Here is a 1146545-nt window from a genome sequence, read left to right on the forward strand (position 1 = left end):
CCAACAAGATATATGGTATTGGTTCCTTGAAATAATTGTACAGGATTTTCTGTCTTCTGGGCTGATCAAACGGATTTGTCAGCTTTAGTAATGCATCTGTCTGCTCAAAGGAATAGCTGCTGCCGCTGCTGCTTACTTGGGCTTTGTATGTTTAGAAACGTGCACAGCTCAACAAAATACTGAACTGAAAGAAATGTTTGCTTATTCTGAAGTGAAATTATTTGCAAGTGAATTAATTTAAGACTGTAAACTTCATCAAAACTAACAGCCTTGGAATCCTCTGCTTACTTGAGGACTTGTAAATTGCAGTTATGTGCTTTATAAAAATGAATTACGTTTCGCCTTGTGCTTGCTGAGAGGCAATGCAATTTGCACATATGCTTTTGCCTCATATTAGATAGCCCATCAAAACCTGTACTGAACTGTATGATATAACAGCTAAAACAGGAGGCCCCTAGGACTGCAATAGCTCCATCGATTTTTGGTGTAGAAGATCCTGATTCCTAGTGATGTGTATGATGGTGTGTGGTCACGATACATTCTCCACTGAAATTATTTCCCACCATGCCGTCTACTGGGGTGTCAGAGAAATCTGTAATGGTTTCAGATGAGTTTGGATTTATCTGAATCTGACTTGCGGATTCCGCACCTCAGCTTTTCCAGAATCACATTGATTCTGTGGAGTTGTGGACTGGTTTTTCAATTTGGGGTGGGTGAGAAGTGCTCTAATTCACATGCATGCATGTGCGCTTGCAAGAATGTGCTAATCCACATGATTGCAAGTGTGAATTAGTGCGAATGTGCATTAATACTAATGCACATTAGCACTAGAATGAAATTCTGGTAAAAAAAACCAAAAACATGATTCTGTCAATGAGTAGATGATGGAACAAAAAAAAACCCCATGGCAATCCACAAAACACAGACGGAATGGTTTTACTAAAATCCGCACTTCCCTACTTTCTCCTACTCTACACTTCCTCCAAATTAAGCGGGCTGGCAAAATTAGGAAAAAGCTGCCTCAGCCCAGACCTCGTTTTACCACACCATCCTCAATCTAGGCCATCGCTAAGGACTTGCCATGAAAGGTACTGTGAGGCTTGAACTCTTGTTTGCTGCGGCTTGTATTTCTTTGTTTGTTCTCAGCTCAGTGTACCGGCAGGCTTTCCAGGAGGGAGGGGGGAGGATCTCACAATATGGTGATCACGGGATCCTCTCCCTCTGTCTACACATGGCACGTGAGGTCCCGGGAGGATGGAGGATGTCGCACCCGCCATTTTTCTTTATTGCAAATGAGCGCAAGAGTGCTCCTGTGCAAAAGTATGTGGTTGTGTTTTTTTTTTAAAAAAACCGTTCCACCCCACCCCACCCCCGATGGGCACGGAGCTGCTGAGGCATTGTTCTTGAAAACATATTGAGTTATGAAGACACAGTAACTGTTTCTGTTTTTATAACAATATCTTTGTTCTTTCTTCAACTCCATGTGTATTGTCAGGGACCATATCCCATGATGCAGCAAAATGTAAGGACACACAGGAGCCTTTAAATAATGACAATATTATTTTCTCTAGAAATGACCTACAAAGGACAGAAACCTGATTTAAAGGCTCAAGAACTGAATTGATTTTCCCCAAAGGGGCTCCTTTCCCCCTTGATGAGAAGCAATTAAATTGAGGGGAGTCACTATATATCTTATCTTCATCTTATAGCTTTGCATCCCTGGGAAACTGACTGGGTAACAACATCAGGAGTTCAAGGCTATCAGCCCTAAGTTTTTATTTTTACCATTTGTAACAGTTTCTTAATCGAATGTCTTGGATGCTGTTATCTTTCCTGTCATTTCATAAAGCAAATGGATCACTATTTTGCAATAGAAACTGCAGGTAACCCACCATCTGGATTGGGTTCATAGCAGGGGGTAAGGGGCCAAAGCCCCCTGCATCTACTCTAGAGGAAAATGCGTTTGGGGGGGGGAGAAAGAAGACATAGCTATGTGTTTTTGGCCTTTAGACTTACCTCTTTGTCTACTTCCTTCCTACACCCATTTTGGCTCAGCTTTCAACCTTCAACCCACCCCCACAACTTTCATTGTATTCTATTTAAAAGAATGTAACTAGAAGAGGTTTGGAGTTTTCTTTTTGCTGTTATAATTCCTAGAAGATTCCCTGTGAGAATTTCATGAGAAGAGTCATGTCAAAGTGGAATGCTAAGCAAAGCATATGACTTTGTTCTTTACCCCAAAACATTTTCTTGACTGACTTTGGAAATGTGGCCATCATTTGGTATTACCATCCAATAGTTTACCATCATAAGGAGATAACATTTCACTTTGTTTGTTTAGAATTGGAATTTTACCTATTTTCTGACACACAGTCCTATTATACCTTTGGATTTCAACCTCAAATTATTAGAAATTTATACTTGAGAATGGATTTCTCATTTCCATTAGACGATTGCATTATTATAACCATCAGTTTTCTTTCTTGGGTGAGTACTATTGTGTTACCTGTTGCCTATAGTTCTAAAAGGTATTTTCCACCCTTGATATATGAAAAGAAGCATTAGGAAGAAACAAAAGTAGAGCAAGCAAATAAGTGCTATACAAAACCTGAAGAAAAATCAGAAAAGCTAAATCTCTCATTCCACAGATGATATGGCTGTTTGACATTTTCTGTTAGGAACTGGACTGAGACCAAGGAGGACAGATGTTTAACTAAGGCTGAGAAAGAAACACATTCTTCATATCTCTCAGGTCTTTTTATTCAGAATTGCTGTCATCTATGCCTTTGGGAAAACCTAAGGAGTGGCTGTAGTCAGATTATGAACATACATCAAAACTGCTTAAATGAAGAATCCTGGAGAAATATAAACCAGTTGTACATTTACATAAATCTCTTTACATTCTTGATTTTGCATATTAAATCTATGCCACAGCTTGAAGACGTTTTGAAAGGTTCATGTAGCCACATATCTTCCCATTACCATGGCTACATATCTGATGAGATCCAGATGAATAAATTATCAAAGGTCAGTTGTGTAACAGCATACAGACTTCATATTGAGTTTATATTCATCTAGGGAAAGGGGACCCTTGTTGAGTCTCCCTCTCGTTTTATTACATTTATTATGATGCCAGCCATCTTAATGCTTGTGGCCATTAAAGAATCATGTTGCCTGGAAGTAACATCTTTTATTTTAAATGTAGTAATATCTTCCCTTGAACTGATGGCAACCTGCTTAGCATCTCTCAGTGCCTAAGTCAGAATTTAATTAAGCTACTGTGCCATATTTAATGTTGGTTTTCTTATATTTTATTTATTTACTGAATTTCTCTCCTGCCTTTCTTCCAAGAACCTAAGGGCAGCTCTCCCTCATCCATCTTATCCTCACAAGAATGCTGGAATATAGACTGAGAGATAATTATTAGCCCAAGGTCAACCAGTGAACTTCATGGCTGAATGGGAATTTGACTCTGGGGACTCCCTGGTCAGATTCCGACTACAAAACACACACAGACACGCAGACTTACAAAAGAAATGAAAGCTGTTAAACCTATGTACACTTATTTGAGTGTCATGTTGAATGCACTGGAGCTTACATCTAAGTAGACATTATTATTATTATTATTATTATTATTATTATTATTATCAACAACATTTCTATACTGCTTCTTATTTCACAAATCCCAAAGTGGTTTACAAAAGAATACAATCAATACAATACAATAAATAGGGGAGATCATTCCACAGAGCAGAAGCCATCACAGAGAAGGCCCATCATTATCTCTGTGTCACCACCAAGCAGAAATCCGTAGGATTTATACATATACAGGATTGCACTGTTTTTCATCTTTTACTATACAACTTTTTATTGGATAAGTATTTCTGATTTTGCCCTGGGATTATTCCACAATATTGACTGAGAAATTGGAAAGCCAAGAAGCCCTGGATTTTTTTTCCAGGTCTTGATGCTGTCATATCCTGGAGACCTCCTCCTTTGACATTGATTCAGATGTTGCAAAACCCAAAGACCTTCTGGGACAGGTGAGCCCAAATTCCAGCATTACTTGGACCAACACTGGGTTGCAGAGCAAGACCTGGATAGACTTGTGGTAGAAGTCCCCAACTTCTCTCCTTCTGATGTCTCCCCTGTGGAATTAGCCTCAGAAAGTGCTGACACCGGTATGTAGAGGCACAGGCCAAGCACATGCCTCAAGGCCCAAAGCAACTAGACTCCTCACGAGTAAAAGACTACTCAAGAGTAAGGGACTCTTCTGGAACAAGGAGACTCTGAAGACAGGACTAACTGTGCATAGCTGGCCCGGGGTTTGCTCTGGAAATGAGGCAAGAACATAAATTCTTGGAAGAGAGCTACTACTTGTGAACAGCTTCTTCTAGCTCCTAGACTCCTGTAACTTAGTTTTCCTGATCCTGCTTCTTATCATCTGTGCTGATGCCTGCTAGAACCTGCTAGGGACTGTGCTTGTTTGGGATGGTTCACCTGTGCTTGACCTTAGTTTTACCCTGGTTTTGGACTGACCTTCTTCCTGACTGATAACACTGTGTTTCTTATCTCTGCCTGCTTTTGACTTTGTTGTAGATAATTGCTCCATAGACTGCCCCAGGACTGAGCCCGAGCCAGCAATAGTAGGATCAATATTCTGGTTTCATTATCCAGGAATTTTACCTATCCGGTTATAAAATGTGGCATCGTGGTCTGGATTTTCCAAAAGATATTTGGCATCTTATTTCTTTCTGAAGTGCTAATGTAGCCCCATGACAGAATTGCCACATGGGAAGATAATTGCCCCCAATGAGCAGGAAAGAGGCAGTGTCTGAGGTAAATAATGTCCAAAGCTATTTAGGGTTTCTGGGTCAAAACCAGTGCCTTAGGTTGTGCCCAAAAGGTAACAGAGAACAAATGCAGTTATTGGGATACTGATGAAATATATTCTCAGAGGCCAAATTCCACTTCTCTCTGTGTGTGTGTATTTATATGTGGGTAGGTAGATATAATACTTACTCACCAGTTACTTTATTATTATTATTATTATTTATTTATTTATTTATTTATTTATATAGCACCATCAATGTACATGGTGCTGTACAGAGTAAAACAGTAAATAGCAATTTTGAATTCAGTATATGATGATAAAATAATTTTTATTGATATATTAATATATTCATTGGTTTTGGAAGGTTTCTACCAACAATCATATTGAAGAATAATTAATTGTACAGTATATTTAGGATGCTTGTTTACAACAGGTGTTTAATAATAATAATAATAATAATAATAATAATAATAATAATAATTTATTTCTTACCCGCCTCTCCCTTTGGATCGAGGCGGGGAACAACATTAGAACAGGAATCAATACATCTTAAAAATTCTTGATTTTACATTGATCTGGATAGGCCTGCCGAAAAAGGCTAGTCTTTAAAGCTGCCTTAAAATCACACAGAGAGTTAATTTTACGAATCTCCTCCGGCAGGCCATTCCACAATCTGGGGGCGACAGAAGAAAAGGTCCTCTGGGAAACTGATGTCAGCCTAGTTTTAGCTGACTGAAGTAAGTTCACCCCAGAGGACCTGAGTGTGCGGGGCAGACTATATGGGAGAAGGCAATCCCGCAGGTAACCTGGACCCAAACCATTTAGGGCTTTAAAGGTAATGACCAACACTTTGTACTTTGCCCGGAAACTAATTGGCAGCCAGTGGAGTGATTTTAATGTTGAGGAGACACACTATCCTTAGCTGATGCTGTTGTCGAAGGCATAGAGAAATATATTTGGGTGTCATCAGCATACTGATAGCACCCCGCCCCATGCCTCTGGATGATCTCTCCCAGCGGTTTCATGTAGATGTTAAACAGCATTGGGGATAGGATGGCACCTTGTGGTACGCCATACAACAGCTCCTTTTTTGAGGAGCAACTATCCCCAAGCATCACCATCTGAAGTCTACCTGAGGTGTGTTTGAAGAGAATTATTTAGCCTTCTTCCTTTGACATTTTTCAATACAAAAAACTAAGCATGTTCATTTTTTTATGATGCTATTAGGCCACTGATGAAGACTTTGGCTGTTGCTAGAAGATGGGTTAGCCCGGTGCAAGCCCTGGGCTCGCCCCAGTGCATTCAGATGATGCACAGGGGATCCCGGGCTCAGGCAGGGGTAACCCTCCCTTGGCCCGGGATAACCGGCACCGCTTGTGGCCCGGTATTTCCCGTGGCCCGGTATTTCTCAGCTGAGCCCGAGACCGTGGGCATGTAGACCAGTCTGCCGCTTTTCCCGGCTACCGCAATTACTCACGACTAGCTGGGGAAAGCGGCGGACAGGGCGCAGTGCTCTGCAGGAGCGCTGGGCCCATCGGGGCAGGGAGAGAGATTGAGGGTGGGGATATCGCGGGGGGAACTGGAGATGGGGGGAAATTGGAGATCACGGGGGGGAACAGAGATTGGGGAATCGCGGCCGGGGTGGGGGAGCAATCGGAGCCGGGGGGGAGTGGGGAACCTTTTTTTAAAAAAAAAACAACAACAACCACATACTGGTCGATGGTGCACTCCTGCACACCCGGGCCTTTAAAAATAAAGAAAAATGGTGGACGTGATGGGTCCTTCCTGCAGCCTGTCACATCTGACGTGTAGACTGGGGCTGTCCCCTCCTCCCACATGGATTATCAGGTAGGTCTAGCAAGGCCCTGTGTGTTGAAACATGTTTGGTTTATCTTGTCATACAGGTTATGGAACCAGACCTATTAGGGGTTTTATTATTTGTATGTTATATGTTATTACTAGATTTTGCAATAAAGGATCCTGTCCATATATATATTCTCCTGGTGTGCTGTGTCTTTTATATAATTTGTTAGCCACCCTGGGCTCATTGTGAGGAAGGCCGTGATATTAATCAAATATATAAATAAAATGCTGAAGTAAAGATTGTTGAGCAAGGCCACAAATACACTCTCAGTGCCTTACCCTGAACACCAAATATGGCTTTAGAAAGCTGCTAGTATCCATGTGTCTCTGAAGCTAGCAGGTGTCTGTTTACTAAATGGAAGGTTGAAAACAGTCTTGTTGGCTGAGGAAACTGTATCAGGTTTGTTGCTTTGAACAGGGTCCAAACAACTGCAATTTTCGGGCCATCTGGCCTCCTGCCTTTCTTAATGATTCATTAATAACCCCAGCCAGGAAAGGACTCAGCTTTTCCCAGCTACTTTTCACTAGCCAGGATTGGCATAGGTCCAGCTCACAAGTGGTTGCCCTCCAAGCACAATCTTTGCATCAACAAGTGGGACGGGTCGAAGTCAAATGGTAAAGAAGTGCTGATAGCTCAAACTGTGACTTTGCCTGTAAAGTAGCAGCTGCAAGTCAAGCTAAAGCTGCATCGATGTCTCTAGAAAGTAATTGGGCATAAGTAGATCCAATCTCTGGGCAATGAATGCCTTGATTTTTCAGACTGCTCATCACACAGGACAGCACTAATGTAAAGCATCCTGCAGTGGAGAATGTATTGCCATCTCTTGCTTATTAAAAACAAACAAACAACAGGGCTGATTCAATCAAAGCTCTTAGAATCTACACCTGTTCTAATTAATGAATTATTACCCCATCAATCACAGATGAACCTCAAGGGTAGTCCAGTAGCCCAGGTTGTTAGCATAAGCCCTCTTCTCACGTTCCTATCTGTGTAAGAGGGGAGTGAGACAGCAGTTGCAAGCCCTGTCCCACCACCATATACTCCTTCATAGGCTTGTATATGCAGTTGGTGGAAAGGAAACTTGCAACAGAAAGCATTTTCGCTCTCCACCTCTGTGCAGCCCCACTCCCAGATCTGCTCTGGAGGATTGGGGGATGCTCCAGAGCAGATTTTGGATGCATGTGGCAGGGGGGACTGCAGTGGGGAGGAGAAGACGGGGAAGTCTTGTTGCACAAGTGGGCTTCTGCCTGCCTGCCTGTTGCATCCTACTGTCTGTAGAGTCCCTGGCCACATGACTATATTTCCACACATAGACACACTACAGACATGCAGATGACTGTGTATTGCCACCATGATTAAATTTCCCTCTACAGTTATTAGATAATGAGAAGAGGGCTATTGCATCCATTAGGGTCAGTAGATACTTCCCCCAGAGAGCTCAGGAACCCTGTTGGTGGACCAAACTCAGTAGACCAGTCACAGATGGGCCTCCTAATACTGTAATTTTAAAACTCCCATTTACTGGAACATGTATTTCTAGGTCAGCGCCAAACATTAAGTTGAAAGCCCATTATGTTCAACTTGAAATTAATGAGGGTGAGGTGAGGTTAACAATGGCTGAATGGCATAGTCAAAGCATTGGAAATAGAAGTCCCCACTTGCCTTATTTTTATAAGCAGTTCATATCATGATTTTACAACAACATATCACTGAAATGCCTCAGGGTGTGAAGTACGAGTAGCTTGATAGCACGGTGTAAGGTGATGCTGTTTCCTGTGTCAGCAGATCTGTCGTTGAGTTAGTGAACTCAGCAATTGCTAGGTGATCCAGCAATGTGTGTATTGATGTGGCCATGAATCAGTGTTGCTGCTGTTGGTGGTGATATGTGAGTGCGTGGAAGGCTATCTAAGTGTGAGAGGTTTCACATGGTAAATCTGTGGTGTAAGGATGCATTTAGATCAGAACATCTAAGAGATGGAAGATGTCTCACTTTAGCTCAGAGAATGATGGTGGTACAGAGGTGGGTACAAGAGAATGTATTGGTATAAATATATTTATTTATTTATTATTGCATTTATATCCCACCTTTTTTCCTCCAAGGAACCCAAGGTGGCATACATAATCCTCATCCTCCTCTCCATTTTATCCTCACAGCAACAACCCTGTGAGGTGGGTTGGGCTGAGAGTCTGTGACTGGCCCAAAGTCACCCAGTGGGTTTCCATGGCCGAATGGGGACTAGAACCTGGATCTCCCGACTCCCAGTCCAACACTTTAGCCACATCCTAATTTAAGGTCTGCCTGCAGTACCCTTTAATGGTTAGGAAGAATATTGAATGTTCTATGATTGCTATGATGTTTGTAGTGGCCCATTGGTGTGGTTCTGTGGCTATTGGAGAGAGCTCATTTCAGGCTAGTGCTCAGACAGGTATGAACAAAGACAAATTCTGCATTGCTTGCTTTAAAAACTTCCCACTGGAGGCCATTATCTTACGGGACTACTGAAAAGACACAGGAAGGCTAGGTTAAAAGGTAAATTACATTTGCAATTTTAAAGCATTCTTTGTGTGCCATTTTATCCTTTAGTCCTACCTATTCACAGTTTTCATAGTTATGTAATGATTGTCTTGATAAAGTTAGAAGTGCATCTACTCAAGTGTATCCAACCATCCAAAGATATACCTGTTGTGGTTAGGTTTTTACCCACAGAAGGAAAAGGACTCTAAAGAGTTAAAAAGATGTCCTTGGCCAGATTGTTTCTGCCAGGAGAAGTCCAGTATGAAGCAGATTCTTCCCTGGCCTACGTGCGGTACGAGATGTACAAGATGAAGAGACTATTGGTTAATTGGGCCAAGGAGAAAAGTGTATTTAAGAAGTCCATGTTGTATGGCTTCTTACTGCTGGAACTTACTGCTGGAACTTACTGCTGGAACTTACTGCTGATGTTATACTGCTACGTTGTGTTGCTGTACTGTTGGTGAAAGGACTGTATATATGACCATTTATTCTGTAAGTAATTTATTTAGTGTCAGTAAAGCTTCTTACTGACCAAAGACCGTGAGTGCTTCTTTTGTTCCTAAATTCAAGCTGAAACCATTTCCAGACTCTACGCTGCTGCTATTTCGCACTCTGCTATATTTTTGGGTAAGCAATTACCCCGATAGGTTATGCGCCCAGAGAAAGTCTGGAAGGCATAATTTTTGGTTGCTGGAAAGCTTGAGAGCAAAGGAACGCTGGAGGGAAAGACGGAGTCGAGCTCAGGCAGTTCATCGAGCTCAGACGGGTCTGTATCCAGTGTGAGTCGCGCTCCAGCCCAGCCGGTGAGGATGGCCCAGGTTCAGATGGCATCCAGTATTCCGGTGGAACGGCTGAATGAGAGAAATTACTTAACGTGGTCATTCAAGATGGAAATGTTTTTGAAGCGGGACAGATGTTGGAACGTCGTGAGTGTCCCGAGGCCGGTTGGTCAGACTGCTCAAGAAGCACAAGTGTGGGAAGAGCAGAATGAAAGGGCCAAAGCAAACATTGTCTTGAGTATGGAGGACTCGCAAATTGTCCATATCAACAGAGATGAGACGGCAAGAGACAGCTGGAATGCGCTGAGACAGATTTATGTGCGTGCGTCGGCAAGCACACGGCTGAGCCTCACCAGAGAGCTGTATCGGTTAAAGTTGGAGGAGGATGGAAGTTTGGCAAATCATCTCCAACAGGTGAGATCTCTATTTGTCCAGTTGCAGGAGGTCGGAATCGTTTTTACGGAAGAGCATAAGTGCTACCTGATTTTGGGGTCGTTGCCTCAAAGCTGGGACATTCTGACAACCAGTCTGGAAAGTATGAAGACTGATGAACTCACTCTTCATTATTTGACGGGTCGTTTGCTCCAAGAAGAGAAACGGCGTCTTTCCAGGAAGGAGGAAAACTGCCAGGAAAGGGTTAAGCAGTCAGCCCTTGGCAGCGGAGAAAGAATGCAGAAAGATAAGTGTTTCCAAGACAACAGTGTGGAGAGAGCCGCAGTTGCAGTAAGAAAGTGTTATTTTTGCAAACAGCCGGGTCATATCAAACGCTTCTGTAAAAAAAGGAAGAAGGGAGTTACACAGGCTGGAGAGAAGAAGGAATGCTCGAATGCATTTGTCTCAGCCACAGTGAGGTGTAACGAGGCCCAAGAGGTTTGGCTGATTGATTCTGCGTCGTCCAGAACAATTTCTAATAATCCAGAGGCGTTTCGGAAGTTGGAACCAAGCAAGGTGAAGTCAATCACGCTTGCAGATGGACGAACGTCGAGGGTGGAAGGAATTGGCTGTTGCTACGTTCCATGTCTGCAAAAGGAGTGTGAACAGGTTCTGTATGTTCCAGATTTAGATTTTTGTCTCCTTTCTGTTAGTGCTCTAACGTCTGAAGGATACGTTGTTACGTTTCAGAAGGATGAGTGCCAAGTGATTAAGGATGGACAAAAAGTGGCACTGGGACATGTTAAAAATGGACTGTTTTACATGGGTGCATGTAAAGAAAGGGTGGCACAAACTGGTAACGTGCCAGACCATAAAAATTGTGTTCATGAGTTGCACAGGCGTTTAGGTCATGCAAGTTTTAAAGTGTTAAGTCACATGCCTCAAGTGTGTACAGGGTTAAGCTTGCGAAACTGTAAAAATTTCTTGGATTGTTCAATCTGTCATCAGACCAAATCCCGGGTGCAGAACATCTGCAGGAAAAGTGACAGGGTGTCACAAAAGCCTTTTGAATTGGTGTTTATTGACTTGGTAGGGCCATTCACGCCTACACAAGGGGGATCCAGTTACGTGCTTGTAATTCTGGATGATTACACACGCTTTAGTTGGTGTTATTTACTGAAGCGAAAATCAGAAGCTTTTGAAACTTTTAGGGATTGGAAAACTTGGGCGGAAAAGTTCTTTAACAAGCCCATTATTTCTGTGCAGTCGGACCGTGGGGGTGAGTTTGTTTCTGGAAGGTTCTGTGAGTGGTTTAGGAAAACAGGAATCACACACAGGTTAATAGATCCCCAAACTCCTTTTCAAAATGGGTCAATTGAGAGAAGAATTGGAGTACTTCAAATGAAGAAAGATTCTCTAATGGCTGATGCAAACGCTGAGCAAGATTTGTGGGGAGAAGCATTTTTAACCGCAAACTATTTGTGTAATAGAACCTGGAGCAGGGTTACAGGCAGTTCGCCTTACTGTTTACTTTTTGGTTCAAAGCCAGATTTGTCTCACTTGAGAACATGGGGGTCTTGGGCATACGTGCATATCCCAAAGTCCAAAAGGTCTAAAGGTGAAACCAAGTCTGTGAAATTACGTTTTGTGGGTTATTCTGGCATGCAATCCAAATCTTGGCGTTTTTCCCTAAGTCATGGGAAGGTGGTTGTTTCTAGGTCTGCTACTTTTCAGGAGGCAGGTTGGGACAGGATACAAGGTTCCCAAGTTCTGTTAGAAACCGTGAACAACCAGGAGAAAACAGTAACTCAGGGGTTAACTTCTCAGAGCCCTCACATCTCTGAGAAGAGTGTTTCCACTCCCAAAAGTGGAAGGGAGGAGGGAAATGAAAGGGAGGAAGAAATTTCCAGTGTACCTCGTCGTTCACAAAGAAAAAACAAAGGAATTCCACCTTTAAAGTATTCAGATGAATTCAGTGTTTGTTGTGTGAAGTCTGAACCTGAGAGTTACAGTGATGTGTTGAAATTGTCTGAACAAGAGCAAGAAAAGTGTTTTCAGGCAGCGAAAACTGAAAGGGGGTGTTTTCAAACACACGTGTCTGTATGCAAAGGGGCAAGCAAAAGAGTACATGATTGTGGAGCTAGTGGTTCGTCTACTGGTGGCAGGGAGTTCCCAAGACCACATTCAAGAAAACTCAGCCCAAAGCTGCAGGAAGGGTTGAAACTGAAGTCTCTGGGGAAAGTTAGGTGTTACCTTGGTGTAGAGGTAGAAAAGTTTCCAAAGGAAATTACCTAAAAAGCCAGAAGCAGAAAGTTTTAAAATTGCTGAAAGTTTGCAAGTTGGAAGATTGCAAAGTAGTTCAACGCCCCAAAGCACAAAGTTTTTCAACAGTGCTTGGAAGAAGAAGAAAAGAAAAGCTTACATATAAATAAGTCTCTGGGAAATGTAACACACAGAGAAATGTACACAATGTTGGGATTGTTGTAAACATGTAAAGTTGATTTCTTACAGGTAAAATGTAATGAAATGTAAATTGTATTTTTTCTGTAGTTAAAAATGAAAGGGTGTTGTGGTTAGGTTTTTACCCACAGAAGGAAAAGGACTCTAAAGAGTTAAAAAGATGTCCTTGGCCAGATTGTCTCTGCCAGGAGAAGTCCAGTATGAAGCAGATTCTTCCCTGGCCTACGTGCGGTACGAGATGTACAAGATGAAGAGACTATTGGTTAATTGGGCCAAGGAGAAAAGTGTATTTAAGAAGTCCATGTTGTATGGCTTCTTACTGCTGGAACTTACTGCTGGAACTTACTGCTGGAACTTACTGCTGATGTTATACTGCTACGTTGTGTTGCTGTACTGTTGGTGAAAGGACTGTATATATGACCATTTATTCTGTAAGTAATTTATTTAGTGTCAGTAAAGCTTCTTACTGACCAAAGACCGTGAGTGCTTCTTTTGTTCCTAAATTCAAGCTGAAACCATTTCCAGACTCTACGCTGCTGCTATTTCGCACTCTGCTATATTTTTGGGTAAGCAATTACCCCGATAATACCTAGCAGATTTTTTTTAACCATGTGGTCCTTTAAAAATTAAAATATAATACCTGCATTGTAGTACTTTGTTCAATGAATCTAGGGGTTTTTAAGCAATCACCCCTTCCAAATATATGTGTATTATAAAACATATAGATCAGCTACCCACTGGTAATACCAGGACAAAAAACAAATTAAGGGCAAATTTTCACCCTTGTTGCAAAGCAAACACTTTGTACGCAAGTGCCAGCCTGTCTGTAAAAACAAAAAGTAATACAAGAGTAAATAAGCAAGCCTTCAACTAATTCTTGCATGCTCTCTTGTTTCATTTCACTTGAGAATGCATTTTACCACTTTCTTCTGTTATTTCCTATATTTACAGCTTAAGAACTGTATAATGAATCTGCAAGAACCCTTGTCACTTTACAAAGTAAAAAAGGAGAATCTACTTTCAGTCTATTTATTTGTGGTATTGCACAAGGGCTTCCCTTTTTTTTCCTTTTTTAATCTTTGTTTCTCTTTAAAATGAATTTCTTCTTTAAGGGAAGCACATTTACATGTAAAGAAAAGAAAACTCAATTTGGCAGAAGGATGACCAGGACTAGAACAGCAGGGGATACTGCCAGTCAAGAAATTAGCTAAATTAGAATTGTTCTATGAATATGCCTGCAAAATCTCTGATCACATAGACTTCGCCAATGTTTGTTGGCACTAAATGTGCATTAAATTCACTGAATCAGAGACACAAAACAAAATACTTTGTACAACATGCTTGTGAGCAATCTATGCACAGAAGCTGTCCAGTCAAGAACTTTCAGTGTAGTCATATTTTAATTTGGAACAATATTTCTGAAGAGTACAGAATGCTTTATAACCCTGGACAAATATTAATGCATATCTACACGTTATGTTGATCTTTGGATCTGATCAAGTGTGAGGTATAGGAAACAGAGGGGAATGACCATGAACTTCTCTTTGAGTATTCATCCATCACCTTCAGTGCGATCATTCCTATATTCTCTGTTAAAACTCCCTGTACAAAATAGTAATGTGAGAAATACATATTGAGTCCATACAGCCAGACAACCAACTGCACTGCACTTTTTCACTCCAGCCGGTTAAGTGGCCAACAAGCCTTTTATTACATTTCAGAGGCAGACTTGTGGTAGAATGTCCATTTGCCTTGCCCAGAGCCTTGTACCGAACATTGATTATATTAAGACAAAATATATTTTGTAAATTATTAATTTAGTGAAGTTTGTGATGATTATCCATTGATAACAAGCAGCCAATGGCTTGGGGTATTTCCAAGATGGTTGTGCAACTGCACCGCCTCAAACATGAAATTTTACAGGGGAGGCGGTATGGGCGTCATCATCTTTCACTCATAACACCCCCCCCCATTTTTCTCACTGCCGCTGCTGTCTTTTTTTCTTACCATAGAAAATCTTTTAAAGAGAAAGAAATTTTCCTTGCGACCGCTTTTCTCCCCCACCCTAAATCAAGGTACATATTTTAATCCTGAACATGCTCCCATATTTGGGTCCTGTATATATCATTCAGCCCAGTTTCTCATCTGAAAACAGACATCCTTTTTTGTTGGGTTTCCTACATGGGACTTAGGAGCAAAGCTTCTCTACGCTTCCTCCAGTCTTTGAAACCTCCTCCAATTCTTAGATATCAATCTTCTGGAAGACAAACATCTTATTTAGACAGGCCTTTCAGATATCCTTTTAATTATTTACTATGTTTTAATTGTTGTTCTTTATTTGGCTTTTTAGCTGTATTTAGTTTTTTACAATGCTTGTTAGTATTTGTAAGCTGCCTTGATTTTAATTCTGCAAAAGAGAGGATAAAGTTCATGGAAGTAAGCGAATGTTGCCTCTTCATTGGATACAGAAGGTTTTTGGATTGGTATTTTAATCTCCCTGCCAAATAATATCCTTTAGTCCTCCCAGTGGCCTGGCCTATGACATATATATATATACACCAGGGCTGGTTCCAGGCTTGAGAGACACTGGCAACATTATATATATATATATATATATATATATATATATATATATATATCAACCATACTTACCTAGCAAGGGAGACACCATGATCACGAAGGTGGTTTTCCCAGGGTGAGGCTCATCCATTGCATTCCGGGTGTGCTGACCCCTTCGATTACCCCAAATGTGGGAAACTCGACTGCATAATTTGTGGTAGTGGGGGACTGTGTTTCCACTTTCCCCTCAAAAAATTATATATATATTATATATGCCTGGGTCCAGCTCCAGCTGAGAGCCCCCTCCCTCCTGCTACCAACTGTCTCTGCAGAGGCCACCAGTGAGTGAGGAAGCAGCAACCAGGCACCTCTCCACCGTGCCTGGGTCCAGCTCCAGCTGAGAGCCCCCTCCCTCCTGCTACCGACTGTCTCTGCAGAGGCCGCCAGTGAGGGAGGAAGCAGCAGCCAGGCACCTCTCCACCGTGCCTGGGTCCAGCTCCAGCTGAGAGCCCCCTCCCTCCTGCTACCGACTGTCTCTGCAGAGGCCACCAGTGAAGGAGGAAGCAGCAGCCAGGCACCTCTCCACCGTGCCTGGGTCCAGCTCCAGCTGAGAGCCCCCTCCCTCCTGCTACCGACTGTCTCTGCAGAGGCCACCAGTGAGGGAGGAAGCAGCAGCCAGGCACTTCTCCACCGAGCCTGGGTCCAGCTCCAGCTGAGAGCCCCCTCCCTCCTGCTACCGACTGTCTCTGCAGAGGCCACCAGTGAGGGAGGAAGCAGCAGCCAGGCACCTCTCCACCGTGCCTGGGTCCAGCTCCAGCTGAGAGCCCCCTCCCTCCTGCTGTCAACTGTAACTGCTGAACTTTGCAACTAAGATTGTAGTGCCTGAATTTGCTTTCCTTTTCCCCCTCCTCCTCCTCCCTCCCAATCCCTTTTCCTTTTGTGTCATGTCTTTTAGATTGTAAGCCTGTGGGCAGGGACTGTCAAGAAATCCTTTTGTAAGCCGCCGTGAGAGCCTTTTTTGGCTAAATGGCGGCATAAAAATCCTTAAATAAATAAAATAAAATAAATATCCAACCTGTAAAATACATTATATCACATAACCAGGCATCACAGGGTGGACCACGCCTTTCTCTCTCTCTCTCTCTCTCTGTCCCCTGCTATCTTTTTTCTCTCATTGCTCCCTGTTTTTCTTTCTCCTCTCTGCTACCTTTCTCGTACCTAGGGGCTAATTGCAGGATACCTCTAGGCTGCCCACCACCTTTCCAAGGTAGGGCCCAGCCTTTGTTAGCACTGCCCCTGCCATTGACAAATGAAAATATGTAATTAGCATCAAAATAAGAACCAGGCAGCAGCTTATGTATCTCTTTCGGTCTCCTCCTCCTCCTCAAGGGACCATAGAATTTCAGAATGGGAGATGCTGGGGACTGAGCCTGGGACCTTTTGCATTAGGAAAATATTGCGGGCAGGACATAAGGAAAGGGATTTTAACATGTCCAGTGGCTGAAAGAGCTGTATTTGTGTTTTCTGGTGAGGCAGGGATAGAAAGACAAGGCTTTTTACATGAACATTACATTACATGGAAAATACTAGGGCTTCTGCACTCATCCCTTTTGTTCTTTTCATCTGGTGCCACGAGGAGACTGGAAGCTTTCGCTTTCATTTTTAATTAACCATAGTTTAGTCTTATGTCTGAGCCCCAAAGTGTGCTTAAATTTAACTATGATTTATTGAAACAAGCCAGCTTTGTAAACCATAGTTTGTTAGCTTGTTTCTCTAAACCATAGTTAAGAGCTCTAAACCATTTCTTCAGGTTTGGACAAAGTGCTAAACTATTTAGTCAAAAAAAGTAATGAAAGCTTCTGATCTCACAAGCATGCTGGATGAGGGGAAGTGGAGCATGTGACCCCAGGGCGCACCCAGGCTCATTCACAGAACTATCGTTATGGCTAAGTGCAGACAGTTTCTGTTATTAAAGGCTTGCTTTGCAGAGCTGGGTTGGATGACAAAGAACATTCAGCTAGGTATTTTTCTTCTATGTCCCTTTATGAAGCTTTGCAATGAAATTCACTAGTAGTTGCTGTGGAAATATAATAGCTATATGAATCGTGCATTGTCACAGTATAAAACAGAACAAACACTGTTCTGCTTTGAAGCTGACATTAGAGATGGGTTCTATTGTTGGTTAATAATTATTATATGATACCTAAATAATAGACATGGGGAGCTATCCAGAGAAGGTAACCAATAGCCAATTTTGCCTGACAAGTATGTGTAACTATGTGTTAATACAAATGTGCACATGAAAAAGACCCAGACATTGTGTGATTTATAAAACATTGGCACTCCAACCCTGTCTAAGGGTGTCAGACAGGCATTTTTTCGTGTGAGCATCATGTTTTGGTCACTGGTTTCCCCGCGAGCTTTATACGATGCTGCTGCCATGCAGTTGTTGTCTCATGTCTTCCTCCCTTTTTGTGTGTTATTTTGCTGTGGGGAAAATATGGTATTTTGGGGAGGTCATGTGATGAAACTGCCATCGTTTCCCTGTGTAATCCTTCCATTGTGCTGTGTCCTCGTTTCTGTGGGAAGTACAGCGTTGACGTCAGTACTGATGAGGATCAGTTGGGAGTGTCTCCTCCTGTGCCTCTGTGCCTCCACCCCTGCTTGGCTCCGTATTTCAGGAATGCCTAAGCAGATGCGCAATGGGGAGGGAATAGTGGTTGCAATGGATGTGAGCAGATGCGACACGTTTCCATTTAATCCCTCTATTCAAATGAGAAAAGTGTTAATGTTGCTTAAAGAGCATCATCAGACTAGCGTTTTATTGCACACTCATTACTGGGCACTCACGGATTTTCACGGGTCCTATTTACAATGTCATTTGCCTCCCATGTGTCTCCTGCCCCTTCTGGCATTCTTCCCGCAACAGAGAAAGACCCCGGTAAGTCCGAATTATTTTTAGAGATTGAACTTGCTACTATCTCCTGCTATATGCAAGAGAAGCAGTGCGATAGAAACAGCGCACTGAATGGGCCACGTGCATGTTGTTTACTTCCCCTTTCCTCTCTCTGAGAAAGAAGTAGTATTGAGCAACAAAAGTGAGTGTCATGTCTAGCTCTGCTCTTCTTGGGTTGGAAAAAGGAGTTTCACGTGATCAATCAGAATCAGACTCTGAAGTAGAAGAATCGGCACCAGACACAGGCCAGCCTGTATCAGTGGGGGAGAAAGCTCTCAAGGACTCTTCACCAGCTGGTGGTGAACTTTCTCCAGAGCTTATCTCATCAAAGACAAATAATACACAGTCAGTGGGAAGCCAACATACTTCCGAAGGAGAGAGCATGGACAGGTTAGCCGATCCTAGAATATGCCGCAGACTAAAACGGGCGGAGCGAAAAGGCGGCGAGAGAAAGTTGGCCCAGCTTGCATCGTGTCAGAAGCCGCCTCAGAACTAGTCTCTCTGAAATTCACGTCTTAAAAAAAAGCTTTTCATTCTTCTTAAAAAGACAATTCTCTCTCTTACTTTGTATATTTTTGCCTAAGAGAAAGTTCCAAGAAATTAGAGAGCTGTTTATTGCTTAAATAAAGCTTTGTAAATTACTTAGCAGGCCTCGTTATTGTCTCCCAAGAAGGCAGGAGGATTTTAAAAAACACGACAGTGAGATTGGAGAAGCGATGGTAGGGAAGAGTGATTTCCCCCTGTCTGATGGAGCTCTTAGAGTCTTTTCAGATGGGAGGGAAATCACATGGCTGGGAAGAATGGTCATAGCTCCACAGACACTCTTACAGGGACAATACTGATTTGCATGTGGGCTTGGGGGAGGCGGACCTCTGAAGATGCAGACTTCTGAACTTGTGAAGAATCAGTACTTGGCAATGGGATCCTCTGCATGTTTCTCCCACAAAACATTTAGCTCTTTCTATTCAATTCCCACGTGTGCACACACAGGAGAGAAGTGTAACCCCCTTCAACACAATACCTCTCCCGGTGTATACACAAATGAGAAAAATGTTACTGTTGCTTTTACAGAGACATACTTGCATGGGTTGTGGGGGTGGGGTGGGCAGTTCTCCAATGATGCAGACTTCTGAACTTGTGAGGAAGTGTTTCATTTCATGGCAAGATAGGGGAGGGCTAAGCCAGAAGGGTGGACAACCGATAACATCCTGCAAGGTTCCACCCACCCTTGTAAATGGCATATAGCATTATGCATAAAAAGAAAAGCTGGCTGTATAAAGACCATGTTTAAATCCTGAAAAGAATCCAGAACAGGAAGAAGTGGTAGATCACAGGAGAAAATACCCTGTCTGAAGACGTCCTAAATGCAACCCTGTCTGAATACATTTTAAACCCTGATCTTATACTATACTGTGAGTGCTGTGCAGAGCTTGGGAATCAGGCTTTTATCTCTGAACAGTATTCTGTTCATACATGTTATTAAACCAGACTGAAAATGGGACAATACAGGTCACATTCCAGGAAGAAAACATGCACGCACGCACGCGCGCACACACACACAATAGCTACAATATTTATTAATCAGGATTGGAGCAAAATGAGTAGTAGCCATTAGCTGTGGAAGCAAAGGGCATAACAGGAATAATAAACCATTTCCTGTATTTTTCTTTTTGCTCTTTAATTCATATCCTGCCATAGACAACATCTTCAGTTGTGATCAATGAAACATGCTGCTGTGGTATATCATTCCTGGGGGCCTCGCTTTTCATATGCAGCCTGTTCAGACTCAGTAAAATAGTAATTTGAATTTCAATCCAAATCTGAAATGTATTTTTAAGAGACTTGCTCAAGTCTGACTCCTCCTATAGAATTCTACTGCGAGCCAAACAGTACATTACAGTAATTGTGTAGCATGCAGTGGAGGGTTAGCTTTTTGTTTACTCTAGTGTAAACATGCGGCCCCAATCAGGACCACCATGCAAGGGGAGGGGAGAATTAAACCTCCCCTTCCCCGCTGTTTCCTGAAATTCTCCCCCCTCCATGGGAAGGGGGTTAAAATGCCTCCATTGATACCAATGAGGGATTTTTGTATTGTTTAATTCTCTCTGGGCCCCCTTCTTTACGGCGCCGCTTTGGCACCACGAGGCGCCTTGGTCTTGCACTTGTGTTCCTTCCCAGCATCTACATGGGAAGGAACGCAAGTGCGAACTTTCCCCTCTTTAAAAGAAAAAAAGGGGGGAGGGAGGAGAGGAATGGGGCTGTTCCTCCCCACCTTTTTCATTTATATTATTATTATCTGTATCTTTGCAGCTGCGGAGATACAGATAATAAAAATAAGAAAATAGGGGGAAGGAATGAGGCAGCCAGAGGAGGACGCAAAGAGGGGGCAGGGACTCAGGGCGAACCACCTCTACTCCCTCTGGCTGCCCTTCCTTCCCCTCATTTATTTTTATTTTTATTATGTGTATTTGCACATCTGCACATCTGCACATATTTTTTTAAAAAGGGGGAGGAACAGCCCTGTCCCTCTCCTCCCCCATTTTTATTTTTATTTTATTTTTACAGGCACGGGGCCACCAATGGAGACCAATCAGGGGGCACTATGGGCTCCGCTGCCAAAAAAGTCGGGGTAAGTGCCCGACTTTTTTGGAGTGGTGTTTCCGGGTTTGCCCCTAGATGGCTTCACAATGGCGGCTGTGGCATGTAGATGAGGTGCTGCTACTGTGAAGCCACCCCAAGGCAAACCCTTCACGTAGACAACCCTGTTGGTGGGTGGGAATTCTTGGGGGGAAATGGTGTAGCTGTGGAAGGTTTAGCCCTTTCCTCCTGTTGTATAGTGGTTCTGATCTGATAGGGTAAATGTGCACTTACACTAGAGTAAATAAGCTAACTCTTCACTACATGCCATGCAATTAGTGTAACAAGTTATGATGTACACAATGGTACCAGACAGTAGCAGAATAGGAATAGTGCACTTTTGGAAATTATCCTTGTAAGATTACTTTTACTACAGAATAAAATCATTTATTTACATGAGATTAAAATGTTCAAAAGAAAATGAGAGCAATCCTGCTATTCATTTTTCATGGATAAATCTCATCAACTTTCTTGGGGTGTTTGCATTTATTCTTCTTATCATCATCATCATCAATATTTATATACCGCTCCATATGTAAAATAGATTCTGGAGCAGTGCACATGGGAATGAAGCAGAAGAAAAGAAAGACGATTAAAAACAGCAAATTAAAATTGTTCAATTTAAAACAAAGCACCAGTAAAAACAGTGGCTGGTCAGTTGAGGAATGCTTCCTGGAAGAGTTGTTTTCAGGAGGTGCCGGAAGCATCATCATATTGGCACCTGCTTGCCCTCCAGGGGCAGGGAGTTCCAAAGAGAAGGAACCACCACACTAAAGGCTCTTCTCCTGGTGGACTCCAATTGGATCAAAGGTCCATGTGGAACCACCAGCAGCATGCCCTCCAATGACCTCAGTGACCAGGCAGGTTGGTAAGGCATAGGATTGCTGTATTTCAATAGTTTTATGGGTTTCTTTCCTCACTATTTTTTCATCCTTGAAAATAAGTGGTAAAATTAATAGAAAACTGCATTAAAACAAACATCCAAATTGCACTACGTACCACAAAATAACGAGACAGCTTATTTTTTCCAAACAAAGCTATATTAAAATAAGTATTTTCTCTCTCCATAGATCATTTCATAATGTTTATAGATGGCTTTGATTTTACATTCAATTACAAATTACCTATACATATTACAAGAGTGTTCCCATAATGGGGTTTTAGATTTCTTTTATTACTGTGATGAGTAGAAAAGGGTCCATCATAAACTGTTTATGTTTTATATTTATTGTCCACTATCTGGTTTATTTTCTTTTACTTTTCTGCAAAATTGTCAGCAAGTATGCTAATGGTTTGACTGTGTACCATAAACTCCTCATATGCCAGTATGTGGATGTTTAAACATATCAAATCTGTAATAAGGATACTGTGTTTTTATGCTTTTTATGTTTTTAAACTTTGTATATTTGTTTTAATGTTTACTGTTTTTAACTTTTGTAAACTGCCCAGAGAGCTTTGGCTATGGGGCAGTATATAAATCCAATAAATAAATAAATAAAATAATGTAATAATGGATGAGGGTTACTTACCTTAGCATTTATGATTATTCTATTGTATTGATCAGATTTGTATCATATGCTTTTTCTATGGAGGTTAGAATGGCCTACATTAAATTTAAATGATCCTCACAACAGCCTTATGAGGTAGATTAGGCTGAATATTTATTAACTAAAGGATATTCTAGGTACCCGAAAAGGATTTCAGGTATAGATCTCTCTTGATAGAAGTTTAATATTCCATTAACAAATGCATTTCCACTTCTGCAATGCAGCCCAGACGAATTCTTCCAGTTCCTGGGTTCTGCACCACAACTTCATCCCATTGAATGCTATTCCAGAGAGAGGGCCCCTTAACACTAAGAGACAGCCTTGGGTATGTGTGTGCAGGGAGCTGTAATAGGGGGCGAGTCAGGAAATCCCTGTTGTGTAAGCGGAGTTTTCATTTTCTATCTCTTGATTCATCTACTGCAAACAGAAGGGCTCCTTCTACCCAGAGAAGGCTTTTGATCCAGTGGAGGGATCCTGCTGGTGGAAGTGGCTCATATGGAGGATCTAATGGCCGTTTATGCTGCTGTTCTTTCAGCCATCTCTGCTGCTTTGGCTATGAATCTATTTAAAATCTTGACTGATTTTTGCAAAACCAATTGAGAAATAAGATTAGGAAAAGTGGTTCAAGAAGAACTGGTTCGACAAAGAGTGCAAAGAGGCCAAAAACCATCTGAAGAGAATTTGTTGCAAATATAGGGACTCTAACTCAGGCCTTTTGACCAATGAGTATGCTTCCCTTAGGCAAAAGTATAAACTTCTGACTGATAAGGAACAAAAACCCAGCAAGCTGAAAAACACAGCTGGCAAATTTTAATAAAGACCTCCCATGACAGGCACATTTGCCTCTTCTGGCGCACAATATGCTAAGAATCCAGGCGGTGTGCTATGCAGTTTTTATTCATCTGAAAGCTGCATTTGACTCTCGAACAAAACTCAGGGCCAAATTAAATTCCTCAACTATAGATAAAACACTTTTTAAAATTAAATATTTATATAATAATACTTGGCTGAAGGTGTGATGCTCTACAGATGAACACCAGTGCTACCTCCTGTGCTGTTGCAGAGGGGCCCCTAACCTACCAGGGCAGACTTCAATGGGCGCAAGGGGCTACATGGTGAAGTGGGAAGTGTCAACAGTTGCCTTCTTTCTACCTGCAGGAACATTCCAGAAGCGGAACTCCATTCAGGGAATGTTTCTGGAAGTGGGAGCAATTGTTTAGAATATTATCTGTTCTCATCTCTTTTTGTATACTATTTCACATATTTCTAATATTCATATTTTATTTCAGAATTGTAAAAGACCCCCATTTTCAATACCTAGATATTTTACAAAGTTGTTGGAAGGCCAAATTATGTTGTATGATGTGCTTTTATTTTTGAAAATACATAGTTTCCAGTTGTTCAATATTTGTTGTGCTGAGCATTGATGGTGAAACCATCCCTCCCTTCCTAGAAATAAATAAGTTATCATTTCCCAGGTCACTTTCTGTGGAGATCTTCTCTAGCATACATATGTTCTTGCATATATTCAGCACCGCTTATCTGCTGTGGAAGAGCTGGGTTTTTAAAATACATTAACACTTGATTGAGCATTGGATGGGAGCCAAACAAATCCTGGATTTAAAAGAATATGCTGCCTCAGCTTCTTGAAGAGTATAATGGATAGGCAACCTCTCCAAGCACTCATTAAAAGGGCTTCTGGTAAGTGATGTCTAGCAAAATTAGACAAGAAATAAATCAGTAAACGACTAGGCATATATTTGAACATACAGAACACTTTATAGAACCAGGACTGAAGTGAAATGTAACACATACCTCAAGGGTGTTGCAGTGTTTGATGTAGTAATTACAGTGTCAATTTAGAACTATAGGTATATTGCTGAGTGATATGTATATTATTGGGACTGATGTTCTAAACCACACTCTTGGAAACTAGGTGAAAATACTCATGGAGTAATGATATGGAGCAGGGTTTGAGAGAAGGTAGAGATCTGCATCTACTGAAAAATCTCCCAGCAGATCTCAGGAAGATATTCCATTAGAGCTAGCATACTATCAGCAAGGATTTCTGATGCCAAATTTATTTATTTTACAACAGCAGCATAAAATGAAAGAAAGAGAAACAAACGCACACACAAAAAAGAGCTCTCCCCTTTCTAATTTGTTTATTTGGTTGTGCAAGGAGTAAACAGGCTGTTTAGAGCAGTGTGCAGCTTATTCACATTGTGGTTTATTTAGCCAGGATTACTAACTTACTACTATGTGTACATGCTCCCATTACGAATCTTGTGTGGGGAAGAGTGGAGGAAGTTTTATAAACATTTCTTTTACTTCCAAGTTAAAACCCTTCTTTGGATACATTGCAATTTGAAGCATGTGGGCTTTTCTGTGAAACTGTGGAAAAAGAATGTCATAGCATTTCTCTGCTCAGACAGGATATTCCTTGATTTTAATCAACCTTTAGTGGCTAGACAGTACTGTCACTCTTCTTTCCACATTCATTTTATCACCTGTGCTTTCCTGCATACACCGGAGGCCAGATATCTATGATAACAATAGTAGCTAGAGTTGAATTTCATGTTGCTTTGCTTCAGACCCACATATTAGTTGTAATTGGCATCAAAACCCACCCATGACATAGAAAGACTGTGTGGCAGTTTATTCTTCATTTCTTGATAGCTTTAGAAACTCTAAACTCTATTGTTTGCTGTTCTGTGTGGGCAGCCTAATAATTTTGCTTCTTCTAGCTTAGTACAAGCTGAGGTTGTACTGCAGCAGTTTAATAGAACATTCTACTTAATACCAGCAGGGTAGAGCTGGACAGCTACACCTACTAGGCCAGATCTACACCAAGCAGAATATAACACTTTAAAAATGGTATATGTAGTGTGTTCTGGGCCTGAACAGTTGTCAAAACTGTTATAAACCATTATAAAGCAGTAGTGTAGATCCTGCCCTAGCTAGCCCCCAAAAGCAAGGTTGCTCTTCTACTAGGAGCTGTGAGCTCAGGGCAGGATCTACACTACTGCTTTAAAAAGTTTTATAACAGAGGCCCGGGACACATTCTATATACTGTTTTCAAAGCATCATATCCTGCTTAGTGTAGATCTGGCCCATTTCTTAGAATGGTGAGCAAAGAGCCAATGCATGCCTTCCCCCCCATCTGCCCTCTTCTCAGCATTATAAATCTCATTGTGTTACACTCCTGTACCACATAAATGCTGAATATAATGCTCGCTCGCTCTGTGTGTGTGTATGTGGTGGTGATGCGTGCAGTGGTTGTAACACTAGCCCCAGCTGTATTTTAGGACACTATTTTCCTCTTTTCGATCCTAAGAGCTGCAACATGGAGAGGGTGAATTGCTATTGTTGTCATTTATGATATTTCAACCTATTTTATTAATGTCCACTATTTTTTTATTTATTTATTTATTTATTTATTTATTTATTTATTTATTTATTTATTACATTTTTATACCGCCCAATAGCCGAAGCTCTCTGGGCGGTTCACAAAAATTAAAATGATGAAGAGCATAAAAACAACCAACAAATTTGAAACACGAATACAAAATACAAAATACAAAGCACAACCAGAATAAAACCACACAGCAAAAATTAATATAGGTTAAAATATGAGATTAAAACAGCAAAGTTTAAATTTAAGTTAAATTAGGTGTTAAAATACTGAGAAAATAAAAAGGTCTTCAGCTGGCGACGGAAAGAAAACAATGTAGGTGCCAAGCGAACCTCTCTGGGGAGCTCATTCCACAACCGGAGTGCCACAGCAGAGAAATCCAAAAGCATAAAGGGTAAAATGAGGTATAAATTTATTTAATAAATAATAAAGAGGGGGAAAATAGGGTTCACAAAGTATCCTCCTTTCTAGCATGAACTGATTTAGTGGGTCTAGCTGGAATCCTAAACTAGGAACATAACTTTTTCTCTTTCAAGAGTGAATAAAATATTTCATAAGTGAATAGAAATGCATGTGTCAAATTAATCTGGGTTACTGAGCTCAGACATTAGATATACATGATTGACAGTGCAATCTTGTTCATATCTACTCAGCACTAAGGTCTAAGAATCATTTAATTCAATGGGGCTCCCCCCAGTAAGTGTTTATAGGATTACAGTCCAAATTGGCTCCATTCAGGCACCTTTCATCTTAATACTTTTGTGCTTCTGGAAACTGATTTGTAGCTATATCCAAGCACAGCCTGTAAGGGATTATGTAAATTAATATTCTAATATTTTCACCTAAGTGCATAAAAATATTCTCCAACATCTTTCTCTTTCCTCTCCCTGAAACTTTTGGTCTCTGAATAAAGCATTGAATTCTGAGTTCACATTTAGTTTGGCTTCTGTAGGAAATTCTATTAAGGATGTGAGCTACTTCAAAAAATGCAAGTGATTTCCATGTTTGACATTTCAAGAAAGAAAGTATTCAGAATGTGAAATATTACATCCAAGGAAAAGGGTCACTTAACAGTTCTAGAAGGAACTATAACAGATAGTTAGATTTGGCTTTATTCAAGCCTCCCTGATAACTTCACTTTATAGAAAAATTCATCACTAACTTAACATACTTAAATCACATTTGTAATAACAAATCACTCACAAGCCAGTATTCTGACATCTCTAATGACTATATGCAACACGCAACAGTAAAAAGCCTAATTTTTCTTCATTTGCATTAGTAATAATGTGTTGCATTGATTTCAGTCTCACAATATATATAAATATATGTACATAAAAACGGAAATATAATAATATAATTTGAACAAACTACTCTAGTTATCTCAACATAATTACAATTATAGCTCTGTTCATTTATTGCAGTGCTATAACACAATATATGCATAGAGATGCAGAATGAATACATAACAGAAGTTACTGTTTCTTTATTTTCATTACCATTCTATTATTATAAAGCAAGAAATCCTGTATTTATATACAGGCTGTTTGTGCTTTCATAGAAACTCTGAACGTGATGTAAAACATACTTAAATTTACACAGTTGCTCATAAGTTGGCAGGATCACATAAAAGCAAATGAAGTTCGATCGGCTTAATTGCATGCATGTTATCTTTAGATCTATGTAACTTATTGAAGCCTGCAGTTTTTTTAGGTTATGAACTATGAAGTTCTATTAATTAGGAGGATTTAGATTTTTGATCTTTTATAGCTATATTTTATACCTTGTCTCCCTAAATGGCTGCCACTAAACACACACACACACACACACACTTACCTCCAATTAGATGTGGAACTACAACAAGCCAACATTCTGCTCTATGCCAAGTGGTGGCCAAGGATTCAAAGAAGAAAAAACTATTTTTTTCTTTCTTTTTAGTAATTAGGGTTTATTGGAATTAATGGCTACCAAACTCTAGCTTACTATATGTTGTGAAAATACCTTCGCAGTATTGGTTTCTCATCCTACACCATATTAGTGAGGGATCAGCAATTTTAACCAATACCTCTTTATAACATAAGACAATAACACAGACATAATTCTAACCTCATTAAAGATTGAACTAAATATGATGTTAAACACATCGTGAGATTCTCCTTATCTTTTAAAATAATAGCAGCAGTTGGGAGCTAACCAGTGCTTTTTAAAATATTTTTTCACTGGTGGGGTATGAATTCTCAAAAGTGCACTTTTAACCATCCAAAGAGGCACTTTTCAGCTTTTGTAAAAAAATACAAATTCCATAATAAAGCAATACTATTAGAAATATATTTGAACATTAAATGTAATTTAAAGACATGCAGCGCTTACAAAAGAGGTGGTGGCTACTAAGAAGAGGGCCTTTTCTATTGTGGCACCCCAGCTGTGAAATGATTCACCTGCTGCCTACGTTGTAGTCTTTTCAGAACCAGGTGAAGATCTTTTTCTTTTCTCAGGCATTTTAGTCATTCCATTATGTTAAATCTGTTAGTGTATTTTAAATATCTGCACTTCTGATAGATTTTTATTTTATACTGTAGTTTTACCATGTTGTGTTATATGGTTTTAACTCTTGTGAACTGCCGAGAGAGCTTTAGCTGTTGGGTGGCAAAGAATGTAATAAAATAATAAATAGTCCCATTCCTTTTTTCTCTTTTCCCCCTCTCTGTCAGGGGTGCAGAAGTGTTTGGGGTGGAGGGCTTGATTGCCTCCTGCTCTGTGAACCAGATCATGTTAGGGAGCATGCCCCACCCCTAATATTGGTGGTGGTGGGGGCTCTCCTGTGTGCGGGGATGAGCAGTTGCACTGCCCCCTGTATGGGTGAGTTCCAGCTCATGCTGCCTCTCATCGGAAATCAGGGATGAGGGGAGGTAGGACTAATTCATGCAGAGGAAAGAGCATCCGCTCTTCCCTATGTGGAAGTAAGTCCTAACCCCACTGGCAGGCATCCCCACTGCTCTCTACCATCTGAGATCACAGATAACAGTGAGGGTTCTGCTGCTGACTCATGTCCGCAGGGGATGCCTTCTGAGGGGCTTCCTCCAGGGGGTGGGTCTTGGAGCCTAGGCCCTGCCCCTTAGAAGAACCTCAAGAGACAGCATGGGCCAGATTGGGGTGCCCTCGGGGTGGAGGTTCTGCACCTGTGCTCTACATATTCTTGACACACTTTACAGGCAACATCCACACCTCCCCCTTCCCTTTCTTAACAACCTCAAACAATTCTGACAGTGAAATTAAAAAAACCCCACACCTCACATCAAACCTTATGCCTTGATAATTGCTGACTCCCTTTAAAATGAGACAGGCTAAAGGGCTACCCCAAATGCACTTTTCATTTCAGAATGTATAGAAAGGTAGACATATAACATAGTCGTTCCATAAGAACATAAGAGGAGCCAAAGTGAATCAGACCAAAAGTCCATCTAGTCCAGCGTTCCATTCACACAGTGGCCAACCAGCTGCCCATGGGAAACCCACAAGCAGGACAGGAATGTAACAGCATCTTGCCACCCATGTCTCCCAGCAACTGCTGCACATAGGCATATTGTCTGTGAGACTGGAGCTAGCATATAGCAAACATACTAATTTGTCTAACTCCCGCCCAGGATATTGTTGTCTGTCTCCTGCATAACCAGGATATTGTTATTTGTCACCTCCAAGTTAGATTACTGCAATGTGGTATACATGGGCTGCCTTTGAAGATGGTTCAGAAGTTGCAGCTCGTGCAAAATGTGGCGTCCAGATTGATAATGCAGACCAGAGGGTCCAAACATCTAAGACCAACTCTGGCCCACTTGCATTAGTTGCCTGTATGTTTCTGAGCCTACTTCAAGGTGCTGGTTTTAACCTTTAAAGCCTTATCCATCTCGGGACGGTAATATCTGATGGAACACCTTCCCCAGCTTGAACATATCTGTACACTACACTCAACATCTAAGGTCCTCCTCTGGGTGCCTACTATGAGATAGGCCCGGAAAACAGCAACCTTGGCCTCCCAGTTATGGAATGATCTTGTCCATGAGGCCTGCCTGGCATCAACATTGCTATCTCTTTGACACCACGGACTTTTTTTCGCTCCCCAGGCATTTGGTAACACACGATGAGTTTCAATTGATCCTGGATTTGTTTGCTGTTTGGCTCATTGCTGAAGCTGCTTTAGATATATGTTGTCTCTGTGTGATATTGTCTGTCTGTGGGTTTTTTATGCTTTTAAATTTTTCATATTGTATTTTTAACGTGTATAACTACCCAGAGAGCATCAGCTATGGTGCAGTATAGAAATGTTGTTGTTGTCGTCATTGCTGTTATCATCCCTACATTTCAACTGCATGCCACTTACTGACCTAGTTCGCATGATTGCTATGGCTTAAACAAGCTGCAGTGGCTTGTTTAAGCCCCAGCACATCTGGGGCGCAATTTACCTAATCACTTGGGGGAACATCTACACGGGCGCTTTACCCAGGGTAGCTTCGGAGTGGCGGCAGGTGAGTTACATGACGCAGCCGCCACTCCGAAGGGATCCAGGGACAAAGCCCCAAAGCTACACGCTAAAAAAGTCAGAGACTTACCAAGAAATCTCTCTCTCCCCATGTCACAAAAGATATTTCTGGAACAACCAACTTGAGAAAGTTCAGTGTATGTCAATCAACATGCACAACCAGAAAATTGCCTTACAATATATAAACAATATCTGTGTAACTGTAAAGTTTGCTCCATTGTAAAAAAATGTTACTCTGGATAAAAAGTATTTTATTGATCTTGTAAGTTTTATTAGAATGGGCCAACATGACTGATTGATTTTTAGATGTATATAATGATTCTCAAAATTGAAAGGGCATGATTCTTCATGCTCACGCACTTGTTTAGTACTTGTGAGTGCTTTATTTTTTTTCCTCAGTTCTGTTTTGTGTATGTGTGTGTGTGTGTGTGAGGGGGGCCTTCAGTATAGAACGTAACAAACACATTTTTGCTCCAATGCTAAATAGCGCTCACTACTGTTGAAAAACTCACCTTTCAACATTACATTGCAGCAGCATTGTCTTAACTGGTAAAAAAAAATGTTAGCAAAAGATTTATCTTTTTTTTTATCCCTCAATAAAGATTTCAATAAATAAATAAACTGGAATAAATGTTGGGTATGGTCTGAAATTTCCCTCCCTCCTTTTTGGCTTGAGCACAGATTGCTTAATGTGGTATGAAATGAAAAACTGGGGTTGAGCTCATTTATATCTGAATACATAATCTTAACTTAATGGAGTCACTGGTTTCGCATCACTCTTTAACAGCAGATAGTTATTCAGTGGACTCAATTGCATTTTATTTGGAACAATTAACAAACTGCTCAGAAGTACAAGATTAAAGAATTCTCTGCAACCCCTGCAGAATGTATAAGCTCAAACAATATTTTTAAACTAGGCAATTCACTGGAAAATAATGTTTTATATATGGAACTATTAGGAGAGGTCTAAAGCACCAGGACTACATGCTGAGACGTTTTTAGGGACACTACAAAAATGAAACTGGAACTAAACTTGTGAACCCTCCATCTGCCACTTGGAGTATTTTCAGACGGGGTGGGGGGAATCACGTTTCCCTACCGTCACTTTACCTCCTGCTTCTCTCCCAAAATAGGGACGAGTAGCTCCCTCTTTCTTCACATGGGCAAGTAGCGACCATGTGGGCCATTCAGTGGGCACTTTTATAGCGCAGCTTCTCCTGCATACCACAGGAAATGGCGCCAATTATCGTCAAGCCAAGAAGAATCAGATTTTATGGGTCTTATTTTGTAGTGCAATCCCCCCCACCCCCCAGAAGCTGGAGACAAGCAGGAGGATCGCTGCATTGTCAAAATGGCCCATGAAGATCCATGAATGGCCAGTCACGAGTGTGTGATAAAACGCTTGTCTGAAGATGCTCTTGGTGGACAACTTTTTTACCAAGTTCAAGAAATCTTACACTGCAATTTTAAGCATGTACTTAGAATTAACTCCCATTTAATTCAATTGAGCTCACTCCTTGGTAAGTGGGTATAGCCTCAGGCAAATGGCAAGCTTACAGTGCAATCCTATGCATATCTATTCAGAAATAAGTCCTATTAAGCTACGGTGACCATATGAAAAGGAGGACAGGGCTCCTGTATCTTTAACAGTTGTATTGAAAAGGGAATTTCAGCAGGTATCATTTGTATATAGGGAGCACCTGGTGAAATTTCTTTTTCATCACAATAAAGCTGCAGGTGCCCTGCCCTCTTTTAAATCTGGTCACTCTAGTATAGCTCCTGCAGCTTTAATTGTTGTGATGAAGAGGGAATTTCACCAGGTTCTCCATATATACAAATGACACCTGCTGAAATTCCCTTTTCTATGCAACTGTTAAAGATACAGGAGCCCTGTCCTCCTTTTCATATGGTCACCCTAATTAAGTACAGTGAGATTTACTTCCACATAAGTGTGTATAGAATTACAACCTTAATCAGCAGATTTCATCAATCATTCAAAATGCAGCGGAAACACTTCTGCATTGTCTTTTATGATCCCCCTCCCCCAAGGAGATGTAAGGCCCAGGACTGAGAGTCTCACTTACCACTCAGCTTCTGCTCTTACAGCCCATAGCTCCATCACAGCGGGGGTTAACACGCTCCCTACCGTTGCTTCTCTGCCCGTGTTTTCCTTCCTCTTTCAATAGAGGAAGTACACAACAAGCATAAAGCCAATTGAGTATGCTGGTCTAATGGCGCTGCTTCTCCTGCACACAGCAGGAGAAAGCAGCAATTCCGTGTTTAAAAATACATCAGACTTAACGAGGTTTTTTGTCGTGAAAGGAAGGCCAGAAGGGGCGGAAGGCATGTGGGAGGCAGATGACACCATGCGAGGAACCTGAGCAAACTCTGTGAGTGCCCAGTAATGAGCGTGCAATAAAATGCTTGTCAGATGGCGCTTCCACTTGAAGAGGAGGGCAAATGATGTTAATTGCCCTTCTCTCACTCTTGCTATCCTGTTGTAAGCTGCTTCTGGTCCACGACAGGGAGCAGAGTGGAGAAATTCCCTTGTTGGTGGCCAGGCTCTCATGTAAGGCAGGTAGCTGATTGCCTGCCTTCCAAAGCTATTAGAGCATGGGTGCCAATGAGGGGCATTTCCCTGCTCTTCTCCAAGCCCAGGAGGGAAACAGAATCACAGGATGTTGGGTTCAAACAGTCACCAAGCTGCAAACATTTGTTAGGGAAAAGCTGTCTCACACTCTCCCCCACTGGCTAAAGGCAAAAATCCTCTCTGCCTGCCTCACTCACTGACACCATTGCTGGGGCATTGGGCAACCAAACAGCTCCACCTCCTCTGACTCTTCTTCGGTCACCCACCTTATGACAGGAGGAAGTGGAAGTGATGACAGGAACCACAATTGCTGACAGCAATAGGGCAGAGTGAAGGCTTGCCCTTGGGAGCTCCATACTTATGTAGCCTGGATTCCACCGCACAGCAACATGAGTCCAGTATGCATGCACAGTCTTTCCTCTACCTTTTGTGAGGGACATGTTCAGCCTTCTGAGGAGTAATCTCTTGTACTTCTGCATACCTTGGGTTTTCTCAGGTATGGAGCAACCACTTCCTTGTTTGCTGATGGCCCTACTTTGTCTTCAGAGCAATTGACATGGGGTCACCTGACTTCAGTATTAGAAGAATTATATCTATTGAGACTTTTACTTACAGGAAGGTTTGCAGAAAGAGTATGCTGTAGGTGCATGCTTGGTCTCTCTTTAATCTCTCCAGAGACAAGATGGTATAGGAACAGCCGTTTTCTTATGAGGCAGACATTTTGTGCGAAAAATCAAAACAAGTTATCCTTTTGAGAGCGTTAGGTCCGGAACAGCTTGCCTCAGATTGATAAACAATGCAAAGGTGGAAACAATTTTCTATACATTCAGGCAATTTTTATTCTATAGTCTTGTTTGATTCACAGATTTCAGTTAGAGAGCAAGAAGATCTGGATTTGAACTCTTGTTCTGAACAGGAACGCTATATAGATATGAGATAACTTTTTCTTGTGATTAATTGTAATTTATTTTCATTATTGTGATTTGGATTATAGGAATGGTTGAACAAAGTTCATCTCTTCCCGCCTGAATCAGCTTTCATCAATCCAGCAGCTTGTATACAGGTTACTATGGACTCTAGATCAGGAATACTAATTTTTATATAGATCACACCAAGGCAGCAACACTTCCAGAAACAGGAACAGAAAGATCCAATTTCCAGTCTCCATTCATCTGTATCAAGAGTACACAGCCTTTTTTGGCCCTGAGAATCACAAGAGATGAGGGGTAATAGTCTGGAGGCTGCACTTCCCCCACCCATCCCAGCATTCCTTCTCAAGATTTGTTGGGTATAGAAAAGGCTGCTTCAGCATCGCTGAATGCGAGGGGGGGGGAAAGGAGGCTGCCTCCCCCCCACCCTGTGAGCCCAGTAGGGATTGCTTTCCCCACCACCACCATTAGCTAAAGCTTCCTCTTTCCTTCAGCAACCCCTGATTGGAATCATTGTCCCAGAGCTTCTAATAGCATTTATTTATTTATTGCATCTCTATACCACCCAATAGCCGAAGCTCTCTGGGCGGTTTACAAAATTAAGACAATTCAAAACAAAACAGTATAAAACCATAACATAAAATACAATATAACAGCACAAACAATATAAAAACAGCAGCAATGCAAAAATACAATTTTTAAATACGAATTTAAAACAGCAAGGTTAAAATTAATTTATAGATCATTAAAATACTGGGAGAATAAAAAGGTCTTCACCTGGCGTCTAAAAGAATATAATGTAGGTGCCAAGCAAACTCCTTGGGAGCTTATTCCACAGCAAAGAAGGCCCTCCTCCTGGTAGCCACCTGCCTCACTTCCTTTGGCAGGGGCTTGCGGAGAAGGACCCCTGAGGTTGACCTTAGGTACATATGGGAGGAGCTGTTCCTTCAGATAGCCTGGCCCCAAGCCGTTTAGGGCTTTGAATGTTAATACCAGCACTTTGAATCAGGCCTGGACTGGCAGCCAATGAAGCTGGAAGAGGACTGGCGTGATGTGGTCTCATCATCCAGTCCCTGTTAGTAACTGTGCATTGCCAGAATAGCTTTGCCAGCATTGCCAGAATAGCAGTCTTTTGCCCTGGTCTGCTGGGCTGTGCGGCTCCCTCTAGCCACACAGAGCAGCCAAGGGCCACATGTGGCTTGTGTATTCCTGATCTTCTCCCTACTGAATGTAGGGTTGGTGGGTGAGCACTACTGACTCCAACTAGGCTAGCATGTGCACAATGCCAAGTGGGAGTGGGTGTTTTTTTAAGCCAGTGGAAAGACTGTCAGTTATTTCATTAAAGGTGATCAAGGGGGAAGGGATTGCAAACATGAACTTGTTCTGTGTTCAGCAACTGAAAGTTGCCTGCACTAAATTTTTATGGAGTGACCCAATATATGCAAGGCCCAAATAGTGATACACGATTGCAAACATAAGATGGTTTACAAACGGCCAGGAAATCCTCAATTGAAGATCCTGGGGGATGAGGAGGGTGGGGGGCAGGAGACAGAGAAAAGATGGGAAGCTGTTTGAAAGCAAATACTTCTCTATTATGGAGAACTTTGAAATGTCAAAAGAAATCCATGGGACAACTTTTATCATGGTGGGAAAATCTGCTGGATAAGCAATTAATGTCAGAACTGAATGTGTAAATATCCTCCGCTGTCTGTGTTTGTTGTGAATATATTCTACAAACTCTGGGAATAAGCAGAAGCTTAGTAGTGTCCAAAAGTGTGGAGCTCATAAAAGCATTGTACCTGTTTCCTTGTATAATGTACTAGAAGAATAGTGGAAATGTCCTTAAGGTTGACAATTTGGGTGTGGTAAAGCTATTGCATGTTTAACATCTTCGTGAAAGATAGGCATTAAAAAGTTGAAGCCTCTCTTGGTATGAAGAGTAATTGGGGAAAACACCTGTTGAATGAAGCTGTTAAAGGTGCATGAGCCATACCAAGAAAAAAACGTGGCAGCTGTAAAGGACTCAGACAAGTCACCCAAACTACGCTGCTGATATTTTCCCTCCTGCACTGTTTTAAATTTTGTTTCAGTGAGTCACAGCGCTTGCAAAATATTTCGGGAAAAGCTCCCAGTCTTGGCTTTGTTTTTATGTTTTTGTTTCATAAGTTCAGGAACTTGTTTTCTCTCTTGTGGAAAAGATGACCAGCCCTTTTGTTGTTCTGTGCGCTTTCCTAGCAGACCAAATGCTTCTGCTCCGCTCGTGTCAGAGTAAAAGTGATGCAATGGAGCAATGCGCGGCGCCTTTAAGGGGGCTCCTCGGTTGCTGCACATGCTCAGCTCTTCTTTGTGTGGTAGTTTTTCTCTAGAGCTGCCCTGCAAAGCTGTAGAGAAGGCTGAAGCAGCAAGCAAGCAAGCAAGCAAGCAAGCGCAACGCTGCTGCTAGTCCCCTTTTCTTCTTCCTTTCAGAAGGCGGAGGGGAGACATTCCTGTCGATCTCTAGGCCGTCCGTGCCAAAGGACTCGTTCTGGGGCGTCTGGGACAGGAACTTTCTGGGGCTCGGCGGGCGTGAAGGAAACAAGCCGCTGGCCTCTGCGCGCCTGCCCTTTCCCTCCAGCTGTGGCCAGAGGTGGCAGGGTCCTTCTCAGTGCAGCTGCTCCAGCAACGAGTGTCCTGAAGCGGCGATTGAGTCGTTTGCGTCTGCCTGGCTGCGGGGATCCCTTCAGAGAGGGGAGGAGGAGGAGCCGCCGCCGCCGTTCACGCTGGCTGAGGCGGGGCCTGCCTGGCAGTAAAAAAAAAAAAAAAAAAGAGAGAGGGACGGATCGAAATAGACCCGGCGGAGCGGGAGGGCGAAGAAGGAAGAGGAGGGATTCGGCCCCAGCCAGCCGCCCGCCTCTGAAAGCAGATTACAATTAGCCTTTTAAAAATGGCTGCTTTCAAACTGTCAGCTGGGACAGAAGGGGGCTTTTAACTCTCGCCCTCCCCTTCGTTCCTTCACCCTCCTTTTGGTGGACAGGAAAGAAAGAGGAGCTGCCTTCTCTCTCTCTCTCTCCTCACACCTGGTTTGGGATGCTGAAAAGGCTCTGAGGCGGTTCGGAAGCTTCTCTCTTTCTCTCAAGAGCCCGCCCGCCTGCTTTGAAGAGGAAGCATCTCCTCCACTGCCGTCCTTAACCCCGCTCCCGCTGCTGCTGGTTAAAGAGGACGAGCTATACAAAAAAAGGGGGTATTGCGGGCTAGTGGGTGGCGAGGGCTACATTATCCTGTGTGTGTGTGTGGGGGGGGTATGTTGTGAGGGGAAGCGGCAAGGTCAGGAGAGAGCCCGCTGTTCATGGAAGACGGGGGCAATGAGCCCTGAGGACGAAGAGGAAGAGGAGGCGGGAAAGCTGCCGTTGGCGTTTTACCTGCGGGATAAACAGGAGGTGTTGTGAGAACCGAAGGAAGGAAGGAAAGGAGAGAAAAGCGGGATCTGGGGGCTTGCCCTTTTTTGCCCTCCCCTCCCTCCAAGCCTTAACTCCTTCTTTTCAGGACACATCATCTCAGCCTGTGTGTGTTTCTGGAAGACCTGTTCTGTTTCTTCAGCATCCCTGCTAAACTCGCTCTCTTCCCTGTCCTGGGTGATGTGCGCCGAGTGGGGCGGATTGCTTTCATCCTGGTTAGATCTGCGTAAGGAACTGGGTTAATCTCTCTTCCCACCCACCCCGGCTCTTCGGACAGCCGGTTGCGGATGTGCTCTGTGGCAAAGATGCTGGATCCTTTGGGCAAAGTCCTGCGCAGGATGGGAGGCCCTCCCATGATTCTTGGAGCCTGGAGACCCTTTTCGTATTCCTCCTGCTGCTTCTCCACCTTCTTGGATATGAATAACTGGCTGCTCTTCTATGGATTACTGTACCTGGTGCTGTATGCTCAAGTCTCCCAGTCTAAGCCTTGTGAAAGAACCTCCTGTTTCTCGGGTCGATGTGTCAATTCTACCTGCCTTTGTGACCAAGGCTGGGTAGGAGATCAGTGCCAGCACTGCCAAGGCAGGTTCAAGTAAGTCTCAACAGCTTCTGATGATGTTCTCCCCCCCCCCCCTTTATGGTTTTATATCCAAAGTGTTAATAGAAGTTGAAGCCAAAACAAAAACAAAAAACTGTCTTCCAAGAATCTCTAGATCACAGTGTGCTTGACTTTAATGAGAAGACTAGTAAAAATCAAATAGATCTCATCCCTCTGGGATGATCATGACAGTAACAGTTTTATGTTCATAATATTATTGCACTGAACATTTGTTTTTGAAAATTACATTGATGGTCTTTCCTTTAAAGCAAATGGTTTAATTTTCTTTTATGTTCCACTCACGCAGCCCTATTCACCCAACTCCTCTAGCAAGGGCCACACTAGTAATCTACACTGGCCTTATTTATTTATATATACTTATTTGTCACATTTATATACCGCCCCATAGCTGAAGCTCTCTGGGTGGTTTACAAAGGTTCACCAACCTGGTGTCCTCCAGATATATTGGACTACAACTCCCATAATCTGTGATTGACCATACTGCATGGGAAAGATGTGCATCTGGAGGTCACTAAGTCAGGGAAGGCCAATCTATATCTACCTATACTCATAAATGTGTTTTCACTAATTATCTGTTAGCCTTTTAAAGAATTGTTTATAGTAAACTTCAGCAATAATTTGAGAAATCTGTGTCCTAAAACTGAATGGGTGAGTCATAGATAATACTAAAAGAGGATTGAGGACAGTGGTTGGGACAAGAGTGGCTGCTTATATTGATGGAGCCTTGTGCAACATAAGTGTATGTTGTAGCATCTTGTTTATTTCTACTAAACATGCTTATGAAGAAACCTGTATGGATTAGTGATTAGAATTATGGGATCAAGGTTAGGAATGTAGGGATTTGCTCCCATTTCTGCTATTGATCTGAAGTGTGACCTTGTACAAGATAACTTGCTCCGTGATTTCTTGTTTAGCAACTTGTAAAGCAGGAAAATAATATGTACTTTTGCAAACAGAATTGCTATCTAAAAGTTAAGTGAGTTTAACAGCTAGGTGTTAATAAGATAGCAACACTGCATTTCCCAGCTACTTTGGGGCAGCTGGGAAAAACAGACATTAAAGGTTGTATTTTTGGTTTGGTAAGTGAACTATATAGAAGCTTATTTTACAGAAATAGGATTTCTGTACAATTCTAGTTTTTATTGATCCCATTCCCTACAAATGGTGAACCACTTGTTTTCTTGAGAAAGTAATGAAGTTTTTTCCTTAGAAAATGAAAAATTTGCTTGACAACTTAAATGGTGTGTGTGGGAATGAAAGTGATGCCTTTAGCAATCATGTTTTTGCACATCTCATAACAATGCACTAAATGAACTCTCCTTACTGTGTACCACTTGGGAGATCTGCCTGTAGACTGTAATGTGATTCCTTGAAGATGGTTACTTTATCTGAGTGTCAGTTGCATTCTATTTTCTACCTTGGTTTCACTCCAATAATTTCCTGTTACTGCACGTATAATCTTCAGATAATAGTGTATATCATACCTTGTAGTTAATGACTACAATAATCAATATCTCCTGTGATGAAACTAGAGTACTATTATGCATCTCTTAGAGAGATTTCCTTGATTACTTAGTATTAAAGGATTTATTCTTCGCCACACACAATATTTGCATCAGTAAAGTGAAACTGACATAGGGGATGTTACATTAAGTTTACTTGTAGAACAAATGTCAATGTCTTTCTTCTCTAAGCATTAGGAAGATTAGGCTGCATGTAGGTGTTTTAAAACAGTATTTTAAAGAAGCACATTTTAGGGTTTCTGGTAAAGTAAAAAATGCACTTGCCGTTAGTTTTATCCCTATGTCACTAATCTCATTATCATTTGAAATTTGAGAAATTGGTTTGGAGATCTTCTATAACAGTCTTTCTGTAAGGTTATTCACATGGGGTAGTGTAAAGTTTATCTGAAGTAAACTTATCACATTCTTTATTATCGTATTTTGTTGATGTGAATAATAGTTCTGACCACATCGGTCTCTGTATTTGGAGTACACTAGAGCAAACTTCATTCCTTATGAAAGATCTTTAAAACTTGATCTTCAGTTATGTGCTGAATATCAAGAGGGTTAATTTAATATAAAATAACTGAATGAATGCTGAGCAATTGATTTAACTCAAGGAGTTTATGATTTAAGGAAGAGTTATAATGGAAATAGCTCATCTGAACTATGCAGCAGAACCATGCAAGCCATCGCTGGATTTTGTAGCAGTGGCAAACTTCTTTGTGACTATGCCAGCAACTGATGCTGCTGTCATTGAGAAATACTGTAACAGATGTTTTAGAATATCAGCATTTCTATTAATCTATTGGACTAATTTAAATGCAGTAACATTTAAACGTATATCAACAAAATCACATGTGTACTTCATATGACTGGCAGCCTGATCCATAACCCATTTAAGCCGAAATCTTTAAACATCATCTAATTGTAGTTCCACTGAGGTAAGTAGGACTGATCCCTCATTGCCAAGTGTCTGTCAGGGTGAGTTGACTTATAGTCTGGGAGGAGAGATCAAATCTGAAAGATGATTTAAATTGTACTTCAGATATTCTACAAATTGATCCACATGATTTAATCTACATTTTATTAGATGTGTAGGCTTGGTTTTTTTCACATTTGTATTGCAGTGGTGTTTCATTTCAAAACAGGCTTTAAAAAGTTTATTAATATACAATTTAAACTCCTTGAAGAGATTGTTTTGAAGTGTAGTTTAGACATCATTTAAAAATCATGTTTAAAATCTTTTAAATTGACTTTAGGTCTCTTCTGTGACCTGTCAAATAATTCAGTAAAATTAGACTCTTGTTTTTTCTACCATAAAGTTTTCTTCATATAAGAGTATTTAGCTAATTTAGGGTACAATCCCATTCATGTTTAGACAGAAAAAGTCTGAATACAGGCTGGGTTATGCTGGGAGTTATAGGATTTTTCCCCCCTATCTAAACATGCTTACGATTGCAGCCTTTGACTGTTGTGGAATGTGCAATTGGCATTAGCAAACACTACTGGCACTGACACTAGCAAAGTATCAGTCTAGGGAATTTGGTTGTTATTAATTCTCATGTGAATTTTTTCCTTAGCTGAAAAACAGTAACTTAGTAGACAGACATCAGAAATGATTGATCAATCTTGGTAAACATGTGTCAAAGTTAAGCATGTGTCAGAGTTAATTGACTGATTCCATGGTAACCTAGCATTTCCTCTATAGGGAATTTGTTAAAATTGTAAGTTTGTTCTTTTCTTTAAATGTTGTTTTGGTTTAAGATAAACAGTAAGTAAGAAACAAATGAGATTCAAGATAGTAAGAGTTTTTCTACTTGTTTGTTCTGTACAAATGAGCAATTTTATTATAATTTTATGCTTCCAGCCGTTCCATTTTGCCCTCAAATATCAAATTGAGAGCACTTTCCCATAACTGAATGAACAGATTAGCACGTAACACAAACCAGAGTTTAAAAAAAGGAAAAAGCTCTCAACATGGATTTGAAATGTATATAGGGGATATATGCTGTGTACAAGTATCCCCCACTTGAATGGTGTCAAGTTTAGAGATGTGAAGGCCTGAAAAAAACAACCAGAAGAATGGAAAAACACACACATTTTTTAAGCATTTTTCCCTAAAAAAATAATAATTATTTTTTGAAGAAAAATGGATTATGGAATGTTTTATTTTAACATGATGAATGAAATGTTTAAGACAAGGTGTTCATATATTTACTTCTCCAAATGATGTCTAAAAACTATCTATAGTATCAGATTATTACAATTTTTGTGCACTGAGGACAAGCAAGTCCTAGATTGCAAACTGAGACTACAACTCTCAAATGCAAGAGAAAGATGCATTCTGCCTCTATGGGGCACTGCCATTGAAGTAGAGAATGAAACTGATAGTGATACCTGTAGCTCGGAAAATGTCTAATTAAATTTCATTCATATTCATTGAATCTTGGTCCCCCTCCCATTCTTTTTATGGGAATGGGTGCTTTATGTCTGCTTGACACTATGGAGACATAAATAATTTTATTTGTTACTAAGGTTGATGGTTTTTTTTAAATTGTTTTTTGCCTGCGCCTCATAAACTGGCAAAAACAAAGAGGTTCCTTACAGTTCAGAAGCTTGTTCCATTTGTTACAAAAAAAGTAAAACATTTAAAAAGTAATTTCAATTTGTAATAATTGTTTGAATACACTGTACTTTTAATATACCAAATGTGATAATTTTATGCCAAACCAGCTTGTACATAATTACATTTTATGTTCCTGAAGTAACAAAGTGACTTTCAATCTGTAAAAAGTGCTAATATTGCTTAAAAAAAAAATTGTTCTGAAAATTTACGTTTCCCCCCAAAAACCGTTGGAAATGAAACCAGTTTTTTTCCATGGCTTCAAAATTTTACATCTCTAGTGAAGTTTCAGAGTATCTAGTTTTTACCTAGTATTCCATTTCCTTAGCGGGAGGTCACTGGAAGCTTACAGTAGTTTTGTGATATAAGGAGCATAAGATGGCTGTTCATAGCATTAGTACACTAACAGTTTCCTACTGTTACTGTTTGCATGTAACAACAAACTAATGGGTTTTCATGCCTCTTCACAACCTGGATAAGCTCCTTTGTAAGCTGTGGGACATGATGTGCAAATCTGGACTGCTGGGTTGTCAATCCAACAACAACCCACGAAACTATGAGTTAACTACTGCATTGTTGAGTCCCTAAACCACCCAAGCAGTCCAGGTTTGCATATCATGCTCCACAACCAATGAAGGAGCTGATTGTAAGCTGTGAGGCAAAAGTGGAAGAGATGGGTTCACTGCAGGCAGTGTATTTGCTCATGTACAACAACCCATTGTTTTTTAAACCAATGGGTTTTCGTTATGTGTGAACCAAGTCAATGTCCATCAGATGTATAGGGGAATCCATAGTGCCATAAGATTTCCAGCAGGGAGTAAAGCCAGTTCTCGGCCCCCTTTGCATACCCAGTACCAGCACAGACTGAGTGTTACACAGACATTGTTCTTATCCCAGACTCAACTAGCACATTCTTTGGTGCAGGGTGGGGGAGAGAGAAAGGCAAACCTCCTTAAATAATAGTTTAAGCAGGCAGGGAAGAAAAGATGGATCATCTCCACCCATCACCTTCTTGACCCTTCCCAGCTCCCACTGAATCACTTCAGTAGAATGTTATCTGCTGCCTAGGTATTGTCAGGTCTTTGAGAGGTGTTGCCTCTAGGCCTCTGTACTTCCTGAAGTCTTAGGATCAAGGATTACAGAATTGGAAGGAATCCTGAATCTGTTAGCAATCAGAGGCACTGGACTATGAGGGATCCCATAAAAGTCATTCAGATCAACCCCAAATGCATAACAATATCTATGTGCATGTGAGTTATTATTTGATTTATATCTCACTCTTCCTCACAAGAAGGAAAGGGTAGCCAACAATATATAAAAACAATATAGCACATAAATGCCATTAAAATCATAACCCTAAAATAAATATATAATATAATCACAAATATATAATAAAATTCCAAAATCAAACTCCAAGTACCCTACCACACAGATGGAGCACTTGTCTTTGCCTCCCAAAATTGGACCAATAAAAATGTCTTTAATTGGAGCCTAAATGCCAGCAGTATGGGGGACAGTTGAGTCTCTACCACAAGGGAGTTCCAGAGGTAGGGTGCCACCACCAAGAAGGCCCTGCCATGTATGGTAGCCTTATGGGACACATTTCTCAAGGATACCACAACCAGAGCCTCCCTAGCCTATCCAGACTCTGATATTAAGTAATATTCCACTTCCCTACTTTTGTTTGTTTATTTATATCAACAATTCTCCCTGTGTGAAGCAAGGATAGTCACAACAGCATGTGTAGTGGTCAGTGAGGACTCTCCTGTTTTACTCCTCCCAGTGATTCTTGGGATTAGAAATAGAATACATGTCTTGTCAGTTCACCTCACAATGTTTTGTGTTCAGTATGCTGAAATCTGGTGCCAGACAACATTTTTCTTCTTTTCATATTTGCTTCCTCAGGCACTCTGCCCAAGGACCCATGTAGCTGTCCTTCCCTTTTCTATTATTATCAGCTTGCCCCCAGGACATTGCTCTTTAAATACTGTTGAAGATGCAAGAATTTTGGAGACGAGTTATTTCAAATTCTTGAAGAATAGCCGTATTAGCAACATGAAAACAAACGCTGTCTAGAATCCCAAGGAACTGACAGCTTTATATTGTATCTATTTTAAATATTTCTTAATATCACTTCATTGAAAATATTCAAGGGGCGTATACAAAAGTATTGATAAAACTAAATAAAAATTTATAATAGAATATTTTGTTGGTAACAGCCTTCTCAAATGCTTTCTTATCAAGTGAACTGGAAAAGTGGTAGAGTAGGTATAATAGAAGCTAAACCAAATGAAACTAGAAATATTGGTGAATACTCTGATGATTGCATAGCAGTACTGAGGTATAGGTTTTCATTGACTGGGTTGGGGTGACACAATAACCCAAATAAACCACAATGGAATTTTTTTAACCCACGTTGGCTTATTGGCTCAAATTAAACAACTTTGATAAACCATGGTCTGCAGTAAGTTTTATTTAACACACCATGGGTTATTGTGTCACCTGTCAGGCATACTGGGTTAATCTTATTGTGTATAGAGTTGTGCAAGAACATTTCAGATCGCTGTTCTCATTCTACCCCTCGCTGGCATTCTCTGTATAATGGAAACAGCACTCCTGCGCTATTGGGAACACTTAAAAATGGCTACTGTGCACTTGGGTGGGAGGCTTAAACAGGCTTAAACATCGCAAGGGAAAATGCGGTACCAGGATACTCAGGTGGGAGGACTGCAGTGGGACAGGATGGTAGCATAAGTAATTACATACAGTAGTTTAATAAGCTACCAACACTAGCTTATTAGCCAATTCGTGTGGTGGAGCATTGTGGACTATTTTTTTTAAAAAATAAGCTACTGTTCATCATTTATTAATCCATCATGGACTAAATCTATTTATTTACTGCATTTCTATTTATTTAGTGCATTAGCCAAAGCTCTCTGGGTGGTTCACAAAAATTAAATGGACATCCGAACCCACCCATGTAACACATTCTTTATTTATCAGACTCACTCTGAGGGTGATGGAGAGAGCAATCATATAGTCTCTGAGCGAGTGTCCCAGGCACCGTAGGATAGTTCTGATTCTCCCCTCCAAAGTTGGATGCATTACCCCTCCACTACCACTCTCCTGACCCCTCACAGCTGGTGCAGAGTTAACAAATTATTGTAACTGATTGGCACTTGTCTTGGTTTATATAGTGCATTGCTGTAATGATGTTGTACCAAGTCAGCCTGAATTGAACTGTTGCAGGTTTACTTTTATATGTAGGATTGGAGAGTAAAGCTGCACTTAAAAATTCATAAGTATGAAAAGCATACAGAAAAGCAGAAAGTTGAAAAGAATCCAGCTTCCAATAAGAATGCCAATAAGACTTTTCTGTGGCAACATAACTGCTACACAATTTTTGGATATAGTTGTAATAGCTTTAATCAATATTTGTTTAAAATATTTTTTTGAATAGTTCAGTATCTTAATGCTTTTAATATAAACTTATTTTTTATCTGAATGTTTGCACGGTAAACTGGTATTTTCCATTAGGGATGGGCATCGGATTCAACCAATGCATGAGCTGAATCTGGCTCATTCAGACTAGTTCTGGTGCGTAACAAGGCAAAGCAGATTTCCCTCTGAAGCAACCAGTAGCTGGACCCTGCATGTGGTTTCATTCAGTTTTGGGAAGGCAGATAGTATGTCCCCCAAAATGGCCAGTCAAGGTATACTGCTACAGGCCTATATCGGGGGGGGGGGGGGGGATGAAGTATTGCACTATTTAAAATATATTATGAAGCATACCTGCTCCGACATCTGATCTCTTTTCTTTTAGAAGATAGCAACCTACATTGGGCACAAATAGATACAACTGTTTTAGGTGTAGAGCCTTCTGAAAGCATCCCATTTATAAAATGATTATTACAACAAGTAGCCAGGAGCCCGGTATCCACTCTTATGGGACCACTTAATGTTTGTAGATGGCTGGATAAGTTAATGCCAAATCTCTCTCCATTACTCCTATTATATTATCACCCAGAATTTATTAGTAATACAAGGCAAATCAGAGTACAAGCATTTATGAGAGCAGGGCTGTATAGAATGTGGGATTTCTATCAAGATAATACCCCTCTCTCTAGGGATTTGTGGAGAACTCATTTGAAGGACTTCAATATTACATGGACAGAGTGGTATTCATACGTCAACCACATGTAAAGGAACGCATCACACATCCTCCTACACAGTTTGAATTCTTAATTAAGTTTTCTACAGGTACTGACTCAGGTCTGGTGTCTTGACTATATTCCATTCTTAATGCTGAGATGGGTAATTCTGAGGGTCTAAAAAAAATATGAGAGTTGGATTGGTTGATTAATATAGGATACAGGTTGGTCAAATTTGTTGGGCCAATTCCCAATCAGATCTGTCTCAATGTCCACAAAAGAAACAATGTTAAAGATCTTGCAAAAATGGTATTTAACCCCAGTAAGGTTGGCATGATTAAATCAATTTCACAATATTGCTGGAGAGGCTGTGGAGATGTAGGCTCCTTTTTAGCATATGTGGTGGCATTGTGCTAAAATAAAAGTTTTTTTGGGGACTTAATATTTAAAGAAACTACAAAGGTAACCGTGCAGGGGAGAAGCTGTTTAAATGGTACATTCTCAGATGATTGTGCCATATTTTATTCTGTCATGAAAAAAATAATGAATAGAATTAGTATGATGGGTTCACAATAAGAATCAGGAAAATATTAATTCCTTACTTTGAAAACTTGCTTATTAATTTTAAGAAGTTAACCCAAGGTCAATCCCTATTTGGGGTTTTAGTTCAGAAAATCTTTTGCACTTGACAGTAACAGAAGAATTTCAGTATGAAGACACTTTCTTCCCTGAAGTAGGAACTGTTCATTCTTAGACATAGTCTAAATATAGCACCTTAAGTGGACTTCTGAGGAGCTCTTAGTCTGTTTCTCTTTTGTTATGCATTGTAGGTGGTTTTCCCCCTTCCAGGTCCAATAAAACTGGCATGCTTCCCATCTTTCAAAGTAAAATATAATTGCTATCTTGGCCCCATAATGGTGATTTTTTTTGTCTCAAGCAGCAATCTTGTACCCACTTAATGAGGCTTAAATCTGAGAATGCATAGGATTGCACTCTGAATCTTCTGCCTATGTATAAAGATTATGTGGCACGTTATGCCTTTTTTTAGTCTATTGGAATACAAACTCTTGTGACTAGTACAGACAAACATTGCTGAGCCATGCTTACAAATGCTTCTAAACCAATTTCCTAAATTATTTTTTGATTTCACTCTTGCTTGTGAGGGAATTTATGGCACATCTAATGATGTGCCACTTTTTGAGCCATTTTGGTCATGTGGACAAGCTGGAGGAAACAGGAAGTGACTTTTCCTCCACCTCATGCTTTTTCACTCATGTTGGGAGGCTTAGTCTCCAATTTTCTATATTCAGCCCCAGATGAATTATAGGCCTTAAAAAAAGGTTCTCTCCATTTAAACTTTTTAAATTTGCGTATGTGGCTTCAAATGATTTGACTTTCTCCCCTATGGCTGTTTTTATAGGATAGAATGCATATGGTCCTCCTTTCCTTAAATTCCCTTCCTTGAGGATTCTGTACAACTTCAGAAAGATATTATGTACCACACACCACAAAACCTTCATTTTGCTAAATAACAAGCTAGGCAGCAATAGGATATCTGTTGCTCCCTTACAAGGAGGGATATTTGCAATGAGACATATACAGCAAGCATAAAGAGACAGGCACTGATAAAATGCAGTGTGTCTATGAGCATGGTTAGTATGTGAAGATCAGTAAAAACATTGTCTGTGCTTCTAGCTCATCAGCTGATTGAATGGTGGAGGGGAAATAGTAGGTTGCAGTTGATGAAAAATGCATGGTAATCTCCTAACTACATATCAATATATTCTATATATGCTGTGAGTTTCAAGGGACAGTAGAGCAGCCTTTCCAAATCTGGTGCCCTCCAGATGTTTTGGACTTCAATTTCCATCAGTCCCAGTCAACATGGCCAATGGTCAGGAATTGTTGGAGTTGTCCAAATCATCTGGAGGGCACCAGGTTGGGGAAGGCTGGAGTAGAGGGAAGCTAAAGTTTGTTGTTTCCTTAGTCACAGCATTTTCTTTCTTTCTTAGGCTACAGTCCTATGCACTGTTCTCTGCTCAAGCCAAAATTAGAAATATATTTTAAGGTACTTTAATTATAATTCTGGAATCTTCCTCTACTTTAACTAACGCACATTGCCCTTGTTCCTGAGCTATGCACCGGTTGATTAAAAAATCGCCACACCTCCCTTCAGCTAGTGAGGGTGAAGATACTCTACCACTTGCCTATCTCAGATGCAGCTGCCCTGTACTTAGGCCTCAGTGCAATCCTACAATTACAGGTACCTTTCTAAATAACCCCATCCCCATTTGACACTGACAGTGTTGGAGAAAGTCTTGTCAATTTCTTTCCTAAAAACAAACAAAAAACAAACCTGTGCACATGAGTATTCTTTTTGGTGGGAGAAAATATTCCCACAGTGGCAGGCAAAAGGGTTGACCAGGCTAATTTTGTTATGTATCTGCAAATTATGAAGACTTTCCCCTGTCCTTCTGAATGGGGAACAAAATCTGCTTCCATAAGACTAAGAAGGAGTACACACTTCTGTACAGGGAATAACGGTTAGAAAGTGTGGTTATGAGAGAGAGCTGGTTGCTTTCAAGTTTTCTTATTGCTTGTATATGACAGTAAGTAATGGTTACCCAAGATCTTAAATTATGAAGGTATATGCTGGTTTTGGGATGCAATTTTTTTTGACATTAGGTTTCTAAAATGAGAGGTGCTGCATTCAAAAAATGGCCAAATCCAGAGCCATAGTTACTAAGTGAAGAAAAACACCCCAGCTTCAGATATTTCAGGACTGAGCTCTGGCACTGAAAACATCCAGCTTAGTCTTAGCTTAAATAAATCCTGTTTCATGTTGGCAAGAATGATACCTGTTCAGCTTTGCCTTTATAGGAAGTGCTTAATTATCAAAATGAAAGGTGCTGGGGTCTAAGCCTGTTTGGAAATGATGCTTCCTTTGAATCCGTTCTTATTCCAAATACATGGTTGTTATTAATAATGATGGTGTGTGTGTGTGTGTGTGTGTGTGTGTGTGTTGGGGGGACTCAGCTGATGGCTGCTAGTGCTGGGGATGACATCATGCATACAGCCTCCAAATGCACTGACTGGAGGTTGTTTATAGAAACAGGAAGTGGCTTGCGGGAGGCATGTATCCCTGCAAATTGTGGGTTAAATAACTCATGATTTTCCACCATGACATATGAACATGGTAAAAGATTATGGGTTGTATCCAATGTTAGTCTAACTTAAGTCCCATTGATTTCAATTGGTCTGTTCTTAGTAGGACTTGATTAACCCATTGTTAATTTCATAACAGGATATTTGAGAAAAGGAAGGGTGTCTGCTCAGGCTTAGCTAAGTCCAGGATGTAAGAGATTTCCCAAGCAGGCTGCCACTCTTCAAAACTATGACACACTTTCTTGCTTTGTAACATTTTCTATCTGTTCTACTTGTCAGATAGGCAAGGCTGCCAGTGAGTGAGAAGGGAGCTTTGTTGGGGTTGTTGGGTTATAATTAAAGATTTGGAAGCTGCTTGAAACTACACTGAAATCACTATTTTGCAGCCTGATCTATGCATGTGTACTTGGAAGCAAGCTTCACTGCTCATTGGAGCTTACTCCCAGGTAAGTATGAATAGATTCATAGCAGACTCATTAATTACTAGTTCATTTTTATTGCAATTGCACAACTGTAATTAATAAAATAAACAAGTAATTAAGAGCCTGCCCACCAGGGAATAGGAAATTACCAATTAAAGATATGATTTCAGTAATGCCTAGAGCTGAAGGCATTATAAGATATGATATAAAGGAAATGGTGAAGAGGGCAACCAATTTACTGCTGGACTAGATCCCCTCAAATGTGGGTGCTTTGTCTAAGTCAAGACTAGAACTATTCCTCTCTCCCTGCAGAGTTTAGTTATGGCTAGAGCCCATTCATTCATTTCCAAACATCTCAATACGCTTTGCCAATTTACACTGCAAAGGTTGCTGCTGCGATTTATTGCAAAGAAAGGGACAGAAAGAAGCAAGCAAAAAAGCCACAAATTAGGTTCCAAAATGAAAATAATAATGGGAAGACCGTACAGAAAATGCTGGAACATAATGATTTGGCAATGATGTTTGGATTCTCTCAGAATAGAACAGGGCCATTTCTTTGGGGGTGGGGACACCAACAGTGCAGGTGCCTTGGGCACCAAATTCCAGGGAAAGCAAATGACCCTCTGAAGGTGGTAACACCAGTGCTGGCCTTTTGGTGGTGGCATCTAGTGGCAACACTCTGGGTCCTCCTACCCAGAGGTGGGAGCCAGAGCCACAAGACTCTCTGCTGTGCATGAAGTGGCAGGCCAATGCCTAGCTCTGAGGGGTGCATAGTGCTCCGGAGAGCCACACCAAGCCATCCCCTGTTGGAGAGTGCCCAGCACAACTCTCTGGAGTGCCACCTGCCTGATGCCTAATTCTGAGAACTCTTCATAACTAGGCATGGGGTGGAATATATTCTCCATGAAGCACTGCTGGCTGCTTCCCTACTCCAAAGAAACCACCTGGCAGTGGCCTTCTATATTATTATTATTATTATTATTATTATTATTATTATTATTATTATCATCATCCTGCCTTTTGCCCAATACTGAGGCATTTTGGGTAGATGGCCTTCGAGTTGACCTGTGCTGCTATAGTACAGTCAACCTCCAGGGCGACTTCACCCAGAATGCCTTAGTAGCAAGGACCCTTCACAGCGAGCAAAGCAGTCAGGTGGTAGACAGAAGAGTGAATGATGGTGGTGGTCAGGGTATTGGGAGACGGGATAGCGAAGAGAGAAACAAGAGATGGCGGTGAGCAAGGGTGATACATGGGGAAGGGAAAGAGAAGAGGAGGTGAGCAGAAGGCAGTGGCAGCCATAGTGGATGGGGAAGTCAAAGAAAAGAGAAGGAGGCAGCAGCACTACCAGGAGTGAGGTGGGTAATGCTGGTACAGTGGTGGTGGGCTGGGTGAGGAGGAGGGGGCTCATAGCAGCTGCTACCAGGGTTGGCAAGTGAGAAGAGAGGTTGGCAACGGTTCTTCCTGTGGGATGCCAAAATATCACCTTGCCTAGTGTGCCAATATAGATCGAGATGTAAAAAGTGAATAAACAAAAGGATGGCAATTCTATAGAAAAGGACTATTTGGAAATGATTCTTTTATCAGATAGGGCAAGCTGAAAGCAATAGATAAAATGACTAGCCTTTAAAAAGAAAGAGGAAAATGCATGTAAGAGTCATAATTGGTTATTACACTATATAAATCAATCATATATAAGTTGCATATGCATGGGATTGTATCCAGCAGTGTCTGCCCACTAGCAGCATGAACACTGCTAGTGGAATGGATTTCTCTTCCCCACTGCAGCCTTCTGTGCCTCCCAGATCTTCTCCAGAGAACATTCCCAAAGCCTCCAGAGCAGATCTAAGGAGCTGCAGGGGGATAGAGAGGAAGGCAAAGTCCTGTTGCACAAGCTTATGCATGTTTATTGTATACTAGTCTTATTTGTCTGTTATTAAAGCTATTTACCTGAACACAGTGTATGCACGTACTGTTTGCAGACATCCATGAGATGTGCACATCCAATTCTCAATATTAAGGGGGGACTCCAATCACAAAACCACTCTCCAATCTTGTTCCATAAGTAGTTTTAGTAATGCTTGAAATGGCCAACATTTATATTAAAAGTATTATTTTAGATCTCATCTCTAAATTAAATTGAAACATATAATCTATTTCCATTTTTTTTAAAAAATGTATTTGTTACATTTATATCCTGCCTTTCCTCCAAGGAGCCTATGATCCTCCTCCATTTTATTCTCACTACAATCCTGTGCGGTAGGTTATGTTGAGAGTCAGTAACTGGCTCAAAGTCACGCAGTGAGTTTCATGGCAGAGAGGGGACTAGAATTCAGTCTCACCAATTCTAGTCCCAACAGTCTTACCACTAGAATCCTAAACGTACTTACCTAGGAGTAAGAACCATTGAACTCAACGAGGCTTACTTCTTAGTGGAGATGTATATATATAGATTTGCACTCTAATGTAATTAAATAATATTAAAATACATTTCTTATAATATGCAATATTACCTTTCTCTTATAATGCCCTGTTTTATCCATTAATATCCTGTGTCATATATTTCTTTTCTATTCCTCTAATGTTGAGTAAATATGTCTTTCCAATTTTGAGTTACCAACAAATGGGCTGCAATAAACATACTACCATGCCAATTATTTTATGGCTTTAAATTGGCGTCACACTGTCAACAGTAGAGTCAATTTTCATCCTATAATTTTGTTTATACTGTTAAGTACACTTGTACATATTTCCTTGCAGCATCACTAGATATGTCTGAAAATTGCTCAGTTTAGTTTTCACCTCCAACACAAATCCATAGGAAGCTGATACTTTTGCTTTTACACTCTACACTTCTCTATGCCAGTTGTTATTTTTGTAATTAGATTATGTGGTGACTTCCACTATAATTTATGGGGTCATGTTATAACACTGACAATTATTGGCCTTTTAAAAAGACTCTAAATGGCTTGAAACTGGATACTGACACATCCCTCAGTAACACCATGTAAAAGTGTGCTTTCACTTTGAAGATTTGGAGAAGAAACTTTATTGATGTTTTAGGGAATATACTACTATCTTCCAAATGTTAGAGTGCCTTGTATTTTAAAATGACTGCAAATCCCTGAAGTAAACAGAGTAGACAATTGACCTGTCATGCCTATTATATGAAGATTCCAGTCATGCCGTTATAGATGCTATAATGCTCAAGTGAGCTTAAAATTAATCAAATATTTATGCCTTAGTTCAGTTCTAGACACATGTAATTATGCATGGCTAGTTGCAACAGGATGAAGATGCACGTTCAAAACTACCTCAGAGAGCCAAACCACACATTACTTAAAAGTAGTGAGCAGCTACATTTCCCCCTCTTTTTCTACTCAAAAAGTAAGTGCGAGGGGCCTGATCCAGTTCAGGAGCATAGAATGGGAATTAAGGTGGCTTTGGCCACATGCCCCAACACTCTGGTCTGGATCAGGGTCCCTACCCCTATACTTACATTGTGCCCCCTCCCAAAAAAAGATCCATTGGAAAAAATGGACCACTTTTTGGCAATTTAAATTGCAGGCACAGATCCCCTGACCAAGCCTGCAGCAGGAGTCAAAAAGTCAAAGCCTCTTTAATCTCCATGCTACGCCCAGACTATGAGCAGCAGCAGCTAGCTATGTCGTCAAAGCAATGTGTAGTTTGACTATAAAGTAATGTGTAGTTTGAAAGTAACGCAGTATATGGTGGTCAGCAGTTGCATTTGTATATTGCATCTTTAGACCTTCAGTTTCAGATCCAGCAAATAATAGGTATTTATTTATTTATTACATTTTTATACCACCCAATAGCCAAAGCTCTCTGGGCTGTTCACAAAAATTTAAACCATGTAGAGCATAAAAACAACCAACAAATTTGAAACACGAATACAAAATACAATATAAAAAGCACAACCAAAATAAAACCACACAGCAAAAATTAATATAGGTTAAAATATGAGATTAAAACAGCAAAGTTTAAATGTAAGTTAAATTAGGTGTTAAAATACTGAGAAAATAAAAAAGTCTTCAGCTGGCGACGGAAAGAAAACAATGTAGGTGCCAAGCGAACCTCTCTGGGGAGCTCGTTCCACAACTGGGGTGCCACAGCAGAGAAAGCCCTCCTCCTAGTAAAAGCCTGCTTCCTTAAGTGGATCTCTGTATCTGTATTGGATGTTCAGCTTCTTAGCTAGATTAGAGGTAACGTGAAAGAATGGTGGTGATTTGTGTTAGCAATAATGCCTATAGTTTTGGCAATAATACTTAAATATTAGTGTTTGCTGAAGCTGTGCCTGATTTGTCAAATCCATACTTCCTTGAACTGTTTAGGTTTCAGATTTGGATCCCTGAAACAACTTATTAAAATATTTTGACGGATTTTAGAGACTTTCCAACCTCTGCATTATGCTGCCCTTGATTGTTGCTGTGGTGTTTCCTGCCTGAATACATCAAACTGTTTTTAAAGAGGACAACTCATACATGTGTACTACAAGAATTTAAATTGACCACTGTTAAAGAAATAAGCATGGCCCAAAACCAGAATCCCATGTTTTATGCATTGTCACAGTGCTTTTAGCTCCTGACAACTTATCTTGTTTCCAGCTGGTTTTAATAAAGAGAGAAAATAACTTATCTATCAGATGAGAGTAATTGTGCCCTATACTGCTGTCTGGTTAGTATTTTTTCTTATAGAAAAGTGTAGGAAACTGCTGCCACATATTTCTCCAAATCTCTGATTGTCTGCCAAAATGACTACAGAGATGAGTATATTGTAAGGGTTTAATAAGATTGGTAATGCTTATGGAGATGATAATATTTACTAAGTAGTTCAATAATTTATCTCAGTGTCTGGTATTTGTTTAGCTGTCATTTTCATTTGGTAATAGTCTGTTAAAATTTCAAATGCAGATTTACAAGGGATTTATACAATGAATTATGATTGAATTTTAAAACTAAAACAGAGAATACTGGGAGAGTCATGAAGAACATTAAAACTTACATCCTTTGTGAGTGACTTGTTTAAATTTTGACCTAATTCTGAAGGAGCATGCAGTGACCTACTTCTACCCTCACTGCAAACCCCAGTAAAGTATATGTCGAGTACACTTATGCTAGATGCTGATTGTTTGTGACATGGTGAACAAACAAGAGTAAGTGGGGAAACATTCAAGTGTAAAAGTTCTACTACTTTTAAATAAACTCTCTATGGGACAGGATTAGATAGCCAGGCTAACAGAAGGCAGATAACGTATTGGATTACTAATTAAAACTAACCCAAACATTATGGGTAGTATCCAGTGTTGGCATAGTGCTAGTGCTAATGGCATTGCACTAGCATAAACCAATACTTGTGCAACATGGGTATCATGATGCTTCAATTTCATGACATGCTTATCACAAATATGATTGTTTAAAGTCCATGTTTCCTTTGTCTGAGCTGATATAATACTTTAAATATTAAGAGTGAATTTATATGTTCAATTTTATGCATTTCTTTCCATTGGTTTCTTTACTTTTTACATAGGTATATGGAAAAAAATGTCCCTAAGCTGTGCGTATGATACAAATTCTTGGAATCACTTAATTAGTCTCTTCTAGCCAGGAAGTACTTTAATTTTGAGGAACTTGAAGTGCAAAGAGGCAAGTGACCGACTAGGATGAATCGGTACACTGTTCTTAAGTTACTTATAAAAATACAACACAATAATTGTGAATTACTTGTTGATGCTTATGGCACTTTGATTCTCAAGTTTGGTGGGTTTATTTGCAGGATAGAATGACCAGAGAGGAGGCAAACAAGCAGATATCACTTTATTTATCACTTTAATACAAGTTCAAATGCAAGATTTGATTCCCTTATCCTTTGCAGTTGTAGGCAGGTGCCTACTTCAGTCATTCCTGTGCGTGTGTGCGCGCACGCATGCGCAAAAAAGTGGAGAGGAATCGCTTTCCAATATCTTTTATTTGGAGGAGTTAAATGCAACATAGTTTTGTGAGAGGGAAAGGTTTTCCCGTTGGTTCTAAACTATGGTAATATTAGTCAGATGTGTTTAAGTTACAGTTTGACAATCTGGGTAGAAGAGAGAGAAATATATTATAAACTTTGGTACCCTGAAATTACTTTGTGGCCTTAGGATGGCTGTGCTCTGTAAATAAGACTTGTGGAGTGATCCTAAGGCTTTCCTAAGGCATTTTGCTGCCTGAGGACAAGAAGAAGATGGTGTTCTACATATAGGAGCTGCCTGGAGTGGCAAGACAGTGTGTATTTATTTATTTATTACATTTCTATACCGCCCAATAGCTGGAGCTCTCCTAAGGTGAGGGTTGAGTGTGTAACATATATTCAAATCTTAAGCATTTTTCTCATCATTACTAGAATGCACGTATTCCAGAAAGGAAGAATATAAAGGGTTGTTTGGGGATCACAGATTGAACTTATACCCTGCACCCAAACCTTATGGGGTCATTAACCCAAGCATTACTTTCCTGGCTGGGAATTATACTTGTTATCTCTGTATTGAATTCTTACTCACAGTTACTGGTGCCCCTTCTGTGTCTTTCTGTCACTAAACTAAAAGTCCTGCATGCAGCATTCCTAAACTGTAATGCCAAGCTGAAACAGTTGAACAGTTCGGGGGATGAAAATAGGTCAGTTAGCGTTCTTGAAAAAATGTCTCCCATCATGCTTCATACAATAGAAATGTAGATGACATTTATGTGATATTTGGCCCAGGGGTATCAGAATTATATTTCTAATTTGTCTTAAATGCCAGTACCAGATGGAAAAACCAATGACTTAAAGGTTTACAGTGTTTAAGTAATTCCTGGCTTGGTTCTGGGTTGTGTAAGTTGATCTGTGATGTAGGAGAGGGGGGAAATCTGGGAATTCAAGGTGTTGGACTAGGTGGGATGCTCCATCCTGCCCCCTTCCAACTTTATGGTTCTTTATTTTGCTTACTTTGGGTTGGTTTGCACATCTTGATAAGTCATCCTGAAAACAAGCCATGGTAGGTTGGTTGTTCACTTGCTAACCTCTGTTACTCCTGACAGATGATCAGGTGCTCTCTGACTTGCCAGGGTTTGTTTCCCTTAGTCCTCCTGCCTGCTCCAAGCATGTATCCTGGAGGCCTTCACAGCTTTGCTATGTCAGCAGCCGTTTTACTATTGGCATGCTTTGTGTGTTGGCCGTGTTTTGCCTTTGCCTGCTTTGGAGGGAAACTTTTCTGCCCCCTCCCTTCCTTCAGTCAGATTGCTCCCTGCAAAGACTATTGTGAGAAATAAACTAAGCATGTTTTTGTTAAAGCCTTTTGCTGCACCTGCCAGAGAAATGGCTTTCATTCACCTCCTCCTTCTCCGCCACCTGCAAAGATTTTTTTTCTGAGCAATAATAGAAAAAGTCTCTCTGCCACCCCCAATCATGTGATTTTCTTTCTTTCTTTCTTTCTTTCTTTCTTTCTTTCTTTCTTTCTTTTTTTCTTAAGCTTTTGGCTACCCTTCAATTCTTAGAAAACCTCACATCTGGGGATGACCGATCTTCGTCTTCCTGGTAGAGCTATATGTGTATGTGTGATTGACAACTCTGGGTAAATGCATGTTACACCAATTTAGTACCATGATGATTCAGAAGGGGTGATTCAGACAGGGCAATTTCCCCATCTGTTTTCATGGTGACATCCCCCTGCCCCTAATGAAGGGTGATTAAAAACTCTCCTCCTGAGATTCCCCCCTTTTTAACCATTTTCCCACTGGGGGGGGGATTTCAGCATGAAAACCCCCCAGCCCCACCTGGTTCACAAGTAACAACAACCTATGGTGTGACCCTGCTACAACTTGAATATTTAAAATGGTGGCTGTCACCACAATGAGAAGCCCCACAGAGAAATTAACCCACAGTTGAGTCTTATATGAACCAAGTCGGCTAATATTTATTTATTTATTTATTTAATTACATTTATATACCGTCCCACAGCCAAAGCTCTCTGGGCAGTTTACAACAAGGTGAAGGGAAGCTGGTCACTGTCCAAGGAAGTGTTGAACTGGAGGAATAGGACACTGATAGGGAGGAAGGAAGGAACTGGCAGTTGCACACACTCTTGCCAGGCAACTCTGTAACCCTTTTGAGCAAACCACACTGAAACCATCCTGCAGTGTTTGGATAGCACAGCAAGCCATTTATTTATTACATTTCTATACTGCCCAATAGCCGAAGCTCTCTGGGCAGTTCACAAAAATTAAAACCATAGTAAGACAACCAACAGGTTAAAAGCACAAATACAAAATAGAATATAAAAAGCACAACCAGAATAAAAACCACACAGCAAAATTGATATAAAATTAAAATACAGAGTTAAAACAGTAAAATTTAAATTTAAGTTAAAATTAAGTGTTAAAATACTGAGAGAATAAAAAGGTCTTCAACTGGCGACGAAAGGAGTACAGTGTAGGTGCCAGGCGAACCTCTCTGGGGAGCTCATTCCACAACCGGGGTACCACAGCAGAGAAAGCCCTCCTCCTAGTAGCCACCTGCCTCACTTCCTTTGGCAGGGGCTCACGGAGAAGGGCCCCTGTAGATGATCTTAAGGTCCGGGCAGGTACATATGGGAGGAGGCGTTCCTTCAAATAACCTGGCTTTAAATAATAACCGTTTAGGGCTTTAAATGTCAATACAAGCACTTTGAATCGCGCCCGGACCTGGACTGGCAGCCAGTGAAGTTGTAAAAGGACTGGCGTAATATGATCTTGCTGGCCAGTCCCTGTTAGTAAACGGGCTGCCCTGTTTTGTACCAGCTGAAGCTTCCGGACTGTTTTCAAAGGCAGCCCCACGTATAACGCATTGCAGTAATCCAAATGAGACGTTATCAGAGCATGGATAACTGTAGCTAGGCTATCTCTGTCCAGATAAGGGCGTAGTTGGTATATCAACCTAAGCTGATAAAAGGTGCTCTTTGCCACTGAGTTCACCTGTGCCTCAAGTGACAGTTCTGGATCCAAGAGCACCCCCAAGCTACGAACCCAATCCTTTAGGGAGAGTGCAACCCCGTCCAGGACAGGGCAAACATCACCTCGCCGGACAGATGAACCACCCGCTAACAGTACCTCCATCTTGTTTGGGTTGAGTCTCGGTTTGTTAGCCCTCATCCAGTCCATTACCGTGCTCAGGCACTGGTTCAGAACAGTCACTGCCTCACCTGGGTTTGATGAAAAGGAAAGGTAGAGCTGGGTATCATCTGCATATTGATGACATCCCAGTCCACATCTCCGGATAACCTCCCCCAGTGGCTTCATGTATATGTTAAACAGCATAGGGGATAAGCCCTGCGGAACCCCATGGCACAGAGCAATAATCCCCCCAGCACCACCTTCTGGAATCGGCCATCCAAGTAGGAGCAGAACCGCTGCAACACAGTACCTCCAACTCCCAGCTCAGACAGCCTATCCAGAAGGATACCATGGTCGATGGTATCGAATGCTGCTGAGAGGTCCAGGAGAACCAACAGAGTCGCACTCCCCCTGTCTCTCTCCCGACAGAGGTCATCCCACAGGGCGACCAAGGCAGTTTCCGTTCCAAAACCAGGCCTGAAACCCAATTGAAATGGATCTAGATAATCTGTTTCATTCAAGAGTGCCTGGAGTTGTCCTGCAACCACCTGCTCAAGCACCTTGCCCAGGAAAGGGATATTAGCCACCGGCCTGTAGTTGTTAACGTCCTCCGGGTCCAGATTAGGCTTCTTCAGGAGTGGTCTAATTACCGCCTCTTTTAAAGAGGCCGGCACCACTCCCTCTCTCAAGGAGGCATTTACAACATCCTGGACCCAGCCGGCGATCCCCTCCTTATTTGATGTAATGAGCCATGAGGGGCAAGGGGCAAGCACACAGGTGGTCGACCGGACTTGGCCAAGCACCTTGTCCACATCCTCAGTCCTCACTAACTGAAACTCATCCAATAAAACTGAACCGGACGGCGCTCTGAACGCCTCTACTAGTGGAGCTGCATTAAGTGTGGTGTCCAATTCATGATGAATCTGAGCAACTTTATCTTCAGAGTGCCGTGCAAACTCATCACAGCATGCTACCGAGGGTTCAACTATCTCATGCCCTGGCCCAGAGTGTAACAGGCCATGAACCACTCGGAAAAGCTCCGCCGGACGACACTGAGAAGATGCAATGCTGGTGGAAAAGAACTGCCTCTTTGCCACCCTCACCGCCACAGAGTAGGCTCGATAGTGAGCTCTAACCCATGTTCGATCAGACCCAGCACGAGTTTTCCTCCACCTGCGTTCTAGCCGTCTCCCCTCTTGCTTCATTGCCCTCAGCTCAGGTGTATACCAAGGAGCTGACCGGGCTCTGCTCAGAGGGAGAGGGCGCTTGGGCGCGATCGTGTCAACTGCCCGAGTCATCTCTGCATTCCACAGAGCGACCTGGGCTTCGACAGGAGCACCGGCCATATCAGCAGGAAAATCCCCCAGAGCCCTCTGGAATCCATCGGAGTCCATTAGCCTCCTGAAAACAAGCCATCTAAACATTTCAACATGCCATGGGTTTTCAGTGTGGCTTCTCTGTGTGTAAAACAAACCATACTGAAGCCACCCTGCCAGATTCAGACATAACAATAAGCCACACTGAAACATGTCTCACAACCCAGAGTTGCTTATTGTGCCATGAGAACCTAGTCTGATCTGGTTCACATGTACTGATAACCACCGTGGCTGAGTTTCCCTGTGGACTTCTCATTGCGGCAGTGACCATTTTGAATATCGGGGATGTACTGTAGCTTGTCATTATGTATGAACCCAGTGAGGGTGAATTGATGGGTGGTAACAAGCCACCTGTAACCCTAAAACAAACCATGGTTTCTGGGCAGTTTGTCAACCACTGCAACAACCCACTCTCATTGGCTTCACACATAATGGCAAGTTATGGCATGCTTCTGCTGTGGGGAAATTCACCCATAGTGGCTTCTCATTACATGCAAACTGTGTCTCTGTGTCTTCTTCTAAATGGCTCATGTGACTATAAACATCCTGCACAAAGGGAAGAAGCAACATATAAATACATGTTAAGCAGTTAGCATATTTCCCACATATATGCAATCCTTAGATCTAGGCTATTTTTCTACTCTAAAACCACTGAAGATGGAAACTGACAGTGTAGAGCCAGCCCATCTCTTCTTATAGATCTTGAGGAAAGTAGGGTTCAGTTCTCATTGACGATTAATCAGGAACTAATAATGCACTATAGCACTGTGCAGAGAGAAATGTGGTGTGAAACTGACCAAGGACTTGGCCTATAAGAGTTCAATATAGTACTGGTCAATTATGCTTTTTCCCTAGAAGCCAAAAACATAGTGGCTACATTTCAACCAATTTCACAGCCCATTTCCCTTCTTCCTGTTCCAGATGTTTAAAGGTCTAAATGGAGGGCAGCTATAAAAGATACAGATACAGGAACCAGAACCTGTGGCAGATCCAGATGCCAGCACTGTCCCCATGTGTGTTCTGACAACACTATTACAGGACCCAATACTGTCATCCACAACATGAGGGTTTCATACACTCGCTTATCTTTCAGTGTGATATATGTTATCAGTTGCCAGCAATGCCCTTATGCATTCTCCATAGGACGAACAGGCCAATTCTTACACAAAATAATAAATGGATGCACATCTGACATCAGTAACAACAATAATAAAAAACCAGTGGGGGAACATTTCAACCCCACACGACATATCACTGACCTTATATTTCAGTGTGATGCAGCTGAACAACAATTCATCAATAAGTTCAACTCTGTCTCCTGTGAACAGGGACAATTTTGAAAATTACACCAGATGTATTAACAATGTGTTTATCGCCCAACAACTATGTTATGAATGGTCACTGTTAATAAGGTAATAAGCACAACCTGTACTTTTTGTATTACAAGTGAACTCTACTCTACAAAAGCATATGCCATAATAAATGTGTTAGTCTTTAATGTACCACAAAATTCCTTACCATAAAAAGATGAAGCCTCTGTTGAAACTGCTTTTACTGCTTGGCTCTCATATATTGTTGGACCTTCTACAAAATGTTGCAGTGTGGAGTGATTTCAATCCCTCCCATCCCTCCATCCCTACCCACCGTCAGTTAGTATGCCGTGACTCCCTGAGTGTGGTCAGTTCTCATTGGACTATTTGGGGTGCCTTTCAAACTTTTCTAAAAAACGTTTGGATGTCTGAAAACCTTGAATTTCCTCTCCAGGCCTCTTGTTACATCTCTGTTGCATGGGTGGTGCCAATTTGGTTACTTAAGGGACAGCACTCCTAGCCTGAAAATAGAGTGATCGCCAAACCATGTTCTTACTTTTGTGTTGTAAATACCACATAAAATAGCTTCCCTGGGTTTCTGCACCCTGAATTTATTTCTTGCGGTCTCTGTGGAGTCCCACATTTGGTACATTCTGTGGATAGATTGCATATCTCAAAAGGGTGATTTTTCCTGCATATTTCTGCCTTGCTGAAGGAGGCATAGACAATTCAGTATTACCCCACTTTTGAGAGCCAAACACTTTTTTTTTAACGTTTTAGGGCTTTTGTCCTTACACTTTCTTTTCTTGGTTCTTATTTTCCCTTAGAGAATTCTGCATATGTACTGTGTGCTTGTGGTGCAGCATGATATCCAGCTGGTTGGTATAAAAGAACACCTGTAACTGATATTTGACTTGTATGTGTATGTGTGTACTTATTTTGGACTTCTTAAAATGCAATGTGTCCCAAAATTTGCACCAGAACTATAAATGGTTCAATATCATTAATGGATGCTTTATGAGTGTGTAGTTGAGAGAACTGTTACTCTGCTCACGCCTTTAATCTCCAAGATGTTTTGCAAGTTATGCACTAAGACCAGTCATTCTGATTTCTCCCATGTGATCAGATCATCCCTTCATGTATCATCCTCATTTTTCATGGGAGCATTGTTTTTTACTGGCAGTTATGATGTTGCAGTTGAATTCTTATGTTCTTCCTTCTACCTGAACACTTGGAATTCATTATAATTCCATCCCAGCAACTTTGTAGAATACCAGGAAGCTCTTTACTAGATGTTCTTGTGTAGCTTATGGCAACACTTTCCCTCATATACCAGGAAAAGGGGAAAACGCACATCATCTGTCCTGACCATTTTGCACTTAAATGCTTCTTTTTCTGAAGGTTCAAGGTTTTCTGCACTCTTCACTTAAAGTACCAATGTTCATGATCCCTCCATATCATTTTCCGATTTGTGCAGTGATAGGTCTTCCATACAGAAGCTAAACCCAAGGATTTGAATAACCTGTATTGTATATCTGACCCTCTCCCATGACAATAATAATAATAATAATAATAATAATAATAATAATAATAATAATAATGTCACACTTGTACTGCTTAAATAGATGAGCAAGTATAATTACCTACTCTCTGAGGCTTTCATATTAAAATCATGATAGCCATTACTGTGCACTATATTCTATGATATTCTTTATGTAAAACCTCATAAGGATAAGACACTTTTCAGTCAAGGGCAAAGTTATATTATTATTTATTTTAATTCTCTTCATGGTCATCCTAGTCATGAACTTGCCCACCCTTCTGGCCATAGTACTTCAGTTGTATTTGTCTTCACTCTTACTAGAAATCTTGTGTTGGTCATAGAGGAACTGAGTAGGATAGTCTCCACCCTACTTCTTAGTGTAAGCATGTACAATGTTTTCACTGAGTGAGAGTATGGTAATCTGTGAAATTTGTGTATCATATGTGCATAGTCACTATGTGTGACTGCTCAGTGTCTACAGCATTGGGTTAGATGGACCAGCATAAGGCAGCTTACTATGCTCTTCTGTACCAGTGAGACACTCCTTATTGTCATGGGATTGGGTCAGAGATATAGTGGGCAAGTTTGCATGTCACACTAAGCCACGTTCAGAGTAAGCCATGGTTAGTGGGTGGCTTATCCCTTACTCCTGACAGATGGCCTCCTAGCCAGTGGCTTGCTGTGGTCTTTTCTCCCTTAGCTCCTCTTAATCATCCCAGCTGCTGCCAGCACATATTGCAGGGGCATTTCTGGAAGATACCTTCATTTTCTCATTCCCTGCATCAACACACTTTCTGTGGGGTTGCTGGCTCCCAAGGTAAACTTTCCCCCACTCTCCAAAGGAATGTAAGTTTCTGAGCTCTTATGAATATTGGAATGTATTTGCAATGTTTTTTCTGGGATCTTGCACAGGTCTGCCTGTTTGCTAATGAGCCCGACATACCAATCTTCCCCTCTTGTCAATGTCCTTGTCAATTCCATTCTCCACTTTGGAGCTTCCCTGGCTAGTGAACACTTTTTTTTTTTTTTAAAGAAGGCTGCTTCACCTTCTACTGAAGTCAGAACACCACCCCCTAAATCTCCTTCTCTTCTACAGTCGCCAGCAGCTTTCAGCCCACCCCACCCTTCATGCTTGTCACTTCCCTCCACTTGCTTCAGTTCCTAGCTATTACATATGCATATGGATTACAGAACACTGATTGGGATCGTTAAATATATGCAAATATCATGGCAAAGCAGTAAAACAGAGGGGAAAATTGCACTCATTTTAAGACAGAAGACTAAAACTGAGGGGAACATTGCACCAATACCATGACAAATCAGTAAAATGGAGAGGGAAATTGCACAAATTTCAAGGCAGACCAGTAAAATTGAGGCGAAAATTAAGCAAAATTTTCCTAGCAGCGGACATTCACTCCTGTGCATTTTTAGGAACACAGGGTGGAGGGTACTGAGAAGGGATGAGGGAGGATGGCAGCAGCACTAGCAAAATTGTGAGAAGCCGCAGGGATTTCGTTGCTCTTGCCATCCGTTCTCTAGCCATTCCTGACAACCCACGATAAAATTGCTCTGCCATAGTCTGCCACATTAAAATAATTGTAGAATATCCTGTTTTGATTCTATAAAAGGCCCCCCACAATGTGGTTTACAGCAAAAATTGCTTGTGTGTTCATTGCTGGTTCGCACGTGTGGCATAATTTCAATTCCTGCTCTCAGAGGTAACATGAATCTTGATGTGCTTCCTTCTTCCTGCTTGCTGCTTCTGAGTGACAGCAGCTGGAGGCTGCAGACACAGCCAAAGGGCGTGTAGCTAAATAAACCAATAGCTAAATTCAATTTGATGTCATTTTATCCTGAGACACAGAATGGAATACAATTTGAATGACATTGTTTTTTATTTGGGATAAGTTGTCTGTGTTTGTAAAATAGCATTGATAGTCTTACATGCAGATCAAAGGATGCTAAGATAGTCTAGGTTAATCTGATTGAGTCTTCTAAATATTACATACATGATAGTACATCTTAGTATCCTTTTAAGAATGAGTGCATAAAGACAGATAGTATTTTAATAATACATGTTGATGCATTATTTTCTATCTTAAAAGTCTTATTTAAACATTCATGCAGTCTATAATTGTTTAAAACATACTCGAAAATGCTGCAATAAATTAAGCTTTCTTTCAGCATCTGAACAATGCCAATAACAACGTTGTTTCAGTAAATAGATGTCAGTGCTGACCTTTCTTTCACTTCTCCAACCAGCTAAAACCCACTTATTTAAGGCTCTCATTAATAGTCATATCTAAGGTTTATAGTCTCCCCCCTGCTTTTTGAGCATATTACTAACAACATCAAGGCCAACAATAAAGAATTAATAATATCAGAAACAGGAAATCAGCTAGGAAGGCAGTTGGACTATTGGATGACAATGGTATTAAAGGAGTACTAAATTAGGATAAGGAGACTGCAGAGAAGCTAGATTCTTTTTATCAGTCTTCATGGCAGAAGATAAAGTACAGATGCCTGTGTATGAACTGATGTTTTCAGAGACTCTGAATTACTGAGGCAATTACCGGTGACAAAGATGACGTTCTCAACCTTATTGACAAATTGAAAGTTAAAAAATCATGCCCAGATGGTGTCCCTTCTAGGGTTCTTAAACTCAAATGTGAAATTACATGTCTTCTAACAAATATGTAGCATGCCCCTAAGGTCAGCCTCTGTACCAGAAGACTTGACGATGGCCAATGTAACACTGATTTTAAAAAATGCATCTGGGAGAATTCAGGAAATTACAGTCGCATTAACTTAATGTTTGTTCTGGATAAATTGGTTGAAAGCATTATTAAAGATAATATTGACAGAAATATGGGACAAGCCCTGCTGAAAAAGAATCAGCATGGCTTCTGCAAAGGGAAGACATGTCTCACTGTCCTTTTAGAGTTTTTTGAGAGTGTCAGTGAACATCTGGACAGGGGTAATCCAGTAGACATTGTTTATTTGGACTTCCAAAAGGCTTTTGACAAAGTCCCTCACCAAAGATTCCTCTTATAGTTCAGTAACTGGTTAAAGAACAGGAAGCAGCGAATAGGAACAAATGGTAAATTCTTCCAATGGACAAATATAAACAGTGGGGGTCTCAGAGTGATCTCTATTGGGATCAATGATTTTCAACTTGTTCATAAATGACCTGGAATTAGGAGTAAGCAGTGATGTGGCATGTTTGCTGATGACACCAAATTATATAGGGTGTTTAAAACAAAAAAGGATTGCAAAGAGCTCCAAAAGTATCTCTTCAAACTGTGATGGGATCTGAGCTAGCAGTGACAAACCAAGAAACAGAATTTGGGGTTGTGGTTGACAGTTCAATAAAAATGTCAACCCAGTGTATAGCTACTGTGAGAAAGTCAAATTTCATGTTAGGCATAATTAGGAAAGGAATTGAAAATAAAACTGTGAAGGTCATTTTCTCCTTACACAAATCAATGGTGTGACCTGTGGCGTTATACCCCACAAGTCAGTTCCCAAAGGTATGTCTGCAGTGTGTAAGTCTGTGGTTTTTAGAATGTTGGCCTGAGTGGGCGGAGTTAGAATGTCTTGGGAGGGGGGAGGAGTGATATACAAGGGAATGACTGAGGGGATTGTGAGTCTTGTTCTGTTCTGTTCTTTTCTTTCCAGGGAGACTTGTTAGGGACTCTTAGAGTCTGTAGTGCTCTCTGTATTTATGGTACTTAAGTTTTGGGAAATTTGAGAGTCAGTGTAGTGAGTGGTGTCTTTAGAGTGTAGTGTGCACGTAGTGGAAGTATATAATTCAATACTGATAATAAAGAAAGTTCAAGAGTGATTGTGTGAGTGAAAGGAAAGCGTGAATGTAAGAGTGACAGGATTGTATGGAAGGTTTCAAAAAGGTTTTTAAATGTTATTTGAAACAAAGCTTATGAACTTTTAAAAATAAATTTTGATTGGTTTATTTTAAAAACTACCACAAAAATCCCACGTGTCTGTTTGGCATTTATCATCTTAAGTTTACACATTCAGCACCCACTCTGACAATAATTCACCTCAACAGATATAACTCACAGCGCATTATTATATATATATTAAATCCTTCTCCATTTTAAACCCCTTTCTCCACATAGTTTGAAGGAAGGTGGGCTTTATCCCTTGCCTCAGGCATATCAAGTGGTGGTGCTTGGCTTGAGCAGGGAGTAGCCTCGGCCGGGTCTGTTGTTCAGAGCCTGTGTTGCCCCATAATAAGTGGTGGCAGACGTGAGGTCTGGTGTTCAGAGCCTGTGTCGTGGCAGACCACCCTTGGAATACTGTGTATGGTTCTGGGCACCACACTTAAAAAAGAATATTGTAGAGTTGGAAAAAAAAGTGCAGAAAAGGGCAACAAAAATGATCAAGGGGCTGGAGCAACTTGCTTATGAGGAATGCTGGGACTGTTTAGTTTAGAAGAAAGATTAGTAAGGGTTAACATGATAAAAGTGTACAAAATTATGCATGATGTGGGGAAGTGGATAGGGAGACATTCTCTCTCTCTCTCTCTCATATAATACTAGAATCTGGGGTCATCCCATGGATTAATCTCTCAGGCAGATAAAAGGAAGTACTTCCTCATATGGTGCATAGTTAAACTGTGGAGTTCGCTTCCATAAAATGTAGTCATGGCCACAAATTTGGATGTCTTAAAGAGGGGATTGAACAAATTCATAGAGGATAGGGCTATCAATGGTTACTAGCCATGATGGCTATATGCTGCCTTCAGTATCAGAGATAGTATAGCTATGTGCACCAGTTTCTGGGGAACATGTATGGAAGGGTGCTGTTGCACTCATCTCCCGCTTGTAGTTTTCCATAGACTAGATGGTCCTTAGTCTGATCTGGAATGGGTCATCTTATGGTTCATCTTATGTAGTAGAATACAGAGCTCTTAGGATTTATGTTGCAATTTAATTTAATTCTAATCTAGTTTGTTTGGAAGGCAAAGTAAATAAAATTCTTGTTTTGCCATCAATTTCCAGGCTGTATGCTAGTGTTTGTCAAGATACATGATAAAAAATAGTATTCACTGTGGTGTACTTGAGTACATATGTACTTCTTTAAGTCTCTACAGTATAATCTTTGGCACACTTCATGAAATAATTGTGTGCTGATGTAGAAACATCTGGAGTGATTACAGAGTTTCATTAATGAGTTCAAAAGGGAGTGGCTTTGATTTGTTTAGGTTTGGAACACAGCTTTCTCTTTCTTTCTCTCTCATACACATTCACATTCAAAAAGGTGTGTTTCTTGCCAATCAAGGACCCCTTTCCTAATTATTATTATTATTATTATTTATTTATATAGCACCATCAATGTACATGGTGCTGTACAGATAACACAGTACATAGCAAGACCCTGCCGCATAGGCTTACAATCTAATAAGTTGTAGTAAACAATAAAGAGGGAAGGAGAATGCAAACAGGCACAGGGAAGTGTAAACAGGCACCGGGTAGGGTAAAGCTAACAGTATAGAGTCAGAACAAACTCAATATTTGAAGGCTATAGGGAAAAGAAAAGTTTTTAGCTGAGTTTTAAAAGCAGTGATTGAGTTTGTAGTTCTCAAGTGTTCTGGAAGAGCATTCCAGGCGTAAGGGGCAGCAGAAGAAAAAGGACGAAGCCGAGTAAGGGAAGTGGAGGTCCTTGGGCAGGCGAGAAGCATGGCATCAGAGGAGCGGAGAGCACGAGCGGGGCGATAGTGTGAGATGAGAGAGGAGAGATAGGCAGGAGCTAGACCGTGAAGAGCATTGAAGGTCAGCAGGAGAAGTTTATATTGGATTCTGGAGTGAATTGGAAGCCAATGAAGAGATTTCAGAAGTGGAGTGACATGGTCAGAGCGGCGGGCCAGGAAGATGATCTTAGCGGCAGAGTGGTGGACAGAGACCAGCGGACTGATGTGAGACGAAGGAAGGCCAGAGAGAAGAAGGTTGCAGTAGTCCAGCCGAGAGATAACCAGTGCGTGAACGAGAGTCTTGGCAGAAGAGACAGACAAAAATGGTCGAATCCTGGCAATATTATATAGGAAGAAACGACAGGATTTAGCTACTGCCTCGATGTGAGGAGTAAAGGAGAGCGAGGGGTCAAATATAAAGCCAAGACTACGAGCTTCCTTGACCGGAGTAAGCGTGACATCGTTGACAGTAAGAGAGAATGAGAGGTGAGGAGAAGGTTTAGGAGGAAAAACAAGCAATTCAGTCTTTGCCATGTTAAGTTTCAAACGACGATGAAGCAGCCAGGCTGAGATATCTGAAAGACATGCCGAGATACGATCATGAACATCTGGAGAAAGTTCCGGAGATGAAAGATATAATTGTGTATCATCGGCATACAGGTGATATTGGAGGCCGTGAGATTGAATAAGCTTGCCCAAGGGCAGCATGTATAGAGAGAACAACAACGGGCCAAGCACCGAGCCTTGAGGAACCCCAACTAAAAGGGGAAAAGTGGAGGACGAGCTGCCGTTAGCTGACACGCTGAAAGAGCGACCCTCTAGATAGGAGGCAAACCAGTTATAGACAGAGCCACAGAGTCCAAGGTCATGGAGGGAATCTAAGAGAAGATCGTGATCAACCGTGTCAAAGGCTGCGGTTAGATCAAGGAGAATAAGAATGGAATAATGGCCTTTAGACTTGGCAGTAAGAAGATCATTGGTGATCTTGGTAAGGGCTGTTTCAGTGGAATGCAAAGGACGGAAGCCAGATTGAAAGGGATCCAGAGCAGAGTTATTAGAGAGAAAGTCAAGACAACGAGAGTAGACCAGACGTTCCAGGATCTTTGAGACAAAGGGCAGGAGGGAGACAGGTCGGTAGTTAGACAGTGATAGTCGATCAAGAGTGGGTTTTTTGAGAATGGGAGAGACTGTAGCATGTTTAAAAGCAGAAGGAAATGAGCCAGAGGACAGAGAAGAATTAATGATGTGAAGCAAGGACGGGAGGATAGCGGGGATAAGATTAATAAAGACGCGAGAGGGAATCGGATCACGGGAACAAGTGGAAGGCTTCGATGAGCGCAGTCTCTGGAAGCAAACATCTGCTTTGGATAAATCTGTCTTGCTGTAAATGTATAGCTTGTGACGGAACAATCCATACAGTAACTGAAATGTATTTTCAATATATAACATTTGGAGGAGGGATAGAGCTTGATTTAGGGAATGAAACCAAGGTCTCATTTTTAATTATTCTGGGTTGTTTTGCTTTGTTCTCATTCCAGAGGAGTATTTAAAATTGTGTAAATATTGGCTTAGAAGTAATTCCTTAAATGTATTGCAAGATGGTTACGAAAGGACAAACTATTCAGGAAAAAATGGAGCTTTCCAGATTGATCAATACATATCCCCACCAAATGTTATTTATTGCTCAGTATTGCTTCATGTCAGTAGTAGTGCTGTCTTTACTTTGCTTGTTATCTAGGTCACATAGATGGAAGGGGGAAAATAATGTTTAAGGGGGGGGTAGAGAGAAAAGAGTAGACTTGCTTCAGAGGGACATCTTTGCTGTTTTTCTCTCCCATTGTTTTATTTTAAAGAAGATTGTAGGTCAGCTTTCCCCAACCTGGTGCTCTCCAGATGTGTTGGACCACAGTTTCCAGCATGTCTGTGATGGGATCTGTAGCCCAAAATATGTCAAGGACACTAGGTTGGGGAAGGTGGCTGTAGAGTATATGTTACATTGCAGGAGAGGGGGACGAAGTCAGAAGAGGAAAAGGCCACCGTTTCAACTTGGCCAACCCCAAGAATGAGAATTCAGACTGATAACATATCCTGTATTCTATTTGAAAAATAGTTTTCTCCACTTTTTATCACGTATGCCACATACATTTTAAAAAAATATCCTTTATTGAATCCATTTGCCAAAACAATTAGAATCCCAAACATATCTTTGAAAAGTTGAGGATAAAATAAATGGGATTACCTGTTTAACATTTCATTTTGATTTATCTGCCTCTCTTTAAATTTATCACTGATTATTTCAAGTAGTTACTTTGCCTTTTTAATATTTTGAATAACAGTCTTTATGTATTAACACATTCGAACTAAAAAATAATTCTTCACCTGAAACGATTTCTTTTAAAACACAATGCCAAAAAATTCAGTTCTGTTCTTTGTTTCAAGATTCGTGGCTTTATGTCAGCCAAAATTACAATTTACTTACCTCCTAGGTTTAAAGGGGTACGAGACCATATTTTTTTCTGGACCAACTTTGACTCTATACCTTATAGAGTCAGCCCCCAATTTACTTGTATTGAATTTCTAGTCTCCTGTGGCTATCTGGTGAGTCTTTAAAGGCTGCTTTAGATCCTGTTTAAGCTCCTTATGTTTCTGACAGCCTGAATGATATTTACAAGCAGACATGGTAGTATGGCATGTAGTTCAACATGAGTGACAAATGTCCTTTTAGACACTATTCTCTTAGAAATATTCTCAGTAGTTCTATACACTTTGAAGACCAGAGGCCTTTAAACTCTAATGGCAACACTGGCTCCCATTGTCCTGAATCTTAATTCCTTCTATAATTTTGATGGTTGACTTTCCTTGCTGCTGCTGGTTGAATGTCACACCCTATTGGATCCTTTTGCCTGTGCATAGGATATGCCTACAGAAACTAAGGAACTCTGTGTTTCTGAGAGAGCATGTCACAAAGGAAATGGTGTAGTGAAGCAGGTCAACCAAAGATTGATTAGCAGGGATGCTGACATCAATTGACACCTCTTTCAGAATTCCTTATTTCCTCTGAGTTTAGCTGAAGTCCTCATAGTAGCTGGTGGTGGCGGGGGAGGGGGAGATAAATTTTATCAGAACAATATATAGTTGTGAGAGGTCTGAACTTGAATGGGCTATTAAGACCCAATAGTTTTATAAAAGTCATCTTCCTGGTGAAAACTACTAGAACTGGTTTGTTGGTGTGGATCACTAGGGATGTACAGATTTTTTAAAAAAATCCTTTCTCTTTGTTTCAGGGATTGTCAGGCATTATCTGCTCATTGACAGAATTAAGACCAGACTTTTGTTCAATTTATGTTAATTTGCATTAATGCCAATGCACACTTACGCCAATGTGCACTTGCACCAATGTGCAAATATACTATTCCACATTAGGGAACGCAAATTAGTGCTAATGCATATCAATTAATGTGGATTAGCTCAAAGAATTAGTGCAATCCCCCCCAAATGAAAAAAAACTGTCTGCAATTCTGCAGAATCCGTGTGACTCGGTTAAAGACAGTCAGTTGTGGAATCTGCATGTTGGATTCATAGAAATTCAAACTCATTTGAATTCCTTGTGGGTTTCTCCAGCATCCCTAGAATCGAAACAGCTGTATGCATTTTGGGCTCTCCTTGGAGATGTGGCTGTGGGTACTGTCATGATGAGCACCTGAATTTCAAAATTTACCATTGCACAAAGAAGATACATAACTTAAGTCCTAGAGATTCCCCTACAAGGATTCTCCCCCTCTTCTCCCCCCAACCCCTCTGTTCTAGAGGAGAGCCTAAGAAAGAAGTAAAATCCAAAAAACTGGCCCAACTCTCTACAGATCAAGCCAGGTGCCACAGCAAGAACTAAAACAAAATCTGGTGGGGGGAGGGGAGCTTAGGGAAACTGGTTGAACCTCACGCCCAAACAAATTTATTCAAGATCCCTAGTTATGTGCCCTCTGGCAAATGTCATCCTTGAGAGGAGGGCCTTGCTCCCAAGGAGTCCTTTGTCCTTGATGTGTCTTCCTTGTAATTGAGCATTCCTTCTCAAAAGAGCTCTACTAGCCTGCCTTTTGAAGCAACAATGCTCTCCGGGGCTAGGTGTTTGCCCAGTCTCTGCTTCAGAGGCAGAACTCCCCTCTTCCTGTGGCTCTCCCAGATAAGACATGGGTGGCTCCTTGCCATTGTCTGTTTCTGGAGCTCTAGCTCCTCCTTCAGAAGAGGATTCCTTCAGTGAGGGTATGGCAATATGCCAATTGTTGGAGAACATGAGTGAGCGTGGGTGGGTAGATTTCCTATAGGCATTTAGTTGGCCATTGTGGGAACAGAGTGCTGGACTAGGTAGACATTAGGTCTGATCTAGGATAGCTCTTGCCATGTTTTTATGGACCCTAGGTCCAGGTAAAAAGTCATCTTCCCTTCTCCTATGCTTGGATTCTGAATAAAGCTACATTGGTTTTCAAAGATGTGATAGTTCATGGAGCAACTGTCCAGTTCAGCTCCCAGAAAGCCTAGCGCTCCTCCCCCAACCCACTTCCATTGTGAACCCTGGAAGCATAAATTTGGATTACAAAACAAATAAAGTTAATATATTTTTAAATGATCTGTCATATTACACTATAAGATATCTTTAGAGGCAGATTCACAATTTAAAAGATGTTTATTTCAAAATCAAAATGTATGCTAGAGAAACTTGCTAGAATTTGCCTTTTGCCTTTTCTATGGGGAGGAAGAAATGTTCATGTACATGCAAATGCTGATGTTAAGAAAACAAGCAGATGTTTACCAGTGCCTGTTTGTAATCTCGCTTTAATATTCAAGAGACTCCAAACCTCTTATTAAGGCAAATCTGTGGAACATTGTATATCCAGATCAACAGACCAAGTCCAAATTATCTAGCCAGTTTTGTTGCGCTCAATACCCCAATTATGGTTCATTTGGAACGTTTTAAGTTCGCACTTCTTAGTTTGAGCATTGCATCCTCAATGTTTTAATGTAATTTTTGTTTAATTTTAGAGATAATTTTATATTTATGAAGCCTGTTGAGAAGAAGACTTTTCTATATAATAATAATAATAATAATAATAATAATAATAATAATAATTATTTATTTCTTACCCACCTCTCCACTTGGATCGAGGCGAGGAGAAACAATGAATATAAAACATTAAAAAATGATTAAAAACATATCATACATGATTAAAACATCCTTAAAATATCCTAAAAACAATCTAAAATTTCACTGGATAGGCCTGCCGGAATAGATCAGTCTTTATTGCTTTTTTAAATTCTAAAAGACTGTCAAGTTGCCGAATCTCCTTCGGCAGGCCATTCCACAGTCTGGGAGCAGCAGAAGAGAAGGTCCTCTGGGTAATACCCGTCAGCCTAGTTTTGGTTGACTGAAGTAGATTCTTCCCAGAGGACCTGAGTCTCTGGGACGGATTATATGGGAGAAGGCGATCCTGCAGGTAGCCTGGACCCAAACTATGTAGGGCTTTATTGATGTAACATATGTTTGTTACACCAAGGTGTTTGTTTTACAAAGTTTTATTACATATTGAAGAGGATTCTTCTTCTTTTAAAGCAGTTTCATTGGCTCTGCTTCATTTATTTTAATTCCCAATTGATAACTTTACAATAGATGAAACAAGTGCATAAAATATGAAAGGCTAGCCTCTCAGTGTTGTCTAAGGTCAAGTCAGAGAGCCTTTTGGCCAACTTACACCCCCGGATCCCCCACCCCCACCCACCCCCACCCCTTGCCCCCCTCCCACCTTTTGCTGCTTTTATGATAAGAGCCTTGGAAGTCGCACTGGATATGCGCAACCTCCTTTGTATACCTAATTGAGTTCTTGAGACTGCAAAGTACCTACATTTGGCTTCAGATTGGCAGGCAAAACATTTTATTTTATTTTTTTGCGGTGGCCATGGCACATGGTTGGATCGCCAGTAATCTCGCAGAAAAACTCAATGTGATTATCATTCACCAGACTTTATTTTATGGAGAGAATATTTTTACAGTCTCTGAAATATTAGGACTGAGGAATTGCTGATAGGTTTTGTTTGTTTGTTTTGTTTTGTTTGCTATAGTAGGATTTTTCTCTAACATTAGAGCTTTGTTGTTGGTTGACTGTGTAATGAAGTTATGAACCTGGGTTTCACATGGGGTCTGTTGCTATGAAACCGATCATTATTTCACAAGTAGAACACTGACATCCTTTCACAAATTGAGTTCGTCTTATTAAATTCTGAAGTAGAAAAAAATAGTTTTGCTGATTAGTTAATACCAAAAGTAAGGTGGGGAAATGAAAGAAAGAATTATGTTTTCATTTTGCTTTTTGATAGCAAAATAGAACATATAAGTGGACCTCCTGTACATTAATGGATCAGATAAATAATTTATTGGTTCCAGCATTTCCTATATGATCTATTTTAACAATTTGTGCCTCTATGAAGAGGTAATAATGTTACTTTTATTGTTGTGTATAAAATTGCAGTTGAAGATGCCACAGTATAAACTGACAGCTTTGCAGCCCAGAGTGGCTAATCACTTTGTCCATGGAGGATTTTATATACACATATTCCACCTATGTATAGTATTAGTTCCTGGTGAGTCTGATGATCTGTTCTCACGCACTGTTGTTATATTATTTTGCTATATAATAGTCCCTTTGGGTAGTAGTGACTGTTGCTGAAATGAATAGCTTAGCTAACAAGGTGATTATTATGGTCAGATATGCCATCTTGCCTCTGACTAGTTGCTAGGGCAACTTACGAAATGCACAAGGTTTGACTCCCTGACTTCCACTAATTTTAGCCAAAAAATCCCCCTGTATGCTTCTTAAAACCAAAACCAAAAAAAAGTAGCTAAGGAGCCCATCATAAAAGATAAGCAGGTTGTGACTGCTCAGTACCTTGCCTGTAATTCAAGGTCTGATTTTCCGCTTCAGCCTTCTTTCCCTGAATATCTGTTGGTATGGCGCAATGCATCAGTTACAGTTTTAACTTGAGTCCATTTATGCAGTTTCTCGCTTCTAAAATCATTTTACCTGTCACTCTGTTCTGAGGCAATACTTAATTTTTTTTTAAAATAATATCACTGAGTTCCATGCTGGGAAAGAGGACTGAAAAGGATGAGTATGTATTCATTAAATTCTATTCTCTATTGCAATTTGCAATAATGTGGCAAATGACTTGGAAACTTTGCCCATTCTCTCTGAAGTAAATTCAGTGTTCATGCCATTACTATACTATTTGAATGGATTTATAATACTGGCTTGCTACATATTACCTAGAAATAATTATATGCTTCATGTAAATGAAACAAATGGTTTTTCTGCAGTTTCCATTTTTATAAAAGTCAATAAGTGTAAGAAAATATGTCCCCAGTGTTCCTTTTATGTTGACTCCTGTGTTGCGTTTTCCTAACACATCGCTATGTTTGGACGTACAAGTCACAAATAACAATTTAACATTGTATCTGTTGTGAAATAGATCTAAATTTCATTCTCCTTTTTGGTATGGTAATTTATAGCTACCATTTACATCTATAATTTTGTGATATCTAAATTATAGCCTTTGGTTCTGCCAGATACTTGGCTTCATTGTAAAGCAAAATAAATCAAAACCTGAGATTTCACTGATTTATGGAACAAGTACATCTTGCTAAACAGGCAAAATTAAATTTGCAGTTATTTCAAATGTTATTTCAAATTTGGAGAAAAATGTCTTACTAAAATCCAAGGATTCTTTAAAACAAATACTCCTCACCCCATCATTCAGTACCTGAGTTGTGACTGGATTGGGTACATATATTTCCTAATGGATTATTGGCTTCCTCAGTTGTCAAATGATGTGTATAGTCCAAATTAGAGAAGTAAAATTTCCGGAAATTTTGAAGCCATGGAAAAAACCCATTTTTTCAGGGGGGGGGGTTTTCAGAAAAAATGAAAATTTTCAGAAAAAAATTGCAAGATTAGCACTTTTTACAGATTGAAAGTCACATTGTTACTTTAGGAACATAAAATGTAATTATGTCCAAGGTTGTTTGGCATAAAATTATTACATTTGGTAAATTAAAAGTACAGTGAATTCAAACAATTATTACAAATTGAATTTACTTTTTAAAATTTTTACTTATTTGGTAACAAATGGAGCAACAAGCTCCTGAACTATAAGGAGCACCTGAACTGTAAGGAACCTCATTGGTTTTGTCAGTTTATGAAAAGCAGGCAAAAAACAATAAAAAAAAAACCCAGAAGAAACCATCAACATTCGTAACAAAGAAAATTATTTATGTCTCTGCTAGTCCTCCACAGTGTCAAGTAGACATAAAGTACCCATTCTCATAAAAAGAACTGAGAAAAAAGATGGATCAAGATTCAATGAATATGCATGAAATTTAATCAGACTCATTTTCCGAGCTATAGCTATCACTCAGTGGCAGTGCCCCCTAGAGGCAGAAATGCATCTTGCTTTTGCATTTGAGAGGTGTAGTCTCAATTTGCAATTTAGGACTTGCTTGTCCTTAGTGCACAGAAATTGTAATAATCTGATATAATCTTCTCATTTGGAGATATATATATATATATATATATATATATATATGAGAATACCTTGTCTTAAACATTTTATTCATCATGCTAAAATAAAAACCTTTGTAAACTGCCCTGAGAGCTTTGGCTATGGGGCGGTATATAAATGTAATAAATAGTAAATAAATAAATATTCCATAATCCATTTTTCTTCATTTTTTCTGAAAATAAATTTAAAAAGGCTTTGGAAAAAACTGGGGGGGGGGGAAACAGTTCCCCCCCAATTTTTTCTGGTTTTTTTTTCAGGGCCTTCACATCTCTAGTTCAAATTCAGTCTCCCTAGTCTTGAACAAGTGATTGGCATAATTAAAGCCTATAATACCAATTATTTTTTAAAATATTGTACATTGTCTTGAGGGCTATTGGTTGAAAGGTTGTATAAATAATCTGCTAGGTGAGGGTTGAGTGTAGCGTGTGCACACACAGAACTAATTTTTAGTTGTATTTTCATAAGTACGGTGTCATAAAATGGAGTGTGAATGGAGTTCTGCTCATGCAATGGGAGTTCCTTATATTGCATACTAGCTGATATGCCCAGTATTGCTCAGGTCTGTGAATAGTGTTTATAACATAAAGCAATTTTCAATAACTCCTGCTGAAGTAATTTTATTTATGGAATGACCTGAAAGAATAATAGCAATTTGTACTGGTCATGGCCATGAGTCATAGTTTGGTGGCAAGAGAAGACTCATGGGAGTTCCACCCAAGGCATTCTGGGAGTTGTAGGCATAAGCCTTGTTTTTTTTTCTATTAAATTCTTTAAAAATTCTTAAACTCCAAAATTTAATGTTGTTAGATTTTTCTGGTACATTGTACAGGCAGATCTATCAGTGTGCCAAATTTCAAGTTTCTACTTGGGCCCCCAAAGATATATGTCCTTGAGGTGTCATAAAGTAGGCCAGCTAGGCCTGTGAGTTAATCTTTAAACAAATTGAATTCATTTCCCTCCTCTCACCGTCACAACAACCCTGCAAGATAGGCCAGTCCTAGGCCTGTGAGGTAACTTTAAAGCAAATTAAATTAGTTTCCTCCCCCACCCCTACGCCTGCCTCTCTCTCTCTCTCTCTCTCTCTCTCTGAGGAAGCTGGCTGACAGACTCATGGGTAGCTTGGTTGTTACCATTGGTGATGGTCCCAGAGCTACGATCTCCTTCCCTTTTGCTCCAGCTGGCCCCAAGCGTTGTCCTTTCAGGCCCAGGATGGCGAGCTACTTCCAGATGATGGCCACCAAAGCCTGATCTCTTATCTCACGCCTAAGGCATGCTGAGAGTTGTAGATGCAAACCTAGCTCCCTGAACAACATGTTAATCTTTGAACACATCTGAGGTGTGGGCCTTCTTAGTTGTAGCATTCTGCTTAAGGATTTCTTTTTTCCAGGCAGGCTTCTGTAGTAACTTCATTAATGGCTTTTAAGTGCCAAGTGATTTTTTTTAAAAATAAATAAATTCCTTGATAAGATTTTTTTATGCTGCAGTTTCCCCCTGTTATAACTAAGCCACAACATTCCAAGAATTACTGAATAAAGTTTATGATTTTTATGTAAAAGCCTGACTTTACTATTGAAACAGAAGAGTGAATGAAAGAATGACTGATAGCTGAGGCTAGAATGGAATGGTGGGTGGGGTGAGTGGCAGTTGGGGAAAGTCAGTTAAAAGGAGAACAAAGATAGTTAGCCAGAGGTCAGGAAGGTGGGGGATGAGTTAGGACTGAGAGATAGTGACATGCCAGTACTACCCCTCCCAGCATGCCTTTGGCTGACCTCAGGTGACCTTGTCCTCCGCTCTTAGTGGATGCCCACAACTCTGCCCAAGTCCTGCTGGGACTGCCTCAGCCCGCACTTCTTACCCACAAAGTACTATCAGGAGCCTGTACTGAAGGTCTGGGACTGGGCCAGGCACTTGCCCCCTTCGTCAAGCTTGTTTCTGAGCATGCACAGAGTGCTTCCCTTTCTTCCCTCCCTCTCTCTTAAGGGTGAAGGCTGTGTGTGTGCTTCCCTTAGTTTCTGAGAAAACAGTGATATCAGGACGGGGTGCCTTTGAGCATGTCCAGAGTTCAGCATCTCAAAGACACGCTGTTATATCTCATTATGATTTTAAAACCACACATGGCAGGTGGGAGGAGGCAGCGCAAATGATGCAGTCCATTTATGTGGGTTGTTTCCTTTTATGTGGAATAGGGTTGACTGACTTTAGGAATCACAATGGCTGCCAAAGGGCAGTAAGTCTGGCCTCCCACCCAAGGCATGCTGGGAGTTGTAGCTGTAATCCTAAGTTTTTATTAAATTCTTTAAAAATACTTTAAACCTCAAAACTCATGTCAAGGCTGTTCTGCATCCTTGGAGTTTGCCGGGATTTGGCTGCCTATACAGGTGCTAGTGGATTGTATATATGAGCATATTTCAGCAGGGCTATAGATTACACCTGATACATTTGTAACAATTTGATTTTGTTGATAGGTTTTTCCAAAGTGCTTTACCCAGCCTTCTCTTATTATTTATTTATTTATTTATTACATTTCTATACTGCCCAATAGCCAGAGCTCTCTCTTAAATACATTACATAATCTCCCCCACCCCCCCGCCGCAAAGCTCTGGTTTATGAATAAACAAAAAAGAATCTGGAGGTCATTAGTTTGTCCCATTTCAATCCCTGATGCTGCCAAAGCATTTTTGAAAATAAAGATCAGATACCTTCTCAGATCTCTCTAAAAAAAAGTTCTTTTGCACTCAGTTCTGGTATTTGCAAGAACCATGAGCAAATTACAGGCACTTTTTGTTCTCCATGTGCTTGACATTTTATTGTTAGCTACCAGTGCTACTCTAGAAATAAATGCATTGTGTTTTTGCAAAGCAACTAAATTGTTGGTAAATATCCTAATATCAGACCTAGAAAGAGAATTTGCGAATTACTACTAATAAGATTTAAATGATGCAATTGCAAGGCACCACACCTAAATGCACAATAATATTACAATGCAAATGCACAGTATTAAGTTGGCTTGGGGAGCTCAAGTCTTAAAGCTGTTCTTTGATGTAGTATTACAAATTAGGCATGTATTGTGCAAAGGACAGTGCTTTAGAACTGTATTAAATAATGCAGTCTACTACATCTTATTTCTTCTACTTGCGTTTTGGTTGCTGAATTTTTATTAATATTTACTATTAAATGTACCTTATGCTTGTAGGAATCTTATGCTGGTTTAGCAAGACCATTTCCACTTCATGTTGATGGGGTGCTCATTCCTTTTCTTCAGCAAATGCTTTCTTCCTGATAGCTGTTTCATCTTTAGTAGTATATATGGGAAGAGGAAGTAGAAGGGAGATGAAATGAATAGTTAATATGTTTGTTTCTTTTGAAAGAAAATCTGGAAGTAAAACGTTTGCTTTTCTACGATTTTTTTAAAAAAGTACAGAACAATTTATTTATTTATAAATAAACAATTATAAATAAAGGTCTCTGGAGAGGCCACCAGTGAGGGAGGAAGCAGCAGCCAGGCACCTCTCCACCGTACCTGGGTCCAGCTCCAGCTGAGAGCCCCCTCCCTCCTGCTACCAACTGTCTCTGCAGAGGCCACCAGTGAGGGAGGAAGCAGCAGCCAGGCACCTCTCCACCGTTCCTGGGTCCAGCTCCAGCTGAGAGCCCCCTCCCTCCTGCTACCAACTGTAACTGCTGAACTTTGCAACTAAGATTGTAGTGCCTGAATTTGCTTTCCTTTTCCCCCTCCTCCTCCTCCCTCCCAATCCCCTTTCCTTTTGTGTCATGTCTTTTAGATTGTAAGCCTGTGGGCAGGGACTGTCAAGAAATACTTTTGTAAGCCGCCGTGAGAGCCTTTTTTGGCTGAATGGTGGCATAAAAATCCTTAAATAAATAAATAAATAAATAAACAATTGAATTTAAATTGAACACATATCTCCCCTAAAACCATTGTAAACCATTTCTACCTTACAGTGTTTTTTAATGGAATTTTGAATCAAGTATTACATTGAAAAATTCAAAGAAGTGTACAGTTCAAAGGATAACTAGTTTGTCTAATTTGTCCTCATTTAAAGCCATCCAAGTTACTGGCCATCACTACATCTTTTGTAGCAAATTTCATAGTCTAACTATGCATTTTGTGAAGAAGTACTTTTATCTGCCCTGAATTTCCCACCATTTAGCTTCATGGGATGATCCCGGGTTTTAATATTATGTGAGGGGAATATCTTCTCCCTATCCCTTATCACCATAGCATACAGATTTTTACACCTCTATCATGCAATGGTGGCTGGTGGAGCAGAGAGCTGGGCAACTAAGCATAGGCTCAAAAAGGAGGTTGACTCCACAAAGGGCAAATGGAGGCATTCAAGTTAACTTCAAAGACATGGGTTCAAAGAAAAGGCTTCAGCAACAAAATAAAGCACTTGTATAAACTCATACTTTTTCTGTTCCATCAGCAACCTGCCACCGATGGTTTGTTGTTGGATTAACTCTGGGTTGGATTAACATGGGCTGAAGGGTGCTGTTGATAGCTGGTCAGCCACTGCATGAACAGAATGCTGGACTAGATGGACTCTTGGTCTGATCCAGCATGGCTCTTTTTATCCTGATGGGATATGAGGGGGTGGTAAACTTTCTCATTCTTTGCTTTAATCTGCTGGTTGCAATGTCTTTTTAGAAAGTATGTCCTTGCACACATATACACCCCTTCAGAAAAAGGAAAACAACTACGCATCTGTCTTTTCATTACAATTTGAGATTTCCCTGATGCTGTCTCAGGTCATATCTCTGAATGACAAGAAGTTATCTGACTTAGAATTTCCCTAGGGCTTTTTTGTGCAGTGATTTTCTTACAAACAGAAGGAAATTAGTTTGGGGAGAATGGGGCAGACAAAGGACAATAGGAATCTCCGTAAATGGGAGAACAGCAAGAACCACAGGGTAGCATTTAGATATAGCCAATTTCTTTAAATTCAAAATTATATTAGATCTATTTTCCTTTGAACAAAATTGTAGGAGAGCAATGTGTTCTGCATATTTTCAGCACTGAAAGAACTTGTTTCTACCTGCAGATGATGCATAATTTTACAGGTGTGTGTTGCTTTTAGTTTTAGTTTTAATTTAGCTTAACAGATAGTATTCTTCAGAAGCCTCATTACTGATTTATGCTGGAAGACACTCCTTGATTTACTTCCTGTCCTGGAAAAAGCAGCACTAGTGTGGTGTAGTCTTGGATTTAAATTGAGAAGGCTTGGTTTGAATTCCCCCTTGAGTCATGGAGCTCACAGGATAACCAGTCATTCTCTCTGTGTCACCTACCTCATAGGGTTATTGTGAGAGGAAATCTAGGGGTGGGCCTAACCCCATCTATGTATACCACCCAACAGTCCTTGGTGGGAGGCTGGGATATAAATGTAAGGAATATTTGTTAAATGTATAGTAGGATATTTTGCACCTTTTAATGCATATGTTCACAAAAGAAGTGTTCTAGATATGAATTAATTTATCCAAATCATGATTGGTGGGGACTTACTGCAGTCAAGTTGCTGGGAATTGTGAAAGAGCAGGTGGGACTGATGTGAACTCTGTTAGTTTGGAAACTGCATGCTGTCTTCTGTAATAGTATAGAGGACAGAAGAGCTGGGAATCAGACAGAAGGATAGGAAGCATTTCTCCTTTTCTTGAATGTAGCCTAATCTCAATGTCCTTTACTTGCCTGTATTCCTTAGTGGGACAGGAAGTGGAGAAAGAACAGAGCACTACAGCCAGATGTCAGATTCAGATGTGCTCAGACTTGCATATCTCCCTTTTAGGTTAAAACTAAATAATAATAATAATAATAATAATAATAATAATAATAATAATAATAATTGTTACCCACCTCTCCCTCTGGATCGAGGCGGGGTACAACGTAAGAACATGGTAGGATGTAAAGGAGAGTGTTCCCTTCTTCCTTTATCCCTGCTATATCTCTACAATTCCTCTTGGGTCTCTGAAGAATAGTCTCTCAAGGAAACAGTAATTCTTTCAAACAGCTTGTTGATTTCATAGTTGCAACTAATGCCACTAAACCAGGCCTGCACAGATCCACCAAGCCAAATGCAGTCCCAACCATATAAGGAAGCAGTCTAAGAGGTCAAACGCACTAGTATTTTCTTGCATGTGTTGGACTGCAAGTGTGTGTGTGAGTGTGTATGTAAAGACTTTGATCAATGTCCCTGTACCCACATATGAAATCATATGTCCTAAGATTTGCATGTGTCCAAGGGATTTCCCCCCATTACTATACCACATATTGCTTTTAAAAGTGCCCACTTGCAGGGACAAGAAATTTGTTGACTGAGAAACCAAAATCTATTTAAGTATCAGAAACTATTAATATGATGCTTTTGAATTGTGTTATAATACTCCCGAATAAATTATGGGATGCCCTATTATGTATTCCAAGATGTTAATGAGTAACATTATAGCTTTATCTCCTACTTACCCTTATACAATCTTAGTTGATGAAAATGGCTATTGCTCCATTGGGGGGTTTGAAGATATTTTTTATTTATATATTATAGCAGAATGCTATATAAATATAACTCCAAGTTAGTGTAACTATTTTTGGCTTTATAAATTAGGAACTTAATCATATTTTAAACTTTGGGTTGGATCCAATAGGACCCTTGTCTTCATCTCCTGAAAAGCTGTTGCTTCCAAAAAGGGGCATTTCCACCCTTTTTGGTACTTGGCCATTGTGGCTGTATGTGCACTGCTGGCAGCAGACCTAGGCCCATGAAATAGTGCTCTTAATCTGCTTATTAAGGTGTTCCTGGAAACATTGCTTTAAATATAGAGGCTGAGAATACCAGATTTTGCAAACATGTTTTAAACAAAGTAAAAGCTTAGTTTGAATATAAGGAGACAGAATCCTGTTAATAAATGTGTCACAAAAAGGTATATGATTACTTTAGAGCTTTGAATAATATAAAAACCCGTTTGATACAGAAATTGTAATGACATTTATAGAAACCTTCTGAATAATTTTCTTGCTCTTTCTTTGTTTCTTTCTTTTTACAGATATAATTAAGGTTATTCAATACAGTACTTTAGGATTCAGTACTTCAGGACAGTACCTGAAATGCTTTCATTCTCAGCCTCTATTTAAAGGAAAGTTCCTTGAAAAAGCCTGTTCAATACTAAACTCTAGCATGATAGAAACAAAAGCTACCCTGTAATTATTTTGGTTAGAACAGAATATTTTAATGTGGTATATTGGTATATTTCCCTTTTTAAAAAATCTTTGGAGGTAAATGATAAAATAATATTTCATGCCTCAGCTGGGTGCTATGCAGCATTTGACCAAATATATCTATAGAAAAATCTGTTTCAAAATTTAGACATTTAAATATTCTTCTTAGTGACCAATTAGTGAGGTAAATTTTCAAGTAGAATCCTCCTGTAGGGTGGAGCCTGTTTTCCTTGCCCTTGCCCTAGTCTAAGTAAATTTGCCCCAGTACAGTTCAAGGATAATACCATAAGCAATTTCATTTCCAGGCAAAATAGCTGGATGCAGGTAGTAGTAGTGGATGCTTCTGGAAAGCTTTTAGCAGATAATCATGTGCTGCAGTTCATGTTGTGACTTCTCTTGATTGTCCCTGGTTTTGGCATTTCTTAAGACTTTGCTAGACACCGATGCACAGAAGAGTGTCATATAAACAAAGAGACAAAGAGTCCACCTCATCAAAAGCTTATGCCTTAATAAATTTGTTAGTCTTTAAAGTGCACAAGACTCCTTGTTTTTGGTGCCATAGACTAACTTGGCTATCTGCCCAGAAATAATATATCTGTGTTTTTGCACCACTACCGCAATAAAACATACAATTGCAATATCACACATGCAGTATCTATCTAGCTATCTGAAAAGCAATAGCCAATAGCAAGCAAATAATTAGTGCCATTATTTACCAGCCAATAGTAGGTAAATAATTAGTCCTGTGTAAACAGGGAGGTCTTTACAAGATGGCAAAAGGGCATCCAATTGGGTGCTAGAGAAGACTCCCTAGGATTTCCAGACTGTGGGTGCAGCCACTGGTAAAGACCTCTATCATGTTCTTGCCAAAGAGACTTCAGGAAACATAAGGACCTCTCCTAAAGATTTTAATATATGGGCAGGTTCTGAAGAATGTGGTCCTTCAGGTTACCCAGTCCTATGCCTTTTAGGCCTTTAAATATCATAACCAGCACTTTGAATTAGGACTAGAAAACAAACTTGAAGTCAGTGCAATCATTTTAGTGAAGGGGTTGCATATGATGTCAAGACACCAGTCTGACCATAACATTCAAAACCTCATGTACTTCCAACACACTGTTTAAAGCCAGCCCCAGTGGAGCATTTTATAGTAATCCAGTCAAGATGAAACTAAGGGATGAATCACTGTGGCCAGATCTGACATCTCAAGGACAGGCACAGTTGTGCAAAAGTGCTCCTAGAGATCTAGACTCAACAGGGTCTGGGATCGCTTCCCAGCTGCTCACCAGAGTTTTCAGGGGGAGTGCTGTGCCCTCCAAGATGAATCCTTTTCCTGGGTTTTTCTGACCAGGACAAGCACCTCTCTTGTGTATGTATCAAGCTTCAACTAGTTTGCCCTCATCCAGTTCATTACTGATGCCAAGCATCAAGTCACATGCATGTAATCTTTTCCTATATGGTATTCTGTGACAGATGTTGGCAAGCTGACATATACTAGCAGAATGCAATAATGATTAAACCAAACAAACGCTTTGTAGTTCTCGTGAACTACAGCTCCATTCTAGCTGTAGTATCTAAGGTTAGATCATTATGTTTGATGCCTTGTGCAGTGTGTTGGAATGTAAAATGTTTCTGTAAAGAGTTCAAATGTTAATAGTAAGTGTAAATGACATAGTCTTTAGTAGGCTTGAATATAGACTAAGCATAAAAATAACAAAACAAATGTAGGGTGCAATCCTATACCAGCTATAATGGCTGTGGTATTCTGGGAGTTGTAGGACTTTTTTCATTCTAAACGTATATAGGATTGCACCCTTAAACACATGTTAGTTGTAAGTTAATTGTGTCTATTGTAATTGGGATCAAATTGAAGGTAAAGGAAGCCTACTCACATTGGTATATCATATCGTAATTAAATAAAAGGGAGAAATTCTTCTCCTCAATTGAGGCTGGTCTAAGTAGAGCTTTAAGTAAGGATCAAAACATACGTCTTAATGGTGCTGCTAGAGTCGAGGGGCCCTGAGCAAGATGCTCTCAGGGCAGGGGCACTTCGGTGCATTTCCCTGCTGGTTTCACTCCCCTGTACTTTTTCTTGCTATGATCTTTCCCTCCAACTCTTTCTGCCTCTCTGCTCTTTCTCTCCCCCCACCTGACCTCACTTTCTTCTCATCCAAGTCCTCTTTCTCTTTCCCCTTCCCCTTGCGTCCTGATGCCACTCTGCTTGCTCTCTTCTCAACCCCCTTGCTTGCTCTTTCCACCATCCGCTTACCAGGCAGCAACACTTCTAACTTTTTCTTTGTTTTAACTTTAGAAGAGTTATTCCACTAGCATGCCTGAATGCCATGTGGCCATCTAAAAGCTATGTGGAGAAACATAGATGCCAGGCGACTGCAGCTCCTTCAGAAGTGTGACTCAACTCTTCAAACCTAAAAGAAAGAAAAAAGAGAGAAAGAAATAACAAAAGAGAAAATGTGCCACTTCTGGGGAGGGGGGAGTAAGCAGAAGAGAGGGAATGTTGGGGAGGGGGGCAGAGCCACGAGCTCTGCCCACTGATCCAGCACCATTGGTTATAATCTGTGCCGATTAATTTGAACTAAGATCTCAACATCTAGTGTTGTGTAATGTGTGTTGTTAGAAGTACACTCTCATTGTTTCTCAGAGAGAACTTCAAGTATCATAATGCTGTGATATAGCATGTCCCTAGGTTTAGAATACTGGATATAGTTCTACTTATCCCATATAAATTATGTTAGAACTGGAAAAGTTACAAGAGAGGCAATGAAAGTTTTCAAAGGATTAGTACATGCTCTCACAACTGGGAAAGATGTGTAATTTGAAAATATGTGTAATTTGAAAAAATGATTAATTGCTCTTAAAAAACAGAAAACACTGCAATTTCAGTTGGTTTTTTTTTTTTTTTTTACAAAGAAATAATTTTCTTCGCACATTAAAACTTACATTACTCCAGTGAAATTGATTGGCAGTAGGTTATGCAAAGTACTAGTTTGCACTGGCCGTAATTTAATCTTTATTATTATTTATTTATTTATTTATTTATTTATATAGCACCATCTATGCACATGGTGCTGTACAGAGTAAAACAGTAAATCTTGATAGGCTGGAGTGCTGGGCTGAAAACAACAGAATGAAATTTAATAGGGATAAATGCCAAGTTCTACATTTAGGGAATAGAAACCAAATGCACAGTTACAAGATGGGGGACACTTGGCTCAGCAATACTACAAACGAGAAAGATCTTGGAATTGTTGTAGATCACAAGCTGAATATGAGCCAACAGTGCAATATGGCTGCAAGAAAGGCAAATGCTATTTTGGGCTGCATTAATAGAAGTATAGCTTCCAAATCACGTGAGGTACTGGTTCCTCTCTATTCGGCCCTGGTTAGGCCTCATCTAGAGTATTGCGTCCAGTTCTGGGCTCCACAATTCAAGAAGGATGCAGACAAGCTGGAGCGTGTTCAGAAGAGGGCAACCAGGATGATCAGAGGTCTAGAAACAAAGCCCTATGAAGAGAGACTGAAAGAACTGGGCATGTTTAGCCTGGAGAAGAGAAGATTGAGGGGAGACATGATAGCAGTCTTCAAATACTTAAAAGGTTGTCACACAGAGGAGGGCCAGGATCTCTTCTCGATCCTCCCAGAGTGCAGGACACGGAATAACGGGCTCAAGTTAAAGGAAGCCAGATTCCGGCTGGACATCAGGAAAAACTTCCTGACTGTTAGAGCAGTGCGACAATGGAATCAGCTACCTAGGGAGGTTGTGGGCTCTCCCACACTAGAGGCCTTCAAGAGGCAGGTGGACAACCATCTGTCAGGGATGCTTTAGGGTGGATTCCTGCATTGAGCAGGGGGTTGGACTCGATGGCCTTGTAGGCCCCTTCCAACTCTGCTATTCTATGATTCTATGATTCTATGAAATCGCAAGACCCTGCCGCATAGGTTTACAATCTAATAAAATCATAGTAAAGCAATAAGGAGGGGAAGAGAATGCAAATAGGCACTGGGTAGGGTAAACAGGCACAAGGTAGGATAAAACTAACAGTGTAAAGTCCAAACAACATCAAGTTTTAAAAGCTTTAGGAAAAAGAAAAGTTTTTAGCTGAGCTTTAGAGAGAGGGAGCCCCATGCACCACTAGAGAGAGGGAGCCTCATGCACCACTAGAGAGAGGGAGCCCCATGCACCACTAGAGAGAGGGAGCCCCATGCACCACTAGAGAGAGGGAGCCTCATACACCACTAGAGAGAGGGAGCCCCATGCACCACTAGAGAGAGGGAGCCCCGTGCACCACTAGAGAGAGGGAGCCCCATGCACCACTAGAGAGAGGGAGCCCCGTGCACCACTAGAGAGAGGGAGCCCCGTGCATCACTAGAAAGAGGGAGCCCCATACACCACTAGAGAGAGGGAGCCCCATACACCACTAGAGAGGGGGAGCCCCGTACACCACTAGAGAGGGGGAGCCCCGTACACCACTAGAGAGAGGGATCCCCAAACACCACTAGAGAGAGGGAGCCCCATACACCACTAGAGAGGGGGAGCCCCGTACACCACTAGAGAGAGGGAGCCTCATACACCACTAGAGAGAGGGAGCCTCATACACCACTAGAGAGAGGGAGCCCCATACACCACTTGAGAGAGGGAGCCCCATACACCACTAGAGAGAGGGAGCCCCATACACCACTAGAGAGAGGGAGCCCCATACACCACTACAGAGAGGAAGCCCCATGCACAACTAGAGAGAGGGCGCCTCATACACCACTAGAGAGAGGGAGCCCCATGCACCACTAGAGAGAGGGCGCCTCATACACCACTAGAGAGAGTAATTGCTTTTGGGTAATTGCTTACCCAAAAATATAGCAGAGTGCGAAATAGCAGCAGCGTAGAGTCTGGAAATGGTTTCAGCTTGAATTTAGGAACAAAAAGAAGCACTCACAGTCTTTGGTCAGTAAGAAGCTTTACTGACACTAAATAAATTACTTACAGAATAAATGGTCATATATACAGTCCTTTCACAGTACAGCAACAACGTAGCAGTATAACATCAGCAGTAAGTTCCAGCAGTAAGTTCCAGCAGTAAGTTCCAGCAGTAAGAAGCCATACAACATGGACTTCTTAAATACACTTTTCTCCTTGGCCCAATTAACCAATAGTCTCTTCATCTTGTACATCTCGTACCGCACGTAGGCCAGGGAAGAATCTGCTTCATACTGGACTTCTCCTGGCAGAGACAATCTGGCCAAGGACATCTTTTTAACTCTTTAGAGTCCTTTTCCTTCTGTGGGTAAAAACCTAACCACAACACCCTTTCATTTTTAACTACAGAAAAAATACAATTTACATTTCATTACATTTCACCTGTAAGAAATCAACTTTACATGTTTACAACAATTCCAACATTGTGTACATTTCTCTGTGTGTTACATTTCCCAGAGACTTATTTATATGTAAGTTTTTTTCTTTTCTTCTTCTTCCAAGCACTGTTGAAAAAACTTTGTGCTTTGGGGCGTTGAACTACTTTGCAATCTTCCAACTTGCAAACTTTCAGCAATTTTAAAACTTTCTGCTTCTGGCTTTTTAGGTAATTTCCTTTGGAAACTTTTCTACCTCTACACCAAGGTAACACCTAACTTTCCCCAGAGACTTCAGTTTCAACCCTTCCTGCAGCTTTGGGCTGAGTTTTCTTGAATGTGGTCTTGGGAACTCCCTGCCACCAGTAGACGAACCACTAGCTCCACAATCATGTACTCTTTTGCTTGCCCCTTTGCATACAGACACGTGTGTTTGAAAACACCCCCTTTCAGTTTTCGCTGCCTGAAAACACTTTTCTTGCTCTTGTTCAGACAATTTCAACACATCACTGTAACTCTCAGGTTCAGACTTCACACAACACACACTGAATTCATCTGAATACTTTAAAGGTGGAATTCCTTTGTTTTTTCTTTGTGAACGACGAGGTACACTGGAAATTTCTTCCTCCCTTTCATTTCCCTCCTCCCTTCCACTTTTGGGAGTGGAAACACTCTTCTCAGAGATGTGAGGGCTCTGAGAAGTTAACCCCTGAGTTACTGTTTTTTTCTGGTTGTTCACGGTTTCTAACAGAACTTGGGAACCTTGAATCCTGTCCCAACCTGCCTCCTGAAAAGTAGCAGACCTAGAAACAACCACCTTCCCATGACTTAGGGAAAAACGCCAAGATTTGGATTGCATGCCAGAATAACCCACAAAACGTAATTTCACAGACTTGGTTTCACCTTTAGACCTTTTGGACTTTGGGATATGTACGTATGCCCAAGACCCCCATGTTCTCAAGTGAGACAAATCTGGCTTTGAACCAAAAAGTAAACAGTAAGGCGAACTGCCTGTAACCCTGCTCCAGGTTCTATTACACAAATAGTTTGCGGTTAAAAATGCTTCTCCCCACAAATCTTGCTCAGCGTTTGCATCAGCCATGAGAGAATCTTTCTTCATTTGAAGTACTCCAATTCTTCTCTCAATTGACCCATTTTGAAAAGGAGTTTGGGGATCTATTAACCTGTGTGTGATTCCTGTTTTCCTAAACCACTCACAGAACCTTCCAGAAACAAACTCACCCCCACGGTCCGACTGCACAGAAATAATGGGCTTGTTAAAGAACTTTTCCGCCCAAGTTTTCCAATCCCTAAAAGTTTCAAAAGCTTCTGATTTTCGCTTTAGTAAATAACACCAACTAAAGCGTGTGTAATCATCCAGAATTACAAGCACGTAACTGGATCCCCCTTGTGTAGGCGTGAATGGCCCTACCAAGTCAATAAACACCAGTTCAAAAGGCTTTTGTGACACCCTGTCACTTTTCCTGCAGATGTTCTGCACCCGGGATTTGGTCTGATGACAGATTGAACAATCCAAGAAATTTTTACAGTTTCGCAAGCTTAACCCTGTACACACTTGAGGCATGTGACTTAACACTTTAAAACTTGCATGACCTAAACGCCTGTGCAACTCATGAACACAATTTTTATGGTCTGGCACGTTACCAGTTTGTGCCACCCTTTCTTTACCTGCACCCATGTAAAACAGTCCATTTTTAACATGTCCCAGTGCCACATTTTGTCCATCCTTAATCACTTGGCACTCATCCTTCTGAAACGTAACAACGTATCCTTCAGACGTTAGAGTACTAACAGAAAGGAGACAAAAATCTAAATCTGGAACATACAGAACCTGTTCACACTCCTTTTGCAGACATGGAACGTAGCAACAGCCAATTCCTTCCACCCTCGACGTTCGTCCATCTGCAAGCGTGATTGACTTCACCTTGCTTGGTTCCAACTTCCGAAACGCCTCTGGATTATTAGAAATTGTTCTGGACGACGCAGAATCAATCAGCCAAACCTCTTGGGCCTCGTTACACCTCACTGTGGCTGAAACAAATGCATTCGAGCATTCCTTCTTCTCTCCAGCCTGTGTAACTCCCTTCTTCCTCTTTTTACAGAAGCGTTTGATATGACCCGGCTGTTTGCAAAAATAACACTTTCTTATTGCAACTGCGGTTCTCTCCACACTGTTGCCTTGGAAACACTTATCTTTCTGCATTCTTTCTCTGCTGCCAAGGGCTGACTGCTTAACCCTTTCCTGGCAGTTTTCCTCCTTCCTGGAAAGACGCCGTTTCTCTTCTTGGAGCAAACGACCCGTCAAATAATGAAGAGTGAGTTCATCAGTCTTCATACTTTCCAGACTGGTTGTCAGAATGTCCCAGCTTTGAGGCAACGACCCCAAAATCAGGTAGCACTTATGCTCTTCCGTAAAAACGATTCCGACCTCCTGCAACTGGACAAATAGAGATCTCACCTGTTGGAGATGATTTGCCAAACTTCCAGCCTCCTCCAACTTTAACCGATACAGCTCTCTGGTGAGGCTCAGCCGTGTGCTTGCCGACGCACGCACATAAATCTGTCTCAGCGCATTCCAGCTGTCTCTTGCCGTCTCATCTCTGTTGATATGGACAATTTGCGAGTCCTCCATACTCAAGACAATGTTTGCTTTGGCCCTTTCATTCTGCTCTTCCCACACTTGTGCTTCTTGAGCAGTCTGACCAACCGGCCTCGGGACACTCACGACGTTCCAACATCTGTCCCGCTTCAAAAACATTTCCATCTTGAATGACCACGTTAAGTAATTTCTCTCATTCAGCCGTTCCACCGGAATACTGGATGCCATCTGAACCTGGGCCATCCTCACCGGCTGGGCTGGAGCGCGACTCACACTGGATACAGACCCGTCTGAGCTCGATGAACTGCCTGAGCTCGACTCCGTCTTTCCCTCCAGCGTTCCTTTGCTCTCAAGCTTTCCAGCAACCAAAAATTATGCCTTCCAGACTTTCTCTGGGCGCATAACCTATCGGGGTAATTGCTTACCCAAAAATATAGCAGAGTGCGAAATAGCAGCAGCGTAGAGTCTGGAAATGGTTTCAGCTTGAATTTAGGAACAAAAAGAAGCACTCACGGTCTTTGGTCAGTAAGAAGCTTTACTGACACTAAATAAATTACTTACAGAATAAATGGTCATATATACAGTCCTTTCACAGTACAGCAACAACGTAGCAGTATAACATCAGCAGTAAGTTCCAGCAGTAAGTTCCAGCAGTAAGTTCCAGCAGTAAGAAGCCATACAACATGGACTTCTTAAATACACTTTTCTCCTTGGCCCAATTAACCAATAGTCTCTTCATCTTGTACATCTCGTACCGCACGTAGGCCAGGGAAGAATCTGCTTCATACTGGACTTCTCCTGGCAGAGACAATCTGGCCAAGGACATCTTTTTAACTCTTTAGAGTCCTTTTCCTTCTGTGGGTAAAAACCTAACCACAACACCCCGTGCACCACTAGAGAGAGGGAGCCCCGTGCATCACTAGAAAGAGGGAGCCCCATACACCACTAGAGAGAGGGAGCCCCATACACCACTAGAGAGGGGGAGCCCCGTACACCACTAGAGAGGGGGAGCCCCGTACACCACTAGAGAGAGGGATCCCCAAACACCACTAGAGAGAGGGAGCCCCATACACCACTAGAGAGGGGGAGCCCCGTACACCACTAGAGAGAGGGAGCCTCATACACCACTAGAGAGAGGGAGCCTCATACACCACTAGAGAGAGGGAGCCCCATACACCACTTGAGAGAGGGAGCCCCATACACCACTAGAGAGAGGGAGCCCCATACACCACTAGAGAGAGGGAGCCCCATACACCACTACAGAGAGGAAGCCCCATGCACAACTAGAGAGAGGGCGCCTCATACACCACTAGAGAGAGGGAGCCCCATGCACCACTAGAGAGAGGGCGCCTCATACACCACTAGAGAGAGGGAGCCCCATGCACCACTAGAGAGAGGGAGCCTCATACACCACTAGAGAGAGGGAGCCCCATGCACCACTAGAGAGAAGGAGCCTTATACACCACTGGAGAGAGGGAGCCCCATGCACCACTAGAGAGAGGGAGCCCCGTGCATCACTAGAAAGAGAGAGCCCCGTACACCACTAGAGAGGGGGAGCCCCATACACCACTAGAGAGAAGGAGCCCCATAAACCACTAGAGAGAGGGAGCCCCAAAAACCACTAGAGAGAAGGAGCCCCATACACCACTGGAGAGAGGGAGCCCCATGCACCACTAGAGAGAGGGAGCCTCATACACCACTAGAGAGAGGGCGCCCCAAACAACACTAGAGAGAGGGAGCCTCATACACCACTAGAGAGAGGGAGCCCCATACACCACTAGATCTGCATACGGCCCATACCTTTGCTCAGCACTGGCATCCTGACTGTCATGCTGCAGCAGGTGGTAGCTATATCTGTTAAATTGCTGTTAGATTTGGTGAGGCCTCTGCTAGATGGCTCTTTTAAATAAATGGGCAAATTTGTGATGCGTGGGTCTGTCAGTGGCTTGTAGCCTTGATGGCTGAAAATAGAATCTGCATAATCAGTATCACCAGTTCACTGCACGCTAGGTTCAAACTACAAGAGGACAGTTATTGCCACCGTGCCCTCGTGTGTGAACTCCCTAGGGCTATCTGCTGGCTATTTGGGGAAATGGTGCAGATCTAGCAAAATTAATCTTCTTTCGCTCCCCCCTTTTTTCTTGATTGTATTCATCTGATGGCTAATTTGTAGCAATGTCACCCCTTGATGTATATTTTGAATCTCTATCATGAGAAATTCATCACCTTGGATTTATATATGTGAGTCAGCCTTCAGTACTTCGCTGCATTAATTCTGCTTGTAAGTCTTTGCTTGTACTTGGTTTTACTGTTTATAATCTGATGTCTCACACTGAAAGTAGCAAAATTACTTTTGTTGACACTTTCAAAGAGGATAAAGGCTTTATAACTGTGTCACAGCCAGGTTTCAAAGCTTCATTTTTAAGATAATAAAATAAAAGCTGCCTTCTTAGCTACAGCTTTCTCTGAATTGAAGCAGAACTCTATGGGTACATCTAATAACATACCATTTTTTTCAATGCTAATGAAATTCCATGAAATTGTTTAGGAGATATTGACAAATTCTGAAATGCAGCATCTTAAAAACAGAACGTTAAGACCATCACTCATTGAAATCTAGTCTGATTAATGGCTTGTATGTTTTTTAAAAAAGCTCCTGATTTTGATATTGCATCAGCACAGATTCATTCCTGAATAGGATCGTATACCATAGAACATTGAAATGTTCTACCACATGTTTGGCACCAGTAAAAATTAGATGAGCAGTAAAGTCATTAGAATATGTCATGATATTTAGTAAGCTAAGGCTTAAGGAAGCTAGCCAATTAAATACTATGTTCCATCAATAAGCTGAGAAAATGCAATAGGGCACTGTTGTGGAACTTTTGCACTCCCTTTACTGGCTTTTAAATCCGGTAAAGCCTGAAGGTTCTCAATACTATGGAATTCAAACAAGGAAATCAAAATAGTGTATTTCACTTATTTACCTCCTTTCTTTCATGGTGGACCTCAAGGTAACATATGTAGGATTCCAAGGGTGGTATCCAGGCTCTGGCCAGTCTTACAGACCTACATAAGTGTTTGCTGGAATGGTGCTTCTGCACACAATTCTTCAAGTTTGGATCAAGTGACAAAATGTAGGTATGGGATTCACTCAGCATTTCCCCTTGCAGCCCATACAATATTAAAAAGCAGTCAGTTGATTTATTTATTTCGGACAGAATGCCACAAAGAATTTCATCTCAAAGTAAGAAATTAAATGTTCATAAATAAGAGTTGTAATGAAAATTTACATTTTAAAGTATTTTGTCAGTTTTTAAATTATAGTAAAAATAGGTAGAGTAAAAATGGGTCAGGTTCTTACAACTAAAAATAAAAGCAACAAAAGGTGGAGCACAATATACCCCCCCTCTCAGTCTATATTTGTATATTTATATCCTTATCTTAAATCTTGGTATGAAAGTAGAAGCACTGATGTAGAAAATGTGTGTGATATTCTTTATAAACAAAGCCTTTAAAAAAGGTCTCTACAGTACAAATTCCTGCCAAGTTAAGTACGTAAAATATAATATGCTGCTAAATAATCCTATCTTCAAAAAACGCTTTGCAGTCTAATTACATGTATGGTTTTAAACATTCAGTTCCTCAGGATATTTAAGCATTTAAAATGGAGATTAAAAGCCTGTATTCCTGGTGAATTTCATAGCACAAAATCAACATTTGCAGCAGCTTTTAGAAGTAAAGTGTTATTCATCTCTTCTGTCTTTTAAAATTTTATTTAAATCCTCTAGTTGTTTAATTTGTAGTGTTAAGTGCTTTCCCCCCCTTTTACCAAAGTAAAATATTACTAAAGTTTCCAACTTGTATGACCCTAGTTTTTTAGTCAGGAAGCTAAGTGATGTGGCTACATGTCTTGGTATGTGACTTATTGGTAGAATTCAACTAAAGTCCTACTTAGAGTAGACCCATTGAAATGAATGGATTAAGTTAGTGGGACTAATTTAAATCCCATTCATTTCAATGGGTCCATGCTAAGTTCTTTAGCTGGATTCTATCCTATGTTCCCTGACTGAGTTTTGCAGCTGCTGTGAGTAAAATGGACTAATGGCTTGTTGCAGTCACTCCTCACTAAGACCTCTTTGCTTTTTTCAACTTCTGGTTTATCAATGAGAAACTATTACAGTGCTAGACAAGGATCTTTCCCTTGTTTTATCAAAATATCTCCTGAATTTATACTGTTTCAGTGTGCAGGGAACAGAAATCCCTATCAGAGAGTGTAATGCTCAGCCCAAAGAAAACTCAGAAATAGAATCATAGAATAGTACAGTTGGAAGGGTCCTATAAGGCCATCTAGTCCAACCCCCTGCTCAATGCAGGAATCCACCTTAAAGCATACCTGACAGATGGCTGTGCAGCTGCCTCTTGGATGCCTCTTGTGTGGGAGAGCCCACAGTAGATCTCCCTAAGTAATTGGTTCCATTGTTGTACTGTTCTTACAGTCGGGAAGTTTTTTCTGATGTCCAGCCAGAATCTGGCTTCCTGTAACTTAAACCCATTATTCTGTGTCCTGCCCTCTAGGATGAGGAGATCCTTGCCCTCCTTTGTGTGACAACCTTTCAAGTATTTGAAGAGTGCTACATTGTCGCCCCCCAGCCTTCTCTTCTCAAGGCTAAACATGCCCAATTCTTTCAGTCTACTCAGAAGTCCCATTGACTGCAATAGGGCCTGCAATCCTAAAGTATTAACATAAACATAATTACAAACACAAACACAAAACAGGGTCATTGACAAAGGAGGAGGGACGTTGATAGGTTGCTGAGGTTTCTGCAATTGAAGAGCAAGTTGTCAGTCACACACAAGATGAACATAGTTTGCAAAGATAATCCATGCGGATAATGTTTGAACAAAGCCCAGAAGGCATTCAGTGTATGTATTGTGTGATACAGGCAATGCAACACAGAGCTTCAGCTATCAGATGGTAAAGAAATTATATAAATCAATGAATAACGGGAATCTGTCCTTCCAAGCAGGATGTGTCCAGTCAGGAGTCCACTGGACACATAACCACTTCAGTTCCTCTAAAGTAACACTTTCATTTGTCCCTTTGTAAACACTTTAATTGCACTTCAACTTCTACCTATCAGCACTTCTGAACATATAAATAAATCTAATGAAAGTAAATGCTACGTAGAGAGAATTCACCCAGAATAGTACAAAAAGTAGATTCCCAGAAGAACCACTTTTTCAATATACTTAATTTAAAAATGGGTGTCCCCACCCCAACTTTCACACATGCACCTTTTATTCCAGTTTATCCCGGCTACTCCTGAAAGCAAAACTCCTTGGTGATTTAGGAGTAAGCACAATTTTGTTATCGAAAAGGATAATATATATTTTAATTAAAATTTAAAAATAAGCACCTGTGACCATGTACAGAGTTTCCCATAGAAAACCTGTCTGATTCAGTGTTGTGATTATTTGACTGCTACTGAAATACAGTTATACGGGACTGAAGGAGAGGCACTCTGCTTATGTTTAGGAACATTAACCATGATTAAATGTCCCATAACATGCTATTTTTGCAGTACCTTCAATGATATCCCCTACTCCTTCCTTTTCTCCACCCCCTCTACTTTTTCAGGCTGTAGTTTTATGTATATTTACCTCAGAGTAAGTCCTGTTCAACTCAGAGGGACTTACTTCTGTGTAGGCAAATTTAGATTGTGCTGTAACTCTGTTTTTAAGGTGAGTCAAGACACAGAACCTTCCTAGGATAAAGGGAAAAGAGGAGAACAATCAGGGAAGGGAATAATGTTGCTCAGAAATACCCCCCAAGAATAAAGTAACTCTGTGTGTGTGTGTGTGTGTGTGAGAGAGAGAGAGAGAGAGAGAGAGAGAGAAAGAGAGAGAGGGGGGGATCTGTGGGGGGAATGGAAAAGAAGTGGGATCGCCTGCCAGACTTCCTGGGAGAACCAGCAGTACATGTCTGGCTCTGGCCAGGGCAGTGCTGCTTTGCATCAAACTTGCACTTTGCAAGCCCCTCCCTATGCCCGTTCCTTTACCTGGGAGTAAATCCAGTGTAAAGTCTCCAGGGATGCATCTTTGCTTCCTTCTCTAGCACCTTTGTGAGGCTGCTGATGAGGGAGGTGAGAGAAGGGGCAGCGAAGAGGAAAAGGCCAGGAGTTGCAGCCCGGGCAGTGACAGCTGGCTATCGCAGGGCAGCAGCTCCTTTCCCGTTTGTCAGCCCTGGCACACGTGAGGAACAGGAGGCAGGCGATGATGACAGCCTTGAGCGCAGGGAACTGCCGCAGCAGAGTTGAGACCATGAGACGGGGGACTTCTGGGAGGAGTCTCACAAGACGGGGGACTTCCAGGACAGGCGAGGAAGCCACCAAGTGACGCAACTGCCTAGTGCTGTGTCCTGGCTCTGGGAACCAGGGAAGCCAGCAAGCGAGCCACAGTGGCTTCCCCACCTCTCCTGGAAGTCCCGCAAGATGGGGGACTTCTGGGATAAGGAGACATATCAGACACCTCATCCCGTAAGTCTCATGAGACGTGAGATTTCTGGTAAAGCTGGGATGTCAGTTTTAGAAAATATTTAAAGCCCCTCCCCTCACAGATCTCCCAGGAGGGAGAAAAAACCCAGGCAAATCTGACAAAACAGGGCATATGGTCACCCTATTCCAAGTAAACATGCATAGGTCTATGGTGCTTTCCAGTAAAGTGGGTTCCAGAATATGTATGTGGTTCACAAATGCTTTAAATTCTTAACCACACAACAGCTCTTGGTTCATTTCCTCCTTTCAATGCTACTTTATATTTCCTTTACAGCTAAAAAGATCAGCCAAATGGTTACTCCTATTTAATGTTCAGCCTCTTCTCTTTGCCTAGGGCCTCTCATTCTGAATTCTCCGCAGAAATTAATTTTTTCACATTGAAAAGCATGTACCGATATTTCCTCTGGCCATCTGTGCTCCTATTAGTAGCTGAATGAACTAAGAAAAATATGATTATTCCAAATGAGTAAGGAGGAGAAGTATATTACTATAAATTTGCAAAAGCAGCTAGAAACAAGAATTTAAACCTAGAAGATGGAGCAAACTTCAACTGTAATTAACAATATGGATGACAGCCACCTGTTAAAGTCCTCTGAGTACTTTTTTCATTTCCGGTTATGACAATGGCCTTCAGTTATATGTACACAGTTCATTTTATTATTTGTAATTTGTAGCATACATTTTTCGATCTGTATCTTTTTATTTTGGTTTATTTCTCTGAATCATTGCAGCAGACACCTGAAAAGCTCACATCAAGTTTGCTAATAGAAGCCACAACTGGGATAGTTCTCTTTAGCTCCTAGCAAACTCAAAGGCAGAGCAGCAGTAAGTCTGTTTTGTTGTGACTCTAATGCCTAATCTATTCAATGGAATTGGAAGGACTGTTTCGACTGATTTTATTTTTAAAAAGCAAAGGTTATTTTATAGTCAGCTGTTCTGCTCTGTATAGTTGCGATATTATTGAATATTGATTTAAAAATTTGAGCTGTTGCGATCAGATAGGGTGACCATATGACCAGATTTTCCCGGATTTGTCCTGGTTTTTGATGACAAATCCGGGAGGGGGAGGGGAAATACAGATTTTTTTCGATCTTCTCCAGCCAAAGAGCAGCTCTAATGGGAATTAACAAAAAAATGCTTATAACTTAAAGATAAAGACATGAAACTTGGCACAATGGTAGCTCTTAGGTAGGGCTTTAGTCATACCAAATTTGAAACAGATCCGTTCATTCATTGATTTTTTAGGATTTTTTTTAAAAAATTGAGGTTTTAAAATTATTATTTTTAAAATCCTCATTTTTAAAGATAAAGAGATGAAACTTGGCACCATGATTGCTCTTAACAAGGACTTTAGCTATGCCAAGTTTGAAACAGATCTGTTCATCCATTGAGTTTTAGGATTTTTTTAAAGTTTGAGGTTTTAAAATTATTTTTTAAAAATGAACTTTTTAAAGATAAAGGGCTGAAAGTTGGCCCCATGATAGCTCTTAAAGAGAGATTTAGCCATGCCAAGTTTGAATCAGATCTGTTCATCCATTGTTTTTTTAAGGATTTTTTTAAAAGTTCAAAGTTTTAAAATTATTGTGTTTTAAAACTGCTGGAGCCATATCCTTCAAACTCAGGTTGCCAAACCTCCTCTTTGGGGTGTTGCACATTGAGGAGTTTCAGCACTTGGCATTAAGGGGATCTCCAGTCTTTAGGTAAGAAGTCCTGGGCAAGCAGGGCACATTTCCTGTTGTAGATTTGGTGTGCAGTCGGGTACCTGGAGCTCAGCAGAGGCAAGGCATCCACAAATCAAAATGTGGGAAAGGAGAGGTCAGTCAAAGCCACCCACAAGGCAAAACAGAATGGGCAAGAGGCCTTTTTCTCAAATTTCCACATCATGGGCGATGAGGGTCATCTTTAGAGAAAACTCTCACGACCAACAGTAAGGTGCCAGTCAAGAGAGAGGCTCTCTTCTTTGCGTATGCCCTGTTGCTGCGAATGTTGAAACCTGGCATATCATTGCTTTGCTTCGCTACCACTTCCCTTCCATTTCACTTGTGAGCTAGGCTCTGACTGCACTGCTGGGATGCAATGCAGAACATTTGAAGTGCATACCAGAGAAAAATAGATAGATTTGTGGCTTTGGCTGGCTGGCATATCTCTTAGAGACAGAGTTAGACTGAAGACATAACTCAGAGATGGCTGTAGCTGAGCCCTGAGAGGCTGCTGTACCACACAGAGCCTTTTTAAGAGTGTCTCAGAGTCCAGTTTTGGTGCAGGCAGAGGCGGCTGGTGGTGGAGTTTTTTTAAAAAAAACAAGAGTCACCGGATGCAACCAAGCTATAAGCTGTTGCCCTACCCCCAGCCACAGGGTACAAGTGCACAGCCTGGCTGGACCACTGGGAGACTTTGGCAGAGAGGGAGGGGGGGATTATTTGAGGCTGGAAATGTTGGCAGGCTGGCATAAGGCAGAGAGAGGCTGAAGGCAACCCAGATGCACTTGTAGCTTGGCCCTGAGGCTGGTTTGCCACGCAGAGTGTTTTAAGAGTGCATCAAAGTTGTGCAGGAGGAGATGAGGTGGAGGCGGCTGGTGGCAGAGGTTTTTAAAGTATTGGGCAAAAGGCGGGATATAATAATAATAATAATAATAATAATAATAATAATAATAATAATAATAGAGTCACCAGACATGACCAACCAATAACCTGCAATAAGCAATATCCCAAGCCACAAGTGTGCAGCCTAGCTGGACCATTGGGAGACTTTGGGGGCGGGAAGAGAGAGAGAGAGATTGTTTGAGGCTGGAGGCTTTGGTTTGTCTGCAATGACTTAGAGTGAGAGACAACAGAGGCTGCACAGACAACCCAGAGACATCTATTGTAACTTAGTCCCACGGTGCTGGCATGCAACGCAGGGCATTAGGAAGAGGGTCTAAGAGTCACATGTTTGTGCAGGATGTAGACAGGAGTTCAAAGTCTGGATGTGTGAAGTAGTGCCAACACACAAGCCTTGAGAAGCTAATGTAGATACGTGAGAAGTGTGAATGGGCAAAGTAGTGTTCACTGCCACAACACCCACACTAATGTTGTGACACTTGTGACATTTATACACAAGCTTTTTTAAAAAATTGAAATTAAAAAAAGCGAGCCATCTGGCCGGCCAGTAGCAAGCCCTGTTAACAACAACAGCAGCTTGCAATGAGTGAAGATACAGTCAGAAAAGATATTTGAGGGAAGGGGAGAATGTAACACAGAGAGTATAGCAAAAGCTTCAAAGTACAGCAAAACCTACAAAAGTAGGAATGAGTGAAGTTAATTTCAGATACATTGAATCTCTCACTTGTTCTTTATTTCAGTGATTTTAACATTAAGATGTTATGTAGAACAAATTTGTCTTAAATGTGTGCTGTAAAATCAGACATGTGACCTATGTTTGGGTGGGCACACCCCCTTGGTGCTGGACACGCCCCTTTGGGGGCCGACCATGTTGTCCTCCTTTTTTGTTTCCAAAATATGGTCATCCTAAGAGAAAGAATCCTTAAAAGATGATATATCCCATATTTTAAATAAGGGCATTCCTATGTCGGGTATAGGATTAACAGTGTGATGTTAATCCTCGGTTGAAGAAAATAGTGGACTGGAACTACTATGCATTTGATGATATTATGCATTTTCTTATTTGTTCTAAAATTAATAAGGCTGAATTAGCTAAACCAAACTACATGTCAATTGCAAATGTATATGCTATGAATAATAAATAAATGGACCATTTAGATGAGGAAAAGCTGATTCCAGTAAGAGCAATTAGGAAGTAGGCTTTCCTTCCTTGCTATTTTCCTGCTCAAAGTCTCCCCTGATAGCTTTTCTTCCACAGTGTTTTAAATTTAAATTTTTGGTGCAATCCTATATATGTTTAGACAGGAAACATATATAGGATTGTGCCCTTAAAGATGTTTTGGGGTGGTTTGAAGTAGGGACATTATAAGCAGGGAAAGAGTAAAATGCCCCTTCTTCCCATTTCTGATTCTAATCCCTACCTTTTAGCAGTTTTTCCTCCTGAATGGGCTGTTACTTGCATTTGCATGCAATCCATAGTTTTGTCCTTAGGGGGCGGGGGAATTAACATCCCTTTCAACTTGCATTTCACCCAGATACTGAGTAATTTCTATGGTTTTTGCTCCTCTTCTTTTTCTGCCCCTCCCCCATTAAAGCATGAGGGAAAGGAAAACCTGTTTCCTTTTAGCTTATGAAATCCATAAGGTGAGTGTTGGTTCAGATTCATTTTCTATTCTGTCAGGAGTTATGGTAAAGTACAATTAAAGCTGACAGCGCATATGAATAATTTAAGTTAAAATACTAGGATGTATAAATTATCACAGCTCTTGCCACTACAACCTTGGATGGCACTAAAAAAATGTCCAGAAATGTTACAATTACAGAAACAAAGTCAGGAGTAGGAAAGCTGAGAGAAGCCTTTAAAGCAGTGGGGTAATTTATGGCTCTATAGATGTTGCTGGACTGAAACTTCTACTAACCCTTGCCAGCATACCAGCATTACCTCCTTCCCTTTCAGGGATTCCCTTCTTTCATTATTTCACTTTACTGCCTTGCTTCATCTGTCCTTTCTTTCCTCTTATATTCCTTTGAACCCCTACTCCGTTTTGTGACAGAATTTACTGGATTTCAATAATAATAATAATAATAATAATAATAATAATAATAATAATAATAATATATTTATTTGTTACCCACCTCTCCCTCCAGATCGAGAGGGGTACAACACAAATGCAATCGCCATAAAATACTGTACATATAATTAAAAATTCAAATCTAATACAACATTAAAAGCAGCACATTATTAAAAGGCATCTTAGTATCTTATATAGTCCAAGAGAAGAGTCCTCTATTTGTGAACTATGTGGGCTCTTGTTTAAATAACCCAGCTTCATAGCTTAAAACACACACACACACACACACACACATACACACATACACACACACACACCAAACTTCAGTTTTGTAGTCCTCACTGTTGCAGATACACTTCAGAGTGTTACAGCAAACATTTCTGTTTATTTGCTGAACAGCCTTCTGTAAAATAACATTCTAGTAATTCAGCCTAAACCCATAGGGATATTCTTCTATGTATTCTCTTGGGGAAAGTAAGGAAAAAAATGAGTCCAGGTTTGTTTGCTGTTCTTACAATGTTCATTAACCATACAGCAACCCTAAATATATTTCTGAGTAAATGTCTTCCACTGAATTCTATAGTGAGTTTATTTAGGATTGCATCCTCATTGTTGATAGCTAAAACAAGGATGGTACTTAAAGTTAGCCTTTACTCTAAATTTGAGACCTTCTCAGCTGATTTCTTACCACTTTATATTTGGTTGAATGTATGTTAACTTAAACTATTTTAACTCTATGTCTGAAATAAGCATGGGACTAGAATTACTATCCCCCCCTTTTAACACTCCCCAGGTTTCTTTAAATCGACATCCGGAATTCTTTCCTGATTTAGATTATATTCTGACACAGGGAAGAAATTCGTCCCTCTTTGTATTCATCCCTCCCAGTTTCTACTTGCTTAGGCACTAGGAACAGAGCAAGGAGGGGAAGGACCTACCTGTTTCCAGGGAAAGGAACATGGGGAGAGTTCTTTTGTGGCAGCAATTGCTGCAGCAACCCTTGGAAGGTTGGGTGCTCATGGAAGTGTTGGGATTTGGACCAATTTATGCTCTTAAAATTGTCATCGGAAGCAAGACAGGGTAAAAAAAGAGCTTGTAATTGCACATGGAAATAAGCAAGTTCTTTTTATGAAGCTCTAGTTCTGTAAATTGAGCCAGATTCTTAATCAAGCCCTTCAACCATCACTAGTCAATATGATAATGTTCAAAATGTTTACAAAAACAAAAACAAAATTGGAATAAACAATTACATAGTAACAATCCTTTGTTTTCAATCACAACACTTTTTTTAAAAAAAGGTGTAAGTACACAGCCTTTTTATTTGTGTCTCAAAGGATTTATTCATAAAATGCTTAAATATGTCTGGAAATAGTAGTTGTGTTAGTCTTTTACAGCAAGGGAGAATTTGGGGGCCCTTGAAAATGAAGAGTTTTATTGTGGCATAAACTATTGTGCATGACAGCCCACTTTTTCAATCTCTTAGTCTTCTACATGCCATGTGCACGTATGAGTTTTAAGACATATTAACTGGTTGTTATGTGTGCATCAGTATATAACTTCCAAAATGAGAGGTGCTCCATGGACATGTAGCCTGGGGACTTAAACGTTCTTCTCCTTAATCCTAGATGTGTTGGAACTAGATTTGGCTCTATAGTGGTTAGAAAAATGGACTTACGCACATGGTTATAGGAAGCCTTTTAAAAATTGCATATTGCAGGATTGAGCCTTGGCATTCCTATATAAATTCTGAGGCTTTTCCTTGGTAATTTTAGGAACAAATTAAGCCCTGTTTTCCACATTAGCATCTTCTTAGTTGGCATTTGGATTTTTTTTTTTTAATAAAAACTTTAAATAGTATGGTTTCCCATAACAATTTGTAAAGTAGTATGCAACTAATGGATTTTGTTTGGCTTGTCTCTTCCATAATATTTGATAAATAGGTGGGTATACCAAATGAATCATATCCAGCTCAAATTGATTGCAGCAAGATGCAATTTCTTTTGCTAAGCAAACCGTGCCCCAGAAAGCACACTCAGCCATCATGATCTGCCATCATGTGGCTAGGAAGGTAGGTAGAAATCCTGTGTCCTCTTGGGGATATTTGTTTAGAAGCTTGCAATCAAAAATAGAAAATGAGAAAGTTGGAATCTAGGTGACACACAGCATTAGGGAGGTTTAGCTGGCTACCTCAGGAGGCTTATGTTAAAACCATGAACTAGGTCACAAGTGACTGAGTTTACAGTGATACATATATTAACCATAAGTTGCCAATGTATTTCCCTTCTGTTTGGTATACAGAATATACTGCCTTTTTCATTTAACATATAAATGAATAAGAATGTCTAGAGGAAGGGAAATGCTCCACTCTCCATGACAAACTAGTCTGTGTGAATACAAATGCTCTGTCTGTCTTAACATGGTTCACATGTTACAGCAGCAATTCCTAGCCTGTTCAACCCAGAAATTGCAGTGACAGGTGGAGTACATGAACCATTTCTGTTTTCAATTAACAACCCAGGAATGGCTGTTGCTGGGTTTTTTCATGACAGGCGAACCTGGAACTTCTCGGTTGATTTTGGGTTAAATAATGCAGAGTTAACCCAATAATTGCTCATGGTTTGTTGTTGGGTTAACTCTGGATTGTTTAACCTATAAACAACCTGAAGTTCCAAGGTTCCGAAGTCACGAAACAACCTAGGAATGAGGCATCCCTGGGTTATTAATTAAAAGTGGAAATGGCTTGTATGTGGCTTGCATGCTCCTTTCATCCCCACAGTTCCTGGGTTAAACAACTCAGGAATTGCTGCCATGACATGTAAATCGGGTCTCTCTCACTATCTCATGTGACGATCAGGGACATCTGGTAAAATTTGGTCCTTATCTCATGAAAATAGTCTACATATGCAGGTTTTTTAACAGGTTCAAATAAACGTAATGAAGTTTAAGGAGCAGGTTGAGCAGATAAGATACCACTCTCCTCACTCTACATATTCATACCCATAGTTATGCTATTTGGATAAGGCTTATATGGTGCTTAGAAAAATGTGTAAAGGGAAAGCAAAATATCCACATGAGATTTTTAGGACTTCTTTTGAACATCTGCCTCAGTATTTGTGGTATAAGTCCTGTTTTTATTATGTCTGTTCATATAGTGATTAGTCTGAATATTTTAGGTTTTATAATACAAGTTTAGCATGCTTCAGAGCAGTAGCTTGCTGTGTAAGGACTTCTCAGTAAAGGCTCTGCTTCTTTTTGCTAGTAACATTTGTGGCATAAAAGATTGCAAATTCTTACTGTGCAGATTGCTATTGTAAATATCAGGCAATTGTTTGTATTTGACTGTGAATCTTAAGAATATTTTTAAACAATATGGCTTAATCCTAATATTTAAAAATATGGAAATTTAATTAAGTCAGTTATTATTTTTCTTCTTGTTTTTCAGCTAGGAAAAAAAAGTTGAAGTAGCAGTGGTTATTAGATTAACCCAGGAAGATGTGTCTTCTAATTCCTAGAAAATGACTTTTGATAAAATAATGCAATTGTGAAATAATTATTAATACTTCTACATTATCAAATCGTGGAATCTTTCTAAACTTATTAGATCTGTGTTCTCCCCATTCATTCCTCTCCCAGCCTAGAAACTTGATTGGGCGTACCTGCCCTGTTCATATACTCACTGTGCTGATGCTTCTAGACCCCCTCTGTGGTGCTGCTCCTCCCGCCCCCCTCATACACACAGTTCCTTGCTACTTGGCACCTACACCGCCCCTCTCCTTATATCTCTTTAACCAGAAGTAACAGAATCTGCAACAGTCAGGGATTTGTAACTCTGCTCCTCTCCTTTCCTGCAGTCTTTGCAACATAATATAACATCTCACTCTAATTTCAATTGGTTAGAATAGACTTTCATAATGAAAATAAAGAGATTAAAGTTAAAATTACTTGCTTTTGAATTTGCTGTTACTACAAGCCAATAAGACCTTGACCTTCATTATACACTTACTGAGCCTGATAAGTCTAACTTTGGTAGGTGTGGTGAGTGTGTTAGTGGCATTTCTGCTGCACAAAGAGAGTTTGGCCTAGTAACAGATATTCTGTACCTGTTCTGAGTCTAGAATTACCAGGTCTCCTGCTGGTCAGATATTGAGACTTGAGGGGTGGAACAGTTTTTTCCAACCTTCAGAAAGAGTCTACACGAGTACTCCTATTATGTGCCTAGGTTCTGTATTTACAATCAGGAACCTCACTCCTACTGCTCTCCTCCACATGCCCATTCTACACAGAATTGTTTTGTGAAGAGAGTTATTGACAAGAAGGCAAAAACGTCAGAATGAACCTTGAAAGGTGGCAACCCAATCTGTGTGACACAGTTTAAGAATGAGGCATGGTACAACCATGGTATATCAGTCTGATTTTAATTTATTAATATGATTTTAGAGCTGTTCATGAATGCTTCATGCATGAAAAGTCCTGAGTTCTCCATTTCAGAATATACAGAGAGGTACACGTGATGCATGCGCTCTTTAGTGATTGAGGGTGAATATATCAAAAAGCCTCTTTTGCACCATTTTCATACTTAACTGCCAGTGAAGAATATTAAATGATGCTTTGTTATGGGACTAATCTACTTGGCATTTAGCATATACAACCAGAATTCAAGGATGCTTTCAAGAGAGATGGCTAAACTATTTTTGATTTCCTTATGTATGTGGGATGCCATCATACCAATTTTTTGTGCTTGTTGAAATCATGCTCAAAGATGGGAAATGCTATACAACCAGAAGGAAAACCCAAAGAATAGTGGAAATGGTGTCTTGAAATTATCCACCATATTTGTGTGCAAGGAAATGGTGGTGGTGGTGAATTTTACATAGAACTTCTCCAGTGGGAGTTTTTCCCAACAGTTTTTTCAGGGCTGGGGCTAATCATTAACACTGGCAGCAGCAGGAACTATATCAGCTGCCTGCCACCATTTTTATCGTCCACCATACTCCAGACCTAGCACTGTTTGGGGGCATTGTGTGTGTGTGTGTGTGTGTGTGTGTGTGTGTGTGTGTGGGCATTAACCCCCCCCCCCCCAAAAAAAGTGGGGGAGAATATTATGAGAAAATTCTGCAACATCAACTCCTTTTTCTGAAGAGCACAGTCAGAGAAAAAGGAAGTGCCGTAGCTCAGTGGAAGAGCATCACCTTTGCATGCAGAAGGTCCTAGGTTCGACCCCCAGCATCTCTGGGTAGGCCAGGAAAAACTCCTGCCTGAAACCCCAGAGAGCTGCTGCCAGGCAACATTGATATTACAAGAGCTAAATGGACTTATGGTCTGACTCAGTAGACATTCCTAAAAATGTCTTCTGAGAAATTTTGGCTCAGCTCGACACTACAGAAGAGCTTCAAGGTCACAGTATCTGTGGGAGATTTACACTTAGAATATTGTTGCTGCCTAGGCATCACCAGCACATCAGCAGCTTTGTGCATCTGCTAAGAACAGTTTAGATGTTACTGTAGATGTTACTTTAAAGAGATCTTGGGGTTGTGGTGGACAGCTCAATGAAAATGTCCCTCAGTGTGCAGCTGTTGCAAAAAGACAAACTCCATGTTAGGCATAATTAGAAAAGGAATTAAGAATAAAACTGTCAATATCATACTGCCTTTATACAAATCTTTGGTGAAACCTCCAGCTCTGGTCACCATACTTATATTTATTATAGAGCTGGAAAATAAGTGGAGAAGGGCTACTACAATGATCAAAGGGCTGGAGCATCTCCCCTATGAGGGAAGGTTACAGCAGCTGGGATTGTTTAGCTTGGAAAAAGGGAGGCTAAGGGGAGACATGATAGAGGTGTACAAAATTAGGCATGATGTGGAGAATGTGGCTAGGGAGACATTTTTCTCCCTCTCTCAAAATGCTAGAACCTGGGGTCATCCCATGAAGATAATTAGTGGGAGATTCAGGGCAGATGTCCTTCTTCACACAGCGTATAAGTTAAAGTATGGAATTTGGTACCACAAGTTGTAGTGATGGCCACAAATTTGGATGGCTTTAAAAGTGGGTAACTCTTAGTCCTGATAGCAATGTGCCGCCTCCAATAGCAGAGGCAATAAATCTTTGTAATCCAATTCCTGGGGTGTATGTGTGTGTGCTGTTGCACATGTGGGTTCCTGGTCAACAGCTGGTTGGCTACTATGTGAACATAATGCTGGATTCGATAGATCCCATGTCTAATCCAGCATGGCTCTTCTTATGTTCTCCTCACATGCACTGTGACCACCAGTAAGCACTTTTCTCAATTTGTACTTATAGGAACATTACAAAAAAAGCTAAAATATTATTGAGATAAACCAGCTGAGGTACAGGGAAATCCTCTGTCTCCATGGTTGAACTGACTTTCTGCAGGATTATCATGTCTGTTAAGTGAAGGGCGATGGCTGAAATATTTTCTTATCTAATTTTCTTTAATGAAATGTTCCTATAACTGTCGGATAGGGTTTTTTTTATTGCCATTGTTTTCTTGGTCCTGAAGATGTTATAAATACACTTTATTCACTCCTATCAGTCTTGCAAGGTACCTTCATCTTTGTCACCTACAGAATGTTGTTCTCTTAAATAATGCATACAAAGCAGGGCACAGTGTAGTTTGAGTTGAGTTTCTACTGACTTGTTTGAGATACAGCAGAATACTATTAGATTTTCATTGATTTCTCCTGGAGATAAATTATTTAAGAAATGGAGAAGTGTGCTTGGATACTGTCAGCACTTCATTTAGCCCATATATCAGGTGGTGAAACTTGACCTATTTTGTTATATGAACCTTCAGCTATGCAGTGCTTGGCTTTTATAATAGTTATAATGGTTATATTCTGCAAATATTGAATTTTTTTGTCCTTTATATGTTTTAGAAAGCTTGATGTTCTAGTTTACCTGCTTCATTGCTACAGTTGCAAGCATGTACTTACTGTATATTGTGAAGAGTTACTTCATGAATTTTGGAACATGTGCAGTTAAAAAGAATGTATATTAACATTCTTTGCATAAAAACATCTATCCACTGCCCTGATCATAACTGTATTTACTGGGGAGCAAGGATCAGTTCACAGGCTGCATCCTTCAGCATATTCTTCCATTGTCAGTGACGGTACTCTGAATACTGGTTGCTGGGGAACAGCAGGTGAAGCATATTGCCGTTGTGCCCTCTTCCCAAAGGCATCTGGTTGGCTGCTGTGGGAATAGAATGATGTACTAGATAGGCCTACCCATATAAAAGCATATTTAAATCCAAAAATGTTAGTATGAACCAGGCTTGGAAAGAGCTGGTAGCCATTTTGTTATCACCAGAGTTATTCAATTTTTGACCAGCCCTGCAGCCAAGCCAAAAAACGTAGTCACCAGGAAAGCTCTTGGTGGATTTGGCAAGTGGATTTGTTGAAACTTGGTTATGACAAATGCACAATTTCAGGCTGCCACAATCGACCCAAAGCTGCAGTCCCAATCATGTTTCCCATCTCACAGGAATACATGTGGCCAAGGAAGGGCAGTGGCTGCTTGCATGTAAGAGACTGACTGTGTGAATTGGTCCTAAGTTTCATTGGTTTCAGTTCATAGTGTTGCAACCTTACGTATTTCTCATATGACTCATAATCAGAATTGACCCTTATATATGGCATTCATTGACCTGAATAAGGTGAACCGAACTGCTCTTTGGACCATTTTCCTGAAAATTGGATTCCCTGATAAATTTGTGAATATCCTGTGACTTCTCCATGTCAATATGGTGGTGACAATACTGGACAATAGTGGCTTTTGGATGATGAATTCAGAGTCAGATCAGGTGTAAAAGAAGGTGGTGTCATCGCTCCAACCTTATTCATCATTTTCATAGCCATGATTCTACACCTTATTGAGGAGAAACTTCTCACTGGTGTGGAAATCATATATTGAACCGATGGAAAGCTCTTCAATCCCAACAGACTAAAAGCAAAAAGTAAGGTCACCACAAACTCCATTGTAGAACTTCAATATGCTGATGATAACGTAGTCTCTGCACACTCAGAGGAAGATCTTCAAACCATCCTAAATGTTTTTGCGGAAGCATATGAAAAGCTTGCCCTCTCACTTAACATCAGAAAACCCGAAGAGTTCCACCAACCTGTATGAACTGATCCTTCCACAGCACCATCAATCCAACTTAATGGCATGACTTTGGAAAATGTTGACCACTTTCCTTACCTTGGCAGCCATCTCAGACAGTGCTGAATTCAGAGTCAATGTCAGCTTTTGTAAGTTGTCAACAAGAATGCCTTTTATTTATTTTATTTGTTAATTTGATTTATTTAAAATTATGTTTAGGCCACCTTTAAATGAAAAACCCTCTGCCTTGCCCTGATAGGCCACCAAAAGCTGGGTTCCTCTTCTAAAAAGTCAAGAGGCCTTGTGTGGAGTGTCATATAAGCCTTTTGGAGTTCTTCATGATTGGAGAAAGAGGAGGGAAATATAATGCATGCTATTGAGAAAGTTCAACTCGTAAACAGCAAAAGCCATGTATTCCTTACTAATCAAGTTTGCACATGTGTTGATCCCATATAAATAGGAAAAGCTATGACTGTACAATGCAGAATGCCAGGCACATACGAAAAGGAGCAATGCTTAACAGGGTTCTGAGTTACTTTGTTTCTCACCTCTGCCCCACTTCAATGAGTTGATAGTATGCACTGGTGAGAATTAAAGGGAAATCTCTTTGTGCTTGAGAGTGATGCAAGACATGTGTATTCTAAAATGTAATATAGACAACCATGGCAGAAGAGATTGTGGATGTAGCCATTCAAACAAATGAATGATCCTCATACACCAAGTAGGAAGCACTAGATTTGGGTTTGTGTGTGTTGATGTTGGTATTTTTCTTTGTATCTGATTCCCATGTTCAGCAGTTTGTTAACATAAAGGTTATGTTTAAAGCAAACCCTAATTAATAACGTTAATGTCCCTGCTTAATTTATGAAACTTCAGCAAGTTTGTTAAAATTGGGCAGAGATTTTGGCTAATTTATGAAATTTGCAACTCCTTATTTACTTTATTAACATTAACTTTTACAATGATGAAATCTTGTGCATATTAAATGAATTAGGCAGAGATTGCCTTCAGTTCTGCAATTATCTGAATTAGTCAGAGGTTTTGCCAGTTTCATGAATTAGGCAGATGATCTTCTTGTTTAATGAATGAGACAACATGCTTAATTCACAAATTAGGCAGGTGCTTTGGATCGTTCATCACTGTGGTAATATTTTCCTTACCTGAACAAATGTTTTTTATCAGTTGAGCACAATCTAAAAATCCAGGAAGCCCTTTTCCAAATACTGGTGGAATCTTCATTGATTATAGAGGTACACAGTTTTCCCTTTTTATACCATGTAAAGAAGGATAAGTAGACTGTCAATGCAGCGTTCTATTAAGACAGCTGCACTCAGAAAGCATGAATAATGACAGATAAGTGAATATTTTTGACTGAAGTTTTGAATTGCTAGAGAATGACTAATGAAGGGGGAAAACCATTTAAACAGAAGACTATTACAAAGTATCAAAACAGAATAACTCCTTAAAGGAAGCTTGTAATTAATTTCTAACCTGTCTCTGAGGCCTCATTGTGAGGACCAATGTGCTAACCAGCTCAGTAAAACAAAAAATAAAAATGATTCATCAAAATATAGAAATCTGTTAAGATTTCCAGAGTTAGGCACATATTAAAAGCCAGCTAGATTATAGGAGCATGATGTTTGTTTTTTATTAAGCTCTATTTCACACCATTGTGTAATTTAGGGATAATGTAACAACAGGTGGGGGGAGCAGGATCTATGAGAGGCTGAAGGAGGGTGGGCTGGATAAGCATGGCTATTTCCACACAGTGATTGATAGAAAATGTATATAACCATGTCACAATCACCTTGTGGAAAATGTTAAACAAAATATGTTGCTCAATCTGGAGCTGTATTATTAGGCTGACCATATTTTGGAAATCAAAAAGGAGGACAACATCGCCGCCCCCCAAGGGGGCATGTCTATGAACATGTCCAGCCCCCGAGGGGGTGTGCCCACCCAAATATGGCCTTGGTCACATGTTTGATTTCACAGCACATAATTAAACAAACCTGTTCTAGATAACATCTTAATGTTAAAATCACAGAAATAAAGAACAAGTGAGACATTCAATATATCTGAAATTAACTTCACTCCTACTTTTGTAACTTTTCTTGTACTTTGAAGCTTTTGTTATACTCTGTGTGATACAGTCTCCCCTTCCCTCAAATAACTTTTCTGACTGCAAATCCTTCACTGGATGGCCATAGTCTCACCTTTCCTAACATTTGACATTCTTTTCCCATCAGCTTTCTCATATCCATAATTCAGCATACAAAACGGACTAAAGGCTTGTTGCAGTCACTTCTCACTAACATTAACTTGTTTCAACTTCTGGTTTATCAATAAGAAACTAATCTAAAAATGTGTCATTATACCTCTGGTTCATTAGCCATGTAAACAAGACCATGGTTAGTAGCAATCCAAAGAAAGGCCAGAATGGATGCCCATTATCATAATGCTAGACAAGGATCTTTCCCTCCTTTTATCCAAATATCTCCTGAATTTACACTGCCTCAGTGTGCAGAGAACAGAAATCCCATTCAGAAATCTCAAAGAAAACTGCCCATAGAAATCTCAGAAACAACTCCTATTGATTTCAATAAAGCTTACTCCCAGATAAATGAATATAGCATCACAGCCTCTTCACATCTGTTCACCTTACTCTAGCAAGTTCAAGCCCTTTCTGTCAAGGAGAACTATGCATACTTCAGAACCTGGCCTCATGGATCATGCAACCAGCAGGTGCTCTCCAGAAATATGCTTTCAGAGCCTGGGAGATCCAGACACCCTCAGACAAGTCAAGACAAGTCACGCTATGCTCTCACATATTACTTTACTTGGACAGAACAATTCTGGACAAGACAATATTTTGCAATTGACAAGACATAACAGTCATAAACCAAAAAGTAAAACATCCCTACCTCATTGACTTAGCAATACCGAATAACAAAAATGTTACATTAAAGGAAGAGGAAAGAGAGAAAAATATACACCATTGGCTATGGAAGTTAAAGAAATATGCAACAAGAAAAAGTTAGAATTATTCCATTAGTCACATCAGTCACCAGCACCACATCAACTGTGCCTATATGGTGCTATTAAAAATGATGGTTTGGGAAAGCACCATGAATCTGCATCAAGATGGATAAATGCATTGATTTAACTTATATCATGATAGGCAGAGATAAATGAGGCTTAAGCATTGATACCCCCTCCCCACATTTTAGATATTTTACCTCTGAATGTATGGAGAGAAAGAAAGAAGTCTAGGGTGTCTCTGGGTGGTCTTGGGCTCGGCCTCAATTTTCTCTCTGTGAAATGGGTTGAATAGTGACTTGATGACTGTGAAGTAAGGATTTGTGGTTATATATCCTGAGTGTTAAGGTTGGATTGATGTATCTGTGTCGGGGGGCATATTGGGTAGAAACATTTAAAAAGCGTGTGTCTGCCAAACATGATAGCCTAAAAAGTGTGTTGAAAACCAGCAGACTTTTCTTTCTTTCATGCAAACTATATTAGGTAAAGTATGCAGAGGTGGGAGAAATGAAGAAATAATAACCCCCTTCCAATTTATCCATCTTACGGTGGGGGGTGGGGTGTTAGCCTATTATTCTCTGTTGTGTCCTGTTTGAGAGAATGCAGCAGATGGGGCATTTTGTTGCCCCCAAATCACTAGGCAACACCATTAGAGACCAGTGCTCCAGGAGTGTGTGCAACTTCATAGCAGATGCTGGGATACACTACTTCACAGAAGATATTAAAAAATATTGTTGCCCTAAGTTTGAATTGCTTGTGCATAATAGCTGTCAGTATGGATTGTTATGGATGGTAGCTTGAACTGGGAATGGATGGTAGCAAATGCACAATGTACCCACAATATGTGGCAATGGACCATAGATTGGTAGTAGAGCACATGCTTAGCCTGTAGAAGGCCCCAGGTTTAATCCCTGGCATTCCCCAGTTAAAATGATTGGGCAGCTAGTGATGGGCAAGAGCTACTTGAGACCTCTTGAGTAAATCTCCACCCGGAGCCCCAGTTCTGAAGCCCAGAACTGGGTCAAATCAGGTTTTTTCAGATGGGTTGGTCAGCCTATGTATTATGGAAGGGCAGAACATTCATTCCATGTTTTCTGAGATCATTGCTGATTTTCCCTGGAATGAGTACATGTAGATTGGTGGTTGAGATGGGAAAAAACTAATGTGGAGTGTTCCTAGTTGGAAGTTCAATCAGTGAATCCATGGCAGAGAACTTAAAACCTGTGCAAAGCACCTCATTCAAGGAATTGATCCAACATAGCTTCAGATTACAGATTGTCACAATGGGTGCATTCTACGCATGTAATTTCCTGTTGTTTTTCTTTTTTTCTTTTCATGATTTGTTTTCTGTTTTGTTTTGTTAAATTCACAATAAAACGGAAAAAGATTATTATTATTATTATTAATAATAATAATAATAATTAAAACAACAATGGGTGAGTTTGACAATAAACCACCATGGGTTAGGGCTGAAGTGGGCATCTGGCAGGACTCAAGGAAGAAAATTGCAGCCCCTTCCCTCCCCCCCCAAACCAGTCCATGGATCCTTGTGCTTGCCCGACTCAATGCACACCAATCAGGCAAGCATGGAGCCACACAATCCCCCAGACAGGCTCCATTTTGCATTAAAATGATGGCTCACCTTTTTCATAAATGGACCTTTCATAAAGGTGCATTTGCACAAATGGTGGCCATAAGGGGGCCATTTGCACAAGATTACAGACGTAAGTAGTGCATTTACGGCTGTAATCTTGCATAAATAATTGCTTTACAGCTGCCATTTTGCACAAATGGGCCTTTACAAAAATATCTGAGCCACCATTCTTACACAAAATGGCAGCTCGGCGAGGGATCAGGCGGTTATGCACCATTCACCAGTGCAATCAGACGAAGCACGGCAGGCGGCTGGTGATTAGCGCATGACCCAGACTAGAGTAAGTTCTCCCACTGCTGCTGTGGACTGGTTGTTTGCTCCCTAACTCAGGTTACTCCTGACAGACAATCCGGCGGTTTGCCATGGCTTGTTTCCCCTTTAGTTCTCCCTCCCACTCCTGGGACATATCCTAGAGGCCTTTGTGGCATACCACCTCATTTTGCAGCTGCTGCTTCTCAGCCCCCACCTGATATCCACCTCACCCTTTCTTATTTCTTGAAATGACTCTTGAGAATTACTTCCTTCGCTTTGGTGCTTCCCCTGATAGCAACCTCCTTTTAAAACTATTATTATTTTCCCCTACAGCATTTGCAGAAGTCTGCAGTTTTGAACAACCAATCCAGTGCATATTTTTCTTTGTTGTGCATATTGAGTTATCAGTGTCAAGAAGTGTGCAACTTATCCACTGACAGTTCAGGAAAAGGAGACCGAATTGGCCACTTAGCAACCTAATCCTCAGGGTTTGAACTGACACTTGAGGGTACCCACACTTGTCGAGTTTCAAGCAGGTTCTTTTAAAAACAGATGTAGCTTTCACCCCAGCTCCCATTTTCAGTAACCGCAGCAGCACTTCCCAAGCAAAGGGGTGTGTGGAATTGACACACCCCTTTGCTTGTTTGACAAGTAGGGGATATGGTTCTGCTGGACTAAATGAAATGTGTGAAGAGAATGAAACTGACAAGGATATTGACATATGTAAACTGCCCAGAGAGCTTCAGCTATGGGGAGGTATATAAATGCAATACTAATAATAATGTGGGGATTATGTCTCTGTGGGGCTACATAGTGGACAAACTTACCTATAATTGTGTGCATTTGCTCAAGAGCGGCAATATATATTTTTTAAAATACGACATTTCCACATATTTGCATGCAAAGGGCAGAACCAGGGGAGGAATGCACAGTTTCCCCCCAGAATCTGACCCCCCCCCGATGCAGTCCACCCCCGATTACCAGACCAGAAACACTGTGGAACTCCATTGGATTAAGCAGAATGGATTTCCCAGCATTGCACATCCCAGTGACGTACTAACAAGGGAGAAGGCAGGAGCAAGGTGGTGCAGCACTAGCGAGATCACAAGGGTGGTAGGATTTTCACTGCTCTTGCCAGGTGGCTCTGTAGCCCTTGCAAACAAGCTACTCTGCTGGGTTTGAACTACACGCTGAGAGCAAACAACTGTAAAAAAAAAGCCTTGGATTCTCTATTATTAGCGGTTAATAAATCGTACTGGTGCCACAGCGCCAGATTTGCAGTAGGTGACAAGTATGGTTCACAAACCATGGCTTATCATATCATGCGAACTAGGTCATTGTGTATTTTATGTTCAAGGTAGTGAGCTCCTAGAAAATACTTATTCTCATCACACTTTCCCCTGCCCCCACTCACACATAGTCTTAATGGTATGCACGTCAACTGAGCCTTGATGCTCTACTGTTGGTTTTCTGAAGTTCTGTATGCTTTGGTTTTTGCAATAATAATAATAATAATAATAATTAATAATAATAATAATAATAATATTTCTTGCCTGCCTCTCCATTTTGATCGAGGCGGGGAACAACAATAAATGATAAAGCCCATCTGCCAGTTTAAATAGCTTGTTTCTGCACTACTGTTGCATATGGCAAGTGACTGAAGTGTGCACCTCATTGATTTCACATGCAGGAGCGACTCCCTTTGTATGTGGGTGGTAGGGAAATGATTGATAAACATGTGGACAATTTCTGTGAAATTACTTGCCATAACTATTTATTTATTTATTTATTTATTACATTTCTATACCGACCAATAGCTGGAGCTCTCTGGGCAGTTCACAAAAATTAAAAACATTCAAAGTATAAAACAACAGTATAAAACCATAATATAAAATACAATATAAAAGCTCAACCAGATAAAAACAGCAGCAATGCAAAATTATAAATTTAAAACACCGAGTTAAAATTTATTTATAGACTGTTAAAATGCTGGGAGAATAAAAAAAGTCAGGTTTAATTACAAGTGATACATGACATTGTATTTTCCACTTATGCATTGGCAACCATCTTGGATTGATTGTTGCAACATGCTCTATGCTTTTGAACATTTATGGAAACATCAACTACTTTGGAATGCTGCTGGCTACCTCAAAGTGTGTGTGTGTGTGTGTGTGTGTGTGTGTGAGAGAGAGAGAGAGAGAGAGAGAGAGGATATAAGTTTAGTGGTCTTGAATTTGCATGGGTTTCCTGTTGTATTTCAGGCATGGGTCTTATTATTCATTGAAATCTTCAGAGGAGGCTTTATTCTGAGTTCTATATATGTTCCAAATTATGCTGATGAGGAATTGGGGTTAGGTTTTATTCTGTGGTGCCTCTCCAACTCTGAAATTTCCTTTGACAACAGATACTCAGTTCCTCCTTATATGTATTCCTCAGGAAGTCATGATGCTTTACACTGCTTAGTTGGATAATTTTATCTCTTTATTTTATGGTTTGTTTTATTAATTTTATCAAATGGTGTTCATCAGTCAGTGGAATGGATGCTTGTCCCTTACATCACCAAACTGCCCTGCAAAGTTGCAATCGTTCCAGAGCCAGTTTGTGTGTGTGTGTGTGTGTGTGTGTGTGTGTGTGTACACTTGCATAGGGGAATGAAAGCAAGGGAAACTCCTATTGCACAAATGGATGTCTGCTCAAGTGATGTTCAATGAAGCCTCATGGTTTTCTCATTACATTGCAAGCCACTTTCATCATGCAGTGTGCAATGTTAAAATGGGGAGGGGTCATAGCTCAGTGGTTCAATTCCAGCATCTCCAAGTAGGGCAGGACTCCTGTCTGAAATCTTGGGGAGCTGCTGCCAGTCAGTGTTGACAGTACTGAGCTAGGTGGACCAATGGCCTGACTTAGTATAATGCAGCTTTCTATGTTCCTGTGTTAACAAGCAATAAGAGATAGGAGATATACATACTTAACTGGCAGAATAATAATAATAATAATAATAATAATAATAATAATAATAATAATAATTCTTATGCCAGTTAAGTATGTGTTTTTGAAACCAACTTGCTTTTCTTCTTAGGCTTAATTTCAGTGTGCAGCCTTTTTTAAAGGTAATTCTACTTCTGAAGAAAAAATGTTTTGTAAGGCTAATTATTCCTGATTTAATCTTTTGTAGGTTAACTGAACCTTCTGGATATTTAACAGATGGACCAATAAATTATAAATACAAAACTAAATGTACATGGTTAATTGAAGGATAGTAAGTATATATTTTGCAATAATGTGTTGTGTAAATTGTAGCTGTTAAAATGTTTAGACCATAGTTTTATGCAAATAATATCATTGATCTTATGTAACAAACCTGGCCAATAGCATGGTGAATTTTAAAACAACCTCCTTCATATTCCAGCTAAATTTTAGAACAAGGGGTTGGCATGTTCAGCATTGAGAGTTTAATCAGAAATGCATTTGATGTCAGGAGGACTGTCCAGATCCATGTGGCTATCAGTGGTCTCATTTGGTGTGATCTTTCCTGGCAGCAGTAACTGAATCTGGGAAGCTATCTGATATATATGATTGATTGGGCACTCTGGAACAGTTTGAGAAATTTCAACCTCATATGTGTTTTCTCAGTCATAACTGTGGTTTTCACATAAATGGGAAGGGCCAACAGGTGTCAGTGCCGTTGGGCCCAGAGTCCTTGGGCCCTAGCAGGGCCCAGGAGTACCAGGTGCAAAATCAACCATGTGTGTATTCTTAATTTGCAAATTTATTTTTATTTATTTGGTTGCTTCCAAACCACAGCTAATAAGTTACTCTTAAAAACTTAGATATTCTTAAACTGGTTTGCTCAAAGGTTAAAATAATGCCTCTTTCAATAACTGACTACTCCTTTTTGATACTTCCCAAGCTATACTGAATTTTTCTTTCCCATTTCAGATGTAGTAATCCTGCTTTGATCCTGGACTTTCTCCAAGTTATGGTTCATAACCAATTTTGGGGGGTCCCCTTGAATCACAGTTTCTAAGTTATTTAAGTAATTAATAGCGCAATCCTATATATAATTGCTCAGAAGTAAGTGTCACTATATTGAATGGGCTTACTCCTACATACTTATGCATAGGATTGTAGTCAAAGATAGCTTTGCTAAAGCCATGTGCATGAGGGGGAAAGGGAATGGGGGGTGCAAGGAGGGTGCATGTGGGCACACAGCTTATTCGCTGGCCAATAAACCATGGTACATTGCTGTGCCTGAACCAAGCCAATGTCTTCTGAATTTTCTGAATGGAAGTTTTCAGATGACTTATGGTTATAAATGAGATAGTGTTGTCTCTTCGTAATTGCACTTATATATTTCATGGGGGAAAGAACTACTGCTTTCATACAAAACTCTAAGCAATGAAGTTTACAGTTGTGTTTGAAAATAACCCTTGCCTTTAATAATACTATATTGGTATTCTTATATTGATGTAAGATATGCTATTTCTGAACAGGCTATTGCTAATGTTTTTGCTTTTTTCCTCTTCTCTTCTAGTCCTAATTCAGTTTTAAGATTAAGATTTAATCACTTTGCCACGGAATGTAGTTGGGACCATATGTATGTTTACGATGGAGATTCAATATATGCACCTTTAATAGCTGTATTTAGGTGAGTACTTCAGTTTAATAGCTTTTATTACAATTTTATGAAAATACGTGAGTGTTGAATGGAAGTTTAGCATTTACTATCCTTTTTACGGTTCTTCTCCAGCCCTATTTTCTGCGTTTCTATTTAAAATCTTTCTTTGTCGCTCTTTTGCATGTTTGGTTTTAAGCCATTTCTTCCCTTAACCTATAGTTTTTCCAAGCTTACCAGGTTTGACTTTCCTGTGTATCCTATCCTGCCCGCTCATTATAAGTAGAATTAAGAATGCTACTTCTTTTTATTGGGACCATGGCCAGATCTACACCATGCAGAATATGACATTTCGAAAATGGTTTGAAAACTGTATATGGAGTGTGTCACGGGTCCAAACAGTTGTCAATACCATTATAAACCATTTTATAGCAGTAGTGTAGATCCTGACCAAGTCAATTAAATGAACAGATAGGAAAAAAACAAAACCCTCTGAGTAGGAAAATTCTAAATATCTTGGAGGGTGTCAAGTATGATTCCTGTTTCACAAATTAGTCTTAACAATACTTTCTGTGTTGGTGGGTAAGTTCCTGTTTGATAACAATAATCAAGCTCCTATTCTTAGGATGCAACTTTATTCCTTCCTGTCATTTCAGTTTGTTCCTATTCATACGAGTCTCTCTCTTCCACCACACTCTATGGAATATATCCTGATTGTCACAAAGTAACCTAGCTTGTTCTGGAAATTGTAACAGAGACTACTCACCTTGGATTTTTCTTTACTGACTATTGCACCAATCCAGTAACTTGCGGGTGAGGGGTCCTTTCCTGGCTTTAAGGATTGTCCATCGTTTGGACTGGGCCTAACATAGAGATTTTTCATTGCACCTGCTTTTCCCCACTGCTCCCTCTTCATTGCATAAGAGCTAGGTCTACATCTGTATACATATGAAGCAGAGCATAGATAGACAGATACCGCTTTTCTGCATAATGAAATTTACTGTGCATTATTTTCATATTACGCATTATTTTTAGAAATGTTTTGAGTTCTAATATTTAAATTGCATTGCATAGAAATCTGAGACATCTTTTGAAATTTAAAAACATTTAGAAAATCCTGTCTCATTCAGTATGCATGAGTTTCTGTACCATTTACGCTTTGCTTCAGTCAGTGCAATGGAATGAAATTCTGGAATGTTTCCAAATTGTGCTGAGCACTCACCTGATTTATTCAAATCCCTAACTTTTTATTACTGATGTTACTGGTAATATGAATCTTTCATGTTTAATCTTTTGCAGTGGTCTTATAGTTCCTGAAGTACATGGTAACGAAACTGTACCTGAAGTAGTTACTACATCGGGCTATGCGTTGCTACACTTTTTTAGTGATGCTGCTTATAATCTAACAGGATTTAGTATTTTTTACTCGTAAGTACTTTTATCAGCCGTGTTTCTATTTATTTATCACCAGAGAAGTAGCTCTTTAGAAAAAAAAAAGGTTTGAGGTTTAAAAATATGTGAAGTAATTTTATGCAAATTGGAATTTTGTCAGAATTCACACAAAGAGTGAAAATGATGCACTAAATGCAGCTAAACAGAAAAAATGCAGCTAAACAGATAAAGAGTTATTTTGGAAACAATAATTAGCATGAATGTATGTTTCTTCCAAAACTGAGTTGTTGGTATGTGAGGCTGTAAAATAATTCATTGTGGGATCTCTCTCAGATCAGACGGAGCCAAAAGATTGAATAAGTTATGAACCAATTAGGTCAACCCAATGTCTATCGAATATGTTTGTAGACTTTGGGTAGATACAGACCACTTAAGATGAAGGATAAGAGGACACTCACTAGACTGGAGTGGCTCTTAAGAGTGGGGCTGCTGCCTAGGGCTGTGAAGATAGGCTACACCCAGCAATAGTTGATGTGGGTGACCACTTCACATCTGTCTGCAAGAGAGAGGGATTGCCACCATCAGGTAGAGCTCAGATTTGATCTGAAGTGCTGCTAGGGGAATATCAAGGCATCCTTTTAGATAAGCCTTTTCCAACTTGGTACCCATAATTATGGGAGTTGCAGTCCAACACACCTGAGGATGCCAGGTTGGGAAAGGCTATTTTAGATTGTAAGCCTGAGGGAAGGGAATGTCTTATTGATGTTTGTAAGCTACTCTGCGAGCCTTTTTGGCTGATGAGTGGGGTAAAAATGCTTCAAATAAACTAATGATGATGCTAGCCATGCAGTCTCCCTGAGCATCTTGTAAGGACCGGTTAAAACTACCCTTTCCACATTGGTCTTAGCTGATGCTATGTACCAAGAGTGAATACTTGGCAAGGCAGTTATCTGTAACATCCTGCCTAGTTTTCAGTATTACCTCCCTACCTTTGCAGATTTCTGATAATTTGTTTGAGTAATGCTCCCTCAGGACTTGGTAGGATCCAGTTTAGCAAGTAGTTATATGCATACATATAACTACATATAACCTGGTAGTCAACCAGTTTAGCAAGTAGTTATATGCATACATAAGCTGTCAATTGGTATATAGTCCCTGTTGGGGCTCATTGTGACCAGGTTTTATGTAATACAGATCTGAGACCTAGGTGAGTTTATTTATTTATTACATTTATATACCGCCCCATAGCCGAAGCTCTCTGGGCGGTTTACAAAAGTTAAAAACAGTGAATATTAAAAAGTATACAAAATTTAAAACCATCAAAAATATAAAAACAACAGTATAAAACAGTATCCATTTAAACAACAACAGTTCTGGGGTCCATTAAAAAACAAACAAACTTACCATATGTTGTTAAATGCTGTTAAATGCCACCGGCCTATAGTTTGCCACTGGCCTATAGTTGCTAAGATTTTCTCGGTCCAAGGAAGGTTTCTTCAGGAGTGGTCTCACTGCTGTCTCTTTCAGACGGTCCGGGACCACTCCCTCTCACAGGGAGGCATTAATCACTTCCTTGGCCCAGCTAGCTGTTTGATCCCTCCTAGCTTTTATTAGCCAAGAGGGGCAAGGATCTAATATGGAGGTGGTTGCATGAACCTGTCCAAGTACCTTGTTAACATCCTCGAGCTGTACCAACTGAAACTCATCCAAAGAAACTGGACAAGGCTGTGCTCTGGATACCTCACTAGATTCTCCTGCTTTATTTATTTATTTATTTATTTATTTATTACATTTCTATACCACCCAATAGCCAAAGCTCTCTGGGCGGTTCACAAAAATTAAAATCATAGTAAGACAATCAACAGGTTAAAAGCACAAATACACAATACCATGTAAAAAGCACAACCAGAATAAAAACCACGCAGCAAAATTGATATAAAATTAAAATACAGAGTTAAAACAATAAAATTTAAATTTAAGTTAAAATTAAGTGTTAAAATACTGGGAGAATAAAAAGGTCTTCAGCTGGCAACGAAAGGAGTACAGTGTAGGCACCAGGCGGACCTCTCTGGGGAGCTCATTCCACAACCGGGGTGCCACAGCGGAGAAAGCCCTCCTCCTAGTAGCCACCTGCCTCACTTCCTTCAGCAGTGGCTCACAGAGAAGGGCCCCTGTAGATGATCTTAAGGTCTGGGCAGGTACATATGGGAGGAGGCGTTCCTTCAAATAACCTGGCCCCAAACCTTTTAGGGCTTTAAATGTCAATACCAGCACTTTGAATCGGGCCCGGACCTGGACTGGCAGCCAATGAAGTTGTAAAAGGACTGGTGTAATACGATCTCGCCGGCCAGTCCCTGTTAGTAAACAGGCTGCCCTGTTTTGTACCAGCTGAAGCTTCTGGACTGTTTTCAAAGGCAGCCCCACGTATAACGCATTGCAATAATCCAAACGAGACGTTATCAGAGCATGGATAACTGTAGCTAGGTTATCTCTGTCCAGATAAGGGCGTAGTTGGTATATCAACCTAAGCTGATAAAAGGTGCTCTTTGCCACTGAGTTCACCTGTGCCTCAAGTGACAGTTCTGGATCAAAATAACACTGGAGTTTTAAGTTCTGGCGAATGCAAAAGATTTTATTTTGGAAATGCCTAGCAAATTCATTACAGCGGGCCAGTGGCAAGTATATCCTTTAAGCCAGGCAGGAATAGAATTTCAGAGCAGACAAGAGCAGGGAATTTGCACATCGGTGTGTGTGTGTGTGTGTGTGTGCATTTTTGCAAGTGTGAATTTGTGTAAGGACAAATTTGTGAAAATTCAGGAAATTGGGGAAAATCCGATTCTTCCAATGAGTGGAAGAAGGAAAAAAGGCACCTGACAATCTGCAAAATGCTGATAGAGTGGAGTTTACAAAATATGTACATCCCTAATGGGCGGTCATGAAAAGCTATTCGACATGTATTTGTTTTGCTCACAGTGAATAGGAGCATCAAAACTTAGCAAAACTAGAGCCATCTTTGAGCTTTAACATAACTCAAAAGCACCCACAGATGTCTTATCTTGCCTATTGCCTACTCACTGCTGTCCATCAAGTTCTAATTTTATAGCAGTGGAATAAGATACAATGGCAGAAATGTAAAAGCGTAATCTGTGAATAACTCCATGTTATTCTGCTTATCATAGTGTAACTGGTTTCTTATTTTGCTTTTTAAATATCTTAGATAGCTATATTTGACTGGAATAAGTAGTTTAATGGTTGCTGCTCTTAAGAAATTATTTCTTTATCCCATTTCATGAAATGAAAAATGTTTAATTATATTCAAATAAAGAGAAGTTTGACAATCTGCATGCCATTACTATGTTTCCTGTTCTTTCTTATTATAGAATTAATTCATGTCCCAATAATTGCTCAGGGCATGGGAAGTGCACAACTAGTAGCTCAATTCCAAGCCAAGTTTATTGTGAATGTGACAAGTATTGGAAGGGAGAAGCCTGTGATATTCCTTATTGCAAAGCTAACTGTGGAAGTCCTGATCATGGCTACTGTGACTTGACAGGAGAAAAACTCTGTGTGTGTAATGACAGCTGGCAAGGTGAGTTGACAAAATCTTTTCCCAAAGCTGCTTCCCTACTGTTGGTTATTGAGAAATGTTATGAACTTGATTATATTGCTCCCTGTCCCTGAGTTTCAAGATGGGTCAGGCTGAAAAATAAAATAAAAATAAAATCCCTGCAGCAAATCTGCTTCTTTTAATTATAGAGTTATTTAATAGCGCCTATGTAATATGTTAAATACCTCTGTTCTGTTTGTATTCTCTCCTCATAGTAATAACCATCCTAATGAATCTTAAGGTATTTTTCACCCTGCGTAATTTCAAATCGTTGCTTCTTCAGCATATTTCTACAAAAGTTCTAATTTAGGATGCTTCTTAAGTAACAGATAACTTCAAAGTATATTACATGGACATTCCCTAGTTGCTTTCTCTTGGCCCCTGTTATATTGCTTCTTAATGGTTGAAACCACTGCTTTTGAGTAACTGTGAAAGAAATCAGGGAACATTATGGTATTGCAATCCCTGTTCGCAACAGCTAAGGAGCAATAGCTGCGTTGAACTGGGGAATGCCAAGCATAGGGGTGGGGGGAAGAGCATACTTTACTGGGAATATTTTACCAGTCATTACACCAGTCCCCCACATGGCTATTGGACTTGGAAAAGGCTGCAGGCTTTTTGTTTAAGCCCTGAGCTGTGGATTACCAGTAAAATCATGGATGGGGAAGAAAGTATTTTTATGGGGGAGGGTCCTAATAAAAATTAGACCTCTGCAACTGGGTTGAATGTATGGGACATAATTATACTAATTCATGTGTGAAAAAAACACAATGTTTAGTTTGACTTACATTTGTGCTTGTGCAGTTAAACGAGGATTTGTAGTTTGAGAGACAGAGAGTTTTTTTGCTTCCCTGTATTTGACATGAGTGAAGTGTCTGTCCCAGAGTTCATGAATTTGTAAAAGGACTGTAAAAATACAGCTTTAAAGGGAGTTGGTCCATTTATTAATTCGTTGTAGCTCCATTGGTCTATTTAGAAAGGATTTAAAAAACCCCAACAAGATAATACTTTTATTAGTACCAACAAAAAAATCCAAAATAGTCAGCAAGCTTTGTAGTAATCTTCTACAGGCTGGATGTTATCTTATAAACATAGTCAAAAATGGTGGATGATGTTGTGGAGTAGGAAAGCCTCAGTGAGGGCCATGGTGTAATTTCAGAAAGTTAGAAAATGTAATTTCAGAATTAAAATAGCAACTGTTCTTTCATGACTCATAAGATTATATGTATGTGATAGGTTTGTGGTATGTGTGTGAGAGTGGACCCATGTTGCAAATTTGTATTGGGCCCTTGAAAATTATGATTGGGCCCTGAATGCCTGTACCTACTTACCTTTGCGTGTTAGGGACTGGAATGCTGATGTTCGATGACATGACAACAGAGGTAATGGAGAGTTTGTGGATGGCAAAGTAACTGCTACTTAATTTTGTTTAAGTTTTCATACTGAATTTGCTACATATGTTATCCATGCATTGTCAGTCATTGAGTCATCATCTCTAGGTATAAGTTTCTCTTGATTACAAAGGCATTAGGATCCTGAAAATCTGAATTTTAATTCATTTACAAGACACGTCTAACTTTTCTAGTGATTGAGAAACTTTGAAAATGTGACCAAACTGTATTGGGGCGCAATCTTATGTATGTTTAGACATAAAAGAAGTCCTACATCTCTCAGCAGGAATGTTGTAAATTGTTGGACTTTTACATATCTAAACATGCATGGGATTTCACCCTTAGTGTGTGTGTGTGTGTGTTTTAATGCAGCCAATTCATCCTCCAAGTATTTGTCTTTTGCAATTAGTCTATAAAACTAAGTGAGGTCTTGTAATGTGTGCGAGAGAGATTCATGAAGTGTGTGGTCTGTTATGGAGAGGAAACTGCCTTTTGTGGATAGAAATTGGTTCCATTTATTAAGCATGTTCTTAGAGGGCCAGAGGTAGGTTTTGGAAAGGACATTAAGAGGTGAAACAAGCAATGGAAGTGGGGCAGGATAGTGGAACAGTAAGATGGGTCATTAGGGCTAAGGAGTGAGTAGAGTATTGGCAGGGCTAAAACAGCTGAAAAGGGGCTTAATACAGGACAATTGCAGTCTGAATTAGGAACTGAAGACAGATTGCAGATATATATATTATAACAACAAATTGGCTCTGTCTATGAATATACAGCTGCTATGGCTAAGGTGATAGTGAAAATAGGTTGCACTATCTTGGTAAGTAGTTGGGTGCTCTAGGAATGGATTGTTTTTGTTGGATCAGTTTAATATTTAATTCTGTTTACATGGTTGTGTTAAGAAAAGCTTTATCATGCTACCACATTATTTGCAAAAAGAAAAAAATGTATTCATTGAACACTTTTCAGTTTTCTCGGCTTCTACAATGAAAAAGTAGCATGACATAAAAATTAAACAGTCCAGACGTTATTTCCATTAACTCCTATGCTAGAAGAAGTTGTTAATCGTTACCCAGACCCTTTTAGTTCAGGGTATAAAGATAATATTCAGTACTATACTGAGTCTTTCTGAGCAATTGTGACATCTGGTGGGTACTTTGGAAAGAACATCTAGAATAGTAATCAAGGTTATGAGAGAAAATGAAATGATTTTCCAAGGTCCTTATAAAAAGCCCTGTCGAGAACAAAACTATTTCTGATCTGATAGCTGAGTCTTGGTTGTAAGGCTCTCCATTATAGATTGTTGTGGAAATATTTAGTAATCCCTAGTTTACTATCTCTAACATGGATTAGAATTTCTACCCCATACATAGGGATACACACTGAAGGAGTGGGGTGAAATGCAGCCTATTGGTGCTCAGCCATACTGATATAATCACTTACAAAATTCTCTGACAGTAGAAAGGCATTAGACCATTCAGGGTATTCTTATTATAAAGGAGCTTTGTTCCATTGGAGTTATGATTTGGAATACACCAAGAGGTACCAAGAAAAGTGTTACTTTGGGTGGCTACTTTCAGGGAAGTATAGGAGAAAAAAATCTCTGGAACATTCCTTTCTCTTAACACAGTCAAGAATTACACATTTCCTATCTGAGGAGCAGTATTGATCTTAAGATAATGTGAAATGATTTAAGGTGTTTAGAGCTTTTAAACAAGATTCAGATGGTGAGCTGTGCTAATCTGTTGTAGCAAAAACAACCGTCTTGTGTCATCTTAAAGATGAATAAACATATTTTGGCATAAACTTTTGTGGATGCCATCCATTTCATCAGCTGCACCTGACACAGGACTCGGAGTTGTTTTTAAATAAGATGACATAGTGACTTGCCTAAACACACACAGAATCCATGAATACTTGCTTCTAGTTCTTTGTTGTAGTCTGAGTGCATCCCCTATTTAGGGGTGCCATTTATAGCTTCATCCCATGTACCTGCTTCCCTCGGATTATCCCCATAGCGCTAAGCTTTCGCAGTTGTTGTTGTTTTTGCTACTGGGCGACAGCGATTCTTTGCATACTAGGAAGTGAGTTTAAGGGGGGAGGAAATGTAAAAAAATCATAAAAAATCAACGGGTGACCCAATTCAATTCAAATTTGGTATGCTTAAAGCTCTCCCTAATATCTATTACTGTGCCAATTTTGGTGACTTTATCTTTAAAGCTTACGCCTTTGTAAGCATTTCTTTAAAATCCTGCTCCTGCGTCTCAGCGGCCACTCGGAAGATACGCTCAAAAAATAGGGGCTAAATACGCCGAATCTTTTTGCTTTATTGCACAATGGGAGTACTTCACAATCAAAGTAGATTATAAGGTGGAAAACTTCTGAGTCCTTTGCATGCAATGCACAGTGATTGCACAGTATAACGCTGGTGTGATAAAGCTCTTAGTGCCAATAGACCACATATTTCAAACTACGTGATTATTTCCTTGGGTCACACTAGATGTGACAGTAGACCTATGTATTACAATTGGGTTACTGCTGAATCCTTATAAAGGAGATCCATAGGGCAATACTGATGTGTCTAGTGCATTTGATGAATACTCATTCCTGACACCTCTAAATCCCAAATAGGAAGAGGGCTCTGCAATGGGAGCCAGCAATAATGCTGAAGAAGAAAAATTTTATAGATTCCAGATTCGCAATCTGGAATCTATAAAAAGAAAAATTGGTGCTAGACATCTATGTATTTTCAGTGCTTTCCTATTCTTTCTCTGAATTTCAGAGCTCAAATGTCAAATACATCCTCAGATACAGGAGATTTATCATGGTAATATGACATGTAAAGAACAGCTAGGTGGTTTACAAAACAAGACAATTTTTCTGTCCATAGGCATGTAAGGTATGAGATTGCTGCCTGTAGTTCCCCTCTTTGGGTCACAGTTTCATGATAGGCATACAGAATTAATCTCTGCCTGCTACTGCTTAGATTGCAGGTATAGGAAGTACTGTGACCTGGAGTACTAACATTTGACTGAAATATGCAAGTCTTTAAAAATGGACTATGGCTATGTAGGAAACAATGTGGTGATAGATGGCACAATACAAGCAGCATTTTAGTTGGTTCTTGCAGTCCCTGTGTTTTCTTAATGTAAAAGGTGTGGCTTAAAATAGCTCAGGAGATCTTATATTCAACTCACTGTTCTTTTCTCTGCTTATGGAAGTAAGGAGCTGTCCAGAGTACTAGAGTAAGTAAATTACACAGTAAACGAATGCACATATACACCTTTGTAACGGATGGTAATTGGCATGGCTTCTTAATTCATATCAACTGATGTTAGGTATGAAAATGGGGCAACTAGTTCCTTTTTATTTCTAATTCTTTATATTTCCTTGGTTTTCCTATAAATATTGGTTGTTTTAAGATTAGCAACGGGAGGTAATTTTAGAAAGTTGAGACAAAAAGGAAAGAACTATAATTTGTATAGGAGGGTTTGTTAATTGACTTTCTGTATAAGAAACTGGCACTTATAAGCCTGTATGCAAGGATTCCATATCTAATTCTAAACCAAAGATTAATCCCCATCATTTGGGCTTAAATAGAGATAATGGTTTCCTACCTCACTTCAGATATTAATTTCCTTATCTTTGCTAAATATTGTCAACAGTGCTGTTGATACTTTGTATACATTGAAGTTTTGATTGAATTATCGCAGACTGTTCTTCTGTATTTGTTTACCATTTTAACATACCTTTTTACAATTCCTCCCTGGAAGGTGTGGCTTGAAATAGCTCAGGAGATTACTGCCAACTAAGAATAACACTTCATGCATCTGATAAATTGAATTCTACTCCAGAAAGATTATTCCATAATAAATTTAATCCAAAATTCACAGTTGAGAAATACCTTTATTAGGACCAATCAAAATGCCATGAAAGAGTATTTATGCTTTCAAGTTTTACAGAACTCTTCATAAGATTAGCTAGTATAAAAAGCACAGAATAGGGGAAAAACAAACAAGTATTTTTTTATTTAATTTTTTAAATGTTATTGTGAATATCAACAAACAAAACAGAAAATACATTGAGAAAATGGGGGGAAACCCCCATAGATTGTGTATATAGAATTATCAGCTTTTCCATCATATAAACTGGAATAAAGGGAGAGAGTTATACAAAAGTTTCAAGAAAAGCAGGCCAAATATCTGTATATTTATCCTCTTGCAAGTTGCGACTATATAACACTCATTCAAAAGTTGATAATGTTATTAGGTCCTCGATCCATTGCATTATAGGAGGTGTAAATTTGTCCTTCCAATGTGATAATATAAGTCTTTTGGCTGTCATAAGGGCTCTGAATATCCATCTGCACTGACCATGCATTAACTTCCAGGAAACTGGTAGGTAATTTAAAAGGACATGCACGTTCTTCCATATTATAGATTGTTTCAGCACAAAGATCATCCTTATTATAACCTCCTCCCAAAAGGGGCCAACTACTGGGCATTGCCAAAACATATGACTTAAAGAAGCATTAGATGATTACATCTCCAACAATTATGCAAGTTAGGCAAACCCTTATTGAAAAGGCGTTGTGGAGTCTAATAAACCCAAAACAAAACTTTTTGCTAAATAAGTAGTCTAAGATCCATAGAAGCTTCAGAAACAGATGCTAAAGCAACCGTCCATTGGTTAGGCAAGATAGGACACTCCAATTCCCTATTCCAATCTAGTCTTAAACTATGAGTTTCATATTTACTTGCTGCTATTAGATATTTGTATATGTGAGTTGTGGATCTAAGTGTCAGTTCAGCTGCTGAAAGTGTTTCTAACAATGCTGGAGGCTCTGAAGCTGTAAAAGAAGCTGGGCCAAACCTAGATTCCAGCAAGTGTTGCAATTGCAAGTATTGCCATTGAGCTGTAGCAGGCAGATTGTATTTAACACACAAATCTGAAAAGGACAAAAACTCGTCATCTGGGCCAATTAATTGATCCAAAGTAAAAATAATCTTATCCATCCATGTCCTCCACAGAAATGTTTTCTTTCCGATTTTTAAATATGGCTTTCCCCATATAAGCAATTTAGCATGAGAGAATGGATTAAACTGTAATTGACGTGATATTATACGCCATGTCTCTCTAGCAGCCAAAATTGTAGGAGGAGGGTTACTTAATCTAATTTGGTGAGAACTGAGTGCTGTCCATTTGGAAAGAGTTTCTAACCATAAGGCTTCCAGAACTGACCATGGTGGCATTTCTGAGGGAACAGAAGATAACCAGAACTTTAGTACAAAACACTAAGTAGGCCCGATGGTAACTCCTGGTACAGTTGTACTGATGGGTAACTAGCAAAGTGAATTACAAGAGCAATTTCATGTCTAAAAGCACCTGCTGCACTATTCTATGTCTTCTTTTGAATGCAGCATAAGCAATAATTTGACCCCGGATAAAGGCTTTGCTGGCCTCCCATTTCATAGCACAAGAACTTGCAGTACCCTCATTTATATAAAAATGTTTAGACAATTGAGCAATAATCTGAGATTTGAACTTCTCATCATTTAAAAGAAAAACATTAAAACGCTAAAGTCCAGAAGGTCTTGGCAAATCTGAAAATTGGAGCTCCAGGCATACTGGAGCAGGCGTGGTCTGAAATTACCAATGTATCAATCCTGCAAACCTTTACATACTGCAATAAAAGAGTAGAAACCAAGAAATAATCTAAGCAAAAACAATTATGATGTACTGATGAAATGGAAGTATACTCGCTAACATCAGGATGCAACAGTCTTCAAACGTCAATCAAACCTAAATCACTCATATAGGACTGAAGAGACTGTCTCACTACTGTTTGGGTCTTAGGGGTGGGTGTATTTCTATCCAAAGAAGTATAAAGATTACATCAAATGCTGTGGCCAATGAGGTCTTAAACACAATGACTGAGTTTGGACGGCATGCCTCAGTTCATCATGGGTTATTTAACCCACAATAAGCCATAGTGCATATGCAACCCCTGCTTAGGGGTTGTTGTGTTATGTGAACATGGTGAGCATGGGTTATGGGAGAGTTAAACAACCCTTGCCTAACCCTAAAACAGACCATGGGTTATGTGAGGGTTGTTTAACCCTCACATAACCCATGCTGACCAGGTTCACATGACACAACAACATCTGAGTGGGGTTTTTCATATTCAAAATGGTGGCATATGTCCTGCATGTGCCACAGCCTCTCCGTGGGTTAAATACATAAGCAACAGTGGGATGTCATGTTGTATGAATAGCCTCAGTCTCAAGATGTAAATTGCAGACTGAATGAACTAGATTTTGCAGATATTCGATCATACCTAACATCCGATCATACCCCCTTCCCCCATTTATGAAAATATAAAGGCTGTCTGTAGCTCAAATCTGTCTCTTGCCTAGGGAAATACATAGGTGCAGAGAGCAGAGGTAAAGAGTAACATGACAGTTTGTTAGTTTTGAAGGTTTAAGAAAACAAAGTCCTGACTCCGAACTGGTCTCCTGAACAGAGTTCATATTTACAGAATAGGGCTTTCCTACCTACCTCTTCCCTGCCTCCTCCCAAAATCAAACTCTGGAAGTTGGGGACTCTTGGGAATGGTATTGGATATAATACAAAAGGATTCTGATTATGTAGCATTTGAACACTTGAAGTAAAAATATTACTGGTTGTTTTGACAGTTCACAAGATTCAAAATAAACAGAAACTAGGTTTTTATTTAGTGCCCCTGTGATTATAAAGAAGTTAGTTTACAAAGTTCAAGTTTGCAAAATATTGCTCTGGTTTATAAAGCTATCATGATAACATAAGGGAGGGAAACAAAATATTATAATACTATTGAAATAACAGAACTTTGTAGAATACTCCTGAACTTTGACCCAAGGATTTTTATTTAATATAGATTCTAAGTTGGGCTCTGGAACTGCCTTCCATTGACAGAAGGGCTCCCTCACGGAAGGTGCTTCAACCCAATTTTTGTGGATCACCCTTCCCTCGCATCATAGCTGACCCCATTCGGCTTGGTCCTCTAACCCTGTCTGTAGCATTTCCTGTCATGGAGAGGAGGGGACAGGGAAATTTGCTTCCACCAGCCCAAGTGCATGGATCCATAAATTTGGATTCAACCCAATATCTGGTATATAGAAATACTACAGTCTATTAATGTATTGGTACCATGTGCATGAAAAACCAATTGTACAGTACAGGCATATTGACTTCATACTATTTCCTTTTGCCTTTAATTGAACATGAAATGAAATTCTGAAAACTATAACATTTTATAGAAGTACCTTTTCTTGAAACTAGGCTATAAAACATATGATTAGTATACTAATAATGATCTTAGATTTATATTTAGATAACAACTCAGGTTCCTTCCTGTTGTTGCAAATGCACTACTGAGATATCAAATGAAAGTTTTCTAAAGACAAATAAACAAACATTGCAGGGAAAAGCATGGAATCAAAATGCTTAATATTTTTCAAGAAAACTTAATAAGTAAGAAACCACAATCCTAGCATCTCCTTCAATGTGTGATGGAGCAGAAGGCCAGCTTGTAAAAGTCAGGTTGCCTGCTTTTTAAGGAAAGCAGATGTGTTTCTCTCAGATAAAAGTACTCAAATTCTGAAGGTAAGTGACATTTGTGGAAAGGGGAACAGCATTCATGCTTTCTCCTTCCTCTTTTATCCTTCAGTTTTTACTTGTCCCCTTATTGTTTCCTCTGGGCTATGATAGTTTCCTTGCATTGTTGCTGTAATAATACTTGTTGAACTGAAATTGCTTCATCAAGAATGTTTTAAATTATCTAGAAAGGTGTCAGGAATATATATATACATACACACATACACACATACACACATACACACATACACACACACACACTATATATATATATATATATATATATATATATATATATATATATCAGCAGCTTCATTTAGTTATCTTTGTTCAAGTACATGTCAGTTGATCTAGATTCTCAAATGCCTTCTAGACAATCACAGCAAGATGTCCAACTAATGTAACAGTTCACTACATACAAAAGCCTGCTCATTTTTGTAGTTAAGATCAGCAAACACACTTGAAGAGAAAACAAGTCCTGGGATCCAAACTAGTCTTGGGTGCACCTGGGGCCAGTTTTGACTTTGCGAAAGTAGTTGCACATTGTTTGGATCTCAGTTCAGCTTTTACAAGCACTAATACACAACAAAAGAGCAGCTTTCAGGATTGTAGCCAATCTGAGTATGTATGGTAGAGCCACTCAGGAGCTCATCCTGTTAACTGATAATCCACAACATAAATCTGTGTGTTGTTCTGATGATGTCAGCCACCAAGAGAGATACTAGCCACATAGTCACCCAGGGAAGAAAACTGCAGCATGCTTACTTAGAGCAAAATAAATCCTGTTATAGATACAAGTGCAATCAGCTGCATCACATAGATTCAGAAAACCTAAGAGCCATTCTGTTTATGAGTGATTGGTACATATGCCAGTTAATGATACTGTTACTCTGGCACAACCAAGAGATTTGCTGGCAGTACCAGATGTCACATGCTTAGTACAGAAATCATTTTTTGAAATGGCCAAAAATGAAAGTACATACAAGCTGCAAAAGATTTGGCAATTCGGCTGCCAAGATACACATTAGAATAGGCCAAAAACATTATAGAGCCATTCAGATACACAGTTTGTATCTGGGCAGTTTCCACAAATGAACTCTGCTAATTTTGGCTCTATGGTGTACACCTTGTGAGGCTACAGACACTACTGAGAAAAAGCACATCCCCCAAATTGATGGGACAATGGGGAACTTATTCAGAGTGCATCAAGCTGTCAGCTGGGCTATTAGTTACACTGCACACAATTCTCATACAGCAAATGAAGTTGTTCATTCTGAGTAGGTAGAATAAAAATTATCAAGTTTTATGCTCTGCATATTTTTATTTGTCGCATATTTTAGTGATGTTTTCTCAAGCAAAAGATGACTTAGTTTTCTATTAGTTTTCTCTTTGTTCCATGTTATTTTCCATAGTTACCATAAGTGGTTTATGCTGTGTCAGAGTATAAAATGTCAAAGCATCTTACTTGAATATTTTTATGAACTGAAATTACCACATTTTAAATAAGGAGTTTTTCACTGAAATATGTTCTCTTTCTTTTTGTGTTTCAGGGTTAGAGGTCTTGTAAATAATTTACCACTTGGTGTCACTGTTCTTCACAAAATAACCCCCATACTGAAAACAGTACTAAAACATATATTTCACGTGCCTCCAGAATTTGATATTAAACAAAAAAAAGGACAAGTGTCAATTTTCCAATTTCAGAAATCAGCATATCATTTAAAAACAAAAGGATGGAGTTTGCCTGTTTCGAAGGATTATTGCTGAGTTGATTCCTTTAACTGTTAGTTGTGTATACAAACACATTTGTTTGTGTTGGCTTCTTTCATGTGGGCTAGTATTTTGGGGTTTTAGCACGATTGTATCTTTAATATAATTTTGAAGAAATGCTCATAGTGTTGCAAGTCTATTCAGATAGGGCCAGCTAGTCATACAAATATTTAGACTAATTTTAAAGTCATTTTTATTGTCATTGTCAATGATATAATCAAAATGCTTCTTATGCAAGTTTCAGTAATAACCCTCTGACACATGAGTACTGTTTAAGAAAAAGTCACAGCTGTTTCTTTGTTGCATGTATAGAAAGTCTAGAGCATAGTCCTGAGAAGAGTATTGGAGCTCCCTGTTAGCAAGAACTTTACTTGCTGTAAAACAGGGCAACTGTCATATTACATCCCTTTGAGCCTCCCCTGGAGAAAGCCCACTTTAACTATGTATGGGACTATTTGACACCAGATGCCAACATTTTGGGAGTTTGTGAAAACATATATTTATATGCATAAATATCTGAGGCAAGTCTAGTATGCTCAAACTGTACAATTAAGGGAATTGGTACTGAAATTCTGAGTTCCTACTGCTCAAACTGCTACTATTTCTTGCTGTTCCATAGTGAAATCAGCTCAAATACATTTATACAAAAAAAATCTTCTATCAGATCATTAGTAGGTTCCAGAGTTGCATATTCCTGATAGGAAAGGGATAGTCACAGGCTGCTAAGGCCAAACATGAGACTGGCTTTGTTTCCCACACTTGAACATTGAAACTCCTGCAAGGGAGAAGTTTGATGTTTGTTTGGACCATTCAAGTATCTTTACTTCCACCCTAAGCCACCAGTGTGTCCTAGTTATCAAGGGAGAAATGCTTATATTGTGTGCCAGAATAGGATAACACAAGTCAGTATCTGCTTCTTTGAAAACTGAGGGAGTCATGTCTTAATGCTGCAGTCCTTCTGCTTGGGATCATGGGGATAGAAATACAACCCCCATCATCCCTAGCCATTAGAATCCCCCCCCCCCCCCAGTATAATGTAGTTGTAGTTCAACCCCAGTTATTTCAGGCAGAAGATGATGCACCAGCAATATGCTGTGAGCAGTTTTCAAACAAGCATAGTGAAGAGAAGAAGAAGAAGAAGAAGAAGAAGAAGAAGAAGAAGAAGAAGAAGAAGAAGAAGAAGAAGAAGAAGAAGAAGAAGAAGAAGAAGAAGAAGAAGAAGAGGTCTGAGAGGGGGCTCTCCCACTGAAGTAGCTGTGGATGGAAACTGGGAGCCCAGAGCCCCAAAGTAAGCTTCTTGCTTTGTGGACCAGAATGGGCTTCCAGGTGTGTGGGTGTGCCCCTGTGTTTAAGCAGAGATGCACAAGCCTGCTTGAAGTGGGTTTTGCTGTCCAACTATTAGCTTGCGTTCACCTGTGTGAGCGCCCCTACTTGGTTTCTCGTGATAGCTCTAGCCTCAGATTCTTTTCTTCATGGTATCTGTGGAGGCCCAAGTGCCTTTGCACAGCATACCCCAGGAACTTCTAGAGCAGCTGCAAGAATGACATTCTTTCTGCTCTGCTACCCTCAACAAGCTTTCACCTACAATCTTGAAAATCTATATATTTGAAATGAAAATAAATAATTACATTATTTTAAAATTTTGATTATGTAAATATTTTTGTACTCATACCCAGCTTGATCCTGGGGAAAATGCCCCAACACCCCAACCTATTTAGTAGTTAATCTACTGCCTGTGGTTATAAGTTGTAATTTTATGAACTGGGAAATGACTTCAAAATATTTATTTAAACACAAGGGGCAGAATACGCTTCTGCTCATTTCATTGTGTAAGTAGGACCCCCAGGTAGTGCAATGGGAAGTTAACGCTGCCTAAAGCAAGCCTAGAAGTGTTGGTGAACTTTGGGTGAATTCCACTGATTGGCCCCGTTCTGGAGGCAAACATTTCTGGCTAATATAAGAACCCCGTTGCACTTGTGGTGAAAGCATTGCCCAATGTCAAAGAACAGTGAGGTATAGGGTTGTTTTTTTAATGAATCCCTTTTGGATGTCATTAAGAAGAGAAAGTATTGTGGTTATGCTAAGAGTGAACCTATTGAAATCAATGGGACAAGTTACTCCTGTCACAATTTCAATGGGTCTACTCTAAGCATCACTAAAGCTGTATACAGCCCATTGTTTGTTGGGTGTTTCCCCCCCCAACAGACTAATGACTTTTAATTTACAGACAAATCTTCTAAAGGGTGTACAGGTTTTCTTTAAGAGCACAGATCATCTTGAGAGAAATGTTTTGCTTTTTAAAAAATTAAGTGGGATTGTCTTTCTTTCTTTTTCTTTTTTGCCTGCTTAGGCATCACACCTTAAAGCAGGGATGGGCAATGTGTGTCCCTCCAGATATTGTTGGACTGCAATTCCAATCATACTGCACCATTGTCTATGCTGGCTAGGGCTGATGGGAGTCGCAGTCAAACAGCATCTGGAGGGTGATAAGCTCCTCACCCCTGCCTTAAGGTTACTAAAAATCATGTAAGCATAACACTCTTGTGTTCACAAGAATCTGATTCTTTGGGGAGTAGTACATCTTTATTTAACCATCACATAGGTTTCTGCAATGATTGTCCACTTAGCTTTTTAGGTTCCTGTCCTGCCCCCTTCGCTAGCTCGGCACTAACAATGTTTTGCAGTCCTTTATTTCTGTATGAAATGATCTTCTATACAGGTCTGAGGAGTGGTTTCTAAAATAATAATAATAATAATAATAATAATTATTATTATTATTATTATTATTATTATTTCAATTTATACCCTGCCTATCTACAAAATATCCTAGGTGAAACATTATTTTTGTCAGTAGTTCAGCTTTTCTTGCTAACCATCCACTTATTTTTAAATAATTTATCTAGTAGAGTATGCTGCTCAGGTGTAACCCTCCGCTCTCTTTTTAAACAGGTCCTGATTGTTCGTTGAATGTTCCTTCCATGGAATCATATTGGATTCTACCTAATGTGAAACCATTTAGTCCCTCTGTGAGCCGGGCTTCCCATAAGGCAGTTCTACATGGAAAGTTTATGTGGGTGATTGGTGGATATGCATTTAATTATAGTACATTCCAAATGGTATTAAAGTAAGTAATTTCCTTTGTCTTTCGATTTATTTTTATGTGAATTTGTTATCTGATAAATAGCATTCCTCTGTCATACATCTGCCTCATGGAAGTTTATGGAAAGAGAGAGATGGTGGAGGGGATAGACAGATGTGGTTGAAAGTGAAGCGCTTTGGGGTGCTTCAGCTCACTCTGGATTAGCCCTATGCTGTTCCCTAGTTCCCCCATCCTTCAACAGAATATTTTTGAAGGACACAGGGCACTCCTGTGGAAGAAGGAGATGTGAGATCTTTTATCAAATTCCTTTATCATCTGGACTCACTTTAGGCAAAGCCATTGTAATAGTTCCTTTCATGGTAATCAGACATCAAACGCTTAGCAGTATTCAGTTGAAAATGTTTGATCTATACATCCAAATAATAAAGAGTACATTTGTAAGATAAAATGTGGTTTTAAATGGGTTTTTTTTCTGGCAAGAAGGAGTCAGCAAAATTTGTAAACACGCAATTAGCTGTGGAATTAAAACTTTAAATACTAAAAAAGTTACAGTCCTAAGAGCTTGTAATGCATACAGCAAATAAACAAAAAGTGACAAGTTTATTTCAAAAAATGAATAAATCCAGAATACTTTCTCACCTGACAAACCTTTAATTTTACCTTTTTAGCTATAATTTGGAAAGCAACATCTGGAATGTAGTACCTGTATCAAAAGGACCTCTTCAGCGATATGGACACACCATTGCTTTATATCAGGTTTGGCTCATTTAGGCAAATATTTGACTTCACAAACTTCTCTATGTTTCTGCTGTATCATACAGTGAAATCATGACAGCCAGACTTTCACAGCTCTTCCTTTAAACTGGTTTCGATCATTATACTTTTGATTTGATTCACTTCATTCCCAGCAGCCTCCTCAGTTCATTCTTTGAATATGTTATTCCTACAGTAGATGCTAACTCCATTTCTAAGTTTCCCATACTTCAGAATTCTGAGTAAAAATATTTTGTCTCATTTGGTATTAAATCACCATGCCATAAAACAATAATGTAGTTAAGACAGGCTTCTGTAATTTGAGTTTGCAAGCCTATATGCACTTATTTTGGAGAAAAACTTATTGAACTCAATGGGATGTACTTATGAGTAATGTATAGAATTGCAGTGTCGATCTATTAATCTGAATTCTAAAAGTGTATTTATTTTCCATGGAAATGGAATAGAGTATTGACTATTACTGAGAGTAGCCCCAGTCTTGCATACTTGAGAGACAGTTTCCTTCCCTGTCTCATTGCTATTCCTCAACATCAATCCAAAATGTTTTGATTAGCCTATTTGTACAATGAGTTATCTAGAAAGGCATTACAGAAGACGCTCTTCAAATATCTAACTTTCTATTTCTAGTTGTCCCCAAGGACTGAAATGATAGTACTTTGGATGTATTGTAAAAACATCCTATTTGGTCTAACTTTATTTTGGCTGCTTAGGTTAAGCATTTTTGTGTTATGTGAAATTTAGCTGAACATTTCCCCAATGCTTTATAGCTTTCTATGAATCGGTCCTTTCTTGTAAGCTTATAGCAAGCCAGACTCCTCAATAAAAAACTTTAAAAAATGTAAGTATGGACTACAAATAGCTGGCCATTGAAACATGGATGATTTTATTTTAAGAATATTTATTGTGAGATGGAGGTCAGTAAATCCACACAGACGACACACAGAACTTTGGGTTTAAACAGGGCCACATTTCTTAAAGATCTGCAAAGGGGGAACCTAAAGGGGTATCCACTCTGGTCTGGTTTTCAGACCTTTCTGAGTAGGGCGAGCTACTCATGGCCTGTGGGTTGGCACTGAACAATTTGCCCTCCCACAGGCCACCCCTTTTGGGGTAGGGAGACCTTCTAGTGTCACCCCCCAACCCAGGCCTCAAGGCTGAAGGTGGGTGAGAAAGGTTGGCCTCAGAGATAACCCTTATCTCCCAGCCCGGCCACGGGGCTCAACGCTGGGAGCCCTCAGGAATTACCCATCACCGCAACACTGCCTGTGAATGCTCACCATTACAAAATCCCTCTGGATGCTCATTCCTTCCTGCCTATCATAAAATGTGACCGAATTAACAAGCAATGCCAAATCAACTTATTTATACTCCCAGGCTGTCTTACAGTGTGGAGTAGGTGAAAAAACCCACGAACAATTTAGAATATGAGCAAAAGAAATCCTACTAGGCCCCAAATGGTGACCAGAGAACTCACACTGCCTACAGGGAGGGAGGGAGCCGCTCGAACTCGAATGGAAGCTGGGAGGGGTAAGTGCCTCTTTATAGGCCCATATTTTACCCCTCCCCACCTCTTGGTGGCACCACTTGCTCACAACCAATAGCAGCAGGGCACGTCTCCATTCTGCCCCCGCTCACAAGTGAAGAGCTGAAGACAATTAAAAAACAAAACACAAAGGCAAGACCATACTTTCTGGTTCACAGTACAATATCCACTTTGATATAGATCTGTTTATACTGCAGAATTATGTACATTGCTGCATGATAGGAACTCCATATCTGAAAAGATGTTTGACACTCAGTTTTGACAGTTTTAATCACCTGCTGGAAGGGAAGGATACGAAGGAATCCTAGAATCAATTTACCAACCCTTGCAGCAGGTGAATTAGTGCTGTTGAAATGACAGCACCAACCTTCTGTATTGTGTGCGTAGGGTGAAGGGGTGTGATGCACATGCCGCAGGGTTCAGTTTTGTAATTTCAGGATCTCTTTGTGAACGTCGATCATTGTTCTGTCTCTGATCCATGCATGGATCGGGATATGGATAGATTTTTACACCCTCACACACAATATCTCTTCTTACATAAAACACATCATTATTGTTGTTGCTGTTGTTGTTGTTATATCAAATTTGATTTAGAAATCGTCTTCAGATAAATTTGAAATATTGTACTATTGTCCAGAAGAATAAATTATCAGTTGTCTCAAGTGCTTAATATCCTTAACTGTGTTCATTTAGGAATAAGTCCCATTAAATGATGCTTTCAGGTGAGTGTGTTTAGTATCTGAACTCATTGGGGCTTATTTTTGTTTAATGCTTTTGTAAAAGAGAGGAGAAAATGAAATAAACAGTTGCCTGCAGCTCTACATGGATTGTGACATCAGGGTGTTTTAGAGCTTGCTTCTGTGATTGTGTTGATTAAAGCCACACTACTTGATTCTAAAATATATTTTAATGTTTCAATAAAGGAGAAGTTATCTGCTCAATATATGTATTTTTGCTTTGCAGCATAGTGGTTTAGGTTGTACAGGGTTTCTCTGTTAAGAGACTCAGAGCTGAACTAGGTCCTTTCTTTGAATATCAGACAAAACATTCTAGAAAATAGGAAGAATAATCACAAGGCAGGATAAGGAAGATAAGTGAGATGATTAGCAGATTTAAACTTGTTGTTCCAGCCTGCAGAGCTTCAATGTCATTGCTTTGATTTAGGTTGTAATGATATGCAAGAATAACTGATCTTCTTAAGTGACAGTTCGTTTAAAACATTTTAGGCTGTGATCCTAAACTACTGTTGCAGCAAAAACAACATTTATTTCAATGAGAGTTGCCTGTTTAGTGCTTTGAGATTCAGGGTATTACTTCTAGTCATCTGCTATTCATCAGCACAAGGTCTACTGAACACAGTGTAAGGAAGAGAAAATTATCTAATTGATAATTTTATCTCCCTGTATTAATTTGGTGTCTCTATGGAGTTTCCATACAATGATTCTGAGACTCACTGACATTCTGAAAAAACTCATGCTGTTATTCCTAAATCTTTCCCATTGTTGAAGGAAAGCAAATCATAGTGAAGCATCATTTCTTCAGATGCTCTTAGCCTTATATCATTTATACATATTTAGGTATTTTACTCGCTGATAATTTAAAAAAGGGAATGCAAATTTGAAGCGCTTTCAGTTGTAATCCAAACAAGATGTATAAACAATAAGATATGGTATCCTGAGGAGGACTTGTCAGGTAAGGGGAATGCAGCCGAGACAGTTAATGGCTGTGCCGTGTTCCAGTCCTCCCCACAACCGCAGGTCTGTTGGTTGCCCTATCAGCCAGCCCTCAGGCCTCCAGATGCTGCTTTTAAATGCTAGATTTGTGCATAATAAGACTTCCCTCATCCATGACTTAATTGTGAATGAGGCAGCCAATCTGGCATGTATAACTGAGGCCGGGTGGGTGAGCAGGGAGGAGTCAGTCTCACCCAGCTATCCCCACCAGGGTACTTGGTTCAGCATCAGGGTAGACCTGAGGACTTGGGAGGGGGTTCCTGCAGTCTCCATCTCCCTCTTCCCCTGTCCATGTGACTACTGCTCTGGAATGTTTGCACCTTGTGTTGGGTCAGTGGGGCAGATTAGGGATTCTGTTGGTGTACCACCCACCCCGCTGCTCAACAGACTCGCTAGGTGTGTTGACGGAGTTGGTCTCGGGTATACTGCTGAGATCCCCCAGACTGTTGGTTCTGGGGGATGTCAACCTTCACGCCAAGGGCACCTTATCCAGGGCAGCTCAGGATTTCATGGTCTCCATGACAACCATGGGACTGTCCCAACATGCCATCGGCCCAACGCATGTAGCAGTACATACTCTAGACCTGCTTTTACCAAATGGACATGGAGATGGCGATCTGAAAGTGGGGGACCTCACATCAGTTCCTTTGTCATGCTCAGATCACTGCTTGCTGAGGTTTGGACTTACAGCAGCTTTTCCCTCTGCAAGAGTTGGGGGACCTATTAAGATAGTCCATCCCCGGAGACTAATGGATCCGGATGGTTTCCAAAGGGCTCTGAGGAGTTTTCCAGCTGATAGGGCTGGCACTCTTATTGAACCCCTGGTTGATCTGTGGAATGCAGAAATGCCCCGGATGGTTGACATGATTGCTCCTGAGTGCCCTCTCCTGAGTAGAGCTCATATAGCTCCATGGTATACCCCAGAGGTGAGAGTGGTGAAACAAAATAGGAGATGGCTTGATGGCAAATGGAGATGAACTCCGTGGAGGCAATCAAACACTGGTAAGTGCCCCTAGTAAGGTATATTCAGGGGCAGTGAGGGCAACAAAAAAACAATACCTGCTACCACTTTCAAATCATCAATCTGCCACCCAGCAGAGCTTTTTGGAGTTGTCCAGGGGCTATTACATGCCAGCCAGAAGGACATGGTAGAACCATATGAGGCCCACTGTAAAGAATTTGCTAAGCACATCCAGAATAAAAGCTTTCGCATCTGCCAGGACTTAGTGTTAGATGAATCAAGCAAGGTAACCAGAGCACAGCCTTGTCCTGTTTTCTTGGATGATGTTCAGTTGGTACAGCTTGAGAATATTGACAAGGTGCTTAGACAGATTCATGCAACCACCTCTGTATTGAATCCTTGCCCCTCTTGGCTAATAAAAGCTAGCAGGGATCAAACAGACAGCTGGGCCAGGGAAGTGATTAATGCCTCTATGCGATAGGGAGTGGTCCTGGGCTGTCTGAAAGAGGTGGTAGTAAGACTAGTCCTAAAGAAATATTCCCTGGTCCTGGAAAATCTTAATAACTATAGGCCAGTGGCAAATGTTCCATTCCTTGAGCAAGTGGTTGTGGGCTAGCTCCAGACACTCTTGGATGAGACTCATTATCTGGATCCATTTCAGTCGGTTTTCAGGCCTGGTTTTGGCACTTGGTCACCCTGTATGATGACTTATGCCAGGAGAAAGACTCTGTTGATTCTCCTTCATCTCTCAGCAGCTTTCGATACCATCGACCATGGTATCCTTCTGAGACAACCAGCTGAGTTCTGAGTGGGAGGCACTGCATTGCAGTGGTTCTGTTCCTACTTGGTGGATTGGCTCCAGAAGGTGGTACTTGGGGAACATTGCTCGGCCCTGTAGATTCTCCAATATGGGGTTCCGCAGGGGTCAATCTTTACCCCCATGCTGTTCAACATCTACCTGAAGCCATTGGGTGTGGTCATTCATAGTTTTGCAGTGTGTTGTCATCACACAGCTCTATTTCTCCTCCTCATCTTCATCAGGTGAGGCTTTGGATGTGCTGAACCAGTGCTTGGCTGTGACAATGGACTGGATGAGGGCTAATAAACTGAAACTCAATCCAGACAAGACTGAGATGCTGATTCTTTTGACTGGATAGACAGTGTTCAATCTGTTTTGGATGGGGTTGCACTCCCCCTGACGGAGCAGGTTCATAGCTTGGCGGTTCTCTTAGAACCATCTCTGTCTGGACAGGGATAATCTGGCTTTAGTTATCTATGCTGTGGTAACATCCAAGTTAGATTACTACAACACACTTTAAGTGGGGCTGCCTTTGAAGGTGGTTTGGAAGCTGAAGCTTGTGCAAAATGCAGCGGCCACATTGATATCAGGAACCAGAAGGTTCAAACATATAAGACCAACTCTGGCCCGCTTGCATTGGCTGCTTGTCTCCAAGTCCGGTTCAAGGTGCTGGTTTTAACTTATAAAGCCTTACATGGCTTGGGACCACAATACCTGATGGAATCCCTCTCCCAACAAGAACCCACCCATACACTATGCTCAACATCTAAGGTTCTCCTCTGAGTGCCTACTCTGAGGGAAGCTCAGGGGATGGCAACAAGGGAGAGGGCCTTTTCAGTGGTGCCCCCGCCCAACTATGGAGCAATCTCTCCAACAAGGCTTGCCTGGCACCAACATTGTTATCTTTTCAGCGCCAGGTCAAGACTTTTCTCTTCTACCAGGCATTTAACAGCATATGTTGAGTTTTTAAAATGACCCCTGGATAGTTGGTATGTAGTCTGTTTTTATGGTTTTAAATTTTGTATATTGGTTTTTAATTGTTCAATGCTTTTAATCTTTATAAACTGCCCCGAGAGCTTCGGTTATGGCATGGTATGCAAATGTAATAAATAAATAAAATAAAATAAATGGTCAAATTTGTAAACGTAATCAAGATGGAGGTTGTTCAGTGGGGAGTAGGGAGAAACTACTTTAAAAGAATGCAATGGGAAGAAAATTTATATAGTAATCTATTGTCATTAGTGAGTGGTGGTGCAATCTGTATTGTAATGCATAAAGGGACTTGGTTAGATCTACACTAATGCTTTATTGTGGTACTGAAGCGTACTATTAACTGTTGGGGCCCATTACACATTCCATTTACCACTTTCTTAGTATAATTTCCTGCTTTTTATTCCTCATAATCCAAAATATGTTGAGATTGGTACATTTGAGTTGACAGCAAATAAATACCAAGAACAATTCCTGTGAAGGCTGCACTAGTGCTCCTTTGTAATCGGTGGTTCTATGTAATCTGTGTAAAGGTCTGAAGCACAACAATGTCTTCCTTCAGTGCACTGTGTAAAAATCTAATTTCTCTATGCTATCTATTCCCCATCTTTCCATACCCCCCTCTCCTGCACATTCTTAATCTCCAATGCTGCCTTTCTGCCCCAGATACCAGTTCCCCCAAATATTTTAACCCCAACCCCATTCACCCTCTCTCGCTCCTAACCACCATCACAATAATCTCCATTGAATTTAATCTCTGCTCTCTCCCTTTTCATCTCTGTCATTCCCCCTTTCTCTTCTCTCCCTCCACACGTGCACTTCTTGCTCCATCTCCCCTCAAAGTGTGCAATACAGGATTGGATCCTCCACAAGAGTAAATAGTAAAGCACTGATGCTTTTGAATTTACACATCACTTGTAAGCTTCTAGGCTAGAATGGAATCAGATCCCTGGAATTTGTGGCCTATAAAGAACTAAATATGTGCCTGACCCAATATTTTAGAGTTCTTTTTCCAGAATGTTCATTCAGATTACTTTCTGTGTGTACTGTCGGCTCACTGTATGGTTTTAGGTGAATATGGGGGTGGTATCAAATTTGTTTCAATCACATCCAACAAGAATGAAACAGGAATGAAGTTAAGAGAATAGATCAAATTGATTCTTCCAGGGAGGGTGCTGTTGTATGCTTCTTGTTTCAAATATAGCCATTAACTTTCCATGTAGATATACTTGTCAGTTTTTTCAGCAGCTTTTCTCTCTCTGTAGATATACTTGTCAGATAATATAATGCTTGCTAATCACTCCTTACTAATCAAAGTGAAAGCCAGGTTAAACTAAAAGATCAGGATATCTTTCATGATCCTTTTCTATTTGTATTCAAACTCCCAATAATTCTATTGAGATCAGCCAACACAATCCTTCTAATAGTTGTATTCCTTTGTTTTCCTACCCAAATTGTTTGCACCATAGTTATACAGCCTTATTTGATCAATTAAAACAAAAATAAATAAATATTTAGTTTTTCTTTATTGGTTGTGATAGCCATTTTTTGAATTTTCATCTTCTTTATGCAGCCTCAGAAAACTGCTGCAGAGAAACCAAGGCAGAATAATAATAATAATAATAATAATAATAATAATAATAATAATAATAACTTTTACTGAAAGGAATAGCACTTCATTCTACTCCCAGTTTCAGGACTTTAACAATTTGTGTTTTGACAAATAGCCCAACAGCATAATCCTATACTTGCTCCTCTAAAGTAAGTTGAGTTGAGGTCATTGGAGCTTAGTCCCACGCAAGTGGCTGTAGCATTTCAGCTCAGTTATGTGTTTATGTCATATTGGAATGTATCATTGATGTGATATATACGTTTTTCCTTATGAAGAAACATATAATTAAGTTCCCCCTGCAATCAGCAGCGACTGGGGAGAGTCTGCTTCCAGAATTTAGCTACTGCTGCAAGTAAAGCTCACTTTGGATATTAGAAGAGCTGGTATAGGCAAAACTAATCTCAGTGTTCAGTTTCTATTAATTAGAGAACTACTTAACCAATAGGGCAATCTTGGCTGCCCAAACATTTTAGTTTAAATATATTTAGAGGGCATTTGTTAGGAATTGGTTTACAAAAAGAAGAAAACTCATATGAGAATAAGAAATAGAATTTGGCAGGTGTGGACATCATGAACGGTTCTGGAGTCCAACAAAACATATATAAGAAAGGATCATAGTTCATTGGTCAAGTAAAATGACAGATGCTTGTGTGGATAGAGATGGAGTAATTTTTCAGCACTTGAAGAAAGGACTGAAAAATGCTTTGTTCTGATGAAAGATATGATTTTATTGAGGGTCGTTTCTTATTTGTTAGCTGCACTGAGAAAGAATGGGTAGGGATAACATCACTTCAATTGATATTAACATTGGAAGAAAAGTGATAATGGCTCTAACTATTTATTTATTTATTTCATTTTTATGCCACCCAATAGCCGAAGCTCTCTGGTCGGTTCACACTAGGAGTTGTGGGGAAAATTGGGTTAAATGTACTGTGGGTATAAGATCTCATTTAGATGCTTAAATGTAGTATAAATTAAAAATAATCTTTAAGCCAGTTTCACTTCCATTTGGTAAAGGATAATAACATCACAATTGTAGTTTATCATACTTTTTGCTTTTTACTGTATTTGAAGTTTACACTCATCTCATGTTTGTTTTCCCCCCTTTAAAACAGGATGACATTTACATGTATGGAGGCAAAATTGAAACAAGTACCGGGAATGTCACTGATGAATTATGGATTTTCAACATACCTAGTCAAACATGGAGTACCAGAATTCCAACTCTTCATGGCCAGCAATATGCGGTTGAGGGTCACTCTGCACACATAGTGGAGCTGGATAGCAGGGATGTTGTCATGGTCGTGATTTTTGGTTACTCTGTAATATATGGTTACACAAGCAGTGTACAAGAGTATTATATCAGTAAGTTTTTATTAATTCATCCCATGTGTTCTCATTAATTGGTATAAAATATTCTGATGCAAATGGGAGTAGGGGAGATTGAAAGAGAGGGTAAGGGGAAATAGCCAAAGAACATGAATCTGTATTATTGGCCTAATCACTTCTCTTCCATTCCCTTAGTGCTGTGCTAAAGGAATTAACTCTTACTAAGCTCACATTAGTGGGAAGTAGTGAAGGAGGAAGTATGCATGAGTTTGTGTTCCTTTCCTTCAGAAGCGGAAAGAGAAGAAGGCAAAAGTCATTCATGCTTCCTCTTTTTGCCATTCTGGAGGAAGGGAAGGGGGATGTTGCATATCTCCTAATAGGCATGAATTGCCCATTATCTTCCTGAAATGGATATGCAGCTCTTAATTTTAAAAAATATGTGAAGAGGATCTGACTTAATGATGTAAGCTGAGGAAGATTGTCATATAGTTGTTTAGCAGATCACCAAGTAATGCAGAGAGAGAAGTGGGAGTAAGTTGCATTCATTGGGTAATGTTCTAATAGGGAACTTGTACCCTAGCCCCCCTTGTCTCTTACCCACGGGAAATGGCTCCTGAAATAGGATCCCTACCCCAAAGGCTCATTCCATAAAGGCCGTTATTAATCCCAAATCCACCCCTCCTCTCCTCTGAAGTGCATACCCACCACATCTGACATTAAAATACTTCCCTTAAACCTAAAAACGTCACCTCATTGGTGGTAGCTGATATGAACGGTCAGGTGCTGCTGTTGAGGTTTCCAAATCACTGATGAAAATATTAGGCTTAACAACAGGGTGAGACCTGGTTCCCATCCCCTCTTCTTCTGAAAGTAATTCAGCATTTACCATGCAGGAATTTAATGTCATTGCCATTTAGTGTCAGGTTTATAATTGGCCATACTATAAACAATTACAATCCCCAGGGACAGCTCCAGATCTGACTTGTCGCCACCCTCCCCACCAGACTTAGTTATATTTAGGTTTCAACCTGTCTTTTTGTAACATCTTGCCTGCTAAGAAAACTGGGTATCACAAAAGCTGGCACAATTTTGTGGTATTTTGGTTGGCCTAATAAAGGCATTACACGAATATGGATTTTAAAATCACCCTGTAATTTTGAACTCTGCAGTTTTACTCAAGTCCAGCAGGATGCACTCCTGTACCACCTTGTTCACGTATAAGTACAAAGAAAAATAATGCTCCACAACTAAGTGTTTCTTTCTGCACAAAGATTTCTTTTTAAAGTTGCCATAACATGTTGAAGTGCGTTGTTTTGTAGTTGAAACATGAACAATATAGCTATTAATTAATGAGGTCACATTCATTAAATAGCAACAGGGATGTGAAGAATTTTTTTTCTATTGTTCTGAAGTATACATCTGATTATTATTTTTAAAGAAATGAATTGTGCATAGGGTTCTTTAATAACCTTTAATTGGTGCCTGCAGTATTTATACCAATGAATTATAAATTGTTCAATTTTAAGTAATAACGTCAGGACTACAGTCAATAAAGATAGCCAGGCTGCAGTCTTTCTTGGTACTTATTATTGCAACTTCAGTTACGTGATGTTTGAAGTAATGTAATAGGCTAGGAGGTGCCTGATTATAAGCAGGTGCTCGATTTTCCCATTCCTAGAGATTTTCCCATTCCTAGAGTTGCTGCAGTATTTATGAATGTTAGAAATACTAATAGTGAATGCATCAATTAGAATCGTGAGCTATGCAGTTTCTAGTTAAGATTGGGAAAACCTTAGGTGAAATCCAATGAGGGACGTGAGTTGTATAGGAAACGAGCATAAGAAGGATCCTGCAGGATCAGGAGAATTTCCATACAGTCTAACATCTAGTTTCTCTTAGTGGCAAACACGAGATCTCTCCTGGTGTGTCCTAAAGATATTTTTCTTCTGTTCTTGCTCCACAGCAATGGATATTCCTTAATGTATTGCTATTGAACATGGGGGTTCAGTCTAGGCATCATAAATAAGATCTGATGTTTACCTATTTTTCACAAAATTGTAATCCTTTTTTTAAAGAAATCAAACTACATGTTAAAGACATAGCTAGTCTCTCTCTCTCTCTCTCTCTCTCTCTCTCTCTCAATGGGGTGGGGGAAGGAGAGGGAAAGGGAAATAATACTTTTAATTTAATACCAACACAAAGTAAGGACCAATTTATATTGGATATACTGTGAAAGCCTTAGAACATAAAAACCACTTTGGTTTTGAACTGGTTGGTAGTGCATACATCATTCCTATGAATGATATACAGGAATATAAAGTCTGCTACACCAGCCTTGCTTAATATTGAAGATGGAACACAGTTGTAGACACCATACATGTAGAGTCTCCCATGCTACTAACATCAAATACAGTTTTCTTGAGCACAGGTCTAGCATTTGAAAATCTCTACTGAAATTCTGCACCTGAAGAAAGACCTGACAACCAACACTGGAGCCATTAATTCCCCTATGGTCTTTCTAAGCCAGACAAGAATTGAACAGTAGTACAAAATATGAAAGAAAAATGTCTTCTGTATAGTTTACTATACAGACACTATAATATAAATGAAGAAACAAAATGAGAAACATATCATAATAACTTCTGAGTGTGTGACTGCATTGTTCATTAATAGTTAACACAGTGAAAATTATATTTCTACGTATTAAGTACTTGGAGGAATTCCAAGCAACAGTGTATGTAAGATATATGGATGGCTAGATTAAAGAGAGGGCTTCTGCTTCGCTTAACAACTGAAATGAAAATTTCACCGTTCATTGAATAGTTTATTACTGAGGCTGCAGTTGAAGTGTAGGACTTGTTTCCATTTTATGACTTCCCTTAAAATGTTAAAAATATATTAGTAGAGGATTTGTAAAACCGATTCTACTCCAAAGCACATTTTAATAAACTTCAGTTCATGGCTTTAAACTGTGAGTGGTGGCAAAATAAATTTTGCACAGTTAGCAGTTGTTATGATTTAGAATTAATCTCAACTTCGTGTGTTTCTGTACAATGATAATAGATTGTGTACATCAAATATTAATGAGAAATTTATAATGGAGAGCACATTTTGTTATTACAAGAGTTGTAGCCAGGGATTTTTTTTATTACAAATGCCATTGGGTATTTGTGTAAGCACAGATTTGTTTTACAAAGCTTTAGTTTGCAGGATCTGGTCTCTACTATATAGTTCATTTTCTGAAGCTGATAATCCTTATGTTTCATTTCAACTCCACACCTTCTCTCAACTAAAGCTGAATACTTTTTGTAATAAACTTTCCTGAATTCCCAGGCAGCATTTATATACAGACCTGCAGCTGTAGGATCATTTTTAAACTATAAAATTCCAGATGGTTATTCAAACTCAATACTGTCTGTTTTTTGGAACTCAGCAACCGAGAAAGCAGATCGGAAAACCCAGAATAGTGATAGATATTGTTACTGTAAAAGCACAGTTTGATCCTATTGAGAAAAATACATTCTTTAAAAGGAAAAATGTTCCTTTTTATCTCAGTTCCCACTATTATTGTACTGCGTTTTAGCATGACCACAATCTGGGATATAGATAACAGGCTAAATCTTGTTCCTTATTTTAGTGGTGTTTCCACAAATGCCTATTTACTTCTTCCATAGAAGTGAGTGGTTGCAATTCACTTCTGCATAAAAGGTAAAACACTACACATGTGGCTATTCTTGCAGTGACAACAAAATCATTGGGTGCCCTAGACCCACTGACACAAATACTGCTGGGTCAGAGTGCAGAGATTCCCTTAACATGTCTGCTGGGGCTTCTAGATATCTATATCTATCATCTATCTATGTCTTTTGTATACACACACGTGCTTCCATTCATAATGACAGGCTTTTTGCTAGCATATTAAACAATTATGGAGCAAACCTAATCTTGATTCCACTTGATACTGCAATCATAAAGTGGTGAACATGGCATACATATATGAAACATTTCTGATTTGTGGCCTGACCTTTATTGTAGCAACTTAACAGTCATATGGTTTAGTCTGTCTACTCACCTTTGATATATGTGAAATTTGATTGTGGCAGTGGCTGCGATTGCGCAACGACGGGGTAAAAGAAGCCACCATGTCTTCTATCCCCACCCCTATGCATGCGGTGTGCCCACCTCTTGCTTACATAATTATCCGCATTGCAGCCATGCATAATTACCCCTGTCATCCAAATCCAGCACGTAGCAGGGGTGACTTTGTACCCACCCTACAACTATTACGTGCGGTAGGGATTGTAGGGTGAGTACTAAGCCACACACAGCAGCACAAATGTTCGTCAGAGATTACAGTTATATTTTGGTGATCCTTTCTTTTCAAATGACCTGTACTTTAAATAGATATATTTCAATTAGGGTTTTAAAAAGGCTATATTTATAGTAAAATTATCACCTTGACATTTTCTCTCTACTACAATGTAAAAGCCTTTGGGGAGGAGTTGTTGGGAAGGAGAGGATTGCCAAAAGGAACTTCTAAGTCTAATTATCATTACATTTCACTTAGATATTTCACCCTAGAGCTTTTTGGCAAAATCTCAGTGGGAGAGCAAAGGAAACACACATGTCTCTCTCTCTCTCTCTCTCTCTCTCTCTCTCTCTCTCTCTCTCTCTCTCTCTCTCTCTCTCTCCCCCTCTCTCTGAAAAAAGAACAGCTCTGCTTAGAGCCAAAAATGCTCTTAGTTTTTTTTTCTTTGGTTAAAGAAGCTTCAGTTGGCTCTGAGAGCAGACGCCAGTCTGCTACTAATCCAAACAAGTCAGTCCAGTAGAGACTTTATTCAGAAATGTTCTAAGATATCTTGCTTGAGCTAAAACAAAGCAATAATATTATATTCTCCTTGAGACTCACATTGAGATTCTTAGAGAGTTTATGAGGTATTGCTAACCTAAAGCAAAATAAATTTCCCTGTGGACTAACCCAGAAAAGCTTTATGGTCCACGTTAGTAAAAGCATCCACACAATTCCCTCCTGAGATTTATAGATTCCCCACCAAAGCCATAATTTTCACAGCAGCAAGAAAGGGCAAAAGGATGCTCCTTTGCTCTAGTATGAGACCCAGAGGTGGTGATAATGCCTCAAGAACATAAACACAGTTCTGGACTTCCACATAGCAGAAATCTAATTGTAAAAATTGATCAACTTCTATGGAATGCTTATTTTGTTTGAAAAAGAAATTAGCTTTTTAGACTAATTGCAACAGAGGAAAGAGAGGTGTCACTAATAGTTGTTTATTACAGTAAGCACCTAAATAGAGAGGGCAACCCCACAATAAAAAAGGAAATGAGAGTTCATAATATAGATGCCCAGCTTATTTACATTGACTTTGAACCACAGAGGTTTTCAATTAAAAGTGCATACCAGGCACATTCACTTAAAATTGTGTAACCCCACCCTCCATTTTTTCACTATCTTCCAGGGGTGCCTTGCTCTGTTTTTCCCCCTTCATGAAGTAGGGCCCAGAGCAATCTGTGGCCATGAGCTGCCCCAGTCCTCCAAGGGTCTTTCATTTGGCAAATCGGCCTACAAGTCATGCTCCTGCTCAGCTCTTTTGCTTCTCATTCCCCTATTGCATTACAGCTGCCTCTCTACCCTCACCCCCTTCTGGCTGTATGGGAAGGTCCCCTTTTACACCTGCTCTGCTCATCATCCTCAAGCCTTCCTTCTTTCTCCTACTAGGGATCTACTCAACTTCCTCCTCCCATGTCCTCTAGAAAAGAAGAAGGGATGGAGGTTTCAAAAGGGAAACACAGCAGACTAACCCTATAGGTTTTGGCCCCCCAACAGAAGCCACTAGAGAGGGAAAGCAGTGAAGGTCTCAACTTAGCCTGTTATGTTGTGGCCCCTCACTAGCTACTCTTGCCTGTTGGCCCCAGATGTGTGTAGTGAGGTAGATGGAGCTATTCAGGATTTTGCCTCTATGGGCTAGTTGGCCAAGTACAGATCTGTTTTGTTGGTCCAGGTTGTTCTTAAATCATGCAATATGGAGTTCAGTTCAGTTCGGCAAGGTTCTATGTCCTTTCCGGAGGAAAAAAAGCAACTTTTTTTTTTAGAGTTGTGCTTTGCATGAGTGAAATTTCTCCCATGCACTTACTGACTGTGGATAGACTTTCCCATCTGTAAAATAGGTTAACAGTTTTCCCAGAATGCCTGGATGCTTAACTCTTTAATAATTTCCTGCTTATATGTGTTTCTACATGCTACATAATATGTAAACTGCAACTGTGATCAACTAGCTTTGTTATGCACTTAGAATGGGGGAATGTAAGATTTTGGAAAAGCAATACTCCTTAATATAGGTTATTGTTTAACATGCCATCCTGCCTCCTGTGTGCATGGGCTCTACCTCATTACCATTGGGCTCTGTCCCCAAGCGAGATCCATGTTTCAGGATGGGTTTCTAGGCGGGTACTGGCTCTTGACAAATTGAAGACCACACTTCTAGAGGAAAGTCAGATTAGTCATCAGTGCAATATCCCAGATGTTTATAAATGCTGTAGGTGAATTCTGTCTTTAAAAAAAAAGTCTTAAATTTTGTGCTTGTTTGTTTTTATCAGTGTTCATTGATAAAACAAAAAGTGCTGTTAGTTTGTGATAGTTATATTTTGTCATAGAGCCTTAAGCACTGTTTTGTTTTAGAGAAACAGAATTAACACATTTTTTAAAAAAAATGAATGAATAAAGATATTTTGTACTGGTGGGTTCATCCTTCCATATCCTAGTCTGATTTCAGGTTCAGACACCAAAAGGGTGCAGGTTTTTGGTTTACTTGCCTGATGTGGATCAAGAGGCAGCTGGACAACCATCTGTCAGGGATGCTTTAGGGTGGATTCCTGCATTGAGCAGGGGGTTGGACTCTATGGCCTTGTAGGCCCCTTCCAACTCTGCTATTCTATGATTCTATGAGGATCGTTCTGTGTTTGGAGCACATTTGCAAGAAAAAAATGGCATAAGTGAGGAGGTATTTAAGACTTTATTCATTCTTCTTTGCAAATTGTCTCTCTCACTTCACAGCATTTTTCTAGTTTCCTGCCAGCTGTCCTCTGAAACCGTATATGATCCCAGCTGAGGGGGAAACAGCCTTTGGGAAGCATTTTAGGCAAGAATTGGGCACTGGTAGGAGTAGGTGCTCCTCTTTTTTGGCTGTTGATCATGGCCTGAAAGTAGCCTTCCCTTCATTTCCCAACAAACCACAGTTAATCAAATCTGGAAGCAAAAACATCTGCTCTCTTCCCCACAGCCACACTGGAAGAGCAGAGGGGAATCACAGGTGAGGGGGTAGATTTGTCTGAATAGAGTTCAGCTAGACATAGGGAGCTGTCCAGCAAATAGACATAGAGCTGCCCATTCCCAGCCCAAGAAAAAAGAAGCACAAGGTACTGAAATTGTTGTGATATTGCAACAGCAAGAGGCATGGTTGTTGTTTTTTGCCTAGCTGATAAAGGCCTTTTTTTTACCCATTATCTTTGTGAACATGGTGAACTACCCTCTACAACTACTCATACTTCTTCATTGGTCTTGCTTCCCTTGGAGAAGTTTCACACAGCTTGCTATTAACGGCATCTTCTGAAGAAAGTGTTCACCTGAGTGTTTGTTTCTGGAAGTATTGTAGAGCAGAAATGGGAGAAGAGCAACCCTCAAGACATGCTAGCAATTATTTTATTCTGACTAGCCTAACATATTTCAGGTAGAATCACAGACTTGTGAAGGGAGGTTGACAATATTCTAGGAGATAAGCACCATATGGCCAGACTACACATATAAAGTAAACTTAAAATGGATTTACTGTGCTGGCACCAGATCCAAATGGTTATGTGAGTCAACTTCAACCTAAGTAAGAGTAATTAAAGATTCATTCTGGGAATGGCTATCTTTCAGATTACATATAGCAACTGGAATACAGTGTACAGTAAAAATATAACAACGAAGACTCGTTAAACTGGGGTTGGACAGAAAGTAGATCTCCAGATGTTTTGGACTTCAACTCCCAACATTCCTGCCACTGGCTATGCAGTCAGGGATTTCTGGGAGTCAAAGTCCCAAATACCTAAATATGTATCTTCTGCCTACTCCTGCCTTAAGGAATTTCTTTAAGTTGTAAGCATTTTTACAATAATAGTACATATTCCATGTTTTCCAAATACAACTAACATTCACCTTGTTGTGGATTGGCCAATACTGTTGTATTGATTGGTGTATGTGTCCTATTCCCTCCAATTTATCTGCTTCTGTTCTTATGTTTGCCTGGCTTCAATGCTGGGTTCTGGATTTCTTCACTGGACCACCCTCAGATGATGAGCATATTTGTTTCTGGTTTAACTAGTCTACATTCTAACCCAGACCAAACTTTTTGTTAGGGTTCTGATGCAGCTAAATTATTTATCTAAAGTTTATAATTGTCAAACTTTTCCTGTCATACTAAACTGACAATGAGCCAACCATACTTATGAGTTTCTTTAATGAATGCAACATTCCACCAAATGCTGGATATGCAATGCCTGATACTATTTGACAGGGATGATTAGGAATGGGGCAGCACATGACCTTTTGTTTTGCATTTAGTACTTGACAGAACTAATTACCTTAATAATACTTCTGTTAAGCACTTACAAAGTGCAGCTTTGTAGAACTTTTGGAAAACTATCAAAACCTTTGAGGAATAGTATAATTTCTTTTAAAAATATTTTATTTTAAGAAATGTAATAAATACTGAAAAATATACACCCTTATAAGACAAACATACAATCTATAATATTTTTCCATTAAAAAAACCCTAGAAATGCACTGATTTTAGATTTCAACAAAAAGAAAAATACAATCATACCATGTAAGGGTGTTAAATATTAGATGAGAGCCAATAACAATATATACATATATATATAAATGCACACAGGCAAAGTATCTCTAGTTTTGAGCAACCAAAATCCTAGTAGCAGTCAGTATATTCCAACTAGAATCTACCTGCACGTACATAACCAAACAAAACTGCCAAAGGATCACATGATATAGACAAATGTAATTATACATACTGCATGTACAAAATAATCCCCAAAATAATTACAGAGCAATCCTATCTAATATGTGTAAAATTATCTTTAGTTGACAAGTAGTATAACATACCTTTCAAGATTTAAATTTTTGGACACTGCTTTATGACAAAAAAGCCTTGTGTTGCGCAGAGCAGTAAAGCAGCAGTTTCTGTAGCTGAAACTCTCCTCACGGCCTGAGTTGGATCCCAGCGGAAGCTGGTTTCAGGCAGCCGGCTCAGATCGACTCAGCCTTCCATCCTCCCGAGGTTGGTAAAATGAGTACCCAGCTAGCTGGGGGAAAGGTAATAACGGCCGGGGAAGGCAACGGCAAACCACCCCGCTATAAGGCCTGCCAAGAAAACGTCAGCGAAAGCTGGCGTCCCTCCAAGAGTCAGTAATGACCCAGTGCTTGCACGAGAGGTTCCTTTCCTTTCCTTATGACAAAGGGAATTATTTTTCTAATACGATGTTAATTTTGAAATTTTTTCTTAGAGAGCATCCCAGGGACCATAGGATTTTTCAGTTTCCCCCTCCCAAAGCCATAGACAGTACTTCTATCCAATCCCCACCCCTTGCAACCGCTGCAGAAAGAACTACAGTCCCTGTTTACCAAGGTCATAAGAGTAGGCTCATATGACTTTATGAGGTCAAAAAGGGGGTTGTGGTGTTCTGCTGGGCAGGTTGGGGAGAAGAGAGGCTGGGATACAGAAAATCCTATGGCTTCTCAAGACATGCCCCTGTCTGTGGCAGCACAAATCCTCTAGACAGGCTCAGAGGTCCACCTAGAATGAATATATATATATATATATATATATATATATATATATATATATATATATATGGTGACAGAGGGGCAAAATCACCTGTCATTCCTCCCATCCTGCCAGGCATAAGAATCTCAAATGTCTTTGAGATTAAAAGCTTCTGTTTAGCAGGCGGTAATCAGATTGGGTTGCACCCACAAACACTTTAGAAACAGGCTTGTCTATTTCTGTGTATCTCATTGTGCCTATTTAGGCAGGAGACTGAGTTTGAGTTACACTGAGTCAATCCTCAGGCTAGTTGGATGTCCTGTCTTGTTCTGTTTGTGAAGATGTCACTGACTAATGGCTGAGTGGTTTCTCAAAATGCAAATGGTTGGGAAAGGGGAACTAGCCTACTAGGGTGCCTGGGCAAATAGAATAGCTTATGTCTCTGTGAATTTATAAGACAAGAGGAAAGCCAGCAAAAGATAGTGTGTCTCCTCTGAATGAATGCTTGGAGGCGGTAATGGGACTGGATGAGGAAAAACAAACTGAAGCTGAATCCAGACAAGACAGAGGTGTTTGCTGTCAAAGCCCCCAACCTGGGTTTGGAGGTGTGTCAACCAGTTCTGGATGGGGTAACGCTCCCCCTGAAAGACTATGTTCAGAGCTTGGGGGGTGCTCCTGAATCCGTTGCTCCAAATGATAGATGCGACGGCCAGGAGTGCCTACTATCAGCTTTGGCTGATATGCCAGCTGCACCCCTTCCTTTAGTTGGAAGACCTAAAGATGGTAGTGCATGTACTGGTAACTTCGAGGCTCTACTTCTGCAATGCACACTACATAGGGCTTCCTTTGTGCCTAGTCTGGAAACTGCAAGTAGTGGCAGCCAGGTTGGTCACTGGTACAGCTAGGGATGACCATATTACACCAGCTTTAAAATCACTTCACTGGCTGCCAATTAATTTCTGGGCAAAGTATAAAGTGTTGGTTATTACCTTTAAAGCTGAAATGATCCGAGGCGTGGGCAGCCAGATTCGAGGGCTGGGTGGCCGGGACCCAGGAAAGCTAAAGAGTAACAGAGCCCCACACACGTCTGAGAAGGCCTTCCTTTAATAATACTAGCCAGGGGTGGCAGGGCCAGAGGTGAGAGCAAAGTCCCAGAATGAGCAAGGCTCAGAGTCCTGGAGTACGCGAAGTCCAAGCAGGGCCAGAGTCAAAGGCAGAGTCCAGGAATAGCGGGGTTCAGAGTCCAAAGGCAAACCTGAGTCCGAGCAGTGGCGGAAGCCAGAGACGTGGTCCGGGGGCAAGTAGGGGTCCAAGTCCAAGAGCAGCAGTGTTCCAGCAGGGCCAGAGGCAAGAGATGTGGTCTGGGGGCAAGCAGGGGTCTGAGTCCAAGAGCAGCAGGGTCAGAGGCAAGAGACATGGTCATGACAAAACAGAGGTTCAGGCACGGCAAGGTCCGGCATCTCAAGGAGTAGGAACAAGCTACAGCAGATCCAAGAGCTGCGTTGCTGAGGCAAAGGCTAGAGTGGGAGTGCTGGTCTTATATAGCCCTTTTCCCAGCTGCTCCCAGCTGGTCTACATCAGCCCATCCAGGAATGCTGCTGGCAGTGGGCCTGAGTCCCACAAATACTTCGCAGCAAGCCAGCTCCCAACACTGGGCCTGGGTCCTGAAAATCCTCTGCAGCACTGGGCCCGGGTCCTTCAAATCCTCTGCAGCAGGACAGATCCTGACAAAAGCTCTACATGGTTTGGGTCCAAGTTTCCTGCGGGATCGCTTTCTTCCGTACAAACTGCCCTGCATGCTCAGGTCCTCTGGGAAGAATTTACTCCAGTCAACAAAAGCAAGGCTGAAAACCATTACCCAGAGGACCTTTTCTTCTGCCTCTCCCAGATTGTAGAATGGCCTGCCGGGAGAGATTCATCAACTTAAGAGTCTTCCGGAATTTAAGAAAGCCATAAAGACTGATCCCTTTTGGCAGGCCTATCCAGTCGAATTTTAAGATGCCTTTTAATAATGTGCTGCTTTTTAATAATGTATTAGTTTTATATGTTTTAATCAATTATATGTATTTTATGGTGTTTTGCATTTGTGTTGTACCCTGCCTCGACCCATAGGGAGAGGCGGGTAATAAATAGATGATGATGATGATGATGATGATTTGTATGATTTCTTAGCCATGGACTCTGCACTACCCTATAATATAAGTGGACAGGCTAATGTAGCCATACTACATGTTACCTAAATATAAGCATGGAAAACAGAAAAAAGCAGGATGCCTCATTATACGTATGCAGTGTTGCACATCTAGGTGATGTGAAATGTTTGGCTCTGCTATAGAGATCTAAACTATTAATAGGTGAACTCCCTTTGGCTTGATTCAGATTTGGCTCAATCATTATAAGTTTTTTTTTTTTTTGGCAAGCATTCGGAAAACAAAAACTTCCCAAGAGTTATGTTATGATTTGTACTGTTGCCACATGTGCATGTCTCCTGATAACTGTAGTTTCCAGTGCCAACCATATGGGGAGTCACTTGGAAATTTAATTGCTATCCTTTCCAAAGCACACACCTGGAAACAGAAAAAAGCTGTAGATCTAACTTCAGGACAACAAGCACAAGACACCTACAGGGGAAAAAAATCAAGATAATTGATCCAAATTGATACTCTCTCACCAAATAAAATGCTGCTTATTTGGGGGGACTGGTCACATAGTTCAGAGCAATCAGTGAGAGGGTCAGTAAGAATAAAGGGTTAAACTTTAAATAACTTTTGCACATGGTTCTACAAAGCAACTGGCTTTAGATGCCCTGGTCTGCTAAATGTTGTCTGCATGTAAATAGAATTTGATTTTCTTTCTGAGATGAACTAGAACATCGGGAAGAAATGCTGGTCAGTTCTGTACAGACAATTATTATGAGCTGGACAAATTCATTTTCCTAATCCAATAATTATAAGGTTTGGTGACATCATTTGTCTAAACAGGATTGTAACAAAACTCATATAATGTTTTTTTTGTTTTGTTTTTTATTAAACTGTGCATTGTGGTGTTATGGAAGAATAACTGATTTCCTACTCCTCCCTTTGCCCATCTCTTCTCTCCCGTCCTTCTTCCAAGACCCCTCATTTCCCTTTCCCAAAATGCCACCCTTGGGTGATTTCTAAGTGATTTAGACGAGTAGAATAGACCCTCTACTCCCAGGTAGGAGAGAAAAGTCCCATTTACCTATTTGGGTAAGGTCGCTTACTGATGTGTAAAGGATGAGCCCTAGCCGCTAGTTAAATGGCCAGGTGCTTGCTTCTGCAGCTGGCATACACACAGACCTCTTATTTTCTTTTCCCACAGCTCAGTGGGAAACCAGGGAGAGAAATAAGAGGTGGGAAGCATCGAAAGGACTGTCAGGTGCCATCTTGAGGGCTGGGGGCTTCTTCTTCATCTTCCTTTCCACATGCTCCAGCGGGAATTTGGGAAGGGAAGGTTTCTGCCACTTAGGCAAGGTGGGACAGGAATGTCCCAGGGGACATTGCGAAGGGGGGGGGGGAACCAGGGAGGGAGTGGTGGACAGGGATTAGTTAAAGACAATGGAATATGTGGCAGGAGTGTCCCAGGATTCATTACTAAAGGAATCATGTGATAATGGAGTTTTGCAAGGTCAACAGGGTCTCTCCCCATCTGGGCATATCAGAAAACAGGGAGGAGAATGAGGTGTGACGATTTGAGCTGGCAACCAATTATTTGTGTACAATGTTTCCCCCTGTATAAAATGAAACGTAAACTTCTGTTCTGGGCCTCTTCCTTTACACTGGCAAGGGAAAGGGACCTTTGTACAAAGAGATTTTTGGTACCTGAGGTGGAAAATAAACTTTCCTTTTGAAACTGCATCTGGATGCCTTTTTATTTGATTTAATTGGGTTGTAATCCACAATTTTTCTAACAGTGTTTTGTAATGTGTAGTGTAGGAATGTATTGTTGAAAGCTTATGATTTTTTAATGAGATTTATTAATTGACTTTAATATTGATAAGTTATGCATTTTGTGTTAGCCTTATTAATTGAATTATATAATCTTTTAATGTTATTTATGTATATTTATTGTTAGATAAAAATCATACTGTTTGGATTATTATTTTGATATTGTATACATTTTTCTAGTATTTGTACATCTGGTAAAGACATTTGTTGAGAGCACATCCTACTTTAATTGCTAACCACCACCCCACCTTACTGCCATTGATTTCACATATAGATGCATTAATATGAATTTATGTGAAGCTGCAGTACTTAGAAAAAAATAAATATAATTTAGTTTGCATAGATTAAAACTTGAGAGTTATTAGGATCAGATTTTATAATTACTTTTTAACAATTACTAATTTGAGGGAAGGACTCTTCCTTTGGAATGTTAAGGTAGCAATGTATTTGATTTCCTTCAATTTCCTTTTCACTATATCCCATTTTTTAAAGGGTCAAATTCTTGGTTCATACCAGAAACGAAAGGAGCAATTGTACAAGGTGGATATGGCCATACCAGTGTCTATGATGATACAACAAAATCCATTTATGTTCATGGTGGATACAAAGCATTGCCTGGTAATAAATATGGATTGGTTGATGATCTTTACAGATATGAAGTTAACATAAAGACATGGTAAGATTTTTTTTTTTAAAAAAAAGCTGAAGATAAATATATGTATATTTGAGCTTATATGCTATGGATTCTCTTTAAGATCAGTTTTACAGTAAAGTAAGACCCTAAGTTCCTGTAAAAGTGTGAATGTGGTCATACATTTTGCTCAAAAACTGTGTGCGCTTGAAGTATTTGAGTACACAGGCTGTGCTAGCTCATGCTTTGCTATTACAGGTTAGAGTACCCAGTAGTAAGAAGCTGCTATGTTACCAAGTTCTGGCACTAGGATTCAGCCTCCCTTGTCTTCCGCTGAAGTAGCAGATGTAATTGCTACTGTTCTGGAAACTGAAAAACCACTAAATGGAATAGACACATACAGTACAGTTTTTGGGTTGCTCATGTCCTTGTTGATAGGAAATATAGAAGAGTGTAAAAAAGAGGGTTTTGACAGACGTGATCAAGATGCTTGTCACCTTTTCTTTAGAGGCCAGTGCATGGGATGAATAATTTTGCTAACTTGCATCACAAGGTAGCATGGGTTCATTATTTAAACAATGGAATCCAAAGTTAAGCAGGATCTAAAATTAAGCATGCATAACAGAACTGATGGAAGCGGACTTCTCTGCTTTCTCAGCCCACTTACAGAAGATGCCTCAGCCTGATTTTTTTTTGGGGGGGGTGGGATTCCCCATGCCACAGCCCACCCCAGTCAGCAGGTAATCACTGATTGTTACCATCAACATGCATGTCTGAATTGGCTCTATATCTAATATTATCAAACTCTAGTAGTAGATAGTTTCCATTGTTCACTTTAAGATTTATTTTGTTTTTGGTATGTCATCTGTAAAAGGATGATCCTTCACCCCACTTGCACTGGAATGTCTCTGAAATAAGCTGAGCATTTTCTGGGGCCTGTTTGGGGCCTTGGCCCAAAAAGAACAGGGAACAGAGACTTTCTTCCCGTTCTCTCTCTCCCCCCTCCCCAAGATTAAAGGAAAGGCATTTGGTATAATTGGTGGGAAAGGGGAGGGGGATGGAGGCTGGCTGGGTTTGAGGAGGATTTCTTCTCTGGCTCAGATTAAAATCTAAAACCCAGAGAAGAAGTTGGGGAATCATAATACTTATAACTGAGATGAGTATTACTTGTCAGCTGACACTGTGAGCTCAGCAACATCAATTATATGTTTGTAGCGGTGTAAAAATTTAAATAAAACTAAACCAAAATCTAGGAGGGAGGCACAGAAACAAAGAAGAATGCAAAAGGAGAAACTAATCAGATTTATTACAATACAACAAGTTTTGGAAGGCTTGGTTCCTATTTATTTATTTATTTATTAAATTTATATACCGCCCCATAGCCGAAGCTCTCTGGGTGGTTTACAAAAGTTAAAAACAGTGAACATTAAAAAGTATAAAAGATTAAAAACATCAAAAACATAAAAACAACAGTATAAAACAACAGTATCCATTTAAACTTAAACTTTCACATGCTGTTTGCACAAATACTAGTCTATCAGGTACCTCTGCATGGTGCCAAATAGACAGGTCCTCTCATGGTTCTAATGGTGTCAGATAGATAGCATTTAGTTGTAATAAATCTTAGCAATTGGCTCTTTTGGGAACAGGTGCCTCCTTCTGTGATCCTTTTTGTTAAAATTAGAATGAAAACAAAATTGATTATAAAATAGTGCCACTAAATGACAAAAAGGAGACATTTAAGTGTCATTTAGTCCCAGTGCACCACCCTGAAAAATAAAAGGATGTACAGGCAACAAGGGAGAGGGCCTTTTCAGTGGTGGCCTCCCCCAATTATGGAATGACCTCCCCGATGAGGCTCGCCTGGCACCAACACTGTTATCTTTTTGGCTCAAGGTCAAGACTTTTCTCTTCTCCCAGGCATTTAACAGCATTTAACAAGGCTAAGTTTGTTTTTTGTTTTCTAACGGACCCCAGAACTGTTGTTTTAAAATGGATACCGTTGTTTTTATATTGTTGTTTTTATGTTTTGATGGTTTTAAATTTTGTATACTTTTTAGTGTTCACTGTTTTTAATTTTTGTAAACTGTCCAGAGAGCTTTGGCTATGGGGCGGTATATAAATGTAATAAATAAATATAAATATAAATTAGAAATACAAAAAAGGCAATTCACATTTCAGAGCTAGTCTAAAGTCTAAACACAGAAAAATATGAAAAGAATTTGATTTTATTCAAATACACACACACTTTATTATTATTATCATTTATTTATTTATATAGCACCATCAATGTACATGGTGCTGTACAGAGTAAAACAATAAAATAGCAAAACCCTGCCGCATAGGCTTACATTCTAATAAAATCATAATAAAACAATAAGAAGGGGAAGAGAATACACCAAACAGGCACAGGGTAGAGTAAAACTAACAGTATAAAAGTCAGAACAAAATCAAGTTTTAAAAGCTTTAGAAAAAAGAAAAGTTTTTAGCTGAGCTTTAAAAGCTGCGATTGAACTTGTAGTTCTCAAATGTGCTGGAAGAGCGTTCCAGGTGTAAGGGGCAGCGGAAGAAAATGGATGAAGCCGAGCAAGGGAAGTAGAGACCCTTGGGCAAGTGAGAAACATGGCATCAGAGGAGCGAAGAACACGAGCGGGGCAATAGTGTGAGATGAGAGAGGAGAGATAGGAAGGAGCTAGACAGTGAAAAGCTTTGTAGGTCAACAGGAGAAGTTTATATTGGAGTGAATTGGAAGCCAATGAAGAGTTATATGGGTCTTACTTCCAGGTAAGTGAGAATAGGATTGCATCCATATTGTAGCCTTTCACAACTTCGTGGCCTCAAGATGTTTCAGCCCCAGCCAACATGCAAATGGTCAGGAATTTTGGGAGCTGTAATCCAAAACATCTGGGGGCCACCAGGTTCAGGAGGGCTGCATTACTGTATTTCTATCATGTTTTGAAGAATATATGTCAATATATTGAGCGCTAAATTTTAAAATAACTCTCTTATATATTTATTTAATAGATTCATATCTTTGTAAATATACATCATCTATTAATCAGTTAATACTGTGGTGATTATCATTGCTCCTTTCTTACATGAAGGAACTCTTTTAGTGCCTGAGTTGAAAAAATGGTTTGTTTTCTTCCCCAAGTTTCAGTGCAGGCAAGTGAGCTCTTAAGATGCCTCCTTCCATCTTCTATTAAGGCTGCTGTGGCTGGTTAGAGTCATCACAATAGTACACATTCAGATATTAGTAGTCTGGAGAGCTCCCAGTCTTGGACGAACTAGTCAGAAACAGCACTACTGCTATGGTGTGCAGGATCCTGGCTTCCATAAATATCTGAAGGTTGCCAGGACCCAGCTTCCTGCATGATTCCTACAGGGTAGGTAGGTGCAGCTATTTCAGGGTCACACTGAAATAACCTGAGATATTTAAAGGCTTCTATTAAAAAGCTGGCAAAAGATTTCACTTCCTTAAAAATGAAAGTAAAAGCAATGGATTTCCAAGAAAATTATAAAGATGTAGGCTAAGATATAGTGTATATTTCCAATTTTTTTAAAAAAAAAATCACAAGAATAACAGGGAATTTAAAGAAAAGGTTGAATTAAGGGCTTTTTAAAGAATGGCCAAAGCTCTTATAATTTCCCTCCAATGAAAAACCTCACACAACACAGATTTCAATATGTTGAAATATCTGTTATGTTTTAAATGCATTTGCTTTCTTGGTGTACTAAACATTTTTAATTATTGTAGTCTCTCTCTTTCTCTTTCTCTCTCCCCTTCTTTTTTTAAATAGGACCATTTTGAAAGAGAGCGGTTTTGCAAGATACCTCCATTCAGCTGTCCTGGTCAGTGGAGCTATGCTAATTTTTGGTGGAAACACTCATAATGATACTTCTCTAAGCAATGGTGCAAAGTGCTTTTCTGCTGATTTCCTGGCCTATGACATTGGTAAGTGCCATATGTAAGAATTAATGTCTGGAACTAAAGAACAATATATAAACACAGTTTCTGTGCTCATGCAGTACCCCTTTCTAACGAGGTTCCTTGCTATGTAAAAATGAAATTTTAAGGGTTGTTTTTTTTTGGTAATAAATTTTATATGATTTATATCATTTTATATGATTATTTGTACAATATCTGATTAGAGAAATATTACATTGTAATGTTTTGGGGGACAAAACTAATTTGCTTTTTATGTGGGATTATGATTGTCATATTTTCCTGAAAACTCACAAAGGGGGTCCTGCTATGAAGTTTCAGAGAAGGGCCATAGCTCTATGGAAAGAGCTATGGCCCTTCAGAAGGTCCCAGTACAGTAAGAAGCATTTCCACGTAGGGCAGAAAACACTACAAGTCAATGCTGACAATACTGAACTAGATGGGCCAATCGTCTGACTCAGTTTAAGGCAGCTTCCTGTGTTCCTATGATGGCTTTATTTCATTTGTTGTAGTCTTATCGATTGTTAGCAGGACTTTATTAGACAGCGACATAATTCTTCCGTTCATTGTGACAGGAAGAAGGCATTTGTAAAAAATTGCTGGTGCTGTAAAGGTTTCCAGCTATGTATGCCAGTGCTGGTTTATAGAATTGGTTTCTGAAGTGAAAATATCACCAATGTACATCAGGAAATAACTACTTTCTTTCAGTTCTCCTGAGCCAATGAAACTAAGACACACCATTACACTGTAGTTGTAAGTTCTCTAAGTCAGCAATACATGACATTCCATTGAGTTGTTTCTTCTTCTGACTGCATGAGTTATCGATATTTCAAATATCTTTGAATTTGATTACAGCTTTAATACAAAGAGTTCTCTGTTAATTTGATCTAGGATGAAGTGCCAAATTGTTTAAAAGGTATAATTTTTATTTGTAGCACTGAATTAAAATGTGTAGGCCCCATGAGTCTTTTCAATTGATTATCTCTAATGGTTATATTTTCTTGTCACATAATATATAAACAGTAATCAACTGTGTGTGTTCTGGGACATTCATGAATGTAACAATAGACATTTTGCATAACTCTTCTTCATTTTTTAAACATTAAAATTTACAATATGTTTTATTTCTAAAACTGTTATGCTACATTATTTTGGCTCTTAGATAATTAAAACACTTAACATATTATCTGTAATTTTTACCAGTCTCATTTTCTAAGCGTTATTAATCTGATATAATACAAATGGAACAGATGTAATTTTCTTTTTTTAAAAAAAGTGTAAAGATTAATTAGATGCAAGTTTAATCTTCTGCGTGATTCCCTCAGCCAGATTAAAATCATACTTCTACAATATGCATTAGATATAATATACTTACTAAGAAGAGAAAATTAAATTTCTCACTTTTTAAAATAGAAACATATGTGTAAATCTGAGATAAGCAGACTCACCCATTCCAATATGTGTTTGATTCAAAATTGCTGGATTAATTAAGATATGCCCACTGGACATCCTCCAAAGTAGTTTTAAAGACTGATAATGATTTGGATTCTTTTTCAAGGCCAATGGGAACTAGGGTAATGTAGTGATTAGAGTGTTGCATTGGGACTCAGGAGATCTAAGTCCTATCCCCATATGGCCATGTCAGTCAGTCAGTTTATTGTGTTACAAGCAGTTAGCCATTATACACAAGATATAAAAAAGAACAGTTTACAATAAAAATAATTGAGCATCATAAAAGGGGTCACTACCCAAACCCTTCATGCATTGTGTAGAACGTATCTGCATAGACTTAGCTAAAAATTTCGACACTCTAAAAGAAACAATTTTTTTTTGCATCTGATAACAAATGACAAACTTTAGCATGTGATGAGGAGCCCTTCAGCGATTTTAGCAAAGGAGAAATGTATATGTTTCTAAGATCGTTATACATAGGACATTCAAGCAAAACATGAATTAGGTCTTCGATAGAGACTGCATTACATCCACATACTCTATCTTTAATTGGTAATCTCTTATATCGTCCTAGCTGAACTGCTAAAGGGAGAACATTTAGTCTTGCCTGTGTAAAGATTATCCTCAATTTAATGTTGGGTATATCCACCAGATAACTTGGTAGAGATAAATAAAATGGCATAAAAGAATTATAAAAAGGGTTAGTTTTACAGGACTTAAGCTCTTCTGACTGAGACTGCATCTCTATATCCTTTAACCTTTGCGATAGCAGGATTTTAGCTTTATCGTGGCCCTTGGATAAGAGAAAGGGTACTGAAAATCCCAGATTCATTACAACCCCTTGCATTCTATGCATCCATGAGTCTGAGCCCTCCTTGGCCAATGTCATCAGAAGAATCTCTGACAATTGTTGGAAGATGGATTTTAACCAAAAGAGCAGGGCTAATCTAAGAGCTTCTGCTCTAATTGGCATAACTCCTGCTTCTGCATGCAGGAGTGCCAACTTTGTAGAGCTGGGCGGTGCCAAGAGTCTACGCAAACAATTGTTTTGCGCTTTATCAAGTTGATCTAAATTTGTAAGCGCCCACAAGGGGGCTCCATATAACAACATGGGCAAAACCCTAAGCTTATAAAGTTCCATTGTGGGCTGAATCAAATTTCCCCCTTTTGTCCGGTAAAATCTTATAAGCCCGTTCAAAGTTCTTTCCGCAAGCAACGTACTTGCTTGAACCTGAAAGGACCAGTTGCTCGTCCAATGAAACACCACACCAAGATATTTATAAGAGCAGACTTGCTCTAGTTTGTTCCCATCCAGTTGCCAATTGCAGATTTTTTTGGATTTACCAAATATCATAGTTTTTGTCTTTTCATAATTAATGGAGAGAAGTTCGTTCTTAAAACAATTACTAAATTGATTCAGCAATCTGCGAAGGCCAATTTGGGTATAGGAGATCAACACAGCATCATCTGCGTATAGAAAGATAGAAAACCTCTGACTACCAATTTTAACTGGGAAATATCTATCGCCTCTTAAAAACTCAACAACATTTACATAGAGGTTAAAGAGGAGGGGTGCAAGCAAGCATCCCTGCCTCACACCTTTTGTGTTTGGAATCGAGTCTGTTAGGTGTTCTCTGTCTAATCTGATTTTCAAAGATGTATTAGAATAAAGAGCCTTTATACATATTAAAAGTTTCTGGTCAATATCCAGAGACTGTAGTTTGGTCCAGAGGTGTTCCCGTGGGATAGAGTCAAAGGCAGCTTTAAGATCAATGTATGACACATAAACATACTTTACAATACCGTCCAGATACTTATCCACAACATGCTTCAGCATAAAACAATTATCAAGGGTAGATCTGCCCGTGCGAAAGCCTGCCTGTTCCGGGGCCAACAATGCATGTTCCTCAGCCCAATCCTCCAATTTATCAAGGAGAAATCGAGCATAAATCTTCCCTGGTACATCAAGAAGGCTTACTGGCCTGTAATTGGATGGGTTGTTTCTGGAGCCTTTCTTATAAATCGGGACCACTATAGCAGATGACCAACTGGACAGTATGGTACCTGAATTATTAATTTGGGAAAAGAGCAACGCGAAAATTGGCGCCCACCAGTCAGGGAAAGTAGTGAAAAGATCAGGTGGGAGTCCATCTCCACCCGGAGCTTTCCCGTTTTTTAATGTTAAAATTAAAGATTTGGCTCTTTCGACTGAGATGTTGCCCTAATCACATTCACAATTACAGTCCAAACAATCATCAACAGGGAGTCCAGAAAAGACAGAATCATTAAATAGCCTCCTAAAGTGGTCTTCCCACTCAGATTTAGCAATGGGACCCTCTATCACAGGTTGCGACCTTTTTTCTAACCTCGCAATTATATTCCAAAATTTAGATATATCTTTTTGGAGAAGTGCTAGTCCAAGTTCCCTCCACTGATCCCTATAGTAGCTATTTTTTTCGCTCTTATTAAGTTTTTATATTTCGTATGTAAATTGTAGAATTCTAAAGGTATTTTAGGGAGGTTTTTGGTACGATAGTCTTTAATAATACTCACCATTTGCTTTTTTAAAGCCGTGCAATCCTTATCATACCATAAATTTTCCTATTTAGTCTGATGGATTCTTGACCGAGGACCTTTTTTTACCTCAATAAAAAAAGGTCTAAGAAAATTTATTAATTTATCAAATAGCTGGTTCACTAGCTCAATAGAGGACGCTTGGAGGAGTTCATTTCTTAGGGTCAGAAGTTCAGATGAATAAAGCCTCTGCTGAAGATCTACTTGTAATAAAGAACTCCACTTAATCCTTTTATCTGATGTCAATTTCACTTGATCAGAATCTAAACGATAACTGACAGAGGAAGAAACCTCATTTAGTCCCCGAAGAGAGAATCTAAGTGGTTGATGGTCACTGCCAGCTATGGAATCAACTAGGAAGAAGGAGCACAATGACTGGAAGGCATAGGAGATCAGTACATAATCAACTATACTCGCACCACCGTTGTTTATATAAGTAAATTCTCCATCTGACTGAAGCTCATTGGATGACTTTGGCTGGGGCACTGACTCTCAGCCTAACCTACCTCACAGGATTGTTGTGAGAATGAAATGGAGAGGAGAAGGACCATTTAAGACACCTTGGGTACCTCACAAAAGGAAAAAAAAGGCAGGCTATAATTGTAATAATAAAATTAAAAGTGAAATAGATGATATCTGTATTGTATTGTTTATTTGTTGTTTCAACCATCATGGTTATATCAACTTTACAAATGCAATACAGGCTAGCACACACAAACTCTATAATACAAAGAAGTAAAATACAAAAAGATACTAAAAAGGTGTTCATTAGGAGGTGCCCACAAATATGTAAAAGTTCATTTTAATAACAAAGAATTAAAATAAGAGATCCATAATACATTTATGGACCTTTTAATATACATTAAAAGGTCCATAAATGTATAAAAGTTAATACTACTGATATATTAAAACTTCATGTTAAATTTCATCGTTACAGTTCACCATATTGACCTTTATGAATCTTCATCTCAATTTTTGGGCAGCCACTGCAAATAGATAATATCAGTAGATACCATTTCACCTTTCTGGATGGAAGATCGTTTAGTTAAACTCACTTTTTAAATTGACTTTATTTTCACTTGTAAAAAACTGTGTTTGTTCCCTTTGCTAATATCAAAATAGATTAGTCATAGTTGAACCAATTTTGAGGTGAAGTATATAAATACTATGTTTTAAGCAACAGTGAAGACCACTATTGCCATAAACCCCTTACAAATGGTATCATTTAATAAGAAAAAATGGGCCAACTTCTACCTGTGGACAAAAATGTCTGTAATTATGAGTCGATTATTGATATTCTCTCTCCCAACATGTAATGTAGCAGCTGTATTGGATTATAGTTTATGTATTTGTGAGCACTTAAAAGTCATAAATGTAGTGCTGGTGCAATCTGCAGTAGCAATTAGCTGTTTATTGCTCCAGCATTAGAAAAGCAACATCCTAATGGTATAGCACCCTAATTGCTTCTTGTAGTTGACACGAATATCCTTGTTTGGTTTTTAAGGCTGCTTGTGGAAGAATCTATTCTTATATGTAAGCTGTGGTGTAGAAGCTATACCTGTAGTTAAAATTTATTGTATGCTATTTCAAACAGACCCAGCTTTATGTCTTCCTGAGAAAAAAAGGCTCTTTTTTATGGCCAAAATAAAGACAAGAGATTTATTTGACATGGAGTAGTCTGGAAAAGAAGTTTCGCATTCTTGTGCCAAACTTCAATATTTTATTTGTTGTCTTGCTATCCAGAGCTCTGAAGCACAAAACAAACAAACAGATATTTTAAGAACGTGCTGAGTGATGTTACTCGCTATACTCAGACATGGAGGAGCTTAAAGTAATTTTTATTTTTGTGAAACTCAATTACCTCAGTCATGTTTATCTGAACGTAATGTATGCACCTCATGTACTTCCATTCCAGCACAACTCCTATATAAATAGCATTTATAATTACTTGAATTTCTGAACAACCGGATGTCCCAGAGGTCACTTTGATCAATGAGCCTATACTACACATGCTAACTCATTTATTGTTTCAAAATGGTTGTATTTAGAATATGCGTCTAAAAAAGCAGACCTGTACAATTATATATTTTACACTGCCTTAATGTTCACAGAGTTTGCTCTAGGCAAGAACAAGTTGAAACAGGTTGCACTGAAGTAGAGAAATTATATTGTAGCCTGTGTTAAGTATATATCTGCTTCGAAACAGCTACACTTGATGTGAATGAATATGTGCTTCATAGAAAAGCTCTAAAGCTAAGCAAAACTATTTTTCTAGGACAGAGCTCTGCTCAATGTTTAGCACTTATTGAGAAGGCTAGGGAAGATAAGAAGGAAAGGCTATTTTAAACATGTTTCTTTTTCTCCCTATAGTCTATTGAATAGACCTGCCAGTTTGACAAATAACATGAGCAGGGAAGGAATTATTATATCTGGAGGCTGCAAGGATTCCTTATCTTAAACCTGGCTTTTAATAATGATTTTTATGGTTTTTCTTCCATTCTAAAGCCTACTCCCCCCTCCCAAAAAAGAACACAAACAAAGCTACTGAACTGCCCCACCCCTGATCAAATGAAAATGAATTGCGTGTGGCTTTTATTCGCAGGTGTTTATTTGTCCTGTTCACTATACACATAGATCTTCCTATGTGCTCTAGTAAGCCATCTGAGACATCCACTGAATTATAGGAACTTGAAGTCACTTGAATTTATAGCATAATTGAAAGATCTTGCTGGGCAGCTGCTATGATAAAATTTCTGCCTTATATGGCTCACAAGAAAAAAAAATGTTCCTGAAATAGAAATTCAATTTATAATTGTTCATCACGTTTATTTTCCAATAAATAATATCATTCCCTGTCTAAGGCTCTTGTATAATGTAAATACTACAAGTGCATCTGGGCTTCTGGGCATTGGGATATGGGAAATACACAACATGTTTCTAATATTAACCTTCCCTTATTCTGGCACTTGTGATCAGTACCCATTCATTGTTGGACTATTATCAGTGGCGACACTTCTCTGATATGTTTTTAAGCTGGTCTTTCAAGAAAGTGCCTTCCTGCCAAACATTCTTGATGCTACTCATTACTGCCTAGCAGCAAGATAGTGAAATACTGAGAATCACAACAGTCTTGGCAGGTTCTTGTGCCCCTCTTAAGGGTTTAGGTGTAGGTTTTGAGTTGGTCCGTTCTAGTTAAAAGATCAATACATGGTAGTACTATACTGAAGCATTAGGTGGGCAGACTTTTAAAGAGCAAGATTGACATGGAAAGGGTGCATGTTGATTTTGAGTGATAACATGGCCAGAGGCCATGACCATAGGGCTGTCTACACATGGGGAAAGCACCGTGGTGGCTGTGGATCTGTGCCCCCTTGGTTAGATAATGCAGGTGCAGGTTCGCAGCCACTGCGGGGCTTCCCCAACTTTTTCAATTTTGAAAAAGTTGGGGATTTACCCAGAGTTTTTCAAAGGGAGTGATTCCACTGTGTAACGTCACTCTGCGGCCAATCCAGGGCCAACCTGGGGTCAGAGCTCGGTGGAAGGCAACCAATGATTGGTCGCCTTCCACCAGGAATTGGGGAGGGGTGACTCTGGGACCCAGTTGGCTGCCCAGAAACTCTGTGCTCCTTCCTCGGTGTCAGGATTATCCAACAACGCCCTGGGAGAGGGAAAGCGTGGGTTTGAGGAGGAGGCAGCGCCATCCGGGCACCATGAAGTCAGCCCCCTTCTGATTTAATGTGGATTCATTAAAGACAAAAGGAAGCAACCAACATAGCTAACCCTGGGAGGAACGCTGTTCGAGTCTGTTCCTGCACCGCTTGCCATCCCCATTGAGATGACAAGCCTCATGCCAAGCTGGGGAGAAGGGCCTGCTTCTTCCAGTGCCAGCCAAGTCCCCTTCTCCATGTTGAGAGAGGGATAGAACTCTGTGCAGAAATAGTAAAAATGGGCAGAGGATGGGCAGGGCAATGAAGTCATATTTTTCTTCTATTTCTGCTATAATTATATGTATGAGATTTCTGTAAGAATGTGCTTTGTGCATATGATTATGTAAGCTGCATGACAGCTTTTCCCAATGTTTGGTGTTGTGTTCTATTTTTGTTTTTATTTATGTATTTAGAACGGGAATGGGCAACAGTGGATAGGGAGGGCTGGATGCTTTCCAGTCAAGCAACTGGGGGCTGGACACTCGTGAAGATAATGTCACTGCTCACCCCCAACATCTTGGATGGGAATTCTTTCAGCACTAAAGATTAGGAGATGTCAGAGATTTTTGTGGTCACACAGGCATCTCTGGAGCAGCCTCTCTTTAGTGCTGAGAGGGTTGCTGGTAGCTTTTAAGGAAGCCCAAGAACAGCTGCTTTTAAGCAGGCAATCTTATAGAATCATAGAATAGCAGAGTTGGAAGGGACCTACAAGGCCGTCAAGTCCATCCCCCTGCTCAATGCAGGAATCCACCCTAAAGCATCCCTGACAGATGGTTGTCCAGCTGCCTCTTGAAGGCCTCTAGTGTGGGAGAGCCCACAACCTCCCTAGGTAACTGATTCCATTGTCGTTCCTTCCAGCCTGTCAGTACCTTTCCAGTGACGTTTTAAAGGGAAGCCTCAGAAACTTCTGCAGAATCTTAGAGGCCTCTGGAATATCTCTTTATCCATTTGCTTTGAAGGCTGAAATGCAGGTGCTTCAGAATCAAAAACTTGGCCTTGGATCCCCATCTGCAATAAGGAGATAATAATACTAACCTACCTTACTGGGTTATAATCAGGGTTGCATCAAGATAATGTATGTGAAGTATTTTCAAGACTTGAAAGTGCAATATAAATGCCAAATTGTTGTTGTTTTCTCATAGTTAATGCTAATTTTGAGATAATACTCTCTTGAACATTAACAGGAAATTGTGTTCTTTTATATTACATTACTAGGATGGAAAATTCTTCCAAAACCTAATTTTTGTCAGGATGTCAACAGATTTTGGTCACTCTGTGGTTGCCTAGTTTATGTCAACGTTGACATATATTTTCTTGAACCTCAGTAATAGGAGCTTGTAATCTCTTATCTTGTCTTACTAGCTTGTGACGAATGGAAAGTTCTTCCAAAACCTAATCTTCATCGGGATGTTAACAGATTTGGTCACTCAGCAGTTGTCAGCAATGGGTAAATACATATTTCTAAAATTGACAAAAGAAAATAAACATATTGTAGCACAATCTCTTGAAGGTATAGTCATTATTTACAACTGATGTTCATTATTGTCTGGGTTGTCATTGGCTTATGAAACTCAGTGTGGTGTGCTAGACTTAGACTGGGGAGATCTGAATTCAAATTCTCATTCAACCAAAAAAACCCACTGGGTAATTTTGGGCAATTCTTCACAGCAGTGTTGGTTGGGAGCAGGAAATGGTAGGGTGGGGGGAGAATTCCTGTATCACGAGACAGACCTCTTTGATTTGAGGGACTGCAATGCTAATTTTGTTCACCTGACTGAACGAGAAAGAGTGAGGTACAAAAATGGATGGATAGAATCTGCAAATCTGATACTATATTATGCTGCATCATATTTGACAGTAATTGCTGAATGGTAAAATGTGAGATCTAATACCCCTTGGTATATCTTGGAAAGGTTCTGTTCAAACATCATTAGTTTGTTTGCCTTGCTATTATACAGGGAAAAAATGATGTGCACATTTTTTTAATGTATATAAGAATGTTGAGAGCAACTTAAAATCTATGCCATTGATATAGTAGTGTTCGGAGTGGGGGCAGGGGAAAGGAAGTGAGATGGTGTCATTTCAAATTATATTTAGCCTATGCTCCATTCTCTATCTTTATAAATGTGTAAACTATTGGCTAACAAGCTGGAATTAGTGCATTCATACTTTTAAATAATTACAGTCAATTATCAGTCATTAGCATGAAAAGAATAGTTACTATAAATGATGTGAAAACCATTAATGAATGTGGCCTAATATCAGACATGACATACATTTAAAATGTTTCCAGATACTCTATAACTCTATAATTGTGTGCAATACAAAGGCAAGCAGGCAATTGGACAGGACGCTTCCTCTGGCTGCAAGGCCTAAAACTAGGGCTGTGTCTATACGCTTTGAAAGCCCTGCGGTGGCTGCACAGTTGTGCTGCATCGGTTAGATCACAACTATCAAGGGGCTTTACCGCCAAGCTGTGAATGAAAAAAGTTGGGGACTGACAGGTGGGGGGTGGTACCCACTGCCCAGGCGGGGGGTGGTACCAGTGAGCCAAGTGGCTGCCGGAAAGCCTGTGCCCTTCCCCTGCATTGGAATTAGCTGCTGCCACCCCACAGCAGAAAAAGCACAGGGTTTCCCTAAATGCAGTGGCGATCTGGTGCCGTCAAGATAGCCCCCATCATAGTTGTCTTTGCAAGTATCTGCAGTGCTTGCATCTCTCAGCTGCACAAACAGCTCTGCAATATTGGCATAACCCTGCTCTAGGTAACATCCTGGGATGGCTTTACATCCACTGAAAAGAAGTGAGATGATTTTAGGACCACCCGGAAAGAAGTAGGATGATAATTACACTCCACTTCCAGTGCTATCCATTTTGTATGGAAGGGCAAATTGTCTTAAATATTGTCTTAAGTACTCAAATGAAGCATATAAAATGGCCAAGAATAATAATAGTTTTTGAGATTATCCTTCTGATGCATCATATACTTTCTGATGTGTAAAAACAATGAATGCAATACAAGAATATAACTGTATTGATTTTTCTGTTCGTATTTATATATTAAATAGGTAGGCAAACCTATGAAACTTTAAATGAATGAAATACCGTTTTTTTACAAGAGCACTAATATTGGCTCAGTTCAGACAACGTGTTTCTCAACGGTGGTTTTGGAACTCCACAGTAGAGTTTTTACACCACCATTGAGAAATGTGTTGTCTGGCGGGAAAATTCTGCACAACAGTGGAGGTTTCGTTTGGAAATAGAATATCAATGCTGTGCAGAGGAAAGTTCCTACACAACCATTGTATTGTGTGTTGTGTGGCAGGCTCTGTGGAGTTTTTTGTTGCATTGAGATGACTTTTCCCACTGGCTACAGAGTTCTCTGGCAAGAATAGCGAAAGGAGGGAGTGCTGCTCTAGGAGAGCTGCCGAGATTGTTTTTTTTCGCAGCAATGGCTGATGGGATACCATTGGGATGACCAAGGCAGGAGAGAGGGTGGAGGAACTATCACTGAAATGCCACATTGAATTTTACTAGGGTGACCATATGAAAAGGAGGACAAGGCTCCTGTATTTTTAACAGTTGCATAGAAAAGGGAATTGCAGCAGGTATCATTTGTATATATAGAGAGCCTGGTGGAATCCCCTCTTCATCACAGCAGTTAAAGGTGCAGGAGTTATACTAGAGTGACCAGATTTAAAAGAGGGCAGGGCACCTGCAACTTTAACTGTTGTGATGAAGAAGAAATTTCACCAGGTTCCCCATATATACAAATGACACCTGTTGAAATTTCCTTTTCAATACAACTGTTAAAGATACAGGAGCCTTGTCCTCCTTTTCATATGGTCACCCTAATTTTACTGAATGCCACAGTAGCCCACAGTCACACAACGTTGGAGATAGAACATGTTGTGTGGGGAGTACCCCGTAAAAACTCAACTGTTGAGTGGAGTTTTCACACTGTGTTGACTACCATGTTGTCTAAACTGAGCCATTAGTTGTCTACAATGGAGATAATCTAAATTAAAGCAATGTTATGGATAATATTGTTTTATTACATCATATGAATACAATCCAGCCAAGGTTAAGCATTTGGAATTCTGTTTATTTTAATTAGAAAGCCAAGCACGTGCTTAAATCTCTCCCATGGAAGTCATTTTGACTTCAAACTGGTTAAACCTGGTTCGATCATGCAGTTATGTATACAGCAGCTGCCTGTACTCCTCAATGGTTTTAGGACAATTAACTAAATGAACACACACACACACAAAGAAAATGACAAGTATGGAAAGGGTCATGGCTTTGAATGGTGTGTATCTTTGTAGAAATGCAACGTTATTTTGTATTACTCAATAGGTCCATGTATATATTCGGAGGCTTTTCAAGCATTCTGTTGAATGACATCCTTGTGTACAAACCTCCCAACTGTGAAGCATTCAGAGATGAAGAACTTTGTAAAACTGCTGGGCCAGGTTTACGGTGCTTATGGAACAAAAATCACTGTGTGTCATGGGAATCTGGACATGCTAATAACATACTTGGGGGAAAGTGTCCCAGAAAAATAGGTAAGTTGATTGTCCTTTAACTTTTCGTAGCAATAATAACTCATTTCCTGTGTTAAATTTAATGCATGTATGTGTGGATCACCCTGCCCTGCTCTGTAAATGCATTCAGCAGAAGGTGTAAAAGTGCAAGGTATGTAATCATGCAGCTGGATCCTACTCACAGAGTTTACACAAGCAGGTTTTCTTACACTTCTGCTGAACACATTATGGGGCAGGGACAGTAGCCACTATCCCACTGCCCTTTGTATGCATGTTCAGTGTAATATGTGAATGCTACTTCTAGAAATGTTTCCTTGTGTCTATAAAGGGGTTGTTTCTTCCCAAAACAAAAGATTTTTTTAAAAAGTCTTCTATCTTAAAATCAAAATAAGAGCAATTTACCTCCAAGTTCCATATAAAGATTTAACATCCTGTACTGGGAGTTGATAGATTACCATCAATTTCCTTCAATTTCCTTTAGTGGTTTATTGGGTAATAACTGAATACTTTCCTGTTTAATCTCACTGACATGGATCCAGAGATCTGACAGTGGAACTCTGTGTAATAGGACTTTCTGGCTCCCACCTTCCCCCTTCTATTTCTGAGGATTGGGGAACTCATGTGAAGAGAATGGGATGTAGCAGGGGAGCTGCAGTGGGCAGGAGGAATCGTGGCGATGGGGCCACATTGTGTGGACAGAAGAGCCCTTCACTCCTGCAGAAACGTTATTGGAACCAAGTCAGACGTTCTATTTAAAAAGAAACATACAATATTTCTGGTTCTAACTGAAGAAAATATAATCCCTTTTGTTCTTTGTTTTTTATATACATACATTTGTTTGTATTCACAATCTAGCTCATCTATGTTTGTTCTCAAAATACAAATATGAAAATGAGTGGCTGTCTATAGTGGGTTTTTTTTTTAAAAAAATGTATCAACAATGATTAATCCTTATGTACAGCATTAATATTACTAAGATACATTCCCTTTCTGTAAATAATGGGTAGAGAAGATAAGAACGCAAGTGTGGCAGGAGAAACATTGCAGGAGATGGGTAATTGGTAAAGCAGGAGTATATTTGAGAAGAGGTATGAGTTGCAATGACATATAGTGAGAGCTTTTCAGGGCACAAGAAGATACCTCTTGAACGAGGACAAAAACATTTCTTTAGTTATTGAGAACCTCACAAATAAAAGGGAAAGGGATGAAACATGAATGTTAGACTAAAAGGTGAAGAAAAATGAGAGGTCTTTGAGAAATGTAAGAGGAAGGAAGGGATGCGGAAAAGCATATAGAAAGGCCACCATGGCCTTTGTGATAAGGAGAAGAGTTTGAAATGGATGTGTCAAGAAATCAGAATGTAATAAAGGATTTCAAATATAGGAGAGAGTATGATGACATGAGTGAAGCAGGAGGAGGTGGCAGCAGTTGAATTCTGACATAAATTTGGTTTGGGCAGGCGGTTTTTTCCCGGCAGCAACCACTTGATAGTATTTCATGGCCTGTCTCATGGTTTTCTTTGGTAAATGATTAAAATGATTGCCTCCATTTGAGCTTGGAAAATACTAGAGATAAATTAAATTTCTCCGTGAATACTTAAAGGCAGATTCATTTTATTTTTACCCAGGCAGGTCTCTTTTCCAACAATGATTTAAACGTTATACTTATTGATCTCTTGATACATCCTTTATGCTACTGACAGAACCATTTTTTGATCACTCTTTTGCTGGGGATGCATCCATTCCTATAGCCAATACCTGTGTTGTCAAAGTGAATTACTTGGCTATAAAATCACTGTTGCCTATTCTAAACAAAATTATAATAGGTTTTTTTCATTAGTAGGCTAGTCTGAATTTCCAGCCTCCTCAAGTTACAAGGGTTTATTGCATTATTTATTATATTTCTATATCACCTAATTGCCCTCTGGACAGTTCACAACAATTAAACTAGTGCTGTGCTGAAAATTTCTTCCATGAGAATTTTGACCATTCTCATTCAATTTGATAGAAAAGAAATTGCTTTTGGGGGAAATTCAAAGGAGAAGAAATTTCAGAGAATATCTCATGGGTTTGTTTCAGGGTCCTTGTGCTTACTTTGCATAGGAGATGACTATGAAGTGTGTGAGTGCCCTGTCTTTTATTGTACAGTCATCTCTCCGACAGCCTGTAGACTTCTTGGCTTTCTGCATTTCCCACCCAAGGGAAGACATCATAAATGTATTCCTCCCATAAGGTGTTTTCCGATCAGGAAGTGTAGGCAGTGTGGGAGACTATAGAGTAATGGTGTAATAGAAAGAATAATATAGACAGTACCCACAGCCACATCCCAGGGATTAGTTGAGGTCAAAAAAAGCTGCTCCATGCCACTGAGTTCGCCTGTACCTCTAGTGACAATGCTGGATCCAAGAGCACCCTCAAACTATGAACCTGATCATTTAGGTGGAGTGCAACCCCAATCCAGAACAGGTTTTACATCACACAGCCAAATAAGAAAAACATCCACTAATGGCACTCCATCTTGCCTGGAGTGCCAAATTTTTAGATAGTATTGAAGAGTTACTTCAGTATGATTTTATATTACATTTTTGTACATCTCCACACCACTCTTAACTCCCAACTTGTCAGCTCCTAATATTTTGTAGTGCTCTATCTAAAAGTGGACGTATCTCTGAACATCTTTTATGGTTAAATGTAAGGAAGCACTGTGATTTGACAAGAATTGTACAAGACAGGGATTGTACTAAGAATAGATGAAATGTGTTGCTTAATTTCTCAAATGAGATGGTTTTACCCTTGCTGTTCAGTTGCTTAAAGATGCACATAAATCTCTTTTGAAATCTAAATTGTTTTCTTATCAGAGCATATGTTTGATTATGTCTCTATCTTGTTATGCAATCAAAATTCAGTACGTTTTTTATTTTTTATTTTTTTAAATCTCATGATGAGAAGATGGTGGCCGGTATATTTTGAGTTTTTACATCTCAAGCCTTTGCAGTATAGTAGTTTGTATACTGTTCTTGGGAATCCTGCATCCATACCTCCAGTATTTCTAAGGAATAAGACTGACATTTTTCTATTGAAATTTAAAGGCCAACTATAGTTAATTATTTTATTAGGTTTTTGTTTATGACTGATAGTTCTAGTAAACCTTTTACTAGAACAGAGTCAATTTACTTCCTCTATTTAATAATGTGGTTTCAAAGGGGTTAGAAATATAGTTTAACTCTGGCTCTATTTCCTCATAAGTGTTTGGAACTGTAGTACTCCTTGTGTCAAAAACTGTTTTAGCGATATGAAGTGAAACTCCTATTTTCAGTCCTAGATAACTTGTTGATGCTGTTTTCATGTGTATTTAAAATTGCATATTGTCTACCAATGAGAAATCCATTTAGGGCTAGAACTTGGTGAGCTTTTGCCAACTCAGTCCCACATCCACCAGCTGGCCTGACTTAGCCCTCACCAAGTTGAGTCAGCAGATGGATTTTCCACATATGCACGATGGCATAGCAGTGGAGGCAGGAGGATGAGCAGGACCACCATTTCCCCCTCATCCTACATTTTGCGCATGGTGGCCCCGCTGCTGAATGCAAATGGCTCCTTCTCCCCTTCCCAGGTGACCCTAGGAGGGGAAGAAGGAGCCATTTGCACAAAGCGATGATACCCATGGTGGCAAGGAGCAGCAGTAGGAATCCCTGCCACTGCTATGCACAAATGGCTCCTTCTCCCTTTCCCAGGTCCTGGGAGTGGAGTAGTCATTTGTGCATAGCGCCTGCAAGTTCTGATAGGAGCCCGTGCCTCGGCTCACTGAAGCAAGCTGATCCAGAGGCTGGAAGAAATTCATCAAGACCCATCCCTGTGCTAGTAGAATGTGGACCTTCTGGGAGTCTTCTCCCTTGCATTTTATCACCTAAACCGCTGGAAGATTCAGAACATACCTGACCTTCACCGATCTTATCTTCAGAGTTTCTTGCTTTCTAATTGTCCCATTTTGTCTCAATGATGGGAGGGAAGGGGTTGCCCAAACACCCTACAGTGTGGGCCCCTTACTACCCCTTATGTTCACCTCAGCCTAAGCCAAGTCTCAGGGCTTTCAGGACACTTAGAGTGCAGAAATAAGGATCCAAGCTGGCACCCTCTATTTCAAGCCCCAAGCCTGAAACTTCATGGAGTAGCAAGTAGCCTGTAGCCTAGCAGAAGGGTTTGAATTTAGTACTGAGGTTTACTGGAAGAAAACATACACAGCTCTAGAAACAGAGATGAATTTTATTTATATAGGAGAAAAGAAAGGGGATAAAAAATATACAAGAATCAGAAAAAAACCCTTGCAACAATGTTCCAAGCAAAAATATCAAAGTAATACCTAAACCTATCTTCCAAAAGTACTGTCAGGATCAGGCTTGTTCTCTCTAGTGTGGGGAAAGGGGGTTGGGGGTGGCGGCAATTGGCCTCAGAATCTGAAGAACCAGGAATTTACCAGCAAGCATGGGAAGCGGGGGAGGAGAATCTCCAAGACTCTTCAGGAGTCAAGGATGAACCTTCTCACAAGTTTATCTGTGAGAATGCAGGCAGCTCAGAGGCTATTCCCCCCCCCCTTACTCCTGAGAACTCAGTTTCTGTTTGAGGGGAAGGGGACATTGGAGTTGACAGATCCCAGAGTCCGCCACAGAGTCAAGTGCGTGGAATTGAGAGGAGGTGGAAGGATGTTTAAATGGATACTGTTTTATACTGTTGTTTTTACATTTTTGATGGTTTTAAATTTTGTATACTTTTTAATGTTCACTGTTTTTAACTTTTGTAAACTGCCCAGAGAGCTTCGGCTACGGGGCCGTATATAAATTTAATAAATAAATAAAGGTGGTCCTTTAGGATAGTGGCTCGCGAGAAGCTCCTCCCAAAAAACCCTCCCTGAGCTAAATTACCTATTGGACTGTAAGAAACAGCCCTGCTTTAGTTGAAAGCAACTGCCTAGCTTTGTTAGCCAAATTAAGCTTAGAGGAAAGCTCCTAGCATCCACACTTCTTTCAGGTGTGAAGAGATGCTTGTTTGTTAAATAAAGCTTCATGGATTACACAGCAGATGTCTTTATTGCCTCGCATCAGTGGGAGGGCTTGGAATCAGGACTGGTACAGGCCAGAAATGACAGGGCCCAATCCAGGTTCCAGATGCTCACAAGCCCAAGAGCAAATTGGCACAGGTAGACGAAGACAAATAGGCAACTCCAGGCCTCCTCCTTTTATGTGCAGATCCCTGACAACACAGCGAAGATTTTAAGGGGCCAATCACAAGTCGACTACCACAGCTTCCTAAACCCTGTAAGGGAGGGGTGCAGGTTCAGATTAACTGAGTTTTACTCTGGCTTTGAATTCTGGAGGTCTCTCAAGATAACAAGACTCATAGGCACAAATGGTTACATCACTATGTGCCATTTCAACATGGCCAATGGAGCGGTCACACAGAGCGCAAAAAGAAAATGGAGTTCTTCACTTGAAGCACAGAGCAAGAATAAAATTCTTGACATATTATTCAAAAACCTGTCCTGGGGAAAATCCCCTCAAACAAACTGATTTTAGGAAGCATTTCTCTCTCCCTTTCTTCTTTTTTCCCTCTCTGTTTTAGTATTGTTCATGCCTATGGCAGCTAAAATTAAAGGACATTACAAACCAAATGGTTATAGCCTTCTTGTTAACTATTAAAAAAGAAATCATTTTGTTTTATGTCCTAGGTCAGGGGTCCCCAACCTTTGAGAGTCAGGCATATTTTGAATATTGAGGGAGTATTATGGGCCACCATGGAGAGGGTTTCCCCATTCATACAATGACAGCCATGGCAGACATGGTTGGTCACCAGACACACATTTTTTCAGAAGGCAAACTAGTGACACTAAACAAAAAGTATCTAAGAACCAAGAATCTACGTACAAGACAGAAGTGGGGTCTGAACTCCAAAACACAAAGCCCTGTCCTGGGGACTAGCACACAGATAAACTATGTAATTCACTTTTACAAGATGCAGTGATGGCCACCAATCTGGGTGGCTTTAAAAGGGGATTGGACAAATTCCTGGAGAATGGGGCTGAAAATTGATGCAAGTTGGTGCTATTTCACTTTTGTCCTACTTGTAAGTTTCCCACAGGCAGCTTGTTGGCTAGTGTGTGAACAGAATGCTGGAGTAGATGGACCCTTAGTCTGATCCAGCATGGCTCTTCTTATGTCCTTAAGTTATTCCGACCACTCCTTTGAACACAAATAAAGATGGTGCTGGAGGGTAGCACTTTGCTTTGCAGCATGCCAGCCATTCCAGTTAAAAAATAGATTAAGGAAATCTTAAGACATAAAAATGAGGAGGGAGAGGGAGTCTGTTAATACTAAGAAAGATGTCTATAGACACATCTCCATTTTAGAAATCCAGTCCTAAGTATTGAGGTGCTCCTGTGGCTGTATAATAAATAACTGATAGAATATTAGACTTTGAGTGGGGAGACCTGGGTTGAAATCTCTATTCCTAGGCCCAGTCGCTTGGCCCAGCTTAATTTACTTGGCTTAATTTATTTAAAGGGTTGAAGGTAAAATGGGTCAAAGAGTCACCAACTATACCACTCTGAACTCCTTGTATGTTTTGTATATATTGGAACCACTATATGGTTCATAAATAAATAGAATCTCTAGTTACTGTGAAATAGTTCTCTCATTTTGCTAAATTAATGGAAAAAAAATATGACAAATGTTACTAGCAGACTCGGTCACGGATATTTTATATTTTGTATCAAGAAGGATTCGGGGGAGCAAGTCAGGGGCTAAAATTGTTTCAAGGAAGCTATATTTTATGTATAGTTAGTCATGGTGTGAATACATGACTGACTATACATAAAATACAGTTTTTGTGTTTAGCTTCATGTTAAAGAATTTTAATCTTGGTCTGAAGGTCATATTTACAATGAATAAGTGCTGGGTTTTTTCCCTAGCAGCTTTTAAAAATGCATGAATTAAAAAGGACGACATCCTTTGTCTCTCATCTTGATGCTTGCTTTGTCTTTCATTTGTGTTATAGCTGCAGCAGATGACAGATGTTACAGATATGCAGACTGTGCCAGCTGTACTGCCAATACAAATGGTTGTCAGTGGTGTGATGACAAGAAGTGCATTTCAGCAAACAGCAACTGCAGTGCGGTGAGTATTTATGAGTATGTGGCGGTCTCGTTAATGACACTGCTTTGTAACCATTAGCTTGCTCTTTGGTGTCGTCAAATGTAAATGTCACATTATAATCAGATTTTTGAAATACATATGAAATTAACTTCTTCATAAATTAATTGCAAAGACATTTCATATAATTGGAAAGAGAAATAATGAAATTTGTAGAACCACCTTATTTTCCAATTTCCCTTGCCTATCAAGCAAATAACTTATGCTTTTGATGGCAGTTATAATAATCAAAGGTTCTCTGAAACGTTCTTTTTATCCAGCCATTTATCCAGGGTTTTATCCAGGGTTATCATCAAGGAAAGGTTGCCTGCCTCCTCCTCCTCCTCCTCCTCCTCCTCCTCCTTTGCCCCTTCTAACCTGCTGGACTATTACAGATAGCAAAGTTGTGAATATCAAGTAGGATCTTGCTCTCAGAAGAATAAGAGTATAAAAAAAGTTCATAACCGGTGCATCTCACAGTATTGCTCACTGAAACATATACCAAAGAATTAATACTTGTGACTTGATATGAATGTACCCCAAATTGATTCGTTTCAGGTATTACATTTATAGAGTTTGAGACAAATCTGCTGAGAATATATGTATTATTACTGTGCTGAATTTTTCTATATATTTATTTTCAACCAATCTTTTTGGGGAGGGGCAATAATAATAATATTTATTTATTTATTTATTATATTTCTATACCGCCCAATAGCCGGAACTCTCTGGGTGGTTCACAAAAATTAAAAACATTCAAAGTATAAAACAACAGTATAAAACCATAATATAAAATACAATATAAAAGCTCAACCAGATGATGATGATGATAATAATAATAATAATAATAATAATAATAATAATGCAACAGCCCTGTAATAATAATAATAAAGCAACAGCCCTGGTTTGGCCACAGCATTCTGGACCAGCTGAAGTTTCCAAACACTTTCCAAACTCCACAAATAGCATGTTACACATTTCTTAGTGTGAAGTAATAAAGATGTGTTACTCTAGAAATGGGCAGAGTTAGTACACTTAGCCTTAGGTGTGCAAATGCACTCATGGTCAAAATCAATTCATCCAGGTCAAGGGTTTAATCCAGGAGTATACCCAACATGTAAACCTGGGTTTCAAGTGTAGTGTGGCCCCATCACAGGTTGAATCCCTGTACCTTGAGCTGCCTTTCAACTGACAGAGCATTTCTGTCTTGTCTTTATTTAGCTTCCGTATATTTATCCTCATTTATTTATTTATTTATTACACTTATATAGCCAGGGCTTTCTGGGCTGTTTACAAAAATTCTAAAATTAAGATAAAAATGGGTATACAAAATTTAAAATTCTAAAACACAGAACACACACACATAAAGCATTAAAAACTGTTTAAAAAACAATTTTTCCAACATCAGATATTGATTGAGAACATGAATAGCTTCCTTGGATTTGAATGGAAAGGAGAGATAGAGTTGGGTGTTATCAGCATACTAGTAGCAGCAAATTCCAAAACTCCAGGCAACCTCTCCCTCTCATGTATGTGTTAAATAGCTGGCGAAGTGGGGGTGGGCGCAAGATGGAATCCAGAGGGACAGCAAAGGCCAATCATCATGGTGTTGGACAGGTATCCCCTAGCACCATCATTTGAAGTCATGCCTCCAAAGAGGAATGGAGCCACTATAAAACATTGCTTCCCAGAATCATCCCAGTCAGGCTATCTAGAGGGATACCATAGTTGATGGTATGGAAAGGCACTGAGAGGTCCAGCAGAGGGACATGATCCCTGTCCAGTCTCTGTGTAAATCATCCACCAAACTGACCAAAGGAGTCTCTACTCTGCAAATCCTGTCCAGGGTGATAATCTGGTTAATTATATTAACGAATAATTTTAAAATAATGGTGTAAATTCTCACATTGATGACTGCTCATATTAATATGTTTTTTCCTGTCTTCATATGTTTTCTGAAGTGTATAAAATTGTTTATTAGAAAAGGAGGGGGAGATTTCAGCTACTTATTTACTTTTCTGCATTTAAAAAGAAAATCCACCTTTACCCCGATTTCTAACCACCCTGATACATGTTCCCTTGAGAAGAAACATGGAGATTATTATCAAAAGTGATTGACTTTACTTATGTGTTATCAGTGGCATACAGTAGTGCTTTTGACAGGAGAGTAAAATTACTTGCGATAAGGCAAACCCTCAGAAGCACATCAGAATGCTGTGGGTATTTTTCAGAGTTGATAAAAACATTTATAGCTAAGATAAATATTTCTCTTTAAAAGCAAACACATATTAGAAAAGCTGCATGCATGCAATGATTTTTAAAAAGAAAGTTCCAAATACTAGTTCATGTGATTTTTCTTATTTGATACTAAGAAAAAGCAATGGTAAAAAATCAAGTCAAATCTATATACGAAGGAAGGGAAAGACTAAAGAAAGAATATTACATTACAAGTATATATCATATAAGGCCTGTTAGGCAAGGACAGCTGGATAATGAACAGAAATTATACTTTGGACTTTTCCCACATCATATATTATCTTTATTGAGAAAGCAATGAAGCTGAAATTTCAAACCAGTCAGGAATGCTAAAATGTAGGAAACATAGTTGAAATGTAAAATGTGCTAAAGCCCACCCTTGTTAATCATTTGAAGCTTAGGCTTCTATATTCAAACAACAGCCTGGATCCATCCCAGCAGCTACATGAGATTACGTGAACACGGATGTGCGGTAAGCTTAGTTCTCATTGTATTTGGGCGAGAGAGCTGCCAGTGGGAGTGAGCAGCCTCCTTCCTGTACGTGCTGCTCGATAGGCAGAAGAGTGAAGACTGAGATGAAGAACCAGATTGCTTCCCAAACATGTACATGAAATCAAAATAATGTTTTAACTTCCAACAATGAAATAAATAAATTACCCTTCAAATTAGGATAGCCCTAATAAGTAGCCCTAGTTTGCATAGATATATTGTCCATTATAAGTAATACCCATACCTCCATTTAATATGGAGTACCTGGAAGGATTTCCACTGTGAAGCCAGTTGAAATTTGGCTGCCTGTTAACAAAGGTTTTATCAATTCACATTGTGTACTAGAAATATTCTCTTTTGCTAACAAAACAGAATGGTAGGTTGGATTTAAGGGATTTTACTGTCTGTATTGGACTTTTAGATAGCTAAGGATCCTTGCCCAGTATCAGAAATTACCTTTGGGCATGGTGACTATACATGTAAATATAACCTTTTTGAACCTATAATTGGCTGATTCCTATGTGGAACAAATAGCTAATAGGGGTGTGCGTGCTGCACCAAAAATCCAAGGGTCCGACGGTGCTGATGGAGCTCCGAACTTTCAATTCTGATGAGTAATTTGGTGGTGCAGAGAGATGGTCTCCCTCTGAAAATTGGAGTGGAGAACCTGCTCAACGGAGCTTGAGAACACCTACTGTGCACACCCCTAATAGTTAAACTAATTGTTAAACATATAGTTAAACAAATTGTCGAATAGTTCTTGTTGTTATACTGTGCTATAGCCCTAAAATTAATTTTATCAAGGACTTGTGAGATCAACTTTTGTTAAGTATTAATGGAAAAGCTTTTTTCTAGGTAAATACCTTAACATAGTAGTTGGATTGGTATGGATCCAGAGTAGAGTACACATCTGTTTAGAGAAATTAGGAGATGTATTTATGTTCTTAGCTTTCCTTTGAATTGAGCAGTAAGATGTCTCTTTGTAGTCACACAAACATAAGCAAGCAATAGGGATGATTCAGAAGTACTTCTTTGACAGCTATTTCACATCTTTAAAAGAGGTGATAAAAGAAGTGCAATTTTGCGAGTAGAGGAAGCAGAGAATGAAGACACGGACACAAGAGCTTGGGTTAACTAGGGCCTCTTTATTAATTATTGGTAATTCAACCCTCCCTGGATCTGCACATGAAAGTGCGGGAATTAATTCCTTATCTCAGGCCACTTCCTTGTAATAAAGGGCAAGCCACTCTCCAAAGCAAGGAGTTGGGTAAACCGGCTCCTTCCTTATGTGACACTTTGTAAGTGTGGGGAGACCACCCTACTACACCCCCGCCCATTGCCATATCGACAGCGAGTAGGTGAGGACAGGAGGGTCCCCAAAGGCATACCATATCCTGGCACTGGGACCGCGTAGCCCCCGAAGAACAGGCCATCCGGCTATGCCAATCACCATAAAGGTGCCAGAGTGCTCACCGTCCCTATCTAATAAAGCCGATTCCCCCACACATCCTTAGCCATGAATCAACCTAATTAAACACCCCCTCACATAAAACCTCCAGTATGGAGGTTTATCCTCTCGAGGTCGGTAAAATGAGTACCCAGTTAACTGGGGGAAAGGTAATAATGGCCGGGGAAGGCAACGGCAAACCACCCCACTATAAGGCCTGCCAAGAAAATGCCAGCAAAAGGTGGCGTCCCTCCAAGAGTCAGTAATGACTCAGTGCTTGAACGAGAGGTTCCTTTCCCTTCTTCTTTGTAACAAAAACAATGGGCCAGTTTGCACAATTGATGGCACCCACTATGGTTTAAATAACCCCATATAGCCCATGGGTTTTGTCTGGCTTGTTACCCACAGCAACACACAACATGTCACATATTCAAAATGTGAATATTCAAAATGGCAGCCAGTACATGCTGCAACCCCCATAGCTTATTTACAATGAGTGCCCATAATCGTGCCACTGGATCAGTAGTTTTTACTACTTTAATGTATTCACAATGAAGACTTCCCGTTAAAATACAGATAATTTACCATGAAGTTGTGAAGATATCCTAGTCCTGCTCTGATCTTCCTCTATAGAAAACATATTTTATCTCACTGTCTGGTAAATAGAAGCAGCATGTGAAGAGATACAGCAACAATCTATTCTATCATAACACAGGAGTGCAAAGTCTGGGTGTAAACAAGGCCTTACTAAATATAAAATCTTGCTCTGAGGCACATAAATGGCGTGGAAAAGCAATATGAGAGAAAAAGATTGCTAGGCCTGTTGGGGAGAAATGTTGCTGTTTAGGTGTCTTAGAAACATCATCAAACTTTTTAATAAGCAAACACAAGCCTTCACAGAAACTTGGGCAGAAAAGAAATTGTCATTTGTAGTGTTGATAAGGAGCAGGGGAGCGCTTAAAATATCTGGAAAACTGGCACAAACAAAACAAACCTTGAACTACTGTAATCAGTTGGGCCATTGCATATGCTTCTCTAGATCTTAAGGGAATTAACTAATGAACATACTGAACCACTAGCAATTATTTTTGATAAGTCATGGAGAACAGTGAAGGCACCAGAGAATTTGAAGGAGGAAAAAATAAACATGGTTTCAATCTAATCAAAATGAAAATATAAAAGAAGCCACTGCTATGTAATTCTAACTTAAATAAACTGATACTGTATACAGGCAACAGCTTCTTTTATGGTTAACTTGTAGCACCAATCCAGAATTGTGGGGGGAAAGGTGCCCTAAAATGACAGATATTGTATTGCATTGCATAAGTTCATATTGATTCTGTCCCGTTTGCTGATCCTAGTAGTTCCTAGACAGGCCTTCCTGAACCGCCCAGAGAGCTTTGGCTATTGGGCGGTATAGAAATGCAATAAATAAACAAATAAATAACCTGGTGCTTTCCAGATGTTTTGTACTTCAACTTACATCAGCTCAAGCCAGCATGGCCAATGACTAGGAATGCTGGGAGTTGTAGCCCAAAATGTCTGCGGGGTACCAGCTTGGGGAAGGCTGCCTTCACTGTCATTTCAGTTGCTTGCAATTTATTTATTTATTTTATTTATTTATTTAATTACATTTATATACCGCCCCACAGCCGAAGCTCTCTGGGCGGTTTACAACATTGCAATCAGGATTGGAGATAGGGATCACTACAGTTAAAACAGTGAGTATAAAAGCAGTACTTGTCTTTTGAGGATCCCCCAAGAGAAAATATAATTCAACCGCTAACAGATGTTTTCTGTATCATGCTAGTTTACTTTTCATGAAGCAACATACCACTCTTGATGACAGTGGGACTTCATGGAAGGTAGCCTACGACTGTATAAGGAAACAATGTAATTGAAAATGAGAGTTTATCCCTGTCTTTCCATTTAGGTGTTTTGCATCTCTTAAAACTATAAGAAAACTTGTACAACAGATGTGTTGTCTTAATTCTGAATTTAATTCATTTTGTTAGCTCTCGCTAGAACCTTAGTGTTAACAAGAATTGCATATTGGATTTGCATTTACACTAGCTACTGAGATTTGTCCAGAAAGGAATGTGTAAATTGGATTTAAAGGAAATAGGGGTTGGCAGTAGGGGAATAAGTAAGAGAATGCAGAGAGGATTTTGACTTTCCTTTTAAGCATTGTTAAATAGCTTTGGGTTATCTATGGTCAGAAATTTACATTGTGAAAAAGTGGCAAAATGGGGTTGTTTTTTCTAAGTAAGTTTTTTTATTGAGCATTGCTTACTAACATATGGATTCATTTTCGAAAGCAGCCTGAACTTTTCAGGATTTGACATTGTGATAATGACATGCTAACAAGGAATATTAGGTGGGGACAGTGTTAAGTGAGCAGATGGTGCTTACTTGCAATTTAAAATTCATTGTAATGTACCTCTCAGGCAGCATTGTCAATAATGTATAATGACTGAGCCAAAGTAAATGCAAATAAGTATAAAAAGGTTCCCTCAAATTCATCTGTGCACATTTTACAGGTTTACCTTCTGTCACTTTGCAACATTTTGTTCTAGCTAATTTGTTATGTATATAGTTATGTAGCATTCTTATTACACAACATGGTTGTGTTTTCAAATTTGCATCTGACTACCTTACACCTTTCTGCTAAGACTGTAAGAATAATGGGTTTCTTTCAAAGTCTACTTCAATATACCTGCATGGTTCAATAAGAGCTTAGAACATTGTTGAGTCATTCTACTGATAATTATGTGATACTCTCTATGACTGGGATATTTTTTTTAATGTATGTACATTTAGTATTTGGCAATTTATGAGTGGATTGTGTTCCTAATTCTCAGTATTAGATTGATCTACCAACACTGTGCTGTTGCTGCATTTTTCATTAGATAATATGTATTGGGAAATCATGTATTTTTATCAGAGAGAAAGAGAGTACCCACTTTACTTAATCCAGACCACTGCAATGATAAGGTTCCCTATATGTGTTTCATCCTCATAGAGGAAAAAAAAATCATTTTTGGATATAATGTTATGGCAGCTGGATTTTTTCTCTCCCCCCCCACCAAGAACTGCTATCATGTTTTCTTCCCTTAATCTTCTTTTCTCTGTACTCCGCATGCTCAGTTTCTTTTAGCTGGTCCTTGGATGTCATACATTATGCCCAGTCTTGTGGGGCAAATCTCACTTTACAGCTTCTGTTCTGCTATGGATGCCTGAACACAAAATGCACTCACTTTTTATTATGCGTGAAGGAAGCACACATGTAGAATTTGATGAACGTCCCATTACAAGATTTGGAAATGGAGCCCATATCTTTTCATGATTTCCACATACAAGTATTTTAAAGAGGGATGGATAATTTTACACATGAGGAACTTGACTTTTGTTCATTAAACTTGGAAAAAAACAACATATCACATTACACTTTAAAGGAATAGATTTACTCTAGATACCACTAATATCCATTCATTTTTATTTATTTTGTTATCGATCATTTATATCCTGCCCTATTCCCGATGAGTTGTAAGAAGCTTACAACAAGTCAATAATTTAACAATTAAAAACATTGTTACAATTTATGACATAACATAAAACCCAAGAAAAGCAGCAGAATAAAACAATGCAGCAATCAAAATATTGAAATATTCCAAAAAACAGACCAATTAAAACAAGTTAGCATCACATACTGAATGCCTTCCTAAAAAAGGAAGGTCTTTACCAGGTTCCAGAAGGTAATTCATGAGGAAGTGAGACAGGTCTTCCTTAGAATGGCGTTTCAGAGTCTAGCTGCAGACACTGAAAAGACCCTCTCTCCAGCCCAAACTAATAGTTTCTCAGGAGTTGTTAGGAGATATAGGCAGTCATCCAAAGATTATCTCAACAGATCATCTCCTAAAGGAAAATTAAACTGTAATATGAGAAAGGTAATACTAATTTGTAGAAGAAAACTGTGAACTCCAGTTTCTTCCATAATCCAAAAATATGCAGGTTTTCTCCCCTTCTGTAGTTTGTGCAGCTTTTTTGCTGAAGGAAATTAATTCTTTGGAAAAATGTTTTACTTAGGCGAGCGGACAAGCGAGCGAGGGGGCGAGCGGGGGGTGAGCGGACGGGCAATCGAGCGGGGGGGAGCGGACTGATGAGCGGGGGGGGCATCAGACATTGGGGGAAATCAGGGGCAGGGGGAGCGGGGAACCCTTTATTTATTTTTTAAAAAAGCCTTACCTTCTTGTTGGTGCGCTGCTGCGCACATGGCCCTTTAATTTTTTAAAAAATGGCTGATGCGATGGGGCTTTCCCTTACCCCGTCACGTGTTACGTCTAGCTAGGGGCGACAGCCCGCACTAGCTGCAGCGCAGCGGCGCCCCTACTCCCCACCGGATTACCAGGTAGGTCTAGCAAGGCCCTAAGATGAAAGTGGAGCTTTTAGTGGCTGCACCAGAGGAAGAGTGGGAGGAGGGAGTATGTCAGCTTGAGGCTGACATACAAGCCACAGGCTATAGCCATATATAATATATGGCTATAGCCTGTGGCTTGTTTTAGAGCAGGGTTCGGCAACCTTTGGGGGCCATGGGCACCATTTGGCAATCCAAGAAACTGTCCTGGTCACTATAATAAAATGGCTGCCTTTTTGTGACGGTGTGTGGCAAAGGACAAATCGGAAGAGGGAATGTGACCTGCCCAAAAGACAGAGTACAAGGCTGCAATGGGGTCTGAGGCCCAGCACAGTAAACACACAACTTCTTTCAGCATTTTGTCCAGTTAACAGTGTTCGTCCAGTTTCAGCATTTTGTCCTGTGGCTTAGAAAAAAGTTTACTAGCCAAAGAAATATGCATCTCTATAATTTACTTTAGAAGAAGTGATTTGCTTGTGCTGTTTCCTAATAAACTAAAAGTCAATTGTCATATTCTTTAAAAGCAATTGTTTAAATGCCAAAACATATTTTGAAGAATGTTGGATTTATCTTCCTCAAATATTCTTTCTCATATTTAAAGAATCTTTACGTATTCTGTATTTTAATCATGTTGAAATGGATGCATACTTTCCTCTACAACCTTCTTTCAGAAAAGGTTAAGGTTCACAACAAAACTCTATGAATCCACAGTTTTCTTACGGATAGTTATATATGTAGACCAGTTAATTTCTTCTGCATTTTAAAGCTCCGTCTCCATTCTGAAAATTAACAGTTTCCATGTGTGCTTATATTCTAGTCAGTGAAAAACTACACCAAATGCCATGTAAGAAATGAACAGATATGCAATAAGCTGACTAGCTGTAAAAGTTGTTCACTAAACCTCAACTGCCAGTGGGACCAGCGACAGCAAGAATGCCAAGCTTTGCCAGGTAAAAGGGAAAAATGTGAATGGAATCATTTGTTGTTTTTAGCATTATTAGAGAAAGGAAAGGAAGTTTCAGATTAATGTTAGGAACGCAGATTTCAAAATTCAACACAGTCACCTTAACTATTCCATGTAATCAGTACAAAAATGGCAAAAAGCAAAGATTTTTTTTTCACATTTGGATTTCATTCAAATGCAGTTGCATTCTTCTAGATAACGCTTAATTTCGGTTTGGTTTTGTGAGGCAAACCGAAATTAAGCGTTTCGGTTCAATATGTTCCCCTATCAATATGTTACCTAAACCTTAATCTGTTTATGTAAAGCAAAGTAACATAGAATCTCATTTAAATCAAACCCTTTTTATTTCCAGAATGACTTGGTATTAGTCCATTTTATAACTCATTATGCTGCTATATACATTGTAGTTTTATTTCACCAATTGAGAATGTTAGTACCATTAATCCATTCGAATGTACTCATCTTTTTCAGTGATGTTTTTACAATACGAATGTATAAAATATAATGTAGGTGGTGTGCCTGTCAGTTGAACTGTATTCTGAAAAGCTAATACTAAAGCCTAGTTCTAAATGTGATGTTTTTTTCTTTCACAACTACTTTTAAGCTTGTATAACTCTTTACTAGCTCATCTGTGTGGAGAAGGGTGGAATCATGTTGGAGATGCCTGCCTCCGTATAAACTCTAGTCGTGAAAACTATGATAATGCCAGACTTTACTGCTATGGCTTAAATGGGATTCTTGCTTCATTAACAACTTCAAAAGAAGTAGAATTTGTTTTGGATGAAATACAGAAGTATACTCTCCAGGTAACTTGAGTGTTTAATTCAAAAGTCCATATGCAAATGTCAGGTGTTGTTAATTTTTAGGAATATTGATGAAACAAGAGAAATCTCAGAAGTATTTTTGCACCAGTGTACTTGGTGCCAACTCTCCCTACAGGATCTGCTGGGATGACTTTCCCCCCTATGAGGCATGTTGATAGTTTGGTTTTTAAATGTCCTTCACTTTTGTTATGTCTTGCTACCTTGACCCCTTTTGCTTTGCAGTATATATTGATTTTATTTTTAAGCATAATAGCATTAATGGAAATAGAAGTAAGCCCAACCCAACTGAGATAACAAGGTTTTTAAAAAATATCAAATAATTTTGTTCTCATTATAGTGTTCACAGCTATGCATTTAGCAGAATTATTTTAGCTGGGGGACTGCTTTGTCAACCTGAAACTGACTTTGACAAAAAGCGTAGTTGTTAAAAAGGGTCTTAAGGCTTTACTATTACAGTGAAACTGTTATTTGTCCAATGTCTCTAAGTGAAGATTGCCTTCCCTTGACTTCTGGCTAACTAGGCTTATTACGGTAAAGACGTTGTAGAACACTGCTGTTCCTAAATCTTTCTGCTATTAGCTGATAATTAGTAGTAAGGTAAAGTATTTGCTGTTTGGTAGAGATGTAGACACATAACTGAGTGTAGCTCCTTCATTTTAGTCTCATTGTTGTTTAGTGGACTTAAGCCCATAAAGCTAAATGAGGAAGTGGAGATTAATTGGGCTATCTCTGTATGTAGATGGGTAAAAATGGAGATATTAATGGCAAAAATGGAGATGCTGAGGCTGCGATCTGAGCAACTGGGGGGCGGGGCTAGTTTTATTTATACTGCAAATGCATTTACCTGCCCAGAATTGTGGAGATGGGATAGGTAGATAATATTCATTCATTCATTAGGGCTAGGCTGAGTTGGTCCAGTTTAGATCCTTTGTTGTTATTGTGTAGTTTTGGTAGTTCCACATTCTGGGAGGATGCTGGGAGCGGGAAGCATGGTTGCAGCTTTAAAGAAAGGGTGGGAATTTGTGGCTCCAGATATTTTGGCCTACAACTCTCATCATTGACTATGCTGGGTAGGGCTAATGGGAGTTATAGGCCAAAATTTGTGGAGGGCCACAAGTTGCCCATCCCTGTGTTAAGTGAAAAGAATGCTTTGCTCTGAAAACCTTCAGGCCCTCAGTCCACCTCCTTCTACAAATAATTGAAATAGACCCCCAAATTCACCACTGGTAAGGAGAGTCATTAACACGCACACATACATGGACGCATACATTTATGCGCACACATACATCTTCCAATGGAATGGGACAAAGAAGTATCAAATCCAATTCTTACACAGTCTATGACAGCCTGTCATTTTGACAAATTTACTGGCTGGAGAAATGGAGGTTTCGTTTTCTGGGTTTTCTGAAACTTTTGCAAGGTGACATCGTACCAAGCATACTTTTATTCAAATGAATTATGTCTTGAGACACTGAAGTTCTATAAATTTGAGATAATCCACATGTAGTATACAACAGAGGCAGATAAATGCATGCACTTTAAGAAGATACCTTGGGTTAAATGATCATTTACTTATCAAAAAGTTCTAATGAAATGTTACAGTGATTTATGCTTTATCTCACTTCTGATTTTCTCCTCTACAAAAGTAATTTCTCTTTTATTCCTATCTGTCTATCCCATTCGATTTATTCTGTGTAAGTCATTCTGAATGTGCCATCAGTTTCCAGAGAAGCTTGCTGAGATTTTCCTTGATTTTCCTTCATATGCTTGTTCTTTCAAGCTCCAATCATAATGATTTAGGGCATTTGATTTCATTTTAGATGACCGCTTTGTTACAGATAGTATAGTAAGGTTCCCAAATGTAGGCATAGCAACTGAGAAATGTTGTGCTAATTTGAAATATTTGCACTTGTTTGAGTCTTGTAATTTTTTAATATTTAAAAAGTAATTGTTGTATAAAACAAAATTCCATAGGTATTTGAAACTATTTGAAAATAAACAGTTCAAATAAATATAGATTTAAATGTGGCTGAAGTGGTTGTGTGTTATTTAGAAAAATACTATGTTAGCAAAAGACTATTGATATTTCACCTAATTATATACATGCCTAAATATGAAACATTTATGCTGTATAAAATGATTGGTAATTGTGTCTTCATACTTACTTACTTCATACTTTTTATCATGATAATTATCACTATCACCACAGGCATACATAGGACATGTCTACATTGGACTTTTATCCCGTGGTTGTCCCTATGTCATCCCTGTGTGTCCACATGATGCACAGGGGATACCAGGGGCAACCATGGACAACCCCTCTATTTTCCCAGGATAACTCCTTTCCTAGATATCCCGAGTTTTCCCACAGTCCTGGGACTATCCCATTCAGGAGGAGAGTTTATTTTTATTTTTCTCAATTTTTGTTGGAGCAGAGTCTCACTCTTGCACAACCAGCCCCACTGCTTTTGCCCCCCCCCCCCAAATGGTGGCTGCAATGTCCTGCTTCCTCCCCGGATGTCACACGCTGCATGTGAATCCAGGGGGAGGATCTCACGATGAGCATATCGCAAGATCCTCCCTCCCTAGGTGTAGACATGCCCATAGCTTAGGGTGACCATATGAAAAGGAGGACAGGGATCCTGTATCTTTAACAGTTGCATAGAAAAGGGAGTTGCAGCAGGTGTCATTTATATGCATGTCGCACCTGGTGAAATTCCCTCTTCATCACAACAGTTCAAGCTGCAGGAGCTATACTGCAGCTATACTGTGACCAGATTTAAAAGAGGGCAGGGCACCTGCAGCTTGAACTGTTGTGATGAAGAGGAAAATTCACCAGGTTCTCCATATATACGAATGACACCTGCTGAAATTCCCTTTTCAACACAACTGTTCAAGATGCAGGAGCCCTGTCCTCCTTTTCATATGGTTACCCTACCATAGCTAAATTATCTCTCTAGTATGGTTTCCACATTTAAAATGAGTACCTACATTTTCAGATTCCTTTAAAAAGCTTAAATTGCTGCTACCTCTCAAAACTGAAACATCTATGGTTACACACTTTGAAATATCATTGAATTTATGAATCTTTGGTACTGTTACTAAGAAGAAAAGACAGCTGTCAGTATATGCTCTTTCTGTTGAAGAAAATCAGTCTCTACTCCAATAAAGAAGAGCAGAGTGGGAGGATATGACTTTAAAGTGTGACATGCTCAAGCTCTGCTTAGCACACAGAAGATACCAAATGGAGTTTCGGTTCTTGGCCAGTCCCCCATAATTATTTATTTACAATTTAAAGATGTAGAAGTACTCAAGGCAGTTAATAATTAAAGGCATAATTTAAACATAATGAAAAACGTAATAAAAGGAACAGCTAGAAGAACAGCAGCTAAAGGCTAGCATTAATCAGCAGTTCAACTTACTAATGAGCTAGACACTTGCAATACCAAATGCCTAACATAATAGGAATATCGCTATACCCTTTCTAAAACAATACAAGTCAAGTGTTAGACTATTCAGTGTTTTCTAAACACTCAAAGCACATTCAAAAGCATTTTCCTGGGAGTAAACCCCTTTGAACACAATGTGGCTTGCTTCAGAGTAGGCATGTATAGGATCATATGGTAATAGTGTTACAATAGCAAACATATAAGCAGGGATAGCCATTTCCATAAAAACTGTACTCAGTAGGCAGCTACCTACCCACAATGACATCATAGAGACAACTTCTCAAGGAACTGTGGTTAGAAATGACCATTCAGCTAGCAGCATTGTCAGAACTTCTGGGGTGACCATATGAAAAGGAGGACAGGGCTCCTGTATCTTTAACAGTTGTGTTGAAAATGGAATTTCAGCAGGTGTCATTCATATATATGGAGAACCTGGTGAATTTTCCTCTTCATCACAACAGTTCAAGCTGCAGGTGCCCTGCCCTCTTTTAAATCTGGTCACAGTATAGCTGCAGTATAGCTCCTGCAGCTTGAACTGTTGTGATGAAGAGGGAATTTCACCAGGTGCGACATGCGTATAAATGACACCTGCTGCAATTCCCTTTTCTATGCATCTTTTAAAGATACAGAGCCCTGTCCTCCTTTTCATATGGTCATCCTAGGGACTGACATCCATTCCCACCCTCTTCTCCACACAATAAACACAGATTGCACATTGATGGTAAATATCACTCTCCCCAAATTCTTTTTAAAAGTCAAATTAGGTACCACCTCTCCAAAGTCTTTGAAAGACCTACCCTGAAATGTCATTACCCCTTGGCCTTTACCCACAGGTACACTGGTCATGTTCCCCAATACAGGAAAAGCAATGGTCATATTAGAAAAGCACTAGCGGTTTTTGCAAAAGGCCCTTGGTTCAGTCCCTACAGAGTTCCATAGTAGTGATGGAAAAGGCTGCCATACCAGCATGTGGCACAAGTAAGCACAGCAGCACTTTTAAATGGCATCCCAAATACCAAGCTTCAACATATCTATTCAGAAGTAAGCATGAGCAGCATGCCTACTCAGAAGTAAGCAGGGCTTGTCTCCTCAGACATCAGCAGGAATGAACCCCTCAGCATTTTCTGCCCCCTCTCCCAACAGGGAACAGCTCTTATCTCTGATTAGGTGCTGTGGGAAGGGGGGAGATTTAAAATTACCTCCTTATGATGAGCTTCCCATGCTTTTATGGGTGCATTAGTCCCTTAAAGGGGTCCCCACTTCCCCCACCCTCCCCATGAAAGTAGAGGCAACCCCCTTTTAACTCTAAAGACCACTCTCGCTGCTTGGATTTAGACACATCAAAATTAAAGCGGCTTGAGGACTTTATGAGGAAGGGAATTCAATACAGGTTTGCCACTCCTGCATCCCTGCCAAGTGTAACATACAGGGTACAGGAGGGCAAGCTGGTATCCTTCAGTTTCCCACTGTTGTGCACATGTGCATCTGTGGAAAACCATTGAGGGGGAGAATATATGCACACATTTCCTGGACATGTGGAAGTGTGGGGAAAAAATCTTGGTCCTGTTCTTTGCACAAAAATAGGATCAGGAATATATATATTTTAAAGGGCTCCAACTGCAATCAAGATTTTGGACAGTGACCTTCTCATCTTCTCTGGTGGACCTCCCCTAATTATCTGGGATCCTACTTATATATCATGGTAATTGCATAGTTTGAAGCTGAGGGTTAGGTTTTTCTTTAGTGTAAGTGCAATTCCCTTCTTCCTGGTGGTGGTGAATTAAAAAGGGGGGGGGAATGTCTCTACTATCATAAATGAAAGCTGTTTTTCATATTGTTAATCCCTCCCCTTGTAAGGGGAGGGGTTAGAGGGAAGGTTTAATCTTTCCCTCCACAGTAGTCCCGACCAAACTGGAGTCGCTTGTGCCTACACTCAAGTAAAAAAACATCCCTAACTCTCAGCTACATGGTACATGATTAGTGCAGTGTGTAGTTTGGTTCTGAGTGGGACACTTTGTCCTTACACACATTGCTTACAAAAATAACAGGAATAATCAGGCACTTTCTAAAGGTCAAGTGGAACAGAGAGTTTAATCTTGGTTTCAAACAAGGAACACATAAAAGTATAGCAGCACCCATTTTTGTCCGTACTTTGTCCCTACTGTGAAATATTAAGTAGGTTAGACTGTACCTCATAGTCATTTGCTCAGTCAAAGATAAGTAGCTTATCCATTAGTCTTTTAAAGCAAATGTAGAAAAATGTTATTTTGGCAGTTCACTGGGATACAGAGAGCATTGGCACTGAAATGGTTTGAAAAATTGGTATTGAAATTGTTTGGAAATGTCTACTTGAGCAGTGATTAACTTAACACAATACTTATTTTCCTTCATCTGTTTCTATTGGCCTCCTGTAATTTTGCATGTATGTATTTGATCTCTCCACCCACCCCAGCAGTTAGTGTGCAATAATGAGTGGAAAACAATCCTGTGCTCATACTGGTCCTTCTAGGTTTACAGTTTGAAAAACTAGATCGTTGTTAATCTGCAGCAGCTTTTAGGAAGACATAATGTAGGAGTTGAAACTTTTAGTTAGATTAAACATACTATTGGGTTATGGGCAAATAGGAGGGGAAACCACTATTAAAGTATTTGCAGTAATGGTGCTGTATTGATGTGAAGGCTGAAGAGAACAGAAAATGCAATAATTAACTGACCAATTGATTCATGTGGTACCTTTTCATTCTACTTTACAGAAAATATCACCTTGGGTGGGTCTACGCAAGATCAATATCTCCTACTGGGGATGGGATGATATGTCTCCCTTTACGAACACCACATTGCAGTGGCTTCCTGGAGAACCAAATGACTCTGGATTTTGTGCCTATCTTGAAAGGGCTGAGGTTGCAGGTCTGAAAGCAAATCCATGTACTTCAATGGCAGATGGCCTTGTATGTGAGAAACCTGTTGGTAAGAAAGCTTTAGAACAATTAGTTCATTAAGTTGGTTTACTATTTTTTTTATCATGGATAGAATGGATGTTGGATAAGGTCTTGGTAATAATGCTTGATATGTTAATTATTGGGCTTTGGTAGGGCAGAGGGAATATTCTTCTGAAAAGCAGACCCCATATATCTGAAGGTGTGTGTGTGTGTGTGTTTAAATGATACTTGGTGTTATACCAGAGTATTTAAGTAAAGACAAATGCGGTATTGAGGCTTATGCAATTTGATCCAGTGATTTCTTTTACATATTGGAGTTCAAATATAACAATGAAGCTCCACCATTGTGCTGATGATAGTGTGAGTCCATTAGACAGATTTTGTTATTGAATTAATCTTATGAAAAAAAATCCTATTTGAGGCAACACCTTCATATATTAGGTTTTTCATGGAAACTGCAAAACATAAATGAAATGTACAGTGCTTCAGCTGTTGGGTGGTATAGAAATGCAATAAAATAAATAAATAAATAGAGTCTACAAATTATTTCCTTTCTTATGCAGACTTTTGTATTCCCTAAAATGATAAACATAACATAATCTGTGATTACAACTTGTTGAGAGAGACAGCAATTACAATTTAGGTATAATTGTTAAGGTGCTTTCCATAGCAAGGAACTCTTGCAACTGCAAATTATTCAAGTGTTGGAGATTTTGTGCTCTTTCAAGAAGCTTGTGGATTTTTCTTTACTGCTAGAAACTGTTTTCTTAGTTTTTACTATTAAGCAATTGCAAATGAACTCTGATATAAACTAGTGGAACAATTTGCTGGGTCCCTCCTCTTTTTAAAATTTTAGTTTAGTATTTTACCTTGCAGAGAGTGAAAAAAGTATTGAGAATAACGCTATTAGGTATAAAACCCATCCACGTAGACCTGGTTCGCATGATCAATGCAAACTTGCCCATTTGCTGTCATTTGTTGTCATTTGTATAGGATGATATGGATTAATCAAAGTCATGTTACGTAAAAATCTTTTAGAATGGGGAAATGAATGGTCCTACCTATACTTCTATTTGCTGTGGGGATTAATTTGTTCTCATACTTCACAGTTATTTCTTATGAAAAGAACATTAAACACCTCTGTTTCTTCACTGTTTAGATATATAGGTTGTTGTGTTTTGATTTCATGGACAATACATGCCACTAAAGGAGACAGAATGTACCCTGCTGTGAAAAATGTTGTCCTTAATGTATTAAAAATGTTCCTCTTGTTTGCTCTTTGCATTTGTACTCACTGCAAATATATTCGCCAGGGGGCAGATGCTCACTTGACAAATCACGCTCTTAGACAAAATGCACACTGTTTAAGGGAGAATATATCACCAGTGAAGTAAATAACTATTGTTTATGCACTATTTAACAAATGCGGTAGAACCAGAAGGTCATGCATTACTGTACCTATTAAAGCATATTCAGTCATATTGTTTTACAATATATGTACAGTTATCTAAATTGACGTTTGGATTTTAGATCACATATACTAATAACTGAATCCAAGTAAAATAACTTGTAGAATATATTTTCCTTTGTAAAAATGTAGCTGAAGTTTGCAACGTAGAAAAAATGTGTGAAATAGCATAAACTAGTTTTAAAATTAAAATAAAATAATCTTACATATAATATAAGCATCACCTGAAAGTATTCCAGAATAAAGAAAAAGAAAAAAAAATATTTGTATTGCATTATATATACTCAAATAATAAAGAAATTTAGGAGAAATACTAATTTTCTACTTTTTTGTTTCTTTCTCCTTCAGTTAGTCCAAATCAAAATGCCAGGCCCTGCAAAAAACCGTGTTCCTTAAGGACAACGTGTTCCAACTGCACAAGCAGTGGCATGGAGTGCATGTGGTGTAGCAGCACAAAACGCTGTGTTGACTCAAATGCGTACATAATCTCATTCCCATATGGACAGTGCCTAGAGTGGCAGACCACCACCTGCTCTCGTAAGTATACGCATGAAATGAACATGGTTAATTATGGCACTTAGTAGAATGATAAAAACTAAAGATAGTATGTATCTAAGTGGACTTGCTACAAAACATTATAGGGTGGATTCCTCCTGTTCCTGCCAACCGGCCAGCCAGTCAGGTATAAGTCTCAGCAAAGCTGTTGAGGCTTTGCCATTTGTAACTACATTTTATTAGAACTAGTTCGGAATGTCAGAATCTGTGCAAACTTATCTCTGTCATAGTTGTCAGGGAAAGAATTGAAGGTCTAGTTTCACTCCCCTGCCTCAACCTTGATGCTGTTAGACTTCACTGGGGAATGGATAGAATGTTTAGAAAGGTTGGGGACCCTTGTTGAAGAGTCACTCAGATTGTAGTGGGGTGAGCAGTGCCGCCCTGTTTGGACACGGGCATGGCTTACGGACTAGAGCCCTGTCTGTTGCGTGGTTTGAGGCAGACCTAGGTCTCTTTATAAGCTGGAGCAAAGGCTAGGATCATCTTTCGACTCATGGCCCGAAACCCCTCCCTGTTTGGATCCATTACTGTTTGGGACTATGAAAGCGCTCTGCACAAGGACTGTCTTCTAACTGGACTTTTTATTACTAAGGACAGTGGCATTAAAAGTACTGTGAGGCATTTCATAGACTTGAACTTGCATTTGCTGTGGACTGTGTGTTTTGTTTTCTGGTCAGCTCAACGTAGTGGCAGGCTGGGATTGATTGTGACTTTTCCTCTGCTAACTCTGGTGGTGGGGAGTTACCAGTGCTAATGCAGAAGCACAGGACTCCTCGCGCCTGAGATTTTACCTTCCCTGTGATTCAGTGTAAGGGTAGACTGGGGCTGATTTTTATTGTTGGGCTTTTTCTTTGCAGACTCAGGTGGCGGGGAGTTCCTGGTGCTAAAGTACAAGCATGGGATTTCTTGTGCCTCAGATTTTTACCCACCCTGTGATCTTGTTTAGGCTTTGGCCATGTTCCCTGAGTTACCAATGTGTGGCTGCGTTTGGACTAGCTCCCTTGGGGTGGGTTGTTAAGCCTTTCAAGAATTCCCCATTGTGATTGCCTGAAGGATTGTATCAGGAATCTTTCTCCTCCATTGGTCAGGTTTGGAACCTGTTTTGGGGAACTTTGAGATGGCAACTGTGAAACCAGGTTGTTATTGTAGTGAGTAGCATTTTGACTATATATTACCTTAGAGCCTAAAGCTTTCTGAGCCTATCAGCTTTAAGTATTTCTGAAGTGTGTAACCATTAAGCTTTTCTCCATGGGATTTCCTCCAATAAAAGAAATCTCACTGATTGAATGTCTCTCCCATGTCAGTTTGCTATCACGTGTGAATGCCAGAGGGAATGGGAAACATGACACAGCCATACCCTCTTCTAGAATATTCCATTACATTCCTCCTCTCCCCTGGCTTGCTGTCCCCTCCTGTAATAGTCAGCCTGCATTCTGTGCCCACTGAGAATTCTCAGTCACCATTGGCCTTGATGGCATTGGATCATAAAATCTAGTTTACCAGCCTACCAACAAAATACTTTCTACCTTCTCTGCTTCTGGAAATTTCCTTCCCAAGTTTCCAGCCATCAACCTTAGGAATCTTGAGCTAGAAAAGATCACCTCTCTAGGTCTAAATTATGGTATGGTCAGCCATGTCTTTGGCTTATCCCTTGTATAAGGCCACTGTTGTCTTGCTGGTTGGAAAAACATCCACAGCATTCCTGAGAACTCTGATGGGGGCATCATCTGAACAACTTAGAATTTAGTAGAACAGAAGTTGCAAAAAGAATGTGCTTCAGAATTTGGAAGGGGTATTGCATCATTTAAAATATGCTTCTGTCCATCTATTTGAATGCCATCCTGCTTCCCTATGTTCAAGAAAGGACAACAAAAGAAGTGTGTTTAATTTTGTTGTCATTTGAGGCAGGTCTATAAAATTTTATATTAAATAAACCTAATGGGATTTGTTGCATGTCAATTCAATATGCTATAGAAGGAGAAATGTCTGAAATTGTATTTTGTATCCAGCCAATAAAAAAATTACATTACCATAAGAATTTTATCAGAACCAAGCTATTTAGAGTGCAAAACAAACAAAAAAGAATCTTCCCATAAAACATGTTTTTCCTATGATTTATATCTAATTTTTTTGGCTAATGATTTCATTTTAATTCTTGCTCATTTGCACAAAAATGTGTCTATATCTGTACTATTTATAGAATAAGAGTGGAAAGATTTTTTTATCACTTTATAAAACTGCATGGGGTATTTCATAGCACCACAAACGCATGGTATGAGATAAAACCTCCTACATAAACTGGGCAGAGATGAGGATGGTATAATTATTTTTATAGTTAGGAAGGAAAATAACACCTTTTAATTTAAGCTTTTCAGTTATTTAGTTTGGCAGAAGAAACCACTTTGTTCTTTGTAGTTTTTTGAAGCTTTGAGAACATTAATTGATGGGAAGACATACTTATGGCTCCACTATAAGTGCTGGAAAGGGTTCTTCAGCATAACTGTGTTTTCCACCTGTATTATCCTTTCCCTCCAAGTTTCCCAGCTTGTGAATTACTCCAGTTTCACCATTTTCTTTATCATGGAATCCTAGAGCTGAAAGGCATTCCTGCTTACAAGATGTTTTGCTTCAGTTCATCTTGCACATTAATCCTTGGTAGAGCATTATTTCATCCAGGTCCCCATATTGACAAAGTCTATTTTTTCTCATTATGCTGACTATCACTGCTTTTTGGTTTTTTGGAATTAATGTTTATTTTTTTTAAAAAAAAAGCAAAACAATAATTATATCATGACAGATATTGAACATATTATGAACATATTCTCTGAAATGACAGAAGTCTATAAAATAGAAAAGATCATAGAGACTATTCTTTTAAGTTTTGTTGTATTATATGATTGTTCTAAAATAAAGCAGTACTTAAAAATGTGTACTTTGGCCAAAGAACACAAAAAGTGCTGTCACAGACTAGACACACTAGTTTGTTATGCCAAGAACCTCTATTCAAGATTATTCTACATCATCAGCTGTATTAGTATTCCAAAGAGCACTTCAGTTTTATGGAGAAAACAATGGATGACTGCCAAGAAATATGTAGTTAGCTCCTTAGTTTTCCTTCTCAAGGAGTGAATGCTACACTCTACAGCATCAGTAATTTTTTAAATGCATTCATTTAATAGCAGGACAGGATGTTACCATTCTATAGTTTATTGTTTCAGCACTATATTTTAGCATCCCTGCTGTTCTGGAGGGCATTGTGTTCTCTTAATGTCAATAATGGCAAGCTAAATCCAGGGTCAACAACAGTAATGTTGCTCTGACTGAAATGGCAAATTCTACTTTGAAAGTGCACTTGAATAAGCAATCTTAAGCCAAATCTTCAAAGGGTAGTGTTGTGCTACTCACTATTACAAAAATAATTTCTGGAAAATAACAAGCTGATACAAGGCAACCCAGAGAGATCGCTTAATCACAAATGGAATAAACTGGAGAGCTCTGAAAAGCAAATGTCTATGTAAATGCCACCATTTAGTTCTGTACATTGAATAGTTATAGACTGTTTGTTATGTACTGAATTTTCTACAAGAACATTGTTCTCAAAGCAATTCACAAAAAAGTGACAAGAAATCTAAATATAATAACAGCACATAACACCAACCACAATAGCCATAATTCAATATAAATGAGAATACATGACATAACGTTGACAGTTCAACAATTCCCAAGAACGTAATAGCCCTGCAGATTCACAGCAAAAGCTTCTGTAGTTAAGCATCCTGTTTCTCACAGTGGTCAGCTAGGTGCTACAGGGAAGCCCCAGGCAGGATATGAGTAGAATAGCTCAATTTATTTAAAGCATAACAAAATTTTAAGTAAGCATTGCAATAGGTCAATTAACAGTATGTAATATCAATAGTAACAGAACATTCTATCCTCCTTAAGCAATTCATTCTGCAATTCATATTAAATCCAACAATAAAATATTTAATGCATCTCAAAACAAGCAACTGGAAAATTCAATTAACAAATAATAACTATCCTTAGTTTGAGTTTTCAGCCAGGCTAGGTCAACCATACCATACACATAAACACAGCCAAAATATCCAAATGGAAGCACCAATTCTGACCCAAATGAGACTACCACCCAACCTCCCTCACTGGGATCCCAACTCTAGCCCCATAACAACCACATGGCATTTCAGACGGCTCACTCTCCAGCAACAGAAAGACACCATCATCTCACCAGTGTTCCATGTCCTGAGCCACAAAAGGGCACCCCCATTTTCATGGCTTCTTATGCAGCAAAACACTGGGAAGTGGAAAGATGGAAGAGGCCTCCCTCCATGAATATGTTGTCTTTGCGGTTGCTGACCTCGCAGAAGGCAACACAGCAGCCTTCATATTTCCCCAAATCCCCCAAACACACAGTATTCATATTTCTCATCAGGGTAAAATAACCATTGTTGGTGTGCTTTGGCATAAGCTGCTCCATATGGGGATGGGTAATATTTAAGGGCAGCAGTCTGCATCATGCTTGAGAAGGTCCGTCACCTATTTAACCCTTTAACCCTGCTTTCCAAATGTGGCCACCAACTTCACCTGCGGGCTAGTCAATTTTAGAGGGACAGGAAGGAAAATTTGTCTCAATAAAACATGATTCGGCTTTGTAAATATTGTATTTATATGCACTACTTTATCAAAAACTAACAGATAATGCTGAATTGGACCAAACTAATCTGTCAGTTCCTTCCATCAAAGCTATAGGCTGAAGAATGATAAGTGGAAGGTTCACATAGTCTTTTTATTCATGTGGAATAAATGGTGAATTGACCCTTCAGATAAATTCTGTTTGGGACTTCTTTGTTCCTAGTGGTCTTTTAGAGTGTGAACAATAGTCTTTTGATGACATAATTGTGTTATTTGCAGCAACCTTGTATGGATTATCTGGTACATTAAGGAATCTATCAAGATACTGATCTTTTATTTGACTTTTTGGCTTTCATTTTCAGAACTGCTTTGTTTAGTTAAAGTGTTGACAATAATTACTCCTAAATGACAGAGCTGAAGTAATATAGATGCAAAGAAAGTAGTTAATATTGAAGTGTGATGACAAACACCGCAATCCATATATATATATATATATATCAACTATAACATAGCTGGTTTGGGGTTTCTCTCTATTAGAGTTTATGTTGGACTTAGAAGGGTCATTTCCCTCAAATTTCTACAACTGTTTGCATTGTTTTCTTTTCCATATTTAAGGAAGAAAAATATGCTGCTAAAGCAGGCAATTTTTTGTTATTTAATATGCACATCTCTTCTAGTTTAAGTTACTGTTGATTTCATATGCAGTTTTTTGTGGTGGGAGGTGGAATTCCCACACAGGATCCTCCTAAATTTCTGTTCATGGTCCAGCAGTATATGTGTGCTTATCCATACTCTGCAAATGATGCCAAAAGTGTGTGTCAGGATTCTTTTCCTTGCATTCTTTTAGAAGTAGATGCTGAAAAAATAACATGAGAACCAGTCCTTAGTAGTGCATATTGCTGGCAGTATTTTCTTCCAGTAGCTGCAGAAGCTATTCAAAGACATTAGTTAATTGAAGGTTTTGGGGTGTTTATCTCTGTGGTGACACAGGCTCACAGAAGGAGGGAAGCAACAGAGTCCATCTAATCCAGTCCCTCCTCCGTAGTCCATAGATTTGCCACAAAGTAGATACCTTTATTTGCTTACTGCTTCCAGTAAATGTTTAATAAATGGTTATGCCAACACACTGCACTAGGTAGTGTGGTACAGCACTTGGGCATGGGATGAATGACGAGGCCCTAGACAAAGTTATTACAAAACAAACTTTGATTTTACTTGAGGATTTTGTAAAGCAGCAGGTTAAACAGTTTTTGAGAATTTTTCTTTTTTAGAAAACAAATTCCCTACTTTTAGAACTGTTTGAACAGTTAGCCATAAGAGCAAATGAAAAATAATCAGAAATAAACACACTTAGCTAACCCTAGTGACTGGATTCATACAACACGACAACCCATCATAGGTAAAAAGCCATGGTTGGTTCCCATGTTTTCTGAACTTGAACCACTTCCTGCTGGGTGTCTTGTCTGTGGGCAACAAACCACCCTGACAACCCATGGCTTGTTCTTGGGGTTGTTTAACCCATGATGGGTTGATGTGTCATCTGAACCCAGGAAAGCCAGCCCAATGTGGGTTGTGAGATATGGTGAGTGAGCTTCTCAGCAAGAGTGGCAGAAACCCCTGCCGTTCTTCCTGAGCAATCTCATTCATGCATTCTCATTCATGTTGATTCCACGTGGCACTTTGGAGGGGCTGTCACTGATTTGACAACCCCTTAAAAAAATTCAGGCCCCAACATTTGTGCAAATGGGGCCATAAATTTTCTTTTAAAAAAATTGACCCCAGGTATTAGCACAAAATGTCTTTGTTATTTTTTTATTATCATTCCCTACCACTGTTTTTTCACAGTTGCAAAAGTGTGCACTTACAACTGTCAAACTACGTATAGCCTTGCTTGAGTATTACGTTGTGTATTTCATCTACCAAAGGGAATGAAATGGACCAGGAAACATACAGCCATTGGCAGTTGTAGGTTGGTGGCAGGGGGAGGGGAAGGGGACCATATCAGCCCATTAACAAAGTTATCATCACGTTTTGAAGTGTGGAACTGACCTTTGGGGCCCTCTGCTTTCCAGCACACTCTTTCCCCTGAGCCTCCACTAAGTTGTTTTAAGACTGATCTAGATGATGCTCAGGGTTTGAAGTGTCGAACTGATTTCACTGTACCTGTGTCCTTGCCCTTGTCTTTAGGTTTGTATAGGAGTATTATAATTCACTATTTTCTTAGAAAATAGATTTAAAAATATGGACTGAAATATGGCATACAACTGCTGTATGTAGCAGAGAAAAAAAATAAAAAGGTCCAGACTTGTAGGCACCTGAGTGCAATTGCAACTCCTTTGCTGAGGGAATGGCACTGTCTGCTACTAGGCCTATCTGCTGCTAGGCCAGGTTTAAGGTTTTGCTACTGGTGTTTAAAATCCTAAACAACTTGGGACCAGGATACTTGAGACAGCACCTTGTCCCTTAAAAACCTGCCTGGTCACTGAGGTCATCAGATGGTGAAGCTCCTGGTGGTTCCACATGGACCTATGGCAAAGCTGGTGTCCACCCAGAATAGAGCCTTCTGTGGAATCCCCTGCCTCTGGCAATCAGGCAGGCACCAACGTTGTGTTGTTTTTGGTTCCTGCTGAAGACATGTTTATTTCAAGAAGCCTTCCTTGATTGACCAGCCATGGTTCTAAATGTACTCTATTTAAAAACAAACACACACTTTTAATACTTTAAAGCTCAAGATACTAACAAAACCCCAGAGACCACACACATGTGCCTTCAGAGAAAACCTGATCTAGTAAAAAGTCATTGTCTTATCTATTTTGAATCTCACTGTATAGAACTAATATAGGAATCAGTCTCTAGACAAACTACTAGGGAAAAGATTCAGTTTAGTCTTTCAAATTCAGATGACTGAGGTGGTGGAGATGTGTCATATTCTCCAAAAAGAGGAAGAAAACTGGAATAGCCAAAGATATAACTGATGTTCAGTTCCTCCTGTACCACTCAGACTCTAAGAAAAGTTCAGTCTGTCAGTCCCCCTAAAGAAAAATGAACAAAGTGTGTCCAATGATGGAATGTCTTCCTCAGACATGTTTGTTTGGCTCCTACTTTATCACTTTTAGTTTAGGCTCAATTTGATCTTCCCAAGATTTTATCAGTATTTAATTTGAATTTGCTGTTATTGTTGTATCACTATTGATTTCCTCTTGAATTTCAGCTGATTTTATATGTGATTTTATATTGTTTCATGTTTATTCTATATGCACAGAACATAAACTAAAAGTGGGGTAGACACTTCTTAAATATGACACTGCCTATCTTGTTATGGATATTGTATGGACATATGCTTCAGATGGAGAAAAGACTACTATTGCTTGGAAAGTTATAGTTACAATATTTTATTTTATTTGAAGCAATACTGACCGTGATTTTTTTTCTTCAGTAATTTACATGAGAGCAATTGGAGTGTATGAGACAAAAGTTGAATTGTACTAAACTGTTTTCATATCATTAACAAGAAACCTCTCACAAGCACTCAGCTTTTAATTATAGCCTTTGTATTACAGCTCAAAACTGCTCTGGGTTGAGGACTTGCGGACAGTGTCTGGAACACCCAGGATGTGGATGGTGCAATGATCCCAGTAACACAGGCAAAGGCCATTGTGTGGAAGGATCTTCAAGGGGGCCAGTGAAGTTCAATGGAATACATTCTACTGAAATGGCTCTAGACAACAATCTTTGTCCCAAAGAGAAAAATTATGAATGGTCTTTTATCCAGTGCCCAGGTAGGACCTCATTGTTGTTGCTGCTGCTACCTACATCCAATAAAATAATAGAACTGCTAATGACCTGTTTCCAAGAATAGGATAGCTTCATGCGTTATTTTGTTAGTATATTTTCAAAGCTTCTGTAAAAATGTGAGCCTTTTGCCAAAAACATTTCTCAGCCATTCTTTTCCTCCCCACTGCCCTTGCCACCCCCCTTCATATATAATATATTTAATTACAGGCCATCCAAATCATATACTCAGGATGTGTGCTCAGTAATATGGTGTAGTTAAATATGTCTTCAAGATATTGAAGAACTTACAAGTTTTCACAAACTGTAAAAACATACTTATTTATTTGTAACATTTATACCCTGCTACTTCCTCCAAGGAGCTCAAGGCAGTGTACATGATCTTCCTTCTCCTCCATTTTATCCTTGCAACAACCTTGTGTGGTAGGTTAGGCTGGGAGTCAGTGACTGCCCCACCCAGTGAGTTCCGTGGGTCTCTCCAGTCCCATTGAAACACTCTAAGCTCTATACCACACTGGCATAATAACATCTCATTTTTTTTATTTCGTCATAAATAATTTCATGAATAATAGGAGGGTTGTTATTTCTGACATGCAGAGATGTGTGAAATACAAAGTTTATTTGCAAATATTCTGTGGCTTGAGAATAAGTGTAGATATTGAACAAGTTGTGGCTAAAACCTCTTGTAATTCTTCTTCAAGAAGCTCTGCGGCTTTAGGATAGCAATGCTGAATCAAAGACGTCAAATAATGTTTTCAGGTTCCAATCCAAAAGTTAATCTTCTGCCTCTTTCTGAAGAATAAAGCAAACAAACAAGAGAGCTAACAGAAAGAAAGGAAAAGGTAGAGGGGTGAAGTAGTTAAACTCTAGAGCAGATTTATGTGAAAACCATTCAACTATTCGAATTGGGATCTAATGCATGATTGGCATACTCTAGGTACCTTGGCTAGACAAAATAGACAGTTTTTTCATTGCAGAATTAATAAGTTTACATAGTAGTTCTGGAACTTCACATCTTGATACATTTACAATAAACACCACTCCTGGCTCTTAAGCAATTAAACATCTTGAGTTTACAATTTCATCTCACTCCAGCATCTGTGCCAGTAAATTCCCATAACCAAATATCAGCACAGTTAACATTCTGAAGATGTTTGAGCCCTATACCTATTTTTAATTTTATTATTTTATTTCTAAATTTCACTCTATTTCTTATCCAAGTACCTAGGGAGATATACAGAACATAAAAACAGCACAGCGAAACCAATTAAAACTGCTTTGCTTTAAAAATTGGAATAAAAACTCCCTTTAAAAACACCAACAGCAGTACAGTTTTATACCTCAACATCTCCAAAGGCCTAGAAGAACAAATAAGCTTTAGCCATCATCCTACAACACATTAGTCTGGGCCTTGGTTATCATGGCCAAAGCTATAAGGACAAAATGACCTGGAGCATGCAGCAGGGTATTATAATAAGATGTAGGACAGAACTCAAATACTTTGCATAAACGTATGTGTCCTCTATGAAAAGTGTTGCCCCTTTTTAAAAAAATGGGGGTGTAGGGGAGGAAAGCCTACAAACAGGCAGGAATGTTCACAACAGGTGTGCTCTTTCTCTGAGACCCATTCAGAATGGGGACAATGTAATGCTTTTTTCAATGATGTTGACATCACAAAGACAATTCAAGCAGTAGCCAAATGCATCTTATGATCCTTGATTGTTTGACATCTATATTCAGCAATAAAGTTTTTAAATTATTTTTTTAACTGAGGACTAGTACTGTGGAGGAGCAGAGAGACACAAAACGGCAAGCATGGGGTGGGGGAGGGGAGTTACAGGAAGCATCCCCCCATATAAACATTATTTTTTGTGAACCGCCCAGAGAGCTCCGGCTATTGGGCGGTATAAAAATGCAATAAATAAATAAATAAACATTTTGGGCCTTCTAATGAAATCCCCTGTTTATGTATGAAAGGCTTGCTCTTGAATATTCAGCACAACCCTAGTAATACTGATCCAGATTATGAATATGTTGGTTTAATAGCACCAAAATATTGGTTTAATAGCACTGTGAGATTTGTAATGGGCTAAATAAAAAAATCAAAACTACCCTATTTCTTTGATTCTAAGACACACTTTTCCCCCCATATAAACATCTCTAAAAATGGGGTGCGTCTTAGAATCGCGGGTGTGTCTTAGGTTTTTTTTTTCTGTTGGTGGTACTAAAATTAGTGTGCGTCTTACAATCGATGGCGTCTTACAATCGAGGAAATTTGGTAGTAAGTGCTAAGTTAACAGTTCCCGTATTTTTGACCCATATTGGGTTTATTGAATTATTCAGCCATCTTTATTTAATCAGCATTACAAGAAATAATTCAATAAATGTTGAATTCAATGTTGTTGTTTTTATACTGTTTTTATGTTTTTTAAATTTTTTGTATACTTTTAATGCCTACTATTTTTAATTGTTGTAAACTGCCCAGAGAGCTTCGGCTGGGGGGCGGTATATAAATGTAATAAAATAAAATAATAAATAAATAAATAAAGGATAAACAATGGATGCAGAATTAAAAATGATTTAACAGTGCTCCACGATGAAGAAAAGAATGTAACATCTGTTCATATAAAACCAAAGAGAATAATCTCTTAAGGATAATTTGTTTAATAAGTGCTTTTTCACTACATTTCATCTATCAATGCACTGGATTGTGGGAAGAAAATATTTTCTATTCACTCATTTTATCTGCATATACTTGGTATTTAATGGAATATGTTTTCTGACTTTTATCCCATTTTTTAAAAAAGATAGCAGATCATGAGTTGAGTTTCTCCATATAAACAGTGCCATGGACATTGATAATAATAAGTGAGGTGCAGCCTTGCTTATTTATTGTGTTTCTGCTCGTTCTTTGGTAGTTTTCAGTGTTTTTCCCCCAAATGTCATTAGTTTTGTTGTGCTCTTAATTTAACTCTTTATCATGTTTAGCATCTCTATTCTTCCCCCCACCCCTCATATATTCTTCGGGTCATTTGAAAATTATTCCTACACTACTATCCAAATTGGCCAGAGGAATGTTTTACCCTCCCTTAATTCTGTCACTTTGTGTTTAATGCATGGTACATTAAATGGGCACCAACTTAAACAGAAGAAGAAATTGTCAGCTTTCAAAACACTGGAATCTGCAAGATGGGTTAGGTTTCAATCCCACCCTGATGGTCGACTTCTCCGCACCAGGCTTTACAGGGCTTCTGCTTCTGTATTCTTTGCGGGGTTAAGAATGCCCCTTTCCCCTGTTTGCTGATGTCAGGCTGGTCCCACCAACCGGAACCTTGAACTTCATTCTTTGTGAAAATGAAGGCAAAATTTCACTCTGCCTGGACGAATGTAGTTGTTCAATAAATGAACTTGTATTGCACATAGGCAAAAATATAACCAAGGTAGCATTCTCCATCAGGCACTTCTTTAGCATCCTTCACCAGGCACTTCCAGATTTACATCTGTTCATTTAAATAAACCTTTATGTTGATTGTGAAATGCTAATCATACTCATCTATGGTATTTTGTAAGAATGATAATGCTTTTGTCTTTTGTTTCATATTCCAAAACAGTTAAAATCTGTCTTTTTTTATTATTATTGCAGCTTGTCAGTGCAATGGACATAGCACTTGTGTCAATGGCAATGTTTGTGATCAATGCAAAAACCTAACTACAGGAAAGCAGTGTGAAACATGTATGCCAGGATATTATGGAGATCCAACTAATGGAGGGCAGTGCACAGGTAAGTGCTTTAAAATGTCGCTTTTTAAAACTTTTAATATTTTAAATTTACCTAACACTGTTGTATTTTATGGTTTTAACTGTGCACTGCTTAGAGATCCTCGGCTAATGGGTAGTATAAAAATGTAATAAATAAATAAATTAGTTTTCCATTATTTTCATAAATGAAAAAATAGGAAAATATTTTCTGAACTGATAGTTTGGTTTAGTGCTTTAATAAATTAAAAAAAAAAACACCTCACAAATAAATCACAAAGCATTTAATCTGGCATGTTGGCTATGACCTGCAATTGTGTCACTTTATCTGGTATACTAGTGAAAAACAAACCTTGCTGGTTTTAGATGGGATAATGTTCTCCTTCCCTCATTACATCACTCAGACCAGCCTTTAATCTGTCATGACTTCTCACAAAATCTTGGAGATGTTACTGTGTAAACAATTCCAATTGGATACAATTGGTTAATTCTAAAGACTTTGGGAGTGGTAGCCTTGCCTTTTAAATATAGGGTGGCTGAGAATTTTTCTTCTTCTTTTTACTATACAGAAGAAAAGCCTTGTTGGTGCTTCAAACAGCTTGGCTGTGTACAATAGCCTGGTGGCATTCCTGACACAGAATTGTGCCATGGGAATGATGCTGCAGGAATATTACCAAGCTGCTACCAGCAGTTTAGCCACTGCTTAAAGCAATGCCAAGGCCTTTTGGGGGGATGGGAGTAGGAAAGAGAGAGGAAGAGAGCGAAAGAAACCTACAGCCACTACCTACAAGGATAAAAACAACTCACCACAAGGTTTTAGAATCCCTCCCCCTTTTATGAAAATCGATTGGGTCTTTAGGGACACCTCCCCAACATGAAATGCTGTAAAACAAAACAAACAAAAAAACCTGGGATGAATAATTTGGCCCAACATTATACAGTTCCCATAGTTCCTTGGAAGGAAAGTATTACAGTTAGTGAATACATGCTGATTGTGTTTTTTTATTATCATTTCTTAGCCATGTTAGGCATATTGCTAATTTTGTACTTGGTCATGCAACTTTACTTATGTACATTGACATTCTTGAAAATGTTTTATTTGGGTACTTAGTTTGTATGATGCATGGAAAATACAGACATGTGGTATGCAAATAAAGATGTGTGTATCCATTAGGTAGTAGAGGTACCAACATTTTTGGTAGGATGAGCCAGCCTCTGGCACAAATAGTAGTACATTCTTTCCTTCACATGGTCAATTTCACACTATAGTAAAACATTGTTACATATAATTCAGAACTAGTGTATTTGTTCCCTTCTCACCAGTGTAGAAGGCTATGTGGGAACACACCAAGTGGTGTACGTTTAGTGGAAACTGTTCATGCAAAACTAGATCTGATTTTCTGCAGCTACTGAAAACATGTAGAACTTGAGATGGCATGTTTCTTACATAGCAGTTATGTCAATCTGCTAAATTTACAGGACCCTTTGACCCCCAAAGGTGTTAATTTGTTAATAGACTCACGTGACGCCTTAGCAATTTAAAATGCAGCACCGGTTATACAAAATACGTTGGAAAAATATTCAAGGGGAAGATTAATGTATACCCTTATTGACAGCTGCACATTTCTTTGGTGTTTTATGAAGCTTTAAATAATTCTTAATAGTTTTCTTATTTCCTGAAGTTGACAAAATGTTCTTTTGCTCTCTCTAGTTGTTCTATGGCAAAGTGATATATTAAAGCTGCTTTTATTCTTCAGGGATACATTAGCTATCTAACTAAATAAGCATACTGTCACCTGAAGTGAATGATGTGTAACGTAATAATGACTAAAATCAATTTATAAACCCTATAAAACTAGACATTTGACTCCCCCCTCCCCATTTTTTTTGAGTTCTAGCTACATGCTACTTGGGTAAGTTCTTAGGAGGTATGATTTCAGAGCTGGCTGTTTAAGCTTCCATATAATTAAAAACAGAAATTATCATTATTTTATAAAAGTACATTTTTATATAACTTTTAGGAATTGAGTATTTTATAATTCTAGAATACACTGTTGTTGCAGTCTTAAATTAATCACGTAGGTCAGCTGATTTGTGTGTACGTGTATTGTACATACACCCTTAGGGGTTGTGAGAAGATCTCTGAAATTATTACTATGGAGAGCAAATGGGAGGGAAAGAGCAGCCATGGAATTATAATGGAGTGGAGAGAAAAGTGTCTGTTCATCCCGATTTTATAGTTAAAAAGTCATTTTGTTCATAGTTATATCCTGCCTTTCCTCTAAGAAACTCAAGGTGGTATACATAGTTCCCCCCTCCCTTTTATTCTCATAACTGCTCTGTGACATAGTTTAGGCTGAGAGGTAGTGACTGGCCATTGGTCAACCAATGAGCTTCATGGCTGATGGGGTTTTTGAATCTAGTCCAGTGCTGTAACCACTATACAATACTAGTTCATATCTGACCTGCATATGAGGGTAGATAGAACTGAAATATTTTAGTCCTGAAAGGTGGGAGTTGATTGTCATAGCCCCACTACAAATACTTATCATGCATCTGTATTCCTCACATGCACCTTTCCCTCCACTACATACTTAGTGCAACACACATAGTGGGTGTTCCATACCCAGATGCTCATAGGTACAACGGTCAGATTCAGTGCAATCTTGTGTTCCCTCTTTGAGAATTGTACAAATGAACCCGCAGTGCATATGGGCCTCTGTGCTGTATTGTGTGTTTGGCAAATGCCCTACTCCGTGTGTGTGTGTGTGTGTGTGTGTGTGTGTGTGGGAATGAAGAGATGCGCAGGAAGCCCCAACATTGGCAGGGCTTGGTGGTGCCACCAGCTGGAGGAGGGGCTTATGGGGCGATATTAGCCTTCCTGGTCTCATCGAAGTGCAGCTCCCTCCCTGTACGTAGTATGGGGATTTAACTGGTCACTCTTTTGAGGGCCGAGCAGGAATTGGCTGGGATATATATCTTTTTGCCTGCTTCACACTGTAAGTAGGCTGGTGTTTTAAGTTTGGTTCAGTTGGTCACATCTCCTTAGGTAGGCGGTTTGAGTGGGTTATGTTTGTCTGAATAGAGATGCTGATCATTCTGAGGCATATTTAGTGATGACAGTTGATGCCTGAGGCCTTCTGCTGAGGATCTTGCAGCCCAGTGGAGGACGGGGTAAGGATTACCTGTGTAGCCATCTCCCCTTGCCCACCTAGTGTTTCATGGTACGGGGGATATCCCCCTTTTCCCCATATCAGGAAATTCTGAGGGACGATGATTCTATGATCGACACCCAGCAGGAAAGAATGTTTTGTCTGATTACATGGATCAGCTAGTGCTGGCATAGTGGATTAGTCTCCTAGAGATCACCCTTTGCAGATAAAACCTAATAAATGTGCCTTTTTCTCTCACAAAGTAAAACATGTGCCTATTAGTCCACCACATTAAGACAATAGGTACCAACTATGTTTTTGAACTTGAAATATAATCCGATCGCACTGTTTTGTATTTTGAGTTTTATATAATTCATTGTATAATAAAAACAAGAGAAGAGATTGTGAATGTTTGAATTATACAAGTAATGAATAATGCGCTACTATGTAATAGCTGTTAGAAAATGTCCATTGGCAATAAAAGGTTAAAATTGACTAACTTTATCTTCTGGGTCAATTTTACTAGTACTGCTTTCAGGCATGTACCATGTCCGGTTAGCATTAAAGAACTATATCTTTAACTTCATATGATTTTATTGTTTGGTTTGAGCCATCATATTTATACATTTATCATTTAGAAGAGTATGACATGCAGAGAGTATATACTTTGTGATAAATTTATGTTGTAGTTAATTATAATAAGAGTTCTTTCCAATAGGCCTTTCTAAATGTATTCCAAGCCACCTAGGGTATGTACTATAAAATGTGAAAGAAAAATTTGGATAATAAATAATAATAATAATAATAATAATAATAATAATAATAATAATGTGTCAGTGCTAATTTCTTCAACATTTTCATAAGATATCAAGTTAAGAGACAGCTGTTCTCAAAACAAACAAACCATTGCCATGAATTACAAAACAAGATCAAGCATTGCTTGTGCATCTTCATCAAAAGGGATGCAATGTTTAAAGGAAGCAGGAGGCATGTGAGCAACAGATGTTGATGCTAAATTAGTGCTCCAACACATATGGTAGGATCCACACAATGCATTTCACTTACCCAAGGGGGCTTAAGCCTATGCCTTAGGAACAGCATTCCCCGTCTCCCATGTCTATTCCCTTTTTTGAGGGGACATTCAGAAAGCAGTTTGTGATATGGCATTAAGATATTTGTGATATTGACCAGGCAAAAGCGCAGTGAAAAGTCCCACTGTATATTTTAGATTTGATTCCAATTTTTTTTTAGGAAGTTTAAATATGATACTTCTGTGAGATTGGCTGAGTTGACTCTATAATTCAGAATGTTGGTGTCACCCAGTAAAGTATTGTTACTGAATATACACCGTTGAGGTGTGTAGAAACTTGCACACATTCTAGGAAACCTGTATTCATCTAAAACAGACCTTTAAACTTTGACAATATGGCATCTATGGCAAGGAAGACAACCCAAAATGATACACACACAAATGCACAAACTTCAGAAAACCAAATGGTAAATTTATTAATTGCAAATACAATTTTTTAAGCCTTCAATGAGAACTATTTCTCCAATGCTATTTTGGACAAATTAGCTGAGTTCTAATGGAGATTGGCTTCGGAGGGTAAACTAGGAACCAACCTACACATGACTGGATTATTTATCTCCATGCAGCTCTTATTTGGATTGGGACCATGGTGCTCTGGGAGGGGGGATGTAAGCTTCCCCACTCAGTTTTCATTCCAAAATTCCACACATACACATACCACCAGGAAGTGGGGGCTACAAAGAAAAAAAATGTCTCCATTGATTACAGTTCAGATTTTTCTTTTTCTTTTTCTTTTTTTTAAAGCCTACTCCCCCAATGAGACACAATAGCAGTTTTGGCTGCAATAAGTTTCCATTAACAACCGGGAAAGGATGCAGTACAAGGTGGGATCCTGATCAAATTAATCCAAAAACAGAGCTAATTAACACACACATGCACTAAAAAACTTCTTTTAGGTTAACCTTAAAGAAAGAATCAGTTTTGGGTATGAAATGTACCTTTCCCTGGGCTGACACTGTTCAGTGCAGTAAGAGTGGCTACAGGAAAAATATGTTTTTTTTAAACACGTTTGAAACCAGATGTGGCCTATGGCAAGGCATGGACCAAAACCGCTCGGCGAATCTATGGGTGAATGTAGGCTGTAGATAAGATAGAACCTCAGTATTCTGTACTAGGGCTGTGCACAGACACCCCCCCCCGATCCTCTTTGCGGCCCGATCTGCATCTTCTGGATCGGGCCGATCTGCACGGCCATGATCTGCCTGTGGTCTGGTCCACTTTGTTACGGAGCTCCGGATCCAAATCGGAGCTCTTTCCCCCCCCACCCATAGACTTACCTGACTGTGCCACCGTCGCCATGCGAACTGCGGTGGTGGTGGTGGGGCCACGAAAGACCCCCCTCATGCACACCACTTACCTGGTCCGTCACGGCCTGTCGCCAGCTTCACTTCAGCCTGCGGCTCAACCCGCAACTGTAGGCCTACGCTTGGGGCCTACACTTCCGGGTTGAGCCGTGAGCTCAAGTGAAGCCAGCGATGGGCTGCGACAGAGCAGGTAAGACCCCCCCCTTGCCCTGGCTCTGTAGCCGTCACTGCACGGGCAGCGGCAGCACCAGGTAAGGCCCCCTTACCTTTTTTTCGGAGCTCCGGATCGAGGCGAAGGATCTGCCTTCATCTCGATCCGCTCCGTGATGCTCTGCTGCCCCCCCAATCCTCTTCGCCTCCGCCTTAAGGGGACCCAAACAGAAGCGGAGCACAGCCCTATTCTGTACCCTCTGTAGGAACTCTGTCCTTCCTGGAGGGCCATGAGGGTGAATAGGATGCTGGAGTTTGCCTTCATGGGAGACATTGGCCAAAACCTGGGCTGCAGAAACCAAAGGAACCAACAGCCCAAGCATCCTATGACGAGAGTGGATGAAATCGAGAAAAATGTCCCAATTTGTTTCTCAAATATCTTAGTTTTTATATTTTAAAAACTCTTTTAAGTGTTGAGAATGGCAGTTTCTGCTTGTAAACAAGAAGTCTTAAGTTTGGTATTTGTCAGAAACATCCTGATTATAAATGGGGAATATTTGGTAAGAGTGGGGACACTGTCCTTTAGGTTGGGTTCATAATGGTGACTCTTGTGATATTTCCTTCTAGCCCATCTGTTTATTTACTGACACACCAAGGGGACCTCTTAGCTATTGTAAGGGGAAATCACTTCAGGACAGGTAATCAGCATATGTTATTAATTTTACACTCTGCCTACCTCAAGAAGTCTGAGTTTTATGCAGTTTTTAATGTTGCCCTCCCATCCCTGACCAGGGACTGATGTGTAGTCTGCTTTGTCTTTCTTTGGTCTTACCAAAGTAACTACACTGCTACCTCTACAGGTCTTCTGTCCATGGGTGCCAATGTTGGGGGTGGGGGGATGGTTGCAAGGCCTACACTCAGTCTAAGCTGTCCAACATGATGCTGGTTGTAAACCTGTTGTTCTTAGGCACACACACTCCTCTTCCCTTAAGCATCGTTACATGTAATTTCATAAGGAAATAAATAAATAAAAAAAACACTTTTGTTTTCTTTCCATTTTCCCAACAGCTAAGGACTGTAATACTTTGCCTTTATGAATTGTTCTGCTATAGTTTGATATACGCTGAACTCTGCCAGTTAGGATGAAATCTTGTAATTGTCCATTGCTTGGGTAATTATCCGTGTGACAAAAAGCATGCAAATATCTTGGCAAAAATTATCTTAAGTTTGTATATCCAAACTTATATGAGGCTGGTCTAGCAGCATACTGCTAATCCTCTTGGAAAATATGAGAATGTTTTCTGTAACAATCACAAAGTGATGAGGCAGAGTGAGCAAATAATTAATTTCAAGATTGTACTAAACATGATTTCATTCAACTGGGTTGTGCTGTGCTGAGGAATTTTTAGAAAGTAACGTTTTATTGGAAGCCTTGTTCCTAGGTTACATTTTCAGCTGACAGCTGTCATGACCATTTAATAACATGTTCAAGGAGCCAAGATGATGGGGCAGTGAAATTGTATAATTACTGTGGGAACTTGATGCTAAGACAAGTTGAATACTTTCGTATCTTTGCAAATATTGGATACTTTAGTGGAAGAGAGAAGGGGTGCAGAGGAGGTGAGGACAGCTGGTAGGGGGAGTGCATTTGAGCCCCAAAGTTAAAATAGAAAGTTCAAGGGAAAGCTGCCGTATAGGGATCAGCAATTTGTGACCCACAGGGGGTTCCTGAGTTGCAAATGCTGATATAATGGGGGATGCAGAGAAACAGCTGGCTACTTGGGTGGAGGGTTTGAGTGTTTGCCCCACCCCCTTCTCAAAAGTGTTGTTCTGGCCCATTAGTTGGTGACTTGGGCTATCCAGCCAAAGGGGGAGGGAAGGAAATCAATAGGTAAAGTGGCTTATACCAAGGGTGGGCAACCTTTTGGGCCATGAGGGCTACATGCAGTGCCCGGGGCTGGGTTGGGGGGGGTGTCACACACCCACTTGCTGTAGATGTATGTGCATGCACATGTACACGCATGCAAAAACACAAAACTCTATCTGCCCTCTGGGATGGCTGCAGCGGAGGGAGTTTAAATCTTCCCCTCAAGCTATTATGATCCAGATCATAGTCCTTTCACTTCTATTAGCAGTGAGGAAACAGCAAGATCACTGGGGGTGGGGGGATGTTTTAGGTTTTGGAGTTGGCTGTTTGTTTGTTTCATATTCCTGTGTTAAGGCTGAACAGGGAAACACCTTCTATGGTAATGTTGAGGTTTTTAAACATGCGTGAATACACTAGTAGTGAATTGAATTTGATAGGCTGAATAAATAGGAAAAGTAGAGAAAGTTACTATTTATAAGAACAACAAATGTGTATGTTTTCATGTACAGGGAGACACACTAAGCCATGGTTAGGCCTCTACCCCTTTTTGAAGAAAATGGTTCATGAGTGTGTTTAAACTGTGATTATGTAGCCACCACGGTTAGGTATGATTCACATGACAAGCTAAGTGATGTCTCAAACACCAGGCTAAGCCATATTGTTTAGCTCAAAATGTTTAACCACCGTGTCTTAGCGTGTCATTTGAACAGAGTCACTATAATATAAGTAGCTTGTGTAGCATGATAAGGGGGAGAAGAAGAAAAGCAATGCAAGGGCTTTTACATCAGAACATGTGAACAAAATTTTCTTTGGTTCACTTTTATGTTATTTTTATTTTAGATTCACCTCCCCCATACTTCCATCTTAAGCAAATTAGTTCGTTTTGAAATCATCTCAAGAATTAAGGATTTCTATTTTCATTCTGCTTATCAGCTAGGACTGACAGTAGTTATAGGCGAAAACATATGGAGGGCCCCAAGTTGCTCAGCCCTATGTTAAAGAAATTTATTTAGCATCTGAATTGTTTCTTTTAATGAAGAGGTTTCACTATTGACCCTCCTCTATCTGTTATTCCTTTGGAGCAGAGGTGGGAAACTTGTGGCCTATAACTCTCATCAGCCCTAGGAAGCATACATAGCCAATGCTGTGATGATGTGAGTTATAACCAAAACATCTGCTTTAATGGTATTGGGTTGGATACAGACTAAGTTAGTCATGCATTGATTTCAGTGGCGCAAGTTAGTTATAACTAATCTGTCTAGTAATTTCAGTGGAACTATTTCAGTGGAACTAAAGCATGATGAATTTAGTGTGGATCTAACCCATTGTTCCAATCTTTGAATGACATAGACACAAAAAGAATAAGCCTTTCTCTTTTTAAATATATTTTTGCCTAAAAAATGTGTAACTAAAATCTTGAAAATAATTTTGATTTCTAAGGGAGCTATAGTATTTAATGCTTTTGCATGTCGTGTTAATAGTTTCTGAAGAACTGTCTCTTGAACATCTATTTATTTGAACATGTCTGTGTGACGACAAAGGCTTACAACAATGGAAAGAATAAAAGCTGGTAACATTTATATTATACTATCTTTTAAAAAGTGGTTCTGCCTCAAATCCCTTTAAGTGGTGTTTTGTGCTAACTCGGCACATTATTTCAAGCACAAAGTGAACTTGGAGGTCTTGTAATTGATGACTACTTAATAGTTTAGACTAGTACAGAAGAGATCCAGCATGCTGATTTATGTATCATCCCTTCATCCTTTTCATGCACATTTGATCATTTCCAAATTATTAAGGATAATCTTAAAACAGGTTCCTTTTGATGTTAGTGACCAAGTTCTTCTACCAAACTATTGAATATTCTTAGTTCTGGCAGTGATAAATTAAGTTTGTGTTCATCCATTTGTGTGTCTGGTTCAAAATGATTTGGCATTAGCGACATTTTTAAAATATGTTTTTTAAGTGGTGTTTTTCTTTTGGCTAAAGATAATTGGCTTGATCCAGAGGTACCCTTCCATGAATGGAACGTTTTTCGATGGTTCAGGGTTTTTTCTGAATGGAAGATCCATTAATGGGAAAAGGGAATTACAATCCAGAGGTTTGCTTCCATTTGCTCATGTTCTTGCACAATATCCCAATATGTGCTAGAACAAGATTTGCACAATGTTTCAGGAGACATGCTAGCACAAGGCACTCTCTTTCTCGAGGTCTTGCACAATGTCTTTCACTAGCTGCTACACAACAGTTCAAAGAACAGCACCACTACCAGAATTTCTCCCACTTTGTTTAATTTGTATCCCTTGTTGTTTATTTTTATAAGTTTGTTATGTTCTATTTCAACATTGTATAGCCTGCCTTTTAGATAAACATTTTAACATCTCTCTACGCATGCAAACTGTTTCTGTCTGATTTTCCCTGATTCCCCTCTCCCACTTCAGACTCCCTACCCCCACATCTCAAACATTCTCTGACCTTCAGAATTTTGTTGATGGTGTGCTGGGGAATTATGTTGCATGAGTACTGCTTTGGATAAAAAAATCATAGTGTCTAGGAACAAGGGACTATAGGAACTAAGATAAGATAAGGTTCACAGAAGTTATATTTTCATCTTTTGATTATTTGGCATTTGAGATGTTCATACAGTAATTATGCTAGGAGAACCAAGGTGTCATCATTTTCAGCAAAGACCCTACCATCTATTTGCCTTTTAATACATACAGAGAATACTAATACTAAATTGTCTTCCCCAGTGCAGTGCCCTCCAGATGTCTTGGCCTACAACCCCCAGAATTGAAGTCCAACATATCTGGAGGCTGCAGTATAACCATTCTGTGGGATTAGAATGCCACCAACAAATTATGAGCTTTATCCAGTCATGTTTCTCCAGTGATGGAAGGCTCTTTGATCCAACAATGGGGAACATGTGGACTTCCAGATGTTGTTGGACTGCAGTTCCTCTCATCCTCACCATTGGTTATGCTGGCTGCTGAGTTGCAGCCTAACATAATCTGAGTTGCAGTCTAATACCATGTATTAAATGTGAACGTTTTTCTGAGAAATAGTAAAATGTCTCTTTTATATTACAGCAAGAACAGGCAGGACTTGAGGATACATGCACAGCTTTCCCCACCTTTTCAACACTTAGGCAATAGCTGCTACGGTACTTTGAAATTTGTACACATTAGTGAGTATAGTGCTCCTAGAACATAATGAAGCAACATTTTGTTACAAATGTGCACAATAGGAATGCTGAAGCTGCTTGAAGCTGCTGGATAGTTTACCTTATCTCAACTAGGCCAAGGTTCCTTGAATTTATATTCAATAATCATAAAATCTGCTGCTTTAAGACTGGAGTAAAGGGTTATATCATGTTGGCTCAAGGAACACAAAGCCAAGGAATTGGAAGCTAAGGCTGATGCCTAAACAGTTATACACTGTGATCAGTGATGATGTTGTGCAGTGTCACTAATTGTGCTTTCTTACAATTTATTCTTCATGCACCCATATTTTTCCTAGGTCTTTCAGGCCCAAATCCAGGTGGGGAGGATAGAGTACTTGGGGCCAGCAAAGATGCTTATTTTATTTATTTATTACATTTTTATACCTCCCAATAGCCGAAGCTCTCTGGGCGGTTCACAAAAATTAAAACCACAATAAAACAACCAACAGGTTAAAAGCACAATTACAAAATACAGGATAAAAAGTACAACCAGGATAAAACCACGCAGCAAAATTGATATAAGATTAAAATACAGAGTTAAAACAGTTAAATTTAAGTTAAAATTAAGTGTTAAAATACTGAGAGAATAAAAAGGTCTTCAGCTGGTGACGAAAGGAGTACAGTGTAGGCGCCAGGCGGACCTCTCTGGGGAGCTCATTCCACAACCGGGGTGCCACAGCGGAGAAGTCCTTCACATTGTCCTGGTCCTGTATTGCATTATGAAGCATCTGAAATGCTTCATGAAGCATATATTGCTAGACGAATCCTACTATGAGTTGATCCATGCCTATTTGTTACTTGTAAGCAAACTCAATTTGTGATGTTGTACAATATCATTATTGTTCACAGAGCCCTTTTTAAAAAACTTAAAATTTGGAGATATTTAACTTGTGGAGTAGAAAACAGGATCATGCCCTTTGCCCAAACTCTCTACATGTTTGGCACTTTTTTCATGGTGCTAATGCTTAGATAATCTATATGTACGTACATGCAATGTGTTTTCTGTAGGGTGGGTTATCGTGTTGTCAGAATACAACACTTTTTCCAAAGGGTGGCTTGTTAACATGCAGTGTGGTTTATTTTTCTTGAACAAGCCACCTTGAGAAACCATGGCTGGTTGTTGGGTTGTTCAGGGTGGTTAACAAGCCACACTGCGTGGTTAACAAACCACCCTGCAGAAAAAGCGTGCATTCAGACGACATGATACCTTGTGGGGAAAGCACTGCATCCAGACAGTACGATAAACCACCCTGTGGAAAACGCACTGCATTCAGATGACACAATAACTCACAGTTGGACAACAATCTAAGTGTGTCCAGCTTATATGTGCGTATGCTCTGTGCAAAAGAACTGGCCATTGGCCTGTGGAGTCCCTCAGGGCTCTGTTTTGTCCCCCATGCTATTTAACATATACATGAAACCGTTGGGAGAGGTTATCCGGAGTTGTGGGGTGCGGTGCCACCAGTACGCTGATGACACCCAACTCTACTACTCCTTTCCACCCAATTCCAAGGAAGCAGTTTCTGTGCTAAACCGCTGTTTGTTGGCAGTAATGGATTGGATGAGGGCGAACAAATTGAAGCTCAATCCAGATAAGACAGAGGTGCTCCTGGTCAGTCGAAAGGCAGATCAGGGAATAGGGATTCAGCTTGTGTTGGATGGGGTTACACTCCCCCTGAAGACGCAGGTCCGCAGCTTGGGTGTGCTTCTGGATTCAGCCCTGAGCCTGGATGCCCAGGTTTCGGCGGTGGCCAGGAGTTCATTTGCACAGTTAAAGCTAGTGTGCCAGCTGCGCCCGTTCCTAGAGATGTCGGACCTGGCCACGGTGACACATGCCTTAGTTACATCCCGATTGGATTACTGTAACGCGCTCTACGTGGGGCTGCCTTTGAAGAGTGTTCGGAAACTCCAGCTGGTTCAAAGAGCTGCAGCCAGATTGTTGACCGGGGCTGGTTACAGGGAGCAGACAACTCCCCTGTTAAAACAGCTCCACTGGCTTCCAGTCTGTTTCCGGGCACAATTCAAAGTGCTGGTTATGACCTATAAAGCTCTATATGGTTCGGGTCCAGGTTATTTGAAAGAACGTATTCTCCCCTATGAGCCTGCCCGTACTTTGAGATCTTCTGGAGAGGCCCTTCTTTTAGTCCCACCTTCTTCACAGGCACGCTTGGTGGGAACATGGGATAGGGCCTTCTCGTTGGCTGCTCCGGTGCTCTGGAACTCTCTTCCTGGGGAAGCTAGGCTGGCCCCCTCCTTGATGGGCTTTCGGAAGCAGGCTAAAACTTTTTTGTTCAAGCAGGCCTTTGGAGAATAATCCAGCCCTCCATCTATGTTAATGTTTTATAATTTTGTTGTGTATTTTTTAATTGTTTATGGTTTTGTTTCCCTCCCCCCCCCCATGTATATTTTAAACTTTGTAAGGCCGCCTTGAGGCCCAGCATTGGGCAAAAGGCGGGATACAAATAAATATAATAATAATAATAATAATAATCGACATGCTTAGAATGGAGGTAGTGCCAGGATCTTAAATCGTGCCTACCCATTCATGCATTGAGTGTCACTGACTTTTAATTGTCTGCAGAGGGCTAGTGTGTGTAGAATCATATGGATTCTTGGTAATAGGACATATGTGATTGCACAGTAAAATTTCAGTTCATGAATGATAACTGTCCTACATGGCCACTGGCTTGGGTCTCCCAACAATTCAGTTGTTTGGGTTTCCGAGAAAAATAAAAATCTTTATTCAACAGTGACCTTGAAAATTCACCCATGCCACCTTTGTGAAGACCTATTAAAACAAATCACCTATTTGGAGAAAGGGTCTATTCCCTCCCCTGACCATTCAGTTGCCATTCAATTTCAAAAGGTTATGGGCGAACAGTGGCACTGTATTCTGCTTAGTCTTTTTAATTTTCTCAGACTTATTTATTATTTATTTATTTATTTAGAATATTTATATACCGCTCCCCATTGAAAAATTTCAGAGCAGTGTACAAGGTAAAAATGAAAATAAAAACAGAATAAAACAGTTAAAACAAAATTTAAAAAGAAGCAAAAAACAACACAGAAATCCAAGGCTGCATGTTAAAGAAAGGCTTCTTGGAATAAAGATGTTTTCAGGAGGCGCCAAAAGGAGTACAAGGTTGGTGCCTGCCTGACATCCAGAGGCCGGGAATTCCGCAGGAGGGGCGCCACCACGCTGAAGGCTCTTCCCCTGGTGGATTCCAATCGGAGGATGGATCTAGGTGGAACCACCAGGAGCAGGCCCTCGGATGACCTCAGTGACCGGGCAGGTTGGTAAGGGAGAAGGCGCTCTCTCAGGTATCCTGGTCCCAAGTTGTTTAGGGCTTTGTACACAAGTACAAGACTTCATATTATCCCTTGTAGATTAAGTGTAAGGGGAAATCTTTGTCTTCTGTATAGAAGTACATTTGTTTAGAGATCCTGAGTCCTTTACCATATGTTGTCATTTTTCATCTACAGCAGGATTAGTGGAAGCTTCTAGGCCATCACATAATTTCTGCCTCTTATTTTATAGCCTGTTAGCTCTGCTTAGGGTGGATCAAGTCATCTAATGTAAATAAATAAATAAATAATGTGAAAATGACTGGGCCTCAAAGCTTCTGTTTTCCACCATATAATCCTGGGTTTAATTATTATTATTATTATTATTTATTTATTTATATAGCACCATCAATGTACATGGTGCTGTACAGATAACACAGTAAATAGCAGGACCCTGCCGCGTAGGCTTACAATCTAATAAGTTGTAGTAAACAATAAAGAGGGAAGGAGAATGCGAACAGGCACAGGGAAGTGTAAACAGGCACCGGGTAGGGTGAAGCTAAACAGTATAGAGTCAGAACAAACTCAATATTTGAAGTCTATAGGGAAAAGAAAAGTTTTTAGCTGAGTTTTAAAAGCAGTGATTGAGTTTGTGGTTCTCAAGTGTTCTGGAAGAGCGTTCCAGGCGTAAGGGGCAGCAGAAGAAAAAGGACGAAGCCGAGTAAGGGAAGTGGAGGTCCTTGGGCAGGCGAGAAGCATGGCATCAGAGGAGCGGAGAGCACGAGCGGGGCGATAGTGTGAGATGAGAGAGGAGAGATAGGCAGGAGCTAGACCGTGAAGAGCTTTGAAGGTCAGCAGGAGAAGTTTATATTGGATTCTGTGCTCAGCACCGAAAATCCAGGAGTGCGACGGACCTCTGACGGACCTCTGAAATCGCAGTGTGGTTAGGGGGTGGTTTTAAACTGTTGGAAACCCACAATGTGGTTAGATGATTGTTCGAAGTTCCAAATGGATCTGTAGATATCTGAAGGTTTTTTAGGCGATGTGAGGGCTCGTTTCATGTTGATGGACAACTAACTGAACACTTCCATATCAGGAAGATGCTGTCACTGAGGAGTGAGGGAGAGGGTAGTTTTGAGATTGGCATCTGTGTCTAACCAGTAGTCACAGTCTTCTCCCTATCCCACCTCCAATCACAGTGCTTAGGAGGATGGATTGCAAATGATATAATCCATTTTCCCCACCCTGGAACTCATTCGTTTGCTAGCTTGTGGAGTGAGGAACAGTCCAAGTTCCACTCCCCATTGCACTTCATTTTCTCTCAAGAGAGCTTGCAGAACTTTCAGAAACTAGCTCCTACAAAAGTTGAAGTCCCCCGTGCGTGTCAACTTGGTACCATATGTTTAAATTATGGGAGCTGTGTCTGGGTGGGGAAGGCTGCTCTATATTAAGGTTCTTGGAATCCAATTGCTTTTGTGCCTTTATAGAGCAGTGCAGCAAATCGTCCAGGGACCATGTAGATCTCCCTACTCCAACATACACTAAAAGAAAGCATATCTAAGTGTTGCTAGCTTTGTTGGATGCTTAGAAATAGAACCACAGAGATAGTGAAAGATCTTTTATTGGGCCAGCTACCACAGGTTTAAAGAGACTGCAAGCTTTTGAGTTAAAAAGAACTCTTAATTAGGCAGAATGAATCTTCAGAGAGAGTGAGAGAGAAAGGAACACATGTGTATTTGAGGAAATGAGTTTCTGCCAAACATATGTTCTGTACTGCCAGTTCTCACTGGGTTTAGCGATGTGCAAGATCAAACTTGTTTTCATAGAATGCTTTGAGGGAAACTCATTAAATTATATTGACTAGTAATTTACCCAAGCCAAGGCTCTGTACAAGTTTCTATGTTAATTATGCAATAAATGTTCTGGAACAATGTGGTTCCCACCACCACCACTCTACCCCATTTTATGTATGGGATCAATAAAAACATATATTCCGATTCATATTTTTCATGCTGATTATATATATATATATATATATATATATATCTATATATATATATATCTGTGATATTAGGAAGGAGGAATGTTCCTCCAAATGTTTAATTTGATTTGGTAGCACACACTCATGTTCACCATATGGTATTCAGAGAATACAGTAACTTTTGACGTATGAAACATAAGCCATGAAAATTGTGATTTTATAGTGTCAAGAGTTTATTAATTTTCAGTAGGTATGAACAGTCATGCATAGCAATATATCATTTCACTGTCTGACATATTCTTCAGCTCCCATTATGAAAGATTTAACTTACTAAGTCAAGCTTTTAGATTAATTTTCAATATTGCATTTGTATAAAATATAACAATTTGCTTTTAGCAATTCAGCAAATTAGTTCAAGTTCTGATTTAAGCGTCTATCTGTCTTTGTAGTACTAGTAATGGAATAAAAATGAAGTTTGATCATCTTGGGGAGATTTACTGCTACAGTTTAATACTATGGCTATGATTTATAGAAAAATGTACTGATGCAATATAGATTTAAAGAGACTAGGTTTATCTTATGAACTGCTATTCATGGAAAGCCGCTTTCCTGTTTTCTTCTTCCTGCTGTAGATCCCTGTGACCCTAAGGCTCAGGGGATTCCCTGGAATCTTCAGTTGATAAGGTACAGGGGACTACAGTTGTAGGCAGAATTTGCCAGGAATCCGTGACAGTCACTTTTTCAAGAGAAAGTGCCATTCTGTTTACATAGGGCACCACTGGTGTTCTGTTAAGTTTCAGCAGGAGAAGATTAACATAAAACAGTTCATGTGGAAAAGTTCCATCCTTCTTTTAAAATGTACAGTTTATTTTTGTTGCAATGTGTTAACAGCAATACTATCTCCGATAATTTTCTAGGTCTATGTTTTGTACTTCCGGTACTGTTAAATTTTTCAGGATCATTTAATTGCTTTGGAGTGTATATTTACCAACTGCTGTTGATTAGAATGCAAATGGTCTTAATATAGCTAAGTGTCGTTCTTGGCAGAATCAGCTTTATCAACAGGTAACCCTAGGCGTCTGACTAGGGTATAATATTTTATCAATGAAGTATTCAGAATCCATCTTGGTGGGAAGGGAGGGTTCTTACTGTTGAGTACACCTGCAAAAGAAGGAGTGAGGGAGACAGGAGCAGGCAAAGGAACATGAGGACCTGCTCCAGTTGGAGTGTCTCCTCACAGGACCAAATGACATCAGACGCTGGCTCCTGCTTAAGTGGAGCTGGTTGTGTTTTGTTCTTTGACCATGTGGTTCCTGGTAAATCTCTTGTAACTTATACATATTGTAAGCCATTTTGAGGATTCTAGTTGAAAAGTGGGATATAAATCCAGTAACTAAGTAAATAAATACATAGGATTATCCTGTATATCTCCCAATCTAACATCTTGGAATGACTAGGGACATGCTTTGTACATTTGCATTATTGTCCACTAACAGTACTTATGTTTTTAGAAGCTTGGAAATGTATATCCAATTTCATGAAAATGGACATGGCCTCCAGGTGGGCAAATTTGCACAAATAACAATAAAAATAATCCTCATGGCCAAACTCAACGCGCTGCTAATTGTCTTACTTACTTAAGTGTAAGAACATGTGCCGCTGATTTAGATTGGGGCCATGGCAATTTGGGAGGGGAGATTTAAGTTTCTCCCCTCCTGCTTACATAATGAAATTCCATCCCCCTTTGCAGAGGGGGTTTAAAAAGAAAAGAAGAATGTCCTCATTGAATACTTTTATACTGTTGTTTTATACTTTGAATGTTTTTAATTTTTGTGAACCGCCCAGAGAGCTCTGGCTATTGGGCGGTATAGAAATGAAATAAATAAATAAATAAATTTCAGGATGAAATGGGTGGTGGAGAAACTTAAATCTCCCTTCATGAATTTATTTATTAAAACTTTTGCATCCTGCCCTATTATCACTAGGATCTCAGGGTGGCGTACAGATGAAATCAGAACAATTTAAACATAAATAATTTACACAGCTAAAAATGTATTAAATTATTAACAAATTGAATGTTAGATTTTTTTTAAAAAAAGCAATAAAACAACTAAAAACAATTAAAACTATGTGTAACCATGGAGAATTTAGCCCTTGAAGGCTTTGATAAAAAAAACACCATGTTTTAACTTGGTGCCAAAATGAAGCCAGAGTCGGTGCCAGTCGGGCCTCCAAGGGGAGGGTATTCCACAAGCAGGGTGCCATAGCAGAGAAATCCCACCATAATGTATGTCTTGTGTTGGTGTGATGCAGAGGCATACAATTCCACCCTGAGAAAAGCCACTAATTCTAGCATTTTTCTTTTTAATTTTGAAAATTTTATAGAGACTTTTGCTTGGGCAGAAACCAAAAAATGCGCCACCAATTTCACTTGAATAAAAAATGTAACAATAACATAGCAGTGGGCAAAATGTTGTGAGCAATGTAGGCAATCTCAGAATTTTAAACTTTTCTTGGAATGACTACACCTGTTTGATTTGAGCAGGATCTTTCAAATTCTTCTAGAATTTTACTCTATGCTTAATTTGTTGTCAACTCCAGTGTTTTGTTTTGTTTTTAGATGACAATGGATGGTGATTAGTATTGCAATATACTTGCATTCAAACAGTGCAATAAACTACTGTTCATTGTTTTTGGATGTAAATGGGTACAGTTTGTATTCATAAGACAGCTGTCAACACCTTGCAATAGCACATTATATCTTTAATCTTTCAAAATATCCCTTTGCTATCTTTCAATAATCCCCTTGAACATTAGAGTTTCAATTTGCATTGGTTTGGTTTAATATTGCCCTGAATGTTAATAAATCAATGAGCATGCTGAGTGTAATACCTTCTATTAATCCTTCTTGACAGTGGCACATTGAAACAGTTCTCAAGAGCATTTTAAAATTATCCATGTGCATTCTTGGTGTAAAAATCCAAAGTAAATAAAAAGTGAACTATGTAGTGAACTAATTTTTAAAAGGAAACTCCATTTTCAACTGTATTTGAAATAAGGACAAAAAGAAACACTGCATTCTAAATTTAATTGCTTAAAATGTGTGCTTTGTGAAAATGTTTGTGGTTATTCTATTGTCAGCATAAGGAACTACATTTTTTATGCTGAACAAGCAGCCCAAAAGCAATCACACCACAGGCTTATTATTAAATAAATTTTGTATGGGTGGTAATTTTACAGCACGGATTTTCTTTGGTATATTATATTGCCTTCAAAGAAACGTTTTGTTCTTCCTGCAATCTTCATGTTGTATATATCAGTATGCGTGTTGTTATTTGACCCAAAGAGCATTTGAATGTATATGTTAAAAATGTAATGAAAACTTTAGGCATTTCTTGCTGCCTCAAAATGTTTCTGCACTGTTTGCATTAAAAATGTAGAAATAGTTAATAAAGAATAGTCTTATTTTTTGCAGTGACTTGTCTGCGGTTTTTTATTGCAATGTTGGGTATGTTTAATATTGGGTAGGATTAAGTTTCACTTTTTACTACTGCTGTCTAGCAAAAACATATTAATTTGATGTTTGCTTAGGGGTGGCCAGAACACAGCCTACGGGCTACATGTGGCCCCTCATGGCCCTGAGTGTGGCCCCCTACCACCTCAGCTGCTACTCCACACTGGTGAAATTTGACAGGGCATTGACCCAAAAAATTGGTGGTTGTATGACACTGAAATTCAGCAGCAAACTGTTCAAAGACTCAATAATGCCAAATCTAGCTTGTTTTCAAGCTAAATGTGTCCTGTTGGAGCCTCTGTAAACAGTTTTCTGCTGAATTTCAATGGCAAACCACTAATTTCTCCTCTTTTTGCCACCATGGTTGATATGGCAGCAGGAGTGTGGCCCCAGAGCAGTCCTGAAGCTGGAAACTGGCCTTAAGACCTCCTGAAGTTTCTCCTGTCTTAGAAGGATTAATTTTACTACTGCTGTCTAGCAAGAACGTATTAATCTGATATTTATTTATTTATTTATTTATTTATTTATTTATTTATTTATTTATTACATTTCTATACCACCCAATAGCTGGATCTCTCTGGTCAGATGTGATACAACCAATAACATTAACTATTTATAATAAAGAATAATGAAAATATTAAATTATTTTTTAGATATGAGCAAAATATATTGGTTGGGTTCACTGGCAGGGATAATTGAATAGAACATCTAGCACAGAATACCTACGTCCCTTCATTACAGCCTAAACAAGCTTTGGCTCATAAAGCTGTTAGGTGCAGTTCTGGCATACTAAACTCATCAATTTCACATCGGACTAGTTCAGATATAGTGATCCTAATTTAATAAGCCATAGTTTATCAAACAGGGAACAAGGGTTGGGTATGTGTGTTTACTCCTCCCATCGTGTGTTGACTTTGGCAATTTGGCCATGGTTTCTTTAAACCACAGTTTTCTGTTGCATCTGAAATGGAGAACTGTGGTTGATTGGGCAGTATCCAATGGTGTCATTCTGCAAACTCAAATAACACTAGCAGAGCTCAGCTGAATCTTCCTTTTGTGCAAGCAGTTGGCCACTATGCTTGTACAACCAGTTGTGCAAGCAGTTGTGCAGTGGATGGCACAGCAGATTGCTCAAGAGTTAGGCACAACAGATCACACAGCCATAATGCACAACTGCTTGCACAGTCGTGCTTGCGCAAATACAACTTTAGTTGGATTTTTCTCTTGCGCATAGTTCAGAAACTAGTTTCTGCCAGTGCGACATCATTTGAGCTAATGGAATGACCCAGTTGGATACTGCCCATAGTCTGTTTACTAACCTGATGGTGAAACCGTGGTTTGATCTTTATTTTAGAACCTGGTTAGTAAAATAGACATTAATCACAGTTTCCCATTTGGATATAATGGGGAACTGTAGTTGGAAACCATGATCAAAGTACGAAAGTAGGTGCGTGAGTGGAGGGGCTGAGGGTGTGTGTGTGATCAAACTTTTTCTTAGTGAATTATTGTTATGAATCTTGTCTTTATGTAATGGAAGTGCTGCATGTTTGAATTCTCCCTGCTATAAAATTTCTTCTGATCATGGAAAGATTGTACAGTGGGAAGAGGCTCAAACATAATAATTTCTCTGACATTCTGGTTTTCTGTAAAGTATTGTGTTACAGTTGATTATCTTACAAACTTGTACGCTTCACTTGTAGTCTGAAGTGGTACAATTCCAGGTAATTTACCCCCACATGATTTATCCACATCTAAAAATCAATTCTAACTTGCTCTGTAACATGGTAAATACCAGCTGTCATCACATGAAGGTGCCTTCATAAGAAATGTAAATGCAAGTTCATTAGAAATGCTCACTGCATAAAATTGGAAGGTAAAATAATCCCATGAATTTAGCACATTAATCATTATGATGGAGTCAGGCTAAAGTCTGGTCAATGTAGATTTACTTCTTTGAAAAGAGGTGTTCGTGCTTTTGTGTTTTAAAGTGGTTATCTAGTGAACTTTTCCAGATAATTAAAGCGACACGGGACAATATGTGAAGTTGCAGGGGGGTCATGAAACAGCAGCCTGGCGTTTACTGGCACCACAACCCAAATGCAGTGATCATGTCAACTAGGGCAATTGTTCCTTTGATGTGTTGGGGCTCAAATGACCTGCCATATGCACTTTGCTATTGAGAACAGTATTCAGAACAGATCTAAGTACACATTGTCATGGTGCTTTATAAATGCTCACAACTTTGAACTGTGAATGATCACGTCTGGGCTCTGTGGTGCTAGGGATGCACGGATTTTTTTAAAATCCTTCTGTCTGCATTTTGCAGATTGTCAGGTCCTTTCCATTCTGCTGTCTGCTCATTGACAGAATCATTTTTTTAAATGAAATTTGCACACACACACTCACACTCACACACACACACTTCACATTTTCATGCATTATCCCATTGGGGGAAATGCACATTTTCAGCCTTTTGTTTTTAATTTTAGCGTTTTTCTATGACTAAATTTGAATAAAATTCTGGAAAGTAAAAACGCCCAGTCTGCTAGTCCACAGAATCTGTGTGACTCAGAATAGCTAGTTTGCCACAGAATCTGTGGATCATATTCATAGAAATCCAAACTTATTTGATTCCTTTGCGGATCTCTCTGACATCACTATGTAGAGCTATGTAAGTTGTATCCAGCAAAATGCTCAGGATTTCCCATTCTCTGTGCACCCACCTGATGGCAGAGATGATTGCTCCTCCTCTTGTGTTTGCACAGGGTGCAGGAGGGGAAAGAGGAAAGGGAAGTCCTGTTGCATGAGCAGAAGTCCACACACATGACGTGGGATGGAGTCCTATGTGTACATCATATTACTTGTGGAACATGCTACTGGGATGCACAGCTCCTGCTTTTTTGTCTTGCCCGTTACAGAACAGTGAACCATTAATATCTGTTCTTTCAGGTTTTCAATGATTTTGTAACTGTTTGATGCTCAGCACCTTCTTCCAGCCTCCTATTACTTTGAAGAGGGATTTTGACAGAACCCTTTTTCATTTAATGTGACATTTTATTTTGAGCCTTATGTGAAACCTTATAATTTTGAAACAGTCATCTCGATATGCTTTATAAAATTGGGGCTGGCAGACATATGTTTATCCTTTGAACAGAAAGAAGATAGGATACATTATCAATCCCTAGGATGTCCTAAGGGATATTATTATCTCACTGAAAACACATCCTCTGGAATTAACTCAGTGATATATAGAAGCTGTTTAGGGTAATATGGATTTGTTAGTTCATAAAGACAAAGGATTTTTTATTATTATTAGAATGCAGAATGCTCACACATGATTTGTGGGAAAGACAGTGCGTGCATGTTTTCTGCGATTGAATATATGTGAAAAATAGCAAGGCTGTGCCTGTGGTGAAAAATAAATACATAAAAGTAACAAAGCTAACAAAGTTCAGCATTTGGGGCAAATATTACAGGAAAGGTATGTGTTCCTCTCCTTTTTCTTCTTTATGTTGTAAGTATTTAGACATGGTCTTTTTCCTCACGTTTAACTATTTTGTAGAATACTAAGGTGGTGGTTTTTTTTAGGGTAGTGCTTATAAAATATTATATCAAAGGCACAAATAAATTGCTTGAGGGGGGCAAAGTCTTGGGCTGGCCATGGGGGTTGGGAGAGTGGAGATTAATGATTTCAAAGTCCTTTACCACCATTTCACACCCTCTCCCATTTTTCTCTCTCCCCCCCACCCAAGAAGTAGACCTGGATGCCAGAGCCTTTGAGATGTGCACAACAACATCTAAGTGTACTGGGTTTAGAGTACTGTTCTGAGTAATGTGCACATGTAAAGGGCAGCAGTGAATCCTTTGTGCCTTCGTAGGTTATTATATGTTGGTGAAATGATACCTTTGTTGCCATGGCTGTGCTTTGCCATGGCCATGCTTTGAGGGATCCAAGGAGTGGCTTTCAAGTATGATTGGAGAGCTCTAGCTGTCCCTTCCTTCCTCTCTATTAAATTTGTCTGACTTCCCTTCCTCCATCAGCTCCCCTCCCCTGGTTTGCCATCCCATAGTGTTCATGAGGGCCCCCAATCATCCAGAGAGGCTTTTGGGGGCACAAGTGCCTGCTGGTAGAAGGAAAGATCAGGAAGCTTTCCTTCCATGAGCTTCAGTCAATTTAGCTTAGGATCAAAACCACTGACTGCATTTGGACAACATGCCGTGGCTTGTCATAGGTGATTTAAACCACAATGAGCCGTGGTGTCTGCAGGTTCCAGGTTCCATATGCAGTCCCCCACTTAGGAGTTGTCCTGTTGCGCGAGCCCAGAAAGCATAGGTTGTGAGAATTAAACAACCATGGATTATGCAAATACACTCACATAAACCACGCTCACCAGTTTTGCACAACATGACAAACCCCCCCCAACAGGGATTGCATATTCAAAATAAGGATGAATATGGTGTAAGGAGTTTATCAAGTTTCACTTTCACATATATGAGATTATTTTTATGAGAAACATTTGAGAGAAAAAAGACTATTTCATTTTTATATCAATCAAGAAATGTATTATATCAATATATAAAATAAGCATAAGCACCTGTTTTTTCACGGTATTGGCAAGGACCAGTTTAGACAAACCAGGAATAAGTTTGCTTTTTACAGCATAGTTGCTGTGGTCTGCTGCAGCAAAAATACAGTTAGGTGCCCAAGGCAGCTTAAAAGCTACACTAAACGTGTTTGTATGCAAGAGCCTATCTGATGCATATACAGTGGACAGAAAACATAATGAATACACGTAGCAGTACTCTGATGATAGTTTTACAAAGTGAGACTAAAAGACAAATGGCGCATCCTAATTACAATATTGGCTTGAAGTCTCTCAATCATATTTTTAAAAATTGATTAAGTTAAAGGAAAAGTATATGCAAGATATATAATAGAAAAGAGAAGCAAGGAGTTTCTTAGATGACAAAATTACATATTTTTCCCTAATAAGAGCTCATTAGGCTAGTATGTCCACACACAAAAATGGGGAAAGTAGTTGGAACTTTGTCACCGCATGAAATTCAAAACTTTTAAAACAAAGCTGAGAAATAGATAAGAAATGTTTGCTGACAAATTGTTTGCTATTAGCAGTTTCTCCTGTGAGATCAATGAGCAGTAAAAACAACAACAAGCCACTTATTTAAGACCTTTGCAAGAGCCTGTTGTTTTTGTATCAAATTAATTGGGGGAGAGACTCAATATTTTCCCTTAATGCAAGATTTAACCCTTATCTCTTTGCCACTGTTGTTATCCTTGATATGCAGAAGCATTGATTTATTCCAGGAGCAGTAATCAGTGGAGATCATTTGAGATCTCCCGGAATCTATCTGCCATATTAGTCGCATCCAGTTGTTGATGGCCTTGTCCTAATGTTGAATTTTGGCCCTTCTACTTCCAAATTCTAAGTTCTTGGCCATCTCTGAAACTGGATACTGAAGCTATGTGGTGCTTGAGTAAACAGCCTCTCACCAGAGAGCTTAATTTCAAGATAGTGTCCTAAAATACAATTGCAATAGGTACCCCATCTTGTCTATTTGTAGTGCAAAAATAGGATAAAATAACCTCCATTTTCTTTAGCAGAACTGAAAGCATTCAGTATCGTTCAATGCCACTGCAAATAGCTCTTCTTCTATTTGAGGTTCTTTAGTTATCTGACTGTCTTGTAATCATTTGCTGTAAAATCAGGCACTTAAGCTTTAGGTTGTGGTAAATTAAACAGTACACATTGCTTACATTAAAAGCTCGTTATTTCTCCTGCATTTGTCAAGGGCAGACAAGTGGGTGGGGGGGAACCACAGACTTGCAAACATAATGAAGTGTAATGTATATGTTTCACTAAACGTGCTATAAAAATATGCCATTGCTGCTCCTGCACTTTTAAGTTAAAAAAGTAGACTTGTCTGCCTCAAAAGATACTGTTAGGTTATCAGACAGATGACTATCAGACACAGTGGGTGAAATCTAATGTTATACAAGTAGATGTCCATAACCAAACTTTCTCTTGTTCTCCCCCACCCCATGGTCCCCTGCACCTGTTGTTTTTATATTTTTAATGGTTTTAAATGTTGTATACTTTTTAATGTTCACTGTTTTTAACTTTTGTAAACCGCCTGGGGAGCTTCAGCAATGGGGCGGTATATAAATTAAATAAATAAATAAATAAATAATCTGCTCCATAGGATCCTCCAGTTACCATTTGCCCCTGCTGACTGACTGAAGGTGCTAACTGGATACATTACAGTATGTTTAAAGCTGCCAATGGAGATGGAGTTGGTGGACATTTCGCCACCTCTTGTGTAAGATGTAATAGCTTTCCCCTCATACAAAGCACCTTTGGATCCAACCTGTTCTTTGCATTGGAAGGACATTGATTTTAAGCGAAGGAACACCGCCTTCTGAACTAACAGAAGATGTAAGAACATAAGACTGAGGGTCCTGCTGGATCAGACCGAGGGTCCATCCAGTCCGGCACTCTGTTCACGCAGTAGCCAACCTGCTGTCGACCAGGGACTGACAAAGCAGGACATGGTACAACAGCACCTTCCCACCCATGTTCCCCAGCAACTGGTGCACACAGACTTACTGCCATCGATAGCCTTCGCCTCCAGGAATTTATCCAACCCCTTTTTAAAGCCATCCAAATTGGTGATGATCACTACATCTTGTGGTAGTGAATTCTATAATTTAACTATGCGCTGTGTGAAGAAGTACTTCCTTTTATTTGTCCTGAATTGCCCACCAATCAACTTCATGGGATGACCCCCAAGTTCTAGTATTTTGAGAGAGGGAAAAAATGTCTCTTTATCCATATTCTCCACACCATGCATAATTTTGTACACCTCTATCATGTCTTCCCTTAGCCTCCTTTTTTCCAAGCTAAACAATCTCAGTTCTTGTAACCTTCCATCATAGGGGAGATGCTCCAGCCCCTTGAACATTTTAGTTGCCATTTTCTGCACTTTTTCCAGCTCTCCAATATCTTTTTTTAGGTGTGGTGACCAGAACTGTACACAGAATTCTAAGTGTGGTCACACCATAGATTCTCAGTAAAAAATCTTGCTGCTCTGCTACTTACACATTTGGTTTCAGAGAACTGGGAGAAATGATCTCTTATGCGGCAGGGTCTTGCTATTTACTGTGTGGTCTGTGCAGCACCATGTACATCGATGGTGCTATATAAATAGATAATAATAATAATACATAGAGTAGATCCATTGAAATGAATGAGACTTAAGCAGTGGATGGGTTGGGGAGAGGGAGCATCCATAGAGCCACCCAAAACTATCCAGGGATTTTCTAATCCAGCAGGAACCCTTGCAATGCTCAGTAAAGGCAAATTGAGGAAAGGTGGGGGGCGGAGGGAGAAGAAAAATGCAAATAAATTGAGAAATGTGAGGATACATGCTCCCTGATTATTCTCACTTCCTTGGTCGACCAGTTTACAAAAAACATTTAGTTTATACATTTACTTTAGAAAGATAACTTCTAAAAAATAGCAAGGGCATATCACAAAGTAAAAATTCGCAAAGAAATATGATCCAACAAAATGGGAAACCTCACAAAGGATGCCAAAAAGCAACGTTGCGAGCAAAAGAAGTGTTTTATTTCACAAAAAAGAACAGCTCAAATGTGTTTCAGACCACATGTAAGTCCTTCTTCAGAGAAATCTATAGACAAAAATGTACAAAATTAACATAATAGAATTTAACCACGTCCCTGTATTTTTAAAAATATGTTATGTATGACTTAAATACAGCAGTGACAATACAGATGCTTATCAAAACTAAAGAAATCTAATGAAAGAGAGGCTCAAAATCCCAAACTGTTCATTAACATAACATCTATTGAATGGTAACATATTTCAGGAAAAAAACAAGCTGTGGCCAAATTCAAAGATGCTTTCTCTTCCAGCTCCTATCTCCTGTACTATGCCGGACCAGGGAGAAGAAGCCAAACTAACATATGCATGAATCCTGATTGGAAACAGCTGTATTTTAGAGCAGCATTGCAAGGTCGAGATTCATTAAGGCCAAAGGGAGTAATTGTATTTAACGTCAAAATCCACCTGGCTTCTATTTTTAAAAGAACCTCACAAACAAATAGACAAGGTTGTTTGGCACCTGCCTTGGTTGGTTTTTGGCACCTACTGACACTTTTCTTGTTAAAACAATAAAAAAGCCATGCTGGATCATGTCAAAGGGTCAGATCTAAACAGTGGTCAACCAGCTAGCTTTGGGAAACCCAGAAGCAAGACATGAGTGCAACAACACCCTCTCACCCATATTCCCCAGCAACTGGTGTACGGAGGCATACTATCTCTGATACTGGAAGTGGCGTATAGCCATCAGGATTAGTAGCCATTGATAGCCTTATTCTCCATGAATTTGTCCGACCCCCTTTTAAGCCATCCAAATTGGAGGCCATCTTTACAACTTGTGGTAGCAAATTCCATAGTTTAACTATGTGCTGTGAAGAAGTACTTCCTTTTATCTATCCTGAATCTCTCACCAATCAGATTCATGGGATGACCCCAGGTTCTAGTTTTATGAGAGATGGAGAAAAATGTCTTCCTATCCAAATTATACATAATTTTGTACACCACTATCATGTCTCACTTAACTTGTGTTTTTCCCCCCAAGGTAAACATTATCAGCTGTTGTAATCTTTCTTCATTGGGGAGTTGCTCTAAGCCCTTGACCATTTTAACCCTTTTCTGCACTTTTTCCAGCTCTGCAATGTCTTTTTGTTTAGGTCTGATGGCCACTATTGCAAATGTGGTTGCACCATATATTTGTGCAACATGATATTGGCAGTTTTACTTTCATTTTTTTCTAATTATGTCTAACATGGAATTTGACTTTTTCAAAGCAATCACACACTGGATTGACATTTTAATCAAGCTGTCCACCACAACTGACATATCACTGGTGTCATGCTAAAGTTTTATACAGTATTTGATTACGGTTTTATATTGTACTGTTTGTATATCACTTAGAAATCTTATATATATATAATTCAAAGTTGGGAGTTATTAGTTCATCCCTTTTTAACTGCCTTCCTGTTGATCGATTCCCATGAAACATACTTCATTGGAAAGCTGTTGACCTGCAAATTCCAAGAATAATCACGGTTTTTACTATAATTCAAAGTCAGGAGTTTATTTCTTTTAAGAATTAGGCGTTCTTCTATCAGAATGTACTGTAAGAAATTCTTTTTAATATCAAAAAAATGTCAAGTAGAATTAAACAAACGATTTGTTGCAAATTGGAGCAAAATGAAATATGAACAGAAAAAAGTCTCTGTACACCTTTATAAATATAGGTTTAGCTACAATGATATGTCAGTAACTCACAGCCTGCAAACAAATCATGAAGGGATCAAGAGACACCTACAGTTAAAAGTATCCCAGTCAAAGTTTAGGTTCTGCTCAGAAAGGAAGTCTCAAGCTGTTAAATTTAACGAGATAATATTTAAAAGTCCCTGTACAGCTTTAATTAAGTTAACTCTTTCATAAGATTTGATTTTTCTTCGTGAATTGTGTTTGCAGGGAAACAACTGGTTTCTTTTTAATGTAAGCTATTCATAAATATAATCCATTCATTCATTTATTCATAACATAGATTCACCAGTGTAAGGTATGCTGGGCCCTAGTTGTTACTGGTCAAATGACAACTGATCAGATGATCAATAAAGTATTGGTTGGCTAAACGTATATAGGTTGTGAGTATGTCTAGAAAGTAGCAGGTTAGTCTTTCTCTTATAATGGACCATTGTAACTGTAAAAAGTATTGTAAGAGTCTGAGAGGAATGCACAGTGCATAGATGAATAGGCTTTTCCCTGATGACAATGTACTAAATTTGTACATTTAGTTCTTTTTCTCCTATGGTCCTGTGCTAAAGCATCCCTGCCTTTAAATGACTTTCCTGAATCTATCTACTTCTTCCCTCCCTCCTTTTCCTTCTTGTTAGCTTTAAATCTTTTGAGTATTTTGTTCCCTATGGCTTTCACTACTTGTTCCTGTAATGTTTACTATGGTGCTCCCTTCTTCACATATATGGGTGGTCCCTCCTTCACTTCTCCCCTCCTTATGTACAAGTGGAGTTGATTAAAAGCTTCTGTTTCAGAACAAGCCATTTGCAGCTTTGTCCAAATATGGAAAACTATAGTTTGCGCAAGCCAGAAACACAAACCACAGTTTGACCCTGGTTTAGACTCCTACAACAAACTATGTTTTCTGCAAAGCAATTGTTTTCTGCCTTTAGACAAAATGGTGAACACTTGCTTGTCACTAACCTCATCCCCTTTCATGTGGAGGAAGACAATGCAAGCCTGAGGCTTGCTGCAGCTTATTTATGATATTAAGATTATTGGGCCTATATCTTGTCTTTCACCTCATTCATTATTTGTTGAATTTCGCAGACCTTATAAATGCCCTCTTCTCTTTTCCTTTATTCCTCTGCCTTTTCTTCCTTGTGCCACCTTCCATACCACAGCTGAAGAAACCTTTTGCTGGTTGGCTACTTTAGGGTCATTTAGCTGTAAATACAAACCATTAAGCTAGAAGATTGCTGATGTCCATAACATGCCTTCCGATAGAGTTAAATATACTACCTTTACATTGAGTGTTTGGCTATTTACTGAAATAGTTATTAGGATGAAACATGTTGTTGATTAACCAGTTATATTCAACTAAAAGTTTTTAAGAAATTAAATGATGTCTCTGTTTAATTGGGCAGCATTCTTTTTTAAAAATATGTTAATTATTTTTAATACATGTAGTTACAAAACCCCTTCCAATGAGATTTATAGAATTTGCTCTTGGCTATCATATCTGATTATCAATGATAATTCATTATAGGATAATATAACTACTGATATATTCTCAAAGGATATGCATGATCAATGAAAAATACCAGTAAGATTTGGTCAGTCTTACTTAGTCTCCGTTTTTGCTCTGACATAGAAATCAGTGTAAGTTTTGAAAGAGTGTCTCATCATCTGTCATCAAAATATGTTTAGTTTATGATTGATATTTGAACTCTATATACAGATATGTGGATGCATACTTCATTCAGGAGAAATAAAGTTCATGGGGCTGATGGATTTTCGGATCATGCATAATGCAACAGATTCGAATACTAATATTACATTACAAAGAGACAGTCCTTTTAATCAGATACATGCTCTCTGTCACTACCTGTTCTAGCCAAGCCCTGCACATTTCCATACAAATGAGCTCTGCCAGTGATTTACCAACATACTTCATATAGAAATAGGTCACGATTATCATCATCCTTGGTTCTTTCATTTTTAATTTTTTTAAAAACTTTTTTATATTGTGAATATCAACAAACAAAATCCTTGGTTCTTTCATAAACTTGTACGGTGGAAAGTGCCATGTAATTGCCATTTATCTAATGTTTCTTCATTCACATTTCTGTTACTGAGATGTGTGTATATGGCAGGAATAGGGCTACTTCGATTGTCACCCTAAAAAATATATTGTTATATCTCTAGTCCATATATAATCTAATGGTATTGATTTTGGTTAAAAGTTTTATTTAATGCCTTTTTTTCGTCAACAAAACATAAATATGATATGACCAAAACACAAGTTAACCAAAAATACAGAGCACTTGAGCCACCATATTTTTCTTCGTAGATTTCTAGGCCTAAACTGTGAATCCTGGACATTCTAAATGTATTGAATATATTACAATCAATAAGTTAGTCTTACCAGTATCACCAACTAATAAAGTAACTGATCATCAACACCTATTATTTCTGTATGTAAAGTCACAATGGAATGAGAGGCTTCCAAGAATTTTTCAGGAATCTTTCATTATGTGTCAATTTTTGATTAAGCATGTGTAATTGTGTGTTCAGACAACTGTGTTTCTCAATATACATTCAATTCTGCATTTAATCTTCTGTCAACTGAAGATGTTCATAATACAAAAAACAAGCAAGCAAATAAACATATTGCTTCCTTCTTAATACAACCCGTCAGTTAGAAATTGACGCCTAAAATTTAGAATCTAAAACCTCTTTATATTTGTTTACTATTATATCCAACACAATCATAGTAAGCTTGAATTGAAGTATTACTGAAGACCCAGCTAGGCCACAAGATTAGTCGAAATACCACAGTGTTGCCCCTTATTGAGCTTTATATGACAGTGGTCTTTCCTATCACAAAACATAGGGTAGGATCTGTCTCACAAGTAGAGTTCCACTCATGGATAGGATACTACTGGTGCCCACTAATAGAAGGGAGGGAGACGATCACTTCTGATTCTTTCTTTCACCTCTCCTCCCTAAATACATTCTGGAGTGTTTGCCCAACACCTCCATTAGGAAAGCCTTTGGTGACTGAAAGACCCTTTTATTCACAGAAGGACACCTTAGAATCCAGCTTATAGTCATCAGTCTATGAACTCCATTCATTTGTCAGTATTGGTATGCAAGTATTACATTAAAGGTTTTATATTAATCGGTACATAAGAATTATTAATAAATAGTACATAATTATAATATAGTTGTTAAATCTTTTTCTTCTTTGATTTTATAGCTTGCACATGCAGTGGTCATGCAAATATTTGTCACATGCAAACAGGAAAATGCTTCTGCACAACTAAAGGGATCAAAGGAGACCAGTGTCAACTGTGAGTACAAATAATAATAACATCTTAATTACAAATACTTTAGTAAATCCCATTTTGTTGGGATGTATCCCCCTAACATGGTTAATTGCTTAATAAAAATTAAATAAAACTGCTTATTAATTTTTTTAAAAAAACATTCTATCACTACTTATCCATCCCCTCCTATATCTGTTATTCCTTTAGAACAGAGGTGGGCAACTTGTGAACCTCCAGGTGTTTGGCCTACAATAAAGCCAAGTAACCAGTAAAGCCAAGGAGTTGTAGACAAAACCATCCAGAGGGCCACTTGTTCCATACCCTTGCTTTAGAGAAAATGTTTTCTAAGAACATTATGAATCAGGCATGGGGAACCTATTCTGGCCTGACAGCTGAATTGGCTCCAGGAAAGCGCTTTGGGGGCAGGGGGTGGGGCATGCTGGCAGCAGCTGAAGTCATAGGCCTTGCTGACATGTGCCCTGATGCTTTTGTCCCCCCCTTCTTCATTCACTCACACACTCCACATGCACATCAAATGCTCAAATCGGACTCAGATGGTGGCTTGATGACCTGCTCTTCAAGACGCCAGCTGAGTCACAGGTTGGCTTAGCTCCTCCTCGTTTCCTCCAATTTCCTTTCTTGGAGGGACATGACTTTGGGCAGAGAACCACACCTGAGGTCTCCACCATCCAGATAGGGCAGTCTGGCAGGCTGAGTTCGGCCTGTGGGTCAGAGGCTCCCTGTCCGTAAATGCTGTTTCCTAATTATAGAACTTGTAAAACATAACTGTGAAAAAGTTGATTGTTCATGCTGGCATTTTAACTAGAATCCGAATCAATTGTTCCATTGTTCAAATTATATGTGACCACATTACATCAGTTTTAAAACCTCTAAGCCAGTTAGTCTCCAAGCAGAGTATAAAGTGTTGGTTATCTCTCCTGCTGGGAGAGATTTGTCTACTTAACAGTCTTCCGGAATTTAAGAAAGCCATCAAGACTGATCTCTTCTGGCAGGCCTACCCAGTTGAATTTTAAGATGCCTTTAATAATGTGTTGCTTTTAATAATGTATTAGTTTTAAATGTATTAATCAATTATATGTATTTTATGGTGTTTGCATTCGCCTCGGCTTTGGCATCAAGGCGGATCGGGGCTGCTTTGGGGGCTCTGGATCAGCCTCTGAGGTGGATCGGGGGGTCCCTGCACAATCCTAATTTTAAGTGCTTTGGCTCTTAATGCCTTACTTTGTCTAGCAAAATAATATATAGCACTTTCCCCCCCAAAATGCAGCTCAGAATTCTTTTATATCATTAAACTCACAGCAGAGTTCAAAAGTTCTAAAATATTATAAACCCTAGGACTTGTTGAAGAAACTGACACATTAAAATATATAATTTCCAATGTTCCTTCCTAAGATAAATGCTTTTTCCTGCTACTTCTTAACAATCTAGAAAGCTAACTTGTTTCTATAGTAATTATAAACTAAAATTGCCTAAAACTTAATAGTCAAAGGCTTTTTGGGGGAGGGATGAGCAGACTTTATTCTGATGCCTGTAACTTTTTTAAAAACAAACAAAATGAAATAAATTGAAATCATACTATATTAGTCAACATCTCACTTTGTTTCAAATTGAGCAGTAGCTGCCATATATTTTTAGCGAAGCTGTATTCAACAAAGATATTATGCTACAACCCTGTGAAGTACTTTTTGGGGGGGGGTGCTTCTTTGGAGATCAGTGACATTGCTTCAGCTGAAAGAGGGGTATATTTGAAAGGTTTCAACATCTTGTTCAACATGATGCCAAAATAATCCAAAAAAACTACAAGCATGGTAGGTAGAAGCTAGGGCTGTGCTCCGCTCCGTTTCGGGTCGGAGAAGCGGTAGCGGATCGGGGTGCTTCGCCTCCATTTAAGGTGGAGGCAGATCGGATCGGGGGGCACTGGAGCATCATGGAGCGGATTGATCGTTACATGGAGCTCCGTGTCTTTTCAGTGCTCTGTCTGCCATCTTGGATTTTTCCCATAGGATTGCATTGGGCAAAAACACACCTATTACTTCTTTGTTTTTTAAGCTGCTTAAAAAACAACTTACTGTGCTTAGAGAGTGATGATTGGGGGTCATTTGTATCGATTTTCAGAATTTTTCTGAAAAAAATTGTGGGGTTTGCTTGCTATTAATTTCTTTAGAACGGCTAAAAGCGGGAGAGGGAAGCTCTTGTTTTCTCCCTTGATTGACAGATGCAAGTCCCTATCGTGATGATAATGTGAAGCACCCTCCAATCCAATGCTGGAGGGGGGTAGGACTAAGCCAGAGGGAGCCAGAGACGGTTTCCTTTCTCTGGAGGGTTAGTTGTAGCTGTGTTTGCTTGGGGTGTGTGTGTGTGTGTTTGTTTGTTTCTGACTTTTTGCTTAGCTTTCCTTTGTTCTGTTTTGACTTATTGCTTTATATAATTCTTCATTTGGAGTGTTTGTTTGTTGTTTCTCACCCATAACCCCTTCCCTTCCCAATCTATCCTCTCTTTCTCTCTCTCTTTCTCTCTCTCACTCTCTCTGTGTTTGTTGGGGCTGTGACTGGGTTTGCTGTGCACTGCTTGTTAAGTGCAAAAAGCAAATAAAGTTTGAGCATTCAAATAAAGTATGGGCAAAGCACAATACACACTTTTCCCATTTCCCCAAATAATAAATACATCTGTATGTAGAAAAATGAAAGAGATATTGTCCTATAGATTGCAATGGGCAAGCGCTATGCAATGGATCCCTATGGGCAAGTTTGTTTTCCCTTTGGGCAAGTACTATCCTTTGCTTTCTGAAAATGGGATGGGGGATTTTCAAATGTTCCCCCAAAATCACTGGAGGCTCGGATTTGCTTCAAACTGGGCAAAAATGTGGATACATGGATAAGCTCTCAGGTTGGTGATTTTGAGGTTTCTAACGTGAAAACTGATGGAGTTCTAGAAAGGGGTGTGAATTGGGGTTAGGGGGTGATGCTTAAAACGGGGGGGGGGAATGCCAAAAATCAGGGCATGCTCAGATTTGCTTGCAACATGCCATGAAAGTGGATCTAGGTGGCATCTGTGAGGGTGCCCATTTGCAAGTTTGTATCTGTAAAAATGTTGGAGTAAATCCCATTTCTGAAAATGGGTTGTAGGATTTTCAAAATTTCCCCCAAAATCAGTGGAGGCTTGGATTTGCTTCAAACTGGGCATGAAGGTGGATACATGGATAAGCTATCATGGTGCTGATTTTGAGGTTTCTAACATTAACAGAAAAAACGTTATAGGCTTTTGAATTTCAATGCAAGTCTATGGGGGGAAAACACAGAGCTCCGATCCGGATCCAGAGCTCCTCAGCAGACCATAGGCAGATCGATCTGGAAGTTGTGGATCGGGATCCAGAGCAGATCAGGGGCGGGGGGGTCCGTGCACAGCCCTAGTAGAAGCTCTTTCAGGTACAGCTGTAAGAATATCCTATCACACAGCGACCCATTATCTTGGCCTGTCATTAATTATTAATTGCAGTCCTCATGTAAGTTGTTTTTAATTTATTTATTTATTTATTTATTTATTACACTTATATACCGCTCCCATAGCCAGGGCTCTCTGGGCGGTTTACAGAAATTCTAAAATTGAGATAAAAACAAGTATACAAAATTTAAAACTCTAAAACACAGAACATACACACATAAAGCATTAAAAACCGATTTTAAAACATGTTGTTTGCGAGTTGTCACAATACTCAAGCCTTTATTTCTCTTCCCTCTTTCATATTTTGAATATTGCTCTTTGAGTCTTCTAATCAAACAATTTACACATTGTGATAATGGATTTGGGTGGCTACAGTATGTATGTACATGCTTTAATTGGAAGATGGCACCTCTGATTATTTATCAGAAGTTACAATATGTTCCATTTGGTCATTGGGTTCCCTATGAGTTTCTCAGCATATTTTGCTGATCCATATGATTAAATAGTTTAGCAATTGCAAATATATGATGAAAACATGAGTACCCATATGCTGCCTGGCCGCTCTTCAGTAATGAAGAACATAGGAAGAGCTGTGCTGGATCAGACCAAAGGCCTATTCAGTCCAGTATTCTGCTCCCATGGGCATGGCCACAAGCCGGACATGAGTGCAATACCTCCCTTCTACTCATGTTCTTCAGCAATTAGTATTAAGAGGCATACTGTTTCCAGTACCAGAGGTAGTATAATTGCCATTTCTTCCATGAATTTGTCAAATCCCCCTTTAAAGCCATGGCCATCACTACATAGTGTGTAGTCAAATTCCATAGTTTGATTGTACACTGGTAGTCAGTGCAGGGTTTCCACCAGAAGTGTAGCAGCATCCGGGAGCAGCACTATAGATCCTCATCTTTTGGTAGGGTCATCAGGATCCATGGGAAATGTGTGTCCCTTAGACCCTTATGCCCAAGATACTGCTGAGGCAGTGCCAGATATCTAATATGGGTTGCACAGAAAGGAAAGGAAGAAGGAAGCAGGGAGGGCTGCTGCCAGATAAAGCCCAATAAAAATGGGGTTTGGTCCAGTTTGTAATGGTCTTAGTTTTTTGAACAGGCAACATTGGGTTCTAAAGCTTCCAAATCCCATGCTTCAGTAACATTGGTCATCTCCAAGCTGGAGAAATCTTATCCTATTTCATCTTTGCTATACAGCTGTTGAAAGCAAACTTTTGCCCTGCATGAAGCCCATGTATATAAAATCGGAAAGGCTTCCTAATTTATTGTTCTGTATTCAGAAAAAAATCTACTTGCGTTTTTAACAGCAAGTAGAGATTACAGCTAAATATGGTTTTAAAATAATCTTAAATTAATTAAGACTGGAGACCAAAATTCTGAATGTTCAGTAAATAGAGATGTTTATGCTTGGTAAGGTTTCGCATATAACATGTGTAACAGAGTTTGATCCTTTCTCCCCGCTACACCTACACCATGTTTCTTTTTATTGCTGCTGTGAAGAGGGTTTCCAAGGAAGTGTGCATATATCTACTTAAGAGCAATGCAGTCAGTAGATTAAACTGTATATGTCATGGGTTGGTACTCCAAACAGGAATATTTCTGTGCATGTGTTCTTTCCAAGGCACGTCACATACAAAAACCATGTTCAAATTATGAAGGAGGTAACAGCCATTTTCAGTCTTGGTAAATTTTAGGTTTGTTATGTTCTGCACTACTACTGTTTGAAGCAATAACTATATACAGTACATGGTTGAACACTGGTAAGCTGTAGCTGTGGATATAAATTGTTTTTTCCACTTGTTGGGCAGGCCGTTGTGCAATCTCAGCAGCAAGCCTATAAATCTGTGATTACTAAAGTAAGGATTTCCATGAAAATTTCAAACTTTAGCTGTTCACTGTGTAAGTAAGATTTATATTCCTGTCAAGAATCCTATTGATTACAAAGTCATAGCCGTAGGGCAGAATGTTGCTCCTCCCACCCCTCCCTTTCGAAATGGTTCATGGTGTGCAATGAATACCATGCCCTAGGAACAAGGGCTTTTAAGAAATCAGTGAAACTGTATAAAACAAATTATTTTAAAGTGAAAAAAGCTATAGACGTATGGGGAGAAAAAGGTGCTTATTCTTCTCAAGACAGCCATGTTGTTTTTCTTTTCCTGTTCAAATACAGAGTAAGTAAATGTACTTAAAAGTTAAGAGTTGAGAGTAATGTTATATAATGTTTTTAAATATTGTACTGTTTTAACTCAGGATCTGTCTAACTCAGTAAGGTGTATTGATTTCAGCTATAATGCTGAATACAATTAGTAGCTCACAATATCCTTTGACACCGATGTTCTATGGTTTATACATCACAAACACATTTTTAAACCTGCTGAAACCTGCTGCTGCCTGACACTCAGACTTGGCCATGGCTTCACCTTACAGATATGTAAGAGGCAAGCCATGGTTTAGAGCTCTTACCTACTTTTGTTTCAGCATTGAGCTTCTGTTTCCATGGTGCTTTTGAGGGAGAGCAATGGCCCTAACTGTGGTTTGTCAATGGTCTACCAGACTATGGTTTCAGATCCTGGTTTGTTGGGCCCCTGACAAACCACAGCTTATGAGCAGTCCCATGTTTAGAATTGAAAACAAACCATGGTTTATCTAAACAGAGAGAGCTCTGGCTATTGAGTGGTATAGAAATGTAATAAATAAATAAATAAAATAAATAAAAATACATGAATGGACCATGGTCTTTCTTAATGTCTGAATCCAGCCTTCATAAATGTCTCTGAATAATTTATCATATGATTAGGGCTGATGTGAAGTCCATGCCAAAAACTCTTTTGTGAAGTACAGTGTTCCCAAGGATTCACCAGATGTGACCATTGCCAACTGTTATAGCTTTTGTGTGTATCACCAGCATGCAAAAATATTTTTAAACAGTGTTCCATCTGGGGACCGTAACATTTTTAATAGCTCCTGCTTCCAAACATAATTTAATACTTCTTCTTTGTTCCTGATCTAAATAGTTGTAACAAATTAAATTCCCTGCTATCCACTATGGAAAGGTTATTAATGACCTCTTTCTCCTTTGTTCTTGTGCATGAGAGACACACTAAGCCACTGTGGTTAAGCATTTTGAACTTAACCTTTTGGTTTAGCCTGTATGTGAACCATTTCTAACCCTGGTGGTTACATAGCATGCTCACTAACTCTTTGCTGCAGAAGGGTTAGAGGCCTAACCATGGCTTAGCATGTCGTCTGAACAGGTCCAATAACAAGTTTGCCATTTTACTGATTTCAGTGGCATATTATTGTCATACGTAAATGTAGATATTATGGTCTTATGTTTCCTGCTAATGTTCAGATACAGGACCCAGGAGGAAAAGAAATAGCAATTATATGGCACCAACATTTTAAAAGCACTTCCTCTATCAGGGAGAGATGTGATAGAATCAAAGAGATGTTTAACTTGGGACAAATCTACACCAAGCAGGATGTAACATGTTGAAAAAGTTTTGAAAACTGTATATGGAGTGTGTCCTGGGCTCCAATAGTTGTCACTACTGCTATAAACCATTTTAAAGCAGTAGTGTAGATCCTGCCTTGGTAATGAATAAAATTATTTCACTAACTGAGTAGCATTCTATGCTTCCTCCCTGAAAAATATATTGCTACAATGTATGTAAAACCATACATTTATTTCTTGAACAAATAGTATGTTTTTAAAACAGTGTGTTGGATACAAATTGTCCTTCTCCATAATTAAAGTGTCTTCCAGTCTTGGAAGTGCTCTTTTACACCTTGCCATAGTGTGTATCATGCTAGAATAGTAGAATGGAATCCAAAGATATTCTTCTGCAAGCATGTGAATTCCTGTAGAATTTACTTCATCATTACACAAATGCAAACTGTTGTGCAAGCATTTGTGTAACAGCACTTGCTCTTTGGGGCCTAACCCTTTATCAGTAGAAGATTTTAAAGATTTCCACCTTCGATGTGTAAGGCAGCATTCTTCCATTCACATGCTGCACCATTATGGAAGTTTATATTCCTTTAGCCCTTTCAAAAGGTCATATCACCATACTGCATAGGGATCCCCATTTATCAGTCTGTGTACTGTGATGCACTATTAAGTAGGAATGCCACAACATTTGCATTCTTCTGCTAGTCCCATTATAATATAAGTTATAAGAATATAACTACTGATGCCTGTGGGGCTTGATTCTAATTTAATGGAACTAGAGGTAGTCTCATGGTTTACTATATTGGGGATCCATGTCTTCTGAGATATCTAGTGTTGTTGACTTCCCTAAGCAGTATTTGTATTTGGGAGAGAATTTAAATAAAAAATAGAGATAAAAGTGAAGTGCATCTTTTATGTGTAGTGAAACACTTAATCAAAGAACTATCCTGTAAATGAAACCCATTTAAAATCATTTTTATTTACCCAATATTCTCACATATTTGTCTTCTCTTTCTATTTTTTTTAATCCATTCTTTTTAGTCAGCCCTTTTGCAGAATTTATTTCTTCTGCATGAGTTGTTTCCTTCTTTCCTAGTATAATTTATAAAGATCGCTTTGGCCATAAGATATCTGATCCCCTTTGTACATATGAAGTAACTATGCTCTTAAGAATATAATGTCTACGTGTACCTTTTATCCTGAAAAATTGAATACCAGCCTTATGTGTAAAACTGTAAAAATGTTTTTTCCCTTTTATTAGTTCACACTTTTTTCAGAGGTAATCTAATATGGTGCTGAAGAAGAAACTATAAACACTTACGAAGATATTGTGTACTGATAGTTGTAAGAATGTCTTGGGTATAGAAAATATTGTTCCTTTGTGTTTGAGTTGTAAATACATTTTGGCATTAGAAGTGGTGAGAAAACAGATAAGTTGCTTTAAGTCAGTAATAGAAATGTTCCTATATACCCACTTGAATCTACAATCAAATGGCTGTATTTAAATGGCTATATTTTCCACACTTTGACTGCCCGCAGTGATCACAATAAGCACGTTAATTGTTGGAAGTTTTTATGATATGACAATGTAGTGTACACATTTTCAACTTAGAATACCAGCAGAGAAGCATTCCTGTGATTAAATTGTGACATGGTTGGAGTGCCTTAACATGTTATCTGCATTCACCTAGAGGGCTTACTTCTCAATTCTCCCTTGCAAATTTCACTCTAGGAAACTCAAAGGCTCAGTATTGGAAGTAGGAAGTTATTTGTGTAAAGGCAAGAGTCTGATCTTATGCTGCTGTTTCAACTACTGGCCCAGTTCTTGTTTCAAACAGGAAAACACTGACACCAGTGTTGAATGCTTGCATTGATACTGCACCATGCTGAGGTAGTTTCCCACAAATTTCCCTTTTATAGGCCCAGAAATCCTCAATCTTGTATATTTGGGTGTATGCCTTCTTGTCCCACAGTATATGGCTCAAGAAATTAATGTTCCCAGGATTTATACTTGTGTTGAAAATCTGGCATGGGGAACATCCAGGTGGCATGCAGGAATTGAGGAACCTCCTGCATGGGTTCCCCATCTGGCTTGGCAGCTGCTAACTCTGGTCTTGCCCCCTCTGCAACAGAGGGAAAAGCTCTTATCGCTGATCAGCCGTTGATTAGTGATGAGTGCATCCCCCTGCTTACCAATGAAAACAGTTCCCCTTTTCAGTGCTTAATAGGGGACAGCACTCTCCCGTGGGCAGAAGGGGCAGAAGCTGCTGCATAATTCATTCCCGCTTCCTTCTGAGTCATGCCCTGCTTATTTCTGAATAGTCATGAAGAGATTTGACCAACTTCTTTGTGATTAGACATGATGTCCATGCTTACTTCTGAGTAGACATGCAGTGGCTTGGTGTTTGGGATGCTATTTAAAATTGCTGCTGAATAATTTGGTCCTGTTTACTTCTGAGTAGACATGTAGAGGCTTATCTTGCTTATTTGAGAATAGATATGCTGCTTATGGTTACATCTGAGTAGACATCCTTCCTACTATAAATTTGTAACAATGGAATTTTGGAGGGGGTGGATTTTTCAGTCCATCCCACATGTGTTTGTGACTCCACCCCCTTTCCATTGGCTCTACCTATCACTTGGATCTGGTCCTCAGGCTGAAAAAGGTTCTTCAATCCTGGTGTCAAGCAAAAGGCTTCCGAACTTCATAATCGAATTTACTGAACCTGGTTCACTTCTCATTCAGCTGAATTTTCAAGTTAAAATAATTATACATATATTTTATAAGATAATTTTTACCAATATGTAACCTGAAGTTTATCATTGACTGCTTATGGAAGAGGAAATAGTGGCCACTTATAACCCAGCTACTGCAGCACCCAATGCTTAATTAGTAGGCAGGCTAATTGATGTGTGACGTTAGTGAAGCTGAGCTTTCTCAGTCTACACGAAGCTGCTGTGGAAAATCATCCAAAGGTTTGGGCTAAAGCAGCCTTCCCAAACTTGGTGCCCTCCAGATATCTCAGACATCATTTTCCATCTGCCCTCCCATGATCACAACTTCTGAGATTTGTGTCCTAAAACATCTGAAGGGCACTAGGTTGCAGAAGAGTGGGCTGAAGTGTCACCATTATGTGGATAGCACATAGCTCTATCTCCCATTTCCATCTACTGAACCTAAGGACTATTGAACAGGCAGTTTGGGGATGGATGGGGGAACAAGCTGAAGCTTAATTTGGACAAGATGGAGGAACTATGGGCGGAGGAACTAATGAACCTGGATAGAGGTATTCCATGCTTACTTCTGAGTAGACATGCAGTGGCAGCGGCTTCTGGATTGGATTACACATCCCCTGAGGGACCACATTCACAGGCTGGGAGTACACTTGAACTCAATATTCTATTGAGGCACAGGTGGTGATGTTAGCCAGGAGTGCCTCTTATCAGCTTAGGCAACGGTTAGTTGCAACGCTATCTTGGGTTGACTGACCTTTCCTCTGTTATTCATAACCTGGGCACATCCCAGCTGGACTACTGCAATGCACGCTACATTGGGCTGTCTCTGAATATATTTCAGATGCTTCAGCCAGTGCAAAATTCAGCTAATGCATCAGCAAAAGCAGATGCTTGTGGTGCTCAATGTTTGGAGCATGTCACTCCAATGTCACTCCAATATTATCAACTGCACTGTTTGCTTATTCACTTCTGAGCCCAATATAAAATACTGGTTTCAATCTTTAAAGTCCTACATGATTTGAGACCAGATTACTTGAAGCATTACGTGCACCCATATGAACCTATCTGTACCCAAAATTGTATTTAGAGGCCGTGCTCATGGACCCACCAATTGGCAGATGAGGACATGAGGCAGCGCCATTTTGGTGATGGCCTCTCATCTATGGAACCTACCACCTAGAGTTTGGCCCCTTCTTTGTTTTCTTTTAGACAAGCCGTGAAAACATTTTTCTTTCAGTCCTCCTTTTGGGGGGGGGGCAGGGCTTCGTTATTGTTATTGTTTAAATTTTGATATATTTCGATATAGGCCAACATTTTATTGTTTTGCTATATTATGTTGCTCTTCTGCTTATTAAATTTCATGGATTACTGTGGGTTTAATGTGGGATCTTTTATTTTATTGTGTTAGTTGTAATAGCTGTGGTTTTTAAGTGCCTTTAGTTATCTTTTTAGTTCTGAAATCCTTTAAATAAAACATAAAATAAATACTGTAGCTATTATTATTATTATTATTATTATTATTATTATTATTATTATTTACATTTTTATACCACCCCATAGCTGAAGTTCTCTGGGTGGTTTACAATACAATCTGTATTTCTCATGATAGAAGCACATAAAATTAGCCAATGTCCTACCAGCTCCTATCCCCTCCTTTGCACTCCCATTTAGTGTTAGGCAAGTTTTTTCTACAAATTAATCTTCATCTCTCTTCCTCAGCAAAACGTAGATCTTTAATTTCTTACTAATGGCAGTGTTGAGTCTCAAAGAGATGAAAATAACAGCTATGGCTCTGTCATATCCCCTTTAATTGGCAATTTATCAAGCAAGAAACATTCCTTCAGGTTTATTTCAAAGGGATGCTGAATAATCAATGAGATTGCTTGCATTTTTCTTACCTTCATTCCATTCAGTTTCTCAGTTATTTGATATAAATAAAGGGCAGAACTTTAGCTCTTCTCTGGGAAGTCAAGGGAAGTTGCAAGATACAAATTTATTAAATAAATAACATATGGAACATAAAATTATAGTTGTAATTTATGTAGAGATGAGAAATATGTAGTGCTTTTTCAGTGAAGGGAAAGGTTACTTGTTTCATTCTGAATAACATCATGATGGTGCCAATAACTGGTGAACAAGTCATATGTTCAAATACCTCAAGTACAGTGGTTTGTATCTAAATAAATGAAGGTGTTCTTGAGGTAGTGTTTGTAAGCGATTTGTCTTTGGGTTCAGAGGAGGTTGTTGGATTTGGAGCAGTTTGCACAGAAGGGTTATAATTAAAATTAGAACAACTCCTTTGAAAAACAGATGTAGCGTTTCTCCACAGCGCTGTACCACATTTTGGGAATAAGAGGGTTTTACTAATGAAATTATGTCTCCGTTAGTTCTTTCACTTCTGTGGAATTATGGAAAAACCATATGAGATAAATAGGATGATAACACCAAGAGAGATGAAGATAAAAGGGAAAATAGATGTTTTTGTGTGTCAGCTGGGAGAGGGGTTAGATTATCAGATCACAGCTCTGGTTTCAGGCAATATTGTTGTAGCCAAAATATCCCAGAAAGACTTCCATATGTCATTAAACATGTATTCCTTTCGATGCAAGTCACTCACTCTTCAATTATAGGAGATCTGCTATGCAGTCATTATTGACAAGCAGAGAATATGATTCCCAGGTCCGTACAATCAGTTGTTTGGCAACAAATCCAGCTCATGCATATGATGAGGGGTACCAGTGGTGTCTGGAGTGCATACAGGGTGAGGCTGGAATCACTTTTTTCACCTCTTAACAGAAATGGCATTCATCCTGGGAATTATGAGGAAAGAGAGACAAATGACAAAGCGGGGAGAAAAACAAGCAAAATTAGAACAAGCAATTATAACAAGGTTTTGCACTTCGATATTAGCATCCAGTGCAGATGTTGAACAGTGAATTGAAAAGAGAATGACAGATTCACAGGACGTTATGCTTCCTGGTCCCCACTTGATCCTTAACACTTCCCAATGGTAAGTCTGTACAAAACTCACAATGCTTTTTAAAGAGCCCCTCTACCTAGATGAAATGGGTTCCCCTTCCTATTTACCACAAATACACCAGATTACCTTCCTTTTGTAAAAACATCTGTTGCAACAACAGAATATGGAGGAAGGAACTTAAAAGAATGGTTGGAAAATGTTTACTCTATTTGGATGCTTGAATAGGTGTTTTAGCAAAGTATATCAACTTGAATTAGTGCCACAACCTGATGCTGCTTTCTGGAAGATATGATTCTCCCCCAGTCACAATTATGTATTTGTGGGTGGCACTGTCTAGATAGGCTGTGAAACACCTGGTGATGCATCAGTACAGTCTTTGTGTCTCTCTACAGTGGAGATGTCAGATCATGATCAAGTTCAGTGAATCATAAATCACTAAGGGATGATTCATACATGCATGCACTTCACTTGACCTTTCATCATTTGATTCTCAACACTCAGTCATTCTCAGCTGATTGTATTAATTCTCTCCATCAAAATGTATGATATTTAAATTGGGATCTGGTGATATGAACTCTTTATCTGTGGTGATTAATCTGGAATGGTCATCCTTTGAGGCTAGGAATGTACTTGCATGTGTGAGCTGTCCCGATGATATTGAAAATAATACTTGGTAGTAACATTTTCTGTAAGAATTGCTTCTGTCCAGTGCAAGGCTGTGTGGTGGAGAACGCTGTGCTTGGATTGAACCAGGAAGGCCCAGGTTCAGTTCTCCACACATCCATGAGACTCAATGGGTAACCTCAGTCTAGCCTACCTCACAGGTTTGATGTGTGGATAAAATGGGGAAAATACTTGTCTAACTTCTTAAGCTTCTCAAAGCAAGGGCATGACCCAAATGTACCAAAATATTCCTGCTTTATGAATATACAGTGGACTGCAATAGAGTCCAGATATCAGATTCCCAAGAAGTATGAACGAAGAATCAAATAATATGGATCAGATGTTATTGAAGCCTCTTCATCGGTTTCATTAAACTCTGATTCAGCATTTGTATGCCACCTTCAAAGCACTTTACAAAATTTTAAATAACTGTATCCATAAAGATGTATGCAGTACAACAACAACAACAACAACTGAGTAGTTGCTTCTAACAGAGGTCATGGCTAGACCAGGCCTATATCCCGGGATTGTCCCGAGATCATCCCTATGCATCCAAATGACACACAGGGGATCCCGGGAGCAGGCAGGGACGACCCCTCCATTTGTCTGGGATAAGAGATGAGATACCTTCTTTGAAATGAAAACGAAATGAATAATTACCCTGCTCCTCAAAGACGTCTATAGAATGTATGAAAAGAAATTGATCATTTCCAGAAAATGCATTAAGTAGAAAGGTTCCAGAACACAAATTTAAAATAATTTGGAGTTGGAAGGAAGAGGAACAGCATGGTGTGGTTTGAAAGCTCATACTCTAAAAGACATAGCCAGGGAAGAAGCTCTTTGTCTTTCTCTCCCAGCTTTCAGTAAACTTTGTGAAAGCACACAAGGTCTTTAGAATTGCAGCCATAACAATCTGAAAACAATTAAACACTCCAGGGGCAGTTAACTGAATATACTGAAATGTGACCTCCTTAAATTTGGTATTAATTTCTCAAGACCTAATAACAATTTTAGGGTGTTTTTTTTTTAGGCATGGAAAAAAAACTCTGTAGATTTCTTTTTGTATGGATATTTATATTGAAAGTGAATGCACTGATGCAGATCAGTGGGATTTGATCGGTGGTAAATGAAGCCTGTTATATAATTTTCTCTGTTTGTGTTGCTGCACAGCATAACTGAATTATATGTCATTGTTTTGTTTGTTTCTCAGTGAAAGTTAGACTGGGTCAATAATGAATTTCATAATAGCTATTTTTTTTAAAGTAAGGACAGAAAACATGTTTCCATGAACTCCGACACCCACCCACCCAATGTTATTTTACCTGTTTTGTCCCTGTTGTTGTTGTTCGTATCTGCTCACATGGGAGAAAGTAAATTGTGGACTGCATTTACAAAGTTTCTAACATTATAGTTATTCTGCTTTTTCAGTGATCAATACATTATATAAACTGACTTTCAGTAAAGCCATTTGTTGAGCTGTCACGATATTCGAAGTCAAGTTCTTGCTTATTTGTTGGCCTTTTTCTAACAATAGGAAGGAGGTTGAAAATATGAAGTATTAATGATCCATAATTTGAATGAAGTAATCTCTAGTGGTGACATGAAAATGAGACCCCTGCCAAGGATCCCCATAAACTTCAAATTCAATGTTTTTCTGTGATTAGTCCGAGAAGAACATTCTTAATTATAGAGCAAAATTTCCAAATGTTTTACTTCATGCTGATATAAGTATTTTTCAGCGCCCTGATGTTTTGCAAAGAAGGGGTTTAGGTAATGAGTAGGAGCTGTAAACTATCTGCATAGTACTCTTCCTTAATGAAGCCTTGGAGAGATTCGGCTTATCAGAGATGTCAGTACTGGGCAAGATTGGCCAGTGGTCTCACTTGGCATAAGCCAGGCATAACAGATGAGATGACAAGGTTTATTTATGAAAATTGATGTTTTAAGAATTGTGTTTCTGCATTTGCCTACACATCGGTTGGGATGGGAACATTCCTTTTTCTTCTATCAGTTCTGTTAGGTTGTGTTAGTCATTATTCATATTCACAAAGATGAAGAAAAGAAACTTGCTTTCAGAAAAGCTAAGTTGGGTTGGTACTGCTGATAGCATGTGTTTATTAGAAAGTTGGTGTAACAAAGATTGCTTTCTTCTTCCTTTGGAATCTAATGGATGTAATATGCATCCACCTACTGCTATTTTCATTTTCCATTTCCCATCTTTTAGGAAATAGTCTGAAGTGTGAATAAAGAAGAAACATTTTAGCTATAATGTTTATCTTTATGCTTGAAGACAGAGAGTAGCCTTTCATGTTACATTTCCATCTTTCTACCAGCTATCACTAATGCCTGTCACTCAAGTGGTAATCAAATCTATAAGAAAGCTGTTATATAAAGAGGCATTGATAAGAAAAGAATTTCACATTGTAGAAATACAAAATGGAGGAAATCAAAATTTTCTTTGTTCTTGTTTTTCTGGGATTTGCATAGCTATCAACATTGCCTGTTGATTTTATTCTTAATTATTTCTAAATTCTGTTTGTTCTGGCATAGTATTTATGTGCTTTAATGTTATTACTATCTTTGATTGCCTGCACAAGGGTGCCAATTGCAGGTTATTCCTTCCATGTATCTCAAAATTATTAGGCTGTCATTAATAAATGTATCTGCCAGTGACATGGTGTTAATTGGACTCCTTTTGTTCAGATGAGACAAAAAGAAAAACCAATAAGTAAGAATGTGGAGATGCAAGAATAGAATTCAACTCCACATGATAAATAACAACAGTATAAGATTAATAATTACACCCTTTGTAACAATATACTCTAATGGCTGTAACTCCTAAACATTTGATATACAAAATGTATAAAATCTTAGTACACTTGTAATTCCATTCTTTCTAGTTAAGCTTTCATGTCCAGACATTATTTGTTACTCTCCTCTACATGGAGATGTCAGCAGGAGCTGTCCTTGGCTTAAACACTTTCTTACTGCTGAGTTCCTGTCCCTTTTCCACTCTGAATTTGGAGATTCTGTTGAACAAAGGAAAACAGGATAATCTTGGAGAGTGATATCCCTTTTTTCTAGACAATAATATTTAGATTAAGGGATGTCCTACATTTAACAATGCAAATCCCCAGTTTGAGTATTACCTCCAAAGCACAATGAAGGAAGCAAAGTGTAGATCTCGGAAAAAGCATCTAAGTCCAAGGGCTGCTCTTAATTTTACCAAGTGTAGTGTTGGGGTGCGGGCTGGAGAATATAGGCTCATCAGCAAAGGATAGCAGTGGGGCTTACCCTGCAAGTCCCTCCTGCATTTTTCAGTGGATGGGGTGGGGGAGATTATCAGTACATTCTTGTAGTAATGATCACTTGATATGCAGGCCTATATTGGTTAATATTGAGCAAAATCTCTCTATGATATCTGTGTTAGTTGTTTTATACAATACAGTAAATCCTTGGACAGTTTCTGTTAACATGTGATAAAGATGGTCAGACACTCAGGCCTGATTTGGGTGTAATGACAAATTATGGTTTGTTAAATGAAGGCGTTGGATGACCCTTGATCCCCCATCTTCTTTTTCCTTCCCCTGTTCACGTGCTAGGAGATCTCTATTTGCAGTTTGTTAATAAGCTAGCTGCCCACTTCATCTGAACATAAAGTGGTTTGTACAAATCATACTTGATTTTATATATTTTAGAAAAACAAAATATGAACTGGTTTGTATAAATGCTGAACCAAAATCTTTGGCCCAGATGATGATGATGATGATGATGATGATGATGATGATGATGATATTTATACCACCCCATAGCTGAAGCTCTCCGGGCAGTTTACATAAGATTAAAACAATTTAAAACAATATACAAAATTTAAAACCACAAAAACATACAGCATACACAGAAATATATGTCTAAAAACAACTTTAAACAACAATGAAAACAGATCCAGGATCAATGAAGCTCGTCACATATTGCTAAGTGCCTGGCACCAAAAAGATAGCAATGTTGGTGCCAGGCAGGCCTTATTGGGGAGATCATTCCATAATTGGGGTGGGGGGCACCACTGGAAGGCCCTCTTCCTTGTTGCCATCCTCTGAGCTTCCCTCAGAGTAGGCACCTGGAGAAGGGCCTTAGATGTTGAATATAGTTGAACGTAGTGTACGGGTAGGTTCATGTTGGGAAAGGCATTCTGTCTTTTCATTGTTTGGTGAGTTTTGGTCAAAATACTCACATACACCCTGCGAAGAGTGGATTAATATTTGGGAGTTGGCAAAACCTAGAACTTGGGTTTATCTTAAAGATGAGGTGGCCGAGGTTGTTGTTGAATAATAATTGTTGTTTAGAAAAATAATTTTAAAAAGTTTTGCCACTGCTTCAAGCAGTAGCTTAGTTTGTTGGTTTGTTTGTTTATTTATTTATTTATTTATTTATCACATTTTTATACTGCCCAATAGCCAAAGCTCTCTGGGTGGTTCACAAAAAGTTTCCCTTAGTCATTTGAAGCAGTGGCCAGAAATGATATTCTGAGTCAGGATTCCTGATCCCACAGGCAAGCACACATTCTGGCAAACTGACACAGGACACCCAAATCAATGAGACTTTTTTATTGCAGGAAATCTCACGGCAAAAGCTTCATGGTTACACACTTCAGAAATCATATAGCCAATGGTCAGTAGTGATAGGCTCCAAGAAATTCCAGAACTGTCAAAAGCTAATCACTACTACTGTGATGAAATCCCCATCAACATGGTTTCCCATTGACATCTCGATGGTTCTGAACACAAGGGAAGGGTCAATCCATACACAGGTTCCAAACCTGGACAAGGGAGGGGGATGATTCCTGACATGATCACTCAGGCAACTCAAAGGGTCAATTCTTGAAAGGCCTAACAAACCACCCACAGAGAATTAGTCCAACGTTGGATTATACGTTGGCAACTCCAGGCGACATGGTCAAGGCCTAAACAAGAGCAAGGGAGGCATAAACTCACAGATGTGAGGAGTCCAGTGCCAGCAGTTTCACATTTGCATCTTCAGGGCTCATGAGTCCAGGCAGAGGAAAGTCCAACAGCTGTAGAACAAACTCAGTCTGCCTGTACACTGAGCTGATGACAAACAAAGACACACAATCCACAGCAAATGAGAGTTCAAGTCAATGAAAAGCCTCATAGTACTTTTCATGGCAAGTCCTTAACAATGCAAAGTTCCAAATAAGAGAGTCCATGTGCAGAGTGCCTCCGGAGGTCCAAACGATGTTGGATCCAAACAGGGAGGGGTTTTCAGGCAATACAGGTGAGATGTTCCTAGCAGAGGCTCCTTGCCTCTGAATCAGGTTAAAAAAGAGGCATTTGCCTCCTCTGGACCACTTGGCAGGCAAGAGCTTTTGGCCTTTCGGCAAGACTCCTGTCCAAACAGGGCAGGATGATGCTTCAGTCTGAGTGATCCTTCTGCAAACCTCCACCCTTTCTATGTCAGGTTATCAAGCAGAACTCAAATTTCTGATAGTCTTGTTTTAATTCCGAGGTTTCTTTTCAGTGTTGTCCTAATACTCAGGTAGATGGTGTCTGCATTATTATTATTATTATTATTATCATCATCATCATCATCATCATCATCCATTATGTGCACAATGTTCTTTTCCCCCCTCAAGTCTAGGCCAAAGTACAAACTTGGCTACAATTTCAATTCAATTTTGGTACACCTTATTTCAAACCCAATGAAGTGAAAAGGGAATAGTGATACAGAATTGAAATTGCACACATCCCACAAATAAGTACCATATTAATAAAGGGATGGTTTTTTAAAAAACTTTTAGTGACTCAAAGTCAAAGAAGTAAACAGAGGAGACATTTAAAAAAATATTAATACTGATTTACTCAAGGAGCTTGCTTTTCTGCTATAATTCCAATATATTTGCTGCTACTGGATATTATTTCAGTAGTTCTTAGTCTATTTACAACCCAAAGGGATTTTGATCTTATTATGGTGCCACTAGAATGAAAGCTGTTCTGTATATCTAAATTTCAAATCAGGTTATGACACAATGGAGACGATTTTTCTCAAGCCAAACAAAGTGGTAGAGCAACAGAGAAAAGAAGAAAAGATTCAACAATAATTATATGTCAAAATGTGGAAGTGCTGGATGATGCAGTAATAGAGGGTAAAAATGATCTTTTACGAGATTAAACAAATAGGGGTGGGGGAAGGTTAAAAGCTTAAACATTGTAAACACTCCAGGCATCTGAGTTGTGGGTAGATCAGGCTTTATAGTTTGAAAGGCAGATAGATTAACATCGGAAAGTATATTGAGGGTACAAGAAATAGTATCGTGCACAGCAGTATGCAAAGATGTGGCTGATGGGCTGCAGGCTGCCTTCCAAACCGTGTCTGGTGGCCCCTGACACTCCCAGCATCCACTGCTGCTGAAAAAAGAAAAAAAATGGAGGAGAACAAAACACTCTTGGAACAGGCTCTAATGTGGTGGAGTGGCTAAAGTGTTGGACTGGGAGCCGGGAGATCCAGGTTCTGGTTCCCATTCAACCGTGGAAACCCATTGGATGACTTTAGGCCAGTCACAGACTCTCAGCCCAACCTACCTCACAGGGTTGTTGTTGTTGTTGTTGTTGTGAGGATGAAATGGAGAGGAGGAGGATTATGTACACCACTTTGGGTTCCTTGGAGGAAAAAGGTGGAATATAAATCCAATAATTTGTTAGTTAATAATGTTCCTGCCCTAATAGAAGCCTTGTTCCTAGAATGTCAAATCAGTGGTCAAAGCTTCCTTCTCGCTTTCTAAAGTTATACATTAGGAATGAGGTTTCCATGGCAGGAACCATAAAACTTGTTCCTAAAATATTATTTCCTCCTTTTTTGGAAATTTTAATGCCAAACTCACTGGAAGCTTCATCAGAAGAGTGTTTTATTGCACGCTGACTACTGTGCACTTATGCATGTGTGCACGTCCTTTAGACAACATTGTCCATCTCCTGCTCCTTCCGCTTGTTTTTCTGTTGCAAAATAGAACCCCAAAACTCTGACTTTTTTAAAAAATGGAATATGCCGCTGTGTGCAGGAAAAACAGCATGATCAAAACGGCCCACTTAATGGGCCACATGCACGTTGTTTGCTTCCTCTTTTGAAAGAGGAAGTAATGAGGGATAAACATGCAGGTGGAGAAGCGATGGTAAGAAAACATGTTTTTACCCTGTGTGATGACAGTCGGGTTCTCTGATTGCATAAGTTTGTTGCCACTCACAACAACAAAGCAGTTGTCATGATTGGTCATCCTTCCTGAAATTCCTAAAATTTCTCCCATGCTCCCAGAATAATTTGCTGAAGTGCAATCTTATTTTCAGAGGTAGAGAATGCAGTTGGGCAGCATTTTCAGCTGAGTACTAAGTGTAGCCAGGCCACACTTGTATTCAACATTGACTCTGACCCTACTGATGTAAGGAGGGTGGGGGTCTTGTTTGTGATGCATGGTGAATGTGTATGCTTTTATGTGTGTGTGTACATATATATTCACATGCACATATGTGTCCTCCAGCAGACATTTATTTATTTATTTATTTATTTAGAATATTTATATACCGCTCCCCATTGAAAAATTTCGGAGCGGTGTACAAGGTAAAATGAAAATAAAAACAGAATAAAAACAGTTAAAACAAAATGTAAAAGAAGCAATAACAGTAATCCAAGGCTGCATGTTAAAGAAAGGCTTCTTGGAATAAAGATGTTTTCAGGAGGCGCCAAAAGGAGTACAAGGTCGGCGCCTGTCTGACCTCCAGAGGCAGGGAATTCCATAGGAGGGGCGCCACCACGCTGAAGGCTCTTCCCCTGGTGGATTCCAATCCGAGGATGGATCTAGGTGGAACCACCAGGAGCAGGCCCTCAGATGACCTCAGTGACCGGGCAGGTTGGTAAGGGAGAAGGCGTTCTCTCAGGTATCCTGGTTCCAAGTTGTTTAGGGCTTTGTACACAAGTACAAGAATTTTAAACCTGGCCCGGTAGCGAATAGGCAGCCAGTGCAGTTCCCTCAGCAGAGGAGTTACATGCTGGAAAGGGGCAGCTCCAGACAACAGCCGAGCTGCAGCATTCTGCACTAGCTCCAGCTTCCAGAGCAGTTTCAAGGGCAGCCCCACATAGAGCGCATTGCAGTAATCCAATCTTGAGGTTACCAATGCCTGAACCACCGTGGTCAAGCTATCCCTGTCCAGGAGATGCTGTAGTTGGCGAACCAACCGAAGATGGTAAAAGGCACTCCGAGCCATGGCGGCTACTTGAGCCTCCAATGACAGAAATGGGTCTAAGAGTACCCCCAAACTATGAACCTGTTCTTTCAGAGGCAGTGCAACCCCATCCAGAACAGGCAATGAGCCTGTCTCCCGGACTCGAGAACCACTCACCCACAGGGCTTCCGTCTTGCCAGGATTCAGTCTCAGTTTTTTGGCCCTCATCTAGCCCATTACTGAGTCTAGGCACTGGTCCAGGACCTGCACAGCCTCACCTGATTCAGTTGTCACAGGGAGATAGAGCTGCGTGTCATCAGCGTATTGATGGCATTTAGCTCCAAATCCCCTAATGACCGCTCCCAACGGCTTCATATAGATGTTAAATAACATTGGGGACAAGATGGTGCCCTGCGGCACTCCATAGCTCAATTGCCAAGAGGCTGAGGACTGGTCACCTAATGCTACTCTCTGAAAACGACCCCATAGGTAGGACCGGAACCACTGTAAAGCAGTGCCTCCGATGCCCATCCCACAGAGTTGATCCAGGAGGATACCATGGTCGATGGTATCAAAAGCCGCCTAGAGATCGAGCAGGATTAACAGGGTTGCATTCCCCCTGTCCCTCTCTCGATAAAGGTCATCCATCAGGGCAACGAAGGCTGATTCAGTCCCGTAACCAGATCGGAACCCAGACTGGAATGGATCTAGATAATCAGTATCCTCCAAGAGTGCCTGCAGTTGCTCCGCCACAACCCTCTCAAGTACTTTCCCTAAAAAAGGAGTGTTAGCAACTGGGCGGTAGTTGCCTAATACCATCGGGTCCAGGGTGGGCTTCTTCAGGAGTGGTCGCACTGCTGCCTCCTTAAGGACAGCAGGGACCACCACTTTCCGGAGAGAAGCATTTATCACCCCCTGGACCCACCCAGTCAGACCCCCTTGGCTTGCTTTTAGAAGCCAGGAGGGACAGGGATCGAGAGGGCAAGTGGTCGGTCACACTGCTGCAAGCACCTTGTCCACATCATCAGGCCGCAATAACTGGAACTGATCCCACAAAATTGGGCAGATGGTGGCATCGGACACCTCAACTGGAGCTGCACTAAAAACAGCGTCAAGCTCGCTGCAGAGAGAAGCGATCTTGTGCTCAAAGTGTGATGCATCCCTGGTGTATGGGAATAGCTCTTGTGCTGCTGGTGGTAGTACAGGGTGGGAGGAGACAACACACACAAAACAAGTCGTTTTGTAAAGATGCATGGTAGAAGACAGAGTAAAATGACAGGGGCAGGGGAATGGAGAACTATTTTTAATAGAATCATGTGGACATACAGAGGGACTAAACAATGATGATGACAGATGCAACAAGTAAGGGTGTGCAAAATGTTAATCATTGTGGACATCTGGTGCAAAAGTAACACTTTCAGCTAGGACACAAAATGTCCCCAGCACTTCCCTCATACAACACCATACTTCATTGTTGTTCATTGCTGTTTCACAGCTACATCTTCCTCTGCTGTTATGCACCAATTTTAATTGCCATTCACTAAATAATCTCAGTCAATTAGGATTACTATAGTTTCATTGTAGCACGGTATGGCAAGATAGACCCAATTTCCCTGGTAAAGAGTAAATGTTCCATTCTCCATCTGCCACTCCAAGAAACATTTTTTGCACCAAAATTGCTGAGAAGGGGATGATGATAATGATGATGATGATGATCTGTGAGTATAAAAATGATCACTTTAAATGACCCCATTTTGTCTGATCTCCAATGATATGCAAAAAGTTGATAGGTTCAGTAGGAAGGAGATCTGGGTGAGTTAGAAAGTTAAATAGAGAACTTGGAAAAGATGAAGTTTAGATAATTTCACCTGGAAGGTGTTAATTTTTTTTATATAGAGGAAAAAGGCTAGATATCTAATTATTATTCTAATTGATATCCTGCATTTCTGAACATAATACCCAAGGCATAATATGTCAGAAGAGAGTGGGTTTGGTTTCATGTGTTGGTTCTGTATCATCCTTTGACAGCTCTATCAGAGCTTCTGCATTCCTGTAACGTCTTTTCAGTTTCATGGCGCAGCACAAATTTTGAAATACGGGAAATAGGAAAAAGAAAATGCCATGTTATGAGATTTTTCCAGTACCAATCCACTGTGCACACTGCACAGTATCCAATCTGACCCCGTGATTCCTATACTTGGCACGTCATCTATCAGGATTCAGTGCACTCTCTGTGGTTTATGGTTATGGGTATCTGAAATACTGTTTTGGCACATCAAAGCCTTCACCCTTCCCAAATGCAATACTGACATAACATCAAACATCTTGAAAAGACACCCCGCAACAATGTGAATTGGTCTTTGAGTGTTAGTGCTATATTAAAATCCAATAGAGTAAATTCAGGAAAGCTCTTATTCTTCTCGGTTTACTTGGTGTTATTCTTTTTCTGCTTGTTCCTCTACTATTGTCTGCTTTTAGAGATGGGCTCAGATAAAACTGAAACTGACAAATGATAGCTGTAAAAATGTAGCCTTCTAGCAAGTAGGAAGATTGCTTACTCCAGTTTGATGAATAAAAAGAAAGGATAACACGTATTTCAACAATTCTACAAATTTAATACTATCTACTGTCATTCAGGCAAAAGTAAAGTGGCCCCACAAGTGGCTGCTGTGTGAATCCAGTCCTTAAGGAGACCAATGATGCAGAAACTAGGTAATAACATAGAAGTAGTGGGAAATAATTTCTCATCATCCTATATGACAACAGTTTTGACAGTGAAGGAGAGATATTTTTGCTAACTACATTGTATTTCTTTAAGTAATAATAATTTCAAATAGCCTATTTTCCCCTTGTTTCTTTAGAACTGATAAGACCGTTCAACAGATAGGGTTTTTTTTAAGTCTTTATTTAATGATTCATCTGTACTCTCTATTTCTGGGGCTTATTTTTCTTTTATAAAATGCTTTGTCAAATAAGATAAAATAATTTTCTAAATGATCATTCTGGAATCTGTGATTAGAGTTGCCTTTGTGTTTGACATTGCAAAACTGCATCTTGCGTTCTGCCTTTTCTCCTCATCTACTCAGTGACCTTAAGTCAATCTTTCCCCTTTTCTTTCCAATGCAAATTACATTAACATAGCTGACGTTGGTGCATATTTTCCTTTCAGCAATGTTGTGCATTTCAATTGACTTTCCCGCCCCATACATACCCTGTCTTTGTCTTCACAATTTCATTTCCTTAATGTCACTATTTCTGGGAATGTTCATTAGCTTGTTATAAGCTGATTTGGGCTTCAAGATAAACCATGGTTTATTATGATGGGAATGACCTGCAACAAGCATTGGTTTGAAAATGACTTGTTTCAAGAAATCATAGTTAAAATTAACTACATTTTAGGGTTTGGTCAAAACACTGAACTGTATTTAATAAAAATGAAAGTGAAAGCTTCTCATCTCCTTGTGACTATAACAGAAGAGAAAGAAGGAAGGAGCATGTCAGTCCAATGTTCTCTGTGGCTTATTAATATTACAGTAAACTGTGGTTTGAGACTATGGCATGTGGGGGAACATGGTTGACCCTTCCCCTGTGTTGTTTACATTTTCCCACTATTTGGTTTCTCCTACTGGGGCAAATGGCAGCTTCACAGGTGATTTTCATTAGGAAGACATAAAGGGTGGAAAAAAGTAAAACAACAACCATATTCCCAATCCAGAAAGAAGGTGTCACAGGTTTTATTTGCAAATATATATGTTAACGATGAAACGATGCATGAAGGACACTGACAGTGTACAACTACTTATATTTATAGATTAAGAAAACATATGCAAATGAAAGAGATACACAAAAAAGTGCGCATATATAATTTATGTAAATATTTGAACATGTTTTCCTATTCTATCAATAGAAGTAGCTGTAACCAATCAGTTCCATCTAATATCTTTGGGGCAGTTAGAATAATAGAATCATAGAATAGTAGAGTTGAAAAGGGCCTAAAAGGCCATCGAGTCCAACCCCCTGCTCAATGCAGGAATCCACCCTACAGCATACTTGACAGATGGTTGTCCAGCTGCCTCTTGAAGGCCTCTAGTGTGGGAGAGCCCACAACCTCCCTAGGTAACTGGTTCCATTGTCGTACTGCTCTAACAGTCAGGAAGTTTTTCCTGATGTCCAGCTGGAATCTGACTTCCTGTAACTTGAGCCCATTATTCTGTGTCCTGCACTCTGGGATGATCGAGAAGAGATCCTGGCCCTCCTCTGTGTGACAACCTTTTAAGTATTTGAAGAATGCTATCATGTTTCCCTCAGTGTGTCCTACCCAGAGGACCTCTGAGAGTCAGTTCTATGAGCCAAACTAAATGTGGCTGAGATGTCATTATCATAACAATTTTGCAAATAAAAACTGTGTCAAATTGTCAACGTGAGGGACAAATTCAATTTTGGAGAAGCTTTTGGGGGCTGCATTCCAGTGGGCAGGACTGAAGACAAGGAGGAGGGGCCACAGGCAAAAGGGGCAAGGCCAAAAATTATTTATTTATTTATTTATTACATTTTTATACTGCCCCATAGCCAAAGCCCTCTGGGCGGTTCACAAAAATGCTAGTAATGCAAACATTTTATAGCTTAAAGCTATAAAAAGTTTTAATCTTTGTAAACCGCCCAGAGAGCTTTGGCTATGGGGCAGTATATAAATGTAATAAATAAATAAAGCACTTGCTGCCAATAACTAAGCCTTTCAAGAAGCATTTCAATCTTTTAGATTGGGGGGAAATGTGGAAAAACTGGTAAACCACCATATAATTGACAATTAGAGGAAAGGAGGTGGGGCCAAAGGGAGATCATGGTCATTTCAACAACTTTCTTCTAACCCAACATGTCCACTTACATGCCAAAGGCCTGTTTGAATATAACTGTCTTTGCCTGCTAGAGAATAAGAACAAAAAGGGAGAAAACCTAGTCTCCCTTGGCAAGGGAGTTCTATAGCCTGGGACTTGCCACCTAGAAGGCCCTGTCTTGCTTCACCACCAAACGTGTCTCTGAAGGTAGCGGTATTAAAAGAAGGGCCTCTTCTGAAGATCTTAAGACCCAGGCAGGTTTGTATGAGAGAAGGTGGTGTTTCAGGTAGCATGGTCCCAAGCCCTATAGGTTGAGTCCCTGATCTCCCTTTCAACTAACCAGAAGCTCTTCTATCTTGTCTGGATGAAGCTTCAATTGGTTTGCCTTCATCCAGTCCATAAAGAAAACAGACAGATTTAGAAGTAGAACAGTATAGTTTGAAAAATTAAAACATCTAGGGATACTATTAAGTCAAGTGCATCTCCCAGAACAATTAACTGCATTGTCAGAGTTACATTTTGCCAGAATCTTTGTTGCTGCCAAAGCAACAAAAGAGACCTTATAAATTACAGATAAAATTTACATCACCCCCCCCCCAAAAAAAAAAAATTCTCTGGGACAGTATTACCATGCAGGTAAGACAAGCTAGAATCCAGAAATTTAAATCTTGGTTCAGAATAAAAGGGGAAAGACAGCTCGTTGTAACTTGATGGTGAATGAACAGATAAAAATGATATGATCTGAATTCCCACATTCTGTTGTGTTTGGGTTTTTTCCTCCTCCAACTCCTGCTTAGGATACCACCACCCCCGGCACCCATTTTGGTAGTTTGGGAAGAGAGGAAGAAAAGTGGGGAAAGGAGAAATATTAGTATTCTGGTTTGCTTTCAACTTTTTGGAACTAGGAATATTACATTTTAAACATGAAGAACATTTTCTCCGATTGAAAAATGAATTTCCATTGAAAGCTGTTATATGTCGCTTTCAAAAAGAGGGGGGAAATTATTTTTGCCACTGAACCCATTTTTTCTTAAGGAGTCCTTAATCTGGCAGCTCTTAAAACAAAAGTTTCAGTACTTTCTATTTAAACCAGATCCAACAAAAGTTTGTAATATGGCACAATATGTTAGTAGAATATTCTGCAAACATTAAATTATGATAGAGTGGGTTCTTTGGAATGTTTCCATGCCTAGCATGCCAAGAGCTTTTTCCCAGGAGCATTCCCCCACCCCCACCCCAAATAGTGTACTAGTGATTTTTTAGGGAACAATATTTTTTCTTATATGGCAGACTGCTTCGTAACTGGAAATTGTGTCTGAAGTGACATTAAGATAGAGTAGACTTCTCATTAGACGTTTTGAACCACATTTTGGGGGTGGCTTTTGTAACTAAAATTCTGGACCAGGAAGCCTGTATATGCAATGGGGCTTTTCTGCACCCCGCCTTACATCCCACTATAGGTCTGCAAATTGGGCATTTATATGTTCCTGAAAGTTGGGGGACCCTACAGAGCAGGATTCAGTAATGTAAAGGGCTGCAGTTAGGAAGAGAAACGGTTGTGAAATCTTTGTGAAGGGCAGTAGTTTCCAGTCTCATGCAAGGCTATTTGGAAACTGGTGTTGGAATGAAAGCAAGCAAAGAAAGAAGTCCTTTTTAAAGATAAGGAAAATGCAACTGGGCTTCAAACAAATAAAGCTATATTTTCGATGTCTTCTTGATATAACATTGTTGTTCTTGTGTGACCAATGAGCTGACACTTTTGTGATTCTTGTAATTAAAAAGGAGAAAAAACAGGAAAATGATAAAATGCTTAAAAAACAAGTCAAATGTGGCACTTAGAAAAAGCTTATATTATAATGACTCAAGGCTGGTTTTGATGCTGACATATGGAACTAATTTTATTCAAACAAAGATGAAAGCCTGTAAGTGTCATTGGATTCTGTTACTCTATGATGGCTTGAGTTAAGTTTAAACAGAGTGAAGGTGGAGAGAGGAAAAATAGACTGAGGCAGACACTGGTACAATTCAGATGTCATGGTTTACCCATAGTTTGACCACTGGGAACATGCTGCTAGATTCCATGCTTCCCTCTTCTTCATGGGTTAATGTGGGTTTATGATTCTGATTTGTAGGTATACTATTTGTAGGCAATGCCACATTAGCTATTGCTAAATGAGAATTTATGGGAGGGGAGGGAGAGTATGCAAGCTCACAGCATGTTTTTGATGGCCAAACTATAGTTTGTCTATGACATCTGAACTGACTAAACGAGAAAGAGCTTGTTGAAGAAACATTAGCTAACCAAATGGAGTCTTTACATTCATAATACTCTTATGTTCCCATAAGAGCCTAGAAGAGCCAAAATCCCATAAGAGCCTAGAAGCTCACAAGTTAGAACCCAGCTCTTTTCTGTTTCCAACACAGATTCCTGTCAAGTCCATACCTTACGAATTGCACCTGGGATTGTTGCAATTCAGAGCCATTCCAAACAGAACTTATCATTTCCAGATACTTTTTAAAATAATTTTATTCAGATAATTAGTAAACTTATCTCCTGTTTTTTCACTGGAGCCCTTAAAGAGGCTCACATCAAAACACACACAACTGAATCACAGCCCTTTGTGCTTTAGACAAACAAACCTCACATATAGGGATGAATCTGGCCTTTCCAGTATCATCCAAACAAGCTCAGAGGTTTGGCTGAATGAGTGGAGGTCAGAGGTGGGGTCTACAGCTGTGATGCTGCTTCATTCTCATATATTTACTGGTTATTTTGCATGTCATGACAGCTCACCATGGGTTAATTTACCTGCAAGGGCTGTTGTGTCATGCTGGGACTATTTTTTGCATAGTCCCCAGCTTGCTGTCTCGTGTAAATTGTGTAATGCGTGGCCAGATTTGTTTGAGGATTGGACAACAGTCAAATTCCCTAAAATAAGCCATGGGTTATTTGAGGATTGTCTAACCATCAAACAACCCTTCTGTCTAGGTTCACTTGACAAACCATAGTAAGGTGAGTGTCCATAGACACCATGAAAATATGGTGTCTTATGGTGCCTGGAACAATGCAACAACCCCCGTGCAACTGTCATGCAACTGTCACGTCATGCAAACCATATCAGAGTATGTTTTTCGTTGTCTGAACAGGGCTCTAGAAATATGTAGTCTTGAAGTGACTTTCTAGGTGTCCTTTCCTATTTTGTTACATAGTAAAACAAAAGTAGTTACTGTTACGTAGTCTGCATAGCTGCATTGGAATACTCTTTGAGAAACACTTGATTTGAAGAACTCTGTGCCTAAGTAACTAAAACGTAATTAAGGTTATTTTGAAATGGAAAGTGGAAAATTAAATTGTTGTTCTTCATATTCTTTTTTATTAATTACAGAAATTATAGGTTATGAGTGTTATCACAGCCTACGTGTAGCTTAAATTGCTTAAAAAGTGCGGCTATTTTTGTGGATCTTGAATGAAATGTTCTTTTATTCTGAACATTAAAGAAGAAATGTTTGAAAGATTTAAAGTGAATGAGGGGGTAGAACAATAATTTGAAAGTATCTGCTGATGCTGATGCTCAGTTATTGTTAACTTTTCCCTTGAAGAATACTATTTCTTTGTAGGCAGTTGAACTAATTGTCATCTTCAAACTGTGTTGAACAATTGTAACAAGAATTATAAAAATTCAGACAGTTTCAAATTAAAGGTGATGTAAACATTTAAGAGACAAAATCCATAATTACTGGAAAATGCTGAATGTTAAAATTGAATGTTTTTCAAAAGGGTGATTAAATATTGCTTTCTTAAAATTAATATCGGTATAATTTACACAACTTCATTAGATATATGATCCAGCGTGACATTTTTCTCTGATCGCAGCGTGATGCATTTTAACAACTTAACTTCTGCTGATGACACAGTTTACAATGTCAGGTTTTTCAGTGTTCTCTTGTGTAGTACTGTTGCAATCTTGATTATATAGCCTCTCAGGGATCATAGCGCAGTAGCATAAGACATATGTGTTGTATGCAGCCATTTCCCAGGTTCAGTTCCTGGCATCTCCTGTTAAAAGGCTAACGTAGCAAGAGATGTGAAAGATCTCTGTTTGAAATTCTGGAAAGCTGCTGTCTGTCAAAGTAGACAACACTGGGCTAGCTAGAGAAAGTATCTAGCATTGTTCCTAGGATAACAGAAAGTCTGCAGCTTGTTTCTGAATCACCAAGACTTTTTCTCTGGAAAATATTTCCCCAGGAAAAGCTTTCCTCAGAATGAGAAACCTGTGAGTGAATTGCACCACAGTGGATGCTCAAGGTTTACTGGTAGATGGGATTCAGCCCATGTTTGCCCCTACTTTGCCATTGGTTCTCAGGGCTGAAACTGTTGTAAACCTGTGATCCTTTCTAGTTTGATCAACTTCAGAGCAGCAGCTTAGTGAGAGGGGATGTTTAACTCTTTCCCAATGCACTACTTCCCTAGTGTACTACTCTTCAAGCAACTGCTAGCCCCACAGGGGTAATACAGTTCTTTATCGTAGGAATGGATTTCTTCTTCAGGGAGGAAAAGATAAAATGCTGTCTTTCCCAATGCCACTGTTCCAATCAAAATCAGTCCCTCCCCATGGCCCCCCATTCCCCAAAGGTTTGGGAACACAGCATGTCTCTCCATCATCACATCTATTTTAGCTTAAGTTTATTATAATCAGCTAACATAAGATATAGCTTTTCAACAACAGGTGTCGAGGTTCATTCCTATGGAGAGAGGTTCCATCTAATTTGGAACACAGCATTACATTCAAAGTGAAACGAGGGCCAGATCTACATCAAGCAGGATACTACACTTTAAAAATGGTTTGAAAACTGTATATGTAATGTCTTCTGAGCCTGAACAGTTGTCAAAACCATTATAAACCATTATAAGCAGTAGTGTAGATCCTGCCCAGTAGATATGAAGAGCATCATAAAAAGAATTTCACATTTTAAACATTTTCTTCTTCTTTCAGGCCCCAAAATGATATCAAGGTGGATGCCAGGTGAATCTTTCTGGCATTTTACAAATGAGTATTCCATAAATGGGGTACTTTTACCAAGAAGCCTTACATCTCAGTTGCTAACCACGCAACCTTAGTTCCATCTTCTACGGCTGTACCATAGCAGTGAAAATTAGTATCAAGACTGCACTCCAAAGTTCCAGGCCTAGGTTTCTAGATCAAAATAAGTGAGGTTCATGTTCCTTGCTTATGAAGCAAGCCTGCGAGACTTGCAAAGTGGAGCCTACTGTCATCTGTAGGCTATTTTATGTATCAGTACCTGAAAGATTGATTTTTATCTCTGGTGAATTCTCTTCCCCAACAACCAGTTTAGGATTTTTTATATCAAAGCACTTAGATTTTCTAATTTTCACTTGCTGCAGAAGAGGACATTTCAACATCAAGTAGAAACACTATATAATAGTTGATGCAGAAACATTATATAATAGTTGAAGCCAAAGTGCCTCATCGTGAGCCAAGCTATTATGGAGTATGCAGAGAGAAAGATATACAGAATTGAATGAAAGACCATCTTGAACAATAATATGCTAAAAAAGAAGCTAGCTCAATCTAGAGCAATGCTTGAAAGTTTCCCAGTAATTTGTTTTCGAAATGCTTATTTAAAATTTATTGTAGGAATTTACATAAATTTGGGAAGTAGTTGAGTGCAATTTTAAACATATTTACTATTGTTTACATCTTTGAAACCTCTTATAAATATTTCATTCCAAATCTGTGTTCTGTGACTTTCTTGCTGTTTGGTTTAGTGTGCCTGGAACAAGATATTCTGATTCATTTGTGTTAAATGTTTAATCAAAACATTTAGAAACTTTGCTGAAAACATTTTCTTCATAATAACTTGTCCAATGATTAATATTTTGTCTTTTAGAAATGCATTAACAGACAATTATTCTTGTTTCCACCAGCCCCTGTGTATATTTGTGTTAATCCTATTTCGAAGTGAAATGTACCAGCAGAGGCATGTGGAAACTCAGGGCTTTTGGAATACTGAATTATTTACTAAAACAACAACAACAAACCATAGAGAAGAATCAAGTACAAATTTTGCTACTGCCACAGTATCTGAATTTGGTTTTTGACATTAATTTGGGAGCTTTTATTTATTTTCTTGGGGAAAACAATTGGGAATGGAACTGTGAGAGCGGGGAGGAAAAATGAGGGCAAGGACAGAGAAAGATATACTTTGGAAAAGTCTAATCAAGTGAATTCCAGCCTTTGTCATTTCCTATGCTCCCCTATCTAAAGATCTTCCCCTCCCCCTTTGTACATACATGTTTGGAAAACCCAGGAAAGTTTTGCTATGGATGTATGCACACAGATAATTTATTGTTACAGTCAGATATAAAGAAATATTTTATGCCCGTTGGGATGTGGGCTTGTAGTAGGTATGTCTGAATTTCTAGTCTGTATCATTTTCTCATGTATTCATTATTATCCATTTTGTCCTGCTTTTGCATTAATTTCTGATTTTACAAAATTGACATAAACATTCACATTTAAATGTACATTGAAATATGAATTTCTAAATTATTTTCTCTTAGAATAAGCATTGTTAAACATATTTTGATGGAGGTTTTTGTGAGCAAAGAACTGCATTTGAACATATAGGAAGTGTGAATGTCGATTGACAACGAAGTTGTGATGTGCACATTAGTCAAGTAGGTGCAGTAGATCAGGCTGATTGATATCTGAATTTGAAAAGATTTAGGCCCCCTTCACACAAGGCTTTTATTGTGCACTTGCTGGTCACACGTGGAAGTTTGTGGGTCCTTTTCATGACATCATTAACTAGGGATGGACAAACTAACCCATGTCAAGGAGGTGCTCTCGAATCGCTAGTGCTGTTTCCCCCTACTTGCCAGGCTGGGGGGTGGGCTTGCCCAGCAGTCCAGGAGTGCCTGCTCCTCAATGCAACTGTCATTGTTTTACAATTTATTTATTAATTAATTTATTACATTTCTATACCGCCCAATAGCCGGAGCTCTCTGGGCAGTTCACAGAAATTAAAAACATTCAAAGTATAAAACAACAGTATAAAACCATAATATAAAATACAATATAAAAGCTCAACCAGATAAAAACAGCAGCAATGTAAAATTACGAATTTAAAACACCAAGTTAAAATTTATTTATAGACTGTTAAAATGCTGGGAGAATAAAAAGGTCTTTACCTGGCGTCTAAAAGCATATAATGTAGGTGCCAAGCGAACCTCCTTAGGGAGCTCATTCCACAGCCGGGGTGCCACAGCAGAGAAGGCCCTCCTCCTGCTAGCCACCTGCCTCACTTCCTTTGGCAGGGGCTCACGGAGAAGGACCCCTGAGGATGACCTTAGGGTCCGGGCAGGTAATATGGGAGAAGGTGTTCCTTCAGATAGCCTGGCCCCAGCCGTTTAGGGCTTTAAATGTTAATACCAGCACTTTGAATCGGGCCCAGACCTGGACTGGCAGCCAATGAAGCTGGAAAAGGACTGGCGTGATGCGGTCTTGTTGGCCAGTCCCTGTTAGAAACCGTGCTGCCCTGTTTTGTACCAGTTGAAGTTTCCGGACCGTTTTCAAAGGCAGCCCCACGTATAACGTATTGCAGTAATCCAAACGAGAGGTTATCAGAGCATGGATAACTGTAGCTAGGCTATCTCTGTGCAGATAAGGGTGCAGTTGGTATGCTCTGCAATTTTCATATTTTTAATGTTGTGTAAAATGGTGGCTGTACCGGGCTGTTCTTTTATCTGAACCTTGTTTCTTAAAATGTAATTTTTAATGATGTTTTACTCTTTTATCTTATTTGTTCACCCAAAATTGTCAGATATAAATATAATAAACAAATAAATATCAATGCTCTCAGTAGTGACAGCCAAAATATGGATCCCCCCCCCTGAATTTCTATATAAAGATGATTTTTCCTTTTATGCAAAATGAAGTGTGGTAAATTGTGCTTCAGATTAATACGGTTTTAAATATGGTGGTATCTGCTCATATTAGGACCTGGGTGTTTCCAAGCAATTTAGATATTTATAAAGGCCTCCATTTAGCTTTAACTCACTGTAAATTAGTCCTATGTATATCAGTTAATTAAATGAACAAAATATTTTCATGGCTACTGCAGGATGCAGAGTAGCAGGATTTTTGAAATGGGGATATCACCATTGCACATAAGTTTGTGATCCATTTATGTATATAACAGTTGTACTTTTTTCTTAAGTTTTACGTCTATTTATTTCCCTCCATCATACCACAATGAGTTTATTTATGTTTTCAATAACATCCTTCAAAGTTGCTGCTGGAGGTATGAGCAAGAGATTCTTTGGCACTTATATGTTGCTTGTTGACTTTGCGTAGGCAGCTGACTGGTCACTTTGGGAACAGAATGCTGAACTAAGATAGTCTTATGTGTCCGTATTGAACACCACTGAATTCAGTAACAGTTACTTCTAGGTAAGGGATATAGTATTGCAGCCTGAGAATGTTATTTTCATAGCTTTCTTTCTAGTTAGCATTGTGTGTTACATTGACTGCAATAGAGTTACACCAGCATAAATAGCCACATCTTTTTTCTTTTTTCTTTTAGGTTAAGAGGATATGTAATATATTTCTATACAGAAAAAAACTCATTTCTGAAAAAAGTTTTATGCTTCTTTTTTCCACCCCTTCCATCATTAGAAATTCCTGGCTTAACCCTTAAATGTTGATACTTTGCACTTTTTAGGTACTGTGTGCTTAAAGGAATTCAAAGGCCATCTTTATTACCTAGAGCAATGTTATTTATATGAAGAAGTAGCTTGGAAAGTATCCAGATTTCAGATTAGGATACATTGCTTTTATTTTTTAATAAGACCATGAACTGTAGTGGATCAGTTAAAGAATAGGTATTACAGGACCATAAATATGTAAGCATTTAAACAATGTCAGTATGTCTGAAAATTACATAAGCATATCAGGTGATTCCGTTTAAGTTTATATTTATTTATTTATTTATTTATTTATTACATTTTTATACCGTCCAATAGCCAAAGCTCCCTGGGCGGTTCACAAAAATTAAAACCATTCAAAGTATAAAACAAACAGTATAAAAACATGATATAAAATACAATAGAAAAGCACAACCAGGATAAAAAATTAGTATTGCTAATTCTTTAATTCTTCCACCTGGAATTTTTGACAGTTTGATTCAGATCGAACAGATCATGTGGGCTCAATTACGTCTTCAGGAGAAGAATCCAAGCTCAGAGAACATTAAAGACTATATACTGGGTTTTCAATAGAACATATTTTGTTCTATTGAAAAAGAGTTTTCAATAGAACATATTTTGACAGTGTCCCTTTGAAAGTCACATGCTCATTCTCATTGTTTACTTTACAATATGTGTCGCTTTGGGGAATGTGTATTGATCTACACTGTTGTCAAAGTGTTTTTAAAATCGGTAAGTTATTGTTCTAACTTTTATTGTTAGCTGCCTTGGGCTCACTGAGCAAAGGTGCAGTATTATTTATTTCGGCTTCAATCCCATAACACACTTACCTGAGAGTGAATCCTGTTGGACTCAGTGGGACTGATGCCTGAGTAGACATGCATATTTATTTATTTACTTATTTAATTAATTTAAATGTGTATAAACTGCCTTTCTGGAGAAACATCACCTCAGATGGCGAAAATATAAAAAAAATATAAATTCAGAAATACAAAAATCCAAGAATAAAATAAAATATAATTAACTTAATTGAAAAAAAACACATTTCCAGCAATTACATATGAATAAAAGAAGCATAAAAACATGTCAGATTTAAAGCCATTCAGAACAAATGGGGTTTCAACACTTTTTAAAATACCACAGCTGAGGGAGCCCAACCATACTTCCCTTGGGAGTGAGTTCCATAAGAAAGGGGCCACTACTGAGAATGCCCTGTATCGAGCCTAAATATTTTTTTAAAATAAAAAAATCTCTTAGTATAAATAAAAGTATCTATTCTAAAAGTTCTGGTTATGGGTATCTGTCAACAGGAAACATATATTTTCTTTACATTTTGTCTATTTGTTTTTAGCAATGATCCTATCTAACTACATTAAGTGTCTAAATTCCAAAATATTTCAGTATTTTTAGTTTTTTCTGAATAACTCTTGCATCTTACTTGAGTGCTTATTTTACTATTCTAGGGAAAACCATTAACAGATTAGTGGGGGGGGGGGAAGGAAACCTAATTTAAAAAGAAACCCTGATGTTTTAGCTTAGTTATTGCAAAAAACATTCATTTCCCAGTGCTAAAAAGAAGTGAATAGTTAGAACATAGAAGTCTCATTATGTATCTTTTACCAATCAAATGTTTGGGAGGGGGGGAAAGGAAGTTGGTAAATATGTAGAAAGTTAATGGAGTGTTGATATGGTTTTGGTGACTTACTTGTGGGGACGGATAGATGAATTTGTGGTCCACTGGGCTATGGCATATATTTTGACATTCCAAGAAATACTGAGAGGGGGATTAGAGAATTATTATTAATAGACAACCAAAAAGAGAGCAATGGGTTTGATAAATCTTACTGGAACAAACTACAACTTTTGAAGTTAATATTTTAAAGTGCTTTTGCATTTGTCCTCGGAAATATATCTTTGGTGTCATGCCAGAAAAATAGCAATAATTCATTAGTGCCATTTAAGCAACTGATTACACATCTAAGCATTTAATTTGCCATTTTGTATTACTCACATACAAGTTGAGAGCCCATAAAACTTGCAGGAGGGAGGGTCATTCTGTGAAAGTAACAGTTTTTAAATATGTCTGATGATTATTTCTTTTGTGCTGTAACATAAAGATATTCTGAATCAGTCTTTCTCTTTATTTTAGAATAAGATGAATGATATAACTCTTGTGTAATTGACGGTGAACAAAATGTTTGACTGGGAACTCTTAAGATTAACAGTTCAGAGGCACAATGATCATAAAACTAAATTCATCTCCCCATCTCCCTATTTCCATATTTGTTAATGTACAGGCTTACGTGTGGGATGTTTCTAAAACTTTGACAGAAGTAGGGACCAGAGAACTTGTGATGCACTCACCCTGTAAGTTTGCTGGTTCCTGCTTGGCCCGACCTGTTCCAGGGAGCGTTCCTGGATGAGCGTTCGGCTAAGTGCACTTTCTGGGGCCTACCCCCAGCCTTGGAGAAATTGTGTTTCTCCTCATGGTCACCTTAAAGCCCTGTTAATAGTGCCTTTAAGGCTCTCATCAGTGCAGGGGGTGGGGGGAGAAATGAAAAATGCAATTTCCTCAAGGTTGGAGAAATTGCGTATTTCCCCCGCTGCGTTAATAGTGGCTGCCATTAAGGCAGTGGGGGGAAAGGTCAAAGGGTGCAGGTCAGGGCGGAACAGTTCTGTCCTGACCTGCGTCTCTTCTAGCGTTGGGGCAAAAATCTGCCAGGTGCATCCGTTTCCCTTGCAGGCCCTGGCGGATTTTTGCCTCAACGCTAGACAGAAGCCAAGGCTCCCACTCTTCTGTCATTCATCAGGCTGTGCTTATTCCAGAGAGTAATGCAAGCACATTTTTGCTCAGTTCCTTTCTGTTCAAAAGAAGAAAGAGATGAGGTGGTTTGGCCTTGATCACTGTGACTTTACAGTTAACGTTCCTTAGTAGAATGGTGGTCTACTTTCACATAAGGGTGGAGAACCCCATTGAGGTTAAAGGCTGCATTCTCTCAGGGGTAAACTGTCAGTAGTGGCATAATGGTAGTACATGGGCCCAGAATCAAGTTACCCCTTCTCTCTCTCTTTCTGCTTCTCTTCTCTCTCTCTCTCTCTCACATATCTTTGAATTGATCACTTGCAGAGGCTTTTGTAATTAGGCTAGGGGGTCACAAGTTGCCCAACCTGAAATCAGGCATAGAAAGTGAGCTTCCAGAGTTAATATTGATTTAGATGGCAAATCCCTGAGGCAGATGGTAACTCTGTGGCCGTTTCTACACCTGCCTTTTTTCCTGGAATCATCCCTGTGCATGCAAATGACACACAGGGGATCCCGGGAGCAGGCTGGTACGACCCCTCCATTTTCCTGGGATAATCCTTAGGTGTAGAAAGGTCCTGTGTGTCCTTCTGTGGGAAATATGTATCATCAAAACATTCAGGGGCCTGCCAGTCATTCATAAAATGGATTCCCTCCGGCTGAGCTATTTGCCTATGCTTGGTTTTGTCATCTGTCTGTCTGCAGGATGCCAAGTCATTGTTAGCCATGTTCTTTGTTAGCAGAGAGAGAGAAAAAGAGATAGCTACCAAATCACTGAACTCTGACCAACAAGATGGCAGCCCATTTTATTACACATGGTGAAAAAATAGCAGCCCCTAAGTAGAAAGTTAAACTGATCAAAATCACGGTTGGGATTGATTTTGGAGCAGTCTACACCACGAATCTCCAAGAAACTAAAGGACAGGGAAGATCCTTAGCCAATTCCAGTGATATCCTTTGAGGCTAACATGGAGGAACAATCATCTAGAACTGTACTGAATGTTCATGCATAAACATTTTCTGTGTCAAAAGGAGGCCTGATCACATCTGGGTTTTCATAGCAAGATGTCTACAAATCTTAATCCAAACTGGAAAATTCACTAAACAGGCACATTACATACATTTTCTGTTTCTCAGCTGTTCTACAATATATGTATACTGGAAATCAATTGTTACATGTCTGCTTTCTATTGGAAATACAAGATAACAGCTTAATTTCAAACCCTTGTTATTACAAAAATAGAGAAAGGACCAGTGGGGTGTGGTGTCAGACAAAGATCATAGACTCCCCAGGTTCAAATCTCTACTTAGCCATAAAGCTTGCTGGGTAACCAGCCACTATCTCTCAGCCTTAACCTAATTCACAGCATTATTGTAATGGGGGGCATCTGTGGCTCCTGTAGTTAAATGGAATAAATAAAAATAGAAATAGATTGTTATATGTGCTAGCAAAAAATTCTGATGTAGCTTTCAGTTCCCAAAAAAGTTGTATTCCAATGAATACTTAATAATGCAGTCCTATGCATGTCTACTCAGAAGTAAGCCCCAGTGAGTGGAGTAGGACTTATTTCCGGGTAAGTGTGCCTAGGATTGCAGGCTCATCTGTTTCATTAGCTGTTTTGTTTTATAGTTGTCAGATGATTAGCAACTTGCTATTTCTTTTCTTTTTTTCTCCTGCAGTTGTGACTCTGAAAACAGGTACCTTGGTAATCCTCTCAGGGGAACATGTTACTGTAAGTATTTGTATATTTCATTGTCTTCTAATCTTATCTATTAAATAATATGCATGTTAACTTATCCCTTCTGACTGGTACTGATTTGTTGTCATTAATCATTGATATATATGTACTCCAATAATGAATTAATCAATGGTAGTATTCTCCCACTGTGTAAATGGCAGCCGTAAAGTCCCCATTTATGTAATGGGGAGGGGGGAATGTGTAATTTCCAGAGCCCCCGTTGTCATGCACAATGGGGACTTTGGATTTGATGGACAGCTGTCAGGTGCTCATTGGGCCATGCTGGTGCTCGGCCCACGGGTCTGCAAATGAGCTGCGGGCACCCGACTGGATCCAGAGGGGTGTCAGACTCCCAGACCTATCAGGCACCTGCAACATCCCTAATAATTCTTGTAGCAACAGTTGTTATCTACTTGCCTATAGAATATTTTGAGAATGGCAGTGAGATCCAAATATGATGCAAACAGAATAGGCCTCAGTGTTTTGTTAGTGAACCTGCACATGCTGGTTGTGTCCCAGCCCACTTTACGTGATTACCTTCACCAGCTGCAGCTTGTGGCATCCAAAATTGCAAGGGTAGGCGGCTGGGGTGGTTATCAAACCACCTAGAATCAATGGCCTGTTTTGGGGTTTCTGGGTGGCTTGTTAACCCTTGATAACAATCCTTACCATTTTTTGGATGTCACAATAAGCTAAGTCCATTATGTAAATTGCAAATGTAAATTATGTAAACTGGGTGGCATAAAACAGCATGTGCAGGGTGATTAACAAGTCACCGTGGCTTTTTAATCATCCTGTGATTGTGCAAACCAGGACAATATGTTTTCTTTCAGTAGGCATTCTTGTTTTCTGTAGATTTATTTTGTTCTTTAAAAATAAATACAGCCAAATGTAAGTGATGAACAAGATGTGACACCAATAAGACTTGTAGATGCTGGTACCTCCAAGAAAATTTTTTAGTTCTTATTATTCTCTAGTAACGTTGCTTCATAAATCTTCTTTGTCTGAGATGAATTGCACCATACACAGATAGTCTTTCACCTTTAAATAACCAAAGCTATTTGTTTTCTATCACTTTTATTTTTTAAAAAAATAGTTTGTGTTCTTGGATTGATATCATATTGCATACTGTAAACTTACAGTATGAATAAATTAATCTTTTTTTGGTGTTAATTTTTATTCTATGTTGATGTTTCATTAACCTGATGCTCTGTTCTATTGGTGTTGGTGTAAGTCCACAAGCAGCAAGATAAAGACACATTGGATAATATGGGGGTACTTTAATGGCGGAACTCTTAGGGTAGGTATCATTGACTTAATGGGGGCTGCTCTGTTTTAAAATGTTGAAGGATAGCAAGCTAATTTGATGATTTTATTTATTTATTAAGACATTTGGATCTCAGGGCAGCGTAATTTGTTTCTATTTCAACAAGGACTTTTGAATTAACAGGTAATTTAGTGGCCCAAAATGTTTATAGCCACTTAAAAAAGAAAAACCTGGCAGTTATATTTGTGAAAAAAGCAACACTGAAGTTTATCAAGTGCATCACGGCCAATGGCCATACCTGTAAATATCTGACTGAGACCCAAAGAATTTAAAGAATTAACTAGTATCTGTGTCTTTCCCCTTTTTTTTACTCTAGAGTAGATATAGGGTAGATATAGACCTCATCTGGATCCTTACTGTAGCTTGAGCTGAAGGGGGCTTGAAAAAAATCCTCCCAATACAATCCTTTTCTGGATTGGGGTGAGGGGCATGTGTTCAATTTATATTGCAAAATAGCAATCCATTAAAGCAAAAGGATCATTTTTTTGGCAATATATATTGCAAGTGGGGGATCCAGTCTGGACTGCAGTGTAGTGGGGAAGATTAAAGCCCCTAAACCCTCATGCTGTGCTTATTTTAGAGTAAAAAAAAAAGACATAACTGCTAGGTGTGTCTTTGGCCCTGTGATTACCTGGGATTCAACCCAATCGTTTTATATTGTACCCTAACACTAGACTTGGACAGGTAAAGTCCTATCCCTATAGAAATCAGTGAATGCACTAACATCAATTTTAATGGAGCAGAACTGAGGACAAAATGTGTGGTTGCAGTAACTTTACAGAGCACTAGCATGGAGAATCTAGTGGCTTCTGTCAGGGATGAGCTGCCCAGTCTCAGGAAACCTTTATATATATGGCTCTGTAGGTATCTAGCTGATTCCTAAGTCCAGGAGAATTTTGGTCTCTGGTGCTAATAACTCATCTTAAACTGCCTGCAGTTCCTTCCCTGATCAGTGGCTCTGGTGGTGCAAAGACTGGAATCAGTGCCAGAAATGCAGGGATACTGGTACAGCTGCACAGTGTCTGACAACCAGTGAATCAGGTTCCTCAGTGTCAGCTAAAGTATGATCCACTTCAATGCAAAGTGAATGTAACACTAGCCTGCTTATTGAAATCATAGTAGCAACATGCTGAAGATACTGTATGTGTCATTTTGACTCATGGGGATGATCCACTCTGAATACAGAATTGTAATGTCCTTATATAAAACTATGTGCAGCTATACGTGGAGTGGTGTGTACAGTGCAGGTTGCCACATCCCAAAAAGTATACTGTAGAACTGGCAAAGGTGAAGAAAAAGAAAACCAAAATAATCAGAGGGGTTGAGCGAGTCTCCTGCAAGGAGAAGTTGCAATGTTTCGGGTGTTGCCGTTAAGAAGGTGAGTAAGAAGGTACATGGCACATGTTTGTAAAACTGTGTATAGTGTGGAGAAAGTGGGTAGAGAGAAGCTTTTGTCTTCTCTCATAATACTAGAAGTCCTAATACGAGGGTCCAATGAAACTAATGGGCAGGACATTCAGGAGAAACAAAGGAAGGACTTCACCCAGCACATGATTACAGAATTTGCTGCCATGTGGTGATCGCCACTAATTTAGATGGCTTTAAAGGCAAAAGTCATGGGGAATAAGGCTATTGATGGCTTCTAGTCATGATGGCTATATGCAACCTCCACGTTCAGAGGCAGTAGATGCCTCTGACTACCAGTTGCTGGGGAGCAACCATGGAAGAGGACTGTTGCCTTCATACCTTGCTTTTAGGCTTCCCAAAGACATCTGTGGCACACAGGATGCTGGACTAGATGAACCTTTAGTCTGATCCAGCAGGACTGTTCTTATGTTGCAGTTGCTAATGTGTCTAGAACTTTTTTTCAAAAATCAAATGACTACACCAGCTGTTTATTCCGGAATAATATTGAGGTTGCCCCTACGGCGCCATATGATATTTACTTACTCCTGTGGTGATCTAGGAACAACCCCTCAGTTATTCAGGAATATCGCTGACTGCTTTGGCCATGGTTTTTCCTGCAGTCTCGCTACGATCCTGAAGTCTGTGGCTGGTGTGCCCCCCTCCCCAAAGCTGTAACTGTTCAGTGTGAGCTCCTGCCTCGGGGAACAGCCAGTCCGCTGTCGGGTTTGTCCAGTGGTTTCAGACGTCCGCGGGAATGGGCGGCTGTGATTTTCAGCACCCTTTTTGATTGGCTCTCAGCATGTTTTGATGCTGACCATGTTTTTTAGCTCTTCACACAGCCATATCGATGTGGAGGAGCGCATCTTTGACACATTACCTGTCCCACCCGCCTACGTTTCTGTGTATTTGCACTGGTGTGCATTTTGGAGAAGTTATTAATATATATATATATATATACTGTGCTCTGTACCCATTTTTCCAGTCCTGCCCACTTCTCCTGATACACCTTCAGAAGCGCTATCATGGAGCGCACGTCCTCCCACAACGGCTCTCCTTTACTCGTGAGAAACTTCCCTCGCGTGTGCCCCGTGAGGGACGATCATGGAAGCTGGAAACCCCACGATCATCTCCTCTGTTGTGAAATGGCAGTAGGTGTAGATTAGGCCCTAGCATATTCTGAGAAAATAAAGGACTTTCTGTGTTTTCGTATCGAAACAGTTTTAAATTCCAGGATTGATTTTAGGGTAAATCTGGAAAATTACTACAGCTCATCAGTATATTTTAAATAGTGATCCAAATATTGAATAAGAATATGAATGATCTCTACAAATGTAATATTAAATTGTATAATCTTGATGACCAGTAACAGAAGATGTGGCAATTGTGTTTGTTGTTTGTACTTGTAATAGATTTTGGCACTATTGATTTTTTACTTAAAAGTACTATGTAATTATAGTAGAATAGACATTCTTCTTCCCCCCTTAGGTTATATAATGCTAATATTCACCTTTTATTTGTTTACGCTAGATGTTGCTTTCATCTCCTTCCTGAATAAATCACATGGGTGATCCCACACAATCAGGGGTAGTGAAGGCAATGGTGTCATCTACATCTGTTATGGTGGTCAATCTGTGTTGATTACATGGTGTCATCATTAGAGACAATTGAGAGGGAGAACAAACAAAGAAGTGAATATTTTCACAAGGAATACCCCAAAATCATTGAAAATAGGAGGCATTTTCTGGTACTATTGAAAATATTCAGAGGTGGGGGAGTACTTACATTACTTATAGAACATTCAATGTAACTCTTCAATTATTTTTGCTAAATATTTTATCATTTTTGACTTTTGACTTTGATCCAGATTATAAAAAGCTGGAAAAACTAGAGTTTTACTGACAGTTTTAAAAATCAATGTTCCACTTCACGTTTCATGAAAGTAAATTGTATTTTCTTTGGATGGTCCCTGCCTATTTCTGTATACATGGAGTGCTTCTGTGTTCGGCCAAACATTCTGGACTTTCTGGAAAAGCCATCAGAATGAGTCAAGCCAATGATCCACCCTTGCCAACATCACTGACTTTGACAATGGCTGGATCGCAATGCTTGCAGAAATTTATAATGGCAAAATGCAATAATAGCTGGAAATAGAGCAGAGGCAGTTGGGGACTTAGGGTCCCCCTCCATCTGTTTCAACTGCCCCATTGTATGGACATTGAAACAGCCCTTTCATAAAAAGACACTCAACTTCTCATTTAAATTATATTTTACCATACTACAAAGAATCATGTTATTAATTGTATGCTAAAGTTCTACCCTAAACTTGGTTTTAGTTCATGATGAGTGCCTTTATCCATATTTTGTATTTCATCTCTCATATATTATTCTAACTTCAGTTATATTACAAGTGCCAATCTGATGAACACCCAGTTATATCTTATTTGCAGCCACAAAGATGTTTTAGAAAGCAATGGAAATCTCTCACATACAGCATGACAGACATTTTGTTTAACTTCCCCCAAATACATTTGTAGGTTCCAGGAATTGAAGAATTGCTTCATAATCTCCTGTATGTGTGAACATTCAGAAGCCAACCAACAAAGGAATCATGGTGTTTCTTGTTTGTTTGATTTGCACAGGTCCCTTGATTAAACTTATAAAGCCATGGATGGAAAGAGGGTGCTCATATGAGTTGAAGGGAGAACACATAGGAATGCATTTTAAGTGTTAGTCTTCAGTTGTTCTAACAAGTTTGACTTCACATATGCTTTGTCGATTTCTTTTTCCTTTTTTTTCAAATTTAGCTTTGGCAATTAGTGATACTGTAGCAACACTAGAGATCTCTGTGAACAGTTTTATATATGTGATCCTGCAATATCCTGAGTGCTTTCACATCTCAGTAAAAAGACAGCACTGCTCCTGATGACAAATGAAATGGGGAGAGAGAAATTTATACAACAAAATATCACTGGTGGAGTAGATGGATAAGTAATTATTCTGTGAAAACGTAAGACATTGCAGACATTAAAAAGGGTGAATTATTCAACACTGAAGCAAACTATAAGTAATGAGATGCAATTTAAAGCTATGAATTTTAAGCTGAATACCAGAAACTTCCTTGTTAGCAAGTTCAATGAACTGGGTATGAGAATTCTTGGCAAGTGGCAGAGAGCTCATCATCTGTCAGATTTAGGACTGCTTATTTCTTCTAAAGTAAAATATTCATACTTCAATGTAAAATGTTTTTATGAAATGACAAATGTATATTTCACACACATCGGTGCTTTTAAATCTGAATTCAAGGAGATGATTTGAATAGCATTTTAATAAGTCATATATGTACCATTAGTGAATGTTACTGTATTACTTGATTCTGAAAATCTACTTCCTTGGACAAATTCTTTAAAGGAAGTCTGTCTTGGGACAGAACCTTTGTTGTGTCATTGGAGCTGATACTTCACACCATTGAAAGCTTTTTATCAACACCATAACATCTGTGCTAATATTGATACAGGAATATTCAACTGAGTTGCACAAGTAGGTCAGAGATAGTATGCCTCATCACTTCTGTATTATATGAGGTCAACTTGGATTTTCAACATAATGTTGCAGCATGGGGTTTTCCTGTTCAGAGTTCAAGAATGCTCTGTTTCATTCTCTCTCCCTCCCCTAGTTTTCACCCCCCTACACACACAAGATACTCAACATTATGTGATGACTGAATAAACCTCAGTCATCATTGGGGGGTTGCCCTCCCTTGAGGGCTTTTTCTGTGAAGTTTTTATGTAGTTTTGTAAAACATTCGGTTCTCCCACATCTACTGCTCTTGTGTGTGATGGTACTGTTTTAGCTAGATAAGGATTGGCACTAGAGAGTTTGCCATTACTATAAGATTCTGGAATCTTGTGTTGAACGATGCCATATGTTATTTATTGATTTTCCTTCAAAAATTACCTTTTTTTAAAAAAAAAAAATCCTTCAGAATTGGAGAATGATTATGGAATAAACTGGTGCAATTTTCATCATATTGCAAATTTACAAATCTTTGATAGTTTTATATGGAAAATATAAGTTCCTTTGTTAACATGATAAGTAGAAATCTGCCGTGTACTGATAGACCCATTATATATGCCAGTCCTTAGAAATTAATAGATTGCTTTTAACAGCATTAGATTGTTTTTAAAATCATCTTTTAAGAGTATTAAAAACAAAGTTTAAATAAGTGTGATGATAGTAATAGTTTAGGATACATATTCACCATTGTTTGAATGAAGCTAATGGGAGTAGAATTTGATACTGGGTTTTTAGTTGACTAAGCTTCTCTCTGTAAAAAGCAAGGAAGGCAATGTACAAAAATGAAGTAAAATAATGAAATAGTTCAAAAGAGTGAATGCTGTACACATTTGTTCAGCACACTGAGTTCTATATGCATAAACTAAATATTCTGGTATTTGATTATAAAACGTATTGCACATCCACATAATATATCACAAGCCATTTTGGTTTGAGCCAATGTTATATTTAGTGACTATTGAACAAGTTGATTTGGCATATATACAGTACATGCATTCTGGGTGGATGCAAATGGTAAGTTTTATGAACCTACATAGCCTTCAAAAGCAGTGTTTTGTCACAGTGCATTTATTTTTCTTTTGTTTTAAATGATGGATGTTGATGAATCCTAGATGGTAAAGGAGGCATCCAAATTTCTGGATTAGTGCTTCATATATCAGCATCTGCATGCATGTGGTTTCTGAATCTGCCCTCCTGGGTATGAGTGAATAAGTTGCAGGAACAGATGGTTTTTAACTGATAAGAGAAAAATTGGTTGGATCTGATGCCACCTTTATGGTTTTAACAAATCATATTTAAGGTAAATGCTGATAGTGCAACATAATTGATAATCACATTTTCAGAAAAATATGTTGGACTTAACAGTTGAGAAAACAGACTAAAAAATAAACATCTGTAGTTTGGAAAGGAGAAAAGATGCAATAATGTGATCTTGATGTGGGTGAACAAATTGAACACCCCTTTTTTATAACTATCGAACATATAGCAAAACAAACAGTTGACAATTTCCAAACAATGTTCTCAACATTCTCTTCAGAATTTTTTTGCTTTCTTTGAGTGTCACAGCTGTTGATCTAAAAGATTGTTCTTTACCACAACTTCAACAACTTATATTTACAGATTTATTCCTAGTTCAAATTGTGACCTGCTAATGTCTTTATATACCATTGAAAAACAAATTATCAACAAAGTGTTTATTGGCCTGGAGTTGCTGTTATCACAGGGAATGCTGGTTTACCTTGTTATGATCTTGTAACTATCATGTCCTGCTTGCAAATGAATATCTACAGGGGAAGAGAAGAGATTGCTGGGAGAGCAAATCCAGCTGTAGACAAAAGAAACCAGACGGTAACTGGTAGAATCAGAATGGAGCTGCAGGACCTTGGACAGTTCTGAGCTGACAATTTGCTCCAGCAAAATTTGTGGCTTGACTGAGTACTTGCCTTGGCCTAGCCAGGCTATTTACTGTATGCTCTGTCCCATTTGGAGTTGATAAAGATGTTTAAAGGGCCATTCTTATGCCTGGAGCTTTGCACTCAATAACTGCTCAGCTATGACCAACTGGCTGTGGTGTTGCTCTGCCACATGGGAGGTGAAGTTCAGAAGATCCTTGCACCTGAGAATGGTAGCTTCTCAAGCAATTCTACCTTCAGAAGTGCTTCTCTGGTCTCCTCTGGTTCTGGGAGCTCCATAAGGGAGCTATTATTATTATTATTATTATTATTATTATTATTATTATTATTATTATTATTTTATTTATTTATTTATTTATTTATATAGCACCATCAATGTACATGGTGCTGTACAGATTACACAGTAAATAGCTGTGGATGACTAGGGGCATGTCTAGGCCAGGGGAGGGAGGGGGAAGGATCTCACGATATTCTGATTGCGAGATCCTACCCTTTTTCCAAACGTGTGCGTGACATCCTGGCAGGAAGGAGGGACGTTGTGTCTGCCATTTCTTTTTCTTTTTTTTACAGATGGATGTGCTCCAACAAAAAGTGAGTTCTAAAAAAAAAAAAAAAGTACCCGCTCCTGCTCCCCCCTCGATGGGCACGGAGCACCAGAAGAGCTCCATGCCCTGTGCCTGGTTCCCACTTCCTCACGTTTACTTGTGAGGAGGTGGGACGAACCTGGGATGATCCCAAGATCGCGGGAAGAATTGGGCTAAAAGCCATCCCATTTACCCCAGGGAAATGGAGGGATCATCCCTGCCTGCTCCCGGGATCCCTTGTGTGTCCTGTGGATGCCCAGGGATGATCCCAAGATAATCCCTGGGGTAAGGACTAGTGTAGACATGCTCTAGATCTCATAGTGATGTCAGATCCATTTCTGAAGTCTCTAGAGCCTATGGCTCCAAATCACAGAGCCTGCGTTGGGCTGAATATCTGGCAATCGTTGGACAGCTCTGAGTGATAAAGTGAGTGATAATACTGTACTTCTGATCTTTCTGTATTTGTGTAGAACAGATCCTTGAGGGCCTTGAAATATAAGAGGTTTATGTGTGGCCCCATAACTGTTGTTTTATTTTTCAATTACTTCCTGTTACTCCATTATTGATTGATTTTTATTTATTTGATTTATACCCCACTTTTCTATCGAAAATGGCACTCAAGGCAGCTTTTGAAGGAGCTGCTGGTGTTTGCTGCCCTTAAAATTGTGGTTGGTCCATTAATTACTTTTTTCTATTGAGAATTTATTTTACTCTATTTTCCCAAAGTATCTAGAGATTTTTATTTCCTTTGAGGAGAGATTGGGTAACAGGAATCCTTTCACAATCTCATTCTTCTCACATAGCAGCTTTCCAAGGTAGCACTGGCTTTCTAGAGCAGCTGTATTTTTTGCAGATGGTACCATGTTGAATAATATATCTCAGCCCTAGAAAACTGGTGGCTTTAGAAAGCTGGTACTATCTTTTGGTCACCAGGAGAAGAACAACAAGGAGGTGGGTAGTTACTGTGGTTACTGCCAGCCAGGTGCAAGAGAGCCTGGCTGAGATTGATGGGGCAGTGGAAGAGAGTGATGTCAGTATTTGCTTCAGGTGTTGAAATACCTGTGGGTATCTCCAAATGAATGTATAGGAAGTAATACTGATCATGTCAACAGGTGATTTGATAATTTCCCCTTCTAGAAACTAACTAGTTTTGTGTTGTTCAGTTATAAGAGATTTTGAAATTACTGGACCCACTATGCTTGTTACTGTAGAATAAAGTTTATACTTGTTAAGAGACTATATTTTTCTCCTTTCAAATATATACAAGATAACTTCCAAAAAGTCATGTGTATTTAATAACACATCAATGAATGTAGAAAAGAATTTAATATTGCAACTAGCTCTAAATATTATTCAATAAACAGTAGTAGAAAGAGCTATCAGCACTAGATGGCAGCCTTACAATACTTAAATATCTTGTTAAATTCACGTTTCGTGGAGATTATTTTAGAATATAAATGAAAGCAATATTAATATATCTTAGCAGAAATTAGTTTTAATCAATGAAGTTGAAATATCAAGTAAAAAACCAAAAATAGTGCATGACAGAAACAAAAGACACAGACACCCATACAAATATTCTGGGTGAACTGAGAGACGTGGCCTCGCAATTTGATTTTCTGCTACTGCCTCTTTATTGCTAGTTTTCTTTTGGGACACCATTTGTTTAAACTAAATACCTACTGTAATTGTAAAGCTGTCATGCTTGACTTAGAGTAATGAGTTCCAGCAATTATGTCTGACACTAATTGACTTTGCAGATTGAGGCTATTTTTATTACTGTTAAATGTAGTAGTGATGATCACCATAAACTGTCATTGTACTTTCAATATTTGGTAATTTAGGAATAAAAGCTGTCTAAAAATCTCTCCAATATTTTGGACAGCTACTGGAACAAATTGCATCTTGAATTAGAATCCCAATATAGTGTGTAAGAAATAATAGATTTTGCAGATGGTTTATCCACAGAATATGGTGAAACATAATGAAGGCACTGAATAAATATAGACATAGCCCTATTTTGAAATCTTGGGCCTTCCAGAGAACTGCAAACTAAGATTTGCAAATGTTGAATAATTGAGAGTTACAGCACTGCTGAAAGTCTACAGTGTTTTCTAGCTTGCTTTTTGCCTGCATGGTAGTCCTGGGCTAGCATCTTAGCAGGTATGAGGTGGGTAACATCACTTTCTCTGATGGAAAAGGTTACCACTGTCACTTTTCCCTGCATCCCAAAGCAGTTTTTTTTCTGAATGCCAAATGCTGAAAACAAACAAAAAGGGAAGGCTGCCTCCTACATGCAATGCTCTGGAGTTTCGAGAGATACCCAGCTGGGAGCCGAATAAAGGATGAGGTGGACTTTGGTCTGACCCAGCAGATCTCTTCTTATATTCTTATGCAACAGCTAAACCCATATTACTAAACCATTCCCAGGTCTCCCCAGTATGATTTCTCTCATTCCAAAAATCAATCATCTCCGAATCAATTTCAACTTCCAGAAAGTCGTTTCTCCCAGATTCCTCCAAACCCATTTTTTTAAAAAATCTTAGATAGTAAGGATTGGAAAAGCTTCTGCTACTAGCATGGACCATCACACTGAATATATGAAAGGGAGTTCTTTGTTTTCTAGGATCTAGCTGGAAAAGATAATTCTCAGCATTTAAGGAAGATTCTCTTTAAATTCAGGGAGCTTTTATTGTATTTGTTCCTATAAGCCATGTAACAGAAACCAAATTATATATTTCTATTTGGAGAATGGTTCTTCAAGTGGTTTTCTCTCTCCATTTTTCTATCTATAATCACAGGACTATAAAAGAAGGAACCTGATAACTTTGGTTTCAGCTTTTTGACAAAAGTACATATAGGTTTTTGCATGCAAACAAATCTCTTTATACAAAATATGTTGAAACTTGCTATATTTTTTAGTAAGATTTCACTGCAAGACCCAAAGGTGCTTTCTGTTCTTGAAATTAATGTTTGGATCTTAAGGTTCTTCTCAATATACAAAGACTAAGCCCACAACTTCTTCTGAGTCCTTTTTCTCTGTTAGCCAAAATCAGACTAACTTTATTACACCCTAAAGTTAGCAAAACAGGAAAGATTCATAAATATATATTGTAAATATTGCTGAAAGTTTGATGTTCAATCAAAATTTTGTTCAAGTTCTTAAAAACTTCACTAAAATATTGCAATAGAAATTCTACTCATGCAAAATTCTACTCATGCAAAATGAAAATGAAAATTTGATTTTGTATGTTTCCCCCCCATTTTACTAATAATTTCTCTGTCAATTTGGATGATTTTAAAGCTGTTTTAATAAAACACTGGTGATATATCATTTATCAGTTCAAAGCAAAAGGGCAGTAGCGATTACAAGAATATAAAGAAAAGGCTTTATATCTCTATTATTTTGAAGGTCATTTTGCAACTGCCTGCAACTCCTGGATCACCTGTCCTGCCTTGAACCATTTTGGCTTGGTTTTTCTGGAACATGATCTTCATCTTGAGCTCTTGGCAGCCTTTGAAGCAGTTCTGCTAAATCTTTATAAGAAACTACTGGGAGACATCATCCTTAGTTTTGGATAGTGATGGATGAACTTATTCCTGGTGAATTAATTATTTTCTCAGATAAGAAATTCACCAATGTAAGTTTACATGAGAGTCTTCCCTTAAAACAAACTCTTAAACAGGCTTTTGTGCATGTGCAATATAAAAGTGTACCTTAGGCATTGTAATTTGGAAATGTGTAGTGTGTCATGACATCATGTCACTATGATATATACCCTTTCCTGATTAGTTGTTTTCATGTGGCCTCTCACAGAAACACCCCACCCACCACCAGCAGTAAGGAAAGTACTTGTTACTTACCAAACAAAATGAACGAAAGTACTGTGTGAACAATGATGACTCAAATCTGATCCAACGACAATAAAAGAGTGTGTGCTGAGTCTGAATTCCTGAATAGGAAACCAAGTGTGAATGGAGGAAAGGGGTTTGTATACACCTACTTGGTTGTTGTTTTTAACATGATTGGTTGTAGGGTAAAGTGACACCATCATAGTTTACAATAAGCAAGAAAAGGGTTAATCCAACCAATTTAGCACATGAGTGAAAATAGCATTTCTTAAATAAAGACTAAGCAACCTCTGAAATTTATGATCAGTTCCTAACTGAACAGAAAATTTGTAAATCACTCACCAGGGTTCATCAAAAAGGTGAGCATTAGCCTTTGGGGAAAAGGTTGCTTGCGACTGAAGGTGTGAGTGGAGTCCAGTACTTTTGTTTGATTCATTCCTGCTTTTCGTTAAATTGCTGCAGCTAGGGGTTTTGTCTGTTCTTGGTTAGAGAAGATATTATTATGTTCATCTAAGCTTTTGTAACCTCCAGGCTCAACTACTGTAGAGTAGTGAATATACTTGTGCTATCCTCAGACAAGTCAGAAGGTTCAGGTAGTACAAAATACTGCAGGATGTCTCCTTATGGGTGCTGACTGTCGTTGTGTTTCCAGGGTCTAATCAAAATGCAGGTGTTACCATCCCCAAAACGCTGCCCCATGCATAGTGGTACACAAGGGGTGTGCCAGGTGTGCCCAGGCACACCCTACTGTCTCAAGCAAGAAGTGCCAAATTGAGGGGGCCTCTGAGTAGGAATCCAGAGGGGGATCCAGATGCAGTGGGAATGGTTCTCTAGCTTCCCTGCCACCACACCAAAGAACCACTGCCTCTGAGAGAGCTCCATTGCTCCCGGCAGCAGGAGCGAAAAGCAACCACTCTCTTGGGAGCCTCTCTGCTGGGAGCGGCACTTCAAAGAGGCCAAGAGAGGGGACCGAAAGCTAATATCACCTCGTAAGCTCCTTCTCCGGCCAGTGTTACCACAATGCCCCACCAATGCTGGGGCTTGAGGAGCTTTTGCTCATTTCCTCCCACAACTGCAATGGCCTTCCTGTGCTCAGGCAAGCTGAACGTGGGGTAGGGCAGCAGTGTCTGCAGTGTTTAATAAAAAAAATGAATAAAATAATATCCTTTATGACCGAGTATTCAATAAACATTGGCCTTTAAAAAAAAAATTGCCTGGGTGGACACCCTAATGAATTGTGTTGTGCACACCTATGGCCCCATGCAGTTTTCACTGTCTATAATCAGGCCCTGCTTCAAGTACTTTCTCTGCATGAAAACAAAACAAAACAGTTGTGTCTAAAAGAACAGATTAGAATGCTGTCTTAGGCCTTTGCTAGACCTACCTGGTAATCCGTGCGGGAGGAGGGGCGAGCCTGCGGTGCAGCTACCACAGGCTGTCGCTCCAATCCACACATCAGATGCAACGGGCTAAAGGAAAGCCCTGTCACGTCCACCATTTTTTTCCAATTAAAGGGCCAGATACGCACGAACGCTCATGCGCTTAGTTTAGGTAAGTATTTTTTTTAAAAAAAATCGTTCTCCCCAATCTCCCCACCCTGCCCCGATCTCCCCACCCTGCCCTGATGGCCATGGCACTCCTGTGGAGCGCTGCACCCCGTCCTCCGCTTTTCCCGGCTACTCGCAAGTAATTGCGGTAGCTGGGGAAAGCGGTGGAACGGGCTATACACTCGCGGTCTCGGGCTCAGCCTGAGACCCCTGGAAATACTGGGCCAAGAGTGGTGCCCGTTATCCCGGGGCCAGGGAGGGTTGACCCCTGCCTGAGCCCGGGATCCCCTGTGCATCATCTGGATGCACAGGGGCGAGCCCGGGGTTCATCCCGGGCTAACCCGTGGTCTAGCAAAGGCCTTAGTTTTGTTTTCAGTTTGGCTGGCTAGGACATTGATTGTTGTACTTTTGCATATTTTATTGTATTTAATGTATTTTAAATTTTACATCAATTATTCCAAGCAGTGAAATAAGCTCCTCCCTGAATTCTGAACTTTCCCCTCTTTATTGGCTTTTAGGAGGCACATGTATTTTAGGGGATGCGTTGCATTTATTTTGGCTGATTAGAGTGTTGTCTTCAGTTTGGTTGGCTAGGACATTGATTGTTGTACTTTTGCATGTTTTATTGTATTTAATCTATTTTTAAAAATTTAATGTACGCTGCCTTGAGCTGTGGGGAAAATGTTTTAAATAGAAATATATCAATAATATTTTCAATATCATTAATGCACACATTGCATGACTTTTGTTTTTTCGTTCTGTCAAATTATCTACACGAACACTATTGCTGAAAGAATCCATTCAGGTTCAGAACGGAAAGGCAGAGTATGGAACAGTATCCTCTAAAACCTTATTCAATTAGAAAATAATATGGTAGTGGGTAACATGTACCAAAGCATCTGCCCTCAGGTTCAGGACAGCCCTGCATCCACATTGATTGCTATTCTGGAATGTGAGGCAACCACATTCCCCAGCACTCTTCCAGCAGATCCTCACATCTTCCTTTAATCTAGTCTGTTTTCCATCTGGGTAGTATGTACAGTCTGGAATAGCCAAGGAAGCCTTAACCTTGAAGCTTTGTTTGGACAATTTGTGCTCAAGGTGGTGTCAGACCATCCACTCTGTTATAAAGTGATCCCTCCACAGATGCCTGAAAGAAAGATCAGAAGTGAACAAACATCTGTTTGGACAACACTTCCTCTGGAGGCATCTTTAGTTTCCTGTGACTGGGAATTAACGTCCAATTTGTTTGCCTGCCTAAATGGGGAGCTTGGATAGTTTTCAGAGGTTGCTCCAACAAAATAATTTACCTTACATGCTTTGTATTATACCTCTAGGGCAATTAAAAGGGGGAAAAAAGGTCAGTGTGATGCTATGATTAGACTGTCATGTTTTAATGTTCAAAATAGGGATGTCAGAGGAATCCGGTTGGAGGGATGAGTTTTTGCAAGCTGGGTCCCCAAGACGCCAGCTCACAGATCCCTGAGCTGGCTTATGGTTTTCCACGTTCTGTTTTTGCGCAATTCCTGATCTGTGCAAGGTCACAGCTGAGAACATTTACAGAAATCATGGTTTGTGGAAATTTGCGGCTATAACTAGTGCAGTTTGAAGGCGTAATGGTCCTTTTCGCATGCATTTTTGTGTAAATTGCGCTTTTTATGGTTGTGATTTTGTGTGAATTGTTATTTCTGTAAAAATTCCCAGCTGTAAATTTGCACGATCATAGCTTGTGGACAAAAAAAAGAAAAGAAAAGAAAAAAAAGACACGTGCTCTCACTGGGCACCTGTGGACCATCTGGTGGCTTGCCACGCATGCACACGATGATCAGGCAAATGGTGGGAGTCTGGTGAGCAAAATATGAACAGTACACAGGGGAAATCAGCCATCCTTAGTGGGAAACCAATTTTTGCAAGGTGGCTACTGTATGTATTTGATGCAAAATTTGCACTTTGGATTTCTTGGAAGTATGGCGGGATAAATATATAATAAATTATAATCTGTGGTTGGTTGCCTATATTTTTAGAAACATATGTTGATACTGTATGTCTTATGCCTATCTTAATTCTATATGTTAATGTGCAAAAATACCTTTTAATGCCTGAGTAATTTGTTTAACCTTTCTGGGGTGCCTCCCCGAATTTTGGGTGTTGGTGGAAGCTGCAGAGGTCATATGTGGTCTGTGTACCACATGTTGTCCACTTCTGTATTAGAGAGTTCAATTAATTGGCCTTTATGGATCAATTCATTGCAAAGTTTAGTCTTGCCATTATTGGTGCAATCACACCTTAGTAAAATAATCACTTCTGATTTTGATTAGTATCCAAAATAGTTCTACCTTTAGGGATGCTAAGTGGATTTAAAAAGCAGGCACATCTCTAGTCTAATACCTCCAACATGAGAGTGCTGTTCCAAGCTGCCAGAGTTGACCAAACAAGCCATAGAGTTCAAAATTCCTTTTGAAATTTAAAACAAAAGTTTGACTTTCATGAGCTGTCCAAGTTGGAGTAGTCAGTTACTGCAGAAACTTTGCCTCTCTGGAGGCTTAGGCTTGCCCTCAATATGTTGTTTTCTTGCACATTTATGGGCTACAGCAAAACATTTAAGAGGCTAAGTGTTAAGGCATATTTTACAGGGGTTTGACTAGAACAATGTGTTTATTCCCTAGACGATACAAGCACCAAACTCCCATTAACCTTCTATAGAGCCATGTGTGTTCATCAGAAAGGGAATTGCTTCTTAAAAATTCAGCAAGTATACTGAAATTAAAAGGTTGCCTAAGCCTTTATTTAAATAGCTGTTTTCTTTTAACTCTGGAGATTTTCGCGCTGATCGTTACTGACTGCAGAGTTGATTCTTACTATCCTTGCTTATCCAAAAGAATCCTGTGCATGTGTTCAATTTTTGTAAAGCAATAACCACCACTGACTCTGCTATCTCTAGCAAACTGTTCAAATTACATATATACAGTGGTTTCTGTGAGACTGGTCCTGACCTTCTGTAGAACTTAATGAGAGCAAAGTGGGTGAAAATGTTTCTGCTCTAATTTAGTGCTCTTTTATACTGAGTTTGAAGTAGGGATGTGCTCCGCTTCTAATCGGACCGGCGAATTAGAAGCGGAGCGGGGTGCTTCGCCTCCCCTTAAGGCAGAAGCGAAGAGGATTGGGGGGCCGGCGGAGCGTGGCGAAGAGGATCGAGGTGAAGGCGGATCCTTCGCCTAGATCCGGAGCTCCGCCAGAAAGGTAAGTGGGGTTTACCGGGCCCTGTCGTGTCACCCATGCGGCGACAGCGGCAGGGCCCGGTAAACCCCCTCCTCTCCCTTACCTGCCTCTGTCCGCGGTCCCTCGGCTTCTTCAATTGAGCCTGCAGTTCAACCAGGAAGTCTAGGCCGCACTTGCTGCCCAGACTTCCTGGTTGAACCGCAGGCTCAATTGAAGAAGCCGACGGACCGCGGATGGAGGCAGGTAAGGCCCCCCTCCCCCTTGGTCCCTCACTGGGCTCTGCCGCCGTCGCCGCACAGGCGGCGACGGCGGCAGGGCCCGGTAACCCCACCCACCCTCCTTTTCTGGCCTTACCTGGCACCACTCCCCTCCACTGCGGAGCTCCGATTCGGAGCCGGAGCTCCGCAGCGAAGAGGAGCGGAGTATGGGCGGAGCGGAGCGGGCCGATCCGAAATTTTTGGATCCGCCCGCGGGGCGGAGGGGGGGTCCATGCACACCCCTAGTTTGAAGTGATGTAACGGACTACACAAGGTGTGAATTAAATGAAGAACATGCCTTTTTATATTTAGGTGTGCTTAATGATTTTATGTTATTTTCTGCCATGGGGATTATGCATTTAAATTTAATGTCAAGAATAAAAAAGTATTAAGAATCTGGGGTGGGGAGTAGGCCTTGCGGAAATTTCTCATGAAACTGTATAAAGACTTCACTGACATAAACTAAACAGTTCAGAAAACACTATTTTTAATATGCTAACACTGATTAAAAAGTAATTATTTCAAAACTACCAGATATTAAAAGATTTTAATAAAATTATGTGTGCACTTCATTACAATTTGTCTCATAGTTAAGAAAGAAATATGTGGAATGTGATACATTTGACAGTGAGGCCTTTAAGAAAATCCATTATAGCTAATTTACACTTTGTGAATGAAAAACGTGCTGTGAATTACACAAGTGTAGGGACACTTGAAGCAAAGAGGAACCACTTCTTTGAGTAATTTGACAAAAGTTCTTTATTAAGTTTTGTATTTCAAACTGCAGAACAATACAGTGATTACATATCTATAGTCCTTACACAGATGCATAACTGTAGTATGTTCACCAGATAATGGCCTGGTTCAGACAACATGCTAAACCATGCTGCTTAACCACAAAATGGTTAAAGGAATGCATAATGCAGTCCCTTAAACCTTTTGTGGTTAAGCAGCATGGTTTAGCATGTTGTCTGAACCAGGCGATAATTGTTACATAATGTCATACTGACGTATTGTGAAAAGTTTTGTATTAGGAGCTGGAATTTATCTGCTTATTAAAGAATTCTTGTTTTTATTCATTACATTCATCTACAGTCTTTGCACTAAAATAGTTCTCAATGTGGCTAACAATAAAATACAGATGTAATAGTAAAGGTATAATTCAAACATTAAAAATTATCAAATAAAAAGCTTCCAAAAAACAAATCATTAAGAAAGAAAAACACCATCAAGATCAAAACCTATTTCAGGTGCAAATCAGCGTAGATGCCAAAGCCTTCCTCAATAAAAATTAGGGCTGTGCTTCTCTTGTCTTCGGTTCTTAGAAGCGATAGCGGAGCGGCCTGATTCACCTCCGTTACAGGCGGAGGAGAAGCGGATCAGGTGGCTAGCAAAGCATGGCGAAGAGAAGCAACCGAAAGCGAATAATTCGCTTTTACGCGGAGCGCTCTGCCCGCCATTTTGGATATTTTCCACATAGGATTGCATTCTGGAAAAGATTAGCGTATAACTTTTTTGTTTTTCAAGCTACATCCTTGAACCTGAATGTGCTTAGAGAGTCGTGGGGGTCATTTGTGCCTACTTTCAGCAGTTTTCGTGCTGCGGTTTGCTTGCTATAGTTTTTTTTTTAAAATAGGGTAAAAAAAGCAGGAAGGGGTAACTTTTTTTGAAGTGATGAGAGGCAGATTCAACTCCCAATCATGATCACCTGATGAAGCATCCTCCAGTCCCAAAGTTGGAGGGGCGAATAAGTGAAACGGGATACTTAGTAACTTGGGATACTGGGAAACTTTTCTTTCTTAGTCTGAAGGGACTTTTCCCAGTGTTTTTTGAAACAGTAGCTCCACCAAACGCACAAACACAGCCTTAAATTATATACTAAGCAAATAAATAACAGATAGGAAACACAGCACTGCTACCCACCCTAACCTTGGTGAACAACTGAATAGATGTGGTGCAAGGGGATGAGGTCCATAGGGCATGTGGACATGCCCAGTGCACACTCCTGCCCTTGGAGGGTCATTAGAACCCTCCAAAGGTTAGCTAGTGAAGCTACTATGCCTCTCATGAGTTGAAGTGTGTGGTAGCTTCTGAAAGACTGGTACCTAGACAGGACCAGTGAAATTGGCACAATTCCCCCTCCCCCGGGGCACATCCACTTTCCTCTTACTGGTAAAAGACAGACATAGCCTTTTTAAAAAAATAAATAAATAAATCTTGCTGTGATTCAGCAACACTGCTGCTTTTAATTGCACCCCTCCTGTGTTTATTTATTTATTTATTATACACCCCATAGCCCAAGCTCTCCTGGCTTTCCCTCTTCAGTGAAGTCAGGCAGGCTTTCATTGTGGTTCAACTCCTTATTGTTGTGGTTATTATTATTAATAATATTAATATTAGTACTGCTATTAATAATGTTATTATTGTTGTTTAATAATGGCTGTGATCACAGTGCAGTCAATCAACTCTGAAGCAAGGATCACAAAGCTTTACTCTTATCCTCCTAGTCCACTAGTTATGGGATGCAAAAGAAAAGGCATCTCTCTATGCTGTTCCAGCCTCACAGGGATGGTTTGCATTACTGGCTTTGAAACAATCCTTGGTTTACTTCGTTGTGCCCCCAGAAATGTCTGCTGCCTGCCTGCCTTCCCACCTCCACCTGGGTGCTGTTGTTGTGGGGTATCTGCTGGGACTTACTTCCCCATAGATCTATGGCATAGTAGTACATCTCTGCCTGCCTCTCTGCCCTCCAGGTGCCTGGGAGATGTACTAGATGGTGGGCTTTGTGGTTCAACCCCACTAGCCTCTGGCATGCTTGCTCCCAGTGCTACAGGGGCATGCTGCCTGTCCTCCTCTGTGCCCACCTCACAGGGATGGTTTGTGCATGTCTTGCTTTGACTCAGGGTATCCTTCCGTGTGATAAAAGGCAGCTGCATTGCATGCTCACCCTGTTTAAGATTTCTTGGTGTGTGTGTGTGTGTGTGTGTGTGTGTGTGTGTGTGTGTGCATTTTTGGAAGTGTTTCACCTGAGGTGAAGATCCTTATTTAGAAAAAATCTTGATTCCCCCAAATCATCTGTTTGCTATGGTCAAGCGCTTTGCAATAGATCCCTATGGGCAGGTATGGTTTCCTTATGGGCATACTGTCCTTTTTTGTGGGGGATTTTTCATATATTGCCCCCAAATCACTGGAGGCTCGGATTTCATTCCAACTGGGTGTGAATGTGGATACATGGATAAGCTCTCATGGTACCGATCTTGAGGTTTCTAATGTGACACAGTTCTAGAAGGGTGTGAATGGGGGTTAGAGGGTGATGCTTAAAATGAAAAAAAAATCACCAAAAATCAGGGCATGCTTGGATTTGCTTGAAATTTGCCATGAATGTGGATCTAGGTGGCATCTGTGAGGGTGCCCACTTCCAAGTTTGTATCTGTACAGATGTCAGAGTAAATCCCATTTCTGAAAATGGGGTGGGGGATTTTCAAATATTCCCCCAAAATCAGTGGAGGCTCAGATTAACTTCTAACTGGGCATGAAGGTGGATACATGGATAAGCTCTCATGGTGCCAATTTTGAGGTTTCTAACATGAAAACTGACAGAGTTCTAGCATGGGACTTGAATTGTGGTGAGTTAAAAGGAAAAAATCACCAAATATCAGGGGATGACGGGATTTGCTTGAAGCTTGCCATGAATGTGAATCTAGATGGCATCTGTGAGGGTGCCCATTTTCAAGTTTGTGTCTGTAAAAATGTCAGAGTAAATCCCATTTCTGAAAATGGAGTGTAGGATTTTTAAAAAATTCCCCTAAAATCAGGGGATGCTCAGATTTGCTTCCAACTGGGCAGGAATGTGGATACGTGGATAAGCTCTCATGGTGCCAATTTTGAGGTTTCTAACATTAACAGAAAAAAAGTTATAGGCATGTGAATTTAAATGCAAGTCTATGGGGGGGGGAAACACGGAGCTCCAATTCGGATCTGGAGCTCCGCAGCGGAGCGGAGTGGACCATAGGCAGATCGCTGTGGAGAGGAGTGGACCCGATCCAGAAGTTGCGGATCTGGATGAGAAGCGGATCGGGGGGTCCGTGCACAGCCCTAATAAAAATGTCTTTGCACATTGGCAGAATGGCAACAAAGATGGAGCTAGTCTGACTTCCATTGGTAGGGCATTCCAAAGCCCAAGAGCAGCGACTGAGAGGGTCCTCTCTCATGTTCATGCCAAATGTCCCCTCTGATTGTGGCAGGACAGAGGGAAGAACCTCTCCTAAGGATCACAAAAGATGGGCAGGCTCATGTGGGAGAATGTGTTCAGATGACATGATTGGGAGTCAAATAGGAGTTTATAGGTCATGACCAGCACTTTGAATTGTGCCCAGAAATGGATCAGTAGCCTGTGAAGCTGTTGGAAGAAGGGACTCAAAAGTTCCTGCTAACTGTCGTGGTCTGGCCACAGCACAGCTGGAGTTCTGGGGGAAATTTCAAAGACAGCCCCATGTACATCACATTGTAGTGGCCCAACTGGGATGTAACTAGGGCATAATCTGACATCTCCAAGAAGGGGTACAGCTGGTGTGTTAGCCTTAGTTGTTCAAATGCTGTCCTGGCCATTTTCAAAACCTGGCTATCCATCTTCAGGGCTGTATCCAGGAGTATGCCTAAACTGCATATCTGAATCTTCAAGGGGAGTGTAAACCTACACAACATAGGTTGAATCCCTATTCCCTATCTGCTTTTTGAGGTACAAAAGCACCCCTGTCATGTCTTTATTGAGCTTCAACTTTTATCCAGTCTATTACTGACATCAGATACTGGTTTAAAACTTGAACAGCTACCATGGATTTAGATGGAAACCAGAGATAGAGCATACTTGATGCTGCCCTTTCTGTTGCAGCATAGGGGACACTGAGGTGATAGAAACATAATGTCTGGCTGCTTTAAAGTCATCAGACATTTTCCCCTCCTAATACTAAACATCTCACTTTAATTTTGTCGCAATCAATACAGGCTTCTCCTCTAATTAAAGTAATTTGTTTTTGTGAATACGTCTTGTGTAAACTTGCAAACAGGCTCTTGAAAAGTCTGTATTTTGAATGTAAAGCTTATGGATATATAAGCTATAGGAGATTTGATTAAATGTTTGCAATAGAACTAAAAGCCTTTGTACTGGCTTGTTAGTTGATAGAAATGTCTTGGTAATAAAATATATCAATGTAAGCAAGGGCATGGCTAGATGGGGCGATATCCTGGTGATTGCCCTGGGATCATCCCTGTGCATCCACAATCCGCACAGGGCATCCTGGGAGCAGGGAGGAACGATCCCTCCCTTGGCCCGGGATATCACCCTACAGTTTAGTACTGATTTTTCTGCGATCTCGGGATGATCCTGAGGCCACAGAATGTGTGGCCTACTGTCGCGGTTTTGTCCTGGCTCACGGAGCTCCTCAGGAGCTCTGGGCCCATTGGGGGTGGGGTGGGGGAGCAGGAGGGTTGTGGTTTTTTTCGTTTTTTAAAAAAAACAACTTACATTTTTTGCAGGAGTGCTCCTGCGCTCTTCTTGGATTAAAACCAAAAAAACCAAAATGGCAGCCGTGACATCTTCTTCTCCCTGGGACGTCACGTGCTGCGTGTAGACGAGGGCGGCGATATTGCAATCATAAAATCATGAGATCATTGCCCTCCACCCTTCTCGTCTAGCCATGCCCCAAGTGTTGTTACATGGAACTTACTCCTTTTTTACAATTTATTTGATAAAACAATGCTTTGTTCAGTTTCTATATTTCACTACATTAAAAAAAAAATCCTTCCCTGGCAAAATATAAGATCTTCCTAACAAGAAATGGGAAATATTTGTACCACCAAAAAAATGTTGTAAATGGTGTTTGCTTTGGTTATATGTTGGATTGTATATTTGCACACACAAAAAAGAAGGAAAAAAGTGGAAAACAGACACAATACCCATCCTAATTCTATGAAGATACTTTTCAATATGAAAAGATGCTTTTCCTCATGGAGGCAAAATCCTTTATTTTAGTCCTACAAATGATGAAAGTTCTTCTGCTAGTAAGATGTGTTTCTTGGCATTGTGTTAGATATGTGAAAGATCCTTGACACACAAACCTCTGAGAAAACTATCCTGTACAGAAATCTCTTGGGCAAAAATACCAATTTCTCCATCCTGTCTGTTCCAGACCTTTCCGCACCAGGCAGCAAAGTTTGAAGAGGGCTTCTACTCACATTCACTTGAACCTGAGTAGAATCCTCTGCGAAACCAGAAACCCTGATAAAGCACAGCTACACACATAGAAAATTCTACTTCAGATAAAGGAAATGCAAGCAGAAGACAGTGAGATTGCAAACTGATTGGGCAAAGCAATGCATGCAGGGACACTGGGGGTGGTGCATGTGTGTCTGCACAGGGCTGTTAGATTAGTGTTATGAGGAATTATAGTCCTAACCATACTGATGTAAAGTGGAAGATGGATGGAGTTGGGGTATGACAACTTTGTCCAAATTATATGTTCATTCAGGGTTCTAACCCAAGCTTGGAATCAGCACAATATGCAAAAAAAGTGGTGGCATAAGTTTAAGGCAACCACATTGGAGTCAACAGAGAACTGCAGATGATTTCACATTTGAAGATAGGATACTGCAACCAGTCACAGAATAGCAGGAACACAAAAGCTTTAGTAAGTAAAACAGTTATCAAATGCCCTCTGTCACTTTATCCACAGAATTTTGAGTATGAGAAGTTGATAAGGAAATTTTGGTTAAAAAAATAACTTTGCACAAATAGCCACGCCCTTACAATGAAGCAGTAAGGGTAGTTGGGTAACTTGTTTGTTCTCAGAAAGTTTACAGATACTCTGCCTAAGGACTGGAGACATAAAGACCTATCAGGACTCTTGACTCCACCTGCACTACTGGTAAGGAAGAGGAGGAATTACGAGGGAGAGGACTCCTTACCTTAAAGCAGGTATGGATATCCTCCATCCTTTCCCAGCAGCCAAAGTAGGGTAAAGCACACAAACTCCCATGGCCACTATCAGGAGCCACCAGGGCTGGAACCAGGAAACTTTGGCTCTGTGACTAGCTGTCCCATCTGCTTGGGCCATCATGACCACAGCTTTGAGCATCTCTCTTAGCTGTAGAGTGTTCTTAGGTGTAGACTACCCCAGCCTACTTAAGGTAACCTACTTTCCAAGTGATAGGAAAAGCTATTAAAAGGCTACCTGTTTGGGGAAGCAACATTCTTCCTAGTTCTGGAATGTTTCATTTTGCTCTTTGGCTCTAACATATAACTCTTTGGTTCTGTTCCTTAGTTTCATCCCCTGGCCTTGTTCCTTGGTATTGACTGCTCAGCTGTGACCCAGTGGCACTGATCCTGGCTCCACTCTGAAAGCTGCCTGCATTTCAATCTGGGCAGTCAGCACACTTCCTTTCCCCCTAGAATATGGAGAAATTGTACTGACTGAACCATCTTATACTCAACAGTGAGTACCAGTAACCCCTACACAGAGGATATGGTTAAATATGTGCTACAGAGAAAAGAAGCCCCTAAAACCTACAACTTCCCAAACACAAATTCAGCTCCACAGAGTAGAGAAGGCAATGGAGAGTGTAGCCACATTTATTGATGAACACCAAAAGTTTCATCCCTTTATACTAATGGGTAAAGACTGGTAACATACTTTCCCTTGCAGGATCAAAGACATTGGAACAAAAGTAGGGATAGAGTTCCAGTGTGTCTCCCTATTCTAGAAACGTGAGTATTGTGATGATTGTAATAGTTCTTAAGTGCCTAAAACAAGGGACTGCATTATGTAACATAAACTTAACAGTGACTAAACCCTGCCTGCTGGCTGACAATCCAAATAAAATACACAGTAGGAATGTTTATTTATTTATTTATTTATTTATTACATTTCTATACCGCCCAATAGCCAAAGCCAAAGTGGTGATTTGGGCTTTGCCTGAGATGAAGCAGGGCTTCCCTGAAATGACCTGAAGGAAATCAATATGTTCCAGAAAACATGTGTCCTCCTTCCAATCACTGTGCTATGGGAAGAATTGTAGAAGGAACAACATTACTTGGTGTCAAGTGAGAAGAAAGCAAAAATAAAGCCTCAAAGGGTTTTGCATTCATGTCCTCATCCTTATCTTCTGAAATTTTACCGATTACAGATTAGGTGCATGCTATTTCCATACAAATTGCCCACAAAACCACAGGGGAGGATATGAATTCCTGATGCTAAGCAGGTTTGAATCTAGTCAGTGCCTGGCTCAGAGACCACCTGGGAACACAATGAAAACTGCCTCGAGATCCATGATAGAAAAATGTCAGGTTATAAGTATACTAAATAAATGAATAAACAATTTCCTCAAAGGGGGCAACTATTCATCAAAATGTAATCAAATTACGCAAATAAATTAAAACATTATATATTCTCCCTTTTAAAAACACATACATAGCCCTCAAACTGCAAAGGTACCTATGCCAGAAACCCCTGCACCTATTAGTTTGGCATGCTTCACCCACTCAGAAAGGGCTACTAAGCCTGCAAATCATCCAACTCTTGTCAAAAAATGTTATTTTGTTAAATCTGTGTTTCACAAATTGGCATCTTTTTTTCCTGTCATCTGTTCATTGATGGAATTGTATTCCACTTGTGCAAGTGCACATTAGCACCCATTAACATGAATGCACATTAATGCAAGTGCAAATTTGAAGACACACACAAAGTAAAAAAGTAGTCTACAAGTTTGCAGAATCTGCATGGCTGATCCACTGTGGAATCTGCAGGTCAGATTCATAGAAAGTTGAATTCATTTGAATCTGTTGCAGATTTTCCCCCAATATCCCTATCACCCAACAGTGGAAAGTGGGGCAGCATGGAAAAACACCTTGGTGGAGGCACCATTTCTCAATTCCTCCTTCAATGAGCATCATTGCTACTAAGGTTGTCACCTGTTTAAAGGAATCACATGAATTTATTTATTTATTTATTTATTACATTTTTATACCGCCCAATAGCCAAAGCTCTCTGAGCAGTTCACAAAAATTACGTCAATTAGGCTGCAATCCTATGCATGTTTAGAAGGAAAAAAATCTTGGCTGGCTGGGACTTTCTGGGAGTTGTAGGACTTTTTTCTATATAAACCTGCATAGGACTGCACCCTTAATGAAGTAATCAATTAAATTCTACATACATTTACATATGACTAAAAACAGCAGTTCTGAAGCAAAAGCTATCCTTTGTTTTAAAATGCTTTATGTGTGTGTCATAGTAGGCATCATCTTAGGAGAAGCACAGCCTACTGTGTCTTACAGAAGAGGAAAATACCTCTTTTAAGATGTGCTTGCCATTTGCAATTCTAATATAAGTATGTGTATTATTAATAATAAACAATTATAAGGTATAATAATTTATTATAATAAAATAATTAATTTATTTTTAAACTTATCTGATTAATTGGGGGATATTGTAGTTGCCTTTTTTTAAAAAAACAACTATGATGATACTTTCCATTCCCATTTATTATCTGTTATAGCTCACTATTTCTGTGTTTCTGTTATCTTCCCACAGGCAGCCTCACAGCCATTCAAGACTCACAGGGGAAAGACTGTTCCCCTCCCAGTGCCATACTACAAGCAAGGCGTACAACATTAGAAGTCACACGTGGGAAAATGAATTGTGGTTTTTTTTTTAACTGAGATTCATGTACCTTTCAAAATTGTACGGCAGATGAAAACATGTCAGGCATAGTTCTATCCAGCATTCAGATACATTGATGGAGAAAGCTATGCCTATTACATTTCTTTTAGTCTTGTACTTTCAAAGGAACGGGGGCTGTGCAAGAACAAAAAAACCAGCAGACTCATTTCTGTGTGATGCTATCACTTCACTTACTTGATGATACTGTTCAATAAAAGTTATATTTCAGCTGTGTCTCTGTTCTTGAAAAGCAAGGAATCTTCTCTCTATTCTTTGTCACTTCCAATGTCTTATTTATTTATTTATTTATTTATTTATTTATTTATTTATTTATTTATTTAACAATATTTATATTCCACTCCCCATTCAAAATTTCAGAGTGGTGTACAAGATAAAATAAAATAAAAACAGAATAAAAACACATTAAAATAGATTTTTAAAAGAAGCAAAATACAAAGTGAACCATGGCTGGTCATCAAGGGAAGGCTTCCTGGAACAACAACGTCTTCAAGAGGCGCTGATAGGAATACAAAGTTGGCGCGTGCCTGACCTCCAGGGGGAGGGAATTCCATAGGAGGAGGGCTACCACGCTGAAGGCTGTTCCCCTGGTGGACTCCAATCGGAGGATAGGTCTATGTGGAACCACCAGGAGCATGCCTTCGGATGACTTCGGTAACCGGGCAGGTTGATAGGGCTTTATTATGTGGCATTCCATAGAAGGGACTAGTGGTTCTCCACCACAATACCCCACCAGTGCTTAGGTTTGCTTTGCACCTATGGCCTTGTCACTTTGGAGCTCTAGCAAAGGTGATAGGGTAAGCTTGAACAGTTCTATATCCTCCTGACATCTTCTATCATTACAGAACACCTTGCATAACACATTTGTATCGGTGTCTATATGAGGGGAACAAGACTTTTGTCAGAGAGAGGGATAAGTGCCATATACTACATGCTTACTAGTGAGCTATGGAAGCTTGTGCTGTGAGAGACACTGTGTGCTCTTTCTTGCAGTGTGCATTGCGTGGTGAAAAGGGTCTAGAATAGGTTGTGTGACATCTTGATGATTCTTCTGTTGCTCTGTGTTGTTGCCTTCCATGCATAGATAATGTGGGTGAGTGTCATTGTGATTAGTGAGTTGTAACATGGCTGCTGGTATTTCACATTAAAGTTCTGTGATTGCATAATTTCAGTGTGACCCAAAGGTAGAAATGTCTAGTGTGGTTTTCTGAAATGTGTAGAGTGTTTCTTCCATTCAGACAAGGTGTATTTTTTTTGTCAAAATCCCAGTTTACTTAGTTTTGTGGTTGCATCAAAAAGTGACATCTTACTGTCTGCTGAAGATAAATTATTAGAGCTGTTCTCACAAAACCTAGTATCCTATCTAGAAGTGATAAAACTACTGGTGTAGAAATTGGAACATTACCTGGAAAATCATTGACATTAGGGTTACTAGTGATAGAATTACTTAGGACTGTTAGGAAAGATCATTCTCTCAACTTTTGAACTGTGGTTATTTTAAAGATTGTCTGGTCAACATGGGAGATGTTTACATTTCTTTCTCAAGGGTATGATAACTACTAAAGAGAATTTTCTAACCTTTTTTTTAAAAAAACACCTTGGTAGTTGTTTTCCTGTAAGCGAAACTATATAATTTTAAAATATGTAACCTTCATGGAAGCCGATGTGTGTATTCCAAACTAGGATATAAATTTGTACATGGAAAATTATGTATGGTCTGCTTGGTAATGTAGGCTTGTGAACAGACTGACCAAGTTTAAACATAACATCTGAATACTCTGTATGCCTCCTTGTGTAATTCATGCTATGCTATGAGTTGAGCAGCGCAGGACTGCAAAACATAAGAGAACACTTACCTATCTTTTCCGGACAAGCTCAAGTGCAGTAGTAGCCATCTCAGCTGGGATTGGCTGTTGACATAGCCATACTCCCTTGACTTAAATATGGGAAATAGCCCATATTGGTATACAATGTTATAGTGAAGGTGTATGATCCTACAGCCTTTTATTCTTCCACAAGTGGAAAAGGCAATATAACAATAATGACATACAGTTGAAATAACAAAAAAACCATTTTAAACTATGATGGAATCAGAAAATTACACTTTTAATGTGTTGTGTCTCAATTATACAACAAAGTAAAATGTACAATAGTGCTACAATGAGAGCAAAGCATTTAAATGCATATTAATAAAATCCATGGAGTGATTTTTAGTAAAAAAAAATCTGGTAACTGACAGCTTCCTCCTATAATTAATATGCTGAAAGTATATACAGTATAGTAATTTCAGCATTAGGATACCTTCATCTATAGGGCTGACCCTCCCATGAGGCAGGATGAAACTGCTGCCTCCGATCATGGAGCAACATGAGTGGTGAATTGGGCATTCGCCACCCTGCCAAGAGGTTCCTCCATGGGTGCTGCCAGGCAGGTGAGCGCCACTGGGTGGGCAGGTACATGTTCCAGAGAGCTCCATCAGCAGCTTTCTCACTGTGGTGACCTCCAGGGACACCCCCTTTGACAATGCCTGGCTCTGTAGAATTGTGCTGACTGCTTATTATGGCTGTCACAGCTCTTCAGAGAGCAGCAGCAATGGCATTAATGGGGAGGTAGGTGAGGGACATGGCAGGAGAGTAGGGGGTGGCTGGGAAATGCAGTAGGAGAGGGGTGGGAGGGAGATGTAGAAGGGTATGTGCAGGTGGGTGGGAGAATTGGCAGGGGTGGGGCAGAAGATGCAACCAGGGGCTGGAATACATGGTAGGGTGGCTGAAAGATGCAGCAGGGAGATGGGCTACGCGACTGTGGTCGGGGTAGTTGTGAGACAGGGAGGGAGGCTGGGAGATGTGGCAGAATTGGGGAGGGGGTAGACACAGCAGAGATGTGGGCCAGCTCTGATCGTCTAGTAAGTGTAAAACATAGTTACTCTGAAAAATAGTTCCAGGTATCTTTTCATTCATTCTTTGCTCAGTTTAGAATTTACAGTTTCGTATTATCTTTGGAACTCTCGGACTATTTAAACTATTGTCTCATAATAAAGAAAATTTGTGGCTCATCTTATTAAGCTTACTAGAAGTTCTATCATAGTCATAAATGGGGAAATGCTTGACTTCAGTGCAGTTAGATTCCACCAGGTTTTTTTCCTGCTGTAGCTTGAACACTTAGGCAAGAGAGAGAGAGAGAATAGACCAATGCAACACCTTAGATATGGGATAAGATTTGCAGAACAGTCCTGTCCAGTTCCTAACTGATTATACCAGAGCATTGGTAACCTTATATTGAAAATGTCATGAATTTGAACAAAAAATGATTTCTACTGTATCTGTGTGAAGTTTAACATGAGAGCATCTGCTCATTTTTAAATGTTTTGTCCACAGATAGCTTACTGATTGACTACCAGTTTACCTTCAGCTTATTACAAGAAGATGATCGCCATCACACTGCCATAAACTTCATTGCAAATCCTGAACAGGTGAGCTGATATAAATGATTGTCTATAATATGATTATTTATTGATCATAGTTAGTATCTCAATTATTTGGTTCTTTATTTCTTTGTTGGAACTAAAAGGTGACAGATAGCAATGATATAAACCGTGTTTCCAACACAACACAAGCACTCATGTCTGCTTATAGACTTCCCATGGCTATCCGGTTGGCAACTGTAGAAACAGAATGCTAATTAGATAGGCCTTTGTTCTGATCCAGCATGGCTCCTCTTATGTTCACGTTGTTGAACAGATTAATTGAGAATCCAGATTTTGAAGTGAGACTTGTACTCTCATCCATTAAGGCTCAAAGCAAATGCTCCCAAATATATCTAGATTAAGTTGCATCACCCCTACAAATGTCAAGATGGAGGTTCGCTTGGCACCTACATTATATGCTTTTAGACGCAAGATGAAGACCTTTTTATTCTCCCAGCATTTTAACAGTCTATAAATAAATTTTAACTTGGTGTTTTAAATTTGTAATTTTGCATTGCTGCTGTTTTTATCTGGTTGAGCTTTTAGATTGTATTTTATATTATGGTTTTATACTGTTGTTTTATACTTTGAATGTTTTTAATTTTTGTGAACTGCCCAGAGAGCTCCGGCTATTGGGCGGTATAGAAATGTAATAAATAAATAAATAAATAAATAAATAAATAAATAAATTGTCCTTTGCCAGTTGCTATCTAGCTTTCCCTTGGAACCAATCCCCCTATCTGCAATGAAACTCTTACAAAAGCTGCTTACTTGTATGCAGAATAATAGAATAGTTGAATTGGAAGGGGCCTATAAGGCTATTGAGTCCAACCCCCTGTTCATTTCAGGAATCCACATTAAATCATACCTGACAGAAGGCTGTCCAGCTGCCTCTTGAAGGCCTCTGTTGTGGGAGAGCCCACAACCTCCCTAGGTAATTGGTTCCATTGTCGTACTGATCTAACAGGAAGTTTTTCCTGATGTCCAGCTGGAATCTGCCTTCCAGTAACTTGAGCCCATTATTCTGGGTCCTACACTCTGGAATGCACCTCAAATAACAGAAAAATGTAAATAGCTATTTGGTCTACATTAATTTAATTGGCTCTTCCTTATTGATAAGTACATTTTGGAGTGGAACCTTAGATTATGATATCAAAGGATAATCAGTAAAAAAGAAGGTGTGTTTAAAATAGTATTTTTATCATCACCATCATCATCATCATCATCATCATCATCAAAGAATATAGTTATTGTTTGTCTTATACTCTTTTGGATGTAGTCCTTTTATCCAGTGAAACATACCTGATGCTATTTATTTCAATGGTGCTGACATACTGATCTCAAATATCTAGGGCACATTAATAAAGTATTTTTCTTAAGTGCATACTCTTCTTTGTGTACATTATTGCAGCAATTCTTAAAATAAACATATAATACCATCAGTATTATGTTACAAGGGAGGCTGCAGGGTTTAACTGTGTAAAGCCTTCCAGTAACTTTGTGGCTGAGATGACACCCATACAGGGGACTTTGCTCTGATGCCTTATTATATTAACCCAACACCATGCTGACCTATGGAGTATAATATCAATACCCTGCCCCATTGCAGCGAACCATGTGCACATTCTTTTGTATGTGTTGTTAGAGCATGCATGAGACTTTGGTCTGAGGTGATGACATGATCCAGAGCCCCACATGTGCACCAAGTTGCTATTGGTAGCTGTGGCAAAGAAAATTCTGTATTTTCCTATAGAAACTAGGTAGCCCTACTTGCTCACGAGAAGCAGTTTTGCTAGTTTCTGTCCATTAGCAATTTCCTCTGGAATAAATTGGTTGTTCCCTTTCAATCAGTAATGGATATGCTACACTCCAGAGATGGATATGCATGAAGAGTTTCTACTCCTAGCTGTCGCAAGCAGAGTTCATAGAGATCTCCATTGCTGATAGCTGTAGAAGGAGAAGACCTCCTAGCATGGGCAGAGCTGTGTCACATGATCATGCCTAGTGTGTTAAGGATCACAGAGCATGTTTGAATAACTGTGATTATGGGTAGAGCCATTGATTTAAGCAATATATTTATGTAATATTTATGTTTTCCTTTTAGTCAAATAAAAATTTGGACATATCTATTAATGCATCAAACAACTTTAACCTGAATATCACTTGGTCTATTGGCTCTACAGGTAAGAAAGACCTTAATGTATTTCTTTTTCTTTCTCCATATTATCTCAAGTACTGATAGTCTAACTATATTTACATGATTGCCTTTTTGTTTCTTATTAGTAAAGCTTAATAAAATGTATTCTTTTCTCATTCTAATTATGCCATTATTAATGACATTACTTAAAACTCAGATAATTTACAATTTGAATAAAGGTTCATTAACATGTTAACTTTCTTCCCCATTCAATTAAAATTACTTGGGTAGCAAAACCTTGTATGCTCTTTAAATTTTTAGAATGGCAGTGTTATGAACGCAGTGATTTTAATTAAGATAAATTACTTTCTTAACTACTGCAGAGACTGAGTTTTTAATTTCTTTGTTTCAATGTTCAAGCTAGGAATTTAATTATTAACCTTAACATTGATATCAAACAATAAAATCCTTCTGTGTCTGCTGATAAAAGAACCTGCTTATCTTCCCCCCCTCCCAAACTTTTGAACCCAATTTCTCTATTGGCTTTAGTAAAAAGCTTTGTTTAGAAAGTTTCTTTGAATTGGCTATGTTGACTTTCTGAAAATATATCCAAGGAGAGCACCATTGATTGTATTTTTAATTAATTATGCAGAATGGTTACGAACAGGAGGCCGTTTACACTTTGAGCAACAGATCTGTTTCTCCAAGTGTCAAGTTGTGTTGATACCTGCTGAACAGCACAACATTTGAAGAGGAAACATGTGTTTCCAGGAGAAACATACATTTACCAACACATGGTAGGCACATGTCACTAAGCTGCCTGTAGCTAGGTGTGAATCCACCGTTTGTCCCTGTGTTTTACGGCTGTGCTACTCCACTTCAAACAGTAGAGTTTTTGTTACAAGGTACATACCAGACTCCCAGAAAAGAACCATGTATACCATGTAAAATTGGGAAGTGGCTCTCAGAGCATGTTACTATAGCGGAGGGTCTGAAATTCCATGCATTGCACACATACAACTTTCCTGTAATATGCTGAAGCACTCCATACTGCTCCATACTGCTCTATGGCCTTAGCTAGACCTAAGGTTTATCCCGGGATTGTCCTGGGGTCATCCCTGTTCATGTAAATGACACACAGGATATCCTGGGAGCAGGCCGGGACGATCCCGGTATAAACCTTAGGTCTAGCTAAGGCCTATGTTGGTGTTATAGGATGTGGGTAATACTTAGCTATGCAAGGAAAAGCTGCTGGAGAGGAAGGGATGGATAATAATAGATCAAGAGCTAGGTAGGGGGGCTGTCAACGTCAATCTCTTCTTTTAAGAAGCTCCTTGTAGTGCTATTTGTACTAAAAAGAATGCATCTTCTAATGTGTGTTTCTTTAAAAGTGTAAACAGAGAACTCACAAAGCAGGTAAAACATGACATGTATTATGCAAGCATTAACTAGTGAATTAGAATATGAAGTTTACTCCACATTTTTAAAAATGCACTAACTAGATGGGTATTGAATTTAGTTGCATTTCATTTGGAGCTAGATGTTTGGTAAATATGGGATTCCCAATCCTGTGATTGCTTCTAGCACTAGAAGTGAGGATTGGTAGGTGGGCCCTTGCAGGGACAAGTGACGAGCGGGGGTGAAAGAGCTGTTGAGCCACCTGTCTTCCTGTTTTCCTCTGCAATCCATTGTGCCACCTGCTTTTCCCCATTGGTTTCCAAGTCACCTGTTGGGGGAATAGCCTCAGAGGAAAAATGACAGATGGAACCCGCCTCTTCTCCCCTGCAAACCTCATTTCCACTCCTCATATCAGAGGCAACCCCAGGTTCCTGGACTAAGAAAACTTTCTTGGAGACCTGTGGGTTGTTTATCATAATATTTTTAGAAATTCTCACTGGTTTTTTTGTGTGTGAAACTTCACCAATTCAGCAATATACAGGTGAAACAATTGCTTAAGAGTCTCAGGTCTTACAAGTGAACCATGTTTACCTGGTTTACTATTAAACTTCTTTAAGAGCATTAGGGATAACTAAAGCAATCTTTTGCAAACAAGACAAATACATTTTTGCACACTTGAATAACCTATGCAATTTTAGTGTAAATTCCTTGTGGAAGCTATATTAGCTGTGTAATTAAATGGAATATGCTTACTATAAATTCAAATCTACTATATAATGAATCACTTGTAATCCTTGAAAGTATGCAACGGGATGGTTGTGTGATATGGATATATGTATAAATGCATGTTTTAAATTCATGGTGCCAGTTTTCAATCTATGAAAGGGCTTGGGTCTATGTGCTTTAGAGATTCCCCACCCACCCCACCCATTCTTATGTACTATCATAGTTTTTAAGATCAGTCAAGTGTGCTCCCCTTGAGTATATGAGTTGTGTGCTTACTTTGAACATCGAGGTACATAGAGGAAGTGTTGATGGCTTTCCAATAGGATTCCAAGTTGTTTTCTCCTAAAGATTCATCAAGCCTTAAGGAACATTTTCTGACATTGCTTTCACCTTGGATTGGATGGAATTAAGTAGCTTTGAGGAAATAGAATTTGTTTCATTGGCAGTTTTGTTTATAGTAACGTATACCTGTGTACCTATTAATTTTTGTCATTGCAACATACTCTGTGTGTCCTTGGGATGAAGTGGGCTACAAGCTAAAATAAATGTTTAAAAGCCTTTAATTTTTAAATGTTTTTTTATATATAGCTGGAACAATATCTGGAGAAGAGATTCCTGTAGTTTCGAGAGCTAATATCAAGGAATACAAAGACAGTTTTTCCTGTGAAAAGTTCAACTTCAGGAGCAACCCAAATATCACTTTCTATGTATATGTCAGCAACTTTTCATGGCCAATCAAAATACAGGTTAGTATAAATAACAACCCTGATTTTTCCATTACATTAAGGTAGGTTTTCTTCATGGCCTCCATGAACGCAAACTGGCTGTATTGATTATAGCGAGAGGCTCTGCCATCGCGAGTGCCTTACAGTCTTTCTCATAACATTAAGCATATGTGGTTGATATTTTTTAAATGCTCACCAGACCTTGCTGTGAACCCAGCCACCAGATCTGCAACATAAGGGCTTGATTTCATTAGTGAGTGAACAAACAAATCCACATGGTTTTTTTGCACATTTTAAAAACCACTGACTAGTTTTCTGAAAACCTTGTGAATTAATGAGACCTGATTGCTGAAAAAAAGAAAGATTATGCTTGTACAGAATGGAAAGTTAGAGACATCTGCTTAAAGCATAATGCAGTGTTTGATTCAATATGGCCTAGCTGCTGTGTTGTAAAAGCCCTAATCCACCTCCTACTTGTACTCTGTGTGTACAGTTGGGGACCTATAAGAAGACTGTGAACATATTTCATTCTGTTTATGAGCTCCAATATTTCAGAAGAATGATGGAGGGTTTGATTAACTTGTACAGTATCAATTGCATCCAGACTTGCTTCTCCAGGAATGAAAGGGCTCCTTCCAATGCAAAGGGAACCAGCATCCATTGGGGGCTCCCTAGTGGAGGAAGGGGGAGGGGCAGCACTTTTCACCAATTCCCCTTTTTTCCTGGAGTCCCGACTCCACCTGTCATGCAGTTCCAGAGGATCCTCAACTTTCTAGAACAGCTTTTTAGGTGTCATGGGTCTCCAGAGCGAAGGAGGAATTGATGAAAATTGCTGCCCCACAACCTTCCTCTGGTGTGAGCAGAACTCCACTGCATGCCAATCTAGATTCAAGACAGTGTTTAAACCCTTTACATTATATTACAACAAGTAACATTCTGCAAAAGAGGATATAAGAAGAAAACTGCAGACCTTTAGCTTGGTTTGGGCATTTTGTCTTCTTGCTAGGTTAAGCACTATTCAGACATATTTTCCTATACCATCTCAATCACATTGATAGAGACAATGGGACTGTGCCCACTAACCCTGGTTGTTCTCTCCTTAGTTCTGTTCAGCATGGCCCAGCTGTCTCTTGCTAAGCAAGAGATTATATGAGAGAAATGCCTGAATATGGCTCTAGTGTTTCTTTTGTATTATAGTTTTGCTGTCTGACAGCACAATTCTATACATGTGTATTGCGAAGTAAGTCAGCACTGAGTTTAATGGGACTTCGTTCCAAGTAAGTGGGTACAGGATTGCATCCCAAGAGTGTAATCCTTAAAACACAATATTAGTTGATGCTAGGGCTCATACCTATTTAAGAACTGTACACCGGACTCAACAAGATAGATGCAGCAGCTACACATCTGGGTCTTAGATTGAGATTCAGTCTTACATGAAAATTCATTATAAATATCAACAAGTTTAAACATTAGATGGTGGCTATATTTGGAGTGCTTCAGAATGAGTGGCTGAGCCTGAGCCCACTTTTGCTTATTCACATAGCACTAAACCATAGTTCAGTGTTATATCCAAAGTGGACTGTTATATAGCATGGGTTTTTTGTGTGTGCAAACCCTTAGGATTTACCAAGCAGGGTTGTCAAAATTAATTAAAGGTTCTACATCACATGAAAAGGCTCCCCACTCCAGTTGTTAGCTGGTACACACAATAGTGCTGCCATGCAAAAGCCGCTTATAAATCACTGGCAGTGACGGCTGTCTTTATATGGCACCAGCATGCTATAAAAAGACAGTAGACACAGGAAGTGATTGAAGGTGATCTCTATGTTCATGCAAAAAGACTAAAAGTGAATGCGGAGATAAAAGGGATCATTACTACAGGGAATATTTGATTGTGTAAGAATAGAAAAAGATGGTTATAGGTTAACTATGTTAGGTAGCCTTTAATATTTACCATTACATCCATGTAATAATTATGAATCATCATTATTATTATTATTATTATTATTATTATTTATTTATATAGCACCATCAATGTACATGGTGCTGTACAGCGTAAAACAGTAAATAGCAAGACCCTGCCGCATAGGCTTACATTCTACTAAAATCATAGTAAAGCAATAAGGAGGGGAAGGGAATGCAAACAGGCACTGGGTAGGGTAAGCAGGCACAGGGTAGGGTAAAACTAACAGTATAAAGTCCGAGCAACATCAAGTTTTAAAAGCTTTAGGAAAAAGAAAAGTTTTTAGCTGAGCTTTAAAAGTTGTGATTGAGCTTGTAGAACTCAAATGTTCTGGAAGAGCGTTCCAGGCGTAAGGGACAGCAGAAGAGAAGGGACAAAGCCGAGCAAGGGAAGTAGAGACCCTTGGGCAGGCGAGAAACATGGCATCAGAGGAGCGAAGAGCACGAGCGGGGCCATAGTGTGAGATGAGAGAGGAGAGATAGGAAGGAGCTAGACCGTGGAAAGCTTTGAAGGTCAACAGAAGAAGTTTAGATTGGATTCTAAAGTGAATTGGAAGCCAATGAAGAGATTTCAGAAGTGGAGTGACATGGTCAGAGCGGCGAGCCAAGAAGATGATCTTAGCAGCAGAGTGGTGGACAGAGACCAACGGACTGATGTGAGAAGAAGGAAGGCCAGAGAGAAGAAGGTTGCAGTAGTCCAACCGAGAAATAACCAGTGCATGAACAAGCGTCTTGGCAGAAGAGACAGACAAAAATGATCGAATCCTGGCAATATTATACAGGAAAAAATGACAGGATTTAGCTACTGCCTCAATATGAGGAATAAAGGAGAGCGAGGAGTCAAATATAAAGCCAAGACTACGAGCTTCATTGACCGGAGTAAGCGTGACATCATTGACAGTAAGAGAGAATGAGAGATGAGGAGAAGGTTTGGGAGGAAAAACAAGCAATTCAGTCTTTGCCATATTAAGTTTCAAACGATGATGAAGCAGCCAGGCTGAGATATCTGAGAGACATGCCGAGATACGATCGTGAACATCAGGAGAAAGTTCCGGAGATGAAAGATATAATTGTGTATCATTGGCATACAGATGATATTGGAGGCCATGAGATTGAATAAGCTTACCCAAGGGCAACATGTATAAAGAAAACAACAACGGGCCAAGCACCGAGCCTTGCGGAACCCCTACTGAAAGGGGAAAAGAGGAAGACGAGCTGCCATTAGCCAACACGCTGAAAGAGCGACCCGCTAGATAGGAGGCAAACCAGTTATAGACAGAGCCACAAAGTCCAAGGTCATGAAGGGAATCTAAGAGAAGATCATGATCAACCGTGTCAAAGGCTGCAGTTAGATCAAGGAGAATAAGAACGGAATAAAGGCCTTTAGACTTGGCAGTAAGAAGATCATTGGTGATCTTAGTAAGGGCTGTTTCAGTGGAATGCAAAGGACGGAATCCAGATTGAAAAGGATCCAGAGCAGAGTTACTAGAAAGAAAGTCAAGACAACGAGAGTAGACCACACGCTCCAGGATCTTTGAAACAAAAGGCAACAAAGAGACAGGTCGGTAGTTAGACAGAGATAGCCTATCAAGAGTAGGTTTCTTGAGAATGGGAGAGACTGTAGCATGTTTAAAAGCAGAAGGAAATGAACCAGAGGACAGAGAAAAATTAATAATATGAAGCAAGGAAGGGAGGATAGCGGGAATAAGATTTATAAAGACGCGAGAAGGAATCGGATCACGAGAACAAGTGGAAGGCTTCGAAGAGCACAGTATTGTAGACAGTTCATCAGCTGACACTGAAGGAAACGCAGAGAAATTTGCAGGGGGAACTGGCAGATGAGGAACAGGAACTGGAAGAGGAGCAGAGCTGGCCAGATCAGAGCGAATGGTTTGGATTTTAGCATTGAAAAAAGAGGCAAAGTTATTAGCAGACAGAGAGGCGGGGAGAGATGGTGGATTAGGCTTCAGAAGAGAATTGAAGGAAGCAAAGAGCCGCTGAGGATGCCTAGCATTTGACTGGATCAGCGTTGAGTAGTACTGCTGTTTGGCCAGCGAAATGGCAGAAGAGAAAGAGGAGAGTACAAATTTGTAATGGACAAAGTCTGCCCAGTCCCTGGTCTTACGCCAAAGGCGTTCAGCTGCCCGGGAACAAGAGCGGAGGTAGTGGAGGAAAGAGGTGAACCACGGTTGGGGTTGAGAAGGGCGAACTATCCGGGTTGTAGATGGAGCAAGATTATCAAGAGTTGAAGATAAGGAGGAATTAAACGAGGAGACAGCTGAGTCCAGGGAGACAGCTGAAAAGACAGAAGGAAGAGAGGAGGCTAGAGACTGGGAGAAAGCCTCGTAGTTGATAGATTGCAAGTCACGACAAGTGCGAGAAGCGGGACGTGAAGGAGGAGGATTATGAGTAATATTGAAAGAACTAGATGATGATCTGACAAAGGAAAGTCAGCAGAAGAAAAGTCCAAAACAGAGCAATTCCGAGTGAGAACAAGATCCAGACAGTGTCCAAGGGAATGTGTGGGTACATCAGACCAAAGCTTAAGATCATAAGATAAAGATAGGGAGCGAAATCGTAGAGCTGCAGCATCTTGAGGGTCATCCACATGGATATTAAAGTCACCCAAGATAAGAGTAGGACAGTTGTCAGAGAGGAAAAAGGACAACCACGAATCAAAATCAGAGAGAAATTTTGAGGACGAGCCTGGGGGGCGGTACAGAACTGCAACCCGCAGTTGCAATGGAGTGAAGAGCCTCACCACATGTGCCTCAAAGGAGGAGAAACAATGTGATGGTGGAATGGAAAGAGGCTGGAACTGGCACAGACTAGATAATAAAAGACCCACACCACCACCCCGACCCTCTGGGCGACTCGAGTGAGAGAAAGAGAGTCCTCCAAGAGAGAGGGCAGCCGAGATGGCGGTATCGTGGGCAGGGAGCCAGGTTTCAGTAAGACCAAGGAGGTGAAGAGATCTAGAGATAAACAAGTCCTGAATGACAGGGGCCTTAGAAGCAACAGAGCGACAGTTCCATAAGGAACATGAAAAAGGCAGCTGAGAAGAGGGGAGACACCGAATAGGAACTAAGTTGGGAGAGACGAAATTGGAACGAGCCATAAGGAACGGATATGAGGAGAAAGGAATTGAGAGAAGAAAGGAGGAGAGAGATAGCAAGTAGGCAGAGAAGTAAAACAAGCGCAGGACAGGATTAACCAGAACTAGCCTGGCCAAGACCAGTAGCAAGTAAGCAAGCAAGAAGGCAGGCACAGAGAAAAGCAAAGAGATAGGATATGTAAACCAGTCACATGGCCAAGTATCCCCCCAGTAAGTTAACAGGTAGTATTTTGTGTCTATTCAATGCCAGAAGCATGCTAGGAAGGAAATTCTTGTGAAGAATTGTATATATCTGGAGTATATCATATAATTATATTTATCTGGGAGATTGTTTTCCTTTGTGTGCGTACACTAATCATACTGATATTACTGAAATGGATACTAAGGGTAAAATGTGACATTGCTGAAGACTTTAAAAATATAAACTAACGGAAGTGGTAGAGAATAGTCAAGTATGTTTTTTCCTCCACTATTTCTAAGGCAAGGTACTTCAGATTTGTAACAATACAGTGTTGCAATAAAATTCAGCATGCATTGGTCTTAATTCTTTCTGCACTGTTGAACACACAACATAAAAATGATTGTTTCAAACATTAGTGGTTCAGAGCTATTTCAGAATGCCTTCTTCAGCAAAAAGAACTTTCTGGGGAAGGTTTTTTTTTTAAACTAGTAATTTGGTAGTGTCCTCTCTTGCTTACCCTGAGGTTCCAATATAATGTTTTACAATATGTAGCATGTGCAGAAATTGTGTCATAATTATATGAGGCTCTTTGCTGAAAATAGTAGGACAAAGTTATTTAGCAGTGGATCTTTAACAAAGAGCATGCCTGCCCACACCTAAAAATGGAATTGGGAGTATGCTTCTTGGACTACCTCTAGAATATGAAGTTTACAGAGAAGGGGACCATTACAACCAAATTGGCCTAGAGATTTCCTTTACTGGAACTAGGTGGGATAATTGGGGGATGCCACAGCGAGAGGGCAAATACATTGTACAATATGGAACTTGTGCCCTAATAAAAATCATCTTGGAGTTACTTGCAGCCTATATAGATTACTGCTCTCCTTTTTTCATTTCCATGAATGGTGAAATCAGGATGAGGTCTCAGGCTTACATACTCCCTCAATCTCCCCCTCTTTATGCATATAAGGTAACAGCTGAACTGAGACATGTCACATTTATTGATCACACGATCTTCCCTAACCATGAAATTTAAGGTTTCCCATTAAGACGTGCACTAGAAATGTTTTGGGTTTTTGTAAATTATTATTCAAAATTTCGTTCTTTCAGAAAACTTCCATTCGTATGTTGTTAATTGGGATGTAGTTCATTCATTTCTTCAATGTAACTATCGCTGGAGGGGTGGAGGCCAGCCACCCTTTCAAGGATCATATTTTCTGAAAGGTCCTTAATAGGGGTCTTGTCCCACCATCCATTTTTGGGTGTGCAAGTTTCCTTTCCCCCCATGCAGGTCAGTGGACTTAAGTGAAGACAGAATGCAGTGCAAGTATGTTCGAGGAAAATAACTGTGAATGAACATAAACCTGAAAGAAAAAAAATATTTTTAATGGAATTAGTTAAATAGGTTTCATTTTAACTTTTGTTTCTTAAATCTGAATTAAAATACATATGCTTGTGGGGGCGAGCCTTTATAGCCTTGGCTCCACCTCCACCTCATGAGGCAGCACATGTGCTGCGTTTATTTTGTTTCTGCCTCCTTCCCACCCGCAATAACTGCCCACCGCCCAAACCTTGCTGGTTGGGCAGTGAACTGGCATATTACATTTATTTGTTACATTTTTATATAGCTTAAGTTTGCTGGACAGTTCACAACTATCAAAACCATAAAATAAAATAAAAGAAGCACTATAAAAATTTAAAACCACTGTGTAAAATAGAAGTAAAAGCCAAAATAAAACCTAGCAGCAATACAAAGATTTAAAATACAGTAACAGATGTAAACAGATTCCTAGTTTCTATAATGTTTTGTGAACAAGAAGTAGTGAACATCATGTAATCAAATAAATTGGGAACTCATACTTTGGATATTTACTTTCTATATATTGTAAGGGAGAGAGGGAGGAATAGTAGATTTGTGTGTAAGCCCGGAACCTGTTAGTAGTCTCAGCACATGTAGAGATGTGTGTGGTGGATATGTATTGTTAAAATTGGGTCTTGACTGTTTATGTTCCCAATGTTTGCCATATTTGGAATTAGTAAACCTTTCTAGTGACCTTTTGAGAACTATCTTGATGTGCCTTCATTCAAGTTTACTGAGTTTCCAGGACTATTTGCTAATAGATCTCTCTGCATGTTGTCTGCAAATAAAGTTAAAAATAATCAACAAATATCCTGACAACTTTAATGTCACTTAACATTAATGAAGGTTCTCAGTCATTAATATTTCTGGCTGGAAAACCTTAGCAGAAAAATTCTGAAGAATTGAAGTTATCAGTAAGCAATATAATTAAATATTAAAGAACATGTCTTTTTGTATGCTAAGACTTAAGCTGTTTCATATTTTCACATGAAAGAAATGTGTGCATGCACACACACACACACACACACACACAAGCCTGCACATTGAGTTGTTCACAGCAATGCATGTGAAGTAATAATAGTGATTTACTGCTCAAGGGTCAATTTTCTAAACACCTTGATGGTTTTCAGGGCAGCGACTAGTACTTAGATTATGGCTGTGTGTGAAGACTATAATTCTTGAAATATTGATTGGGCATTGATAGCGCCATGGCACAGCACATTAATTTTTTTGAAACTGCTTTGAATATATGATTTCAGTAAATGTAAAATCTGTTGTCAGATAAGCATGAAAATGGAATTCTAATAAAAAATAGGGCACAGAGCCATTAGGATAGTTCTTCAGGCTTAAAACTGCACTTAAGAGTTGAACATTCCTTTGATGTATGAGACAACCTCAAGTGTGTCAAAAGAAAACCTTGAAGCCAATGGTTGTGAATCTCTTCAGTAGTCTTTGTGTTCTTTCATTTTATGTTGGTTATAAAGAGAGGTTTGATGGAATGAGTTTAAGGTATATACATATTCATAGGTCTATTATTTAACAATGTTATCATTCAAAAGTTATTGCAGTAGAGTTATAGACATTTTGTTCATAGGTTTAAACTTAAGAAAAAGTGGCATTCAAGAATGGTGAATTCATATCTGATCATTTTAAAAAATATATTATTTTAAACTTCTCCTCTTCCCTGCTGAGCTTTGTAGATCTAGAAGATGAAAGGTAAGAAGCCTATAGTAAAGGGTAAGAACATGGAACAAACCAAGTCTACCGAAAGGGCAGGGATTGTGTCTTTCCCTGATCCCTAAATGGCCCCAGATCATTTTTAATCTCTTTATATTAATTGACATCTCTTTCACATACTCCATCTCATGCCTGGTCTCATGGGTTGCTTCCTAATATGTAGGCAGCCATGTGTCCTACTTTACAGATGACTTTACTATATTTGATGAACTGTCAGAGGACAATCTGCTATTTGAAGGTGTATACTATTTGATGGGCTGTTCAGTCCAGTCCCTAGTCTGGTTTAAAGATAAAGCCACTGTTTCCAAATGCATTCCTTGTAGATTTGTGTACAAGTCTGTATACACTCTAAAAGATACACAAAAATAAAAGGGTCTTTTAGTGTATCTTTGGCAAAGAGGGAAACCCAGAGCAATCCACATACACTCAAGCTTCTTCAAACAATGGAGAATGTTTATTACGCTAACACAAACAAGACATTCAACTGTATACATTACACTGGGGAAAGCAAATTTGGTAGCGGGACTGCGATGTACATATACAGATCAATAAACAATTTAAGCCTGTAATGAGAACCTGAGTTATGAGGAAATTAGCTGAGTTCTCGCAGAGGCTGGCATGGGAGCTTAAACTTGGCTGCAGGCATGTGCTGGTGGTTCAGCTTGCAGTACGAAGGGTTTGTCATGGTAAGTGGTTGAGGCATTGGGTACATTGGAGTCGTTAACACTCTTTGGAAGGAAAAAAAATGCAAAGGCTTGGGGTGACCATAGAGAGCAGGGAGCAAGAAGGGGGTGAGGAGAGGATCTATTCTCAGACAAAGTGCTGTGACTGAGCTGGTTCCTGATGCACAGTCACTGTAGGACTAACTAAAGCCTAGGTGAGCTTCAGTGTTGCTTCCAGCTTTACCATTCTCTTCAGGGATCTTGAGCCTCTTTCAGCCTGAGGGCCAAATTCAATTTCTGAGGAGCTCTCAGGCGGCGCATTCCGGTGGGTGGAATTGAAGGCCAAAGGGGCCAGGGCCAAAATCCCCCCAATGCCAGCATATTTTAGCTTAAAGCTCTTACTGCCAGTTACTAAGCCTCAGGAGAGGAATATCAACCATTTGGAATGGCGGTGGGGGGACATCAAATGCTGGGAAATCTTCAAACAATTGGCAGATAGGGGAAAGGGATGGGACCACTGAAGGGAGCAAGGCCATGCGGGGAATCCAGGCAGGCTGGATTTGGTCCGTGGGTCTGAGGTGCAACAGCCCTGCAGTGTCTCTTGGGTGGATGTGCAACATTTTAAATAACTGAGATAACAATACCTTGTGAGGGAATGGGAGCACTGTAAACAGTTCAGCTGATATTCTAAAAGCAAGCCAAAGCACCTAATTAAGAGATAATTAGTCTCCAGTCACACATTATTTTAATATGTATATCATTTGAGTGCCTGAGATAAGAACTTCAGTAACTAATGATCCAATTGCACAGGGCCTGCTCCCCCTTGCAAATAGACCAAGACATGATCCACCAGTGATTTGTGGGACACAATAGAGATGTGCAGATATTGTATTTCAAATAAAAGGTAACTCTCTGTGATGCTTTGCAAACAATGTTGAGATTTGCTTCTGCAATTTTTATTTCTTTTATCTAGTTAATTAAGCATATTTTAGCTATCAGGTGAATCTTTAATAGCAAATGTTTGTCCAAGATATTTCACTTTTCTGCCATTATGAAAAACAAAAGCCATGAGATATACTTCAGGCCAAAGGAGTAAACTTTGATCAAGAACTTGGCTGAACCTTAAAAAGGAAATTATTAAAATACTAATGTTTTTGTGAATGTAAAATAGAGACCACCTTCGCAGCAGGCATAAGGGTTGATTGTCATTTCACTCTGTATTTTGTTTTACTTCCAAAACTGCATTGCAGTCCTACCCCCACTCCCCAGATGTTGATTTCCTGAGGGGTTAAGATTTTGCGTAGGTGCCCCTCTGCTATCCAAAAGCTACTGCTGATGGTTCTTGGTAGTTGTAACAAGCACAAACCCCAAGATTTCAGGGATGGAATTCAGGGATGGAATTAGCTTTGGAGCCACTTGATCCAAAGCCGGTTCATTTCCCTGAGAGCACCTTGTTCCTGACCTTTCACCTATGGCAGCCTGCAGCTGGCCTAGGAAAATTCCTTCCTCAAGCTCCCCACCAACCCCTGTCTTGTCTGGCACTAGACCCACCTTGTCACTTTCCCCCACCTCCACTTTGGATTGCTCTGTTACACTCTAGTATTGTTCATCTACTTCTATTAGGAATAGAGTTGCTGCTGGGTCCCCTGTTAGAATCTGAATCTTTTGTACAATTAGACAAAACATACCAAAAATTATGACTTTATATAAAGCTCTCAAAGGAGAACATAGGCTGTGGTCAACTTGGTTTAGTAGAAACACCTTTTTATAGTGTGTCTAGATTATGTTTTACTATTCTGTTGTAGAGGATTGTATATAATTGAGAAACAATGTGTATCAGTTGATAGTTCTGTTGAACTAGCTGGTCTTCCCAAGCTCCTTCCCTGACTTGCTGGTCTTAAAAATAAAAGAAGCCATTGGTCCAAATGATGGAAATTTATACTTGACTTTACAGCAGTGATTTTTGTTTTGGGGGGAAATCAGAGAATACTGGAGACTTACGTTCATTTGTGCTATCTGTTTGCTTACAAATGTACAAATTGAGCATGAGTGAGCAGGCAAGCAATCCAAACAGTGTTCCAGTTCACACAATCACCTTATTTAAACCATGGTTGGTTGTGGTGTGCACCAGCAGGCATTTTGAATACTTAAGCTGCATTGGTCGTTGTGGGTGAGGGTGGGTTGTTGGTGTGATTAACAACCACCCACAACCCTAAAACAGCCCATGGGTTCTGGGAGGCTTGTTAATCATACCAACAGCCCACCCTCACTGAGTTCGGAAGATATGATAAGCCATGGCTTGAATATTCAAAATGGCATGCACCACAGATTGTATAAATGTAAAATAAGCCACTGTGACTGTAACAATAGTGCAAACTGGTTCATTGATTCCACAGAGATTATCATTTTACCACAAATGTCTCTTTTGGGGGTAATATAGATGGCCAAGTTTCATTGGATTATTATGAATTGGTGGTATGTTGGTCATCAGTATGGGACCAGTGCTAGTCTGTAAAACAGCATCAATCTCTCCAAAAGCAAATAGCATGACTCTATAGAATGGGGTGGGCAACTGTGGGGCAGTCCAGGGATCACTTTCAACAGTGGGCACTTTGTTGCCAAATTTTGGCAGCAAACCACTACTGGGGTGGTGGCAATTTAGCAAACTGCCCATATATTTTTTTGCTAGTGTTGCAAATTTCAGCAGTGCACTGGCAAAGGCTGTATGCAGCCTATGGGCTGTGTGTTGCCTACCCTTGCAATAGACCTCCCACACACATCTCCATCTTCTCAGCTAGCTGCAAAAACAGAGTTTTGTCTTTCTTATTGGCTGTACTCCAGCTGCTGAACTGTTTCTGTCCAGTCCTCATCCAAGCAGATTAGGTGAATAGCTAGTAGTGATCAGTTATCACATTTTTATGATAGCGTTCCTAGGGTAGAAGCTGGACATTCTGTGCATGAATCCCTGTCCCTGGGTTCTCATCCTGTGATGACTAAGAACTGGATGGTCTGGGCTGTCCTGTGATGAGAACTTCTCAGTCATTGGCCTTGGCAAGCACAAGGTTGGGTCAATGCATTCTACTTCTGGCTATTTATATATATATATATATATATATATTAAAAAAAACCCACCTGATTTCAGTTCTGTTTTATTCAGGTATCACAATATGAAATATTTATAAAAACTTATCTTAGAAAAGGGGGATGGAGAAGGTGGAATAAAGATACAGTATCCCCCATTAGGATATTACTAAAGGATTCCCAACAGGACATTTGTAATATTGCTGGGAATATAAGAAATGGGATAATTTGGTATAGTATGCTATATAGTATATACAAATTATTTAAATGGTTCAGTGATTCATCTGAATATCTTATTGATATTAAACGTGAGGCTGTTATTTTTGACTGGTTGTACAAAATATAAACATCATAATATGGACCTGGTGAAGCTCAATAACACCTTAGAAAGGCTTGCTACAGTTCTTGAGTGAAAATAGTCCTGAACAGCACTAGATGGTTTTTCTGACAGTATACAACCCATATATTAGGAGGTGTTCAAGTGGTTAATCTCTTGTGCATCAATGGAAATAGATTTTCCCTCAGCCCTTACTTTTCCCATAGCTATTAGGAAAGTGGGAAATGCTACTTAATGCATACTGTGCCTGTAATAACCTCCCTAAGCTGATTAAGCACTTTTTGTAAAATGATTACACTGGTTTTTCTAACCTAATAAAAGTTCATTTATATTCGTGGGCTTTTACTAAAAAAAACCCCTGCATTTGTTTTGAAAATACTTCTTTAAAATGGTATATTTCTGTGCCAGGGAGCGTGTGGGGAAAAAAAATCAATTGCAGTGGTATTACTCGCAAAGCAATCAATTTGCTTCTATTGTAAGTTGAAGAGGTATCCTGAAGGGTTGAAAGAGAGATCTGCTCTTGTTTGGGTCCCCCCCCCCACTTCTTCTTATTATGGAGAATGAGCCACATTTTCTTCCTCTGAATTTTTGTCTACGGTGCATATAGAAAAGGTTTACAAGAAAAAAGAAACGTACAAGTTTATATAAATTTGCTTACCTGATTTCTCATTCCATGTTTTATGCTGTACTCAATTAGGATGATCATTTGCACATCATGATAAAAGAAGAAAAGCATCATCAAAAAAGGGACAAAACAAGACAGAAAATGTATTTATTTTTATGAACAATGCAAATCTAGAGAGAATAATTGTAATTTTTATAGGAATCAGTGATAAAGACTGTGACCAGATGACCTGCATCTCTGCTCAGTCTGCTGCCCAGATGCTAACTGTTGCTTTCCCTTCTTGAGGATCATTATCTTTAAACCTAGACAGCTTTCAGATAGTGGATGCCCTCAAACAGAGGACTGTCCTCTGTAAAGCCAAACACATGGCTACCCTACCCTTAGTAGACTTGTTTTCAGCTGTCAACTTCAAATTTTCACAAAGGCTGTAGGCTTTAAAACTACATTAAATATTTTGGAACTTGAAGTGGAAAAGTTGGTATGGCATGTTGTTAGCTATGGTGGCTAACACCTCTAAAAACTGGTGGCAAGGATTTGTTTTCTAAATTGTTTTCTAAAGCAAGGTCCCTTCTCTTGGTACCCACTAGACTCCCTGCCCCTCCTGATTTTTTTTATTTAAATTTAATTTAATGACCTTTTAAATTATTATTTTTGATTGGAAGACCCTGAGTGATGCAAACTGAAGTTCTGCCCTCCAATGACATCTTTATTTGGGTTCAAAAGAGTGATTTTATATTTTGGCGCTCAGACCCAACCTCTGCCTTGTACTTTGGTTCTTGTGTATGTTAATCTTCTTTAGTCTCAACACTTTGCCTCCTGGAAAATGAATATTTTGTGACCGGCTGTACCTACCATGGCAACCATTTTATGAATGGGCAAGCCTCCCATGGGAGCCAATTTGTGTGAATGCCTGCAACATTCTCTCAGCATTCCAATGTGCCCACTGAACAGGGCCGGCACTGCCATAGAGGCAGCTCAGGTTGGCAGCCAGGACGCTGGGTTTGGGGGGTGGGGCGGCAGCTTCAGAATGGTGCGCCCGGAAGTCACTTATGGGCATGCCACTTCGAAGCCTCCACCCTGTCCCCCAACCCCAGTGTCCTGGCTTCCAAGCCAGGAGTGGGCGCAGCGCGCGGGGGGCGGCTTCAGTACGGCGTGCCTGCCTAGGGCGCAAAATAGTCTGGCACCGGCCCTGCCACTGAACCAAAAAGGTTGGAGATCCATGAATTACATCAACTTGCTTCCTTTTCATTTTAAGGAAATAGTGGCATTTTGATTTATTCCTTCTTAGTTTGCACCACCAATTTATACATTTAAATTGTATTGCCAAAAATCCCCCTTCCCACTTTTGGTTTCTATGACTAGGATGAAGAGGGGCAGATTGCAATCACTCCAGAGATCAAACCAAATAAATATTTAACCGAATTTACTTTGCTTAAGAAGGTTTAGAGAATAATAACATGAACAAAACAATTAACACAACTCTGGTATTTTATCTTCAATTTGCAGATAATTTGTCCAGAATGTAGTGTATATCAGCTAGATTCATCTCACAAAATGTTATACTACTAGGACAAATGGTCTCAATTTTGTAAGGTTAGAATATTGGGGAGCTAAAGTGATAGCATGTTCACACACACACCCGGCAATATCCCAACTATACAGATGCTATAGTGCCTGTATAATATTGGCTACTGAGCAGCTTTATAGATATGGGAATGCCCAAATTATGGGTATTCACTATGTAATATATAGCACAAAGAATATTAATCACACTAAAATCCCATTGAAATTAATGGGAATTCAGTGAATCACATTTAATCTTTTCTGAATTTGGGCCAGAGTATTCTGTGAAAGCTGTGAACATAAATGAAGGACTAGAACTATAGCGCTCTCTCTCTCTGTTCTCGGAATCTCTTGGCCTATTTGAAAAAAAGTAGCCCAATGCCTATGGCAGATTGTAGCATTACTGCTAGAAGAGTTTACAAGATGTTTTCTAACATTGTTTAACCTTTTGCAAAACTTTTTTGTTGTTTTGACCTTGTAGTCTTTTAAAGGTTTGTAAAGATTGCTATATAGTGAACAAAAGAAGAGATCTAAATTAAATGCTAATGAATTTTCTTTTGCAAAACATATTAACTTTTCTAGTTAACATTGATTACAAGACAAGAGAAGAAATCAGGCAATTAGAAATTAGTGCAGTATAAAAAGATTGTGAGCAATGCTTCACAAATGTTAATTCTGTTGAGCCTGTAAGTGACTTTCATCTAACTTTACTGCAATTTGCTACATATTACAGGGAAACACGAGAGTGTTTCCCTGCGTTATAGGCGATCAGTGAAAAGAGCATTCCACCATGTTAAGGCCAAAATTAGGGGTGGGTCATTCTGATGTTTATAAAATGGAAAATGTTTCACCAATCTTTCTGAAACAGAGATCTGCCAAAAAGAAATGCTGGTTTTACATACCCTGCGCGTTTCAAGAAGATTGGTGAAATATTGAGGGCAGTATGGCAGTTCAAAGTACCAAAATGGGGAAAACTCTGGCTCAAAATGGCTCTTTTCTATTTCCGGGTGGCGACGATTTTTTTGTGCACTAAAAGCTCCGAATTGGGACCCTTACCCTTCAAACCAGTGGTGGGATCTTTTCTCCTTGTCCTTCTAGTTGGTGGAATGGCTTTTCTTTTTTCAAAATTCGCTTCCATTGTTTTTTAATGAATATTTCTTTGCCCCATTAAAGTGAATACAGACTCATAACTCCCAAATGGAGCATGCTCAGTAGCGTCGCTCTCCCCCTCCTGTCTCAAATAGATTGGAATGTTGGAAATAAGATGGCCGCCTGGCTGAAATAACATGGCCGCCTGGCTCATTTAGGAGTCATTTCCTTCTGCAGATAAGCCAAGGCCCTGTCTGGGCCCTCTCCTTCCCCACAGTGCTGTGGAGGCCAGGGAGGGAGAGAGAAACTATCTGCCTTGCTTGGAGGGAGGCCCTTCCCTGGCCACCAAGGAAAAAGAAAACCTGGCTGGCTCAGGTAGGGGGTTGATAGACTTTGTTGTGTGTCTGTGATTGTGAAGAGTGTGTGTGTGTGTTTGAAGTGCTGGTGCATCCTTCTTAATTCAAAGTAAAGAATATATGGCAAATTTTCCTTTGGGGTGGCAGTTCCTCACCCAAGCCTCTTAAAGTTTAAACTTTATGGAAAGAAATATTCAGACTAGGAATGAGAGGAGGTTAACCCTGGCCTATCTGCCATGAGTTTAAACTTCTTCAGGTAGTGTGTGTTTCTTTAAAAGGTGCTGAACTACATTTTAAGCTTTCTTTTATAGATTTGTGTGTGTTTTGGTTGTACATAGAAAATATTTTCCTTTCTCTGTGTACCTACTTCTTATAAGCTAAATCTTCTGCTTTATGTTTGTATGAAAGGAAAATGTTTTCTAAAATGTACATCCATGAATCTTATACCCAAAGCATTACTTCACACCAGAGAAATGGTTAAGGGACCTAGTTTTTGCTACAACCTGGCACCCTCCATTTGCTGTAGACTTAGATTCACAGAATCATAGAATTCAATGCCCCTCAGTAGCTGCAGTAGTCCAGGGCATGTAGTCCTCTTCCTCTTCTTCATTTTATCCTTACAATGACCCTGTGAGGTAGTGTAGGCTGAGGGAAAGCCAGGAAGGGGGGGCGGCATAAGGAATTACATTTATATACTGCCCCATAGCCTGGGTGTATATATTTATTACATTGATATACCACCCCATAGCCAAAGCTCTGCAATAAATACCTAAATGTGTTGTTAACAATGATCTTGTTATTGACATAGCAAGAAAATACGAGCAAGGAAGCAACATTTGGTGATGCCTTTCATCTGGAAGTTATGTGATATGTGGGTTATCAAGCAGTTACATGAAAAATGCTAGATACTCTGATCTTTGGTTTAAGTGGATTCTTTAATGTCAATATAGTAAAAATTATAAATTTTAGTGTAATTTTTTAAAATAATTACACTATAGTGTCATAACTTAAATTTTTTAAATAGTGTAAATTGGGAAATTATTTTAAAAATATTTTTTCTCCCCTGTGTGGGTTCTTTGATGTCTACTCAAGGTCCCACTACAGCTGAAGCTTTCCCCACATCCCATACATTTATATGGCTTCTTTTCTGCGTGGTCATTCGTTACACAAAACCATGAAATTCAATAAACAAAAAACCTACGGTTTACAAAACAACGTTAAAGGCTCTACAGTTTTCAACCAAACTCCAAAAAGCAGGGAAATTGGGAGTTAAGGCTCACAGGCCTATAATGCCACATCCTCCCTAAGGAGGCAGAAAGTGCCAGTGAAATTCTCATTCTCCCAAAGCAGATATAAACCATGAGGACAGGATGGAGAATAGGATATGCAGAGGTGACTGTGGGGTTGTGGAAAACTGATGACGAACAACTTAGGGCAACCTACTTATCTTTATTTATTTATTTATTACATTTCTATACCACCCAATAGCCAGAGCTCTCTGGGCGGTTTAGAGCAGCCCTTCCCCAACCTGGAGCCCTCCAAAGTTGTTGGACTACAACTCCCATCATTGCAAGTCAGTATGTCCCATGGACAGGAATGCTGTGACTTGTACTCTCAAACATGTGGAGAGGTGACTGTGGGGTTCTGGAAAACTGATCGGGGAATGCTGTTCTAGAGCAAGGGCAGGCAAAATGTAGATCATAGAATCATAGAATAGCAGAGTTGGAAGGGGCCTACAAGGCCATCGAGTCCAACCCCCTGCTCAATGCAGGAATCCACCCTAAAGCATCCCTGACAGATGGTTGTCCAGCTGCCTCTTGAAGGCCTCTAGTGTGGGAGAGGCCACAACCTCTCCAGGCAACTGATTCCATTGTCGTACTGCTCTAAGAGTCAGGAAATTTTTCTTGATGTCCAGCTGGAATCTGGCTTTCTTTAACTTGAGCCCGTTATTCCATGTCCTGCACTCTGGGAGGATCGAGAAGAGATCCTGGCCCTCCTCTGAGTGACAACCTTTTAAGTATTTGAAGAGTGCTATCATCTCTCCCCTCAATCTTCTCTTTTCCAGGCTAAATATGCCCAGTTCTTTCAGTCTCTCTTCATAGGGCTTTGTTTCCAGACCCCTGATTATCCTGATTGCCCTCCTCTGAACACACTCCAGCTTGTCTGCGTCCTTCTTGAATTGTGGAGCCCAGAACTGGACGCAATACTCTAGATGAGGCCTAACCAGGGCCGAATAGAGAGGAACCAGTACCTCACGTGATTTAGAAGCTATACTTCTATTAATGCAGCCCAAAATAGCATTTGCCTTTCTTGCAGCCATATCGCACTGTTGGCTCATATTCAGCTTGCAATCTACAACAATTCCAAGATCCTTTTCATTTGTAGTATTGCTGAGCCAAGTATCCCCCATCTTGTAACTGTGCTTTTGGTTTCTATTTCCTAAATGTAGAACTTGGCATTTATCCCTATTAAATTTCATTCTGTTGTTTTCAGCCCAGCACTCCAGCCTATCAAGATCACTTTGAAGTTTGTTTCTGTCTTCCAGGGTATTAGCTATCCCACCCAATTTTGTGTCATCTGCAAATTTGATCAGCGTTCCCTGCACCTCCTCATCCAAATCATTAATAAAAATGTTGAAGAGCACTGGGCCCAGGACTGATCCCTGCGGTACCCCACTCGTTGCCTCTCCCCAGTTTGAGAAGGTTCCATTGATAAGTGCTCTTTGAGTCCGATTCTGTAGCCAACTGTGAATCCACCTAATAGTTGTTCCATCTAGCCCACTTTTAGCTAGTTTCTTAATCAGAATATCATGGGGCACTTTGTCAAAAGCTTTGCTGAAGTCAAGATATATGACATCCACAGCATTCCCACAGTCCACAAGGGAGGTTACCCGATCAAAAAATGAGATCAAATTAATCTGACAGAACTTGTTCCTGACAAATCCATGTTGGCTTCTAGTGATCACCGCATTGATTTCAAGGTGTTTACAAATCTCTAGATGTTTTGGCATTCAACTCATAAAAGTCTTTGTCAGCATGGACAGTGATCAAGGATGCTGCAAATGCTGTGACCTCAGAGGATTTTTCTTACGTGTTCAGCAGTGTGAGATCAAAGGCAGAGCTACCACCTAATAGATTCATGTGTAAGGAAGGATTATTTTAAAAACTATTGATGAAAATTATTTTTGTCCTCACCATAACATGGGAGTTGCAGCGCAGCACAACTGGAGAGTACTAGGCTGGAGAAGGATGGTTTATACTTGGATCCTATACATGTCTTCTCAGAAACCAGTGCCACTGAGTTTACTAGGGCTTCCCCCCAAGTGGTATAGGACTGCAAACTAATCTCATCTGAAAGGAGTTCAAGACAGCCAAACTAATCCTTTTCTGTACCTCTGTCACTCTGATGAGATGATGTATTGTGGAGGGATTGTGGGGAGTGAACAGTATATTTTGTATGAACACATTTTAAGAAAAAACATTGGTTCTTTGAAGGGCAGGGTATTTACCAAAAGCTGAAAGTGCCAGCCCTTGCTCTGGTTCTACATCTCCAACAAATAGTGCCCCTTCTGTTATCAATCGTGCTGCTCTATGCGAGATGTGTGTGAGAAAAAAATATTGCGCAGCCCCTGTATTTGGTAAGGATATAGAACAGCATTCCCTATCCTGCTGTCCCAGCTTTCGTGACCATGGGACATACTGACTTGCAATAATGGGAGTTGTAGTCCAACACCTTTGGAGGGCACCAGGTTGGGGAAGGGCTGCTCTAAACAAAAAAAGAGAAGTAGGTGGCCCTAAGTTGTTCGTCATCAGTTTTCCACAACCCCACAGTCACCTCTGCATATCCTATTCTCCATCCTGTCCTCATGGTTTATATCTGCTTTGGGAGAATGAGAATTTCACTGGCACTTTCTGCCTCCTTAGGGAGGATGTGGCGTTATAGGCCTGTGAGCCTTAACTCCCAATTTCCCTGCTTTTTGGAGTTTGGTTGAAAACTGTAGAGCCTTTAACGTTGTTTTGTAAACCGTAGGTTTTTTGTTTATTGAATTATCCTTATATACCCTGAATTGTAAGATAAAATTTGCATGTGGGCTTATGGCATCATATGATGCTACATCAGAATGGGCTCAGTCCAGTCAGTATGGATGCAGCAATCATGTATGGTGTGTATGGTGGTGGTGGTGGGTCCCATCGGGCTGCCTTCTCTAACCTGGTCCTATTAGATATTCTGGACTACAAGTCCACATTCCTTACCATTAGCAGTGGCTAATGGGTGTTGAAGTCTAAAACATCAGGAAGTCCCACATTCAGGAAGGCTGCCATAGGTCATAACAGAACACGTTTGTAGGAAGCTATGAGCGTGCATTCATTTGGGGAATGAAGGAAGGGAAGGGCTAGATAAGAATATGCAAGGCTTCCCTTTCCCCATAATGATTTGGTATTGGGTCTGCACATGTACACACATGCTCCAGCAGAAAGAGAAAACAGGACTTTATTATATCTTCATTGTGATCCCTCTGTGCTTAGCTGCAGCATCCCTAGTAGACTAGACTGAGTCCAATATGTTGTCTGAAGCTAAAAGTTCATGGAATATACTCAGAGTGCCTGAATCTCTGATGAGTGGTGATGAAGCCCAAGAGGATATGGAGAAAACTGGCCATTATTTTTTATGCAACGTGGGGATAAATTCACAAAATTGAGACTAAAAAATATCTCAAAACTATATACAAAATCTTTACTCAGACTTAAATTTATTGGCCAGGAGTATGTAGGAGGCTGTTTTATCTCTTAGCAGTGTTATATTTAAATGTGGAGAAATTTTACATTGCTATTATCCATATATAAAAGTTGAGCAAGATCTGCTATTGCCTACTCATTGCCTACTGGTGTTTTTCTCTGCTCCTATTGCATCACTGTGATCTGGCATCCCTAAGGTGGCAAAAAGGGTCAAGAATGGAAAGGTAGTATGAATTCTACATATGGTTTTGAACCAACCAACCAAACATTTATTTGGCTGCAGGTTTCTAGCTAAATTATTTCCAAATGTGTACCTTTAGTTTGATGCAGCAAAATAAAGAAAGTGTCTTGTGGCACCTTAGAGACTAACAAATTTATTTTGGCATAAGCTTTCATTGACACTATCCACTTCATCAGTTGCATGAAGTGTGAACCTCAAATTGGAAAATTTAGATACACATGTTGGGGGGTGGGGAGATGTAAACTATGTTGTCAGAGGGAATTGAAATACAAAAAGTACAGATAGTGATTATTATCTTAACAGTTGCCATTTACAAAGTTGTTGGGTAATAGCACAGACATCATTGCAATGTTGAGCTAATTAACATACATTGGGCAGGTTTGCTAAGCCACCCTGTGAATAAGCTACGGTGGGTTGGCTGTTCGTGGTACTGTCACAGAACTGCAAGTGTAACTGTTCTGAAAAGGAGCTGTGAAAAAGGGGAGAGTAATATCTCCCCTTTCTGGAGTAGCTTGAGAGTTGGGGAAGTGTTGAAACAGTGGAGTACATTGAGCAGTGTCAGTTCAACACTTAAAAGTGTGAGGATATGCTGCAACATTTTGTTGCTAGTCTCACTTGTAAATTCACTATTTCAGAATTCACTGTGTAGTTATGTTGTGGTCAAAAAGCTCCTACCGAAAAAGCAGTTCTGTATGTTAAGGGAATGGGCAAGACCTTGTGAGATGGGGTGTTCATATGTACTCTCTTTCTTCGATTCTAAGACACACTTTCCCCCCCATATAAACATCTCTAAAAATTGGGTGCATCTTAGAGTCGCGGGTGTCTCTTAGGTTTTTTTTTCTGTTGGTGGTACTGAAATTAGTGTGCGTCTTACAATCGATGGCACCTTACAATCGAAGAAATACAGTATTTCCCACTTTCTTAAGGATTGATACATCCCTCTGTTTTGTATGTTGATTGTCTGTAAAATGTTTCAGTGGTTAAACCAATTTTGAGTGTCACTTTCTCATTCTGGTTTAATCATAATGATATAAAATTGCATAGATATTTTGTAAACTGAATATTTAACAGATATCTTGCTGGTTTGAGCCGAAAACAAACCTAATTAGATTGAATAGCCTTCTAATTTCATTATGTGTATATTAATACGGTTGTAGCAAGCTATCAAACAGCACACAGGGGCTTAATGCAATTTATTATCACACTGAAGAGAGCTAAAGTTTCACAATCAGTATATCATGAAGTCAATCAAATAGCTCTTGCTTGTTTCTCCAGTATTATATCATGCAGAGTAGCATTTGTATTTCTGGAATAATTTGGTTAAATTTCTATAGAGTACTCACTTGTATGGTCTGTATCATTATTAAAGATAAGTTTCTCTTAATCAGCTGTCATATTATACAATTTGTAAAATATCTATTGGTTGAAATTTTCAAAGCCATGAAGGGGATTTGGATATCCTCTGTTGATTAACTCTAATAGGAACAGTACTTCAGATTTCCTTAAGTAACATTGAAAATTTCAACTCTGTTTAATATGTGTTTAATGCAGTCAATTTGATGTGCAGGTAGAGATTCTTTGTTTTGAAATGATGAAACCCTGTCTGCAATTAAAGACAGTTTCTGGAGAAACAAGCAGATTTTTAAAAAGCGTGACTTGCATAGGACCACCTAACTTTGGAAGCTCTTGGTTTTGCAAAAGAAGTCTACTGGTGAAAGAAAGTGATTTAGAATGCAATCCTTACACATTTGACTTGGAGTAGGCTTTATTGAAAACAATGAGACTTACTTCTGAGTGGACATTCATATGATTGCTCTGTCAGTGTCTACTGTATCTAGATGTAAGGGAAGCTGAGAGACTATTTTGATTAATTCGCCGCATATGACGTACAAGGATAAAAAAGAGAGGATGAAGTATGGCTCTGGAGAAAAACTGATAGTTTCCAAAACTGCATGCTCTGATGCTGGCAGCCTTCTGGATTTTTAAACCAAGTATCAAAAATAATTCCGTCTTCTAGCTGAGACAGAATCAACAGCATATCAACCACCTTGCAGCATGCCGTTCTATGTGATCCAGAGCACAATGTGCTTAATTTATGGACAGTATCCAACAATGTTATTCTGCTAATGCAAATGACATTGCACCAGTCCTCTAGCACAAATGAGTCTAGTTCATTTTGCTAATGCGAATGATATTGCTCCTCTAACACAACACCAATAGCATTAGCTTGCATGACAGGTTTCCCAGGCAATCCTTTCATGGAAGCTAATGTTAATGGTGTTGCACTATAGGTCCCTTACACTAATGCAATGCCATTTATGTTAGTGAAATGAAATGGTTGGATGCTGTCCGACATCTGTTATAATCCCAAGCACATTTACCTAATGGTAAGCAATCAGAATTTCCTCATATGTAGAAATACTTAGATGAGTTGTCAGCTTTAGAAATTAGTTGTTGTTGTTTTACCTGTCACATGGTGATTGGCCATCTAGCATGTTAGTGTTATTTGAAATTAACATACTTATTGTAGTAAACAAGATGTTGTATCTATCAACCTTCACTAATCGGAATACCCGAATAAGAACTTTTGACTAACTATGGCATTTTAATTTGTATTCATCATACTTTATGTGTCTCAAAGGCTTGTTTTCTTGGATCACTGAAGACAAAAAATAGGGATCTCTTAATTTCTCTCTAGGTGCCTTTTTGGTGTGTTTTTTTTTTTTTTTTGTGATGAACAGAAATAGAAATTTGTTTAAAAATAGAGATGCTTTCAATGCCTGAGCCAAGATAGTGTTAAAGCTTAAATCATATTGACAATCAAAAACACATTAAAGTCATGCTTGTGAAATGTGTGGGCACAAATGGCAAGCAATTTAAATGGCACATAATTTGTATGTTACAATTTCATAGTGGACTTGGAAAGTGCGCTTAATGATGATATTTTATAAGTTCTGAGTGGAACATTGTATAGTATTTTCATGACCTTTTAGTGAGACTCACAGTACATTGCATATCAGCTGGAGCATTCTCATTTATTTTTACCTTTTTGCACAGCTAGACTGACCTTACCTTTTTTTTTTATCAGATGGTAGGGTGTTTTGGGGGGTTAATGGCAAAACTTCTTCCTGCGATTAGGGATAATATTTTATTAACCTCTGACAACAGATAAGTGGGACAAATCAACTTTCCCCATCCTATTTCTTTCTAACAAAGATTTCAAGAATTGGGGTTAGTATTAGGCAGTTATCAATGTGATAAACTTCATCTTTCTTTAAGTCCTTGTCAATAAAATAAAATCTTAACCCAAATACCAGAGTGCCAGATTAATTGCTATTGCAAGCCAGTGCAATTATCTTAAATGATATATACTTCCCCACATTTATGCTTAATGTGTTGCCTAAGTCCCACCCACCCCCATCCCCGCAACACACACAAAGGCAGTTCTCTTTCCCTTCTGTCTTATCCTTTGGCATAAAGATGTAGTAGATTTCTGGATGTCTTGCATAAATTATCTTTATTTACAGTGAGCTAGGCATCTGTTATCAAGTGTTTTGCTCCTTTCTCTCTTGCAAGAAAGATAAGGAATTATTCTTGTGGAATTGTTCTTGTTGAGAATTGAGTTTGGCTGCCTTTTCCTTGCATACATTTATGAATATTGGCTGCATACTGAAGAAGTGCGTCATTCGGGGGGGGGGAGATGGAAAAGTTTTTTAGTGATGTCTGCGGCCTATTAAAATTCATAACTCTCCCCCCTTTCTAACAGATGTATAATTATTTGTAAAGTGCAATAAATACATCGCAAGCAAATCTCTCATTGCCCCAAAGCAAAGCATTTTGCCTGACAGTAAACACTATAAGTAAAGAACCTGAGTCCCTTAAGCAAGAAATGTTTGGTATCCTTCGAAACAATGTAAACATTTGAGAAAAATATCAAATTATACAATAGGCATTATAAAGTCTTTGAGTTTCCCAAAGGCAGTATTTCTCATCATGTAAGAGAAGTCTTTCCATAGCCATTTTTAATTTTTAATGAATATTGTAAAATAAATTCCTTCCAAAATCACCCAAACAAAACTTTAGTTTGCACTCTGCAGCATCAACATGCATATAGGCAAGTAATTCTCCATATGGAAAACACAGTCACATTTGTTAAAATTCATCGCTTTGTATTTAGCTTCATTTCACCAGTATTTGATTGAAAGCAATAGGTAGCCCACTATGATAAAAAAGTGAATGTTTGTTTACTAGAACAGTTCTTTATTCCCGAATGCCTTGTTATTACCAATTGCCCAGGAGAAATTCCTCTAAGTATTTCTGTACCACCTACACAAAAACATTAAATAGGGAAACACTGTTCCTTTGTTTCACCTATGAGAGAATCAACCATTTACATGTATGTTTTATAGCTTTCATAAATATTTCTACCTTGCCATATGAAAATAATATAAACATTTGTCTTGGGAGCAGTGCTGTCCTACTTAGTCATAAATGATCTAAATCCAGGAAACAAGAAATTCACCAGTCATGTTTGTTGTAGACACCAGGGCCAGATCTACACCAAGCAGGATATTGCACTATGAAAGCAGTGTGAAAGTGATATATAAAAGGCAGGAGCCACACTACTACTTTATAGTGGTATTGAAGTGCACTGACAACTGTTGGGGCCCATTGACACTTACCATATACTGCTTTCATAATGCTTTCATAATGCAGTATCCTGCTTGGTGTAGATTAGGCCCAAGTTATTCAGAATGGGGAAGTCCAGTAAGGGCTATGAAGACACCCTCACCCCCAAAGGAGCTGTCCAAACTGAGTAGCTAGGAAGCTGACTGGAAGATGAGATTCAGTATAACTGGGAAGAAAACATCCTAACTAGCTTTACAGCTATTTTAATTGGCTGAAGTTTATCTAGGAAAGAGACCTTAGAATCAAACTCTGATCGATTATGTAAATCCTATCTTCCACATTTGGAATGCTGAGTATAGTTCTAGCTGCCTCATCTCTAAAAGGATGCCATAGACATGAGAAAGATACATAAGAGAGAAAAGAGTTTAGGTGCAGCAACAGAAGTAATATGGAGTCAAACAAATGTTATTTGCTGGAAGTTTTTTTAGTGCTGGGTTTTCAAACCAGGGCTGACTGACCAGCTGTTCAAAATGATAAAAATGCTTCCTCTGAGAAAGGAAGCAGACTTCCTGTCAAGTTGTTCACATACTTAATTGAGCATTGGCTTCTCAACTCCTGCCTCAGCTCTGGGTCCTTGAGGATGCTCTAAACCATTTATTGGATGAAATTAGATACAAATGTTTCATGTTATGTGAAAGGAAAGTTCACCATAGTGAGCTAAAGAGCAAATGTGGCAAACAAATTGCTTTCATGGATTATGAGGTCTGGAATTTCCCACTAATGAATTTTAGAAATTCTTGTATTTCTTTACATCCCAAGAAGTTGTCTTAGATACATAGTTGTATACTCTTCAGTATTGCTAACTTTAGCATATGGTTGCTAAGTGGTTGGCTGTCTACAAAATGAATGCAGCTTGGCCTCAACCAGACAAACAGGTACATTCAGAGGATATATGTTTAGTATAAGGACAGGCATCCTCCACCCTATAATCCTTTTGATGTGGGTGATGCCAGGAAGTTAGTGGGGAAGAGGACCCAGATTTTTTCTGCCCTGTGGCTCATTGTGTTGTCTTAGTGTAAAGTCTTCCTGTTCAGCAAGGCTAACTTCCCCACAAGCCCAGGGCTACCTGTAAGCTGTCCTAGCCAAGGTGACTGTAGTAACAGTTGAGGCAAGTCTCTTACTAATCACACTGATGATGGAAGGGTTTATATAGATAAATAGTTTTTGCCTGAGCTTTAGTCAGGTAGCTTTCCAAAGCACACATGCACTACCCTGCTAATGATGTCGTCCAATATATATATATATATATATATATATATATATATATATATATATATGCCAAATATGTATTCCACCTCATAAAAGTGGGATTTCTGTTGGGCCTTAATTTCCTGTGTATGTATTAGCTGCAGGGTAAAGACTACCACATCCCCAAGAATACTTAATTATACAAGGAACTAGCAACCTGTCCTTTTTTATAGTCTTACGTAGTGCAACAGAGTGCCATATGGTAACATCAGTTGACTACTCATGAGCAGCATGCTGAAGCAGCACCAATAACAGCCTGAAGAAAACAACTATGTGCTAAATCATTTAAATTACAGTAAGGAGATGTTGAATGTGCAAGTACTCAGGATGTGGAGATATATATCATACATTCTCTTTGGGAAGAAGTATCCCCTCTTTCATGAGCATTAGCATCTTATTTAGTAAGATGTTATGTACCCCGTTTTAGATGATACTTAATAACAGATTGGCCACTGTGATGTTTGTTAATAACCGAAAAATGTTTGCATGTACAGATGGCTGCTACTGAAATGCATACAGCAGAGATCCATAGGTTCGGTGATCTGATTTGTGATTTCAGAGCATGCATTTCCTACTGGTGTTCATATATCCCTTACTATAATATGAAACACTAATATTCTTTATGGCCTCTTGAAAGAAAGCACATTAACTGAGTAGTTCAAGCACCAATAACTTCAACAATTGAAAGACCACACTGCGCTACAGTACTTTGTATTCTACTGCGGTAGCAAAACTCATCAACATTTATACATCACAGTTTAAATTGAATTAAATTAAATTTAATCTAAATTACAAGGTTCTAAGTAAATTGGATTTGGTAATTCACTATTAAGTCGATTGACAACTGATGTCATAATTTAAATTTGGTTTATATATGTGAATCATACTAGGAATCATTCACTTTACAAATTCAATTTCTGGGCTTGGAAAAGATGATATGTGTTTACTAATGACCTAAAGCTGATCATCCCCCACCCCTGCTGAAAAAGAAAAAAAAATCTGAATATTAATAACTGTATATATAGTTGGCCTACTTTGTAAAACCTGATTTTGGAAGACATTGTATTTTTTAAAAAGCACTGCTTTACATTAATCAGGTAAAAGGCTGAGGAACGAGATAGCATTCCAGTATAAATTAATTCAGATGACACTACCATTTACCCTTCAGGATTATTTTTGTATAATTTGCCCCACAGAGTTATTTCATAGCACTGGAGTATAAAAAACAATTAAATTTGGCTTCCCAAGGGTTAATGGCTAGAAATGAGATCAATACCCTTATTTCAGCCATAAATCACTGCCCATATCATTATGAAATCATTTGGGGAGTGGGGGTCTAGGGTAGAAATAGCTATTTTGCCCTATATCTTTACATAAGAAAAATATTTATGTCACAGTGCGTAAATAGACTTCCTCCAGCCCAGGTAGGGGTTATTTGTACACACCAGCGGGTATCTCACTGTTGGGCTAGTCAATATAGGGGGAGTGAAGATACGGAATCAGTCCTCCCCCTCACTCCCACTACCCAACCGAACAGCTGATCAGTGGCATTCCTTTACTGACTACTTGCATAGAACTGTGGCTATTTTGGACATACACTGGCCTTAGCTAGATTGAAGGTTTATCCTGGGATCGTCCCTGCCTGCTCCCGGGATATCCTGTGTGTTATTTACATGAACAGGGATGACCCTGGGACGATCTCAGGATAAACCTTAGGTCTAGCTAAGGCCACTGTTGCATCAGGGTCTAAAGCAGCTCCTTTTGCTGCTGTCTCTTTCTTTAACCATAATATTTTAAAATTAAGATGAATTATTTGTTTTGTTTTTAGTACATGGCATGTTTTGGAAATATAGTATTACTAACTACAAAATATTACTTATTTTATACATTGTAATATTCCTATCAACAGTTTATTGGTAGTACATTATGTAGAAGTAATTTATCTTGCAAAATCTGTCTTTGGGAATTATTGCAGTATTGCTGTTGTAGCAATGATTTTTTTAACTAATGTAAATCCCATGTCACCGTGCGTGCTAGTAGTCCTGCTCCTTTCCCACTTTTTTGCCCCTCAGTCCCCTCACCACATAGCGGCTCATGAATAATGCAAATGTGGCTCATGCATACTGAATCCCTCCTCTGAAATTTGCATGTGGCGTGGATCCTCCTCCTCCCTCACATGCCCCAATTGGGTGCCTCTGTTCCCTTTCCCTCCCCACTAGCTGTGGCAGCCTATCTGCACGGCTGCACCCAGGGCTGGCCTTCTTGTCACACTGACTGGCCGAACATGGCTGTCTATCATCTCGCTGGAGGAAGGGCTGCCCTGCCTGTTTGCTGTGGAGGAAATTAATTGCTATTAAAGTTGAACTTTTCCCAAACGTACAATTTTTTTTTGTCTTCAATGCTCAAGTTTCAGTTTTTAGAACAAAAATGAACAAAATTGGTCAGGTGGATCTCGAGTAATAAGCCTTATACTACCATATAGATACTTATACTTATATAGATACTTATACTTATATAGATGCCCATCCTGAGATCCCAGTGATATAGGCTGGGATACAATGTTTAAATAAATAAATAAATAAATAAATAAATAAATAGGCACTTGATTGTTTTACTTCAAATAATGATTGAGTAAAGTGTTCAGAGACATTACAGCATGTTGTAGCTTGGTTCGATTTGTCAACTGTTTGAAATTACTCTTCACCAATAGATTCAGAAAACAATGTATTTAAAAGTTATGTCATATTAAATATTGATATTGAATAAAACAGTGTAAGAAACGCCTCAGAAACTATCAGCTTTCAATTATGAAATAGATGACCTGAGAATGTATTTGAGTTCTGATGTCTTTGATTCATGCCAAGGTGTAAAATTACAAAGTAATGAATGTTGAAAGGCCTTGCAGGGTCACCTAAACCTATATTGTGAGGGGTGGGTGGAGGGGATGACATACAGTATGTGTATGAAATACAATGTTGGGAGGGGGAGTCTTCCTCAGGGCCCTTTATATCTTTTAAAGAAAGGGCATATAAAGGTTTTTATTGCATGTATGAATATGATTCATAGCTGAAGTTCCATTTTCTTTTTTGTCGTTTGGGTATTTGTTTTTCCCAGAAAAATACATTTTCTCATTCAGAAAACATGATCAATAACTATTGAATATGAGTAGAAACAAAAATAAATAGTTTTTACTTAAAAAGTTGTTGATGCATTGAAAAAAGTAAATATGCAGGAATAATTTATCGGTTGATCTGTAGCACTGCAATATGCAAATGCGTTGGTTTCCGTAGATGTATTTTCAATTGGGACTATAGGTAGAATGCATTTGCTCCCAAGAAGGTGTATGAAGTTTCAAATTGCGTTTATTGGATGGGGCAAATACTTGTAATGCATAAGATCCTTTGGCAAATTGTAGGTGTTTCTCCTTGGGGTACAAAACCCAAAGAATTGAAATCCTAATATAGCTGATGCATTTGTAAAGTTGATATGACCATGATGGTTGAAGAAACATTTTTTTAAAATGTTTAAAATAAACATTTTTTTAAAAAACCATTAAACAGTATAGCTGGTTTTAAACAAGAAAGATACCTTTTAAGCAACTTTTAAATGAGAAGCAAAATTCATTTTATTAGACTAAGAGACAGGTCATAGCTCAGTTGTAGAGCACCTGCTTTGCATGCAGAAAGTCCCAGGTTCGATCCCCGGAACCTCCAGGTAGGCCTGGGAAAACTCCTGGCTGAAATCCTAGTCAGTGTTTACAATACAGGGGAAATGGTTCAATGGTATGGCCCAGTATAAGGCTGCTTCCTGTGTTCCTGGGCAGACTTAAAGTAAAATACTAAAATTGGAGTGATTTTGCCCTCATTTTTTCCAATTAAAAATACTATAGTAATTTGGATTAGTGCTAAAATTAAAAAGCCTGATCAGTGCTGCATTCTTTCTTACAAATGTGAAGTGGACACCATTCCTTTTGGAGTGGGTGTCATCTCTTCCCCACTCTAGTGCTACACTGGGCTCATCTACACCTAAGGGTGTAGTGGGAGGGTGGGGGTTGGATCACGGAGTTACCTGCTTCCATGATCCTCCCCCAGCATCTATATGGCCACGCGACATCCAGAAAGGGAAGAGGGACATCGCAGGTGCCATTTTTTTTTGAGGAGTAGCCAGTCGCATGGTGAAAAGGTAAGGAAATCCCTTGCTATCCCAGGGATGGTGAAATTGCTGCCTCCCCCATGGGTATGGAACCACTCTGCACAGCTCCGTGCCCATTTGAGGACCCAGGAGGCTGCACCACACCAGCTCCGGTCCTCAGGGTTGTCCTGGGACTGTGGAAAAACTGGGAAATCCACAGCCCCAGTAATCCTGGTTATCATCCCTGCTTGACCATGGGATCCACTGTGCATTATTTGGATGCACAGGGACGACCTAGAGATGACCCCAGGATATATGCATGTTGTAGACATGCCCACTGTTTCACTCTTATTCCCCTGGTTCCAGCCCAGCTAGCTTATCCATAAGAAACCCCAGGAGAGCCAGAGACTTCATCCATGGATCAATTCCTGACTGAGAAGTTTTGCAACCCACCCACAGGTCTGCAGTTCCTGGCGGAGACCTTTTCCCTGAGAAGATTGTTTGGGTATCAAGCTCTTTATATGTTTGGCCAGACTAAGGATTTTGCTTTGAAATGGCAAATGCTTTATTTAAGTAAAACAGCAGCAATCCGGTATCATGAAGGGAATATTAAAGCCTGAATAGAAATCCTCCTTAGTTAGGAAAAGAGAACTTCAGATCTTGTTGAAGTACTGAAAACACACTTCTGGAATTTCAATGGGACTGTTTTGAATATGTGTGAAGCATGATAAAGTGCTATATTACCATTCCTTAAATTGCTGTGGTGATGTTCTGGCATCTTTCAATCAAAGGTTATGTTAAAAAGAGCATTTCAGGTTTCCAGACTCTCGAATTAATGGATTTGACATTTCCCCTTAGGGGCTACTTAAGATGTTCCCACCTCTTTATGAATTCAGAAGCATTTTAAGAATACCACATTTCTGAAAGAAGACAATAACATTAAGCCGCACATGTAAATATATTTAAAGTGTTTGTTTTTGCATTCTCCCTGGTTTAAAGACAGGATTGCTTTACCACGAGAAAGAAGAATAGGTGATAAGCAGTTTTCCATACTTCACCACACCTAAAAAAAGATATTATAGAACTGGAAACAGGGCAGAAAAGGGCAGCTAAAATTATTAAGGGGCTGGAGCATCTCCCCTATAAGGGAAGGTTACAACAGCTGGGATTGTTTATCTTGGAAAAAGGGAGGCTAAGAAGAGACATGATAGAAGTATACAAAATTATGCATGGTGTGGAGAATGTGGATAGAGAGACATTTTTCTCCCTCTCTCAAAATGCTAGAACTCAAGGTCATCCCATGAAGCTAATTGGTGGGAAATTCAGGACAAATAAAAGCACTTCTTAACACAACACATAGTTGAATTATGGAATTCACTACCACAAGATATAGTGATGGCCACCAATTTGGGTGGCTTTAAAAAGGGGTTGGATAAATTCCTGGAGACAAAGGCTATCAATGGCTACTAGCCCTGATGGTTGTGTGCTATCTCCAGTATCCGATGCAGTAGGCCTGTGTGCACCAGTTGCTGGGAAACATAGGTGGGAGGGTGCTGTTCTATCATGCCCTGCTTGGTTGGTCCCTGGTTGACAGCTGGTTGGCCGCTGTGTGAACAGGGTGCTGGACTAGATGGACCCAGCATGGCACTTCTTATGTTCTTAGATATGGTCGCTAGATGGTCTTCCATCTAGGTAGTTCTTGGGTACAGCTCATCTTGTGCCTCCAGACCAGTATGAAGTTATAAGCTGGAATGAACTCACATATACTATGGATGGTGCTGCCAAAATGATTTGTATGTAGGTTCCTATAGAATAATCCAATGCAGAAATTTTAAAACCCAAGGATGGTTTGCTTTGTGTTGATAAATGAGATTGTAATATTCAAGGTTCTTTAATCTGGGAAACTTGTGCAATGGTGTAGATCTTAAACTATGTTCAGTTGATTTATTATCAGTAGATTCATTTCTCAGTACACCAATGCTGCCATATAGTAAATCTTCCAATCACAGGCCAAGGCATTTTTTTTAAAAAAAAGCCAATAATATTGCTTTACTATTCTTCACATTCTAATATAAATATATGACTTAACATGTATTTCAAAGTAAATTATAAAATTATTAGAATTATTATCTATTTATTTTTTAGTATTTTATAGTCCTATTTAGTATTTTATTGCTAGAGCCATCAAGTTGGGGTGCAACAATGAAAAACTATTAAAACAATGAGTCTATTCAGATGACACACTAAGCCACAATGGTTAAACATTTTGAGCTAAACTTTATGGCTTACCATGATGTAGCATGCTGTGTGAACCATTTCTAACCATGGTGGCTACATAACACACAGTTTAAACATGCTCACTAACCATGTGAAGCAAAAGGGTTAGCAGTTTAACCATGGCTTACCATGTTGCCTGAACAGGACCTAACACTATCATAAAAACACTATAAACCAATGTGGTGGGTCAGTGTGGTGTAGTAGTTAGAGTGTTGGACTAGGATTCTGGGTTCTAGACTCCACTTGGCCATGAAGTTCACTGGATGACAGTCACTGACTCTCTGCTTACCCTACCTCACAGGATTTTTGTGAGGATAGAATGGAGAGGAGGAGGACCATGAAACTGGCCTTGAGTTTCTTACAAGAGGAAAAAAGTTGGGATATAAATATTTCAATAATAAACAAATAAAAAAAAATCATACATAATCTTTAAAAAACAAAAAGGCCCACTATTAATGGGGAAATTAAAAGACCAAGTTAAAGATTTGTCTTGAGATGGGCAGCCTTTTAGATAGCAAGGCATTTAGAGCTTTGAAACCAGAAACCAAAACCTTAATTGGAACCAGAACTCAAGTGGTAACCAGGGCATATCTTCTTATATTAGGGTAATATGATCTTGATACCATGCACCAATTAGCAGTGTAGCTATCAATTTTGTGCCAAGTGAAGCTTCTGAAACTTTTAAAGTGTAGCCCTATGTAGGGCCATTGGGGAAAAAAAAGGTTGAAAAGATTGAAATAGATTGTAAAATAGTTCTTGAAATGGAACTTGACTGCAGGTTCACTCCTTGACTACAGGCTCAGGTGGTGTCATTGGTGTGAATATGGATGAACAAGCCATTGCAAATCAAACAACAGAGGAAACATTCATATCACTTCCAACACAGTTGTTTTCAAGGGAGCCAAGTCATACAGATTTTGGCCTTTGCTGAGTGTTTTGAATCTATAGTTCCAGTATTTATGAAGCCTCTGGCTTCCAGTCAACTGCCTACAGCTGATCAATATACTTCAAACAGAGTGTACACCAAAATTATTTTAGGTGGATTCAAGTTTGGTTTTATACTAACAAGAATTAGTAAAGGAAAAATTGATATTTTGTATTTATTAGAAATACACTTGTAATATCACATCAAAATATAAATTGTATATAACAAGATAAAAAAACATAAAACAGAGTTTTGCTAAGGATTATCTTAATAGCTTAACAGGAAATAGAATTTCCTGAACATTTCTTAGCTCCAAATTCTAAGATAAGCACATACATTTACTTTTTTTCTGTAAAAATTACTTCATAACATATATTATCTACTGTCTTAATTATTTCATTGTTATTAAGCATTCTTAAAAAACTAGTACATAAAAAGTTTACACATATACTTTTCAGGCTACATAAGATCAAATTTGAATTATAGCTTTGAGAAGATAACACCTTACCCCAAATTTGCCAATTGAACTTGAGTACATTTTTCTAGACATTTGTTTATTAAGCTTTTGATATGTGCACCATACACAATATTTTTTGCTCATTAATTGATAAGTAAACACTTTAAGTATACTTTTGACCTGGAATAATACAGTCTCACACCTTTTCAGTACTCAAATAACTTTTTGGCCAAAGTGCAAGGGCTTTAAATCAGCATTTTGTCGTTGGATACCATCCAGGTCAACTTGACTGTGTTTTTTAATGCCAGTTACCCTGAATTCATTGTGAACTTGCTTGTGTCTTCTCTATTGGTAGCAATTACCTTATTATTTATTTAATTCTCTGAATTCCTTATTACTTTTTATGCAGCATGTTTAATTGCATGGGGCCTGCAGCTCCAAGGCAAGACAGATTTTGATTTTTTTGGGTGGGTGGAGTGAGGGGTGAGGAGTGAGAGTGAGTCACTTTCTTCAATACACTTTCTTCACCAACCTTTTGTGGCAGATCCATGACAATACTTTCAGTTGTTGTGTAATGAAGTGATGAAAAAGCAAGTGATGTACATGCAAACGTGAATCGGCATCAGCCATTAGAGTAATATTTACCTGCTGGATTGGTTACTGAGGTTGTACAGACCACTTCTGCAGGCCAACTATCACTCACTCTACTATTTATAATGATGAGGTCACATATTATAAGCAACTGTCCAGAGCATAGTCTTATATACATTGCTTATGGGTCCTGAGCTTATAAACAATCAGGAAATGGGGGGAGCCCTTTCTTTTTGAGAATCACACTACTACAGAAATCTTTAAAAGCGCAAACCTATGAGTTACACCTTGAATGACCATAAGGCCCTGAACCCGGAGGCTTACTATCATCCACTGCAGGGTGAGAAGAGCAGTGGAGGCGATCTTTGCCTCCCTGTCCTCCCACCCTACATTTTTTGCTAGATGGGCTTTTTTTGTCTGTTTAGGTGAGTCACTTTATAGGAGGAGGAAAGGAGGCTGGAGAGGCCTCAGGATAATTTAGAGCCTGGCCTCTCAACTCTCCTCCCCTCCCTGCTCACTGGAATGCCACCATCTCTGATGTCAAGTTCCCAACTTCAGAGAGCAGCCAGCCCAGTTCCCCCCTTCTGCACTGGATGCAAGGGAGAAGGGGGCAGAGCTCTGATTCCTCCCTCTGAGGTTGGAGTGCTGTCTCTGACCTTGGATCCGGGAAGCTGAAATATCCTACGGACCTTCAGACACTCTCTTTACAGTGCAATCCTATCCATGTCTACTCAGAAGTAAGTCCCATAGAGTTCAGTGAGGCTTACACCTAGGTAAGTGGGTATAGGATTGCAGCCTTATTGTAGTAATTATTCTTCCTGTTTCTTATTAGGCTTGTATTATATAATGATATCAGATGTTCTCACTGGATTTTTAAGAGGAGCATAGTAACAATAATATTTATTTTTTAAAATGCACTTTCTCTGCTATGAAATGCCCTGTCCATGACAACAAAGAAAGATATTGTGAGCGTATCTGTCTTTCACGGCGTTATCAACACCTAATCAAGAGAAAGAAGCATTACACAAATGAGCCTCTGTCCTGACGGAGAGAAACTTGCTTTGGATGTCTAACAAAGTACAAAGGAAATTGGTGCCATGCAAAGATCACAAAATGTAATTTCTATAGGGTGGCACTAAAAACATAAATCTTATGAAAGACACCTACCTTTGGGATAGGATAGGCCACAGACTTCCATGTAATCTATTACTTCCGCTGATAAAAAAACATTTTGATTTGCGGGTTAAAACCTGAGGCTCTGCAGGTAACCTCATAAATATGCTAATCCAAGAACAAGCACTATTGCAAATACAGTTTTTTATTTATTTATTCCATAGCTCCCAGTTTTATGGCATTCTCTGCATTCATAAAAATAATGTTTGGGGAAATTGCTCTCTTTATGTTTAGGAATTCGCTTTACCCTTTACTTGGCGTCACACCAATGACATACAGATTTTGCTTACAGAATTATCAATGACATGATAAAAATCCATGTTTTAGCTTTCTAAATTTATCAACCAACCTTTTTCAAACTCTAAGAAACCTTAGGCAATATGATTTTTAAACAAGGAAGTTACGTGCATATTGAAAAATCACGTGATCCTTAATGCTTTTATTAATTCAGGCGAACAAACTATATGTTTAATAAGAGCAGTGCTCTAGTAAGTGTCATGTTCATGCCTGTTCCCTCTGGCATTCACACGTGCTGGCAAGCTGACACGAAACACTCACGTCAGTGAGACTTCTTTTATTGAGGAAATCACACAATAGACAAGCTTAATGGTTACAGAGCCTCCAAAACACACTTAAAGCTGAACAATGGTTAGAAAGCTTTAGGCTCTTTTTTCTGAATCATTGAAGCAAACACTCAGAGAGTGGGGAGGGTGAATAGGGTATGCAAGTAACCATTTTGAGCTTCTCCAGATGCCGCATACGCTGGCACCTCAAAGGAAACATGGCCAATCTCCTAAAACAAAGTCCCAGGAAAAGTTGCTCTGAGCCACCAGAGCTTGGCAGAGAGATCCGTCATGCACTTGTCAATCTCATCCTACCACTACTGAGCTGACCCTGTTACCATGACTCCAGGAAAGGTTACGCCTCAGGCTGAGGAGTCCCATCCATTTGCTAAGGACTGGGAACTCCATGCAACCTGAGTCTCGGCAGAAACACAGAATCCACAGCATATGCAAGTCCAAGTCTATGAAAAGCCTCACTACTTTTTATGCAAAGTTCTTAAATTTCCAAAGTCCAAATAGCAAAGCATCCATGTGCAGAGTGCTTTCAAAGTCCCAAGCAGAGATAAAATCAAAAGCTGGAGGGAGGTAAGGTGTTGCGTCAATAGATGAAACTTAGCAAAGCTTTTTCAGCTTTGCACCAGCATTTAAAGCCTATTCAAAGCCACTTGACAGACAACTCCTCTGACCTGTAAAGCATGCCCATGTGCCAAGAGAGTGAGATGTTATCACGCACTTCAAAAAGCGCCCCCCCACCTTTTCCAAAACACTCTTGAAGTTCCCAGAGAACCAGCAGCTTCAAGGCCAGAGACAAAGAGTGAAGAAGCTACTCCCATGGGCACTTCTTACAGAGATACTGTAAGCTTGCAGAGCCATCTGACATTCTCAAACAATTTCCTAATAAATCTATATTAGGAAGTATAGGTACAAGGCCAGCTTTGTACCTATACCTGACAGTAAGCTTAGAAGTTCTATATGTACTGCACCTGCAAGGGTCAACCTTTTAAACTTTTTAATGCTCTTCCAGCATTATATTTTATGGAACATTTTAAAACAAATATAAATCATCAGTGTGTGTAAGTTTTAAATGCCATTGTGGGCTATCATAACTGAGGACTATGTCTGCTGGTTCCACTTCAGAGTTAATTTGTTTTTATGAAGTAATTATGATTTCTGTTTGTAATTAATCAGATACAATCTGGGATTATGTACAGGCTCCAGTATCCTCATGTCATCAGCTTCAGAGCACCAAAGTCTAGATCATTCTGAACATGTTCTTCCATGCTGAAGAATTTTGAGGAGGCCCTGGCCCACATTACATTTTCCTGTTGCTCCCACAAAGTCATATGGTGTTGTGCAGGGGTGGGAAACCTCAGGCCCAGGGGCCAGAGGCCAAATTCAGCCCTTCTTGGGTTCCCAATCTGGCCCATGGGGGTTCACAGATGAGCACCCACCTTCACCCATCCCCAATTCCTTCTCTCAAGCACAAATTATTTGGTGGTTGTCTGACTATTGTGCAGTCCCATCCCCCCCCATTCTTTGAACTTTGCATGCTCCTGTTCCTAGAGATGTCTGATCTAGCCATGGCCATGCATGGGGCACTTTATATGGGGCCTCCCTCAAAAACTGTTCAGAAATTTCAGCTGGTCCAGAATTCTGCAGCCAGACTGTTGACCGGTGTCAGTTGCAGGGAGTACGTGACTCCCTTGCTAAAAAAGCTTCACTGGCTGCCTGTCTGTTTCTGAGCAGAATTCAGAATGACCTATAAAGTTCTGTACAGCTTGGGAACAGTCTACCTGAAGGACTGCCTTCTCTCATATGAGCCTGCATGGGTCTTCAGTTATTATTTATTTATTTATTTATTTATTTATATAGCACCATCAATGTACATGGTGCTGTACAGAGTAAAACAGTAAATAGCAAGACCCTGCCGCATAGGCTTACATTCTAATAAAACCATAATAAAACAATAAGGAGGGGAAGAGAATGCAAACAGGCACAGGGTAGGGTAAACAGGCACTGGGTAGGGTAAAACTAACAGTATAAAGTCAGAACAAAATCAAGTTTTAAAAGCTTTAGGAAAAAGAAAAGTTTTTAGCTGAGCTTTAAAAGCTGCGGTTGAACTTGTAGTTCTCAAATGTTCTGGAAGAGCGTTCCAGGAATAAGGGGCAGCAGAAGAAAATGGACGAAGCCGAGCAAGGGAAGTAGAGACCCTTGGGCAGGCGAGAAACATGACATCAGAGGAGCGAAGAGCATGAGCGGGGCAATAGTGTGAGATGAGAGAGGAGAGATAGGAAGGAGCTAGACAGTGAAAAGCTTTGTAGGTCAACAGGAGAAGTTTATATTGGATTCTGAAGTGAATTGGAAGCCAATGAAGAGATTTCAGAAGTGGAGTGACATGGTCAGAGCGGCGAGCCAAGAAGACGATCTTAGCAGCAGAGTGGTGAACAGAAACCAACGGACTGATGTGAGAAGAAGGAAGGCCAGTGAGAAGAAGGTTGCAGTAGTCCAACCGAGAAATAACCAATGCATGAACAAGAGTCTTGGCAGAAGAGACAGACAAAAATGATCGAATCCTGGCAATATTATACAGGAAAAAAACGACAGGATTTAGCTACGACAGTTCTTCAGGAGAGGCCCTTCTTTCAAGACTGCTGCCTTCAGAGACAATGCAAAAGAGAGCCTTCTTGGTGGCTGCTCTCAGGCTGTGGAACTCCAGATGCAGGGAGGCTGGGTCCGCCCCCTATCTGTTGTCTGTGTACTGGCAGGCAAAGTCCTCTTATTTCAAGCAGGCCTTTGGTTTCTAGTTAGATCTGTTGAGCTGGATATTGTTTTTTACTCTGTTGTGTTTGTAATTGTGCTTTAATGTATTTGTTTTATTATTGCTTAAATCATGTTTTATTTATGATTGTAAGCCACCTTGAGTACCATTTGTATTGCTAGAAATGCAAGGTACAAAATAAATAAATAAATAAATAAATACTTTGGGACATAATGACTGGGTTAGCACATCATGACAACCCACCATGTGCGGCTAGTCATAATGGGTTGTTGCATCATTTGAACCCAGTGCATTTCACAATCAAGCCACCCTGAGAACCCATGTCTTGTAGGGTTGTTCATACTCATGGTGGCTTGTCATAGTGTCCAAACCCAGAAGAGTGATTTCATAGTGTGTTGCTGAGATCAGCTACAAAACTGCTTGGCAAGAACAGCAAAAAACACCATGCTGCTCTTCGTAATCTCACCAGTGCAGCTTCCAGTGTCCCTCGCCCGTGACTGCCCCTCCACCAATTGCCACATGTCACTTTGGAGGGACCATCACTTGCTCATTACCTCCCCCCCCACCCCAGTGCTTTGGGAGTATGCAGATGTATTGGTATGTTTTTTACCCAGTTATAAAGACTGAGAGAAAAATAATACTAAGGGAGAGAAGGAACCCATCTGCGCACTTGAGAAGCACTGGGAAGAGGGGGGGGGGAATGCGATAGATGAAGTGCACCAAGGAAAGCGGAGGGGGACAATGTCTTCCACATGGCAATGTATTATTTTCCCCTTGGTCCTTGTGAACTGTGCACAACTTAACCTATCTGCAGAGCCACCTTGTCAATTTCCTTGTATGTTATCTATGCCATTTTGGCTTCCCCTTAACAGCTACAACATTCCAGGTCATTGACAAGGCAAGAAGACATATATTGAACAGGGGAAACAGAGGAAGAAGACATATATTGAACAGGTTTTGCACACTTGTAAAAGAACTGGGAGTGGGAGGGATAAAAAAAAACATGAACATGTTTGCATACTCCTGAAGTACCAAAATAATTTTTAAAAGGTGGCAAATGGAAAGCGGTAGGGATTGGAATGGGGAGAGGGGCAGGGCAAAGAGAAAGACGGGTTCTGTCATGAAGGTGCCTGGGATACGTGCCTATGTTGTCTAGAAGACTGATGCGGAAGGACAGGGAGAACAACTTGATCCTCTGTCAGACATATTGTGGATTGTTCAGCAAACAACCAATCCAGTGTGGCTTATTTACAGAGTGGCTTCATGTGGTGGTGAACCTTATGGGAACAATGTTATCTCATGACATAGCATAATTCCCAGAGGCATTCTTCGGGGTGGGGAAGATGGCTGCCTAATTGGCACAAGATTCTAGCCATTAACTGAAATGCCTTGCACTGTATGTGCCTGCTTAATTTTCTCCCATTTCTCTTGTGAATCAAATTCTAAATTACATAATTTCTCCATCTGCTATATTATTTTTTCTTTGCATCTTTTATTGGCTTTATGAGTACATGTCTTAATTTTTTCATTATACAACATTATTGTTTATTATCTGGGATGTGCACATGCTAGACTCCATTTTGAGATATATATATATATATATATATATATATATATATATATATATATCTTGTCACAGTATACCCAGCAATGGCTGTATTTCTTGGCTGTGTAGTCATTTATACATGCTTGTGTAGACTAGACAATATATGGTATTGTTTACATGCTGTTTGTTTTTGTATTGATAAATCCAGTTCCTAGTAATTTCAGACTTAAGAAACAAGTATTTATTCTTTCATCAGACAGATAATTGACTATACTACAGCATCCAATCCCAGACAGTGCCTCTGTGTCCTGTTAAGGAAAGCACTTTCAGTACACTGATTTCAGATGAGGCAGATACCATGTCACATTTTGCTTCCTTCCTATTGATAGCTTCTCACACTCCTGTAGCTAAGCAAACCATGAGTGACTTGTCTTAACAAGGTTGTGAATTATTTACTTATAAGGAAACTACATCTGGTTTTTCTTTTTCTTTTGTGGGCCCAAAAGTTATTGTTTTGAAATTATATTTCAACTAAAAAAACTTGAGAGAAAGTTTTCTAAACAACAACTTTAAAATATTCTGAGTTGTGGAGGGTTTTCACAATATGATTCATAAGAAATATAAGAGCACAGACAAAAACACAGTAGTTGTAGTCACAAGAAAAAACACATTTCAAAAGTGTTCTGAGGCAGTGGTATTTATACCCTGAAACATCATGAGCATGCATGAAATCACTAACTCAGCGTGGGTCTTTGAACTACATCTCTTAATAATGGACTGTCTTAAGATTCAGGTTATAACTTAAAAGTAATATTTACTACATTTTTATGTCAGCATTTGCAAACAACTTGTCATAAACAATACTCTTAATGTTTGATAGTATTTAAGTTTCCTTCCTTTGACCACAGTTTCTCTGCACTACTTTCATTACCAGCTGCTCAGAACTCAATTTTTTGAAATATTTCCTCTCATCTTCATTCATTCAGCATCATAAGTAAGAATACTAACAGTAGAACAACTATAAAAGTACACAACAGTTTAAAATAACCAAGAGAACCATACAGACAAACTTAAATTTACTGTGACTAAAGCTCTCATTTCGCTCAGCACTTTGAGTCTCCGTGGCAGTTTATGGCAATTTTATCTAGTTCTCTCTTCCTAATCTTTTTCGCTGCCAGTGCAAACAGGGCCACTTTGTGAGTGACATAACTGTTGGTATCGCTAAGGAGGAAGAGAACTGTTTCTGCTTGGGCATTCATGCCTCCATATGTCAGCAGTGGTTTCAGGAGTCTCTCTCTTGGGTCCCTATACAGAGGGCAAGTTAACATATAGTATGTTATGTCTTCCACTTGTTGTTGACCACAGATACATAATCTCGATTCAAATGGTACCTTGTGGTAGCGTCCATCCAGCACTGCAGTTGGCATCACTTGAAACCTCAATTCAATGAAAGCATTTCTCAGGGGCAGTGGCCTCAATTTGGACAGATAACATGCTCTATAGTGTTCTGTTTTTAGAAGAGGGAACCACCGAGAGAATTTAGAATTTTTAATAAGTTGCAGGTCCCTCCTGGAATCTACCCAAAAACACCAATCCTTTAGTTGCTTCTTATCCATGCCTAGAGCAAACTTCAATTCAGGGAGATGATAACTATACTGGAGCTTTTGGAATATTGCCATCCAATGACAATTGTTATCCATTTCTAGAAAACACTTAGAAGGAAGACGCTCATTTTGCAAGATGGCGATTCGTTTAAAATATTTTAGCTGCGCACTCTCAATTCTTGCCCTAACTGAAGGACTACCAGCTTGTGTGCGCAAAAAAGCTGCAGGGGTAGCAGATGGAAGAGAGAAAAGTTTTCGAAGGAAGTTGTTCTGCACAATCTCCAAGGCTTCGGTCGTGGTGTTGTCAGACCCCCAGATTTCAGACCCATAAAGCAGCTGTGGTATTACTTTGGTGTTAAAGATTTTTAGGGCAGGTTCGATCAACTGTCCCCCTTTATTATAATAAAACTTCATTAGAGCCCCTATAGTTTTTTGTGCTTTCAATTTCGCTGCCTCCCTATGCCCTTTCCACGAGAGGGACTCACTAAAGAGAATACCCAGATATCTAAATGAGCGAACCTGGTCAATGACCTGTTGGTCCAAAGTCCATTTGTGTGTAGGTCTGCAGCTGCCGAAGACCATTATCTTTGTCTTAGTATAGTTTATTGCCAGGTTTTCAGATTTGCAATAAGAGCTGAGAGTACCTAAAAGCTTTTTCAGGCCCAAACGCGCGAGAGAGATTAGTGCTATGTCGTCTGCATACATTAGAGTAAAGATCTTTCTGTTCATGATTACTGGGGAAGGAGAGTTTACTTGGGCTAACTGTGACACTAGGTCATTAACATAGATGTTAAAGAGGGAAGGGGCCAGGAGACATCCTTGTTTAACTCCCCGGGTTGTTTTAAAGGGTTCTGTTAGAAAGCCATTTAGGCCAACTCTAGGGTATTTATCAACACCATAGATTACCAGCTGGTGGGGGTGGGGGTAGCCTGGGACTGTGAGAACTTTGGATCCCCCAACCTCTCTTGGACCTCCCCACAATATCCCTCTTTTTCTACCTCAGCAATGTTGGAAACATATGGGGTATGGATGTCCCCGCAGGGGCTAGGAAGGGATCCAAGGTTGGTTCTCCTCTGAGTGCTGAAACTCTTTTACAGGGATCCAATCTATTCTATAGTCCTAGTGAGCATAGGATAGTGGTCTAAGCAAGAATACAAATGCTTCTGGGATGAGAATGAAGGTGGTTTGTTTTGATATCCATCACAGTAGGTTTCTCTATGTCTTTGCGGCTCTGATGGTCTTGAAAAATAGCATGCTGTATACTACATTCCTCTGCATCCCAGCTTCTTTTAAATTCCCAGCAGTGTTGTGCAATTGCACATGTACTGCATGCATGCCGATTCTAGGACTGGCCACAGATGTAATGGAAAGAGATGCGTGTTGTGCTAATAGACTCTTACAGCTAATACCTTACTCTTGTGCCAGAGTCAATAGGTCAGGCCTTTGGATTCTACGTTATACTGCAAATCCTGCCACATGGACTGTGTTCAAATTCCAATTCAAAATATGAGTTTTAATATGTGCATGAAGGTTTAGATATTTTAGGAGAGAAACAGGATTAGGACTTCTGCTTCTGAGCAGGGATGATTATACATCTGTATTTCACTTGGAGATGAAATATTGAGGGCAAAGAAGCTTCTCAATCCACAATATGGCTGGAGATTTTTTTAATATTAGCTTGTATTAGTGTCACCTGTTCTTGTTATGTCAACTCTTAACTTTCCTTTCCTTTCAAATAATATGTGTACTATTATTGGATATTTCATAGATGATGTATCTTATTTTAGATGCAAAGGGTGGGGTTCAGGGTTTCCATTTGTTCTTTTTGCATTCCTCCAAATGACAAGGTTGCAAAGTAGCCCCAGAAATGCTTTCTCTGCCTCTTGTGTGTCAGTGCTGTGTTTTGTACTTCTAGAGTCAAATGTTGTCTCACTCCAAAAGGGTGTTGTTCTTTCTTTGGAAAAGACAGCAGAGGAGTGACACTGAAATGAGTTAATCTTTACGCTCTGTCAATACCAACCCCTTCTACTACATAACATGCATTTTGGCTCTGTGGGAGTGCATAATAATTTTATCCAGGAAGAAATTCAATTACAAATTTTGATGATACTGGAAGAAGTAATAATTTTATAGAGTTTAAGTATCCATATCAGCACTCTCCAGGCAGTTTACTTTGCATTATGCCTGACCTTATCACGTTAAATATGTCACCAGGGCTCAGTGATTATAAGACCTTCTGCTAAAGTTTTCCTGTCATTTTTTAAAATTTCTTATTTATAATTTCTTAATTTATTAACATTGAAAGATGAAATAAAGTAATTAATGAATGTGGGGGGATTCCCCACTGTCATAACTGGTACTGGCAGAAACATGTATTTTAGTAGGGGGGCAGAATAAAATAAAATAAAAAACTAGTTGGCCTGAAATAGGGGAAGTTTGAACTTGCTTTCTTTCAGAAGATAGCTCTTGCTGTTTTGAGGATTAGAGTCACGATTATTGCAAATTTGGAGTTTGACAATGGCAGTGTTTAAATCATTCTTAGGGATCATCTATACCAAGCAGGATATTCCACTATAAAAGAGGTATGAAAGCGGTATATAAAAGACAGGAGCCAGATTGCTTCTTTATAGCGGTATTGAAGTGCATTGCAGGATTTACACCACTGCTTTATAGTGGTACTGAAGTGCATTGACAACTGTTGGGGCCCATGACACATCTACACCAAGCAGGATATTCCACTATGAAGGTGGTATGAAAGTGGTATATGGTATGTGTCATGGGCCCCAACAGTTGCTAGTGCACTTCAATACGGTTATAAAGCAGCAGTGTGGCTCCTGCCTTTTATATACCACTTTCATACCTCTTTTATAGTGGAATATCCTGCTTGGTGTAGATGGCCCCCTAATGTTCTGCATTGTATTGGTTTTTGACACTTGTTACCATACACTGTCTAATTTCCAAGGCCAAACCTATTTTATTTCAAAAATACTCCAGTATGGAAGGTTTTCTAATATGCAAATTGATCTACATGTGAGTATTTGAAAGGCAGATGATACATTATCTAAAATTCTTCAACCAGTTGACAACCCTTATATATGACTTTTAAATATATGCTATGGGGGAGGGGTCAAAGAGAGGAGTTTTGAAGGGAAATTAAATTGTTGTACTGTTTGCTTTACATGATAACTAGAGGAAAACACAATAGATGTGTTTGACTTGGGCAGGGAGGAGATATATATCTGGGTGAATTTCCCTTAGTCAACTATTAACTCATGTTTTAATTAAGCTTCTACAACATGTTTGTTGCTAAAAAAAACCCCAACTACTTGGCCCAGTGTTTTTCTTGAAGGTTTTATTATGTAATCCAGAAGAGAGAATGCAAGACTTTAAAAACTCGATTCACATTTTCTGGCTTGTTTTGTTTCCTTTGCACTATTCCCAAAGCTCAAATGGTACAGAGATTTTGTGTAACAAGTGAAATCAAATACACCACAGAGAATATATTTTTCTGCATTTGGTTCCTATCAAAGTGCTTACGTATTCACAACAAACTACAGCTGCTGCTTACAAAAACAAACAAACAAACAAACAAACACACACTCTACAGATTCTGGTACCATTGCTTTACTGGTATTTAGCTCAGACAGTAAGGTATAGAGTCTGTGTTCAGGTAGATCACTAAGCCATAATTTGTTAAACAACCCAGGATCCATTTCACAAATGAGCAAAGAAACATAGTTTGCATCACCTAAGGTTGATTTGTCATCCCCTGCAATCTGGCTGCTAACCCAAATGTCTTTGTGGCAAAGACGAGTGAAACCTCACTGCATCACTGGTTGTCTTACCATTGTCCAGATGCAAAAATGGAGACGGGAACATGAATGCTCTCCTTCTTGGATATCAGCACTCTCCAAGCAGAAACCCAGTCCTAAAACTTCCCTCCCTTCCCTTATTTCCCTATTATGGGTAGTACCCAAAGTTACTCCTACTTAGAGAAGACCCATTGAAATGAATGGGACTTTAGTTAGTCATGACTAAGGGCTCATCTACACCAAGCAGGATATTCCACTATGAAAGCAGTATATAAAAGACAGGAGCCACACTACTGCTTTATAGCGGTATTGAAGTGCATTGACCACTATTGTAGGGTGACCGTATGAAAAGGAGGACAGGGCTCCTGTATCTTTAACAGTAATATAGAAAAGGGAATTTCAGCAGGTGACAATTGAAGAGGGTGAAATTCTCTCTGCATCACAACAGTTAAAGCTGCAGAAGCCCTGCCCTCTTTTGCATCTGGCCACTCTACTATACCTAGTGTAGCTTTAACTGTTGTGATGAAGAGGGAATTTCACCCACTTCAATTGACACCTGCTGAAATTCCCTTTTCTACATTACTGTTAAAGATACAGGAGCCCTGTCCTCCTTTTCATATGGTCACCCTAACTATTGGGGCCCTTCGACACATATCATATGCCACTTTCATACCACTATATCCTGCTTGGTGTGGCTCCTGCCTTTTATATATTGCTTTCATAGTGGACTATCTGGCTTGGTGTAGATGAGTCCTTAGTTAATTCCCATTCATTTCAATGGGTCTACTCTAAGTATGACACATTGGATACCAGCCACTATCAATCAACAGTTGGTAAAATGACTGGGAGACTACATCATATATATGATCACACATAGATAATTGTGGGTGTAGTCTAGGGGCTAGATGCAGTGTTTTTAATCCCACATAACAACCTTATGTATTTGGGGACCCAACCTAAATCATGACCTACATGCCAAAGTCTGCTATGAATTACTATCATGGAGTTGGGGTGGATGAAGGAGCATGTGGCTACAGCATGTCTCCACAGCACCATAAACCATAGTTTATGATGCTGTAGATGACCATCCCAATGCAGCTGTTGTCTAATGATTGCACTATAAAGCTTTATAGGTGGTCAAAACCAGCAACATAGATTGTAGACAATGGAATACTTGTCTACTGACACCAGAGGAGACAGCTTTGCTGCCTGCTATTTGTCACCTAGGCTAGAGGGTGTTTCATCCTGTTCCTCCCTCCCTCTGAAACTCTTTAAAAGGGCTCACTGTACCATTGCTGCTACTACCTAGTCCAGAGGATATTTCACTTTGATTTTTTTGATGATTGAATTGCTAATTAATTCTTTTGTTATATTGTTATGCATTTGTTGTTATGAAATTCTTTTCAGTTGTCTCCTATATGGAGAATAATATATTGGGGTTTTTGGCATGTTTTTGTTCTGGACCATTTTGTGCATAATATATATGGAAAAGCCATATACAAATGAAGTAGCCCGTGATATGTGATCCTCTCAGCTCAACATAGCTGAAGGTGAGCTTCCTTGTTCTACACTTGCTGCACCTTCAGAAGAAGGGCACCTGTATCTAGAGTGCACTGGAGATTTTCCTGTCACTTGTACAAGTAATTCGGTTGAAGTCCCAGTTAATTTGTAGAATGGAGAGGTGGCATAGACAGTTGACACAGGCCACAGCTAGACCTAAGGTTTATCCTGGGATCATCCAGGGTTCGGCTCTGCCTGAACACTGGATCCCCTGTGTGTCACCTATATGACAGGTTTGACCCCTGGATGATCCAGGGATAAACCTTAGGTCTAGCTATGGCCACAGTCACTCCTCAAAGGTCTCTTTCTGTTCGTAGAGCCAAGTGCTCCCCTTCATAGTTTAGGGTGCTCGAACTTCACATGATGGTGGAGGTGACAACTAGACCAGGAGTGGTAGAAGACCTGTGGTGAATCCGATAAAACACAGGCTAGAGTTTATTTTGGAGCATATTCTTGTGATGGCAGGAAAAAAAGCCAACTTTTCTGCCATCATTGCATCCACACAGAGACATCCAGCAGAGCTTTCCTTGAGTGGTCAAGGCTCTGTTACATTTTGTTGCCCAGGAAGAAGTAGAGAATTAATCAATGACCTGCTGCAACCAATTTGTAAATCATCTTTTCTGACTTGGACACCACACTTAGGGAGAGTTAGTTGATGTACTTCAGCACCTGCTTGTCTATTTGTTTTGTAATGCAGCTTGAAAATGTGGACAGGATTCTCAGTGGACTGAGGCTAGCCATATTTGTGCTGGACCCTTGTTCTTTTTAGCTAATGAAATCTGCCAGAAGTGGTTTAGCTGAGTAGGTGTCTGAAGTGGTAAATGATTCCTTACAGGAAGATGTGATCCCATCGAGTTTAAAAGAGGCAGCATGATGGTACTTTTTAAAGAAGTGCTCTCTTGAGCCTGCTGTATTCGATATTTTCTAGCCAGTCTCCAATATACCATTCCTTGGCAAGTGGCTTGAGTAAGTGCGAGCCTCTGAACTCTGGCCCTTTCTGGGTTATATGATATATCTAGACTCATTTCAATCTGGCTTTAGGCCTGGCTTTTGGATGGAAACTATTTGGTTGCTCTGGTTGACAGAATACACTGGGAACTGGATAGAGCGAGTGCATTCTTGCAAGTACTGCTGGACATTACAGTGACCTTTGATACTACAGACTATAGTATCATGGCTTTTTGGCCCAATAGAAGTGCAATTATTATTATTATTATTATTATTATTAATATAGCACCATCAATGTACATGGTGCTGTACAGCGTAAGAACAAATATACACTGTTCTTCTGTTTTCCACTCTGACTTTTTATTATGTTTTATGATGATGCTTCCTGCAGTTAATTTAAACTATTTTATTGCTGGCTTTTATCATTATTTTTTTCCTTTAACATATTGCCATTTTTATTATGTTGTATTTTACTATTTTTGTAAGTCCCCTTGAACAACATGAGGAAAGTCTGTGTATAAAAATATCTAAATAAATAAATATTGCTTCCTGGTTCAAACAATGAAAGATAATTACTTGCAAAAATTCTCACTTAACTCATAGAGACAGTTAACCAATGCAAAATAGAATTGTTTCTGTAATTAGCTATTATAATTGGAATACAGTAATTGGAATCATAGGCAAAATCATGCCTCATGTCTTCTATGTTTGAAATATAGATTATAGATTAGACGAATAACTCCACTAGGAGGAAGAAGGACTCTGCAATTATTCACTCTGCTTTATAAGTTTGAAAGGACAAACTCTGTTAATATGATGTATGGAAACTAAATTCATTTCTAACTCATTCACATCTAATCAGCGATGGTACAAATTGGGAGGATGAAAGCCGTACATAGCTGCTGCTGCTCCATTTAAAAAAACAAAACAAAGAGAAAAAGCCATGTCCTTAACAACGTATATCACTCCACAGAAAACATATAGTGCTACACTGGGACTGTACAATGTAGCATCCATTGTGGGCCAATGATATATTTGTGCATTGCTACCCATTCACCACTGCACATCTGCACCACACAATACCTCTATGCTACCAAGCAACACTTTCTATGTATCAACAGGATAGTTCTATTTAACTTTTACACATATCTCCATACGCGTTTAAAGGAAATACATGTTATACACAGACAATACATATGTAACATTTATTCATTAGTGGTTAATTTGTTTGCATTTTGATATGATGATCTATGTAAATAGAAAATGCATTTATTTCTCTGATTTGGAAGTAATTGAGGTACCAAAAAAAACTTAAAGAAACCCTTTTACATTGCTATCCTTTATAATCAGCAGGATTGAGGTTATTGATTGCAATAGTTTTCCTTGAGAATAATTGTGTAATGGTGGACAGTTAAAATGAATACTGATACCATAAGTGAAAATAATTGTCATCATGCCGAATGTAGAACCTCCTTCAGCAAATTGCTTTTTATTAGTGTCACCATAAGAAATGTTATGTTGGAAATTGGTTATATTTTATTTCTCTGTATTAGAGTATTAGACTAGTATTCTGAAGAATTTGTGGTTACTTCAAACCCCATGGTTACATTGGTTTATATAGCCCAAAATGGTCTCTTCTGAGTGGAAGAAGACCTCCAAAGTCTTAGAGAGGTCTTTCAGTTTGGAAGCTGAGGTCCAATTTTAACAGGAGATACCAGGAATTGAACCTGTGAATTTATTTATGCTAAGCGTGTGCTCTATCACTGACCTATAGACTCTCCCCATAGGAAGGGATGTGTGTGACTTTGAAAATCGGATGAAAAATATTAACAATACTATCACAATGTGGTGTTTTTTTCAGCATGCCCTACCTAGCAGGACAAATAAATCCTATGTTGTTTACCTACCTTTTAATTTTTTCTTAGGGTTTTAATGTAGTTGTTATTTTTACATTTTAACTGACACATTTATTACCCCTAGTTCATAAGTACTTCAACTAGACCTTTTATGATAATTTTTCACCCATGATAAATTAATCTCTATCTTTGCCTGATACTATTCACTGTGTAAATTGAATTGAAGAACTGAATTTGTCCAGTGTTTGTTTGAATCAGGCCACTTCCAGGAAAGAAAAAGAACTGTCAAAATAAAGTGCAGGCAGGAACAATATTTAGGCACATTAACATCTTAATCCTAATAAAATAAAATAAAAATGGTGTGTTGTAATGTCACAAAACAAGATGTTATGTAGGTCTGCAAGGAAATATGGTGGCATTGTAGGAAGGGAAAGGAGGGTAAGTAAATATCTAAGATAAGGACATTTGGTGGTATTCCAGGAAAAGAAAGGGCTGTTAACAATATCTAAAATTAGGACATATGGATGTGGTGCACAACAATATGGGAGCTTAGCTCTGGTAAAGTCTTCCGAGACCTTCAGCTTTAAGTGGAAATATGCTTCTCTAAGCAGTTTGTGGAGCGCTTATGTGCAAGGTATTTGAAAGTACAATTACTGAAAATTCTGCATATATACTACAAAACACTGGACAAGGTTGACTCTAGGGATATCATTAGCTGATGCAAATAAAAAAAAGCTAAATATGTTTTGAAGGTAGATGCATTGCAAAGAGAAGATAAATTATTCTGAGCTTTCCTAAAGGCCTAAGCCCCAATTCAACTGTCTTCACGTTTAGCAGCCAAGATGGCATGCATGGAGCACTCTTTAGAAAGCTGTAACTGCCAATCATCTGTTTAACCTGCTCCCCCATCAGAATAGTGGATGACTGTTTCTTGAAGATGGATCCATGCGTGTAGATGAATTTGAGAAGGGAACTTGCCTATAATGCTTCCATTTGCATGCATGGTTATGATTTCTCATCTAGCCTTATTTCACATGCATATGGCTTGTAGATGGATCATAATGTTAGATTTAAATATTTTGCAAGCTTCTTGTTCCCCAGCATCAAATTATATGTTATATATTTGCTTTGTAATTCATCAGCTTAACAGTTTTAATTAAGCAGCTTTAAACGTGTTCTATGCACTTGGGCTGCTGCCAACATTTTTCCTTCTTTCCATTGCATTTGTAAGCCTACTTTCTGAATAAATTCACCTTTCTGCTTTGTTTTTGGGGTTCGCCCTAAAATACCCCCCCCAATGTAGCTGTAAAAAATGTGTGTACCTCCATCCTGAGTTGAATCTATTGAATTGGTCATGTTCTGGTGGGGCTTGAGGCTCACAGGAGAAGCGGAATTGGCTAGGCGAGGTCTTCTATGAATGGCTCAAGTCAGTTCACATCAAATCTCTCTAAGCAAAGATAAGGAAGTCAGCCCCATGGACATCTTCCAGTGGGCTCTGCTGAATAGAACTTTCTCCCTATTGTAGCTAGATGGGGTGATGTTTCAGTAAAAAGCTGAAGCCATCTGAAGCCTTATGTACAAGGCCTGTGCTGTACTTGGCCCCACAACCATGTTACTTAGGCCTTAGTTAGACCTAAGGATTATCCCAGGAAAATGGAGGGGTCGTCCCTGCCTGCTCCCAGGATCCCCTGTGTGTCATTTGGATGCACAGGGATGATCCCGGGACGATCCCAGGATATAGGCCTGGTCTAGCCATGGCCTTAAAAGGCTCTTGCATGATTTTGTATCTGTTGTCTTTCACAAGGTTGGAGAGATGGAGGTGCCACTGGGGATTCATCTTTTGAGTCCAGTGATAATGATTAGGCCATATTTTCTGGTAGGAAGACACAGGAGAAGGTACCAAATGTTCTCCCCTGGATGAAGCATCCTGTACCTCATCGTTCTTTGAGGCCTCATCTACACCAAGCAGGATATTGCACTATGAAAGTTGTATGGAAGCGGTATATAAAAGGCAGGAGCCACACCAAGCAGGATATAGTAGTATGAAAGTGGTATATGTCAATGGGGCCCAACAGTTGTCAGTGCAATTCAATACTGCTCTAAAGCAGTAGTGTGGCTCCTGCCTTTTATATACCGCTTTCATACCACTTTTATAGTGCAATATCCTGCTTGGTGTAGATGAGGCCTGAGTCTTCCTCAAGGTATTGCATGACCCTGGGATTGCAATGACACCATCTTGATATTTCCATGCAGCTGTTAATTTGACAAAACATTGTGTAGGGTTTGTTTTAGTTAATTATGAGTAAAATAATTTTCTTAAATGCTGCAGACCTTTGAAACTGGGGTATATTATCTAAAACAGCTGACTTGAATATACCAGTTGACTTTGGCTATTCTGCTTTCCTTTAACTGGCTATAAAGAATACCTCTGCTTAAATAGTCTTAATATAAATTGTGAAATTGTTTTCAATTTTCTTTCTTTCTTTTTATAGATTGCATTTTCGCAACACAACACCATCATGGACCTGGTACAGTTTTTTGTCACCTTCTTCAGGTAATGTTTCCACTCTTAATTCTACAACGTAATCCACACTAAACCACATGATGTCAAACTTTGGACATCCTACCCTTTTAACACATTGTACATCAGTCTACAGTATGCAATCTACATGCATTGAAGCAATAGAAAATATTTCATTTTAGTTATTTGACCAGTGAGTAGACATACTTGTATGCGAAATGTTGTCTTCCCATATTTAAGTTTCAGGATTTCCCCCTTCCCCCAACATGTGAGATTGGATTTATAACATGTTTGTATTACATGGCTTGCCTCCTGATTTATGTTGGTATTTATGGCACAACACCTTCTGGTCTGTATAACTGGCATGCTATTATTTGGGTTTGTTTGCAAGCTTTATTCTTCTGGGATACAATAAATATACTGAGGATGTCTTCAGCATGGTGGGCCCATCTTCAGTGCAAAGGTTTAAACTAAGAGTAACCAAAAATGGCTGCCCTCAGTTTGCTATATCATTTGCACCTGGTGAATCGGGGCTGGTGTTATGGTCCCATTTTCCGGAAAACTGGCTTACACTTGCAGCAGGAGGCTTCTCTCTTTAATGCTAAACTATTGTTAAAACTGGTCATAACTACATTGAGACATTAAAAGAACATTGAAACTGTGTTAAAAACACTACTCAGAAGTTAAAAGCCCAAATTAAAGAGATGTGTTTTAGGCTTTGGAAACAGGAGTTGATATTTATTATTAAGGCATCTGTAAGATTGATAGAAATAGATGTTTGGACAGTTAATGAGTTGTCTTGATGTAACTAATAAAGCTTCCTTTTTCCTTATGACAAAACAGAAACACTGGTATGTATCAGCTGGATCATCTATGTGCATAGAGACTTAAAAACTATTGTTTCTGCTTTGTTTTCTGATACCAGTCCCACTGAGTATTGGTTAACATTTCCCCTCTCTTGGAATACTAAGACTGTTCTCAAAATCAGGCAGCCCACCATGGTTTATTTATTACATGCTGAACTGCAGCATGCATGGGCACCAATTTTGAATATCCAAGCCTATTGTGTTGTCCAAACCTGTTACGTCTGGGGCGTGGGCAGCAGGGAGCTAGGCTGGGCCGCCGGGACCCGGGGAGTGAAGCAGAAGAGAACACCACACTGAAGCAGGATCAAGAAGGACTTCATTGACCATCACTAGTGTGTGCCAGAGCCAGAGCCCCCCTCCTGTAGCATGCAAGAGTTCAGAGGCACAGTTGAACCCGAGTCTAGGCCAAGCTGGAGCAACATCCCAGAACCGGCACGAGGGTCCAGCACTGCCTGCCGAGGCAGAACCAAAGCGTAGTCCAGAGGCAGTCCAAGAGTCAGGAACCAACAAGGTGTGGCAGAGTCAGGGGGCAAGGCAAAGTCCAAAAGCAGTCCAGAAGTCAGGAACCAACACGATCAGGAACGGGCGTAGAGGTTTGCAGGAGGCAGCACAGGGACAGTGTTGTTGTAGCAAGGGTTGAGGGAGAAGTGCAGTGCTTAAATAGCTCTTACCCTGGCCCCACCCAGCTGGACTCCAATCACATCCTCTGCGTGTAGTTAGTCAGGGGCCTGAGGCTTGCAAACACCCCAGCAGGACAGGTCCCGACTGAAGACCTGGGTCCTGCAAGCACTCAGTACAGCATAGATCCTGACAAAACCCAGCAAAGCTGAGTTGTTGGCATGATTAACCACCCACCCAGAACTCATGGGATGTTTAGATGGTTTGTTAGTCATGCCAACAACCCACCCTCACTGGATTTGGATGAAACAACAGGCTGGAGTCATGGCTTGAATAATCAAAAGCTAGTTGGTACATGGCACGATCCGCCGTAACTTAAATAAGTCACACTGGGCTCCGGTGATCCTGCGAACCTTGTTACTGCCTCCCTCAGGAACAATAGATTCTGGCGCTTCCTTTGATGTGCCTTCACTCTGCAGCTGTGTATTGATGGTGCCATATGAGCATCTTTTTTATATTATGCTTTTATGATTTACTACAGGAATCTTCGATTGCTCTACATCTTATATATATATTTGCTCTGTAGTGCCTTCCAACTTTTTGAGAAAATTATGCTCAAAGTAGCTCTAAAGTTTGAAGCTATTTTTTCTTCACTCCATGTGTTTGTTTCTTTGCTGGTAATGTGCACCTTTCCTCTCAAGTTAAAAGGAAATATTAGATTAATTAAGCTAGGGATTCATCCATGACAAATTCTTAACTGGAACACTTTTGTCCTGAAGTGCAGAATGTGAACTTGTAGCAAGTTATGACAAAATGTGGGAGTGCATTGTTGGTGGCGGGGGTGAGGAAGATTGGTTGGTGAATGTTTAAAAGGAGAGATGAAATCTTGCTCTAGGCTATAATGTTGTTGTATGCTATGGCAAATGACAAGCTGCTTTCTCAAGTTTCCAGCCTGCTTTCCGTTCAGTTTTGGTAGGTATTGGACTGCGTGAAATGAGTGACATCAAAGAAATGAGCAACCTGTTTACAGCTGCAAAGTAATATTGCAGGCTCTTAATCTGCATTGTAATAAACCAATGCAGTAAGAAGAAAAGAAAAGAACATAGTTGGATGTCCTATTTTGGATTCTGTAGATGTGAATATATTACATTTTATTGATTAGCACTGAATCAAATGAAACACCATTCCGAAGTTCATTACTAGAATATTAATCAAGTAGGTCAGTAAGCTTGTGTTATAGCAAGTAAAACATTTAACAAAGAATCAATTCAATTTCACTTTAGACTAGTAATCTTGCTCCCCTTGTTTGGAGACACTCTTTGAATGTTGTTGTTGTTGTTGTTTTCCAAGTGTAATTGCATCCAATTTTGGGAAAATCCCACATTTTATTGGAGATTATCTGTAGTGATACTAGAAATATATTATGAGAACTGAAGTGAAAATAATGGAGGAGGGTGTTGTTTGTTTTAAAATAGATGGTATATCTCTTATTATTAAAGATTCAAAATCTTTTATCAGATTCAGGTTCCTGAAAGTGAAAACACACACATACAACACGTGCACGTGAAGCTTAGTGGAGATCTACTGCAGAGAATAGCAGTGATCTAAAATCTGAGATGAAGGTTCTTTTATTCTTTTAAATATTGTATTTTATATTTTTAACCGCTACATGGCATTTTTTTTTTTAAAAAAACACACCTCTTTTAATCCTCCCAGAGAACAGTTTTTGGCCGGGTTAGAAACATAATAAATAAATAAATAAAATAAATAATATTGTTCCTTCAAAATTGGGAGTTCTGGATTTTAAAAAATCACATTACATCTTCTTAACTAGCCACAAACTGGCCAGACAGTGGTTGAGAAACTTAACACATTTACAAGGCCCTGATACAGCAACTGAGTGCTTCTCCACTAGTGTTCCACTAACCAGAGAATTAACTAAGACCAGCGGTACCATTCGAACCGGGCTTTGGGGTAAGTGTCTGGGGCCACTGCCCCTGGATTGAGCATCTGGGCTCCTGCCATTCTCTCACTAAAATCATTGCTTGGAGTCGTGGCCTGGATCTTAAAGTGCAAAGAAATAGAAAAAGCACTTTAGAAACCAAGCTGTGAAGTAGTGGTTATGATGAGAGACATGAGATAGGCAGCTGCATTGGCTGGACGGCTGGCTGCCATCTTTCAAAATGGAGTGAGAAGAAGTGGGAAGGAAGCAAATTAGGAAGAACATCTGGCACAGCCCACCTAAAATAATGGCACCCATGAGCACCCACCCACCAGCAATGGCAGTGACCATTTGGAGAACATTTACATTGATCAAGACAGTCAACCCAAACAAAGAAGATGCTCAACACTAAAGCTGCGGGATTGTGTGGTTTTGCCAATCCCCTATTAGTGAAGATATTTTTTTTATTTGCTATCTTTTTATTATGTTTTGGACATTAGTCTTGTAATCATTACAATGTAATATATTGGATTTTAAATAATTTCTTATTGACTTTATCGTACATTGGAATTTGTTGTGATGAAGGGAGTTATAGAAATGTTCTAAATAAATAAATACTTTAAGCAGGTCTCCTGCAGGATCTTTGTCTGCATACAGATGATCAGGGGTCTGGAAACAAAGCCCTATGAAGAGAGACTGAAAGAACTGGGCATGTTTAGCCTGGAGAAGAGAAGATGGAGGGGAGACATGATAGCACTCTTCAAATACTTAAAAGGTTGTCACACAGAGGAGGGCCAGGATCTCTTCCCGATCCTCCCAGAGTGCAGGACAAGGAATAACGGGCTCAAGTTAAAGGAAGCCAGATTCCGGCTGGACATCAGGAAAAACTTCCTGACTGTTAGAGCAGTGCGACGGTGGAATCAGTTACCTAGGGAGGTTGTGGGCTCTCCCACACTAGAGGCCTTCAAGAGGCAGCTGGACAACCATCTGTCAGGGATGCTTTAGGGTGGATTCCTGCATTGAGCAGGGGGTTGGACTAGATGGCCTTGTAGGCCCCTTCCAACTCTGCTATTCTATGATTCTATGATTCTACACATTAGTCCAGACCCTCTATCTGATTGGATTCCACTTAGTCCAGATGTAGTAATATTTAGAGAGTTGTACCACAAATGAAACAAGAGTCTCCGACTACAGGATTTTTAATACTGCTGGGTTCCAAAGATGACTTCATTTATTGCTATACCATGGACCGTTCTGAAGACACACGCTGACAGAAGTGCTCATGCTGCAGACAGATACAGAACGATAGAAGCTGGGTGATTGTACTGTACAAAGAGAAGGGGGGACACTGCAGACACACACACAGAGAAAGGGAGTGGGGTAAAGCTGCAAACAGAATGAGATAGTAAAACGACCATAAAGAGCTTTTTACTGGCTGCCTGTTATCACAATTGCCCACTCCAGCTCTGTTTTCCCAGGGTAGCAAGTTAGGTACTGCCTTGGCGTTGAGAGGACTTTTGGTCCAGCTTTCTCATGTTCTCACTGCAGCTCAGGCATGACTTCAATGTCCATATAGATCTCTAGTTTAGAATGGTACGACTGCATGGTTTTCTGATTGCATTTGCTATTCATAATCAGTTTAAATGAAAACACCCTGCAATCAGACACTAAAGGACAGCTTGGAGAGGACAACGGGTAACAAAATGCAAAGACAAGGTTTTGAAGCAATCTGAAACTGCAGTCTGCATATTACTTGCTTTGTAGTAATCCTGGTGTAGTCCATAGATTTCTATGTGAATACAGTGAGATTTTGCTGGATAAAGTGGGTTGTGAATTGTAACCAGACAGCCTGGCTGAATTGTAACCGAACAGAGTATGACAGCTGATACAGAGTAAGTAGTAACTTGTGCAATTGCACCTACCATTGTATCCTTCTGGAAGCACTGACAGACATCTGAAACTGACCCCAGCTAGAGGAAACTTTTATATCTTTTAGTAAACCAGAGCTTATACAAGACCGAGCTATCGTCCTTTACTCCAAAAGGCCTGAAAAGGCCAGGATAGTGTATCTGGATATGTCCATGGATTTCCTCTACTCCTAGCAGTCTGGTAAAAGCACCCTTACACCATTGTGCCATAGAAGGACAGGGGCTATTGTTGACAGAGAAAGATGTGTAGTGCTATGCCAGTGCTAGAGGTGATTTCTGATGCAAAGAAGCCAGCTCTGGAATTATTTGATTTTGTTATGAACATTTATGGACCACCTTATTTGCTAAAATGCCATCAAGGCAGTTCAAGGAATGGCTGCAAATAGGGGTACGTGTTGTATTCAGCCAAATCCTGAACTGAATCATGCGGATTTGGATGGATTGGGGAGATGTTCAAATTGAGGTAGGACTCCTCCAAAGTGGGCCAAAACCAAATCTGAACCTTCTCAAAGCTTACAGATTCAGGACACAGAGATACAGACAATGGCCTAATATACATCTGCTATTTATTCTGGGAGAATATCGAGGTCGTCCCTATAGGGCCACATGACGCACAGCTGATCCCGGGGTGAACCAGTGACAGCCACTCTGTTCTCCTGGGATATCGGGCACTACAGTTATCACAATTTCCCCCATCTCTCATGGCAACCCCAACGTCTGTGGGCGCTGTGGCCCCTCTGCCATAGTTGTCGCTGTTCCTTACAAGTAGTGGAGCTCAACTATAACAGGCAAGCAGCTGTGTGGGGGAGCTTATGGGTATCAGGGGTGATGGGGAAAGCATTTTCACCACCTCCTAGATGGCTCTCACTGTCTTCCAGTGCCGAGTTGTTGTTTTAAAAAAGAAATTGTACTTTCGCTCAGGATCACTGTTCCTAAATCCATTCCATTTCTAAAAAAAAAACTTTTCCCCAGAGCAGCCGTCTTTACCTTTGGGAAAACTCACTGGCATCTGGCCCCTGAGGGACAATCCTGGAAGTACAATAGTTCCCAATCATCCTTCCCCTCTCTTGAAAGCCTCTAGGTGTAGGCGATGCCAGTGTGTCTGTTAAACCTGATACATTTCTGCCCAAGCTCTCTAGACACCAGGGTGTAATTTTGTAAGTGGAAGCTCTAGCTTCTAATCACAGTGAATGACTTTACCATGACTCCCTAGTCCCAGTGCTTTGGAGGAGAGATGTTGAAGTCATATATTGCAGGATTGTTCCAGTGGTCAGTGTTCTTCATTAGTTCTCTTTCAGGAACAAGAATATTAAAGGTGTTTAGGTGGACCTGGGAGGGTTTGGGATTGGACGCTTGCTTGGAAGATAATGGACTTTCCATTATGGACTTTTTGTTTTTTTGCCAATTGAGCAGAAAACAAAAACAGGGCTTTTCTTCAAAGCTGCACAGTTTAAAAGTTAGGGACTTACTGAGACTTTTTCGTTGGGAGCAAGGTCACCCCAGTTCTTCCACTCTCTGACCTCACTCTGTGGCTGATCTGGGAGATGGTCCTGGTGGCAACTGGCCGCCTGTAGCCAGTAAAAGGGCAGGGGGATGGATCCAGTAACCAGATGACCTCTGGAAACCCCACATTCCCTCCTTGTGTGGGGATTACCCAGTGCAACCCCTCAGGAGGGAAACTGTGGGGTATAGGGGGAACACGGCGCCAATGTGATGCCATCAAGGCAGCCCCTATTTATTTATAGTATTTTTATCCTGCACCTCAGGCAAAAAGATTCCCAGAGCATCTTACAATCAATCAGTAAAGAAGACAGCCCCTGCCCTCAGGCTTACATTCTAAAAAAGACAAGACACACAGGGAAAAGGGGATGGGGAGGGAAGAAGGGGAAAAGAAAAAGTAATTAAGGAGACAGATTCAGCAGAGCTGGTAGGAAGGCCCTGCTCCCCCCTCATCTCCAATGGAGGGGCAGACCAACAGCTCCTTCTTCTTCCCCACAGGGTCGAGATGACCGTTAGCCCTGTGGGGGTTCGAACTGGAGCAGGCCCTGATGGTCTCTGCCTGCTCCTGCCTCCCTTGCTGCTGCTTCTTTCCCATAGGGTCAAGATGACCATTAGCCCTAGAGTCCTTTTGTTGGGAAGCCACCCTGTGTTGTCTTCCCAAAGCATTTATGAGGAAGGAAATAAAGATGCTAATGCATCCAATCACACACTACTTCTTAAACCAACTTTACTTCTTGGAAGAAATATAAAATATTTGAGCCATGAAGGTCATGTGTTCAGTTTCCTTCAGTATAGGTACATAACATTGCATGAAATATGGAAGTCTTTTCAATGAGTAACAGAAGCAGACTCAGACGGAATGGGTCAGATGTTTTATTTATTCTACGGATACTCTATTTCCATTAAAAAGAAAAAATTAACCCACTGTGACTATAAATCTTCTTTACTCTTTGAAATAGATGAAAGGAGGGTCTGCAGAGTTACTAGGCTTCAAATCTGGAACTTTATTAGGCCATATACAATAAGACCTCTACAGAGGATTTGTTTTCATTTGACAGCATGTAAAATTGTGAGAGCTTTATCAGTGTATTTTGAGTTGAGCGCATGCTGTCAATTAAGATTTTTTCTGGTATACGATGCATTCTTCTCACATAGGATTAAGTACCAACATATATTTAGCTCATATGCATTTTTCATAATATTGACCTTTGTGTATTAACATTTCTATCTCAGGTGTTGGCTATGACATAGATTTTAGCAAAATATATAAACTCACATGAATTTCTAAAGAATACTTTACAATTTCACAAATTTCACAACCAGGGCGTTCCTAGACGAGGCCTTAGCGCACCTTGAGAGCCAGTTTCCCTGCTGTGCTTCCACATGACGCACAGGGGAATCCGGCTCCAGGCCACACTGAAGCCTCCTCTAACGTGCCATAAGCAAAGTCGCTTATGGCGCACCTTTTCCCCAGCCCCGGCCTAAGGCAGCAGCTGGGGAACGTCTAGCTACTTCCGTGGCTTTTTGCGGCTACTCGCTTACTCGCGAGTAGCCGCAAAAAGCCGCGGACTGGCCACAGCGCTGAGTGCTGTGCCCATTGGCCGGGGGAGATCCCGGTAGGGAGAAGGAGAGACGACACAGCACAGACACACACACACGGAGGGAGAAGGAGAGACGACACAGCACAGACACACACACACGGAGGGAGAAGGAGAGACGACACAGCACAGACACACACACATGGAGGGAGAAGGAGAGACGACACAGCACAGACACACACACACGGAGGGAGAAGGAGAGACGACACAGGAGCGGATGGGGGTGTTTTAACTAAAAAAAAACCCTTACCTTCTCCGCAGTCTTCGGGCCGCACGTGGCCCCTTTAAACTTAAAAAAAAATGGCGGACGCTGCAGGGATCCGATGTCCCTGCGCGTCCCGCGTCTGGAAGCCCGGGCGGCGCGCGCTAACATCAGCGCACTGTCGCCCCGCCTCCCTGCCGGCTTATCCCGGCAGGTCTAGCAAAGCCCCCAGTCACTTTCCTTCTATTGTACACAGTGATAATTAAAAAAGAAAACATATTGCATTCCTCATCTCCATTCTGTCAAAACAAAATTCCTTAGTCCTGAAATTCCTAAAGGTATAGCGCCAGGCCAAAATACATCAACCAATACTCTTCTTTGTCAGTTGCTATTCTAGTTCATGAGAATTTCAGTATAGAGCCATAGAGCAGCTAAACCATGCTGCTTAACCACAAAATGGTTAATGGAATGCATTAAGTATACTAAAATAGTTAAGGTAGAGTGGATTTTCCGCATTCTCACATTAAAAGGCACAAACATTCTATTCTTTTTAAAATCAATATGATTTGCCTTATCAACATGAAATGTTTGGTCTAAAAGCTCTCTTTCATGTGTACAGGTGTTCCAGATTTCAGAATAAAATGGATCAAAATACTGCTGAAATACAAAAGCTTTAAAACTATGTGTTTTAAACTATGCATTTTTGGGAGGCCATACCCTGTGATTGCTCTCACTTGATGATCTGCTTGATGATTGCTTGATGATCTGGTCTCCCTGTGTTGAGATTACTGCTATGGCTTCTCTTATTTGTCCATCCATGAGACTACAGAGATTATGCCCATTTTATAGACTGGATACACTGAGGTTAATAATTAATATGTTGCATGTATATGACTTGATAGGCAGTGTGCTGCTGAGCTTACTTCATTGAATTACATTATCTGCATGTACAGGTTCATCTATAGTACTATTGTGTATTGATGGGTTGTTGTTGTTGTGGCTTCTAAGCACATGCAATAGTGGTGCAAGAGCGTTTTTGCATGTATAGGAAATCATTAAGAAAGCTGCCCATTGGATATCTAACTGGACATATACTACACTTATGAAGATGTTGGAATATTGTGCCTTCTATGGGCATTTCTGGCAGAAATTAAATACATATGTAACATGTGATTTGGAAATTTACTAATTTTGGCATTTACTAATATAGGCTGAACTAATTATTTGTATAACGATTACCCATACTCTATTAGTAATTATGTCCTGCTGTTTCACATATTGAGTTCATATACAAGATAGGCTCCATGTGCTTTGGCATTACAGCCTCAGTCAGCTTTCTCAACAGGACCACTACTAGCCTTCTCAGTGGCTGGGGCTCTGGAACTCCCTTCCCAGGGATGCTAGACTGGCTCTGTCCTTGCTGTGCTTCCGGAGGCAGGCCTTTGGGGAACAGTCTGGACCTCTGTTTATGCGTTGGATTATTTTTTTTAATGGTTATTTGTATTTTAAAACTTTAACATCACAAGAAGTTTAATTATATATTTTAACTTTTGTATATTTCTATTTATATGTTTTAATTGTATATGTTTTAATTTGGCAAAGCTGCCTTGAGTCCCAGTATTGGGAAAAGGGTGGGATACAAATAAATATAATAACAACAGCAACAACAGAAGCAAAAGGCTGTCCATTATTTTGTGTAGAGGCACTGGGACGGGGGCACCATAGATGGCTTCATTATACGTCATCCAAAAACCAAAATGGCTGTTAGGAATTGAGAAATGAAGCACAATCCTGTGCCCAGTTTCCCTCTTATTAAGGCCCATGGGGCTTCCTATGGTAGGGACATTCTGTTCAACTTGCTCAATGGCTAGTTAGCCAGGTTGATACAGCTGGGTTGACTGCTCGTTTCACTGCAGTCAGTATATTCATAGCAGCAGGGGGCAACTTCCAGGGGCTGGGGGCCACATTGGCTACCTCAGAAGCCTACAGGGGCCATCCTCCTGCCACTGTCGAAATCCCAACAATTCTGATGGGAGATAAAGCATGTGGGCAGTGGCCACTGCTCCTTGTTTCCTAGCTTCTGATTACCCAGCAGAATTGCCAAGATTTGGGCAGTGATAGCAGGAACTGCACAAATGGCCATTGCAGGTGGCATGAGGCCTTCATGACATGTGCTGCCCACCTGATTTATAGCATCATGTTTCTTGTCTTTGAATGGTGGTTAGTTCTTGTCGACTGTGAACATGTGTCCATAGTAACCTCACATTGTATTAGAGCAGAGTAAATGCAAACAAATGTAATTGTTTGGCACAGTTTATTGGGAGAAAAGTGAGTTAGCGATACTGTTCACACAATATAACCGATTAATATAAATTGACATAGCTTCTATGAAAAACAGCACTGTTCTCTGGATGGTGAGTTTGAAATGAACTGGGGTTATATTACTTAATTTGAAAAATCCACTTCAGAAACAAAACTGCACATTAACATTTAAATGACTTTTGATTGCGCTTGCATTTTAATAGTTTATTTTAGATCATATAACCCATCTTTAGACTTTGCTTACACTCCAGGATACAAAGTGGTGCTAAGATGCTTGTAAAGGAGACGTTGGAAGTGAGTGAAGTCTTTACAGATTCTCCATCTGAGAATCAATATGGCAGCATAGTGATTATGTGCTGATGTGGTGAAAAATCAAACCTAGAGAGCAATAACGACATTTTCTTCACTGGTGCGGAATAGGATGTTCACTCTGGTTTATTAGAGATCGCCAAAGTTTTTAAAAAACATGAGTAGTAGTATAGCTTGGAAGTGTCATATTTGGCAAGAATTTCTCACATCATAAAAGAAACATTAAATTTGGTCCAAATGAATAGTTTCAAGCTGATCAGATTTGGTCTTGGTTGGCATTGGTGACTATTTTCCAAAATGGGAAATGATGCTTTGGTGATAGGTGGATTTCAAATAATTGGTTATAGAAATGGTCAGTGGTGAGGAATGCTAATGTAACAACAACTGTAATAAGATGTAGAATAGTACATACATTTTGTCTATCAGTTCATGATTTTGTGTGTTTTGGCATGAGATTTTATGAGCTCTGCTGTGATGAACAATCTCATGTGCTGTGTCACTGTACCTTCTTCAAACCATTCATTAGCAGACATTGTGAAAGGCTGAGTGCTCAACTGCAAGTGGCATCCTGTTCTATGTTATTCTGGATCATAGAGCCACACAAGAGAGTGTCTGAGAATGTTGGGTTCTGTGGAAAGTCTTTTCAGTTTCTTCAAAATGAGTTTGGACTCAAGGACAGCTATAGAGTTCAGGCAAAGAGCACAAAAGATGAAAGAATTTGGGTGCACCAAGGATGAAACTAAGCAAAGGGTTCAATAGTTTGGTTCTGTTGAATGAAATGTCCTTAATTTCCTGATTTTTGATGAGTTTGGGCTAGCTGATTCAGCATGAATTCTATGGGACAAACAGGTTCCCAGAACAAAAGAGACTATAAGAAGTACTCATGGTGGTACCGTAACCTGCTGGTCTGTCTGGAGTTGCAGATGCTTCAGGATTGGGAGATATTTCTGTAAAGGCTTTAGATTGGCCAATTTGTAGATTACCTTGTGAGTTGCTTAACTAGGGTGGTGAATTAGAGGTCAGGAAGGCAATTGCATTTATTCAGAGTTCCCATTGTTTTCCTATTCATACAAGGACAACTACTGATTGAGTAATAGTGGAGAACACATTGGTTATGAACTATAATTACAGCAAAGGTACGTAGCTAGTGTACCACCAACAGGGTCCTTTTATTCTTAACTGCCATGAGTTGTTTTTACCTCATTTTACCTCAAAAAATACCATTTATTTGTTTATTGCATTTTTATAACACCCAATAGCTGAAGCTCTTTGGGCAGTTCACAAAAATTAAAACCATTCAAAGTATAAAACCATTCAGAGGCCACCAGTGAGGGAGGAAGCAGCAGCCAGGCACCTCTCCACCGTGCCTGGGTCCAGCTCCAGCTGAGAGCCCCCTCCCTCCTGCTACCAACTGTCTCTGCAGAGGCCACCAGTGAGGGAGGAAGCAGCAGCCAGGCACCTCTCCACCGTGCCTGGGTCCAGCTCCAGCTGAGAGCCCCCTCCCTCCTGCTACCAACTGTCTCTGCAGAGGCCACCAGTGAGGGAGGAAGCAGCAGCCAGGCACCTCTCCACCGTGCCTGGGTCCAGCTCCAGCTGAGAGCCCCCTCCCTCCTGCTGTCACCTGTAGCTGCTGAACTTTCCAACTAAGATTGTAGTGCCTGAATTTGCTTTCCTTTTCCCCCTCCTCCTCCTCCCTCCCAATCCCCTTTCCTTTTGTGTCATGTCTTTTAGATTGTAAGCCTGTGGGCAGGGACTGTCAAGAAATACTTTTGTAAGCCGCCGTGAGAGCCTTTTTTGGCTGAATGGCAGCATAAAAATCCTTAAATAAATAAATAAATAAAATAAAACAAACAGTATAAAAGCATGATATAAAATACAATATAAAAGCACAACCAGGATAAAATCAGCAGCCGCGCAGAAATAAAAAATTAAAATACAAATTTAAAATAGCAAAGTTAAAGTTAAGTTTATAGACTGTTAAAATGCTGAGAGAATAAAAAGGTCTTCACCTGGCGTCTGAAAGAATATAGTGTAGGTGCCAGGCAAACCTCCTTAGGGAGCTCATTCCATAACTGGGGTGCTACAGCAGAGAAGGCCCTCCTCCTAGAAACCATGTGTCTCACTTCCTTTGGAAGGGGCTCATGGAGAAGGACCCCTGAGGATGATCTCAGGATCCGGGCAGGTACATATAGCAGGAGGCGTTCCTTCAGATAGCCTGGCCCCAAGCTGTTTAGATCTTTAAATGTTAATACCAGCACTCTGAATCGGGCCCAGACCTGGACTGGCAGCCAATGAAGCTGGAAAAGGACTGGCGTGATGTGATCTCGTTGGCCAGTCCCTGCTTGTAAACGTGCTGCCCTGTTTTGTACCAGTTGAAATTTCTGGACTGTTTTCAAAGGCAGCCCCATGTATAACGCATTGCAGTAATCTAAACAAGAGGTTATCAGAGCATGGATAACTCTAGCTAGGTTATCTCTGTCCAGATAAGGGCACAGTTGGTATATCAGCCTAAGCTGATAAAAGGTGCTCTTTGCCACTGAGTTCACCTGTGCCTCAAGTGACAGTTCTGGATCCAAGAGCAACCCGAAACTATGAGCCCAATCCTTTAGGGGGAGTGCAACTCCGTCCAGAACAGGATGAACATCACCTCGCCAGACAGGCAAACCACCGGCTAACAGTACCTCCATCTTGTCTGGATTGAGTCTCAGTTTGTTGGCCCTTATGCAGTCCATTACCATGCTTAGGCACACATATTACACACATAGGACAGGATGCTAGGGTGATGCCATCACCGCACATTAGAAACCATCATGTCTGAGTTTCTCTGTAACAACCTCCTACTCTCAATGAAATTCTAGTTGATTTCTGTGAACTGTGACCAGACTATCCAGTTAAGCAGTCTTTTGTTTGGCGAGCGTCCTCTCTATTTGGGTAGATCAATTCTCTTGATTATTTCTTACAAACATGGGAAAAAGGGCTTGTTGTCCCTCATCCATCTTGTTCATGTTTTTGAAATGTGGGGTTGAATTTCTAAGTAACCTTTGTGCTATGGAATGGAGACAGGGTAGGTGAAACCAAAGAAACAATACAATAATGCTTATATGTTGCTGCGACGTCACCACCTCACCCACCAGGCTTTGACGCGCACACCTCCCTCAGGCTAAGCACCACCACTTAAATACCTGAGGAAGGGGTAAAAAGAAAAGTATAACCTTTCTCTCATAGCAGAGGGGAAAGGTAAGGAGATTTGGAAAAGGCTTTTCTGTGAATATAGCAGGCGGAAGGTTTAATGTAAAGTGTTTATTTATGAACTAATAGAGCAGGAGACACAGCCAAACTGACACGTGGTTTTATGGTAGCAAAATAAAGAAAATGTTTATTGTTGTTTACAGTTCTTAGTTCCTTCAAATTCTATTCAAATCCTGCCTATTCTTAAGAATACTGGTAGTAACAAATCTAATAATAACACTCTTTAGTCCTTATGATCTTATTTATTTATTTATTTATTTATTTATTACATTTTTATACCGCCCAATAGCCGAAGCTCTCTGGGCGGTTCACAAAAATTAAAACCACAGTAAAACACCCAACAGTTTAAAACACAATTACGAAATACAGTATAAAAAGCGCAACCAGGATAAAACCACACAGCAAAGTTGATATAGGATTAAAATACAGAGTTAAAACAGTAAAATTTAAATTTAAGTTAAAATTAAGTGTTAAAATACTGAGTGAATAAAAAGGTCTTCAGCTGGCGACGAAAGCAGTATAGTGTAGGCGCCAAGCGGACCTCTCTGGGGAGCTCGTTCCACAACCGGGGTGCCACAGCGGAGAAAGCCCTCCTCCTAGTAGCCACCTGCCTCACTTCCTTTGGCAGGGGCTCACGGAGAAGGCCCCCTGTAGATGATCTTAAGGTCCGGGTAGGTACATATGGGAGGAGGCGTTCCTTCAGATAACCTGGCCCCAAACCGTTTATTTTCACTCACTCCTCACACAACTCCTGACAAGAAATCACACAGCTAAACACATCTACCCTCTAAACCCAATCACCAACTATGCACCTCAAACCACTCAGCTCCCCCATATATATATATACTCCTCACCCCTTTCCACAGCATGACCAGCCACACCCACACAGTCCAACATTCTGTACTCTCTAGACATACTCAGCCGGACATACCTAAGGGAATAGAAATGTGGGTAACGCCACAGTTGCACTATGGCATATGCAAAAATTAAAAGTGGGAGAGAGCTCAAAGAACACATATAAGAAAGCTCATATATACTGAGCCAATTTTGAATCAAGCTGAAGGGAGTTTACCCATCTCAATTTCCAATGTCATTTTCAAACATGAGCAATGCAGCCTGTCCGCAAAATCAGAACCTTAGGCCAGGAAAGGGTGAAATCACTTTGTATGTAGTATTTAATTTGTTTTTGGTATCAGCACGTAGTTGTTTAAGATGAGCTGTGTTCACTTTATTGAGATTGGCCAATTTAAAAACATTGCATTTCCCCCTACATATTTTATATATGACAACAGCTAAGGAATAGCAATGCTGTGTAATGTTCTATCACTATGTTGTTTTTGTGAAACTTTGGCTTTGGGCCTTGCATATCTGTAGAATTTTGTGAGGCATCTGAGATGATTAATTGTATCGATTGGCACTAACTTGCTATCAGATGACAGTTTTGTGAGAACTTCAGCTGTGTCTTGTTCAATAGTTAAGGTTTAATGTTGATACATTTGTCAGTTTACCTTTTTCATTCCATCACAGAAAAGACACTGAGGGTTGACTTGTTTATTTGCAGTAGTCTACAGATTTTCTAGTTTTAATAGGACACTGAACATATAGATAGACCTAACCATTCCTTTTCTTATATTGTGCAAGATATGGAGCGTCATCAGACAAGTGTTTTATTGCATGCTCATTACTGGCCACTCACGGATTTTCACGAGTCTTTTTCATGACACTGTCCACCTCCCAGCACCTCCCACTCCTTCAGCTTGTTTTTCCACACAAAATAAGACCCGGAAAATCCGTTTCTTTTGGCTGTGATGAAACTTGTCGTCATTTCCTGCTGTGTGCAGGAGAAACAGAACGATAAAAACGCCCACTGAATGGACCACGTGGTTGTTGCTTGCTTCTTCTTTCTTTCCTAGGTGAACAAAGAGGAAGCTGTTCATCCCTATTGTGAGATAGGAGCAGGAGGCAAAGTAATGGAAGGGAAACATGATCCTCACCCACCCCTGCCTGATGACGGTCATGTACTCGTGATGAGATCTCTAACAGTTCCTCTTCTTTTGTTGTACAATATATGTTAGGGCTGTGCACCACCATCCCAAACTGGTTCAGGTCCTGATCCAGACCTTCCGGATCAGGCCTGAACTGGTTTGGGTCGATCCGATCCTCCCCCAATACGCTCTGGATCCAGAGCGATATCCGGAGGACCGGATCGAGATTCAGCCCCCATTTTGCCCCCCTTCCCCACTTACTTGCCTCCATGGCAGGTGGCAGAGGCAGGTAAGTGGGGAAGGACAAAATGGGGGCCGAATAGGTCCCCCTCCCCCCTTACCTGGTTTCACCCGCTGCCGCACGGACCATGGCGGTGGGTGGCGGAGCCAGGTAAGCCCCCCTCCCCCGCTTACCTGGCACCGCCGCCGCATGGACAGCGCCACTGTCGCCAACAAGTAAGCCCCTCTCTCCCCTTACCTGGCGTCACTGCCATCGTCGCTGCACGGACAGTGCTGTTGGCTCTGCCAGGTAAGCCCCCTCTCCCCCCACTTACCTGCATCTGTCACAGTCCGGGTGGCGGCTTCAACTGCAGCCCAGGTCTCAAGGCCGTGGCCTGTTTCTGCCTTGAGGCCTGGGCCTCAGTTGAAGCTGCCACCCGGACCACAACAGACGCAGGTAAGCCCCCCTGCCCCCTTACCTGGCTCCGCTGCGGCCTGTTTCCACCTTGAGACCTGGGCCTCAGTTGAAGCTGCCACCCAGACCATGACCGGCTCCCCCCACTTACCTGTCTCGCTCCCTCCCCCTTATCTGCCTCCGCCACTGCACGGAATGCGCCACTGCTGCTGCCGCCAGGTAAGCCCCCTTCTCCCCACTTACCTGGCTCTATCACGGTCCAGGCGGCGGCTTCAACTGGGGGGCATAGGATACATTGGATCTCCTCCTTGCAGCCAGAGACAGAGTTCCAACTCCTCTGCAGCCAGAGACAAAACATGCCAATAGGATGAAAAGTGAACGCCAGTGGGAGGGGGTGGAGCCATGGATCCACCTGATCCAATGGACTCTCAGTCCCTGGCCCCAGCTCTGCCCCCTCCAGCAAGCAACTGCACTAGGTGGTGTCAGAGGCCCATTTAGTGAAAATGCTATGAAGGAGGATGGAGAGGTGAGAATTGCCTCCGCTTCTCCAACCCATCTGGCAGCTGCCTGACGACATGGCACTGGATATTTCACACCTCCAAATGGAAGGCTTCTGTCCTTCAGTCCTTGGAGTGGTAGGATTGTTCTCTTAGTGTGTACAAAGAAATGTTTTAACTTGGCATAATTAAAACATGAATACTAATTCAATTACAGTGGGCAAGTGATTTATAACTACTGGCATTCTTTACTGCCTTAAGAAACAATGCTGTATCTATGTTGTCTGCTGAGGAAATAGAGAGATAATGAACAGAGTTCTGTCATATATCTTGGTTATTCTCATTAGCATACCAGAGCTGAATTTGCTGTCATTACAATGCATTATGAAATGCTTTGAATGCATATAGAGAATGCTAAAAAGGGAAACCTACGATTGAACATGGTTGCTTTTGATCCAGAAATGGCAGCATCAAGATATCAATTAAGGTGCTTATCAGTAGGTTAGCCAGATGGTTTGTTCTAGTTTCATAATCTGCCTATAGGTTATACCTATAGGATACTTATATTCTATGCATATCCCTGTGTGGCTGAGAGAGGGTATTTCCTCAGCATAGTAATTCTCCCTCTTCCACATATCTCTGGGCATGGTGGTCCTCCTATACTACTCTGGTTAAGGGCAATAGTGTTTCAGAATAATTACGCACATGGGATGAGTTTCAACTTGCAGCTTCATACCTATCCAGAGAACTTTAATACAATTCCACTGATAACACTTAGGGCTTCTCCACATTGAGCTTTTATCCTTAAGTTAAGATTAGTTACTCATGGAAGTTTGCGGGCCCTTTACATGACATCGTCAACCGACTTGTATGTGAAAAGAGGATGTGGCCCTATATATACAGACACTAGATGACATTGTTGTTAATAAAACATATAGGTCTTGCAGATAAATGGGAGAAAAGCAGGGGGAGGAAAGCTTATGTAAAGTGCTGATCTTATCATGCAAAGAATCTGGAAACAGAAGCTCTGTTAAAATCATTGGACAAAAGATCTCAGTGTGGAGAAGCTCTTAGAGATACAAAAGCATCACAGTGAACTGACAACTCATAAAGAAAACTAAAATGTAAATTAGTATTTTTTTTAAAAAAATATTAGCTCTGCACTGGTGTCTTACTTGCTGAGTTGACTTAAAGGTTACCAAGCCATTAGATATTAATTTCATATTTCAATAACATATTGGACAAAGGTAAAGTAAATGGCAAACTATGATCTTTCTCACAGGAAAAGCACTCCCTTTTCAACATTAATGCTGAGTAATGACGCGAGTAGCTTCTGTGGTGCTGGCAGAATCAGTTTTTAGAGGGAGGGCTGAACTAATTTAAGATGCTAAATTAAGATCAGCCAATGTTAACAGGGCTCCCATAGTCAGGTGGGTACTGCTAGTATTTCTCTTGAAGTCAGAATTCCCTTGACATGTTAATAGGGAGTACAAAAAGTATGTTCAGGTCATGTTTCCTTATAAAACAAAATTACAGTTACAAGGTTAAAGAAGCTAGATTTCCAGAGTTCACTACTTCAAAAGTATGGATAAGCATAGGCCTTTAAGGAAAGGGTAAATGTTTAGGCCAGGGATTCCATAAACGCCTGAGACAAGTGATTTCCAGACCCAGTTCTTATGAAGCCTATCCATATGTGGACTGTCAAATAACAACAACAACAACAACAATAATAATAGAAGATCAGGAGAGCAATTGAAATCCATTGCATGACGTATTTATTAGGGCTGTGCACGGTCCCCCCGGTCTGCTCTGCAAATTGCGGATCGGGCCTGTTCTGTCCCGCCTTGATCTGCCTAGGGTCTGCTTCGCTCCGCTGCGGAGTTCCAGCTCTGAATTGGAGCTCTGAAGCGGCGGGGGCCGGTGCCAGGTGAGGCCCCCCTCCCTCCTCCCCCTTACCTGCTTCCGTCCCGGCCCACCGCCAGCTTCACTAGAACCCACGGCTCAACCAGGAACTGTAGGCCCCTCTTGCGGCCTACACTTCCGGGTTGAGCTGCAGGCTCTAGTGAAGCCGGCGACAGGCCGCGATGGATGCAGGTAAGACCCCCCTCCCCCTTGCCCCCTTACCTGGCTCTGCTGCCGTTGCTGCACAGGCGGTGGTGGCAGCAGGGCCAGGTAACCCCCCTCCCTCCTCCCCCTTACCTGCATTTGTCCGCGGCCTCGCGGCTGCTTCAACTGAGCCCGAGGACTCAAACAGGAACTGTATTCCCCGCTTGCAGCCTACACTTCTGGGTTTAGCCACAGGCTCTAGTGAAGCCAGCAATGGGCCACGATGGACCAGGTAAGACCCCCCTGCCCCCTTACCTGGCTCTACTGCCATCGCTACATGGGCGGCGGCTGCAGCGGCAGGGCCAAGTAAACCCCCTTACCTTTTTTGCAGAGGTCCAGATCAAGGCAAAGGATCCGCCTTCACCTCGATCTGCTCCACGACACTCTGCTGCTCCCCCGATCCTCTTCGCCTCCGCCTTAAGGGGAGGCGAAGCACCCCGATCCGCTTCTGCTTCTCCGGTCCCAGGAGAAGCGGAGCACAGCCCTAATTCTCATGTCCTTAATAGTAGCTACAATCACCCACCTGGGTAACAGCTTTCAAATGGAATTTGACAAACAGTTCAAAATTTACAAACAGTTCAAAATTTACCTCTCTGCGCCTTGTGTGGCGCAGAGCTGTAAAGCAGCAGTTTCTGCAGCTGAAACTCTCCCCACGGCCTGAGTTGGATCCCAGCGGAAGTTGGTTTCAGGCAGCCGGCTCGGGTCGACTCAGCCTTCCATCCTCCCGAAGTTGGTAAAATGAGTACCCAGTTAGCTGGGGGAAAGGTAATAACAGCCGGGGAAGGCAACGGCAAACCACCCCACTATAAGGCCTGCCAAGAAAACGTCAGTGAAAGCTGGCGTCCCTTCAAGAGCCAGTAATGACTCAGTGCTTGCACAAGAGGTTCCTTTCCTTTCCCTTCAAAATTTATAACTGAATGTAATACTTGAAAGTGTTCAAACCTCTTTGTGTGTATAATCTTAATAACTGATACACTAATGCTGCAAACCTATACTTGCTTGCTTGGGAGTAAGCCAGGTAATACATATTCCCAGATAATTTGTAAATGAAAATAAATGATAAATTGTTTGAATTCCATTTATTATTTATTCGATTTTATTTACAACATTTTTAGGCTGCTAAATAACCAAGTTCTTACTTCTTACTAGATAAGTACAGGATTGCACTGTCAGTAACTTTGTACACTTGTAGTTCAAGCCAGTGTTGTGCTGGGCCTTGCGGAAAATAAACGGTCATGTGCAGAGGACACTGAAATGTCTTGAACTGTGGTGCTTCTGTTCCTACACCCCTTAGTTGCAATGGTGTTACATTGTGGCGGCAAACATGTGAGTATCAAGAGTCGAGCCCATAGCTAAGAGGACCCCATAGAAGAGAGTGTGTTCTAAACTAATACACTAATAGACAGGATTTGTCACAGACTATGATCTGCTAGAGAGGAACAGGAAGCACGCCGACAATGTGCTAGACTATTGCGTATTCCCCAGCCCTCACCTCAGTAATTCAAGTACTACGAAAACTAGTTTTGCTGAAGTACTGTTTTTTTTTTTACAGAAGTATAACGCAACAATTTTCTTTTAAATGCTGTTCACAGCATTTCACACAGTGCACTGAAGAAACTTATATTGCTTGATTTACCAACCCAAGCCAAGTATGAAATTAATATCTTGACCATCTGAAATCCCTAAATACTGTGGAACCGCAGGAATTCAAAAGCATAAAAACACAGGGAGGCTAACAAAAAAGTAATCTAGTCTATTTCCTTTACTTTAATGCATGCTTAATTTTATCTTCTAATATTTATCTACTTTACTTTTAAAGAAATCCAATAATCTCTATGAGGCAGTAATGCCCTATCTACCCTGTCTAAATACCTGACTTTGCCCCTCTCTAATAGAATATTGTGATTCTCTGTAATAATAACTGTTTTAGAGATACACATTAATTATTTGGAGATGGGCAAATTCCTCCTGGCTTATCTCATAGTGAATTTGGTTTTTCCCCCTGAGATTTTTCTGAAAAACCTGGATCTTTTTCCTGAGATAAGATGGGGAAAAACAAGCTTTGGGGAGTTTTGACCCACTTCTTTCACTAAGCTTACCCCTTTTCCAGGCAAATATAGCCTTGCAAAGTGAATTAGTGGCAATGGCTAGGGATTACTACAGACACAAAAGACCTTGGATGCTCAGGAACTTCCTTTCCTACCAAGGCATATGGAATATATAATTTCCTCTGCCTCTTAGCCCAATTTAGGAAGCATAGAACACTCTGTACACTGATGGTGCTATATAAATAAATAAATAATAATAATAATAATAATAATAATAATAATAATAATAATAATAATAACTCTGACTGGGTGTTCAGGTCATGGCAAGCCATGGTGGGTTGTGAGCCTTGTAGTGCTCCTTTTCAGAACACTTAACTTTGCTTACATTTTCCCCCTTTAAAGTTGTTTCTCAATTGCACAAATGGGCTTGTACTTTTTCTTGCATTATTTCCCCCTGATCCTTCACAAGTGTGCACAGATTAACCTCTGTGCAGTATCACCTTGATAATAAGATTGGTTGCCACCCAAAGGAATATGTCCAAGGAAAAGGCTCGGGGACTGAGGGAGAAAAAAGTCATGCCAAACTGCTGTGCACCCAATTGTCTGTCAAGAAAAATATGGGTTGGCGAGTGGACAATCAACCCTCAGTAGCTTACCCTTCAGGGTGGCTTAGCGTTACGTGTGAATTCACCTAATCCATTACGGCCTCTATGGCCCCTCCTATTGCTAGCAATCTCTCCATATAGCCAGAACTGGTATGGATTGCTGGATGGAGATGAATGCAAAACAGGCTAGGCTGAACTTCAGAGGTGGTTTATGCTCAGCTAGTATTGGGGGAAGGATTCCTGAAGGCAGTTCAATTTTCAGATTCCCCGAGTTTTGAATGAGCTGCTATAACAGTTGCTGTCTGAACATGTGATGGGTTTGATAAAGCAGTTATTGCCTAGGAACATGTAATTAAACTATCAAGTAGGAAGCCAACCCATGGTGGAATCAAGCAATCACAAGGGACTAACGATAGGCAATGTTGAAGCAGGGAATGGAATTAGCAGGTATGTGATGAACAATGGCACAGTTGTGTTGACTAAAACTTTGATAATGTGTACTATCAAAGGATATACATTGAAATTGGAGCGTAATACAGAATTGATATTGGTTAGGAGTGCAATATGATCTAGGGCCATTTCTATACCTGCCTTTTTTCCCGGTGTAGAAACACCCTTGGTGTAGAAACAACAGGTGTAGAAACAGCCTTGGCTAGAAGTGTGCGTTCTTTTCTTAAAGTTACACATGCTGTACACTGCTCTAGTTTCTTGTGATTGATCATCTGGCCAAATAACCCACCAAAACATCAAGATCCATTCCTTCTGAGGACGCTAATACCATCAGAGATCAAGCAGGTGGCAACAAAGGAGAATGCTTTTTTTTTTTTTTAATCTGTGGCACTTCGCTATATGTTTTCAACACTGGAATTGGAGTTTTTATTTTGCTGGTTTAATTGCTGTTTCCATTATGTTACTTGTATTTTTAATTGATTTTTATTGTTTTATGATATAACTTCTTGTTTTGTTTTAATTTACATTGTAAACTGCCTGGGATAAATATTATGAAGGGCAGTATATAAAATGCCTTAAATAAATACATGAATAAATGTCCTTGAATATTGCTTGGAAGTTTCAGTGGGTACAGAATGCAGTGGTTTACTTGTTATCAGGAATTTCTAGTAGAGGGCACTTTTCCTCAACTTAGGTTTCAGTCAAAATGATTGTGATTTATTAGTGTTGTAAACTGCCTTGGGCTTTTTTAGTGATGGAAAAGCAATATAGAATTTTTTAAAAAATAAATAAATGCAAATTTTGTTGGCCTGTTAACTACCATAATTATTGGGAAAATTGCAGCCTTCTGGATATGCATATTGGATAACCGGAATCTGTTATCAGGCACCACTGCGACAGGGACTGGTACTCTACATTTTTGATTGGTGTTTATTCCCCTTTCTTAGAATATTCTCTTCAACCTCATGTCATCAAATGTCAACACTTTTTAGAAATGGTTTTGTGAAACACTGTCGTCTCTAATTCATTTTTCATATTTTGCAATTGCAGTTGTTTCTTGTCGCTGCTATTGGTGGCTGCCGTGGTCTGGAAAATCAAGCAAACCTGCTGGGCTTCTCGACGGAGAGAGGTATCAGTAACACTGGGATTACTTACGATAGTTGTTGGTTTTTTTTGTCTCAGAGGTAATTCAAAGTTGCAAGTGAACATGCAACCTGCCTGTCACACTTGGGAAATTAAACAAAGTCCTTTCACATATACCTTTTTTTATCCCCCACCTTCCCATTCCTTTATACTATGGCAGGACAGGATGGTGTTATTTCTTTGCTTGTGGAAACACTGTTAGTTTATTAAATTTGTTGCTACATTCTTTTAAAACTATAAATTAAATACAACGATTTTAAAGCTATTTTAGTTTTAACTGCATTTTTCCAGGTGTATCCATATGTCACATCAAATATCATTATCCCCAAACAGTCGAACATTTGCCCTAGTTTGTTCCCAGTGTTTGTATATTTTGCCTACCCTGACCTGAACTGCTGCTTCTCTATTCAAATTCCACATGTGCAGCTGGAGATTTTGGCCATTTTTCCAGGCATGGCGGAGGGAGAGAGCTCTGATTTGAAAAACCAAACTTTCCCTGCGTACATTAGGGATCTTCCCTCCCATCTCGTCCCTCTGCCCGTTTTTTGCTTCCACAGTACATCCGCGTGCTCACTACTACTTGAAACTTGCACTATTGTAATCTACCACCCCTGTTGTCAAAGTGAGAACATGCTTAACTCCAAGCTGTTATGCATCTATAGCCCTTTAAAGACATTTCCCCCTCATTTCAATCATGTGAGTGGAGCTGCACTCACTAGCTCCTCCCCTTGGCGTCCACGCATTGGGGGAAAGTCTAAAGTGGAGGGCCTGCTGTAGGTGCACTGGTTCCCCATGCAATTTCAAAAACTGCTAGTATTGGGTTCTAAATAGTATCGGCATGGAGGGAGGCAGTGAGGCTATGATGGTACAAGTGGGGCCAGCGAGTGCATCAACACTCTCCTTTCCATGCAAATGTAATTGCAAGAGGGGAAATCACACAAAAGGGCTTCTGGGTATTTATTTATTATTTATTTATTTTATTACATTTATATACCGCCCCCCCAGACGAAGCTCTCTGGGCGGTTTACAGCTATCTTTGAAAGAAGTGCTATTTAGTGCTTTCTAGTTATAATGTTGTTTCAATATAAGGCCTGCACTATGCTGGGTATAGTATAGTGTAAACATACAATTATACTTCTATCTAAATTGGTAGAATGGCGCATGATAGCTCAGTTCCAAAGGTCATCTTTTGTACACAGACTTAAACAATTTGCTGAAAAGAGAGAAATAAGGGATCTATGATGTGTCACACTTACATTTTTCTTGTGAATGAAGTCACCAAAATTAGTGAAACTGTTCTTGCCTCCGCTTTGCCGACACTACTTTCCATTCTACGTATCGAGAGGCAACAATGAGTATCTCAGGTACTTGAGAGGCCTCTCAACTTTCCAAACTGCTCCCTGCTCGCCCTGAAACACCGACCCCCCTGAGCTCTCTGCATCTCCTCAGCTACAGGCAAACCTGTTCCCCAAAGTTTGCCCAAATCTTCTGACAGTAGCCTTTTGGCCTTAGACTTTCATAGAGGAAAAATGATAGAAATGACTTCCTGGCAACTGGCTTCTAGGTTTGGCCAGGGAAATTCATGAAATGCAAGCATTAAATGTGTATGTTCTCAGTTTTCATTCTTCAGCTCCCATGAATGCTTTGTGTACAGTAAAGAAAATCTAGTCTTTTTCTTTTTCAATTCCATTGTAAGTGAAATTAATTTTAAAAATACTGCAGGAACATATTTTCCTTTAAATATTTTAATTTAGTTGATAAAACTAATGAAGGGTTTATAATCTTTGGAAATATTTCATGTTAGTTTGTATAAATTGCTGAACATGTGTTTCCCACCCACACTTCAGAATGGATCCATCTTGTACTTTACTGGCCATTATATTAGGGCTCAATGCATTTTAATTACAGTATATTTTATATACTTGACCATAGTTGAAAATAATTCTCTTCTTTTTAATCCTTGTATAAAAACAATGCCATCTCACTTTGAGGATGTATTCATATTTAAGTTATTATTTGTAGTATTTAATTACAATATTAGAATGGTGGTATTACCTTTTGAATAAGTGCCTGAGTACATTGATAGAAAATTGTACAGGCCTTTATAGCACTTCCTCAAAGCTACTCAGTGATTATTATGTTACAGTTTTACTAAAATGGAAATTGTGCCACGTGAGCTTCTTTTAGTGTCCAGCTCAGCTTGGCCTGACGAGTGCTCAGCAGCTGTCCGTCCTCACTGCCAAAATTGAGCACTCAGTTCACACCTTTACCCTTGTGTAAATGAGGCCGTTACGGTTGCATTTGATGCAGCGGGGGAAGTGTGCAATTTCAGCAGTAAGGGCAGGCCCAGAGCCCGTATGTGTGAATGCATAGATGACCACTTGAAGAGCCACAGTTACAGGTAGCAATATAGGGCTGCTCCATCTCCATTGGTTCTGTTGCACTTAAGGGACCCACTGCTTGCACAACAGGTCTTCGGCACTTCTAAGAATAAATCCCAGGTCGGGACAGGTCAGGCGCGCTCCCTTCTGGGAGCTGCGCTGACTTGCTCTGTTCCAGCAATGAGCATATCAGCTTGGTTCAAGGGAGTGGGGTACTTAAGTATTCAGGCACAATAGCATAATACCATATGCTTTACACATCTATCTTCTTGGCCTGCATTGCAATTGAAACATTTCTTAATAGTGACAGTATAATCCCTGGCATTTTTTTTAAAAAAAAACACCAATCTGTAGTTGTGTCTGACAATTTTTTATTCTGAATAAGGATTTTATTACATTCTTCAGAAACTGAGAGATGTCACCAACTTGGTTTTTGGTTTCCTTTGAGGACCTCTCTCTAGTTCTCCTTTGCACTTTGTTTACAGCTTTCTTCTCCTTTTTCTCCACTACTTCCAGCTAATTCAGTTTCTGGATGTTCAGCATGAGTGTTTCAATGTGCTTATGTTAATCTTGGGTCACCAACTTCTGGTGGGTGCTCATCAGTTAGGGTTTATCCACTCACTAGATTGAACACCTCTTCAAATGACTTCATTTTTGTTTTTGCAAAGCAGAATAGTACCACTTTTGAAATCTGCAGGATCATACTGCTTTTAATGTATTTATGCAAAAGGCTTCATCTCAGCTATTGAATCTAAGCAGGTCTGGCCCTGTAAGCTGCCTGGATGGGAACCTACATGAAAATCTTAAGTAATCTTTTTGGAGGAAAGTGGAATATAAGTGAAATAAAGAGACTATTAACTATTGAAACAGTTTATCATCCCTGAAATAATATTAAAGTGGACAATTATGAATTTTGTTTGGAGAAATTGGGTTTGAGCTTTTAAGAATCACTGAGCATTTGTATGACAGTCTAATAGCTTTTGAAAAGAATAGTACTGCATGAATTAGACGTTGATTTTATACAAGCCAAATGTATCTTCCCATTTATCTTTTGAGCTCTGATAAAAACATGCAGCTAGATCATTTCTAAGTAATAATATCAAAGCAAGCATGTCATTACTTTCTGGATTTTTGGTAAGTAAAGATGCATATGACACTTATTTCAAAAGTGATAATTTTGTTGCAGTGCACAAAATTATTGTTTAGCTTAGAAGCTCATTATTTTGAGAAACTTTAAAATGGAGTTTATATGGATTACCCACTCTGCCTTCAAAGTTTTTTGTGTGACATTCAGTGTTAGCTAAGGGTCCTTCAAACGCCTGGAGCAGATTGGGGGAAGGGCTGTGGGGTGAAAGGGAAACCCATTTTCCCAGCAGTGTCTGTTCCACTGGAGGACAGACACAATTAAACACAGACCTTAAGAATTCATATGTTACTCTTGCTGCAGTCACAGCTTCCAAGTGAAACTCTTAGACATCTTTGGATCCAAGCCGTTTTTAAGTAATAGATATTTGAACTGTATTTGCCTGCTCTTCCTACCCACTGCAGCCTATGCATCTTCCCAAAAGCTACTCTTGAGGAATGGAATTGGATGGGATGAATGACATAAAATGTGACATAGGACAGGTAGAAATTGCAAGAATTTGGGTGGGCTGCTTCGCACTAGCCGCAGTGACTTTCCATTGGTGAAAGATACCTTTGGATTCAAGCGATGGTGTCACATTAGGATGCTAATTACAATATATGTATTTATCCACAGCTGCAGGGGGGGGGGTGGAAACAATGTTAAGGATTTTTTAATTTTTGAGTGTATGTGTGTGTGACAGTATTTACCCTTTGGAATATATAATTATGATGCAATTGTATTCAAAAATTGTACAATTGCCCTCTCCAGCAGAGCTGCTCTGCTCCTTGGTATACTAGGGAGCTGTGGTCAATACACAGGCTGGACATCGGCTGGAGCGCAAATGGCATAAGACTTGAGTGAAGATGACTGAGCATGCCTTAGAGCGCATATTTGTGCCTATTGCGTGGCAGTGCGGGCAGCAAAGATGGGTTATTTTGCTGCCTCCATTGTGTCCTTGAGTAGCTGTCTAGCAGAAATCTTCCAGGTGGTCTGGGAGCTGCTAACATTCTCTCCAGCAAATGGGGCCCTGGCCCCATCGAGGACCCACTGTGACCTTTTTGCATCGCACTTTGGGGACAAAATCGCTTGTTTCCACAGCAAGCTTGACACTGTTGTTAGTGCAGCTCCAGTTGAGGTGTCTGATGCCACCATCTGCCTGATTTTATGGGATCAGTTCCAGTTGTTGTGGCCTGATGATGTGGACAAGGTGCTTGCAACAATGCGACCAACCACTTGCCCTCTCAATCCCTGTCCCTCCTGGCTTATAAAAGCAAGCCAAGGGGGTTTGAATGGCTGGGTCCAGGGGGTGAGAAATGCTTCCCTCCGGGAGGAGGTGGTCCCTGCTGTCCTTAAGGAGTCAGTAGTGTGACCACTCCTGAAGAAGCCCATCGTGGACCCAATGGTACTAGACAACTACCATCCAGTCACAAATACTCCCTTTTTAGGGAAGGTACTTGAGAGGGTTGTGGCAGAGCAATTGCAGGCACTCTTGGAGGATACTGATTATCTAGGCCCATTCCAGCCTGGGTTTTGAGCTGGTTTCGGCATTGAATCAGCATTGGTCATCCTGATGGATGGACCCTTATTGAGAGAGGGACAGGTGGAGCGCAACACTATTAATACTTCTTAATCTCTCATCAGCTTTTATTTATTTATTTATTTATTTATTTACATTTTTATACCGTCCAATAGCCGAAGCTCTATTGGTATCCTCTGGATTGACTCTGTGGGTTGGGTATTGGAGGCACTGTGCTACAGTGGTTCCGATCCTACCTATTGGGTCATTTTCAGAAAATAGCATTGGGTGACCATTCTTCAGCTCCTTGGCAATTGAACTATGGGATGATGCAGGGTACCATCTTGTCCCTGGTGTTATTTAACATCTATATGAAACCACTGGGAATGGTCATTAGGGGATTTGGAGCTAAATGCCATCAATATGCTGATGACACACAGCTCTGTCTGCCTGTGATAACTGAATCAGGTGAGGCTGTGCAGGTCCTGGATGAGGGTCAATAAACTGAAACAGAAGCCTTGTGGGTGAGTGGTTCCCAAGTCTGGGAGATAGGCTCATTGCCTGTTCTGGATGGGATTGCACTCCCTCTGAAAGATCAGGTTCGTAGTTTGCGGGTACTCTTAGATCCATGTTTGTCCCGGAGGCTCAAGTGGCCACTGCAGCTCAGAGTGCCTTTTAACAGCTTCAGCTGGCTTGCCAGCTACAACCTCTCCTGGACAGGGACAGCTTGGCCATGGTGGTACAGACATTAGTAACCTCAAGATTGGATTACTGCCATGCACTCTATGTGGGACTGCCCTTAAAGCTGCTCTGGAAGCTGAAGCTAGTGCAGAATGCTGCTGCTCGGCTGTTGTCCGAGCTGCCCCTTTCCAGCATGCAGCTCCTTTGCTGAGGGAACTGCACTGGCTGCCTATTTGCTACCGGGCCAGGTTTAAGGTTCTTGTACTAGTGTACAAAGCCCTAAACAACTTGGGACCAGGATACCTGAGAGAGCGCCTTCTCCCCTATCAACCTGCCTGGTCATCTGAGGGCATGCTCCTGGTGATTACACATAGACCTTTCATCTGATTGGAGTCCACCAGGGGAAGAGCCTTCAGTGTGGTGCCCCCTTCCTCCTATAGAATTCCCTGCCTTGGGGGGTCAGGCAGGCGCCAACTTTGCATTTCTTCCAGGGCCTCCTGAAAATGTCATTGTTCCAGGAAGCCTTTCCTTTATAACCAGCCATGGTTTATTTTGCACTCTGTTCCTTTTAAAAATGTACTTTTAATGTGTTTTTATTCTGCCTTGATTCAATTTTATTTTGTCCACTGCTTTGAAATCCTGAATGGGGAGTGGTATATAAATACTGTAAATAAATAAATAAAATGGGTGAAAATAGTTACTTACAGGAGACTAAAGAAGTACTTCAGTTGATGATTTATCCAGATTTCTTTTTCTGAAATGGTATCTTTAGTTTGATATATTTTGTAACCTTTGTGTGATTCTTCCAATACCACAGTATTGACTGTAGAATGGTAATAGTGTAATTTGTCCATTATCTTAATTACTTCAATTATGTCAATTTATAACATTATTCTAAATGGCGGGAAATGAATAACATTCCAGAGTAAACTATAAAGTAAATTGGAGTTCTTCAATGTACCATTGCTTATTAAACTTTGCACAAAACATTGCACACTCCCGAAAAGTGTTTTGCCATCACATATGTATAATTAGGATTAGATGCAAGGCATGCTTGGAAAACAATTTAAGCTTGGATTTGTCAAACATTTGCATTATAAATGAATCCTTTTATACCTACTCAAAACTAAAGACTGTATTCATAGTGGAAGTTATTATTTTCATTTGTTTCATTTGTTTTTATTTTCATTTTACCTTGTACACCACTCCGAAATTTTTCAATGGGGAGCGGTATATAAATATTCTAAATAAATAATAATAAATAAGTTATATCATTTGTTGTAGCTACTGTGGTGGAGGCTGTCATGGTATCCTGTCCTACTTAGCTAAAAGTCCTGAAAATCTCTTGCTATTGTCATTTTCTGCAGCATGTAAGCAGCAGTGCAGGGGTATGGGGCTGCTCCCCAAATCCTTGGGATATGCTTCTAGGTGTCTAGACTTGGATGGTCTTCTCTGCCATCCAAATGACACTAATATGCAACGTTTGTGTTGTTTAGAGCAAAGTAGGCCACTTATGGCCATCCTGGTGTTTTGTCCTACAACTCCCATCAGCCTTGCCAGCATAGCCAATGGGAGTTGTAGGTGAAAACATCTGGAGTGCCATAAGTTGCCCAAACTGTTGCTACCTTTGAGATATTTTTAGATGAAACCTTGTTTAGTTAGGGTTGGTAAGGTATGTTTTATTTATTTATTTATTTATTTATTTATTTATGGTGACAAGAGAGAGGGCCTTCTCTGTGGTGGCCCCCCAACTGAGGAACAATCTCCCTGATGAGGCCCACCTGGCGCCGACATTGTCATCTTTTCGGCGCCAGGTCAAGACTTTTCTCTTCTTCCAGGCATTTAGCAATATTTAATGACCCTGGGACCCTGGGTCTGTTTTTTGGCTCATCATTTTTAAAGTTGTTATACTGGTTTTAAATGTATGTGTATTTTGCTTGTTTTTGTGGTTTTTTAATCTTTGTATATTTTTTAAAGTGTTTTTATCTTATGTGAACTGCCCAGAGAGCTTAAGCTATGAGGCGGTATACAAATGCAATTATTATTATTATTATTATTATTATTATTATTATTATTATTAATAATAATAATAATAATTTTATCCTGACAGTTTCATATGACTCATAAGAGGTTTAGTATAATCAAACATAGTCAATTGGATTACCTTAAGAATAAATTAAACATAATGCAATTAAATTGAAACAATAAAAACAATCTTCAAACAATATGTTTAAATGTATGACTAAATATAAATGTTGATAATGTTCTCCCGAAGGGAAATAGAGATAGGTTGAGGCAAATCCCAAGAGGGAGCTGGCTCCGCCCTGTGGGGGCTGCAACCAAAAAGGTCTTGTCCTAAATGCTCTTTGCGCACAGATTCCAGTTACATATTACAATAAGGTTTAAAATCTGTTATGCATGATTAAGTATTGAATAGATTTTCAACCTTGTCCTTATGTCATTAAAGCTATAATCCTGAATCCAGGTGTGTGTAAGGCCCTTGCATTTCAGTGTGTGTGCGTTATTTGTTTATAACTATGCAAAATTTCAGGCTAGTAAAGTCTTCTTTCCTTTTTATTTTTTATTTTGTTACCTTCTGTTAGTTGCATAATATCCCACTTTAGGCAGACTAATGTTATGAAGAGATTGTAACAGCAGTCTTTGCTTGTGTTGTAATATTTGTTCTACAGTGGGTGGATTCTTTTACTGCATTCATGCCCAGGTACTGTGAGCTAATACAAACAAAGCCTGTTACATTTATTTTCAACAGGTTATTAATAATTAAGATGTAACCTTTGGCTCTCCTTTCATCTTACAGTATTGACATAAGTCACAAAACATTGCACTATGTGTGAACAGAATGCTTTGAAATGCAAAACCTAATTAAAATTAATGTAATCTTATTTTAAGACACTGGTGTATCAGCAGAAAATACCATAGGGAATAGCATGAATATTTGAACAACCCATTATTTTTATCCATGCTTATATGCAAATCACTTATGAAACATGACTTGATATTTTTTGGTTAGAATTTATCTGACTTGTCATAAGGCAGAGAGATAAACCACCACACCAGTTAATTATTCTAAGCAGTTGCATCTGTCAATAGAAACACTCGATAATTATCAAAAAATAAATGTCTGTAAACATTGTTAGCATCGTTTAACATTAATATTTATGGTTAAAATGTATGTTACAAATTTGAGTAATTGTTGTATCTAAGAAGTTACTAATCTTGAAGGTTTGAATCCAAAATGTATTTGAAATTAGTTTTCTATTGAAATCAATGGGACTGGATTCCCACTGTATTCAATGAGACCTAACTTCACCTAATTAAAGCATGGTCTGCTATGTATTTACTTGGAAGTAAGTCCTATTTGTATTCTATTGGTTTTATTCTCTAGGAAGTGTCTTTAGGCTTATACCCTTAGTCTGGATCCAAACTAAAGTCTTTTCTTCTTGATATACATTTCTTTATATTAGTGATTACTATTTCTGTACTTGGAAGTGACATCCAAGGCTTCTAAGTAGCACAGCTGAATCTCTGTCCCTGTCTTTGAAGAGAAGCAAAAATCTGAAGTTATGTTGTGATAAAATCATTAGTTCACTGGGATTTAAATCAGTTTCTTCTTTTATTGTGGATGTGATATTAACCACACTTACTTAGAAATGGGTTCATTGTGCCTACTGTGTCATCTAATATGCTACTTTCCTTTTTGTTTTTCATATAAGAAATGTTGGGTAAAATTATTCATTTTCAATTGATATCAAGAAGCTAGGCTGAGTACCACAGTTTTTACCCCTACTGTACACCAAAGCCCAAAGTGGAAATTCTGGTTTACGGCTGTTTTCTGTGCAAAAGGTCTGTGCAACATTTGCCAGATTTGGAGTCTGGTAACGCTTCTTAAATGAGCAGGCACAAGATAAGCCAAATCTCATATCTTTGTAATTTTGGCTGAGTTAGATGCAAATACAAGACCTTTTTCTTGAGCTAATGTGCTCTGTTGAGTTCTGTGTTTTCCAATGAATACCAGTCATTTACTGGCCATTTTCCAGCTTACATTTCCCTACTTCTTTAAAAATAAAATAAAAAAATCAACAGCTGCTGTTTAGGGGAAAAAAAACAATTATGCATGGGCTAGTCATGCTTAATACGAGTCTGTGGCACTCCTGCTGTTCTTGGAATCCCTCCTGCAGTATCTGAGGTGTAGGGGGAGGATCGTGGACCTACCAGCTTCTACAATCGTGATGGCCGCATGATGTCCCGGAAGGACATCGCAGCTGCCATTTTTAAAAACAACAACAATCAGAGGAGCACACTCGCGTTCCACCGCAAAACATAAGGGGAAAAACCAGACCCCATTCACTACCCACCCCCAGTGGGCACGGACTGCCACCATGCAGCTCCATACCCATTTCAAGTGCCCCGGTACTCGCAGGGAGGATGGGATGACCCGGGAGCAGTGGCCACACAGCCGCGCTACACGGGATGGTCCCAGAACCACAGAAACATTGGGCTTTCTGCTGTCCTTGATATCCCGGGTTGCCCCCGGGATCCCCTGTATGTCATGTGGACACAAAGGGACGATCCAAGGACTGCCCCAGGATATAGGCATGGTGTGGACATGCCCCAAGTGCCTTAACTAACCCTCTTCTTTTGGAGACATACCCCGTACTGTTGCATCCAACTTCTGGTTGCAGAATGCTCCAGATTCATTCCTGTCAAACCTTTGCACAATGCCTGCAAGCTCTCAGATAACTAGTACAGGATAGTTGGGAAATCTAATGTTGAAAGTGGCCCTAGAATGGTATATAGTGACACCAGGCTAGTCACTGTCACAGAAAATTGCAACATAGAAAATAGCTTACACGAACATCCCATTTGTGATATGGGATGGATCAATTCTTTCATAGCATTCAACTGACTTTTAGAAGAAGCCAGGATCAGAAAACTAGCACTAGCCATAACCCCTCCGGAAGTGATTAAGAATGAGAGAAGAGCCTGCCAACCTTATCCAACTTAGCATGGAAAGGTTGGGATTTACAAACAGCAACTGAAGTCACTACTTCATACTATTTCAGCTGTAGAACTGAACTTCCCATGTAATAGAACTAATTAACACTTTCATTTTAAGTATGCATACCAAAACAAAATCAGCTTCTAGAAATGGTTTCATTTTCTTGTGTTTTAGTTGATTTGCCTCTCTGGTTCATTATACCCAAAGATACTCTAACCAAAACTACCAGCTCATTTTTCACAATTGACTGGTATATAAATTGAATAGCACACAAAAAATAATGGTCTGTTCAAATATTCATGATATTCCCTATAGTATCTTTCAACAGTCCTAAAATAACACTGCATCCATTTTAATTAGATTTTGCATTTCAAAGCTTCCTTTCCACACAGTCTGATTTTAGATATCATATCAATACTTGACGATAAAAGAAAAGCCAAAGGTTATATGTAAATTATTAATTATATACCAGAAATAAGTATGGTTAATTTATAGCATCCATGTTAACCAAATAAGTAACTGTCCAGAGTAATGCTTGTGTAATAGATTTTAGGTCTATGTGCTGTAGGATACTGTGGTTGTAATTTCTGTTGCTCCTGTGATTCAATATTTCTTTTTGTTTTACTTTTTGTTGCATATTCCACAGATGGTTTGTATTGGATTAATGTGGTCAGTTCGATCCCATGTTGAACCAAAGATAACAGAGTGTGCAAGAAAGTGAAGATGTTTTCAAACTGAAGGTTTTAGGCACAGTTTGCATATTTTGATGTTTCTCTAAACCTCTTAACACAACAGCACCATTCAGATGAATGCCATGTATGAACCTTCATAGAGAGGAATCCTTTTCCCTAACCTATGTATATGACAAAACCATTTGTATAAACCTTTGCATATATTAACTGCATGCACCCTGTTACAGGATCCTTAACCACATATGCAGAATTATTTTACATATGGTTTAGTGATTGCACATAGGTTGAAGTGGGGGACAGGGCTGGCTGCTGTGGTCCTGCTCACCCCACCCCCCAACATGTGGGGGATTATCACTTCAAGGACAAATGATATTGAGAAGGACCCAAAGATACATTTTAGGTTGGGCTTGATTATAATTCATGGGAATTTTTACCTTTGGCCTTTAGGAAGTGGATGATCACCACATTATGTCATCTAAAGTCCCTTCGGTGTTAAAAGCAGTTTACCGTTCAGTATGAGTGAAGGCAGTTCAGAAAAGACAAGTCCAAACTACCCCTGGGTGTGCAGAACAGTTGGGCGGCTATTTGGATCCCAGCTCTTCTCAGCAATGAACTTGAGTCCACTGAAAATGAAATCTGAAGCACCAATTTTGACCTGCATTTCTTACTTCCTAATAACCATATGAATAAAAAAAACCTCTAACTGTAATCTTCAACATCAATAACATCAAAGCCTACAGTTAGGCATAAAAGACTTATAAAGAAGAAAGCATTCACTTATAATGCCACCACTTAAAAGTCTCACTAAAAAGCTGCTGAACTTCTGGCTAATTATTTGCCTCAACTTTTGCAATGGATGTATAAATGCCCAATTGCAGCAGATTGTAAAGTTGTTATTAATGAGGAAGCACAGGGCCTTTACATTTCAAAGCCGTTCTCTTTCAAGCCATGATGAGGTGGATTAGCTATGCAGAGCTTAAATAAAAATAATTAATAAAGCAGAGACTATTCTCCTTTGAAGGTAGACAGAAGTTGGTGGCCCAAAACATTCCCTTGAATGGGGAGCAGAACACCAGGGACAATGCTGGAATTCATTTCAAGGACCGTATACAATTATCACACCCCATTCCCCCCCCCCATTTTTTTTTAATCACACTATCTCCTAAACCGCAAATCAAGAAACTACAAAAACATTGATTTTATTAATAAGGTTGGATAAAGAAGTGCAAACTTTTACTCAACAAAAAAAATGTTTAATTATCTAGAATAATTACCACTGCCTACTTATATGGTAACATGAAAATACTATTCAGCCATTCTAACTGCAATTTTAAAAGTGTGTTTAAATGAGTCAAAGGGCAACTAATTCTGATGGCTGATGATTCATTGGATGTTTATTCTGCCTGATGAAGAAATCTCTGTAATGGGGGTGGGGGTGACTAACTTCATAATTGGTTCCATGGAAATATAAAAGTCCTGTAAGGTCATGTTTAATTTAGTAAAGTTAAATAATTTTTCCAGTCCTTCAACTTTTGTGATTAAGTTACAAGCCAGGTTTAAGGTATGCAGATTAGTGAGGGAACTTAACCTTTCAGTCCAGTGTATGTGATTTGATGATAGATCCAGATGCTATAAATTCAACATATGGTCAAGCTTTTCAATCCTGGAGGTCTGGTTACAGCGCAAGCTGAGTGTGTCAAGTTCTGAACTTAAAGACTGGGTTCCGAAGACATGATAACCAATGGTAGGTTAAGTAGTCAACAGTTAGTTATTGTGTCCTATGTTGGGACTTTTTCACACCACAATTGGTTATTCGGCTAAATTAACCAATGCAAATAACCAACACTGTGCAGAGTTGGTTATTTGAACAACCGTTGGTTATTGTGTCATGTGTTGGGCACTGTTGACTATTTTATCGCGCACAGTTGGTTATTTTTATCAAATACAGAGTCCCCTGGAAAAAGTGATGAAAGGGGCTGCTGCTGCTGTAGTCCAGCCGGCAGAACTTGCAGTGGCTAATGGGATAACAATGGGAGGACTGAAGGGGGGAGAAGGTGGGGGATGTGTCAAACTATTATTATTATTTATTTATTTATTTATTTATTTATATAGCACCATCAATGTACATGGTGCTGTACAGAGTAAAACAGTAAATAGCAAGACCCTGCCGCATAGGCTTACATTCTAATAAAATCATAATAAAACAATAAGGAGGGGAAGAGAATGCAAACAGGCACTGGGTAGGGTAAAACTAACAGTATAAAGTCAGAACAAAATCAAGTTTTAAAAGCTTTAGGAAAAAGAAAAGTTTTTAGCTGAGTTTTAAAAGCTGCGGTTGAACTGCGGTTGAACATTGGGTCAAACACAATGTTGACTAATAGTTAGCTTGACACTGGCCTCAATCTACACTATGGTTGAGTATAATCATGTCCTTGATAATCAACCGTGGAGTTGACTATTAACCCACATTGACTATTGTGTTGTCTGAATGCAACCAAAGGTAATTCTGCTAAACCTTTGATGCCTTTGTCCATGAGGCTGAGCTCTCCTGAATCTGCTTTGTCTTTGTCGCTCCACTCCTTTGGACAACACCAATTCACCCCCTGCAACTGACTCTCCAGATGTGGGTGGGTGATTTCTGTAGTTTGGGATTAATTCCTTCCCTGAGAGCCTACTGCTCTCCCCTCCCCCCATAACTGGCGGTATGATGCTGAAATTCAGTGCAGCAAAAAAGGCCCCATTTAGCTTTAAACAAAGCTACATAGGCCCTTCTTTGCCAATGCACCACCAAATTTCAGTGACACACTGCTGTTTTTGTTGTTGATGCCACTGTTGCAAAAAATAATACATGGCTACAGGAGCAGTGGGGACTGCACAGAAGGGTTAGTGGGGTGTATGTAGCTGCCCTAAAAGATGGTACAATTATAGGTTTCACCATCCTTGCTTCGTAGTTAGGTTCTCCATACATCACTCAAAGAAAAGCTAGTCTACTGCTTTAGTGCCATACTTTGCCTCAAAGATCATAGAGAAAAAGAAACAGGTTCAAGATCTTGTAGTATGAATTAATACTACCATTTAATAATAATTTAACCATCAACTCTACATTCACATTCTTTCAGCCCAATCTAGCTAGAGGCCATTTCCATTTGTGCATTGAAACAAGTTCATTGCTAGATGGATGAGGTACCCCTTCTGCAAAGGAGTTCAGGTTGATTGTCCCAATATTGATTGGTCTAATGATGTGTTACACCAGTTCTGGTGTCAGGACTGGTTTTTGGTATGGAGAAAGGCAGACAGCAAATGGGGATTGGTAGTCTAAGAACAGCTCAGTTGTTGCTTCGGCAATGATTTATTGAGACCAAAGAGCAAGGCTAAAGTTGGCAACTTTATAGGATTAATTGTAAGTCTTTTGTTCGCTTATGTCAGCTAATCACTGCTGAGTTGGTAGCTACTGCATACTGTAGTGGTACTGCAACACAGCATAATGAAGACCTGCAGGTTGCTCCTCTAGCAAACTGCCACCATGGAGAGTAAGGTACCTGGGTAAAGATGCTAAACCACATTTTGAGAGCCCAGCTGTCTTACAACTGGGACCTTATCATCTGTTGTATGAGATGCTGACCTTCTATGAATGCATTTTTAGAAGGTGATGATAGCAACTACCACATGCTTCTTACTGTTAGAGATCAACTCTGTAGAACTGATGCTTGTCTGCAATTGAATTTGTCCATAGACATTGTTTGTATTTTATGTTCTTAATGTATTATACATCCCCCAGAGAACCTGGCTTATTGAGTGGTTTAAAAGTCCAATGATATAAGTGATGAATTTAAGCAAAGTAGATCAGCTCCAATTATTTTTTTGTATCGTCCATTGATAATTTCTACTATGACATATACGGCAGTCAGAGACATTCAGACCTACCCTCTTTTTAAACTTATATAAAACTAAGATTCATTCTGATAACTCTGTGTATTGAAAAAGAATATTAACTTTCAAAATCAGTGATGCCAACAGAAAAAAAAATGTCTGGAATGGCAAAGTCAGGCTGAAGTAAATTCTGAGGAGCCAAGCTCTATTGCACAAAGTCACTATTCCCAAACAGAAATGTGTCATCTTCCATTTCACACTAACATAACGATTCTAAGCCTTATTACACTAATTTCAGTAGGATCTGTATCCATTTATCATGTTTAGGGTTGCTAAATAAAACATCATAATAAATCCAGATTCTATTTTATCTACCACAACCAAAAAAAAAAAAAACTCTTCATGACCAGTTACTGATAGTTCAAATTCCATCTTGTGAAGTTAGGTTTTTGTTTTTGCCCTGATTTGCATCACTTTACACTTGAATTGGTGGGCTTCATTTTCCAGTTTGTTGCCAGTTCGCCTGGTTTGGAGAGATTCTTTTGGAGCTCTTCGCAGTCTACTTTGGTTACCTGCAGACTTGGCCAATTCACTGCTCATCTCTAAACCCAGGTAATTTATGAGAAGGGCAAATTATATCCTTGACAACTACAGTTCCCAGAAATATCCAGTTGTGGTTCACAATTATTCCCAAAGTTCCAAACTGAAGAAGTGCAAACTTTTCAGTTCCAAACATTAGTGATATCACTAGTTCACATCTTTGGAAACTCCAAATTCTCTTGGAGTTCCATTGCTCCTAAACATCCTGCACAAACAGAAGTTATTGTTTCTGAATTACTTTCAATAGGGGAAGATGCAGAAGGGTTCATTGCTGCATATTTGTGGGAAGAGGAATAAAAGTCCCGGAAGAGCGAAGTATATTTCTGAAACAGCTTGGGAAGAATAAATATTTGGGGCACTTTGTGAATCACTCTCTTATTTTTGAGTGCCATCCTTTGCCTTTCACTTTTGTTGATTGTGTGTCCTAAACATCTTGGCCTAGAGCAGTAAGCTGCAGCTAGAGAACAGCTCTCAGGGACAGTGTGACTGGGACAGCCCTGGATTAACCTTTAAGCAATTTAATCACGTGCTTAGGGCACCAAGGGAAGGAGGCACCACAGAGTACCAGTACCATAGCTGTAGCCATCTAATTTTAAGGAATTCCAGATACATAGAAAGGGCCTAGTGGCATATTCTAAGAGCAGCAAATTTTTCATTATTTGTGCTTTATTTTATTACACCTGGCTAAGCAATGGAAGGGCCAAGGGGACACCATTATTGGGCTGTGCTTATGACATCGGCTGGCCTTAATCCGTCCCTGGACTGGGATCTCAAGTTGGGTATATTATTGCCTTGTTGCTTCAAACACGTCCAACCTTCTCTCTCTCTCTTCTCAAGTATATTGTACCATTTATAAGGAACTGATGTGGACCTTTTATGGTGAACCTCATAGTGTCTTTTACTTGAATTCTGGCACTGTATAGAGGAAGCCATCTTAACTTGCTATAATGGAAGCATAGTGTGCCAAATAGTTTATCAACAAAGGGGGCGTGAAACCTTTCCTCAGAAAACATTTACTACATACTGTGTGAGAACCAACTTCCAGTTAGCAACAACAACAATCATCATAGTTGGAAGTTGCCCTCACCTACGATCCTGTGCCAGTGGAGGATGGTGGGGAAGCAAAACAAGGCAGTTTTCTGCGTCAGCATTTGTCCATCCTGCCCCTTTCGGAAAAATGTAGAAAGTGTAAAATTATGGCATTTTCCTACTGGGTTTTTGTTCTTTTGAGATCATTGCTCAGTTTTCTGTTTAGTTTCATTTTCATTTGCTCTGTTGAACATATTTAATATGCTCCACTATTGAAATTGCAGTTTTCTTTTTTAAGATAAATGTTTGTTAAATCTCAACTGAAGGTGCCTTTGATGTTGAGTGGCTGGCATTTATGATAACAATAAAATAACTTGCATAAATGTGGGTACACGTAATCATGGCTGGCAGCAGTTTATTGTTATATGTAGTGTGTGTCCTGCATCTTTAATACAAGTTTCTGAGAAGATAATATGATTGTTGTTATGTGGGACTAATGGTAAGATAAGGAAATGGGTGCTTTCCATGCAACTTAGAGATTTACACTAATACTCAGTTCGCAAACTGGGGGGAAACATCTAAAGGAAGAAAAATGCTTCAGGTTTTATTTGATTTTTAGCAAGGTTAATGCATAGTTCTTCTGTGAAAGAAGGCTGTAAATATGATGTTAGGAGTGTCCCTGACTTTGTCTTTCTATTTCCTATAAAGATTTGATATTAAAAAGTGCCTTGTAAGCTTTTTCAAGTGCAGAGTTGGTTTTATTTTATAATGTGCTAAAGGCATTGATGGCTTTATATAAATAATAAATAACAAAAGTTATAATGCCAACTATGCAAACTCAAGCTTGGTTCTCTTTTCATACAACTTCACTAGCAAAAAAATAAAAAATAAAAAATGAGGCATTCCCCCCCCCCCAAAAAAATATGCCAGATGTATATTCACCAGTGGGAGTTGACTGAAAGTGGTTTTGCACTTGATGCAATTCTTCCTCTGCATATTCCCCCCTCTCCCTAATATGTCTATACTATGGGTACATCTAGTGTCCAAGACCAGGACAGTTCTGGAGAAGTATTATATTTTTGTGCTACAAACACACTGGTTGTCAGGTATAGGTACAAGGCCGACCTTGAACCTAATAGGTAGATTTATTAGGAAATAGTTTGAGAATGTCAGACGTCTCTGCAAACTTATCACTGTAAGAAGTTCCCATGGGATCTAGCTTGCTTACTCCCTGTTGCGGCCTTGAAGCTGCTGGTTTTCTGGGAACTTAAGAGTGTTTTGGATAAGGAGGGGCCCCTCTTGGAAGCTGTCACTCAGATTGTAGCGTCATCTTAGTGGGTTGTGCAGTCCCACCCTGTTGGCACATGGGCATGGTTTACAGGTCAGAGGACCTGTCTGTCAAGTGGCTTTGAATAGGCCTTAAATGCTGGTGCAAAGCTGAAAAAGCTTTGCTAGATTTCATCTCTCGACACAATGCCTGACCTCCCTCCTGTTTTGGACTCCATCTCCGATTGGGACTTTGAAAGCACTCTGCACATGGATACTTTGCTATTTGGACTTTGGATATCTAAGAACTGTGTCATGAAAAATACTGTGAGGCTTTTCATAGACTTGGACTTGCATTTGCTGTGGATTGTGTGTGTGTGGCCTGGACTCAGGTGGCAGAGAGTTGCCAGTCCTTAGCAGAAGGATGGGACTCCTGTGCCTGAGGCTTAACTTTCCCTAAAGTCATGGTAACCAGGGTCAGCTAAGTTGTGGCAGGCTGAGATTGACAAGTGCATGACCAATCTTCTCTGCCCGGCTCTGGTAGCTCAGAGCAACCCTTTCCTGGGATTTTGTTTTAGGCGATTGGCCATGTCCCTTGAGGTACCAGCATATGTAGCGTCTGGAGAAGCTCAAATAGTGGCATGTCCTAAACACACACACACACACACGCCCTGAGCGTTTGCCTTAAGGATTGTTTCAGAAAAAGAGCCTAAAGCTTTCTAACCATCGTTCAACTTTGAGTATGTTTTGGAGACTGTGTGTAACCATTAAACCTGTCTACTGCATCATTTCCTCAATAAATAGAAGTCTCACTGATGTGAGTGTCTCATGTCAGCTTGCCAGCACATGTGAATTCCAGAAGGAACAGGCATGAACACGACACTGGTGATGCTTGAGGAATACTTATTTATGGAATGATGTACCTATGGAGCATTATAGAGTGATGAGGACATTTGACCTCAAAATTTACCTGTAGTAGTTCGTTACAGATGGCAGGTATCAGTTGTGATATGAAGAATTCCTGTCAGATGAGGGAAGATTGATCCAGTGCCCTAATGTGGATTTAAGGTGCTTTCACACTAGAGTCTCTTAGCGCAGCAAAAGATGGAAGTGGAATTAATATATAGGTTCTACGGAGCACTTAATATACTGTTGTATTATCCAGCAATGTCCTTCCACCTTTCACTGATCCTTGCATAGTGTCTATTCACAAGTAAGTTCTGTTCAGCAAAAGTAGTTTCTAATACTATTTGGAAGCCTCCTGTTTGCAGGCACAGCCATTTGCTTCTTGTTGTTTCAGGTTGGGGAATTATTGATGAAGAACCGCTGATTCTCCTCTTGTTTTTCCTCTAAATTGTCCCAATATCAGTTTCTCTTCCTGTGGGGTGAGCAAGAGAGTGTTATTTATTGAACAATTTCACTATTTTAAAAAAGAAATTAAAAAGCGAGAGGAAATTGGTAATTAAAGCCACCCTACTGTGGCGAAGAGAAACAGGCAACAGGGCAATTTAGAGAAGCTATTTGAGGGGTAAATCAAAGTCAAGTCATCCCAACCCCCAACGCCCCCCAGCTAGATTCAACAGGAAGCAAAGCAATGGGATGAACTTTTAAAGAGGGTAAGTTAATATTTTTAAAGGCACAAAAGCTCTGAAAACTGTTTATTTTTATTGTTTTCAAGGCTGCTTTTCTGCCCAGTCTCCAAAGTTGAATACAAAATCCAGAATAACAATAAAACATAAGACAGATTAAAAGCGACAAACACTAAGCAACAAGAGCTTTATGGCAAATAAAATGCAACACTAAAAAGCAACAACTACCCAGGACCAAAAGCCTGATAAAATAACATGCTGTTTATAGATCATTGAAAGACCTGTAGTGGGGAAGTCACATGACCCCCCAGAGAGAGAGAGAGAATTTCATGCTATTGCCAATGAAGAGGTCGTGACTTGGGTCACCACCAATTGCACATCTGATGGTGGCTAGACAAGAAATAAATCTCAGCTGATGACTTCATCAGCGCTTTATCAGGGCTTTGCCTGGCCGAACTGAACAGGCTAGGTGTTGCAATTGCATTTTTGTCACAATTAGTCTTGTTTTTTGTTTTTGTTTTTGTTTTACACACGTGATGTCTAAAAAAACACAGGAGGGTTACTTAGAAAACACCAGAATAACAAGGTAACATCATTGTCATGTGGATGTTCCATAAGATGTGATTGAACAAAAGATGGCAATTCCATAGAGAGGGTCCTGTGAAAACACACTCAGAATGTAATCCTATAGGATCAATGTTCATAGGACGGAGGGCTCAGATCTTGTGCCCTATGTCCTCCCAAAGAGCACTTAACAATAGATGGCCCTCTGAGCCCATTTAAGTAGGGTGACCATATGACCGGATTTGCCTGGATTTTTGATGGCAAATCCGGGAGGGGGAGGGGAAATCCGGATTTTTTTCCAAAGGTCAGTTCTAATGGGAATTAAGAAAAATGCTTATAACTCCGTCATTTTTAAGATAAAGACATGAAACTTGGCACAATGGTAGCTCTTAGGAAGGGCTTTAGTCATACCAAATTTGAAACAGATCCGTTCATCCATTGATTTTTAAGGAATTTTTTAAAAATTGAGGTTTTAAAATTATAATTTTTTAAATTGTCATTTTTAAAGATAAAGAGATGAAACTTTGCACCATGAAAGGATTTAGGTAGAGCTTTAGCCACACCGAATTTGAAACAGATCAGTTCATCCATTGATTTTTTAGGAATTTTTTAAAAATTGAGGTTTTAAAATTATTTTTAAAATCGTCATTTTTAAAGATAAAGAGATGAAACTTTGTACCAGGATAGCTTTTAGGTAGAGCTTTAGCCATACCAAATTTGAAATAGATCTGGGTCCAGTAGCAAACCCTGTTAACAACAACAGCAGCTTGCAATGAGTGAAGATAGTCAGAAAAGATATTTGAGGGAAGGGGAGAATGTAACATACAGAGTATAGCAAAAGCTTCAAAGTACAGCAAAACCTACAAAAATAGGAGTGAGTGAAGTTAATTTCAGATACATTGAATCTCTCACTTGTTCTTTATCTCAGTGATTTTAACATTAAGATGTTATGTAGAACAGATTTGTCTTAAATGTGTGCTGTAAAATCAGACATGTGACCAAGGCTATGTTCGGGTGGGCACGCCCCCTTGGTACTGGACATGCCCCCTTGGGGGCGACCATGTTGTCCTCCTTTTTGGTTTCCAAAATATGGTCACCCTAATTTAAGGCTCAGAGGGCCTTCGATGGGCAAGGGCAGAAACTGAGAGGCCTGTGAATCTTAAGAAATCCATGGCCTCTCCTCTCCACTCCACTCCCCACTCCCCAAAAATGGACCCTTTTCGACTTTGGGAGAGGAGCCTCAGTGGTGAAGGTGGCGGCGGCTGGTATTCCACTTGGATCCCCATGCGTTTATGGTTCTGTCAATAGCCATGGTTGTGGGTGGGAATCCCCAGCATCCTATGGCCCTTAAATTGCTCTCTTAGACTTTTGGGGAATATGATGTACTCAGAGGCTTTTGCCTTAATTTAAAAAGATATCTAGAAATCAGTACTTGAAACATAGATACCACAAAACATTGTGATATGTCTGTACACTATCACTTTTTAATTGTCTGGAATAATTTACTTTGCTGCAAAAGTTTTCTGAACTAAGGGAGAAAAAAAGTAAAACTAATCAGATCTTGGGATTATTATTTATGTATAGCAGTAATTTTACAATCTCTACAAGCCCTGCTTTTATTAATGTTTCTAATTTAAGAAGCTGTTTTTCTCATTATTGGTATGCTTGGCCAATGGTAGCACAAAAATAGGAGAAGTAATATATGGCTTAAATAAGGAAAACAAATGTAATGGATTAATATGAATTTCAAGTACAGCTAGCAACCTAAAATAGTCTTCCAAACTGAGATAATCTTGGGGGAGTATGAGTGAGGTTAGCTAGCTTGATATCATTTTCTAAGCCTTAGGATGAATACAAATAATGCAACTGTAATGCCATTGTCTTTCCATAATTAATTATACCTGAAGTATAAGCTATGTAGATGGTAAAAATACTGAATTTTAATTCCTTCAATTTCAAGTACAGCTAGCAACCTAAAATAGTCTTCCAAACTGAGATAATCTTGGGGGAGTATGAGTGAGGTTAGCTAGCTTGATATCATTTTCTAAGCCTTAGGATGAATACAAATAATGCAACTGTAATGCCATTGTCTTTCCATAATTAATTATACCTGAAGTATAAGCTATGTAGATGGTAAAAATACTGAATTTTAATTCCTTCATATTTTCCTCTGTAAAAGCAACTAACGCAAAGCAGATAGGAAACAGGACAGAAAATTTGTCCCTTTATGATGTGAAGCAAGTCAGCGCTTAGCAAGTAGATATCTATCCAGCAAGTATTGTTGAATTACTTAGTACTTGACTTTGACCCAAAACTTCTAAGCTCTAAATCTTACTATACTAGATTTACTGAGCCATCCACTGGAAATATCTCATAGTACTGCAATGAACATTAATAAGATATTTCCTGCACAACTGAGAAGGAAATTGTTGATTTACAAAATGGTAAAGCCAAGAATTTTGTACAAAACAATCATGGCTTGAAATCCAAGTGGGTGTTATTGTGTACCTGGAGAATTGGAGTAATTTCAGACCAAACTGTAAGCAAGATCATCAAATGTTCTTTTGCCCCATCCCCAGCACACACAAACTTTCCTCTGGCATACAGTGACTGTTTTTGTTAACTGCTGATGGACTCCAACCTCACAGATTTTCTTTCAATGACTTGAGCAAAGAAAAACAATAGGAGTGCGCACTCCACCCCAGAATTATCTGGTAACCACAAAAATCTGCGGAGCATTCGAGCTGAGAAGTTGGTTTCATTCAGGCTCCCCAATTCGGTTTCTTCAAATTATGTTTAATAGGTGGAATTATGGCGCAGAAAGTAGGAAGCCTGGCCAGTTGGCCCTGCTGAGCTCACCTGGTTGCAATGGCACTGGGCAGCTGTATCTACCACACATAGCTAACACTGCATATCTACTGTCATTTTTGTATTGTAATGAATTGAAGGAGCATATTGCTTGTGCTAAATTCCATTCTGCAGAAAATATGCAGGTTTCTTCAAAATTAAGTAAAGTTATCTTTTTTAAAAGGCAAAGAAATCCCAGTGTTCTTCTTTAATTTAGCCCTCTGATTGACAGTATACAGTATGATGCAAAGAATCTAAAAGTTTTTCTCCAAGTAAGCCCTAGAGACATTTTTTAGCTAATTCATTACGCAGCATTTTGAAAAAGCGTAAATTAAAAGTTACTTACATTGTAGGTTTAGCTGTGTTTTTGGATGCTTTATATTGTGTTTGTGCATTCTGATTCTAAACATTGGGATTTGTGTCCATCTGACGTTTATGCCTTCACTAGTTTGAAATATTTTGTGACACGAAGCGCTCTACCTTCACCTTTTAATTGACATTTCCTGTTTTCATTTCATGAGAAGAAACAGGATTAGCCTGTGGCAGAAAGTGATTTGGGGGGCTTTGTCAGTTTAAACTTGAAAGCTACTTGGCAAATAGTATAACATTCCTGTTTGCTCTTAGTGTGGGGAACTTCTCAAGAAAAAGCAGTGGAACGTATCTGATGATTGCCCCTCCAGGTAGGATGGTAGGAGTGTGTTATTTGTATAGATACCTTTGAAGATTATTCAGAAGGTTCTGTTAGTGGCGGCTTGTCAGACCAAATTATGCCTGTACTTAAATGCCAGTGCACACATAATGCCAAGGCTTCTGGGAATGATGCAAGGTGTTGCATTTGACCTATAAACCTCTAAAATACTTTAAATATATTTACATTAGGGGCCGCCACCTCATCCCATCACAGTACCTATGGTGGATCAAGAGCATCCTATTGGCTGCATCATTTGTTCAACATCCACATGATAACAGTACATAGAGAGGTGATCTTGGTGGTTCTCACATGATAATAAGTTCCTTTCCTTGAAAAGCTTGCTGTTTTCTAAAATCTTGAGTGTTATAAGAGCTTTCTTCTTGTCCCTTTTTTCCTTGGCTGGCTTTTAGCGACCAAGGTGAAGTCAGCATGGGGAAAGTTTAGCCTATGGAGTCCATTTTATCTGGAAACCTGATTAATGATCTGGAAGTTTTATAAGGATGACTAGATAACTTGAACCTGAGAGATGGAGGGGAAATGAAAAATCTAAATGAACAATGGATTGTCCGCCAGATATACAGTCACTCTGCATACTTAGCGCATAGGTCTGCATTGGTCTTGAGAGTAGTTTAATCAAGAGCTACTGCAGAGTCATAGCTCTGTTTGTCTACCTACCATAATGTCTGTTCTGTTCGTATGATGCATTTATCGATACTAGATTATTTTAATATAGCTAATAATGCATGTTTAGTTTCTCAGCCAAAGTCCATAGAAGTAAATGCCTCCATAACTTCAGAAAAAAGAGGAAGTGTGTGTGTGTGTGTGTGTGTGTGTGTGAGAGAGAGAGAGAGAGAGAGAGAGAGAGAGAGAGAGAGAGAGAGAGAGAGAGAGATCAGACCATGAGTATCCTCTCTATTATATGGTCACAAAAAGAACCTTAACTCAGCAAAAAGCATTGCAATAAAACACTGTCTTGTATGCCATGTTGGAGGAATAACCCTAGAAATATAGTCTAAATTATTATTTGTATTTCAGTCTTGCCATTTTCTGCTATACGGTGTTGCTAATGCTTCCAACAAGAAGTAAATGTGTGTGTGGGGGGGGATGTGCTCATATAAGTAGTCTCATAAAGTTTTTAAAGTTTATGAGAGTTTTGTGCAAAAGGAACAATCTTACACGATGCACGATCTCTGAATTATAAACAGCTCTAAGGGCAGGCTTTTCTCTCTCCCCCTCCCCCTTCCCCTTTTATTTTCAATGATGATAAAGTGAAGGAAAAAATCCATTTTATACCCTTGCTACAAAGTTAACAAAGCATTATATCGCCACCTGGCCATCTGTTCGTCTAAAATGGTTGTTATTATCTGGGATGTTGCTCTGACTGTTTTCAGACTTGATATGCATGTTTATTCCATTATATAAAGACACCTTGCTTGGCTCTGGTTGAGTTGGAGATTCTGTTCAAGTGTGTTTACAGCTCACTGAATACACTTTTGTTCAATTCCTCACAAAGCGTAGGGAAATAGAGAGCTTCTCCATGAAGCAACTATTTACAATTCAAATGAATGTGCTTTTTTGTGCATGGTTAAGGGCCTTGCCCATTAAACCTATCCCCCTCCCCCCATAACCAATATTGCATAGGCCAAGCTTTAAGTGGTTTTATTTTTTCCATTAACCAGATTGTGTGAGTTGGCAGCGTAGATCTTGCTGATATTAACTCTCCTCCCTTTCTTCACCACATTGGCCAAGTGACATATGACTGTTTGGGTTGCATTGAATATTTCATGGTGGCTGCATGTCGTCTCATAAAGTTCATCACTATATAACCTTGATTTCACAACAGCGTAAACACTGTTCTCATTTAAATGTTTTAATTAATGCTGCCATAAAAACAGAAAGTGTTTTATTTGTTTGTTGTGCTCTTCAAATAGATGTTTATGAAACAGACAGGCTCATGGTGGCATATTGTCACAGTATTTTTTGAGCAGTAAAGTCTTGCTTGCCAAATTTAAAACTGACTCAATAGCTGGACAAGGATGAATTCACAGTATAAATTTATTGACTTTGATAGTAGTGCATTCCTATCACACTTCTTTCTTCTACTGCTTGAGACATGAGGCAGGTTTTACACACACACACACACACACAATTCTGCCCCCTCCAGTCATGAATTATATGTATACTCCTGAATTCAGTTTCTTATAAGCCATATTCAGGCCACAGGTGATAAAGGAATGTATGGGAATAACATATGGAAGTGGCATGAGCCAGTCTGAACTTTTCTGCATCAAGCAAGGCATATCAACTAAATGCGTTTAGACTCCTCCTCCTCATCCCTGCACATTCAGGATTTCCAATCACAGGGAACATTTTAAATGGGTTTCAGTAAATGTGTGAAAAATTCCCCTTCAGAACCCAACAGGAACATTGAGGATAGGTCCTGTAAGGGAAAGCAGATAGACTGTGCTGGGTAGAGGACACATGGGTGATGTAGTTGGGAAAGGGTAGTTTTAGCTTGCTATTATTATGCACTACGTTTGAACGACAAAGGACCTTGGCCAAACACATGGAGGGGGAAGGGTGAAACGGGAGGAAAAAGGGTATAAAGTTGGGGCCCACCCCAGAAGCGGTGGAAAGAGCTATGGCGTGAGTATGTAGTCACAGTTAAGTTTTATTGTTTTTAGTCATTACTGAGTTCTAGGCTATGCGTGCTTTTATGATATTTTTAGTTATTCTTCCCATGTAACATCCCTACCCTTAGTCTTAATAAAGTCTTCTACCTCACATGGTGAGCTTCTTTTGTCTTGGTTTGGGTCTATGCTAAATCCAATGGTAGCAGGTCACAGAGAGGTTTGTCTTACCTTTACAGGTCCAAGACAGGCAGCCTCACACACCCTCCCGACTTTATTCCCACATACATTATTTGAATGCCTGACTAGGTCTTCAGCCTCAGAACATTTGGGGATGCACATATCTGGCAAAAGCCTACCTTAGATTTCTCAAGCAGGAGAAGATGTCTTGACTTCTAAAGTTGTTAGTAATAGAATGTTTTGAACTGCTTTTTAAGAGCCTTGGTGTTGGGATAACCTGCCGGTCTTCTTTTGTCTGCTGGCTTTCATCCAGCTGCCCCTGCTTCATTGCCTTGCTAATTGTTATTGCTCTGTCATGTATCTAAAGCAGATCGCACATGTGCCTTCAGGCTTTTTGTTGAGCCGTTTAAGGTGGTGAGGCTGCCGTGCCACACACAATTTTGGCTAAGCTTAAATATATGCAAGGACATCTTGTACAGCAGTGGAGGGTTTTGTTTTAAAATAAATCGTATGTTGTCTTTCAAATTTGGAACTGTATTATTTCCTTTCCTCCAGAATCAAAAGGCCAGTAAGGAACGTTGGAACCTGCCTCAGACTGAGTCAGACCTTTGATCCATCTAGCCCAGTTTTACTGACACTGACTGACAGCAGTTTTCCAGGGTTTCAGGCAGGAGTTTTCTCTGCCCTACCTGGAGATGCCAGACATCAACCTGGGACCTTCTGCATGGAAAGCATGTGCTCTACCATGCTTTGCAAGTCCCCTTCCCCATGCATATGCATCAATCATCCACTGCGTGTATAGGGAGCTTTCCATATGTACAATGCTACATATGAGTTCTCTCCACATACATGGCTGGAATGTGAAGTGAATGCTGATTGGCTGGTGATTCAAGCATCTGGATTTGTTGTTAGTAAGGAGTCAAGAGAGATCTGCTGAAATTGAAATTGAGAACTGGAGTTTGTGAAAAGTCTAGTGAGAGTGTAGGAACAAAGTCCTTTATTATTTTGGGAGGAGAGTGATTGGGAGGAGAGTGTGTGGAATAGGGGGTAGCATAGGCAGGATTGCAAATGAAACGGTATGAAACAAAAAAAAAGTATTGAACCTGATGAAACCATAAGCTTTGTAACTGCATAATCTTATGTATTGTTAATTAAAAGTTTTCTGTTTCATAAACTGGAGTGGATTCTTAGGCCATAGCTAGAAGGGGCTTTATCCCGGGGTGATCCATCAGGGGTAGGGTGGGGGGAGAGGGGAAAGTAATTTAAATTTAAAAAATTACTTACCATTTGTGCACAAGTGTTCGTGCGCTGCTGCCCCTTTAAGTTAAAAAAATGGTGGGTGCGACGCCTCTCCTTCTGAGGTCATCATGCATCACATGTAAACAGAGGTGGGATCTCGCAATAAACACATCGTGAGATCTTCCCTCCTCCGTCACAGGCTAACCAGTAGGTCTAGCTAAGGCCACAGAGTACCTAAGGTCAGGTACAGTGTTCAATGGTGGCATCAGTGAAGGAGTAGGGAAATATAGAGTTTTGGAGCAAGACCCTGATGGGCCCTGGAGTTAGCAGGCTGTACTTTACCCCCAATACTGAACTCACACATGACATTTGGTCATGGAAATTGATACACACATTCAGAGAGAGAGAGAGAGAGAGAGAGAGAGAGAGAGAGAGAGAGAGTTAAAAACAGCTATTTTATGCAAAAATAAATAAATAAATAAAACTACATTATCTTAGTGGAAATCATATTCCATGCTTTCCTGAAAGCAAAAGATTCTTAATATATCATCCATGGTGTCAGGGATTCCAAGCCTTCATGCTGAGTAGTGAGGCAATAGACTCCCTGTGCAATCTACAAAGTATTTTAATCAGTTAATACCACCTCTTCACACCTGTAATGGGATCTGTCTGGGCCTAATTAGCTAAATAGGGCTTTTGTTGTGGCAGCTACTAAAAGCAGTGCAGTTGCCTTTCAACTAATGGACAGGTATCCTACCGTACTTGACAGGATTTTTCTGGACTACTTCCTTCAGGAAGGATCCTCCCAACCCAACCTCTGAGAGGCAGCCAATCTGGCAGAACACCTCCTACCTCCTCTCAACTCCGCCTGCTTAACTTGGCAGCCAGCTCTGGCACCTATCAATTCCTGTGCTTCCTCCCTCTCCAGCAGGGATGGGGGAAGATGGTCTCTGAGCCTGGCCTTCCTCCTCAATGAGCCTGTGTGAAGGTTCTTCACTGACTCTTGGATAGTCCTTGGGAATTTCCTCCCCTGCCCTCTGTCCTGGCTGGGCTTTTGATAGCTCCATTTCTGAATCTGAATCAGAGTCAGACACCAAACCAGGCAGCCTGGACCCAATCCTGACACATGGCAGAGAACTCAAATATGAACACAAGCTCCCATTTATTACACCCCATTTTACAGCATGCAACACAGAAATGCACAAACTCACACTACAGAAAGAGATACACACTTTGGCCACCAAGCATGAGAGCTGACACATGCACACACAGCCAGGGTTGGCCCAAGACATTTTGTTGCTTGAGGTTGGCTAGCAACTGTACCTCCCATTCCTAATTGGATGACCTTGAGCCAGTCATTACCCAGAAGGAATGAAAAGTTGAACAGCCAATGAGAGACCCAGACTGGTTGTCAGTAATGGGAAGAGGCTGGGCTAGCAGCCAGAGAATATTCTTAAGGCAGATGGGTTAAGGTGGAGCAGCCAGATAATAATCTTAAAGTGGATCAGTTACGGTGGAGCTGAGGGGGCAAAAACAAACAATACAAAGAGTAAAATTCTCTGCATGTGTTCTCAGAAGTAAGTCCCATTGAATTCAATGTAGGTTATAACATTACAGCATATATCCTCTTACCTGGAGTAACCTTCATTATAACAACAACAACAACAATTTATTTCTTACCTGCCTCTCACTCTGGATCAAGGCTGGGAACAACATTAAATACAACAATACAATACAAAAAACTAGTTAAAAGAGCATATAAAATGGATACAATATTAAAATAACAATCACAACATCTTAAAATTCTTAGGTTTAAAATTCATCTGGGTAGGCCTGCCAGAAGAGATTTAGCTCCATGGGACCTACTGCTGAGAACACATGTAGAAGATTGCTCTTACTAAACTTTATGCAAATATTCTCCTAGCCCTTAACTTCATAGCACTCCCTAAAAACACCCAGCATGACAACATTGGGCTTACACTGCAGGGGTGGCATGCGCTTTTCTCTCTCAGACCCCTCCCAGCTGTATGGGTATAACAACAATGGACTATTTTGTAGGGCTGATGGAACCCATGTGCATGGTGAAAGGGGGAATCATAATGTACTGAGGTGTGAGAGATCAGCTTTAAGGGGCAGCCTATTCAAGATCGGCTGTGCTAACAACCACAATTCTATTTGCAGATATAAATGGGACTGTTTGCTTATATGAACAGTCCTGCTCATTTTCTTGTGACATCCTTAGGGATTACCAGAAATTCATAGCAATGTCCTAGGGAAGTAGCACTCCGGGGCTCATAACAGTCATATCCACAGACATTTGCTTTAATGTACATCTAGTGCACTGTTCTGTGATCAGCCTTTCCACTGGTTCCCCCCAGCCTGGCTCTGTAGGCACATCATCCATTGAACTCATGAAAGGGAGTTTGGCAAGAGCATGGGACTTGGGTGAACAGGCACACATTGAATGGCTCAGCAGGTATGGAATGTGCTATCACTAGCTCTTGCTTATCCTCATACAGAAGGCTGTTTCAATTGGCCCACTGAATGCCATTGTAAATAAGGAAGAGAATGACCTGTGTGATCTATGATGTTGACCTCATTTGCAGTGTGTGTAGCAACCTGGAATCTTCTGGGTGTAAAATGAATTGAACCTGAGCTCTTTGAAAAAGGGAATATGCTATAGAGCCCATATGGGTCAATAGGATAATCAAGTAGCTTTGTGGTTACAAAGAGGAAGGGTCCTGAGCTACTCAGCAATCTCCCACAAGCTGCAGGAAGATACAGCAATACTTTTAACAATTTATAAGAAGAGGGAAGTGGCCAGAGGTCCTTAGGGTGGGCCTCCTGAGCTTTTGGACATTCTAGGAAAATAAAACTTCTGAACTTTCCAGCACCCATAATGTTTTTACACTGGATAGAGCCTTGGGCATAGAGGGGAAAAGGAGGTCAGGGCAAGGAGGATTTGGGTGTGTGTGTGTGTGTGGGGGGTCTTTGTTCAACAAAATGTTCTTGCAACTTGGGAGGGTGAACAACCACACACTCTAGAAGATAGCTAAGGACAGCAATCCTTATGATTTATAGCATTTTCATTTTCTTCTGGTTTTAGAGATGAATGGGTTAGGGAATCCATTTTGTTTTTTAAGGTGTGAAAATATTCTTGGCCAAAACTGATGGGCTGTTGTTATTCCAAGTCGACCAGTTAAAGCAGTCCAAAAGGGTTAGACAAAAGTAACACACCAGTTGTGTGTCTTGAGGAACATAGCCTTTTAATAGAAATCTAAACTTAGTATTTGTCTTCAGAGAAGTTTTGTGTTTTAATGAATAGTCATGTAATTTATTTTCTAGCTGCTTAACAGTGATTACAAGTGTGACCTAGTTTAATACATTTACGCTATTTTAAGCTTTCCTCAATTCTTAAGATGGTGTTTGCTTACACAGCTTCTTAGGGGATGTGTGTGTGTGTGTGTGTGTGTGTGTGTGTGTTTGTGTTTGTGTTTAGTTTCCTGCCTTGAAATCTCTTGGGTCAAAGCATTTACAAAAGCACAACAGCCAAGATACTATAACAAACAAATAGAATCCACAGATTATTTTTGACACATCCTGCTTTTGGATAAATGTGTTTATTTAACATGTATAATTTGTAATTTGTACGGAAGACTCTGGAAACAGATTCATTTGAAATGATGCCTGGTGAAAGACAGGGTCTTGAACCACCTATAAGAAAGGTCAGGGAAACGTGGTCAGTAACTGTGCGATCATGCTGTGACTCCAGGCAGCGTGCCCCCTGTTTTGCCACTGCTTATCAGCCGGTGGCACAAGAGAGATGAAATTATAGTTGACATAGTGGGTGTATTAGAGCCCGGTCAGGGAGCTTTAGCCCAGAAACTTATTTCAATAATGTAAAATGCGCAGCCCAGAATGCAGTGAGTCAAAAGAAATGAGTTCTGTTTCACCATTGTTAGATGGGAGAGCTATTGGCTGCGGCAGCTCTTAGAAAACCAATCTGAATGGTAAAGAGTCGGATTGTTAAAATGATTACAATCGTTTATTGCCATAGGCCATAAAAATTAAAAGGGTCTAAGTGCTGCTTTCTGACAGAGATGTAGAGACTAATTTTACATAAATGCATATCCTAACAAGATTAGCTGGTTTATTCAGGCATGTGAATTGCACTTTTGTTCTTCCTGTTGAACAAGCTTGTATCCTCAGAGTCATTCTATAGTTATTGTGGTTTCAGTCAGTCTCTCATGGATACAATATGTTCCCTCTCTGGCTCACTTTCTTTTTCTTTTCTTTTTTAAAGTTGGACTATTAACTTTGTCCATTTAATTTTCTTTTTTGGGCTTCTGGTTTTCCGTGCTCATTTTTTCTTTGTTTTGTTCATTCTGGTCCACCATAAATGTGTAAGTAACAAAGGTCAGGATTGCAGCCTTTGTATATCGTATTGTATTTTTCAGCTAATACCACAGTGACAAAGCGCAATGACCTTTCATTTCACAATAAGGGGCGTTCTGATATTATACTACATTCCTATTGGTCCACTTTATGCTGTATCCCAACCAATTTAGTGTAGTCATCAAGAATAATTTCTCTTCAGAAGCAGTTTTCAACAAAGAGTTCTTTATGAAATTTGAAATTAAAGATCAAGGCTCATATAGCTAGTCTTTTGATGGTGAACACCAGAAAATGACTAGATTGTTTCAGAGGCACAATAATAAATCCTTCTGACATTTTCTTTTGTTCTAGGATCAAAGTATTTTTGTTTGTTTGGATAAACCAGTGAGGTAAAGGAATTATAAGAATTAACGACTTTGTCATTTTAGATGGTTAGAAATACTTTAATATATGTTGCATCAAGAGAAGCTTTGGGAAGATTAGCAGAGTTATCTTTGGAAATAAAGTAGTGAAGTGGCCATAATCCTAGACATTGGCTGTGATCTAGATGGAAGTATGAACAAAATGCACTTTGTGACTATGGCACACACAATTAGGTGAGCGCATCGTATTTCCATTTATATAGCCATCAGTGGGAAAGCTTTTCTTGCAGGTAGAGTGGCCTTGCAGAGTTGTAGCTATTGAACCTGATCCAGCTGTGCATGTATTCAACAGCAGAGGCTCAGTGCATACAGAAAACCATACCAATTAAGTGTTCACTGGGAGAAAAGAGCAGGGTATGGGGAGGGAATAAATCTAGCCCCTTGATATCCCTCCTGGCTAGCTGATTGGTGCAACTACTGATTTTTCTGACCGTACTATGCACAATGGCAACAATGGCATCATAGCAGGAATTTCATAACACCTATTTGTGCCTTTGGAAGGCCCTTAGCTGCATCAGGGTGTTCGTCCGAAATTGTCAACTTATGGTCAATATGTTTCTTTTATTGCTGCAGCTGTGGTTTTGTTGCTAGCAACATATTACTGCTTCCGGGGGGGAGGGGAGGGGGATCAATTCCATATCTATTGTAGTTCAGTCTAAGCTTAATATTCATCATTGTGTGGCCAGTGCTTAATTGGGTCCGATTGGCGAAGAGACTAGAACAAATAGACACACAGGCATAGCTGGGGAAATAAATGGGCCACAACTTTATTGATTCACTTGAATAGGCTTGGCGGCGGCATAGAGCATGGATTCTGTAATTGACCAGCCTGCCTGCTGAACGATTCCCCTTCCTGGTCCACATGCCAGGGGACACCACTGCGCAAGCCGCTAATGTGAACTCCTTTCCACCACCACGGATGTTGTCAGCTCACAGCTCCCATGCTGGTCTGGTCTTGGTGCCACGTCCCGAGATCCCTTACGGGACTCATCAGGAATTCCCTCCTGGGAAGGAGATGCTGCTGTTGGGGCTGTGCAGCCACTCTTCACCAGCCTTCCCTGCTTCCTGCTGGCCCGCTTGCCCCCACAATTCATTGCTCAATGTTAAGGGAGGGGAAACTTAGCTTCCCTCAACTTCAGAAGTCGGGGCTGCATCTGTATCAAGCCGTTGGAGTTACCCCAAATTCGTTTCCTAGTAACTCTCTGAAGTAGGTCACCCGTGAGGCAGTGATGTACCTATGGATGCCCAGTGTTCTTCATTGCTGATTTGGACCTCACTGTTCCCAGTCCACTTTTTATCACACTTTGATGAAGTCATCCAGCTCCAAATCAACAGATGCCACTGTTACGGCAGATCCAACTGAGGTATCCAATGCCCCAACCGGCCATGTTTTGTGCAATCAGTTTAAGTGAATTGATTGCTGATGTGGTGCTTGCTGCAGTTATATGACCAACTACATGCCCTCTCAATCCCTTTCCCTCATGGCTAGTTAAGGCTAGCCAGTATGCGTTGACTGGATGGGTCAGGCTGTGGTTTATTCCTTGTTGTGTGTGAAAGAGTGTTGCCTGACATACTGAAGGAGGTGCTTGTGCAACCATTCCTGAAGAGACCCATCATGGACCCAAGGATTTGTGGAAACTATTGCCCATTCACAAACACACCCTTTTTAGGTGAGGTGATTGAGAGGGTTGTGGCTTCCAACTGCAAGTATTCTTAGATAAAACCAATTATCTAGACCCTTTCCAGTCTTGGTTCGGGCCTGGTTTTGGGACCAAATCACATTTAAGGTATTGTTGTTAACATATAAAGCCCTAAACCACTCCAGGTTACTTTAGGGACCACCTCGCCCTTTATGTCCCTACCTGAACTATGTGATCATCAGAGGGAGCACTTCTGAAGGTGTCACATACTCCTGAGGTTTGCCTCAGGAGCACTTGCAGCAGAACATTTAGAGCTCCATCACATCTGTGATTTAATGCCCTCTTGCCATGTCTAATATTTATTTATTTAAAACATTTATATCCCACGCTATATCATTACAATCTCAGAGTGGCGTACAGATAAAAACATACAGTATAAAACAATAAATATGCATAGTTAAAAACAAATTAAACCATGATCCAACTTAAAACAATATATAATTTAAAAGCAGTAAAAACAGTTAAAACAATGTGCCAGTGAGTTTAACCATCAAAGGCTTTGTTAAAAAGCCATGGTTTTACTTGGCGTCGAAATGCAATCAATGTTGGCGCCAATCGGACCTCCAAGGGGAGGGCATTCCACAGTCGGGGTGCCACCACAGAGAAAGCCCTCTCCCTTGTCCCATCATAACGTATATGTTGCATTGGTGGGATGCAGAGAAGGGCTCCTCCAACAGACCTAAGGTCTCGGGCAGGCATATATAAGGAGAGGCGCTCTCTCAAGTATCGAGGGCTTTAAACGTCATTACCAACACCTTGAATTCTGACCGGAAGCGTATAGGCAGCCAGTGAAGTTCCTTTAAGGTTATATGGTCTCTGTAAGATGTACCCACCAGCAGTCCAACTTCTGCATTTTGCACTAGCTGCAACTTCCGAGTTGTCTTCAAGGGCAGCCCCACGTAGAGTGCATTGCAGTAGTCTAATTGGGAAGTTACCAGTGCATGCACTACTGTGACTAGGTTGTCCCTGTCCAGGAAAGGCCATAGCTGGCAGATCAGCCGAAGCTGACCCCAAGTACTCCGTGCCACAGAGTCCACCTGGGCATCCAGTGACAATGATGGGTCTAGGAGTACTCCCAAGCTATGTACTTGCTCCTTCAGAGGGAGCGCCACCTCATCCAGAACAGATCGCTTACCCAATTCCCAGACTCGGGAACCACCAATCCACAGAGCTTCCGTCTTATCAGGATTCAGTTTCAGTTTATTGGCCCTCATCCAGCCCATTACAGCTACCAGGCACTGGTCCAGCACCTTCACAGCCCCAGCTGACTCCGATGACAAGGAGAAGTAGAGCTGAGTATACTCAGCATACTGATGGCACCCAACCCCCAAACCCCTAATGACCTCACCCAACGGTTTCATATAGATGTTGAACAGCATGGGGGACAGAATAGAACCCTGTGGCACCCCACAGCTTAATTGCCATGGGGTGGAACAGGAATCCCCCAATACCACTCTCTCGGATCAGTCCCACAAGTAGGAACAGAACCACTGTAACACAGTGTCTCCTACTCCCATCTCACAGATCCAATCCAGTAAGATACCATGATCAATGGTATCAAAAGCCACCGAGAGATCCAGGAAGATCAACAGGGTAGCACTCTCCCTGTCTTTCACCCGGAGTAGGTTGTCAGTCAGAGCCACCAAGTCTGTTTCAGTGCCGTGCCCTGGCCTGAAACCAGACTGAAATGGGTTCAGATCATCCGTTTCTTCCAAGAACGTCTGAAGTTGCCCAGCTACCACACGCTCAAGCACCTTGCCCAAAAAGGGGATATTAGCGATGGGGCAGTAGTTCTCACATACTTCTGGGTCCAGGGAGGGCCTCTTCAGGAGAGGGCACACTACAGCCTCTTTCAAAGCAGCAGGCACCACTCCCTATCAGAGGGAGGCATTTACCACTCCCTGGACCCACCCAGCCAATCCATCTCTGCCAGACCGAATTAGCCAGGATGGGCAAGGGTCAAGCTTACATGTAGTGGGACGGACTGATTCAAGCGTCTTGTCCACATCATCAGGCTGCAACAACTGAAATTGATCCCAAAAAATCATGATTACAGTTATCTGCGATAACTGTGGCATCAAGTTCTGAGTGAGTATGAGCAACTTTCTCCATGAAGTGCCTAGCAAATTTATCACAGCAGGTTACCGAGGGTTCATATTCTGGTTTCCCAGAGCCTGATATCTGGTTTTGCAGTGCAGGGTTCACATGACGTTGTCTCTGTCCTGTGCTCATCTCGCCTCTTTTTCTCTGTTTTGCATATTATTTTGGTGTGGAGAAGTCTGGATTATTTTCCCCACGCGGATTTAATGCACCATTAAGCCTCCATGTATTGCTGTCCTCTCGCTTTTTCCTTTGTTGGGTGTGTGTGATTTGAATGGAGTCTTGTTGATGAAAGAGGAGGGCAGGGTGGTTCTCTTCCTCCAGCACACCATGTCGAACGAATGGACTTATGTTTAGTTGGTTGAATAGACTTTTTACTGCTCCAACCCCACCCTCATTGCCTGCAGAAATGGATCCCAGCTGATGAAACATTAAATCAGTAAATCGCTAGACAACAAACACAGAGCAAGGGGGGGGAAGGAGCCCACGTCCACCAGAGTCCCACACCCAATGAACTGGAGAAGGGGTGGGGTGGAGTGGAAGATCAAACAAGCAAAAGGGAGTTATCACGGTGCAGGGCAATACTACAAACCCATGTGAAAGGGACCATTATCTTGACGCACTTATGAAACGGAGGTATAAATGGGGAGGCACATCAGAGGAGGGAAAAATGGTATGATGGAGTCCAATGTCTTGCAGCACCCACTACCTGGAACGCTTTACCAAGTATTAGTAGACAGGCCCCCACACAACTGATATTCAAACACCATCAAAAAAACCTCATCTCTTCACACAGGATTTCCCTCAAGTGTAGTCCAGCCATCTATGGTTTGTAGCACATCGTATAGTGCAGTGGTTCCCAAACTTTTTCAGGTAACCGCCCCCTTGGTTTCATAAACTCATGCCCAGCGCCCCCTACCCTACCCTATAAAAATCATTATTCAGAAAAGTGGTTTTCAACGACCCACTAAGGAAGATAATAACAATAAAATTCAAAACAGTAACAATTAATTGTTTACTTTATTCAAAATCCAATTGGTGTGCCCTGCCACGCTGGCAGCAAGCAGAGGCGTTCACTCTCTTTTCCCTCCCCCACCCCTCGGCGAGCCTGGGGTGGGTGCTTCCCATTTAGAGGGGATTCTAGGAGTTGAAGGACTTTTTTCTGTCTAAACATGCATAAAATTGTGCCTTTAACTTATCATGTCACACTAGCATGAATACAGGAATCAAATAGGATTTCCTTCTTCAGTGGAACACACTTACTTAGGAGTAAGCACCGTTTTGTTATAGGAAATTTAATGTATTTTAATTAAAATTTAATAATAATTATCTGTCACCTGGTACAGAGTTTTCCTATGGAAAACTTAGCTGGGGCTGAAGTAGAGGACCACTAATTTTACTGTACTTATTGTCTTTAAATATGGTTAAATATCCCATGGTTACCTTGCTATTCTATTTCTTCATTTTCTCCTCTCTTTTCTTCACCCTCTCTTTGTTTTCAGGCTGAAACCTATGCACATTTACCTCAGAGTAAGTTCTATTGAGCTCAATGGGGCTTACTTCTGAGTAAGGTTGGACTCGATGGCCTTGAAGGTCCCTTCCAACTCTGCTATTCTATGATTCTAGACATACTTAGGATTGTGCTGCAGCTCTGTTTTTATGGTGACACAAGATACACACATACCATGTTTACCAAAAGAATGCTTGAAAAAAGGGTGTTGGACACCCCGAAATAAGCAAGGGCAGATAGGAATTGTTTCAGCAAGCATTCTGGAAAAGCTGCTGCTGTTGAACCCTCTTTAGCCAGGAAGGACCTGGGGAATGGCCGTTCTCTCTCCCTCCCCGTTTTCTTTTGTCTCCCAATCCTGTTGTAGTCCAGATTTTTTGGGGGGTGAGAGCACACACACAGACACACAGCATCTCTCTCTCTCTCTCTCCAACCCCCCCTCCCCACAAGCCTCACAATAGCTGCCTGGCTGATTAGGACAGGAGGGCAGCAGCTCAGAGGGGAGATGGCCCCAACCTGCAACTCCTGACAGGGGAAGGGAGCCTGGTGATACCTTGCAGCAGCACAAGCAGTCCTGCTCCCCACCCATCCAACAGCCGCTGTTCTTGGCAGCTGCTCTGCTGCCCGCCGTCCTCCATGTGCTCCTTCCTCTCCGCCGCAGGGCTGCTGTTCCCGCCTTGTGCAGCAACTATCACGAGAGGTCTGCCGGGCAGCTTGTAGGAGGGAGTGGCGGTGGCTGTTTCCTGCTCTGCTGCCTCCTGTGGGCGCTTCCCCCACCCCCTACTTCTGGTGGGGCCGCTGTGGGCTTAAGATAGGAGAAGAGAGCGGCTGCGTGAGTGAGAAAGTCCTTCAGTCCTTCAGGAGCGGTGTAGGGAGAGCAGCTGAATTTGCTGCTCTTTCCTGATCAGTCCCTGGGTTTTAGGACCTTCTGGAGAGACCACCTCGAGAGCCCCCCTGCCACCTTTGCCTGTTGGCGCCCCCTGTTAGCGCCCCCTGCCATCCCTTTCCTCTTAACGCCCCCCTATGCAATCCCACCGCCCACTTTGGGAACCACTGATATAGTGTGTGATTTCACTGCTGGTTATTTTTGAATTGTGTTGTTTTATTGTTATATTTATTGTTGTTTTTGATGCGATTGTGTTTTATGTTCACTACTTTAATATCTCTGTGGAAAACAATATATGCATTTGACTAATAAATAATAAAGGGGGAGCACAAGCCCAAAGTGGCTTACATGAAAATCCCCTGATGTTTTGTGATTCATTCAGAGGTGGGAGCAAAATAGTTTAAGGAGAGGCAAACTATTTTCTTATATACAGCGTAAAAAAAAGTCAAATGTATCGGGGTAATTGCTTACCCAAAATATAGCAGAGTGCGAAAATAGCAGCAGCGTAGAGTCTGGAAATGGTTTCAGCTTGAATTTAGGAACAAAAAGAAGCACTCACGGTCTTTGGTCAGTAAGAAACTTTACTGACACTAAATAAATTACTTACAGAATAAATGGTCATATATACAGTCCTTTCACAGTACAGCAACAACGTAGCAGTATAACATCAGCAGTAAGTTCCAGCAGTAAGTTCCAGCAGTAAGAACCAGCAGTAAGTTCCAGCAGTAAGTTCCAGCAGTAAGTTCCAGCAGTAAGTTCCAGCAGTAAGAAGCCATACAACATGGACTTCTTAAATACACTTTTCTCCTTGGCCCAATTAACCAATAGTCTCTTCATCTTGTACATCTCGTACCGCACGTAGGCCAGGGAAGAATCTGCTTCATACTGGACTTCTCCTGGCAGAGACAATCTGGCCAAGGACATCTTTTTAACTCTTTAGAGTCCTTTTCCTTCTGTGGTTAAAAACCTAACCACAACACCCTTTCATTTTTAACTACAGAAAAAATACAATTTACATTTCATTACATTTCACCTGTAAGAAATCAACTTTACATGTTTACAACAATCCCAACATTGTGTACATTTCTCTGTGTGTTACATTTCCCAGAGACTTATTTATATGTAAGCTTTTCTTTTCTTCTTCTTCCAAGCACTGTTGAAAAACTTTGTGCTTTGGGGCGTTGAATTACTTTGCAATCTTCCAACTTGCAAACTTTCAGCAATTTTAAAACTTTCTGCTTCTGGCTTTTTAGGTAATTTCCTTTGGAAACTTTTCTACCTCTACACCAAGGTAACACCTAAATTTTCCCAGAGACTTCAGTTTCAACCCTTCCTGCAGCTTTGGGCTGAGTTTTCTTGAATGTGGTCTTGGGAACTCCCTGCCACCAGTAGACGAACCACTAGCTCCACAATCATGTACTCTTTTGCTTGCCCCTTTGCATACAGACACGTGTGTTTGAAAACACCCCCTTTCAGTTTTCGCTGCCTGAAAACACTTTTCTTGCTCTTGTTCAGACAATTTCAACACATCATTGTAACATTCAGGTTCAGACTTCACATAACACACACTGAATTCATCTGAATACTTTAAAGGTGGAATTCCTTTGTTTTTTCTTTGTGAACGACGAGGTACACTGGAAATTTCTTCCTCCCTTTCATTTCCCTCCTCCCTTCCACTTTTGGGAGTGGAAACACTCTTCTCAGAGATGTGAGGGCTTTGAGAAGTTAACCCCTGAGTTACTGTTTTCTCCTGGTTGTTCACGGTTTCTAACAAAACTTGGGAACCTTGAATCCTGTCCCAACCTGCCTCCTGAAAAGTAGCAGACCTAGAAACAACCACCTTCCCATGACTTAGGGAAAAACGCCAAGATTTGGATTGCATGCCAGAATAACCCACAAAACGTAATTTCACAGACTTGGTTTCACCTTTAGACCTTTGGATATTCACGTATGCCCAAGACCCCCATGTTCTCAAGTGAGACAAATCTGGCTTTGAACCAAAAAGTAAACAGTAAGGCGAACTGCCTGTAACCCTGCTCCAGGTTCTATTACACAGATAGTTTGCGGTTAAAAATGCTTCTCCCCACAAATCTTGCTCAGCGTTTGCATCAGCCATGAGAGAATCTTTCTTCATTTGAAGTACTCCAATTCTTCTCTCAATTGACCCATTTTGAAAAGGAGTTTGGGGATCTATTAACCTGTGTGTGATTCCTGTCTTCCTAAACCACTCACAGAACCTTCCAGAAACAAACTCACCCCCACGGTCCGACTGCACAGAAATAATGGGCTTGTTAAAGAACTTTTCCGCCCAAGTTTTCCAATCCCTAAAAGTTTCAAAAGCTTCTGATTTTCGCTTCAGTAAATAACACCAACTAAAGCGTGTGTAATCATCCAGAATTACAAGCACGTAACTGGATCCCCCTTGTGTAGGCGTGAATGGCCCTACCAAGTCAATAAACACCAGTTCAAAAGGCTTTTGTGACACCCTGTCACTTTTCCTGCAGATGTTCTGCACCCGGGATTTGGTCTGATGACAGATTGAACAATCCAAGAAATTTTTACAGTTTCGCAAGCTTAACCCTGTACACATTTGAGGCATGTGACTTAACACTTTAAAACTTGCATGACCTAAACGCCTGTGCAACTCATGAACACAATTTTTATGGTCTGGCACGTTACCAGTTTGTGCCACCCTTTCTTTACCTGCACCCATGTAAAACAGTCCATTTTTAACATGTCCCAGTGCCACATTTTGTCCATCCTTAATCACTTGGCACTCATCCTTCTGAAACGTAACAACGTATCCTTCAGACGTTAGAGCACTAACAGAAAGGAGACAAAAATCTAAATCTGGAACATACAGAACCTGTTCACACTCCTTTTGCAGACATGGAACGTAGCAACAGCCAATTCCTTCCACCCTCGACGTTCGTCCATCTGCAAGCGTGATTGACTTCACCTTGCTTGGTTCCAACTTCCGAAACGCCTCTGGATTATTAGAAATTGTTCTGGACGACGCAGAATCAATCAGCCAAACCTCTTGGGCCTCGTTACACCTCACTGTGGCTGAAACAAATGCATTCGAGCATTCCTTCTCCTCTCCAGCCTGTGTAACTCCCTTCTTCCTCTTTTTACAGAAGCGTTTGATATGACCCGGCTGTTTACAAAAATAACACTTTCTTACTGCAACTGCGGTTCTCTCCACACTGTTGCCTTGGAAACACTTATCTCTCTGCATTCTTTCTCTGCTGCCAAGGGCTGACTGCTTAACCCTTTCCTGGCAGTTTTCCTCCTTCCTGGAAAGACGCCGTTTCTCTTCTTGGAGCAAACGACCCGTCAAATAATGAAGAGTGAGTTCATCAGTCTTCATACTTTCCAGACTGGTTGTCAGAACGTCCCAGCTTTGAGGCAACGACCCCAAAATCAGGTAGCACTTATGCTCTTCCGTAAAAACGATTCCGACCTCCTGCAACTGGACAAATAGAGATCTCACCTGTTGGAGATGATTTGCCAAACTTCCATCCTCCTCCAACTTTAACCGATACAGCTCTCTGGTGAGGCTCAGCCGTGTGCTTGCCGACGCACGCACATAAATCTGTCTCAGCGCATTCCAGCTGTCTCTTGCCGTCTCATCTCTGTTGATATGGACAATTTGCGAGTCCTCCATACTCAAGACAATGTTTGCTTTGGCCCTTTCATTCTGCTCTTCCCACACTTGTGCTTCTTGAGCAGTCTGACCAACCGGCCTCGGGACACTCACGACGTTCCAACATCTGTCCCGCTTCAAAAACATTTCCATCTTGAATGACCACGTTAAGTAATTTCTCTCATTCAGCCGTTCCACCGGAATACTGGATGCCATCTGAACCTGGGCCATCCTCACCGGCTGGGCTGGAGCGCGACTCACACTGGATACAGACCCGTCTGAGCTCGATGAACTGCCTGAGCTCGACTCCGTCTTTCCCTCCAGCGTTCCTTTGCTCTCAAGCTTTCCAGCAACCAAAAATTATGCCTTCCAGACTTTCTCTGGGCGCATAACCTATCGGGGTAATTGCTTACCCAAAATATAGCAGAGTGCGAAAATAGCAGCAGCGTAGAGTCTGGAAATGGTTTCAGCTTGAATTTAGGAACAAAAAGAAGCACTCACGGTCTTTGGTCAGTAAGAAACTTTACTGACACTAAATAAATTACTTACAGAATAAATGGTCATATATACAGTCCTTTCACAGTACAGCAACAACGTAGCAGTATAACATCAGCAGTAAGTTCCAGCAGTAAGTTCCAGCAGTAAGAACCAGCAGTAAGTTCCAGCAGTAAGTTCCAGCAGTAAGTTCCAGCAGTAAGTTCCAGCAGTAAGAAGCCATACAACATGGACTTCTTAAATACACTTTTCTCCTTGGCCCAATTAACCAATAGTCTCTTCATCTTGTACATCTCGTACCGCACGTAGGCCAGGGAAGAATCTGCTTCATACTGGACTTCTCCTGGCAGAGACAATCTGGCCAAGGACATCTTTTTAACTCTTTAGAGTCCTTTTCCTTCTGTGGTTAAAAACCTAACCACAACTAAAAATACAAATACTGTTTATAGTCAAATGCCTTGTAGATACTAGGCACTGTGGCACATTCTGTTTTCATGGTGTTCTTGATGCTGCACAGCTTGTCCCCGATGGCTGTCAAACACAAAGCTCTAGGGATCCGGTGAGACATCAGGTTGCTGATTGTAGAAGTCAGAAACAACCAAGGGACTTTACCTGCTATATTCCTGTTTCCCTGTTGTGAATTTGATGTCGTAGAGCTCCTTCATGCACACACATTTTCTCCAGGCTTCTCATCATGTGAGGGCAGTGGAAGGACTTTACCAGGGGGAGGGGGAATAGGAGCAATTTTATGTCTTCTGCTTTTGTAGTGTCAAAGTACCAAGTCTTTTCTGCAACATGGTGCTTCGCCTGAAGATTTTTCAGTCTCTATAATGTCATGACACAATAAGTGACTACAAAAATGACAAAGGAGTTGGGTGGGGAGAGAAGTGGTAAAGCCCAGCATGTGCATAAATTATAATTACGATGTTATTACCAACAGAGTTGGAAGGGTTATTTTTAAAAACGTTCTTTTCTGTTATTTATGTTATAAATGCAAAGTGCCCTACATAATGTGGAGCCATTAAAGTGTCTGGGGGATGGGGACTCATTTTAATATACTGTAGTATTTCATCTTGGAGCTGGAAAAAGCATTGTGCAGGGGAAGGATTTGAACTGGAAAAGAAAAGATGCAACTATTTGGGTAAGTAGGTGCTTCTTTTTGCGCAGAGCTTCTTTTTGCTCAGATAGCAGTGATTTGGGATCACTAGCACTCACGATCATCCATCTTCCCCCCTTATTTTTATAAACATATTAGATTCAGCATATATTTCATTAATGATTTCTGAATATTTTTATGCATGTATTTATGCATGTAGAATGCATAAGGGCCTGGTGGAAGTGAAACCCAGTATGTGAGAGAGAAGGTGCTTCCTGCTGGCATAAGAAAGGCTTAGAGAAGGGGGATTCTCACTTGGAGAAGGCAGAAACACTACAATGCGGCTCTACAGAGCCTGCTCACCCATTGAATTGTTCAGAGAATCTGCTACAACAGCACAGCCATCAGGGCTCTTCAGAGGTGCTGCCCCTGCAGCAGCACTACAGCAGTTGCTCCAGGTGGGTGGCAGCTCCGGAGAGCTCCATTGGCCCTGCTGTCCCACATCAGCAAATGTCACAGTGGGAGAATGGCTGGTGGGGCCTTCTGGAGCATCCAGCTCTCTCTCTCTCTCTCTCTGTGTTCCTGGAGGGGGAAAGCATGTGATTTTCTTCTCTCTTTATGCTGCTGCCTGAGTTGGGGGATTCACCCCATCTCATGAGAAAGCTGGCCCTTCTTATGAGACTTGCAGCTGACAGGCCAAAATCGTTCTCTATGGCAGTTAGCCTTCCACAGTACTCCAGGTAGTTGCGAGATGGTATATTTTCTAGTGATATCCACAGGGTTGCTTTTTGCTAACTTGTTTTTCCTTAAGTAATTGATTCCAGGAGACATGCATCTTGTATTGAAAGTGCTGAGACAGATAGGAAAAAAAGTAGACATTGCTGCATTGAAAGTAACCATGAACCTCCCGTCCCATGTATGGAAGAATGTTTGTAGTTTATAGGATGCCATTTTCCAAGCACTGTTACAATGCAATTTTTTATACATTTAATTGGGATTTCTGTTAGAACAATTCTCAGTGTAATCCTTCAAAGATTACAATTTATACTTAATTATTGAGATGGCAAGGAAAGGCACCCAGGAAGATTGGATGAGAATTATTGAAAATGAATGAGATAGAATTGTACCAGTCTGAATGGTTTAGATATATAATGTTGGTTCGGTCATACTAAATTTTGAGAAATTAGAATTAGTCATTGTAATATGACATGTCTGACTACTGTGCTTAGGACAACAATATTGGTTTTTTTTATTTTGTTGGAGTTTATCATGGCTCTTATGCCTTATTACACATTTGTTGTACATTTTGTTCACCTCCTAGTGCAAGGACAGACTCATTTAAAAATGGAACAGTGAGTTATCCTGCCTCCTAGCCTTGTGACTTCAGAATTTATTGTACCTCTTTGTGTTGTAAAGTAAAATGGTGATGTACTGATTATATTTCCAAATATGTCAGGTCTGTAAAAAGAACAAAGTCATTTTTTTTCCTTTCTGCAAAATGAATCACAAAATTCCAATGCTAAACAGAAACTTTCCAGACTACTGTTGAAATGTTATTCAATGTTATTCCCAAGGAAGGTGATATTTATGATTCTGAGATTTCATGTAATTATTCATCTTGGTTTTAGAACATTAATAAAACAAATTAGTATAATTGCATAGAAAAGGCAGTACATTGTTTTGCTTAGAGTTTCCTGAAAAAATGTAGAATGGCCATGGATGCAGAACCTAGAAAATGAAAGTTCAGTTGAGACTATAGCAGAAGTGACATGGTAATCCATAATATTGTTAATATTTTGTAAGTGCAGATCTGAGATTTATTTATTGCATTTTTGTACTGCCCAATAGCCGAAGCTCCCTGGGCGGTTCACAAAAACTAAAACCATTCAAAGTATAAAACAAACAGTATAAAAACATGATATAAAATACACATTAAAAACTGATTTGTCATCACTCTTATTCAGCTATAGCAGCCTTCCCCAATGTGGTTCCCTCTGGATGTTTTGAATTCCCAGGATTCCTGATCAATGGTCATGCTGGCTGGGGCTGTTGGAAGATGAAGTCCAAAAATCAGGTTGTGTAAGGCTGAACTATAGCTTCAGATACTCATAGTCGAAGTTCTCTGGGTGGTTTACAAAGATTAAAAATAACTAAAATACAGTATACGAAGTTGAAAAACCATTTACATAAAAACACAGAAACAGACAGTATAGTTGGCAACAACATATATCTAAAAACAACTTTGAGCAATCAGATTAAAAACTCATCATATGGTTCCAAATGCATGAGAAAAAAGAAAGGTCTTGCAGTGCAATTCTCTCTCTCTCTCTCTCTCTCTCTCTCTCTCTCTCTCTCTCTCTCTCTCTCTCTAAAAGTAAGTCCCACTGAATCCCTGGAAAGTGGGCATAGGATTGCAGCCTTAATTATAATACTTTACTAGCGATTTCCAATAAAATGCAGTGTACAGAAAAATAGCAAGAGAATAAATAAAAACAATATTTAAAGACATATTCCACAAGTGTCTCATCAGTGATGGACTGAAAAGGTCTGAGAGAACAAGAATTAGTCACCAAATTAGCAGGATTGCTGCAACCAGAAAATGTGGATGTTTAAAGTGTAAGCCTATATATGTTTACTCTGAAGTATGTCACATTGTTCAATGGTGCTTATTTCTTATACATGTATTTAGGACTTAAATCTTAAAAGTTGTAATTGTCATGCTAAACTGAGTTTAAAACATTCTGGAAGCAAGTACAACTAGGCCCAGGAAGCTGTAATGTTGTCCTTCCAACCTTCAAAGGTTAACCCACCTACAAAAAAGAAAAGGAAAAAAAGGAAGGAAGCAAGCAAATTGATGCTCAGAGAAACGGAATTATATTTAATAATTGTCCATACCATAGGACATTTGGATAAGTGAGAACATGCTAGATGAATCATGAATTAAAATTGTATCCATTGTAATAGTAAACAGGTTGGACACTGGATTATGGCTGTAATCCAAAGAGCCAAAAATACACCCAAGGATATCTATGTGCCCAGCATATGCCTTTGAATAGGGATGTTAGAGGAAATTGGTCCTGGTGAATTCTAACTGCAGTGACCTGCTGCACCTCCTGAGCTAATGGGCAGAATGAAATTTAGTCATTGACCAATTTTTGCACTTCCAAAATGTTCTTGCATAGCTGAAAAAAATATGAAAAAAGTTTAAAATGTGTATTTTGAGAGAAAGTACATTTGGTAATGCTGATTTTGAAAGGAAATGCTTTTAAAAATATTTACCTAACTGCATTTTTTTGTGCAGAGTAAACTTTGTTTGCAGATTAATGTAAAAATGACACTGACCAGAAATAGACTGCTTCGGCCGTCCCTATTTTGAAATGCCGGATTCTTATTTCATTTCACGAATTGTATTTGAATTTTGTCCCCCAATCTACCAACTTGGGGAGCATATAATTAATTATGCAGTCCTCTGAATTGTGACTCATATATACAAAACCTCTGATTCTTGTACTCTAACATAAGGGCCACGGGTATCCAGGATATGTCTAGCATTTAGAAATCTCTGAGAAGACTTGTCAAGGTATGCGGGGATGTGCTCAGTGACAGTGAAGACAATTATTATTATTATTATTATTATTATTATTATTATTATTAATTCAGTTTATACCCCGCCTCTCTACAAAATACCCTAGGCGGTAAACAAAGTGAAAACAATTTAAGCAAGATAAAAACAATCAATAAAATACCGTAGGTAGCATTTAATGTTAAAAACAATTTTAAAAGATAAAACAATCAATTATACCATACAACATAAAAGCAATATATAATGGTCATCAATAGGAATCTAGAAAGGGAAGGCCTGCAAGAATAATAAGAGTCTTTAATGCCTGCTTAAAGACATTTAAAGATGTGAGCAGGCACATTTCAACTGCCAGCTCATTCCACAGCTGAGGGGCAGCAAAGAAAAGTTCCTCTGGCATGTGACTGCCAATCTCACTTTAGGTAGTTGCAGCAGATGACCCTCCAAGGACCTTTATGGCGGGCTGGAACATAGGGGAGGAGGCGTTTCCTAAGGTACCTTGAACCTGAACCATGTAGGGCTTTAAAGGTAAGAACCAGCACTTTATATTTTGCTCAGAAAGGAATTGGCAGCCAGTATAAAGATTTTAAAAACTTTTTAGATTGTACCTGGATCATAATCTAGAGAAAGTTAACAACAGAAATCAGTAGAACTTAAAAACATAATAATATATGCAGCTAAGCTAAACTGGAACAGACCAACATATGGTTCAGCATTCTGTTTTACACAGTGGCCAACCAGCTGCCAGTGAGAAAACCACAATAGCACATGGTATAACAAGGCATAGTGCCTCCGATACTGGAGGTAGCATATAGCCATCATGACTAGTAGCCATTGATGGTCTTCTCCTCCATGAATTTGTTTAATCTCCTTTTAGAGCCATCCAAATTGGTGGCCATCACTGCATCTTGTGGTAGCAAATTCCATAGGTGAACTATGCACTGCATACTTCCTTTTATTTGCACCAAATCTTCCACAATCCACTTCATGGGATGAGCCTGGGTTCTGGCATTATGAGAGAGGCAGAAAAATGTTTACCTATATACCTTCTTAACTGTGTGCTGTTCTCCCATGAATTTCAATTATACTTTTGGGTGCCTTTCATTGAAAACTTGCTTCCAGCTGTCCAGAATGACCAGAATCCCAAAGTATTCACAGTTTTATGCTAGACAACCTTTTGCACAGGAAGGTGACTGACATTTTCTACATTGTTCCATGTACAAAGTACATGGAACAAAGAATATAACAAAGGACAGTGACAACCTCTAGCTCTAGTTCCTGCATACAGGAGTGCTACTTAGGGGTTACTAGAAGCTCAGCTGCACACATTTCTCCTTTGGTAAAAACACACCTGGCTACTATTCCTAGCTTTCTGTAAGTGTCGTTGAACTTAAATTACCCTCTTTGTAGATTGGAGAAGGAAACACTTGTTTTCCTTGAATGAATTCTTGATCCACAATAAAGCTTGTGATGTGCGTAGAATTAAGAACCCTGTACAGTGGAACAATTTAAACTGGCTGGGCTGTCATCATCACATCCTTCAGCCTAAATCCCAGGGACAAAGCTGTTGCTGCTGCTGCTTCATTTATATTGGTCCTTGAGTTCTGTGTCTATTATGTACAGTGCTCAGAAAACATCAAAGCATATGCTTAAAGTTCTGCTGTAATACTAGCCAAATCTATACATCCAGTAGACTGTGCCCCATTTAATTCAATTAGCACTTCTGTCAACTAAATAAATGTAAAATGTTTATGAAAAAAATAGTACATTTATTCAACATTGATTTTATAGAAAAAATATTTTACTTATTAAAGCCAATGGGAATTCTGTTGCCTTAGTATTTTCAATGGTAGCTTCTTCTAACGTTAATTTCTCTTATTGTTTCTTTTTAGCTACAGGGCTTTAATTATGATAATTTTTCAAAGAGTCTCAACACTGGAGCTGCAACTTCTCTTGCTGTCTGCAAGGTAAAGAGAAAGTGTGGGTGGAATAGCAAGGCTAGGGGCTGGGAATGGAGAGAATCAGCAAGATAAAATGGTAAGCAGAAAAGAATGAGCAAGGCTAGGGACTAGGAACGGAAAGAAAAAAGAAGGGTAGAGAAAGAAGAAGGGAAAGAAACAGCAAGGCTAGCAGCTGGGAGTGGAGGGAGAGCTCATGCAAAGAGGAAAGTTCTGTGTGGATGGAAGAAGATTGGGTAGACCAGGGAGCAGCCCTTTCCACTTCCGTCTTCCTCCCAGTCTCTAGCCTCAATATTGCTCTTCCTGCACCCCTACCCACCCACACCTCTTGACTTTGGTTGCCATTATGTGAGTGGCTGCATCCTACATAGGAGCCATTTTTTGGGAGTGCCCACAACAGTTTCTCAAATTCTAAATGTGCCCATGAGTCCAAAATGTTTGGGGACCCCTGTGTATTGGATTTTCAAAGTGAGAGTTTGGTAGTTATCGTATTGGTGAAATCTATCGAACCTTTGGCCCCCAATAATGAGCTGGCTAGATCAGCTCCATCATTAATAGTGTGGGAACATTAATATCGTGTTGGCTATTTACTATTTAATGAGAGCAATTTATCTTAATAAAATAGCTACATCATTTAGACAAGAACCCCATCCACACTGTTTCATTGGTCAGACACATAGTTTCCTGGAAATTAAAATTTAAGATTGGCAAGCATGGATCTGATGTAATAGATGATCTCTATATTATCTAGTCTGGCTACAAAGAGAAGTTTCCATATAAAGATGAATCTACTTCATGAGGCGCCAGATTATGATGAAACATTCAGCAAGTTTTAACAGAAAACTGTTAAAATTATCATATGAGTGCATCCATCTGAAAAAAAACATTTAGGAAGTAGATATCTGTGAATCTGACCTTTTAAGGTTCTGTTCCTATATTCATCTTCCAAAATGTTATGTGAATAACCAGTTCTGAAGTGACATTGAATGTGCATGTGCTTGTGAAATGACTTCAGAAAGTTGTGAAATGCTGCATTTGAAAAGGTGCATTCATTTAGTGTTTCTCAAATATGTCACCAAATGAAGTTTCCTAGAAAATGTTGCCTTCATGAAGATCCCATCTCTCTCGTTCTTAGTCCTGGCCAGGCCCATGTTGCGTTGTTTCCAACCCCTAGGCTGACTTTCTATTGTGATGGGTCATATTGGAAAATGCTGGAACATACAAACTGTGATACAGGCCATTTCTACACCTGCCTTTTCCCCCGGGATCATCCCGGGATCATTCCTGTGCATCCAAACGACACACAGGGGATCCCGGGAACAGGCCGGGGTGATCCCTCCATTTTCCTAGGATAATCCTTAGGTGTAGAAAGGGCCACATTGTTCTAGCAATGGCAAACAAATGCTGTGCCACTTTAAGAATTTTAAAGAACAGCAACAACAAGGGAGAAATTGTGTATCAAGGGCAAAAAACAAAAACTGTATTTGAATCAAATGGGTAAATAGGCACGGCGGCCATCTCCATTAAATTAATTGCATAGCTGCCAAAACTAGTAATAGGAGGTGGTTACTTAAATTAGCATGTCTCTGAAAATTTACCCATATCCTGAACCTCCTGTCAGAAGTGTTCATTAGCTAATTTCCCTTTCTCATTTCCAAGGTACAGTTCTAAAATGTTCTAAAAGAACATTCTGTTCTTTTAAACAATCATGTTCAGAAATAAAATATTGACTTTTATAGGCATTTAGAGAGAGAACACGTAATTTATGAGGAGCGACTCATGGAGTGCTGTTGTGATGTTCCAAGCTTCAGGCCAGACATGCAATTATTATGCAAATATTATTGCTACAACAAATGACCTTTGTCATGAATTCTTTTAGAATACAGCAAGGTTACTGAACATGGCAGGAGTTAATGCACACATACAGGTTTCTATGACAGTGCTGCACACAGAACCTGTAGACAAATTGACTGAGTATGACTTTTGAATGATAATAATGATATCTGACATTTATTGAGACATTTAACATATTGTTTTACATATATGTCATTTTTTACATTCTTTTCTCTGCAACATGTGGGGGCATGGGGGCAACATCCCCTCTTCAAGTAGATGTGCAAACTGTGATTGTGTCCAGCTTTTCCTTTCCAGCTGTCATAAGAACAGTGTCACAGTGTTTGGAGATGCACAGCATACCTGTCAGAGTTTGTTACAGTTCAGTGATGCATGGTGAAGTTTGAGGGACACACAGCCGTCCTACACAGCTAAATTCAGATGTATTAAGATGATATGTAACACTTCTTGCTCAAGGTCAGCATAAAGGACTTAGTCTCTAGTACTTACCAGTGTATTGGTTAATTGACACATGTCAGATTTTGATTCAGTTTTCCTTTAAGTGTTTAGAATAATTATGTGAAGCTGTATTTATTGGGAAGGAGGGAATTATAAATGGAAGAAGAAGAAGAAGAAGAAGAAGAAGAAGAAGAAGAAGAAGAAGGGCATTAGCTGACATTTCTCTTTTCAGGGTGAATTGATACAAGTTCTCTCCCCTCCCAAATTAATGTTATGAACTTCCATAGCATCATGTATTTGGCATTTACCTAAGATGTCTAAAAAAAACTGATGAGAAACTTCACAAGGTCATACAATTAGAAGGACCAAAGGGTTGACTAGCCTAGCATCCTCCTGTGAAGGAGGGGTGGTGGGTGGAGACGAAGCTCGGCAGACACTAGTGCAGAACAAGCAGAGACCAGCTGCTGTTCAGGAAGGTCCTAACATGGTAAACAGCTTGACACAACTCATATGTCCAGACACACATTGCAGAGAGGGCACAATTAACTTTCAAAAGCTGTAATGCTAAATTACTTTCATATATGCATATTTCTTCCCATGGCCTAGATTTAAACTATGAAATTAGGCCCCACAAGAAATGGTGATGGCTACCAACTCAGGTGGCTTTGGAAGGGGATTAGACAAGTTAATGGAAGATAAGGCTAGCAGTGGTCTTCATGATGGCTGTATGCTAGGTCCAGTATCAGAAGCGTAATGTCTCTGCATATCAGTGGAACAACAGTGGATGATGGTTAGTGCCTTATGCCCTGCTTTTGGACTTTCTAAAGGTATCTGGTTGGCCACTGCAAGAAACAGGATATTAGACATAGGCCTCACTCTGATCCACCCCAGGGATGTAGAGGAAGTTATAGATGACAAAAATATTCACCTTCTGCAATATTTATTTATTTATTTTAAAAAAATATTCCATCCAATAGCAACCATTCTCTGAGTTGTTAGCAAAGTTTAGGCATCGATGATGGCCAAAGAAAATGTATTCAGAATGGAAGGGAAAGATAGTGATGATTTTGGATCTGGTAGTCATACTTCGGAACTGTAAATCTTTTTATCCCTGGCTATACTTATTTATTTGTTTATGGATGGCAATGGCTACATTTTTATTTGTCAAACATTTTGTGGTATACCGAACTCACATTTCCGAGTTCGGTCAATTTAAGAAAAGTCATAATGTATCGTCATGCTTAGATTTTGTCAAAAGGCACATACTGCCAGCAACTTTCTATAGAACAAATTATATTTTAGTCCCCAGGGATTTTTTTTTCTTTTAGGGTAATGCCAGTAAGAGCTAAAATGCAAATGTCTTTTACTGATTGATTGTAAACCACTCCATGAGCTTTTTTCTTGGCTGAGAAGTGGCATAAAGATACTTTCAATATAGAGAAAGAAAGAACAATAATAAATAAATAAATAAATGTTGGCATATAATGCTTCTTGGGTATGTGTTATAAATTGTTGTTTTTTCAACACTGCTAGAAATATACAAGACCAGTCTCCTGTACACATGCCCAAATTGGAGTTGACATAAAATTCATGGGTAATAAACATTTTATTATGCATCTATATATTTTAAAACATTTATATACAGCTGATTCATCACCAAGGACAATCCCAGGGCACTGTACATAAAATTAATTAAAAACAAATAAATACATTAAACTTAAAACGATAGAAACAATACAACTACAGTGAAATTAAACAGACATAAAAACATAAAGCTAACAAACACATAAACAATCTAAATAAATAAATACCGCCCAGAGAGCTTCGGCTATGGGGTGGTATATAAATGTAGTAAATAAATCAGTTTAGACAGAATTAAATATACAATTTTAAAATTTCAAGTTCAATTTCTCTCTGTCAAAATGCTTGGGCAAACAGGAATGTTTTAATATGGCACCAAAAAAAAATACGGCTCCTAAAGATCTCTAATCAGGCTTACTGCTATTACTTTACTCAGGCCTCAGCTAGACCTCCCGGTCCAGCGTGACAGAGGGGTGAAGATCTCGCGATATTTTTATCATGAGATCTCCCCCTCTGTTTACACGTGGCTGCCATTTTGGTTTTTTTCTTAAAAGGGCAGAGTGCACGAACGCTTGTGTGCAAATGGTAAGTGTTTTGGTTTTTTTACACTTTTCCTTGCTCCCCCCACCCTACCCCCAATGGGCACAGAGCTCCTGAGTAGCTCCTCAGTAATAACGTTTAGGGCGAGATCCCAGGGCAAGGGAAGGATCATCCCTCCCTGATCCCAGGATCCCCTGTGCATCATGTGGATGCACAGGGACGATCCTGGGGATCACCCTGGGATAAAGCCCCATCTAGCTATGGCCTCAGTATAATTATATTGTCAGAAGTACATAAATAAATCACTGTTTAAAATTCCCAACTTTCATTTTCTGTATACTTGGCATTCTGTAATCTAGTTCTCACTTGAAGTGGTAACCTATGCTTGTGCTGCAACACTTCAGACTGCAAGTGGAGGCTTACATTATAGTAACTTGTGAAAAATGTGAAATTGAGAAGAAGGATTGTAGCTCAGCCTTTTCCTGATACATTAGTTTTTTATGTGCGGGTGCATATATCTACTGTAAGTGTGAGCAAAAGAACGTGTTAGCCCCCATTTGCATTCTCAGTGATAAAATTCAGGCACAAGTTTTCAATCTCTCTCTGAAGCTACTGTACTGTGCTTTGGCCTGCTTTGGCCTCTCTGTCCTTGGGCTTTGCAGTTAAATAGAATGTTCCCCATGCTATACCACTCTTACATTAGTTTTTTGAAACTGGTATGAATTTTTCCCCAACTGAAGTTGACTTTGTGTAATTCTCCATTTTTTCCCACTGAGTAAGTAAAACTGCATGAAGATCTATATCATAGATTTCTCTAATTACCTGGAAATAATTTGTAATTCCATCTACTGAAGAACAATTTATTTTTCATGCTGCCATTGAATGAAATGGGCTTTTTCTATTATAACTTCTGACACGATTGCAGCCATTCATTTACTTTGGTCTCCCTTATTACACCCTTCTAAAATATATTCAGCTTTTAGATGTAGCTAGTTTCTACAATCTATAGATAATGAAGAAGTTATATAAAAATTAGCAACAGGTTGCATGGTTCAATTGATCCTGCCAATGGCTGATAGGGTGTGAGTTTAACTACTTCATTTTCAATGGTGGTCTCCCATAAAAGCTTGTCACGCAGTGAAAATTAAAGGGAATAAACTATAATTCCTATTTTTAGCATTAATAACAGCCTAGCCCTTTGAGCACTTGCAGGTTATAGCTGGAATTGTAATAGAACTTTTTAAGATACTTAAATAAAGCATTTATTTTTCATAGACATCAATTAACATGGCCTAAAAAACAGCTGCCCTCCCTGCCTAAAGGATGATAAAAGCAGGAATAGATAGTCAGGAGATCTAAATGGGACTATCAGCTTTATCTTAGGGCCAGTACATGTAATGTCTGGGGCAAGTTTGAGATGAGACTGAACTCACCTGCCAGAATGGTCTCTTGGGGCGTTGCTAGACGTACCGGGTGTTCCGTCGTTGAGGAGCGGTGAAAGCGGCTTTTCCCGTTCAGCCGTGACGCCTCATCATCCACACCTGCCTTCGATTTGTGGCGGAAGTTTGCGCCGGTTGTGCTGCTGCCGCCGCGAGCACGGTTGCGCAGCCACACCGGCCTGATTGCCGCGGCTTTTTTTTTCGCTCGCTGCACGGTTTGCGCACGTCCGAAAGACCGCAAACTTGCGCAGCCGTCAGCGATGCCGCCGCCGGCCCTGGCGGCGGCAGCGGCGGCAGTGCCAGTGCCAGCTGAAGTGCTGCTGGTGCTGTTGAGGGTCAACATTGATGCGCTCACTTCCTGATGGGGGTCGTGGCGGGTGTCATATGACCCGAGGACAATCGTCTGCATGGCCACTCTGTGCCTACATCTCCCATCATGCCTCTGAGGTGTCGGCGGCGATGACCGCCTCTGTGCCCTCTGCCCCATCCCAAGGAGCCAACCCACATCTGGCCGTAGCCATGGCAGCAGCCCACAAGCAGCTCTGCCCTCTGCCAGCCTGGTACCCACACTAACAGGCAGCGTACAGCACCGCCATTATGCGGCCACGGTAGCTGCCCACCGCAAGGAGTCACCAGCCACTTTTGCGGTCCTCCGTTCCTGCGCAAACTGTCACTGGGGAAATAAAAAAAAAAAGCCGCTCCGCCGCGCTGCCCCAGCTGCCGGACTGCGCGCAAATGGCGGAGGCGGCTTGACCGAAGCCGCTGACCACTCCCCCTTAGCACGCCTTTTCCTGACCAGTGCCGACCGCAGTGACCTCACATCCTCCCACACGTACTCCGAATTACCGCGGGACAGCAGGAAAAGGCGCACTACAACTCACTTTTTTAAAGTCGGGAGAAAGAGGCTTCACCGCGGGATAACGGCGGATCCTCGTGAACGTCATCTGGAAGCCTCGACGTGGCTGCGGAAGGTAACGCGCGCTAGAGCCTCGTCTAGTAACGCCCTTGGTCAGAGAACAAAGATTAGAAAAGCTATGCTCTTGGACAAAAGTTTATTTTCACTGTATATTCAAATAGCCCAAATATGTCACAGACAATTCATGATTATTAGGAAAACAATGCATTAATGTTGGCAGTCACTTTGAAGAATGATTTGTATATAATAGTTTCATTTATTATCACTTAAAGGTCTTTACTGTGAGGAGACATGACCTGTCAAAGTTGCATGTTCTATCACAAATTATGGGAATTATCCTGGAGACTTTCAGGTCACTTATCTATTGTGTAAAGCTATTGTGTGGCAAAGATCATTAATAAAATTCTCCTATCCACCTCTTTCCTAGCTGTCATTGCATCTACATTTAAAGTATACGTAGACTAAAATAGGAGATAGGGTATTCTCTAGTAGTAACCATCTTTGGGATCAGAGATTATCTTCCTTTGCAAAAGTAGATGTACCTTGTGGCTGTAATCCATTCTTGACAAACCAGGGCAGGATCTACACTACTGCTTTATAATGATTTATAATAGTACTGACAACTATTCAGGCCCAGGACACCTTCCATATACTGTTTTCAAACTGTTTTCAAAGTATTGTATCCTGCTTGGTGTAGATCAGAAACTCCTGTGACATTTTAAAGCAACACTCATGCCTTCATCATGGTAAAAAAGGAGAACCTTCAGTCAGAACTATGTTAAAAAAGGAGAACCTTCAGTCAGAACTTTCACTAAAGAACATTGATTCCACCTACCCCCCACTGTAAACACCTATGGAAATACTTTCAATTTGACTTTCTGCTATTTTAATAATGTTGGAAGTCACAATAAGAATAGACAACAAATTGTGATACCATGTAACACGTTTAACTCTGAAGAGAGGGGGGAGTTTTGAAAACAAATTTCATAACTTTGCATATTTATTTTTTGCGTCTCTTGATGAAATCTCTAACTTTGGTAGTTTTCACTTCATCAGATGTATGTATAAAGGCAGCTGCAACCACAATACTATTTTACTATTGTATTGTTCCGGATGCAACAAAACAATGAAAGAAGTTTAATAAGGTGGAACTGATTGGGTCGGACATTTGTATACCTCTGTGGGTATTGTTTAATTGTCCATGAGATTGAGTTGTTAAATAAGCAGACTGATATAAACCAAGCAACATAAAAAGCAAAGTAATAAGAGACTGCCAAAAAAGAAAATGCTTTCTAGTGTTCGGCTCTTAATTACACGTGCTTCAGAAAACAGTATTTGGAAGCCTTAATTTCATTTCTATTTTGCAGGAAAACCCAATAATTCTTGTTTACCAACACCAAAATTTCCCGATTCTCTCTAGTAGATTGAATTCATAGCCTTTTTCAAAAGCAAAAAAATATAAATCTGCAGTCTCCAAGCAAAGCTCAGTGTGGATATATTCGACCAGTCATTAATTCCCATTATGTCTCTGCCCTACAGCTAAGTTTGTTTGTACAAAAATGTATATTTTGCTTTCCCCCCTCCAACATGGTGCCCAAATGCTAAGACACTATCATGCTTTCCCCCCTTCCTCCCAAATCCCTTTTCTTCTGCCTTTGGAAACCTGAGGGCAAGGACTATCTTAATTATTGATTCTTGTATTTATTTATTTATTTATTTATATTTATTAAATTTATATACCGGCCCATAGCCAAAGCTCTCTGGACGGTTTACAAAAGTTAAAAAACAGTGGACATTAAAAAGTATACAAAATTTAAAACCATCAAAAATATAAAAACAACAGTATACAGTATCCATTTTAAACAACAACAGTTCTGGGGTCCATTAAAAAACAAACTTAGCATGTGTTGTTAAATGCTGTTAAATGCCTGGGAGAAGAGAAAGGTCTTGACCTGGCGCCGAAAAGATAACAATGTTGGCGCCAGGCGAGCCTCATCGGGGAGATCATTCCATAATTGGGGGACCACCACTGAAAAGGCCCTTTCCCTTGTTGCCATCCTCCGAGCTGCCCTCGGAGTAGGCACTCGGAGGAGGATCTTAGACGTTGAGCGCAGTGTATGGGTAGGTTTATGTCAGGAGAGGCGTTCCATCAGGTATTGTGGTACCAAACCATGTAAGGCTTTATAGGTTAAAACCAGCACCTTGCACTGTGCTCGGAAATGTACAGGCAGCCAATGCAAGTGGGCCAAAATCGGTGTTATATGTTTGAACCTTCCGGTTCCAGTTATCAATATGGCCGCTGCATTTTGCACAAGCTGCAGCTTCCGAACCATCTTCAAAGGTTGCCCCACATAGAGAGCATTGCAGTAATCTAATTTGGAGGTTACCAGAGCTTGGACAACTGAAGCTAAGTTATCCCTGTCCAGATAGGGCATAGCTGGGCCACCAAATGGAGTTGGTAGAAGGCACTCTGTGCCACCGAGGCCACCTGAGCCTCAAGTGACAGAGTTGGTTCTAGGAGAACCCCCAAGCTATGAACCTGCTCCTTCAGGGGGAGTGCAACCCCATCCAGAACCATTCTGGGAACTTTTTGACTGAAGAGTGGGGTAAAAATAATTTTAAACAATAATTTTAAAATAAATATATCAACCAATTAAACAAAAGCAAATCACAAAATAAAATTGGAGCCAATATGTTGTCATTGCTGAGCTGTTGCCCAACATGGTTTGGAGAATTATTTTACCTTGATGGGACTATTTAAACTTGTTTATTGGCCATTTCTGCCTCTAGGGCTTCAGAGGGAACTTTACTTTGTTTCCTTGACTTGAAATAAAACCATCCCTTTCCATGACGGCATATCCTTTCATAGTAGAAACTGAGGATTTGCATTGTGGCTTTCAATCAATTGTAAGGCAGTGAAGTGTTTAGATGTTAATGTGGTTTTATATCTTTATGAAGTATTCCTGCATTTGGATCCACAGTCAGTTTGAATGTTTGAATGTCCAGGACTTGCCTCTTGGGCCTCTAATAATGACATACTCCAGAGATGATTTTTACAAGTTGAGCACTTATGGGAGCAGGGAGAGAATTAATATAGATATATAAATTGGGTTGTGCAGACCCAGGAAATGATCAGTTGTGGGTGTGATCTCTATCCAAAATTGCAGTTCCTGAAATCATTTGTAGTGAGAACTTGATTGGAACAAGAGCAGGGCTAGTCCTGTATAGAACTGAAAACAATAGTAAATCACTGAGAGAGAATTATACAAAGGGGATATTTTAGGGTGACCAACTGTCAGGATTTCCCCGGATTTGTCCTGGTTTTTGTTCTTTCCATGGTGTCAGGGGGGATTTTCTATAATTTTCAATAATGTCCTGGAATGACACACCTTCCCCTTTAAGGCTGCCATTAGCATGGCAGGAGGGAATGACATGCTTTCTTGAGGCACATCATTCCCCCACCCCGAGCTCCAATTGAGGTCTTAAAGGGGAAAGTGGGTCATTCGTGGACATTATAGAAAAGGCCCCAATTGGAGTGGATGGTGGTGGTGCAGAATGAAATCCTTTCCCCTCCTCCACTCCAATCGGGTTCTTTAAGGTGGCAGGGGAATAACATACTTTCTGCAGGACTCAGAAAGCTGCTTCCCGACACACACACTAGGTGTCCTCTTTTTTGGTTTCCCAAATATGGTCACCCTAGGATAATGTGTTTCCTCCAGAGATATTCTTTAGAGAAGTGGGAGGGTTAAAGAAGTTTTGTTTGCTATAAAAGTTCATTTGTCTGGTGAATGGAATGTTGTTGTTGTTGTTGTTGTTGTTTTTGTTGTTTTAACTAGCCTAGGAACCAACATTCTCTGGGCATAGTACAAACAGAATGCAATCATTTTGAAAGAACAATGCAGGGGCATAGCTGGATTATTCTATGTTTGTGGAACAAATTCCTTGACAGTTTCTATTATGGGATGAACATCAATGTGTGGGGGATAAAACCTTTGAACATATGCTTAGGTCCTTTAGTAACCCAAAATAAGGAAAGAATGCCAAAATTAGATGCTTACTTCTTAGTGAGAAATCAGGTAGAAGAAGACCTGTGCATTTTTATTATAGATCTGCAAGTTAAAACGATACAGTGTTAGTTTTTAAAAATGAAGGAACACTGAATATTCAAGCTTGGATTATTCCCAAGAGTACATGGCCCCTATATCCCACCCCAACTGGCTATGTATATATTCCAGTCTTCATTTCAGTCTCCATATATAATTCTGCTTCTGCAGCTATGGATGCTTTAGAAGTCCCCTCACCCCCAGCTCCCCATATGCTTTGCTCTTTCAAACTCCAACTGCCAACTAAACGGTTATTTCCTGCAAATAAATCACCACTAGCTTTTGGACAAGAATGAGTTATATGAGCGGGACAAACATAAAACTCTACCTTGGAATGCGAAATCCAGCTAGTTGATACAAGAAAGATAATTTAGACATAAAGGTTTCCATGTGAGTTGCTAAGCAAGTTACTGAGGAGGGAAAGTGCCACATTGGAACTGATCCTAAATAGCATGTTGGAATAAGAAATGAAGAAACAGGATCCTTGACTTTTTAAGTAATAAAATAGCCCCGTTTTGGTTATTCATCCTCTTGGTATTCACATATTGCATTCCTGATCCTCGAAATGACAGTTTGGAGAATCAAGAACAAGTTCTTTGTTCACCTCTCCCTTTGTTCCCTCATATGCTTGTCTTAAGAGAGCACTTCACAGCTTGCCATTATGTACAAATGAGCAAAAGGTGGTTTGAATGAACTTTCCAAACCAGGATACCAAATCATACTGTAATCCTTGTTTAGGAAGGCTCACTCAAGCCATAGTTTTCTGGTTCCGAATTATTTATTTATTTCTTCTTCTTCTTCTTCTTCTTCTTCTTCTTCTTCTTCTTCTTCTTCTTCTTCTTCTTCTTCTTCTTCTTCTTCCTCCTCTTCTTCTTCTTCTTCATCATCATCATCATCATCATCATCCCAATTTATGAGCCACCCTATAGCTGAAGAACTTAGAATAACATACATAATAAAAACAAATGCATTAAAACCAATGATAAAACCATTTAAAGAACAAGAGTAATTTTTTAAAATCTTAAAAGGAGAATTAAATATCAAGCAGCTAAAACATGGATGATTTTGAAATGCAGGTTTAACCATATAGTTAAACTATAAAACAAAGAACAGTTTAAATTTTAAAAAAGGCTTGGGAGAATAAAAAGGTCTTCAGTGCTGAAAAATCAACAAAGTAGGTGCTGGATATACCTCTCTAGGAAGGGCATTTCATAATTTGGGGGCTACCACAGAAAAGGCCTGCTCACATGTAGCCACCCACCAAGTTTCAGTATGTTGGGGCACTTGGAACAGGGCCTAGATAATGATTTCAGGGTACAGGCAGGAACATATGGGAAGAGGTGGTCCTTTAGATACTATGATCCCAAGCTGTTAAGGTCTTTATAGCTTAAAACTATCACCTTGAATTAGGCCCTAGAGAAGGTGGTACAATATTGGTGTAATTTGATAAAACCCTTCATTCCAACATATTTTGTACTAACTGAAGTTTCCGGACCATCTTGAAGGGCAACCCCATATACAATGCATTTCATTAATCTAACCAGGAGGTTACCAGGACAGGCTGATCATAGCAGGACATGTGCTATAAAGCTAAGCACAGGAGAAGAGGAGGGAATACATTCACACACAACTTGTTCTTGATCTTCCAAACCATGGTTTTGTATGATCAGGAATGTGACATCTAAATGCAGCATCTGTTTTTCTTCCGTTTTGAGCAAATGCTGTAACAAACAAGAGAGCTGGCTTCTGAAGAAGGTGAGAAGACAAGCATTTGGCATCTGTGTTTACATAGTAAACAAGCCAGTGTGAACTTCTGATATCTCTGATGTGTTTCCTATAACACTCGTAGTATCTCAAGACTTCATGCACTTAAGGCTAAAACAGGCACACTTTAAATACTTATCTACAAGCTGCTGCTGCTGCTGCTTCTCCTCCTCCTCCTCCTCTACGATAGGCCGAGAGGGTAGTGTAAAAAATTGAAAGAAAGAAAAAGACATCGCTGATAGATATGGATTTAATGTCTGCTTTGGCCCTCAGAAAGCACACTTCACCATTATATTCCTTGATCCATTGCTTAGAGTGGGCATGGCAGATACCTGAAAGTTATTCAAAGCACAATAGTGCAATTCACTCTGTCTAGCATTTTTGTTCTTCATTGCTGATGATCAGCTGTGAAAGTTACTGACTTCAAAGCAGGATAATTTCCCTCCAGAAACAGGAACTTAAGTATACTGCTGATATAATGCCAGGGAAAGTCCTTATTATGCTCTACCTTGTGCAACCAAAGAACGGTGTTATGTGAGTGGGGCAGCGGACGAATATAAACACTGTACAGGGTTCTTTAATACAAGAATTAGCAATCACATATAGAATAAAACAAGTTATTACAAAGTTCATTTAACCCCCCACCCCACCCCCACCCCATAAATTTGGTCCAATATACTTTGACATTAGAATGGCTACCCAGCAGTAGTCTTGAAATTGTTTTAGGACAGTATAAATGAAACTTTAAAAAAAATGTATAATAAGATCCACATGTCTTTTCTCCTCTCTCAGACAAGATCCCTTTACTGCCACAGCTACATCTTTCCTTTCTAAAGAGATCAAGCTGACACCAGTGCTTTGTTCTTAAAGAGGAAAGTCAGAATGTGGAGTACAGAACTGTGTACACTAATATTGTTTTACATTTCCTGAATTAAAAAAGCAGGAGGGAAATGCTTTTTTTCGTTTTGTTTAATGTAATTGCGATGTTGAAGAGAATGACTGTATAATACCATACACAGTGTGTGATTAAAATAAGGTCCTTCTCAATACTACTGAGCAGGTGAAACCTGCCTCAGGATAAGCATGACTGACTATAAAACTAGATCCCTTTGGTGATGGTTCAGCAGATTTCAACTAGGCTATAGATTTAACTCTAGGGGTTTAGGACGGTATTGAATGGTTAAGTTGTTTTAGCAACCGATACTCTGTATTTCATTTTATAATGGCCTGCTAATAATAGGCTATGAGGCTGAAAATCTCTGTGGCTGTCATTGCGCAGCAAATCTTGAAAATTGTTTTCATGCACATAGCTGTAGTGATTCTCAGACACAATTAGCACATCTTAACTTTATACATAAATTCTTTCTACACTCCTCGCACATTGCACTGGAAACTATCATACTTTTGTCTGGTTGGTTTTCTCTTGGCTTTGTTATCTAGGAACACTGCATCCATGGAAATTGTGTATATCACTTGGTGAAGATATTTAAGACATTGGCTTGCATTGCCCAATGGGGTTTCAGTGTGAGCTGCTCTAGTATGACTAAGGCCTTAGCTAGACCTAAGGTTTATCCCGGGATCGTCCCGGGGTCGTCCCTACCTGCTCCCGGGATCCCCTGTGTGTAATGTACATGAACAGGGATGACCGCGGGACGATCCCGGAATAAAACTTAGGTCTAGCTAAGACCTAAGAAATAGAGTTATGAATCAGAAAGATCCCAGTTCAAAGTGTTCCTTTGCCATGAACGCACTAGGGCCATTTCTACACCTGCCTTCTTTCCTGGGATCGTCCTGAGATCATCCCTGTACATCCAAATGACACACAGGGGATCCCGGGAGCAGGCAGGGATGATCCCTCAATTTTAGGTGTAGAAAAGGCCTAGGTGACCTGTAGGCAAGACACCCTTGTCATGTTTCTGGGTCCCAAAGCAGACTAGAGGAATTACTCAAAATATAACTTTATTTTAAGGAGTCTCTTAGAATCTCTTGTACAATAATCTACAAAATATTGGAGTCACTCAGGTCATGTGACTTTAAGGCAAGCCCTAAAATTACCAGCTCTTTACTAAGGGAGTATCTCTAAAGTATAAACTTTATCATTACAACCTTCTGCCTCTTTGTGCAATATGAAGGATAATATTACAGACTTACTATACAGCAGCTTTCCCAATCTCGTACCCTCATGTCTTATTTATGAGAAGGGGCAATTTGTGTAGAAAAGGGCTGTGGGGGTTATACCTCTGGCCTGCCCCAATGACACTTGACTCTTCCTGCTCCCACTTTCTAAATATTTTAATGGATGAAAGAGGTGGGGAAGCTTTTGTCCTGTGGAGGCTTCCTCAAGATCTGGAGAAACCTAGTTGTTTAGAGGTCTAACTGTGGACACTTCACCTCATCTGCATGGCATGTGCAGGGCTGGGAGGAGGCTATGGGTGAGGCTATGGGGGCAGCCCTACAACCCCTTTCCACACATTGTAAATATAGTAGCATAAGAAGGTGGCTAGTGTTTCTAATGATTAGGCAAATTGTTTGTAATGATTAAGGAATACAGCACCATGTACATTGATGGTGCTATATAAATAATAATAATAATAATAATAATAATAATAATAATATATCTGTTCAGGCTGAGAGCTACAGTGTCAGCTTTGTCAATGAACTCTCCAGCTCAGCAATCTCTGACTCTTTATCTGCTCTCAAAAGAGCACTCTTGCCCCAGAAATCTTCTTGAGACAACAGAATTTCTGGAATTTCTGTGACCATGTTCCTTGTGATCTGTTCAGTCTGATGAGCCTTTACCTTAGTCTTTACCAGATTGCTTCGGCTATTGGGCGGTATAAAAATGTAATAAATAAATAAATAAATTTTCACCTAGAACATCTTCAACATTAATTGACTAATCCGCAAGAGAGTGAGTGCCTGCACTGCAGCTCATAAGCTATCAAGTCAGTTGAATTTGGTTTATCAGCGGACAATTATTGTCTCAAACACAACAAACAAGAGAGAAAAATATGAACTGACATGAGCAATTCTACCATTTTAAACCACACATAAGAGATCGCTACCCACAAAGTACATGGTGTGTGTGTGTGTGTGTGAGAGAGAGAGAGAGAGAGAGAGAAAGAGAGAGAGAGAGAAGACTACATGTAAGAAACAAAATGCATAATCAAGAGCTAGTCATGATATATATCTGTTGCAGGATGTGGGATCAAACGTCTGACTGCTTCCTTGGTTTAAAAAGAGAACAATTCCCTGTAGATTCTAAACTAGCACCAGGAAGAAGGCTAAGCCAGAACTGTCTACTAACATTATTATTTTTATTTATGTATTTATTTCAGAAAATGTCTGTAACACTTCTCTTTTTTAAAAAAATATATATCCTAAAGCAGTTCACAAAGAAAATCACGATAAAATACGATAAAACCAATAAATAAAACACCAAAGCAGCAATAAAACAACAAAGCAATGCTACCTGACATTGTTTAACAGCAATGCAAATGTTTGTTTTTAGTTGTTGGCAGAAACACTCACTAGGAGCCTGCCTGATCTCAGTGGGGGAAATAGTTTCACATGTTGGGTGCCAGAATAAAGAAGGCCCTCTTCCATACCTTGACCATCAGTTGGCCATGTTACTGTAGTCTAGGCCTCCCCCTCAGAACATAGAGACCAGGCCAACCTATATGGGAGAAGGAAATCTCATAGATGTAGGTGCAATCCTATACACATTTACGCAGAAGTTGAGTTCAGTGTGGCTTACTTTCAGGAAACTGCATTTAGGATTGCAGCCAATGTGTCAATGTGTCAGCTGCTAATGTGAATATTCAGGCCATGGTGGGTAATCGCCACAGCTTATCATGTTGTGTAAATCTGGGCAGGGTGGCCAGTTACTGTGATTAATGAGCCACCCAGTTACCCATGGTAACAAGTCACCCTGCCCACGTTCAGATGACATGATAAACTGTGGCAACCGCCCACCATGGCTTGAATATTCACATTGGCAGCTGACATATTGACATGATAAGTTATAGTGACCACCTGCTGTGACTGAAATATTCACGATGGCGGCCGGCATGTGCAACAAACCACTATGCTATGCTGCTGTCCGCCAATCGTGTGAACAAGCCCAAAGTCTAAAAGAGGCTGGGGGGGGGGGGAGAGAGATCTCCTTCTCTCTTTCATATGTTCACTTCTCCTTCTCTCCTTCCTACTGAGGGGAAAGAGAGAATCTGGGGAAAGAGTTTGTGTTTCTGATCTCTAAATTTGAACATCTTTCAAAAGTGTGAAACTTCTAAGCCAAATTATTATTAGGTTTAGAGGCAACAGATACTAAAGCTTGTTTCATTAAATATTGTACACTTTCTCCCTCACCTCACCTACTCTTTATGTAAACGCCTTCTTGAACAGTAACCGCGTGATATAATTTAAATTGTGATTAGCTTCATCTCATTTGAGCTAGAGTAGGAACTGACGGTCATATTGTTGCGGGGATAGGACAGGCAATAAATGAAACAGAAATGCTGTATAAAATATTTATATCATTTTTAGTCCTTCACTGAGTTGTGAATTGAGGCTGGCATAAAAAATAATTATCTTGCGATGAGGTAAAGTGTGAGAATAAAAGGCATGCCCCCAGGGCCTCTGTCAAATAAATTTTAGAGACTACAAGTTTCTACATAACTGTGATGATTAGATTTTTGATGTTGTACTGTTTGGGGGCAAATATGTAAGACATACATTTAAAGTAATAATGGAAGCTAGACATCTGACATTTCACAATTGATATTGTCTGTTGAGGAAAGGATCGCGACAATGCTGGGGAATTAACAAAAGAATAGCTAACAGATATTAAAACAACAACCAAATTCCAAGGAAAATATAGAAGCTAATGTAGCTTTAGTAAGCTAAATATATTCAAAATATATTGTATCTACTTTGTAATGTACTAAGGGATTTTGTGGCAGATGGTGATGAAGCCTTTGGCAGTGAATGACTGAAGCTGGGTGATCTGCTATGACGTTGCAGAAGGGATGGGCGAACAGAAAGGCCCCTCCATTGCCCTGCCACATTTTGGTGCAACAGTGGCAGAAAGGATGGACCTGGTAGGGTCTGGGGAGCAATGCAACTGTGCAGTTACTAGAACTAGTTACTAGAACTAGTCCAACCCTGGCCAAAGGAAGCAGGAATAGAGGAAGGAGGTAGTAAGGTCAGGAGGGATAGAAAGAGGAATAGTTCGCAGGAATGAGGGAAGACAGAAATGCGTTTTTATCTTAACTTTAGAATTTCTGTAAACCGCCCAGAGAGCCCTGGCTATGGGAGCGGTATATAAGTGCAATAAATAAAATAAATAAATAAAAGAACAAATTAGCAGAGGGCAGGCAAGGAAGGCTGAAGTTTGAAATTGGGCACCACTTACGGTACTTCAGCCAGCGGTATGATAATGACACAGGCCTACTCCAGAAATCTAAAGTGCATAGGCAGGGAGCCTCCCTGATATGAAGTATTCCTTCAGATACCTGGGTCCCAAATCATGTTGTTTTCTTGACTATTGTAAATTGCCTTGGGAGGATACCCTAAAAAAATGAGTGAGAAAGGGATGTAATAATAATAAGAAGAATATACCACAACAAAGGAATATCCATTCATACCCTGAACATAAGATTGATACAAAAGGCAGTACACATTTAGGTGATATTATACCATTTTTTTTCCGATTTGAAGATGATGGTGAGAAAATTGTTTCTGTATTCATTTATAATTGCTTAATCATAGCTACCAAAATCCTAAACTGATCCAGTCTATATTAGGCACATTTTTAATGTTCCTTTCTAAGAGGCCTGTATATGATGAATTTAAATTATTTATTGGACATTGGTTAAGAAGCTGACATGAATATATTGTATTCTGACATAGAATTGCCCTCCCCAATTATGGGTACGATGAGCCTAAGCTAACTCTCTAAATCTATTGGTAATAATGAAAGATTAAATTGTCCTATAAACTGTCATAAAATCTCAGGACAGCATGTGAAGGAACCAAATTATAATAGAAATGTAAGTTCTTCTCTGTTAAAAATAATCCTGAGGAATAGGAGTATAGCATAAGGAGTATAGCATAAGCAGTTTTTACATCCTGTATAAAAGACAGTATCCCATCTTCATTGTGACTGTTTTTTCCTTCAAAATATAAAGGTAAATTACCATTCAGAGAGATCAAAATTGACCAAATGATAAAAATTGCCTCAATATATACTGGCCATGTATGTCTGTATGCCTGTATATCTCTATTGCAATTTCAATCATATTTAAAATTTCAGTCATATTTGTTTTCTAATCCAAGCCTTGCTTATACAAAGCTCCAGTGGCAACTCTGTCCCTTCATCTACTCTAATAACACATTTGCTGAATATAATAATATTACCCATAGTATCAAGGGCTGTTTACTTCTTCATCCAGCAATGCCACAAAAGTCACTAGCTGCCAGCAGTTGCTCTTTGATGGTTTATATTTGTCAAACAAGCAAGTCCCTGTTTTGGAGAATAAGATCATTTGGTATTTGGAATGGATATTGTGCTTTTTCTATGTTTTCTAAGTATTTCCACTACGTTGTATTCCTAACAGTGCATTCATCACTGGCTAGACCGGATAGGATTGCAACTAAATCCCTATGTACAATGGTATGGTGATGTTAGGATGCGGTGGTGAAGAATTTACACTGTCATAAGTTGCAATATAAGAATACTTTCCTGAGTGTAAATCCTGTTGAACTCAATGGAACTTACTTCTAAGGAGACATGCATAGAATTGGGTTGCTAGTCGGTTTATATATCTTCTGTAACTATGGAACTTCTGTAAAGTGGGCACACTCGGGACTTAGTGGGGAAGGCATAGAGGGGTAGCCTGCTTCCTTAAATGGTATCTTCTCCTAGGGCAAGGAGATACACTAACTCTCCCCCCTTTTTATTGTATATATCAACAAAATAGAACAGAAAATATATTGTGTGAAGAAAAAAACACATTACATATATAGGAATATCATCATTTTTCATCAAGTGTACCATTCATTCAAAAACGAAAAAAAGGAGAGAGTTATACACGGATTTCAAGAAAACCTGAGGGCTATGTAGGCAGCAGTAAGACCACTAGAAGTACTAAGAGCAGCCATTACCAGCAGCAAGCCAGCGGTTTCTCTATGGAGTTACCATGTTTTTGTGCTTGCAACATCCTTATATTATTCCAGAGAGCACAACATTAATGTACCTGGTGCAGCATAGGGATGCAGGGATAGAAAAGCTGCTGCCATTACTCCTCCATCTGTCATGCAGATTTGAAGGTAGAGGGCTCTGCAGGGCCCCAAAAGGTGGCACGTACCATTCCTCTGTGACTATTTCAATTGTGTATCTATTTTCATGACAGTAGGGAGATAGTATCTTTCATCCACTTGTTGTTTACCACAGTCCCACCACCACCACCCACCCAAGATGAGGGAATTCATAATCTAAGAGTAGAGTGGATTATCCAACATCATAGCAGGGCTCAGAGTCTGCATCTTGCCCAGAGCTTTGCTACTGGAATACCAGCTGGAATCTGTAGGGAAATGTGAACGAGTCAGTGTTGCTGTTACCGTTAAGTGGATGAGGGAGCGAAATTGATAATGTGCTGGGTAAATAGATGCCAATGATCAACTAGCTGAAGATGGGGGATTTTGGGTTAGCCAGTCACATTGCTCTTTACCTCTTGGATTCCTCTCACATCACAGCTAATTGGTTGATTGTCCCTGCATTCACTTTTCCCTCCTCCCCCAGCAACCTTACAGTTGACAGGTGGAAGGTCTACAGCGTTCTCTGTAGCCCACTACTAAAGCAAACAACAAGGCAAAGCTAGAGAGACCCTGCTGAGAGTGAGCACCTACTACAAAGAGAGAATGAGAGAGACAGACAGACAGACACACTTGAGGTGATTGGGAGTAGCCCTTAGCCTTCAGGCCTTGCAGTGAAGAACATTAGTTTAGATGGTTGAAGGTGCCTGGTCAAACGATGAGGAATCCCCAGGTATAGATTAAACGACATCTACAAGATGTGGTGATGGCCACCAATTTGGGGGGTTATACAAATACCTGGAGAAGGCTATCAGCAGCTACTAGTCCTGATGCCTATATGTTACCCTCCAGTATCAGAGGCAATATGCCTATGTAAACCAGTTGCTGGGGAACACGGGCATGAGAGTGCTGTTGCACACATGTCCTGCTTGTGGGATTCCCATCAACAGCTGGTTGGCCATTGTGTGAACACAATAGAATGCTGGACAAGGCTTTGGAGAACTTGTGGCGGCCTCACCCCGTGAGCTCACGCAGCCCCACTTCAAGGAGTGGGGCCACACGAGCCTTTGTTGAGTGTTCGGGAGGCTGTGCAAGCCTCCCGAGACATTGGCAAAGCAAACTTTTCGGGACCTGGGGAATTTCTTGGCAAAGCACATAAGCGTGGGCAGGGGAATTGCACCCTCACCAGAGGCCATAGAAAGCATGCTTTGCTATCATGCCACCTGGAGTCTTAAAGGCCCTGATTGGTGGGAGGGGACACTCCATTTCCCCAAGGCTGGGGAAATCACAAGTTTTCCCCTCCACTCTAATGGTGGCAGCTGCATGTTCCACCCCCCCCCCCGCTCTAATGGTGACACTCTAATGGTGGCTACCTACCTCTGTCTTACATGGCAGAGGTATACAGAAAGAGAAAGCAGTCAAAAGCCTCAATAGCTGGGATAGCCTCATTAGTGTTTTCCTGCAAATTGATTGCTTCCTCTAATCTCTGTGTATCCTAATACCATCTGTGAGTGATAATGTTTGATCAGTAGCACACTATCAATGTAAATAATACGGCAATGATAAAGGAGAAGGATCATTAAGTGACCACTTATACTTGTGCAATTCTATTCAAATAAATGGAACTACACTAATACAAGTTGTCCTTGAATAATGCCCCTTTTAAAGTTTTAAGAGGGGGTGTTGTGAAAATATTGCGGTAAAACTTTAACCTTCCTTTCTTCTGTGTTATGTTTTAAGCCATATTCAATAAATCCATATTTCTGATTTGCAGTATATCATCATTATCATGAACTTTTATTATCTTTGCCAAATTATCCTTGCTGTTCTCTGACTGACTTCAGCTGGACAGATTTTCCATTTCATGCTACACAAAAAAGCAATTCATTAGTGCTTCTAATGACACTTGAATTTGATCAACCATATTAAGCAGTGACCTATTTACAGTATGGTTCAGGGGATTCGTGATACCTGTGTTTGGGCTGAGATGGAATTGCGCCATCCTGAAACCTATACTCACTATTTTATGGCAGCTAAAATTTAAACTGGAACAATGAGTTTAATTGGGCACTGGTTAGTAAGCAAATAATATCAGAAAACCCATATACTTAGAAGTCTATTAAGCCTAATGGAGCCACTTTCCACATACTCAGGAATCGTTAGCCATATCAGATTTTAAATCTAGCCATCATCCATTGCTTTACTAACTCATATTCACCTGGCGGATTAGAGGGAAATATCCACTATAAAATGCTTATGTTAGCACTTTACTCAAATTAATTTCTTTTTTGGTTATTGAAAAAATAAATAAATAAACCAAATGTTGGTTTTGCACATATACTTTTAATCTTCTAAAGGAATTAGACCGTATTCCATTTTTCAATGAGAATATCTCTGCGTTTGCATAAAGTCAAACACAATTAGCTCTAATGGCAAATTCTAGATTGAATTTGCAGAATATTCACAAAACTTAGATATTGTAAATTCATCAGTCTATGCATTTTAAATCATGACCACTAAGGGTGAAGTCCTGTGCTAGCTGAGAAATGCTGGGAGTTGTAGGACTTCTTTCTGTCTAGACATGCATAGGATTGTGTCCTAAGTTGCTATAGCGTTGAAGTCAGAAACATTTTCTGGCTAACCAAACAGTTTCTATCTCATCTGGTCAATTTAAGAACTGTAACTTTGAGAATTGATTTCTGCATTTGCTTCCCCCTTTCCTCCTTTCCTATCACTCTGTGTGTGTGTGTGCGTGCGCACGCATGCATGTGTGTGATGTCTTTTAGAGTATAAACCTGAGCACTCTGGCATCTTTATGGTGCCAGGATATGGTTTGCCTTTGGGGACCTCCTTGTCTCATCTATTCGGGGTTCCATGGCCCTGGGCGGGGATGACGCAGGTAGGTCTCCCCACACTCACAATGGAGTGAGGCCTAAGAGAGGGGGCGGGTTTGACTCGGCTCCTGGCTTAGCAGAGTGGCTCGCCCTTAACGGCAGGCTAGGTGCCTGAGGAAAGGACCTAATAGATTCCTGCACTTTCACATGCAGATGCAAGGGAGGGGGGAATTTCACTTATTAATAAAGAGGCCCTAGTTTATCCCAAAGCTCTGGTGTCCATGTCTTTATTTCATGGATTCATTCTCTATTTGCAAGAAGGAGCTAATCAGATCTGAAGAAATACTTAGGAAAAAGAGGGTTGGTATGTTATAGGAAAAGAGACTACATGGGAGAGATGATAGGGAGGTTCAAAGAAACAGGGTGGAAAAGAAACTGGAACAAAGAATGCAATGGCTTGAAAATCATGGATGGAACTGACGGTGGTAGGTAGTGGAGGTGGGGAGGTACAGATAATGTAAGGACTGAAACAAAACTGGAAAGTATAATTCTGGCTACACAGTTCTGGCAGGAAGTATGTGGGCAGGCAAGGAAGATTTGGGACTGAGGACAGTGGGCCCGGGAGCCAAGAGGAAATTGGAATGCTATGTCTAGGCCCTGAGAGAGATACAGAGGCTTCTACTGTCTGTCACTCTGGCATTGTGACCTGGAAACCTTAAGGGAACCACAAGCACCAAAGGTGAAGGGGGGGGGGGGGGGAGGCGATGACTGAAATTCACATTGATTGGAACTAAACAGCCAATTCTCTGGTGGCCAGCTTCTAGTTGCTGTAATTAGTTTACAATGGTGTCTTTCTTTTGCTTCAATTCCTTCCTTTGTCAGGCTTTTCAATACAATAGTATCTTTTGATTTTGCTCTCTTTCAGTAGAGAGTTTTCTAAGGTTTATTCCTTTTGCTGTCAAAGTAAGGCCTTGGGTGCTGTGTCGCTCTGATGCCTATCTTGCTTTTCATTCCCTATCCATGAAAAGTGTGTGTGTGTGTGTGTGTGTGTGTGTGTGTGTGTGTGATTTCTATAACTTTGCCTCTGGCAAAGGTTGCCCCATCAGCATCCAATTAATACCAGCAGGATAAAGATAATGGCTTATGTACTAGGGCTCTCCAAAATGCTGTTTATGGATCCTAGTGTTTGTGGGGTGTTTTTTCTTTCTTCTGGCATGTATCACCACCACACTGCTCTTTACTTCAGTAAATATAATGGAACAACAATAGCTTATTGGAGATGGGTAACCAGTGGCATATAACTTCTAAGCACTACATGGACAATAATTGGGTTGAGGATGTTTTGGGACCACTGCTCCATCAGTTTTGTTTATATTATTGTGAGGAGCCTAAAAATAGAGGTGGTTAAAAAAAAAAAAAGCCAGGCTACAAATCCATACGATCTCTCTCTATAAAATGCTACAGCAGTGCGTGGCACGCTGGAGGTGCCAAGTTATGAGAAGAACTTTGTGTTGTGTTGCTGAGCAACACAATAAACACAGCTGATACAGTCGGCATTGAAACATATCATTGCTGAAGTATCCAATGGCCAGCCACTGTCCCCCCCCCCACCTGCCCGCTTGCCTGCCTGCAGGACTTACCTGAGGCCTCTGTGTGCACCACCGAGCCACCTGGCCTCATCCTTGGGCGTCCCTGGATTTAGTGTTGTATAGGAGGTTTAGTGTAGAGGAGGCTGGGCTGCTCACTGACATGCGTGGAGCCTCAGGTAAGAGTCCCGCCAGTTGGTGGGCAGGTGAGCGGGGGGGGAGGGGGAGCGGCTGGGAGTGAGGGGGGGAGTCCAATGGATTCCTGGTCAGCCTCGCACCCAGCTTTCCCAGGCATCCACAGGCGCATGGAAAACCACAACAGCTGCCCCTGTGTGTATAAAGAAATTTATGATACTGTGCAATAAAATACTAGTGTGCAGATGCTCTCTGTGCAAGTCAAGCTAATAGTAAATATATTTTAAAAAACTACTGACACTCAGAGACCACCCTTTTACCTGTTCCATCCTTTTCCCAGATGCAGACAACAGAGGCACGTAGCAGCGTGAGTGTCTCTGTCTTCACTCTAGAACAGGATAAGGGAACTTGTGGCCCTCCAGAAGCTATGCTGGCTACAGCTGATGGGAGTTGTAGGCCAAAACACCTGGCAGGCTACACGATGCCCACCCTAGCTCTAGCATTTAATTCTGTCTTCAACTGGGCTGAGTACTGACTTTTTGTGGTTTTTAAATTCTGCTCTCTAATTTAGTTCTTTAAAAAATGTTTTGTGTCACTTTGAGTTGGTTGTATATTGCCTTGGGGGTCCTTGGGGGCTGAATGGCAATTCATAAATATTTTAATTAATAAATAACACTGCTGTGCTGGAAATTCTGGAGCCAATCTTGATTACAGAAAAGTATGTTTGCTATCACCCCATCTCTGTGTCACTTAGTAGGGTCCATATTTGCTATTATGGTATTTCCTTTCCTTAGTGTTTATACAGAAAGAATCTATAGGATGCTTCTCACTTGACTAATAACTAAAATCCAACATCTCAAGAAGATGACTTTACTTTGCCTTGCTGTCAGGACTCTTGTTTTACTGACTATCTGAGAACTTTACCATTAGATTATCTTCAGCCATGAAGAGAAAACTAACTACCTCTACTGCTGTTGCAACTATTACTACTGCTACTTACATTATTAGAATGTAAGCCTATGTGGCAGGGTGTTGCTGTTTTATTTTTTTACTATGTACAGCACCATGTACATTGATGGTGCTATATAAATAAATAAATACATTATAATGCTACAGCTACAGCTAAACATGGCTACAACTACAAACATGGCAGGGGTCATGGGACATACATGAATCAACCTATCATGTTTAGATGGAAATTGGAAATCCTTTGTAAACTGTGTAACTTGTATAAATTCTAAAATAACTCTACTGGGCTCCTAGGTTCTTATATTTCCACATTTTGCAATTAAACCTGAAATCCTGTGCATGCTTGCTTTGGTGTAAGTCCCAATGAACTCAGGGGGACATATTTTGAATTTGAAATTATTTATTTATTAATTTGTTTACAATATTTATAAACCGCTACCCTGGGAAAGCCAGGGAGTTCCAGAAAAACATCTATTTCTGTTTTATTGACTATTCTAAAGCCTTTGACTGTGTGGATCATAACAAGCTGTGGCAAGTTCTTGGTGGTATGGGGATACCAAGTCATCTTGTCTGCCTCCTGAGGAATCTGTATAACAAACAAGTAGCAACGGTAAGAACAGACCACGGAACAACGGACTGGTTTAAGATTGGGAAAGGAGTACGGCAGGGTTGTGTACTCTCACCTTATCTATTCAACTTGTATGCAGAACACATCATGCGACGTGCTGGGCTTGACGAATCCAAGGCTGGAGTTAAAATTGCAGGAAGAAACATTAACAATCTCAGATATGCAGATGACACCACTTTGATGGCTGAAAGTGAGGAGGAGCTGAGGAGCCTTATGACAAAGGTGAAAGAAGAAAGTGCAAAAGCGGGGTTGCAGTTAAACCTCAAAAAAACCAAGATTATGGCAACTAGCTTGATTGATAACTGGCAAATAGAGGGAGAAAACGTGGAGGCAGTGACAGACTTTGTATTTCTGGGCGCAAAGATTACTGCAGATGCTGACTGCAGCCAGGAAATCAGAAGACGTTTACTTCTTGGAAGGAGAGCAATGACAAATCTTGATAAAATAGTTAAGAGCAGAGACACCACACTGACAACAAAGGTCCGCATAGTTAAAGCAATGGTATTCCCCGTAGTAACCTATGGCTGCGAGAGCTGGACCATAAGGAAAGCTGAGCGAAGGAAGATAGATGCTTTTGAACTGTGGTGTTGGAGGAAAATCCTGAGAGTGCCTTGGACTGCAAGAAGATCAAACCAGTCCATACTCCAGGAAATAAAGCCAGACTGCTCACTTGAGGGAATGGTATTAAAGGCAAAACTGAAGTACTTTGGCCACATAATGAGAAGACAGGATACCCTGGAAAAGAGGCTGATGCTAGGGAAAGTGGAAGGCAAAAGGAAGAGGGGCCGACCAAGGGCAAGATGGATGGATGATATTCTGGAGGTGACAGACTTGACCTTGGGGAAGCTGGGGGTGGCGACAGCCGACAGAAAGCTCCATGAAGTCACAAAGAGTCGGAAACAACTGAACGAATAAACAACAAACCCATTCAGAATTTTAGAGCAGTGGACAAAATAAAATAGAATAAAAACATAATAAAAACACAATAAAAGTACATTTTAAAAGAAACAAAGTGAAAAATAAAGAATAGATACGAGTGCACTGTGCATGTAACGCCTGTAACAAACCTTGCTGAATTGAGGCAGAACTGCACTAGCACAAGCTATCCAAATGCGTCAGCCCAAACTATCTAAAGTGAGTGAATTCCTTTCTGCCTTCAATGCAACTACCTTCTTCATTCCTTGCAGGGAGATCCCTACAGATAGAGGGGAATCTGTATACAGTGGAGCTGGCTTTAAAAGATTCCCCAAGGAAGCTTTTTGACCTATGTGTCTGGTTTTCCAGATGGTGTCTGGGTTATTCAGGAGTTTGATCACAGACGGGATATTGAATAGAGGATGTTTCCTTGGCCTCATTCCAAAAGGCTTTTGCACAAGTCATTTGACATCACACAGCCTAGGGATAAAGAGAAGGTGACTCTGTCATTTAATGAAGACCCAGAGCTCTTTGTCTGACTGGGTATTATGCATTATATCAAAATATATTAATTAGCTTTTGTTAATTGGCTCTAAGATGGAAGTTCTACCATGCCATTTTATAGTTCTGGTTTTGTAGAAGGAATAAAACAGTGACCTGGTTCCCATAATTGTTGTGGGTTAAGCCATGATGAGCTGCAGCACCTATGGGCGCCATCGTGACTATTCAAGCTGTGTCTGTGGCTTGTCATGTCATCTGAACCTGGGACTTAAACATTCCTTGCATAACCCATGGCCTGTTTTAAGAATATGCAGGTGTTGTTTAACCTTCATTTAACCCATGGTCCCTAAGTTCTGATAAAACAAAAAGCCATGGCTTGAATATTCAAAATGGCCACCTACCCACACTGTAACCTTTGCTTTAAATAAACTAGGGTGGGCTGTTTGATCATGTGAATCGTTCCTGTGTGTTTGTAAATTTACAGTTCACACGAAATCCAAATGAAGGGGGAAAAGTTGTTGCAGTGAATTAGGGCTGTCTGAGTCTAGCTACCTTTTTTGCTGCAGGAAGTTAGCAGGTTTTGGACTATTAACTTCCAGCATTCCTGAACATTGGTCATGTTGGTTGGGGCTAATGGGAGCTGAAATCCAAAACATCCAAAGGGCACCAGTTTGGGGGAAACTGCACTTACTCATTGATTATGATTCTATTGCCCCTAGGTAGTTTGAAGTTTAGGAAACTCATCCTAGTTTTATAAAGGCCTAGAGTCTTGTACAATAGATGAGGCTTTCAATTTCTCTTCATTTACCCATCATGAGTTTGTGTCAGAAAGGAGGTAGGAGAGTAGTGAAGGCAATTTTTCCTAATGACAGCTGGCTCATTCCTGTAGCTACAGGAGAAAGGGTGTCCTAGTTGCATAATCTTGCTACAGGGTTTGGAACGTAGGTTAAAAGGCTCACACGCTTATGGAAGCTGAGAGGAACGGGTAGTTTAAGAAATATTTGTGTTAATGAGAGATACTTTTACAAATGCCATCTTTTACTTTAATGAGTAGTATAATGAAATCACATCAAATATTAGAAGACATTTGTAAATGGAAGCTTGTAGGACTAGAAACGGTCATGTACTAGCTATCTCAGGTACCTGAGACATCAAGGCGGTGCAGCTGCTTCTGGCTTATTATTTATTTGTTGTCTGTTTCACGGCTGTTGTTATACCAGAATGAAATGATTTGATCATTGGTTTGTGTCAATAACATGCAGTAGTAGGTTCAAAGTGTGAAATCATTTATTCATGCTTAGTTAAATTTAACTGCAACATGAAATAAGTGATTACCTGTTTTGGAGATAATTTCATAATCAGGCCTTTGAAGGTCGTTTGAAATTCTGTGCTAATTAATGTTTTATTTCCAGCCTTCCTTAATTATTCTTGCCAGATGGTGCTTTATTTATGTTATTGCTTAGAGTTTCCAGCTGAGGCTGTTTGATTGTTGAAGAAAAATATGTGATGGCACCATAAGATAACTGTAATTGAATTGTTAGGTATGTTAGAACATTTGAGCCTTCTGTCCCTGCTTTAGCCACATCTGGGAAATAAGTTTGTTAACAAAGTGCTTTGGCACCTCATGTAATGTCTGAGGTAATATACACCAATGTGCAATACAAACTCAGTGTAAAGAAGGGTAAACCTACAGTACAATCCTAAAAATGTCTACTCTCAGCAAAGAGCTTTAGTGTTGCAGCTCCGCTCTCCTATCATCATTTTAAGAACAAAATCAGCTAAACATAATGGATAAAACTTTATTTATTTATTTATTTATTTCACTTCTGTATAACTAACAGCCAAAGCTCACTAGACAGTTCACAACAAAAACTTTGTTTTGTTTTGTTTTATAACTTTTCTCTATTACAGTTTTTCAGCTGCCCAACAATAAATTATTTATTTAATTACATTTCTATACTGCCCCACAGCCGAAGTTCTTTGGGTGGTTTACATAAGTTTATCAGGCTATAGAAACAGTATTTAACTGAATTTCACATTCTGCATGTAAGTCATAAAAAAGAAGAAAAGATCCATGCTGCTTAAAACTTATGTGATAATATATGCACCTTCCTGAAGTTGTTATAATTATTTACTGTTTCATTCCATTATATGACCTATAAAATTAATCCAAAATTTAAGCATTTCTGTCAGATGTTTGAGCTTCCTTCCATTTCTTTACTAAATTAATTCTAACAGCAGTTAATAAATTACTCACCAGGTAATGATTTTGAGGAAGCAGGTTTTAGGGATAACTTATGATGGCCCTGCTCAGAAGACACCTTAAGCCACGGCTTTAACCATGGTGGTTAAAGTCATGCTCTAAGGTGTCTTCTGAACAGGCCCAATATTAGTTACCCTATATTTTATGGATTTATCACTTGGCATTGCCACCAAGGCCTAATCTACACCAAGCAGGATATTGTGGTATGAAAACGGTATCTAAAAGGCAGGAGCCACACTACTATTTTGGCGGTATTGAAGTGCACTGACAACTGTTTGGGCCCATTAACACATGCCATATACCGCTGTCATAGTGCAATATCCTGCTTGGTGTAGATTAGGCCCTAGTGTTCAGGTTTATTGGAAAAGGATACTACGGAAAACAGTTGTTATAGACATTTCCCATAAGATCAGTACTTATTTTATATCTACCCTTTGCTTTGACAGAACTTGCGAGGGCTTAAAATGGGTAGAGGATCAGGGCCATGCATGCTAGCCCCACCTCCTATGCCTCCGGGTGCTTGCCTCACCCCTGTTAATTCAGACCTTGCCAACTTGAATCAGCAAGCTCTGAAAGGGAATTCTAAATGTGTTTGCTTGTATGCGAGTACAACTCTCCATGCAGTCACAGACACTGCCTTATCAGGGTTCCTGATCATGTGGAGAGTTCTACTACAGGGCTTTGGTGTTAATGATGTTGATTAGAGGAGGGCAAAGGCAGAAAGAAAACTGAATCTAGGTTACCTCTGCCCATCTCTATTCTTCACTGGAGGATGCTCTGCTTCCAGCTTTTGAAAATCTCAAGGAAAACCTCCTTATGTGCTTCTAATTGCCCTGATTTAGCACAAAAATAATGTTCTCAATCATTCTTAGATGTTACAAAAAAGAAAGAAGGAAAAGCAAAAGATCTGACGGAGACTAAGGCGCTTTTCGGGCAACGTATACTGAACGTACTGTGTGGGGTGGGAGGAACATGATTGTGGCGGCAGCCCCTGCCCCAAATCTCTGTCCATTCGAGTAGTTTAAGCACATCTAGGCAAGTGTACTGTTCATATGCATGATGGGTAACCCTCCCTAAAGTAGAGTCATGCAGACAAGTCTACACATGTAGGAATCTGTTCAGACAGGTTACTAAGCATACTTAGTTTAGTGGCAGGGCCTGCTGAAACCACAGTCCTCCTCCCTCTCCTTGCATATTTAGTATACCCAGTTATGTCATGTTAAGGAGATTAAATGGTGGAAGACTTTATAGATCAAATACAACATCTTGGAGAGTTCTTGAAATACAATGGAAACCCAGGATCAACACTGAATGCAGGTTTAGGTGGTCCCTTAGCATACTGCCTCCAAGCCCCTCCCCTGCTGTCATTTGCTCTCCCCCTAGGATTTAACACATGTGCAGCCACCAGCCTCCTCTGCTGCCTTTGGGCAGGCGGGCTAATTTACTTGGCTGTGGGAGTGACAAAAGCAATGGCAGCTGTCATTGGAGATGACAATGGTAGCCACCATTTTTAAACCCCATAATGTAACACCCAGCATCAGATATTGCAGTGTGGGGCATTGAAAATGGTGGTGGTCTGACTCTGATTGGAGCAAATCAGCTGCTTGGGTCCTCTCCAGCATTCTCTTGTTAAATTTAAATCGCCTCATGCTTTATTGAGTTTGGTTTCCATAAACAAAATGCTCCTACTTGTGCACTAACTTAAAAAAGAAAAGGGGGGAAAAAGAATGAACTATTTCCCAGTAAATAGGAAGACAGAAATCCATTTAGAAATCTACCTAGAAATTAGAGTCTAGAAAAAGAAGGAGATAGAAATAAACATGTGGGCAGGGGTGATCTGGCAGACATTGTTTATCTTAGAGTTCCAAAAGGCTTTTGACAAAGTTCTTCACCAAAGACTCCTGAGCAAACTTAGCAGTCATGGAATAAGAGGTGAAATCCTCTTAGGAATCAGTAACTGGTTAAAGAACAAAAAGCAGGGATCAGAAATAAATGGTCAAGTCTCCCGATAGAGGGATGTAAACTGGGGTCCCACAAAGATCTGTATTGGGTCCAATGCTTTTCAATGATCTGGAATTAGGAGTGAGCAGCCAAGTTTGCTGACGACACCAAATTATTTAAAGTGGTTAAAACAAAAAAGGGATTGTGAAGAACTCCAAAAGGACCTCTCCAAACTGGAAGAATGGGCATCCAAATAGCAAATGTGGTTCAATGTAAGCAAGTGTAAAGTGATATATGGTGGGGCAGCCCCCCCCCCCAACTTCACATATATGCTGATAAGTTCTGAGTTAGCAATGACTGACCAAGAAAGAGATCTTGAGGTTGTGATGACCATTTTATCACTTGCCCTTGTCCTACTTGGGGCTTTTCAGCCGTAAAATTAACCCAAGTGCATTTATCACATGCCGTGTTCCACAAGTTGGAGGATGTTGTCTTGTGTGATACAGTCCTTGTAGTTAGTGCCAGGTGGAAACTTTGCACTGGTGTCTTCTGGGTCTTGATTAATTTTCTCTATTGCGATGGATTTTGTGTTTCTTTCCTCCTGCGCCCCACCCCCGCCTCCGCTCACTCTCTATTAAAACACAATGAATAGGCATTATCTGAATTTCTCTTTGCAAAATGGGTGCTGGACCTCTGCCACAATGGCATTGGAGACCAATACAATCGATTCCTTACACCAGCTGCTCGACTTCCCTATTCATATTTAAATTCTTTGGGTGAAGGCGCAATTCAGGCGATGAGCAATGCACATCCCAAATTTCCATTATGTTTGCATCTTTAAGCCATTGACTGGATTGTTAGATGGGGAACGGGAAGAGGACAGTGAACAGAAAGGGAGAAGATTCAGATTTAGTGTCCTTATATTTATTATCCATGTTGAGGTTGTTTTTCTTTTGTTTTTCTTTTCTTGTGTTAGAATACTTGAAGCAGAGGATTTGCATACTTTTGAAAGTTCCCTGCTTTTTCACCATGTCTTAACCGTGAGCGTGTGGCTCGGTGCGTTCTGATGCAATGAAAGAACAGCATGGCAACTCGTTCATCTCTTTTGTCCAGCCTCTCATCTGTGTCTGTTAATTGACAAAAGGATCCCTTCTTGATCCTTTTCTACCTTCCCTCACTTCCATGCCCATCACTGCCTCATTCCCTTTTCAGTATCTGACAAGAGAGCCTCCATCTGGTGTTCTTCCTCCACCCACCCCCCATTCAGTGCGCTGCTGAGAGCAGATGACCAGCTGCAAACAGGAGAGAGGCAATAAGGAAAACGAACTGACCTCTGACTCTAATATCCTATAAGAGTGACAGGTTGGTCCGGAGACAGCCTCTTGCCACAGCATGGCATCCAAGTGTGAAATGCCAGTGTGAAGGTGCTAATTTATCAAGCTGATTAAGCTAGGCACACACGTGCCCTCCAAGCGGATGTATTGGCCAAGTCACTGTGGTAATGAGTTGGTGTGTGAAAACATGAGTATTACCCTTGCTAAGGTGATATTAATATATGGTAGAGTAATTTAGGTTCCTCCTGTAGCTCAGCTAGCAAACCAGTGTAACATTTTATAACATTTTGGGGGGAATTACTCTCGGTGAAGTAAGGGAGTCTCCAAACAAAAGGTTAAGTGTTGTAATTTTATTTATTTTTATCAGACTATAAGTTGTTTGGCTTAATACGTCTTTCTCATGGCTTACAAAATCAATGTTAGTGTTTTGATCTTGCTCACGTTACTCAAAGTCTGCAACTTATTATCCAGCCAATAGCACCCACTGGGATACTAGCATTAAGTTGTAGCTGGGTTCTCTCTTCTCCCGCAGCCTTTACCACCACCCCAACCACACACATACCCCCTTGCCTCTTGAGTTATATTTACTCTGACTTTGGCTTCTTTTCTTTTTTCCTGTGCTGGGCTTTTCCCCCATTGTGCATTTTGAAAGGGTCAGATCATTCATCATCCTCAATTATATAGATATAATTCACTGCATTCAGTGTGGGCTGAAAACCAGATGCCTGGAAAATTCCTACACTGACCAATAATCTTAGGTCCCACAACGCATTCTGTTTTTAATACAGCAGTAATGTGCTTGTTTCCTATTGAATTATTTGCAGACAATACATAGCCAATCAAAGTTAAGTTGGACAGGTGGTTAGCAGAATGGGACACAATCAGGGAGACACAAAGCAATATAAACACACCAAGCACTGTTTATTTAGGAAACTATGTCATTTCAGTGAAGTTTTAAAAGCACAACTCTATTTTATTAAAGAGCCAGCATTGTTCAAACCTTCGGTACCGTGCTAGGAAACCAGCAGAATTAGTTTCTGTGTCTAAGTTGTTCCTGTGCTATAGATTGGACCTTTGCCATAGTGCAGTTGCGTGAAATTTGAAATACAATTTTTGTGTTGCATTTTAAGACATGCTTTCATGGATGAACTGAATGTACAAGTTCAGCATTCCCCAGCTGCCCTACTGAATGAAAAACATAGTTCTAGGATTAAAGTGCTCCTTTCCGTGGTCCACTTACACACTCATTTCTCACTCTGTGTATTGGATTTTATAATCCTAAATTTCTTCTCCCTCCTTCCTCCATGAAGTGGCTAGGCTTGGTTGCCTTTGGTTTGACAAGTTCCATATGCCTTGACTGTGGATAGATTTAAACGTTTCCTCCTTGGTCTTTACATCCTGTCAGCAAGCAAAGAAAATAGGAAGACTTTTCATACGGCTCTTCTGGTGTGAGTCTATTCCCTAGTGTCCAAATTTCCTTCAAGATCTAAATCTTGAAACATGAGCTTCTTTCTATTATAATAACACCCCTTCCTTTAGATGGGGCCTGAAACAGGTCAGATCTCATTAAACGTTGCAGCCCAAATGATTTAATGGAAATGTCAGTTGTTTCTGAAAGCACAGTGAAGGCACCTTTTTAGATGTCTGTGCACAACCTAACTTATAAAAATGCAAACAAATTGTTTTACTGTCCATAGTTTTTATGAGATATTATCTCATAGGAATGTAGGAAGCTGCCTTACACTGAGTCAGACCATTGGTTTATCTAGTTTAGTATTGTTTATACTGACTGGTAATGGCTCTCCAGGGTTTCAGACTAGAGTTGTCCCACCCCAAACTGGAGATGGCTGGGATTGAACCTGGAACCTTTTTATATGCAAAGCATGCATTCTGCCATTGAACTCTGAACCTTCAGCCCAGGATTAAAAGAGCTCTATGCTAACTGGAGACTGAGTCCATGTTTTATTTTTATTTTTTCAAACATCATTGTTATCTGAAACATCTATACCATACTTTAAAACACACACACACACACACACACTCAAGAAGCAACAAACCAAAATGTAGACAATAGAAAAAGCAACTAATCAATTTCATAGTACATCACCAAAGTCTCAAAAGAATAGAGCCATTCTGAGCTGTCATCAGAAGAACTGGAGAGATAATGTCAAATGGAATCTCCTGGAAGGGTGTCTCATAGCTGGGTTGCCACCATAGAAAACCCTGTCCCCAAGTCTCCACCTGCCTAATCTCTGAAGTTGTGGCCAATTTCTATGGGCCTCCAATGAAGATCTCAATGTATTGGCATGTCCATGTGGGAGAAAGCAATCATTCAGTTATCCTGCTCTCAGAACATTCAAAGCGTTATAAGTTTAGAGTCTACTACAGCACTTTGAATTGCACCTGGGAACAAATAGGATGCTAGTGAAGCTAACAAAACAAAACACACACACACTGATAATATGTTCTGTACAGTAAATCCATTTAATAACTTTGGCACCACATTCTGTACCAGCTGGAATTTCTGAACAATCTTCAGAGGTAGTCTCATGCATAATCCAATCTAAACTATCCAAAGCATAGATAACTGTAGCAAAATCAGCATTTCAAAGGAGGGGCTGCAGCTGGTGCATCAAATCCTTAAGGGGGATTGAAAGCCACATTGAGGTTTTGATTTTTGGAAGTATGCCTTCATGCAATTGCAGCATGGGCCAGACTTTACCACCTATTATCAGATCACGAACTTGCAGCATATTTACACAATTTAGGAATATTGTGTATGCTGAAGAAACTTAGGGCCTGAGGCTTTTCGACAGGATTGGAGAACCAGTATTGAGCATTTGTCACTTCTCATTACTTTAACCAAAAGAATATGAATGATATGGAAGCATTGTCAAAAACAAACCCATAAATATATTGGTGGCATAGAATCAGAGGCAGAAGGTACCTCAAAAATAATCTAGTAGTATTCCCTGCCAATGCAGGAAATCCACTGCTAGAACATCCTCAATTGGTGACCTTTTAGCCTCTGCTTAAAATGGTAAAAGAGGAGAGGCCACCACCTTCAGAGGCTGTTGCAACCTTTCTTCCTAATGTTGAAATTTGAAAACACTGGTTTGGGTCAGTGTTTTGGAGCAACAGATAACAATTTTGCCCCATCATCTATGTGACATTCCATAAAATATTTGAAGATGTCTCTTATATCATCTCCTGATGATCTCTTCTCTGAACTAAACATACCCAAATTCTTCCATTTTTCCTCATAGGACTTGTTGCCTTCCTCAAGACTAGGGATGGGCAAACAAGTGATATTCAAGTTTACCAAGATTCTTTGAACATCAGTCAGGTGCTCATCTTTCCTCGAGTTACACTCGTGTTTGCAATCACTGTGTTATGACTAGGCCTGTTCTCTTTAGGATGGGGAAAGGAGTTTCAGGCGATCAATCAGAATCAGATTCTGAAGCAGAAGAGATGGCTCCAGAAACATACCAGCCTATATGGGGAGTGGGGAAGGTGACTCTCATGGGCTGTTCACCAGCTGGAAATGAACTTTCGCCAGACCTTATCTCTGAAAATATTAACAACACACAGTCTGTGGGAAATCAGTATTCTTCCAAGGGGCAGGGCACTGAAAAGCTAGCTGACCCTAGAGTATTTTATTTATTTATTTATTTATTTATTTATTTATTACATTTCTATACCGCCCAATAGCCAAAGCTCTCTGGGCGGTTCACAAGTATGCTGCAGACTAAAACTGGTGGAGCTAAAGGAAAGTAAGAGAAGGTCAGCCTAGCTAGCTTCTCGCCAAAGCCTTCTTTAGAACTAGTCTCGCTGAAGTTAAAGCATTCTGGGGAAATGCTTTCCATTCTTCTTGAAAGGACAATTGCATAGTTGTCCTTTCAAGAACAACTTAGTTTGCATAGTTTTGCCTAGAAGAAATTTCCCAGAGGTTAGACTCTCTTCAGGTGAGAAGAGATGTTTATTGCCTGAATAAAGCTTTGTGGATTATGTGGCAGACCTCTTTATTTTCTCCAATAAGGCAGGAGGTTTTGAGTTCATTTTGCACAAATGAAAAAATTGTGCAAAACAAACAGTCGAACATGAAAATTGCACATGAAATTTCCAAACTTGCACAAATTTTCCCATAAAGTGGGAAATTGCATATTTCTTAAAATGTGCATTTTCAAACTTCTTTTCTCAGCAAAATTTGCCTGTGTTTTGAATGTGACCACCTGTCTGAGAATTTGCAAATATTTTCAGAGACTGCGTTCTGCACATGGTTGCATATGGGGTTATGAATAGGGCATGTTCACTTATTTTGCAAGCAGGAACAAAATTCTTGCACATCCCTTTTCTGAACACAGACCAGTTTGTCAATATCTCTCTTAAACCGTGGTGCCTGGAACTGCAGTCTTCAGCAGGAGTTTTAGCTTTGAAGTTGGCCCCTCAGTTTATATTTGCATGTCACTAAAAACGTACTTCTAGAATCAACCATCTTGGGGCCAATCTAAATGGTACATGAGATAGCTGTGATTGGATCTCCCACATTTGTAAGACTTTATTTATTTATTTATTTATTTGTTGCATTTATACCCCGCCTTTTTTCCTCTAAGGAACCCAAGGCGGCATACATAATCCTCCTCTCCATTTTATCATCATGACAACAACCCTGTGAGGTAGGTTGGGCTGAGAGTCTGTGACTGACCCAAAGTCACCCAGTGGGTTTCCATGGCCGAGTGGGGACTAGAACCCAGATCTCCTGACTCCCAGTCCAACACTTTAGCCATTACACCACACTACACCACACTTTAAAGCAGCAATAAGGGGGTGGGAAATTGGATTGGGGCAAGAGTGTTATGAGAGGGAAAGTTGAACCTTTTCCTTCTGCTCCTACTAAGTATAGTGAAGAAAAATAGAGAGGTACCTGCATTGTACCTGTTTTCTTCGAATCCCCCACCCCATCTCAACATGCTATTAGCAGCTCCAGGGATTTGGTGGTGAATTCAACTGAGCATTGACACAGGAAGAAATGGTTAACAGATAACAATAAAAAAGCCATAGAACAATGCTCCCAGCCCAAACACACACACACACACACAAACACACACACACACACACACACACACACACACACACACACACACACTACTCTTTGCATTTGCTCTGGCTACACTTGAGCCCCAAAGGAGCTGAAGTACGTACATTTGGTAGTTGCAAATTTTTAAAAGTATCAGTTGGCCCAAGGAGGCTAGAAGGCTATAAGACAGAAAAATTAGGCATGATGGAAGACTTCTGATTTTCAAGAGATACAAATAAATATATTAGCATATATAAAAAGGCTGCAGTCCAAAATCATTTGTCTCTTGCGATAGCAAACCTGATTACAGGCTTCTTAGTAGTTACACAAAGCGCAAAAATATCTCAGAATTCAAGTTACTGTGTTCTTATTAAGCAAGGCTATTTCTAGCATTCAGATTACTACATTTTAAAACAAACCTACTGGGGAAGAAAAATAATGCTCTCATATTTTGGCTTAATGAATTGTTTAAAAAGAAAACACTTCAGGCTCTTTTATATGCCAGCCACATTTTGTGATTTCAAAGGATTCATAAATAGGTGAATTGAAGAAGGTACACAAGAGACATGTTGATTATCTGAAGCAACAACAAACAGAATAGGACTTATGGGTATAAAGAAGATATCCATGTAAAAAACAGTAATATGTAATCTTTCCTTCTCTATTCCTTCACTAAACCAACTTTTTGAATTGACATTAGTAGTCTGACGGTCTCTGAAAATGCATTTACATTTTAAAGGACATCCAAGAGACATCTTGAATATAACAAGATGTCAAAAGTTGATTTTAATGCAAATACGTATAAGCCTATATAATAAAATAATGAAGACTTTGAAGAAGAGACCAGGGGAAATCAGATACATTATTCCAGGAAAGAGAACCATAAAATAAAGAATAGTTAAAAAAAAAAACAAAAAAACGTTCAGATCTTTCCAGCCGGTGAATGACAACTGGGGAAGTCGAAATATATGTATAAGGCTAAACGGTAAGGATGAGTAGATTCTCAATTATCATTCCATTCATCCTTTATTTCATTAGTTCCAGCCCAGCTGTCCTCCAGCAAGAATTAATTTTGGAATGTTCATAACGGAATTTGTGCATATGTCCTTACTCTTTGCTTGTCACACATTTTCTCCCTTTGATTTATTTTCTCTCCACCCCTGTTTTTCAAATTACTTTATTCACAAGCATACTATTATTCTAGTACAGATATGGTATTATTTTTAATTTGCATTTTTGGTACTTTACTTTTCTCTTGCTGTAAAAATAAAAATAAAGCAGCTGCTTCTACAGAAGGCAAAAACAGTTCTTGTATATTTTTCAAAATTTTGCCTATCTGCAAGAGCATTCCAGTGCAGAGTAAAAACAAAACATGTTGACATTTCTTTGACAGGAAAAAAAAATACCTTCCTTTTGATTACCCTCCTTTCTTTTTCTGCATGTCCCCTTAACTTTGTTTAATGTAATGCTGCTGTACTTCCTTTCTGAGACCATTCCTCTTTTTGTACTGTACACTTTTACAACTACAATGTTGGAAGAACCACAGGTTTCAACATTATCAATGCTGGTCTGATAAAAAGTTCTAATAATTCCCAAACCCCAAATCTGGGGAGAAATTTAACAGGGGAGATTTTTTTTAAAGCATCCCTATTAACTAGTTGCCCAGTCTTGAGTGTGCCCTGCCCCATGCACTACTGTGTTCTGAACATAGGAGATCCACTATGCACTTATAACTTTCTAGTTCCCAGGTTCTTATGCTATGCTTTGTTTCATGTCTCTGGCCCTAGCTTCTCGCTACACCTCTATACTTTAGGAATGCAAGGAGAGCATACATGACAGAGCTGTCCACAGTCTTCAATAGACCAACTTTGCATACTGCTTCCAGAATGAACCTGTCATATTCAGCAGAACGAATCTGCTGAATATGACAGATCCTACAGCCATTACAAACCATAGCTAGAAGTTCTAACTTCAGTTCCAGTTGAAGAAAAAAGCATGACCACAACAGAATTCCAAAATCCCCTTAAAGACCTGAACAGTTTTCATTGACTTTCTCAATTTTGTATCAAATTTGGATTTTGACTTCAGAGTCCTTTGCTAGGAAGCTGAGCATTTTGGATAGTGTTTACTTCAAGCTGTGATATCATTTGGATTCTAGAATTGTGTTTACTCCAGATTCTGATAAGTTGCTTGAATGATTCACAGTACATAAAATATTGAGGAAAGCCATACATATTGAATATTTCATTCAGGGCCAGTCTACGGCCAATAAATTACCATTTCTCATTTTCCACAAGGTAATTTATTATGGCACACGATAGAAGGTCATAATGTTCACCATGCAAGTAACATTTTATAAACACTTAATAACTGTAGCAGAGGAATATATAGTCACACAGAATATCAGATGGCAAAATGCATAAAAAAAGGTTCTCCGTGATACCACATGTAGACTAATTACAGTTAGTACTTGGTCCCTTTTTTATTGTATTTCTTTGTAAGTGGGTCTTCACATATGCCTCTAGCTTGCAATAAGGGCTTGCCAATATTGTTCTAGCATTTAGAATGGCTATATATCTGAACAAGAGATTAGAACCTAATATAAATAAAGTGCTTTAATAAAGCAGTTTGGACATGTTTCAAAAACTAAAATGCTTCATTAGACAAGTTTTGCCAGTGCCAAGTTTTAAATTGTGCTTCTGTGTCTTTAATAACTATGTGGCAAAGAGAGATGTGGTGCATTACTGTGACAGGCAAAGCTACATCTGGCCAACTTGTCTGTGCCTTGCCAATTTAAAGGCATAGTAGTCAGGACCTGACAATCCTAAGGCCCACTTGCATGTGCCAAGCATAACATATAAAATCTTCAGCACAAAGAATGGAAATTGAAATTAACTCATTGGGACCCAGAATAAAATGTTGCAATGCATGCCCAGGCCCTAAGAAGAAAACTTGTCTTGAGGGACAGCCTGGAACAGGAGTCTTGTAGTACCATTCCCCCTCCCTCCCCCTTCCACTGTGCTATATAATGCTAGAGGATTCATGTGCAGGATTGGATACCAGCACCAAATCTGACTGCTTTATTGCTATATAATAAAGAAGGGCTAGACTGGTTTCTGAAGAACAGAAAGAAAACGGATGCCCTTTTATTTTATTTTTGTCGTATGTGTCACCTGTCTCTTTAAGAGATATGTTTGAATTTTAATAGCAGCTTGCCTTCTTTATTCTTGGACCACAGATATTAGTCAACAACTTAGGAGCTTGAACTTGCTATGCAGACAGACCAACATACACTAACAAGTTCTTACTGGGTCACAGAGTTAACCACAATCCACTCAAAGAGGAAATGGAACTGCTACTGAAAGCCAGGCGTGTCTCTTAAAGATTTTCTTCTGAAATACTCCCTACACTAGTGAAGGGCAGGGTGTTTTTTAACCTCATGGTACACTCTCCCGCATGCACCATAAGTTCTTTGCACTGAAGAAGGCCAAGTTCCCCTTTGCCCATTTTTCTTCCCTTTTCCCGATGGACAACTCTCAACATTCCATGGCTCCTGAAGGCTCCTGGGCATGCTCAATCATTGGGTTGTATCCAATGTTAATTAAACTTAAGTCCCACTCATTTCAATGGGTCAACTCTAACTTGGGCTAACATCAGAATCAACCCTTTCTTAGGCCTTAACTAGACCTAAGGTTTATCCCGGGATCATCCCTGCCTGCTCCCGGGTTATCCTGGTGTCATTTACATGAACAGGGATGACCCCGGGATGATCCCGGGATAAACCTTAGGTCTAGCTAAGGCCTTAGTCTGTTTTTTTGGTTTATTTTAGTTTTACTTTTAAAAATTAATATATTTCTGGATATCTGGGGAGACACCTAAATACACAGAAATTAATAAAATGTCTGTAGTCACCCCATTTTCCTGCCTTACACTTACACGTATCATTTGGTATTAGAAGGGATTATATGAACCACGTTTTAAGCATCTTCAGAGACGTATCCATTTATTATGGAATGTTGTGCACACCTAAAATTAATGGACTTGTTGTGGCCCCAAAATGCTCTATTGCTAGCACTTTAAATCCAGTGGGGGAAAAGATACCATGAAATGAAGGAATGCTATTGGAGTAGGAATCGCATAATGCCATAGGCTACCTCTGATGTCTTAGAAATATTGCCACTGCACCAGCCTAAAGGAGTTACTTTGTCTGGGATACTTAGTCATGTACTTAAGTCATGACCCTTTTCCTGTGATGCTGGGGCACACATGCTCCATAAAGAATCGCTTGATCATAGATTTATTTTTGTATCATCCTTCTGAGACTATTGCTGAAGTGAGCAGTAAAATAAAATACAACGCTGAATTATTTCTTTTATTAGAGTGCTTAACTCACTTTAATGCATGATGAATGGAATACACTTTTGGAACTAACAAAAGATGCAGCCTTTACTTCATAATCAATTTTTATGAAAATATGATACCTTTATTTCTTAATCCATAGTGGGTGATATTTATTGGTCAGTAGGATATCTATCAAGGCATGATGATTTAATTTGGGAATGTGGAACATAGGGCTGCTAACATGATAGCTTTTAACCTTTACTCCAAAGCAGCTACTAAAAGTAAGAGAGTATTTCACTTCTAATAAGCTCCTGTATATTCCTTGGAGTAACGTGTATCTAAGTGTTTAAGTATACATTAGTTAATGGCTGGAGAATTTACTATTGCTGTTATTTCCTGCTGTAGATAGCCCCAAAGTTACAAATGTATCCTTTAGGGAGGAGTGGATTGCCCCCTCCCGCAAATCCATTATTATTCCAGGAGCTGGCTTTGCTCCATGTTCTTCTTCATCTGTCCTTTGGTTTAACTTGGACAATTTCTAAAATTAAATTCAGAATTAGTAGTGCACACAGAGTCTGTCATAGTGTTCAGTTTGTGTATGTCTACTCTGTTCATCCCCACTTCCTTACAGGCTATCAATTAGCATATTTCACATTGATTAAAATCATGCAAAAATGCCATTCTGCCATGCCCGGCATAGCCTGGGTGCGGGGAGGCTGTTGCAGGTGGGGGCGGCCTGGAGGCCAGCTATTGGCCACAAGAAATCACACCACTGGAGAGGGGAGGGGACCCAGGGCCTTCTTAAGGGCTTGCACCCCTTCCCTCCCCCTCTTCGAAAAGCAGCTGCCGAGATCGGATGATCTATCAGCAGCTTACTTAAGAAGGATGGTGATGGTGACGGCTCCTTGCTGAGCCAGCCAAGGAATGGCAGCAGGGAACATGCTGCGAAGGACATTGAGGGAGGATGTGCCTGAGCAGCATGAGTGGCGCTGATCCCACACTGCTCCCAACCACAGGGCGAAAGGCCCAGGTTAGCCAGGAGGACTGGACAGTCCTCCCCGTTCTCGCCTTTTTATTTCCGCACTACACCTTCCCGCAAAAGAATTCCAATTCAGTCTGTGGCTCCTCCCTTTATTGTATTTGTATCTTCTAGATATTGAAGTGTTATATTGTTGCAAGCTTGCATAGGCTTTAAAAAGATAGGATATCAATCAATCAATCAATTAATCGTTTAACAAAGAAATGGAAGAATGAATCATAAATGGAAGTTTGATTTATCAGTAGTCACATTGGTGCCAATATCAAAACAAGATCAGAAATATGGTACTGTAAAATCCAAGGATAAATTAGGATGCAGAGAATTTTGTAAGCATCCTTAAGTGCATGGTCTTTTTAAGATGATAATCCCGTAAAACATGTTAGGTCAAGAATGTTACCCAGTGATCTTCATGACTAAGGAGGTATTGGATCTGTGATACCTTAATGTAACCCCCAAACTATCGCTGGCTACATTCAGACAACATGCTAGTCAATGATGGGGTAATATAATCCACTCAACAGTTGTTTATCTAGGGAGAACTCCCCACACCACAGGATAATAATCAATTGTGATGTGGATTAGGATCAGCATTGAGTTGACTATTAGTCCACGCTGAGTTGACTCTCTCCCCTCCCAGTCCTCCCACTAGTACCCCATCAGCCATTGCTGCCATCTGTTCTGCTGGCTGGACTAGAGCGGCAGCCCCCACTTTGACTGCTCTTGCCTTGCAACTCTGTGGCTGACAAAATAACCAACTGTGGCTGAGGAAATAACCAATGGTGCCCTCCACACAACACAATAACCAATGGTGGTTAAAATAGCCTACTATGCACAGCATTGTTATTTGTGTTGGTTATTTCAGCCAAATAATAAACCATTGGTTAAAAACCTCCCTCCACACAACACAATAACCCATGGAGGGTTAAATAAACAATCATCAACTATTTAAACCACCATTGGTTAACATGTTGTCGGAACCCTGCTGATGTCTACACCATGCCTATATCCTGGGGTCATCCCTGGATCATTCCTGTGCATCCATATGATGCACAGGACATCCCAGGGGCAACCCGGGATGACCAGGGACCAGGATATCGGGAACTGTGGAAAACCTGATTTTTCCACGGTCCCAGGACCATCCCAAGGAATGCGGGCCATGTAACTGCTGCTCCCAGGTTGTCCATCCCTCCCCGTGAGTTGCAAGGCTCTTAAAATGGGCACAGAGCTGCACGAGGGCAGTCCATGCCCATTGGGGGGTGGGGAGTGGGTTCATTTTTTTAAAAAATAAAAAACCCTCACTTTTGCAGAGGAATGCAATTGCACTCCGTCTCTCATGTAATAATAAAAAAATGACAGCTGCGACTTCCCGCATAAGCTGGTAAGTTCGCAATCCTCCCCCTCCCTCCCTCCCTCCCTCCCTCTACACCCTTAAGGTGTAGACATGCCCCAGTCACTAATTAAATATGACAAATTTGGCTTGATATTTAGTGTGTCAACAAGCATGATACATATATTGGGACTTCCAAAAATCTTTTGACGTAATTGCTTACAAAAGGCTTTTGGGCAAACTTAGCAGTCATAAGATAAGAGGGCAAGTTCTCTTATAGATTGATAACTTGTTAATGAATAGAAATAAATGTGCAATTTTCACAGTGCAGGAATATAAACAGTATGGTTCCCCAAGGATCTGTTTGAGACCACTGCTGTATAATTCATTCCTAAATTATTTGGATCCAAAGTTAAGCAATGAGATACCAATTTGTGAATTGTACCAAATTATTTGTTATGTTGAAAAGCCAAGTGGGCAGGAAAGGGCCACAAATGGGATACTTCCGCATTTGGGTTCAGTAAGAAAGGGATTGAAAATAAAATAACCAATGTTTCAGTTCTTTCGTAAGTCTATGGTGCAGCTGCATTTGAAATATTGTGTCTTAGGAACCTGTGATGTAGATAGACTATTTGTTCATCTAGTCCAGCAGTGACTACTCTGACTGGTACCAGCTGTCTGCGATCTGAGGCAGACTTCTCTCACATTACCTGTTTACCTGGTCATTTTTTAAAAATTCTATTATAAATGTAGAAAGCAATGCAAAATGAGAAATTTAAATATAGCAGACTATGAATTGCATATCTATATCTATCTGTCTAGAAAGAGAATGTCACCTCTATCATATAGTATAGTGTACTACCAGAAACTGGGTCTTTTTGCATGCAAGTGCTGTGCTCTGCTACTAAGTTGTGTTCTAAGCCAGTTCTTCCTGTTCATCCAGATATATAGGTAGGATAGATGGATGGATGGATAAAGACTACATAGATAAATTATGGAATTTGTAATGTAGTGATGGCCACCAATTTGGATGGCTTTAAAAGGGGTTAGATAAATTCATGGAAGAGAAGGCTATCAAAGGCGACTAGTCCTGAAACAATATGCTAGCTTCAGTATCTGAGATAGCATGCCTTTGTACACCACCAGTTGCTGGTGGGAGGGTGCTCTTGCACTCATGTCCTGCTTGTGGGTTTTCTGTGAGCAGCTGGCTGGCCACTGTGTGAACAGAATGCTGGACTAGATGGACCCTTGGGGCCTTGCTAGACGAGGCCTTAGCGCGCTTTGTGGGCCGGTTTCCCTGCTGTGCGTCCAGATGACGCACAGAGGAATCCGGCGCCAGGCCACACTGAGGCCTCCTCTAACGCGCCTTAAGCGAAGTCGCTTATGGCGTGCCTTTTTCACAGCCCGGCCTGCTGAGAAAGGTCTAGGAAGGTCCGTGGCTTTTTGCGGCTACTCGCTTGCGAGTAGCCGCGAAAAGCCACGGATCTGGCACAGCGCTCATACGAGCGCTGTGCCCATCGTGCCGGGGGGGGTGATCTGGGGGGGAGATGGGGGAGGGAAGGCCGGACCGGCAGGAGAGGGGATGGCAGGGGGCGACAAACAGGAGACGGCGAGGGGGGACGGAGGGCGACGAACAGGAGACGGCGAGGGGGGATGGAGGGCGACGAACAGGAGATGGCGAGGGGGGACGGAGGGCGACGAACAGGAGATGGCGAGGGGGGACGGATGGGGGGGGTGTTAACTAAAAAAAACTCTTACCTTCTCCAGAGTCTTCAGGCCGCACGTGGCCCCTTTAAACTAAAAAAAAATAATTGGCGGACGCTGCAGGGCTTGCGTCGTCCCTGCGCGTCCGCTGTCTGGAAGCTGAGGCGGCGCGCGCTAACGTTAGCGCGCCTTGGCCCCGCCTCCCTGCCGGCTTATCCCGGCAGGTCTAGCAAAGCCCTTGGTCTGATTCAGCTTGCCTCGTATGTTTTATAGTTGGAAATGGCACAGAAAGGTGTCACCTTTGTGAGGAGATGCTAATTATAACATTATGTAAGATTTAGTGAAGAGGGAATTTCTTTCTCCTCTAATACAAGAAAGGGTTAAACATGATCAGAACCCCCCACATACCACTGAATATCAGTTGTTGGGTGACATACAACAGGGGAGGGCTGTTTTCATGTTCTGCTTATAGTCTTGTCAGCAGTCTTTAGCTGACCAGGAAACAGGATGCTAGATTAGATGGATCCTTGGTCTGGTCCACCTGACTGCTCTTATCATCTCAGTAGGAAGGAAACAATATTGGATGGCTATGAACTGTACTCAGTCTATTTGTGCAATCTCTCTGTCTTTCTTTGAGGACAATTCCTAGTGTATTGGTTAAAATGGTTGAGACATACCAATGCCTCCTTTTTATAAATACCAAAGATGGCTGTGTGTACTGTATTTCCCTTCCCTTTCCAAAAGCTCATTTAAGGAGCTCTTCCTCTGGCAATTGTGATCAAAAGTGCTTTGTTCACTGTTGAGTTATTTGTCAATACGCAGGAGGTGACTATTATCACTTGCAAATATTCATCCACTTTTGCCTGAAGCCACATAGGAACAAATGATCCCTCTTGCTGGAGATATTCAGGGATTCCTCTTTTCACCCAAGAGAGCGTGCAAACTGAGTGAAATATGCATGCAATGTACATAACTAGAATTCGGTGTTATGGTGTTAAGCCCTTCATGCTTTTTGGTTATTTTGAGCTTGTTTTCTATAATAAACTAGCTTTTGCTGGATAACATAAACAATGAAGCTCAGATGTTAATGAGTCTGGAGGAACATCTGTTAAAAAGACCTTGATTACCATATATTTGCAGGGAAATAGGAACATAAGGAAAGACAGAAGCTGATGAAGGGTCTGTTCGGCTTAAGCAAATAAATAATGCAGTCCAGGCCACAAGATGAGTATTTCAGTTGGAGACTAATAAACACTGCTCTTCCCCCACCCTCCCACTCCCCAGTGGTTAACACCAAATGCTAATTTGATGTCAACTGCAATTGCTTTGTCCTGTTTTCCTGCCAACACAAATCATTTGTGCTAGTGGAAGCTACCTTCTCCCTAATTCTTCTAAAGAAACAACTATATATTATCTGATGAGCGAATAGATTGTGTTGCTTCATTTCCACTTTAAAATGTTCCTAAAATGCTACATAGATTCACAAATTGCAAATAAAGACCTGATTTTTTTTAATTCATTGTGGGGAATTTAATGAAAGAGTGCAAAGACACAGAATAATTCTACACACAATTGCGTACCATTGAGTTCCTTCCAAGTAAATATATCTATGGATGTATTATTACGTTTCTCGTCATAACCAATATTTGTCAGAATCAGATGTGATCCTTGGGGCCCTTTTCCAGGGCTGGACGTGCCTTGCAGCAGGCTGAAGCAACCATCAGTTGGGGAGGAAGCAGCAGCCAGGTACCTCTCCACCGTGCCTGGGTCCTACTCCAGCTGAGAGCCCCCTCCCTCCTGCTACCAACTGTCACTGCTGAACTTTTGCAGCTAAGAATCTAGTGCCTGAATTTGCTTTGCTTTGTTTCCCCCCCTCCTCCCTCCCAATCCCCTTTCCTTTTGTGTCATGTTTTTTAGATTGTAAGCCTGTGGGCAGGGACTGTCTGAAGAAATATTTTTGTAAGCCACCTTGAGAGCCTTTTTGGCTAAAGGGTGGGATAAAAATGCTTAAATAATAAATAATTATTCAGGAGGCATTCTGTATGTTTGGTAGCGGTGGGGGAGGAGGTTAGATGAAGTAGGAAAGTATTATCTGAACAATGCAGCAAAACATTGTCTTGGTTTTGGCAGCAGGTGGGGTGTGTGACATTTCTTTTCTGCCTCAGACATCATTATATCTTGGACCAGCATTGTCTCACCTTGTCCCCATCTTCAAAAGGCCATTGAACAGTGCAGTAGCAATGAATATTGACTTGGAAAACGCCCTGTAATTCAGAAAAAGTGATGGCTCATTCGGGTACAGGAATGGTCCATTAGTCTGAACTGTTAGAACTGGCTAAATGACTGAAGGATGGAAACCATAGAGGAAATGTAAAACAATAATAATCTGTTACCATGATGTAACCGCCCTTCATGGCAACCAACTCCTTGTCCCCACCCACTATTACCTTGTAGTACTACCTGTATCTCATTTCATTTGGTCTGTGTTTGTTTGGGAATTGAAGTATTGCCTTACAAAAAAAATCAAGTCCGTTGTTGTTTCTTTGTTTAAAAACTGCTAATAACACATGGTTAAGAGACATTCCATTACAATAAACAGAACTGACCATTGTTACGTACTACAGTTTTAACCTTAACTAATGCCCATATTGTTATGCTATCAGTGTTTCCTGAGATATAAAATAGAACTGAAATGTCAGGATAAAAAGCATCTTGACTTCAGTTGATAACGTTTCCAGGAAATCTAGGAAGTATTGATATGTGGGTAGATTATTAAAGCCTTTAATTTGGAGATATACTATATGGAGAAGAAATAATGATCCATTGGTGAAGAAATGCTTCTAAAGGTCATGCTATGATTTCTAACATTCTTTTATTGTCACCTAAGAAGAGCCGTACTTCCATTCTTAATGGGAAGAAATAATGTTTATATATTTACTAATCTGTCCTGAAATCTTTTCATAGATTAATTCTTTGACCAAAACCAACCCTAATCCAACAGGCATCATGTAGGAAACGATTTTAATTTCATACTTAAATATCACTATAGTTTATATATGTAAAAAAAATTCTTCTGGGGTGAGTTATTTATTTACTTTTGCTGAAACACCATGCCCTTCACTTATATTAAATTTCTTATCATAACTAGTATTTGTCACGACCATATGGGATCCTTATCTTTTTAAAAAAGAATAAAACAGTTAAAATATGAATACAAAAAAACACAGACACTTAAAAAGCTGTGACTGAGACTCTATAAAACTGAAAATGGTCATTCCTGAACCAATAGTACAAATGAAGTGACTTTGTGCTTAGATACTGAATTCAAGCATAATCCCTCTAGTTTGCTCATCTGCTTGCTCACCTACTCCTTTTCTTATATCTGCTTGCTCACCTACTCCTTTTCCTCAAGCAGCCAAATGTTTCAAAAAGTTGCCCCCATCCCACCCGCCCCCATCTCTGGGTCAAACCCTCACTGCCATCCAGAGGAGGAAGACACATGACTGGCAGAGTTGGCTGACCAGTGGCATCACCTGAGATGGATAAGCAGTGACAGCAGGAAGGAGGAGGAGGAGCTATCTCCATGCTTTCTTGCCCTCTTCCTCTGGGTGTCAATGGGGCTTGGACTTGCTGGGTCCAATCACCAGGTCCTGCTGCTCTTGCTACTGCTCTTGATCCTCTTCCTAAAAGGAGAAACCAGATAGCTGTGGTGGTGACAGCAGCTGCCGCCCCCTTGCCACTGCACCTCTCTCCCTTGTTTTCTTGCTAGCCTCCCCAGGGAAATGAATCCTAGTCAAATGATCCTGACTCTTTAATATTTGGTAAAAAATAGGAATCTGGATGCAGATTTAATTCAGTACTTAAGTGGATGGTCATGCTGGTGGTTTCTAGGGAGCTTCTCTATTGATCCCACATTTGTAAAGCAGCGCTTTAATGGGTGTTGTTGAGCAAGAGTGTCGGGATGTAGCTTGTGGCTATCCTAGAACACTCTTGTGCAACAACACCCCTTAAAGCACTGTTTTACCAATGCTTGAACAATAGAGAAGCGCTCTGGAAACAGGCAGCATGCTCATCCACTAAAATACGGAATCAAATTGGCATCTATTTTGTTTGGGAGAGATTCTAGTAAGAATGGTGTTGAAGAACACATGTCTGCAACAGAATTGTTTATTTCTGTGACCAAATTAAAAATGGAAACATGGTTTCTTCCTTGTGCGCTCTCTGTCTGTCTCTGGCCTTAGCTAGACCTAAGGTTTATCCTGGGATCATCCCGGGGTCGTCCTTGTCTGCTCCCAGGATCCCCTGTGTGTCATTTACATGAACAGGGATGACCCGGGGACAATCCCAGGATAAACCTTAGGTCTAGCTAAGGCCTCTGTCTCTCTCTCTCTCTCTCTCTCTCCATTACCAGTTCTGTAGTAGTGGTAGCCTTGCTAATAATGTGGAGGCTGCTATGGAAAGGCAGGTTCCTCCGATGGGAATTCCTCCCATTAAGGAACTGAAAGTGATCTGAGAGTCCAGAATTATGAATCAGGAGCACAGAAATAATCAGGAAGCAAAACAGAGCAGCCACTTTCTGAATACACTGAGGAACAGCCCCATCTGTGTGCTGGTCTACCATCAGGAGCCATGAACCCTGACTAAAAATTTAACAAGCTTAAATTACAGTCAAAGTCTGAGTGTTTGTATGTTTCAAATGTTTGCCACAATAAGTTCCCCTGTGCTATCATGCCTTAATTATAAATGTGCGTTGTGTGCTTTTATTTATGATATCTAGCAAAGTTTTTTCCCCTTTTTTGTAATTTATTGCCATTATACTTGTATCTGTTACTGGGCAACCCCAGGGAAAATACATTCTGCTTGATTGGTATATATTTTGTAGGAAACAGCCATATGTTTCATGTCATTAACTGTAGAATTGCATCTCTCGATGAATCAACGCCTCAAATTCTGGCTCCAGTTTTTCTCTCCTTTGTCACGTTTGGTTTTATCTGGTGTGAGATGATGTGAGTTTATCCAACCTTTCTGGTTAGAGACAGGATGTTTAATTACTCGCCTTCAACATTTTCACTAAACTACACATTTATGGAGTACATCTAAAAAGTGCAGGGCAATATCTCAAGCTTTTGTTAGGTGTGTGTGAATGTGTTGGGGTGTGTGGTTGCTATAAACTGCAAGCTGTTATGTCAATGTTCTTAGTTGCCAAAGTATATTTTTAGCAATAAATGACACATGCTTTAAAAGTGATTCCATTCTTAAATTTTATCTACATTTTCCCAAAAAGAAGAAGTTATGTTTTCCTGTTTTTGACTTATGGTACCCTTATGTTGTTGTTTTCCCTTTTGCTGGACACTGCAGGACCAGGTGCCATCATTTCCAGTTCCTTGAGATGCCTTTTGTTTGTAGTGAGGAACAGGCAAACTCACCCAGGTCCAATCCATGGGGCGCTTGTCCCGCTGCCATTCATCCTCACTTGTGTGCTGCACGAGCTCCTTTGGCGGCTCACCGAGGGTCCAATGAGCACCCGGCAGCCGTCCGCCCCCATCCAGAACTTTCATAGTGCATGACAATGGAGGCTCTGGAAATTACATATTAGTGTAATTTACTATAAAGCATCCATTTACACAAGAGTAAAGGTGTGAATGGAGCGTTTGAACCTTTACTCTAGCATAAATGGGGCCTTTATATCTGCCATTTATGCACAATTTCCACTACACCATTTATGTAGTGGGGGGAATTAAGTAATTTCCAAAGAATGCAGAATGGAAGCTCTGGATGGCTGCTGGGCACTCATTGGGCTATGCAGGTGCTCGACCCACAGGTCTGTGTACATGCCGTGGGTGCCTGGCTGGGTCGGGGGGGCAGGTCAAGGGGGAGTCCATTGGACTCCTGGACCCAGTTGGGCATGCACAACTCCCCTATTTGTAGTGGGAAATGGTTGAGAGGACTCTGCATCCAATGAAGGCTTTTGTTAATTTTCAAATATAAGTTATTTCAATGCTTCCCTTGAATATTAATATGGTTCTTTTCACTGTAGTTTTCACTTAACATAGAGAAGTAAGATTGTAAGGGCAGGTTTGCATATAACAAGAATGCACCATGGATGAATTTCCCTGTGGAGTTTCTCATTGTAGCGGCTGCTACCATTTTTAATATTTGAGCCACGGCAGGGCCACACCATAGCTTGTCCAAACTGGGACAGAGTAAGTTGTTGGGGTGGTTAAGAACCCGTCTGGAACCTTAAAACAGGCCATAGGCTCTCTGTGCTTGTCAATCTCCACATCAGCCTCCCCTTGCAGGGTTTGCATGTAAAGAAGAAGCTACAATGCACCCTTGCCACGCTTTGAATATTTAAAATGGTGGCAGCTGCTGCAATGACAAACACCATGGGGAAATTCCCCCACAATGGCTTCTTGTTAAATGGCCACCCGATCTAAGTGTTTCTGGTATGGGTAAAATGTTATAAGTGATTAAAGAAGAAATCATAATATACATATTTAAATCTTGTTATGTTTGCTTTATGGATGAATTTTACAGACACGTTTTGCTCTATTACCTAAATTTGCCACCATAATTTTGCCTTAAATAAAATGTAAGGGAAATCCCCAAATTGCTGATTCCATGCGAAAGACCCATTGTTTGATAAGATTGCATCATGCCAAAATGTCTCTATGTTTAATTGTGTGTGTGTGCAGTGTAAATGTGCACACATTGCTCTAAGACTGTAAGTGAGGCCTTTGCTAGACCTGCCGGCTTATGCCGGCAGGGAGGTGGGGCCGAGGCGCGCTAACGTTAGCGCGCCTCACCCAGGGTTCCAGACGTCGGACGCGCAGGGACATCGGATCCCTGCGGCGTCCGCCATTTTTATTTTTATTTTGCTTTCAAAGGGGCCGGGTCTCCGAAGACAGCGGAGACGGTAGGTGTTTTTTTTTACCGGGGGGGGGGGGGAGGATGGCAGGGTGGGTGGCAAGGAGGGACATGGTGGCAGTTATAAAAGTATGCATCATGAGGTGAGAAATATATTTCTCTTATATTACTAGAACTCACGGTGAATCAGTGAAATTGATTTGCAGTCGATTCAGCACAGATAAAAGAGAATACTTCTTTGCACAACACATGATTCATGTATGGAATTCACTGCTAGAAGATGTGGTAAAGTCCACTGTTATAGATGTCTCTAGAAGGGGATTAGATGAATAGGCAAAGAGCAAGAGAATAGGTCTATCAACAGCTATTAGCAATTGCTTTTAGACAGGATTAGACAAATTCAGGGAGGACAGATCAATAAATGGCTATTAGTTGTGAAGGTTAAAAGGAACCTCCAGCATCAGAGGCAGGTTGCTTCAGAATATCAATTGCTAGGGGAACAAATATCAGGAGAGGATTATTGCCTTCATGCACTGCTGTTTGACTTCACAGAAACATCCAGCTTACCAGTGTTGCAGTGGACTAGATGGACCTTTCTGTCCTGATCCAGCAGGGCTCATCCTACATTTTTAAGGCACGCACAGGAACATCGGAAGCTGCCTTGCATTATGTCAGACCATTGCTCCATCTAGCCTAGCATTGTTGATACTGACCAGCAACAGCTCTTCAGGGTTTCAGGCAGGATTCCTTCCTAGCCCTACCTGGAGTTGTCAGGGATTGAGCCTGGGACTTTTGGCATGCAAAGCATGTGCTCTACCACTAAACTATGTCCCCTCCCCCAAAATCACTCTGTCCCCTTACATTATTATATGCATCCATAACCCCCTTGCTTATTCTCATATCCAGAAGAAAAGAAACAGAAATTAGGATTCTACTTTAAATTGGATGGGGGAGAAATTCATGCAGTTTTTCTACACAAGTATTTTATTGTGCACCTCACTCATGGTTGTTTATGGGTGCTTTAGATGATATTGAAACCCTCCAATTTGTCTTCCATTTTTTAAGAGACTTTCACATGGTTTTTAAGGGAGTGGGGAAAATGCAGTCTTTTTTAAATCCCGAAACAAAGTGCAAGTCCTCACTAGTGTAACTGTGTTATTCTGCTATACCACAGCACCACTTAGAGGTTTTGTGTAGAAATTATGGAAAGGCAAGAAAGGAGAAGCGCTTTTTGTAGAGATCCAATCTTAATTTTGTGATGAAAACAGAAATAGATACAGCAGGTTAACAGCTTTGTCTAGACAAAATCTAAATACTTTGAAACAAATATACAAACTAAAACTGGATTATCCTTTAAAATTCATATCTTCAAAAAATTTCAATGGAGTTGTCCAATCAAAAAATGTGCACATAAATGCATGGCAAACTTAAATCCCATACATTTCTGTAGCTCTGTTCTAAGTAGGTCTTACATTGGATTTTACTTTATATATATATATTTTATGAAGAAATTTCTTAGTATTCTTACCATCCCACTATATATTGCAATTGTTCCATATTCTAGTAGTCCTTCATTTTCATATCCATGATTCAGGAATTCAGGTGTGACTATATTAGCTACATTGGATATGTGTACACAAGATTTTCACATCAAGCTGATGAGTTTATCTACAAAAGGAACCAATTTTGTCATTGCTGCTACTTAGTATCGTGATGAGGGAGAATTTTTACACAGAGGACTTCTCAGCAGTGAATACAGCTTATGACCATTAAAACAAAACTGGACGTTCCTTTCATAAGCACTGAACCATATTGTATATCTTGCCACAATTTCCAGAAATGTCCATTGGAAGTAAATAACAAGCTCTGGAAGTATTGATCTCTTCAGATCATAGCTTGTTTTTTTTTTCTGTGCCAAAGATGAAAATGCTAGTAGCAGTTAAGCTCATAAAACATTATGCTTTGGGAGAGGAAGAAGCTAAGGGAGCGTAAGCCTGAGAGTCAGTAGGAAGTGCTCCATTTGAACACGTGAACCTGCCTAATATTGAGTCACACCATTGATCCATCTGGCCCAATGATGTTAACTTTGATTGGAAGTGGCTCTCTAAGGGCTCAGGCGCATATCTTTAAGTGGAGATGCCAGGGACTGAACCTGTAATTTACTGTAATAAAGTATATGTGCTATTGTTGAGCTATGGCCCCAGTACATAAAATAGAAAATGCCAGTCTAAAGATGCAGCTTTTTATGAATTTCAGTTAAAATTATTATAATCTACTGTCATTTATTTCCTGTTAAGAGGTGGCAGGAATTTTTATTAAGATGTGCCAGTAGTTTCTGCTGAGTGAGTTCTAGGAATTCCTGGTTTCTTTATCGATATTTGCCAAAAAGCCCTGAACAGAATGTGTTTTGAGAGTGATCAAATTGACCTGTTTCTTTTCAGGTCAGGTCACATCAATGTATTTCAAAAAGTATAATTGGATCATATGGGGTAAGTGTGTATGCTTCCATCTGCACCCAAATTCCAACTTCTAAAATATGTGCTCACAATTTCTCTGTTCACTTGCCTTGACCCCTTAATGATGTCTTATTAGTACAAGAAAGGGTTACTTTTCAAATGCAATCAACCCAAGATTATGAGAGGGTGGAACATACATTTAGGCTCCAATCCCATAGTCTTTACCTGATAGTAAGCACCACTGAAACCAAGGAGACTTACTTCTGAGTGGGCATGTGTAGGATTCCTCTATTAAATAAATGATAGCCATATTGGGAAGAAATGGGTTCTCGTTGAATTTAGAGTTTTAAGCCTTCAGTGAATTGGAAATTTGTGCAAAATTCAGTTTTTTGTAGTTGTATGGCTGCAGCATGTACATACATACTGGCCCATGTTATGACAATTTTGAAAAGCAATGAAAAGCACATGATTTCTCCTCTTTATATTTTTGTGTGTGCACCTTAGAGTGTATTGCAAATGATGGGGTGGCCTTATTTTCAGCCCATGTCTTTGGGTTCCCCCCCTCATTATTAGTTTATCAGGAAAAGCCTAGACAGCACGAATATTTAACACAATACTATAAATTTGTGTCTGTAACCACACTTTGTGCAAAGATATAAAGCAGGGAATCGATTAGTCCCTTAAAAATGGTTTTAAAATGATAATTTTTAATAATGTCTGCGGGAGGACATTAATTTAAGGTTCTTAAAATGATTTTAGAAAGTAAACGAAGGCTTGTGTAATATACAGCACCTTTCATAGATAATGTTTGAAAAATATTCAAGGTGGTATTGTCCCCTTCCTGGCTGGCTTGCCTATTTGCAGAAACTGCATTCTGACATAAGAAGAAAACTGCATGAAAAAGATTATATCAAGATGAGTAATCCACGTAGATTTTGCAAGGAAGGACCATGAGTAGGATTATTTGCTCCTATTTCTGCAGTGCTACTAGTTCTCTGTACTTCATGTTTCAGAAGACACCTGAAAGATGTGCAGGTTATGATTGTCATACCTGGCTTTAGTGGATCACTTTTATCTTAAGTTAATACCTTAATTCCAGGTTTGGATATACTTGCATCATTGAGAAGCAAATCTGAAGCAGCAGAAACATGCAAGAAATTATGAAAGGAACTTGGCTCAATAAGGCTTCTTTCACAATAACTGTTTTCCTATCCAACTAAACAAGCACATGTTGAAGTTGCTGCTTCAGGATGACAATTCTCAATTAGCATGGGATGCACCAACAATGGTGTCACTAAAGGTGTGTAAATAAATTCTTTGAAACAGAAGGATATAAAAACCAGTCCACCATTCTGTTTCTAACAGTGACTAATCAGGTGCCTCTGGAAGCAAGGCACTAAGGCAATGGCCAACCCCATGTAGTTTGTCCTAGCACTGAGACATATGCTGGCTCTGCCCATGACGTTTTCTTTTAGCTCAGGGGTAGGGAATAGATCATGTTAGACTGCAACTCCTGTCAGCCTCACCCAGCATTAATGGGACTTGTATTCCACCATCTGGAGGGTCACAAGATTCCCACTCCTGATTTAGCACATGGGAGTTGATAGATCTTTTCACCATGAATTTGGCTTACCCTTACTGAAGTTCTTTAATTTCTTCTAATCAAAAGATGGAAAATTATCCGTCATCACTGACAAGCTCATTATGATCTTTCTGGGGCACAAAGACCAAAATGTACCATCAAAATAGTTGGATGGGGGCCATAGCTGTGGCAATAGAGAAGTGCCACAGCACACACATGGAGCACATGCTTTGCATGTAGAAGATCCCAGGTTCAGTCCTTTGCATTTCCAATTTGTTTTGCATGATCAGGTAGCAGGTGATGTGAAAGATCTCTTCCTGAAACTTGAAGCTACATTGGTAGAGCTATACATGCCCTATTCAATGGGTGTGCAGCTGATGACATAGCATAGGAGGATAGGTTGCTCCATTTGTCTTGCATACAAGGTTTCTGCATCTACTTTAGTTGAAGTTTTCCATATGCCTTTACAACTAAGCATAGGACCAGGAAGGACAAAATACTATACTTAATTTATGTGTTTTGCTCAGTTGGGATACAGGGGAAAAGATTACACGTCTTTTGTAATCTTATATTGGACACCAGGGCAACTATGAAAGGTCTGGTGCCTCTTTTTCCTACCTGGAACCCAACTACAGGTGACATTCCTTGGGTGCCCCCAATATTTACTGGTTTGTTTTTTAAAAAATAGTGTCTCACTGCTGAAATTCAACAACAGAATAAAGGGATAAAGTGCCAGGATGTTGAAAAAAAGACGTATATTTATTCCAAGAAGTAGCCCTACACATTTTGGTTCTGACTAATATATATGGGCCTTCTTCAGGGAGCTGGATTTCTAAAAGTTCCTGCAGAGTTCTCTGAAAAAGATGAATTCTCCAACAGGTCCACTCGCATATTTTTTCAACGTCCTCAGATGTTGTCTCTTTATTCCATTAGGCATTTTGGATGTTCTCCAATTTTGTTTGATGCTGAAATTCAGCACCAAACTGTTCTGTAACATTAAAAGGGTTTGATTTGTCCCTTTTACTGCTCTATAGTGCTAAAAGTGCCATTTTTTTCCGTAGAAGAAATTCACCACCACTGAATTCAGCAGTGCGGCAGGGCTGTACTGGAGAGGGCTGGCGGGTCACATGCAGTCCACAGACTGTGTGTCGCCCAACCCTGTTGTACACTTATGAGTAAATCTGTACTGCAAGCAAATACATGTCTTTGTTTTCCAAAATATTTAAACTGCATATTCAATTTTGTACTCCCAAAGTGCTGGAATGAACAAGAATGGGAGAGAATGGAACTGGGTCAAGGACCTACACAATACCACAGTGGGGAATAATACCATAAATCAGTATAGTTTCTTTCCATGCTGAGATAAATTCCCCTGATACTTCAGCTTCTTAAAAGTTACTTTGAGAAACCACTGATATTTAGTTCCTTTAAGAATTTAGTAAATTAGCTCAAAATTTGCTTCTTGCCCAAAACAAAGGGTTGTTACCCACCAAATAGGCATGATTATTTATTTTAATTTTTTTTACGGGCGACTGAATATATTTCCTGACATCAGCTAACTTTTCCAGTTCTTAGTAAATCACAGGAATGGGAATGGGAAGGACTCAAAATTATAATAATTTGTAGAGCTTGAATAATACAGTTTATAGAGTGGGCTAAATAATCAGCTTATTTTTCTCTGTCTTGTTTTATTGTATTATTAAACCAACTACCAACTGTGTGATTGATTGCATACTGGTTCACATGTGAGTCTTTGCACAAATTGAAAGCAGCTGTTTTTGCAGCTTTCATATTTCCATCATGTAAACTTCCCGCAGGAGCTTTTATCCAAGAAACATATTAAATAAACATTTCAGAATATTCATGGCAATACACTTTGAATTTGTAATCATGAATACTGAATTGCAGTAACTCAATTGTGATTGTTTATGTAATCCGCACAGATAATTGGTAAAGACTTGAGCTGAACTAGTCAGACCCTATCACCTGGAAGTTCTGCTTCCTAGTCTTAGATGTGTGGAAGCATTGTGGTTATTCAGTAGGAGGAAACATGGGGTTAGTTCATGAGTGAACAACTTTTTTGGGATGTTTGGATGTACTGACCACACCCTTGCCTCCTCTTGTTGCACTGCGAAATTTGCCACTGAAATTTGCGAGAGTGATGGCAGAATCCCGCCCCCCTTGTGATTTTGAGAACAACAGGTATGTGGTTTTGCTAACAACAAGGTACATGCTCCTCACACATCTGCCCTGCTATGGCTGAATCAAACTCAGCTTTAGAGCAAATTATGGGGCAATACAAAAGATTAGGCAACAAAACACGCAGATGGTCAAGCACAAAAGTTTCAGTCCAGAATGGGATCAAGCACAGAGTGTATACCACTAGGTACGGTCAAGAATACAAGAACACAAGAAAAAATAAACTGATTATTTGGTCCGTTCTATAAACTGCATTATTGAAGCTCCACAAATTATTATAATTTTGTGTCATTCCCATTCCTGTCATTTACAAAGAACAAGACCCTCTTCTAGTTACCTCTGTGAGAAGGTTTTTCAAAGATTTTTATAAAATCAACACCTGGCAGGTTCTCTACATTTTCAAGGAAACAAATTAAATTGTTCTTTTTTAAAAAAGTTTAAACAGCTAGCAACTTTCTACATGGTAGAAGGATGAGAACTACAATTCATCTGCTAAATGTACCAGATGACTCCTGAATTAGTGGGAATCATGGGAAGTCTTTAAACTGTGTCCCATTGATGCTATCCAAATTTGTTGAACAAAGGTATTCAGAGAAATTATTTAACAACACTGCCACGAAGGTCTTTTAACATTCTGGAGAATATGTAAATAATTTTTAAAGTAGTTATCAAAATAATAAATGTTCCATTAAATCAATAGATCATCTAATAACTTGACTTTGTATTAAAACAAGTTTAAATGATAACAATTTTAAGTCCCTCGTAACCAACTTTTAAGTCTCTCATAACCAAGCCATATATATAATATAATAAATATAATATAATATAATATATATACCACCTTTGTTCAGAGGACTACCATTAATTTTGTTTCTGCTAGCATTCAGTTCCAGGAATTTGTATGCAAAGGTTTATTATTTATTTATTTATCATATTTATACCCCGCTCCTCAGCCAAAAAAGGCTCTCGGAGCGGCTTACACTTAGCAAAAAAGACAGTCCCTGCCCTCAGGCTTACAGTCTAATAAAGACATGACACACAAGGAAAAGGAGTTCAGGAGGGAAGAGGTAAAGAGAGAGAGAAATTAAGTGGACTGGGAAAAGGGCTGATGGGATTGTCCTGCTCTCGAAGGAGGGGAGTCCAACTGGAGCAGGCCCCGATGTTTCCTCGGCCTGCTCCTGTCCCCTCGGTCCTTCTTCTTCCCCACAGGGCCAAGATGGCAGTTTGCCTGTGGAGGTGGGGGAAGAGTCCAACAGGAGCAGGCCCCGATGTTTCCTTGGCCTGCTCCTGTCCCCTCGGTCCTTCTTCTTCCCCACAGGGCCAAGATGGCAGTTTGCCCTGTGGGGGTGGGGGAAGAGTCCAACAGGAGCAGGCCCCGATGTTTCCTTGGCCTGCTCCTGTCCCCTCGGTCCTTCTTCTTCCCCACAGGGCCAAGATGGCAGTTTGCCCTGTGGGGGTGGGGGAAAAGTCCAACAGGAGCAGGCCCCGATGTTTCCTCGGCCTGCTCCTGTTGGACTCTTCCCCCACCCCCACAAGGTTGTTGGAATAATCTTCCATAAGGGGATGGATGTTGTGTATTAAGACAATTGAATAATGATGAGATCCACACATGGTTCAATATACATTGCACACTTTCACAATGATTTAAATGGCTTCTGTTAGGGTGTATAAAAATGTTGAAAGCAAATACTAATTTATAAAGTCAATTGAGTTACACTGACATCTTTTAGTTATTTATTTATCAGTAAAAGTATGTATAAAATGATTCCCAGCAAAATAGATCACATACAGCACAGAACTGCTGTGTCTGCTGAGGACTTTACTTTGAAGGTCTACAGTTGCAACAACTGGTTACCTGACTGATATAGACTATTACATATAAAACTCCATTTGTAGAAAGACTGGAACTACAGGATTGATGAAAAGATGTTTATTGTACCTTAAATGAAGATAAAAACTGATTGAGCAGGACTTAAAGAACTAATTATGTATGGAGATTTTGATCCAAATGGAAACTGCTCTTGAAAAGGACCATAATTCTTGCTAAGTAAAGCCATAGTGCTTCCCTTTGACTCTGTCATTGCTACCATTCTGTATTTGGCTGTCCTTTCTGTTGTAAATTAGAATAGATGAAAGCTGTCGAGTTGAGCCCATGATGGAGGCTAATTTGATGTGATATAATTGATGAACTCTAAATTGTTCCACTTTTCCCTCTTGAAACAGTCTGACTGGAACTCCAAAAGCCGCTTTGATTTACACTGCCACAATGATAGGGAGCATCCAAGTGAAGATGGACATTAATGGTTTTGTCATTCTTCCATAATTTGTGGCCTGTCTTTGCATATTAAATATTGTGGCAACCAGAAAAATAACACCTTTTTTTCTGATTAAATAAATCCAATTGAGGCAGTATTCAAACAAAGAAGAATTATTTTTAAATCCCATGATTAACTCATTCAGGCAGCAGAGGGTGTTGCCCCCCCCCCCCATTCTTTTGGATTGAATTTCATCCTGCACGACAACTTTGGAAACATTTGTGTGTTATGTTACTTTCATAATTATCATTATTGTTTGATAGGCTGAAAGAGTGAAATTTTCTCATCACTGTTCTTTGCGCGCTGTTGCTTTTGAGCACATGAGCCAGTTACATAACAATATGAAGCAAGCTTGGAAGAGTGGTTATTGCTTAAACTAGCGTAAATGATTCTACAACTGCTATCACACTCAGAATATACTTGTGGTACAAAAGGTTTGGATTTCAATGTCTGATTAGGAAAGGCAGATCAGGATGCCCTTGCTATATCCTCATAATCAGAATTATGCAACTTCAGTACTATAGAGGCGTTCGGAAATCACCTGAACAAAAATTTCAGCATTCTCTTATGTGTATATTTATATTCTAGAATATACTGTGCAGATATATATGCTAGAATATACTGTGCAGACTGGATATGGAGAGTCATGTCCCTCCATCCCCCACTTAACTTTCTCCTTTTACACATATAAGTGTTTTATGTGTTTTTACAGGACTTCTGTCCCAAATTAAAAAATAGTTTCACAAGCTAATAGCAAAATAATCAAATTTTGCTAAATGCCTTGATTAAGAAGTGCAGGAGTCAGGTGGGGCTATTGGGAGATTTAAGTACCTCTTGAGGAAACTGTAACGTGATTATTATAAATGCTCAACGTGAACTCCTAGTCTGCTAAAGTGAAAAAGATAACCAGATTAGCTCTCATTTAGCACTACACTTAAGTGAGAAGAAGCCAGTGTGCTATGGCAGAGAATTGAATACTTATATTGATTCCAGTTGCACAAAAATCTTTCCTTAGCAGATGAATTCTTAGGAAAAATATTATCTGTTCATGGATTATTGCATTGTAACAAGACTTTGCAGCCATAAATTACTTGAACGCAAGCAGGAATTCTATCATTTCTGTTCTGATTAGCTATCTTCTTAATAACCTCTCAAATTTAGGACCTAACTTCATGTGAGTCAGGAGCTCCATGTTCAAATCTCCCAGTTATTTTAAAATCTTCTTAATAACCTCTCAACTTTAGGACCTAACTTCATGTGAGTCAGGAGCTCCGTGTTCAAATCTCCCAGTTATTTTAAAAACAAAGCAGCTATCAGGGTGAGGAGCATTGGATCAGGCAACACCATTTCTCCAATAGAAATCCCCACTCCTACATGCACATACTGCTACTAGCCACGTTGAGTTTGAAAAAGAAAAGACAAGTAGAATACATACACCTCTGCCTTTTCCTCCAGCAGTATTAATAGCAGCTGAGGGGAGGGGTGATTTGAGTTTGGAAAAAATAATGCAGAGAAAGTGTTAATAATATCTTCTCAGAGAACTATTGCTCTGATCTAGTTCAGAGCACCCTGCATGGTTTCTAATGTCTTCTGTAACTAATCCAAATTGTTGGCTGCCTAGCTGTTACCTGTCATGTATGCACATTTCTCATTGAGACCAGTTTTGACGCCATGGGTGTCACATGGAATGCACCTGAGCTTATACTGGCCATACAAAATTGTCCTGCTCATATTAATTGTAGCAATGTAGGCCAGATGTGTCCTCCATGGTATTATTCCAAGATGGCAGTGCTCTGTACTATTGCTCAGTCTTGATGAGAGATGGAGTGGACTAACAGAAAGACAAGGAAACCAGACTTATGATATTTGACGCTGGATTTCAGTTTTCTACCTTCCGACAATCTCTAGTTTTACTCCATTATTTTGGCTGTCTTGTGTATGTCTTCAAGTTTACAACAACATTTTTGCTCTCCTTTGTACTACGTACACACAGGACCAGTTCTTTCTCATTTCAGAAATGATATTATAGCTATAGTTCTTCACACAATGAATGGAGTTACTTTGGAAGGCAAAAATTTAAGCTAGAGTCTCATGTAGTACTAAGAGTGACATGCTAGTAGAGGATTCATATTTTGTTCTTTGAGCAGCAACATGCAGTACACTAAATGTTCCTTGGATCCAGCTACAAATTGACCTTTTCAATGATCATCCCTTTTCTCTTTTTGATTTGTTCTGGGGGAAATTACAAGCACCTGGTATTTGATTTCCAAAAAGGATACACATCAAATTGACCTTTTGCTACTGTTTGGAGGGGGTTGGAGTGGGAGTACAAAAGGGGGTGAAGGACAAGCATACACTTTTAAATGCATCTTGGCTGCTGCTCGTTGGATTATGCCTTGTTTAAATAATCCTTTCTATCATTTTGTATAAAGCCTGAACACAAAGTACATGAAGCTCTTTGCATGACTCCCCTGTGGCAGACTGTAGCACACTTCTCAGTTAATACTTTACCTCACCTTCATGCACAGACTTTTTAAAACAGAAGGCATGGAGAAAGCATCATTCTGCAGCATTGATACAGCCTTGTATACTTTTTAAACATTTGTATGATACCTCTTTAAGTAAACTGGCAAGAAAACGATCTTGCTTTAAACCTGGAATCACAGATCAGTCATTTTGTATATGCCTGCTGGAATATTTTCAAGTTATTGGAGCTCAAGCTCACTGGGGTTCATTCCCATAGTGCAAAACATTGGTTTAGTGTTACATCTGAATGCAGTCACACGGCCTCTGATTTTATGTCGAAATGGCAAACTGTTCTAATTCCAAACTAAGTTGAAAACTTAATATAAATATGAATGCCTTCTAGGAGTGTGCAAAGTGGGTCTTCTTTGCCTCAAAATCTGATCTGTAGCTCCATAGAGGTGATTCTCTGCCTCTATGAGTCCAAGCAGAAACACACTCCCTCTCAGCAGCCACCACTTAAGTGTTTCCCACTTCCCTGAACACTGTGATTGGAGGAGAACACCACTGTGCCTATTCCTATTGGTTAGCCACAGAAGTCAATATGAAAGCTACCCCTCACCCCACTCACGTCTTCCAAATATGGAGATACACACACGCAACAGGTTAATTCTGGAGACTTTAGAAGCTCCAATTGGGCACGTCTCCGCTCTGAGAGTATTCGATGGGTTTGGAAGCAGCCAATCTCTGCTCTGGAAGATTGAATGCTCTGTGGATTTTTTGCAGTTACCAGTTAATTCTGGGGTGGAGTGCACATCCCCAATGACTTCCATAAAGTATACAAGAATGGCTTCATCATTTATCTTGGAGAATAACTTAGTTTACGTGTTCTGTGGAACAACAGAGATAATATTTACATAGTATCTGACAGCACTTTCACTTGTGTTATCATTCATTAACTAGAAATGAATTTCTATAATAGTGTTGAAAACTTTTGACTGCTCACTTGAGGGAATGGAAGTACTTTGGCCACATAATGAGAAGACAGGATACCCTGGAGAAGAGGCTGATGCTAGGGAAAGTGGAAGGCAAAAGGAAGAGGGGCCGACCAAGGGCAAGATGGATGGATGATATTCTGGAGGTGACAGACTTGACCTTGGGGGAGCTAGGGGTGGCAACGGCCGACAGAAAGCTCTGGTCCATGAAGTCACGAAGAGTCGGAAACGACTGAACGAATAAACAACAATAAAATGAAATTAATATTTTCAAAATACCATGTTCACAGACAAAACAAACGAAGTGTGGTTTGGTTTTGAGCCTAACCCTTTTTCAATTCTTCAGTTGTCCAAACACTCTGCAAATCAGTCTCTTCAAATGCCACTAAATATTTCTCAGCACCCCTGATGTTGTCATCTCTGAAGAATATCAATTGATGTTGAATGGAGGCAAGTTATGATGCTGAAAATTCAATAGCACTCCACAGAAGTCTAATATAAGAGCCTCCTTAACTTGCCTTTTTCAGTGATGAGAGGTTGGAACCTATTTATGTAATATTTGTGAATGTTATTTTGAATTTCTACTAGTAATAACATGAAGATGAGCTGTTGTAAGATAACTTCTTTTCACCTATAAAATGGGAAATGGAATTGGTGTGTAACTGAATAAGGCATCCATCATGTCAGAATATTTATTTTCTGAAAGTGCTAAAATTACATATCATAGTTTCTGAACTAGTAAGAACTTGACAGTAGTTTTCTCTCACAGTAATAAGCATATTTACAGCAGTGACAATATTTAATTATACAATTTCAAAGATGTACTGTGACAGTAGTAATATGTGTTAATTACCATCTAGCATGGTGTGGTTTCTGCAAAACAATGAAAATCTATCATTAAGTATTTTTACCACTACACTGGGATTTACTATGAGCATTCAGCTTGTTAATAGTTAGACAAATAAGAGCTTGTCTGAATATTTTAGGTAGTATTTAAGATTATGTTAAGTTTCTGGGTATATGAGCAGAATCACACAACTGTTTCATTTGTGCTTGGCAGATTTCTCCCCATGTCTAGATGTAGGCAATTCTTCTTTGTGGTCTCTGTGCATCACACCCATGGGCTCTGCGCCTGTGCGAGCTCGATTTTGGAACTTTCAAAGCTTATGATAATTTTAGGCGGGAACCCTCCCCCACGCTATACTGCGCATGTATACTGGGTTCCCGCCTACTCTTTCAGTTTCTTTTTGACCGCCATTGTGGCAGCTCATTCTTCGGGACTTCTCGTCAAAGAAACGCTTTCTTATTAACCAAAAAAATAAATAAAATGTTATTAGTATATTGTGCAAATAGTTTTTCTGTATATAGTTAGATAGCACATAAAATTGTGCGATCTTTGCGCTGCCTTTGGGCGCGTATGGCCCTTAAGGCCCCATTTAGAAAATGTGTAAAGTGTAGAGCCAAGCTCCCCCCTACTGATGGCCACTCCCTATGCTTAATTTGCCTTGGAGAACAACAGTTTTATCTTTCAGACAAAAATCAGCACTGGCACTTGTATAAAGAGGTGGAATGTGTGTGATATCTGTTCAGCTCTTTTTGTGGCCCAAAGTGCATCATGGTTATTAGTTGCATTCCACCTTGTGACAACTTGTGTGAGACATTATCTCCATGGACATATTTCATTCTGTTTTCACACATCAAGCTATTTATTTATTTTATGTATTTCTGAATTGTCACTCCACTCAATGAGTGCTTGAGGAGATTTGCAATAAAACCATAAAAAATACAGCATGCAGAATTACTGCTACTGTGGCATGCAAAATTATTTCTATGAACCTGTTCAGACAACACACTAAGCCATGGTTAGATTGCTTACACTTTTGAAGCAAATGGTTAGTGAGCATGTTTAAATTGTTGTTCACGCGACATGCTAAGCCATAATATTTAGCTCAAAATGCTTAACTACTATGGTTTAGCATATTGTTTGAACAGGGTCTATGTGATAAATGTGGAACACCTCTCACATTGTGAAAATCATTCTCTCTCCTTTTCTCGAATAATCACCCACACCTTATTACACAGTGGTTCCATGTTTGCCAGGGGTACCTGTGCACTACATTTCAGTTGAACTCCAGGGGTCTTTGTTATTTCTCCATCCTCTTGTTCCCCCATTCAGATGCTTACATGCAGCAATGGTTTCTTGATACAGATATAGTGAGCCATGTGAAAATGACGGAAGTTGGGTTTTCGTTGTTCAGTTTTGTCCTTTCACAAATTCCCAGATAATTGTTTGTTCTTCATTGTACTGTAAACTCATTCATGAAGGCATTCTGTAGAACTGTAATTTCCTTTTTGAAATACCTTGTCCTGCAAACGATTAGATTCAGTTAGTAACATTTTCTTCATTGAAAGAGCATTATAAGACACTGAAGTCTCATTCTATTTTTCTGCTCTTAATCTCCTCCTCTTCAATCACAATACTGAATACAAACAAAAAGAACCAAGCATTTTTCTTCTCTGTGTGTGGTCAGTGGAGAGTTCATTGGTGGTTAAATCTTTTTAAAAAAATCTCTTTTTAGTTTGTAAAAGCTACTGTAAGAGGAGTGGACTGTATAGATGCACAAACAGAGTTCTCAAGTGTAATGGAGAATCCAAGCTACAAATGAACCTTGTGAATGAGAGAGTTAATTTAATAGAATTTGGTGAATAGGAGAACAGCGCTGCAGAGCACAATACCTTTTCTACTGTAAGACATAATGTAGATCGTCCTTTGCAATTTATACTAATGAGCCCATTGGAAGCCTCCAAAGAATTTGAAAGGGGTCTTTTCATCTGTGCCTGCCATTTATATGCTAGTGTTTTATAGAAGTTGCTAAAACCTAGAGGGAGGAATTATGAGAGAGTTCAGTCACTGTTTCCATTGCATTTCTCATGTAGTTCAAATTGGAATCACCACATACCCTTTTGGTAATTCTGATAATATTATGATATTAAGTACAGTTTCCAGTACAAATGACAAATTCCTGTGGGTTGCAGTAATTATTTATTTACCTTTCATTTTTTATTCAGTCTTTAGATCTTAAAAGAAGGTTCCAAAAACAGGTTCCAAATTAAAACAAAATGCAAACAATTTTTTTTTAAAAAAAATTGTTTAGCAGAACATAAAACAGTAGCCGAAAATCAAATTAAAATAAACAATAACAATAAAACACAGAGCAGTAAAATCTCAGAAAAGCTGCAAGAGCAAATGCTGCAATTCACTCTAAGCATGTGCAAAAAGAACTGTTGCTATCTTGCCTGTCTTATGAGCCACCCACAAACAGTATCTCTGCCTTATCTAGATTAAGCTTCAGTTTATTGGCCTTCAACCAGCCCATTATTGACTCCAAGCACACATAAAGAACTAGTTCTGTCTGACCTGAATCAGATTTAAAGAATAATAGAGCTGGATGCCATCAGCATACAGATGTGAGGTGGTTCAGCATTCCACAACTACAAATGATCTTACCTGGTAGCTTCATGTAGATATTAAGTAGCATGGGGGTAAAACAGAGCCATATGGAACACCATACCACAAGTGCCATTGTGTAGAGGAAAATTGCCCCAGCACTATCTCCTAGAAACAATCTGTCAGTAAGGAGTAGAATCACAGTCCCCATCCACCCACCACCTACCCACATGCATACATATGTACATGCTCAAGCTCATTGCAAGGGGGGTTGCAACTACAGAAGAAGTTTCAATTGTTTAATAAGGGTATTATATTGAAACCTGGCTTTGAATTTTTTTTGAAAAAGGGGCTATGGTCTTCAAAAACTGCTTATTCTAGAGCAGTCTTTGAGTCACTGGAAGTTGGTGCATTCTCTTCCCCTCCTTATTGTTTTATTATGATTTTATTAGAATGTAAGCCTTTGCGGCAGGATCTTGCTATTTATTGTTTTACTCTGTACAGCCCCATGTACATTGATGGTGCTATATAAACAAATAATAATAATAATAATAATAATAATAATAATAATAATAATAATAATAATAATAATATAAACAAATATAGCTGTATAATTATGCATTAATTTCCACATGTGGGTTGTTTGGACTCATAATTCAGAGAAGGAAGAGTCTGACTATTTCTCAGGAAACCTAAATTTGCATCCACTGTCATATTTGGGAATGAATGTAAAACATGTCCAGTAAAATGTATCTCTGATTTCAAAGTCATTTTAAATGAGCTCATGCAACTACTTTTAGTGGGGATACAGGAGGTCATTGTAATGTGGCAAGAATTAATCTTACTGTGGTAAGTTCAGAACATTTTTTTTCTTCACTTGTCGGAAGTAAATTTTGGCAACCGAGAATAGGAAAGAAAACTGTAATATCAAAAGGAATAGTGCTGTGCTTTCTATCTCACCCAAGTTAAAAAATAAAATAACATTCTTGGTACAGGTCCAGAGAACTTACTGAAAACTGGCTGGCTTTTAAAAAAAGATCTTGGCAGTGTCTTTCATGATAATGTACACCCTAATCCAAAAATTCAGAATAGTTCTAGAACTCATCAGGTGGAATCAAAATAAGTCCTTCCACTGAATGAGCCCCTCCCCTTTGTAGCCCACCACACACCCTCGAATTTTGCTTGGGTGGGTGGGTTAGGGGCTACTTCAGAGCAGATTTTGGGGTGGGGGGTTCAGGGAGAGAAGAAGAGGGAAAAGTCCATTGCACACAATGTTGGATTATACCCAACTTCTGGAATGTTTATATTTTGAATGTGAAATGAGAGAAGCTGCACATTCAAAATAAGTTATATGATCTGTGTGGTGAGCATATAAAACATAGAAGGTACCTCCCGGTTCAATTACTATAAGGGGCTGGCAACATATGTTCTGTGGGGCAGATCAGGCCTAGCTTTCAATCCAGATTATCCTGCTCCCATCTGATGGACAATTGTTCTTTGGGAAGGAGTTAAAGTTTCTTTTGATGAGAAAATGTGTGTGGGGTTAGCTATTATTAGGGATGACCATCACTGGGAAATCTGGCCCTTTTGGGGCTCCTCCAAAGCCTTAATCACCTCCCCCACATGCACCATTTCCACAGGACCCCCAACATGGTACCCACAGGTGATATTTGCACAAATAGTGGTTATAATTTGCTTAATTTGCATAATTTCTGCAAATTATGACTAATTTCTGCAAATTATGTAATGTGTACCATTTTATAGCTGTGATTGGTGCACATTTGTGCAATTCACAGCCATAATTTTCGCAAATGCTTTTTCATGCATCATCATCATCATCATCATCATCATCATCATCATTATCATCATCATAATGGAAATTCTGCTACTGACTCGTAGTACACAGAGTAGGACCAGCTTGCAGAAGGCAGAACTGAGTCTGGGAGGGGCTAGCTGATTAAAGTTTGTCAAGCCCCACCCACAACTGGATTCCTTTAACTTCCCTAGCTGACAAACTTGATATTGCATACATCTTATCTAGTCTAACATACTGAAAAGGCTCCTGCTGCCTCACAGTCCAAAACAAACATCACTTTAAAGTCTTGGGTCAGCCAGAGCTAGCTAATCTAATTTGTTTTTAAAATTTACCATGGTGCCCCTGTTGCTTTTGTAGAATTAATGGCCCACATACATTCATCTCTTTTAATCTGCATGAAGTTAGTTTTTGGTGGCAACTTTCATCTTGCATCATTTATTCTGTCAAGCAGAGAACAAAGAGGTGGGAGTTGTCCATTGTAACAAGTCAGAGAGTAGCTCATATGAAATCTGCTGCCTCTTATGTTTCCTTGAATACTTGACAAAAAAATACAGTCAAAAGATACATTCTGTACCAGCATATCTTTGATCTAATCCATTTTATGTATGGTTATTTCTAGGGAGTAGCATTTTCTCTGAAAGAACTCAGTTTTAGTTCTACTATCTCATAAATTATCCCCCAAGAAGCTACTAGAGTAGTGAACTTCAACTATATAGTGTACTTACTTCTCATAGAGAATCTAGGGAAGTGTCCTCTTTTTCCATTGTGACACTCCTTTAAAAGGGGTGTGTGTGTAAAAGCATTTTCTGGTCAATACAACTGGCATATTTTCATTCCGCCATGTTCATAGGGATCACTGCTGGGAACTTGTGGCTGTATTTGAATATAGGTTGGATTATATGTTGCATTCTTCCCTTGCTGGAGACAGGGCAAATTATGTGGAAAATATTTTTGAATACCTAATCTACCTGTGCATACCTTTTGTGTATATGGACAAATCCCATGAATAAACTTTGTACTAGCCAATATGGTCTATGATAATAGAAACTGGATTTTTTTCTGGTATCTCTCTTCCCCCCCCCACTTGATAATTTGATTGCTAGATTTTTATTTTAAAGTTGGCAGTTATGTTCTCTTCTTAAAGAGAAATCCCACTTCTTAAATGTGAGAGAAAGGTTATTGAAGGTTTTTACCAGCTGCACTCGCTACATTGCTATGGTCCTTAAATCAAAAGCTTTAAATAATAAGCTGTCATGAGGAATGTGCTTGTATACTATTCAAGATAATGATGCTCTATGGCATTTTAGTTGTTTTAGGGGACTATGCCCTCACAAAGCAATGTATAATCAAGAAGAAAGGCAAAAAAAAAAAAGTTAAAAATTGCCACTTTCGCAAACATACAGGATACTTTGACATGTTGCTCTCAGATATGTAAATTAATGGAATGTTAGAATAAAGGCAGCAAGGAAGAAGTAGGTCTTCAAGTATCACTTGAACAGAAGGTACAGGATGCAAATCAATAGGAAAGGACCTACATAGACTTGTGGACATCACCAAGAAGGCCCTCCCTCTGACAAATTTTAACAGTGGGCACTTGAGAAGGACCCCTGAAGCAGATCTTAACGAATGGGCAGGACTGAGTGGGGGAAAGTGGCCCTTCAAATAACTTGGTCCCAAGTTGTTTTGGGCTTCAAACTTTCAATTGGGCCTGAAAGCTTACTAGCACACAGGGCAGCTGGCACAGAGTTCTGCTTACAGACTCCCTGACACCTGCCAGCCTCCAAGTGGCTGCATTTTGTACTAGCTGATTGTCTTCAAAGGAATTTGAAGTGGGTTGCAGTAGCCCCATTTGGAGGTAACTAGTTCATGGATAGCAGAGGTCAGATCTCACTGTTCCAAAAACGACTGTAGCTGACATACAAGCTGGAACTTGTAGAAAGCACTCCTGGCCACAGCTATTATCTGCCAAAGGCCATGGGACACTACAGAAATCACCCATCACTACCTTCTGCTCTCAACATTGAAGAAAGACTGTGGGCTTTGCTAGACCTGCCGGGTTATCCCGGCAGGGAGGTGGGGCCAAGGTGCGCTAACGTTAGCGCACGCCGCCGCAGCTTCCAGGCGGCGGACGTGCAGGGACGTCGGATCCCTGCAGCGTCCACCATTTTTTTTTTTCAGTTTAAAGGGGCCGCATGCGGCCTGAAGACTCCGGACTGGTAAGTCTGTTTTTTTTACCGGGGGGGGGGGAAGGATGGCAGGGGGGGGTGGCAAGGGGGGAGGGGGGGGTAACAGAGAGAGCGCCGCGCGCCGCCGCCCGAGGAAGCAGGCGAGCGGCGCTTGCCCGGGCAAGGGTTGGCATTGGGCGGCATTGCCCGGGCAAGCGCCGCTCGCCTGCTTCCTCGGGCGGCGGCGCGCGGCACTCTCTCTGTCACCCCCCTCCCCCCTTGCCATCCCCCTGCCATCCTTCCTGCCCCTCTCTTCCCCCCCCCGGACCGATGGGCACAGCGCTCATATGAGCGCTGTGCCAGGTCCGTGGCTTTTTGCGGCTACTCGTGAGTAAGCGAGTAGCCGCAAAAAGCCACAGAAGTAGCTAGACTTCCCCCAGCCCCGGCCTAAGGCTGGAGCTGGGGAAAAGGCGCGCCATAAGCGACTTTGCTTATGGCACGTTAGACGAGGCCTCAGTGCGGCCTGCCGCCAGATTCCCCTGTGTGTCATCTGGACGCACAGCAGGGAAACCGGGTCTGAAGGCGCGCTAAGGAAGGCCCTGTGACCACCACAATATTATGCCTCCTAAGCCCAGATCAGACAATGGTATAGAAAGATACTATGGTGGATGATATCAAATGTCCAGAAGGCTACAGGTCTCACTATCCAGTTCTTGGTGCAACAAGTAATTCAGCAGGGTGACCAATGCAATTTCCATTATAAACCAGGTCAGAGGAATTTTCTCCAAGATCCTACTCAAGAACAGAAGATTTGGGACTAGACAGTTCTAAGGGTCTAAAGTTGGTTTCTTTAGTAAATGTCATGTTACTGTTTCCTTAAGGGAAGCAGGGGGCACATCTTCCTTCAAGGAGGAATTCACCATTTTCAAAATCCAAGTCTCAACCTCGCCTGGATGTTTTAAATTAATCATGATGGCAGGGATCTTGTGTGGGTGTCAAACTTTCAAAAGACATTCTCTGGGTGAACAAGCTGAAAAATATCCATTACAAGAGGGTTGCAAAACCTCTTTCAGCCCAACGACTGACTTCAACTTCAGAGAAGCTCTTGGGGATGGTATTCCAGTGGTGGCTGGAGCTAAGGGCAAACGGAGCAGGTCAAAGGCTCCTTCTTGACTGCTAAAAGAGTGATACTACAACATTGGAAACATAAAAGCTTACCGCTTATAATGCAATGGATTTAAGACCTAACAACACTAGCAACATTTGAAAGAGTGGTATACAGGTGCAATTTACAAATGGACTTGTATGTAGATATTTGATCTGCCTTCACTGAAGTTTATGTGTAATTTACTCCTTTTCCCCTCTCCCCCTTTTTCATTTAGAACATTGCAATATTTGAAACTGAGGCCTTTGATGTACGTAGTTACACTTGCTTTTTTATTTTTTTATTTTCATTTTTGTTTTATTGTTTTATTCTTAAAAAACTTATAATAAAAATTAATTAAAAATGTTAAAGGCAAAAGGAGAGGGTCCAAACACAAACAAAAATATGCCAGCATATTTTAGCTTAAAGCTCTTACTGCCTATAATAAGCATTAAGAGAGGCATTTCAACCTGTTAGAATGGGGTGGGTGGGGGGCTGGGGCTGCAGAAAAGGCAGGAAACCATCAAATGATCAGTGGTTGGGGGAAATGGGTGTGGCCATCTGGGGAACCTTGGAGAGATTGATTGTGAAGTGGCCCTCAGGCCTGAGGTTCTGCACCCCTGCATTACAATATGACAAGATGGTGCGCAAGCTACAGCCACCTTTGACCCTGTTAAAACCATGGCATCAAGCTTCTTGAGCAATTTTATATGCAATTTTATATGAAATCTAGCACCTGATCCACTAGAGCCTGTTTTTATGTGGAGCCTGTTTTTCACCACCCGAAACAGCTCCTCTGGCCAACATTGTGTGGATGCAATGGGAACAGAGAAATAAGAACATAAGAAGTTCCATGCTGGATCAGACCAGCACTCTGTTCACACAGTGGCCAACCATCCATCGGCCAGGGATGAAGAAGCAGGACATGGTGCAACAGCACCCTACCACCCATGTTCCCCAGTGTAAGTATAAGGATGGGCTCTTACCTATGTTTGGTCATGCTCACCATGAGTTTTCTGCCATATGTGCTCTAATTTTCAGCCCAATTACTCCATCGCTTTCAACTTCTTGGTGTACCAAGCGGCTTATATGCCTCTCTGATGTGGTTGAGTATGCTTGGGAGGCCTATCTCTGGTTCCCAGTAGCAGGTATAAACATTCAGAACTAGTATACTGTGGGACAGAGTTCCTGATCAGAGAGGTGGAGTACTTCTGTTAAGACTACTGGCTGCATTGACATTCTGAATCATTTGTGAAGAATTCTAGAGGGTAGACACTTAAGGAAATGAATGTACTCAATATTGTAAAGAGTAGTATTAAGTGGTTTGGGGTTAAGAGCTAAGGTGTAAGTAGCTAGTGAAAGATCAATCCAGAAGTCAGAGCTAACAAAGACTTGCTATTTTTGTCCAGGCGAAGTCCAGCCTAAAAAAGAAGCCTTTATAGCACTTTTTTGTTGTGGAGAATCAGTGAACACTGTACAGAGTTACTCCAGTTCTTTACTGTCTAGGGAGCAGCATTAGCTGGTGACCCTGATGGCTCACCACAGTGGCAGCTGTGTAGAAAGCCACAGGCTCCTGATTCTAGTCCTGGCAGCTCCTAACATTTTGCTCCTGCCACATGCCACAAGATCCTGTTCCTTGAAGAAGCAAGTAACCAAACTTAATTGGGCAACTAATTTGATTTAAATATTTAATATTTCCTTTATTAGTTTCACAGATCCAGAGAAGTAAGATTTGTATTATTTAGCACTGCTCATCATTTTTATTTGTTCTGTTTTAATTAGTAGTAGCATTAGAGGGGGATATAAATTAGCTTAGAAGAGAGTTGGCTGTGGCTCACTGAACACTGGTGTGATGTCAATGGAATTTAAAGCAATCTGAGCATAATGTAGGTCCTCAGGTTCCTCAGTTACATTGGCACCTGCTCTCTACTACTCAGACATTATTCTTCATGTTTAAGTAATCAGAGAAGGGATTGCATATAAGTGGCTGTAGACGCTGTCACTAATAACTCCGTCTGGCTTCAGTACAAATGCACGGGGAATCTGAAGGCTAAAGGGCTTGTTCTTGGCATGGGTTCATTGAGCTTATTCCTTTATCAATGAGATCAGACTTCAGATGAGAATTTCTTGCCACCACTCCTTCATATGTATTCCACTTTTAGAGAAATGGTGTGTGTGTGTGTTGATAGTTCTGTAGAGTACTGAGGAAAAGTACCATTTACTTTTGTTCCAGGTCTACATGAAAATATATGATTGCAGTAACAAAGTAGAACAGTTTGTTACTAACTTTATAAATGAAATCCTATGCACAGTGTGGGCTTTCACTCTGAATCTTTAACATGGGGGATTGTCATGTTGATTAACATAAGGGTTGTCATCATTTGGCTTCCATGTATTGGTATTCAGGGTTTGCACCCTAGGAAGCAAATGCCAACAATGCCATTTTGTCAGGGATGCAAAAGCAGAATCTGGAAGAAATAAGAGTTTTAGCTATGTAGTTGGAAACCCAAGAGAAAGTACTGCCCTGTAACTATGTTGATTATTAATTCTCTTCAAATCATGTCTCAAAATCTTCACTGAAACCCAGTTTGGGTTGCCATAAGATCTCATCAGCTTTGAAAAATTGGGAGCTAGTGAGAGTGGAATTGCTTACAAGGAGGATGGGGAACTGCTGGCCTGCAGACTGGATCAGGCACATGGTACCATTCCATCCATCCCATGACCAGTCCACCTTGGCCCCACTTCTCTTGACCCCACTGCAGTTTCCTCTTCTGCCAAGGCAATCAACCAACCAATCACCTGCCTCCTCCTCTGCCTCTTCCACAGCTTCCATTTTGCCACTACAATCTCAATTACATTCTGAGCAAATCAAATGGAGGGTTGCTGGCTAGGGGTGTGTGCTCCACATGGGAAAGATCTGGTAACCACAAACATCCATGGAGCATTTGATCTTCCAAAGTGGAGATTGGCCACTTCCAAACCCATCAAATAATTTCAGAGTGGAGGTGCACCCAATTCGAGCTTCTAACGTCTCTGAAATTATCCGACTGTTTTTCAGGTGTCAGTGCTGTGTTTGTGTGTGTGTGTGTGTGTGTGTGTGTGTGTGTGTGAATTGAATATCTCCATATTTGGAAGACACTGAGTGGGGTGAAGGGTAGCTTTGATATTAACATTTGTGGCTAACCAATTAGGAGTTGCTACAGTGCTGTCTATGACCGTGTTCTCCAATTGCAGTGTTTGGAGGAGTGGAAAACACTAATTGGCTGCTAGTTCTGGCCATGGGGGTGTGGGAGAGGGAGAGCGTTTCTGCTTGGACTCATAGAAGTCAATCATCCACAGTGTGAAAGTGCTGCTGGGCTGGCTGGCATCAGTGAGTAAGCTTCTACACCTGAGTCAGGCAGGCTCTTTATTTCAGTTAAACTATTACTCCTATTAGCTGGCTGGGCTTCCAGTGCAGGGGAAGGGGGTCTGTCCAATAGATCTGGAGGTCACAAGGTTGGAGAAGGCTGGAGTAGAAACTTCCACCAGCAGCAGTGAAGCTCTGCATCAACAAAGTAAAGAATAAAAGCTCCCTCCATAAATGTGCAGGGGTGGATGTGTGTGTCTGTTTAAGGGAGATGGAAATGGTTTGAGGGAGGAGGATTTTTAAAAATTCTAAAAAAAATCAAGGTATGAATGGATCTGCTACAAACTTGACATGTCTAAAGCCCTATTTAAGAGCTATCACCATGCGGTTTTTTAAAATAATAATTTTAAAACCCAAACTTAAAAAATATTCCTTAAAAAAATCAAGGCCTGAAGTGATCTGCTCCAAACTTGGCATGTTTAAAGACCTACTTAAGGGTTATCACCGTACCTTTTCATCTCTTTATCTTTAAAACTGAGGGAGCTGATTAATTTCCATATCTGAAAACGGGTGGTTCTCTGACGGGTAATCCAATGAGGCGGAGTAACAGGAGCCACTCCGAAATCAGGGCAGAGAAACACCTCAATGGAGCTCCACCCTGAATTTCAGAGCAGAGAAGACCCACTCTGCTAGTCATATGACCATCTAAGAACAACTCTTTCCAGATTTTATTACTCTCCATCCCACCCCAGAGTTGGATATCGCACTACTCTACGTAAGGTATCACATTGTGACACTTTGATCTTAAAACTCCTTTGGAATGCATTGTTTCAAGATTTCAGTTACGATCCTTGTAGAAATGTTAAGTGAAATCAGCTACTGACTATTATATTTGTAAGATATTAAATTAAAACATTTTTTCCTCTTCCATCAGCAACTTATGCGGGAGCGACAGCAGATGGCCAGCCGTCCCTTTGCTTCCGTGGACGTAGCACTTGAAGTAGGAGCTGAGCAAACAGACTTTCTACGAGGGCCATTAGAGGTAGGAACGGTGGTGCTGACAAGGGACCATTGCAATTTGCATATTTATACTGTGTGTCTCATCTGCATCTGCTTCTGAAACCAAGAAGGGTATGATTACCTGGAGCTGACAAGTTGCAGCTACATATGTTGTGCCATTTTCGAGGCTCATCCTTTCAGTAGTATGACATGAGCAGCAACAAAAGCCACTGGAGAATCTATTAGCTTAGGCTAGAGTGACAATCTGCTCACCTGGCAGCCCTTTCTTGGTGGATAAGAGCCGAAGGAGTTTAAGATGCACGTATTAAACAAGCCTCATATTTGGTCCTCTGAGTGCACAGTGCCCCCTAGTTAACGGTTCCCATCTATCTTAATTAACTGAGATTGCTCTTTAAAATGAGCTTTGTGTTGCATTTCATTATTCTGGCTTTATTTGCGAGGTTTGGAGAGTACTGTGTACAGAGTATGTTGTCTCTGTGACTAATGGCTACATTATGACATTTTTATTGTAAAGGCAGCCCTTCGAAAGAGAAATTATAATATGCTAAGCAATGTAATAGTGTATTGGAATAGTGTAATAATGCATGAAATAGATTCTGGAAGAGTCACCTAAAAGGAAAAAGAAAACTACAAGTTGAGGATAATAATACCTAATCTAACTAGGACTGGCTTTTTATTCAGTCATAGCCATGTATTTATGTACCTTTATTTATAGTATTTTGTTTAAGTTCATTAATGCATCTTTTCTAGGACCAAAACTATAGCTCCCAAATTCTCCCAAATTATAGATTAGCTTTTATTATTTTCAGTTACTCTTAGAGCTAACTTTGGGTGGGGTTGGAGGAGGGCAGGGAATGAACTGAAGGCTTTTACAGGTAATTACACACACACACAAAACCACCCCCCAAAAAAAGGATGTGATGCCATGTTTGGATAAGTTACTGTGGGACTGAATAGAGTTTTCTTTCTCCCCACCCTCCATAACACCATTACAGAGATTGTGAGATATGTGCACATTTTGCATATTCCCATCTAGCCATCCTGTCTGGGTTGGTGAAAAGTCTTTGGGTTTGGAGCTTGATTGACTTGTACTGAGGTATGAAGCAGATTTAGGTGGATATATAAGAGGCACACAATAACAACCCAGGCCATAGCTAGACCTAAGGTTTATCCCTGGATCGTCCCGGGGTCAAACCTGTTCATCTAGGTGACACACAGGGGATCCAGTGCTCAGGCAGGGGCGAACCCTGGATGATCCCAGGATAAACCTTAGGTCTAGCTGTGGCCCCAGTGTGGTTCTTGTGCATCGAGAAGGTGGGGAAAAGACAGGGCTCTATGGAATCCTTAGGCAATCCCCCTGCATGAAGGTGCTGTGATGAACCTTGCATGGCTTGTCCTAAGAAATGTTGTCTTTACTGCCACATATGTCAGTCCAGATTAGCTGTAGGGGAGTGCAGGTAACTTGCTCATTTTTCTCTTTCCCTCTTCCCAGCAGTTGGCAACTTCCAGGAGCCCAGAGGCCTCACCCCTGTCCCCCACTAGTGCCCACAAACCACAAAATTAGCCAAAAAATTCGGGAGCAGGGCCCAGTGGTGGAAAAAAGACCTGCAATTTTGTTGTACAACAAGGCATGTGGGACACCCCTGGGAGCACAATTTTGATTTAAAATAAGGCATTATGTGCCCATGTTCCTTATTTTACAGCAAACCATAGCTGTTGTTGTTGTTGCTGCTGCGCTTATGTTGCCAGAGCAGCCAGTTTGCTGGTGGTGGGAGCAGTGGGGCAATAAAAAAGGCTTGGGGGCCTGAATATAGCCCGAGAGCCATGGGTTGCCCACCTCTACCCTAAAGAATTAAAATATATAAATGAATTTTTAAAAATGTCACAAATGGTGAGAGCATGAGCTAGCAAATGGGTTGCTCAACACAAATAATGTCGAAATTGCTAATATCGATACCTACTACACCAGTAGAATTGTGGTCGGTGTGCCAGCTGGGGAGGGAGATTGCATTGTCCAATGAACAAACATTTATCTAATTTTGCTTTGAGTCCTGCGGAAAGGTGAATTATCCAAGGAACAGAGATGTTTCCTTGAGGAAAGACACGTAAAGCAATGAATCCCAACAGCACGTTTATTGTACTATAAACAGATCTAGAAAACATGCGCCTAGCTGAGGAACTGCCATGGTACAGCAGGCTCATGATAAGCCCAAAGCCTAAGCTTTCAGCCTTTCCAACAAAAAGAAGCTAATGGCTATTGGGTGGTATAGAAATGCAACAAACAAAACAAAACAAATAAATAAATTGCTGACAAAATTTGAGTATTTCCGAAGTAAAGTGCATTAAACCAATCCCCCCCTGTCAAAAAGTTGTGCTGGATGTGACCAGGGAGTGCAGCTGTCAACACCCCCATCCTCAGCTGCCTTGTGAATGTCTCTTTAGGCGAAACAATGGGAGGCTCCAAGCTATTCAGGGTGAAGACTCAAGGTCCCCGTGCTGCATACAAACCTGAAGTTTGTGTAATTCATCTGGAGAGCAATATTGTTACACTCTATTTGGGTGGAAAGGGACAGAGTGGGGGATGGGAGCACAGGCTTGGATATATATTTTTTTACTTACTGCTTATTTAATTAAACTTTCAAAGTAAGCATCAAAAGTTAATTGCTGCTTTTTCTAGGACATGTTTTATTTAAAAACTAACGGATGTGGAAGCTGAAAGATTTCAATTTTTTAAAAAGAGTTTTTATTAGTTTCATCTTCTTTCTACTATAGGCATATTCTTCTAATTGTGTTAGTACTCACTGCTTGGATGTGTTCTGCTTAGGCTGATTAACATATACCGAGTCTGGATGCCATTCAACTTTTTCCACTAGAGGTCTGCAATCTGCAGCAATAAGGTGCATTGCACTGAATATTAAAAGAATATGGTGCAATGTATCGATTGTTCTGTGGTGTCTACTGCATAGAGTTCAATACAAAGAAAGAGCTGTGTATTATACAATTAAATTACCAGGCTGTTTTGAACTTATAAAAGCAGAGTAATAAAAATTACATTTGCTGTAAATTGTCACCATTCTTAGCCCATGTAGTTGGGTTGTGTTTATTTTACTCAAAAGGCTACAATAAACGTATTGAGAAGAGTCTACCAAACAATTCTTCTATCATTCCTTTGCTGAACTTGTAAGGAAGGAAAGGTCATTGCGTTGTCCTAATTAAGTTTTTTTTTGGGGGTGGGGTGGGGAATAACTTTATTTTCCATTTCTGTCAGTTGACATCAGCATAATGAATTCATATGCATAACTGGCATAGCGTTGTGGCTGTTGAATATATTCTGAATAAACATGACACTTTCCTCTAAATTCCTTCCCAATAGACTCTAATAACATTTGCATGTAGGGCGCACACAGCTAAAGTAAAATCAGCCACTTTTAACAATAACATAATTGCAAGTTGCTTTCACATTGACCCCTTTCCCCAACCTTCTTTTATTGTATTTGATTCAAGGCTGATTTGGATTGGATATAGAGCCAGTGCGACTCTTTTATTGACATTGTAATAACTCTGTCACTTCCAGTGGTGTTATATTGAACTGTGAGTCCTTTGGACAAAATGTAATGTGAGAGTAACCATTACCCATAATGCTATAGGTTTTCTACTTACCTCACTAGTAAAAATGTTGCACATTAATATTGCCTCTCCCATATATCATATTGTACATTTCCACAGTAAGGACAGTTTATCTTTATGTAATGCTGAATAGCAGGTGCAGACCCTTTACTTGTGGGCTTGTGTATCATGTTCCCCAGGTTGACCCACCCTCTGGTTCCAAAGAGGACTCGGAGGCAGAGGAGACTTCATCCATAAAACCAACTCCTGCTATGCCATAACCTTCCAGGCCAGAGGATGTTCCTCTGCCTGACTCCTCAGATGCAGAGGACACTTCCCCATGACAGCCTTCACTACCCCCACCCCATAGGAGTCAGCAGCTACAAATCAGGCCATAGCCTTTTAAGAAACAAACTGCTTTTCTGAGCTCACTGCAGGTCTTGAGCTGCTGACCTTTATAAGGCTCCGGAAAGTTTTTGACTGTTGCTGAGTCAACAGCTCACCTTGAGCGAGTCTCATCTAACCTGGAACTGGCCAAGGTCCTGAAAGGAAGACCCTGCCTGGTCTAACCTTGCCCTGCTGTTCAGCACAACAAACAAATAAAATATACAGGCCTAGACAAAATGAATGTTACTTCCTAAAAAAAAAAGTCTGAGAGAGTAGAAAAGAAGTAAAAGAGGTGGTTGTATCTGTGTTCCATGATACAATAGTTTCAGGGAAGGTCAGGTGACACATGGGGTGAGACGTGAATTGCAGTGTTGATATGGGTATGATAATTCTTGTATGTGCACAAGAATTAAGAGTTTCTATATGACATACAAGATCTTTTGAATGCAAGTGTATGTGTGTTCAGGGGTTCTCACTTCATTACAAGGGATCTTGCAATAAGCTGAGCAGCCTTCTGCTTACCAAGTCTTGTACAGCACTAACTTGACGGTAGAGCCTCCCCCCATCCACCCATCCCACCCCGGCAGTAACAACATCCGTAGCAGTAGTGTGTGTAGAAGAAGGGGTGATACTCCATCCCTTTAAATGAGTTTAGATGAAAGAGATAGGGCTGTTGAAGAAATGTTGAAATTATGGGCCTTGCTAGACCTGCCAGATAAGCCGGCAGGGAGGAGGGGCGACGGCGCACTAGAGTTAGCGCGTGCTGTCGCCGGCTTCCACACGCATGACGCAACGGGGCAACGGGAAGACCCGTAGCATCAGCCATTTTTTTTAAAAGACACCATGTGCGCCGGAGCCCCGCCGGAGAAGGTAGGTGGTTTTTTTTTTAAAAAAAATATAGCCCCCCGCTCTCCCTGCCCCTGATTCCCCCCCCTGCCTGCTCGCTCGTCCTCCCCCCATTCGCCAGGCCCGATACTGTCCCCGATCTTCTCCCCCCCTTGCCATCCCCAATCTTCGGCTCCCCCCCCCTTGCCAGGCCCAATCTTCAGCTTCCCCCCCTTGCCAGGCCCGATCTTCGGCTTCCCTCCCCTTGTCAGGCCCGATCCCTGTCTTCCCCCCCTTGCCATCGCCGATGTCCGGCCTTCCCCCTGCCCCTCTCTCCCCCCCCCGGGATCCCCCCCTGGCCCGAAGGGCACAGTGCTCGAATGAGCGCTGTGCCCAGTCCGTGGCTTTTCCCGGCTACTCGCGAGTAAGCGAGTAGTCTCAAAAAGCCATGGACCCTGCTAGACGTTCCGCAGCCCCGGCCTGAGGCCGGGGCTGCAGAAAAGCTGGGCCATAAGCGACTTCGCTTATGCCAGCAGGCTTCAGCGCGGCCTGACCCTGGATTCCCCTGTGTGTCATCTGGATGCACAGGAGGGAAACCGGGCCTCACACCATGCTAACGCCTGGTCTAGCAAGGCCCTATGAGACTTAAAGTCAGAATGAATAGGGTAGCAACATTCACGGCTTGGCAGACTTGTGGGGTCATGGTAGATTATGAATGCAAAGAAGGGATGCATTGAAAGAAGAAAGGGAGGAGACTATAGGGGTAGGAGATTCCAAGGCAGGATCTACACTACTGCTTTAAAACGGTTTATAATAGTAGTTGCAACTGTTGGGGCCCAGGGCACACTCCATATACAGTTTTCAAACTGTTTTCAAAGTGTCATATCCTGCTTGGTGTAGATCTGGCCCAAGATGCAGTGTGTTTGCATGTGTGTGGATACTGGTGAGGCGTTGTGAAAGGTCGTTTCTACCCTTTGAGTCCAAAGAACTGAAAGACAAGTGACAAGACTCAAGAAGATAAGTTAGGCTATGTGCATTAAAAGGCATAACACATCTTTTGGTCAAATACCACACATACATAGGCCTCTGGTGCCAGTTATGATGCCCAGATCTTTTTGGTTTAATATTCTATCCTCCCCCACACCCCATGTGTACATCTCAAGTCAAGAATATTTCTTCAGCTGGTGGGAGTGATGCTAATTCCCTACATGTGTTCTTTCAATTAATATGTTTTTGCACGCGTGTGCTCTCTCCCCCCCCTCTCTCTCTGTGTGAATGAATGAGTCTCCCAGTCAACCTATATTGGGACCTTGCATGTGTGCTATCTTTCCATGTATATATTTAAAATACACTTATATGCATGATGTCAGTTCCAGTGTGTATTAAGGTTATTCTCCCAGACTGTAGAAATAAATCCCTTTATTTCTTCCTGTTAATAAAAGTGGTTAAAATAAATTTCAGAAGTCTGACATAAGACAGGGATCAAGTGTTAAAGCTTGAGTCCAAGCTTTAATGCTGTTGGCTGTCATTATGCCATAAGTGGCGGCTGAGAACTCAGAGAGATTTATTTAAAGTACAATAAGATCCTTGAGTACTTGAGTTTTGTGCGTTCAGGTAATTGAAGTTTATACTAACCAGCTAGTTTCCTGTTTTCCCTTGCCAATAATATGGCAGGACTTTTTTTTTACTTGCTTTGCAAACAAATCCAGTTCTTGCTGGGTTTATTTTCTTGTTTAATTTAAATAATTTAATGAGCAATTTTAAAATCTGCAACCCAAGCATACTTGATTATTTTTTTATATATAAAAGGAAACTGGTATGTGTGCTTGATCAGCATTATGCTTCCTTTATTCCTCTGATAGAAACAGGTCTGCAGAAACAGGAAGTGGATTCTTTCAACCTACTCTTCATAGGTCATTTCACTGGTCTGTTTCATAGACCCTTTTAATCTTCATTTCTCTCCTATATAAAAGGCCATGTTTGTTGTCAAATTAACAGTGTGCATCTTCATTGAAACTCATGATTTTTGCTGTGAAAACATAACCATGTCACCTGTCAAAAGAGTAATGGTCATAAACCATTGAGTATAACTCTTTTGCAAATCTCATTGAAATAGCATGTTGCACAGTAGAAACGTTTTGTGAGTAATGCAAGTTCAATGGAATTTGCAAAGGGGATATTTCAATCAAGCTGCAGTTCCTGCTTAGGGAGGGGGTGGGGTTGTTCCTATCATTCTGTGTGTGTGTGAATAGTTTTCATCCCAGAAGAGTATTTGCAATCTCACCATCCCCAGCCAGCACAGCCAATGCTGAGGGCTGATGGGTGTTGCAGCTGAACAACATTTGAGGGTCACAAGTTGCCCGCCCCCATCTACTGTATTGGGAGGGCTACAAAGCAGCATAAGGAATTTGACCCTTGACCATGCCTCTTTGCACTATGCCCCTTACTCTAGCCTCTTGGGCCAGTCTTAACCATGCCTGTTTGGACAATGATCCTACCTATAAACCCTTGAACTATGTTCTGCTTTCTCTGGCCTCAACCTTGTTTTGGTACCCAACTTGGTTTGTACACTTGCCCAGCAAGGGCAGCCTGTAATCCGACCACCTTTTGAGGATTTACACAACTCAAATCCATGACGATCTCTATCACGACATGACTGTGATGAAAACAAGGGTTGGGTGATTTCAACCCATAACCACGCTTGTTCTACCTTTCTCTTCCTTCCCTTCCTTTCTGCTATCTCCTAACAGTTTCTAATGTCAGTTCAGTCATTACTCTTCATTGTCTATCCACTGAAATCCTATTCTTTCCTTACTTTCTTGTACTATTCCTTGCAGTTCTATTTATCACTTCTACTACCCAGTCTGTACTGCAGTCACTATAATTGTGCGGCCATGTGCCATTCTTGCCCCAGGAAATAGAAGATTGTATCAGCCCATTTTCTGTCATTTCTCTAGCTTTCTTCCTTCTCCAAATCCAATTCCAAATTGCTTTTCTACCTTTCTGCATTTCCACTGATTTGTTCAACACTTTGACCTCAAAACACACAATATCAAGCCCTTGCTCCTCACCCCCCCATCTCTTCATCCTGTGTGTTTCCCTCTAACTTGTCATAACTCTGTGTAGCTAGAAATTGCCCTTCCACTCAGGCTGCCTCATTTATCTGGAAAACGTTTTGTCTCCCAGGCTATTGAACCTCTTCATTTGAGATATTGCTTCAAGACCTTTCTTTTTTCCTTAGCTAATGCTGGGTTCCTTCTGAAAAGCATTTTTGTGATACCTTGATGAAGGATGTTATTTTCAGAAAAGATATTCTGTAATTCTTTTGTTGAGGAATCATGCTTGCCGCAGAGAAAAAAAAACAGACTTTTGGCTTCTCCCCCAAAACGATTCCACCTGTTCATATAACATATACAAAATGAAAAGCTGCCAATCTTGTTGCATGTATATTTGAGGGTTTGGCATTATTTATTTTCAAATTCATTTGTTCTGTAATAATTGTAATGCTGCAGCTCACTAATGATATTAAATCCAAATCTATATTTTCATTTAGCTCCCGGATTTTATATTTAAGCACACAAATACAGACTGAACATTGAACTAATCTAGATACAATGCATTTGCCATGTCTTGTAATTTGTTTAGCTTTTCTGCTCCTTACATAGTGGTGGGGGGGAGTGAAAGGCATAGCCTCACGTCAGGTTAAGAATATTTCAGATTTTCGACTGTTTGCTTTGCTTATTCAACACAGGTGAACTATTAATAGCCCTGCCTAGGAAGAGCTGAATCTATACATACGTTTGGGTAGCTCTTTGTCACATAGGACAGTGCCTTTTGTTTAAATGTTTTTCCTTCTGCCTGTTCATATTCTCAACAACTTGCAGCAGCTGTAATCACACAGTCATTAAAGACACTTCCACCTGGCTTGTGGAGGGGGCTAGGTCAAGCACTCGGTGAAAATGCCTTGTGTTTCCCTTCCCCTGTTGCCCCCCAAGTGTGACGTAAGTGACAGTGTGTCATTAGCATGGCCCAACAGTGCTAATTCCTACATTACAATGGGCCCTTCTGCCCACCAAGTTTTCATGGCGAGCAGTTAGGCAGCCGCCATTTGGGTGTTCCCTTAATGTTCCAGAGTGATACTAGACTGACAGGTATTACCCAGAGGACCTTCTCTTCTGCTGCTCCCAGACTGTGGAATGGCCTGCCGGAGGAGATTTGTCAACTTGACAGTCTTTTAGCATTTAAAAAAGCAATAAAGACTGATCTATTCCGGCAGGCCTATCCAGTGAAATTTTAGAAAGTTTTTAAGATGTTTTAAGGATGTTTTAATCATGTATACTATGTTTTTAATCAGTCTTTATGTGTTTTATATTCGCTGTTGTTCCCCACCTCGATCCAAGTGGAGAGGTGGGTAAGAAATAAATTATTATTATTATTATTATTATTATTATTATTATTATTATTATTGATCTGGGCAGTGTGGGAACGTGAAAGTGTCAGGTTGCAATGGTGCTGCTGCTGCTTGCCATGGCCATCAGCAAGCCCACTGAATGGGGACCTACTCGTGTTGGAGGGGCTAACTGGGGATCACTTTGCCAGCCCCCTCTTCCTTGGCACCAACCTTGGACTTGAGGTGTCCCCCCTCTCCATAATTTTATCCATGAAATTTGGCTACTGCCCTGTTAAAAAATAATTAGCCTCAGTCTCTCCTCACTTAGCAGTCTTGGTCTAGGAAGGAGGCCGGGAGAAAAGGCGAAATCCTCTATGTTCTGTACTATCGACCATTCTTAAACTAAGACCGGAGAATAGGATTTGTAATTACTTTCCCCTTCATCATTGCACTTGTACTTGCGGAAACTCTAAAAGGCAAGACATCACAAACTGTGAGTGTGTGATCTCTTGCCTTTAGAATCTAAGTTCACATGTGTACTCTCCAGTCACTTGGAAAGCTGTCCCGGCTGCTTCAATTCATTCCAGCTCTAAATTCGCACACAGAATCCTTTGCAACAAGCAGATAATTTTTGATCATATTGTGGTGTACAACCTTGCAGGCTAGCCTGTGTAGAAACAGCCTGGCATTCGCTGAGAATAGTGGGCTGAGTGGGAGGACTGAATAAGAGAGACAAAAACCTATGACTGCAGCCTGATAATTTTCTATTATCTTGTGTCTGGATATTTTTTTCCAAAGTGTTGAAAATTCAGACTCTGCCTTAGATTAAAATGCACTCCACAATATAAACTAAAGCCAATTTAAAGAGAGGATAAGAACCAAAATAAATCAGACCTAGATTTAAATCTAGTTTGTTTTAATAATAATAATAATAATAATAATAATAATAATAGATATTGTTCAACATTTTCAAAAATAATTTGCTTTGAAATAGTTCTAGAGCAGGGCTGGGCAATTTGCGGTCCTCCAGATGTTTTGGACTACAACTCCCATCATCCCTCTTCATTGGCTAGTCTGGGTAGGGTTGGTTACACTTGTGGCCCGCTAGATGTTTTGGGATACAAGTTGCTCATTCCTATTCTACACTGAGTGCCTGTTCGTACATCTTTCCACCCCATAGACTTTCTCTAGGGAGTCATTGGAAGTGGGCCTTGGGCTTATAACCAATTATACATGTCCTACTCTGAAGGTTCAAACCTGGATTTCCTATGTTTATTTCGACACAGGAACTCCCTTGAACCTAGAACTGTGTGGTGATAAAAGCAGGAAGGAATTGGGTACAGAAACATATGAATTAATGTGAGCCTGCCCCAACTTCTCACTGAGAAGAATCCAGGTGGGAGAGTAATATATGAAAAGGCCCTGAGATTGTCAACCCATGCGTGACTTCAGGATTGTCCACTTAATGTTATATTGTTTTAAAGGTGGCATGTTTTTATACTGTTGTTTTTATGTTTCTGATGGTTTTTTAGATTTTGTATACTTTTAAATGTTTACTATTTTTAACTGTTTAAACCACAGAGAGCTTCGGCTATGGGGTGGTATATAAATGTAATAAATAAATAAGTAAATAAATAAATAATAATAATTATTTTCATTAACTATATACATTCAGTTTTAGGTGAAAAAAAACCATTTTATATATTCTTAGATTTCAAAAGCATCTTGATGTCTTGATTGCTAATCTGATTGCTATAAAAGTTACTAGTATAGAAATACAAGACTTTTAGCTGAACAAGATTACATGCTCCAGTAGCATGAATATAACAAAGTTTGGCTGAATGATTAAGTGTAGGTGTTTTGTCATTGGTTGACATTGTAAGGATATAATATATTAATTAATATATTTGAGCATTCATCTTTTGAGATCACTTATATCAAAATACACGAATTGGCTGTTTTCAAGCATAATAAAATTTAGTGTGTGTGTGTACATGCATATAAACTTTACAAGAACATGACACAGTAGATGTCTACGTTAACTCAAATGAACACATTAAATATTGCTTATTCCTTACTTCATTAACTAGCTATTTTTTTTAGTCAGTACTAGGGATGTGCTCCGCTTCTCCTCGGACTGGAGAAGAAGCGGATCGGGGGGGGCTTCGCCTCCCCTTAAGGCGGAGGCGAAGAGGATCGGGGGAGCAGTAGAGCGTTGCGGAGCGGATCGAGGTGAAGGCAGATCCTTCGCCTTGATCTGGAGCTCTGCAAAAAGGGTAAGGGGGGTTTACTTGGCCCTGCCGCTGTCACTGCCGCCCATGCGGCGACGGCGGCAGAGCCAGGTAAGGGGGAGGGGGATCTTACCTGCATCCGTCCGTGGTCCCGCAGCTGCTTCAACTGAGCCCGAGGACTAGGCCGCAACTGCGGCCTGGTCTTCCTATTTGAGTCCTTGGGCTCAGTTGAAGCAGCCACAGATCTGCGGACGGACGCATGTAAGGGGGAGGAGGAGGAAGGGGGGTTACCTGGCCCTGCAGCCGCCGCTGCCCATGTGGCGATGGTGGCAGAGCCAGGTAACGGGAAGGGGGGGTCTTACCTGCGTCCGTCGCGGCCTGTCACCACCTTCTCTAGAGCCAGCAGCTCAACCAGGAAGTGTAGGCCGCAATCGTGACCTACAGTTCCTGGTTGAGCTGCGGGCTCTAGTGAAGCTGGGATGGGCCGGGACGGACACAGGTAAGGGGGAGGAGAGAGGGGGGCTTACCTGGTGCCACTCCCCGCTGCTGCGGAGCTCCAATTAGGAGCCAGAGCTACGCAACGGAGCGGAGCGGACCCTAGGCAGATCGAGGCAGGGCGGAGCAGGCCCGATCTGCAATTTACAGATCGGGCGCGAAGAGGATCGGGGGATCCGTGCACATCCCTAGTCAGTACAAACTGAAATATTTTACCTTTTCTCTAAAGGCTAAGGTTTCATAAATGGCATTGCTTAAAAACCATGTTCATTGGAATCTTGTCTTACTAGGAATCATTAAACTTAACAGGTCAAAATGTAGGAATGGATAAGTAATAGTGCACAACAAAACACACGAACATATATTCATGATAAGTAATAATAAATAATAAACAATAAATAAAGCAAATGTAAACATCAGTGTACTATTTAGTTCAAATTTAATGGGTTTATGACTACTTTGGGGATAATAGTGGGTTGTTGAGTGGAGAAAAAATTAAAATGTGGGGTAATGAGGGAAGATTTTAGGGCATGAAACCAAAACAAGGAGAAAATTCAGGTGGTTGCTAAAATCTGTGCTGTAATGAGTAGGAGTGTTCCTTGGCTTGTGAGATTACATATTAGATCTGAGATAAGCAACTCGTGGCACTCCAGATATTTTGGCCTACAGCTCCTATTATCCTTGATCCTTGGCTATGCTTGCTATGGCTGATGGGAATTGTGAGCCTAAACAACTGAAGGGCCACAAAATGCCCAGCCCTGTCGCAAATGGACATCTGGCTTATGTTCAGGATGTCAGCTGATTAGCAATTAAGAATGCAATGCTATGCATGATTAGACAGAAAAACTCCCAGAATTCCTGAGTCTGTTTGTGAGTTGTAGGATGTTTTTGATAGTTGGACTTCCCCCCTCCCTAAATATGCATAGGATTGCATTGTTAGACTCATAGTGAATGATGGCTGAGTCTTGGCTTAGAATAGACCAGTGGTGGGCATCTTCATTCAGTCCAGGGGCCAGATTGCCAGGCCCATTCTCAATGGAGCTTGGGGCAGTTTAATTGTAGCACTGTGATGGGAAAACTCTCTTGGTGAAATACTTCCTTCTATGCAACATTATGTATGAGGTAACCTTCTTGGACCTAGTGCAGCCCAGCATGACAGGGGTTAATATAAAAGTGGCGGCCAGCTGTAGAAGGGGTCCATTGAGGGGGACCCAGCTGAGGAGGCACTGACTTGAGGAAATATGCTCCAGGGGCAATTAGAGGCATAGATCAAGAGAGAGGCTGGGGGTGGGGAGAACCCTCTGGAGCCAAGCAGAGATGACAAGAGGTGGGCCATCCAGACAGAGGTAGCTAACCATGGAGAGAAATAGGGTTGGATTACTTTTGAGGATCCCTAGGAGGTAGACCTCTGTTCAGGGCCACCCAGTTGAAGTGCACAGAGGTAAACTGTATTTACCCCCTCTTCAGGGAATTCACTGCAATGGGAGCATCTAGATATTCAAAGCCTGAATGTAACATTCCTGATGCTTAAGATACAGAACAAAGCATCACCTTTTGCTACTTTAGACAATGGAGACAGCAAACCTGTACAATGTGGAGCTCCTCCCTTGGGCCCCTGGCAATATCATGAAAATTTGCAAACTATTTTGACTTCTCCACTGGTTTCTTCAGCAATGTGTGCTTGTCAGTGGTCTTCTGTTGCAGCTCAATATTTCTAAATGTTGTGGGTTATTAGTCGACAGCTGGTTGACCACTGTGTGAACAGAATGTTCGACTAGATGGACCCTTGGCCGAATCCATCATGGCTCTTCTTATGTTTTTAAATCTGATTTCAATTTTTCTGAATGGCTCTGAATAAAATATATAGTTTTGATGTAAGAGGAAATTGGTAGTTATAAAATAAAACCATATTTTCCCCACAACATTCCTGACTCTCAGTGTAAAAGTAGCATGCAAAATGCTAGCTGTAATGTGTTGTTAAACAGTGGGAAACTGGTCTTCAGAAATCTGAAGGAAGTCCCTTTGCTTCCATAGCTGTGTGTGGTAAGGCTGAAAGCTAAATATTAGAAGGCTTTTCTTTCTAAACTACTGCTTTGTATTCCTCAGATCCAGTAACTTGGGTCAATAACCTCTTAACTCACTTGCCCCCATGCACTTGTTCACATGCCAAGTGAGGTTAAAATAAGGTCAATCTGAAGTGTAACTTTGTTTTAACGGCTAGTTCCTGAGGAACAGCATTTAAGCTTCTTTTTTTTTAAAAAAAAATATATCTCTAGAGTAAAATCATCTTTGAATAACTGAAAACTGCAAGTGGTAATTGGGTGAGTAACCTTGACATATTTCAGCTGAGGTACAGGCATATATCCGTTGCTGAGATAATTACACCACAATACCAGTTTTTGTTAAACATGAATACATGAAAGCAGCCTAGATAATTACACACCATATTGCTGCCTGCCTTGTTTTTGTCTTATGCCCTCTATAAAGGCAGGCATATCTTTTCATTTACTTCTACCTGTACTGCCTTTGTTGTATTTCCATTGTCAAATATTGAAATTATCATACTTCAAGAGTGTTCTCAAAGAGCATTTTTTGCATGTTAATGCAAAAGTTACTGATTTATGAAAAACCAACAGTGTCTCAGACTTGTGAAAGAAATTGTTCTGCCCCAGAGCAATGTTTATCTTCTGTGATTTATTCCACCTTTGCTGCAGAGACTGTTTATATCAGAGACAACCGACTTGAAACCTGTTTCTCCCTTGTGGCTTTCCATAAGCTGGGAAGACAGGACCCTCAGATCAGGAATTACAATACTCCTGTGAATTGCCACAGCAGAGAAAGGGACAGCTTTAGCAGAAAAAGAATGTCACAATGTGCCTAGGCATTTTTGGCATAAAACATGTTTGAAAATTAGGGTATCACTTTGGATCTTCAACTCCTCAGGTGCATATTGTGTTGATACAATTTCATCCTGAATTAATTGGAAAAACAAAGCGCATTCTCCTTATTATATCTTTCCTTCAGTACATGAGGGATAGGAAAAAATGTTGTCTGTCCTAGTATCATCCAAAACAATTGTACAAAGTATTCGCTATCCTAACACCATCATACACATATGTGCGTGTACAATGATGGCTCACAACCCAATCTTATAAGCACAGGATAAAGAAAATGTTGGTATACTATTGAAATTTATTGCGAGTTTACCTAGAAGATGCACCAATGGAATAGGTGCGATGGTCCAGAATCCCAACCCCTCATTCTCAGAGAACAAGGTTCTTGACTTAATGGATCAGGGAGGGACTCGGTTACAGAAAGGTGTCATGAGATTCCCACCTTCTGAGGAGCTGAAACACACCAGGGCCCTTTAAGGTAGAAGGCCTCAGGCAATAGGGAGACAGGGCAAACTAGCTTAAAGGCAGCCAGATCTGCTGCTCGTTGGAGCAACATACAGGCAAACTTGTCTAGGGCCAGATCTACACCAAGCAGGATATAACACTTTGAAAACGGTTTGAAAATAGTGTATGGAGGGCTTCATCAGACGGGGAAATCATGGTTCCCTTCTGTCGCTTCTCTGCCCAGTGTCTGTCACACAATACTTTGTCTTTTCTCAGGGGAAAGAGGGAGCAAACAATGGCCATGTGGCCCATTCAGTGGGCATTTTTCTCCCGCCGCTTCTCCTGCATTGTGGCAAGTTCCATTTCTAAAAATAAATTGGACGTACCGAGGTCTTTTTTGTCATGGGAAGAAGACAAGAAAGAGTGGGAAATGCATGGGAGGTGAATGGTGTCATGAATAGGGCCCGTGAAAATCTGTGAGTGACCAGTAATGAGTGTGCTATGAAATGCTTGTCTGATGATCCCTAGAGTGTGTCCTGGGCCCCAACAGTTGTCAATACCATTATAAACCATTTCAAAGCAGTAGTGTAGATCTTGCCTGGCTTCCAGTCCCAGCATCACCTGGACCTTTCCGTGGTTCTGCTCTGTTTCCTGTCTCTTTGGGTAATTTGACTTCTGCTTAGTGAGAGTCCATTGGGCCCGAGTTGCCCCAAAGTAATCAAATCATATAGTGCACAGTGATGTCAAGCCCACACTGCAACAACAGGGTTAAAACAGAACATAGCATGTATTGGTACTGCTATGCAAAGAGCAACCACCATCACCTGATGTTGCGTACTGATATTGTGTGTAGTGCATGGATAGGTACGAAACAACACGGTGTGGTTGGTATGGGGAGGGGAGAGGGCAGCAGTGAGGATAGCTCACACACCAAAGCCATTTGACCCAGACTACCTTGTTACTTCCCATAATACATGATCTGCAAAACATTACTAGAGGTATGACTGTGTAAATCATTTTCTGTACCATTGTGGCTGTATATGGCTTTTATTTTGGGCCATTCACTGTCATAATACTCCTTGAAGGCTGCATATAGCAAAGTAAGAATGAAATTGCATTGAAATAACTAGGACTTACAAATCAGCTGAATATTGATGAAATCATATTTAATATACACATTTTAAATATTCATTCAATGAATTCTTAGAAGTGTCCTTGGCTGTTTCTACACCTGCCTTTTTTCCAGGGATCATCCCTGTGCATGTAAATGACACAAAGGGGATCCCGGGAGGAGGCAGGGACAATCCGTCCATTTTTCTGGGATAATCCTTAGGTGTAGAAAGGGCCCTTATTTTAGGGTTAATGGAACTTTTCTTAGTAGGAAACCACAGTGAAGAACATAAGCATTGTTAATTAATAGTCATACCAAGAGACTATGTCATGTTGTGTTAGAAAACTCACTTTTGCTAACAGAACAAAGATCTTATAAGCAATTTGAAATATGAAAGACATGAGAAATACCATGCAATTGTCCGCTGCTGTCTAACAAACTGCAGTAATTGGGAAAGTAACCTTGACTTATTTCAGCTGAGGTCTGGGTACCCACAGTTTATTATATTTCAGACAGTATCCATTAACAGAGATGTAGAACCAAATTAACTCTAATGTTGCAATCTTCACAAGACGTTCCATAGCTAGCAATAACGTTAAAATGACACTCTTAAAATAAGAATTTCAATTATGAGCCAGATGAAGCTGAGAGAGAAAAATTGACAGCTTTAATGAGCAGTAGGAGTTAGCATTCACTTTGATAAAGATCAGACTTATCATAGATAAGAAGACAACTGAAAGAGTGACAGTAAGGCATTTCCATTGTGCCATGTTACCAGCAGCTGATGACAGAATGGACTTTCAAGTTCACTCCCTCAGCCCAACGATCTCAAGTTTTTGAGGTTTTGTTTTCCTTAATAAAATAAATAAATAAGTGAAATGCCCTTTTACAAAAGCCTCTTCTGCTAATTTGGGAGCTGTCATTATCCCTCAGCATTACATAAAACTAGGTTCCAGCTCTCTAGTTTTCTCTATGGTGCCCTCTGAGTTTTGGCACAAGGTGTTTGAAGCAGCTGATTATGACTAACACTAAAGAGTCTAATTGTGATATAACATGAAAAGACCAGAGCTTAGATCAGGAACACTTGATTTGAAAGCCTAGGTTGAACTTGGACACAATGTTACCATTGTGGTATATTGGTAAGCAATGGGCCCACTATTCAGAATGAATGAGGTGTATGCATATCCATTCAAGAGTAGTAGATGCTAAGTGTGTAACTAAAAGGAAATTCTGCTTCCTATATGCTGCCACCATCCCCTTATTCCTCTATCTCTGTCTCATACCGCATGCCACTTGTTTAATGCTCTATGACTCTGGATGACTGGACCAGTCTCAGAAATGAACTCCTGGTGATGGATCAGGCATCAGGGGCCTGGATATGACTTTGGAAGAGTTGAGATCACAGAAGAAGAAGAAGAAGAAGAAGAAGAAGAAGAAGAAGAAGAAGAAGAAGAAGAAGAAGAAGAAGAAGAAGAAGAAGAAGAAATGATTTGAAGCAAACCATGACTCAAGAAGTGTTGCTAAGGCAGAGCCTGCATCTGAGAGAAATAAGTTCGATAGGAAAAGAAAAGGAAAAGGGGGGGGAATCAGAACAAGGAAAAGGAAGCAGATGTGATGCAGGTGTTTCAGGAAAGATAAGGCTGGAGTTTTGGAGTACTCTTTTAGTCACTGTCAGAGATACCTTTATCTCACTGATCTGTTGGGCATGGAGTCTTAAAGGCCATGGCTAGACCAGGCCAGGATCATCCTGGGATCATCCCTGTGCACCCACATGACGCACAAGGGATCCCGGGAGCAGGGAGGGATGATCCCTCCCTTGACCCAGGATTTCATCCTACACTTTTTCCGTAGTCTTGGGATGATCCCGAGGTTGTGGAACGTATGGGTGGGTGTCCTGGGTTGAACCAGCTCCTCGTGAGTAAATGCCCCTTGGGGTGGGGTGGGGTGGGGTGGGCGGAGGGGGAGTTTTTTTAAAAAACTTACCTAGTGTTCGAATGCTCCTGCGCCCATTTCCCTTTTAAAAAAACCCACCAAAATGGTGGTTGCGATGTCGCGCGCTGCATGTAGACCAGGGCGGTGATCTTATGATCATAAAACTGCAAGATCGTTGCCCCACTACCCCCTCGTCTCACCATGGCCAGAGTTGTCTTTGACACCACTTTTCTTTTTTGTCTCCCCCATATTGACCGGCCACATACTCCTCTTCAGCATTTCTAAGGTCTGCCATCTCTCCTATGCATCCACTGCTGATACCATAATCTGTGAGCTGAGTAGCTTTAGTCTAAACCAGGGTGTAGGGCTCATACAATGCCTCTGACCCACCATAAACTCAGCATTCCAGGGAAAATGAGAGAAAAAATCTTGGTGGGGACAGTATATTTATTTACTTATTTATTAGAAGTATTTTAAAGACTTTCCTCAGCCAAATATGCTCCCAGAACAGTTTACATATAATCAATTTAAAAAGGCAGTTTCTTCCTGCAGGCTTACAATCTAACCAGACACGACACACAAGGGGAAAGGAATGGGGAGGGGAGAGGTGGAAAATTAATTATTTTAAATGTGAAATGGCCCTTTTCTACCTCTCATCTCCCTCAGCTCAGCCTGCTTGAATGGCTGGTGGTGGTGACAGTTGGAGTTGGAGCCTTCATCAGGAGGTCTTCAGTAGGGATGTACAGTGTGCAAAATCTGTTCTGTGTTTTTTAAATTCATTTTTAAATTCCCCAAAAATGGGTATTTTCATGCTTCAATCTATGGTGGAAATGTGCATTTTTGGTCAAGTTTTTTTTTTTGGGGGGGGGCATATTTTTCTATGTCAAAATTTGCACAAAATTTCCAAAGGCTAGGAAAATGATCTGCAAGTCCACGGACTCCACCTGACAGGGTAAAAGCCAGTCCACTGTGGAAGCCATGGGTCTGATTCAGAAAAATCTGAACTCATTTGGTTCTGTTGCAGATTTATCCTACGTCCCTGGTCTTCAGCAATGTGGGCCATTGAGATAACACAATTTACCCTAATAATCTGGGTTACTCAAATTCCACTGTGCTGAATTTCTTTATCTTGCATTCACAAAACCTAAGGTGAATAAGTGCAATAAAATCACATGTTAATCCATGTTAATCAAATTCTTGAAAAGGGAATAAAGAAAGAAGATACGCCATAAAACCAAAATAGATCCCTTAAGGCTCCTCATTTTTTTTTAAAGTGTTCATAGTTTTAAAAAGGGGAAATGGTCCATAGGAGGGCATAAATCCCAGGGTAGGCTTTGCCACAGAACAATCCCAATTTCTTGCCTACTTAGGATCTACTGGCAATATTTCCAAATGATAGGTGGTATCTGAGAATTCATTTCCATTGGGGCAGAGTGCTTAAAAAAAAGGTCTGAAAATTATACAAGTTCTCTCATTAAGAATCTTTAAATCATCAGTGCCCCCTTCAAGCTGAGATTTAAGACATCAGCCTCACCTTTTCTGAACTTTGTTCTAACAGCTTGCCCTTAGCTAGTCCCACAAAGACTTTATCAACCTCTGTCGTCCCTCTGGCACATTTCTCCATTCCATATCAATTAGACTGTAAAATATATTAATGCTCTATATTGATTACTACCTATAATCCAAATGTGACTTTGTCATGTTAACCAAATAGGCCCAGCTGCACTCTATGGAAGAAGGAAAGTAAATAGTTGTCTGTTTAAATAAAAGGAATTATTCTCTTGAGCTGTCCAGGACCTATGTTTATGCAACAAATACAGAAAGCACATCCATTTTTGTACTCACAACATCATAAAGTGAGCACCTTAATTTATCAAATATAACTAGAAGAAAAATCAGACCTCCAAATAATAATAATAATAATAATTGCACCAGGGCAGTGTCTAAACCCACAAGACGGAAAAGATTGCACATAAGAAGCATTTTCTGCCCCAAATTCTGCTGTATTCATAGCTTGGCTCTTGATAAATTTTAGCCCTTTTAATGTAACCTTAGGATAAAATATTTTGCTTGTTTGATTGCAATAACTGCTTATTTCTTATTTCTGCCTACATTTTCCAGGATATACCATTGCTCAGACAAATCTTCATGTAAAGGGGGTAATTGCTTTTATTTGTTCTATATGGAAGATCTTTTAAACAACCTTGACCCATTTATGCTTTGAGGATTGTCAGTTGACCCTAAATGGGTATTCAAATATATAAAACTTACACCTATTCTACTTCATACTTTATTCTCCTACAAAAAAAGGCTGAAGTGATCTATGGAGTTTTAACCTCTATCCTTTTGTGCTTTGTTTAAAATTTAAACATTTAATTAGATTCAAATCAAAGAAGGAGGGGCCATAAAATACAGTACATCCAGTGCAGTGACAATAGACAATGTAGTAAATGACCCCACATTTTTATCATTCCTATTTATCAACACAATAGCTACTATATGTTGAGGATAAACTTAGGAAGTGTTCTATTTATATCTCCATGAATGGAAGGAAAACGTCCATGAATAAGTTATCATAGCTCTACAAGAGCCCATAGAAATTAACATAAAGCTCATTACAGAATCTAGGTAGTACATTCAAAGTGTTATATCGTCTATCTTTACAAAACTGCCTTAAATACAGCGTTCTTGGTGTAAACTCCAGGGCAGCCACTATAACATCCTTATTCTGGTCCATCAGTGACTTGTATCTTGAGGTTTGCCAATGAGTGCACTGTCCACCCTTAGGGTATGCTATCAGACAACAATCAGCTGGAGAAAAGCACTCCAAGGTAACAAATGTGGCATCAATTTCAGATACATGAGGAACATCCTGAATAAGCCATAGTTTTCATCATTCTGTAGTCATGGAGAAAGCACAGTGATACGTCCATTGGTGCACATCCAGCCACAAGTGTGACAGCATTTTCATGTTCAAAGATTTCATTGACAAGCCAGTACTCATTAGCATATGGGTTAACATTAAATAGCAGGTTAGTGAGTGGTTCCAGCAAGCTGTGGTCCAGTGTGCTCACTCTGCTCACACTGTGAGGGTGTTCACCCTCTGCTCACTCAAAATGAGCCGTAGTGGCATTATCGGTGTCAAGAATGTACAGCTGGCCATAGCATGGAAACTTATCTGACTGTAAATTGCCCATCAGATGGTAATCTGAGCCTTGTACCTTAAACACAAATGGTCCAGGACATTGTGGCTGACCTATCTTTATTATTTATTCATTCATTGCATTTTTATACTGCCCAATAGCTGAAGATCCCTGGGCGGTTCAAAAAAATTAAATGAGTGGTATGTAGAAAAAAGCAAAACCTAGGGCAAATGTCCTTCAGGAATTTCTTGCCAATAGCAGAGCTGTCAGTGACAATGTCAAGAAATACTTTTGTAAGCCACCGTCAGAGCCTTTTTTGGCTGAATGGCGGCATAAAAATCCTTAAATAAATAATAAATAAATAAATAAATAAATGTTGAGGATGAAGTCTGGAACCATGAGTGGTGGTAGTGAAACTTTTCCACTCTGGCAACAAAGAGTTGACTATTTGCCACTGAAGAGCAGGGAGCTGCAGTGTTCGCAAACCTTGACACGGTTGCCAATATCAAACCTGTCGATATTGGTTGCAGGATGCATGCCGACAGACACAGTCTGCGTCATACACCTGGGATGATTTGAGATCCTGACTGATGCAATGCCGGCTGGAGCTTCACTGTTGTCAAAAGGCTGACAGGTCACCTGCATGTTCAGGCTTGCTGAGGCTGATGTGACAGCATCTAGGCAGGATGCAAAGCTTCTTCTCTAGGGGCTGGAGGGGTAGAATTAGTGCAGCTGCATTAAAGTGTGCTTAGACTCACTGTTCATTTGCTGGTTTCAGTTACCAGTAAGTGTTTGACATGTAGGCATGTTAGTAATAGAGACTTCGGCCTAGCTAAACCTAAGGATTATCCCAGGCAAATGGAGGGATCATCCCTGCCTGCTCCCGGTATCCCCTGTGTGTCATTTGGATGTACAGGGATGATTCTGGGACAATCCCGGGATATAGGCCTGGCCTAGCCATGGCCTTCCTTTCTAAGCAATAACTAGACTTTGCCTTGGTTACTTTTAATTGTAGGTGTCTCTTAAACCCTTCATGATTTGTAAGTTACTGGCACATCAGTGTACTTTGGCCTGCGCCTGTGTTTATAAACATTGTCACTGTGCATATTTGTGTTCATATTTGATTTCCCCCCAATTTGCCCTTAATTCTGTTTGTTTCATTATATTTGACATTTTTATGTTAAAAATAAAGCTTTATAGTACATTGTTATAGAGGATAACCCAATTCTTCTTTTTGTGAACCGCCCAGAGAGCTTTGTGAACCGCCCAGAGAGCTCTGACTATTGGGCGGTATAGAAATGTAATAAATAAATAAATAAATATTATTATTTTTTTAAAAAAAGCTTCATGGAAATAACTGAACTCCAAACTTTGAATAATTGTAAAACCCAGTGTTATTCATGGAATCTGCCTGTCAAGAGCTTTCATGAAGTGTGTTTCATGAGAATCGGTCAATGGAAGGCAGTCAAAAAGGATGCCCAATGAACTCCTGATAATTCTTTCTTTATGTATTTTGACACAAATCAATTTCCAACATTGAAATATAGTGAAAACCGTTGTTACTTGTGGATCTGCATGTCAAGAGCTTTCCAATCAGTCAATGGGAATGCACTCAAAAATGGAAGACCAACTAACTCCCAACTTTGAATTTAAGATATTTTACATTAAAAAAGAGTCATTGTCTGATAACATGCAATCCTAAGCATGTTTACTCAGAAGTAATCCTCACTGAGTTCAGTGACTTTTTCTCCCCTAGTAACTGTGTTTAGGATTGCAGCCTAAAGCTAATTTAAGAAAAATATGACTAAATTAAGGTTTATTGAACTCAAATAACACATTCAGAAAATGGAGGTTAACTTGTTATTATAGTTGTAATCAAATGTTTAGTATCTTTCAAGTACACTGAAAGCATATTCTAAATTACTATATTCATAATAAAATGTTAGAAAGAAGTGTACCCTTTAAAATACAGTGAGACAACCAAGGCTTACAACAGAAACAATTTTAAAGAAATACTTAAATCAATGATTCCCCCCTCCTGAGATACTTCAGTTGATGTGACTGCGTTAGTGATACAAAAAGACTTAATAGAGTTACTATAGAGGAAAAAATTGATTTTTCTTAATCTGTATTTGCATAAAGATAGTCTATACTCTTTCCCCCTAGGATTAGTGCAACCTTGTTCAAAGCAACATGTGGAATTCTTATTGTTCTTTTGTTTTAGTGTACTGGTGCAATGCTGTAAAAAATCTGAGGAAAAGATATAGGATGCTTGAAGCACAGTCTCTAGATGCTACAAGGTACTGCAGAATGGTATTAGATAGCAGTACAAAACAAAAGTCCAAAAATAAACATCCTCACTAAAAAGGTAGATCACAGTTGAAAGGAAAGATGTGAAAGGAATCAATGTACTTTGTTGTAGTACAATGAGCAATCTCATTATACAAATAAAAGAAACACAAAGTGGACTATTGTATCCATTTATTGGTTCAGTAAAATCATTTTGACATAACATGAGACACTTTGTTCTTTAGCATGTGATGTTGCTGAACGTGCTTACAAAACTAACGATGATGTAGCTAGAGAAATCTTGTATGTGAGAATTCTGACAGCACTTGCAGAAACACAAACAAAGAAACTTATTCAAGATGCTCTTATGCTTTCCCACAAACTATACAGTAGTGAAAAGATATGATAGAGAATGGAACTCGGCTTTTTGAAATAGCTTCTATTTACCTGGTTTATAATAGCTTTCTGTAATTGTTAAGTATGGGCATGTTTGCTGTAATTTCAAAAAATTAAGCTGTAGTTGTACTAAAAGAGTTATGTACTCTTTTACTATGCATTTTTGTGGCAAAATATCATTTTTTGCTATTGCCCAAGCAAGTGTTATTTATTATTATGTTATTAATGTCATTAGCACTAGTTCTGGGACATAGTTGCTACCCAGTGTCAGTGAAAACTTATGATTTCGTATGACAGGAACCCCTGTCCTTAACAAACACAGAACCCCCTTTAACCTCAAGGATTGACTCTCATATTTCAAAGAGCCAGAAGATCCTCATGTATTCCTTGGGTGCATGCATTAGTTCCCTCCCTTCTCAAAATCAACATGGTAACCCGATACATGTAAATATTCCACCTGCGTATTAAAACATGTGTGGGATTCTGGATTTGGATTAATGGCGCCTCCCATTTACCCTATAATTACAACATTTTATGTTTTCCCAAGAATAATTTTACTATTAATTTGCTCTGCTAAATATCACTACTTTGATACAGTGTACTCCTGATGTAAACTCAGGAATTTTGATAAATTGTCCACGGTATCACACCTTATTTGATTCAAAAGATAGTGTAATGTCTGACTAAGGTTAGCTAGACCTAAGGTTTATCCCTGGATCGTCCAGGGGTCAAACCTGTTCATCCAGGTGATACACAGGGGATCCAGTGCTCAGGCAGGGGCAAACCCTGGATGATCCCAGGATAAACCTTAGGTCTAGCTGTGGCCTCAGAGTGCCCTTCTATTGGTTTTACTGCATATACCAAAGGTCCATTAATGTATAGTTAGTGATAATTATTTTCTTGATATTTTTTGATGCATAGATGCTATAGCCTGGAAATCAGGCTCTGGATTCTAATTTTCTCTCCTTTGTCAGGCAGTATGGAAAAACAGTGTTATTGTATACATTTTAATTAACTGGCATTTTGTATTGCTTTGCTACAAACCTAAGCAATACATCCCATGGAATTCTATTAACATGTAAATGAAAATTAGCAATTTGCACTCAGTTTAGCTTGATTGTTTAATGTAAGTATAAAGATCAAGAAGATATTGAGCAGTAATAATTCTAAATGGGATCAAAACATGTGCAAATCAGCACATTGGTACCGGAAGCTGTACTCTAGAAAGATAAAAAAATAAAGAGGGCTATGGTAAAACTACCACTCTTTTAGCTTGATTGAGACTGCAATCAATCCTCTGCCTATTTACCCAGATGTAATCCCCATGAACTGAATGGAACTTCCGAGTAGACATGTATAGGATTGCACTGTGGGTGAGATTTTCATAAAAGAAGTGAGAATTATCTAGTAACTTTAAAGTTCTGCCAGCATATCTTTACAATGTAGCAGAGCTGCTCAATATCTGAACTAACTTTGCTGATGTTTCCCCAATGGACAGCTGAGTTTGTTTGCTTTAGGAGAGTCTCAGTCAATGGATTCTTTTCTCTTTTTCTTTTTTTGCAAAGAAAAATGATCCATGGGAGCTCCCAGAAGAAGAGAAAGCATGAGAAAACGCATCCAGGCTTTGTACCAATACCTAGGCAGTTAGAGTCTGACCTATTTTTGAGGTGGTGTTTCAAAGACTTTGCTGTTCAAGCTTTTTAAAAATCAATCTATTTCAAACCCTGCAAAGCCTTTACTTAGACGGCAATACTTGCAGACACGATGTCTCCATAAGGAGTTTAGTGTGGTTCAGCGAGGAGCTGAAGTAGTTTTTATATGCATCTTAAGGCCAGTTTTCACAAATGAAATAACATGTTGACAATTTTGGTAAATGGATCTGTGTACAGTATAGCATGTCAGGAAACTGTTGGACTCAATTTCAAGAACAAGGATACCTGGGTCAAAGCGTAAAGTGGGCCAGAAATCAAGTGGGAAATTCAAAGTGTTGTTGCTTTTTTAAAAAAAATGTGCTCATAAAAGTGTGTTTTGGGGTCATAAATGCAGAGGTAGGAGTCAGGAGGGGACTAAAGATGCAACAGTTCCAGGCAAGGCAAGGCAGATGAAAGGCAAAGCCAGTGGAAGTGGAGCTACAATGAGGCCAAGCAGAGGTCTTCACCCAGATGCAAGGTGAGATGAAAGACAACAGGGGCAACATAAATCAGAGCTGGGCTGAATCAAGGTGAACCTGATTACAGCAATGAAAGCATAATGAAGTCCTTTCATTGCTCTACTGAGACCAAACGATTAAGGTGCTTCAAGTTGTTCTTGTAGGATCTAAGCCTGGCCAATTAGTCCATTATAGTGAAAACTATGGAACGGTCTTCGCATTCATTGCCCAATAGTTGCTCTGATTGCTGCTCTGCTTCTGGGTATCATGGAAATTAGATACATTATTGCTTCATTATGTGTCAAACTCTAGATTAACAGGCCAATTTGGCTGTGTGGATTTGCCTTGACCCCATCACAGGAATGCACAAGGGCATTGATTCAGACACTGCAAGGCTAATGCATCTATCAAGAGGAGAGGTTTTTGTTTTTGTTTGCTTTGTTTTGTTTGCTTTTTCCTTGTGCAATTGAGAAGAATGCTCATAATTTCGTCTCCTTAGAATGGTGCCAGACATAGGCATTGGGCTAAACCAAAGTTGTGTGAACACACATCCGTCATAGAATGGAACTTTCCTGTCCTCTCCTCCTGCCCCTGTGTGCCCCCAAACTGTTATGAATGGTCCCCCAACCCTCAGGGACAAAATTGGAGATTAGCAGGAGCTTCATTTTGGGGGGGGGGGGAGGGAAAATCCATTCCAGTAGCAGGCTCTCTTCTGTTGGATCCAAACCATACAAAATGGTCAAGATACTGGGATGTAGATGGAGGTCCTTCTAAGTGTGTCACTTCCACTCAGATGCACTATAGCTATAGTGCTGGACAAGAGAAGGTCTCAAAGCATGTGTGAAACACTTCCACATGAGCACTATCCCTCTGCTATTTAGGCATGAGTACTCTTCCTCCAGAATATCTCTTCAAGCTGGCAATGATGGACTCCAGCTACTCCACATATTAAACTAGAGTCTTCTAAGTGAGTGCAGGAATATTCTGTCCCTCTCCAGAATAGACACATTGACAAGGTGTTAGTAATGCCATCATGAGCAGTCCCACTTACTTTCTAGTTTGGGTAATTATGCCTACTGGCCAGTTGTTTGGTTTGAAATGAAAGGCACATAGCATGAGCTAGAGTTTGCTCTACTTTGTAGAATCAGTGTAGAGAGCTGCCTCACAAACAGTGAATGTGTGTCCATACTGTGGCTTGAAACAGGATGCACATCAAGTATCTTCGTAATGTACAATTGTCCAGGTTGGAGAACAAGTGGCCTGAGGGATGGCCTGTCAATGAGCTTAGCCCCTTACCTTATCAAGCTGATTACGATGAGAGCAATACATAGATGAAGAAATAGTCCATCACTGTACGCTGCCCTGAGATCTTAGTGATATAGGGTGGGATATAAATATTTTAAATAAATAAATAAATTTCTACCATTCACTGCCAGTGCTGTTCACTGCAGGCCATCCCACATCAAAAAGTCTGAAATGCAATGCCTTATCAGGATGGAATCTGGCTTTAAGTTCCAGATGGTTTGCATAATACAATGGTAACTAGAGTGGTGTAGGTGAGTTTTGAGAAATTCCTCAACCAGCCAGCCATCGCTTCTGCAGTACACAGTTCAAAGTATTAGCTGTGCTATTTGGTCAATGTGAAGATCCCATTATGAAGAGGACTTCTACAAGAAAACATTATGGTCTCCATCAGGAAATTTAGCTTTTGGAGGAATTCCTCTCCTGTTTGCCGAGAGACCACTAGAAAGGCCCTTGATAACATAGTAGCTACAAGTGATGGCCTGTTTTCAAGAGCTGACTGCCAGCCAAATCTCTTCTTTCTTTCTTTCTTTCTTTCTTTCTTTCTTTCTTTTTCTTTCTTAGCTTGCTACACATTCTGACCCTGAAGAAAATGGGTTTATGGGCATTGTAACTTGCACCATAAAATTATGAACCAAAACCACTTACCGTTATTGCATTTTGCCACCCAAAAAACTACATTATTAGAGGAGCCAGGAAGCAACACCTCACCAATTATAGAGGGTGTGTTCTTTCCTACTTATTCTGGACCAGGAGACTTCTGATGAGCAAGCCTGCAGGCCCCACCTAGGTCTGATCAAGTCAGTGTAACAGTTGCCACCATGATTTCTTTAATTTAGGGTTTATATTGTTTTGCTTTACAAAAATAACCCTGCCACTTATGCAGGACATTGAACTGGCCCAGGTGGGGTTGTCCTTTGCACTGGCAGTGAAAATGACATCTGTCCTACTCCAGTCAGTGGGCAGGCCCACGGAATCTTTGTTAAAATATGAAATGGAGACATTGCACTGGGGGAGCTGGTCATGTGGAATCCCAATATGCTAGTGTTACACCTCCCTTGGTCCTAGCAACCCTGCTATGGAGACCGGCCACATGGTTCCACTTGCCATCCCCACCTGTAAACACAATTTCTGTATTTCATCTGTTACTGTGCTGTAGCAAGCAGGGCAATCTGGAAACATATGAACTGAGCAAAGGTGTTTACTGGGATAGCCCCTCCTCTGCCACTTGGTTGGGTACCTCCCCACCCCCTGAAACAATAGAGTGATCCTGCTGTGGTGTGGAGCAGCTCCTGTTTAGCAAAAGCCCATTTGCATCCGTTCTTTCCTGAAAATCAGTACTCTTGTCAATTAGTTTCTCCTTGCACCTGAACCTATTATACTTGGTGGCTTTTAAAGTGACTGTTTGATAGCAATTTATATTGACATATCCTCATTACACATAATTTCTCAACAGGATCCAGTTAACTTATTAATCACAGTGTAAATCAGCTTTTATTTTTGTATTCCAATATCATGGAGAAAATTAACTGTTAATATTGTTTCTAATTAATGTATCTTAACTACATTTGTTTCCATTGGTTGAATGATTGTGCCTGATTTAATTAAATGAATTCTAAGGCTTTCTGAATTCAATGCAAAATTGAACATATTAGATTATGAAGCATGCAACAAATCCCAGTCTTCAATTCAAAAGAAAAGTGGCATTTTAATTTTACCACTGAAAAAATATATATTTAGTATCAGTATCATACTGCCAATATCATATTGCCACATGTCAAATCTCATATATCAAATACTGTCAGACATAAAACACCAACATTGGAGAATGGATGTTCAGTGAAAATTACTAAAACTTCTTCCCCCATAACACCAGCCTAGATACAGTCAGCTAATATATCTAAAAACCCTTTTAACTGGATCAAAGAAAGTGTAGTAGTATGAAAATCAGTTTGATACCGACTTTTGTGCACTAAACCAGATTTATTCCAAGTATTTTAGTTTAAATATTTTGAAAAGAGGAAAGCTCTCAGGGCAAATTCCAATTTTACATGAACAGAAATTTCCTGTAACAGAAATTTTCCTCCCTCCCTTCCTCCAAATGCTCTGCAAATCACCCAGTTCTTCATTGCAGATTTGGGGTGCTCCAGGGAGAGGGAGGAGAGGGCACTCATTCCATCAGAAATCTCAGTTTTGCTTGCAGAAGAACACTGTTAGATACAGTTAATTTTGGATCCAACCTATTAATCAGCAGTCAAATATCAGCTGCAAAACTGGTATCATATATAAATTATTTTCTTTTGTCAATTTCCAAATACGTGATATCAAATATCATACTGCCACATGTCAAATCTCGTATATTAAATATTGTCAAACATAAAATACCAACATTGGAGAATGAATGTTCAATGACTATTCAATCTCAGAATCAACATTGAAGAATTTTCAGGAGGATTTGGGGCATGGCTGGGCAACCTCTGGGCCACGTGTGACCCTCAGGGGCCAATTCCTCACGCCACCCCATTCCTCTATTGTTGCCACCACCACACAAAGCACATGAGAAGAATCATTCCCATGCTCCTGCTCCTCAGCAAAATAGAGCTCTCACCAGCCCATCAAACAACTTTAAGGGGAGACATGACAGAGGTGTACAAAATTAGACATGGTGTGGGTTTAGTAGATAGGGAGACATTTTTCTTCTTGTCTCATAATACTAGGAAAGTCATGCCATGAAGATGATTGCGAGAGATTTAGGGAAGATAAGGGGAAGGACTTCACACAGCATATAGTTAAATTTTGAATGTACTACCACAAGTTGTAGAGATGGCCACCTATTTGGAAGGCTTTAAAAGTGCATTAGACAAATTCATGAAGGATAAGGCTATCAATGACTACTAGTCATGATGGTTATATGCTACCTCAAGCATCCAAGACTTTATTTATTTATTTATAGCATTTATATTCCATCTTTTTTCCTCCAAGGAACCCAGGGCAGCGTACATAATCCTCTTCCTCTCCATTTTATCCTCAAAATAACAACAACCCTTTGAGGTGGGTTGGGCTGAGAGTCTGTGACTGGTCCAAAGTCACCCAATAGGTTTCCATGGCTGAGTGGGGACTAGAACCTGGATCTCCTGACTCCCAGTCCAACACTTTAGCCACTACGCCACACTGGCTCTCTAATATGCACATGTACAATGGTTGCTGGGAAACCTGACTGGGAGGGTGCTATTGCTCACGTGTTCTACTTGTGCCCACAGGCAGTTGGTTGGCCACTGTGGGCCTTGTAAGACCTACCTGATAATCCAGTGGGGAGTAGGGGCAACGCCACGCTACAGCTAGCGTGGGCCGTCGCCCTTTTCCACACATAACACGCAACGGGGTAAGGGAAAGCCCCGTCACGTCCGCCATTTTTTTAACTTAAAGGGCTATGTGCGCAGGAGTGCACCAACAGAAAAGATAAGGCTTTTTTTAAAATAAATAAATAAAAGGTTCCCCGCTCCCCCTGCCCCTGATTTCCCCCCCACAATGTCTGATGCCCCCCTGTCTGCTTGCTTGCCATGCCTGCCCCCTGTCCACTTGTCATGTCCCCGCTTGCCATGCCCCCCCGATCACCCGCTCGTCATGTCCCCGCTCGCCATGCCCGCCCCCTGCCCACTCGTCATGTCCCCGTTTGCCATGCCCACCCGATCACCCACTCGTCATGTCCCCGCTCACCATGCCCGCCCCCTGCCCACTCGTCAAGTCCGATGCCCCCTCCGCGTGCCCCCGTCCATGATCTCCCCACCTTGGCTCCACTCTTCCCCCCACCATCTCTCCTGCCGGGTCCGCTCTCTCCCCCCCCCTGTGATTCCCCCCAGCCTGATGGGCACTCCTATGGAATGCTGTGCCCAATGCGCAGCTTCTCCTGGCTACTCACGAGTAAGCGAGCAGCCGGGAAAAGCCACGGACCCTGCTAGACCTTCCACAGCCCCGGCCTTAGCCCAGGGCTGCGGAAAAGCCGGGTCATCAGTGTATCCGGTTATCCCGGGTCAAGGGAGGACTTAGCCTGGCCTGACCCCAGGATCCCCTGTGAGTCATCTGGATGCACAGCAGGGAGACCGGGCCTAACTCCTTGTCTAGCAACGGCCTGTGTGAACAGAATGCTGGATGAAATGGACCCATGGCTCTACTTATGTTCTAATGTTTGGCAAGCTTGTGGGAGCCCAGTTTTGTTGGGAAACAGAGTGCAGGAGAAATTCTCTTTCCCAGCAAAATCAGCCAGTTGTACTGGTGAAAAGCTGGTGCACAGGGATGACTCTCTTTGTGCTCCTTTAGGAGGAGAGGAGACATGACCTGACTACACAGAGGGAAGAGGTTTAAATCTCCCCATCCCTGCTTGTTGAGATGGGGGGCAGAATGGGTATGCACATGTGTGTGTGCACGCATATGAGTGTGCATGCAGGTAAGAATGTATGTGTGATTTGGGGGGTCAGAAGGTTGCCCACCATTGATTTACAGGTAGAACAAACTTGTTTCAATCTATAGTTTTTGGAGACAGTAGTGCATTGTTTGTTAAACTACCTGTGACCAATTTTCACATTTTAGGGTGCTGATAAATAAAAACACACTATAATAATTTGCTTTTGGCTTCCATTTTTTCCCACTTCCTTTTGGATCTATGTACTCATCCTTCTCATAATGTCTCAGAACCATCACAAAGATAGGTGTTGAATAAAGCTGAAACTGTAGGGAGGAAACCCAAGAAAAATGTCAAGTAACCAAACATGTTTATGTCAGTTTTAAGACAGTGTCAAGCCTCTGTTTTAAAATGCAAATTATGAAATGTTTTATTCATGCTTTGAAATTCTTCCTTAACTTTCATTTCTCTTGTACCGTAGCAGACCTTAAGTGATGCTAGTCACATGAGCTTATATTTTGTATGCAATGCTTCTCAGAATAGTAAATTAACAATTTAGGACTGTGCTGCATATTCACTGACAACAAATTTTAATACAGGAATAATACTTTAGCGTGGGGTGAGAATGTCACTTGCTCATCTTTTCTGCTGATTTTTGCACTGATTGGTGATTCAGCGCCATTTTTGTCATGGTCATCTTCCTTCTTCTTACTGAGTTCATGGTTCCCCATTCACAAATCGCATGATGACACCTTGAAGAGTGATGTGCAAACTCCCTGCTCGTCAAGCTCTAAAACCTGAATTATTCTCTTCAAACTTGGAAAAAAGTTGAGATCTTTTGAACCTGGTTCCAAGCCTGATTTGGACCTTGCCAATGATGATGTGGGGAGCATGGCAGGATCTGATCCCCTAACCACTGTCAACATCTGATACATACTCTTCTCACCTGCCTGCCTGTTCTCCAGGCCCTTTCTCCCTTTTGCTGTTACTCCAGCAGTGTCAGCAATAGCAGCGAGAGGGTTTCTGCCCTCCCTGCCCTCTCCATGCCTAGCAAGATGCTGTAGCTGTCTGCCAGGTGCAAAGAGCACCGGCTATTGTAGATTTCTCACTGGTACCGACATGGGTAAGTAGCACTGGGGGAACGGCACTACACCGCCCTCCTTGCACCTGTAACCCAGACTTTGCCTGACTACAATTCTGTCACTGTATTAGGAATACTCCCAAGTTTGCTGAGAGCATAGGAGAACCAAACAACTGCTCCCATACCATAACTTTACTTTGCTTCCAAAATGACTTAACAGCTGAATGAATCTCCTGAAATGATAATGGACATGAAGTGTTTAGAAGAACTAGGGCCCTACCGTTTGTATTATTGCTCTCCTGCCATCTTCCTTGTTGCTAGCCTTCTACATGTGCTGCATTATTTAGAATGCTCAAGATGTTACTGCCTCCTGCCTCCACAATATGGAGAACCTGATACTGCATACACTACTTAAAAAAAAAAGTTAACTAAAGTTTCAACTTAATCATTATAAATTTGAAATGCAGAAAATATCCTTTAACCTTTACTTCAGGCCAGCTGCCCAATCACATATATTTTGTTTAGCTGCAACAATGAAACAGTATTACAACAGAAGCACAATTTAATGTATGATGAGTGGAAAAAGTGGTGCAAACTCTGCTTTGTTTGCTAAGCAAATCCTTTATTATTAGTCACATCCATAAAGCACAGGATTGCATAATGCATCTTGTTGTGGGGCTGCTGTCTGGTGTCCTTTAGACATTGGTGGCTCTAGGAGTGCACAAGGCAGAATAAAAGCACATTCATCTATCCATCTATCTATCTATTCATCTGTCTTACTTAGAAAAACAATGTGGGTTATGGCTGGGTTTACACAACACAATAATCCACACTCAAGGTTCAGTATGGGTAGAGTATGGGTTGTAATTGAATCATGGTTTGTTGTTGAAACATGGGTTGTTGTGTTATATGAACCCAGCCATGCTAACAATACATGGTTTGTTAACCACAAACAATTCACAAAAAGAACCCATAGTTTGTAGTTGGGATGTGAACAGTGGTTGTTTTGTGTTAACACTGATTTGTTAGCACATCTGGGTTCACACAACACAACAACCCATGTTTCAAAAACAACAAAAAATGGTTCAATGACAACCCACGCTTAATCCATACTTGGCTTTGAGTGTGGGTTGTTGTGTTGTGTGGTCACAGGCTTCTTTCAGTTTGGAAAGATTGTAATATGAGAAACAGAGCTTTTCCCACCAAAAACTACTTTGCTCCTTCTTTGCCCTCTCTCCTTTTTTTCTGGAGCTGCCTCAGCTCTGAATATGCTTCTCTGTAAGAGTTTACTGAGGCAGTATGGTTTTGTGGTTAGAGTGCGGGACTGGGAAGACTTGAGTTCTAGTCCTCATTCAGTCATGAAGCTCACTGAGGCCTAATCTACACCAAGCAGGATATTGCACTATGAAAGTGGTGTGAAAGCAGCATATGGCCTGTGTCAATGGGCCTCAACAGTTGTCAGTATACTTCAATACCGCTATAAAGCAGTAGTGTGGCTCCTGCCTTTTATATACCACTTTCATACTGCTTTCATAGTGCAATATCCTGCTTGGTGTAGATTAGGCCTCAGTGACTTCGGGCCAGTCACTGACTCTCAGCCTAACGTCCCTCATAGGGTTGTTGTGATGGGATAAAATGGAGAGGAGAATCATGTATGATGCCTTGGGCTCCTTGGAGGAAAAGGTGGGATATAAATGTAACAAATCAGTAAATAGTTTTGGCTCCAACAACCATGTGTACTGTAGTGACAAAATCTATACTTTTCAAAATGCTCAGGTGCCTGCTGCATTTTAATTCCCTTGTGCTAGCTTCCAATGGGGGAAGATAAAGAATTATGCATAACGAAGTACTCAAAGGCTATAAGACCTCGTTGGTGGCCTTGCCTTCCATATTCAATCCTTTTTTCACTAAGCATAAGGGGCAGAGCCTGGAACAAGAAGTTAACATACAGAGCACTTGCTGCAGAGTTCTTCTGAATTCTTCTGAACATTAACACACCCCACCATACCATGAGTGCCACAAATCAGCTGAGATGTCAGATTTGATTGGAATGCTCCATTTTACTATAACAGTGTAACCTGAAAGTTTTATCTGAAATGCTTATTCCTTCTCAGCCTTTTTTCTCCCATTGCGAAATTGTTCATAACAAGAGCAATTTTTCTAAATAAGGTGGTTCAGACAGCTTAATGATCTTGCAGCCATGGCACACGCTAACCATTCTCTGAGAAAGTGTTCCTAGATGCCTAAGCAGGCTTAGCATAATGAGCAACTGAACATGTTTAAAAGGCAATTTAATAGTTCAGTTATAAATGGAAAGATATGTTTGTTATTAGATGATGCTAGGGAGGTTGTGGGCTCTCCCACACTAGAGGCCTTCAAGAGGCAGCTGGACAACCATCTGTCAGGGATGCTTTAGGGTGGATTCCTGCATTGAGCAGGGGGTTGGACTCGATGGCCTTGTAGGCCCCTTCCAACTCTGCTATTCTATGATTCTATGATCTGTAGCAGCCTCAAACTGAGCCTGTGTTATGTGTGAAATAACTCTTGTGGACCAGTTCACAGGTGCGTGCTTTGTTTTCTTATGAATCCCTTCTACACAGATAAAGCCAGGTGTTAACTTAGGCATCATCACAGACAAGTAAGCAGTCTGTTTGTATGCAGTACCAATAATTTGGGAATCCATGACATGATACCTATTTAGTACTTTGCACGAGCTGCAACACTTTCCATTATTGGCAAAATGCAGTTTGACAGAACATTCAGAAGATAATTATTATATATTAATTTATTTCAATGTATAACCAAATCTCTCTAAAGGGATCAGTACATATTTCCAAGCTTATGTTAATGAAGAGAAAAGATCTCCCAATCTAATTTAGCATCTAAAATTTGTATTTTAAATTCATATTTTAAAGTGCCTGCTGAAGATCTACATGGATCTGTCACAAATTAGTCATAGGTTACCTCTGTCCCTTGCTTGCATTTGATTTGAGAACACAAAGACAAGATCTGGGTGTGGCAGCAAGACATGATCTGCATATGTGAATATAAGTGGTCAATGAGCAATTTCCAAAAGTGAGAAATGACAGGGATGAACTGGACTGCCGTCCATTTGGGGCATTCTGAGTTCATAGTCCCTCTTTTCCATGATGGCACCTGCAGAAATAGATATTTAATTCACATATAGTATTGATACCAGCATTCTGAAACCTCTTTTTCTTACCAAGGAAAGGCTCCTCTTCAAGCCCTTATTATTCACTTGTCCTCCTTTGCCATTCTGGTGTCGTGTTTATGTCCGTTTCTTTGTTAGGTGCTATTAGCTATCAAGTATTTCATATGTCTCTAATCCTCTGATCCCAGGCCTGTGTTTTGCCCACTCAGAAGTGTTTCCCTTACCACAATTAGCACAAGGCTAATTTTCACCAACTCACAGCACATTTTGTGCTATCAGCCTGCATTTGGAATACTGTGTCCAATCCTGGGTGCTATATTTTAAGAAGAACATTGACCAATTAAAGTGTATCCAGAGAAGGAAGACCAGGATGGTGAGGTCTGGAAACCATGTCCTATGAGGAACAGCTGAAGGGGTTGGATATGTTTTGCTTGGAGATTAGGCAATTCATGGAGACACAATAGCAGACTTCAAATATCTGAAGTGCTGTCACACTGAGGGGACTCGTTCTCTGTTGCTCTAGAGGGGCAGGACTAGAACCAATGGCTGGAAATTGCAGATATGCAGATTTTGACTAAATATTAGCAAAAGTTTCTAACAGTAAGTGCTGATCAACAGTGGGACAGACTGCCTTTGGAGGTGGTGGGATGCCTTCACTGGAGGTTTTTAAACAGAGGCTGGACAGTTGCTGCAGTAGTTGCATTTGGCATCACAGTTCCTGAGCAGTGGATTAGTAACCTCCAAGCTTCCTTCTAACTCTATGGATCTGTGATTTAAAACACAGAATCATGGGCCATTATCCAGCAGGATGGTCATGCTCCCACCAATTCTCCTGCCCCTACCGGAAGTGGTAGACGCCATCGATTCTGTTCTTCAAGCAGCCCCCTCTGCTTGCGCAGCGACGATTTAGCATTTCCATGGGCATTCAGAAATTAACAGTAGTCCCTGCCGATCTGCCTCTTTACTGAAACAAGCATTTCCATTCATTTCAGAGCTTTCTTCAGTAAAAAATACTACATAACAGAAAACATGAGTTGGAATTATAGAATTGGTAGGAACACAAGGGAACTTACTTTGGCTCTTTTGGATTTATCTCTATGGCTTCCCCAGAGGGCATTTCTCATTACTTAACTTCTTTTGCCACTGTTATTCCACACCCACATTAATAGGTCCTTGTTACTTATTAACAATCCCCTTCAGTCCATTAGGTGAGCCCTGATGATCAAATATTTTATTTATTTATTTATTTATTTATGATTGCATTTATATTTCCTTTTTTTCTCTTTTGAAAGGAACCCAAGGTGGCTTACAAGACCCTCCTCCTGTCTATTTTATCCCCACAACAACCTTGTGAGGTAGGTTAGGCCAAGAGTCAGTGGCTGACCCAGAGTCACCAACATGTTTCATGGCTGAGTGTGGACTAGAACCTTGATCTCATGAGCTCCAGTTCAACACTTTAACCACTACACTACACTGGCTCTCATTTTGGGATTTAGGTTGCATGAACGCCAATGTTGCTTTGCTGTACCACAGGAAATAATCCATTAGAGTGTGCTGGTGGATGAATTACTGGCAGGTGCTGCATCATGGGTCCACTCTTTCCTTTCACATGATGCTGCCTCACATTTTCGCCCAGAATATAAAAATACCTTTCTATGAGCCACATAACTATATTATTCTCTTTTCCCCCATCATAACCCATTCACTCTGTAGAATGACTTCCTTTGTCTTGTTTTAAAGGTTTGTTTTCTGCCCTTTTGTTGACACATGGATATAATGAATGGAGCATAATTAAATCCCACTGCTGACAAAATGCTACAGTGTATTGTTTCTGATATTATTCAGTGCCAGTTATCCTAAAATAAAGTCACTCTTTTGACTTTTTAATTCTTCCACTCATCTTCCTGTATACAGCACAGCACATAAATAAAGCTGTTGTTTTACCAATCTAGTGCCCTTTCTCCATTGTTACTCATAGCAGAGAGAAAAGATGCAACAGTAATTTCTTTACCCCCCCCCCTTTGTATACTGGTGTTAATCATCAGTCAGCAGACAAACCACAGGTCAAACCTCTGTATTCCCTTTTAACATCAGATACAAAAAAATTAGATCCTCTTGTTACCATTTAATTTGTCATACTTCTAAATTCCAAATTGTTTTTTTCCCCTTGTCAGAATGGTACATTCTGCTCATTTTAAAAATTAGAAGATGTATAGTATGCAAGTATAAATTGCAATTGTTTTTCTACTTGATGTTGAACAATTCTATGTCTAGAAGAAAGTTTGGGGGGCTTTTTTATTTTATTTTTTAAAAAAATCAGTACTATTTGCCAGGGTCAATTTTAACAGAAGACAATGCCTGATCGAAATTGTGTTCATTTTCATGGTACAATTTAGTTGTAAAATGTGTCCTTTTACAAGATTGTCTTGACTTTCTGAAACAGTATGACCTGCATCTGTAAAGAGAGCTTGAGTACAAGGAATAGTTACATGACTAACTGCATCATTTGATGTTGTTAGATTTGCCTTCCTTGCTGAGCAGCTTTGTGAATTTTTCTCCTTTACTCTTTCATGCCTTAATTCACCATTTCTCTTTTAAATCACTCACATGTGCAACGTTACAGAGCTGTAAGGATAGGTGAGAGAAGTTCAGTGGAAGCAGCTTAAACAGGAGGGAACATGACGGATGTTGTAAAAAGTCCTTCAAAGTAGAGAAGGATGTGCTATACTATATTCTGTTCTTTGTGCAAGTGCAGGCTGGATTCTGTAGATGATAGAGCAAATTCAACTGCAAAACTGAAACATTACATGGGAGAATCACTACAGGTATGCTAGATTTCTGACAGACACGTACAGAATAATCTCTTTATAGATACTGGTGCAGTACAATAGTTCCCAGCGGTCTCTGACAGGGAAACAGAAAGTAAAGGGAGCCAGGAAGAAGAGAGCTAGAAAGGGGGTTAAGAAAGAGCTGGGGACTAAAAGAACTGTTAGAGGAATAAAGAGGTTAATAGAATTTACTGTTTAAAGAAATTTTGTTGCTAGACAATCTTAAAAAAAAATCCTATACATTATAGGTTTCTTGGGAATCAGTTTGCGACCTACCAGGCTGCAAATTATGAATGCAACCTAGTACCTGCCATGAAGATGAAGACAGTAAATTCAGAAGGAGTAAGAACTGGTGTCTAGAGATCCTTATTGGAGACAAGGGAGAACAAGCTGAGACTTAGGTCTTAGCTAGACCTAAGGTTTATCCCGGGATCATCCCGGGGTCATCCCTGTTCATGTAAATGACACACAAGATATCCCGGGAGCAGGCAGGGATGACCCTGGGACGATCCCGGGATAAACATTAGGTCTAGCTAAGGCCTTGGTCTAGACAAGATAGAGGTGCTACTGACTGGGAATCCTTCCAGTCTGGATGGAGATATTCAACTTGTTAAGGGTAGGGTTGTACTCCTCCTGAAGAACCAGAAAGTAGGGGTGTGCTCTGCTCCGTTACAGATCCCCGAATCTGAAGCAGAGAGGGCCGATCCGGACCTTCTAAGCCCGGTTTTGGAGCAGATCGGGGGAGGTCTGGATCAACCCAAAGCGGTTCGGAACGGTCCAAAGCAATTTGGACCATTCCGAAGCTTCAGAGCCAGTTAAGTGGAGAGGGGAGCTTAGCTGGCTCCCCTGTCTGCCACTGCCGCGGTCCGTGCGGCGACGGCAGCAGAGCCAGGTAAGGGGGGAGGGGGGCTTACCTGGATCTGCCACCGCTGGGAGAACAGGGCCATTTTAGTGGTGGCACTACGGTTGTGGAACTCCCTCCTTAGGGAAATCCAGCAAGACCCTATCTTTAGAAGTGCTGTGAAGGGTTTTTTCCCCACATGTTACTGACCCTTGATTCTGTTTTAAAGTCTTTGTACTGGTATACTCTAGAATGTCCCTTTTAATTGCTTTTACCATTGTTTTAATTAATCATATTGTAAGCTGTCTTTGAAAGATTTTTTATCTTCAAAGGCAGGCCATAAATGAATCATATGAATAAATAATAAACTATTCTCCTATTGCTGCAGTAGCAAAGGGGAGCATAACAGCATTTAATGAGCAGTCTGTTATTTTAGATTAATGTACAATATTTATGTCAGTCAACACACTAGTCTTGACCTCAGTAATATAATCCATGTAATTTTAATGCAAGGGTCCAATTCTAAAATATTTGACAATTCCTTTGAAAGAACAACCATTCTTTGGCGACACTTGAAAAATCAAGCTCTGATACAGTTAAATTGCTTGGCTCTGTAATCTTCTCCCCCACCCCCTAGCATGATAGTGGGAGCCATATTTCTTTTTCCTTCACCCTTTCTTTGTATCCGTTTACTGGTATTTATGCTGAGGTGGCAACCAAACTGAAAGGCATGAACAGATTAGTGTCTTGGAGTTCACTAAAATGAGCTATGCAAATAATATGATTTCCCCTCTACGGCCTACTCTGTCTTGTGGAAAAAGTAATTAAGGCTTATACCCATTGCAGTCTTTAAAGTGAACATGACAATAGGCAAATGTCCTATTCTAACAGAAATTGAAACGGTAACCCTGGAATGGGACAATTACTTGAATGATTTGGGATTCTTGATGAATTAGAACACCATCGGTTTTGTGAAATATGCACAGGGCTGTCAATTGCTTGTGCAGGACAAATATCAGGTCTCATCAGGTAGCAGCGGTAAGAAAAATGTCCAGAACAGGTGGATCATTGCTGTTATCTACGCTTCACTGTTAAAAGTACAACACATCTCCCCAGAGATCCAGAGGGTAAGCGGCTGCTTGATTAAGTATGACATCACTGGCAAATATCACAAGGCAGCAAGTAATCACACTAGAGTCAGAGACAGAGGAGAACATGGAGCAGATGGATTGTTTCAATTATTCCGGCCCCTTGAATACAAACCGCAACTGCCATCTGTAGATCCGATGGCAGACGAGTAATAACTGCATCGCCATGACATCATGTAAAAATCTGGTAGGGCTTAAGTATTTCAACAGCTGTAAAGCTTTGGTTTATCCAAGCACTGATTTTGACCCGTGGTCACCTTTTAGCGATGAGAACAGAGTAGTGAGGGAACAGGTTTTGGTAGCATTTCAAGTCCTTTGAGCTGTGGCATTTCACAGTACGTTTTCAACTGCTGTGCAGGGAGCAGCTCATTCAATCTCACAGTAATCATAATGAATTTTTTGGGGGGAGGGGTGTTGTTTAGTGAAAGACTGATTATTAAAGAAGTACAGATGGTTATATGGAGGAATGTGCGAAGGGCACATCAGGACTCAGAAATAATGCAGATAACAGGAACTGCAGAAAACAGTCCTCATTTTCTTTATGACCTTCTAGCTTGTACTAAAATTAACTTTTTATAGTACCTTCTACTCAGGTCGTGCCTTGTAGGGAACTAAATTTCCCTTTAATTAAAAGGTTAATGCTTGATTTGCACTAATATTCTTTTTAAATTAATGTTCATAAATACCATTTACATATATGAAGCCAAAGTACATAGAATGCCATGAAGAGTAAAAAAAGCATTAAAACTAGTGGAGGCAGGTGGCTCTGATGTCAGTGGGGCAATGAATATGCTCTGGGTTTCAGTCAGAACTTGTCAGAACTGAGTTTCAATCAGAACCAGCTCCTTGGATGGCTCTTTTAGAGTACTGACTAGTTCTGACTGAATCTCAGAGCAGATTGACTGCCCCACTGACATCGAAGCCTCCAGCTCCCACAGGTTAAAGCCAAAAGCTGCTATTTTGATGTTAAGAACATAAGGAGAGCGCTGCTGGATCAGACCAAAACCATATTTAGTAGAGGTGTGCTCCGCTCCATTATGGATTCCCAGATCTGAAGTGGAGCAGGCTGATCCGGACCTCCGAAGCCCGGTTCCAGAGCAGATCGGTGGAGGCCCGGATCAGCTCAAAGCAGTTCGGACTGTTCCGAAGTGATTCAGACTGTTCCAAAGCTCTGGACCCAGGTAAGTGGGGGGAGGGGGGCTTACCTGGTGGCGGCGCTGGCGCAGTCCGTACAGCGCCAGCGGTGCCAGGTAAGTGAGGGAGGGGGGCTTACCTGGCTCCGCTGCCCGCCGCAGTCTGTGCTGTGGCAGGCGGCGAAGCCAGGTAAGGGAGGAAGGGGACTTATTCGGCCCCCATTTTGTCCCCCCTTCCAGTTCTGGAGCAGATCGGGGGAGGTCTGGATCAACCCGAACCAGCTCGGGTCCAATCCGGATGGTCTGGACCAGGATCCGAAGCGGTTTGGGGAGGGGGTGCACAGCCCTAATATTTAGTCCAGTATTCTGTTTCCCACATTGATCAACCATATCATAGAATCATAAAATAGCAGAGTTGGAAGGGGCCTACAAGGCCATCGAGTCCAACCCCCTGTTCAATGCAGGAATCTACCCTAAAGCATACCTGACAGATGATTGTCCAGCTGCCTCTTGAATGCCTCTAGTGTGGGATAGCTATGTCTACTAGCAGAACAAGAGAGCTATAGCCGTCTCCTGCCATTGCTTCCCAGCAACTTGTACTAAGAGATATGGTGCTTCTAATACTAGAGGTACCATGTCCCTAGCATAACTAGTAGCCAGTGATCTTCTATGAATTTGCCTTATCCCATTTTAAAGTTGTCCAATTTGGCAACCATCATTACATCTTGTGGTAGTGGATTCCAGTTTGGCTATGCACTGTGTGAACTCCTTCATTTTGTCTGCATTGGATCTCCCACCATTCAGTTTCATTAGATGACCCCAGATTCTAGTATTATGAGAGAGGGAGAAAAACATCTCCCTATCCACTCTCTCCATAACGTGAATAATTTTATATACCTCTGTCATGCCCCTTCTTACTTGCCCCCTTTTTAAGCTAAAATGTCTGAAACGCTGTAACTTTTCCTTTTAGGGGAGTTGCTTCAGCTCCTTGATTATTCTGGTTGCTTTTTTTCCCCCAGCACCTTTTCCAGCTCTACAATACCCTTTCTGAATTGTGGCAACCAGAACTGAACATAGTATGCATCTTAAATACATAGAAAATGTGAATAATATTCAGATTCCTCCTCCAAAAATTATATTTATCTGGCTTAAACTAGGATATCTACATTGTAAGACATTTAAGGGATCATCTACTTCTTTCTTTCTCTTATAAAAACCTCCATTACTTCTATTTTTTGTTTTTCAAGCTGGGAAAAATGAAAGTTATGAATCAGGAACTAATATGCAGGTGCGACTCCAGAAAAATAATAATTGAGTGGCGCAAAGTGGTTACCTTTATTTATTTATTTATTTATTTTATTACATTTATATACCACCCCACAGCTGAAGCTCTCTGGGCGGTTCACAAAAGCTAAAAACAGTAAACATTAAAAGTATACAAAAATTTTAAAAAACCATCAGAGACATAAAGACAACAGTATAAAAGAAGGATTTAATGGGACCCCAATATACTGTGACTAAAACCTGGGGCTAATCTGCACCAAGCAGGATATAACACTTTTAAAACGGTATGAAAACTTATATGTAATGTGTCCTGGGCCTGAACAGTTGTCATAACCATCATAAACTGTTATAAGCAGTAGTGTAGATCCTGCCCTGGTGGAGTGGATGGGGTAATGGGAAATATTTGAGACAAACTAACTGTATCAGCACCATGCTCAACATATACCAACAGCAGTGGTAGGCACTCTTTTTGGGCCATGGGCACATTTGGCAATTTGAAAAACTGTCTGGGGCACCACCACAAAATGGATGCCATGGGAGGCATGGCAAAGAACAAGTAACCTACTCCCCAAAGTAGTAAAAGGCAGAGGTGGCCCCTGAACTACTCCTTTGAAGCAACAGTTCAGCACCAACAGAACCCATCTCACAGCAATCCCAGCTCCTGATTATAAATGGCAGGGTTGTTGTTGTTGTTGTTGTTGTTATTGAGTGGGGGAGAGAGGGCACCTTGGCAGGAAAAGAAACATGTCCAGGGCAGATCCCATGTTGCCTACCCTTGACTTATAGCCTGTAAGAAAATCAAATACAAGACTTTGTAAAATTGTGTAAATGCCTTTCTAATGTTCATGGTACCTGCAGATAATATTGATTGTAAGCCTTAGTGCAAAGCACTACAAAAGTAAGGCTGCACACATCCATTTATGACTCCCCAAAAAGCTGCTCCTGAGGGTTTGGCACAGAACGGGATATATTATAGATTCTCTGTGCTGCTCACCATTGGAATATAAGCAAATTGTAATATAACTAAATACTTCATTATACATGCAGGTTTCCAGAATACCTATCTCATTTGGTGTGCCTTCCCATCTTATTATGTATTTATTTAAAACATTTATATACTGCTCCACATCTAAACAGATGCCAGACTGGTGAACAATAGGAGCAAAAATAATAAAAACAGTAAAAGAGTAAAACACTATACTATTTTTTTTTCTTTTTAAAAATAGAGTACCAATAAAATCAGTGGCTGGTTATTCAACAAAGACCTCCAGGAACAGAGCTGTTTTCTGGAGGTGCTGGAAACAATCTGCGTGACCTCCAGGGGCAGAGAGTTCTATAGAAAAGGGGCCACCTCACTGAAGGCTCTTCTCTGGTGGACTCCAATGAAGCCTTCTTATTTACGCATGATGAGGATATGGACCAGAGTGTAGTAGTGGGTCTAATGGTGCTTTCTTGTATGTGCTTTGCAGACTAGCTCAGGCTAACCCAATTGAACCTGTGATGGACACTGGGGATTCATTTTCACAGAACTTTCTTACTGCAACAGCAAGTTTTCTTTAGTGACACCAACTGGCTGTGATTCATTCCAGGGGAGCATTATATTGTAACCCACAGTGAAAATTGAGGGGTTCCTTGCCACTGACAGCAAGGTATGATCATGCAGTGGGGAAAATCTTTATGAATGGCTCTGTTCTTTTGATGTTCTACAGCTTTCTAATCTATTGTTTCCAGAATGAAGCTGTTCAAATGTTAGTTTCCAACAATAGAGGCAGTGTTCATGTTAATGGTTCCCTACTTTCATGTCCTCCAGAAAAGATGAAATGGCGTTCCAAAAGGAATAGTTTTAGCCTATGACAACTGAGCAATGCACCTCCTGAGGCCTTTTTAGAACTTGGTGGACTTTTAGCCTTGAACTACGGAGACTGCACATGAAAGGAATCATACTAGGGGGAAAAATTGTCTTTCTGTTTTTCCAATTCTCTGACTTGCAAATCTGAGACAGACAGAGGAAATGGAGATACTGAAGAACTTTTAAAGGGTACGGAAAATGAATGTTTGAAGCCTAGCCAGAATGCTTTTTCACTGCGCAGTCCTCTCAGTCTTCGTTTTCCCCTCCTGTCCAAATCATACTGACTTTTCATTATCTTGAATGTCTTCCCTTACTATTTTAAAAAACTCAAATGGCAATAGTAGAAAGTATTTTCAATGTTGAGCAGCAAAAAGGTTATGCATTGACATTACCACCTCTAGGATTTACTTATGTGTATTTTAGATAAAGATAAAGAATTTGGTGAGGTAAATGCAAAATTCTGCATTACTCCTGGTTCACTGACTTAATGCCATACCAATTCCTTGAGCTGAACAAGTAGTTTTATATTAAGCTGTTGTTGTTTTTTCCATACTTAATGACTTAGCCAAGTTTAAAATGCCAGGAGTTTATTAACTGACTCAGTGAATTAATATTTGAGATACAGTCAGCCAATATGAATATTTGGGTGTTCAGATAGATTTGTTCCTTTCACATATTGAATGACTACTTGTTCAGTATTAACTCCACTAATGATTTCCTAAATCACCTTGGATTGTATTTAACTTGTTTATTCATTGTGGATAAAAATGAACTCTTTCCCCTCTTGCAATTTCCTTGATTTCACTTTCTGCCACAGCACTAACAACAGTATCTTTGTCATCAGCAGCATAATTTATATCTCACCTTTCCAATCAGCTTTTGAAGGTGGCCATATCTGCACATAATTCTATCCAGCCTAGAGTAGGAGCCTTTAGTGCCATTTGAGGCTAATGGGAAAGGGTCGATTTTGAGAAGGGGAAAGGAAAAAGAATACTCTTTTTCTTTCCCACCCTCCTAAAAATATCCTCATTGTGTTATATAGCAAGAAGGTTTTGGGTTGGAAGTGGAGTTTTTCCTTTCCTCCTTCCTGAAACCACAAAGTATAGCATGAGAGTATAGCAAGAGAGGTTTTTAAAGCTCATGGAACTCGTCCTTCCAACCCTAATCCCTCTCTCTAGTATAGTATAAGCAGCGAGAGCATCAAAGAGGCCGTTTTCCTCCTCAGCACCCCCTTTCTCCCTCAGTTCCCCCTCAACACCCATAGCCCTACTGCATTCAGTATTCCGTAGTTCCTGGAATTCAGTTAGCATAGGTCTTTATTGGCCCATTTGGTTATGTTTGTTTTTTAAAATAAATAAATAAATCTATTTCTTTTATTTTATAAGCTAATCCAATTCTGTTTAGATGGGCAGTCCTCTGAGTATGTTGCCAGTATGTTGCCTATTTTTTATTTTTTGGCAGTAGTCCTGTTTCACTTCTAAATTGATAGGTACAGGACCACCCAAGTTTGTTATTAGAGGAATCTTGATAAATCCACCAACAAAGCAACACTGAACAATAAACCCAGCAGCTGTAAAAACAACAACAGAAATGCTCAACTCAATTGCTCAACTCAATTATGAAAGAAATGAGAGAACAAAATAGTTTAAACCTGGCACCATTGCCCTGAACTAATCTTGGTGTGGAAAGGGAAGCACAGGCATTTAAGATGAGAAAATAGAGTAAAATAAAAATGTTATTAAAATATTCTTTGATATTGAGAGCCAGTATGATGTGGTGGTTACAGTGTTGGATTGGGATTTGGGAGATCCAGGTTCTAGTGTCCACTTGGACATGAAGGTCATTTGGGTGACTTTGGGCCAGTCACAGATTGTCAGCTTAACCTACCTCACAGGGCTATTGTTAGGATAATATGGAGAGGAGGAAAAGGAGCATATGAGCTGCCTTAGGTTCCTTGTGAGAGGAAAAAAAGGTGTGATCGAAATATAATAATAATAATTATGCCAGTCCTTTTCCAGCTTCATTGGCTGCCAGTCCAGGTCCGGGCCCAATTCAAAGTGCTGGTATTGACATTTAAAGCCCTAAACGGTTTGGGGCCAGGTTATTTGAAGGAACGCCTCCTCCCATATGTACCTACCCGGACCTTAACATCATCTACAGGGGCCCTTCTCCGTGAGCCCCTGCCAAAGGAAGTGAGGCAGGTGGCTACTAGGAGGAGGGCTTTCTCCGCTGTGGCACCCCGGTTGTGGAACGAACTCCCCAGAGAGGTCCGCCTGGCGCCTACACTGTACTGCTTTCGTCGCCAGCTGAAGACCTTTTTATTCACTCAGTATTTTAACACTTAATTTTAACTTAAATTTAAATTTTACTGTTTTAACTCTGTATTTTAATCTTATATCAACTTTGCTGTGTGGTTTTATCCTGGTTTTTATACTGTATTTCGTAATTGTGTTTTTAACCTGTTGGGTGTTTTATTGTGGTTTTAATTTTTGTGAACCGCCCAGAGAGCTTCGGCTATTGGGCGGTATAAAAATGTAATAAATAAAATAAAATAATAATAATAATAATAATAATAATAATAATAATAATAATAATACATTAGTAAGCATTGTCTGTACTTTGGATAGTTCTCTGCAAATGGGGATTTCACTGGTGGAAAAGGAGAAATGGTGCTTTTTCTGACGCCTTCTTTTGTGTCCCTAGCTCTCCTTATACTCATCTCAGTCTTAGCCATTATACATATGTATTATTCTTGTGGTAGTGGAGTGAATCTGGCCTCCAACCAGGCAGGGTATGAAACAATTCAAGGGTTTGGCTCATTTTGAGAAACAGTGATGGGGCTTCATTTTCTTTCCTTACTTTTCCCCCTGCCTCCTCCTCCTCCTCCTCCACCACCACCACCACCAGCACCTCTTTCTTCAGTAGGCCAGCCACCATTCATTTCCCCCTTGAACACATGGTCATTTCATTAAAAAAAAAAATCCAGCAGAAAATGTGTGGTGACTCTTGGGACTTGTAATCTTTTCAAGAGCTACTGCAGTGGCCTTCGAAAACAATGCAATACAAATCCCAAGGGCAGTCAGGAAAAGGAAATAGCAGCAAAGATGTGGAAGAAAGGGTTTCATAATCCTTACCTTTGCCAGCAGAGAAAGTGACACAAATGTTTAAAAGCAAACAGAGAAATTAAGATCTGACTTCCCCTCCTAAAGGTGAGCAAACACATGGACTTTGCGCTCTCAAAATCTCAGAGAAATGGGGGAGGGGACAAGTTAACACACCCATGAACAGGGTTAGGGATGGGAGAACCAGCAATTCCTTTGAAGTTGATTCTGGCTCTGGTTGATTCTGGTTGATTATGTCCCATTTTTGTTTTCAACCTGCTTTTTGTGCAAATAGGGAAAAGGGTGTGTTTGACTGAAATGTGGAGAAGCATATTTTTCTGAAAATACACGTTTCAAAATGTGCATTCAAAACAACAACAACAACAACGCCATAGTTACTTAGGGAATTTGTGAACATTTCTTGAAAAAAGTGTCCCTGCTCACGGTCGCATTTGGGATTGTAAATGGGACATGTTTGCATGATTTGTGAACAGAAGGAAAATTCTCAAAGCCCCCTGGTTTGCACTTGGGTTATCATTCAGACTCAGCTCCAATAATTGCATTCCATAAAAGGCTGACGTCTTGGGCAATCTTCTCAGCAATGCGTAAGGTAGCTTGCTGGATTTCTGACCACACCTAAACTAAGCATGATTTAGAGTGGAGCAGATCATTCTGTAGCATTAAGCTTTTAGTAGGATCCATACAAGTGTCTTCCAAGACTTAAACCATCAGGTACCCCAAGGCTCTTACTTGTTTCTTTGTGTTTTTTGTACTTACTCTAAAAGTAGCAGGTGGTTTTTTTTAATAAATGCCTCTTCTTACTGGTGAGCTATTGCAGGAAAGTGATATGGTTATATAACCCTCTGTCTCAGAAATTTCTATATGAACATATAAGAACATAAGGAGGAGCCCTGATGATGCAGACCTAGTTGAACTAGTCAGGCATCCTGTTTCTAAAAGTAGCCAGACAGAAGCTTCTTGGAACACCACCAACCCTCTCTCATTAACTACTCCCCAGGACAGAATCCAATGGGGTGCTTATGCCCTTTCCAATTCCTTTCTGCCCACCGAATCTCTTAGCAGTGGATCCCACTAATTCCATTGCACAAGCAGGGCCCACCACTTACGCAAGGGAGATTTAGCACTTCCTTGGCGTGAAGTGAGCAGAAGCCCTGAACTGAGTGGAAGTGCTCATTTCTGGAGGGTGGCAGGTTGACAGAGCTCAGTTATGTGAACTCTGCCAACCTGCCTCCTTCCCAAAACAAGCATTTCTGCTCATTTTAGGTTGCCCTGAGAGTGCTAAATTAGCATTGCACAAGTAGTGGGGTCTGTTTGTGCAATGGAATTGAAAGGGCAAAAGAGAATCAGCAAGACCAGAAGCAGGTCCGGGCCTAAGATAAATTCTGTGCTGTGCGCGGAGTGCCTTTTATGCCCCCCCCCATGTCGACTGCCTTTCATTTTAGCCTGGCATTCCCCCCAGCCAAGATTGGTGCCCCATCACCTCAGCTTGGCACCCCCCCCTCACCTCAGCACCTCAGGCAACCACCCAGCTTGCCCACCCCTAAGGCAGGCCCTGGCCTTGTCCCATTGGATTATGCCCCCTTATGTTCATATTCATGTCTGTAAACCCTCTCCTCCTCATCCCACCATGGCTCACTTCATAACATTTATGAATTACCACCAGAACTGTTTCTTGATAACATTAACTGGTGGCTCCCTGTGCTTGCTAAGCTGTTTTCATATACAAATGGTAAGCTTTCTAAAGGTTGGGAGATAAGTATAATGGTACCAATTTATAAGAAAGGGGAAAAAAGTGACCTGAGCAATTATAGACCGATAAGTCTCTTGGATGTGACATCTAAATTGTATGCACAGTACTTATTATTTAAATTGGAGAACTGGGTGGAATCCAATAATATTATTGCAGAGGAGCAGGCAGGCTTTAAGCAGGCAAGGAGTGCAATTGATCAATGTTATATCTTAGATCATCTTATTAATAAGTATGCAAAGGGCCCCCAAAATTATCTATATGCAGCATTTGTTGATTTCACAGCAGCATTTGATAGAATAAACTGTGATAAAACTGTGGATAATAGTTATAGTTATAACTGTGGATAAAACTCTGGAACTCCAATATCGACCAACGACTATTTACACTCATCAGAATACTGTATTCTGATTAGAGGTGTGCTCCGCTTCGATTAGAATCGGAGAATCAGAAGCGAATTGGCCTGCTCCGCCTTGCCCAGAGGCGGAGTAGAAGCGGACCGCAGACCCTTAGAAGCAAGGCGAAGAGAAGCGCCCATAGGAGAAGCGCTTCTATTTTCGCAGAGCGCTCCGATCGCCATTTTGAAAAATTTCGCCCATAGGATTGCATTGCAGAAAAGAAAAGGGGATAACTGTGTTGTTTTTTAAGCTATCTTTCTGAAACTTCTTGTGCTTAGAGAGTCGTGGCTGGGGGTCATTTTGAGCCTACTCTCAGCTCTCTGCGTGGTGCGGTTCGCTTGCTATAATTTTTTTAAAAATCAGGTAAAAAACCCGGGAGATTTACCTTTTTGAAGTGCTGAGGGGCAGAGTCAACTCCCGGTCATGATCACATGATCCCAAAGTTGGAGGAGGGGATAGGCAAAACGGGATACTTGGGATACTGGGAACTTCTCTTTCTTAGTCTGAACGGACTTTTCCCAGTGTTTTTTAAAACAGTAGCCCCACCAAATGCACAAACACAACCTGAAATCATATACTAAGCAAATAAATAACAGATAGGAAACACAGCACTGCTACCCACCCTAACCTTGGTGAACAACTGAATAGATGTGGTGCAAGGGTATGAGGTCCCCTAGGGCATGTGGATGTGCCCAGTGCACAGACACTGTGTCCTGCCCTGGAGGGTCATCAGAGCCCTCCAAAGGTAAACCAGTGGAGAAGCAAGCTAATGCCTATCATGAGTTGAAGTGTTAGTTTGCTTCTTAAAGAATGGTCCCTAGACAGGGCCAGTCAAAATTGGCATAATTCCCCCTCCCCCTGGGCACGTCCACTTCCCTCTTACTGGTAAAAGACAGATATAGCCTTTTTAAAACAATTCTTCCTGTTGTTTATTCAGCAACACTGCTGCTTTTAATTCTACCCCTCCTTTGTTTGTTTGTTTGTTTATTTATTTATTTATTTATTTATTCCATTTTATATTTACACCCCTTAGCCCAAGCTCTCCTGGCTTTTCCTCTTCAGTGAAGTGAGGCAGGCTTTCATTGTAGTTCAACTCCTTATTGTTGTTGTTGTTATTATTATTGCTATTAATATTAATTAGTACTGCTATTATTAACATTACTATTGTTGTTGTTGTTGTTTAATAATGGCTGTGATCACAGTGCAGTCAATCAACTCTGAAGCAAGGATCACAAAGCTTTACTCTTATCCTCCTAGCCTCCTAGTTATGGGATGCAAAAGAAAAGGCATCTCTCTGTGCTGCTCCCACCTCACAGGGATGGTTTGCATTACTGGCTTTGAAACTATCCTTGGCTCACTTCCTTGTGCCCCCAGAAATGTCTGCTGCCTGCCTACCTGCCTTCCCTCCCTCCTCCCCTGCCCACCTCGCAGGGATGGTTTTTGTGTGTCTTGCTTTGACTCAGGGGATAAGTCCTTCCTGCATTCACTTAGACTTTTGGAAGTTCCAAATCAATTTTTCAAGTGTGGAAGAAGATTCATATAGGTTTATCTACACCCCAATTCATGGCATGTTGGGATTTCCTTTGAAATGGCCCCTGTCTGCAGCTTTAAAATCCCTGAGATACTGGGGTGTCTGATTTTCATAAATTCCCCAAAAATCAGGGGATGATGGGATTTGCTTGAAACTTGGCATCCATGTGGACACATGGATAAGCTGTCATGGGACCGAATGTGAGGTTTCTGACATGCAAATTGACGTAGTTGTAGCATGGGACTTGATTTGGGGTGAGTTAAAAGGTTTAAGCCCTGCCAAAAATCAGGGGATTATGGGATTTGCTTGAAACTTGGCATGAATGTGGATCTAGATGGCATCTGTGAGGGTGCCTGCTTCAATTTTTTTTATCTGTCAAAATGTCAGAGAACAGTCCATGTCTGAAAATGGGGTGTCCGATTTTCAAAAATTCCCCAAACGTTCCACTCAGCTATAGTAGGTTCCGGTTCGGTCTCTGCGCAGGCGCAAAGCCCATATGTGTGAATGCATAGATGACCACTCGAAGAACTACAGTTACAGGTAAGCAACCTGCATTTACAGTTGTGTATAGTTTGGTCCTTAGTCATATCTAGATGGAGTCAGGACTTTATTGTGTTTTTTATTGTTCTTGTTGGAAACAGACAATAAAGTCCTTGTTTAGTTTCCAGACTGGTGTGTCCTCTAAGCCTTTCTTGGCAAGTATTTTCTATTGAGCTGGATTGAAGTGCTTTTCAAGTTCAGCTCTAACATCAGGAATCAAAGAGAAAAATGGAAGTGCTCTCAGTACTTTCCAAATAAATTAAAACCATTTTCCAGAGAGGATCTGTTTCATGGCCATGCACATTGGAAATACTAATTTATAAAGCCCCACATGTATCTTTTTCTTTACAAGCTTTTCTTCTTTCACCCCACCCCTGCACCTCCATTTCCTTACTTGCCTCATCACAAGTCGCATTCTCTCTGCAAAAATATCCATGAGGAGAAAAGAGGGTGCAGAAGTGGCTGCCGAGTGATAGGTCCTATTTTGTACCAAGTCAAATAATTTAGTTTTGAGATAACGAGAAAATAAAATGTAACGTAAGTTGTCAAAAAGTTGGCACTATAAATACCAGAAAATATTAAAACCCATTGTCAAGAAAAATAAAAAGCATGAATCACTCCATATCGTGACACATTTCAAAACTGCCACACATAGCACAAATTATAGTGTATTGGATTGCTCCAGAGATAATAGTACTTGAGAGTTCCTCTCTCAGCATCCAGTGTTAAAATGAAAAGGCTGCAATTGTTCTGACTTCATGTGATAAAGGTGTGCACAAAAAAAGTTTGATAAGATCATGCATGTTAATAAACTTTAAAAATGGAATTTAAAATGCTTAATTCCTTTAGTCTGAGGGAGAATTCTATATTTACCCTAATGCACTATAAGATCATGCTTGCTAATAAAATGAAATGGATATAAAAAAGGGGGTTATTAATTCATTTACAACACATTCCTTCAGGGGAGAGTTCTCAGAGCCACATACTGGTGGCAAGTAGGGACAAAACCAAAAGTGGTTGGGGGCACCCACTTTGCTCTCCTCTCTCTCTCACTTCCTCCCTCCCCCTTCTCTCTTCACATAAATTCTTCCCTAGCTGTTCCCACCCCACCCCAAATTAGGATTATTTTGAAAAGCTCCCAATTTGCATTAAAAATGAAGCTCACCCCGTAGTCTCACTTTCCTTTTCTTACCTCAGTTCATGGCCACCTTGTAAAGGTTCCATAGCCAGGTTTGAAACAGGCATGGAAGGGGAGCAAACAATACAGCAGCAAAGAAAAGTCCCTTTCTATTTATAACTACCTGAATCTAGAGCTGTCCTCCTAGCAATTACCAAAATACCTCACTGGGCTGAACTTCAATGTGGGATAAATTCAATACATATCCAGCACGGTGTGGATCTACACTTCTGCTTATATCGGTTTTTTGAGCCTTTGTAATGTTGTAACTTGTATCTCTACCTTGTATACCGCTGCTCAGTAGCATTACTTACCTTTTCTTGTAACGTTGTTGCGGAGCACACTGTTCGTTGTCCCGTTGTCTGTGTTGTTTCTTCTTCTCGTTTCTGTGATCCTTGCAATTCCCAGACTGTCCTTTCTCTGCGCCTCCCACTTCCTTGTTTTGGTATTTTCCGTGCCTCTCTAGTTAACATTCCTTTATGCGCATGCTCTTAATTTCAAATCTTTGTGGCAGGAGTTCTTCAGAGAGAGTGGTTTGTGGATTGTTGGAGTTTTCTGTCTTTTGAGGAAAGTGTAGGGATGCCTGGTGAATGGAATGTGTTAAATCTTTCTAATTTTTAAAACATTATTTCTATGGCATTACATGCAACCTACCTCGGGTGAAAACTTTTTTAAAAAAATATATATTAAAAGATGCGCATATGTGCATAATTTAATTTATTTAAAAATAAATAAATTAAGGATGTGCATATGCACATACTTTAGTAAAAAATAAAATTAAAAAAAGTTTTTACCCAAGGTAGGTTGCATGTAATGCCATGGAAATAATGTTTAAAAAATGAGAAAGATTTAACACATTCCGTTCACCAGTTCTAACAATGGTTACTGAAGATGCGTAGAGGAAGTTACATCAGACAGGAAGCTTGGTGAGGGATCATGTGACATTAGTTTCGCAATGCGACACAGAAGACATTGTAACAACGGAGCACATTGAAAGAAGTCTAACGACGCAGAAGTGTTACAACGAAAGGTAAAACGGTACAAAACCTTTCTGTATAACGTTATAAGGAACACATCATGTGATCACTGATGTCATTCAGAGCTATCTATAACGTTACAGCTGCAGTAATGTAGATTCGGCCACGGTTATGTGGCTATGGGCAGTATACAATGCTGGCAGTTCACAGCGCTCATCAGGTTATGCGAGTGGTAATGACTGCTAGCACAATGGGGCAACTAGTGTTTGGTACAGCAACCCCAGAAACTAGCTCAAACTAGTATTTGAGACAACACAGCAAAGCTCTCTTTCACAAGCTCTGCTGAGTTGTTCTGTTCTAGAAATGCTAGTTTCCGGTTCCTGTAGCAAGGGTTAGCTTCCCATTGCACTAGCAGTCATTTTCACTAGCGTAACAGCACCAGTGGATACTGCCCTATACTTTGTGTTCACGTCCTAAAAATCAAGAGTCAGAGGTTTAATTGGGGATTAAAAATGGGTTTGTACAAAATATTTTCTTATATGATATTTGTCTCAGAATTACCATAGCAAATGCAACCAAACATGTTTCCCCCCCCCCCGAATAGAGACATTGCACAACAGTCTTGGTGTGTGTGTGTGTGTGTGTGTGTGTGTGTGTGTGTGTGTTTATGTCCCTTTGATTGCACAGCTGCTGCTGTTTCTTGGCACCATTTTCCTTCTCCCTCTTTCTCCTTGCTGTCCTTGGCCGCAGTTCCCCTCACTCTCTTTTAATATAGTTGACTGTGATGATTATTTATGATCTACTGTCACATCTTCTGACCTAGCATCATGATAACATCAAGGAAACTGTGTCAGCCAACACAGCAAAGGAAGAGCAAGAGGAAGGAAATGGTACCAAGAAGAACAACATTGAAACATGGTGAATATCTGAACAAGTGTCAAAAATCGCCTGAGGCAAAAAAAATTCACACAAAAATGAATATGAAGCAATCACCCCTGTTCATGGAAGGGCAGTCACCTACTGCCTACATAGAATAAATGTGTATTGGATATCTGTATTGGATAACTCAAAAGCTGCTGGTGAGAAGAAAAAGGTAATAATATGTGAATACTCTAGAACAGTATGGAAAGAGTGAGAGTGTGAAAGAGATTTATTAGAAAGGAAAGTGGGCCACAAAACCACGTTTTCCAGAAAACAGCAGGGGTGGCAGCTTAATTTATTTCAGAAATGGTTTTAGAAACAGCCCTTTAAAAAAACAAAACTTCTGGATTACTTTGGTAGGTTTTTAACAGGTCACTAACAGTGCAAACTTATACATAGCTAATCAGAATTAATACCATTGAGTTCCATGGGGTTTACTTCCAGGAAAGTGGGTAAAGGATTGCAAGCCTGAATAATTTTATTTGGAAAACTATTGCATAATAAATGATCCAGCTTTTCCAAAGCATCCGAGCTGTGAATGTATATCTTTTCCCCCCACACCATTTAGGTGTCTCAGGAATTAATAAATATTAAGCTGTATACGGCTTTTGAGGAAGCTAATTATGTGAAGTTATCTTTTACTCAAAAGCCTACAATAATCATTTTCCAGTCTTTGAATTATACTCAAGTTCCAGTAATCAGGAAAACATCAATACATACTAGCTGTGTGGCATCTGCTCCGTCTATCATGAAAAGATACGGTTTAGACTCTCAAAAGCATTACATCCATTAGCACTATATGGAGGAAGTTAAACATAAAGCAGCGAGATTCTGCGGCTGCATCACATTGTGAGCCACTGAGTCTCCTTGTTTGTTTCTTTGCTTTTTTACTTTAGCTGCAGAAGAATTGCAGCCGCATTTGCATTGGTCACTGTGATCTCAAATCCTTGTCTCCACATTGGCATGTTTGTTTGTGTGGGGATGCTTTCTAAATAGCTGTGTCTGTGATTTAAGCAGGAAGAAAAGGGGAAGGGGAATACACAATGCCAGGTGGAAAAAAGGCTGCAATTGTACTCATATCCGGACTTTCAAAGTTGATGTTTGGCATGCAGTGACCCAAACATGGTAATGCCCATCCCATCCGCAGGATGAAAGCTGAGATGAGAATGCCATAAATGGAGGACAATGCAGGCCTGTGGCATCTGCTTTTAGGTGTAAGATTAAGCTAAAGTTACTTTCAAACATCTTACATCAGTGGCTTATCATGAGATTATCCCAATATTCTGCAGTGGTGATCATACAAATCTACTCACACATTTAATGAACACTTGAAGGGGTAATTGGAACACATCCATTGGGCTTACCCATCCCATACTACAATGCTTGCTGGCCATGCCCCCATGGCCATGGTTTGGCATGACTGAGAAAGTGGACCTACCCATACACAGCTTCGCCACCCAGTCAGGGAACCCTGTTTGGCTAGAATTCATAAGCAGATGGAGAAGCCCTATGGACCAAGAGCTCTACTACATGCATGGGCCCACTTTCTCATTAACACTGGCTGTGTAGCCACTGGGTATGTAGTCAGCTTCACATGATCACTTCACTTGATGAGCTAATAATTAATTTTAATGCATCAGGGAGGGTCTTTGTGCGAACATCCCTCATCATGAGAGAGCTTCAGCTGTGGGGCGGTATATAAATATAATAAATAAAATAAAATAAATAAATAAAATCATATGAGTGCAACAACAGTGTAGAACAACCAACAAGTGTAATCCGGCCTTCCCCAACCTGGTGCTCTCCAGATGCTTTGGATCACAACTTCCAGGATTTATAAGCATTGGAAGGTTGATGTTGATATGCATAGTCCAGGGAAAGACAACCTAAGGCCCATTCTCTTTACGGGTGTCTAGGCTTTTCCCCAGCCACTGTAACCCCATATTACCACCATCATGCGAAGACTTGCACATCGGTCAGTTGTTTCATTGTCATTGACTTGACAGGCAAGATTTGGCCTGCAGAACTTATGTTTTCTGTCTAGTGATAGCTGTGGTGTGTTCATAGTGCTTCATGTTTGCTGTATGGGTATTGAATATTGGTATTAGGGTTGCCCCATATGGGCCAGTTCAGAGTTAAATTCAGCCATATGAAAGTTTGTCAAGTTCCCACCAGCTAAACCAATGTGAGAATGTGAGGTCAGTAAAGAAATGCAGATTATAGTTATGTATATGGTGTTGTTGTTTTTTAAATCATTCTTTTAACATATGTGATGTGCATAACATAGAGGGAAGAAAGTTTAGTTTATGGGATTTATAGTTAGAAAGTATCATTTATATACTGGTAGATTTGTTATTTCTTTCACATATAAATAAATAACCATTGGATTCAAAACAATGGGAACTTAAGGAGGCCTTGTTACAGAGTGGAGAACACACTCAGTGCTAACAAACTTCATTTACCACTGGCACTTATTTTTGCAAAGTCATTGAAAAGCTGTGGAAATGCCAAGGAACTGGAGTCATTACTTCTTCTCTTTGTCAATAATAAGACGTCTGACCCTAAGTACAATGCAATTAAATGTAGGGAAGCCTGAAGCTAATTATCAGGGCAAAGCCTGTCAGGCTATAGAGCACACTCCCAAGAAAATTCTGGCTGCTTGAAACATTTTAAATTATGTGGGGAAGAGAGAATACTTGTGCATGTACAACAGAAACCAGTTCTACTACTTTGGTCAGGTTCCCCAAACTTGCTGCCCTCCAGATGTGTGGGACTACAAATCCAATCAACTCCAGCCAGCACCAATGAGGGACATGATGACTGGGAATGATGGGGGGGGGTTGTAATCTGCCACGCAGGATAGGGACAGCTGGCTTAGCACACTCTAAGTAAAAGGCAATCCCTCTGCTGTAGCTATTGTACTACCAAATGTTTGCTGGTAATCAAATGCAAATACTGCATATTGCTTTGTTTCTTTCATTTCTTCTTTCTTTACCTTCTATTGAACCCTTTGGCTCATGATGTTCATGTACTGCTGTGGAAGTTGACTAATTCAAGAATATGTGCCTGGATGTCATATTGCAACCTTAAACCTTAGCGGAAAAGGTCTAGTCTGAGGACTGCAGCCTACAGGGATCTTTGCTTGTTAGTGTCAAGTACACTTTACCCAGTGTATTTTCTCTTCCCCACTAGCTGTGGTCAGAAAACAGCCATACTCTAGGGCCAGGTAGTGTACTAGCATTTGGGATCGGCCATAGGCATAGCTCTGTTGTGTTGATGGCTAATACTAGAGTCAAACATGGGGCCAAGTCAGTTGTCTGTTAATAATCAGTAGAAAGTCAGAGGCAGAGCAATAACACACCCAATGTGGGCGATTCTGCCCAAACTAACATTCCTGTGGTGAATTCTTAATAATCCCACAGAGGGAGAGAAAGAAAGAGAAAAGGAGAAAGAGGCTATTTATGCCTTAACATTTGTCTGTTACCAGACTCCCACACATCAGCACGCCTTGCTCTTGGATGCCATCCCTCCAGCCTATGTTGAAGCCCTCAGCTCCTGATTCCATTGCTTTTAGTATCAGAGCACATATTGCAGATTCCACTATAGTGAAGTCAACACACACACATGCATTAGCATTAAGAATATTTAGTGGATAGGGCACTGGCATCTCATTGTTAGTGTCGTCAATTCTACTCCATTGTTCCAGGCAGCTGTTGGTGGGAGCATAGATGTTCACAGCCATGCCATAATGTGTGTGTGTGTGCATGTAAGTGTTGTGTCTGCGTCTTTGTTAGGGATGTGCATATCTGCAAAACTTGAGTTCATCAAGTTTCTCTGAATTCTACCTCAAAGCTCATTCCAGCTCATGTTTGTATGAGATTGGAATCTCTGAATTTTTTTCTTTTGTAATGAAAATTCATGCATATTTTTCAAATGGATGAATGAATTGCAGTATTTTTGAAATGTAGTCAAACTCTAACACACTTTCTTGGGGTTATAGAACTTTTCAGTGGGTAAATACCATCAAAATGTGTGTGAAGAAGTTCTTTGTTGCATTTTACTTCTGTCTTTTCCAAATTCTAATACCTATGTTTCATTTTAATGCTTCACAGTTATAATAACCAAATGAAAATTATGCTGTCACAAAGTTAGCATTTCTGACGAAAATTGGAGAGGGTGCTGGCAATGAGCAACTTATTTAAACCAAGATGCCTTTACTAATTAGACAAGGAATCGTAAGACTGTCAAGTGAAAGTTATAATGAAAATAATTCTGGATATTTCCGCACAATTAAAGTCTCTTTAAAGAATCTCAGAAGGCCAATTCAAATAATTCTGGGCTTGTGCCAACGTGCAGATTTGCAGACACAAGTCAACGCTTGTGCGATTGTTAGTCAGTACTTCCATGCGCTATTATCTCAACCTGTGTCCACAATACTAAATAGCCGTTAGAAGCATTTTCAATGTCATGGTAATATTTGAGCATTCAGTGAAAACTTGTGAGCTGACTGTGCGGAAAAGTGCAGCTTAGGTATAGTCAACCCTCAGCCCATGAGGGTTTTTCCTGTCTTTTTCCAAACATCTTACCGTTCATCAGAGTTAATCGTTTGCACTATAAACATTTACAAATGTTTTAGAGTCTCAACATTTAAATTGTGACTGATATACTAGAGTAGTGTATAGCCTCTGCCCAACTCCATTTCCTTCCTTTTCAATCTGCAAAGTCCATTTTCCATTTCCCATCCGTATTGTTCCTATATTGCTTCTTTCCTAGCCCCCTCTCAACTTTCATCTCAAACAGATGCTTGTCTTTTTCTTCTTTCTCTCGGGAATCATCCTCAGCTTTCTGCTCAGTAATTTCACCATCCACACTGATAATCCCTATGATCCTGCTGACACCTGGAGACACACCTTTCCCTGACCTTCTCCAATATCTGTCTTTGGGCTGATTCCTTCATGTTTTGCCTTAGGCACTTTCTTGATCTTGCTTTAACTAAGAGCTGCAGTCTCTCTGCCTCTCTGCTCTGGAATTCTGTCTGCCCAACTATCCATCTTTGCACAAAATCCACCTTCCCCTCTTTGCGCTCCCAATAATGTCATTGGGAGTTGGGTCCCTATTGGTTTTGAAATAAGCTAAGCTATTTAACCATTTGGTAGCTCAGTTTACCAAAATCAAGGGGAGTTTGCTCATCATGAAGTAGCACTGCACAAAAGGCATTTCTATGCAAATGGTACATACAATCTCATCATGCAGTGCTGCATCCTTGCTGAGGTGCACAGTGGGGCAGGATCTACACTACTGCTTTATAACGGTTTTGACCAGTGTTCAGGCCCAGGGGACACTACATATACCGTTTTCAAAGTGTTATATCCTGCTTGGTGTAGATCTGACCTGGGGCAGCAGAGACCCAAATGAACTGAAGGAAAAGAAATTTCTTTTTCCAACTCAAGTCTGTATCAGATTGTGAGCTTGGTTTCCCCCCGGGCATGTAAATCCAGTGATTTTTCATGCATTTCCCCCAAATGTATGTATCGGTTGTGTACATCTTTGAAATGTACACATTCTTCTTTCATTGACTGAAGCAAATGTATGTGCATATTTCTCAAAAGTACACCCTTTGTCATGTGCTTTTTCTAAATGTACGCATATTGTCTAACACATTTTTGGGGATCCGCAAAGTACAGACTTCAAACCGGAAGGTGTGAGCTGGGTAAATCCTGATCATTTTTTATTCATTCTTAGTGGTCACCCGGTCTTAAGTTGCCCATGTGGCATTCCAGCTTCACCAACACAATGTTGCAGAATTTGGCATGCTGCTGAGCTGCGGCATGAGGTGACGGCAGGGCTTTTTAAAAAAACCTGTTACGAAAAGTGGAGGAAGAAAGGGAAAGGGGAAACAAGCACCTTGTATATAAAAGATAAGAACCCCCTGAAAGTTGTTGAATACAGGCCCCCCAATAAATAAATAAACACACACACACACACACACACACACACACACACACACACACACACTTTTGCTTGGGACATATGGTCCTGCTTTGCATTCATCCTTGCAATCTATTATGTGGGGCTGCCCTTGAAGATAACGCGAGGTAGAGCCAGATGATCATATTACACCAATACTTACAGAGTTACTTTGGCTGCCTGCTTGCACCCGAGCCCAATTCAAAGTGTTGATGCTTACATTTAAAGCCCTAAATGCCTTGGGAAACAGATCCCTGAAGGAGCATCTCTCCCAGTACCAAACCACCTGTGTCAAGATCTTCAGAGGAGGATTTTGCCATTGGAAACTCCTTGTGTAAGAGTTCGACGTGGGGCTTTCTCTGTGGTGGCACCTCTTCTATGGAATGCCCTCCCCAATGGAGCTCGGCTGGAGCCAGTGCTGCTATCATTTCAGTACCAGATTAAAGCATACGTATTTGCCCACGGATTTTAAAGTGTGATGTTGGTTTGAACTTCGTTTGCTCTGCTTTGTACACTTCTGATCTATTTGTATTGTACCGTATTTGTGGCATATTTTGGTTTTTACTTTTCCTTTACCACTCTGGTATGTCGGAATAAAGGAATGGCTAAAACTATTTTAAAAAAAACACAAGAAGGATTTGTTAAGTATTGATAATGAGAAATATGTTTTGGATTCCTTCTGAATCACAATATGCTCAGACTCAGGAGGAAGGTTTTTTGATCACATGTTTGTTTGTTTTTAAAATATGGTGCTTGGAACATCAGTAATTAAAACTGAGTAGTTCTCGAAAAAGAATTCACTCATTTTAGTACACTGCGTGTCTGGCCTCATTAATGGAATGAGATCGATTGGAGAGAGCTTAAAATTTGACATGGGACCTTTGCTTTTGCTTTGGCTTTGACATCTTAAGCAGGATATCGTGCCTTGGCTCTGTGCCCTGCGGAGCCCTCCAGCTGCCTTCTGAAAATTTCTCTTTATCATGCTTTAGTAGATTGCTCATGCTTAAATAATGGCCAGGTTAGCTGGAAGTGCTTTGAAATAAGCCTTGAATCTAGAAGAGATTGTATTTGTTGAGAATGAAACCACACCAATAAAAATAAAAATAAAAATGGAGAGAGCTTCTTGCATGAAAACTCTTTAAAAGTCAACCCATGCCAGCCAAAAAGCACAGCGCTTGGCACATTAGTCTGTTAACTCACGGCAGCCAAATCTTTCATCATTGAAAACTAATCTGCTTTCCCATGGCTTTGCAAAAACAAAAACAAAACAAGAACCCTAGAGGTATAAACACATGTTTTCCCCCAAATTGTTCTTTTTCACTGACATTTTCTCAGTTGTACTGTCCCTAATTACTGCTCTCCATCCATCAAATTTGAGTCAGTTTCATAAATATTGTGCAAATGGATTATTTGGTAGATACCAACAAACATGTGTATAGTACTGATCCAGGAGACAGGCACACTAATCCATCCTAGGCAGAAGAGCAAAACATAGCTTGTACTACCTCAGCTACTATAGCATTTTAAACAGGAATGCTTGTGGGATTCGATCTTCACAAATTCCAATACAAATTGATCTTAACCGGATCTGCTGGACAAATGTGTGAATCAGAATTTAGTTATCCACCAGCGTTAACATTTCCTGAATGTTCCAATGTAGTTCCTGGCTCAAAAAAATGCATAACAATATTTTTCAATGTCTTTCTTAAGAGGAAATACATCTAGAATTGCATATCTTGAGAGACAAAAAGAAATCAGAGGTGCGCACCCAAGAAAAAAAGACCTGTTTGCATATCAGAAAACACCCTGATTCAACTCAGACTGATATGGAAGCCACTTGCTCCAACCTGGGTCAGAATCGGAACCTTGCTTTGCAAAAATCTGAAGCTTAGGATATTTCCCCATTGACTATCATGGGGAAATCAGCAAATAGCTGAAACATTTTTTGCTTTTGAAAGAAATGGATGAAATTTGCAGACATAGTAGTCACTTCTAAGTGGGCAAATAGGTGCAGGGGCTTTGTGGATGTACCCTTTACTCTTTTTTTTTTTTTTTTTTTTTGAAGGGACCTGCCTATAACATATTTTTAAAAAATTTCTTGGCAGAGTTGGATGACATTTGCAGGCACCGTTGCCCCTTTTGAGAGGATTGTAAATGGATTCTTTAAAATCTGGGGGATTTCATGAAAGGATTCGCTTACACCACAGTGTTTCGGTGGGCAAACAAAAATGGCATGTATCACAAACCTGCCCCTTGGGGAAGGTTTTTGTTGTTGTATTTTGCACTATTATTGGCAGCAAAGACACAGGAACCTTATGTATTCCATCTGCACTGGTGTGTGTAGATGACACTTTCGTGAGAAAATATATGAAAGTGTACACTGTATAGGTTGTGCACACTGTATCATGCAAGAAAAGCCTTTAAAGTTTGGAGTGTTTTTAAAGGAATTCCCTTCTCCCCTTTGTGAGCAATTTGCTGTGTTCTTTGTTGTGTATGTGTTATGATTCTGTTGGAAACACACATACACAGTCTCAATACAACTATCAAACTCTGCTGGTACAACTGTAAACCTTTACTTTCTTGTAAAGCCCTCAGAGCACCCCTCCTCCTGTAGTCTTTCAGGCAGAGAGTGGTGAATTTTTCTCTCTTTGTTTCAGAGCAAGAAGCCTACTGCACCACTCGGTTTTATATTATAAGCAGCAGGAGAGGAGGCAGCAGAGGTGGCAAGACTGATTTTCTACACACAAACACACTTCAGTCCTTGCTGCCTACCTGGAGCTGGAGCCTCCTAATATAAGTTGCTGGCAGGTAACACCTTTAGCAGAAAAGTGCTAAATGAAGTGAGAACACAGAAGTACATTCAGATATCTGGAACATATCTCTGTAGAAGATAAGTTTCTTCTACATGCCTCCCCAGAGCACTGTGATTGCAGACACACGGGCAACAACTCTGCTTGCCTCTGAATCCCTAATGAAGCTTCAGGAAGGCTGAGATCAGCTTTTGGTCCACTATGGATGACTCCTCCTTCAACTCGGATGTCTCCCAAATCTCTCTGGAAAAGCTGGAGTCAATTCTGGATTTGTCTGAGTCTGCTGCACACCTCTATTTGCAATGCAAATTTTGAAAATAGATACATTTGAAAATGCACATTTATGAGTTTCAATGTGAATTTTCAGTAACTCAGGTTAATGTTGAAATGGGATGAAACACACATATGGGTGAAAACATGCAAAAGTGGCATGGACCAGAATTAAACTTATTCGCCCATCCCTAATTTTAACTCTGACAAGCAAACCTATGTAGTTAGGTCCTTTTTCAAGAAGCCATGTGTGCCCCTGTCAGGAGCCACCGGGGCAAAACCCAGTTCTATGCTTAACAGCTTCATGTGGTGAGTCAGCAGGACTGCAGTTTGAAAACTACTGAGCCTGTTCAGACAACATACTATGCCATGCTTATGCCCTTTTGCAGCAAATGATGAGTGAGCATGTTTTAAACCATCATTATGTGGCCAACATGGGCCTCAGCTAAACCTACAGGTCTAACGTGACGGAGGGCTGAGGATCTCGCGATATTATGATCATGAGTTCATCCCCCACTGTTTACATGTGGCACGTGATGTGCAGGAAGAAAGAGGATGTTGCACCTACCATTTTGGTGTTTTCTTTTTTAAATAAAGGAGTGCATGAGTGCTTGAGCGCTGAACTGTGAGTTGTTTTTTAAATAAATAAATAAATTTCCCCACTCCCCCCACCCCACCCCCGATGGCCACAGAGCTCCTGAGGAGCTCTGTGCTCCATGTGCCATTCCCAGCTCCTCACGGTTACTCGTGAGGAGCCGGGACAAACTGCAACACACGCCAACACGTTCCATGGTCTCGGGATCATCCTGAGACTGCAGAAAAAGCGTGCTTAAAAGGTAGAGCAAGATCCCAGGGAAAGGGAGGGATGATCCCTCCCTATTCCTGAGATCCCCTGTGCGTCATCTGGACACACAGGGACAATCCTGGGTATTGCCCCAGGATATCGCCCTGTCTGGCTATGGACATGGTTAGGAATTGTTCTCACATCATGCTAAGTCATGGTTCACATGACGTGCTACGCCATAATGTTTAGCTTAAAATGTTTAACCACCGTGGCTTAGCATGTCATCTGAACAGGGTTGTCAATATCTTTAAAAGGTTCCCAGGTACTCATTTGGTTCCACCTCTTCAAAACTCCTCAGACTGTCCATGATCTCCTAATCTTGTATGGCTATAAAAGGTTTCCTATTTCAGCTGGGATTCTGAGCCACAATTGTCTACCTGGCTCTGCTGGTTTGACCTTCTGGTTTGACTCTAAGCTATTTATTTATTTATTTATTTATTTATTTATTACATTTTTATACCACCTAATAGCCGAAGCTCTCTGGGCGGTTCACAATGACTCCTGATTCCTAGCTCCTGACTTTGATTCAGCTGCATATGGCTTAGTCCTGTCAATACTTTGCTATGAATAAAAATTATAAACAAGTATATGCCAACTTGCCTCAGTCCAAATCAGAGGGCTGCTGGGATACCATATTACAGGCCTACTAGTACCCCCCCCCCACACACACACATCTTCATCACTGTGATACAACTCCCTCGGTATGTCATTGATATGCTGAGGTTGGGAGCAAATGCTAGTATTGCATCACAGATACTGAAATGTTGTTCTGCACCAGGGATATGACACAAATTATTGTACTTTCCTGGTACTGGGATACTGGCAACTGAAATTATGTGTTGTTTTCCCAATAGCAAGACTAAGGAATGTGCTAGTTTATTTATTTATTTATTTATTTATTTATTACATTTTTATGTAATAAAATAGCCGAAGCTCTCTGGGCGGTTCACAAAAATTAAAACCACAGTAAAACACCCAACAGGTTAAAACACAATTACGAAATACAATATAAAGTTGTGTCCTTAGAATTTCAGGTTGACTTGAATGAGTCCATTCCACGAGCAAAGTTTTTTTTTAAAGGTTGAATAGCACTGTTGTGAACAAGAAGGCTGCTGTATGGGTTAGTAAGTAGTTGAAACATAAAAAAAGATAGCTGGGCAGCTATCACAGTTGGAAGGGATGAAGTCCCCAAGAATTGTTATTGGGAACTGTGCATTTTAACGTATTCTTCAATGACCAGAAAAAGTAATGGAAAGGGGTATTAATAACCGAAGCGAAGTACATTGGAGGGAAGTGGTGGTAATAACTGCAATGACTTTTATGCTACATTAGATTCTGAGTTAACGCTTATCACTCAAGAAACTGATCTTGGAATCACTGTGAATAGTTAGTTTCCTGGAAGTATTAACACTGGTAATGCACACATGGAAAAGGCAAACAGAATGTTAAATATTATTAGGATAATAATCAAACCATGGTTAAGATTAACTACAGTTTCTCACGTTCAGGTGAAACAATGAGCTGCAGTTTAAAAATAACACAGAAGCAAAGGCTTCTTATCTCCTCACGGTAATGCCAGAGGAGTAGGGGGAGAGTATGCAAGCCAAAGGCTTACTGTGGCCCTTTCCTGTCACAATAAACCATGGCTTACCATGATGTCTAAACCAGCTCAGGGGGGATTTTATTTATTCTATTTATTTTATTTACAACATTTAGCTGTTGTTCCACATCTAAACAGTTTCTGGTGAACAATAAAATATAAACAAGAATAAAACACTTTATTAAATTGTTTTTTAAAAAACAGAATACTAGTGAAAAACATGGCTGGTCACTCAAAGACGTCTTCTTGAAATAAAGATGTTTTCAGGAGGCACCAAAAACAATGCACTATTGGTGCCTGCCTGCCTGACCTACAAAGGCAGGGAGTACCATAGAAAGGGGGCCATCACACTGAAGGCTCTTCTTTGGATGGACTCCAGTTGGGCCATAAGTTCATGTGGAACTATACACTAGGACCAAAACTTTAAACCTGCAGCCAGTGCAGTTCCCTCAGCAATGGAGTTGCATGCTGAAAGGGGGCAGCTCCTATAACAGTCAAACTGCTGTATTCTGCTCTAGCTCCAGCTTCTGCCAGCCTTAAGGGCAATCCCACATAGACCACATTACATTAATCCGGATTACTTAATTCCTACACCTTTACCATTGTGGCTAAGCTATCTCTGTCCAGGAGAGGCTCTAAAAAGGTAAAAGGCACTCCAGCCTGCCATGGACACTTGGATCACCAACTACAGTGGTGGATCTAGAAGTTTCCCCGACTACAAACATGATCTTTCAAAGGGAGTTCAACGCCATCCAGAACAGATAATGAGCCTATCTCTTGGACTCAGGAACCACTCACCCACAGGACTTCCATCTTGCCAGGATTAAGCTTCAGTTTATTGGCCCTCGTCCAGCCCATCACTGAGTCACAGCCTCAACTGATTCAGATGTCCCAGGGAGACAGAGCTGTGTGTTATCAGCATACTGATGGCACATGGCTAGAAAATCCTCATATGACCACTCCCAGCAACTTAATATAGATGTTGAACAACATTGGGGACAAATCAGTACCCTCTGGAACTCCATAGCTCAATTGTCAAGGGGCCAAGGAATGGATACCCAATGTTACTCTCTGAAATCGACCCCTTCAGGTAAGAATGGAACCACTGCAACAAAGTGCCTCCAATGCCCAGCTCATGGAGCCTATCTAGGAGAATACCATAGTCGATGGTATCAAATGCCGATGAGAGATCAAGCAGAATTAACAGGGTTGGGCTCCCCCAGTAATTCCCTAATTCTGTCCCCTAATTCTGTCCCGTAACAAGATTGAAAACCAGACTGGAATGTATTTTGAGTATGAGAGGGTGCGACACAGCAAACAACAACAGATAATTGCCTTTCAAAATGTTTCAGTACTCTCTGCCCATCAAGACATTACACCAAGCTACAGACATTACAATATTTGCTTCTAAATATTGTAAATAAGTACTCATTGATTCCTCCTAGGCTGAAGAAATATCTGTTATTCCAAGCTTATCTCAAGACAGGAATGAGACCAGTACAAATATGACTTATTCCAGCCTGTTTCTATTAAAAGAATGTATAATGATTTAATCCTGTATGACATTTCTTCACTGAATATCAAATCAGGCTGAAGAGTGTAAATTGTTGGAAATTTAATTTAGATCAACAGAATAGAGGACAAATGTGGCATCATTATTCACAGCAGATTTGGACAGCAGTTCTGTAGATTAACTGGTGTAAATCCATTCCCTCCTCCCCTGGTTTTCTTTTTATTGTTATGAACTATGCTTCTGGAAGCTGACTTATTAATTCATAGTCAGGTTTGTCAGTTGGAAAAGAAAAGAGAAACGTGTGGGGAGAGAAGTTTGCACTGCAGGTTTTGCAAAGCAACTTATAGCAGCATTGAATCTCTACAAAGAACTCTCTGGGTTTCTTAGTATCCCACCAACTTCACACCACGACTCCAGCACATTAACTGTCAGCTCTGTATTTTCATGGAGCAGCATAACTTTTCTGGAATTTTATTAAAAGCAAAGCAAATACCTAGCAACAAACTTAAAGTGATTCATATAGTTACATCAATTCTCCGTTTGCCTGCATGAATTTTATGTAAGGGTATTGTTAATGTCGGCAAAATAGAAGACACATCATTCGTAGTCTAGGTAAGTCTGGCGAAAACATAGAGCATCATTATAAATCAGATACATCTGCAGATGCAGGCAGTGATTTATTAAGGCACCTGATGTTTACTGTACTAGTGTCAGTGAATGATTCTTATTCTTCAATAAGCCTATTAAAACATGAAATGTTTCATGATTGCAACTTAAAGGGGAAACGTTGGCATCTTGCCTCATGGGAACTGGTTTATATTCTAACCAGAAATTGAACGTAGTGACATTCATCAATAGGAAATGTGTTTTAAGCTGCCAGAGATTAAGTGGCAGTAGTGTAAAGGGTGCTCATAAATTAGTAAATAAAAGCAAAGAAGGCTGCAACCTTATAATACCACTTACCTGGGAGAATTCAGTGGGACTTACTTCTGAATCGACATGTACAGGATTGTACTGCAAATAAATAAAGCTTGTCATTTTTTCCTGCTATGTTCATGTGGGTTCCCCCCCTCCCCCCGGTTTGTTTGTTAAGAACTTCTCACATTTATTAGATCATAGCCGTTTTACTTGACTCCTGTTTAAAATAATTTATTTTAAGTTTTATAAGAAGCTGTTTAAGTTTGATCATCAAAAAGAGTAGAAAACAGGAGGAAAGGGCACTAACATGTTTGCGAATAAATACTGTGTAATTATACAAAGGAGACAAGTGTTACATTGATTTCTCGATATCATACAAGGTTAAGCATGAATATAGCTTTGAAAGACCATTAAGCAGCAAGATATGGTGAATGTGGTTAAAGAAGATCATCATCAGTTCTGCAAAGACTAGCATGAGGCATTCAGTGTGCTATACTTGTCCATAAAAAAACATGTGAAGCTTTCAACAGGTTGTGTTCCAAACTCATGTACTATAATCCACAGGGATGCTGGACTGTTCCCAGTTTGGCATATCCCTTATTAATGAAGCCATAAAAGTGATCCCATTTAGAAATTAAACCTATCTTTCTAGATGCATCTTATAGCAAACTGGATTTGACTAAACGTGGGGCTGCCACCAAAACTTGCCACCACCTTTAGCTCCCAAATTTAACAATGGACACACATGACACAAATCATCACGTTGTGTGTTTCCTCATACACTGCAGTGAGACGGTTATGTGTGGGGAACAGTGAGACTGAGTATAGTTCATGCCTGTACAGTTCATCCCTGTACATTTCATGCCTGTACATGCATTAAGGGAGAGAAGTGGAGAAATAAGGCACTGTTGACTGAGACATATTAAACCTGTCATGCAATGTCAAGGATCATACTCCAAATATGTAACATTTTCTGCCAGTCTTGCCCCAGCCCTGCCTACACAGTCTGGGAAGAGGACATACAAAGAGAATAGGAAGGTTTCTGTCTAAACTTCATCTTAGTCAGGTCAGGGATATTCCCTGTTCAGAGTCAGATAACCCTTAATCTTCCATAAGCTCAAGGCATGTGAGTTATGCCCTGTGGGGAATTTCAGGGAATCCACAATTCCCTGAAACCTTAAAAATCAGCCTGTGGGGCTTTTTGAACAGTTCTTTCTAATGTCTAGGAAAAAATGTCTAGGATGGATTCACTAGAAAAAAAAATGGTGTTGATTTTCAACAACAGCAAAACCAAATATTTTTAAATCAGCCATAGTCAATAGTGCTTCATGGCCCCTTTCCTCCATTTGGGAACTTTCCTTGTTTGAAGCAGAATTCATATGCTTCGAAGAATTCATCCTGTGAATCACACCACAGCGAGTTTCATTTACCAGCTGACCTTCAGCATCCGTTCTCTCCCTATTCTACAGTGACACTGTATTTTGTTTTGAAGCTGACAAAAAGAAGCTTAATAGAAAGAATGGCTTACTTAAAGTAAACCTGAATGAATGGTGATGAAGAGTGGCATCATTTCTGCCTTTCATGAAACCTAGCAAAATGTGAAGCCTATTTTGGTTTTAAAAATCCCATTTTTCATGCAGCACTTCCTTCCCCTTAATTTATCTAAACTGGGAGCTGTGTTTTTATTTCAGTACTGATCTAACAAATGCTTTTTTTATTGAATTTGTTCACAACTTGTATCAGACACACCCAAAGATGCCAACCGCTGCTCTCGTTTCCTTAACATTCATAACATGTGCCATCTCCACAACACTCTGAGTTTTAACAGTTGCATTTTCTTCTTCGGAATATATCGACCCATTGGATAAATTTGTGAGTACCTTTTGTTGAAGCTAATTCTAAGATTCAATGTAATGATAACCTGTTACTGTTCAAGAAAATGTTCAATATTAAAAAAAGAAAAGAAATGGAATTGTCAGAACCTGGGATTATGTACATTTCCCCCAGCATGCAGCCCACTTAACATTTTGTGCCAGGTACAAGTACAATTGGCCTGTAAGGTATGGGTATCAGAAACATTTAAAACTTTTGTACATTAGTGCATTAAAGTTTTCTAACCTATTGCATATGATTAATAAATCATTTCTTGCTTAGTTGATTATAGGGCAATATTCCTTACATAAATGCTGAAGAAAGATCTCTTCATTTCTAGAGAAAAATCAAATGATTTACGTTGTTGCCTGTGTAGTTTCTTATAATATGTCTGTTAATTCAGTAATGGGGATATATAGCCTGCATCGTTATTCTAATAATCTGCATACACATTTTAAAAGGACATGCATTTTAATACATAAATTTTATAGAATAACTATTGAAGTTGAAACTTCATTTCAAACAGCACTGGGCTTTGTTTAACTCTATATATTTTTCAGTATCCAGAGTTACTGAACCTGACTTTGCTTAATTAATAACTATAGGATGTGAGGCAGTTCCAGTGCTGCTTTTTCTATTAACTTGCAATTTCCTTTAGGAAATGAGTAAACTGGGAGAAATGACTGCTGCAAATAAATATGGTACAACTGTAAACTGCCCAAATTCATTTGAATGAACTGAGAAACATGCCTAAATAAATTCTAAACTTGAATGCCCTAACATGGCTGAGATTATCTTTAAGAATTGGTAGAGAAATATGCAGAATTATGGGGATAACAGCTCTGATTCTTGTTGCTCCGGAAAATAGGTGCTAAAGATGAGGAATACAGTCCAATGTTGCATCATATCACACAACATGATGTTACAGGCTGATCTTACAGCAACTTATGCATTTTTCCACACTGGAACATTTTGAACCAGAAATGTTGCTTCAAGAAATAAGAGACAATTGTTGAAGTTATTTCTAAACATCATTGTACATGCATGATGACTTAACTGTGTCGTGCTGTATTAAAGTTGTATTTGCATAAAGTGCTGTTCCTTGTTAGTCGCTGTGTCAAAAGCACTCCGCTCATTTAATACAGACCATATATTTCTGTGTTGATTTAAGAGCCATAGACGGTTGGGGTTAAATTCTGGAGCTGAATGGTAGCCATTAGAGAAGTCCAAGAAGAGTCCTGCTAATTTCCTTATCAACAAGTAGCTTTTAATATAAGAAATCTGGATTAGTTCTGAGATGAGAAGTATGGATCCATACAAATGGTGATTGGCATCTTTAGTTTAAGTCAAGTCACTGGTTGTAGTTGATACTAAATTATGTTATGGAATTAATTTGTAATCTATTTATTTTAATCGACTTTGGCAGTGATGGGAAGGAGGAAACTCTTGGCAACTGCCTAGCGATGACCTATGTGCTCTGCTGTAGGGATGTATGAGAATTTCAGTTCACAAATCAATCAAAAATGTCCTATTTGCAACCCCAAACACACGGGTGGGAGTGCATGTTGTCCGAAAATGTTTTCAAGTTCCCAAGCACATTAAGAAATGCACACTTTTTTAAAAAGCACGCTTTCAAAAATTTCCAATTTTAAAAATGCACACTTCTAAAAATGTCCATTTTGGGGCAAGTATGAACTTTTGAAAAGTACACCCTTTTGTCATTTGATATGTGCATTATCCCACTCAAATTTTTTAAAAAAATACAAATGAGAATGGGAGGAAGCCAAACCAAGCTCTGAAGCAAAGTTTAGAGAATGTCTGCAAACTCAAGCATTCCTATTTCTTCTATACCTACTCTGCTAATTGTGCTTTGCTCACCCAGAATGTATAGGATACCTTGCATGGAGAAGAAATTCGCACTGCCTTCTTTAAAGGTTGCACTATGTATTTTTCCAGGCTCTTTCACACATGATCTTCAATGTCATCATTTATTCAGGATTGGATGCAACAAAGCAAAAGTCCCCCTTCTTCCAATGGGCCTTCACCCACTATAGTAATCAGAAGATTTCCTTCTGTCTTCTCATGACTTGCACTGGCATCTCTCATGTGAGGATCTCATGTCCCCTGTCAGTGCCCAGAATGCTTACAGGATTAAGGGTGGACGGGCAGCTGCCTTGGGTTCCTTGCAAGAGGGAAAAGGGCAGGATATAAATGTCATAAATGAAATAAAGGGGAGATTATAACATGATCAGGCTTCTTATGAGTCTCTACTAGAGTCTGCTCTGATTCAATGCTGGGATAGAGCTGCATGGAGCAACAGGACTTCCAAAAAACATCTTTTCTGGTCTATAGTTGCTTCCATGCTTTCATTTTCTCTGCAACTATCATCCTTTGTTCACTCACTCTTTATATAAAATTGAGACATTGTCACTGTCAAATTGTTGTAGTCCAGTGTTTTCTGTGTTGTCATCCCATGTTTCTTCAGCCCTAACTTGTGGTATTTTTCTTTTGTTTTGCTATAACATGCAACTGCAGCACCAACCCATCTAGAATGTACTCTATATTTTCTCTGTCAAGAAATATATTATTGGGTCAAGTCTATTTTGCTGCTCTAGCCTACTGTACTCCATGATTCCTCAAGAATATTTTTTTTCTTTTTTGAGGAAGAAACCAGGGAGTACAGTGGAACATCTCTGTTCCAAGCAAAGAGAGGAAAGCCTTCCCTTTGCAGGGAGGTTTGATTTGACTTGACCCTTACCTCCCCTCCCCTTCTCCCCAGATCCTGTTGAAGATCCTCCTGAGGGGAGGATGTAAGGGGAGAGTCTGGCCTTAGCTAGACCTAAGGTTTATCCCGGGATTGTCCCAAGGTCATTCCTGTTCATGTAAATGACACACAGGATAACCCAGGAGCAGGCAGGGACAACCCCGGGATAAACCTTAGGTCTAGCTAAGGCCTCTGTGAGCATCATCAGATGGGGGTAAAATCATGCTTCTTTACTGTGGCTTCTGTCCCATGATATTCCTCTTTCTTCTCACAAGGGAAGAAAGAGGAAGTAAACACTGACCACATGGCCCATTCAGTGGCCATTTTTATCATGCCATTTTCCCTGCACACAGCAGGAAATGGTGACACATGTCATTTTTTAAAAAAGAAGGATTTACTGAGATTTATTTTGTGATGGAAAGAAGGACAGAAGAAGTGGGAGATGCATGGGAGGCAGATGATGTCATTAAAAGGACCCGTGAACATCCATAAGCGGGCATTAATGAATGTGCATTAAAACGCTCATCTAATGACGCGATCTGTCTGTGTGTGAGAAGGCTATGTGAGTGTGTTTATGTGAACAAAAGAGAGGAGAGAGGAAGCTCAGACCCCATCCACCAGTGCTTCTGGCATATCCATGGCCATCCTGGGTCCTTTGATCTGCCACCTACTATTTAGGGTGGATTCCTGCATTGAGCAGGGGGTTGGACTCGATGGCCTTGTAGGCCCCTTCCAACTCTGCTATTCTATGATTCTATTCCACAAGCAGCCATTGGGAGCAAAAGTATTGATACCCCTGCTTTAAATTTTGAAAATCCTGTTTGTGTATCCTGCACATTTTATTGCTTCCAATTAATCACAGCTGGGGAATAGTGAGGGATATCCTCTTACCTGCTCCAGTGTCAGTTTCTGTTCTTGTGGGTGTGTGAGGGGACTTCTATCCTGCTTTATTCTCACTATTATTTACTTCTTTTGTTTTATAGCAAAATAGCTCTATTTTGTTATTAAAAAAGAAAAGGAAAAAATAATGACTGGAAAGTGGTAATGAAAACCTTCTCACATGGAAATGGAGGGCTCTTCTACACAAGCAGGATATTCCACTGTGAAAGTGGTATGAAAGCAATATATAAAAGGCAGGAGCCACACGACTGCTTTATAGAGGTATTGAAGCGCACTGCAGGATCTACACTACTGCTTTGTAGTGGTACTGAAGTGTACTGACAACTGTTGGGGCCCATGACACATCTACACTAAGCAGGATATAACACTCTGAAAGTGGTATGAAAGCGGTAGATGGCCTGTGTCAATGCGCCCCAACACTTGTCAGTGCACTTCAATGCCGCTATAAAGCTGTAGTGCGGCTCCTGCCTTTTATATACAGCTTCCATAGTGGAATATGCTGCTTGGTGTAGATGAGCCCTGACTTTGGGTAATTCAGTGACAAATTCATAGGCTATCCATCACCAATTTTTCAACCATGATCCACAGGAAGCAATAAAATGGGCAAGACCTGGAGACAGGAAAGTTTTAATTGAAATTAGAATGGGCCTTTGCTGGTTGGGACTTACTTGTGATTATAGAATTATAAAAAGATCTTGAAAATGGGGAAGGCCATTGCTAGATAATATAGTCTTATACTAGGTGCAGCATGGAATCTCTATTTTAATTCCACTTCCAACCAGTTATGGAAAACAATGCTTCAGCAGTGCTAATCGATTCTAGTGTGGAAGCAACCTATATGACTTGGCCCCAAGAATACTTTGTGCATATCTGTATTGGTAGTATTCCTAATTGCTAGTTTAATGTCACTGGAGGGATTACTTTATGTGTTTGGATACTGCAGCTGAAATGAAGCAGGGTAGCTGCTGCATCAGCCAATTATGTATTTAAACAGTCCGCTGTTTAGGGGACCTATTTTGCATCCATAGTAAGCATATTGCTGCTCCATCCAAAGGAGTCACTCTGAGTTGAATGATCAGGAAACACTACTTCTAATTAGCTCAAACACAGTCTCCTGTAATAGTTTTCATGGGGTATTGAAGTGGATGAGGCAAGTAATGTCTATTACACATTGGAAAAGGTCTCTTCATGTGCAACTCATCTGTTTAAAGCTGAGCTTACACAAACCTCACACGTCTATCTATAGAAATTCCCAAAGATGTATGGTTCTCGGTTGAGCTTACTTGTTATATAACAAGCATTCATGATTCAATCAACACTGTTTTATTTTATTTTTAATTATTAGAACCATGTAATTGATGCTAATGTTTATGGTCCTTAATGTCAGGGTTTCATCATTTATCTGAGCAGCCATGTAAAATGTATTTGTCTTTTGTTTAATTTTAGCAGTATGTAAGCACCTAGTCATTTGTGTACCTGAAATTACTTCTTGTTCTTGATTAACATGTGCTGGTGAGTTCATCTGAGTGTGTCTTGTTATTAGGGTTGCTTTATTAAAGTCACCTTTTAATTTCCTGAGTTAATTAAAGTTTCTGTTGTTTACAATCTCCCAAGTTCTGTGATGGCAGACATGGCCCCATTTTACTCATTTGGCTCCTTGCAATTTATCACAGCTGTCAATAGGATTGTTGAACTATTTACTTTGCATTTGGGTAGTAGTGTGACTGAAAAACACACCATTTTATTGACTCATTGTATTTGTTAATGGGATAAAGCTTGAAATCAACATTCCTTACAAGTGATTCTAAGATCACACTTTGCAGGAAAAATGGTTTCAGTTCTTCATTTGTTTTCATTATTAAAATACCCATTTGTTTCATTATCCATTAATAAAAATTAGGCTCATTTCTTTATTTATTTCTTAGAATTAAACCTTTTTGTTAAATTTCCATTCACGGCCTTTAAATTCAAGCCAGGCATGGTACAGTTTATGTGATATATAATCACGTAATCCATATCACTGCTTAACTACCACATGACAGATGCATTAAATTACTGACAAGGGATTGGATCTTCTCCATAATGGGACTCACAGGTGTATGCTAAATCTACTGTGAATGAACATGCATTATTTTATAAATTAGTTTAAATTAACTATTACATGGTTGCTGAAGTTTGTCTGTGGCTGAAATGCAATTTGAATCGGGATCAGAGATTTTCTACCCTATATAGAAAATGGGAGTCCTACTTAATAGGACTTTCATTGTGAATCCCTTGTCTTATTTATTTTCTTGAATGTAGCCACTTTCCAGTGAAACACACTGGATTCTAATTCAAATACCAAAGGAAAAGGGAAAAAAGAAGGTAGGGGACGGACGATGGCACAATCAATAACAAAGGCATAGGAAGTTAGGACATTCCTTAACTTAATGAGAAAAGGGAAATAAAAAGTGGGTGAAAAGATGAAATCAATGTTACTTAATTCACTCAAGGGCACAATGGAATAGATGTGTGATCTCACGTTCATTGTAGTAGACACAGTAAGCATCTTTTGAAGTTATTATTAGTAAATTTTCTTTTCTCAGGCTTCACAATCTGATTATTTTGGTCAGATGTGAACCAGCTGAATTTCTCACAAGCGCTTTGATTTTAAGATTGCTTTTAAATCTTTAGAAATAATCCCATAAAAGCTTTTCAGTGCACATCGTTTAAAGAAACTCATGCTTGAAGCAGCTTATAGGATTTTTTAATAGCAGAAACTAAATTAATGGGATTGAGCACTATGATAGATAACCAGTCTGAAAGAACAGATCAATTCTATATGTTAAGCATCTTTCACAGGGAAAAAAATATCCAAAAAGAATCTGAAGATGTTCATATATAGTGTGCTGATCCTCCATTGATCAACAAGATAAGCAGATCTGGTGATATTTGAGCTGGTCAATGTTGCTTGCAACAGTGGTCTACTCATGTGAGCAGCATAACGTCAGAGAAGGAGAGGGTGCTTCCTGTCAGACAGCGCTGAGTGCTACCAGTTAAAAGGCAACGTACAGCTATTCTGTCTTTTTCTCCTCGATGGATTTCTTTGCATAAATCCAAAAAAGGTAGAAAAGGCAGTGGGAAACACAGGAGGGTTACAAGGAGAAGATGTCATTTGGACCCTCCATAAAATTCCTTGAAACAGGGCAATTGCTCAACAAATGCCTTATCTGGAAGCACCCGGAGATTTCCATGAGATTTCAACTCCTCCTTTGCAATTGCACAAAAAATAATAAAAAATCTCATTCAATCTTCCTGTTTATGGAGGAGGAGTTGATATCTTGTTGAAATATTGCCCTTTAACATGACATTGCTTATGGCAGCAGACTCTTCATCTGAGCAGTTATTTGCCAGAGTGAGCTGGCTGAAATATTATCTCAATCAATTTATGCAGTGCAATCCTATGCATGTTTACTTGGAAGTAGGGATGTGCAGATTTTGTGAAATCTGTACTGTGTGTGTGTTTCATTCGTTCCAATGTCTGTTCACAGATGGATAATTCCATAAGAGGATTCACAGCAATTTACATAATTTATGTTAGTATGTAACATTTAAGTGTATTGTCCCCCATCCCATTCAACATATCCCCTGCGTATATTTTCTAGCATGGCATATCTCTCAACAGAAACTTGCATATATTCCTATGAATAAATTTGCATTAATTTTAGGGGGTGGGGAAATGACCTGAAAGTCTACAGACTCTATGTGGCCCAAGAAGGCTGATCCACAGCAGATTCCATAGGTCAGATTCTTAGAAATCTAAACTCATTTTGGCCGGTCTTGGATTTCTCCAGCATCTCTACTTGGAAGTGCAGGGTAGTATTGTCAATGGGGTTAGTTTCCTAGTCATTTTATTTAGGATTGCACCCTTAATCATTGTGAACTATGGCAAACAGTTACCAGTTTTCTGCCCAGGGTAAGAAGTTTTACTAATTTTATGCAGCCTTGGATCTCTGTTTTTTGCTTCTTTTAAATTTTGTTTTAACTGTTTTATTCTGTTTTTATTTTCATTTTAGCTTGTACACCGCTCCAAAAATTTTCAATGGGAAGCGGTATATAAATATTCTAAATAAATAAATAATTTACATTTGTTATGGTTGTGGACTACTTAGACCAACCTTGCCCAACCTCAAGCCCTCCAGAAGTTTTGGACTGTGGGGTTCATCATCTGAGCCAGATTTGATGGGTAGGATGATAGGAGCTGTATTCCAACACATCTGGAGGGCACGAGGTTGGAGAAGTAAACCTAGACTAAATTCTCCAAATAGTAAAGATCAAAATAGCAGTTAAAAGTGCCCTTTTGGATTCCTAGCCAGCTGTGGGTGTGGTCTATATAAACTTTATACTATAAAGGCAAACAACAATTAATTGCCCTGGACTCTATTGTTAATATATCAAAGAACTTTTTTATTATTATTGAGGGGTATACATTTATTGAGGAGGTATTATAACATTCTCACCTATTGACTTCTGGGTACAGGTTTTGATGTCAAGCTGGGTTCAAATCAAATAGGCAGACAAATGCTTAGCAAAGACAGTTAGGATTTATTGCTAAGCAGAATTATCTATAACCTGTCTACCATGCTTAGGTAGAAAGCAGAGTTCGAAAGAGATGCCTTTCTGTCAGGAACAAGAAGTGGGCTGCTGCACTTTTTGCCTAAAAATAACGTTTCACCAATGTGAATTTCCTATTACTAAGAAAAATTAGAAATGCAAGTATTTTAATATAAATTCCAGTTGAGTGATGATTGCACTGGGCTCGTTTAGACTGTTAGCAAAGGAAACAAAGACTAGGGGCATGTCTACACCATGCCTTATCCCGGAGATCCCGGGGGGAGGGAGGGATGATCCCTCCTTTTTCCCGGGATAATCGGGATGGCTTTAACCCCGTTTTTTTCCTGTGGTCTCGAGATGATCCGTGGGACGTGTGGGCGGCCATCCCGGTTTCATCCCGGCTCCTCACGAGTAAATGCAAGGTGCTGGGAACTGGGCATGGGGCACAGAGCTCTTCAGCAGCTCCGTGTCCATCGGGGGTGGGAGGGGGGAACGGGATTGGGGTTTTGTTTTTACCTTGCAATTTTTGCTGGAGCACTCGTGCGCTCCAGCTCTTCTTGTTTGAAAACAAATGGCCACTGTGACACGACAAATAGCTGGGACGTCATGTGACCCATTTGGACTGAGGGGGAGGATCTCGTGATTAGCATATTGTGAGATCCTCCCTGCTCCCTCCGCTGGTGTAGACATGCCTTATGTGTATACTGTTCAATCTATGATAATGAGCAGTTTGTGAGATATAGACAAATCTCTGTCAAAATGATAGAGGGTTTTGTTTGTTCCTCTTTTAACTTAGTTTAGAATGTTGTTTGTTCATTTGTTTTGTTTCATGGCTTTGGCTGGACTTTATTGACTAAGGCTACATTCTTTTCACCTGACTCCTTAATTACTGTGTTGTGGGACTAATTAGGTGAAATATGGAGCTGGCTAGGAACTGTTCCTAGCTATTACATCATTATAATCAGTGTAGTGTATCCAGTTTAGCTTTTAATATCTTTTTGCATGCAGTTATACCTGCCAAGTTATTTATTTATTTATTTATTTATTGCATTTTTATACCACCCAATAGCCGAAGCTCTCTTTTTTGCGCAGGTCTTCTTTTTTCACAGTCATAAGACATATTCCACAAATATGCGGTACTTTCAGACTATTACTCTGTTTGTTTTGTTAAAAGACAGCTGGACTTTTAGCCTCCTGTAACATTCACAGGTGATGTCACTACTGGCAGAGGAAAAGCACTATTGAGAAATAGTCCCTGTTTTGAAACCGGGCACATTTGAAAAGAGCAGCAGCTGCATACAGAAGCAAGCAGATGAATAAAAATACTGAATGTAACACTGATTTGGTACCTTATATTTCTATTAGAAAGTGATCTCAATTTTCAGTCATTTCTTTCTATTAGCAAAAGAAATAGTCCACTTCAACTACCTAGAAAAAGAAATTACAGAGAATGAAAGGGTCTTCTTTCAAGAGCAAATGCAAGACATTCTAGATGCCTTTTGAAATTATAATTTTATTGATTAAAAACATACACATTGCAAACAGAAAAATTAACATTGACAAAAGTAACTACAATAATAGCAAGACCCACCCCAGGGCTTGAACAATGGGAACATATTGTTTTCTTAGTTCTATGCTTTGTTTCCACATTCTATGCGAGATTGAAGGTCACTTGAGTGAAGATTTTCATCATAATTTATGGAGTAATTGTACTTGTATACATAGCCACATGTGTGTAAAATATTCTGGTTTATTAGAGCATCTGCATATTTCTCCTCTGTTAAACAATTCATTCTGAAAATGCTGCAGTTAAAAAAATGACATCTCCAGTGCCCTAGTTCTAAAGAACTGTGCAACAAGTTCTGTGTGCATATAGCATATATTATAAATAGCATATATTATTTTACATGACTGGATAACAAAACATTAGATGGCCCAATAGCTTCCTCATGAACTACTGAATCCGTTTCATAGCTGTGGCAGAGCTGTGATGTACAAGGGCCACAATACAACTTTAGGGAGGATGAAGATGGTCCGAAAGATAATAACAAGGGATTGAACTAGAGTTTCTTGGGAAGCTGGATCTATCTGCCCCATTTGCTATACCTAAGATCTTGCAATTGCGATAGCAGTTCAAGTGTAATCTTTAATTACACCTTACAACTTAAGCTCATCCATTAGATAAGCCCATTACTTACAAGAATTTCTTTTGACTTTGCTGCAGTGCTCTTTACAAAATTCAAAATACAACCTGGGTTTAGAGAGATTGAGAGAGAGAGAGATTGATTCTTCTTTGAGTTTCCCCTCGATCAAGCAAAAAGTACAAATTCTAAAATGGCTGCCTACAACAAGCCCTAATAAATTTAAAGTAGGTTTCTCTTGGAAATGGAACATTTCTAGTGTTTTATTACTTTCCATTACTGAAATACATTACCTTCATTTTCTTCACTTATAATAGATATCAAAAGCATCACAGACCATGTTAAGTGCTTAGAATCAGGAAGTGCCAAAATGTTTTAGAACAGTGATGTCTTCCCTTAATAAAAATGACTTTGAATTAATTAAAAAGGATATTAATCCTGAGAAAACATTCTCAGACTGTTTTCTGCATTGCAGTGAAAGCAGTACATCCCAAAAGTATAGGATAGCAACATAATGATATTACTAAGCCAATGGTGAAACCATATTATGCAACCATTCTGTTTACAGCTGGTTAATTAGAGAACTAGCTGAATCTTATTTCTAAGGAGAAAAAAGACAGGTGCAAATTGGCTAACACCTATAGTATCTACAGGAGCATTCATTAATAAGATGAATGTGCAAAACAATTCCATAATGTGATATATAACTATTAACATCTCATGCTTGTTCAGCAGTTCATTGAATGGTATAGTAGGTTAAGAAACTCTCAAAGGATCAAATTCATATATATATTTTTAAAAAGTAGTTAAATACTATTTTTATTAAAAGAGGTATTCAAAGTAAAAGATGCATAAAATCACTTTCTTTAAAAGTAAACTGCACTGCTGAGATCATAGCCGGCACAGTGCCATTGAGAAATCAGGGGGCGGGAGATGCTGCATGTTTAGGGGAATGCCAAGATTTGGAGAAGTCACACACACACACACCCGCACACATGCACATAAACCCTTCATTAGAATAGAGTGCTAAGAGGTTAAAACAACAACAACAACAGCAAAACAGCCCAATGAAGACTGAGCATGCTCAGTGGTCATAGAATGTTGAGTGTCTGCTGGGGGGGGAGGGCAGGGGAGTATAGCTAGAGTGACCAGATACAAATGGCAGCAGGGCTCCTGCAGCTTTAACTGTTGTGATGAAGAGGGAATTTCACCAGGTGCTGCGTGCATACAAAGGACACCTGCTGAAATGACTTTTTCTATACAATTGTTAAAGATACAGGAGCCCTGTCCTACTTTCCGTATGGTCACCCTAAACAAGAAGAACTTCACAGATTTATGGAAAGCAAGGTGTGAAGGTGCTCCATATGCTTCCTGAGAAAGAGAAATCTGGAGTCATGGTACCCCAAGGGCCCAAATGGTGAGGAGATACAAATCAGGGCCTCCTCCAAAAAGCAGTGAGAGACAAGACAGATTTCTATAGACAGAGACAGAATTCCTACAAAAGTGTACATTTTTGTTGCAAGTCACATATTAGCATGAGGGTGGTGGTGGAAATGGAACGAAAGAAAGAAAGAAAAGAAAAGAAAACCACCTTGTGTAATGACCACAAAATGACTGTATCTGTACTTGCTCAGATACAGAGCTCAAGGATCATTCTGTTGGGCCCGGTACAAATCTTTAACATGGACCCCCCTCATGCACACATATCACAATCCCATCCATCCAATCTCATGAATATGAAAGAAAAGTAGGAAATTTAACAATGGCCTATCCTGGGACTTTTCCATCATGCTCCCAAGCCCCCCCCCCCCATCACACCTTTGCAATTATTGTAACATCCAGCCTGAAGCAGGTCAAATAGGAGGGGGCTGTCTATACATCTTCAAAGCCCCACAGTACATGCGAATCAACATTGTGTCGGTTATACGACACAACCAGTTTGCAGCCATCATGGGGCTTTTAGCTGCACATTAGAAAAGTCAGGGACTTACCCTGACTTTTCCCTTTGGAGCGAGGTCACCATGGCCCTTCTACCATGTGACCTCGCTCTGGCATCAATCCAGGGGCATTCCATGGCAAATGGCGACTGGCAATTGGTCCATAATAGCATACCACTTTCCTCACTATCATCTACTGTTATACTTCCGCATAAGGTTTCAGTGGGTTCTAGAAATGCAACATGTTTCTTTGATATAATTTTATGGGCCCTGAGGATAAATCCTCTTTGACAAGAGCAAGTTAGCTTTGGAAGATGGCAAATTAGCTCAATTCTCTCTTCAGTTTGGTGGCAGCATTTTAAGAAGCCAAGGGAGAGAGTCCTGTCAGTAGATCAGTGTTCTAAAATAGATAATAATGCCTACCTACCACATAGGGGGTGGTGGAGTTTAATTAATTAAAGTTGTAAATCACTGCAAGAGTCTCAACTGGAAAGCAACGCAGTAAAGAAATGCAAAAACATTGATAATGTTCAAGTTCATTCTTGAGAATAAGTTGGGAATAACATGTCCCATTGTATGTGGAATGGATTTAAAGGGAAGGAAATATAGTCAATGGTTGTGGAGAAAACAACGTGTTGTTTGTTTGTTTTTAAAGCTGGTAACCAACAGAGATTCCTTATCTAATTTATGAACAAATATCCTATTGCAATATTTTCCTCCTGAATATTCCTCCTGAAGCATAGATTTTACTCTAGTGGAAGTGTTTGTGTAATAATTTCATTAATGTTTAAATTATTCAGTGTTTATTTTTTTTATTTCAGTGAAATAATTGAGCTAACAAAAGTGGTATTAAATAATTAACCATTACTGTACGGCTAATAATTTTGGGCAGTATTTTCAAATGTGGAGAGACCTGAAAGGTGGACGCTAGTAGGGGGAAACTGCAGTTGACTGGCCAACTTGCAGGTCCCCAAAACTGCTTGATAGAAAGTAACAACATGTAATCAGGGAGTTTGAGTTGATCCTATATTGGGAATTCAAAAACACTACAATGTATGGTGGTAGGATTCCACTGATGAAGGCCAGTAAAAACTAGGAAGGATGCTGAACTTCCAAAATAAGCCTTGAGTTTCTCGGATAGGGCATGCCAACAGCTGTCAGACGCGGTGTCGCAAAGACAGCATTATGTCATTGTTTTCTAGTGGGGTAGCCATGTTAGTGTGTTGTAGGAAAAAGAACCAAGAGTCTTGTGGCACCTTAAAGACTCACAAATTTATTCTGGCAGAAGCTTTCATGGACCCTGTCCACTTCAACAGGTGGACTTCACCGTCTACTAAACAACTGTATTAGTCTTTAAGGTGCCGCAAGACTCTATGTTTTTCATTATGATTGTCATTCTAACAATGTTATACTGGGATCAAAGTCAGGTAGAGCAGCAGAAAGGTTGAGAATTAGACCAGGGGCATGCAACCTGGTGCCTTCCAGAAGTTTTCGACTACAACTCCCATAATACCTGCTCATTGGCCCTGCTGGCTAGGGTTAGTGGGGGCTGTAATACAAAACATCTGAAGGGCACAAGGTTGCTTATCACTGAATTTGACTGCTAAAGTATCTTGCGTTGCAAATTTTATTTATTTATAAATTTATGAATTGTAGTGATGTTAGTTTGGATTTCTATGAATCAGACCTTCGGATTCTGCAGTGGAATGTCTTTTGCTGAATTGCGTGGATCCAGACCAGTTTTTGTTTTACTTTTGGGGAGATTTTCTCTAATTCGCATTATCCCTAATGAGCACTTACACACTTGTGCAAATGCACTAATCTGCATTAGACTGTCTTCTTTGCTAATTGATTGTAAGCTGTTCCAGGAACCTTTTTTGGCTGAGAAGCAGGGTAAAAATACAATAAATAAATAATAAAATAAATAAATTAGTTCAAGTAGAACGAAATGCTGGCAAAAAAATTGATCCCATCAATAAGCGGATGATAAAATGAAAAACGCCTAAAAATCCATATGGAACAGATTTAACAAAATCCGTGTATCCCTATCCCAAGGCAACTTACAATTAAAACTTAAAATCAATTTTAAAACATAAAGAGCAAATTTAAAATAATTAAAAGAACTAAACAGCAGAATTAAGAGCAGGAGAAAACATTAAAAACAGAGTATGTAGTTACTACATTTAAAGTACTAAATAAATAAAAATTAGCAGCCCACCTAAAATTGAACAAAGTAAGGGCCAGTCTAATTTCCTTAGGGACAGAGTTCCACAAGCAGGTTGCTGCCACAGAAAACAGCCTTTTTGTGCTCTTACCATGTAGCTTCTCTCAGTGGTGGGACATACAGAAAGGTTTTCAAAAAAAGATCTTAGGCCATGGGCAAATTCATATGGGATGAGACAGTCTTTTAGATATCCTGACCCTGAGCCATTTAGGGTTTTATAGTTTTATAGCACCAATACCTTGAATTGTTCCCAGAAACAAATTGTAGCTAATGCGGTTGATACAAGATGGGGTATGATATTGTACACAAGGTGTGTGTCAGAAAACTATCTGGCTGCTTTAGTTTCTACTAGCTGCAGTTGCCAAACACGCTTCAAGGGCAGCTCTACGTAGAGTGCATTGCAGAGATCTAAACAAGGAAGTATTTAAGGTGTGGATCACTGTAGCCAGGTCTACCCTAATCTACACCAAGCAGCATATTGCAGTATGAAAGTGGTATATAAAAGGCAGGAGCCACACTACTGCTTTATAGTGATATTGAAGTGCACTGACAACTGTTGGGGCCCATTGACACATACCGGGCCTTGCTAGATGGCAGGTTAGCCCAGTGCGAGGCCCGGTCTCATCCCTGTGCATCCAAATGATGCACATTGGATCCCGGGCTCAGGCAGGGCTCAAGCTGCCCTGGCCCTGGGCTAACCAGCACTGCTTTTGGCCCGGTTTTTCCCGCGGTCTCGGGTTCAGCCTGAGACCACGGGCATGTAGACCATTCCACCGCTTTTCCCGGCTACTGCATTTATACGCAAGTAGCCGGGAAAAGCGGCGGATGGGCCGCAGTGCTCCAGCTACCGCCGAGTCCCCTGGCCTGTGTTGGCCTCCACCGCCAAGTCCCCTGGCCTGCGATCCCGCCGCTGCTGTGTCTCTGGCCTGTGATGCCCAGCGCTGCCATGTCCTCCAGCCGGGCATCACAGGCTAGCGACATGGCAGCGCCAGGCATCACAGGCTGAGGACTCAGCGGCGGAGGCCAACACAGGCCAGGGACTCGGCGGCGGAGGCCAACACAGGCTGGGGACTCGGCAGCGGCAGGGGCGCAGGCCAGGGGACATGGGGGGTGGCAGGAAACGGAGGCTGGGGACATGGGGGTGGCGGGAAATGGAGGCAGGGACATAGGGGGCAGGAAACAGAGGCTGGGGACTCAGCGGCAGCAGGATTGCAGGCCAGGGGACATGGGGGGGCGGGAAATAAAGGCTGGGGACATGGGGGGGCAGAAACAGAGGACATCGGGAGATCGGGGGATTGGAGGCCAGGGGAGATCATGGAGAGGGGAAATCGGGGGAACGGGGAGCAGGAGACCCATTTTTTTAAAAAAAAAACCACCTTCCTTTTCCGGTGGTGCACTCCTGCACACGCTGCCCCTTTAAACTAAAAAAAAAAAAACACGGACACAACGGATCCTTCTAGCAGCCCGTCGCATCTTACATGTAGATAGGGGCGATGGCCTGCACTACTTTTAGCGTGGGCTGGCCCCTTCTCCCACACGGATTCCCCAGTAGGTCTAGCAAGGCCCACCATATACTGCTTTCTTAGTGCAATATCCTGCTTGGTGTAGGTGAGGCCTCGGAGAGGGCGAAGCTGGCACATCAGTTGCAGGTAGCCAAAGACACTTTTGGCCAACTCCCAACTTCTTATGTCTTCTCCTAGCAGCTTCATGTAGATGTTAAATATTAGGACTAGTTATTTTCCTGTTCTTTCTTTTCCTGTGATGCTTAATCCTTTTAGGTGTGCCCTGGGGCGGGGGAGAGAGACTGCCTAGAGCTGCTATAAACTGAACTGTAAGAAGCAGCTGTGAAGATTTGAGATTGCTGTGTTAATTGCATCAAATCAACACACTTGATTGCTTACATACAAAGCAATCATGTTTACTCTAGTTGGGGTTCACCAGATAAATACAGTGTTAATAATGTGATTAAGAATTTAATTTTGCATTAGTGTAAATTATAATTATCTGTAAAGGGGTAACTTACTCCAGCTGCTCAGAGAGTCACTATTATTTCTACACAAATCATGGTAAGAAGTGCATTCAAATGTTTTAGTCTGGCAACATGGAAATGATTAATGTGTAGTTGTTTACATTTTAAATACGGCGTGCATCAGATCAGTATTTGTGCACTGTGTCCAATTTTATTCTGCTCATGTCAAAATACTTATTACTGCTGACAGGTGTAACATACTCACATTAATTCCTTGATCCAATTTTCTAATTGCTTTTTTGGCATGAGATGGCAGCCATTTAGTCTTTCGTGATCTATTTGTCTTTATGGCATAATAATGCACTTTTTAAAATTAGATGCACCTAGTTTCCAAATGACTGCCTAGAAATATATAGCCAAGTACTTAAATAAAATGGGTGTTCTATTTTTTTTTAAATATAAATGAGTAGGGAATCTTTCACAGGTTCTACTCATTTCACTTTGTGAGGGTAATGAAAATTTTTAAGGATTTATTAATCTTTACCCCCATCTAGTTGCTTACGTCTGCAAAAAACAAGCAGATATTAAGTGAAGGAAGAGTGTATTTAACTGATTTCACTGATTTTCTGAGTGGGGCTAGGCTTGTGCAACCTACGTTACCTAATTGCTAGGAGTTGTGGTATCTCTATTTAAGCATTTGTTTTCTCATTCTGGTAAGGATACATGCAATGTTTGCCTCCTAGCTGGATCAGTACAATTTTCTTGAAGGCAATAAAAACTATCTTACTTTTCCAGCAATCTTTAGAACAAATACTAATTATGGGTTAATTTTGCATCAACGAATCTCGCGTAACAAGGACATAACAGTATTCTGCACCCGAAACGTCACCCATTCAGCAAAACAAATCATTTGAAAACCCAAGTGGAGAGTTTGGGCAACAATCTCATAGCTAATAGGTGACATAGGTTTCTCATCGCAGCTCTTCACAGTGCCAGCAGACTTGATAGGATAAAGAGAAAGATGATACTCAGATTCCACATAGCACCATCCTATATGATTCTTCCACTTTCTGCCTTCCCCTTATGCTCCATCTCAGCTATTCAGGCTTTTTAGAAGCTCCTGTTCCCAAATTTCATCACTTGGTAGTACTGTATGTGAAGCACTGGGCACACAGGCATCTTGTGTAGCTTGAGGTTTTCTAGATCAATATCCCAGGGCTTTCTTTTCTTTCTTTCTAACAAAGTTAGAAAAGCATTTCAAAACAGTCTGTGGGAGCTGGTGTTGTGTCTCAATTTATTTTTATTTCCTTTCCATAGCAAATTACTGATCAATCAAAATGTGAGAGGGAGAGTGGAATTGTGCTCACTGTCCCATCCTGACCTCTGCACAGTGACCAAAGAGCTGTATGTGCACATGCACGCACACACAAGCTCTGTCCAAGGGGCTGCCTTCATCGTGCCAGATTGGCACCGCCTCCTCATCAGCCCTCTGCTTTCCCTCTCCCACCACGGCGTTGAGGAGGGAGCGTGGGGGTTTCTGGGCAGCCATCCAGGTCCCTGAGCCACCCCGCCCTCTACCTGGTGGAAGGTGACCAATCATTGGTCACCTTCCACCAGGCTCTGCCCCCGAGTTGTCCCCAGATTGGCCACGGAGTGACGTTACACAGTGGAAGCACCATGTTGATGTTGCTCCCTTTGAAAATGTCAGAGTAAATCTCTGACTTTTTCAAATCAGAGCATTGCAGGGAAGTCCCACGGTGGCTGTGATGCTGCGCCTGCATCATCTAACTGACGGGGCACAGATCCACAGCCACTGCAGGGCTTTCCCCACATGTAGACAGCCCCCAAGTAATCTGGCCAGTGGGTGTGATCCTATGCCATCCACACACACACCCTTCCAATGCATTGATCGTTCAGTAACAACAGGTAACACTTAAGATTGGATTAGAGTAGGGCCTTATCTACACCTTGTGTCCAATCATTACAATCCTATTGTGGTAACGCTTCATCCCTCCTGCACATTTATACCTCATAGGAAACACAATGACATTTGTTGTGGTATTTTGGATACTTTGGAATAAAAATCAGGAAATAACACTATAAAAGCAGTTTATGGAATGTCAGAGCATCATCAGATGAGCGTTTTATTGCACGCCTGGTACTGCCCACTTACAGATGTTCGCACGTCCTTTAGATGATGTCATCCATCTTCTGCTCCTTCTGCTTATTCTTCCATCACAAAATTAGACCCCTTTTAATCCATTTTTTTTTTAAAAAAATGGAATGTGCTGCCATTTCCTGCTGTGTGCAGGAAAAGTGGCATAATATAAACAGCCCCTGAATGGGCCACGTGATCATTGCTGCTTCCTCTTTTTCTCCCCATATAAAGAGACTGTCGCTATTGGAGGACAGCAGCTGGAGGCCAAAACGATGGTAGGGAAATGCAAAAATCCACCTGTCTGATGACACTGTCACTGTGCCCCAACAGTTATCAATGCACTTCAATACCACTATAAAACAGTAGTGTAGATTTCGAGGATTCATCAGTTGTTCACTGTGGCTCGTATTGGCTTTAAAGGCACAATCCAGTCAAAATTAAGAACTGTTTCGCAGTGCAAGGAAGTTAGGCATTTGCTTAATTGTCCATCCGAAATCAATGGGGCTTATGTATTTAACTATTTTTGCAGATGTTTTGTTAAGTTTTATTCATTCAGACCAACAAAGGAAAACATAGAGGAAACCCCCTCAGTTTAATTTAATAGGTTCATGATTTCTTCTATATATTATCCACTCCAAATGGTTTATTAACTGTCTGACTATCTTTCGCTGCTGTTTTGGCACAGCATAACAGCCACTTCTTCTTTCCATCCAAAATGTGACAATTCCAGTAAATAAATCACAGTTGCTAAGTGCTTTGGGCAAACAAACATGTGCCTTATCTCTCCCCCCAAAAGCTGTGGAAGTGTATGATAAACTGTACATTTCAAAGGACGCGTCATGTCCCACTGAAATAACTTTGATTCATGGTTATGTATTTATCTTTAAACAACTGACAAACCTAAGGGTATCTGAATTATTATCATTTGCTCTATGCTGCCTGGGTCTCTTGCTACAAAATTGAAATGATATACACTAAGATTGCACTTCTGCTTTCCCAGCCTTAACATGCTATAAAATACTTTCTCAGGCAAAAAGAGAAAATGCCGGATCTGCTTGATTTCGACGAGGTTCAGCTGAAAACAGTTAATGGCAACACCATTTGAATCAGGATATGTTTTTAAAATTTATTGGCACAAAATACAAATAGCAAAGGTCTCTGAGCTGCTAGAAGTTTTACAATTGAAAATATTTTATTCATGTGAATTTCATAAATGAAGGTGGCTCTCCCAGATATTTAAATTGTTTTTTCCTCCCTTCATGTTTCTTCAAAGGTATCAGACCACTCCAGATTAGTCTAAAATCCACCCCCTAACATCATTTCCAGAGAGATGACACACCCCAGAAAGGGAACCTGCAGGTTGATCCTCTGTGCCAGACATAGAAACAAGCAACTTCTGATGCATATTGTTAAGCATCAAACTAAACTGGATATGGTAGAGCCAACTAAAAATGTATTTTTATTTTTTATTTTACAGTAAGTCCCTGTATGTTTTCCCCTCTGCAGCTAATAGCTTGGGTGGCGTTGGATAGGGAGATCTGTAAATCAATAAAAACTTCTCTCCCCCAACCATGCAGTCCTGATCCAAGATGTACACCTCTCTAAAGTTGCTGTTAGCTGAGGAAGAGAGAAAATAGATAGTTACTTGTATTGTAAAATAAATGTGAGAAAGGATTACTGCTTTCAGCTATTTATAAACAGTCCATGGTTGATACATATGGATGGCACGCTTGCTGGCCCCAAATGACTTCCATGTGGTCTGAGCTTCTATACTGCTAGAGAATGTGTGAATCAGCGTCACAATATGTTGGCTAGAAGTACCCAATACATGCAGCATAACTTGACATGATTTCCAATGTCAAATGCATAATGCTGCAGCAGCTTCTCCTTTGCTGCTCATTAACTTTATGACCATGAATACCAGTACAGAGGTTAGCCAAGGTGTGAGTACCTATAAAGCCTGATCCCCCACATTAAAATAAACACTGGGAAGTTTTCTCACAAGCAGACTTGGTGATGGGGAAATATTGAAAAGTACAGTATGTTTATTCTAACATTTTCTACCTGTTTGCTCACTAACTGTATCCCAATTCTACAGTAATAAATACTGGCCACTGTTTCAGAGTTAGTGAACTGCACCCCAAAGACTCACACAGACTCCTGCAAACAAAATGTACAAGTTTTATTCAAACAAAGCCTTTTTACTGCTTTCTCTCAGGCTGCAGCCTCTCTCTCCTCAGGCCAGAAGCAGAACTACTTCCTGGTTCCCTTCCCCTTCCAGGAAGCACAACCAACTCAGGCTAAATCCAGCAGTTCTTTCATATCGTTACAGTCACTTTGTGTTAGTTAAATAGAAATTGATATTGTTTATATAGTGGAAAATAATATTTTCCCTCATATTGGAATTAGTTTATCAGCATATTTTAATGTAGCTAAGCTATCATTTTGCATCATATTCTGAAACCAGTTGATACTTATATATAGTTTCTATTTTTCATGTAAATAGAGCATGTTTAATGGTCTTGAAGTACTACTCAAAACATTGGATATTTATTCCATTTTTGCCTTGGAACATAACAGAGTTGCTTTCTAAATATTTGTACATAAAAAAAGAAAAAGGGGTACTTTTGACTGCTTGTTTTAGCAATATCTTCAGTATGCAAATGAACATGTAGGCTCTGAAATGAGAACTGCATATGATTTATCGAATGCAAAATATGGAAACGTGACTAATTATAAATATTTTTCCAAGCACTACAAATTTTGCAGATTTGTATTCTGTAAAGTGTTCATTTGCTATTAACTATTTCAATCTTAGTAGCTCAAGAAATGTATTGCTGCATCTTAGTTTGACACTCACATGTGAAAATCAAAGACTGGCTAGACAACTGTATTCAATCTGATTAAAAATATCTGGGACTTTGATTGTCCGCCCAATACTCTTGTGCACTTGGAATGCACCTAACATTCCAAGAGACAGAATAGATGTAGGAAATGTTTACATAAATGTACACATAAATTTGCATCCTCGTATACATTTCCCCTCCCCTTTTTTGCCCCAGAATGAATAATTATTGTACATTCTTGGTAAACCACATTGAAAAATTAAAAATATTGCCTTCCAAAATCGCATCAACCAATGAAATGAATGAGAATAATCTTGGGGAAGCTCTGTCAATGTTTTTTTTAAAATTAATGCATAAATAAATATGAGAGCTGAGCTGAATTTTATCCCAAATAACAGTCATACAACTACAGTTAGAATTGATATTTCACCTTCGGATATTATTCAGAAATAAAAGGGGGAGGGAGAAGGAGTAAACTTTTTCCAAGTAGCACAGTGTGGAAGTATGGTTGTGAGTATGCCAATTTTTTTATGCCCAACCATTACAAAGTTTGGTGATGCCAATAGTATCATGGGCATATGATGACAAATAGCACATGTGATACTTCTGTAGGCAAGTGTAGTCACTCGATCATCCCAGAGTGAAGGACACAGAATAACGGGCTCAAGTTACAGGAAGTCAGATTCCGGCTGGACATCAGGAAAAACTTCCTGACTGTTAGAGCAGTACGACAATGGAATCTAAGTACCTAAGCAGTACTTAGGGAGGTTGTGGGCTCTCCCACACTAGAGGCATTCAAGAAGCAGCTAGACAACCATCTGTCAAGTATGCTGTAGGGTGGATTCCTGCATTGAGCAGGGGGTTGGACTCGATGGCCTTTTAGGCCCCTTCCAACTCTACTATTCTATGATTCTACGATTCTAAGTCTCCAGCTCCTATTTGCTGAGTTTTTAATTCCCCCTTTCTTATTTTCTTCTTTAAAAATGTGCCTATGGCATGTGGTATGAGCTCCTTGTTTAGGAACCTTTACTTTAAATTTTGTCTTAAAAAATAAATCATGTAGCTCAGTGGTTTAGCACAGGGGTCCCCAACCGGTCCATGGTCTGTTAGGAACCGGACTGCACAGGTGAGCTGCTTTCACCCTCCACCTCACCCCACCCCAGCATATCTGAGCGTGCGGTGCCGTCTCGCCTGCCCAGCTGAAGCGAAGCCAGGATGCTGCGATGGGGTGGGAGGCTTTGGAATGGCGCGCCCGGCCGGAAGACGCTTTGGGAGAGCAACTTCCGGGCGTGCTGTTCCAAAGCCGCCCATCTGCCCCAGCGTCCTGGCTTCGCTTCGGCTGGAGTGGGAGGCGGGGGGCTTCCCAAATCCATTCCCTTAACCCCCTCCCTGGTCTGTGGAAAAATTGTCTTCCATGAAACCGGTCCCTGGTGCCAAAAAGGTTGGGAACCACTGGTATAGCACATGCTTTACATGTAGAAGGTCCCAGTTCAATCCCTGGCATTTCCAGGTATCAGGAGACTAGCATCTTCTGGTACCTGGGGATGCCAGTCAGAGCCAGATCCCTTCAGATTCTTGACTGGAACCCTGGAGAGCCATTTCCAGTCAGTGTAAACACTACTGAGCAAGATGGACCACTGGTGTGAATCAGTGACCTTGTTAGCATGGTAACAATGGGTTAAACAAGCCACTGTGAGTTTTTTAATCCTCAGTGAATGTGGGATGTGATTTCTCTAATTACCCGCCGAGGCCCGCCTTCTCATGTCATCTGAACCCGGGCAGCATGCTTTCTTGGAGGGCACAACAATTCTCAAATAACCCTATAGTAGGCCATGGGTTATTAGAAGGTTGTTTCCATCTCCAACCAGCTATGTTGCCCGGGCTTAGATGACAACAAGCTTCACATTATTATTATTATTATTATTATTATTATTATTATTATTATTATTATTTTATTTATTTATATAGCACCATCAATGTACATGGTGCTGTACAGAGTAAAACAGTAAATAGCAAGACCCTGCCGCATAGGCTTACATTCTAATAAAATCATAATAAAACAATAAGGAGGGGAAGAGAAAGCAAACAGGCACAGGGTAGGGTAAACAGGCACCGGATAGGGTAAAACTAACAGTATAAAGTCAGAACAAAATCAAGTTTTAAAAGCTTTAGGAAAAAGAAAAGTTTTTAGCTGAGCTTTAAAAGCTGCGGTTGAACTTGTAGTTCTCAAATGTTCTGGAAGAGCGTTCCAGGCATAAGGGGCAGCAGAAGAAAATGGGCGAAGCCAAGCAAGGGAAGTAGAGACCCTTGGGCAGGCGAGAAACATGGCATCAGAGGAGCGAAGAGCACGAGCGGGGCAATAGTGTGAGATGAGAGAGGAGAGATAGGAAGGAGCTAGACCGTGAAAAGCTTTGTAGGTCAACAGGAGAAGTTTATATTGGATTCTGAAGTGAATTGGAAGCCAATGAAGAGATTTCAGAAGTGGAGTGACATGGTCAGAGCGGCGAGCCAAGAAGATGATCTTAGCAGCAGAGTGGTGAACAGAAACCAACGGACTGATGTGAGAAGAAGGAAGGCCAGTGAGAAGAAGGTTGCAGTAGTCCAACCGAGAAATAACCAATGCATGAACAAGAGTCTTGGCAGAAGAGACAGACAAAAATGATCGAATCTTGGCAATATTATACAGGAAAAAACAACAGGATTTAGCTACTGTCTCAATATGAGGAATAAAGGAGAGCGAGGAATCAAATATAAAGCCACTTGGGTGGTTAATTAAGGAAATTGTGCTCTGCCCTCACCGAAGATTAAAGAAGCCTTGTTTAACCCTCAGTGATCATCTGACCTGCCCAATATAAAACAGCTTCATGTATTCCTAATCCTTGGAGGCTGCTTTTCCTCTTTTCTGCCGAGTTACCACTAGCTTAGTTTCCAAAGCAAGAAAATTTTGTTTTTATTCCCAGTTGCAAGGCTTATTGACATCCACTCTTCATAGGAGCTTTCTGGGAATAGGACACTATGCTTCTGGCTCCCCACTGGGATAATATGCAAGGTATAATGCTGTACATTGACCACAGTACAGCAGTCCAATTTATGTATGCTGCTAGTAATTTGTCCTTTTGATTTTAGCCGAGAGGCTTTCTTCATATTTGATTTAAAATGCAAAGTCGAAAATTCAACACCTTTTATCTCTAATGACATATTTTTATTTATTTATTTATTTATTTATTACATTTTTATACCGCCCAATAGCCGAAGCTCTCTTGGCGGTTCACAAAAATTAAAACCATCATAAAACAACCAACAATTTAAAAATACAAATACAAAATACAATATAAAAATCACAACCAGGATAAAACCACGCAGCAAAATTGATATAAGGTTAAAATACAGAGTTAAAACAGTATAATTTAAATTTAAGTTAAAATTAAGTATTAAAATACTGAGTGAATAAAAAGGTCTTCAGCTGGCGACGAAAGGAGTACAGTGTAGGCGCCAGGCGGACCTCTCTGGGGAGCTCGTTCCACAACCGGGGTGCCACAGCGGAGAAAGCCCTCCTCCTAGTAGCCACCTGCCTCACTTCCTTTGGCAGGGGCTCACGGAGAAGGGCCCCTGTAGATGATCTTAAGGTCCGGGTAGGTACATATGGGAGGAGGCGTTCCTTCAAATAACTTGGCCCCAAACCGTTTAGGGCTTTAAATGTCAATACCAGCACTTTGAATATTCCCCTCTTCCTCTTGTTGGGATGGAAAGATACTGACACACCCAAAACCTGTTTTCGAAAATGTAACACGATATTATTCCCATTATATTTTCTGTAAATTGTTAAGTGATGCTGATCTCATGAGTAACAGAAATGCTCAAACATCAGATTGTAGGTATAAATGTTTAAATAATTAATATCATGTTACTAAATTTGCTGGGGGAGATCCTTTATTTGAAGTCATTTCATTTTAGCCGTTTTAATTGGAAAATGCAAGTTTATTTATATTTAAGTTTACAAAATGAGAGGTTAGCATGCTTACATGGATGGGTGTAAATGTTTTGAGTTAAGAAACCAAAAAGTAGCATTCGAGATTCAAATACTTTATTCCTTCTCAATTTCAGGGTTCGCCGAAACCAATTGCCATTGAGCCTTGCTCAGGAAATAAAGCAGCAGTACTTACTGTGTTTTTATGCCTGCCAAGAGGATCATCTGGAGTCCCACCACCTGGTCAGTCAGGTAAGAATGTCCCTAAATCACTCTAATTGGTGGTGTTATTCCAGCTGTACACTTAAGAAGTTTTACATGAAAATGAACACCAAACAAGGCTCTTTGTAATCGTGTTAGTTGTCCAACCATACAGGTTGTTTTTCAGAATTGGGGCCAACAGAAACTTGACAACATATTATATTATCCAGTCATCCTTTTCCTCCCTATTTGAAGCTCATTCCTAATTCTTCCGCCTTGTTTAGTGAACTGATTATACTGATAAGCATTCTTTGCTCAGCCACTGAAAACGTTGGCTTCCTCTGAGTTGTTGAATGGCACCAAGGAAAGAAACCAGAAGCTGACAAGGCTTGGCTTGGTGCACTTCCTTTATGTTTTCTGTTCATATTAGTAACTACCTTTCAAGTAAGCATTTCAAGAGAGCCAGACAAATATTTATTTATTTACTTATTTATTTCCAGCATTTGTAAATGTTTCACATCTAGACAGATTCCAGAATGATGAACACCAAGCGATAAAATGACCAAAAGACAAAAAGAATGAAACATGATATTATTATTATTATTATTATTATTATTATTATTATTATTATTATTATTATTAAAAAACCAGAGTGCCAATGAAACCGAGCCTGGTCAACCAAAGAAGGCTTCCTGGAAAAGAGCAATGTAGGGTTAGCACCTGACTAATTTCCAGAGGTGGGGAGTTCTATAGCAAGGGGGTCACCACATTGAAGGCTCTTCACCCAGTGGACTCTAGTCAGACCATAGGTCTATTTGGAACCACCCTCTGATGACCTCAGCAATCAGGCAGGCAGGTAAGGCAGAAGGCACTCTCTCAGGTTTCTTGGTCCTAAGTTGCTTAGGGCTTTGTACACTAGGACCAAAACCTTAAACCTGGCTCAGTGGCCAATAGGCAGCCAGTGCAGTTCCCTCTACAAAGGAGATACATGCTGAAAAGGGTCAGCTCCCAACAACAGCCAAGTTGCTGCGTTCTGCACTAGCTCCAGCTTCAGCATACTGATGGCATTTAGCAGCCACTGTACTTTAAACCACTTTTCAAGTTGCAAAGAGCAGTACCCAGATTAGCCCATCTAATTTATTTGTTCTATGCCTACCTTTCTGTTGCAAATGGGAATTCAAGGCATCATACAATAAAATCACTGAACTTTGCCTGGGAAAATGCTGGGCATAAGGATAATTGTGCCTAGCTAGATAGTATGCATCAAAAGTAAGCACAGTTGGACAGCTGCTGAGAGCACACACACACCAAGGCCCACTGGCAGGAGCTCCCTGGACATGGTCAGACAAATGCTCACTGGCAAGAATGCCCTGGAGTTGCTTCTCCTCCTATCCTCTTCACCTTTGCAACCTGCTTGTCAACCTGCCCCTCAGCCCAAACCACAGTGGTGGTGAGAAGGAGGAGCAGTGAGTGCCACTGTCTCCTTGCTCACTGGCTCTCTGCCTATCAAGCAGCAAGCAAGTTGGAGCAGTGATGAGAAAGAGGATGAGGAGCAATACCAGCTGGTGACAATGGGGTGGGAAGGCAGGCTCACTGAAGGAGGAGGGGCGTTGAGGTGTCTTGTCCAAGGCACCTCAAAAACCTGGAGTCAGCACTGAATAAAATGTAATTTTTAATTATGCTTTTATTCTGCTTTTATTTTTTTACCTCATTTGTTCACCACTCCAAAATCCTCGGATAAGGAGCGGTATAGAAATATTGTAAATAAATGTCAGTTGTAGGCAATGTGGTGCCCTTCCAATATTTTTAATTTCCATAATCCATGACCATGGGCCACACTAGCTGGGGCTTATGGGAGCTGTAGTCCAAAACATCTAGAGGGCACCAGCTCCCCTATGAAGTAGCAATCTAACCATAATTGTTAAGTGTCTGTGAGCTAAAATATCATCATCAACAAAAACCTGCTAGAGCAAACTTTCAGCTCAAATATAGGTGAGGGTGGTTTAGGGTGTGAAACATCCACACCCACACACACCAATGCCACTCTGCTCAGTTTTCCCCAGTTGACTGTTTGGCAGAGGGGTAAACAGCAGCCTCATTTTCCTTCTAGAATCCTTCTCAAAATGATGCTACACGAAATAGATATTAGTCATGAAATAGGTATTTTATTAAGGCCAATTGTTATGGATCATAGAAGAATAAGGCAGATTTTGAAGTATTAACCTTTAATAATTATTAAATAAGTCTGCTTATGTAAAATCTTAATGGAATTGGAAATAATTCCTGCTACCTACTTAGGGGAATTGGGAAAGTAACTTAGGTACCATTATTTCAAATGAGACCTATACCTTATTATGGCAACATATATTAAAATTAATTTTGTGTACAGAGCTCATAGAAAGTTTTTTTTTTAAAAAAAAATCAATTGCAGGTGGTACCTTTCCCCCATCTAGAATGTATAGAATACGTACACAAGAACACGAGATTCCTGGAATTCTGAAGCTTGGCAGCTAATTTGCTTCATTTTATGAAGGAAGGTGCCTATGATTTTATCAAGTTTGAAATTAGTTACAAGAAGTATTACATAGATGATAAACTATAATATCCCATTTAGATCCACTTTGGATTTCTAAAAGATATAGCTGCTTCTGATGATCTGGAAATGACCTGTTCATCTTTTGACAGCAGCCAGAATGGCTGTCGTTCAAAGAGATCCACTAACCCCAAGATCTACCAACTACAATAGAATGGTACTATTGCAAGTAGTACTATTGCATAGTCTATATGATTAACAGTGCAATCCTATATTTGTCTACACAGAAGTAAGCCCCATTCAGTTTAATGAGACTTACTCTCAGGTAAATGGGTATAGGATTACACCCTAAACTGAATTATATTGTCTGGGGTAAGAAGTTAGGCAGATGGACAATATTTTGTCACTGAGAAATATTCCTAATATTTAGAAATGACAAAATGCAAGATAATGTGTGCCCATATACATTGTTAAAACCTTTATCAAATGTTTTTCATGCCTTCATTTGACAATTGAAATGATAATGTATTTTTAAAGTACAAAAAAAAGAATAAAAAAAACTATTTCTTTGTAGGATCCTGAACTTAAGTAGATTCATTGCTCGTCCTAACATGCAGACCCTTCCTAACTAAAACAAAGTGACAATGATTAATCTATTCCATCGTTCTGGTAGCTAGTGCATAACTGCAAAGAGCAGGGAAAGTCCATAGATTTCCCGTCTACATGTTGAAAATATAGGTTAAAAGTAACTAGCTGTAACCTACAGTACTTTACAGCAAAGTAAATGGTAGAGAACCTCAGGCCTGCCTTTAAATTATACCAGTACAGTCATGCAACACAGATTTTTCCATTCCCTGCACCAGCATAAATTCCTACACCAGTGCCAGAGGCGAAGGAACTAGGACAAGGAGGTAGGAAACAGAAGGAGCAGAGGGCAGTACTTTGCCAGATTAAATTGTAGTCTTTCTTGGCACAGATCAGTGGAAGGGACACTTGCAAGCTCCTTTTGCTTACAAGATCAGTCTGAGGCTTTGGCAATCTCTCTCACACACACAGGAGTGGCACAAGCCCAGAGAATCAGTTTGGCCAATGTAGCCTTCAACGTTTCTGTAAGGCCTGTTGGAATTCTACGTGGAATTCTACAATGGCCAATCAGTATGACAGAGTGTGATTTCATTTTCCCCATGAAGTTTCTTCCTCATCTGATCTTTTAAATACCTCCTCAAATTGGGCTCTCTGCCTCTCCCCACTGTTTTGATGCTGGTGGTGTGGTTCTGTGATATCACAGTGGAGCTTTCAATTGCACTTCTCACGCCTATTTGCTTTGGCATGGTCTATACAACCTAATAAATCACATGGTAAAATCATTCCTTCATTGCATAATTTATACAGCAGGCATGGGGCAACAGGACTGAAAACATCATGTACATAGAGAGATAGCCCCAAACTCCCTGTACAAAAATATTACCCCGTTCACATTTTTTAAAAAACTCCTAGAAGCTGGAAAGGTGGCTTTCCAACCCATCCTTCTCCCTGACTTACTGGTTTTCTGTGTTTAGGGGATTTTTGTGGTATTTGGTGGTGCATTCAATCTTGCAGTTCCTCCAACCTGGTATCATCCAGAAATAATTTTGTCACATGATCAGCTGAGTTTTGTAGATTTTGTGCTATGATGATCACAGAAGGCTTGCATAGCCTTGATCTAGCATCTAAGTGCTAAAGGAGACTTCGATAGCCTTAGAAATTAAATTCTCTGAGTAGCTTCTGTTGAACTAAATAACATCTTCCATATTTGGACACCATGGCCTGTAAAAAGTTACACCTTCAGTGCTGAGCAATTTCAGAGCCTTTGCACCCATAGTCCTGAAATAGAGAAACAAGAGTCATGTTCTAGTAATCGCATCAGGGTAACTAAATGCTGATATTTTTCTTTACTTTCATGTAAGCATCTGCAGTCCCAATCTGGATTGGGACCATGGTGCTCCAAGAGAGGAGAATTTAAATTTCCCCAAAAAATTGTTGAAGAGAGAGAGAGGGAGAAGTCACAATTAATTTCAACTTAAACTTCCAGCCTTCCCCAACCTGGTGGGCTTTAATTTGAACAGATGTAGCTGCATGCTCCATATTAAAAACATGTTTCATTTGACTCTGAGTCTTCTGCACATGATATTTACATATTTTATGCCAGTGTAGTGCCCCACTTGACCACTCCACTTGCTAATAATATTAACATATTTGGAACTTCTTGATGAATTTCCTAATCACATTTGCTCCAGAGAACAATAATAGCAACAAAATCTTTAAAGCAATTATTGATAGCCATTTGCTGGTGTTTCATCTTACCCTGTAGAATGTTCTCTGGCTTGCTTGCATAGCTCATTAAATCATTTGGGTTTGCTGTAGTAAATGTGTTCTGCAACCTACTAAACACCTCTATTCTTCGGTTCTCTGCTTATATGTATCTCTGCTAAACCATATCCTGATCATGTGAGTTAATGCCTAGATATGAAGGCTCCTGTAGCAAGTTGGACTAAATGATCTTTAAGTCCCATCCAGTTCTATAGGTCTGCTCTGCAAATGTATCCAAAGCACGTTTACTCAAAGTAAACACCACTGATAACAGTGTGATTTATTTCTAGGTAAGCATAAATTTAGTTACAGCTTACTTGGCTGTAGCCACGATAAATGTGTCTACTCCACGGCTACATTTGTTTCATATACATTAAATTATAGGTTTGTCTGAATGTTTTTGTAAGATTCTTGTTTTCTTCTCATTTCCCCCCTTACTCTGAACCAGTCCACAAGGATTTGGTACCAAGATTTATAAACTTTGCAGCTAACCCTATCTCTAAAGTTTGGTTAGCAGGTGTTTTATTATTATTGTTGTTATTGTTTGCAATGACATGTTTTCAGCTCTTCATTCTAGAGAATTTATTTTGCTCCTAGATTGTTCTCTCTGTGGTCAATATTTCACCCAACTACATAGCTAGACCTTGAGTTAGTTATTTCCTTCTCTTGCTGAGGCATCATTGGCACTTCGCTCTTTTCAGATAATTTATGCATTACCTTATTGCCCCTTATATTCTTGTTGTCTGGTTTATTTTGTTTACTGCCCTAAGTATTGGAGAGCCATAATTTATTCCTTTCCTGAACCTTGGATACAGCTGCTCTTAAATAGAAACTGCTCTATCATTCAGTCTACCTCCTCTCTTGTTGTACAAAGAAGAGTTTAAGATACTAAAACTGCAGGAGCAAACATCTATGGACACAATCTAGGCCCAGTGCGCAGATATGATGGGCAAGGTGCAAAGACCTTTTTATGTGCAAATGCACTCAAACCAGCAACCAACTTGTAGGTCAGCCTTCCCCAACCTGGTGCCCTCCAGATGTTTTAGATGCAACTCCCATCAGCTCCAACCAACATGGTCAGTGATCAGGAATCTTGGAATTTGTAGTCCAAAACATCTGGCTGTTGTAGGGCATTCACATGTGTGAAAACTATTTCAGGGGTTTGGCCAAACTTATGGGGCCTCCCGTGTACGTAAGTGCAGGAACCCTTGTAGCAGATTTGAAGAACAACCACCTGCTTTTCACCCTCGATGGTTGGACTGTGCTGGTTGCCGACCCTCCCGGGTAATAGCCAGATCTTATTTTATGGCCATCATCTGATAGTGTAGGGGGAGATGGTCGCATTTCCCTAGCATCGCTTTGCCTCCTGCTTCTGTCCCACAATAGTGATGAACAGCTTCCTCTTCCTTTAGATGGGGAAGAAAGAGGAAGGAAGCAATGACCACGTGGCCCATTCAGTGGGTGTTTTTATTGCACTGCTTCTCCTGCACACAGCAGGAAATCATGGCAAGTTTCATCACAGCCTAAAGAATCGGATTGAGTGGGTCTTTTTTTTGTGATGGAAAAATGAGCAGAAGGAGTGGGAGGCACAAAAGAGGTGAACAGTGTCATGAAAAGGACCCACGAAAATCCATGAGTTGCCACTAACAACTGTGGGATAAAACACTCGACATTCTGTTTCAACCATTGTGGATTATCTGGATTCTAATGCGGTACACAGTGCAATACGTATAAACAATCTTCTATGTTTCTGATAAACAAGAGCTATAAAAAAATTAGAGGGGTTAAACTTCATGGGTGCTATGGAAAAATTATAGAAGGGCAAAATGAATCTGAGGTAAAGTGATGATTTAAATGCCTTGGGAGAATACCCAGATTTAAAGAAATGGGTATAGGGCCATCATGTGTAGCCTAAGCCTAAATAATTTAGGCCCAAGCATCTAGACAGGTAGATAGATATGCTATGTTGTAACTATAGGCCATCTAGCTAACGTACTACCTATTTCCCTGTCATGTTTAAATGCTAACAACTGAGCCTGGCTACTGCTCTCTGCCTGTCAAGCAAACAAGTGGTAGCAATGCTGAGAGAGAGGAGGAGGAGCAGCAGCAATAGGCTTTAGCAAAAATGGCAATGTGAAGGTAGACTCACTGAGGGAGGGAGCACATTAAGGATGTCTTTCCAAGAGCCCCCTAAATCACGGAGCCAGCCCTGGAGAGGTCTCCCCCCAAATTCACTGCCCCATCATTCTTTAACCAAGCAGTACTTACAAATCTAGGACCGGCAGCCTGTTCTTCCCTGCCTCTTGAGAAGCAAATCCAAGAGGGCACAGTGGTCTCTGTAGAGGGGCCAGGCCACACTAGAAGTAGTGCGGCCTGTCGGCCCCGTCTACACATCAGATGCGACGGGATCTAGGAAAGCCCTGTTGCGTCCGCCATTTTCTTTTCCAGTTAAAGGGTCTGTGTGCGCAGGAGTGCACCAGCGCTAAAGGTAGGGATTTTTTTAAAAAAAATTGGGCTCCTTGTTCCCCCCTTCCCCTGATCCCCCCCCGCAATCTCCCCTGGCCTCCGATCCCCCCAATCTCCGTTTCCACCCCCCTGAAGGCCTCCATTTCCTGCCCCGATCTCCCGTAGCCCTCCGTTTCCCGCCCCCCATGTCCCTTAGGCCGTGATTCCCGCCCCCCATGTCCCCACCCTAGCCTTGATGGCTGCAGTGCTCCTGTGGAGCACTGCGGCCAGTCCGTCACTTTTCCCAGCTACTGAGGAGTAAATGCGGTAGCCGGGAAAGGCGGCAGACCTGGCTACACGCCTGCAGTCTCGGGCTCAGCCCGAGACCGCAGGAAAAACCGGGCTAAAAGAGGTGCCGATTACCCCAGGCCCAGGGAGGGTTGACCCCTGCCTGAGGCCGGGATACCCTCATCATCTGGATGCACAGGGACGAGCCCAGGCCTCGCACCAGGCTAAAGCCTCATCTAGCAAGGCCCTTTGTTCCCAACAGCATTGAACATCTGATGTCCTTAGGCCAGGATGTGTGCACACTGAGTACTGAGCATGACCTGGGCCAGATCTACACCAAGCAGGATATAACACTTTGAAAACAGTATATGGAATGTGTCCTGGGCCCGAACAGTTGTCAAAACTAATATAAACTGTTATAAAGCAGTGGTGTAGATCCTACCCCAACCAAGAGATGGAGAGTACACTTCCCTTTATACAAATTATTTATATAACATATAGTACTTACTCTGAAAATTTTGATTTTGCCGAGTTTAAGAGACTTTGGAAGGTGCCATCAATAGTTCTTTTATTGGGGAAAAAAACCCCAAAGTTTCTAAAGACTTAATCAAGATTAAATACTATTTTTACTTTCCTGTATTTTGTAAGCTGACATATAGAACAATCCATTAACTAGATTGGATTCCTTTGAAGCTGCCAACTTGTACTTTCAGAGTTACTAAGGAAATGCCCAGGAAATATCACAGGTGTAATGCTGGTAGTAGGAGATAAAGGGACACTTCAGTCCCTTCCTCCCATTTCCCTTCACTCCTTGACCCTTCTACCTTCCAAATTCTGCCCATGGTCCTATCACCTGCCCCACGTCTATATCCGCTTCCACCCTCTGCTCTTGCCACCTCTGTTTGCTCCCTCCATTTCTCTGGATTTCCGTTTTTCCTTGACTCTTATCACCTCCAATTCTCCTTAAAGCTGCCTTTGGCTTACCGCCATTGCCTTTCTCCCTAGCCAGGTGACACAGTGCAGTGCAGATGGGGCCCAGTAACAGCAGTAAGGGCGCCAGTGGGGAAGAGCACTTCTATGAGTTTGAGATGACATAGGTCCCAGATATTGTGAGTACATTTATAGTGGGTCTTTCTTCCATCATGGAACTCAAGGCAGCATACATGGGGTTCCCAAGTGGTATCCCAATCTGATCCAGACCTTCTTAGCTTTAGCAATGGGGCTTTTTGATGTGTGATCAGACCATGGCCTATGAGCGGCAGGTTTTACCTCAGTGCTGTCTTTTCTCCCTATCTTTGGCTCTCATGAACCAATGCTCCCAGGGCAGCAAGCTGTTTCACCTAAAAGCAGCATGGCAAGCCATATATACTCCCTGAGATAATCTGCATTTTCTTTACTGAGGCCTTAGCTAGACCTACCTTTTGTTCTGGGGGACAGGAGGGAAGATTTCGCGTTGCGATTAACGCAAGATCTCGCCCTCGTTTACACATAAGGTGTGACGACCTCAGGAAGAGAGGCGTCGCACCCGCCATTTTTAATTTTTTTTAAAGGGGACGGAGCACACAAATGCTTGTGTGCAAAGTTAAGTTTTTTTTAATTTTTTAAACTACTTTCCCCACTCCCCCACCCTACCCCCAATGGGTGCAATGCTCCTGAGGAGCGCTGCGCCCCGTGCATGGCTCCTGGCTCCACGCGAGTAATCACGTGGAGCCGGGTAAACCCACGGAAACGGGCCACACACTCCGTGGTCTCGGGTTCAGCCCAAGACTGCGGAAAAGCCGGGTCCAAAGGGAAGGGCTGTATCCCGGATCAAGGGAGGGATGATTCCTCCCTGATCCCAGGATCCCCTGTGCATCATCTGGACACACAGGGATGATCCTGGGGTTCACCCCGGTATGTAGCCTGGTCTAGCTAAGGCAGAGTTGTGGCATCCCCATAGTTTTGGCTACAGAGATGTGTTTGTTTTCATCACCAAAATGATTGGCTCACAGCAGTTTTTGGCCAGATGCAGATGACTGGGACTAAATGTCAAAGGCAAAGAAGGGCAATGAATCCTATCTTATAAACAAGCACAAAATGTTAGGCAACTTTATTGCTCACAAGATAGAAAAGTTAAAGATATGAGCCTTAACTTACTATTGCCTTACTTTTGTTACGCAATGGAAACTCCTTTCTTAAATCAAAGTGCTTTTTAAAAATTCTTGAATCAGTGCTATATATGTCATAACCATTCATTATGCATGCTATGAGTTATTGATTGCCGTTTTCACATCAAGAACTTTATTTTTTTTCTTGGGTCCAAGGCTAACTGACATGGAGACTGAAATCACCCTTGTGGCTGCTCTAACTTAATACTATCTATGTTGGTTCAATCACAACTGGTGTTATGCCAAATTCTGGACATGAGAATGTTTGATGAAAAGGAGGAAGGAACAAAGGAAGGAAGGATAGTTTATTGTATTAGCAATCAGCCACCATACAATTCCAAAAGGAAACAACTCTTAAATTCCATTTAGCGAAATAAAATTAAAATTAAAATAGCAATTAAAAGAAAGAAATGATACAATGAAACAATCCAATTACAACTAGACAGTAAAGTACAGAGGGCAAGTAGCAGTTTATGTTGTAGTCCAGTGCAGGGGGTTGGATCCCAATTTAGGCATATGTAACTGGACTGGTGGGAGCAGGCTTCCCTCCTGCTCCCATGGTAGCCCCTCCAGCCCCTTGAAAAAGTTACACAGAGGGTCTTGCTGAATGGGATGATTTGTGATGTGTGTGGAGGGGGAGGGGAATCCACCAAAATCAGGTGGAGGTACCTTCCATGATTAGAGCCCTTCTGTCTACAAAAAGACAAATCCTAGATTCAACCGAGGGTCTTTGAAGGTAAGACATGTCGCTTGAACCTAATAAATTATATTGGCAGCACAAAGCTCCTGCATAATTTCAGAGGACTTGGCAACAGTTGTCAGGGTCTGGCCATAGGAAGTCTAAGGAGGAAACAGCAGGGAATGCTCTGGGACAGGAACTAAGTGAATTAGAAGGAGTGTAGGTTTGCCAAGAAGGTCCTGTAATAGCTTTGTCTGCACAAGGCATAGCCACATAGGGTGAAAGCAGACAACACATTTCACCATTCATCATGAAAAAGAGATAAGAGCAATGTAACCTAATGGACAAATCAACACAGCTGCAAGCACCAGGGATTACTGCTCACTTTTGACCTGCATATAAAATGAAAATTGCCATAGAGATTCAACATTTCCTAGATTGATAAGCGTTATGTCTGGCAAAAGACCCTCATGATATTTGTGTCCCTTGCTTTTGATGTTGTAATACCAACTACTTGGATTAATTAAGAAAATCAATCAATCAAAACATTAAACAAAACTGAAATCTCTTTCGGATGTCACTACGTGTTCCCATTTCAGTTATGCTTGCCTCGTTCCACTTTTCCTTTTCAGTTTTAGAAGAAAGTGCAGGCTTTGTATATAGGATCAATACTGCAAAAAGATACTCATTTGTAAATGACAGATGGAAGAGAGGATTGTTGTTGTTTTTAAAATGTGCCACTATTTTGCAACCTCAATCACTGCATAAAAAGCATTGGAATGTACTTTCACAAACCCCATAATTGATGGGATGGCTATGTAGATATCGATTTTGTTTCCTCTTATTGAAGAGGATTTGGGGCAATTACATAATACATTGGTGGGTTTTCTTTCCCAATGGTTCCCGTTTTTGACCTTGATTTTGGGGGGGTGTTTTGTTTGCTTGTTATTGTTTCTGATATATTTGTCTCAAAAAGCTATAAGCCCTCTAACACAAAGGGAAACTCATCAGTGGAATGTAGATTAGTTGTCTTCTGCAGAACTGTGCAGTAGCAGTCAAAGAATCGGCGAGTGGAGGTCATTACTGCATGTCAGTAGTTAAAGCACAAGTTGATTCTGGCTCTGTTTGAATTGAGTAAACATCTTCTAAATTTTGTGTGTGTGCACGCATGTATATTACTGTTATGTATATTACTGTTGAGAGAGAGAGAGAGAGAGAGAGAGAGAGAGAGAGAGAGAGAGATGGAATATAGAAAGAAAACTGTTTTTAAAAAACTACATTTCCCCCCTACTTACTCAGCACTGTTTCTCACTGGTTAAAGTTCTAGCACTTACTGAGAACATCTCAGCATGTATGGCTGATTTAGATCTTCTCCAGCATTCTCCGTCATTAAGGGTTTTCTGCAGGAACTTCAACAAGGATGAAAGGGTTGAGAGTTGCAGAACCAAAATATTGTGGGCCACTGAATAGCCCATTGCCTGAGTGTTCCTTAGTCACAAATCATTTGTGCATGTTTTGTTTTTGAAGTCCCTATCATTTTTAGTTTTAGAGAAGATCACATTTTACAGAGCTTTTGGGTGCAATATCAAGTGACAGACTCACATATCATTGTACCCCCTGGTGCCTCTTAATATTAAAACTATTCACTGTGGGGGTTGTTAGGCCGTACTCCTCTCACTGTAATTGTTTTCCTTCTGTCACAAGTTGCATGTTGCAAGGAAACAAAGGGGCTGAAAACAGTGGCCGTCACATTCGGCACCAGCTGGAGTTTCCAAATAGTATTCCAAGAAAGCCCCACGCATAGGAGAGCTATTAAAGGACATTAGTATCTGGTATTGTATTTAATTGATTTTCCTTTCCCTTCAAAATGCAAAAAATAAAGAGAAAAAATGTCATAAATCTTTTTTTCTAAGCTGAGACCTGCCTTTTCATACATCCACTAAAGCACCTACAGTACCTCTAGGCATGCATTTTTTTAAATTCATGTGGTTTTTCGTTTTGGGATCATGTTGAGTCAAGAGATCACTTGAAAACATGAATACTTTTAAATGGCATTTGCTTGCCAGTTCACCAATTACACCAAATTGACATTTAATCTTTTTCCCCTAATGCTTTTTTGTTTTGTTTTTAAGTCTAACAGATTGGATCTTTTCCCCCTTTTAAATATTGCAAACAATGTGTCACCCATCTAACCCTGAAAAGTCAAGCATAATGACAACTCAAAATGCTCATTGAGACTCTATAAAGAGACAATGGAATTGTTCAATACATTACTCCTGGAACTATATAGTAGCTTGCTACATAGAGCAGAGCTCACTTGACTTTAGTTGAAGCAGCCAACCTTCCCATATGTATGAACATTTGAGTACACCCATACGTCTGGTTAAACTTGAGCAGAAAGAAGGAATTTGGGCACTTCTCATATGAATCAGTTGATGAAACATAATGTAAAATATGCTGGCATAGTCAGGGCATTTTAGTAACAGTATCCCCTGTGTAGACCATATGGCTTGTACCATGAATATGTTGACATTTGGTGGCAGAGTGGGGGAGGGGGAGCTTGTGGGCTGTGGGCTCTGTCCAGGCATTTAAATTCCCGCCATGGCCCAGACATAGCATCACTCTGGGGCATTGTGGGACATTTAAATGGTGGCTATCAGTGACCCAGTACTGCAGAACACACTATTTCTGTCTGCCATCATTGCCAGGTAAGTTCTCCAGTGACCACCAACAGAGAACGGTGCCCCAAAGAGGGACTTTAATACCTCCCCCCGTCAGGCAGTCCATAGAACTGCCTGAATTATCAGTACCATGCAAAAAAAACCACCCCACCCACAGAACTTCAATTGCATGGACTGGGACCTGTGGTTATAAAACTTGTATGCCTGTAGGCTTTATTCCAAAACTCTGATGACTACATGGAGATTGGGCTGGAATCCTAAACCCCGCCTCCACTGTACATCATGCCATCTATACAGGGTTAGTGTATCATCTGTATCAATTTATATCACTGGATCCATATGGGAATGACTCAAAATCTGATATATGTTTATCTGTAATAACATTTATTTTTAAAGATTTCACTATGTGTTGAAATATATGGCATTTATTATTGGATTCATGCTGTTGCTCTAAAAGGCTTGGTACTTTACCGAAAATAAATAGACATTTTCTTTCAGGCCACTTAAAATGTTTATATATTGCTACACATTTCCCAGGGTTCCAAGGTGAGATACTTGTCTAGCATACACAGCACTGAGGTGGAACTCTTAAATGGTATTGATACAAAATTGTAAAGAAAAAAACAATTCATAAGCAGGGGGGAAAATGTTCTTTCAAATTTGACCAGTTTCCCCAGGCAGGCCCTTAAGCAATTCACAGGGATAAGCTTTCTTTAGTTTTAATGAATTCTTAAAGTTTGCAGTTTCTTCTTTTGATATGAACGTTCCAGGACCATCAAAGGAAAGGCAACAAGTTTTGAAGACAGCTAACAAACTCATGAAGTTACCATTTAAAGACTTGGTCGAGAAAGTGACTGGCCTCTAGCTCCAGGTCATGTTTGTGCCTACTTTGAAATAAACTATAAGAAAGTGGAGGAAGTGACTTGATTTCAGTATAACAAGTATTTACATCACAGAAACCAGTCTTAGGCTGATATATTCTATGCTTCCAGGAGATGCAACATATTGACTTGAAAGATTCAGACAGTATTTCAGTGCCCAGCATTTAATGTTAAGCAGTTATAGAACAATTACGAAAAAAGATGTAAAAAATGCAACCGGGAGAGTTTGTTAATTGTTGACACGGATTGATTTTTTTCCCTGCCATAGAATCTAAATTAATTTTACCTCATTAGTGTTTGTTTTAATTGCATATGCCTCTAGGATTCATTGAGCAGGGGTGATTTATAAGTATCTCAAATAAATAAATAAATAAATAAATAAATAAATAAATAAATAAATAAATAAAGTTTGCTTTTCTACTAATATATGCTGAGAGTTTGTCCATAGATTACAGCTTGCCCCATTCTTGTTGTAGCTTGATGTAACTACTGGACAGTGTATTGGAGTTACAAGATGAAATATAATAATATGAATCTAGCTGTTGAGAAATTGTACCTTACCACAGATGTATTATTATTATTATTTATTTATTTATATAGCACAATCTATGTACATGGTGCTGTACAGCGTAAAACAGTAAATAGCAAGACCCTGCCGCATAGGCTTACATTCTATTAAAATCATAGTAGAGCGATAAGGACGGGAAGAGAATGCAAACAGGCACTGCGTAGGGTAAACAGGCGCAGGGTAGGGTAAAACTAACAGTATCCCAAAGTAAAAGAAAATAAGGTCTTCTGCACATGTTATGCTTAGTAGAGAACCATAGAATCATAGAATAGCAGAGTTGGAAGGGGCCTACAAGGCCATCGAGTCCAACCCCCTGCTCAATGCAGGAATCCACCCTAAAGCATCCCTGACAGATGGTTGTCCAGCTGCCTCTTGAAGGCCTCTAGTGTGGGAGAGCCCACAACCTCCCTAGGTAGCTGATTCCATTGTCATACTGCTTTAACAGTCAGGAAGTTTTTTCTGATGTCCAGCTGGAATCTGGCTTCCTTTAACTTGAGCCCGTTATTCCGTGTCCTGCACTCTGGGAGGATCGAGAAGAGATCCTGGCCCTCCTCTGTGTGACAACCTTTTAAGTATTTGAAGAGTGCTATCATGTCTCCCCTCAATCTTCTCTTCTCCCGGCTAAACATGCCCAGTTCTTTCAGTCTCTCTTCATAGGGCTTTGTTTCCAGACCCCTGATCATCCTGGTTGCCCTCCTCGGAACACGCTCCAGCTTGTCTGCGTCCTTCTTGAATTGTGGAGCCCAGAACTGGACGCAATACTCTAGATGAGGCCTAACCAGGGCCAAATAGAGAGGAACCACTACCTCATGTGATTTGGAAGCTATACTTCTATTAATGCAGCCCAAAATAGCATTTGCCTTTCTTGCAGCCATATCGCACTGTTGGCTCATATTCAGCTTGCGATCTACAACAATTCCAAGATCCTTCTCATTTGTAGTATTGCTGAGCCAAGTATCCCCCATCTTGTAACTGTGCATTTGGTTTCTATTTCCTAAATGTAGAATTTGGCATTTATCCCTATTAAATTTCATTCTGTTGTTTTCAGCCCAGCACTCCAGCCTATCAAGATCACTTTGAAGTTTGTTTCTGTCTCCAGGTTATTCGCTATCCCACCCAATTTTGTGTCATCTGCAAATTTGATCAGCGTTCCCTGCACCTCCTCATCCAAATCATTAATAAAAATGTTGAAGAGCGCTGGGCCCAGGACTGAGCCCTGCGGCACCCCACTCGTTGCCTCCCCCCAGTTTGAGAAGGTTCCATTGATAAGTACTCTTTGAGTCCGATTCTGTAGCCAACTGTGAATCCACCTAATAGTTGTTCCATCTAGCCCACTTTTAGCTAGTTTGTTAATCAGAATATCATGGGGCACTTTGTCAAAAGCTTTGCTGAAGTCAAGATATATGACATCCACAGCATTCCCACAGTCCACAAGGGAGGTTGCCCGATCAAAAAATGAGATCAAATTAGTCTGACAGGATTTGTTCCTGACAAATCCATGTTGGCTTCTAATAATCACTGCATTGATTTCAAGGTGTTTACAGATTGACTTCTTTATAATCTGCTCCAGAATTTTCCCAGGGATGGATGTCAGACTGACTGGTCTGTAGTTCCCAGGTTCCTCCTTTTTGCCCTTTTTGAAGATAGGGACAACGTTAGCCCTCCTCCAGTCGTCCGGCACCTCACCCGTCTTCCATGATTTTGCAAAGATAATAGACAAAGGTTCTGAGAGTTCTTCCACTAGGTCCTTCATTACTCTAGGATGCAGTTCATCGGGCCCTGGAGATTTGAACTCATTCAAGGAAATTAGGTGTTCTTTGGCCATTTGTTTATCAATCTCAAACTGCAATCCTGCCCCCTCAACTTCTGTTTCACTTGTCTGGAGCTATTTTTGCCCCCAAAGAAGAATTTGGCCTCATCTCTTTTGTCACATTCTACAAGAACACATGAATATAATTGCATGCAGGAAGTACACATTCTGACTAAAATGTCTTTTTTGACTTAGTTAAAATTCTTACTTTTGTTTTATCGGTGTACAGTAGGATGAACAGATGGTTTGATGGTAAACTAGTATCACAGATTTTCTAGGACTGAGTAATTTAAGGTTGACAATATTAAGGTCATATTCTTCCATTTTGTCTCTTCACTTTCTCTCTCTCTCTCTCTTTTAAAGGACCACCACTTAAAAATAAATAAATAAGGTGTGTTCTGACCTGAAAACAGGAAACCCTTCTATTATCTGATAGCCCAGCAGATCCCCCCTTACTCTGAATAGTGTTTCTCAGAGGACCTTCAACCTCCTTATATATGTAAGATTCTGGAAACTGGATGCATTTGCATGCATTTGTCAGCTCACAGGTGACAGTTTTTGTGGTGGCAGGTGTGCATTACCAAGGCATAAACCTGCTTCCTGCACACACACACACACACACACACACACACACACACACACACACACTGAGGACATAATTCCCAGAATGATTTTTTTAACTGATTCAAAATTACTTGGTTATTCTGGTTCATTGGAGTCTCTTGTGTTGCCTCATGGTCAATTGCCTTATTTCTTTGTATTAGCTGTTCATTACAGTAGTTTTCATATATCACTGGATCTGCAATTTCCACATGCTTTTGCTTCAGAGTCAGTGGTACACTTAGGTAATTTTAGACTCTGGACCCATGACCTCTCCTTTAGATGGTAAAGTGTATCACCATTTACTTCAAAATGTGGTAAGCAACCCTTGCAGCATTTAGGTCCCTCCTTCTCATTCAGCTGAGTGGGACTCTCAACTTTTGCCCTAAAGTCTTTCCCTGAGAGCAGCAATGTGCAGAGGTTGGGATAGAGCTGTCCACAGTTATTCAAATACTAATTAGACTGATGATTCTGTGCCATTTGGAAATTTGTTTGCATCGCTATTAAATTTATTAGACTAATAGGTTGAAGAGGAAGCATATTGACGTATCTATAGTTACTCTAAGTCATTTTGTAGGATATCATTACATGTTGTACACTAAATTTGTTCCACAAAAGGAGATATTAGCCCTCACTGAGAATACTTTTAAATGTATGTTAAAGGCCTTTTGCACTTGTTTTGCCTTTGTCTTGTTGGTTTGGCTGTTTTTTAAACTAGATTATTCTTCTAGTTTAAATGTTTTATTATTATGGTAGAGTTTTATTGTGTTTTACCAGTGCATATTTTATGAATATTGTAAGCCACTCTGTGCTCCTTTTAGAGCAAGGGAGGAGTATAAGAATTTTAAATGAAAGAAGAAATAAAGAAATAAAGAAATTACTATTACATTTACTTGTGTACAAATATGCATCTGAACATGAACAGAGTGCTGACTTATACTGAGGCCTTTGCTAGACCTACCTTAAAATTCATGATGGAGGAGGGGAGAGCCCGCGATGTAACTATCGCGGGCTGTCGCCTTAGTCTAGACGTCAGACGAGACGAGCTGAAGGAAAAACCCGTGGCGTCCGCCATTTTTTTCAGCTTTAAAGGGGCGATGCGCACAAACACTTGTGCCCTCAGGTAAGGGTTTTTTTAAAATTAATTTGATTTCCCCACTCCCTCCACCCTGTCCCAATGGGCGCAGCGCTCCTGGGGAGTGCTGCGCCCCATGCGCGGCTTCTCCCAGCTACATGCGAGTAATTGCACGGAGCTGGGGAAAGCCACGGAACAGGCTACATGCTCACGGTCTCGGGCTCAGCCCAAGACAGTGGAAAAAAATCAGCCTTAAATGGGTAGGCTATATCCCGGGGCCAGGGAGGGTTGATCTCTCCCGGGGCCAGGGAGGGTTGATCCCTCCCTGAGCCCGGGATTCCCTGTGCATCATCTGGACGCACAGGGGCAATCCTGGGTATCAGCCCGGGATATAGCCTGGTCTAGCTAAGGCCTGTGTGTGTCAGGCTATTGGTCTGTCTTGCCCAGTACAATTTATTCTAACTCGTAATGGCTGTCCAAGATCCAGGGCAGAGGTCTTTCCAAATCCTGCTATGTGAGGTCCTTTTTAACTGGTGTTTGAAGCTGGGACCTTCTGCATGCATTCCAAAGATTGCAATCTGCTACTGAGCCACGGCCCTCCCTATATACTTCAGAACCATATTTGCTTCACATCCTTTTCGGAGAATTTCTAATGCATGAGCAATTTGCGATTTGGGAAAATGTTGTCAGAAGGATGTCAAGGCTTCATATTATTAGTTGTTTGAAAGCATGATAGGGACAGTTCTGCCTTAAAAGTAGCACTTAAAACTTTGCAGCTGTCCAATTTCAAGAACCTTTTCATCTCACACATTTCAGTACGGGAAGAAGAAACAGTTTCAGAAGTGACTGCAGAGATATTATTACTCTAATATCTGTTATAGTTGTCACTTCAAAAATTAAAGTGGAAACTGAGCAGGAAGCAAACCCCCCTTATGTGTGTATATTATAAAGACATCAGCAAGTGAGACCAGATGCTTCAGTATTGGGCGTTTCACAAATGATATGTAAAACTAATGTCATATATTCAAACAAAATTCACCTAGTTCTCTGGGATGTTGAATATTCCATCAAATTTCTCTTTGGTGGAATTGTGGTGAGATGGAGAAATAGCAAAAATCCTGATGTTTCATTATATGATTGTGCCTGTTATTCGTTCAATATTATGAGGTATCACTTTAATATAGAAGTACCTTTGTGATTTCACAAGAATTATGACTTCTCTGGGGCTTCCCACTGAAGGCAGTGTACTTCAACAAACTTAAAATAATTAATTGCTAAAGCTGAATATATTCATTAGTTCATTATCACAGAATGAATATGTGGATTTTAAAAATCTCCTTTGAAGCAGAACTGTCCCTTGTGAACGGATATTCAGTGCAGATTAATGGTTTTGTATTCAATACTCTTGTAAGCAATCTATTTACACCCCAAGGTTTAAGCATATATTTGAAATTACTTTCCCCCACATTAGTTGGATTAGTTGGTTGGATTGAGGGAAGGGAAATTACCTCCATGAAATGTCATGAAAATATCATAATAAGGCAAAAGGGACACTCTGCCCTAACACAGACACCTGCTAGTGTAAGAAAGAAGAAAGGGGTGGGGTGGGGAACATTGGGAGAGAAATAGCCACACCAAGATCAGCATTCCCTGGCCCTCTTCCCTTTCACTTCTGAGTGGGAAATGTGAGAGATCGCTGGCCATCCCATGCCATTGCACCCCAGTGGAAATAGTGCAAGATTGGTCAGTGCCTGACAGGAATGGACAGGCAGGATCAAGGTGAATGATTGGAAAACAAAAAGTGTAAATAGGCTGTGGAGCAGCTAGAAGAGAGAAAGCATCAAGGTTGCATGAACACAAAGGGAATGTCTACACCTAGGGAGGGCAGGGGGAGGATCTCATGATCACAAGATCCTCCCCCTGGATTCTGATATGCTGATCATGAGATCCTCCCCCTGGATTCACACATGGTGCGCCAAATCCAGGGAGGAAGCAGGACATCGCGGTGCCCATTTTCTTTTTCGAAGCCGCAGCAGCGGTCACACAAGAGCGAGGCCCTGCTCCAGCGAAAAGTAAGAAAAAAAATAAACTTTTCCCCAGAAACTGCCCCCCAAACCCCCTCCCTGCCATCCCAGGGGTGGTGAAGTTGCTGCCACCCCCTCCCCTGATGGGTACGGAGCTGCACCATGTGGCTCTGTGCCCATTTCTGGTGGTGCACTTACTCATGAGTAAGCAGGCACCAGGCGGGATGGGTGCCCTCACCTCCCGCAGTCTCGAGATAGTCCCAGGACCGCGGGGAAAATCGGGATAATTGGGGAACCAGTTATCCCAGAAAAATTGTGAGGTTGCCCCTGGTTGCTCCCAGGAGCCTCTGAGCATCATGTGGATGCACAGGGATGACCCAGGGACAACCCCAGGATATAGGGCTGGTGTAGACATGCCCAAAATTGACTGGACCAGAGATGGCGATCGGACTAGAAATGAAGAAAGTTTCAGGATCTAGCAGGAACAGTTGACAGATGGAACCTTAGTGTGCATCAAATTCTGGGCCATCAATTTATAACATAGTGTGGTTATTTTTCATCCCAGTCTGTCACAGTATCTCATCAATCTTCAGATTTCTAATGTGCAGCACTGCTAGGCCCTCTGCTCTTGTGGTCTTCATTTAATTCAAAAGCCATACATTTAATTCAAAGCTGTGGTCATAGTCAATGATCTGTGTTTTATAGAATAAAAGTGAGGATCTGGATCTTAGTAATAATTCCAGTGATTTCACTGGAGATATGCCAGGGAATCTCATCTCCTTGTTTGCCGACTTCCCATATATGCTTCATTGGGTTTTCTCTTTGTAAATGTAACAAATTGTTGTGCGAGTTCTAAACACCGCCATTATTTAAGTACTTTTACTTTTTTAAAAAAATGGCAATTAGTTTGGAGGAAATTATATGAAAAAGTTCAAAATGTCTTTGTTATGCGTGTACCACAGATTGTGCTTTCAGCTTGTCCATCGCCATATACCCTCCTCATAACTAACTGATATATGCCATGAAATAATTCATTTTTATGATTGATAAGTGCCTCCTTGATCAGTCAATTTTGCACAGAATACAATTAACAGAGCTATAAAACTGACCATTGAGATTTGTATCTCTAATGCAATCTCTCCTGAGTGACTGATGGGAATCTAGTTATCTTGCCAAGCAAGCCCCTCTTCAAAAGCCCCAGAAGCCTCAACCTAAGAGGAATATAAGTAAGTTAGATTCAAGCACAACTTGATTATGACTCAAGTAACCAGCCTGTCTTTACAGGTTTTCATAACATTACATACAGCACATTTATCTATTTATCATTAATATTTATATACCACCATTTCTGTTAAAAAGCCATTTCTCTTATACTTTTGGCACTCCATTGAATCAGGGCCCTTGAGTGAGAAAAATAGTAATTGTTACAATGCCACAACTGAAAGGTCACTGTCCTTTTAATAGATTGTCCCAAGGTTTTTTTACAAAGTCTATTTGCCCTTTTCACAGAATTTCCTAGGTAATATTTGCTGGTATACAAAACTATCCTTTACATCTGTTGGAACCAGTTTAAAACTCCATACATGGGATATATTGTTTTCAAACACAGTGAACAATATATCCTGAATAGTAATCTGTGCCAGAGTATGGGTAAGTATATGTTTTAGATACATCAGAAGCAAATAACTTAAGGATGCATCAAGTTGAAAATACAAGCCTAAATCATTCTACAGTTTATCACTGCTAATCAGAGAAATTTAGGCATATGAGAGAAGCGTTGTATATTGAACACATAAACGCAGCAGCAGAAAGCTCAGATAATAATCCATAAAATAGATTACTGTGCAGAATTATCATGAACCTAAGAAAGGCATTACAATGCTCTACAAGTTGGAGAAATAGGAGAAATTTTTGAGTGATATAATAGTGCACCAATCACATTGTTAGGCAGATACATCTAACAAATTTTATTTATTTATTTAAAATATTTCTTGGCCGTTTTTCAGGACAGAAGCCCTCCCAAGGCAGTTTACAGCAATAAAATATATAAAAACAGTTTGTTTGTTTACAAAATTTACATACTGCTCCATATCTAAAGCAAAATCTGGAGCAGTGAACACAAGGAGTAAGTTAAAATATTAATGACAATAAAAACCATAAACACAGTAAAATAGCAATAAAAACAATGATAAAAGCCAACAACAAAACCAGTAACAACAATACAGCAACAGCAGCAGTCATATCAAGAGAAGTTCAAGGTAAAATAATAAGTTTTCAGGTCCTTCTTAAAAACTTGTAACGTGGCGGACCTCCAATGGCAACTTGTTCCAAAGATGTGGTGCCACTGCAGAGAGGGTCCTCTCATGTGTGGTCACCCACCTGACTGAGAAGGGCCAACCTTTCTGCACTTAAATTGTGGCAGGCTGATATGGGTGAATGCGGTCCTTCAAGCAACTTGGTCCCAAATCCTTTAAGGCAAATTGGGCTTGGAAACACTCCAGTAACAAGTGTAGCTAGCAGTAAAGAAGTTGCATACCCCACTCAAAGTAGCTGCCTGCACCCAGTTTTGAGAAATCCTACCTCCCCTCTAACTTCCCCATGCCACAGCCTATTTCAATCTGGTAAGTATTGTTTGGTTCTTTACTATCTCTAAGAATTTCAAACTCCCCCCCCCCCCATGTATTTTGGTAGTGTTCATAAATTTTTCTTCCTCACAGTTGTTTTTTCCACACATCTTTATATCACTCTGCTCTGGAGTGTTATGGATGTCTGGTACCTTCATTTTAATGTAACTGTATTCTGTTTCTTACCTTGCCTTTGCCCCCATGTTGTGACCTTTGGGGAAGATATAATAATAATCTATCCTTTGGTGACTGGTTGTAGCTTTTCCCCTCCCCCTTTTCAGGTTAACATTTATACAATGTTTCCATTCACTTATTTATGATTCTGTGTATTACTATGCTGTTGCTGCTGCTGCTGCTGAGTAGTCGTTAATCTTTGTATCACAATATAATTACAAATATTGGTGTAACTTTTTTGGTAAAGAAATATTCATTATCGTCCTCCTTGCTGCTACTTATATTTCTTTTTCCACATATTATTTGAATTACTACTAATTCTGGTGACTTTCACTACTTTTACTTTATATGTTCCCATTTGTTAACTGTATGTGAATATTGCTTTCTGGTGGTTTTGTTTATAATTAATTCTATTACCTTTCGAAATTAGTCCCTGTTTCTTTTCTTCCACATAAGCACTGCTGTCAAGAGTTTCCCCTCCCCTCACCAATGTCTGTTGTATCATTTACATCCATATCTTTCATTTCTCCTTATTCAAGTTCTTGTCATTTCTTTTCTGACAATAATTGCTATTCTACTAAGGGCTCATCTACGCCAAGCAGGATATTTCACTATGAAAGAGGTAAGAAACCGATATATAAAAGCCAGGAGCCACACTACTGCTTTATCGCGGTATTGAAGTGCACTGCAGGATCTACACTAATGCTTTATAGTGGTACTGAAGTGCACTGATAACTGGTGGGGCCTGTGACACATCAACATCAAGCAGGATATAGCACTATGAAAGTAGTATGAAAGCAGTATATGGTATGTGTCAATGGGCCCCAACAGATGTCAGTGCATTTCAACACTGCTATAAAGTAGTAGTGTGTCTCCTACCTTTTATATACCACTTTCATGCCACTTTCATAGTGGAATATCCTGCTTGGGGTAGATGAGCCCTCATTTAGGCAGCAATTATATACTCACTTACCTGAAAGTAAGCCCCACTGAACTCAATGAGACAGATGTCTGATTATACATGCTTAGAATTGCAGCGTTAGATACCTTGCCTAAGGTAATGTAACTGCGATAGCCTTATTTTCTTGCTTTTTGTTATTACTGAGATGCATGATGTTTTCCCAATTGTGTTCCTTATACTTTTGATCCCTCTTTTTTTCTTGGTTTGTATGATATTTTATTCTTTCTCATAGCTTGTTGTCTATCTGATATCACTCTGGATATTTCTCTCAGTCTCATAAACTGGTCTCTGGTTCACTCTGTAACTGTCCTTTCTTTCACAGAGTTATGAATGGTAAGCTGCAGTTTTTCAAATGTGTACACCTGTCAAACTAACTATCACTTTCCCAGTATACACTCCTAATCTCATCCTCCCAAACTCCTATTGTACATGTACAGCTTAACAACTTCTCCTGCCATAGTTGCATATCTCAAGGGTCCTTTTGCCCCACCTCCCACTGCCCGCCACCCATTCATACACATCCATCAGAAGGAACCCACTCCTAGCATTCCTGTAGGCCAAAATCTTGGCACCAAGTCTATCCACACATAGGACATCCACTGTACTAATTGAGGGAGTAATGTTTTATGAATATTTGGATAGCAGTTTTGTTGTATTGTATCAGTTTTAGATGCCACCCTTTGACTGAGAATGGCCTTAGCTAGACTTAAGGTTTATTCCTGGATCGTCTAGGGGTCAAACCTGTTCATCTAGATGACACACAGGGGATCCAGTGCTCAGGCAGGGGCGAACCCTGGATGATCCCAGGATAAACATTAGGTCTAGCTGTGGCCAATGTCTCTTATAAATGCCTGAAATATTAGTATTGAACTAATAAAATAAAATAACATAGGAGAGCAGGAAATAGATGTGAAAGAGCAGGCCTATATAGAAAAATTACATGCCAGATCAAAGTTCAGGGATAGAAAAGAGGGCTCAAGGTCATGTAGCACTACAGACAACCAGAGTCCCCTGTAGGACTCCTGTTCAAGAATTGCTGCTCTCATTAGTTTTAACTGGCAAATATGTTCTAAAGCCACAGTGTACTCCAGCTTTATTCTTTGTAGTTGACTTTCATGTAGGCAATTATTTCCCAGCACGGCCTTGTGCTTTAATGTGCATTTTGATATCTATCAACAAACAAAAGCATTCTGTGGGAGAGGAAGTTCTTAAGCAAGCCTCACAGCTGAGTGGCTGCTTCAGAACAGATTTGGAGGGCAACCAAATTTTGAAAGGAGCTTGAGGTCCTTGAGTCCAGTAGCTTTGCTATGGAATTTTCGAAGCAAATATCACCAATAGCTATGCCATTACTGTTAATTACGTCCTGTTGGTTGTAGTATTATCCATTGGTGATCTTTGCATACACGTAGCTTTTTATCTCTTTTTGTTTATATGGTGCATGGATACCATTCCTTACTGGAAGTAGGGACTGAGCTCAGTGGTTCAGCTCCTGCTTTGCATGCAGAAAGCCCAGGTTTGATCCCCGGCATCGCTGGGTGGGGCAGGTAAAATTCCTTCCTGAATCCCTGGAGAGTTGCTGCTTGTCCATGTCAAAAATACTGGGCTACATGAACCAATGGTCTGACTGGTGGTATTAGAGCCACTTTATGGTGGTATTAGAGCCACTTCAGCTTATTTATTGAAATACACTACAAAATTGCATAATGGATGGAAGTCTTCAAAGAGAGGGAAGGTAAAGACAAACAGCTATTTTAGGTCTTTTCTTGAACATGGCATCTTTAGGACATTCTTATTTGACCTCCCTCAACTTTCAGGCTATTATTATTAAAACTAAATCAATAATTGTGAAGAGATATCTTAATAGAAGCCCCCCTATATGCTAAACAAAATGAGTTTAGTAGTATCTAATTAAGATAGTTTTTCCTAAGGATGTATTCACAAAACATGTCAAAGACAAAGTACTGTCATAACAGCAAGAAGCCAGGAGTTAATTGCTGAATACATGAAGCCAGCAAGCCTCTAAAGAGAATGCAAGCTATTACAGAAAATAAAAGCAAAATGCCAGCACTAGTTTTAAGGCTGTAATTGAGAAAATCAGTGCAGGAAAAACAAACTAATAACAGCTACAGTTTTTGCAACTCTCACTAGATTGGGTTACAGGAAAATGTAGATATTGCTTTCTTACAAAAGAAGAAAATAAGCTCTAAAGAGTCTGAAGTGAAGTTAGACAAGGAGAAGGCAAAAGATTCCATCTTAAATAGTCCTTGATTAAGAGATGCATTTGAAAGCCACAGCCAATTCTAAAGCATTTGAGTAAGAGCCAGATTTACCAAAAATCAAATCAACTTTTTGTGCATAATGCTATCTGTTTGATTTATAGAATAATAAAGAGATGCTGATTAACTAGACTTGGATGAATTTAAAGTGAACCTTGCCTATTTTTACCTGCTAAATCAAAATAGTGTGAGAAAGGCTAACAATCTTGAGAGCAACCTAAATCTGTCCTTTACAATAAATTTGTCTGAGATGCTTGGAATGCATCATAGAGATATGATATATTTCTGTGAAATTATTGGGAGTATTGTGGTTAAAGTGACATATACAGGCAGATACACACTTATATAATTACAGAGAACCTTGAGTGTTATTTATGCCCAGACTGTAGTAATTCACACTAGACAAATGCTCTCCTACTGATGTAAACAAGGCTTGTACTGGCAGAGCAGCTTTAAGATTGAAGCCACAGTAGTGCATATATTTGCCTCTAAAATCATTGGAGCACTTTTATGGGGTGCTAAGTGTCTCAGCTACCAATCAAGGCCAAAGCTCCATCTCAGCATGCTCTCCTTACAGTTAGAGGAACACTGATCTTCTTTCCTAATATGTTGTAATCAACATTCTTCTATGTTTTAACCAATGTTGAGCTGAAACAGACCAACACTAGTAAAATATTGCTTGCCTTAACAGTAGTAATTAGGACATAGTGTGGTGGCAAGTGCCTGCAATGTTAGAGTGGTGGGCATCCACCTAGGAAGATGCATCAGTAGCCCCAAGAGCAGCTACATCCCTCTCCCTCACCCAACTTGTCTGAGTCATGAGTTTCTACCCAGGTGGCTGTCGCAGCAGCTGCAATGACCATCATACTCCTCTTTCTTCCACACTTGACATACAGCACTACAAAGTAGGGGTGTGCACGGACCCCCCCGCTCTGCTTCTCTTCCAGATCCGCGATTTGCAGATCGGGCCGCTCCGCTCCGCCCCCGCTCCGCCTATGTCTGCTCCGCTCCGCTGCGGAGCTCTGGATCCGGATCGGAGCTCCGTTTCCCCCCCCCATAGGCTTGCATTGAAAGTTTTAAAAGTATACAACTTTTTTTCTGTTAAAGTTAGAAACCTCAAGTTTGGCTCCATGACACCTCATGGAGGTATACACACGCACGCCAAGTTTCAAGCCAATCCCATCATCCCCTGATTTTTGGGGAATTTTTGAAAATCGGGCACCCCATTCACACCCCTTTCGATAGCTCCGTCAATTTGCACATTAGAAACCTCAAACTCGGCACCATGATAGCTTATCCAGGGATACACATGCACGCCAAGACTCAAGGCAATCCCATCACCCCCTGATTTTTGGCAGGGCTCTAACCTTTTAACTCACCCCAAATCAAGTCCCATGCTACAACTATGTCAACTTGCATGTCAGAAACCTCACCTTTGGTCCCGTGACAGCTTACCCATGTGTCCACATGGACGGCAAGTTTCAAGCCAATCCCATCATCCCCGGATTTTTGGGGAATTTATGAAAGTCGGACACCCCAGTATCTGCAGACAGCTCAATGGGCCCATTTCAAAGGAAATCCCAACATGCCATGAATTGGGGAGTAGAGATAAACCTAAATATGAGTCTTCTTCCACACTTGAAAAATTGATTTGAAACTTGAGCACAGGAAGGACTTCTCCCTGAGTCAAAGCAAGACACACAAAAACCATCCCTGCGAGGTGGGCAGGGGAGGAGGGAGGGAAGGCAGGCAGGCAGCAGACATTTCTGGGGGCACAAGGAAGTGAGCCAAGGATAGTTTCAAAGCCAATAATGCATATAAAATGGAATAAATAAATAAACAAATAAACAAAGGAGGGGTGGAATTAAAAGCAGCAGTGTTGCTGAATAAACAATAAGAAGATTTTTTTAAAAAAAGGCTATATCTGTCTTTTACCAGTAAGAGGGGAGTGGACGTGCCCAAGGGGAGGGGGAATCATCTGCCAATTTGACTGGTCCTGTCTAGGTACCAGTCTTTAAGAAGCAAACGATCACTTCAACTCATGATAGGCATTCTCTCCAGTGATTTACCTTTGGAGGGCTCTGATGGCCCTCCAAGGACGGGAGAGTGCACAGGGCATGTCCATGCCCTAGGGGAGCTCATCCCCTTGCACCACATCTATTCAGTTGTTCCCCAAAGTTAGGGTGGGGAGCAGTGCTGTGTTTTCTATCTCTTATTATTGGCTTAGTATATGATTTCAGGTTGTGTTTGTGCATTTGGTGGGGCTACTGTTTTAAAAAAACACTGGGAAAAGTCCGTTCAGACTAAGAAAGAGAAGTTCCCAGAATCCCAAGTTACCCGTTTTGCCTATCCCCTCCTCCAACTTTGGGATCATGTGATCATGACCGGGAGTTGACTCTGCCCCTCAGCCCTTCGAAAAAGGTACATTTTCCCGCTGTTTTACCCGATTTTTCCAAAAATTATAGCAAGCGAACCGCAGCACGCAGAGAGCTGAGAGTAGGCTCAAAATGACCCCCAGCCACGACTCTCCAAGCACAAGAAGTTTCAGAAAGATAGCTTAAAAAACAACACAGTTATCCCCTATTCTTTTCCGCAATGCAATCCTATGGGCGAATTTTTTCAAAATGGCGATTGGATCGGTCCGCGAAAAGAGAAGCGCTCCGCGTATGGGCGCTTCTCTTCGCCGTGCTTCTACGGGTCCCCGGTCCACTTCTACTCCACCTCTGGGCAAGGCGGAGCAGGCCAATTTGCTTCTGATTCTCCGCTTCTAATCGGAGCGAAGCACATCCCTACTACAAAGTCAAGGCAATGTGATGTAGGAAACATTCTCTTCGCTCTCAATGGGCAACATGTGCCGTCCATGACATTGTGACAATGCCAAATCTGATTGGCTAGTTGGCATTGTGACATCATCTCATTCACAATGTCAAATATCACCCAGTTGGCTGCAGTCTTATGGTATAAAGAATCCCTGATGGAAAACAAACAAACAAACAAGGCAATGAAGCCGTTTTCAGAGGGGCAGCAAACAGCCTTTGAACAAGCATGGGAAATGGATGTTTTGGAGGATTTTTTTTTTAAAGAAAACGTTTTAAAAACTCCTCCCAAGCTCCTTTCTGGCATAAGAAATATTCACCTGAGAACATTTGGTGCAGTCCTTGTTTGAATCCTGCCACATATTTTTGTATAATTTAAGTCATTTCATTTGACACCTCTGTGCTTCATCCAAATATTGATGACATAGAAAGAAAGCACCTGTAGAGGAATAGCTGTTAAGATAACTTTCAATCATTTATAATTTAGAAATATTATATGAAAGCTGTGTGAGAATCATACAATAAATATAAAAAAAATATTATCTATAACATAGCTTTGTGAATCATGTTATTTGTTGAATACAAAGGTGCCTGCCAAGCCTAGGTACAAAGGTGTGAGTTGAGAGAATAAAGAACCCTTTTTATTGTTTATTGTTGATGAATTCTAGGATCAATATCACAAAGTCCAAGGCACTCTGATTGGTTTTTGTTAAGAGAACTGCAGACAAATCCATTATCCGTCCCCTAGACAAATGATTCCCATCAAATATCCTCATTTTTTTTGCCTACAATAAAGATAGTGCAGATTAGTCGTCATATGAGAAAATGATGAAAAAGAAGCTTGAATAACAGATTGTGTCTGGGACTATGAAGAGGAGCCCTGGCTATGCCTAACGTGGTTTGTTAGACCTGTAATATCCAGAAGAAGACAAAAAGAGGTGGGTGAGGCAATAGCTTTTCATTTGCATGAGTGTTCCCAGCCATTCCTCAGGCAAGTAATCATATCATGTGAGCTGAAAGATCACAATTATTGTATGCCCATGGATGACTTTAAGTGACTGCATGATATATATATATATATATATATATATATATATATATATATTATTAGGGGTTTGCACACCACACTGAAAATCCAAGGGTCTGACAGTGCTCTGACAGAGCTCCAGACTTTCGGTGTGGTTAGGGGATGTTTTTAAAACCATTGGATACCTGCGGTGCAGCGTGAAGGTCATTCAGAACTCTGTCCTGTTTTCGGATAACTGCTTCATTATAGGCTATGGCAAAATGCTTACAGCTCTGTCATTTTTAAAGAACCTTGGCAGCATGATAGCTCTTAAGTAGGGATTTAGACATGCCAAGTTTGAAAGAGATCCCTTCATCAGTTGATTTTTTAGGAATTTTAAAAAAGTTCTTCTCCCTCAAATCCTCCCTCCATAAATGTGCAGGGGTGAATTAATGCAGAATTATGTGTGCATGTGATCTTCCCAAAGGCACCCTAATTGGCCACTGTGGGAAACTGGATGCGAAGTTAGATGAACATTTAGTCTGACTTAGTATTTAACACTTTTCAGTAGCCTTTGAAACCCATAAATGTTCAATTTCGAGTGTCCAGATAGAGTACATTTATTTATGAATAGGTGTCCCAGATTATTACATCAAGAAAGCTATTTGTTACTTCTTTGTTGAGTGTCTTGTTCCTCATCTGGCTTAGCCAGGAGTCTTGTGCAGGTACAGGAAATGCACACAGCACAGTACAAAAAGCAAATGAAGGATAATCAGAGATAAAGAGAAGAAAATCAAAATGAAAGAAAAGGAAATCAACCTTAACAGATGGACACCTTTGCAGAGATGTCTTTAATAGAAAAACAAAATAGACTGTGATTATCAGAACTCAAACATATGATGAATGCAGTATACAACCGAATGGTACACAATTTATCATTTATACTCTAAGACCAACCCCACAGGAATACAGTCAATTTTGCAAATGAATTCCAATTTTACACCCTCTCATTCCAGTTGGCCTTTGATACTTTACTGTATTAAGTTGAAATTTAGAGTGTGAAGGGAGATTAAAATGCTATCCCACTGGTTTTTGTACGTTCTTATTTGTAAATTCCCATTTGTGTCCATTCATTCTCTTATATCTTTCTCTCCATAAGGCATTAATAGGCATTCCAGCTGATACTCTTATCTTGTTATGAAATGCTTGTTCTGACAATATTCTGTGCATTGTCAAAACATTCTTATATTTCAAATCAAAGGGAGAAGACAAACATAACAGAGAGAACTCACTGTTTACAAACATGCTGCACACACCATTTATGACTGGACTGATCAGTGTTGTAGATGAGGTGCCTGTTGCTACCTGCCTGCCTGCCTGCCTGCCTGCCAGTTCATCTGTGAAGGTGGGCTACCCTTGCATCTTAAGGATGAACTTAGAGCAGTCATGAGCTTCTCCCAGATATATAAAAAATATCTTCATTAACATTATGTGTTTGTCCATGCTTGTTTTTGTTTCCCCACACATCCATCCACCCCAGGAGAAGCCAAATCCCTAGTTTAAACTAAGCAACAATCCGTGGATGCTGGTAACTCCAATTTCAGTAGGCTGCACATCCATTCTGGGTTTCATTCTAAAGGAAGTATCCAGCGTGCTGAACCCTATCCCCCAAATAGGTTTGGCACTTTGCATAACTCCTTTATAGTTTTGGCTGGTTCTGACTGAAACCCAGAAAAGATTCACAGAGCCACTGAAATCAGAGCCACCACCCTCCACTGGTAACACCTGTTCAGTTCTGTCTCTGTTTCATTGTTACTGTCATTGTTTCTCAGCATAGTATGTCTGAATGACAAGTAGATGTGGTTTTTTAAAATTATTATTATTATTAATTATTATTATTATTTACTACGTTCATATACTGCTGTTCTGTCAATGCACTTAGTGTGGTTTACTCTGTACAAAATAATAGTCAAATGGAAAAAGGTATTAAGAATAGTATTGAGTGTGAATTTGGAAGTTGGCAGATTTGGAATATGAACTTCCCAGTTTGAAATGTATCGCTCAACCCTTCCAAAACCCGGGCCTGCCTCATGCTGAGGTTTGCACCAGGTGTCAATGCTGCCAGGCAATCCCCTCCCTGCCCTGTCTCTTCCTTCTCTTCCCCAAACGTACCTGGGGCTGAGGCAGTAGCAAGTTCTTTCTGGAAGTCCCTCTGTCTCTCTCTGGTGCCCAGAATGCTACATCAGCAGCATCTCCTGTTACGGAGCCCTGGGGAATGTGTTTTCTCTTGAATGCCCAAGACCTACTGAGGTTTGGACACCCTAGAAAATAACATTTACTAGACACCCTGCTGTTTGTGATTTGGCATTGGAACATTCTAAGCAACAGGAAGAAGAGAACTCACAATAGAGCTTCAGCTATCGGGCGGTATAAAAATGTAATAAATAAATATGTTGCTTCTACCACTGCCCGTTTCTACACCTGCCTTTTTTCCAGGGATCGTCCCGGGATCATCCCTGTGCATCCAAATGACACACAGGGGATCCTGGGAGCAGGCAGGGATGATCCCTTCATTTTCCTGGGAAAATCCTTAGGCGTAGAAAGGGCCGCTGTCCAATCACTGCTGCTTTCCCATCACTACCGCCAAATAAGTTTGGGAGAAGAAAGAGGCGACGTTGAACTTTTCCAACTTTTTTTGAAAATCGCTCAATTTGATGATCCCAGTTCCATTTTAATGGGAGAGGAATAAACAAACACAGGTACCAATTGTTATGTAATGGCTGCTGGTGGAAACAATTCTCAGAAGGGTCCCAATCAAAGCCAATGAAGCGGATTTTGCTGCCGTGCCAATGTCTTCACTTCATTGGAAGCGACATATCTAGATGCCTCTGAGCTAAAATCATAGTTGGAAGTCTCCCTAACTTTCAATTAGTATGGTCTGAAATGTGATAGGAAGTTACATTTTTTCTCATGTAACTGCTGAGAATTCAATCTCACTACATGCAAGATGGCAAATAAATTATAAGCTCGTTGGACCTTTACCAAACAGTGAATATTCAACCTATATGGTTGCATTATTATTCCAAGGATAAGGTGAAGTCAGAGCATGCATCCAATTTCCAAGAAACATTAAGCTCAATAGCAAATTCTCAGTCATATGCAATAAATGTTCTGTTCTTTTTAAACAATATTTGACCCAGGAAGGTTATGCTTGTTGTTTTCTTCAAATAGTAGATATCTTTCAGAGAGTAAAGACCCAGAGACAATTTTCAACCAAAACTTTTAAGTTGTACCTAGAACATCCCTTTCACTCCATTTATAACCTGGTTAAAAATGTTCAGATTTCAAGGTGAAAATGATCTTTGCATAAGAAATTGTTAGGCACACCCACATCTATTTCATAGAATGGAATAATATTTAAAGCACTGTTATTTTATATCCAAAACTTAAAGAAATATTTTAAATTGTGTCAACTCTGTAGCACAGGACAGGTCACAACAATGCAAAAAGCGCAAAACAAATCACCAAATAATAAACTAATTGGGAAAATATCATAAAAGCTCAAATGTATAATTTAATTTAAAATATTTATATGCTGTCTTTCAGGGCAGGAGCCTTTCCAAGGTGGCATACAACAATAAACAACAACAACATAAGATAAACCCTACAACACAATTGCAGCTATAACCCAATCTGATAAAACATAATTAGGGGGACGCCAGAGTAAACAAGTAGGTCTTCAGGGCTTTCTTAAAAGCCTACAATGACGGGGCCTGGCAGGCCCCTGATGGCAATTTATTCCAGAGGTGTGGGGCTACTTCAGAAAAGGTCCTCTCAGCACTTTAACTCAGGTTCAAAACACACTGGTAACCACTGCAGCTGGTGCAGTATAGAACGTTATATGATCTGATCTTCTCTCCCCCCACCAACTCTCAGCTGGCTATGTTCTGCATCACCTGAAGTTTCTGGACTGTCTTCAAAGGCAGCCCCAAATATTGTGTGTTACAGTAGTCTAGCTGGGACATCACTAGTGCATAGATAATTGAGCAAGGTCTGTACTCTCCAGATAGGGCCACAGGTGGTGTACCAGCCTGATAAAACACTAGGGATGTGCTCTGCTTCTAATCGGACCGTAGAAGCAGGAGCGGAGCGGGGGGCTTCGCCTGCCCTTAAGGCGGAGGCGAAGAGGATTGGGGGGCCAGTGGAGCGTGGCGAAGAGGATCGAGGTGAAGGCGGATCCTTCGCCTTGATCCGGAGCTCCGTCGGAAAGGTAAGTGGGGTTTACCGGGCCCTGCCACTGTCGCCCATGCGGCGACGGCGGCAGGACCCAGTAATCCCCCCACCCTCCTCTCCCTTACCTGCCTCCGTCCGTGGTCTATCAGCATCTTCAATTGAGCCCGTGGTTCCAGCAGGAAGTCTGGGCCGCTTGCGGCCCAGACTTCCTGGTGGAACCGCGGGCTCAATTGAAGATGGCGACAGACCGCGGACAGAGGCAGGTAAGGTCCCCCTCTCCCTTGGTCCCTTACCGGGCTCTGCCGCCGTCGCCGCATGGGCGGCGATGGCAGCAGGGCCCGGTAATCCCCCTATGGGGGGGGGAAACGGAGCTCCGATTCGGATCCGGAGCTCCGAGCGGAGCGGAGTGGGCATAGGCGGAGTGGGGGCGGGGCGGAGCGGCCCGATCCAAAAATGGCGGATCTGAAAGTGAAGCGGAGTGCACACTCCTATAAAACACACTCCTGAACACTGCAGACATCTTGGCCTTCCCAGTTAGCAAAAAGTCCAAGAGGACTCCCAGACCAGACCTTCAGCCTTCTAGGGGGAGTCCAAACCCATCTAAGACCAGTTGTAAACCAGAATAGTTGGATTCCCAACCCACAGTAAGAGGGGATTGCTCTGTTAATCTTCTCTTGAAGGGAAGCGAGGCATGGCCATTCCTCCTTAAAACAAAAACAGTTTCAACTAGACAGGCCTCCAAGCACATCTCGCAGACTTTCCAGTGGTGGGCAGTGATGGAGTCGGAGAGGCCATAAAATCCTGGACTCTCCTTTCTGCCCAATATCTTGCCTCCTTTTCATTCTCCCTAACCTCCCCCATTGTTGCTTTCTTTCCATGGCAGCTGTGAGGAAGAGAGCGAAATGGCCCAATGTCAGATTTCCATTCCTCTCCTGAGGTCTAGTGCCTCTGGAGGAGGAATCCAACAAATACTATTTTCCCTGGGATGCTCTCCCAGGGACCATAGGGTTGCTCTGTTATAATTTAAAAAAAGAAAAAGAAAAACAAGAACAAAGATAGTTGTGCTGGTCCATGAGACACTCTGTGCCAACTCAAAGTGCTGGTATTAACATTCAAAGCCTTAAATGTCTTGGGGTAAGGTTATCTGAAAGATCACCTCCTCCCATATGTACCTGCCCAGGCCCTAAGGTCATCTTCAGGAGTCCTTCTCTGTGAGCCCCAGCCAAAGGAAGTGAGGTAGGTGGCTACCAGGAGGAGGGTCTTTTCTGCTGTGGCACCCCGGCTGTGGAAAGAGCTCCCTACAGAGGTTCGCCTGGCACCTACATTATACTCTTTCCAATGCCAGGTGAATAGCTTTTTACTTTCCAAGGATTTTAGCATTTTACCATCCTAGTCTTTTTTAACTCTGCTGTTTTATATCAGTATTTTAAATCTCTCCATTGCTGCTCAGTTTTATTCTGGTTGTACTTTTATATTGTGGTTTTATATTTTATACTTTACACTGTACTTTTATTGTTTTAATTTTTGTGAACTGGACAGAGAACTTCGGCTATTGGGTAGTATAGACAAATAATAAATAAGTAATCTCAAGAATCTTTCACCAAAACCAAAAGGCAGATCTGAGTTATGTTTTCAGAAATGGAGATCAGCCATTGTTCCTCTGTCCTAGAATGCATTGCTAGGTATAATATAGTGCTAGAACCTACCAGTTTCTAATTTATTCAGTCTGCAAATCTCCATTTTGAGCCTGGGTCTAAAATACAGACCTCATGGCTACAACTTCTGGCCCCATCTCCAAGAGAACTCAAAAGCTGGTACATTTTTATTGAATTTTGATTGGTCCTAATAAAGGTATTGTCCAACTTCAGAAGTGAATAACTTAGTTTTTAAGTCAACTTTGAAGATGATTTTATGTTAATCAGATTTTCATTTGTTATTCTGCCTTGATGCTATCTTGATAATTTTAAGGGGTGTAATTTAATTTTAATTTACTATTTTTATTCTGTTATGTTTGTTATGTAATTACTCTGTACACTGCCTTGTGAAGGGAATGTGCCCTGAAACGTGGTTCATTCATCTTTTAATAAAATGAATGAATGACCCCATCACCACCAAAACATGCTTAATCCGGGGCTATTAAAAGCAGACTTAAGTAAGTAATCAAGTATATCTAACTCAAAACACCTCTGGTAAATATATTTTGAGACCCTTAGGCTTGCTACTAGGAGTGTGCTGGCTGCAATACCTAGTCAAGGCTACCTTCTGAAAGTCTTGAAATGGAACATAAATTTCTATTTTCTGCGATTTCCATTTGAACTTTAGTTATTGAGCTCTTTTTCATATATATATTTATGGAAGCCATTTGAAATATGCCTTTGGCAGAGCTCTGTCAGAATTTACTTCTTTCTTTAGAGGCTGGTTTCTTTCACCATATCCTGTATCCTAGACAAATGATCCTCATCAAATATCTTCAAGTTTTTGCCCATCATAAAGCTTACCAAAGCTATTTTTTTATCTTTAATTGTTTATTTCTAACATTCAGTGCTATGACAACCTGAGTTCTCATACCAGTTTACAAATAGAATATGATACAAAAGAAAAGCAGAATGTACAAAAACAAGAAATGAATTAAAACAGCAATTGTAAAACACAAACACAAAATAATACAAATCCATAGCAATACTTTAAAAACAAATCAAAATCAGTAGTTGAATCCCTACCTGGATATTAAACACACACACACACACACACACACACACACACACACACGATCTTAAAGACTTTCTGAAAGATAAAAAAGGTTGGTGAGATTGACATTCCTTGGTTAAGTAGCATTCCTTCAAATTGTCATGTCTAGCCCTCCCCTCTCTCTTGATCACTTGAAGAGAGGGGAGGGCGAAGGATGGCAGGGTGGGTGGCACGGGGGAGGGCGGGTGAGATCGCGCTGCCCGAGCAAGCAGCCGAGCAGCTGCTTGCTCGGGCGGCGCGCGGCGCGATCTCACCCGCCCTCCCCCGTGCCACCCACCCTGCCATCCTTCGCCCCCCCCCCCCGTAAAAATAACCAAAACAACCGGACTTAGCAGTCCGACGTCTTCGGGCCGCACCCGGCCCCTTTAAAATAATTATAAAAATGGCGGACGCCGCAGGGACGCGACGTCCCTGCGCGTCCGACGTCTGGAACCCTGGGTGAGGCACGCTAACATTAGCGCACCTTGGCCCCGCATCCCTGCCGGCATAAGCCGACAGTTCTAGCAAAGGCCTTAGACTCCCTTCAGATGGGAAGAGGTGTTTATTGCTTGAATGAAGCTTTATAGATTACTTAGCAGACCTCGTTATTGTCTTCCAGGAAGGCAGGAAGACTTGGAAAACATGAAGCAATTATTCCAATCCCAAACTATTTTGGGCTTTGAAGGTCAAAAAGATGTTCTCCTGCTTTAACATTTTGTTGAAAGCCACATTAAGTGTTGTTTCAAATGTCAATGTGGGGAATAACTACTTTAATTAATAAAAATGAACCAAGGTAGGAGCAGAACTACTATACTGTAGTGCTTGTAACCTTGACAGGGGTCTAGTACAGTACAATGGCCAATAGTATTGAATGCCACTTAGGTTGCAATCCTATACTCACTTTCCTGGAAATAACCCTCATTGAACACAGTGGGATTTATTTCTGAATAGACATGCATAGGATTCCACTGTTAGTGAGCCAAGGAAGATCACTGTCCCCTGCCCCTCTCCCAAAATCTGACAAAGACCACCCACCAGTGCAGCTAAGGGCATGTCTACACCTTAAAGGTGTAGAGGGAAGGAGGGGTGAGGAATGTGGACTTACCTGCTTCCATGATCCTCCCTAGCATCTTGACATCCATACAATGTCCTGGAAGTAAAGAGGGACGTTGCGGCCGCCATTTTTTCAAAACAAGGTAGAAGAGCACAATTGTGCTCCTCTGCAACTGTGAGTAACCCCCCCCCAAAAAACCTGACCCCGCTCCCCACCCCCAATGGGCACGGACTGCCCCCACACAGCTCCGTGCCCATTTTAAGAGCCCCACTACTCGTGGGGAGGAAGGGATGACCTGGAAGCAGCAGTCCCTGGTCATCCCAGGTTGATCCAAGGATGACCCTAGGATATAGGCATGGTGTAGACATGCCCTAAGAGAGTTTTTGTTTCAAACCCTGGCTTGAAGTCAAATTCAGTTGTATCTAGATAATCAGTTTTATCAAAGAGAACCCTAGAACAGAACTCCCACCATGTGTTTTATAACTCTGCCCAAGTATGATAAATTTGGGACTAGTAAATAATCCATAGGAGTTGCAGAAGCCAGGGCAGGGTGTGTTTTTTTTTGTTTTTGTTTTTTAAGGTAGCCTTTTAATGAGTGGAATAGTACATGTACCAGAAATCTGCACACAGCAATCTCTATGCAAGGCACCACCTTAAGAAATCTGTGCAAGCAGCAAGTAGTGATTGTCACACCAGTATTGATTGTAAATACTAGCCCATCATCTGTTCCAACTGATTATTCTATTCAGTTACATTTTCCATTGGCACTAAACTATTCTTCATTCTGAACTCATCATTCTGTAAATTAGTTCACTAGAATTGATAGATATTTTGACTATACACATGCAATGTGTTCATGACTGTGACCGTGGTTTTCTATGTATTTGGGAACTGTGGTTTGTAAGATTAGAACTCTGAGAGGCCTAATTTAAGATTAGTATAGGAGTGCTAGTTCTCTGAGTAGGAACACCTCCTCCTCCTTGCCACTATTGACACTATTCATTTGCTTGTCTCTTACTCTGGGAATCAGCTCCACCTCCCAGGTATCAAAGAGGACAAGATGTGAAACGGTTGCTGCTCCTTCCTTTTGTTTCAGTCCCTGATCTCTTGGAGAGAGCAAGAGCATAAGCAGAAACAGGAAGGCCAGCAAGCTCCAATAATTAATCATCAGCCAATTGGTCATCCAATAATTGGTCATTGTCCTAGTGGGCCATAGGCTTCAGCAGTTGCCCAACTATGCTGACCCTTGATGCCAGCCCTGAGTATAGCCTGTCTGCATTTCATCATTATAACTTCGGGCAATATGTATGACAACAGAGATAAGAACATAAGAACCATGCTGGATCAGAGGAAAGGCCTATCTAATCAAGTATTCTGTTCCTATAATAGCCAACTGGATGCCTATGGGAATTACACAAGGAAGACACCCTCCAGTTATGTTCCCCAGCCACTGCTATTGAGAGGTGTAATGTCTCTGATACTGGAGGTAATATATAGCCATCATGACTAGCAGCCATCGATCACCTTATCCTCTTCACTGAATGTGTCTATTCTGATTTTAAAGCCTTTGACGTTGATGGCATCAGTAGATCTTGTGATAACAAATTCCATAGTTTAATGTGTTGTGTGAAGAAGTGCATCCTTTTATCTGATCTGAATAAATATGTAAGAGTACATGCCTTGTTAGGTGGTTTCTTGTAGCAATTTGTGCAAGAGAAACTACTTTTTATGTGCCGCTTCCTGGCATTTCCTGTAGAGATCCTTATTTTCCGTCTGCGTTACCTTGTCCCTTTGATCAGAAAAGCTACTTATAAGCAGGATGGAGTTAATGGATCATAGCCCATTGCAGTGAATGCAATGTGGTCCATCAGTGTCTTCCCTCCAGGGTTTTGATACCATTTTAATAAGTTGATTTTGTGGAAGAACTTTATCAAGTTGCAATATAAATCAAAGAAACATGAAGAAACATAGTGGAAAGAACACTGGCAGTTACAAGTTACCCTAAAGAACAGGAGATACATTTCACCCTACAAATGTCTATTTTGTTTTCAAGGATTATAGGGTAGAATGGCATTCACATTACCTGTACCTGTGGAATAAATGCTTTTCTCTAAAACTAGTATACAGCTATATAATCAGATAAGTTGGGTCCATCAATATTGCGCTAAGAAATTCTGTAATTTCCCTCCCTGTCATTATTAAAAATCTGGAGCTTTATTCAAAAGATATCTCCCTGACGTTATGCTTCAGTGAAGTATTCTGTTATCTCTGATTTTCCCATTGATCAAAAAAAAAAAAAAAAAAAAGGAAAAGAAAAGAAAAAAGAAAAACGCAAGGCCTAGTGATATGTGAAGAGACTGCAATAAAAAGGCACAGTATCATGCATCTTCTTACCATAAATTATTAACTTTTCACGGTGGTGGATGGTTTCCTAATAATGAAAATTCTCATTACGCTTTCTCATTTTCAAATTATATATAAAAGCTTGCATTAAAGAAAAATCCCCCCCACCCACCCTCGGGTCTTGCAGTTCAAGTGAATAGTCTACCAAACTTGTCAAGCATAAACATGAGCATTGTTAAGGCCTGCTTTTTTGTTGTTGTTGTTGTTGTTTTGTATTCATGTTAACATCTCTAGAAACTGAAATGAATAAACAGAAAGTTGGATGGCTCAAAAGTTTTAGTGCTTTAGTTTATGTACAGAATGCAGAATTTTGATCCTATTGAAATTCTACTAGAACTTCACCTTTCATCTCTGTCGGGATTTAGCCTGGCTTCGTATGTCTCTCTCTCTCTCTCTCTCTCTCTCTCTCTCTCTCTCTCTCACACACACACACACACACCAGGTGGAGCATCAGGTGGTCTATCACTGTAACCACCATACTCGGGAGAGCCCCTCCTCCCTATTGTATGGTTTTTGTGGAGAGAAGCCATGTGAACTGGGCTTCTAGAAGATCAGCTATTAGCTTGGATGCATTAGTTTCCCCAAGATGACAGGCTGCAACATAGGATTTTAACATTTATAAATGAGCTAGAATGCCTGCCACAGGCTATATTTTGCATATATTGAGCAGAGCTTAATTTCAGGTAGCTTTTTTCTGTGGTTCATCTGCTTTCCCCCACACATGTAAAGTAATGCACAATGTAGCCTTCACAGTTCCATGTAGAATTAGAAGCAGGGCCAGGCCATAGGCCCCACTGAGGCCTAGGCTACCCTCAACACTGTGTGGGAATGTGAAAGAAACCCTACATGTGAGCAAGTGCTCACAACTATGGGCTCCATATAACTGGGTCACCTGTACAATCATTGTTCTTAACCACATCGGATCCTTATGTGTGAGCAGCTGCTCACATTTAGGGGTTCCTCTTCAGATGCCCATGCTCAGTGCATTGCAGGCAGGGTTAGCCTGAACATGTGACATCAGTGATGAGACCAATGGCCTGGGCCTGCTCCTTGTTCTATGTGTGAGTACCCTATATGTGATTAACACATGAGTGTTTCTCCAAACATGTGGAAAAATAGGTCCCTCATTACCAAAAATTAGTTCATTATTTACTAAGTAACTATAACTGACCCTTGAACACCAAGGCCTAGAGGTCAGAGCTTGCTGCTCAAAGGCTGTGAAAGCCCTAGCCCTCCTATTTATAGAAATTAAACCAGGTGGAGACCACACTAACCTTTTAGTCATCATTACTGAATGTAGAAAAATATCCTATCTTTATTTGACAGAGGTTCAGCCATTTTATCTTGTACACTGCTCCAAAATTTTTCAATGGGGAGCAGTATATAAATATTCTAAATAAATCAATAAATCAGTACCTAGAAGGCAGGGGTATCTATCCAGACTTGCCGCCTCTGTTTTTGTCCTGTTCCAGGCTAAGAGCCTGCAGGGGAAGACAAGTGAAGCTCAGCATGAGTTCAAGACCATGGAGAGCTTGTGGTGGTGCAGGATGCATTTAGGCCAGATAGTGTACCCTAGATAACATGTTCCTCCAGCCTCTGGAGCTAACTGAGATCTTGACTGGTTTTGCTAACAGATTTGATGTTGGTAGTAGGGATATGATTTGGATTCATCTGTACCATGAATTGAATTGAGATGCTTTGGAGTGATTATGAGGCTTCCTGAGGTGAAGCAGGATTCCCTTCAAAGGTGACCAGAACTGAAGTTTCATGTGTGGTTTGGTAGTTTAATTTCCACTTGTCTGTATATGGAAAACATCAGAATGGGAGGCAGGAGGGAGGAGTTGAGCGACTGAGTTAAATTTGAGTTAAATAAAATCATTTTGAGTTAAATAAAATCATTTGCTCAGTAGTGCATTCTGCTCTTTGCAACTTGTATCTTTGAGCAGTAATGTTGAAGAGCTTTGGAGTGAGAGAAAGAGGTGTTTGTGCTGTGTCTTCCTGATTTCTTCTTTTTCCTTTAAACAACTGACCCTCTTTTCTTATCCCAATTTCCAAGTTCTAAAAACTTTCTTTTCCATTTCATCCAGGTAAATAATAATTACTTTCAAAGTATTCATTGGAAGATGGTGTAAAAATCGTGGCCTCAGTGGTCAGGTGTCAACTGGGAATAAGTAAGAGTATACATCTGTAGATGGCTAATTCTTTTCTAACTTGCTTTTATTAGGAACCTTTTCAAGTTGCAATCAAACTTCTCTTCCTAAAAATCAGTAATGAAAAGTAGACCCTTCTCTTCCAGCTGGGTTTTCTAACAGTTCCTGAATGCCACAAAAATCACAGTTTATCAAATGAATTCTCAAGTAATCTTGTAGTTTAAAAACAAACCAACCAAAAAGATTTAAAAGGTTTCTATTGTTAACGGGCTTTGCTAGCAATGCATTTTAATCTGTCTGAATGGTACTTCAAATACATACAGCTCTCACTCTCTAACTGGAGAGCTGATCTGTTAAATCTTGGGGGATGAGGAGAGACTGTTTCTCCTATTAAGAATACTGCAAGAATCTCTGTGTTCAAAAATAGGAAAAAACAAATAAAGAAGGCATCTGATCACCTACGTGGATTTCCAGTATAAAGCTGAATTTGCTTTGGTGATCTAAAATATGAATTCCACACTTCTTTCTTGACCTGACCTGCTACAGATTAAAGAGTGGGTTTGTGGTTTTCTCCACAGTTGTGTGCCTTTGTTATAAACCCTGATTATGTTTTAATGCTTCCCTGCTGCTCACAGACCAGCGAGGCTGAAATAGAGAAAAATGCATCTGATTGAAGCTGCTGTACTACTCCTCGTTTCTTTTGTTCGACACACAATTGGGACCAATTTTGTTTGCTATTAGTTTTGAACAGAAAGGTCATTTATTCTTACGGTAGCCTTCATGCAGAAAACAGAGCAAAGGTATTTTTCCTACATGTGTCTCTGTGAAAAGTATGTGGGATTCTTCAGAATGCCACCTCAGTGTCTTCTTATTGTATCAACTGAAATGCTTCGTGCAACTATTGCTAAGACTTCGAACCTGTAATAAGGGGCTTGTCTATACCTCCCAGTGTGCCCGATGAGATGGGGAGGATGATGCGGTATTCTGCTCATGAGATCCTCTCCTTTGGACAGATGGTGCATGTGACATCCTGGAATGAATGAGGGATGTTGCAGCTGCCTTTTTTTTTTTTTACTGTAGGTAAGCGCATGAGCGATTCAATGGGAAAGTAAGTTTAAAACACCCACCCACCCCAATTGCACTCCCCCCTCCCACCCCCTGATGGGCACAGAGCGACTAAAGACCTCTTTGCCCCGTGTCCGGGTCCTGGCTCCTTGTGTTTACTCACGAGGAGCCGGGACAAAACTGGGACGGCCACCTGCCCCTCCTGCGGTCTCAGGACAATCCCAAGACTGCAGGAAAAATTGGGCTGAAAGCCATCCCGGTTATCCCAGGAAAATGAAGGGATCATCCCTCCCTGCCCCTGGGATCCCCTGTGCATCATGTGGACACACAAGGATGATCCCAGGGCGATCCCCGGAATAAGGCATGGTGTAGACACGCCTAAGGTCTCAGCTAGTATTTCTCTTCTTTTAATGAATGTTTAAAGCAAGGTGATTCATTCAGTATTAACTGCAACAGACATCAAGTGACACAAGTTTTATAATTATTCAGAACTGGTATAGAAAGCAGTCTGTTTCTATCAAATCATTAACAATACCTTCTACTTCCAGTTTATTAAATAACTGAATTCAAGAAGTACAGCAAATTATGGCCCATTTCCTGAGGAAAATAACAGAAAATCGTTCGTTTTTCTGGGAATAACACAAGAAATTCCCAGAAATATAGAAAAAATAATATTTAACACATTTCTGTATTCTATATAGTATACATTTTATCCCTTTCAGAGAAAACTAGTAGAATCTGCAAATCCAATTCACTATTAATGATAATATATTTTGGCTAAACTGCCATATGTGTATTCACTATGTTTCCTACCTCATTTGTATATAGCTATATAGTATAGGTACATGTACTGTAGGTAAATGATATTCTAAATAATTATACAAAGAATGCTGCTAATAACACATCTCTGAAATCATTATTTGCAAATATATTATTTTTGTAAGAACTATAATTGTTGAACCTATTGCATCTGATGGAGATTTTAAAATAATTCAGTTGTTGCTAGGAGACAGCTATAAGACTCAGCAAAACGTTTGATAGATCCAAAGTTCAGCCCAAATTTCATGGTTGGAGGTGAAAGAGAGCAAAACTGCCTTTCCTCTTTTGCATTTTCAGGGGGTATTTGGGAGAAGTTCCTTGCGGTTCTGATTTACTAGGAGCTACCATGTTTCGCCCCCAAATGGTGGGTAGGTGGGGGGCAACCACCATTCTGGGTGGGGTGGGGGGTGGCCACCACAAAAATGTCCTCAGAACAGGACATTCTGGAGGTGGAATCATGGCAGCTGCTAGCCGGTAAGAACCACAAGGAGCTCTAGTAATCCCTCACCACCACCAACAGGGTTGTATCATGCCCCAGCTATAGAGACTCTTATAAATGGTTTAAGTCTTCACTGGGTTAAAGAAACATGAGACATATAACTGGCTGCCATCAGAAGCTGCTATACCAATGCTTATGAAATTCTCCCTCAGATTATGGGGTTCCAAATTACCTCCTCTTGTTCCTGGACTGGCATTAATGTGTTCATGAGACACTGCTTGTAAAAATCTAATGATTAAATTAACTCAATTTAAACAAGGCCAACAAATATGAGCTGATCTTACTCCTGTCTCTCCTCCATTAGTTTGGTAACTTGTATGTTGCCTCATAACGATAGAAACTTTCCCAAATGCCTGCTTGCCTCACCCCTCTTCCTTCTCCTCCATCTGTCAACCTTGCCCCTTCCCATGTGGTCCATGACTTTAAACTTACGTCACTCCCTCTAACCCAAATTAAAACATATATGGAAAGTAGAAGGTTCAGTAAGCAGCAGGTGGCCAATGGCACCATAATTTCCTGAGCTTCAGTACTTCCTCCAAAGGAAGAGCATTGGAAATGAACAAACAAAGACAAATGTGGGTGGGTGTAGAGGCCAAGTTGTAAATGGGCACAATATATGTATTTGTCAATTTGTAAACACCTTCTTGCTGAAACTGCAGGGTTTTTAAAATTCTAGAAAATATACTAAAGAAAGATAAGTGTATAAAAGTGAGTATGTGTATAAATATTACAAGAAAAATTGTAGTTGTTGAATATTCACTTGTCAGGCACCGCAGAATCATGCTGCAGGAACAAATGATACTTCCTAGCAAGGCAGATGTATAATCTGGTGAAAGCAGAGTGGCTGTGTCATAGCAATTATTTTTCATTTGGTGAAAGATGATGCATTGCTCATAAAGCTTCCGCCCCACCTTCATCTATGGGAATATGCAGAGAGAAAAGTGTGTTTTTCCCCCAATAGGTTGGGATATTTCATATGAAGCTAGTTAGTGAATGACATGGTAAATAAAATCAAGGAGGGGAAATGATGGGCAGTTGAAGATATGTTTTTGATGGCAGGTACTACAGCTGCAAAAGCGATACTAGACTAAGAGAAGAGAAGAAACAAATACCTGGTTAAGAAAGCTGTTCTTCAGATATTTAATCCATTCTGCTAGATAGAAAAAATACTGTATCTCATAGAAAATTTTACCTGATGTTGCTTCCTAATCTATATTCTGATCTGCTTCATTCATTCTCACCTGCTGTGCAGATGCCATTTTGAGGCAACTTACCAAATTATGGACCATACCAGGTCTGATGCTTGTGTTGTCGGAAAGATAAAAGTTATCAAACTTGTAGGGGGGGGGGGAGACACCTTGGAGAAAACTGGCATCCGCATTTAATAAATAGCTGTCTTAAAACATTCTTGCTTTCAGCCACAATGTGTGTAATTCACAGAGGGAAATGTTGCTGGAGGGAGAAATGCCTCTTCTTTAATTTGAGGGAGAAATTTCCTTTGATTTTGTGTGGTGGACTTAATTGGGCTGCTCAATGCTCAACGCGCTGGTCTCCTATTCCAAACAAAAAACCATAACATTTCTGACAACTGCTTCAGCTTTGAAGAACTCGTGTGTTTGTGTGTGTTGTTGATGTTGTTGTTATATTATCTAGTGGTACATTCTATTTAACTTCATTCTACAGCAGTAAACACAAGTTGTATTATCTGTCTGTGAACTCCACCCACAGTTGTCAATGTTACTAGTAAGAGCCTTTAACTACATGTCTCAAAATGATCTGTAATTAGAATAAACATTTCCACAATTTTTACAGGCATCCACATGTCTTATGTGAGAGCCATCATGGTGGCCTTGCAGCCCCCTAAGGCCCTTAATTGACCCCCAACACATGAGCGGTCTGACTGCCCTGCAGCCCTGCTGAATTCCCTCCTATAATGATCCTCATACAGATTGCTCTTCCCTTGCTGATGCTAGTGTTAGGAAAAGAGAAGTCTGTATCAGGGCATTTCTCCCTCCTGCAACATTTCCCTCTGTGAATTACACACGTTGTTGCTGAAGGCAAGAATCTTTTAAGATGCCTATTTATTAAATGCTGATCCCACTTTTCTCCATACTCTCCCCCCCCCCCCCACAAGTTTGACAACTTTGATTTTTCCAACAACACAAGAATCAGACCTGGTATGGTCCAGAATTTGGTATGTGTGAGGTGGTGTGTGCATGAATATGTATGTATTTGTCCACATATGGACATGTGGCCCTAAAAAATTGAGCCAGCATTACACACAACCTTAGGGCCAAAAAAAGTTGTGCACCTCTGCTCTACTGGGTAGGAGCACAGTAAGCAAACTTTTGGGCCTGTGGGCACATTTGGAGATTCATGAAATGGACACAGCCATAAAATGGTTGTCCTGGTAGAACACGGCTGCTCACAAAGAACAACTAAACTGCCCAGAGACATTTGTAGGAAATTAAGATGCCAGTAAGAAAATATAAAAATATTTTAAAATAAAAATTGGGAGGAGTAGCTTGTTGGGTGCTGAGGAAGGTGTCTGGGGGCACATTGCCTACCCTTCGGGATAGAGTGTTGGATTAGGACTGGAGAGACTTAGGTTCAGTTCCTTATTCAGCCATATCCACTACACTGAGCTCCTTGGAAAGGCAGGATGTAAATCTAAATAAACCAGGTGTTTCTTTCTGTGATGCATGCTTATAAAGCATCTGTTCCCGAGTGCAGTACAAATTAAGTGTGGAAAGGTGGGAGCATTTAGTATAGCCCAATGTTATCATTACAAATGCATAAAACCATGCTTTTGTTGTTATTTTCTGCTGTGTTTTTTTACTTACCATATCCCAATTTCTGACAGATCTCACAGATAAAGAAAATAGCATTAAATCATTTATGTCTAAATGATGTGCATCTCTAACTACGTAATTATCATTTCACATTAATAGTACATTGGCTGAAGCTGCTCAAAAGAAATCTTTGTCACTTGGACAATTCATTTTCATCTCATTTCAATATTCCAAATCAGCTGATTGTGAGTGGCCCAGTTGTGCCACCCATAGTTATGGTGGGAACACTATTTCATGTGTTTTTCCCATGGGTGCCAAAACCCAGTTTGGGGGACATAGCTATGCTCCCCCTTGTTCAATCTGCCCCAAATTTTACACGTAGATAGATAATTTGCTAGCAGATTAGCTAGGTTTGGAGCATAACAAAGTTCATTATAGGATGTTATCAGGAAAAAGGATCCCCCCACCCTGATGTAGGGCCTCATGGACAGAAGTTAGCATTTCCCTTTGAGGTATAGGTTCATGGGGAGTTCTTCTAGTGCATAAGCTATGGTAGAATTATTATTTTTGAGTGTGAATGTTCGAGAAAAAAAGAGTGAAAAGGCATGATGTGTGAAATATGGATGGAAAACTGCCAAATTTGCCAGGCTGGGAGAGAATGGGCAGACTAGCAGCAAGGTCGAAATCCAGCAAATTCAGTCAAGGATTGAGGGAGATTTGAAGGAAGTCGCTTGGAGGCTTTGGAATGTTCACACTGAGCTGTGGAATGCAGCCATAGGGGGAGGGTTTAAAGCCCCGTGGAAGAGCAGCTTGGTCCAGGTAAATCCAGGTTTAAGGCAGGGAGGGGGAATTAAAGGAGCTGTGCCTCATGCCTGCAGAAGGCCAGCTGATTTGCATTTTTTGTTTACTGAAGTCAATACATTTTTTAAAAGGCTGCAATAGAAAGAGCAGGACATGGGGAAGTCAGAGGGCATCACTTGCCACACATGGGCTGGTCCCTTTGCCCAAGGCTAGCGTTAGGGTTGCAAAAACGATCTCCCAGCTTTTATGTGTTCAGTTCAACCATACATGAATCACCATAGGTTTTGCCACTGATTTGATTGATTGATTGATTGATTGATTCTCCCACTTCTCCCTCTGGATCGAGGCGGGGAACAACATTCAATACAATACGTAAAACTGGTTAAAAGAGCATATAAAACCAATACAATATTAAAAAAACAATCACAACAACTTAAAACACAAGAGATCATTATGTTAGTCTTGGTTTATAAGGTGGCAATCCTACGCGCACTTACATGAGAATAAGTTCCTTTGAACTCAGTGGGGTTTGCATCTGAGTAGACATGCATAGGAGTGCATTGTAAGGCTTACATGGGCGTTCAGGTAAAGAGAAGTTTGTTGAAGACCAGCCAGAGGTTTTTGCTATTTTCCAGGATACTTTGGCATGCTAAAAAGGTAGAGGTTTCTTTAAGAGCAAAGTAGTAGCATACATTATTCTCAGTGTAGGCTGATGCTTCCCCCACCCCCACCCCGAAGAAACTGTGTTTTACTGGTACGTGCTTAAATTTGAATACAACCATATGGTAAATCCATAGGATTTTCTTACTGAATACAATGCCATGTATCCACACATTAATTACATGCTTCTGTAGATTACTTGATAATTATATTTAAGAGGCTTAAAGGTTTAGAAAGGAGAAATTACTAGGTATTTACCCTATTATTACTTGTGTTTATGTATTCATATTCCATGGCATTTATGATTACAGTCTTAAAATTTCTTAAGATAAAAGAGTTGAAGATATTCAGCTCATCCTGCAGTGGTTTCCAAGGTCTCAACTGTGAAAAAGTGGCTATAATTTATTTGGCAGCCGTGCAATATAGAGAAGTGAAATCCTCTGGAGCAGTGAAATTATCCTTATGAATTAAAGCTGGGCCAAATGTCTCCCCCACCCACCCCAAGTTTCACAGGACCTGTGAAAATGAGAAAAGGGATATTTAGCAACCTTCAGGGGTGTGAGAGGCAAATTGTAAGAATTTCCAGGCTGACTAATCATATACAAAGTGGTTGATGATTCTCTTTCTTTCTTTTAATTCCTCCACGCACACCTTCCCAAGTCCTGCTCTAGCAGCATGGTAACATCCCTCCAAAATAATTCTTAGAATTCAGCCCAACCTGAGTATAAGCTTTTAGCCATTGTGTTATTCTGCCTTGTGATGGAGATAGATAGTTATCCACTAAAACTGACTGACTGATTCAATAAGGTGGTATTAAAGTTTTTAAGAAAGAGCATGTACTCAGAATCATTTAACACACATGAGGGTGCCTTAACTCCTAAGTATGAAGATCTTGACTATGCCTTTTGCTTGGCCACTGCCACCTCCCGATTTTGATGGGCCTTGGGCAAGATGCCCTCAGTAGACCCCCCCCCCCTCTGAGTGGTTCACCTCTTCACTTTTGTCCCCACTGCATATTCACTTGCTCTCTTTCCCCTGGACCCAATGTGTACCACTGCTCAGAGGGAAGGTGCAAGGCAAGTGAAGGCAGGTGCTCTGTCTCCTCACTCTTGTCAGTGCTTGCATGGCCTGAGATGGCAGAGGAACAGGCAGTGACAGCAAAGAGGAGCACCATCAAGGCCAGAAGGATCTTAGTATCGGTAGTGGCCCCCTGCAGGGGTGAAGACCTCAGCAGGTGCCCAGTATTGCCTACCTAGAGGTGTACAACATGTGGAGAATGTGGATAGGGTGACGTTTTCTCCCTTTCTCATAATACTAGAACCCAGGGTCATCTCATGAAGCTGATCGGTGGGAGATTCAGGACAGATAAACGGAAGTTCATCTTCCCATAGCACATAGTGAAATTATGGAAATTGCTACCACAAGATGTAGTGTTGGTCACCAATTTGTATGACTTCAAAAGGGGCTCCACACCATGCATAATTTTGTACACTTCTATCATGTCTCCCCTCACTTAATCATTTTAATTCCCCCTTTCTGGCTTTTTTCAGTTCTACAATATCTTTTTTTAGGTCCAATGACCAGAATGGTACACGGTATTGTAAGTGCAGTCGCACCATAGATTTATATAAGGGCAACATGACACTGACAGTTTTATTCTCAATTCTTTTCCTAAAAACCTTTCTGTTCCCTATAGCTTTTAAATATTGAGTTTGTTCTGACTCTATACTGTTTAGCTTCACCCTACCCAGTGCCTGTTTACACTTCCCTGTGCCTGTTTGCATTCTCTTTCCCTCCTTATTGTTTACTACAACTTTATTAGATTGTAAGCCTATGCGGCAGGGTCTTGCTATTTACTGTGTAATCTGTACAGCACCATGTACATTGATGGTGCTATATAAATAAATAAATAATAATAATAATAATAATAATAATAATAATAATAATAATTGAACAAATCCATGGCTATGAATGGCTACAAGTCCTGAAGCTATATACTAGCTCCAGTAGAAGAGGCAGTAAACCTATATGCAACAGTTGCTGGGAACATGGGTAGGAGAGTGCTGTTTCATACATGTCCTGCTTGTGGGTTCCTGATGAACAGCTGGTTGGCCACTGCGTGAACAGAATGCTGAACTAGATGGATCCTTGGTTTGACCCAGCACAGCTCTTCTTACGTTCTTACTCTGATGCCAGCCTTACTATTTGTTCAAGAGGATTTTGTCTGACACAGTATAAACCGATTTCCGTGGTGATGATAGAAATCACCATTGCTAGCTCATGGGCATCTAACTGACTTAAGCCTCCCTGAGTGCTAGTCTTAAATGAATTACACAGTTGATCCATTACACTCTTTAATGATGCCTTTGCCAAAAAGAAAAGAAAAGTTTATTGAAGCGGTTTGGGGTTTTTTTTTGCTATCATTTAGAATGGGTTGTAAAGACTGAAAACATTTTAACACTCAGAAATACGATATACTGTACAGTCAGGTGGGGATTCTGCCAAAACAGCCTCCTTCCATGGTGAGTGATCCATCACACCACTGTAATCTATAGCATTGTTTATCATGTGCAAGTGCACCCTTGTCCTGTGGGTCTCTATGTACCCACCAGCAGCTGCCAGAAACAACATCAAGGAGGAAAGGGAATTCTCAGTGGAATTTTCATAGCTATTGTGTCATGTTCTCTTACCCTTCTTTGCAGTACAATCCTCTATTGAGTTAAATGGGGCTTACTCCAAAGTAAGCGGATGCAGGATTACAGATTTATTTATTTATTTGTTTGTTACATATTTATACTGCCCAACAGCCTAGGCTCTCTGAACAGTTCACAATTAAAACCACAATGTACAAAAGTCAGAATTTAACATAATTACTGTTAAGCTGCAGTCAGTATTTTTTTAAGTTGCTCATCACTGCACTACTACTTTCTTTGTTGCCAGCAATCCATAAGACAATTGTAGCAGGCAAACTGCCCACAATACCACAAGCAGCCACCAAACAGCCAGATGGCCTTTGGCATATGGCCATCTAAACAATGGACTTCTTTCTCCAGCTTCACATGTGTACCACGGTCTATGGGAGCTATTTCCCCATGGCATTAGCCCATGTAGCTGTTGAATAACACAGCCGTTTGGATTGGCTGATCATGTTATTCTTTCCAATCTAATCTGTGCTCTGCAATGTACCAATTGAGTGGAGGACAGCTATGGGATTGGCCCTGCCCATAGGGGTGTGCTATTTGCAAGAACACATGGGATAGACTAATGGGAAGTTATTCCAGTGTGGCTCAGGAGCCTTAAAGCAGGGGTGCAGAACCTCATGCCTGGGAGACCAAATCAGCCCCACAGAGTTATTAATCCATACCTCCAGGATTCCCCCAGAAGGCCCCCTTCTCCTAAATCCATCCCCTTTCCCCAAACCATCAGTCATTTGATTGTTTCCCAGCTTTGGTGAAGTCCCCCCTACCACTGGAATACGGCCCCTGAGAGCTTTTCCAAAATGAAATTTTGGAAGAGGTTCTTCAACCCTGCTTTAGAGGAGGCACAAAGAGTGGAAAGCGAACAACAGAAAAGAGCTTTCAGTGTATCAAAGGCTCAACCAACCATCCAATATACCATGATCTCCACAGGAAAGTAAACAAAACAGAACAAAAAACATGATGGACAACCTGGGTGTTAAAACATGTTACACTGAAACTGAAGTATCCTGTCTTGTATGTTTTATTTTGCCTCTGAATTTTTTTTATTATCACACAATACTATTCTAGCAGGCACTATATCACTCATAGCAGATGAACATAGAAGCAATTATTATCACATAAACATACAAGCTATTGATTCCAAATCGTAGTGTTAGGAGAGCTGTATTTTATCAGCTCTAATGTATGTATTTAACTCAGGTCAGAGCTATTTACCAGTCTCAGAAGCACTTGATTGAATATGAAGGCCATGATTCTGTCCTCACTGCTCTCATTTGTCACCTGTTTTATGCCTGTTTCTTTGTTGAAAGTGGTGAAGTCCCTGTTTTCTGAAGGACTTTTACAGAGTTCTTATTACCTGTGAAAGTGGGGTTCTCCATTAATCATATTTTTAAAGTGCTCATTCGACTGGTTTGACACTTTTTCAAAAGTATGATAAAAGTTTATATGCTTGGAAATGATCTGTCTAAGACATAAGCTCTTTATATTTTATTCATCTTGATAGTTTGCACTATGATATATTGGTCCCTCCTCAATGACACTGTCAATTTCTAAAATGTAGCCAATAAAACTTCAGTTGGAGGGGGAAATGTTATGTAATAATAGGTTGCCTGTATGTAGAAGGACTGCAACCATTTAATCACATCCCTAGACAGAAAGAAGTCCTACAGCTCCCAGCATTCCCCAGCCAGTATGCTGGGAGTTGTAGATTTTTTTTCTGACTAAATGTGCATAGACTTGTGCCACTGTGTGAACGGAGAGCTGGACTAGATAGACCCTTGGTCTGATCCCGCATGGCTCTTCTTATGTCCTTAAATTACTCTTAGTAATACAGTTGCAGTTGCCTCTTTGGTTACTTCAACATTGCTCCAAATAATGCACCTGCTCAGACAGCACCCTAAACCATGGTTAGGCTGCTAACCTTTTTGCAGCAAATAGTTAGTGAGTGTGTTTAAACTATGATTATGAGGTTAAGAATGGTTCACACAACATGCTAAGTCATGCTTCACGCGACATGCTAAGCCATAATGTTCATCTCAAAATGTTTAACCACTATGGCTTAGCGTGTCATCTGAACAGGGTCAGTGAGTACATCTTCTGACCCCAAAGTAATGGCATATTGCCTGGAGCAGCATGGGAGCATCCACAGAGACAGTAACAAACATACTGTTCATGATAATATATCAGGAAAAAAGGAAAGGAACCTCTCGTGCAAACACTTGAGTCATTACTGACTCCTAGAGGGATGCCTGCTTTCGCTGACGTTTTCTTGGCAGACTTTGCAGCGGGGTGGTTTGCCATTGCCTTCCCCAGTCGCAGTTACCTTTCCCCTAGCTAGCTGGGTACTCATTTTACTGACCTCCGAAAGATGGAAGGCTGAGTCGACCTGAGCCGGCTGCCTGAGAACCAGCTTCCGCTGGGATCGAACTCAGGCGCTGCAGTAACTGCAGCTTAATACTCTGCGCCACATGAGGCTCATAATATATCAACTAGCCCTTAATTTGAATGAACCTCCTAACAGAAGCTTGGCTGTTTTAGGTAATTAGATTGGACAGAGTCATTAATAGGACTGGAAGTTTTTCATACTTCAAATGCCAGTCATAGTACTCCCTACATGCACATCTACGCTTAAATCCTATACTCACCTGGGAGTATGTTTCATTGAACTCAGGGGCTTACTTCTGATAGACAGGTGTAAGGTTGCACTGTTAAGATCACAGCAAAGGAAAGGTGTGCAAACGTAGGAACCTGCCTTGTCCCAAGTCAGAGCATTAGTCCATCTAGTTTGGTATTGTCTACACTGACTGGAAGCGGCTCCCCAGGGTTTCAGAATGGAGTTTTTCCTAGCCCAACCTGAAGATACCAGGGATTAAATGTGGGCCTTTTTTCATACAAACGTGTAGTTAGGGTCCTTACAAAGATGAGAGAGCTCCACCAGGGACTCAAACTGGTAGTTGCATGCAGGACAAAGCATTCTGCCATGAGCTGCTGGGAAGATTTTGCATGTATTTTGTGCTCAATTGAATCAATACTCTCTCTCTCTTTTTAATAATAATACAAAACTCAACTAAGCACTGTGCAGTGGGATGTTCAAGAACCAAGCTCACTTATCTAGTCAAGAGATTTGATAGGTATTTAAAAGGGGGAGGTAGGAATTGTAGATAAAGAATGGACTATTATGAAATGTTTTTAATTTCTATAGTGCTAGAATTGCATACTACCCTAACATATTCATAAATTAGGCCTTGCAGCAACCTGGTGAGCTAAGTAGTCTTTGTCCCATTTTATAGAGTGGAAAATTGGGTGAAAGAGGTCAGAATTTTCAATTTTCAATGCCCAAAGGTAGACATTTAAATCTATGCAAGGCAGGACATCTTATTTCAAGTTTGACTTGCACATGTTTAGGGGATTTTAAAGCAAATAGATAAGCAAATCAGATATAAGTCAATGGAGTCTTGAAATGAATTAAATACGTAACAGCAGTACGATTGGGCTGTGCATCTATGTAACCTATAATGAATACTGGCTTCTGTTTGGAAGGCAATAGGGCAGATTTTAAAAAGCAGAGATATTTCCAAAGTCGGCAGCAATGCCAAATATTGCACATCAAATTAGTAGAAACCTTAATAAATAACAGAATTATTGGGAAACAATTCCAACAAAATAGATTCATAACCTTTAATAGAAGATGAAAACTCTTTGCATATAGGTTACAATGGTGGGAACTCATAGGGTCCAATTAAATCATCAACAAATTAAATGGCATGACACAGAATTACACATACACACACACACTCCCCCCCCCCCGAGATGGGTAAATAATTATCTGAGTTTATACATGGACTTAAAAGTGTGTATGTGACCAATGTGTTTTCATGAGAAACAGGAATAGGGAGCCATTTTTCTCACTCTTTCATAATATTGGAACCTGGGATCATCTTATGAAGATTCAGGACAGATAAAAGGAAGTGCTTCTTAACATAGCACATAGTTCAATTATGAAATTTACTACCACAAGTCATAGTGATGGTCACCAATTTGGATGGCTTCAAAAGGGCATTGGACAAATTCATGGAAGAGAAGGCTATCAATGGCTACAGGTCCCGAGGGCTATATGCTAGCTCCAGTATCAGAGGCAGTATGTCTATGAACATACTGAAGAACATGGATGGGAGAATGCTGTTGCACTCAGGTCCTGCTTGTGGGTTTCCTGTTGGACAGTTGGTTGACCACTCTGTGAACAGAATGCTGGACTAGATGACCCTTGGTCTGATCCAATACGGCACTCCTTATGTTCATTTTGCCGTAAAATAACTGTAATAGTTGTCCAAATGAAGTGAAGTGGGAGAACCATCTGTTTCCACCTCATAGAGTCATGGCAGTCAGCAAGGAAATATCTCTGCTCCAGCAAAACTCCACAGCAGATTATGGAATGGAGTCCACCATTCACTTCACAGTGATGGGCTTATATTTTAAGCTTCCTGCTGGTTTAGAAAACCTGGAATACAGAGTATCTGAAAAGTCTTAGATCTAGCAAGGGGTGGATTGGATCAGAGGCTTATCTGGGTGAGAGGGTGGAATTAGCACAGCCTGGATGGCTACAGCAACCTCCTTATCCTCATTCCTTTCTTATCTGGAGAAGGGAAGACTAAAAAACATTCCCCTTATTTGATTGAGGGGTACAAGGATGAGGATAGAGTGTCTACCATAGCTTTCCTGCTGCACCAGCTCTACTCTACTCTTATCCTAAATATCTCTGTAAGAGTTGAACCTGGAAATAAATTCCTGTTTGGCTATGAATTATCAGGCTCATTCTTTGGAGGGGAGTATGAGGCGTGTCTGGCCTCCCAGCATTCTGGCTCTACTTCAGTAATCTTTAACTACCCAGAAAATCCAATGCATGAAAGCCAAAATTGCACAGTCAGTTTCCAGATCCCACCCCCCAGAAGATGACTGTGCAATTTGGGTCCATGTACCTTGTATTTTCTGTGTCTAATGCCTTGGCAGATGCTCCATCCCTACTAAGACATGCAGGGATGGCATAACTGGGGCTGAGGTCCTGGGTGCACAGGGAAGGCAGAGACATTCTCACTCCCTGCTACATGATGGGCTGGATCAGAAAGTAAGTATCAGTTGATTTTGCCCGTTTACCCATTGATCAAATAGGAATATAAACAACCTACTTCATAGGTTCGTGAAGGTGAATGAAATTTCATAGGAGTTTATCATATTAAAAGTAAGATCAAAATTATGAATAATATAATTATAAAATTTCAACTAACATGAAAGACACCTACCAGGTCCAAGAATGGCATAAACATTGCACATGTCTACACCAGCCCTATATCCAAGGATCGTCCCGGGTTCATTCCTGTGCATCCAAATGCCACACAGGGGAATCCTGGGAGCAAGCTGGGATGATATTTTTATTTATTTATTTATTTATTTATTTATTTATTTATTACATTTTTTTTATACCGCTCAATAGCCGAAGCTCTCTGGGCGGTTCACAAAAATTAAATGATCCCTCCATTTTCCTGGGATAACCCTTAGGTTGTGAAAGGGCCATTCTTTTATTATGTTATTTCTGACCCTAACCCTCCCCCTCCCCAAAGAGGCAGTTTCTTTAGCCCTACTTGGCTATAAAACAGGATTTCTTATCATGCAGTACAGACCATCCACCCCCAATTTAGTGGTCACAGTGCTTGTTCTGGTGCAGACTGATACATGTGTGCTGGGGCTGCCTTATTCTCTTCTGTTCTCTTCATTGCGGACATAAGCCTTTCTCAAGTCCGAAGGGAATGTGGCAGCCCTTGCTGATGCAAAGTTCACTGAAAACCTTGTTGATTTTCGGGTCATGGCGATTATATTTTAACTACATAGGAATATTCCTGCAAGTTAATCTGGAATAAATGAATATGCATAGGAATATGACAGAGAGTTTGGGGGTACTGAGTAAGCAGTACACTTGTTCATTGACCTAGTTCTGTATGATCTAAGTTCCAACATTACGCTTAAAAAAACAACAACACCACACTGACCTTTGGGGAAATTGTAATTTTGCAGTAATGCAGAAGGTGGTCCTTACTGGCTTGAGTCATGTAATTCAAATGCTGCTCTTTATGACAAACACGTATACACACCCCTTGAAAATGAAGGGTTTCCTGACCAAGCATATAGGCAGCATGAATTCTTCCTACAAGCAGGTAACTGTTCAGAGAACTGTCCCATGAGCTTTGGGGGCATGAGAGCAGCCATCTTGCTCAAAGGGTGGCACAAGACCTCCTGCTGCCCTCCTCCTCTCCCCTCGGCCACTGTCTGCTTCTCCCTAGTCCCTCACTCTGAGGTGTTCTTCCTCAGAGGAGTCTTGGCAAAGAAATGGCCCTAGAGACCACCTGTACCATGGCAGCAGAGGCGGTCTTCAGGGCCATCTCAACCAGAATGCCTTCTTCTGAAGAAGCACCTGCTCAAAGCAAGGCATTTGGGCCACACAGCCCAACCACTCACAGAGAGTCACACAAGCGGCTATGGCATTTACCTCAGCAGGAGAGTGGCTGGCATAGCTTTCTGGAACTACTATCTGCCTGATGCCTGGGCCTGTTTATACAATCATGGTGGGAGAAATAAATAATTGTGGCTTATTTTTCCCCACCATGTGCCAGTCATATACCAGGGGGATGCTCATAATTACCCTCAGCAGCACAGCTTCCCATGTCATGCGACCCCAGACAGGGTGGATTGTTGCCATGGTTAACAAGCCACCCCAGAATCCTACAACAAGTATGCTAATCATCTCGCCACACAGCCTACATGCACAGGGTGGTTAACAAGCCACAGTAGCTTTTTAACCACCCTGCAATCATACAAACCTGGCCTCTGAAGGGTCATCAGAGTGAGGCCTAGGGCAGTGGCTAGGCACACAGGCCTCCCAGCAATGCGGAACACGTGCAATCTGATCCCTTCCAGATCTTCCACCTGAGGCAGAGAATTCACCTTGTCTCAGGGGAGGGCTGGCCCTGGTTGCTAGTGTAGTATGCTGTGTAAATTGGACTTTATTTATATTTGCTTCCATTGAACTAAAATCAGTTTGCATCAACATATTTTGATTGAACCAATTTATGACTTCTCCTTGCAGGCCTTCTTGTTTATTTGTTTTCTTAAATAAAAATAGTAGAACCAGTTTATGTGAAAATCCAACCTAATGATAAACGCTGAAGTGTTTACAACTGGTAAACCTAAGTATGCTGCATAATTAAAATAATTATTTCATCAAAAAGCTTCTAATTTTAATTGTCTAGCATGCAATTAGCAATTTTTAAAATAATTCCATTTTACATTCATGTAATTTCTGTTTTGGTTCTCTCCACAGAACATTTTATCATAAAAAGCAAAACAGTTTAACATCTATAATTATACTTTAAACAATTAGAGCAGTGCATGATAGGATTAAATGTCCTTAGTAAACAATAGCAGACTGTAACCAAAGCACTAGAGAATATACAGGAATAAGCAGTTCTGAAGTGGCAAGGGAATGAACTAGGTAAACATACATTTTTTTACCTCCAACTTCAATACTATTATACAATCAAATATCTCCAGAGAAATTACAATATAATTCTGAACTCTCAGCACTTTGCTTCTGGCCACAGATTCAAATGGAGAGCAAAATGTTTGTGGGCAGGATTGCCTGATACTCTTACTCAGGTCACACCAGTATGTCCAAAGTGGATGAAGATGGCCTTCCATATCTATTTAATGTTGGGCATGAAAATGGAAGTGAGATCAATTAACTCTTGATCTGTTAAAAGATTAAAATGAGCTTTCTCTATAATATGGCAAATGAACGCATGTACATTAGTTTCCAAAACAGCAGATGAGATGCTGTGTTGTGCGAATACAGTCATTGCCTCTCCAAAATTGTTACATTTCTCCCCAAGATCTCCATATAAGGAAATTATCAGGGTGGGAGAGCAGGGAGAAAAGGAGATGTAGTTACGTGCCTGGCATCTCTAGCTTCTAAGTAGAGTGAATGGTTTGACCTGGAGCTTCTGTTCACCAGGCTTTCATTGTGCACTCGTGATTGGTTACTTGGTATGTGTGTTTTGTGGGTCCGTTACATGACATAGTCAAGCTCCATGGCATCTCCCATGCTTTCTAGCTATTACAGTGACTTTATTCTCAACAGAGAAAATGAGATAAGAAATTTTATCATGCTTTGAAGTGCTTCAACGGTTGGTGAATTTCTGAAAACCCACTATACCACAGCTATGCCACACCGCCATCTAGTGGCTGTATATTGAAACATATACCATTTTTCCAGAAAGAAAACCCCTGGCGGGGAAAATCACGTGTAAAGGGGCTAATTTTAATCCTGAAGGAATCTGGAAGCAAAAGCCTAGTGTAAAGAGGCCCCAGGGCTCTCCGATCCCAATGCTTTGCAGACAGGATGTTGAAGTAATATATTGCAGGTCTGACCCTTTGTTAGTTCACATTCCCAGGAGCAGGAACAATAAAAGAGGTTTGGTGGAGTCCTGGGTAGCATTGGATGCTTGCGGGTTATTCAAGTGCTTCTGTATCTGCCATCCATCCATCCATCATCCACCCCTGTCCTATTGCACTTTCTGTGACTTTTTTGACAGTTGAACAGAAAACAAAAAAGTCTTAAAACTCTATGATATATGCCATTTTCATACAAATTACTCCTAAAGCCATGAAATGAATCACTAACCCCACCCAGAAATTTCAATACTTCCTTTCCACACAAAAAACCATTTATCTTTCTGTAGCATTGTAGGTTTCTTAACTAGGAGCGCTTTATGCTGTATGTGATTTTTCCACTAAAACATGGAGGGATCAGCACATCCTTTTTGGGGAGCCCCCAAACTCTGGCCTTAGCTAGACTGGGAGAAATCCCGAGGTGATACCCAGGATCGTCCCTGTGCGTCCACATGATGCACAGGAGATCCCAGGATCAGGGAGGGATGATCCCTCCATTGCCCTGGGATCTCGCCCTCCCCTTTGGCTCCAGTTTTTCTGCGGTCCCGGGTTGAGCCCGAGACCACGGAACGTGTGGCCGGGTGCTGCGGGTTGACCCAGCTCCATGCAATTCCTCGTGAGGAGCCAGGAGGCGCACACGGGGTGCAGCACTCCTCAGGAGCACTATGCCCATCGGGGTAGGGTGGGGGGAGCGGGGGAAATAATTTAAATTTTAAAAACATCAACTTACCTTTAGTGCATGAGCATTCGTGCACTGCTTCCCCTTTAAAAAATAAAAAAATGGCGGGCGCGCCGCCTCTCCTTCTGAGGTCATCGCACCTCGCATGTAAACAAAGGAGGGATCTCGTGTTAAACACAACGCGAGATCTACTCTCCTCTGTCGCGGGCTATCAGGAAGGTCTAGCTAAGGCCTATAAAGGCTGGTTTTGCACAAACTTCCCCAGCACCTAGTCAAATGATACTTGGCAGGCTTAGGGAAGGCAACTATATATTAACAGTGAACTCAGTTTTTCAGGTGCCAATCTTTGTGTAGTCAAAGCAATGAGAACTGAGCATGCTCAATAGTTATACAATGCTGGTTAATTGTTGGAGGAGGATGGGTGATAAAAGATGACATGGCTGTTTACCTAGAGAGGTTGTGGGCTCTCCCACACTAGAGGCATTCAAGAGGCAGCTGGACAACCATCTGTCAGGGATGCTTTAAGGTGGATTCCTGCATTGAGCAGGGGGTTGGACTCGATGGCATTGTAGGCCCCTTCCAACTCTGCTATTCTATGATTCTATGTTTCTATGGAGAGGAGTGCTTCATGCAGCAACATTTTGTTGCAGGACTTACTTGTTTTCTTATTGTTTGTAACGTATAGTTTGGAATTTTTTTATTGAAGTATTTAACTTCTGTTTTTGGTAAGGGAAAAATGGACCAACTAAGTACCATCTATTGAAAGAGGAAGGGTGAAATCCTATGCATGTAGAGACAGAGAACTGTCCTACAACTCCCAGCATTCTCCAGCCAGCCAATACAATGCCAGCTGGGGAATGCTGGGAGTTGTAGGATTTTTTTTTCTGTCTTAACATGCATAAGATTTTGCCCCTAAAAGATAGTCTGAAAATATACATGTAGCTTAATGTATGGAGGGAAGTCAAACAGATGTCCATTTTAATGAATCTAGAACTACAAAATGCATATACAGTTGTCTCTTATTTTTCATTCAGAGCTTAAGGGACTGAATACAGAATGGAAATAGTCAGACAATTACCCAACAATATGCCCTCAATTCAGAGTGAGTGCCTTTAAAGTAGCATTAATTATGAACTAATGCTTTGGGGAGGACACAGTCTACTCGTCTTAGGATAGAAAGAACCTTTAATTACCTTTGGTTTTGTTTTTAATTAAGACAAAGAAGCAAGTTTCTTGGGTTTATGCAGCTTACATGGAAGAGGGACATTCCAAGAAACTGTTTTTGGGATCCAGTTATTTAGGAGAATATGCTCAGCATCTGCAGTTGATATTTAAGTTATAACGTTGTGATACCTACATTGTTTTCTCTCATTATTTAGTACTCCACCGCCTTCCTCCATGAAAGCATTTATTTAATTAAAAATCATTGTTATATGACTGCAGGAGAATGCATACGTCTGCAAAGACTCATGGTCCTTGAGACATCACTGGAGAACTTACCATGCATCTGCAAGGGATGTATGGATCAGTATGTTTCCAGTCAGGTTTCATGTGTTCATTTGTAAGTCTCTTCAGTTTGCACATCAACCTAGAATTATTATTTTTTTAAAAAAAACAATGCAGGAAAGTATGCATTACTTTATAATGCCTTTTTTTCAGAGCATACATGTTTTTGTAGGCATTTTACCCTAAAATATTCATTGTTGTGTGCATTTTTATTTTAAAATATGCATTTTAATGCATCTTTTCATACATATTTTGTGGCACAAACTGTATAATAAAATTTGGAGTAGTGTGAAAACTGAAGGGTAGCTCTATTCTGATCTGTGTATTAGTCTGGGAAGTGCAAATCAGATTGGTTCATCTGGGCAATGTAAGTCAGGTTGGTAAGAGCCAAGTCTAGGGGTCAGGAGGCTCTTCTCAAGGGACCCCTGCTGTGATATGCCCCCCCTCCGCAGGTGCCCAGCCTACCCTTGATGTTGGCCCATTTTATAAGTCAGAGCAATGGGTTGTATCCAAATGTGTCTTTCTGCATCTGCCAGTGCAAGAGACACCGCTGATGGATTCCTCCATCCCCCTAGCAGCTGCCCCCCCCTCAAATCTGGAGCATATTTGAGATATGTACACAGGTGGGAGGAGAGGAAGGGAAAGTGCTGTTGTGTGACTGGGAGGCTGCTTCCATGACGTTGGATATAACCCAAGTGTTATAACTTAGAAATAAATTGTGTCTGTTTCATGATGTACTTAGTGATATGGGTCTGCAGATTTTTCAACTGTGACAACTACAATAGAAGACAGAGGCTTTTTCAGGATGAATTTAATCTCTAGAACTATTTCTCATTTTTGCATGAGTGAATTTCATTGTTAATTGCTTTCTTGTCCTACAATATATTGTGTTTGCACTTGTGTCGCCTCATCCAAGCAGAGGGTCCTCATCTATCGTGTTCTGTTTCAGAGAATGTGTATCATTTTTAAAATATATATAATTTTTACTATCAAGCTAAAAATGACTATTATTATCTCCTCAATCCAATGGTATTCTTTTTATGTATTTTCTTTCCTAATACTCGGGGTCCTGCCAGGAATCCATATAGAATCACCTCTAAAGGAAAGAAGGCCAGAAAGAGTATGAAATTTCTCCTAAGTGCATCAGAACATAAAACATATTTTCACTCATTTACAGCACTAATTAAAAAGGTTGAGGCATTCACTTCTGTCTTGATGAATACTGAGTAATGTCCATTAATACTACCTGACAAAATCTATGTGCATGCTGCTCACCGGCCCCCATTTTTAAAATCCTTTTTCAAGTTATGCCTCACAAGAACACATTTCCATTATTTTAACATATAGCAGTAATCCAGTACCCAAATCATAAATAGAATTCTTCCCTCATTCATAAGGGATTAGATATTAAAGAGAGGGGGAGCTTTTTCTTGCTTTTTAGGAATAATTTGAGAATTTGTTATAGTAACACAGTTGGTCAAGAACATAAAGGAGGAATTCAATAATGACAGGCATTGGAGAGATTTGACAGGTATATACTTGAAAGAAAGTCCTATGAGACCAGCCTTTGGAGGAAGAAGTGTAAGAAGAAATGGGCTTACCCAAAGATCTTTCTATGTACAATCTACATTCTCAAGGAAACTTATCTGTTGGTATCAGAGTTAACTTTAACACCTGTAGCCTAAAGTCTATTAAAATTGGAAAACTCTTCCAAACTTTTCAATATACTTCTGATTACCTAGAAGAAACTTTGTACATTTGGTGAATGTTTTTCAGTAGATATTAGTCCTTTTATTATAATCTATCAACATTAGAGATGATGGTGAAGTTCTCCTTACGCCGTGCCCAGGAGTGAACTTTGAGGGGTATTAACTCCCATCTCAAACAAGTAGCAAACTTTACAAGCCCACCCCTACCTCAGCTCCCCCAGTTGGGTTCAAAATCTCTCCTGCCCATCTTCACAGTCTTCCCTCATCCTTAAAAGGCAACGCCCAGTCTCCAAAACACACCCTTCCTTCCCTCCCCATTAAGTGATGGCAACAGGAACAGCAGAAGATGCATACAACAAGAGCAGAGGAGGAGGTGTGGGTTTTTTTCTTCTCTCCCCCTCACTCTCCATCACCCCGATACCTGATGCAAGGTGTATGCCTGTGTGGTAAAGCAGAGGAATCATCGGAGGTGTCTTTTTTCCAAGGGTTGCTGCTATTGCTTTTTCTAAGGTTAAGTTAGCATATGTTTAGATATTCTTATAAACCGCCTTCTCTTCTGCCCTATGAGTAATGCATGATGTGCACATCAATCATCATTTCTTTGCTCATGTTATAGAGACTAAAATGGTGTTGACAAAGATGTTCATAGAAAATAACCCATCAATGTCTTGTGACATTTAAGAACTTTGGTAATAATTCTACTAATTCTTTTTTCAGAGCAAGAGTACCTCATTTATCATCTATTTATATAGATTTGCCTCTTTTGTGGGATACTGCTCATGTGTGTGCTAAGGAGCAAAAAGCAAATAAAATGAACCCTGGTTGGTGATGTAAGTTTAGCAGTTTGCCAAGAACAGTTAATCCAGAATTTATTACATTTCTATACCACCCAATAGCCACCCAATTTACTTAAAGCATAAAATACAATAACCTAATAAAACAGAAGATAATGTAATTTAAAAAAAAACCAGAATAAAACTACAATAAAAACCAGAGTAAAAGTCGGCACCAGTACAAAGATCTTAAAACACACTAAACCTTTTTTAAAACTGAAGCAGGAAGAATGCAAAGGTCTTCACCCGGTGCAGAAAAGATCAAAACATCGGTTGAAGGAAAGCACCTCTGGGGTGCGACCACTGAAAAGGCCCTTTCCTTAGGAGCCACACACCTCACCTCACCAGAGGGGGCAGAAGGAAGGTTGACACCATTGCTTTGCTCTTCCATTTAAAGAACTGTACATAAATAGCAGTAGTAGGAATTCTATTGAACACTGAAATCAGTTGGCTCTGCAATTAGGCAGCTGTATAACTCTGCCTAATTGTAGAGCAGACTCTGATATTAGGCAGTGTTCACAAGCAATCTGAACTCATGTCTGGGGTCTGGTCCAAGAGCTTGTACACCGAACCCATCCGCTACCCCCACCATGCAGTGGCTGCAGTTGCCGTGACAACTGAGTGGCCTGGTCAGAACAGTCAGGACAAATGGCATCTTGCTGCCCTAGTATTGGGCAGACATCGCCCAAGTTGTGGAAGACCCAGATGTCCGATGAGACAGGGGGTAGGGAAGTGACATTTGTGAAACCTGATGGTAAGTTCTAAAGACTGCTAGAACTTACTAGATTTGTAAGATGCTCTGTGGTCATGGAAAGACAACAAATTGTTAGTCATTTGATTTATTATTGTTGATTTTTTTTTTACTTCCAGGGAGGTGGAAAGTATTGTTGTACTTTCTGCTTCAGGTACCAACATTTTTTTTCAACCTTCGGTACTATGCAAGTACTTTGGGCACTTTGATTTGCTGTGCGTGAGAGAGAGTGGGGTGGGGGTGGGGATTAGCTCGATTTGCTGTTCCACCTGAGGCAATAAAATGTCCTGGGGTAGCCGTATGTCTAACGGTTAGCATATAAAAAGGAATGGTTTTTCCCAACAGCTGCACCTTTTGGTGTAGCTTACTGGGTTAATACCCAACCACCTCAACTCAGCTTGCTGCTATAAGAACTGCAAATGTAGCATCTCCCTTCACATAAAGTTCAACAGCATATTTTTAAGTCGTGTTTTTTTTTTTTTACACCCTTCAGTAAAACCACCAGGACAGCTCACAACAAGAATAAAGTAAGCAGCATAATAACAATAGTGTAAAACAACAATAGTCAAATAGACAAAACAGTAGCCAAAAAACAGCCACACAATTCAGCACATTTTCCTAAAGCCACCTGCCCTGAATCACATTTTATCTCCATATGCCCAAATGTATCTCCATATGCCCCTGCCCATACACTGAGATATTCTTCAGAGGCCCCAACATCTGAGCTGTGGCAGGTAACTACCAAGAGAGGGGCTTTTCAGTGATGGCACCCCAGCTTTGGAATGCGCTGTATGGAGAGGCTTGCCTGGTGTCCAATCGGATTTGTTTTCTGGCGCTAGGCGAATACTTTATTTTCTCAGACTTTTTCACTTTTTAATTTATCTTGATCCATTTCATATGGAGGCTGCTTTTATACAGTTGCTGCTTTTAGCTCATTTTAAAGTATTTGTTATTGTATATTATTTTAATATTTTATTTTAAACCACCCTGATAATGTATTTGAAGGGCGGGATATAAATCTAAATAATAAATAGTGCAAAGTACATTTAGCAAGTTGGAACTGATCAAAGCTATTCTGTCCCGTACATAATATTCACAACATAGAACATGTTAACTGTTATGTTTACACCAGAATGCTTCTTGCTAACTTGTGAAAACAAGCGACCTAACTGTTATCCATTGTAGGTGGGAATTGTGAATTCATTCAGCAGAAATTAGAGAGTGATGAGGACTGGAGGAGTAACACATAGTGAAAGGAACAGATGGACTCTATTATGAAAACAGATTATTTTAAAAATATTGTGGACACCTCTATTAAAATGCAAGTTAGGCTGTTTGAACAATTTCATCTCCATGCTGGATGAATGGTACAAGTTCACCTTCTGTCCTTTGCATCAAATCCGTCTATTCATTTGAGTATTTTGCTTATGGAAATCACATTCTCAAGACTGGCCCAAGTGCACAGCTAACCCAAGCAGTTACTTGGGCATTGCTATGTTTAGGGTGCCAATTAATCAGTGTACAATTGGCGAATTAAACTCCAAGATTCCTTTCAATGTCACAGAAGATGCTCAGTCGTAGATCTTAAAATGTTGTCATATCTGGGCTGTATGCAGCAATCTGGAGCGAGTTAGGAGCCAGGAACTGGAAGTCAGGACTGTAGAGCAATCAGGAGAAGAGGGCAAATCAGAAGGCAGGACTAGAGAACAAGCCAGGAGTCAGGACCAAAGAGCAAGTCCAAAAACACAAGACACACCAGAACTCAGGTACACCTTGTTGCTCAAGCAAAGTTCCACTGAGGCACTCTTACATGGTAGTACAGCTAGGTTGGACCTTGGGGCTGAGGTCCAGGGCCCTGCAACCCAGGAGGGCCTCAATTGCCCACTCAGAGAATAGCAGGTGATGGGACAGCAGAAAATAGGCAGGCATGCTGGACCCATGGAAGCTGATGCTGGTCACTGCAGTATCCTTCCTTCTTCCTTTAAAAACATGTTTATCAGGGGTTGGGCATGTACATGGTTACAGGACATGCTTATTTTAATATTTTATGCCTGTTCTACAAGAAAACAGTGCTTCTTTCCAATCAGGGCAGCAGAAGCAAACTCCATTTTATTCCTGTAATCAAGATAATGCTATGATTTAAGTAAGTTTAAAAATGTGGAACTTCACTTGCTCAGTTTTGTTTTGTTTTTTGTTTTCAAATTGGGGTTTGTAAATAGGAGTATTTTTTGTGCTCTAACATCAGGAATGTAGAACCAGTGCTTCACAACATAAGTAACATACATGGCAGTCTAAAGGGGGGCGTGTATAAGACCATTAAATTCAGGGTTTAAAATGACCTCGCTTCACCACTGCTCTTATGGTCAGATTCAGGGAAATCAGTCCAGAAGCTTCTAATCTGAGAAATGGTAGTGACATGTCAACATATGGGGGCTGTGGCGAGCAGTTCCTGGTAGTTATGTGCAAGAATGCATGACCCAGAGACTTTCATCCCAGCCACCTCCACAACACTGAGGAAGATCCTGAGAAAGATCGGGTACATCTCTCGTTTTATGCAGTGCAGCTGTTTGGAGAGGCGGAAAGTTTTGCACCAGCTCCATACCTTATAGTGTATCCCCACCCCCAAACCATTGAAAATTAATGGCAAGACTTCCTGAGCAATCACATTTTAAAGGGATTTAAATGAAATGCATTTGATATTTGGGGCCAGCTTGTAGGACAGATTTCTAAAAACATCATGGCCAGGGTGTGGGGGAGACCTGAATATACAGAAGGAGCTGTTACTATGAAAGCATTTCTTTTCCTCATAAAGAAAGGCATTTATCATTCTTGTAACCCAAGGGACAAGAACATAATACCAATTCACAAATAAAAACCTCTCCTGCTTTAGTTTCTTTGCTTTGTCCCCTGCGATTCAAGAATGATAAATATTGCAGCTTTTCATGTCAAGTTCCAAGACACTTTCATATTTAGAATAAAAGCTCATTCATTATACTCATACATTGTTGGGTGGTTTTTAGACTTATTTTCTGAATTGTTTTAGGGCTGATATTCATTTTACAGTCTGTGTTTGGATATGGATACCCAAATACAAAATTCATGTGCCTCATGTCAAGCATGAAGGGTACGTACATATAACATTCAGCACATGTTCTTTTAAAATACTGATCAGTGCATATTCTGATCTTTTCCCAACTGTTCCTTCCAAGAATTTTAAAGGGACCTTTATATACCCTTCAGACTTCATAAGGGGCGTGTTATTATACATTTAGGTATCTGTACCAAATTACAATAGTATGTAAACTGGAAATCAGAATGCCCTAGATTGCTCAAGATTAGTTGAGCTGGTTCACACATGGAAGTTGGTCACTAAATGATGGCAACAAGTCATTACTTTTTTGTAAACTGCTCAGAAAGCTTTGGCTATAGGCGGTATAGAAATGTAATAAATAATAATAATATAATGATGACGACAACAACAACAACTTGCATGTGTATCCCCTTTTAGATGTTGTTTGATCTTGTAGAAGAGAGAATGGTATTGCCCACGTTACTTCCAGTTTTAAAAATACTATTAGCATCTCATAAACCCTTTCTTTAGGTGGAAAAAAGACAACCAGGAACCATGTAGGAGCTACTTAAAAGTTTACTACATGGCAGAAATAACATTATAGAGGGCTCTGCAGTCTCCAATGATTTGTAAAGACTAGCATTTATTACATTCCCAGTAAAGACTTTTCTACCTTGTGTTTTCATGTAGCTTCAGTGAACATATGATATGCTTTTAATAACTAGTCACTGGTACATGGTTCTAGTAATTTGCTCCCCATGTGGAAGAAGAAGGAAATTGAGGTAGAAGGTACTCTAGAAAAAAAGGGATTTCTTTTTTCTCATTCTCCATTGTCAGTCTCTCTTTACTAAAGTGTGATTTGTGGGTTCTGGAGGCAAGGATTACCTTTCCCCATAACAGAAAAGTTTGTGAGTTATTAGCCTGTATTATTCTAGTGTCTTCATCCTTGAAGATTTTCCAAAACTCATTTAGTATCTACTAGCTGATATACCCGGCATTGCTTGGGCCCCCTAAGATATATGTCTCTTGAGGTAATCATCTTAAAGTAGTAGGCCAGTGCTAGGCCTGTGATTAACTTTTAAACTAATTGAATTTGTTTCTTTTTTTCCTCTCTTACCTTCACGACAACCCCACAAGGTAAGCTGGTGCTAGGCCTGTGAGGTAACTTTAAAACGAATTAAATTATTTTCTTTTCTCTCTCTCACCCTTGATGCAGGCCAGGGCTGCCTTAAAGCTGCAGCTCTCCATGGCCTACTCAAACAACTTCTGCTCAGGGCTCTTGGCAGGTACCGGGAAGCTTCCAAGGGCGGCAGGGTTGAAGGCCTGCACCTGCCTCAGCCTGCGCTTCTCACCCACCAAGTGCTCCAGCAGGAGGCTGTACTGAAATGCTGGGGCCAGCAAGTCTGACTGAGATGGTCTATGCTGCACTACGCTATCGGTGCCTGTAGGTAGGCCACGAGGGAGCCAGCTGGCTGACTGATTGACTGATGGTGAGTTCAGTCGTTGCTGTCGGCAATGGGGCCAGAGCTGCACCCTCGCGCTCCCGATGGTGTCTAGTGACCGAGGGAGCCGGCCCTAGGCATTCTCCCTTCAGGCCCAGGATGGCAAGCCACTTCCATATGATGGCCGCCAAAGCCCAGTAAATCTTCCCTCCTGCCCAAGGCATGCTGGGAGTTGTTGGCGCAACCCTAACTGCCTGAATAACATGTTAATCACCATATGAAGTGTGGTGGGAGAGAACTGGAGAGTGGGCCTTCTTAGTTATGGCACCCTGCTAATAGATTTCTTTTTCCCGGGCAGGCTTACCTAGTAATTGAATTAATGGCTTTCCAATGACAAGTGATACCGCCCCCCAGGCTTTTTAACTTGATGAATTTTTTTTATGCTGCACATTATTTTCCTGTTATATCTAGACCACAACATTCCAAGACAGATGCAGGAATTACTGAATAAAGTTTGATTTTAATGTAAAAGCCTGACTATACCATTGAAACAGAAGAGTGAATGGAAGAACGACTGATAGCTGAGGCTAGAATGGAATGGCGGGTGGGGTTAGTGGCAGTTGGAGAAAAGGACAATGAAGAAAGTTAGAGAGTGGCCAGGGAAGTGGGAGCTGAGTTTGGATTGAGAAATTGAGTGACCTGGTTTGCTAACCAATACTTTATTTAAAATCTGCCACTCTGCATGAAGCGCTATACCTCCCAACATGTCTTTGGCAGCCTGCAGGTGCCCACGTCCTCTGAGACATCCTCTTCTTGCCGATGCTTCTCCTGGATGGAGCATCGAGAAGTAGCATCACCAAGGAGAGGAGGTAAACAACTGTCAGTGGATACACCCAACTCCAGCCAATCCTGCTGGGACTGCCTCAGCCTGCACTTCTCACTCACCAAGTGCTCCATCAGGAGCCTATACTGAAAGGCCGGGGCTGGGTCAGGCACTTCCCCCCTTCATCGGATCTGTTTCTGGGACTGCACAGAGTGCCTCCCCTTCCTTCCTCCCTCCCTTTTAAGAGCAAAGGCTGCGCACTTGCTTCCCCCAGATTCTGAGAAAACAGCGATATCAGGACAGAGTACCTTTGAGCGGGTTTGGACCCTCAAAATCACACTGTTGTATCTAGTTATGATTTTAAAACCACGCAGAGGGCAGGAGGAGCCACCGCAAATGGACGCAGCCCATTTATGTGGGTTGTTTCCTTTAATGTGGAATTGGGTTCTGCTCGAAACCAACCTTAGGAGTCAGGGTTGTGAAAGACATGCAGCGGCAACCTGACTATGCACTCACAATGGATGCCAAAGGCTGGTAAGTCTTGCCTTCCACCCAAGGCATGCTGGGAGTTGTAGGCATATACCTAGGTTTTTATTAAATTCTTTAAAAATACTTAAAACCCCAAAATTCTTGTTTATAACTTTTTCTGGTACATTGTACAGCCAGACCTATCACCTTGTCAAATTTCATCTGGAAGTGGGTAAACATTTCTGGACATACATGACACACACATACTTTCTGCTTTATAGGTAGAGTTTACATTACTCTTTCTATCCAATGGCTTCCAATAGGGAGTGCTGGTGATAACTACATACTGTGTATCTGGAGTTTTAACATGAGTTCTGTAGTATAGTTCTATATCATACCTTCGGTTACTTAAAATCAACACACAAGCCCTGTACAATGCTTAAATCTGTGTGAAATGTCTGGCCCTTCCACCTAAACTCTTGTACCTCAACTCATGTTGAGGTACAGCTAAGTACAATCTGTTCCATCCACTTGTCAAGGTACAGATTGTACAGCCAAAGCCTATGTGCCTTCAAATGTATGAGTGTAGGCCTGTGTGCTAATGGGCTCATGAATACACAGAGGGCTGGGCTAGTCAATACAATTTTGACTCCCTGCCTCACACACAAGTTCATCTGTACATAAATTTAATCATTGCACAGGGCTCCAGTCTAAAGTTATTGGAAAAATAATTAGTATTTTCTAAATATACATAGAACTGGTGCGCCATTTCATTAGCTTGATGACATTGGAGGATTTATAACATGTTAGACAATAGTCATGTAGCTACTGGAGTTTGTCGTAGGTTCAGTATGTGAAATAAACGTTTTTTAAATATTTGCAGCAGCAAGGGTCATTATCTTTGAACTGGAACAAGAGAAAATAAATCAGTTTATATTCATTCAACATTTTGAATATGTGAGGTTGTCTGTTAACTTTCAATATTTATTATCACCACCAAGCACATCTTCTCTCCTTTGTGTACTTGGGCTAATAAAGGATTGAATGACGGCACTAGTGCAAATGAGAAGTCTGAAGGAAGAAACATAAACACTGAAATCGCATTTAAATTAGGACACCATTTGAAATGCTAAGCAGAAAATGTTTTAGCCTTCCCAAGAGCACAGAGCATTGTGGTTGTGTAATATGTTGTCAAATCAATATCTCTTGAAAATTATCCCTAAAGCAGAAGCACACATTCCATCTTCAGTGAAGGCTGCTCTTAAATACTGAATGGTTCACACCCAATTATTTTCTAATTCTTAAGCTTTATTGCCACGGCAAAGCAAGGCATATGAAACAGAATAGGCAATGTGAGAGGTATGGGGAGTGTACAATTTAGAAAAAAGTGTTGGAGCAATCTTAAACAGTGGGCCAGATCATGCATTCCTTTTTGTTTCCTTTGTCACTATTAACGATAGTCACTTCATAAACCAAGAACAAATTCTCCTAGGATATTAATCTCCAAGGCGTACTTTATAGATTGTGGGAAGTGCTGCAGAGATGATCCCTGAGCTGCTGGCTTAGAAGTTAAGTTAGTTTGTAAGCCACTCATGTACGTAAAGAAAGCAGCCAAAATAGAGTCTGAAAGGAGATACAATACAACAGACATTTGACAGGCTATGGAAACTGATATGCCTAGAGCTGGATCCAGATTTAACTTAGATTCACTTAATTCCTATTGAAATCAATGGGAAACTTAAGTCATGACTAATTTGCCCTATTGATTTTAATGGGGCAGAAGTTAAACTAATTTAGTCTGGACTCAGCCTGAACTGATTATAAAAGTGCCTGAGCCAATGCAGAGCTTTCAGTACCTATTCTGGTATGATGATACCTCTGCCTCCCAGCAATCATTATAAGGATCAAATCCCTGAATGGGCCTGTTCAGACCACACTTCAGGCTCTGTGGTTAGCAAAACTGTGGTTCTCTGGAGTTAGCATTAACCACAAGCCATGCTGTCACACACAACACTTTAAGCCATGGTTAAAGCCGCTAACCCTGCTGCAGACGATCTGACTGTGGTTACTGAGTGAGCAGGGTTTAACAAAACACATCACACAAGACACCTTAATCCCTGCTGCTTAACCAAAAGCCTTAGCCAGCAGAGTTTAAAGTGTCTTCTGAACAGGCCCAATGTGTGGTTTGCAGGTGATTCAATGCACCAATTCCCTATAGACCCATTTGTATTTAAAATATCTTTGATCACATCATGTTCTATGATACTTTAAACAATTTCATACTGTCTGTGGCCTGTGATGCATGGAGATAGCTTAAATTCTTGAAGTAGCTTCTAGAGAAAAATACTCATTTCAGGGATAACCATTATTAGTCATTACTTTTAATATATATTAATAACCTTGATCAAGCAATGCTCAAGGTGACAAGCAGGTTCTTAAAAAACAATAAAACTAAAAAGCACCACTTAAAACAAGGAATAATATAAAACAAAAACAATGATAGTGTGAACAAAACGATAATTAAAGTATGAGAACCAAAGATTTATATGAACTGTGTTCTGATCTTCTAGACAGTGCTCAGGTATGTTGATCTTGTGCTGGAAGATACGTAAGGTCGTTGGGACCTCGCTGAAAACTCCCTGTTATGGTTTGCAAGTGTGCATCACACTAGCAGTTCATGTTCTAATAGACTGAGAGGATGCCCAAAGTAAAAATGCTGAAAATCTTCTCTTTTAAAAAAAAAAAAAAAAAATCTGTGTAATTTAATGCCCTAGGAAACCACACACCAATCCCTGTTCTTACATGGCAATGCAGCGGGAGCTTCCCTGCTCTGCTCTCTGATGACCACAATCCATAGAACACCAACCTCCTTGTTCATAGATTGCTCCGTCAGATTGTTCCGAGAAAGCACGTGGGCCTAAAATGTAGTGGGAGCATGCACAGCAGCCCTGCCACAACATCCCCATGTGCACCAGCTCCACCAGCAACACTTCTGTTTGAGTGGGAAGGTCTGAAGGGAAGGTTTGTAAGTGCATTCAGCCAAATGCACTTAGAGTCCTCCTCACAATTGGGAACCCTGTATTATCAATGCAGAAAGGTGGGGCACAGCAGGCAAGGGAAGGGGCATTGAAGTTGAGGCTGACATGTGCACCCACACACCTGCATAGGACCCCTGTAAAGAGTCGAGTTAAGGAACTATATCCATTAATGGGTTGGATCAGTAGGAACTCACAACGATTGGCAGAAAATCTGGAAATTTCAGCAACAAGAAATATTAAAGACAGTGAAACAAAGCGAAATGGCTAAGGAGGGTACAGTATACATTCATTAGCTCCAAACTTTTCAAATTGCACATGTGAAAAATATCCCATAAAACCCAGACCATTCCCACTGTATGGAATAAATCTGGGTCTGGTTTAAGATTAAGGAAAGAAGGAAATTAAAGGAGAAAATACAGAAACCCTCTCAGATGTACGTAAGTAGTTGTTTATATATATCATTGCAAGCAAGGGACGTGCATATGATTTTTTTCTGAGGGGAAAATTACTCAGTGACTAAATTGAAAAAGGGACAAATAACATAAATATTTAAAAGTGGTTTTCAAGGTTGCCATAAAATGTGCTTGAAATAATATTGCATTTCAAAATAAAGAATGAGGTTACAAAAGAGAAAAAAGGGTTAGCAAGCAGCTGTCAAGGATTCCCTCTGGACTAGAAGCATGGCTATAATAATGCAGGTCTCTGCATAAGCATTTGTGTGGTCAAGGGCCCTGATAGGTTATGTGTTGGAACAATGCGTGAGGAAAAGGCAAACTGAAAGAAGAGAAGGAAAGAGAATGGGGAAGGAGAAAGAGAAGAGAATCACCCAGGTGGGTGATTTATCCCAGCATTTAGACCATAATCCGGACTTGCCAAGCTGCACAAGAGGCTCTGAGCAAATGAGCTGCTCCGTTTTCTTCTTTTTCCATGAGGGGGAATGTTTCACAGGCAAGTGAAGGCACATCCAGGAGCATTCCTCAGCCATTACAAGGGCTGCTCCATCCTCTTCTTGCCCTGAATTCAGTATACAGGCCAAAGCTCTGTGCATATTTGAATCAACTTCCCCCTCTTTCTCTGTTGCTACTGGAATCTGGTCCAGTCGACTCCATTTGTATAGGGCAAAGAGAAAAGGCTGCCATTAGGAAAATGGAACAAATGGGCTTTCTCCCCATGCAGGAAGGTTTTCCTTTCACCCCATTGCAAGTGTTGCCATATTATCACACTACCAGTCCTAGGGTGAAGCCAATGGTGTTAGGGGGAGAGTTCTCTCGTTCTACAGAAATGATCTGGGCTCAGCCTTAAAGTTTATACTGCAACAGAATTAATGATATGTGCTCCAAAATAGGAATGCAGTGCTTTTGAAAAAGAAAAAGAAAACTTTAGAAAACCATTATTGGGTGATAAAGGTGAGGTTGATAGATGAGGAAGGGCTCTGAGGCATTTTATAACTTGGAATTACACTACACTGAATATATAATACCATATGGCAGATATAGAAGAAAAATTCAGTTTTGAAAAGATGCATGTGTCATTTGTCAAAAGCAAGGCGTCCTTCATAATTTGTCAATGTGAGGGCCCAACTTTTTCCTATTATTTATGAGCCTGCAACACTTTTTGTAAGACTACCTCCTCTACATTAGCTTGCCTGATGGAAAATATTCTTGCAACTCAAATCTATAAGCAAAGTCCTACCCATTTCTGCTGGACTAAGTAACATCAATATGCTCAATTAGATTGTGCCAGCTTTGTGAATGGACCTCGGCCAGAATTGAGAGAAGGGTATATACTCTTTTTCTTCTCTCTCTCTCTCTCTCTCTCTCTCTCTCTCTCTCTCTCTCCAACGTACATTGTGGATAATCTAACTAGCCATGCATCACAAATGTTTGGAGGTCTGGAGGTGACACACAGTAATCTGCTTTCAAAATTCTAAGAACTGGTTGACTTAATACTGAATTAAATTCCAAATATCAATTATTTGACATAGTGATGGTTAGCATCAGAATCAGGGATGCACTTAGTATTTAATTGCAGAATTCAGCTGGATACTGAACAACTGAAAATATTTCACTTAACTGAAGCCAAATGAGGAAGAAAAAAGTTTAAAGGAAAAAGTGAATGATATATTGCTGCAGAATGTTAGCAACAAAAAAGTTTCCAATTCCTGTATTCATTCAACCTCAAGGAATGCAATGTACGAGTTAGAAGACATTATGGATATGTACCGCAGATAGAATAGAATATCTACTTTTGATTAAACCAGTGTACCAGAATTTCAATACACTTCCGTAATAATTTGTCTTCATGAAGATATTCATCACCAACTAAAATTTGTGGATAGTAAGGGAAAATATAGCTTTAGAATACAAACTATAAGTTTCATCATTCGGCCTCTTTTTAAGCTGCAGCACTAAGCTCAGTCCATTTGGGGATATCTAGGCATACAAGTTGAGTTTAGGGACCCTCCAGAAATGAATATTTGAAAGCATGTAAGATGATAGCACTGGATCAAGAAATGCTACAATATTAAAAGCAAGCTTTAGAAGAGATTTTTCAGGCATAGCTTTCAAGCAAAAATGAAACTAAAATACATGCTGTTACATGCCCAAGTTGTTGGCTGGTAACAAAGCTAAATTTGCTCTTTTACATAAAACTTGGACCTGGTTTTGCTAATTATATTACCCCTGAGCAGAGGGTAACAGAGGCCTTTTAGGTACAAAGGAGTCACCATTCAAAGAAGAAGAAAATTTCTCCTTGCAATACAGAAAACAAGCAAGGCAAATAGAAATGATTTGTGACATAACCCTGAACATTCTTCCTCCAAATTAATTTCCTTCAGCCTCACATTGGCTTCTTGCGTTTTACCTTTCCTTCTCCTTAAGTCATCTTTCTATACATTACATCATATTTCTCAAGTCTGTCTCTCTAGAGCAGGAGTGGGGAAACTGAGGGCTGAATTCTTGGAAGGGTCTTGGGGGCCGCATTCCAGATGTGGTCACTTCCAAAGGCAAAGGATGTGGCTACAGACAAAGTGGAGAGTGCCAGTTGAAACTTTTAAAAACTTTTTTTAAATTTTGCCAGTGTAATTTTATGTAGCTATTACCAATTTAAAGTAAGAGTAGAAGTCTGCTGGGAGTGGCCTCCATCGCCCCTTCCAGCTGCTTCTCCATTGTTGACATGTCCTCCAGTCTAAGGGTTGTAGTCTCTTCTCTTTTATAAGCTTTGGAATATCTGTTTGAATTGATGATTTATTTATTTATTTATTTAATTACATTTATATACCGCCCCCAGCCGAAGCTCTCTGGGCGGTTTACAACATTTTCTTTTTCCTAATGGCAGCCTTTTCTCTTTGCCCTATGATAGCTGTATTTCCAAGTTCTCAGCTCTTAATTTGGAATTAAGTTCCTTTTTGGCAGGATGTAGCTTTGAGAAGGACTGCTCACAAGAGTAGGTTGTTCCAAAGACAGATGCTATGGTAAGCACATGTCTCCTGAGTGCTGAAAATTCTTCAACAGTCACACATAATTTGGAGAACACAACAGTAGTCATGTTGTTGTGTTTTGCCTTCAGTTCACCACTGGTTTGCAGTGAATTTGAGGCCTAGTTAGATTTTTGTAGGGTAATCATAGTAAAAGGAGGACAGGGCTCCTATATCTTTAACTGTGGAATAGAAAAGGAAATTTCACCAGGTATCATTTGTATGCATGCAGCACATGGTGAAATTCCTTTTTCACCACCAGGAGTGACCAGATACAAAAGAGGGCAGGGCTCCTGCAGCTTTAACTGTTGTGATGAAGAGAGAATTTCACCAAGTGCTGCATGCATAGAAATGATACCTGGTGAAATTCCCTTTTCTATTCTACTGTTAAAGATACAGGAGCCCTATCCTCCTTTTCATATGGTTACCCTACAAAAATCTAACTAGGCCTCAAATTCACTTATTTTATTTATTTATTTATTTATTTTTATTTATTACATTTTTATACCGCCCAATAACCGAAGCTCTCTGGGCGGTTATACTTGAACAAAGCTCTCTGGGTGGTTATACTTGAACGAAGTGATTACACCATCTTCTTTGGGCCTTGTAGTTGCATATTCAACTCTGAAAGATACCCAGTGATATCTACCAGGAAACCAATATCATGCAGCCACTTTGAATCACTCAGTTGTAGCATTGTTCTTTCCTTTGTTTAAGAGTTTAGCTTCATTCCTCAGTGTATAGAAATGCTTCAGCATATTTCCTCGGCTCAAGCCAGTGCACTTCATAGTAATAAACCAAATCATTATACTCTGCTTCAAGGTCTGTCAATAGCTCCTTGAACTGGTGGCAGTTTAGTGCCCTAGTTTTGATAAAATTAATGCATGACACTACTGTGGACATGATTGCTTTCATTCTCAAGGACAGTGCGCAAAGAGTCTCCTGGGGAATGATGCTGTGGTACACTAAGAAGTGACTAAGATCCATGTTGAGGCAAGACATTTCTTTCTTTAGGCAGTACATTAGTTCATTGTGCAGCACAACCATAGTTGACCATGGTGACATTACTGAGTTTCTCAAGTGGTAACTGAGTTTCTCAAGTGGTAACTCTCTCAAAAATCTTCTCCTCTGTTGGTATCACCCATGGTAGGCAGAAACAGAAAGCCAGATCACATTCTGGCTTGCTAAAAATAGTTTTTAAAAAGAGGGAGGGGGAAAGAATGCTACCTGTCACCTCAAATCATGATGAAATTCCACACAGAAAAATTGCCAGCTGGACAGTATTGCTTATCTCAGTTGTCTCATCAACAGCCAAAGAGTAGAAGACAAACTCAGCAGCAGAGACTTTCAGAGACATTACAACGTCTTTTGCCATGTCTTGAATTCTTTCACTCACTGTCTTCTGAGACAAACTGATATCTTCAAATAATTTTAGTTTCTCAGGTGCCAGCAGTGATGCTGTTGCAACCTTGCAACCCTTCACAGATCAGTCCTCTGAGTGATGTCACAGCTTTCTTGCAATAAATTCATTGGCAATATAACTTGCTTGCACCACTCTGGTTAGTTCTTGCTTTGCTTTTGCAAAAATGCCGTGCTGTGGCTCCAGGCTCATTTGCGGCGATGTTCTTTTGTCAGCACGCACATGGTGTTGTGGTGTCTTCCTCATATTTGTTTTCTTTATCAGAGCCACAGATTCACCACATGCAAATTGTCCAGGCCTCATTAGAAGTGTCCACCTTCTTTTTGAAGCATGCTTTTTTTTTCCTGAAGAAAAGAGCAAGCAGCATGCATTAATCAGAAAAAAGGCACTTGAAGGACACCTGAGGAACAGTTTAAAATAGCTTAAAACCACTTTATATTTATAGCAGCTATATGCATGCTTCCTCAGTAGTAATCCAGAGCAAGCAATAGGGAGTACATATCGTATAATGCACATTTACACAGATGTTACACAGAGAAAGCCACATCTCAGTTTTATGTAGCTCAGTGAAAACTCCACTTCTCCCTCTTCCGGTGTGCATCAGAACTAAACTGCACCGGGCTTAGTGCAGTTTTAAGCAGGTTTACACAGAAGTAACAGCAGGATGGGTGGGTGATGTTCAGGGGAACCACCATGGGCCAGATTGGGGGACCTAGCAGGCCACAGGTTAATCTCTCCTACTCTAGAATCTAAAAGCAGTTTGAGATTTGGGTGACCAATCAACTTACCATCCTGGCTAGTTTGAGGGTTTTTCCTGCTTCATGGTTGGTGGTATTATTATTATTATTATTATTATTATTATTATTCATATATTCATTGTGAAAGTATGCCTACTGGGGCAGTTATGTTCCATTGACATGAGATGTGTCTATGCGATTTGACACTGGGGATTCCTCCTCAGTGACAAATGACATAAAAGTCTCTTTTCCCACTGGTCTTCAATGAAAAAAGTCTTCTCTTTTCCCTTGTGCAAGAGGTAATGAGGCACACTAGCAGAGTTTGCGCAAGAAACAATGAGATGCACTAGAGGAGTTTGTGAAAGAATTTATTTATTTATTTATTTATTTATTTAATTAATTAATTAATTACATTTATATACCGCCCCACAGCCGAAGCTCTCTGGGCGGTTTACAACATTTAAAAATAGTAAACATTAAAAGTATACAATTTAAAACACACACACACACACACACACACACACACACACACACACACATAAAAACAGTATAAAAACAACAGTATCCATTTAAAAACAACAATTGTGGGGTCCATTAAAAACAAACTTAACGTTGTTAAATGCTGTTAAAAAGCTGTTAAAAAGCTGTTAAAAAGAAGGGGTCTTTATTTCTTTTTTTCTTTCTTGCTTTGGCTATTGGGCAGTATAGACATGCAAAAAAAAAAGAAAGAAAGAAAGAAAGAAAGAAAGAAAGAAAGAAAGACAGACAGACAGACAGACAGACAGACCTGGGTATTTCTCAACAATTAAAACCACAAATACATAATCAAATACAATATAAAATGCAAAAGTTCTAAACTACAGAGAGTATTGCGCTAGTGAAACATGCTATAGTGCAAAGCAGAATGAAGATGTGCTAGCAGAGCTGGTACATGCAGAACCGAGATGTGTTAGTAGGGTGGTTGTGCAGGAGTAACGCTCATACTTAGGTACCTAGTTTCCCCTAGTACAACATCGTCTGCACTACTGGAATGACCCTGTGAGATACTGTCTGTTAATGTACATCAATCATTGCTTGGAAAAGTAGTAAACAGCTGGGATCTGCAATGGAGGGGAGGTAAAGTGAGGGGTATAGGGAAGTTTTGAACTAAAAGTGAGGTAGCAGTGATGCTTTGATCACCACTCAGATTGAGCAGGTTTTCCCTGTTAAATGGCATCTATTTGAAGTGAAAATGAGATGCCATGAATTCCTTTAGAAATTGCAGGATTTGGTAAGGGATAGCCTGAAAGATCAGTTTTGTAGAAAGATCCAATTGGTTTTTTTAAGGGAATAATAAAATCATGACAAGGCTCTCTGGCATTTCCAACAAAACCTATGCTTCTGTTGTTATCCTATTCTATTATTACAGATCATTTCCATAGCACTTCAATTATGCAGTGTGTTTTATAGTCTTTATCTCACAAACTCTCATATCCATATTATGAGAGTTATGTTTGCCCTGTCCTGGACGGGGTTGCACTCCCCCTAAAGGATCGGGTCCGTAGTTTGGGGGTGCTCTTGGATCCAGAACTGTCACTTGAGGCACAGGTGAACTCAGTGGCAAAGAGCACCTTTTATCAGCTCAGGCTGATATACCAGCTGCGCCCTTATCTGGACAGAGATAGCTTAGCTACAGTTATCCATGCTCTGATAACCTCTCGTTTGGATTACTGCAATGCGTTATACGTGGGGCTGCCTTTGAAAACGGTCCGGAAACTTCAACTGGTGCAAAACAGGGCAGCAAGGTTATTAACAGGGACTGGCCGGCGAGATCACATTACGCCAGTCCTTTTACAACTTCACTGGCTGCCAGTCCAGGTCCGGGCCCAATTCAAAGTGCTGGTATTAACATTTAAAGCCCTAAACGGTTTGGGGCCAGGTTATCTGAAGGAACGCCTCCTCCCATATGTACCTACCCGGACCTTAAGATCATCTACAGGGGGCCTTCTCCATGAGCCCCTGCCAAAGGAAGTGAGGCAGGTGGCTACTAGGAGGAGGGCTTTCTCCGCTGTGGCACCCCGGTTGTGGAACGAGCTCCCCAGAGAGGTCCGCTTGGCGCCTACACTGTACTGCTTTCGTCGCCAGCTGAAGACCTTTTTATTCACTCAGTATTTTAACACTTAATTTTAACTTAAATTTAAATTTTACTGTTTTAACTCTGTATTTTAATCCTATATCAACTTTGCTGTGTGGTTTTATCCTGGTTGCGCTTTTTATACTGTATTTCGTAATTGTGTTTTAAACTGTTGGGTGTTTTACTGTGGTTTTAATTTTTGTGAACCGCCCAGAGAGCTTCGGCTATTGGGCGGTATAAAAATGTAATAAATAAATAATAAATAAATAAATATTCCCACTTTTCAGATAGGGAACTGAGACAAAGAATGACATACCCCCCCAACAAATTTCAAATTAGGATTTTCACAACTTGGTGCTCTGTAAAATAGGTAGAATATATAAGGCCTTGACTTCCATTGGAACTGGTAAAATAGAAAACATGAGTAAAATGAAGACCTAAATTTTATGTTTTTCGAGAACTATCGTTCATTTGATGTGCATGACATTTCTCTGTCAACAGCTCATTCTGATTGGCATGTGAGAGAACAACAGAATGAGATTTCCAGGCTAAAGACATGTATTAAAGGAGATTATAGTAGTAACTGTAAATGATTGATAAACACTCTAGTTTTGTGTGTTTCTGGAAAAGCATAAAATGTTTGTTTCAAAGCATGTTCATAAAGGTTGTACAAAATCTAGATAGCATAACTACAGGTTATCCTATTTGCATTGACCCTTTCAAATAAACTATACTTTCATTTTTTTATGAAATCCTAGCCTGCATTTTAAGTTACTGCGCCTCCCCAAAACCAAACAAAAGAAATTCTTAGTTCTGCTTGAGTTGTGAATTAAAACATGCATATGTATATATTTGCACAGTGATGATTTTGCAAAATTTATTCCAGTCATAGAATTCGAGGTTAGTGACTGTAGAATTGCATGGGGTGGAGCAATAGAATTTTAAACTTCCTAGTTGTAGCTTGTCCCTTTTTAACTTATAATCATACAGTTCTTATTGATCTGTCCATATTGACACTTGATTTAATAGCAGAAAACAGAATCAAATTAAGAATGCAAACTATAAAACACTAATCTTGCAGAGTCTTCACCATTTTCAATAAAGTGCATTTAGTTGTGGGGCTTTCTGTTATGCCTTGAAGATCACACAAGATTCATGTGTGATTAACATACTACACCATATTCTTGTGAAGTCGCAAATCAATGAATACGAATTTTCTGGAAAACAAATTAGAATGACAAACAGCATTGTGAGTGTAGAGGCATGTTTTCTTATGATTAACTGATTCACTATTAATGAGTAGACACACTTTAAAAGGGATACTGACTATTTGGGTGGAAAAGATCTATCATGCATTAAATATCTATGCTAAATAAGAAGTCTGGTGTAATTGGATTTTTAAGAAACTAGGTGAAATGTTAGGTAGCTGCTGAACACAGATCTGTTTAGCTTTCCAAATTTGCTTCCAAATGTTATTTCAAGGCACTTTAGTGTATAATTCCTTACCAGCATAATTGCCTTTAAGAGAGAGAATCTTTGTTTCACTACAGATTTTGGGGATGTCAGTTGTGGTCACAGCTGCTTCCATGTAGTTGAGCCACAATGTTTATGTCCAGGACAAAGTAGTTCTACTGAATGGGATATTGAAACTTAAAAGTAAATAGCATTGATCTGTCTATGGTCCATATATTTTTGTTTAACGAGCTTGTGGCTCATACCATTACTTACCTGAACATCCTTTTCCATATCCTAACTGAAAAACAGCAAGGAAGAGGGGATCGTAGGAAAGGAGGTAGCAGCGGTCAAAAAAGAGGGGCAGCAAAACCTAAGGAAGGAGACATGAAGGAGGCAGGGAAATTAGAGAAGAGAACAGCTGGAAGTGGGGAAGGGAAATTAGAGAAGAGAACAGCTGGAAGTGGGGAAGGGAGACAGTAAAATAAGGGACTGAGTGAAAAGAAACAGAAGAGGTAAGGCATTCAAATGAGAGAAATGGAATTAGGGAAGGAATTGTCCAGAAGATTGAGTAAAGCCAGAGAGAGAGAGAGAAAGAGAAAGAGAGAGAGAGAGAGAGATCTGAAAAAAGATGGGAACTGAGTGGCCCCAGGAGCGCTTCAGTTCATTTTAATAGGGTTTGCCCCTGGATACTCCTTGCTGAAATGAATGAAAGGCCACTTCTACACCTAAGGATTATCCCAGGAAAATGGAGGGATTGTCCCTGCCTGCTCCTGAGATTCCCTGTGTGTCATTTGGATGCACAGGGATGATCTCGGGATGATCTCAGGATAAATGGTTGTTGTAGACATGCCCAAAGTTGAGAATCCAACACAGTATCAGTGGATAAAGAGGTAGGAGAAGAGAAACAGATGGTGGAGGGCACTTGTTTTCAACATATCAGTTCCACTTCAGTTTACAGCAGGTTCAATAAATGTCTTCTCTCTGAATAATGAGCATAAGCTAAGTTAATGTCTCTAAATAAAGGTTAGCAAGAGTAGGAACTGTGGCATAATATTAAGATAGTGCTCATGTCGTTATAAATGGTTCAGAGTTGATTAACCAGGATATTTTCATACGTACCCGCAGAGTGCTTTAGTGCACTGAAACTATCATAATAAATGACCGGACCCAGTAAAAATAATGACCAGTGTGTAATTATAGATAGAACTGATGAGATAAGGATGAAGATGTACTTGTCGAGCTCTATGGTGATCTATGTTAACCACAGATTAGCCATTCTAATTCCCATCATTTTCTCAGTAGGGTTTAAAAACTGTTTGGAATCATTTGCATTAACTTTCACAGGCACCAGAATCTCTTATAGTACTATACTGAGTCATGCGCTAATGCAGTTGCATTTAAGTCCACTGTTACTGGGCTGTTCAGTAGCTTCTAGAAAAGTCAACAAAAGAAATTACAGCAATGCTGAAGGGTGACGCTTGTGGTTTGAAAAGGCATCACGGGGAACATGTTTTCTATTTTCAGCTTGCCTGCATGGCAAATCTTGCTAACATTTTTTATGACATTATGGTCAACTTCTTTAATTTTTGTTAAGCCTACAAAAATCTACACTGATGTCCCTCTTAGTATAGTGTAATTTGCATTGTGAATGTTAGGAAAAAGGAAAGGAACCTCTCGTGCAAGCACTTGAGTCATTACTGACTCCTAAAGGGATGCCTGCTTTCGCTGACCTTTTTTTGGCAGACTTTGTAGCGGGGTGGTTTGCCATTGCCTTCCCCAGTCGCAGTTACCTTTCCCCTAGCTAGCTGGGTACTCATTTTACCGACCTCGGAAGGATGGAAGGCTGAGTCGACCTGAGCCGGCTGCCTGAGAACCAGCTTCCGCTGGGATCGAACTCAGGCCGTGGGGAGAGTTTCAGCTGCAGTAACTGCCGCTTACCACTCTGCGCCACACGAGGCTCTTTGTGTTAAGGTTACACATAATAATGTGAAAATGCCTGGAATTTAGTTAAATAAAGTTATCTATCCAGAATGATATCTTACATAATATATATATTTAAAATGGAGAGAAAAATGTATTCCAATTATCTTACTAACCAATCCTAACAGGTCATCTTTCACACCCTTCAGTTTAACAAAGGAGAAAGTGTGAACTTGATAAATTTTAATTAAAATGAACAATAGAGGAGAGGGGGAAGCTTACATTTCTCAGCCAGCAAATAGGACTGAAGTATAAAATGTTGGTTCCTTATTCTGGAAGATAATATGGCCTTGCATCAGTTAGTATGTAGCTATATACAACAACAAGAGGGAAAACATTTAAACATCTCAGCCTGGGTATTTCTATTTAAATCTGATTACAGTGAAATAAAACTGTAGCTATTAAAGGTTTAAAAGAACTACAAATACAAGCAGTAAAAGAAGACAGTTAGTAAATGAGGTAGTAAAACATTTCAGTGGGGCAAACAGTTTATAGCATGCTGCCTTCTGTAGCAGGCTGCTCTGTTCTCCACAGACTCACGTGCTGTTCCCTGAATTGCACTTAAGCCTGCAATTAACCTTTCACGCCTAATGAAGCTGTTTTGCTAGAAAATTAAAATGTATAGTACTCACTGCATTTGCAAAACTTTGGGAGGGGAAGCAAAGGATAATCTCAGAATAAACCCACTTTCAGATTCTATTGTTCAAATGTAAAATTCAAATGTTGCACTTATGCTTAAATTGCACCCAGTTTGCAAGGCAATCTGCTTTGATGTGGTACATTTTATTTCTGTACTTATTAATTGCTCTGCATAATTGTTAAAAAAAAACCCACACACTAGTAATTTTATGGTTACACATTACTGCTTGAGGATCAACTATTACCCTTAAATTGCCTTTAGGGAAGACTATAGTTCTTCTATGTACAACCAAGTTAATAATTGTTTTTTCTCTGTTCCTGGTGTATATAAAATTGTCTTTAAAAATAATAACAATAACACTTCCACTGACGTATTGAATTGGCCACTCTTTTTAATGATGCCTAAGCTGTCACTAAAAGAAACTATAGCTTATATTCCAGCTAAAAGTTATGCAAATAACAAGCCCCTTTTTTTGGTAAAGCTAGAACAGATCTCATTCCAAGATGGACCTTACATTTCTAGGCCTTCAGATCACAAAGAAGCTTTTGGCCTGTGCAGGTGACTCATTAATTCTGCTTCTCTGATTTGGTGTTGAATCATGCTGATTCTACACTACTTCTGCTGCAGAGCAGGAGAAATAGGAGCTATCAGCTCAGGAGGGAGGTTTTTTTTTTTTTTTTTAAAAAAAAAGGGGGGGCGATTCGTGAAGAGAAGGTAAATTAAACAAGCCATGAAACTAGGGGTGACAAATGGTGGATATCGCAGGATTTACATTTCCAACCAATAATATTAACTCTAACTGTTTGGAAACAAAACCCTATTAAATAAAGGTAAAGCATATAATAAATATTTAAGTCCCAGCATTTCTATCGACTCTTTGCTTGCATTTTGATGTAAATTTTACTTGCCGGCAGCATCTGTGCATCATTTTGACTTGGTAAATGAAATTCTTTTAGACCGCCAGCCTGAAATAATGAATTGTTCCCCCAGTTAATTGTATTGCTTTGATAACAAGGAAGTATGTTGAGCCCAGAGAACAGAGTAAGTGAATTTCATCGGATGATTTGTGTGACGTTTTGAAAAATGATCTTTTGGAGTGACCTGATTTTAATGGAACTCTAACAGCATGCCACCTTGTCCCAGTATGCAGTATTTCCTTCTGAATACCACTAGTGTTATGCAGAGTATGAGGAACAGCACTCTGCTACACATATTTTAGGAAATGGAAAACTTGAGGGAGGTATTTCTGATTCAACCCTTTCAGAGCTTGAGGATGCTTAATAAAAAGTGTTACCTCCGTGATTTTTTGCGAGCACATTCAGTGCCCAACGTTTTGCCTGTAAACAAGTAAATAAGTTCCACCCTGGTATTAACTTACTACTAAATGCATTTTATGCCAAGTCTATGGAGCTGTTACGGGCCCAAACAACACTAAGGATACTATACCAGAATATCTCAGTACAATGGATGCTCTGACTTTGGAGATGAGGGCAGGTCCTAGTTTGGTGCAAGGGAAATACTTGTGGTCTTGCACTGTAGCCAGATCATCTGATCTTCTGTATTAGCTAAGAGAAAGAGAGGCATCAGTGAGAGAAAAACTGAGGCTATTATCAAGGGTTTTCAGCCTTTTCATACAACCAGAATTGCAGAACCTCAGGCCCAGAGTCCAATTCTGGTCCTCCTGGGGTCCCAGTCTGGTCTTCCGGAGTTCCCCAGAGGGCCATCCCTCTTCTGGTCCCCCCTTTTCCTCGATCACCAATCGTCTGATGGCTTTCCTGACTTTTCTGCCCTTTTCCCCCCCATCATAAAAGGCTGAAATACCTCTAAGGTTATTTACTGGCAACAAGAGCTTTAAGCTAAAATACAATAGTATTTTCACCCTGCCTCTTTTGCCTTTGGCCTAACTCACGTCTGGAATATGGCCCCAGAGAGCTTCTCTGAAATGGATTTCAGCCCTGAAAGAGATTCAACAGCCCTGGCTTAAACTTTTCCAGCTGAGGAATAGTGGTCACTTTTGAAACTGGCAATAAAACGTTATTTGCACATGTTGGCTTCTGCCTTCTACACATCTGGTTTTGCTACACAGAAATAATGTTGATGTAGGGCAAAGTATATATGCTTGCAGACATGTCTGTTCCTTTGTATGTATGCATGTTGGAAGGCCACATCACTGAAATGAAGAGCAGGTTATGGTGGCACATTTAACTTCACAGCCAGGATCTACAAATTTTGCTTAGCAGTTGAACTTTAGTATCCTCATGATTGCTTTTTGTTGACATAGGATGCAGAGTTGTGTTAAAGACAAATTCACATGCACCTGTTGGAGGGCAGCAGACAGAGAGGAGATAACCAAAATCTGCACCTCCCAAGGTTCCCTTAATGATCTCTTCCTTTTCTTTCAATTCCAAGAATACTATCATCGAAATTCTTCAGATGTTGCTCATGAGCTAGATTCTAGAGCCAATGCCTTTAGTGGAGTTAGGAGCACCTCTTCTCATTTGGTAACAGAGTAAAGTGTGTGTTTGAAAAAAAAAGTTTTTAAAAGGCTGGGCATGAAAGGAGAAAGGAAGCTAGGAGAGTCTTCTCTCAGCAGGCTGCTCAATTGTTCTTCCTCTTTTATTTTTCCTTCTAGGACTGGCAATTGCAAGTGCCCTGATAGACATTTCACAACAGAAGCCCTCAGAGTGTAAAGACAAGAGTTTGGGAGTCCGAAATCGAAAGCATCACCTTTCAACACGTCAAGGAACTTGCGTCTGAGATTAAGAGAATGCATTTGTATATTCTGTAATGTTTTCGTTTTTCTTTTTTAAAGAGCTTCCATTGTAAGCTAAATTACAGCCTCAGTTTTTATGGAGGCAAACTCTGGATGGCGGTAAGGATGATGGTAAGACATACCAGGCTCAGATGGATTAACACCTTCTTCCAGCTGTGCTCCCAAACCAGAGCATCCTGATGGACAAATGTGAATATACTGGATGAAGTTTAGGAAAAGATTCCGACATCAGTAAGGATATGAAAAATAATTCTTGTTATCCATATCAGGAAAAGAAAACTGGGGAAAGATTGTACATTGTTTTATAATGTGGAAGGAAATATATCACTGAAAATTAAAGTAATTCTAAAGGACTCATTATATAGCTAGAAGTAATGGGTTATTCAGTTTCTCAGCTTGATCAGCATTAAGATACGTACACTTAAAGAAAGCAGGAACTTGCTTTATTAGGGATATAAATATTATTATCATTGCCCAGTTATGACAGCAGAATTTAAACTAGGTGATAGGCAGATAAGGGGGGAAAGCATACGTCAATGAGCCAAATAGAACAAGAACACATTTATTTCAATGAATAGAAACCTACATTAATGTAAATTGCAGATTCCTGCCTTCGAAAGGACTTACAACAGTCCAAGATAAAGCAGGATGAAGAGTGGACTTTAATACTCTACTTCATAAGAATTCAGAAAGGGGAATACAGCAAAGAGTACATGCCAGGCTTCCATGCCAACCAACTGACTCATTATCAGAGCTGATTGAGTGTGGAAAAGGCTGTCCAGCAGCCAAGATCCATTTTTTTTGGCAAGATCCATCTCCAAAATTGCAAGACTCAGGAGGGCAAAATTGCAAGACTTTTTATTCCTGTGCAGTAATGTGTTTGATTCTGTCTCACTAATGCAACACTGAAGGCCAAAGTGAAATGTAGATTAAAGAATGCTGAAGTCTATTGATTTCAACACACTTGAGCATCTTCAGTTTGGGAGTCAATTTTGTAGCCTTAAAATCATTGCCCTAATCATTGCAGAAGAATGTTGCCCTGGCCACATCTGTTATAACTCCCCTCCTCCTAGTAGTAGAGTCAACATTCTTCATATTTATCCCAGATTTTTTTTAAAGAAATCTAACCCTAAAACATTAAAAGTCTCCAATGACATTACATTAAAAGTCCCCAATGATAAAATAATAGTTTTGTTGTTCAAGACTCTTGGAATGGCTTTTTTGTCATATACCAGCCAAATGGAAACTAGTGTCTAGATATTTGAAAGGAAAATAATAAACTATCAAGCAGGTTCCCTGCTTCATTATCGCTACATAGGCTTAGATCCACTGCAACCCTTCCAATTGGAGAAGGAGACCTTCCATTTGCAGAATGGGTTATTCTGTTCATGAAAGGTGTTGCAATCTAGCAAAGATAACTGCTCATAGAGGGGCAGGGATTTTTTTTGCCAATTTTTCCTTTCCCCATTCAGCTCCCACGCCATATGCTGTTTTGGAAGGTTCCAGCCCTCTGAAACAGCCCTTTGAGTATGAGTGGATTTCTGCATTCAACCCATTGAACTGGTTCGCATAATCAAAGTAAGTGAACCGGACCATTATATTTAGAGGGAAAGTCACTAGCAGAAGATGGCAGCAGATCAACCACATGGATATTTAGATTGAACAGCTTCAAATCCAGACAATGCAAAAGCATTTAAGTGAGGTCAGTGCTACTTAACTGCTTAACTGTTCTACTTAGTCATCTATTTCAGTAGATCTTCAGAGTACAATTTTCTTTGGAGTTGGTCTGCACCCTAAATGGCAGATTACACAATCCAGGTTGCAGATTATACAATCCAGTAGTCTTGTAGAGCTTCCTGGGAAGGGCAAAAAAGCAGTTTTTAGTTTTCAGATGCCAACATCAAGAGTTGTCCACAGAGGTATAAACTGTTACCTATGTGTGGAGGTGTGGCAATTATGAAAGCTATACAAATATAATTGCTGTTTACTATTATACCTACATTTTTATGTTTGATTTATTTCAGGAAGGGGAAGACATTTCACTGTTTACACATTAACTACATAGTTACTTGCATGCCAAGGTGGTGCAGTAGCAGTAATAATGCCCTGTTTGTGAGTTGGTAGTGTTTCTTTTGTAATATCATTTGACTACTTAATTTGGATGAGGACTGAATGTATACAAAAAAAAAAAAAAGAAAAAGAAATTAAATACATTAAAAGGAACTGTTGTACAGTACGTAGTTCCCTCTCATCCAAGATCATTAAGTTACATTTTATCATAATTGCTCTACTGTTTTGATTAGTTGCACATTGATAAATTATGCTGGCATGATTGTTGGAATATTTTCACATCTCAAAAGGAGACTAATTCTTATGCTAAAGTTATGTTGTCACAGTGTGATGATTTTTGTTGACTGTTCTTACCTCACTTTGTTGTTATTCTAAAACAAAGGGCCCTGTTCTGCAAACACTTATATACTAATAAGTCTAATCAATTGACCTATTTATATGTAAGTTCTTACAGAATTAAGAGAGAGAGAGAGAAAAAAATTCTGTCCAAAATTATCAATTAATGTTTTTTTTGTAACTCTGACAAGGGTCTTTATGTGTGTGTTTTTAATAAAGGAAACCCTTCCATCATTGTAATGTTGATTTGCTTAAAGAAAGAAAAAATGTCATTAGAATTGGCATGTATGAGTAAGATGATTATCTGAAGAAAGGCAAACGAGAAATAAAAGACATGGCTGTACATTTCCTAGTTTCTCCAGCATGTTTGAGTTACCAAGTCATATATTTTGTGGGTTTATCTATGGAACAGGTGTTCTATGAATGAGTTATACAGATTGAAATGCCCAGGTATATTTAATTTAAAAAGAATTATACTGTTGATAGTAGCACTTGACTAGAAGTGGACAGATAGCAATCCCTTAGGTGACAATCTAAGTTAAAATATAGTCATTGACAGTTAGAAACAGTAATAAATGTCAAGACTTCCTTTATTAGCTCATGATTGCTCAGAGAGGCCTTTGCATCTGGAGCAGTTTAATTATTATGCATGCAGTACCTGGTGAAATTCCCTCTTCCTCACAACAGTTAAACCTGCAAGAACCCTGACCTCTTTTGTACATGGTCACTCTAGTATAGCTCCCGCAGCTTTAACTTTTGTGATGGAGAGGGAATTTCACCAAGTGCTGCATGCATACAGATGACACCTGCCGAAATTCCGTTTTCTATTCAACTGTTAAAGATACAGGAGTCCTATCTTCCTTTTCGTATGGTCACTCTATGGCCTGGTTCAGACAACACGCTAAACCATGCTGCTAAACCACAAAATAGTTAACGGAATGCATAATGCATTCCATTAACCATTTTGTGGTTAAGCAGCATGTTTTAGAGTGTTTTCTGAACCAGTCCACTGAAAGACAATATTAAACATGTGGAAGATACCAAAAAACAAGCAAACCTAACAATACACTAATTGTGACTTAAGCCCTCAACAGCATATCATCACCATCATCCTCATTGCACAATGTGCTTTACTAGGGTGACCATATGAAAAGGAGGACAGGGCTCCTGTATCTTTAACAGTTGTATTGAAAAGGGAATTTCAGCAGGTGTCATTTGTATATTGGGGAACCTGGTGAAATTCCCTCTTCATCACAACACTTAAAGCTGCAGGTGCCCTGCCCTCTTTTAAATCTGGTCACTGTAGTATAGCTTCTGCACTTTAACTGTTGTGATGAAGAGGAAATTTCAACAGGTTCTCCATAAATACAAATGACACCTGCTGAAATTCCCTTCTCAATACAACTGTTAAAGATACAGGAGCCCTGTCCTCCTTTTCATATTGTCACCCTAGCTTTACAGAGTTCCATAAGTTTTAAAAAAGTAGGTCCCTGCCCTGAAGGAACGTACAATATAGAATAAAAAATGGGAGGGAGAGGAATGAGCAGTAAAGCATCATCATCAGAACAATTAATAAAATGCAAATCAGAATCAAGATGTCTTAAGAGATTTCTTTAAAAAAAAAAACTTTTTAAAAAAACTGAGAAAGGACATTGCACAAGCACGTGTCCACCACTGACACTCGTACCTGTCAGCCTAACATCTATCAGTGAGAAAGACTCAGAAGCTGTTCACACAGAGTACATGCAGTCTTTTGGGTAGCCTTGTACGTGGCTAAGAGGGTGGGAGCGTGGGCACTGAGCTTTACTTGTCTTTCATTGGATGACTATTTCCAGTCTACTGAAGTACAGATATCTAATTAGTGTGGATGAGGGGAAACAAAAGAGTTGATATAATGGTTCTTTTGCTGCACCAGTCCATCTTCTATGGTTAGCTGACAGAAATTGCTGTATCTTACAACAAAGGTAGGTAGATGATAAATCTCTAAATGTTTTGGTTGTCAGCTCCTAGAGCCCAATGAGCATGGCCAATGGTCAAGAATGCTGGTAGCCCAAAACATCTGAAGATCTACTTTCTGCCCATCCCTGCCTTAGAGCACCATCCAAATAGATTACACAATCTCCAAATTTAGCTTATTTTCATTAGTAAAGTGAATCGTGCTCTCACACATTTTAGCTAATCAGTCACTTTTTGGCCTATATGCTACAATGTCTCCTTGTAAATTGCTGGCATCTGTTTAGCTGCATTCTTTACAGGGAAAAAATATATTTTTCTGTCCATTTTAACTTTGCTAGCTTTCTGTATCAAATAAAACATTCCCTTGTGTTCATGTGATGCATCTCTCACCCACTGAAGTCAATAGGAAATTTGTCACAGTATCGGATCTCATCAAGGTTTTGGCTATGATCTATGACAGAGAGATGAATGGATCTGACTTTTCTATAGCAGCATCAATGTACTGACCACTGTCCTTGAAATTAGTTTGATCTCAACATACATTCTACATTTTTTTTCCTTCAAAGGACTCTAAATCCTTACTTCAAAATTCAAAAAAAATATTGTATACATTCTTGAAACAATACTGTCACTCATTTTGAGTTTGACTAAGTGCCCCGTTTTAAGACTTCTTGTGCTAGCAAACAAGTGCTGCGAGATATCAGCAGCTATTCCAGTATATGTTCACAAAATGTTAACATGATCCTGGCTTTCTCGCAATATCACACAGTTCACTGCCAGCACTTGCCGTCTGCCACTGTGCAGCAATCACAGTACAGGGAGAGGAAAGCATTTCCTTTCCCGTAACTGTTGGGTCATTAGTAGCCAGCCATTGGGACCTGGCAGTGCAGGGGCCATGAATTTGATTGCCGACTAGCCATGCCCAGTGTGGGCATGGGCTGCCGACACTGAGGGCTGTTAGCCAGTAGGCAACCACACACGTGCTGACCAAACACCTCCACAACCACCTCCTCCTTTCTCACAAATAAGAGTCTTGTCTTTCCCCATCATTGCCTTGCAGTGATGCTGACTGAATTCCACCAGGGAACCACTCCCAGTAGCCGTCGCTACAGACACAGCAATACAATACTTTATTACCAGGGCGCATGACTATTATTATTTATTTATTACATATTTATACTGCCCAACAGCCAAGGCTGTCTGTGCAGTTCGCAAATAAAACAGTTAAAACCACAATATGCAAAGTAGACCATGACAACAAGTGAAGAAAGATGAAAGAAGGCAACTGTGGGGCGATTTTTAAAGCAGAGGTGAAATTGGTGCTTCCTTGGACATTCATTACCATAAGGCATAGAATAAATGAGTCTGAATTTTTTTTAAATTTAAATCTAGCTGAAGAATGGCTTGACACTTAAGGTAGAATACTCCATTAATGGCTTGAAAGAATTTAGTTTTGGTTTTGTTGCTTTTTAAAATTTGTCTCATTCTATAGAAATTTGATGGCATTTCCTTTTACAAACAACACCCCCCAAAATTCAAATTGTTCAATCTGCAGGAGAGCAGGGATCAGCGTATGTTATAGCCATGGATGATCCATTATTCCTGATAAGGATGTCAGAAATCAGCAGTTTCCAGGATTGTCCTTGATTTGTATTCTGACATGTAAAAAATGCCAATTAGAGAATTAAACACATCATATGCACCCTGGGGAAATGTGTTTAAATTGTAAGGCAATTTTTTTGGGGGGTTCTTTACAGTGCAATTGTATCCATGTTTACTCAGAAGTAAATCTGACTGAATAAAATTGAGTTTACTGGGCATGGGATTACAGCCACAAGGATTCTAATCTTAATATTTTACAGAGCAATGCTAGTTCATCTTGGATGGCTCTACCAATGGAGAGGCACTCCCATGTCGGAGGGCAGGGGGCTGTCTGCCTTGAGCCCACGTACAACCAAACCTCGTAGGCCACAAAATGGAACCTTCTGGGGACAGGAAAGGGGCAGGACCATAATAAATAATAAGTTTATTACGGTATAACGACCAGCACTGACCAAGGAAGCTTGGATCCTAAGTCCCATTGTCCATCAGGGAGAGTCCTGGAACTGGGGCCCTTTACGCCAACCTGGAGATGGCGTAACTGAATGTTCCCCCTCCCCACTGGGACCCATGGGGCAGGGAGAATGAAAAAAAGAAAAACAATGTAGCAGGTGGCAGGAAAAAAGGTAAGTCTACTTCCCCACCCAACCCTCCACAAACCAGCAGGGCTTGGAAATAGTGGAGGATGTGATGTCCCCACCACAGCCTCATGCATAGTTACTTACTTGCATTTATTTGTTGCTTTCCCTTTTCATCAGAAAAAAAAATGAAAGTGGAATGTAAAATACAAAAGGATAAGTGGAGGCAAATGGAAGGGCCTTTGCTCTTCTTCTCTCCCTGCCAGGTGAGTATGTTTTTTTGTAGAAGATGTCCATCTTCCATCTTTATGAATGCTGAGAATTATATAATTGATTATATCTTTTCTTATGGCAGAGAGATAGACCTGCTCACATGGGATTTATGTTTGAATCAGGAGCTCAAATTGTTGAATCTTCCTTAATGAAGCTTCTTTAAAGGGAAACCCATTTCCAATCTTAAGTGATCATGATATTTATGGTATTATAAAAAAAATATGGAGAAATATTTCATGATTGTGTTTCTAGATAATCTGCTCAACAACATTTCCATTTACTTCACTGTATTTATTCTGATTTCATGCCCCATGAGATGGACATTTTCTTTAGTCCTGGGTTTATCTTTATTCGTTATTTTTCTCATTTGAGTGCAATCTGCAATATTATTAAGGCAAATGGCTGCTTGGCTCTCCATAAGCCCTACCCTTAGTTCTAGACCCTAACTGAAACAATAGGATATTGTCCACAAAAGGCTTGAAGGGGAACAGCAGTGTAGAAATACTCCATTTCACTTTCTTTCTTTCTTTCTTTCTTTCTTTCTTTCTTTCTTTTTAATCAGAAAAGTAGGAGCACATAAAATAAATTTTAACAAGCTGAAGCTTCACAAAACTATGGGGAATTGCTTTAGGAATAGGTGTTACTTTTATTTTCTATCTCATAGTTGTGCTTGTGGGCCTGTTCAGCAAAGGTAAAGGATTTATCTTTACCCAAAGCATAAAGGAGTGAACTTACTTGCACCATTCATTCTTATTCTTAGTAGTGTGGCTGGTAAAAGCAAGAATATCTTTCTTTTTATCCAGGCCGTACTGCAGGATTTTTACAGCTGCGAGTTTCTGATGCAGGAACTGTTCCAATTGTTTTGGGCTTCTGACACCATATCATGGAAGGCATAGAGAACACACAAGTAATGAAGCTAGACAAAAAGCTTATCCGTTCTCTTAAACAAGAACAGGACTGCAACAGGAAATGATCAATTCTACCCAGATACTACCTATATGACAACAGGATTGCTCATTGAATATAAACCTGAATTTTTGTTGATTTGAATCTAGCCAACGAGCATCACACTGCAGCAGTAACAGCGATTTATCTCCTGAATTTTTTTTGTAGTGCAGTTATTAATGCGCACATGCACACATACGATGCTATGGAGTATAGACGAGCAAAGCTATAAATTTTATCTGTAGAACTCCGGGGGCGGGGGCGGGGGCGGGGGCGGGAGGGAGGAACAAGGCAGCAGAGGAGGATGCAAGAGGGAAAGCAGCGCGTTGCAAAGAGGAATCCTCCAAAAAGAAAAGCATTTAAACACACTGAGCTTTTCTCCAATGAGCGAGAGGGGGACGGAACATGTCTCCCCCCTCTGGCTGCCCATTCCCCCCTCTTTGTTCCGGTCCTACCTCTCGGGCAGGTTCCAGTTCGTGATGCTTGGGGATAGCTGCTCCTCAAAGAGGGAGCTGCCATTTGGTGTACCACAAGGTGCCATCCTTTCCCCAATGCTATTTAATGTTTACATGAAACAACTGGGAGAGGTCATCTGGAGGCATGGGGCGGGGTGCTATCAGTATGCTGTTGACACCCAGATATATTTCTGTATGCCTTCGACAACAGCATCAGCTAAGGACAGTGTGTCCCCTCTGAATGAATGAATGCTTAGAAATGGTAATGGGCTAGATGAGGAAAAACAAACTGAAGCTGAATCCAGACAAGACGGAGGTGCTTGCTGTCAAAGGTTATAACCTGGGTTTGGAGGTTTGTCAACCAATTCTGGATGGGGTTACACTCCCCCTGAAAGACTGTGTTTGCAGCTTGGGGGTGCTTCTGGATCCGTCGCGCCAAATGACAGCCCGGATAGATGTGATGGCCAGGAGTGCCTACTATCAGCTTCAGCTGATACACCAGCTGCACCCCTTCCTAGAGTCGGAAGACCTAAAGACAGTAGTGCACATGCTGGTAACTTCGAGGCTTGACTTCCGCAATGCACTCTACATAGGGCTACCTTTGTGCCTAGTCCAGAAACTTCAACTAGTTCAAAATATGGCAGCCAGGTTGGTCACCGGTACATCTAGGGGTGACCACATTACACCAGTCTTAAAATCTCTTCACTGGTTGCCAATTAGTTTCCGGGCGAAGTATAAAGTGTTGATTATCACCTTTGAAGTCCTACATGGTTTGGGTCCAGGCTACCTGCGGGATCGCCTTCTCCCGTACAATCCGCCCCGCACACAGTCCTCTGGGAAGAATTTACTCCAGCCAACAAAAACAAGGCTGACAACTATTACCCAGAGGACCTTTTCTTCTGCCACTCCCAGTTTGTGGGGAGAGATTCATCAACTTAACAGTCTTCCAGTATTTAAGAAAGCCATAAAGACTGATCTCTTCCGGCAGACCTACCAAGTTGAATTTTTAGATGCCTTTTTTAATGGTGTGCTGCTTTTAATGATGCACTGGTTTTAAACGTTTGAATTAGTTGCATGTATTTTATGGTGTTTTTATTTGTGTTCTACCCTGCCTCGATCCAGAGGGAGAATATTATAAGCTCTATCTGCAGAGATCCACAGAATCATATAATTCAAAATGAAAATGGCAAGAAAGAATGAGGGAACCAGAGGAGCACGTGATAGGTGGGAAAGCGGCCAATTACTTTGTCCTGCCCTCAAAGCTACACCCACATGTCAAGCCCCAACGACACATAACTATAATGCGGTGCAAACTCCGATGTTGATCCAAAAGTCACAATAAATTGCAACTACAAATCTGCGCATTATCACGTTAAAAACCTGGCGCAGCGTCATATGTCCTGAAACACAAATCTGCATGTTTAGGTCATGGTAAAGAACCTGTATAGCCATCCCCACAATTAAGTCCAGGGCCACCTAGTGACTAAACTATATAGTGACAGAATCCACACACTTGCTATTGGCCAGTGGGCAATACTAAAATGATCTGAGTTTGTATAAGGCAGCTTCCTATGTTCAACTATGTATAAAGAGCTGCTGTGATGCTCCCATGCAAATCAGTAGCCATGTAGAATATAAATGCAACTACAGGCTTATAAAACTCACAAAACGGCAATAATATGGAGAAGAGGAGAGTTCTGGTATCCTTCATCAGTGATGCCAAAAGCATGATCACCATTGAAAGCACAAATCTACATAGCATTAACAATCATAAATGAGACATATTTTTCCAATGCAGAATATTGTGGTTTGAGTGCTGGGAAAACGCAATATCCCTGAACTAGTGGTTCTGCTTTGGAAGAAGACACGATGCAGCAAGCTGTATGCTATTAACAAAAATGCATTTTAATGCAAAATCCTGTTTAGAAAGGAAACTTATCTAGGAACTCACACTTAAGTTCACTTAATGTGGATTAGTTAATTCTTTAGGCATCCTGACATACAAGATTGGGGTGGTTGAATGAGGTGAAAGGGTGGACAAACAGCTATCCTTTCAGTGTATACCTGTGGGTTTCTAATTAACGATGATAACTGTAATTAATGAGGTTGGGATTTCTCCATATTTGTTACCATTAAGTAAGTCTCTTCCTCATCCCGTAATATGGCAACATTTGTTCTGAAGGTGCTCTTCTAGCAGCAGTTTTTCCTATCCCAGCACCTCTGAAATTACCAGATTTATTTTATGCAGCATTCTTGAGTCTGTTCAATTAATCTAGGCTCTGGTTGACCTGCAATTTATGTTCTTCTCCTTCCATTTTAACCCAGAGCATTCATCAACTGGTAGACCCACTGCATATGTTATATCATACAAGGCCATGACAGGACGAAATAAGCTGAGGCTTTCATAGAATCATAGAATAGTAGAGTTGGAAGGGGCCTATAAGACCATCGAGTCCAACCCCCTGCTAAGTGCAGGAATCCACCTTAAAGCATACCTGACAGATGGTTGTCCATCTGCTTCTTGAATGCCTCTAGTGTGGGAGAGCCCATGACTTCCCCAAGTAACAGTTTCCATTGTCATACTGTTCTAACAGGAAGTTTTTCCTGATGTCCAGCCGGAATCTGGCTTCCTGTAACTTGAGCCCATTATTCCGTGTCCTGCACTCTGGGATGATCAAGAAGAGATCCTGGCCCTCCTCTATGTGACAACCTTTCAAGTATTTGAAGAGTGCTATCATGTCTCCCCAAAGTCTTCTCTTCCCCAGGCTAAACAGGCCCAGGTCTTTCAGTCTCTCCTCATAGATAGGGTGACCATATTTGGGAAACCAAAAAAGAGGACACCTAATGTGTGTGGGGGGGGGAAGCAGCTTTCTGAGTCCTGCAGAAAGTACTTTATTCCCCCGCCACCTTAAAGAACCCGATTGGAGTGGAGGAGGGGAAAGGATTTCATTCTGCACCACCACCATCCACTCCAATTGGGGCCTTTTCTATAATGTCCACGAATGACCCACTTTCCTCTTTAAGACCTCAATTGGAGCTCAGGGTGGGGGAATGATGTGCCTCAAGAAAGCATGTCACTCCCTCCTGCCATGCTAATGGCAGCCTTAAAGGGGAAGGTGTGTCATTCCAGGACATTATTGAAAATTATAGAAAATCCCCCCTGACACCATGGAAAGAACAAAAACCAGGACAAATCCGGGGAAATCCTGACAGTTGGTCACCCTACTCATAGAGCTTTGTTTCCAGACCCCCGATCATCCTCATTGCCCTCCTCTGAACACGCTCCCCAACTTGTCTGCATCCTTCTTGAAGTGTGGTGCCCAGAACTGGATGCAATACTCAAGATGAGGCCTAACTAGGGCCGAATATTTATTTATTTAAAACATTTGTATCCCACCCTATATCCTTAAGATCTCAGGGCAGCATACAGATAGAGGGGAACCAGTACCTCACGCGATTTGGAAGCTAAACTTCTATTAATGCAGCCCAAAATAGCAAGTGTCCTTCAATTAAAAAACACACAACCTGCTGGGCAATTCAACTAATTGCAATCACCAAGCAATTGCTGCTGTCCTTTTAACTCTAAATAGAACATGAAAGAGTACTACACCTGTAAGTTACTGGCCAGAATTCAAGTGATTGTTATTTGATGGATTTTCCATTTGCAGCTGAGTATGCTTTTGCCATTTTATATAATGTAATACACCAAGTATAGTAGGCAGCTTTTGTGAAGGACCCATTCTAAGAATGTTCTTTTATATTATTTTGTCTACTGGTCTCTCCATTCCTTTCCCCCATTGTGACTGAAACCATCATCCCAGATACTAAAGGGCAATGGCATAAAACTCTGGAACAGGTTCATTGAGAGAGTCAGCCAAAATGTTTGTGAAACCAGAAGTGTTTTTAAGATGGATCGGGTCTGAGGGTGGTCAGGATGTGATAAATGTTGCCTACTTTCCAGTTGCAGTTTTATATCCCCTTATTTAATGGGCAAATAATACAATTATAAGCTATCACACTTAATACTGTTGAAATGAGTTTATCATAATCATATGTACACATTTAAAAAGAAAAAATCTAAGAACTAGGAACTGATTGAAATAAAAATTATAGAACGTTCAGACTTCTGAAGAATTCTTTTAAGTTTTACAAAAATCCAGTGCTTGAAATGTGGTAGACATCATTGCATCTGTCCTAATTGTTCCACTTAGTTTTCTCCACTTTGAAAGCATTCCACTTCCTTCTTCTTCCCACTTGAAACGCTGTGTAGTTCTCTATCCTCTCCTGTTCTTTGACATCTCATAGGAATTTCGGCACAAATTATTTCCATTCAGATATCTTAATGGAGGTTGCCCAAGAATACCACCTGGACCTTTGGCCTGATCCAGCAAGGCTATTCTAATGTTCTTACAGTAGCTTGTATTTCTTGATACTGTTGTTACCATTTTCATATATATATAAAATCTATATATAAAATTATAAAATCTATATATAAAATCTATATATAAAATTAGAAATGTGTTAATCACACTATAAAAGCTTTTAAACGATAATTTCTCAACTATTTCACTATTTCCTCATAAAAACAGAGGAGAAAACTAATATTTATGGTTCCAGTTGTGAAACAAACCATAGGATGCTTTTAGGATTTTTTTTTAAGAATGTTTTAACAATGTATGCTATGTTTTTAATCAGTTTTTTTATACTTGGTGTTGTTCCCCGCCTCGATCAAAATGGAGAGGTGGGTAAGAAATAAATTTATTATTATTTATTTATTATTATTAAATTATTATTATTATTATTATTATTATTATTATTATTATTATTATTAAATCAATTAATATTCACATTAGTTCAGACTACTGAATTCAATTCATTCAACTCCTGAGGAAGTCAGAGTATGAATCTGAGGCCTTAGCTAGACCTAAGGTTCATCCCGGGGTTGTCCCTGCCTGCTCCCGGGATCCCCTGTGTGTCATTTACATGAACAGGGATGACCCCAGGACGATCCCGGGATAAACCTTAGGTCTAGCTAAGGCCTGAGTAGTCCAGTAGTCACCACTAACTATGAGGGGTGTGGATTCAGTTTCTGCCACTTACGGTTTTTCTTTCTTTCTTGATGATTAACCTGATATGAAGAAGATAGCTACAGGGCCCTGCCACTGGATTGCTGCTATCCATGCTCAATAGCCATATAGTAGTACATGAGGGACTACATCCAAGACAGTGAAAAGTACAGAAACCATGCCTGCTTTCATATGGGACATGGGTGTGCATGGATGCAGAAATGGGGCAAGATGCTTCAAAAAGAGTTGTGATAATACATTGGAGAATGAAGTTTTAAATACTTGGAAGAAAAGGAGAATTTTAATAACAACCCTCACTTACTGCATTTTTCTCTGCCTCTTTTTATTGTCCCCAGTTAGTCCATAGAGAGCAGCTGCATTTTCCTCTCCAAAAAGAGTGACTTGTTTTATTGTTTCTCTCATATGACTGCACATGTATCACACCGCACATGCACCGTACATCTCCCCAGACATGACAGGAGGAATCAAGATGGAATTGGCCATATGTCCCATCTGCCTCCATCTTATCAAATGACTCTTCAGAAAGGGTAAGAATAGGAGGGGGGAAGGTAAGTCAAGTGTAAGAATATTTGAGAATTCCAGGGACAGAAGGGAGTTGGAGGTCTGAGATCAACACCTGCCATTCTGCCATTTTCTTGTGCCACACTGGAAATGATAGAAATCTATCTTACTGAGTTGCAAGAGAATGATTGGCAGGATCTACACTACTGCTTTATAATGCTATTGAAGTGCACTGACAACTGTCGGGGGCCAGGACACATTCCATATATTGTTTTCAAAACGCCTTCAAAATGTTATATCCTGATTGGTGTAGATCTGGCCGTAGAGAAGAAAATATTGTCACCCACCCTGAGTCTTAGCTACAGGTTAAGCAGTAAGACCATTTGCAGCAATATTAATTTCTCCCACAGATACTAGGGTTAATAAATGCTCCATTCTGACAACTGTATGAAGTTTTTTTTTCCCTGGGAAATAATAACCCCTGCCTTGACCTCATTTATAAGACTAGTCATTGACCTTTCACTATAGCTTAGCCAGACTTATCAAAGGAGCACACACATTCAATAAAATGGGCAAAATTAATTCTTAGTGCAAATCCCCTGGAAGTACTCTACTGATAATGCTGCTATTTTATTATCCCATTGAATTTTACTTTGTTTCTTTAAAAAAAAATCTTTTAGTCCCACACTTGAGTGTTTTTGAAAGGGTCTCTCATTTGGGTACTTCAGTCTGGGCTCAGCTTGTTTGTGAAAAGTAAAAGATGCAATACAATTTACAGTAAGGTTGCATTGGACAAACAAAAAAATGAACATCCAGTAGAAATCATGAAATCATAGAACAGTAGAGTTGGAAGGGGACTATAAAGCCATTGGGTCCAACCCCTTGCTCAATGCAGGAATCCACCTTAAAATATTGGCTATTCAGCTGCAACTTGAAGGCTGCTCATGTGGGAGAGCCCATAACTGGTTCCATTGTCGCACTGCTCTAACAGTCAGGAAGTTTTTCCTGATGTCCAGCTGGAATCTGGCTTCCTGTAACTTGAGCCCATTATTCCATGTCCTGCACTCTGGGATGATTGAGAAGAGATCCTGGCCCTCCTCTGTGTGACAACCTTTCAAGTACTTGAAGAGTGCTATCATGTCTCCTCTCAGTCTTCTCTTCTCAAGACTAAACATGCCCAGTTCTTTTAGTCTTTCCTCATAGGGCTTTGTTTCCAGGCCCCTGATCACCTTTCCTCACCGTTAATTATGCTAGCTAGGACTGATGGGAGTTGGTCCAACAACATCTGGACAGCCACATGTTCCCCACCCTATAGTGGTGGGGAACAGCACTATAGGTGGTGGGAAGGAAGGAAAGTTGAAGGGGGGGGGGGAAATCTCCAGATGTTTTTTCCTTCAACTACCAGGATTCCTGATCGTTGGCCATGCCGGTAGGGACTTCAAATCCAAAACATGGAGTTTCACATTTTGCCCACCCCTGACATATGGCATAGGTGAACTTCAACTTGGAAAACACTTTAACAAAAGATCTTCAGCCACATGAAAAACAGCCTTTAGCTTTTGATTTGAAATCAAAACAATTTGCAACGAAGAATTACCATTTAAACGGCTCGAGAGATGCAGAGCAATGAACTGCCAGTTACTGTGTGCATCCCACACAGTCTCCTTCCAACTGCTGTTATAGTTGCTAGTAGTGGGTGGGACTTGCTAGTGCCTCTGAGCATGCCTGTCCTCTTTTACCTTCTTTCCTCATGAATGATGAGGTGGCACATGCTCCTTGCTTCTTTTTCAGCTTGTCCTAGGTAGGTAGGTACATCATCAGGAACAACCGAGCAGCCTGAATGCCATATACAGGCAATATTCAGTTTGCCCTCCCCCATTTCCTGCTCTGACCAATCAGGAATGAAGGATTAAGAATGGTTGGCTGGGGAATACTGGGAGTTGCAGGACTTTTTTCTGCCTACACATGCAAAGGATTGCGCCCTAAACGTCTGCAATGTACCCCCCCTCCACATCATGCATCAGGGGTGGGGACCTGTGGCCCTCCAGTTAGTGTTGGACTACAGCTCCTGTTATCCGTGACCATTGCTTATGCTGGCCTGGACTGATGGAAGATGAGTAAAGCAATAAAGTGAATTGGTCTACTTATACAATGTTTTTGGCTATTAGAATAACAAAAAATAATCAGGGTGAAACCTTTATTAGGGCCAATCAAAAAGATACACCATAGTCAGCAAACACTCTCCTTCAGGCTGGGTGTTGTGTTAAACAAAAAGATACCACCACCCCGAAAAGGGAGATGTTTTGAGGCATGGTAGAAAAGTCCCAATGGGGGACATGCCATATTTTCAGGAATGTAGAAAATGTAATTTTAGAATTAAAATAGAAACTTTTCTTTCATGACTCATGAGATCACATGTATGGTATGAAATTATGGTGCGTGTGTGTGTGTGTGTGTGTGTGTGTGTGTGTGTGTCTGTGTGTACTTGTGGAGCTCCTCCTCACCCAATGATGCCTGAGGCCTGGCACTCACACTTTTGACATTTCACTTTCAGGAAGTATTGTTCCTTTGTTGCTGGTCATCTCTGGGAAATGTTGCAGAATCTTATTCTTCCTGGTATTATGACTTCACTGTATCACAGCCTGCTGTGCCGGCTCTTCGGGTTATATTTTCTTCCTAAATGAAATGCATAAATGGTATTTTTCATATAAAGCTGGAAATTTCTACAGATGGGGTTGTAGCGCAAAGCCCCTTCTTCATCTGTTCTTTTGGGAGTTATAAGTTGTATACCCTAATGTACTCACATTGCCTTTACAGTAAAGGAATGTGTTTTGTTTCTGCTGAAATCTAAATATTAAAGATAATGGTTGCTGGCCTTCAACTTAAATAGATGCTGATGGTAAATCGCTCACCCAAGTATCCCCAGAGAGCAAAAATTGCTGATGTCCTCCTCTACATTCATAACAACACATGCAAAATAAACATATTTCCCACTTCTCTAGAGGTTCTAACCAACCCCATGCAAAATGCTTTTCTTGCATAAATAGATCATACCTCTTTTCACTTTGTTAAATGTTCACATATTCCAAAAGGCCACTAGGCCTACAATTAGAGAATGTACGATTACACTTGCATTAATTCTGCAATAAGTGCAGAAAACATCCTCATGAAAAATGGGATTGTACTTGAGTTGTTGATGCCTGTTCATTTACAGTATTGCGAGTCCTGATTCACATAATTGGCAAAGGGAAACATCACAACAAGGTGATTTTGTGGTGACTTTGTCCCACAATTTTCAGTTTGAAGTAGCTTTTAAATGAACTGCACACTTAATGTGATTGCTACTTACTATGGCCAGGAAAATGATTCTATAAAAAGTGGGACTTGCAGTTCAACAACATCTGGAGTGCCAGACATCCACCATCCAATTAGGAGCACTACTGAATTCAGTGGAGCTTCCTCCCATATAACTATGCATAGGATTCCATAAATGCTGAACCTAATAAATTTGGAATTATGGGTAGAACTGCTGCTCTTTGGAGGATGTATGTACACTCTGTCATGGCGAACTCCTGCAGTTCAAAATTTATCACGTCACTATTGCTATTACTCACCTAATAGGATGCTCTTTTTCCCCCTTCTTTGAGAAAAAAAATCTATGTGTTTACTGAGGCTTGCAGAGAGATTCCCCCAAAGTATTTGCAAATGGAGTTCCCTTCCAGCAGACACGGAGAATGAGGCCACAGTGCGTGATGCACACCAGTCCCTGAGAAACCCAAGATTATTTGTACTGCAACTGTTCTAAAGGTAATTAAGGAGCGTTGCATGTTCCTCAATTAATGATTCTGCATTCAACTGGGGGATCTTTGATACTAATTTGTTTTAATCAGGACAGAGGTTGTGAAAGGGGGGAGAAAATCCTCTAAACAATTCAGTGAAGAGTAACAAGGAATTTTTAATCAAGCAGAAAAAACCTAAAAGCTATGAGGGGACACATCTGTCATAAGTTCAGCTTCCTGTTGATTTAACTTTCTTTATTCAGGGTTTTATAAAGGAGCAAGATAATAATCAAAGGAGACTTTTTAAACTGGAGGTAGTGGAATGTGTGAGTGATCAAAAACCAGGAGTTAAGTTCTAGAAATGTCAGATTAGCCCCATTCAATTCTGTGAGACATTTCTGAGTGCTATTCTATATAGAGAAATCTTTTTAAAGGAGGAGGGCCTAATCCTTAAATTCATGCATTTTGAATTTTGAGTAACTACATCTTATTGGTCCACTATAGCATGCAAATGAGACAAAGGTTGATATAGTTCAGCATTCTACATACAGTTCAACAGGAGCTTTGGCTGTTGGGCGGTATAAAAATGCAATAAATAACAACAACAACATTCTACACATTGTGCCGGTTCAGACAACACACTAAGCCATGGTTAGTCCGCTAACCCTTTTGCAGCAAACTGTTAGTGAGCATGTTTAAACTGTGGTTATGTAGCCACGACAATTAGGAATGCTTCATATGACACCATTCCTAATTGTGAAACGTTTAGCTCAAAATGCTTAACCACCATGGTTTATGTGCCATCTGAAGAGGGTCACTGTATTTGGTAAGTGGGGCCTTTTCTGTAGTAGCACCCAATTTAGGGCATACTCTCCCCCAGAGACAGTTTCATGACTCAAACTTGTCTTCCTGACATCAGGTGAACTCTAGCACATGCCCAGGTAAACTCTGCAACATGCCTGCCATGAGCTGTGCTTCCGCGACTGATGACATGATGTGGAAACAGTTCTCTGAAGGTAGAAAGTTTGAACTGCTTTGCATCTGTTAGGTTGAATTTGCCACACAAATGGAAACCCCTAGAAGGGAACAATTGGATAAGGCTGTGATCCTTTTATGACAGATGGACGGAGGATGAGTGATAAAGAGGTCCGGGTAATTCTTATGGCAGCTGGAACTGCAGGAAATGGGGAAAATTTAACTTGAAGTGGCTGGGAAGAGAGAAATATGTTTCATTAATCTGAACCCCTTTCTGCTTATGTATTTTCACACGTGTTCTTATGAGAGCAATTTAGTTAACAACTGGTTGGCTTAATCCCTCTTCATTACAGTGTTTTTCCTTTTCCCTACGAAAATCTCGCTTTTCAGAATGGTGCTATTTTCTCATTGAGAAAAATGGTTCCAGCAGTACGTATGACCTTGCATTTATTTAAGAGTCAACATTTTCTGTCTTTGATTAATACGTGTCCTGATCTTACAGGACACTTCTCGAGCCAACCTCAGAGCAACTTAAGACTAAAAAAACCCTAACCCTTCTTCCAGCCCCTATGCTCCCAGTCGTTCTTGTTATCTCACAAATTGCACATTTGAATCTGCTGCAGTCCCAGAGGGAAGACCATCACAGCAAGTATTGAGACGGAGCACTTCCTCTGCTCTCATCCAAAGCAATCCTTGCAGTGCAATCCTCAATGTGGTTAATCAGAAGGAAGTCCCACTGAATTTAGTGGCGCTTCCTTAAGGAAGTATGCATAGGATTGCTGCCTAAGTGTAAGATTTGCAGTTGCGCCTCTCTAGATGGTCTATGCAGTACAAAATGTATAATAATGCTCTGTGTCTTAAGGCGTTCTTGCTTCTAAGGCTAATGAAAGGGCACACTTGTTCCTAATTTCAAAAACTTCATTTTATGTGACTTTGGGTACTTCATTTTCTTACCTGTTCAGCTTCATCTCTTTAATTCTTCCAGTCCTGACAGGTGCTAATACCTGCTAATTATTCATCATGTTGCAAGACCTCCTGGCCTCTTGGTGTAATTAGATGGGTGACCTATTGCCCTGCCATCTTAAATTAACAACTACAATTTCGGGTTGGTTTTCATTAGCTTCATTAGTTAAATCCTACTGCAATCACAATATAGTTCATTTTTTTGTTGGAAAATAAAAAGATGCCATTCATTCTCTACACTGTACATTTCTTTAAACAGTTACTCATATTACCCTATTAATCATTGTTTTCACATACTGGAACTCCAGAGGGCAATTGCAGCTGACTTCAATTGTCAGCTATTTCCTCAAGGGAGTCAATTCCTGCTCAGCTGGAGATTTCACAAGGGTTGACAACTTTTCAACCAGCTCTTGTAGCTGTGCATTTTAGCAAAAGCCTGATTTGAAGCAATTTGGAATACTTACAATCCTGGATGCCACATTTTTTTAAAAAAAGTGCATTAAAGACTTGGAAAAAGGGACACATACAAAAGGCAACCAGGACAATCAAGGGTTTTGTGCACCTTCCCAACAGCAAAAAGCCTAAAGCATTTGGGGCTTTTTAAATTTAGAAACAAGATGACTAAAGGCAGACAGGAGAGGGGAATGTAAAATTATGCATGGTGTGGAGAAAGTGGATAGAGTGTATAATATTAGAATTTGAGGTTGTTCAATAAAACAGGCAGTGAGTTCAATACATGCCCCTCCAAAAGTACTTCTTCACACAAAGCTTCATTGATCTCTGGAATTCACTGGAGGGGAAAAAGGTGTGATGATTTTAGAAAGGGATTAGACATATTCATTGAGGATGGATCTGCCAACTGTTATTAGCTATCAAATGGACCCTCCTCTTTCTAAAGGGAGTATACTTCTGAATACGTCTGTTGCCAATGACCAATAATAGTTGGAAGGAGTCAGATTGTTTTCATGCCTTGTTTATGGGCTTCTCTGAGGCAACTGGCTAGACAGTGGCTGTAGCTAGATCTAAGGTTTAACCCAGGATCATCCTGGGTTCGTCCCTGCCTGAGCACTGGATGCCCTGTGTGGCACTTAGATGAACAGGTTTGACCCCAGGACAATCCTGGGATAAACCTTAGGTCTAGCTATGGCCTATGGCTTAGATCCAGAGATGCGTTAGTGGCAGGTGAGGAGTGAAAGGTGCCTCTGTGGATTTTGGGTGATAGCCCTCCTCCTACTTCATTCAGGAGGCTCCCCCGACACATGGTAAAGGTTTGGGGGGATGCTGCTGGGTTGCAGGGGAGAGGGATCCAAGCCACATGGAATCCAAGCCACATTGGGAATAAGATGGACCCTTTGTCTCATCCAGGCATGTTCTCCTTACCTTTATTCTATGGAAAGCCTCTAATTCTATTTTCTCAAATTCTATCAAACAGCTGTTCAAGGCACAGCTGCATGGACGAGTTGAAAAGTTAGCAACCCAAATCTTGATTTCAGCCCACCATCGCCTCTGTGCTTTTAAAGTGCTGTGGTGTGACAAGCAGATTCAGTGATGAAGAGAAAGCTGACCTGGAGAATTTCTGCCTGTCACATAGCTGTGAAAGGCATTCCATCTCTGTCAGAGTCCTATGTACCTCAACTCTTCTTCAGGTTGGAGCTGATTCTGAACTCAAAGTTGAAAACTAGGCTTGATTTAGAGCTGTCATAAAACTGTCGTGAGAAATTTGCATGCTGATGAAATGTACATGAAGAACAAATGAGAAAGATATTCGTAGAATGTTTTTAAGCAGGGAGTCGCGATTTTGAATTATGGTATTTGAATTGGTGCCATCAATTTTCAAAATAGGCTTGATAAACTTGCAGCAAATTTATTAAATAAGTGCTAGATGTTTATGTGGCTGTATGGTGTTTCTTTTTAAAAGGATGTTTATAACTTTGTGTGAAATTGTGATTAAAACTCTGCGTGGAGGATTTCCAAATATAAAACTAGGACCCTGATGGCTAAAACTTTGCCGAACTCAGGCGTCCTGCTCTTATTCAGTTGCTTTGGCCACAAAATTCCAAACTTGTTTGCATGCAGTGGTAAAAAACAGGATCCAACACCTGGCAAAGATGGGAGGTGCTTCATTTGCTATCTAACCCTAAGAACTGGGTTTTGACCTTTCTCCCATGCAGTGCAGACTGGCAGCTCCTATTTCAGTGGGGTGGTGTCAGAACTCTAAAGGAGCTATCCAAGGTCCTGAGCCTATTTGGGGGGATAAGGTTCAGCACTTTGGAAATCTCTTTTAGACTACTGACTCTGATTGAAACCCAGAGCAGATTTACTGCCTCACTGAAATAGGAGCCCCCGCCCCACTGCTCTTGTCACTTCAGAAGTCCAATTGGCAGCAGAAGAACACAGTCTGATTGCTACCTTCAGAACTGTAACTGCCTGATGCTGCACATTTTTGGAACAGCAAGGGCAGGGCACCACAAGTATCAACAAGTCTGGTAAGAAATAATCAAAAGAGTCTATAACGGAGATGCACATGGCAATCATGGTGCTTGATTTAAACCAGCCTTCCTCAAGGATGTGTTGGACTACAACTCCCATCAGCCAGCATAGCCAGTGGAACCTACATGAAGGGGGAAAACATCTCCAAAAAGTAATAGGAGCTCTCACCTCTCTCTGGTGCTCAGAATTAGCATTCCATTCTACCTGGAGAAGATGTCTGGCCATTTGGAAGACGTCCCCAATAAAAATTGTTCTAGTAGAATGTATCATTGTTTTACATATTTTTAGTTAATTTTCTGCAACAACTATCTGTACCAAATGCCAGCATATCAAGGGGTTGCAAGAGTCCAGTAATTCATGAAACCAAGGTCTCGATTAAATCCCTTGTTTTTCCTCCTAGTACCAGGCATGAATTTCTGTTCGCTATTTAATTATCTTCACGTCAACAATATTTATAATGTGCATAAAAAGGAATCCTGGATAAGCATATTTTAATGCCTCTTTTCCGTGTGGTTTCTGTGCTCTACCAAAGACAGCGCTAAATTTCCCACTCTGCTTGATGGGTACTTCTGTGAAACAGACAATAGGGCTGAGTCTAGAAATACGGTAGCAGACTTTCACGGCTGTGAGCTATTCAAGGAATGATCCAAGCCTCACACACTCCTTAGATGCAGCTCCATTGCAGCCAGTATGGAAGATGGTATTTTGGAGTTCGTATGCACATTCATAGATCCCTCCAACCTCGTTACTTACCAAGGCGTAGGAGTAGCTGGGCAGGTTTGTGCATAGTATGTGCTTCATAGAGAATATGCCTGACCTAGCTGTAGCAGCAACAGTGGAAATGGTACGATATCTGGATAACAAAGCAGAGTGCTGAGTACACTGATGTTATGCTTCTGGTATAGAATATTAAGGGGGTTGGAAGATCTTGTCCCGCCCTATTGCTTAGAATATTACAGTCCCATAAGTGATTGGGGAACATGCAGTGCCAGCTGTATGCATGCATTAGCCATATTTGTAAAGGACTAACGTGGAAGAAAAGTGGGGTGGTGCCTCTTACCTAACTTCCATGCATTGTGATTGGAGATGTGCAAGTGGGAAGCCTATGCGTGTAGGCTTCCAGGCAACCAGGAACTGTGGTCATACAGGACTCCCACTCCTGTGGACACCTGTGCTCATACACCTCTGTTTATATAGGGTTGCCTTTTGCAGATGTTCACGTTCAACACAGGACGTTGAAGGCAGGACTGGCAGGCTGGACAATGTTGACGGGTGGGACGAGGAAGTGTCATGCTCCCCCTCCATGCATTGGGTTCCATGCAATGGGAAGCGGGGGTGCAGTTTCCATGCACCAGAACACACCAACACCCACATGCTTGTTCAGGGGCATAGACTTCTCGATTTATTCAGAGAAGGGGGGCAATGGGGCTAAACTTGGAAAAGGGGAGCTAGGCTTATTGTCTACATTTATGTATATCTATTTCCATAAGCATCTTTCATCTACAATGGATCCCAGAGTGTTTAAAGCCACATATTAAAATAACAGGTACTCAACAAAAATATTACATTTTAATAATGTTATGAGTTTGCACACTACCCCACCATCCATAGTCCTGTATAATACACCAGTGTTTTTCAAACTTTTTTTCCCATGACCCAGCGCAATAATATCACATACCCTCAAGACCCTATTCCTGTGCTCAGTCTGAAAATGTCTGACGTGTAATACGCTTTTGACTCATTAGTCAAGATGTACTGTATTAATTTAAGGAGATTCTTTATAATTAAGTAAGTCCCAGTGAGCTCCCTAGAAATTACTTCTAAGTAAACATGCATCAGTTTAGGTAGCTAAAAATGTTTAATAGTAACTGGATGATGCCATTATATGTGTGTGTGTATAGTTCAGACATATTTAAAAGGCAACCCCACACCACACACCACACACTGTAGCTCCTAAATTGGCAACCCTTTGTCTCACAAGGCCTGAGGGTTAGGAGGAAATGAATCTGGGGAAGGTTGAACCTGAAACAAAAGGAGAACGGCTTTGGTTTTGCAAAGAGATCTGCTGGGCATTTGAGGAGGAAGCAGGGTTTGCATGGAGGTCATTTAGACTGACCCCCAAACACATGACAATATAGGCAACTGGGGACTGACTGAGGAATCTGCCAGCCGGGCTGTGACCTTACTGATGTGACCTGGTTGGGCATTGCCCCCTCTGGGAAATCGCGGTGGGGGCTTGAGCCCCCCCCCCCATAGTGTACGCCTCCATGCCTGCTTCCCACTGCTGCTGTCCTGCCAAATTCAGTAGCACAACAGCAAAAAATGGGCTGTTTTTTCTTCGGTGGCAAACCACTACTTTTTTGTTCATTTGTTTCAAAGAAGGGGAAATGACTCCCTGTTCGCAACCACACAGTGGAAGAGGCCACATGAGGGCTGCAGGTCACATATTCTCCACCCCTGGGCGAGAATTTATTTATTTATTTGTTTGTTTGTTTGTTTATTTATTTATTTTTCAATAGATTTATATACTGGTGAACATATTTTAAAATATCTCTAAGCTGTTCACCAAATACATTGTAATATGCATTGAAATACAATTAACTGTACCAAAAATTGCTAAAACATTAAAATCAATTAAAACAAAAACATAGCATGTGCATAGGATACCAGTATTATCAGGTTCTGTATGCAAGGCAAAGCTTTCCCTTTCAGAACACACATTTCTCTTTCTTTGTTCCGGACTCCCATATTCTTTCTAGTGCTGCCACAGTTCCACAGTTCGTTCCTCAATGTGGTGTCCTCCAGTTCTTTTGACCTACAACTCCCATCATCCCAGGCCATTCGCCATGCTGGGTAGGCCTGAAGAAACCAACCGGAGGGCACCATGCTGGGGGAGGCTGCTTTAAGCTGACCACATTATTCCTCACAAGCTCTTTCTCTTTTCTTTTTCTTTCAGTGGTGGTCTGGACATTTTCACCCACCAAAGCAAGAGGGCCAATGAATGGCCCATTGCTCTTGATTTAGTAATGATGCCTCCTGTTAGAAAGGCAATTAGCAGAGAAAAACAAAAAGGCAAAACAGAATGAGCATTTGCCAGTCCCATATGCACACAAGGGCTATTTTTATACAATAAAGGAGACCACACACTTCTTCAGTGAGGGAATGAGGAACAGTGTACTCACAATATTCTTGCATATACAATACAGGTACAGCATAGAATTTCAAAAAGACTCCCATCCCCCAGTCCTTTTTGTGTTCAATTACCTAGGCAGGAGTGAGATAGGAAACACACATGCTCCCAGCAATGGTGTAAGGTCAAGGAGAGAGAAGGAAAGGGAAGAGCAAAAGGAAGAAATCATAGGAAAGCACATTTTAAACTAGAGAGATCCTAAGGCTAACTGTGGTCAAAATTCCCATGAATTAACTAACTGCAACACTTCCCCCTTCCAGTAACTTGCAAACGAGGTTGCAATATTCCCAGCAGTTCCAGTTTTATTTTAAATGGCATATATGACCAGTGAAAGGAGCGAGAATAGTACCTCTAGTGGAAATGGATGTCCAAAGCAACTGCTTCATGTTACTTCATGGTGAGGTAGGACTTAGTTTCCTCCGCCACCCACCCAATTGCTCTTAGGAGAAACAAGACTGTCTTGCTGTTAGTCATCATCACTAAATCTTCACCAAATTGATGTAAACATTGCAGCTGTCATACAGTAGCCTACTTCTCTAAAGCTATTAAGTGACAACTGCAGTGATCACATCAACAAATGGGTATTGAATCTACGCGGTCATCAAGGTGGATCAGAATCCACTACTCCTAAAAGCCTTTCTGCATGAAACATTCTTGAGGGTGCACGTCGAACCAAAGGTGGTATTACAACCAGATGTACCTTAACAGGTTTCCTTTATTAATGGTCTTCCGAAAAGTTAATCATTAACTTTTCATTTCCTGCTCCAAGAGAAATAACCATTCTTCACTTTCTCATCCTTGTTTGTCATTGTGTCTCCGAAGCCTGCAAAATTAGAGGAGGGGGGAGATATATTCTTGCCGTTTGCAAGCTCCTGATATCTGTCCCAGATAAATCACTACAAATTAACTTTAAGGCATAGTGCTGGGACTGACTAATCTTAGGACAAATAATATCTCCCTAATAATGAATGCAAGCTGAAAAAGCATTGTATTGTAAGGAAAGTGACAGTTCTGGCAAACCTCAACAGAACTTGCAAGATTCAGGCTCATGTGAGATTACTGTATCATGTGCTGACTAAGAAAAAGAGAGGACAGAATTGGGTTATTGTGCTGCAACCATATAAATGCTCATGTAACAGAACCATGTGGAGCTGAGACATGCACACCTTTCATTCCACCCAAAACTCCTACCCGTTTGAAGTGGTGCTTTTCAGGCAACAAATACAAGAGTCCCTTCTGCTGAAAGCCATTAAGTCTGTTTTGTTCAAGACTGCATGGATTCCCTTTTCTAACATGGAATTCTATTTTTAAATACCATTTAAAAATACAGGCAACAAAATGGAAGGTCGTGTATAACAATACACCACAATTGCACTTACCTAGGAGCAAGCTCCATTTAATTAAATGGGACTTACTTTTGAGTAGACATGTGTAGGGATGTGCTGTAAAGGAGGGGTGGGCAGCATGGGGCCCTCCAGATTGTTGTTGTACTTCAACTCCCATCAACCCTAGCCAGGGTAGCCAGTATTAGGGATTCAACCACAGTCTGGGGAGCCACAAATTTGGGGTTGTCTAGAAAAGGGAATTTCACCAGGTGTCATTTGTATGCATGCAGCACCTGGTGAAATTCCCTCTTCGTCACAACAGTTAAAGCTGCAGGAGCCCTGCCCTCTTTTGTAGAGTGACCAAGTACAAAAGATTTTTTTAAAATTATAAGCTGATTTTTTTAATTATTATTAGACTCAGATGGCTGCTCAGAAACCCCACGGTCCCCCTTGGCATTGGGATTACCTGCCACCACACCAGGAGAGGGAAAGCATGTGGTTGAGGCAGGAGGCGGCACCAACATGGTGCCGTGAGGACAGCCCCCAGGACAATAGTTTTCATTCGTAAGCACTGTTCTTTGAAAGAGAATACTGGGGAAAGTCCCCATGTGGTGACCGTTTCCATGTTGGCAATGATTGTATAGCTTCTATTCAAGATATAAAAAAGAACAAAAGGCCAGACAGAATGACCTCATTAGAATCTCCTTCCATGCCCACTTGGCTCATATCCAATGAAGTCTCCATCCTGTTGAGGCCAAACTAGATGTGGTGATAAATGCCTCACTTCAAGTGCTATGGCTTTTTTATAAGTATAAATGGCTGTCACTGGGGGAACCTGATTTTTGTCATGACCATGGTGCATGGGGGAACTCTTTCCTCCCTATCATGGTCATGAAGAAAATTTCCTCCCCCAAGTTGCTATTTGCTGGGGGGGCAGGATGGAAGTCCCCATTGGGTCATAGAATCATAGAATCATAGAATAGCAGAGTTGGAAGGGGCCTACAAGGCCATCGAGTCCAACCCCCTGCTCAATGCAGGAATCCACCCTAAAGCATCCCTGACAGATGGTTGTCCAGCTGCCTCTTGAATGCCTCTAGTGTGGGAGAGCCCACAACCTCCCTAGGTAGCTGATTCCATTGTCGCACTGCTCTAACAGTCAGGAAGTTTTTCCTGATGTCCAGCCGGAATCTGGCTTCCTTTAACTTGAGCCCGTTATTCCGTGTCCTGCACTCTGGGAGGATCAAGAAGAGATCCTGGCCCTCCTCTGTGTGACAACCTTTTAAGTATTTGAAGAGTGCTATCCTGTCTCCCCTCAATCTTCTCTTCTCCAGGCTAAACATGCCCAGTTCTTTCAGTCTCTCTTCATAGGGCTTTGTTTCTAGACCTCTGATCATCCTGGTTGTCCACTGGATGGAGTTGCTCCCTGAGCTACAGTTGCTATTTCCCTTATTCTACTCTTCTCTGCCCTCCAAGCTGACTATTTCCAATTTATACGGGAATATGCAAACTTTTGAAAGCCCTCACTAATTGCATTGGAACAATGCGAAAAGAAGAAAGCCTTGCATCTCTCTCTTTGTTGAATGCTAGTCTTGAAACCCTACAATGTGAAGGGGGAAGGCAGCGGAGGAGAAGGCTCATTTACCGCATAGTTCACCTCATGCCACCCCACATATTTGTCGCTCTTTTCTGCCACTCAAGTCCTGGTTGTGAAAGCCTTCAGCCTTCAGAAGAAGAGCCAGCAAGAAGGGAGGGGTTGTGGAGTGACATTTTGCTAAAGAGCAGAGGAACCCATTCTGTAATGGTGAGGCCTGTCATGTTGAAGAATCGAAGGGGAAAATTAGTAAGGCATTAAAATGCTTGATTCTGTCCAGAGACGCTCTCTTAAGTAAGCCATGCAAACTAATGTCTTTGCCTGTCCAAGGGACACAAAGAAGATGATACTAAAATGGTAATGACACCAGGAAGGGTCAAAGGGAAAAAAGTGATGAGAGCAGACATGTCAAGTGGGTGAATAAGAGATGGTCATTAATAGCAGCCAGGGAGACGAAAGGTAGCTTCAGATAAGATTTAGTGGTCCAGTCAGATTCCGTTTTCCATGAGGCACCAGTAGAAGCACAGATAGCAAGGGAATGCAGCTGTAGAGACAAGGGAAAAAGAAAAGATATTTTCTTGCTGTAGACAGCAGTTATTCTTTTTTACAGGGTACCACCTTACACCCTGCCATAGTAAAAGCTTGCACAGATAGGAAAGGGAAAATGCTAGCTCAAAGGCAGAACGTTAACAATTGTTTTGTTTGTTTAGAAAAACTGCTTCCCTTAAGAGGTCAAGTGAAATTCCTGCTTCCAAGTGAACGATGGCAAATGTAAAGGGATGAATTTATGATGGGAGGAAAAAAAGTCAGTGTGTGTGCGCATCTAAATCGAGAAATGAATCTATATATTTATATCTCCAAGCCTTGAGGAACAGAACAGCTAAAAGAAAGAGAGCTTCATTTCATATATCAGGTTCTACTCATAGTAGTCATTCATAAACTATGGTTGTTAACACTGCTAGGTAACAGTTGTGGGGAAAGCACAGCTAAGAAACCCAGCTGGTTACCTGAGCACTCGCCTTTCTCCTGTGTCTCACCATTGGCAGACTTGCTCTCAGGAGCAGGGTGCCCTGATGGTCCCCCGCTACAAACTGGAAAGTGCGGGGGGCCGGGCTTTTTCAGTTACGGAATAATGTGCCACTGGAGATTAGACAGGCTCCCACTCTCAATTGCTTCAAACGCCTTTGTAAGGCATTTTTATTTTCACAAGAGTTTGGGGAGGGGGTGGTTTTAATTGGGGTTGAGGGCTTTTAATGGTTTGAGGGTGAGGGTTCTAATGGAATTGTCTTAATGTGGGTTGAGGGTTTTAATGGAATTGTTTTATATGTTATTGTATATCGCCTCGATGCCAGAAATGGTGAGGCGGCGCTATAAAAATGCTTTAAATAAAATAAATAATAATTATCCGTGCATAGAACCAGCGCTCAGATGGAAATTCTTATGATACTTGAGTACTTCGAAAATACTGCTTGCTATGGCACTACTGCACTTTAGAAATGGGAATGTAACAAGGAAAGTTGAGAACCATTTTTATTCCTCTCTTACATGTTTTGATTCTTTTTATGGGGTAAAAAGAAAAGAATCAAAGGTGGCAATGCCATTCACCCTTACTTGGGAGGAGGTCCCACTCAACTCCATTGGACTTGCTCCCAAGCAAGCATGCCTAGGGCTGTAGCCAAACAGCCTATTCCCATGTGCATTTCTCCCCAGAAGCAAGTCCCTGCAGTGGAGCCCTATGCCTGTTTACTCAGACATAGATCACACTGTGTTCATAAGAGTCGATACTTTTTCAGCCAAAGGTTCTTAGGTTACAAAATGGTAGCCACTGCTGTGCCTCTCCTTCAATTACTGGCTTGAAACCATGTGGGAGAAGCCCATGCTGCAGATCCTCCCTATGCCAGTGTCACTCCTATGACACTGACATTATGTTGGTGTGGGGGAAATCACAGCATGTCATGGAAGAACCTGCTGTTTCTCCCAAGCCAACATAGGATCAGGCTGTAAGGCTATGTATACAACCATGGAAGCATTTAAGCCAACTTGATGCTAAACATGAGTGAAAGTGTTTTATTGTACACTCGTTACTGGGCACTCACGGTTTTTCATAGGTCCTTTGACTACACTGCACACCTCCCACATGTTTCCTGCCCCTTCTGCTCGTTTTCCCATCGCAACAAAAGACACCCCCCCCCCCAAATCCAACTTTTCCGGGTGTAGCAAAACATCCTGCCATTTCCTATTGTGTGCAGGAGAAGCAGCGGGATAAAAATGCCCATTGAATGGGCCATGTGGTCTTTGTTTAATTCCTCTTTCCTCCCTATGTAAGCAAAGAGGAAGTATTGTGGGACAGAAAAAGGGGAGGAAGTGACAGTAAGGAAACATGATGATCCCTCCCTCATCTGAGGGACCTCCAAGTCAATCCCACTTACCACCATTCAGGCCAGTTATCCTAAAAGAACTTATCAGCTTCTCTTCCTCCAATAGATCTTTTGAAAGTGAGAATAGGGATTTATTTTCCTTGTTGCTGTTTATGTTGTCCATTCAGAGTGCAGGAAAAAAGCCCTAAAACTGCCAGCATGACTGGCTGGGGAATGCTGGGAGTTGTAGGACTTTTTTTGTCTAAACATGCATAGGATTGCACCCTTAGCCTACAAAATGATTTCTAATTTTGCTTCATGCATCCTCACAACAAAAACAACTGAGAAATAAAGCCATCAAAAGTCAAGGCACTATCTTTCCGCCTCAGTTCCAAGTCTGAGAGAAAGGAATGACTGCTCTTTCATATGTCATTGGGAAGAATGAAGTAATATTGCAAACTGATATGTTGACCTTTTGTATCGAACACGTATCATGGTTTTGGCAGCCATCAGTGCGGTACAGTGATCTATTTATATGTGGGGTTCAGTGCTGAGCATAGCGATACATTGACCTGGTTCACGTGAGACAACAGCCCACTGTGGCTTAATTTACCCATGAGAGTTAATGGGTTGTGCCATGGTGCCTGCATATTTGCATGGTGTCCACAGACAGCTGGTTTGCTATGGCTTGACATGTCATGTGAACCCAGGTTGGTTAAGGGTGTTGCATTTTAGGGTTATTTGACAATTGTGTAATCCTGAAGCAAACCCTGCTGCCTCGGTTTGCAGGACACAACAAGCCACAGCAAGATGGGCCCCTGCAGGAATAATAATAATATTAATAATAATAATAAAAATACAAACCAGGTCATTGTTTGCTGAATTTTCTTCTTTCCCAAGGTAACTACTGATGGTATCTTCTCACAACATGTCCTTGTTTCCTTCTGTTTCTGCTCTCTCAAATGTCAAGAAACATTGTGAATAATTGGTTCCTATTCATATGCAATCTTCGACTTCCTTGGACTGCAATTGACTTGCTCTGTACTTGCTGTATTGTCTTTAGTGGGACATCTATGGCATAAGTGGTTTGAGAAATGAAATTTAAAGCAGCTGTTAAAAATTTAAGACCAAACACTGCTTGGTATATGTCTAGATTTCATTCCTAAATAGCAATTATGATCATCCACTAATGAGATCCCCGAAGAAAACATCTCACAATGCTCACAACGGCTGCCTTGAAACAGAGAGAGGGAACTTATTATAATACTTTTAATTAAACATCCTTGATACTGTAAGAAAAGCATCATCACATGCAGTCAAAGGAAAAATTGCAGGCTGACTGAAGTTTTAATCGTTGCAAGGAGACAGGATTCATGAGCAGCCAACCTATTAGGTCAATCCACAGAGCAAAACCCCACCCCCACCACTCTCAACAGTTTTCCAGAATATCCCTGTAGCTATTTTGGCTTAGTACTACCAAGTCAAGACCTGGCCAGAGAAGTTTTTTTTTTTTAAATCATTTCTTTATTTGCATAGCATTAAACAATAAGCACAAGCAGTAATCACAATTTCTCTTGAGCCCATTAAATGTTGTGGCAATGAACTCTAAATAGAAACAATGGCTGTGATTCAGGTAAGTCCCATAGCACTTACATATAAATTTCTTTAGGAACAGATTATGCTGGATCTCAGAAACAAACATGCATTTATAAGATATTGCAATTTCCATACAGGGGCAGAGGAGTGTGTGTTGGGGAGGGGGGGCTTTCTGGCTACACATAAGTCTCGGCCCCAGCTATCTGAATTAGCCTCCTCTTTCTTAAAATTATCTTCTTATTAATATTCATAAGAATAACAATTATAAAAGGGAAACATAAACATAATTTTAAAATCCCGTAAACAAATAAGTTAGCATATGCATATTGTATGCAAATTGGTGTTTTTCTTTTGTCCTCTTTTTGGGTGATGCATAACATTTTTTTCTTTTTTTGTTATTCACCAGTGATACTTAGTGACACATCACTGCATGACTTGCACCTGAACATGTGAACTGCTTCAGTTGAAAAGTATTGCATTTGTGATGAGGTTATATGAAAATGCTGTCCCAGTTCATACATGAAACTGAGCATGACGCTACGATGACATAATGGAGAAGAGACATTATTTATTTATTTATTTATTTATTACATTTTTATACCGCCCAATAGCCGAAGCTCTCTGGGCGGTTCACAAAAATTAAAACCACAATAAAACACCCAACAGGTTAAAAACACAATTACGAAATACAGTATAAAAAGTGCAACCAGGATAAAACCACACAGCAAAGTTGATATAAGATTAAAATACAGAGTTAAAACAGTAAAATTTAAATTTAAGTTAAAATTAAGTGTTAAAATACTGAGTGAATAAAAAGGTCTTCAGCTGGCGACGAAAGCAGTACAGTGTAGGCGCCAAGCGGACCTCTCTGGGGAGCTCGTTCCACAACCGGGGTGCCACAGCGGAGAAAGCCCTCCTCCTAGTAGCCACCTACATTAGTCCCTCGTCTTCTCTCTCCCATGCAGAGAGCTTCCACTGTGAGCTTTTTGCAAGAATCATATGGAGACCTGGGCCAGATCTACACCAAGCAGGATATGACACTTTTAAAACTGTATATGGAGTGAGCCCCAACAGTTGTCACTGCTGTTATAAACTGTTTTAAAGCAGTAGTGTGGATCCTGCCTGGTTTGTATGGTCTTCTCCACATTTGTGGGATGGGGATAAGGGTGAGGGTGGGGAGGTTATACACAGGGGAGGAGCTTGTGTCATCCTTCCACCATTTTACAGCACAATCCCCTATAAAATGTATGAATTATGGTTAAGTTTGTGGTAGTTGCCCATTCTTTTCATGGCTTTAAATGCTCATGCTTTTGGTATTTAACCTAGTGATAATAGAATACAGATAGTATGACACACAGGGACCATACATTGCTGCATTTCCCAAAGGTAACTTTGGATATATATGTGTGTATGTGTGTGTGTGTGTGTGTGTGTGTGTGTTTTCTAGCGCCTGACCCAGACTTAACATCCAGCGCCCAATGTGCAATGGAGAGGGAAGAAAGGAAATAGGGAACCAAATCTAAAAAAATAATGTAATTTGAGGCGGGGGGGGGGAGACTGCTAAGGCCTGCAGTTTCCATGGACACCCATATTTTTGTAGTACAGTAAGTTTCTCTTCTTATTAAATATGCATAACTAGGTTATAGCTAAAGATGCAATGGGAGGGTTTCGATTTTCTTTATGTTGCCATCAGGGAATTGCTAATGGGAAAAGGAATTTTCTGAAGGCAATTATGATAGATTTTAACCTCCAGACTCCACAGGTAGGTGAACATTGAGAAAACGAGCAATTTCCTGAGTCAAGTTGTAGTAAGAGCAGCTGCATGTGTTCCTTGAGCGTGATTCCTACACCACCATCTTTTCAGAACGTGTTGCAGTTTCCTCTCATGACTCTTAGCCGTCCTACCAACCTACACAGTTCCATTCTTTCAGAAGAGGTGGTTCTTGTGCAGCCTGACAGAATTAGATAAGGACCGTTGTCCCTGGGGAAAATAGTTTTTTACACCTGAAAGGCATGTGGGCTCATTTCAATAAATTATTTCCTCACTCCTGTTGAAGATGGTTGCTCTTATTTGAGGTTTTGGGGGCTGCTTCCATCCTCTCTTTTTTCCCTGCTCTCCCTCCCCTCTTTGCTACTTCAGAGTTCAGTTCTCTACCTGTATCAAAGGCATGAGGCTGATCTCCCTCATGAAGCAGTTGTAAGGGGTGAACACCGTAAAGATTAAAAGCACTCGGCAAATTTAAATGGCAATAAAAATGACAAATAGTGGGTTAGTAATTCTAAGTGCTGGCAAGAAACGCCAGTTGCCTGGCCAGGTGGAACCTCTTTGGATGACTTCATCTCTCCTTCAGAAAGAGTTTCCTCCCCCTCTTTTTTTAAAGTAGAGAACGGAAATAAGAATAGAATCTGGTAGAAAAAGCTAAGCTTCACCGGTGCATGGGGGAATGCAGCTCTTCATTTCAAGCAGAGGTGGACAATCTGGTGCCCTCCGGATGTTTTGAACTTCGGTTCCCATAGGGGCCTTCCAGCAAGGCCAATGGTCAGGTATGATGGGAGTTTTAGTCCAAACTCTCTGGAGAGCATCACGTAGCCCACCAGTGATTTAAAGAGAGACAAAAGTGCATAGCAAGACAACTGAATAGCCATCACTTGCTTCTCACCTGAAACACACTTGCTGTGCCTGGTTCCTCCCTCTCTGCCCTTAGAACAGCTTGTCCCAACCTGGTACCCTTCAGGTGTTTTGGGACGACAACTCCCAACTTTCCTGACCATTGGCCATGCCAAGACGTCCTTCCCACCACCGCTGCCACCACCACAGACCTCCTTGCCAGCTGGGATGGAGAGCTCGGGGGAAGAAGGCGGGGTGGAGAGCTTCTTCCGCTCTCCACCCTGCCTTCTTCAGCTGAGCCGGTCGGCGAGGAGGTCTGTGGGTGGCGGCGGGGGCGGTGGTGGTGGGAAGGACGTCTCTTCGTCGGCTCTTCCAAAGGCCAGTTACACGATTGCTTTCATGCCGCACTGGGGTCACTTAGAAGCAATCTCGGTACGACGTGCGGATTCCCCACCGGAGAAGGCTACCCATTCCAGGCTACTTTCAGTTTGCAGGTCTAACCCTGCTGCAAAGACTTCTCTGGTCAAGTTGGACCGAGAGGAGCGGTGACTGGAAGGCGTCACTCTTCTAATGCACATTTCCTGGCTTTGTGGTCTTGGAAGTATTGGGCGGATGGGACGCATTGCCAAAGCTGTCATGTCGCAGTGACGGGGTGCCTTTACAAACGTGAATGAACTGACACACAAAATGCTTTTGAATTAAAAACCAGAGAAGGATTAAAAGCCAGCATTTATGGCTGTTGCTGTGTTTGAAGGAAGATTTTGAAAGAGTGCATTTTCCCCCTGTGAAGCTTCTGAGTGGCAGTCAGCAGCGCAGCCATTATATTAAATTCGGTATATCCAGCACTGCCCTGTGTTCAATGTACCGTCTCGTCACCTGCTGTATTCCGTCTGATGGTCTGTATGGCTTGTCAGTATTAATTGCAAGGTTCTTGGGTCAGGGATCACTCATCCTGTACACTGTCAGTACATATTGCAGCCAGCAATGTGCTAAATCCAAAGTTGACAGCCTGCGGGGTGGGGGAGAGAGGAGCAAATTCAAAGCAGCTTTGCCAGTTCTGCAGTTTCACAGGAAAGCAGCGCCGCCCTCGCCTTAGAAGGGTCAGCACCCGTTGTTCCCTGTCTGTGTTTGCTCCTCAAGACGCCGGGGCTCAGCAGGTCTATTCTTTGCTATTTCCTTCGCTCGGCAACAAGCTGGTGATGGGGGGGCGGGGCGGAATGGCAGTGGAGAGCGAAGGAGCACAGCAAAGCACAGGTGCCCTGTGGGTGAAGTGGAAGGAAATGAATCATTTGGCAGTTTCTTCAGATCATATTAGCACATTTAATTGAGCTATCGGAATTTGAAGTGTCTAGAGGAAAAACTGGTCAACGCAGGCATAGGGGGAAAGACAGATGGAGGACAGGCAGGCTGAAAGCATCACACACTGTTCCTGCCTGAAGCAGTGATGCCGCATTGTCTTTCTTTCTTATGTCAGCTGTGTACCTACAAGTAATATTACAGGACTTCCCTTCCTTTCCCCCCTCACCACGTGTGTCGCTGTACATTCACAGTTGGGGGAATGGCCCTGGTTTTAGCAGAAACAGACCTCTTGGAGAATGAATGAGCTCATGGCATGCAGGTTCTGAGGGGGCACTTCAAATGGATGTACTGAGAAGACAAATGGATCAAGGCCCTTCGCTTGGTGTGCTTGGTAGGGACATGAGAGAGGGCCTACTCGGTGGCTGCTCCCTGGCTGTGAAACTCAATGCCGAAGGAGGCTAGGTGAGCTGTCCTGCCAGCAGGCAAAGATGTTTTTATTCAAGTAGGCCTTCGGCTTGTCAGCAGGTCTGTTGGGTTGGGTGCTTTCTTGTTCTTTATTGTTGGGCTTTTAAAATAGTTTTTTAATGTATTTGTTTCATGACTGTTTTATTTAAAATGTTTGGATCACCAGTTTTTGGGTGGAAAGGCAGGAAATAAATCAAATAGTCAATCAATCCACAGCAGTCATGTCTATACCAGCCATTTATCATGGACTTGTCATGTGATCATCCCTGAGCATCCAAATGATGCACAGGGGATCCCGAGGTTAACCAGGGATGACCACTCACTTTGCCCAGGATAACTGGGACCATGGTTTCCCAAATTTCACCACATTCCCAGGACAACCCCAAGGTCCGTGGGTGGTGGGGTGCCCAATCTCAGGGTCATCCCTTCTCACTGAAAGCCCAAGTGGCCGCAGCGGCTCGGAGTGCCTTTTACCTGCTTCACCTGCCTCGCCAACTACAGCCTCTTCTGGACAGGGACAGCTTGGCCACAGTGGTACGAACATTAGTAACCTCAAGTCTGGATTACTGCAATGTGCTCCATGTGGGGCTGCCCTTAAGACTGCTCTTGAAGCTGGAGCTAGTGCAGAATACAGCAGCTCGGCTGTTGTCAGGAGCTGCCTCTTTTCAGCATATAACTCCTTTGCTGAGGGAACTGCACTGGTTACCTATTGGCTACCAGGCCAGGTTTAAGTTTTTGGTGCTAGTGTACAAAACCCTAAACAACTTGGGACCAGCATACTTGAGAAAGCGCCTTCTTCATTACCAACCTGCCCAATTACTGAGGTCATCGGAGGGCATGCTCCTTGTGGTCCCACATGGACCTGTGGCCCGACTGGAATCCACCAGGACAAGAGCCTTTCATGTAGTGGCCCCCTTCTCTGTGGAAATCCCTGTGCCTGGAAGTCAGGCAGGTGCCAACGCTAGACTGCTTCTGGCGCCTCCTGAAAGCAACTCTGTTTCAAGAAGCCTTCCTCAACTGACTAGCCACTGTTTTTCTGGTTCCTTTGTTTTTAAATCGAACGATTTTAATTTGCTTTTTAAATCTTCTTTCTTTTACAGTTTGTACCTATGTTCACTTCTCTTGAATCTGTGTTAGATAATTGAGTGGTATATAAATATTGTAAATAATGACAACAACAATAACAACAACAATAACAACAATAACAACAACAATTTGTGCATCTTTTATTGTGTTTTGATACATTTTAGAAGTATCGGAATCCATGTCAGAATTCACGAAGATCAAATTCCTCAAGTGTATCTAGCATAATCTGTTAGTAAATGTGATATTGTTTTCCATAATCCTAAATTTTCAAGACCAGATAGTACTTTCATGTCAAAGAACTAGTATGGGCAGTCTTTAGATTGTTGGGGAACCTTGGTTCTGATCCAAACTCAGCCATGAAGTTCAGCAAAATGCTATCTCTCAGCCTAACTTTCATTCCAAGGAGCTCAGAACAAACACATTTATTTTATCCTCCTATTTATTATTTTATCCGACCTGGAGGGAGAGGCGGGTAATCATCATCATCATCATCATCATCATCATCATCATCATCATCATCCTTGTAAAAATAAAATGCTGGGGTTGGAGGGAAATCGTGTGTGCTGCCCTGAGCAACTTGAAGGATAAAAGTAAAGTTTAAACAGCACATGAATCAGATGTATGGTAGCAGCCATGCATGTATCTATTTTGCAACATGTACGAAGTGGTTTGCTTATCATGCATAACGGTGTGCATACTTGTTCCTGACCATGGTACAGAAATGTTACGTTTAGCAGCAAACACAAACTGAGCATTCTGCGGAATATAATCTCCCCAGGCTGATTCACACATGATATTATTTTCTCCACACAGGTGTGTGAAGATCATATCTGTTTTACTATGCTTTGTCATGATGTGCCATCCCTTCCTGAGTTATTGCATTGGGGAGTGGGGAGAAGACTTCCTCCATGTAAGTACATGGGGGCAGCTGTATTTTTCTTTTCTTTTCATACAATGAGTCCTTGTGTGGTTATTGTCTGGGGTGGGAAAAAAAGATAACTTCTCCTGTTGGTGTATTTCAATCTGCATTTTATTAATTGCTGCCTCTGGGTTTGATTTTGTTTGTTTGTTCTCTTTTCAAAGTGTATGATTGTTTAGTGATTGAGGCTTTAATATAATCGATCTATCTAGCAGATTAATATGCTCCTTACCTTTTAAAAATATCTCAATGAAGTTTTATTTAATTTGTTTTTATTGGAACATTGTGTACCACTTTGTGAGGACTTTTATCTTCTGAAAGTCCAGTATAATCCTCTCTACATGTCTACCCAGAATTAAGCCCCATTGAGTTAAGTGGTGCTTCCTCCCAGGTAAGTGGATATAGGATGGCTGCCTTAGAAATCTTTCAAGGAAATGAATGGGGCAGTAATATTCCTTTTGGGACAAATAACCAGGAAGGAATTGCATATTATGATGTACTGCCAGTTCTTGGGCATGTTCAGGTGCACATTCAGTGATTGTGCCAAACACCACACTTTGTAGCTGCTTTAAACAACTAAAAAGGACGATGTGGGAAATAAAGGACAACTACCCTTGGACCACTTCATAAGTACTTTGAAAGCTACCTGTGTATGAGATGGTCCAAGTTGGTTGCTTTCTCTCTCTCTGCGTGTGTGTGTGTGTGTGTGTGTGTGTGTGTGTGCAGATGTTTTAAGGATTCCCCCCCTTTTTAAAAAAAAAACCCCACATGGAAACAGGACAGAATAGACTTACCAGTCAATACATGTGAAGCAAACATACATTCAATCAAGACCTGCACTATTCCTGCTCCAAGATTTATTATTATATGTTGCTTAGTTTTGTGTATTTGCTTTGAGGACTGCAGTCCTCAAAGCGACTCACAACATTTATAAAAGGCAATGGACACTTTTAAGAAGCAAAATAAAAGTAGCCCAGCAGGAGGCAGTTGATATGGACTTGCCTTGCTCCCCCTTCTCCTGTTCCTTCCCACGGGGCAGTTAGATCCACCCAGCGGAGGGGAGGTGTACCTTAGTGCCAGAGCACAAGCTGTGCAAGAAGGTCCCAGGTTCAACTTCTGGCATCTCCAGGGAAGGCGGGAAAAGACCCTTGAGAGCTGCTGCCAACCAGAGCTCTTCCCCAACGTAGTGTCTTCCAGATGTTTTGGACTTCAACTCCCATCAGCCCCAGCCAGCATGGCCAATGGTCAGTAATGCCAGGAGTTGTAAGTTCAAAACATCTGGAGGGCACCAGGTGAGGGAAAGTGTTGTAGACAATACTGATCTAAATGGATCAATGGTCTGACTCTGGCCTTTGCTAGACCAGGCTTTATCACGGGGCAAACCCTGGGATCATCCCTGTGCATCCACATGATGCACAGGGGATCCCGGGATCAGCGAGGTATCATACCTCCCTTGCCCTGGGATAGAGCACTCCTCTTCGGGGCCCAGTTTTTCCATGGTCTCAGGCTGAGCCCGAGACCATGCAACATATGGCTCGTTGCCGCGGTTTGACTCGGCCCCACGCGATTACTCACGCGGAACTGGGAGCTGCGCACAAGATGCAGTACTCCTCAGGAGTGCTGCGCCCATTGGGGGTAGGGTGGGGGGAGCCGGGAAATGAAATTATTTTTAAAAAAGCACCTACCTTTAGCACACGAGCATTCATGTGCTCCTCTTCCTTTAAAAATAAAAAATGGCGGGCGCGATGCCTCTCTTCCTGAGGTCATCACGCCTCGCGTGTAAATGGAGGAGGGATCTTGTGTTAATCGCAACACGAGATCTTCCCTCCTCCGTCACGGACTATCAGGTAGGTCTAGCTAAGGCCTCAGTATAAGGCAGCTTCCTGTGTCCGGAAAGAACTGGCATCAGATATTGTCTTTGCCTCCCTGGTGGGTGTCAGGTGGGTGGGTGTCAGGGCAACGTTTTTTGCTTGGTTTTTTTGTCTTGCTGCCACCTCCTAAGTGGCAGTTATGGTGTTGGTTTCAATGGTGGTATCTGCCATTTTGTTTTTCCCAGAGTGCCCCAGATGTGGGTACACTTGCATCCACTAGCCATTAGTACTAAACATGGCTCCCTATATAATTTTCCTTTTTGTGACACAAATCATACATCTTGCAATCCATTGTTAGTTTTTTTCATGGCCTTTCAATTCTTCTGAGTAAACCAAAATGTTCAAATAATAATAATAAGAAGAAGAATCATCGAATCATAGAATCATAGAATAGCAGAGTTGGAAGGGGCCTACAAGGCCATCGAGTCCAACCCCCTGCTCAATGCAGGAATCCACCCTATTATTATTATTAATAATAATAATAATAATAATAATAATAATAATAATAATAATATATTTCTTACTCGCCTCTCCAATTGGATAGAAGCGGGGAACAACAGCAAGCATAAAATAGCAAACAACAAGCATAAAATTCCTAGATTAATCTTCATCATGAACTTTGCACAGCATAAATCTGATGGCGTCAGAATAGTTTTTCTAACCAGTACATGCCTCCCCCCATTTAACCCCTACCAATATATGAATAATCCTGTTTGTTTTATATACAATAACCAATCCATTGGGAAGGTCTTCTATTCAATTCTGTTTGAAATGAATACAAATCCTGCACGGTTCCCTCAGCACACAGTTTTAATATAAATCAATGAGAGTTGCACAGGAAAAATTCCCAGTAGCATATCCCCCAAATCACCAGGGAGGCCTCTTCTTACATCAGCAATGTCCCTTAGTATCTTCCTCAGATAGAGAAATGAACAGCAGTTGTTTCATGAAACATTGCTCCCAAAAGAAATCCTTCCTGGTATAAACAAACAAGGTATGCATTCACCACCCTGCTATGGCTCATAATGCAGGGGCTGTTGCAGTGGCAAAAGGGCATGTCACATCTATCCAGTATGCTCCAACACCTTGCTCTTGGTGGTCATGCTGGTCACAATTCCCTTTCCCATTTCACCGGGCTTCCCCCTACCCCCACTCTCATGGCAGTAGGTGTAATAGTAGGTGCCAGCTCTCCCTGCTGAAAGCTTCCCTGAATGGCGTTCCAAGGAGAACCCCAGCTATGTAGACATCTCGATAAATGGAGGATTCTCCATCCTGAAGCTGGGGGTCAGCTAAAAGCCCAACCACCATGCACTCTATTATCTTCATGTGCTGTGCCAAGCCTTTTTCTATGTGTGTAGCCTCTCAGGGGTAGCTGGAGAAATTTTGGAGGCTTGAGGCGGGATCTACAAATGGTGCTGGTGGGGTATAAATAAATAAGGGCAGTGATTTCACTGGTCTTAATGGCAGGACTTGTGTTGCAATCTGTTCAGCCTATCCAGAGCAGCAGGCCTCAGTGAAATTGATGAGAGAAATGGGTGGGTGGATGGGTGGATATGCAGAGGCACAGAAAATGGCGCAGAATCTGAAAGTGGTAGAATCACAGTTTGAAAGCTCTGCGTATGAATAAATAAATAAAATTCTGCAAGTAGAAAATTTGCAGAATAAGGATGGGGCAGGCCTAAAATCTTTCTTCCTGATGCTAGTTTTCTATCTGCAGGAAGGGGAGCTTCCGAGAATGATGTCTCCTACCTGTAGTGTGATGGGTAGCTCCAGTTTCAATCCTGCCTTGGCGTTTGAGCCAAGTCAACTCATTACTTAGCTTCCACATCTTGCAAACTGAGATGCTGATATCAATGTCTTGGCTCCATTCGGTGTGGTAGAAGAGTGTAGCCACCTTCAAGCGTTCCCTTCCAAACAAGTGAAGGCACCTGCCTACCATGACAGTGCTCCGAAAGTAATGCATAATTGGCTGAATCTGAAGGCGGGCTCTTCAATGGAACCGTTCAGACAACACGCTAAACCATGCTGCTTAACCACAAAATGGTTAATGGAATGCATACATTCCATTAACCATTTTGTGGTTGAGCAGCATGGTTTAGTGTGTTGTCTGAATGGGGCCAGTGTGTGTTATGGTTTCCAATGCAGGCTAATTTCCTAATTAGCCAGGATTCCCGTTCCCATGTGACAAACGCGATGCTGGTTGAAGGTGTCCCCTTCATACGCAGCCAATCATGTGCCAGCCCAGAAGCATTGCCAGCCTGTGCAGAGTCATCAAAGGGGGTGGAGCTAGCCCCACATGTTCATGTAAGCATTTGGAAGGGAATGCTTCAAGAGGGCCAGATCCCGCAGACAAACACAATGCAGAGGTTATGCAAGCATGGCCACTGTGCAGATTTCAAGGAAGCTGCAATAAAACAATATTGCCGACCCTGGTTGTTGCTATTTCTTTAACCAATAACACTGTGCCTCAGTTCTCTCTTTCTCCCACCCACCTTATCTGCCAGATTTCCCTTTAGCTAGTTATAACTGAACTAGCTTTTTTAAAAAAAAAAAAAAAAAAAAATCTCTGTGCTGTGCTCTTTCTCTGATTTGTAAGTTCCCCATTGGCCTTAATCAAGCTTATGTTGAGCCTGGCAGTCTTGGCAAGTTTGTTCAGCTTTAATGAAAGGTGAATTTTCTCCCAAGGCACGTTTGTCTGTGTTCTTCCAGCTCAAATTCAGACTTTTCACTATTGCATTATTTTTTAAACACACACACACACACACACATACAGAGACTTTCCACCTTGATATGATAGCAAGGACAACGTCTTGTCCTCTTTGCTATCAGTTCGCTCTGTTTAATTATCCCAAAGCTGCATCAAGGCATTTCTACAGTTCACTCTCCTGGGCCAAATGAGTTACTGCAAGCTGTGACCAGGATTTCCAAAGTGGCTTCCTCATATTAGGACACCTGTGGGGGCACTTGTCCATTAGAAACATAATTTTCTGGATGATTTTCATCACTGCTCCAAGCATAGTGGAGTCTAGTAATAATAACAGAAGCATCACCCCATTTGCAGAGGCTCTATAAATGAGAACTCATTGTGCTCCACAAGGGATCAGAGGAGAAGTGCCAGATATGTAGCTAGCTGGTAACTAACATCAGTTTTTGAAAAGGATTAGATGTAATTGTGGTGGATAGATATATCAATGGCTGTAAGCCCTCACAATTAAGAAAGGTACCGCCATGTTCCAGAAGCAATACGTTTAAAATTCTTTTTTATTTTAGAAATACAACTATGCAATTGTTCTTCACAACAATTGTACAGAATGATACAGTTGTTCCATAATGAGCAAAGGGGACAATTAAAGGTAATAACTAGAAACATGCAAAACAGAACAAAAGGGGAATAAAGAGTTGTATATGAATCAAAAGATTAGGTATAATTGTAATGGGTTTGTTAATAAAGGGAAAGCAAGTCTGAAATAGTTTATGGATAACAGGTAGTGAGATTAAACAGGAGACACTTTTCTCCACCGTGCCTTGCTTGTCAGTTCCCAGGAGCACATGAATGGGTTCTATTGGGTACAAAGTGCTTGACAAGATGGACCTTGATATAAAACAGCAAGACAATTAAAAACTGTACATACATCTTCCCAGTTGCTTTATGTTTTCTGAATCATTCTCCTATGATTGTTTATTGGTGGAAGGGTGAAGGATTTCACGTGGGATCTAGGAAAGTAGCTTAACTCCCCTCTCCCCCTCCAATCTACAAACTGCTTATTTAAATGTAAAATATGGATTTTGTATTAAATAATAATAATAATAATAATAATAATAATAATAATAATAATAATAAAAACCTCAAGCAAGGGTATGGCTAGTGTCCTCATCCCTGCCCCCCCATACCTTGGGTATAGAGCTTACATGCAACTTAGAACACCTGAATAGGGCTAGTGCTCCCAATGTTTCTTAGAATGTCTCCATGCAGAGTTATATTAAAGAAGCTGGCCCAACACATCATTCTGTAGCCACAAAGGATACCCTGTCTTCATTGGGCTGTTTTGGATTCACCTGCCTTCTTTAGAGATTCTTTTTCCTAAACATTTTTGTACTTCTTTCTCTTTCTTTCTTTCTTTCTTTCTTTCTTTCTTTCTTTCTTTCTTTCTTTCTTTTCCCACCATTTTACCTCCAAAGAACCCAACAGTGTTCATACTACTACTCCTCTCCATTTTATCCTCACACCAACACTGTGAGATAAGCTGAGCTGAGAGTCTGTGGCTGAGTTTGGACAACACAATAGTCAATGGTGGGTTAATAGTCAACTGCACAGTTGATTATCATGGAGGCTACTCCCCACACGACATGGTTATAATCAACCATGATATGGATTAAGGCCAGTGTTGAGTTGACTATTAGTCAATGGTGGGTTTGATTGACACATCCTCTGCCCCCGCCCCCCGGCAATCCTCCTGCTTGTATCCCATCAACCATTGTGAGTTCTGCTGGCTGGACTTGAGGGGCAGCTTGCACTTTGGTCACTTTTGCCAGGGCACTCTGTAGTCACCGAAAATAACCAACTGTGTTCAACAAAATAGTCAACGGTGCCCAGCCCAGAACACAATAACCAACAGTTATTCAAATAATAAACTCTGCACAGCATTGGTTATTTTGGCTGTTTAACCAACCGTGGTGTGAAGAAGTCCTGAGAGATGACACAATAACCCACCATTGACCATTTAACCCACCATTGACTATTTAACCTACTATCAGTTATTGTGTCATCCAAACACAGACCGTGACTGGCCCAAAATCACCCAGTGAGCTTCCATGGCTGAGTGGGGGCTAGAACCCGAATCTCCTAATTCCCAGTCCAACACTCTATCCAGGGGATAAATAAAATAAATAAAACAAATTATAAAATAGGTAAAATTGGCAGTGATATGATTTAGACAGTCTACAGTGAACCAAACCTACAAAACGCACCACTAAAATTAGGTAGTGGAAATGCCTGTAGAACCCAAGTGAGTATTTCCACTCTCTGTGATCCCACTTGCTATCATACATCCTTACTCACAGCACTAATGGCCTTCACCTTCATGCTCTGCTTGTGAAACATCTGGTGCACCACTGATGGAAAGAGCATGATAGACTAGATCCAGTCTGGCAGACTTGTGGCTCTCCAGCTGTTGCTGGACAAGTCTCACCATACCTGACTATTGGCCATGCTGGCTGGGATTGATGGGAGTCCAACAACATCTGGAGAGCCACAGGTTCCCCAGCCATGGACTAGTTGGCATTTTGCTCTGACCCAGCAAGGTGGTTCTTATTATCTCAGCCAACCCATATGGGGGAAGGCAAGACCTATGTGTGAAAACATATAAAGCAGAAAACTCAGCAAATCCAGACTGACAATTAAACTTAAAGGTTGGAAAAATCTTCACATCTTCTGCATAAGATCAGAGGCACTAAATTTGCTATATTCTTCCCATATTGATACGTGCAGCTTAAAGACAAAAAGGTGTGTGTGTGTAAGTAAGGATGGGAGGGAAGCCATGGGTATTAATAAAATGACAATATGGTAAAATTCATGTTGTTTGTAATCTCATCATATGGTAGGGATGGCTTTTAAAGGTCATATGCAGTCCACAGAAGCACAAGTATCTTACCTCTATTATTCTTAATTATCCATATTGGAAACTGACGGCAATAGTTTCCATTAAGATTTCATATGCAACCAATTATACAAGCCCTATGAGTGTATCAGCATAAACAGATCTCCTAGAGTCACGTCATAAAATTATATAGCATTTGTTATTTAAGAGAGAGAGAGAGAGAGAGCACAAAGAAGCATCCCACTGAACTAAAGGGAAATGCACTCATACAAAGTCTATTAGAAAAAGACACACCATGTGCAAGATTGCACTTTGTGGCCCAGTGCATAGTCTAATCCCCACAGAACTCATTAGGGGCTCACTAAATAGCCTTGCGTAAGTACCTAGGCTTCATCTGTTGGTTTGAGTATGTAAAATAGTTGACCTCCCAGGCAGGTCTATTTTGAGGCTAAGGAAGCCATCCCCAACCTGGTGCCGTCCAGATGGTTTGGACTTCAATTCCCATCATTTCCACCTAGCATTGCCAATTGTCAAGAATGCTGGGAGTTGTATTCAAAAATTAGAAGGGCCTGGTGTCAATGCCATCTGCAACATCCCAAAGTACCCTGGGCCACAACTCTTGTGGCTTGCAATGCACAGTGCCCTGAATGTGTGTCCTGGTTGCCTTGGAATCATTTTACAGTTATCGCGAATGGATTTCCCTGTTTACAATTGTCAAAAAACTAGTATGACAATTGGAGGAGATTCCTTTATTGTAAAGCATGACCCTACACAAGATGTAGTGATGGCCACCAATTCGGATGGCTTTAAAAGGGGGTTGGACAAGTTCCTGGAGGAGAAAGCTATCAATTGTTATGTTCTAACTCCAGTATTAGATGCAGCATACCTATATACACCAGTTGCTGGGGAAGATGGGTGGGAGAGTGCTGCTACACCATGTCCTACTCATGGGTTCTTGGTTGACAGCTGGTTGGCCACTGTGTGAACAGAATGCTGGACAGTCTAGATGGACCCGTGGTCTGATCCAGCATGGTTCTTCTTTTGTTCTTATGTTCTTTTCCAGATTATAGCATACTATGTGTTGACAGCTGATGCACTGCAAAATCTCACCAAGTAAATATTTTATTTATTTATTTATTTATTTATTTATTTATTTATTTATTACATTTTTATACTGCCCAATAGCCGAAGCTCTCTTGGAATTAATTATGAAACACAGAGGTTTTCAGAATCACATGGTCTAGCAATGAAGTGAATTCTTTCAGCCTCTTCCCCAAACTTCAGTTTTCAAGATTTGCTGAAGAAATCATAGCAGATAAACAGGTTTCAAAAGGCTCTCTATTTTGTAGCAGAGAAGTCTCCTACTGCAGTACAAAATACAAGTTGATGATGAGCAACAAAGAGGGAGAGGGAGAGAGAATGAGAGAGAGAGAGAGAGAGAGAGAGAGAGAGAGAGAGAGAGAGAAGGAAGTCTTCAGAATTTAGTAAGGTTGATTTTAAGTACTTCAGGGCAACAGTCACTGATTCAATTGGAATAAAAATCTGCCTGCAATCAGCAATGCAAAGCTTTGTGTTTAAATCCCCAGCTGTAATTGCCTCATATTCTTTCCCAGTCACACTGCAAATGAACATGCAGAACCTTACCAACACAAAATGAATTCTTCTTCTTCTTCTTCTTCTTCTTCTTCTTCTTCTTCTTCTTCTTCTTCTTCTTCTTCTTCTTCTTCTTCTTCTTCTTCTTCTTCTTCTTCTTCTTCTTCTTCTTCTTCTTCCTCCTCCTCCTCCTCCTCCTCTTCCTCTTCCTCTTCCTCTTCCATTGTGCAGGTGCAAGGACAGGCACTAGGTTCTATCTATCATATTAATATTCAAAGTTTATGGCTGCTAGAAAATCTTAAAGCTGAGGAGAAATATGTTATCTCTGTTCCAAGTGGCAGAGAAACAATTAAAGTCTTTAAAAATGCTATACAGTCTGTCAGCCATGCACAGTTTTGTAGAGAGCCATAAGAATTAAATTAGGCCCAGTTTAATAAAGATAAGAAATTAATTGAACTTTTTAGAAGTCTGGGGGATTTTTTCCCCTCACTAGATTTGAGCATTCCATTTATCACAGACAACTCATTGAGGCCTGCAAGAATAGAAAACATGAACTACTGCTGCCTAGGAAACAGTAAATTTTCTTCAGGGCCATGTGGTTAGGAATCATCTTGGTCTACTCAGATATAGCCCCATTGAGTTCAATAGGATTTACTCATGTCAAGACTGGAGTTTTAATGAAGCAGTTTCCGGAGTATTAGTAGTGCTTGGCAGTAGACAATGGATCTTCTGATGTGTTCTGTATGGCTGCAAAAACCAAGTAAGTAGCTGATGCTTGTTCATCCATTGTGTCATTGCACAATAATTTTCAGAAAGTGAGTCTTCAAGATTTCCGTTAGCCCTGTGTCATACCTAAAAATACCACAAAGTAGCCCTTGCACAGAAACAGCCAGGGGACAATAGCACCCAATCACCTGTGTGCAGCAGTACAAAGGCACAAAATATGAGACAGATGTTCGTCTTAAAATCCATTTGCTCATTATAATAGCTTACAGGAATTGAATATTTCCCAGGGGCTTGTCTATACAGCTTGTTTACCCCAACCTAAATGCATATTCATGTTTCAGGACTCATGACGCAGCTGTGCATTCGCCGTAGTGCCGGGTTTGTAACACAATAATGTGCATATTCACATTTGTGATTTACCATGACTTTTGGATCATGTCCAAGTTTGCACCGCATTATGGTTATGTATCTTTGGAGGAGTTAAATCGCATTTTGACATGTGGGTGGAGCTTTGAGGGTAGGACAACATGATTGGCCAATTTCCCTCCTATTGGCTGCCTCGTTCCTTCGTGCCATTTTTAGTTTAAATTCTCTGATTCTGCGGAGCTCTGCAGAGAGAGCTTATTAAAACAAAAAGGGGGAACGGGCATCCTCCTCTGCTGCCTCATTCGTTTCCCACCCCCGCTCCCGGTTTGCCTATTATATGAATCTGCGGAGCTCCGCATATAAAATTTATAGCTTCCCTCGTCTCTCCTCTGTAGCATTGTAGCTTCGTATATGTGTATGTGCACATTCATAACTGCACTATAAAAAAAAAATTCAGGAAATAATTCACTGTTGCTGCTGCAGTATGACACTCTTTACCTTGATTCGAAACAATGAAAATTCGGGTTTATATTTAATGAGGATCAATCCTGTTGGTGCATAGATGGCGGCCAGGACCAGATCCACACCTTGTATCAAATCATTATGATCCCATCATGGTAACTCTATATTCTCTTGAACAATTATTATTATTTATATCTAAATTATATCTCTAAATTAGATTCCGGACAGAACGATAATTAAAAACAACAAATTAAAATTGTTCCATTGAGGAATGCTTCCTGGAAAAGTGTTGTTTTCAGGAGCAGACAGAAGCTGCCTACTGTTGGCACTTGCCTGACTTCCAGGGGCAGAGAATTCCAAAGAGAATGGCCATTTTGCCACACCCAGTATAGCCTGGGTGGGGGGAGGCGTTTGTGGGCGGGGGAGATAGGAGACGTTCCCAGCCATCATTGGCTGGATGCTGGTATGGTGCCACATGAGGGGAGGGGTTAAGGAGCCCAGAAAGTGCGGGCTCTCCCTCCCTTCACCCTCTTTGCTGAGCGGCTCCCTCCCTCCCTCCCTGTAGGCAGTGTGGGCTTGCTGGTTGTCGTTTGGAGCTGAGTAGGAATTTTTTACTCCTGTACTGTATTGTGCAGGATTTTTTTCGCCTATTCCACACTGTGAGACAGTCTGGGTATATTAATTAGGTTAATCTGTTATCTAATTTGGTCACATTTTGCTATTTGGCGCTAGGTACAGGCATCCAGGGTGGGAGTGGGAATGGTGAGCATTCACATGGCACTGTTCACAGTGACTGGTAAGTCCGACGCTCGCAGCTTTGAGCCCCACAGCCTACCTGGGAGATACGACTTACCTTTGAGACCAACCCTACTCACCCACTCAGAGCTGGACAGCCTGAGATAGGGCATGACAAAAGAAGGTCCCCCGACCCCACAAGGGGCAGGCCCAGGGGAAGGTGAAGGATGCAGCACCTACCCTTGGGCCACGAATGGCTCGCCCAACTTCAGGGGCCTGGCAACAGGCCATACTGGATGCCCAGTAGGATTCACCCCCTTTTGCAGATCATTTAATAAAATGTGGCCTTGTTTAAATCCAGCTGTTGTTGTCGCGTCTCCTTAGAATCATAGAATCATAGAATAGCATAGTTGGAAGGGGCCTACAAGGCCATCTAGTCCAACCCCCTGCTCAATGCAGGAATCCACCCTAAAGCATCCCTGACAGATGGTTGTCCAGCTGGTTGTCCTTATTTATCGACCTTCGCACCACAAGAGGCCACCACACTAAAGGAAGCATGCCTGCTCCAATGATCTTATTTAGACCTCACAGGACACACAGTGACATTTTTTGCAGTATTTTGGATAATGTGGAATAAAAAGCAGGAAATAACACCATGAAAGCAATATATAGAATGTGTAATGTCCCCCAAGAGTTATCAGTGTACTTCAATACTGCTGTAAAGCAGTAAAGTAGATGTAGCCTAGGTTTCCATCTTCCTCAAGAATGCTTTGTGAAGTGACATGCAATGTGTCTTACTAAAGAAATGGGTGAGCTGGTTATGTGAAGAGCTGAGGGCCGCAGCTCCAGCACTGATCTCTGAAGCCCTTTCTTTCTGAAGGCTTCCTGTGAGGTGCTGTGACCATAGCTCATGGTTCACCAACTTTTAGTGTAAGCAACTTCTCTTCCAGAAGATAGGTGACTCATGATTTGGATAGTATTTGTAACACTTTAGTGTCTCCAGTGTGGTGCCCATGGGCACCAATGAGCCTTTTTGGCACCCACCAGGCTCCCTGCCTCTCCTGGTTTTTCATTATTATGAAAATAATAATGATTTTTTTAAATTTTCATTACAAACAAAGGTGCTGCACCATCTTTGTTTGAGTTCAAAAGAATGGTTCTGTGTTTTGTAGCTCAGATTCCACCTCTGCCTTGTACTTAGGTTCTTGGGCAAGTTACTTTTATTTTGGTCTCACCAGTTTGCCTTATAGGAATCAGTGTTTTGTAACTGTCCATACCGACTCATGGCAGCCATTTTATGTCCCAGGGCAGCCATTTGTGAGAGTGCCTTCAACACTCTATCAAAATTGCAAATGTTCTTACAGTCCCAAAATACTTGGGACTCCTGATAATACTGGTTCAAAATACACATATACTGAGAAATAGTCAGCTCCACTCCTTAAAGCAATGGCCATGTGATTCTGCCATCAAACATTTAATAGAAAGCAACTTCAATACAGATCCAAAAGATCTTAAGGAGGCATGTTTTAAATGTTACCAAGTTGCTATCAGAGAGTCTGATAAAATGCACAAAAAATAAGGAACAAAAATTTGTCTTGTACCAGAAGCATTGTTTAAAAGAAAGAAGTGGTGATCTTCTCCATGCTTCATGTTCCAGCCCTGCAAGGCTTCCTTGTCTCTATGATCATTGGGATAAACAGGCAAATAGGTTTTTTTCCATCAGAGGATAAAATGATGGAATAGCCAAGTAACACTGATAATTTATTTCCTATTTTAGAGAAGAGCTCCACTTCTCAAGGGGATATGCACACCATTTTTCAAGCTTTGAGTCAATCTTCTAAAGAAGTTGTCTGCAGATCATGATCAGATTTGTCTAGGGAGTGTATCTATCATGGCACAATGAAAATCATTCATTTTTCAGATCCGTCAGGCAGAGCAGACACCTGTCCTTTAAAGGAATTGGGGGAGGGGGGAATGATAAGATCCATATACTCTGTGACAAGGAAATCATGAGATGCCATTACTGACAGCCTATGAGTGGGAAGAGGAGGGTTAAATGACAAGGACAGAGTCCTGCAAAAATAATAATATTGGCACTTATTCTGTGCCAAAGCTAGTTCTTGATAGGGTGACCATATGAAAAGGAGGACAGGGCTCCTGTATCTTTGACAGTAGAATAGAAAAGGTAATTTCACCAAGTATCATTTGGATGCATGCTGCACCTGGTGAAATTCCCTTTTCACCACCAGTAGTATAGTTAGAGTGACTAGATACAAAAGAGGGCAGGGCTCCTGCAGCTTTAACTGTTGTGATGAAGAGGGAATTTCACCAAGTGCTGCATGCATACAAGTGGAACCTGCTGAAATTCTTTTTTCTATTCAACTGTTAAAGATACAGGAGCCCTGTCCTCCTTTTCATATGGTCACCCTAGTTCTTGAGCTTGCATGCCAAAGGAAATGGGAATGGTAGTAGAGTGGCATCTAACATGTGGCATTTCTACCCTTTGGTTAGACTTATGCAATTCCTTCAGCCAATGCAACAGGACATTCGGTGGAATAGAATAGTCCTAGTTAATAGAATATTCCTAATTAAGTGGGTCAATCCAGATCCCATTGAAATCAGAGACAAAACTTTCAGTGGCACTGAATGGAATAGGATTGTATTCTAATGTGCAAAGCAACTTGAAAAGGAATTCATTTAAAACACATCTTGGTATGTGCTGCAATAAATAGTCAGTAGCTTGGCTAGCACACACACTGAGTTCATAGAACTATAAATCCTTAATTAGTTAAGTAAAACTAGTGGCAGGTTTTCAACCATATCATCATTATGCAAAACGTAATGTAAATGATGTGTAGTTGGGGGAGGTGCTGTGTGTGTATCCGTGTGAAACAGTAGTAATGACTGAGGGACTTTTCTCCCGCTACTGACAAAAATACTTTTGTGTGACATGTTTTAGTTCTGGCTTGATGCCATCAGTCTGTTGTCTTTCCTGGATCTCTGTCACAAGCCTCTAGTCTGGAACAAGGCTCTCCTCTCAGACAAGGAAAAAGAAAGGAAGGAAGGGAATCACCAATGTCAGAACTATTAATGCAAACTGAAGCTGAGAGACCAGGTATCTTGGAACAGACTTAAAATGGGGATCACTTTTGTTTGTTTTTAAACTACATTCGTCTTTTTCTTTTTGTATCTTCTTCCTAGGAATGTAAGAAGGTGACATATACTGAGTCAGCCTAGTGGTCGAATTGTTTCAGTACTACCTACACTGACTAGCAGTGTGTGTGTGTGTGTGTGTGTGTGTGTGTGTGTGTGTACATGCTTGTGTGCACATGTGTTTCTCTTTTGCTCCTTCCCTTGCTCTGTTCTTTTCCTTAAGATGGTAAACAGAGTAAACAGTAGCAGACGCTGTGATTTGGAATCAAGGCATGCTAGTTCAAGAGCAACAAAGTACTTTAAAAATACTTGATGGTGTGCACATATTTGCACATGAAACCTTTTTTAAAAAATTAAAACACACATTAAATGTCTGTGAAATCCAACTGCCTGGAGATTACTTTATAGTCCACTCTCACCCCCACCAAAGTAACCCTGTCTATGTATTTCAAGCATTTTTCACAGGATGGGTCAAGCAGTGATAAATTAGGAGTTCCTTCCCCAGTAAGGCTTGTTAATAAACCTGATACCCTGTAAGTGACAACTCTGACACATGGACTTTTAAGTGTGTTCATCAGAACCCTGCCCTCTCCTCTCCTTCCTGCACTGCTGTTGGTTAGCGTATCCATCAAGAGACAGATTGCAGTGAAGACTGTCTGGTTCTGTACAATAGCAGCTGCTGCATTACAAACGTGCTGTAGCTGATGCCTCTGGAAATGAGAGAGTGCAAATTAGTTTGACCAAGGATCCTATGATATTCATTTTTAATCACTGTTCTCAGAAGGCCGGCACCTCAGTCACGGCAAGTGTAGTTCCTGAACAGCCATATTCCCAGAAATTGTAGGCACAACAACTCTCTTCCCTTTCAAATTCACATCAGGCATCCAAACAACTTCCAATGACTTAGGAACTCACAATCTTGGCAACTGAAACAGATGAGTTTAATAAAATAGCCATGTTACTTTCCGAAGGGAAGTGTAACTTGGTATGTCAGTGTTTTGGCATGGAAGAATTGTGTCTGATTAATGGGCCTATTAAGCCCAAATTTACCTTAGGGGGGGAAAGGAAAGGAGGGAGAGAAAAAGAAAAGCATTTGCTTTGAGTACCTGAACCTGGTAAATAATATAAATGAGAACGTCTCTGGCTGTTGAGTTTGTAAATGGCGCTCAGTTATTTCTATCTGGCCCAATAATGCACACATGATGTTGGTCTAGGGATGTCATACTTTCCTCTTCTAACACATTATGGAGAGATTGAGAAAAATATATTTGCTTTACTTTAATAAATTTCCCAACGATATTGGCAGGGCTTTGTAGACTCTGCAGTGCTGTCCTCCGAAAGCTGAATTCTTCATTTAAAAAGTAAGAAAGGCATAACCACCAATGATTTCAGAATTTGGCTTAGCACTTCGTGGCCTCAGGCAAGTATATTGCAAGGATGAGGTTGTTTGTGAGCAGTGGAGAAATTCAAGGCAAAGGTAAGGAGGAACAGAAGTTCATTCCTACAGTGAACTGGTAGATCTAGCTATGCAATATGCTGTGGCTGCTAGTGGACATCAGCCCAGTTATTAGGGGTGTGCACAGACCCCCCGCTCCGCTTCTCTTCCAGATCCACGATTTGCGGATCAGCCCACTTCGCTCCGCCCCCGCTCCGCCCATGTCCGCTCCACTCCGCTGCGGAGCTCCGGATCCGGATCGGAGCTCCGTTTCCCCCCCCCATAGGCTTGCATTAAGCTAAAAAAGTATACAACTTTTTTTCTGTTGAAGTTAGAAACCTCAAGTTTGGCACCATGACACCTCATGGATGTATACACACGCACGCCAAGACTCAAGGCAATCCCATCATCCCCTGATTTTTGGGGAATTTATGAAAATCGGGCACCCCATTTGCAGACATGGACTGTTCTCTGACATTTGGACAGATAAAAAAAAGGGAATTGGGCACACTCACAGATGTCATCTAGACCTACAATCATGCCAAGATACAAGGCAATCCCATCATCCCCTGATTTTTGGCGGAGCTTAAACCTGCAGACAGCTCAATGGGGCCATTTCAAAGGAAATCCCAAGATGCCATGAATTGGGGAGTAGAGAGATCAACCTAAATATGAATCTTCTTCCACACTTGAAAAATGGATTTGGAACTTCCAAAAGTCTAATTGAGCGCAGGAAGGACTTCTCAGCTGAGTCAAAGCCAGACACAAACCATCCCTGCGAGGCGGGCAGGGGAGGAGGGAGGGAAGGCAGGCAGGCAGCAGATATTTCTGAGGGCATAAGGAAGTGAGCCAAGGATAAGCCAGCAATGCATATAAAATGGAATAAATAAATAAATAAACAAAGGAGGGGTGGAATTAAAAGCAGCAGTGTTGCTGAATAAACAACAAGAAGAACTTTTTTAAAAAGGCTATATCTGTCTTTTACAAGTAAGAGGGGGGGGGGTGGACGTGCCCAAAGGGGGAAGCATCAGCCATATGACTGGTCCTGTCTAGGTATCAGTCTTTTAAGAAGCAGACGCTCACTTCAACTTATGATAGGCATTGCTCCACTGAGTTACTCTTTTGGAGGGCTCTGATGGCCCTCCAAGTACAGGAGTGAGGGCACGTCCACATGCCCTAGGGGAGCTCATCCCCTTGCACCACATGTATTCAGTTGTTACCCAAAGTTAGGGTGGGTAGCACTGCTGTGTGTTTCCTATCTGTTAGTATGATTTCAGGTTGTGTTTGTGCATTTGGTGGAGCTACTGTTTTAAAAAAACACTGGGAAAACTCCGTTCAGAGTAGAAAGAGAAGTTTCCCAGAATCCCAAGTTACCCATTTTGCCTATCCCCTCCTCCAACTTTGGGATCATGTGATCATGACCGGGAGTTGACTCTGCCCCTCAGCAATCGAAAAGGTAATCTTTTTCCCGCCTTTACCCTATTTTTTAAAAAATTCTAGCAAGTGAACCGCACCACGCAGAGAGCTGAGAGTAGGCTCAAAATGACCCCCAGCCATGACTCTCTAAGCACAAGAAGTTTCAGAAAGATAGCTTCAAAACAACACAGTTATCCCCTTTTCTTTTCCGCAATGCAATCCTATGGGCGAAATGTTTCAAAATGGCGATTGGAGCGGTCCGCGGAAAGAGGATCGCTCCGAAAATGGGCGCTTCTCTTCGCCTTGCTTCTAGGCGTCTGCAGTCCGCTTCTACTCTGCCTCTGGGCAAGGCGGAGCAGGCCAATTCGCTTCTGATTCTCCGGTTCTAATCGGAGCGGAGCACATGCTTACCAGTTATGGCCAATAAGAAATACGTGATTCAAAATTTCACAATAAAAAGCTCTATTCCAATGTCCCCTATGCTTATGCTAGAGTAAAAATGGAAAGAAAAAAAGAGATGTAGTTGCTAGACACAGATTTTAAATCTGTGTCTAGTGGCTACATCTTTTATTTTCCTTTTCCATTTTTACATGTTTTGGCCCTTAGTGACTGTGGAGGAAGTTATGTGGCCGTGTGGATGCAAGTTAAGTACACATTAGTGGCTCAAATGTGAATGATTTCATTGTGATGTACACCAGACAGCTTCTCTGCTGTAAGCATTAGTGATGCAATTTCATAACGATCCATTCAGACAGTGTGCAAGAGCCTGAAAAAAACAGCTTGAGACAGATATTTCCCTCTGGGAAATGCCATACGAGAATATGTTAATCTGACAAATACACAAAAGACTGTCCTCTGTTGGTGAAGCATGAAGAATCCCTCTGTATTTTGGTATTTGATCTGTCTCCCTCTTGAGAACTGGCAAGGGGGGCGGTGGTTGTTACCCACTCATCATAACAGATAGTTGGGAAGTAGAGACACATCAGGGCTGCCTCACGCTGCAAATTTGATATTGTCTGCACCATCTTTGACAATGCACTTGAAATTAATCAGAGGAGAAATGTCTCATTTGATTACATTTAACCATGAACACTGATCAGTTGCATGCAATTTTAACTCCACTGTTGCATGTCCAGTGCCCTTTATTTAAAAAACAGAGGATAAAAAATTACCCAGAGACGTATAAGATTTATTATTATTTGAAGTCAAAGGAAAGCACAGCCCAGAGACACGAAGGCGGTATTGCAGTGCTGTCATTTCCGATAGTATATATATATACACTCATTAATTCTGACCCACCATGGCCTCTCTGAGATTTTCATTGCACTTTAAGCACTTCTAGGAAAGAGTCAATATCAGCTTCTCACAGTGCCACCAGCACTGCTAGAGTATGTGTCTCCATCTGTAGCAAGCACCTAGTGGATAATGCCTGTGAAGTCACTACTGTGACTTCAAATATATTTCTGAGCAGTTCAATATTTCTTCTTTATCTGATGAACAAATATATATGAGCCATTTAAACAAATCTGCTTGACCATCCATGGAAAGTTGGAAACTTTAATGGGGGGGAAATAGTGTGAGTCTTCCCCAGCAATGCCTTTCAAATTTTGCATTTTCCCTTTTAGTTTCAGAAAAAAAGGAAGGAAGGAAGGAAGGAAGGAAGGAAGGAAGGAAGGAAGGAAGGAAGAAAGAAAGAAAGAAAGAAAGAAAGAAAGAAAGAAAGAAAGAAAGAAAGAAAGAAAGGAGTTTTCCTCCCTGATGAATGTATACATGTATGTGTGTATGTATGAATCTATCTATCTATCTATCTATCTATCTATCTATCTATCTATCTATCTATCTATCATGATGAATAAAATTCAGCCAGGATATATTTATGTGATATACCAGGGTTGCATTAAACTGTAGAAGCTGCTGCATTATAATCTAGGCCAGATCTACACCTTGTGTCAAATCATTACAAATGTGCAATAAAAGTAGGAAATAACACTATAAAAGTCATATATGGAATGTTGATTGTGCCCCAACAGTTATCAGTGCACTTCAATACTGCTATAAAGCAGTAGTGTTGATCTAGCCCTAGTCTAACAATCTGTCAGGATTTCTGTTGAAAGTGTGCATACCCCATTGTAATGGTGCAGTTCTATACAGGTCTAGCCAGAAATAAGCCTTGTTGAATTCAGTGGGACTTACTGTGTGCATAGGATTGTTACCTTAGCCTTCTAACCAGCTTCCCATGGTCATGCAGGAATGAACCTATGGTGAATACCTTCACTCACATCACAGTGAAAGCTGTGCTTGACCTGCTGTATTATAGAGGGGGGAAATTGCTCCTTGAAGAACTGAGAAAGTATTTAGGGATATGCTTTCATTGCGGGGAGAGGGGAGAAGGAGTGATTTGCTGCCAGAGAAAGAGAAGACTAAAGGGTCTCCTCCAGAAGGGTTATAGGCTGGCTTGCTGTGGACTGGCAGGGAGCAGCCTGTGGCTTGGCACGAGTCCACACAAACCGATGATTGAAAACCACTGGAACAAAGGAGTCTGGATTTGTGAAGTTTAACTGCTAATATCATTGTGGTTTGGAATCTACTGCAGAATTAACATTCCAATCTGGATAGTGTTCGAAGAGCCAGGATGGTGAAAATAGGTCTGGCAACTAAAAAAACAAATTGGGATTGCAACAAAGAGACATTTATTTCAGAAAGCGTTTCCAAGTTAATAATAATGATAATGTCTGAAATGATTGTTACTGTGGTTTTTAAAGGCAGTGTGAGAATGCCTGCCATAGAATGATGGCTTTTCTTCCTTTGATGTGCGGAAGTCACAGTCTTTGTGATTTGGTGAATTTTTTTACCATGAAAGATGCAAAAAGAATTATTTTCTTTTTATATTTAAGTACATGGGCACATCCTTTGCTCTTAAGAAGAGCTTGCTCTGTTTTTAACCCCTGCCCCCCCCCACCTCTCTCTCTTCCCACACACTCACACTTCCAAATGTTCTTATCCAATTAAAATCCTTTGCAGGTCTGTAGGGCTATTGACAACGTGTTCCATGTCACTAAGCTTGGTTGGCTGCCCTGACTCCAGAAATAAAAATGCAGTGTTTCATAAATGGTCTCAGCGTTAATAAGAGCCAGGAGGGATGCTGTTTAGAGGCAACTGGGGCTTTTTACAGGGTGATGTTTCATGCTATTTTTATTCTTTTCTGTCCTCTCTCCACTAAATTGTTCTTTCTGCATCAGTCCTGCAGAAAGAGTCTTTTTATTATGTTGATGATTTTATACGTATTTTATACATGTGTATCTGTGTCATTATTTCTGATTTACACTACCGTATATTGCAATAGAATTTACCCCCAGAAGGAACTGCAGGATTTTACAGTATGGATGTCCAGAAACGGGTGGCTTTACCCTTCTTTTACTCATTTTCCTCACATTTGGTCTGTCAAATCTTGGCTGAAAGTCTCCAAAGCAGGGCTCATTAAAGTCAATGCCAGTTTTTCAGTGACATGGCAAGCACCTGCCATTTGACTAATGGCTTTAGTGCTGAAATGTGAAGGTCAAATGCTCCACTACAAAATCATAGGGAAATTTTACAGGGGGATTCCAAGGTAGATTTTGAATGTTGAGTCCAATATTGGCAGCAATTGGTTGCAAGAGGATGTTTAGCTTGTAAATAAATGTGCTTAAAGACTTTTAGCGTCACCCTTCTAGCATCACTGCTCTATTTCAAAGTGCAAGATGGTGTCCCAGGTTGCTTTTCAAACCCTTTGCTGTACTCTTTGCATGGGGCATGGGAAGTTTTTGTGATAATTAATTCATAAGCACATTCACACTGGCCTCCAAACAAATATGTCGAGAACCAGGAGGAAGGCAGCAGATAAATAAAGAGGCTCTTGGGCAAACACTCAACATTCAGCCATTTATTTTCCCCACTCACAGCTTTAAGAAGAAAAGCTTGTGCAGTTTTGTGTGTGTGTGTTTAAAAGCCTAATCTGTTCAGTCAGCAGTGTCGAGAGTAAAAGCTTCTTCTTCAACTTGGTGTCGATGCTTGGTTGAGTCTTAAAGCTTCATGGTGGGTTTTTTTTCTATTTGACACTGCATTGAATCTGAAGCTTTGATGTCTGAGGCTGTTCCCTTCACAGAGTAAATCACATTTTAAAGTTTATCAGTATGGTGAGTACTGTATTCTCTCTCACATACACACATACCATCTCACCTCTTATTGCTGCTGCGGCTGCTTTTTATGAGTACCCAGAAATGTTTTCTTGGCATTAAATGTTTCTTCAGCTCACATCTCTCTCAATGAAATGTTGGCACCTTCCACCCAAAATGGGGTGGGGGGATATTCTGGGTTTGAGATGTGGGAAAGCAGTAGGGGGAAGAGTGCTGATGTTAACCTTCTAAGCTCTAAATGGTTTGAGACAAAGTTACCTGAAGGATCATCTCCTCTGCCTGGACCTTAAGATAATATTTATTTATTTATTTATTTATTACATTTCTATACCACCCAATAGCCAGAGCTCTCTGGGCTGCTCACAAAAATTAAAAACATTCAAAGTATAAAACAACAGTATAAAACCATAATATAAAATACAATATAAAAGCTCAACCAGATAAAAACCGCAGCAATGCAAAATTACAAATTTAAAACACCAACTTAAAATTTATTTATACACTGTTAAAATGCTGGGAGAATAAAAAGGTCTTCACCTGGCGTCTAAAAGCATATAATGTAGGTGCCAAGCAATCTTCAGCAATCCTTCTCCAAGAACCAAAGGAAGTGACGTGGGTGACTACTATATTTTCAAAAATGAGAGATCAACCATAGTTTATTTATCCCAGATAAATAAGGGATAAATAAGGGGCTGTCTAAGGTGCATCTTGAAACCATCACATCATCTGCTAAAGCCTAACTGGATTGTCTGCAGCCTCCTTCCACATTTCATCTTAAGACTCTGTCCATGTAGATTTCATGACTTCAACATCAAATCAGCCTTCACCTCACTTCTCTCTCCCCACTACATCAGCTTTTTGTAACATCTTGCCTGATGAAGAGCACTACAGATCTCAACAGCTCGCACAGATTTTACGACGTTGAGTTGGCCTAATTAAGTTTTTAGTTTAACATATATTTTGTCACTTGTCTTATGGCCAACATGGCTACCTTTGCTTTTCATGTGATGACCTAGGTACACTCCTAGTCATTGCCACAAGGAAGCAACCCTGTGTTGCTTGGTGTCCTAAATGCCTTGTGCTCTGTAGAATTCCTTGGTATGGGCATTCCATGTTATGTTTATCCTATCCATATTTTGCTTTCTGGTCGAGTGCCATTCCAATCCCAAATCCTTCTTTATACTATCTCCTTTCTCCTCTTCCCTCACCAGCTCCCAACTTCACTTATCCTCATTTGGTAGCCATAACCCTCCTAGAATACTTTCCTACTTCTGCAATGAGCATTATGATAACAATCCTGAAACATATATCTTTATGGGAGCATTTATGGATGTTGTCCCAAATCTACCATACATATGTAGTTCATGGTGTGGTGGTGGGTTTTACTTCTTTAATATTTCTCAACAACGCCCTAATTTCATCAAGTGCTCAAAGTATCACCCAGAATACTGCTTGGAGAGCTACAAAAGAATTTTCGGATCAGTTTTTATTGACTCCGGATGTGTCCAATGGGTTAAGAGACACTAGGTGTCATTGTGTTTCATTGGGGTCCATGTTCACAAATCCCTTAAAGTTATATTTAAAAAAATCTCTCTCCCTTGGCCTTTGAATAAATGGAATCCTTATCACTCAAACCATCATGTTCCCTTCCAGGGAACATAGATGAATTACTCCCTGGGTGGCTGGAACTATGTTCTGTCTTTTCCCCATTTCATTTTTAACAGAGCTTATTCTTTATCAGTCATTCTTTATGCTCCAGGATATTCACTCAACCCCTGCTGCCTGCCATAGTTACTTCAGGAAATAATCTGACTTTCCCTGTTTTTCTTTCTATCAGCTCCCTCTTGTCACAGCTTGGCACAATGTAGAGCTCATACTAATCTGGGGTGGGTGTGTCCTCCCACCTTATTTCAGCTAGAATATTATTTCAGCTTTCAGTATTTAAATATTATGTCCATAGTCTTGTAAGCAGAGCCTGTTCTCTTGAAGACTTGTGCTCAAATTAAGAGTGTGAAAGTTATTATTATTATTATTATTATTATTATTATTATTATTAATATTATTATTATTATTATTATTATTATTATTATTTATTAATTACCCTACTGGATCCATCAAACTGGACTGGATTTTAAGGTTAGTCAATAAGACAATGAAAGACTCCCACATCAAACTTAAGAATATAAGAAGAGCCATGCTTAATCAGATAAAAGTCCATCTAGTCCAGCATTCTATTCACACAGTGGCCAACCAGATGCCCATGAGAAACCCACAAGAAGAACATGAGTGCAATAGCACCCTCCAGATCACGTTCCCCAGTAACTAGTGTACAGAGGCATACCGCCTCCTATACTGGAGACAGCATATCACTATCATAAGTAGTCATCAGGACTAGTAGGCGTTATAGGCTTATCCTCCATGAAGCTGTTTAATGCTCCTTTAAAGATATCCAAATTGGTGCCCATAACCACATCCTATGCGAGAAAATTAGGGCTGTGCTCCACTCTGTTTCGGGTCGCAGAAGCTCTGCCCAAGGCAAATTTGAATTGGGCCAGGTGGCCAGCAGAGCACTGTGAAGCAGTTCTCTCATTCACGGATCTGCTCACTCGCGGAGCTCCGACCGCCATTTTGGACTTCCCCCCATAGGATTGCATTTGCAAAGAAATGCCTATAACTTCTTTATTTTTAAAGCTACATTCCTGAAACTTACTATGCTTAGAGATTGATAATTGGGGGTCATTTGTGTCAATTTTCAGAATTTTTTGTCATGCGGTTTGCTTGCTATTAATTATTATAGAATGGGTAAAAATGGGAGGGGGGAACCTTTTTTTTAAAGCGATAAGAGACAGATACAACTCCCAATCGTGATGATAAGTGATCACCTGATGTGAAGCATCCTCCAATCCCAATGTTGGAAGTGGGGGGACTAAGCCAAAGGAACCAAGAGACAGTTTTCTTTCTCTCTCTTTCTGGGTTAGGAGTCCATTGAGAGTGGAAGGGTATTCTGTAGCTGGTTTTTTTTTTGGAGGAGATATAGAAGTTTTCTTGGGGTATGTTTGTTTGTGTCTGTTTTCCCCAATTTATTTCTCTTGTTTAATAACCTTTTTATTCACTCAGTATTTTAACACTTAATTTTAACTTAAATTTAAATTTTACTGTTTTAACTCTGTATTTTAATCTTATATCAACTTTGCTGTGTGGTTTTATCCTGGTTGCGCTTTTTATCCTGTATTTCCTAATTGTGTTTTTAACCTGTTGGATGTTTTTTGTGGTTTTAATTTTTGTGAACCGCCCAGAGAGCTTCGGCTATTGGGCGGTATAAAAATGTAATAAATAAATAAATAAATAAATAAATAAATAAATAAAATAATGGCAATGTTTACAGTGCAGTCAATCAACTCTGAAGCAAGGAACACAAAGATTTACTGTTGTCCTGCTATCCCCTATTAGTTATGGGATGCAAAAGGCATCTCTCTGTGCTGTTCCCGCCACACAGGGCCGGTTTGCATTTCTGGCTTTGAATGGCCTGGAAACAACCATTGGCTCACTTACTTGTGCCCGCAGAAATGTCTGCTGCATGCCCACCTTCCCGCCTCCCTGGGTGCCTTCATTGTGGGGTAGCGGGATCTGCTGGGAGATTCACAGAGATCTGTGGCTTACTTGTGCAATGTACTAGCCCCTTTCTACCCGCCTGCCTCCTCCACCTCTCTGCCTGCCTCCTCCCCCTGGGTACCGTCATTCTGGGGTAGCGGGATCTGCTCGGACTTACTTCCCCAGAGATCTATGGCTTACTTGTGCAATGTACTAGCCCCTTACTGCCTGCCTCTGCCTGCCTCTCTGCCCTCCTGGTGCCTAGGAGATGTAGATGGGCTGGGTAGGTCAACCCCACAAGCCTATGGCATCCTTGCTCCCAGTGCTTATTTATTTATTTATTTATTTATTACATTTCTATACCACCCAATAGCCGAAGCTCTCTGGGTGGTTCATAGCTGCCTGCTGCCTCTCCTCCTCTGCGCCCGCCTCAGAGGGCCAGTTTGTGTGTGTCTTGCATTAGTCCTTGCATTACTCAGGGCATTAGTCCTTCCTCATGATGAAAAGGGTGCTGCATTGCTGCTGCGCTCACAGTGTTTAAGATTTCTTGAAGTTCCATGTGTTCATTTTTGAAGTGTTTAACCTGAGAGGAAGATTCTTATTTAGGTTTATCTTTAAATATTCCCCAAAAATCAGGGCATGATCTGATTTCCTTCAAAATGGGCATGAATAAATATCTATGTGGAAGCTCTCATGGTGCCCATTTTGATGTTTCTAAGTTGAAAACTAAAAAAGTTATAGGCGTTTGACATTTTCAATGCAAGTCTATGGGGGGAAAACATGGAGCTCCGATCTGGATCTGGAGCCCCGCCGCAGAGCGGAGGTGGATCATCCCAAAGCAGAGTGGACCTGATCCAAACTTTGCGGATCGGGATCCAGAGCGGATCGCGGGGTCCGTGCACAGCCCTAGAGAAAATCCCATACTTTACTTATGCACTGTGTGAAGAATTGCTTTCTTTTTCCCCCTGCCCTGTACCTCCCACTAACCAGTTTCACGGGGTTTAGAAAATAAAAGTGATTAAGAACTGATTAATTAAGGTATGTAAAGTTTTAACTGATTTTAAAAAGGAGAGGAAAACCACCTGCTCACAAACACCCTGAAGGTTGGACAAACAGCAATGGTTTTGATTACAGCAAGGTATAGCCAAGCAAATTTTTTCGTGAAGATGTTTAGGTTCAGTTCAACAATGCAATGTGTTCTTGGACATTTTCAAAACAAATGCCAAGCATGCTTTAAACATAAGGGTGTACCATATAGAAATCAGGGAGAAAGATGATTTTCTGGGTTTTGCTTAAACTCTATGGGGAAAGCAGGAAATGACATGAATTGGATCATACTCCTTCAATTTTCTCTTCACCCCATCCAGACACCTGAAATTCAATCTGCTACCTTAGAACTTGTTTGCAATAGGCTTTTCTTCCCCCACAAGCGAAAATGCATTACTAGCAAGGGATGAGTGTCTTACCTTGAGAAAGTTCACTAGTCATTGAAACTCTCTTGTTTTCCCTCAAAATTCTTCTGAAGTTTTGCCTGAGGGCAAGTCTCAAAATTCTCTTTGAATATAGACTTCAGCAATGCAACATTGCAGGTTGAGCAGACAAAGCCCCCTATGAGAAAATATTGTTAATCTTATTGATTTTAGCCACCCTCAAATGTTTTCAATTGTTTCATCTAAAGAAGAGGAACCCCCAAATTCTGATCAGTTTCTTAGGGCAAATTCCTTGTTTTACTGTTACTCAGGTTCTTCTTTTTTGTTGCTTTATTTGAAAATAGAATAAAGTTTCATGAGGGGGGGAAATCCTACGGAATAGGCATAATATTTTCAGGAAAGCTCTATGAGAAATGCTGGAAAGTCTTCAGGACAGTTTATGGTGGCCACTTATGTATTTCCCCCAAAAGAGGAATTGCAGCACCCCAAAAAGAGGGCAAAGGGGGCACCAAATTGCATGTCCTTACGTATGCTAATTTGTATATAGACACAAATGGAGATACGATTTCTATAATATAAAATAGGAATGCAATATATCTCACAATGGTGGGGAAGACTGACTAGATCACCTATATGCCTGCAAAGTCCAGGTGCTACCTGTTGATGGGCAACTTATGTTTTGTTTTTTGCTGTTACTTTAAACAGACTTGGCCTGTACAGCCTGTCAAATAGAGGACACCTTTAAATAGAGGACTGTCAACTGTTTGAACAGAGGACTGTTCAAAAAGAGGACTGACCTCTGTAAAGGAGGATACCTGGACACACATTCCTAGCCTCTGATGATTCTCCCTAGAGTTGGTATGTCGAGGAAGTGAACAGCTCTCAAAATTACACACACTGTGGCTGGATCTACACTACTGCTTTAAAGCGCTTTATAACAGTTTTATAGCGCTTTAAAGCAGTTAAAGTGCTTTATAACTGTTATAAAGCGCTTTAAAGCAGTAGTGTAGATCCTGCCTGTGTCATTGAACTGCTATCACAAGAACTATTTATAGCAGCTTCAAGGTGATAGGCACAAGGAGGTATATTGAGGAAAACACTAAAGGTTCATACTCATAGCTGAGCAGCTCTCCGTGCAATCATATATATGTCTATTGAGACATAAGCCACGTTTTGCTCAATGGGGCTTATTCCCTGGTAAGTGTATCTAGGATTACAACTGTTTCTTAATATGGATTATAATGCAATTGGTAAGAAATATTTTACTGGACGAAACATATAATGATAAAACTGGGTTTTTCAAACTCTGTTCATTAACACTGGCTGGCAAGGCACTTTATTTGCTCAAAACCTAACCTGGCCTTCATGAACATACTTTTTTATGCAGCTTGTGGAAGAAACGATCACCTTCCTCACTTTTTTATGGGAGCAGTCATCATACAGTCTGAAGAATGATGTGCATCCTTCAGTAAATCATCTTCTCTTTGATGACATATGTCATTTTAGAGTGGCAAAGGAAAAATTCAAGACAGATGAGAGGAAAAATCAAGGTGGAGATAACGGATGATCCTATATATCTTTTTTTTAATGCTTAGCTTAGCACTGCTAATGATCTCTGGTTTTTATATAAGGAAATGAATTTGTCTGTTGGAATTTAGGCCCAATTTATTGTGTTTTAAGAGAAACTGGAATTCCAAAATAATTAACTATAGACAAGGGAACAATAGCACCAAGTTAGCTTTGGCAATAATTTCTTTGAAGCCAACACTATGTTACCCAGGATTATTCCTCCAGAGTGTCTCACTTCTCTCTTACCCACATTGAATTTCATTTGCAGTTTTGTTATGCCCATCTGGTAAATGTGTCTGTGGCAGTGGGAGTCAGTGGGGCCCATGAAAAAGGCCAGAGTGGGTGGGTGGGTGCATGTCACCCAACAAGCCATGTGTTAGCCAGCCCTACACGCAGCTGGTGCTGAGGGTAGACATGTTCTGGCATCTGCAGAGAGCCCACATCGCAGTAGGGGTTCCTGGATTTGCCCCTCCTCTTCACCATTGCAACCTGCTTGTTCACCAGCCTCTCACTCTTACCCACAACAACGGTGGTGGTGAGAAGGAGAAGCAGTAGATGCCCTGGCCTACTTGTTATTATTATTATTATTATTATTATTATTATTATTATTATTATTATTATTATTTATTTATATAGCACCATCAATGTACATGGTGCTGTACAGATAACACAGTACTTGCTCACTGGCTCTCTGCCTGTCAAACAAGTGAGTGACCACAGTGATGAGAAAGAGGGTGAGGAGCAATAGCAGCTCTTAACAATATTGGTGGTAAGGTAGATCTACTAAAGGAGGAGACTCATTGGGGTGCCTTGGCCAAGAGCCCTCCAAAATCTGGAGCTGGCCCTTGCTGCATGATGTCGTATGCCCCCCCCCCCAACAACACATGCTGCCCCAGGGACCGCAAGATTACAGCCTTAGTTTCATTGATCTCAATATGACGTTTTGCAGCATGGTTTAGACCAGCCTTCCTCAACCTGGGGCGCTCCAGATGTGTTGGACTGCATCTCCCAGAATGCCCCAGCCAGCTGGCTGGGGCATTCTGGGAGTTGTAGTCCAACACATCTGGAGCGCCCCAGGTTGAGGAAGGCTGGTTTAGATTTACATGTTTTGAGTGACCCTGATCCACAAATCAGTTGAGTCACTTTATCCATCTGATCATTTCAATGGGCTTATGGTTTCAGTTCACCTGGCTGCAATGTTTTCTGATCCTCACTCAAATATTAGCTTTGCTTCTGTAAGATTATTTCTTCATTTGAATTTTTATTAGATATGTGTAAGATTGGGGTTATAAAAGTTTGTTGGCATAGCATAGAGAAAGAAGCTTTGGGGGGGGCATAGAATGGGTTTAAATGGGTGTATAACTGATAAGGGTAATGCTTTAATATTAAATGGACACACATAGAACACTGTATCAAGGGTTAGATGATTTAGTTTGGATAAGGCCTGATAGAAAATAATTTAGAAATATGATTTGATATTGTTCAATGATGTTACTCATGAGAACTTGCAACTTGATATTGCTTAAAAGACATTAGTCATAAGAACTTGTGACAAGTACTAACTGTAACTAGGGGAAGGGTCCAGGGTGAAGGACAGGTGAGGTTGTGGTTAGAAAGATCCTCATGTCCATAAGAGCCAGACAACCACAACGACAGGGAACTTGACCTTTTGTTGTCATAACCAATTGAGAAAGGGGAGGAGGTTTTCAGGAGAGGATGGTCTAAATTATGAGGTGGTCCAATGGGTTTAGGAGTTTAGAAGATGTCAATAGGAGGAATTGATGATGTCAAAGGGCATTTAAGGCTGAGCACAGAGGGATAAGATGTCTTCCCTTTCCCTCAGGTATGGTTTGGTCTTGCCTGTGAGAAATGGGAGTCCCTCTGTGGAAAAGAGCTCCTTCACAGAGTCTGTGTTTGTCTGTCTTTATTTGTGTTTGTCAATGTTTGTCTTGTTCTCCAAATCCGCTATGCTTGTGAGTATGTTCTTTTAATTTGCTTTGCTGAATGGAGGTTTGTGTGTCTGACTTTAACTTTCTTAAATTGTTTTAATAAATGTTTTTAAAGTTATAACAGTTTCATTGTGCTTGTGAGTCTGAGTGAAGTCAATCATTCTGGATGTCTATCTCCAGATCTTCTTTACACCTACTATAGTTGAGAATTTAAGGAGTAGTATTACAAGGTATTGCAGGAACCTGTGCCTATGTTCAGTGCCTTTTAAAAGACCACCAGAAAATTCCTCCTACACTTCCTTGTCAGAGAACCTCTCCTTTTTGAGATCTTGAATGCCACCTGATGGCATTGCAGGGCTACATGGACTGCTGCAGCACTGATGTGTTCAAACCATGCAAATTAAGACCATGTGTAGGAGGCTTTTCCTTGCCACTTCAGTATTAGCATTGAAGCACAAATGTTCTTACATAGAACTGGAGCAGTTTCTCTCTCATTCACGCCACCACTCATTCATTCAATTTATAAGCCACCCTAGAACAGTAGCTCTCTAGGCAGCCTACAAAGTAAAACAGTGACGCAGTTAAAAATCACAACTGCATGAAATCATTAATACATCAAAGCAACAACTAGGAAATCAAGACAAATCACATTAGAACTGATAGGGAAAGAATAAAATGCTGCAGCACTCAGCAATTAAAGCAAATAAGTTCTGGTTTAAGGGATCACAGAGCTAAAATAATAGTAAAGGACAATGTAATAGAGGTTTAAAAGGTCTGGAAAAATAACAAGGTTTTTAGCAGGCACAGGGATATTAAAGTAGGTACCAAGCAGGCCTCTTTGGTGAGGGCATTCCAAAACCAAGAGGCCATTGCTGAGAAGGCCCTTTCTCTCATAGGCCCTTTCTATGGGTGTACAATAGGGGGCAATCCCAGACTTACCTGCTTCCAGGATCGTCACCCTCAGTCCACATTGTGGCCACCTTTTTTTTAAAAAAAAAAAGAGAAAGAGCTGGAGCGCACTCATGCTTCAGTGAAAATTAAGGTAAAAAAGAAGAAGCCCCTACCCCACTCCCCATCCCACCCCCAATGGCCCTGGACTCCCCCCGTCCTAGCTCCTTCCCTCTGATAACCTCAGGATCGTCCCAGGACTGCAGGTAAAACCAGAATAACTGAGGTCTCAGTTATCCTGGAGAAATGGAGGGATCATCCCTCCTTGCTCCCGGGATCCCGTGTGCATCATTTGGATGCACAGGGATGATTCAGGGATGATCCCTTGAGAAAAGGATGGTGTAGAAAGGGCCATAGATGTTTACTATACTTCATTTTCCAGTGGCACTCAGTGAAGATTGTCAGCCATGATCTCAAGGCACAGGTGGGAAGAAGCGATCCTGCAGGTGCCTGTCCCAAACTGTGAAAGGCTTTGAAGGTTAAAAGCAGCACTTTGAATTATCCCAGAAATGGAACAGGAGGTAGTGAAGATGATGGCATAGATCCCATAGATAACAACCTATTAAAACAAATGTATAAAATGGACTCAGATCAGCAATCCTGTGTAGCATGGAGATATATTTTTGTTTGATCAGTCACTGTGCTTTAAGCCATTTTTGATTACTACTACTACTACTACTACTATTATTATTATTATTATTATTATTATTATTATTATTATTATTATTAAAAACTATAATCCTGCAGATGTATAGTTTAAGAGCTATCTCTCTAGTACTGTCTTTTGTGAAGAAGCATGCAACCGCCTCCCTAACCCCAAAATATACTGTCTCTCTGTATTCTTGCTCACTCTCCATTGGTGAACTAATGGATCTTCCTTTCTTCTGGAAAATATCATGATTTATTTTATTTTAAATAATCTAATTGTTGTATCAATTATTAGCAATTATTAAACAACTGATCAGTAGCCATTGAATCAACAAATACAGCTCATAAGACACTTTTCACTGCTGCCAAGCAATGTTCAATTCAACAGGTTCTTCCAAGAGAGTCATCCATCAAGGCATCCATTGCATGATCTCATACAGGCTACATGGAGAAGTTTCAGATGACTAGTTAATAGACTAAACTATTGCATTTATGCCCTTGGAGAAAAATGAGTGTTTGAGAACCTGAAAGATAAAAGCTAAGAAGAAAACTTAATACCTGCTATCGAAAAGTGTGGTTGAGTCAGGCCAAAATGACCAGTAATGGGTTTTGGTAACCTAATATCGTCATCTCTTTTTCTGTAGAAAATCTCTTCAACAATATGAATGATGCTTCTGTGTTGCATTTGCTATACAATCTGTGCCTCATACATTGTGTTGATACAGGTTTTATTGACAATTGTTGGTCATAACTTAATATGTTCATGGAACTACATTGACATAGTTGCTGTCTTCAAATAATTTACTCCTGGGTCCTGAAGTGGTCCCACTAATTTTAATAAAGCAATCTGAGAATTAATGGTTTGAAGATTATTGTCACAGAATTATATGCTGCAAAGCAGCCTGATCTGTAATAGTGAGGAAGTTATTCTGTGTCATGTGAATACCATACCTGGTCAATTTCATTCAACTGCTGTTCAAATAGGATCACTTCTAGGACCACCTCTGTATCTGCACATGGGAATCAGTTTTACAACAGAAGCATTATCCTTGTGGAGGCCTTGTGACTTCATTTGGTGGGGCTTGTCTATATGCCTTGTTTTTTATCCTGTTCTGGCTGCACAGCAGTGCTGCATTGTTTATATGATGCAGCCACCAACTCACAGCCACATCAGGTTTCTCCCCACAAAAATGCACTTTCTTGCAGGGTTGATTTACGGTGATTTTTAAAATTGCTCCAAGGTCACCATCTTCTTTCCTCCTTACTTTGGGTTGAGCCAGTGGGCATTCCTGGAGATGGATAGAAGCTCAGGGTAGGTCTGGTTAGGTGTGGGAAGGTAGGGCAGAGGGCAGGGGGTGGGCTTGACGAGTTGAACAGCTGCCGGTGCTGTGGCTTTTCTGGTCAGATAGCCCACACTCCCTCCTGCCATCAGGATTTATCATCCCCACATTTATCACCCCCCTCCCCATGGATGCTATGTGATCACCATTGGAAGTGGACTCACTTTGTGAACCGCCCAGAGAGCTTCGGCTATTGGGCGGTATAAAAATGTAATAAATAAATAAAATAAATAAATAAAATTATATCCAGGGCTGGAACACAGGGAGCCACCTTTTGTAAGAGTGAGACCTCCACATGGGGAGAATATACTATCCTGATGGATGCACTAGCTCATCCACATGATGCCACCAATGTAATTTTGCCTAGGCTGAGCTGGCTGTGTGTGCTTCTAGCGGGTATTCAAATGGTGGAAGGGGGTGCTGAAGGTATGAACTAGCTTCTGTTGTACTGAAATAGGTCAAAATGCCTGTATTCCTAATACCCTGGATTGCTTTAAATGAATGCAAGCAGACCATTGGAGGTTGTGAGAAGATTCTAATGTCATCCCTCTTCTGGTTGGTAAGGTTTCAAGTTTAGGATTGGGTACAGTTCCTTTCTACTTTACCCCTTATAATGTTAGACAATTTTGACTTGTGAAAATAGACCGCCTGGCTTTCTATTTGAATGCTTTCCAGATTCCACTAAAATCTTGCAACATCCCATAACAAAACTGGGCTTGCATTTAGAGTGCATGAGAATTATGATATTTTCATCCAAAGAAATAAGCAGCCAAAATTTATATAATCTTCATTCATTCCCAGTTTCCTATTGCTAACACACTCCATTCAATTCTATCCCCAAAAGCAAATAGTCCTTTGAAAAAACATTGCTGTTTCTGATCAGAATCTTGAACTCACTTACTAGATAGACAACAGCTCATCGGGTCCCCCCCCTCCTTGCCTGCTTGATTCCCCATTTATACTTCAGGGTGAAAGAAGCTCAGTTGTTAAAGATTGCTATATAATGTAGGAAAACTGCTAAGGGCAGGGAGGTGGCTGGTCTTTGGTTTTCAAGGCCTAATCTACACAAAAGCAGAATATTGCACTATGAAAGCAGTATGAAAGTGGTACATAAAAGGCAGAAGCCACACCAGGCATGATATAGGGGTATGAAAGCGGTATGAAAGTGGTATGAAAGCAGTATATGGTATGTGTCAATGGACCCCAACAGTTGTCATTGCACTTCAATACCACTATAAAGCAGTAGTGTGGCTCCTGCCTTTTATATACCGCTTTTGTATGGCTTTCCTAGTGCATTATCCTGCTTGGTGTAGATGATGATGATGATGATGATGATGATTTACAATATTTATATACTGCTCTCCATTGAAAACTTTGGACCGGTGTACAAGATAAAATGAAAATAAAAACAGATTGGGCCCTAGCCAAATGGTCAAACTGTAATGGGAATAGTGACCCTCTTGCAGCAGGCAGTCTGATTGCAGTGACTGCAGGATGTGATGTCTAACTGGGAAACAGAAAACCTCCCCAGTTGCTCTGGCCCAAACAGTTCAGTCCCTGGAATTGCTGGAAATCCAGGATGTTTCACACATTACGAGTGTGTGCTGCTAAATGAAAAGATCTGAGCATAATACGCAGATGCAAGAAGAGCCCAAGTGAAAACGTTGTCTTTCTTTTTTTTCTGGCAACGGTGGAACTGAAGATGCAGGCAGCTGTGTAGACTTAATCCTCACAATGAGGAATCAATTACAAACCATTTGAGGGGCCAAGCTTCAATCCTTTGTGAAATGGGAGGCGGAGAGGAGGAGAACAGGAGTTTGAACTGCTCAATAGGGACACTATGAGAACTTCGCTTTTTCTAAGAGCCACGGTCTAGCTGTCCCTTTGGTGCCTGTTTACTCGCTCTTCTTTTCCTCTTGAATATCTTTTTATACATTTTGTATACTTACAGTTTAGTGTTATTCTTTCATTTGGGGGATGATCAATAGCAGAGTATTTTGGAATAAAATAGGGGGGGGGAATACCCTGTCTAATTATTCATGCATAAGATAAATGCAATTCCTGGGTTCTTTCTCCCTCTTCCAAGCATTGGAAATGTATTTTTTAACTTTTATGGGTGCAATCCTATGCAGATTTAGACAGAAAAAAAGTCCTATAACTCTCAATAATCCTCAGCAAGCCATGCTGCTTGGTAATGCTAGGAATGGTAGGACTCCCCCCCCCACCTCAGAAGGTGAGTTAGGCTGCTTGTTGTTAACGACATTAAGGAGATTTACTCCCTGCATTCATTCCATACGTTATGTATATGGTGGTTTTCCCATTCCTCCACAAATCCAGGTAGTTTGGTTTTAACTCATGTAAATGTTGCCACTTTCAGAGTATGACTCCGTGGAGAAATGCATTTTCCAAGACTGATAGATAGGGGATTGATACGAAGACAGAAGTGTATTTTATTCCCCTTCCCCCACTAAAACCATACTCTTTCTTCTGGTTCACCTTCACCCACACAAGTTCCTTTCTGCCAACTGACCACTGTTCAGAACATATTTACATTTTTAAAAGATCTGTCTATATATGATGTATTGACATATTGCATGTTTCGCTATGTCTGTTTTCAAATGAAGTTTAATTTTAAACAGCTATGTAAGTAATTAAAATCAAAAGTTTCCGTTAGCTTCTTCTCTCCCTGGTTTGCTGGGGGGAAAGTGATATTTACCTTGGAAGGAAATATTTTTAAAGGTTCCTCTAGTTTCTTGTAACATTACCACCCTAAGGCGTTTTGACCACAAATATTGAGTTTACAAATGCGCAATATACACAGAGTTTAAATCACCACATCATTCAGCCTTCTGTTACTTTGGCATTGAGATAATCCACACATAAATCATGAGAGAACCAATTTCCTATGGAAAGGTGGTGGTTTTCCATGTAATAAACACCTCTTGTCACCTAAAAACAAAACAAAAACAAAACAGCAATGCCTGATGTTCTCTGATGAAGTGGATTTGTGCAAACAGTTTCTGCCTTCTGCTTGAAGTTTAACAAAAGATGGCTTAGAAGTTTTGTGGAAAGGCTTTGTAGAATTTAAAATAGTCAGCAGTTCACTAGTTTTACAACAGAGAGATTTAAATATACACAAGTAGAGTCATTATTAAGCCTATTATTGTTTTCTCCTTTCATGTACACTTAAATTCATATTTGCAGCTGAGGTAAATCACTTCAACAGACCTTCTCAGAGGATTTGAAATACCTAATCTTGTCCCTCATTTTGAAGAATGCTCTGCTTAAGGGCAATTGTTTTCAATGCATTAGTGTACCATGGCATGTTGTCAGATGGTGTTTTCAACATGTACGTAATTACAGCTGGTCACTGAAGCATGTCCCATCAAGGCTACATCTCAGCTGGTTGTCAAGTTTAGATTGTCACGAGCAGTCAGAGCAACAACATCCCTTCTTTATTATGGAGAAGCCAAAAACTCCACCCTGGTAAGAAAGGGAAAATGTCAGGAGCTGGCTAGATTGTAGACCTTGCAGATCTGGTGGCCTAAAGATGAATGAACAAGATTGAAGCTCACCAAAATGGAAATTCAAGGATCAGAAAGTCAAAGGATTACACCACAAATCCTCTGGGAAGAACTTAGTTGCAGCGTTAACTTGGCTTAAACCAAGTCTTAGGCAGGATCTACACTACTGCTTTAAAGTACTTTATGACAGTTTTGACAACTGTTGGGGCCCAGGACACACAGTTGTCAAAACTGTTAAAAAGCGCTTTAAAGTGCTTTAAAGCAGTAGTGTAGATCCGAATTCCATTTCAGTGACTGGAACATATGGAGGTACTCTGAAAAACAACAACAGGAGTGTATGAGACTGAAAGTCCAGAAGTTAGGGGCAAGGAGAGAGAGAGAGAGAGAGAGAGAGAGAGAGAGAGGAGAAAAGCATGGGAGCAAGTTCTAATTACCCTTCTGCAATGTGGTGAGTTCCATACTAATACTAGACGTTTCTGGTATAGGAGCTCTTCATATAGTCAAGAAGATTGCCATAGTATGCTACTCTAGTTATTCCTGCAGTGATGTGGAGTCTCTGGTCTTGGTTGTTCAGGCAACTTCAATCATTAATAACAATGGTAATTCAAGAAGTTCTGTTGTATCCCAAATTAGCATATTGGATTAGAACTACATTTAGGATTCAATCCAATGGTGCAGGAGGGAACTACTGGCAGAACAGATTTCCTTTCCCCCTCTGCAGCTCCACCAGCTCTGGGGGACTCGGCAGAGCAAATGTGCAGTGTGCACGGGAGACTGCTATTGCCCACACGAAGGTCCTGTTCTGTGAATTGGACATACATTCACATGAGATTTGAATCCAACCCCTAGTCATACATAGACTAGACCCATTGGAATCAGTGCAACAGACTATACTTAAAGTAGGCCTATAGAAATCAATGGGTCTAATCCAAATATGACTAAGTATGGATCCAATCCATTATGTCCTGTTGGAATGTTACAGCTTTAAATGTCAGTTAAGCATTGAATGGCCCAGTTTGCACTATTGCGGCTGGGGAAATAAGCCATGGTGGCTCACTTCCTTTGCCTCATGGGCTGGTTGTATGCTGGGGAGATTAGCATAACTACTCTTGACAGCACAGCTTGTCATGTCCTGCAAACCCAGCCAGGGTGTTTTATTTACATGGGTAACAAGCCACCCAAACCACATGGGCTGTTTTAGGATTTTGGATGGCTTGTTACCCATGGCAACTAGTAATTCTGCCCTCTGCTAATCCTGCTGTCATGCAAGCAGAATGTGCAGTGTGATTAACAAGCAACCATAGCTTATTAACCACCCTGAGATTGTGCGAACCAGGTCAATGGCTTGCAAGCATAGTTATAACTGAAACTGTCTCTGCATCCTATAAATGGAGTCTTTCTCAGTAAATTCTTTGAGAGAGGAGGCCGTCCCCAGTCTTACCATTAAACTCCCCTGTCTGGGAAAGCCCATTATAAATTGGCATGGTGTTGGTGGTGTGGAGGTAGAAGAAGAGCATTGGAACTGAAGGGGGCACTGTGCCAGGATTCTGGCTGGGGCTAATTCCCCAGCCCAAGTGTGTTGGACTTGAAAGCCACTCATAGACACTCAGCCATAAACTGACCTTGGATATCCACATGAAGCCATTATGAACGTTCTCTCATTGTTAACTGGTCATCAATTTTAGATGCAATTAAACTGAAATTACCTCTGATAGACACATGGTTATGCACTTTCAGCCATAATTCCCTTGGTACTGCATTATTGTTTCAAATAAAAAATGTGTTTCTCTTGTGCTTAAAACCTCACATTATTTTTTAAGCTGAGGTGTGCCTAGAGAGTGATGAAATGCAAAATACAGAGCCTTGCAGTGCCTTGTAAAAATCACAGTACTGTTTTGATGCTAGTTTAGAACAGTAAAAACCAGGATTATATATTTATGGTTTCATAATATTGCTTATAGCAGAATAGTAGAAGCCAAGACCTTGGTTTTTCTAGAAAGGAACCATAACACTATTTAACAATAAATCATCACAGGGCAATATTGACCTAATTGGCTAGTCATTCATATACTTATAAAATGACCTTTATTAATGCTTTTATAGCATAAACATGATTATTGAGAAAATGCCATTCTGCATGGCCAGTGTTAATTTTCAGCTATACTTTGAGAACTGTTCCCTGTTATAAACTGAAATGCTTGAAACTAAGATCTGGTTCACACTTGCAGTGGTTAACAAGTCTCAGTGGCTATTTATGTATTTAATTTCTATACCACCCAATAGCTGAAGCTTTCTGAGCCATTTGTAACAACTTATAAAATAAAGTACAATATAAAAATACAGCATAAAAATTTACATAATTTTTTAAAGAATTTAAACAGCTAAAAACAACAGTTTCAATAAAATACTAGGCTTGTTTAGATAACTGGCATAAATCCCCCATCATATGGCACTAAATGCCATTAAATGCCTGGGAGTAGAGGGCAGGCTTAACCTGGTGCCAAAAAGATTACAGTGTTGGCTCCAGGCGAGCCTGAGTGGGGAGCTCATTCCATAGTCGGGGCGGGGGGAGACCACAGAAAAGGCCTCTCTCTCTCTCTTGTTGCTCCTGTCTGAGCTTCTCTTGGCTGTCCTCCCCCCTAGTTGTTGAGAGGTGTTCCATCAGGTATTGCGGTCCCAGGCCATATAAAGCTTTATAGGTTAAAATCAGTGCCTCTGCACATGGCAACTCTGAATCCAGTGAGGGTGGCTTTTGGGGTGGTTAACAAACCACCCAGAAATCATGGCATGTTGTAAAGTGGCTTGTTAACTACCCCAACAAGCCACCATTGCCAGGTTTGGACGACATGAAAAGTTGCAGTGGGGGTGTAAATTGGCAAACTACCGCCTGTGGGCGCTGCAACCCACCATGTCTTATTTAAACCATGGTGGGCTGCAGAACATGCAAACCAGGTCACTGGGGGCATTTATGAGAACTAGTGCATCTGATCGGCAAATAATAAATCCAAGTGATTTATATTAATCAATCCATGTGATTTATAAATCCAAGTGGTATAATTCCCTCTTTTTCAGTGTTCAGGGACTGAGTGTCAATGTAGTGAATATGGCACAAACAATGCACAGCAGAGATGTATCAGCAGGCTTGCAGGAATCTCATAGTTTGTAGAAGAACCAAAACAAATATTTGAGGGGAGGGATGAAGGGAAAAGAGAAATCCTCAAAACACCTCAATCCAGACTGAATGTACTCAGTGGCCACAGAATGCTGACTGTCTGTGGGTGCGTGGGGGGGGGTGTCACAGAAAAGAGGGGATGAAATAGAATGACAGGAATTCTGAACAGCAGCACTTCACACTGCAACATTTTGCTACAGCTCCCAGTTGTATCTGTCTACCTTCTGCCAGCAGTCATTGGATCCATTCCTATCTTGCCTCTTTCCTAATTCCATCTTGCTTTAGTGATTACAGAAAAGTAGCACATCAGAGAATGGACTAGGCTAGAACCCTTCTCTAGCTAGATATGCTAGCTTTCCATTTGCAAGGACTTTATGAAATAGCAGAGTATGCCAGCATCTTCATTTGCATTCTAAAGTGGAACAAGGCCAGGATGTCTTCCCATGTGATCCTTCTGAATGGCTAAATCTGCCCTGATTCTGATTTATATCTGTAAGGGATCCCTTCCTCAGTTGCAGAAGAGGCTGTTGACTGAAAGTGTTAATACTGTTTCATGCTGCACTCTGCCAATATGAGATGGTCTGTAGAATGATAATAAACTTTATAGATTTTTCCTGTTTCTTCCAAGAGCTTCTGAATCATCTGTATAGTAGAGATAATGAGACTAGTGGTATTTGGCTTTTGCTTTCCCAGGCACAAAGGAAACACATCCAAAGTCTCTGGACTATGACATTTAGCATCCTTTTAAAAAGTAACACAAGCAGCATACAGATCCTCAGCACTATGGGAGAGATTATGATGTACAGGAAGGCACCAGGCAACTTTTAAGAGACTATCAATAGGGGATGAATATAATCTCACAGTGCTAATTCACACCATCCACTTTTTGTGATGAATTTCAGAATTAGCTCCATTCACATTGCTGATTTGCATATTTTGAAGCAGCCACATGAATACTGCTCTATGTAAGCCAGCAGGCATCACCCCTACCCCTTCTCCAACAAGGCTTTAATGTGCTTTACTCTGGCTATATTATTGCACCCAAAATAGGGATATATAAGAAATTGTTTCAGGTGTTTTTTTTTAATCAGGATTTACACTTGATCAGTTCACACCTCTTGAACTTAACACAGACTCAAAAGTGATCTGTGGTCAAAGTCCATACATTTCTGAACTTGCAGTGCAATTTGTGGACGTCCAAAAATGTGTTTGATAGCATGCATGCATTTGAAAAATGCTCATGAAAAATGTGCACAAATGCACTTAAATCAATAGAAGAATGCTTACATTTCAAACATGCATACAATTGAGGTATATATTTGGAAAAAACATACATGAAAATGAGAACACGTTTTCATGTGAAAAGACAAAAAAAATGATATAAACATGAGCTCAAGTTTTGCTTTCACGTGCATCACTTCAACATGCTCAGTTCCTCAGACTTTCAGGGACAAGCAAAACTGAGATTTCAGGTGACCAGTAAATTCACTGAGGTCCTAGTTCAGGATCATGTCCACTGTTCCTTCTCCTAACCTTTGCATATTCACCTGATCTTTTGAACCTAACCCATGCATGTATTACTGCTACACAGAAAAACATTCTTTGTGTAGTCTGCATCTTGCAAAATACTAGATGGCATGAGAGATCTTCCACACATACAAGTTGCACACCTGTTGGCCCTGTTTAGCTACCTCTCCACACCTTAGCTGGTCACCTTGAAAAGACTATTGTACTCTTGTACCAACTGATGGTTTAAATACCCCTTGCCAATTATTGGCATATTATGAGATATTTGATGAGTTAAGAGTTGCACTCAGAACTGCTAGTTTGAAGAAGCAGTACTTTGGATGTGAGACTTTTCTAACTGTAATAAAGGCAAAGTTCTGGTTAATCAAACGGCATCATTTGAGGTCAAACATTAGAAGCACAGTTTGTGATTTACCAGACTGTCAAAATGCAAATTCTTTAACATTCGCAGCAGTCCTAATGTCTTCAAAGATAGTAGTGAATCCATCTGGACTCAATTATAGTCCCTTCCACCATTTGTCCTCTCCAGATCATTTGGCTTCCATGCATCAATAAATGCCTGTGTAATAGATCTAATAAAATGTGGACTGCTAATCAGACACAGAACCAGTATGGGTATAAATATAAGTCTGTGTAAAGCTATAACAGCAAAGATTAAGTTTTCCTTATTCACCTTCCACATTTTTAATGTTCCAGGTTAGCTCCTTATTATATCACATTTGTGAATTCTGTTGTTAAATTGGGTCCAAAGGTGGCAGTTGTACATTAAATAGCCAATTAAACAAGGAAGATCCAGCCAAGACAGAGAAATGTGTATGGTGTTGGTTGCTTGTATATGAAAAAAGGATAACCAAATAGAATCTAAGCCATATATGCATATATATAAGCATATATGCATATATTTGAGAGGCATGGCCATAAATGCTGTTTCTGTATCAGTGCAAAAAGATCATGACACATATTAACTTCCTTGTTCTCCTACAGCTGTTATCCTTTATTCTTAAAATAAAGTCCGACAACAATTAAATATTTTAATATAGGGCTTTGGTTTGGAATGATTTTATATACAGACCTGCAGAAAATAAACAATTTTAAAAAAGGAATAAAGTTCCACATATACAATGAGTTGGAGCCAGGATCTACTTTCCACGGACATAAGGACTCCACTCATGGAAGATGGTTGTGCTTGAATTTTATGGATTCCCCTTCCTGCACACCACAGCTCACTCCAGTCCCTTGACTCTCTGCACAGCATTTTCATGGGTCAGAGGAGCTGCTATGGGGAGAATGGAGCAGGGAAGCCAGCTTTCTGTCCGCCCCATTGCATGTGCCTAGATTGGAATTCAACCAATTAGATCTGGCCAGAACAAAATAATAGATCTGTATTAGGTTTTCATTGCCTATAAAAACAGTAAAAATAGATACTTAAAACCCACCAGTTAATTATTTCCTGGTTTTCTTTAATCAATGTAAGGCAAAATTTACATTGAGGAGGAAACCATCCATACCGTGTGTGTCATAATTAATGTTAAGCAATTTTGCACTAACAAAAATTTATTAAAACTTCATGACTCATTAATAGTAAGTGATCACAATCGCTTAATAGAAAAAAGAAACTGAGCTAATGATAGAAACTCTGATTAATGATTTTGACCTTAAGACATGAAGTCAAGTGAAATTAATAGCTCTGGATAGTGAATGGAAGGTTAATGTCTCTGGGTAAAGACAATAGAGAAATCCAGATAAGTCGTGTTTTGAACAGAAGAAATTTGCTTCCATACCAGGATGGTTTTCTTGATACCAGCATTTTTCTGAATGTCTTGATATATTCTGTGTGTAGGCACAATAGCTTATCAGAAAGGGGAAAACATCATTGACATTTTGTTACATAAGCATGCAAATCTTCACCCTAGTTGGGAAACACTATCCAAACAATATTTGTTGTGGATATAGAAAGCTGCCTTATAAAGAGTTTCTATAGAACAGCTTCCTATATCGTATATGACATGGACTATTTGTTAGGGATAAAGGAATGTTTGCCATGTATAGTTTTAATGGCGTCTGGTTTATCCTGACTGGCAGCCACTCCCCACAGTTTCAAGCAGGAGGCTTTTGTCATCCCTACTTGAAGAAGCTGGGTACTGAACTTGGGGGCTTTTGCATGCAAAGCAGGTGCTCCCCCACTCTGCTATGGGCCAGTGTTGTTAGAGAAAAGCACTGTACAGCGAGTGATAACAGTTGCCTTTAATCAGGGCTTATTCTTAATATTCAGGAGAATGGTTCGAAGAACAAACCACCCTTCCACAGCCTAGTCCCATATCAGATTCAGTAACAACTCCAAAACTGACAAGTCAATTGTTTCAGATGCCATATGCATACCTCAAAGAGCATCACCTACAATTTAACATCTGGACACGGTTAATGCCCATTGGGGCTGTACCAACTGGTGGTATTTTAAACTTCAGAGGAAGGTGATACATTAAAAGTTTTTTTTTTTTAATAGCTGAGATACGTTGATATTTTTAAGAAAAGAACGGAAGTATTTCAATATGCACAGTACAATTTTCAGAAAAACAGGAAGTTTTACAATATGTGCACTACAATACTGACAGGGGCTGTTTGAATCTAGCCTTGTAAAATATCAACTGCAGCCTTCTGCTCTCCTCACCCATCCAAATAGCTGATCAGTACAACTGCAGCTTAAATTTACAAGGCTCCATACATTCCCAAATTTTTATTCTGCGAAACACAATATAGACAGTCTCAGAGAGTCCCACTACAGATGAACATTCCAAAAAGGTATCAGTTCAGTGCTGGGATTGACCCACTTCAGAATGGCATGCCTGAATGCTAGCCTACATTTTTAAATAGCCAGCCTTAACACAGAAAAATGTATCATGAAGTAGGCTAGGCCAGGAACCTCCCTTTACATGGACAGGAACATTTTAGGAACATAGGAAGCCCCTTCCATTCCACATATAGCATCAACTAGAGTGGTAGGTGAATCGTATGTCAGCATTGTTGATGGAGAGTGTCCTCCACCACACCTGAGGACAGCAAGGTAGCTCAGGTAGTGCAGGACAGGCTGTTAAGAGGACCCGTAGCTCTGTCCTCCAACAAATAGTTGTTTCCACCCCATAGCATCTGCTGCCTGAGGCTGCCACTACATCTACCTAATGGTAGAGTCAGCCTTGAGGCACGTCCACCAACCCAGTTGCACCCACCTCAATCTGGATACAACTCCAGAATTTTATTGTTAGCTTATGTTGACTCCAACACCCCGTCTCCCTTTTCTAGGCTTACTAGGAAAGTACTACGCAAGCAATAAAAGTAGCATATTAGTCTATTCTGTGACTGTAGAAGGCAATTGCCCCTTTTGAATTTTAAAATGGGTGAAAGGCATAATAACATCTAATCTCAATAAATAAGTAATACTGAAGTGGATTTTGAATGTATAAAAATTCATATTTATAGTCAAATTCCAGAGGTGTATTTGCATTAGTCTATTGTATCAAAAGCAGCAAAGACTGCCGCAGCACTTTCAAAGATTATCTGTTTCTCTTTAAGGTCCCATTAGACTCTTTGGATTTCATGATCAGTTTCCTAACTGAACTAACCAGTTTTATTTTATGTATTCTCCACACACCAGAATTCTCCACATTCTCCCTAAACTATTTCTTGAAGAGATTTCACAGAGTTTTGCCAAACTTTTGGTTTCAAAAAGAAAAATTACACACATATAGCAAATGTACAACTCACTGAGTTTTATAGGGCTTACTTCCGAGTAAGTGTACATAATATCAGGCTTATCCAAGTTCCTGTGTGTGTATATTTCACAGAAATTGTGCCTCCTACTTTTGCCAAATTCCTGTATCATGCAGTTCACACAGGAATGTCATAATTTAGAATCCAAAACAATGTAAATCCAAGTTTCTCTGTGTGTTAGTTTCACAGAAATTGTGCCTCCTACTTTTGCCAAATTCCTGGATCATGCAGTTCACACAGGAATGTCATAATTTATAATGCAAAACAATGGAAAGCCATTCATCCCCCTCCCCCCAGTGATTTCAAGCCTTATTGTTGTGGCTTAGCACCATTGAAATCCATGAGATGTGCAGCACAATGCCATACATGTTTGCTTGGAAGTATCTCCCACTCTATTCAAGGGGGCGTAATCCCAAGTAAGTGTACATATAATTGCAGCCTTACTCACACTATTCACTGGCTTGCTCCCTAAAACAGTTCCAGGGCCCTTAATTTACATCAGTTTATAAGGTTAGCATTTCTCCAGAGCTTTTAAGTCATTGCTACCCCCAAAGCATCCCTCTATTTTTACAGTTTTGTGTTAAAAAAATCACATTGCCCCCTGTTTCTGTCCCGTAGATTTTGAAAGCAATGAAGAAACTATGGGCAGATGGCTAGTGCCATTCTGTTCACATAACCATTTCCATCTGACATCCATTGCTCATTCTTTATGTGAATGATGCCCTGTCCAGTTGTGCAGTGCCAGATTCAGTGTGTCTGCTTCAAAGGGCAACCCATCTACCAGCCAGGCCATAATCAAAAATCAAATGCAAAACAAGAGAAATGCAAAATTCCTTAACAGCTTCTTCCCATTATCATTCAGCCCATTTGTAATGGTCATGTGGAGTCGTGAAAAACAAACAACAGGACAAAGTCAGATTACTTCTTTATTTTTCATAAAAAAAGAGAGACAACGTTTATTTGGTGGCTTTTTCTTCTTTCAGATATGTACATTTTTGAAGTGTGCGAGCATTATGCCAATAGGAAAAGAAAAAACAAACATCACAAAATCACTTCCAAAGTCTGGACGGTTCAAAGAACAGTGTCTTTAGTTCGAGTCTAAGTCAACGTCAACGGGAACAGTCAATAGTAGTGTTTGTTCCTTTAACAACAATGTACCCTGCAGCATGACTGAGACAACCTGACACATCATAAACTGCTGGAGGAACAGAGGGAGGGAGGTACAGAAATCGCTAGGACAACATATTTACATAAGATAGCAAAGTGAATAATTTGTAATGAGAATAGCCTCCAAATGGAAACTAAGATAGACAAATTGTCTTTAAACTAAACCTGGGAAGAAGATGCCATCAAATTCTACAGTCCATTCACAGTGTACTTTTAACATTCTGTCTATGAAATGCTATAATTTATTTCAGTCCCTACCCCCCAAGTAATCCCTATAACATTTTAATAGAATATAAAATAATTTAATCTAAACTTTGTATTCTGTTTCCCATCTGCTGCAGTTCTTGACAACTTGAATTATACAAAAATAACACAAACATTGACATATTCCTGGGTAAAAGGAACATTCAGGCAGCTTTTCCCAGCTTGAGTAGGATTAATTGCCGTTAATCATTTTCAATATTAAACTATGAGACATATAGATAGCTTCATAGAAATCCTGTTAGGCAAAGCCAGGGCACCCTCAAGCCTTCAAGCAAATCGCTGCAACCGGAGATTTGGTGTTCTGCTTCGATTTAGGCGTTTGATCTTACTTTTCCTCTGGTAAAGAGGAAACCTTACAGCATAGAAGCCACTAGAGTAACATCTCAGCCTAACTAGAGAGTAGCACCAGTTCCAAAAATCCATTCACATCCCTTGCTTCACAGAAAGGCTGCTTACCAACCTGAAATGGTAAAATCTAGGGAGCAGACCAGAGTTTTGAGCCATTGAGAAAAACAGTAACATTCATATACCATCTGGATTCTTATCACAATCAGTAGCTCACTAGGTTTTATCCACTCCTCAAAAACTGTAAACCACAACCACAATGAAAAGAAACAAAGGTTGGTTGAAAAATGGGACCATTGCTACTTTTTACAATGTTGTATATAGTTCAAAGTATAAAAGCTTTGCAATTAACTTAGAAATAAGCAGAAGTATCGAAATTCACCCATTTTAGTTTTCTGTGTGGAAATTTAACTTCACTTAGTACAGTAAATACATCTGCCTCTAAGAATTGCAGTGTTCTACCCTGATGAATTACTGTATTTCTTCGATTCTAAGATGCCATCGATTGTAAGACACACACTAATTTCAGTACCACCAACAGAAAATAATAATAACGCACCCGCGATTCTAAGACGCACCCCGTTTTTAGAGATGTTTATATGGGAAAAAAGTGTGTCTTAGAATCAAAGAACTATGGTAGGTTATCTGAAGGACTACTTGCTATTTAAAATAATTAATAGGAATAAAATCCTTCATCTTGGTGCTCACTGCTCATGGCATGATATGGTCTGGACTACAGGGGATGATCTTTGAAATGTTGATATGCAGATCATCCTGTCTTGGGAGACAGACTAAACTGCATGGCATTTTGGCCCTTTCAATTGAAATTCCGTGTGTGTGTGTGTGTGTGTGTGTGTGTGTGTTCATCAACTTAAGGCTCTTCGTTGGAAAGACAAATGGGATAATCAACCATTATATTTCCTTGCTTTAAAAGCAAATGGGGGACAAGACTTGCAAAAAGAGAAACTGCTTCAAAAGATCTCAGATCCCAATTCTAACACAGAGATCTTCATGTGCAGGAACAGACCACACACTGCATATGAAGATAAAATAGTCAGTGTTTTCTGTTTTGATACCTTGTTGGATCATGGAAATAGGGCATCTAGAATCAGAAACACTTTCCACCAAGCACCTAGGCTATCAGTAGTTAAAGTTGAAAGCACTAAGCATCTGGTACTAAATGCATTTCCTCTCTCTTATGTGCATCCTTATGCATTTACATCCAGGATAGCAATCCTTTTTTAACAGCTTCCATCTCAAAGTCAACACATTTGAAGTGCAGTTTTGTTTTGGAATAAGAACCTTTAACAAGTACCATCCCACTGACTCCTCGGTTCTAAATATGTATTCTTAAGCATGTCAATGCAAGTAATCTATTAAATGTGTTCAAAATTAGTGATACTTTACAATCAGAAGCTGATATTTAGCTCTGCAAAGCAATTGCTTTTTCAGTTTCAATAATCGGTTCAAAATGAAATCTCTTCTGCCACATATACCACTAATGCACAATGCTTTGTGAACATATCATAGGCTAAGGGACATGGTTTACTGCTACTAGATGGAAATTAAAGAAGCAAGCTCCCTATTGCAATCCTTGTCAAGCAATATTTGCTCCACCACAATCCTGCTTTTGTAGGGGAAAGATCCTACAACTCAACATATTCAATACAACAAAAGAGTTGTATTAGACATATTAGGAAGATGACCTATGGCTCTGTTCAGACATATATAATGCAGCTTACTAAGTTGAGTTATGTACAAGCTTTGTTTCTATGTGAACTGTCATCACACTGCTCCTTCCCAGTGCCCTTTGATTGAAGATTTTCTGGATTCATTAACCATCACATTTTTTATCACATTGATGCCAGGAAACTATGCTTGCCAGAACAAACCATGACCTGAAACCAATTTCAAACCACGATCTGAACCAGGAAACTATGATTTATTAGTAAATCATAGTTTCCTGGTTCAGATGTAACAGGAAACTATGGTTAATTAAACCAAGCTATCACTGCATGCCAAGAAGGGAAGAAGCAGGGCATGCCAGACACAAGACCTGTACTTATCTCAGTTCAATAAGCTGAGAGGTGTATTTCCAGACTTGGCCTATGTATTGTTCATGTAACACATATTTGAGCAGATTTCTCTTTCAATTGGGTACATTTACAGCAAACCCAATGCATGTTTACTCAGAAGTAAGTCCTACCATGTACAATGGAGTTTACTCTCAGTTAAGAGTGCAAAGGATTGCAGCCTGACTCATTTACAGCAATTTGAATTTTGACCACATGATGACACAGAATGAGGCATGCTCAGTAGTGCAATTAGGTAATTTTAGACTCTGGATTTAATCGCCTTGGAATGGACTAGTTAGATGGGAATATTATTTATTTATTTATTACATTTCTATTTATGTATGGTTTCACTTACTTCACAATGTTGTAAGCCATCCCACTCTATCTGGTGGCTTTCCTATTCATTCTCCTGAGTGGATTTCTGCCCTGATGGCACCAGTGGGAATGCTGATTTTAGTGGGGCTTAAGGAAGTACAACTATGCACTGACTTGCAGTCATCTTTTTCACATTCTTTTTCAAAACTACTAACCAAGCCAACAAACTTGATCTCAGAGTGCAATTACATCTCTCATGAACACTGTTAATCTACCACATCAACTCTGATACCTGTTTCCGAAATTCCCCCGGAGGCTGTGGGCTGCTGTATTTCCTCATCCTCTATACCAGCATCAGTAGCAGCTGAGGGCACTCAGGATATTGCAAGACAGGCCTGGTGTTTAATAAGATAGGCCCATCGTAAAGAAAGTAGATTGGACTGGTACTCTGGTGGGAGTGATTTTAAGAAAACCAATCATACTTAAATACATGACACAATTTCCCAACAAGCAATAGGAAATTCCCTGACTAGGAGATTAGGAAACAGTAACGAAAGGAGAAGAGATGTAGGTATTTAGAGGTATTAGTGAAGACAAAATGGGAAAAAAAGATCTCATTCAGACTAGTCTCAAACTTGGCTGCTGTATTGAGTCAGTAATTAACTCCAAGTGGCTGCATGACAGAACTCTGCTACTAGCACCTGGCAAAGGAAAAGAGGCAGAAGTTGCAGCTGCTATAGTTAAATGGTCAGAGAGACCTTTAGGGAGGAAAACCTTGGCCAAATGGGAACAGTTTTGGGGGAATTTCAAAATGATCCTCCCCTCTCCTGCCATAAACTCTTTGTTCCATTTTAAAGCATCTCTTTCAGCCACATTTCCAAGTACTTATTTGGATTTTTAATTATAAGTTGTGTGGTCTTAACGAAACACAATACAAAGCAATGACAACTTTATTTGATATGTAATCCACAAAAGATGAACACTGTTATGTGCATGCCGAGTATCAGTAGAGCAAGCAGAACTGAAGGAGAATTTAGGATAAAGGAGGTGGGGTTTAAGCAATTGGACAAGTAGAAATACTCAAGGCCTATTCTGAGAGTAACAAATGACAAAAGTGGAGAAATACAGACTGACTTTACTACTAAGCATCAAAAATTCTAGCTAATAAAGCAAAAGTATATAAGCAATGATCTGTTTGTCTAATAGCCACCTTGGTTTGTAAGTCCCAGAGTACAAGATACACAGCAAGTAAAGAAATGCCAAAGTGACTTTTGAGAAGGAAAATGCAGTAAGAGGAACAAAACTAAAACGACCTTCCAAAGTCAGAGAGTGTCTGAGTGGCCGCTAATTGAAATGTCATAGGAGGAAGTGAGCTGGTAAGCAAAAGCAAATATTTAAAGATGAGAAATCCTTCACAGTCAACTGGATTAATTTTCTGCCAAGTTCATCACAAGCAAATCTATTTGAGGTGATGTTGTGGAAAGTGGAGGGTTAGCATACATTGTCTGGAATCTGAGAAATGTATAATGCAGGAGAGTAGATAATGACTGCTGGGAACCTTCGCCTCCAGGTATATCAGGAGGCAGCTAGTTTAAGGCTGTTTGCCGTAATATGTTATTCAGAGCATTTAGAAGTAAATAAATGCTCTGAAAGGGGGAGAATGTGCATTTTGACTTTCCCAATGAGCCTGAACTGTTTGCTTTCCATCAGCAATAAGAGGGAAATATCAACTGCTAGTGTAAGTTCTTTCATGCCGTCATTTTAAGAATAATTTACACAGCAATTGGTGGACTGTTGGAGTCAGGCACTCTCATCTAGTTACTTGTTCAGGGCGCTGGAGTTCCCCTACCTATTTTAGAAGAGGGAACCAATCCTGTTTTTCACAGTCGGATGATCTGCCTGCTTTGAAATAACTGGAGACCTCTGTATGTGCAAGCACACCTGGCACTCTGGATAAGAGCAAAGATGCAGTAGTTACTAGGGGTTTGCTCTTTGCCCTGGAATTATCTGGTAACCGTGAACATGCATGGAGCATTCAATCTTCCAGAGTGGAGACTGGCTGCTTTCAAACCCATTGATTAATATCAGAGTGGAGGCATGCCCAATCGGAGCTTCTAACGTCTCTGAAATTATCCGATTTGTTTTTCAGGCATCAATTCTCTCTCTCTCTGTGTGTGTGCATGTGTGAACTGACTATCTCCATATTTGGGAGACACTGAGTGGGGTGAGGGGTAGCTTTCATATTGACATCTGTGGCTAACCAATTAGGAATTGCCACAGTGGTGACCGTGTTCTCCTCCAATCACGGTGTTCAGGGGAGTGGGAAACACTAACGGGCTGCTGGTTCTGGCTGTGGGGGGGGGGAAGAGGGAGTGTATTTCTGCTCGGACTTATAGAAGTCAATCATCCACAGCTGGGATGGCTGGCATCATGAGTGAGTAAGCTTCTACATCTGAGCCAGGCAGGCTCTTTATTTCAGTTAAACTATTACTCCTGTTGGTTGGCTGGGCTTATAATGCAGGAGGGTGTTCCCCCCCCCCCCAGCATCTAATAGATCTGGAGGGCACCAGGTAGGAGAAGACTGGAGTAGAAACTTCTACCACCAGCAGTGCAGGTCTGCATCAGCAAATTAAAGGATAAAAGCTCTCTCCAGAAATGTGCAGGTGTGTGTGTGTCCGTCCCCATCTGTCTGTTTAAGGTTTGAGGGGGGGAATTAAAAATTCCTTAAAAATCAAGGCATGAATGGATCTGCTACAAACTTGGCTTGCCTAAAGCCCTACTTAATGATAGTGGTATCATTGTGCCAAGTTTCATCTCTTTATCTTTAAAAATGAGGGAGCTGTAAGCATTTGATTAATTTCCATTGACTAGAGTGGTTATCTGAAGACAGGCGGTTCTCCGACACTGTGAAATCACAGCAGAGAATCACCTCAATGGAGCTGTGGCTCAAATTTCAAGGTGGAGAAGACCCGCTTTGCACACCACTAGTATTTACTCACCTAATCCTGACTATTCATTTCTAAAAGAGATGTTTTCCAGAAGTTTGTTAACAAGGATCACTGGGAGGGGGACGGAATACACATGGGGTTGGGATACTAGCCACAGATTTGACTATCCCCAAACATACTTAGTGTACTAATCCTCCCACAAAACTGCTAATGTTAGTGGTGGGCAGGCACTGATACAACCCTGATTCCTGGCTCATATAACATCCTTGAAAGGTTTCCTATAGGATTGGGTTTCCTGTTTTCAAAATCTCTGGACTTTTCATTCAATATCTGCTTGGGAAATGAGCTTTTCATGGGATTTGAGCTGTTGTTCCCAAGCATCCTCCCAACCCTGAGAAATATTAATTAGGAAGAGGAAAAGCACAAATTACTATGCAAGACATGATACCTGCTAAACTATGTGTTGCCTTTGCTGCATACTTCTGACTTTATTAATTAATTAATTACATTTTTATACTGCCCAATAGCCAAAGCTCTCTGGGCAGTTCACAAAAGTGTAGGGCTGTGTTGTGTGTGTTTTAAACAAATTGCCAGCATAGGACCACTGTGGGGGCAAAGAGTTAAAACCTCTCACCATCCATGATCAAGATTTGGGCCCACTACTGGCAATTTGTAGAAACCACCAGCATCACCACTCTGCACTCAAGGTCAGACGTACACCACAAAGGTTTGGCCATGTTTGCATTTATTATGAAGATGCAGTTTCTCTTTTTTCTGTCCACAACCCAAGAGTATCTTTCTATGTATTTCTCTAATATGTCATAGTCTTGGGGCAAATTGTTCATGTAAATGAAACATGCTTTAAATTGTTAACGTACTGTTTCCCAAAAGGATGGCACACAGAAGTGTTAATATTTTATAGAACCTATATAATTGTTAATATCTGTTTGGAACTGTAGCCCCCAAAATGTATTGAAAGAACATGTTTTCATAATTTTTAAACAAAAACAATAATGGATCAAGACTTTATTTCTCTTGCATATTTTGCGTGTCTGAAGCTATCCCTGTATCGAAAGATATGGTTTCGTATCATAGTGTAAAAATAATTATAGAATTTCATTTTGATCTCTTCCCTGGCTTGGAGGAGGGGGTTTGCCCCTTTGTGGCAAAGTACTTCAAGCTGTTTTTTGTTTACTTATTTACATTTACACCTCACCATGTAACACAATTGTTTTTTCAGGATGACTTACAAATAAATACTAAAGCCCCCCCAAATGTATCACCAAGTAAGGCTATGATCCATTACCTGTGAGTAAGTACAGTTCAACACAATGGTACTTATTTCTGAGTAGACATGGGTAGGATTGCACTATAGGATTCTTAAAACTTCAACAGTACAGAACAGCAAAATGATATGGGCCTAATCTACACCAAGCAGGATATTGCACTATGAAAGCGGTATGAAAGCCACACCAAGCAGGATATAGTGGTATGAAAGTGGTATATGGTCTGTGTCAATGGGCCCCAACAGTTGTCAGTGCACTTCAGTACCGCTATAAAGCAGTAGCATGGCTCCTGCCTTTTATATACTGCTTTCATAGTACACTATCCTGCATGTTGTAGATTAGGCCATGGTTCCGTTGGAAAAGAGGTTGAATCTGATGTTATCAGGATTTGAGTGAAAAGAAGATTTGTCTGACAAACATGGGGGAAGCTCTCTGATCCAACTGAGCTAAAGTTTAGGCCTTAAGAAAGGCCTAAAATGGGCTGTGGAGAGGGCTTATCGAGTATATAAGCTCAGTAAGGTCTGGGAGCATCCCTAAGCTTGGTCAGACAAGCTCTGGGTCTGCACAGTTCTCTTATTTCAAAGCTCTGGATTGAGCAGTTAGTCCCCTGGAGCCTTAAAATCTAGTCTGTCTTGGAAGATGGATTTAGGGAGGTCTTAAAGGAGGTCTTATTTACATCTGTGTTGGAATTACACCAAGATGCAAGAATTCTGGAAAATAGGTCACACTAACATTGTTAAAATAACAGAATATAAGCTTTATAATCCACTAATGATGCTACTAGGATATAGTAATAATGGGGAAAGTTGTTCCTTAGAAAGTGTTTCACTATCTTCTGATGTCAGCACGTTTAAGCTCAGGCCAAAAATGGGATGGTACCGAACTGCCTCATAAAACTGAATGAATGCAAAACGTTAGGGTTCTGTGGATCATGGACAAACTCACATAGCAATTCCAAAGTTAACAAGAGAGACTTTATGGAAAACTGGTAGCCAGTAGAATTTAACCATTGAGTTGGGATAAGTCATTTGCTTGCATTAATTGCTTTGAATGAAACTGTTCTGTATGTTAGCAATTCTTTAATTTTTATCATTCTAAAGAGTGAGTAACCAGGAAAAGGGTTGTGAGAGTAAATTCATGAGTTTTCCATTTTATGATTTTACTTATGCAATATCCTTTTTCTGAAAAATCAATCACCATTGAGGATCCTTTTTAACAAACAAAACAACCAGGTTTTGGAGGCTTTTGCACACTTCCTTCTAGAATCCAGGACTTGGATCAAAAATAGATGAAGTGTTGAGTTAGCCAAAATTGCACTGAAAAACGGTGGTGCTTTTTCACAATAATGAAAGTGAAAATAAAACGAAAAAGAATGTTTTGGCTCACTTCTTCTGAACATCAGTTTAGCTATACAAGCCTAGCTCATCATAATCCCCATAGAGAAGTGTTTGCAATCTTAGTGACTCTGGAGTCACCATCTTGTATATATAGCCAGACATAAACAGGCAGAACAATCTAAGTGGAGTGCTTGTCTGGAACAGGGTGTTGTTGTTGTTGTTTTTAGGTTCCTCTCATTGGTTACAACTAGGGATGTTGGAGAAATCTGCAAAGAATTCAACTGAGTTTATATTTCTATGAATTTGAACTGCGGATTCTGCAGCAGGCTGGCTTTTTCCAATTTTCATGAATCCTGCAGACTTGTGGACCTTTTTTTAAAAAAAAAAAAAAAAAAACATTTTTGGGAGGAGTTTGTGATAGTGCACAAAATCCTTGTACATCCCTAAAAAATAAAAAATAAATCCAATTCCAGCCGTGAGTGGACAATGGAATAAAAGATGCCTGACAATCCTTGGAATACAGATGGTACATATTTAACAAAATCCATACATCACTAGTTACTATAGGCTGTCATAGGTGAGGAGACTGCATCAGGCCCGTCTCAGGGTAATGGAAACATGTTATTTTGGGGCCGAATATTTGCTATTGCTGGTGGTAGAACTGCCAGAGTAGCTTTCCACCACTAGGGCTCTTCACAGGCACAGTGGGAGCCTCTGCTGTGGTAGAACCTCACCACCACCATTAAAGAAAACTACAAGGTTTTAGTGCCACACACCCCAGCAACCAACCTCGGGGGAGGGGGAATTGCTCTGTGAGAACCCAAGGATGCAAAACCAAATCTTACAATTAGAATAATAATAAAAAAATTGGGGGGGGGGAGGAAAGGGAAAAAAACCAAAGAAAAGAGACTATTTGCTTACATCAGTGCCCCAGTTAATGACTACGTTGACAAGGTTACAATGCTAAATTGACCTTGTCCATGCTGTAGTCAACTATTTTTTAAAACACCACCACCACCACTCTGTATTTATCCAGAAATACTAACAAAAAATCTCATTAAATAGCCAGCCATATTTTTTTTTGTTCTGGTTTGTTTATTAAGCGATTTACAGAGCAATCCTGTCTACTCAGAAGTAAGCCCCATTGAGTTTACTCCAAGGTAAGTGTGCATAGGACTGCTGTAATCCTATATCCACTTACCTGAGAATAAGACCCATTGAACTTAACGGGACTTTCTTCTGAGTAGACATGCAGAGGATCACACTTTTACTTTCAAATTAAAAAAACTGTATGCTAAAGTACAGGAAAAAATGAAGTGCTGTTTCCTCCTTTGGATTAGCATAGAAGGCACTATTTCTGAATTGTATCATTTATTTCAGTATTCAGGGGATCATTACTGAAGGCATTTCTTATTTTTTTTTTTCAAATAGAAACCAATTAAAGTTGTTGTTACAGCTTAAGAGACCCATAACCTTAGTTTTGAATAACACTGTCAGAGCTACAATAATTAGTGTGGATATTGGCCTAGATTCAAAATTTCAGGGAGTCCAAGAACACGATGCATGCTTGCTATTGTATGAAAGATCCCTGCCAAATTTCTGATCTGCACTGTTACTTTTAACTGAACTAACTGCTTGATGGGAGCAAAGTAGAACTGGGGGTTCCCTGGACCACCATCATGGCTGAAAATAAGACACATCAGTCCATGTACCATTTGGCACATCAGTCAACATGAATTCCAGTCACTTTTGTGCCTGCAGAATCTGATCCAGAACCTTTGTGTGGAAGCCCAAGTGGAAAAGAAGTAATCATGTATAATTTATTATGCTTAATGGAACTGTGAGTATTCCAGAACACTTACAGGATAGAAAGAGAATTATTCATATAATATATTTTACACTGCTTGAAAAACTCAAGAGGCCCTGATCCAAAACACTTCAGGAGTCTAATAGTCATGTGGAGCCCTGTGTAAGAAAGGACTTGCTCATTATTATTATTTTATCAAAGTAGATAAGGCGGGCTGTGAACTCAGCACAGAAGTCAGTGGTGTTTCGCCTGTTTGCATGGAGCACTTTGTGAATTTTTCAAAAACACAAAATTACCAATTAATCCATGCACATAATATAGTTATTAGGATGCAAACCTCTGCATGATCCTAATAGGCCCGAGGCACAGAATTGTATTTATTGCAAACTTTAAAAATCTGGAAGTTCAACTACAGCCTGACATACATGGTTTTTGGTGTTTTTTTTTTAGGAATGTGACAAATGAAATTTAAAATAATGACCTCCTTGTCTTGTACAGCTGTCTCCCACTTTCAATGAAATTAAAAGCTAATCACTGTTGATCGTGTAGCCACTACTCTTTTACTTTAAGTGCCACCAAGCCACTTGAGTTCAGTATAAAGACAGTCCTTAGGACAAGTGCTGCCTCTCTGATGATATTCGAAGCTTTCAAGAATTCCTTTTAGACACTGAACAAAATCCTCACGGTCTTTCATAAACAGTCACTGTCAATGAAGGAAGATCAAAATGACTTGAATCAAGTACAAGGGCAAAATAGCAAATAAAACCCTTTAAAGTAAATCATGCAAGGCTCTGCTCTTGCAAACCCTCTGTCATGGCAGTGATCCCATGAGCTGCAAGCAAACTACTAATGTGATCTTAAAAAAAATTATGAAGCTGAATAGTTTGCTCTGCAATGATTATTATTCTACAATTCAAATTATGTCATTCAGTGGTAAGCCTTCATGAATCTACCAAAGTCATCCTAATTGTAAATGTGCTATTGTGACAGTGGCACCGATTGGCTTCCATTGTCATAGACCAAGTCATTCTGTGCAAATCAACCCTAGTTTGGCCTATTGGTTGTTATCAAATTAAAAGTAGCTAACAATATAGAATATCTGCTACACTGTGTAGCTGCTTCTCTTGTAGCTGAAATCCTTTTATAATGGTACTTAGATGAGTAACTATCATCTTGTAACTATCTCACATGCATTGTGGTCCCTTTCCATTGATTTCTGTTTCTGACTACACAATGTTCACACAACACAGCAACCTATACTCAAGGTTGAATGTGTGGTCACTGAATCATGGGTTGTTATTGAAAGATGGGTTGATGTATTATGTTGACTAACAAACCATGGTTTGTTAACCACAAACAACTCATGAAGAAACCCCATGGTTTGTTGTTGGGTGATGAACTGTGAATTGTTCATGGTTAACAATCCATGGCTTGTTAGCATGGCTGGGCTTACCCAACACAACAAACCATAGTTCAACAACAATCCACACTCTACTCATATTCTACCTTGAGTATGGGTAGTTATGTTGTGTGAACCCAGCCAATGTTGGGAGAAAGTGGCCGTTGCCAGTAGAGTAGAACCAATTCACCCTGTTGCACTACATCTCATATGTAGTTCATATGTTCTAACATGCTTCACGTGAAGCACCCTTATTGGATACCAGATAAAAGCATACCAATAGGTGCCACTTCCCAGCAGCATGTGTAAAAACCAACTGGTTGGAAACTCTGTATCTAGCAGACTGGTATGGCTTATTGAAAGGCATAATGCACATCTCTGTTTGGATGCAAGGTAGTATTTCTGCAAAGATAGTATATTCTAGCCTTCTGCTGTGCTTATGGTTTCCTGTACTAGGGCAAGGAATTAATATTGAACAAAGTTTTATACCATACCTCTTTCACTGAAGTAAACATAAGCAGATAATGGTATTTCTTTAAAGTAATTAAGATTCAGGTCATTTTTATTCAACCAACAGTAAAATAACTAAACTGCATAATTACAATAAAGAAGACCAACAATAATATAGTTGAAATGTTTTAACAAAAGCAAGTTTCTTTTTTTTTCTTTCTTTTTTAATATATCATCAGAAAGAAAATAATTTTAGATTACTGAAATATTCACAATGGTTGTTTCTTGTTAATGGAGGATTCTTTTACCCCTTTGTTAAGGCTAAATGATCATTATCAGAAAAATAAAAGTCGTGTTAGAAAGTTTAATATCACTCTCTTATTTCTGCAGAAATTTTGAATAAAATATGTGCATTATACTGGTATATGACTTACAATGGCTTCTCAGCAAGAACTGCAAAACCACTTACATATATAAACATGGAAGAGAATGCTAAAACATTTAAACATTGGTAGCCATCTAGAAACATGAAGACATTTCAGAAAACTTACTCTCCAGGAAGACATTCATCATATGTCAACAGCCTGCTCCTTTGTTACTTCAAAATAGTTTAATTTGAAAATAATAATAATAATAATTTAAAAACAAATCAATGGTGAAATCTACCAGGAAGTTCTTTATGCAAGGTCTCCCTTATCTGCTCAGAGATCTCTGGTGTGCCAAGGGAGTAATGACGACACACAATATCGTATAATGACGATATTCTCAGACACAGGTGGTGCCTGTAGTATAGCCCAGGAATCCCAGGTTTTGCTACACCCACCTGTATTCCCAGAATGGACCCCAAAACTGCCAGAAAGCAATGGGTCCTTAATCCACTCTGGCAATACATCCCCCTCCTGGTTTTTGGCATGGTTTTTGCCTGGGTGTAATTCTGCCTTCATACTGTATTGAAATAATCGGGAGCTACATACAAGTGTATAGTACCTTCGTGCAGATCCCATTCATTTCAATGGGCTTTGCAGAGAGGAATGTCCAGGCTCATAGGTGCTGCAAATGAAATAGGAGCTTAAGAAATGTGACCTCTTTCTTCCTCGCTGAGAATTAAAATTGCGAGGGAAAAGGAAAACACGGAAGAAAGAAAAGAACCAAACCTGGATGGTTTACATGCAAATTGGCATTCCATCTGGTTTAAAACATTGCACGTCCAAAAGCCTTCTGGGTTTGGAATGTAGTACCGTATCAAGTATTCCACAAAGCTCCTAAGAATCACAAGAAGCTTCCTTTAAAAACAAGGAAATAATAATAATCATAACAACAACAATATAAGATGATGATGGTGACGATGATGAGGATAATCCAGAACTATTTTTTTTTTTTTAGCAGAGTGCCTCAACTTAACTTCTAGAGCTGTAATTTTAGATCAACAACAGAGGATGATAGGGAACAGATGGGTTTCCTTTTTTCTTTTCTTTGTACAGGTCCTTTTGCTAAAGCAGGTTCAAGGTTTCTGCTGAATGTGGGCACACGCAGAAAGAGAGTGCAATTGCCGTCAGCAGGAGAAGTGTGCTTGGCCTGATGCTTATACGAAGAGTAGACGAATTATCGGAGGAAATGTGACTGGTGGAGCCTCCTGCCATGCTTTCCTTTCCAATTGCATTCTGCAAAACACAATCACTTCCTTCGGTCACATTTTCATTAGCACAGCCTGGTATATTTTAGATCCTCCTCAACAAGCCCTATTATGGCACCTGCAAGCTACTTTCTTCCACTCAGGCATGGCAGCTTCACCTGTCTAAAGGGGCCAAGGAGGTCCTGCCATTAATATGAAACTGTTGTTGTTGTAATACTTAAATTACATTCAACGGATATCACTGAGATTAAGCTTATTCATTAAAAAAATCCATTACTGTGCACTCCTATACCCAGTTTCCTTTGAGTAAGCCCCACTGAATTTAATGGGATAACCTTTTGCGTAGAAATGTATAGGATTGTGTTGGAAAAACTTATTGAATTTTTAAAAGAGCCTCATTTTCTGATGTAATCAGTTTGCAAACAAATCCCTGTGAAAAGTGTTTTTTTTAGAAACATTGACAATATTATTTTTAACACTCACTTTGTATTGTGCACAAAATGGTTTAATGAAGCTGAATGGGCAAGGCCTTGTAGAAAGACCATCATCAGAAATCAGGGTAGATCTTGGCTTGTATACAGGGCATAATCATAAGAAATACAAAGACTGGGTTTTGAATTTTGCATATGTCCCAGTATAGTTTTCAGGTTCCAATCTATGACCCCCTTTTGAGGGAAAAAAAAGGCTATGAACAATAAAGAAAAGCTCAGATATTTGTCTGGGGTGTGCGTGTGTGCATGAAAACTGGCTCTTGCCAAAGTAAGGGTATTTGGATTTGACATAAGTCCTCCTCTTCTCACTATGTAATCGCCCCACCTGTGGTTTTATCTATATATTTCAGTACTGCAAAGATCTGACTCATTCAGAGCTTTATTTGTTTTTGATTTATACCCCGCCTTTCTACCAAGAAAATGGCACTCAAGGCAGCTACTGTGGTTTCTGAAGAATTAGTAGATTGACCCAAAACTTAAGGAACCCTTTCTTCCCAAATGGGAACATCTGTGAGGCTGGGTATGAATACTCAGCTAATCTCTGTAGCTAGATTAGCCTACAGAAGAAGGCTGAAAGTTCTAGGAGAGAGTATAAGAAATAGAAGCTGCATTCAGTCTTATTCCTCACATGGTTTAAAGAACTGTCATTTCATTTATCCCAGATATCTGCTATGTTTAAGGGTCTTCCTAAGAGCCATACGATTTCATGTTTTTGCAGATTACCAGCTAATTACACTGCACAGATGAAGGGTAATTATCATGTGACCTGCAAAATCATGTGCTGCAAAGAATTAAAACCTTTCTGCTATACGGTTGAAAATGAATTGCTATTCTGGGCATGGGTTTGTCCCTCCTACACCATAACGTACCAACCAATATACAATGGAAAAAAACTCCGCTGAATGAATTGAAGAAGTCTCTATTAGAGACAACAACTAAGGCCAGAAGGGCTTGGTAGTCTTATAAAACATAGTTTAGAGGATCACCTTTACCCACATACAAAAAGTTAAAGGCACCCAATTCATCTGCCCCCTCCCCACATCTAGTCTCATATACAACCAGAACACATTCACACACCTTAGCAGTGCAATTCTCACATACACAACCTCCTTATTCACTGCCTCTGTCTTTTTCCTAAAATGGGTAACTATTCCTCCATGTGCCACTCACACTCTGACTCTTGCAAAGAGGAGGAATCTCCTTATGACTCTGAGGGAAGAGGAGTCAAGGAATGGTTGCTGCATTGCCCGAAGTGGAGTATATGTGTACCAGCTTGCTCCTATCGGACACTGAGCTGAGAGAAATGTAATATACAAGTCAGAAGAAGCTGCTGTAGTCTTGGCATATCTAACTCTATATGCTACATTAGTTTCTGTTCCATGTCTTGGGCAGAAGCAGAGGCAAATGCCTATTTTGGCAGAGTTAGCCGATTAATCATTAAAGAGAAATGAAACTGAGGATGCCATAGTTATAGGACCTTATACGACAGAAATATAAAACAAGGTGTAGCATTTACCCTCCCAAGCTCTGTAGGATGAAACCTCTAGTCAAAGCAATCTTTGAATATTTTCCTCAGAAAGGCTCTGAAAATATTACTCAAAGTAATCTTTGTGCAAGAAACTAGTGCTGTAATAGTGCAAAATCTTACCCCAGTCACACAAAGTTCTGTCGCTACAGTTTCATTGAAGCTCTGCTTTGGTACCTGCAGAAAGATGAAAAAGTTAATGCAGAACTATATTTTGCCAATAATATTGGGGGTAACATTCCTGATTAGACTTCGAGAATGAGAAAAACGTATGTCCCGAAACCACCTACTCTAGAAAAAAGACGATTCATTGTAGCCCAAGTAGACTGCTAAATTAACTCTTTTTGGGTATACCATGTCCATTCAAAAGTTTGGTAGTTTTGTCATTGATCCATTTAGGTGGAGGCAGCAGCTTTAATTTCTCTCATGTGCTATCACTGGCATTTGTTTGATTTTATGGGGAAACAAAATTATGTAACTGATACTTAAATGCAACTTTAAGAGATTTTTGCCACACATTTCACAGCAGGTAACAAAAATACAAGACAAACACATGAACTCCTGCTATACAGTGCTTTATATTGATTGATTGTTGTGTAAATGGTTTATGTGAATGTGGAATGAGAGGTCTAGTGAAAAACTTGCTGTGTAGAGAATACTTCATTGGGAAAAGGAAATGCTTCTGATGGCTTCTGGTCTTTTTCTGTTACAACCATATAACCCAGGGATGAAGAATCTCAGACCCAGCAGCTAAATCTGGTCCTCTGCGGGTCCTGATACGGCCCTCCAGAATTCCCCAGAAGGCCATGCCCCTTTTCCCAGCCCCACCCATTTCCCCCCAACTATTATATATATATATATATATATATATATATATATATATATATTTGCATCCCACACTATATCACTAGGATCTCAGGGTGGCATACAGATAAAATCATACAAAAACAATAAATATACACAGCGAAAAACAAATTAAACCATTAATCAAGCTAAAACCAGTATAGAATTTAAAAGCAGTAAAAAAAAACCCAATTAAAATGATGTGAAAACTTGGTGAATTCAGCCATCAAAGGCTTTGTTAAAAAGCCATGTCTTAACTTGGTGCAGGAATGAAGCCAACACCAGTGTCAGTCGACCCTTCAAGGGGAGGGCATTCCACAGCTGGGGTGCCACAACAGAGAAAGCCCTCTCCCATGTCCCACCATAGCGTATATCTCACATTGGTGGGGCGTGGAGGAGGGCTCCTCCAACAAATCTCAAGTCTCGAGCAGGCATAGAATCATAGAATAGTAGAGTTGGAAGGGGTCTATAAGGCCATCGAGTCCAACCCCCTGCTCAATGCAGGAATCCACCCTAAAGCAAACCTGTCAGATGGTTGTCCAGCTGCCTTTTGAATGCTTCTAGTGTGGGAGAGCCCACAACCTCCCTAGGTAACTGGTTCCATAGGCTCCATAATTTTTGTGAACCGCCCAGAGAGCTCCGTCTATTGGGCGGTATAGAAATGTAATAAATAAATAAATAAATAAAATAGGCGTACTGCTCTAACAGTCAGGAAGTTTTTAGAGAGAGGTGCTCCCTCAAGTATCAAGGTCCCAAGCCATTTAGAGCTTTAAATTTCATTACCAACGCCTTGAATTGTGACCAGAAGTGTATGTAAAAAACAAATGTTCAGGAATGCTTGGGGTTCAAACCAAACCATCTGGAGATCCACTTTCTGCTTAGCTCTGAGCTAAGGCATTAGCCTTAGCTTCCAATTTCCTGGCTTTCAGGAGCTTGAGCCAACACGAGATAGCCTTAACTCTGGTCTTTCAACAGTAGGATTTTTAAAAATAATAATAGAATATAGTGAAATGGCCACCTGATCTCGAGAAGATTAAACAATATCTGTGCACAGAACAATAAACAATTTCAGAAGAAACAAAACTACATGGTAAAATCTTCTTAAAGTTATTTTTCGGCCTAAGACATAAAGTGAATCATAATAATGAGCTCAGCAAAAAAGGGTAAACTTTCATTTTTCTCCAATAAAGAATAACTTCTGTAGTTTGACAGAGGAAATGAAGATACATACTTACTTCTTTACTTTTGTAAAGTAAAAATTTCAGGGGGTAAAGTTAGCTTTCAGACTGAGATGTTACATGCCAAGTTTCAAATGGGAAGAGTACATTTTACTGCTGAGTTATAAACCTGTAAAAAGGGGTTATAATGGAAAAGCTGGCATAGGCTGTTGTACTATAATGTAGCAGTGTATCACTAAATCACAGGTAATGGAAAAAATATATAAAACTCTGTGCAGAAAGCATGATATCCAGTAATTATATCCTAAGGGACAAATCTCTTTTTTGCCCCAATTGTACAGGGTCCTGGACAAAGAAAAACTGGTGTAATTCTAGTGCAAGGAAAATTAATGCCTCATATAATGGCTTGCATACTAAGCTAATACACTTATGAGCTGATTAGAAGATCAAGAGATAATGTGCTTGTATTCATTCATAGCAGGATTTCAAGTGTGAGGAACGATCGCTTCCCAACAGAAAATAGGACAAAACTCTTAACACGTCTATTTCAATATCTAATGTTGATGTCCAATTTTAAAATTTAGCAGAAGATTAGGAAATCTGAGCAACTTTCCAACAAGTCACATTTTTCTCACTGGAATGTTGATTTGAATTATTCAGAAATCAAATTAATTAGGATGGAAAAGCTTGATTTTTTGCACTTGTGGTTTGAGGACAAGACTAGATCACACTTCAAAGAAAGTAGACTAATTTAAAGATGGAAGTTTTGGAGATGTTTGCATTGCACAAATGCATCAATGTTGTCAGATATACAATGATGAGTAGTGCCTGTGTGCAATGATAAACAGTTTCTGTTGGTATTACTTGTCTTTCCAAAGCAGAGACTTAAAAGAGCCAGGGAATGACAGTGAGGCAGAGAAGAGCAGCCATCTCTGTATTGAACCCACTGATCGATGAGACGATTCCTGGTAAACAAGGAGATGCTAGGATTGCAAATGGCACAATGACAGGAGCTGTCGGGGCTGGAAGAACCAGGTTCTCTGTGCAACTGCCCTGTGGGGTGAGCGCTTGGAACTACAGTTTGAAATCTTCCTAACAGTGAAGTATTCTCAGCTATGTACTCACCTTATGTATTCAGGTTGCCTATTGGGCCCTCCTGGACAGGATGGGTTATAAATGGCTTTCTATTTGAGCTAGGACCTTGCTTGAGGAAGAAGGTAATTCTGAGCGGGTGTGTTTCTGTGTGTCATTTGGCTCTGGCTCATGTCATGGATCACCTCTGACAGCTGCCTATGGTTCACCCTTGACATAAATATCCACGTTGTAGTAACTCGTTGACTCCTGGCTTTCCAGATGGTTTGCATTGCTGCAAGTTCCTTCCCCTCAAAAGATCATGAATGATGTATTGACAGTAATGTGGGTAACAGGTTCTGGGCATAGAAAGATTTGGTAACAATATCCTACTCACAAAAAGAATTTCTCATTTGCCATTATGTATGACCTCCTCCTCTTCTTCTTCCATTTCTTGACCTGTAATACCTCATTTTCGTAATAGAGAATGGGTTCAACAAAACTAAGAACTGAATCAAGTATCGGTGAAACTGATACTGATTTTCAGTGATGTCCTACTTTGCCTTGAAGCCATAGGGCTGGATCCAGATTTAGGTATGTGCCACTGGCTGTTGGAAGTGGTCTTCCATGATCTCTCACTTCTGGCAGCCCCTTTAGCCCCTATGAAAATACTATACAGAGAGTTGGGGGATCCTGCTGAATTGGATGAACTATGATGGGGGGGGGGAGGGCAACCACCCAAATTGGGTGGATGCACCTTCTGTTAGCAGAATCCTCCTGTCCGGTGATCCAACCCATACGGTATCACAGAATTTATTCAGAGAATGTGTAATTCCCATTCATTTAACTTGTAGTTTCTCTGAACATTTTAGCATATGCTTAGCAATGTGGCCAATGAAACTAATGGAAGCTTTGCACTGATTGAACGGGCTACATCTCCTAATGTGAAATCCGGCTACAAACGCACCAGAAGCCATTTATTTTTGTTTTTCATTTGTTTGTTTTTAATGTAAAAGCTTCTACATTAAAAGACAAACAAATGGGCTTCTGGGTTGAAAATGGTAATGATTTATATGGAGCCACTATGGTGAATGGATAATTAGTTAAATATAATGAAACAAAATCAAACAATCAAAACTCAATTCCGTTAAAACTCATTTCATTGTTGTTGTTTTACACAATGGAAATAAAGCAGTAACTTTGTTAATGCAATGCATAAAGTCTATTCATGAGACTTTATCAACAAAGGATTGAAGTACTACTATATTCAGTGGCAAAAACTGTGCACCAAGGTTAAGCCTATATAAAGGTAAAAAGAAAAGAAAAGAAAAAAGACTATAGGATTGAGTACTTTTCCACTCTCAGGGGCCAGCCTTAATTTATCCAGTTCTACATGCAAGCTTGCTTCTCTGTTTAACTTGGCCAACAAAGATTTAAGGTTCAACACAGACAACAAGAGGCTAGCATAGAATTCTTTCTGAACACAGCAGGAATTCTAATATTGTTTCCAAAAAGAAGAGAAAAAAAATAAGAGTTAAGCAAGTTAAGCTATTCAGGTTCCCTTTAAAAAAACACCACAGTGGATTTCTTTCCAGATGAAGGCATTGCCCATAATGGATGCTCTTTTCCCCCTCATCCAGAAGTTCTCTACAAACATGGTTGCCACCAGTTTTCTGGTAAAACGCCCACTTCTTTAATGGATGTATGACAGACCATAATTTAAAAGAGGGAGCTTTTCTGGGCATGGTGATGAAATGATAGGAAATGTTTCATAGCTGTTAGTTCTGCCTGGCACACAGCTGTTAAAAGGGAACTAAATCCTTTTAAAGCAATAACACTAACAAAACCTATCTTTTGAAGTGATGTTTCTTTTGAAAGTTTATGCACTGCTCTCCCTGTATTCTATTTGCTCTTTCTATGGGTCTTATCCTGCAAAAATTAAATATCATTGCGCTACACATTTTCCCCTGTTACAGAAAGAGAATATGGTTTAAGGAGCAGATCCCTGACTTGTGTGTACCCAACTAAAACCCTCATTTATTGTTCTTAGGGTTGGAAAAGCTGGCAGATATTAAATAACCCCAAGGAAATTCTTATTATGCTTGCGATTTTGAGGTCAGCTACCCAGATCAATGGATCTACAAAGCACATCTTCAGACCCATTCTTTTCATTTAGTCAATGGCCATCACTTTACTCTCCCCCAATTTGGGGAGATAAATTCTTATTATCAGTACCCTAAAATAAGGTGATCATATGAAAAGGAGGACAGGGCTCCTGTATCTTTAACAGTTGCATAGAAAAGGGGATTTCAGTAGGTGTCATTTGTATATATGGAGAACCTGGTGAAATTCCCTCTTCATCACAACAGTTAAAGTTGCAGGAGCTATACTAGAGTGACCAGATTTAAAAGAGGGCAGGGCACCTGGAGCTTTAACTGTTGTGATGAAGAGGAAATTTCACCAGGTTCCCCATATATACAAATGACACCTGCTGAAATTTCCTTTTCAATACAACTGTTAAAGATGCAGGAGCCCTCTCCTCCTTTTTATATGGTCACCCTACCTAAAACAACCGTACAATCCGCCCCACACACTCAGGTCCTCTAGGAAGAATCTAATTCAGCTAGCAAAAACTAGATTAACAACTGTTACCCAGAGGACCTTCTCTTCTGCTGCTCCCAGACTGTGCAACGGCCTGCCAGAGGAGATTCGTCAACTTGACAGTCTTTTAGAATTTAAAAAAGCAATAAAGACTGATCTATTCCGGCAGGCCTATCCAGTGAAATTTTAGAATGTTTTTAGGATGTTTTAAGGATGTTTTAAAGATGTATGGTTTGTTTTTAATCAGTTTTTAATGTGTATTTTATATCATGTTTTTATACTGTTTGTTTTATACTTTGAATGGTTTTAGTTTTTGTGAACCGCCCAGGAAGCTTCGGCTGTTGGGTGGTATAAAAATGCAATAATTTATTTATTACTTTTTTTATACCGCCCAATCGCCGAAACTCTCTGGGCGGTTCACAAAAATTAAAACCATAATAAAACAACCAACAGGTTAAGAACACTTAACAGTATTAAAAACACAACCAGGATAAAATCACTCAGCAAAATTGATATAAGATTAAAATACAGAGTTAGAACAGTAAAAATTAAATTTAAGTTAAAATGAAGTGTTAAAATACTGAGAGAATAAAAAGATCTTCAGCTGGCGACAAAAAGAGTACAGTGTAGGCGCCAGGCGGACCTCTCGGGGGAGCTCATTCCACAACCGGGGTAATAATAAAATAACTGTCCAGATATGATGGGCCTACAATCCCATCACTGCAGCTGGACACTAATGAAGGAAGTTGTAGTCTCAACATGTGTTGATGGCACCACATTGGTCAAGGCTATTTAACAAAGGAGGGTTCCCAAGTGACAAGGAAAAATAACAGCTAGCTGGTCGGCTCTTGTGCCTTTAACAGCAGCTTCTTGTGCAGAAGTCACAAGGTGCAGTTTTTTGCAGCATCCCTGTAATGCCTGTAGCTCAAGCAGCTGTTAGGCGCTACTACAGTGGAGGTTGAAAAGTTTGCTACCTTACTAGAAAGCTTTGGAAGGAATTCAAAAGCAAGCCTCATCCTTTCTCCAACCATCCTGTGGCGAGCCACCTCCTTGAAATATTCATAACCGATAACACTACATAATCCTTTGTTCCTTTTCCATCTTGATTACTGAGATTTACTATGCAACCAACCTGTTTTCTTAACAGCAGGACACAAACAATAAACAGCAAAATTCATCTGTCTGTAAAAATGCAATCGGTTTAACTCTTTTGCTCTTACTAAACACCAGCTGTATCTATCAGACTTGTCAATAGTATTTTCTTATTAGCCCAGCAATCCAACATAGGCTGCTGCAATATAAATTACTTTCAACTGGGAAAACAAGCAAAGTGCATATCACAAGCAGAGCCCACTAAAATAAGGATTCAATTCAGCATAAAACAATCTTGAATTCTGGACCGCAAAGCCTAGCCGCACTGCTATTTAATCTGTGATGGCAATCAGCATTGCCGTTTTCCACTACAAAGAAGCCTGACCTTTACTTGCATGTATGCTGAATCAGCTGTAAAACAAATCCCCAACTGGAGCATGAAAATTAACTGTGGTCAATTTGCCTAGGAAAGTAATCATCTGCAGACTTACCTGGGAGTAAGTCTTGATGAACTAGTTAGGTGGGAATTGCTCCCAAGTAAACAAATTCAGAGGACTGGGCTGAAAGGCAGCTTCATTGTTACACTATCAGCCCTAAGAGCACTGCTGCCTGATCTTAATCATGTTTACTCTGAAGTGTCTCATTTATTTCAATGGGATTTACTTCAAAGTAAGTATTGTAGCCTTATCTGGAAAGAGGGCCTGCTGATTAACTAAGAACTCAATGCGATTAAGACCTGGACACTATTGTCCACCATAATAGCATTTATTCATCAACCTTGTTTTACTACATGAAGCCTCTCCCAACAGTAGTTGCAAAGTCACAACTGGAAGACTGATGCTGTACCATTCAATTCCATGAAGAAGTAGGACATGTACAGAAATCCATTCTTTCTCCTGGTCCTTTTGTCTACCTCTTATTTGTTGTTTTATACAACTCTTAAAGATACAGAAGCCCAGTCCTCCTTTTTATATGGTCACCCTACTTTCAGTGCCTATGTTGAAATCTGCATGCTTGATAAGCAGACAGCTTTCAGTGAACAACCTGGTAAATTTCTCCGATTTCCATCCAGCATCTGGATGCTAACTGTTCAAAGTTTGGGTTAAGGCAATGAGGATCTGTGTGTTTCCTCGGTGCGGGAAAGCTCCCAATTCTTGGGGAGCACAGGAGTTAAGCAGCTTCTTTGCTCTCGAGGCTGAGATCTGGTGGTTAGCCGAGGAACAGCACAGTTCCCCAGATCCTTAAAAACCAGCCTTTGACGGTTTTTGCTCAGTTCTTTATGATTGTCAGGACTTGGAAGACAAACAGACTAAAGGGCAGTGAAAGCATACTAGAAAATGGAGTTGCTTTTTGAAAATCAAGGAAGTGAAAAAAAACCACCTAAAATGCTCAGCTCTAGAAGAGTTTGTCTTGAGATACAGATTTCCTCCAAAAGGTATCTCCTTTTCAAAACAGAATACTTTAATATTCTTTCTGAATTAAACAGTAGAAAAATCAAAGGCTGCTAGAAGTAAACAAAACCCATAACAAAATATTCCCCATACAAACAGCTGATTCAAGACATGCTGGGAAATATCCTTCTAGATATGGCAGGACTAATCTTGCATCTTAATACACTAGAACTGTATAAAGAGAAACTCAAACTTTTCTTTTGTTCATTAATTTCTGGGTGTGTATACTGCAGCTTCTGATATACAGTCAAAACTACATTTCTAAGACTCCCTGAGTATTCAAGCAAGAGATAAAGGCCCATAAGGCTTTTTTTTAATCCGTTAACTCTTGTTAAAATAGTAAGACCTTCAGATTTCAATTTAAGACAGGAAGGTTTTTGGGTCCTTATGGTTGCAGAGATAAGCTTGGAAGAGAGACTGCAAGTAGTGTCCTATGACTCAGGCAGAAAGGCAAATAAAACATTGCAATATGAAGGGAAATGTTTCAAACCAGTATTATTGGGCAATACATTTCCTTAAATATGGCTTTTTTAAAAAAAAGAAAAAAGAATAAAATATTTATTTTTGGTTATACAGTGTGTAATTACTGTTCCTTTCCAAGGAAAGAAAAACATCTTACCAGTATGTAAAAATTGTTCCTCTTTAAATACGTATTAATTAGTTTAACCTTTCAATGAACACTGGGCCATTGGACAGGAATCTCAGATCAATGGCCCTGTTCAGAAGACACCTTAAACCACAGTGGTTAAGGCTTTTTTGTTAACAAAAATGGCAGCAGTGGTTAACCACAGTGGTTTATTAATTATTATTTTATTATTTATTTATTACATTTATATCCTGCCATTTTTCATCCAAGGAACCCAAGGCAGCGTACATGATCCTCCTCTTCTCCAGTTTAAGGTGTCTTCTGAACAGGGCCACTGTTGCCTGCTATCTCTTCAATAGCAGACAAGATAGAAAGATGGTTCTACAATAAAAGGTTTGTAGTAAAGAGATTTGTAGTAAAGAGATGACATTCTGGTATATATAGATACTACTGGTAAAAATAAAGATACTCCTGAATTAAAGGATTTCAGTACCTAGGCTAACTTCTGTAGGGTAACTTCAGTACTTAGGGTAACTTCACTTCTTCCAAGATGAGTATGGTTCCCCACTGAGAAGCAAGGTCTTCCAATTTTATACCATTCTTGCCAGACAGATTATTCCATATGTTTCAACCTTGCTCCATCAAGACTGGCCTTCCCTGATGCCCTGCAGTCTGGTGCCCTCCAAGTCACAGCATTCCTAACCATTGGCTGTGCCAGCTGGAACTGATGTGAGTTGAAGTCCAATTCAATCTGGAAGGCACCAGATTGGGGAAGGTTGATCTAGAGCACTCCCTTTGTCCATGGATGGCAGATTACTTCCTATCCAGGACATGTACTTCTCCATAACCACCATCTGTTTTCTAAAATTACTGTGATTCTCTGTGCAGCTTCTCCCAAGAATACATTTCTATCTCACAATCTAACCTTGGTTCCTGTTTACTTCTTTGTCAAGGTACATATGTTGTATGAGGGACCTTTTAGAGCAGGGGTGAACAACCTGGGTCCCTCCAGATGCTTTTGCCTACAACTCCCATCATCCCTCATCATAGGCTATGCTGTCTAGGGCTGGTAGGAGTTGTAGATCAAAACATCTGGAGGGCCACAAGCGGTCCACCCTGTTTTAAAGGGTATATATATCAAATCATTTGAAGTTGATTTCTCTCCTCTCTTTCTATGGCTTGGCTGTAAATGTTTCCCAAGCACGCAGACTGATTCAAAGGGTGAATTCCACGTCATTCATGATTTTGTCTATAATATGATGTGGTCAGTAGAAAGATGCCTCCCATTCCCTTCTCTCTGACCGCAGCTCAACATTAGTGAGGAGGTTTTCCTTAAAATATTCATTTATCCATTTAAAATACATATATACAACCTTTGATTGTGATATATTTGCCAGTTAAGGGCCAGCTTCATTTACAGCCACTTATGTGTTTGATTCAAATGAACTCACAAAGCTTTATGGCTCTTATTTTTAGTTAATATGATGCCATATAAACAGTATAACTGTTGTTGTTGTTGTTGTTGTTGTTGTTGTTTGTCTCCAGCTAGCACTTTTGCATAAAGAAGGGCACAGAAGAAAATAGAATAGTAAAAGCACATGAGGAATCCTTTTTTGCTAGCTTAGTAAATCAACAGCTTAGGCTGACTGGGTTTTAAAAATTTCAGATATGAAGCTGAATGGCCACTTTGCTATAAATCCAGTTGGCTTCAGATTCATTATTGTAGCTCGTTCCTCTCCAAGGTATGACAATAATTTGAGGGACCTTCATGCTTGGATTTGTTTTTGAGTATGGCTTGAGAACATTTCTGCAGAAATGGTTTAGCGTGTTGTCTGAACAAGCCCTTTGTGTAAGAGGGTACAAGGCTGCAACCCTGGGCCCATTTATCTGAGAGTAAACCCAATGTACTCAGGGATTTACTTTGGAGTAAATATGTATAAGATCGTACTTTAAAAAATGAATGCTTTGGGTTGATTATGGAACACTGTTTTTGCCCATTAGGAGTATTTCTGGAAATACTCTAATAAAGGGACATCAAAAAATTAAATATTAGAATTTAAAATCCATGTAGGTTTTCTAGGAGATCTCTCTTGAGATGGATGTTCCATCGCTTGCAGTTCAACTCACATAACACTCCCAAATAAAACCAGTGGATTTTCAATACCAGCCCTTCTTGCCTGCTTCTCCACTGCTTCTTGAGCCAACTAGGTGGTTTGATTTATGTGTTTGATATGTACAGTTTGTTTGCTTTCTTTTTCCCCCTTTTTTAAAAAATGCAAATAGCAGCCGCCGGGGGCTGATAATTATCAGGATCACAGTAGGCAGGTGAGAGTTTACCTCTCTCCTACCTTGTTGCAGCCCTGAGAAAAATGGCTCTTGCAAAGTTGCTATTAATGTAAATAAAAGCTTTGAATTGGTAATTTTTATCAGGTCAACAACAGATTGCAAAACCTTCTGCAATGTTGAAAATTATTTTTTCCCCCCCCTCAGTATTGGCTGCTATTTACATTTTTTAAAAAAATGTGCATTAAAATACAAAGAAGTCTTAAATGTCATGTCTACTTTTGCTCTTAAAGCTTTTCAAATTACTATTTTCTCTCATTATTCATTTGTGAACAGTCCAGAGAGCTTCGGCTATGGGGTGGTATAGAAATATAATAAATGAAATGGCACAATTCCTTTCCCTCATATACTGCTCTTTTAGTACTTTATAGCTTCCCCCTTCTCCTTCTCCTCCTTTTGTTTCCCTTCAGTTACTGTTGTCCACTAATCTACACTTCCTAATGCCTCCTTTCCATCTATCACATCAGTCGCTGTCAAAAAGTCAAATTGTGCTCTATAATCAGAAACCCCCAAGTTTGTGCTCAGAATAAATTTATTCAATTTTCTTCACAATATGGGTTTAGAATGTGATGGGCATGAATTCTTTTTTTTTGTCACAGGCTACACACAGCCCTAATTATAATCCATCCAGAACATTATTAAAACTTGCCAGTATTCAGTCAAACTATCACCCCAGTGTCATAATTTGGACAGTTATAAAGTAATATTTAGTCAGCGCTGTAATGTTAGTTTAATGAATTTGAATATCAACCATTGCAATCACATCAGAGATTTATTCATACCCCCTTTTTTTGTAATGAAAAGAATAGGAAAAGTGTTCCGTAAGTCAAAGCAAGGAAGTAATTGTCTTTCTGGCATAACAGCATGGATCTTACAGAGTTTGATGGGCCTATCACTGTCAGCTTGAGAATGATTAGATGTGTATCTGTCTGAGGGCAAAGACATGAGCCTGTAAGAAAACTGGTGGATCCTGCTGAATATATGTCGGTACTGAAAGACACACTTCTAATCAACACACTTACATTGTGCTTACGCCTATCCTCACATTATGATATGCAACCAGAAGTGTTAAGTCTTCAGTTCTTCTGCTTTCTGCACTCTTTAGTATATGCAACCTGGCTCTGAGCCCCCATTAATTATCTCAGGGGATTCAGGGGCCAGTGAAGGGAATAGAAAGAAATCAGGAATAAACATAGCCCTATACACAAAGTGCTTATACACTAAGGGCATAGAAGCCAGGAACAACGATACAGCCCTTGACGGCTCCTCCTTGGTATTACTGGAGCACAGATGAATATTTGAAGCCCACTTGACAATGAGAGAAAACTACTTTAGTTCCCATTGCTCAAATTCTCTTGGCACAGGCTTAGCTAAAGCTTATTTATATTATCATGCTGCATATTTATAATGGGCTTCCACTTTAACCAGATACGTTCTTCAGCGATTTACCATCTTGTCTTCATTGATTCTAATTATGTTGCTTCTCTTTACACCATTATTTGCTTTCTCATGCTATTGACGAGGTCCCCCAGTACCAGCTGAGAAAAAAAGGAAGGCAGGCAGGCCCTGCCATGCACCTGCTTCAGGTGACACTGATAGTCGTGGTGGATGGAGATGAAGGCAGGAATTGATGCTGCAGCATTTTTTTAGTACTGTTTATAGCCATGGGGCGGTGGGGGTGAGGGTGGCTCCATTTGGGCTCAGCAGCAAATTGTCATGGGCCTGCACTGCTCTAAATGTCACACTGGTGGCGCTGATACAATTTTACCATGGATTTATCTCATGGTGTTGATGAAATATTTAACGCCTGCCACCACAGTCAAACTATCACCCCAGCAGCAGGTGGAGCCAATCAGACAAGAACAGATGGTAAGAACTTTCTTCTGCAGTAATATCTAAAGTGTCCCCAAATCGGAGCTCACTGCAGAATAGGGAAGTGCAACCCATATCTTTCTAGTATTCTAGACTAAGGAAAAAGGAAGACACCTTGTATAAGGCTGCAATCCTCCAATTGTTTAGGCTCTTCAAATCCCATTATTTTCAGTGTGATTTAAGTAAACTAATTCTATGTCGGATGCAGCCTAGGTTTCCAAGCCACAGAGCTGAAGCTAATTCAGCTGTAGTTAGAAAAAGGGATTCCTTTTGCATGAGTCTACTCATTCCCCCTCCGTAATCAAGGGGATTGTGACTACTGATAGAACTGTTGCAGAATGGGGTGTACTGTAATATATGAATGCAGTTAAAAATGCAGTTTACCTTCACATACACACACAAATCATAATTGCTCAGGCAATAAGAGTTGGTCATATCAGTGGGGCTAAAGATCTGATGATTAGGCCCTAAGTATTGCTATCTTCCTGGCATAGCCTCGTAATAGCTTTCAGTGAATAAAAGCTCTAAAGCAACAACAAAAAAATTCTACAATTGAAATCTCATTTAACAAAAAAGCAATTATAACATCTCTCCGATAGTTATGTAGCACATCTGATAAAGATATGAAGTCACCATTATCTGATTATGTATCTAATTATCAGATTATGCAAATTTATGTTAATGGAAAACAAATGAGTTGTGTTTCAGTTACGTTAATGACTGAAAAGACAGAAAGCTATCAAAAGGGACATTTAGCATAACCATATATGCTTTTCTTGGTAAGAGGTAGAACTCTTACCAAAAGCTACAATTGTTAAATATTCTAATCATTTTGTGCAAAAGCACAAAGAGTGCAATCCTATGCATGTTTACTTGGAAGTAAATCCCATTATGTTCAATGGGTTTCTCCCTAGTAAGTATAAGGATTACAATCTAGATACCAGAGAACTGGGAACTTCAAGATAGATTTTTATACTACAAGTAGGATGGGTAGGATTGTCTCTAACAAGATCATTTGTAAATATGAACTCATAGAAGTGAAATGAGCATCCCAAACTTTTAAATGGGGATTTAAAAAAGTGTGATTCCATTTACAGTATCATACCTATGCCAATTGGAATTATCATCAATGATTGCAATAAAAACAAGCCATGAAACAAACTATTTTCAGAGAATGACCCAATGTTTCGTCAACCCAATATAAATTAGATGATTTGTTTGTTTTTCTTTCAGAACAATGTTCAACCCCATGAACACCAAGGGGAAAAGTGATCTCGTTGTGCATCCTCTGCCTCTGAAAGCACATCAAGATGGAGAAGGCAACTGATCTATGGAAGAAATTCTTCCAAAGAGTCTGTTATATTTAATCAAATAGCAAAATCTATCTACTGAATCTCCCTAAGAGAAATAGCAGTCATGCATTTGCTCAAAGGTTAGCATACACATTGTAAACAGATGAAGGCTGCAATCCTATACTCACTTATCTGGGAGTAAAATCCCACTGAAGTTATTCAGACAAAATTTTGAGTAGACATGCAAAGGATGGCGCTATAATTGTAAGTGTAAAGAAAGCACATGCTAAAGTTTTGGCATATGGAAATGTATTCCTTGAATGTATGAAACTGCCTTATACTAGGTCTGTCTATTGGTCTATCAAGACCAGTATAGTCTACTTTGATTGATGGCAATTTCCCAAGTTCTTCAAGGAAGATAGTTTTGTGTGGGTTTTGCAGCCCTGAAACCTAAGGCTATTAAAAGTGGAGATGTCACGGACTGAACCTGACAACATATTTGAGTATTTCTTGATTTAATTTGTACCCTGCCTTTCTACTAAGAAAAACGGAACTCAACTTTTAAACTAAAGGCTCTTTAAGGCAGCTACTAATGTTAAAACCAATGAAGCAATTAAAACGAAATAAGAACAGAAGTGCCATGCTGGGTCAGACCAAGGGACCATCTACTCCAGCACTCTGTTCACACAGTAGCCAACTAGCTGTTGACCAGAACTCATAAACAGAACATAGGTGCAGCAGCACCCTCCTACCCATGTTCCCCCACAACTACTGTATACAGGCTTACTGTCTCTGATACTGGAGGTTGCACTTAGCCATCAGGACTAGTAACCACTGATAGCCTTTTCTTCCAGGAATTTATTCAACCTCCTTTTAAAGCCATCCAAATTGGTGGCCATCACCACATCTCGTGGTAATGAATTCCACAGTTTAACTATGCACTGTGTGAAGAAGTATGTCTTTTATTTGTCCTGAATCTCCCACCATTCAGCTTCATGGGATGACCCCAGGTTCTAGTATTATGGGAGAAGGAGAAAAATGTCTCCCTTTCCACATTCTTCACACTATGCATAATTTTGTACACCTCTATCATGCCTCCTTTTTTCCAAGCTAAACAACCACAGTTGCTGTAACCTTCCTTCATAGGGGAGATGCTCCAGCCCCTTGATCATTTTAGTTGCCTCTTTCTGCACTTTTTCTAGCTGTGTATACTATTTTTTTTAGGTGTGGTGACCAGAACTGTACACCTTATTCTGAGGCCTTATCTAGACCAGCAGTTATCCCGGGCTGATACCCGAGATCGCCCCTGTGTGTCCAGATGATGCACAGGGGATCCTGGGATGCAGCCTTACACTTTGGGCCCAGTTTTTCTGGCCCAGTTTTTCTGGCCCAGTTTTTCACTTTGGGCTCAGTCTCGGGCTGAGCTCTGAGACCGTGAGCATGTGGCCAGTTTCCATGGCTTCTCCAGGCTCCGCGCAATTACTCACGCGGAGCTGCGCCCATCGGGGCTAGGGTGGAGGGAGCGGGGAAATCAATAAGAAACAAAACAAAAAACACCTACCTTTAGTTGCTCAAGTGCTTGTGCGCAGCCGGCCCTTTAAAAAATAAAAAATGGTGGGCGCAATGCCTCTCTTCTTGAGACCGTCGTGCCTTACATGTAAATGAAGGCGAAAACTCACGTTATTTACAACGCAAGGTCTCCCCTCCTCTCCCCCGGATTTTCAGTTAGGTCTAGCAAAGGCCTAAGTATGGTTGCACTAAAGGCAGTATGATACTGGCCCCCTCCCTGCCCCAAGAAACAATAAATTAAGCAGCAGTATAGCAAAAACAAATACAAAGCCAGCGGGGTGGGTGGGGAACAAATCCAGTAGATCAGCCAGTGAAAAAATATCCCCTCCAACACACAAACGCCATCTGGACCAATACAGCCTTTGCAAAATGTCAAGAGTCCAACAGTGATGAGTTGGATTGAACTTCCCTTGGGAGGGAGCTCCAAAGCTTCAGTGCCATTGTAGAGATGGCCTTGCCAAGAAACTTCCCACTTCTTCCTAATTGTATTTCAAATAGCACGGGGGCCCCAAAGTGAGGTCTCCAAGAAAGATCAAAGCAATTGCTCCACCACTCAGCACTCCCTTTGAGATCCCACTTGGACACTCTAAGAAAATTGCTTAGAAGGAAGGCCATTACAACAGCATGGAACACGAGTTATTAATCATTTATATAGCACCTATAATCTATGAGGTGTTTTGCGACAGAACGCTGCGCTCCCTAATCCCGTTTTAAGAGCCTAGATACAAAGTGGTGTAAAATAGCATTGGTGGAGATAAGCGAGAAAGCCAATCTATTTGCAGTTCGCACCAAGGCCCCAGGAGGACGGGATAGTTTGAGCCAATTCACTGATTGCTACACCAGATGAAATATATAGAATCTTGTTGTGTATAGAGGAGGAACAAAATAAACAGCACTTCACACTCCCATTGATTTTGAAGTCAAGGGACTAAAATGGGTGGCAGTTCCGTGTGTTCCAGAAACTGGAGAATAGATTGGGAAGTGCGGAGGGGGGCAGGAGGAATGCGGAGAACAGTCTGAAGTTAATTCAGAGATCTATTATTCAGGTGAGGCAAGTGATTGGAACACACAGGAATAAAAGGTCAGTGGGGGATAAAATAAATGTGATTTATTTCCCGGCGCTGATTGTAAATGCACACTGAATATTATAGGCAAAATGAGAAGACAGGTTAAAAGCAGAATAAAAACATATTTATGCTCAGAACCTTAGCAGTACTAATGCCTTTTATTAAGAACATATGTTAAACACTTCAGTTAAATGGCTGTGTTTGACTTTCTTTCTTATAAACGAGATTGGACTGCTGTGAAGGGTTAGGCATACAGTGTAGGAAATGGCAAGACACGGTCCCTCTTCAGATGCTCTCTTCGGAGGCTGTGATGAAGTAATTGTGACATATGGTTTGGAATGAATGCTTACGAGTCTTTCATTATTATGTTTTAAACACTCATACGTTCCTCTACATCTTTATCAGTTATTATTGCGGAAAGAAAACTATGCCCAGGTTTCCACATATATATGAAATGCGTTTCATTTTATACCCACTATTTAGGGCTTTTGACTTTTTACATTGTTGGGTTTTTTTGGTTCTGTTTTTTGGAAAAAGTATCAAATCTTTTATTGTACTGGGAAAATCCACGTTTAAACACACAGCCTGGAGCATGTGATAATTAGGCAAGAAGAAACTATCCATTTTAAAGGAACTGTATGGAATGCTATTGATGCGTTACTCTCGGAGAATGAAAGGCAAAGATTCTTAAGACTGTGGTTTTTTTCTCACAAGGAATTATTTCTTGCATAGGCATGTGCACACTTTTGAGCTTCATATTAGTCGTCAGCTATTCCAAATTTTCCCTACCACACTTGAAAGCAGTCTTTCACCCAAGGTGATAATAGTTCTGCAAATATAATTATCGACCCAAGTCAGAATGAAAGCAGAATCAGACTTTCAATCTTGCTGGTAATGTGGATTCCTTGTGGTTCCTGCTTTTGAACATCTTTGAAATGTGTGTGTGTGTGTGGGGGGGAATGCATGACTTTTCGCCTGCATCAGAAGCCCATCCATGTAGCTTCCTGCAGGGGGAAGAGCATGAGTCCATATTACAGGCATTACACAATGTGAGGATTAGATGTACAGTAATAATGCTGGGCAAGCATTGGTAGCCTGGCTTGCAAACCTAACTGCACTCTGCCAGAACAATCCACATGATAATCAAGACCCTCTTCTGTGGACCAGGATGATTTGACGACTCTGCGTGCAAGTTCTGTGGGTCACAGAAGTATTCTGTGCCTGGCAACTAGGACATAACAAATGGGGAGTGGTCCTGTTCAGTGTTCCAGTCTATTAGCTATGCCTTCTTCCAGGATACTCCATTCCATTCTCTCTCCCCTTTGGGTTTCCATTTTTCCTGTCCCAACAATCGGTATTCTGTGGTTGCTTAGCTGCCCGGTCCTTATTGGGCTGTTTTGGCTTTTTTGCCTCCTTAATTATTTTTTTCTAAAGATTTTTTGGACTTCTGCAAATATCAGGGTTTATTTATTACATTTTTATACTGACCAACAGCTGGAGCTCTCTGGGTGGTTCACACCAAGCATGCTGAGAACTCCCTCCATTTCATGGGTAGTGCAATTTTTGCTCTATAAAGAACAGCATTCAGCTAACTGAATTTGTTATAACTGGGACTTCCCAAAAAAATACTACGGAGTGGACTGCTGATGTCATGCCTCTCCATTTCATTCCCCCACCTCAGATTTTCTGGTCCACCCCATCAAGACAGTCAGAATGGCATGACCACTGAGAGCGTACTCCATCCTCACTGAGCTGTTTGGATCCCCACACCCTTGTTTTTTTCTAAATAAAATTGTCTTGTTGCACTTTTGGGTTTCCCCCCAAGCCTACTGATACCTCACTTTTGTGCATGGATGGTGCTCTTTTGGTTATATAAAGACTGGAACTCTGAAGGTTATTGGCATATACATAACTATTGGTATATATGATTATCTGGTTCTACCTTATTGGTTCTCTACCCCTGCTCTTACTTTCAGATGAGATCAGCCCAAGAGTATAATGGTTCATGCAAAATGCAGAGGACTTTAGTTGCCATGCAGCTCAACCCTATGTATGTTTACTTGGAAGTTACATCCCACTGGCTGGTTTCACACAATATGACAACTCACACTCAAGGACCTGGTTTGCATTATCATCATGGGTTAAACAAGCTGGGGGGACATTTCCCTGATCACCTGCCTGGGAGTGGCTTATTATGGCATCCAAACTCAGGTGGCATGGCTTGTTGGAGGAGGAAATAACCCTCAAATAACCCAATCCATGAAGGGAACTCACGGTTTGTTGTTGGGTTCATGGTTTGTTAGCATGGCAGGGTTCACACATCCCATAGTTTAACAACAACCCATAGTTTAAAGGCAATCCACACTCAACCCATACTCAAACTTGAGTGTGGGTTGTTGTGTTGTGTGGGTTGTTGTGATGTGCGAACTCACCCACAGTTCAGATGATAAAACAGCCCACTGTGGGTTGTTTAACCCACGATGAGCCACAGTGCATGTTGGTGTGTGCTGGCTGGCATTTAGCATATTCAGCCCCTGACTGGGGTTTTGTCGTGTCATCTGAAACTGGTCACCATGAATTATGCGAGGGGTATTTAACCCTCACATAACCTATGGTCTATTATAGGTCACTGAGTGCAATCAGGCTTACTCCCAAGGAACCTCACTCCCAAGGAAGTGTGCACAGGATTGCACCCTTCATTCCCAGCATTTAACAAGGCTGGTGAGCATGCCAGACTAATTTAAAATATTAAAGTGAACATAGGGTCTCTTGGAAAGCAGATCTACTTTCTTCACTGCTCCACAAGAGGATAGCCCCTCAGCTTTGATTGAAATAACACCAGTGTTAAAACTGTGTGTATGTGTCTGCAGAAGATAGAACAGTGTATATAGAAAATGGTGAAAAGAATAGAAAAGAGACAGGTGGTTAAGCAAAAGTTCAGGCTGTCTGAGTGAGGCATGATTTAGATATCCCTGGAAGGAGAGATTAATGGGCTAAGCAATGATCTCTTGTAGAGAGGAGGCCAAGATTCACCCAAGTTATTTTTTTCCCTAAGTATAATTTTCTCCATGAGAAGTGTTGAAGAAAATGAAAGCAGAAGAACTCTTTAGCAGGGAAATCCATTTCTACAATGTAAGAAAAATAAAAGCTATAAAAAACAGATGTCTGCTAGTGGAGCTGGTTCTCTCTGGGCTGAATTGTAAATTTTGAGAGATGGGAATCCTGCAGTTACAGGAGTCATTCAGGCCTTTGGATAACCATCCTAAAAGTCATGTACAAATTAGGGCCAATTCACATGTTATGAGAAACAGCACTGCCGGGTATTATGCAAAGGGGAAACATGTGTGCACCTCCCACATGGAAAAGGGAAGTTATTTACTGCCAGTTCCTTGTAACATGCAAAGTGTTTCTCTGATATCCCAGTAGTTCTATTCATATACACCAAAATCCAGAAGTGTTTCAGACTATCTTATTACATTTTTGCAATACGTGAAGAAATCCTGTACATCTCATACATGCACAAAGATAACATCCACATCAGATCTTAGAAAGCAGGGCAATCTTGAACCAATAAGTGTCCTTTCCCCAGAGGTACGCAGCCAAGTTTCCTCTGGCAGCAGATGTAATCATTCCACAGGAGTGGGGTTTACTTAGCCCAACTGTATCCATAATTGTGATTGGTGCTTCGAGGTATTGGAAGGAAACTTTCTCCAGAAGTTCTAGCTAGATGTACATCTCTATACATATTATTATTGCTTTGCTACTAGGGTACCACCATATTTTTGCAAGCCCAGCTCCAGACAACTTGCATGATTTCCAGTTCCTGGAAGCGGATTCCTTTAAGCCAAAAGCATAATCATGTATCTAACGTTACGTGAGAATTGAACTCTCAAGACTTAACAGGATGATAGGGGAAAATCAAGGGACAAATGTTCTACTCTCTATATTAAAGGAATAAATAATTTCCAAGACAAGTTACATGTTTTATTTTTTCATGGAAGACACTTCTGTGGTAGAATAATTATCACCATATATCTCAAAGAAAGACACTGCAACTTGATATAATTCTCAGTATCAATTTTAAAGAATCATTAGGCCAGTTCCATCAAAAAGGGGGTGAAAGCCCAATGCGAATACCTAATTAGCTGACTGAACATGGAACACAATCCGAACAAATTGTATGTAGGCAGAGGAGGCTGTTGGCTCCAATTTAAGTGGGGCAGAGTTGGTCCAGAAGTCTAAAGAAGCTATCCAAGGTGTTGAATCCCATCCCCAAAATGAGTTCAGAACCTTGGATAGCTCCTTTAGACTTTTGGCTGATTATAACCAGAAAGGAATCTCTGCTCCATCAACATTGAAGCCACGAGCCTCCTTGCATGCAGGTGAGTACTACTGAATCAGAGAAATGGTAGAGATCTTAGCGGTCATCTAATCCAACCTACTATTCAATGCAGGATCTACAATGCAGAACACAACAAGAGGATCCCTGAAAGATGGTCATCCAGCTTCTGCTTAATGACTTCCGGCAAAGGAGACTCCGAAGAGGCAGACTGTTTCACTGTCAAACAGGAATTCGGGATGAATGGATTTCTCCCATCTCTTTCTTTTATTGTTCCTAGATTACCTCTGTCCTGGATTCCATTCCTTGTGAATTCTGGTTTAATTTGGAGAATTTCTAAAATAAACTGGAATTTGAATACTTGTAATTTGCCACTGCTTTTAGTTCTGCCTCTCTATTTGTATCTCCCCACCCCCACCCCCTGCTTTATTGATGTACACTTGTGTGCATTTATAAAACATAGTGAAATGGAATCTTGATGTGACTGTATGGCTAATGGCATCAAGATTTATTTTTTTCAGGGTTTTACTGATGTGCGCATGTGCTCCTGCCCATTCTTAGAATACCACATAAAACATTTGCTATCATCACACCAAGATTTCTTTTTTAAAAAGAGCACTTTAATTTTTGTGAACCGCCCAGAGAGCTTCGGCTATTGGGCGGTATAAAAATGTAATAAATAAATAAATAAAATAAAAATTATCAGTGTTCACAAATGCAAATGAGCATTGGTAAAACAGCACAGAAAAAGAATCCTGATGCAATCCGATCAAGATTGCTTGCGTTGGCAGTGTTTTATCAATGCACATGTGCACATCATTAATGTTGGGAAAGGAAATCCTGAAGAAGCTGCTGTCATAAACTGCAGATCTTTCCCACAGCAGTTCCGTATAGCTCTGTACACAAAAACTGTATGCACTTCGTACAAAATTCAGAAATAAAAATGGGATCAATTATCAGTTCCAAGTTGGAAACAAGGCCAGGTAATTCAGAACTCCAAACTCCCAGGAGAAATTTGGTTGTGAAATTTTTCAGACGCATTCCTAATTGAAATTAAGGGGACCTTCAATAGGATTAAAGGGTTAGTAAAAACAGATTCATAATCATAGATTCTAACTACCCACAACTTCCATTCTCTTCAAATAAATAATCTTTCTTATAGACACAACAGCATTGTGGATCACACGTCAGGCTTACTTCTCTGTAAGCAAGAAACACAAGGCCATACTATGCCTATTTAGGAAACAACATCTTTGCACATTTTCCTGATCAGCTCAGCCCCTCCATGTGAACAAGTTCAACCATATTATGATTATCAGACGTGATGTGACAACAAATTAATAAATGCTTAGACTGTGGAATAGTGACCAATACATCAGCACAATGTCACAGAAAACAATGTTACAGCAGTGCCACTTACTACCCCTCCCTTCAGCTTCATAGCAACTAGGATGCAAGTGCAGAGGAAGTGAGGAGAAGGTTTTGTAAACAAGGTATTTTACAGGCTAATGCTTATGATTGGAAGGCCAATTATCTATCCATACTTTGGATGGATTCAGCTAGATCAATTCTGCTGGTGGAAGTAGACTACCCTGCTCATCCTTCCTACAGCAGCCCCTCAACACCCCTGTAAATTCTACTCAAGAGTCAGGAGACCCTGTAGAATTATTTAAACTGAGGTATGAGGGTTCCTTCCTTGAAAGGAGCTTTTCCTCTCATGGAAGGTAGATCTTGGACCCAACTCATACACACAATCAATGTGCATTTTGCTTTTTCAGGCCAACAATGAAAAGACATGTTCCTGCCACCCCAAATGTCACAATTTGAATTTATCAGTGAGGGGTCCGGATTTCAGCTCTAGAGTGCAACTTGGTTCTCTACCCCTCCTGTAATGCCACTATGTAATCAGGGCTGAGAAATATCAGAACAGGTAAGAGAAAAAGCCATTGTTCCTTTTTCATGTCTGAAAATGTGCTATTAAAATCCTCCAGAAAACTCATTTGCAAAAATCCAAACTGTTCTAGTAAAATTAAATTTGGTCCAAACAGTACTGTTATAAATGTGAATGTTTTTATGCACTTATTTCCCTTGAGCCATTTCCCTGGCCTTTTTTAAAAAAAACAAACCAAAACCTACACATTTCTGAAGAACTCTTATGAACTTGGTTTCCTGTAGCAAATTATACTCATTATTTACATTGCTCAATTATGCTAGAGGGCTTGCAATTATTAAAAGAAAAAAGAAAAAAGGAGGGGGAACAGTCTGTCCCCATTATAAGTATAGATATGCATGTTTTCATCTGAATTAATATGTGTCATATTTCCTTATTCAAATGGACTAGCTCCTGATGTATACTAATGCAAGATTAAAGAAAAAATCACTTTCAGAACTTTGTTGCTTGTCCTTTGAAAGAACTGACTATGTTTTTTGCATGATAAAAAGTCCTTTAACATTGTAACTATAATGACACACAACAATATTTTACTACCAAAAACTTATTGGGTTGTATCCAATAGTTTCCTTCTGCCAAACACATTGTTTCACCAATTGGTGATTCTTTTTGTGCTTGTTTTAGTACGTTTTGAGCATTCTTAGTTTTACAGTTGAGGGGTGTAAATTTTATGGTGTGTCAGGTGAAGAAACCACAAGTGATGGAAGTCACATTTGAGTGAAGCCCCTTCACTGTCAAGGTAGACATAAAATCATTCCACTGTTGACAGAGTGTGGGAAAACAATGTGTCCACTTGGTGAGGTACTGAGCATGAATGGCCCTCTGCATAACGAAACCACATGGCTGCAAATTCATGCATCTTCCATGTGGTGACTGCTTTGTGTGAAGTAGGCCTTACAATGAGCAATAAGGGAAAGAACATGCCATCAAGACTACTCTTAACTTGATGAAAGACCTTCTAAAGCTGTGGCACTTGTCTTTGTGTAGAAAAACCTGGCATGAACTAATATGGTCTAATGCTCCCATATACGACTATTTCTGCGCTTAGTTATTCTTCATTATTCCCATAGGAGGCGATCCTGTAGTAAAATACTGAAGCCAAACTGAGATTTAACTGCAAATGCTACTTCTCCTTTTAGAGGGAATGATGTGCAAAGTACTCCCTGAGAATAGCAACTATAACAGTAAAATATCAGTGCTCTTTAGAAGTGCTCAGTAGCTTTTGGCAAAATGCTATTTTTATAAGTCATTACATTTGTTTCTAGGAAGCTCACATTCGTTTTCAAATGAACAATTATTAAACTATAAAACACAACTGCATGATTCTTAAAGGCGTAATCTCAGTTTTTACAGTTAACTATAAAATGGTGTATTATTATAACACAAGAAAGATGCTTAGACTATTAGAACCTCTTTTTAATAGAGAATGGTAAAATCTTTAGTATTGATGAAGTAATTCTGTTTTGTAGTCCAATAACACATACATGTACACTGTATTTGGATAATTGAACAGTACATTTACAAAAGATCCAAAATGTATATGGTGCATCATATTTGCAAAGGAGACGAATTGGGCTTGTGTTATAATTCAAGTGCTATACAACAATGCATTGAGATTATAATTATTTCCTTTAGACTATAACAAATGTAAAATATCAGAAATGTTACAGCACTCAATACTGACTGGAAGAGTGTGTTACAGTTGTACATTTGTTATAGACCCAATTAATTAATCATAGACAAATTATGTTTTAGATTAAAAGCCCAATAATTAATTTATTGGCCTCACAAACCCAGATTTGTCCCTGCTATGTCACAAGGTTTCTAGTTTTTGGGATGCTGTCATGAGTCAGTGTCCTTGGTGCAAGGAGCCCTAGGATATGCAGGCTTTGATCCAGGACCTGCCTGGATCTAGGATGGATCTAGAAGTACTCCCAAACTATGCGCTTGCTCTTTCAGAGGGAGTGCAACCTCATCCAGAAGAGGTTGCTTAGCCAATTCCTGGGCTCATGAACCACCAATACACAGAGCTTCTGTCTTATCAGGCTTCAGCTTCAGTTTATTGACCCTCATCCAGCCCATTACAGCCTCCACGCACTGGTCCAGCACCTTCACTGCCCCAGCAACAAAGAGAAGTAGAGCTGAGCATCATCAGCATACTGATGACACCCAAACCCCTAATGACCTCACCCAGTGGCTTCACATAGATGTTGAACAGCATGGGGAATAGAATAGAGCCCTGTGGCACAGGAACAGGGGTGGAACAGGAATCCCCCAGAACCACTCCCTGGAATTGGCCCTGCAAGTAGGAGCAGAACCACTGTAACACAGTGCCTCCTACTCCCATCTTGCAGAGCTGATCCAGTAAGATACCATGTTCAAAAAATGGTATCAAAAGCCACTGAGAGATCCTGGAAGATCAACAGGGTAGCACTTCCCTTCTCTTTCACCTGGAGTAGGTCACTGGTCAGAGCAACCAAGGCTGTTTCAGTGACTTGCCCTGGCCTGAAACCAGACTGAAATGGGTTCAAAAAATCAGTTTCCTCCAAGAACATCTGAAGCTGCCCAGCCATCACTTGCTGAAGCACTTTGCCCCAAAAGGGGTGATAGTTCTCACATACCTCTGGGTACAGGGAGGGCCTCTTAAGGAGAGGGTGCACTACATCCTCTTTCAAGGCAGCAGGCACACACCCCCTAACAAAGTGAGGCATTTACCAACCCCTGGACACACCCAATCAATCCACCTCTGCTGGTTTGTATTAGCCAAGATGGCCAAGGGTCATGCTTACATGTGGTGGGACGGACTGATCCAAGTGTCTTGCCCACATCATCAGGCTGCAACAACTGGAGCTGATCTCAGGAAACATGACCAGACTGGGCACTGGACACCTCCCCATGCTCTGCAATAACTGTGGCATCAAGTTCTGAGCAAATACAATCACCTTTCTCCTCAAATTGCCTAGCAAATTTATTACAGCAGATGACTGAGGTTTCCAATCCCAGTTACTTTTTGCCCAAGCCTCGTCCCAACAGGCTCTTCACCACTCGGAATAGTTCTGCTGGGCAGCATTTTGAGGATGAAATACAAGAGGCATAGTAAGATTATTATTTTTTGCAATCCTCACTGTCGCATAATAGGCACAACGAATCTAATAGAAGGGTTGGTGAAAAACTGTTCACGCACCATCAAGCTGCCAATGATGTCTTTGGAAGTAAAATAAGATCCAAAGTGTGGATCAGAACTGTGTCAAAGGGATGGAGTTGTGAAGGTCTGAGTCCTACAGGAAGGTAATAAAATCAGGCCTTTGAGGCCTGGGGGTTTCTGTTGGGATGTGGTATCTCTGAGAGGAGTAGTTTCATTTCTCCGGTTAAGATTCATTTCCCTGGTTAACTTTCATTTCTCCAGTTAAATTTCAATTCTTCAAGACTGAAACAGTACTTTATATTTTGGGAGAACAGGGTATAAAAAAGTGGGGGAACAAGACAGGTGAGAGCCAGCAAAGACATAGCATGAGGAAGCAATAACTGGAAAAGCTTAAATGCAGCTAGGGTAAAGGACTTGTGTTTTTGCAACTTCTATTTTCTTCTAATGCCTTGGTATCACTCAACTCTATTGACTAAATGTCTTTAATTGTAATTTGCTCATTTTAATATATTAGTAAAGTGTTGTGTTAAACCTAAAGTGTCCAGTGTGCCACACTACTGGTAAGGTGAAAGTCAAAGAAGGATGGTGGGACTCTTAAGGAGGCAACAGATCCTTAAAGAGTTTCTCAAGGGGTCCTGGACATAGAAAGAACCTTGACAGTGGTATTTGCTGGAAGAGCAGTACTGGAGTACTTATTTCAGGTTTGCATTAGAGTCCTAAACTCATTCCTAAAATACTGTGGAAGCAGAGAAGTGGGTTACAAGACTGGATAATATAGCTCACATCAACATGTGCAGGAGCTCTGGTGGCATGCGTTTCTCATACGTATCATCCCTTATACATAAACTGCTTGGAAGACATATTTTCCCTTGTACAATAAGATGATGGTAAGAATTTGATTAATTTGTATAAATGTCATGGAAATTGCCAAGTACTAACCTCCTGAGGTAGTAAAGTACAGAGCATTGGGTAGCCTGCCAAACTGCCATGTCAGAATTAATTGGCCATCATATTATCAGCAAGCATGATACAGGCTAAGCCATTGTTGATGCGTTCATTTTTCAGGCTCTTTGTAAGTGGTCTTATGAAAAAACCAAGCACTAAAGCTTTTCACTAATTTGTATGACTCCTGCTCTGATATGTGGAAAAATTGCAGATCGTTAAACATAATATGGCCTTGTGCAGAGATCATGGTTAACAATGGAGAGTGCTCACCAGGTTGTCATCTTAATTTCAATGTATGTCTCAAGCATACATTGAAAACATGTGGGCTGATACAGGACACACCAGTGAGAACTGCTTGTTGTCTTGCAAGCAGAGAGGTTGCAGAAGCAGAGATACTGCATCACCTCTGGTTTTCTGAGTGCAGATGTAACCCTTAACAAACCATGGGGCTTATAAATCTGCTTCAAACCATAGTATCATATCTTGGTTTGTTGCCAAACCACCGGATTCAGACTCAAGACTTAACTGTACAAAACAAACCACAGTTAGGTGTTGTGGGTTGGATTCGTCATGACATTTAAGTCCTTTGGATTTCAATGTAAATGAAATGAAAGTAACTTAGCATAGCTGTAACCTATTGTCTTCATAGGGCCTACAGGGTACTATTAGCATAATTAAAGTAATTATTTACTTTATTTATGCTTGTTAGAAACATTCAGTATTGAAATCAATTGTTGCTTCACTAATATTACTTCCAAATGGGACTATTTAATAGCAGTATTCTGTTCCATACAGGGAATGAAGTACTCCACTGTAATGTTTTTAACTCTCTTTGCAATTTGAAATGATGAATTGTTGGACAGACTGGAAACTTTCCAAACTTACCAGGCAGTGACTTTTGACATCAACAGAAAGGCTTCCCAGTGGGGTCTTTATTATACCCTCAGTGCTGCCATCGCACTGTCCCACCTGCAACAATACATGGGAAATGTAGTTCCCATAGACCCTGACATCCATTTCTCATTCATCCTTCTATCTAGGATTCTGCTCCTGCAGGGCTGTAAGTCTAAAGGAAGCCCCTTGCAGAACTTTCAGATTGCAAGGCCTTGCTTCTGCCAGGTAAGTTTGGGGAAAGGAGGAGGCTGTTGAGTGTACTTGAAAACTTACACCCATGGTGTTAGGGTAGAGAGGTCTCCAGGCCACACTGCACTCCTGGTGGTATTGGTGTGGGGACTACCAAACTTCAGAATGGGCTCAAAACTAAAGCCCATTCTGAATGCGTGGCCAGGTGTTCTACTTTACAGAGGGCAGTCCTCTATTTGAAGAGGTGCCCAGTCCAAGATCAGATAAAGAGGGAGAGCATCACGGGCCTTGAAGTTGCCCATCAACAAGTAGCACCTGGACAGAAGACTGAGCAGGTTACCTAGTCAGTCTTCTCCACTATGGAAAGATATATTGTATTTCTAATTAATTTATAGTTATGATTTCTTATATGGAAATGTTTTGCAGATTAGTGACAATTCATAAACAAATCTAAATTTGCATATCTGAATGAATCTGAAATGGGGCTAGGATTGCTCCAAATAACGGGCATCCATCATCACTATCCTTAATTAGTTTAAGATTATTCCCCCCCCCTTTATCTAATCCCATGCTTAGGGTCATCAAGCAACCTCTTTTCACAATTCAAATCTTGCTATCCCCTTTGCTGGTGTGGAGCCTTGGGCCAGCTGTGGTAGCTGATGAGCCAAAAGAGAGAAAGATTCTCTGTCTGGAGCAAGTCCCAGTGGCCACAACACCTGCTGATCACAAGGAATAGGTGAGCTGGGGAGAAGAAAGGGCTGTCAGTCAGTGACAGAGCACATGCCTGGCATGCAGAAGGTGCCAGGTTCAATCCCCAACTTTTCCAGGTAGGGTCAGGAAAGAATCTGGCCTGAAACCCTGGAGCATCACTGCCAGTCTGTGTCAACAATACTAGGCTAGAAGGACCAATGGTCTTGACTCAGGATAAGGCCGTTTCCTATTTTCCTCAGGAGTTGAACCTGAATTGTGGGTTTCTGCAGCTGTGCCTCAAGTCCCAGCCAGTATGAAATCCACTGGCTGAATCCTTCCTGTTGATCCTTTTGCTCACGACAGCCGCTGCAGTACATATTTCAAGGGATCACATCTTTGCATGAACACGAGGCACTTAACTACATTTATACTGGGAAACCTATGAAGTATTAATTTTATACTGCAATTCATTAATGCACAATACCTATGTGCTTTCCGACAGGAGCACCTGGCATGGCTGTTCAGTAGGGAGTGCAAATAAGTGTGTATCATCTTTGCTTCCTTAGAAGAATGTATGCGAAAAAGGGGAAGGCAGAAGAAGGATTAGTCTTCAAGGCAGGAGCTTAAGCACTATTCACAGCATGCAGTGAAGCACTTAACTCTGGGTTCCCCCCATGAGCCTTGGTGAAAATTGCAGGTGTTCAGCACTATACCCAGGGTTTGGAGATCAGAAGCAGCTATATTAACGTGGAGTGTTTATTAGTATTGTCATTAGTAAGTGTTGTGTAGGATTTAGTCAGAAGTTTAGCTTAAAAGCTTCAGCCTGGTACTCAAGAGGTTTCGGGCCACAGCAGGTGTAGATGTAATTGGTTAGTGGGTGAGCGTAAATAGGAAATAAAGTAAGGGAAGTGGGTGTTTTGCGGAAGAGGGAACAAGAGGGCAAATCTTGGTAGGTCTGAAAGAAAAGGCAGAGTGATTCGCATTCCTCTGTGATGCTGCATTTGCTATAGCCAAGGGAGAACAGAGTAGCTCAGAGAGTTGTCTGATGCTAGTCTGCCACTGGTAGCATGGAATTCAATGCTGACTGGGTGTGGGATGGAGGGGGGGTAGAGAGAGGTAAGGGCCACGCTGAAAGCCACAGAGAAGTGTGGTGCCTTGGCCCCCTGGGCAAAGAAGCAACCCTATCCAGGATGCATCTCTATTAGCCTATCTGCTACATTATGTACAAGTATTTTGTTCATTTATTCTTTGAACTTAGGGCCCCCTTTGAACGTGATCCCAGCCGTGCAAGAGACAATTTCCCATCGGCATTTACCATACAGTGGGGGCAGCATTTAAATGACCCAGTTGTATGGTGAGAGGATGGTTCTGTGGAAAAGAACAGCCATAGGTCCCTACCCAAATCATTGGTCATTGAAGCATTTATCCATCCCCTCACGGTAAAGTGGCTAGAGCATGGCTGGGCCATTTAGGACCTCCTATTACTGTTCCTTTCCACCTTAAGAAGGACCAAAGTACCCCAATTCCTCAGAAAAAAACTTTGTTTTTATGACTTATTCCTGACATGGCTACCATTCTCAAAGGCTTGTCACTCCTCAGCAAGAGAAGCATCAAGAATGCAGTGTAGCTATTACTTCTTAGAATAAATTACATTAAAAACATTTAGAAAATTGGCTAAATGCTTCTTACTAGAGAAGATTTACGTTGATCCCCTGAATTTCCAGCATTATCTGACATAATGCGGTCAGCAGGCTGGCACTTCTGCTTAACAGAATTCTTATTACTGTTTCCCCCTTAAAATGCAGGAGATCTTTTAACAAGGCTTAGCGGTAGGCAGTTTCACCTACAGAAGTCTTTCTTCCTCCCTTTCTATATTCAGAATGTTACCCAGTAGTAATAAAAATCAATAGTCTTTCATGTTATAATTTATTTTATTTTGGGGGTCTGGGTTAGACTGATGGTATAGGTGCATCTAAGGGCAGTCTAACCAGATACTTCTGCGGGAGCAGAAATCTTTATTATTTATGTTTTCATAGAGCACCATCAACATGCATGGCACTTTGCAGAGTACAATAGGAGAAGTCCCTGCCCTAAGGAGCTTATAACCTAAAATTCAACACAGAGGGAACAATAAAGAAAAGAAAGGGAACTGGAGTGGAGTGGAGGTAGGGGAATACATGGAAAGAATGTGTGACTCAGACTTGGTTACAGACTATTGGCATTATGTGCTCATACCAAAAGCGTTGCAAAAAGGGTGGGGCTTAAAGAGGGATTTGCAGGGAGTGAGAGAGCATCACGCAGGTGTTCATGGGGTCGTGGCTAGAGGTGTTAAAGAGATCTAAGAGTGGAGAGGTATGGGGAGCAAGTAGGGATTGACTGATCTGTTGGTTTTGATATTTCTCCGTTTCTCATTTTTTCCAATCTTTGGGTAAGCCTGAAATTTGAACATTTTTCCTATCTTAACTTCAGTTCATTCTGAGCATTGAAATATTCTTTAAAAACCTTTGCGTGGAAATTTGTATGCATGTTTGTTCTTATTTTTCTAATATATACATTTTATATACAATTTTGCTATTATACATACTTTTGCAAGCGATTTTCCTAATATAATGCTTCTTAATATGATTTTCACCAATATACTTATTTTTCTGTGCACTTTCCCATTAAAATATGCATTTAGATGCATGTTTTGACTGGAGAATTCCATTGCAAAATTCAGAGAAGTGCGAATTTCAAAGGAAAACTGGGTTTCGGTTGGCATACTGGCTTAAAAGCATGAAATCATGAAAGTTCACATTAAAATGTGAACTGGATGGATTCCCCCCCCCCCCATACCTCCATCCTTAGGAACAGGGCCATGGAGGCCTTTGAAGGTAACGATGAAGAGCTTCTACTGGATCCAGCAGCAGACAGGAAGCCAATGTAGGGCTTTAAGGACGGAGGTCACACGTTCAGAGCAACAGGATACATGAATGATTTGCCAAACAAGTGCAATTTGGATGCTCTTTCACTTTTAATGACATAACTGGGACTCTGATAATGAACCCCAACATCACCCATCCTATAAGTCCCATCGCCCTGCCATTCTTTCCCTTCTTCCTGCAACATATCTGACAGTAGTAATGATGGAAAGGCACCACAGGTGGTCTCTAGTTCTCTCTGGTGTCTGTAACACTGAAATGGCAGGGGATATGGAGATGCAGTTACTTTGGGGTGCCCAAGCCTTTTATTTGAACAACAAGCATGTTTCTGGGATCGTTGTGCCTATAACACTGACTCATGACAGCATCCTGGAAACAAGGAAGCCTGACACATGCCATCTCCAGGATCTCTGAGGTTCATACTTTGGAATCAGATGCTCTAAAAACTTTATTTTCCGGGACCCATGAAACAAGATTCTGTTATCAGAGAAAGGCAGGCCGCCCTATCATAGTAGCTTGGCTGAGTTCAGCCTTGCCTAAAGTTTCTTTCTTTCACTAGACTCTCTATGGTTTATTGATATGTTTTCAATGTACAAAGGATCTATTGATAAGTAAGGCCATAAATGGTGTTAAGTGATCATGAGCATGCTTCAGAAGAGTAAGTGCCTTGCTGGATTATATCGAGATCCACCATACTTAGTAAGAATCCTAGCAACCAGCAGTCAGTAGGTGGTCCATCAGAAATTTGCCAACGCATTAACAAACCACAAGCCAATTTCTGGACATGCCTGATTTAGCTTACTGTCTACATGCACATTGGTTTGAAAACATATTGACCAAAGACAGACCAATGCAATTACGTCTGGCCAAGTCTCAGGAGTCTCAAGTCCTTATCCAAATCTGAGGCAGTTCAAGAAAGAGTAACACACTCTACTCCTCCATTATTATAGCAGTGCAACCTACTATTGATTCCAGTATTTTAAAATTATGAGTGACTGGCTTAATGCAATCTTTGGATGTATCACTCCAACAACATATAGGAGGTAGCAGGGGACAGATAAATATAAGCCTGTCTGGTTAATCTGCATGCACATCAAACAAGGGTGCATCCTTTATCTGACAGACAATTCTTTTCCCCTTCTTTGCACTTTTTTAAACAGCTGTCAGACAGCAGCAGCCCCAGGGGTTTCTTACCTTGAGATTGGCACATGCTGGCAAGTCATTGTTGGTAGGTATTTCATTGTTGGTGTTCTCAGATCCCAGAGTCTTAGACCTGTAAGCTGTCGTCGTTAAAACAGTGGTAGTCTGGGCAGGTACGAGTGGTTGCCACACATTCACATCTGTGCCATTGCCAAACGCCTGAATTGCATTTTCTGTAGGGAAAATTACAAAGCAAATTCTGCATATGAGCAAATAGCAAAGACTAGATGAAAACCTATGAACAAAGAAAATGCAGGGGGTGTAGGAAGGGAGGATATGACCTTTACAACTTTCAGTTCCTGGGTCACAGATTAATCATGAACTACATAAACACTAGGATGGTTTCCATGATACCTTCAGGGGTGAAACTCAGAATTTTAGGCTGTCTTCTTACATGCTGACCTGTAGCCACATCAACCGATGATTGCTCATGCCACCAAGTAGGGATTTTTTTAAAAAAGGTTACTCATTTATAGCAGTTGTGCCATTAGAGAAGGGCTTTGGGGAAGAAGTCCCAAACCTACTCAGTAGATTGAGCAGTAGGGCCCCCAAATGCAGCAGGGCTGGGTTACCACATTTTGAAGTAAGTGAAGTAATAAAGATTAAGGGAGCAATCTCATGCATGTTTAGACAAAAAAAAAAAAAAGTCCAACTCCCAGCATTCTCCAGCCAGCACACAGGATTGTGCCCTAAGACCATTATATTCAGCATATATAATTATCATAAGAACAAGTCCAAAAGACCATAAGAAGAGACATGCTGGGTCAGAACAAGGGTCCATCTAGTCCAGCAGGGCATGAGTGCAACAGCATTCTCCATATTCCCCAGCAACTGGTGTACATAGGCTTATTGCCTCTGATAATAGAAGTAATATATAGCCATCAAGACTAGTAGCCATTGATAGCTTTATCCTCCATGAATTTGTATAAGCCTCCTTTAAAGCCATCCAAATTGGCGGCCATCACTACTTCTTGTGGTAGGCATTTGTAAACCCATCTTATGACCTTTAACAAACCTGGGGTAAGACTGTCTTAAGGTAAGCAATACCTTTAGGTATTTTCTAACTAACTGAATTTGCCATTCTGATACATACTATAAATGTAGGTGTTTTATAATCCAAACAATAAAAGTAAGAAACTTATTTATTTATAGGAATTGCTTTTCATAAAATAAAAAAGAGTTATTTTTATATATGATTGTTTTCCCCTTCCAGTCTTCAAACAAAATCTGCATAATTAGGTGGGAGAAGGCTGCATATACTAGAAGTTGAAAATGTAAAAGTTGAAAGGCTTATCGTTCGTTTTTCATGGGATTAAATACTGTGTTTATGGCAAGAATAAATTGCTTGTTTTTTTAAAAAAAAATACACACAAATGAATAGAAAAACAGTTTTTAATCAGGTCTTTGGGGACTCAGCATGGATTTAGGGATTTCTTATTTCAAACTCATTGTATAAGAAATCAAACCATTTCACTGGGGACTTGAGCATGGAGTTATTAATACATTCCTTCAATAGCATCCAACATTTACTATAAATTATTTTACTTTTACTTATCTTGGAAAGATGCACTTTATTCTAACGTGTTTTTTTAAATTCTAATAAATGTAGGAAATAATTTATAGGTTTCAGAAAGGGACAGGCTGCTGTGAAGAAAAGTGAGGGAAATCTGTATGGATTTCATGCCTTGCAGCACCTTACAGAAAACTAAGAAATGATCCCAGGGAACTGATAGATGGTTATCCGGAATGGAATAAAATGACATCTCATTGTTCAAAATACAATCACACAAATTCTAGGAGATAAAGAATAATGTACAAATAACTCAGTGCATATTTAGAAGATTCAGTGGTACAATCCGCTTAGGACTGTGCATCTTTAGACTAAAGTGGGGGATGCAGGTTTGAATGAGCCTCTAAGTAATAGTAGTAGTAGTAGTAGTAATTAATAATAATTAATAATAATACCTGCACACAGGCAGAGAAACCTTTAATTCATGGGATAAAAAGGCACATGGCCCAATCCAATGAGCTATTATGGTAGCCAAGAAAATGGAAGCATTAGGAGCAAAGACCAGCACGCTGATAGAATGCTTTATTTTGTGGTATGGCTACTGACTCCTACCAAAAATCCATGTTCCTTTTAAGCGTATACACATTAATAGCCCAGACCTTAATGAGACACTGGGTGTCTCATTCGTATTTTTATTTAAAATAAAGGTTTACAAAAGTCAATCCATTAACAAAAAGGATAATGGAACATTTATCCTCCTTTGGTGAAATGCTATTAAAGCAGGGACACCTTTAATTTCTCCATGAAGAAAAGGTCTCTCTGCCAGGGTGAGTATAATTTTTCCTCACAGTGTCCTCTAATGTCATTGCTTTATCTTCATTAACATTTTTATTCCGACAGCAGAAGAGAGGACAATGGAACTGGGGTGTTTCTTTTAAAAAAGTCACGTAATGATTCAGTAATGATCACATTTCCAAATGAGCACATTAGCAAATTATTAAAACAATTAAGAATGTGTACAGGCATCAACAGGTCAGAGGAAGCTCTGCTAGGCCTCCAGAAGTCTACACCATTGCTTCCTTTTAAGAAAGAGAGTTTTAACTGCATTTATGTGGAATGATCCCAAAGCACGTTTCTAATTTGACAAACAGGTCTCTAACAGTCTATTAACTTTTCACATTTGATTAAAATCCAAAATTCACAACTCAAGGCCACTTCTGTGCTCTCAAACGACATTTTTCTTACCTGGAGATATTGCTGGATTTGGACATAATGGTAAATTATCATTTAGCATTATATGTATGGCCTTGAGCCTAAGTACTCCCCCTTCCCTCTTCTATTCTGGAGCTACTATGATGAGATTAGAAGGTTTAACTTCCTCTTTCAGCTATCCATTTGTTATGTGCAAAACTGGCACTGTGGTTAGTAATAACTGTGGTTTATTTTAAACATTTAAGGAATCAAACCAGGATCAGAAAACATGGTTTGAAGTTGGCTTCTCTAAACCATAGTTAAGACAAATTAACTGTGGTTTATCCCATTCACACATAACAAACTGTGGTTAGTTGAAAATGGAAGCAAAAGCTTCCAATCCCCTCTTCTCTGTGCCAGAAGAGAACCTTAAAGCTCATTCACATAATGCTAAACTATGGTTTAGCTTTGCAACCAGAACGGCCATAAAGATAGACGTGAAGAGGCCAAAATGGCAGCTCATGATATATATAGTTATTTAACTTATTTAATTTATTTATTTAAAACATTTATATCCCGCCCTATATCATTAAGAACTCAGAGCAGCATACAGATAAAAGCATACAGTATAAAACAATGTATATGCACAGTTAAAAACAAATTAAACCATGAACCAAGTTAAAACAATATATTATTTAAAAGTAGTAAAAACAGTTAAAACAATGTGCCAGGTGCACACAAGTTATTGCTGTGTCCAAGAAATGCCATATGTAAAAAGAAGATATGCATCTCTGAGCCTCTACAATCGTATTACCATGCATTTTACCACTGTTCCAAGTTCTGAACATGAAGTGTGGTAAAATACTTCTTAATATTTGGAAACCAAGCTACGCTGGGATGAATTCATCTGGGGTAGTTTGGTCATCTGGTTGGGTTCTCTAAATAATTGTGATTTGTTTAAACTACTGCAGCGAGCGAGCGAGCGAGCGAGAGAGTTCTACTCTCGACCAAATTCTGGGGACATCTGTCTTTCAGCCCTGCATAGGGTCTTATGTTAGCAATGTGCTAACTGCCCAAAGAAACAAAAAAAAGGTGTTGCTGGATTCCATGTTGCAACAAGCAGTTGCAGTATGCAAGGCCAATCAAGTGTGTTGCACTGGGACCACTGGATGTGGGGAAATAACCCATGTAAATCACCCTTGCACATGTTACTATTAACAGAAATGGATTGACAAGAGATTCAAGACAGAGAGAAGGAAGCATTTCTTCACACAACACATAATTAATTTGTGGGATACATTGACAGAAGATGTAGTCATGGCCATTAGCTCAGAAGGCTTTAAAAGGCAATGAGACAAATTCATGGAAAATAGGTATATCAACGGCTACTGGGCATGATGGCTATACATGGCTTCCAGATTCAGATGCCGTATATACCTCTGAATTCCACTTTCTGGGTAACAGCAGCAAAAGTGGGCTTATTGCCTTCATGTCTTGATTGTGGGCTTCCAGAAGGTACTAGTTGGCCAATATGGGGAACAGGATGCTGAAATAGATGGACTTTTGATCTGATCCAATGGGCTACAGCATGTAGCCCAACCATACGGATATGGTATTTTAGTGGCTACTATGTTCCCTAGTAACACACAAAACAGGTCTAAGTGGCCAGGTAAAAAGTATCAGGGTAGTTAATTCTGATGGGTGGAGTTCAGAGAGAAACACAGCAATCACTGAATCACTTAAGAGAGCTAATGAGGTGATGCTGCACAAGTGATATCTCAGAATTTTTGTTCATTTAGAAAGGACTTGCCTCCTCAGCATAACAATCCTGAGAAAAGAGACTTTGAAACTTAATTATGTAAACAAGTCCCACAGTAGCAACATATATTATTATCGTACCAGCAAATTCTTGAAAATATTTTACAGAAAATAAATATTGTACTCACTAAGGCATATATTATCCTGGAAGAAATTCAGAAATTTCAGACATTCTTCTATGTCATTGCCGCTGTTGCTGCAATCACACCATGGAGCGACACTGAGACTGATAGAGTTTAAATAATTTGGTGTCATAACTGTGCCTGGTAACAAAAGCAAAAACATCATTCTGTATGATAATTTCTCTTTCAATAATCTACTATTATCTAAGGAAACCAAACCACAAAGTGAATGTCATCTTGTAGGTGAGGAAAACAGAGCTGGGTTACAATGCAAACACCACCAGTACCCTTTGAGTCAGAAGATTTTTTTTTCTAATTATGACATCATTTATGAGGAAGAGTATGAGGGCAGCATAAATAACTTGCTGCTGATGCAGTGTTGGCTGACAGTATCTGCAGGCAGACCTATTCTTCAACTATTATCCAAATGTTAAAGTAATGTTTTAACTAAAGCAATGTAAAAAAAAAAAAGCATCACTTATTCTGAAGCAATAATGTAATGGAACAACATTACAACCTTCATTTATTCTGTGAGCCTGAGGAACAACAAATATGTTTGGATAATCTGAAGTAGGAATGATAATGCCACAGAAAGCACCAAGTGAATTTGGAGGATTATGAGTATTTTTACATAGCTGAAATCTGCCCGTGGCTAGTCCAACACAAGAAATCTAATTTACTTTGAGAATTCTATAGATTTAAAGCAAGGCAAGGATTAGTGGCTGTTAATTAGAGTACTTGCTCTGCAAAACAAACAAAATAACAAAGGAAGGAAGAAAAAGCCAGAAGAAACTTTACTTGCACCTCCTAAATCATACAATACAAAATTAGTCCAGATCATGTTTTGGTCATATGAGAATACATTAAATGTTTTGGACATACAAAAGAGATTAAATATTTCTCAGAAATATGACTGGCAAGGAGAGGCTCTGCTTTCTTTGTGTAGACTTGTATATCTCGTGTGTGTGTGTGTGTGTGTGTGTGTGTGTGTGTGTGTATGAATGAAAGAAGTTGTGTGTGTCTCTGTCCATCCATCAGCGATACAGCACAAGACTTTAAAACCTTGGCATTCATAATAAGAGTTTCCCTAGGTTATTTTGTTTTTAAAATATATACATTAGTTTTAATTAATTTAAATGTGCCCATGTGGTTGAAACCCACAATAACATTTTCCATCCCTATGGGCAAAGTTCCCAAAACAATGCAGCGCTTTACAATCAATAGTCTAAAGCCAGGGGGCATTAGTAGGCCAAGGGACAGAAGTATATGCTTGCCCCTTGCCCCCACCCCTGCTGTAGGGCAGCCCCCTCCCTCAGGGGCATGGAGTGGACAGACTATAGAGGTGCATCACAGCATGGAAAGTGCTTAGCAGTACCAGGGGCACACCTAAACATGAACAGGGTGGTCACAATGTGTCCAACTGTGACAGCTTCTACGTTTTTATGAAGGCTTTGCTGTATCAAATTAAGGGCTATTCCAGCCTGTGTGAAGTCATCTCCGTTAGCTACCTGGGGTCAGAGTGGGAGGGGAGAATCATGGTAAATAGTTGTTCCAGGTACTAGACAGCTTCAGGGTTTTTTGGTGTTTTTTTTTAAAAAAAAAGACTATGGTGTGAATAAAAAGAAAATGCAGCTGTGTTAGCAATATCATATTAGAAATATGCATCATCGTTAGTAATATGCATCCTTTCTAGTACCAGGAAACTAACAGAAATTGAAGAGTTTAGCCACCACCATTTCTCATATATGAGGCAATGAAATACAAACATTAAAAGCTACCATAGAGTGAAGTCAAACAAACCAGTTATGTATAAATAGGCATAATAACTAAAATGATGTTTCTGTTTTCCTGTCAGGGTCTATTGAATTAGATGGCAAATTGGAATCTACTTTGAAATTTTGACTAACAACTCTAGTTATGATAACTTCTCAACGTCTACAGAAGCATGGCAAATCTTTAGTAACACAATTTGGGATTAATGAAATGCAGGTGGGGGGGAATGTATTCCAACAGGCAACTTTCACAAGCGCTATTAATCAAAGCTTGATGAAAGATAAATAGGAGGGATAAATTGAAGAATGCGCTGATGATGGACTATTCAGTTGACCCATGTGCCACATGCTCAGTGCAATCAGCTATAAAGAATCAAGTGTCCAGGGAAGCTGTTAAATTCAAATAAATGCAAGTAAAATAGATAGACATGTGAAGATATCAGTGCAATATTTAAACTAAATAAAAATCTGTATAAGAAAAAAAGAAATTCAAAGGGAAAATGATAGGACAAAATTAGGTTTATGGAAACAAGATAAGAGAGCTGATATCAGTAATGTTTCTAAAAGCAAAATCCTTGCAGGGATGAATGAAGCAAAAAGGTATTGAAGAAAGTGAGGAGTAGGTTAAGTCTGTTCATATTAGTATTTCAGTGTGTCCTGGAGTTGGGAGGGTAGGAGTGACATCAAAGGGCTAGTTTACTTGAGCACTTTATGTGGTTGACCATATCGATTTCCAATCTAGACTTCATGGTACATAGCAAAGCAGATGTGTTCAACTGTTCACTGCAAGCACAAAATGCAATTTGTCAGAGAGCTTGCTCAACCTGCATCATGAAGGTTTGCACTGGGGCAGCAAACTGACGGCTGGCCATATGATGGATGATTCAGATGACCTATTTGCCACTTGCACAGTGGAAACCAGGAATAAAGAATGAACTTTCCACCCACACACAGGGCAGTCAGTTAGGATTTGACTGAAGGTGTGACAGTCTGTTATTGTACTGGGGGGCAAAGAAAAGAGATTATAGGGTGCAAATCATATTGCATTAATGTTCTCTTCTCTAGCAAAATTGAACAGAGATAAGGATGCACCAAAGATTGCCAAACAGAACAGGAAATCTTTACCTATAAAGTGGAAAATATGTGTTTGTCATGTATGATCGGAAATGTTTACCCACTTCCAGATGAATTAGAAACTTGAAAATTGACACGGTGGTAGATCTGGCTGTACAATGTACCAGAAAAATCTAAAAACGTGAATTTTTGGGGTTTAAGTATTTCTAAAGAATTTAATAAAAAACAAGGCTTATGCCTACAACTCCCAGCATGCCTTGGGTGGAACTCCCAGCATGCCTTGGGCGAGAGACCAGACCTACTGGCCTTTGGAGGTCATTGTGAGTGTATAGGCAAGGTCACCACTGCATGACTTTCACAACCCTGACTCCTAAGATTGGTCTCGAGCAGTCGATCCCGAGACCCCGGGAAGAATCAGATTTTCCCAGGGAGTACTTATCTCTGGGAAAAACCATTCTTGTCCCTCCTTCCTCCCGGGAGTCCCTGTGCATCGTTTGGACTTACAGGGACTCGGCCGTGACCAGCTCACATTTTCGGGCTGGTGTAGAAATAGCCACTGTAGCCAAAACAGGACTATTGAGAATCAAGAGGGAGGTATAAGCATGCTCAGGGAAAAGCCAAGATTTGCTGAAGTACAAACCATATTGGGGGGCATGGTGAAACTAAGGGTGCAACCCCCCCTGCACCCACCCAAAACAACCTGATGAAGACTGAGCATGCTGAGCGCTTGCATTATAATGAGTGTTGAGAGGGCTGGAGCAGGGAATAGCAGGGAAAAGGAAATGGGATGGAGTACCCTGCAAGAAGACATTGCTGGCTGGAACACTGAACATGAACACTTCATGGGGCAACCTTGTGTTACAGTTCCCGCTTGCCTTTTCTATCATAGGCAGCAAACGTTGTGCAATTTGTATCGGTGCAAATTAGGAATTCCCAAAAAAGCATAATACACAAACAAATCACTGTCTTTCTTTTATTAGTAAGCAGAGTCAGCTATGATTAAGCCATCTGGCTCTCACTAATATGTGCAATTTGAACACAGCATTTGTTCCCTGTGCATCAAAGAATATCAGATCCAATTTCCATGACTGCTTTAATATGGAAAACTGAAGTGATAGTTGGCCATCGTTTTCATGTCGTAAGGTGTTCTCATGTTGCTTTCCCACCTGATAAACGCCTAAAGTTACTACGTACTGAGGACCCCAGGAAAAGTAACCACAGCTGAAACCAAGCTGTGGAAAAATTGAGGGGTAAATGATACCCAACATGGGAACTTGTCATGAAAAGCAGCCTTCAGACTGACTAACTATGTTATGACTTAAATGTGGCTCCCTCGTGGAAGCAACTGAAAAATGTTTCCATGTGGCGGCACTCCACACGCACAACATAACATTTGAAACTTAGCTGTCATCGACTTGCGATTGGGTTCTGAGCCCCGCTCTTTGGTCCTTCAGCAAGAGCAATTAGCCTGGTGATTCTCAGGGGTACATTCTTTTCTGTGGTGGTCCTGTCAATTTGCGACTCTCTTCCCAGGGAAATATATATGACCCCCTCCATATATTTTTTAGGAGAACCCTCAAGCCTTTTTTATTCCGGTCAACTTTGGGATGAATTTAGTGATCATTTTATCACTATTTTATCTGCTGCTGTTGTTTTATATTTCATATAATTTCTATGGGTATAATTTCTATTGGTATCTGTTTTTATATGCATCTTTATTGAATATGTTCTTATAGATTTTTATTGCATTCATTTTGTGTGTGCTTTTATCTTGCATGCTGCCTTGAGAGGGTTCCATCCTTAAAGGTGGCCTAAAAATAATTTTAAATAAATACATTTATAGATTTTTATATTTGCTTTGGGGGTGGGGTCTTTCAATTTAATATTGGTTATTGTAAGCTTCCCTGAGAGTCTAGACATCTAAAGGACCAGGTATTAAATGTAATAAAATCTATTTTTTTAGAGATATGGCTAGGAAAATCCATTGCCAAGGAGTCAAGTGAAAAATCCTGACAATCATAGCCCTGCAATCACAGAAAGTGTATGTGCCCTTATGGTGATGAATTTAGTCTAGCTTTACACTAGCCTGATAGTATTCTGAAAAAGTGAAAGCCTGATTTTAGAAGGCTGCAAATTTTTCAGAGTAACTTCAGTAAGCAAGGCATGAACTCTTGTTACACTAGTCAGTTTCCATCCTCTTGTCTGTGTCTTGGGGCTGCTCGCAAGAAAGAAGAATGTATATTTTCCCTCCATAGTCAGATCTCCACTTGATTTTGCTTCCTTAGGGACCCATTCCCTTGATCTCAATGCCAGAGAGTGTTTTTGCAGCCTTTCTTCTAGCATTTGTGCAGTATCTTTGCCCGTGGAAACATAAAAGTACCTCTCTGCAGGAACTGGGTTATCCTTAAGGTTAAATTGCATAATGGCTCCAATAAAATCCTCAGCAAAAGTCACTGTGTCTGGGAACTACTTGCCGGCAGCTGTTATTCTGAGTTATCCATTAGTACCAAAGTTATTTCTTGCCAGCAGCTAGCATCCATACATCACTTGATTGGATCTGATGTCTAAGATACTCAGTCCTTCGTCCAAGAGTCAACTTCTTTTATCTGCAGCTAGTTAAGTCATCCTCTTGAATTTGCGTCCATAAAAGTCGTTCATGAGACTCTTCAAAGCTATCATACTTTTCCAGTCATGATACCTATTTACCATTTTCAGGTAAATGTCACTATATGGAGAAGTGTTGCCGTTCTGGCCCAAGAAAATGAAAAAAGGCAACATCCAGTGAGGATAGTGGCATTTCTTTGAATAGCAGTTGTTGGTGAAAGAATATGCAATACTCTGAATAACACAGAACTGTATGCACTGAAAGAATACAACGGTGCTAATCAGCTAGTACATAACTATTCTTGAAATGTTATGGTTTATGGATGTCAGGTGTACTGAATCATTCATTTTAAAAACAAAGGTGCTTCACTAATATATCATAATGAATCTACGTTCTGAACAAGAGCTTTCTGTTTTGTTCAAGTTTTCCTCAAGTGGTATCTCATCAGGAAAAAAATGTTTAATTGCAACAAGTCTGAACTACAGTCTGAACAAGAACGTTTCGTTCTGAACAAGAACGGAACGTTTCATGATAGGTGCAGACTCTGAACCTGAAACAAATAGAGTATGTAGCCTTTATGCTATGTTTTCTCAGGTTACACATACACACACACACACACACACACACACACACACACACACACACTTACTCTGTCATCTGACTGCTATATTCTAAACATTCACTTCCCCAAAACCAGCTGTTCCACTCAGAATCCAGTACAATATCAGTTCAGGCCAGGGTCTTGCCCTGTCGTACTTGACACCCATTGAAGCAGAGGTAGCAGTGATAAAACTGAATGTTAGCCATGAAGAACATCTGAAGGAATAGCTTTGTCTTCACTGGTAATGACAGGTACCTCAGAAACGGTTTAACAAGGACTATAGAGGATCACTCCAGAGCGATTGGGGGCATATTAGAAGAGAGATGGACTGCTCTTGGTTTCATTCATCAAAGAAACTTTTTCCTTTCACAAGATACACGCTTTTTTAATACCAAAGTACAACTTTATCCGAGTTACTTGTGGGATATTTCAAAGCTTTCTATAAATAGAGATTCAGTTAACTATAAATACTAAACATATATTTATGATTAAGTTTTCTACCTAAATATGGGAAACACAAAACCCATATATGGCAGGCGTTAAAAACTCTAAATGAGGAGGGCCCTTAGCATCAGGTGCACCCTCCCCCTCCATTCCTGATTGCTAGCATGCACAGGATTCCTGATCCTAGGGAGGATTGTAATGGCATTCAGCTGAACATGGTTACAATTTCCCTTCAGACCCTCCAGCTCAATGCCCAAAAGTCAAAGGGTGGGGCTGGCACACATGGCCTTGAATGTCTGCTTACAGCTAAAGTGAATCCTGCAGAAGTCCAGAGCACATTAACAGCTGTCACCGGGATGTTGACAACAACGAATTCCTGTGGTCAAACAGGCCATGCCACTTCTATGATTCCCACCACAGTCATTGTCCCATGGGTTGCCACATCCACCAGTCACCACCAGGAATGTGGAGTAGAAGCATAGAAAGCCGCATCATGATGGGAACAAGTCAGACGGTCAGTACTTGCAAACATTAATATTGGTGGGTGGGGTCTTCAGAGGACTGCAAAGACAACCGTAATGTGTGCCGTGCCCCTGAGATGAAGATAGGACAATGTGGTAATGACACTCCTAAATCTTAACGGCAAACTGATCCATTTCAGTTGTGGAAGCAGTCTTCCTTGCATGTACTGATGCAACTGAACCTACTCTAGAGTAAAAAAAAATTCTTTAAAAAGAGATGCAACTGTCTGACCCAGATTTGAAGTAATGTCTGTTTTGGCCCTCACTACTTTCAGTGGAGCCTTGTCCCCAGGTACACATGTGTAAGAATGCAGCCAAAGAAGCTATTAATGAATAGTTTCTTTCATTTCAAATTTCGTTCCCCTTCCTAGCAGGCTTTCTATCCTTTTGTCTGTTTGCTTTCATTTCTACATGCTATCTTTACTTTATGCTTAGGATTACAGCTTTGGGAACTCAATTAAATTTAACTCAAAAGAAAATAACTCTTAGAGCTGAACTACACGGTGAAGTTTGGCCCATGAGTATTTTATTTTTGATTGTCAACGAAATCTTCAAGCTGACTGGGTTTGTTTTATTTTTCTTTCTACTCTTCTGGTTCTTTTCTTTTTTTCAAAACTGCACACCAAACAAAGCCTTACTTCCCACCAAAAAAACAAAAGCAAAACAAAACCATCAACCCTGAAAAAAAATCTTACCAATAAGCCCCGAGTAAGCAAGCAGGCAGTCAGCATAGTTTTCCTTCAGACAGCTACTAATAGACTGTGTCTCTGGCTGGCAGTTTGAGATAAAATCTGCAAGGCGAGATCTGCAACGTGGTAAGAAGAAGAAAAAATACATATCTTTTTAAAAAATCAAACCTCCAGGCAATTTTACCTTTTGCACTCTTCTCTATTTTTTGTCAATACTTAATTCCCCTTTATTCACAAAGATTATACACACTCAAATGGTTAAAGAGGACCTTTTGAAAAACAACTACACAGTGTTTACCTCAATGCTGCATAGCCAAAAAATGTCAAGGTATAAGCTGGCAACCACTCCTGTCTGCCCCCGCCCCACCACAAAAACTGTTCTAGAAAACACATTTTATATATGACAGGGCACTCAGAATGCTCCTGCTAAGGACGGACAACAGCTGAATCCATCATCGAAGTGTTCACTTGTTCCATTTCTTTATCAGAGTCTGAAATCTATAAGAAGGAAACCACGTCCATCCAAGCAAGTGGGTTAATTGATCATGTAGCAATTGCCTGGGAGCCTCGCCGTTAAGTGGTTTGCACTGTTAATAGCTACAGTGGCAGCCTTCTAATGGCGGCGTAGCACTGCTTCACTTGCCATTTAAACCCCCCGAAATTGTTTTATTTATAAAAAAGAAAGGTGCAGAATAGCGTTCGTGCTTGTGCTCTAGGGCCCACTCTTACGATGATGCCAAGTAAAAAGATTGCTGCAACCCAGGTTTCCTTGCAATTGAATCACCCTGCAACTTCTTAAGAGCAAAGAAAAGCATCATGGTGGCAATGGTTACAAGAGAGAGAGAGGGCTCCCTAAAAATGAGGCATTGGTAAGGTGAGGTTGCTTACCTGTAACTGTGGTTCTTCAAGTGGTTCTCTGTGAACTCATGCATGTGCCTTATGCGCCTGCACAGAAAATCATTCAGGACATTCTAAAGCAAATAGGGTTTTAGGCGGGAGTCCCGCCCCCCCATCTGTGCATGGTCTGGGTGTGGCTCCCACTTGACACTCCGTTCTGACTCCACCACAGTGGAGGAATAAAGAAAGGCGAGGTATCGAAGCAAGAGGGTGTTGGATGAGTTCACAGATGACCATTCAACGTTAAAGGTAAGCAACCTGTCTTTCTTCTTCATGTTCTCTGAGGCCTTAGCTAGACCTAAAGTTTATCCCGGGATCATCCCTGTTCATGTAAATGACACACAGGATATCCCGGGAGCAGGCAGGGACGACCCCAGGATGATCCCAGGATAAACCGTAGGTCTAGCTAAGGCCTGAGACTCACACGTATGGGTAACTATGGTTATGCATAGGTAAGAACCAAATTTGGCATCCTGATCCTGCAACTGTGGTCACACATACTTCGAAGTAAGTCCCACTGAACTCTTTGGGTTGTCTGGGTAAATGTTTTACCAGTATTATTTGTTTTGTTAGTGTGTGGTGTGTCTGTCTACTGTCCATTTTGAATTATCTCAAACTAGCCAACAGCAAAATCATTAAAACCAAAACAGCAGCAACAGATAACAGAAATAATCAAAGAAAAGACATAGCAATAACAAATTAATAATCAATCAATAACAAGGGGAAAGTATCCCAACTGCATTAGTAAGAAAGCAGCAACATTAAAAAAAAACCTAGACTATTCCAAAAGTCTTTTTTAAAAGTCAGGTTCTTGTAAGGTGTATAATTGTACTTAATGTTGGGACAAGGAGCATCTCTGGGACCTTGCTTGAAGCCAGTGCCACCAATGAGAAGGCCCTGCTCTTCTGGGCACCTGCTACTCTTGAATTGGCAAAAGATATAGAGCAGGATATGCATAGAACTGGGCTGTTAGAATCTGACATTTAGATGAAATCCAATGTCATGCAAATAGATTTATTTATTATATTTTTGATCCACCTAATAACCAACCTTATCTGGACAGATTACAAACACTTAAAATACTAAAATCCCATACATACACTTAAAAATATAAAGTACAATACAACTATTTAAAGGAACACAATGTAATACAATGCAAAACAACAAACAGCACAAAAATTGATACAACAGCAATAAAAATCTAGAACTAGGTCTCAAATGCCTTGGAAAAAAGAAGGTCTTTGCCTGGTGCTGGAAAGATAACAACATGGGTGCCAGGTGAACCTCTTTGGGGAGGTCATTCCATGAATTGGGTGCCACCACTGAGAAAGTTCTCTCTTCTAGCCACCCATCTAGCTTCCTTTGGTGGGGGCACCCAGAGATGATCGAAAGGTCCAAGCAGCACATACAGAAGGAGACGTTCCTATAGATTTTCTGACTCCAAGTTGTTTAGGACTATAAGGTCAACATTTCTACTTGTGCAATGAGATTCCCACCTTCCTTCCTCCTTCAGCCACTATGGCTCCAAATCTGCTCTGAAGGATCTCCCAACAGATCTCTTGAACAGATTTTCAGATTATGCAGGGGGCTGCATGAAGGAGGGAGAATCAATTGGGGACTAACTTATTACAACCCTTTCATTTATTTTTAAAGGACTTTCCTATCCCTTCAAAGGCAGGAAAATAGGCTTGAATGTGTGTGAGCAGTGCCTGACAAAATCTCAAGGAAAGAGGGGCGCTGACCAAGGCTGCAATCCTACACTCACTTACCTAGGAGTAAGCCTTACTGCACTCAGTGGGAGCTACTTCTCAAGAGATATGGGATCGCATTGTAAAAATTCTAATGATCGGGGGATGCCGCTTCCATGCCTTTCATAGCTCCTTCCTTCTCTCATGGCTAGCACAAACACAATTATACAAAGTAAGCAAAGATCAGCAAACATGCACAATTTCCATAATGCACACAGGTTAAAAGAATGCAACTTTCTTGGCAGTGAATTCAGTTCACCTCGGCACAGAAATTAGTCTTTTCTTTCTTGTTTGTGCAGAGTATATACAGCTGTGCTTACACCCAATCCTATGACACTTTGTGCTCTCAGGATTTTGGTATTAATGAAAGAATTGGCTGCCAGTATAATACACTAAAGGAGAAGGCTGCTTTGGGAAGAACTACATAAGCTGAAAAGAAATATGGGACACATGATTGTATCTCAGAGATAGACTCTATACCAAAGTTATTATCAGGAAACCGAAGTCCTCTTAGCAACTGTCTCAGTGAATGGCACATGATGGCCATTTTGGCTTAATAGCTATAGCTGGCCATCACTCAGTGGTAGAGCACATGCTTTGCATGCAGAACTCCCGTTCAATCCCTTGCATCTCCAGAATCCTTCCTGAACCTGAGACTTACTGCCAGTCAGTGCTGACAATACTGGGCTAGACAGATCAGTGGTCTAATTCGGTATAAGGCAGCGTCCTATGTTCTTAGCTCTAATATATAAAGACAACCATCTGGTGAACTTTCCATAATATTCCAAGAACAGTAAGTAAAACAAACAAAAACAACCCAACAGCTTATACACTCAGAGTGCTGAGAAAAGAAACATTTCATGCAACACATCCCAGAGTGCAGGACACGGAATAATGGGCTCAAGTTACAGATGCTGGCTGGACATCAGGAAAAACTTCCTGATCATTAGAGCAGTATGACAATGGAACCAGTTACCTAGAGGCATTCAAGAGGCAGCTGGACAACCATCTGTCAGGGATGTTTTAAGGTGGATTCCTGCATTGAGCAGGGGGCTGGACTCGATGGTCTTATAGGCCCCTTCCAACTCTACGATTCTATGATTCTATTAACAGATCTCACCTGATCATCTCTTCTTTTCTCAAACTTTCTCCTCTGTGGAGGGAATAATCTATCAGGGTTCTTGTTTGTGTGGAGCAGCCCAACAAGCCTACATCTGTACATACATAGTATACATACATCCCCTTCACACTAATAATGAACATGAAGCTGCAAGGGGTGTAGCCAGAGAGTACATAAATTGAGTGGACTAGTGGAGTCATTCCGCTGCCCTGTCGAATTTTCACTGAGCACATGGCACAGAGGATGTCTGAATACCCTTTGAGTGGCAGCAGCTCTCCTGGGAGTGGATTTTTTTCAAATATGATACCTGAATATGATACCGTGTCCTGCTTTGTTAGTCTCTGGCCGGCAGCTGGTTGGCCACTGGGTGAACAGAGTGCTGGACTAGATGGACCCTAGGTCTGATCCAGCCTGGCATGTCTTATGTTCGTATGAGATTAATCTCCTGTAGATGCCTCGAACTGAACCTGGGATCTTAGTCACATGAAGCTTGTGCCTGACCACTGAGCTATAGTCTTTTCCCTAAATTAAGAGAAAAACTCCACAGCCTCAAACAAACTATGATCTCTCTCATATCAGCACATTCTACAGATGCAGGTCAGTCATAAACATGCCACTCTATTGTTAACCATTCTGTTAAGGTGGCCCTGTGTCCTACTATTTGAAGGGCTCACTTGCCCAACTCCAGTTTAAAAAGACAGAACCATAAGCAGGGAGAGGAGGGGCCCTGGAGTTTCCTAACAAGAGCAGCTGCACACCAGACTGAACAGACACTCAGGTCACCTGGTCATAGCCTTTCTCACGATGGTGAGATATTTAAATTATACTAATTATTTCTAAATTTGTGTCTATACATATAAATTACCCTATGCACATTTTATGCAAATTGGTATTTTCTTTTGTCCTCTTTTTGGGGGGTTATTTAAGTGGCCATCCTAGTTTCCATGCTGGCCCATTTGTAAAAATACTTTGATTTACTACTCAAATGCAAGGTATTGTCTGTCTTGCCCACACATAGCTGTATGCCGAAAAACCAACTCAGCGTCAAATTTTACACCCATGAAATGGGAACAATACTATTAACTTAAATACAAACATCCAAGAAATTATTTGATATTTGAGGACACAATGTACTGTTTCCTTTACAAAGCACTGTATCCCTATTCTTTTATGGAAGCTGTTCAGGAGAACAAATTGTTGTGGGAAAAGTAGAGATTCCTGAGAACATGAATATTTCTCTCTCTCAGATGTCACTTTATGTAGTTACCCTGTGTATACATTTTACCTTGGTGGGGAGAAATTGGTAGATTTTTGCAACTTTTTTTTCTTTTTTTTTAAGAAAAGCCTCTGGAGACTAATTAATTTTGTTTGCTATTATCATTTGATCTATCCCTGTAAAGAGAACTGATGTGCTCTGTTGAGTGGATCAGAAGAAGAGATGGATGGGCAAACTTGCAGAAGTTCAAAGGCTTACTTAATGCACACACAGTTCTACTATTCTTCTAGGTGCAGCAATCTATTCAGCCAGAAATCTCCAAAATGTACAGTTCATATCAGGACAAAGCAGTCCAGATGGCAGAAAACATATATTTGGTTAATTTTTTATAATTTATTGTTTTCTTTGGGATTGTACAGAAAGAAGGAAGTAGGCTAGCATTGAACCAGAGATGGGGAAAATACTTGGATAACTCAGGTATATTATTCTGATGTTCCTGTTGTGACCCCATTGAAGTCAGGGACAGGTATGCTTATGATATCGTCCCCATCTAAATTTTCCCCCAGATTTTGGAGTTTCAAATTCCCTGGCCCTGTTTGCGGAGTAGCATCGAGTGTTAGCAGCCTGCTACTCCTCTCTTTTTGACTTCCAGACATTGTACAGACTGCTGTGCATGCAGTTTGCCACATCTTCCATTATGTTTTGCTTATTTTCCATCTTTTATTTTCCCCATCCAGGTTAGTGACGCAGATGCCTCAGCTGAGAGGAGGGGTGGGATATATCACCTCCAAGGTTCTGACTTCTCTCCCACTCAAAACGATTAGAAGAGATCTCTTAACGGGATGTTCCCATCAAGAGATATCAATTGGCTATCTGGGCTGTTAAGTCTCATTAGCATTCTATTGTCTTGTCCTAGCTTCTGATTAGGCATTGTTTTGATGCAGGGTGGGCAACATCCAGGGTTTGACAGCTGGTTGGCCACTGGGTGAACAGAGTGCTGGACTAGATGGACCCTCAGTCTGATCCAGCATGGCACTTCTTACGTTCTTATGAGATTAGTTTCCTTCAGATGCCTTGAACTGAACCTGGGACATTAGTCACATGAAGCTTGTGCCTCACCACTGAACTATACTCCTTCCCCTAAATTAAGAGCAAGTTAGCAAACAGAGCAAGTTAGCAAACAGAGTTGGAGTGCTGTTGGAATAAGAAGAAAAAGCTGAAAGATGGAGAGATAGCTAGAGAGATACAGCTGGACCCAGGCTCCAGGGACAAAAGAAACTGAACTATTAAGTCTGCAAAATCACATGGCAGTGAATTTCTTATTGGATAGATTAAATATAAACAAATAAACAAACAAACTGGACATGGAACTAGCAATGGGCAAATGAGGGATGTTCAAGTTTGCCAGGATTCTTGGAATATCATCCCGCCTTGTACTGTGCCTAATTCCCATTCGCAAACTGGAAACTTGCGCAAATCGAGCAGCAATCAAATTTGTCCAAATTTTCTCCTTAGGCTGATACAGTCTACTGAGGAAATAAAACTCAGCCTTGAAATGAGACAATCGTGAGCATGTGTTCAACAATTTGTGGATATTTTGGGCAGGCATGTGCTTGTGCTGATATTCGGAGCTTTGAACAGTATATGCTTGCATGCTTTACGAGCAAAAAGGCCATTACAGACACTCCCGGCCCTGCCTGGGTGTGGTGATGCAGTTGCGGGAGAACGAGGTGAGGCGTGGAGGCACGCGATTGGTTGCCTCCACACAGGGCCTGGCGTGGGCGGTGTGGGTGATCATTTATAAGGCGGATCACCCTCCTCCCGGCCTCCTCTTCTCATCGCGGCTATCTGGAACCAATACTCATAAGTATTAACTTGAGTAGAAAAAACATCCAGACTAAGTGTGGATGAATGCATTTTCCTTTGTTATTTGCATGTTCTATTGCTCTTATAGTTAACTGTTAAAGTTATTTTAAAATGAGTTCCAACTCTTGAAAACTTTCTTCACAATAACTGTATCAATTGATGCTTTCTAACAACAACAAAAAGTTAGGTGTTGTGTTGTTGTTTTTTAAAAAACAACCTTTAAATTTATTGTTGCTTTAACTTTGTCTGAGGTCCTTGATTTTCACCCTGTGCTTAACTGCCTTTCTGCCACTAATCAGTACAGAGAGTTAGCTGGGTCAGCAAATAAGTTCCAGAGGTTAAAGAGCTGTTGAACAGAGACAGTGAATGGATAAAGGTATCCACTTGATGAAAGAGTTGAGGATCAAAGAAGGAGAGCCTGAGTTAACAGCCATGTTAAGAAATCCTAGAAATGTCTTCTCCAAACACATCCCCACCTTTTCAAGAAAGAAAGAAAGAAAGAATCTGTTATGTTAACTAACATCTGGAAATCACAAGAATACAAGGGTACAATTAAAATAGATATGTGTACATTTTCAGTGTGGAAAAAATCAGGCATGAGAAATGTAAGTCCCATTCATAATGATTCTGATATTCCCAATATTCCGCATGAAAAATTAACAGGTTTGTGTACTAAAAGCTAATGATACCTATTAGATTTCTGTGTAAACCTAAGTATGTGTTCAAAGAGATGCTGTTGGAAGCAAAATAGCTGAGACCTTTTAACCTTTCTTTATTCAGAACAGTTGATGTTTGGAAATAATCTGAAGCAATTATCACTTTGGCCTTTCTAATGGTTCCATAATTGAACTGTGACAAAACTAGTGTATTCTGTTTGTAAAATGCCTGTTATACACTCGAAAAGGACCAAGGCCTTTGAGTTCAGCTAACTCTGCAAAATTTTTATGCATTTTTTTCTTTTCTTTTTGATTTTTATTGACCCAGAGCTTGTTGGACCTACAGGTGATTCCAACAGTAACCAAGCAGGTTTTGAACTCACTTCTAATGCAAATTGTGTGGTTATAAATACAGTTATGAACAAGCAGAACCCTATGAAAGAAAGAAAAATGCAGTCTTGGTGGATGGATATAACTGCCTGTGTCTGAATCTCATGGATGGTGTCATGAAAAAAAGCCTCTTCAAAGTCAGGCCAGATCAGGCAGTCCTCCTAGATCCAAAGCTGACGGAAGAAAATATAGATATGTCTGCCAGAGAGAGTGAGAAGGAGCCAAGGCACCAACATCATAGAGAAAAAGAGAATTAAACGTTAAAGGTGCAAAAGAATAAAGGTTGAAAAGCACTGCTCCGGGATGGTCAGGTAGCAGCAGCTGTAATATGTTCTGCATGGGGCTGCCCTTGAAAAGTGTCCAGAAATTTCAGGTAGTAGTACAAAACATGATGGCCAGATCCTTAACTGGCATGCATTTTTACAGACTATGGAACACCCATCTTAAACACCTGCACTGGCTTCCAATTTGTTGCCAAGCCCAATTCAGGTGCTGATTCTTACCTATAAAGCCCTAAACCAGACTTACTTAGTCTGGTGGTCATATAGATGTGTTGGACTACAACTCATGGCTCTCTGGGACACGTGGTGAGTTGTAGTCCAACATCTCTGGAGGGCACCAGGTTAAGTAAGGCTGATCTAAACGACTTGGGGACAGAATAGTTGAAAGACCACATTTTCCCATATGAGAATGCCTGATATTCATATTCATAATCTGAGGTCCTTTTATGATTCCCACCTCCTACAGAGATGAGGCTGGCAGGTACCTGAAACAGGACCTTTTGTGTATCAGCACCCCAGTTTCAGAAGTCTCTTCCCATGGAGTTTTAAATGACTGGTAAAAACAACATTGTTCCACCAACCTTTTAATAGTGAATGCCACTCTCTAATTTTAATATTAATCCTAGGATTTATTTTATAAAAACTTGTTCAGCCTTAATTTTTGTATATTATTGTTTTTATTTGTACATTGCTTCAAGCAGGGAAGGAGCATCCAAAAATATTCTAAATGAATAATAATAAATAATGCATTTTCAAAAAATCTTCCTCCTGGGCATTTCTATGCACAATACTGTGTCCTCAACCTTATTCAAATGGTTCCTTTGCTTACAGAGAACAGTTGAGGGCATAGTTTTGTGCATTAAGTGCCAATGAGAAAGATTTTTGTGAAATGTGCTGGGCCAAGTAAACCTATATTCTTGTGCACCTTTGATAATTAAGCCCATATAGTTATAATTACAACATCTCCCAAGTTGAATGTGCTTAAAGATGGGTGAGCTCTCTTAGGCTCAAATCAGATTAATTTAGAAATGCAAATGGAGGTCAAGATGTGACTATACTTTAATTACATATTTATTTTAAAAGATAATGGCTGTGAGGGGAAGATTGGAAACTTTTGCTTCCGATTTTGATTAACCACAGTTTAGCAACTTATCTGAAATCCTAGTTATAGGTTGTTTAAACAAGTCAACTTTATCATCCATGGCTTCCAGGCAGTGTTTCAAACTCAGCACAGTTAAAATGAACCACGGTTTGTCAGGTTTGGATGACAGAACAAGCTGTGATTACTCAAGGATGGAAGCAAAAGCTTCTGAATGCCAGAGGAAAGAGAAGGACATGAGCTTTAGGCTCACTGTGGCTTATTCTTATCACACACATCCAAACCGTTGAGTCATTCTGTTCTACTTCCTGGGCTCACCTTGAATTTATTTGGAAATCATCCAAGACCTTCCAAAAGAAATCAAAACTCACTCAGATAATTTTTCCAACATAATATGGGGCCCAGAAAAATTATCTAAGTCTCTGTCTCTTAGTTCTTCCCACCTTGAACATTTCTCCATTACATCAGAGAACTGAGAGGTCAGAGAAGCTGGAAATTCTGTCTGGCTAAGATATAACCGTAATGACCATACAGGTTCTAAATTCTACATTCTAGAAATGTTTATAGATTCCTGAGCATGAAAGGAACAACACCCATCTAACAAATCCCTAAATTAAAAGCAGGCAAGATTTTATTTAGTGTTTACAGAAGCAATTCATCTAGCCTAATACTCCAGTCTTAAATTGTGGCTACTCCCGATTACTGAGGTAAAAAGTGAAAATATAGTAGGAACATACTGGGCAAACTGGAGGTTCTTTACTTTGACTCCAAAATCAAGAATGGTCCTCACCCCCATTCATCAGAAAAATATCTTTCCTTTTCTATTTTGAATGTGGTTCTTTACCCTAAATGGAAGTCTGCATACAAGAAGTGGGCATTGCAAAATACATAGGTGCACATAACATCATTGTAATCATCATCTGTGGCCCTTCTCCAACTGCTCACCCTTCAGAAGTGGCTTTGGTGGGGGGTGCTTCTCTGTGCTGGACCAGTTATGGAACCCTTTCCTTAGAATATATCTGGTGCAGCCATTACTGTCTCCCAGGTACCGAGACCTGCCTGTCCTGTTCAATGGAGCTTTTAATGACATTTCTGATCTATTTTATTTGGCTTTTATCAGTTGTTTTACCTGCTTCTTAATTTACTTGGCTCATTTAATTTAGCTTTTACATCTTGATATTGTATTTTCATTGTGTTTTATCTTGTTTATATTGTTTTGCAAGCCACCTTGGGTTGAAAGGCAAGGTAGAAATCCCTAAGTAATAACACCTCACCCTCCCCTGTCAATTTCTCCACCAGTCTTTTGCTGTACTCTGATGAAAGTGCTGTGTTGAGTTTAAATAGCCACAGAACATTTTCTCTTCAGTACATTAGGCACATCATATGGTTGTATGTCTGGCACATTTAGTCAAAAGAATCTGCCAAAGATGAAATCTAGTGACCGCTGAGCATTAAAATCCTAAGTATGACAAGATCAGGTATTGGTCTACTATGTCTGCAATGAGTCCAAAGGGAAATTCGCAACCTCAGAAGCACATCTAAGTAAGAATTATTTATAGTCAACAGTGGAAAAATATTTTTTATAGGAGTGACCTTTATGTGAAAGAAAACAATTTTGAAAAATATGGTGCAAATAATGAACCTGGGATAATTTAATAAACCACAAGGATGGCGATTTTCTGCTGCTGTGACAGAAAAACAAGATTTTATCTTTATCCTTTGGGGGAAAAAATTACCTCAGACCATATTTTCTAGAAGGCGGTGTGAGAGAACATCTGGAAAGCATTCCGCAGGAAATAATCCCATATTAAATATGTTTTGTGTGGTTCTGCTTCCTTGCATTGACTTTAAACATTTATAATGTGATTCTGCCTTCGTAAATGAAAACCTTGGTCTGAGAAGCCTCTTATTTTATTGGTGTCTTATTTTTAATCTTCTAATGTGAACTGCTCTGGAAGTGTTGCTGAAGAGGAGCCCAGAAATATAACAAAACACAGTCAGCAAGTAGAGCAATATCTGAATATTTACTGTAGGTTACAAGGAAAGCTTTTCTTCCCTCAAACACTCATAAAGATAAGAATATTAGTACGTATCCAGTGTTATTTCGCAATCTCAAACAGCACTACTGAGCTCCACTAAACATTTCCGTTGTGCAAGTGGTTGTGGTTGCTGTTGCACAACTGGTTGTGAAACTGCAGTTGCACAACCACACTTCCTCAAACATAACTTTAGTTGGATTTTTCTCTTGCAAATAGTTCAGAACCTAGTGCAAATGGCTGTGCATTATGCTTATACAACTGGTTGTGGAGCCACACTTTTGCAAAGGTAACATTAGTTGGATTCTCCCCTTGTGCATAGTTCTGCTAGCGCAGTGTCATTTACATTAGTGCAGGGGAGGGCAGCCACTTTTGGTCTGGGCCCAGATTATCCCCCACCATGGACCAAGCTGGTGAGCTAAATGTCAACAAGGCAGGGCTTCACACACTGAAGCCCTGCCCTCTCATGAGGTCATCTATCTCTGCCCATTTAAAAAAGAAATCTCTATGCAGAGAGAGAGACATGGATCTCCATGGCTCAGCTGAAGGATCAGCTGAGGCTTGCGGGAGCTGACTCTTGCAACCCCAGCCAAGCCATGCTGCACTTTCCTGCACTGTGCATGTCCCAGTCAGGGTGCAAGAGGTGCAGGAAGTGGCACAAGGGGATCCCCAGCTGACCTCTGATCAGAGATAAGAAATAGATTCCCCTCTCCGCTGCTTGTCCTCAGGGAGTAAGGCTTCGGGACAGGTGGGGCTTGGGGAGGACAGGGGGCGGGGCCCAGAGAGAGGGTGCTTAACCTTTCGCAGGCTGGATTAGGTCCACAGGCTGGAAGTTGCCCTCCCCTGCACTAGAAGGATGTCACAGTTAGACAGATTGCCCGTAGGAAGCGGCCTTACACCAGTTTAATCTGTTTGCACATATAGCCCACTATTGTCCATTGCAGCCTTTGCCAACTGGTGTCCTCTATATGTGTTGGATTACAACTCCCATTGTGCAGGCTAGGGATGATGGGAGTTGTAGTCCAGAATATCTGGAGGGCACCAGGCTGGGGAATCCTGCCCACTCTTATGGCAGAGACTCTTCAGTCTCAGGCAGAGATCTTTCCCAGTCCCTGCAACTTAGATTCTTTTAATTGGAGAAGACAGGGATTGAATTTGGGACCTTCTGTGTTCAAAATATGCATTCAACCCCTAAAGCTGATTCCCCCCATCCCCACCACACCCCATTAGGAAAGTCATATTTAAAAGCAAATGGAGATAGGGCTTAAAGCCTGCCTAGAAGTGATTGACTGTGAGTTGAAACCAAGCAACCAGTTGTTTTTCTTGTGAATCTAATTGCTCAGAAGAAATGGAAAGGCACTTAACACAAAATCAAAAGCAATCATCATCATCATCATCATCATCATCATCATCATCATCATCATTATTTTATAGTAGTTCATGGGCTATGCTTTGGTTTTTAGAAGTAGGTACTAATGCTACGGCCCTAGTGATACCTGCTCAAATTAAGCCTTGGGTTTAACTGGCCCCGTAAAGTTTTTTTTAACATTCTAACTCAATGTATTCAGTTGCCCTATTAGTAAGTATCAATATATTAATGGAGATTTTACTTCGATTTGTTCTAAGATGAATACCAACATAGCAGTTTCTGCTTAGAAGATCTACCAGCAGAATTCTTTGGGATGCTTGTTTAGGCCCAGCCCCGTCCTGTTCTCAGAGAGGCTTCAGAAATCATAGCATCCACTGCCACTTGCATGCTTAACTTCCCAGCAACTGTGTTTGTGCTGCTGTTCCTGCCCGAAGGTGAACTTGTGAGGGACCTTTTAGCTGAACATCTAGAGTTTGCAGAGCTTCCCTGTGCAAATTCCCCTTCGTGCATTACAGCACCAGTATAACAACAAGAAGTGTGAAGAGGCATCTGTGCGTCCAGGTGAATGCTGCTGCTTTCAGCTTTTTGTTGTCCTGGGTATGTTGTTTCTAGCACACACTATTGATACTCTATAAATCTATTCATGGTCTCAACACATCCATTGCTAAGTGTGGGCTAGGATTTAGCCTCAGGACAAGAAATTAACTCAGTTAAAGTAAATGAAAAAAATTATTTGACTTTTGTTATGATAGGATTTCATCCTAGAACCTGCAGGTGCCTTTACTGCATTAATAAACATCATCCGCAGTGCCAGCAGACCCTCAAAATATCAAGGAATAGTTTAAGAGGGAATACTGATGCATCGTTGTAAGAGAATTGAAAAATTATCATGGCTGAAGGTCATCTATTTGCTTCTAAGATATTAACGTTCACAGAGGACCAACATTGGCAAGAAACATTATACCATCTTTAGACATTTGAAGGAAACTTGGCAATACAATGATCAGGCCTGGAAATCATAGAACTGTTACTGTCACAACAGTAGTGTTTCCAGTAGTCTGAATTTGAAAGTGGAAGCTGACATTTCATTATGACTTATTAAAAATGGTAGGATGATGAATGGGATAGAACTTTAATCCTAGACAGCTCTTGAATGTAGAGAAAAGAAAATATGCCATTGAAAAGAGATGCAATTTCGTGTCTTTTATAGAAATGCCTATATCTGAAGGGTTTACAACCTGAAATTGATCAAACATAGCCTGCACAGATATCTTTGAACATAAGATCATCTCTTAATGGTCAGAGCCAGCCAATTTATGAAATCTATCCTAAATATGCACGATGAAACTTTCTTTATGTCATTCGCTTCAAAGCCTTGGAGAATCAAAGATTAGCTTTGCAGTGCAGATTCTTTCCACACAGTGACCTTCCACTTCAAAATCTGGAAGAGTGAACTTGCCTTTTTTAGTTGGCACAGAAATATGGTAATGATTAAAGTGGAATGCAAAATGGCTATGAAGATATTTAACATTCCCGTTTATGCAAGCATGAGTCTCATACTTCTCCTGAGATGAAGAACATCATACGCTATTTTTAGTTGCACTGCTTAGATTTTCACTGAGCTGTTATGATATATAAACTGCCAAAATAAATACTCTCGTAGTATATTCTAATGCAGACTGATATAAATAACCTTTAGAAAACCCAGCACAGTGTAATGGAGGAATTAGCTGACATTCTTCCCTTAACACTGCCTGCAGAGGAGCAATGGCGTAAACAAAAAGCCAAACTTCCCTTGCTGTCAATTTGCAGAAGCTGGCAAAGCCAACGGAAGTTACGTCAGAGATTAATTTGATGGCATGCTGGTGCTTGTGTTTGTGTTAACTTTGAGAAATGGAGGACTAGATCCATACTGGGGATGCATGAACCTTCCACAATGATTTCCATGACTATTTTCACTGCACTGAAAAGGGACATTGATGTTTGGGACTTTTGTTCACAAAAGTGGATATTTAATTTTCACAAAAGGAGTAATTTCCAAATGGCTAGGTCACGTGTTATGTTTGATCCTTCCTAATGCACATTAATTGCCTTACTGCTGAGTACAGTGCCAGGCTTTTGCTCATCACTGTTCCCCATCAAATACACAGAGAAAGAGAGAGAGAGAGAGAGAGTGTGAGAGAGACTTGAAGCAACAACTGTAGTTGCAATGTAGTACTATTAATTATAGTCGCAGGGGTTCTAATCTAATTGGCATTATAACATGGAAAACAGAGTGGCCAACATATTAGGGCTGTGCACGCACCCCCGCCCGAACCACTTCGGATCCCAATCTGGACCTTCCGGATTGGGCCCGAACTGGTTCAGTTGGATCCCAACACCCCTGACCCGCTCCGGAACCAGATCCAGAGTGAGATCTCAAGGTCCGGATCGATATTCGGATTCCATTTTGCCCCCCTCCCCCACTTAACTGCCTCTGCAGCTGACGGTGGAGGCAGGTAAGTGGGGACAAAATGGAATCCAAATAAGCCCCCTCCCCCTTACCTGGCTCTGTTGTCCGCCACGGCACAGACCGCAGTGGCGGTGGACGACGGAGCCAGGTAAGCTCCTCCCCCCTTACCTGACTCTGCCGCTGTCACCGTACGAACCATGGCCCTGTGGCTGGAAACCCCATGATCATCCCTCCCCTCTCTCAAAAGGGCTCTGGGTGTAGGTGAGCCCCTAGTATAAGGCAGATCTAAAAGTTCTATAGACATAAATGAGCTGAACATTATCACCATATTATCTTATAATGCTGGACTTACCACATAACTGAAGCCTACAGGTGACAGACTCTTTATGCAGTTAGAGAACCAGATAGGAAGCTTCCTTATACCATATAGGTCTATCTAACGTAGCTCAGTATTATTTACATTGACTGGCTGTGACTCTCCAGGGTTTCAGACAAGAGTCTTTCCCAGCCATACCTGGAGGTGCCAGGGATTGAACCTGGGACCTTTAGCATGGAAAACACATCTTCCGTGCTAGATGTTTTAAAGCAGCAAACCATACAGTAAATAGTAATCCAGTAAATATCATCCTTCTTTACATGAGTATGGAAATTCCAACAAGATAAAGTCAGACACCCTTGCTCAATGTCATGGGCTCCTCTCAGGTTACAATCTGAAAAAAAATACTCCAGGTCACTGTGTACTTGCAGTAAATTCTGAACTCCACTCAGCTCTGCATGACAAAGATAATTATCAAGGTACTGTTCATATGCTCACTTACTCCACAATGAAAAGAGAAGAATCTAATTAACCAGGGTCTCTTTATCTTGCTTTCAGCTTGCTTCTGTGGCCTTGGTTTAATCGCCTGATCATGTAAACAAATTAGAGTCTGAAATTAGCTAAACTGTTGATCTCAAGATAAACCCAAGATACTGACCACTGGTATAAAGGATACTGCTCTCTAGAATGCCAAGTTTCCCAGAAAAGGTAAGTTGCAATGAGCCAATAATACCAATAAACAATAATTTTGTACAAATGTTTCTGCTGCAAAATCTTTCAGAAACTATCCGCCCAAAGCAAAGCTCAGGATTGGCATTGTCTACACAATGGTTTCAGCAAGCTGTTAAACCTTGTTGAAAATAGCAAAGCCAAAAAGTTATATGATGAAAATTAGAACCTAAGCAAACTTGGCCAAAATGTTAACATGAACAAAACAGTGCTTTTTGTTGAGCTGCATTTTGGGCAATTCTGGTTTTAAGAATCATCTAACATTACTGAGAAAAATGCAGCTGTGAAATTTTCCCAACTGCTTCACAAAAGACCCATTGTCCCTAAAGCTTGAAGCTGAGCTGCCGGAGGAGCAATGAAAAGGGAGGAGCGATGTGCAACTACTGGTGATCCCATTTTGGGCCTTCTTGCTTGCCGTGTCCCTCCCCTTTCAAAGGGCTCCATCACCCCCATCTTGCCAAGCTTCGCATCTTCATGACCTTCTTCCAGCAGAATATCAGCAAACTTAAGCAACTGCACACACTCTGAGGGAGGAAGTGCGAAATGCTGTTTCATATTTGAATTCCAAGGCATTACTTCTTTCCTTTTTAGACATAGTGCTGGTAAATATAATGACTGCTTGTGTCATCATACATAAAAAAGAAGGAGGAACGCCTGAATATTTGGTTCATTTTTAAGGACATTGTTAATGAAAGCAAAATGTTCTTCCTTAGAACCATATTCTTCATGAAAACTGGGGAGTCTGCTAATAAATGAAATTGCGAAGCAATTGTGTATCATTGCATTGCTTGTCAGTTTGGATTGGCTGCATAAAATATTTCCTTTACTCTAATCATTCTTCTATTAGTCCCCAACCGCAAAAGTGGACTGCTTTATATCTTAGTACACATCCACACAGTGGCGTCCTATTCCATAGTTTTGGTGTTGTGGGTACCATTACCACTGTGGTGAGATCTATTGTATTTCTATTTTTTAAAAAAGTAATTATTTCTAAATTTTCACCTGTCTACACCTATATATTAGCATATGCATATGTTGTGTAAATCACTGTCCTCGTTTTGGGTGATGCATTTCCTCTTTTTTGGTGATGCATAAGTGACCACCCTATCTGTAGTAACAACAACAAGCAGCTACAAGGCTTACATAGCTTACAGTAATCGTACAATGATCCCTGGCTACGAAAACTGTGCCTATTTTACCTCTCAACCCCTAAATTAGACCCATGGAGCACAACTACTGTTAGTTTTATACTTTGAATGGTTTTAATTTTTGTGAACTGCCCAGAGAGCTTCGGCTATTGGGCGGTATAAAAATGCAATAAATAAATAAACTCAAAAGATACAGCTCCTGTGTGAGTCTCATTAAATAGAATCTGTGCATTTCCAGAGGACAGTCCTCTGTTTGAAGGGCATGCAGTCCATGTCTGGTTTACAGATAAAGAACCATAAGCAGGGAGAACAAGGGACCCTGAAGTTGTCCATCAACAGTTAGCACAGTCTGGGGGGAACTATAGCCAGTGACACCCATTTTGAGTCAGATGAAGAAGCTGTAGAGTCAGGTCCAGCCATGGTAAGCCAGATGCCTGAGAAATCAGTTCTACCAGGCCTCCTACTGACTTAAGAGCCAGGAGGGATGAGATGCACGATGCTGACACGGCCTAACTTTCAGAGCTAGGAGACCTGACCATGATGGAAACCCCTGCTTCTCAACCAGGGATGTCTTCCATGGGAACAGGGCAGCAGCAGGAGGACTCTGCAGAAGAGGGAGTTTCATGAATGGTGTGTTGTCAAGGAAATAGGGTGGTACAGAAGTGTCCAGTGATGCACAGCACCTTCCTGAGAGCCAGGTTTCCCTACCAGGATCAAATGTCCAATTGTGATCTTTAGCGGCCACTCCCCTGTATTTAAACCAGTGCAACCGGCAGTAGATTTTGCTGGAAGCAACACATTGTTAACCTTGCAGTCATCTATAGGATGATGGATTTGAGCCTCATTATTTTTTAAATCGATTTTTTGATTATTCGAATGAGAAAATGAGCGTCACACAGCAGCAGCAGCAACAGCGCTTTATCCCCCGGCTGCTTGGGTTAGGGTTAGGGTTGTGCACTCCTTACCAGGTGGCGGGGTGGGGTGCCACTGCTACAGCCATGCGGGTTAGTTCATCTTCTTTACCTTGAGAGAAAGGAGGCGGCAACGCATACACTCCTCACCCCTTTTCTCCCGCCCTCACAGTCGGGGACTTTGAGTCAACTTAAAGCAGCCGTGCGGGAGAAAGGGGCGAGTGGCGGCAGCTTTATCCCTCTCCATGATTTAGAGAAGATTGCAAGCCCTATATGTAAACATGTCCACCCCTCAGCAACAGCAGCAACGGTGACCAGTGTTTGCAGCTCGCTGAGTCACCGCTACCCAGCAGCAGCAGCAGCAGCTAATAGGTGGGAAGGCAGGAAATCGGCCAATCACATCAAAGCCATGCTCACACGTCAAAATGCGACTTAACTCCCCCAAGGACACCTAAGCATAATGCAACACAAAGTCAAACCCTAACCTAAAAGTCGTGGTAAAACACAAAGGCTAATATGTGCATTAGTGTGGGGAAAAGCCGCGGTGGCGGCGAATGGACGGCGGTGTCATGTAACCACTTGCGAGAATGTATGCAGTTACACCGCTGTAAAGAGGCCGTATAGATGTGGCCCAGGAAATTTTCTCATTTTCAATGGAACTGTGGAATTATTTTGGATTTATTCTGTGTACTGAACCCACGTCTGATTGGGTCTTTTGTTATGATGCTCATGAACTGATTCTTGTCGGGGAAATACATTATAATCTGTTAACTGTGGATCTTTATTGGGATTGTAAAGGTTTATAGCTAATTACTGGAATTACTGCAGTAAAAGCTTTTACTGTGACCTGTGCATTGGGTCCTGGAAGTCAAGTCCTGAGAGCACACAGGTCACCTGGTCCCAATCTTCCCCACTACGGTGAAATATACTATATTTCTATTTAAATTATAGAAATTATTATAGATGTGCATATGAGATCACATTTGTCCTCTTTTTTGATGATGCATTTCCTTTATTTGCCAATGTGAAAGTGGCTACCCTAGCTGTGCAAGAGCATACCCTAGCTGACCATCCAGATAAACTAGGAGTGACACGGGAAGGCCTCCCCTCCCCAAAAGGGTTAGGCCTGTGGGTGGTGATCAAGCAGACGCCACTCATCAGGTATAGAATGTTTTGCCCATTAAAACGCCTGCTAGTTGCTGGCATAGTTAGGGACCACCCAGTGCTTCCTTTGCAGATGTTAAATAAATGTGGCCCAGATTTGAAACCATACATTTGGGTTTAGTCTCTTTATCCACACACACACACACACCCACACACACACACCCGTTTCTATCTACCTGCAAAAACTACTTTGTGGTATCACTCAAAGCACTTCCTTTCTGCATCACCCCAAAACATGTCCATGTGACCAATTCTTATTAAAAATGTACTCTGGAAAAGGTTTTTTCCTCCAGGTCCAACTGCTAGATTCCATTGCTTGTTCTGTAGCTGAATAAAAGAAACAGTCACTAAATATTTTCTCCCATGTGCCACACAAAAAACCCAACAACCCAGAGAACATAACAAATCACTAAGATCAAGTGCAGCTACATGAAAGAGAATGTTCTACAGGAAAACCTCTTGGCCTGACCCTGCATTCTTTTCACACCGTAAATGCTCCAATAACTTGAAAATGTGAGGATCTGAAAAATAGGTAATGAAAGAGCTTCACACATGAAAGCTCACATTTTCAATAAGGAACCTGCAGTACACATTTGTAGATTTATTCATAAATTGTGGCATAAAATGTAATAGGCTCAGTACTGAATAAATAATGTATGTTTTTAAAATGTTTCAAAATATACATGAACATTACAGTTGGCATAAGCTGTATCATGCTTCAATAATCTCTTCTTTGATATATACTATTAATCATTTATATAGCCCTTATAATGTTCCAAGTGCTTTAAAGTCTTTATACTGCTTGTCCTTGCATGTTATGTGGTAGGTCACTATAATTCGCATTTTGATCATCAGGAACTGAGTTTAATATAAAATTGATATTGTTTGAGCTCACATTTGAACCCAGGTTCAAATCAACATTCGATCTACTGGGCAATACTGGGACAATTTTCAATAGACTCCTTTGTCGCTGAGTGCAGATGAATAATGCATGTTATGATTTTATACACAAATGGTGATTTATTATTTTATCCTGTTTTGTATCTTTTATTGTTCTCCACTCTGGATCTGTCTAGATGTGGAGTGGTATATAAATGTTGTAAATAAATGAATCACAGTACAACAGACACATAACTGTGTCGTGATCCAGACAGTGAGCACTAAAGAAATCAGAAATTTACTGTTATTGCCTCATGGTCCTTTTTGACTTTTGACAACATGGTACTGGATTTTGCACATGGTTTGCTTGATTATGTCTTGCAAGTCTGAGAGCCATGATGTACAAGATAGTTTGTGCACTGGCATAAAAAATGGGAACAACTTTGTATATGGAGTTTTCTCAGTAATTTATTTATTTATTTAAAACATTATCCCGCCCTATATCAATAAGATCTCAGGACGGCATACAGATAAAAGCATAGTATAAAAACAGTAAATATACACAGCTAAAAACAAATTAAACCATAAACCAAGTTAAAACAATATATAATTTAAAAACAGTAAAACTATTAAAACAGTTAAAACAATGTGCCTAGTGAATTCAACCATTAAAAGCTTTGTTAAAAAGCCATGTTTTCACTTGGCGCCGGAATAAAATCAGCGTTGGCGCCAGTCGGGAGGGCATTCCACAGTCGGGGTGCCTCAACAGAGAAAGCCCTCTCCCTTGTCCCATCATAGTGAATGTGTTGTGCTGGTGGGAAGTGAAGAAGGGCTCCTCCAACAGATCTCAAATCTCGGGCAGGCATATATAAGGAGAGGCGCTCTCTCAAGTATCGAGGTCCCAAGCCGTTTAGGGCTTTAACACCTTGTCATTACCAACACCTTGAATTCTGACCGGAAGCGTATAGGCAGTGCAACTCCTTTAAGACTCCTTTATGTGGGCTCTATAAGATGTACCTGCCAGCAGTCTAGCTGCTGCATTTTGCACTAGCTGCAACTTCTGCGTCGTCTTCAAGGGCAGCCCCACGTAGAGTGCATTGCAGTAGTCTAATTGGGAAGTTACTAGTGCATGCACTACTGTGGCTAGGTTGTCCCTGTCCAGGAAAGCCTGTAGCTGGCGGATCAGTAATGACATATTTGGAAAAACGCACTTGTGTGGAAGCTCAGGGAGCACATCACAGTATCCATAGAACTCTTGAACAGGGGACACCTTGGCCCTTGCAGAGTGGAAAACTTATGTATGTTCAAAACATGAAATAAGAAGTCTAAAATTTATTTATTTATTTATTTATTGCATTGCTATACCACCCAATAGCGGAAGCTCTCTGGGTGGTTAAAAAAACCCACTAATCAGTGACTACTATTTGATATGTGCATGCACATGCGACAAAGGCTGCCTACTGTTCATTTGGGATATAGTTATCTTTTGTGTTTTTCATGGCAGATTTTCAAATTCACAGGGTGCACCTGTTTGCTCTTTGTGTCTGAGGTAGATCCATGCCAATGAAATCTAGAAAGAAAATTTGCATACAATGGTTGAAATAGCTCCATCAAATACATGGCATTTTAAACTGCTATTTAAATTGTGTGCTGAAAGTTGCTTCATTATATTAAATTTGGGGACTGTTTTTTTTTGAGGGGGCGTTGGTATATGTGACATAAAATGTTCTTAATGGTGGTACCTGCAGAGACTCATTTTCAAGAACTATGTTTTATTTATTTAAGTACAAAAACACATCTGGATTTTGAAAGAAGCCAAGGGGAAAAAATCTTTTTTTGGCTACTTCTAACTAAACAGCAGCCAAGCTGTTCTCTTTGACCATTATGTGTACAGCAGCTGTGGAGGACAAGATGCGAATATGCTTTAATTACATTTTTATTTTAAGGGATATTGAGTCGTTTTGTTCTATTCTATTCCCCATTCTCCTCAAATCTTTATTGCACCGCATGAATGGATTAATACTGAATTCCTAGCCTCTTCTGTTTTGTTTTAATAATTAGGTATACATTCCAACTGTAATGTTATTTAACCACTTCCATAATTTATGAAGGTGAAGAAGGTAAGACAAATAGAAAGAAACTAAATAATCAAGTAACAAAACACAATCAAGCCTTGAGACACCAAGGACTGGAATTGGAACATAAGCCTGGTTCATTTTTCCCCATCGTCATTCAAAAATAAAGATATAAACTCAAATCCAAATCAGGCTAGGATTGCCAATTAGAATCAGTGAGACTAGCCCTTATAATTCTGTGCAATAATCCATCCTCAGAAACCCTAAGGCTAGGTTTGAGGGTAGTTTGTGAGGAAGCCACAGATATGTTTGAACACAAGGGAATCCCAGCAACAAGGCATCAAGGAGACAGCTAAGGAGCTATGCAAGTTAAGCAACTGTGTTAATTCAGGAAGAGGGAAAGAGGCCACGACAGTAGAATCCATTCCCCCAGTGACAATAACCTTAAAAACAAACTTCACTTTATCTCATAATATTTTAAAGAAAATAATGCAACTTTTGAATTAAGGACAAAGCAGTTATGAAGCTTGAACAGCAGGGGTGTGGCAGCTCTCCAGTGTTTGGCACTGAAAAAAACAACAATTTGCTAAACCTTGTGCAGAGATTACAGGATAAATTAGTGCCTGCTCATAGACAGGAATGGGGAATGAGGAGGAAAGTATGAGGAGGAAAGTATCTCCCTGCTCAGGGCACAAGGTGTGTATGTGTGTTTGTGTACAGGGGTCCCAGTCCCATTCTGTCAGCTTTTCTTCTGTCAGGGGCGGTATACAATGGAACTCCTACACACAGCAGACCCACTGAAGTGAATGGGACTAGTCTATGTAGGACTATCACTGGATACTGCCTGTGGAGAATGAGAATCTCAGGGCAGGATAGCATCATATTGAGGAAGAGAGAAACTGTTAGAAGGAAACTGTTTTTCAGGTGGTGAATCGATAAGCTCTTACACTGAATATTTGGCTGGGGATGGGAAAGGGTCTTGATAGTGGGAGAATTGATAATCAGATTCTTGTGAAATGGGTTTGGGACAGGTGTGTTGACCACATCGGGACTTGCTTTCAGGGTGTGGAGATTGCAGACACTATGCACTGCATAGGAGTGTTAGTAGTTAGTGTAGGGGAAGGAATCATTGGTCACAGTAGACATTGGCACCAACAGTGTTTGGAAATATTGTCAGGAGGACCTGGAATAATTAAAAAAGTTTGCTAGGTTGTGAGCTGAAATCCACAACTTCCAAGAAGTGTGTCAGAAATGCTACCTGTACCACATGCAGGGCTCATGCCCAATGCACTTTAGTGGGATCTCAATGTGTAGATGAGGCAGTAATGTATGAAGCAAAGATTTAGATTTGCTAGGGAATGGAGAATTTCAGATCTGTCTTACTGTCCCAGATCACAAAAATGATTTATTATTCATTGACCAACTGCCAGTTCTAAGACAGCTTCTATGTTCCCAATTTCCTATGTTCACATCCATTGTGCTCATCCCATTATAAATCAGCTTAGAGCAGGGTGGGCAGCTTCAGTAGGCCTAGGCACCATTTCTGCTGCTTCCCCCCACGAGTTGTACTCCATGGGGTGCCCAACGTTCTGTAGGGCACTGAGGACAGGGAAAGACTTCTTTCCTTTTGATTTTCAGTGACAAACCACTAAGGAGGCCTATAACAGTCTTGTTCTCAAGTGAGATTTGGCAGCTTTAGGCTTCCTTAAGCTTTCAACATACTATATGTACCAATATTTGTGAACCGCCCAGAGAGCTCTGGCTATTGGGCGGTATAGAAATGTAATAAATAAATAAATAAATAAATAAATAAATAAATATTTCTTTCAGCTATTGTCTACTTATGTATAAACATTGGATCCACCTTGTTTCTAGGAATGTCAGATCCCCAAAAGTATTCTATACTGGCACACAACATTTTTGAAATATCCAATGTCAAGGGTACCACTAGTCTACTTGAATTTTATTGCGGTATCTTAGAATTGAATATGCTTTTTCTATCAGTCTTCTTGCCTTAATAATGCCTTGTTTACATTCTCAAGGGTCTTACAACCACCTGTCTTTAGAGGCCTATGTGTCAAGCACACAACTGATGTTTCTCTTCTCCCTTCCCACTGCCATTCTGTTTTACAACTGCTTTGACATTCTTGATATCTTAGAACAACAAGCAAGCAAACAAACATTTGTTTTGGCCAGCTCTGATAAATAAATATTTTTAAACTCACTTAAATCATAGCACCATCATAACTTCAGCATTAAAATGGAATTTGCTTCCGCTGCCCTGCTTGGGAAAAAGCATAACTCTGTGAATCCAATGTATGAGAACTGGGTGGACATGTAAAGGGTAATTAAGAAATTAAGGGGCATTTCTGGCATGAAGAGAGCAAAAGAAAAAATTATATCCTAACCTCACCCTTAAATGTTTTTTAGTGTAACCGTAGTTGTGATATGTATCCTTGTTTGTATGTATTATGTGTGAAGTCTGTTTAGATGTTGTTGGAAAAAACAAAAAATTATTACCACAAGGAAAAAGCACCATTTTCTTAGAGAAAAGGATAATATATTTTAAAAATAAAAATAAAAGACATCCTTAGGTAGCCTGTCTAGTAGACAATGTCTTTTTAAAAGAAGATGAAAGAAAGAATGCTGTCAACTCAGGCAGGACTTGGAATGCCTGTGCTGGGCCAGGTGCTGGTACCAGGTGTGTTTGCCACTGCCACATTGCTCTCTGGGAGTCACTTGGGAGCTCCCTGGGTTCAGGCTCTTTGACCAGCTGCTCCACTGAGAGTATTTCCTTTATAACGTCTCTAAGGACATAGGATGAGCTATGCTGGATCAGACCTAAGGCCTATGTTGTCAGCCAGGAGCCCACAAGCAGGTCGTGAGTGCAATATTATGCAGTCTCACACATGTTTCCCAGCAGCTGGCATACAAAGGTCTCCAACACTGAATGTAAGATACAGCCATCTTGACAAGTAGCCCCTGATAGCCTTATTCTCCATGAATATCACGTTGGTAATGGTGTCAAGAGTTTGTTTTCTCTGATATTGGGACCTGATACCCAATCCTGTGTCAAGGGACATCTAAAGAAGAATCAGCTAGAACACAGTTTGCACGTCAGCATTTACAGATCCATTTTCTCATAATGGACATTGGAAGCACACTGAGAGCCAGAGAAAGAACTCCAGGACCTTGGAAATGGGCATTTATATATCCCGAGTGTAAACTGTTCTATTTATTGTTTTAATCTGCGTGGTACATAACTAGATAATGATCTTTCCAAAAGACTGGGGATCACAGTAGTTACCAAACATGTTTTGAGCATCGTTCAGCTGATTTATTTTGTCCAATCTGAAAACAAAATTAAACAAAACTCTCAGTGTCCAAAAGAAGTGTCTAGAGGCCACTGCAGATAATTATTTTCATTTAGCCCCTGCAACTACTGAACAGACTTGGCATTTTTAGATCACAGCACTGGGACACTAGAAGTGTCTTTTTCAGCCTCCTTGCGGAGGCGGAAAAAACCCAACCAAGGCATGTGATAAAGCCTGACATAGCTATTGCATCAGGGATGCAGCGGTGGGGAGGAGGGGAAGCCGTGCCACCATCAGCTCTGCTGAGAAGCCAGCCCCATCAAGTTTCTCCTTCCACCAATTGTCACTGGCAGCAGACATCACCTCAGACTGTAGCAGAGGGAGGAAGCGGAGAAGGAAAGCAGGGCCACCCTATTAACTCAGCACCTTTTGGACCTTCCTCTCCTTGAACTGTTTTCCAGCTGGTCGTTAAAAAGAACTCGGAACAAATGCCCAAGTTTGCTTTTTTCCTCCTCCTTCCCAATCACTTTTCCTTTTGTATCATGTCTTTTAAGTCTTAAGCCACAAGGAGCAGGGACTCTCTTTGAAAAGGGGATGCCAAAAGCGAGTAAGAATAGAGTGTCTGCCACTTTAGGAATCTCTCTGTCCAGTCCAAATGACTAAGAACTCCATGCCAATCAGCCACCAACCGTCAGTTTTATGTTAAGCATCCACCCAAATACACAAGTTTAGTCTAGAAGGGAGGGAAAGAAACTACCACCTTTGCTATCACCTGTTAACTTTACTTCCATGAGTTGAAGTTAAATCAAGGATCTCCTGCTCACATAACTGATCAGGAGAAGTCCATCCGGATCAATCTGACTGGTAGGTTCTCCATCCAACTGTATTTCTTTATCTAACTAAGGATGGGGCTCGTCTGTAAAGTTGTCTAGCCTGGAATATCTGTTGGACCCTTACTTCAGGAAATTAAGTGAAAGTCTGTCTAATACAAGATGATTGAGAACTGTTTTATTTGCTTTCCTTTGCTTCCTATTTTTTCACTGTCCTATTTTAAGCTTGAACACACCTTTGAAAATAATTCTTTATTTTTATTTATTACATTTATATCCTGCCTTTTTTTCCTCCAAGGAACCCAAGGCAATTTACATGACCCTCTTCCTCTCTATTTTATCCCCTCACAACAACCCCATGAGATAGGTGATGCTAAGAGTCAGTGACTGGCCCAAAGTCACCCAGTAAGCTTCATGGCCAAATGGAGACTAGAACCCAGACCTCCCAAGTCCCAGTGCAACACGCTAGCCCCTATACCATACTGGCTCTGGAGGTGACTGAGTTTTTGGCTAGCCCAGAGATCTGTCTCACCTATGTGGCCAAGCTGTTTGGTTCATGCTACTTGCTTACAAGGAAAGGTAAAGGGAATCATAGATTAGACTCTGGCAGGTCAGAGTTTGCGAAGAATCTTCCCTAGGTAAATAAAACCACAGGTCTTGGATTTCTCCCTTGTCCAGACTTAGGCTTGCTGGAGGAAGTAGTCAGGGCTTTGAATGGGGGAGGGGGGTGCTCGCATGTTTTATGAACAAAAATGAAATTCTCATACATGCCCAATTATTGAAAACACAACTATAAATGCTCAGATATAATATACATCTATTTCCAAATAGGCAAGTATAACTAAAAGAGACGAGATGGAGATAGTGTTGGGTTTCCGTATTCCCTCCATGTTGAGCATAGCATCTAGTTCTACCCACAGGCACGGCGTTTTCTTTGGAGAAAGTCCACCAAATATACTTCAGTGGAAGTTCCACTGAAATGAAGAGCATCCATGCAGGGACCATGCTTGCTGGATTGCACACAGAGGATTAGCTACAGAGTCCCAACTTGACTGAAAGGGGCGCTAATAGTGTTTTTCTATAGGGATGTGCTCCGCTCCGATTAGGAGCGTAGAAGCAGTAGCGGATTGGCCTGCTCCGCCTTACCCAGAGGCGGAGTAGGAGCGGACCGCGGACCCCCTAGAAGCAAGGCGAAGAGAAGCGACCATTTTTCGGAGCTCCGAGTTCAGTCGGAGCGCTCCGGTCGCCATCTTGAAAACATTTCGCCATAGGATTGCATTGCGGCAAATAATCGCGCATAACTACGTTGTTTTTGAAGCTATCGTTCTGGAAATTCTTGTGCACAGAGAGTCGTGGATGGGGGTCATTTTGAGACCACTCTCACCTCTCTGCGTGCTGTGGTTCACGTGCAATATTTTTTTAAAAATCGGGTCAACCGCGGGGCTCAAACTGCGTTTCGGCTTTTCGCCCATAGGATTGCATTGAGGGAAAGAATCGGGGATAACTGGGGGGGGGTTTAAGCTATCGTTCTGAAAATTCTTGTGCACAGAGAGTCGTGGATGGGGGTCATTTTGAGACCACTCTCAACTTTCTGCGTGCTGTGGTTCACGTGCAATATTTTTTTAAAAATCGGGTTAACCGCAGGGCTCAAACGGCGTTTCGGCTTTTCGCCCATAGGATTGCATTGAGGGAAAGAATCGGGGATAACTGGGGGGGGGTTTAAGCTATCGTTCTGAAAATTCTTGTGCACAGAGAGTCGTGGATGGGGGTCATTTTGAGACCACTCTCAACTTTCTGCGTGCTGTGGTTCATGTGCAATATTTTTTTAAAAATCGGGGTTTGGGTTTTTTTTTTTTTTTATTATTATTTTTTTGGAAGCGATGACAGGCACATTCAACTCCCAATCCTGATGAGAATTCATCTCCTCAGAAAGCATCCTCCTCCAATCCCAGCGTTGGAGGGGGGACTAAGGCAGACCCACCCTGAGAACTTTCTGTTTTGTGTCTCTTTGTGGGTTGGCGTTCGTGGAGGGAACACTTACTTAGCTAGTGCTCCTGCTTTGGAGATAGATTAATTTAATATAGGTTTAGTTTGGCGCGTGTGTGTGTTTGTTTGCTTCTTTCTGACTTGTAGCTTAGTTTGCCCTGTGTTTTCCCCTTACTTTGATTTAATATAAACTTTATTTTTGAATTTTGGAGTGTGTGGTTGGGTTGGTTGCCCCCCCCTTCCCTGTATTAAAGCCTGACTGTTCTGCTTTTGTGAAAGCTTTCTTTTGAAAGCATACACACACTTTTTGTCCCATTTCCCTACATTTATATTCTTAAACATATTTTATTATATTCTTTCACATAGTCCATTAGTATATATTCTCATACATATTATATTAGTATTCATATTTTGTTCTTCTTATAGTAGTGGTTGGTTCTTTTTCCCCCTCCCCTCTCTTAAATCCTGATTGTGTTTCCTTCTATCTTCTATATACCAAATATACCAAAAAAATTGGATTCTCTTTTTCTTCTCTGTGTAACTTCGACGGAGTGGGCTGCTTTTGTCAAGTTCAACAGGCAGCCACAGATTGAGCATTTTGGGGAAAGCATACGCACACCATTTCCCTATTCTTAAACATATTATTATTATATTCTTTGACATAGTCTTAGTAGTCTATTAGTATACATTCTCATACATATTAGTAGTAGTATTCATATTTTGTTCTTCTTATAGTAGTGGTTGTCCCATTTCTTGTCCCATTTCCCTACATTTATTAGTAATATTCTAAAACATATTATTATATTCTTGTAGATATTCTTAGTAGTATATTCTCATACATATTAGTAGTAGTATATTTTATTGTTCTTGTCCCATTTCCCTACATTTAAACATATTATATTCTTCTTATACATATTCTTAGTAGTACCTTATACATAGTATTAGTAGTATTAATATTTTGTTAGTCATCATGAAAAGAGAAAGCAGGCGTGCTGAAAGCAGCAAGGCTCAGTCTGCCAGCAGGGCTTCCTCTCCTCCTGTGAAACTCAAACGGGCAACTCCTTGGCTGACTGCTCCAAAACAGAAGCAGGACAAGCAGCAGGCAGAGCCACTCTCTTCTGCAACTTGTGCCCGGCGTTCTCTTTTTGAGGGTGGGAATGGGAAAAGTGCCCGTTTGCAAGAGGCACGTGGCAGCAGTGCCATTAGAGGAGGAGGAGTATCCCCAACTCCTTCATTCTCCTTTCAGCCCACGAGCCCGCTGATGGACCTAGACGAGGTCCTCAGCACAGTGGAGGGGGGGGAGGAGGAGGAGGCGGTGGGCCTCCAGGATGTGGGGGCTGAGGAGGAGCAGCAGCAGGCCGAGGCTCTCTCCCCAGTCTCATCCCACACCCCTGTTTCTGTGGCAACACCAGAGAGCTCAGGCGGGCAATTGGTGGTGTCACCACAGAAACGAAAGACAAGCATCGTGTGGGACCACTTTGAGTTGGGAGCGGATCCCCGCTTTGCTGTCTGTCGCCACTGCAAACTCAGCCTAAGCAGGGGTTCATCGACAGGGCATTATGGAACCAGCAGCATGAAGATGCATCTTCATAGGCAGCACCAGGCGATCTTGCTGGGGAAAGAGGCGGGCAAGGCGACTGGTTCCAGGGGAAAGCCGAAGGCTGCTGCTGGCACTGCCACTCTAAGCTCTCCATCTCCCATCCCCACAAGGGTTAGGCAGGCAACCCTGCAGGACATGGGGTGGGGGAAGTATTGACCCACAAGATGGCGTTTTCCAATGCCCACCCAGGGTGCTACTGTGTTGGGGCATCTGCCGGGACTGACTCCTCCCCAATACTAGATCTATGACATGTCACTCTGCCTGCCCCTCTGCTAGCCTGTCCTCCTCGGTGACCGACTCGCTGGGATGGTTTGCGTTTGCAATGCGTGACTAACTGCAATGCTGGCTTAGAAACCAGCCATCACTTCCTTGTGCCCCCAGAAATGCCCGCAGCCTGCCTGCCTGCCTGCCCGCCTCCCCCGGGGTGCTGCTGTGGTGGGGCATCTGCCAGGACTGACTCCTCGCCTACTCTGCCTGCCTCTCTGCCCGCCTGGTGCCTGGTTTGCTCCCAATCGTCCTCCTCTGTGCCCCTCAAGGCGTAACTGCTGGCTTAGAAAGAAACAACCAGCCATCTTTGCCTCACTTTGCGCCCACTTATGGGTTGGTTTGCTATGCGTTAGTGCTCAAGCCATCCTTGCGGCACTACAATGCATGCTGCCTGCCTGCTTTCCATTGATGGTGCTATATAAATAAATAATAATAATAATAATAATTCTCCCCTTCCCGCCTTGCAGCGATGGTGTATGTGTCTTGCTTTGACTCAGGGGAGAAGTCCTTCCTGCGCTCACTTAGACTTTATCAAATTCAATAATCCCTTTTTCAAATGTGCCAGAAGATTTAGGGTTATCTCGTGGCATGTTGGGATTGCCTTGGAACTGGCCCCATTGAGCTGTCTGCAATTGCAACTTTAAATCCCTGACATACTGGAGTGTTCAAATTTCAAAAGTTCCCCTAACATCAGGGGATGATGGGATTGCCTTGAAACTTGGTGTCCATGGGGACACATGGGTAAGCTGTCATGGGACCAAAGGATAGGTTTCTAACGTGCAAATTGACGTAGTTGTAGAATGGGACTTGATTTGGGGTGAGTTAAAAAGTTTAAGCCGCGCCAAAAATCAGGGGATGATGGGATTTGCTTGCAACTTGGCGTGCATGTGGACACATGGATAAGCTCTCCTGGTGCCGAGTTTGAGGTTTCTAACATGCAAATTGACGGAGCTATCCCAAGGGGTGTGAATGGGGTGCCCGATTTTCATAAATTCCCCAAAAATCAGGGGATGATGGGATTGCCTTGAAACTTGGCGTGCATGTGGACACGTGGATAAGCTATCATGGTGCTGAGTTTGAGGTTTCTAACGTGCAAATTGACGTAGTTGTAGAATGGGACAATTTGGGGTGAGTTAAGCCATGCCAAAAATCAGGGGATGATGGGATTTGCTTGCAACTTGGCGTGCATGTGGACACATGGATAAGCTCTCCTGGTGCCGAGTTTGAGGTTTCTAACATGCAAATTGACGGAGCTATCCCAAGGGGTGTGAATGGGGTGCCCGATTTTCATAAATTCCCCAAAAATCAGGGGATGATGGGATTGCCTTGAAACTTGGCGTGCATGTGGACACGTGGATAAGCTATCATGGTGCTGAGTTTGAGGTTTCTAACGTGCAAATTGACGGAGCTATCTAAAGGGGTGTGAATTAGGGTTATGGGAGGTGCGTTAGAGGGTAGAGCCGCGCCAAAAATCAGGGGATGATGGGATTTGCTTGCAACTTGGCGTGCATGTGGACACATGGATAAGCTGCCCTGGTGCCGAGTTTGAGGTTTGTAACATGCAAATTGACGGAGCTATCCCAAGGGGTGTGAATGGGGTGCCCGATTTTCAAAAATTCGCCAAAAATCAGGGGATGATGGGATTGCCTTGAAACTTGGCGTGTGTGTGTATACGCCCATGAGGTGTCATGGTGCCAAACGTGAGGTTTCTAACTTCAACGGAAAAAAAGTTGTTTACTTTTTTAGCTTTCAATGCAAGCCTATGGGGGGGCAAAAACGGAGCTCCGGATCCGATCCGGAGCTCCGAGCGGAGCGGAGCGGAAGTGGGCGGAGCGGGGGCGGGGCGGAGCGACCCGCTCCGAAAAATGGCGGATCTGCAAGTGAAGCGGAGCGGGGGGTCCGTGCACACCCCTATTTTTCTACACTTGATGCTAAGATTAAGGCCACCCCGACTGCCAGTACAGAAATAGCATCCTTCCTTCCTTCCTTCATTACATTTCTATACTGCTTAATAGCCAAAGCTCTGTTTTCTCTTGCTACAACACAATTATGCTATGCAACTAGGATTGCCCAGCTGTTCAAATGGAGACTCTCCCTGTAGTGTCTGCAGAAATAATATACATCCCTCCTACATGGTCTGAGATGCAAATATGATTTAGCTCAGACTTCCTCAACCTGGAACCCTCCAGATGTGTTGAACTGCAACCCCCATAATTCCCAGGTTGGAGAAGTCTGAACTAGCTTGTTACAGAAAGTTGGACAGGAAGGTGGGGAAAAGTATTTTTGGAGCAGTGGCACTGGAGCCGACACTGTGTAGTGTCACATTGGCCCGAGCTCTTAAAGAGACAGGCAGCGTGTTCATGTTAGCACTAGGAATGGGGACCACTACTAGAAATAGAAAACAAACTCCCCCAGTTTGAAAATCCCTGAGCCGCTATAAATCAAGCCTACCTACCTTCTTCCGAATTCGTCTCATTGAAAAATATTATGTTTATAATTTTATGAGACAACGTTAACACCCTAACTGTGGTATTTAGCCTGAGATGGCTCATTCACACATGCAAGTTGACACTTCATGCCACAGTCATCATCTGATGAACATACAAGTGTAAACCAGCTCTCAGATAATTTCCCCCAAACAGCCTGGCTGCCAGAGGTATCACCTGCTGAGCAGAAGTTTGAATGGAAAGAGAACTGCATTTGGTAATCTGTGAAGAAATCCATTTTCATACTCCTGTCGCTTTCAAAAATAGTAATAACATTTTCTGACCAAGAAGCTGGGTTGTGCAATGATGGAGAACGAAAGGCGTAAAGTCAGGGAAGATGAGTGAAAAGTGAGAAAATGAAATAGCATTAGAAAAGTTGGATGCTGAAAAGGAATGAAGACAGCACATGAAGTAATGATGGCACTTAAAGGAAATACTTCCTGCTGCAGATTCGAACACTGAAGACCATCTTCATTAACTACTTCATTTCCTATCTTCCACAAACATTGGAACTCTAGAAGATATTCTAAGAAAATGTTACTGTTTGGGAAATAACAGGCAGAAAGAGAGAGAGAGAGAGAGAGAGAGAGAGAGAGAGAGAGAGAGAAGTAAATAGGAAGTGGGGCCATACAAGTTGAAGTTGTCTTTCATTCCAGCATTGTGTGAATCAGCAGAAGTATGGATAGGGAAATGCAGACTTTTCAAGTGATTTATGCAGCAAGGGAATGCCAGTTAGTGACTAAATTATTAGCTGCAGCTGGTGACTAAGGACTGAATGCATTCTGGAAGGAGTCGTGCATGGGGGTGTCGCAGGAGGCCATTCACAAAATTATGCACTTCAAGCATAAAATAGCTTCTACTGTACAAAAATACATCTCATGGAGACTAGAGCCTTAGTGCCTAGAATACGCTGATCCAGTGGTGCAGCTAAGTGATCTTAGACCCAAGTTTTAATGGTCTTATGGGGAGGCCCTTTAGATGGCCATATATATTACTTCCTTCACCTGTGAAGCGCACAGCTACCCTTTCTTTCTGTCCCCCACCAGCCATTTCATGCGTCGAAATGGCTTCTACATTCCTGATACATTAGAACAACAACATTCCCAAACCTAATCTATCTATCTATCTATCTATCTATCTATCTATCTATCTATCTATATTCTGAGCATGTCAGTTATGCATTTTAAATTTGCTTAAATCACAGCATCATCATGACTACAGGAATACAATGGGGGTTGTTTCTGCTTCCCTGATGCCCCCATTATCCGCTGTTCTCTGGATGGTCATGTGGGTAGGCTGCAAGGCCTTGGACTTTGGCCCCAAGGCCCAGCCCTAGCTCTACCACTGGCTGATTCCATCACTGGATTCATCTATTCAACACTACAGAGGGTTGTGTAAGAATATAAGAAATGCCATGCTGGATAAGATCAAGGGTCCATCTAGTCCAGAACTCTGTTCACACAGTGGCCAACCAGCCATCGGCCAGGGATGAATAAGCAGGACCTGGTGCAACAGCACCCTCCCACCCATGTTCCCTAGCAACTGGTGCAAACAGGCTTACTGCCTCGAATACTGGAGATAGCACACAACCATCAGGGCTAGTAGCCATTGATAGTCTTCGCCTCCAGGAATTTATCCAACCCCCTTTTAAAGCCATCCAAATTGGTGGCCATCACTACATTCTGTGGTAGTGAGTTCCATAATTTAACTATGTGGGACCTCATCCCAAAATCATGGTCTAGACAGACAAGATTTCCCAGGCTGCCATCTTTTTACATGGATGCTGAGAAGCTGCACTGGAGCTTCTAATACTCACAATCTCCTATAAAAAAAGGGTGGGTTTCCTAGATTGTTAAACTACACTTGACTGAGGCTGACTGAATCATTTCTACAACCTCCTTGAAATTAATCACTTTCAGCCTGCTAAATACTCTCTCCTCCCTGCCTTCAGTATCAGGGCTGCGATCATGATGGGGTCTCAACTAAGGTGCTCACTCACAAGTGAAAAATTATTCTGAAAACTATGTAAAATTGTACCATCTACCAGCAGGATAAATTATTCTTTCAACTTGTCAAAGATATAGTTTTAATTAAGTACTCATTCACAATTATATGCCAAAAAACAGGGGGAAATACCAGCAGAATTTTGCCTGGGAAAAAACGTTCTTGTTTATTTCCTAGGTTTCCCGAGGAAAATAGATATTCTAATGACATGCAGGTTTAGCTAGATGCTTTGATTTTTCTGCAAAAGATGCCAGACTCCCTTTCCCAACTGCCCTGTTCCCTGGCGAAAATGCTACTTCCCAGCCTTGGCAATTTCAAGCAGTTCCAAAGGTTCCTTCTACTACCTCATTAATCACCCCACTGCCATGTGCTATCTTACCTGCAGATGTAATTTGTCTTGCAAGTATCTTGTAAATTCAGGCAGTTTGGTTTCTCCCTGTCCTCATACGAACATACAGGAACAATGGTCTGCCGTCGCCTCTCTGTACATGCAATGTCTCGGCAGGAGCAGAAGAGCATCCCGTAACTATGCTTCGGGGGAACTTTGTCGAAAAACTGCCTTAGGGCCTTATGACACTTCCGTTTATTGCAGACTTCATTCGACACACTGTTGGTACAGGGGGTTATGTAAGCCGATCGCAATTTCTTGCAGGTATCATTTAGGTTACAGGCTTTCGCTGCATCCAAACAGTTGTTCCCCTTTGAAATGGCAGGGTCTCCTGCATACAAAAGGAAAACAAAAAGCAGGGATATTCCTGTTAATTCAACATTCACATTATTGAGATATCAACTCATGAAACTCTTGGCATAACAGCATAAAATAAGAGGCAGGAGGTAGGATTTGAAATTAATGGGCAAGTTCCTAGCTGGGGAACCTCAAGCTCCTAAAGGCTTCTTCACAGATTGGCCTAGGGTGTGGGTTAGTTAGGCAGCAGCTGGCAGGACAATGGGCTCATGTGCTGGTCCCCGATGTGCTCCAATGCAAACTGCACACACAAATCCCTACATATACTCCCTTGCATGACCCATCCGACAACCACCACCCCAAAAAGCGTAGCCTGGGCTCATTTGGATAGGCTCTTCATATATGTCCTGGTCCACATGAGGGCCGGGGTGAGCAGCCATGGAGATGCCGTATCTGGCCCACAGTGCCCCCTTGGGGCTTGGTCATAGATCAAATTGTGTGTGAGGCTTGCTGCTAGGGCCCCCTTACACCAATAGGCCAGGTTATTTGCTTCAGTTGCTTGAGAAAAGTCTCCAAACCACAGCAAAAAGCTGTAATTGGCAAAAGAGAGCTGTAACACTCTACACAACTTCAACATCACTGCGGTTATAATTATATATTAAGCCCCAAGTTTATTTTGTCTACAACACAGTGTGCAGAAATGCATACTAAATCCAAGTATAATTTCCATGTAATTTGCAGGGCATATAATTATGCAATATAGGCATAGTAGACACTAATTACTATGTGATTACAGAGTAATTACATGCCTATTTGTTTCTGGAAGGCAAACGTTATGCAGAATGCCTCAAACTAGGCTGCCTTCAATAAGCTGTTACCAAGGAACCACAGGATGGGGTCTGAACTGTCATATGTGAAAACAGAGCTATGACTGGCTACCAAGTGCTTGGGGACCAGGGACCACCTGTATGGACTTCAGGTAGGAAAAAGGGAGGAAGGTGAGGCAGGATAAGGTGAGGCCTCAACTGGGTCTTGTGTTCTCATCACCTTGCTAGTCTTCCTCAGCAACAGGGACACCTTGACCTCTCTGAAGGCAGTGTTGGAGAGAACAACTACAAAGGCAAGCCCATCCCACCTGTCTCTTATGCCTAGCTGGAATAATCCAGAGCCAGGTCTATATATTTCTTTGTAATAGATCAAATTTTACAAGCGATACCGTTTGTTTGTTTGTTCATTTGTTGTTGTTGTTGTTGTTTTAAAAAATAGCTCTAGTTTGGTGTTCTTGCCTGAACCTGTGGAAGGAGGAGCAGGGCTGTGCATGGGCTCCCAATGTTCGTATGCCCTGAGTGGAAATATTTCAAGGGGGATTCTTTGCTGATTTGGCAGAATATGCTTAGAATCTTTCTTGTGACTGAGAACCTTGCAAAGGGCTCAAAATGGGAAGGAGGTATAGAGCTGTATGTGAAGGTAAAGTGACCATGCACAGGACACCATCTGCCAGTTATTGTTGAAAGTAGCTAGATTTTCAGGTATTGCGTCAAGGGATGAAACCTAGCAATGCTTTTAGCTTTGCTACCCACTCTTATAGACCAACGGCCTGGCCTATTCCAAGCCACTTGACAAGACTCTAACCCATGTGCCAAGAGGGTGGGACTGCACAACCGACTACAGTGACGCAGTAAGTGGGCCCCCACATTTCCAAACACTCCCAGGTTCCCAGAGTACCTTTAGCGCTTCAAGGCCACAACAGGGAGTGAGCTAGTCCCGTGAGAAACTCTGGCAGAGATAAGCTTGCAGAGACATTGACATTCTATAACTATTACTAATAAATCTACCTACATTCAACAATACCTAGCACCATCATGCAGCTGCAGGGGTCCAGTGCCCAGATAGGGCCCACCAGTGCTGATGCCTATTCTTAGATCCACTCTTTGGCACACTATTTGGGACCCATGCAGCTGTGAGAAGCTGAGAAACTGCCATTTTACCCACAATGCCCTGGAACAACATCAGCAACTCATCACAGATCGTGGCACTGCTGTCCACTGCCACCACCTTTACAGCTGCCAATAAAGTCTCTCAGAATATCCACAAGAAGTCATTTTGCTAGGGGCCCCTCACACCCTGCACTGGTTATGAGGCTATTCATGTAGAACAGGGCTAGGGAACTCATTGGCTCTCCAAAAGTTGTTGGACTGCACTCCCAGCACCTCAACCACCATGGCCATTGGTCAAGGACAATGGGAGTTGTATTCCAACAACAGCTGGAGGGCCATAAGTTGCCACCTGTAGTGTAAATGAACAGATGTTCACAAATATAAATACAAGGCTTTTGCACATAGTGAAGGCTTTTGCACATGGCAGGCGGAATGAATGTGGTGGCTTGAAACCTATAATCCACCCACAGAGAGAATGCCAACCCTCATGCCCATTACTGCCATTCTGAAGTAACAAGTGCAGAAGGCACAGGAACTACGGATCTTAAAAAACAACTATAGTAGCAAACACCTGGTTTGTTACTTCTTCTGACAGGAATTATCTCACCGACTCTTTAGTGATATTACTGGGAAGTACCCTAAATTTCTTGTGCTTTCTCTTCTGAAGGAAACCAAGTAGGAAACTAACCAACTAGGAAAGACCTCCCAAAATTCTAGCTACCTGGACAGGCGGGAACCCATGCACATCTAATATTAGTTTTTCTTTGATGTTTAAATTCGGGCATTTTAATACATATTGTAAAAGAAAAATGAAGATTGTAAATGGCACCTTGTAAAAATGTCTCCTTAAAACATCTGCAAATACACATATTAGAGAATCAATGTTGCATGAACTACAATCCCTTTAGCGAGTCGGTTTTGTGACATGCAAATTTATGATTAGTAGCAACTGGAATTGTACAAAACACGGAAGTATTTAATGTTCAAAACAGTCACACCCCTTAATTTTCAGAGCCGTTTGCAGATGTAAGTCCCATTAACTTCAGTTTGAAACATGCCTATGGAATACTTTGAGGGCCTTCCTGACAGTTATCGAGTGATTTATATCCTATTTTCTTCATAAATGAGATGAATTTTTCACTGAAGCAGATGTTCAGGCTCGATGTTTATGAAAATCTATGCATCTTCCCTAGTTGCACCTGTTATTCTGACTCTAGATAAAACCTTCTGAGGATTCACAGATAAGGCTGTCAATTCATTAAAGGAGTTAGCACATTTAAGACTAGTACAAAACTATTTTCTCTGGATCTGTGTGAACTTAATATTGATAACACAAGAATACTTCATCTTTAACAGTATGGGTTCAATGGAGCTAAAGTTAAGTACTTTCAATTGGAAAGTTATGCATGTGCTCAAATCTCTTCCCCTAAAAATCAGTGGTACTTCAAAGAATCTATATTTTGTTGCATCATAATCCAGGGCGGTGGTAAGCAGACTTCAGATTTGTGGGATCTACAAAGGTCTATCGACCAGAGGTCCATCGACCAGAAACTTGCGGTTGGAGTAGGTAAGCAGCACACTCTTAGAATGAAAGAACAGGGTGCCTCTAAGAACATGCTCAGCCCAGGAAGTTGTTTTCAGTATTAGAACTGAGCTCTTGGTCCTATACACACACACACACACACGGTTTCCCCCCAAGCTTCATCTCAGTTGCCAAATACAGAAGAAAGAAAAAGTATTTTGCTGTTGATCTTGTTAAACAATTGAAAGTCTGAAACTCTTACAAATCTACTGCAAACTAGCCTGAGTTCTAGCAGTGAATAGCAGTCTATCTTCTGCCCACACCTGATCTATCTGTCTATCTGTCTATCGAGAGAGAGAGAGAGAGAGAGATGTTCTTTAATGATTAAAACCATATTACTCAAAATTATACTTGCCAACAAATACAGAAAAAATGCCACTCTTATTAAAATGTACTAAAACAAAATTATTATTCCCATTTCCTTACATTTTATACATTAAATTTATTGACACTAAAATACTCTTATTGTTATTATAATATTTAATGGAAATTTAAATCAATCGTATTATCTGAGGTATCACCTCCTCCAACCATGGCCAAAACGTTGTCCATTTGTTTGGAGGAAGTCTGCCCTTTTCTTATTTACTAAACGGTCTTATCTTTCCCTGTACAAATATGATTTTACCCATCGATGTTAAGGTTATAATCCTAACCTAATACAGAGTGAACCCAACTGAACACAGTGGGTCCACTGACCTCTGACGATCAAAAATACATCTCACACAGGCTGGTTTCACACATCATGGTAACCCAGTGGCAAGGTAGGCTGCATAGGTAGTTTATTTCACACACCTCTGCCCGTCCTTCCCCTGTAGTCCTCTCACCCAGCTGGGCAGGTATCCCAGCTTCCTTTGCGGTAGGAATAGAGATCGCTTGACAAGCAGAACAATGGTAGCATTTTTGGCTGTTCTTGCTGAGTAGCTCTGTAGGTGATATCTGTAACCCACAATACATACTGCACAACACACTAACCCACCATAGATAAAATAACCCTTACTGCAGACCCTGGATACACAGAATGGCTTATTTGGGAAAATAACCCACCAGGGTGGGGAGGGAACATCTCACAGACAAAATGCTAACCTAACATAGGTTGTTTGTAAAAATAAACCATTATGGTTTAGTGTATTGTGTGAACCCAGTCATAGAGTTAAAATGGAGTAATGGGACAAACTATGGAAATGGGACAGGTTTCTTTTAAGGTTATATCTAGGGTTTCCTTCATTTGTCATGTCTGCTGCATTAGCTGCTGGTAAATGAAATCTACATTCCGTAAACATAGATATGTATTCCCCAGTCCCACCATCTGACTTAAATGTGTGAGGAGAGAACAGATCTACCACAGCCAAATATTGCATCCCATATGAGGCTTTGTTAGCTCTATGTTTGAGTGCTGGCCTCTACCCTCAGACAGACACCATAAGTAGTTTTTCTAGTCATCAACATATTTTGGGCTAGGAGTGTACAAAATTCAAGCTTTCTAGTTAATATTGAATCATCTTAACCCTTTTGAAGTACACTTCATTGAGAGAGAAAGAGGGAGAGGGTTACACATTTCAGTTGTTAGCTGTAGTTATGTGCAAATTAATTTTCAGCTTTTTGGGTGCATAGAGCCACTTAAATAATGTTGCAACCTACCACTTGTTTTCAAAGGTCAGATTTTAATATTCACATCCGTAATAATATGAGTGTCGGAACTGGTCTTTGTGAAATACTAACTTGGGATACACTTTATGGGCAGTATCTTATACTGCCACTAGTTCTGTTGTACCAGTGCAATGAACCACCAGTGCAACAACAAATGGGAGGCAGTGAGCAGCAATGAGACAGGTCACTGGAGCTCCCTTCTGTGAGCATTAGCGACCTGACCTTTTCCGAAAACCAGCACTGCCACTTGTTTCCTGTTGTTGCAGAAATTGCACCAAAAATCCCCACATTTTTGGCAGAAATGTCTAAATGTCCAGTTTTCAGATTTTTCTTTTCTTGCAAGAAGGATTTCTTAGACTACAAGCATACCAAATTTCTGCTCTTTACTTTGGAAATAACCCTACTAATTTTACATTCTAACTACTAAAGCAGTCTGTTGCATCTTTACAGATAAAATCTCCATACTAAAGTATTATGAATACTTCAGCAAATTTAAGTGTAGCTTTAGCCAAACATTCATGAAAAAGTCTCCCTTCTTCCCTACATCTTACACTCTGTATTCTGACTACACCGAAGGAAAAATGAACTCACAAATTCACCTTTCAAGCTACTGTAGGAAGAATTATCTCTAGTGTCTAGGCTAGAATAAAGGAAATTATGAAGACTTTGTTTTCCCTGCTATGTAGCCACAGGGTGTGCAGCTCCTGTTTGTCAAAATGTACTGTAGTACTCCCTTTCCATTTCTCAGGAAGGAAGTGCAAGGTTCTCACCAGAGAGTCAGTGATGCAAAGCTAAAATAGAAAAAATAAATAAAAGCATAGAAGGACTTGGGTAGCTATCTCTTATGTTACCACATCAATGATCCCCTAACCTAGAGGGATATTAGGATGCTAAAACGTCTTCCCACCGTGTAATTCTATACTAGAATTAGGAGTGAATTATGTATTAGAAGAACTTTCTATGCCATAAATCCATCCAGCAGAAGAGCTCTACTGTCATGTCATCCATGCAATCTATGAACTGGGTAGAATCAGAGAGTTGTTGGGTGTTTTAGATGGTATATTATCAGCACAGCAAGGCTTCAACTGAATATTATTATTATTATTATTATTATTATTATTATTATTATTATTATTATTACATTTATATACTGCCCCATAGGCGAAGTTCTCAGGGCGGTTTACAAAATTAAAACACTGAACATTAAAACCGATATACAAAATTTAAAACTATAAAAAGCATAAAAACAGATTAGTTAATATCCATTTAAAACAACTATTCTGGTTTCATTTAGAAAATGCAATATTCTAGTGGCCTATGATAGCAGCTGGAAAAGCACATTCTTATCAGATTAGAATGAGCATGCCCATTCCCAAACCATGCTGCAGTGTAGATACAGATTTCCCTGGAGGATGTACATCAGCCAGATGTATATGCACATCTATATATAATCTGCGTGAGGTCCCTGATCCAGTAAGGGAATCCATACATAAGAGCAAGCTTTTGCACGCAGGACTCTTTTGCCAGATTGGGGTGTCCAAGCAAAAGTTGATTCTGTGCACACAAAATTCCAAAGACAAAGTGAGGGCCTGTTTACCAGCCCCTTGCCAATTTACAGAGTATCATTCAGTATTCCTTTTTATTACTGCAGAAGTCAATTCGCAACTTGTTTCCTCTTTCCTTCCAACTTGATTAATTACCATGTTAACATAACTACTGTTCTCTTCCTTATAAATGGCCTCTCTCTAAAGTGCTGCCCCTGCAAAATAAAACAGGAAAAAGCTTCCAGCTCCTTGCTTTAGTATTGCAGCCCTGCTTAATCTCGCTATTTTTCAAATTTATGGTCTTTTCCAATAAAGCTTGCGTGAATATTATAGCAATTCAGATAATAGAAAGGGGGGTGGCTCTTGTAACTGATCCTTCTAGGTTGTTGGGGGTTGGGGGTTTCTTTGCTTTCCCCCACTGGCTCGGCAAATATTACATTTAAATGTACTTGTTGACATTTGAGAACTCAATTTGTTGATCATGTACACTGTTTCAAAGGGATTGCATTACTTACTGATTAATTTCTACTCCCTAGATGTTCCCCCACCCCATGTCAAAAACCACATTAAAGCATTAATCTGAAAGGAAGCCTTCCCTTGAGCAACGTTTTAAGAGTATAATAACCAAGTGGCGAATACTGTACTCTTTACTCAAAGATGCCATTCATTTCATTTCGATGAGAAGGCAGATTGCTAAAAGCAGAATGGTGCGGGCACCGCTGGGCACTGGGCTAAATTCTTGCTAATGTGTTTGTTTTTAAAATGCATCCTGGCCAAATAAAGCAGGACTTATAAATGCCCTTCCTGTTATGGTATACATTTTAGAAAATATAAATACAGACAAAGAAGGTTTCATGGCTTTAAATGGAGGATGAATAGAGGTATAAAATCAGTTGAGCATCCAAAACTATCTTACACCGGCGGTACATCTAACCCACTACTGCCTACTACAGGGGTGAGTAGACTTCAGGTGTGATGGTTCTACATTATTTATTTATTTATTTATTTTTATTAAATTTATATACCACCCAATGGAGAGATGTATGATGCTCCCCCAAGAGAGCTCGTTGGTGCTATTGCTAGAACACCGGGAGTCTCAACACACATTGCTGTGTTCAGACAACACACTAACCCAGTATTCAACAAAAACACCACAGTTCAAAGCAGGCCACACTCAATCACAGAATATGGGATAGCATGTTAAACTTCATCCCACGTACCTGCTTCCCTCAGATTTTCCCCGTAGCGCTAAGCTTTCGTGGTTGTTGTTGTTTTTGCTACCGAGCGACAGCGATCCTTTGCATACCAGGAAGTGAGTGTAAGGGGGGAAATGTAAAAAAATCATAAACAATCAATAGATGTCCCAATTCAATTCAAATTTGGTATGCTTAAAGCTCTCCAGTAAATATCTATTACTGTGCCAATTTTGGTGTCTTTATCTTTAAAGCTTATGCAGATGTAAGCATTTCTTTAAAATCCTGCTCCTGCTCCCCAGGGGAGGCTCGGAAGATACGCTCAAAATGTAGGGGCTAAATATGGTGAATCTTTTTGATTTATTGCACAATTAAGGCAGGATGCATGGGAGTACTTCACAATCAAAGCAGATTATAAGGTGGAAAACTTCTGAGTCCTTTGCATGCAATTCGCAGTGATTACACAGTATAACGGTGGTGTGATAAAGCTCATTGTGTTAACAGCCCCAGAAACTTCGCCAATCTACTGCAAATCACTCTGAGATCTACCAGTAGATCCCGATCTAACTTGTTCCTGCTGCTGGATTGCTGCAAGCAGCAGTGGCTCTTTATCACACTGAGGTTTCTTCCGAGCTCTGCCTCCTGAGATCCTTTAACTAAACGTTACCAGAACTGGACTTGTGGTCTTCTGCAGGCAATGCCTGTGCTTTACTACTGAGGTATAGACCACCACCCCTCCACAGTGGGGAGGACAAGCTATGAATTAGCCGTGAATGAATTTAGAACATATATATTTATTTAAAAGAGCTATTGAACCGCCTTTCAGGACACGTTGCCCTCACAAGGTGCTGTAGATGTGAATCAAAACAATGTGCAATACTATATAAAACCAAAGATTAAAACTTATTACACCTCTATTAAAAGGGACACATCTAAACATAGCAGTGAATTTTAAAAGTAGATCAAAATAAAAACATCTGAAAAGTCCACAAGGATGGTCCCATACATATTTCCTAGGGGAAGGAGTTCCACAGATGTGGACCTACCACCAAGAAGCCCCCATTTCCTGATTTCCATCAAGCCAACTTATCTTACCCACAGGCTGAAGAGCAGGCTTTCAGAAGCCAACCTCAAAATTCATGTAGGACGGAAATTAAAAGAAAGTTGTTGACTATCAGAAGTGTAAAATTCATGAACAGTCTCCTAGGAACATTTCTTTTCGATTGTAAGCCTGTGGGCAGGGACTATGCTGTTTTATTGATTGTATGTAAGCCATTTTGGGATCCTTTATTAGCTGGAGGGTGGGATAATTTTTTTTTTTAATGAATGAATGAATGAATGAATTCATTGAAGCCTGTCTTCAGGTGCCTATAAGGGGGATATATTTCGGCAGGATATTTTACATCTCTTATTCACTGTGGGTGACAATAGAGACAGGATGTTAGTAGAATGGATGTATTTAAAAATACTTATTAACCACTCTTCAGCCAAAGCGGCTGACACAACCAAAACATTTTTTAAAAACCCACACAATCTCAGTGAATCTCAGTGAAAAAGCTCAAGAAAGAGCCGAATTTTTACAACACCCACCGATCAAAACAACCAAATGTCTGAATTCACCCTTTTGTTGACAAAAGATAAAAGCTGACACAAAGAAAATCAGCCTCGGGAAGGTAATTCCTCCTGCAGGGTGCCATAGCTGATAAAGCTCTGTCTCTGATCACCACACATCTTTCTTTAGGAGGCAGAGAAACTAGATCAGAGACTCAACAGCCAGGCAGATTCATGAGGGGAAAGTAGTTGAGTGTAGGTTGTTGTTGAGCCAGGGGGTTGTTTCTTGAACTATGAGTTAGTGTGTGTCTGAACCCAGAACATTTCCCACAGGGTGGCTTGTTAACCATGCAGTGTGGCTTATTTTCTTTGAACAAGCCATCTTGAGAACCCATAGTTTGTTGCTGGGCTGTCCGGGTGGTTAATAAACCACCATGCAGAAAATGTCATGCATTCAGACAACACACTAACCCATGATTCAGCAAATAACCCATGGTTCAGGAGATCCAGGACAAATAAAAGGAAGCATTTCTTCACACAGCGCATAGTTAAATTACGGAACTCACTACCACAGGATGTAGTGATGACCACTAATTTGGATGGCTTTAAAAGGGGGTTGGATAAATTCTTGGAGGCAAAGGCTATCAATGGCTACTAGCCCTGATGGTTGTGTGCTCTCTCCAGTATCCGAGGCAGTAAGCCTGTGTGCACCAATTGCTGGGGGACATGGGTGGGAGGGTGCTGTTGCACCATGTCCTGCTTGATCATCCCTGGCCGATGGCTGGTTGGCCACTGTGTGAACAGAGTGCTGGACTAGATGGACCATTGGTCTGATCCAGCATGGCACATCTTATGTTCTTATGTTCAACAACAGCCCACACTCAACTGAATGTGGGTTAGCATATTGTGTTAACAGCTCCATTATTATTTTTATTTCTAACAAAAACAACTCGGAATTCTAAATAAAATTAATTCATGCTACAAATACATTTGGTGTTTTCTGGTTACAGATTTGTAGGAAATGGTATAGAATAATTGATCATAATCCTGTAACCCATCAGACCAGAGTTATCAGTACCACAGTCTCTGAGGTATATTCAACTCCAGGGGTTTTGCAATACATTTTGGCGTCAGTCCTGCGAAGCCAAAGAATAGGACATGCCACCTTCCTGCACTATCTAGCAGATGGTGCAAAATGCTGAGAGTGATCTGTAGATCAATGGCTTACTCAGCAGCAGCATCTGTGCTATGATTTGTGGTGATTGTTATAGTTCTTCCCATGCTGAACTGGCAGAATTTGGCTTTCTTTCTTGCCAAAAGTGGCACGGAGGTGAGGTGTGGTAGCTAGGTTGTTTTTTTAACCCTTGAAGTGATCAAATGTTCCTGAATATTTGGGGATGTATGTTACACTGCTAAAAATGAAATATTTGAGCATAATCAATGGTTTGCAAGTCATATGACCATTGATGTAAAGTGATTAATAGTGCTGCCTCAGCAAATGCAATCATTACATTTTTAATTAACCTCCTCAACCTTCTGCACCTTCTACTTTTGTTATACATTAGCTCTTTACAGTTTTGCAGTTGTTTGCATTTGATTAGGTTAAAACAATCAAATGAAAAATTATCCTTCCAATTTGTAAAATAACCCTTGTGACTTACAAATTAGAAGGCATTGTACATGTTTCTGAAGAAAGGGCTGTTATAAATCAGATCTAGGACATGGATTTTGAACTCTGTGGCTTTGTTCCCACCTAATTTTTGTTTTGGCAGCTTACTGTTAGTTAATGGCTCTGGCTACCAGGAAGCTGGCTTTTCAAAATTTCTCTCTCAACCTAATTATAATTACACTGCATAAATCATACAATGATCAATTATACAAATCTTAGGTTCATGCATTATTTAACCTAGCATTTGAATCCACACAGCAGGAGTACAGGAAATTCCAACGCCTCTCTCTTTATATGCTAACAACAGCCTTATGGACATAGCAGCGCCAACTATGAAAATGTAGAGGGCCAAATGTGCCCTGACTTAGGACAGCATTGAATGGAAATGACTCCACAAAATATGAACATGGCCCAGACCATTTCGCTACCCACATTCACATGAAGTTTTTAGCAAGTATAGAGTTTTGATTCCGCTTTCATTATCTGGGATTACTTGGTGATACTCTGTAATGCTAGAGTATCAAGAGAAAGGACACAGCTCAATGGTAGAGCCCATGCTTTGCATAGAAAAGGTCCCGGATTCAATCTCTAGCTGGAAAACTCTCCTGTCTGAAAGTCTGGAGAGGTGCTGCCAGTCTCTGTCAAACAATTCTTGGTTAGATGGACCAAGGGTCTGATTCAGTATAAGGCAGTTTCCTATGCCCTAACTTGATGATACCAAAAGAGGTTGTAGGAAGACACTAACCTGCATATTGGTAGGTTAAATTTGTTTTGGTGCCATTGTTCAAGTATTCAAGTAGACCCCCATTTGCTGGAATACAATTTAGATTTCTCAGATGTTCATCTAATCATGAACCAGAGTGTAGGAAAAGGCTCAAATGCCTAAGAAAGAAAATGATTAGTTGCTCGGAGAGGACTCTGTTTAACCTGGGAAAGCAGTAGCTGGCACTGGTATTCATACACTAGAACTAGAAAAAATAAAAAAGCCCCAACATAGTCTATGAAGGCATTTTTGTACAGATGAGATGGAAGCTCAGGGAATGGTGATATGTGTGTGTGTGTGTGTATTCACATCAGGAGTCTGTTGTCCATGCTAGAACTATCTAGATAGCTGTACAAAATTATGCTTTGATTCATGCAGGAATCTCTAGCACCTTTTGTTTTTTGCCTGTGGCACACTAGGCTAGATGATGGGATACACAGAATATATGTTATACAGAACTAGACATATTGTGTTTGGCGTAAAGCCTACCACCACAAGGAAGGGATCAGGAAAAGGACCATAGCTCAGTAGTGGAGCACATGCTTTGCATGCATTCAATTTCCAGCACCTCTGGGTGCTGTCTGAAATCTTAGAGAGGTGCTGCCAGGCACTGTGGACAGTACTGAGCTAGATAAACATGGTATGAGGCAAATAATCTTCCTTCCTATATTACTTTAAAGTTCCATTCTGAGATCAAGTCAACCCCATCAGCCAGAAAGATATCTAGGGTGATGTCTTATCTGGTTGACAGTATTGAAATTGACATTTGTGGCATAAGCATGGACAGCTAATAAAACGAGCTTCACTGTTAATGTAATGTATTGGATTAGGTAGTTATAAGCGTCACTCTCTTCTCTAAAAGAAGCTGCCACAGAGAGCGCTTAGCAGAATGCTAAGTCTTGGTTGCTTACAGCTCTCTGAGATTCCTGTGAGAAGAACTATCCCTGGCCCTCTTGGACTGTGACTGCCCCCATCGCTCCTCTGAAACAGCTCTGCTTCCTCCCTGAATAACATAACATCACACCATTGTGTTTACTTCAGCTATAGCCAAAGTTCTTGCCAGGTTTGTGGCATGGGGGAGGAGGAAACAGAGTGTTGTCTCCAGATTTGGGGGTAGGGCAGCTTGGACAAATGTGCTCAGTGGGTAAACCTCCAGGTCACTGCCTCCACTGCCCAGAAGGAGAAGGAAAGGCAAGTGGAGGCTGCTATACCTTCTCCTTTCTCTTACCACTGCTCACATGCCTTTAGAGCGCTGATGAAGTGGCATCAAAAGCAAGGAGGAGCAGGAGCGGAGCTGGGGAAGGGGGGTGCAGGATCAGTAGTGGAGTCCCTGACAGGATGGGGTTCTTTGTATGTGCCTGATGCTGATCCCTGACACTGGGATTCTAGACACCACATTGCCAAATGGCTCCTGAAGGAGGATGAAGGTAGATGGTAGGATGGTTACTGTGCTTCTAGCAACGCCTGCTTCTTCGTGATTCCCCACATATTATCTAGAAGCAGGGCCAGCATCAAAGGTAGGCATGGTCACCCACCTACCAAGGGCCCATAAGGCCAGGAAGGGCTCACTGACAAAAGCCCCTTGGACTTGCACTATTTCAACCTGTCTTTTGCTCTGGCCCAGACAATGGAGGTGCTGAGAAGGAGGAGCAGGAGATGCTGCTACCTACTCACTCACTGTCTCTCTGCCTGTCAAGCAAACAAGCAAGCAAGTGGTAGCAGTGATGAGAAAGACGATGAGGATAACAGCAGCTTGTGACAATGGTGGTGAGAATGTAGGCTCACTGAGGAAGGGGGCCCATTGAGCATGTCTTGCCCAAAGGCCCTTAAAGTCCTGGAGCCGGCACTGCCTAGAAGAGTAAGCGCTGAGCAAATAATAGCTCCCTTGATGCCTCTGCAGCGAGTGATGCACCTACAGTCACTACAGGAGAACATCACTACAAGCTGGTGAAATATTTTTAAACAGTCTGTCCCAAACAACCGTAATAGAGGTGGGAGATGTCTAACATGATTGTAAATGTGAGTGTAAAACAAGCATGGGACAGAAATGGCATCAGGGACCGCAACAGCTTTTGGAGGAACCATAGCCTTCCCTCTTATCTCCTGCTAACTGAAAGAAATGGGAGCACAGGAAAGCCAGGAGGGATGATCCACTGTGTCTTCTGAAAAACAAGCTTGAGCTGCTCCTGACTGTTCTATCCTTGCTCCAGTTTGCATTGTTGTGAATGTATTACGTCTTAGTAAAACAAAAAAGGACATAAAAGGCAACATACACATAAAAGGCAGCATACATGGGAAAGCAAACAAATTCTGCACACAAAAGAGTTTTATAACCCCACCCACTTTGCCCATGAATTCCCAGCCCTGTCAGATGATAGAATGCCACAGCAGGCCAAAAGGGAGACTTCCCCAGCATTGCTTTGAGACTGGCTATTTTTCTATTTGTTACTCACAAGTAATGAGTATGATAAGGACATCCCTAATTCTAATCTCAAGCCTCTCTCTCTCTCTCCGCTTCAGTCCTCTCATCTGCATTATGGACTTATTTTAATACAGACTTACCCTTACATGGTTTGTGTAAGGATTACAAAGATATATTATATGTGGAACACTCCGAAATACTACAGAAATGCTAAATGTTATTAGTATAATTTTGAGGTTTTGCCAGTAATGCATCTGTGAATTCTTGACTTTAGTGGCACACACTTTCATTTGGCCTGATCCAGACTTAACAGGAAACTATTGATCCACATTACTTCAATGAGCCATTGTGCTTCCCTCACCCACCCACTCCACTTATCTTTTGTTCATGCAAGGAGATTGAGAGCTTCCATTCCCTGCGACATCCCAACTCAAGGAGTTGTGGTTCGTTTAAACATGGTTTGAGATTAAACCAGGATCTGGAACCACAGTTTGGTTTTGGCTTGTTCTCACTAACCTACTTTAAACAAACCACAGTTCCATGAGTTCAAATATAACAGGAAACCATGGGGTGTTTAAAAACGAGAATCTTCCAATTCCCTCCCTACAACTGGAAAAGAGGAGAAGGGAGGAGAAATGTGCCAAGCCTAGGGCTCACCACAGCTCAGTCATATAGCATGAAAGCGTGGTTCCCCATTATGTGGAAACAGGCCTAATTTTGCTCTGCATATTCATCATTAGGTACAAAAGGAATCAGGCTCTTCAGAAAATAATATGGGATCACATTATTGAAACAACAGCATCTCTCATTCCACAATATTAAGGATTATTTCTCAAAGGTCTTCATAGGGTGCAGCCTCAATCCAGATAAATATGTGAAGAAGTCTTCACACACAGCAACACTGTTTATTTTTGTTCCTGAACAGCAGCTCCACCATATGTCAAACTGCTTTGTAAGCTCACACAAGTTTATCCAGCAGTTTGGGATATGGCCTTGGTGAAAGAGCTGCTGTTTGAGGATGTCAATAAAAAGTCTTACTATATTCTACACACACACACACACACACACACACAGAGAGAGAGAGAGAGAGAGAGAGAGAGAGATTTTCTGGATTTGGATGACTGTCTAATGTAGCTTCACATGTCTCTTTAGCACACCTGTCCCCAAGGTCCCACATTAAACCAACCAAATTATGGACCAGCATTTTCTTTTCAATCAAGAGTTAATAAAATGGTTAGCTTATGAAAAGGAATGGGAAAATCAGAGCACTTTTACAGAGAGCTCAGTACCCACCATTGTTTTTATCCCTTCTTTCACATTTGGTACATAAATGTCCACCCTTGAATCTCATTCAAGAAAATAAAAGGACTGATTCTGATTCACTTCAGTGAAGCAATATCAGTATCTTCAACTCTCATTCAACAAAGAGCTTAAACAGATTCTCAAGACATTGGATCAAGATATACCAGGTGTGTGTTGGATTACAATTTCCATCATCCCCAGCTAGCATCAGCAATGGTCAGGGATGATGGGAGTTGTAGTCCCACTGGGGAAATGGTCTATCCTATAAACCCTCCATTCCTCATTCTTATCTATAAAATAGCAATGAGCTCAATACCAGTGGTGCTGATCACTTGGAGCAGCCTTCTCCAATCTGGGCTCCACCAGATGTTTTAGATTATAACTCCCATCATTCCTGTCCATTGTTGATGCTGGCTGGGGCTCATGGGAGTACTGGTTATGTGGGCTGGGACTGTGGGCTCATCTACACCAAGCAGGATATTCCACTATGAAAGTGGTATGAAAGTGGTATATAAAAGGCAGGAGCCACACCACTGTTTTATAGCAGTATAGAACTACTGCAGGATCTACACTACTGCTTTATAGGGGTACTGAAGTGCACTGACAACTGGTGGGGCCCATGACACAACTACACCAAGCAGGATATAACACTATAAAAGTGGCATGAAAGCAGTATATGGTATGTGTCAACGGGCCCCAACAGTTGTCAGTACACTTCAATACCACTATAAAGCAGTAGTGTGGCTCCTGCATTTTATATACCACACTCATAGTGGAATATCTGCTTGGTGTAGATGAGCCCTGTGTCATAAGCAAATATACTGGTATGACCTAGATTTGGGACCGTTGACTTCTTTCCCATCAAAGTCAGAACACCCTAAATTTATAGCTAAAACACAGTAATAATACTGAGTCAATTATTTTAAAATATGGGCATAGATAGATGTACACCAGACTTCTTTTTAAAAACAACATCGATAGCCACATTTATATAATTTTTGCCATCTGATTCATGTACCATTGAAACAGAGCATGGCTAAGAACTGGCACATTCATCAGCAAGATCACTAAAGACATTCTAGAGGCAGACGGAGGATTATCATTACCACAGTGCAATTTTCCAAGTTAGAGTTTGTGCCCGAGTAATATTTCATTCAGATGAAATATATACTACTGAAGTTCTGATAGTTACAAATAGCCAGAAGTGGTCGTTTTCATTTGTTGCACTCTTGCCTAAACCCTACAGTAGACTTTCCCAAGCTGGCACCCACAGCTGTCTTGGACTGCAACTCCCATAATTCCCAGCCAGCATGACTCTAGGCTCTGCCTGGGAATTATGGGAATTGCAGTCAATCACATCTGAAGGGCGCTAGTTTGGTGAAGGCTGCCCTACAGCAACAGAGGTGTTCTCCTTTCATATTGTGGAATTTCTTGAGTACTGATTAAAGAAGCCTAGCTGCTGCCAAATGGTGAGCCCTGCAATGCTGTCCCTTAAACAAGCACACTTTGTTTATGGGTCAGCTGAAGTATTTAAGTGTGTTTACTTTGTGTGAACCTGTGAAGCAGCAGAACCTGTGATAGTTTCAGAAGACAGAGTGGGCATGTCTACACTTAAGGGTGTAGAGGGAGGGAGGGGGAGGATCATGGACTTAACTGCTTCCGTGATCCTCCCCCAGTGTCTTGACAGCTGCATGATGTACGTTGCAGACACCATTTTTTATTTTAAGAAGCATGTGTGGCAAATAAAAATATTTTAAAAACACACACCTACCTCCCCCCCGCCATCCCTGGGATGGCAAAAATGCTGCCCACCTTACCCCTGAAGGTCAAGGAGTCCCTCTGAACAGCTCTGTGCCGAGCCCTGCTACTCATGGGGATGAAGGGGTAAGCCAGGATGGGGGCCCACACCAGCCACGGTCCTCGGGATGGTCCCAGGACTGCAGCAAAAATCAGTATAAATGCGGAAGCAGTTATCCTGGGAAAATAGAGGTGTTGTCCCTGGTTGACCCTGGGATCCCCTGTGCGTCATTTGGATGCACAGGGATGACCCAGGGATGATCCCAGGAAAGTATAGTGTAGACATGCCCAATGATTTCATCTTTTAATGGTTGGGAAAAGGTAACCAGTGTTCACCACATCTGCTACAACAGCAGGCATGCATTAACTATCCCTGCTCTCCATTCATTCAGAAGCATTTTAAGCAGCAGTATTCATACTATGGAAGAATGGCATGTCATTGACCTAGGATATAAGCAAGAGAGAAGGGAGATCTCTCTTCATGTCCTAGTAAGCTTTCTCCCTGTTATCCTTAGCAGTAAGATTAATACCACATGAGATGTAGGTTGTCCTATTAATGGCACGCTTTTGACAGTAAAAAGTCATCATTAAAATGATGTTTTCCAAATGCATCGTGTCATGGTCTCCATGCAAATTGCCAGAAGTGGTCTCCATGCTTTGCCCTTTTGAAAATCTATCTTTGTATTTGTTTGCCTAGAAACACAATAGCTGACAGGGTTTTGGAGACGTACGTTGTATTTGTATTGGCAGCTGGGAAGGAGAGAGTGCAAAACCACATTTCCACAGGGGAGTCCTATTAACACCACTCTTCATGCCACTCAAGACATATTCCCTTCTTCCCACTTGGACACTGCAGTGCTAAACCTGGAATGCGGGAAGTGTTTCTAGCAATAGGTCAAAAACCTCAAGGTTGTCTGTGCTGAACTGCCCTTTCACCATCACTCCTGCCTGAAGCGTAAGGTGGTGAAGCCTTCTACTGCATACTGAAGACCTCCTGTTAGGGCTGGATGTGTATCTGACCCTACAGAAATCCAATACCAATGCAATCCATTTGTACAAAGGCCCTCAAAGGCCTGGCATGATTAAGAATACTATTAAATGAGGCAGAGACTTTAAACAATATGAATAATGATTACCCACTCAGGCAAAACACTGTGGAGAGGAAAGGTATCCAGAGTAGATTAGCGGGTCAGTAAATATATAGAGTGTAGACGTCTCACATATTTGACATTTGAAGAACAAAGCTATCCATCAATGTCCTGGGCACAGATCGATCAAACAGAATACTGCTACTGAAAACCTAATAGTATGATAGTAATAATGTAGCCATAAAGCCTCTAGTCTATAATTGACTGCTTCCACTTCAAGCTAGCATGTCTAAAACAGTGACTAATGTTCACCTAAAGATTTCACATGCATTGGATGACAATCAGCTACACCTCACACTATTCTCAGCAGATTGCTTGTATACGATAATGGACTATGGATGGAAGACAAGAGGGAGGAAAATCTATTTAAACATGGCACCGCATAGAGAGCACAGTAGAAAACTCTTAAAACATACTGGGTATTTTAAAAAAGAAAATGTAAGACATGTTGTCTAGCTGCAAATGAAAGAAAGAGAGAGATTTTACCCAATGAATAGCCCAAGCATGGCTATGCCACATGAAGAGTTACATGAAAAACTTAGAAAAGAAGCTAAAAGAAAGAAATAGGCAATAACACACTTGATAAGAACAAACATTTGCCAGTAACAAAAATGAAATCGGTGGAGTTCAGAAACACTGATAAAGGGTAGAAATGATGCTTGGCTATACAAGACAACCATCACTGCCCTTATAAGTCGATTCACAGATGTGCAGTGTCCAAAATGGGCTGAGGGAAAGGGAGGAGGTAGGATCCTGGATACCAGGATCTGCAAGTTACCAGTAAGTGGGACATAATTGAAAAGAAAGCAATTCCGACCACTCTTCAAAATCCTATGGAGTCCAAGGGCTGCTGCGTATGAGGCCAGGGAACGTTGTCAGCGAAAACAAACAAACAAACAGCATTGAGCTCACAGGCCTTGTTGCTTTCAAGGGCCAAACTACACATTATGCTTATTGTACAGGGTGTAGCCGAGCCTGATAATTTTATTTGGTTTCGGGTCACCACATTACTTTCCTCTCCCTTGTTTTTTCTCCCAAATCCCACTCTTCCCAGGTGAGAGGGGAAGATTGAAAAAGGGGGTGGGGGGAAGTTCCCATTGGAGTTATCCCAGAGGACAGTGGTCCTGATCCAAATCAGAGCTGTGCACTTACACCTGATTTTTTAAAAAGAAGTAAGTCTCAGCTTCACACATATCTCAAAATGTCCTCAAAGTCTTGCTGTTTTCCAAATGTTCCCAGAGCTAAGCATGTTGTCAGGGAGATCCCCTACCCTTTTCCATAATCAGGAGAAGGGCAGTGAGTTTCCCTGAGCCTGATGTCATAGAAAGCTTGCATCAGATAAAAACATGTGTTGGCAAAATTGGTGGTGCATTTGTGAACCCTTGCTGAGGCTCTGATAAAATTAGCATCTAAGGGACCAACAGCAGACCATCGGTCATGAGTGTATATTGACAGCAGGGCCTGCACCAGAATATAGGACTTTGATTTATTTTTGACAGTTACTTGGAGCAGGCTATCTGCCTTGAAGCTCTCTGTGATCATGCAGGCAATGTTCCAGATTACTCTGATGACTGATCTCTCCAGCTGTTCTTGACTGGCTTCCCCACAGATGTCAACCTACAGATCTGCACTGCCTGCTATGGCCCACAGTTATCCTGTGTGAGTCCTCAAAGGATATTGTCCCAGCAGGCCTCAAGGAGCCAAACAGAGCAAGACAATGTCCTGCCACTGAGCCCTAAGGTTTCACTGCGAAGTTATGAACTCAAATATTTTTATTCATTTGTCCTTCTTCCTAATTTCTTTCAGAAACAGGAAAGACATCACGAAAAGCAGACATTGACTTTCTGTTTAGCACTGTGCCAAATCTCTCTCTCTCTCTCTCTCTTTCCAACCACTCACTGGGGAGGAGTGAAAAGAAATTGCATTTGAAAATTGTGAGAAGGGGTGAAAAATTTCAGAAAAGTATCTCAGTTGCAGGGTCTCACTGCTTACCTTACTGTAAGGCAGTGGCTGAGGGGTGTATGTATGCTCTTTATTTTACATCTTTTATCCTGTTCTATGCTTTTTTCTAGCTGCTTGTGCTTCCTGGAAAGTCCCCTAAAGCAGGGGTGGCCAGAAAGTAGAACTGTAGATGTTTTGGACTTCAACTTCCAGAATTCCGGACCATTGGTCATACTGGCAGGGGCTTCTGGGAGTTGGTCCCAAAAAATCTGGAGATCTACCTTCTGCCAACCCCTGCCCTAGAGGGCTTAACTATCACCTTTTGGGCCTTCCAGTGCTGCTGCATACTGAGTGCCTAAAAGCTGAGTGAATTATTATTATTATTATTATTATTATTATTATTATTATTATTATTATTCACAACAATAATCCAAAATCAAAAATGCCTTGCTCAGCTTTCAAGCACTCAGCCGGCAGCAGCATTAGAAAGTCCTAAGGGAGGAAGTCATGATTAAATCCTCTAGGGGTCTTTCCAGGAAGCACAAGCGGTCAGGAAGTCTGCAAAGCACAAAATCAGCCACCTCCTAACAGAAAGGTGAGCACTGAAACCCTGCACACTGAGAAATTTCTCTGAAATTCTCAAAATCCCTGTGAAAGAGGCAGGGAAACGAAGGGTTTGTGAAAGAGCAAGTGGGGCTTTGCCACAGTACTAAGGGGCAGTCTGCGATTGGTGGGGAAGATTGACTCAAAGGAATGTAGGATTGAACTGTAAAACACTTGTCTGGTAATCATAGCTTTGTCAAATCTGCGTGTACCACATTCATTACATACAGGACAACAACATATCATTACTCTAACCTTTTGTGCCCAGTAACTATTGTGTGTTTTCTTCTTCTTCTTCTTCTTCTTCTTCTTCTTCTTCTTCTTCTTCTTCTTCTTCTTCTTCTTCTTCTAACTCTTGCTCTTTCTGGACTATCAGAATATCATTTCCGTCAATAGAGGTCTGACAAATAACAACCCTGAAAGAATACTCTTAACTTCTGTAATTTAAAAGCCGCAGTCTACAAACCACTTACTCCAGAGTAACCCAATAAAGTAAACGAGATTGCTTGAAAATAAGTGGTTTGTCGATTGCAGCCAACTCGCCGTCAAAATTAAGGCAGCCTTTGTACATACAAAAGAGGCCATACTCTGTATCTTGCTACAGTGGTGTGAACTGTGAATATAGAATAACTCTTCTGAAACTATTGGGAGTCAATTATAGGGCTATGAAAGCAAAGCATCTCTGGAAGCTTCAGTAAAGCTATTCCAGCTTTATTGCTTGGGCTGGCCCTTTATCTCTATAATCTAAATGTGTATGTCCTCTATTCAGGAAAATGAGTCAAGGTTGATCATGTGCCTAATGGTTTCCAGAACTGGGCCTTGTGTTTGAGAGGCAACCAGGCTTGCAAATTCTTGATGCCAAAAGAAGGAATTCTAAATTGCTTTGTTACGTTCATTTGCAGTTTTTTTAAAAAAAATATAATTAAAATGCCTGATATTCTCTAATGGATCATGAGTGTACATCAAATTGCTCTGTGGCCTTTGATATGTACTTAAAGGCAATTGGCTAGTCTTACTGATGTATTTTTAAAGAGCTACTTATTGATTAATAACGTTTCCGTATTAATATAACCACTTTGTGGGGAACTGAGAAACATCAATAGTAGAAACCCATATTTATCCACAAATTAACTGTATATAGATCTGCTGCTTTAAGCCAAATGGGGTGCATCCATTCAATCCTTTATAAGAGAAGCTCGACAACTAATAGTAAAGTAGATGAAAGTGAAACTTGGACTTATTTGTCAATTGCATAAAATGACTGCCTGCAATTCATGTCTTCTCGCCCTTGTGGAGCTGAACTACAGATGACATAAAGCATACACTCTGACGTGCTTATACTTTTGACATGCTAATAACTGTAATGCTTTACCTGATGACAGCATTTCATATCTTTTAGAGCCATAGTGGCTGGAGATGCTGATGAAAATCAAATAAAGTTGGTCTTAAATATGGGACAGGAGAGTTAGATGCAGAGGCATTGATGAATACTAGAGTTCAGACCTTTGGCACTTAGCTCATGCATGGCAAATACTAAATTTTCACAACTAAGTTTAGCTAAACTAAAACAACAGCTTTGATGGTATACATAGGCCCTTTCTACACCTAAGGATTATCCCAGGAAAATGGAGGGATCATCCTTGCCTTCTCCCAGGATCCCCTCTGTGTCATTTGGATGCACAGGGATGATCCCGGGACGATCCCGGAGGGGAAAGCAGGTGTAGAAATGGTCCTAGTTTAGGGGGGGGGGAATGTTTCCAAGTAGCTTACAAAAGTAGATGGAAGATCTCATAATGATGCTTTCTGAAATGTATTTCAGAATAAGAATAGGGGGCTATCTCAATATTGGTGCACACATAACTATCAGGGCAGGCAACTAAACATAATGCAGTTTGGGGAATGGTATTTAGGGATGTATGAGGAATTTCTTTCAGTTCATTTTTGATCAGGATTTACCCAGTTTGCACTTCCCAAATGAACATGAACTTGACTTCAATCTGCAGTTGAAGTCAAAACTTGTAATGTGATTCATGAGCCAAATTTTTGTTTAAAAAATGTGCATGAAAAAACAGGTACTTTTTTTGGGGGGGGGAACAATTGCAAAAACACACTTTAATCAGTGGGTGAAGAATCAAGTTGATTCTCCTGGATCACTCACCCATCTTCTTCTTTTTTATTTAAAAACTGGCATATAAATAAATAAATAAAGGCAACTTGTACAAGTGTAGAAATGCACGTACAGTACAGTCCCTAGGGTCTGCATAAATGCACCCACACAGACCTGAAATCCTGTCCTATAAATTTTCATAATACCGCAACTACTAAAGGAACAGAACAAGATTCAGGCAATGGAGGATGACTGTTTCTTTTTTGAGACAATCCTTTGACAGTCTTCCACAAAGATCAACATAAGGTCTCTGATGGGAGGCAGGGACATACTACACCCCTTCTGTCAAGGTCTCTGCTTAATTCTTTGTCCCAAATGGCAAAGTTCTCAGAAAGCTCCCTCATTATTCCCTGTCAAAGGCTCATACATAAGGGCTAGTACAAGCCAATTCTCAATAGGATAGTTCCTATAATTACTAAGCCCTGTGATACTAACATTTTGTCATCAAAGTAGCAACAATACTTAACTAATAAAAGTTCCCAAATGACATCCCAAAAAATACTTTATGGAGCAATGAAAAAGACTCAAGGTGAATGAGATTAAACCATATCAACCTTTAAAGTAGCTAAAAACAATTTCCACTAAAATACCACAACCTTTTGCCTGGAGAACCTTGGCTATTGGGTGGTATAGAAATGTAATAAATGAAATGAAATGAAATGTAGTGATGTCTATGAACATTGGAAGTTATTTGGAAAGCCAAGAATATTTCTACTTCACATCTCTCTGGGCACGCCTCACAGCAATACTATGGCTGGCGTACAATCCCACCCCTATTCTGAACATGCACCACATAGATCTAAAAAACCCTCCCACTTTTAAAGCTCTGCAAAGCTGTAGTGTTCTATAGACACTTGAAAAGAATGCATTCAGATGGAGAACTGTGAGCCAAGCTTTCCACAATTACAGTTGCAGCTTTCTCAGTAGCGATTCCTGCACTTGTGGCAACACATTTTCAGCACATTGCGGAAATCACCACCTGGGGCAGGGGAGGGGGGAACGGTAGTTGTCTTCCCCAAGAGAAAATGCACCTTCTGTAATGTGTACATTGGTACTGTGTGTGCCAATCTGTGGCACACTATGCAATCTGTGTGTGCATAGTGTGATTGGAACAGCATGGTAGGTTTGGGTTACCCTCTGGCTTTCACTGGGGTTAGAATTTATTTATATTGCATTTATATCCCACCTTTTTTCCTCCAAGTAGCCCAAAGTGGCATACCAGATCCTCCTCCTCTCCACTTTATCTTCACAACCATCCTGTGAGGTAGATTAGGCTAAAAGTCAGTGACTGACCCAATGTCACCCAGTGAGCTTCATGTCCAAGTGGGGACTAGAACCCGGGTCTCCCAAGTCCAAGGCCAACACTCTAACTACTACACCATACTGGCTCTCAATGTGCCAAGAGCCAGGTGCTTTTTAGAGCTGGCTTATTCTGCAATGCTGTCGTGTGAAGAACTGAAAGGGCCTAAGTGAAATGATGTTCTCCCCCAACTAACCAACCTACTGCTTCGAAGAAGAAAAATACAATTTAGATTTGCAACAGCAAGTAATTATGGCAAATACTAAAGGGACAGAACAAGGTTCAGGAACGGCGGTCCTGCTGTGTCACATACATTTACATGGCATATGGACCAAGCCATTGTATGACATGGCAAGCTGCCATATGGCATACATTTTGACAGTATTATGTTGCCGTCTTCTAGCAAAAGCCTGTCTCATTAACCACCAACAGAACAAGGTGTCATTTCAGTTGCTAGCATTCATATGATGCAAGTTACAGCCCATTTACCTCAGAGAAGCCCCACTGAAGCAGAAGTGTCTGTTCCAGAGAAATTGCCACTTTTAATCTTGCCCAGCCAGGTTTATCTATTCCTGCTCCTTATTTTAACCCTAAACTTTTATTAATAAACATGTTTGTAGATTGTCCTTTCTACAACAGGCTTACAGTGACATCCATGGGATTTAGTCCATTTTATCCTCACAACATCCCTGTGCGGCAGGATAAACTAAGAAAGGAGTGAGTGGCTCAAGGCTACTCTGTATGCTTCATGGCTCAGCAGGGACTCAGACCCGGATCCATGATTTCTCCTTCATGTGTATGAGTAAATTGCCCATGTTACCTAATAGTCAGTGGGATAATCCAGGTACTGACCAACTGGCATTTTTCAATCTATATGTGTATGGAACAAAATGGCAGATGCAAATGAGAAATGGCCGTTTTCCTTTTCTCAGGGGAAGTAACGGCAAGAAACATTAGTTCCACATTAGTAGGCCTGTAGACTACAACCTTCGGTACTTTTAAAAGAAAAGGGCATGACAAGGCCTATTTGTTAGCAGAGTATGGCCATTCAGTGCTCTTCCAGTGAAGTATAGCTACCAAATGACCAGATTAATTGGGCTGTTAAACTGGGCTTTATTTGGTAATGTTAATGTGTAAAGCAGCTGGAGCAACGCGGTTAATCTAGTTCAGTCTTCAATGGGTCACCAGGTCTTATTCTTGTGTCTGATGACCCATTCTGCCCTTAAGCCCTTGAAAAAGATTCAAATCAAGGTAATAGCAGGGCCTGTTACAAACATGGATTTTTTAGAGGTAGAAATAAAAGTCCCATCATCTTTAGCAAAATTGCTATTTCACTGAGATGCACAGGAATGCTGTTGTTGCTGCCTGTGAATAAGCAGCCTTAGCCTAATCTACACCAAGCAGGATATTGCACTATGAAAGCGGTAGATGGCCTGTGTCAATGGGCCCCAACAGTTGTTATTGCACTTCAATACCGCTTGCCTTTTATATACTGCTTTCATAGTCAATATCCTGCTTGGTGTAGATTAGGCCCTTGTCTCTTTATTCAGGAGTATTCTGGGGAATGTTTCTAATACTGACCTTTTTTTTTGGTCATACTTCTCCTACTTGAGTTCATCTGGAACAGGTACAAGCGAAATATAGCCCAATGGCTATGTACGGACTTGAATGCATTTTTGCATGTCCTGCCATAATTCTGAAAGTATCAACTCCTCAGTGAGAGAGAGAGAGAGAGAGAGAGAGAGAGAGAGAGAGAGAGAGAGAGAGAGAGAGAGATTGATTTCTAGGCTTTGTAGGTGCAAAGAAAACCTTCAAAGCATTGTAACAGGCAACTTGGAAGGCTAAGTAAATTGAAGCATGTCCCATTTCCACATCTCAGGATGACTATGCAGCTCTTTATGTTTTTAGAGTACAATCGTAATTTTGAACATTTAGGAATAACGGTGTCACCAACTGTTGCCATTCAAGTTGGTTGGAAGCATCAGATGTGGTGATAGGATTTCAGTCATATTCACGTGAGTACTGCACAAATAAAGATGATTACTTGCAAATAAAGTAGGTGTGGAAGCATCAGCAGCAGATCTTGAGCTGAGGACCTGGGGGGATGTCAGGCAAGAACTTTGCCTGTGCTTCATCACTCAGCCCTGGGCAAAGGTAGCAGGGCTTGTAGAGAGATCAATCACAAGAGCTAAGGAAATCTCATTGCATCCAACAGGCCAGAGAGAGTTTAGTGATCATTTACGTATGTCTGCATGTGACATCTACAAATAGGTACATTATAATTGGGGGTGGGGGGCATACAAGGGGGGCTGCCTGAAAACTCATAACACTGGTAGGGAAGCAGAATGGGAGAGCCAGCAAGTTAAAAAAGCTCAGCAAAAGAGACTACCAATAAAGGAAGAAATAAAGTAGAGAGAACCTGAGACAAAAGATTGGTCTTAACAAGTGGTTTACATATAAACAAAAAATTAGCAGAAAGAATATCAGGAAGAAGCAGATTCTAAAAATAAGGATCCCTATCAGATGAAATATCAGTAAGAGATGGAGGTGAAGTGAACTTAACAAGGAGATGTGCACCAGATGAGCCCAGAGCTGAATAAGATAAGAAGATGAAAGTGAATGGAGTGATTTAACAATGAGAAGTAGAATTTGAAATTTAGCTTGGGAAATAAGTGGAAGTCAAAGGAGTGTGTTGGTGAGGTGATCAAGTGATACCCCTATAAAGCCAGAGCTGTCTTGCTGGTCTGAGCAACAAGGGGACCTACTCTCGAATGTGGGCCAACTTGGCTTCAACTGCAGAAGAGCTGGGTCTCACACCTGCTCATTGTGTCTCTCCAGTTTGACATCTGGTGCTGAATTTGCTGTTAACTCCTGCCTATATCAACGGAGACTCAATGAGCTGGAAGAGAATGACCTGTATGGGTGAGTTGCCAATGATGGGTTTACTTGATGTGTATACCCCTGAACATAATCTGTTGTTCACAATTGAAGCAGAAACCTGCAAGTTCTGGAACTGAAGCCAATCTAGGCCCACTGGAATACCACAAATATAAATATCAACCTTCAGTATAAATTTTGGTTTTAATTACATTTCCCCAATTCCATTTATTCTATGAGAGAGTCAAAGCAGTCATAGGGATATATTTTATTGGATTACCTACTGTTCAGAAAGTATCCCATTACCCTACTTTCTCTCTCATTCTCTGGAAGCAACACACCAATTATATATTATGAAGATGTCCTTCACTGTTTTTGTGGGGAGGGAGGGGGAAGCCCTGAAGATTAATCAGGAGAGGTATAGTTCTTGTGCTGCTATTTGTCAAAGACCCTGCTCAAATTAAAACCTTTAAAGAAAAGTCTCCTTAGGAGATGAGCCTCACTACACAGTGAACTAAACTTTTGAGTGTGCGGAGTGGATTCTGAAAAGAAAACTCATCAGCACCTAAGCCAATAAAACTTAAGTTTACCATACATTTTCCCTGACTTTTCTGGTGCTGTACTTCTGTGCCATAAAAACTAAGCCCTCATGATCCACCTAAATTCTCAACATCTTAAATGGATGCACATTTTTTTTTAAAAAAAAAACAATTCAGAAAATAATCTGTAAAGATAAGAGAAGAAACATTAAGCACACAGAGAAAGCTTTTACTGACCAGAGAGGTAGGTAGAGTTACAGGAGTCATGTTGAGTAATACAAGAATGTCAAGAGCAGCTTAATGGCCTTAACTGCATCAGTATATTTAAAAAGCTCCATCTCCCACTGATTCCCCTAGACAGCAAACGGGAGTAGACTCCAACTAAAAGCTGCTATGTATGAGCAGTACAAAGACAAAGCCTTTGTGCAGCATCTACATTCCTCATAGCTTAAGTTTATGGGAAAGCATATCTACATACCCCAGCAATCACATTTTTAAAAAAAATATTCAGAGTAACACATAACGGAAGGGTGTGAACATGTATAGTTTGTATATGTGCACGCATATATGTGTATGTGTGTGCTCTTTTCCAAAATTCTTCTTCGAAATCACTTTTGTACAACAATGAGTTTCATTACTCTTTTAATATCCATGCATTCTGAGAGAGCAAGAAGTAGAAGCATAATAGAAACCTTTCATAACAGTTGATTAGTAAATACAGCCTGCAGAAAGTCTAGCTCTCATTGCACTTTGCACATTAAAAATCCAAATGCACTGGGAGAGCTGGGATTTTAACCCCCCATAGCTTTAACACAAAGAAACACATTAATAAGATGCAATTTAGATTTGCATTTTTTAATAAGCAAGGGGATCAAAGAACTGGAACACTGAAGGGGTGCAACACTGTATTGCGAACTGAAACTTGATGGCATAGCAAGACACATAATCACTCTAAAATCAGTTTGGCATTAGTTGAGAGCATGTTACTCATGTATTATTACTGAGTCCCCATTCACATCTAGAGAAGACTGGGGGTCTGATTGAAAGGTTAAAAGGGGTATGTGGGTGTGGAGAGTGGGACCCTGTTTTCATCCATGTCATACCTCACTGTTGCATCTCTCCCCAAGCGCTTTTCTCTTAGCCATGTTGAATGCCATCGTCAGAGCCCAAATGAGGGGGGAAATATTGGAGGGCAGTCTGTGAGTATTGGAAGACAGCTTCCTGATCTTTTTGCCCCCAGTCTCTACTTATTATTTATTTATTTATTTATTTATTGCATTTTTATACCGCCCAACAGCTGAAGCTCCCTGGGTGGTTCACATAATTAGGTGTTATGGCACAGAACTCAGAGACCCAACTATCAGAGAACATGGAGGATGAAAATGAACACATTAAGGCAATGCTTTGACACCTGCACTAGCTTCTAGTCCATGTCAGGGCTCAATTCAAAGGGCAGGTATTAATCTTCAAAGCTTTTAGGGACAGGTTACCTGAAGAATTGTCTTCTGCCATATACTGTAGACATGCCTGTAGACATGCCAGGGCAGCCATCCCCTGGCTGCCTCAACCAAACAAAATGAGGAGAGGGCCTTTTCACTTGTGGCACCCCAGGTTTGGAATGCCCTCCCCAGAGAGACTCACCTGATGTGATATTTTTCGTGGCAGGTGTTTTTTTTAATTCTCTCAGGCATTCAGTCCTCATGTTTTCTTGTTTTAAAATATTTTTAAATGTGCTAATGTATCTTTACATTTTTATACTGCTGCTGGCTTTTACTTTGATTTCATATTGTAGTTTTTAACTTTTAAAAGTCTTAAATCAATCAATCAATCAATCAATCAATCAACTAGAGGCCGGGGGACAAGAAGCCCCCTTCCCAGGGAAAGCCTCAAATGTATCCTCCTTGCCAGTAAGTTCCATGTAAGGGGAGCTCTGAGAGCCATCACTGATTTTACCTTCTTCATCTGAGGATGCCATGCACTCTCCTCCTCTAACTCTGAGGACTCCTTCTGAGAACATTTGGCAGTCTCTCTACTACCCACCACTTCCTGGAACCTCCCTGGTTTCGCTGGAGCAAGCCTTCAAGGAACAGGACAAAGACCTTTTAAGCCTCACAAGCCTGTCCTTAGAGGGGGCAGAACTCAAGGCAACAATCTGACTTCAAAACTCCTATTGCTCTCTGTTGGCTCTGGGCAATTGCTGAAGAAACCTCGCAAGCCAGCTGCTCTTGGGCACCTAGTTTAGTTTGCCTGCTCTGCAGTGAGCTGGCCATGGTCCTGATCTCTCCTGACTAATCTGGACTCCTGTCAAGCTTGCTCGGTATCACCAGCTTCAAACAAGATATTTGGGCACATCTGAGTTTTAAGTTAATTCACAGTTCTGCTGCTGTCAGGTGTAGCTTCAACCCCGCTGATGGAGGGAAAAGAGAGTATATCTCAGAGAAGCAGAAAAGTGAAGCAAACTCTTTGTTGAATCAGATTTGTAGGTGGAAATGTGCATTCATTTGACCGATAAAGAATTCAGAATTCTCCCTGAAGAGAAGATATGTTAAATGTGTACCTTGTTGTCACAAGAAGAAGTTTGTTTAAGGAGAGACAGCAATACTGTACATCCCTGATATTCACTGCCAGTCCCTGACCTTTTCCTCCATCTCTGATTTGTACATTTACAATAAGAGTATAAGCTCTCTGGACAGGAACTGTACCACCTTCATGTTTAGTATAGTTCACAATATATTGCTGACATTGAATATATGTAGCAGCAGCAGTAGCACTGCTGACCTGACCCTTTTTCGACTGTGTCTCTAATTCATTCAGACAAGCAAGACAATAAAATGCTGAATTATTCCTAACAGCATATTTGGTTCATGGATTGACACAATTTATTTGCACTTAAGTGTTTCACTCATGTTCACTGTTATTAAGGCTGACACTCTCAGCAGACGTAAAAAAGGACCAGCATGCAGCCAAAGGGTTACATTAGTCTTTCTTTGCAATTTGCCATAAACATCTGGAACTATAGTACACTCATAGTACAGTACCTGCTATGCACATGTGTTACAAACAAAACTTTCCCTACAAAGTGAATTACCATAGGGGATGGGAGAAGTAAGTTTGGGGTGGGTGGGGGCTGGAAATCTTCTAAGGCTCATTATCCAGTAATATTGGGAACTACAATATAACCTAGAGAAAGGCATAACACCAAACCTTGGTTCAGGAAGCTTAGTTACAATCTAACAAGATGTATAAATTTTTTTTGGGGGGGACACGTTTTGCCAATGGCTGGGAAACCAGAATTAAAAATAAAAACTATAGTGTAATGACATTTTACAACACATAGTTCTGCTACTATGGTGTGGCATGATCTCCAAATTGACAAACCATCATCATGGCCACTCATCTGCTTTGCCAGGGACCACTGTGCTAAGTGATGGGAGCAATGAACAGACAAGAAACCAAAGCAAACAGGCAGAGTGAAACCATGGCTTTCCTGAGGGTTTGGTAGCTCAAACCATTATTTGGATTTCAAAGTATGGCTAGTGCAAACCATGATTTGGCACAGTGTCTGACGAGAGCATAAAAGTATATTATGAATTTGAGACTTCCATCTCTCTCTCTATCTATCTCTCTTAGTCTAGCATTTATACTGCATAAGTTTAAAAAGAATAAGGGGATGTTGTTACTTCAATTTATAAATACATTGTTAGAGGCTGCAAAAGATTGCAATTAACACACCCAAAAGTTTGAACATGAGAGCTCCAAATAGAAGGAAGAGTTGTTGTTGCTGCTGCTAAATAACCTTGGTTTCTCTTTAACCCTGCTACAGAAGTACTAGCAGCCACTTTAACTCAATGGTAGTATGCTAGTGCAGCCTTCTAAAACCTGGTGCCCTCCAGATATGTTGGACATCTGATGCCCACCAGAACCTGATGCCCTCCAGATGTGTTGGACTCCCATCCACCTCAGCTATGGTGACTGTGGATAATGGGAGTTATAGTATCACAGATCTGGAAGGCATATTGATATGCTTGACTATAATAAAAAACCCACAAAGGATGCAGAGAAGGGCACTGGAAGAGTGATATATCTTATAGGAAAATGACATCCCTTTTATTGGTGCAGGGAATTTCAGAAAGCTAGCAACCCCTTCTCCAGATCTGTTTAGATTCTTGTGTCAGCAGGAAGTTCTTTAGTAATCAGTCTACTTGTCATATGCCTTCCCTGTATGACCTCAGCACCAGTCATTTGCCTAGAGAATTGGCACTCTGGGCAAGGATGAGTATCCAGTCTTTATAAGAACATATACATATCACCCACTGATGCAGAAGATATCCATGGAAGAATGAGAAAAAGCATCTGGGAACCTCTTCCTGGCTGCTATGGGAGTGTCAAGAGAACCTGGGGCATCCTGCACCTGCTTTTAAAGCACAGAGAGACAATCCTCAATTGTGTGATTGTGCAGCTTCTACTCCAGAAGCCAGCTCTTTTAATTGGCCTGCTACAGGCCCATTTCCAGCCATCACACTTTACTGTGAAGGTTGTGGAACAGGTGGCTCACTTTATTGCTCATGGACATCTGGCTGCTGGACTGCTGTCAGTTTAAAGTCCCATCTAGATATAATATTATAGTATAAACTTGTTAGCCTTCTGTTTACAAGTTCAAGGGTTAAGCATTGCACACATATAGACTAACTCATTTAGTTGATCAGATTTTTTTAAAAAAAATAGCACGAGCTTTTATGGGTTACATTTGTGCTATATTTAACCCCTGAATTCATGTAGATGCTATTAGGGCTTCAGTTCTGTCCATGTTTGATGGACTATGCTTGTGGAGTGGGACAAAAGAATTGAGCCCGGCAGTTCGCACATTTTTAATAGACTTTGCTATTGGTGGTTTGGCACTGGAGCCTGGCAGGTGACATAGAGCTATTCTTGAGTGCTTCTGCTTGTTTCCTGGAAGGGAAGTCACAAAACGTAACCATGCATGAGTGCTCATTGACACGTTGGACTATTTTTTATTAATTTTAATTAAGTTATTTGTGAAGTGCTCATCATACGAATATATCATATGGTGGTTCACATAACACATGCCCTACAAAGTTTTACAAGATTTCCTGTTGTGTCCTCTCCTCTTAATTTTTTTTTTTTTTGTACTTCCTGTTACAAGTTAGCTTAACTATGTTCCATACCTACAACTCCTCTTTCTGCCCAACTAAGGGTCAAACTATGCCAGGGTAGCAACCTGATGATTTGGACTATAATTCCCAAGATGATTTGGACTACAATTCTCATAAGTCCCAGCCACCATGGCCGGTGATCAGGGTTTATGGGAGTTATTGTCCAAAACATCTGGAAAGTATCAGGTTGCCTACCCCTCAACTACATGTTACATTAATTAAGTAGCATGCCAGTGACCCCTCTTTCTATTTCTTACTCTGGAGTCAGTGTGCACAGCCTCAATCGAGATCAAGGCCACCACATACCAGGAGGGGAGGTTTAAACCTTTTCTCCTCAACTGCTTCATTCCTGAAATCCACCCCAACTGTGCATGCATGAGGGGTAAAAAAAGAAAAAAGAACTTCCACTTGTGTCAATGAAGTTTTTTCTTTCTTTTCTTTTTTTAATTCCCACATAGGTGGGAGAAAAAGACATTTTGGGAACTGGCTGAGGAGGAAAGGTGAAACCTCCCCTTCCAGCATGCATGTAAAACAGGGCCAACAAACACTTACTCTGGAATAAAAAACAGAGCGAGCGCAGCACATGACATAATGAACTGAACGTGTAGTTTGGCCCTAACTGAGATGATTTGTTCCTGTGTAGGCACCATGTTACTTCTGCATTCTCTGTGTTGACGGTAATCAACACTACTGCTATTAAACACACATTAAAATAGCAGTAATGAACGTTATACGTTGTGGAAGCATCTCACAGTTTGAAATCGAGAGGAGGAGGGAGCCCGCCAAATGAGTTAAAATGACGAGCATTTCTTTCTATACAAATATTTTAAAATATCGTGAGGAATTTGGTTCAGAAGCTAATGCTACCTCCAGGCGTAACCAGCACTTACTCATCAGATCACTGTAGGCCTCACTGACCTTGGCAGTCTTACAAGGGTCTTATTTTCACACGGATGAGCTGTTCATGAATGATTTTCCCAAATAAGATATCTATCAACATCAGCCATACTTGTCTTCTCATCCCACATGTATTTCTTCTTGATTAAACATATTTACTGTGGTTATTAAACAGAAATACCAAATTTCCATTAACGTAAGGACTGTTTTGAGAGAGAGAGAGAGAGAGAAATGAGAGACAATGTATATAATGACAATAATGCTGGAAATGGATACTTATTCCTTTTCAAGACTTTTAAGCAGATAAATAGATGCCTAATACATAACTGTATTCTCTGATTAGCAACACTCTTCAGGGGTTTATTAATTTATTTAATTGATTGGTTTTATTTGTAACATTTCTACACTGCTGATAATAGAATCTCTCAGCAGTTCACAACATTAGATTTAGGATAAGGTCTACCTAGGACTCTTTAACTTGGGATGCCAAGGATTGAAACCTAACAAAGATTGAACCTAACAAATCATGAGCTACTAGGGTTTTCAAGCCAGGGTGCTCAACCTTAGGGGAACAGCTGTACCTTTATGGTAAAGTACATATTTTGTATATAAATGGGTCCATCCCCAGCATGTCATGGTAGAGCTCGGGAAAAACCTTGCCTGAAACCCAAGAGCCAATGGTCCGACTTGGTATTAGGCAGCTTCCTATGATTGACTTATGTGAACACCCTTGCTGATGATGATTTATTTATTTATTTCAACAGACAAAGCTCTTTGGGCAGTTCACAACAATTCACGAGATAAAATACAGCATAAAAAAACAAATATTCAAAATTTAAAAACGACAATAATTTAAACAGCTAAAAACAATTTCAGTAAAATACTAGCCCTGTTCAGGCAGCTGACATAAATGCCCCATCATATGCCATTAAATACTTGGGAGTAGAGGGCAGTCTTAACCTGGAGCTGAAAAGATGACAGTGTTGGCGGTAGGAGGGCCTGAGTGGGGAGACCATTCCATAATCGGGGGGGCACTTTGAAAAGGCCCTCTCCTTTGTTGCCACCCTCTGAGCCTCCTTGGAGGTGGCACTCAGAGGAAGGCCCCAGAGGTTGATCGCCGTGTTCAGGTAGGTTCAGTTCAGGAGAAGCGCTTCATCAAGTATTGTGGTCCTGAGCCACGTAAGGTCCTGAGGCATGTGCTCACAGTCCCAAGCCCTCCACTGACTATTACCCCATCCCCATCTGCTGCACCACTTCCCAAGGAAAAGAGACTCACTGAGGGGAAGGAAATCAGGATAGCAGCCAGTGTAGGTAGTGGGAGAGGCCCAGAAAGCTTCTTTTGCTTCAGGCAAATTATGTTAGGAATGTCATTTGCCATCAGGGATCATGGGGTCTGTAGTTCACCTCCATGATTCATGGAGGCAAAAGACACTGCCAGAGGCATGTGGCTGAAAAAGGAGAGGCTCAGACTTCTGTCTTTGAGAGCCATCTGCCACCTATAGCCCGTCCTCTTCCCCGCAGTGAGCTCCGTCCACCCTGGGCTGTGGAGAGTTAGCACCAATTCAGCCCTTCAAGGATTTATTTTGAATGCTCCAAAACCATCTCAAGAGCTTCAAACATTCAACATAAATGTTTGAAGGGCTCAACTGTATTTCTGGATAGATTACTAGGCTATGGATAGAGTATTAGGCTAGTACTAATCCCTATGTGCTATTGATCTATGGCCGCTTCCCTAGATATACTTAGGGTAGAATTATGTGTTACATAAGGTATGTGTTTAACAAAAGCCTCACATTTATTTTTTCTATGGAAAAGCAACTTTGGAAAAGGTGATTTTGAGGAGAGAAATGGCTGGAGGAATGATTCCCAATCCAAAACTGCTTTTTTACAAACACTTATTTGGGAGAATAAATAGACATTTGGATCTATATGTGGGGAAAAGGAGGTGAAAGGGAGTGATTTGAAGCAGAAAAGTGACAGGAAAGAGTTAAGCATCCCCTCCTGACATCACTTCTTCTCTAATAATTAGCCCTTCCTGAAGATGCTTTTCCCTAGAACCTTTCTTGCAAGCAAACGCAGGTCCGCTCTCCTGGACCAAAAGTTTCTTTAAATGTCAACATGCGGCAGATATTTTGGAGGAAAATGGCTGGAACAAGAAAAATGGCTGGAACAAATGCAATAATAAATAAATAAATAAATAAATAAATATACAAATGCTCGAGAGAAAACACGGTTGTTCTAATGTAGCCACTAAGACCGTTTGACTCAGCCTGCCATTGAGGCTCAGCCGCAGAAGTGCAAAGAGAGGAAGTGGGAGGGGGGAGAGAGAGGGAGAGAGAGGTCATGTGAGGTGAAGTGACATGACCAAAGGAGTATGGCTGCATCGGCAACAAATACTGGGAGGAATGAAATAAGTGCTGATTGGGAGCATAAGACTTGAGGACAACAAGAACCAGCCCAACCCCTTATCTTTGGTTCTCCAGATTCCAGACCCTTCACTTTTCTCAGTACAAACTAAAAGAGTGATTTTTGTCCATTTGTTTTGAGGGAATGGAAGAATCTTCCACAAGAAGAACCAAAGATGGGGGCTTCGCCTGAAGACCATGTGCATATTCTGTGGCCCAACTTTTGGCCACAGCTAAATACCAGCTCCAACAGAATGTTCTTGAGTATTAATAAGAGACAGCAAATACAACCAGTAAATTAAATTCATATTCATGGACAGGAGAGGAACATACTTATATCTGCATGAAATCTAAAATATCTGGAGGTTGCACAAGGCTTGCCATAATCCAATCAGGACAACTGTCATTCATTAATTGCCACCATTTCATTGACAACATCGAGAGCCCTGAGTACCTTTGTGACCTCCTGTCTAGCACCACATACAGCCATCCGGTATGTACTATCCCCTTTTCTGAAAGTGGTTCTGGCATCTCCGCCTGTTTTGCATTTCCGGAAAACCTCTTCCAGCAGTTTTCATTTCCTAATACTATCAATATATTTGGACCGTTTTTGGAGAGTCGTCTTGGTGACATCCATGTTGCCCATAGCTCTCTCTCTCTCTCTCTCTCTCTCTCTCTCTCTCTCTCTCTGCTCCCATCAGACATTGAGCTTTGTGTCTCAAACCCCACATTGCCATGCAGTACATTCCCTTTGGTGGCCTTTGAATGCCAATTTCCCTGGCTTTTTGGATGGATCCTGCTGCTGGGAACCTTATCTGCCAGCCTTGCTCTAGTCATTTAATCAGATAAAAGTTAAAAAATCAACAACCCTCTCTTCCTTTCTCTCTCTTTCCTTTCCCTCTTATCTCCCAGCTCATTAACCTCCACTTCCATTTCCTTCTCTTCCTCACTTTGCTTTTTGGAGGACCTTCATTGTGAGCTTTGTATCTCATGCCTTTAAATAAAATTCTTTTTTCTAGGTTAAGTTTCCAAGTTATAGTTCTGTTTCATAACTGGAAGACTTTCAGGGATGTTCCGCTGTCCAGTCCAAAGACCCAACATTAACTACATCATGCTCTGGTTAATGTGGCAAACTGTGCTAGTTTCTAGGCCAGCTCTACCAGAGTCATCACAGTCTCGACCCTGGCAAGAATAAAAGCTGAGACCACAGAGGGAGGAGGTTGTACGAGCACAAGACTAAATTTGTCAATCGTCCATTGTTCCTGAGAGGCTTACTCCCTGAACATGGAAGATAGGCCCAGATGTGTATAGAGACATGTCTCCTGAGCAAGCATGGTTACAATGCTAAAACAATATTTTCCAGTCCCTGCTCTGTAGAGAGATGCCAAAACAAAGAATGGGCTTCCAAATCAATGACAAGGGTGCCAAGCCTTCTACTGCTAGATAGATCACTCTTTTCTCTTCTTCCTACTGTGGTAAGCAGAGACCTTCATTTTAACAGCATCCCCCCCCACACACACCAATTTGCTTCTCATGCATGGGGAACTGTGTGTGGCAAAATCTTTTAAGCACTACAACAGCAGGGCATGGTCCAGCCAAAGATAAGCATTTTTTAAGTCTATTGATTTCAAAGAAAGTGTTAAGCATGTGCTTAATTCTCTCCCATTGAATTCAACGGTCTCAAACAGAAATGCACTAAATTAGTGTATGCAAAAATAGGATTATCAGGGCCAAGCCTTAATATTGTCCCTAGCTTTAAAAATGTATCAGTAGTTACTAAAAAAATAATAATAATAACAGGGATGCATTCAAATAGGCTAAAAGAACTGGCATAATTTAAGAATAGCAGCCCAATACACTTTTCATGAGTCCACCAAAAAAGCTATATTAGCAGCAATCCTGATCCAAGGGAATTGAAAAACTGTGTCAGCAACAAGCTTGATCCTAAGCAAATGGACTAATCTTCAGTTAGCGCCCAAATATAGTGACTTAATTGTTTCTACCGGAGAATTGCGTTGGTCATTCATAAAAAATATAGGAGCAATTTTAGAAGTCCCCCCCCTCGAAAAAACCTTCAGTTACAATTCAGTGAAATATTTAAAGTTTGTCTGCTTCAAAAAATGCCACTGCTAACATGCAACATCATCATCATCATATTGGAAATATACTTCAGTTGTATTCAGGGCCAGCTCTATCGAGCTTTATTGGCTTGGAAAAAACAAATGGCCATAAAGATTGGCTTTTGCTCATGAATTTGGCCCACACAAAGAAGACAACCACTTTTTCCATACTGCCTTCCAGCTTTATAGCTGAAAATTATCATCAGAACAAAGCAAATGGGTTTGTCATCTATTTCCTGTTCACTAAAACAAAACTTATTAGGTTACAGTTTATATTTTTCATGAGTACGTTCTGTTTGGCTGTAGATGCAACGTAGCAGTGCCAAATTCTCTTAAAAACATTATTCATGGCTCATCCTAACTAGAACGTGTTATATGTATGGCATCATCACTGGTAAGATTGTTTGGGTATGGAAATACTAAATGAGAGTAATATATTATGGCAATGTCAATTTGATTAATGTAATAGAAGCACATTTCAGAAAAAGGGAAATTACAGGTCATTAACAGTAAATTCAAATTATGTTATGGGTTTGAATGATTTTCTTCCTTTGCTGCGGGATTACTTATTTTTACTCATATATATTCTAATCTTTCATGTTACAATTCAAAGCATTATTTTTGCTTCAAAGTTGATTAATGTTTTAGCTGACATAAACGAAGCATGTTCTGTCAGTCTTTAAACATCTGATAAGAAAGAAAATGTGAACCTGTGTACAAGCTACTATAATTACTACTGCTTTCATCATTTCAAAATCAATATTATTATTCAGAAGCAATTGTTTAGCTCTTCAAACTTGCTCAACATTTAGAACACACATTCCATACTTCAAGTAAACAGTTACACAAAAAAAAAACAAATACAAGGCACACCATCACAATTCAGGCTAGACAAGCCAAACGGATTACTCAAAGACAAAGGAAGGAAGGTTTGCTGGAAAAAAATTGGGTTTTAAGGAAAAGCCGGAAGGAGAAGAGAAGGCATCTGGCAGATGAAGACAAGACAGCTATTCCAGACACAGAAAAAGGCACACAGGAAGACTAGGAAAATGAGACAAAATGAGCAACAAAATAAAATGGTTGGGAAGAACAAAGGAAGAAGAAAATGACACAGAGAACTGGACACATTTATGCAAGATGCTGTAGTAAGAATGTGAATGAGAGCCATTTCCAAAGCATTCCTTCCCCCCTCCCCTTTTCAGAAAATGCTGGATTCAGATATAGAATCGGACATGAAGCAGAAAGATGTAGCTACAGATAGACATCCGTTACAGGTGTCAATGGTCAAGCGTCTGTTGAACCATTATGAATACCAGTGAAACTCCTCAAAGTTTTGTAAGATACATGTCAAATGCCACTTATATCTGTGTATTTCATGCCAATATGCATGTCCAACTATCAACTATTCACCCTGTAAGTAACACTGCCCCCTGGCATTAGAACAGACATACCCACAGGATGAGAGTCTGTGGCAAAAAGCGTGATGGATGACAAGCACTGATCATCTTTAAGGTTGTCCAGAATAACAAAGGGATGCACATCTCCCAATTCATTCATATTGAATAGGTACATTGTGGAAGATTTCCATTCCAGTTTATACTGACTACATTTCCCAGCATATCAAGCATAATCACAACTTGAAAACAAAGGCATCGTTCGTGTCACTTGTGAAAGCATTTCCCAATTTACATATAACCTTTACACATTAAGCTTGAGATATGTGCAGCATTTTCCTGGCTGTTTCCCTATAATAATAGCACTACAAAGAACTCTAGTGTAAGCAAACACTTTACATAAATTATGTCAGTACAATAACTCTATAAGGTAAAGCAGTATATTGTCTTTACGTTATAGGTAGCTGGAGGGGTGAGGAAGATGAGAGAAGGAAGCCTGCTTAATGCCACCAAGTGAGTTTAAGGCAAATGTGAGATTTCAACCACAGTTCCTGGTTCAGGCTCAGTCAGAGCATTCTTATGATCGTTTACTCAGATATTGTGTTCAAAGGGATTCTATTTCTAGCTAAGTGTGCATAGGATTGCGGACTTAGTGTTCTGTAACAATGGGCCTCTTCAGACAACAGGCTAAGCCATGGTTAGGCTGCTAACCCTTTTGCAGCAAGTGATTAGTGAGCATGTTTCAACCATAATTATGTAGCCATCATGGTTAGGAATGGTTCACATGACACACTACATCATGATTCACGCGACACACTATGCCATAATGTTTAGCTAAAAATGCTTAACCATCACGGTTTAGTATGTTGTCTGAACTGGGCCAATTGTTTACATTTATGAACATTATTTAAGAACATGTGTAGTGAAATGTCTCAGATGTGACCCTGAATCTTTTGCACATGGTCAGATTTTGGCCAATGATGGTTGCTTCAGAGAACTCAAGTAACATTGTGGCAAAGTAACAAGCTGAAAATTCCCCGGTTCAAATCTTACTTCCACTACATAGATGTTTAAAAGATCATTCAAATTATCACAGCAGCTAATTATGGCTATTTAAGTTATGATGAGTTTCAGCAGTGTAGAGGAGGCAGGCTATGAGACAACAACACACACACACACAAACACAGGTGTTATAGGCATCTCCCGCTTTTTGGTGCACCTGGGATTTTCACTGCTTTCAGAGTTAAGGTGCTAGTTTTTCAAAGTGCATTGGGTGCCTCAGTAGTAGAGGAGGCTGGCTATGAAGATTGGTCCTGATCCTGTAACCCCACCCCAAGTTTTCTAGGCATCTCAGCTACACAGCTTTATAGATGTTATTTGTGAAGGCCATTTCACATATTACACAAGAGCAAACAAACTCAGGTTGATCACTGAGTGAACACTCCATGAAGCTATAGACAAGCATGGTTTCTTGATCAGTGTACCTGTATGCTCCACATGTTTGTAAATATGCATTTACTTGCATTCTTAGGGGTACTAGGTATAGATGCTGAACAATCATGATACGTGAAATTTCCCATTGTTTTATAATGCACACTCAAATTCTCAGCCCCTCAAACTAAGGGGACTTAAATACCAGCCTAATTTTTATGATTACCATAGCTCAAACATGCCACAGTGGCTTGTTTAATCTGCAGCCAGGCACCATTTGCCTAATTACCCATCAGGGTGTGACTTGTCATGACCACATGGCTTGTTGGGAGGTGAAACAAACTTCAAATAACCCAACAATAGCCCATGGGTTATTTCAGGGTTGCTTCTGCCTCAAAGAAACCATGCTGCCTGGGTTGAGAGTGGATATAAGCTGCAAAGAGTGTATGAACCAGGTCACTTTGCAATAAGGACTTAGGGCCAAAGTAAATGTTCTCCTGTGGATGATTGGATTACTTACTTCAGTGTAAACACAAATGGCCCCGATTCAGATCAGGACCATGGTGCTTCAAGAGGGGAGATTTAAGCTTTCTCCCCTTCCATTTTTGTCCCAAAATCCAGGGTTAAACGGGGAGGTGGGGGTGGGAAATGTCTGCATTGAAATCAGTGCAGATTTTTTATTATTATTATTAATCCCCCACCCAGCGGGTAGAATTTCAGGACAAAAATGAAAGGGAGGAAAGCTTAAATCCCCTCCTCCTGAAGTGCCATGGTTTCAATCTGAATCTGGGCCCTACACACTTAAAGTAAAGTAATTAATTAAATCATCCAAAGCCTGGCTCTTCATTATTTGAAGAACATAGCTACCTCGACAGCCTGGTACTTACATAATTTGTTTTGGGGTAATATACTCTGTAACAAGTCCATGTCTTTTGTAATGCATCATATGTACACTTTTGGAGAAACTGTATATACTGCTTCTTCTTTTCTTTTTTTACTTCTAAACTTAAAACAATCTCCACATAAATGCGAAATTGATCTCTCTAGTTATGTGTGGCCACTGAATATCTTTGAATTTTTTTAAAAAAAAACTGTTTCTTTTATGAAAACTAAAACCATGACATCTGTACATAAAGTCTAGGAGATTTAAGGGCTGTAGCCTGCGCAACGTTGCTGTTCCCATTACTTTGTTAGGCTGTGAACATAATCCTGTAATGGTTGCTAGGAATGAGCAGGGTACAGAGGGAAAAGAGAGATAAATTAATAGGGAATGCAAAGACTCCTATAATAAAGCGTCCCGGGCAAATGAAACTACTAGTGAAATCCCACGGGAGGAGTCACATCTGTAACTGTCGCATCTGGAACTCATGTTCAGATATCATTAAGGGGGGTTGTTTTCAAAGAGAGGATATAAACTGAAGTGCTCTGAAACCAGAAGAAGATTGTTTACCCAGCAGAGAGGTAGGAGAGGTTTTTTTCATCTTTGAAAGAAAATCTGGTATGCAGATAAACTGCATATTGGATGGTTTTGAGAATCCCTTGCCTCAGACAGAAGGGATGTTCACAAGAACAAAGCCGCCTTACATCAGGCAAAAGCGCATGAAAGATTCAGTAGCCAGTTCCAGAGCTGTCAGTAAAACAATTGCCAAAGAGTTGCTTGTTAACATTTCAAAGTATTTCTTTCACAGGCTCCTTCTCTGGCTAACCATGCCCTACTGTAGTGGTGAATGGTGAATCTTGCCCCTGGAATGCATCACCAAAGGGAGTGAATAGGAAGAAATAATATGATGAGTGAAAAGCATTTAGCCAGCAAAAGGCCGCCTTTATGTATAAATTATTTACTGTAACGCAGAACGCCAAGACTTAAGCTCTTATTTGACAGAGTGAAACCATCCAAGCATTTAGGAGATTTGCCTCAAACTGGCGGCAAAAATTATACCTATGCAAACATACACAAAATGGTATGTTTTTAATACGATACATACAAATGCGATTTAGTCCATTCCCGTACAGCATTTATCTACAGAGTTTATATAAGCTACAAATTTCCAGTCTGTAAGAAGCAGAAGAAACACTCGGAGGAGGTTCACTGGAGCGGGGGGGGGGGGGGGTGGACGACACCCACAAATGTAAATGGGATAGCTCTGGTTAATCTCTTCCTATTTCAATTTCGCTTGATATGGTTAGGCCATGTTACATTTTTTAAATTCTCTATTTATCTATAGTAGCAGAATTGTCCTTCTTTAAACACATGGCTGAACTATTCAAGTGAAGCAAAGATTGAAATGCTAATTGAATTTATGCCCAAGTAAGGCATTGCTTAGATCTTTGACAATGACAAAAAGGCTGGTTAGTGAAAATATATGCAAGAGTTCTGTTCTAGCCTGCTAGAGGGGGTTAATTAAAAATATGAAAGGGATTTGTGTGTGTGTGCTAAAGGAAAGCAGTTCCTTGTGTAATATTTGAATAGGGAGATAAAAGAGACAAAGCAAAGAAATAGGTGACTAAATAGCTAATTCAAAAGCAAAATTTAGCAAGCATCATACTACTCCTATACACTGAGGCAAGACCACAACTGATAGAGCAGATTTTGACAAGATGACCATAGGTCCTCTGTAATGTGGGTCATATAAGATAAAGGGGTTCTTGCTGGCCAGACATTATTTGTGGTTGCCACTGGACAGGGCATTGGGCCTCATTTCACTTCACGCAGAGCTTGTGCACAAGGCAGAAGCATCAGGACAGATTCCCACTGTGCCTGCAAAAGGCCCACCCAAAGGGCTTGTAATGTGCTCAGGTCTACAAAGAAGTGTGTGCTACATACCAATTGCAAGTGCCTGCATCAGGAGACACTCCTGCTATTACTACTTGCTGCACAAGCCCTATTGGAAATCAAACAATAGCATATGCAGGACTCTTACGGAGAAGCCAAAACTGGTTGTAGCTTCCTACACATATATATGCAGCAACACCAACACCACCAACACCAACTCATTATACTGTAACCAATGCAAGAGATTGAATCTAATGTTGTAATTCTGACTGTGGCAACAGGGGGAATCCCCCATAGCCCTTTCCACATTTCGGACGCCAAAATGCATGCTTGGATCAAAGAGCAATGGTGTAGCATGAATAGATCTTGATAATGCTGGGGAAGAGGACATGCCAGTTCCACCACGACAAGCAGAGAGCTGTTTGCAATGTATGAACCAGAGCAAAGCTTTTTCAGTCTATTTCATTCCATCATTTTGAGAATCTGTGTAGGCTCTATTCTGTAATCACCACACAACCCCATATTGTGGTGTACTGGTTAGAGTGTTGGACTAGTACCAGGGCAGCCAGTGTAACACCTGCTTCTTAAGGGCTTGTGATGTGAGCTGTGGAAAGTGGGAAGGGCATAGAATGCAGAGAGGAGAGGGAAGTTGGGAAATGACTGTTGGTGCTCTGGAAAAGGTGGAGAGAAGAGAGAAAGAGATGGAAGAGAAGAGGAGGTGGCAGCAAGAAAGTGAAGGAGTCCAACTGAGAAAGAAATTCAGGGAAGGCAGAAGTGTCACGAAGAAGAGAGATAGGCAGATAGAGCAGCCCTCAGATAAAGAGGAAGAGTAAACATAACAGAAGCCAGATTGAAGGAACTAGAACAAGTAACTGTTGCTGGTTTAACAACAGTAACACTGTGCTTTGTAGTAAGCTGTGGTTCAAAGTTAGTTATTTGCATTTGCTTTAGACAGTTCTATTTGTTATTTCATTGATATTGTTACTTATGGGGAATGGCAAAATTAAGTAAATACCATTAAATATGTACTTGTTCATCTCTGAAATGATCGCAAACTGTCCCTCCTCATACCAGAATCAGAGCACCCAGACTCAAATCATGATTCAGCCATGAAGTTTGCTGGGTGAACTCAGGCCAGTCTCTCTTTCCCAGCCTAAGACACCTCATGATAATAAAATGGGTGGGAAAAGAACTATGGATGTTTGTTTTTGGAGGAAAGGCAGGCTAAAACTAATAACTAAGTAAATAAAATTGCCTCTGAAGTCCTGATTTATTCACTAGATTTTCTAAACGTGCTTATAAGAACACAATATTCTGTCACAGAAATTTTCCTCTGACTTCTCTGGAGCTTAAACTGAAGTAAAAACAAAAGTGTGTTCCAAAGAGAAGACCTTCCTTTTAAATTGTAAATTGTATGCAACTTTAACAGTATGAATTCTGTCAAGTGGTCCACAGTATACATTTGCACACAGTTCAACACAACATGAGCACATTAAATAGGATTTGGCATTTAAAGACCCTATACTGAATGGGAATCAAAAATAAATGCCCACATTCTCCCCAGAAGACTATTCACCCTGAGGCCTGAGGCATTAATTTAACTGAATGAGGAAGCCACTAGGGCAGCTGTCGGTAGCTTATTTGATTTGTGAATAAACAATAGCTTCATTTTAAAGGCTATTCACTTTTGCTCCATTCCAATGTATAATCAAAAACCACAAAAGGAAATAATAATTTAAAACATGAACACATGCACATGCTACTTTTTACAGGAGTTTCCAAATAAAAAAATGGTGTGTGTTTTAAAATCTCAACATTGTGAGAGAAAACATCCAACAAAACAACTTATAGTCACACTATTAATTTTTAACTGCTACTAATGGTGAGAAGCCCTGAGGCAATATCTTACACTTAATTGATATTGTGCATTTGTCGGTATATTAATGAGGAGCTAGGGTACCGTAGGTCATTCCAATAAAATCTTTGTACTTGTCAGTTTGAATTATGTATCTTTACATGTTGCAGAAAACAGTGACAATACGATAATTACAGCCATTGATACATGTTGTTGCAGTTTGTTAGAACAATCAGGTACATCATGTCCAAAGTGAGATGCCAATCTAGGATGGCACCAATGATCCATCAAACAGTGGAGTAATCATGGGCAGTTTTCACTTGAAGGGGGAAACGATTTAACAGCACTGTGAATTTTCATGTCTACCTGACAACATATACTAGTGTTTATATCTGTTCAGTAGTAACACAGCATTCTACTTTTCTGGACAGCTATATTATTGAGAAGTTATATTATTGAGAAGTTTGTATCCCAAAATCCCAATCAGAAATATATGCATAATTTCCCTAGCTAAGTCAATATACAGAATGCTTCAGTGACCAGGGAGAGGAGGAAAATACTTTATACACACCCATAAAGCCAGAACATATTCATACAGCAAATGTTTCTGGCCACACATACATTTTGGTTTCAAAGACCAGAGAAGCTGGAATTGGCTACAGATTGCTTCTGCTTGTATACATTGTTAGATGGATTCCAGAGAGCCCTCGAAGAGATAGCATGGCTAGTGCTCCTGTTGAAGTCCTAGCTGCTCTATGGCATAGGTAGATGCAATTGCTCCTAAGCACCCTCTCCCAAACAGTAGAGCTTGTTCAACTCCATGATTTACATTGGCTTGGGGTTTGGTCAATAAAAGAATTTGAATGAGGTGTGCAGGTGTGAGTTATTTGCTAGGCACTTTGAGGATAAAATTGCTCATACCTGCAAAAACGTGGACTCCACTGGTTTTTTGCAGTATATATCGATGCATCCAGATCACCATCCAGAGCACTGTCTGGCCAGTTTTTGTTGGATGACTTTCAGTCATTGGGAGCTCTATTTCTTTTTTGACATGAAGCTGAAGAAATGCTGAATTGTCTGTGATTGGTAGTAGACTAGATGGGGGTCAACAAATAAAAGTTTAATCCCAACAAGATGAATGTGGTGTAAACCGGTGACACATCTAACTGGGAGCTAGTGTTCAGTTTGTTCAAGATGAGGTTGCACTTCCTTCAAAAGATTTGGTCTGCAATGTGAGGGTGCAGATAATTATGGCCCTATCTTATTAGAGGCCCATGATCTCTGTGGCTGGAAGTTCTTTCTGTCATCCAAGGTTGGTGTCTCAACTACGACCCTTCCTGGCCAGAGATAGCCTGGCCAGAGTTATATGCACAGGTAACACCACTTTTAGATGAATGCAATGGAATGTATCATATGATATGAGCTACCCTTAAAGCCAGGGCTGGTCCAAGATGACACTTCTCTCCTCCCCATTCTATGTGAAGAAGCCAACAAGACTGGCTGTTAAATTTTACTTGAACAGGACAGCATCCTCTTCTGCATCCAAGAGCATCAGGCTAGTTTAGGAGGTGCAGGGCAGGCCACATGGCACTCAGCATTGTCTGTTCTCTGCCCCTCAGCATCCACTGCTTGAGGCAGCTATTTCACTCTGCCTAATGATAGGGCTGGCCCTCTTTGCAGCATATTCATAAACTACAGTTACTGTAAAGCACCATAGCATGTTAATAATTGTGATCATATTGTACTAGTCTTGAACTAGCACAATAACTACAGTGGCAGCCAATCCATTACCAGGACCAATTCAAACTGCTGATTTTGATCTAAAACACACTAAGGTTCAGGGTACCTAAAGCATTGCATGAATTTGTGTGGCTATTAGATTAACCTCAGAGGCCCTACTCCATATCCTTCCATCAGTTCAAGTAAGGAAGATGATGACTGGAGAAAGGGCTTTTCCAGTTCTGGAACCCCAACTCTGGTACAAACCCAACCTGGCAGAGGTTCCCAGCCACCTTGAATCTTTTGCTGTAGTGTATAGTGGCTTGTGTAGAGGGGACTCACCTCATCATTGGCACCTGTCCTCTCCTGGATAGTGGAGGTGAATGAAACTACTTCCAATATCCTCTTCTTCTGTCAGATGGATCCCTGACTACACAGGGATGTGAAGGTGGAGGCGACAACAGTCACTCAAACATATCTTTCCTGCTGAGGCTTCCCTTAACTTGGTAAGGGTGTCAGCGAAACTTTAAAAGCTCCTGTGGCATGGAATCATAAGTCAGTGCATTGGCGGTGGCAGTTTCACATCACTATAGGTCTAAGACAAGTCGGCCACAAGTGTCTTGGCTTCTGCCATAACCTTGTCAACCATTTATGCTACTGCCTATTACAGCTGTTTCAGTGGATTCCATGGGCCAATAATATCTTAACACGGTCCCTGAGTGATAACACTATAGAACAGATTTGTGTTGTTGCATCGAAATACCTATATTTTCCTTTCCTACTATGCAGTTTGATTCTGAGAATTACAGAAACTCCCAGAAGCTTAAGTATAAAGCAAAAGGACAAGAAAATGAAGAACAGAAAATATAAAGAAAGTTGTTTCCCAGCCAGTTATGCCATTGTTGATGGAAACAAGATACAAAGGAGACCTTCTAAACCAGCCGATTACTCTCATATGTCACTAAGATTGATTTCCTCATATTGCCAGATCTGCTCTTTGACCCATTACCCCAAAGGAGCCCAAAACAATGAAGAGTCAGCAATTTTAGGCTATCAAACTTTGTTGCAGACACTCCATAAGCATCATAAGAGTGGATAAAATCAAAGAAAAATGAACGAAATAATGGATTTTTAAAATGTAAATCAGATTTTTAAAAATGTAAATCAACTTTTCAATTTTAATTATAGTGTCTTTTTAAAAAGATAACCTGGTTTAAAAAGGAAGTCTGAATTTAATACAAAGCCTACACTTATATAACCTCATAAAACTGAATAATGACCATCTATCAAACACATTGAATTAAATGCTGCATTCCATGTAAAAAAAGAACAATAAGGGGAAAGATCTAATTTATGAGATCATTATAAATGACAAATAATTTATTGCTGTATTGATCTCAATTCACGGATCAGAAAACAGGAAAAAAGTAGAGAGGTTAGCCAGTTTTAACTTTTCTGCTCATCAAATAGCTTAATATTTAATTTCTCCATGCTCAATGATTAAATTGAGCTACTTAATCTCTAACTTCAATTCCCCAAATCCTGTTTTATGTGCATTAAGCATTTTGTTCTGTTGCCTTAGTTATATTGAGGAAACATTACCTGATCCCATAAGCAAACCCACATCTGAGTGGCAGACTAGAAATTAAGATTTCCCCACATAACATAAAATTATTACTTAATAATTAGAGAGAGATAAAAAGACCACTGGGATATTTATGTTTACATAGTTATTAGAATGACCGTTTCCAATGCAGAACTGCCAGAGTTCCACTGAAAACTAAAGTAGATTTACTCAGGTCAAACTACCTATTACTTGTTCTCCCCCCCCCACCTTACTCAAATATAAAAGTGCAAGGGACCTGATCCAAATCAGGAACGTAGTATGGGTGGGTAGGAAAGGCTTTAACCCTTTGTCCTCCCCACCCCACCCACCCCACTGAGGACCCAATCCAGATTGGGACCACAGCATCTTCAATGTGCATTTTTAGTATGGGTGGGGGAGTCACAGCTTTAAAGGTACACCTTTAAAGTAACATGTAATTTGACCGTCAGTGTCTTTAGAATCTCAGGCCTTAGCTAGACCTAAGGTTTATCCCGGGATTGTCCCGGGGTCATCCCCGTTCATGTAAATGACACACAGGGGATCCAGGGAGCAGGCAGGGACGACCCCGGGACGATCCCAGGATAAACCTTAGGTCTAGCTAAGGCCTATGTGTCTTTACAATTAAGGAGGTGCCATATATGCCACAAAAATGCATTCAGAAAAACACTGTCTTCACAGATGGAAATGATGTGATATTCCTATAAACAGGGAAGCTGTAACCTCAACACATGAAGTTAGACCCACTGAACTCAGTGGGGCTTACGTCTGAGTAAACACACATAGAATTGTACCATAAGGTTGCCACATTTTTCTGGAAAGACTCCTAAACCTTTAACATACTTTAGGAGTCATTTTGTACTTTAACAGGTGCAAAATGAAACAGCTCCACAACAACCAAAGACACAACTACAGCACCCTGCCCCAACCTGGTGCTCTCCAGATAACTCCCATCATTTCGAGTAAGCAGCTCCACTGTCTGGGGATGATAGGAGTTGTAACCCAAGAGATCTGGAGGGCACCAGACTGGGAGAGGCTGACTACAGCTTCACTTGCACTGTTCTTCCACCGTTTCCTAACTTTGCCCTGTAGGGGACAGGAAATACAAAGTTCTTCTTACTCCTCCAGAAGTTGGAGCAGATGATGGTTGAAGAGTTTGGGAGTAGGAGAAACTACAATTTCTGCATCCTCTTTCACTGCTGCTGAAAACGGAGCTCCTTTCCTGGAACTGCTGTAGGAATGCACCTGTTCAGACTAGAGACAGGACATTCTAGAAAGCTACAGAAGATTATTAACACTGACCCCTCCTATCCACCCATGTGCAGTTGCATTCCATGGAATGACAAGATGGAGCCAATGCCTTCCCACACAGTCTGCTTCAGAATACACAAAAGTATCAACAGAAATGACCTTTCTGTGCCCTAGATATCTCTGTTCCCTAGAGATCTTCCTAGAGATCTCTGTGTAAACTAACTTTATTTTCTTTCAAGAGCAGCACAAGAAGAGCCCTGCTGGATAGGACCAAAGTCCTGTGTAGTCCAGCATACTGTTTTCCACAGTGGCCAACCAGATGCCAATGGGAAGCCCACAAGCAGGACATGAGTGCAACAATTCCAACATGGCAATCCACCCTCCTCCCAAATATTACAGTTACACCCAACCCTTGAATGTCTCTGAAAGTGCCACCACAAATTTCTTGAGAGATTAATGGCCCTGACAAAAGGGGGGATTAGATGATACAGCTCAGATATTCTAGCTTTCCTCCACCACTACTACCCTGGACTTTTCAGGCTTCATTTCGCCACTCACTTTTATCTCATTTATCATTTTCAACTTTCACCTCAGGACCATCTTATAAGTCTTCTATGTTCTCTGGGTAACTTGTTCCCACTTTTCCAGTCAAAGTGACTCTAGCATCTTTATAATTGACTAAATCAATGACTAAATTGTTCAGTTCAAGTCTTTAGCACCAAATCATTGTCTTCCAAGACCAAAGGCTTCAGCTTACATGTCATCAGGCTCTGGGGTTTCTAATGTCCAGACTTCCAATCCTCTCCTGGTCTCTATAGCTCTGTAAACTGATCAGTTCACAGTTTGGGCAGTCACTTATAAACTGGAATGAAACCGTGATGCTTCTTTGAGACTGCTGTACTCCATCTCATAGCCCATCTCAGAGGTGGTAAGCCTCTGTAAAAGCATAATTAAAAAACAAAAACAAACAAGGGTTTGAAGCCCCCCACCTCACCAGAGCCTTCAAACCTTCTGAGATTTTTAAACCCTTAAAAACCTTTAAGGGTTTAAATGTTTGAGATGATCAGTGAAGTGGATACCAAGGCTACTATGGTCTTAAGTGATAAACGTAAGAACCTAAAAGGAGCTTGCTGGATCAGACCAAAGGTCCATGTAGTCCAGCATACTGTTGACACAGCAGCCAATCTGCTGTTGAACCCACATGCAAGACATGAGTGCAAGAACACCCTCCCATCCATGTTTCCCAGCAACTGGTGTATATGGGCTTGGGTTCATAGCCTCTAAGGACTCAATCCTCTTCATTGTACCTGTCTTATACAGGAACCCATATGTGGGACAGTGCAGAACTCAGGGACATGAATTGAAGGTAGATGAGGCAGCCACTTTGCTAAAACTAAGCAGGGCTTGGGCTGATCACTGGCTGGCTAGGAGTCTACCTGGGAAGCCCATGTAGCCACCCTGAGTTCCACAACAGAAGAGAGGTGGAATCAATTTAATGAATAAGTAAAATCAACTCATGAAGATGAATTGCTAAGAGAGAGATGGGTTGCAGTTGGGAACTGAGTGGTAAGTTGCAATGACAGAAAGCTACAGCTGTTGAATTTTATCATGCTAGAAAGAAACCAATGTTCATTAAATACTTCTTACAGATCAGGCAACACCAATGTCTCTCTGGGTGAAATGAGTGGAATATGGATTACGCAATGAAAATAGGAACAATATGAATGGAAGCAGCCAGTTGACAGCCAAAGCTGAAGTGGGGGGTCCAAGGTGCATATTAGAGAAGTGTACTATCTCACTAGGCATACAGCCCAATTCGCTGCAATAGGTTTTTGAAATAGGAGTAGGGAAATGTAGAGTGTGAGGCAGGTTTCAGACTGACTGTACCAAAACATAGTAAGTGAAGTTAATTGATGAAACATGAGCAGAAAAATGAAAAACAGTAGGGCATAGCACTGCATTAAATGATCTCCATAAGAGGTGGGGGGGGTAATTTAAGCCATTAACCAATTTATCACCATGTTCATGTCTCACTCATATTATCTCAGATGCCTAGCAATGATCAAATGGGTTGCAACTGACACCACAGTGTTTGAAGAAATGAGATAATGAATGACCCAGTTTTCAGTGTGTAAAATGCCTGCTGAGTTAAAATCCAGGTCAGTCACCTTCCATGTTTAATTTCTGAAATGAGAACTGCTGGAGCAAAAAAATAACAACCTGGAAGTGGGATCCATGCTCCTTGCCCATGGATTCATTGTAGGGATGTGATCCACTTCTCCTCGGACCGGAGAAGCAGGAGTGGATCGGGGGGCTTCGCCTCCGCTTAAGGCGGAGGATCAGGGGAGCAGCGGAGCGTTGCCGAGCGTATCGAGGTGAAGGCGGATCCTTCGCCTCGATCCGAAGCTCCACAAAAAAGGTAAGGGGGGTTTACTTGGCCCTGCCGCTGTCGCGGTGGCGGCAGAGCCAGGTAAGGGGGAGAGGGGTCTTACCTGCATTTGTCCACGGTCCTGCAACCTACAACTGCAGCCTGGTCTTCCTGGTTGAGGCCTCGGGCTCAATTGAAGCAGCCACAGGTCCGCAGACGGATGCAGGTAAGGGAGAGGAGGGAGGGGGATTTACCTGGCCCTGCCGCCGCCGCCGTCCATGCAGCGACAGTGGCAGAGCCAGGTAAGGGGGCAAGGGGGAGGGGGATCTTACCTGCATCCCTCCGCGGTCTCGCGGCTGCTTCAACGGAGCCCGAGGACTCAAACAGGAAGACTAGGCCGCCTGGTCTTCCTGTTTGAGTCCTCGGGCTCCGTTGAAGCAGCCACGGGTCCACGGACAGACGCAGGTAAGGGGGAGGAGGGAGGGGGTTTACCTGGCCCTGTAGCCACCGCCGCCCGTGCGGCAACGGTGGCAGAACCAGGTAAGGGGGAGGGGGTCTTACCTGCGTCCATCGCAGCCTGTCGCCACCTTCACTAGAGCCTGCAGCTCAACCAGGAACTGTAGGCGGGGCCTACAGTTCCTGGTTGAGCCGCGGACTCTAGTGTAGCTGGGATGGGCCGGGACGGACACTGTGGAATGATCTCCCCGATGAGGCTCGCCTGGCGCCAACATTGTTATCTTTTCGGCACCAGGTCAAGACTTTTCTCTTCTCCCAGGCATTTTTAACAGCATTTTAACAGCATTTAACAACGTTAAGTTTGTTTTTAATGGACCCCACAATTGTTGTTTTTAAATGGATACTGTTGTTTTTATACTGTTTTTGTGTGTGTGTTTAAATTGTATACTTTTAATGTTTACTATTTTTAAATGTTGTAAACCGCCCAGAGAGCTTCGGCTGTGGGGCGGTATATAAATGTAATTAAATAAATAAATAAATAAATAAGGGGGAGGAGGGAGGGGGCCTTACCTGGCACCACTCCCCGCCACTGTGGAGCTCCGATTCGGATCCGGAGCTCCGCAGCGGAGCGCCCCCTAGGCAGATCGAGGTGGGGCGGAGCAGGCCCGATCCGCAATTTGCAGATCGGGCGTGAAGAGGATTGGGGGGTCCGTGCACATCCCTAATCCATAGGTTTGCATGACAGCTGTAAGGCTTCTCAATGGTACAAGGAAAGGAACTGGCAGTTACTTTATTATTATTCTACAACTTCCAGGGATGAGCTGCGTAATAAAAAAACATATTCTAAGGCTAAGACTTGGTAAGTCCTAGCTCAAATTGCAGGGCCTTCTTAAAAGCCTCCTGTTATGATGGGGTCTGGCGAACTGCCAGTGGCAACTAGGTGTGGGGCCGCTGCAGGAAAAGGCTCTTTCTCGTGTGGTCACCCACCTAACTACTCTCCCAGGTGGGCAAATGAGAAGGGCCTGTCTTGTTCACCTTAAAGTGCAGGCAGGCTGATATGGGTGAAGGTGGTCCTTCAAGTAATTTGTTTCCAAACTGTTTAAGGCTTTAAAGGTCAAAAACAGCACTTTTAATTGGGCTTGAAAACACATGGGTAACCAGTGCAGCTGGTGCAGTATGGCTGTTATATGATCGAATCGCCTCACCTCCACTAATACTTTGGGGAGGCCACATTCTGCAGCAACTGAAATTTTTGAACCATAATGCAGGTACAGTGCATTATAGAATAAACCAGGATTCAGTTTTACTTTGCCTGATTCCTGGCTTACTATTCAATTGCTAAACAAGCCAACTACAAATGCTGGCTTGTTTAACAAATCGGATTTTATTCCTTGTGCACAGATAATGACAAGCCATGATTGGCTAAAGAGAAATAGAATCCTGATTTTTTTGTCTCTTCCCATCAAAGCTAAAGGAAGAAAGGGGAGAACTTTCAAGCCTGGAACTTTGTGTGGGTCCTTTCTGCTTGTACACATAACACTAAACTATGGTTTAGTGCAATGTGCATATGCAGTCTGTAAGTTGGACAGGAAAAAGGAAAGTGTAAAGGGAAAAAAGATGCTATTTTTTCAGGTTGCTCTGTTCATCAAGCATTTGTTGTATGCGCCTTATGCTATCCTCCTGTGATTCCTCTAGTTCTGGTCCAAACTTTTTTGGCATGGGGTGGGGAGAGGAAAATTATGTAAATTATGGAATAGTCTTGTGGCACATTCAAGTGCCACAAGATGTAGTAATAGCTAGCAATCTGGATGGCTTTAAAGGTGGATTGGACAAATTCATGGAGGATAAGGCTAATAGTCCTGATGGCTATATCCTACCTCTAGTATCAGAGGCAATATGCCTATGTACACCAGTTTCTGGAGGGAAAGGGTGGGAAGGTGCTGTTGCACTCATGTTCTGCTTGTGGGTTTCCCATTGGCAGCTGGTTGGTCACGGCTTGGAAAAAATGCTTGTCTAGATGAACCTTGGTCTGATCCAACATGGATCTTATGTTCTTAAATTCTTATAATTGGCGAGGATAGTTAACCATTCCAAATGAGGTGTCCGAGGGTCTTGCTTTCTTCCACACACTGAAAAAAACATTGCTACTTCTTAAAACTATGGTGGTACTGCCTGCACAGACTGCCAGTGTTCCTTTCTACTTTCAAAATGCCCCAATAGGAATAACGTTACATCATGATGCGGAGTCATTCAAAATGGAGGAAACCATCCTTCTTTCTTTTCTTTGTTTCAACGATGCTCCTGAGAACAACATACGTCATACAGCACAACATACATCATACCAATTCAGGGAATGCATGGGAAGCAGTCATAGCTCAGCAGTAGAGCACCTGCTTTGCATGCAGAAGTTCCAAGTTTCGATCCCCAGCCCCTCCAGGTAGGGCTAAGAAAGAATCCTTCCTAAAACCTTGGAAAGCTGCTGCCAGTCAGTGTCAACAATACTGAGCTAGATGGCTTGACGCTGCATAAGGCAGCTTCCTATGTTTGTATGTTTTTCTCAGATTCATGTCCCTCTCCTAAAAGTTTTATTTCTCTTCATCAGAGCCCAGTGCCTTTTCTTTTCTTTGCATAAAAGGCATGGGTTTTGTAAAAGGAGATATGGATCTAAGTTAGAGAGGCATTTGCAATGTCCTTGTAAAGAGAGACACACACCATCCACACTCAGGCACCATCAACAGCCTCTTACTTAATTTATCTCCCAAATACTGGCATGTCACAAACAATACAGCAAAATTTCATTCAATCATCTTACTATTCCCTGGTGGGAAGAGCACATTTTATCTTGTTCCCTCAAGAACCCTAAAGCCATATTTCTACAATATTTATATTCTAATCTTTCTGTGTTCACTTGTAAAAGCTGATAATTAGGAAATCCTCTTTGATGGTCAGAAGCTATGCACTATTCCGTATTCATGGTAACCAGATGAATCACTGCTGGCACTAATCCTGTAAGAGTGTTAAAGGTCCCCTGAGACGGTTACAGAGAAAGCTAAACCTGCCCTGCATTATGCTCTTTCCTACTAATCCAACCAGAATAAATGTTAATTTCTCATGAAAAGGGGTTAATTATACGTTTATTTCCGATTCAGGCATATTAGCCTACTTTTGCAAAACAACACGGGATATATTCTTTCAAAGAAAATGTAAAGGTTCCACCTTAAGCATTTGCTCAAAGAATATTTACTAAGAAATAACAGCTACAGGGGATGGGTAGGGAACAGCCAGCATAATGACAAGTAACAATGATTATCTTAATTTACCTAAAGATACAGTTTAAACATCTTTCGGCTCTTTTGTGCTGAATGTAAACCTTGAAGTAACTATTTTTCTTCCACTTTCTCTAACAACAGCTTCAATATTTGTGTGGCTGCCAAGACTGATCCAAGATATTGGTTTTCCTTTGGTTGCCTATTATTAAAATAATAACTTGCACAATAAAACATTGTTCTCTTCTTAAATATGTTACAGTAATTAAATAAAAAGATTTAGCTGGCTTTAAGAGAAAAAAGGCACACAACTCTGACTGAATGATTTATGAACATGAGTAGGCTACACATCTTAAGTACAGTTTTTGTATTTTATTGAATGCCATGAATTGTTTTGCATTACAGAAACCACTAAATGTAAAGTTAGGAATAGTAAAAAGCCTAACAGCCTGACCCCAAACTGCTTATGTTGGCCATGTGCCCTCTTTATTTATTTTTTACAGAGGGCAGTCCTCTTTTTGAAGGGCTGCTAGAGGAATGATCTCTATTGGAAGGTGTCCTCTATCTGAAAGGCTGTGCTGTCCAATTCTGGTTTAAAGATAAAGAACAATAAGAATTGTTGCTCATCAACAGTAAGCACCCAGGCAGCAGCCTGAATAGGCAAGCCCACAGTCACCCCGTCGCAGTCTTCTGAATTCTGGCAAGACGTACTATATTTCTATTTAAATTATAATAATTACTTCTGAATGTGCATTTATACATATAAATTAGCATATGCAAAGTAATATCCTCTTTTGTCCTTGTCTTTGGTGATGCATTTATTTTTTTCTTTTTGTAATTCATAAATGAATGCCTCCTATGTCTGCTGCCATAGTGCAGCAATGAAAGAAGCATCATTAAATGTATCAAGTGGGGCCAAGCTTAATTACTCCACAGAAAGGGGAGGGATGTTCTGAGTCCAGCCCAAAGGTATTGTGGGAACAAAATGAATAATGTACAACTTCACTGTGTCTGTGTGTGTAATATATATTGACAGAACCTGGATCTAAACTACTCTGAGTAGTTGGTCTCAGAGGAGCTGAAGCTATTAGCTACAGTGGCATCCTCTGCAGACCAAGTAGGATAGGATAGCTATATGTAAAGTTGTGCTCCTGTCCTATCCTGTTGTTGTTCTACGTAACTGCTTTGAACATGGCTGTAGTAATACTAGTATTGCTCCCAGCCATGTAACAGGAAATACTGATACAATTTTCTGAATCTGATCTTGTTGTCAGCATAATACCACAAGCTGTGATGTTACACTGGCATGAAAGTAATTTTCCCAAGGTCAACGACCTAAATGCTTGCTCAACAAAATTTAGGACCAAACATTTAGACTATAAGCTTTCCTTCACGGTGCCGTTAATCGGCTATTGATCCACTGTAGATACTTTTGGTTTCATCGCAAAATTGAGATCCAAGTGCTACATGAGTAATTATGTTCCTGCTCTTCTGCTAAATAATCTCTAGGTGGCACTGTGGTATAGCAGAATAGTGCAAATATACAAGCGGAAATCATGTTTTCTTTCACTTTCACAATTAAATGCTGCATTTTCTGAGCTCCTAAAAAAACTTGCTGATGGTGCTAGTTAGACACAGAAGCAAAACTGGAGGGTCATGGCAACCATGAGTAGGGAATGACAAGCACATGAAAAATGCCTCATGTAGAAAAGCCTATTAAGTTCTTTTAAAAGACTGCTTGTTTGCACTGTAAAGAGCAATGCACATCAAGAGTCCTGCAAACATAATGAACTGAAATAACAGAATAAGAATTAATGCTAGTGTTTAGACATCAAACCATGGGTTTGTGATAATTTACGAAGATAGGCAGGCATCCAAAATCGCTGTACATCAGTGGGATTAATAGTATTCGAGAAAATGTTGCTTAGGAAATGATATGACTTGCTGCTTAAGTTTTATGTTATTAGTTTGGACGAGAGTTTGGAATCGAACTTTATTGTCATTGTAGTCCCAGAGAAAGCGGCCAATAGTTATGAGGCACTAACAACCAGATCAGAATGCTAATTGCGGGAATTTTGTCTAGCGTGGGATTTTGCCATTTCCCCCGACATGTAGATCTGTGTAGTAAAGTTTACTGTCAGGATCTGATTCAAACAAGAACTGGAAAACCCAGCTGCTCTATCATTTTAGATTAATTCTTTGTCTCTGTCGGGACAATCTTAAGTTTTTCATATTCAATAAGCAATTCCAGTTCCTTGCAACAGAACACCACGTGTCTGAGAATAAATGCAATATCAAACTTACAAAAAAGGAAAGCGCTAATTAATTTTCTGCATCATCCAACAAACCATTCTCAACTTAATAGTATGTATTTTAATTTTTCAGAAACATTCTTCAGTTTCTTATTCTTGAGTTTGCACTTCAGTATATTATTTTTAAGTTTGCATAATTTGCTTCTTGTATAAGACTCGAAAATCAGCCAAAACAGATTTAGTTTTAGCATTCTGAAATCAGGCTCATATGTTTTAATTTGAGGGACTGTCTGTTGCTGAGGATAGGCAAACAAAAGGATTAGATTTCCACTACACATCCCCCCTAGTTCTATTACTTGACCAATAAGTGTTAATCTCTCAGTAGAATGCCAACATAATATACTATGATAGATTATCAAAAGTGACTACTCAGAGATGTAAATTATTCATTTGAAAGGTTATGCACCAGCGATAACATAAATTATAGTTGAAAAATATTCCTGTAATGTTTTAATAAGCTTTTAAAAATGATTTATCTGTTAATGTTTAAAACTAAAAAAATATTGTTAGTAATTGGAAGAGTTAGGGATTTATCTCAGGTTTTCAAAATCTTGTGGTAGGTTGGTTTTAGAATTTAGGAAAACTTAATCATTAGTATATTGACTCAAGTTTTAATTATTCTGTCAATCAAATGAAAATAATGCATATTATAAACTTTGTGACATCACTACTACAGATTCAACATTGTTCCGACATATTCAATGGCAGCAAATAATTGCTTGGGCAACCTATGCACTTCCCCCCTTGCAATTCAGAAGGCTGCATCATAAACATTGGATACAGTTCAGTTTCAACGTATATCATGAAACGTGCTCTTCTAATGCACATGTTTCATATCATCCCCAGACGGAAGGCTTATCCAGGGCAACACTCCTGCTGTTCATCACCTTCCCCAAACTTCAGTGCAAGTGAAAGAAAATGCCATCTCTTTCCCAAGTCCTTGCCACCAACTCTCCTCCTCATTCTCCAAAGTCTTTCTGCAGAAGACTCAAGGAACCATCAGCATTCCTACCCTTGAGTGCTGCAGTTTGGAAAATATTGGAAACAGTAGGAAAGACTCCTGCTATTATTCATCTTCTCCAAACCAAGGCACGAATGAGAGCCTGTGGCAGGCTTCTCAGTGTCCTTCTTGCCAAAATGTGAGGGGCACCCGCTCCTAGAGAATGGATTCGTTTTATTTATTTATTTATTTATTTATTTATTTATTTATTTATTTATTTATCCAATTTATATCCTGCCCATATACAAAATACTCTAGGCGGCATTTGTGGATGCTTGTTGATCACAGGTTTTACAGCTGGCTTTCCTGAGTGGTATGTTACAGCCATGTCTGAATACTAGATTCTTGAACTGGGTCCAGGTTTCTCCTCCACAAAGTTATCTTCAAGCCACCACCAGTTACTTTGTCTCCCCTTATTTTGTTTCCAAAGCTCCTGACATCAAATGCTTGAAGGAGGAGGGGAGGAAGGGGCTAGAAGTTGTCATACGACAACTATGGATAGATCTAACCTGTGACAGCCACCCAGGATGATACTATCTCGGCCTTTTATAAATGATTAGCTGCTGCAATGCCACATTCAGAGCTTTCCTTTTGTTGGACAAGAGGCAATGCATGCTCATTTATTGTAATCCATTTTATCTACTCAGTAACTCTTTCTGATCAAACATCTAATCTATTCTGGCAAGAACACCTTGACCCAAAGCTTTTACAGATGTTAGATGGGTGTTAACGTTCAGGAAAAAACTCCACATTTTCTAAAGAAAAATCTCACCATTCCATTTACTCCTTTTGTTATCAGACACGTTTCACCATAAATTTGGTGTGGACGACAGAAAACCTATTTGCGCAAAAAAGGCAAGGAAATAAATAACGCCTAAACATTTCTATTGACCTTCTAGCAGGCATTCAGGTTTTTCTCTTCCCCGTCCTGCATCATGTATTCATGGGTACAATTTAAAAAGTTTCAGTATTAGAAATGTTTTGTTCCAAAGATCTTTATTACAAGTCAACAGCCCTTCAAAGCTTCTTTGGAAAATAAAATAACACAATGAAGATTGTGCTAGTTATACACCATGGCCTTCATTACCACTTTCTGCTCATTTCCACAGGGCCAGCAGATTCTATCTGTGCTCTGAACGATTAGGCTGTCTGAATGAATATTTACAAACAAGGAACACGTAATGGCCAATGGCAACAAGGGCTTTGCATTTATATATACAGCAATGGAGTGGGCACTTGGGAGCGATTGTATCGATGGCCTTTCCCATCTCACCATTCCATAGTGAGACCAAGGCCTCAACTGAATCGCCAGCCCTATCAGCCGGAAAATCCCCCAGAGCATTCAGGAATCCTTCAGATTCCATAAGTCTCCGGGGACAGACCATCTTAATGGGTCCCCCACCCCTGCAGGGAGGATCTGCTACCGGCAAACCAAATTTCACAAGGAAATGATCTGTCCATGACAACGGGGTTGTTAAAAAAAAACACCTAAAACCAGATCCTCCCCCATCCGACAAACAGTAAAAAAACAGATCAAGGGTATGTCCTGCCATATGTGTCGGGCCAGTGATATACTGAGACAGCCCCATAGTTGTCATGGTAGCCATGAAGTCCCGAGCGGGCCCTGTCAGGACAGCCTCGGCATGGATATTGAAGTCCCCCAGAACTACAGTCCTAGGGTTCTCCAACACCACCTCCGAGACCACCTCCGCCAGCTTGGGCAGGGAGACTGCTGGGCAGTGGGGTGGGCAGTACACCAGCAGCATACCTATTCTGTCTCTTTGGCCCAGGACAAGGTACAAGGCCTCAAAACTGGCACTAGGATGGATGGGCTTCCTTGTGAGAAAGATGGAATCCTTGTGGATGGCGGCAACTCCTCCCCCCCTGGCCCTCCAATCTGGACTGGTGCTGCACTGAGTACCCAGGTGGACAGAGCTGAGACAGACCTACTCCACCCAGCTCATCCACCCAGGTCTCAGTGATACACACCAGGTCAGCCCTTTCATCCACAATTAAATCATGGATGGTGAGTGTTTTATTGTGGAACGACCTGGCATTCAAAAGCAGCACTAGCAGGTCAGAGGGCAGGCTGATAGGGCAACCTGGGTCTTGAGATATGGGGGAAGGACCGAAAGTTGGGACTGATTTCAAACATCTGTCCCACCTTTCCCTTACCTGGCATGTCTGACCCCCAACACCATATCTCCCTCTGCCCGAGATTACACTAATAGGGGCACCCCATTCTTCCCCACTCCCCTGGGATTCACTTAAGCACATAGATAACAAAACAAGGGCAATGAAACAAGTATACCAGACTATATCCACTCCCCAACTCTCGCCCATTAACAACATAGGTAGGAATGGTTAGGCTTAAAAACAAATGCAATGAACAGACGTAACAGAAAATACGATACCACTTTTTCACAATTTCACAAATTGGCTCTATTCTCCTGACTTTTAGTGTGTCTATATACTTATGTCACTACAACATCTACAACTGATTTTCTTCAAATTTTGGCAGCTATTGCCCACAACACATTCAGGATACAGCCTTGAAGCTACAGCTTCAAGTTTTCACTCTCCACCTGATCTTTTCTTTGAGCAAAACCTTCCCATCGTTTTTCTTTTATACAATTCAGGGCTATATAGTGTGCCAATCTGGCTTTCCTAACTGGCTTTTCACTGCAACAGAACACTCTTTTCATTGTTAGGACTTAGTGTACATGTTCATTTACATAATGAAAATGTGTAATAAATATTTTAGTGTTCATTTCGAGCTGTCTGTAAATTGTACAGTCTCCAGACATTTCATTCTAGGTATGACAAGCAGTAATGCTCCAGGTGGAAAGTAAACTTCCGTAATGGTATGACAGCAACAACTCCAATGGCACAAAAAATGAATAAGGCAGTCTATAAATACCTTTGAGAATGGGTATAATATACTCCCTAAAGATAATTGTATCAAATGGACTGGCAGCTACACTCTGTCCCACTACCTACACTGTAGCCTCAAAGTACCATTTAAGGAACACAAAGTACCATTTAAGGAACACAATATGTAAAAGTGGACTGCAATAACCCAGTCACCTTGGCACGAACAATCTACATCAAAAGAAAATAGTTTCAACCACCTTATCACAGAAAATGAAAAAAGGGGAGCTTTGGGCCACTCTTGGCTTTTAAGAATCCAGACACAATCATGATTCTTAAAAGCCTCCTTCAATTGTCTGCAGATCTTCCAGTCAATGTGAAGAATTCTGATCCATTCCCATATTCTTTGTAACATCTTTCAGGGAGCAGCAATCACCTCTACCAACCCTATCAATAATGTATTTAGCATTCATGTTCTGATGTTGGCCAGACAAGCAAGGAAAACGTATTATTTGATTCTGAGCATTATGTCACAGGAGTAAAGAAAATATATGGAGAATGACTCATTGAGAGGACAAACATCCTCAAAGCCAGAACCTTTGTCTCGTTGTCTTCACATGCACAGTAGACCAGAGGATAGGTTAACATTTTTAGATCTCTTAGCCTCCTCCTCCTCCTCTTCCTCCAAGCGTAAATTTCCTTTATACTTCCTTGTTCAGTGATAACCATAGAGTTTGTAAACCAGCTTCAAGGTAACGATGGTTAGCACTGACATCAGTGCAGATGTAATGTAAATCAGAGCCGGCCCTACAATTAGGAGGAGTGAGGCCGCTGCCTGAGGCAGTTTATTTATTTATTTCAGTTAATTCTGAAAGGAAAAAGGATAGTTCACATGGGAGAAAGAGCATGGACCCAGTCCTAATCGGTTAACCACGGTTAGAAGATTAGGAAATACTACCTCTTTACCAGGCTGTAGAGAGTCACCCAAGGCAGTGTTAAAATTCTCTCATGCTCCTTCCTTATGGAAGCTAGATGAAGATAGTGTTGCAGTTAGATGGCAGACCAAAACCTTATCTGACCAAAAGTTGGTAAGAGCCAGTAACTTGTAAAATGGAATTTTATATAACCAGGTATCATTCTTGTCCCTGGATAATATTTGGTTCTATGTTTCATGATCACACTTCCCTTTTTCCCCCCTTCAAAAATACTTATTTTCTTCGTCTTTCTATGGCAAAAGGTTGAACGGCTCGGGAAAACAGTGAAAACATCTGTGTACTAAGTGCCTTCAAAACATACAAAGCAAACTAACTGGATACAGCAGAGAAATTGTTTTTCCTCAGATCACTTTCAATTATAGTTATCTTGGGTGTTAGAAGTAGCATTAGTAACACATTTTCAGGCAGAAATGTGATTCTTCCAGCTGATGGTGTCACTTGAGAACTGCTCACTTTTGGCTCAGACAAAATGGGCTATTTTGGGAACAGAACCTGCAAACAGCAAAATATAGCTGGTTCAATTTTTTAAAAGCTATGTTGAGAACTTCCTGTGAATCTTTGAGAATATTTTGAAAAGACAATGATTAACAACAGCATTGTATTAAACTAATTAATGTGATTTATTTTAACAGTCCAATGACCATTTCCTGCGATCTGTCTCAATAGATTTTTCTTCCTCAATCACCTGAACTGTACAGCTCATGGCAAGACTTCAATATGCATGTTAATTGATTACATATGCTCATAGAGAAAAACTCTCCTTCTAAATTATGCCATTATAGAGAAGAGATGTTTCCATGAGATGAAATGGTAAGAAAATATGTTGTTTTGTCCAACTGTATTAACTATTTCAGGCTGTAACTATTTCTCTAGGTTATTTTACAGCAATCTCAAGGATATCTAAGAAATAACCTATTGCCTATTAAAAGAGAAAAATAAAATGAAATTAAAGGATTGGTTGAGAGAAATAAATACAAAGGGGAAAAATTAACTTGGTTAGATTATAGGCAATTAGAGCAATGGAATAAAAAGTGGATTAGAGAAAATAGAGGTTGTAGAGAAATGACGAAGTTCGAGGAATTAATAATTAAAAAGGAAAAAAGTACGGGAGGAAGTTTAGTTTTAAAAGGGTTAATGAGTGAAATATATAAAATATTGCTAGAGAAAGGGCTAATGGATAGTTCAGGAAAAATGGTATGGGAGACAGATTTGAAGGTACAAATAGGACAACAGAGCTGGGAGGGACTTTGGAAACAAAGAGTGTTGAGAAGTATGTCAGTGAGAATAAAAGAGAACTACTTTAAAATTTTGTGGAGGTGGTACCTAACCCCGATTAGACTGAATAAGATAAATAATGAGCATTCAGCAAATTGTTGGAGAGGTTGTGGGGAGAAAGGAACGTATTTACATATGTGGTGGGAATGCAAATATGTACAAAGATTATGGAAGATGGTGTTTTTGGAAATTGAAGAAATAGTGGGAATGAAACTAGAACAAACACCAAAAATTGCATTACTGTCACTATTTGAAGATTTAGAATGTGGAAAAGAAATTAAAGAATTGATATCGAGTTTGCTGACTGCAGCACGATTGATGGTAGCTAGGAACTGGAAGATTCAAGGGGAGTATTCTATTGAAGAATGGTACAAAGAAGTATGGGATATAGCTATTAATGATAAGTTGACTTGTAATATTAAATGGAGGAGAGGTATAACTAAAATAAATGAGTTTGAAGGAATTTGGAAACAGTTCCTAATATTTGTGTTTTCGAAGGGAAGTGGGAAACCGCCAGCAGAGGAAAGTATGAGATTTTGGAAGCAAGAATAGATCCCGAGGTGGGGGGTGCACTTATATGTTAAGAATGATTATGATTTGTTATGATATGATATGCTATAGTTAATATTTACTCAATATATATTCAACATTTACTCAACATGTATGTAGTATGTTGTTGTTGTTGTTGTTGTTGTTGTTGTTTTCTGTAATGATATATGTTTAATTATGTGGAAAAGCAATAAAAAAATTTAAATAAAAAAAAAGAAATAACCTATTGCCAAGGACCCAGCACTCCACAATATTAGAGCTTTGCACTTGATTTCTCATCATGTGATAATTCAGATATAACAGGAAACCGCATTTTCTCACCATATGAATGAGCGGAGGTGAGCTTTGGGTTCATGTACTCCCCTCCCCTCCTCTCATCTTTTGCACCAGCAAGGAAGAGTCTGGAAACTATAGCCAATTTTAAAGAAACCACAGTTTCCCCTGTGAAATCCAAACCCAGTGAAATTTGGTTTGTTTAAACTATAGTTTGAGAACAAGTCAAGATCTGAAACCAGAATTTGATTCTGGCTTGTTCTCACTTACCGCAGTTTAAACAAATTGCAGTTCCCTCGCTATGGTTTGTTTATGCAGCAGAAAACTGATTTCTCGTAATATCAGAACCGGGTCAGTTTGAACGCCCTCCATCGAGAACCAAACTAGATGTTCAATGGCAGACCAGAGTTTAAAAACTTAGACTACAACCAAATAATTGGAAATGCCAAAGGACAGCATGATCTGGAGGAGAAGAGTGACTGCCAAGAGGAAAGGATGCTTAACTGTCCCTTGCCTTCTGCTCTACTCCTCCCTGTGCCACTTTTCAACAGATGACAATGACCCAGGTTATCAAAATTGTGTGTGTGTGTGTGTGTGTGTGTGTATGTGTGTGTGTACTGTTGGACTTCAATCCTGAAAAGCTGTACATGTGAGGTGATCCACCTCTCCTTCTGGATCGAGGCATGGAACAACATCAAATACAAAAATACTATAAAATACATAAAACTGATTAAAAACATATCAAACTAATACATTATTAAAATAACAGCCAGACATCTTAAAATTCAACTGGGTAGGCCAGTGTGAGCATTAAATCTGCCATGGCTCATTCACATATGTAATTTTCCACTTAAGGCTCATGTGAATGAGACCTGCGTATTAGTCTAAATCTGCCTTCCCCAACCTGGTGCCTTCTAGATGTTTTGGACTTCGATTTCCATCAGTCCAATGTGGCATGGTGAATGATCAGAAATTCTGGGAGTTGTAGTTCAAAGCATCTAGAAGGCAGAAGGTTGGGGAAGGCTGGTCCACACATTATACTCATTACAGGGATGCCATAATGAGTGATCCCTGTCATATTAAACCCTATTTGCCTGCTACTTTAAATGATTTTATTAGCAAGCTTGTATTAAATTCTAAAACTCTCACATAAAATAAAAATAGTCTAGAGATATCTTAATATGTGGAAATATACGTTTGTACTCTAATATAGTTAAAATATGGATATACACATTTTATTAATAAGGAACAAAGCAGCAAAGGGAGGGGAAGTGTTATTTCATATATAGACTGTGACAGTTTCTAATTATTGATGCATCACTAAGCAAAGCTTTGCTAACAGCCAAATGAGTTATTGCACTTACAAAATGAGGGCATGTGGCATATCTGATTAGTTTTACTTGTATGTTATGATATTATATAATTCCAGGAGACTGATGTCTCTTTATCTTTGGGAGGGGGCACGTGCCACTTAGAAAAAATAGTGGCAGGCATGAAGAGCCACATTGTTTCCCATCCAATTAACTTTTGAATTCTCCATGCAAATGAAAAGATGCTGAATGCTCATATGAAGGTGCTATCTATCATCATCATAATTAATTGTAAGCAAAGATCCCCTAGCACTTCAGTGGCACACAAACCATAAAGGAAATAACAGATTTCTGGCAAATGACTAGCACTACAAGAAATATGCTTTCTCCTCGCCGCCCTTTTCTTGCAAACTAAATTAAAACAAATTATGAGCACCTGTGAGCCCCAAAAACACAGCACCAGACAACTTGGTTCTGCTTAAATGGCTTCTTTCTAAGCTGATGTTCTTTGTAATTTATGTTTATTTATTAGCACTTATTAAAGTTTGGTACACAACATAGAGGATAAACAACAATAACATTCAAATGCAATAAAATAACCAATTCAGTAAAAGCAACATTAAAAAACCAAACAGTCTGGGTTCAGACATAACATGAAACAATGGTTTGTGCTAACCATAGTCAAGAATCCACACCAAAGTTTGAGGTTCCAGATGTACAATAGGAAAACCATGGTTTTGAGGTGCTTGTCTGCTTTTGATTCCCATTGCTCAGGTTTCAGCTTTTTAAGTTTACCTGTTTTCATGAGGTAGCAGCCTGTTGAGGCAGAGCAACAGCCCTAATGGTGATTTGTCAATGGCCTGTGAATTCGGACACAACAGCAAAACATTGGGCATGTCTAGACCTAGACATTGGAGCGGGAGGATCTCGCGATATGGTGATTGTGAGATCCTCCCCCTCAGGCTACATGCAGCACGCAACGTCCTGGGAGGAACAGGACATCGCACCTGCCATTTGGGTTTTTTTTTTAATTGAAAATGAGCGCACGAGCACTCAATCGCTAAAGGTAGGAGTTTGTTTTTTAAAAGACCCCGCTCCCCCCTCCCAACCCCAATGGGCACAGAGTTTCTGAAGAGCTCCATGCCCCATACCCAGTTCCTCGCATTTACTCACGAGGAGCCAGGAAGAAACCAAGACTGCTGTCCACATGTCCCACAGTCTTGGGGCGATCCCGAAACTGCGGGGAAAGTTAGGATTAAAACCGTCACGGCTATCCCAGGGAAAGGGAGGGTTCATCCCTCCCTGCCCCAGGGGTCCCCTGTGCATCATGTGGATGCAGAGAGACAATCCTGGAACAATGCCCAGGATATCACCCTGTGTAGACATGCCCATTGTTAGCACAAACACTGATCGGCCACTTAGCTGGAAAGGGTGGCCCCAGATCCTAGTCTGACAGTCTCAAATAAACCACAGTTCATTGGCAAGCTCAGGATCAGACATTAAAAGAAACTAGAATTTAGCATTAAATCCAAATTCAGACAGTAGTATAATCTTCTCCTCATGTGGGCACAGCACCTGTGCACCTGTCCCACAGAACCTGTTTTTCCCCCTTTGTAGACATACAGGGAATGCAATAGGTCCATCACTGGGAATGGAAAACGTCCATCTAGGCCTTCCCCGCAATTCAGTCAAATTTCTTGATCATGAATAATCTGTCTGAAAGAACAGAGACATCAGGATGGGGATATGGGTGGGGCATACAAGCATCCTATTCCCAGTAATGGCCCTTTGCATTTTATCTGAATGAAAGATGCCACAGAGAGCAAGGTCTCTGTAGAAAAATCTCAGTTGGGAGGAATATATGTGAGGGCACATTCCCTCAGGTATTTGAGCATGAAACGCCACAGAGGTGTCAGTTCCTTACTCACTGCATCACCTGATCAGACAAGAGAATTATAAGCACGTTTATTTATTATTTTTTTATTACATTTATATACTGTCCCAAGCTTAAGCTCTCTGGGAGGTTTACATCTGGCCAGCTAACCACAATCTCTAGGAAGAACAATTCTTGCAAGAAAATCAGGGGCTCTGAAAAAACAAGCATTTCTCCGTTCGTGGTATATAACCTTCAGGGCCTCCTACTATGCTTCAATTTGAGCACATTTGCTATAAAGGAAAGGCATAAGAATCCCATGGTCATCTGCCAGATTCAATTTCTGACACATATATTGTTTTTCCATTGGTGCTGACAATTATCCTAAACATTAATGTCCAAAACTGTCCAATTTATTTTCTACTGGGGGAAAATGACAACAGATGGATGCACAAATTATTGTGTAGGTACAGTGGGGAGAAGGAAAAGCTAAAGACATATTAGGATTTGCACTGGAACATGCATCCAATGCATCTTTCCATCAGTAAGTACAGTATGTGTCACTAGAGATAAATCTATATGGGCACAGGCGTAATGTGACTTTAGTGCTGCCTATGGGCAATGCTTGTGCGCAATGCCCAGGGTGCAGTGACCTGAGTGAGGGTCTTCACAGTTCTGCAACCCCATTTTGGAACGCCCCAACTTGGAGGTGCATCAAGCATCTTCAGTAGCTTTGTTTTGTCAGTTAACCTCTTTACCCAGTCCTTTTGGTGAGAACATGAGTCTTTTGCCTGCTGAATAGTTTTTGTATATATGTATTAAATAATTAATTTAATGCCTCATAAAATACATTTCTCCAGGTATTTTACAATTTAAAATGTAATTAATGTAATTATCTTGCTGTTGATTATTATTTTTATTATTATTACTATTATTATTTTTAACCTATTAGGATATTGTTTTAGTAATGCTTGTGTTTTGTATTGTTTCTTTATATTTGTAAGTTGCTCTGTGACTTGTTATGCAAAGTGGTATGTAAATCAATTAAACAAGCAAATGAACATGAACAGGGGAATTCATTTTTTTGGCCCTGTAGGTGGTACCTACCAGGACTGCCTATGTGTATGCCCTGATAAATCCCTTTTTCTTCTTCATGCATCAAGGTGTAACTGCATAATGGAAGGGACATTATGGTGCAACAGCAATATTTCACAGGATTTTGTGCATGTAAAGTGTCAACATGCATGAAACAACCTACAACTGTAAGAGGCATCAGTTTATACAACTGCTTTTTCAAGGTGACTCCTCTCCCCGCCCACCACACACCATACGCACCCGCACAGAAGTTATTTGGAAAAGTAAATAAATGGACATTTAGTTTTTTATTGTTGCTACTCTTAAGACAGTAAGTTGCTGCCAAGGCCATTAGAGAGGAAGCAGCAGTCAGGCATCCTTCCGTCGTGCCTGGATAAAGCCCCAGCTGAGAGCTGCCCACCCCTTTCTCCTGCTACCACCTATCACTACCGAGGCCATGAGAGGGAGAGGAAGCAGCAGCCATTCCACTGTGCCCATGACCTGCTGAACTTTGCAACTAACTAGCAAGTTAGTTTGGATTACTGCAATGCATTATACGTGGGGCTGCCTTTGAAAACGGTCCGGAAACTTCAGCTGGTAAAAACAGGGCAGTCCATTTACTAACAGGGACTGGCCGACGAGATCACATTACGCCAGTCCTTTTACAACTTCATTGGCTGCCAGTCCAGGTCCAGGCCCGATTCAAAGTGCTGGTATTGACATTCAAAGCCCTAAATGGTTTGGGGACAGGTTATTTGAAGGAACGCCTCCTCCCATATGTACCTACCCAGACCTTAAGATCATCTACAGGGGCCCTTCTCCGTAAGCCCCTGCCAAAGGAAGTGAGGCAGGTGGCTACTAGAAGGAAGGCTTTCTCTGCTGTGGCACCCGGGTTGTGGAATGAGCTCCCCAGAGAGGTCCGTCTGGCACCTATACTGTACTGCTTTCGTCGCCAGCTGAAGACCTTTTTATTCTCTCAGTATTTTAACAATTTTAACTTAAATTTAAATTTTACTGTTTTAACTCTGTATTTTAGTCTTATATCAATTTTGCTGCATGGTTTTATCCTGGTTGTACTTTTTAAACTGTATTTTGTATTTGTGTTTTTAAACTGTTGGTTGTTTTATTATGGTTTTAATTTTTGTGAACCACCCAGAGAGCTTTGGCTATTGGGCGGTATAAAAATGTAATAAATAAATAAATAAATAAATGCTTAAATCTGCTATTTATCTCCTCCCCCCACCATCCCTTTTGGGTCACTTTTTTTAGATTGTAAGTCTGTGGACAGGGACTGTCTTATTTCTTATCTTGAAAGCCTTTTTGGCTAAAGATGAGATAAAATAATATATAGACAGAGAGAGCAGGGGAAGTGTGTGTGTGTGTGTGTGTGTGTGTGTGTGTGTGTGTGTGTCAAAGAGAATGAGAAGGCAAAGCAGGAAAAAAAACATGAAAAGAACTAATTTTATACATCCCTCAGAAAACACTTCATTCTTCCTCTGCACCTATCAGTCCATCTCCAACCTGGCCTTTACCCCACATAATACCATTCTGATATTTCCCCCTTCACAGTAGCCTTCATAACAAGTTTCCCATCCAATTTAGCCTTCTATAACTGTTAAAGGTTTGTTGTTGTTGTTTTAATTTAATAGATTTAAATACTAATGAACATACTTAGAAATAACTAAGCGGTTTACAAGAAGATCCAACTACATCAAAATATATTATAATATACATTAAAGTACATAAAATTGCTAGAACATTTATATAAAACATTAACATTAAAATCTATTAAACCAATGCAACACCAAAATTACAAACCAGCAGAATGGGCAGCACATTCACTCAGGGAAGGCATGGGAAAAAACCAATAGGTCTTTAATTGGTGCCTAAAGCATGATACAGTTGGCACCTCTCGAATACCGGTGGGTGTTTTTTTTTTTTGTCATTCTACAAATTGGGCACCATACTGAGAAGGCCAACTTCCTGGTTCCCAGGAGACGCCAGGAGATGTTCCAGGGAGATGTACCAGGTTGTGGTACAACCAGCAAGGTCTCCTCCAATGATCTTAATGCTTGCACAGGACATTGGCGAAGACAATCTGCCAAGTAACCTGGTGCCAAGCTGTTGCCAAGCTGTTAAGGGCTTTATATGCCAACACCAAGCCCTCGTACTTGGCTTGGTAGTTAATAGGTAGCCAGTGCAGTTGCTTTAACATCGGTGTAATATGTGCATGGCCAGGCACTTCACTCAGCATCTTGACTGCTGCATTCTGCATCAGCTGCAGCTTCCAGACCAAGCATGAGGGTAGCCCCACATAAAGCACATTACAGTAACCTAAACGTACAGTTAACAATGCATGGATTACAACGCCTTATTCACTGTGGTTTAAGGTGTGGTTTAAAGCTGTGGTTTAAGGTGTCTTCTGAACAGGGCCAGTGGCCAGGCTATCCCTATCCAGGAAAGGACATAGCTGATATACCTACCTGAGCTGGTTACAGGTGCTTCTTGACACAGAACCCACTTGGGCCTCTAATGGCTATGGTGAATCCAGAAGCACTCCCAAAGTACATACCTGTTCTTTCTGAGGGAGTGCAGCCTGTACTAGAATAGGCAAACTCCCCAATTACCGTACCTGAATTCTTGCCAAAGCCCAGAGACATTATCTGACAGAAAGATTGAAAACTGTTATATGAAAGCATGAGTTTGGGCCAGTCTTCAGTGACTGAAATGGTAGCAGTATTCATGACCTGTAAAAGTTCAGCAAAAGCTCAAGTAGCTCTTTAAAAAAAAAAATTAAAAAGCGCAGGCGGGGGGGGGGGGGGAGATCAGCTATAAACCTCCACGTCTGACAGCCTACTTATTCATGAGCCGAATTGTTCTTCCCGCAAGTGCAAAGACGGTTGGGAGCATTTGGTTTCAAGAGACTCCAATAAATATATTAATGGAATCTGGCTGACATCTTTCTACAGTGGATTATGTCTGGCTGGTGGACAAGAATCCTAGAGCATGAAAGAAAAGCGGGCGAAACACACGCATGCCTACATACATACACACACACACACCTACTAGAATCTTGAAAATGCCATTAATATAAAGCCATATATTCCATGATATTCAAGAGGTGGGAGAGGAGAAAACACCTACTACCACTTACTGTAGTGGATTACTATTTCACTCTTAGGCAGTGCTTTTCAATTGTTGACTTTATAGCACTTTGTGTGAGGAAAAGTTACTGAGAAATTCAGCAAGCTCACAGGGAGTCTAGGACAGAAGCCAGCTGGGAATGGCGTAGGCTGCTCTGATGGGAAGCAGTGAGGAGAAAAGCTGACTGCAGGCAGAACCGCAGAGAAAAAGTGAGGAGATTTCTGAGGAGGCAGCTGGACAGATATCGAGGAACATCCAAGTTTGTGCAGCCTACATGCTGGAGGAAATAAATGATTGGCCAATTGAGAATGCTTGGGATAAGAGTGTGTGTTTCATGGGATAAATGAGCTAGATAGCACAAGATATAATGATGGCCAACTTTAAATGGGGATTACACAAATTCATGGAGGAGAAAGCTATTTGGGTTATTAGTCATGATGGCTACACATTAGCTCCAATATAAGGGGCAGTATACCTCCATATACCAGTTTATGAAGGACACAAGCGGAGGGTGAAATTACACTCATGTCCTGCTTGGAGGCTTCCCATAGGCATCTATTGGCTAAGGTACAAAGAGAATGCTTGACTAGATAAGCCTTTGATCTGACTCAACACAGCTCTTAGATTGAAAGCTGAAGCCAGTGAGGACCTCCTATTGACAATGATAAGCCCCAAAATGGCAACCTATGGCAAAGTGCAGCACTATAGACACCTATGACTGGCTTTGTAGTATTCTGTGGGTGCTCTTGCTCCACCCCTAATTACTGACTTATTCTGTTGTTATGGACTAACAGCAACTCCTTCATGCACTGCTATAGTGGGTTATTGTTGTTTTGGTCACTACTTCTTTGGCGTAGGGAAGTAGTTAGTTAATCTTATTCATAGTGATAATGATATTATTTTGAAGAGGCTAATTAAATATTTTCCCCTCTCCTTGGAGATATTCATTTTCTTCAAGCAAAATTATCTGGCTTTTAAAAAGAACGTTGTGTTTATTTATTTTAAAATGTTATAAGCCACCCTTCAACCGCAGAATCCTAGTGTGGTGCATGCAATATTGTTGCTTTAAAGCCTGTGAAACCATATACTGCATAAAATTTAACATCTTAACATAAATCACATATGTACACACACCAGCTAGTCCGCTCATCACAAAATAGGCACAGAATCAAACTTCACAGATATAACAACAGTTTCTCGCTTAAAAGTAAAAAAGAAGGAAAGAAGAAATGCTGAGGTTATATTTAGAACTTTTTCTTATTATGGAGTGGAACAAGCCTCCAGCCTTAGGCTTTTTCCAGCTTCTTTCCATTTCTGCCCAGTGTATTTCAGCAATAAATAGCCAGTTTTGTTAAGTCTGCAATAATTTATGAGTTTTTGTTAAGACTGCAATAACTTATGAACTTTATTTATATTTTTAATTGGTGTTTCTTTCAAAACCTACCAAAACTGAAGTGAATATTTCTAAAAAAAAGTCTCACAAAAACTGTATGTATTTAAATATTCCAAAATATATAAATAACACTTGGAATATAAATCTAACAGTCTAAATGCAATGGAGAGAAAGCAGGAAATGGAAACATTCCTTAAAAGACAATTCTACCCATAAGGCTCTACAATTACCTTCCTCAGTCAATGTTACCTGCCAGACTACCAATTTACCAAGTGGTTAATGTGATGAAGCCTTACCATGTGATAAGGCCCCCACCTTTACCACTCAGTCAGGGTGCATGGCGGTGGAGGGATCACACTACTTTTTCAAATCTCTAGCACTTGGTAAATCGTTTATCTCCATTGTCCTCTTAGAGTGAGAAAACACCCTTCATATGTTTGAAGACCAGATTGTAAGAAGTTTAAAAGGCATTGCAACTGAGCTTATTTAAGACACAAGGCTTTACATGCCATAAAGTTTTCCTTAAATATAAATGTAGAATAGAGAGTATAAGATAATACAGGAAGAATACCTGAGAGAGTCAAAGATTGGTTCAATAGACCTTATTAAATCTTGGTTCTATTGGCCTTGTTGGAGCAAGAGTGATTTTTTGGAAGTGATTGTTGGGTAGCAGAGTCAATTGACTTTTTAAGGAGAGAAATTTATGGGCGAAAGCTTGTGGCTGATGCACCTTCTTTAAACAAGTTGCCAAATTTCTTTGGAATTAACAAAGACATTAACAATGCTGTTAGTAGATTGGAGGCACTTAGATTTAGAATATGGGGCTTAGAAGGACCTATCTGCAAGCTTAAAACATAATAGTACGGAAGTACGGAAATAGGCATAAAAAGTGGCATAGTACAAAGGTATAAAAAAGCTTTGCCTCAAATGTCAGGTTCTGCCTTTATTTAAGATTCCTGAGGTCTTTTCCAACTGCGTACAAAGAGTTTTTGAAGGTAAGACAGATCCTTCACCAGTGAATATATTAAGCTGATTCCATGTTTTCTATTCCTGTATTAAGTATAAAAAGTGTGTGTTCTAATAAAAAGCATTCTACTCTATTTTGAACCATTGTCTTATATGTGTGGAAATCAGTACATTCTGAAAATCAGAAAACAACAACATATCTCTCTGAACCCAGACACTGGAAGGAAATAAGGGCCTTTCACGCGTAAACAGGGTATCTGCTTAATTAAATTCATTATCCTTAAATTTTAACTCTTGCAAGATTTTCTAAGAGAAGTTGCTGTTTGAGGGTCAATCAGCCATAAAATGCAAAGGTTGCTGGTGGCCACATGGTCTTTGAAAATATACTACTGTTTTACCCAAGGTCATGAAGCAGGAGAGCGTCAGAGCTGGAATGGAACCTAAAAAAAGTCCTAAATCCCAATTTAGACGCCTGTCTACTGGACACTTTTGCTTCCTAAGAAATAGATTGTAGACACTTCCTGATAGCTTGACCCTAAAACATAGCTTAAATACATAAACTGGATCCAAAGCTTGTCTCCTTGTATCATTTCAACTTAATAGCTTTAGAAGTTTCATTCCCTCCAGTGATATAATGCTTTAATGAATATTAACTGAATGTATTCATAAACATATAGTAACAAATAAAAAGGTTTATAAGTACAGAAGTCACTGCGGCACTGTTTGAATTACCCACATACAATTTAAGCCAGGGCTTTTAAACCAATTAAATCAATTACAATGAACAACATTCAAGCTGAATATTATCAAGCAGAGTTTATCCTTTGTTAGCAAAATTCTAATTCTTTCAAAGGCATTAAATTCTTATGTGCCACCCTTTAAAAAAAAATAATCTAAAATGGGTATTATTTTGTCGCTTTAAATCCGAACAAGCATGAAGCAAAAAAGAGGTTGAAAGATGTTCTCATCATATAAAACACAAGAGGTGTGGGGAGAGATAAACTTAAAAATTCATTTGTTCCCATATGGCCCAAAGGGCAGAAAGCTGGTGCAAAGCGCTTTGGTATCAATATAATAATTTCTGGATAGCTGCCAGTGCGAAGGTTAAAAAGCAATATTACAAGGTTTCTGCGATGACAGCCTACTGGGAGACATTTGTTGAAAACTGCTTTGCCTATCATTTAGTCAGCATAAAAGCACACAGTACTAGTTATGTTCGAACTGTGTTGAGTGTGCATCTATAAATGATTCAGATCATAAGCTTCTAAAGCCCCCCATACAGGTGCAATCACTATAAAAGCCTCATTTTCTTGTTCTTATTCTTTAACTCTGATAAGCTTTATAGATTTTCACCATATGCTGCTCAAATGAGTACATATAATTATAAAGGAAGTACATGCCTAAGATTTAAATTCTAGTTTCAAAAAATTAAATTAAAATGGCATTTGTTGACAACAGGTAATAAAGTTTTCAGCCATTACAATGAGAATGTGTAGAGGCCTTATATACCCAGCAATGTCAACTAAACTAACATATTTCTAACTATGCCCTTTTACTCTGTAGGAAATGGCAACATGCATTACGAGTGCTAAATTGTAGTGTTTTAGCTGCATTATATGCGTCTGTACCCTAATACATGGAAACACTTTGAAGTAATTGGTAAGAAATAAAAAGAAAGCTATCCAATTTTCAGGGCTGTCTTTCCTTGCGACAGCCAAAGTACTGAAGTTCACTTACTCAATTCCCTGTGAATGGGTTTTGGAATCGTAACGATGCTAATTGATTTTACATAATATAAACAAGAGACAAAATGAGTGCCTAGCAGTGCAATCCTGTATGTCTACTCAGAAGTAAGCCCCATTAAATCAAATGGGGCTTACTCCCAGATAAATATGTAAAGAATTGCACCCTACATATTCCAAACATTTTGATCTTATGTTTTTCATTTTTCATTATTGCTACACGTGAAGATGTTTACAAAATAGGTTTTAAAAAATCCACCGGCTTTAATGTTTTTAGATCTTTGAGAAGCAAGAAGATGACTCATGTTGGGGATCTGAAACAGGAAATATTATACTATTGTTTTTATTACAGAGCATCAAGGTGCAACTATTTGCTCTCAATGTGATCCTTTGTCTATTTAGAATTTCATCTTTCAAGTCTGAAAAATTCAAAAAAATTAAAAGTCCATTCAGGTGAGTTCTATTAACTACTACAAAATACAAACATAACAGGATCACCTTACTTTGAACAGCATTTCTGCCTTTAATTCTTGCAATATCAACCTTGCTGTTCATATAGACAACGCTCCCAGGATGTCTCACATTTTTAGAGAGTGGCAGCATAAACTGGGTCATGGCCAAATTCATGGCTGTTTCAAATCAATAATGGTACGGTCGGTCGTAGCCTTTGAGATAAAGGAAATACACTCCAGCTTTTTCCATCAACCAAGGCACCAAGGGCCACACCCCTTGCTTCCCAGGAATAACATCAATCCAAGAGGGAGACCAACCATGGCCCATCCATCACCCATGGAGAAGGAGCAGTTGCAAGAGTTTGCTTCCCTCTCCCTGCTGGAAAGAACACTCAGCTCCAAGGGACAGTTGCCCTGAGACTGCAGAAGTCAGGGTGGATAAAGCTCTGACCCCTCTATCTGCCAAAAAATGCTTACACCTGCATAATCTTTAAAGATAAAGACATCAAAATTGGCACAGTAATAGATATTAAGGAGAGCTTTAAGCATACCAAATTTGAATCGGATTGGGTCATCCGTTGATTTTTTTAATGATTTTTTTACATTTCCCCCTTAAACCCTTTGCAAAGGATCTTAGGAGCGCTGCTGCCTGGGGTGTGATTTAGCAACAACAACAACAACATCTTAGTGCTGTAGGGGATAATTCGAGGGAAACAGATACGTGGGATGAAGTTTAAATAAAAGGCATGTTGTTCCCTAAACTTTTAAGGTGGCAAATGTTTCTATTAGCCTCCTTAACTACCTATGCACTTCACTCTAAAAACGAAGGCTTGCATCCATAGTAGCACCTCCACAAATGGAAGAAGGGGCTGTAATCCAGCGGAGACCTCTACAAACAGAAGGAGAGGAGGAAATATTTTCCAATTTTCCCTTCCCAGTGTAGCGTTCCATGCCGTTTCAGAGGGTCCCCAACCCTCTGATTTTCAAGAGAACAAAGTGCTACGGGGGAAATTGGTGAAAATCGCCTCCCCCTTGGAATATGATACTCTAACGAGCCTTCCCCAACCTGATGCCCTTCAGATGTTCAGCCCCAACTAGCATAGCCAATGTCAGGAATACTGGGTATTGCAATCCAAAACACTGGAAAAGCACCAGGTCAGGAAAGGCAATATTCACAAGCTCCAAATGTCTCAGTGAACAAGAAGGCAGAAAAACACACACACAAACATTTCTCAGATCTAGGATCAAACCTCGCATGGAAGATAGAGAATGAATATTGGTTTCATAGTCTAGTTCTCTAGCAAGTCTCTTCAGTTTAGGGCCAATTTATGTTACCCATCAGTGTGGTAGATGGATAAAATCCACATGTGTAGATAAAATTTCACTCCCATAACATATGGAGAAAATGCAATCACATGGATCAAGCAATTACTTTCCACACAGGGGTTGCCTCTCCTTTGTTAGTGACTGACATAGACATGGGAAATATCCACATTAATTGTCCTTGACAATGTGAGCCATTCCTGGAGTTCCTAGAAATTTCTGGAGCAATGTGGCATCCAACCATGCAGGAGTGGCCAGGTACTCTAGAAAAATATGAACCAGCCCATTTATTTATTTGTTTATTTATTACATTTTTATACCGCCCAATAGCCGAAGCTCTCTGGGCGGTTCACAAAAATTAAAACCATAATAAAACTGCATAGACTTGCTAGAGATGAAAAAGCAGCAGCAGCACCAGTCTAACGAAGTATAATGAATTGGCCCTTACTCTTAGCTAGTCCTGAACTGGCTCAAATATTCACTGTTACTACCATTTCCCTTCCACACGGTGATATGAAGCTCATACACGCCTATCTCTGAACCTGCATACTTTCATGATTATACAGGAATGGTACTGTGTGAAGCAGAATTGCTCATGTACCCTGATGCATCATATTAAAGCAATTACCGTGATCATAGAATCATAGAAAAAGTAGTTGGAAGGTGCCTATAAGGCCACTGAGTCCAACCCCCTGCTGAATGCAGGAATCCACCTTAAAGCATACCTCACAGTTGGCTATCCAGCTGCATCTTGAATGCCTCTAGTGTGAGAGAGCCCACAATTTTCAGAGACACGATCACAGGAACACTGCAATTGTTAATGTAAGTACTTTTGGTCCACACAGTAATTCCCTCACATGATCACAGGCATGCATAACCACAAGATACAGCAATGATGGTTCAACAAAATCTGAAATAGCTAAGCCCCTGTCAAGCAAAGTAAGCTTGTCAATAAAAACTCTAGATGCCTCCTATTTTTATTGGCATGGAGGCAACATCCATAATAGTTTCAAAAGAATCAATCTTTAGTGACATACATTTAATATGTTCCTGATTGTTGTGGCTTGTATGATTAAAGGATTTGAGCTTACTTGTAATAGAGAGCAAATGTATGCCCTTCTGTAACTCAGATTGAAGTCTGCAAATGCTTATTCTGAGCTCTCATTCTAACACGATTACAGAACTCAGTAGAGGGGCAACCATGTTAACTCTATTCATTGGGGCTAATTTCAAAGGCTGAAGTGAAGTATTAGGAAGAACTGCCTCCTTGTAACAAGCTGCCTACATAGGTTGTGGGATCTCCTTCCACTGAAGTAATCAAAGAAAGTCTTATGGCCCAATGCTAGGAAAAAAATAAAATATTACACCGGTGATTTCCATTATTAATTAACTGTATCTGAGTGGATATTTTATGCTATACCCTGTGGTTTTAATTTTTGTGAGCCACCCAGAGAGCTTTGACTATTAGGCTGTATAGAAATGAAATGAAATAAATAAGATGTGGAAGTGAATACACCAAATGACTTAATTGATAAAATCTAATGGAAGAATGAAGAAACTTCATGTCTCTTTCAAAATTAGATTTTGTAAGTAATTATTAAAAATGGCCAGAGAATATCAAACAGTGAATGTAAAAGAAAGGTGAGAAATCCCACTACGCTCCTACTGATTTTCCAGATATTTTGCTGGTTCCCGTAAAAAGTTAAACCTTGAGGAATGTGGGTTCACATCATCTGTCCAACCCCTTCCATTGTCCCTCATGTGCTCTGCTTTGTTAGTTACTCTCTGTTTGTTGTTACATCCAAACGAGCAAGCTATCATTGACACTTGCCTTACAAATCAAGATTGTAAACTGAGTTTGATGTTCATGAGGAAACCTAAGGCCTATGCAAGGTGTCTAAAGGAGGACTCTAGTTTAGCCTCAGAATGGCACAAAGATGGCAGCTCTAAGCTTCTGTCTAATTGGATCCACCCTTTACACACACACACACACACACACATGCACACACGCACACACACACACACTCTGCTCTTGAATCAGGCTGTTGGTGCAATGAAGAAGAGGTAGCAGGAGCTGTACCTTAATTAGATAAGAAGGAAGCTGTGTGGAAGACTAAGCAGACCCTCCACCACTCGATCCAAGGCTTTATGTGGTTGGGGACTAAGGACAATGGAGAAGCAGTGCTCTTCCCTACCCCCCCCCTCTCATTCTCTCATTCTGGGCGCTCACACACTGACATTCGGGAACAGTGAAGAAGATCTTCTAGAAAAAGAGGGCACACAAACAATTTCTTTCTTCCATCTCTCTGCATGAATGTTAATGCTATCAAAAAGGCAGATATGACTTAAAATCCATGAAATCACTGATTTTCCACATAAGCACAACGTCTACTTAGAGTTTAAGATAAAGTTGCAATGAAATGGTCAAACTCTATTGTTCAGTGTGTGCTGTGTTCGAAGAAATGAGATAAATAGTCAGGCCAGTACTGATACAACAGCACCATTAAATCTGGCCCAAGTAGAACTTCTTGAACCCACTGCTACACACCAAAGATCAGATGGAGGAGTTTGAGCCAATGGGTAGCAGGTGGCGTATGCCTGGTAACCAGGGAACGGAAATGATGGTGCCAAACATCTCTCTGTGTGTGCCCTATCTCTTGGCTGAGTAACTGACAGATATTACTAGCAGCTACAGAAGCTGCACATTACGCACACTGGCCAGGGGGTGAAAACTGTGCTGGCAAGAGCAGCTGGGAAAGGGGTGGTGTAGAGGAAATAAAAAGCACATAGGAAGGCTTTCACCAGCCAAAACAGATAAACACACACTCACACATAACATAACATAAAGAATCATCACTGCAGAATAATCCGTCAAAAACAGCAGCCAGTGTTTCCAGGAGCACTGTGTCTTGTTCTCAAAAGCCAATAATCTAGCTACAGTGACAACAAAGCTATTATGAGAAAAGTAGTTAAGAAATCGCGACAAACTCAAAAGATAGTTCTTTAGCCTTGCAAGAAACAGGACAATTAGGACAGGGTGAGGCACACAGTCACAAAGCAGTGATTTATTGTTCATTTTGAAATATTACTGGCTGTTCTAGTTCCAAGTGACCTTTGGAATGACATGTTTTTCATCCAGCATAAACTCGGCACAAGCAGAGCATTTAATTCTCGTCTCCAAGAAGACAAACCCTTAATAATCATGAAGCAGATTGCTTAACCAAGGAATGTCACTAATGTTTATCAAGCTTTAATGTTCAGCTTTTTGTAGGTGTTGGTCAAGGCATTATCCATCCTATAGCCACCCAGAGAGCTTCAGCTAATGGGCAGTATAAAAATGCAATAAATAAATAAAATAAATAAATAATATATCCACATACTCTAAAGCATCCACCTACCACATCTAGTGGTAGATACTTTAGAAGCTGACTGCCCTTTGGATCCATGAATTCACATTAGCTAGAACGGCTTGCTTAGTTGAGTACCATTACTCCTCTGCGCTGTCATTTTAGTTCAGTCTTTGACCTGAATTGTTCTATATCAAAAATGCCAACCTTGCCAAGTGTGGGTGGGTGACATGTTAAGGCTTTTGCTTTTATGTATTCATGTCTCACCAAATTCCTGCTTCTTTAATGACCTGCTTCTTACGTCTTTCTCTTTTCTAGCTTTCTGCACCCTGAGCAAAATTCATCAGGAATAACCCAACATTTCGATACAGTCTTTGAACCGATCATCTCCATTCTGGCTTAGAACTCCTTTTCTATCCTAGCAAGCCCAGTTTTTCTATGAATTAATTAGGATAATAATAATAATAATAATAATAATAATAATAATAATAATAATGACGACAATGATGATGGGGGCCCTCACTCGGCATCCTTCCTGATCTGGTAAATGCAATCCAAATATTATACTATAGCTGTTCCCTTAAAGGAGCAGCTTGTGTCAAGAGAGGGCTTCTCTAGTATAACCAATCAGACTGGGCTCTTAGTATTATTAATCCCTCCAGTGGGATATACTGGCAGCTGGAGGCTTGGAAGACTAAGAGTTGGTAGGCAATGGTGTGTAGTGGCAGGGGCAACTGTGAAGGAATTCAACTGCACATTGCACAGATGTTGATGACTACTTAAACCCAACCCAAGCACCAGATCTAATGTAAAGGTCAGATACTAGGGAATGTCTAAAGGGACTATTCTTCATTACATGGTAATGATGGCTGAGACACATTTTTGTACTGGATACTATGCCAAAAATCCAAGAACAGACTACACCTGTACAAACAGATGTTGTACTATTGTGAAAGTATGTGGAGGAGGGCTTTTTAAAATAATAGTAATCTTTAAAATAGCTTAGCTTTTCCCTCCTTTTCCTTCATTTAATGCTTCCTTGAGCTGGAACTTCATCTGTACTTTCTGGCCATAAGATCTTCTCTTTGATGGATCTCTCGCAAACAGGACAGAAAGCCTATTGTACAGGGCTGCCAATTGAGAACAGAGTCTCACTGGGTTATTTAAGTGTTGGCAAATACTATATTTCGGGTTCTGAAGGATCAAAAGAAAAACAAATGGCTGCATAGCTTAATATTTGAGGGGGGGAGCATAAATTACAGGCATGATCCATCTGAAGTTAAGCACTTAGAAGCCTTACCAATTTTAAGGGGAGAACACTAAGACGGGCTTAACTAGAGGATGTCCTATGCTTTTAGTTTAAGCAACATTTTAGGCAACTCCACACGGATGAGAATGACATATCTTGTCTGCACAGCAGTCTCCATGGATCACCAATCAACTGTTTCAAGTGATAACTCATTTCCAGAAAGTACATTACAGGTAATATTTGGAGTACAATACACACGCAAAATCACTTGCTACATTAAGATATTGCACATTTTACTAGGCATGTGATAAGGTTTCATTATGATTTGATTTCATTTTCACTCATAGACTGTTAGAAACATTTACAGGATACAGGAGAAAAAACATATATATCAGTTAGCAAAGGTTAAGCTACCCTGATAAAAAAAAAAACCCAAGAAAGCTTTACTTTGTCACTATGAAGTCATGGCTGTGAAATGAACCAATTGCTGAATAATACAAAAACATTTTAAAACACATTAAGAAATACAGTAAAACATTTTCAAATCAACCATGACCAGGATTATAACAACTGGAGCAATTTTGTTTTGAGATTAAAGTTATTTGCTGAGATTTTTTTTTAAAAAAAATCAAATTGGGGTTGAAATTAATCAGCATTCTTGTCTAATGCACAATGTGTTTCATATAATTTCACCAAGCACTGTCTAGGGGGACATATTTCAAACTGGTGTTTCAAGAGAAAGAACAGGCACCCAATCCTATTGACACAGGCAAATGACATTTTGCTGACAATGGCTGTCAATCAGCGAGGCGCCCCTTAGGGTCTGTCAACTCTTCCTGGAAATAACTTGCAGAGATTCACCACCATTAGAGAAAGTGGCATTGAGGTGTGATGACAGTTCTAAGCCACTTTTGTCTCTTCCACAGTATCCATTGGGGGAGCCTCAAAAAGGAAAATTGTTGAACAGCAAAGGACAGAGATATCATAAAAATGGCAGCATGGGATGCATTCCCATTTATGACATGTTGTGCTGTATTTTTTATTTTATTTTTATGAAGACTGTCCTTGGAGTGATAATGTAATCTAACACACTCACTTACCACCCATTTTTTCTTCATCTGGAAGGTTTCTTTTTCTTTATGGTATAATCATGAAGTCATAACAGCACCCCAGATATTACAGAAAATTATGAAGGGCAGCGGTTTACTGATGCAAGCACTATACTCTACCCTGTGGATGAACTTTTTATTTTATTTTCCTTCCTTCCCCACCCCTCTTTTCTTTTTACTGTGAGCTTATAAGTTTTTAGCCATCACGTTTGCTGAAAGTGGAGTGACCACTACAGGCAAGCAAACCCAAATGGAATCATAAGCGGAGCTTAAATTTGAACAAGATTCACTGGCACCATTAGCAACAGACCTTTGGGCAGAAGTCAAGGGCCCCTACAGACGGAGGGCCTGCAAGCAACTCCACAGAGATGAGGGAAGTATCCCCACTCTGGGGAAAACAGTTCAGTGGCAGGAAGCATGCTGCTCAGCAAAGCTCCCTCTGACCAGGGAGGCACTCTGGGAAATTAAGCTGTTGGTGGGCACAAAAAACAACAGCAGCCAACTCGGAGATGCTTTGCTGACCAGCACACTTGCCACACTGAGCTGTTTGAAAAAGGAACCCTTTCCCATTCAGGGCACATGCTGGTCAGTGAGGGTTGGGGGGGGGGGTGAAGAACAAAGTAACAAAGGTGGCTCCAGCATTCACCCTACCATTTCCTCCCTCCAGCTCTATGTGGCAGCGTTGGGATGGGAAGGGATTCCTTTTTCTTCTTAAAAACCAGTTGTGTAATGGTAAATGAGGTATTTAGTCAAGCACCGGGTGAGCTTGCTCCTGATCTTAGCTGGGCAGCATGTCTACCATTAAAAAGTAGGGAAAAGAGCCGCCTCCCCTCCCCCCATGTCACCTGGTAAGAAGCTTGGGAGGGGAGGGGAGAGAAGAGCAGAGCCCGATACTTAACCTCTCTCACTCCCTTACCAAGTAGCATTGGGAAGGGTATTCCTGCCTTCTTTCTTTTTAAAACATGGTTGCAGTGAACCAGGTGTACTGTTCAATGAAATGCCTGACCAGCCAGTTCCACCAGCCACGTGTGCCAGTCATTTAGCTGAGCAGCGCACCACGCAACTGATTTCTATAAATGAAGAAGAAAAGGAACCCTCTCTCAATGCTGTTTTGCAAGGGGGGAGGGTAAGCATCGAGCTGTCCTGCTCTGGCTCTGCTCTTCCCAGGTAACACTGACCGATATGTTGCAGGGGGAGGAAAGTGATGAGTGCCGAAAATGGCAGGGGAGGGTGAGAAAGTTGAGTCGTGTGTGACTGTGTGTGTATATGTGCATGTGTGTATGCTGGGTGGACAAAGTGGAAGTGGCAGCTCTAGAGAGGACAGGGCAGGGCTGTGCAGGGCAGCATCCCCGGAGATCTCCTTGCTCAGGACTCCCTGAGGCATAGCTGCGTCACTGCCTAATTTGTGCAGAAGCAAGCACAAAGCTGGGTTGGTTTAACAATGCTAACTTTGTTTTTTAACAGACCCCAGAACTGTTGTTTTTAAATGGATACTGTTGTTTTTATACTGTTGTTTTTATGATTTTAAATTTTGTATACTTTTTTAATGTTTACTGTTTTTAACTTTTGTAAACCACCCAGAGAGCTTCGGCTGTGGGGTGGTATATAATTGTAACAAATAAATAAATAAACCTGAAGCCAAGTTCAGATGTTAATTTTATAGTGTGACTTCTTCCCCCTGCCCTTAAAATTCTACATGATTTGTGTCACCTGAATAGACCAGAGCCAAAGCCCGCATAAAGTCTACCTATCTAATCCAGGCTCTTGTTATGATGGGCCTTTTCAGACGTTACCCATTGAACATGGGAGCCAGGCTGCAAAGCGGATGCTTGAACAGTGCCTCGATGTAAGGCAAATGGGGTGGCTGGAATTAATTTAAATGTTTCTTGGGAAGGTGAGCAGAGCCAGATATAGGACTGGGCTGTTGTTGCAACGGTGTAATTGATGCTGTAGCTAAAGCTTATTATGGAATTAAAATGTCAGGCTACAATCTATAACAGATCTATTCTAGAGTAAGTGAGATTGTAGCATTATTTAAGGGTGTCTACTTTAAAAACACCTGGATGAATTGGAGTGCACCATCTGCCTGATCAGCATAACTTCGAGGCAAGAACTTGGGTTTAAGCCAGTAAATTCCATTTGTACTCAATATAGCCATAAATCCCAGTATATGGATTGGTCTTTGTAGCTTTTACAGTTAATTGGCTAGGTTGCATGTGGATTATCCTAATCTGTCTTGGTGAAGGATGGTGGTGTGGGGAGCTTATCCAATTTAGATTTATTCCTTCTTTGTAGATTTGCATCATTTGTTTTGCATGTTTTCTTGTGTTTGGATGGCTTTAAAATTCCTGGAGAAGGCTATCAATGGCTACTGGTCCTGATGGCGATGTGCTACCTCCAGTATCAGGCGCAGTACGCCTGTATACAGTAGTTGCTGGGGAACATGGGTGGCAGGGTGCTGCTGCACCATGTCCTACTTGTGGGTCCCTGGTCAACAGCTGGTTGATCAGGGACCCACAAGAGTGCTGGTCTAGATGGACCCTTGGTCTGATCAGAGTGCTGGTCTAGATGGTCCCTTGGTCTGATCCAGCATGGTTCTTGCTATGTTCTTATTTGCATTGACTATCTTCCCATTATTTCTTCAAGACAGGAGTGAGCAACCTTTACTGATGTCAAGGACTGAATTTCCTAGGAAGACATTATTCAGGGGTCAAGTGCCAGCAATGGCAAGGGCTGTAGCCATCCCATACCCACTCCCTGTCTCTTACTTAAAATAATCACCACCTCACTGTTTCTCTTTTTTCCTCTTAAAAATCTCAGAAAAAGAGAGAAAGAGTGAATGGTTTGAGGTGGTAATAATTGTACGATAGGATGAGTATGGGGTGATGATGAATTTAAGATTACCATTTCTCTCACTCTCTGTCACACTTTCTCAGACACATTTTCTGCACTATGCTGAAAATGAATCTTCAAATTCCTTCAAATATGATTTATTTCTCTTTTCCTTTCCCCCTTTCTCTTTCACCCTACTTTGGGCTTTTTCCCCCTGCCAAGGACTCAGTGCCAATTTAGATGCTTCTGGGTGCTCCCACAGCCACAAAAAGAATAGGAGAGAGACCAGGAAGCAGCAGGTACCTGCAAGTCCTGAGCAAAGAGCATGGTGGCCAGAGAGTCTTTCAGAGGATGCTGTCCTGCTCTAGCTGCTGTACTCCGTGGTTGGGCCTTCAAGTTTATACATGCACCTGCTGTCTCTCTCTTGTTCTTATGGCTACAGAAAGTACAAAAAGATATGAAAGATACCAGAACGCACTGGTGATGCATAAAAAATACTGAGGGCCATATGCAGCCTACATGCTACAAGCTGCCCAGTTCTGTTTTAAGCTTTCAGCTACCACAGGATCATGTATTTTAAAAAAAAAATTAAAGAGGAAATGTCATTGAGATATGGAAATCTGGCCCTACACACTTTACATCATTCCAAAAAACTATGATTAGGTTGCTAGTTTGCAATAGAGAAATATAATACAGATGCAGAGATAGGTGTAAAATAAACCTGAACAATATTACCAGATTTGGATACTGGAAAACATCTGCAATCAAAGGCAGAAATAATACTTAAAATGGCAAGTAAGGATGTACCTAGTTGTATAGTGGAAGGAGGCCAAACTCCTATAGCAAGCAGTTCAAAATATGTTTCACAATAAGAAGAATGAGAGCAGTAAAACAATACTGTCACATTGCAATGATGCCAAGTTTTTTTTCTCCTCAACTATTCTAGCCTTTGTCCTAACTCTTTCCCATCCCAGTACCAGTGTCAGAACAGCACAAATGATCCTTGCACGGACCAGTAAGTCCCTGACATCAGATCCCTGACATCAGAGAGCTCCGGCTATTGGGCGGTATAGAAATGTAATAAATAAATAAATAAATAAATCTAGAGAGTTTTCTTCCTCACTACAGAAGTTCACAGGACTGGGAGGTTAGGCATCACTTAAATACACTTTGCAGTCAACATGTGAGAAGCATCCATTATTTCAAGGCATGACAGCACTCAGGATAATTCATTTCCTTTTTATTTTTTTACGTTATAGTTCAAGAGGGACACCAATGTTCAGACTAGAAATTTTTATCAGATGTCTATGGAACTATTCTTTCCCCCTTTGTATCAGCAGATGTGTCTCAAACTGCTTTTAAAGTCATGTTTCCTCCTTTACAAATCAATATTTTCAGACTTCTCTAGATAAATGCTCTTTGAGTTGTATTTATGAGTCTACTGACTAATTTAATCATAAATATACATATTCCCCATAGAGGGCTCATAGGGTATATGACAGATCTTATTGAAGGCTAACAGCTAGTAAACCTGAAGGCGAACATCTGCTGAACCTGACCATCTAACATATAACTCTCTGGTTAGGCTTTTATTTCAACTTGCACTTTTAAAATAATATATAAAAGGATGTCAATAGCCATTACACAGAGAGCTTGGTTCAAAAGCAATGTCTAGCCAGAAAGCCTCTGCATGCCTGCAGTAATTAAAGATTATGCCCCGAGACAGGATTCTTTGAATCCTTGTTGCTGACTGGACAGATTCCTAACAAATTCAGTGGGGCATTCTAAAGTGTCTCCAAAGCTTGTATTTATTTATTTTTAAAAAAGAAACAACCATTTATGATTTTATATATACAGATCTTCCTATGCTTTAAGATGATGACTTTTATTCAAAATTCTTTAACAAAACAATATATTATCGTTCTACTGTTTCCTTCCCATTGTTTACGTTCACACTAATATCCGGTATGTACTTCACTTGAGTTCAAGCCCTTGATGTGAACTAGTACAACAGCTCAGGTGGAAGGAATGAAACAGCATACAATGACACTGGCTCTCAAGTTCAGGAAAGGACATGAAGAATACCCACTGCTATTAAGATGTAGAAGACAACCTTTGAAGCAAAGGAAGGAATAAATAATCAAGAGTAGATTTTGCCAGAGTGTCAGGACTAGTTGCCCGGAGAAATGTGCTGTAATAGCATTAATAAATTCCTTTTGGGGTTGGGGGAGATGTCAAATTAACACAAGCACCTACTTGTTTATTTAAATATTTGTATCCAACTCTCAAGGCCCCCTAAAACATTTTACGAGGTTAAAATCATACAATAAAAAAGCTAAAAACAGCCAACATTAACCTCCACTGCTCCGCTCCCAAAATTAACAGGCAAGAATTTAAAGGTCTGGCAAAATTAAAGGCCTTTTGTCAGGCCTTTAAAATCTTGTCTGCTAATTTTTTATTTTTTTAAAAATGTGTGTTTGTACTGACTGTTTTTAGCTGCTGCTGCTGTTGTTGTTATTGTTTTTATATGATTTTAATCTTGTAAAATGCTTCAGGGGCAAAGCCAAGAATTTAAAGGCCTGGTCAAAGGCCTGGCAAAATAAGAAACTTTTACTGTCTGTCTAAAAATCATAAGTGAGTGAGTGAATGTGCTTGTTTTCTATGTAGTGTAAGTATCTTCCCTTTAATTTGGAGAAGGACATTCAAATCTGGAATGTCTCCCAACTATAATATCAAGCAGTATAGTCCATCGTACCACTTCAGCAGTCTTCCAACTTCGTTCCATTTTCATTTTCTTGCATGTATAGAACAGGCCTTTTACAGTCTCAGAAAGGGAAAATTATTTGTTCATGCATACTCTGCCATGTCTCAAAAGCTTATGCCTCACAAGTAAAATTATTTTAAAATTAGTCTAAGAATAGAGTGATTTAAAAATAGCCATCCATTTCCTTTTCTCAAATGATACTTTAGCTCTCTCTCACACACACACACACACATACGCACACACAATTTTAAGAAGCTGCCATTTTGTTCAAAGGAAAGTGGTAAGAAAAATGTCTTTGATAAAACCGTTTCGCTTTATATGACAGAATATTCTTTGTTCTTGAGACCAGTATATATTTTCCAGTGTCACCTCTTCAAGAGCTATGGTTCTTAAAACGCTCTGTTTGCTACCATCAGTCTAATTACATGACTTCAAACAGTGTGGAATATGACATATTGGCTGACCTAAAAATTATGTCAAACATTTGATGCAAGAATATGGTCTTACCAAAATTGGAGCCACACAACAACCTCACAGCCATGAAAGCAACAAAATAGTTTTGAAGTGCAGACAGAAAAACACTGACAATCAGAAAGCAGCACATCATTTCTTAAGTGGGTCAATATTGTCATTTATTTAATCTATTTTGATATATAAATGAAAGGCAGAATTAAATGAGAAAACTGAAAATCTAATTCAAACCAGTAGGCACTCCATATAAATACACACAAAATAAGGCTGAAAGAATTCTAAAGGAAAGTACTCATACAGCAATATAAATGTAGACATCCTTCATTAGTCCAGTGAGCAATCAAGTCCAGTATTTTGTCACCACTACTAAATGGTACTGGAAGCACAGTACAGTCTATGAAAAAGGTGTTGCACAGTCTATTACAATATTTGAAATTTGGGCCAATACATTTGATCCAAACCAACAGTTCCTTCGAGGCAAATTGTTCCACAACCTATGACTCAAAACTGGCTGCTAAGGATTATTTCAATTCTGTGTTAAAAATGGAATGCTGTCAACCACTAGAATGTCTTCCACTACCCATTTTTTCTTCTGGAAAATTATTTTATTTAGACTTTAAATGGTAATTAACCCAAAGTAGGCTCGGCAGTCATAAAACTCATGCTGTTCTGCATGAAGAGGTTCAAAAGGTCCCTTGTTTGCAGCATGGCACTTATTAATTGCTATGGTGAGAGATGCTGATTCTCTGCAGGAGTTTTCCCAGCGATCACATAGCCTTTAGAAAGCACACATTTTCCAGAAACTTTGTTCGAAAGCCTACTGAACGGTAAAAAACAAATATTTGAAAATGATCAACCTTTATTCTAAACTAACAAATGGATCCAGCTTCACACGTGTTGGAATAGCTCTTACTTTGATACAACAAAGGCTAGAAGCAAACTTAAGCTGTGGTCAGTGGTGGATACATTGTTCCTGCTCCATCTCAGTGAAGCCATGCCCACTGAGGCAGACTTCTGTGCCTTAGTCTGCTCCCCCCTGGCTTCAAGCTATTTTGTGAGATGGCCCTGCTATGGTATATCTTGGAGGGAGGGGTTGCCCCACTGCAAGGGAAAGGAGGCAGATGTATAAATCTGTCCCTCATACTCCTCATTCCTCGCTTCATAATGAATCAACTGCAAATCTATGTGGTATCTAGGGAAGTCTAGTGATTAACGCAATTTAAAAACCAAATAACCCCAAGGAAAACACCTTTGTATGTATGCGAAGTTTCAGGTGTCTAGGTTTCACACTCTTAGTGCTATGGGACTGACAGATATCCTCTTTTATTATTATAGACATTGATTAAAATTAAGGCTTATAATCTAGAAGAGTAAACTATTTTAATTCAAACCTGTAAGAATAGTTTAAGGTCACCCTCCCCAACCTGATGTGTCATGCCTAGGTCATGCCTAGTCCAACACATCTGGAGAGCATCATGTTGAGGGAGACTGGTTTAAGGCATTAAAGTTCAGAGAGAGAGAGATGTTACTGAAAGTAAAGCTAGTTCATGGATATGCCCAATGTTGTACATGTGTTTTTAAAGTAGTGAACTGCAGGGGTAGGCAACCTAATAGGGCTGTGCAAATCTGGCCCTCAGATTTGAATAATTGAATCTCAAAGGCCATTTTACGACAGATTCGCCATTTTAATAGAGCCCTAGGTTCCCATACAGTCTACAACTCCCAGCATGCAGTACCTGGGAGGGCATACATGTACTCACCCCTGCCATTGCCCGCTCCTTTGCACGAACACCTCCTCTGCGCAATTGACAGCTTCCTGGCATGATCACCGGCTTTCTGGTGCAACCAGCTGCTGCTGTCACAATTGCAAATACTCCGCAGCTGCCCTGCAGCCATCTGCTTCCCCCAAAGCAGGTGGCTGCAGGGCACCTGCAGAACTCATGGGGACTCCTTCAGGGTCAATGGAGTATTTCTGATTGTGGCAGCATGAGCCGATCGCACCAGGAAGCCAGCAAGCACATGGAGGAGGAGGTGATGGCGGGAACACGTATACATATTTGCCCTCTATTCCTGGGCAACAGCCCTCCCTGGCACTGCATGCTTGGAGTTGTAGCCTAGGGCTCTGCATTAAAATGGTAGTTCCATCATAAAATGGTGGATCTGTCATAAAATAGCCATCAGGATCCAATTGTTTGAATCTGAGGGCTGGGATTTGCACAGCCCTACAACCTAGCGCTCTGCAGATGTTTTGACCTACAACTAGGGATATCCATCACTAGGAGCTCCAGTTCTTTACTTGGCTCGATGGAGTTCCATGAAGTATACAACTAGCTTTGCATATGTGAACCAAACTCCAGGAACCTTTTGACCATTCTGCACTTTATGCAAATTACAGGTAAATTTGTGCAAAACGTGGAAATTCGGTAGAAATTCACACAAATAGAAGAACCTTTCCCTCCAAAAAATCCATAAACTGGCCTGACTCATTGCAGATTGAGTCAGACAACACAGTGGGAACTGAAACAACATCTGGGAAGCTGAGACTAGGGAAACGCTTTGAACTCCACCCCTCAAATGGATTTCTCCAATACCCCTAGCTACATCTCCCATAATCTCCAATCATTGGCCATGTTATCTTATGGAAGGTAGAGAACAAAACTTGTGAAGGGCACCAGGTAACCTAACCCTGTCTTAGAATGAAAACAGCAAGACATTCTAATGACAAAAGCCATTTCAATGCACATTTTCTGCCCTTTGATCTAAATTTCTTGGATTGCTGCAAATGTGTGTATTGGAATTAGTTCCACCATACTTTGGTTTCAGTACCTAACTTCACCCTTGGATTCAAGCTTTTTTCCTGATCCTCCTCACAATGGATAGTTCCAAAACTTAAACAAAAAACTATTCTTAGAAAGATTTTGAAAACCTAAATGAAAGCAATGGAACTCACTGACTCAAGAATAGCTGAACAAAGCCCACAAAGAGAGAAAAAGAGACAGAGGCCCTTTCTATACCTAAGGATTATCCCAGGGAAATGGAGGGATCATCCCTGTCTGCTCTGCACAGGGATGACCCCAGGACGATCCTGGGATAAATGGCTGGTGTAGACCTGCCCAGAGAGAGAGAGAAATCAGCTTCAAGGAGGGAATAAATAATCTGTAGCTTGAAGCTAAACATGTAAAATGCCTACACTGAAAAGTACTGTGCTTGATGCAATAAGATAATTCTTTCTGTGATGTCTGTCAGTGATGGCTCTTTCATATAGGAAAGTCATCACTTGATAGTGCAATTATGAAGTGATTAATATGCATGCACCAAGTTTTTTTTTTTAAAAAAAAAAATCCTGATCACAGGATATAAAGAAATACACAAATCCCATTTACTTCATCTTCTAAATAGCTTTCAGATTTTCAGTGTAGCAATAGATTTAAGACAGCCAGTTATAATTTTACTAAGCTGTGTGTGTATTTTATAGTTTGGGAAGCATAGTTAACAACTGATACAAGATTACAAATGAAACTTGTTTTCACTGATCAGTAGTTTAGACAAAAGTTAATACAATTACATGTGAAAAACTGCCTCCCATGCACTTTAGGATCAGATTCAAACACTGCAGGTTCTTCTCATGGAAGAAAAATCTTACCAAATGAATGCTACAGCATTAAATATCGAGAGGATGGATGGATAAATAGACAGATAGATAGGTCGGGTATGTGTGTGCTCGCATGAACATGATGCAGAGAATGACAAGCATGGTAAAGCTTTCTTTCCCTTCCAGGTCCACTTTCTTCCCCATTTTTGTAAACTATAAAATGTCACCTTCTTCTATTCTATCACCCACCCATCCAAAACATAAAAATGACACCTTTCATATTTACTTGAATTGATCTCTACGTTTTCTAATCTCCAGTCAAGGAAAAAATGCTGAAAATACGCTTGTTTAAATTTTAACTACAGTATAAAATGTAATGAAGCATGACAGACATCCTAGGATAAATTTCAGAACTGCAGTCGAGAGATAGTATTGTTTGAATAAAATGTCTCTTGGAAGTTTTAGGTAAAGGTTGCTGACGGAGATAACTTTGGTTCATTGAATGTAGCGATCCTGCTGAGCCATGCGGTTTGGATCAATTGATAATTAGGAGTCGTTTATCGTAGTGTTGCTGGTATTTCTTTGGTGACTTGAACTGACTTTGTAACACCTTCTAGAAGAGCTTGCTTTCCCGATCAACAGCCATCCAAACAATGAAACCAGGGAAGTTCCACCTACTTTTCATATGCATTTGAAACACACGGCACATCACCAAACGCATACAAAACACAGCAGCAGTATGTTTGCATATTTAAAACTTTAAAATGCTTACATTTTAAAGCAATATTTCAATGGTTCCATTGTGAATGAGAATTTTCTCACCTTTCAGGCTAAGTAGCCATGTGCGTTGAACTGGGTCTAGGGAAACCTAGGTTCAAATCCCCCACTCAGCCATGAAGCTCGCCAGCTGACTTTGGGCCAGTCACTGACTTTCAGCCTAACCAACCTCACAGGGTTGTTGTAAGGATAAAATGGAAAGGAGAGGATCATGTATGCCACCTTGAGCTCCTTGGAGGAAAAAGTGGGATATAAATTTAGTAAATAAATAAATAAATGCCAAAGTGCAAGTTCAAATGTGTTTAATTTCTCAAAAGCTCCAAGAAGTGATCCAAAAATATCTAAAAAATATCTAAAAATATATATATTAACTGAGCTAATCTCATGGCATTTTCCTATTTCTATGTCTAGAGGGGATGGTTTCTTTCAGCATTTTTTTTTCATCATCTGTTTGAAACAAGACAGAATTAACATCAGGTCTTCTCCAAGGTGCAACCAAACGTATCTACCCTATGCACCAAGGTCCACATCAGACTTACCTTTGCTGCCTGGCAGCTCTAAGAATGAAGGAGGATCACGCACACTGCAATACGAAGCCTGGAGAAAGGGCAGGATCAATTATTATTAATATTACTACCAACAACAAAAACAACATTGCTATAGTACTTCCAAGTGTTCAAGTACTTTGCAGGTGTTATAGGGTCGTAATACATACAACAACCCTGCAAAGCGGAGGTGAAGAATCTCAGACTTGGGGCCAAATCCAACTTTCCAGGAGGGCAAATCTGGCTCTCCAGCTTTCTCCAGATGGCCACACTCCCTTCCCCTTGTCCCACCCCCTTGCCCTAACCCCACCCCCTTCCCCAACCACATATCGTTCCAGGATTCAAATACCTGTCTAATGTTTAGTTACTGACAGCAAGAGCTTCAAGCTAAACTAAACTGATAGCCTTGGTATTTTAGTCCTGCCTGTTCTTCCTTCTGTCCCACCCACCACTGGAATGCAGCCCCTGACAGCTTATCTGAAATTGAATTCAGCCCTTGGGCTGAAAGAGTTGATACACCCCTGCTGTAAAGCTAAACCACTGTTATTAACACTCACCCCATACTGCAGATTGGGGAGGGGCACCACATCGGGGCACCATTATCAGGTGAGATTTAAACCAGGAACTTCATGATTTGTAGCTCATTTTCTTAACTACACCACACCACCTCTTCATTAATAAAAATGCAATAAGTAAAAAACAAAAATCATATCCAGGCAGGGAGTAGGAGTCCTCTTCAATGCAGGAGCACTGTCATTGAGATGTTTCCCCAAGACATTATCATTCCTGTTCAGAGAATGATTTCAGACTACTTCAAAGTGCAAGAGAGAGAGTTTGTAAATTCCACCAGTGCGAAAATTCCCGTAACAGAATGCTCACTTTGCTGAGCATGAGCTAAAATTGCTTTATAAATAAAATGCACCTAACATGAAAGCACAAAAAAGTGACAACTCTTGCCTGCTGCTACTCTATTTATGAGCCCATATCTTGGTGTCGAATTCAAAGACAGCACTCTGAAGGCTTAGCAGTGTCCCCGTAATGATGCCAGCTTCCTTTAATTCCTCTCTGATACAATCAAGGCATTTGCAAACAACCAAAGTTACATTGGGACTTCTGGAAGAAAAACCCCTTCCCACTCTCTCATCCAAATCAAAGACTTCCTGGTCAGGCCCTCATCTTTCTAAACTTTGTTGATAGACCAGATGTTTATTTATAGAGAAGGCCTTGCTGTGCGTTTCCAACGAGAATGATGAAAATGTGTATAGATAAAACTTTTCATCTAATTGAATGCCTGTATCGAGGCTAAAGATGCTGAGGAGCAAAACAGTAGGTCAGGATGAGAATCTTCTCTGGAGTCATAACAAGTAATGTTACATAACAAATTTCAGAAATTTGGGGAAGAACCACGAAAGCATTTTCAGGAACAATAACTCATTATGGACATTTCAACATAAATCATGAATCAAAGAGCACCTTTTATCAGCTTAGGTTGATATACCAACTACGCCCTTATCTGGACAGAGATAGCCTAGCTACAGTTATCCATGCTCTGATAACCTCTCGTTTGGATTACTGCAATGCGTTATACGTGGGGCTGCCTTTGAAAACGGTCTGGAAGTTTCAGCTGGCACAAAACAGGGCAGCCCGTTTACTAACAGGGACTGGCCGGCGAGATCACATTACGTCAGTCCTTTTACAACTTCATTGGCTGCCAGTCCAGGTCCGGGCCCGATTCAAAGTGCTGGTATTGACATTTAAAGCCCTAAACGGTTTGGGGCCAGGTTATTTGAAGGATATGTACCTCCTCCCATATGTACCTACCCGGACCTTAAGATCATCTACAGGGGCCCTTCTCCGTGAGCCCCTGCCAAAGGAAGTGAGGCAGATGGCTACTAGGAGGAGGGCTTTCTCCGCTGTTGCACCCCGGTTGTGGAACGAGCTCCCCAGAGAGGTCCGCCTGGCGCCTACACTGTACTCCTTTCGTTGCCAGCTGAAGACCTTTTTATTCACTCAGTATTTTAACACTTAATTTTAACTTAAATTTAAATTATACTGTTTTAACTCTGTATTTTAACCTTATATCAATTTTGCTGTGTGGTTTTATCCTGGTTGTGCTTTTTATATTGTATTTTGTATTTGTGTTTTTAACTTGTTGGTTGTTTTGTGATGGTTTTAATTTTGGTGAACCGCCCAGAGAGCTTTGGCTATTGGGTGGTATAAAAATGTAATAAATAAATAAATTACAACTGAATTTGCAGCAGCCACTTCCCCCAGTTCCCCTGCCTGTCTCCCATCCCCAACTGCCTCTCCCAACCTTGACTACAAGCCAGCAGTATTCCATCTTTAAAAAGTGATGTCCTGGGGTGCACTGTTCTGAACTAAACAATAAATGTAGAAGCCAAAAATACCATTGACAGAGCTTTCCCTGCTAGCTTTTCCCTGAATGCTGCTGAACCAAAAGCTACCTCTTTTTATTTGAACGTCTGCACGCAAGAATTGCTACCTGACAGCTTGTCTACTAACTTGTTCCAGCTAAATTTGCAGCCCCTTACTACTTGACAAGCAAGTCTATGCTAGGAAGCAGAGGTTGTACACAATCAAAAAGAGGACGAAGGGCTGCATGTTTTGGGACAAATACAACAGTGAATGTTTTTGGTTTGGTTTTCAAATGATGCTACAGCAGAACTGCCTCCTTCGTATAAGGGAATGAGGAAACAGGTTCATGCATTAATAATGCACATAGGGAGATTGGGCCCAGAACTACTGTTCACTCGATATTACTATTTACTGTCTTCTTTGATTATCCTGTATATCCAATCATCTTTCTGTTTTGGTCAAATGTTTGAATTCCACCTGTCCCCCTGCACATGAACCAACCAACTGCCAAATTAAGGCTGCAATCCTATACAATACACACTTACCTGAAACTAAATCCCACTGAATCCAATTGGACTTACTTCTAAGTAAACATACAAAGATTGTGCTGCAAATGAGGCTATACTATTATTGTAATAGGTGCATCCATGTTGTCATCAAGACTTTTACATCTCCATGTGGTTCATCAATGGTCAATATAAGAAAAATAGACCATTCAAATGTTCCATTTAACTTAAAACTGTTCTTAGAACAACTTAATTTGGAATAGTTTGCTCTGCAATTATATTTTTAAGATTCTGCCATGTGCACATTTAAAAACAAAGATTATGATCAGTTTTTAGGTAGGTAAGAAATTTTTGTCCAAAGATTCATTTGCTGTCCACCTGTTCACCAACCAAACATATGTTTACCAAAATCACATTTTGAAAATAATCCCATGGCTTTTGTGTCTTAAGAACTTTCAAACAAGGTGGCTGCAGTAATTTTACTTAAGCTTGTGTCAGCTTCATCAATGTATATCCTTTCCATTAATTGTATTGGTTTGAAGATGATAATTAAGCAAACTTAATTATCAGAGCATGAAAAGCTCGCATTGTTGTTGAACAGCAAACAGTCAGAAGATGATCATCAACTGCTCCATTCATACATTCTTCAAGTATTGTTATATTAATAAAACAGACAGCCAGAAAAGAGGCAGACTGCAGTGTCCCTCCCATATTTTCCATGTCCCAGGATGCCATGCAAAATGTCTTCTTGTGCTGATCTTGATGGACATCGTTATTTGCTACAAATATCTACAACTAATATCACAGAAGTTCCCATGCCAGCAAATAAGTCTTCAGGATGGGACACAATGACTTAGGGATGAAAAAGTCTGGCAATTTCAGTTTCCTTCAGTTTTTTTTTATTTTTTTAATTCTTCAGCTTGGTTCATCCCAAATGCTGACAATTTTCTTTTTAAGTTTGCATGATAATGTGTGTACATTTCCTGTAATGCATGCATTCTTGTAAGCTGGTTTGTCTAAAATTCATTTTTTGAAAGTGATTTACCTAATAATGAATGCTTAATGTTTTTAAAAACATACATATCTTTGTATGCATTTTCCTCTAATATAGAAGTTTGTATATGCTTTGTGTTATTGGAGAACTCCATTCCAAAATTGGGAGAGGTGAGAATTTCAAAAGGCAACTGCGTTTCAATTTGCATATTGGCTTGAAAGTGTGAAATTAGGGAAGTTATTTTCTTTCCCAATCCTAAATGACATGAGCTGCTGGGACATGGTGCTAGCACTGGCAGCTGATCCAGGATGTCACCTCAGCACTGCTAGGCCAGGACCAGTCATCCATGCCAGATGTGACATAAAATCATTACACACTGAAGTTGCATTTCACAGAAGAAAGTGGAAACAGAGTTTACTGGGACAAAGCTGTGGCATCTCCAGCCATCGTAAACTCTAAATTCATGCAACACAGAGCAATGTTGCTGAAGTTATCATTTGGATTCTGGTGTCACTCTGATTTCAAACTCAATTGAGTGCCTAGAAGCACTTTGCTTCAATATCAATTCCCATAACAAAATCCAAAGCTATTAAATTAGTGCATTTTATTGTTCAACAGAGAAAAAGCCATTTGTCCTGTTTCGTCTGCAGAAAATAATTTCAGCAACTTGTAAATCACAGCCTTCTTTTAAATGACAGCATCTTAATTTCCTTCTGTTTACAGGACTTTGGCCAAGACACTGATTACAGCCTGCATTACAGTCTTTTGCAATTGCTTTCTAAAAATCCCACTGAGTTTAGCTTTAGAGAAAAGATTGCTATTTACCAAATCAATTCCTTTTGCCTCAAGTCACTGTCCTGGGTATAGTTACTTATTGATTCCCATTTTGATATGCTTTTTGTTTTCCTATGGTTTGGAGTTACATACACATATTTAAAATCTCCTGTTCATTTTAAACACTGAGTATTGTGATTTGTGCTGGAGCACTGCAGATTTATACCCTGATCAGAAGCATGTTCGCTTGGAAGACCCTTCAATTCCAGTGGGACTTACTTCCAAGTAAATAGACTTGGGACTAAAGCCTTAATTTTGGAACAAGGCAAAATAGAACAATGGTTTATTACTGTTTTGTTGGCTTTGAAAAGGGATTGATTTATAAAAGTAGTTCCACAGCCCATTACTTTTAGAGTTTTCTATAAATGAAATAAAAAGCAATCTACTCTCCTATTGAAACCATGAAGAATTTACAAGCTTAAGCTCCATTAGCATTAATGAAAGTTACCTACATACTGTGAAGCTGTGACAGAAGCACTGGAGGACATAAACCAAAGTTAGCCAGCCAACTGTGACCATTCCTGGACTGCTATAAATTAACTATGAAATGCCTAATTAAAAGTCTTTAAAGTGACCACACACAATTGCCAGTGCCAGTTAACTGCATCAGTTAGCTCTGAAAAGTATCACCAGAGAAATATTTAAAGGGCTAGTAGTTTAGCAATAACCTGCTATGTTGCTGTAGGGGTACCAACAAAAGAGTTTCGGCTATTGGCCAGAATAGAAATGTAATAAAATTGGGCTCTGAATGTGGGGCAGGAGCACCAAACCTCCCCAGGAATTAACATAGCATCCTCCATTTCTCATGAGTGTGCTCCAGAGGAAATATTTCCCAGTGAAAAAGCTGAAAGCGTGCAGAGAGAAGGGTGTAGACAACAGCACTGGTCCAGATCCTCAGGCCATATTTTCAAGCAGGGGTGGCCAACATGCAGCCCATAGGTCGCATGTACCCTCCTGGCTTTCAGTCCAGCCCCCACTGCCCTTCCCCCACCAGCACCAAATTTGCTACAACATAAAAAAAAAAAAAACAGTTTGCTGTTGACATTCAGCAAAAGGGGCCTTTTTTGGCTTTAAAAGTTTAAAGTGTAAACTTTAGCTTTAAAGTTTAAAGAGTAAAATAAAGGAAAGAAGCAAGTGGTTGTATTAAGTCCCTATCACCCATTTGTGCATTCCATATGCTGTTTCTTCCTTCCCAAACACCTCGATGAAGATAACGCAGGAAGACTCAAACTAGCCACCCCAAAGGATAGAGTTGAAAATCTGCAAGATTAAAAATTGGACCCAAAGCAATCAGGCAGGAGACACAGGATGATGTGTCCTGAAAATGATAAGCAATTTGCAGAGCTGGGAGGTGGCACTGGTGTGCCCCATTAGCCCTGGAATGGTTTCCTTATCACAGAAGCATATATTACACCTATCACCATTGTTGCCAGGCCCAGGAAATAGGACGCATTTTTATTTCCCCCCCAAAAAGGATTGCATGCATAGGCATGAGCAAGAAAAAAACAAAGAAGTGGAGGTGTCGTCATGTAAAATGTTTCTGTGTCATTAAAACGAATGAGGGACAACAGGTCTGTTTGAAAAAGTATATGGTCTGTGCAAACATATAAAGTGAACTATCACTTTCCCAGAGAACTCCAAGGTGTGCTGTCAGGATAATTTGGAATAAACATGTCAAGTTGGACCATATCTGCTGTGTGTATATAATACACACACACGAACAGGGAAGTGGCAGAGGAACGTAGGAGGGGCGTCATATGAGGATGCAGTTCATCCAGCAAGGGACAGCTCTGGAGGGATGTGCCAAACATCCTGAAGAACTCACTCTGAACTAAAGATATCATCCTGAATATTTCCCATTACACTAGGGCTGTAATGGGAAATATGAATGGAGCAATATATCTAGGGATATATCTCCATTTGGAAAGCAGATACAATATCAGGGGCATTTTAGCATGACTTCAGTGACCCAAAAGGAAAGGTAGAAGCTTCACATTCATTGTCTCTGTAGAGGAGCACCCACAAAGTTGGTCTGTAATTTTGCCAGAAGTATGATGGACCAGAAGGAAGCACCAGAGCCAGCAGCCATGGATATATTCCTTTGATTCTGAGGTACCGTATTTCTTCGATTGTAAGATGCACACTAATTTCAGTACCACCAACAGGAAAAAAAACCCTAATCCACACCCGCAATTCTAAGACACACCCCATTTTTAGAGATGTTTATATGGGGGGAAAAGTGCGTCTTAGAATCAAAGAAATAGGGTAAGTTTTCTCATGCCCTTTTGAGAAACTCTATGAAGCAACAAGAAGACACATTGTGTTCAAAGAGTCAAGAGGGCCTAGCCCTGGAGATGAAGACCAGATCTTCTATGCAAACCCAGGGCTCGCCCAAGACATTTTGCTTTCTGACGCAAAGGACAAGATGCCATTCTCCCATTGCATATACAGAAATTAACTGAACTGGCAGTAAAATATTGATGACAGGGACACCTGCTCTACTGTGAGTGAGTGCTGCAGGCTAGCTTAAGGGACATAAAGCATGCTGTGCAGCACACATAGCTCAGAAGAGAATGGCGGGGGGACTCAGGAGGAACAGCCATGTTGCTTCCACTGCTGCCCCCAGCATCTGCGGCTTGAGGTGGTCGCTTCACTCTACTTAATGATAGCGCTAGCCCTATGTAAAGCACCACTAAGGCATGGACTGAATACAACCCAGATACCAGACTTGAAATTAATTGGGTCATTGGATATTCCCCCCACTTTGCAGAGTTTTTTACCACTCTCTCCAGTAATGATAATAACCAGTGTGTACAGTATCTGAGTCAAAAAGGTGAGCAACAGGAAATGTTGTTGCAATGGTCACTGGGGGTCCCAGAGGGCAGTTGCTAGTAGCACAACCCTACTCTATGCAGGCGGTGTAGATACATGAAAAAAATGTTTGGAATGGACATTTAGAACAGATTAGGCTACGTCGTAAGGTTTTCTTTGTTCTCTGGCTTATTTTAACTTATTGTTATTATTGTTCAACCAGAATGAATGAGAGGCATGACAATGAGACGAATGAGAGGCCTGGCAACCCTTGCTAAAAAGTCCTGGTTTTAACAAATTTCCTTGCTAAATACAAATGCATGAAAAGAAACGCTGGGGGCTGCAATGCTGTAGAAGAGTGATTCTTAACTGAGGCCAGAGGCCAGTCTACAAATTGGGGGGCGGAGAACATTCAGCTACTTGGAGGCACTCGGGATTTGGGCAGCCCCTTCTCCCCTCTTTATTTTTGCTACACAAGCAATTTTGGCCATCTAGCTGGGGCTCTACGGATTGGGAAGGAAGGAGGCTGGGGTGGCCAGAGGATTTTTTATAGGCCGTCCACCCCGGTCCACCCCTCCCTGCTCACAGAAATGTCCCGTTTCCTCCTGTCCACCCTCATGTTTATGACCTTGTAGAGGCAGCTGACTCAATAGGATTGCTGAGGATGTGTGAAGAGCTTCCAGAGAGAAAACAGGAGAGAGGCTACTGTAATAACAACAAGGGAGAAAAGTGTCTCTATAAAGCACCAATCTGGCTCACATAAATCTAACATTAAGGAATTGGCTGACAGCCACCAGGCAGAAGGGTGGAGTCTCAGTGCAAGGATATTATGGCTATATCAGAATAAAGTTCCCTTGTCTGAAGAGTTGTTTTTAGGTCCTAACATTTTACTTTTAGAGATGTAAAATTTCTAGAAATTTTGAAGTGGTAGGGATAGATTTTCCAGGATTTTTTTTTTCAGGGGGAAAAAAACAAAATGAAAAAATATGCAATCCTTTTTTTTAGTGCTTACATATCTAAAGTATTTTTATTCCTTTACAAACATAAAACACGTTATGTATAACTTGGTTTGTTCCTGTAATTATCACTAAAAATAACTAAAGTAAACTCATAAACTGGTAATTATTGGAACTGGAACCGCCCAGAGAGCTTCAGCTATTTACTGCATACAAATGCAATAAATTAAATTAAATAAAATATGATTACCTGAATAAACTATATCTTTATATTTAATTTTATATTTTAATTTTATATTTCATATTTCATCATCATTTTATTATGTGGTCACAGACACAATAGAATATATTTCATATTTCATATTTGTTTAAATTTAATATTTAATAATTGTTTAGTACGTTTAAATTTATTTTGTTTTGTTTTTAAATTTAAACTCCCAAAAATGCTAATTTTATTAACAGATCAAGTTATATATAATACTGTTCCTATTTTATGTCTGCCCAGAAGCAATGGCTACAAATATTTCCTGAAACATCTGAACCATCCTATAAACCAGCAGCAGCAGGAAGAGCTGGAGGCAGAGGAAGACTAATGTACAGAATCTGCTCCTGTTTGTGAAGACTTTTAAAGAATTTCCTAAACCTGCTCCTGTTTATGGGGTGGCATTTAGGGAAATCTGGTCTGAACGAAAAGCTATTGAGAACTTATTTACTGAGGGAAGACTCTCTTATCTATTAGTAACAGCAACCAAGCATATTTAATTTAAGGAGCTTTAAGCAATAACCTTTAAGTGAGGTATAATTGGAAACTTTATTAAAAACTGTGGCATTGAGAACCAAGTAGTTGTAGCTATTGCAGTTGTGTTGTTGTTGTTTAAACAAATACAGGTACCTACATGTTGTTCTGTGTCATGGGGTGGCAGTAGCATGATAACCTACAGTGATTTCTCCCATGTGGATTTTAGAACTACATTCATTATCTGCTACATTATGAAACCAGAAACACAGGACTCTACAGAACAAAATCCAAACTGCCAATAATGCAAGTTTCCTTCACATATTGCGATATGGTGTCTCTAATCATATACTGAGAAACTGATCATGACTTGGAACATCCCTAAATTCTAGCAGTAAAAGATACATTAATTAGATCAATACTTTTAATAAGGAATGGAAGAAATAACTTTGCTGGGAGTCTTACAGAGTTTTTACATTTTACATTTCAGGTTTTTCTATAAAGTCTTCCTATTATGTAGTCTGTAGAAATCATTTGGTGGGAGTAAAGGATGGGTAGAAATACTTGTACGCTTTGGATAATGAATACCAAATCACATAAATTATGGCTAAACATTGTATTCATCATTCTAAAAGAAAATATTTCATAATACAAAATTGTTCAATTTTTTAAGGAAAAAGCAAAAAAAAAAAAAAAAGGTCCCAGGGGATGTGGGGAGGGAGCTATTTTTCCTCAAAATTTCCAGGGCTTCATCTTGACAAGTACAGGAAGAAAACACATTGCTCTTATTCTCTGCATTATGATGAAATTGGCTCTGCTCCGGCAGAGCTAGCTGTCCCTAAAACCAGGATATTCAGTGCCTGGAAAACATACTTGGTGGGGGGGGGGAGTAATAGCTCCTACCCCCTACCCCCATTATGCCCACTTTTGTGAGAAGTAAAAATCCCAAGTTTTATCCTTTACTTTGCTGATACACAGCTCTGCATCACCAGTTTTTAAAAATAGAGATCTGCTGCGTTCCTGACAGTTTGCTGGAATGGGGTGAAATGGAGGGGTGCTCTCCCTATGAGAGCACCCCTGCCCCAATTTTGCTCCATTAGTTGTGGTTGTGTCAGGCACCTGTCCAATCCAAGCCCAGGGGAAACCGCTTCAGAGGAGAAAGACTGGAAAACCCTAGTCTCACAGAAAACGTAAAACAACCTGAGAAATCCTGTCACAGGGATGCCTCACCTGAAACCCCAAAGAATCCATTTCGACCCCATCCTGAGCCCTGCCTTCTTTCCCGACACTCCTCCCTTGTTCGGTGGCTCTCTAGAGCACAGACTCAGTTATCGTCACTGGGTCTGCTGATCACCAGAAGACCCTTTTGACCAAGGTCTATTCAGAGAGCCCTGGCTATGGGGGCGGTATATAAGTGTAATAAATAAATAAATAAACAAACAAACTACTGGTGAGGAGGGAAATATCCCAGCTACAGACAATAAGGGAGTAGACCCAGCTGCAATTGCTGGACCAAGAAGAGAAGTAGCTGACAGCACTCAGTCTTTTCCAAGCTCCCCTAGAGCCTTTGCTCCATCTCCTTGCTCATGGACTGGTTGCCAGGTATGATTACAGTGCGGACTAGGAAAATAAGAAGCGTTTCTGGCGAGGTCCCACACACAGTGGCATACATGAGCAGAAGAAAACATGGTTTCCTATCCTCTTCAGCAACCACGGTGTTAGGGCCATTTTTTAAGGTGCTAGCAGCAACTTGGCTCCTGGACTTTTATACTTTTAATTATGTTGTCCATGATCGTTTGAACAGGCATCTTCCTTAATGAAGGGCCAGTGTGAAGAAATACGCTGTTAGTTTATTCTAAAAGGAAACATTATTCAGATGTGCAGCTGCTGAAATGGAAGTATGCTAAGATTCTCATATGAAAGGGGGACTCAAAGCTATATGACGTTCCAAATAAAAATGATAAAAATGTCTACTTAGATACAGCAAGCATCATGAAATCGTTGCTTGCTTTCCTTCCCTAAAGCATAGCTGTAGATCAACTGAGGCTTCCCACCACCACCCCTTTGGCAGTAGGCAATCCAAAGCTGTCATACTCCACCCTGCTTTCCCAAATACACCCAAACTGCCAACAATTTCAACAGCAACATTACAGAGAAGATTAAATCCATAGTCGTCTTCACAGTATTCTCTTTAATTTTCTTCTGTGAAGGTGGGGCATTAACAACAGGAAGAGACATCTCGCACATTGTCCGCCTTGGGGAATGCTTGCTTAGAAACACAGACGATTTGACCTCTCAAAGCATCAAAGGAATTTACTTCATCAGCTATCGCAACATTTCCTGTTTTGCTGTATCCATTAAACTTTTAAGAAAACTAAAATTAAGTGAAATGGCTATTGGCATAATAATAATAATAATAATAATAATAATAATAATAATAATAATAATAGCAGCAACACATGTTCTTAAGTCTACTTGAATTAATATTACAGTACACATAACTTTCATGAGTTTTTATAATGAGAAATAACTTGAAATCTATTATTAATTTCCAATAAAAGAAGTATCCAGTATTGACTCCTCACTTCAATCACTTATGAATGTACAATCTTTGGAAAGACGACTTTTCCATATGAATACTAGCATTTGTTGAAAGGGTTATTATAAACTACTGCTGTGCTGCCTTTTCAATGTGAAAAGTGGATTTTGAAAGGGTGGGTGGGGGAAAATCTTTGTTGTCTTTCACATTTGTTCATGCCACTTTCAGCCTCAATATGCCATTGCTTCTTTCTTTACCATATGATATCAACCAATCAATGAACACATAATGAATGTCATGATGGCATGGCACCAACAATGTGACAGCAATGTGGCAACATCACTGACAGAAAATGAAGTCGTCACAGTGCACTCATTCTGAAGGAAGGGAGATAGAATGCGGCAACCCTTGCAACACTGTGCTGTATTTCATTACCCATTACCACGTCTTTTGCCAGCAGGGCCATGTGAGTGTGTGAGGTGGACAAAAAGGATTGCAGCAGCAGCAGGCTGAGGAGCAGGAATAGGCCTTTCTGATCTGTCCCCAGCAGCTGCTTGCTCAAGCCAACTTCTGACGCCGGGCCTGGAATGTGTACTCAGTTGAATATCTGAATGTATCTCCTCATCCATAGTCTGCCCCAACAAGCCAATTACATACGATTACACTGTGAGGAAGCATCGTATCAGTCTAGTTGTCTCATCAATGGAAATGTGTTCCCTCTCTTCTACAACACCTAGACTCCTTGAAAATACTTTCACACCTTTTGTAAAGATAAATTGGGGGAGGGGGATATTTGCAAGTCCCACCTCCCTTTTACCTCGGCACTAATATTAATAGCTCAATAATAACAAATATGTTATTTCAAGTGGCTCCACCTCCAGTTATGAATATGACATTTAACAACACGAATGCTACATAAACAAATATGTAGGAGCAATTTCTTTATCAGATCTTCATTTTGAAACTGCAAGTGTTAATGGTTAAATAGGGAGTTTTTCTGCTCAACAAAGTAGTATCTATAATAATTAATATTCAATATTAGTATTTCTACAGGATACTCAACAGAATTTGTCACTTTAACTACCACTAATGCACATCCTGAACTCCATATATCTAGACAAAAAAACTATTTGACTTTAAGGCTAAAGAGCAGGTAATTCCTTCTGTGACTTTGTACTTGAAATGTATGAATCCCCCATAAGACAACTTCAAATGTCTCTTATCCTTGTGAAAATATGATTTCCCTGTCCCATTTAAAGGAAGAGTCAGCATTTCATCATGCTTAAAATATAGATATACAATTTAAATTATCAATTCATGAAAAGAATGTGTTAGAAGATCTATCCTGATGTGAGCAGTGATACAAGAGACATTGAGCAAGACACTACCTAACCTATGTTCTTCAGTACTCGCTTACCCTTGGCACCATCACTATTGACACCATAACTGTTGACCCCATAATTACTCTGCTGCTGTATCACTTCCTACTAGCACTACAATGCTTAGATGATTCATCTGTTAGATGAATGTAGTAGGATCCAATTAAATCACACAGATTTTAACAGTTCAGGTTGAAAGACTTTGTATGTTTATATAGAAAAATATTCCCAGCATGCCGCAGGCAGCATTGCTGGCTGGAGAGATGCTGGGAGTTGTAGGACTTTTTTTCTGTCTGAACAAACATTGGATTGCGCCCTAAATTATTTTTGTACAATTATCTACGAAAACTACAACCAGCAGACACCATCTTAGAAGAGACACTCCTTCTCGCACACATAGGAAGGAAAGCAACTTTTGAGATGCTGCTTCCTGCAAAACACCTTTAAAACACAATAACTTGTTTCTTCAATATTACTTCGTTCATATGGAAATTTGATCAATTCATCTATGTATTATTCAACTAAAATCAATACAATCCATTGGATAACTTTTATTTGATCAGACACCAGGCCTGTTACTTTTAACCAAACATATCAATATTCTATCACCCTAACGGGTATATTCAAAAGCATACATGGTCCAGCACTAGACCTGTAATCCTGCATACAAATGCCCATGATGAAGTCTCAGTGACTCAATGGGACTTGAGCACACATAATTGTAATCAGGGTTATGGATCAGGCAAGCAGCAGCTAATGGTAGATATACAGCTCAATACCATCCCTGTCTATAGGTGTTGTGGCAGAACAATACATGCTTGCACCAGAAGAATCGGAGACCATCCTATGTAAGGCAAGAGGACAGGGCGATCAGTGCCTCTAAACCCCTCTAATGCTTCTGCCTTGACCTTTTTGTTAGTACAAATTTACACTAGTGTTAGAGCCCTGTTAACACATTATATATGTGAAGAGGTTTCCATGTGACTACTGGCCCAAAATACACAATGCTTGGCATTGCCGGTGGGGGAGGGGGAGCAGAGGGGGAAAATTCTCATCTAGACCATGGAGGGGAGGTTTAATCTTTCTTTCCCCAAATGTGATCCAAACAATCCACCACTGCCTCCGTGCTGCAATTAATGTTAGAGGGGTGTGTGTGTGTGGAACTATTGGCTCAATAGAAATAATTAAATTAAAAACAAAAACCTGGGTGTGTAAAAGCAAGCAATAAAAGTAACATGTAGTTTGGCCCAGCAAGGGGAAACCTACACATGGAGTCCTCTATGTTAGGGTGACCAGCTGTCAGGATTTCCCCGGATTTGTCCTGGTTTTTGTTCTTTCCATGGTGTCAGGGGGGATTTTCTATAATTTTCAATAATGTCCTGGAATGATACACCTTCCTCTTTAAGGCTGCCATTAGCATGGCAGGAGGGAATGACATGCTTTCTTGAGGCACATCATTCCCCCACCCCGAGATCCAATTGAAGTCTTAAAGGGGAAAGGGGGTCATTCGTTGACATTATAGAAAAGGCCCCAATTGGAGTGGATGGTGGTGGTGCAGAATGAAATCCTTTCCCCTCCTCCACTCCAATCGGGTTCTTTAAGGTGGCGGGGGAATAACGTACTTTCTGCAGGACTCAGAAAGCTGCTTCCCCCCCCCACTAGGTGTCCTCTTTTTTGGTTTCCCAAATATGGTCACCCTACTCTATGTGCATAGGTTTCCATGGGAGTTCCCAGGGAGGCCTATACACATAAAGGTCTGCAAATCTAAGTTTTCCTTCTGCAGACATCTGTGCCTAACACAGGAGCACCAGGGTGAGGTGAGGAAGTTGTATGAACTCAGGGGTGGAGGGGAGCAACATAGTTCTGATAATCATATAAAGATCCCTTCAAGCACAATCTGTGAAAGGAGTGTGTATGTATGGCACATTTCACTCAATCATTAGATCTTGCAATAGAACATCCCCTTTTCCTGTTTACAAACAGTTCTCCTGCACCACATCCGAGAACAGCAGTGCCAAAGGCTCTTTCCGCTCCAGCACAGACGGGCGGTGCTGTCTCCTGGACAAATGCACTTCATATGATTAGGCTAATTTTGGAAGTAAATAAGCTGGAGAATATACGGAATAAGGAATAAAGTGATGGGAATTCTAAGTACTATTTATGGTTGACTTACACAACACACTGATTGGTTTACACAACAATCCCAACTATCTCTGGCTATGCCGGGGCAGGGGTGGGGCGAAGGAGACAAACACAGACAAAATCAGAGCTTTTCCAGTGTTGCCTTGCTGAATTGTCAACAGGGTATCGGGCAGAATAGCTGCCTGGAAAACCCTCTCAGGAGCAAGTAAAAGTCCAGAAAAAGTGGGTGCAGTGGGCATCTACCATGTCTTTCAGCAAAGGGGAAAAGGTTGTGGCTAGCATTAAGCTCTTAATGCAACAAGACCATTCCATAACACAAAACAGAATAAAGAAGATCAATGCATAAACATATAAAGAGAATCAATGCAAATAAGAACCTTGGGGTCTCAGGAACAGGCACCTAAGCTGTATCCCCATACAAATCAATTTTATCTAAGCTGAGGGCAAATGCAATTTATTTATTGCATTTTTATACCGCCCAATAGCTGAAGCTCTCTGGGTGGTTCACAATTAAAAGAATATTTAGGGCGGTATCTAATTAGTCCCTTGCTTGTTGTGCACACATGGCTAACCCTCCGCTGTGCATGTGGCCCCTGCTGCTGGCAGCTGCAATGTAACACTTCTGGGGACAAGGGTCACATCCCTTCCAGAAATAAGCGTTTCATCTCGTTCTGGCACTTGCCCCGGAAGCACTACATCATGGCTGCCAGCAGTAGGGGCTGCGCGTGCATAGGGGCCAGAGGACCTTGGCTCTCCTCGCAAGGTAAAAATCTGAAACTGGATAGAGGTGGCATCTCCCCAAAAATCCACTATATTTACAAGGGGAGCAGCACCAGTGCTGGAGAGGCTATGCTAAGAGATCCTAATGTCGGAGAGGCTGCACTCATATAATGTCAAAAACAACAGCAAGTGCAATGGAATTATTGATTTAAACACATGGGATACGAGTGAGAAGTCAAAAAGAGATTCTAGATAGATTTATGTCATTTGTCAAGAAAAGTTACACAGCAGGACATATGTATAACTGCCTAACTGGGACTGCTGTCCGTGTTTGTGGGAGACAGCATCATCTACTGCATAAGGATTTACTAACATTCTTCTGGACTGCAGCAAGAATAGAAATTCCGTCAGTCTGGAAATCTATAAGTGGACTGTCAATTGAAAATTGGGAAGGAAGACTATGGGATATTGCCTTACTGAAGAAGTCAAAGACCTAAGGTCCATGCGCAATCATGCAATTGACAATGTCTTTTACACATGCTGGCAACCCTGATTTCTTTAGTCAAACAGAGCGCTGCGGGGGGGGGGGTGTTGAAATCTCCACAATGTAACCATCGGAAAGACCTAATTAATACTCCCTAGCTAAATTTAGACTGGTTGACCCTCAAGAGGAAGTTTAGCCCTAGAGTTTCATATATCGGTGTCATCTATCTATCTATAGGTCATTGTCAATAGTTTATTTCATGCTTGGTGTCAGTTGTGTTTTCCTGTTGTATTGTTTGTTGATGGAATAATTTGTATTTTATCTATTTTTTTTTAAAAAAAGCAGGTACCAAAGAACAATGGGATCTGGGTTCCAAGCCTATATAGCCTAAGTAAGAAAGACAAGGGGATTTCCAGGTACATAAAAGGGGAAGAGTCTATCCTTCTTGTCAAAGGGGAATGCTTGACTCTAGGTGGGTGTCAATACCAGTTGAAAGGTTAGACAAAAGCTCAAGGCTCTGAATAGGCAATTAATGGGTTGTGGGGTGATTATCAAAGATAACACATTGCCAAAAGCACAAACAACTATTGATCTGGAGTAATTAGATAGTGATATTGTCCAAAGAACTGATGGGATTTTGCCAAGCCTGGATTTAAAAAGAGTAAGGAATAAATAGCAGAAGGAAAAATAATGATGTCAAGAGTAACAGCGAGATCAATGGAATTATCCATTATGGCAAAGATGAACACCACTTGAGAGAGAAAACATGGAGAAATCTATGCCAACTTACCTAAAACTTTGGCACTAGGCATTACACACAGCGTTTATTTTTAAGGACGAAAATATCTTCTGCACCTCAATCGTTGCATGTCAAAACATTAATGAAAAATGTAATTTTTGGACAACAGGCAGTAATAGGATTCATGTAGATTGTGAGGGCAAATATTCATCCCTGCTGCTCAAATTGTCTGATATCATCAGCTCTGAAAAACCTGTCAGTTCTACACCCAAAATGGGCTATTTTTCTGCCATTACACTTTTTTGTGCTGCATATCGCTCATGTTACATTTGTAGGAAAGTAGTCTACACAGGACAATAACTTGACATTTGCAAAAATTGCCTTTCATTCACTTGACTAGCATTAAAGTGCTTCTGAGCAAGTAAATAACAGAAATTGTGTTAATGACTTATTTCAATAGCAATGATTCCAAGTAATTGCATGAGTTTTAGCTACAGAAAACTGCCATATTGCTTATTTTAAAACGTTAGCAAAATGCTAATGCAAAAAACAAATCGCCAAGTTTACACTGGGGAAGGGCTCTGTAGCAAACCAAAAGCCGTCTAAGAGATGTTGCTTCTAAAATTTATATACTATAACAGTATTCTTCCCCAAAGCTTAAATGAGATTAATGCCAGCGTAGTATATCTTTTCCCTGAACACATTACATCCTGGAATAGAAGAAGGCTTGTTCGTTTTTATTAAAATACAAACACTTTGTGCCTAGTATTTAGTCATCTAGTCAACAGTCGATGAATGCAGTAAACTCTTGAAATGATGCTAGAATAATTCCAGAAACTAAACAGTAAGTAGTACAGTAAAAACAAAGAGGACAGAAAAAAATTAAATACTAGAGAGCCAGAATAATATTAAAAAACTATAAATTGTAAATGCATAACAATCTATGACTTGCAATTTACAATGTTTTGCAACAGAGAGGTGGTCTTCTTCTGGTCATACAGTTGGACCTCACCCACTCCCATTAATCTTTCGTGTTGCACTATTCTCTGCAGACTTTTCCAACGGGGCCAGGCAACCCAAACCTTCCCACAATTCATAACCTGGAGATTGTTCAACAAGGGTATTTGGACTTGACGTGCCAATGATATTACAGCAAATTTTCCCTGATAGGGAAAGGGAACTATGGCAGCAGAAAAGGAAGTGTGTACACAGGAAAAGTTTCAAGTGAAATTGCCAGGCTGAGGGTGCCCCAGCTCTCTCTCAGAAAAAGTCAAGGGACCCAAAATCTCATGAATCTGAGCCTAAAATATCCAGGCTCAGATACCCAGAAAGGTTATGTAAATCCAAAGGATGCAAACAGGAAACTGCTAATGCAGTCAAGAAAAAAGATTTTCAATCTGATTACAAAAAAACAAAAACAAAACAGAAGTAGGTTCCAGCTACTGGAATCCATGCACAATGCTGATAATTGCTGTCTGCCCGGAAGCCAATTTGGTTGCCTCTGCAACAAGGATCTGCAATCAGAAATGTCACTGGACACAAACATATTCTACATATTCATATTGGCTCCTTATGTAGACCTATTAGGAAATGGATGCCTGATCTGGATGACAAAAGATGCTAGTGAGCTCAAAAGTACGTTATTGATGATATTATTATTACTGCTACAAGACAGGCAATACTATTCTAAATGCACAATTGCAATACAAACATCCATTCCATTATTAAAGCCATATTTAAGTTCAGCTCTTAACTGTCACACAGCAATGGAGCAATCTACACTCCAACCCATGATCCATCACTCCATCTTGTAACTCAGGTTTCCCGGTTTCCCTAAACAACGTGTTAGCTGTGTGTCGAAACAATTGCTGGAGTCCACTGGGATTAGCATACAGCAGCCTTCCCCAACCTGGTATACTCTCCTAATGTTTTGTTTTATTTATTTGTTTACAACATTTTTACCCCACTCTTCAGTCAAAAAACAAAACAAAACTCCCAGAGTGGTTTACATAGATTACTAATGAGACAATCTAAAAGTCACAATGCAAAAAGAAAAGGAATTGGGAGAGGGAGGAGAGAGAAAGAGCACAAAACTCAGGCACCACTTCTTAGTTTCCAAGTTCTTATCAGTGTTCTTTCTGGCAGGAAAGGCTAAAACAAGCTCCCTGAGGCTGTTCCTTCTTTGGCTGATTTTCTATTTTGGATTACAACTCCCAGCATTTCTGCCTGACCAGTGGCCATGTTGGCTGGGACTGGTGGAAGTTGCTAACCTGGGAGTAACCAAAACATCCGGATGGCAGCCAGATGATATAGAAGTTGTTAACCTGGGAGTACCTTCAGCATTTACCTCCTACCCTGGTTACACAAGCATGCTACTGACTTATATACCAATCACAAAGGCAATTATCACTTCAGCCCCACATCCACCACTACAGACCATGTCAGAGCTTTATCGCTGAAGGATAGAGGCATGGCCTAGGTGTTCTTTGACTTGCCATTATCTTCAGCTGTCTCTCTCTGAAAGTAAAGATATCACTCCCTTCGTAGGGTGGAAACCAAGCAAACTCTGGTAGCACTGCTGTGACCCATCTCAGTTACTCTTATTCCACTGAGTAGGGTTGGGGGTGGCTTTTCCCCATTTGGTGACTGGTTAGTTCAAACCAGCTTAAGACTTTGGCTTACACCACAAGCTTTCAAGCATTCTAGTTCCCTTAGGGATTTATAGATCCATACCTTAGAGGGGTTCTGTACCTGCAATAGTTGCACAGAACCAAGAATATAACAATCTGTTGTTGTTTTAAAAAAACATTTAAAAAGCTACATCTGCTGCAATTTTCCCCTCTGGGCCACACTGAAAAGTACAAGAATCTCTCAGTGTGAGGATGGTGCATCTATGTCCCCAGGGTACCATGGCCCACAGTACTTTATATATGCCACTTCTACATCCTTCATGGGGGGCCATAGCTAGCACAGGGCACGGAGCACTTCAGGCACTCTGTGCCCATCAGGGGGGCAGTGGGAGCGGGTGCTTTTTTATATATATAACTCTTATCGTAGGAGCATGTGCACTCATCAATCTGTAAAAAAAAAAAAAAAGCGGGTGTGACATCCCTCCTTTCTCCCAGGATGTTGCACACGCATTTGGACAAAGGGGAGGTTCTATTCTTTCCCTCCCTTCACTGCATCACATACCACCACAAGCTAACACAATCAAGAGGGTTCATCATCACATCCTACAATTCAGTTGTGATATCATGGTAGCTCAAAGAATTGAGCAGCAAGGTTCAAGCACTGGTGCAGGACAATTACTAGAGCTCACCCTCAGCAGTATGGCTGTGCACCCCCCACCTGATCTGCCTCGGAGCCCGCGAAGCAGCCCTGATTCAGCTCAAGGGTGCTTTGGGGGTTGCCCTACCCACCTCGGCGCTGAAGCCGAGGCGAGATTTGGGCCCTCCAAGGTGACTTGGACTTTTCTGGCTGCCAGCTGTGCAGCCGGCACTCAGAAAAGGCTCCCTTTCCCCACTTATCTGCTGCTGTTGCCGCCATCCACTGTCCACTGTCCACCATCCGCCACCTCCATCCTTGCGTGTGGTGGCTTCCGCTGCCACCATTGCATATGACCGGAAGTAGGCCACATGATTTTAAGGTATCGTGGGGACTCTGCTAATTAGTACCTCTATGAGGAACTATGACCACAAACTACGGTGGCCATAGAGGTACTAATCAGCAGAGTCCCCACGGTATCTTAAAATCACACAGCCTACTTCCGGTCATATGCGTTGGCAGCAGCAGAAGCCGCCAGGCAAAAGGACAGTGGTGGCAGGCAGCGGAGGAGACACCAGGTAAGGGACCCACTTGCCTAGCATCACAAACCAAGGGCATAATCCTATGTACATCTGGCTGGAGCATGCTGGGAGTTGCAAGACTGTCTAAACATGCATAGATCTGTGCCCTAAAACAGCTTTCCCCAACCCTATGCCCTCTAGATGCTTTGGACTTCAGTTCCATCAGCCCCAGTCAGCATGGCCAATGGTGATGAATGCTGGGAATTCTAATCAAAACACCTACAGGGCACCAGGTTGGAGAAGGAGGAATGAAACTAACTGCTTAAGACTATGCTATTTAAACTTTAAATAGCACCAAGATATTATGTGAATGGTAAATGTATACACCATCAGTTTACTCAATCCGGTGTGGAAATCGAATATATTTGCAAATTCTAGAACCCTTTAATTAATGCTTAATAAAACATTAGTTGGTATTATGACCCACTATCATCAATAGAATTACAGTCTTTACTTGTCACACATTCACAATGCAAATCAAAGATATAAATGATGCATGCGCTGCTACTGAAATAACTGAATTTTTTATGCTTCAAAAAAAAATTCCATCTCCTGAATTATTTTTATTTTTAGAAGAGCCTATAATGCCACAATAATGCTACTATTAAAAGCTGTGTTTTGTCTGTGAGCCAATTCAATGGCATTCTAATCCCCAAAATAATTTTTTGACTATGAAAAACGGACGTACATCTTCCTGCCAACTCAGATGCCACAAAGTATTTTCACACAATACTCCAGTTCAGTCACAACTAAGCACATAAACACATAAGCAGATAAACAAAACATAAAAGTTAAGGCATAGGTTTTAATTTTAATTCACAGCTGGATCTACAATCCAGTCCTGTATCTGTGATGGATGCACCCCATTGTCAATCCGCTAGACACTGATCGATAGAATGGTGAAGATACATGCACCCTTGGAATGAACCTTTTAAATTTCATCCCTAATCCAATTTTGTCTATGATACGCAGAACATGCATAGAAGTTCCTTTTCCCAAGCAAAACTGAAACTCTTTCAGTCTCTGTTTTGGACAGAAGTACAAACATTTTGGAGAATTCACAGTCCGCTCATATCTAACAGGCATTATTCTTATGACTAGGGCCAAACGTAGCAAGCAGTTAATGCCTATAAACAGGTGGCTCGTTTATGTGGCACAAACTCTGGCAGAGGCATAGGAGCACATCATGTGTACCTCTGCCCATGATCATACCAACCCTCAACTGGGATCAAGCAAAACTGGCCGAGATACCAACCAGCAGCAGAACTTACAGGCAAGTTACAGGTACTGAGTAAGCAATTCAGCACGCTCATGCTTAAGTGGGAGCCTACCTGAAAATGTCTTACTGAGACTACTTATTTCAATACACTTAATTATTTGCATTTATGGGAACCTTCAGCAGGATTGCTAAACAGTTGGCAGTGAATTTGGAAACGAATGCACCAGGACGGAACCAAGTGGAGGGAAAGGTCAACTTGAAGGCCCACATTTCTCACATTCACTGCAGTTTGGAGCCACTTTTCCCTGCAAGCTATTCTTGGCTACTGGGAAGCGCATGCAAAGGAAGTAAATGCATAAGAGGGCCAAATCACGTTGCTCTTTCCTACCTGTTATAGCTTTCCTCCTGGCCCAGGGATGACCAGTTGGGAAAAGACCAACACAATTTGAAAGTCAGTCTGTCTGTCTGTCTGTCTGTCTCTCTCTCTCTCTCTCTTACACACACACACACACACACACACACACAGAGGTACACAATACTATGAGATCACAAAACAGAACATTCAATGCTTGGTTTCTTGGTAAAAAGGGGGGAAATGTATATCCAACCTGATGCACACTTACAAGAAAACCAATTCAGCTTCTGGCATCACAGTATCTTTCACCACATTATCCATCTTCTTAAGATAGGAATTAACAGCTCTAGGGTCTAGTTTGCAAGTTTTGCAAATGAATAGTTCAGAGGAACGTGGCCTAAATATGGAATGATGGAGAGATGCAGGACAAACCTTATGTGCCAGGTAAATGGGGTGAGGGGAAGCTACGAGTGGAATAAACATATAGAGTATAGTAAATACAATGAGGCTACTTCTCTACAATATCTAGATATACCCTCCACCACCTTCCACAATGTAATATGTCTATTCAGATGAGAAAATAGAGCATTCTATATTTGAAAGAGTTTCAACATAAACAAAGAAAGAATTTGCCACGGGTGAATAGGACTTGACTCTAGAGTCTCAGAACTAATAGAACACAGGAACCTGCCATATATCGAATCAGACCATTGGTTTATCTACCTCAGTTGTCTACAATGACTGCCAGTAACTCTCTAAGGCAGGTTGGCCCAAGACATTTTGCTGCTTAAGATAGAGCAACAAATGGCACCTCCCCTTCTAACTCAATCCATATAGTACCTAAACGCCATTCCCCCCTCCCTAGCAGTAAAAATACAGTAGGAATAAATTAAATGACTATCAATTTGCTGCCCTTTCAATGGTCACCTCACCTTTCCTGGTAGGGGCAGCTATGTTCCAGGATGTCAGACAAGGGTCTTTTTCCAACCCTAGGTGAAGACGCTAGGGATTGAATCTGCAGGCCCAGCATATAGCTCAGTAGTAGAGACACCCTGCCTGGCTGCTGTGCCAGCTTAGCATTCAATTAAAGTCTCTACACCAGACTTCCCCAACCTGGTGCCCTCCAGATATTTTGGACTTCAACACCCATCAGCCTCAGCCAGCAGGACCAATGGTCAGGAATGCTGAGTGTTATTGTTCAAAACAACTGGAAGCACCAGATGGTGATGTTTCCTTGCACAAAGGGACTCTGCACGGTCCTACCTTTCAAATACAATGGGCTGCAGCCAATGTTCATTCTACTTAGAGTAGATCCACTGAAATGAATAGAACTTAAGTTAGACAAATTTTGGAAGCAACAGACAGAAGAGCAAAAGCAGGAGCTGCATGATTGAGGCCCACTTGCTCAGCACAAGATGGCTTTTTAATGGCAACAGCATTAAGCTTGCATGAAAAAGAAAAACATACATGCGAGTGTGAAAACTGCCAAGTTCATCTGATATTTGACACTGGAAAAATAGAGCCTTACATTTATTGAAGAAACATATGCTAAAGAAGAGAGAACAATTCATTTTCATTAGTCCACTGTTCATCCCACAATTATTCCTAAAGACAGTTATGGAGATTTCCCAAATTGCATCTAATACATTATTAAGAAGCTTTCTCTGAGCAAGGTAAGGAAAAGATACACAGAAGGCACACAAAACTGTGGTCTTATACGAGGACCAACAACTGACCTCACTTATACCCTGACAGGGAAGAACATTGTCTTAAGTATGCTTTATATCTAAAGTAAACACTGACCAGGTTTGGCAGAAGAGCAGATATAAACCCTGCCTTAAGCAAGTTTGCTAATCCAATCAGCAAAAAATAAAATCTGAGAACAGAGTATAAACTCTGGTATATAGGCAGTGAACTGGAAATAGTAGACTATATACAACCATTCAGTAAATTAACAGAGTAAAGGAATAATTAAGAGGGATCTGCTACTGTTCAATACTTCCAAACACATTCAATTTTTCCCTGTCATCAGCTCAGCCTTCCCCAGCATGGTGCCCTCCAGATGTTTGGACCATAATTCCCAGCATTCATGACCATGCTGGTTGAGGCTGATGGGAGTTGAAGTCCAAAACATCTGGGGGATATTAGGTTGGAAAAGGCTGGTACAGTGTAAGTCAGTGAAACCTCTGTGAATTTCTGCCCAAAACTAACTTTGCATATCTGTACCTTCTACTGCAATGCATGGGAATATCAGACAGAAGAATGCAGAACAGATCCAGTTTCATAAGAACATCAGTTGCAATCACAGCTGCAAACAGTTACGGAATCAGCTTTCTTCAACCTAGTACCCTCCAGATGTGCAAGCTATAAACCCCATTATCCCCAACCAACATGCCCATAGGCCTAATGGCTGAGTTGCAGTCCAACACATCTACAGGGCAACAGATCGGAGAAGAATGCCTTAAACACAAACCAACCCACCCATGTCTTGTTTAAAAAAAAAAGTACTTGAAAAAGAAAGAAAACCAGAACCGAGGCAGAAAAGTAGTGTACATTCAGATCAAATTAGTTCTAAAAGGCAGATAAAAATTGATCCTAAACTGATTCAAAGGAACATTAAGAGCTCACTTTGCAAAGTTTGCATTGGCCTATTCAGATGAAATCGTCACATATTACTTATTTGGAAAACCTTCAAGAAACAATTTCCTCTCTAGACCATTTATCCTGGCACTCTGTTACTCTGGTGTTTCAGGCCTTTTTTGTGCACAGTCAAGCCAAAGAATTTGCTGCCTTCACCAAGGAATTGAGCAGTAAGTGCAAGCATGCAAATGTAATAGTGGCTGATATATTAGGTACTATGTCACCAATTCACAACAGAAATGTGATATTTTGCATATGCAGTTGAATTCTGGAATTGAATTTAACCTTAGAGTATAAGAGTCTAGTGATGTTTAAAATATATGGCATCAGTAAATATTTTTGATTATCAAGAGATGCAATTTAAATTTGGAAGCACAGGCAGTATATCCAATCCCATACTGAGCAAGAAGAAAAGTAAACTAATGGCTGTAACCCTATACCCATTTACTTGGGAGTAAACTCCACTGAACTCAAAGGGATTTACTTCTGAACAGGCATGCATAGCATTGCACTGTGATCAGAAACATTCTTTTCAATTTGGAAGAGACACCAATTTCTTCCTCTCTTAAAAATGATACAGAAACACATTTTCCTTAGTGTCAAAACGAAGTAATCTGCACAAACCATATTAACAACCAGGTGCTGCATTGTTCATTCTGGAGACAGAGAATTAGATTGCCACCTACAGGTGTATTTAGCATTTCCCCCCAGCCCACATACACACTTATATTTTTCCCAGGAACTAAATACACAAAGTAACCAAATATTCCAGGAATCATTTTTTTCAAGACTGGTATTACAGTTCACTCCATTTGTTCTCTAAATGCCCTCCGACAATAACTACTTAAGCTAAACAAAAGACAGACAATTTCCCATAACTACCAATGACACAAGACTTATTGACATACATATGTGTACATCACTGGATGCTGTAGCACCTGATGAGTCAGAGATGAATATATGTTCTGTCTTCACAGAAAAGCATTGTATTTGAGTTGATGTCACTGGTTAAGAATACTCGTTCTGTTGTGCTTAGTCTGTGTTGGCTGTTTCACACAACCAAAGCGATCACTTGATGATGTAGTCATCAAGTGACGAACAAGCGCATGCAATCTACACCCAGTCAGAATTAAAGAGTCAAGCATATAGAATGAACAAAATTAAGTTCACACCAATACATTTACGATGCAATCCTATATATTTCTACCCAGAAAAACATCCCACTATGTTCAATGGGGTTTACTTCCTAGTTAGTGCATTTAGGACGGCAGTCTTGGGCTCTAATCTTAAATGTACTTTCTGGCAAATAAGCCACATTATACAAAACGGAACTTGCTTCTGATTAAATTGGTATAGAATTGCACCTAATATGAAAGTACACCTTGAATGCTATTTATGGGTGTGGGATATATTATACATCAAATCAATAAACAAAGTAGAATTCATGGTACAGTAGACACACACAGTGTTTCCTTTGGTACCCTGATTATAGCTTTTACTTTCTAATTACAGATCCAGCGGTGTTGCATTTTTAATATAAGGTAATGCATTATTCCACATCTTGATCAGCCATTTTGAAAGGATTAGCTAGTAGCCCACAGTTCAGTATTAGAATCATAAATCCATTTACCTGATACAATTGGCGCTAGCCTGAATATGTCCGATAACCTGCTGTTAACTGGTTCATAAGGTGACTCTTCAAGCAAGTCATTTCCTAAAAACAATAAAAAGTTTGGTTTTTCTTTCATGGTTACGAAACCTCCAGACAGCTAGGAGCTCTGACCCATTACTTTCAACAAACATACCAATCCAACCAAAACTTCATTTTCCCCCCAAAACTTGACCACAGCCTCCTCCCCAGGCCCTCTTTCCAAAAGCCGAAAACTGTTCCCATCTTCATGAACCCTTTACCTTTGGGACATGGCGTCTACCATGGCTTCTATCTATCATGGCTGTGGTGAGGGGGATACAAACTTCAAATGCTCAACACCATGAAGGTTGGTCATCCCATCATTAGAATTATGAGGAGAGGGACTTTTTAACATTTCTATGCTGACGCTATTTGTATTAAAGCAGATGGCATCAAAATCAGCTTTCTTTTATAGTATCACTGTTACAGAAGCTTTGGGAGACATGTGTCTTGTCAATAACTCCTCCTCCAACATGAAATGGAATGGAACATGTGAAACTATTGCCTGTGATAGTCACGGATTCAAGAGCAATGCAGGTTGAAACTTATGAAAGAATTCTCCGTATCTATTCACACTTATTACTTATTTTGTTATTAGCTATAATAATGCCTTACTTGGGCTAATGAAAAATTGTATTTAAAGCTGCAGTGCCACATACACTTACCTGGGAGTAAGTCCCATTGAATTCATCAGGACTTACTTCTGAGTAGACATGTATATAATTATGCTGCAAAAGTAGCTACTCTACTTTAAAAGTGAGAGAACGTAATATATAGTGGGGACTACCCAATAAAGTATAATTTAGTGTGAAAGCTACAGCCAATAAATCCAAAGTCATTAAACTATTCAGTGTTGTCATTGACTAAAGTATTGATTTCAATTAAGCATGACAGGTGTGGAAGTATAGAGTAGATATTATTATAAGATAAATCAAGATCACAAGGACAACAGGACTGGGTCTTAAACTCCCAATTTAGCAACAGTCTGATTCCAATACCTTCCTATTGCATCAGGGAGCAGTGGACATTTTGTCAAATTCATTGCTTTGATACTGAATAATACCGTCCTCCTCTAGTCCATTAATGTTATGCAAAGTATAAAGTAACTTTTCCAAGGTATCTTATAACCCTACACATACACATGGATAACATACACACAAGGGGAAAGGACATTGTTTTTAAACACAGACCCAGGATAACATTTCGGTTCTGTTAGGAAACAACTAATTCCAGTTTGACACAGTGGGTGAGGAGTGACTCCCTGTGATCTTGTAAAGTTAGTTCTCATTAGCAAATGTTTGTAATCCTTCTTAGGAAGAGGGGATAGGGAAACTAAGTACCTAATGGGTTGTCTTGTAGATTTTGCACTTGCTAATACCCTAATCTTTTGACTTCAGTTTACAAAGGTCAGCTGAGTCCCCCTGGAGGAATTCTTTTATTCTGCATTTCCCAACAGCAGGCGACTGGAGCAGCAACAGCTGCTCTGGCTGGGTGGCAGGAAAGGTCCTTAGTTTGTGGAGAAAGAACACAAAGAGAATTATGAGAACTGCTCAGGGGGGGATCTGAGGGGCAAAGGAAATCCTGCGCTAATACGGAGTGGGTGGGTGGGCGTGAAATGGTTCTGTGCTTTGCAACGTACCCTGTAAGCTTTGGTACATGCTCCAGTAAATACGCAGGCAGTTCTTCTCCTTCTTCATGCCTCTCTTGCAGCGACAATTGTAAAGAGATTTCTGCTTGAGAGCCTCCATAGCGCTTTTGCACTCGTCCTTTGCCTCCAGGCCTGTCGCCCGACTGAAGTTGCTCTCTTTGCCGGCTACACACTGCCTCAGTGTCCTGTATTTAGTGCTGCAGCTCTGCTCCCTGAGACACTGGTCGCTGGCTTTCACACAATCCAGGCGGTCCCCTCCGAGCAGCCCGCTCACTTCCGCGGACAAGAGTACTTCTGCATTCAAAGAGAGAGCAAAAGAGACCCCTGTCAGCCTCTTTGAGGCAGTGTGGACTAGCGGTGCCAACCCGAGAGGACTTATAAATAGCAAGAATTATTGGACAGGGCAAGCAAGGAGAGGGGAGAAGCTTTACTCTTGTTCTTTTTTTCTGAAGGAGAATCAAGAAGTCCCTGAAAAGCCAGCTTCCCTAAGGGGAAAGCCAGCCTCACCCCACCCCACTTCAAAAACAAGTACTTCCAACCACAACCCTATCGTTCATTATTGAATGCCCCAATAATGAACGATAAAGCCAGGTTCTTCCCACCCCTCCCCTCCCCTCCCCACTGCACAGCCAATTCCTCCAGCCAAAGGGTTTGGGAAGGCAACGGAGCTTTTGCTCCCAGGATCCTTTTCCTCAGGAATTCCCAGAAAAGTGTGCTTCAAAAAAAAAAACCTATAGTGAAGACTAAGTCCCAGATGACTTAAGCTTCCAAAACAACCACAGAGATTATTAACTTAGCTAGACTAAAAGATTTATTTCCCCTTGTCCTGACCACATACACTTCCCCTTCATACCCTGAGAACAGCAACAGTGGGTAAAAGACTCGCTCTTGGTTTTCAAAGGCTGTGCTGTGATTTTAAGTACAGCCATGAACAGCCAGATGAGAGGGAAGACTTCCTAGCGATTGACATGAATGCTTAGCACTTCAGCCTCTGCTAAAAGACTGTGCTTATCATTATTTGCTACAATAATGGTGCAAATTAACAGGGTTCCCCACCCCGGTTTTCTCTCCATCTACAAAGATGTCATTGCAGCAGCCAAAGCAAATTATCATCATCTTTCCTTCCTCTTTTCCTTTCTTTCTTATAACACATAGACATGCATGTGTGTGTGCTCACACACATCTACTGTCGAAACCGCCAAGGCTGGAGGTACAAATCATCTTTGAGAGTCACAATTTAGAAAAGAAAAGAGCCAAGCATTCATCTTATACATGAAGGTGCCCACTTCCGTTCTCATTAAATCAGTAAAGATGCGATTATTGGAAAGTTTCCCTCCCAACTTGCTAAAACCCAGCTTAACCAGTAAGATCGGATCTTCTGCAGTCTAACAGCGCAGTCCTATGTAGGTCTGCTTAGAAGTAAGCCCTGCCAAGTTCAATGGGACCTACTCCCAGGTAAGCGTGTACAGGATTGCAGCCTAAATCTTTGTAGGAGCTTCAGCTGAGCCAAGCAGGGGATTTAAAAACTACAGCAAACTTAAGACTTCTTTCTTAAAAGAGCACGCTGACAAATGGCAAAGCAGCACGTCTGGGATCTCACAAAGCCCACCACAGTGGGCTTGACAGAGCTGCATAGAGAAAGATTTAAACACCCCAGACACTTACCCATTAAGGGCAAAACGAAGTATAAGGTGGCCAGAGACATCTTGGTCTTGTGCAGATCCTTCCCCCAAATGAGCTTGTTTCTGCCTCTCCAGAAGGCGATCAGCACATAGATATTCCAAACCAGCCAGGTTCCGAAGACCCCAAGTTCATATCCATTGAATTTCCCAGAAAATCCCCACCCCTAGCCTCCTCTCTCTTCCGTCCACCGGGAATAACAACAAGAGCAGCTGCTCTGCAAAAAAAAAGGGGGGGGGGGCAGAGAGAAGAAGAAGAAAAGGCGAAGATTTCTCACTCAGACCTTACATCCCAGCATCCTGGAAAACAGAAGTGTGGATTTCTCAATGAGGAATGAGCAAAAGCGAGGGAGGGCGACCCAGTCTCACGAGGGGAGCGTGTGAGTGCAACCCAAAGCAAGAGCTTCCCCTGCCTGCCGGCCTCTTTGCGCGCGGGGCGGGGGGACCTTTTTCCGCTCAAGGAGGGATTCCAAAAGGCGGGCAAAATCAGAAGGGGTGGGGGGAATGAACAAATATCCAGACGTTTGTCCCCAGCCCCGCTGCCACACACACGATCGCTCCGGGGACAGGGGTGGGAGGTGGGGCGTTCGTCCTCCTTCACAGCCGCCTCCAATTCATCATCATGTCTCCGGGCTAGCCCGATTGGCACCCCCCTCCCGTCCCTTTTCTGGGGGAGTTTACGCCTCGCAAAGTCCGCAGGCTTCCTTGATGTGTTTCGAGTTAGCTTTGTCCATCCTCATTCATTGGGGGTGGGATGGGGCGGGGAGAAAGGATTGAACCTGGTGAAACCCTCCGAGATGTCCTTTTGTATCGCTGCCGGGGCTTTCTTAAGAGCTCACGTTGCCCCCTCTGTTGGAGAACGAGGCGCACGCAGCGAGCCGAGCAGACGCAGCGACGGATCCCGAGGACAAGCGAGGCTGCCTCCAGCAGGTGCAGCCTGCCTGGCTAGCCGCCCCCCTATCTCCAAGTCGGAGGCCAAGCCGCGATCCTCTGTCCCTTTATCTGGGAGTAGTAAGCCCCTATGAACTCAAAGGGGGTTACTTCTGAGTAGACGTATCTATTTATATGGGGTTGCGCGCTGTTAGGAAGCCGAAGCCGGTGGACAAAACCGCTCCCCCCAAAAAAGTTTTTCTCCCTTCAGTTTGATTTCGACTGTCGAAATTGCAAAGAGCGCTCTCGACATGCAGCTCAAGGGCCCCAAAGAGAGATTTCTTCGCCAGTGGAAGTGGGGCGGACAGTCTACTGACCGAACTAGGGCCGATCCTTCAGAAAGGTCGCTGAGAATGAATGGCCGGGACTTAGTTCCAATCCGACGCGGAGAGGGCGCGATCTAGCTCTGTAGTAACGAGCCACGGCGGATGCCGGCTTGGGAAAGTTGGTTTATGCTTGATTGCATGGCTGGCCGGCCGCTTTTCTAGGAACCACCCAGCAGCGAGAGCTTTGCGGAAAGGAGCCTCCCACTTCTCCGCAACTCCCCGATCGAGCCTCCCTTTCCCCGATTGCTTTGGAAAGAAACTTTAGGACGCCCCTCCCACCGCGGGCCCGAGTGCGCCGCTTCCGCGCCCAAACGCAAACAGCGCCGCCGAGGGCTTCCTCCCCGTCGCCTGACTGCGTGCCGGGATCCTCGTCGCAACCGAGAAGCGGCGAGGGTGGAGGCTGCTTTCGATCCTTTACCGATAGGAAGAGCTCAGAGAGAGCAGTTCTCCTTACAGCCGCGGGCTAGGATGAGGAAATTACACCGGGGTTTTGCCAGAAGAAATGCTCCAGTGACTGTTTTGCAACATTACCTTTGCCCCCTTTCAGTAACCAATATTTGGTTAATGCCACGCACAATTAACCTCACCGTTAAACGAGAAAGTACTTTGTTTTTACGAGTTTTGCCATATGAAACCATTGTGGTTTCCCCTCTCACCCAGGGACACCACCCACTGCTTTTTTAATAGCAATGAAAGACTGACAAGCTATGAGTGCACTCTTGCCCACGTCCCCCCACACATAGGGCATCAGGTTGGGGCAGGCTAAATTCGCGAAATCGACTTAGGGCGCAATCCTATGCATGTTTAGAAAGAAAGAAAAAAGGCCAGATCTGCACCAAGCAGGCTATAACACTTTGAAAACGGTTTGAAAACTGTATACGGAGTGTGTCCTGGGTCCCAACCTTTGTCACTGCTGTTATAAGTCATTTTAAAGCAGTAGTGTAGATCCTGCCTTACATTTCCCAGCATGACCCCAGCCTGCCAAACTAGCTGGGGCATCCTTGGAAATATCCGGCTTTTTTCTGTCTAAACATGCATAGGATTAATTCAGGCACTAAGAAACTCACTCCCACCAACTCCACACATATTAAACAGAAACACAAGACACCTCACAAAAGTCTGGAAGACTGCGAGTTGTGTGGCTTGCTCTTTTCTACTGTACAGGTGTTGATGAGCATCTTCAAGGTCCAGGTCTCCCTTCTGATGGTTCTTGATCTTTAAACCGGCCCTGGACTGCACAGCCCTTCAAATGGGACGCTTTCAAAATAGAGAGTCTTCTGACAGCCATTCAAATAGAGGACTGTCCTCTGTAAAAGAGGACACAAAGTGACTATTTTGAGGAGCTGAGTAGTTAGGTGCCATTTTAGTGTTCTAGGGGTGCGCCCCTAAATACACAACCTTCTAGAGAGTTAGCCCCATTGAACACAGTGGAACATCCTTCAAGTAAATATGCGTAGGAATTGACTGTAAGATATCTCAAGTGAAGAAAAAGAAGCACTGTGTATGGTACTGCCAAATCTATCTACTGTGTATTTAGCTTATATGCAGGAATATATGTAAAATGTGTAAAATTTTCTGTGAATGACAGATCTCTTGTAAATTTCATGAGGCTTAGCATGCATGCAGTTATGATATATATTCAGATATGCAGCCATTTGAGCCAAATACTACTTCAGTGTATCAATTTACACCCAGCTTCTGAATAAACAAAGCAAACATATGTCACAATTCCATGACAGATGGTTCAAGCAGAGAGCTGTTAGTTGTTTTCACACAGTTGCTACTTATATAGAGATCCCCAAAAAGTCTAACAAACAAATGCAAATTATGCTGAAATTCCAGATTTTTATCCGTTTTTACACTTGCAGCAAAACTCAAGTCAGCTTCTCAATAGCTACAGTTTTTGACACTTGCAAAGAAGCAGGAAGGAAGAGTCAAATCTTCACAAATATTCTGGACAATAGAACGAAAAATATTTCTGATTTGCCTAGGGTGTAGAGTGCCCATATGAAAAGGAGGACAGGGCTCCTGATCTTTTAACACTTGAATCGAAATCAGCAAGTGTCATTTCTAGGCATGCAGCACCTGGTGAAATTCCCTCTTCATCACAACAGTTAAAGCTGCAGGAGCCCTGCCCTCTTTTGTAACTGGTGAGATACAAAAGAGGGCAGGGCTCCTGCAGCTTTAACTGTTGTGAGGAAGAGGGAATTTTACCAGGTGCTGCATGCCTACAAATGGCACCTGCTGAAATTCTTTTTTCTATACAACTTTTAAAGAGACAGGAGCCCTGTCCTCCTTTTCATATGGGCACCCAAGATTTGCCTAAAGAATAGAGAACTTTATGGTGAATGTGTTAGTCTAATTAATATGCTTAAAGTAAAAAGTTTAATAGTTTATTCACAAGTAAGTAGCTGATTTGGGGTGTTTTAGAAGGACAACAAATTGTTAGTTATTTGTTATTCCATTTTCACTGCCATTTTACTTCATTTTTATTATTATTTCATTTTTACTACTAGACTGCTTCCTTCTAAATGTGAGGCCAGCAAGGAAGAGAGGCAGTTGTAGGATTTCTGCCTCAGGTGCCAAAATAATTTGATGGGCCTTGGTTACCTCAGGCCCATTGTTCTCAAAGGAGCTTACTCCCAGGGAAATGAACACAGGATAGTAACCTAAATTTATCAATGGAAAAAGAGGGGCAAATTATCATTAAATGGCAAAGGGGGAGTCTTGGAAATCACTAAATTCTGGTAATATGTTATTTCTTAATAGATTTTTGAGGGGGGAGATGGACGCCTGCTTTGGAATGCTTCCTTCTAGCTATAAGTACTGCTTCCTTGGCACATTCCACCTCTCTTGGGAGAGCAGAATCCTGGCTGACTCAAGCTTCAAAGGCTGCTGCTGTTTGGATTTTTATTTTTTATTTTGTATATCTCCTATGTTTGCCCATAGTATAAATTATTATTGGATTGTTGAATCTTAATGTATGCTTATTAATGTTAGATGTTTTGGATTAGCCTATGCATATGATTACTTAAATCCTGTTATGACTTGCTACTGATAGAAAAGAATTCTTTGGAAATGTTGCTATACTTGATTGTGTTTTTTTTCCCCTGATAAAGCTGTAAGTGATTTTCAACATGGTTTTACAATGGAAAGGGGGCATACAAATAAATTGATGATGATGACTGCAGCCTAAGGCTGTTCACAACATTGCAATGCTGTTCTGATGCAACTCCCTCTGGTGCCAGTGCAGGTAGCTGAATACCAGGAAACTATAGATCTTCCAACATGGCCTTACACTGTCCAAGAGTCTCTAAAGCTGCTTGTATTAGGTCAGAGCAATTGCAGCAGGTCCCACCCAGAAACAGATTGGGAACTGTTTTGGACTACTCTATCAGAGTCAGCAGCATCAGAGACTGTTGCACAGGTGGTAAACCATGTGGTATGTAGACCCCAAACATTGGTAGCTTTTCCTGACTGAGAAGGTCTAGGGATTATCAGTCCAAAGAGCTGAATCCAAACCAAAGATCCAGACCAAGGAGCTGGAAGTATTACGTTCTAAATATATCTGAAATATGTTCAGATATATGCAGAAATATATATCTGAAATACGTTCTGCATATGTCTGAAATACGTTCTTTGATATCTGAAATTAGATTATAAGAGAATATGCAGGACTAATTGTGATCACTGTCATTCATTATATTTCCAACTTCCTTAGAATAGATAAAAGTATGTATGTTAATGTACTGGTCATATCACATCCCGCTTTTTCTTCATGACATGGATGGGGATATCCCATTTTGTCCTCATAACAAAGTTTGTGAAATAGGTTAGGGTGAGAGTTAGTGATTTAGGCCACAGCTATACCTAAGGTTTATCCTGGGATCATCCAGGGTTCGCCCCTGCCTGAGCGCTGGATCCCCTGTGTGTCACCTAGATGAACAGGTTTGACCCCTGGACGATCCAGGGATACACCTTAGGTCTAGCTATGGCCTTAATCAAGCCCACCCCACTTGAGATTTATGGCTGGCTGACTCTGCTCCCTGGTCCAAGTTCAGCACCTTATTATACTACACTGTTTTAGAGTGCAATGGAAGCTTAAACCCAATTGATTTCAGCTGGATTCAAGTGGGCTTAATTTCTCTTGATTGTGCCCATAGACATAACCCAGTATTTATAGCTGGTCAAACCCACAGTCTTCAATAGTACTTGCATCCTAATCTTAAATATGGTATGTAAATACAACTTACCTCCATGTAATATCAGTATAAAGATATTACAGGCTGCAAAATTCTATTTAAAGCAAGCTTCTTAGCAGATAACTGTGTTTACGTCTTTGGAAATGTTAATTAAATGTAGCCCCAAACTGACCTCGCAGATGGTTTCAAGTAGAACCTGGGTGATATGATCTGGTTATTGCCATACTAATATGATTTTTTTTATTTCTTGCAAATGCAAATATAACATGTTGACTTCCATATATTTAATCTTTTTCTTAAACACAGGATAAATATCCTTTCCTCTCACTACTATAAAAGAAAAAGAATTTGACTGAGATATGGGAGTCATGTAGCCAGAATCACCATTTGCAAAGACAACACAGAATAATGTGATATTATACAATATATCCTAAGAAGAATTGAAAACTGATACTCAGACATGCCAAAATAAACAATTTACATACAAGTTCTACAAACAGATCTAACACCAATTTCTGTTTTATTTATTTATTTTGTTTTAGTGGTTTTTTTAAAATCAAGTCAAGGCATAGGTTAAGAATTTCATTTCAGATACGTATAATTAATACCATCTACAGTCACAGCTGCATAGCACATTAAATCTAAAACTCTCCCTATGAACAGCAAGAAATATATCCTTATCCTTAGTTAGGAATTGCCTTTTGGGTCATGTAACAAGGGTGGATGAATCTCTTAACATCAGTTTCACTCAGTTTCTCGTTTTTCTAATCTTAAACGTTGAGATTTTTGTTGTTGTTGTTAAAAAAGCATTTACATGAAAATGTGTAGGCATTTTATATACATTTCTCCTAAAACATGCAATTTTGTGTGCAATGCTATTTTCTCTAATATATGCATTTTTGTGTGTGTATTTTCCCCTAATATACTTATTCTTATATGCATTTTTGATTGGAGAACTCAATTTAAAAACTTAGAGAAGTGCAAATATAGAAGGATAACTGTGTTTTGGTTTATGTATTGCTCTGAAAGTGCAAAATTAGGTATGTTTGCACTGAAAGGTGAACCAAATGAAACTCTCCTGTCCCTATGTATAACTAGAATTTAAGATCTCAATACATTGTAGGAACCATTCTATTATAGACTTACATCTCAATACATGGTAATAAATGTCCATGTATTTTGTCTCCCATGTTTCACTCTATTCTGTCCTATATAGTGATACCCATTGCATTGGCAAGGGGATACTGATGGTTGAAGCCATACACCAGAGGAGCACATACAGTAGGAAAGGCAAAGGGTGGTCAAAGCAGAGATATGGTACAGAAGTGCAGTTTAGGAAGAACCTTATGTGCACTCAGGGCTCATTCCCATGACCCATGCAACAGTGAAATGTTACATCCACAAAATAGGTGGAATGAATCAAAACACTCATTTTCAAGACAGTGCATAGCTTCAGATGACTACCTTCTCATCATCTCACTCTTTGTCCCCACAGCTTCAACCAGGATAGGATTCCTTCTAACTTAACAGCCCATCAAAGACAGGGAACTGTGATCTCAAATATTAATGCACGCCACATAGAAATCTCTCCCACCCTGCACAGACTCCTCCTGCAGGATTCAGAAAGAAGGGGTTGGGGAGACTCCTCACTCCTCACTGCCTTGTTGGAAAAAGCCGGTGTTGTCCAACACATCTGACTGACCCCATCCATTCATAAATCCTGTTGGAGTAGAGATGACTGCTAGGGACAGAAAAGCTTAAGAAGAGCAGAAAAGAAGGGCCAGGACTCCGCTTATGATAGTCTTTTCCTTTATCCTCTCAGCAGGGCCCAGAAGAAGCCAGAGCTGCTAAGGGGAGCAAGATCACTCCCAACCCAACAGGCAGAGAGTGAGAATGCAGCCTCATGGGAGGCTCTTGGGAGATAGGATATTCATTCCCCAAGGAGAGTGATGGTAGCCTAGCCCTTTCACCATTCATACCCTGGAATGAACAGCCGTATAACTGAGGGATAGGAAGTGATAAGTGTAAAATTGAGTCTGCCTTGACAAACCAGTCATTTAATTAAGATCCTCTCCACCTTATTTCTGCTTTAGTGACTGTCCTATTGCTGATCATCCATGTCCCCCCTTCCATTAACACTTTCAGATGGAGGGTCCCTAAGTGCTAATAATCAGAAGACTATTCTACAGCTATTCTGTCTGTCTGTCTTTCTTAAAAATTTCATGTTTTAATGTTTTTAATCTTTGTAAACAGCCTAGAGCGCTTTGGCAATGGAGCAGTATAGAAATATAATAAAGAAATACCGTCTCCTTTTTCTTCCTTAATGGATTTTCTGCAGTAAGAAAAAAGATGGAAGAAGCAGTGAGAAAACACAGGAGGGTTGTGAGTGCAAGAATATGATGCCTGAACTATGATGTTAAATTCCATGAATGAGACAGGATGAGGATGCAATAAAAGCCTTATCTAGAAGCATCCCTGGATTATAGACACCTGGCCAACTCATCACCTACTGAATATGGAATACTTCTAAATTATCTTAATAAATTAGCATAATTGATATGTAGCACAAACTATGTTTGTGTGGGTTAACTGCTATTCTTCTTCACCCACCTCCACTGAGAGCACTTTGAGCTGTTACTTCCCCACCCACCCCGGCCTGTTTCAGGTGTGCCTCTGTTTGTGGGATAGTGAGCAGAAAGGAAACCTTATGAATTTAATTGAGAGCTTTAAATAATAATTCTTAAAGATCAGGAAGAACCAAACCTAAGATTGGAAAAATGAAAAACTAAGTGAAACTGAAATTAAGAAATCCATCCATTCCTATGGGGCACACATAGAATAGGAGGGTTCTCTACTCTACTACAGTATCAAAGTTGAGTGTCTACATCTTGGCCACAGCCTTGCTACTTAAAGGACAAGTAAGGCAAGGTGAGCGTCCCACTGCCTCAATGCCCTCCTGAATCCCCCACCAGCCTTAATTACTTGTGGTGTAGTAAACCAAGCAGATGTCTGCATGAAGCAGAGAATTGGTAATAAGGTTGGCTGAGGAAATACCCAGTAAGCACTGCCAATTAGCTAAGGGAACATGGAAAGGAAAATTATTGACCTATTCCACTTGTAATGACAACTCTAATATGGGTTGTTGTAGAAACGTAGGTTGTGGTTACTTGCAAATCCTGCAGTATGGTTTAACTATGAGTTGTTTACCACAAACAACCCAGAGTTCGCAAATCAACAACAGTCCACAATTCAACAACAAGCTGTATTCAACCCATTACATGTGAACCAGCTATGGTTAAATATTTATCTAAATATTTACCTAAATGAGACCATTGAGCCTTGCATCATGCTTTCTTAGTGCAATAGAGTGCTTCCTTAGTTGTATCCATGTAGCATTTGCCATTTCTTTGTCCTGTGAGAGCATGTTGAAGGATTCAGTCTGGGAATTCTTGTGCACTGAGCCTACGCTGTTTCCACCAGGCTACAGATTCACAGTGCCCCCTTATAGTTTTGATCCACATGAATGTTCTTCCTGGGTGTCATAAATGGGGTGTGCGGAAGAGAACCTTCCTTAAGCTGGGTCCCTGGGAGACTACATTGGCCCAATCATGAAGTGTGTCTTTTGTCTGCTCCTGTGGTTAGGGGATTTGTCTATACAGCATGGGAAGATTGTGTTCTAATCCTACTACCTTCTCTTTCCCTGTGAAATTATTGTTTCTGGCAGAACAGGCAGAAGGTTTGCTTTGCCTCCAGAGGTGCAGTTAGATGCAGGCCTCCAGATGCCCCCCCCCCAAGTGACTGCCAAAGATGGGCAGCAGCATCACCCTTAAAAAAGGAAAAGTTCAGCAGCAGGAATACCAGGCAGCAAAGCACCTGCTGACCCAGCATCAGCCCTGCCCACTGCCACCTCCATCTCCTAGTGTGCCTCTCCCCCTCCCCCTGTGAGGACTTTGGAAGGCGATAGTGAGTGCACATGGGAGCAGCTGGCTCACAGGCACTCCCCTGGTCCACGCACCACCACTGAACTGCTTTGCTTTAACTGAAAACAAGCCCTTTCCTGTTCTGGATGCTGATAAGCAGGGGCTGGGATGGGTTCAGAGCAGAGCATCCTTCCTTCCCAGTTTACCAGGTCGGAAGGAGGTTAGGTAGGAATGGGTTCCCCTTTCTTCTTTTTAAACAATAGTCACAAGGCAGATGTTTAGTCAAGCACTGTCAGAAGGAGCTGGCTACAGCACGACTGGAGAGAGAGAGAGAGAGAGAGAGAGAGAGAGAGAGATCCTTCTCTTCTGGACATTGAGGGAGAGCAGTTGGATTTTGGGGAAGAGCAGAATGTGACAAGGTGGGCTTGACATCCCCCCTTTACCAAACAATCTCCTCCTCCTTCCAAACACCAGTTGTGGAATGGTGGGCAATCTGCTTAGTTCAGTGCCTGCCCAGCCATTTATGCCCGTTCTTTGGCTCTCCCTTGCAACTATTTATAAAGAAGAAAAAAGACCACACACCCCTTGCCTAGCACATTTGTGGAGGCTTGGGGAATGATTATCAAGGAGATCGGTGGGGATAGGAAGAAAGCTGAGCCAGGTGGTGGTGGAGGCAGGCTGGCTAGCTGGACATAGTAGGACAGTAGCTATGGAGAAGGGGGGTAGTGCAGCATGTGGGAGGGTAGGAGGGCATTCTGCCCAGGGCCCCCTGAAACCTAGCAGTGTTAGTTATGTCACCTAACAACTGAAAGACATATAAAGGGTGTCCCAGTAAGTCATTACGCCCAGGGCCTAAAATTCCCTTGCTGTACCACTGTTTGACCCATAGTGGTCACTTCAACATCTTCCTGTGGTGGGACTCAAATCCCCACTTCCTGTTACTCTTTCCACTGAGTAGCAGGTAATTCCTGGTGGTCGTCCCTGTGAGTTTCCTGTCGCTGTTTGTGCTTCTCCTTCTGCACACAGCCTTTCCCTTACACACACAGGTACTGTTACAACTGATAGTCAAAATATCAACTATCAAACAGATGTCCCAGATCATGTCTTGCCAACCATTACAGGACATAGAGCACGACCTGTGTGTTTACCTTAGTGTGCAGGCAAATTCCTATAGAAGCAGACAGTCCTCCAAAGAACTTGTCCCAAACCATGTAAGGGTAATGACTGAAATTTTGAATTGGGCTTGAAAACTACGAGGAACCAATGTGGATTGAACTATAATGAAGTTGCATGCTTTAAACAAGCAGTACTCTGTGCTGCAGCATTTTGCACAGCTGCGGTTTCCACACTTTTCAAAAGCCGTCCCAAGTATAGTTACTATAATCCAGCTGGATGTTGATCAAGGCATGTGTGACAGTGGCCAGATCCGCTTTCTTTGGGGAATGTTTCAGACTGTTTCCCAGTTTCCTTCTACTATGCTGCTGAGGGTGATGTAACATCATGACTATGTTACGCCATCATTAACCCTGACAAAGCAGGACAATAATATCAGCCTGTCTATATATTTTTTGATGCAATACAGGTACAAGAATATATTTATAGAAGATGATTATATTTCTTTTACAGCCTTTTGCACATTGGCCCCATGCCACAAAGTGCACTCAAGGTATGGAGACTTCCTGTAATAAAGTGCCTGCCATTTGTTTTTACTATTCCTTAAATATAGTCATACAAAGTTATATTGTCTCTTTTTGTACTATGCAGAGCAAGTTTAAAATAAGCAGAGGAAGAATTAAAGTCTACACAATATGTCTGATTACTGATAACTTGCCAATGTACAGTTCATGGAATAAACATCATGAAAGGAAGTTAACATCCATGAGCTATATTTTAGACAGTACTTTGAACATCAAAATTAAATGAATTTGCACCGATTATACCAATTCGGCATTAATAAATTATTTGATCCATCTTTTGAAATTACTTTTATTCCACCTTTCCATTAAAATGCTCAAAGCAATTTGCAACATAAAAAAGAGAGAGAAGCTAACGAATTCAATAACAATCCAAAATTACTAACTGCAAGTAAACACAGTAAGAATAATATATGAGGGAGATTAAAACCCAGCAAATCAGCAGGTCAAATTCTTGTCAAAAAAGAAAGTGTTTTTTCCCCACCGCAGTGAAAGGGCATCAAAAGGGGGAGGAGGAGGAGGGTGCATTCTGTGGTGATGGCAGAGAGATGCAGAGCATGGAGAAAGGCACAGTTAGCATCACCCTCTTTCCACCCCCTAGCCCCAAATGACAAAGGAGCCATGGTGGAGTGATTCCAGACTCACAGGCAGACTGACAAGGAATGGTGCCATTCTGCCATGCCTCCTTTGCCATTGGGGCTAGGGGGATGGAGAGAGGGGGACACTGCCAGAATGGTGAACAGAGGGTAGGACGCAGGCGGCCACTCTTCTCCTGCACCCTGCCCTCCTTTCACAGCCATCGGCATAGTAACAAGGAGGAGGTGGGGTGGAGCAATCCCACATGGGATTGCCCCACCTTCTCCTTGTTGTTATGGCGATGGCCATGGCAAAAGACACTGTCAGGGCCCCTGCTACTCCCTGGTATGCCCCGCTCTGCTCCCACTGGAGAAATTTAATAGAGATAGATAGATAATTAAAGCCTTCCTGAAGAAGGGGCCTGATGAACCCTTGTGCAAGCTGATTCCTGAGCTGCAGGGCCACTATTGGAAAGGCCTTCTCCCTTGTGCTCACAAGAGTAACTGCCCTTGGCAACAAGCAAGTAAGCAGGGCTCCTGTTGATGACCTCAAAGTGTGGGCAGGCTGGTATGGAAGAAGGCAACCCTTGAAATAAATTGAGCCCAACCATTGAGGGCTTTAAAGGTTAAAAAAAACACTTTAAATTTGGCCTGGAAACACACTGGCAGACAATACAACTGACACAATATTGTTGTCATATGAGAAGACCACCCAGCCCCCACCAATATCTAGGTGGCATCTACGCGTTAAATGCTCCTACTCATGGAAGAGCCGTGGGATTGTGCTTCCTGCTGCATACTGAATGTCCTCTATTCCTGGCCTGACATGCATGGTGACCATCGCCCCTGGCGGCCATGTCGGTGTGAAGGGGGCCTACCCACTTTGAGATGTAGACACATAGAGCTCTTCGGTATGAACAGAAACCCTGAGTTGCCAGAGTTACATTGTGGAGGCTTATGCACACACCTATATTCATGTGGATGAGTCTCCTTTCATGTTACTGCCAAAGTTCAAAGGTGAATGCCTCAGAGGATATTTACACCTTTGAAATTGCTTAGTAGTCAGCATGTGATCCACTAATGCTCTCAATTCTTCTCATGTTACTAGATCTATTCAAATGAAAATGTATCTCCTAGTACAAGCACTTATCACATGCTGCCTACACAGTAAATCCAAAGCCATTCCATAAAACTTCAGCATGCAAAAAAAATACTAAGGAGAAACTGAAGGCTCCTATGCAAGCTGCCTAACTTTCACATACTTTAACAACCCTTTTCCTACTCACAGATAGGGTGGGTAGAAGTTTATTCCATGTTTTCAGTGTATGCGTGGATGAAAAGACTTGGAAGAAGATGAATTTTATTTGAAATTGCAAATATAGAACTTACTCTGGCATGGGGATATCTGGGTTTTGTGAAATCTGTCCCGTACGTGTTTCATGGATTGTGCAGTGTCATCCATTCACAGACAGATTTTTACCTCCATTTCATAAGCACGTCAAGGGCTCCATCACACACGATCCCTTTCACGTGGGTTTTCACTTGTTTGCTCTTCCACCACCACCACCCCTTTTTCTTCCTCCTCCAGTTCATTGGTTGTGATACTGTTTTATACTGTTGTTTTATACTTTGAATGGTTTTAATTTTTGTGAACCGCCCAGAGAGCTCCGGCTATTGGGCGGTATAGAAATATAATAAATAAATACATAAATAAATACTCTGATGGGCGTGAGCTCTTCCCTCCCCCCCAACTCTGGCTTTGTAATCTAGCGATTACTTTTAAGGTTTCATCTGGGCTCCATTTCTGCGGGCAATGATGAGGGCGGTTGGAACACTAAAAAGTCCATTCAACTGACTAACAAGTCCCTACGGCGATGTGCTAGAGAAGGAGAACTGCCCCACCCTCCCCTTACATCAGCAAGCCTCCATTAGCACACGCCACCAACAAAGGAAAAAGTGAGAGGGGAAAATAGTCCAGACTTCCCCCACACCAAAATAAAACGCAACAAGGGAGGAGTTGACTGCAGGACAGGGATGACATCATGTGAGTACCGCGCTGCAAAAGTACATATCAGGAATGGAGAGAGTGTGATAAATCGCTGGTGTGATGGAGCTCTTACTAAGGGGATCAGACTTTTGGACTCAAAGACATATTAGCAATATTTGTTATGGGCAACTGTATATTTCAGGCGTACAGAACCTCAGGGGCCAAATATGGCCTGACTCGGGCCCCAATTGGGCACTCTGGGGTTCCCCAAATAGCCACAATCCCTTCCTCTGGCCCCACTTACTTTCCTTCAATCACCAATCGGTGGCTTTCTCACTTTTGTGCAGTTTTTCCCCCATTCTGAAAGGTTGAAGTGACTCTCTTGGTTACTGGCAGTAAGAGTATCAAGCTACAATATACTTTGTAATTTTCGTCCCACTCCTTTTGCCCTGCCCTTTGCCTTAAGCCTTGCCCACTACTGGAATGTAGCCCTTGTGAACTTCTCTGAAAAACAGCCATCCACCTTGGTATAGTTCATGCCTATATGCAATGGGCTCTGAAATTATCACAATGACTGGCCCATCTCCAGTAAGCATGATACACACTTGCCAGACCTTGCAGAGACTCTTTCTACAGATTCAGCCTGAATGAAGTCACTGAGAAGACACAGATAATGTTTCCCTTTTAGCAAGTGATGCCAGAAACTCCGGGAACATATTGAGAGGAGAGAGTGAGGAGGTGAGTGAAATAAGATTGAGGCTGAAACAGAGTTGAGAAAGCCAAAAAAGGAACAGAGCAGAAGCCTGACTTGAATGCAAAATCTGCTGGAGGGTCTGCCCCATGGCAGGTGCTGAGGGAAGTCTTGGAGACTGTCCTTTATCAGGGGACCAGTGAGACCTGCAATAAAATGTTGCAGTGTATCTTCCTTCCTATATACAATACCCAGCCAGCCTCGCTCTTCAAGCTCTATGCCCACCTACATTCCATTTTCCTTTCCAGTTGTTTCCCTATGTTCTGTGGCTAATGAGCATGTTTAGTCCTTGTTGGGCTTTTCTGAGTGGAGTTCTTCTGCAAACCTTGGGGATCCTCCATACATGCTGATGCCTCCCTCTTGTTTCTTGGTGACCCTGTTTTGGCTACTATTCTATTGGCACTGAACTCCTGAGTTCATTATTATTAGGAGGAGTGATATCAAATGCATTATTGATGTCCCATTTCATATGTTCCAGAACTCAGCCTAGGCACAAATTAAATCTCAGGCTGAACTACTGATGTAGGAACTGCCATTGTCTATGTAAAATGATGCTGCTAAAAGGTCTCTTTCCACTAATGACAGAGCAAAATCATCAGAGACTGATGCCTGTTTGCTTTGCTTGCTCAATCTAAATACCACAAAGTCAGTGCAGCTGTATTGGTTGAGTGTCTCTCATTTCACTTGCTTCCTCCCAAAAGAATTTCAGTTACAAGTTTAGGCACAGCATATTCATATTGCTATAAGTACAGGTTAGGAGACACTTTTCTCCTTCTTCCTCCAAAGAGATGCTCTATAGCTATTGCCCAAAATTGGGTGTCTTGATTCTTGGGTAATAGAAATGATCTATTCTAGATCTATTTCAATCTGGTCTTTACCCTTTGCCACAGATGACCACTACTGGGAGGTGGATTGAAGAGTGTGTCCCACTCCCTGCTGATTCTCCAGAACCTCTTATCAGCTCTCAACACTATTGAGCATGGTATCATCCTAGGTTTTCTTGCTTGGAAGAGGAACAGTGTGTATGCAGTCCATTCTGGAGGGCAGGCCCCAGAAAGCAGTGCTAGAAGACTACTGTTCTTGCTCATAACCACCGACTTGCAGAGCACCATTTTGGTGCAGATATTTCGCATCTCTTATAAAATCACTGGGTAAGGTCGTGCAGAAATTTGGGTTGAAGTGTTGTATGCATGTTGATAGCATCCACCTCTATTTCTCTTTTCCTTCTGACCCTATGGAGGCAATGTACATTTTAATATGTGTCCTGGATCAGTAGTGGACTGCATGAGAGTGAACAATATAAACCTTAATCCAGACAAGGGAAAATACTGTTGATATTTAGAACACTGTTGATTCTTGGATACGTATACAACTGGCTTTGGATGGGATTGCACTCTCCTTGAAGACTCGGGTTTGCAGCTCCAGTACAGATGGGACATTCTTCCTGGATGCCCAGGTAGTGGTGATGGCCAAAGGTCCTTTTTATTATTACCTTTAGGCTCATACCCCAGCTGCACCTTTTCCTGGGCAGAAATGACCACATTCAAGCATGCCTTCATGAACCCAGGCCAGATTGTTGTAATATGATTTACATGAGGTTATGGTTGAAGAGTTCTCAGAGACAACAGTGTAGCATCCAGATTGTTGCCTGGGCAGGCCACAAGGAAGAACATACAATGCCAATTTTGAAACAGCTTCATCAGCTCCTAGATAACATCCAGGGCTAATTCAAAGTGTAGCTTGTGTTGTCCTTTAAAGCCTGAAATGATCTGAGTCCAGGATACCTAGAGGATAGCTTTCTCCCATGTGAAGCCACCTATACTTTAAGAATGTCTCTCTTGGTCACCACCACGTATGGTGGGGAGTTGCCCAAGATATGGTCCTATTGCAGGGGCACTGAGGATCTGAAACTCCCTCCCTGGGGAAGTTTGTTATCTGTTAGCTTTTTCGATGCCAGACTATGACTGTGAAGTTCCAGAGCATGTTTAGAGGACTCTGGGTTTGATCCCCTTTGCTGGCTACTCTACTTCCCTTTTTTTGCTTTCTTTATACTGCCTTTGGATTTTTGTTTACTGCTGCCTAATACATAAATTAGGTACTGGTTGGAGGGGGGGGTATTATGTTTTGATTTTTGGTTTGAATACACATGTTGTTTTTGTTGTTTCTATTAGAACCTTTTGGTCAAAAAAGGGCGGGATATGAATATTTTAACAAACAAACTTTTGCAATGTGGTCTGAGAGGTGGGATTTTTTTAATAATAATAAATTTATTTCTTACCCGCTTCTCTCTCTGGATCGAGGCAGGGAACAACATTAAATACAAAAATACTATAAAATGCATAAGACTGATTAAAAACATATAAAACTGATACAATATTAAAATAACAATCAGACATCTTTGGTGGGGCATAAGGTTAACTCTTATGCTGGAAACAGGTAATACGTTGTTTGAAGTAAGTTTAAGGTGGCATGATACATCCATTAATGCATGTCATGTGTTCGTTCGCATCCCACTGTCTATGAGAATCCTGTATGCAAATGCTCCATTTGTGGGTTTCAATTAAGATGTATATAGTTTGAAAAATTGCAAAAATAATTCTGTTTTCCTAAATTTATTTTCCCAGCCATTATGCTCAATTTAGGGTGGCTGCAATTGTATTCACACTTACCTGGGAGAAAGTCCCATTTAACTCATTGGGGCTAATGTCTGAGTAGGCATATATAGGATTGCACTGTTGCATGAATTCAGTAATATGTTCTTAGGGAAAGGATTCTCTTTACTTTGGGAAGTTAGTTTAGAGTATGGTTTGTTTTCTACATTCCTTCAAAGAGTTAAATATTATAAGACAGATTAAACCACTTTAATAATGGAAGCAGAATGCCTAACTCTTTCATGAAATCAACATACACATGAACTAAAAAGGTACAGAGAGGCCAGGCCATGTATTAAAATAATGTAATTTATAAATTTATAAAAATGAAATGTTTTTTGTTATTTAAGGTAATGATTACTTTTAAGACCTAGAGAAAGAAGTTGTGTTCCAGGTTGTCTGTTCCTGTGCAGCCGTTTTTGCCCAGTGGGGCCTTATGAGCTCAAAGATGGACAGACAGAGCCCCCTAGCTGTAGCTCAAAGAATCTCATGCTCCTCTAAACAAAATAAATCCAAACGAATAATGCAAGTGGTAGCAAGATCTTCACAGAAAGGTTTCCAACCATGTGTTCCTGGGAACCTTGAGGTTCCTCAGAGGCATATCAGGGTGCTTCAATTAGAAGAATCAATAATGGTGGACAAGTATCCCTGGAAGAAAGCTTGTCCATCACTAACAACCTTCCCTCTGCACTCTGTTGGTACATGCATGTCAGACCATGCATTTGAGAACATGCCCCAACATTATCTGCAATGCACAGACAAGTACCTATGGAAGGGCATCACTACACACAATGCTAGGCCATAACTAATAAAATTACAATCTTTTTATTTATTTTTATTTATTTATTACATTTTTATACCACCCAATAGCCGAAGCTCTCTGGGCGGTTCGCAAAAATTAAAACCATGAGGAACATAATAATAAAACAACCAACAATCTAAAAACCCAAATACAAAATACAATATAAAAAGCACAACCAGGATAAAACCACACAGCAGAAATTGATATAGGATTAAATTACAGAATTAAAACAGCAAAATTTAAATTTAAGTTAAATTAGATGTTAAAATACTGAGAAAATAAAAAGGTATTCAGCTGGCGATGAAAAGAATACAGTGTAGGCGCCAGGCGGACTTCTCTGGGGAGCTCGTTCCACAACCGGGATGCCACTACAGAGAAAGCCCTCCTCCTAGTAGCCACTTGCCTGATTAAACACATTTTTATTGATTAATCATATGAGCTTTTCTTAATCTGTCAATGAAATGTGGATATCGTTGAAAGCAGCCGTTCTGAAGCAAGACACATTTTTTCCACACATATGTCATCATAGCAGGCATCACCTTAGAAGAGGCATTCCTATGTGTGAAAGATGGGAGAATGCCTCTTTTAAGATGGTGCTTGCTACCCGCAGTTTTATAAGTTCTTGTATTAAAACACATATGCACACATACACAAACACACAGAGCTTTATCACACCAGGGTTATACTGTGCAATCACTGCAAATTGCATGCAAAGGGCTCCAAAGTTTCCCACTTTATAATCTGCTTTGACTGTGAAGTACTCCCATGCATCCTGCTTTAATTGTGCTATAAAGGGAAAAGCCTCACTGTATTTAGCCACTAATTTTCAAGCATATCTTCCATTTAGCCACTGGGGCACAGGAGCAGGATTTGAAAAAAATTAAACAAATGCTTACATCTGCGAAAGCTTTAAAGATAGAAACATCAAAATCGGCACAGTAATAGATATTAAGGAGAGCTTTAAGCATACCAAATTTGAATCGGATTGGGTCATCCATTAATTTGATACATTTCCCCTTAAACCCTCTTCCAGGTATGCAAAGCGCTGCCGCCCGGGGTACAACAACAACAACAAAAGCTAAATGCTGTAGGGGATAATTCAAAGGAAACTGGTACATGGGATGAAGTTTACACACATACACACTGCCCACAGGATCTGAGACACCTGTTTAGTCAATGGGCAAAGCAATCCAAAGAGAGCAGGGGAAGGAAATTCCATGGTGAAGGAACCGCCAAATTGCAAGCCCTGTAGAGTCCTGTGACCAGCAGGATGAAAGATTGATGGAGTCGTTCCCCACCACACTCCATTCCAGGGGCATGTTAGGAGAATGGGAGGGTTCAACGAATTTGGATTCAGTGGATCCAAAGCCTCCCCAGATCCACCCCCAGCACGTTTTTACCAATTCTGTCATCAAAGCACCAACAACAACGGAAGTTTCTGTGCAAACAAGGAGGAGGCTTGTGAACAGATCTCCCTCTCTGTCCATGGAGCTCCCTCTCTGCAGTTAAAGAAAGAAATCCACACCATCCTGTATGCCCCTGGGATGCCCTCCCAAGGTGGGACAATAGGACTGCACACACTATAAACTTTAAAATTCAGTTAATCTAAGTGACAAATCAATTCAATGTACATAACAATTGTATACTGAAAAACGTATGATTGATACAAATGTATATATTTTATAAAAAAATCCAAAAAGGGCAATGCCAAGCCAATTAATAAAACTCCCTACTTTTTAATTTTTTATTTTAGCACTATTTTTATTCTTCATCTGGACATTCTGTGAAATTACACTGAAGAAAATCTTACGTAAGGCATAAGATGCAAGTTCCAGAAACTCTTCATTGTGTTAAACTGAAAAGAAAAGGAGGAGTCAGCAGGAAAGATGATGTGTCTGGGAAAAGTGATGTTTATTCATAGTTTAAGTGGCTGAGCCAAAATTATACTTGGAAGGACAGAATGGGAGAGTGACTCTGAAAGGCTAACTGTAGTCAGACCTTAGTGAGTGTGTGACACCACACTGCCATTGAAACAGAAACAAAATCTTTGCTATTGGTTCAGCAAAGATTAATTTCCTGTGTGATTAATTTTATTTTTGACAAGGCATTCTCTGTCTAGTGTCATTTATTTTAGTGGCTACAATAACTCAGTGGGAAAAGACACATTTCATTTCAAAAGGCACATGGTCCCAGTGACAATCACTGGTCTAGAAAAAAAGTGGATTTTTTTTACGTGCCATTGTATGTATATGGGTTATGATAAATCTTAGAGTAAACCCATTGAAATGAATGGGATTCCCATTCAGTTCAATGGATCTACATGAAGTAGGACTAACACATGATACAACACTATATGTCTATGGATTCACATGCATATTCACACACAAAACACACACATATATATATCTGGATCATGATGACTGTATTCAAACAAAGTTTTGCTTTTTATTTTTTATTGTGAATTTAACAACAGAGCTGAAAACAAATCATGAAAAGAGGAAGAACAAACATTACATGCATAGGATGTAATTTTTTTATCAGATACACCGTTCATAAAAAAAGGGGGAAGAGCGTTATGCATATGTTTCAAGTAAAGCAGACCAAATGTCCATGTATTTATCCACTCACAAGTGGTGTCTATATACCACCTGATCAAATGCTGATAGCCTATTAAGTCCTCAGTCCATTGCATTATGGGAGGTGAACATTTATACTTCCAACGTAATAATATTAGTCTTTAAGCTGTCATAAGGGCCCAGAAAATTCATTTGCGCTGACCATACATTAACTTCCAAGAAACCGGCAGACAGTTTAGGAAGATATGCAAATCTTTCCATATTAAAGACTGTTTCAATACAAAGTTTATCCTTATTATGACTTCCTCCCCAAATGGGGCAAGTATTGGGCACTGGCAAAACATATTCAAACGTAATGTTAAGATGCGATTGAGTGTTATGAGCATGAGCAAGCATGAGTCAAGAGCTTACATGCTCCCTCCTCTTCCCCTTTCCCTACCCTCCTGCTCTTTTATTTCTAGTTTAGTGGCAAGCTGTAGTTTGTGTTTCTTTCCAAACCTGGGGAACAGAACCAAGACCAAAACATGTTTGAAGGCAAACTATGGTTTGGGCACACCATCTTTCCCTGGGCTTGGCCAAAATAGGCCTCCACTCATTTAATGGCATATGATGGGGCATTTATGCCAGTTGTCTAGTATTTCATTGAAACTGTTTTTAGGTGTCTAAACTGTTTTAAATTTTGGATATTTAAAATTTTAAATTCTGTATTTTATGCTGTATTTTAATACTGTATTTTATTGTTTTATAAATTGTTGTAAAATTGTTTAGCTACTCTATGCGCAACCTGCAGAGCCCCCAGGGTGGCCGCTCCAATTTTTCTTGACATCATCAGCTGCCGGGGAGGGGGTGGACAGCAGATTGCTGCTTCCATGCTGCTATTAACAATCTGGATAAGGAATATGTGAATCAGCAAAACCTGAGCTCACCGAAGTTCTCCAAATTCTATCTTGAAGTTCATTCCGATTCAAGTCTTTACCAGATTGCAAGATTTGTGGGGTTTCTTTGCATGTACACATATGTCTCCCATTGATTAAAGTGAATTTGCATGCATTTTTCAGAAGTATGGATTTTTCATGAGCCTTTTTCAAATATACAGATTTTGTTCGGGGCTACAATTCACTTTGCAAGCTCGGAAATGCATGGGCTTCGACAACAGTTTGGGTATGAGTCTGATGTGAAAGTTTGATGTGAAAGGTACAAACTGGGTAAATCCTGATAAAAAATGAACAGAAACAAATTTCTCATACATCCCTAACTTGGATCAAGATAGGGGAGGGGGAGAGTCTTTGACAGTCAGTGAGCAGGCAGGGAAACGGAGAGTTGGGGAAACAGTGATTGTGTCATGGGTTCCTGTGTGCTCATCTAGTGCAATACTGCAGTGTTAGTGAATGCATCCAGTCTGAATCACAGCAAAGCCATTCCAAAGCACAACACTGTGGTTTGAGAAACATTTCTATTATTAACATTATTCTCTTTCTGCATGCAAAGGCAGCACTGCAGTCCTTGTCCAACCCCATTTACAAAGGCATAAATAAATGCTAGAACCCGCCCCCAAGCAGGGCTATCCCTAATCGACCCTGCAGCAACGTTATCCTTTCGCATGGCTAGGGACATAGGATATTGTTCATTGACATCGGATTGAGGCTTACCCACAAATAGAGCAAAGGGTAACATCCTGAAAGATTTCAAACCTGTAAAAGGAAACATGAGCTTCTATCACCCCACTTTTGTTAATGTAACCTTTGTTGAAGTTTTCGGTCACCCTGACTCAATAACAGCTGTCAAACCATTTGGGTGTTGGGATGGAGTGGGGGACTGAGCATGCATCACACTGTTACCTGGCTGGTTCATCATCAAAATAAAAGAGGATGATAGAGAAAAACACAATAAGCACATGCTTGCTTTGCAACACGTTTCTCTATCTAGAGGTCCGGATTTAATAACATTTTGTCATTCCATTTCCAACTTGTCAGGAATGAAAAAAAAAGCTTTTAATTTATGAGCTTTACATTTTACAGTTTCACTTTAAAATATTATTTAATAGACAATATGCTTTTTACTGCGATTATTCACCATAGCTGCACACAGCTACCAGAATAATGTCACCTTCTGTGGCATTTTGGATCAATTTACAAAATGTGCAAAAATTTAATCAATAAGTGCAATTAATATTGCAAATAAATGTCAAAATGATATACTTACTGCTGGATAAACGAGTGCCATTTCATGAGTAAATGTTCTTTGTGGCATCAGTTCAACCCCTACTTTCATCTACGGTAAGCAGATTAAATGGAATAAAAAACGATGTGCCAGTTTTTAAAGGTACAAATGGCACAAACTTCTAATTATTAATTGCTGACAATGCTTACAGACATCAAACCATGCTTGTTCTTTTCTTGAGCAGCTGTAATAGCTCACTTCAATGTAGATATGCTCTATTAAATAAAAATTGAAAATATGGTGACCGCTGATGAATCAGTGTCCTTTTCACATCACCCTTGTTTTGAATTTTTTTAAAGTAGAAAAGGAGCTCTAATAGCACAATGGTGTACAGATGTAAGCCCAATGGGACTTACTACCAGATGTCTGTATAGGACTGCAGCCTCAGGTTGCTATTTATGTGCCAGGGCCAGCGCTAAAAGGCATGGAGGAGCACCTGCCAAGGGCCTATATCCCAGCAGGAGCCCACTGGCAAATGTCCCCTGGAGATGTTTACTGAGGACCAGTAAGTGGAAATGGATGCTTAACTCCTTCCGTTAGTCATTTCCCCACTCTAAGTTAGCTTCTTTCCCGGCCACCTTTTCCCCTGCAGAGTTTCAAATACAAGAGCAAATCTGTGTTTAGAACCCAACTAGGGTGTGTGTGTGTGTGTGTGTGTGTGTGTGTGTGTGTGTGTGTGTGTGTTTGTGAATGGGGGAGGGGGCAATGGCAGCAAGGGACCAATTTGGAATTGAATAACAGAGGGAAAGGGTTAAACACCTACACACTGTTTCTCCACTTCCTGAACCTGTTTTTGATTTAAAAGAAAAGGGCCATTGGGGCAATGTAATCTCACATAATTCTGCATGTAGGTCTTGTACACCCATTGTGATGACTAGGGCAGGGGGTCTACATGAGAACAGAATAAGAATCATGTTGAAGCTTTTCAAGAGGGAAGAAGTTGGTTGGGTGTAGATTGGCGACAATGTCATGTGTCTCAAAGGATCTCAAGTTACTGTCCCTTCACATCAAATCTCTCATGTAGATTGCCCCTATATGGATCTCATTCCACCCTTGCTGGCCCCACAGTGGCCCCACTTAGCAGGATGGTGAGCAGTGCACAAAGAGAATCCCTGCTGTAATCTCCAATCAACGACTGGAAATAACCATGGGGATTCCTCTCCCGTAGCCCTGAAGTTGCAAAGTTTGCTAGAGGAAGTGGGTAACTTCAGCTGAGGTCCCGTGGCCCAGTTGAGCCAGCTTGGCAGACCAAATTGGCCTGTGGACCAGATGTTCCCATCCATGAACTAGATGGAAAACTGTTTTAGTAATAATTAAAAGATTGATTTAGAAACTGTTCAAACCCACCTAGTTTCACTTCCATCATGGAGCAGCCCCTAAGAAAGGAGAGAATCAAGAAATCGAAAAGGGTACAAAACAACACATTCTTTACAAGGAGAGGAAAAGAAGAGGAGGCAGCAACAAACAACAACAATGCCAAACCAATTGTTATTCTACTACCCAAATGCTTGCTAAGTTTGGGGAAAATCAGTAGAGTTAAAAAGCTAGGCTAAACATACTTTAATTAAAAATATATATTTGACTAATGAGCTTTCAGGCTGGAATTGATTTCTTGCAAGGGATTAACACACAAATTAATTTGAAAGGGAAAAGCATGCCAAAACCTTAGAAGACAAATCAGTCTGCTGAATGCTAAACAGATATTCTGAGCCATATATATATCGAAAAAGAGAGAGAGAGAGAGAGAGAAAGAGAGAGAGAGAGAGAGAGAGAGAGAGAGAGATCATCATTAAAATGTATATTCTTTGACATGGATGGACAAATTCATTACTGATGTTTTGTACTAAGCAAGAAGAAGAAGAAGAAGAAGAGGAAGAAAAAGAGGAAGAGGAAGAAGAAGAAGAGGAGGAGGAGGAGGAGGAGGAGGAGGAGCAGCAGCAGCAGCAGTAGCAGCAGCAGGAGGAGGCAGCATGCTTCAGCTAAGAAAATTCAGTTTACCACCAGTGGGAGAAAACACTAACTGTACAAATATTAAATGAAGTGTTGCATGATATGATTCAGGGAGTTTGCTTTCACACTCTAGCTATATATGTACCTGGGCAAAGCAAAAGTAGACTACAGCAGCAATTTTGGCTGCAGTGAAGATGCAGTGGAGAGATGGGAAACAGACCCTTTCTCTATCACATGCTATTATTTTAGGCACAGGGAAGTTGATATTTGTCTGAGAAACATTCAAGCATTTGATTGCTCACCTGCAGGCTGAAATGATACTGTTCAGTATCAAAGTAATCATTTGACAGTGTTGATCATCTGTTTCATCTCTAAACACAGAATTATGATGATACAGGTGGCAGCTTTAATACTAGAAATCTCACAAAGGTGTTCATTATAAGGGCCAAATGACACATTGTGTTAGTTACAATGTGAAAGCAATTAATATGTGTAGTTTCTGAAATGTAAATAACTGCTCTAGGATGCAAAAGATCAGACATGCGGGAGGGCTGTTAATCCTGACAAAAAAGCTGTTCTTAACCCCAGAAGAGAAATTCCTTATTGGTGCCTGTGGCAGCTTCCCTGTGTGGCTAAGAGATGGGGGGGGGGGCAATTTTAATTGGGATCATGGCAGGGAGCAAGGGAAAAATCCTCCCTTCCCCACATGACACAGTCCCAATCTTTTTCAGCCCAAACCCCACTGGCACCAATAGGAAGTAGCAAAGATGATTCATTTTGGTTTCTTGCAATTAACACAATTCGTAGTTTGACCCCAACTTCTTCCCATTGAGATACCCTGTCTTGCTTCCCCCATCCATGCCTGACTTTCCCCTTGTTGCCAAAGCATCACTGGATTCTGGCAGCCCAGCAACTTGTTCAATTCCCATAGCCAAATGAGAACACAAGGAGTCTCATCATTTAAATCTTCCAGCAAAGATCCAAATTCCATCATCCCAGTAAAGCTTCTGTTACTTCTGTGGGATCCTTCTATGGTAGATGACAGCCATATCCATAGGTGCCAGAAATACCTCAAGTTCCTGATAATCTTTATTTTCACTTTGGCAGTAGATGGAATTTGAAACCCAGCAAACTGAAAATGTAGGGTTGAACAGGTTTAGATTGTCGGTGGCCCTTTCTACACCTAAGGAATATCCCAGGAAAATGGAGGGATTGTCCCTGCCTGCTCCCGGGATCCCCTGTGTGTCATTTCTAGGGATGTGCTCCGCTTCTAATCGGACCGGCGAATTAGAAGTGGAGCGGGGGGCTTCGCCTGCCCTTAAGGCGGAGGCGAAGAGGATTGGGGGGCTGGTGGAGCGTGGCGGAGCGTGGCAAAGAGGATCGAAGTGAAGGCGGATCCTTCGCCTCGATCCGGAGCTCTGCCGGAAAGGTAAGTGCGGTTTACCGGGCCCTGCCGCTGTCGCCCATGTGGCGACGGCGGCAGGGCCCGGTAACCCCCCGCCCTCCTCTCCCTTACCTGCCTCCATCTGTGGTCCGTCAGCTTCTTCAATTGAGCCCGCGGTTCAACCAGGAAGTCTGGGCCACTTGCGGGTAAGGCCCCCCTCCCCCTTGGTCCCTTACCGGGCTCTGCCGCCATTGCCGCACGGGCGGCGACAGCAGCAGGGCCCGGTAACCCCCCCGCCCTCTTCTCCCGGCCTTACCTGGCGCCACTCCCCTCCACTGCGGAGCTCCGATTCGGAGCCGGAGCTCCGCGGTGAAGAGGAGCAGAGTATGGGTGGAGCGGCCCACGGGGCAGAGCGGGGGGTCCGTGCACACCCCTAGTCATTTCAATGCACAGGGATGATCCCGGGAAAAAGGCAGGTATAGAAACGGCCAGTGTGTCACCTGAAAACTGGGTCCTTCATAGAGGAACCAAATCCCCTCACCCCGCATAGATATCAGTGAGGATATTGCTGGGAGATGATTATTATTATTAAAGGAAGTTTAGCTTAATAGGTATTTTAACCTGTGATAAAAGAATAACCTCCCCTCTTTGAGTAAACTGCCCTGCCTCTGATAATAGGCCTTTCTTTAAATTTGAACTTATTTAAGAGTCTACGCTGGGCGCCCAAACACCTGATATGACTGAATTCCAAACAATTCCAAACATCTCCTCATGGCCCAAGGCCTTGGTGGAGCAGATACGTGTTAGAATCCCATTTGTCAGGCATACGGAGGGCCTTGCTAGACGAGGTCTTAGCGCGCTGTGAGGCCCGGTTTCCCTGCTGTGCGTCCAGATGACGCACAGGGGAATCCGGGGTCAGGCCGCGCTGAAACCTCCCTTAACGCGCCATAAGTGAATTCGCTTATGGCACGCCTTTTCCGCAGCCCTAGCCTGAGGCCGGGGCTGCGGAACGTCTAGCAAGGTCCGTGGCTTTTTGCGGCTACTCGCTTACGAGCGCTGTGCCCATCGGGCCGGGGGGGGGGAGGCCAGATCCAGCAGGAGAGGGGGGGTAGAAGGCCGGGCACCGGGATGGCATCAGGGAGAGGGCGGGTGGGCGGGGAAAGAGTGGGCAGGGAGGCATCAGGGATGGCAGGGGGGGAATCAGGAGCGGGGGGAGCTTATTTTTTTTAAAAAGGCACTTACCTTGTCCGGCGGCTTCAGGGCGCACATGGCCCCTTTAACAACAACAACAAAATGGCCAGCGCTATACGGCTTCCGGAGTCCCTGCACGTCGTGCGTCTAGGTGGCGGGGCGGCGCGCGCTAAAGTTAGCGCGCCGTCACCCCGCCTCCCTGCCGGCTTATCCGGCATGGTCTAGCAAGGCCCGGAAAAGGGCTTTCTCCTGTTATTCCCAAACTCTGGAACATTCTCCCTGTGGAATTGTCACTGGTCCCTACTCTCTCTGGATTCAGAAATAGGGTCAAGATACATCTTTTTAACTCGGTCTTTTAAATCATTGTGATGAGTTTTTATTGTTTTTAACATTGTATTGTTTTTATTTGACTATAGTTTTTATGTTCTGAATATTTTGAGAACATCTTTCCCATTGAAAGGCAGTTTAGAAATACAACCATTCAATCAGCTGGCTGCATTGGCACAAAGTCCAATACACCTCATGGTGTTGAATATCCCAGAAAATTCAGATGTTATGAGTGGACAACAGCATAAACTTATGAAACAACAACCAAATCTGCCCCACCCCCATCCCAAAATCATGTAAATGTTGTGTACAAGGTTAATATTGAATGAGGTACCAAGACCTTCCTGTGGGAACCACAGTGGTATCACCAGTGTAAATGATAAAGACTACTAACAACTTCTTCCAATTACTTTCTGTAAGTCTTCTCATTGTTCAGCTGTGCTAATCTCTCTGCTATTTCTAAGAGTCAGGGATCCTTGCAGTTGTACTTATACACGCTAACCAATTGTCAACAGCTTTTTTAAAAATTCCACAGCTCTAGTGAAGCTGTAAAAAAAGGTAAGAAATATATTTATAACATCCTCATTGTTAATCCCACTGTTGCATTCCATATTTTTTGAGGACTGCCAAGTTTGGAGACAGGAGACATTTCTTGTATGAATTATTGTATTCTTCTTTTCACTTCAGGAACATTTGTCTTGATGTGTCAAGACAGTGCTAAAGAAATCACCCACAGACTAGATCTGACATGATTTCTGAATCTGCTATTCAATATCTGACTGAAATTTCAAAAAAAGTATATATGAATTCTTCAGTAGAAGTAATTCTTTTTTCTAATAAAGTGATGTCTGTTGGGGTTTTGACATGGGAGCCAAGCCCTAAGGTAGCTCATAGAAATCTCCACTTTAGGAAGGAGCTCTGTTTTATGGATAGTTAAAGCATGTTACCAATGAGGCGTGTTTAGTATTATTATCATCGGCCTGTTTAAAGGAGTCAGCTGGATTCCAATATACTCAGTATATCTATTTGGATCTCTGTGTATTTCATCTCAGTATTTTAATTAAGATATTTCATTATCAAATAACATAATATATACTAAAAGAATGAAAAAAAATAGTAATTAAATTTAGACGGACTTTAAAGTTTTGAGAAAAATATATATCATCCCTTTGGGTGGTACAAAACTATTGGAGAGAATTAAATTCTAAGCAATTCTGTTGACTCTATACTTCGAGTACAATCACTGCAATCAATGGAACTTAAGTCAGTGATGTCAACTCTAGCTATGATTGAAACTGGACCCAATTCCCTGTTTTCACAGCCTTGTACCCTTTGTTCAGTTTCGTTGCTTAACCATTCAGTTATCACTCTGTTATTGTAAACCATTTGAATTTGGTTATTGTTAACAATTTGTTCAGTTTCATTAACTACTTATGCTTGATTATTGTAAAATAATTTGTGGCTTATACAATAAATTATATAAAATATTTGTTCACTTATGATAAAGTTATATAAAATGTCTATTTACCACCCCAGTTGTTTTGATATAATTTAATATTTTAGCAGTTGTGTGCTGATTAACATTATTCTCTCTTATGAGAGAGAGGCCACTGCCTGAGAGAACTCAGTAAAAATATTTGTCATAAAACTTAGGCTCGTTTGAAAGGTAGAATTTGTGTGGTTTTGTGGTTGCAGTACACCAACTTTGAAACAGGAAAGGAGTCAGACAGAGTATCAGGTCAGAGCAACATCATTATAATCAAAGCACTCTAAAAAGGGATCCCATATGCCATTAAATATATGCAAAGTATTGTTTCGTAGATATGTCACTCGATCTTGAGATTTCAGTTCTACAAGTTCTACTACCTAGTTATCAACATCTAGAGGACAATGGGATTTCCAAGCCTGTAAAATAGTCAATGAGCAAGTGAGCCAGCATGTTGAGTACAAACCACATCCATCTTATTTAGAGCCCATTTACAAATAAGTAGCTATTAAGGATACCATAAGTCTCCAGTGCACTGCTGAATCACAAGAAACAGGTTCTATAAAGAGGCTATTCCTTAAACTTCCTATCACACAGAAAATTGGAGTGAGAGGACACTGACCATTTTTTGGGGTAGGAATATGCTGCCTATACTAATTTCAAAGGCAGCCGAACAATATAGTTGCCAGAAATATAGTTATTTCCAGATCATAATTTAAGATTATATGTATAGTAAAAGAAGTGTTATTAGCTTTTTGCTTGTTTGTTTGTTCATTTCTTATACTTTTAAACCACCCAGCAACCCACATTCTCTGGGCAATGTACAATATATTAAAAACATAAAATACAAACAATAAAACAATGAATAAAACCAATACATGATAAAACCAGCAACAATGAATAAAAACCCTGTTGCACATAAACCAAAGTTTAATCAGTAGCAATAAAATTGCAGTGATCTAAAAGCACTAAACTAGTTCTTAAAATGCCTGGGAGAATATAAAGATCTCTCAAAGGACTATAACGCAGGTGTCTGCTAAGCCTCTCTGGAGAGGGCATTTCATAGATAGGGTGACACCACTGAAAAGACCTGCTTTCTTGAAGCCACTTGCTTCACTTCATTTAGCAGTAACATTTGGAGGAGGTCCTCAGATGATGTCCTTAGTGTCCAGGTAGGTACTGGGAGGTTTTATTCTAGGCCACTAAATATATTCTGAACTTAAGATTGTGTGCAATTTCTAACTAAAGCTTAGTGCTTCCTGTTAACTGTTGCTCAGAAATCCCATATTTTTGCAGTTTCTGACTGTCAAACTACATGTTATGTTGACCAAGGCCATAGCTAGACCTAAGGTTTATCCCTGGATCGTCCAGGGGTCAAACCTGTTCATCTAGGTGACACACAGGGGATCCAGCACTCAGGCAGGGGCGAACCCTGGATGATCCTAGGATAAACCTTAGGTCTAGCTGTGGCCCAAGTCTTTGAATCCTGCATTTGGGATTCCTCTCTTCTCTTTTATTAAAATGAGACCAGCCACTAGGGGAGATGAGTTGATCTAGATCAGAACTGTGATGCAGGGGAGGGTTTTTAACCCCTTCTCATATACACTGCCCCTTGGAGCTGCTGTTTGCCACCCCCACCCCCCGTCTGCAAATAGCACCTTGAAGTAGGAGACATTTTCTGCAGGTGAGGTTAAAACAAACCATCTCCATCCACACCATGGTCCTTATCAAGATCAGAGGGTTCTACAGCTGCTGTTTTCAAAAGGTGGAGAGTCCCAAGTATGCCATGTCTAGTTTGACCTTAAATTTCCTGAGTAGGATAGAGATCCTGTCAATTCTGACCCACTCCCTAGGAAAAATATCACATTGCAGCACTCCAAGCCCTACTTGCAGTGCTGCAGTTTAGATTTCAGCAATAGGTTCAAATTTCAATGTTAACTACACAGTAATCAAAAGCTCTCGGTCTCTCGCTCTGTGTGTGTGTGTGTGTGTGTGTGTGCAGTAAAGCCATAATTGTAACAGCATACCACATGAGAACAGTCATATTAACATTAGAAAAACTGCTATATTTACCTTTATGCTATTGTTGCTTCATTGTTCTATCACCTGCATTTTTTTTTTTAAAAAAAAGTCTTATGTTTGGATAGCATCTAGACAGGAGAAGGAATGGATAGCTAACCCTCTGAAACGTGGGATGCAAAGTGGTTTATAGATTAAACACATTGATGATCTGAAGTCTTAAAAGTGCCACTGACAACACTTGAGTGATCTTCTTGTCTTAATATGTTTCAATATCTTCACTCAGTTGTTACAGTATTGTTGGTTACCATAATCGTGGGATTATGAGTTTACTGTAAATCATGCCCCTGCTAGAAAAAAGAAAGATTATCCTTGATTATGGCTAAGGATTAATAATTTGCATTTGGGATCAGTCTATTGCTGAATTCCACAGTAGGAAGTTAAAGGTTCACAGATTTCAGCTATAAGTCCTTTATATATTAAGGAGATAAACTATGTCCAGGAGGTTATTACGAGAAAGATCTAGGTCAAGGTGGTGGGGGAAAGGAAATTCAATCAGACTGCTGCTTTAGTAATAAATTAGCATCATTAGAACCCTTTTAGCTTGTCTCAATTTGTTTTAAATGTGGAACATATAAATCTTAGCTATCCTCAACCAGACATAGAATGTTCTTACTGGGCTATACCTATATGTTAGCTAACTGGTTTTTAATGTGAAGAATATGTTGGATATGTTTTATGTTTAGGGCTGGCCTAAGACATTTAGCTGCTTCAGGTCTAACAGGAAGTACTCCCACTCCAAATCAGGGTTCATATTACAAAAGACTGGCCAAGTTATTTTGGCAACTGAGGCAGAAAATCCCACAATCCCCTGGCAATAAAAATACAATAAATAAATAGTTTGCCACACAATCATGTCACCTATAATTAGTTACTCGAGACAGCCATTTCACTCCATGTTAAAGTGAATAACAGGGTCCTCCATGCTTAAAATGGGATGCAATTAGTAGTTCATTGGTGTAAATGAATGAGAACTGCAGATTCTGAGGTGAAATTATTCTCCAAGGTCATGAGGGCTAGCTCTACCATTAGTCAGACTGAGGTGGCCACCTGAGGCAGCTGACTTTTTTATTTATACATTGATTGATTGATTGATTGATTGATTGATACATTGATTATACATTGATTTGATTTGTACCCTGCCTTTCTACCAAGAACAATGACATTCATTTTTATCATGAAAAGGCAACAAATTGTTTGTTAATGTATTATTGTTGTATTTTTACTGCCAGGGAAGGGGAGAGGTACTTGTAGAATTTTCTGCCTCAGGTGACAGAAGAACATGCCTGGCCTTGTGTACCTTGTACGTTGATCTGGATGGAAGTGACACCATTTGCTGCTTGCCATTTGCTGGTCCTGAAGGTAAGATACAAAAGTAACTGAAAGAAATGGGCATAGAACTGCTCCATCTACTTAGGCAAGGACATATTCATTATGGAGGAAATCTCTATCCCACTCATTACCACCAGTAGCGGTGACGGTCTATCTACTGTTTCATACACGAGGTTTAAATTGCCTTTGTGCCTTTTTTCATTATTTATGTTGCTGTCTGGTTATTTTTATTGGAGAGAATGCAGGGGAGAAGCATTTTTAATGTAAATGAACATTTCTGGCCACATAGGGTTTACATTTGCATTATAAAGTAACTAAACGAGAGAGCCACTTTAATCTCCATCTGTGAAAATGCCCTACCTGATGGCCGTCCTATGTGTGCCCTGGCTACTTCATAGGCTAGGAGGTCCATGAGCAGGCTCTTAACTGAGTGATCCTTTTTGTGCTATAGCGCTTCCCAATGTTTGTTACCTGAAAGACTTCTGTCCCCCTCACAATGTTAGTAACTAAAAAACAAAATAATCCCAGAAACAAAGTAGTTGTGACCTTTCAGTCTTTATTTTAAGGTCTAACAAAATTAAAAATAAAGCATGTTTTTTGATACATATTTCATCTCTGTCATTTTGATGAATTATGACAAATATTTTTCTCCACAAACATCTGCCTAGCTGAGGGCACAAATACAAATTTTTTGCAGATGTGGTCAAGAAAACAATGTTGGCTGTAATTCACATTGAGTGGTTTCGTAACTACTAGTAGAAATGGGAAACACACTGGGAAAACACATAAAAGCAACTATTTGATAGTGGTGTTGTCCGGATGTAGTGAATCAGTGCATAAAAACAATTCCAGTGAATAGTGAAGTCCTTGGCTGAAAAACCATATCAAAGTACAAGTAAAATGCATATTTTGAGAGAAAAGACATTTTGAAATGAGGATTTGAAAGAGAAGCAATTTAGAAATGATTATTGCAACAGAAAATATGCTTAGAAGAATCTTTAAATGTGAACATTTGGGGTTTCTTTTTTAAAAATCACTGATTAATGCAGCAATAGGATAGAATGGATTTATGAATGAACATAAGCAAAAGTGACACAGACTGGAAATAGATTGATTCACCAAACCCTACTTGCAAAGCTCAGGTGCAAAGAGACATTCAGCTTTTGTTTACAACATAACATGAGGCTTACAAAGCAGGACCAGCCTTTGGACGCTTGACCTGGGTGCCAAGCTGAGCTTGGTGTCTCCATGTTTATTGACCCTATTGTTTCCAATGAACTAGAGTGACAGAAAGCAGTTGTTAATCCCCACCCAAAGTTCTGCAGCACTGGTGGATAATTTCAGGAGTCCCCCCTCCCCTGCTGTGAGCTGCTCTCTTCCTATCAAAAACTTAAGAAATTGCCAATTTGTCACTGAAATTCAGCAGCAAAACACTATGGAGCACTAAATCTGCCATATGGTTATTTTTTTTCCACCACTGCCAAGTTTGCACTAAGGGATGGGGAGCACAGGCGTTGCGAGCCATGTGTTTCCCACCCTTGTTCTATAGGTTGCTTTGTTCTACTAAATAGAAAAATGAGGGTCCCTCAATTAGCTTTAAAGTATGTTCCTTTATCAATGTCCAGTTGGATATGATTTCTAGATAAAACAGTGGAATATCATTTTACCTTGAGGCAACATTATCAAGCATCATCAGCTTTACAAATAATGTTAAAGCTGAAAGTACATCTGTCAATTCTAAGTAAAATGGATCAGGGTACGTGGCCAGAGGGTTACTATTTGAAAGATTTAAGCTAAGGTTGTACGGAGAACAGAAAAGTTAATTCAGTGAAGCTACTGTTTTACTGAAAAAGTATAAGAAAGCTATAAGTTAACCATGGGTGCTAACCAGCCCAGGATGCTATTTATTCTAGGGTCAACCATGATAGAGAATATTTTTTAAAAAAATAAGTATTTCTTTTCTTTTCCTTTTTCTTTTTGTTGGTCAAAAATTGATTCAATTGCTACTCAGACAAAACTTTGCAAACTCACCGGAAGTGGATTTTTTAAGGCTGCAGGTAAGTATGAGCAAAGCTCATGGAACTCTAGAGCCTCAAGAAAAAGTGAGTTGTACAAACCCTGACCTTGTCTCACCAAGTGCTGAGAAACTCTCCAACATTGTTTTTAGAATTGAGGGCTACCACTTGCCTGCTTGACTCTTGTTCCCCTTCGTTCTTTAACACCTACCTCAAGAATGGGCAACTTGTAACACTTCAAATGTGTTGACCTACAACTCCCATCAGCCCTAGCCAGGATAGCCAATGATGAGGGATTATGCGAATTATGGAAGCTGAATTATGGAATGCATTCCCTTGGAGTTGTGCTTGATCTCCACTCTCTCTGCATTCAGCAAGGAAGTCAAGACATATCTTTTAAACTTTTTTTTAAGTTGTTATGGTTTCTAATGTTGCTTTTAGTGTTTTACTGTTTTTATTCAATTGTTTTATCTACTGAATTTTTGTAAACTGCCCTGGTTGATTGATATAACATCAATATGATATAACCATTTACACAACATGCTAGTTCACATATCCCATCATGGAATAATTGGGGAGATCAGAAAGGGAATTCCTAGTGCTACCAATCAAAAGATGTTGCACTGCTATTCCATTTTTTTCTCAACTGATTTTGTGTGTGTGTGTGGAACGAAAAAAGACAAAAGAAGTGGTGGGAAAAACCAAGCGGGTTATAAATGGAAGGCAACATTATATAGACCTCCCATAAAATTCCATGAACAAGGCATGATAAAGGACTCATTTGGAAGCACCCTAGATTTGTGGACGCTGTGTAAAAATGCTTTTGTTCTTTAACAAAGGAACAAAATTTCTTTTCTTTTTTGTCTGTGTTGTTCGTATTGTGTTGGATAACTTGACAGTATCAATGAAAAATAACATTAACCTCAATTTTAAATATCCAGTTATAGAAGGATCTAAAGAATTGCTTTAGTACATCAGAAACAGAAGAGAGTGAGAAATGTAATTAGATTGGTAATGTAGCTACTAACCGATAAATAAAATCATTCATACAAATGTCTTGCAAAACCTGGTATAAACACATTTAAAACTTTTATCAGAAACTGCCATCTTCTACTTTATCATTGTTTTTAAGGAAGAGGTCATCTGCAGGTAATTTTTATGCACAGAAATTTGAATGAGAATGAAAGAGCTGTTATGATTGGAAATGAATGTCACATTTGTTGTTCATTACAATTTCCTTTCCATTCATATTCTCCTCATCTTCCTGGCTCAAAAAACCTTTCTGCAAGATAAAACAAGATTTATTTCTATGTATCACACACAAGCAGGCCAAAAAAAAAAAAAAAAAAACCACCCAAAAATATTCTAAGACTCTCAAAAGCAGCAGTTATTTTGTTTGCACAGTGGTTGATAAATAATACCTGCTTGTTTTATCTATGATATTTTTTCTCAGAACTAATGCACATAGCCTGATGAAGTGTGACAATGGCTACTTGCATTCACAGGAAACCACTGAAATGTAGATATGAGCACCCAGTAATTGCCAAGTGGGCTTAAGAATTAAAGTTGCATAGTTGTTGTTGTTTTTAGTCAAAAATTCAGCGGCCAATTAGTCCCTGTTTTCTATGTTTTACCACATCCTTATCAACATAGGTTTCCATTTCACACTATGATGTTTCCAGGTCCAAAATACCAGTGCTTAGCTAAGCGAACTGGTTGGCTTGCTACAATCAGGGGTTTAACTGATTGGCTGATGGCTATGTCTTCTACTGTTTGCTTAAATTGTGTTTTTAGTTTATTTATTTTTATGTGATGTTTAACCATTTTGTTTTAATCTGTCTTTTATTTTTGTTAGCTGCCATGAATGCCATTTTTGATAGAACGGCAGAATTTAAATAAAAAATAAAAGAAGTGAACGAATACCTTTTCCCTCTAAAGTAAGCATCCTGCCACCCCCCGCCCCCCGTAGAAGCCTTGCTAAACTTGTTGGGAACATGGAGCCTAAGCATTCCCTAAGCACAGTTCCATATGGGATTCAAATGCCATATTGAATTGATGCAAAAGGGTAGATGGAGATGGTTTGAGATCAGAGATGGGTGTGGCTTTCCAATTAATTTGCAAAATACACAGGTTCTTCTAAACGGAGAAAATTGGAAGAATGCCACTGATTTTAACTAGCTAATCTGAGTGCCAGGGAAAACTACCAGTGGCCAGATCTACACCTTGTGCATGGCTAGATAGGGCAATATCCCAGGGATCGCCCTTGGATCATCTCTGTGCGTACACACTTTATTTATTTATTTTATTTATTTAAGGATTTTTATGCCGCCATTCAGCCAAAAAAGGCTCTCATGGCGGCTTACAAAAGTATTTCTTGACAGTCCCTGCCCACAGGCTTACAATCTAAAAGACATGACACAAAAGGAAAGGGGATTGGGAGGGAGGAGGAGGAGGGGATGATCCCTCCTTTTCCCCGTGTTATCGCCAGGCATCCCATTTTCATCCCTGTTCCTTGCGAGTAACTGTGAGGAGCCAGGAAATGGGCACGGAGCTCCTCATGCCCATAAGGGGTGGGATGGGGGGAACGGGACTATTTTTTTATTTTAAAAAAACCTTACCTTTGCACAGGAGCACTCCTGCACTCTTTTTCAATAATAAATAAATAAACAAAATGGCGAGCGCGACGTCCTCTGTTCTCCCAGGACATCGCTGCCACATGTAGACAGAGGGCAACGATCCCAGAAGTAGGTAAGTCCAGGATTGCTCCCTCTCTACCCATAGGTGTAGACATGCCCCTTGCATCAAATCATTACAAATATAGAATAAAAAGCAGAATATAACACTATGAAAGTGGTATATGGAATGTGGATTGTGCCCCAACTGTTTTCAGTGCACTTCAATACTGCAATAAAGCAGTAGTGTAGATCTAATCTGTCTTGGAGGTAACAGTAGTCTTTTTTTACCTTCCCCTATGCAAAGTAATGAGCAATGGTGCTCCATTTGTTTGTATACAGACTGGCAAAAGCTGCGGCAAGCACAAATCCAAGGTGGAGGGGAGGCCACTCCCCCATCAAGTATCTCTTTGGATTTTGCCCCTCTGGGGTCTTAATTTTCCCTTACTGAATGTAATGGAGTGATGCTGCTCCATTACATTCCATGCGAAGGAAAGTGAGAAGTCAAGGAAGCAATCAGTTCTTCTCCTGCTCAGATTTTAATCCAGGTGGGAGATGAATTAGAGGGCTTGAAAAGATCTCTTTTGTGTCAGGCTTTAATGAGCCTCCAAATCTCTGAAGCCTGACTCTGGAAGAACTTTGCCAGTATTTCTTTTTAAGAGTGCACAAACCAGTTTAGAGTTCAATGACACCAAATCGTCTATCATTCATGGTTTCTTAACCAGCTCTCTCTGATGGCTTTACTTTCCTCTTGGCTCCCTGTTCCACAGTCCCCCAGCATCCAAAGCATAAACTATTTGTGGATTGCACTGCTTGTCTTCCACAGAGAAAATATTGCTGTTTTTAGGAGTTGACTTGGGCTGAACCCATAAACCATACATTTTCACTTATGGTCTAATGCCCAGATGTATTCCATTTCTGCTCTCATTTACCATGACTGCCAATGAATAGTGTAATTTTTCTTCCTTCCATGCTGTGCAAATGAGGTAATGGAGCTTTCGTAAGTCAAGATGTACTATCATAAGAGGTCATATTTCCAGTATCAATAGTGTCTTTCAGTAAAAGGAAATGACAATAGTCAGACACATATATTCCAAGATATTCAACAACAACAAAAATAGTTTTTTAAAAAAGATAGTTAGCATTCATTGCTATCTAGAAATACCTTCTTGATGTTTTTGTTTTTTAATTGAAATCAGTACTGAAATTACAATAGGGTGACCATATTTGGGAAACCAAAAAAGAGGATACCTAGTGTGTGTGTGGGGGGGGGGGGGGAAAGCAGCTTTCTGAGTCCTGCAGAAAGTATGTTATTCCCCCACTACCTTAGAATCATAGAATCATAGAATAGCAGAGTTGGAAGGGGCCTACAAGGCCATCGAGTCCAACCCCCTGCTCAATGCAGGAATCCACCCTAAAGCATCCCTGACAGATGCTTGTTCAGCTGCCTCTTGAATGCCTCTAGTGTGGGAGAGCCCACAACCTCCCTAGGTAACTGATTCCACCATCGCACTGCTCTAACAGTCAGGAGGTTTTTCCTGATGTTCAGCCGGAATCTGGCTTCATTTAACTTGAGCCCGTTATTTCGTGTCCTGCACTCTGGGAGGATCGAGAAGAGATCCTGGCCCTCCTCTGTGTGACAACCTTTTAAGTATTTGAAGAGTGCTATCATGTCTCCCCTCAACCTTAAAGAACCCGATTGGAGTGGAGGAGGGGAAAGGATTTCATTCTGCACCACCACCATCCACTCCAATTGGGGCCTTTTCTATAATGTCCACGAATGACCCACTTTCCCCTTTAAGACCTCAATTGGAGCTCGGGGTGGGGGAATGATGTGCCTCAAGAAAGCATGTCACTCCCTCCTGCCATGCTAATGGCAGCCTTAAAGAGGAAGGTGTGTCATTCCAGGACATTATTGAAAATTATAGAAAATCCCCCCTGACACCATGGAAAGAACAAAAACCAGGACAAATCCGGGGAAATCCTGACAGTTGGTCACCCTAAATTAGAAGCCATTAAAACATGTTTATCTTGATAAAGAGTTATGTGTAGTGCAGTCTTGTTGAAGCCATATATATTTGAATTTGTCTATATTCCTGATTCTTGCTCTACTGGAAAGTCTTGGAGCTAAAACTAGATCTGTTGCTAAATGTGTAATTAGAAAGCTTGTCATGGGACAGCACATGAGGGGTTGTTATTATTATTTTTAAGTTGCAGGTGGGGGAGTAGGCCGATTCTCATTGGGATTACAGTGTGCAAAGATGTTTAACTCTTGCCTTCCCAACCACAGTTCCAATGAAAATCACACACACCACCATGCTGATATTAGCCCTAGGCTTATTCCCCCCCACCCCCATGGCTAATAGTAGTCTGGTGGGAGCTGAACAAATAACACAGATTTGCTTTCCAATGACGCTTTTAGCATTGTGTCTGGTTTGGCCCCCATTTTCATCTGAAATAGGATTAAATTACATGCAAAAAAGCAGCAATGTTCAAAGAGATGTACAATGAATGCCTGGAAGGAAGGTTGGGATCATATATTCTAACCCTGTTCTCAACAGCCATGCATTCAAGGTCCCACCTGAAAAGTGCCTAAAGCACATTTGTCTCAGTGGGTGAAGCCTACAATAAGATAATCTGTACCCTGCAAAAATGAAGGGTACAGAACAGACCATGCATGCATTGAAATTTAGAAGCGCAGGCCCTTGTACAGACAAGATGGATGGAAATTAAAGGCCAGGGCAGTAGGTACAATCATGACGCCTCCATTTCCATGTATTCATTTCAAAACGTCTGCATAGGGCTGTTATCTGAGGTACTAGCTGGCAAAGGAAACAGCATAGGCCATAAGGTTAATAGGATACATAGGTATTTAAACAAAGGGAAATATGTAAAATGTAGTAACACACATATTACAACTATTTTTTAATTTTTTTTGGTAAAATACACACACAGTGTGCTCATCTCTATCACACACACGCACACACTAAGGTTGACACCTTTTAACTGACAAATTATTGCACAGCCCAGCTATTCAACAAATCAGTAGGATGAAATGAGTCAAATGTCATGGGGCTTATTGGAAGCACAGTTGCATTTGTGTGTATCTATTCGTTTTTAGTACAGTTACCAAACAACAAATAAATCAGGTGTTACTGTGATTATGAACAAACACAATAGAGGACTCAAGGGTTTTCAAAAATCTTCACTTCTGTAATAACCTACAGGGAAGATATCCAATGTATTATTTTTCCAGATGGAATTATATAAACTCCTGGGTGCAAGACAGAAATTGAGATATCTCAATACAAATAGCTGCTTCGCTTTACAAAAAAACCATCTGCTGCTGTAAGGTTGTTTATTTCCTAGCCAAATGCTAAGGGCTCTGTTTCATTCTTAAGCAAAACTAAACCAGAAGATGCATTCCCTAATGCTTTTCAGAGATATTAGTCAAGTTATTCAAGTGTTAAATGTTTTGAAACCAATATAGATTTTTTTAGAAATGCCAAAAATATCAGTTAACTACTTACCAATGTCATTCTTTTTCCCTTAATCGTGAAACACTGAACAGTCCCTTAATATGGAAAACCACAATGAGACAAGTTCCTTACTGACATTTCACATCAATCACCAAGATTGCAGTGGACATAAATCTTCGTATCATCTGACACAAGTATTACAAAGCCATAACACATCTCCTAGAAATATAATTTCAATTTATCCCATTTTAGCCAGCTTACTAAGTACAGAAGTTGTAACAATAATACATGATATTGCTTCTGATTTGTATATGCTGTTTTAAGCAACCTGGTGCCCCCATAACTCTACACATTTTCTTGGAAATAAGCTCCTCATGTCAATGGCAATTAATTCCCAAAAGACAGTGATCCTAATTACACTGAAGGCCTTAGCTAGACTTACCTTTTATCACACGACGGAGGAGGGAAGATCTCGCGTTGTGCTTAACAGGAGATCCCTCCTCCATTTACATGTGAGGCGTGATGACATCAGGAGGAGAGGTGTCGCGCCTGCCATTTTTTAAAAAGCAGCAAGAGCACACGAGTCCTCGAGTGCCGAAAGGTAAGTGTTTTTAAAAAATAATTTAATTTCGCCGCTCCCCCCACCCTACCCCTGATGGGCACAGGAGTCGGATCAACCTGTGGCAACGGGCCACACGTTCCTTCCAAAGTGTAGGGCTCTATCCTGGAGCAAGGGAGAGATGATCCCTCCCTGATCCCGGGATACCCTGTGCATCATATGGGTGCACAGGGACAATCCCAGGGTTTGCCCCAGGATAAAGCCCCGTCTAGCTAAGGCCCCAGAAAGTTGTAATTGAAACATGTATCTAAAACCCTTGTTGTGGGGAAGTATAAGCAAGGGGAGTTGAGTTGTTGGAGACACATGATGGCGCCAGGAACAATTACCGTATTTCTTCGATTCTAAGGCGCCATCGATTCTAAGGCGCACCCCATTTTTAGACCTGTTTATTTAGGGGAAAAAGTGCGTCTTAGAATCGAAGAAATACGGTAAGTAGTCCCCTCCTACTCACCCCCTTCTTCCCATACTGGCCTTGTCTTGCAAAATGAAGACATGAGGTAGAGGTAGAATGTATCACTATGTCATGAAGCTGTAATACCTTAGTGCTATTAGCTAGACATTCCTCCTATTGAAATTAACCTGCTTTAATTCTTAGGTTTAGGGTAAGGTGAATGTCTAGATAATTCACCTGTTCCTTGTGTATGACAGTCTTTATTAGACTGTAAGCCTGAGGGCAGGGACTGTCTTTTTTGCTAAGTGTAAGCCGCTCTGAGAGCCTTTTTTGGCTGAGGAGCGGGGTATAAATATGATAAATAAATAAATAAATAAATTGTACTTACACTCCATTCCTAAACTCATTTACTTAGAATTTAATTCGTTATACTTTAATTTTAAGAGAATGAGATGTGTGTGGGGTATAAATATAGGGTTAAATCAAAACTACATTAGTTGAACATGCAGTGCAATCATTACATGCAGTCAGTGAGATGTACAAAATGGTTGGATGGATCACAACTTCCAAAGTCCTGCTGGTTCATGCTGACCAGGAAGGGTGCGAGGGGAGAGACTTCCTGTTTCTTCTCTTGTACAGAACTTTGTTTTCTAAAATTTCCTTCCCCATCGGTTCCAGTATGTGGAGGAAATTAGTAACTCCAGCTCCAAGCAGGCATAAAGGGGGCCCAATCCCAGGGCATTGCTGTCCTGCTTCTGCCCCTCTCCGGAATGCCCTGTAACCTCTATGGACAGAACTGGGGCCTCTGGAACTGATATGCTCACTGTTCAAAGGGTGTTAGAATTGCTATGCTAATTCCTCCTGAAATCAATGGGCTTTCACTAATGAATAATATGTCTCATTGATTGCAATAGTCAGTGCTGACTATACTGGGACCAGTGGTCTGACTCAGTATAAGGCAACTTCCTATGTTTTTAAGTTCATATGGATTCAACCCATACGTAATACAGCATGTAATATAGGAAGCAGCCTTGGAAAAAAAAATCTGAATGATAGTTCCCAGAAATGTGACCATGTAAGAAAATGTCTCTGAAGAGGAATAGGAAGAGATAACTCAAATTAAAGATGATTATTAGTCTCCAGACAGTATTTTGTTCATGTCATAAAAAAAACGTAATGGCTGAAGCCTCCTTCTGGGGATGAAAAAGGAGACTCTTCTGCACTAAGATCTAGAATTATATCTTTAAGAATGAAAAAGCATTCATTTTTGGACATGTATAATGCCAGTTTGGGTGTTATCCACACACCGACTAGGCAAATAAAAAAATGTAAAAAAAACCAGGCTTATAGTTAAAGGAATTAGGACCCACAATAAAGTGAATGTATTTCTCTCATGAAATCCTAATTGTCCTAGCTCAGCATTTTCTGGGAAGCTAAAAGATGCAGTTTAAAGTAATTAGTTTCCAACCCAAAGAAAGAAGTTGGTTCAGTAACATCACAGAGTACAAAGTTTTTTATTAACAAAGGATGAAATCTTGGTTTCAGTCATTTAAGTCTATTGGCATTGCACTATTCATTTCAGGAGTAGCAGGATTTTGCAGTATATGGAATTAATCTGTCTCTGGAATTATCCTTAGCAAATCCAGATAAACCCAATTGGACATACAGTATTTCTTTGATTCTAAGATGCCATCGATTGTAAGACGCACACTAATTTCAGTACCACCAACAGAAAAGAAGCTTTGATTCTAAGAAATAAATGCACCCACAATTTTAAGATGCACCCCTTTTTTAGAGATGTTTATATGGGGGGGAAAAGTGTGTCTTAGAATAGAAGAAATACGGTATATACCATTGTCTAATCTAACCTAGAAATCATTAATGGCAGCCACTTTCTCTTCTGTATTTGCTAAGAGTCTGGGCCTTTCTATGTTTGGCTGTATATATTCAGATGTGCCCAAGATTCAGGATCTGACTTTTATTAAAGTAACATCTTTGACACACATGGACATTTATGCAGGCCACAGCTAGACCTAAGGTTTATCCTGGGATCATCCAGGGTTCGCCCCTGCCTGAGCACTGGATCCCCTGTGTGTCACCTAGATGAACAGGTTTGACCTCTGGACAATCCAGGGATAAACCTTAGGTCTAGCTATGGCCCTAGACATACACTATGCAACAGAGGTTTGTTGACTACATGCTGTTGACTTTACATATCTGCAAGTACCTAGCAACCCATGATCAAGCAGACTAGTTGGATTCATGTCTCCAAATCAGTGAAATGCAGTGTCAGTGCTGACCAAGCATAGTGAATGTGGCAATTCCCAATCCACTCCCTGGCATCATTCATGCAGTATTAAACAACAATACTGTAAGTATTATACAGAAATAATAGGCAAGAATGGATGATTTGAAAGGATATCAAAGGAAGCAAAGAAAGCTACAGCAGCAATATTACTATAGTTAATATGTAGTTCTGAGGAGATATGCATTATCTTCCACTTGAGCTTTTAAAACATATATTTTCGACAAGATTAATATTTGAGGGCTTATTTGGATTAGAACTTGGTGCTATGGGTTTGGAAATTGCCCTTGAAATAACATATGACTATAGTAGCTATAATCTATTTTGTACACTGGTAAGAGCTTTAGCTGAAACCAGGATGTATGTGACATGAGAGCTTCGGCGATTGGGTGGTATAGAAATGCAATAAATAAATAAATAAATAAATATTCTGACTTGGTTCAGTCAATACGACAGTCCACCATGGGTTAATTAATGCCATCCACCATTATGAAAATGCAACCACCTGCCAGGAGTTGCCATGGCTTGTCATGTTGTTCGAACCTGGGCAAGTGTTATTTGGGGGTTAACCTATGGTCTGTTTTAGGCACAAGGGCAGACCCGCATTTGAGTGCTCGTGACTCCTCGCAAGTGCTCAGGCATGGGTCTGCCCTGGGAAAGTGCCCTTTCTGGAGGCTCGGGAAAGCGTACTTTCCCCTCCTCTGCTCCAATCAGAGCCTTAAAGGCCCTCTTAATGTAAGGAGCAGGAAATTTCTTTTTTCAGTTACAAAATAATACCCCCAAAACCGACTTTTCTGAGCTATAGTGATATTTGTTGCTGTTTCCTACCATGTGCCGGAGAAGTTGCGCTATAAAATGCGCACTAGAGTGGTGTCCCACTAAACTGAACGGGCCATGTTTCTTCTGCTTTCTGCTCATCCCTGTTGCAGAAGAGAACCAGGAAGTAGAATGATGGTAAGGAAACGTGACTTCCCACCCATCTAAAAATCCTCAGTGTTGTAGTTCCCATGTTCATTCTCTTTTCTTTTTCCTCTAAATGTAAGAAATGAGTTTCACTCAACTGAAGAAAACATGATCATTTCAGTTTTACAGCACACTTATGTACACATGTGGGGACTTTTCTCTCCTCAGCACTGCCACCACATATGGGGAAACTGCTCCTTCAATAGGCAATCCCACCTATAAGCAAATGCTTATATTTCAGGGCCTAAGGAAGTCTCTGCCACTGTAACCCCAAGATCCACAAGTTGACCATTTTCTGCTGCCACCAATTTAAAGCCTGGTATAAGAGGCTTAGGTGTGAGATGGGCCCAACACTAAAGATAAGAATAACCATAAAACAGGTGAATTCATTTAAGAAATGTTTTGTACATAAAGGAATGCTAATATTTGAGAGATTTGAATAAAATGATTACTAAATTCTTAAGGACTCAAGAAACACTGTTGCTCATACAAACCTTTTAATTAATACTTTTACCTCCTCAGGCCAACTTACTTAAACCTCCACCCCAGCTACGTACAATCACAACCAGGTCCAGCTCTAAAGTATGGCCTTCCTCTGACTCCCAAAGCTCTTCCTGTTGTATTGCTGGTTGCTTTTTTATCTGTTTTTTCTTCTCCCACCCCGCCTGCTTGTGTAAACTTCTCCTGGCAAGATCTTAGGGCAGCCTCCTGGCACAACACAGCCACCCGTACTCCTGATCTTCACCAGCCGCATATGGTTATCACACAGAGAATGAGTAGCTTAATATTCAGGCCTTAGCTATTCACTTTCTCCTGAACTTTATCCTAGTCCTTTTATAACATCACCCATGAACCAGCAAATCTTTTCTTCCCTTCACAGACTGACTCAATCCTTGTCAACTCCTCAACTGTCATTTCTTGCTGCTCTTTTCCACCTAGCTAAAATCCCCACCCAATCAATTCCAGGCCCCAGCTATAAATATTAAATGCAATTGTCTCTCCCCCACTTCAGAATGCCACTAAGCAACAGGCCTTTGATAGTAACAAAGCAAGGCCTCTCAGACACCACACAAAGTAAACACAACAGAACAACAGTTTTATGCATAACATTTCTTCACAGTATGTCTACTCAAAAAAGTCCCACTGATTTCAGTGAGGCTAACTTCTAGGTAAATGTGTATAGGATAGTAGCATGGCAGGCTGGAGAGACACTGGGAGCTGTAGGACTTTTTCTGTTTAAACATGAATATGATTACATCCTTAAGAGCATAAGAGTCATGCTCGATCAGGCCAAGGGTCTATTTAGTCCTGTATTCTGATCACACACTGGTCAACTGGTTGTCAACAGGAAACCCACAAGCAGGGTGCAACAGCATCCTCCCACTCATATTCCCCAGCAACTGGTGTACATAGGCTTATTGCCTCTGAGTAATCAATTAGCATGTGAGTAAAAATAACAGCTAGGATTTAGGCTGTTAGTTGAACTTATATATCCCATTAAAATCGGTGGGAATTAAGTCATGACTAACTTGTCCCATTGATTTTAATGGGGGGAAAGTCCAACTGAGTCTATATACAACCCAAAATTTCTGAAGCAAGAAACATTATGAAGCAAGAAAAATTATACTCTTGTTTTTCAATTATGTATGCTCTCTACTCTCTGATACAGAATGGAGAATGCCCCTTCTAAGAAGGTGTTTGCCACCATCTGCAGTTTTAAATACATATTTTTTTATTTTAAATATCAAATTTTCTTTTAAAAAACTTGCTGGAGTTTTTAGTCAATCAAAAGTGTGTGTGTGTGTGTGTGTGTGTGTGTGTGTGTGTGTGTGTGTGTGTGTGAACTGAGTCATATATCCAATTAATAACTAGATTAAGGTGGCAATCCTATACACTTACCTGGGAGTAAGCCCCACTGAACTCAATAGAATTAACTTCTGAGTAGACTACACTATAAATGTTACATTGCACTCCTAGCTCTAGCCTGTACCACTTCAATCTGAAGGTAGGAGGAATATTTTTGAATATTCCCACTCATATAAAGCTCCATGAAGGTAGTAAACTAAGGGGCCAAGGAGAGGGACAGGTTAAGTCTTTCTTTCTCATATGCTAGCTTAATATATACAGAGCAAATGTTTGTCTGTTTATGAGGGGGATAAAAAGTAACCCCCGCCAGGTTGGCCAGAACCTATAATGGTTCTGGCCAAACTTCTCCCAGTTCAGTTTACCAGCTTGGTCGTGAGAGGAATGCGCTGAGGCAGCCAGGCGGTGGGGTACGGGGATGAAGGACCTGGTTATTTGCATTTTCCTTCTTTGAAACTGACCTGATATCTTACTGCAGCTCTTTAGCAGAAAGAGATAAGGGTGACCTACGTCCTCCTTTCCCTCCCAAAGAGAGAGTCAAAGGGGGGAAAATGAGCTTAGACTCCTTGTTTCAGCAAATTCTCCTGACAGAGCAGAAAGCAGAGGAGAAGCGACGCCTCATGCACCAAGGTTGGTGGCCATCCTGAGGTAATTTGAGCCAGGAGGTGTGACTAAAGGGGGCTGTTAGGTTTGTAATCCAGCCATTTAAAAATTAACCTGATTCATTTTTCCCTTTTTACCCCACTAACAATTGCAAGTAGGAAGTTTAAATGCAATTTAAATCTTATCCACTAATTCAAATTTGACAGGACTTAATTCCGAATAAGCATATTGTTAATTTAGGGTAGTTGTGTGGGACTCATGATAAAAGACATTAGAAAACAGCCTTTCGCTATGACATAGACTTCCTAATCGCTGAAGGGAAACTTGACAACACAATTGTGTTCCTTGGCCTGAAAAGCAAGTTAAAAGGGTTCCAGCTAATAAGTTTATAAACACCTTGTGATTGAATATAACTTCACAATCCTTTCAGCTCAACATTTTTAAACACTTGGGATTTGCAGTAGAAAAGGAGCCCTGTCCTCCAGGAAGCACCAAAAGACATCTGTGCTGAAGACTTGTATATGCATTGACTGGAACTGAAATTATTGTTGCTTGCAATTGCAGCCCTTTTCAGGCATTCTCCCCTCACACAGCTACAATCACTTCAAGGGGAGAGGAGAACCTGGCCCTGGCAGCTCCTCTCCATATGTTAGGGTCTGAAGAGGGGAACTGCATCCCCCACCCCACCCCGTGTGCCACCTCCACCCTCCCAATGCAGAGCTCTAAATCAGGCATATGTAGACAGCAGGATGTCTGCACCAGGCAGAACTAACAAGTGTGGCCCTGCACTGCCCTTCATGCACTTATAATCATGTGAGCGTTAATTGTCCAAGTTGGGCTCCGGTCTTCAACTGTGCCACTGAATTTTACTGTACAATCATACCAGCTGTCAATGCTTCACCCCCCTCTCCTGCTACTTCAGAACAACAAATACCTTATAGGGTTTTCCCCAAGGTAATTTGGGTACAGAACATGTAACTTCAGCTGTATCCTGGGACTTAAAAGTCGAACAACAGAGCATTTCACCAAGAAACAAAGATATATGGAATTGTACTATAAAATGACTTCTGTTGTGCTGTTGCCAGCTTGTAAACAATATAATCCTTTTCTGGATTCAGAGCTGAGAGAAGTAGGCTTACAGAACTGGGAAATGAATCTTTTTTTCTCTCTAGCCACAAAAAGCTTCTATCTAACCCAACTAGTTCTAACTTTAACCTCAAGAAGTGTCTCATTCCAAACATTGGACAGTCTGTTGGTTCAGAGAAGGCTGTGCAGTTCTTCTGGAGTTTACTATCCATGGCCATAGTGTTTAGCAGTTAACCTCAAGCTCATAATGAATTATGAATTTACCACCATAAGATATCCATAACTGGTCAAATATCTATATCTCTACTCTTCATGCTATTCCAACTACAAACGGCAAATTTTATAATACTACTTGCACAAATTTCTCCCATGTGTTAAAGTTCATTTTTTTTGTTGCAGTTAAAGAGAAAATAACCCTAGCTCATGAAAAAGCCAAACAACTAACAGAACAACTAGACAAAACAAAAAGAAAATTGGAAGTTGAGGTAGGATAGCAATTATTATGTTATATTAATAGAAGTAATTTACTATGATACGTATACGTCATTACAATACAGGAGCATCCCCTGACCATATGAGCTGTTGCAGTATTTATTCCTAGTACCTATTGGTATTAAAAAATAGTAACTAAAAAAATAAAATGCAGATTATTTAAAATCTGCTCACCACACTGCCCATTATCTAATTTGTAAAAGTTCTGACTTGTATCCCACATTTTGTTGAATGTCACAAACTTGTAGAAAAGATAGGTAGATGTCATATGGAAATACAGAACCTACAGAGCTGTTCAAAAGTATGCATTAGGGGCCAACATCACAAACTGCATTTTTCATGACCTCAGGCTCAGCAGTGAGCTCGAATCATAGAACAGGAACCCTATTGTCCTTTTTGCCATATTACACAATGATGTGTTGATGCTTGCAAAATTAATTTATGACAATCATAATTCTATTTGTAGATCACTAATGTGCTGTTGACTCATTGTGATTTACAGTTTTGGTTTCCATGGTGGATACAGAGGGTCATGAAAGTGGGGGAACAATTACTGTGAATTACTAATGAGGAAAGCTAGAAAAGCATTCCTAAACCAATTATAGCTTTAAACCCACAGAATTAATTACATGAAGGTCAATGCCTTATTAACTTCTTTGGTTAGTCTCAATTTATTTTTCATAAGATGAGGCACCTTACAAGCACAGGAAAAGCCAATGTGGATTGCTTCCTCTGAATGAAATAAATACTGAACATTATTAAATTTGTCACCACTTATCAGTTTCTTTGAGTGAAGAAACATAACCTTATGCTATTCTCTTAAAGATCTTCAGTGTAATATATGTGAGCAACAGCACTTTGAATTCCTTTTCGAAATTCCTTAAAGGTGTTACTCCACATTTTCATGTGTACAGGAACTTGAACAATCTCACATCTGTAAATACAGGGGCACAGAAAAATCTTTTGTAGCTGAACTTTAGAGTTCAGAGTTTTTGACTTCTATTTCACAGAGACTGCTTATGGTCAAGGAAATGCTCTCAGGAAATATAAATTTTTGGTGTGTTCTGAAAAACTAGGTAGCATGTAATTAGAACTTGAATTATAGCATTTTGCCTTTCAAGGTTTAATGCTTTTCAAAAATGCTGTTATAAAGAATATATTGTGTAGGTAGTTTAGGGTGGAATCCTATATTGAAGATTTGCTGGCTAGTCAGCATAAGCTCCATTGCTTCTTGGCCAGCATGACCCATTTCTATGCTGGCCATCAAAAAGGGAAAGCTGCTTCCACAGCAGCCAGCATAGCATTAGCCGAAGGATGGAGCATTTTGAGCCAGTGCACCTCGTTTCTGAGACTCCTACATCCAAGCCTTCTTGGGTGCAGGGATGGGCATCCTCTGCACCTGAGAAAATTTTGCTGCAGGTGTCTGGGAAGATAACCGACAGATAATTGGATCTTCCAAAGTTGTTCTCTGGGAAAGAGTGCATCCTCCTAGGGGAAACCTTCTTGCTTTGTCTGTTCTCCGTGCTGAGCAGCAGAAGAGAAGCTGCCATCCCTGAGGAGGAATACTACTAGCATTCCTCTCTGGGCAGTGCAGCTTTTCTTCTGCTTAGCAGAAAAGAGTAGTACCTTCCATTCCATGCTGAGCAGCAAAAGACAGGAATGTAAGTAAATGTGAGCCAAATCAAGGCTTGGGGAGCTGTGCCCATCTTGATTATACTTTCACTTTAAGATGAAACAGGGTCTTTGCCTAACTGAGCACCTCTGATCAAATGGTCAGGACATCTCTAACCAAGGTTACCCTGAGAACTAAGGCACGGTGACGCCCCAAATCCTTCAATTTGGCTAAATCAGTAACCAAGATAATCGAGGCCATAGCTAGACCTAAGGTTTATCCCTGGATCATCCAGGGGTCATACCTGTTCATCTAGGTGACACACAGAGGATCCAGTGCTCAGGCAGGGGTGAACCCTGGATGATCCCAGGATAAACCTTAGGTCTAGCTGTGGCCTGAGTCTACTCTGTGTAAGATCTGGAAAATATGTAATATACGGGAAAATATAAGCACTTAACCAAGTTTATTTTTTCATCTTTTTCATTATTTTTATGTTTTCATTTTTTCTTCTGAAATATTTTTTTTAACTTAGGCAGGATCTACACTATTGCTTTAAACCAGTTTATAACAGTAGTGACAACTGTTGATGCCCAGGACACACCCCATATACAGTTTTCAAACCATTTTCAAAGTGTTATATCCTGCTTGGTGTAGATCTGGCCTAGAAGCACCTACTCAGTAACTTTCAGTCCTTCTTAAAAAGACGTAACTTACGTAGTTTCATTGTTTGTGGGAGTTTCTGCTGTTTGAAAGTTACTACACTGCTGTAAAGAGTAACAGAGGGAGAGGAATAAAACTGTCCTGTGTTAAAACTGTTTTAGGCCTGAGCAGCTTCTGGGAGTTGGGTACTTTGTCCATAGTCAGGTGAGAAGGATATTATAGGGGCATTACCCCAGTGTGTTGAGGAAACTACAGTCTCCTAAGAGTGAGGTTAATGTTCAGAAGTGTACAACTGATTTTACCACAACAGTACATTTCCTGCATTTATGTGACAGCAAATCCTATTCTGTGATGGGTTCTCCTTGCTCATGTTCTCTTCTCTGAAATCTAGGAATAGAACGTATATATGGCCAGCTAAATCATACAGATTAGCCTATATCGCATTTGAATTCCATGCTACATAAGAGCAGTAAAGAATATAGCTTTATTAGTCTTATTAGGAAAAGACATATCAAGCTTAGTTTCTAAATCTACGTAGGGCCTATCATATGCAGAATTCGTGTGTAACAAATGTGTGTGTGTGTGTGTGTGTTTTATAAAGAAAACCCAGCTGTAGATGTTATAACCAATTTTTTAAAAATTGTTTTTGTAGATTCAGTTGCTATATGAAAAGCTCTTTAATGTGGAGATTTTGAAGAAACGGGAAGAGAGCTTAGAAAAACAGAAAGCTGAACTACTAAATCAGAGGAGTATTCTGCTTGAAACTGTTGTATGTTTCCAGTGAGGGTGTTTTATCTTCAGACCCACATTTACTCAAAATATGCATTTGGGGACCCATGTCGTAATTTATTACCATAAAAAAATTATGGTATTTGTATGGTATTTGTATGGTGGTGTTACTGCTCCTGTGATCCACCTTAGGTCAGGCTGCAATCTGGTAGTAGTAAAACTTTATTTAGCACAAATATACCTTACAAGATACAGGAGACCTGCAAGAGTGTTGGCTGCTGAGTTGCATTTTATATAATGTATGGGGTGTGTTTGGTCTCATATGAGGGAACAGGGCCAGAACCATTTATCATGAGGGAAGGAGGAAGATGCAAAGCAAGGAGATGCTTCCTGGATCCTAAATGTATGAGTTTTTTAGACCAGACTAATGGGACTTTGGAAACATGGCATATACTTCATATTTATATAATCTACTTAATTGTAGGCAAAGGTACAGGTGGGAGCATGTTGCTGAAATCTATTTCAAACAGAGGATAGTATCTAATGGGGCTGCTGCACTTCTGCTCCTTCCATTGTATCGGTGGGACCCATCTCTAACCATGTTCCTTTCATTTCCGGATCAGGACAGGTTAGCGGAGTTCCATTCTGCTGATCTGCCCCATTCCAAAATTGAGTATTTCTGCTCGTTTCTGGTTATGTTCTGAACCACTAGCTCTCAGTTGTGCTGGCATTACTCCCCACCTCAATTGCACTAGCTAGCGACGGGCCGCATAGGATACTGCCCAGTGATATAACTATTGGGAGATCTTGAAGTCTGAGCCTGTAAGGGAACTTGTTCTAAAATATATTAAGGAAATGCATGTTTCTGTAATATTGTTCCATGTTTTAAGAAACCTGAGATAAATTAAGAAATTTAGGTTCTTGATTCACTTGATAAGGGTTTTTTAAAAGGGTATGTAATGAGCCATTATTTTAAGGCAGTCACCTCATTGATTTCAACAGTAAATCTATTTACAATTAATGACATGGGTTTATGATGCTATTCATTTTCATAGCATTTTCAATATACAATCTTTATAATAGCTATGCTCACAAACATTTTTGTGAATGAGGCTGTGGTTATTCCTCCAGTCATAGAAATACATTGCTTCTATGCAAACTTCCCTTGAACTATGTTCTACTGAAATAAGTGGACGTTATTTCCAAGGGATCATGGTTAGGGCTGTGCAGCAAGAAGCAGTGATTTGTCCAGTATTCATAGGCAAATCGCAATTTGAACACAAAAACAATTTTATCACATGTCACAAGTACTCAGTGCACAAGTATGCAGATTACATTTCTTCATATCAGTATGGTATGGTTAATATAAGAGAAGGTAGATGGTTGTTTTTACAGATCTTCATACATACATGCGTTTTATATTGGGGTTTTGTTTTTTAAAACCTTGAAATTTATTTTAACAAAGTTTTCTCTCACACATAAAATCATTTTATCGCATCATTAGATGGAAACAAAGAGAAAAATTGCCATAGAGAATGAGAAATTTTTGAAGGAAATTACAGACTTCAACAATGAACATGGGTTAACATCCAATAGGGAGCTTTTAATTAAAAAAAGAGTCAAGACTGAAATATGTGAATTAGAAGGAAAAGAACATGTTTTGAGAAATGGTATGTCTTAAATTTAATTATTTTATCTTAGATTATCTGAGAATATAAATGGCTGTTCTGTAGCTCTGTGACACTACAATTTTACAATTTTCTTCCAAGCTGAAAACTGTGTAAGATTATGATTTGCCTAGAGTGAAAAACAGCATACTATAATAGAGCATCAAGGATTTGCTGAAGGGAACATTAACTGCAAAATACAGTGCTTTAACACATTAATACTGCTGGACATGACAGGAGGTCAGACATAAGGTTCTTACCAGTCCTTGCTCCCATTCACTATCCCATCCATGAGTTGCAGCTACAGAGTAGAGAGAATAGTAGTTGTATGCAGTAGGCTGTTTTTCTATATAAACATCAGGCAAGGTCCATAGCCATTGCAATCCAGTTTGAACCCTAACTAATGTAGTTAGCATAAAAGTAAAAGGGGAGGCCTTTTGGATTGTTGTTGAATTAAAATGCATCAGATAACATCCTCAGAAAAAGATTCAAAGTGTCTTATAACAGGTCATCTTGCATCAGTGAATTATAATCACATGTGTTCTATGCTAGCCAATCTGCCAGCCATCAGGGGTGTGGTGGGAGTAGCGGGGAAATTATCATTATTATTTTAAAAACTTACTGTTTTGCAGACGGGCGCTCGTGTGCTCCTTCTCCTTTAAAAACTAAAACAAAATGGTGGCCGTGATGTTACGCGCCGCTGCATGTTAATAAGGGCGATGATCTCACAATCATAAAATCGCAAGATCGTCGCCCTTTCATCCCTTCATCTAGCTGAGGCCTCAGCCCCCTGAAATTCTTCATAGATTCAATAACCAATAGGTATGTCATGTTCATCATTTCTCAGTACAGTTTCTCTGTATCACTCATTCACTTACTGTCCTCCCCAGTGAGAAGAGAATACTAACTATGGCAAGGGTGGCATCCACAGCAGTATATGCAGCTGATGGGACAGTAAAGATGCAATGATCATGGTAACTGATAGGGTGGCAGAAGCACATGGCAGCTGTAGAGGGAGAAGCCCAGTAAACGTCTGCCAGCCCATTAAAGATCTGTGGATTCTGAGGATCGCAGCAATGGGAAAGCATGTATCTTCTGGCCATCCATGTCCTTTCAGCCTGGGGAAAAAATCCTCTGGTCTCTAGGATTTGGGGATAATTCTGATGGCAAAGCATATGCAGTCAGTAAGAGGATGATTGTAGGCTGCAAATGAGAATTGGATCCCCACAGCTCAGTGGAATCCTGGCAGGGCTATTAGTTGTAACCATTTATTTATTATTTATTTATTTATTTAGAATATTTATATACCGCTCCCTATTGAAAAATTTCGGAGCGATGTACAAGGTAAAATGAAAATAAAAACAGAATAAAACAGTTAAAACAAAATTTAAAAAGAAGCGAAAATCAGAAATCCAAGTCTGCATGTTAAAGAAAGGCTTCTTGGAATAAAGATGTTTTCAGGAGGTGCCGAAAAGAGTACAAGGTCAGAGTCTGCCTGACCTCCAGAGGCAGGGAATTCCACAGGAGGGGCGCCACCACACTGAAGGCTCTTCCCCTGATGGATTCCAATAGGAGGATGGATCTAGGTGGAACCACCAGGAGCAGGCCCTCGGATGACCTCAGTGATAAAAGTTTGTGGAACATTGTAGATATGGGCTGCATTTTGCATAATTGAGTTTTTCTCAATTATGAGAAAATTTATTGTTAAATGTGCTATCCACTTTTTTGAAAAAATGTTTTTTGATATTAAAAAAAAAATGATGCCCTATTTAGCATGTGTGAAAGGGCCTGGCATTGGAGCTGAAGGGGAAAATCCACAAGATCTGTTAGTGCTGCTGTTCTTGGAGCTGCTTTTAAAGCCACTACTGAACCCTCCATAACTGAAAATTGCTTCCTTAAATAATGTCATGTGATATTATGCAGCCAGGAGGATGCTATATTGGAAATATACATCATATTGATCAAGATAATGGTTTATTGAACATGCATTCAATACAATTAGCCTTCCCCAACCTAATGCCCTCCAGATGTTCTGGACTTCAACTTCAATGACCCCCCAGTCAGCATAGCTATGCCAGGTGGGGCATTATTGGGTTTGTAGTCCAAGACATCCAGATAGTTCAACACATTTTGATATTGCATGATTTCTAATCACAACAGTCCAATATAAATGGACACATATTAAGGGGTGGAACCAAAGTGGGGCATAACGCTGGAAATGACAAAAAAAATGGATGAGAGTAGCTTTGGTTCAGCCCATTTGTACTTTGGCAACTACCATCCATAGGTGCTCCAGTAAAGTACCCTATCACTGAATTACAGTGTAATGCCTTTCCCATACATAGTCTTTATTTCAAGTTAATTAGCCAAAAATGTCTTCTGCTGTTGATTTCTAGACACATACAATGTTGGTTGTGCTACTGTACAAGAAAATGTGAATTGCTCGCTGGTGTTTTCCAACAGTAAAACTGTTTTTTTGGCTGTTTCTTGGATTGTGTCTATGTGGAACAACAAGCCACAATTTGCCAGGGGCTCAATGCAGTTTATCAAATTGTGGTAACACATTTCACCTGCTGATTTTATCTTGCCTTTGGAGTACAAGGTACTCAACAGTTCAAGGAGTTTTAAAATGAAACAATGAGAAGCAGCAGCAGTTAATCCAACATTGCACAAAGTTCAAACTGTGCTGTTCTCCAACAAAAATAGAGCCTCACATAAACTACAAGAAAGCGTGTAGTGCATAGTTCCCACCATACGAATTGTTTTTGTGAGCTTTGCTTGCGTTTGTTGCTTTTGTAGCTCATACTTTTGAAAAATACTATGTTGAATAGACTTCTTTTTTATAATAAAATTTCCCTTATTTTCCCCATTTTCTCTTAAATTCAGCTCTTCACACAGGACCAAATTAAGGATTTACTAATTAAATATATATCCTACCTTTCCACACAAGTGGAGCCCAAGGTGGCTAACAATAGGAAATACAGAATGAACATTATTTCTGTGAAATAGCTAAAACAGGCATATCTAAGTTAATAAGTAATTCTATATATGATTATTAGATGCAGCATACTGAATATAATTTCTTGCAGTGTTGGATTTCATAAGGTATATATGTAATTCTTTCAAAATATCTAGAGAGGATTTGTAACATAGTATGGGGTTATGTGGTAAAGATTAAATCAGTAATGGACTCTCAACTCTAAAATCATTACTTCCTTAGCAATAGAGACAATGGAGCATGAAAATGCACAATTAAAAATGTTTCAGCTGCAGAAGAATGAATTAAAGCAGGATTTATTTACTCTCCAGAGAAAACTCAAAGGTATTTTATTTACCTGACCACTTGATTTGATGTTCATGGTTTGAGAAATACATTTGATAAATGATCCTGACCAGAAAACATTGTATGACACAACTGTCCGGGAACAGCAGTAGCCACAGCAGTAATTGCTCCGAAAAGAGGTGCAAAAGGGGGCAGGAAGCTAAGATCTCCCCTTTCTGGTGTAACTGGAGACTCAAGGAAAAGGTGGAGAACACTGAAAAGTGTCAATTCAACACTTAAAACCTAGAGAATCACATTGCTAATCTGGAGAGATTCCTCCTCCCCCTTTTGGTGCACCTACTTTTGCCACCTTTTCCCTTTTGCTGCTGCTTTTCTTTGACAGCTTATCAATGGGACCCTGGCAACTGTGCAGAAAGTAGCCTATATGCAGTCTCATCTTGTCAATGTCCATGTATGTCACTTACTGCACTTCAGTCCTCTCTTTGAAAGTTGAAACATACAAGTGAATTAACCAGGCAAGACTACACATATCAGACAGCCATAAGAGCACACTTTCACACATGCAAAAGACTGACAACGATAATAATAAGCAAATTTGCACAAATTTGGGGGGCTGAAAAAAATAAACTAAAAGGGATCATGACTGGAGTGGGGAAGGGGGAGAATGGGTAGAGAAGAGGGGTTCAGCCATGCAGGATACTGGGGTATTGGCTGGACGACTGAGGGGGAAGGTGGAGGAGAACAACCCACGGTGAGCCCGATAGTTTGTCAGGTGCACCCTGGGTTTTTGAACAAACCCCACTCTGTCGTTTATTCTCAGGGTGGCTTAGCATGTTGTGCAGATGTGGCCAGTGCCTCTCCAGGATTTCAGATAAGAATTTTCCCCAGTCCTATTTACAGATTCTGGGGACTGAACCTGGGACCTGTTGCATGTAAAGAATGCACTCTAATATTAAGCTGTAACCCTTCCTTAAATTATATATTATAAAATAATAGTATTATAAAAGTATAATAGAAAGGGTGTCATTCTTTTTTTAGACTTTGAAGAAGAAATAAGAGAAGCTAAATACATTACAAAGCATTTAGAAACAGAAAAAATCAAAATTTCTGAAAAACCTCAGACTGATCTGGAATGTGTAAGGTAAAGGTACCCTGTTACAATACATTGATTTAAGAATAATTTTTATATTTACTTTTGACTATTCCTAATGCCTCTAGCTAGATATGGTATAATTATTATTATTATTATTATTATTATTATTATTATTATTTATTACCCACCTTAAAAGTATGTGGCAGTCTACATGGTGGGAAGCACCATGCAGAGCAAAAGATGCCTCAAATCACATTTTAACAATGCAATCCATCCTATACATCTTTTCTCTGAGGTTAACCCCATTGAGTTTAATGGGACATTTTTCCAGGTAAGTGCATATAGGATTGTGGTCCTTTGGGACCTTTTCAGTGAGAATCTTCTCCAATAATGAACATTTTTAAGTCCAAAATGCCAGAGGTCTTCCAAGCCCCCCTTTTTTTCTTCGCATGGATCTGAAGGATAAACCAAATCCTCTAAATGAAATGTAGTTAGCTTCAGAATTTGTGTGTAGAAGCAAAACTGTACGGATGACATATACATCAAAGAGGGATTCTAATGATAACACCAATTGCAGGTCCGTTAGCTGATGTGGTACAACACACTACAACTTGCTTTTGCATTATTTATTCTATTATGGTACATTAGCTTTTCTGATGTATGAGGTTGTCATCTTCCTTCTAAATAATACACTTCTCCTGGAGTATCTTGCTATTGCAGTGTCATTTTACATTCAGTACAGCATAATTAGAAAAGTGGTGTTTACTTTTAAGTACAAAAGTGCTGAGGACCAAGGTTAGTTCCTATCCATGGGATTTCAACTGACTTACCGTGATTTGAATCAATAAAGTATTTAAACAGAAGTTAGATATAATAAAGATTAAATGTTTGAAAAACCATGTTGGGATATTTTTATGAAAAGCTTAACATGACATATTAAGGGTTTTCAAATTGCTGTCTATTAAGCAAGATAATTATAAAGATTTACTGATAAATAGAAGCAGTCCTTTGGGAAATCATGTGATATTAATGTGATATACTACAAATCATATGATACAGTTCTTCTGCCATGTCACTTTTAATGATGAAGACATTTTTGGAACCTACCATTTTAAAATCTGGGCCTACCTCAAAGAAACAATTAGACGAGTGCACCATAAGCCAAGATTTTACACATGTATGTTTTCTTAATCTAAGTCCGAAGTATCAATATGCATCTCTTAGTCTAAATCCTTCAATTCTCCAAGCCGCATAAATTTCTATTAAATATTCTCTGTTTTTCCCCATTTAATAAAGTTAAGTAGGTAATATTTGTATGACAGGTGCCTTAACCCATCAGAACTCAGTCTATATTTGTTCACATTTCAAAGTGTAGAGGCAGAGAAAAAGGACTTTAGGAGCTATTGTATATTTGAAAAAGGTATATACATATATTATTTCTGGGATTACCATAAACTCTGAATTTGGTCAGTTTGAACAGCTATTACCCAAACTTTTGATGCATAGTGCACATGATTTCCCACACACACATCACTCAAAAATATAGATAGGATTCTTTGTCTAGAGCTTCCAGAACAATTGAAAACTATGCTTGTAACTTGGGATAGCCAAGTAATACAGCCTCCTAATATTTTGTTCTTTACTTTTCTTTGGAATTGAGAGCTCAGAGATGGAATTAAAATTTCTGAGAAATGGTGATGTTTTTGATGTCCTTATGTGACTTGTGGACAGGAGTACAGGGTTTCAGGTATGGGGTGAACTCTGCTTTCTGCCTTGTCAGCAGCCTCCCAATCAGATGCTGATTGCCTCTTCCTTTTTGCCCGTTCCTCTTTGCATTTTTTTCTGAAGGTCCTTGCAAGTTATCTGATCAAATATTTGTTCAGTACTTAATTCTTTTATTTTAAACGAAATAGTTATCCACACTTGCAAAACTGTTCAGAGAAGGAGTGTGTGGCTTTAACTGACACAAAGGTTAGTTAATCTGTGCTTATTCTGCCCTTCTGGCTGCAGTACCAACCAAACTAGCGGGTTTTCTGTAAACTAAATCAGAGGGAGAAGAATGTTTGAGCAGTTCCTAGGGGCATAGCGTAATGGATGCAACTATTATAGCATTTACTGATCTATTGATAGTTTAAAAGGGGGAAATTAATAGAGATGGGTGACTTCTCTTACGTAAGCATTGGATTGGATAATAATTTATTTCAGAATTTATAAGGAACTAATGAAGAACTTATATGGCTGCATTCCCCCATGTCCACCCCATTCCCTAATGTAAGTCTTTCACAGGGGCAACCAGCAGTTTCTTGTCCCAGAACCAGGTTTGAAACTAGATTGGATCTAAATAACCAGTTCCCTCCAAGGCTAGTTGATTTTAAAAGGACATCACCTTCTCCAACACAGCTTACTCAAGAGTGGAAGATTGGGCATTAGGCAGTAATTGTATGTGGTCATATTATCAAGCCTTTTTTTTATGAGCAGTCTCACTATTGTCTCTTTAAGCGCAGCAGAAGCTACACCTCTCTGAAAAACATTGATTACCTCTAAAGTCCACAATCCCCCAGCTCTGGCATATTTTGCTACCCAGAATGGGAAATATTCTAGAGCACATGTCATTGGCCTCAGTCTTCCAAGTACATTGTTTTTATATTGAGGTTGCACAATCTGAGAAAACTATCTGTAACAACAGGACCAGCCAATTTCCTACCTGCATCCATTAAAACTATGGTGGCCAAGTTAGCAGGGATACAAGCGATTTACGTCTTCTGTCACTTGCACTCAAGTTGTTGACCCAATCATTTCAGTGGCTTCAGCTCTTCAGAATACCAAGCAGTCAACATGTCTTTACAATTTCGATGACATGAATCATCCCTTTACTTCAAGCAGAGGCCAGGGGCTCAGTAGGACTTCTGGTTAGAACTGCAGGAAAATCCCCCAGAGAGGTCAGAAGAATGTCTGGAGTCATCAATCTCTGATGGCTAAGCTACTTTGAAAAGAAAGCAAGTAGTTTAGTTTAGTTTCTGAGCTACTTTGAGAACTCTCTAGAGCACCCACTGGGGGAGACAGCTGCAGTGGTGGAGGCACTCCTGGAGCAGCAAGGGAGTGGTGCAATTCGCTGCACCTCCCACCCCACCACCTGGTGAGGGTGCCTCACCCCTCTTTATGAGTGAGCCACCCCTGATTCAGGGAGCCACTCCTTTGAAGCAAGCATTACAAGTAGCCAAACTTCATATCCAGGACTGAACCCAGTAAATTTTATGCAACATCTCTGGAGATTAAGGAATTAAACTTAAAGACAATATCTCCTAATGTGCCAAGAATCACTAACACTTAAGTTAGCTTTGATTACTTTTTGCTATATAACTCTAGTTCCCACAAGGAACAGGATTTCAGCTGATGTTTCAAAATGATAAGCTGTTTTGCATTATGTATCTCGTAACACTGAATGAAGGAGGCATAATGTCAATAGGCCTGACAGGAAGACAATTCAGGAGGAAAATAACACACTTCCATATGAGTTGGTTGACTGATTAAATTGTTCGATTTTTAGTTATTTGTTTTATAAGGACAATACACACTGAGGAATCTTGTTAGAGTAGCTTTTAATTCTTAAATACCAACAAAGAACTAATTAAATATGGAATTGCTTAGTTTACTTTCAAAGTGTGGCTAATGAAACTGCCTCAGCAACATAAGTTGCACACTGATTGCTATGTAGCCTAGAAAGACTTAAGGGAAACATTTTATGGGATGTTCCTTCCTGAAAAACCTTGTAATTTGAGATGTGGATGTCATTTGCACCATTTTCAGCTCCAGCCAGAGCTCATAGGTTTGACTTGATTGCCAGTGGCTTTCTCACATGAACTGTCAATAAAACCAATATACTATATTTCAACATATTTTATTTAATTATCTCATTCATCCTTAAAATAATCCTGTAAAGTAGTTTTGTCCCCATGTTATAGATGGGAAGCTGAGGTTGAGAATTGGTTTCCACCATGGCTTCATGTCTAACGCCAAACTCCCAGGACCAGGAAACACAGGGTGGAAATTAGGGCCTCACGAGAGAAGCAGTGGTAGGGCAGCACCTTTCATGACACTAGAGCTGCTACTGTAGTCACGGATTCATATGGTCAGAAATGTTTCTCCTGATTCCCTTGGTCTAAAATTCTTTTCTCAATTAAACTGATGACAGATGAAAAGATGCTCTTGGGTTTAGTGTTTCTATATGTTTTATTTACTAATACCTCTTCAGTATAATTAGCACAGTCTTGAGCACAGTTACATCAGAGTACTTGGTTATAGGCTGTTTACATAGTGTTTTTGAAGTCAATACGACTAAATTAATTTACATTCAAATGTGATCATCATTTAGGTCAGGGGTGAGCAATTTGTGGCCCTCCAGATGTTTTGGCCTACAACTCCTATTGGTGTTAGCCAGCATAGCCAGTGGTGATGGATGATGGAAGTTGTACTCGTAAAACATCTGGAGCTTCACAAGTTGCCAACCCCTAATTTAGGTAACAATTTAACAAAAGTTGTTCATTGAAACTGGAATTAAAATTCTAAAGGCCTCCAACTATTATGTTGCTGCCTAGGCTCTCAGTCAGCACATAATGTAGCACGGTAGCATGCTGCGACGAGTTTGCACGGCACTTTGAAGATAAAGTCGCTCAGATTCGTCATGAATAGGACACCAGTTCCACTAGTAGAGGCGTTCAGAGCGCTGTCCGGCTCAGTTTTATTGGATGAGTTTCAGTTATTGAAGCCCGAGGATGTGGACAAGGTGCTTGGCCAAGTCCGGTTGACCACCTGTGTGCTTGACCTTTGCCCTTCGTGGCTCATTACATCAAGTAAGGAGGGGATCACCAGCTGGGTCCAGGAGGTTGTGAATGCCTCCTTGAGAGAGGGAGTGGTGCCGGCCTCTTTAAAAGAGGCGGTAATTAGACCACTCCTGAAGAAGCCTAATCTGGACCCGGAAGACGTTAACAACTACAGGCCGGTGGCTAATATCCCTTTCCTGGGCAAGGTGCTTGAGCGGGTGGTTGCAGGACAACTCCAGGCACTCTTGAATGAAACGGATTATCTAGATCCATTTTAATCGGGTTTCAGGCCTGGTTTTGGAACGGAAACTGCCTTGGTCGCCCTGTGGGATGACCTCTGTCGGGAGAGAGACAGGGGGAGTGCGACCCTGTTGGTTCTCCTGGACCTCTCAGCGGCCTTCGATACCATCGACCATGGTATCCTTCTGGATAGGTTGTCTGAGCTGGGAGTTGGAGGTACTGCGTTGCAGTGGTTCCGCTCCTACTTGGATGGCCGATTCCAGAAGGTGGTGCTGGGGGATTATTGCTCTGTGCCGTGGCTTCTAAGCCATGGGGTTCCACAGGGCTCTATCTTATCCCCTATGCTGTTTAACATATACATGAAGCCGCTGGGGGAGGTTATCCGGAGATGTGGACTGAGGTGTCATCAATATGCGGATGATACCCAGTTCTACCTTTCCTTTTCATCAAACCCAGGTGAGGCAGTGACTGTTCTGAACCAGTGCCTGGGCACGGTAATGGACTGGATGAGGGCTAACAAACTGAGACTCAATCCAGACAAGACGGAGGTACTGTTAGCGGGTTGTTCATCTGTCCAGCGAGGTGATGTTTGCCCTGTCCTGGACGGGGTTGCACTCTCCCTAAAGGATCGGGTCCATAGTTTGGGGGTGCTCTTGGATCCAGAACTGTCACTTGAGGCACAGGTGAACTCAGTGGCAAAGAGCACCTTTTATCAGCTTAGGTTGATATACCAACTACGCCCTTATCTGGACAGAGATAGCCTAGCTACAGTTATCCATGCTCTGATAACCTCTCGCTTGGATTACTGCAATGCGTTATATGTGGGGCTGCCTTTGAAAATGGTCCGGAAGCTTCAGCTGGTACAAAATAGGGCAGCCCGTTTACTAACAGGGACTGGCCGGCGAGATCACATTACGTCAGTCCTTTTCCAGCTTCATTGGCTGCCAGTCCAGGTCCGGGCCCGATTCAAAGTGCTGGTATTGACATTTAAAGCCCTAAACAGTTTGGGGCCAGGTTATTTGAAGGAACGCCTCCTCCCATATGTACTTGCCCGGACCTTAAGATCATCTACAGGAGCCCTTCTCCGTGAGCCCCTGCCAAAGGAAGTGAGGCAGGTGGCTACTAGAAGGAGAGCTTTCTCTGCTGTGGCACCCCGGTTGTGGAATGAGCTCCCCAGAGAGGTCCGCCTGGAGCCTACACTATACTGCTTTCGTCGCCAGTTGAAGACCTTTTTATTCTCTCAATATTTTAACACTTAATTTTAACCTAAATTTAAATCTTACTGTTTTAACTCTGTATTTTAATCTTATATCAATTTTGCTGTGTGGTTTTATCCTGGTTGTACTTTTTATACTGTATTTTGTAATTGTGCTTTTAACCTGTTGGTTGTTTTATTGTGGTTTTAATTTTTGTGAACCGCCCAGAGAGCTTCGGCTATTGGGCGGTATAAAAATGTAATAAATAAATAAATAAATAAATAAATAAAAACACAAAACCAGACAGAACAGATACTGGCCAGCACACACAGTCTGTAGATTGTGATTATGCTAGTCATAATTAAAAATAAGGTACTACTCTAGTCCTTGCCATCCAACTCGCAAAGTATCAAATCAGGTCAGAGTTGTCTAGGGAAAAGCTAATACCAGGGGATATATGCAATACATATGATCTAGTTCTGAGCTAGAGCCCCACCTTGACTTGTTTGGTAACAAAATTAAAATAAATTAGAAATGTCTCTTCATCTTGAAGAGAGAAAAGGCTGTTTATTGAAGATCTGGCAGCTTAAGGAGCTTTTAAATGAACAATGACTCAGCTTTGCTATCATCTACAGGAATTTTTCCAGGATCTACCTTCTGGCTGAGGCCTTCTACTCCAGCTACTTTTGCTATATTGTAGAACTAAGGTACAAAGTGGGCCTTGAAAAAGGTGTACTAATTAAAACTAAATGACTTATTGAAAAAATGCAGGCCATTTTTCATGGAAATGTTTAGGTTACAATCCTATGAACTAGTTCCATTAAAATCCAGTTGACTTTCCAGTGCATGACCAGAAGCAAGATAACCCCAATTTAAGAACTCTCTGTTAACAAGTTTCCTAAAGTAAAATCTTTATTCCCTATTTAGATTAATCAGGGACAAAAAGATTTATTAAGTATGAAAAAGAAACAAGTCCTAAAAAAGCAAAAGTGCTTTTTTAATAAAAAAAAAAGTGCTTTTTTTCAGTGCATTTCAAAATATGGTTTTGAAAACATAGTAGTAAAAAGCTTCAATATTAGCAGACGTTTAAAACACCTTCACAACAGTTTTGGCAGGTTAGGTGTCACTGAAGAGGATCAGAGGCTTTGAAGTGTCCAGCTAGTTTAAAAGCAACAAAATGCACTCCACTGACAGCAAAGATCCACAAAGCCTTAAAACTAGAATGTAGTATGCTTTGAAGAAAGGCCATTATCCTAGTGGATTATATGATCATGTGCCAGGACAAAATACTGCCTTATTTCCTGGCCTGAAAAATCAATTGCAGAATCTCACTATATTCTCAGCATGCTAGTCACCAGCTTCAAAACGGCTTCTACAACATACACAGCTTCAAGGTGTTAAATATAAAAGTCAAAGGAGAACATGTCATAAAGTAGAGTTTTCTTCTAAACAAAGTTTATTTGTTGGATCTTAAAAGATTTAGAATAAAGGGTACTGTTTTGATCATCAGTTCCAGTTACCGGCTATCTAAAGCTTTTAGTACTATTGTGATTGCAATTAACTTTTCTCCAGAGAATAAAGTTTACTTCAGGATGCATCAGTGTGAACTAGCTGTTTCCATTTGGCAGTGTCTATTTGAAACCCCTGTCATGTGACCTGATTTGCCTTATCTGCCCTATAATGGGCGTGATTTGTGCTGGACAGCACTCCACTTGGTATGTTTAAAACTATCCTATTTAGAACAGTCCCATTGTCATAGTCATGTGCAGAAGTAACATATGGTCCAGGTATCTAAACTGACAGCCAAATCTCTGGAAGGCCCAAGCACGATTTGCCTCCCTTAAAAAGAATGGAAGAAAGATTTGCATTTTTAATCTTTTGAATTATGGCAGCACCTTGGAATCAGGGTCAATTTAAATATTACTTGTTAAAAGCACCTAATTTTGGTGCTACATTTAGGGCATATAATACTTAAAAGCTTCTTATCATGTGCTACACCTGTATGTCTATATTTTCACTCTTAACATACATGCTTTAAAACATTTTAGTATATTCTGCAGAGGAAATGGATTTATTTTATCAGTACATAGAACCTAACTATTTTAGGGATTGAAACTTATTATTAATTGTAAGTCTCAAAAGGAATAGGGAAGAGATGGCTAGAATCAAAACATGCAAAATTATTTTATTGTGGATTAGTAGGAAACCACAATTACTAATATAAACTACAAAAGCTTGACCAATATTGCAATGTATAATAGGGTTTGGGATTTGCCCCCTGTATCAACAACTTAAAGTCACATTTTTATTTACAGATAAACTAATGTGTCCATATTCATTTTCAGTTAATGTTTTTGGTGCACTCTAGTTTCCCCCTATCCATTACAGAGGGAAATTTTGGAGAAGGTATTGCTTTTTTTGAAGGATGAACTTCTGCACTGTTTTCAGAGGCCTGGAAGTAACATTGAAATAGTATGAAATTGGTTTTATGTTATTTAATAGTTGAGGGTTTTATTTAGTTGACTAATCTGAAAGAATTCAAATTGCTTCTTATATTTCTTAGTATAGCAAAAGAAAGCTCATTATTGAAACCATGAAAGAACAAATGACACCACATTCACATAAATCATCCAGGAAATATGTCCACTAGAGCTTAACAAATCCTTCATATTAACAATGGATTGCCTAAGGCCATGATTCTGTTGGTTTTGAGCAAATATTTTCAATTTAATTTTATGTTAAATTTTATACCCAGGAAATATCCATCTCTGGAGTAATCTCTGGGATGCAGAATGAGTTTATGTAATGACAATATGCTCATTGATTTCCTAAAACTTTTTATATCAATGCCCAGTGGGGCTATTATAGTTAAAATTGTGTTAGGGTTTCGATTATGAACCCCAATTTCAAGGTTTATAATCCAACAATAAAAATTTGCTCTAGGGTAAAGTTTGACATTGGAAATATGCTTGGGAGTAATTTTCCTTACACAAATGTATACACAGGAAACTCAGTTTGAAAGAAATGCTGGTCCATCTATAATTTCCCATAGGTTTCAATAGATATGAACACAACTGATATTAGTCTCCAGATAATTATCGATTTTAGCTTTGATGTCTGCTATTTGTATCTTCAACCACTCTATTAATGTTTTCTTCTAAGAAACTCTATTGTCATAGGGAAATCAGAATAGTTACATAGTGTATTATTAGCTAATAAAAATGTGTACCTCTGACAGAGAGAGAACTGATAATGTTCAGGTTCCCAAGCTACTAATGATCTAAATTCATGGAAATGCCCACATGTTGTAAATATGGTAGCATACTCCTTTGCACAGCACTCCTATTTTGGCTCTTCTTCCAGCCATTTAATTTATAGTTGCTAGTGCTGACATTTGATGTTTATGTGCACAGTTGGCTCACACTGTCGCAAGCCATATTTTGGGACTGGTAGAGAGGCTGGAATAGCTACTCGGTCCCTTGAGCCCTGTTACAATTGCCAGAGCTTGAATAGCCACTTCAATAGCTGTGGATGTCAGGCTCGGCTGCCCAGCAAACTTGTGGGTTCCCCTCCTACAATCACCAAGCGAAAGTATCAAGTCTTTTAGGCTGCAATCAAATGCATGCTTACCTGGGACTAAGTTGTATTTACTCAAGGTGATGCTTCTGAGTAAATAGGTATAGGACTGTGGTATTAAAAAGACAAATGAGTTCTGAGAATTAGTTAAAGGTAAGAGAGCTTCGGCTATTGGGTGGTATAAAAATGTAATAAATAAATAATAAATAAATAAATACATGAAATCCCCTTTTTACATTTGCTGGGCTAAGATATCCCCATCTGTTTAGGCCTGCGTGCTTAGCACTACTCCTGATATGGACACTTTTCAGAACAAGTGGCTTTCATAGCTCATTCTGAAGCATAAGATACAGACAATATGGGTAATAGTATACTTTGTTGGATCAACTAGTTTCAAACTTTCAAAATCCCATTATATTATACAGGCATGGTTTTGCAGAGCAAAAATAAAATAGATCATATTGAATGACTATGCTCATGCTGAGACCACCCAGTTGAGACAAAAGAAAGGAAGAGGCAAGAGCAAGACAGTTAAAATATAAAGTTTCCCGATTTTCCCTTAAAAGAGAAAATGGCTATTATAGTCTGCACATATGATGATAACTAACAGCACTTCTCTCTCCCATTTGAATAGAAAAGTGGAAAGGCTCTCTTGCCTAGATGAAAGGCTTTCTCTACAAGTCACTTGGTCCAGCACTTTTTTGTGTGCAATACTGTTTAGACAATGGGCTTCTCCACATGGGGCATTTATCCTGTGATTGAGATTGGTTGCTCTCGGAAGTTTGCGGGTCCTTTGCATTTTCATGGCTTAATTTGAAATGGAAATAATGTGGTAACAAAAAGATCCGATTGCAATCTGTTTGCATTTGTCCCCTATAAAGAGGAATTGCCGCTACAACTACAGCCACTAGATGATGCTGTTTAATGAAATACATAGAACTTGCAGGTAAAATGAAAAAGAGGGTAGCGAATGTAAAGGGCTGATCTTAACCTTACAAAGAATTCCCGAAGCAGAAACCCGAAAACAAATCGCAGATTTAAAAGCCTGTGTATGAAAAAGCACAAAACCCTTAGAGGCTAAATTCTTTTCTCTTGGATTTGGAACAATATCCTTCCTTATTTTTCACCTCAGCTGTTTCATACTATTTTTGCTTATTAACCAAACAGTTGGAACACGTGCACATTATTATTATTATTATTATTATTATTATTATTATTATTATTAATATTTAATAACTTTGCTCAAATATGCATCTTTTCCTGATCATGCAGGTTACAAAATATCATAAATTATACAGAGTATATTTTCATAGTATTTTAAATGTGCGCATCTAAAGTAATAATGAACTAGTAAACCGCTCAGAGAGCTTCGGCTATGGGGCGGTCTAAAAATGTAATTATTAATAATAATAATTTAAACAAATAATAATAGTGAAAGTTAGGACTCTTATTACTAAAGTATTATGATTCTATTGTGTTTCAGATTAAACATAACTTTAAATATTTTTATTGCTTTGAGAGACATTTCTCTAGAAGCAATGAAGATACATTTCCATTATTTATTCATAACTTAAGCATCGCTACAACATTGATTATGTAGTCTGTAACCTCAGAGACATTCTCTCTTTTGTAAGTATAATAAGCCTGGTACATATTTAAATTACTTATTCACACACGCACACACACATCATATTTGACTGACTAAATCAAGGTACTGAATGGGACTAACAAGAAGTAAGAATGTATCTTACCACCTTACTAAAATCTCAGTGAGAAAAGTAAATGTTCCTTCCAAATATATGATTATTAATCTACTGTTTTACAACTTCAAAGTAGTTTGCAAGTAGCAATTATAACTTTTTCCTAGCAGTTCAGGCAAAAAAATGAATCATATTCCTTCATGCCTGGCTACCTGCACCATGCAATTTAAAAATGTGTGGCATTTCTGGACTCAGATTACGAAGTGCAGGAGACAATCAAGAGGTGATAGCTGTTAGAAACCAAGTGCTGGATTAGATGGACACTTTATTTGATCCAGCAGGGCTGCTATTTTGCGCAATTGCATGAGGGCTCTTGGCCCGGGCTATAGCAAAGAGGCAGTCCTACACTGCTGCCTAACTCTCCCATGCTACACTGCTGTGTGTTCTCTGATACAGTAGATGAGATGCAAAAGTACGTTTTTAAAAAGTGTGTATGTAAGGGCAATATGTAACTGTGTTATTTCCATTTCAAATGATTTTACTAAATTAGTTTGGTGTGGCTGCACCACACAAAGGCAGTCTATCTTTGAAAGTATCTTTCTCTAAGGTAAAATAACTTGCTAACTGATCCTATGGTTTGCAGTGAAAGGTAAAACAATTGACATGACCCAGCTCAAATGCTTTATACATGTTGTGAAGTCCATGGTGTGACACAAGATCCAGGGTGTCAAACATGTGCATTTGGGGCTCCTTTTCTGCATTGTATTCTCTGGGGTGTGAATGAGTGCACAAGAACATTGCACCTGTTTTTATCAATGTACATTATATTACCGCAAAGCACACCTGTGCCTGCTTTCTGCTGGCACTGCAAGCAAGGCATGTAGTGGTAAAAAAAGAAGAGATAATGTCATATTTTGCAAGTGGTGGGAGCCAACACGCACTGATAAAAACAGATTAAAAGTGAATAAGTGAAGCTAGGTTAACACTTCACTTGAATAAGTTACTTGTTTAAATTAAAGGCCACATGCTACCATTATTTTCAACATACTGGTTCTGTGTGGAATGTTACCAAGCAACATTCAAACAATAAAATGTTGCTTATATATAAGGCAAACTTCTGAATCTCCATATCATCCAATATATATCAAATCACAACCATGTACATTAGCTGTGATGGATTTACTGTCCCAGAATATAACCCTTTCCTGTATGGGCTCATTTACTAATCCCAAAATATCCGTGGTGACCCCAGAAATTGCTCCTCCATTATCATGGATGGATATAACACAACTTTACACTTAGCTTTCATTTTACAATCTCCTGACAGGTATGACAAGGACTGCAGTATAACTTTATTACTGTATATACTGTGGACCATTAAAAGATCTGAAATAGCTTTTTCTTGGTCCAGCAAGTATCCACTTAAGCAAATATAATGGGTGGCATCCAGTATGTAGACTTCTAGTTTTCAGAGTTCTTTTATTCTCTGGTAGAACACATGCAATATAAAGAATCTACTTCTCCCATATCAAGTCACCATTTCTGCTTCTTTTTAGTTATTTGCTGCCCAAGACTGTTTAATGAGCTGTCTGACTGTTGTTCGATCCTGAACTCTCAGAACAAGTTCAGAGGCTCTATTGAACAAGCCAGCATAAAATGTACACAATCCCCAAAGTCTGTAGATTTCTCTTCATCATACAACCACTAATATGTAGCCTATTTATTGTAAGTTCCTACATTAATTATTTCTTTCTTTGCTACTGACAGAATTAGTCACACTCATGCAAGGTTACTTTTTTAACTTGACTGTGTGCTAGTAGAACACTTTGCACATGCATTTTTCTAAATATGTACACAACATTTTCATGTGACACCTACTGTCAAATTCAAGCATATATAAAGACTTTAACATACAAAAATGTAAAAACAGTTAAAAGCTAAAAACAGTTACAATAAAATATTAGGATATGATATTTGGAACACAGACAATAAAAGCTTCATCATGTGCCATCAAATGCCTGGGATTAGAGGGGAGTCTTAACCTGAAAAGATGACAATGTCAGTGCCAGGCAGACCTTAGTGGGGAGATCATTCCACAGTCGGGGGTCTTCACTGAAAAGACCATCTCCCTTGTTGCCATCCTCCAAACCTCCCACAGAGGAGGCCCTTGGAGAGCCTCAGATGATTATCATAGTGTACATATTGGGAGAGGTTCATATTGGGAGAGACACTCCATCAGGTACTGTAGTCCCAAGCCATGTATGGTGTTATAGGTTAAACTGTGGGGTTTTGCTCTGTTTTATAACTGCAGTTCCTCTCTTTCATGGTAAGCTGTTATTAAAGTTTCTATAAGAAAGTAGTGTAGCTTGGGACAAAAGGAAATCTTTTCCTATATTTTGTGTATTGTATTTTCTACAGCAATTCTCAAACTATGTTCCAGGGAACCATGAATTTATCAGGGCATTCAAGAGGCAGCTGGACAACCATCTGTCAGGGATGCTTTAGGGTGGATTCCTGCATTGAGCAGGGGGTTGGACTAGATTGCCTTGTAGGCCCCTTCCAACTCTGCTATTCTATGATTCTAAGAAAATGACCAGTAATGGCAGGCAATTTTCCTTGAATGACAACCTGCCTGCCACTACCAATGTTCCATTGCAACATGCAGCTGCTGCAGGAGAACATACAGTGTGTTCTTGGCCATACATCCAGTACGACCCATATGAACTGAGACTGCATCCTAGAAAATGTTTTCATATTTTTTGTAATGCACTGAGGTTCCATAAGCAGATGCGTAGGAGTAAGAAGTTTGGAGACCATTGTAATGGAAAGATTGTCTCATCGCCAGTTCTCCTTTTCATACTGGTATTTCTGGGTGTGTTGTTTTTTAGCATGTTCATCCAGCAATCAACATTAAAATGACATGGGTTGTTTCCTGGCATGGCAGATATTGGTCAGCTGTTCAAATTCTGCCTGAGTAAAGGATATCTCTCTCCCTTTCATTGATATTGTGAAAACAATGGGACATTGGTTCTGCTTGTACTGTGTTGCTAACATACTTGAGGGAAGGAATCCTTAAACAGCTGACACACATTCTCTACATATCATAAGGATAATCCATATTGCTACACTGTATGTTGGCATGAGGATGTGTAAAAAAACACAAAAGCATAATAATTAATGAGAAGCTGTGTATTGGTCACTGTCTTAAGCCAGATGCTACAGATGTAGATATATTTATTTTATTTATTTATTACATTTATATCCCACCTTTTTTCGTCCAAGGAATCCAAGGTGGCATACAGAATCCTCCTCTCCATTTTATCCTCACAACAACCCTGTGAGGTAGGTTGGGCTGAGAGTCTGAATGGCCCAAAGTCACCCAGTGGGTTTCCATGGCTGAGTGGGGACTAGAACCCAGATCTCCCGACTTCCAGTCCAACCATTTAGCCACTACACCACACTGGCTCCCCACTAGATATAGATATGTATATATAAAACAGGGCACTGTCTACACCAAACACTGTAGATCTTTGTTTTTTGTTTATATCAGTTTAATAGTGGGGAATAATTATTGCAAGTAACTGGGTGTCAAAGATTTCATTAAAGTGAGTGGGAAGAGGAATGTACTACTGAGAATTCATCTCTTGTACCACTAACAATTCATGGGAAAGAAGGGATAGAAGTAAACAATGGGCAGAGAGCATCAGCAACTCTGGGAACAAGATCCATACAAACCTGCAAAGGGCATGGATCAAAGTTTCAAATCTGCATGTTAAAGAATATTTTTTTGAATTTTTTGAATAATTAAGATATAATTCTATCATACACATGCAACCCTCAAAGAAACATTACAGCCTTGTAACTCAAACTTGTATTACAGCACCTGTTCCAGGGATATATTCTCCCCGAAGACTGTCTAATTTCTTCACATTGTTAAACAATTGCTAGTACTACACAGTGATTGATACAGTATTGGGTACTATAATTTATATTACAGCATGAAATCTAGCAAACTTTGGACCTGATTTATAACTGGATATTGATGTGTAATCCATACATTACTGGGGAGTTTACAGGCTCTAATGGGATTCTGCTAAAATGATCAAGGTTAAATTAAGAATTGGTGCAGCCGACAGCCTCACCATATCAGGTGTTTTGTTTTGAACTGTTGGCACAGGCTTAAAACGGAATTGGAGAGTTACAAAGAAGATGAAATGGAAAATGCCTGTGAGGCTCTTCAAACGGAAATTGAATTTCTGCAGATGGTACGCCCTTTTAACTTAATATTTATCATGTTTTAGTTGGGAAGATTCTATTACTCTGCACATACAATACTTATGTATAAACAATATACTAGCAGACAGGTGGAACTACTTTGCCCTTCAGTGATTTCTAGTTCTCGTTATGCCCATGCCACTCCCTCTAGCTCCCATGGGTTTCATACAATGGATTGTTCCAGGAGAGACACTACTTGGACAGTGAGCTCCTCCCACCCCGGTCCATTATCCTTTGCTAAGTAAAAGCCAGGAAATGCAAAGCTGTAAGGTCAGATGGGAGCAAGATCATGGGAGCAATCTAAAGAAAGGGCAAACATCAAGTTTGGTATGCTATGTCTGAGCCCAGATCCTTCCACCCAGTTGTTACTAGGTCGTAGCAATTATAGGCAGGAGGGATTTGCCATTGAAGGCAGGATGTAGGGACACAGACTTTATTTGCTTGACCAGTATCTTTCCCCCTTCTCCCTTCAGAAACCATTGGTCAGTAGTGGGACACGGTGTGTGTGTGAAGGGAACAAAAGAATTAAAAGTCTTTTGCCCCCTCCTCACTCTACAGATGTTGCAGGAGTCTAGATTTGCATTGGCAAATGCCAAAGCTTATTTTAATCTTTAAAGAACAGAGAGCACTCTGACAATTAACTATCTTCCACTCTCTTTTTGTTGTTGTTGTTGCAGAAATTGTTACAAAAAAATCTTCAGTCAAATAAGTAACATATGGTGGATTGATTCAAATGTCACAGAAACAAGCCTTTGTAGTATTTGGAAAAATACTGCTTTTGTAAGACTTCGTTGTTAAATTTATCATCCTCTACTTTTCCTGCTAGTAAAACAAGGAGTCTGTTTTTCACAACACATATTGTATCTTTTCTTTTGGCTGTTCATTAGCAAGGGTGTCTAGCAACTGTAAACAAATCATTTTCCTTTTGTGGAGAGATTTTTTGGCAGTGTTCCCATTCCCATATTCAACAGTGAAAGCCTGCCTCCACTCTGTCTTCACCAACTCTGGCAGAGGCACGCAATTCTACATGACATGGACCTTGTCATTATTTCCATTATCTGTGTGTCTGTACAATTTCCCTGTGCTGCAAGGTTCCTCATATACATTTTCTAAAACGGGTTTGGGAAGGTAAATAATGATATTACCTCTGAGTCAGTGCTAACCGAAGGAGATAGTCACCAGTGCTACCAGAAAGAGAATTTCCTACCAATATTTGACAACACCCTTTGATGTTTTTAGTGGTTAATGTGGATTCTATTTTAGCCTATGATCCAGCCATTATGAATAAGTTACTCCTGAGGTTTGGATGTTTGTTTGTTTGTGATTAATTGTCTTCCTCAGGAAGACCTTTTTCTAACTTTCACAAGATCTCCAAAGGTCATTTTACATGTCACATATAAACATTAACTATTAATCACTTAGGGCGTAATCCTATCCAGATAGTCGCCAGCCTCTGAAATCAGAGGCTGGTGACTATCCTATGCATTATTCTTTTAGATAAATATGTATTTCACACAAATTATTTATCAGTGCAGGTGCTGATACTGCAGTTTTTCTCATCAGCTTTAGATTTTCATCCAAGTTTATTCCTAAACAGATGATGGATAGTGGGATATCACAGGACCCACAGAACTGAATTTGCATATTTAATTTTCTTATATTCTTTGGGGGGGGGGTTGGAATCAGAGGAAATCACTAGACTCAGAATTGTACAAATGCATATCCCAATTAGATTTACATGATCACTGTGTGTGCATTATGTCTTTATTTACCTTGGACTGATCTCTTACAATGAAGAAAATGATTTTTTAAAAAAGTTATATTGCCAATGAAATAGATTTGACCTGTTCTGGTTACAATGATTTATACCAGTCCCATTAATGCTTAGCAACCTTCTCTAAAGTTCTTCCTCATTATCTACATCATGCTAATTCAGACTAGTCATGGGTGAACTTACCTCAAGTGAATTTGTTATTTACTTGAAAAGTAATGAATTTGTCCACGTGCACTTTCACAAGAGTTCTCCTTTAATACAAAATCTCGCTCAAGTTCCTGCACACGCACAATATTAAGGTGCATCATAGGAGCTGTAGTTTGGAATCGTGTAGTGTGGCATGTCATCAGGTGTCACCACATTATGTGCCCCCTTTCTGATTGGTTGTTTTCATGTGGCCTGCCTACATGATAATGTCATGTGGTGTTTATATTTGCTGTTGCCAATCAACGAAATAAAGATGGACCCACAGAGTCCTCCTCCTTCTGAGAGCCACTGCTGCAGCGACAATGAGGAAACATCTAATGAGACTGCTTCAAGGGGTCCGGGGGGGGGGGATCCCAGGGGGTTTGAAAATTTAGGGGAGGGGGAATCTGTATACTACTTTATTGTTCATGCTCCAAAGCTCACAATCAATTCTGAACTTAATAGTGAATTTGTAATAATCTGATCCAGACTCTTCACAAAGATAAGGATTATGAACAGATGAGTCAACCAACTAGCCCACTAATTACAAAATTCAACAGCATCACTAATTCAGACTCCTCTTCTAAGTCCGATAGGCACCCTTATTTCATGTGATGGTAAGTTTATAGGATGAAAGATATGAAACCCATACATTTTGTAAAGAACATAAAAAGAGCCATGCTTGATCATACCAAGTCCATCTTGTCCAGTATCCTGTTTCCAATGGTGGCCGGCCAAATGCCTGTGGGAATCCCCCAAGCAGGCTATGAAAGCAATATCTGAATAGCTTATTTCCTTTACCTGAACAGCTATATGGACAAGCTCCACTCAGAAATAGATGTATAAATCCCAGTTGAGTGTTCTGGGCTTCAAGAACTAATGTATGAGAGGTCCCTGAAGAACCCTCAAACCAGATAGCACAAAGTGGTTCCACAAAATATATATTTATTGCTCAAAGTATTAGAAAATAACAACACTGCAATGATAAAAACAAGCAAGACAATATATACAATACAGTAAGGATGATTGGAAGCATAATCAAAATAGTGGCTAGCATATTTCTCATTAAAATTAAAGTTCTATTCCTCTCAACCAACAAAGGAGTCATCATTGAGATTTTATAGTTATCTATCTGGCAGGCATGTTTGGCAGAGCTTAGCTAATCATGTTTAGTAGTCTTCTCATCCTCCCAGGATGTTTCACCTTAATCAAGCCAAAGCCTTACTATTTACAACATTCTACATTGCAACATTCCCATTGGCTCTAGTTTCTTTTCTTAGACTTACATCTGTGCAGCTTAATTTTTTTGGACCCAGCCATAGCTCCTACCCATGACCTCAATGGGGCCTCACCCTAACACAGCCAGGCTTACAGCTAACTTCAGGAGCATCTTTGCAAAGGTCTATCCCCTCATGAGGTAAGGAGTTTTTCACTTCCAAGAACTAACAGTAAGCCCCCTTGCCCATTTCCAAGAATACATTTTACACTTAAAACTAGCTCATAGTATTTATTTATTTATTTTATTTATTTATTACATTTTTATACTGCCCAATAGCTGAAGCTCTCTGGGCGGTTCACAATACTGAACTAATCACTTTATACTTACAGTTAGTACACCCTGATTATAATGAATAACACTCCTATGAAATACAACGAATTCTTATCAACAATACATGTTACATTTATAGTTTGTGACAGACTTTTTTCTAGCTTCCATATTTCCTACAGCAAGATGGAGAAGGCCCTAGTAGGACATCTGGCCGAACCATTAATACCCTCAACAATGTACACATAGCAGCAATCTGACAATAAATTATAATTCCTGCTAATAAATACTCCCCTTTTGAAACACACATTTTTATAATGCTTACAATCTGGATCATTATTTTTTTCATTTAATATACTGTATAAAAATAGCAAGTAGAATTATATCAACAAAAATAAACAGATCATTCAAAATACATATAACCACAAAATGGAATGAACACTTCTCAAATAAATAAAACTCTGATCAATATAAACCATATTGGACTGAACGAATTACCCAGTGGATCTGTAATAAAATAAAATATTTGCAAAAGGTGAGTTTAGCTTATGACTTATTGTATATGAAAATGTTCAAATTAGTCAATATTGACTTATTCATAGAACAGTCAAAGACTTGTTTAATTTATTCATGCACAAAGTGTGTGTATGTATATGTGTGTGGTTCTTAAATCAAAGACGACCAATTCTTAAAATAATGAAGAAAAAAAGATTGGTCTTATGTCATTTTTAATTAGAATGCTAGAGAACAGAACACTTCTAAATTGCTATGAATACATGAGTTTATTAGCAATACACCAGATATCCTGAGCAAAGTAAAATGTTTATAAATGAAGCTCAGTAGATTTGATTTTAAAAAAAGATTAAGAACATCAATCATCTAAACATATTTTTGCAGATGAAGAAAATGATGAAAAGGTTTAGTTTGGCTAGCAAAAAGGGTACTGTTTCTATAGAATGTAAAATAAACAATGGATGAATGTTGTCTTATTTTGGTGTCTTCTATACCTTTTGTTGCTTTCTTGCTCTCACTCTCTTTATGGCATGCTATATAATTGATTGATTCCATTGAACACTGAATAACTGGCTTGCTGTTTAGATATGGGGAACAATGTAGGTTAGGCTTGATGACCTTCAGATGATTCAAGATCCAAAACTACATTACTGTATTCTGTGTTATTGTCTATATTTCACTTGACTTAAACTGAGTTGGAAAAACATCCCAAGAAACCATTTTTGTAATACTGTAATGCGCTGTACATGGGGTTGCCTTTGAAAACTTCTCAGAAACTTCAGCTGGTCCACAATTCTGTGGGCAGATTGGTGACTGGAGTTATAGGGTTATAACACCCTTGTTAAAACTTCAGTGGCTACCAATCTGTTTCCAGGCACAATGCAATGTGCCAGTTACGACTATATGGCTGACTACCTTCTCCCACTACAAGTCTGCCTGGGTTTTAAGATCTCCAGGAGAGGCCCTTCTTTCACTATCAATGCCTTCAGAGGTGTGTTTGGTGGTGACGCAAGAGTAAGACAGCTTTCTCAGCAGCTAATCTCAGGCTGTAAAAACCCCTGCCGTTGAGATTTGTGGATCTTTCTGAATGGATAAACACAATACACCTCAACATAAAAATTTTCCTCCATTCGGACAAGCATCAGATCCCATTTTTGGACACAGAAGTCTATTGTAGTAATGATAAGTTGTGTGAGAGAGTTCCGGCTATTGGACAGTATAGAAATGTAATAAATAAATAAATATTTACTAAATCTACTGACAGGAACTCTCTCTTACACTATACATCCTTCCAGTCATCCAATTTATAGGGGGAAAAACTTACCTTATGGTCAATTTCTACATTTAAAAAGAAACTCATCTAAGCCAACTGACTTTCTCAATCAGAAAATCAGATTTCGACAGCAGTTACTTGATAGGGGTTATCCCACCCCTATGATTAGTGCAGCTGAACAACGGACAAAAATCATTCCAAGATCTAGACTTTTGGAACGTTCAACTAGGGGCCTTGCTAGACCAGGCCTTAGCGCGCCTTCCAACCCGGTTTCCCTGCTGTGCGTCCAGATGACGCACAGGGGAATCCGGCGGCAGGCTGCAGTGAGGCCTGGTCTAGCGCGCCATAAGCGAATGCGCTTATGGTGTGCTTTTTCCCCAGCTCCGGCCTCAGGCCGGGGCTGGGGGAAGTGTGGAGACTTCCGCGGCTTTTCGCGGCTCCTCGCTTACTCGTGAGGAGCCATGAAAAGCCGCGGACCTGGCACAGCGCTCATAGGAGCGCTGTGCCCATTGGCGGGGGGGAAGAGAGGGGAGGGCGAAGGATGGGAGGGTGGGTGGCACGGGGGGAGGGCGGGTGCGATTGCGCCGCCACAGCCCGAGCAAGCAGCTGAGTGGCGCTTGCCCGGGCAATGCTGCCCCATCCCGGGCATTGCCCGGGCAAGCGCCGCTCGGCTGCTTGCTCGGGCGGCAACGGCGCGATCGCACCCGCCCTCCCCCCATGCCACCCACCCTCCCATCCTTCGCCCCCCCCCCCCCGTTTTAAATAAATAAATAAAAAAGCCACTTACCTTCCCGGAGTCTTTGGGCCACCCGCGGCCCCTTTAAACAACAACAACAAAAATGGCAGATGCCGCAGGGCTTGCGTCCTCCCTGCGGCTCCGCCGTCTGGAAGCCTGGGCGAGGCGCGCTAACATTAGCGGCCTTGGCCCTGCCTCCCTGCCGGCGTAAACCCGCAGGTCTGGCAAAGCCCTAGATCTCCAACAAATAGAATTATTTGTTCTTTTGAACATTCTCATCTGTCCCATGCTATCATGAGAACTATACGAAAACATTGGCATGTGGTGAACCATCTTACAGGATGCAATAACAGTCCACAATTGGGATTAAGAAGAACGAAAAATTTAAGAGTTCTATTGGTCCATTCTGATATAGAATCTCCATATAAACCATGGGGAGAAACCAGAGGACACTTTCGTTGTGGTGAGTGCACAGTGTGTGCCTTATCAAACAATGGTCTTCCAACATCCTGTAGACAATTGGAATTTCATGTTACACCATTTCTCTAATTGCTCTACAAACGAGTTATTTACATTATTATCTGTCCATGTAATTTGATATGTGTTGGCAAAACAACATGGAGTAACCGCACTCGGATTATTGAACAGCGTTCAAAATTAAAGCATTTACCCTCAAGATCACACATAAACAGCAGCTCTCAGCTCCTATCCATTACCGCTGGTCAAGAATATACCGCTCAGGAGAATTTTGTATGCTTTGGTAGAGAATTAAGGTTTTGGGAGTTCTTTATTCCATCCATTTATGTTATCAGCAATTTTGAGAGTATCATTAACAATATATATTATATATTAGAGTGAATACCTACTATGGATGATAAATTTTGTTCAATTTAAGGAAAGACACCTTTAATTCCTCCCCTCTCCCCATGTCAAAAACAATATGTTGGTGGTGAGTTTTATTGTTTTTACAAGTGATTTACAAATGTTTTGGATATGTAAAAACCGCCTTATTGGGGTAAACAAGTTTCTTATTAAGCATCTCACAACTATTAACAAGTTTCTTACTAAACGTCTCGCAACTATAGACAAGTTTCTTGCTATAAACAAGTTTCTTACTAAGCATCTTGCAACTATTAACAAGTTTCTTACTAAACATCTCGCAACTGTAAACAAGTTTCTTACTAAGCATCTCACAACTATAAACAACTTTTGTTTAATCAAGTAAAATAAGTTTTCTATCAAGCATCTTGCAACTATAAATATTTTTTGTTTAACTGTGAACTACTTGATGTTTCATTGTTTATCCAGTGTCCTGCAATTATAAATTTCCTTTGTGTGGTCGGAGCACTAAACATCACGTGCCTGATATTGTAAATAACCTTCTGTTATATTGTAAATATATTGTGGTACGATTATGACATTATATAAAACAGTTCTTTAAATCATTTACCCTATTTTTGTTTATCATTCAGTATTGCAGTTTGTATGCTGGTTAGCACCAATTTATGTTGTCTCTCTGCCTTATGCACTGCACAGCTGTAGTCCCAAGCACACATTCCTGGGAGTAAGCAACCCTGAATGCAGATAGACTTACCTCTGAGTATCTTTGAATCCCACATACAAAATACACCCTATCTACTGCTGAGAAAATGTGATATGCCCATAGCAAAAGCACAACCTTCAGGGAATGTATCTTGACAGTGCAATTCATGTATAACTGCATTTACTGATCTAGAAACAATGTCTGAGATCAGGGGTTAATTTCAGGTCAGGCTGAGCCTACCCATCACATTTCTTGATAGGCCCCAGGCCTACTCAGCACTTTTGTCTGTGTTGCCTCCTCCCACTGAGAAGTGGGGTGGTATTAATATGAGACACCAACATTTCTCTCCATTTCCTCCCTCTTGTGCTTTATATTTTTTCTTGTGCTGTTCTTTCTCAGTGTTTAAGGCAGTGATTCCCACCTTATCAACTTGCAAGTCTCTCTCTCTCTCTCTCTCTCTCTCTCTCTCTCTCTCTCTCTCTCTCTCTCTCCATTTCTACACCTGCCTTTTCTCCTGGGATCATCCTGGGATCATCCCTGTGCATCCAAATGACACACACGGGATCCTGGGAGTGGGCAGGGACGATCTCTCCATTTTCCTGGGATAATCCTTAGGTGTAGAAAGGGCCTCTCTTTCTCCCCCTCCCCCCCCCCCCCACACACACTTTGTACTCCCCACCTTGATTTTCCCCCTTGCACACCCCATTCTTAAGGCATTCTGGAGCCTGCTCTGCTAAGGAACAAGTTATGGGCATTATTAAAGTGAAGACTGGAGACTTGGCACACCACTGTGTTCAGCTTATTTGTTTTTTGCAATGTTTATTACAGTTAGTTTTGAAGTCTTAAGAAATAACAGTAGTTTAAACTTTACAGTTATATTTTCTTGGGAACTGTTTACCACATTTCTGTCCATTTAAAGTTGCTTTATTGTACTATACTTATCTTTTAAAGAAATATATAGCACTAAGTGCCAATGTGACATATGATATGCTGATGTAAGCATCTGGTAGGTACACCCCTGCCAACACATGTTTATAATAAGAATACAAAGAAAGCTCTTAAAATTCAATTTCATTTTGAAAACTGGCACTCTTGCGCTGCTAGCTGAAGAATCATATCTAGGTGTTCCATGTTTCCCACTGCTGGAAGACTGCCAACTCCTCCCCCAGCTCCAAAAAATACTACCATCACTATGCACCATCTACAGGTCTAGTAACTGTCCAAGAAATCAAAGCAAAATTAACCCCTGTCTGAGACCAGAAATACTTCAACTAGCCTGGTAACTGGTTCTCTGTCAAAGAAGAAGGAGTGCTTCTGCACCATCTAGTGGTGTGGACTGCTATATATACACTGCATTCTAAATATAGTATACTCATCTAGTATCAAAAAAACAAGATCAGAAAAGATCAGAAAACAAGATCCTCTGTCTCAGATCACTTGCACATCAAAAAATATCAAGAACCGCTGTCATCAAGTTTGAGCTGTATTTTAATACTGTTTCATTTCATTTATGTCTTCAAAATATTTAATCAGTCACCTTTCTACTAAAAGCATGTGAGATGTACATAAATTTCAATATAGTTAAATAACAATATAATGAAATCTAACGGAGTAATAGCAGCAGAATCTAATGCCAGAATTAAAATCTAAACCACCTTAAAACAGACCCAGGAGATAATCCCTGGATCATCCGGGGGTCAAACCTGTTCATCTAGGTGACACACAGAGGATCCAGTGCTCAGGCAGGGGCGAACCCTGAATGATCCCAGGATAAACCTTAGGTCTAGCTGTGATCCATAAGTCAATCAAGGAAAGGAAAGGAACCTCTCGTGCAAGCTCTGAGTCATTACTGACTCTTGGAGGGATGCCAGCTTTCTCTGACATTCTCTTGGCAGGCCTTATAGCAGGGTGGGTTGCCGTTGCCTTCCCCAACCATTATTACCTTTCCCCCAGCTAACTGGGTACTCATTTTACGACCTCGGGAGGATGGAAGGCTGAGTCGACCTGAGCCGGCTGCCTGAAACCAGCTTCCGTTGGGATCAAACTCAGGCCGTGGGGAGAGTTTCAGCTGCAGAAACTGCTGCTTTACCACTCTGCGCCATATGAGGCTCGAAAGTCAATCAAAGGCTTTGCTAAAAAATAAATCTCTTAATCTGCTTCTTAAAAATCAACAGAGAAGGTTTCTCTGAGACAGGATCTACACTACTGCTTTATAAAGTTTTATAACAGTATTGACAACTGTTGTGGCCCATGACATTCCATATACTGTTTCAAACCGCTTTCAAGATGCTATATCTTGCTTGGTGTAGATCTGGCCTTAGATCTGAGTGGGGAGATTGTTCCAAAGATGAGACACTACCACTAAAAAGGCCCTCTCGCTGGTAGTCACCAACCTTATCTTGCTCAGTAGAAGGACCCAGAGAAGGGCCCTCAGAAGAAGGTCTTAAAGGCAGGTTCTTGAGGGAAGAGATGGTTCTTTTGGTACATATTTAAAGATGGCACTTTTGGAAAAGTGCCATCTTTAAAGATGGCAATGTTGCCATCTTTAAATATGGCAATGTTGCCATATTTAAAGCCAAGTGTTAATGGCTTTAAATATGGCAAAAAAAAATTCTCTCTGCTTTAAAGGTTAACACCGGTACTTTCAATTTAGTGCAGAAATGAACTGGTAACTAGCACAGTTCTTTAAATACTGGTATGTGTTCAGATTGGTGTATTCATCTTAACAGTCTTACAACCATATTCTGAACTCTCCTCAAAGGCAGCATGAGATTATAATAGTATAGATATTACCAGAAAATGATTCATGACTTTAGCTGAGCTAGTTCAGAAAGAGTTTGTCCAGGTTAGACTGGTGCACCAGACTAAGCTGCCACAAGGTGCTCCAAGCCATTGATGACACTGAAACATCCAGAGAAAGATATTGGTTGAAAAACACCCCCAGACTATGCCTTATTCTTTAAATGGGAGTATATTTTTGTATGTTGGTATCATTAAATGGACTTTTGTTTCTAAGCCATTTTAGGTGCAGTGTTAAGAATTTGCTTATATTTTTGAGGTAAAAGCCTTTAGATGTGAAAAATAAATAAATTGCCCATTAGATAAAAGTCTGTTCATCTATCAGTAGTACCCAATGTATGTTTTTGACAAATGCATAAAATCCCTTCAATATGATACTCTCTCTACTCCCATGCTCCATCTCCACCTACATTTCCTTTTAGGACTTATGGAGAAAGGGATAGATAGACAGAGTACTCCAGAAGAGAGCCATTGGGCAGGTTTGCATGATCATGGAGGGAAAATAAGCCATGGTGGCTTATTTTTCCTCCTCGCACATGCCAGTTGTGAGTTGCGTAATTAGCATAATCACCCTTTCCAGGCATGGGTTGTGACATCCAAACCCTCCAAGAGTGGCTGGCTCAGGTGGTTTATGACTCACTCTGTAACCCTAGAACCAGCCATGGTTTTTAAGGTGGTTTGCAAACCACCTCAGCCAGCTAGCATCACTGGGTTTGGATGTCACAACAGCCTACTCCTGGCAAGGGTAATAATGCTAATTATGCAGCTTGTGACCAGCACACACAGAGAGGAAACATAAGCCACCACGGCTTATTTTCCCTCCATGATTATGTAAATCCAGTCTCTGCCTTCCTGGTCACTGTAAGCCTAGCCACTGTATTAGGTTATAAACTGCCCTTAATTTCATTAAGGACAGCTCCACTTTAATGGAGTCCCATAGCCTTTCTATCAGAAGTCTGTGTTCTAGATAAGCAAACAAAGGCAATGAAAAAATAACATTCAAATACACAGTACTTCAGACAGCTTCTCCATCTAGTATAGTCTTCCTCCCACTAAGCTTGGAAAGATTGCTAATGAATTTTCTAAATGGCTTTGATTCCAGACACATTGTAGTTCCCACTGACTTACTGTAAAATGTAAAAGGTCAATTCTTAAAAGTAGGCCAACACCAGTTTTGAAACTACATTGTGGAACAAACAATCCTTGAAGAGATGGATGGAAGTCAAAGCTTCAATGTTTACATCCGTCTGTTCAAGAATGCACTTATCCATGAAAGCTTAGAGCTGTAGATGAAGGCAGAAATCCAGAGCTCCTAGGAAACTGACATAAGCAAAGGATGAATTCTAAACCAGAAATTATATTTTATACAACAAAAAGTTAAAATTGTTACATTCAAGTACAAGATTTAAGATTGCACTGTGCAACAACAGTACTTAGTAGAAATAATTGAACCATTTTGTAAACATAGTTTTAAAGATGAAATAAAATGTCTTCCTGATTTTAGTATAAATAATATTAAATGTCTGTTACTCAATACATTTTATGTTCTCTAAGGGTAGCATCCAAAGGTGCCCTACCACTAGTGGCCAGCACCTCCAGTTCCCTGGTGTGTGCATGGCCAGCTGTGCTGGTGGCAGAGCACGCATGACCCCTACTGCCTGTGGTAGTGATGTAGTGCTTCTGGGAGCAAGCCCCCAAGTGACTTGCCCCTTCCAGTAACTTGTGTTTCTGGTTGTTCGGGGGTTTGCCCCCAGAAGCACTACATTGGCACTGCTGGTGGTAGGGGCCGCACGTGCCCTGGGAACCGGTAATGTTAACTGCCAGCCATAGGGCACTGTTGGATACTACCCTAATGCTGCATTCCTTACAACTTACCTGAGAGTAACTCCCATTGAAGACTATGGGACTTACATCTGAGTACATGTGGACAGGATTGCCCTGTAAATCTCCAAGACAAAGATGGAGAGAAAAACATTCACAGGAGATTAATTTATAAGCAAATCTAACAGTGAGCAGTCAAATCTGCTGAGCAGATTGCAGAAGAAGCATCCGATCAGCTCAGCATACTCACCTAAAGTCAGTGGGGATAACCTCCCAACGCAAATAGCAGCTTCAAAAAAAGCAATTTTCATCCCCTCTCTGCTGGCTGTAATCCCCAAAATTACAAATCAAACAAAACCATATAGCCACTATTTAATACCATGTCTAGTTTGGTCCATAGTGTACAGGGTGGGCAGGCAGTAAAAACAGAAATGGAATGCTGAGATATCACATGCAGCATTTGTATTGCATTTTAGTGATCAAAGCAATCACATACATTGTCATCCCAAGGAGAAGCCCTGTTCCAGCAAAAACAGGACACTTATTATTTTTGATGCAACTTGCCATTATCTTGTAATCCTTACTGCTCCCTGAAAAGTAGATTAGTAATATTTCATTAACTTTGGTTTGAGGTTGAGAGACTATGGGGGACTTATTTCCAGGTAAATGTGTATACGATTGCAGCCTGAGGCTTTAATCCTGTACCCTTTACCAGGGAGTAAGCCCTTCTGGACTAACTTCTAAGGAGACATGTATCAAATTGCACTGTTAGCCACTGCAATGTGCCTCTGATTGATGGCTTGGAAAGAAATTGGGAGGCCCTTTTGTTGGTACACAGCTCTTACTGACTCAAAATTTCATAAGGATCTCATGACTGCAACTTCTATTTTAGATCCAAATGACCTTAGTGTACATCACTCTGCCCATAATGCATTAAGTGTGATATTTCTCAAGCGGAGGTAGGAGTACAAGATAGAGAAGCTAAGAGATAACACTTTACTGTCAGCTTGCAGAATGGTACCATCTTAAAGTGTCATCAATGTACTGTCCGTGTAATCAGTCAAGATAGATGTCACATACTTCAAGATAAGCCGCAGCACAATGCTGTTAGCGTAATCTCCATCTAAAAGGATATAAATTTCCCATAGCATTCAAGATATCGAGTGAAGCTCAGCCCTAGCACTCTCTGCATCCCAAATGAAATGCCTCACTTTCCCTAATGACAGATTGCATTTAGAAGAGATATGCATAAGTGTACTTCCTAGGGTCTGCGATGGAAATTGACATGGAATTTGACTTTGCTATTAAGACTGAAATTAATGTTCTCTGACAGAAGGCATGGCAGAAGGTTGCCCCTGCTTGTACTTGTTTTTAGCCAGACTTACACAGTAACCTTCAGTCAGTCCCTACGTTGAGCTAGAGCATTTCAAACATTTGTGGAGGCAGAAATGGCTGCATAGGCGGTGGGATGCCCAACTTCATCTTAAGTGTTTATCAGGAGTGGTCACACTTCCCTTAAGATGTGTGGCACTCTCTCAGTATATCAGAGGAGTAGACTTCCAGTGCTTTCACTCTGTGGTCTGAGCCGTGGCTAGCATCTGGTTGTCAAAGGGAAGTTGTGTGCACTGTGACAGTCCTCACTTCTGTCACATGCATTGAAGCCAGAACTACATGTTAAATTTAGCACACCCACGTTACCCAAAACAGCCACCACATGTGTAATCCCTGCCTCTTTTTCTGTAATCTTTAAATCAATTATTTTAAATGGGTTATCATGTCTTGGTGTTTTGCACTGCCACCAACCAAAGTTGTAGAGCAGTCAGTTTTGTAGGGCAGGAAAATATACAACACTGTGGTGTCACAAAAGGGTTAGGGTAATTTCACATTATTGAAGAAATTAAGCATGGGGTTGTTGTTTATGGCAGTGGTCACATCTTTAATGTGTAAATTACGTCTAACTTTACATATACTGCACATGCCATTTGTATCACAGAAGTCCATTGTGCTTTGATTTGAATGTTTAAGGCTGCAATCCTATATCCTGGGAGTAAGTTCCAATAAACCCAATGGGGAGTTACTTCTGAGTAGATATGCATAGCTGGATTGGGGAATATTTTTCAGCCCAACAGATGAATTCTAATCTGGGAAAGGTCTCTACAGCCACATTCCATCTGTGGGCAGGGCAAAAGGCAAAGTGGGTATGGCTAGAGGTTGAGTAAGCAGGGCCAAAATGTGTTTCTTAATTAGGGTGACCATATGAAAAGGAGGACAGGGCTCCTGTATCTTTAACAGTTGTATAGAAAGGGGAATTTCAGCAGGTGTCATTTGTATATATGAAGAACCTGGTGAAATACCCTCTTCATTACAACAGTTAAAGCTGCAGGAGCTATACTAGAGTGACCAGATTTAAAACAGGGCAGGGCACCTGCAGCTTTAACTGGTATGATGAAGAGGAAATTTCACCAGGTTCCCCATATAAACAAATGACACCTGTAGAAATTCCCTTTTCAATACAACTGTTAAAGATACAGGAGCCCTGTCCTCCTTTTCATATGGTCACTCCATCTTAATTATTTTAAACCTACTCAAAAGTAAGCAGTACATGTCTACTCAGAAGTACACCTCACTCATCAGCACTTTCAATTAGTATCCAAGTACCAAGCCTCTGCATGTCTACTCACAAGTAAGCATGAGCAGCATGTCCACTCACAAAGAGGGCAAGCCTCTGAAGAGCAAGCTTTCCTTCCCATGTTCTGCCCCTTCTCCCCATTGAACAATAGAGCCTTTTTCAGTGTCTAGGAAGGAAAAGTATTCTGGCAAGGGGGAGAGGAATGCAAGAACCCTGAGGGAAAGCGGGACGGGTTAAAGGTAAGAGGGGCAGAGTTTTAAAAGGGGTGTCTGCTGGCAAAGGCAAGCTATATTAGAGATGTCTGTGGGCATGGAAATCAGGAGGAAGGGGCAAGGAGTTGATGTTGCTTCTCTCACTCAAATGAGCCATAATCTCTAGATTACCATCTTTCCTTTTTTTTTTTTTTTAAAAAAAAAGCAAGTCTCTGGCATTTGTAGAACCTGATACAGGGCAAAATGTGCAGCTACCATTCTGCCCATTTGTTTTGTGAGAAAACTAGCCTGCTCCCGCATTTCAGTATTCTTAGGCAATTCAGAGGGGATCTACACGTCATACTGAAGGCGCTTGTGTGCGCCTCCAGTGCGCCCCCAAAACGATCATGTAGATCCTGCCTTCGAAGAGAAAGAGGCGGAGGAGGAGGCGGCTGGGGAATCCGGCTGCATCCTTGCCGCCGCCGCCTGCCTTCTTCCGCCGAACTCTCCGACCCGGGTGGCTCTTTCCCCGGCAGCAGGAGGCCGGCGGGGAGGTGGGCGGCGGCGGCGGCTGGTTGAACAGTGTGTGTGTGTGTGTGTGTGTGAGAGAGAGAGAGAGAGAGAGAGGGGGGGAGAGGGAGAGAGGGAGCAGCAGCAGCAGCAACCGGGAGAACTGGTAGTTTATGCTGTCGCCAATCACAACTCCAAAATAGCGACATTTCCTGCCTTTTAAGGGAAATGCCCCTCTTTTTTGACCCCACACACACCTGACACGAGCAAGGCAATCCTATATACATGTCTACTCAGAAGCCCAATTGGGTTCAACAGGATTTACTTGCGTGTAAGCGTGCTCAGTATTAGAATCCCGAGCTGATCAACAGTAGCTGGGAATCTCCCCGTTGAGAACTGAGGAGAATAGAAAAGGCGTCTTTTCCCGCCTCTCAAAGGCAGGGTCTATACGTGGAGCTTCGGGGCGCTTGCCTGCGTCTGGAGTGCGCCTTCAAATCGACGTGTAGATTCCCTGGAAGTCATAGCAATGTTTAACACACCCACTAAACTGGACTTGTCAACCCTTCTGGATGTGTTAAGCTTTGGGGGAGTCTTCCTGTTAGCCTTTGGGGAGTTTCCTGTTGCTGAGTTTGGACGGTAGCACATCTCCCAAAAAATAAAAGGCAGCAGCAAAGACTGGAGTTCATGATCTTTTAAACTCAGGTCTTGCTAATATATATATTTTTTCCTGTGTTTAAACACGTTTTTAAAAATTACCCCCTAACAATGTGTGTGGATAAAGTTCATCATCATTATACCATATTGCAGGGCTGTAGCTGAGAAAATGTGAATTACACTAGTTCTGCAAAGCAGCCCAGTATTGTGTTAAACTATTGGGTGTTGTGATGCTGTAGTGTAAGACAACTCTGTAGTGTAGTCCAATGTCGTTATCAAGTCTCTTGATAAGCTCTATCCGATGAGCATTTTATTGCACACTTGTTACTGGGCACTCATGGAGTTTGCTCAGGTCCCTCACATGACGTCGTCTGCCTTCTGCCCCTTCTGGCCTTCCTTGTGCAACAAAAAAAAACCCTCATTAAGTCCAAGGGTGTGGTGTGTGGATATTGCAAGTGGAAAAGGCACCGATGAAATAAAGACACACAAAACCAGAACTTTGGTAAACTAGGGCCTCTTTGTTAATACGGGAAATTCACCCATCCCCTGGATCTGCGCATGAAAGTGCTGGAATCTATTAGGTCCTTTCCTCAGGCATCTAGCCTGCCGTTAAGGGTGAGCTACTCTGCTAAGCCAGAAGCAGGGTCAAACCCGGCCCCTCTCTTAGGCCTCACTCCATTGCAAGTGTGGGGAGAACTACCTGCGTCATCCTCGCCCAGGGCCATGGAACCCTTAGCAGATGAGACAAGAAGGTCCCCAAAGGCAAACCATATCCTGGCACGAGGGCCACATTTGTGGTTAGCACCATGCCTGCTATACCTCTACAGCCGTCACAGCGGAGGCGGAAGCCTTCCTGGATGGCTGTGCTAGCTGCATCATGTGGCAGTGCCGCCACAGTAATCAGAACGTGAGGGGTGTAATGGTGCTTCAACGAGGTAAGAGAAATGGATACTTCGTTTAGGGAAATTGCAAGCAGAGATTTAAAAAGCTCTACTGTAAGCATGCTCTGCTAAGAAGATCAAAAATCGTTCCAAAAAACTAATGTGAAACATGACACGGCAGCCGCAGCGAATGTATCAATCAGCAGTCCAGAGCAGCCACAGAGCTCAATGGCTAGAGCGGCCCTGCCTAGTTAGGCAACTCTGTACTGGAAGCTCTATGCCTTAACCCCTTAAACCCTTAACCACGCCCCCCCCTTAACCACAGGCACGTGTCAGACAACACTTTTAGCCATGGTTAGTGCCACTAACAATGTTGCACAACATGGTTAGTGAGCCTAACCACAATGTGGTTAACAGGGCAGATGGTTAGGGAAAACATGTGACAGACAACACCATTAACCATGGTTAAGCATTCCATTAACCATTTTGTGGTTAAGCAGCAAGGTTTAGTGTGTTGTCTGAACAGGGCCATAAACTCTGTGCCATGGAATGTTATACTCTCTGGCCCCGTCCAGAAGACACCTTAAACCATGGTTTTAACCATGGTGAATAAAGCAAAAGGCCTTATTCACCGTGGTTTAAGATGTCTTCTGAACTGTGTGTGTGTGTGTGTGTGTGTGCGCGCGCGCGCGCGCGCGCGCTGAAGGGAACGTAGAAGCTTTTGTGTTCATCATACAACAGTGCCCAGTTCAGCATAGAGTGTTTCGGGCTTGTAGCCATGTGCTCCTGCATCATAGTGTCAATGGGAGCACAGCAGTAGAGCCAAGAGCCAGGTGGCTGCCATTTTTCAGAGCTAAGAGGCTCTAGGAAGCGTTATTGGACATCTGACTACTTATTGCAGATAAATAGATAGTTAATTAGGTAGAGCTTTAATCATTCCCTCCTCATCTGTGGCCCCCCAAATTAGTGGCAATGGAAGGTTTTTTTTAAAAAAATAACTATTTTTAACTGCTGCACAGGGAGGGAGGGAGGTTCAAGGGACACAGTTGGGGAAGGAGGGATTAAATCTTACCTACCCATGTGATGCCGGCCTAATCTGGATCAGGCTCCTGAACTTACCTTTCAAGGAGGTAAAGAAAGAATCAGACATGCACATTACATATTTAGCATAATATGTCACTGTAAATACTAAACACAAAATCCCAACATCTACGCTACTGCTTTAAAACGGTTTATAACAGTAGTGGTAACTGCTGGGGCCCAGGACACAAACCATATGCAGTTTTCAAACCGTTTTCAAAGTGTCATATCCTGCTTGGTGTAGATCTGGCCCTAAAGTACATGGCCCTCAAACATATATATATATATATATATATATATATATATATATATATATACTCTGAAGAATAATCACATTAGGGAGTGGGAAGTGGCAGCTCCCTAAATTGGACTTTCTGGAATTTCCATTTTTCATAGCTATGACTTTCCAATGGTTTTAATGTTAGCATTTTACAATATAAGATGCAATGTGGCATAAGAGGCACTGGGTGGCACTATAAACATGTATTCTACAGTGCTCTTTCTGCATTAATGTTGCAAATTATAAACACTTTTCAAAATCTTAACTGGAAAGATGGGCCAGATTTGAGAAGACCAAATTGGTAGAAGATAATAATAATAATAATAATAATAATAATAATAATCCCCCCTCAACCATCTTGACATTCGGCACTCCCATAGCTTTCTAGTTCTTCTTCGTGGTCTCTGTGCATCACACATATGGGCTCTGCGCCTGCGCAGGGCCAGCTCCGGAAACTTCACTAGCTGAAAACATTTTTAGGCGGGAACTCCTCCCCCACCGTCCACTGAGCATGCTCAGGGGTTCCCGCCCTATCTCCTCAGTTCTCTTTAACCGCCTGTGGGTCAACAGCTTTCTTGGAGACTTCTAGGTTAGATACTTGCCTTTCGCTGAAAACTGACGTTTTTTCTTCCTTCTTCTTTCTCCAGTTTTCTGACATATATATATATATATATATATATATATATATATATATAATATTCTTAGTTAGTTGTTACGTGCCTATGGCACAAACAGGACTTTTCAAGAAGTGTTCATCCTGTGGACAGAAGATCTCTAAAACGGATGGACATTCGTTGTGTTTATTGTGCTTGGGGGAAGCTCACGTAGTCGAATCCTGCGTGTTTTGCTTGAAATTCTCGAGACAAGCAAGAAAGAACTGCTCAGATCTCCTTCGGGCGATTCTCTGGGAAAGGGCCTTGGTGGCAGTAGATAAACCGAGACCGGCTCAAGTTTCTACTTCTCCTAACAAAATGGAGTCAATGCCCCAACCTCCTCCTAGCTCTGCAGCCCCATCATGGCAAGGTATCAGGCTGGCTGCTCCAGAAAACTGAGTCCTCCAAGCAAGGCATCACATAGGAGGCGGTGGCTTGTGGGGAGGGATGGGGTGACCCGCTGCCCAAACCAATCTACTGCTTGAAGTGGTTTCATCCTGCTTTATGGGAGGCTGAGCCTAAGACAGAATGAGATGACTGCCTGGGGTGGAGGAAGAGGGAGTATATAAAGCTCTATGCAGCACACAACCTGCTCTGTGCTTCATAAGGTAAGTCTACTGCCCTCAGGGAGAGAAGAGGATGCTGTTTCATCACCGATGTCGAAGTAAACTTGAACAGCTAGTCTGGTTTTGTATATGAAATGAGAGAAGCACCATCTTGTCTCATTATGGGAAGGACTAGTTCACAGTATACTATCCATCTGGAAATCTTTAATTTTGTTTGTAAATGCTAATAAAAAAACACAAGAATTTCCTCTATAGATAAATAGTCTTGTGAAATAATGAACAGAAGATCTATATCAGAAAGCACTTTTAAAGCCTCTGCATCCAAATTGCAAGTAGGCAAGAGGATCAGGGAAGACTTAGAATCGTAGAATAGTAGAGTTGGAAGGGGCTCTAAGGCCATCTAGTCCAACCCCCTACTCAATGCAGGAATCCACCCTAACGCATCCCTGACAGATGGCTGTCCAGCTGCCCCTTGAATGTCTCTAGGGTGGGAGAGCCCACAACCTCCCTAGGCAATTGGTTCCATTGCCATACTGCTCTAACAGTCAGGAAGTTTTTCCTGATGTCCAGCCAGAATCTGGCTTCCTGTAACTTAAGCCCATTATTCTGTGTCCTGCACTCTGGGAAGATTGAGAAGAGATCCTGGCCCTCCTCTGTGTGACAACCTTTCAAGTATTTGAAGAGTGCTATCATGTCCCAAATTATAAACACTTTTCAAAATCTTAACTGGAAAGATTTGAGAAGACCAAATTGGTAGAAGATTTAACAGTCCATAAAGTGTTCATAGTCTTCACATTTTGATGCACTTCCATTGGCCTAGAGTAGATACCTCAGCTCTTAATTGGTGTCTCTGATTCTGCTATTCTACTAAGGCTGGGATAAAGCAGGGGTGGGGGGTGGCAGAGCATTTCATGAACATTTTCTTCTTTCAAGGATTTTTCAGGGACAAGTGTTTGGCAAAGGCCCTTGATACATAATCATGTATCAATCATAGATTGTAAGCCTATGCGGCAGAGTCTTGCTATTTACTGTTTTACTCTGTACAGCACCATGTACATTGATGGTGCTATATAAATAAATAATAATAATAATAATAATAATAATAATAATAATAATAATCCCCCCTCAACCATCTTGACATTCGGCACTCCCATAGCTTTCTAGTTCTTCTTCGTGGTCTCTGTGCATCACACATATGGGCTCTGCGCCTGCGCAGGGCCAGCTCCGGAAACTTCACTAGCTGAAAACATTTTTAGGCGGGAATCCCTCCCCCACCGTCCACTGAGCATGCTCAGGGGTTCCCGCCCTATCTCCTCAGTTCTCTTTAACCGCCTGTGGGTAAACAGCTTTCTTGGAGACTTCTAGGTTAGATACTTGCCTTTCGCTGAAAACTGACGTTTTTTCTTCCTTCTTCTTCTTTCTCCAGTTTTCTGACATATATATATATATATATATATATATATATATATATATATTTCTCTTGTATTCTTAGTTAGTTGTTACGTGCCTATGGCACAAACAGGACTTTTCAAGAAGTGTTCATCCTGTGGACAGAAGATCTCTAAAACGGATGGACATTCGTTGTGTTTATTGTGCTTGGGGGAAGCTCACGTAGTCGAATCCTGCTTGTTTTGCTTGAAATTCTCGAGACAAGCAAGAAAGAACTGCTCAGATCGCCTTCGGGCGATTCTCTGGGAAAGGGCCTTGGTGGCAGTAGATAAACCGAGACCGGCTCAAGTTTCTACTTCTAACAAAATGGAGTCAATGCCCCAACCTCCTCCTACTCGGAGTGAAGCCCTGTCGGTTCCCCCCACCTCCTCTCATTCCGCTTCTAAAAAAGTAGCGAAGAAAATCTCTAAGAGAGCGAGAGAGCACAATGGGGCAGAAGAACCCCAAAAGAAAAGGAGCAAGCTGAAGGCTAAATATGCAAAGACAAAATTAGCCAATCCAGCTTCGTCGATACCGAAGAGTCCGGTACCGAGAACTTCGCTACCGAAGTCTCCTACAGTACCGAAGAGCCCGATATCGAGGCTTTCGTCACAAAAGTCCCCTCCGCTACCGATGAGCCTGATACCGAGGCTTCCGATACCGAGGACTTTGTCGATACCGAGACGTACGACACCGACTTCACCTCCGGTACCGACCCTTCCATCACAGTCTGAGGAGGTTGTGGATTCCCCGGTACCGTCGCCTTTCCAGATCATCACGGTACCGGTGGAGGATGCAAACTTTAGAGCATCCATTTCAGAGGGAGAAATTAGAGGGTCCTCTTTGGACATTGCCGTACAAGACCGGGGTCCTTCTTCCCCTCGGTACCGGCAGGAACCTCAACCCTCAGTCGATACCGACGGCTATCGGTACCGACCGACGTCTCCGTACCGAAACATTCGCGATTGATCCCCAGCTTCTGTTTATTCGGGTAGACAGCACTCTGTTCATGGTCAACGCTCCTGCTCTCCACCTAAACGGTGTGATCGCTACGTTGATTATTAATCCCCACCATATCCTCCATATTACTATGAGAATTGTAGACACAGAGGTGAACAGGATTATTATTCTGATCCTCAAGGACGTCCATACGCCTACCCGCGTTTTCGCCAACCACCCTCAGAGATGGTCTCTCGTCCCCCACCTCCAGAGGAGGTTGCAGCTATGCCACCGCCACCGCCTCTGCTAACATTGCAACCGAGGCGCCTGTCGCAACCGACACAAACAGTGAAGAGCACTACATCGGTACCAACTGTCTCGGTACCAGCCCATGCTTTACATTCATTGTCCAGAGGGGGTGAACCAGGAATCAGGTTGGACACGTTGTCTGAGGACGACTACCAATCGGACTCCTCACAGGAGGCGTCGCCAGTACCATCTATTCCCTCACCGGATGATCTTGTGGCAACTAGGGGTGTGCACGGACCCCCCGCTCCGCTTCACTTCCAGATCCGTGATTTTCGGATCGGCCCGCTTCGCTCCGCCCCCACTCTGCCCATGTCTGCTCCGCTCCGCTCAGAGCTCCGGATCTGGATCGGAGCTCCGTTTCCCCCCCCCCATAGGCTGGCATTACGCTAAAAAAGTAAACAACTTTTTTTCTGTGAAAGTTAGAAACCTCAAGTTTGGCACCATGACACCTCATGGAGGTATACACATGCACGCCAAGACTCAAGGCAATCCCATCATCCCCTGATTTTTGGGGAATTTATGAGAATTGGGCACCCCATTCACACCCCTTTCCATAGCTCCGTCAATTTGCACGTTAGAAACCTCAAACTCACCACCATGACAGCTTATCCAGGGGTACACATGCATGCCCAGACTCAAGGCAGTCCCATCATCCCCTGATTTTTGGGGAATTTATGAAAATCCAACACCCCATTCACACCCCTTTCCATAGCTCCGTCAATTTGCATGTTAGAACCTCAAACTCGCCACCATGACAGCTTATCCAGGGATACACATGCACGCCCAGACTCAAGGCAGTCCCATCATCCCCTGATTTTGGGGGAATTTATGAAAATCCAACAGCCCATTCACACCCCTTTCCATAGCTCCGTCAATTTGCACGTTAGAAAGTAAAACCTCAAACTCACCACCATGATAGCTTATCCAGGGATACAGATGCACGCCCAGACTCAAGGCAGTCCCATCATCCCCTGATTTTTGGCGGGGCTTAAACCTGCAGAGATCTCAATGGGGCCACTTCAAAGGAAATCCCAACATGCCATGAATTGGGGAGTAGAGATAAACCTATATGAATCTTCTTCCACACTTGAAAAATGGATTTGGAACTTCCAAAACTCCAAGTGAGCGCAGGAAGGACTTCTCCCCTGAGTCAAAGCCAGACACACACAACATCCCTGCAAGGCGGGCAGGGGAGGAGAGAGGGAAGGCAGGCAGGCAGGCAGCAGACATTTCTGGGGGCATAAGGAAGTGAGCCAAGGATAAGCCAGTAATGCATATAAAATGGAATAAATAAATAAATAAATAAACGAAGGAGGGGTGGAATTAAAAGCAGCAGTGTTGCTGAATAAACAACAAGAAGAACTTCTTTAAAAAGGCTATATCTGTCTTTTACCAGCAATAGGGGGACGTGCCCAGGGGAGGGGGAAGCAGCAGCTGCCAATTTGACTGGTGGTCAACCAGTCTTTTAAGAAGCAAGGCTGTCAGTTCAACTCATGAAAGCCATTGCTTCACCACAACAGAAAAGTGAAACTGTCACTTCAACTCATGATAGGCATTGCTCCACCGGGTTACTCTCTTTGGAAGGCTCTGATGGCCTTCCAAGTACAGGAGAGAGTGAGGGCACGTCCACATGGGATGCCCTAGGGGAGCTCATCCCCTTGCACCACATCTTTTCAGTTGTTCCCCAAAGTTAGGGTGGGTAGCAGTGCTGTGTTTCTATCTCTTATTATTGGCTTAGTATATGATTTCACAGGTTGTGTTTGTGCGTTTGGTGGGACTACTGTTTTAAAAAACACTGGGAAAAGTCCGTTCAGACTAAGAAAGAGAAGTTCCCAGAATCCCAAGTTACCCGTTTTGCCTATCCTCTCCTCCAACTTTGGGATCATGTGATCATGACCGGGAGTTGACTCTGCCCCTCAGCCCTTCGGAAAAGGTATTTTTCCCGTCGGTTTTTAAAAAAATTCTAGCGCGCAACCCGCACCACGCAGAGAGGTGAGAGTAGTCTCAAAATGACCCCCATCCACGACTCTCCAAGCGCAAGAAATTTTAGAAAGATAGCTTCAAAAAGAACACAGTTATCTGCAATTCTTTTCCGCAATGCAATCCTATGGGCGAAATGTTTCAAGATGGCGATAGAAGCGGAACGCGGAAACCGGAGCGCTCCGAAAATGGGCGCTTCTCTTCGCCTTGCTTCTAGGGGTCCGCGGTCTGCTTCTACTCCGCCTCTGGGCAAGGCGGAGCAGGCCAATTCGTTCCTGCTTCTGCGCTTCTAATCGGAGCGGAGCACATGCCTAGTGGCAACCACGGATATAGCCTCCCCTTCGGAAGACTTAGTACATTTTGCTGAGGAAGTTCAAAGGATGGCAAAGTCTTTAGGGATTGAAATGTCCCAACCATTGGAAAGGTTAAACGATCCAGTTTATGATGACGTCTACTGTGGAACCTCAACACCGGCAGCCATCCCCTACCTACCAGTATTGTTAAGAATTTATTTATTTATTATTATTATTATTATTATTATTATTATTATTATTATTATTATTTATTTATTTATTTATATAGCACCATCAATGTACATGGTGCTGTACAGAGTAAAACAGTAAATTATACTAAACTATACTTTGCACTATACTAAAACTTTGTAGATAACCCTCCCTACTCTATGCTGAAGTTCCTCTAGGCATTTATCATACTTATACAACGCTCCTCAGCCAAAAAAGGCTCTTGGAGCGGCTTACACTTAGCAAAAAAGACAATCCCTGCCCTCAGGCTTACAATCTAATAAAGGCATGACACACAAGGAAAAGGAGTCAAGGAGGGAGGGAGGGAGGAGAGAGAAAGAGAGAGAGAGAGAGAAAGAGAGAGAGAGTCCAGCAGGAGCAGGCCCCATGCCACTTCTGCCTGCTTCTGTCCCCTCGATCCTTCTTCTTCCCCACAGGGCCAAGATGGCAGTTTGCCCTGTGGGGGGGGGGGAAGAGTCCAGCAGGAGCAGGCCCCGATGTTACTTCTGCCTGCTCCTGTCCCCTCGGTCCTTCTTCTTCTCCACAGGGCCAAGATGGCAATTTGCCCTGTGGGGGGGGGGGAAGAGTCCAGCAGGAGCAGGCCCCGATGTTACTTCTGCCTGCTCCTGTCCCCTCGGTCCCTCTTCTTCCCCACAGGGCCAAGATGGCAGTTTGCCCTGGGGGGGGGAGAGTCCAGCAGGAGCAGGCCCCGATGTTACTTCTGCCTGCTCCTGTCCCCTCGGTCCTTTTTCTTCCCCACAGGGCCAAGATGGCAGTTTGCCCTGTGGGGGGGGAAGAGTCCAGCAGGAGCAGGCCCCGATGTTACTTCTGCCTGCTCCTGTCCCCTCGGTCCTTCTTCTTCCCCACAGGGCCAAGATGGCAGTTTGCCCTGTGGGGGGGGGAAGAAGAATCCAGCAGGAGCAGGCCCCGATGTTACTTCTGCCTGCTCCTGTCCCCTCGGTCCTTCTTCTTCCCCACAGGGCCAAGATGGCCAAACAAGAACCAAACAATCCTGGAAGTTGCCCTCCTCTATGCCACCAATGTCTAGGAGACTGGAGAACCTGTATAAAATACAGGAAAAAACAGCACCCTTTCTGTTTTCTCATCCAAAACCAAATTCCATTATTGTGGAAGCCTCCCAAGGGCATTCGCAAAGAAGGCACAATGCCCCTGTAGATAAGGAAAGCCACAGGTTAGACGGCCTGGGTAGAAGGATCTACACTTCTGCGGCACTATCTTTAAGAGTCCATAATTACCAAGCCACCATGGCAAAGTACCAACTTTTTCTCTGGGAGAAATGGCATCATTGTCTGGCTATCTCCCTGATGATCAAAGAGAATTAGCCAACGTGTTCTGTACTGAGGCAATGAAACTGTCTCGACAAGAACTTAACACAGCACGCCATGCTACAGACTGTGCTTCAAAAACGATGGTTGCTTCCATCACACTATGGAGACATGCATGGCTAAGATCAGCGGGGTTGTCTCAAGAGGCACGCAACCGTATCAAAGACTTACCCTTTGATGGTGAAGGCCTACTCCACTGCTCCACTGATGAATCGATGGAAAACATTCAAAAGGCTAAAAATACAGCCAAGAAAATGGGCATTGGTCAACTACAACCACAACGAACCTTTTGCAGTTCAAAGCTTGCCTCTGGCAGAGATTTTTTGACCAGACATTTAGAAAGAATATAGTTCATAAATCATGCCAATCAGTTGAGATAATATCGCGTTTAGGCCTCCCTTGCGGGGAGCTTGAAGAAAGACTTACTGCTCCATGGTCAGCGACGGTGAGTGTTGTACAATGGGCTCGCCGCCATATGAGGCCTTTACAGTTGTGACTCCTACGGGGGTACGGCAATACAATGGACGCACACCGAGTCAGGCTTTCGTTCCCGGCAACGGTGAAGGAGACCTTTCTCTGGTGGATGGATCTCCACAACATCATGCAGGGTCTAGACTTCCGACCATCAGTTCCATCCAAGTTCCTAGCAACGGATGCATCGCTAACAGGCTGGGGTGCCCACTGCGGAAATTTGATGATTCAAGAACGTTGGAGCTCTGCCGACAGGCAAAGACACATAAACGTTCTAGAGCTAATGGCCGTACAGAAGGCACTGCACGCCTTTCAACAGACTTTATCAGGCCACGTAGTCCAGATACTTACAGACAATATGGCGGTAGTCTGGCATATCAACAAACAAGGGGGAACTCGGTCAATGGACCTGATTACCCTGACGCTACAGATTTGGCAATCGGCAATCGCACACAGCATGACTTTATCAGCCCTTCATATCGCAGACCAAGACAATACTTTGGCGGACAATCTCTGCCGCAGCTTTATAGATACTCACGAGTGGCAGATGGCAGAGTCTGCACTTGCTATGATTTTTTCAGGCGTGGGGAAAACCTACTGTGGACCTATTCACTTCCCCAGAGAATGCCATCTGCAGTCACTTCTGCACATGGGCGGGTCACAGAACAGAGTCCCTAGGGGACGCTTTCCAAATGACCTGATGGGGACAACTGTTATACCTATTTTCCCCAATACCACCCATCCCCAGGGTGATAGTGAAGTTACGCAGGGACAATTCCAATGTAATACTAATCACACCCTGGTGGACAAGGCAGCCGTGGTTCACACCGCTTCTCAAACTATCCTTAGCGGACTACATCAGGTTGCCCCAATGCCACAACCTAATCTCCAAAGGGAAAGGGCTCATTCTCCACCCGGATGTAGAGTCATTGAATCTACATTAAATTAGCCTATGAACTTGCTGGCCTCCCATTGGAGGGTAGAGTGCGTTCTCACTCTACGAGAGGGGTTGCCACCTCAACAGCATTTGAAAGAGGAATTGCCGTACCAGACCTCTGTAAAGCGGCCACCTGGTCAACACCTTTGACTTTCACCAGTCACTACCGCCTGGGCATCAGAGCACGTAGAGACTGTGCTTTTGGGCGTGCCGTTTTATCGGCAATACGTTGAGTTACATTTCTCATCTGACACCACCCGCCTCGGGTAAGTCAGCTTGCTATTCGCCCATCAGTGTGATGCACAGAGACCACGAAGAAGAAAGACAGGTTGCTTACCTGTAACAGTAGTTCTTCGAGTGGTCATCTGTGCAGTCACACAACCCTCCCACCGTCCCCACTATGGTGTCATTCATGATTACCTGGTGGTTTACCTCAGTGAGACTGTTTAGGCGGTTTCAGGAATTGAGGAGATAGGGCGGGAACCCCTGAGCATGCTCAGTGGACGGTGGGGGAGGGGTTCCCACTTAAAAATGTTTTCAGCTAGTGAAGTTTCCGGAGCTGGCCCTACGCAGGCGCAGAGCCCATATGTGTGACTGCACAGATGACCACTCGAAGAACTACAGTTACAGGTAAGCAACCTGTCTTTCCTGACCCTGTCAGGGGCAGCTCATAGAATCATAGAATAGTAGAGTTGGAAGGGGCCTATAAGGCCACCAAGTCCATCCCCTTGCTCAGTCCAGGAATCCACCTTAAAGCATTCCTGACAGAAGGTTGTCCAACTGCCTCTTGAATGCCCCTAGTGTGGGAGAGCCAACAACCTCCCTAGGTTACTGGTTCCATTGCCGTACTGCTCTAACAGAAAGTTTTTTTCCCCTGATGTCCAGCAGAGAGGCCTCAGAATGAGGCATCAGCAGCTTCTCTAGGGGGCTACATTTTTACCGTAGCAGGAGAGTGGCCAGAGCAGCTCTCCAGAGTGCCAGAATTGATGCCTAGCTCTGCAGCCCCATCATGGCAAGGTATCAGGCTGGCTGCTCCAGAAAACTGAGTCCTCCAAGCAAGGCATCACATAGGAGGCGGTGGCTTGTGGGGAGGGATGGGGTGACCCGCTGCCCAAACCAATCTACTGCTTGAAGTGGTTTCATCCTGCTTTATGGGAGGCTGAGCCTAAGACAGAATGAGATGACTGCCTGGGGTGGAGGAAGAGGGAGTATATAAAGCTCTATGCAGCACACAACCTGCTCTGTGCTTCATAAGGTAAGTCTACTGCCCTCAGGGAGAGAAGAGGATGCTGTTTCATCACCGATGTCGAAGTAAACTTGAACAGCTAGTCTGGTTTTGTATATGAAATGAGAGAAGCACCATCTTGTCTCATTATGGGAAGGACTAGTTCACAGTATACTATCCATCTGGAAATCTTTAATTTTGTTTGTAAATGCTAATAAAAAAACACAAGAATTTCCTCTATAGATAAATAGTCTTGTGAAATAATGAACAGAAGATCTATATCAGAAAGCACTTTTAAAGCCTCTGCATCCAAATTGCAAGTAGGCAAGAGGATCAGGGAAGACTTAGAATCGTAGAATAGTAGAGTTGGAAGGGGCTCTAAGGCCATCTAGTCCAACCCCCTACTCAATGCAGGAATCCACCCTAACGCATCCCTGACAGATGGCTGTCCAGCTGCCCCTTGAATGTCTCTAGGGTGGGAGAGCCCACAACCTCCCTAGGCAATTGGTTCCATTGCCATACTGCTCTAACAGTCAGGAAGTTTTTCCTGATGTCCAGCCAGAATCTGGCTTCCTGTAACTTAAGCCCATTATTCTGTGTCCTGCACTCTGGGAAGATTGAGAAGAGATCCTGGCCCTCCTCTGTGTGACAACCTTTCAAGTATTTGAAGAGTGCTATCATGTCCCAAATTATAAACACTTTTCAAAATCTTAACTGGAAAGATTTGAGAAGACCAAATTGGTAGAAGATTTAACAGTCCATAAAGTGTTCATAGTCTTCACATTTTGATGCACTTCCATTGGCCTAGAGTAGATACCTCAGCTCTTAATTGGTGTCTCTGATTCTGCTATTCTACTAAGGCTGGGATAAAGCAGGGGTGGGGGGTGGCAGAGCATTTCATGAACATTTTCTTCTTTCAAGGATTTTTCAGGGACAAGTGTTTGGCAAAGGCCCTTGATACATAATCATGTATCAATCATAGATTGTAAGCCTATGCGGCAGAGTCTTGCTATTTACTGTTTTACTCTGTACAGCACCATGTACATTGATGGTGCTATATAAATAAATAATAATAATAATAATAATAATAATAATAATAATAATAATCCCCCCTCAACCATCTTGACATTCGGCACTCCCATAGCTTTCTAGTTCTTCTTCGTGGTCTCTGTGCATCACACATATGGGCTCTGCGCCTGCGCAGGGCCAGCTCCGGAAACTTCACTAGCTGAAAACATTTTTAGGCGGGAATCCCTCCCCCACCGTCCACTGAGCATGCTCAGGGGTTCCCGCCCTATCTCCTCAGTTCTCTTTAACCGCCTGTGGGTAAACAGCTTTCTTGGAGACTTCTAGGTTAGATACTTGCCTTTCGCTGAAAACTGACGTTTTTTCTTCCTTCTTCTTCCTCCAGTTTTCTGACATATATATATATATATATATATATATATATATATATATATATATATTTCTCTTGTATTCTTAGTTAGTTGTTACGTGCCTATGGCACAAACAGGACTTTTCAAGAAGTGTTCATCCTGTGGACAGAAGATCTCTAAAACGGATGGACATTCGTTGTGTTTATTGTGCTTGGGGGAAGCTCACGTAGTCGAATCCTGCTTGTTTTGCTTGAAATTCTCGAGACAAGCAAGAAAGAACTGCTCAGATCGCCTTCGGGCGATTCTCTGGGAAAGGGCCTTGGTGGCAGTAGATAAACCGAGACCGGCTCAAGTTTCTACTTCTAACAAAATGGAGTCAATGCCCCAACCTCCTCCTACTCGGAGTGAAGCCCTGTCGGTTCCCCCCACCTCCTCTCATTCCGCTTCTAAAAAAGTAGCGAAGAAAATCTCTAAGAGAGCGAGAGAGCACAATGGGGCAGAAGAACCCCAAAAGAAAAGGAGCAAGCTGAAGGCTAAATATGCAAAGACAAAATTAGCCAATCCAGCTTCGTCGATACCGAAGAGTCCGGTACCGAGAACTTCGCTACCGAAGTCTCCTACAGTACCGAAGAGCCCGATATCGAGGCTTTCGTCACAAAAGTCCCCTCCGCTACCGATGAGCCTGATACCGAGGCTTCCGATACCGAGGACTTTGTCGATACCGAGACGTACGACACCGACTTCACCTCCGGTACCGACCCTTCCATCACAGTCTGAGGAGGTTGTGGATTCCCCGGTACCGTCGCCTTTCCAGATCATCACGGTACCGGTGGAGGATGCAAACTTTAGAGCATCCATTTCAGAGGGAGAAATTAGAGGGTCCTCTTTGGACATTGCCGTACAAGACCGGGGTCCTTCTTCCCCTCGGTACCGGCAGGAACCTCAACCCTCAGTCGATACCGACGGCTATCGGTACCGACCGACGTCTCCGTACCGAAACATTCGCGATTGATCCCCAGCTTCTGTTTATTCGGGTAGACAGCACTCTGTTCATGGTCAATGCTCCTGCTCTCCACCTAAACGGTGTGATCGCTACGTTGATTATTAATCCCCACCATATCCTCCATATTACTATGAGAATTGTAGACACAGAGGTGAACAGGATTATTATTACGATCCTCAAGGACGTCCATACGCCTACCCGCGTTTTCGCCAACCACCCTCAGAGATGGTCTCTCGTCCCCCACCTCCAGAGGAGGTTGCAGCTATGCCACCGCCACCGCCTCTGCTAACATTGCAACCGAGGCGCCTGTCGCAACCGACACAAACAGTGAAGAGCACTACATCGGTACCAACTGTCTCGGTACCAGCCCATGCTTTACATTCATTGTCCAGAGGGGGTGAACCAGGAATCAGGTTGGACACGTTGTCTGAGGACGACTACCAATCGGACTCCTCACAGGAGGCGTCGCCAGTACCATCTATTCCCTCACCGGATGATCTTGTGGCAACTAGGGGTGTGCACGGACCCCCCGCTCCGCTTCACTTCCAGATCCGTGATTTTCGGATCGGCCCGCTTCGCTCCGCCCCCACTCTGCCCATGTCTGCTCCGCTCCGCTCAGAGCTCCGGATCTGGATCGGAGCTCCGTTTCCCCCCCCCCCATAGGCTGGCATTACGCTAAAAAAGTAAACAACTTTTTTTCTGTGAAAGTTAGAAACCTCAAGTTTGGCACCATGACACCTCATGGAGGTATACACATGCACGCCAAGACTCAAGGCAATCCCATCATCCCCTGATTTTTGGGGAATTTATGAGAATTGGGCACCCCATTCACACCCCTTTCCATAGCTCCGTCAATTTGCACGTTAGAAACCTCAAACTCACCACCATGACAGCTTATCCAGGGGTACACATGCATGCCCAGACTCAAGGCAGTCCCATCATCCCCTGATTTTTGGGGAATTTATGAAAATCCAACACCCCATTCACACCCCTTTCCATAGCTCCGTCAATTTGCATGTTAGAACCTCAAACTCGCCACCATGACAGCTTATCCAGGGATACACATGCACGCCCAGACTCAAGGCAGTCCCATCATCCCCTGATTTTGGGGGAATTTATGAAAATCCAACAGCCCATTCACACCCCTTTCCATAGCTCCGTCAATTTGCACGTTAGAAAGTAAAACCTCAAACTCACCACCATGATAGCTTATCCAGGGATACAGATGCACGCCCAGACTCAAGGCAGTCCCATCATCCCCTGATTTTTGGCGGGGCTTAAACCTGCAGAGATCTCAATGGGGCCATTTCAAAGGAAATCCCAACATGCCATGAATTGGGGAGTAGAGATAAACCTATATGAATCTTCTTCCACACTTGAAAAATGGATTTGGAACTTCCAAAACTCCAAGTGAGCGCAGGAAGGACTTCTCCCCTGAGTCAAAGCCAGACACACACAACATCCCTGCAAGGCGGGCAGGGGAGGAGAGAGGGAAGGCAGGCAGGCAGGCAGCAGACATTTCTGGGGGCATAAGGAAGTGAGCCAAGGATAAGCCAGTAATGCATATAAAATGGAATAAATAAATAAATAAATAAACGAAGGAGGGGTGGAATTAAAAGCAGCAGTGTTGCTGAATAAACAACAAGAAGAACTTCTTTAAAAAGGCTATATCTGTCTTTTACCAGCAATAGGGGGACGTGCCCAGGGGAGGGGGAAGCAGCAGCTGCCAATTTGACTGGTGGTCAACCAGTCTTTTAAGAAGCAAGGCTGTCAGTTCAACTCATGAAAGCCATTGCTTCACCACAACAGAAAAGTGGAACTGTCACTTCAACTCATGATAGGCATCGCTCCACCACTAAGAGAAGTAGACCGCTCACTTCAACTCATGATAGGCATTGCTCCACCGGGTTACTCTCTTTGGAAGGCTCTGATGGCCTTCCAAGTACAGGAGAGAGCGAGGGCACGTCCACATGGGATGCCCTAGGGGAGCTCATCCCCTTGCACCACATCTTTTCAGTTGTTCCCCAAAGTTAGGGTGGGTAGCAGTGCTGTGTTTCTGTCTCTTATTATTGGCTTAGTATATGATTTCACAGGTTGTGTTTGTGCATTTGGTGGGACTACTGTTTTAAAAAACACTGGGAAAAGTCCGTTCAGACTAAGAAAGAGAAGTTCCCAGAATCCCAAGTTACCCGTTTTGCCTATCAGCTCCTCCAACTTTGGGATCATGTGATCATGACCGGGAGTTGACTCTGCCCCTCAGCCCTTCGGAAAAGGTATTTTTCCCGCCGGTTTTTTAAAAAATTCTAGCGCGCAACCCGCACCACGCAGAGAGGTGAGAGTAGTCTCAAAATGACCCCCATCCACGACTCTCCAAGCACAAGAATTTTTAGAAAGATAGCTTCAAAAACAACACAGTTATTTGCAATTCTTTTCCGCAATGCAATCCTATGGGCGAAATGTTTCAAGATGGCGATAGAAGCGGAACGCGGAAACCGGAGCGCTCCGAAAATGGGCGCTTCTCTTCGCCTTGCTTCTAGGGGTCCGCGGTCCGCTTCTACTCCGCCTCTGGGCAAGGCGGAGCAGGCCAATTCGCTCCTGCTTCTGCGCTTCTAATCGGAGCGGAGCACATGCCTAGTGGCAACCACGGATATAGCCTCCCCTTCGGAAGACTTAGTACATTTTGCTGAGGAAGTTCAAAGGATGGCAAAGTCTTTAGGGATTGAAATGTCCCAACCATTGGAAAGGTTAAACAATCCTGTTTATGATGACGTCTACTGTGAAACCTCAACACCGGCAGCCATCCCCTACCTACCAGTATTGTTAAGTATTTATTTATCATACTTATACCCCGCTCCTCAGCCAAAAAAGGCTCTCAGAGCGGCTTACACTTAGCAAAAAAGACAGTCCCTGCCCTCAGGCTTACAATCTAATAAAGACATGACACACAAGGAAAAGGAGTCAAGGAGGGAGGGAGGGAGGGAGGAGAGAGAAAGAGAGAGAGAGAGAGAGAGTCCAGCAGGAGCAGGCCCCGATGTCACTTCTGCCTGCTCCTGTCCCCTCGGTCCTTCTTCTTCCCCACAGGGCCAAGATGGCAGTTTGCCCTGTGGGGGGGGGAAGAGTCCAGCAGGAGCAGGCCCCGATGTTACTTCTGCCAGCTCCTGTCCCCTCGGTCCTTCTTCTTCCCCACAGGGCCAAGATGGCAGTTTGCCCTGTGGGGGGGGGAAGAGTCCAGCAGGAGCAGGCCCCGATGTTACTTCTGCCTGCTCCTGTCCCCTTGGTCCTTCTTCTTCCCCACAGGGCCAAGATGGCAGTTTGCCCTGTGGGGGGGGAGAGTCCAGCAGGAGCAGGCCCCGATGTTACTTCTGCCTGCTCCTGTCCCCTCGGTCCTTCTTCTTCTCCACAGGGCCAAGATGGTAGTTTGCCCTGTGGGGGGGGAAGAGTCCAGCAGGAGCAGGCCCCGATGTTACTTCTGCCTGCTCCTGTCCCCTCGGTCCTTCTTCTTCCCCACAGGGCCAAGATGGCCAAACAAGAACCAAACAATCCTGGAAGTTGCCCTCCTCTATGCCACCAATGTCTAGGAGACTGGAGAACCTGTATAAAATACAGGAAAAAACAGCACCCTTTCTGTTTTCTCATCCAAAACCAAATTCCATTATTGTGGAAGCCTCCCAAGGGCATTCGCAAAGAAGGCACAATGCCCCTGTAGATAAGGAAAGCCACAGGTTAGACGGCCTGGGTAGAAGGATCTACACTTCTGCGGCACTATCTTTAAGAGTCCATAATTACCAAGCCACCATGGCAAAGTACCAACTTTTTCTCTGGGAGAAATGGCATCATTGTCTGGCTATCTCCCTGATGATCAAAGAGAATTAGCCAACGTGTTCTGTACTGAGGCAATGAAACTATCTCGACAAGAACTTAACACAGCACGCCATGCTACAGACTGTGCTTCAAAAACGATGGTTGCTTCCATCACACTATGGAGACATGCATGGCTAAGATCAGCGGGGTTGTCTCAAGAGGCACGCAACCGTATCAAAGACTTACCCTTTGATGGTGAAGGCCTATTCCACTGCTCCACTGATGAATCGATGGAAAACATTCAAAAGGCTAAAAATACAGCCAAGAAAATGGGCATTGGTCAACTACAACCACAACGAACCTTTTGCAGTTCAAAGCTTGCCTCTGGCAGAGATTTTTTGACCAGACATTTAGAAAGAATATAGTTCATAAATCATGCCAATCAGTTGAGATAATATCGCGTTTAGGCCTCCCTTGCGGGGAGCTCGAAGAAAGACTTACTGCTCCATGGTCAGCGACGGTGAGTGTTGTACAATGGGCTCGCCGCCATATGAGGCCTTTACAGTTGTGACTCCTACGGGGGTACGGCAATACAATGGACGCACACCGAGTCAGGCTTTCGTTCCCGGCAACGGTGAAGGAGACCTTTCTCTGGTGGATGGATCGCCACAACATCATGCAGGGTCTAGACTTCCGACCACCAGTTCCATCCAAGTTCCTAGCAACGGATGCATCGCTAACAGGCTGGGGTGCCCACTGCGGAAATTTGATGATTCAAGAACGTTGGAGCTCTGCCGACAGGCAAAGACACATAAACGTTCTAGAGCTAATGGCCGTACAGAAGGCACTGCACGCCTTTCAACAGACTTTATCAGGCCACGTAGTCCAGATACTTACAGACAATATGGCGGTAGTCTGGCATATCAACAAACAAGGGGGAACTCGGTCAATGGACCTGATTACCCTGACGCTACAGATTTGGCACTCAGCAATCGCACACGGCATGACTTTATCAGCCCTTCATATCGCAGACCAAGACAATACTTTGGCGGACAATCTCTGCCGCAGCTTTATAGATACTCACGAGTGGCAGATGGCAGAGTCTGCACTTGCTATGATTTTTTCAGGCGTGGGGAAAACGTACTGTGGACCTATTCACTTCCCCAGAGAATGCCATCTGCAGTCGCTTCTGCACATGGGCGGGTCACGGAACAGAGTCCCTAGGGGACGCTTTCCAAATGACCTGATGGGGACAACTGTTATACCTATTTTCCCCAATACCACCCATCCCCAGGGTGATAGTGATTACAATTCCAATGTAATACTTATCACACCCTGGTGGACAAGGCAGCCGTGGTTCACACCGCTTCTCAAACTGTCCTTAGCAGACTACATCAGGTTGCCCCAATGCCACAACCTAATCTCCAAAGGGAAAGGGCTCATTCTCCACCCGGATGTAGAGTCATTGAATCTAACAGCCTGGAGGATATGACAGCGCTAAACTGTCAATCCATACCCTCTGATATATGGGACATAATCCTAGCAGCTAGGAAACCAGCGATTAGGAAGTCATATGACAACAAATGGGAAGTTGTCTCCTCCTTTGCACTAAGCAGGAATGAGAACCCCTTTTCAGCGCCTATTTCCACCATCCTCGCCTTCCTTTTGTCTTGTTTAAAAGAGGCTTTAAGTTTTCCTCACTTAGAGTTTACCTGGCAGCAATCTCTGCCTCACATCTATGGATTCAGGACTGTTTTGGTTTTTACCCATCCATTAGTTAGGCGGTTTATGAAAGGGATGAAGAATACGTTCATTCCTTTGTTCCTCAATGGAGCCTTTCTGTGGTGCTCAAGGCATTGTCTGGCTAGCCCTTTGAACCACTGGCAACTACGGACTTCCGTCTATTAACTTTCAAAGTTCTTTCTCTAGTTGCCATTACGTCTGCTAGACGTTCATCAGAGCTAGCAGCGCTCCGCATAGACCCACCTTATACAGTTATCCACGCTGACAAGGTGGTCCTTAGACCAGACCCAGCCTTCCTCCTGAGGTTGTGTCTTCGTTCCACGTTGGTCATGATATCATTCTGCCAAGTTTTTTTCCTTCGCCGACATCTTCCCTAGAGTCCGCTTTCCACACACTGGACGTAAGACGTGCCCTTGCCTTCTATCAGTCCAGAACTGCTTCTTTCGGAGATCTGAAAGACTTTTTGTTTGCCACGGGGGCAAACAAAAAGGTCTTCAAGTATCATCGCAGAAAATATCTGCTTAGGTCGTTCAGACCATTAAATTAGCCTATGAACTTGCTGGCCTCCCATTGGAGGGTAGAGTGCGTTCTCACTCTACGAGAGGGGTTGCCACCTCAACAGCATTTGAAAGAGGAATTGCCGTACCAGACCTCTGTAAAGCGGCCACCTGGTCAACACCTTTGACTTTCACCAGTAACTACCGCCTGGGCATCAGAGCACGTAGAGACTGTGCTTTTGGGCGTGCCGTTTTATTGGCAATACTTTGAGTTACATTTCTCATCTGACACCACCCGCCTCCGGTAAGTCAGCTTGTTATTCGCCCATCAGTGTGATGCACTGAGACCACGAAGAAGAAAGACAGGTTGCTTACCTGTAACAGTAGTTCTTCGAGTGGTCATCTGTGCAGTCACACAACCCTCCCACCGTCCCCACTATGGTGTCATTCATGATTACCTGGTGGTTTACCTCAGTGAGACTGTTTAGGCGGTTTCAGGAACTGAGGAGATAGGGCGGGAACCCCTGAGCATGCTCAGTGGACGGTGGGGGAGGGGTTCCCGCTTAAAAATGTTTTCAGCTAGTGAAGTTTCCGGAGCTGGCCCTACGCAGGCGCAGAGCCCATATGTGTGACTGCACAGATGACCACTCGAAGAACTACAGTTACAGGTAAGCAACCTGTCTTTCCTGACCCTGTCAGGGGCAGCTCATAGAATCATAGAATAGTAGAGTTGGAAGGGGCCTATAAGGCCACCAAGTCCATCGCCTTGCTCAGTCCAGGAATCCACCTTAAACCATTCCTGACAGAAGGTTGTCCAACTGCCTCTTGAATGCCTCTAGTGTGGGAGAGCCAACAACCTCCCTAGGTTACTGGTTCCATTGTCGTACTGCTCTAACAGAAAGGTTTTTTTCCTGATGTCCAGCAGAGAGGCCTCAGAATGAGGCATCGGCAGCTTCTCTAGGGGGCTACATATTTACCATAGCAGGAGAGTGGCCAGAGCAGCTCTCCGGAGTGCCAGAATTGATGCCTAGCTCTGCAGCCCCATCATGGCAAGGTATCAGGCTGGCTGCTCCAGAAAGCTGAGTCCTCCAAGCAAGGCATCACATAGGAGGCGGTGGCTTGTGGGGAGGGATGGGGTGACCCGCTGCCCAACCCAATCTACTGCTTGAAGTGGTTTCATCCTGCTTTATGGGAGGCTGAGCCTAAGACAGAATGAGATGACTGCCTGGGGTGGAGGAAGAGGGAGTATATAAAGCTCTATGCAGCACACAACCTGCTCTGTGCTTCATAAGGTAAGTCTACTGCCCTCAGGGAGAGAAGAGGATGCTGTTTCATCACCGATGTCGAAGTAAACTTGAACAGCTAGTCTGGTTTTGTATATGAAATGAGAGAAGCACCATCTTGTCTCATTATGGGAAGGACTAGTTCACAGTATACTATCCATCTGGAAATCTTTAATTTTGTTTGTAAATGCTAATAAAAAAAACAAGAATTTCCTCTATAGATAAATAGTCTTGTGAAATAATGAACAGAAGATCTATATCAGAAAGCACTTTTAAAGCCTCTGCATCCAAATTGCAAGTAGGCAAGAGGATCAGGGAAGACTTAGAATCGTAGAATAGTAGAGTTGGAAGGGGCTCTAAGGCCATCTAGTCCAACCCCCTACTCAATGCAGGAATCCACCCTAACGCATCCCTGACAGATGGCTGTCCAGCTGCCCCTTGAATGTCTCTAGGGTGGGAGAGCCCACAACCTCCCTAGGCAATTGGTTCCATTGCCATACTGCTCTAACAGTCAGGAAGTTTTTCCTGATGTCCAGCCGGAATCTGGCTTCCTGTAACTTAAGCCCATTATTCTGTGTCCTGCACTCTGGGAAGATTGAGAAGAGATCCTGGCCCTCCTCTGTGTGACAACCTTTCAAGTATTTGAAGAGTGCTATCATGTCTCCTCTCAATCTTCTCTTCTCCAGGCTAAACATGCCCAGTTCTTTCAGTCTCTCCTCAAAGGGCTTTGTTTCCATACCCCTGATCATCCTTGCCCTCCTCTGAGGGACGTACTAAACCGAAGGACACCGAATGGCCATTGAAATGCATTGTGTCATTCCGAAAGGCCATAGGAAATCATTGAAGGCGTTTAGGGATCATCTACAAATTAAAATACTTAAAGGAGTTAAACATTTAGTTTTCATAGAAAACCACACAGAATCAAAATACAAACTAACAAAGTGGTTTTGGGGAACAATTCCTATGACCCCCAACACAGTGGTTTCTAGAGATCATCTCCAAACATAAAAAGAAAACAGAATACAATAAAGAGAAGGTGACTGCAGTTTCATGCAATGCTTCATAGGCACCAGTTCAAAAAGACCAACATAAGTGGAGGAGATGTTGCCAAAAACTGCCACAGATTATTACCATGTTTACATATGCCCCCACCCTCCAGCACCCTCTCCTCACAACAATGCAGGCCTGCATTTCAAAGTAGCCATAGGGATACATGGGAATGATACCACAAGCCCCTTAAGAACCAGATGAAGCTGAAAATGCTTGAGGAGGTTGAAATTAGCAACCCAAGCATCCTAAGACTCTGTGCTTGATACATGTTTCATTGAACTTGCCCCTTGCGCATAGCCATAATATGGGGTGTCATTCAGAATGGCCGTAGGAAAGCATTAGGCTGTCACAAGCAGGCACATCGAAAAGAGGGGGAGCCCCAAAATTCTCGTAGAGGCTTGTAATAGCACACTAAGCATCCTAAGAGTTTTTGCTACAGGTGTGCTCCATTAGAACGGCCCCTATGCTGCGCACGGGCACATGAGATTTCTTCCGAATGACCATAAGAAAACAATGGGCCTATCTGGCAGCCCCAGAAAATCAGGGGGAGCGCCAAAATTCTCATAGAGGCTTGTAATAATAAACTAAGCAGGCTAAGAGTTTTTGCTGCAGGCATGATCCATTGGAATGGCCTCCATGTTGCGCACAGGCACATGAGGTTTCTTCTGAATGGCCATAAGAAAACAATGGGCTATCTGGCAGCCCCAGAAAATAGGGGGAGCCCCAAAATTCTCATAGACATTTGTAATGAGACCCTAAGCATGCTAAGAGTTTTTGCTGCAGGCATGCTCCATTGGAATGGCCCCTACGCTGCGCACGGGCACATGAGTTTTCTTTCGAATGGCCATAAGAAAACAATGGGCCTATTTGGCAGCCCCAGAAAATCAGGGGGAGCCCCAAAATTCTCGTAGACATTTGTAATGAGACCCTAAGCATGCTAAGAGTTTTTGCTGCGGGCAAGCTCCATTGGAATGGCCTCCACGTTGCGCACAGGCACATTAGGTTTCTTCAGAATGGCCATAGGAAAGCATGGCGCTATCTGGCAGCCCCAGAAAATCAGGGGGAGCCCCAAAATTCTCATAGACATTTGTAATGAGACCCTAAGCATGCTAAGAGTTTTTGCTGCAGGCGTGCTCCATTGGAATGGCCCCCACGCTGCGCATTGGCACATGAGGTTTCTTCCGAATGGCCATAAGAAAATAATAGGCCTATCTGGTAGCCCCAGAAAATCAGGGGGAGCCCCAAAATTCTCATAAAGACTTGTAATAACACACTAAGCATCCTGAGAGTTTTTGCTGCAGGCATGCTCCATTGGAATGGCCTCCACATTGCGCACAGGCACATTAGGTTTCTTCAGAATGGCCATAGCAAAGTATGGGGCAGTCAGGCAGCCCCAGAAAAACAGGGGGAACCCCAAAATTCTCGGGAAGGTTTGTAAGAAGACCACTAGCATCCTAAGTGTTTTTGCTGGAGGCGTGCTCATTGGAATGGCTCCCACATTGCGCATGGGCACGTTAGATGTCTTTGGAATGGCCATAGCAATGCATGGTGCCATCTGGCATCCCTAGAAAAACAGGGGGAGCCCTAAAATTCTCATGGAAGTTTTTAATAAGACCATAAGCATCCTAAGAGTTTTTGCTGGAGGCGTGCTATGTTGGAATGGCCCCCACGTTCACACGGGCACATTCAGTTTCTTCAGAATGGCCATAGGAAAGCATTCTTGTGCATGCTGAAATTATCTTCCTCAGGATGTATTGATTGGTTGATACTGCCTGAGGGTCTCTTTTTATACTGCCTGAGGGTCTCTGCTTGGTGTATTCTCCTTCGAACTGGCCCCCTCCTTGTGCATGTCTATATTATGAGTAGTCCTTCAGAATGGACATCGGTATGCGTTAGGCTGGTATAGGCAGCCCTACAGAAATGAGAAGGAGCCTCAAACTGCTCCAAGTGGTAGACTTAGTACCCTGAAATGCATGTATTATGTTTCTTACCAATGTATCTGATGATTGTGGAATTTTAATTTAGTAATTAAAACCAGTTCACCAGCTCATATAAAGTGCTTCTTGCAAGTAGAATGCTAGCAGGTCTTTTTTGGAACTACACAATTTGCTCCATTATTATGTTTAATGTCCTAATCATTATTATGAGTTAAATGTCCTTGCATTATGATGTGCATAATGTTATTGACCATTCATTTCTGAAACTAGTTTCTCATTCTAATATTTTTTTTAAAATATAATGGTTTATTTGCCGCTATGTGTCATATTCTGCTTTGAATGTTTCAGAAGATGAGAATGGCTGGACTTTTTAATCATAACAGCATCAGAACTCATTGCCTGCCTATGCATTAAATCCTGCACATAACTTTTGAATGACAGCCTTTTACCTTTTCTAAATAATATTCCTATCTAATAATAGCCAGTTCCTTTGTCCTCTGTCCAGACCAAAATATCTCAAAGACTAGAAGGCCTAGGAGGCTGAACGTTTGCAGACAGGTAGCCCCTGACCCACAAGGGTGCAGGAATACTTGGTGACTGAAAATTCCCATGGGGGTCCCTGAAAGGGTTTCATCCCCCCCCAAAAAAAATCTGAAATTGCAAAAGGAGTCTTTTCCATTGTCGTAAAGAGTTCATACTTTGTATTCATTGACTCCCTTTTTAGAAAACCTACCTGGGCAGTGGAATCAAGAATTCACTGGGGGGGGGGGCAGAATGGGGGGGGGTTCCAAAAAAAATGAACAAAAAATTCTCAAAGACTAGAAGGCCTAGGAAGCTGCAAGTTTGTATGCAGGTAGCCCCTGACCCGCTTGGGTGCAGAAATACTTGGTGACTGAAAATTTCCACGGGGGTCCCCGAAAGGTTCCCCCCCCCAAAAAAAATCTGAAATTGCAAAAGGAGTCCTTTCCATTGTCGTAAAGAGTTCATACTTTGTATGAGGAAATAACGTCAGGTTCAGCTGGGGGCTGCTGGCTCGACGCACATGGCGCCTCACCGACAATGCGCATTCTTGCTACTGCACAACTTGTATAATGCACCTGATTTCATCAGCCCACCAGCGAGCTCCATTTCACGTTCTCTCGCAAGGCAAACACATTGAGAGTGCTTCTTTGTTTCACTGTTGCTGATCCCTTAATTAAGGGCTTTCACTTGGCTTTCATTTGGTTACTGACTGGGCATTTCTATTTAATTCTGGATTTTGATTCGGTTACACTCTTACTATGGAGAGTCTACTTATGGAAATGGGAGTTGTGTTCCATCATATCGTCTCTGTGATTGGCGATGGGAACTGTCTGTTCAGAGCCCTCTCACGCTGTATATATGGTACAGAGTCAGAACATGAGATGGTGCGGGGGCTCATTGTAGACCACGTCTGCTCCAGCTGGCACGTCTTCCACATCCTGAGTTGCACTCCTGGTGAGGACAGCTACCTGAGTGCTATAGAGAATCGGGTAGAGATGGGTCTGTGGCACGCTGTGTGAGGTGATTGCACCTGCTGAAATCTTCCCATTTGTATTTGAGGTGTGGAGTGATGGTACCCTCTACAACACAACTGCAACTCAAGGTCGAGGTGACCTCCCTTGTAGGAGACTGAAGTTCTTGGGGAGACTCTCGGGGGGGGGACTTTGATGTATTGGAGGAAATTGAAACGGACAGCACACCAGCTTTGGAAAGCCCTGCATTCCACTCTGTTCACAAGAAATATAAAAGAAAGTCAACCACGGAGAACGGACAGAAGATTCAGCAGAAAAAGCGAAGGGAGGAGGCAAAGGAGTGTGAGACAGAAGAGCAAATTAATTGCAGGAAAGAAAGAGACAAGGTTAGGAAAAGACAAACTGGGAGGAATGAAGATCAGGAAATAAAAATGAAAAGATTGTCAGATGATAGAGATAGGCATGCGACGGAACAGGCAAAACAGGCAGATGCGAAATGGAAAAGAGAAACTAGGAGAAACGAAGATCAGGAAGCAAAAAGTAAGAGGCTGTCAGGTGATAGAGATAGGCATGCGACAGAAAAGGTGAAACAGGCAGATGTGAAACGCAAAAGAGAAACTAGGAGGAACGAAGATCAGGGAACAAAAAGGAAAACGTTGTCAGATGATAGAGATAGGCATGCGACGAAACAGGCGAAACAGGCTGACAGGGAGAAAAAGTACGGGAAAAAGAGGCAATGGCATGAGGGTTCATGCAGTTCATGCAGCGGCGGCGGTGGGCCCAGGCGGGACGGAACGGGGGGGGTGACTGGGGGGGGGCTTGCCTGGGCCCGCCGCTGCAGTTTCCCATCTTTGGGAAAGCCTCAGTCAGCCAGAGGGAAATTCCCATGTTGACAGACTGTTAATTGTAACATAGTTTTAGAAAGAGGATGGGAGGGAGGCATATCTGGTGTGTGAGTAAAGAACGTGTGTGTTTTTGTAGTGGTCCTATGCATGTTTACTCTCAAGTAAATGTCACAAAGAGCTTTACTCTCAAGTAAGTGAGCCTAGGGTTGAAGCCTCAAGCATATATCTGTTTTATTACTTTCCCCTTATTTTCATGATAGTTTTAAGAAGAATATCACCATCATTTATATGGTGCTTTAAATCATTCAAGGGAGGCTCATATATATTACTTCATTCTAATCTCACAATATCCTTGTAAAATGGCTTAATATTATCAGCTCCATTTTGCAGGTGGGAGTGGGGGGCGGCTGAGGCAGACGTTTGCCTGGAGCTGCCTTGCAAGTATACAGGAGAGATGAGATTTGAAGTAGGAACTTACTACTTGTACTTCAGTTTTTTAAGCCCCACACTACTACATTTCTGCACATCCCGGAATTAGGATTGCCATTGCTTTTTCATGTCTCCATTCCTAGACCTTTACAGATATATTTTTTAAAAACTCCTTTACCACATCTACTAAAGGTCCATTCAGTCCAACATTCTGTTTCCAAGAGCAACCAGCCTGGTGTGTCCGGAAGCTCACAACCCGGGGGGGGGGGGCAGAAGATGATGGCTATGAGCTGCCTATTATCTGTATTGAGAAGGGCACCACCTCTGGACAGATGTGTCCCATAGAGCTAGGCAGCCGAGGGTAAGGCCCGCTCTCCATGCATTCTATCACCTTTCTTTTAAGTCATGTAGGCTAGTCCAGTGGTTCCCAACTGGGGGTCCGGTAACCCACCCAGGGGGTCTGTGGCACCATTCACATATTCAACATTCATTTCTGGAGTCCACTGATGACGAATTCCTACCAGACATAAAATATAACATCCCTGAGCACCTGCGTGATTTAGCGACTAGCTTCAGAGATTTCTTCCCTGCACCTAATCCTGAAAACTCATGGAGAAGGAATCCTTTTGAATGTGGTGATGTACAACTAACAACTCTATTTGCGGAACAGCGAGATGCACTTGTTGACGTGACTTGTGATGGTTCATTGAAATCATTTTTCAAAGAATATAGACTGGACCAATTCTGGGTGATGGTTTTTCCTGATCATAAGAAGTTAGGTGAAAAAGCTTTTAAACATCTAGTTCCCTTTTGTTCCACATATCTTTGTGAACTAACATTTTTGACATTTTGGTCCATTTTAAAATACTGCTTCCAAAAAATGCACTTGCCTTGTATGCTGCAACCTTACACTGTTAGCTCACATTGAGAAATCCATCCAAAATGTTAGCTTCTTTCCACCTGCCTATTCCAAAGTACATCCAAGTCATATGGGATATGTGCTTTGGGATAGCCAGGTGGAAAGAAGCTATCCTTTTGGATGGATTTCTCAATGTGGGCTAACAGTGTAAGGTTGCAGCATACAAGGCAAATGCAGTTCTTGGAAGCAGTATTTTAAAATTCATTTAAATCTCTGATGTGGCTATTACATGTGACTTCCAAGTCATATGTAATAGGTACGTCTGAGATTTAAAAGATATCTGGTCATCCGTTATACAAAGCCATGAAATTCAATAAACAAAAAACCTATGGTTTACAAAACAACGTTAAGGATGTACACTTTTTCCACTAAGCACCAAAAAGCGGGGAAATTGGGAGTTAAGGCTCACCAGCCTTAACGCCACATCCTCCCTAAGGAGGCAGAAAGTACCAGTGAAATTCTCATTCTCCCAAAGCAGATAAACCATGAGGACAGGATGGAGAATAGGATATGCAGAGGTGACTGTGGAGTTGTGGAAAACTGATGACGAACAACTTACAGCCACCTACTTCTTTTTTTGTTTAGAGCAGTGCTTCCCCAACCTGGTGCCCTCCAAAGGTGTTCCATGATTTCACAAAGATAATAGACAGTGGTTCTG

General features: G+C 40.6%; 3 protein-coding genes and 1 non-coding gene across 5 annotated transcripts; 3 read left to right on the forward strand and 1 right to left on the reverse strand.

Moving 5' to 3' along the window:
• The first annotated feature begins 15468 nt into the window (after positions 1 to 15468).
• On the forward strand, positions 15469 to 15632 carry LOC134403256 (U1 spliceosomal RNA). The gene has a single exon (XR_010025792.1). It is a non-coding gene; the product is annotated as a U1 spliceosomal RNA (small nuclear RNA).
• Positions 15633 to 37465: 21833 nt separating this feature from the next.
• ATRNL1 (attractin like 1) lies at positions 37466 to 719709 on the forward strand. Of its 2 annotated transcripts, XM_063132703.1 has the most exons (29): positions 37466 to 38020; positions 120261 to 120344; positions 121620 to 121733; positions 123000 to 123128; positions 126473 to 126681; positions 140442 to 140616; positions 141261 to 141348; positions 150120 to 150369; positions 164633 to 164816; positions 168572 to 168726; positions 177813 to 177897; positions 180805 to 181013; positions 188039 to 188157; positions 197596 to 197728; positions 198367 to 198548; positions 204769 to 204982; positions 206771 to 206959; positions 215185 to 215403; positions 219060 to 219197; positions 251354 to 251447; positions 290998 to 291050; positions 321841 to 321935; positions 324034 to 324112; positions 326779 to 326936; positions 380612 to 380673; positions 404550 to 404628; positions 532622 to 532729; positions 629880 to 629994; positions 719050 to 719709. In XM_063132703.1, the coding sequence occupies exons 1-29, from the start codon at positions 37716 to 37718 to the stop codon at positions 719172 to 719174; spliced, it is 4149 nt and encodes a 1382-aa protein (XP_062988773.1). In that variant the 5' UTR covers positions 37466 to 37715; the 3' UTR covers positions 719175 to 719709. The 2 variants fall into 2 exon arrangements, with proteins under 2 accessions (XP_062988773.1, XP_062988774.1); XM_063132704.1 differs by lacking the exons at positions 204769 to 204982; positions 206771 to 206959; positions 215185 to 215403; ... (9 more) ...; positions 629880 to 629994; positions 719050 to 719709 and having other exon boundaries at positions 198347 to 198430.
• Positions 719710 to 817365: 97656 nt separating this feature from the next.
• GFRA1 (GDNF family receptor alpha 1) lies at positions 817366 to 1027319 on the reverse strand. Its single transcript, XM_063131572.1, has 9 exons — positions 1026985 to 1027319; positions 1025311 to 1025613; positions 1023612 to 1023695; positions 900469 to 900808; positions 865257 to 865366; positions 857551 to 857685; positions 852898 to 853076; positions 819788 to 819841; positions 817366 to 817676 (listed from the first exon to the last, which is right to left on the reverse strand). Exons 1-9 carry the CDS (start codon positions 1027022 to 1027024, stop codon positions 817506 to 817508), a joined length of 1416 nt encoding a protein of 471 aa, XP_062987642.1. The 5' UTR covers positions 1027025 to 1027319; the 3' UTR covers positions 817366 to 817505.
• A 46920-nt stretch (positions 1027320 to 1074239) lies between these two features.
• Positions 1074240 to 1101433, forward strand: CCDC172 (coiled-coil domain containing 172). Its single transcript, XM_063131574.1, has 8 exons — positions 1074240 to 1074318; positions 1075777 to 1075862; positions 1078794 to 1078910; positions 1080375 to 1080540; positions 1083758 to 1083859; positions 1084859 to 1084961; positions 1100623 to 1100710; positions 1101398 to 1101433. Exons 1-8 carry the CDS (start codon positions 1074240 to 1074242, stop codon positions 1101431 to 1101433), a joined length of 777 nt encoding a protein of 258 aa, XP_062987644.1.
• Positions 1101434 to 1146545: the final 45112 nt, after the last annotated feature.

This window comes from Elgaria multicarinata, chromosome 8 (genome assembly GCF_023053635.1).
Source record: "Elgaria multicarinata webbii isolate HBS135686 ecotype San Diego chromosome 8, rElgMul1.1.pri, whole genome shotgun sequence".
In the NCBI taxonomy this organism is placed as follows: domain Eukaryota; kingdom Metazoa; phylum Chordata; class Lepidosauria; order Squamata; family Anguidae; genus Elgaria; species Elgaria multicarinata.

Coding starts and splice junctions, on each gene's coding strand:
- GFRA1 (XM_063131572.1), bottom strand. CDS start 1,027,024: ATGTCTCTGGCCACCTTATACTTCGTTTTGCCCTTAATGG. Junction 865,367..900,468: donor AAGACAAATTACATCTGCAG/GTAAGATAGCAC, acceptor ACCACGTTGCAG/ATCTCGCCTTGCAGATTTTA. Junction 857,686..865,256: donor TGCTTACTCGGGGCTTATTG/GTAAGATTTTTT, acceptor TTTTGTTACCAG/GCACAGTTATGACACCAAAT.
- CCDC172 (XM_063131574.1), top strand. CDS start 1,074,240: ATGAGCTTAGACTCCTTGTTTCAGCAAATTCTCCTGACAGAGCAGAAA. Junction 1,074,319..1,075,776: donor GCGACGCCTCATGCACCAAG/GTTGGTGGCCAT, acceptor TTTTTGTTGCAG/TTAAAGAGAAAATAACCCTA. Junction 1,080,541..1,083,757: donor AGAACATGTTTTGAGAAATG/GTATGTCTTAAA, acceptor TTACTTCCTTAG/CAATAGAGACAATGGAGCAT.
- ATRNL1 (XM_063132703.1), top strand. CDS start 37,716: ATGTGCTCTGTGGCAAAGATGCTGGATCCTTTGGGCAAAGTCCTGCGC. Junction 188,158..197,595: donor CAAACAGCAACTGCAGTGCG/GTGAGTATTTAT, acceptor CTTATATTCTAG/TCAGTGAAAAACTACACCAA. Junction 380,674..404,549: donor TTTTTTGTCACCTTCTTCAG/GTAATGTTTCCA, acceptor TTGCAATTGCAG/TTGTTTCTTGTCGCTGCTAT.